Raw genomic sequence first — 1038306 nt, 5'->3', positions numbered from 1 at the left:
CAGTGTTTATCTGAGAGCTCAAAGTACGGAGGGTGGGGAGCCACAAGGAAAAGCAACTTTGAGAGGGAGCACAGCTGCTGCTGCTCCTCCCGTTTCCCAAGTGGGAACAACCCTCTCACCTCTTCCACCAGACCCAGCATAATGCTGGGGGAGCCCTCACTGGCACCCTCGAGAAGTGCCCTGGAGGGATGCTGGACACCAGCCAGTGAGCAAAACCCCTTTTCTCTGCTCAGCATCACCACTCTCTGCCAGATGACTGCAAACCCTAATGCCTTCCTTTAATGACTGAAAAAAAACTCTGATAAACCTGAAGTGAGAGGACTTGGTTGCAGCTGTGGTCAATGGGAAATATGTGCTTGACGTTAAAGAAGAAAGTAGTTCTAAGTGTTGTGCTGCGAGTGGGTAAAGGCCAACAAATACGAGCAGGCTCCACACAAAGCTGATAGGGCTGCTGCAATCTGCTCCACCGCTCAGCACAAAGCACACACCACACAAGTGACAGGCACTAACCAGAAATCAGCCAGCCAGCAATTTATTCTGAACTAAAATGTTCATTTAAGCAAAATAATTTAATCAAAATTAATACCCGAGACAGGAAATCTCTCAGCCTATCACTTTAACCATCCCTCAAGCCCCACCATTCCCTCAAAAGCAACAGACAGTGACCTTAAGTATTATATAACAATTGAGTTTGAGAAAATATTGGATTAAAACTTAAAGAGCAGAGAAACTTTGGAAACAATGGCCACCCTCAGCACTCTACTCTTCCCCTTGAACCCATGCAGCATCTCAGGCCACAGCCCACATCTGTCTCTCCTCATCCCTGAGGGGAAAACAGGCACATGGTCACACACAGAGCTGAGGTTTCATCCTGCCTTTCCAATTTAACGCCTTTAAACAGGCAGATTTAATTTCACTGTCCTCCGTGCATTTGTGCTCTGTCTTCAATCTCATCCTTTCTTGTAGGATGTTCTGAGGAAAGAGGAAAACTGGGAAAAACACAGATCATTGTGCCCTGGACTAGTTTATTTCATTTTAAACACCAACTATGAGTATAGGCTTCTAATTACAGCTCACCTCAGTTACTTTTAGAAGAGGTTTGGGTTGGAAGGGACCTTAAAGACCATCTTGTTCCAGTGCCCCTGCCATGGGGATGGATACCTTCCATTAGACCAGGCTGCACAGAGCTCCATCCAACCTGGCCTTGGACATGTCCAGGGATGGGGAAGCCACAGCTTCTCTGGCCAACCAGGGCCTTACCACCTTCACAGGGAAGAATTTCTTCCTAACATCCAATCTAAATCGCTCCTCTTTTAGTTTAGAGCTGTTCCCCCTTGCCACTCCACTATCTGCCCGTTTAAAAAGTTACTCTCCCTCCTTCACCTGAGTCTCCTTTAAATACTGGAAGAGGGTCTAAGGTCTCCCCGGAGCGTTCTCCAAGGCTGAACAACCCCAGCTCTATCAGCCTGTCCCAGAAGTGCTCCAACCACAATATTAACAAGCTCAACCCCAAATCCGAGCTCACTCAGCGCAGGGCAAGAACAAGCAAATGCCTCCTTTTTCATCGTCATTTCCAGTCCCCTTCCGGCCAAGGCCCGTGCTGTGGGCTCGCCTCAGCGCGCAGCTCCTCGCCCATGCCCGCGCTCCGTGCCGGGCCCGGCCGCCTCCCTCCGCCCCGGCCGCCCGTAGGGCCGCGCCCGCCGCAGCCGCCTCCTCCCGCCGCCCGCTCCCTACGCGAGGCCGCGGCTGCGGCTCGGCCCGGGGCCGCCTCCGCTCTCACCGCCCGGCCCGGCCCCTCGCCCGCCGCCCGGAACGCCCTCTGCTCGGCCGGCCCCGCCCTGGCCCGGCCCGCGGCGTTCTGCTGCTGCGGGTTTTCCATCGGCGCCGGGGAAAGCCGGCCGCTTTGTGGGTGAGGAGCGGCTGAGTGCCGCAGCGCGGCTGATCGGCTCCATTTCCTCCACAGGAGCCTAAGAGCGGCTGCTTCTCACGAGGAAAAGTGAGCAGAGGAGCTGCCCGCGAGCAGCGGGGCCGCGCAGCAGGACGGCATCGCTAGAAGTTACCCACACAGCACTTACCACGCGTTAACGCTGAGAGGTTGCCCAGGGGGAGAAGGGCTTTGTTGGGATGTGTGGCCACCCGCTGGAGAGGCAGGGCCGGGGCTCGGTGCCCTGTGTGTGTGTTTCCCGAAGCCCTGGGCCCAGCGCCATGGTGTCGCAGCCCCGCAGAGGCCGCGGCTCAGTACGCGCTGTCCCCGGAGTCAGCAGTGATGCTCCTCCAGAGCTCGCTTGGCCCTCCGTAACCCACAAGGCGGTCACTTAAGAAGACTCTTCACATAATAACCCACCGTGCTGCCCTTTCTAAATCCCTGAGAGACTTGCTACACCCAGCTCGGCTTAGCAGGAGGCAAGAGCTTTGAAATATTAACAGAGTCATAATGAGCATCATTGAGCATCCGTTGCAGCATCCCTGGAAACACACACTTTAGACAGCAAAACAGCATTTAATTTGCACACAGAAGCAGAAAGGTCAGAGCATATTCATTATTACAGTAGACAGCAGGTGCAAGTTGCTTTCGAGACTTTCAGTATTGTGGGGATTTTCCTGTATGCAGGTTCAGGAATGTGGCACTCCCCCGCCCTTCTGGGAACAAATAGCCAACAATGCTATTGAGCGTGAGTAAGCAGAAATCCTTTTGCTTTAATACCAGGCTTCCTGCTATTGATTTTTGCACTCTCACATATTTTTCATGAAGCTCAATCCAGTCCTAAGCTAGAAGTAGTTTTGGTACAGAAATGCAGTGCTATCAGTACTAGGCACTCCAGAACTAGGAACTTGGGAAAATTTTGCTTCAAGCCCAGTAACTGAAAAAAACCCCTTTACATCTCCATCTTAAGGATATAATAATTTATACATAGGGACCTTTCTCCTGCTCTAGGTACATGAGAGAATGTGGTGTTAAAGTCATAACTGAGCACAGGGATCTATAACCAGACAATTTTCTCCCCTCTTTTAAACTGCTTGCTTTCTTCCTAAAATTAAGCAATGTTATTACAAAATAGAAAGAATCTTAAGTATAGAAAAATTCCATTGTTACCTATAAACAGGAATACAGTACTAAAAGTCTTTAAATTCTTTGAGGGGAAAAAAGAGAGATTGTATTTTTCCAGCCAAGACTGTCACATTGACCCCTAATAGTGGTGTAATGAAATGGTACTTACTGGGTGTCTCATCAGAAAGAAGTTTTACCTAATGAGGAAGAGCTGAGGTGCCGATGGAAGACTTCTCTGTCTCAGTGCTTCTTCCCCTTTTGACTGGCCTGTTTGAAAATGACCTTTACTCAACCAACATCTTTGGCTATGTAAAACTGTAAAAAAAGGTGGGGCAAATGAGTGAAGGCAAATGGGCAGCTGGTGAGGTGGGGAACTGAGTGAGGGTGTGGTTGGTTCTTCACTGCCTGGTCTGGTCTCTCTTTGATTCTACAGGGCATGCAGTAATGGCATTCCTAAAATCTTACCTTTAGTTCATGAGAATTTTAAGTTGGTGGGAAGGTCAAACATATGTTACAGTCTGAAATGTTTGTGTTTGTAGTAAAAGCCTGAACAGAGCTTTACTTTAGTTTTGGTTTTCTCTCTGATATCTCCAGTGGTGCTGTGATGTTTTGGTTGCCTTCCTTTTGTTTTTTCTTTGTATTCACACACCAGCCACAAGGTTTGCACTGGCTCACTTCTGTGGGCCATAGATAATGAAAGCATTGAGTTTAAGGGTTAATTCTTTTTAATTTCTTCTTAAACACGTCACTTTCCACATGTTCTTGAGTTCTTGAGTGCTTGGATAGCACTACCAAGAGAACAGCTACAATTCAGCTCGTAGGGGAAAGTGGCATGTAAGCAAGGCTTGACCTTTGCATTTCTACCCTGCCAGGGCTTTTACTGTAGCTTGCAGCATCTCGGTGTCACACTCCCCTGGACTCCTGGAGATAAGGCTCTTCCAAATCACTCGAGAGAACAATTCATCACTGAGCACATGACAGCACAAGAGTCCTAGCTAAAATAAATGTGATTGAATAGCATGGTTAAGAAAAATGTGATGCCTTTTCTGAAATTAAACTTTTAACTCAGCTTATGAGCTTCAGGATCCTCCTATGTTTTCTGAAATCTCTTCAAGTTAAAGCAGAAATTTCAGTAGACATTTCTATCTTATGCAAAATAATATCTCTGGTTTTGTTTGTTGGTTGGTTGGTCTTGGGGTTTTTTTGGTCCATGTAAGGTACTTAAAATGAGAACATAGCACTTTCTTCCTGCATTAACCCTGCTTCTATGGAGCTAAACTTTCATCAGCTGATCTACAGCTGATACTGATATTTTCCCTGTCAGACCATAACCTGTGTGCACAGCTGTGGCACCAACAGCCCCAGATGGAAGCACCTGTCTTTAAGGGAATATTGGGCAGTTAAACATAGGAAGTTAAACATCTCATTAAGAACAAAGCTGTCTTGTTTAAGCCCCTGATTTTTTTTTTCTTTTGTAGATATATGGCATAACTCTTCTATGTGATGGGGCTGGGGAATATTGCTGGAGTGTTTGGGAGCTCTTTCAGTCATAGTGGTTGTGTGTACGAGTTGTCTGGCATGACTGTGCTGAGCCATGGAAGAAACTTCAATAGATTCTATGGGATACCTAGTACTTCTCTGCTTCTAAAGATCAGTCCCAAAGCTACATCATTTTGGACCAGATCTCACTATAGTTTTATCTATCACTGTGCCAGATGGAAGGTATTTGTAAATTCGGGTGATAGCAATGGTATGGCTGAGCAGTTGAGAGAAGCTCTCAGTCAGACATGAGCAGAATCATCCACAGTGATTATGTGGATGATTATGATTAGATTTATTGCTAATAGAGCATCTAAACTTTGCCAGTGTGGTATCTAAGTCACATCTGTCTATTGCAATGTGATGCATGGTGCTGGGACAGCTGGTTACCCGTAATGAAATGGGTTTCCATGACCTTGGGGACTGATCTATAGGGGTCATTCTTGTTCTGCTTCTGGCTTGCAGTACAAAGTCAAGCAGACTTTTGTTTCACTTTCAACACCAGAGGAATTGCAGCCACTATCTGCTACAAGGAAAGTGAGTTGAGAAACTCCAGTAAACAGTGTCTGACGTAGCCACTTAGTAAAATGACGTACAATTGTCTAACCTTTGCTTCTTTAAACAAAAATCACTGAAATGAAAGGGAAAACCTATTGACTCTTCAATAATGTGTTATTATTGCTTCACAAACAAGATAATGAGGAAGCATTGATCCTGTTGGAAAAGCACAAATACATCCTGACAGACTACAACTACAAGTGGTAGTATTTTCACTTACTGACCTCCAGAAATCAGTGTTTTTCAAAGGGGACTTTGGGGAAATGAGGGCAAGGTCTTCAGACCTAGTGAAAGGTCTGGCATTTCACTGTGTGAAAGTTTTATCAATTATTGAAGAGGAAACAAAACTACAGAGCAGGATAGACTTTGGTCCTGTGTTGTTCTGATACGCTTAAGTGGCCTTCCTAGGGAGAAGTCACTCTTCATATGGAGAAGCATATTGGAGCCCCAGGCCAGCAGCTGGCTGTGATGCCAGGATATGAACTGCATTTACCTGAGTTGAATAGGGAAATAAATCTATTGTCAAAGATTCTTAGTGATACATGGAGCTGTGTAGTATTATTTAATTATCTGAGAATTGTTTTCTTCTGTGAAGGGCTGAAAGCATTTCTTCCTTATTCCTTATAATTTTTCATTCAAGTTGTTAGTGTTTATTGTAGACCAGAGGGGTACCTGGCCTATTTTAGTCTCTAGTCCACCAGGATCTGTGGTTTCTTTTCCACTTATCCTCACTGAAGGATTGTTTCAGCCCTCCACCACAATTTCCCCTGAACTCTCTGATTTTTTGCCTGCCTCAAAACACTTTCCCGTTGAAAAGCCCATCCATTCATCCCAAGCCTGACATTCTGCTGATTCCTGGTTGTGCTGTTTGTATACCTTCAGAAGGTACAACTCTTTTCCTTAAAATCTCCAAATAATCCCTTTTACTCTCTTTCTCTCTAAGTTCCTTGCCACAGGTGCTTTTGCTTCCACAAACTCCCATAGCCACAGCCCCAGTCTTACCCTTTGCTGTTTGATATGTCTCCTAGAGCTGGAAGATGAAAGTGTTGGGTGGTATTAGGACATCTCTGCTTTTTTCCTGATTTCTGTGGTATCATTTATTCGCAGGTTTCGTCAAGTTGCTTTCTTCTTCTGCCTGAGTCTTATAAAGATGGTGAGGTTTTACAGAGCAGGCATACAATTTGTGAGTGCTGTGGCTGCTTCCCTGCCTGTAAACATCATAAACCCTTTACATTAACTGATCTCTGTCCTAAAAGCCTTTTCCCACCGCCCTCACAGGAGGGCTATTTAGAACTGCACATTTTGGGCAGCTGGAAGCTTTTTTTCTGACGTCTGGCCTAACTGAACACGCATCTCCTTGGTTTCCTGCTGCCTGTCTTAAGTTTCTGTATCTCTCCTGCCTCCATGGCAACATTTTTGGCTGTCATGGAAGCATTGCTTTGCTCTCATTTTGCTCAGCTAACCATGACAGGCTCTTTGAACGTCTGGTTTTCTGTTCCCCATGCCAACTCTTTGCTGCATTCACTGTGGTCAGAGGTCTCTTTCCTTTTGAAATATGATGAGCAGCATGCACACCACTCCAGGCAAATATTGCTAGAGATTGTTATTAAAATGATCTGTTGGGGAATAACTTGTCTGATATATAATTTGATTTTATTTACCTTTCTTGTGGCTAGTCACACTCCAGTGGCTGTCTGGCTAGCCAGTGTATGGACAATAATGATTTTCCTGAACAAAGCCTTTCCAAGTTGCTGCAAAATTCCTAAATAATTCTTGGCAGTAATTTTTTAATCAAATCTGGAATGTGTACTTTTGGTAATCGGCAGAAAAGCAAAATCTTTCCAAGCTTTAGCCATTTCACCTTCCTCCAAAACACTGAGGCCGAGTCCTGGCTTTTTTAGGTAGGAGAGAATTGAGAGAAATGCCCCCAGCTAGGTGAGCACTGCATCTATAAGGGCATGGTTATACCTGTAGTGCTTTGGGGGATACTTTCTTCTGGGCTAGGTGTCCCCACTGTGTGGACACTCTGTGAATATTTCTGCAGCTCTGTTCCCCTTCCCAAAAGAGTGATGTGCAGTACATGTGAGAAGACTGCAAGATAATTTGATACTGTGATAATGTCAGCACACAGGGAAGTGGAGACTTACCCTAAAGCATTAATTAAATGTTTTGATGAAATGCTTGCAAAATACTTCACGACGCTTCTTTAGATGGAAATTGCTGTAGGGATGTACAGCATTGTTAGAAAATGATTTCAGGTGATTGTATCTGCATCCTGTAGCAGTTGAAGTTCTCACTACAGAAGCAGGGCTTGAATGACAGCCAAGGCAGTAAAATCAGGATTATAGATACAAATTGCTGCAGACACATACAGACAGAGACAACTGAGATTCCTTCAGGACAGAAGACTCTCTATACTTTTTTTTCAGCATTATGCAATCTATTCAATACCTTCTTTTTCTAGATAAATCTGATTTGGAGTATTCCCTGCAGTCTAATTGGCATGAATGCCCTCAACGCTCAAATTAATTTTGTCCTAGTAGGGTGAACATTTATTTCGTACTTGTCCAGCCAATGCGGCATTACAGGTTAAAACTCAAGTAATTTCTGTTGCTGTTAAATAACAGACACTGCAGAAAGATAGATAAAATGGCCCCTTTTTGATAATCCTGTTTTCCATGTAAATCTAAACTAGGAAGGAGATTGTCTTAGATGAGAGCAAATTGGGAAGAGCTCTCAGGCTGTCTGATCTCTCTTGTCTGCTTTGCAAAAAAAGAATCAGATTAATGAATGTAATCAGATTAGGGCTGAAGAAGGGAACATATCTGGGGGGCATCAGAACTCTGCTGATACCAACAAACTATATGGAAAATCAACATTAAGGGCCTAACATTGCTCTGTAATTTGATTTAATGGCAGCAAGTAATGGGTTTCAAAGAAGTCCTGAGTAGTGGCAAGAGGAGCCTGGACTTCCAGAGGGCAGAAAGACTTGAGTGAGCTGGGAAGTGGCTCTATGACCCTGGGCTTGGGTGAATTGCTTGGAGTGATGGTGACTTGCAGAGTCCTTTGGCACACTGGCTCACAGGCAAGCAGTGTGGGCCCTCTTTGGGCACAGGGTTTGGTGCAGTTAAATCTACCTAAAACCATCTCTGCTCTCAGTCTGCTGTGCTTTGTACAGAAAAACAATGCTAGAAAAAGGAGGATATACCTAGAACAGGCAGAGGCAGAGATGACCAAGATTCAGAAGTACAAGAATGAGAATGACAAAAGAAGACATAGTTGATAAATGAGGGGAAACGTGGTAAAAACAGAGTTATAAAGAGGGCATAGAAGGGAAAATGATTTATAGATCCTTAATGCTGATTTTCCCACTGCCTCCAGCAAACCAACCAGAGTAAGATGCACCATGGCCGTGCAGCAATTAAGTGGCAGCACCCCACCTGCTTGTCTCTGTAGAACAGGCAATTTAAGCTTTCTAAGAGAAAGTAAGAAGGAAATGGAAGTGTGAACTTAAAGGAGAAAGGGAGAAGGTCAAACACTTGAGGGAAAGGCTCTCATTATGGTTCCTCTTCAGATCCATTTTCTATTTCTTCAGTGCCAACTGTATTTTTCAACAAATGAAACGGAATTGTATTTTTAAATTCTGCTGCTCATAGCAGACTCCCAGCCTGTGCTGGCTTTGCTGGGTTTCTGCTTTCCAGCATGAAGTATATCTCTCTCTAAAAATGCCCTGGTTTTTCTTGCTGCATTTATTACCTTGTTTGACTTTAAAGTTCTCAGAGACAGTTTTCTGGGGCAACAATGGTCTGTTTGATGTAAGGTCCTCAAGATCATAAAGGAAAGAGGAATGTAAGAAATATGAAATCCAAGATCTGAAATGAGTACTGCCCAGTTTTCTAAATTTTCCTTAATGTCTGGCTGATTTGTCTAAGAATTGAGAAGTTCTAGTTGAGGTTTTGTCCCTGCTTGGGATATTTATAAATTCTACCCCCATGTGTGCATTTTGGATCTATTAAGCTGTGAGTGCATATTGTAGATGTGGCTTTTCAGCTGGGGCGTGTAAGGTCTCTACTCATCACTGCTTTTCTTGAATTTTTTTGGCATTCAATTGTCTTGGAAACATCTCTGGCTCCGTAAAATGTGGTTCACATCAGTTGTTGGGATCAAACACTGATGCACAAACAGATCCATATGACAAGGTTGTTTTTATATTTGTTTTCATACACAGAAAAGCTAAAATTAAAGGGACAGATGGTGGGGTGTCTGTTTTCTTTCCTGTGTCTCCCATAATCTGCTGAACAGAGGTTCAGCATCTCTCAAAGAAGTATTTCCTTTTGGGAAGGGTGAGGCAATTAAATATGAACAAAAAACCCTGAGGGGCGCTAATGGGTCATCACCTCTGCTTGCTGTGAAAGAATGGGGAGGTGATGATGTGAGATATGGAAAGGTCTGGTGTCAGTGGTAGGTGGTACAGGTCATCTCGCAGAGTCTGCACAGTCCCAGGGGTTTGAATTGCACAGGAGCAGGTGACTCCAGCTGGTTCCCAGGTGACACAAGAGGTGCAGATCCAGGCAGATCCCTTGTCAGCCACTGAAAAGTTGTGTGCATGCGTGTGAAATTTCTAGGCTTAATCTGCATTACGGTGTGTGTGCATGCGTGTAAGCTTTCTGCAGAGCTCTAGAGCATGTGTGTCATGTGGGGTGAGGCCAGAAAAGCAGATGTCCTGACCATGCCACTCCTACTCGGGGATTAGAGATGCTCAGGGGACAGCAGAGGGAAGCTGGGACACACCTCCCTGACTCACTGCCGGAGACAGCAGCAGCTTCTGCAGGTTCAATAGGCCTCTGCTCTTTAGTCAAATAAAACCCTGCAGCTGCACTTCCAGCAACCATCCCCTTCTTTTGGTTAACCAGAGAGGAGGAGGATGGCCTATGCTGAGGAAGACAGGTAAGGTGCTGTGAAATAGGGGATGCACAGACATCCAAGCTGGATGGGGCTAACAAAATTACATCGTTTTTCCTCACCTTGTTTTCTTTCTACTGGGCACTCAATAAATGTCAGACAAAGGCTGCTCAGAAGTAAACATCTTATTATTGGAGAGGAATCTGGCCATCTGCCTGTGCAGGTGCTGGTATTATGAAATATGGCAGCAAGTAGGTGACCTTGGGAGAGGTTATGGGCCAGAAGAGGCAAATATCTCCTGTGGAGAGGCACAGACTGTGAATACGTATGGCTGTGTGCCCCCAAACATAATGCTTTAGCTGTTTGTTGGGATATGTCTGCTTTTTCACATGGATTTGCTTTCAGCCAGTTTAGAAGCACAGTAAGGGTGGGGTTTTTTCATGCCATAGAAGATCTGTCACCAGTGACAGTCCTGTGTTTTGCAACAGATGCGTTTCTCCAGTGGATGACAGCAATCACAATAAAGGGGATTGTGTTTTCAGCTGATCCTGTGATTTAATCCAAAGCGATGCTACCGAGCACTATTATTAGGTGTGCATTGTTAGAGCAGCTAGAGGGGCCTTTGTGCTACATGTATTAATTCAAGCTGTCAAAAAGCTTGCACAGGCCTTGTGCTCCTGCAGTTCTAGGCCGAACACTCTGTTTGGTGACCCATAGGTCAAACTCCCCCTTTGCTCCTGCTGAGCAGGTATCTCCCTTGCATTCAGAATTTATCAGTACTTGCCAGTCCCTTTGATGTCATCCGGAAGGTTTCTGAAAGCTAAATACTGCAAGCAGATTAATTTTGGCATCGCTGTGCTCTCAGCACTGGGGACAGCTCTGATGTGCCCAAAGCCTTTGGGATGGACAGGGCTCTGCCAGGCCCCTGTGCACTTGCTGGAGCTCCTTTCAGGCAAGGAAACATATGCAGAACTAGTGATTTACTTCTTTAGTTAAGAAGTATTTTAATATCTTCTGTTTAATGGAAAAAACTTTCACTGTAACTTGGCATAGCTCAGTCAGTTCTGATGTCTTCAGCAGACATTGAATGGGTTCCATCCCACATTCCTAGAATTTCTGAGGATATAGGAATAATATCCATTCTTTAATGTTATTTTGCAATGGTTTATGCACTTTTTGAAAAAAAAAAATGAAGCAAGCAGTATTATGATCACGAGGAAGAGCAGACCCTGGCGACCTTGTTCTTTCCTCATGCTTGCTACAGGTATGTCAAAAGCTTGGGTATTACATATAAATTCTCTTGATTCCCTTGAATTTCCAAACAAGGATTACAGTTATTCAACAGAGGAATTGGGGGAAATTGTTCGTTAATGTATGTAAAGCACTTTTAAAGCTTTTGTCTGGGAGCAAGTGATAACGTAGTCAAGTGTAGTCTTTATTAATGTCACTTTCACAGCTCCTGCTTATTTCAGGAGCTCACGATACACTTAGAAAATTCAGAATGTGATGGTAAATAAACTCTCATTTTCAAACTTTTCCTTTGAAAAGTACTTAGCTAAATATGACTCTTCATTTTTACCTATGTGTATGGAAGTTATTTCTTCCCATTGGATTGCAGGTTTATGACATTTTTTGATATTTTTGATGTCACAGTTTGTAACTAGGACTGTATTTGATGCATCATATGCTGGATAAGACTTACAGTAGTAACTAGACAGCTCAGAGATTAAATGCTTACAGGAAACCTGTGCAATAACTACTGACCCTGTCAGTATAAAGAAAGAAAAAGCATAGAATTGAGAACTTTGTTTCAATATCTGGTACTTTAGCTGGAGGAACCAGTTGGACACAGACATTCAAATCCTTTTAGTGGCCTGAGACCTCCTCGGGTGAGGAGCACCACTGTGAAAGTTTTTCTGTCTGTCCTCTAAGACTGCTGAGAGCAGCATCACAGCATTACTAAGGTTTACAGCTCTTGAAACAAAAGACTTGATAAAAAAGAACCAAAAGAAACATTCTTGGACAGACAGTGACTGCTTATCACCACCTGCAGTCAATTTGACTTCACCTGCAGCCTCACAGTATCTGATTTTCTCACCTCTCAATGATCAGATCAACTTTTCATAGAGAGAACCGCTGCCCCTGCCTGTGTTGGTTCTCTCCACGACCCAGTCCTCTTCCATGTACAATCATTAGTTTTACTCATCAATGGTAATAATTGAGTTGCCTCCAAGAAGGGCTATTAGTACCCCTGCTTTTGAGGATAGCTTGCCATCAACCTTGATATTAACTTTCAGAAAGTATCTGCATTGTCCTATTGGAAACAGGATTATAGGATTATTTTGCTATTGATTGTGTTTCAAAACTGTGATTAAGGCATCTGAATACTGGCCCAGGAGGTTAAAAGTTGAATGCTTCTCCCTTCCCATGAGACAGATACAAAACAGGCACTGTAATGCCAACTTCTGTCCCACCTTCAGGCAATGGGGCTCCCTGCTGGATAAGACTTTTAACCAAGGTATTTGCTGAGTCCCTCTCTTGAATCAGTCTATGATCTGGAGCCCGGATTCCTGGTTTTCACTTGTTTTGATGGAGACTGATGTCATTGGGCCTCTTGGCTATGTCTGGACTGCAGGTGTGATCCCATGCCCACTCTGTGGGAGAGAAGAGGCTGAGTAAGATCTCCATGTTTATTCTTCTGTACTGAAGGCACGAGGTATGAAGAAGGTAGGTGGGTGTCTGACATGTGGTACCAGCCTGGATGGAAGTAGTGGGAGCTGATGGCAGTCAACACTTACAGAGATCGGCTTCTTCATCTCCGTAGATGATGCTTGACTCATGTCTCAGAAGTTTACCTGAATCTTTACCTACTGCAGATGACAGTGTCTGCTCCTTCAATCAGCACAGCATTCCAGCTGTGTTGTTTGGGTGTCTTCAGAGCTCCACACTTGGATTTCCCCATCACAGGCTGGACATTCCCATGCACACTCATATAGGTTGGAATTTCTCAGTCTAACTGTGCTTTTGCCTTTCTTCAGTAACTCAGGAGACACCAGAGCCCATCAGAAGCAGGAGTGGTTATGCCTTGTGACATTTCTGTGATCTAGGTATCATTAGCCATTCTTCATCTACAGAATGAAACCAGCCAAGGGAATTCAAATGATTTCCCTGTAGTCAGGGGTAAAATACATGAGATTAAAAGTGATACATCTTCAATAATAGCAGTGAAGCTCCTATTATTATAGTCTTAATGAAATTTCTTCTTCTCTGCTCCTTTCCAGGACTTTTATCCTTTGAAGCTTGTTCTTTGAACGAGCTGACAGTCTCACTGACCTGTTCTCCTCCTGCAGAAACAGCTACGAGGTGTATAAGGAAACAGCAGACTGGTTGCGTGCCCGTGCTGCCCAGCGGCCCAGGATCGCCATCATCTGCGGCTCTGGGCTGGGAGGTCTGGCTGATGTGCTGGATAACAAGACAGTCTTCCAGTACGAGGACATCCCTCACTTCCCACAGAGCACGGGTGAGCACAGCCCGGGCCATCAGTGCCCCACCCACCAGCAGCCTCACACAGGGATCACTCAAGTCTGCAAAACAGTCCCACACTGGTGACATGTGTGTTCACAGTAAAAAAACCACATAAATGTCATAGCACAGAAATATGTATTTATTTATTTGATTTCCAGCTCCTGCTTTTGCAGTGCTTGGCCCTGCAGAAAAGCAGAAATCATCAGCTAACAGATGACCCTAAAGTCGAAGTCCTTGAGACCTGTAACTGATGTGACACTTGATTTTCAGTGGCAGGGCACGTTGGCAGACTGGTGTTTGGGGAGCTGAATGGACAGCCCTGCGTGTGCATGCAGGGACGTTTCCACTCTTATGAAGGCTACTCTTTCAGCACGGTGAGTTCTCCTAAAGGAAGATATTCACAGAGAGGAGATGTGTTGTAAAAGCTGCAGAAGTGACTGCTTGCCTTGCTATCTAGCTGCAGGATGTTAGCTCTTGTAATGAACTTACATTGCTCTTGAAATGAGTCTTAGATTTCAGATCTTCCCTTCCCACCAAAAAAAAAAAAAAAAAAAAATTGGGAGTTCAAAGCAAAGGGTGGATGGCTTCTGCTGGGTGAAGGTGATGCTGCACAGCTACACAAATTGACTGACCCTGCTACTCTCACAGTGAGAAATAGTTTATCATAGAAGGCAGATTAATTTACATGCTTTAACTTAGTCCATTTAATCATGATTTAAATCAGCAACTAGAAAACTTTGATAAGAATAATCTATTTTAATCTTCTTTTGCATTTGTATAGTTTACAGCTTTTTTCCCCCTAGAAAAAGTTCCCAGAGTACTGCAAGATGCTATGACCTCTCAGCTAACATACTGGAATGTGTGGAGATTTATGTTACCTACCGTGCACATATGTACTTTTCTGCTAGAAAACAACAATTATATTTATTTATTGGCTCTTTTTTTTATTTGGATAGCTCTGAGATTTTTCTTTTTACATTGAAGTTGTTTGTTTGCATTTGGATATAAACTGTAATTTTTGGCACCACTCAGCTTCTTATAGAGAAATAACTATTTTAAAATCACTCAGTACAAAACTAGCTTTATCAAAATATGTCTGTCTATTAAAATTAACTAATTTCTTGAAGAAGTGGTGTCCATTATTAGGAATTTTTTTGCTCGCAGTAGCATTTGATAGCAGGTATCATCCAAATTCCTTTGTGACTCCTCAAAATCAAACTTCTTAAATTTTTTTTCTCCAGCTCCCAATTGTTCCTTAACTTTGGATTACTCTCCAAGTCCCTGTGCATAAGTAGTTACTTCAATCAGCACAGTGGTTTGATCTCTGCAAGACCTTGGCAGGGAGCAAAAACTATCTGCATGTTCTTTCTGTATCACCTTTATTTGACCTTAGTGCAACTGTAGGAAGTGTGGTCTTGGATTTTAATGCAAGATTTTGTTTCATTGCAAGATAACATTTAATTTGTTTAAAAAGCATTAACCTTCTATTTAAATTTGAGGAATGTGTAAAATTGAAGAAGGTTGTTTTGTCTCCATATGTAGACTTTTTGCATCCACAGTTGTGATATTACAAATGTAGCAGGGGTGGATCTCTGCTGACTGTGATACTCATTGCAAAAATGCTTTTGGTTCTTGCAGGTCACCTTTCCCATCAGGGTGTTTTTCCTCCTGGGGGTGGAGATCTTGATTGTCACAAATGCTGCTGGAGGACTGAATCCCCACTTCCAAGTGGGGGACATCATGTTCATAAGGGATCACATCAGCTTGTTTGGCTTGGGAGGGCAGAATCCCCTGCGTGGACCAAACGATGAGAGGTAAGTAAGAATGCATCAGGTCCATGCTACCAATTAATCCTTTCTTCCTTCAGCCATGGGCTGGGACTGCCAGTTGTGCCTACTGACAAATATTTACTAAGAGGTAGAGTTTGGCTCCAGGTAACCACAAGGGAAGAGTTACAGCAGTAGCTGTGTGTGCTGTGCCACCTGCCCTGCCTCCCCTTTGCTGTTGCTTACTTTTACAAACCTACAAGGAGTTTACACACAAACCCCCAGAAGGTTTTGTTTTGTACAAATAGGTTTCTGATCCTTCTCCTGACATGACCAGCTGTACCATCTGCTAAAGACACCCACTGCTTCTCCTCTTATCAGCCTCTCTCTCTGTTGGTTCCTCTTAACTGAGCAATCAGTGAACTGTGCTGTCTCCAGCCTGGGTTTAGTAACAGCCATTTCTGGTGTGATGGAATGGCTACAGCAGAGGCCAGGCAGTAAGTGGAGGGCAGAGAAAAGATGAAACCTCCAAATTTCCTGATCACCACTGCTCTATCCAGGTCTTTAAACTGGGGTGCCTTTGTATTCATGAAGGCATTGCTCTGATGAGAGGTGGTTGTCTTGGCAGCTTCTTCAGGGACCTGAGATCTACAAGAGCAACCTGCTGCTGGCTGAACTAGGAAATCAGGTTTCCTGTACTGGCTGTGTAGCAGGATCTTTACCTTATGGAGAGTGCAGAGAGGAGCCTCTAACATATCCTCGTCCCTGAGCTGCAGTTGCCACCAGATTTGGATTTGCTTTGAGTAGGATGCTGGACTAGATGGCCTCAAGGTCCCTTCCAAAATGAATTTATGATCCCCAAATCCTTCCAAGACACCATCAGACTGGTAAGGTGGAAGGCCCATCTTGAAAAATGGATGGGTCTGCAGGGCAGGCATCTGGATTGTCCTCAGATCTTTCCAGAGAGAAAGTTCTGCTGAGAGTAAGGTGGCCTGCCTGGTTTTCAGTTAGTTCCTTCCTGATGTGAGAGCAGACCTGGCTTTTGCTTCTGAAAGAATCTGGAAGGTGCTGGCAGCTCCCTCAGGAGAAACAATTACTGTGCTGTGATTCCATGGCAAGAGGATAGTACCCATCTGAAGTGGAACATCTTTAGATTTTTGTATATATTGCCGTGGGTTGGAGGAAAGTGATCAAAAGCAGGGAAGCCACATGGAGTGTTTAAAGCTCTCTGGACTTGCATAATTGCTCTGCAACAGGAGGAGAAACTCCAATCAAACAACTGCATCTGGATAATTTTCAAAGGCAGCATAGCTGCCTCATTGCCTCCAAAAAGCAGCTTCTTGGTGAAGACTGCAGTGCTCTGGGAGGTGACTTTTGTACTGCTGACCAAGGCATCAAAATGGGCAAAAGGTCTTTATGAATCAGGTTTCAAAGTATTGCAGAGATTTAGCTGAGCAAACTCCTAAAATTCAGTTCAGCTGAGCTACCAGGAAGGATTTATCTAAGCACAACAGAGCAAAACTAGAGGCAATGAAGTGATGTGGAAATAATATTTTTTTAATAAATTAGAGATTGGGCTTCTGCATTGCTGGCCATCCTTCAGAAAAGGGAAGCAATTTTCATGGTGATGAATACTTATTGCTTTAGACCAGAAGGGAAAGTTTGTTTTTATTTATATAATATTTAGTGTTCATAAAAACAAAATAAGCCACCTACTGCCCTAAGCATTGAGCTGGAAGAACATGTAAACAAGCAGAAGCTTTAATAGCATAAATGTGGGACCTGGTCCACTCCTACTGAACTGCATTGGTGAACATGGCTGGGAGTTTATTTTCCAGGTTTCCTCCATGGCAGCATAACAATCTTTGCCATCTACTTCTGCTCTCCTTGAGTCAAGAGCAGAATTCACTCCATCAGGAGCAGGACTGGGCTGCTGTTTTGAGACCTAAAGCAAGAGACCCAGTCTTGAAGCAGAAGATGAAAGCAACCTAAAATATGGCCCTGGAGCTCCAAGATGTAAAGTAGCTGCCTGCTGTGATGGGCCTTAGTGTAGAGACTTATGCTCCATCAGATCCGGCTAAAACACCACTCAGGGACAGCCTGAGGGGCTCTGTGCCTCAGGGAGCCCAAAGAGCAGCAACTGTCTGGTGGGGAATGTTTAAAAGTCTTTATGAGCAGTTACTGGGGAGAGACACAAGAGGCCATCATTTCTTGCTAGAGACAGAAGGCCTTGAAATACCATTCCAGAAGGGTTCCTGCAGTAGGGAAGTAGTGCCAGACCTTTCAAGAGCCATAACCTCTGTGTGCTGACAGTCTTAGGTGATTAGATCTAGCAGGAATTTCATGCCCAGGAAGGTGCTCCATTCCTGGAAACTTTCAAGGTCAGGTAGGACAGGACTCTGAGCAACCTGATCTAGCTGAAGGTGACCCTGCTCACTGCATGGGTTTTGATGAGATGGCTTTGAAGGTCCCTTCCAACCCAATCCATGACTGATGGCAGAATTACCTGATGATAAGATAGGAATGAGAGAAACTACATCCATGGCAGGTCAGCCCTTAACACCTTCCTTTTCTCCAAAGAATGACCATCCCTGGACTCTGACGGAGGGAGCAGTAGCCCTATGGCTGTGTCCTTTACTGCCTTTCAGGTTTGGAGTGAGGTTTCCCTGCATGTCAGATGCTTATGAACAAGACCTTCGTGGCCTGGCAATGGAGAGTGCACAGGAGCTGGGGTTCCTGAGCTTCACCAGGGAAGGAGTGTACTGCCTGTTGTCTGGGCCCTGCTATGAGACCGTGGCGGAGTGCCGCCTGCTGCAGGCGCTGGGAGCTGATGCTGTGGGTGAGCTGCCAGGATGGGCTGCCAGGGCTCACTGGGCACGTGCATTGAACAGTTAATTCTGCTCAAGGCTGACTTGCTTCAGTCTTTGACTCTTTAAGTCTCCTGGGGCTGGAGAAATGAGCTCTGTGTATTTCTGCTTCATCCTGCAGTGGCTTAGTGCAGCTCTGGGAGGATCTGCAGAAAGTCCCTGTGCTTACTGCTGCGCAGGACAGGGATCTCAGCACAACTTTGTGTTTATTTCCCAAACACAAAATCTCTCATGCTCAGATGGCTCCACTTCAGGAGGGCTGAGAGAGGCACAATAAAAGTGATGTCTTTTTCTAGTATTTTTCTTCTAATTCTGACACTGTAAAGATTTTCACTGTGCTTTTTCTTTACAACCTTCCCAACTATGTACAAGAAAACTAAGTGCCATGATCCATATGATTCCTCCAGCTATGATTCCTTCCATGACCCCTGCTTCATGGAAGTCTGTTCATTAATACCTGCAGATTCCTCCTTGTTGAGAGGAAAGGAGCTCAGCTCCCCTCAAAGCCATTTTTATTTGCAATAGCTTTTTCAGCCAAGGAAGAGCCAAGTGACACAGCACATCAGTACCTCCTTAGCAAGTCTGCAAGCAGACTGACACATCTTGAGGAGGGAGCTTGGTGGCACAAGGATCAAATGCAGGAGGTTTATTGTGCTGAGCAGAGTTGTACCTGTAATGCTGCAGCTATTTGAGCCTTGCACATATCACAGCCCTTAACTATTACAGAGTTCAGACACAAACCTGGGGGGAATGAGACAAGGGTGTGTGCTTGGAGGTAGGATCGTGGTTTGCAGCCTTGGAGAGATCTTGTTTTGGTGTAAATCCTGATTCATTCTGGTTCTTTCCTCTCCTACTGCAGGCATGAGCACTGTCCCAGAGGTAATTGTAGCCAGGCATTGCGGCCTCCGAGTCCTGGGGATCTCCCTCATCACCAACAAAGTGGTGATGAGCTACAACAGCCAAGAGAAGGCCAACCACGAGGAAGTGCTGCGCATCTCGGTGGTCCGGGCTGAAGCCCTGCAGAAACTGGTCACACACCTCCTGGGGAAGCTGGGGGAAAGCACAAATTCTCCATGACCTCCAGCCATTAATCCTTCATATCATAATGTGTGTGAACACTACCAAGTGTTGGGGGAGAGCTTTTGGTGGGACTGTCCCCTTCTCTCCTGATTTTAAATAGACATTTTGATCTTTGTGCTTTATCTGATGGGGTGCAGAGGTTTGCTTTGAATTTTGCAAAATGATCCCCTTGTTAGTAGCCAGTGACCAAAACAGCTTACTGGCACTTCAACACTCTGGCACATTCCCAAGCCCCAGCGTCAGCAGAGCCCCCAGTACTGTGACCTCCAGCTGTGTCTCTTGGGGCACCCTCCTGCCCCAAGTTTCTGCTGCTCATTGCACGTGAGCCAGGTCAAGAGTTGGTCATGGGGCTTGGTGCTTGTTGGGCCTGCTTTGATAGGACCTGTTCTGAAGCCAGTGGAAGCTCACAAATAGAGTTTTGGATACATGAAACAGGCCAGGCTAAAGATGAGATCTGCCTGGAACAAGCAATGGTGCAGAGCAGGTGAATTGCAATTGATTTTGCAGCTTGAAAAACCACTGCATTGCCATGGGTTGTGTGACCTTCCCCTCCCAGAAAGTCTTCCAGAAAGCCCTCTCTTTCCTCATCCTTGGCTCCTCATGACCAGCTGCAGAGCTCTGTAGCTGCTACAATGCAGCACATCCCCAGCACCCCTCGCACCTCTCTATTCTGTTTCATAGCCCAATTTAGCAGGACATGAAAATTCAGCTCAGTACAAGGCATGGCTTACCTGTGCACCATGTAAACATTGCCAATCTGGAAATAGAATCCAGGTCTATCTCTCCCTGGTTTTGATCAGTTTCTGGATGTCTTGGAGATGAGTAGCTTCAGCACTGCAGACTGGTTTCCTGTTGGTGCCCAAAGACAGAGAGATCAGTTTGATCCCATCTTTCACATGAGCTTTGCTGTTGTCCCTGCAGCAGATTTTGGAGCACAAAAGGTTTGTGGATTTTAGCAATGTGAAATTACAGGGAAAATATTTTGAAACAGGTATGATATTTTTCTGGGACTTTCTTGGTCCTCTTACATAAAGAAATTGAACCAAGCAGTGAGTAAAGGACAAACAGGAGAGGTTCTCCCTTACCAGTGTGCTGACGGTCTGTCAAGAAAGGGGGAACATTCACCAGAATGGTGCATTATTCATTGTTCCTCAAAGGTCAAGCTGAGCTGTGAATGCAGCTGGATGTGAAACAGTGACGGTAATTATTAGATAACCTTTTTTCCTTCATTTATCTTGTAGTTCTCTATAAAGCCCATCACTGTCATAGCTAAATGTTTTTAGTTGACTCAGTGGTCTGAACTGAAGACACCCAGCCGGTCATGGAGAGCTCCCAACCTGCCTTCCTAAATTTAGCTGACCAGTTGTTTACCCCTGATGCTCACCCTCCGTCACAGCCTTCAGCCTTCCATGACATTTCTTCCATTTTTTTCCAGATGGGTATTTGCTTGAAGCCTTCATGCTGCAATTACTGGTGTCAGCTCCAGTATCCATGGTGCAGATGTTGCCACCAGGAGGAACAGTTGTGCTGTGAATGTTTTCCACTAAATGGTAGAACTTCAGGTGTAGGGGAGATCTTGGGGTGGCCCCCTTCTCTCCTTCTGGGCAGTGTTACCTGTGGTCAGCCCTGAGAAGTCTCTGCCCAGCCTGGTCTGGAGGACTTGTGGAAGGGAAGGATTTGTTGCTTGTGCTTTCCTGGCAGAGTCACTTGTTCAGCAGCTCCTGGCACTTGGATGAGCCTTGAGACAGGAGCTCTTCCCATTTGGTGGGTCTGACTGTCAGGACAGACTCTGGGACCAGCTCTGGTGGTAATCTGCAAAGGGAAAGAGGCTCCAGCTCCATCTTTCACAATGCTCTTCCCTTTCCAGATGAAGCAGGAGTGAAGTGCTTGTCAAGGGGGGCAGCACAAGCAGGGAAATATGAAAAGTGGCAGATGTGCAGAGCTAGAAGGAGCCACTTCTACCTGCTCCCTTTTCAGACTTGTCCCAGTATGAGCTTGTTACAGGGCAGGGAGAGAGCAGATAATTTCCCCTGCCTAGAAAATGGTGCTTCACGTTCATCTAATTAATACTTGGTAAATACAAAGTCCCTCAAGTGGGAGTGGAAGGCAGCTGTGCAGCTCGCTGTAGCTAGCAGCAGCCAGAGTAGCTAAGGCTGGGATTTCAGCAGACTCCATTAATTAATCAGAGTCAGGCTGGGCTGGGATGTAAAGAGAAGCATCCAAAAAAACCTGCTGTTGTGCTGGTACTTCTCAGGCAGGGTTTGAGATGATGAGGAGCTTGGCAGCAGCACCTGCTTTCAGCAGGCCAGGTCTGCTTCTCTCTCCAGCTGCACCGGAGGCAGATACCATAATCCTGTGTCTGAATACAGCTAAAATGCAACTTAAAATTAAACCTGAAAATCAGGTTCAAAAGTCTTCAGCAAATTATGTCTGTTAAAAAAAGAAATCTAAATTGCATCTGAGCCCTTAAATAGTTTGGGGCTCTTCTTTTAGCTGCCCAGAGTTGACTTGGATAGCCCAAACTTTGCTTGAACATCCAGATTTTTGTACCTGTCAGTAGAAAGAGGAAGATGCCCTGGGCACTTTGGAAAGGCACATTCGTTTGCCGGCAAGAGGGGAAATACAAAAATTAGCACAGTGATCTCTTCTGGCTTTAGAGATACTTTTAATACAATTTTGATTTTTTTTAAACTGCTGATGTATTTCAAAAATCTGAAATACAGTGATGCAAAATGGGTAAGACATATGGGAAAGGAACTGTGAGGGAATAAAACCTGCTGTGATCCTGAAAACTGTGTTTTTGTTTGCTGTGTCAATGCCACTGGTTAGAAAGAAAGGAGGTCCTTAACTGCTGCCCCTACATCCAATCCCCAGGCTGGAGGATAACCCAGGGAAACCCCCATAGCACCACATCCCTGGAGGACCAGAACACAAAGGATAAGCAGGGCCAACATTTGACCAGCACCAGGCACAGGTATTTCTCATGGATCCCACTAGGCTGACAAACTTACAGAAAATATACCAAGAACCAAAGTACCTCGACTTAACTTCTGAGCAGCTGGAAAGTGCAGTGAGCTGTGGTAATGCCAGAGCAGCAGGTCATCTATACTGGAAGCAGGACACAGTTTCCTTGATGCTCTGCCTTTGGTTTAGTGCTTTTGGTGTTTTCTGGCAACATCCATGGCTGAAATGACAACCTCAGCTTTCTTCATTCCTGTACTCTGTGCCACTTACCTGCTTCTGAAGTCTAGGGCATTGTGGTCATAAGGATAAGCTGAAAGATGCATGAAAAGCTAAGACACCTAGCAAGTGGTAAAAGAGCCCCAAATGATGTGATGATCCTGGTTTTCTCAGTGCTGTGGTTGGCAGTGAGCATGGATGATGCCTGATTAGGGAATGCCACCAGCATGGGCTGTCCTATGTGGCTCTACCTGTGGCAAAGGGACACAGGGCACACACCTGTGTCACCACAGGGCAGAGCTGGCACAGCTCCTCCTTTACTCACTCACAGCCATAGATTTGTGAGCCTGTCTGCCTCGTCCTCTGTGCCAGCCTTTTCTTTTTCCTTGCTCACCAGGCCAGAGAAAACTTTCCAGATCACAGGGTCCTGCTGTTTCCAGTCCCCTGGAGAAGACAGAGGTGTTATATTAATGCCTTCATGTGAGATTCACATAGAAGTGTGAGGCCAAGAGGAGAAACCTCTGCCACAGCCTATGGCTGGACCATATCATGACTGTTTAAGTAGAGATCTCTGCTGTTATCTCAAAAACAACCCTGTGACCCAAAAAATCTGATGACGTGATTCATCCTGTTTCCTTTCAAGCCTTCGTTTCCTAAATAATTTTTTTTTTATTACGTGAGGTTTACCTTTTGCATTCTTTCCTATTTAAAAGTGAATCAGAAAGCTTTTAAAAACCTGTGCTGTCTCGGCTCAGCAGTGAGCATGTGCATTGCCTTCCAGTTATCAAAATTCCCTTAGACATTTCTCTTTATTGAAAACTTGCAGTTGAATTAAGGGGATTCTGCTATAGTGGTATGTTGTTTGGGTTTTTTTCCAAAAGCTTTAGGTCTTCACTGCAAGGATTTCATTTGCAGGAAAGAACTAAACTCTCCCCTGCTGTGCTGAATGTGCAGAGCAGGGGGGAGCCATGTGGGTCATGGCAGTGGGTTGATCTCAGTGTGTTGCTGAATTAAGTAAACAGCATGACAGTCTGTTCTTTCCAAAATCTGGTGGCATGTTCAAATTAAATCATAAACTGTCCTGAGTTGGACCCACAAGGATCATCAAGTCCAATGCCTGGTGCTGCACAGGATATCCCAAGAATCCCATCATGTGCCTGAGAGTGTTGTCCAAATATTTCCTAAACTCTGTCAGGCTTGGTGCTGTGACTGCTTCTTTGGGGAGCCTGTCCCAGCGCCCAACCACCCTCTGGATGAAGAACCTTTTCCTGATATCCAGGTGCTGGGACAGTGGTGAAGGCTGAAGGGAACCATCCAGCCATTTCTCCTGCAGAAGGGACATCCCCAGTGCCTGGACACCCGCGTGGGAGGTGGCTTCAAACTGCAGCACAACCACCACTGTTTCCTTTCCTGAAGCTTCACAGCCCTCTCTAACAGACTTTCTCAATCTTAGCAAATCCTTTCCTACAGCAATGAGCCCCTCTTGCCACGCCAGCTGCTTCAGAGGAGCTTGGGGAAGCATTTCCCCAGAGAAGGGTGGGGAGTGCACCTGGAGCCCAAATATTGCTCCCAGGCTCCAGCTTGGAGCAACCTTGGCTCTTTGTTAGCAGAGAGGTGGGTGTCATGGAGTAGCACGAATGTGATGGGCTGGTGACCCAGAGCCATCCTTGCACTGGGCTGGAGCTCTGCTGTGCCCAATTCTCTCTGTGCCCAATTCTCTCCCCTGCCTGGGCACAACTGGGAACACATCCCTAAACCCAGCCCTGCAGAAGCAGTGCGTGTCCCTCCTCAGCTCCCAGGAAAAATCTGCTCTGGAGGGAGTGGGACAGTAAAACAATGGGCTCTGCTGGGGAAAATTGTGCTGCAATAATGGGAAAAAAAAGAATTTTTTTGGACTAATTTCTGTGCCAAACCACAGGAAATGTGAATGGAATACACAGGACACCCTTCAGTGTCCCATGTGTACCTGAAGGCTGTGTTGTGCGGCAGGGAGGAGGAGAAGGCCATTGCACTGCTCTGTGTCCCAGTGTGGCTCTTCTCATGGGATGCTGGCACAGCATCTCTTCCCATGCCTGAGGTCCTGTGTCCTACCCTGCCTCAGCTTCCCACAGCCAGGTGTAGCTCCATCTCCACTGCACTGAGCTCCTCCAGGCCCCTGCCATTTGGAGGGAGCACCTCATCTCCCCGTGCTTCCAACCAAAAGACAAAAATGAGAGGCACCAGCACCCGGCAGGATGGGCAGTGCCCCGGATAACTCCCAGCAGCTGCCTGCTGCCAACTGCGTCCCTGCTCTGCGCACATCTGAACTTCCCTGATGCCTTCTCATCTTTAATTAAGCACTTCCATCGGCTCAGCCTTCTTGCTGGATCTGAATTTTTTTTTTTCACTGTAGCCATGGCAACGCTTCCCCTGGGCAGGCTGCGCTGGAGCCAGTGACAAACCCCATGTGTGGCTGTTTTGTTTGGGCCTGGAAACTTCCCTGCTATTTGGGAAAACTTGGGAAAAGAAAATCCTGCAATGAGCTGGTGAGCAGCAAGGGAAGCCAGGATGAGAAATGTGTTTTGGACTGAGCATCCTTCTATCCCCCAAGGAGCCCTGCTCCAGCACTGATGGCAGAGCCTTGATCGGAGGATTCCTTGGTTTTTCCTCCAAAAGATGGCTGCAGTGTCCAAGTTTTGTGTCCTCGCTCCAGCCATGGGTGCAAGTGACAGTCCTGCTGTGCCATTGCATGTTCCTTTGGTGGTGGTGACCTAGGGACTGCCATTGCCCCACTCCTCCTGCCAGGACCAGCAAATCATGAGCCATGAAGCTGGTATGAGGCAGGGGGACAGTGACACAGATGTGGTGACACAGGGCATGGACATAGTGACTGGGGTAGGGCACAGAAAGGGATACAGGGACTTGGGGAAGGAAAGGAGTGACAGGCAGGAGGAGGCAGCAAGGCAGAGTGACAGGGCAGGGCTAGGTGTCAGGAAAGGAGTAAGTGACATTAAGCAGGGTGGGTGATGTGGGTCAAGGGTAAATGGCACAGGGCAGGGATAGGTGACACGGGGCAGTAGATGTCATGGGGCAGCATAGGTGAGAGAGTAGGGTTAGGTGACAAGGCAGGGGCAAGTGTCAGGGCACGGGCTGCCCAGTCCAGTGCCCAGTACTGGTCCCAGTGTCCCAGTATCCTTGTGTCCAGGTATCCCAATGTCCTGGTATTCCGGTGTCCTAATGTTCTGGTATGTCCCGGTGTCCCGGTGTCCCAGTACCTCGGTATCCTGGTGTCCCAATGTCCTTGTATCCCGATGTTCTGGTGTCCTGATATCTCAATATCTCTCTGTCCTGATGTCTGGGTATCCCGCTGTCCCGGTGTCCCGCTGTCCCAGTGTCCAGGTGTCCCCGCGTCCCTCTGTCCGGGTGTCCAGGCGACCCGGTGTCCCGGTGTCCCTCTGTCCAGGTGTCCCCCTGTCCCGGTATCCCGGTGTCCCCTCAGTCCGGGTGTCCCCCTGTCCCGGTGTCCGGGTGTCCCCCTATCCCAGTATCCCGGTGTCCCCCTGTCCGGGTGTCCCCCTGTCCGGGTGTCCGGGTGTCCCGGTACCCCCCGTGCGGGGCCGGTGTCCCGGGGCGGCGGCGCCCTCTGGCGGCGGCGGGCGGCGCGGCGGCGGCGGATATAAAAGGCGGCTGCGGGCGGCGGCGGGATCGGGAGCGGCGGGATCGGGATCGGGATCGGGATCGGGAGCGGGATGGCCGGCCCGCAGCAGGCCCCGCACCTCCACCTGGCCGAGCTCACCGCCTCCCAGTTCCTCGACATCTGGCGGCACTTCGATGCGGACGGTCAGTCCCGGGGCGCGCGGGACACTTCGCTCCTCAAAAAACTGGCGGGGAGGGCAGCGGGCTGAGCATCCCTGGGGACACGGGGCTGAAGCGGGGGGTGGTGAAGAGTCCCTGGACATCCCGGAGGAGAGGATAGAACCTCCACCGCCGCAGGCCGGGGGTAACGGTGAGCCCCCGGGGTGATGGAGAGCCCCCGGGATGCAGAGACTCCAGGATGGAGAGTCTCCGGGGTGATGGAGAGTCTCCGGGGCGCAGTCCCGTAGGTTGAAGCTCTGGGGTCGGGGAAGCGATCCGTCCCTCAGGATTTCCCCGTCAGGAAAGGACGGGGAGCCCTAGAACTGGAACCCACTGGGAGCCCTCAGCCCATGGGACGCTAAGCCCGGGATATCCTGGGTCTCCTTGGAATGTCCCCCGGGTGCCTTGAGAGCTGGGATTCGCTCGGGGCTGGTGTCACCTCTGGGTGCTGCTCTGGGCGGTCTTGCGCTTCCCGGGGTGCACAGTGTCCACCCTCGGTCCCGTCCGTCTCCCCGCCGCGGGAGTGCCCCACACTTGGTACCTAGAGGGATGGGGGCAGCGCGGCCACCAGATTTGCCCCAGGGCCACCCCCTTGCCAGGGGTGACAGGGAGGGTGTCCCACGCCTGGGGCAGGCTTAGGAGCGGTCCCTCCACGTCTGGAGTGCTTGTTCTCTGCCTGCCTGCTCCCCAGCCTCACAAAACCTCTCCCTGGAGATGCTGTGGCAAAAACCGTGTCCACTATGGAGATGTCACCTTCCCACGGAGTCACATCTGGGCAGGACATCCCTGTTCCTACCACTGTCAGCCCCAAAAAGTGGCGAGGGGGTGGGAGGGGGAGAAGGGGGAAATGCAAAAACCAGCATTGTTTTGTGGGAAAACAGTTTCTTCCAGCGCTGCGGTGCCGTGAAGGAGGCTCAGCCCGCTGGGAACAGCAGCCCAGGGGAAAGCTCCTGTCCTTCACTGAGTCTCCTGTTCCTGCAGGGAGGTTTGGGGACCAAAAACCTCCTGGGAACTGCGTCATGCAGTGTCCCCAACTGCGCTGCTGGAACTGGAGCTCAGCTTGCTCCTGGCTGCATTTTGGGGTTCCCCCCACTGCAGCCTCACAGCATCGGGGACACAGACACAGGTCCCTGTCACTGCTGGAGCTGGCACTGGAGCAGCCACCAAGGGGCTGGGAAGGTGGCATTCCAGAGGGAGTGAGCAGCTCCTGATGCGGGTGTCCAGCTGCCTCCCTGCAGCGCGTCCCACTGCGCCCTTGGATGTGCTCTGTCATCTCCAAAACAGAGCGGCAGGCACGGATCCAGCTTGGCCCACGGCCCCCAGGCAGGGCAAGGCTCTCAAGCTGCGGCACGGCAGGTGCCCAGGAGAGGAGGGACTCAGGCGTCGGGAAAGAAGGTGGCCTTGACAAGGACAACGCTCAGCTGCACCAGGCAGGAGCTCCAACAGCCCTGGCTGCTTCCCCGTGCCAATGGAGGGGTCTGGGGTTCATTCCCCTCTGCATGGGACTACTTCGCCCAAGCTCATCCCTGCATTTAAACCCCTTCAATGTGGTTTCCGTGCCTTGAGCTGCTTCCCCTCAAGGCTTGTCATGCCCACAGATGTCCCCTTGGATGTCTTTGATGTCCTCACTTTACCAGCCACAGTTGCCCCGAGGCTCCGAGGTGGAGCTGCATGGACTGGCTGTGGCTCTCCGGAGGGGATTTTCCATGACACTCCACATCCTGCTGCTCTGCGGACACGGATCAGACCTATCCAAGCTGCTGCTTGGAGGAAGCCAAGCTACTGGCCACAGCTTTTCTCCACCTTATTCTTTATTCCCAGCTCAAACTCCTGTTGATTTTTCTTTTTTTTTTCCCCAACTGAATTCAAAGCCGCTTGAGGTTCTCCTGCACCCAAGAAAAGCAAAGCCCCTGGGAAGAGCAGTTCAAAGCCAAGTACCTCAGTGGCTCATGCCAGCACCCCAATATCACCCAAGCCCCTCATCCCCTCCTGGGAAGGATGCTGCTCATCCATTGGAATGTGGTCACCAAAGAGGAAGGTACTCTGGGACTTCCCCAGTGCTTGGAGCTGGGATGTGGATGGGTTATTCCCAGCTGCTGTGTTGCAGTGGGGAGCAGATGCTGCCGGGAGCCTGCAGGTGATAATGCTGAAGGTGGTGCAGAGCAGGGAGCTGTGGTCCAAGGCTCAGGAGGAGCAGTCCTGGGTGAAATGTTCACAAGAAAGAGCTTTGGCTATCCCTCAGCCAGGCATTTCAGAGGAAAGGGCAACATCCCTCTGTTGTGTCCAGATGTTCTTGGAAGGGAGGATTTCTGGCAGGGAGGTGACACCTTGCCTGACAGCACCATGGAGCCAGTGTCTTCACTGCTCATTCAGCCGTGATGTGACCCTGCTGCTTCCAGGCACAGCAGCCACCCCCCAAAGCCACCAAAGGCCAGCACTATGGGAGCCATGTTTGGCTGAGCCATCGAGCATCTCATAGGCAGGGCAGGGCTGTGGATACCCCGGGCTCCAGAGGAACCACATCTCAGCACAGATACCAGCAGTGAGAGGTTTGAGGTACACTGGACAGGGATCTTTTGGAGCTCCTGGCCAGGCAGGAGATTGGCAGTGGGGTCACCCCTTCCTGGGGCTGATCCTGCGCCCAGGATGTGTGGGTGCCTTGCCTCTGCTGCCCATTTGTCCTTGTGGCCCCCCCCAGGGGGTTGAGAGGAGACAGTCCTGACTGGGAGATGCTTTCATGGGATGGGGTGTCTTTGTTTAAGGAATCTGATTTAAGCATCAGATACAGAAAATGCAGCAAAGACCAAGATGAACAAAGTCCCCTGTGCAGTACAAATGAGTGCAAGGGACAAGTTCAGGGCTGTGTGTCATCTGGGCAAATTTGGGCATCACCAGTGTGTGTGACACTCACCACCAACATTGGCTGGTGTTTTCCTTGCTGCCACAGTTGCCTTGGAGCCACGTCCTGGTGCAGAGGGAACAAGCACCATGTCCCCTGGGAGCATCCCTCTCCTCCCGTGCTCTGACACTGTGAAAGTCTTATTGCATTTTTTTCCTTCCCCAGGAAATGGCTACATTGAAGGCAAAGAGCTGGAAAATTTCTTCCAGGAGCTGGAAAGGGCAAGAAAGGGAGCGGGTGTGGTAAGAGCATCTCCTGGGTTTGCTCCCTCCTTCCCCTGTTCCTTCATGCCCAAAGATTCCCGTTCATGTCAGCCCCATCTCCTTTGGGCACTGAGGGGTGGGACTGGGGCTCCTCTGGGAGAAAACAGGAGAACACCAGCACAGGCAATGGAGAAAATACTCCCATCCCCTCTCTCCTTGCTGGCAGGACTCAAAGAAGGACAATTTGGGTGACAAGATGAAGGAGTTCATGCACAAATATGACAAAAATGCAGATGGCAAAATCGAGATGGCAGAGGTGAGCAGTGCTGGACGTGACAAACCCTGGGTTGCTTGTGCTCCACCCCCATGCTCATGTTTCCCCTCCACCACTCCACCATGCCTATGTTCCCCACAGCTGGCCCAGATCCTGCCCACGGAGGAGAATTTTCTGCTGTGTTTCCGCCAGCATGTGGGCTCCAGTTCAGAGTTCATGGAGGTGAGTGGGAAAGGCTGTGCTGAGGGATCCCTAAGGAATTCAATCCAGCTCCATAGGAAAACAACTGGGAGCTTGAACTGCCCAGACCTTCCCTGGTCTCCCCCAAACTCTTGACATTAACTCTGGGAGGCAGTGGTGGTTTAGGGAAGAGCAGGAGTGTGGTGAGTTTTCCCAGTTGTCAGCACCCCTTGGATGCTTCTCAGCGCAGCTGGGTGCCCCATTCCAGCCTCCAGGCAAGATGTGCTGCAATGATTTGGGGGTTTTTTGTAAATTTTCCCTCATGGTTGCTCCTAAGTGCCCAAGGGATGTGCCAAAGCCAACACTGCTCTGTGCCACCCCACAACCTTTCTGGGCCCTTGCATGGGGGGAACCCACACAGGTTGGAGAGAAATTGCAGATGGGGAATAAAACATAGCTGGGGATGGAAGAGAATGTGCAGCATCCCATAGAGGAAGGAGCTTTCACATGGAAACTGAACCCTGTGTGGAGGAGAAGGCTGAAAGAAGAGCAGCCTGTAACAAGGGAAGGGGGGTTAAGCAGGCACTATTGTTAAATTTGAGAAAGCAATTAAATGTTATTAAATATTAAAGCCTGGTCTTGCATACTCACATGAGGATAAAGGCGTTTGAACTCTTCGTGTGGGGCTGAACAAAAGCCCCATGGGAGAGCAGGTGACACCAGTGGGAGCTCCTTTAGGGTGGTGGGGGACACTCAGTGGGGGTTTATGGGGACACACACACATCAGGGGGGAGTGGGGGACACGAGCCCCTGCAAAGGCTGATGGCAGTCCCTCCACAGGCTTGGCGCAGGTACGACACGGATCGCAGTGGCTACATCGAAGCCAACGAGCTCAAGGTGGGCTGTGGGCATAGGGTGAGCTGGGCTGGGTCCCTGCCAGTGGGACATCCCTGCTGGGACAGCTGGGGATGGGGATAATGAGCAAAACCCTCTCCTCCTAGGGCTTCTTGTCGGACCTGCTGAAGAAGGCGAACCGGCCCTACGATGAGCCCAAATTGCAGGAATACACACAGACCATTGTAAGTGGCACCTGGGGCACTGTGCCCTCACCAGGGGTCTCAGCACCCCAGGGGGGTGGCATGCAGGGGAGGAGGAGGTGATGGGTGACAGGGCCCTGTTTGTATCCCAACAGCTGCGGATGTTCGACATGAACGGTGATGGGAAGCTGGGCCTCTCCGAGATGTCCCGGTAAGGTCATGGGCAGCGAGAAGGAAGAGCTGGGGAAGGAAAGACACCTGAAATGCTCGTATTTCGGAAGAGTCTGCTCCAGCTTCCAGGGAAAACTGTTTTCCTCTTTAATTTACTCATGTTTCTGAGCAAAACATCACTGTGATTTAAGAAAGTGTCTTTTTCTGGCTGCTTCCCGCTCTTCCCTGCCCTTCTTGTTTTTCAGACTTTTGCCTGTGCAAGAAAACTTTCTTCTGAAGTTTCAGGTAACATAATATACTCCCTACTGCTAATAATAACAGCAAAAGCAACCCATTCCCATTGCTTGTACCTCTAACCTCTCTCTCTCATACCTTGGTGTCCCTTGTCACTTTCCAGGGAATGAAGCTGTCCTCGGACGAGTTCAATGCCATCTTTGCCTTCTACGACAAGGTAGGGAGCTGGCTCATGGGAAACCACCCCAAATAAATATAACTTGCCAAAAAACAACCCCAAATCATATGGGTTTGGTGGGGGCAATTCCGTGCTCTGGGGTGGGAGAACTGGGTTTACCTTTGGCTGTGCTGGGTGAGGGTCTGGGGGTGCCCATGTCCAAGAGGGAATTGAGGAGCTTGTGTCCTTCTGCTGTTGATGTCCCTCCCACACTATCCAGGATGGAAATGGCTTCATTGATGAGAACGAGCTGGATGCACTTTTGAAAGATCTGTATGAGAAGAACAAGAAAGTAAGTGGGGGCAGAGCTTGAGTGCCAACCCCCAAGCCCCTCCAGTTCCTTCTCCCCTCTCCCAGCAGCATCTTTCCATGTCCATGTTCCATGGGGACCAGGAGCTGCTGGTCTGAGTGCTGACCCTGCATCCTCATGGGAAGCTGCACTGGAGATGAGGGGAGTGTAATCTCAGCTGGGGGGTATTCCCCAGGGAAAAAGGGGATATTCACCTTCTCTGCTCCCCATGCCTTGCAGGAGATGAACATCCAGCAGCTCACCAACTACAGGAAGAGCATCATGAACCTCTCCGACGGGGGCAAACTCTACCGCAAGGAACTGGAGATGGTGCTCTGCAATGAGCCTCCCATGTAGGACCCCCATACACACAGCCCACGCTCCTCCTCCCCTAAAACAAGCACAAGGGGGAGCCCCCATCACTGCAGAGCTCCCCCAACAGCTCTTGGGTTTGCTGTAGGTTGCTAAAATCCCATTTGGGGGGGAATTTATTTTTCCCATCTGCCTGGTTTGTTTAACTATATGATTTTTTTTTCTTTGCGGGGGTGTTGTTTTCATTCCTTCAGTCTCTTGAGTTTTTATCATTTACCAAAGAACAGTTTACTAATAAATTCAAGTACTGCTAGACTGGAGCCCCTATTTCTCCATCCCATGGTGGGCTGTGGGGTGACAGGGAGGAGGGGGACATCCCTACAGTCTGATCCCACAGAGGATGTGGCTGCTGGGTGGGGAAGAGAGATGGAGCATTTGGGATGGAATGAGGGTCATTGAAAATCCCTGGGGAGGACAGTGCAGGTAGGCTGGATGGGGACACTGTACCTCCCAGTCGCCCCTCCCAGACCCTGCCAAAGTCTCTGGAACATCCCAAGGGTTGTTTCTCCCGCTCCCAGTTTTGGAAACCAGTCCCAGGGTGACGATGCTGGCGGAGTCCCAGTGCAACATTTCCCAGTCCTGTACTACCCAGTGTGGCCCAGTTGAGGCCTGCATGGCCCAGTATGGTGCAGTGCAGCCCCTTCTGAGCATGTAGAGCCCAGTACAACCCTGTACAGCCCATTATGACCCAGTTCAGTCCCACACAGCCCAGTATGGCCCAATATAGCCCTGTACATCCCTCTGTGGCTCAGTACATTTCAGTATGATCCAGTACCACACTGTACAGACCTGTGTGGTGTTATACACTCCTACATGGCTAAGCACAGCCACTACAGACCTTTACAGTTCCACATGGCCCTGTACACCTCAGAATGGCACAGGACAACCAAGTACAGCCCCATACACCCCAGCATGGCCCAGTGCAGCCCTGCACAGTCCTGTACAGCTCCGTATCGCCAAGTAGAGCTCTGTATATCCCTGGAGAGTCCCATGTGGTGTGCTACAATCCTGTATAGCTCACTGTGGCCCAAGACTGCCCTGTGAAGACTTGTATGGCCCCATATGGTGCAGTGCAATCCTATACAGCTCAAGTACAATGCTGTACAGCCTAGTATGGTGCAGTACCGTCCTGTATGTCCCAGTATGACCAAGTACAGCCTGGTAAAAGATGGTCCAGCACATCCTAATTGAGTCCTCCATATCCCAGTACAGCCTACTATAGCCCAGTATGGTGTAGGACAGCCCAGTACAGCCAGTATGGCTGGTACAAGATGACCCTGTACACTCTAGCATGGTCCACTACATCCCAGTCGAGTCCTGAATATCCCAGCACCGCCTAGTACAGCTCAGCACAGCCCAGCACCGCCCAGAGCAGCCCAGCACCGCCCAGTAGAGCCCAGCAGAGCCCAGCAGAGCCCGGTACAGCCCGGTACAGCCCGGTACAGCCCGGCACCGTCGCGGACCGAGCGGGCGGGCGGCGCGGCTGCACTGACCCGTAGCGGCCACCAGGGGGCAGCGCCGGCAGTGCCCGGCGCGGTGCGGCGCATGCGCGGGGCGGAGCGCTCAGCCGGCGCCCGTGGTGAGAAGTGTCCGCCCGCCGCCGCCGCCGCCGCCACTGCCGCTGACGCCATGGCGCTCCTGCACAGCCGCCGGCTCCTCGCCGCCCCGCGCCTCGCCGCCGCCGCCTCCCGCGCCAGGTGAGGGCTGAGAGGTGGCTCGGCCCCTGGGGCCGCCCGCCGGTGTCGGCGGAGGGGTTTTCCCGCGGCTGAGCCCCGCTCCGAGGTGGCGGTGGGGGGAGGCTGCGGGAAGCGGATCTCCCCGTGCTGCGGCGGGTGACGCCGCGCTGGGGAAGGGGGTTGCCGGGGGGACGGACCGCGCTCCGATTGGCTGGGGAGGGGGATCCTCGCCCTCTGATTGGCTGCGGCCCAGCCCGGCGCCCCCCGCCTGCCCTTGAGGCGCCGCCGTGGAGGGCGCGTAGGCACCGGGGAGCCCCGAGAGACGGGGCCGGGGGGAGCCTGTGCCTTAACCACGGGCTGGGGACACCCGGTGCCTTCACCCATGGGTTGGGGACACCTTGTGCCTTCAGGGATTGGGCCGGGGGGTTGCTAGTGGCGTACACTGTGCTACAGGGCACGAATGATGTGGCCAGTGAGAGGCTGGACGTGCTCCGGCCATGTGCGCTCGCAGCGCAGGAACCAGCCATGTCCTGGGCTGCATCACCGGCAGCGTAGGCATCAGGTAAAGCGAGGGGAGTCTGCCCCTCTGGTCTGCTCTGCTGAGACCCCACCTGCAGCCCTGCGTCCACCTTTGGGACCCCAGCACAGGAAGGATGTCGACCTATTCGAGCAAGTCCAAAGGAGGCCACAAAGATGATAAGAGGGATGGAGCACCTTTTCTACAGGGAAGGGCTGAGGGAAAGAGCTGAGGCTGTTCAGCCTGGAAGAGAAAAGGCTTGGGGGTGGCCTAATTGTGGTGTTCCAGTATCTAAAGGGAATACAAGAGAGCTGGAGAGGGACTTTTGACAAGGAGTGTGGAGCAGCACACCCATGGAGTGCCAAGACAAGGGGGAATGGATTTAAATTGGCAGAGGGCAGGGTTAGATTAGGTATTAGGAACAAATTCTTCCCTGTGAGGGTGGTGAGGCCCTGGCACAGGTTGTCCAGAAAAAGTGCCTGTCCTATTCCTGGAAGTGTTCAAGGCCAGGTTGGACAGGGCTTGGAGCATCCTGGTCTGCTGGAAGGTGTCCCTGTCTATGGCAAGGGTTTGGACAAGGTAATTTTTCAGGTCTTTTCCAACCCAGACTGTTCCAGGATTCTACATGCTGTGAAATGGGGCTGAGGTGGTGCCGTCTGGCTGCCCTGTGTAGTGGGAAAAGGGACCTCTGCACTGTACAGTGGGCCTGAGGATCATGCACGGTGCAGCAGTTACCCCACGATCCATGGAGGCTGGCTGTGCCCTCATGGATCCCAGGATCCATGGGAGTAGTGCTGGCTGTGCCCTCAGGGGTACAAACCCTGGCAGGAGCAGGGTGGGAGTGACTATGTTTCTGTGAGGACCAGTCCTGCACTGGCAGCTCTGGATTCTGCTGTCTCTGGTCAGCAGAGGTTTGGATAGAAGGATGCTACACAGCTGCTGGAGCTGTGTGAAAAGCCCAGAACAGTTTCCTCGAAGTACAGCTGACCTGAGAGCCATGGGGCTGGGAACATCACTGAGAACAGATGGCCAAGAAGCAGTGTGCAGAGGGATCTAGACGAGGCCTTGCTCTCTCCAGAACCCTTTGATTCCTGGCCCTCACTAGTGGGGAGGTCTCTGAGAAACAGTTTCCAGTCTCCATCAGAGCAGGAAAGCAGTGAAGTTTTTTTTAATCCCCCTTCTAGCAGTCACTACTGCTTCTAAGCCAGGCCTCTGGCTCTTCTCAGCAGGGACAGAAGAGCAGCTGTCTAGAACTTGTGTTTTGTCCTCGTGGACTACAGCAGGCTGTGAAAAATATAGAACCTGCTGGCATAAGCTTTGCTTTTCTCAAGCTTGTTATACAGCAGACTATAAATTACTAGATTGCATTGAGGTCACCCAAGAGAGGTTTTTAAGGATTCTAAGTAAGGAGCCTTTGTGCACACCCCCATTTTCCTGTTCAGGAATTGTGGCTTATTATGCAACAAGGAAAGCCAAGCACTGATTAGCAGTTTCTGTTTCCTTATCTTCAGCAATATAATGTGATGCCCCAGCTGCTACCATTACTATGTGCTGAGAATGCTCTTTCTGAAAGCAGAATAAAGATAAAAGAGATAGGAAATGGTTAAAACTGCTCCGTTGACACACAAATGCTAATTAGGGTGATAACTCAGTCTGCTGCTCTGATGTATCACAAGACAGCTATTTAAATACTTTTCTTGGTGGAAAGCTTACCCGAAGCTCACTGGGGCAAGGAATTTGTAGGCTTGAAAGGCTCTGTAGTAGCCAGCAGCCTGTTGGCATTGTTCTTGTTTAAATATTTGCTATAGATGTGGTTTACGTACAGCCCGACAGCCTTTGGCCCCTCTCTCTGCTCTGGCTTGCAGAACTGCTGTAGGGGCTTTGGCAAAGCTTCTGAAATCCAGTATCTTATGTGGCTCTACCTCAGGGAACGTGGGCTGGCCTCTCCACAATGGAAACCTTCACTGGGCTTGTAAATGCTTGCTCCCTGGGCTTGGCTTGAGTCCCTAAAGCACTTCTTAGGTCTGTGCACTTGAGGCATAAGTTTCACATATATTTTTGAAAGGTGTTGCAAATTTATGCAGTTCCTGGTGCATTTTTCCACTCTTTCTGTCCCACTGCACTTGCAGCTGTGCATTAAACCAGCTCAGAAGACCAGCGTGGCTGAAGAGTACTGAGACTATTTGGATACCAGTCTGATGAGCATCTTAACTCTGACTGGGCCTTCTGTGTTGAAGTCCTGTAGCTAGAGAATGTGCTTACATGGAGTATCCCTCGGGTAGGTCAACCCTAGCTTAAGTTTACCTCTGGTTACTTTTCTGCACTGAATACCTCTGGCCTGGCAGAGATGTGCAGTTTATAGCTTTGACCTTTATTCAAGCCCAATGTTCTTTTAATTGCTCAAAATAAAATACAAGGCAAGAGGAGGGACAAAAACAGTAATGTGGTAGCAGTATCTTAGGGTTTGTGGCCTTGGACCCCTACTAGATCTCTTTTCCCCAAACCCCTTTTGGAAAGCTTTGCCTCTGTGATCTTTGGTATCCTGATGTGTTTGGACAACTCAGCCTAGACTTTTTTCTCCTGTCTCTCTGCAAGCTCACCTCCCTGGAAACACCAGAGGAGGTGTCTTGTTTTGCCTGGAAACAGTCATGCTGAGAACAGGAAAATAAGTCCTAAACTTACCCTTCGGTGCCTTAAGCCAACACAAAAACCGGATCAGAACAAAGGTACTTAACTCTCTAGAGTGCTGCAGCTTAGGTAAATGCCTGCAGGATCAGCATTAATTGCAGTATGTTAAAACTCAGTGACCTGCCTAAGCCTTAGCAGGATCGGGACCTAAATACCCCATACTGTAAGCTGCTTGGGGGAAAGCCCAGCAGAAAGAAGGTGCTGTCACCATCTCCAGAGTAGCAGCTCTTTAAAATAGATGGCCAGGCTCCTGCAGCCCTTGATACCAAAGTAATCCTAGACCAGGTAAACTGCAGAGAGACACATTACTGCACACTGCTCCTCTCCTTCCCTGCCTCTCCGTTGCCAGGAACACATTGGGAGGGGTTTGTCCAAAGCCTGCAGCAGGAGTTTGCTCTGACAGTCCCCTTGACGTGTTCTGCTTAGGTTGGTTCCCCAGGTCACTCCCTCCACGGCAGCTGTAGCCCTTGTCCCTCTCTGGAGGGGGTGTGTTGGTGGCATGACTGACTCATCCTCCTTTCCAAGCTAATCCTATACTTGAAAGGTAATTAAGACTGGTTAGTGGTCTAAAAAACATTAAGCACTTCTTCGATCTTTAAACTACCTCAGGTGACTCTACCTCTTCCTCAAAGCCTGTCAAAAGGAGAAACAGACTTTTTTAAAATTTGGAAATAGTGTACAGATGGGAAGAGCAGTTAGTCTGAAGAGGGCAAATGATGTTTGGGACTCCATGAGATGGAGTCTACATACATGGGACAGTGCAAAGTTTTTCTGTAGTGAGTAAACTTGGCCAAAATGGACCTAAAACAGGGACAGAGTGGAGAGGAAAGACGATTTTGTGAGTTCTGCTGATCAGTAGCTGACCGCCAGGTGCCACAGATGTGTATCTGCACTACAGAATGCTGAGTACACCCAGCAGGAGTTCTGGCTGGCCCTGGGCTGGCTCCGGGCTGCCTGCATTGCCTGGGGCAGGGACCGGCCCCAGGACAGCATTCCCAAGTTGGGAAAGGATCTTATCAGATGAGGTAGCCTTTCCTGGGCTGCAGAGCTTAGTAAAGCTGATATGTCTCTCTGTGTGCTTCTCCTTCAGCAATCAAGGTTTGAGTTCTGTCCTCCAGGAGATAAACCCAATCTGCTTTGTATTGCACCCTTTGTTCTCCACTAAGCTGGGGGACCTGGGTAGGTGCCTGTGGTGAGTCAGGACACTCAGAGCTCGGTGCAGTGCCTTCAGAAGGGGGCTGTGACAGCCACAGCCCTCTGCCAGGCAGGTTAAAAAACACCACTCTGCTGCTCCTGCACTGTCTGCAGGCCTGCAAAGGCTGGACGTGGGACAGGGCAGAGACTGTGGCCAAAGGAAATAACAGGTTTCTTTTTATAGCATGGTCTGCTCTGCCCTTGACATTAAGAGAGCCTCTCCATCTTCAGGGTGTGCTGCCAGCAGGGCAGAGGCAGGTGGCTGCTCATGTTGGAGAAACACAAAGCTGCTCCTAATGCAGGGAGGTTTTGTGCTTGGCAGCAGGGGAAGGGTCTTCACATCAGAGCTTGTCACTTGTCACACAAGGAAGAAACTCCTCTGTGATTTCCTGGAAAACAGCATCTGTCTACAACAAATGGGGAGGCCGAGTTTGTAAGGCAAGGAGTGGAAATATCTTTGTTTTGTCAGCCAGTGTTGAGAGAAAAACAAATTAGTTTTCACGTACTAGAGCCTTTCCAGTAGTTTGGAAGGGACTCCATATTTGTGTTCTGTGCAATTGCCCGAGTCTGGCCAAGGTTCCCTGGAGGGGAATAACCTGTGCAATCCCACATGCAGGTTCTGGGCACTTGTCCAGAGCACACGAGTTCAAGGCTTCAGTTTCCTGGGCTCTTTGCGGTGTTAGCACATAGGGCAAACAGGAGCATTTCAACATGCTAATTCACTGACACAAAGTCAGTTATCTTCAGCTCAATGAACTGAGGCTCTTCACCCACTCTGTAATATATGATGTCACTTAAATGATTTGGTTTTTTGGGTAATTCTCTGAACACTATTTGTACCTTTTTCAGTGGTTTTAAAGATAACATTTCCCCTGAGAGTTTCTGTTGGTGCACATCTCTGCCCAGTTCTCCAGCCTCATGCTTAGCTTCTTCTTTCTCCCTTTAGCTCATGGTGGTCCCATGTGGAGATGGGTCCCCCCGACCCCATCCTGGGGGTGACAGAAGCTTACAAGCGTGACACCAACTCCAAGAAGATGAACCTGGGTGTGGGGGCATATCGGGATGACAACGGGAAGCCGTACGTCCTGAACTGTGTTCGCAAGGTGAGCTGGGCCAGATCACTCTGCTGCTGAGCACAGCCAGATCCAGGTGCCAGGTACCCGAGGGAGTCAGGGAGAGGGAAGGTCACTAAGCACTTGTCTGTTGGTCCTTTAAATAAGCTTTGTCTGTAACAGAGCAGGACAATGTTCCTGGATATCTCCCTTAGCAAGACTAATGCTTTTGAGGACATGACAGAGCCGTTAAGTAGTACAGGACAAAACAGGAAATACGTGTCCTGTTCCCATTCAGGTAACTAACTTGTCACGGAACTTACATGAGCCCTGCAATGCACCTGTTCTCTGAACTTCAAGGTGTTTCTTGAATAGGCCAATGTTCTTTAGGGCACCCCACAAGGGAGAAAGGAGCTGACATTGGCCCCTTAGTGGATTAGTCTTAGAAATTCTGCTGAGCCGATGTTACCGGTTTCCCCATAAGCCAGTTGAAAACTCCAGCCCAGGGAGCTGGGTGTGGACATTGCCCTTGAGGGGATTATGGGGTCTTTTAGGGCTGTCGTAGAAATAGGCTGTTAAATAGCTGGCAGCTGACACATGGATTGATTGGCTGCATTGACAGGGAGAGTGCCTTTGCCATGTGTCTCAGTGTGGGGTTTAAAGCTATCCCTTGCCCTTCCTCTCTCTGTGCAGCTGGTTCACAACCAGGGAGCCTGGATGGTGTCACAGGGACAGTTTCCTGGTGGTATGTGAATGCTGCCAGGGTCTGTGCCACTCCCAGCATGACAAGGCCTTGCAAAAGGTTTGCTATCCTACGTGGTTTGGAGATGTCTCCTATGTAGAGATAATATCTACCTCTCAGTAGCACTCAAGTCTTGCTTTCCTGCAGGGCAATTCCTGCTTGGGCAAAGTGTGTGTTCTTGTGAAGCAGTATTGGCTTGTAATGGGCTGGAAGTGGTGCTCTCTTCTGGTGCCAGGTTTCCTTGGTTCCAGAGTACCAATGCTGTTGCCCACTGAGGGGTCTGGCTGCACAGTTTTATCTGAAATGTTTACTGCTGCCCCTTGCTTGGAATGAGCCCTGCAGAAAAACTCCTGTAAACCAACCTTTGCCCCTTTTGAGCAAGCAGATGTGCAGAGAAGTCACCTTCAGCTGTCCACCATTCTCTCCACGGTGATGTCTTCCTTGCTGAGCTTGTGTCCTCCCTTCCAGGCAGAGGCCATGATAGCATCCAAGAAGATGGATAAGGAGTACTTGCCCATCGGGGGACTAGCGGATTTCACCCGGGCATCTGCAGAGCTGGCTCTGGGGGAAAACAGTGAGGCTTTCAAGAGTGGCCGGGTAAGGAGAGGCCCAGACACAGGGGGCAGGGAGGACACACGGTTGGTATGTGGGTGCTCAGCAAATGTGGAAGAACGGGTGGGGTATTGATGCTTTTGAGTTGTGGGCTGGCTGGGCCCAAGGATCACTACTTCCTCTGAAGGCTGGGGTGAAACAGCCCTGTCCAAGGAGGGGATTTAACCTTGCCAGGGGGCCCAACTCCCTGCCCTGGAGCTGGAGCTGCTGACCCCTGTGGTCCCTCCAGCCCCTTGTCCCTGTTTTGGTGTGCTGCTGCCAGTGCTGACATAGTGACTGTGCTCTCCCTGTAACACAACATGGCTACTCAGATATTTTTTTTCTTTCCTTGCAGTATGTTACTGTGCAGGGTATTTCTGGGACTGGATCTCTGCGAATTGGAGCCAACTTTTTGGTGAGTGCCTGGTCAGCAGTGGAAGGAAAGGATATATTTTGACCAGAGCTGAATTTTTAGGGTTTTCTAACAGCTTGAATGTATTCAGCCTGTTTGAACACTCTGTCTTTCTGTTGACCAGCAACGATTCTTCAAAGCCAGCCGTGATGTGTATCTACCCAAACCATCCTGGGGCAATCACACTCCCATTTTCCGTGATGCTGGCATGCAGCTTCAGGCTTATCGCTACTATGACCCCAAGACGTGCAGCCTTGACTTCTCTGGAGCCATGGATGACATTTCTGTGAGTTGCCTTCCATGCCTGGAAGTAGGGACATCATGTGGGGAAAAGGGTGGTGATCTTACTTTACCCTATATGTGATGATGCAGCATGAAGCTGTGTCAGGGGAAGTTTAGGCTGGATATTAGGAAAAGGTTTTTCACCCAGAGGGTGGTTGGGCACTGAAACAGGGTCCTGAGAGAAGTGGTCATGGCACCAAGTCTGCCAGGGTTCAAGGAGTTTTTTAATAATTCAGGGACATAGTGTGGATCTCAGGGTTGTCCTGTGCAGGGCTAAGGAGTTGAACTCCTTATGGGTCCATTCCAGCTTAGAATATTCTATCATTCTATGATGCCTGAAGGCATTAATCAAGGCTAGAAGCCTCACAGAGCTTATCTAAACTGTGTCATCTGTTGAGGAGAGTGCTCCGGTGTCACTGGTGATTCATTCTCTATAACATCTTCCTTAGAAAATTCCAGAGAAGAGCATCATCCTCCTACATGCTTGTGCTCACAACCCCACTGGAGTGGATCCCCGGCAGGAGCAATGGAAGGAGTTGGCAGCTCTGGTGAAGGTAAGCAATGTCCCAGGGGTACTCTGCCATTCCTGGGAAAACTACATCTCTGTCCTTAATGGGTGGCACCTGGTTTTCACTTGACTAAAGGTTATTCCCTTCCCTGAAGGCAGGATGGGTGTCATGTTTCTGACAGGAGCCAGCCAAATGCACCCAGAAAGCTTCTAGCTGACCATTGGGCTTTCTGCTGGCACCTTCCCAGGAAGCTGGAGTAGGGAGACCTGAAAGTAGAGCAGCAGGGTTGAAAGTGTGAGCTGTGATTGCTGTAGCAGAGCACCCAGTGCTGGTGTATTAAAAATGCTGGAACATCTCTCACATGTCTGGTGTCTCCTTGCAAGCTTCAGCTGGAAATAGACAGAGACAGGTTCTACTTCTCCTCCTTCCTGCTGCTCCATCAAGCCTATAGCCAGTGAAATTTGGCTTGGAGGTACTTGGCCTTGGTAGGGTTCTGAGAATTGGTAGATATCAAAGTGATCTCTGTGGCCTACAGAAGGGTAGCTCTTCTGACTAAGGGGCAGAGCATCTAGGTATCTGCCTAGCTAACTAGAGAGTTCCCAGGTGATTTTCCTGGAAACTGATAATACAGAAGACATTGAAGTAGACTATTTTATTACTCTTGAATCTACTGCTTCCTGGGCCAGACTTGCACATCCCATAAATGCACTGGAGGGTCTTCAGCTGCTGTTTTGATGTGTGGTGGGTAGCTGCAGGTTTTGGGCTGCTTTCCCTGTGGTGAATGAAGGGGAATGGCTCTCTTTCTGGAGGAGAATGGCTGCAGGTGGACAGACTGCTGTCTGCATGGCTTTTCTCAGCCTGCTGCCCTGCTCCTCGGAGGGGTGCTCAGCTTCTGTGACACTCTCTTCCATCTTTGCTGGCAGAAACGAAACCTCCTGGTGTACTTTGACATGGCCTACCAGGGCTTTGCCAGTGGGGACATCAACCGGGATGCCTGGGCCGTGCGGCATTTCATTGAGCAAGGCATCAACATCGTCCTGTCGCAGTCCTTCGCTAAGAACATGGGGCTCTACGGTGAGTAGGGACATGGCGAGGAAATAGTTTCATCCAGGCTGCTGGTGGGATCCCAAATACCTCCAGGGTTTAGCAGCCAGTGTCTTCCTGTTGCCTGTGTTTATCCTGCAGTACTGAGCAGGGATAACCCATTAGGAGCTGGTGGAGACCCTTCTAGAGAACAGGGATCCACTAAAGCTGTGTTGGGTGCCACAGTATAAGGATATAAAGCTTTCAGAGGGTGTCCAAAGAAGACTACAAAGATGGTGAATGGTCTAAAAGAGAAGCCATACAAGGAGCAGCTGAGGACACTTGGCTTGGTCAACCTGGGGATGAGAAGACTGAGGGCAGAGCTCATCAGCTCTGAGGGCAGCACCTTCCTCCCTCGGGGCAGCATCTGCTCTCTGTGACCAGTGACTGGACCCAAGGGAATGACATAGAACTGTGTCAGGGAGGACTTAGGCTGGATATTAGGAAAAGGACTTAGGCTGGATATTATTCTTAACCTAAGTGGTGATTGGGTATTGGAACAGGCTTCCCAGGGAAGTGGTCATAGCACTAAGCCTGACAGAGCTTAAGGAGTGTTTGGACAATGCTGTCAGACACAGGAATCATGGGTTTCTTGGAGTTGTTCTGTGCAAGGCCAAAAACTGGACTCGATCCTTCCAACTCATGATATTCTGTGATTCTCTTAGGAGAGCGTGCGGGTGCCTTCACAGTGATCTGCAGTGATGCAGATGAAGCCAAGAGGGTCGAGTCACAGCTGAAGATCCTCATCCGCCCCATGTATTCCAACCCACCCGTGAACGGAGCACGCATTGCCTCTATGATTCTGAACACCCCTGACCTACGGAAGGAGTGGTAAGAAGAAATATGTAATGTTCATGACATTGAGGTCTCTTTGTGCAGCGCTGTGCTGTGCTTACTGTGTGCTGCTGCCACAGGCAGGTCTTAGCTTCAGGAACAGTCAGAACCATGTGTTTACTCTGGAGAAATTTCTGCTTATGTCCTGGCATCAGCTGGTGTCAGTTAAAGCTGACACAAACATGTTTTCCTTGTGCTACCTAGGAAGAAAAGACTGAAAAGAAAGGAATAAAGCTCCCAAAGGATTGAGGGCTGCAGGAGCTGCTTATCTAAGAAGCATAAAAGTCTGAGGTGGTGTAGCTATGTAGTGTGTCTCATATGGAGGAAGTGGAAGCATAAGCCCCCTAGGAATAAGACCTCATGCCCTAAGCCTGATTCCTGGTGTCAGCCTGTGCTGTTTTCCCAGCCTCTTCGTGCTGGGTCTCTCCCAGCAGCTGGTCTGGCAGAACAAAGGCTGGCAGTGTGCTGTGGCCTCGCTGGGGGCTGTTCTTTTGGCAGCCTGACTCTTGTGCCTGATCCAGGGTCCAGCAGAGACATTTCCTAGCTATGCTGCTTTAGAGCAGGGCATGTCTGCCAATGCTACCCCTGCACTCTTGGTTTATCTGTAGATACTATTTTATCTGGGTTTGATAGTGCTGCCATGTGGCATCCTATTGACCCATGGCTTTCAGATGTGAGAAATGTCTATATTCTGGTAGTAGTGTCCAGTAGCAATGGAATAAATAAAAAGAGGTCACCTTTGGGTATCAGGAGAAAGCAGCAGCTCCCCCAGCTGGAGCTGCATCTTTAAGCTCATCTGCATCCCTCTATGGGGCTCCTCAAGGTGGAGAGGTTGATTTTCAATAGCTGGGGTGGGGAGAACAGCAGTGGTGTGTTCCAGCCCTGCTCTGAATGGTTCCTGGGTTGGCTCCTCAGGCTCACAGAGGTGAAGGGCATGGCTGACCGGATCATCAGCATGCGGACTCAGCTGGTGTCCAACCTGAAGAAAGAGGGATCCTCCCACAACTGGCAGCACATCACTGACCAGATCGGCATGTTCTGCTTCACAGGGCTGAAGCCTGAGCAGGTAAATGCAATTCCAGTGGTCTCAAAGTGTCATTTGCCTTGTCAGTATGTTTTTGACTGCAGATGCCAAAATGAGCCTTGTCAGCATGTCTTCCTCAAGAGGAATATCCTCCAAGCCCTACACACTGGCACATCATGGGGACCCCGCTTTTGCTTTGTTCCCTGCTGTACTTGGGGAGGTTGAAAATAAGTGTAGCTGTCACTTCTACTAAAGCAAGTCACTTGGTGCTGCTCTGAAGTGACCTTAAAGGTCAGCTCAAGTGAAGTGACTCTTCCAGCTGAACATCTGCAGTGTTGCTGCTTGAGCTGAGCAGCATCTCTCTTGGTGCACAGGGTGTTCTGCAGTTAGTGGGATGCCCTGTTTGCTGGCAGCCAGTTTGCTTAGATTTTTAGCAAGCTGGGTAAATTTGCACTTTGCTGACACAACAGAGGTTGGCCTGCAGTTTGAACTTTGCTCTTTCACCCCAGGTGGAACGGCTGATCAAGGAGTTCTCAGTCTACATGACAAAGGATGGACGCATCTCTGTGGCTGGAGTTACGTCAGGCAATGTGGGTTACCTGGCTCATGCCATCCATCAAGTCACAAAGTAAAGACAAACGGGTGCCCTGGAGCTGGTGGCTTTCCCTTCCCCACTAGTCGAAGATGAGGAGGGAGAAGAAACAAGCAGAATACTTCCAACCACAGCACTTGAAGCCGCTGCTGAATGTATCTTGTAGATGAGTTGTTGTAGAAGCCTAGTCAAATCCACCCTGTGTTGAGGAGCAGGGACATTGCTGGCTCCTGCTCATCACAGCTGTTCTTCCCTGCTGTCCATCCTTTCTCCATCAGCCCCAGCACCTATCTATGCTGGAGGAAGCAAATGCTTAGCAATGCCATCCTACCAGTGTAGGCACCAAAGGCTTCTGCGCACACATTTCTCCATGAGAAGGCTTTGTGAGACTGTTGGCTGCTGGCCCAAGCAGCAGCAGGCAGGGAGCTGGGTGAGCTGAGTTGGAGGGCTGCTCTGGTGTGCTCCTCCAAATTCCTCAGCCAGTCCCTTGCTTCCAGCAGGCTTCATCTTCCTCCATCATCCCAGCCTGGGGCTGGGCAGCACCAAAGCTGTCCTCTGACAACCAGCTCTGAGGACTTCTCACTACCAAACTCTGCTCCGTTGCTGGCTTCACTCTTTCCATCTGGGACTCTCCTTTCAGATGTAATTCACAGTGGCATGAGTGCGTGGGGCTGACCAGTGTCCCTCTTTTAAACCTGTCTCAAACCTGGCGGTGAAACAATTTCTCACCCTCCCCTCCCCAATAAGAATCTCCTCTGAAAACTGCTCTCTGGTGGTCTTTGCCTCACCCCATCCCTGTCCTAAGCCCAGCAGTCCAGTCCTATACCTCCAGCAGCCCTCCCTGCAGTCTTTGTGCATGTCCCAAAGCTGTGGCTGGCCCTGCAGTATCCCTCTCACGTGCAGGTGTGGGGCGTCTCTCTCTGTTTTGTTCAACCACATTTCTGGTGACACCAGAAAACAGAAATCTTGAGAGAAATCTGAGAGCTGATGACTCAAACACCATTCACAAAAACCGAGTGTCCCTGAGGTCCTGTGACTTACTGGACTTTGATTTTTAATCTAAATAAAACTGGTGCATGGCTATGTTGAGCTGGGGACTTCATCCTGTCATTGTGCAGCTGGATCCTATCTCTTCCATGCACCAGACATTCCTTCTCAGGGCCGTGCTAGCACAGGGGATCTTACATGACCAGTGAAAGTCTCATTTCCTGAGAATCCCACACAGAAAGAGGCAGTTCCCACCGATGGCCCCAGGAGCACAGTGTATGTGAACTGAGGTTGCCCAGTTAGTGCGAGCTAGTGCCACGGCCTATGGCTTTCAGTGTAGGTGTTGCTGGGGAGAGGACAAATTCCCAAAACCTGTCTGCCTTGGGACATGGGGCCATCCTTGGCCACTGGCCTACGATGGAGTGGAGCCTCCCTAACCAGAGCTGGAGGCATTACCTCTTGTCTGTGAGCTGTCTCCATCCACTGGCACCTTTTCCCTCTGCAGCCATAGCAGGGTATGTAGCAGGGCAGTCCTCATTTTCCATTGCTGCCCAGGGCAGCTGTGTGCCCGTTGCAGCTGGGACAGGTCCGGTCTGGTGCACCTGTCCCGGTCTAGTGCACGTTGTTGCCATACTTGCTGGAAGGCTGGATCCTCCCGCCGCTCCCTGCCAGAGGGTTTCCGCTCCCACGCCGCTTGTTTACTGGCCCCGTGCCCACAGCCGCTGCTTGCTGTCCTTTGTGCAATAAACCGCTTTCCACGCCGTAGGTGCTGCCCCACGGTGCTGTGGGTTCCTGTGCTGTGGTCCCCGGTTCTGCGTAGCTCTGGAGCTGCCGCCTCCTGCCCTGTTCCCCGCGTGGGGCCGTTCTGCCCCTTCTCTGTACAATAAAAGCACCCTGGAGCACAGCCCCGTCTCTCGCACTCTCCTTGCCGCTGGTCCCCGCGGGTTCAGCCTCTGGGAAGGGCTGCCCGGAGGGGAGTGTTCCCCACCTCCGGGGCTGGACTACAACCCCCGGCGTGCAGCGGGCAGGGCGGGGCCGCCGCCGCGCCGCCGCCGCCGCCGAGCTCGGCCGGGGCCGGGGCCGAGGAGAACGGAGCAGAGAGCGTTCCCCGCCTGGTGAGTGGGGACGGGATACGGACGGACCGGGGGGACACACGCGGGGAGCCCAGCGACCGGCTGGGGCAGGAGTCTGTGCATCCCCTGCGGCCGCGGGCTGACCGTCACCGGCTCCGGGCCTCGCTCCTCCGGGCGGGGGGCGCCGCCGGGGCCCGAGCGGGGCCGCGGGGCTGTCGAGTCACCCTCGGTGAGGCGCCTGCTCCAGGGATTTCTGGTTGCCAGAGTATGGCGGCTTTGCCTGGAGGACAAGGACACCCTTCAGCATCCTCCCCCAGGCCGTGGGAGAAGCATCGACCCCCTGCAGCATCCTCGGCCGGGTGGGAACTTCAGCCCACGCGGACCCACCGGCATGTCCCTCCACGCTCCTACCCACGGGGCACAGGGCGGCCCTTTCCTCCCCTTCCTCAGGAATCTTTACAGAGCATTCATAGCACAAGCACAGAGTTTAAATAGCCCAGCAGCAAGGGGTGAGCTGGGCAGAAAGAGTCTTTAGATGTTCTCTAGAAATAAAAACCAGATTTCCTTGAAAAGAGATTTCTCGTGGTCATGTAGATTTCTGCAAAATCCTGCCAGGTTGTGAGGGTCGATCTCCTCCAGCTTGGAGGAACTGGGATGAGATTTGGACTTTCCAACCCCCAAGGGCTGTGATGTTGGAAACACCAGATCTTCAAGTCCAAAAGCTTCTGAGGTGTCATCTGCTGGTTGTCACCCTAGGGGTGCACTGGAAGGGGCCAGTCCTGCTTTTCCTGTTGACACGGTATTTCTGCTGCACACAGGTCATTCCTGTTGAGCTCAGCCTTGCCCTTTACTCAGGAGCACGTGCACAGCTGCTCTTGCAGAGCTTGCAGAAATCAGGTTTGGAAATCAGGAAGTGAGCCTGACACTGGGTCTCATGCCCACACAAAGACGAGTCCTGCTGTGAGGCTGCAGCTCATCAGCCCCAGAGCCAGGGTACAGTTCCCCATCCGACAGCAGTTGTGTCCTCTCCCTTGACTTGAGGGACAAGAGGTGAGTTCTGCTATATCTCTGCTGGTGTCTTGTGTGCTCTGACTGTGACCTCCCCAAGCTAAGACCCGGGGAACTCACTTCCCCTGTGCCCCCACCTGATGCCCGGGTTGTCCCTTGTTAATGTAATTTAACTAACACTTAACAGTGTCATTCTTCATCCCCTTGTAGGAGTAGGGAAGTGCCTGACTCATGTGTTGCTGCGTTTCAGCCTGTCTGTTTGCTGCCCTTCCTGCCTGATGGAGCCAGCGCTGGCTGAGGACCCTCCTCGAGGTGCCTGGCTGAGCCTGGGGCAGGACCACTAGTGGGACGTGGATGGTGGCGTGTGCCACCTGAGGAGGGACAATGGCTCAGGGCACTGGGAGCATCAACAGTGACTACAAGGATTGGGAGTGGAGTGACGATGCTGGTGAACGGGCCAGGCTCCTGCAGAGTCCTAGTGTGGAGACGGTGCCCAAAAATTCAGAGAGCCAAGGAAACAGTCTGGGGACCACGTCGGCTCTGGGAGCTGTCTTCATTGTGGTCAACGCTGCCCTCGGGGCTGGGCTGCTCAACTTTCCTGCTGCCTTCAGCATGGCTGGCGGCGTGGCTGCAGGCATCACCCTGCAGATGGTGAGAGACTGGGGAAGGGACAGTCCCCTGTCCCACTCTAGGAGGGTGCATGGGAGGGACATGTGGTGCTCCAGAAAGGGCTTGGGGAGGACCAGACTCCTAGGAAGAAGCTCTTTTGAGTGAGGTGCCGCAGAGATGCTCAGTGTATTCAGGGGTGGCTGTCTGGGGGGGCTCAGGGGACTTTGCCATGTTGTTGGCTCAGTGTTCCCTCCCTGTCTCTCTCCCATCCCAGTGCATGCTGATCTTCATCATCGGAGGCTTGGTCATCCTGGCATACTGCTCACAGGCCAGCAATGAGCGCACCTACCAGGAGGTTGTGTGGGCTGTCTGTGGGAAGGTGCCTGGCGTGCTGTGCGAGGTGGCCATCGCTGTCTACACCTTTGGCACCTGCATCGCCTTCCTCATCATCATTGGAGACCAGCAGGACAAGAGTAAGTGCATCCCACGGAGCAAATAATAATAACCAGTTGTTATCCCTTCAGCTGGAATGGCCACCTGACCATCTCAGTTGTCCCCACAGTCATTGCTGCTCTGGTGAAGGAGCCTGAGGAAGTTGGGGGCAGCCGCTGGTACACAGACCGCAAGTTCACCATCAGCATCACCGCCTTCCTCCTCATCCTGCCCCTCTCCATCCCCAAAGAGATTGGCTTCCAGAAATATGCCAGGTGGGTGGGAAGAGCCCTCTGGGGCTGGGAGTTGGGGTGGGCCAGTCAGCACCCACCTAAGCACAGTTGGAGAGGACAGGGACTGGTAGTTCTCGTGCCATATCTGCCTACTCACCATCTGCCTTCCCATGCCTCAGTTTCTCCATCTGGGAAGCAGAGGAGCAGCTGAGCACCGTGCAGCCACAGTGTTGTACTTCAGGGCTTGTGTCCCTCCCTTCTGCATGCTGGAGGAAGCAGGGAATGCTGCTTTCGACTATATTGTCTCCTATCTTTGGAGTTGGGAATCCAGCAGAAAGGAGAGCCAGTAAGTGTTCCTAGGCCAGTTGGTCTGCAGGCCAGCCCTGCTCCACCAAGAATCTTGGTGTGACCTGGCTGCTGGAGCTGGACCAGGGGCACCAAGGAGTATCACTGCTTCAACACTCCCATCCTTCTCCAGCCCAAAACCCAAGTCAGGCATGCCACTTACAGAAGCATGGAAAAACCCCCAAATGCAACGGAATTGTGTTGGAATCTGTTTGGGGGACAGTGGGTGACATTTCCTGCCATATTCCCATGGGAAAGGAGAGCAAAAATGGATCTGATAGGCAGGAGGGGGGTAGCCTGGGCTGTGCAGGGCAGAAGATGGGGGTGGAGAGATCCTCTATGAAGTAGGGAGGCAGAGCACTCACAGCCTCCTATCCCCTCTCACAGCTCCCTCAGTGTGATTGGCACATGGTATGTCACAGCAGTCATTATCATCAAGTACATCTGGCCTGACAAGGAGCTGGTACCTGTGGAGATCCCCACCAGGTGAGAGCAAGAGACACGATGCTGTTGGTGCCATCACAGCACTGCAGAGCCAGGCAGGGCTGTGAGAGCAAGGGCTGCAAAGGCTGGGGATGAATCTTTCATCAGTCCCATCCCTGGTCCCGGGGGCTCTGCATGTTGCTGCCAGAAGCTCCCAAGTGGCTGCACCTCTGCATGTTTCAGAGAAGCAGGTGGTGAAGAGGAGGAAAAGGACTTCTTAAAGGTCCTTTTTCTTAAATGGTCCTTCCCCATGGCTCCATCACAGGTTTTGATCAGCACTGACTGGCTTTTATCTCTGACATATGCAGGCCCTGGATTGCTTGTGCTCACCCAGCAACAAGGGCTGTGTCTATATTTGGATGCTTTTGGTTATTTCTTTGGCCAGCACAACCACTGTGGCTTATTCCCTTCCTCACAGTGTATATTTCTGGATCCAGTGCAGGAAACTTATTTTATGGCAGAGCAAAGGTTAGACCAGTTTTTTGCACCGCCCAATTAGATCTGTATTCTTTACTGATGGTTTCACTTTTGTATGCTCAGGTTTGGCTGTTTCTGTCTCAGTGAAAGGCACTGGTCTTCAGGGAGTACCAGGTCCCAGGAAAAGCTCATTCCATGCAATAGCGTCATCCTGGGTGGGGGGATGCAGTAACGGCAAATTCCCAAAACCTGTCTGCCTTGGGACACAGGGCCATCCTTGGCCACTGGCCCAGGATGGAGTGGAGCATCTCTAACCAGAGCTGGAGGCATTACCTCTTGAGTCTGTGAGCTGTCTCCATCCACTGGCACCTCTTCCCTCTGCAGCCATACCAGGCACTCCCAGCTCATCCTCCCCTGGGGCACTGAATGGGGGTCACAGGGGATTCTGGTCTGACTGACAGGTGTTTCTCTCTTGCCAGCCCCTCCACCTGGACAGCTGTCTTCAATGCCATGCCCACCATCTGCTTTGGGTTCCAGGTAAGGCTCCAAGGGGAGCTTGGCACTCCTTTTCCATCCTGTGGTTGCTTGGGTGGCAGACTAAAATCCTGCCTGTGTGATCGTCTTGGTGACTGGCTAAAGCCCTGTCTCTGTGTCCTGGCAGTGCCATGTGAGCAGCGTGCCCGTCTTTAACAGCATGAAGCAGCCAGAGGTGAAGACCTGGGGGGCAGTGGTGACAGCAGCCATGGTCATTGCTCTCTTTGTCTACACAGGCACTGGTGAGTGAGGGGACACTGTGTGAGTGTGGCACAGTCCTTGGAGTGGCTGTGACTTCAGGAGGGCAGGGACCCCCTGGTCAGCAAGGGTCAGAGGGAAAAGGGAGGAGAGTCCATCGAACTGTGCCCTGTGCCATATCCATCCAAGTCTGGTCCTTCAAACAGATGTTCAGGAGACTTGTCCCTGTCCCCTGCTGACTGGTCCCTTCCTGGCAGGAATCTGTGGCTTCCTAACCTTTGGAGCTGGCGTGGAGCAGGATGTCTTGATGTCCTACCCCTCCAATGACATCCCTGTAGCCCTCGCCCGGGCTTTCATCATCCTCTGTGTGCTGACGTCCTACCCCATCCTGCACTTCTGTGGCCGGTGAGCACCGGGAGAGATGGGGCTGGTGTGGGAAGGAGGAGCAGCACGAGGAAACCCCTCTATCCTGGCTCTGTGCCCACAGGGCTGTCCTGGAGGGCCTCTGGCTCCGCTATACTGGGATAACAGTGGAGGAGGACGTGGTTCGGGAGCGGAGGAGACGCCTGCTTCAGACCATCAGCTGGTTCCTCCTGACACTCCTTTTGGCTCTTTTCATCCCTGATATTGGCAAAGTTATCTCTGTCATTGGGGGCTTGGCTGCCTGCTTCATCTTTGTCTTCCCAGGTAGGGCATCCTGGGGTGCTCAGGGACTGACAAAGGTCTCATGGTCTTGTGTCTTGAAGAGGGAGGAGCAGGATGGAAACACAGAGATCAGGAGATTTTTAGAGGAGGGCAAAAATATGGTGTGAGGGCAGTCAACAGCCCAACTGTTTTTGCTGGACTTGCTGCTCTATAAGAGGGAGTGGAGCTCCCTGTTTTATGGAATGTCCCAGTGGACAGTCCTCATCTGGTTCTAATGCCATCTGGTTCTTTGCCTCCCCTGCCTTTCAGGGCTTTGCCTGATTCATGCCAAGCTCTCCGAGATCCAGGAAACCCGGGCAATCAGGTAACTGAAATGTGCCTCCCCTCTCCCCCATTTCCCTGTGGATACTGGGGTGAAGGACTCCTCTAAATATGCCCTGTCCTCCTGCATCCACAGCTGGTGGGCCCAGGTCAGCTATGGGGTGTTCATGGTCACCCTTGGAGCCTTCATCTTTGGACAGACCACTGCCAATGCCATCTTTGTGGATCTTACAGCCTGACTCCTCCAGGCTGGACTGCACTGCTGCTGCTGAGGGGATCGAGATTTCCCCTAGGACCAAAGGGAAGTGGAAAGAAAACATGTTGGTGTGTTGGGAAGATCCAAGAGAGACGTTGTGACCTGGGGCTTGGCTGAACAAGCCCTGTGGTGGTTTGTATCTCATTGTCTTAAGGCACCAGGCAGTCAGGCTTCTCTCAGCCCTGGCTCCCTGGTGAAGCCAGAGCAACACTAAGAGGGGACCTGCCATCCAGGGCAAGCTCCTTCTGCCCCTTGGAGTAGACATCACTCCCTTAGGCATCACTAAGGGGTCATGGTTGGGGTTTGCAAAGCCATGCTGCTCTCATCTGTGTACCCTTGTGCTGGTGGAGCTCCTCTCCACAGCTAAAACGCCTTCTCCCAACTTTGGAGAGAGAAGCAGTGTTCTACATAAAAGGAAATAGTAATCATGTTTATCAGACAGGGAGACACCCCCATAGTCCTGTGTCAATGTTTGGTTTGACCTCTGGTTTCCTGCCAGTCTCCTGCCCCTACTCTCGCATCTCCCTCCGCCTGGGGGATTGCACTTTATGTTACAAAGGGTTGCCTTCAGCCTGTTTGGGTTTTTTCTTTTGAGCATCAGAATGACCCTGGGGTAGGGACATGCCAGTGCCATGTTTTCCTTGTCAGGGGTTGTTCACTCAGTAAAGAAGCTGCTGTGACTGGATTGACCTACTGAAGACACTACAACAGAGCAAAGCTCTTCTCCAGATTTACAATCTCGTTCTTCCAGGTGTCCAGGAAATGGGACTAGGCCAGGTTTTAAGGGATGCTTTTGGGATAAAGCAGTCAGTATTAATTTGTTTTATATTGTTTTCTTGGTCATTTACACTCCCTATGGCTGCTGTTGCTCTGGGCTGTCCCTCTGTTGCCTGTCTGGACGATAGTTTAATTCCTGCTTTTTCTGTTCCCCTGAGCAGTTCCCCCAGCTGCAGATTTGGCTGAGGGCGTTAAAACTTTTCTTGTTCTGTCTTTGAGTTTCCTTTTATCTTGTTTGGCTTCTAAAACCCTTGGGGAAGGAGGAATTCAGGTATAGCAGTTGATGCATCTGTGACGAGGGTTCAGCCCACATTTGTGTAAAACCTGGCCCTGCACCTCCTGCATCTTCTGGAAGCAGCACAGGCTGTTGTGGTGGGAAGGAGAACCATGGCTTGTGCTCCTTTACTTCTCAGTGTGGCTCTGTCCCACTGCAACTAGTGGCTGCAGGAGGGGAGACAGCACATGGACGCTTCCCCACGCAAAAACGTTTGGTCTGTCCTTACGAACACTGTGTGTAAATGCAGACCTCACCATTGCTGCTTGGGACAGGGAGACCCAGATGGAGGAGGAAGAAAAGCCCCAAGCACAGCAGGAATGTTTGAGGGATGCTGTGAATGCACAGATCCCTCCTGCCTCTCCCAAGGGATTTCTAGCATCTGTGCCCTCATCTTTTGACAAAACCAGGCTCCACCAGTGATGCCCCACTTGTATGGCATCAGCTATGTCCCAGGCCCCTTTGCCAGGCTCTTGCCTGGGAGCAGGAGCTGGGGCTTGGGGACCCTTTGGCATAAAGATGTCCAGCTGTCCTGGATGTGGGGAGCACAGAGCCACCTCCCATGGAACCCAGCAGAGATGCTCAGCAGTTCCCTATGCTGAAATGCCTTCCAGTGCCCCCCCTGCATGACGATGAAAAGGTTTGGTACCTGGTGGGTCTTGTGGCCCTGGCTTTCCTGAAGGTGGGCTAAGCATGAGGAAATCCCTTGGCCGAAGTGAAGGAGGATACAGTGTCTCATGTCACCTGGGAAACACTAGGCTCCCATGGTGCTCTCTGTGGCAAAGGGCAAGGCAGGTCTGGAGGTGCTGTGGCTGTTCTGTTTGCCTTACTGCTCCCGTTTACAAACACTGGCCTTTTAACATGTATTTTGTACATGCAGAAAGTGGAGGGTACTCAATAAAAGTGACATTGTGATGCGTGTGTCAGGCCACCACGAGGTGGTTTCTGTGGGAGATGCTCCCAGGTTGGATACAGGAATGAAGCAATATCCTGAAATGCCATCGCAGCTCTCCGAGCTTTGGGACGGATGGTGTGGAGCTGGGAAGTCCCACCGCCTTCCTCAGGCCCTCATCCTCCGGGATATCTTCGCGCCCGGGGCCGGGGGATTCCAGGGGAGGCTCTGTGGGCCCCGGTCCTGGTGTGGCACCTCAATGTCGACCCCCGGTCGACACACAAGTCTGGTGTGGCTGAGACGGGCGGGAAGGAATTGAAAGGGAGTTTTCTCTTCGGGACTGAGTGCAGCCATCCGGGTGGGTGCAAATGGAGAGAGGATTTCCTTAGAAAGGAAAACCCGAGCGTGCGGGGCCCAGGCCGAGCACTCTGACGGACCGACCATCACCATGTTGTGGGGGAACATCGCCTGGGCCGTACCAAGGCAGCACGGGGGAGAGAACGCCAATTCATGGGTCTGTACCACGGCGCTGCGCGGGGGGGAAAACCGTTCTTGGGGTTGTACCACCGTCGGGGGGGGAGGAAACAGCGAGGCGAGGGGGAACGGGGCGGGCCGCACCACTCGGAGAGGGGTACCCCCCCGCCATGACTCCGCGCGCCCTTTGGCACCGCCCGCCACTTCCCCTTCCCGCCCCGCCCTCTCGCGAGACCCCTCGCTCATTGGCCGGCCTCGGCAGCGCGGGTTGGCTGTCGACGCGCACGCGCAGACCGAGAGTGCTAAGGAGCTCTGATTGGCTGAGAGAGTAGGAAGGATTTCGGCTCCTCCCGGCCAATGGCGTGCGGCTCAGGTTCCGCGCGGAGAGCAGCATGATGCCCTCCCCCGAGGTCGCACGGCGCTGATTGGCCAGCCGCACGCGGCTCCGCGCTCTGATTGGGCGAAGTCTCCTCCGTGGGGGCGCGGCACCTCCGCGCGCATTCCGCCCCTCCGCTCCCCCCGCGTCCCCCCCCCGCGAGAGGACGGGGGAGGGGAAAGGCCGCGGCGCGAGCGCGCGACCCCATCCGCCATTTTGTTTCGGAACGGCGGCGGCGCGAGAGAAGCGCGCGAGCGGCCCCGGCCCGGCCCTCACGACACCGCTGAGGTGGGAGCGGCGCCCGCCCGGCCCCGGGGGGAGGCTCTGGGTGGCTGTGGGGGCACTGCGGGCTTCGGGGCGGGGGGAGTGGCGGTGGGGACGGGGCCGGAGGCAGCGGGGCCGGGCCAGCTTTAGCTGAGGGCAGCGGGGCCGGCTGAGGCACTCTCCCAGCCGGGCCGCCCTCCGGGGTGTGCGAGAGGCGGCGGCGGAACCCTCGGCCCTCTCCCCCCGCGCTCCTCGGTCCTGCGGCCGCCCCTGAGCGACAGAGGAATCTCCGCAAGGTCCGGGGCAGGAGCCGCGGGTGTTCCCCGTTCGGTGGCGGGGGCAGGTGGCGGCGGCAGCGTCACGAGGTGGCGGGGAAACCGCCAGCTCTGGGGCTGTGCTCATTTCTCCCTCTTCGCTTGTGTAACGCCAGTGGTGACAGGTGGAGCTTTGAGAACTCCGGGCCGGGCCTGCTGCGGTCGGGCTCGGCGGCCTCCGTAGGAGATCGGTGTTGTTGTGACTTGCCCGTAGAAAATACGGAAAAAGTGAGATGTAGTAAATAATACGATGACATAACTTTCTTGCAGACCACAGGAGAGAAATCCTTCTTAGTGCTGTCCTCCAGTTAAGAAAAGGTTGCCCAGACAAATGGACTTGTATAATTCTGAACTAGGAATAGCAACAGTTGGGTGTTTCGACAGATGCTGTATCGGTACAACAGCTTCTTCACAATGGTTTTCTAACTTGGATTAGTACCATTTACTTCTTATACAGGAAAGCCAGGGAGTGCTCAGAGTTTAATTTCAACAAGCCACAAGCAATTTGGACTGTTTTTTCGACAGAAGTAAGGTAATACTGAAAATACAACACTAGTCTGTTGGTACATCATATACTCAGATTGTTTCTGAATCCCACTTGTTGCACGGAAGCATGCCAACTGCTCTCAGAAACTTTTTAAGCAGGTTAACAAAACAGGTGTGACTCTCACAAGTCATTCTTAGTGTATCCAACTGATTCCTGTTTCTAAGGTAACTACTTTAGCATTGGCTAAAATTATGGGCAGTATGAGTCTAGGTGGGGTGACTCTCTTACAAACAGGAAACAAGCTTAGTTGGTAGTAGACTGGTCTGTCGTTTCCATGTTTGTTATTTTGATTCTTTCAGCCCTTTTGAGTTCACTCTTAACTGTTGCTGCTTTTGGCCTGGTGTCTCCAAACCAAACTCACAGCCAGTTTGTTGCCTACCTGTGTCTCTTCTTTGGAGAAACACCTTGTCCTGTTTATCCTATATAGTGTTCCTGGGTTTTTGGGTTATGCTGAAATGGCCCCTCTTGGTATTCAGCTGACTAAGTGGGAACATAACTTAGCAAAAGAGGACAGTAATGTCCCCATGATGGGACATAACTAAATCATGTTGGGAATTGTTACCACTGCGAATCATGGTTGAGGCCATCACTATTTTAGCCAGATTTCTCTTTTGTTCCATAAACATCCTTGATGTATGAATTCTGCACTTTTCCTTTGACTTTTGAAGTAGCATTTAGCTGTTTTAAAACACGTTTGGGATGGTAAAACACCATGAAGCATTTGATAACAAGTCACTCCTTTTCTTCCTTCTAGCAGAAACTTTATTCTGCAGCATTTGTCTGAAGGAGAACTGGGAAGTAAGAGTTCCTTGGTTTGTTTTTTTTAACAGTCTAGATTGAGATGTGGAAATGCCTGAAGCAGCCATGTCATGTTTGTTGCATATCTCATGTATTTGAGGTAGATTCCAAACTGCAACTTCACTGGCCTGAGTGCATAGAACAACATAGGTGCTTAGTTCAGCCACACTCTGTAAACTAAAGTTACTGTGTCTAATCATCTTTGTGACTTCTGGTTTACGGGAATTGGGTGCAGCTTTCCAGTGTATGGAATATTCAGGTGTGTTTCTGTTTGTAAGCGCCTGAATTTGAGCTGGCCAAAGAGAGATTATTTTACTGCTAATGTGACTTCAAGTGTGAGGTTTTTTTCTCAGTAGGTTTCAAAGTGGTAGACCTCCTGAAGTACAAAGTATAGTATGATTCAAAACCACATTTGTGCCTCGGATTGCTCCCAGTGTTGGCCCTCTGAGAGGTGTGGTGCTCTTCCATGTTTTGTATTTATTCATGGGTTTAAAAAGAAGGTAAAGGACTGTTCTGGAGGGCAGGCTTAGCAGTGGTCCCTTTAACATGTTTTATATCATGTTTTGTGACAGGAGTTTAGATCCTAATCTGCAAACACATTGCTGATTGACTATGTTTTATCCTCCACATGCAGCACATGTGCCCTGATATCATCCAACTCTTGAAATCCAGTTGAATAGTTACTTACTTCTGCAACATTCTGAAAAACGATACAAAGTTATCTTGAAGTAATTTTGAAATTACTTTCTTTGTAAGAGTGTTTCCGAATTTGTGGGAGACTTCAGGTTTGTAAACTTCAGCATCAAGGCTTAGTTACTCTCTAGTGATTTCTGGTTAGTAGGGAGTGTCTTTTTGGTCACACCTGATGGGTGGTTTCATACTGGCCCTCTCCATTTTGTGATTTTTGGATTCTTGCCTGAAATTTTATTGCATTCATGTTTTGATCCAACAGAACTCTGCTCTTGAAAAAAGATCTACTGAAAGAGATGGCAAATGTTTTTTGCTGATGGGCTGTTGTTTTCCTTAGGAAGTGTTCAGGGTGTGTAATGCTGTAGAATTTGGTAAATACATTTTATCTTTAAAATGGTTGTGTTGCACAATATAAAATTGTAATATTGTAAGAGCTCCTGAGTCCTGTGCAGGGTATCTTAATCCATTACTGTATCATAGGATCTGTGAATGAAAGTAGCTCATTTTGCCAGGAAATCCAAATTTTTTAAATAAACTCCCTGTAGCTGAGGCTTTACTTGTCTGAACATGGCAGATTTGTCCCATGGACTGAAAGCTTCCTGAATTGTTGAGGCCAGTGTAGGGATATTCATTCCCACTAAGGATGTATGGATCTAAAAATAAAGTCTGCTTCACATAGCATTCATAGCTTCCTTAATCAGTGCTGTAGTAATTGAATTTTAACCTTGCACTGAATGACCAAAGAGGTACCTGTGCAGTTCCGCTTTGCAGGCAAGGCTCCCTTGGTTATTCTGTACTCTCCTGAGTTAGGTTGCATCGTTTGAACCTCTGGAGTTAATGTTGTGTCCATGGGAGCTGTCAGGGTTTGCTCTGTGTTGGGATACACATGGTGCAAACCATATGTTTAGAACATAAGTAGGAAGCTGTTTCCTCAGCTATTGTGTTCTTTCCTTGAGTCTCCGTGTTTGCTCAGGCTCTTCCTTGAGAGGCTTCCTTGAAAGGAAGAATCCCATTTTGCCTCCAGCCTGGATTGTCCAGTGGCAGTGCCAGATTTTGCAGTTGGAAGGTGGCAAAGCTTGTTTTACTTCCCTGCAATCAGAGCATTCCCTGCTTTTTTGGGAGACAACAGAGATGCTAATAGGAGGTGGGATGGTCAGTGTTTGTGCTCTGCAGGGTGTTGTGTGGCAGCAGGGAGGCTTGAGCCCAGCTTGAGAATTTCAGAATAAACCCCCTGGGTTTTAGGTGGAGTAGGTGTGATTGCTGTGCTGTTTGTATTGGTAAGAGGAAGAATGCCCAGAGAAATGTGTTTTTTTTCCCTAGGGGCCTGAAATTCTGAAATTCTGTTATTGCCTTAAATATTGGTCAAGTTGAAGTTTTATGTCCTATAGGCAGTTCAAAGAGGCTGTGAGTTTTCCAGGCTGGTTGCTGTAATTGGTGCTCTGATGGGACTGAGTTCCCCTTGTTGACTGCTGGTTTTAGTAAGTGCAAGTACTGTACCAAGGTCTGTGTGCTTGATTTTTAACAAATGCTTTTCAGAAGCTTTATGTTGGTCATGCATTTTAAACCCTGCCAGTAAGATTGTTTTGGAAGGCTTGTATTTGCCAAACTCAATATTTTCTGGGTTACTCCAAAAGAGGAATTTAAAGGTTATTAAAAATAAAAATAAATCAGGTACTGTGCTACTGAGAAATCTTTTTAAACTTTGTGCCAGTCCTGCCTTCTAGATGTTCCACAGTCAGTGGCCTTTTAAATCTTCATATATAAAGGTAATGAATTCTAGCTTGTCAGATGTACTAAAAAGAAGTGGAAGTTTTGTGTAATTCTTCTCACTGCAGTTTTAGACGTGCCCTGAAATTCTTTGAGACCAACTGCTTTGTCGTTGAGGAATGCTTTGAGTATTACTGCTTGAAAATTTGTTCTTTGTGAGATGTAAGTTTTATTGCGTAAGAAGGATCTTGCATACCTTCATTGAGTAGTCAGGGTTTTCTGTGGCACAAGGAAAGTCTGGAAGTCAGTTTATTTGACTTTTCTTACGAATAATTTACCCTTATATTTGTGTAATATAATAAACTTTTTCAAAGAGCAGAATGGTCTTCATTGCCTTTGATAGGATTTGTTGCTCCTGATGATTTGAAGTGTAGGCAGATGTTAAATAAGGTATGGCTCCAAGTGTAAGCAAGTGAAAACCTTTGTATAAAGGGAGATGGGAAGAAGAGTTCTGTTTGTACTCAGCACAGTCTGTTCAGTTTCCCGTGTGCTGCTGCTGTGGGGTGCTGGCAGGAGCAGGCCTGATGTGCTGAGCAGGACTTCTCCCTGCACTGGTTTGCCCTCAGCTCCACATCACCCCAGCCATCCATTGCCATGATGAGGCAGAAATCGTGTGCTCGTGGTTTTCACCATGGAGCCAAGACAGCAAAGCAATAGTTTTTGTTCTGAGAAAGGGATCTTCAGACTCTTGGCATGCAGCCCAGTGACCTTTGTGTTTTGATCAGGTAGAGCTTCCAAGCAGTGACTCTCCAGCTTGATTCTACCTCTGTTAATGCACAGTGCTGCTTCTCAGAGCAGCTTGGGGTTTCATTGGAGGCTCCCCACGCTGTTGGATATGCAGGACTTGCTTTGGGATGCAGTTTTGTCACACTGGCAATCTGTAATTTAACAGATGAGATGTCAAGTGCCAAGTTTTGTGTTGTCATAGAAATTTATTAAGCTGGCAAGCTCTGCTGTTGTAGCTCACTGGAAAGCTGTTTCAGTATAAGCCAAATGTTAGGGTTAGTTTATTGCAGTTCTTTGTGTGTTGCTCATTCACAATTGCTTGTTTTGGTGTGCGGGGTTGAGGCAATACTGCCTGGATGTACTGAGGCAAAATAGAGCAGAGATGGTAAAAGTGCATTTTCGATATTAATCTATGATCACTGCTTTGAATGATTCTGACCTCTCATTGCTGCTGTGTGGTATCCTATTCATTATTCATCTCGTTTCCTTTCTGATGGTGCTGAAAATCATTCTTCTGACTGAGCTGTTTGCTGGCTCTTTCAGACTGCAGAATGCAGAAACAAAAGTGGTCAGGTAATGTAAAAACAACTGAAGTTATCTTTTACAAACTTAATAGCACTTCATTTTCCTTGTGAATATAGTTATGTGATATTGCTGTAGAACTTAAATCTAATTAAATACTGTTTTCCAGGTGCCATGTTTCAGAACAGACAAAGACAACTGAGAAAGAAGAGCTGAAGCAAGTAACACAGAAACAGATACAGGCTCATTGGGGGAAAAAAACTTGACCTGTCTCTGAGGTGACTAAAGGGGAATAATGGTGATTTTGCGCCGGGCTCGGCCGCCTGCTTCCGCCCCAACCAGCAATGAATCTTGACTCGCTCTCGCTGGCCTTGTCTCAAATCAGCTACCTGGTGGACAATTTAACCAAGAAAAACTACCGAGCCAGCCAGCAGGAAATACAGCATGTAAGTAAAGTGATACGGTGCTACAAAATAAGTTTTGGAAAGGGAACTGGAGTTTCTCTTCTTGTTTGTATTTGTACTCTGTCCTGCTCTTGTGTATGTTACTGCTTGCTGTTTTCTGTAGTGTTGCAAATGGCAGGGTGTGTCTGATACTCCTGCTGGTTCATTTGCCAAGTCATGAGATACAGCTCAGAGCTGAGTCCAGTATTAACTTTGTAGTTGAATATCAGGATTAACTGCTACTCCTGAAGGGTGGTATGAAAAGCTTTCTTCTCCAGGATAAATCTTTCCACTTTTGGGCATTCAGTAGAACACTGATTGGGAAGGGGAGGAAGATGTATACATTCAGTGTTTAGAGTTGTTGCACTGATAGCCTGAGTATGTTGTAATTTACCTCTAAATGCTCTCTCCTCCCTTGATGGAAGTTTTTTTTCCTCTTTCATTCAGTGACTCATGGCTTGGTTGTGAAGCCAAGCTGACTGGCTTGGCCCTGGGTTTTCAGTCAGCAGGCAGAGTAACTGCAAGTTGAGACTGAAATATTTGTGATTTGGCCAATAATTCTGTTTTAATTGACCTTTTTAAAAATAGCTCTAACTTGCAGGGTGGACTGAAAAGCATTGTCTGCAGAGGAGTGCTTAGGAGGAAGTGAGTGCTACTGAGCTAGTTTTAGAAACTGGTTTAGTTCAGTTCCCAGCAGACAGCTGGGCCACTTAATTCTGAGTTTTTTTCCTGCAGCAGTGCAATCCCGCAGTGATTTGAATCAGATTAGAAGGCCAGAAGGCTTAAGCAGTGAGTTTCTGTAACATTTGATGTCTTCAAAAGTGCATTCATTGCTTATCTTGAGGTGAGAGGAGAGTGATTTCAACAGTATTGACTTCTTTAAATGTAAGGTGGAATAGGTGTGTTGTAACTTTTTTAACTTTCTCCTGTTTTTTGCAAGTTCAGTGCTCCAGGGGCTCATTTGGGATCATGCTGTCCTTTTGATCACTGTTAGTTTCAACAGATAGTTTTTGCAGCAAGGTGTGATTGAAGCATGACTTGATTTGGGAGAAGATATGGTTGATCGGCCATTCACTTGGAGCATAGCTCTCTAAAACAGGGACAGATTGTTCCTTACCCTTCAGCCAGCCTCTTAGCCTCACTGTGGTGAGAGGGGTAAGAGACTGGGACCTGGTCTCTGGAAATGGCTGGATTTTTTATGGTTATAAAGCAGATCTAGAATTTCAAGGCTAAGTTCCTAAAATCTTAATCCTTTATTGTTGTTGGGGTTTTTGGGGGAGGTTTTTTTTGTTTTGTTTTTGTGTTTTTTTAATTTCCTGGTTTGCTTTACTTTTGTGGTAGCTGGTACAGTATTTCTTTAGTTGAAGAGAATATGTGTGCTGTAACTGTCTTATGGTACACTGCTTGGGGTAAATTTTTGGCATGATTCATTCAGTTTTACAAAGTTTCCATCTAAGCATATAGAGTTGTGGAAATTCATACTGGTAGTTGTTCTTGTCTCTACTGACCAAAATGACTCATATATTTAGATACATCACTCGAGTGTAAGAGTGGCAAAGCTTAAGGAACTAATTTCTGTTTAAATGCACTATCAGTAGTCATTTAATATAGCTAATGCTTTAAAAAATAGAATATATGTTTAAAAAACTAAAAAATATTTTATGCATTTGTCAGACACAAATTCTAAACCATGGCTTCCTCTGAAGTGAGTTTTTGTGGTCTCCTTCTCCTGAAGTGCTCAGGAGAGCCTGGTTGGAGAGGGAGAAAGGGCTTTGTGGGTGAGTTATCTAGGAAAGCAAAACTTTGTGAATCTATAAAAAAATTTGTCTGATCCTGTATTTGCCCAAACACATTATGTGATAAATCCAAATACATGTGACTCAAGCTTTATCCTAAATCACAGACTGGTTGAGGTTGGAAGGGACCTGTAGAGGTAATCTGGTCCAAACTCCTGCTCCAACAGTCCCTTAGAGCGGGTTGCCCAGGAATATATCTGGGCAGCTTTTGGGTACCAACATGGATGGAGACTCCACAGCCTTTCTGGGCAGCCCCTATCAGTGCTTGGTCACCTCTGCAGTAAAAAAAAAACTATTTTTGATCTGATTTTATGACTGGATACACTGTCATGTAAATGTATCAAGGCTGCCAATACAAGGGGTTTTTTCAGCTCTTTGTTCAGGAAAACTGGCAATTCTCATTCCCCATTTCCTGGAAGACCTTTTTTGTGAATGTAGTTAGAGTTGAAATACAATATACTGCACTTTTAGCCTTCTCTTCCCTTCTTTCCTGTATGTTAAATTTTCAAATTATTGTCCTTTGGAAGATACCTCAGTGCAAGGAAGCAATCTACTTCTGATGCAGGCAGGTTGTGTGGATGGCTTTAGTATGAACAGTTTTCTTTGGCATCTGTTTACTTTGATGAATTCACCTTGGTCACAGCACCAGGCAGCTCCTTAGGAAATTGATCCAGCTTTATGTCAGTCTTGTTAGCACATCCAAATCTTTGTATCTGATTGGGATTGCCTAAACAGACTGCCTGTTTTCTGAAACCTGAGCTAGGGAGTAGAATTTGCTGCTAATTCAGGTTTGCTGAGTTTTGCTCCAATCTGGGCATCTTCCTGATCCTGGGGTATGGCTGCCTTCAAAGGCCCAGCTGTCACCACAGCTGGGCTGTTTACTCTGGACTGACATACCACAGGCATGTATGTTACAGCCTCTGGTCAAGAAGCAGAGCTAGATTTGACTAGGAAGTTTCTTTCCAGCAGAACAAAACTTGGCAGCCACTGGAATCAGCAGGCTCTGAGGGAAAGGGAAGCACAGTGTCAGATAACAGTAGAAAAACTGAGCTGAAAACAGTGAAACATCAGAGCTTGGGCAGAGGAAGCCTAAAGCAACCCTGTTTGTCTCTTTGCACAAAGAAACTATTGGCAAACAAGGACATTGGTGACGGGTGAAGCAGTGGAATTGGTGGAGGCAGTCAGACCAGAGGCAGAGCTGCGGGTTTGTGCTGGCACAATTTGTGTCTCTCCTGCAGCTAGAGAAGGGGAAACAGTGAGAAAAACGTTGCCAGTAAATGAAGGTTGGATTTGTTATTATCTGCTACTGTTTGGCCAAAGAGGCAAGATGCTGTTGGTTGGCTTCAGATTTCTGACAGTATGGATTCTATTGAAAAGGAGTAATGCTGTTCACTTGGTTGGGGTGTAAAGAAAGGAGCAAGTTCTGAAACAGTCTGGAGCTATTTCAGACAAAAAGCTGATGGGCTGGTCTAGCCAGGAGTTCAGGTAAATGGTAGGGGATGTAAACAAAGATTGTAATATTTTAAGATTTAATAATGAGTGATAGGTGTTTTAAGTCAGCAAATACAGATCACCCATTGCACAGGTGTATCCCAAGGCTGTGTTCTTGCAGAGTTAGGCACTGCACCTGTGGGAAAAAAAATATGGAAAATGAGGCCATGGACCATGTGGATTCTGGGCTGCTTTGGCGGCAGAATCCTGAGGGTGACTTAAAAACCCCTTTTTACTTAGTTTTATAAGAATACCACCCCTGAAATGTATGGCTTCTGTGTCAGTGACTTGTGTCTAGATTCTCTTTGTTTATACTTATTATTTGCAAGTAGGATTAATGATGTGGTTTCTAGGTTACTGATTAAAGGGAACATTTATAGCAGTTTTGTTGAAACTGTAGATGATTTAACTACTAGCAGTACTGCTGTATCCATAGTTCTAGACCCAGATCTTGCTCTGTAATGACTGTTTGCTACCAAGCTGTTTTTTTTGATGCTTCTTTGCAGATTGTGAATAGGCACGGTCCCGAGGCAGACAGGCATTTACTACGCTGTCTATTCTCGCACGTGGATTTCAGTGGCGATGGTAAAAGTAGTGGCAAAGATTTTCATCAGGTACAGTTTGCACCAACACATCTGTTTATTGGTTTTGATTGTTAAAAATCATTTGGTGGGATTTCATCCAGGTCAAGCACAAAGGCAGGTTAGAAGCAGTAGCTTCAAACAAACTTATTTTCTGGTTATATGGCCTTTCAACTGCAGGAACTTTTTGCCAGTCCTCACATCAGAAGATAATTGTTGATATCTGGCTTACAATCTCTTCATGTGGAAAAAAACAGGTTGCATCAGTACAAATGCCCCTTTTACCACATGCACTGCTCTAGTTTGAAAGCATTTCTATGTATCTTCAGTTTGTCTGAATCCGTTAACTGACGTTTCTGGTGCTGACTATGTATTGAATGTTTTCACCCCTAAGCAGTTTTTCTGCAGGCTTTTTAGCTCCTAACCATGAATCAAGTACTCTGGGTTGTCTAGTGCAATGTGTGAGGATGTTTACAGAAATCAAAACATTGCACATACGATAGAGAATGTTTCATCACTTTGTCAATCTTAAAAGCAAAGCAAACCTGAAGAAAGCTTGAATGAAAAGAAGCTAATTGATGTTAGAGAGAATTTGGGCACTTAAATTAGTACTTTATCTTTTTGTTTTTCTGTACACAGTGCACAGTAGTTTATTTTTGCTGTCCTGTTCCAAAACTGAGAGCCATCTTGTTCTTTTCAGACTCAATTTCTGATCCAGGAGTGTGCGTCACTGATTACAAAACCAAACTTTATCTCGACGCTGTCCTACGCCATTGACAATCCCTTGCACTATCAGAAGGTTTGTATGCTTGAAGTGGATCCCAGTGTCAGAAACTGCACTGAGTTGGTCTCTAGGAAACCAGCTGGTTTTTCCTTGTGTTCCCTTGTAGTAAAATTTTCAAAAACTTAGCTTGCCTGGTTGTTGTGGGGTTTTTTTTTTTTAAACTAAGCAGGTTTGTAAATCACTCAGAATGACTGCAAACTGAATTTTAATACTTTATCTAATGTTGGTACTTCATGACTTGTTTATGGCATCAGAACAAAAACAAATCATCAGTGCTGCTTCTCTTTCTTTGAATATGAAGGCCATGATAGTGGTTTAATAGCAGGGTATATGGGAGAAGCTTTTAGAGGAGATGTATCCAAAAGTAGTTGGAAAGTTGTTTAGACATAGAAGCTTTGTGTTAACCCAGAGCAGAATAGTTACTAATTTTCCAAGCTTTCAAATAGACTCTAGATAGTCTGACACATTGCAAATGAGATTAATCTCCAAACATGTTATTCATGTTTGTTTCATGTTATTCTTCTTACTTGTTTCAGAGTCTAAAGCCTTCACCTCATTTATTTGCCCAATTGAGTAAAGTCATCAAATTAAGTAAAGTTCAAGAGGTAGGTGAATGGTTATTTCAAAAAAATTTTTTTTTTCACTTAGCTAGTTAGAAAGGATGAGGTCCCCTTACTATGATGTTTGTTTTTGTTTGTAGGTGATTTTTGGTCTGGCTTTACTGAACTCTTTCAGCTCAGATCTACGAGGTTTTGGTAAGTTTCCTAAAGTACTACATCAGGGGCACATTTTTCAGTAGTGTGCTTTCTAGATGGGTGCCTGCCTGACCTGACCTTGCAATTAGTGGTGCCATTGGGAGGGGCAATAAATCTGAAGTTAAAGGACCCATTCATATCTGACTGGCTTGATAATGAATCAAATCAGGGTATTGTGATATCTTAACTTATAGTTGTCCATTAATATTTGAGCTCTCAGGTACAAGGTTTCTGTTTAAATCTGAACTGTTGTGGGTTGTGGCAACTCAAATTAACAGAATGGTACCTAGCTAAATGAATCTCATATTAAAGCAGAATCCCAGGTTTTGACTCTTAACCTCTTCTGTTTCCAAAAGCTGCCCAGTTTATCAAACAGAAACTCCCGGATCTTTTGCGCTCTTACATTGACGCAGACGTCAGTGGAAATCAAGAAGGTGGCTTCCAAGATATTGCAATAGAGGTCCTGCACCTTCTCCTCTCCCATCTCCTCTTTGGGCAGAAGGGAGCCTTTGGTGTAGGACAGGAGCAGATCGACGCTTTCCTCAAAACATTACGTAGAGGTAAGTGTTGCTGTTCAGGAAGCCTGACCAAATGCAGACTTCGAGATTGATTTTCGTGACTTGCTGTCAGTGCAGAGTGTTGAAGTGGTGGGGAGCTTGCTGACTTAGAACTTGGTAGATTTTTATAGTAAACTGACAGAAAAGATACCACTGTTCTGGTATTGGGTCCTAATGTACAGTTTTGCTTTCAATGAGCAGTAATGTGGTCTCATGTTCTCAAAAAGTTTTGATAAACGAATATTGAGTAAAGGATATTCAAGTATGTGTCTGCTTGTAAGGCATGGTATTTGTGGATTTAACTAAAGCAGCTTAGTGCACTGTAGTCGAAAACCCCCCTTACAGAGTAAGGAACATACATTGCCATTTCAAACAGGATAATTTTAAGCATTGTTTTATTATATTAGATGCAGATCCATGAGGAAACGGTAGCACAGTGAGGGAGGTGCTTCTGACTTAAACTCTGTTTCATTTCCTGAAAGCTACCATTGTAGTCCGTTCCTTTCCAAAACCAGCGTTTGCTGTAAACTTATCTCACTAAGGAGGATTTGGACTGAAGATGATAATTGAACTTAACCCACTCCTTGGTTCTGCACAGGCTTTTAGGTAGAGGAAGCTACCATTTATACAAGAGCAAAATATTTGTTCTAATTCTTTAAATGTAACTTCATAGTTCTTATGTATTGTGATAAAGATTAGTGCATTAGCTTCTGTTATTCCTGACACTTCACTCTGGGATATTGGGAACTCTTCTGTGAATGGCCCTGGTGGTGCTATATGTCAACGGTGCTGTCTCAGGAAGGCCCACCCACAAGATGTCTTTGCTGCTATCCACTGTGAGCAGAACTCTGATCTGCAGATCTGATCCTCTCATTACTCATCTCTCTTAAAACTTTGCCTCCCAGGAAGGAAAAAATGAGTATTTACTCTTTCTATGCTCAAGGGGCTGGCTTAGTTTTGCTGTGTTTCTTAGACTCAGTTGCAGATCCTTTGTTTCCTAATATTACCTGAGTTGGAGGAATAAGTTTTGCTGGACTGCTGTATTGTTTCCTGCTCTGTGCTTTTTTTGGATGACTGCTGTGACAGTCTAGTTCTAAACTTACACCAGCACAGCTGCTGGCCTTTTGGGCAGCTGCAGAGCTGCAGTGAACCTACATGAGCCTTGTTTAGTCAACGTTCTTCTTCTCTAAGAATATCCTAGTGCCTGTAGAGAACTGAAAATGGGATGGAGGGATGCTGCATCAGTACTCTCTTGATCTCTGCAGCAGTAGGCCAACTCCAGCACAGTGGAATAATTCTGAATAATCTTTCATATGCAACTGGTATTCTGGGTGTTTTGACACTGTTACTCTTGTCTTTAGATTTTCCCCAGGAGCGTTGCCCTGTGGTGCTTGCACCACTTCTATACCCTGAAAAACGGGACATTCTAATGGACAGGATCCTGCCTGATTCTGGAGGGATAGCCAAAACCATGATGGAGAGTTCTCTGGCAGATTTCATGCAAGAAGTTGGCTATGGCTTTTGTGCAAGGTTTGTAGGAAAATACAATTTTCAAGCATGTAATTTTGGGTGATGGTGGTGGTTTTCTTTCTTGTTTCTTGAGGTAAAAGATAAAAAGCACTTTAAATACATAAATAAGTAGAATCTTATCAAGTATTATGAGGTTGTTTATTTAAATTCTGGTTGTATTTTGCTTTCTTCTAATGTGTATTACATGCCTGTGTAAGAATTTTATCATGGTAAGAAATGCCACATAAAAGGATTCACATTGCTTTTGAAGGTTTCATAAAAATTTGACTATCACCCTTTTGTACGTGAAAATGAAAGTGTCTGAGTAGACATAAACTCCAGCTAAATCTCACTGGAGTGTTGGAAGAACTTTGCTCTTGCAAAACTTAGGCCTCAAAGTGAAGCTAACCTATTTTTTTGTAAGAGGCGTATGGTAGAATTAAATGATTCTGTATTTCAAGAGAAAAACTATTCATTACTTTGGGGAGGTGATGAAATCGCAAAGGTATTAATATAGGCGGTTTTATTAAACTAAGAAATAAAACCACCATGTGTTGGAAGGTACTGAATTATTTCCTTTGTTAGCACATGCATGTTAATAAAACAGTTTATATATTCTTGCTATATAAATCTTCCTGGCCTAGTTATGAAGTGTTCACAAAATGGAAAAAAAACTTGCAAAAAAAGCCTTCAGTTCTGAAGTTGAAACTCAGGCATCTGCTCTTTGTTTTCTCTCTTGTCTCCCAGGAGGTTTTTGCTGGTGCCCTCTGCTCAGGGATGCCATGGTTTGTATCAGGCTGAAGGGGAAACATTCACAGCTTACCTTTGAACAGTGCACGTCAGCATTTTGAATGTGCATTCTCAAAGCCTTTGTTTCGCTTTTAGGTAGCAGAAAACTTGAGTCTTTGAAGCTCTGTATCACAGGTCAATAGTGGAAATGCTTTTAACCAAGAAGAGTGCTAAACCTACCCTGTGCTTTTTTGATAGAGCATAGTCTGTGAAACATCTCTGTGACATCCCTGTCACTTCAGTATACCTGGCTTTGAACTGGAAACGTGTCACCAGTGTATTTCATGGAAATAATTGCACACATTTTTCTGCTGAATTTTTCTTCTTGATTGTCTTAGAATTTTGTTATGTTGGATCATTTGACTAACTTGATGAAAGCCTTACAATGTGCTACAGTGCAACCTGCTTTTCTTTGATTTTGTTGCACCTTAGTGTCGAAGAATGTCGGAACATAATCGTGCAGTTTGGAGTTCGGGAAGTCACGGCTGCCCAGGTTGCCAGGGTTTTGGGGATGATGGCTCGAACTCATTCAGGACTGACAGACGGCATTCCATTACAAGTGAGTGGCCTGTTGTGCAGGGGATTACATTTCAGCAGAAAAAGGAGTTGAAATGCTGGCCTCTAGGAATTTAACAACTGCTTATGTTATTCAATGCTTGTACTTCTGATTGTTCTGCAGTAGATACCTGTAATACTTTGATGAATGAAAGATTCTCAAAGTGTTAAACTGATATAAATACTACTCTGAACTTCTGTTTTCACCTCTCTGGTGCAGGGAGTTCTGTAGCCAGTGGGTGTTGAGACTGTGCTGTGTTTTTTACTAGTGTTTGACTTGGTGTATTTGACTTGCAGTCTATTTCGGCTCCTGGCAGTGGGATTTGGAGTGATGGCAAAGATAAGAGCGATGGAAGCCAAGCCCATACCTGGAATGTGGAGGTCTTGATTGATGTTCTTAAAGAGCTGGTAAGTCTTGTGAGCACCTTGGTCTTTTATGTGGATAAAGCAGGATATATCTCAGTATGATTATAAACCTTTTTAGGATCCTCAACAGCCTAAATAGCTTTGAGTCTCTCTAATGTAACTGTACTTAAATGCTGGTTGTTTTTTTTTCCCTCATGAACAAGAAAATTCTGACGAATTCTGGAAAATGGAAGCCACTTAAATGAGTGACTTGAGTGCAGTTTGAGGTTTATTCTGCACTGCTCTCATATATTCCAGCATGTGTTCTCTGAGGGCTTTTGTGTTTCAGTGTATTTCTGACAGTGGAAAGTTCTATGTGTCAGATACCTTGTTTTGGAAAACTTCTTACTATAGGCATTAGTGATGAAAATGGAAGTATTTTTGTAGCTACTCATTCCAAAAGTCTTCTCTATTGCTTCTTAGGTATGCTGACACTATAGAAATAAAGTTTTTCCACCACTTTATAAGCAGCAGTTTTTGTAATGAACTCAGTTAAACATGAATACCATTTCCTTTGCTTGCCTTACGTAGGATTTTTTCTATATGTTCTGTCTAATGTATGCACAAGTCATCACTCTTGTTTTTCTAAACAAAAAACATTGATTTGTTGGGCCATAAAATAGCTTTGTCCCTGGTGCTCATCCCTCTCTGAAATGAGTGGTTTGTGTTCTGTAATGGCCACAGTTCCCTCCAAGCCCCTTCATCAGTATTGTTTCACACTGTTCCTGAAAATACAGTGGATGCTTTACAAGATCTTGGAGTTTACGTTTTGCAAAAGGAGAAGCAAGTTCTGCTTGCCAGCAGATCAGACCCTTCTGCCTTTTATCAGAAGGTGTGGAAGCTTAGGAAAGGAATAAATTAGTCTGCTAAGAGAGGAGCTATATGTTTGGGAGTTTTTAAAGAATTATTAGTTAAATGTTTGGAAGGAGAGACAGCTACTGTAGTGCTGGGGAAGTGCAGTCTCACAGGGTAGTTTAAAACATTAACTTGCATCTAATTCTCATAACTGTATAAATACATCACATTTTAAAACAAAACCCTTGCTTTCAACTTAAAGTTCAGTGGATGTTAACATGGGTACAATACTGATGAGGAGGGGTTCTTTCAAGGCAGTACTGAACATTGCAATGTGCAAGGCTAACAACTCTTGTTTGTCTGGTTGCAGAACCCTAACCTGGACTTCAAAGTAGTAACATACGAATTGGACCACCCAGGATTTCAGATTCGTGATAGCAAGGGCCTGCATATTGTAGTTTTTGGTATCCAGAGGGGCTTGGGCATGGAGGTTTTTCCAGTTAATGCCATATACAGGCCTTGGAAGCATGCAGAGGGCCAGGTATGTTTACCAACATTTTTGCTCTATCTGTAGAATATTTGCAAGGTTCCTGAATTTCTTGAATGATAAATGGAGATTAGTAGTGTGAATGTTAAGATAATCCTCATTTGAGACGCTGGCCTGTAAGGCACAAGCCTCATGTGTGTTACAGAAGTAGTGTGATTGACTGCACTGTGTGGGACATGGTCATTTGCTGTGCATTGTGGCCCTACCTTTGGCTCCAGCAGAGTTCTGGTGTGTAGTGCAGCTGAGCGTAGAACTGCTGTTGCATGGCAGTGCTCTGGGGTGCTTATCTGGTTACACAAAAAGGCCACAGCTTCATGCAAACAAGTACCCTCAGTCTATACCCATCATTCTCAAATTCCAGAAGTATGAGGTTCAGTCTTGCACAAAACACACAGTGGAGCTTGGGTCATCTCAGCTGCTAAGTTGATTTGTATCATTCTGAAAATGTGGCACTTGATAAATTGGAAGGAACCTGAAACTAATATCTAAGCTACTTCTGACATCTATTTTTTATTCCAGCTCTCCTTCATCCAACATTCCCTCATAAACCCTGACATCTTCTGTTTTGCTGACTACCCTTGCCATACTGTTGCCACAGACATCCTGAAAGCACCACCAGAGGATGACAATCGAGAAATTGCTACATGGTAATAAACCTGCTCTCAGCTGCTTTTCATACCTGGATTACTTGTCTGCTCAAAGATGGCTTTTAGCTTCATGCAGCCAGATCTATTGTAGCTATGTACATACCAGTAGATCGGCCATTAGTATTTGTGGCATGTTTCATTGGTGAAACTATTCACAGTATCAGAACTTCCGCGTGCTTCTGTAAAACCTTGCTTTTGTTGGAGTCTTCAGCTTGTTTGGAGAGTTTGTGCTGGTGTGTTTTGGCATATCGTGCAAGCTGAAAGGAGGGGATAGAGGAAGTGATTTAAAACTTAAATCTGTCTTTCCCAGGATGATATTAGAAATTTGCTCTACATGTATGAAGATAGTCCTAAAGTTTAATTTTTAAATGTATGTGGCTGTTGGTGAGTTATTGCACAAAGGTGACTGGTGTGACTTTCTGAGCTGACCTTTACACCCCTTTTTTGGTATAGCTGTGTAGCTTATTTCAGTACAGATACTTGCTTCTTTTTCAGTTATATGGCACAGAATAGAGAATTGGAGAATGAAGAACACAAGTAAATTGGCAATGATCACTTGTCTGTAAAGCAGGCAAAACAAGTAGAGTATCTTCATTAACTTTCACAAGTGGGGACTCAGGTGTTTTAAAAAGTGTATTCCATTTCTGGAAGTATATTTCAAGTTAAATTATCCAAGTGACCCACCTCAAGCTGAACTTCTTCAATGTCAGCTTTCAGTTCCCTCTCCTCCCTAACATAATTAGGAGCTCTCAAAATCTTGGGGGTTTTTTATGGTTTCTTGCAGTCTTAATTGTACATTACAAGAGCTTAATTGTACATGTAAGAGCATATATAATGTATATAATTGTACATTATAAGTGTCAGGTTTTTTGCAGTGGGTGTTGCTGTATATGTCCTTAGAGTTGCTGCCATAAAATACTTGAATCCAGGATCCTATAAACTTGCTGCTTGGTATCTTTGTGAGGGTTGTCTATTTGTTTTTTCTTCTCTTTTGTTAGGAAGAGCCTGGATTTGATTGAGTCTCTGTTACGCTTGGCAGAAGTGGGGCAGTATGAACAGGTGAAGCAGCTCTTCAGTTTTCCTATCAAGCATTGCCCAGATATGCTGGTATTGGCCTTACTGCAGATCAACACGTCCTGGCATACCCTGCGCCATGAACTCATCTCCACGCTCATGCCGATTTTCCTTGGCAACCATCCCAACTCAGCCATCATTTTGCACTATGCATGGCACGGACAGGTAAGTATTTTCACTGTAGTTTATTCCTGTGACTTGAAAGTGTGTTAAATGGGTTGAAGAGTTACAATGATGTTTGTGTTGGTTTACGAACTGGTCAGTTTAAAACCCGAGAGGTTAATGATCCATGGTTTATGCAGAGTAATGGGATGTCTCTGCCCTGACTTGAAGGGGAAACCAGACTGTTATGGTTTGGTTTTCAATAATATTCACTGAGAAGATATTCCTGGAAGAGTATGGAGACCCAAGTTGAGTTAGGCTTTTAAACCTTTAGCGTTAAACAAAGTTGACCACTGTTTTACTTTTAAGAAAAGGAAAAAAACAACCTAAAAGAAAACTCAAAACCTTCACAACAGCATCGCCTATCCTGCCCCCTCAACTCTCAACCTCACACATTTAAAGTGTAAAAACTTGAAGTAGTAAGATGTGAGAAGGTTTAAATGAAAATAGTCTCCTTTATATTTGACTAAAAGATTAAGGCTGTTCTAGACATGAAAAAACTACCTGCATGGGAAGTTTTCAGAGTCTGGATGTTCTCTGTAAACTTGGGATTGGCTGCTGAACTTTTTCAAGGAGAGCTTCCATGTAGAAATACAGTAGCTGTGTATGCAAGTCCTGTACTTCTAATGGATGTTTTGTTTAGTGTCGCCTTCATCATGGTGTACACCGGTAGTTAAACAAAGAGAAATCAAAGGAAATTTAAAGCAGAGGAAGTCTCTGGGGTTGGAGGGAAATCTGCATTAGCAAACGTGTTTCCCTGTTCATCTAGAGTAGAGTTAATGGCAAGAAGCTTGACCTCTGAGGTTGTTCTGTGAATGTTTTGTATTTTCATGATGGAAGTCTTTAAATTGAAGGATGAGGGATAGAATAGACATGAAGTGCTTTTTGCATGAAATCTTGAAATGGCAGAAGAGGCAATTTTTCCACAGGGTACGTCTCAGATCAGGGAGATGGTGCCATTCCATGATACTTTGCCTTTAAACAAAACGCTTGCTGCCATAAAAATCTTACTTGTGTTATATTTTGAAATTGCCCCTGTATGAGCAAAGAGCTAGATACTGTGTTTTCCTTTTTAAGGTGTACTGAATTTTCACTTCAGGACATCATATCTGGCATAACATTTAGTAAATATTTATGTGGTCTAGCAGTGACTTAGTTATGATAGAGAGGAATTGGTCCTGGACAGTGGTAGGAAAGAGGTGGCATGTAGCTATCGTTTGCAGTTAGCTACATCCTTTACTTGTATCTCCTGGATAGTTTGTTTTTGCATAGAAAGAGCTCAAATCAGAAGCAAATTCTGAAGCTAAAGAGTAAATATGTTTATATGTTAAGCTTTTTAGTTGTGAAATACCCTGTTGAATGTTCACATAATTGATCCTGTTCCTAGAATCATGAAGTACAACCCTAATTTAATTCTCCTCAGGGTCAGTCTCCTTCAATTCGTCAGCTTATCATGCATGCCATGGCAGAATGGTACATGAGAGGGGAGCAGTATGACCAGGCAAAATTGTCACGTATTCTTGATGTGGCGCAAGACTTGAAGGTGAGTTTTGCTAAAATATTGCCTTTTGTTTTTTGGTCTGGTGTCTCACGCAGACTTGCTTATCTTTTAAGGAAAGCTAAGCTTAATTTGGACTGATTTAGTAAGGATTACATTGTTTAGGCACATCTGAATTCATTTCAGAATTGGCTGCTATCCCTCATCTTTAAAAAAAAGCCTATATTCATGTGACTTAAAGTAGTCTTCAGCTGAGTTGTTGTATCTGACTACAGTTGCTTCCAGCCTGTCCTATTGTGAGCCCAAGACATTTTATTGGTATTTACAATGGGGCTGGTTATTGTGGCTTAGCTGACAAGTACCTTGAGAAGCAGCACAACAGAACTGCTTTCTATGTGAATGTAGTGTGAATCCAGGAAGAGCTTTGTCTGTTTTAAGATTGAATATTACTGAAATGAGAACGTAGAAGATATCAGATGTTTGTGTGAAGGTGGCAATGCTAAACTTAATGGAATGAGGATTTTTTGAGAATGCTACTATTTTTTAGATTTTATATATTGACAAAAGAGTGGAAGTTGTGACTAACTTCTTTGAGACCTTTTTTGCTTCCTGAAGTTAGATGCAAAATAGTTGCATGTCTCAACATGCAAGGGTGCAAGCTGCTGCTTGAAGTCTGTTTTGTTGTAGCAATTCAGTGTTCAGAGATAACCTCTTGGAGTAGATATATACCAGGTATCTCTGAAGTGGTTGAGGTCTGTTTGCAGGAAAATGCTAGGTTCTTTTCCTTAACTTTGTAGCAATATCAATTTGGTAGCTCTTGACCACTTGCTGGTGGTTTTTGATAGCACAGAGGAATTTAAAACTGTCAGCACAAGGTCACTTTAAAGAAGGTGAAGTTATGATTCAAATCAGAGCTCTTGCTTATTTGTCTCACAAGCAAGCTGTAAGTGAAGTTAATAGTACCAATCTTTGTTGACAAAGATAGCATAGCAGCATGTCATAATAAGACTTATTTACTAAAATGTGTATGGGAGCTAGAAAGAAAGGAAAGGAGAAACAGTATCTGTGTGTCTTCACTAGTAGTCTTCTGATTTTCTTTCTTTAGGCCTTGTCAATGCTGCTAAATGGTACTCCATTTGCCTTTGTTATTGACCTTGCTGCACTTGCCTCTCGACGGGAATACCTCAAACTTGACAAATGGCTCACAGATAAAATTCGGGAGCATGGGGTAAAGCAGGATTTTTCTCTTTATTTTTGCACTCTCTACAGTGACTAACTTAAGTCACTTTAACAATTTTCTAAGTAGCTTTAAAGTTATTAAAAGTGTCCATAGTCTGATAGTTCAATGTTTTCACTGAACTATAGTAGCTTAGTGGAATTCTCTCCATGGTGCAATTGCCAAGTTTGAAATAGTGTCTTGGATGTAGTTTGGGAGATTAAAGCAACATTTTTTCCTCAGGAACCTTTCATCCAGGCCTGTATGACTTTCTTAAAGAGAAGATGTCCATCTATCCTTGGTGGCCTTGCTCCAGAGAAAGATCAGCCCAAAAGTGCTCAGCTTCCTCCAGAAACCTTGGCAACTATGTTGGCCTGTCTGCAAGCTTGTGCTGGGTAAGAATTATATTGCTTATGCTGAAAGTGTAGTCTGTTTGCAGCTCACCTTCTGGCACATGGTCACAGCTGGTTTGGAATTTCACGTGGAGAATGGGGTTAATGAGAGTGTATAAACTTGCAGGGATAGATGTTGTAGTACATTTTGTTTTGCATTGAAACTTCTGTTGTAGGCTAGATCACAAGAGCTTGAGTATGTCTTTATCATCAAACCAGGTGAGCTGATCTTGGTGACTGGTGGCTGTCTGGTTAATCAGATAATCTGTTGTTAATGACTAGATAGATTGAGAGCTGCAATTCAGACAAAGGAAACCAGGCCATGGCTACAGAATGGGACAGCATCTTGGAAAACAGTGGCCTTTACAATGAATTTTGTGATTGTGTTAACCAACTGTGTGGTAACTGCTTTAGCACAAAGGACTCATGCTGTCCTTATGTATGGGAGAAAAGTGGGGAGTGGTGATTGTAATGTAACTGAGACTGAAACTAGACATGTGTAACTTCTGTTGTCTTTGAGAGACACTCAAGGTAGTCAAAGATGGAAAATACTGAACATCTTCTGCAGATCAGATTGTTTCACCAAAGTCAGAAGAAAAGGGTTTGGATTTGAGAGCTGCTGGAGGCAGGGGTAGAATACAGAAGGGCTGATGGAAACTGAACTTGGAAAAATCAGTCTTTAAATGCTATGTACAAACATAGTAAATGTGACTGAAAACATTTGTGGTGTTGTTTCTTAATGCTGTCAGATCAAGGTGGTGTTGAACTGCAGCAATATTTCAGGGTTAACAAGAGGCAGTGTACTGCAGTGTGTGAGCCTGGGTGACTGGAAGCTGGGATGGGGCTTGTTTTGCTGCTACATTTTGGCACCACATGAGGCTGGCACGTCCAAGTGTGTGTAACCTAATCTGAGGTTTATGCTTTCTCCTTTGGCTTAGTCAGTGTGGTCTTGAAAGAGATAAAAAACATTTTTAAAGGTACCCAGGATGATTCATGGCTCTCATGTAGATAGTAGGAAATTATACCAACATAGATTTGGTCACGAGTATTGGAACTGAAAGGGAATCTGAGGTACCTGTAAGAGTTTAGAAGAAGGGATTCTCCTGTTTTCTGCTGGAACCTGTGCAATTGAAGTTCAAATGCTGTTTCTGAAATAAAATAGTCTGGCACATGTTTTGGTCTGAAGAGATAGCTCTTAATTTTCAAGTCAAAGTGCATCTTTTGAGGCTGTAGTTCACAAATGAACTTATATTCCTTATTTTGCATGCTGCAGTGTCTGTTTTAGAGATTTAATAGTTAACTGTAGATTTGAATTACATCTAATGTCATTGTGTTCTGAATTTTAATGTGTTACTGAGTTTTATTTATTCCATTAATTCCAAACGCCACTAGTTCTCTACTGGCACAATTCTCACAGCCCTTGGTTTCTTTTTATAGTTACTTTTATTCCCTTTTATACAAGAATGTGACCTACTTGCAGTCATTTTCCATTAGTTATTCTCTTTGAGCTTTAGAATGAAAAAGCTTGGATTTCTTTCATGAAGCAATTGCTTTGATTAGCTTAGGTTTCAGTCATGAATGGAAGCAGGCATTGCAGAGACTAGAAGGTTAAAATCACATTAATATGAAATACATTTGGGAGGGTAGTTGCACTTCATCAGCTGAAGCCTGCCATCTCCTAAATCTGTTGATTTTGGAGCCTGCTCTTTAATTAGGCTTTAGTTAGTTCTTGTCTTGTTTTGTGACCTGGGAGATGCTTTTTTTTTAGCCACCAGGTCCCTGCATGTTCTAAAACTTATTTTTGGTGCAGCTTGTTTATCACTGGTGAGCACTGCAGTTGTGGCATCATGTAACAGTGAGTCTTCAGTAAGAAATAAGCGTTCCTTCTGTTACTGAGTGTTTTTACAATGAAGTCAGACTTGGTTGCAGGCACCACAGGCTGACCAACCATGTAATTTATTAACAAGCTGCTTGTGAGAAGTCCTTTCCTCGTGGAGCTGCAGTGAGTTGAGAGGGGCAGCAGTGCCTTCTCCACACAGTCATGTCCTGCATGGTCCAAGTATGTCAGTGTGGGGAATGGTCATTTCTTCTCAGTCCTTTCTCAAGTAGGGAAGAGGCTTCTGTATACCTGTGCCTCAGGAATGGAAAGCCTTGTTCCTGCTTTGTAAGAACGTGTTTGAGGGGGGAAGAAAAGAGTAAGGGAAATGAACATGCGATTCCAGCAAGCTGGAACTTCTCTAACAGTGACAGTTTTGTTGCTCTAGACTCTGGTCCCTGGCTCTCAGCCCACCAACTTCATTTGCCAGAAATGAAGACTGGGGTTTCTTGTGGGTTTTGGTTTTGTTGGGTTTTTTGGTTGTTTTTTTTTCTAGAAAACCTGCAGTTCTGTGCTATCTAAAAATACTGTGTTTGCAACTTGATCCAGCAGTGTCTCTCTTGACATGATAAAAAAGTTAACCTTCAGTCTGCCTGGATGGTGAGACAAAACATTTGTGGTTTGCTCCAAAGCGCAAATGGCTTAACCAGTGACCATAAATACCCAGCTCAGGGACTGTAAATCTGGTTTTGTGCTCATTCTGGGCTGCCATGTTATCTATCTACGGCTGGTTGGAGTTTGTTTTGCAAAAGCATGTTGTAGTATTTAAGCATAAAGACTGCAAACTTAACCCCCAAGAAAGGAGGAGGGAAAAGACTGAGGCTGGTAACCACATGTGAACTGTAGGCTCCCCTGACCCATTCCATGGCTAACTGAAGTGCTGTATGGTCTTGAAATGGCTCTTGCATCAGAAAAAATCCTGTGGTGCATTTCAGTTGGTCATGCATACATTTAAATGTTGAGATTTCTCCATTGTGGCGTTGGGGTGAGGGCAAATACATACGGTAGGTACTGAGTCTGTTGTATGCCAACTTCAGAGGTCTGTCTTCAGGTCTGGTTGCACCTTCTGAAAAAGAAATATCTTTGGGGTTTTTGAAGGTAGATTTCTGATTGCATTTTTGTACATTCCCCTCAAGCCCATTCGTTTTGAAATCTTTGAAACAAGGCTCTGGTGAGAGGATGTTAAAAGAGTGTGAAGGAGCCAGCTTGTGGAACAGATACTAACATGTCCATTGCCCTTTATATAAACCTGGTCACCCATGCTACCTCCCCAGATGACCATCTCTCATGGGTGGGATTTTCCCCACACTGCATAGTGTATCACTGGCTTTGGAGAGTAGCTGGAAGTCCTTAACTAGTTCTGTGTGTCCCATAACAGGACACTTGCCAAAGCTAAAGGCTAATCTTCGATTCCTCTGCCTTAATCACCAGGATGGTTCCTTTGTTCTTTTTCCCCTCATCCCAAGAGTTGAGCAGTAAAAGCTTATGAAAATTGAGTTGAAATGAGGAATCTTCAGGCAAGGTTAAGAGAACAACAAAGCTGTATTAGGATAGTTGCACATTACAGGAAAAAAATCTGCAGCTTTAGCTATCTTCACCGAAGAGGTATAACTGAAGTTCAGGAAAGTCTAAATAATTGGCTGTTTTTTTCCAAAAGGAAAATGTCAGTGTTCTGTTATTATGTCTGTGTTAGGTAAGTCAGCAACAGAGCTGGCTTTCCTTCCAGTTTGGGAACCTGGCAGTCAGACATGGAAAGAGGAACTGACTGCTCTGGGTTGTGCAATAACTCTGAGTTTTCTGATGGATTTTGATTATATTTTCCTTAAATAGTTAAATTTCCTGTCACTGTTTGGGTTTAGTGCCAGTGTGTGAAGCACGTCTTTCAGTCTGTAGACAGATGAGTTTTAGTGAAGCAGGTGGTGGTATTTACCTCTTTTTTTGTCTGTGAGTACATGGCCTGTATATATCATCTTTTAGAGGGACCTTGTGTGTAATGAGATTCAGAATGAGAAAAACCATAAATGGTGAAGTTTGGGTACAGGAAGAAGCCTTGATGGGCAGATTGGAACAAGGGATTGATCGCAGCACCAGTATCCATGTTTTAATTCATGAGGCTAAGGTGTTATATAACCCATAACTTGGACAACTGCAGATGAAGGCTGTTCCAAGAACCTGTTAGAGCCATGTAGGTACATATCCCAGCCTTCTGTAAGACCTTACTTGCTGGGGTAACTGTAAAGGAGTTATTGAATCATCAAAAACAAGGGAATAGGCTATTGGAGATTGTTGTAGAACTACAGTGTAAACTTTTCTATTTTAAATATAGCTGTTTCTCTTGGGAGATGATCTAAGGCAAGTTTTTCTAGTCACAAAATGTAGCTTTTGCTGGGGTTGTTTTGCAGCTTCATTTGTGAAATCTGGCTTCAATTTCTCTAGGAAAATCAAATAAGTTAAGGGCCTTATTTTTGTGAATGTTACATGGCTTACTGTCGTGCTTCTGCATCCCAGGAGTGTTTCTCAGGAGCTGTCAGAGACGATCCTCACCATGGTAGCCAACTGCAGTAATGTCATGAACAAGGCTCGACAGCCCCCGCCTGGAGTGATGCCCAAAGGACGCCCTCCCAGTGCCAGCAGCTTGGATGCCATCTCTCCTGTGCAGGTAGAACAATCACATGCTGCATTTTTCAGAAGGTGGTGTTAATTTAGTGCTAGTTCTGCTGTACTAGTTGAGCTCTTTCTGCAGGACTAAGTCAAACATCATCTGGCTCACGTAGTTTTGTGCTTGCATGTCTTGGTAGCTTGCTTGTAACTAGAGAATATGTCTGAAGGATGTAGTTCAGAACTGTCTTTCACTTCAGTGATGTCTGTAAGAAGTAGCTGTGGAGTATTATAGGATGGGAGCACTGAGGAGGGACAGATATTTGGTTTATTTAAAGTAACTGAGGCTTTCGTTTAAAGTGCTAAAATTTACTAGGACTTCTGAGAATTAAGCACTGCCTTTGAACCTGATGTGTCTTGTTTGTAGCTTCACGGGCCAAGCCACAGTGCTAGAGCATAAGGACTTGTTATAACTGGGGCTCTTCAGCTCTCAACTGAACTGCTCTTTTAAAAACAAGGTACATTTCAGTTAATCCCTGCCACTCATCATCCCTTCCTCCTCTGGGAGCAACACATTACAGACAGGTTTTGCTTCTAGCAGTTACATTCAATGGCAGATTTTTAGGTGGTGAAAAGTATTTCACATGAAATAGTGGCAATTCAGCATTTAAGAATGACTGAATTGTCAGTAAATTATGTAAACTAAACCCAGAGAGTGGTTTTCTTGTGAATTGTTGCTTTATTGAAGTTGCTTATCAGATGTACCAAATATCTTGGCAACCTGCTACATATAACTCATATGAACAAACAGCAGCAATTTTTAGTCTGTAGTCATGTTGTCTTGTGGGTAGATAGTACCATTTTCTGCTGTTCCTAGTCAGTTCCTTAACTTACTGCTTTGGCATACTATTGTCTTCCCTCCTATTCGTGAACCAGGTCTTAATGCTTTTTATTGAAGACTTCGTTAAGGTATTTAGGTGTGAAAATTTGGCATAGTAGGATCCTTCAGACAGTCAAAAATACTTTTGTTTGAAATGAAATAGCTTTGCACGACTTGAGGTGGGGTGTGAGGTTGCAGACTGCAGGGCATAAACTACTTGAGTATGAAAATCTGCAAGTAGAAGTAAATGCTACTTATTGTAAGCATTTATTCTTGCGTTACACTTAACTACAGACTATGGAACAATCAAACTTTCTATAAAACCTATGAGAGAATAGGATTTCATGGGATTGCAGAAGAAAAATAAAAGTGTATTCTGTAGACCAACTGATCTTTTGGGGTGATCTGGATGACTTCAGAATTTACAGTAACCATGCAGAAGAGCTTTTCTCAGAAATGTTTTGATACATAGCCGTCTTTGTACAAAACATGCCAAAAATCATCTGGATTGTGGTTTATGGATGTCTCTATAATCTTCCTTTCTTCATTCAGATCGACTCGCTCGCAGGAATGGCCTCTCTTAGTTTAGGTGGCTCAGCTGCTCCTCACACCCAGAGCATGCAAGGCTTCCCTCCAAACTTGGGCTCTGCTTTCAGTACTCCTCAGTCACCAGCAAAAGCGTTCCCGCCTCTTTCCACCCAAAACCAGACAACGGGTTTCAGTGGCATTGGAGGACTCTCTTCACAGCTTCCAGGTACTGCTGTTGGGGTGGAGTGGTTTGTTTTTGACATGGCACAGCTAAGGCACTGTTACTACTGTGGTTGGAAATACTGAATGTGACAGCCCACCCCTTAAGGGTGGATTGGGTGCTCCCTTCCCTTTAAGGGTGGGAAGTCACACTGGACAAACAGCTGTGTCATATGGGATGCTCTGATATGGAGTGAGGAGTCCTCACTCCTGGGTCATTGCTGAAACAGCACTTCATAGTGTTGCAGCTGCAATAGGTAAAAAGTTTGAGTCAAGAGGATGAGTGTTATGACAAATATAGCAGCATTATTTTAGGTTGGGACAGAGATGAAGAACTGCTTATGTTAAAACTGCATGAGGCTATAAAGCTCTGAGTTTTTGGAAACGACACGGGCTGGGAGGAGTGGTAATTGGATACTCTGAGGGTATAACTGAGATGACCAATTGCTTGCTTGGAGTAAGTGGTCTTACTACAGGTTTGCTTTTCAGTAGGTGGTCTTACTACGGGTAGCCTGACTGGCATAGGAACTGGAGCCCTTGGCCTTCCTGCGGTGAACAATGACCCATTCGTGCAAAGGAAGCTGAGCACGTCTGGACTGAACCAGCCTACATTCCAGCAGAGTAAGATGAAACCTTGTAAGTGGTAGTGTTGTCTGTGGCTGTGAAGTGTGACTGTGGTCTGCAGTTTTCTGTGTTTCCTTCAGGGGAAGATCTGTAGGTGGTAAATGTTGGAAGTGTGGCTCTTGTAATATATTAGTCTGAAAAAGGTGCTTCTAAACTTGTATCCTAAGAGCTTGCCAAGTGGCTGGGGGGGGTGTTTTAAAAAAAAAACAACAAACTGTTAGCATAAAGATATATTTTGTTATGGATTTGCATGAATAGTGTGTTTCTGTCCTTTTTCTGCTGTGCTGTGTTTTGAACAAAAGTGTTGTCATGCTCTTGACAGAGAATTGTATGTGCCTGGTACCAGGGTGTTTTTTGTTTTGTCCGTAACAAGGTGAAACATGGGTGAGGTCCTATTGCAGCAGAGAACTTGACAGGTGAGGCAGTGAAATAGACTGCAACATTGGATACAAATAAGACAGACAAAAGTTATTGGAAAGGTAGTTTTTGGAAGGAATAATTTGATTCTTGACATTAAGCCATTATCCTTAACTCATTTATGCCTCTGCAGCATGCTCACAGTGAGGTGCTGAAGCAGTCAAATGGTCAGGAACCACAGCCATATGCTAAACCTTCCACATTGCCGTTATGGAGGAGCTATCAAAGAAGCCATATGCAATAACAGCAAAGTTACCTATCTGTACAGATGTACAGTGGAGGGGGCTGTAATCACCATTGGTTTATATTCTGGGTCTTGAACATTCAATATAAACTTGTTGGAAGCTCACTGGCTGGCCTGAAAGTTTGTGTGCAAGTTTGTGTGCATGTTAGTGTTGTGTAGCATGCTTTATTCTAGTCTGTTCTGCATTCACTTATTTAGTTGTCAGCTGAGGTCAGCTTGGGATGCTCTGGGTTCTAGGAGTAGGGCATTGTGAGGTTAATGCTATCTTAGGATGCAGTTTTTTTTAATAAATATAGCATATTGAAAACAGATTTTTAAATAGCAATTCCTGTCTACTGGGAAGGTTCAATATCTTGCTTTTCAGAAGAACTAGCAGTTCTGTTTAGATTGGTGGAAGAGTTGAAAAGGACTAGATGAAATCCTGAGTGTCTGAAGTTGTCCTGAGCATGATACCTGTTCTCTTTTTTTAACAGCTGACTTATCTCAGGTGTGGCCAGAGGCTAATCAGCACTTTAGCAAGGAAATAGATGATGAGGCAAACAGTTACTTCCAGCGTATTTACAACCATCCACCACACCCAACCATGTCTGTGGATGAGGTGAGTTCCCTTCTGCAGCCCTTACAGCACCTGTCCAGAGACTTGCAGTAAAGTGAATCATAATTATTCCTTCATGTATTAGTTTTAGTTGAAAATAATACAGGGCTCGTGGCATTGCTTTCAGCATTGCTTTTTTGTTTGGTTGAAGTTGTTTTCACAGTAAAATTCAGCTTTTACTTCTTCGGACTGAAGACTTCAGATGTCTCATTAACACTCCTAAAATGCTGCTAAGTGTGAAGGATTCAGTGTAGGGGGAAGCTTTTCTGTTGAAAATAAGTGCTAAAGAGTGTCTTTAAATAGTCTGTATAAATTATCTTAAATGTATTTGGTTTTAAACTAAAAATGACTACAAGATCCAGATATGTAAAAGTGTCCCAAGTTCTACCTTCTGAGCTTTTGATAATTATTTTTGTTAGTCTCTATGAGAGTAATTATTGGTCTGATGTACTTACTCTTTGAAGTACTTCAAATTTACTTTCATATATTTGCACAGTTATAAATTATGGAAGACACAACATTAATTTTTGTTTTTCTAATTAAAAAGCAATGGAGTAAGCGGCCACAAAAAAAGTTCTGTGTGAAGACAGTTGCTTAAAAGAGAACTAAAGTCTGAAGAGGAAGCTGGTTGTAGTAATGTAGTGTCTGTCTGCTGGCTAAAATGAAGCAGTTACTTTGTGGTTGTGGTAGCACAATGCACCTTAGTAGTTGCAAACACTCATGAAACATGATGGGAAAGGGCTGAAATAAAGCAAATCCGTTGGTAACAATTTCCAATTTCTTTGCAGGTCTTGGAAATGCTGCAGAGGTTTAAGGACTCCAACATTAAACGGGAACGAGAAGTGTTTAACTGTATGCTGAGGAACTTGTTTGAGGAATATCGTTTCTTTCCCCAGTACCCAGATAAAGAGCTGCACATAACAGCGTGTCTCTTCGGGGGCATCATAGAGAAAGGACTGGTTACTTATATGGCATTGGGCCTGGCCCTGCGCTATGTTCTTGAAGCCTTACGAAAGCCTTTTGCATCCAAAATGTACTATTTTGGTATTGCTGCACTAGATAGATTTAAAAATAGGTGAGTGTGGGTTTTGCTACACTTCTAATAGTGTATTGTCTTGTGAACCTTGAACCTGCTCTAATCATAGAGTGCAAGGTTGCATCTCAACTTTGGGAGTTCTTCAAAGATACACTGACTTGAAACAAAATTTGTGAATGTGCTAGTTAAAGGGTAACCTTTTAAAATTAAAATGTTCACTGTGTTACGTGTATACTTAGACGCTATAAAAATCAGTGAAGAGTTAGATGAAGTAACTAACAGTTTTTTAGAAATGGGGTGACTAATTACTCTTCTCATTGCTTTTCAGTGGGGTGCCATTTGCACTGTTCATTACTGAAGGACTGACTGGGAGCTAAGCTCTAGAACTTTGCTTTTATGCAGAAAAGTACGGCTAAATAATCTCAGAAAAAGTTCTTTCTCAGAACTTCTAATGAATTGCAGATAGAGAAGATTCTGGGTGTGAGGTGTGCTCTGGTTTGCTGCTCAAAATATGCCAGACTACAAATTACTTAATCAGTAATCTTGTTGCAAACACTGAATATAAATGCAATTATGTCAGAAGTATAGAGATACAGGAAAAGGTGACTTGCTGTGAATAAATCTTTTGCTGTAAGGTTAAATTAATTCATTTTAAATAGGTTTTGCAACAAAAAATACTCTGTAGGAAGTGCTTTGTTTAGAGCACGTCTGCTGTGAGGAGTCCAGAAGTAATTCTGTGGTGCAGTGTGAGAATGACATACCTGATACTTGTTTCTTTCCAATACTGTTTCTGATGTGTGCTTATGCTTCTGACCAATGCATGTTTTGTCTGACAGATTGAAGGACTATCCCCAGTATTGTCAGCACTTGGCTTCTATTAGTCACTTTATACAGTTCCCACATCATTTACAGGAGGTGAGTGTGTTTGTAAGCAGCACTAACTTTCTATGATGTTAAATTCTTTAGAGCAAATTTCTGGTTCCTTTGGAAAAGCAGTCTCATCTGGGGTGATTTTAGACCATGTACATCCACAGAATCAAATGCCTTTTCTTAAAGGTTTTGCTCTGGGATAGAATAGGCAGGTGAAGTTGCTTCCATAAATCTGTAATAAATAAATCTGTTTGGGTTGTTTATGTTGCAATAGCTACCTGCATATAACTGCATGGTCAACCAATGCACATGTCCATGCATGAGGGTTTTAAAGTGCATTGGTGGATTTATATTCCAGTCCCTTAAAGATCTGGAGTTTTAATCTAAAATAGAGGTCATTCAGCTGGGTTTATACAGTTTCATACTTAGACCTGATAAAATAATCCAGGAAAAAATTCTTTTCTGAATGTCTGATAAGAGCTATGGGAATACCTTGTTGTCCAAAACAGTGTTCATCACATGGTGTCTGCCTTGGATATGCTTTTTTTGGTAAAAATACAGAAAAACTAATGCCAGTGGCAGAGCTTAAGAGCATGAGCTAAATAAGGAAAAGTGTTCAGCTCCACCATTAAGGTAGAGGCTCACACCTGAAGCTGCAAAGTCCAATAGCAGACTTGGTTTCACTAACAGCTTTCAGACTCTACCCCTTAAATGACAGCCTGATGTTTGCAGTTTCTGAGGAAATATATAGCAGTGGGGAAGAAACTAATTTTCTACTATGGAACTATTTCAGAAGAAGTAATGTCTAAAAGTTGGCTATTTCTGAACCATGGTTTTGGTTATTAATGATGGGCTTCAGACTATTCTATCTGGCTGTCGGAATCCTCGCAGAAGACTTCTTACCTGCGTTGTAGCCTGCTTCCTGGTACTCTCACATTGCTCTTAGGCTCTTTCTCCTCTTTTGTTCTGCTGTTCTAGGCCTGGGGGGATAGGAATGGAGATTTTTTAGGTAGTGCTCTGTAAAATATTAAGCATGTTAAGTCTTGTGATGCTTGACATCAGCTTGTTGAGGCTGGAGGCAGAGCTTGAGGCTCCTCTGCAGCAAGAAAGTCCATAGTGACAAGCTGTGCTTTATCAGGGTATATAGTTGTATTTACAGATTCCTTTATGTCAAGACTGACAAATATTTTAATGATTGTTGGCAAACCTTTATAGTGCTCGTGCTAAAAATCAGCCTGTAGTTCTGTTGCTGCATGTGAAATTTTGTTTGTGCTTGTTCACCCTGTTTTAGTACATAGAATATGGACAGCAATCCAGAGATCCTCCTGTGAAGATGCAGGGTTCAATCACCACCCCTGGAAGTATTGCACTTGCCCAGGCTCAGGCCCAGGCCCAGGTTCCAGCAAAAGCTCCTCTTGCTGGCCAAGTCAGCACTATAGTGACCACCTCAACCACCACCACTGTTGCAAAAACCATTACAATCACCCGACCAACTGGAGTCAGCTTCAAGAAAGATGTGCCGGTGAGTACTCAACTGAGTACATACAGACGGAATCTGTTTTAATTTATGTACTACAGATTTTCAGACTGTGACCTTTACTTTAGATTTAAAGCATATAGCCTTTTAAAATATGGCCAGCATTTTTGTAGAGAGAAGGCGTTTTTCATCATCAAACTACCTGATTACTTTGGAGTCAAGTTGAAATATGTTCTTGAGGCTGTAATTATCAAAACAATTACAGAACCATCATTTCTGTTAATGACTTGAAACAGGACTCTCAAAATAGTTGGCAGCTGCTGTTCTGCTTGGGAGTTGGGAACACTTACTGCGCACATCTGGCATCACAGTTTTAACTACATTTGTTTTTTCACGTCTTTGGTCACTTGTATAAACATCTCTGAAGTGCTTGTCAGGGTTATTACAGGGTTGGCAGATAGATAGAATTGGCTATTGCACAGAAAGTTTTGGGGGCATACTGATATTCCAGTCCCAGTGGATGCCGGGGCTGGGCAGTGCTGTTCTGTGTGGTGGCTGAGGCACTGGAAAGTCGAGCCTGTCTTTCTGCTTGGGACTGTCTTTGAATAGCTCTCTGTAAAGGAGGCAAAAGCCAAAAGCAGCTGAAAGTGTGGGGGGACAGTCACTAGTGTAGCTATTAATGTCTTTCCCACCTGATGACATCATGTAGAAACTTGTTACTTTGAGGCATCTGTTTTCCCATTTTAAACTCCAGTCAGGATTGATACTTAAAACTGCATTGCATTTTTCCTTAATTGCAATGTAGCAGGTGCTGAAGCCCTGGGATCCAGACTTGCAGCTGTAAGAGACCAGGTCACATGCTGTTGACTTCAGCTGGCATCTCAGAATGAGAAGCTGGTCTCAGAATGAATTCCTGGGATTTCTCCTTCCCAAATCAGCACTTAAGTGCTCCTGGAGGCTCCCTGCTGTGTTAAGTGCTGCTCACTATTGTCTTGTGATTTTTCTCCAAGCTATAACTGTACACAGGTTTAAAGGCCCAAAGGGTGTCATTGCAGTGGCACCTATTATATGTGCATGTAGAGGCTTTTTCTGCAGCAGCATTCTTCTGCTGTGTATTGATCATCATTTTTAGGATAAAAAAAATCACTTGGCTCCTTCAGAGTGCTGTTGAAAATGAATTTGAGACAGTAGATGTCCCCTGATAAAGCTCAATTCTATTTTTGCCTGACAGAACAGAGCAAAAGTTTCTTTTGATGTCACCTCTAGGTATTATTTATGCTTAACTTTTTGTTCTCCCTCCAGCCTTCCATTAATACTACCAACATTGATACACTGTTAGTAGCAACAGATCAAACAGAGAGAATTGTGGAACCTCCAGAGAATGTCCAGGAAAAAATTGCTTTCATCTTCAATAATCTGTCTCAGTCAAATATGACACAGAAGGCAAGTATGAAAGAATGCTAGTAAAAATAATTTTTATACTCTTCATCCTTTTTTATATATTTAAGTGTGGGTTGGTGATACTTCTGCAAAATTCTAACTTGAAAAACTTCAGGAGGGAGCACACTGTAAAGAAATTATAGGTTCCACCACTTTCTGCTTAAACACCTTTAGAGATAAAATTTTCTGGGGAGAGGAGAGATGGGTAAAAGATACCTATTCTTAATCTTAAATAAACATTCACATCATAAATGGACCAGACACCATTACATGTTGCAAGGTTAAGCTCTGGTATTTCAAGCAGAAATTAAGGGAATTTTTGTGAACTAGTTGAGGTGTACTGTCCTGCTGCCACCTGTGCTGTTTTGTGAATGGATGACTTGAACTTGTAAGGTGACAACATTTACTTCCAGTTGTCTGGTAAAAAGTTGGGAAGTGAAGAAGTGGTGAATTGTCATGCCTTGTTGATTTCATGATTAAGTCTTTACTGGTTGACCAGATCTTTGGATAATGAGACACTGATTTCAAATATTTATTTCTTTTAGAAAAACAGCCTTAGTTTTAGAAGCAATTGATTGACCATAAACTGTGTTGCTCAGAGCTGACCCCAGGAGGTTTTGATAATCTTCTCATCTGTTCTGTGGTGTGCTTTGTCTTTGGTTTGAGCACAGGTGGAAGAATTGAAGGAAACAGTGAAAGAAGAGTTCATGCCTTGGGTATCACAGTATCTTGTGATGAAAAGAGTCAGTATTGAGCCTAATTTTCACAGCTTATATTCAAACTTCCTTGACACACTTAAGAATCCAGAATTTAATAAAATGGTTCTAAATGAAACCTACAGAAATATCAAGGTAAGTAGTACAAGTTTTCTAAAGACAGCACAGGAGTGTCCTGTTCTCCTCATGCTGTTTGTTTATATGGTGCTGATCCTCAAATACAGAATATCATTCAAAAATCTAATTTCTAGTTTACCATTAAACTTACAGGTTATCGTTAGGAATACCAGGATTCTTTACAGTTAGGAATGTACGAAAGACTTAAACGGTGTAGCAGGAGGGCAAATTTGCCTTTCAATTCATTTACGTAGGTGGACTTCAAATTTGTGTGAGGTTTGCAAATTATCACCCAGGGGAAAATTGCTCACAGTCTAGTTGTTTTCTGTGGGGGAAAGTACGAAGATAGAAAACCACAGTCTGCTCTTTTGGCCCAAGAGGAGTAGGGGGGAAAGGGCGTGTTTAGAAAATGGGGGTGTTAAAGCCAAAATTTATTGGAGGGCCAAGGTAATGTGGGTGGGAGGAGGAAGCAGTAGCCCAGTAATGATGACCAGATGAAACAAGTTTGTAAAAGAAGCACTATTTTTAAACCTGTTGGTGGAATTTCCTGACCACCATGGGTTACGCTGTAGTGCAAAAGCATCTCCTGACTCTTGAGAATACAGCTGACCTTGCTCTGTTCAGCTGATGCTCCTCTGAAGTTCAGGAACAGAACTAACAGCAGAATACTTGTTTTATGATTTATGACATGATGACAGGATTTATGTTTTCACGTGACAATGAGATGGTTTCTCGGGAAGGTTAAACTGCAGCCTTCAGGTCTGTGATGAGGCAGTAGTTACCCTTGGCTATGGGAGTAGTTGTAAGTGTCTCAACAGAGTAATTGGTAAGGTCTGGAAAAGTGTAATCCTCTTCTTTTGATCCTTTTAAAGAAAGGAGTTTTGTAGTCATTACAGTGCAGATTTACAGGGTGCTGCCTTGAAGTGAAAGCTGTTCAAGTATCTCTGTAATGTGACTGAAGCTCAGAACTTAATGTTCTAAAACTTTGCCTTCATTCAGATCAACTGTTGGCTTTAGTTTGGAGTCTGGTTATCTTACACTTGTTGCTCAAGATGCCTTTTTTTTATCCTTTGCTAGGTGCTATTGACATCAGATAAAGCTGCAGCCAACTTCTCAGACCGTTCCTTGTTAAAGAACCTTGGTCACTGGCTGGGAATGATAACAATGGCTAAAAATAAGCCCATCTTGCACACGGTGAGCTTCTGTCTTTACAGATTGCCTTGGCATGAATTGGTATGCTGTTATGCATTAACATAGGCTATTTGGGTAATCTTACCACCTTTCTGGTGCCTCTTTTATGTGCCAAGTACAAAGCATGACTCCAGACTTGGTTATTTAACACTTCTAAATATTTTTTTTTTATATCAGAAAAGTTAGTAGCTAAATTTATTTTGGCAAAAGCTTGTTCATCCATGTAAAAATGTAGATGTGTAAATCTTTGTTCAAAAAGCAAGTCCTGCTTAGCAGTCTGTAAAATTCAAGGGCTGTCTTGACTCAGCCTTGCCTGTATCTGAAAAAGAAGCAGTGTATTAGTTGAACTTTGCAATGTGTTTGCTGTTTCCTCCACCCTCATTCCCACATCCATTGTTTTTCAGGATTTGGATGTGAAGTCGCTACTACTGGAAGCATATGTTAAGGGTCAGCAGGAATTGCTTTATGTAGTGCCATTTGTTGCCAAAGTCTTAGAATCCAGTGTCAGGAGTGTGGTAAGTGTCTTTGTACAGAGTTATTGCCCAAATGGCATAATATTGCAGGAAATAATCAGCTTTTGTCACAAAATGAAAACTGAATTAATTCCATGGAGGGAAAGAAAAGAGATGTAAAAGCATGAAGTTAAAGGAGTTTTGTTTGGAGAGAAAGTACATGCCCATGCATTTTGGCAGCACAAATAGGTGGGGTTAGCTGAAATGCACTGTGATATCCCTGAACAGAACTCTATTGAGAAATGGAAGGATGTCATTGGAGAGGTTCTAGGATATATTAATTCCTAGATTTTTTTTTTTTTCATTTCTCCCACCCAGTTTCATCCTGATCAGTTTGTCAGTTCCGCTTGATGTAGAACTGATCTTTCAAGAAGGACCGGGTCATTGTGTTTCCAGTTTTTCACTTAGGTTCCTAATGTATTTCCAGTTATACTGAATTACTGGAATAATTACTACTAAAATACTAAATTCAATTCTAATCACAGCTGTATAAAGGTTTCCATGGCTATATGCACACATAGCTGCTTGTGTTTCAAACCTTTCCAGTCCTAAATTATCTCCATGATTCTGTAATACTGCTCTCTTCTTTCTCTTGTAGGTCTTCAGACCTCCAAACCCATGGACAATGGCCATTATGAATGTTTTAGCTGAGCTACATCAGGAACATGATCTAAAGGTAAACTTCTGGATTTTTTTCTGTAACTTCAGAGTGTAACGTTTTATTGACATACTAGTCAAGAAGGATGTTGTGAAGGACTAGAGCAGTCCTCCTGACTGCTTTAGCATGGGGAGATTGCTTGGGTATTGCTTCATTTGGTAATTCTGGAATGAAACTCTTCTCCATGAGGTCAGCATCAAGATAGTTGTCTAATCCTAAGTCATTACTAGTCTCTGAAAGGGGTGGGATTAGAATGGGGAGCTTGGGAGTCAAGTGGCTCAGTAGATGCTTTGTATTTTCCTTGTGACATGACCTAAACTGGAGTTGTTTTGCAGTTGAATCTGAAGTTTGAGATCGAGGTGCTCTGCAAGAATCTTGCACTAGACATCAATGAGCTGAAACCTGGAAGTCTCCTGAAAGATAAGGATCGTCTGAAGAATCTGGATGAGCAGCTGTCTGCTCCAAAGAAGGATGTGAAGCAGCCAGAGGAGCTACCACCCATCACAACAACTAGTAAGTACATCTCATATAATCCAGAACTGCGCTGTTTAAAGTAAGATAGAATTTGCTATCATGAAATAAAATATGAAGCTACACGTGCTATTGTAATATTCTTGAGTGCTTGGGAGCACTTAGTTTTGTAAGAAATAGGTGTATAGTTTGGAGATGAGAAGGGAATGGAAGCTATATGAGGACTAATTCTTTATTATGTGTGTGTAGCTACTCCTTAGACTCCTTCCTATTAATGCTACACTGGGTGCTAAAACTATCATAATAAACAGCTCTCTTAAAATGTACTGAAGCTACTTTGGATCTAATCATTAGGTAAATAGAGAATTGAAAGTTGCTTGGTAGGTTTACGAGGTTTCGTGGTCAAACTGCAAAGCTTTTGTTTCTGAGTCATTTCCTGGTTTAAATAAGAATTATATACCTGTTTTATAAGCAGTTGCTTTTCTCAAAGTGTCTCAATTCAAACCTGCTTGTGTTCTTCAGCTGCTTCTACAACTCCAGCTACCAGCACCACTTGTACAGCCACGGTTCCTCCACAGCCCCAGTACAGTTACCATGACATCAATGTGTATTCTTTAGGAGGGTTGGCTCCGCACATTACCTTAAATCCTACGGTAAGTTTTAGAGCTAAAAGAATTCTTTCAGCCAGGGTTGATGCAGATCTCAGCTGGTGTGGGAGCTATCAGGATTTAAGTATAAAAGGAGCTTCTGAGCTCCTTTTGTCCAGTCAGCAGCTCAGCTCTAAAGTCAATCTTTGCATTGTTACTCAGCTGCAACTTGGTTAGAAAAATAATAATTTGTCCTGGTTTCAGATTTATCAAATACTGTAATAGCTGCATGGGAAACATGCTAGTACTGCACAAGCTATGACAGTAAGTCATTCAGAAAATGCAGGTGTCTAGAGTAGGTGGGATTCCAGTGTACTTTTTTCTCTCACCTTTCCTAATCCCCTGCAGATTCCGCTGTTCCAAGCCCACCCTCAGCTGAAGCAGTGTGTGCGGCAGGCAATCGAGCGCGCAGTGCAGGACCTGGTCCATCCGGTGGTTGACAGATCCATCAAGATTGCCATGACAACCTGTGAGCAGATAGTCAGGAAGGACTTTGCCCTGGATTCGGAGGAGTCACGGATGCGTGTGGCCGCTCACCACATGATGAGGAACCTGACTGCTGGGATGGCCATGATTACCTGCAGGGAACCTTTGCTGATGAGCATAGCTACCAACTTGAAAAACAGCTTTGCTACTGCACTGAGGGTAAGAGCTCCATCATTTGAAGTTTTTATCCAACTTATGGGACTGCAAGCATCCACCGTTGGTAAATCAGTTCTCCACAGTGTAGACTTGTTAATTAATTGTGTAGCTTAACTAGCATGGGAGTGAATTCACTGGGTGAGTTTTGTGACTCTTGTGGAATTACAGTGGAAAAAAGCGTTGCAGTTCCAGGTCAAACACTCTTAAACTGAGATGGTAAAAAATCTGATGCCTTATCAGAAAAGGAACCCACTGAAAAAGGCTTAGAACTGCTATTTTGCACTGTTAGTGCTGCACCTTTGTATCTTCCAATTACAACCTAGAAAGTAGGAAAACTTCTACTGTGATGCAAACCCTTCCCTGCATTAGCATCACTCTGTGTGTGTCTGTCTAAAGCAGGCCTTTATTTCTGTGCCCTGGAGATAGGTAGGTGGAGAAGATGGAGAACACCTGTGGTTTTGTTCCTTGTTGAAAGTCTTTACTGTCATCTTGCCTACTTTTTTATTCAAAGCTATGCAAAATTAAATTTAATATTGTGTATTCTATGGGAAGGGAGTGTGGTCCTAAGAGCATTCATTTTTATTGCTTGTGTTCTGTATAAGCAGTGGTGCAGATTTTAAGGCTAGTTATATGCAGGGAAATTTTACATCCTTCACTGATTATTGTGATTTTCAATAGGCAGCCTCCCCACAGCAGAGGGACATGATGGAGCAGGCAGCTGCCCAGTTAGCACAGGATAACTGTGAGCTTGCCTGCTGCTTTATCCAGAAGACAGCTGTGGAAAAGGCAGGCCCTGAGATGGACAAGAGGCTTGCAACTGTAAGTATGGAACTATTGTCTTCTCGAAGTATTCTCTGTGTTCATACACATGCAGATGGGTGTCTAAAATGCAGTGTGGTGTTTGTGTTTTTCCCAGGAATTTGAGCTCAGAAAGCATGCCAGGCAAGAGGGGCGTCGCTACTGTGATCCTGTTGTGTTAACATACCAGGCTGAGCGGATGCCAGAACAGATCAGGTTAAAGGTGAGTTCTGTTTGGATGCTTCTCTTCTCTCCCTCCTGATAAAGAGAAGTGGGTGACAGAGAGTCAGATGAGAAAATCATATATTGTTACTCTTGCCTAGCAGTGCAGCTGCTGTTATCTTGATTAGTGTTGAAACACATAAATACATTATTCCAAAATGAGTGTTTATATAATTTTCTCAATTCCTTGACTCAGTTTCTGTGCATTTCTTCCCACTGAAAGATGGCTCATCATCTGTTTTGTCTTTATATTTTATTTTCTTTTGTCTCCTTTATACTTTCTTTCTTTAAAGGACATGTAATGTGCTTTCAGCAGAGCATTTTTCAATATTCAATTATTTCTGTTTCTGGGAATATGAGTTTCATTTCTAGAGCGAAATCCCCATGTTAGGAGCTGTGGCAGGAGAGATAGAACCTCAGTGCAGAGCAGCTGAATCCTACTCGATGTCTAGGCCTGTTTAAGAGTAGCTACCTGCAACACAAGCTGCCCTCATTTTTTACTGCCTCAGTGCTTATCAATGAGTTTAATGCCTGTTGCTTTTGTTGCAAAGGTTGGAGGTGTGGACCCAAAGCAGCTGGCTGTTTATGAAGAGTTTGCACGCAATGTCCCTGGCTTCTTACCTACCAATGACTTAACTCAACCTACAGGATTCTTGGCTCAGCCTATGAAGGTAGAAGTTCCTGAATTAATCAGCTTGAGAGTACTATAGCTATTTTGGAAACTTTTGCAGAACTTGTGTTTTTGTTAGAAGGACTCAAAAGAGTCAAGTGTTTGTATTGCTTGGGGACAGTGGTTGAAAAAATGCATTTGCTCTAAAAAAGTAATGGCAAAAAGCTTCCATCCAGTTTTAGAGATTTGTAACCCGAACTGGGACAAATTCTGCAATTTAGGATTACTACATGTAGTTTTAGTTGCAGTGAAACATTTTATTCAAATCTCAGATTATTTTTGCAGGAAAGTCATGGACGGCAAGTCTGAATTTTAAGTTAATTAACAAGGGGTTTTTTTAAGATAATTAACAATGTATATATAAGGCCTTACTGACAGAACAAGTCTTCAAGCTGAAAGAGGACAGGTTTAGATTAGATGTTAGAAGGAACTTCTCTGTGAGGCTGGAAGAGGTTATCTGAAGAAGATGTAGATGGCCCATCCCTGAAGTGTTCAAAGCCAGATTCTGTGTGGCTTTGAGCAACCTGCTGTAGTGGAAGATGTCCCTGCCCATGGCAGGACAGTTGAAACAAGATAGTCTTTAAATCCTTTCCAATCCAAACCATTCTGTGAATCTGACTGATAGAATTATGTGCTGGTTATTTTCATAGCTTGATTTGCTTATATGTGTGTATTTAAAATACCAGCATAATAAACCACAGTACTGTAGAAGTCTAAATTCTGGATGCTGTAATTTCTGAGGAAGAGCCAGTCAGTGAGTATTTGAGTGTCCCAAATGCAATCCGTGCAAAAATCACTGATTATCACTTTCTTTTGAGCAGCAAGCTTGGGCTACAGATGATGTAGCACAGATTTATGACAAATGTATGACAGAACTGGAGCAGCACCTGCAGTCCATTCCACACACCCTGGCCATGAATCCTCAAGTTCAAGCATTGCGTAGCCTCTTGGAGGCGGTGGTAGTGGCTCGGAACTCCCGGGATGCTATTGCTGCACTTGGACTACTGCAGAAGGTGAGTGTTGATAACTCATATCTGTAACAACTTGCTTAGAGTTTATTACTCACCTGGCTCATGGATTGTCTGGCTGGTGACCTTGTTTCTTCATGTATTCTGTGGAACTTGCTTGGTGAACAGTACTGAAGTGCTGTCTTTGGAAATCTGATAAATAAGGTGGGATGGAGCCATTGTGTTCACTTAAAGTATTGTACACATGGTCTCTACTTCCCATCAGCAGGGAGAACTCCAGCTGCTCCTCGCAAAGCAGGGCTTCAGAACATGTGACATTTGCCTGGAAAGGCAAACATCAGAACCATGAATGCCCTTTGTCATCCTCCTTTCCCTGTGCTTTCATTGCTGAATGTGATGTCATATGGTATAGAACATCCTTTTTTCAATTTGGGTTAGCTGTCCTGGCTGTGTTGCTTCCCAGCCTCTTGTCCACTCTGAACCTACCCACTGGTGGGGTAGGCAGAGTGGGAGAGAAAAAGCCTTGATCCTGTGCTAGTGCTGCTCAGTAGCTGGCAAAACTGTGGTGTGTTGTCAACATTAATTCAGCACAAATCCAAAGCACAGCACCATGTAGGGTGCTGTAAAGCAAATTTACTCCATCCCAGCCAGAATTTGTAGGCTGTACCAGTGGGAAGTGTTACAGTGAGCTCTGTGAGCTGAGCTGGCGTTAGTGCATGTGTAGCAGTGTAGAACAAGTGACAGACAGAGAAAAATCCACTTGAGGACAGTGTAAGGATACTGAGCTGTCTGCATGAGGATCCAAGAACAGTGCCAAAACAAAAGCAATCAAAAGCAGGAGGGAGACTCTTCATTCTTGACTGTAAGATCTTTTACCTATTGAAGGATCCAGTCTTGACTAGGACTTGACCAAAAAAATTATGTTGCCCATGTAAAACTCATCCTCCATTTGCTGTAGACTAGCAAATACATCTCTGAGTTCTGCAGCTTTTTCTCCAAGGGTGTTGCTCATTTATCTCTGGAAGGTTCTATAAATATTTTCTCAGGTAGTTTTCCATGAGTCATGTGCAGAATTGCATGGGAAGGCATTGACTTAGGGAAGCTGGAGCACAGACTAACATGGTCTGTCATGGTATTTGGTGCACATACAGAGCTAGTGGGGCATAGAGAGACCTGTAGGTTGGTTTGTGGTAGCATAGCTGTGTAAAGTGCATGTATAGATGCCATAGTAGCTGGTAAAATCTCACACAATCTTAAGAGGTCAGCATAATTACTAAATTGAGTTTTTTCATGTCTTTTGGTGATAACAGCTGGTGTAATGTGCAGAAGACTTGGAAGAGGACTTGTTTTTTCCTCTGCTAACAGGTTGCATCTGTTCTAGGCTGTAGAGGGCTTGCTGGATGCCACCAGTGGGGCTGACGCTGACCTCCTGCTCCGCTATCGTGAGTGTCACCTGCTGGTGCTGAAGGCTCTGCAGGATGGCCGTGCCTATGGATCTCCATGGTGTAACAAACAAATAACGAGGTCAGTTACAAGACAGCAAGAACATTGATGTAGCTTTGACCATCTTTTGAGAGTTTCTATGTTACTCTGAATTCCCTGCCTGCTAGTATTTTGCTTTGCTGCAATTTGGACAGACAAAAAATAACTTAAGTTTTTTTGTCAAAATTAACTAGATTTTCTGAAAATGCTGGTTCATCCTGGAAGATGATGGGAACTTTAATGTAATTAAGCATTAGAGCATGATCTGGGCTTTTTTTCCCCTTCATTTTGCAGAGAATATCTCTATATGCTGTCACAAGCAATGTGACGTGGCATATGCCTGTAACAGAAGCTTCAGCTGGGCAGATCTGCCAATTCATCTTTGAAGAGATGCTTCTTATGCCAAATAGACTGAAGCTCCTGAAGGGCTTTTGTGACCAGTTGTGCAGGGCAATAGATGCTTGAGTGTGACTGTTCTGAACCTAAACAATACTTTAGAGAATGCTCTAGAAGATGCTTCTTTTGAAGCTGGATAGTGAGTCACACTGAATCTCGCAGTTTCTGAAGTACTAGATTTGAGTTGTTTCACTTAAACTGTGTTGTTGAAGTACACTCTTTATAAGAAGTCCAATTCTTCAGGTGCCTGATCGAATGCAGAGATGAGTACAAGTACAACGTGGAAGCTGTGGAGCTGCTAATCCGCAATCACCTTGTTAACATGCAGCAGTATGACCTCCACTTGGCTCAGGTAAAGAGAACCTGCTCCTATAAAGGAGGAAGGGTGCACTCAGTCCACTGTAAGATATGTAGTTGAACTTTGTCTTTTTCATGTTGACAGTCCATGGAGAATGGCTTGAACTACATGGCTGTGGCATTTGCCATGCAGTTGGTCAAGATCTTGTTGGTGGATGAGAGAAGTGTTGCCCATGTAACAGAAGCAGATCTGTTTCACACCATTGAGACACTCATGAGAATTAATGCTCATTCCAGAGGAAACGCCCCAGAAGGGTGAGGCTATAGTATTGTGCAATGCATTACTTTTTTTGTGCTCATTTATGATTTGCATATTATATAGGCAATGTCTCATATCATTCAATCATACAGCTTTAAACTTTTCTTGAGGCTGCAGTCGTTTCTTAGTTTCAACTGTCACGCTAATGTAAATGTGCTCATCTTAGTCAAAATAGAGGCAGCTGCAGCAGCATGTGAAACTGAATGCTTAAGTGAGAAAATCTCTCCATGCACTATGCTTCAAAATTCTGTGGAGCTGTGAGAAACTTGTTTGAATTCCTGCTTTATCTCAAATTTATGCATTATTGCCTGTTTAAATTTTACATATCTAGGTGTGAGTATGTTAAATAATTAATTGCAAACAATCCAATTGGACAATCCTTTCTGTTTAGAGCTTACAGAGCAATCCTCCACCAGTCTCACATGGCTTATGTATCCACCAGCAACCTTCCCAAACCATTTGGGTAGCAAATGTTGCCACACCTGGAAATATCTGTGGGACTTGCAGGCCTCCTATTCATAAGGTGGAAGTAGTTGTTGCTGGGTTTGAGAAAGAGGTGGATTAGAGCTTGGAGAATTTTGAATAGATGTGAGAGCAGCCAGCAGCTGGCTGATGGCATTGGCGGCCATTACCAACACAGCTGCTAACAGGATGTCCCAAAACCAAAGTCTTTCATCTGCGCTTGGCATGGATATGCTGTCCTCGCTTATGGCTTGACTTTGACTGCAGCCAGATCCAGTGCCCCAGTCAGTACTGACATCTCCCTATCTGGGAGAATTTTAGGGCTCCTGAAGTCTGCAGAGGGAAGGCTGCTTCTAGTCCCTGTGGTGTTTTGTTGCAGCATTTCCCTGTACAAACTGGAGTGGAACTTCAAAGCTTATGTGATTTCAGTGTTCCTTCTTTCATCATAAGTGTATCTGCTTTCATGACTTATTTCTGCTATTCCAGTGAGGACTGAAAGATAGAAGGTTTTAGTATAAGAAATAATTTGCTTTCTTTCAACTCTTTGACTGAGCTTCCAGTTCCTGCACCTTCTGGGGGAGGAGGAATTCTAACCCAGCTCTTGCTCTGGTCTGTTGCATTAGATTACCCCAGCTGATGGAAGTGGTCCGATCAAACTATGAAGCAATGATTGACCGTGCTCATGGAGGTCCTAATTTCATGATGCATTCAGGAATTTCCCAAGCTTCTGAGTATGATGACCCACCAGGCCTGAGGGAGAAGGCAGAATACCTGCTGAGAGAGTGGGTGAACCTCTACCATTCAGCTGCAGCAGGCCGTGACAGTACCAAAGCATTCTCTGCGTTTGTTGGACAGGTAGAGCTTTTGGAAAGAAAGGTGCTTTTTATTCAACATAAGTAGGGTGTGATGCCCTCCATTTTAAAGCAGTGTTATAACCTGTGTTAGGCATCCTTGTGAAACTTGCAGGTGTATGGCAGTTTTCTGTCAAAATTCTATCTGTTTTTGATGAAGTCCCTGTCCTCCACCAAATTATGTTCTTCAGATACTGCAGCAACAGGCTGTCACTTCAGACCATGAGTTCTGAGATAAGTTTGGTGGAAAAAGAACTTGAGCTGAAATAGCTCGTGGAAATAGTTCTGTCATGCTCTGTAATGAGCCTTGACTGGTGTTGCTCCTTATGGGTAACAGTAAAAGCTCTGACAGCCTACAGGAGGATGTCACCAGTAGAGATTCAGGTAAACTGTTTCCGGTCATGTGGGCAAGGGAATCTTTTTTTTGAAATTAAATCATTAATAAGGAAAATCTTGAGACTTCATTGGCTGAAGTGGTGCCTAAATTTAAACAATGTCCGACGTGCCACTCTGAAGCACCTTAACAGGTGTGATGAGCATCACCTACCATCTGCTTTCTAGGTGATTGAGGAGGGAGATCCCCTCAGCCCAGCATGTGTGGTAACTAGCTCCTGTATTTGCAGGCATCTCCCTAAAACTGTGTTCCTTGCATGCAGTTCCTTGACTGCAGCTGGGAGAAAGCCCCTGACATGGCCTTCTTGAATTGTGTTCTTTTTAAGTTTGTGATGCTACCACAGATATGCTGCAGACTTTTCAGCTACTAATGAAGCTGCTAAAGAAGCTCAAGCTTCAAAGTATGCATGAAGATTGTGACTGATACAGTGGGGTCTTTTTAATTTGATTTTAGTGTCCTTGTGTACTGGTTATAGACAGCTTTCTGTTGGGCTAACTTCTACTGCATACAACTTTTTTAATGTTTTTGATAGATATTGTGCTAAATGTGCATCTTAAATTTTTGACGTATTTCTGTGACCTCACTTTTTTTACTTTAAATCATGCTTCTAAAGCACACTTCAGTATAGAGCACTCACAATACTTAGTACACTTTTGTCCCACTTTTTATCACACTTGTTTGGTTACCTTTTGTACATACTCGATCAGTTTTGAAATAGCAATTTAAATATATGGAAATGCAGTGTTTATTTACAATTGTTTCCTTACAGGCTTTAGTAATGAGTTCTAAAGGAATATTTTGTAATAACTACATTAAATAAGGTTCTATTACTGAGCTCAAATGACTGCCAAAGCATTGCTTCCTTCCCACAAGTCTGTAGGACAAGAAGCAGCACAGAACTTTGAAAGCAGAAGCCTAAATTCTTTGGGCTTTTTAGAAAAAAAGTTACTCCAGAAATTCTAGAAGTTCTCCACATTGTCTCCAAATTACCAGTTGTGCTTTTTTTTATAGTTTTATGTCCAGTAGTTTAGAAATAAGATGCTTTTTTCAAAACCCCCAAGTTTTCTGCAGTGTAATTTGTTTCATTTTCATGGTTCTAATACTGTGGCTAACAAATAAAATGAGGTCTCTGGGGTTTTTTAATGCATATATTATTAAAACAACTCCCTGTGCAAAACAAAAAAGCCCACCCAATCTTTCTCTGTCTAATACTGGTGTAAGGAAAATTTGCTTTCCAAATGCAGTTTGCTTCTACAGGATGGGGCTGCAAAGTACTGGTGATCCTGAGCTAGAAGATGGAGTCTGCCCTTCCCAGAGCTTGCACTTCTCATGTTCTTCATGCAAGGCTGAATTCTGGTGGCAGCACTGATGCTGAAACAGGCTTCTCTGCTATGCTGCTGGTTGGAAAGATTTGGGATTCAAAAGATTGTATTTGAGAATAAATGTGTTTGCTAAAATTGTGTTGCCACCCTCAAATTGCCTTGCAAACATTAATCTCTCAGGAGGGTATGGCAAAAATTTACTGGCAGGCAAGGTGGGTGCTTTGTAAAGGGTGTGTTGTTTGAAATAAATTGTAAAATGAACTGTCTGTGGTTATGGTGCTGACGTCTTTTCATTTCCTGGTTAGATGCACCAGCAGGGGATCCTGAAAACAGATGACCTGATCACCCGTTTTTTCCGTCTTTGCACCGAAATGTGTGTTGAGATCAGCTATCGAGCCCTGGCCGAGCAGCAGCACAATCCTGCAGCCAACCCCACTATGATTCGAGCCAAGTGCTACCACAACCTGGATGCCTTTGTGCGACTCATTGCACTGCTGGTGAAGCACTCTGGGGAGGCAACCAACACAGTCACAAAGATCAACCTCCTGAATAAGGTTGGGCATCCTTTTCCTCATTGCATTTAAAGCGTGCTGTACCTTTCCTGATAAACCTGAGGTGCAGACTTTAATGTGGGCTGCTGCTGAAGTGTCAGATGAGAACTTAGATGAGTTCATCACTAATTTGAGTGAACCACCAAGATGCCTAGTGGCTTTCTTGTTCACACAGATTTCATCTCAGACCAATCTGAAATTCGTCTTTGTGCCTTGAAATGAAAAAGTTAGCAGCTGTTGTTTTAAGGTTATTGATTCCCGAGTGTTTACCTTCATGTTGTGAGAGTCTTGCCTTTGCTCTTACACTACTTTGTTCATGGCTGGATGGACTTAGGTAGTTAAGCCCTTCAGATACTGCCCAGTTAGTCATTATGACTGTGGTCCAAGGGACAGAGAAAGCAAAGCATAGTGATCGGGAATTGCTGAAACAAATTTTAATATTAATTTATGCAATACTTCTAATAACTAAGATTTTTGGTTCTTGTTAGAATCTAGTGATTTATTTTTTTTTTACTGATGGTTAATGTATTATCTGTACTGTGACCTGAAGAGTAATTCTTGCTGTCTCCACATGTCTTAATCTCTTTAGGTTCTTGGTATTGTGGTGGGAGTTCTTCTGCAAGACCACGATGTTCGGCAGAGTGAGTTTCAGCAACTTCCTTACCATCGCATTTTCATCATGTTGCTGTTGGAATTAAATGCTCCTGAGCATGTGCTGGAGACCATCAATTTCCAGACACTCACAGCTTTCTGGTATGTATTTGGGATTGGCCACAGTGCTCACCTTTTTATGGTAGGATCAAGGATTTTCGCTCAGAAGCTATCCAACTGTTCTTTGTGGTGGCTTAATCATTTTTGTAGTAACTGGTTCTACTGTGGACTGACCACTTGCTTGTTTTAGGGAAGATGACTGGTAAAACCCAAGATGCTCAAATGCCTTTGCTTTTAGGGCTGTGTTTTTCCCTCAATGTTATGAAAAGCAATCTTATTGCTGTGCACTTCTAACCTGCTCTAACTTTTCTTTCAGTAACACATTTCACATCCTGAGGCCTACAAAAGCTCCAGGTTTTGTTTATGCCTGGCTGGAACTGATCTCCCATCGGATATTTATTGCAAGAATGCTGGCACATACACCACAGCAGAAGGTGTGGCTGCAGTTTATCTTTTCTGAATTAAAAAGCTCACCCAGGTGTTTATCTGGTGTGGTGCTGTTTCACATCTCTTGAAGTGCACTAGTAGCATGGCTGTTCTGTTTTTGTTGTCTTCCATATTCACAGTAACCTAACTGCATGGAGGAGAGTCTGTGTGTCAATAACTGTGGAACACAGGGTGAATTGAATTGTATAAACATGCCTTTGTAAATGTCTAGAAGAGCTGTAGCTTGGCTTCTAGGCTAAATATTGTCAGCTCATATTGGCATGTTGAGGGTTCTGGAAACACCCATGGCACAATGGTGCGCAGCTGAAACCCTTGAAATGAGTTGTGCTGCTCTCAGTGGTTAAGCTGGCAGTTGCTAGCTCTTCCATCCAGATTTATATTAAGATCAATCTAATTATAGTTTTGAAATTAAGGTAATTCGTCTTCATTGCATGTTTTCCACCTGCTGTTTTTTTCTTGACAGGGTTGGCCTATGTATGCCCAGTTATTGATTGATCTATTCAAGTACTTGGCTCCTTTCCTTAGAAATGTGGAACTCACCAAACCTATGCAAATTCTTTACAAGGTAAAAAAATGTCAACTAATAGATGCTTCCAGTCAAAGCTGTCTGAAAGTAGAGGTAATCTGGCAGCAAAATAGAATTAACTGTTTTCTTCTTATACCTGAGGGTTGAACTTAAATTGTGGGGGAAGCAGGCTGCCCTCCCAGATTAGTTTCCTTCTGGTAATGGACATCATTCTATGTCCATTCATGACATAGAATGATGGCTCTGCAAGTTTTTAGACAGGTTCAGCAGTTACACACTTCTTATATTTAATATTTTATTTCACAGGGCACTCTGCGTGTGTTGCTGGTTTTGTTGCATGATTTCCCAGAATTTCTTTGTGACTACCACTATGGGTTCTGTGATGTGATCCCACCTAACTGTATTCAACTAAGGAATCTGATCCTGAGTGCCTTCCCACGGAACATGAGGCTTCCAGACCCTTTCACCCCAAACCTAAAGGTAGAACTTAATTTTAAAGGAGTTTGATAATAGGAAACTTTAATGCTCAAAATACTCTCTATCCAGGTTAGTATTATCTAATTGAGTCTTCGAATATCTGCTAGGCAACTAATGCTGGAATGATTAGAAGGAAATTTTCTCATACTGCCAAAGCACTGTCCTGTTGCTCTTCTCTGCCTGAGCTGTGCAGGCTGATGAGAGTGAAGCTGCAGTGCTCATTGTCACTGAAGAAGGCTGTTCTTGACTTGTATGGATGTTTGTGCCCTTCGAAACTACCAGACTCTCTGGAGTGTAGATGAAGAGACCCCAAAGGCAGTGGCTGAATTTCCCTATGGCCTTCGCCCCTGAATTTTTTTATCTTCAGTTCTTTAAGATATAATATAATAAGTTTGCATGTTAGATATTAAGTTTCTTCTAAAACCTGCAAAAGTCAGGTGTTGTCATTCATTGATGGAAGGAAAAGTGATCAGCAGCAGTAGTTGATGTAATACTGCTTATAGATCTGCTTTTCAATTTGTTCCATTGCTGATGGTTTAATTGACTGGATTTTCTGTCAACAGGTGGACATGTTAAGTGAGATTAACATTGCTCCACGAATACTCACAAATTTCACTGGAGTGATGCCACCTCAGTTCAAAAAAGATTTGGATTCCTATCTCAAAACCCGTTCTCCAGTCACCTTTTTGTCTGACTTGCGAAGCAACCTACAGGTAAGTTTGAGGTTTTTGAGGTTCCTGGGGGTGCTCAATTTAAATAATGTGGCACAGATGATCTCACTGGTTCAGCCACCATCCTTTCCTGCCAGAATTTTGTTGGTGTATTGACCAGATCAGGCAGTAGAAAAGCCTATGAAAATTCACACTCTGAATAAGTCTTTGGCCACTCCCTGATAGGATGTGTTGAAACCTTTTAGAATCTGATTAAATTTTGACTCCAAATAGATCAATTATTACAGAAATACATGGATCCTTATGCCAATTTTTCAAGGGTAAAAAAGGTCAAATTAGCTAAAGCACAGTTCAGAATTGTGGCTAAAACCTCATTTCAGACATCTCATGGCTTGGCTTGCAGCAGGCCTGAAGTTGAACTTCGTCAGAGAATTGCTTAGACACATTCACACAAGGGGGATGTTTCAGCCAGCATCTGGCACTGCTGGTGAATTCACATTGCCTTATGTGATTTTTTCCTTTAGGCAGAGAGTAAAAAAAAATCTGTTGTGTCAACACTTTGCTGATGTTTTTGAATATATATGTACACACATGTATATATGCGCTATAATATATGCTTTTTAATATATGCGTATTAAAAAAGGCTAAATGCCATATTGAATTTGTGGATGTCCCAGTGTATTGTCTTCTGGATAATCAGTAAGATCCTTGGATGCTGTTGTTGTACATGCTGTACCTTTGAGTGCTGAAGGAATATTGACTGTTAATGCTTTTCATATCTTTGCTATTAGGTATCAAATGAACCTGGCAACCGCTACAACATCCAGCTGATTAATGCACTGGTGCTCTACGTAGGTACTCAAGCTATTGCACACATTCACAACAAAGGCAGCACACCCTCCATGAGCACCATTACCCACTCAGCTCACATGGACATCTTCCAGAATTTGGCAGTAGACCTGGATACTGAAGGTGAGCTGGAAACACTGCTAGTTCGTGCAATGTCACATTTACAGCAAGTGGGCCCTCACTTTAAAGAGGATATTGAGGTGCTGGAATGTGTCCACTGAAGGGCAGCAAGGCTTGTGAAAGGTCTAGAAAACATGTCCCTTGAGAAATGGCTGAGGGAGCTGGGTTGGTTTAGTGTTGAAGAGGCTCAGGTGAACCCGAGCTCTGAAGGGTTGCTGTAGTCAAGTGGGAGTCTTCTACCATGGCTGCAGTGAAAGGACAAGAGGAAATGGCCTTAAGGTGTTACAGGGAAGATTCAGATTAGATACCAGGAAAGGTTTTTTTTCCCTGTTAGAGGAGTCTGATATTGGAATAGGCTGCCCAGGGAGGTGTTGCAGTTGCCATCCCTGGAGGTGTTTGAGAGGTGTCTGGATCTAGTGCTGAGTGATGTGATTAAGAGGTTATGGGGTTACAGGGGTAGTGCTGGCTTGATGGTTGGACTTGATGGTCCTAAAGGTCTCTTCCAACCTTGATGATTCTGTGATTTCACATAGCTGATAGTGAATTCACAGAAATGAATGCTACGTTACAATATTAAACTCTGAATATAGGAGCAATGTTCTAACCAAAAGTTCAAAGTATTGAAGGGAATTAAAAATGCCTTCAGTGAAGAAGAATTGAATTCTTAGTTCTCCATCAGCTTGGATTGATACAGCTTTTACATATCTTCAGTTGGTTTTGTTTCATATACCTCCATCAGGCTTCCAAACATTAGTCTCGAGCACTACTGGTTGCTTCTTTATTCCCCTTTGTGTGCAAGAGAGGCTGTGTGTGCTCAGTGTTCTCTCCTGCAGGCCGGTACCTCTTCCTGAACGCCATCGCCAACCAGCTGCGGTACCCCAACAGTCACACCCACTACTTCAGCTGCACCATGCTCTACCTGTTTGCAGAGGCCAACACAGAGGCCATCCAGGAGCAGATCACCAGGTGAGAGGGATGACGTTGAACTGGCCAGCATTCAGCTTTTTGCTTTCCTTCCTTCTATATTTTTGATCTTTGAGCACTAAGTGTTCTAACTTTCGGATTTCAGGGTTCTCTTGGAACGACTGATTGTAAATAGGCCTCATCCCTGGGGTCTCCTTATTACGTTTATTGAGCTGATAAAAAATCCAGCCTTCAAGTTCTGGAACCATGAGTTTGTTCACTGTGCTCCAGAAATTGAGAAGTGAGTATAACTTAACCACAGAATCATTAAAATGCTATCTCTGAAGCAACTGAACCTTGAGTTTTTGGTGCTGTCAGAGCATCCATTTGCTGCCATAAATGCACCTACCATTGCTTTGCTTCTTTGTGCAGGTTGTTCCAGTCAGTTGCACAGTGCTGCATGGGGCAGAAGCAGGCCCAGCAAGTCATGGAAGGGACTGGTGCCAGTTAGATGAGCTGCATCCTGCATTTTAAGAGTGCCAGCCTGGAGGTCCTGTCCCATCAACTGACTGAAGACTCCGTAAGGCTCCTCCTGACCTTCCCAGCCCCCTTGATTGGGTAGACACAACAGACCCTGGGTGAAAGTCTTATGCGGGCATGTTCCAAAGTTTGAAACAAGTTTTTTGACTTTTGGCCAAACTTCAGAAGATGCTGTGAATATCATTTAAACTAGTGTAAATACAAGGAACAGAAACATTTGTCTGGACTTTTGGGTTTGTGCAAATTGTGTAAAAGGCAGGTGGGTAACTGGTGCCTGTCCATCTAGTAATAAAGGGGCAGCTGCTGATGCCAAGCACTTGTCTGGGGCAAACCTCCTTGTCCTGACATTCCCAGACTCCCAAAGAATATTGAAAAGCCAGTAACTTATTTTTCTTTATGTGAAATGGGGGACCTTTAAATCACTAAGTTGTTTAAAAAAAAAAAAAAAGGTGGATGTGTTTGGAATATGGGAATTCTGTGGAGTACAGGAGGGGTGAGGGAAGGGTTAAGGTTCAGGGTTGCTTTCCCCTCACCCTCATCAAATGCTGATAGACAGCAAGTGGAGTGGCAGTCAGAGAATGCCTCCTTTATGTTGGAGAAGAAACAAGCCCTTGGAGTGAGGGTCAGCTGTTTTCAGTAAATAAACCAGAGACCAGGCCTATAGCTTTTTTTTTTTTTTCTGACAGTTGTAAATTTTGGAAGATGAGGGGTTAAATCTAGACCCTTTTCCCACCCTCCCCTGTGACCACACAGTATAAGTTTGTAAAAAAAAAAACTAAAAAAGGAAAAAAAAGAAAAAAGGAAAAAATTAAAACAGAAAACCCGAAGGACCAATACAGCCCATTTTGTAAGGATTTTCAATGTTTTGTAAAGTATTGGTCCACGTGTTGTATTTTGTAGCCTTTCTAGTTCTTGGGCTTTAGTTCTCCCACTCTTGTATGTATGCATACTGTAGTTACACATTAAAGTCATGACATGCAGCACGTGCCACTGTGCTTATTCTCTCCACTTCTATTCTGGCCAGTTGGTGTCTTCCAAAGCCTGTTCCACCCATCCAAAAACCTGCAGTTTTCCAGTGTGTTTTGGGCACTGCCTGTTGAAAGCAGCTGGGTTTGTCCTCTAGCATGAGGTCAGTGGGCAGATGTATTGACTAGAGAGGGTCTTGCTTTGAAGTGGCATCAGAAAGGACAGTTGGGTGGAAACAGAAGTGGCTGAGTTTCAAGTTCATGAGCCGTTTCTCTCAGACAGGAGACTACAGTGGAGGTACACAGAGTGTAGACAGCCCATCAGTTTCATTTCTAGTGCCCTCCATCTGCTGTGATCTCCCTGCAGCAGGAATCTGCCCAAGGTTGTGGTTAGCTGTTGTAAGGGTAGGCAGCTTCAGTGTTGTTAATATTACAAGGTCCTTTAACCTGGCAGATGCAACGAAATAGAGCTTCACTTCTTTCTTTTTACATAACATCAGCTTGTTTAAGCTGACTGCTTTAGTTGATTGCTGTGGTGGGCAGACAGGTCAAGATTTCCTGGTTTAAGGGGTTTCATGCCCAGTTTTGCATTTGCTGCATAGAGGGAAAAACAGCTCTGAGGGATCACTGTGCCAGTGGTAGGATCAAGGATTTTCGCAGTTCAGAGGGAATTCTCTTTCTGTTCCAGGCATTAGTCACATCTGTGTTAAGTAGATTGTGGCTAGGTCCTACAATTACATGGCATTTCTTTGCTAGGTCAGCAGCTGTGCTGAAAGTGATCTGTTGAAGTTGGAATTGTGAGCACAGTTCTCATTTCTTCTTCACTATACATTTTACTATACCTCCCATTCCAATCCCAAGGACACGCAGTTTTACGTTCTTTTCCAGAAATTGTATGGCTGTTCTTAAATCCCTACTGTGAAACAGTACAGCAAAATTGTCAGCCCCCTGATTGAGGATTCTCCCCTTCAAATGCTAACAGCTCCTGAATTCCAGCATCCAGTGGGATACAAAAAGACATCTTTTAAGGGAGTATCTTTACAGTCTAATGCCCTAAACGATTTATCTCTGTCTTTTTATGTAGTTGATGCACATCTTGTATGCAAGCTTTATGGCTCTTAAATCTTGGACTAGCTGATACTTATCTGATTGTGGTTTCTTAACTGTTAGAATTGGGGTATTAAACTGACTGGCATTCCTGAAGCAAGCCAAAGCTAATAAATCTTTCAATGTTTGGCTCTAGTCTTTTTCTAGCATCCAATTTAGCAGGGTATTGTTTTCATCTTACCAGTCTGGTGCCTGGTTTTAACTGGATTGTTACCTGTTTTGCTTATTGTGATCTTGCAGGTGTGCCAGTCACCTACATGACAGGAGTCACCCCATTTTCTATTTTTTTGGTATCTCTTCCTCTCTGGGTCTTTTTGATCCTCGTAACATAAACGCTTGTGCCCCCAGGGCTTTTTCTTCTGGTTTATGTACTTGGATCTGTACTTTTTCAAAGGTTCTTTTTGGATTTAATTTACTTAATCCTCTTCTAATAATGGCATTGGGCATTTGGATATGTACAGAAATTTTACAGCTCTTTACAATTCCAAATTTGAGTGGCTGGAAAAATGGCCTTATTTCCTTTTTCCCTATAGCTCCAGCTACAGATGTGCTTTGTTTACTGAAGACTCCTTTACATCTAAGTTGCTCCTCTATTAGATATTTTACCTTTTCATTCTCCAAATTTACTGTGATCAGTTCTGTTGGGGATTCTTCTGCGCTCTCAGCTGCCTCTCAGTCTAAATCCCAAATAAGTGTAAGCAGTTTTCCTGCTTGAGGATTACCTATGCCCTAGGTTCTGGGGCATTTGTTTATAGTGCCTGTTCTGCTCACAGTAAGTATGTTGAATTTTTCCTACTAGATGAGAATTTACCAGTTCAAATCTGATTCCCTTACATTCTCTTGCCCCTTCCAATTATCACAGCAATCAACCAAATTTACATCCCTTTTCTGATCTCTTCCCCTTTTCTTTCTTTTCTTTTCTCCACTTCTTTACACTTCCTTTTTATTTCTCTAGTGCTAAAACATGAGTGCCTGCTGTCATCTATCCACATTACTTGCAAGCCGTATTATTCTGCAATGCAAAGAACAGATTTTCCTTCCTGGCAACAAAGTAACATTAATTGCAGGATCCATTCTGAGGCTGTTTTCACTAATTCTCTGATACAAAGGCCACCCATAATCAATTTCTTGTTAGTAAGTGAATCCCCTCCAAGCTTTCCCCGTGGTCCAAAAATACAGTCTAAAAGTGAAGTTCTCAAAATGCCCTTCTCCAGTGAGACTGAACTTCCAGTGCCCATGCAGACAGTTACAAACAGTAGCTATAACAAAGTCTTGTTACACAGTGTTCAAACCTTTTGTGTGCTTTGGTCATCACCAAGTTTGTGCATACCTAAAAAGACAAGTTTTAACCCAAACCCCAAGGTTTAACCAAGATACCAAATGTAATACTCCTCTGACATGTACATTTTCCAATATGATTTCTTTGGAGAGACACAATATACCAAAATACCAATTTTAACAATGTCTCTATGAAGGATAGCAGCAGCTGTGTGAGACCCTGGTGAAATTCACTATTGTCCCATCTGGGAAACCAGAACAATCTCCCCTCAGTACTGTTAAACCACCCTGTCCCCAAGCACTATAGGCAAGGCTGTAACTGAGCTTTGTCATGATTGCAGTTTGGGTTTGCTTGTCTGCAATACTTCTAACTGCAGCAGCACCAACCAACACTCTGCTCTCAGATGGTACTTCACACCCTGCTGAAGTAAAGCATGGGCTGGGTAAGAAAACTAATTTTTATTAAATAGAGCTTGGCCTGTCAACTGTCAAGTGTTTTGAGCTGCAAAACCAAAGTGAGTTCAGGGTAGAACTGCATTAAGCAGAGGGTATGTATCAAATTCTCAACCTGCAGCAGCTGTAGAAATGTGACAGTGCTCCTCCAGAGTAGTCTCAAGCTGATACAGAAATACCTTTTGTGGAAATAAAAGGAAATAATTTTTATACTGAGCCTACATGAAGACCAGCTAGACGGACCTGTACTTTTGAAAATGTTCAACATAAAATATGTACAGATGAAGAGTTTAGTGTTGTCAGCAGGTCCAGCTGACATATATTTACTCTGAACCTCTCCAAGGTAAGAGCTACCAGCTGGATCTCTGCCTTCTTAATCTGGACAAGGAGCAGCTTTTGCCTTAAATTTCTCATGCTGAATGAGGGAATCCTCTGCAGTTCTGGCAGCATGTCTGCCTTCCTAAAAGAGCTATTAGGATGGCTGGGGTTTCTTATGGCCTCTGGAAAGAGGTGGTATTTGTGCTCCAGAGCTCTCATAGTACAATAAGGCCACTCAAAACCAACTTTGTGCTGTGAAGATGCTTCTTTATGTAGAGGTAGCTAAAAATCCATATGCTGTATGAGAGCCAAATGGACCTGTAGTCAGTCTTGCCATCTGTTCTCTCTGCCACAGAAGAGATGGCCAGAGGCTGACCTTTCCCTCAGGATCAGCCCCAGCTAGGTCCTGTCCAGAGGCACTGAGGTTTCTATTGTACCAGCTCTAGCAGCTGATGCAAGATCCTTTTCTGTCCGTAGCGCACGTGCAGCGCTTGCTGCTCCCTTCGACTCAGTTTCTCATAAGCCTCCTTGTTATTTAGCAAGTCCTGCTCTGCTTTCAGGTCTGTCCCATAGGACTCCAGGGTCAGCAGCACACTGTCATAAAGGAGCTTCTTGCAAGGGGTTTTAAGTCTGGAGAGTGCCTCATTTGAAAGAGTAGAGTTTTCCTCTTCCTCACTGTCATCTTCCCAGCCATCTTGCTCCTTATACTCCTTGAATTCTTCTTCTGACATGCAGAGCACCTGTAGTGACCCAGGCAAAGGGATAAGTCAGTGGCAGTGTGAGTACATCAGGCTTTCTCCTCTGTGGCACAGAAGAGCCACACGGAGCAGCCGAGTAATTCTTCGGCTGCACTAAAGGTTAAGAGACTAAAACTGGCTTAGATACCTACATGCAAGTAATTGTGGGTTAGAAGAATATTAAAACAGCAGATCTGTTTTAATGTTCTTATGTGAGTATTGGGAAGTCTCATAAAGTATCTCAGCTGTTACCTACAAAGTTGTGACAGCTTTCTAGAACAGCAGTGGCCAAGGAGCCATTTAAGACAAATATGTGAGTACACATGAATGGCTACTTCAGAAGAGGAAGACGACTTAACAGCACCTGCGAACTGGGCAGCCACACCCCCTACCACTGTTCACACAGGACTGTTAATGCCAAACTGCCTTCAGGTACTTGTCCACTGAACCATTCTGCTCTGCTGATTTGCCCAGCTGCACTCTGTGCTCCCATTTGCAGCTCTTTTCCCACCTGGCCATTTTTACCTTGAGGGTCATGGACAGCTCTTCCTCTGTCAGCACCTCATCCCAGCCAAGCACAAAGGCACCTTCCTCCCCCACCATCTCCAACTGACACAAGAAGTCCCACTGCTCTGAGACCAGCTGCTGCTGAGCTTCACTTTTGGCACCTGTTTTGAAGACAGTAGAGCTGTGAACGCAGCCGAGGATGGCACTGGAGGGGGAAGGGGAACAGAGAAGGGGAAACAGGAGGCAGAAAACCAAGGCACAGCCCCACCCCCTGAAATACTGTGGAACAAGCTTATTTTTCATGTCATCCCTATTTAACAGAGATCCCTGCCCTCTCAGAGGGGAGTTGTAACCATCCTCTCCCAGAGGGGCTGGGGTGCCACTCACGCTGCAGCGCCGCCCTGCGCAGTGTCACCATCTGGATGTCAGCCGTGTCGTGGGTGTTGCCGGGGTAGGGCTCTGCGAAGCCATACATGTGCAGCAGCTGCCAGTTGGCCATCTGCCCATATGTGTTGAAGATCTCCTGTCCTTTCCCCACGGGCTGCGTTGTAACCATCCGCAAACATTGCTACAAGCAGGGAGAGGAAAGCATGTGAGCTGTGCTGATCTGACTGCTCAGCTAAGGCTTTCAGAGTTCAGATGATCCTGAGTTCCTCCTAACAAACACACCAAACATGCAGCAGGGCTTTGTATTAATGAGATCTAGGCCAGACTTGCTGCCATGGGCTGAGACCTCACCCTGCTGTTCCCCCATTCCCAAAGGTCTTACTAAAATAGAAGTAAGCTGTGACAATGCCTGGCACAGCAGCTTTGTACTCACAGGAGAGTATTCCAGGTTGGCATTGTGGTTGGCCACATGGTTCAAAATATCTGCTACAGGCACCATCATGGGAGGATTTGGCCCCTTCTCATCTTCCTCCTCCTCCTCCAAAGGTTCCTGAAAGCTAAGACAAGCCAGTGGTATACACATGGCTGCACAGGGCAAGCTTCACCTTACACTTGGTTTCTTGTGCAGTTGCAACCTCTAACATCACCTGTACCCCTACTTCCTTGTCCATAATCCTTGCCTGGAACAAAGCCCTCGCTTCTCACCTGTAAGCCATAACAAATGCCACCAGCTCCTTATACAGCTCCAGAGTGTGCAGTTTGGGGTCAAAGATGTCGGGGTGGGTCTCCATGAATGGCAGGATAATGGAGTTGTACTCCAGGTTGATGTTAGCTAGATCCTTGTCCACAGCTTCTGGGATGCCTGTGCCCTGCAGGAGCCTTGTTCGCTCTTCTTGAGGCCTGTTGCAAGAAAAACAGGTTCTTCTCTCTCTGTGCTAGGGCCAAGGGTCTATAAACTCTTTCCTCCTTAAAATTCTCAGCTTTCCCGTGCTCTCCTGTAATATAGCTCCAGGAGAGCCCCTCAGGCTCCTCCCGTGCTAGCACAGGGCTAGAACAGAGGGTTGGGGTCACCCAGCAGGACCACATCCCTTCCCAGGACAACACTCAGTGGCCCCTGGCCTGTGCCTGCCTTCAGCTGTAAGACTGAGCCTCCCCAAGCCCCCCTGCGTTCACCTTACCAGAACATGGGGTGGTCCAGGCTCCGGAAGTCCTGCCAGAGGGAGAAGTATGGCTGCCAGTGGGAGTTGCTGGTTGTGTACTCATGTAGCAAGGCCAGCAGGAGAGGGACCCAACCAGACTGGCTCTGCAGGGACTCCTGGGCTACAGAACCAGACAGGATGGAGAAAACCTAAGTTGTTCTGTGTTTCAGAACCAAAACTTGTTATGACAAGCCTCTGTGCCTGTCTTCAGCCTGGAGACAGGGGCTGCCCTTTTATTCTGGTTTGTCTTGGGTTTGTCCTGAGCTGAACCACGACCAGAAACTGCTTCTCTGGAGTTACGGATGAGCTCTCTCACGGCCTTGCCCTCCCCAGCCTGAGGCTCTGCGTGCCATCAGGAACCAAGGAACTTCTTACCAGTGCTTCAAGGACAGCAGCATGGTATGGGTGCCTGTCACTTAGAAGCTGGAGATGTTGCATTGATGGACTTTCCTCCCTGTCCAGTACAGCTCCTTAGGGAAGCGAGGGGATGCCCAGCCCTCCCCTTTTCTACCTGGTATCAAACAGCCCTACAGCATCCTGTGCAAATCAGGAACGTTCCCGAGGGTTTACCACAGACCCATTTATTCCTTTAAAAGGCACAGCAGACTCGAGTGACACAAGAGGCTTGCACTCACCTTCCTGCAAGAGTGCGTGGATGGAGGTGGTGTGCTGGGACAGTAGCGCCGTGCGAGGGATAGTGAACAGCACCTCTCCCGCCTCCAGCTCCTCGGCGGCCAACATCCCGTACCCCGCCACCGCGCCCTCCCTGCTCAGGCGGACCTGGGGCCGGAGGGAGCGGTGAGGCGCAGAGCGAAGAGACCAGGGCGGACCTAAGGCATGCCCGGGCCGACCTGCTGTGCCTCACCTTGGGGTTCAGCTCCACCCCGGCCTGCCCGCACCACGCCAGGAACCCGGAGAGGGGGTCGGCACTACTCTTCCCCTGGGCGTCGCTCTCGACCGCCGCCTGTGGATGGAAACATGGGGTGAAGGGGAAGGAGGCATGAGGCCGATCGCAGATCCCATCAGCGCCGCCGTCCCAAGAGCCGGTGCGTCTCCAGTTCCCCGGGAGCCCCCGGATTTCCCCGCACCTTAAACCTCTTGGGCGCCGACGCCATGACGCTGCCAACACGTGGTCCCGGTCGGACCCTTCCGGGTCGGCGGGTCTCCGCCCCCACGGGCCGGGCTAACGGCGGCCAGAAAGGGACAGAAAGGAGCGGGGGGAGAGCTGCGGAAACGCGCCCAGGAGCCTCCTGCCCGCGGGGCTCCGCGGAGACTCGGCCCCTCTCTGCAGCGTCCAGCCTCCAGGCACCTCCCTGAAGGTGTCTCTCTGTGGGATCCGGGGACCGCCGCGTGTCTTTCTGCGGCTGTGTCCACCCCGGAGCCGGTGCACCTCGGGGCTACGGTGCCGCCGTGGGGCCGTGCAGCGGTGCGGTCACGGCTCCAGACATGGGTTAAAAGGAGTGGGCTCTAATTAATCAGGGTAATTAAGCTTGTGCTCTTGTTCAGTCGACACTACACACACTCCCACCGAACGTACGGGCTCTGATCTCCCCGCCAGGGCCGTCCCGAGGCCGCCGTTCCCCCGGTTCATTAGTACTGTCCCCAGCCCCAGCAGAGGGGGGCTGATGCCATCACTGGCTGCTCTAATGAAGCCAATTAGTGCGCACGAGGTGTTTGAAGAGGCCCCACGGGGTTCTCTGCGGGCTGTCCCTGGGGCTCTCCCGCCCCGTCTGCAATTGGGGTCGGCTTTAATCTTCTCCAGTCCCTTCCGAGCTGGGCAAGGCTGGAGTGGCAGAATGGGTTCCCTATGGGGCAAAAAGGTCCCTTCCTGAAGAATGGGGAGGAAGGGCAATAGAATGTGTGGGGTGGCACCTGTAGGTTCCTATCCAAGCTCGGTATATGCAATTCAACTCCCCGCAGCCGCCTCCCTCCTGCTTTAACGCGGCTCCCGAAAAGCGCCGCTGGGACTCGGATTCCAGCGGAGGCTGCTGCAGCCACAGAGCAGAGCTCGGAGCCCTGTGCGGCCACAGCCACCGCTGCTGCTCCTGTGCCCCGGCGGGACCCTCCTGCCTCCCTCGGGGAGCACAGGAGGTTTTACAGCCGCTCCCGCAGCATCCTGCTCCCCTCCCCGCCTGCGCATCCCTGCGGCACCGGCATCTTCCCAGGGCGCATCCCTGTGCCTGATCAGTGCCCAGGGAGATTCCCAGAAGTCGCGTGTTCAGTCTGGCCTGCGCTGGCAGCCTCGTTGGGGTGGTGTGGGAGTGGCAAATATCAAAACGGGTCCCCACATTGTCCCTGCAATGCTGCAGGAAAGGGGGGTACCCCCGTGCCTGTGACAGACATGCCCCCAGAGCCCCAATGTGAGCCTGGATAGCTCAGTTGGAAGAGCATCAGACTTTTAATCTGAGGGTCCAGGGTTCAAGCCCCTGTTCAGGTGGATGCTTTATTCTTTAAGATAAAGAAAGGGCACCTGCCTTTTCTCCTGTGGGCAGGAGCAGCATCCCCTCCTCCTGCTGAGGCCATGTAGGGGCTGCAGGGTCCTCAGGACACCCGCCTCCTTCTTTTCCTATAACCAGCTCCCCAAGCTGTTCAGAGCTAGCTCTATCCCACCTGAGACCCACACAGCATTGCTCCGTTCTTCCAACCACACAGTACTCAGAGACATCTCAGTTTGGATGGGTGAGGACAGAAAAGGGAGCTATCGGGGCCACACCTGAAAGGAGGGAGAAGGAGGATGCATAGAACAGGAGGAGGAACAGCAGAGCTGGAGGGAAGGAAGTCTGGGCTGGGTTTGAAACTGGGGGCTCAGGGGTGGCTCCAGGCTGAGAGTTGGGAAAGCTATTGGGGGCACCCAGAGGCTGAGTGTAGCTAACTCTCATGGGGATGTGCAGCACCCTCCACCAGCTTTCCGGCATGCCCAGGCCTTCTCTCACCTTTGAGTGTTCACCATCCCTGTCCTTACTCCCATCTGTGGCTGTCCTGAGCTCCATTCTGGGCCCTTGCCCACCTCAGCTCAGACGGATCCCCCTTAAAGCCACCCCTGGTGACTGGGAAGCCATCCCTGGCCCCCTGACTGAGAGGACAGTGATGTTTTTGCAATGACACTGCACCTGCATCAACCCACGAGTTTATTTTATTGTCCTGACAAACTTTGCTTCCCAGTGGCTCCGATCCTTCCATGCACATGTGCCACGGCTCAGGCCGAGCTCTGGCACACGCCTCCGTCGTCATTCATTTCTTGCCAGCAAGAAAACAAAGAGATAATAAATAGGAAGCTTATTTGCAGAGAGGGCCAGGGGACGGCCTGGGGTCACGGGCCAGGCTGTGCCTGGCCCCAGCCAGGGCTGGCGGGGGGGCTGCAGGCAGGACAGCCCAGCCCCGGGCCATGCACACTGTGGGGCTGGGGCACTGGGGGGTCTGGGGGGAATATAGCAATCTCTATTTAATTACATTAAAATAGACTATTTAAAAAAATTATTTCTAGTAGTTAAAAAAGTATCATGGTCCATCCCATTCCAGCAGGGTCAGGGAGCTGTCCCAGAGGTTTTGGGACACTCTGGCCAGTGTGGGGATGGACCCCAGTCTGCTTCACCCTGGGCAGGCCTGTCTGGGGGATGGTCTGTCACGGCGGGTTCCAGGGGTGGGTGCTGGCAGGGTGGCCACCACGGGTGACAAACCAGGGCACTGTGCCACCCACTAGCCCCACAGCCATCACAGACCAAGGTCAGGGGAGTGGGCGCCCTCCCAGACCCCAGAGCGGGGCCAATCCCGGGGCCTTAAATGACATGGCAGCAGTTGAACTGCCCCAGCGATAGGAGGCTCTCCTTGGAGCCCGGCCGGAGTTTGAAGGCCAGGGCTTTCTCGCAGAGCGGGAACTGCAGGAGCCTGTCCCGCAGGCTGCCTCCTTTGCTCTTGCCCGGGTCCAGCTTGATCACACTCTCTGCGCCCCCTTCAGGGCCCGAACTCTCCACCGACTGCTGGGCCGGGTTCATCTCTTCCCCCTGCCCTGGGGACGTGTCTGCAGGACTTGTGAGGGTGGCAGGAGTTGTCTCCGTCCCCGATACCTGGGGAACTCCAGCCGAGCCGCTCTGGGGTGACAGGACGGCTCCTCTTTCCTTGGGGAACTCTGCTGAGGAGCCCCCAGGCTCCGTGTCCTCCTCCCTCCTTGGCGGCTCAGCTCCATTTCCCCGCAGCACCGGGACACCCCGGCCCCCGCTGACTCCCTTCGCAGCCCAGGCCGCCCCCGAGCGCCCGCCCCGGCCCCCCAGCTCCAGCCCCGGCCCCCAGACCTCCCCGCGGCCGGCCGGGCGGTGGGCGCGCAGGAAGGCTCGCATCTGCTCCTGGTTCAGAGAGCTGCTCTTCCTCTCCATTGCGCTGGGCCTCTCCTCCTCCTCCTCGTCCTCCTCTTCCTCCTCACAGATCTGCTGCAGGGCCGGGGTGCTCTTGGTGATGGTGGTGTCAACGGCAGGGACCTTCAGCAGGGTCCCGGTGGGCTGCCGGCCGCCAATGTCCCCTCCTGGGGGCAGCCGGGAGCCCCCGGTGAGGCCGCCTGTCTCCGTGAAGGGCAGGAGGCTGCCGGCGCTGCCCACAGAGCCAAATGTGTCTGACAAGTTGGGCCTGAGGAAGGGGAGAGAGGTGTCAGTACCCAGCTGGGCATCGCAAGGAAAAGGACAGGGAACCGGCCAGATCCTGCACTGCGGACCCAGGATGGTGAGGAGGGGTCCACAGGACACGGGGCAGCAGGAGGGCTCACCTGCTCTGTACCTCCTTGGCCAGGTTGTAAACCAGACTGAGGCGGTGGCCCTGCTTCTCCTGCTTCTCCCGCAGCATCCTCTCGGCCAGCAGGAAATACGTGGCCGTGATGTGGTTGTAGCGGTCGGCTTCCAGCGCCCTGTGTGGGAGCGGGGGAGTTGCATCAGCACACAAGGGACATGCTTGGAGAGCTGGAGCTCCCAGCTCCGCACCCTGTCACTCACTCCTGGATGGTGTCCCGATCCGCGATGTTCCCGCACATCATGGCCTGCAGGATGATCTCGTGCTCCTCCTCAGACACGCGCTTGTGGGAGGTGAGGGGCAGCAGGGAGCGGCTGGCAGGGGACGGGTCCACCCCCTGCAGCCACGCGTGGCCCTCGATCTGCTCCAGGGACGCTCGTTGCTTCGGGTCCCGCTGCAGCATCCTGGAGATCAGACTGGGGGAAAGGAGAGACGTTGCAAACCCTGCAGCACCGTGTGAACCCCAAAGCAAGCAGCTTTGCCCACTCTTCCCACCTCAGCTCCCAGGCATCTGCCAGGGCTGGGGCACCCACCCCGGGGACAGCAAGTTGGGGTCTGGGGGTACAGTGAGGGGTGGTGCTCACTCAGCGCACTGTGCCGAGACGTGCGGGGGAACGGTGTAGCGGCAGTCCATGATCATGGTGAGGGTTTCGCTGTCGTTGGCCTCCTGGAAGGGGGGGTGGCCGCACACCAGCATGTAGAGGATTACTCCCAGGCTCCAGATGTCTGCAAGAAGCAGCAGCAGCAGCAGTTCAGGTTGCACTCACCATGGCTCAGGAAATTCCCCACCCCAAGGACCCTGGGATGGGCTGCTCCACCAGCCCCCAATGCTGCTCCAGCAGAGATCCGTGCTCACTGGGATGTTCCTTGGAGGTAACAGCTCCCAGGTCTTGCCCGTGGACAAGGGGACCACACTCCCACCAAGGCAGAAAAGGACCTTCCTATCCCCACATCCAACCAGGTCTCAAGGAACTTCACCAAAGCAGTTGAGGTGTTACCACCTTGTCCAGGCAGGGACAGGAAGGCCAGCCCTGAGCTCTGCCTCCCTCCCTGCTTCCCCCAATCACACACCCACCCACGGTGCTGTTTCATGTCATTCCTCAGCTTCCTGATTCCCAAGCCCCACCACAACCACCCTGGCACTGGGCTGTGCTTTAGGAGACACTACAGCAATCAGAGAGGGGCACAGCACCGATCTGGGCTCTCCAGCTGCATGAGGATCAACTGGAGAAGGATCACTGCCCTATCCTGGGGAAAGGGATGGAGTCAGAAGCATCTTCACTGGCGCCTCTTGCCCAGAACACAAATTCCTGCAGATGTGTGGGTTTAGGATGCTGAGCACGCCCTGGGGCGCTCTGTTAATACCTTCAGCTGCTTAAGTCAAGTGTTTGAAAATTTCTCATCTGCCTCGGTTTTCTGCCTTCATTTCCCTTTGCAGCGCCACCAGCTTATTTTTCTACCGCCTCCATAAGCTATCTCTGTTCTCAACTCAGGATCCGCCTCTCCCTGAGTCAACGCTGAGCTTTTGCCTTTAAGGGCTCATGTTTTGCTTTGCTAAATCCTCCTGCCCTAATTCCAGCCAGCCAGCCAGCTCGGATCCTGCTTTCCTCCCACATCCCCTCTGTCGCAGCAGAGCCTCTTGGAGCCCCCAGCCCAGCTCCCTGTGTCCTGGGACAGTCTTCCCAGACCCCTGCACCCTGGCCAAGGGAGGAGGAGCACCGGGAGCCATGGGGAGGAAGTGGTTTTCAGGGCGGGGGGGATGGAGCAAAGGAAACTTTCAGAGCTCCTCCACCCAAACAGCAGCATCCCGAGCAGATTTCCTTCCGGCCTCACCCTGCCAAATAACCACCAGCGTCAGATTGCTGGCAGCTGTATCCTCACACTGCTTCTCCTGGCGGCTGCCACACCAGGCTCACAGCCTGCTTGGGTTTTTTCCCCCTCTCCAGCAACTGTCACTCTGTGGGATCTCTGTGGATGCCGGGACGGTCTCTGCAGGGAGGACCCTGCTGTGCCAAAGCAGAGCTGGGCAGCCAGGCACCCAAGGGACAGGCTTGCTCCTTGCAGGGACAGCAGTGCCACCGTGGGCTCCTAGTGTAAGGGGCCAAGTGGGAGGTGGTACTCAGCTGGCAGGACCACACTCCAGGCAAAGCACAGGAGGGAGGCAAGTCCCCAGGGCACCCCACAGCCCTTACCAACAGCCGGGGCATCGTACTCATCCCCAAGCAGGATCTCTGGTGCCGAGTAGGCCAGGGAGCCACAGCTCGTGGTGAGCATCTTGCCGGGCTGGAAGCGGTTGCTGAAGCCAAAGTCAGTGAGTTTGACCACCCCCTGCTCCCGGAAGAAGACGACGTTCTCGGGTTTGAGGTCACGGTGCACCACATGGAGCTTGTGGCAATAGGAGATGGCATGGACAATCTGGGCAAAGTAGTGCTTGGCCCGTGGCTCGGCCAGGCCGCCCTCGTGCCGCATGATGTGGTCAAACATGTCCCCACCGTCGCCCAGCTCCAGGATGAGGTAGAGCTTGGCGTGGGTGTCGATGACCTCGTAGAGGCGCACCACGTTGGGATGTTGCACCAGCTTCATGCAGCGCACCTCCTGCAGGAGCTGCCCCGCCGCCTCCCCTGCCAGCTTGCTCTTGTCGATCACCTTCACGGCCACGCGCTGCCCGGTGAAGACGTGCCGGGCCAGCTTCACCACTGCAAAGTGGCCCTTGCCCAGCGTGCGCTCCAGGTCATACAGCCCCGCGATCTTGCCCTCGCCGCAGCCCTGTGCCCCGGCCATGGCGTCAGGTGGGGACAGGCATCAGGCGCTGTGTGACGGAGGAGATGCTGAGAAATGTGGGGTGAGGGACAGGGGCTCCCAAATACCAGGTGCCCCAGCACCACTGACACCAGCACTGCCAGGACATCAGGTCCCCAGCAGCCTGGGCAGCCCTGACACTCCACCTCACAGTCCCCATCCCAGGACCTAGATCCCTAACTGTATCCCTGTCTCCAGTTCCTAGTACTTTGGAGATCTCAGTGCTTCCATCTTCCATCTCCTGAGTATCCTAGGGCACCCCACAATTGCCAAGTCCAGATCCTCAGCATCTTAAGCACTCCAACACCCTCCTTTCAGTTCCCAGCATCCTGGACATCCCAATACATCCCTCTACTTCCCAGAACCCCAGGACATACTGATACCCTCTCCTCCAGGTGTCCAGAACTGCAGCACTCCAGGCACCCCAATACTCCTGCCTCCAGTCCCTCATCCCCCTGAGCAGCTCCATACCCCTTCTCTCCTGGTTCCCAGCAGCCTGAGTACTCCACACTCCTACCTCCAAATCGCCAGCACCCCTGTCACCCCATACTCGCCGATCCTGGGCACCCCAATAACACTAACCTCCAGGCATTCAGCATCCTGGCTACCCCAGTATGCTCACCTCCACTACCTAGTACCCCTGGGCACCCCCATATCTCCATCTCCAGTCCCCAGCACTCCGGGCCACCCCCATAACGTCAACCTTCAGGTCTCCAGCACCCCGTCACTCCCTTACCCCCATCTCCAATCCCCAACATCCGTGCAACCACCAAGCCCTCACCTCCAGCCCTCAGCACCTGGGCACCCCCATGCTCCCCCTCCAGCGCCCCGGGCACCCCGATACCCACCCCAGCCCCTGTCACCCGGTGCGCCCCAGCGGAGCCGCACTCACCGGGGCGCGGAGCTGCGACCGCCGGGGCTGCGGTGCCCGAGCGCGCCCGCCCCGCTGACGTCAGGGCGGCTCCGGGATCGCGCCTTAAAGGGCCCGGCCCGGCGGCGCTGAGGCCGGGGCCATGCTCATCGCACCTCCTGAGAGGCGGCTCCCGCGGCCCGCCTCGTTACTGCCTGTTTGGGGTAGCGGGGACTCGGATGGCATTAGCAGTAACGAGGGCTGGTGATGAGCTAAATGAGCCGTCCACCTGCCTGGATGCTTCCAGGAGGAGAGGCAGAGCCCCCAGCCCGGGCTTGTCTCCGCAGGGTCCCGCGGTTGGGGGCTCCTGCTCGGGGTGCCCGCTCACGGGCGTCTCTGCTGTGCCACTGACCCACTCCATCACTCGCTCCCACCTCACTGGAGCCTGAACCATTGAGCCGGGAGCGCAGCTCTGGCCCCCCTTTCCCCCTCGCTTTAAGCCGTCTTTTCCTGGAAGCGGCCCGGCGAGCGGCCGGCCGCCTCATTTAGCTCGTTACTGGCCATCGGGATGCGCACAAAGCAGATGTTGCTCCTGCAGATTAAAAAGCTCTCAGCGCGGCCGCCCTCGTTCCCGCTAATGCCTTCCCAGAAGTCCTGGCCCGCGGCTGCAAACAGGCCCTAATGAGCTGTGCCGAGGGCTCCGTGCGGGGGCTGGTGTCAGCGGGGACTGGGGCAGCGTGGACTGCGGACCCGGAGTCCCCAGGGCTGATGAATGGAGGAGCTGGGGCTGGATGGGACACTCGGCACCCACCTGGGCCTTGGGAATAGAAAGGGCTGCCAAAACCTGCCTCTCAGCCAAGATGAGTCTGTCCAGGCATGTGGGGTGGAGGAGGCACCCAGGAGCTGTGGCAGGGAGTCCTGACTGGGTGTTGTGCTCTAGGGGACCCAGATGCGTGTTGAGTGTTTCCAGCAGCCACTTGCTGAAGAAAATGACATATGGCAGATAAGCAAACCACTGGTCCTGTGGTCACTGGTCCTGGCCAGCTTGTCCCTCAAACGTAGCAGGAGTCAGATCATGCCGGGACAGGGGATGTAGGAGCAGAGGAAGGCTGCAAAGAGCCCCAGAGGTGGTGTAGCAGCTGGGAGCAGAGGCTCAGACTCTGCTGGGGATGTGCTGGGAGGCCTGGAGAGTCCTCCTAGTCCAGGAACAGCCTGGTGAGGGCAGAGCCTGGGCTGTCAGCCTTCCCTGCTGGGTATGTCAGAGACCGCCGAACCCTTCCTATTATGTTTTATTCCCCCAATTCCTTGCAGGGCTGAAGCTACTCAAGGCCATAAGTGTTCCCCAAAGGAGCCTGGCTCTGGGGAGATGCAGGTTTTCCAAATGAGACATGAGTAAGAGATGCAGTTAGCACAGGTGGAAGCCTGAACAATCTGCAGATGGAGATTGTGGTGGTCAGGAGCTGGAGGACTTCTGGAGGCTCTGCACTGAGTGGATGCTTGCCAGGAGATACAGATATGCAACATTCCCTTTGAAAACCAGTCAAGCTTGGCATGGTTTTGTTGAGGAGACTGTAGCCGTGTTATTTCTGTATTTGAGAACTAGGAGATGTCCTCAGGCTGCAGCCTTGGTGCTGGAGAGGGAAGCGGGCTGGAAAGGGAAATGGGCTGCAAAGACAGTGGGAATCGCTTCCAAAAAACCTGGGAGTTTGGAGCTAACAGGGATCTGTTCCTTCCTGCAGCTGTGCAAGGCACAAAGCATGAGTCCCCCCTCCCATGCATCACCCCACTGGCTGCCTCTCTACCCAGACAAAGCCCTTTTTCCAGAGATTCCCACCTACCTGGTAGTTAGTGAAGTCATGTGGCTGCAGCACTTAATTAATAAAAAGCCAATATAAATCCCAGTAAACATGTAGGGAGGAGGACACTGAGACAGAGAGCGGTAGTGGCACTTCCAGCAAGCTCAGTGGAGCAGCGGACAGCAATCCCCCTCTCTGCTCGGAGAGGTCAGTGCTTACCACGGGAAGGGTCTTGGGAGCGTGCGGGATGTGACACCCATGGTTGAGGGGCTCCCCACAGTGCAGAGGGGTCTCTCCCAGCAAAGAGCTGGGTGGTTTTGTGGGATGGGGAGATGAGGAGTGGCCAGCACTGGGCTGCTGAAGCCAGGTTTGGAACCCCAAGATTGCCCAAGCAGCAGGCACAGGGTTTCCCAGGATTTGGCTGACAGCAGCAACTGGGATACCACCTCCCAGTCCCTTTCCTTTTGTTCCCTAAGAGGTCACCTACTTTTTAAAGCCTTCAGGCCCCCAAAGCCCACAGCCTGACCCTGCAGCTTCTCCTGTTCCCCAGCCGTGTGTGCTGTGGTCCATCTCCCTGCCCAGCACGCAGAATCTAGTGGCACTTCCAGGCTCAGAGTTTGGCAGGAGCCGTGTCAGATATTTTGGCCACACACTACACCTCAGTGGTCTGGTGGCTGCTGTGTCTGGGGCAGAACCTGAATTGCTGCAAAAAAGATCAAATCTCAGTCTGATCTCTGCTGGTCACCCTCTTCTGTAGGGAGATCATGAATGTGCTCATATGTGGAGAGAGCAGATGTGCTCTCTCACATGGGAGTGTTTTGGGGCCTCTGCTCCCAGGTGCCTGTGGGTCCAAAAAAAGGCTCTCAAGTCCAAGGGAACAAACAGCTGGGAGTGGTGGCTGTGCTGGGAGAGGCTGCCCCTTGCTAACACGGCACTTCCCAGGGTGGCAGGGGGTGATGGCAATGGAGGGGACAGGCCAGGCTGCCAGCAGGTGGGCTGATGCTGGCCAGGCCCCTCTGCACAGGTTATCCCCCAGGACCATGCTGAACGTGCTGCTGCTGTGCTGTGGGCTGCTGCAGGGGATCCAGGCTGTCCTGGATCTCAGGAGTGCTGACCTGAGCTGTGGCCACCTGCAGAAGGCGAGCGGGGGGCTGGAGGGGATGGACAGAGCCCGCCCCGCCAGCCTGCAGCGGAAAGCGAAGGAGGCGTCTGCGGAGGCGGCAGGTGAGTCCTGTCTTCACTGACCCCCACCAGCCGCTCACTGGAAAACCCACGGCCCCAAAACTGAACTGGGGATCCCACACCCAGAGTTAGGGGATCCTCTTAAAGCAGCACAGCTTCTCCTGGCCCTGGCTAGTGAGAACAGCCTGGCAGCCCACAGGGAGTGGAGGCTTTTTTTTTTTTTTTTTGTGGGGACACACGAGCAAAGGGAGAAGATTCAGAGCTGACCCTCCAGCAGCCTCCTTGTCCAGCCTTTCTGTATCTCGCAGGAGCTCTCCCAAGGCTGGGGTTTGAGCAGATGGCCCTGGGGGTCCAAGAAGCTGATGGTGACCTTGTGCAGAGGGGCAGCCTGCTGGAACCACAGGTATGGCTCCCTGAAATTTTCTACAGACACCCCTAAGAGCAGAGCAGCCTCGGGCCACAGCAGCTTTCTCTGTGTCCCTGGGGCTGGGGGGGTTTGGAGCCCAGCATGGTACTGCCTGGGATGGGACTATCTGTCCATCACCTGTGGAGCTGGGACGAGCTGAGACTGCCCAGAACGGCAAGGGGCTCCAGCATTCAAAGCAGAGTGGTCCAAGCCTGTGCTCCTGTAATCCATTTAATTAACCTCAAGTGCAGCCCAGGAAGCTTCTGCAGAGCAGGAACTTGCAGGGCAGTGCCCTGTGTTGCCTGGCTCAGCCCCTGGTACCTCTGTTTAGGCAGAAGGCACAGCACCGTTTGGTAAAGTCCAGGCTGAACTTCAAAGTAAGTGTGTGCAGAAAGACCTTGAGACACTGCGGATGAGGCAGCAATGCCTGCAGAGTGTCCACAGGGCTCAGCAGTGATTTCCAACAGAAAACAGAGCCTGGAATTGAACACGACAGAAGCCTCTGCTGCTGGCAATGCCAGGTTTCAGCAGCCACTTTGGCTCTTTCCCATGCAGTTTTTAATTGCTAGCACAGTGGTCCAGGACCAGCTCTTCCCCTCCTCTTCCTCCTCTCTCCCCTGCAGGCATCATCCACAGAACTGCAAGCTGAGGGCCGTGAGGAGCGCTCCCCCCGCCGCTGTGTCCGTCTCCTGGAGTCCTGCCTGGGCCACCAGATCCCCTGCTGTGACCCCTGTGCCACCTGCTACTGCCGCTTCTTCAACGCCTTTTGCTACTGCAGGAAAATCAGCACCAACTTCCCCTGCGGCAAGAACTAGTGCCTGTGGGGCTGCCAGCTCCTCGCCCCTGTGTGTGCCTCCTTCTCCGCAGCTCCAATAAACCAGCTCTTTGCAAAAGCCACTGCAGAGTGGGGACGGTGTGGTGTGTCTGCTCGGGCTCTCAGGGGACAGGGGGTGGCAGCAAGGTGAGGGTGGCCTGTGCACAGCTGGGCACAGAGTCCACACAGCCAACACTCCAACTTACATCTATGTCAAACCAAATATGCCTTTCCTGGCTACAAAAGTGGTGTTTCAACAGCAGGGGTACCCCAGGTGATGTTCTGGCTATGCTGCTGTTCCCCACAAAATCGGGTTCGTTCCCGGGTCTGCACCGAGCTGATAGTGACACTCTCCAGAGAAACATCGATTGTTTATTTCAGAGCTGCTCCAGCCTGGGTGCTCGGTGTCATTCCACAAATCCAGCACACCTCACCAGGCTTTCCCTGCCATTATTTACCCTGAGAAGTTCAGGGTTAGTAATTTCCCGAGCACAACCCCACTATTAAGATTGGTTAATAATCTCCATAGAAATCACGTAACTCCAGGTAACTTCTACTCATGCTCAGGGGAAGGGTCTGCACCTGGGCAGGGTCTTTTTGTCCCGTAGCATGATTTTTAGTGTTACACTGAAGACAGTTCAGCTCTAGGATACCTGGAGTGCAAGTACTTCACCAGCTTAACAATGTACATATAGACAGATATGAACATTTTTACTTACTACACCCTAAAAGCTTGTTCCAGGATATTGAGTGACGAGTGCTGGCTGCTGCCTGTTCCACTGATTAGGTGTCTTTTCTTCCTGATAAGGCTTGAAAGTATACAAAGGTCTTACATCAAAGAACAACCTGCCTTAAGATAACCTTGACATATCCCACATTTTGCAACACCTCTACATCAAACAAAATTATTTAATTTTTTTACACAGCAGCTGCCGGCAAACCCTTTCCACTGGCTAGGTATTTCCTGGCTAGTAGAAGCGGTGTCTCGGCAGTAGGCGACGCTGCGAACTTTACTTGTGGATCCTTCTGTCTGCCTGTACCGCTCATGGTGGCTTAGGCGGAGCGAAGCAGAGCCTCTGGCGTGGCGCTGGGCAGCCGGAGCAGGAGCACGGCGTCATGGCGGCCGCCATCGCCTCAGGCCGCTCCCGCTCGCAATGGCTGCCGGGAAGGGGCCGCGCCCACGTGACCCGCCGAGAGTCACGTGAGGCGGCGGGCGGTAGCGCTGCCGTCTCGTCGCTGCCGCCATGTCGTGTTTCCCGGAGCTCTATTTTAACGTGGATAACGGGTACCTGGAAGGGCTGGTGCGCGGCTTTAAAGCGGGGGTACTCCGGCAAGGCGACTACGTGAACCTGGTGCAGTGCGAGAGCCTGGAGGGTGAGTAGCGGTCGAGGCCTGAGGCAAGCGGGAAGAGCCCTCCCCCACCCCGCTATCCTGAGGGGAATGTCCGGGCTGTGGGCTGAGGGGAGATGGTGGAGGGCTGTGGGGAGGCGAGGGGCTGCCTGGCAGTGGGGAAAAGAGCCGATAGCGGCGTTTATGAGACGCTGTTCCCTGTTCACCCCACGGCTGAGGACGCAGTCGATGTCGCTGTCCCCCCACCCCGCCTCAGCTGACTCAGTTTCCCGGTCAGCCCGGCCGTGCGATTGCAGCAGCCCGTACAGTGGTGTAAGGGAACTTGGGCTCCCGTTGCTTTCTTGAGGTGGCCGTGTAGCTGTGCCCTGCAGATTTTGGGAGCCTCTGGAGTTTTGACAGGCGTTGCTGGTGAGAGGTGTTTGTGCCTTCACTCCCTAAAGAGCAGAAAGCCTTTTAAGGCGTGGAATAAGGTTACGGTATAATCAAGGATCCCTGATATCCATTATTAGTTTTTAAGGAGATCAAGTCACCTGGGAGAGTACTTGCTGTTATTGAAGGATCACTAGTGGAAAAAAGTCTAGTGCACATCTGAGTAAATTCACCAGTGAATTACCTGTTGCATGTGATCTTGAGATCTTTCGAGGCTAATTCTGATTTGCAGCCATCATCTTTTTTTCTAGATCAGTGTGTACAAACTTGAAGAACTGTGAGGATATTCTTTTTCTTTTTTACAATGAAGGTGGTGAAACACTGGCACAGGTTGCAAGAGAAGTGATGGATGCCCCACTCTTGAAAGCATTCAAGGCCAGGTTGAATGGAGCCCTAAACAGCCTGGTCTAGTTGAAGAAATCCGTGCTCATTGCAGGCAGTTGGACTACATGGACTTTGAAGGTCCCTTCCAACCCAATCTGTTCTGCAGATCACCTGGTCATCATCTTAATTACTTTGTGCTAAACTCTTCCTCTGATCAGTGACCTGCTTAGCAGTTTTCACTGTTTGGTGTACAGAACCTGGATCACAAACCACAGAGATTAAAACCAGGCCTGTCTTGAAATAAACTGGAAACGCACGTATCCAGAGATGTTGGTATATATTGTATAGTTCCAGTGGAACTATAATTATTTGATTATTCTTTCTTCTGAAAAAATAGTTAAGCATCAGTTTTATCTAGACAATTGTTGCTGAGTGGTTAATTGACATTGGCAGTTTAGATGAATCCCTGGCCAGCTGAACCTGGATGCAAGTTACCTGGAGCTGCTCACTCCAGTAACAATAGAATGGGAACCAAGTGCTCTGTTGTGCCCCAGTCTCTACCTTAAAAACTCCCAGTATATTTGTACTTAGGACAGAAGCTCCTTTTCTGCTTTTCTTTTTTTGCAGCTCTTTGCTTGCAGCAGTCTCTGTCATTCCTGCCATGGAGCCCAAGGCCTAAAGAATGCAGTGGGAGTGACTTCTGCTCTCTTGGTAGTCACAAGTCTCAGCATGCCTGAGAAAACTGTGACTTTTCCACCTTTCCTGCAGATAACTTCCTCTTTGGAGTCTTTCTGTGCTTGGAGCTTCTCTTTTCTCTCCGTTTCTCGGTTTCCGAACGAACCTCGTTCTCCCTTGGCGTGGCCTTGGCTGCGTTTGGAGTGAGTCACATTGGCGTTCCCACTGTTTGCCATGGTGCAGTTTCTGTTCTGTCCCCAGCAGCTCTCTGGTGGCAGTCACTGCTGTGCTCTTGGTCACGCTGCATTCAGAACCTGAAGGCTTTTCCAAGTTCACTGCCAGTCTTGTTCCTCCTTCACTTGGCTCGCCGTGCCCCTGCTTAGCGTGCTTTTGGAGAGGGATTTTTCTTCAAAGGAGCATTGTTCTTTATTACTTACATAGGTCTCTGAACAAACAGTTTCCTTCCTCTGCCCTTTTAGTCTTGATTTTCCCATTTCAGTACTTGTTTTATGTGCTCCACAGACTTTTAACATGTTTCTTTCTCTCCCAGATGCTCGTCCGCACTAAATTCAGGCAGTGGCTGATGTACTGGAAGCCAAAATAAGTACTGGGGCATAAATTACTGATACATTCTTCCCTGTTCTCTGTTTTGTCTTTGCTCCTGCCTCTCACGTGTCTGGCTCTGCAGTTAGTCCCAGTCCTGGAGCAAGTGATTGCCTTGGCCATAGACAAAGCCTGAAGGACCGAGGCTGTTCTGGGTCTGGGCCCGGGAATTGAGTATCTGGCTGCTTGGAGGACACTGTGCTTCCAGGTCTGAAATGCTGCTCCCTCTGGTGTGCCCAGATCAGTCTGGAAGCATAAAGGAATTGACTTGTCTGCTTCTGGACTTAGGCTGGCAGTTTAGTACTGCTAGAAGCAAAGAAATCATGGTTTTCTGCGTGATCCTCTGTTGCCTCTGCTTGTCTGATCACAAGATAACCTGATCCAAGCTCTCCCTTGTTGATTCAGAAGCAGAGAGCCAAGTGGGCTGTCTGTGGTCGGGCAGGCTCCTGAGGTGCAGAAAAGGCCTTAGGAGGTGCAGAAAAACATGTCCGGGATTGAGGGTCTGTATGTGAGAATTGTTCTGGTTTGAACTTTCTCTGAAACCCTTTGGAAATAACACATTTAATCCCTTCTTTCAGCTCCAGAAGTCCTGGTGCTCTGGTTGTTTCTCAGCCCAGGCCCTGTGCAGTACACACAAGCTGGGAGTGTTTGGAACTTGCCTGGCAGTCGCTGTTGTATCCAGTTCCTGCTTCTGACACAAGGTGTCAGTGAAGGACCTGGAGCTGCTTTCCTCTGCTCCAGCGCTGTGAACATGGATTTGATTGAGTGGAATCTGTTCGGGGCAGCCAAGCTTAGGAGTCACCCAGATTTCTACTGTCAAAAGGTTGGTGTGTCATCTACAGCTGTTCAAGCTGTGGTGGCCTGTCATAGGTCGGATATTCTGTCAGGAGAATGAAAAGCTGTTGGTGCAGTTAAACAGTGGTGACGATTTTAAGCAGCGGAGTTCAGTCTGGGACTGGAATGTAGGTTATCAACTGGTTTTACTGTTGGTCTGCAAAACTCCCTTCTGCAAAAAGCATGCAGAGCCCAAGAAGTGCACAAAAGCATCTTGAACCAGGAATATCTTTAGCCTTACATCAGTGTTCATGAGCCTCCTATTGTCACTACTTCTTGCTTCCACAACAACAGTGCAGAAAGCTGCTTTCTTTCTGACCTGCCGGTGTTGTAGAGGTGACTGGTGGGTGAAATCCAGCAGCAGGATGTGTCACCTTCTAGCTGGGTGATGAGGCTGAGGAGTGGCAGGGAGTTGGCTCAGGCTTGTGGGCCTCTTTTGGGAGAGGCCTTCCAGAGAGGTATCTCAGCACCACCACTCTGTGGGTGCTTGTGCCTCCATCCGTGCAGTTGGCACAGCTGGGAACTGGGATGCCACAGAAACAGGGGTGTGCACTTGGAGGAATGGGATCTGTCCATGGAGTTTGTCTTCTGTACACCAGGCTGCATGCAGTGTATGCTTTTGTTTTCATTGTCCCAAGGATCTTTTTTCTCACCCTGCAAGCTGCCATTGCTTTGAGGTGTTCAGCACATCTCCTTTCACTGAGAGAAGAGCAGGGAAGGCTATGCTATGCATCTCTTTGCCATTTTATCACTGTGGTCCTGGAATTTAGGCCCCAGGAAGGCTGGAGCTGGGCTTCTCTTTCAGCATAACCATATGGGCAGTGTGTCCTCTCTTGTATAGGGGTGTTGCAGAGCTCCATACTGACTTCAAGAGTGCTGCTGGTGGAGCTCATGGTATTCTGTGTGAAGGGGGAACAGCGTAGATCCTTTCCTGTGCAGCTCCTTTACTGTACTACCAATCAAGGAGAGGCCACTTGATGGTCCCGAGGTGTGGCCGTGCTTAGATCCATCCTGAGCTCTGGGAATGGCTCAGTCTGAGCTCAGGGTGTAGAGGCCAGGCCCTCATGTGATGAGCGCCTTTCATTGTCATTCACACCATGATCATTTGTCACTCTCCTGACATCTTGGAGCCCTGTGTGAAAACGCACCCCTGTGTGCTCGGACTGTGCAGCAGGTCTGGCCCCAAGAGCTTTCTCCTGCCTGAGGGGGCAGTGTCTGCAGGGAAGGTGAGACCAGAGGAAAGTATGGACCATATGTGTCCTCTGAATGCTGACTTCTTGTGCAGCAACAGAACAGGGTTCAAAATTCTGTCCTGCTAATCTCGATGCTTTGTCCTGCATCCTGTGTGGGGTAACCACTGGGCTGTGGCTGTTCCATCAACTGTCCTGTTAAAACAAGCTCCAGGAAAACATTTATTGGAAGAATGATGACACCTCCATAGCCTACTAGATCATGGTGGCAAAAAAACACTGTGGTCACTGGCTTCCTGCAGGGTTCAGCAGAGGCTCTTTGCTGTTTTTTCTGGCCACCTTTACCAGGCAGAGACCTGCTTTCTCCTGGTTAAACTTCAAGCAGCAGCTGAGGTCAGCTTCTCAGTACTGGTGCAGCTTCAGCCCTTGTTTGGGTCCTAGCCCTTGTTAGATGATGATGGTGTCTGGGTTTCCTGGCAGGTACTGCTGATCGTCAGTGCTTTCATCTTGTTTTTCCTCAGCTGTTGGCTCCTGCAGCATGAGACTGTTCGCTGCCCTGTTTGTTTTAGTTTCTGAGTGATTTGTTGCTTCTCCCTTAACCCCTGCACTAGGTGCTGTGCTGATGTCCTGCACTGGACTTCTGAGATTACAGAGTGTCTTAGAGCAATCTGCTTTTGGAGGGGGAAAAAAGCTTATTGGGGATGAAGGCAGATGAGGAGGGATTACCTTGCCTTTTGGACAGATTAGGAAGGGGCTGCCTAGTTGAGGAGCTTCTCATGGAACATGACCTGGCTGTGCTGGGCTTGAAGCTCTGAGTGGAGTGAGCTCAGTCCCAGGAAGGGATGGGCTAGAAACTCAGGCTGCCCTTTGGTGCTGAGGCCAACTCAAACTGGTGAAAAGTCAAGGGTGAGATACTGATGGAGGAAAGAGCCAAAGATGATGCTTCTCTCTGCCTAACTGTGGCTCAGATGAATTTGCTGCCTGACAACAGAAGAGGTAGCACATCACTGCTGGTGGTGTGCAACCACAGGAAAGGTCTTAAATTCTGCAGGGAGCGAAAGGTCTCTGAGTTCTTCTTGAGCAAGATTTCAGAGAATCAGCTTCAGGAGTGTCTGAAGTGGCTATAAACAGACCAAACAAACAGCAACAAGGCAAATGGTAATGGCTGCAGTTTCCTGAAGGGAGACGTGGGCGATGTAGCTCATCTGCAGACTGCTATGTAATCCCTCGGCTGCTTTATTGCCTCCAGCCTAGGAGATGGCAAATGATATTTTAATTTTTTACATAGGCGCTGATGGCCCCAGGTGCTTTGGAGGACGATGTTTGGGTTACAGCAGATAATTTTTGTGAAAACATCAGTTCAGCTCAGAAGTTGCAGAAGCTGATTCTGCGCCTGTGCGTGAGAAGACAGATCAGTCCTCGCCTGGAAGTGCTTGAGCCCTTAACTTGATTCAGAGCTCTGCAATGCAGTTACAGCAGGAAAGAAGGGAGGGTAGGAAGTGTGAGCTGATGGGGCCGTGGATCATTCTGTCTGAGCAGGGCTTATAGGAAAGGCATTGACTGACAGATGTCTGACAGATTAATGGCTTGGTTCCTTGTTATGTCAAAGCAAATTTGCAGGAGAGGATAGTTGCATTAGTGTGGATATAAAGTCTCTTGTGAAGATGTCATCTGAAATGTCAAGGTGTTGGCACAACAGTATGTTGAATTAAGCTCTGGCTGCGTTTGTGGCTCATGTACAGGCAGCTGCATGAAAAGCAGAGGGCCTGATCTGAGAGTTGATGGGAGGTGGCTGTAAGTACATGTCATGGTAATCCCAGGCCCTACCCTACCCATCTTAAAAAGGCTGTCATTCTGACAAATGGTTGTGTTCCTGCACGAGACAGCTTTGTGGGAGCAGTGACCTGGCCATAATTTCCTAGGTTTTGCGGGGGAGGAGAGAGAACAAAAGTGTTGTGGTCATTCAAGTGCTCCTTTGCCAAATGCTGGCTCAGTCTGTTACATAAAGTGTGTGAACCTTTCGGAAAAATGCCAAAACAGGCAAATATATCTCTTAAAATCAGTCATTGGGTTGAGGCCCTGTGCTGTTGCTGGTCTGTATCTGGAGGACCTCATCAGGAGAGGCTGGGCTCTAGGTGCAGGTCTCTGTCCTCCTCAGCAGCAGCTGGGGAAGAGGCACTGCACAAGCCTTGCAGCCAGTGTCTTATCGACATTCAGCGTGTGGGATCTCTGGCAGCTGCCCCTGGCACAGCGCTGCTCTTGCTGCCAGAGGCCAGCTCTAGCTCAGTCTAAGCTTGTGTCAGGAACCTGAGCTTTTGGAGAGCCTGGGGCTTGCTCAGCAGTGGGTCCATTTATTAGCCACCATGCTACTGGGACAGCTCTTCTGGCAGCAGATTTGTGAAACCACGGGATTAGTTTGCGCTCATCTGAGAAGCTTGACATGTGAATAGTCCTATTAAAAGTTCCCAAACCCTCTTGGCTGAGGCTTGGTGACTAGCCCAGCAGCTGGAGGAGGACAGGCTGGTGTAAAGCACTGATACACCGTGGGATGCACTGAGTCAGGGTTCATAAATCCGGTCCAATTTTTGGAAAATATGTTCCGTTTTGTCTGCTTGGATGCTGAAAGATTCAGAAAAGTTTAGTCCTGCAGTTTGTGGCTGGCCTTCCTTGCAAAAATGAATTCCAAGTGTTATATAAACATGGCCCTTATTCCAGTTGCAACATAATGCGCTGGCTCTCGTGCTGTGGAGTTGGGGGCACAACCCCTTCATGGAGCAGGGCAAAATGTTCTTGCCAAGCAGCTCATGGGAGCTTGCTCAGAGCTGTTGGAGAGCCTGCAAGGCACAATGTGCAGCTTGTGTGCCTCTGGTCTAGATGCAGTGCAGCTCTGACTTCCTGGAAATACAGCAAACTTCTTTTTGTGTCACTGAGTCCGTAGCATCAAGTGACATGATAGCAAAGCAGCTGCTTGCAACCTCAAAAGCAGAGTTTCAGGTTGTGGTGGCAGCAAAACAAACTGATGGTGTTGGACTTGAGGAAACAAGCTTTGGCAGCTTCCCTACTAAAGGCAGATCTGTGAGGATATGCAATAGCTGCTTCTTCTCCAAGGTTCTCTATGCTGCAAAACAACATCACATGCTTTTTTGGGCAGCCTTAGCTTCCATTAGAGTTCTGCACAGCTACAGGAAACTGCAAGTAGGAGGTATATGGATGCAACCAATGAAGTTCCCTGTGCCTTCCCTTGCAATCTGAACTTATGGGTATAATACTCTTACCAGGACCTTTTCTCTCATATTCATTGAACAAATTAATTGATCAATTTTATTCCATGTTTTCTCCAGTTTCTGATAGGATGTCCTGATGTCCTGATCTGTTAGGAACTTAATTTCCACTCAGACTCCAAGGTTCATAATTCAAGAGCTTTAAAAAGTGGGACAAAAATCATTAAGGTGTAGTTAAGGTAGATTTCCCATCTATCTTTGCCTTCAGAAATCAAGCAATTGCAGAACAGATGGGTCAGAAGCCTTTGCATACAGGGTGCTGCCCATGAGCTGGGCATTTTGAAGACTTTGGGGAGTGATTACTATGAATAATACTCCTGTGCAGGCTGCATGGAGGTGAGGGACACTCCAGGTTGTGGCATGATCTGGTGTTTGACTCTGTGGCAAGGTTCTTGTTGCAGACTCGACTGAGTTACCCAGGCAGTGTCTTCTCCCTTGCAGGTGTGAGCATAAGTTGACCATGATTTGGTAAAACAAACCACAGCTGTTCAGCTGCAGACTAACCTGAAGAACAGAGATCTAGGTTAGATCTCTGCTTTGCTTCAGCCTTAATGTGTGTAGCTGGATGGGGAGCTCTATTTGCTGCATCCAGGATTCATGGAATTATTGAATGGTTTGGGTTGGAAGGGTCCTTAAAGACCATCATGTTTCAAACCCCCTTCTATAGGCAGAGAGACCTTCCACTAGACCAGATTGCTCTAAACCCCATCCCATCTGGCCTTGAAAAATTCCAGGGATGGGGTATCCACAACTTCTCTGGGCAACCTGTGCCAGTGCCTCGCCACTGTCCCAGGGAAGAATGTTTTCCTGATATCCAATCTAAACTTAATCTCTTTCAGTTTGAAGCCGTTACCCTTTGTTCTGTCATTCCACACCCTTTTTAAAAGTACCTCTCCAGCAACAGCCCCTCCAGGTACTGAAAGGCTGCAGTAAAGTCTCCCTAGAGCCTTTTCTTCTCTAGGCTGGACAATTCCAGTCCTCTCGGCCTTTCCTCATAGGAGAGATGCTCTGTCCCTCTAATTATCTTTTAGCCTCTTGTGGACCTTTTCCCAACAGTCTGATGTCCTTCCTGTGCTGAGCACCCCAGAGGTGGATGCAGTGCTGCAGGTGGGGTGTTACCAGAGCTGACTAGAGGAGCAGAATCCCCTCCTTTCTACAAGCACCCCTAAAACTGTCAAGTAAAACACTGAGAAAAATGATAAACTGAGTGATATTAAAGTCTCTGGCCTTTATTTTCCTTCCTTATAAACTCCATCTGTTTTCTGCAACACTGAGCAGTGGGAATATCTTTGTAACTACTGAGTGCTGGGTCAAAATCATCTTTGCTAGACCTCCTTGCAAACACCCAGAAGAGTCAATTGGCTTGGAAGCCGTTTGACCCCTGATCCCTCGGGCTGAGAACAGTATCATGCTGCACAAGCTCAGGTTGGAGCCAGAGGAGGAGCTCCATGGCTGGGTGTAATGTCAAAAGATCAAACTCCTCAAACCAGGCTGAGTGCTTGCTCTGACCTCAGTGCTGTGGATGCTTGTGCCATAATGCTGAGGACTCGTATGGCTCAGTGGAAGGGAAAGGCAGCCACAGTAATGCTGCTTCAGAAAAAACAGAGAGAAATGTCTTTTTTTGTTTTCTCTGGATGGTGTGTTCACATCTGGTTTGACTCAACTCTTCCAGCTCCTCTCCTTACCCCATAAAGGCCTTGAATTCCTGGGAGGATGGCCCTCTGAGGTGAAGCTGAAGGGAGATGAACATTGTGTACCAATGCAACTAGTAGAGCTTTGAGGAGTAGGATTGTATGACGTTCCTTAGTTCTGGATTCAGTTTTTCCACAGAGACACTTAAATGCTTTTGGCTTAAACAGAGCTTTTATCTTGACAGAACTCAGCATGTTGTGGTTGCTTGTTGGCCAGGACTGCAGCTTGGTTGGGCACCTGACCTGCAAGCAGGGGTAACAGAGGAAATAAAAGTTTCCTCTGCTTGAAACTGGAGAAAGGGGAGACTTCTGAGCATGTTCTTCCATCCTGGGCAGGGATTGCCTACCCTGTGAGATGGATTTAAATGCCCTTCATCTTCACTAGCCCCTGTCTTCCTATTAATGCTTGAATTCTATTTACCAGCAGTTAGCTGAGCTGCTTTGATAATGTGAGACCAAGATGGTTTATAATTTCTAAGTTGCTGTTTCTGTCTTTTTGGCTTTGAAAGCTTTACAAATGCCTGCATATCACTAGTATCTGGAGTGACTTGCTGTGCGTGCAGTCAGGTTCTTGGTTGTGATTTTTTCAGAGGAGCCTGCAACCAGAGCCCTTTGGAGTGTTTAACTTATTTTGGTTTTTTCTTCCCCTAGATTTCTCTTAAGTACCTCCTAGAAAATCAGTAAGCTTCCACCTTGACCTAGCAGAGTGAACAGCTGGTACCAGTGTGTGTGCTCAGTTACACAGATGGTGTCACAGCTTTTTCTTTAAGATGAGGCAAGGCTGATATGGTGGAACACTGATCTTTTCTTGCATTTGGATTGCCTGTAAAACCAAGCAGAAATATAAGTATATGACCTAACATGTGGGATTTGTCTAGGTGATGTTTCAGAGAAGAGAGTGCTTAGAGAAGTGCTGAGCAACAGCTTTCTTGGCAATGCTGAAAAAAATTCCCCAAACCCAGCCCAAAACCCTCTAGAGTGGAATTATTCTTTCTTTTTCAGACTTGAAACTGCACCTCCAGAGCACAGACTATGGGAACTTCCTGGCCAATGAAGCCTCCCCGCTCACGGTGTCCGTCATTGATGACAAGCTGAAGGAGAAGATGGTGGTGGAGTTCCGTCACATGAGGAACCATGCCTATGAGCCCCTGGCAAGTTTTCTGGACTTTATCACGTGAGTACCAGCTGGTCATGAACAGCATTTGAAATGCTGGTCTTCTTCCAGACTTGAGAGCTCTCAGACCAGCTTTCTACTCTCAGCCCTGTGCTTATTGTGTTTTATGCATGAATGAAATGGGTGTGGTTGTATCTGGAGGTCTCAAAGCATGGTATCTCACTGTGTTGTTAAAGGCTTCTGTTCCCAGGGAGCATGTGCCCCATTGGTACAGCTGCTTGGCTGCCTTCCATCACAATATTGATTCAGTCTCTTGGAGTTACCATTTATCTTCGTTCCTTGTGTTAAATGTTCTTGTTTTCTTTAAAACTGTGATCCTGCTGCAAGACATAGGCATGCCATGCATGTGCACTACAGCAGTTGCCTGCGAGTTCTGAGCCACTGAGGGTGATCAGCCTTCATCAGGGCTGATGTGATTCTCCTGTCCTACCCCAGGGGCTGTAGGACTTCCTCTGGCCCCATCACAAACTGGTTCATGGAGTTGAGAACTGGCCAGAAATTGAACAACTTCTCCTTTTTGGGGTTAACCTTTGACTGGTTTGTTTTTCTTGGACAGCTCAGTGGGATCCAGTGAATGCCAGCCCTAGGGAAAGGCAGGGCCTGGAATGTGCAGCAGGGAAAGTAGGGCTCCAGTAGCCTCAGCACGTCTGTCTCAGTTGATGGAAACACATGGGGCTTCCACAGCAGGTTCAGCTGATGTGAAAAGCTTGAAATAGCCCAGCAGTCTTGAGGTACCTTCTCCCAAAGGTTTTGCACAATCCTCTGCTTCCCAGTGTGCTGCTCATGTTTTGTTTGGTAACAAAGTGGAATTGTTAGTGGCAGATGGATACTGCTTGTCCCAGCTTGCATCTGAAACATGGAAGTAAAATTGACTTTTTTCTTTCTTTCTATTTAGTCTATATTCCTGTGTGCTCTAGTTTGGCTTGCAAACTGTGCAGCCAGTGGTCTCTAAACACCAAGGAGATGCCTCAGGGACAAAAGTGAGTTTCTGGTTCAGCAGAATGTGGCTTTGACTTGCATTTCTGAGAAGGAGATCATGGTCTATCCTCGAGTGGGATAGTTAATGTATCACCTCTGGTACATTGGGCCTGGGCTCATCACAAGCACTCTGGCAAGTGATATTTAATCTTGCATTTTTGGCAGCTGTGTGTTCTGCTGCTTACCAGCTACATGTTTTTAAATGATGCAGGCTGATGTAGAAAGACCTTTGTGGTTGATGAAAAAAATTTAAATTTTCATCTATCTCTGGCTTCTCCTGCATTTGCCAATATTAGGTATACACCCATCTGTCTGCCACGTGCCTTTGTGTTCACTTCTTTCTGTGTCTGGGTGCTACTGCTATCTCACTTTCTAACCCAGTGGCTCATATCTGTTACTTTCTGTGTCAGTGTGTTAAAGGTGTCTCCTAAGCCTTTTCTGTTTTCTAAGAAATAGTTTTTACTTATAAGCTTGCCAGTAAAATTTCTGGAGTTTTCATTTTTGGACCCAATATGGAGCAAAACATTACTAAGCTCCCATTTTGCAGCAGTGTTTGCAATGAATGAAGCAATTTCTAGTTCATCATGTTAGTTGTATGGAGCAATCTCTTCTCTCAAACTTAAATTAACTCTTAAAACACCTCTTTGCCCATCTTGAATTTTCTGTCAAGACATCAGTGCTGTTTAAGCTTGGCAATATTAGGTGGGTGGACCTCCACTGTTGCTTTTCCTTTGCTGTGTTACAGGTTTTATGAAAATGTCTCCATGGAATTATCATAGTAATCACTAATGCTTCTGTCATATCTGTTTAAAGGCAATAGTTTGGGCAGCACAGCAGTATCTTGCAGACTTTAAAACTTTCCTGTTGCCTAACAGTCTCACTTCAAAAACCAGTGTGTGAAAAACATGAACTGAATGGTCTCAGACTATGCCTGCCTTGGTTACACACTGCCTGACTTGGTAGGAAGGCTATGGATGGCAATGGAAATCCAGTTCCCTCTTATTTCAGTTCTCTTGATCTTTATCCAGTTTCTACATCCGCCTCAAGTTTTGTGCAAGACCTTAAGCATCTTGTGTAATCAGAAAGGCTGGTTGGTTTCTACCAGGTGTTGGAATCACTTTTTAAATCTGGTGTTCTGCCCTCAACTTGATTTAACTTTGATCTTGTTCTGCCTCTGTTATTCTGATGTTTGATGAGTTGTCTACAGAAAAACACAATTCTGTGCAGATAGCTCTATCTCTTGCTACTGCATAATCTCTTTTTGTATGTGTTGTTCAGCACAGAATGTTCCTTCCTCAAGTTGTCTTCATTCTTATCTCTTCTTTTCCTTTTTACCCACAAGATTTGCTTTAATGCCACTGTCTGCAGTGCTGCCTAGAGGAAGGCAAAAAATGAAGCAGTAAAAAGCTGTTTTCCATTTGTTTTCCCAAATGGAATGTCTGCACTGTCTTGTAGAGTCTTTTGTGCAAGGAGGTCAAGTGTTCAGTTGGGTTTTCAGTCATGGTTGTGCTGCACTACTGAAGGAGGGGTCTCCTCTGGGTCTGCATTCATCACACCAGTGGGGTATTGTTGAAGTAGAGGTGTTACCAGCTTTGACTGGTCCAAGGTGGGAGTCACTATGTGGGTATTAGAATCTCTAATAACTTGTAATAGCTCTACAGACAGGTTAAAACAGAAGATACAGTGAACCACAAGGAGTTTGGAGAGGGGGCTGCTTTTGCCCCATGGGTTTTAATACCTTCCCTTGATAAACCTAGTATTTTGGTGACAGGCCTGGTAGAAAAGAGGGTAGACTAGATGTGACTTCTTGGGCTGCCTTTCAGACTGTCTTCCCTGAAACTGTCCGTTGAGTAGGTCTTGGCTTGGGGCAGGGGACAGAAATTTCAGAGATTTTGTCTGCTGACAGTAAAAACTTCCCATGTGTGTCTCAAAAAGTTGGAGTGGAGAGCAGCTCTCTTCGGAGCTGGTGGCACATACTTGTGCCAGTGGTTTTCATCTTGCTCAGGCTTGTATGGAGGCTGCACCATAAAAATGTTCATCCAAAGGATGTTGACAGTGCTGGGGATTTTGTGCTTGTGCACCCAGAGGTACTGTGTCTGCCTGCTTGCCTGCCTGCCTGGAGGACATTGGGATAAGCCTTTACCTCTTGATTTTTTTCATTCTGGGTGCACACGCAAATAGGTGGTGATTTATCTTTGCTTTTTGAACCTAACTGTTTCCCACTCCTTTCTTTCATGGTAGTTAATGAAACTTGAGCAGGAAATGATAAAGACTGCTCCTGGTAGACAGCTCAAGGCAATTGAGGCACCAGGTGGTCAGAAGAAGAAATTGTATTCAACTGGATGTATCTGTGTGCTAATAGTATACAGGCTGAAGTGAAATAAAAAATAGTAGAAACATGTGGAAAGTTTGAGCAGGGCTGGCTTGTGCAGGAGGAAAGCTTGAGTTCACGGAGACCTCTTTTGAGTTGTAAACAGAGATTTTTAACATTGAGTGGGATTGTAGGAGGTGTGTCTGGCTCAAATTGGAAGGAAATGCTTTGTAGCATGTCCAGTTCAGCTTAGAAACTCACTGCTGCTCGGATGTCTTTGTATGTACTTACCTTTTTGGCCTTCTTAGGAGTCCTGGATAATAACGTGTAAGAACGGGGCCTGTTAACACTCAGTGATAGTGCCCAGTCTGTGTGTGGCTGATGCCAGGAGGTGGATCAAGCATTTAAAAAACAGTTAAGCTTTCTGTTCATGAATGTCCTGCTGAACCTTTGAGGTGATTTTGAGCGGATCATCGGGTGGCTGTTGTGCTTGTTTTTTGAGGCTGCTGCAATCTGACCCAGGACACATTGCTGAGATCTGGGGAGATGTCTAACTGTGGGAGCAGCACCAACTTGCCAGGGGCCATGCCGTTTGTCCCAGTTGGAATGATACCATGTCATTTCACTTGCCTCTTAGAAGCAGCCCCTGCAATGTGCGAGGCCAGGGAAAGGAGAAGCAGCAGCAGGGGCAGTGCAGGGTCTCTGGAGCAGAGGGTGTGTGTTCCATGCCCGGCTCCGGGGAGGGGAGGCCGCGCTGTCGGTCGCTTGCCAGAAGGTGGCACTCCAGCCCCGTGCTGCCTGTCCCCAGGTGCACAGAGAGCGTGAAGATGGTCACCTGGGGAGGTGGGCAGGAGTTAGCTTCTATCCTGACTGTAGGAGAAAGGACAGTGTTTAAAAGCTTGTGAGCAAAACTCACCCCAGAACGCGGCTAGGCAGCAACCCCACAAAGTAAGGTCTTTGTTCCCCAATCACTTGCTGACACTGATTTTTTTTCTTTTTTTTTTTTTATGTTCTTGGTTTTTGGGGGTATTTTTTTTGTTGTTGTTTTTTCTTTTTTTTTTTTTTTTGGTCCTGTTGTGCTCCTCTCCTGGCACCGCGCTGACTCTTTCCTGGCTCTGGTTCTCTCCAGGAACTCTTCTGTGGCAAGTGTTGTGTTCTTAGTACCAAAATAAGGGAAATCAGCCAACTTCCTCAATTTGTTTTTTCAAGTAGTGGCTGTAGCTGGCAGCCTCTGCCACTGCAAGCAGAAAGCTCGACTTGCTGAGCCTGCTGCAGTCTCCATAACACACCTGCTAGCTCTGCATCTTGCCACACAGCTCCCTGCTGGAAGTCTGCTGGTCTTTCAGCCAGCCTGGTAGGTTCTGAGTGATAGGCACAAATTGTCTGTTAACATCTCTGCTCCAACACAAACAATGGACTGTTTGGCTGAGGGAATGCAGTGATGTTCTGTAGGGCAGCAACAAACAGGTATTAAGTGTTCTTGAAACAGCAAAAGCCACTTCCTGAATTCAACAAGCGCATATTGACTTGTGGGATGGAAGTGGGTTTTAGGTTCTTCTTAGTGATGTGCTGCCTTGCCTTTCTGTACAAGCTTTGTTCTTTGTGTTAGCCTGACACGGTGCCATGGCCTGTCTCTCCTTCCTTCCAGTGTTCATGTATATGGTTTAGATAGGAGCAACATTATGATAAAGAATCCTGACTCCAGCCTGATGAGATTGTCAGCTTTAGCATTTTTCCAGTGGAAGGGAAAAGGGTTTAGTGGGTTTTGGGGGTTGGTTTGTTTGTTTTTTGTTGTGTAGTGTTTTTTTGTTTGGGGTTTGGTTTGTTTTTTGTTTTCCCTCCCCCTTTCTATGGCACAGTCTCTTTCCTGCTCTGGGAAGTCTGGCTTTGCAGCAACCAGTGTCAGGGCCCTGGCAGCTTTTGGGCCCTTTGAACTCTCGGAGCAAACTGATGGACAGAGAAGGGTTTGGTCATGTCTTCTGTGGGGGAGCTGCTGGTAACTGTGGGTGCTGAATGTGCTGTGGGAGTGAGGGCTAGCTGGGTCTAAATACATCTCCCAAATCTGTGATCAAGCCTGTCGTTAGAGGACAGACTAGGTCATCTTTTTTCTTTATCTAACCAGCCTGCAGGGGCTGGGAACCAGGTTCTTTTTCTGCCTAGAGGATGCAGCTGGGAACTTGGCTTTCAGTATGTTTTTGTGGTCACAAGATGTGTTTTTGATGAGGCTGCATGTATGTACCTTTTCCCCTTGTGTGTGCCTTTTCTTAACTGAGACTTCCCTCTGTTACCTTCTCCCTGACCCAGTCCTGCTCTGCCTCTCCCTTGTGCTGGATAAATCTAGTTTCTGCTGCACAACTTTGAGTTCAGTTCTAATTTTGCAGCAGTGGTTTTTCTGGAGCCAAATTGTTTCAATTGCTACTTAAGCTGAAGAGCGCTAATCCTCTTCTCTGGAGTAGGAAGTTGCCTGTCTTCATTCTAAAAGTACTGGAGTGTGCATCCTGGTATAACTGTGGAGGTCACAAAATATGACTGCATCCTTTTGAAATCTTTTCCTGCAAAAGGAAAAATATCCTCCAAAATGCTTTACGTTAGGTAGTTCATTGGGACAAGTCCAGCAATCTGGAGGATCTTTCCTACTGCTGCTGCATTTAAAATCACACTATACTATTTCAGTCAGGTTCCTTGGTGGCACTGGGGTTAGGAAGCAAAAATTACCGTAGTGGCTGGAGATTCTGCAGTAAAAGGTTTAAGAGCCTTTTCTGGCAGAGATTGTTTTGGCAGAGCAGCACAGATTTCTGACAAACAGCTTCCCTGTTTGCAGAGAGTGCAAAGTTGAACTGATAAGCCAAGTTCTTGGCGGGATTATGCAATATTCAAAATAAGAGGGCATGTAGCTAATGGTCTGGAAATGATCAGAGACTTGTGTCCTCTGGATGGTGGCACTAGAGCTGCGTCTGTTCACCTGCATTCCCGAAGGATGCTGATCTCATACTGGTTTCCCAGAGCCTATGTCTGTGATGATGGACTGGGTTTCATGGTGGTGGCTGTGGGAGTCATGGTGTGACTGCAGGTGCCCTCATTGGAAAGGGAATCTTAAAAAGGTGTGTCTCACTGTATGTTACATTAAAAGGATGTTTTCTTTCCCAATGCCTGAAAAATATTTCATTTGGCCAGTGGATTTGAATGAGAACAACCTAATTGTTCTCATATGAAGCAGCAGTTCTTCACAGTGTGTTAACACGGTGCCTGGCAAACAGTGAGCTGTGGTAGTGATCAGAAAAGCTAACAAAATGTTACTGGTGGCAGTAAAGATGCAGCAAATAGCGAGTGATGAGCTCCAGATGCCAGCCTGTGTGTCACTAAGGTAAGTCTTCTCTGAAACTCTTCAGGATCTGAGAAGGGGCTCTGGCATGCAGGCTCTGGGGGATTAGGTGAGTGTGCACTCACTAAGCAGATCCTGTTCACATGTAACATGCTTCACTCCTGGACTGAAACCATTCCCAAGGTCTTTCATGCTTGACCTTAGCAGCTTTTATTTTCCTTTTATGTTTTTGTTGATTTGCTTCACTCAACACTCTAGACTGGCAAGTTCAGTCCAGGAAAGGTCTGGAGGCCAAGGGCACTGCTTCTGAAGGCTTCCTGGGGGCATCTTGGGTCCTAGTCCCCTCTCCCAGGTCCATTCTGTAAGCTAATTTGAAGTCTAGCAAATCCTTGTGTAGAGCTTTGCACAATATTCAGAGGCTGAGCTACATCTTGTGTCTACCTCATACTATTTACTGCATGTCAAATGGGATGATGATTTTTTTTGTCTTCTGCTGGCAGTGGGTCTACATGCACAGGGACATTCTGCACATTAACTGGGTCCAGACCACACATTCACTGAGAAGTAGGTAAACTCATTCAGGTTTCTCAGCTACTAGAGGCAGTTTGGGGATAATGTGAACAATGCAGCAATTCCTCTTATTTTATGTCCATGAGATGTTTTGGGGTTTGTGCTCTACAGGTAAGATAGGAAAAATTTTATGCAAGTTTGGCTTCTGCAGCTGGTCCCTGTGAAAGCAGCATGATTACATGTTTTTGGTCAATATTTAAAATTTCATTAGGGCTCAAGTCTGCTCAACGTGGTGCAGAGTGCCAGGGCTCAGCTTTGCATATTAGCCTCGTGTTTCTCAAGCTTTGAGGCATCAAGTTTAGGTAACCAGAGATTCTTGCACCAGGCAGTAAGGTGTTCAAAACATTCCCTGGTGTTTCAAGGGGTTTTTACACATCAGGAACACTGAGTCAAAATCATAAAGCCTTAAAATAAAAAGCTACTTCTTGTAGCTTTTTTCTCGTTAGTCTTTAGTGCAGCTAACACTGTATCACTGCATGTAAGTTAACAGAAGATACCAGTGGAAAACTGAGGTCAGTATCCCAAGAGACCTAGACTAGAGGATGGTAAAAATCATGTGGAGATTCAGCTAAATATAGATTAATGCTGAGAACATTCCTGGATACTTGGTTTTGAAAGGCTGCCACAGCCTCTGTAGTACTGTGAAGTTTTAACTCTGCTCTCAAATGGTCTTGTTGATCTAAGTTTAGCAGAGCACCCACTTAATGGCTGAGTGCCCTTGGTTTGTGGTGGCAACCATGAAATTCTCAGCTTTCCCTTTGGCAGGTCCACGAATGTGGCACTTAGGTGTGGCTTGTATTGGTGTGCCTCTGGGAAGGACAGTGTGCAAAGATAGGAAGAGACCAGCAAGGACACTTTGAGCAGAGACCCTCATACCCTGTGTCTGCTCTTGCTGTTCCCTGGGCTGTCTGAGCTTCAGCTGCAGATGAGAGGTGGACCTGCTGCTGGTCTGACATGATCTAATATGAGCTGAAAAACTGATTAAAGGATTTGACTCTGCTAATATCCATTGTCTATTACTCAAACAAGTCTCAGTGAGGCACTGAGATCTTCCTGATGTGCAACATTCCTCTCCTTTCCAGATCAGGACATCTGTGCAGTTATTTACTAATGATCTTAAGCCAACCCCGCAGATACAAACATCTCAGCTGTTGGCACTATTCTTAGTGTCAGCCACTGCTCTTTTGGGCTTTGAAGTCTGTGTGTTGCTTTCCCCTGTGGCTGCTTAACATTTGGAGCTTGAGAGAGGTGTGACAAGTGTCTCTGTGCACCAGCACAGTATCCAGTGGGATATAGATGAATCTGTGTATTTATGCACAAACCCAAGGAAGTAGTGGTACAACCAGCCTGAAACTTTTTTCCCTAAGTTACTTCTCCCAACATCCCCCTGAGTATATGAATTGAATGAGCTACAAGAAGGAAGCACTAGATGCTAAAGTGACTATAGTCAAAACAACTTCATTATCTTTTAAAGCTGTCTCTAGAATTCTTGCCAAGTTCAGAGCACTGCTCTGATCCCACTGGAAATTTCCCTTTATCATCCCAAAATAAATACATGCCTCTATAGTAATCTGAGTAACTGCCCAATGCAGTCACATAGGAACTTTGGCCTTGCTCACAGTAGTCTGAGTTAACGTCTAATGCTGGTTTTGGAAAGCATTAAAGCTGCCTGAGCAAGGCAATTTCTTAACCCATCCCGACAAAACCCCAGCTATGCACCTCTGCATTGGCCCACTGCTATCTGTTGGCTGTGACATGGAGGGCTGTCCTCATGATCCCTTGCAGAGCAGCGGTTAAGCTGCAGTTTTGGCTCTGCTTTTGGAGGATCCCTGAGAATCTCAGGTCATGCAATGTTCCATCATTATTCATGCTTTGTGACCACTAGCAGTACTGTTAACGGTTTTTTTAGTATCCTGGAACAGAAAGCAATAAAAGACCAACCTATCTGCTGTAGGACAATAACTCTTTATGATTAGATTAGATTAGTAAGTGGGGGAGGGAGAAGCTGTAACTGTTCTGGGGTCATTGCCTTGCAGGGCTGTGCCTGAGTGCCTCGAGGCCAAGTTGTGAATACCCTGTGTGATGAGTGTTCATGCATTTCCATGTGCTCCCCTGCTAAAACAGCCTTTCTAAATATTCAGAGGGCCACTGCAGTCTTTCTTGCATATCTCATTTATCGGTGTCTGTACTTAAGTAATGCCAGAAGGAGGAAACATGCATTGTCCAAGTATTTGTGTATGGCTTTTGAGCTTCTGCTCCACTCCTGCTTGATTCTGCTCCATAGCTACCCATGGGTGACTATGTCAGGATTTAGCGTCTGGGGGCTGGCTCTCTCCTCTTCTCTGAGGCATCTCTGCTGTGTCTGCCTGAGACCATACCTCCCAAAACTAGCAGTGAGAATGAACTCTGGCCTGCTGCTGCTGGAAGGAAGGTTTCCCCCACCAGCCCCCCTCTTTTGGCCTCTCTAGGCATATCCTAGCCTGACTTTGTTCTTGTTATCTGAGTGTCACCCAATGCATATTCTGCCGTGGGAGTTGCTGGAGGAGCAAAGATAGTGGCTCCAGTTGTCTCGGACTTTAGGAAGCTGTAAATCATCATCTCTTCCCTGTTCTGGATGATGCTGAGGATATTTGTATGTTTGCTGACTCTTTTCTGTTCTTTAATAAAAAATTATACTCTCCTGTGAGATGTTATGGACACTTCTCAGTATTGACTAAAGTTGTGTTTCTGTGAATGTGAATTGCTGGAATATACCACACCTTTGTTCAGTGGGTGACAGGAAGAGTTACACCTGCTGTAACTGTGCATGTCAAACTCTGGCTGATTTTGTGCCCATGTCCCTGGGTGAGCAGAAAGCAGCTCAAAGCAGAAGTGTAAAAGAGAGTTTTGCTATGAGGAGACCATCCAAGTGGGCTGAAGTAAGACTTCATGGTGTTGCAAGTGACAAACTACTTCTATTTTCTCATGTGTCCCAGAACCCGGTCCTCTTACTAGCTGCACTGAGAGCTAGTGAAGTTAAAATGCTCTTGGAGGAGTCTGAGCAGGCATTAGCCGTGAGAGATGAAACATTTGAAGCTGGTCAGAACCTTTTAGGAGATGAGGAAGATGACAACAGAGGTTGCTCTATTACACAAGTGGTTAGAGGTCCTTGGAAACACTGCTGCCACTGTACTTAATCTATTTCTTTGGGCCTGGGAGAAAACGCCAGCATCGCCAGGACCTCTGCTGTGGTCTTGGGACAGCTTTGCTGATGGAGGCAGATGAAGCCTTGTTGAAACCTGATACAACAACGTGACTGTTGCCCCTTCCACAGATGAGGCTTTTCCGGCTGCCCTGGCACTGGAAGACTTGCCTTATAGCCATGAGTGGCTAAGCTGTGACTGGTTTTATTGGGATGAAGTAGGGACTGAATGTGAATAAGGATGGTCTGGTCTTGCTTAGAGCAAGTGGAACTGTCGTGAAGGATTAGGTAGTGCTGCTGGTATCTGCCTGGCCTTGACAGGTACAAGAAGACCTTTGTCCTGCTGTTTCTCCCTTGTTGTGAAGGCTTGAAGTGCTGTCAGAAGGGAAATTTGAATGAGAAGTCCCTTTGTGTCTCACGAATATTAACTCTTCCTGCAGGGCTGAATCGTTTGATAGCAAGATTAAAGGAGGTTGAAGTAATCTTTAAAACAGTTGATGCCTCCTTGGCATTTGGGCTGTAGACCATGCATGTCCCAGACCTCCCTGAAGGATGAGGAAACAGTCAAGTTAAGGGGTATAAATTAAACAAGGAGGGCCATGCTTTGCTCTCTGGCACTGGAAGCCAGCTGGGTTGTCTTTCCTGAGACCATCAGTCTGAAAGCAGGAGCTTCTATGTGTGAAGAGAGACAGAGTTTGGCAGCTCTCCTGAAACCTGGCTTTAGCTTTTGTGCTGAGCTGGACTGGGAAGGCATGAATGAGCTTGGTGGGACTCCAGTAAGCTGCTCTGAAGACCTGAGAGCAGTAGGGCTCCAGACATTTCTCCTCAGTTCCTTTTTTGTACAGTTGACCTTGGCCAGGCTCCTTGCAAGTATCTTGTGGAGAGTGGTATCTGTAGTAAAGTGGGGATAGGAGGGAGGTGTGCTGACATACATGACTGTATTTCCTTACCTATTCCTTCACTGTAGGCTGAGTTAAAGTAACAAATTTGGTCTCATTGTATATTGTCCCCTTGCTTTGTTGAGAGCACTGCTGCCTATGGTCTTTCCTTAGAGCTACTGTGTTGCGCTAAGGAAACTTGCATGTTGAGGGCAGATGGTGGAGCTGGGAAAAGATCTTCTGTATCCTTGTTCTGGCGCACCTCATGGAGAAGCATCTGTGTTAGGGTGCAGATGCTTTTATTTACCAGGAATCAGCTGCTTACTGCAGGGGACTTACCTCAGTTCTCATAAACAGGCCCTTCTTGCTGTCCTGGAGATTGCAGTCATCTCCATGGTGAGAGCTGCACAAACAGGAGGGAAGATAATGACCTTGTGGATTAAAGGGCAAAAGGAGGTTTCCTAGTCCGTAAAGCTTGTGCTGATTGCCCTGGTTCTAGATTGAACCAGGAAAGGTAGGCTGCAAAAACAGAACGGTGCTCTGCACAAATCACAGGGCCAAGGGGTGCATTACTCAGCCTTGCAGTGTGGAGGAAAAAAAGCAGCACCTGTTTGAGGAACTAAGGTGTGGATTTGATTTGTTCATGAACATGCCCTTTGAGCATATTTGAGAGGCAGTAAGCCCATCTAATAAAAACTAGCAAAATCTGCCTTTAACTGGTTCTGCTTACCTGCCTTTGATGTGGTTAAAGGGAAGCAGGGCTGCACTGTGCTCTTTGTTAGCTTGGAAATACAAAGACCAGCAGCATCCCAATGTGTCTGGCAAATATCACCACGCCTGTCTTCACCTCTGTCCCAGAGTGCTGGCCTTAAGTTCCCTTTCTTCAGTACTCAAGTACCTGTGGGAAGCCTGACTCTCAGCAGAGCTTCAACTCCAGATGTGCATAGCTCCTTCTGCCATTCTAGTTCAGGCCTGATCTCATTTGTTTTGAACAAATGAGGTCTTTTCCATCATCTGACATCTTAGAGTTCTAGCAGTGAGATCAAGGGAGTGTAAAATGCCACATTACCTGCTCTTCAGCATCTGTGCCTCCCTGTGCTGCTGAGGGATATGTGCAAAGGCAACTTTTGCTGACTAAAAAAATGCCTCATCTCATATGATGTTTTTCAGGTTCTCAGCTTGGTTGGCTTGTGGCTTAGCTGGTGGTAAATTGCCTAGAGTATCACTGCTGTTCTTGCTGGGGACACGTGGTATTTATGTTATGCCTTGATCCCCTGCTTGGACCTTCTACTTGGAGAAGGCTACCAGTGTTTCATGTGTCCCCAGTCTTTAGGCCAGCTGTGTCTCTCTTCTCTGGCTGGACTGGGAGTACTGGAAAGAGCACTGGGAGGTGTTCTTTCTCTTCTGCTCAGTGGAGGCCTCACCTGCCATGCTATGCCCAGTTCTGGACTCCTGAGTGCAGGATAAAAATGCACATACTAGAGAGAAGGGGCCCAAAGGGCTTGTGTTGGTGGAACTTATGCCAGGTGCTGTGATTCCAGATTGAATGTCCCATTGCTGCAGTGCCAAAGACTGAATATACTAATCCTGAACAACATAAGTGGAGAACTTAGTTTGGAGCATCATAACTTGGGCTAATGCGAACAAGTTGGTAGCTTTTGGTGTAGAGGTGTGATAAACCTTGTATGTAGTTTCGTGAGGGTGTGAGTGAAGGTTGTGCCAAAGCTTCCAGTCCTGTTGTTTTTGGAATGGAGTGAGGCAGCAGAAATGTGACCCTTCCTCCTTTCACTTGGCAAGATGGAGCAGTGTTGCTGGCACTGAAACTGGAGCCAGGCTCCTCTTGGAGGTGTTTGGGGTTAGAATGAGAGACAGTAGACAAATGACCACAGGGGAACGTTAGGAAAAGCCTTTTCATTGGGAGTGTGGTTGGATGCTGAAGCAGAGCCCCGGGGAGGTTGTGAGATGTCCTTGCAAGTAATTCAAAGTTCATATGAACATTCAGAAGTCTTTTTGGGTGAGCAGCTAGAGCTGGCCGTGCTTGGAGCAGGGTATGCAGCCAGAGACCTCCAGAAGTCAGTTCCAGTCTAATGCTCTTCAGTGGTAGGTGGTGCCCAGATGGTGTGGTTCAGCTGTGGCGTAAATCCCACCCTGGGATTATGCCTGACTGCCTTTTCCTAGGCTGGCATGATAAACATATGCTAAGGAGGTGCCTTAGTACTTCTTTGTGGGAAGCATACATCTTTCTGTAGATGTTCAGAAGGAGATGATCTGTGCCTGTTGCTGGGTTTCATATTATGTATATTGTTTCAGTCTTCCTCTTTCACTCCTCCAGGTACAGCTACATGATTGACAATGTCATTCTGCTGATCACTGGGACTCTGCACCAGCGTTCCATCTCCGAACTGGTGCCCAAGTGCCATCCTCTGGGAAGTTTCGAGCAGATGGAAGCAGTGAACATTGCTCAGACACCTGCAGAGCTCTACAATGCAATCTTGGTGGACACTCCCCTGGGTGAGTGGAGCTGTTCAAAATACCTCTCAGCTGTGTGTGGTGGAACAGATGTCCCTTTCTCCCCCAGTCTAACTATCTCCAGCTAAGCCTGAGTTGTGCTCCAGGAGGACAAAGTGGTGGGTAATGCACAGCTGTGGCTGTACTGCCCGTGGTGGCTGGGCTTGAGTTCAGCTTTATGCCCATCCTATGCCATCTTTTTCTCAGGAGGACCAGCTAGCTCTCTGTACTCTTCAATCAGTGTCCAGGCCAGCACAGTGGTAGTACAGACTGCTGGACAGTTTGGTTTTTATGAGCCAGGCCTTGAGTCTCCTTAGTGAAGGGCTGTTGAGTCTTCTGCTGGAATGAATCACTTGATTTCCAGCACTTTTAGTTTGACTATTGGGTAATTTCTTGTATGCAGTTTTTATAGATAATTATGGAGATCTGCACATGCCCAGTCTTGTTCTGAGACTACTAAAATTAGCGCTAGTTAAATAGAAGCCCTTTATGTAAACAAAAAACAAACCCAAACAACCACAGCAAAACAAATCTCCAAAAGCCTTTTAAAACTCATTGTATAGCAGCATCCTGGACTGAGGTATGTTGCCTCAGGGCTACAGGCTTGTTCAGGAGGCACAAAATGCTAAACCCAAGTGTCTTACGAAGAGCTAGTCAGACAGATCTGTTCTTTAAAGAAAAAAGGTGTAGGAAGTGGTTCTGGAGAAAATATGGAAGTCTTTGCAGTAGTAGGGGAGGTAGTCACAGGTGACTTGCTAGTTTAGCATCTGTGGGCAAAAACGTAATGAGATATGCCTGAGTCAGTGATTAGTCATTCTTTTGGGGTTGCTAGAAAGAACAAAACACTCTAAGTCATCATACTGTCTTTGATAGAAATAGTTGGGTTTGGAATTGAAAGTGCTTTTGTAAATGCTCTATGTAATAATGGGGCAAATGAAGTAGTTGTCATGGAAAAGTGACTTGTGCCCAGTAAAGAAGGGGAGAATGTGCCTCAAGAGATCTGGGTTGCAAAGGCAGGGCAACAACACAGCAGGAGAACTGAGGCTCTGCATGACTTGAGCCCACTGTAAGGATGATGTGTGGGAAGAAAATCCTCCTCACAAGTAAGTGGGAACCTTCCCATTTTGGCAAGGAGGTAGAACAGAATATTTCAGAGATGTTATCTCTCAGAAACCTTAAAGATTCCAGCAGAATATGGATTGAAAATGCCCCGTGTCAGTGTTGAGGTGCTTCTGGACAGCATGGCTGGCAATTGAGGGTCTTGCCTCTTGCGTTCATGTACTTGTACATGAGTTGTTTTTGCCTGCTTCAGCCCTGCCTGGGCTGGCTGCTCCAGACCTTTGCCCTGGCCATGCCCTTGGGGCTGTGTACCAAGCAGTGTGGCATTTCTTCAGCAGGGAACATGGGGAGTAGCTGTGTTGCCTAAACAAGCAGGCATGCAGGCTTCAGTTGTTTAACTTGCACTCTTTCCAGTGACCACACGCAAAGGAACAGCAGCTCTATCTTCTAAAAGGACTTGAGGAGCTACGTGGCTTGGTGGGAATGCCTAACCCCAAATGGCTTTCATAGGTTAACAGGGCAAAGTGAGACTTGCTGTAAGCCTAATTTGGGATATCGGAGGGCCAAGAATTGAAATAGCAGTGTACTCATTCCTCAGCTGCTCTGAAGTAGCCACTGCTTAGCTATCCAGGCTGGCCAGCGCATCCTGCAGTAAAAACCAGTCCTGGCACACTCTGTTTGCATTTTTGTTAACCATCAGGAGCAGCTTTCCCTTGGCCACGTGGCATTGTGCTCTGGTGCTGCAAAGAAACTTCTGGGGAGGTTAACCTCTGTTCAGGACCCTCCAGACCCACACTGTGGCTGCTGTCCTTCCAGGCAGCTCATGCTATAAAAAGTGGTGCAGGCCAGAGGTGTGAGCCTGCATTGCAGCTGGTTTGTTGCCCAGAGCAGAGCACTGGTCAGTTCTCAGCATGACTGTGGTGTCTGTTATGCACAGCTGCACCGTGTAAGTTGAGACAGATCAGATTTCTCTTTGTAGCAAATTCAGCGAAGTTGGTTACTGAGTGAGAGTTGGAGTCAGGAAGTCCTGTCAGTGGGTTTTATTGTACCACTTGTTTGCTGGCAAGAACACAGCAGCAGCATTACACTACACTGTAGATGTACAAGACTCATCTGTATCTGCAGCTTGCAGCACTTGTTTGGTCTGAAATCTGTGTTCTTTAAGTGGCAATAACTTCTCCAACTCCTTCCCAGAGGTACTCTGGCAAAGTATGTAGGGCTGAGCATCCTACCGAGTCCTACTAATTTATTCTGTCTCCTGTTACTAACTTTCAGCTAGAGATATAAAAACCCTTGGAAGAAGTGCAAAATGAGACTGGTAGACTTGACCGGGAGAAACAATTCCTGGCTCCAGTCATGACCAGTGTCATGGGCTATATGAGCTGTGGCATCACCATGCCTTCTTGATCCCTAAGATATTGTAGAAGGAGGGAGAAGCATCAGCTCATTGTATCTCACTAGCTGCTGTCTCACAGGTGCTTAAGCATGCTTGCTATGCTGTAGTAGGCAGTTCAAAGCTACCTTGTCACCTCCAAGTGCCTGCATCTGGGAACAGTTTGGGGATTGCTTATTTTTAAATACAGGCTTCTCTATCACTAATACTGGGGGCTAGAGCTGAGAATTTCTGGTGGGAATAGGCTTTTAACAAAACCATAGGACTAAGGGGTGAAGAAAGATTTTCATATGAGAAACCCAAAAATTATTATGGCCTAAGGAGCCATGGTGGAGTCTGAGGTTTTGAGTCATGACAATTTGGCTGCTGAAGATAAGGGCCAGGCCTAGGAGGGACAAGCTCAACGCAGGGTGTGCTTCTGCCTGGTATTGTTGAGGAGTCTGGAAAGTGCTGAGCATGGGTCTGGTTAGGGCAATGCTAACTCTGTCTCTGGCTCTGTTTCAGCTGCTTTCTTCCAAGACTGCATATCTGAACAGGACCTGGATGAAATGAATATCGAAATAATTCGAAACACCCTTTATAAGGTAAATGAGTCACAGAATCACAGAATGGGTTAGGTTGGAAAGGTCCACAGTGGCTCATCTGATTCAACCTCCCTGCTCAAGCACAGGATTGTGTCCAGATGGTTCTGGAGTATCTCCAGTGAGGGAGGCTCCACACCCTCTCCGGGCAAACAATTCCGGTGGATGGTCACTCACACAGTAAAAAAGTTCTTCCTCATATTTAGGTGGAACTTCCTGTGCATCAATTTCTGCCTGTTGCCTCTTGTCCTGGTGCTTGAGTCTCTGAGAAAGGAAGGAGATGTAAACTTCCCTATTTATTCCTGCGATGGTGATTAAACACGGCCAAAACCAAGTTCTATCCATTGGAAAGTAAAGACAGCACTCCTGGAGGGGCCTGACATCCGATCACCCTGCTCTGCTGAGTCAGGGCACCAGAGCTAGGCAGAGAGGAGGACTTTCTTGGAGCTGTTAAGAGTCTGTGCAACAGATTTTGCAGAGGTTGTGTTTTTGAATTTACTCATGCCCCAGGCAGGCAGGAGAAATCTGCTCTGTCACCACACAGGTTCAGAGGCGTAGTTAACTGAATTCACAGTGACTAATCTTAAACTTGTTTGAAGGACTCCCTCCCATTGACTTTGTTCCCTGTCATGAGCCCTTCCCAAAGACCTTCCAACTGTCAGCTCAAGACTGCTGTGGTTGGGGTTAGATGTTCTTGGTAGAGCAGTGTGTACAAGGTGCAAGCTGGAGAGAGTGTTGGCAGAGGGATGTGGAGGGGCTAAGGATCTCCTTGTCCTGAGCTGTCATCTCCTCTGCAGGCCCTGTCTGGTTTTAGCTGGCAGTGTTAAAGCGTGTGTTTATGTGCAGGCTGTGGCTATCGCTCCATCTCAACTCTCTGGATCAGGGGTGGGATGTAGATTTTATCTGTCAATCTTGTTTTGGCTGGTCACAGCCAGCCTGCAGTCGGTGTGACCTCTTCTTCCCAAGGAAGCTGTAGCCTGTTTGGAGAGGCAGAGAGCAGGTCAGGCGTGAAGGGAAGAAGGCAAAGGGAGGGAAAAGGAGCGGTGTGTCAGCAGTCATGCCCAGCTGCCTGTGGCCTCTGGCATGTACTGATCTTTGGTGTGACAGGGAGGGACACGTGTGTGCATAAACACAACAGCCTTGCAGGGCACAGGCCTCGGTCTTTACAAGAAGCAGGAGGGGGAAGGCAGGCACCAGAGTGGGCACAGGGAGAACTGGTTGGGAGGGAGGTGGGTTGTATCCCCTTGGATCCCAGATGCTATATCCTTTCCCATATCCTTTTTAAGGCTCAATACTGCTGTGTAGTCTGCTCTTCTACCCACAAATGGAAATGTAGGTGCCTGTAATGCCTCAGTGTATGCTGGCACTGGTTCTTGCTAAAGAGCAGTCCCTAGGGAATACAGGGGCTCTGTCCGTAACAAATCACAGGGATGAAGGAGTGGAAAAGGTGATTGCTGCTTACACACTCTACTTGAAGCTACCTCTCTCCCTAGGGACTGGAAAATGTATAATACAATGCAAATGAGGGAAATAAAATCAGGTCTGAAATCTGCAGAGAGCTGCTCTGAAAAACACAACAGGTCTGGGACAGATGCCTGCATCCGTGTGGAGTTGGCATGGGAAAGGGAAGTGCTATCTCCCAGACATACTGAAGGTTTTTTTAAGGAATCTGTGAGCATGTTGACAGAAGCTTTGAGCTGGATTTGTAGGAGGAAGGCTATTACAAAGGCTTCTTGTTAGTAGTGAAGGTTCTCAAATGGAAATATTATTAAAATGGGGAAAGAGGTTAAAAATGGTCAGTGCTTAGTGTAGAGTGCAGTCAGCAGCCAAGTCTTGCCATGGAGGTGTGCTGACATTGTTATCTTTAGTGCTGGCTTTCTTATCTTCAGGGCTTACTCCCTTTGTTCCATCTCTTGTTGAAGTGAAGCCAGCTGACTGTTGGCCTTTGCTTGTGACTTTCTTGTAGGAGCCAGTTGAAGGAGCTTTATGACTGGACAATAAAACAAAGCCAGCAAATCAGTGTGGATAAATGTGGAGTGGTGTATGGGAGAGGCCAGGGGGGAACCCTAAGTCTGCTTGTACAGTGAGGGTCTCCTTGTTGCTTCCTACTTCTAAATGGAATCTGGGGTAGTAGTTGACCTAAGCCTTTGTCTCTCTACAAGGTAACATGTTCCTAACAGTAGGAAATAACTATGAGTATCACTCTGCATCCATCTGTAAAGTGTGTTTGACCTGGATACGATCCCATTTCACTCATCTCAGAGTGTGAACAGCAAAACAGGAGATGGGGCTAATGCAGACACATTTAGAGGCTTGGTATGATGACTTCTGTATGGAAAACTACAGAAAAAACTGAGCTAGGATTTCTCAGCTGGCAGAGGAAGGTAGTATCTGCAGCTCACGTTGGAAAAGTCAATGTTGATGGACAGGCCACAGGCCTGTCTTCAGTCTGGCTTTGAGGGCAGATGCAAGCAGGAGGCAGAGGGAGGTGGGAAAGGGAAAGTGAAGGCTCACTGAGGATCACTAAAGGCAAAGACACCCCCGTTCCTGGGGTAAGGGCTTCAGGACACTGGAGTGTTTCTGTCAGCTGCTGTCACTGGAAGGGCACCCAATGCAACTGTTAGTAGACTGTTTCCACATTGTCTGTGGTACTGGATCCCGATTCACTGCTGGATATTTGAGTTCACCTCTATTTGCTTCTAAAGCCTTAGGTTTGTGCATGAGCTCTGATAAGGGCAGAGATAGTGACTGAATCTCTTCTCCATGTTCCCTTTCCTGTCAGCTTCAAATGGCATCCATTATCCATGACCTTATTCCTGTGGTAACTCTGCAGACTGATGCTCTGTGCTCTCCTCCACCTAAGCAATGACAAGTGCTGGAGAGGCTTTCTTTGATGAGTGTTGCTCACCCGGTGCTATTCTCTTGCACTCTGTGGTAACAAATACTTACAGAACACAGTAATCCAGGTGCTTTCCTTGTGCAGGGGCTGAGGGTGTCCAGCCTGTACATTCTTGGTCCATCTTCAGTCCTGGAGTTGTTGTGATAAAGCAGAGATTTGTGGTGTCTCAGCATCCTTTTATTCCGTCCCTTTGAAGTGATTCTGGTTGCAGCTCTCTGCCCGGAAGGTGTTTTATTACTTGATCACTTCTTCTGAGAACATTTTTACTGAATGATACTTTTAGCCATCCACAGCCTTCTTAGGCTCCCCCTGGGAGACACTGTCATCTTCCAGATGGATTACGGAACATCTCCACAAAGGATTACGTTTCCTGGAGGCAGCGTAGCTGTGCCTGGCCGTATGTTTTCTGCAGTGCTCCAGTTGGAATAGAGACAAGTGGCCACAGTGTGAAAAGAGAATTAGAGAGAATGGCTGGTTTCTTTCACAGATGTCCTGTCTCATCTCTTGACTCTGCTTACGCAGCGCTGCTTTCTGAGTGTAGGTCCTGCAGCTATGGTTGTGTGGCTTGGCATGTTTGTGGAGGCCAGAGCAGGGTCAGGAAACCACGTGAGACTTCAGTAAATGAGTTAGGCGACTCAAAGAAGAAAAATAGGCTTTAACCTTGCTGCCTGGGGATCTTGCCCACAGTAAGCTCATGCAGTCACTTGAACAAACCCAACCACAAGCCTTCATGTCTCTGGCTTCTGAGGAAAGCACTGTCCTTGTGTGGGCAAGTTCACATGGGGCCAGAGTGCCTGTGCTGTGTTACAGAGCGTCTGGGAGCCTCCCTGCTTGCCGTCTGTCCTCTGCTGAAGGGCCCTGTGGGGGAGTAGATGACGCTGTGTGGAAGAATGCTCATCTGCTCTCTCTCTCCCAGGCTTATCTGGAGTCCTTCTACAAGTTCTGCAAGACGCTGGGAGGTACCACAGCAGATGCCATGTGCCCAATCCTGGAGGTAGGTCTGGGAACTCCATAGCTGGATCATATTACAGTGAGTCATCACTCCCTACTCAGGCCCAGCTTGTGTGCCAGTTGTTAGGCATTCTCCAGTTAGTGTTGAGCATCCCCATGCCCCCTTGTCCTGCTCATTGGGGGACCAGGGCAACACTACCTGCCTAGGACTTTGGTTCCCCAAGTACTGATACATTTGTTGCCTCTTTGGCAACATCTTCATCCTCTCCCTTGGATAACAAGTAGGAGAGCTACCAGAGCTGTAAGGGTCATAGCCTGTCTCCATGCCAAGGCTTGCTGTGAAACATGCAGGACTCAGGAGCAGTAGGTGAGAGACTCCTTGACTTGGGCAGGATTTGGCTTGTGCCAGGGATGGGGATTTCCTCACCTGAGTGCTCCCTGAGTAGCCTGCCCTGGCTGAGCACTGGAGACCTGTACACATCCCAGCAGCCTCCTTACGCTCCCTCCTCCCCACCCTCCTCCTCTGATGTGGCTGTGTGCAGAGCAGCACTGATATCTCCCAGCCTCTGGTAAAGATACTGCGTCCCAGCATGAGCCACTCTTTTTCTGCAGTTTGAAGCTGACCGGAGGGCCTTCATTATCACCATCAACTCATTTGGTACTGAGCTGTCCAAGGAGGACCGAGCCAAGCTGTTCCCACACTGTGGCAAGCTCTACCCTGAGGGCCTGGCTCAGCTCGCCAGGGCAGATGACTACGAGCAAGTCAAAAACGTTGCTGACTACTACCCTGTGAGTGCTTTGGGGTGAGGGCCATGGGGATTGGTACAAAAACCTGCTCTGGATCAGAGCTTCTTGGAGATCTGGAGGAACTTGTGGCTCGGCAGCCTGGAGAGGGAGGTGCCAGTCTTCTCTGATGCTGTTAGTCCTGTGCTCTGCTTGGCCAAGACTTGGCTTGCCTGAGATGTCGTTGGCTTGTTAGTCATGGCTGTCATTTCAGTGGTGATTGGGAGACAACGTTCCCTGTCCAAGGGTGTGGGATCTGCCCTTACCACCAAACCCTTGAGGTGCTGATGTGGCAGTAGGGACAGGCTGTCCTTGTCTGATTTTGGAATGGAAATGTGTCTTCAGTGAGGAGTGATGTTGCCCCACTCCCTGAGCTCTGGTTCAGTTGAATGTGAGATGCTGATGTGGGAGGACATGTTTGGATTTGTCTGTGTTCAAGCCACTTTGTGTGTGGCTGGGGACCTGTTTGTAGTCAGAGAGCTCAGTGTCCCCTTAGTAAGAAGCCCATGTGTGTGGGCCAGACACTCCAGTCTGTACATGGAGGGGTCTGTACCTGATGCCCCTTTTCCTGTGGCTCAAAGCAATGATACGCCTTTGAGAATTGCTCATTTTGGAAAAGGGGCAGGTTTCTCTGTCCTCTGACTTGACAGAGTGGCTGGAGTATCTGTGACACAGGGGGACCTAAAGTGCTGCTGAGCTTGGGTACAGGATATATGCTCATGTAATGCCTTCCTGCAGGAGTACAAGCTGCTATTTGAAGGGGCTGGCAGCAACCCTGGAGACAAAACCCTTGAAGACCGGTTCTTTGAGCACGAGGTGAGTGAGCCCTGAGATGCTTCTTGATTTGTGTCATTTGCAAAGCTCCAGTTGTCAGGAAGCTGGTCTGCTGCCCTGTCAGCAGTGCTGTGGCTGAACAGGGCTTGGGGGAAGGAGAAGCATGCTTTCCCTCTGCTCCTGCATGAGAATGGGGGCCTGGCATAGTGCTTGGCATGTTTTCTCACCCAGACAGTTTAGAGCATGTGGGGAGGCATGTTTGGGGCTGCTAATGGATGTTTGATCCATCAGTAGCAAAACCAGAGTGTAGTTACATGGAAAATAAGGACTTTCATGGTACCTGAGTTGTATTTCCCCGTTCAAATGCCAGAGCGTATCCTGAGGCATGTGCTGTAGGTTAGAGCTGTCCTGAACACCTAGAGAGATGCAGAACAGGATAACCTGTGCTGAGCCTTCCAGCCTGCTGGGAAGTCAGGAGCCCTTCCAAGCAGCTCCACGCTTGCCTTGACCAACTCCTTTTACCTGAGGTGAACAAATGACATGTCCTCCTCTGGGCTTTCCCCAGGTAAAGCTGAACAAGCTGGCCTTCCTCAACCAATTCCACTTTGGAGTCTTCTACGCCTTCGTGAAGCTGAAGGAGCAGGAGTGCCGCAACATTGTGTGGATTGCAGAGTGCATCGCCCAGCGACACAGGACCAAGATCGACAACTACATTCCCATCTTTTAACTCTGTTCTGCTCCTGTCCAACCCGCCCACCCCTGGAGTCTAGAGGGACCCCTAACTCCCTGAGTTGTCCCTTGCCCATACTCCAGGGATGTACCATCTGTGGAACTGGATCAAATGAGGAAACTGTACAGTTGCTAGTTAAATTATTCACAAGCTGAAGTTTGAGTTGTGTGTACTGTGAGATGGCCAGAGGGACCAGTGGTCCAGGCTTAGCCCTGTGCAGCAGGAGGGCCTCCTGTTGTGTATGCAGTAGTCCCAGTGTTCCTGTACTAATCACTGTGTGTGCTTACACTCATAGAGCAAGCTTGAGCTGTGGAGGGCTGCCTCTGAGGGGGTCCCACTGCTGCAGAGGAACAGGTCAGGTCTGCTCTGGCTGGGGGGCCCTCTGTCAGTGCTCTGCACGTCTCCTACTCAGTGTTGTTCCTGTGAGATGTAGTTAGAATGTGGTTTGTAGTGTAGCTCATGCTGCTGTGCAATCCCTGCATCCCCTTGTAGTGAACCCTGACCTGGGAGAGACCAAGCAACCCTGGCCAGGACTGGAATGGAGCCTGTGGGAATGTGAGGGCAGAGCCAGAGTGCTTGTGGAGCACATTCCTCCCACTCTGGCAGTGTTTGCACTTGTGCAGCCTCCCTGTGTCTGCAGAAGCAGCTCTCATCAGTCTCCCTGCTACCCTGGACTGGGCTCCATAAGCTGGCTGAGCTCCTTCCTCAGAGCTGTGGAGACCCACAGCTTGCAATTTACTGTCACAACCATGCAAGAGCTGGGGCTTCTCTGGGCTCTGCAGATGGTGGTGGACCCCTGCACCCCTGCAGGGTAGACATCCAGACTTCTCCCCTGCAGAGGGTGGGTTGGCACTGCCACGGAGTTGTATGGCACAGCTGGCCAGGGGACAGAGAAGCCTTAGTCACCCTGGTGGGGGCAGGGATGTCCCAGGCCTTGCCCATCTGGGTGGGAGCCAAATCCTGGGCATGGTGTGGCAGGCCTACTGCTCTGTCCTGGCTAGCTCCTATTTGCACTTGAGTTCTGGGAGATGTGCAATGGCAGCAGACAAGCCTTGCCGGAGGGAAATACACTGGATGCTGCTGGGACAAAGGATCAATGGAAAGTGGCTCTGTCCCAGCTTGTGCTGTGGTCACCTCTGCAGTTTGTTTTCCTGTGATCCCCTCCTCTCTACACCAATAAATATCTGCCTACTGCACTGTGTGCTCTCCTGCTTACTTGGGCACCTGCTCCCACAGCCCCAGGTGGAGCCTCCATCAGTCACAGGGCATCTGGTACTTGTAGTGGAACCTGCTGTGGTGTGAGTTGGAACACTTGTTTGTACCACAGGTGTGATGGTACCACCCCATGAGGCTCAGGGTGTGAGCCCAAGCCATGACAACAGTGCCTGGTCTGTGGGTGTAGCTGGCTGCTGAGCCAAGGGGTGCAGCCTTATGGGAATGATCCATAAGGTTAGGGAGCTGCATGGCTTGCCCCAGGTGTGTGGGGCACTGTCACCACTTCCATCCTTGCCCCAGCAGGGCTACAGAGTCAGAGCAAAGCAAAAGAAAGCGTTTGGCATAGAGCTGGGGAGGAGCAGGGAGTGCGCACAAATCCTTTCTGGCAGGCTGACGCCTTTTCTGGGAGTACCTGTGTCACCTTCTGCTGCATGTGAAGTTCCTGCCATAGTGCTTGGTGTGGTGCCAGCCATGACCCTGCTCAGCTCTGACCATAGGCTGAGCATCCCTGAACAGCATTGCAGCACTGCACTGCAGAAGGAGACAGCCAGAACCTGCTGGAATGTCAAGAATGGATTTATTTAAAAAGTGACAATCACATAGGTCATCTCATAAAGAGCTCTGCAGCACTGGCAGCCTGGTCTCGGCCCCTGCACTCGTCGGGAGCGTGTGGAGTGTGTAATGAGCGGCAGGGAGGCAGTGGCTGCAGGGTCCCAGCCCTGACCCAGCCAAGAGGGGATGGAGACAAACAGCTCTGTGAGCACTAAGGAAGGTGGTGGGTAGTTGAGGAGGCACATCCCAGCCTGTGGTGCAGAGCTGCTGAGTCAGGCAGGGATGGGCCTCTTGGAGGGTGCACGGTTAGAAAAAATACAAAACCAAGGTCTCTAGAAAATGTTGATTCTTGCACAATAGAAAATAGATCTACCTGATTTTGGAAAGAAATTTGGTTTTTAACGTCTAGCGCTGATTGTTCCCCCACAGTGCAGGAGGGCCGTGCCTTTGGCTTTGCACGCGCTCAGGGGCTGGTGTGCCTGGAGAGCCTGGGAGGGGGCCACGTGCAGGCCAAGGTCAGGCCTTCTTCACGTCGTTGTGGTGCTCTCGCCGCAGCGCTCGGGGCAGCTTGGGGTTGATAAAGAATCCTTTCAAGAACAAGTCTCGGACAAAATAGGGCAGGTAGCGGTGTATGAAATACATGATCCCAAGGCCCTGCCCTGGGTAGTAGCGCACGGCTGGGTTGGCAGCCAGAAGCCCGTCCGTGATGCTGTTCACCACTGCGCTGAGGTCCTCCACCGCCACCTTCATGAACTGGACGAACTGCTGGTTGATCTCCTCCACATAGTCCTCGCCATAGGCCTGCAGCAGCTCTGAGGGTAGACTGGCCAACAGCTGCTGCTTCTGCACGTTCCAGAAGGCAGGGTCACACGTTGTCCCTGCAAGGAAACAGCCACTGTGAGCTGTGTGGGCCCCCACTCCAACCCCCCTGCCATGGGTGCCAGCAGCCTGAGTCACCTTCCAGCCTCACAGGAGCGTCCAGCTGAGACCCTGGCAAAGATTGCCATGAGGGAAGCACAGTTGTAGCACCATGGTGACTCTGGGTAGTCTGAGACTGGACCCGCAGTCTTTTGGACCCTGCCTGCAGTGGGGATGCTACTACCATGAATGTGACTGAGCTGTTTTGACCCGCCCTAATGGTATAGGATCTGCTGCCAGGACTTGATCCAGATGCTGTTTCCAGTCCACCAGAGCCCAACAGCCACAGGATAGCCACTGTTACCATATGGCTGGAGATGCTCAGAGGCTACATGCTTGCACCACCAACTGCTCATCCCATTGCTTCACCTTCTGCCTCCCTGGGCTACCTGTCCTTTGCCCACAGGCACAGACAGGGAGCAGGTACTGACCCTCTTACCTGTTTTGTAGTAGCCAGGCAGGATGAGGCTGACTTTGATGCCCCAGGGCTGAAGCTCACTGCGGAAGGTGTCCATGAGCAGGCTGAGGGCTGCCTTTGAGGCCCCATAGGCTGCCAGGCAGGGGAAGGGCATGTCACCTGGCACAAGTGAAAGAGTGAGTGAGCCAGTGCTCCAGCAGGGACAGAGGGGAGTGGGTGGGAAGAGAAGGGCTTGTGTAGGGCTGTGTTCCTGGCCCCTGCTCAAGGAAATGGCTTAGGGTTTGTTTTGCTGAGAAAACAACTGAAATTAGCTTCAAATTAATGTTTTAAGGGGGGGGGTGGGAAGAAAAAGTGGTAAGGGAAGAGGAAATTGATTTTGTCCAGCTAAAGCTTGGGATTGTCATCCACAATGGAGGATTAATGGGTTTTAATGGGCAAAATAAAGGGCAGGGGACAGGAAGTTGGTTTTCCCACCCCGGCCAGGGCTGTCATCCCCAATGGAGGCCCATGCTGCCTGTGACCAGGCTGACTGTCACCAGCCCCTATGTCTCCCCATGTCTTGGTGGCTGCTGTGGGATTCAGCAGCGCTGCCAGCTCATCCTACAGTTCCTGGTGCCAGTTGGCTGAGAAAGTTGGAGTGCCTGGGAGGTGGGAACTGCACCACACCGTGGGGGTGCTCAGGCCGTGCCTGGGCTGCTGAGGGTGCCAGGGGCGCCACACTAGAGGGAGGCTGCTCACCTGCAGGGCTGCTCACGGTGACAATGCGGCCGCTGGCAGAGCGGAGCAGGGGCAGCAGCCCCTTGGTGAGCTCCAGGGAGCCAAAGAAGTTCACCTCCATGCAGCTGCGGAACTTGCCCAGCGGCGAGAGCTCAGCGTCAGCGATGGTGTCATTGAACCCGGCGTTGTTCACTAGGCCCCAGAGTCCTGTGGGAATGGGGTGCCTGAAGAGGTGACCTGAGTGGGAAAGCCCCACCCTGGGATTCCCAGCTGCTCCCCAGGCTGATGGGGGTCCTGCAAGGGAATTGTGGGGTGCCCCAGGACAAGAAGAGAGCTTGGCAAAGGCTGGTGGCACAGGTGCCTGCAGAGACACAGCCCACTGTGAGGACACATGGAGGTTTGGCACTGGCTGACGTCCCAAGGGGTCCTGTGGGGTTGCCAAAGGCTCCTCCTACCTGTGCTGTTGGTGTGGGTCTGGATGTGCTGCAGGACACGCTGGATGTCCTCCGTCTTGGTCAGGTCCATCTGCAGCAGCGTCAGCCTCGGTGAGCAGCTCTGGCGCAGCTCCTGGGCACCAGGACTGTGCAGATCCAGCACGCTGGCAAACACCCGAAAGCCCATGGCGTCCAAGTGCCGGGCTGTTGCCTGCCCAAAGCCCGAGTCACATCCTGAAAGAGATGGGAAAAGCCTTGCAGTGGCCAGTGACAGCCACTGTCCGTCCCCAGCCCCCAAAGACCCCCTAGCTCTGCCTCTCCGACACCAGGAACCTCAGTTTCCCTTGCCCGAGGACCACCTCGGCTCCGCACCCCGCTGTAGCTCCTGGCTCACCAGGACCTTGCCCAGAGGCATTCGCAGGGCACGGAGCTGCTGTTTTCTCTCTCTTGCGGGAGGAAGAAAACACTCGCTTTATCTGCAACCCCCATCGCCCCGAGCACCTCCCTGATTTCAGGTGCAGGTAAACCCGCAGGCACCAGCAACACACCGGAACAGCCCAGAGCCCTGCAGCGATACGGGGCCATCAACCCTCAAAATAGCCTCTAAAAGCTTCATCAAGCACCATTCAGAGCTAGCATAAGGCTCCGTGGGAGACTTTTGCCGAATGCTTTTTGCCTCCCAGAAAGTGGTCAAGAGGCAGTGGTTGCCTGGCTGGGGCATGAGGAGATTAAAAAGGGTGAGGGAGAAAAAAGGATTCTGGTCTGCTCCTGCCCAATCCCAGCCTAATCTCCTCCATCTCGGCTCAAACAGGGGCACCACAGGTGACCCTGTCACCCGCAAAACCACCATCGGGTTGCTGGGGGACAGCCCGGGCAGGAGCTGGCTGTTGCAGAGTGATGACAAGGCCAGTGGCCATGGTGGAGTGGCCAGGATGCAAGCAAACAACGGCAGCAAGGTACAGGCTGTTCCCGGGGCCGATGGCAGCACTGATAGCTCAGGGAGTCTGCCACAACCACTGCCCAGTCACATTAACCATTAACAGGGGAGCATTGCAGGGGCAGCCCCATGGCCCTGCACCCTCCTGCCCAGCACCTTTGGGTGCTCCTGCGGACATCCCTGAAAACAGACCCTGTGTGGCACCTGGGGCCACCCTAGGATGGACACAGTGGCCTTGGGGACTATCACCCCATGAGATTCAGCACCCTTCCACCACTCTTTGCTGGGGGGAGGCAGGGGTGGAGCTGGGTGCAGGGACTGGCTGCCTCAGTCTTCCATACCTCTAGGCTGGGATCGGGCACTTACAGCTCTTGGAGTGTCAGCTAAGAGTCAGTTCAGTGTCTCTGTCCTAGTCCCCAGCTCAGTTTTACTCAACTGCTCTGTCAGCAGAGGCCAGAGTGATAACACGGCCCGGAGGTGCTGAACTGGCAGGAAGGGGCTGCAGGGACCTTCCTTTCCCACACAACACCCATCATGGGTATGGGCCAGGTTGGCTCAGCATCACCCCAGCATTATCCCTGGCATTGCCCCAGCATCACCCCCAGTACCCTGCTCCACAGTATGCTGAAGGTGCTGCCTCTCCCCTCCCCTGGAACGGTGCATGCTGCCAGCAGACAGATAAGGTGCATTTCACCTTTCCGAGCAGTGTGGGAGAAAACTGCAATAAAGATAAGGTTTAAAAATAAAAGTGCTTGTGGCCACAGCTTCACCATGACGCAGCTGACAGGAGGGTTACCTGCACTGCTCCCATGCAGCCAGCAAGAAAACCTTCCCAGCCAAACATGAAGCTTCCTATCACCAACTCTCAAAACCCTGGGAAACATCCCAAAAAACTGAGAGCCAGGTTTGCCAGCTTCTTACAAGCAAATCTGGCAAGAAGGGAGCAAACATGGCCACATGCTGTCCAAGTCAGGCAGAGTTTGTTTTGCCTTAGAGGAGCAGGGCAGTCAGAGGGTTTGTTTCGGAAGTTCTAATTTATTCACACACATACCAAAAAAAAAAAAGCTCCTGGGAGGCTGGCGGGAGGCCCAGGGCCAGGAGGTTGAGGATGCTCTGGTGTTATTTAAGGTCTCCGCCGCTGCTCAGCTTCCCATCCGCTGTGCTCAGGCATGGCCAAGAGTGCAGGGAGGGACAATGAACCCCCTGGGCCCATAACACGTGGCCCCAAAGCATGGCAGCTTGCCCAGGGCCATGCTCACTCCCCATGGCCACCAGCACATGAGCTTCTGGCCACGCTGGAGCTGGCGCAGGAGCCACTGCCGCTGGCCCGGCCCCGCCGGGAGTGCTGAAGCCGTCCAGTCTGTGCAGCCCCAGCAAGGCTGGCGCTGGGCTCGCTGCCCTCCCAGGATGCTGCATCACGAGGAGATGCCGGCGCCAGTTCCCCCCGCCCCAGCTCACAGCTTGCCAACTGGTTTCACAGTTCTGCTGGAGGGAGGGACGTGATCAGATCAAGCACAGGAGCCCAGCATTGGGAGCGCAGCAGAGGAGAGCAGGTACCTTGAAGCCCCTCCATCACATCCTCATGGACCCTGGGCCAGCAGACAGGGGCTTTTGCTGCAGCAGGAGCAGAGCAAAGCCTGACTCCAGGTTGCAAAATCCAGCAGCCCTCCACAGGCTCAGCAAGCCAGGACAAACTCCTGCACCAGGGGCTGGACAGCCATTTTCCAGAGCAGCGGGTCAGCAGCAATTCCTGAGGACTTTCCAGAAGCTCCAGACATTTCAGCGGCTCCCCAAAGAGCAAGACGCAAGCCTCCACTAGAATTTTGGCATGACAAGCCCCAAATTTACTTATCTTGAGCAAGCAAAAACGTTTGGCCTCCAGCATCATCATTAGGGGTGCCCTCCTGCTGACTCGGAGAGGGCAAAGAGGACTGACCCCACGGCATCGTGCATCCATTGTCCAGAGTTGCTCCTCACCGGTGACAGCAGAGCCACCGCCGGGGCTGAGCTGTGCCAGCTGGGCAGCTCCCAGCCAGCCTGCGCCGCTCGTGCTTCCTCGCTGCCTGGAGCCAGCTGAAGCTGCAGTCCCGGTTTGATGTGGACGCATTTTTTCAGGTGAGTCAGGCATGGCACACTGACATTTTACTGTCTCAGGTATTCACCCTGCTTTCCTGCACCAGCACCAAGGCCACCACACACAGACATGCTCAAAATTAGTGTTACAGGTTTCTGATCAGAGCAGAGAGGAGCTGCTGAACCACAGCCCTGCCCCCACTGCTGGCACAGTACATGATGGAGGGCTGGTGGCACAGGTCTGCGGTGCTCACCCCAACACAACCTAGGACTGACTTCCCTTCCCAAGCTACGAGCTGAGAGTCCTCATCCATGAGCTGTGCAGCCTCATTCTGGAGCTATGGAACTGCAAGCTGGGCATCTTAAGCTCTGAGCTACAAGCCAAGCATCTTCATCCTCAGGCCATGAGCTGTGAATCCTTATTCCTGAGCCATAAACTGAACACCCTCATCCCTGAACCACAAGTTGTGCGTCCTCATCCCTGAACCATGCACTCCAGGTGAGGACCAACAAAAACCTAAGCAGTGAGAAGCACAGCTTGGCTGAAGAATTCCCATGTGGCTGCAAAACTGCCCAGGGCATGGTAGGTACAGCAGCAGACCCTGGTGTGGAAGGTGAAGAGGGGTTGCCCAAGGGCTGAGCACCCCTGTGATCCACCAGCTCTGCCACAATCATTCTAGCAGTGTGGTCAGTCAGCAGCCCTAGGGGCTGTGCCCCAGGCAGCTGGAGGCACCCCTTGAGGATGCTCCATCTTCCACTGACTGGGAGCTTGCCGGCTGCGTTGGGCACTCAGAAGGGCATCACCCCCTCCACCCCTATTAGCTCTGCAGGCCCTTGCCTGGGTACCCCCTGCTGCCCTCCAAATCCCAGGACATCAATCCCACCTCCCCAAAGAGCTTTAGGGAGTGTGTCCCACCACCCTGTCTGAGGGCCCTTGCCAAGATGGAGCTGTCACTAGGCTCAAGGACACCATCAACGGGGGGGAGCTGGGGCACCAAGGCCGAAGGGATTAACATGCTGAGCCACTCATTTCCATAGGCTCAACCTCAAGCTCTGCCTGGGATGCCAAACTAAACACAGCCTTCTGGCTCTGACAGGATTCACTGCCACCATGGATCCAGCTTCTCTGGGCATGGTACAGGATTCAGCTGGGCAGCATTGAGGGAGGCTCAGCTGGGTGCCTGAGCAGGCACTGATCCCAACTCTGCTGTTCATCTCAGCTCCATCCTGGGATGTGGGCACCTCATGGATGCAGATGCATAGGACAAAGTGGCACCAGCTGTGGATGGTGCGTTCAGAGGGGATGGCACTCCTCCAGAGGAACTCAAGGAGGAGGTCCTTGCACAGTGCAGGTCCAGGTGGGATAAAATGCCCAGCAAAATCCTGCGTGGGCAGGGCAAGGCCCTGTGGCCAACACCCTCCGGATGCTGCACACTTTGGAGCAAGAGTGATAAAGGGATGGTGTCAGCCCTGGGCAAGAGGGAACAAATTTTTGGCAGGGCACAGGAGAGGGAGGGGAAGGCAGGAGCACCTGTCCCCACAGCAGCTGGGCCTCCATAGCCACATGCCAACCCTGGCCTCCCCAGCCAGGCATCAGCCACCATCTGCCCACACCCAAGGGACTGCTGGGGGAATGGGTCTGGGAAGGGGCACCCACAGCTCCCAACCTATCCAGTGTCATCACTGTCCACAGGAAGCACCACCCCAGTCAGTGGCTTGCATGGCATGCCATGTCCCCACTCCCCATGAGAGCAGCCCTCATGCCCAGGCACAGGCAGACAGGGCTGAGGTGGCAGCAGCTCTGGTGATGCTGCTGCTGGTCCTCAGCACTGGGGTTCAGGAAGCCACAAGCCTAATTAAATTAAATTAAAGCCAGAACATACCTTTAGGGATGACCCAAATCCCATCCCCAAATCCCTATGAGTGGATAATACAGAAGCCTCCCACCCAAGCAATCTGGATGGGCATCCCTGCAAAGCCTCAGCCTCCTTCCTGAACAGGACCTGAGCCAAGGGGGGCACACACTGCCCCTGCTCCCCTAGGACCACCCCTCTGCATGACACACTCAGCACTGGCAGCTGGAGGGAGATTGCTGATGCCTCACACAGCCCAGGATACACACATCCCTCCAACAGGTCCTATGGGTAAGAGCAGGGTCAGACAAACCCTCAGCTCCAAAAGGAGACCCATGACAGAAAGCAAAGCTCGGAGTGCCCATGGCAGGGGGTACATGGGTGACCTACCCCTCCCTGTGCCGGGGACAATAGCCAGATGGTATGAATTACAATGGATTAGCCAAGTGTTCCTGGGGCCTCTCAGTCATCACCTCCACCCGGGAAGTTATCTTCCCCTTAACAAAGACAAAGGGGGAAATCTGATTTTCTGCCTAGACAACCAGGCAGAGATGACGAGGAGCCCCCAGGCCACTGCGAATGCACCCACAGCTTCTGGATTAAAGACCATTTCTCAGGAGCTTTACTGGTGCATCCGTATTGGGGACTAAAGCAGCTGGGCAATAAAAATGTCAGACGCCACAGCCCTCCCCATCACTGTCACTAAAAGCCATCCAGACGCCTTATCCCCCACCAAAGCTGCCGAGCAGCATCTGCTGCTTGCCACCGGCGGGGCTCATAAACACAGGATCCTGTTAGTGCCCTGGGACAGCAGGACAGGAATGAGCCCAGCCACCACCAGCAATGCACGGCCAGTGCCTGGGATGCTCAAAGATGTTGGGACCCGGGAATTAACCCAGCCCTGGCATGGCAGTGGTGCTGCTGCCGGTGAGCACTGACCCTGGGCTCACAAGCTGATGGGCGGGGGGAGGAAGTGCCACCTTCAGCATTGCTGTGACACTTCGCAGAAAGAGAGCACAGGAATTTCCTAGAAGCAGCTGCTCACCGCAGCCCGGGGCTGGATGGCATCTTCCGGCAGCTGCTGTCTCCACCGAGGGGAGATCCTCTCCCCAAAATGAGTGGTGAGGCTCTCACAGTCAATTTGATCTTCCAGCAGGCACGGATAAGCAGAAGACAGCAGCACAGACATCACCTGGCACGGCTGTATATCAGAGTTAACCTGGGATGGATGGATGTCCTTCTGAGAAGAGGAGGTTGTGAAGAGCTGTGGCAATATCTGGGTTAATAATAATAATGATCTTCAAAGGGAACATGGTGAACTGGGAACATGGAGCCAACAAGCCTCGAAAGCCATCCATCAGGAAGAGCTGTCACTGGGAAGGACACCCATGGCCCAGAGACAATTCAACCAGATCACTCAAAATCAGTGCCACTGGCAAGCTGGCACTGGTAGCATATCCACCTGGGCTCTTGGAGAGGGAAGGGCTGGGTAGGAACCAGGCTGAGAAGCCAGAAAGCTCCACCAGCTCTGTCTGGAATGTGACAGTGAAGATGCTCCTGGGGAATAAGGTAGTGGCAATAAAGCCATGGCTGGAGCACCTGCTGGTGGGCACCTCTAGTCTGCAAAAGGGCTCTCCAGGAACGCCCAGCAGACTGGAGAACCACCAGCCAAGCCCCATATCCATCTATCCTGTGTGCTAACAGGCAAGGAGAGACATCAGGTCATGGCTAAGGTCTGCTAAAGGCAGGGCTAATCCATCCACAGGCAGCTGAAGGGAAGAGCAGCTCTTCTACATAGACCACCATGAGCCATTACCACCCAGGGACATCTCAGGGAAGGTGTTTCTAGCCAGGACAGCAAAGCACCACAGGCATGACATGACCAGGAGAACCTCTAATCATGTGGTGGGACAGGTCAGCCATGGGAGAGCTTTGAAGTGCCATCCAGACAGCACTGTGGACAAGTCACAAGTGATGCCAGCAGGGACAAAGCTATGCTGGGACAGTTCTGACCAAGGCAGAGGGTCAGAGCTAGCCCAGGGAATCACCATGTTAAGCATCTCAGTTTTATTTATTTATTAGGGTGCATCTCAGCACCCTAACAAGGCTATGGCAGTTTCAATGGAGCACTACCAGTTCAGGGGTATTTTGCTGATGAGATTTTTTTTGCTTGTAAGGTGCCATCTCATCACTCTCCTGTCACAAGAGTAAACTCCCACCACATGCCACAAGCCCAAGCAAGCAGAAGTGGTGCAAGCCCTGCCCATTCTCACATCATGATGGTCTCTACAGCTGCACCAACTATTTTCTTTTGCAGCTTCCAAATCCATGTGAAGCGGGAGACTTTTTTTTTTAGAAACAGAGCAAAACACTTGAGCAAACACCAACTGAGTTTCTGCCAAGACAGCTTTTGAAATACACTGAGCTGTTTAAGCCCCCGTGCTCAGAGCTGTGTCTCATGATGACCTCAAGCCACCTGCCCTTTCCATATACAGCTCAAGTCATCCCCTCCTTACTCTTCACCTGCAGCTCTCATCAGCTCTTCAGAGTAAGAGTTTGAGTATCATAAGACTACTTTGGTGCATTTTCCCCAAAATACATGAAGGTGGCCCTCCAGTCCGATGTGCTTGGGCAAAGTTGTGCTGACCCAGGCAATGCCAGGCAGCACCCACACATGCCCTTCAGCTTAGGCACAACAGCTGAAAGGGGAACAGAATTCATCCTGGGATGGCTGCATATCCCACGTTGGAGCTTATTCCCACCTGGTAACCAGGACCCTAGCAAGGAACAAACATTGGTCACAGTGGGTTACTCATGGAGGAATGAGGCCCTGGTAACCCAAAGAAGCTGCAGCTGCCCCATCCCTGGAAGTGTTCAGGGCCAGGTGGGATGTGGCTTGGAGAAACCTGGTCTAGTAGGAAATGTCCCTGCCCATGGCAGGGGAACAAGATGGTCTTTAAAGTTCTTCCCAACCCAAACCATTCAGAGGTACTTTGATTCTGAGAGGCCAGACTTTCGAAGCTGCCACAGAAAACATCAGGGCAGGTACCTGAGCTTTTCAGTCCATCCCTTCCCTCTGTTCCCAGCCTGCCTGGGAGTCACTCGCCATCTGGCTCCATGGGGTCAACCACCCAGCAAGAGGAAGTGCTGCTGAAAAGCTTGTAAAGCCAAAAACTGCTTTTCAAGATTACAGCCGTAGAGCCAGCAAATCCCAGGACAGCGCTATGTGTGACAGGGAAGCCAGCTCCCCAGGGGGAAGCTGATAAAGCTCAGGGGCTGGCAGCTATCCAGGGGAGAAGGAAGCAGAAGTGATACGTTGCACATGCAAGCACACACAAGCTGAGACAGAAGAATGGGAGATGGTGGATGTATCACAGCCACTGTGGGGAGCAGAGAAGGAGGTAACAGACACATGCTGGGGAGGTTAAAAATACGAGGCCCTAAACTATACCTGTAGCAATGCACTGACAGCATGAGGGCAATTTTTCCCTCATGCTAATTTTACCTTATCACAGGAAATTCGAGCATTTTCCACCTTATTATATAACAGTTAGGTTGGAAGGGACTTTATGGGGTGATCCAGTTCTATTCCAGTTCCCTGCTGTGGGCAGGGACACCTTCCACTAGCCCAGATTGCTCCAAGACCCATCCAGTTTGGCCTCGGAGGCTCCACAGCAGTACCTCAGATCTGAGATAACAGGAGGGACATCAGGAGGTGAAAAAATATAAAAGCCCTGCAGCCTTTCCTCCCAGGAAAAAAACCCCAAAACTTCCAGTTGGAGTTTTAGACCAGCACTGAAAGACTATGGGGTGAAGACAAAGATTTGGTGGAAACACCTTGAAAAGCCCCCCTCAAACAAAACCCTGGCTGGGCAAGTCCACCATCCCTGTGCTGTGCTCCCAGTAGTAAAAGCAGCAACTGGCTCTTCTGTAACCAGATCCTGGCTTGAGGGGAGCTAGACTCAACAGTGGGTAACCCAATCCCAGACCTCATTAAAAATGTGCTGCTCATTGGACTAGAGGGCAGCAACTGCCTACACTTCTCTCCTTCCGAAAGCATCCGTTCCCATCTGACAATCTCATTTCAGCAGGGAAGTCTTTGCTTTGTTGCTCTCATGTCCCCACATAACCCTGAGGCTAATCAAGCCAGCTTGGGTTTCTCTACCAACTCCAGTCTCCCACAGAATGAAACCTCAATGCGTTTTTCCTCCTGATTAGCTGTGCTCATCATTTTTGGTTAACGGTGCTAAAAACTCCCACCTTAACAGGTCTGTGTCATTAGTAGGCTTCAAAAGTGCTTATTTTATAGATAAGTGAGAAAAAGCCAAGCGTATCTATCCACATGCCTGCGGTGAGCAGGGGTAGGTATCTATTTCTGAAAAAAACTCACGTGGGAAAGAAGAATCTTAAATCCATGGAGGGCTGCTGACAAAGCTGGGGGAGAGCTTCAGCCCTACAGATAGAGGCAGAAAAAGCAGCTTTCCTGCTCTGTTCCTAAAAGCCAGCAGCAAACCCTATAACTAGAGTTAAATGTTGCAATTTTTTTACTTCAAGTATACCAGGAATTGCTTGTACATCAGGGCTGGAGTTTGGGTGTTTGATTTTGGTCCTGTCCCACCCCTCAGCTTGGAGGCAGCAGCTGCCTCTGCTGTTAATTTTTAATAGATTCTGGAAAAATCAGAGCAATTTCAGGGAATAAGCTGATTTTCAGCCTTCACTTACAGAATCACAGAATGGTTTGGTTTGGCAGGGACCTGAAAGATTACCAAGCCCCTGCACTTCAGCTTAGGAAAAGATCCCAGGTACCTCTGAGCTGGACCACTGGCTCCAGAAGCAGAGTGAAAGTCACCTAAGGAGAGCTGCAGCACTTTTGCACAAAGCATTTCTCACAGCAAAGCTGCTGGCAGGTCAGCACCAAACACGGGCTGTGAGCATGCTGTGTGCATGCTGTGCAGGTGCTCCAGCCATGCCGTGGAGCAGAGGTACCCATCCCAGAGCCAGCCCTGAATCCTTGACCCCAACATTTCTCAGTCACCTTGTTTAGCTGGGAAATAGATCTAAGATAACATCAAAGTCCAGACGAGAGCAGTGCTGCTTTTTTACCACACAAAGTGATTTACCTTTGTGGCAGAAAGCAAGAGTCCCAACATCTGGATTGAATCACTTAGTCCTGCTGCAGCCAGCAGATGCTTCAACATCTGCAGAGTCCATGGGAAACAATGAAGCACTGCAAGTTGCAAAGCCTCTGTTAACCTTGAACATGATCTGAAGCTCTGACCCATTTCAGATTGTTAATGGGGCATGCAATTGTAACAAGAATGCTCCACCAGGAAAACCACACTTTGCCTGCAGCCAGGAAGGAGAAGAGAGGAGGACAGAGCAGGTTTGGATCTGGGCAGCCTGACTCACCAACCAATTTTGCTCACAGAGATTATTTGTTGGAAGACAGACCAATCTGCAGGTGCTCCTAGCTTCCTTCATAGGCTGCACCAAGTAAGAGCAAGGATACGAGACCCAAACTGCTTCTCTCAGGCAGCCATCCTGATGTTTGGAGTTATTGTAGAGCTAATTCAGGTACCACCATTATAGACAGAACAACAATTCACTATTTTCAACTTCCCATCCAAGCTGAAGCATGTGAACCAATACCTTGTAACACAAGTCCTGTCCTCCCTCTGCTCTGGCAAAGCCCTGCAGGCAGGCAGACTTTATGGGCTGGTTTGCATTTGGTGCTTTACAAGGATCTGCAGTAAATCGGGCAATTGGCTACTGTCCAAAGAACCACCCCACACAGTCACACATGGCAGAGTTACAAAACAACAAGAAGCTTCTCCACCTGCTCAGTGGAGCTCTGGGAGACTCCCGGCCATCCCTCCACCACCTCCAGGCACCCAGTTGTGTTGGATGGTTTGAGAAGACTCACTGAATTCCACAGACATCTGCTAAAACCCCCAGGAACCAAAGAATGGTCTAGGTTCATGTCCAAATGGACCCAGTCAAAGCCCAACCTTGCACAAAGCACTGCCAGCTGGAATCTGGAGAGGCCAAGAAATGGCAGCTCATCACCTCCCTCCAAGACTGCTCTCAGAAACCATCACCCCTGCCCAGGCTCCAGAGACTGGACTGCTTTTTGTATCAATTCCCAGTGGGAGGAAGTATGGGATATAACACCCCTACTCTTTGCTCACACAGCTCTGAGGAGTCCAGTTGCCCTAAGAACAGCCAGCAGTGCTGTTTCACATTTGGGAAGGGGGATGCACACACAAACCAGCTGTTTGATGTTCAAACCAAGCAGCTCTCAGTGAGCCACTGGCACTACTGGCCCACAGGTGCCAGCCAGCAGCACCAGCACCCTGGAGTGCCCTGTCACACACTGTGCTGAGGGATGCCAATGTTGGCTGCCTTGCAGCTTCCCAGGCTCTGGTCAGGCAGCTGCCCATACCAACCCTGCCCACACTGCAGGTATGTTGGTCCCTGTGGTTTTCCAAGTTTGGCCAAAGCCTGTGCCAGGTGTGGGCTCATCTTCAAAGCAAGGGCAGGCTCAGGACAGCAAACCAAGGGAGGAATAGAGATGGCTGCTCTCTCCCTCCCAGCTCAGGCAAAGCAGCTGATCACTCTCCTCCTCATCCCCACCATTCTCCTGGGGCTGACCTCTCCCAGCCCCTGGCTGCACAGGAGGGCATTCTCCTCCTCCCTGAAAACAGCTGTTACATCCCCTAGGACGACAGGATTAACACTTTCCTCACCCTCTGCCCCCAACCAGGCTGCATCCACTGGAGCAATACTCCCAGAGAAGCTGGACAATTGGGATGCAGAACAAAATCCCCAAGGTCACAGCCCCAGACAAACATAGCACTGCAGGGACCAGTGACCACTTACTCTGCTAGCCCAGGGAATGCATCATGGGAAAGCACAGCATCCCTTGCTCCCCTCTAGCAGCAGGCAGCTGCCTATCCCTGTTCCAGCCAAATCCCAGTCCCACGTGCAACAGTCAAAATGCAAACCTGCAACAGATGGGAAACGCCACAACTTCCCAGTCCCTGCTGCTACCACAGGGTCAGCAGCTTTGCTCTGCAGCAGCTCTGCTATTTTCCCACTGAGTTGCACAGTTAGTTTTCCTTCAATCCCTCCCGTAAGTAAGTCTTGTTTAGCCAGCAACGTCTGGACCAGCACAGGGGGCCGGACCATCACATGCAGAGCTCAACTTAAGGTTGTTCCTGGGGAGAGTGGGTAGCTGGAAGAGCTGAAACTCATCACCTGGGAGATAACAGCACTGCAGCCTCCTTACCTTGCATCACTGAACCTGCTGCAGGACTAAGACAGCGGCCAAGATGCGTATACAAGGAAATGATGCCCAAAGATTTTCAGGCTGAGACCTGTACTGCTCCATAGAGAGTGGACTTTGTGCCATTTCTCAGTTGATCTGCAAGGTCCAGCACAACACAGAGCACAGCAGAAGTTCTGTCCCTGACCTCACACACCTTCAATGAGGCCCAGCATTGCCAGTCATCTATGCCCATGATGCTTGCTCTGCCAGGCTTTGCTTCCCACTGGCAAGAGGAGGAAGGTCAGGCTGCCTTTCTCCCAGAGCTGATCCTTCCCAGGCTGCTCCCGCAGGAGACATGAGCAGCTACTCAACACCTAGTTGCCTGGAATTAATCCCTAAAAGAATCAGGCTAATTACTATGCAAATACTCCAGTGAGGGATGCCATCCCCAGCAGAACAGCCCTCGCATCTGCCCCTTGGCAGGCACTTGCTAGAGCAGCAGTACGGAAACGCCGATCCCGCACTGCGGGCTGCACCTCGAACCTGTAAAACCACAAAGTATTTACAGCCAAGAGCAAACACATCCGAGCTGCAGAGGTGCCACCTCAACGCACTGGGGCAAGAACACCTTGTTCCAGTCACTGACTCACTAATTATACAGGCAATGCCAGAGAGCCAGGGCTGCCAGAGCCAGTGTGCCACAGGGCACCTGTGAGTGCATGGCTGTCAGATGTCCTCCCCAGGCAGCCCTACCCTGCTGCAGCTTTGACCTTCACTCAGTTGAATCACTCATTCTTCCACTGCCTTGCTCCTCTGATCTTCCTCCTCCAGAGAGGATTCCCTGCACTTCCCACTGGTGCCACAGAACCCTTCAAGCTGAAAAGGGGACCCGGGTCTTGCCTTAATCTTCTAGGAAACAAGCAAACTGCCTTCTCCAGCTTCAGCACCTCCAAGCCCAGCCCAGACATCCCCACCTGGATGCAAGCTCCTGTCCTTGGGAGCATTGCCAAGGTCATGCCCACAAGTTTCCCTCCTCACTGCATCCATGCAGAGCCAGCAGCACCTTCCAGGCACACCTGGAGCAAAAACCACCCCAGCTCCAGCACTTCCTCCTCACCTCTCCACTACCATTGCCTCACAGCAAAGCACTGCTGAGCCTGGCTCTCATCCTCCAGTTCCACTGCCAGGAGGAAGGAGTGAAAAAACCATATATATACCAAGATATCCTAAAAAGCTTCAGCCTGCAAGCCAGAGCTGTGCAAAACTTGGGAGCACAGCACATTCTCTAAGGAGCTCTGGACCAGGCAGTCCAAAGAGGAGGCAGGCAGCAGCTGGGCAGCATTTCCCAAGGATACCCGCACAGTGGAGGACCTTGTCGCCAGCAGCGCCCTGGAAGGAGCTCTGGATGAAGCAGTGATGCTCAGTGCTGGGTAACCAGCTCTGTCGAAGGCTCTAGAGATACTACGAGAACCTTTCCAAGAACAAGTAACTCCAGAGGGGAGGAAGGGAGGGGAGGAGAGGGAAGCCCTTGGGCCAGCTGACGGGGTCCCAAGCCAGCACTCCAGCTCTGTCCCATCTAATCTCGGGGCTTCCAGAGGAAGCAGCTCTCGGCATCGTGCTGCAACTAGTGGTCAACACTCGAGGGGCCATTGCGACTCCCTGCTTCGCGGGGCAGATACAGCCTGGCCGGTTCTGCTTGGACGTGGAAGAGGATGAAGGATGCGCTGGCAGCGGTGGTTGGTCCCTAGCGGGACCCCGCTGACAGCAGCGTCCTGGTGCCTGCGGGACGCCCCACTCCGCTCCCCGCCGAGCCCAGGCGGTGCCGTCGGGGCGTAGAGGCCGTGTCCCCGCACTCACCTGTGACAAGGACGGCTCTGCCCGCCACCGGCAGCAGCCCGCGGGGCGCCGCCCGCCACAGCAGCAGCCCGGCGGCGGCGGCGGCCAGGGCCAGCCCCAGGGGCAGCGGCAGCCAGGCGCGGCACAGGCTCTGCAGCGCGGCCAGCAACGCCAGCGGCAGCACCAGCCCCCGGCCCAGCGGCGGCCCCAGCCCCCGGCCCGGCCCCGGCGCCCGCCGCGCCGCCCGCAGCGCCAGGCTGCCGGCCAGCGCCGCCCACAGCGCGCCGTGCGCCCAGCGCTCCAGCCCCGGCTCCATCCCGATCCCGGGCCCGGCACGGCCCCGCCGCTGCCGCTCGCCCGCCCCGCCGCGCCCGTTTATACCCGCCCGGCGGGGGAGCGGGGCGGGGCGGGACCGGCCGCCGCCAATGGGAGACGGGCGGGACGGGAGCGCCGGGCACCGGGAGCCGCCGGGGCACCGGGAGCCGCGGGCACCGGCACCGGCAGCCGGGGAGGGGAGAAGGCGGAGCACCTTGGTACCCGCGGCTCGGCACGGCTCGGCTCGGCGCGGCTTGGCGCGGTACTGCGCGGCAAGGCTCGGGACATCGTGCTGCCTGGGTAGGCACGGCTCGGCTCGGCACGGTTTGGCTTGGCTCAGTCCTGCTCAGGATGTTGTGCTGCCTAGGTAGGTGCCTTCAGTGTCGCTTAGACTGGCATGGCTCGGCTCGGCTCGGCTCGGCTCGGCTCGGCTCGGCTCGGCTCGGCTCGGCTCAGACAGGGACATGATGCCACCCAAGTAGATTCAGCTCAGCGCAGCTTGGGGCATTTTGCGAGCCCAGTAGACATGGCTCATCTCAGGTGAGCACAGCTTAGCTCAGCTTAGCCCTGCTCAGGACATTTTGCCACCTAAGTAAGTAGGCACAATTCAGCTTGGTCCAGCTTGGCACAGCTCAGCTCGGAACAGCTCAGGACACCACGCCCCCTCAATATGCACAGATCAGCTCAGCACGGCTCAGGATGGCTCAGGACATCACACCACTCAGACAGGCACAGCTCAGCTCAGCACAGACCCGGTCATGATGATGTGCCAGGTAGTCACAGTTCAGCTTAGCTTGGCTTGGCTTGGCCCAGCTGAGCTCAAGACACTGTGCCACCTCAGTAGGCACAATTCAGCTCAGCTTGGCATGGCTCGGCATGGCTCAGTCTTGCTTGGGACAGGATGCCACCCAGTTAAGGCACAACTCAGTTTGGGACAGTATGGCTTGGCCCAGCTCAGCTCAGCTGAGCCCTGGTCAGTACATTGTGGCATCTCAGTAGGCATGATTCATCTTGGCACAGCTTGGTTCGGCTCAGCTTGGAACATTATTCCACCTAGACAGGTGCAATTCATCTCAGCTCAGCTCGGTTCAGCACAGCTCAGGACAGCTGGGGACACCCAGGTAGATACAGCTCAGTTTGGCTTGGCTCAGCACAGCTTGGGATGTCATGCCATGTACAGGACAGCTCAGCTCATCTCGGCACAACTCAGGACAAGATACCACCTAGGCAGGCACAGCTCATCTTGACACAGCCTGGCTTGGCTTGGCCCAGCATGGCTTGAGACATCATGCTACCTAAATAGGCACAGCTCAACTCGACAGAGCTTGGCATGGCCCAGCATGACTCAGCTCAGCACAGCTTAGGACATCATGCCACCTAGGTAGGCACAGCACAGCTTGACTCAGCTCAGCTTGACACAGCTCATCTCATCCCAGTCCAGAATGGCTCACCTTGGTTCAGTATGGCTTGGTTATGTGGCACCTACAGCACAGCTTGGCTCAGCTTGGTTCGGCACAGCTCAACTCAGCTTTGTTTGGCACAACTCAGCACCCAGGTAAGCACAGTTCAGCTCAGCTTGGTTCAACTCAGCTCAGCTCGCCTTGGTTTGGCCTGGCACAGCCTGGCTCAGTGCCTGTCCAGGCAGAGCTTCCAGGCAGGGAGTGGCATTGCATCCAGGAGCACTTAGCAGGAGGGAGGCTGCCCAGGCCAGAACCAGTGCCACCAGCAGCCACACTCCACTGGGACAGGGGGAGCACAGGGCATGGCCACTGCCAGGGCCACCCCTCGATCCTGCACAGGGCCATGCCCTCAGACCCTGCTGGGGAGCACTAAGAGAGCACTGGGCTGCCCAGGTCCTGGTCCTTGGCCAGCCAGGCTCTGTCCCTCAGTGCCCAGAGCAGGCGGGTGAGGTGTGAATCTCTCCCAGCTGCTCCCTTTGACTTGGGGCCAGTGACTCCGGGTGGATCCCCAGCAGTTCTCCGCACCCAGAGGGGGCAGCACTCTGCCACTCACTGACCTGGTGCTATTCTGGGGCTGCAGCAGGGCAAGCCATGCTGGGAGGTCAGGTCCTGGCTTGCCCCAGTGAAGCTTGGGGAAGCCCTGCCATGCAGTGCTGGATGCCAGGCCCGTGCCACCTCCAGCAGCTGCTGGCAGGAGCTCCCTGCACCACCTGGCTGGGGGGCAAAGTCCTCTCCTTCCCAGGTTAATTACACAGGGTAATTGCTGCCGCTGGGCTCGCTTTATTAAGTACATGCTTTAATATTTCACCAAGTCTCCGTACTCGGTGATCCTTCGTGCGTCCCTGCCGTGGGCCTGACTCTTGGCGCTCTCTGCCTGGGCTCTCACGTGCCATCATCAACACCACTCTCCCTTCCTGGTGGAGCCAGGCCCTGCCAGCTGTGCTGCCATCAGCACTGGCTGCCCCACCAGAGCCCCGAGCCCTGTTGTGGTGGCAGCTCGTGCCAGGGATGCCTGTGCCACCCTTATTGGAAACAGCCTCCCTGGTACTGCCAGAAAAACACATTTCATCAGTGGGGATGGCAACAGCTGCAGAAGTACAGTGTGGAACAGGCTGGGGTGGTTTGACTGGGGTGTGGTGGTGTCACCCAGCTGAGTTCGAAGTGCTCAAGGGAATGTTGGGAATCCGGCAAGGTAGAGGAGGAGGAGGGATGCTCCCAACAGCATGGCCGCAGGCTCTCCCACAGGAATCTGCTTGCTTGCAGCCCTGGGCTACTGAACCTGGTGAAAACAATAGAGGTGGCCACAATGCAGAGCCTCAGGGAACTTGGGCTCTGAGGAGAGCCCAAGTGAGTTAAATCTCACCACACATCACTTCCCTGGGGCTTGGAAAATCCTGTTGGAGAAAGGTTGTTTTCCATGAAAGGCCATCCCTCACTGTGCTGGCCCAGCTGGAGGTGCTGGGGCACACAAGGGAGTGGGGTCAGGGATATGGTGCTCTGCACGGACAGGCAGAATGTACAGTCTGTACCCATGTCAGTGTTTCACAGAGGGTAGATGTGTCCATTCCCAAATTGTAACATGAATTTCCACAACCCCTTGAGAGCTGGGTTGGATGTTCATCCATCCATCCATCCATCTGTCCATCCGTCCGTCCGTCCATCCATCCATCCACCCCTTCCCGATCTCCTCGCACATGGTCTCACGATGCTTTTCTGGTGGGACACCTCAAGATGGGTTTGCAGATGGCCGTGGTGTTCTTTGTCACATCAGTAAGGGCTTTCTGTGGGTTTTCTCACCACAGGTCCTGTGTGCTGGGGCTGGACCAGCAGCACCATTTGCTGTCTCTGGCCGCTCTACAGCTTTTCCCCAAAAGACTGATGTGCAGTCAGGGTGACTGGTGGCTCTTCCCTTGAAGACAGTGCCTGGCCTTGTTCATCTGCCCATTGCCCAACCCCGAGGGTGCCTCCCAGCTGTGCTGTGCTGTTGGGAAACACTGGTGATAGCCCCATTACCTTTTGACCTACTTGAGCTCTTCCGTGCTCTTCTGCTAATTACAGCTCATCTTTCACGGGGGAAGCGGGGCTGGTTCAACCACAGCCACCTCCCACACCTTTCCTGGGGCTGCTCAAGCAGGTCCCTGGGAGGGGGGACACACACACCACATCTTCCTATGTTCCCCTTGCCCTAGGCTGTTCCTCCAGCTCCTGGAGCCTCCCATGACTAACAGGTTTTGAGATAATTGTTCCACTCCCTAATCTGATCTGCAGAAGATTCATGACATTGTTTTCAAAGTGCCATAAGCCATTTCCAGGGGCTCTAAGCCCATGAGGGTTGTGATTCATCCACATGCTGCTGCCATAGGTATTTAATCTTCTTCAAAACAGCAAGTCCTTCTTCCAGGGTTATTATCTCCTCAGGAAACACCACCCAAGCAAGCATCTAACAGGGCACTTTTGCCTGTTCAGTGCTGATGGATATTTGTGCCAGGTCTTGCTTCCTCACACATGCCATGAGGTATTGTCCTTCCCTGGGAGCAGTTGTCTCAGGAGAGAGGACCATAGGGATGAAGCCTCCTTCAATATCACTTGGGGGCTGGATACCCACCAGACTGTCAAACCCACAGGAAAGAGGATGCTGCACTAAAGCACAGCAGCCTCCTTGTCTCCCACACAATGTCCTCAAAGAGCCTTGAATGGACAGGAGTTCACCCTTCACAGTGAAGGTGTGAGACACTGGAGCCCATTGGCATCTGGGGCTGGAGACAGTTCAGAGGTGACAAAGGCTGTTGCACCACCTGGAATTAACTCTCGTTCTGCCCCAATGCATCTTGCAGGAGACAGTGATTGATTACTCCTGGCACCAAATATTTGCGTCCTCCTAATGAACTTGTGAAGCTCTCTTGGTTCTGGTTGAACTTTGCTACTGTAGCAGGAACTCTGTTATTGTGGCCGGTTTAGCTCCCGGAAGCATTTACTGCATCCAACAAGATCCCTGTGATCCTTGCCCAAACCTAAGGCATGGGAAACTGAGTCTAAAGACGCCCAGCCTGGAGGCATTTCCCATGGCACCGCCAACCTCCGCTCCACGTGGAGCCACCTTAGCTCTCTGCTCTGAGATCTTCTTCCCCAGCACTTTCCATTCCTTGTTTCCAGCTTAATTGACAAAGTCCTTTCTTTGGTCTTTCCTTATATTTTGAAGCTGTGAATTACAGGTGCCCATTGGTGCCCATTGTCTGCTGCATCTGATGTCATGGTGGTGGAATCAGCCTGAGATGCCGGCTTTGACCCTCCATCTGTAGGGGCTTTCCACACACCTCAGCTGGATGGTGGGCACAGCCCAAACCTTTCCCCAGTGGCTGGGCAGGGCCTCCTTGCTCCTGGGGTGCTGTGTCTGGAGCAGCTCCTTTGCAGAGTACCAGGGCTGCTCCCCAGGGTAGCCTTGCTGGCAGCATGGAGCATCCAGCCAAGCACTTGACCCTGGGTCTGGCTCTTTCCAAACCCCCTTGTCTTCGGAACATTTCTGCCTCTGACTTGTTTTTTCAGGTTGTGCACAGTCCTGAGGTATTTACAAAACACAGCTCCGTTTCTAGATGCATTCATGGCTTTGGGAGGTTTCACCTTCTGCCCTGGTGAGGACCTTGTGTCACTGTGCCTGCACAGCCTCTGCCAGCCAGGCTTTCTGCACTGTGGTTCCCAAAACCAGAGCTGATTTTGGGCTGCAGCCTTCCTTACTCCTTCAGTGTGGCAATGGAACAATGATACTCTCATTTGATTCCATCTCCACTAATACTTAGTGTTCTCCTGGGTCATGTGTGGTGCCCATGGCAGGCTTGGGTACCTCCCATCTCCCATCTCTTCCATGCTCATCACAGAGTCTGTGTCTCAACATTGGGGTAATAGGGACAGGAAATGTGTCCCCTCTTGGCCACAAGGCAGATGCCAGGGGAAGCTGACAGAGCCATGCTCCAGGTGACATCTGCTCCCTCTGCTCCTAGGAAAGGGGGCAGTAGGTCACAACAGCTGTGACCTGGTTCTCATCCCACGCCTCCATCCTGCTGGGGAAGGTGGTTGCAGAATGGAGCATGTTGTCAGTCTGAAGTTGCTTAAGAGGGATGAGGCCAGGAAGTAGAGTAGGTGTCCTCCAGCTGAGGCAGGAGGAGGAATTTTGGGGGGGTAGATGATCACAATGCTTCTGGAAGGTGGCCAGGGTGCACCAATATTTGCAAGAAATGTTCAAGATGGCTCTGATCTGGAAGGGAAGAGAGGTTGCACTGTCACTGATGGGAATTGTCCTTCCCACACAAGGTGTTGGGGTTTTATGGCAACCACGAGGCCAGGACCACGAGCAATCCCCCACCCTGAGCTTGGAGGTGGCACTGGGGACATGCCCATGTAGCATGAAGCTGGAGCTGACCTCAGAGTGTGGCAGCAAACAGGACCCTGTGCTGGGACAATCCAGTGGAAAGGATGGAGTGGGGAAAGCAGGGAACATCTATCACAGCAAGGGTGGAAGATACAGAAGAGGGTAAATGCAACATAAAGTGCAACCAGGCTCATTCCTGCTGTGTCCTGCTTCTCCCCACTGCCTGGAACGGGGCCAGGGTAGGATGGGGGCCAGGGACAGGCCCTGGAGACACAGCCGATCACAGGGGACAGGAGCCTGTCCCTGCCGCCCAGACAAACAGCCAGGACCAAGGACGCGGCTGTCATTCAGCAGGAGACTTAAAAGACGCAGGCTGTGTCGCTGGGCAGGGGGAGCAGGGTGCGGCCCCGCCGGGTGCCAGGCAGGCGACAACAACAAACTGAAGGCCAGCGGCGAGTCCCTGAAGAATGGCGGGACACGGGGCGTCCTTTCGGGACATGAAGCATCCTCTGGGGTGGCCTCGCAGTGCATGTGGCCACCGTGCCCCCTCGTGGCAGCAAGACACAGCTCGTGGCCTGGGCTGGGGTGGGCAGGAGCCGCGCAGGGATGGAGGCAGGGATGGAGGTGGAGGAAGGAATGGAGGTGCTGGGTGCCATGGGGTGCCCTGGCAGGGTCACTTCATCCCACCTCAAGAAGTCCAGTGGGGGTGCAGCACCCCAACCCCATCTCTGCTGACGCTGCCTGAGGCCACACGTGCCCCAGGTCCCCACCAAGCCTCATGTGACTGCCCCAAAACCCCCTCAGCTTGCAAAGGTGCCTCCAGCATCCTGCCACCCCCTCTCCTTCTCAAGGGTCACCCCTGCCGGTCATATTTTTGGCATAAACCACTTGTGCTGTGGCCAAGCCAAGCACTTCAGGCGCCGCTCAAGGGCAGCATGTGCCCAGGGCCAGGCTGGGAATCCTGGAAATAACACCAAGGCTGAACAAATAAAAAGGTGGAAAAACCCAAACACATTCCCCTGCACCCTGCCTCAGTTTCCCCCAGCAAGCCTTCAGCAGTAACAATCCTGGGGCTGTCACGTGTAATGTCATTTTAGGTACATGGAGCAGGTGCAGGGGGTCAAGAAGGTGTTTTCTCACCCCTTTTTTCTTCCTCCTGTGGCTCAGTGTTGCCTACCATAACCTCTTTGTCCTGTCTTTGCAGCCCCAAGTCAAGCACCCAGAGGACAGGAAAGCCAGACCGTATCTTGAGGCACTCAGGGGCACTTGCAGCTCTCAGTGTGGCATCTTGCTGCTTTCAGAGCCACTCACGAAGATCTCAGACACAGTGCAAGCTGAGGCAGCCTGGCATGTCCAGCCTCGTGGGAGAGGAACAACCCTGGGCAGAGATAGCCAGGAGGAAAAAGCTGCTCTGCCCGGTGGAGTTTTTCTTCATTCCTTGAAAGCCACAGAGACCTGCTGTGCGGGATTCAGGGCTGGAGGCAGCGCCAGGGCAGCGCCGAGGTGGAGCTGTCGTGACAGATGACATGACACCATTCCTGAATGCCTCTGCCACAGGTGACAGTGCCCAAAGCACCACAACTGGCAGAGGGGAATGCTCAGAAATGGTACCTGCTGTGAGGAGCATTGCAGTCAGCACCCAGTGTGGGGTTTAATCTGTGTTTGGCATGGCATGAGCCACACTGGGACAGGAGGTGGCAGGAACATCTCCCAGGCTCCCATGGGGACAGGCAGATGCTGTCCTTGATGCATTTACAGGAACAGGCAGCCTGTCTTTGCCAAGCACAGGTATTTCTGAGACTTGCAGCTGGGGGACACATGGCTGCTGTGCCCTGCTCCTAGAGGGGAACAACCACCTTGCCTCTGGGTCTGGGTCTGGCTAAACCCCCCAGGGGAGGTTTGTAAAGGAGGGGTGAGGTGTGAGACAATTTTACTGTGCTGTGGCCTTGCGCTCGAGCCGCTGCTCCTGTCCTTGAGTGTGCAGCCTTGAGCCTGGCAGCAGTCCTTGCTCCTTCTGGAAAAGTCCCCAAGCTGTCCCGGTACAGAGGGGATCATGCTGTCCCTAGAGCAGCCACGGTGCCTACAGACCACAGGGCTGGCTGAGTGCTTGCCCCAGGGCACAAGGCTGGAAATGTGGGAGAAGGGATACTGGCTTGGCCAGGGAAGGAGTTTCACATCATTCTGGCCTCTCAGGCACAAGAACAAGAGACGCTGGCAGCATATAAGATAATTTTATTGTCACAGCAGCCATGGGCCAGACCCAGTTCCCAGAAGGGCTCTGGGTCCAGCCTCTCGACCCCTCTAATACTGTTGAGAAGATGAACCTTGAGCCTCCAAGCATGAGTGCTGAGCACCTTCCATCCCTGTCACCATGGAGTAGTTCTGGGGCACTCCCATCCTGCTGCCTGCACCTCCGGGAGCTGGAGGCCAGCTGGGACGAGTGAGGTGAGGCAAAATCTGTGGAGCGTGCCTATCCTGGAACTGCAGGGGCTGCCACCACGTCCTGCCCTGGGGCTGCTGGCAGTGGGGAGCAAGAGCCCCCTCAAACCTCCATGCCAGGTGCCTGCCCCAGGCCCAGCGCCTGCATCAGCTCATCGCTGAGCCCGCTCTTCAGCGTCCGCCGCACTGCCAACAGGAGAGGGTGGCACTGCAGCACAAGCAGCACTGGGTGCCACAGTCCCCACGCACTGGGGGCCTGCCCAGGCAGGGCTGGGGTAATGGGGTGCAGTGGCAGGGACCGGTCTCAGGGTACATCCTGTCTGGTGGGCTCAGCACGGCAGGTGGCTCGTGGGGAAAGAGCCAGATAGAACATGGGAAAAAGGACACAAAGGACAAGGCATGGGGGCAGAGCACAGAGACATGGAGATGGAACAGAAGACAGCAACAGGGACAGAATGTGAGGGAGTAGGGGATTGGGCAGAGCCTGGGAAGAGAGATGGGACAGGACATGGCAACAGAGACAAAGAGATGGGAACGGGTAAGGTGACAGGGACACAGAGCTGGGAAAAAGCAACTGAGCAGGGACACAGACGTGTTAGGGACATAGGGATGGGACAGAGTAGAGGAACAGAGCGTGGGAACAGAGATAGAACAGGGCACAAGGACACGGGGACTTACAGGATTTCCTATTGCCACGGGACCTCCTGCGCTCCTTGTTGGGGCAGGGTCGGGGGTTGGCATTGTGAGTCACTGATTTCACGAGCTGGTCCATGATTTCATCTGAAGGATCATCCGGTGAGCTGGGAACGTCCTCCTGGGCTGGAGAGCCCTGGGTGGGGGTGCCATGCCCTGTTCCTGCATGGGGACAATGTGGATGCTGGCACCAGCTGTTTCCAGCCAGCTGGGCATGCCTGGAGCTCCTTTGCCATCCTGCTCCTACCCTGGCTGGCTCGGCTGCGGCGGGAAGGGGCATCTGTGGGGGAGGTCAGCACAAGCTTCATGCTCTCGTGACCCGCTTCCATCTGCTCCTTGGGGCTGCTGGACACCACGGCAGGTGGCAGAACTGCCTCAGCAATGCCAGAGAACTTCTCAGTCTGCAGCGGGAGGAGAGGATGGTGTTGGGGACACGAGGAGCATCGCCTCCTGGTGGCACCCAGCCAAGCGTCCCCCTGAGTGTCCCCATACCTCGGTGATGAGCCGTCCCCGGGTCTTGCTGCGCTCGCGGTGGGCGGCGCGTTTCTTCTGCTGCTGCAGGACGCGCTCCCGGCAGGTGCGGTACTCCAGGGCGAACTCCCGCAGCAGTTTGCAGATGGACATCACCTTCACGTCCCGTGCCGCACTCGCTGGGTACCCCAGGTACAGCAGGAAGGAGTGAAACCTACGGGAACATCAGTCACAGAGGGCCACCAGCAGGACTGCAAGTTTCCTGCTGTGTCCCTGAGCCACCAACCTGTTGAGGACACGCCTGTGCACCACCTTCAGGACGACGATGCGCTGGGTGCTGTCCTTGAGGAATTCTGTCAGCTTGGTCTTCAGCACTGGCTTGGTCTCATGCTTGGCAATAACCTTCAGGTTGTGCCAGGAGGCCCTGCACCTCCGCTCCAGCTGCACCAGGCTGTTGGCCAGCTCTTCAAAGTCAACCTGGGAAGAATGAGATGTCAGTCCTTGGCCATGCTGGTGAAGCCAAGCAGCCACAGGACCCACACCCTCCCCTTGCCCGGATGTCACCTGCCTTGCCTCACCTTGGCGGAGCGCGTGATAGAGGCAATTTCTGAGTAGAGATCAGTGGTTTCTGGAAACTTCTCTACCACCATCTGGCAGAGATGGTAGAGCAGGGACTGCCGGTGCACTGTGTCCTTCACTTCTGAGACCTTCTCCAGGTAGCCAAGCTCAAAGCCTCTGCTCTGAAACCAAATGGACTCAGCAGGGGCTCTCCTCCCTACTCCAGCAGACCTCCAGTGTGCAGATCCACTGGGTCCCCATCAGCACCTCCCAACTCCCCACAGACCCTTCTAGGTGCCCACACACCATGGCTGGTCCTCACCCTGCTCCTCACCTGGGAACCATTCAAGAAGTTGCCCATGGCCAGCAGTGTGGCCAAGATGCACTTGAACGTGTGATTTCTGGCCAGCTGCTCCATGCCTACCTTCAGATCAAAGAGCGGCTCTGCGATCTCCTGGGTGAGAGGAGAAGCAGGTGAGATCCCTTGGCCACTCTCTCCCTTGGGAGCTTCAGCATTCACCCATGAGGACCACCACCTCTTGATCAATCCAAGCCCATGCTTGCCTTGGGGACCTGCAGCCCATCCCCAACCAGGATGGCACCTCCCATGTTTGGATATGACTGGTCCTCACCAGAAACATGCTTGGCTCAGTGCTGGGGAGTCAGTGGTGGGAAGGCAGAGGAGACATGGGGTACATGGCTCTGTTACCTGCTCCAGGCTCTCATAGTCCAGCTTGAATGCCCAGAGCTGGAGCCTGGCAGTGAGGTCACTGATGGAAGACAGGGAGAGCAGGAACTGCTCTGCAGAGCCCAAAGGCACATCAGGATTGGCCAACTGGGCCTCCTGGATCTTCTGTTTTTCCTCCTCAGTTGGGACCATGGTTAGGATTTTCTGGAGCAGGGAAAGGGTAAGGTGACATAGAGGGATATGTCAGACCTCATATACAGGATGTGTCACCCCAGGCATGAACATCTCCCAGCCTGGGGGAATGGACCTCAAGAGCTTGCATCTCTTGTGCTCACCTCAATCCCTTCCTTACTGACTGCAAACTCATCAAAGTTGAGCACGGCTGTCTTGATTATATGGATGGGCGGCAGGACAGTGAGACCAATGTTGATGGCATTGCTCCTCTTGGGGTCCAACACCACCACCACCTTCTTCCCATCAATGGCTTTCTGCAAAGAGGACAGGATGGATGGGGACAGTCAGACAAAGTCCTCACCTTTATGAATTTATGAACATGGGGAACCAGGCAGTGAGCCAAACCAAATATGTGCACTGCCCATAATCATGCCCACTGAGCCTCCAGGCTTCGAGTGCCCATCCTTGACATAGGGTAGAAGTGACAGTGCATGCTGAAGATCCCCACAGGAACCCACAGGCTTCCTCCCACCCCACAAGTCCCCTTGGCCCATGGATGCTCACTGGTACCTTTGAGGTTGGCGCTTCTTTTGACCGTGATTCAAAGAGATGCTCCAGTTTGGCAGCATTGACCTCGACATTCTGCAAGGATGCCCAGAGTGTCCCTTGGCCAAACCTGCCAGGCCCCACAGTGCCATCCAGCTGCTTCAGCTCCTTCCAGAAGAGCTTCACTGTCCTCTTCTTCTTGGCCTGGGAGGGGCCATCTGTTGTTGAGGGACCTGGCAGGCCTGGTGGGGGTGGGCAGCCAGGGATTGCAGGAGGTGGAGGTGGAGGTGGTGGGCAACCAGGGAGGGTGGGAGGTGGTGGTGGACAACCAGGGAGGGCAGGAGGGGGAGGTGGTGGGCAACCAGGGAGGGAAGGAGGTGGAGGTGGTGGGGGTGGACAACCAGGGAGGGCAGGAGGTGGAGGGGGAGCCATGAAAGTTCCAGCACTCATTGCTTCAATGCCAGGATGGAGGAAAGACCCATTGGTCATTGTCCCCGTGTCCAGAATGTCAAAATCTTCTTCTTCCCCCAAATCAGTGAAGTCCAGGTCCTTGATCTTCAGCTGCACGGGGATGGTCTCCAGGCGCTCCCATGTCAGCTCTGTGTCCTTTTTGATGGGCATCATCCCAGTGTTCTCCAGCTTCTGCGTGTGGGTCTCGTCATCTATGCTGGACATGGCACGCACCAGCTTGGCATGGGCACTGGCTACTGGCCCATCTGGAGCCCTGCCACGGAGCCGGGCACTCTCCTGCTCCTGGCTGCTACTTCCCTTGGTGTCCATCTCCACCTCACCCTGGATCCGGGGGGATAAAGGCATTTCATGGAACACTTTCTCCCTCCCCGACTCTGAGGAGCCCTTGGCATAGAGCATGTCCAGCATAAACTTGGTGTCAGAGGAGATGGTGCTGCAGGAGTCAGTGGCATCAGATCGAGCCAAACGAGATCCTGCAAGAGAGAGGGAGAAGCTGGGACAGTCTGCTTGGAGGGGGCAGGTGGTGCTGGGCTCAGTGTGGAGTTGGAGCCTGCTGCACAGTGCGGTGTGCTCAGATGCTGGAATTTTGAGCAAGGAGGTACCACCAGCTCCTCCAAGGCTCTGTGTGTCACAGATACAGGCGTGGGATGGGGACTGAGGGGCCACTAATCTGCACTCCAGGTGAGCTGGGAACACATGACCTGGCAGCACCTACTTATGTTGGGTGGCTCCATCCTGGAATCAGAGCTGCCGTGGTCTCTTTCCCATGCAAGAGCAGTAGGATGCTCCAGTGTAGTATCGCTGAGGACATCAAGCCGTCCCTTGGCCATGGAAGAGATCTTCTCCTTCTGGGCTGCAGCCAGGTTCTCCAAAAAGCGAGCTCTGCAAGATGGGGTAGATGTTGGCTGGGAGCAAGGCAGGGATGGGGACAACAGGGACAACTGACAAACCACACCATGCCACACTGCACAATCAGTCCCACAGCACAGAAACCCCCTGCACTGGCCACACTGAATCAGGGACACCAAGGATTCAACCTCCTCTCAGCCCTGCAGAGAGGTGATGGCCCCATGGCTGTGCCAACAGGGTGCTGCTGTCACCAGATGGTCCCAACAGACCTGGTCCTCACTGCAACCCTCATCCAAAAGCTGCAAAACCCAGGAGAGTACCAAAGCAGAGACTTGAGGGCACACTCCTGCTCCTCATGCCCTGTGTGGCTGGAGCCCAGATACCTCCAGCCAGGTACCAGTCCAAGGAAGCGCATGCCTAGAGACACACGCATGCCTCTACTTACTCAAACTTCTTCAAAATAGGCTTGTCCCCATGCAAGGAGGGGGCATCCTCCCGCCTGAGGGAAAACAGGGGTTAGCCCCCACTGCTGGCAAACCCCCAGGGCTCATGTGTCCTGCACACACCCACCTGGTAGCCCTCCAGTGTGGAACCCTTGCCCCACGGCCCCAGGGTTCACAGGGAGCCAGGAGAGCCCTGGCGAGTCCCTTCCTACCCAGGCACCATGTGGCATCATGTGCTGGAGAGATGGGACATTGTCTCCTGCACCAGGCCGAGACACCTGGAGTGGGTTGTTCCACCTCCAGCAAGGACACCTCAGCCCAAAGCAGGGATCAGAGGGGGCCATATCCTGTGGGGTGATGGGGGAGCAGGTTGGGGTCCCACAGGTAGGACTTGAAGGGGAGAGGCAAGGGATGGGGGCAGCAAGGTGGGTGCAAGTGCCTGCTCCCCCCACAGCATCATAGGATAGGGCAAGGGAAAATTAATAGGACATTAAGCTGAAAGAGAGTAGGTTTAGGATATTGGATATTAGGAAGAAATTCTTCCCTGTGAGGGCGGTGAGACACTGGCATGGGTTGCCCAGAGAAGTTGTGGATGCCCTATCCCTGTAAGACCAGGCTCAATACTTCAAGCAGCCTGGTCTAGTGGAAGCATTGGAACTAGAGGATTTTTAAGGTCCCTTTCAACCAAAACTGTTCCAGGATTCTATGACTCTATGATCATGCTGGGAGGGAGCACTCACATGCAGAGCCCAGGCACTTACCAGACAGGGGCAGTTTGGTGCAGCCTGCAAAGGAAAGACAGAAAGAGTGGGCAGAGGAGAGGGCAAGCGTGGGCAGAGAGAATAAGAGGAGCTGGAGCAGAGCTGTGCATGCCCGAAGGATGCCTTGGAGTCCCTGGCTGGACCCTTTAATACCTGCTGCCCCCTGCCCCCTCATACATCTCTCCAGCTCCAGTGTCCTCCCAGACTGTTTCCCCCAGGGGAAAGGCAGAGTGTGCCCTGGGATGGACACACCTCATGCTCCTGGGAGCTCATCCTGCTGCCCTGAGGGACCTCCATGCACCCAGCCCCTCCTGGCTCCTTACTTGTAGACGCTGCGCTCTCCTGGGCACAGGGTCTGCTCCTTCTCAGCCCGGGGGGAGGCCAGGGCCAGCCGCACGCTGGAAGTGCTGTTGTAGATGCTGGTGGGACAGGGTCTGGAAGAAGTTGACAGGGACTGAGAGCAGGTCTCACAGGACTGCTCTCCACCCAGGCACCAGCAATGCATCCAAGTGCTGCTTATGCAGCATCTCGGTGTCTTCACCATCACAGGAGCATCCCCACCACAGGACACCTCCAGCTGCACTTACTCTGCTGGGCTGCTTGGTGCAGGGACAGGCAGGATGTCCTCAGCTGGGGGCTCCTTTGGAGTGCCAGGAGACCCCAGGAGTGGCTGGGCATCAGCACTGGAATCCTGGGAGCCACCATGGGATCGCCACCCACGCCGGCCCTCGTCTGTCCTTCTCCGCTCTTTGCGTCCCCCTGGAGGCGGCTCTTCCACATCATCCTCCAGCTTGAGAGCACTCTGTGGAGGGACCAGGGGCTTGGTACCAGGCACAGCAGCATCCCTGCCACCCCATGCACTCACCCTCCCTGCTGGAGGCAGGTGGCACGTGGCCAGATCCTGCTGGAGCCCCGCTCACCTCGTAGAGTGTGAACTGCTGCTTCAAGTCGAGGTCAGTGCCCTTGCTGCCCAGGTACTGCTGCACCACCTGCTCCATGCCCTGCTGCTCCAGGCAGTCGGTCACATCGTAGAAGGTGTCCTGGTCTGGGAGAGCTGCCAGTGTCTGGGCAGAATCAGAGGGATGCTGCTGGCACCGGGGTGACCCACACTGAGCCCCAGCAGTGTGGCACCACGGGGACACCCCCACAGACCTTGTTGATCAGTGTCATGGTGAACACCAAGAGCTCCGTGTCAACCCCGTTGCGCTGCTCCAGGATGGCCATTAGGTTGGACCATGGACAGGCACCTGGGAGAAGAGGCATGAACAGGTGACATGCAGGCCACAGGGGACACTGTCCCCCAACAGAGACCTCGCAGGAGGCTGGAGCTGCACTCACCTCTTGCCTGGTCCACGGCATTGACGGCGCGGATGAGCAGCAAGGCGTTGGGCTCTGTGTACTCCACAAACACCAGGAGCAGCTTCAGTGCTGTCTTCACCACCAGGCGAAACTGGGACAAGGGATGGCAGCTGGGACAGCAGCAGTGACAGAAACCTGCCAGTGTGCTGCTGGGGCACTGTGGGGTGGCTGTGCCCATGCCCCAGGACTGGGAGCTCTGCCATGGGGCCAGGAATCTGCAGCTGGGAGGCTGATGGTCAAGAGGCACTGGGAAGGGACCTGGAGCAGGAGTGTCTTACTCAAGCCCTGTGCCTGGGAATTGGTCACATCTGGATGGGGTGATCTGCAGATCCTGAGCGACTTTCAGATGGCTGGGAGCAGGACCCAACACAAGCAAAGGAACCAGAGTACCAAGCCCAAAGGCAGTGAAGTACATCCTCTGAGGGATGGTGCAAGGGGACAGCCAGAAGCAGGGAAGGGGGTGCAGTGGAGAGCACAGGCAACCCCCCAAGAGCAACAGGCACTCACTGGGCTTCCTGACAGCGTGTACAGCCACTGGACGGTCTCGTTGTGGTTGATGACCCCCTGCATCCCATCCACAAAGAGCATGATCTGGCTCAAGGCTGCAAGGCAGAGAGTGGGCAGGCTGATGGTGCAGCAGGCAGGGGCTGGGAATTCCCATCCCTGCACAGCATCACTGCAGCAAAGGCAATGTCTGCCTGCTGGGAAGGCAGAGTAGCCCTGGCAGACTTTCTGGCTCGCCCACCCTGAGTGCCAGCCTTCCTCCCTGGGGATAAACATAGAATCCTGGAATGCTTTGGGTTGGAAAGGACCTTAAAGACCCATTCCAACTCCCCTGCCACAGGCAGGGACACCTTCCATTAGACCAGGTTGCATCAAAGACCCATCCAACTTGGCCTTGAACACTTCCAGAGATGGGGCATCCACAGCTTCTTTAGGCAACCTGCTCCAGAGGTTTGCCCTGTGCCCAAGTACCAACCCCGGAGGATGTAATTCTGGTAGTTCTGGTCGGCCTCTGCCCCCACTTTGATCAGGCACGTCAACCCCTCCAGGTTCACAAACTCTGGCACCAGGTCCTTGTCCTCCTGTGGGGATAAGACCAAGTGTTGACCGCAGTGTGGGGTGGGCAGCCAGCCCTGGGGGAACTCCTGCCCCACCCTGCACCAGCTCACCTGGAAGAGCTGCTTCAGGGAGAAGAGGGACCTCCGCAGCTCCGGCCCCTGTGAGTTGTACAGCTTCTCTAAGAGGAAGGGAGAGATGTGCTGTGAGTGGCTCACTGCTGAACAAGGGCTTCCAAATGCTCCCAGCTTCCTGGGAAAGCCCCGCATCCTGACTTATCTTGATCCCTGTGCCATCACCCCAGCATTGCCCCAGCTGTGGGACACACTGGCTGGAAGCAGCTGCTGCTCTAAAACTACGTATTTCAGCCCTCCCACTTTCCTTCTTCCCCTCTTTTTCTGACCAGCAATGACACAAATATCCCCTCTGGCTTCCTGTGCAGAAACCTAAACAGGAACACAGGCAGGAGGTTGAGCTACTTTTAGCCCTCCCTCCCTGGGCACAGCCATGCCATGGTTCCAGAATTCCCAGCAGCGCCAAGGCTTGGGAAAAACCACAGGATGGGGATAGGAAGGCCAGTAGTGTGACACAGGTTGCTCAGGGACAGGACTGTCACTGGGCTGGAGACTGTGTGCATATGGGAGTGGTGCCTGCAGGCAGGAGCCAGTGTGGAGCAGCTGGGGCATTGGGAAGCTGGAAAACCCCACGAAGACACCAAAGCCATTAGGAGCCAGCACTTCCCACATGCAAAAATTGAGTTAACCACGCATCTCAACTTTAGAGCTGTAACAAGCTAAAAACAAGATGTCCAAGTAGTCCTCCAGACGTGCCCTGTAAAACAGTGTCCTGGCAGCCTCCTCCACTCGCTTATCAGCTTGTCAGAGAGCTGAGAGGAAAGGCAGAGCTGCTGGGAGGAAAAGCAGAAGAGCTCAGGGCTCAGACAGAGCCTGGGAACTGCTGGCAAAGAGCACGACCATGACCCTGACCCTGAGCTTCCTGCACCTTCCTGCATGGTTAAACTGCAGCCTTGCACAGACAGCTGATGCCCATCTGGCATCACTCTGCTTAGTACTTGTTTTCCCGCTGCCAAAGAGAAAAAAAAAAAAAGGCTTGAGACTCCTGAATATTTTGCAGGACCTCAGAGCAAGTTGCCTGAACCATGGCAGCACTTTCTGCTGTGCAAGAGCCCCTTGTTTATGTCTTCACAGCTATATTTAGAGCTTGCCTGAATGACCCAGAATAACTGCAGTGGGTGGTGGGCTCCCAGCCCGAGAGGTAAAAGTCCTGATCTCTGAGGATGGAGGGGATTAACCCAGCGGGTACGCCATGAGGACCACGTCCCCTGGTCTCTGGGAGGGGTTATGGGGTGGAAGCAGCCCTCTCCATCACAAAAATCCCTGGCCAAAACTCACTGCAGAGGCCAAACCTCCACCATCCAGGGCGGAGGAGCTGCTGGACCAGCCTGGAGGAGGGAGCAGCCCCGACTCACCGATGATGGCGTGGACTCGGACGGAGAGCTGCGTGCGCAGGATCAGGGTTGGCCGTCTCCCCTTCCTAAAGCAGAGGAGAATTCCGTGTGAGTGCCTGCAGTGGGATCACCACAGCCCCTGGCTCCTTGCCCACAGTGTTCACAAACACACCTGTGGGGTGCCTGTGTCCCCACAGGACTCAGGTAGCCCATGTGCCTCACCTGACCTCCTCATAGAAACCCTCCAGATCATCCTTCTGTTCCAGCAGGGACAAGTCGAGGTCCAGGTAGTGTCCAGAGGGTGAGACCTGCAGCGTGCAGTCCTCCAGCTGCGGATGCAGACAGCCAGGCTGAGCACCCATGCCCACCACAGCCCTACTGGCTCCCAGAGTATTCCCAGGTCACCCTCCTGCCCACAATGAACTCAGCTGGCAGACACATCCTGGAGTGGGGTGGCATGTCCCACCTGTCCCCAGTCACTGGCTCTGCAGAGAGATACCCCAGAACCTCCTGTCTCAGCCTGGTGCTGATTGTGGAGAAACATGGAGCCCCAGGCTGGAAAAGGCTGAGTGAGGGCAGTCCTGCCACCATCGAGCTCTCTGGCAATCCCTGCTTGGGAACTATGGCAGAGGTTGACTGGCTCCCTGGGGCTCCCCTTAGTCAGCAGGGCGGAGACTGGGGCAGGATCCATCTCCTCCCAGGGCTGGCAAATTGCCCCTGCCTGCAGGGACTGGGTCTGAGGGAACTGTCAGGCACCCAGTCCAGCCAGGGGCACCCCAAAGCAGGGCAAACCCCTGGGATTTGACTCACACCCTTTGACTCAGCCCAGAGCCACATGGCATCTTCCGTCAGGATTTGGATAAGCACAGCCCTGAGACAAGGCTGGGGCAAGGGCATCCTCCCAGAAAGTCCGTGCACAGCGACCATGATGTACAGCCAGTGAGCACGGCACCCACAAAGTCCATGAGGCACCCTGGAGCCAGCAGCACCCCACAGTAGCCAGGCATGTCTTCTGGGATGTGGCAATTCACCCTCGAGGCATGAGTAGAAGCAGAGGGAGGGCAGTGCCAGCGCCTTGCCTCCCCTGCACATCTGGATCTGTTCCTAAAGCATTTGCAATTCTCCTGCCCCACCCTCTCCCTGCTCACCCCACTCCGAGGAACAGATCTGCACGGCAGGAGCTGAGGACTGGGGATAAAACCCCATTACTAAAGCTGCTCGTGGTGCAAACAAGAGCAAGCAGAACAAGCAGCAATAGGAGAGAGAAGTAGGGATCCATCAGCCATCCAAACCCCACCTCAATTTCAGCCCCAAACTGCAAAAGCTCCGAGCACAGTCCTGTGGCTGAGGAGCTCAGATGGGAACAGTCACAGCCTCTCTGCCTTTCCCATCAATGTCCTTCCCCACTGTGGCCCTGGAGACCCCACAGCAATATTGGGTATGGCTCCTGAATCTCACTGGGATTCCTTTCCATGACATTCCCATGTCCTTCCATCCCCACATTGTGCAGAGCTCACTCATACGAATTCACTGTGAGTGTGACATCAATACCAGACGATAAAGTAAAATGCCACATGCATTGAAGTAAGGAACACAGACCACGCCTCGGGATAATGGGCAATTTGGTGGGGCAAATTGTTGTTGGGTTGGATGTTGATGTGTCCCACTCCACTTCCCGTGGTCACTGGCCACGCCAGCCAGCCATGGCAACGTGCAGCAAACACAGGCTGCTGGCACTGGACAGGCACTCCTGGCTGCCAGCTCTGCCTTCACAGCCTGAGTCTCTAACACTGACCCCACACAGGATTTGCCCACTAGGGAATGCTTCAATTCCTCCACAGGCTGTCTTGTATCCCTGCATCTACCTGGACATCCCTGCATCCAGCCAGACAATCCTGAATACTTCTGGGCCTCCTCCCAGACATCTCTGTATCTTCCTGGCAACCCCTGCATCTACAGACACATTTCTGCCAGCCTCTTGGGTATCCCCTCAACATATCCCTGCATCCACCCAGGCATTCAAAGACAGCAAGGAGCAAAGCACCCCCAGTACAAGAGCCTTGCCTTCTCTGGGCTGCCACAGCCCCAGCAAGGCAGAGTTAACATCCCCAGCTCCTTGGGGGTGGTGACATGTCCCAGCTGGCAGGGGGAGGCCAAGCCCCTGGGACCTGACCCCGCGTACTTCCTGTGTGAGCTTGGCAACGTTTCCCACTAGGGATGCTCCTGGGGATGGAGAGAGGCTGTCTCAGGCCCCTGTTGCCCTGCCAAAAATCCTGGGCAGCACTTCCATGCCAGGGAGCAGCAACTCTCCCAGGGCCAAGGGTTATTCAGACAAGGGGTTTATACCCTGTAGGACCAAGCAGGGATCTCAGTGTCACACTGCTGGGGGCAGCAAGTTGGGATCACAGGTTACTGACAGCTCCTAGTGCAGGGGGATTCATCTGTCTCCTGTCTGGTAAACCACTATAAAATGAGCCAGACTTTGAGGGCAATGGGGACTTGAGGAGAAAGCAAAGCTGGGAGAGGAGAGTATCCCATGCTCACACATCCAGCCTGCAGCTCCTGGGAGTCCCAGCCACCTTGCAGAAGGATGGATATCCTTCACCCATGCACAGGGAGGTTTTGGTGTCTTGCTGAGGACACGATGCTGGTGCCAGCCCTGACGTATAACAAGGACCCATGATCTGGGGAAGGTTTTGGTCTGTGTTGAATGCCCCATCCCTGGAAGTTTTCAAGGCCAGGATGGATGGGACTTGGAACAAGAGGTCTAATGGAAGATGTTCCTGCTCATGGCAGCAGGGTGGAACAGGATAATCCCTTTAAGGTCCCTTCAAATCCAAACCATTCAAGCATCCAATGGGGGTGTGATGGAAACCTCCCCACCTCCAATATGGAGACAACATCCATGCACATCACCCACCACAGCATCACATTTTCCTGCTCACCCCTATCACAGCATCCCCACATGGAAGGATGCTCTAAGACCAGGCAGTGAATATCCTCTTTATCTGCCAGCAAAGGAAACACTTTTACCCCCTTTCTAACACTTTCTTTTTGCAGTAACCACAACTTCCCAACATTGCTGCAGCTCTTCTAGAAAGGCTATGGGGAAATTACAGAGAAAATATATTATTTAAATATAGTAGGCAGCCGTGAAACACAAGGCACTGACAAGTCAGAAAGCCCTGATATCAGCAGCTGCTGCTCATCCTCCCAAAACAGGGGCTGTTAGTTTATAGAGCTACACCAGCCACAGGACCAGCCACAGGACCAGCCACAGGACCAGCCACAGGACCAACCCTAACCCCAGCCAAGCACATTCACCACAATTTAGTTGCAGGGCTAAGAGGGTGTCAAGGTGCTTATCTACTCCTGCATGATGGATGGCAGCAAATGGATGAGAACACTGCCACTGCCTTATGGGGGCAGAGAATAATGCCCAAGCCAGGAGAGATCTCTGGAGGTCACACAGAATCGGCCCAGAAGTGCAAACTTGCTTCCCTCTCAAAGCTCCTCCAGCTGGACTCCTTGCTCATTAACAGAGCTCTTGTTGCTTGTCAACAGACCTGTGGCAGTGGGAGGACCCCAGTCCTAGGCAGCAGTTGGTGTCCTGGAAAAGCCGTGGCATGAATGCCTGGCTGCAGCTTCCTTCCCAGGATCCATGCAAGGATGGTGTTGGGGGCTGGGGGAGCACTGGGGGCTGCTGAGCACCAACACCCAGCACCGCTGATGACCCCTCCTCACTGCTTTCATGCCTTCCAGAGGTTAGGTGGGGCAAAGACCCTCACCAAAACTCTCCTCAAGCCTGTTAGGAAACAGAGGGCAACAGGGCTGTGGGATAGGGATTGCACACTTCACACACAGAGATTGCCCCACCAGGACGCCTATTGAGCACAAGAGCTCTCAGCAAGCTTATGGCACTGAGGCCAGCGACCTGTTTGCTCTTCCCAGATTTCCGGGGGAGGAAGAAGAATGCAAAACATCAGTTTTACAATTGTTTGGAAAAATCCCCAGATCCAGAGGTGAGATAGTGTAGTGCTCAAGGGAGGCAAGGGAGTGCAGGGGCCTTTGGGGTCTTAAAGGACAGCCAAAAAAATCTGCCCTGTCAAAACCTGCCTGCAGAGGTTCAGAAAACGCCCACGCCCTGCCCAAGCATCACCCAAGGGTACTAGAAAAATGCTGGAAATCGGGAGAAGATAGTATCAGCCTGGAGGCAAACAATGCAGCAGCAGCAAACAAAACAGGAAGGTATTTCCAAGTACAAACACACTTCCCAGAGAGCATGAAAAAGCCATTAGTGACAAGTCATGTTCAGGGAGAGGAAGGAGCAAGGGTGTCATGGGACAGGACAGGCTATTGAAGGCAGTGATGCTTCCAACAGAAACCTCTTGCTCTTCATCTCTAAGCTATTCCCAGCACAGGGAACTGCTCAGATGGACCCAGCAAGGGTAGGACTCAGCTGCTCTCCCATGGCAGCTCATCCCCTGGGTGCCCACGGTTCAATCTTCCTCCAATGATGAGGGTACCCCAGCCCAGCTCCCTCCTGGCTGCTGCATCCTCTTCAAGTGCTCAGCAGGTCCAGGCATGCTGCCCAGCAGGACTAACCTGGCACCAGGCACCCACGGCGGAACTTTTTTACAGCCAGCTCCTTGGGAAAAATCCGACTGTTCGTTTACTAATTCTAGGGCGGTGACTAATGGAGCTGAGTGTTACCTGGCACAAAAGTCACCAGGGGAGGCCTTGGCTGGTCATGCCAGGGGAATGGCATCTGCATGGCTCCACAGGTGCCAGCTCTGAATTTCGACTGAACTGGGTGGTTTGGGAGACTGACCTCACTCCACAGCCTGTAAATCCCTGTGCAGGAGGCTCCCAATGAACACATTTACTCAAGCAAACCACTCAGCATCCCAGCTTGTCAGGTGGGACATTGTGCAGCCCTTGCTGCCTCAGAGAGTGCTATGTGGTAAAGGCAGCATGGTTCATAACCTATAAAATCCGGAAATCTGGTTTATGAACCCAGAACAAGATCCAGGCTGTTCACCTATGATCTCATTGGGAGTCATGGGATGATACAGGGAAACTACAGGAAAAAAAAAATATCCAGAGCTTGGCTGAGGCAGAGAACAGAGCCTGAAATCCCAGGATCAACACGCTTCTGCTGGGCACAGGACCTCCTAGCAACGCTCCTGCCCTTGGGAACGCAGTGTCCAGTCTCCCCTCCCCCTCCCACTGCCCCGTGCCACCATGGCAGCACTCCGGGCTGGCGATCCCGTTACAGCCAGCTCCTGCCCAGGGAGCACAGCACACGCCTGAAATTTGAGTTTGCTCCATTCGTCATGTCTCCAGGCTGTTTGTTCCCAAACAAACTCCCTTTAGTCACTGCCTAAAAATCCCATGACGGCGATGACATGAGACGCTGCTTCTTTGCTCCAAGAAATATAAAAAGGGGAATAAAAGGGAGGGGGTTTTTTTGTGCAGGCAAAGGTCTCAAAGTGATCCCCTCTCCCCCGGAAGGCCAGCAGGCTCAGTGTCAGGCACATGGAGCTGATTTTCCCCCTCCTGCTGCCCCATCTCTCTGCTCCAGCTCTGACTCCAAAATCCCCCAGCCAGCTGGGGTTCCTGCCTCCCTTCCCTGCGCTCCTGTAGTGCTGCAAGATGGAGATGCTCAGCTATTGCCAAGCTCTGCTGGGTCCCACATTCCTAAGGAAGAAAAGAAGCCTGTCCCCATCGTGAGAAGGATGCTCCGAGAGCAGCACGCCCACAGGAGATACACAGGGAGGGTACCCTGTCTCCCCTGTCTCCTCCACTTCCCAGCACGACACAGACTTGAAGACACACAAACAAGACACGGTGCCTCGCTTCACATTCGGCCTCCTGCCTTCCTTCCAGCCGAAGGAAATTGCTCAGCATGAATTTCCGTACTGTTCTCTGGTGACAAAGCTGCTGCCGGACCGGTGAGATGAGGGGCTGGTGAGGGGCTGCAGGGGCTGGTGGCCCTCCGCCCCCATCATCACCTCTCCAAGTTCCAGGTGCCGCAGAAAGCAGGAACACTGGAAGGGATCCCAGGTGGAGACGGTGTGCTCTGCCCACGGTTGCCGGCGTGGAAGCGCGAGGCCGGAGGGGAACACGCTGCCTGACTCAGCCCCGACGACACGGGATGGACGCCTGCCCTCATCCTGCTTCCCCCTGCTAGAGTTCCTGCTTGCTCTGCGCAGCACATCCTCTTCTTCCCGCCGGTCCATTCGGGGCTGGCATCTCCGGCAGTGGCTCACAAATCCCGCCGTGACTCACACCGGGAGCGCTGCCCGGCACACACCGCCCGATCCCTCGTTCCCCGGTCCCCTCTATGCAGCGATCCCCAGCCCGTCTCCCGCCCGCTGCTTTCCCCGCCGCCCCCGTCCCCGCTCACCGGCAGCGGGGCCCCGACCAGGCGGTGCAGCGCGGGCAGCTGCGCCCCGAGGGCCAGCGCCTCCTCCACGGCGTAAACCGGGGCTCGTCGGGGCTCGGGGAAGCTGCCGAAGGCGAAGGGATCCGCGTCCTCCAGGTACTGCACCCGGCACGGCACCGTCGCCTCCGCCGCCTCCGCCACCGCCATGTCCCCGCCGCCGCCGCGGCCCCGCGCCACTCCGCAGCGGGGACTGACACGGCCGCAAGCCCAGCCCACATCGTCACTTTTTTTCCCTCCTTTCGTCCCGGAGAGGCAAGCTCGGGGCTCGGCACGCCCCCCCGCGGCATCAAGAAAGGATGATCCAGGCTTCGGGATGCTCCAGCCTCTGGGGGGCTCCACTGGAACGCTCCGGCATCAGGGACGCTCCAGGCCTCGGAGGGATGCTCCGGGTTCTGCCGGGCTCTATCAGGGTACCCCAGTATCGAGAATCGCCAGCCCCCAGGTTGCTCTGGCGTCGGGGGTGCTCCAGGCTCTGTGGGGCACCACTGGGATGCTTTGGGATGCTCCAGGCCCCGTGAAGCTCCAGGCTGCTCCGGGGGGCCGGGTGGGTCTGCTTGGCCCAGGTGAGCTGGAGCACGGATGGGCAGCTGGGCTCAATCTCCCCATCCTGGGGCAGGGGGGAAGCAGCACAGGATGAACTTCCTGGATCCAGGAGTGTGGTGGTGCTACCCTGGAAACGGGGCATACTGAGATCAAACTGCAAAGAAAAGCTTGTATAAAACCCATTTTACTTTCTTTTTGACAGATTACCCGGACAATGACAATTATCAGATGTGATGGAGTGGTGTGCAGGGAGCTTTCCCCTTGCTGCTGTCTCCAGCCTGCATTTCCCAGCCATCAGCTTCTGCTGGTAGCACATTTGTACCCAGGCAGAGAGATGGGATAAAGGAAGTGTCCTGTGGCCATTCCTACCCGGCCAATGGGCTCAGCCTGGCACTCAGCATCTGAGAGTGCCCGTGCCATAGGCACTGCCAGCCAGAAGTCTTGCTCTGGCTCAGGCATCCTCTCCTGTCCTCCAGGGACATGTGGACACAGGTCAGAGCTCCATGGAGCACTCTGCCAGAATCCCTTCTTGCCCCCTGCCCAGCATCCCATCTCCCTGGCTTGTTTGGGCATAGCTTGCTACCCACCCAGGACATGGGACGCTGGATTTCCTGGACTGGGGGCCTCAGGGATGGGGTGTGGGAGTTGAGGCACCTCCCAAGGCATGGGGGATGGCCTAAGCAGTAAACAGGAGATTTTAGGATTATCTGAGAAGGGCTGAGGAGGTAAAGGGGAGACAGAAATTTTGGGCGCCCCCCATGGGTGTTCCCAGGCTGGCGCTCAGGCAGCGCCTGGGGCAGGGGTGTAGAGTTTCAGCTGGGAAGGGGCTGGCTGGGAGGGGGATTGAATGTGGGGAAAGACTGGGAATTTGGTGGGTGCGTGAGGACTAAGCCAGGGTAGGGAGGCTCAGACAAAGCAGAGGCACGTGGGGAGGGAATGGGGGACTAGGGTGATGCGGGTGGCACCGGGACAGTTGCAGAGAGGACTGAGACGGGGGAAGGGGGCTCCGGGAGGGTGCAGATGAACTGGGATGGAGACGGGCACGCAAGGGGTGAGCAGGGCGGAGGTGCTGGGGTCCGGGGCAGGTGCTAGGGCCAGGGGCAGTACTGGGGATGCCGAGGTCTGGGGCGGGCCGGTGCCGGTCGGGGCGGGGAGCGGCGGGCGGGGCCGGCGGCGTGGGGCGCGGGGGCCGTCCCGGCGCATCCCCACGTGCGTGTGACGCGGGCGGGGGCCGGGACCGGGACCGCGGCGGAGCGGAGCGGCGGGAGCGGCGGGGCCATGCACCCCCCGGCGGCCTCCCCCGGCCCCGCCGCCCCGGCGGGAGCCGAGCTGCTGCGCTGGCAGTGGCGGGAGGTGCAGGCGCCCTGCCTGGTGGCCGCCTGGATCCTGGTAGCCAGCCTGGCCAAGATCGGTGAGTGTCCCCATGTCCCCACCCGCTCCGGTCCCCCGGGAGCAGCCGTGCCCACCCGCGGGCAGGCAGCGGGGATGCGGCATTCCCGGCGGGCGCGGGGGCACCCGGGACGAGTAGTGTCACCGTACGCCGGAACACGGGTCATGGGGACAAATCCGGCTGGTCACCAGTCTCAGCTGGGTTGCAGAGGTCGGGGACCACCCCACATCCTCCATGCCCTGCCGTGGGATGATGTGCGGTGACGGGGTGAAGGTACCACCCGAAGGAAAAGGTGGGGGCCCAGGCTGTTTTTTCCTGTGAGCGACGGATGGATAGATGGGTGGGCACAGAGGATGGATGGTTCATGAGAGGAGAAGCCCCAAAGGATATCCCGTGTTCCCAAAGGCTAGAACAGCACCTGCCTTTGGCAGGTCTGGAAACCATTGTTCCCCCAGAGCCCTGGGAAAAGGCTCGGTGGTGCCAGTGCCAGGCAGGATGTGCCTCCAGCAGCCTGGGAATGGCAGGTGCCTGCAGTCTCCTCCGGTGGGTCACTCCAAATTGGGTTGGCATTGGACTCTTGTGCTCCCCAGCGCAGGACCAGGCAGCCGGGGGAGGCTCTGCTGTGAGAGGCTGCGTGGGAAGGCACAATGAGGATATGTGTGAGCTGTGCAGGGCTGGGCTCCCCACCAGCATGGGGGTGCTGGGGAGGGGATACCCATGTGTGGGTGCCAAGCAGGGGTACCCAGAGGGCTGGTCCCTCACAGTGCCCCTGCCTGCTGTGCTGGGTCCAGGGGATGAGATCGTGACCTTGAGCCAGGTTTTCTCCTCAGGAACCCCGCTGTGGACACAGCCCCTGTGGTGGGGGCACAGACACCCTCTTAGTTTAAAGTTGGATCAAGAAATGTGGGTTCAGAGTTCGGCAGGGGGATCTCAGATCAGCCAGGGACATGCAGCAGCACTCATTACACAGGGGACAGCTACAGCTGTGACCACCAGCTGGCCTCTTCCTGTCCCAAGCATCATTGTAGATCTTCCCGTTCCTCTCCTTCCTTAGCTTCTCACAGGAGAGACCTAAAGCCTCGCGAGGAATGAATTAAAAGGTATCATGAGTTTAAAAATACGACACTGCTGTAGCTGTGCCACCTCCAGCTGCCGAGTGCGTCCCTCCTACCTGCAGAAGATCAGAGAGAAAATTCCCTTCCCTGGCTGTTATTTTCTTCTCTCCAACCTCTCCCCGGAGCTGCTCCCTGTGCAGGTTTCCATTGAAACCTCATTGCTCCCCTCACCCACCTGGATTTTGTGTGGATGGGTGCAGGGGGGCCTGAACTTGGATCATTCCCAAACCCCTAGATCATTCTTCCAGGCCTGAGACTGATTGTCACTCTCCTTCTCTGTCTGTGAGACATGACCCTGATGACTGATAGCTTCAGGCTGCCACTAGTTTATCCACTGGGTCCAGTGGATACTCAGGTCCAATGGAGCCAATAGTGACACCCAGACCTGGAGGCTTGACTGCAGGCTGCACCCTGCCCTGGGTGTCCCCAGAGATGGCACGTGCAGTCCCCAGGGTGCACAGGAGTCCACAGAGGAGATGAACCAGGGGTGGAGGATTTTGGGGAGCAGAGAGGGCAGTGCCAACTGTGGCAGCTGTGGACACTGGGCGTAGGCTGGCGCAGAGGATCCGTTGTGGTTGTGGCACTCACAGCCCTGTGACTGCAGGGGAGGAAGCGGCCCCACGCCCGGGTGATGGGGAAATGACTGTGGGCTCTGTTCTCAGAGGCAGTCACGATGCTGGGGTAACCCAAGCCAGCAAACACCCGGGGCAGGGAAAAACTGGCTTGGGTGTTGCCTTCCTGCACAGCGAGGCATCATCCGGGCTTTGCTGCCTTTTCCATCCACAGTCAGAGCACAGGATGTGAGGAATACAGAGGTGATGACCATTGCCCCAAACATTCTCCTTACACATAGCTGCCCCACGGGCAGGAGTTTGCCAGCAGACAGATGTTTTTCTATGCAGCAGCATTGCCATGGGCTGCAACCATCTCTCTTCACACCATCACCTCTGTCCCCAGTTGCTCATGTCTTGGTTTAGGTGTTCTGCCATTTCCCAAGCTCTGGGGGAGCAGAGCAGGTTTTGGCCCTGAGTTATCATGGATGCCTGAGTATGGATTATGTCTCTGAAGTTAATTCACATGTGGCTAAGTTACTGTTGCTGTGGGAACCTTTAGTGCTGAAATCCTTGACTAGTGTGTATAAAATTAGAGCTCGTTCCGTCTGTCCCCACTGGCTGCTCCTTGTGACACAGGGGAGCTCATGTGCTGCTGTTTCCTGGGGAGGGTGGCAGCTTTCCCCATCAGCCAGGAGATTTTTGGACAAGCATGATCTTTCCCATTGATGCTTCTCCTTTATTTTACCAAGTTTCTGGCTTGGTGAAAACAATCATAGAACCATCGAATGGTTTTAGTTGGAAGGGACTTTTAGAGATTATCTTTTTCCAACTATCCTTCCATGGGCAGAGATACCTTTCACTAGATCAGGTTGCTCAATGCCCCATCCAACCTGGTCTTGAACGCCATCCATCCATGATAGATGACAGCCAGGACTCATGTCCCCACAAGACCCCTGCACACTTTCCTGGGTCCCTCCAGCCAGCCAGGACATAGCTCCACAGCATGGGGAATGCAGATGAGTTGCCGAAGCAGGGAGCAGGGATCTTGGCAATATTCCTGAGAATGCAGAAAGGGGCTGGACGCCTCGTTCCCTTCTTGAAAACTTCAGAGCTTTGTTCCCGTGGGTGGGAAGCGGCTTCACAGCCTGCTGCAGGCGCTGAGTGAGCACCATTCGTCCACCGGTGAAGGCAGCTTGTGTGGGGTGAACAGGGCTCTGCAGTGACTTGTGCGGTCATTTAGCAGGAATTTGGCCTGGATGAAGCCCAGCTGGCTTTTCCTCAGGCTGTGGGTCTGCTTGGAGGGCTGTAGTGTCCATATCACCACAGTTCCCAGGGCTGTATTGCAGCGCGTAGCAGTGAGCAGAGGTGACTGGGGCTGGGGGGAGTGCCCCAGGCTCTGTGGCTGGGGGGTTCAGTGGCAGAGCTATGGCAGGGGCTTGGCCTAGCTGCACGTTGCTATTGAGCTGCTTGGTGGTGGAGCTGCAGATCACACTGCCCCTGTGCTCACTGCTCTGCCCCTGATGGCTGCAGCAGTGCTCCTGCTGTATTATGGCAAGGAGCCAGTGCTGGGGCATGGATGGGGCTTACTGTGCCAGGCAGCAACCTCTTGAGGTCCTCAGCTAAAGGAAAAGTGGCCCTTAGCCAGCACTTTGGGTGGTGGGCTCAAAGATATTGTCTCTGATTGTGAACCAGATCTTAGTCATTGAATTATCTCCTCTAATTTAGAGCTCAGCTGTGGTAAAGGCAAGAAAATTACCTAAGAGGTGCTGGGAAAGGAGAAAGGAAGAACATCAGGAGGCCACAGCCTCAATTCTCTGGCTGTCCACATCTCAGGGACACTGGGACCTGTCCCAGAAGGATAAAGCAGGACCAGGACAGGTTCAAAGGAAAATGACAAGGGCATAGAGACATGGAAACCTACTGATGAAGCACTGCCTGTTCCTGGGCTCCTCTCCAGGTCTATGCCACTGGAGACAGCACCCTGGGCTAGGCAGGTGTTATTGTCTGTCCACTGGGGTTCCAAAGAAGGGAAGCAGCTGGGTGACCCAGGGTTGGTGCATGACCATAGCACAACTTTCATTCTGGAGGGGTAGCTTGGAACAAGCAATAGGCACGTTTAGTCCTGCTAAAGGGCTTTAGAGTCTGGGTTTTGGGGTTGGCCGCAGGGCTGGGCTTGCAGCCAAGTGATGGCTCAGAGCTTACCCTGATGTCCCTTGTAGCAGTTGGGTGCACAAGGACAGGGGTGGCTCTCGAAGTGCCTGGAGGAACCCGCTCCCCAGGAATTTCCTTCATCTGATGGTCAAGTCATGCGACAGAGCTGGGCTGGATGTCACAAGTGATGGCAGAACTCAGTGATGGGGAGACAAAATCACTGTGACCCACAATAGCCTTTTCCCAAGCAATGCCCTTTTGGAGGGGCAGCAAAATTACAGCACCTTATGCTAGTCAGGAGAAACCTCCAGGGATGGGGGTTGCCAGCCTGGAAGCTGGACTGATTTAGGATTACACAGGACACCCTGATGTGGGGGACAAGGGTGCCTGGAGGGATGACTTCCCTGTACTGGCCGGTGTGGCATTCTGCTGTCTTGTGCCTGAGCACAGGCTCACTGCCACATTATTGATGGATGAATAGCAGGGCATCCTCTGCTTGCTTTAGAAAATACATCCTGTTCCACGGCAGCTTAAGATTTGGCTCAAACCTTGCATGGAATAAAATGATTGTTCCAAGGATCTCTAAATCTGCAGCTCCCGAGTGCCTGTGTTTTCGCGTGCAGGTAGGTTAGCTGGTGCTGAGGGAGGCTGTGCTCAGCCATGGCTTGTGCTGCAGTGGTTTGCATGCTGCTCTGGCTGCTTGCTCAGACGGATGCAAACAAGGTCACCCTCTCACCAGGGCTGAGCATCCTCGTCTCCTAGTGGGTAACATGTCCCGGTGTACCAGGATTTCTTCACTTGAACAGCAGCCAGCAGTGCTCGTGACACTGTGAACGTGCTCACTGCCTGCTTTAAACCTTTAAGTGCAGATACCAGAAGCCAAGAAAATAAAATGCCTGGCTGATTAGCTGATTAGACAGTGGCGGAGAGGGAGATCCTAAAGAGTCAGAGACCTGAAGGGAGGTAGCTGGAAGGTCTTTTGTGCACAAATGTGGCCAAAAAGCAGCCTTTCCATAGGTGCTCCCTTCTTCTCCCATCCATCATGCATCACCCAACCCTTCTGTGACCCCTGTGGATTTGGGATGTCCATGTGCCTGTTTGGCTGATGCTCTCATTCTTCTTTTTCTTCTAGTTTTCCACCTCTCAAGGAAGGTGACATCTGTCGTCCCGGAGAGCTGCCTTCTCATCCTGCTGGGGCTGGGCCTGGGTGGCATCGTGTTGGCCGTGGCAAAGAAAGCCGAGTACCAGCTGGAGCCCAACATGTTCTTCCTCTTCCTTCTGCCCCCCATCGTCCTAGACTCAGGGTACTTCATGCCCAGCCGGCTGTTCTTCGACAACATTGGTGCCATCCTCACCTACGCAGTGGTGGGCACGCTCTGGAACTCCTTTGCCACCGGCACCGCGCTCTGGGGACTGCACCGGGCCGGGCTCATGGGTGGGTGTGCAGGGCTGCCCAGCTTGGACCACATCCCCGAAAAATAGGGTTTTTTGCACCTCCAGTTCATAGCACACTGCCTCTGCCTGCTGTGGATTCCTAGGAATTACAGCACGAGCGGGGTCCTGACATTCTGGGAATGGCGCTCTGGCAGGACAGTCAAGCGTGTGGGACAGACGGGCCCTGCTTGGCACTGGGCTGACTCATGTCTTTGCTATTTTTGTCTGCCGACCTTGGCTAGCCTTACTGGCTCGCTGCCGTGTTCCCTGTCCTTGGCTGGAGCCACTGGCCCTGGCTGGCCTGGGCTGTGTTTTGAGCTCTCCTGAGCCCTGAGGAGCCACTTGATGCCTGGACCTGAGGTGGGGCTACTGAGCCACCTTTGGTGGTATCTGCTGGAGGAGCAGTGAAGCACCTGGGTGCCAACAGGGACATCCCTCATGCTCCTCTCATGTTGCAGCAAGAATGCACTGTCCCACTTTTCCAGGGGCATCCTGGAGGTCTGGGAACACTTTTGAGCTCATCCCACTGCACTCCCAGTTGAGATGCTGCAGCCAAGTCACTGGGATCAGATGAGGGACAGGCTTGTTTCCACCTGGTGAGAGGGGCTCTGGGGTGGCTGGTTTGCCTGACCTTGGTCCTTCTTCCTAACAGATCCAGGTGTTGAAGCTGGGCTGATGGATTTCCTGCTCTTTGGCAGCCTGATTTCAGCTGTGGACCCTGTGGCAGTCCTGGCTGTCTTCGAAGAGGTCCATGTTAATGAGACCCTCTTCATCATTGTGTTTGGCGAGTCTCTCCTGAATGATGCTGTCACCGTGGTGAGTTGCAGCTTGGGGGACTCTAATGTTGAGCCCAACGTGGTCCAAGGTGCTAGAATTCCTTAGGATGGGCAGAGGATGCCTGTGACATCCCGGAGCTAGGGGCAGACCCATGCCATGCTCTCTTGGCCTTTCATCTCTCCTGGTCCTGGGAGACTTTGCCTGCTGAGTGAGCTGTTACCTGACAGGTTTGGGGTGGAAAATGCCTCTTCCACAGGACCCTTCCTGCCCCTCTCAAGGCAGGGAAATGCCCTGCATTTCTCAAGGGATTTGCCTTGCCTGCAGGTGCTGTACAAGGTCTTCAACTCTTTTGTGGAGCTGGGCCCTGCACACATCCATGCCACAGACTACGTGAAGGGGGTAGGTGAGTAATTGCCACACCAACCCTTCCACCTCTTCCTCTGTTGTCAAAGTGGAGGGGGGCAAGCACAGGAGCCACTGTCCTGCGGGTGGGCACTGAGCACCACAACTCTGTCATCTCCATGCGTCACATGCCGGCCATCAGCATAGAACTGCAGAACTGTTTGGGCTGGAAGGGACCTTAAAGACCATCTTGTTCCAACCCCCCCCTTCCATGAACAGGGACACCTTCCACTAGACCAGGATGCTCAGAGCCCCACCCAGCCTGGCCTTGAGCATCTCCAGGGCTGGCACAGCCAATCTGTGCCAGGGCTTCACCACCCTCACAGGGAAGATTTTCTTCCTAATACACAATATAATCCTACCCTCTGTCAGTTTGAAGTCATTCCCCTTTGTCCTGTCACTCCATGTCCATGTCAAAAGTCTTCTCCAGCTTTTTTGGAGTACCCTTTACGTACTGGAAGAGCTTCTGAGGTCTCCCCAGAGTCTTCTGAACAACCCCAACTGAACCCCAGGCTGAACAACCCCAAATCTATCAGCCTGTCCCCATAGCAGAGGTGCTCCAGGATATGCTTTGGCATCATCCAAAGCTTTATGTTCCATGGGATGCTTTGGAGGGGACCTGGGTGGGAACATGAGGCTCGGCCAGCCCAGCATGGCATGGCTGTGGGGCACAGGAACTGGGCCCATTTGCTTATGGTTTAAATGAGTCTTCTCCTCCCACCAGCCTCCTTCTTCCTGGTGAGCCTGGGGGGCACAGCCGTGGGGCTGCTCTTCGCCTTCCTGCTGGCCCTGATCACGCGGTTCACCAAGCGCGTGCGCATCATCGAGCCGCTCTTCGTCTTCCTCCTGGCCTACGTCGCGTACCTCGCTGCCGAGATGGTCTCCCTCTCCGCCATCCTGGCGTGAGTACTGCGCTGCCCCCAGGGGAAACCAGGAAATTGGGGTTGCAGTGCTGAGCAGCAAGAGGCAGTGAGTAGACCCACTGCTCATCCTGCTGTAGGGCCATGCCAGCTCCTTCTGCCCCTCTGCAGAGTCACCTTCTGTGGGATCTGCTGCAAGAAGTATGTGGAAGCCAACATCTCCCAGAAATCCCGTACCACAGTCAAGTACACCATGAAGACACTGGCCAGCAGCTCAGAGACCATCATCTTCATGTTTCTGGGCATCTCGGCTGTGGACACCTCCAAGTGGACATGGGACACAGCACTGGTGCTGGGCACCCTGTTCTTTATCCTGCTCTTCAGAGCTGTGGGTCAGTCTGTCCTGCTGTGTATGTGGCTGGTATCACACAGCCCTTTTCGTGCCAAAAAGGGATATCACCCAGGAAAGGTTGGGGCGTAAGGCTAGCCATGGATCCTGGCTAGGATTTTGTGCTGTCTCCTGGAGCAGGCAGGGCTCTCCCAGCATTCCAGGCTCTCCTTCTCCTTCTTCCCCAGGTGTTGTTCTCCAGACATACGTACTCAACCGCTTCCGCCTCATCCCCCTGGACAGGATTGACCAGGTGGTCATGTCATATGGTGGCCTCCGTGGGGCCGTGGCCTTCGCCCTGGTCATCCTGCTGGACAGCGAAAAGGTGAAAGCCAAGGACTACTTTGTGGCAACGACCATCGTGGTGGTGTTCTTCACTGTCATTGTGCAGGTGAGGATGGGCGCTGTGCCCTCCTCTAGTGCTGCTTTCTTGCCCCAGAACTGGCCTGGGGACATGTGCTTTGGTAAAGTATCTTTTTTCAAGTGACCTCTGGTCCTCAGTGCTTTCTGGCACCCTATCCATCAGCAGGATTACTATGGGGGCTGTTGCAATGGTGGGGCCATGGCCCACATTCTTTTCTCACTGGCATTGTATTCTGGGATTGGCTCCAGGAGCTCCAAGAGCTGCCTGTCCCGGCTGTTCTCTCTACAAAGCTGCTGATGGGCCCTGGCTCTGGCATTCAGTGCCTTGGGAAGGGAAGCCATGGGGAGGATGACTGAGGGTGTAACACAGTGCAGGGGTTGGGTTGGTAGGGGCATGTGTGGCTGACAGCCACTGTCCCCAGTCACTTCGTGCTGCTTCTGCTCCCTGTGCCCCAGCCATGCACCCTCTCGCCCTCCCAGTCTTTCCCTTGCCTTCTCCTGCCATTCTAGGGCCTCACCATCAAACCCCTGGTGACGTGGCTGAAGGTGAAGCGCAGTGACCACCACAAACCCACACTGAACGAGGAGCTGCATGAGCATGTAGGTGATAGTGCCAGAGGCTGCCTGGCTCCTCTCACATGTGCGGCTGGGCCAGGGCCATGTGTGACCTTGGCATCCTCGAGCCCACAGCCTTGCCACCACTCACCCTCTTCCCCCTCACCCAAGGCCTTTGACCACATCCTGGCAGCAGTGGAGGACATCGTGGGGCACCATGGCTACCACTACTGGCGGGACAAGTGAGTGTCTTAGACAGGATCCCCTGCTGACTGTTGATGAATGGGAGGCACATGCCAGCCACAGGGACATCTTGGGGTTCTCACAGGAGGACACCCCTACTGTGGGCAGGGTGGCAGGACCAGGAAGCCTGTATGTCTGTCCATCAGTCTGGATAGTCTGGACAGTCCATCATCTGGCTGTTGTTGTGCAGCAGACCAAGATCACAAGAGTCCCAGAGAGAGGTCAGGCAGGTGTGGTTGGGGATGCTGTGGAGCTGGCATTGCTCGCCAAGGTCAGAACTTGGGGTGTCCATGTTGGTGGCAGTGGCCCTCTGCCTCTTCATGGATGGAACTGTGCTGGGCACTGAGGAGGGAACAGCCCTGTTCCTGCCTGGGCAGTGTTTATCTGCAGCACAGGGACAGGAAAAGGATGCAAAAAGCCTGTTTCCTGCAGGGGAAGTGCTCCAGCGGGGTGGCCCCAGTCCTACTCCCACTGCCTCTCACAGACCTGATAGTGTCTGGCTTCTCCTTGGACTTCCATGTCCCCTCCCCTCCTGCTCTCCCTGGCAGTGTGTCCCTGTGCACAGCCAGGTCCTGTGTGCCCAGCCTCCCTTCACCATACTTGAGACACTCAGCCTTGTGTGGGTAGATATCCCTGGCCATAGTACCCCATGGGAGCTAAACTGCCTCTGTCTTCATCTCATGGCAGGTGGGAGCAGTTTGACAAGAAATACCTGAGCCAGCTCCTGATGCGGAAATCTGCCTACAGGCTAAAGGATGAGATCTGGGATGTTTACTACAAGCTGAACATCCGTGATGCTATCAGCTTTGTCGATCAGGTACAGGCAGCAGTGGTGTCCAGGCGGCAGGGTGGCCCTGGCAGGAGAGGTTCCCCTCATGTATGGCAACATGTGCACCCTCTGGCCAGGCAGTGGGGACCTGTTCATCCCGGCTGGGTCCTTGCTGTCCTGACACCAGCCTTGTCCTCCCTGCTCCCAGGGTGGCCACGTGCTCTCGGCCGCCAAGTTGGCACTGCCCTCCATGCCCAGCCGCACGTCCATGTCAGAGTCATCAGTCACAAACCTCCTGTGAGTACAACCATCCCTCTGAGCTCCTGCACAGACCTCGCTGGACCTCACAGCTGCCCTCTTCCCTGGGGGCGGGTTGCACCAGGGCTAGCATGGGCTGGCACAACGTGGGCATGGAGCCCAGCCCATCCATCCCCATCTCCCCGCAGGAGGGAGAGCGGGAGTGGCGCCTGCCTGGACCTGCAGGTGATCGACACGGTGCGGAGCCGGCGGGACAAGGAGGACGCTGCCATGCACCACGTGCTGCGAGGGAGCCTCTACAAACCCCGCCGGCGGGTGAGCACTGCCGGGCCACGGCTGACCCCGAGGGGAGCAGCGCCCGCAGGAAGAGCAGGGATGGACGATGCTGTGGGGCCAGCTGCTCACCCTGTGTCTCTTTGCCTCTCCTTCGGCCAGTACAAGGCCAGCTACAGCCGTCACTTCATCTCTCCAGATAAACAAGAGCGCCAAGATAAAGAAATCTTCCGGCAGAACATGAAGAGGCGTCTGGAGACCTTCAAGTCCACAAAGCACAATGTCTGCTCCTCCAAGAGCAAGGCCAGGCTGAAGGAAAAAGGCAGAAAAAAGGCAAGTCCTTCCCAAGCTCCTATTCTTTTCCTACCTCTGAGATTTGGCCACCCCAGGATAAAGTAAGAGAGGTCCTTTTGGGATGTAGGTGAGGTGCTGCAGCTCCAGACCCAGAGGGGAAAGTGGCTCATCTTCTCAATTTTGTTCATGCTGCATGTGAGCATGCAGGTGTTGTGTGTCCATGTGTCCCCAGCATGGCATCAGTGCTGTGCAGTGGCTCTTCACTGAACAAAGCCCTGGAGGAGCCCCAGGTTCGTTTTGCAAGAGCACTCAGCATAAAGCAGCCTCAATATTGGTGCCTTAGATCCAGGCTTAGAAATGTGGCACTGCGCCTCAAATTGAGCCTTAGGTATCTTCTTTGGTCTGGAGGCTTTTGAAGCCATTGCAGCTGAGCAGTTTATTGTGGGGCCATGAAGATGCAAAGCCTAAGGACTAGAAGCCATCTGCCATGTAGCCAGGGTGGGAATCTGGATGCCTGATGTTGGCTGGCTCACAGCCTATTGAATTTAGGGTTTTGCACAGGGCAGGTCCCAGCCAGTTCTTCTTCTTTCACAGAAGAACATCTCTCTGACCAAAGAGGCACCCAATGGGAAGACACACAGAAATGTCCCCTGGCAGGATGCAGGTAAGGCCAGTGGCAGGTGAGGATGGCAGGTCCTGGCAAGGGGACCCGGTGACATGGACTGGAAGCACCTGCTGTGCCTGAGCACTGCCAGCTCAGTGGATGACAGCACCCAGGATTGCACTAGCACCAAACCAACCCCCTCCATCTGCCTGCAGCTCCTGTCCTGGTGATGGTCAGCTCAGAGGAGGAGGAGAGTGATAGCTCAGAGACGGAGAAAGAGGATGATGAGGGGATTGTATTCGTTGCTCGAGCCACTGATGAGGTCCTGCAGGGAAAGACAACTACTGGTAGGCACCAATGCTCCATGCTGGGGCAGCTGCCGTTGGGTAGCTTGTTCTTCTGCCTATGGAGCAAAGCTGCCTTGGCATAGGCAAAACCAAAGTCAACAGAGCATGAATGGGTGAATCACTGTCCTCTGGAGGCATGGCAGAGCCTCCTTATACCCTGCACCCCCTGGGCCAGCACATGGTGTGATTCTTGGGGTTGTCCTGCATAGGGCAAGGAGTTGGACTCCATAATCCTTGTAGATCCCTTCCAACTCAGGATATTCTAGGATTCTATGGCCATTTGGTAGTGTTGGTTCTGCAACATTTGCAGGGTCCAAGGACAGACTGAGAGCTGTGCAAGCTCCCTCTCACTGTCCCTCCATCTGCATCTCCAGGCAGCCTGGATGTCTGCCCCAGCCCCTGCATCATCCCTCCATCACCAACCTTGGCAGAGAAGGAGCTGCCATGGAAAGGAGACCAGGCTGATCTGGCTGTTTATGTCTCCTCGGAGACCACCAAAATTGTGCCAGTGGATATGCAGAAGGCGTGGAACCAAAGCATCTCCTCCCTGGAGAGCATCGCTTCCCCTCCAGGCATCGAGAGCGGACCTCAGCACAGGAGATTTGCCTGCCCTGTGCTGGAGGAGCAACCCCAGTCTGCAAGCCAGGCAATGCCAGAGCAGAGCTCCTGCTTCCAGTTCCCCAGCCATGTCTCCAAGAGCGGCCGGTCACAGAGTGACAGCAGCCCGGATGGCCCTGAGCAGCAGGAGCTGCAGCCTTTGATGGCCACAGAGGAGCAGGGCAGGATGCCACCCACTGCAGAGGCCAGGTGGCTGATGTTCAACAGAGCAAGCCACCTCTGAGGCACCCTGTGGATTGGGAAGGGGCTGAGAGCTGCAGACAGGCTATGAGCTGCTGATCGCTGTCTTGCATTGCAAAGCTTGTGTGTGTCTCCATAAACTCCAGGAGTGGCAGGAGAACCCAGTAGTCTGCCTGGAGCTGTACTCCAGGGCGTGCTTTGCCCATGCACCTACTGATGCAAATCTGGTCAATAATTGGTCTTTGTGCTATGACAGCCGGTACCAGCCCCTGTCCACCCAGGGAGGCACAGATCCCAAGCCTCATTCTTCCTCTCTGGTCCCTACACATCTCTGCTGCTGGGAGGTTAGAGATATTTCTCCCAGGGCTGGGATCCCAAACGGACTTGATCCTGTCATGGCTGTGCTGCCCTGAGGTGGTGGCTGCTGGCAAATGGGCTGTGGCTGCTCACAGGTGTAAGACTGATCTCCAGCCTGGCTGTGAGTAGGAGACCTCTGGGGAGCGGGCTGAGAGCAGTGCTGGTGCACAAGAGCCCACCCACACCCAGTGACTGAGCCATTGACTTCAAGGTGGCCACAGTGCTGGTTCCTCCAGGAGCCCAGAGATAGGCTTCTTGCCACAACAGCCCTGTGTTCCCTGGGTTATGGAGGCACCACAGAGGCAAGGCCATGACTTTCTCAGGACTAGGAGCAGTGCTCCTGGAGTTTGGCTCCACCAGGAGCTGGACTAGTGAATCTGTACGCACAGGGACTCCTCTAACAGCCAACCTGCTGTGCCAGCCTCACGCCTGTCACCTGGATGTGTTCCCAACAGCTGCAGTGTTCAGCTTTCTGGCTTTACTGGGAGGCAGCTGCCCTGCACAGCATCCTTGGTGTTCATTCTGTCCATATCCCAGTGCCTCCAGTTGCCTGGGGTGCATCAGCTGGGAGGACTGGTCAAGATGCAAGGAGTGGAGTGAACAGCAGGTATGAATGTACATCAGGAAGAGGGGTGAGGGGTGTAAGCAGCATGCATCTTCAAAGGTCTGTTCCCAACACCTGCATCCCAGCCACCCCTGTTCCCTCCTCAGAGGGTGGTGGGAGCTGGTGCCCCACACGATGAATTACTTCTGACCCCAAGGGCCAAGAATTGCTCCCCAACAACTGCTCAGCACACAAAAGAGCACAATGGCTGGGCACTGGCAGAGCAGGAGGGTTGAGGGTTGCTCCCCTTTGGGAAAAATGGGGAATTGGACTGTAATGCTCCAAAGCAGATAAAAGCCTGCCTTTTCCAGCTCTATGGGTGTGCTGAGACAGGAAGTGCCATGGGAACACTTGGATGCACTGGGTGTGTGAGCCCAATGTGGAGCAGGTGAGCTGGTGGGATGCCCAGCCCTGTCAACAGGGCTCAGCAGAGGTCCTTCAGCTCTGTACCTGTTCCACCAGATCAGCATGAGATTTTTAAAAGGTTTTTATATAGTTTTGCATTTCTGGTATGACTTATTCTAGTTTTGATTTCTGATATAGGGCCATACTAAATCTCTAGTTGGGTCAGTGTTTTCTGTAGCCATGGGCACCACAAATGACTCAAGACTTAATATATTATTTGCAAGGATATTGTTATAATGTGAAATTATATGCAGAGTATTTTGTAATGTTCAATAAACTGGAGTTGGAGCAGATGTTGTGGTCTGGTGTGTCTATTGTCTGGGAACCTCTGCCCATCCTGGTTCAGTTCTCCTTTGCAAGCACCACGTCCCTGTGCCTCTCTGTTCTTCTCTACCCGAGGCCCCAACCCCCCTCTCTTGATGTGCCTAACTGGATTTCCTGGTTTCCATAAAGTTTGTGGAAAATGTGAAATTCTTTCCAAAGAGATGCTTGCCTGCAGCCATCATTAGGCTATGCAGAGGGAGCAGCCAGTGAGAGACCAGGCCCTTCTGCCCAGAGCTGTGGCTGCACAGCCACCAGCATGCTGGGAGCCCACACCTTCCCATGTGCTCCCTCCTTGCAAAAAAAAAAAAAAAAAGTTTTAAAGGGATCTGTTTCAGGGTATTCTGGGTCACAGAAGCCTCCTTGCATCAGTGTGTGCTGGTTTTGCTCTTCCCTTGATCCTGATCTCCTGGTCTCTGCTTTTCCTGAAGGAAAGTTGATGTGGTTTACTTGATTCACAAGGTAGATGTTTGGCTTGTATTGAATCTGGCATCCATGCCTGTTCCTTTTTGGCAGAGTTAAATGTAGCTTCTAGCCCTGTTAGCATTGCACTGGTGGAAGTTCTTGCTCCTTGTGACATTCCCCATCTGCCTTGCATCCCACTGACAGTGCTGCTGGCTGAGCTGTGCTCTGCATGCTGGACCTCAGTGCCAGCATTGCCTGCAGCCACAACTGCCTTGGCAGTGCACCAGGCTGTGTGAGAGGTGGGTCTGTGGCCTTCAGGTCCTCAGAAGAGGGAAAGCAGACATCTCAGCTTCAGGAAATGCTGAGGCTGGTTGCTGGTCTCTCGTCCAGACATCCGAGCCTAGCAGCTAATGTGTGTGCAGGCTCTCCATGCCACCAGCCAGCAGCTCAGAGCCCCTCCTTCCCACCCTCAACCCCAGCCTTGCTGTGAGCAGGGATAGTGGCTCCTTGCCAGTTTTTATTCTTATACTTCATTCTCTGTATTTCACCTTAGAGTGTTCTGCCTGCACAGGACTGCTCTGATCCTTCCAGCATAGCTGAGAGTTGTTTCTTTCAGCCTAAAAATACTAAAGTGCTTCAGTGGAAAAACACAAGGAGTGGGCCAAACCACGAATGCATGTGCCCAAACTTCTGCTTCTCCAGGACAAAGTAAGGCACAACCACAGGAGCTGCTCGTCAGACTCTAACCAGAACATATAACCCTCTGACTGTGATTGTAAGCAACCCCATCCCACAGCAGACTATTACAGACCTTTCATTTTGCACCCAGGCTTCTGTTTAGAGCCTGCCATTAAACCTGCACATTTTTTCCACAGGCATTTACTTTCTCCGATACTCAGCTTCTCCAGTTCCTCTGTGGTACCAAAACTTTGTGAAGTCAGCAGGGGTTGTAAAGCAGCTTTGGCATCAGCTGTATGGAAGAGCTGTGGGAAGTGGATTGGTGTTGGCCATCTTACAAGTGAGTCTTAAAATCACCACACCACTTTTGCACAATGCACATTGGAGCATCAGATAAATTTCAGACTGGAAGGGGCTTGGGAAGCCCATGGTCCAACCCCAACTCCATGCAGGGCTGGTAGCAAAGCTAGACCAGGTAGCTCAGAATCCTGTCTCACTGGATTTGGAAGGTCCCTGAGGATGGAGATGTCAACTGTCCCTGTACCAGAACCACATCACGCCTACATCAGTCTTGCACAGAATGAATTTCTCCTTATGCTCAGTAAATATTTCCCCTGGGGTGGGTTGTCCGTGTTACCTCTTGCTCTTCCAAGTGCTTCCCTGGGAAGAGTTGGGCTGTGGTTTCTGTGTGCCACCTTGTTGGTAGCCCCCCTTTGCCTTACCTTCTTAAAGCTGGTTCTCTCTGACATATATATGTGAGTATATATATATACATATGTATATGTGTGCATAAATATATATATTCTTTTGGAACTAGCACCCAGTTGCATCTAACAGGTACAAAGTTCAAGAAATAATAATTTTCTCGAACCTGCCAGCTTTGTATTCTCCACTGCTGCAAGGGTGCTGTTGGGTCACGAGTGTAGCTGCTGATCCTGCTCTGTTTCTGGAGCACTTCTCACACCCTCTTGGGAGTTTTTCACAGTGCTCTATATAGGCAGAAGCAGTGGGAAACAAATGAATAGGAGCCAGGTCCTCACCTCTCACTCCCACAAAGCATGGCAGAGGCTTTGGCCATGCTCATGTTTTCACGGAGAGCAGCAGGAAGGCAAATGCAGAAGAATTCAGGAGAGGCGTTCAGTCTGATTGTATCTGGTACAAATAGTTTGGAGACACATCAAGGAAGCTCCTGCCTCCTCATGTCCATCTGTCCGGTCATCCATCTTACCTATGATCAGACTGAACACCTCCCCTGAATTCTCCATTTGCCTTCCTGCTCTTTGCACCTGAAGCAGCCATCCCTGCTCCCTGCATTCACTGGAATCCTCCTCTGGCTGCTGGGAAGGGAACAATTGGTTTTCCCTCTGGCATTACCTCGGCAGGGGGATGCCAGCCCTGACCCCGGCCGGCCCGCTGCGCTGGTGAAGCTGTGCAGAAGTAGCTCTGCTGACGGGATGCGGGCCGGGGCTGCACCGCCAGTGGTGACGGAGCCGGGATCAGCCGGGGCGGATAATGAGGAACAGATTCGCGCTGGGCAGAGGTTCCCATGCTGCGTTCCAGGGCAGAGCGGCCAGGATGGGAGAGCCTTTGTGCTTCGCGCTGCACCTCTCCGGCTCGTGTGGAGCCAGCGCCTCGGCTGCCCCGGCTGTCCCCGCCGGCTGCCGGCAGTGAGCGGCCCCGGGCTCCCCGCAGGGCTGGGGACTGTCCCCAGAGGCTGTGCCACCCGGCGGGCTGCGGAGTGCCTTTCCCCAGAAGGCTTTCCCCACAGCCTGGCTGTGCAAGGGAACAGGCTGCAGCGTGGACTGGCCGAGGACAGGCAAGATCAGAGGGATCTTTAGGTCAGCAGGAGCTGGGTGGGGTGATCTACACCTTCCTTCGTGGCTCAGACTTCCTTGCTTTTCCTGGAAGAGCAAACAAAACTGTAGGAATCCCCGAGGACTCATGATGAGGCTGCTACTCTTGGGGATTTCTGAAGAACAGCCAGAGCGGAAGCCAGCATGATGGGGGCTTTGATTTTATGAGTGCCCCAGATCCAAGAGTTGTGATCTTCCCTGCAGCCAGACATAGCTGTTCCTCACAGCCTCTTGGAAGGCAAGGATCTCTGAAGAAGCCACCTGGACTCCTCTCACCTCTTCTTCTCCTGGCATCTGTGGCCACACATCCAGGCTGTCCTGCAGGTAAATGAAACGTGTTGGTGGATTAGCTGGAGAGGGAGGGAGGGTACTGAGGCACTTTTGGAAGATGACCACCAGCCCAGCCGGTCTGGTCTACATCAGACCACAGGTCAGCCCAAGCTGACCAGTGGCAGCCCGGGAAGAAGGGCTTGGAAGGGCCACAGGGTACTGGTAGTGACCCAGCTCTCCAGCAGCTGTGCTGTATCTGTGCTTTCCTCTGCCGCTGCAATGCAGGGCAATCCCTGCCCGCACACAAGCTTTGCCTCCTGAAGCCCAGCTAAGCCCATGCTGTTGAAGTTGGAGAGCCACTTAAAGTGTTGCTTTGGCTCCTTGGCTGGCTGGGGGGAAGTCGGCTTCTGGTTGTGCAGAACCTGGGGCGTCGTTGTATGTGGCTCCCTGGAAGTTTTGAGTCTCTGAGGCTTTCACAGGCAGTGGGATGAGCTGTGGGCTCAGAGCTGTCCTGAGAGCCCTCCTATAGGCATGGCTACTGCTGGGACCATGTGAGTATCACTGGTGCACGAGTCACTTGCTCCAGATTTCTCCTAGACATTTGGGTCCTGCCTGCTCTCTCAGAAATCCCAGTCTCCCAAGGGCCTGGATATTCTCTTCTCTACCACATATGTGCATGTAGATACACCATTTTCAGTAGACTTCCTTACCCTCTTCAATTTATGGAGAAAGCTGGCAAAAGGTTCCGAAAGGTACCCCAGAAAGACAGAGAAAGAATTAAAAAAGAGACAACTATGAAGGCTAATCAGTTTTCCCATGTTGTGGTTGGGGCTGGCTGATGGGAGCAGGTTGGTGAAGGAACATCAGCCTCTCGTGCTGGGATGGAAGGGCTGTGGAGCAAGCAGGTGGGACAGCGCTGCTGCTGGGGCGTTAATCCACAATCAATCCCTGCTAGGTTCACTCCGATCTTCGCCTTATTCTGCTAGTGAACAGATAGAACTGTTAAAAATGTTTAGGTGTTTTTTTTTTTTTTTTTACCTTAGTAAAAATAGCTTTAGAAGCAAAGAGGAAATTACAGACTGAGGAGTGCAATGAAGAGGGGCAAAAGGCAGCTACCTCGCTGCGCTTGGATTTATCTATAAATACAACTCCACGTGGGGCGTCGCTTTCCCAAAGGCAGCCGAACCGCCCCCAAACCGGTGGCGATCGGGGGACGGGGGTGTAGGGGAGCATCTCCCCTCCAGCGAGGGTGACGCACCGAGGGTCAGAGGGGGACCGGCGCTGGCTGAGTACCGAGTTTAGCTGGAACGGAGCGCGGAACGACGGAACGGCGGCAGGAGCGGCGGGAGGAGCGGCGGGAGGAGGAGGAGCGGCGGGAGGAGCGGCGGGAGGAGGAGCGGCGGGGGGAGGAGGAGCGGCGGGAGGAGCGGCGGGAGGAGGAGCGGCGGGGGGAGGAGGAGCGGCGGGAGGAGGAGCGGCGGGGGGAGCGGCGGCGGGAGGAGGAGCGGCGGCGGGAGGAGGAGCGGCGGGGGGAGCGGCGGAGGGAGGAGGAGGAGCGGCGGGGGGAGCGGCGGAGGGAGGAGGAGGAGCGGCGGGGGGAGCGGCGGGAGGAGGAGCGGGAGGAGGAGGAGCGGCGGGAGGAGGAGCGGCGGGAGGAGGAGCGGCGGGAGGAGCGGCGGGAGGAGGAGGAGCGGCGGGAGGAGGAGCGGCGGCGGGAGGAGGAGCGGCGGGAGGAGGAGCGGCGGCGGGAGGAGGAGGAGCGGCGGGAGGAGCGGCGGGAGGAGCGGCGGGAGGAGGAGCGGCGGGAGGAGGAGCGGCGGCGGGAGGAGGAGCGGCGGCGGGAGGAGGAGGAGCGGCGGGAGGAGGAGGAGCGGCGGGGGGAGCGGCGGGAGGAGCGGCGGGAGGAGAGGCGGCGGCGGCGGGAGGAGCAGCAGCAGCAGGAGCAGCAGCGGCCGCGCTGCCCCGAGCCGCCGGCAGGTGTCGCCCCGCGCCGAGGCCGCGCCCCGGCCCCACCGCCAAGATGGCGGCCGCGCCCCCTCAGGGAGCCCCCGGCGGGGAGGGCGCGGCGGAGCGCGGCTCGAAGGCCCCGGGGATTCCGTGGCGGCGTAGTCTTAAGGGAAAAGACAATATACGTGTGGTAGTTTCAGGCCTCTTTTGGTGTGGGAGCCCAAGCTGCTGCTCAGCTCCCTCCCGCTCTCCTGATGGTGGGTGTGATGTCCAGGTTCAGTCACCAGCTCACTCTTTATCAGACGATTTCATCTCATCTGGCAGCAAACGCAGGCAGGGGCTGCAAAATATGGCCCAAAACCAGAGCGTTTTTTTACTGTGAGGGTGGTGAGACGCTGGAACATGTTGCCTAGGGAGGCTGTAGTTGTCCCAAACCTGGAAGTGTTTCAAGCCAGGTTGGATAAAGCCTTGAGCAGTCTGGTCTAGTGGGAGTTGTCCCTGACCATGGGAAGAGGGTTGGGACAGAATGATCTTTAAGGTCCATTCCAGCTTCTTAACATCGTATGATTCTATAAAGAAAAAAAAAAAGCAGCAAAGAACACACACTACGACCTGTGTGTTTCTGTGTTGGTGAGGAAGTTCTTGACCCACTTGTTCCTCCTCCCACCGAGCTCCTCCGAAGGCTCATGGCCCCAGCCTGACAGCCCTGTTTGGCTATCAAACCTTCCCATGGCTGCCCTGTAGCTGGCCTTGCCCTGTCACAGGCTGGGAGTAGAGATCCCTCTGCAAGGAGGAAGAGAGCAGCAGCATTATGGAAGAAGGGCAAGTGAGAGGGACAGAGGAGAGATTGCTGACAGGAGACAGGAGCCCTCCGCCCCGCCTGTCTGAACAGGAAACTTCTCATCTCCTTCAGGAGACACATTGTTATTGCTGCTGATGGCATCGAATCACAGCGTTTCCTGCCGTGCTCTCCAGCTCTGGTGCCAGGGAGGGGAGGTGCCCACCGCAGCTGGAACCAGGCACACACTATGTCAGTCATATGCTGCTTCCTGGTGCTTCCTCTGCCTCCAGCCCACACTGGGAACAAAGGGTCCCTGCTACAGCAGCTGTCATCCACATCACACCACCTCCTCACTGGGCCCTATGTCCCACCTGCTCTGTGTTCCTACCTGGCATCCTTGCTGTAGGCATTCCCTGAGGTTCACTCCTCTAATTGCCAGCTGCGGATGTTCCATGACAGACTGCTCCTATCCCTGTCAAACCAGCCCTTGCCAGTGGCATATAAGGAGCCTTCTCAATGCTCTGGGTCTGCAGTCAACAGAGTTGGCTCTGGACTTTCCAGGGGAGAAGACCCTGACCCCAAACTGCACTTCGTCCACTGCAGAGTGACTTGAACATCAGCCTGAAGCCTTGCAGAGCTGCTGGAGGACTGGGATCTTTCCCCTTTGCCACCAGCTGGACAAGGCTAGGGGGGCAACAAAGCAGGTCTCTTCTGTGTCTGGGGGAACTATCAGACCTGAGCAGGTTGTCATTCTCCTGTTGGAAATACCAGTCGGATTAAGGGTACTTTGAGAAGCACCTGGAGGACTCACAGTGGGACTGCTTGAGTTCAGTGGGCAACACAGCCCAGCTGTGACAGTCACCATGACAGCTGGTCTCAGGGAACGCCCATGCAGCTCTATAACACACTGACTGGTCCTGGAGATGCATCTTGGGGCTATTGCTGTGCCTCAGGGAGTGCTGAGCTAACTCAGCTGCTTGCCTGCTCTGGAGAAGCAAACTGCAGGCAGGTGAGAGCTTTCCTTCTCTCTGGAGACATTCTGCCATGGGAGAATGGTTTGCAAGATCTGTCGGGATCTGCTGGGTAGAGGCTCTGCAAATGCTGGCTGTAAGTGTGGGGTTTGGGAGGGTAGGAGGGGCTGGATGGGAGCGTGGTAGTGTGGGAATAGCACGGGAATAGCAGTTCAGGGGATTAAAGCTGGATCAGAGTCCCTTACTGTCACCCCAGGTAGGACCTTGGAAGTGGCTCTGGCTTTGCAAACTGTGGAGCAGAGACTGCAGCTGGTGGTTGGAGAGGGAGGTGGTTGCTCCCCTAGTTAGAGCTGTTAGCCCTGCCTCCTATCAGGGCATAGTTGGATTTAGGTTGGTTTTGGGAAGAGAAGGGATAGGTCTACGGATCAGAAGTGTATCCTAGTCCTTGTCTGGCAATGCCACTCAGTGGCATCCTCCAAGAGATGTACCCACTTCTCTTGGTGCAGGCTGGGCAGGTGTCTCATGGGTGCTGGTTGCTCAGGCATGAGCTGGGTACAGAGCAGGGACACAAATGGGGGGCTCCTTGTGGTGTGAAGCCATGGTGGGGGATGTCTGTCTGTCATTACAACACTTGCTCTGCCAAGCAGACCTGGAAAGAGCAGCAGGCCCTGGCAGCTGTAACCGAGGATGGAATTTACAGTGTGTGACCCTGTGTTCCATGACTCCCTTGTCTGTGGGAGAGGGGCCGGGGCAGGAAGGGTGTGGGTGCCCGCTGGCACGTCTGGCTCAGAGGTGAGCAGGCTGTCTCAGAGAGTACAGTAAACATGTGCTGTGGGGCTAAATGGCATGCAACATCACTGCCAGGAGGGAAGGTAAACAGATGACTCTTCTGTGCCATTAAATATGTGGGATCTGGAGAGCGATGGGTCACTTTTAGGCTGCTCTTCAGAAAAAGCTGACCTGTTCTTCTGTTCAGAGTCTATGGTGAGTTTTGAAGCAGCAGTCTTGAAACCACAACTGGATTTCTAAGCCAAGAGTACTTTGTTCTCAGAGAAGGCAGGTAATGCCTAAAGTCTCGGGAGACAGACAAGTAGCTCCTCTTAAACCATTTAAGCTCTCTTGACTCCACATTCATTGTGTCCCTGCCTAGCTCTGTGTCCTACAGACTCTTGTGGGGGGTTGGGATATTTTCTCCAGTATTGTCACATCTTGCCAACCAGTGCACCTGCCTTGTACTCAAAGCACCAGAATGCTGAGACCCAGTACCCAAGAGGGGAGTCCACTGCAGTGGGGAAACACCCTCAGGGTGTGAGTGCACTGGGATGGTGTCTGATTGGGCAGGAGGCTGTGTTTCCATCCAATCCCTGCTCCTACCTGTGCTGGCTGTGTTCACGACTTCAAGGAGAAGTCTCTGGAGACTGTTGTAGAGGCATTAACTTCTACAAGAGGTTAACTCTACAAGAGTGGTGTGCAGCACGGCCACTTCATAAGGCCTGGGGGCACCTCTGTGAGTGCCCTCCCTGGCCCAAAGTTAAAGGAGCCCAAAGCTGCTCAGACTGAGATGGGTGTCTTGGATGAGTGCAGAAGCAGGACTTTGTCCTGTGGACTCTGGCAGTGATTGATGCCAGCTGAGCCAAAACCCTGGGCACTTGGGGATGCCTGGAGCTAGTCTAACCAGCAAGTACTCTGCATGTATTGAGTACAGCTGGTTTGTCTGGGAAGACGCTGTGTGTCATCAAGGTCTGCCTGCATATCTGGGCAGAGGCTGTAAGGCTGATATTCCCCTGCTTGCATTGCTTTGCTGTGGGACTGCACCCTATGAGCTTCGACTTAGAATCATAGGATGGTTTAGTTTGTAAGGGACCTCAAAGTTCCAACCCCCCTGCCACAGGCAGGAATGCTACCCACTAGACCAGGTTGCTCAAAGCCCTGTGCAATCTGGCCTTGGACACTTCCAGGGATGGGGCATCCACAGCTCTTCTGGGCAATCTGAGCCACTGCCTCACCGTCCTTTGAGTAAAGAATTTCTTCCTAACACCTAATCTAAATCTTTAGCTTAAAACCACTCCCCCTTGGCCTATCACTCTCTGCCTGCACAAAAACTTCTCTCTTATTTTTTTTTTTTTAAATAAGCTTCCTTTAGGTACTGGAAGGGGCCCTAAGATCTCTCCAAAGCCTTCTATGCTGCAGGCTGAACAGTTCTAGCTCTCTCAGCCTGTCCTCATAGAAGAGGTGCTCCAGCCCTAGGATCGTCTTTGTGGCCTCCTCTGGACCTGCTTTAACAAGTCCATGTCATTCCTGTGCTGAGGACCCCAGACCTGGATGCAGTACTCCAGGGCAGGTCTCATGGGGGCAGAGGGAGAGAATCACCTCTCTCAATATGTGCTGCAGCCAGCCTAATGTATGAATTAAAAAAAAAAGTTCATTCCTCTCCCTTTTTTCCCTTGTATTGGCACACTGGGTATTTGAGTCCCCCAAATGGGACCTTCAGGATTTCTGTCCCTACAAAATATCTCCTGTAAGACTTCCTGATGGTTAACTGCAGGCCATGGTTGCACATGGCACTGAACAACATCTTGAATTGTAGCTGGAGACCTAGTAATTGAGTTGCTTCTGTTCCTTCAGATGGTGAGCGTGACCAGCTGTTGTTATGTAGTCTCTCCTTCAGTCCTTCTGGGAAATCACACCGTGATTATATTTCTGGCTTAAGAAATTTTTTTCTCTAATCAGACTGGGCCTCACAAGGAGGTTGCCACTTAGTGGTAATTACTTGCTTTAGAAGCTGAATGTCTCCTGAGGATTGCAAATAGCGGATTATCAAATTAATTAGTTAAACCAAGATGTGCTTTTGTGAAGCCAAGACCTGCTTTACTTGTGATCTGAAATAAAGGTTTAAAATGTTATTAAACTGCATACAACCTGTTTTTGTCTCCCTAATGGGGGAGAGAGCTAGTTCTTTCCTGAAGCGTAGTTGGTACAAAGGGCTGCTTGCTGCATTACTTGTTGCCTTTCTTACATAAACCTTGTTTCGAACAAAATCTATCACTGGTTTTAAGGCTTGTTCTGGGTGAGGTCTAATGCTGCTTCTTGGTGGCTTCCCCTGTTTTTATAGGCTGCCAAGTTGAAGGGGTATAGGGTTGGAGGTGGACTACAATGATCCTGATGGATCCCTTCCAAGTGAAGATATTCTATGAGGGATAGAATATCATTGTGGATAGCTTTGATGGGATGGTAACATACCTTTCCTTTCAGGGTACAGCTTAATCCATGGGATATCTGCATTGCCATGTCTGTGGACATGGGAGCTGCTGGAGAACCCCAGTCTGGTGATGAGATGCCTGGAAGTAGATTCAGACATTCACTTATCAACGGGTTAGCAGGAGCCATATATCCTGGAGAAGTGCTTTACCACAGCCCATTCTCAGGATCTTCATGCCCTCAGAAGTTTCTCAGGCCACAGGAGGTTCCCTGTGCTGTGCTGAGGACTGCACCAGTGATCATTCTAAGCTAACACAGAGCTCATGGAGGTATTTCCCTAAGAGCTGTTGGCCACAGTAATGTAATCATCCTGCTAACATCCATATTGCACAACTTCCCCTAGGTCAGGAGATGTCCTTATCTGGCATCTAAAACATCTGTCTTGTGTTGCTTCCAGCGCAGCTGAATTCTATTCATAAAAGAATTGAGCATTTCCTGATTTGCACAACCGAAAATAAGCAGAACTCTGCTAAGTATTGACCCAAAGGCAGAGGTCCATTCCCTGCCTCCTACCTCTGTCTGTGCTCTCTCCCAGCTCTAGGTTGTGGTACTGCTTTAGGCACTTGAGAAATACTGCAAATCCAGAAACCAGATCCAGGAAAATAGAAAGGAAGAGAGAGGAAAGAGATGAAGGTCTGAAATTACAACCTCTGAAATTTTCAGAACAGTTGTACTGATCCCTCTTCTACCTCTTTTTCTTTCAATTCTGGGAGGCCCCACACCCTTCAAAGGTTGGCTCCCATCCTTCCTAATGTCAGCATTTGCTGCCTTTTGCTGTAATTCACCTCTAGGACAGGCTGTACTTAGCAATAGTCAGCTGCTGCTGAAGGTGGGTACCAAAGCACTCCCCTTGCTGTAAAATTTCCCCTCTGTCCATACAAAGGACCTGAGTCTGCTGGATGGGAAGCTGGGACACCCAGATCTCTGCCAGCATGGATGACAGCAGCCTTTTGCAGTGACTTCAGCAATTAAACCAACCCTGAGGAACGTGTCTCCTGCAAGGAGACAGAGTGGGACTGTGCTGGGAACAAGCATGGCATTGTTGTCAGCCTCAGTCAAGAGGGGCTTTTTAACACCCACTGAAGTGCTGGCTGCAGCTGTCTCCCATGCGCTTGTGCGGGAAATGGATCTACAATGCAGAAGAGGGAAAGGCCACTTTGCAATTAAAAAAAAAAGGAAACTATATTAGGATCCAGCCATGAGTAAACAGCAGAGCGATGTTCCCCCTAGCACCGTGCCATGGCAGAGGAAGTCACGTCACTGCCTCTGACTGGGATGGGGGTGAGCTGAACTCAGGCTCTTCAGCCTGGAAATCCTTATGGGGGAAGGTGCTCCTGAGCTTTAAGTGCAGTGTAGGAAAGGGAGGAGGTGTGAGATTGGGCTCTAAGCTGCTCTTGTGTTTGGCAGCCTCTATAAATGGTGCTGCCAACTTCCCTGCATCCCTCTGAGTGGTGCTGGCTTGAGAGCTTTTGGACTGCTTTCTTTTTGTCCTGAGAAATGGGATGGCAACAAGGCTCTGAGTACCTGTATGGTGCCTTCCTCATCTGTTTATGGGGATGCAGCAAGCTCCTATATCACTTTTCTCTTTCTGGACATCAGACAGCTGGAATTAGGTGGCTTGACAGTATTTTAAGAGGTAATTCAGAATTAAAGAAGGTGACAATCTTGTGCTCCCAGGCCTGTGCAAACCACCTGAAGGAGATAGGAAAGCCAAAAGCTGCTCACCCTGGATCTGCTGTCAAAGGTCTGTGTGTAGGAGACCTGATCAGTTCAGTAACAGCATGGGAGCAGGTTCTCTGCTCCATCCCCTTCATCTCCATGGGCTCTAGGGATGTCCTAGCCCTACGTGGTTCTGTATTGCCCTTTGTACTGCCTGGGAGAACATGTCTCTGTTTCAAAGCTGAGGTAGCTCCTGGCTTGTGCAGTAGCCCCTCTGAAGGAGCAGGAGCTTTGACCTGCAACTGGAATAGCTCCAAAGTGCCCAGGCTTGTTACCCAAGCTGCTGATTGCCAGACTTCTTTGAGAATCCAGATCTCTATTTGGAGACTGGTCTCTCTGCAGACCCCAGAGTAATTGCAGTGACCTATTTGCTGCATAAAAATAGTTGTGTGCAAAGCTGGTGCAATCACTGGGGGTATAATTTTTGGGGTTGTCCTGTGCAGAACAATGAATTGGATCTGATCCTTGTAGGTCCCTCCCAGCTTAGGATTTCTCTATGATTCTGCAATTTGGGTTATCCCTGGGCAGCCATGGCCTCTTGAAAGGAAACATACATGTAATGCTGCAGTTGTAGAAACAGTACATAAAACTGTTTCTACAGTTTTCCATAAAACACCTAGGTATGAGACACATGTTGGATCTCTTCTACCTCCTTTTATTCTGTGATGAGGACATGCCTCCAACAGAAATAGCCCAGTACTTGTGATAGCACAAGTCTTGTCACAGCCAGTCATGTGCATGCTGCAGAGACATCACTCTTGGTGCTCCCTCCTCTCTGGGAGTGGGCTAATCCCTAGGGAGACTCCCAGCAAGCACCTGCAGGAAGATATTGCAAAGGTTAGCCAAATGTAGCCATGCTCATTTCCTGGGAGATGTGCTGGGGGAATTGATGAAGGGCAAAGCTCTTCTGCAAATGTAGCCTTGTACAGGCCCTGAAAGCTGTGGTCAGAGGCTGTGCTGGGAACATATGCCAGGCTCCTCATCCTCCTGATATGAATATGAAGGGAGAAAGAAAGGCTCTCTTGCATGCATAGTCAAGATCTAAGATCTCAAATTAGTTGTTGCAGATGACAACAGCTAGGCTGTGCTCGTGCTGAGTTGTTAATACTCGAGGTGGCCGGGATGCTCTCCTTCACCCAGTCTGGCATTAGCAACTGCTGTCACCTGACGTGGACACTGCCTACAGAGGCAGTGCTGCTGTGGGGAGGTGACAGGCTGCTAGAGACCATGGGGAAGCCTCTGAAAGCATGGGCTTTTTGAGAGCCAAGTGCTGAACAGTGAGGCAGCTGCTCAGCTCTGGTCACTGTCAGTGTCACAGCCCCTTTCAGCAGGACATCTCTTTGGCTTGAGGAAACACAGCAGCACAACAAGCAGCTGGTAGATTTAATGATTGGCTTTGGGGCTGCTCAGACTCCTGGTTGCTGGTTGGGTCTGGAAACGTGATGAGGCCCCCATATGCAAAGGGGTTTTAGGGCAAGCTGTTGTCAGTCCTCTCTGGGAGAGGGGTATCTGAAGGTGGTCTTGAGCTGGACTAGCTGGCGGTCTCTGCTGCTGGTCCTGTGGAGCAGGATTTAGGAAGGCTGTGGGACTTTGCCCCTGGAGCCAAGGTAGAAGAGGTGTTGGTAGCAGTTGCTCAATTTTCAGCAGGCAAGTACCTTGTACTGTTCTAGTTGTCCATGCAGGAGATGTCTTCCCTTCTGCTGTAGGTCCCCACATCCTGCCTGAGTCACCCTGCCTCTTGAGGCTGGATTGGTTTGTGTGACCTCTCCCATAAGTGGGGACAACCAAGTTCCAGCCCTGTGAACTTCTTTATGGAGGGTCAGTCCCAATCGAGGCTGCTGAGACCATGCACTGCTCAGGCTGGGGAGGCAGTTTCTGGTCCCAGGCTCTGCATCTCGTGCCCAGGTTTTGCCTATGTGTCACTTCCCGCCCTGTTTCCCGTTACACAAAGCCTTTGTGTGTCAGCAGATCCTGGGATGCCCCGCGGCACCTGCCTCTCTCCTCTCCGCCTCTGTGGCTCTGCCCTTTCCCGTTGTCACTTCTGGAGGCTGCTGCCTGCCTGTTTGGTGACCTTCCCCACTGCACTATTTTGGCCCCTGGCCATCTTAAACAATTAATGGAGGGGTGGAGAAACTAGCCGTGTTAAATTACTTCCACCTCTGGGAGGGGGTGAGGTCTCTACGTCTCTTGCCTGATCCCAAAGCACTTTGTTGCTGTTGCCTGAAGCGGCCACTGCTCTGTTTTCCTTCTAGAAGTTAGAAAAACAGTATTTCAGAGCACTCTCCCTGTATTTCTCGGCATCTCACTTACGGCGGTGCCTCAGGATCTCGTGGGGTGGAGAAACTTCCCTGGACTTAGACAAAAACAAGCCGAGAGGAGGCAAGGGAGAGGGGGGGTGAGGAAGGATTTTGCTGAAACTTTTCGGGGAAGCTGGAGACCTTCTCGGGATGCCTGCCTTACTCTCCTCTAGCAGCCATTCAGATGTTCCCGGGCGAAGGCAGCTCTCTGCCACGACGCGTGTGCATTAAGCAGGTCTGTGCGGCGGGCCAGGCGCTCCGAGGGACGCGGAGAGCAGCGATGCCGTCAGGAGCAGCCCGGGAGCGCTTCTGGCTCTGCCCGTGTCTGTAAGGTCTCCGCAGGGCTGGGTGATGCGGAGCCCTGCTCTCGCTATGCCCCTCTGCCGTCTAGCGCTGGAGTTGGCTGTCAGAGAAACCTTCGAGGTCCCCTGCTCAGCCCCGGTAGTGTCATGAGTTAGATTAGTTGGAGCTGTGCTGGGGGCGGTGAGGGCTTGGATTACAGTCCAGAACTCAAAGTGCTTCGGTGGTTCACGTCGGAGGGGAGAGGAGACGCCCCGTCGCACACATGGAGGAAAAAGAGAAAAAACGCTGTCTTTGGAAGTGAGGGGGAATAAAGGAGGCCGGGAACATGGTAAGGAAATCTCTGCGAAGGGCTCTTGCCCTGGGCACGAGCAGGGCTGTGCGGGACGAAGCTGCTATCGGGGCAGCCTGCCTGGAGCCAGCGCACGGCGCTAATGCCGGGAGTGGCAAACAGCTCTTTTGGCACTTTCCCGTTACTCGAGTGGCACACTGTGCTCTTGGTGCCAGTCCTGGGCGGTGGCTGCAGGGACACAAACTTCTTGTTGGCACTGACCCCTGCGAGGTGCCTATCGGGCTGCGGCGCTGCAGCGGGAAGCTGGGTTGGGTCAGTTCGGGCACAGCCTTGTCTTTTGTGCTGCCTGGGTGCTGGGCTCTCCTCCTGGCCTCACTCTTTGCCAATCCTGCTCTGGGCATTGCCCTCTTGCAGAGCCTTTTCTCCTGCCTAGGGTGGGCATCCAGAGAACCCCTGGAGCTGGGCAAGGATGTACCTTTTCAGTGTCAAGTTCTGCACGTGGGGATCTTTGTTTGGAGAGGGGAAAGGATGGTGAGCCCAGTGGGTAGCAGAGCACCTAGACTCCTTGGGAGTGGCTGCAGGGCTGTACCCAGCCACACTGGCACTGCCCTGCAAACAGAGGTGCCCAGCCCGTGGCTGTCAGTGGCTGGACTGATTGCTGGCCCTGTGCTGACATCCTACTGAGCACCAGTCTAGCTTCTGATGGTTTGCTCCTAAGCTCAGGCTAAGATCCGTGTGCCCAGCAGCCCCAAATGTCCTGGAGGTGTCCTGCTATGTTATGGGCTGCTTCCCCACAGCAGAGGGAACAAAATCCATGAGGAGGACAACAGCTTGCATTGCTGCTGTGCCTGGCAGTGACTTCTCTTTAAAAGTTCAGCTTCTGAACCTGCAGAAACTTGGCCTTCATTGAGGGGTGAGTTGAATTCTGACTTCTGCAAGTTGAGCTTGCAGAAGTTTATAGACTCATGTGTTTTTCCTTTACCACCCTCCAGCTCCTCTGCAGAGAATCCTGTGGTGCTCTTTGCCCTCATATGCCTGTCAGAGCCATGGTGTGCTCTCCTCTGCTAGCCTTCTGTGGAGGCACCTCACTTCTACTTCTCCATCCTAGTCAGAAGACCTCTTTCTCTCACTCCATGCCTAGCGTGTTCCTGGCAATTTTTGGTCTATGTAGGTTATATTCTAAAGTTGAAATCAAAGGAGAGCATTGCTTGGGGTTGTGCAGGGTTGGGGCCATCCCTGGTAGTCTCATGGGCTGCATTTTGCCATATGGGCTGGAGCAGTGCTTGTGGAATTCTGCCTTGGGAGGCTGGAGGCAGAGACTGGCTGCTGCTACCCTGCTCCTTCAAGTTGGAGGTGTCTTTCTGATTCCCAAGTGCTTCAGCCCCTCTCCTTGATGCTGTTTTAATGTGTGATGCAAAAGCTGTTTGAAGCAGGGACCTTTGTGTGGAGCAGTGCCATGACCAGTCCAGGTGGTTGGGCATTCAAGGACCCTGTATCACTGCTGAGGAGGGACTGTGGGCCTCTCAGGGGCTGAGTGCAGCTGGAAGGAATAGGAACCAGAGGCCAAGCTGCACCACACCCAGCTATGGGTGCTGGCCACACTGCAGACACCTCTGGTCCATGGCAGGTATCGTTCTCAATGCTGTGGTAGACCAATCTACATTTTGGGAGGTTCTGTGAGCAACCAAGTTGTGACTGTAGCTGCAAGCTGTTCTGGTTAACCTGAGTTTTTTGTTTCCTTGTAAATCAAACAAACCCTGCAGGCAAAAGATCTGGATCTCAGTGAATGTGTGTCAGTCTGCTGGCCTGTAGGAGACCTTCCATGGCCTCCAGCAGCCTGCAGGACTCTTGGGGACTTGGCTCCTGGTGGAGGTCTGGCAAGGCACTGCTGGCTCCCCTGCTCTGTGAGGCAGGTGATTTCTCTTCATGGGGTTTGTGTTAGAGCTGATGTGTATGGGTACATAAGGTTGTGGCAGCTGGGAGATGCCCAAAGCACCAAATGGGTGAGACAGCTTGTGTCAAAGTAGTTCAATTCCACTAGAAGTGACTTCTGGAGCTGTGGAAACCCCAAGGTGAGAGCAGGGCAGGACCCTGGCTGGGCTCTGCCTGCCTTGCTCACCCATCATGGCTTTTGTGACTTGGGATCTATCTTCATTCCCTGGTATTCCCAGGATTCACTTTTCCTGGTGCTGCCTGCTGAGTAGTTCTGGTGGCACCTCTATGCTGATAGGAGAGAAGATGGGTTTCAGAAGAAAACAGGGCCTTTCTTTTATCCTCCAGTTATGTCTTCTCCCAGGGTGGGAAGGAAATGAGTCTGGGAATCACAAAGAGCTTTTAGCACTGGGGATCTTCTTTCTTTATTTCTGTGCCAAAATCATGAGCAAGATGTTGGAACACAGACAAAGTCCAGAGACATAATCCTAAGCACATGGAAGCAGTTTGAAAGCACCTCCTCTGGGGTAACAAGGTTGACAATTTGCATTTTGCACAGCTTCTTTTCAAAGGCACTGGGTAGGTAAACATGCCGTTTATAGTAACAATAAAAATAATGGCTAAATGCAAGTGTCAGGCCAGCTGCATCCAGGTATGTCCTTGTAGAAATTGCCAAATGTATTCTAGTACCACATGGGAATGGAAGACAGCAGATGCTTACAGTGACGCAACGCAGGTGTCCAAGGAGGACTCTATGCTGTGTGTCAGCACTTATTTTCTGAAAACTAGCATCATGTAGCATTGCCCCCTCTGGCAGTGCTGCTGGCCACCTAGCCCCATGGGCAGTTGGCTCTGAAGGCATACCTTGCTAGCAGAAATGGTCATAAGATGAGACCCTCGTCAGCATCTCGTGGTTGGTCACTTCAGACGAGATAGCCAGCATGTCTGCCTCAAAATCCTAGAGCACAGGCACAGTGCTCAGCTCATAGAACCTCATTTTCTTGTTACATCTCAAATGCTACCCTGTCTGCAACTAATCATGTGTAAAATTTGAACCATTCTACAGGCTGTGCACAGCCTTAACCTGAGCATTGGTGCTGAGTGGGGGTGGAAGTTACATCACAGGGGCTACAGGCTCTTTTAGCATAGAAGTGCTGAAAAAAGTCTCTGTTGAAACAATCAAGGTGTCCTGCAGAAACTATGAACTGAACCCACCTGTAGGCACTTGTACCAGAATACTTTTTGTTCCTATTTTTGGCTGTTTACACACAATGGAACCCCCTCTTCCAGTCCTGCAGAGCTCAGTGTCACCAAAGTCTGAAAAAGTGAGTATTAGCACTGGGAGCAGACATGTTGCTGACTAAAGAGCAGTAAAAAGCAAGGAGAGCTTGCCAGGGTAAAGCTGCCCACTTCTGGCCATGGGGTACTTTGTGTTTTTTGCACCACTCACAGTACCTGGTTTGCAGCTCAGAGAAGTGAGTGGACATGCCCTTGCTGATTATGAAGGTTTGACCGTGCTTATACCTCTCTGCCACACCACGTGCCTCATCTCTGTTGACTCACTTAGCCTTTCATTAAAATATTAACAAAAAATGGGGCCTTTCTTGTGGTAAGTGCTGGTTTCATATGTATCCTATTTTTTGCATCACTGAACACTTCCAAGATCAAAGCAGTGCAGAATGAATCTGAAAGTCGTTCTGTCGGCTCAGATTTGCCATCCTGCCATCAGCCCGGGAAGCCCAGGATGAACCCTTGCTCCAGCTGGTGCAACTAGCCATTGATTTGAATGGAATCAAATGGTTCAGCTGAAGAAAAGACCTGCCTGTGCTTCTCCTGGACACTGGTGGATGTGGTAAAGGGGAGTCTTCATGGGGCCTTATGGTCACCTGCAATGGGGCACACTGCTGTGGCTGGATGGTGGTTTGCATGCTGCAGAGAAGGAAAGCTGCTGGAGTTCTGATGACCTTAGCTAGGTGTCCACCTTGAGCTTTGCAGCCTGTGTTAGGTGTGGCAGAGGCTTCCTGAGCAGGTTCCTTCAGGAGGATACCTTCCCTGAGGCTGCTTGTCAAATCTCAGTGCTTCCCAACAAAACCCCAGCATTGCTGAGCCTCCAACATGGTTAAAGGATGAGGGTTATTTGCTGTCTGTTGTCATCTTGCTGAATACATTTACCTTTTGAACAAGGTCCCTCTCATATGCTCAGGAGGCTGGTATGCAGACCCGTTAATGGATCAAGGGGAAAAATGCCTGTGGATGTATTCTCCTTTGTGTTTGGGCTTATAACCACCCACGTTTTGGCATACATCCCTTCTGTGCACAAAGATCTTTTAGAAATTGCTAGTAAAATCTCCACCCTCCTTTGATATGTATGGAAATAATGGGACACGTGAGACTGTTTTCTGTTTGGAAAAAAAAATCTATAAAGAGAGTAGCTTTAAAAGCCTGTGTTCACCCTTTTCTAACTCAGGAGTTTAATAAAAGAAATGCCCTGAATTTATGACTGATTTACTTAACTTTCTGGGAGGCATGCATTTAGTGCTGTATCCAAATATAGGGGAAATGTTTTCATCTGAATCTGTCCCAGGTTTGCTGCTTAGGGGCAGGAGGAGAACTTGAGCACACGTGTGTCTGTTCCTCATTGAGCTCAGAGAGTCTTGGAACAAATCTTGGTCCCTCTGACCAGGAGCACTTCTCCCTTCTTCAGCACAGACTGATGCTTCTTGGAGTGGCCCATGGCTGAGCTGGCATAACCATGGACATCCCTGAGCTGCCTGCTCTGTCCTTCTAGCTCATCCTTCCTCACAGCCTCTTCCTAAGAGGCATCTGATCACTGCTGCTGAGTGCTTTCTCCTACCAATGGTGTACAGAGATGTGGTCCTCCAAGGAAGGTCCTTCTATGCTTTCTGTTTTCTCATGCACTCAGTCATCCCCTCCTGGAATTGCAGCTCTGCTTCAGACCAGTTTCTGTCTCCCTCTGACATAGCAGGACTTGTATTTCATGAGCACATGGTAATACAGTGTGTTTAAGGCCAATAGGAACTATGGCTCATCTGTTATGGGATATTGGGACCATAGAGTGTTGCCTAGTTCCCATATGGAGTCTGGGAGCCCTTTAACTAAAAGAGGATCCTTTTTCTGTGGCATCCACCCTTTATTATGGAGGTTGCAAGACATGAAAAATCCACCAGTCCTCATGGGAGTCTGTCCAGCAGCTCATGCACCTTGCAAAGGGAAGGGGTGAGATCTGAACGTAAGTCCAGAATGTGTGCAACATTGGCACAGAACTAACGATTGAAATACTGACCCCATGAAGATAGTTTTTGGCACTCATCAGCTGGTCTGATGAAGGATTATCATTTTCTTTTTGAGCACAGGCGGCTGCCCATCTGTTGTAAGATGCCCCCAGATGGGTGTCTGAACACAAGGGGTTGGATATGGCCTAATGCCTCTGACTAAAAGGTGTTAAAATGAGCTGACTTGTTTGGTGAAGAATTTACTTAGGGTATTTTATAGCTGGCTGGTATAAAGAAATCTTTCATCTGCCTGGAGTGCCTTATTAGTTGGTACCCATTAGGTAGAAATGAGAAGGGGCACAACATGCTGCTGCTTGGGCTGGTTTGCTAGATGGATGCCAATGCCTGAAGTTGAGAGCAGAGCAAATGCTGTCACTAATAATAGGGTGAATGAGCTTAAGCAATTTCTTTTGTTCGATAGCAGAGAGAAAGGTTTTTAATGGATTTGTGGAAAGAGCCCTAATAAAGAAAGGGAGTCAGCTGCAATGTCTCAGGACTTGTATAGAAGTGGCGTGTGAAATTCTTGGCTCTGTCTCTGATATCTAACAGGATTTAGCAAGCCTTGTCTGAGCCTGTTGTAGGAACATGACACTTGGAATGTGGAGGTCCCTGGCTGACTGTGGCATACAGTGCCACGGCCAGAGTGTCGGTGCCCAAGGCAGGGCAGCCTGTGCAGTGTGGCAGCAGGCATGAAGAGGAGAGCTCCAGGCAGTCTTGAGGAGGTGGAAAGGTGCACAACGGGCAGTGAAACAATGGCTGCCAGTGCTCATGCTCATCCAGTGTGAGTCTGTTGCTGGGAAGGTTGTTCTAAAAGTACCAAAAGCTTTGCAACACACAGAGTACAACCTGTTTAATTAATTGCATTGTTAGAGCTATGCCAGTGATATTTAAAGAAAAAAAAAATCAGTGCTTAGACAGTTATTTCAGATTAAGGACTTAATCCCTTGATTAAACTAAACCAAAATAAGCTGGTGTCCAGCTGTAGGATGGTGTTTTATACACAGCTCTTCTCATCCACTTGCAGGCCCTTGTTTCAGATGGAAGATGTCTGTTTAAGGACAGGGCTTTGATCTGTTCTCTCAGCTGCCCTTTAAACACCTATATCATCTCCTTGATCTATTTCTGATAGAAAGTAACTGGTCTTTGAGACCAGGGCTCATTTGTTGCTATGGCTAAAAGACCTATCTCCTGCTCAGTACATTTAGAACTGGTTAGGGAGCAAGACATGCTCCTGTGAGGAAATGCTTATCTTCATTTCCCAGTTCTTCCTCATTCTGATTAAAAGACAACTTTCTTGGATTGTGGGTCACCCCCACTTTGGCCTCTTTAATCTTTAGCAGTTGTCAGCAGCTCTTCTGATGCGTTGGATGTTCCACAGAGAAAGGAGAAGGTTACAATCTCTTCTTCAGAGAAGCTGGAGTACAAAAACCTGAAGGGTAGATAGGAGTAAGGTGAGTTTGTGGGAAGGTGCTGTATTAGACCCAAGTAACAGGGGTCTTGGGCTGAGAAGCAGGCTCAGGTCATGTTGCCATATGATAATGCCTGTGTTAGGCCACCTGCAGTGTGGTGCAGAGCCAGGGATGTACCTGAACCAGGCTTCCTCTGCTGCCTGCTATTCCCTGCCTTTTGCTCCAGCACAAGGACAGCATTGGTGTAGTTGTGATCTCCAAAGTTTGAAGCTCACAGGAGGTCATGCTTCACTTTCAAAGGAATCTGCGATGTCCCCCCTTGAGTGGAAACAAACCAAGCCTGAGCTTGGAGAGATCACCCAGCTTTGGGCCTGCCTTTCCCCAGCTGCGCACGCCCAGACCTACAGCATGCGCAGAACAGGGACCTCGGAGCTGAAAAGCAAATGCATCATTTTTCCCTTTGTTTAATTAAATGAGAGATCATGAGTTAATCGCTTCCAAGCGCTTGTTTTCCTGCAGTGCCTGGAATGATAATCCTGTGTGCTGCCCAGTAGGAGCTGCTTTGGCTGCCGCAGCCGCGTCAACACGGAGTAGGGCTGGGAGAACAGAGGGAGGCATCTGGAAATGATTCTCTGGGCTCCGTCTGCAGAGCACCACTCCCTGCAAAGCTGTAGGAGCTGGTTTATCCACAGGCTATGGAGCAGTCCTGCCTGCCTCAGTGCAGGGGAGCTGAGCCAGGCTACAGTCATGCCCTCTGCAGGGGATGCCATGGTGGCATGCAAAAAGCAGCTTGCTTTTGGAGATACAGCACTTCACCAAAGCTGGCCTGGGTGAGAGTGCAAACGCTTGCTTCCCAAATGGAACTGGGTGCTGTTTTTCTCTCCCTGAAAAGCCTAAAACAATAGCCCAAAGAGCAGGTAGAACTGTTCCTGGTTATCTCACAGGAAGGTGGTGTAATCACAGGAGTGGGAATGCCTACCTCTATAGCTGCACCACTTAATAATACATTATTTTATCCAGAGGAAGGCAGGGTGCCGAAGGCAGGCGCCCTCTTCTCAGCCTCCCCCTGAGCCTCAAAGCAAGCAGCAGACAGGGGAGCTGGCACTTGCTCTGGGAAGATTTTTCTCTCTTGAACTCATTGCCGCTGTGATTAGAACAGCTCAGGAAATGGGGCTGGGAGGGTTCTCCTCTCTGCAGCAATGGAGTGGGAAATCTCAAATTTTGTCAGAAAAACAAGCTTTGTTTTTAGCCAAAGACCTTTTTGAACACACAAATGTCTCGTTTTTTTAAAGGGAAAGCAGCCTGTCTTTCGGCTTTGTGTCAGAAAGTGGAAAGGCTTTATGGAAAGCCCAGAGGTCTGTTTTTACTGGAAATGAGGTTTCTCACGTCAGCTGAGAGCTGAGCAGCCCCAGCCAAGCGGTGCAGCACAGCAGCCTTTACTGGCGGAGGGACCAGCTAACCCTGCCCCGCTCAGCGCCTGCTGTGAGCTCCTTTCCCCCCAGTGTCAAAGCTGGCTGGGAGCCATGGGCAGCCGCTGTGTTGTGCTGCTCGGAGCTCTGCCTCTCCCCAGTTTTGATATTATTTCTACTTTCCAGTCTGGGGCGTGGGAGGGTTGGATCAATTCTTCCCCTCACCTTTGCACGCATTGGTCTCTCCTGTCCTGCCTTTGCACTGTGTTTGGGCACTTGGGCAAGAGGGGAGAAAGTGGGTGCGTGCAGGACGTGGCCAGGCTCCGGGCAGCCGGCAGAAGAAGGGCAAAGTTGCGGGAGCTCCTGGCAAGGTCTCCGTGCTGAGCGGGAGCCGAGACGCGCGGTGACTCAGAGCTGGGTGTACCACGGGCACCACTCGCTGCGCCTGCAGCCGCGCCGGGCTCTGCTCCTCTGCCCAGCTGTGCTCCTTGCTCTGCCAAGCCACGGCAAGCTCTGGATTTAACTGGGGCACTTTGGGATATGTAGTTTCATTCTTTGGCAGCTCAAATGAGGGTGTAGGTTTGTGAAAGCAGAGCTGTAAGTTCTTTAACTAAATTCCTGTTGAAAGGGTGAATTCTCAGCGTGTTACATGGGCCAGCCTGCTGGAAGAGGAGCATTGTCTGCCATAAGTCATGGGTTAGTCAAACTGTTAGACTGGTCTCACCAAAACAAGCTTTTTTAGTAGTCTGCAGACAGCATCTGGGCTGTCAGCAGGGAAGATGTGTGCCTCTTCATGTTCGCCCTGACCAAGACTCAGTACTTTGTAGGCAAAATGAGCAAAGTGCTTGGGTGAGTTGTAGGGAAAATGCTGCCAAGGCTCTGTGGTCCCAGGTGGGTCCAGAAGCATTGCAGCCCTCCCCTGCACTGACTTACATTGTCCTGAGCCACTTGGACTGCCGTCTCTTGCTTGAAGAGCACAGGTATTCTGATGCTGTGTGAAGTGTGTGTGTAGCCCTGGGGATGATCTCTCTACTCCCCAGGCAGACTGATTTTTGTTCTCCAAACCAGTAGGAGGTTCTCCAGGGTTCAGACTTAATTGGTGAGCAGTAGGTCCCAAAGAGGAAGAAGTTCAGTCCTGAGTCAGAAAGAAATGTAGAATGACAGGAGTTCCCAGTGGCTGGAGCTATATTGCTATATTGCTCTCTTCATGCCCACAAAGGTAGGCAGAAAATTCATTCAGAGCACCTAGAAAAGCCCAAGAAGCTCCTGGTTACTCCAGATGCCTCATGACAGGCTCCTATTCTAACCTGCAGTGTCTGCTTGCACCTGGAGAAGTAGATGTCCCCTAAGCAGGGTTGCAACAACTGCTGGGCTCCTCTTCTGCACAGGCACTTGAAGCCTCATTTCTGATTGACTCCTGGTTCTTGCTGCAGTTTGTGATGGAGTGGGGCTCTAAGGGCTGAGCAGCAGAGCTTTTCCACAACAGTCTTTATTGTTCTATTTGTCACAGCACCCATGGCTCCTGTGATATGCAGGGGAGAAAGGGCAGCCCACCCATTCACTGTTCAGATCGAAGCCCTCTGCCACTTGTGAAGCCCTCCTGGGTTCTCACTGTTCCCCTGGCATCCTGGGTGGGACCATGGTAGGTTGTTCCTGTCCCCCAGAGCCAAGCCCATCCCATCCCCATGTAATGCTTTCCTCTTCCCTGCCAGTGCTCCAGCCCCTGCACCGGCAGCCGGCTCTCAGCGGAGCAGCAGTGAAAGCCACTTTGGCCGGACATGACCTTAACCTGGGCTTTATTTAGCGCCTTGATTTATAGAGCAGTTATTTTAAAAGCATGTTTCTCTTTTGGGAGGTGTGGTGGAGGGGTGGCAGTGAGCTGGAGTTTAGAGGTCCTCCTGTGCTATTGACAAAGAACCATTTGAATCCCAAGACTCCTTTTGCTTGCGGAGATGCTCTCTGGCTTGCTTGGAAAGTGCTTCTGTTGGTGTTTGTGCCCAGTGGCTGAAAAGGAGCACATGTCCAGGACATTTCTTGTGAGAGGAATGTGGCAACAGTGCTGGAAGCAGGCAAACTTGAAGTGTGCAGTGCCTGAAGGAGGCTGTTTTTTCCAGTGGGTTCCTGTGCTAGGCTCTGCCAGCTCTTGGTGACCACTGTGGGCTGGTTGTAGTGGAAATGGGCTGGAGAAGGAGTACCCCCTCCATGGATCCTTGTTAGGTTTAACTTGTTCTTCTCTCCAGGTGCTGTTCTCTTATCCTGGGTCACAAAAATTGACTCATACCTGCTGGGGGTTACATTGTTTGTTTGAGGTAAGGGATAGAACCTCTGGAACAAGTTGCCCAGGGATTGTGGAGTCATCTTCTCTGGAGATATTCAAAAACTCTCTGGACTAACATGCTCTAGGGATCTAGGGGCCTCCTAGCATGGTTGAGGGCACTCTGGACCAGGGAAGTTGGATTAGATGACCTCCAGTGGTCCCTTCCAACCTTAGTCATTCTATGATTCCATGATGTAGGTGATTGGCTCTAGTCTTCAGGATTATCAGACTCAGGAACACAGGGCACTATTGCTTTCTCTAGTTTGTATGAGCTCCCTGTGCCTGCAAACCCTGTCCCTTCCATGTGCATGGCAGCCAGCCCTGCTGGCAGGCTGGATGTGTGAGGCTGCCCATTTCTGCTCTGGCATTCCACAGCAGGACCACGAGGCCTCTTGCAGTCCTGGCTGAGGTGCTTTCCTGCAGACCCTCTACAGTCTGAGAAGATAATTAGTGCAAATAAGCAGCCCCATCCCTAGGATTGTGAGCTGGGTTAGTGAATCCCTTATTGAAGGAGAACCTGCTTTTGCTGGAAACTCCAAGCTCTGCCATGTTCTACCCCCTGTATTTTTCGGCTGGCTTTTGAGGCACTGCCATGTTTCACCCTGCATGCAGGCAGAAGCTATTCCTGGGTGACCATCCTGGGTGGGAGCACTGAAGAGCAGTGTCACCTACACGTTCATCTGTGGCACATGGAGGCTGCTGAGTTCTGTAGCCTCATTCTGTACCTTGTTCTGTAGCCTCCCAAGGATGCTGGTGCTATAATTCCATGCAGCACGGTGGGATGTGGGAATCTACTTCCTGTTTGGGGCTTTTCCTGCAGAATTAGCAGATTGGTGCAAACATCTCTTTTAACCAAAAGGTAGTGGTTGAAACCTTCTCTCTTTCCCTTAGAAACCTACACAGTTATCATGGCTTTGTGGTATAATCTAGTCAGAGGGAGATAAAGCCTCTGTGCTTGGGAGTGCAGTTAGCACTGCACTCTTCAATGGCTACAGGCTATGGTTATTCTGTTTTTCAGTAAAGGAAGGATAATGTACGACCTGGTTTATTTTAACCATATAAAAGAGTTTTGATTTGGTGCCAATGTTAATAATTGTTTTGTGAAGGCTAAGGCAGCAGGAATGGTGTGAGAACCTTAGAGCGATGCACTGACTCATGTGCAAATATTTTTACTTCTTTGTTTTGTTTGCAACAGTGAACTTAACAAATTTATTTTGGGGAGGGATTGATATCTGAAAGAATTTTGCTCAAGCAGAGCATTAGGACAGAAGATGGTGCAGAACCAACCCCAGCTGGTTTTGATTGATATTTTGAACTTGTGGGCTGTGGAGGGTCAGAGGGAGATTGTTGTCAAACGCTGCCAGCAGCAATGCTACTTGTGATAGTGTCCAAGCAGGTGACTGGTAGGGTGGAGAGCACCTGTGTGAAGGCCAGTTTTATCTGACAAGGTCACAAGCACTTGCTGGGACAGGTTGGTACCAACAGAGGTTATTATTTTTTTGAGTGAAAAGTAAATTGTTTTAAACAGCCTTCTCCTCCTATTTAGAATTGGAGTTAAATGCTCATCCCTAGAATTCAGCTTGGGAGTGTGCACATAGGGCTCTTGCTTTTGGAATTCTTGGATTAAGAATATTGGATTAAGAATTCCAACTCAGGATAATCTATGATTCTATGCATATGAGAAATAGCTCCTTAACCTTTTTTTATCTGGTTGCATTGGCCTTGAGTATTGCAGAAGGCAGCTGGTCTCTCAGAAAAGGTATGGACACTTTAGGAGCCTGCTACCATCTAGCCTTGACATCAGGAAAAACAGCAGAAAAGGTAAGGAAGCAGTACTGTCCCACAGGCAGTGTGTGGTTTGCCTGTCACTGTAGTTCTGCCAGCTCATTGCAGGCAGGGATTTTGGAGGCATCACCTGGGCGTCCTCATCTCTCCTGTGCAATCCCACAGGCTGTCCTACAAGGTGGGTTTGCATCAGAGCAGGGAGTTTATACTGTGCTTAAACACCCAACCCTCTAAAAGAGGAATCTGGAGATTGTTAAGCTGTGAGAGTTGGGAAGGCTTGTGTGAGGAGCATCATCTCTGCTGGGCTGCAGGTCAGTTCAGGCTTGCTCTGAGACTGCTGAACTTTCTCAGGCTGGTGGAGGCATCTGCAGTGATGCACTACCATGGAGTGGAAGCAGTGAAACTGTTTGTTTCCTCCTGATCCCCTTGTTCTACTGTTCCCCGGTTGTGGCACTGTTTTTTAACAACACTGTAAGCTGTTGTGGCACTGCTTTGTTTAACTTTCTTTCCCAATCTTGCTGTACTGAAGTATATTTTCAGGCATGTCCATGCAGTTGTTCCTGTTCTACAGGAGGCTGCAGGGCTTCTGGGCCAGCAGCTGAAGTGCTTTGCTTGTCTTTATTGAAAGAAGGTGGAATTGGAGCAGATGAGGATCTGGCGAGACACCTGAGTAAACTTTCATTTGGTTTTGTAGCAAAACTTACTCCCACTGGCTGTAAGTTAGCCAAAGGGATCCCCTCTGAAATAGAAAAGAAAGGAGCAATCCTGATCCTCTCTTCAGATATGTACAGCTTTATATTTTTTTACTTTGTTACTTTTTGGCAAGCTCTCTTGATTTACACCCATGCAATAACTCAGAATCTGGCCTCCAGCACTGGAATTGGTCCTGACACTATGGGCAGGCTCTGGCTGGCACCTTCTCCCAGATGAAGGTGGATGCAGGGAAGCCATTGCCTCTGATCCCCCTGAACAGGCATCTTAGGTATCAATGGGTGTGCTCAGGGACCACAGGCAGCCCTGTTCACACGCATTGTCTGAATCCTGATGTGATGCACCTCGCACTGCAGAAAATTCCTGGCTCCTGGAGTAGAGCATTTCATGAGAGGCAAACAGCTTTGAAAAATGAGGAGTCGCACTGGTGAACGGCTCTCCACAGAACCAAACAGCTCTGGTACCTTACCCTGTGGTGGCACTCCAGAGCGGAGGAGGCTGAGGAGCTTCAGCCCACTGCAACTCCCCTTAGCCCACCAAGGAGCGTACCCAGAACACGGGGCTGGGGATGCGCCCACCCCACGACTGTCTGGCTCGCACGCGTTCACGTGTTGCGGTGTGGTCTAACAGCCGCCCCACCCCGCGCAGGCAGGAGAAGGACTTGCTGCGTAAGCAAAAGCTGGGAATTCTCACCGCTGTGCGCAGCACTCTGCGAGCACTCCACTCCCGCTTTGGGAGAGCTTTTCTTGTGTTTACCTGGAATCGCTGGTGCCAAAAGAAGCTAGAAAGGATAGCACTTGGCTCCTTTGGTCTTCGTTCCTCCTGCATTTGGAGATGGCTGCGCTCCTGGGCGTTGGGCAAATCGTGCCCTGGTACCACTAACACTTTCTCTCTCGGCAGGACTCGGAATCACTGGACGGCTGCATCCAGAGTACGTTATCAGCACTCTACCCTCCATTTGAGGCTACCGCAGCCACTGTTCTGTGCCAAGTTTTTGATGTGGTGGAGAAGACGTACCGTGGGGATGGACTACACTACCTCATAGACTTCCTGATTCCAGCCAAGCACATCCTGCAGTGCATTCAGCAGGATGCCTGTGTGAGTACATCATGCTCTCTAAGGCCTGTGAAGGCTTTCTTGGAGAGTTTTCTTTCTGCTCTCGTATGCAAAACTGCTGGCAAAAAGCACTTGAGTATGTATGGCAGGCTAGGTGGGAGGGCAGGCAGACAATTAGGAAACAGTTGAGAAATTGTTGTTGAAGTTTAACCCTTCAGAGATCAGGTATGGAGCAGTGCTCTCCCTTGCCATAATCAGGAACACCAAGGGCTTAAGGGATTCACAGGAAGAGGTTTAGCAAAATGTTTGCTAGATGTGGCTGACTGGGGTGGCTTCTGACCCCAGCTGTTCCCTGGCCCTGTGGATGAAGCTGTCGGGCTCCTGCCACTGGCAGGATGACGTGTAGGGCAAAATGCTGCCAGTCAGTGTTTTTCCCAGAACTCCAGCTCCCCTTTGATGGTTGCTGGAACGGTCACAAGGCTCAGTAGCCCCGAGGAGTCACATTACATTTACTGCCAGAACGAGTCCAAGATTAATGTGCTTTACTGTTGGGAGTCTAAAATGTTAGAAACGATGAGTCAAACACCTCCATCACAAAAGTTGGCTCAAAGTCTGCAAGATGAAAAAAACCCCAACCAGCCCAAACAACCTAAAATGTGGGTTTATTCTAACCTTTTTTATCTCTGATTGCGAAGGGGGCCAGGCTTTCAATTCAAGTCCCTACGGTAGAGGGCAAGGAATTTCTAGGGGGGGGAAACATATGGAATAGAGGCTGAAATAATCAGTTACCCTTTTGTTCCAAGGAGATACTGGGGAGACAGATCCATCACGTAGGATGGATCCACATGAGCTAGGTATCTTGAAAGCGTGTTTTGGTGCAGTGTTTGTCACCCCATATTGTCACCAGCTTGGTGCCAGCCATCTCTTTGAGTCGAGGAGGACCCAAGCTGGTGCATGACCTTGCTACTCTCCCACCCTGAACACTGGAATAGATGTTATTCCACCAGTATCTAATTGGAGCTTCTAATTCCATGGTGCGTTGTGTGGTTTTCCCCTTTAAAGAAACAAAAGGCTTTTCGTTTGTACAAACTGGTAATTATTTCAAGACGTTTCACAGCTTTCCCCAAAACACCGCCCTCGCTGAAGGAGCCAAGGTAGCAATTTCCCCACTCCTCGAGATCCCGGCAGCTTCCGAGCAGCCAGCGGTGCTTTGGGCAGGTGAGGCAGTGAAAGGAGGGAGGGAAAGCAGCAGTGAGCTGGGCCCACAGCGCCGCTGTTCCCGAGGGGAGGCGTTGGGGGCAGCGGCTGAGGGACAGACCGCGCACACCGCGCACACACCGCGGCCCGCGCTGCCCTCGGGGCGCGACGGCTTGGGCACGGGCGTGGCGGTAGGGCGGGCCTCGGCCGCCCGGCAGCCAATGGGAGGACAGCGGGGGCTGCAGCAGCCAATAGCAGCGCGGGGCCGCCTTGACGGGCAGGGTGGCTTCGGTTGAGCTGTTGAAGCGCCGTTGGAACACGAGGCGCGGAAGTGCTCGGCCGTGAGGTGGGAGAGGTGTGAGGGCAATGGGCACTGGGCGTCCTCAGGGTGGAGAAAGGTGAGGGCAATGGGCACTGGGCGTCCTGAGGCGGGAGAAAGGTGAGGGCAATGGGCACTGGGCGTCCTGAGGGTGGAGAAAGGTGAGGGCAATGGGCGCTGTGTGTCCTGAGGTGAGGACAGTGGGCGCTGAGGGTCTTAAGGCGGGAGAAATGAGGGCGGTGGGCATTGGGTGTTCTGAGGAGGGAGAGGTGAGGGCAGTGGGAGCTCGAGATCCTTATGAGGGAAGTATGAGGGCAGCGGGCACTGGCAGAACTCAGGGTGCTGGTGGCCCACCCGGCTGTCCTGGAGCATGGGCTCAGGTGATGTGGGGGCTTGGGGGTGGCCTGTTGAGGGGGAAACTTGTGCGGTGGGGCTGTCCTACCTGTGTGGCACAGTTTGGGGAGGTGATGCAGAGACAGGAGTTGTGCTTGGAGGCCTGCCTGGCACTCCCTGGCCTGCCTGGTAGCCCCAAGATGCCTTGGTTGGGCAGCTGCCTTTAGTGGGGGCTGCACAGGGCTTAGCATTAGGTACTGAGGGCTTGTGGTGAAGTGTAAAATGTCTGGGAGAGTGGTCAGCAAGATCCTTTCTTACTTGGCTGTGACCCTTTCTGTGACTCAGGATCATTTACTTCCACAGTGGCAGTATGGGGAGATGGAGGGAAGCTCTAGGTACCTTGTACCTTTAGAGTTAGCCTCAGGCTAGTCCATATTTTATTTAAAACTCACTTGTTTGATATTTTAAATTTATTTTTTCCGATTTATGAAATTTATTTAATTTGCTGTGATCTCCTCCAAAGCTCCACTGTATGCTCCTTTGTCTTTACAGTCTGAAATCACAGAGGATTATTTCTTACTAATTGCTTTTTGAAAGTCTTGCATGCCTTTTAGAGAGTCTAAACAAAAGCAGTATTTCCTCCTTAGTTTGTAGTTCAGCTGCTCCGTGTGAGAGTTTCCTAAACACATTAGAGGGGAAAGAATTAGTTCCTGTCTGAATGACTACTGTATAAAGTCTTGAGAGAACTAGATCTTTTGTCAGCCTCTGCAGTGAGAAAAGTGTAAAAGGCTTCATGAAGTATTAGACAAGTTCATGGGCTTCAGTGTATTAAAATCATCAGCCTTGTGTGATTCCTCAGGGACTGGAAGGGGTTCCAAAGGTGTCTTGTCTCTCCTTAGCAAAAAGTTAAAAAACAGATTTTGCCCTTGGCCTTGAGGTGATATCGTGGGCTAAATGGTCTGTTCCAGCTTAACCATCCCTGTAGCTCTAGAAGATTCTGTTTGTGCCATTTTTGTCATTGGTGCCCAGCTCTTTCCTCAGAGGCAATTTTATTCCTGGCTGCAGCCACTGGGTGTAGGGGATATTCCTGGCACTCCTCTGATGAGCCTGGTTTGGCTCAGTAGTGTTTGGACACGGGAAAAGCAAATCCTTGAGCCTCAGAATGAGATGTTAAAGAGACTGTAATAAACCTCTTCACATAATCTTCCCTTTGAAGGTGCATTTTGGAGCAGGAGCGGCATGAAGATGCTCCACTTCTGAAGTTCTAAAGCTCTGTAATGTTTAGGCTATTGTGGGACTTGTGTTCTTGCTTTGGATGTTACTCTGACTCTTCACGGTTTAGACTGTGGCTTTGTAGGGCTTTTGAGAAACTTCAATGCATTCTGCATTTTGGTTTTGGTGATTTTATTGCCAAGTTTTCTCCTTATGAGTCAGTAGGCAGACAAGTAAGCATCTAAGAAGTGAGGCTGAGTTTTTGGATTTCTTAATGTATGAATGGCCCTCCAGTGGGTTCCTCTGCATCCAAATTTTAACAGAATCTCTGTGTCAAGGATGTGCTGATGGAATTCAGCTTTATGTTTATGCTGCTGCTGGTTGAATCTTTCACTTTTCAGTCCTATAAACTGTAATAGTTTGGGAACTGATCTTCATATGTGTTTTCTTCCCCTGAAAGCCGTCATACAGACGGCTTTAATACACCTACTAGGAGATACTCTAATGGGAGAAGAAGTGCAATGATACAGTCTCTTTTGGAAAACTGCAAATTGCTCTAGTTTAAAATTCATATGCAGAATACTTGGTTTAGGCACTTATTTAGGAGCCACAGGTTTTGTTGACTGAGGCGCTGTGTGAGTCTTGATATATAAGTCCATGAAGTTTAGCCCAAGACCTGCTGGAACCAGGAGCAGCTTGTGCAAGCTGCTGCAAGAGATGGTCTTGGTTTGACTGAATTTAACTGTGTTGTGGAAGAAAGGAACTTACAGATAGAGGCATCTGTGCCTTGCAGATCAGAAAGCCTGAGAACATCAGAGTGCACTGCTTAGCTGTGCCTTTGAGGGAAGTACAAGCAACTGTGTGTGTTAGGTTATAGGGCTTTTTGGTTCTGACTTGGTAAGAGGAAAGAAGGGGAGGTGGGTCTGCCCTGAGTCAAGGTTAGAACAGAAAGGTAATATTGAGATGACCCTTCAAGTGAATGAAAACTAAGGTTTCATCAGTAGGGCAGTTGCAATAAGTGAACAGAAGTAAAACTACTGTGACTAAAATAAACTATTTCAAAGAAATAGGACTGGCAGGTCTCCATCCTGGAATGTGGAAGAAGTTACCATATAATGCCGAATGTCTGGTAACAGGGATTTTATTGAATCTGTTAAGTCAGGGCTCGTAACAAAATACAGAGAATAAGCTGAGCCTACAACATCATGCACCGAGCAGGGTCTGAATTAACTGACCCATGAAAAACTGAATAACATTTTCATGTGGTTTGCTCCATGGCAGGTAGTGTCACACCAGCCTTTTTAATAAAACAGCTCTCTCTAGAGAGATAAGTTTCATTGTTTAATCTCTGCCATAAAGGATTTATTATGGAGTCATACGGAAGATTAATTACTGTGTCAAAGGGACTGAGGCTTGTGCAAGAATTGCAAGATGGCTACAAACTGGTGAAAGGGAGGGAGGATGTTTGTACTGCAGGGAAAACGGAGTTGGAGGCAGGAGTCGTGAAACATGCAGTGCTTCTCATCCATGACCTTGACATAAAAACTAAGAGTATGTATGGCATGTTTGTGGTGAAAACAGCCTGGGACACACAAACAATAACCTGGAAGAGGAGGGTGATAAATGCATTACATAACATGAGCTCTAAAGCTTGGTGCTTAAAATTTTGTAATGGTCAACTCAGAGGGCAAGTGCATTCCTCCACAAAGTGGCAGGCAGAACTTCTGTTGTGAACTGAGGTTCATCAGTTTGAAAAGAAAAACCAGTAGGTGACTGGGTTACTGTTAGGGGCATGATTGGAAGACAAGTGGGATCTTAGCTTTAAGAGATGCTTCTAGCACATTTGGGAAGTGCTGGTGCCATTATAGACAGTGTATTGCAGTGCTTCGCACAACGAAAAAAAGGTTTTTAAGAAAAAGAAATGGGCATTACAAAGGAGAGATACTTCAGGCACATGGAGGAGATGATGAAGGTAGACATGCTAAGGTCATGTGACATGGGTTAATAAGTCTAAGCAATGGGAACACATCCAGAAAATGCAGGATTGAGGAACAGGAATTACTGAGTCTGAAGGATGATTTAGGTTTCCAAACCTGTGAGCAACTATGCTTCAGGTGCAAGGAGAGTTAGAAATCTGATAGGGCTGAAGGTAAAGCTTGCTGAACATAAGAAAAGAAATTGCTTTATGCCAGTACCTGTTGTTTCAAGGTGTGTGAGGATCCAGGAAGTTCCTTTCAGTCCTCTGATTTCTTTACTGTATGGCAAAATACTTGAATTAAGTGGATTTAAAGCCTTGTTCTGCAGAAAAAGATGAAATTAATTGTGGACTTGATGGTTTATATTGTGGCTTAATTTAAATCTTTCCCAAACAGAATCAAGTTCAGAGCACTGAAATTATTTTTTGAAGTTGTGATAAAGTTGTAAATGATTTAGGCAAGTCAGTTCAGCCATGAAACCTCAGTTCTTGGGCAGGAGATTTGTCTGAGGCATGGCCTCAGTGCTGCTATGTTATGAGAATGAGGAAATTGCTGGTATGTTAAGTGTGGTTCGTCACAGCTTGCTGATGGCACTTGCTGCCTGCTTTCTCTGTGCTTTCCTCATTTGCTGCTTCCTATCTCCTGTCTTGTCTTTGCAGTGTCTGTTTCCCTTCACTGGGAGGTTGCAGCCTCCCGGTGTAACTTGTGCCCACCTGTCCTGCACAGGTGCTTTGTGTTGGTAGCTTTTCTTACTTCTGCTTTTTAAAGAGAAGACCTTAGCGTGGAAAACCTGCCTACATCAATAACCAAAGACCCTAAATTCATCTGTTTTCTTGATCTCTCTTATTGAAAAGCTCGAGCTGAGGTCTTTTACTGGTGCTGAAAACACTTTCTCTTGTCTCCGTAGGCTCCGTACTGCGGATTGCTGTTTCGCCATGCGGGCTGGCCCCTGTGCATTCAAGAGAAGATTATAATCCAGCTGGCTTCCATTGACTGGCAAATCTTGAAGCCTGGTGACTTCTACCTACAGGTGGTCCCCTCTCTGAAGAAGCCTCCACGAATTGTATTGAAATGTTTGGCAAATGATAAGCATAAAGTAGAAGAAGTGGTGATTCCAGAAGTTTCATATACCTCTATTTTTACTCTGGAATGGTTGAGTACGTTCAATGGAGAGCGGATGGGCATAGCACTGGAAAATTGTTTACTAACCACTGATGACAAAATATTTCGTGTTCCCTGGGATAAAGTGGTTAATCCTGAATTTATAAATAAACCAAAAATTATTGAAAACAATATCATCTCTCCAGAAATAACAGAGGAACGTTCAATTTTATGCCTCCCCACAAACCGTACTGAGTGCGGTTCACCAGACCTGAGGTCTCAGTATCTACAGGAAGTAAGCCCAAATCGAGACAGCCCTGTCATTAGCAGCACAGCTCCACAGTTAAGTGAAGCTCTGGTCAATGGTGTCTGTGTGAGTCCTGTGACTGAGGAGAACTTGGAAAGTGACCTTGAAGGGGAGTACGTTGAGCTGGCAAAAGTTTCACTGCCCAGGTTTGGGCCACAAACAGGATCTTTGACCCCGTCGCTGGCATTAAGTTATCTAACTCAGCCCAGGGCACAAGTGAATGAGTCTAAAGACAAGCACAGGTTTATTGTCATACAAGACAGCACCTACTCCAAGAATTTAATTCAGTCAACACTTAGACAGAAGGAGCACTGTCAGATGGACACTCTGAACACTTCTACAGAAGCTCTCAAAAATGTTACTCCATTGAAAGGCAACAAAATGATGGCATATGGAGAACTGTCTCCAGAAGGTCAGCCAGTGCTGGTTGATCCTGGAAGTATGGGTGATAACTTTCCTGTGGCTGAGTCTCATGCTTGCTGTGCAGGAGACTTATCTGCAGAGCAGGAGACTCACAGTGAACACTCACTGGATTGGCGATATGCACTGTGCAGCTACAGTGATGTGTGTGCTGGAGATGCTGTCAGCTGCAAAGCACAAGTGCCTGCTGCCCCTGGAAACGTGGAAGGAGAATGTAATGAACCTAGTGAAAATGCTGGTGTTGAAACATTGGAGCAGAGCCCAGAAGTGATTGTAGATGCTTCTGCTGCTGAAGAGGAAGTGTTGCTGAGAGTACACACAGAACCACTGACTGAGGATCAAAAGGAGGTGACACTGATGGATGCTTCTCCTATATCTGTCCTAGAGCCTTTGGGGCCATGTTGCACACTGAAGGAGAGTTCTGATGTCTCTTGCCAGAGTGTCAGTGGAAGTGTTGAGCCAGTGCAGGTCACTGCATTGCCTGAGAATTCAGATGTGGGGGCGGTGAGAGGCTCTCCTTCAGGGGACATGGGAGATGTAAGTGCTTGCTGCAGCAATAACGAAGCAAATATAACTTCTCCGTTAAATCCTCCTGAAGAGAACCAAGGAGATGTAGATGAATTTGAGGTGGGAAGAAGAGACAGCCAAGAGGAAGTGAAAGAGTCTAAAGAAATGTTGCCTGTAAATGAAAATCAGACTAGTCATAGTCACTGTTCTGTGAAAGCTCCAGCCGATGGAACCTTGTCAGATGGTGAAGTGCAAGAGCATAAAATGGCTGAAGAGGCCATATTACTCCAAACTACCCTGTCAGCAGAGGGGAATCAGATGGCAGAACAATTAAATGACAGTGACTTGTTGGCTCCCGATGCACAAGAAGAAGACTCAAGTCTGTTCAAAGTCCAGAGATCTGGAGGGAGGTTTGAGGAACCACAAAGACTGGTGGAAAACCATGGCTGTGAAAGTGAAGAGAACTCTGTGCTGAACCTGGAGCATGTTGCAGTACAGGACTTGCAGGGACAGGTGGAGAACCAGGAAGGCTCTTCCTACAGAGAAAGGTTGAAGACTACAACCTCAAAAACACTGGAATCCATTGAAGAGGAATTGGAGGGTGGACCACTGTCCTCAGGACCTGCTGAGGGGCATACAGAGCCTACCACTCTGCACTCCCAGCCAGAGGCAGCTTCTGGAGCATCATCTCCTAAAGGTACAGTTGTTGGATGTTTGTGTGGTTGTGTTTGGTAACAGACTGAAAGCAAAGTCCTCAAGGAGTACTGCTTGAATACTACTTACCAGGCAGGATTTGATAAATACATCTTGGAGGTTTTGGGGTAATAGCACAAAATACTGGGAAGTGATTAAATTGTCATTTTTTGTGGCATGAAATTAGCTTTCTCTTCAGAGGTGGGTTTATTGTGGTATTTTGTTTCATAATTCTTTGCAAATTTACGTTGGTATGGGACAAAGTTCCATTGGAAGAAGTTTTTAATTTCAGTTAATCTGATTGCTGGTGGCCTCTTCCCGTTATGTTCATGATGTGCAAAATGTGTGAGGAAAGACTTGTCTAACTGTACAAGGCTTTCACAGTTGAAAACTGGTTTTAGGAAGATGGCTGTGGCAAGAGGAAGCAGCAGTGGATGTTACAGTAAAATACCAGCTGTGTAACGTGACCTGAAGATCAGCAAATGTATGTGCTGGTAACTGATTTAGGCAGCAAACTGCCGAGCTGAGGGATTCCCCCCTTTCCCTGCCTTCCCCTCCGGCATGCTTTCTTCAGCTCGATTATGTTTCAAGCAGGAGCTGTTTAACTTGAGTGGGAGACCACAGAAATTAAACATCTAACTTCAACTCAGATGGAATGTTCAAGCAGGTATTACCCAGATTTCTTGATGCTTGGGTTCCTGAGCTGGAGCTGTGCTACTTCAGGAGGAGCTGAGAGGGCAATCCGGGTGTCTGCCTTTTGCAGCAGACCGTGCGGGCGGTGTGTAACCGCATGGGCCCGGGGAGGGCTGTGCCGAGTCTGGAAAGCCGCGGCTCCATCTGCAGATCACACGGAGGAGCGGGTGTGCGGCGGGGGCGGGTGGAACGTGCCATTCCAGTTCAACTGCTCTCATTCCCTGAGACCCCTGGCTAGGAAAATTACCCAGCTTGAAATGTTGGAGTGAGGGTTCTTGAAAGGGTTGGCGTACAGACCCGTGTTCCTAGAGCATGTTTGACCCTCTGGGGCAACAGATCCAAAGCTGGTTGTCTCGGGATGTGCTGCCACTGTAACGCTTGCCGTGGTCCCAAATTATGTGGCCAAGAGCTCCAGCATGATTACATTTGACTGCACACACAGCTGCTTCTTGAGTGTCCAAAAGTGTCTCAAGTGTCACATTTTACCTGATGAGTTAGTGACCCCCTAATGGAGCTGAATTAGTGTCCATTGACTGAAATAAAATTTCATTAACATTTGCATCAAACTTATTTAATTCCATAGTTAGGCAAGCCCAGGGTTGGCAGGCGTTTCTGATACTTTTGAAGTGACAAGCATTTCTCTTTTGTGAAATGGAGGGGTCAGCTCAAAAGTTTCTATTTCTGCAGTGCATGTCTCTCCCACCATCACCATGAGCAGAAAAAAAAAAAAATCACCTTCTGCATATCTGTGGGTCTTGGGGGATATATGCCAGGAAATAACCATGCTGTGGGTATCCAGTCCCCTGCCAAGCTGAACCTGGCTTGACTTCAGGCTTGCTCAGGACTGGGCCTTGAAACACCTAGTCTGTGTTTGGTGATGGGTGGACACTTTGCTCATGAGTCCAGTGGCTGCTTGTTCAGTGTTTCCATCTCTTCTCTCTAAAATTAGCCAGCTCCAGCTCATTTGAGCTCGTTCTCACTGGTCCAAAGAAGAAATCTTGGCCACTGCTGGAGGTTTCAGCGGTGATGGACCCCTCTGGGGTACACGTGGAGTTTGTTTTTATGAAAGACAATAGAAATGTTTTCGGGGTTTGGCTGAAATAAGTGACATTCATGGCTCAACTCTGCTGATGTCAAACTTGGGCATTGCAGTTTAAGAAAAAAGCAAACCTTGTTATCTCAGTGATTGTAAAGCAAAAGAAGCAACCTAAATTGTGAGGAAAACCACACAAACTAACAAAATAAACTCTTTATGGCAAAGGGCAGCTCAAGTATCTGTTAATGCTGGCAGTATTTCTTAAACACTATACCTGGCACTATAAAAAGCTTAATCCATTCAATTACATTTGATTGCTCTGAGATCCAAACAAGCCATCCCCTAATCTAGCCCCATTAAATCCTCAGAGATGTACTTATAAGATAATTCAGGAGATAAAATTACAAAGCAAAGCAAATGTCTTACAAATGGACTCTACCTTTCCAGCAAGGCAGTTCTGTAGGTTAAATTCTCTGTCTCTTGTTGAGGTCATTTTGCTGCTATGATTGGAAACTCTGGGTATCTTGCCTAAAATATAAATAACAACAAAGCTTGAGCTTTACTGGGTCAATTGAGATATAAAGTTCACACCTCAGCAGCAGTGGGCAGAGGCACAATTTGCTCTGTGTGAGGTGGAGGAGCTTGCTTGTTACAGCAGATATTGTAGATTATGTTAAAATACATGTTCAGAACTGGGACATCTGAGTTTGCTGTGTCTGCAGGTTTTTCCTTGTCTCTTAACTCTCTCCCTTTACTTCGATTCTCAGTGAGCTTATTTTGTGCACAAATAGAGTCTAACTTAGAAAGACTTAGATATAAACAGAAAAAAATCTGAAGTCAAATGTTAACTGGTTTGGGTTGGTGGCATAAAATTTACACTGATTCCATTCACAGATAATGTGACTGCTGTTTTTTTCCTCATAACTAACACCTAAATGAAAGTGGATTTTGAAACTTCGCAGCTCTGGGAAGAATTCCTCTATTTTGTGGGTGGAAAATATCTTGATAATCAAGAAATAGGCTGAAAAGCCACACTGGGGCATATTCAGCAGCACCTGTTAGGGCGTTCCATTCCTGGTCCCGGTTACAACCTGATGTTAGCATAGGTGATACTGGTGCTGGGGCAGTTTGCATGGAAAATGCTAATGTCTCTTTGAAATGCACACAAGCAAATCCTCCTCTACCACTTCCTTAACCTCAGGGAAAGGTGGAACCTGCAAACACGGCAAATTCAGATGTCCCTGTTCTCAATTTGCTTTTAGATGCAATCCTCCGCATTCTACAATTTCCGCTTTAGTGAGTGCCTCCGCCCCAGACTGCAAATAACAAACAGTGTGCTTGGGCCTGTTTGGGAGAGCTGGCATCTGCAGATCTGAGCTGGGCTTCAGAAGCTCAGGGAAGTTTTGTTTGGGCAAGATGTGCATAGTCTGGAGGCTGCAGAGCTTTGGTGAAGTTTCCCCTGGGCTGAAAAGCCCTGGTACCATGACTGTGTGTGGTGGGTTCAGCAAAATGCTTCTCTCCTACCTTTTGGGAGCTGCTACCTCATTCTTAAGAGGTATCCAAGGCAGGACTGTCACATGCATTTATGTGTTTCTCTTGTTCTGGCATATAACGTATGTGGAACACAGCTACGTTCAGTTTCTTGTCCTCTTTAAATCTCACATTTTGATCCTCTTTGCAGGTTTTTGTCATTTAATGCAGACCCCTTTACTACAGACTATGTAGTTCTTATTGCCAGGCCTTACAGCTTGTTGATAAGGTGATTGATTCCATGTTCTCCTAGAACGTCTACCAGCTCTTAATGTGAAATTTTGGGCGCAACTTCTATGACTCTGTGATGTTCAGGATACCCTTTCTGCAGGAGATCAGTGCCCCTCTAAAATGCTGCTTCTGGAAGATGTAGCAGTATTGTCTGAAGTGGATGAACTCCTGCACCACTGGGAAGTGGAGGCTGGGGTAACCCTAGGCACAGAGTGAGGCTCTGATACAGCTCAGAACTGGGCAGAGCCCTGAAGCCATCACAGCAGCTTCTGTGGCCAAATGCAGCAGATGCCAGGCTGGATCCCAGGGGTGCTCCTCAAACAGGGGTGTTACCAAGGAGGAATGAGCAGCTATTCTATCATGCCCTCCATGGTGCAGAGCCCAGGAGCTCCTCCTCGTTTCTCCCACTGTTGGATGATTTGGTGCAGTGAGCCATGCTGCTCAGGGCACTTCTCTCACCCATTTTAACAATTTTGAAAGCAGTTTGGGCTAAGCCTCAACCTGTAAATCTCCTTCACTGCTAAAACTTGTATTGAAAGCCACTTCAAGGACTGCTTTGTTCCTGGTCCTGCTCTTTAATGAAGTATTGGAATCTGTTAGTAAATAAACTGAGTCAAGTGTCAACATTGTTGATGCTGCAGGAAGGTAGGGTGATTGAAGTAAATTTTAAATAGCAATTAAAATGTCTGACTTCATAGCAAGCAAATAAATATTCCACTCTTATTTTCCTGAAGAAAGGTTGATATTTTTGTTGGTAGATACTGAAGTATCAGGATTTGTAGTGAAATATAGCCTTTTATTTAGTATAGCTTTCTGCAAACACAGGGATAGCCTAGTTGTGTACTTAGGCTGCTAAAGATCTATTATTGAAGATGTACTGTTGGCTTCTAATTCTTGTGATGTTGGGACATGGGGAATAATACTTCTTGCACAGGGGGTTGATACTTTTTTTTGTCTTTCCAGATAGTTTTACGTGAAAATTGAAACTTGATAGAACTAGCCTTAGTTTCCATGTAGTAGCCAATTTTAGAATTAACTGATTCTAATAACTTGTACATTAGAGCTGAGCTGTCAGACAATGGAAGCATTTTCTGCAGTTCTTGACCAGGAGCTGGTTGGTGTAATCATCCTGTTCTTCAGTGTTTTTAAATGGGTTTCTGACTTTCACGTTAAATGTTAATTAAAAAAAGGCTGGATGAGGAGAACAAGGTGTCTGGCTAATTTCCAGCTGATTTGTCAGCCTCCAGTTGACTTCATATTTTCAGGAACTAATCTGAAAGTAGTATTGGGGGAGTAACTCTGTCCTGATGGAGTAGCCCTCCCTGTCAGAAGCTGGTTTATCACTTCAGCATGCTCAGGCTGCTGGAGCTCGGCCAGGAACTTGCACTGTGCCAGACTTCCAGGCTGTGAGCAGACATGTACTGCTTGATATGTTACCTTTAAAAAGGACTTTGACTGCAGTAATCCCGATCTGAATCGAGCTTTTATACTTTGCAAACTTCACAATAAATTGGTTTCTTTTTATAGAATTACAGTAGTATTAATGTTATAACCAGTTTTGGAACATGCATGCTACTGGCTAAAGGGCTGGAGGAGCTGCAGAGTGCTGGGGCTGGGGGTACACCCTTCTCCATTCTGGTGCTTACATGGGATCTTCTGGGTGCAACTCTGCTCAAGCTTCTGTTTGTTACTTGTCTTACAGGGATGATGTCAGAAGAGACAGAAATGAGAAAAGAGGCAACTGGCACAGGTGTGTTGAAACCAGTGAGTAAAAGCAGTGCCCTGGAGGAAGCTTCACCACCTGTTTCTCCCCCGACATCCCCAACTTCTGGCACTGCCTGGAGTGGTCAGTTTGCACCTACCATAGTCAAGGATGTGAACCCAGAAGTGCTCAGGAGTGGAGTTGCCTACCTGCCTGGTGAGTAGCTGAGCCAGAATGTGTCTTGGAAATGCAGTTTGTAGGAGGGCAAGGGAGATGAGCCTCCTTTTGCAGTGCTGGAGACTGGTGCCAATTCTATTTCTTCGACCCCAAACCTCTTCAGAAGTTCCACTTCTCGAATCCTCTGAAGTTTCCAAATGGGCAGGACAGGAAGTAGAACTTCCCTCCCATTAATGTTAATTTGCTCTCAGGAGTCTCAAAATGTTAACCAAGCGTGTATGAGTCAGAAATGCCAAATCTATGGGCTCATACCAGGAGTTCAAAAAGAGCAGAGTGAGGGTGCCGCTAATGATGGGCTGGTGGGCCTGACATCAGACCTGGTCAGAAGAATTTGATTCACTTGGTTGGTAATTAAAGGATAGGAATGTAGAAGATGCTCTTTGTCACGACTCCTGACTACCAGTTTTATTCATGGTAATTAGAAGTTCGGTTGATTAGATGTAGCCACCTAGATATAATAGATTTTTAGAAAACGTTTGATTTCATGACACACAGTGTTGAAAGGAATATCCCAGTGAAGTGGATGAGCACCATGTAGGGTGAATGATAGTGGAGCTAAATGGCAGATGACAAAACTAGCTGTCAAGGGAGAACTGCTCAGAATTATTCTGCCAGAATTGGTTTGCAGGTCAAATGTTATTCAGTGTTTGCATCTAATAGAGCAGTGAATATCAGATAGCTGCAGATAACATTTCTGCTTGGGACAAATACTGGCAGAGGGGTGAACAAAGCTGAGGCTGTTGGACAGAGCAGCCAGGATTGCTTGGTGTACATGGCCCTCACAAGACGTCTTTGTGTTTAACCAAACATGAAGTAAAGCAGAGGAAGTAAGATCTACCTCTCCAGTGAGAAGCAGCATTTGGCAGCTCTGTGTAAGGAGCCCCTGTGGGCTTGTCCTTCCAGAGCCAGAGAGGGGGTTGTTCAGTGTGGGGCAGGAGGAGCTGCATTTGATCAGCTCAGGGGCCACATGTGAATTGAAAATTGGGTAGAGAGCCCTACCTCAGGGGAGAGGTCAGGCAGACCTGTGCAATGTGGAGGAGTTGGGAAGGAGAGCAGAAAGGCAGCACAGGCATCTGCCAGGTGGTGCTGGGTCTGCAAGACCCATTTTGACCTCAGGTGTGTAAAGGGGAGAAGATGACTAGACAGATTAAGAGGCTGATTTTTTTTTTTACCTCTGTATACGTGTTGGTGATGCCTCTGAAATAGTTTGGGCTGTATTGTAAAAGGAAATGGTAAATATTAGAGCTGGTGCAGAGAAGGGTGACGGCCCTTTCTTGTAACCAAACTGGGTGTCTTACGACAAGAGACTGGAAGGTTGTTTATCTCACGGGATAATTGAGAAAGAGGTGAAATCACCTTTGTGCCAGGAAGGAAGAAGGGAGTTAAAACTTCCCAGTTTCTGGAAGAAGGTGAAATGGAAGACCAGGGCAGGGCAGAGTAATGGTACATTCATACATGTGACTTTGCATTGGGAGATTAATTGTTACAACAAATTCCAAAGGAGGATTTTAAATCTTCTGGTCTGCTGATCACTTTCGACATTTTTATGCTGTATATAACAGCCCAAGGAGTTACAGGATTAAAGAGGATCTCTCAGAGAAGCTCTCAGTCCATGGTGTTGCAGGAGCCTGACCATGCTACCAAGTGCTCCATTTGTCAGAGATTCCTATCATAATGTACCACTGTTAAATGAGACAAAAGCATCTGAATATGTGATGAAGGGGTATCAAATGCCCTTCAAATGCTCACAAGATGCAAGGATTGGGTTTGATACTGCTTCCAAGGAAGCAGTTTTTCTCTCAGGAAGGAATTGCGCTTCCTGTAAAACCACTATCAGATTTGATTGACCTCTCTGCCTCTTTGGGGTTTCAGTGGGCAGTCCTCACACCTGAGGGAATGTACTCACAACTCTGTTAAATGCTTTATGTTAGTCAGTGGTAATGATACAGTAATTACATTAGAAAGAATAACTTTTATAATGAATGGTAAATAACAGCTAGTTAATAAACTAGTAGCTGATGGAGTTAGCCGAAACTTGCAGGATAGTTTCGATTCTGGATTATGCCACTGTTGAAGACCTAGCCCTGGTGGCTCTGGTTGCCTTTTTTGACCTGGTCAGGCAATTACCAGACTATTAGATGGAAGTTCAAGGTTCAGTCAAATTCTTGTGATGCCCAACCATCCTGCTTGATGGGCAGATGTTGCTTCAGAGTTAAAAAGCTTTTATTGAGTCAATTTTTCCAGTAATTGAGGGCTTTGATTTTTTATTTTATTTTGTGATAGTCCCCATAGCTTATGAAACAAATTATATTAATGAGCTTTTTCTAATTTCTTTCCATCTCTTTGATTATGCAGCATCCAGGCTACAGTATTTCAGGAGTAACAAAGGTCCTCCCAAATTACACTAATGATGAAAGATTTTTGTTTGCAGGAGAAAGCCTGTGTCACAATTTTGGTCCATGGAAGGGAGAAAGCCCTGCTTCAAAATGGTGTCCATCTGTGTCTGTGGTGCTTACTCCAGTCATGTTCTCATGACAGATTGAGATCACATTGGAGCAGCTTTCCATGCTTGAGGCTGTCCATCTGTGTCTGTTTTACCTGTCAACTCACATGCTTGTCCCTGGGATGGGGAAGAGAGATGGTCCAGGACAGTATCTCCTGTGGTAGCAACAGAATTAAGGAGAGAAAGAAACAGATTTCTCTAAGTCTCTGGTTATCTTGTGCTTGGGATTTCTGCCCTCCCATCTTTCTTATACACTTTGTATGGCAGGAAATGGCTCCTGATCTTGTGAAGTACTTTTCATGCAAAAGAGATGTTGTCCCTCCTGTTCCTCAAATCACTTACAGTCCCAGTTACTTGAGCAGGCTCACTGCAGTTACTGCTTGATTTTGAGTCTCAGAGGCAGTTCCAGCTTTCCAAAGTGGTGTGTCCACCTGCTCTTTACCCTGTTTTTGCAGCTGGAGAGGAGGCTGGACATAATTCCAAAACTGGCACTGTTAAGTCCTTCTCCTCCTGTGATAAGCTGTGACTTTGGGCTTTTGGGAAACGGGTGGCAGAGAAGCATTGTCCTTCCTGGGTAACTGAAGCAGGGGGATTTCTCCTTCTTCAGTGTATCACAGCTCAGCTGGGTTGCCCATACTGTGCTGTATCTATTCCCTGGGCACTGAGTAAGCTCTGTGCCTATCTAAAGCCTACCACTGCCTCTGCCCTTGTCAGAGCTGTAGGCAGGCAGGAGTGTGCTTCTGGGCTGTCCTCTCTGCAGCCTCTGAGGAGGAGCTCTGGGCTCCTGCTCCAGGGCTTTCCTTCTAGGAGCTGACTGGTTATGTTCTGGGCTCAGCCTGCATGTGCCCAGTCTCATTACGTAGTGCATATTCTGCAGAACCTGTCTGCATTCTCTCACGTGACAGCAATGTGAAGGTGAGATTCTGTATCTTGAATTTATGAGATTTCTGCTTTTCTCAAGATTACTGTTACACAACTTCAGCCATGTTTATGAAGAACATCTGTTTGGGTGGAAGACAGCAATAAAAATGTAACACTACCATGAGAGAAAGACAAGCTGAACTCATCTGTCTCTGGGGCAGCATTTGGGTACTTTGGAATTGTGTTTATAGCCTCCTACCATCTACAACATACACTATATTGAGTTCTGTGGAGGACTTCCAGGAAGGTGGTGGGGTCTTAGTGGTAGAATATGAGGCATACAGACCTGGAACCACACTCTGTTGAATTACTTGTGTGATTTCCACCCCCCTCTCTTTTTACAGGTACAAGAGACAAATCAGGACGTGCAGTGGCCATAATAACAACAAGGAGCACAGCCTGGTTAAACCCCCACTGCAATACCACTGAGCTTGTACGCCTTCTTCTGTACTTGCACAGCATCCCAAGGTTTGTGATGCTCTTGGGCTGACAGGGCAGACAACTGCTGCCCTCTCCACTGTGCCCTTCAGGGAGGTGGGAATTGAGGCAGGAATGGAAGGAGGTTGACTTTATTGGCCTAGGAACTTGGCCCAGACAGTCCTGAAATTGCACAGGTGGGAATCTTCTGCTAGGGTGAACAGGCTTGTGTTCAGCAAGCATTTGACCTATTCTGTATATGCCATGTGCACATGATGTGATATGATTTGGTATGTACTGAATGTTTTCATGTGTTGCCATGAATCCAAGCCATACTTCCTATCCTTCATCAGTTCAGGAAATGGGTTTTGGGAGCTATCATGGGGCAGTCATGCAGCAGTCTGTGATACTGTTGTGACATGGTATTTTAGGGCTAGGCCTCCAAGCTAGAGGAGGGAGGATCTGCAAGGGTTGAGAGTCTGACTTGATGTCTGGCTGAAAATTGTTTTTGGAGGCTGGAGTTTGCTGCAGCTTCTCTTCCTTTCACTATGACATACTCTTCTTCACCAGCTCAGCACTATGTTTCACCTTTGGATGATTAAATAAGAAGTAAAGCAGACTCTGATAGTGATTTTTGTTTGAGGCCTTTAAACAATTAATAAGGGGAGCAGGTTTAACCTGTGAGACACTCATGCTTTGTTTCTTATGCTTTTCCCTTCAAATCTGTTTCTGGGTGAGATAGGCATTGGGTCTGCTCCAGACTGGCTGCTTTTCTAAAGTAGTGAAGCTGAAACCAAACTTGTCCCTGAACACAGGAAGGATTGGTTTTCCTGTGTGTATTATCCAGTTGGCATCAGCACCTTTGCCATCAATGACACGTATTCTAGAAATAGGAGAAGTGGGAAATCGGGTGGAAGTCATAAAATCAAATAGCAAAGGTAAAAGTGGGCAATCAGTTGGTGGTTTCTGTGTATATGTTTTGTTTAGGAAAAGGTGGCCAGTTAGTTCCTGTTGTTACAAAGCCGTAATGTATTGGTTTTTTCGCTCTGCCATGACTAAAGCTTTGGTTTCCATAGTCTTATTAATTTTCAGTGGTGACAAAGGTGACCTTTTTGTCTTTGTCCTTGCAGACCAGAATGTCAGGCTTTGGGTCTCACTGTTCTTGTGGATGCCCGTCGCTGTTCGCCCGTTCCTGCTCTCTTCAAGGCATTCAGCACATTGCAGGTGAGCCTCGAGCTTGGGCAGAGGAACACTGGCTGGCTTGCTGTTGTGGTTGGATGTTACATCTCCATCTGCTGCTTATGTCCTCCATCTGGCACCTGGCTTTCAGTTGGCTTTGGGAGGTGGAGGCACGAACCCAGCCCTGCTTTAGGAGGATGACCTGGACTTGCCAGACTGCAGACAAAGCAAAAAACCTAAGCAAGTCTGAGTTAGGGGAGAACACCCTCCCCACCCCTCCAAATTTTCTTTCATCTCAGTGCTGAGAACAGCCCATACCCAAGTCTCAGTGCTGTCATGAATTATCCTGCTTGGAGGTGTTGTCTCCTGCACTGAGGGGCTGTATGAAATGTGCAGGGATTTTTGCCTGCTACAGAGAAGGGAATAAGAGAGGCATCTGCTTGCTGTCATGAGAAGGGAAGGACACTGCTTGCCATGCCAGGTGGAAAAGCACGTGCAGCTGTTGATGTGGCTGTTGGTGAATGATTAGAATCGGATGTGCTGTAACTCGATATTGCTTCAGGTCAAAGGCTTTCATATCAGTCCCTTGAGAAGCCAGTGGGTTGTGTTGCCCCCTTCCCAGATAGAAATTATCTGCTGCTGTTAAAAAGCCAGAGAGATGCTGGGTTGTAATGATGACTAATCCTGTTTAAGCAGGTGTTCCTTTTAAATCAGAGCTTAGGTCTCTTAGGTCTCAAACTCTGCAAACTGGAACAGGGCAATGTTTTAATGAAGCTGATGTCTGTGGTTTATGTGCTTCAGTGCCACATCTGAGAGTTGAGTCTGACTCAGAGGTCTGTCCTCCTGCTTCCTGGGCTGGGTGGAGCTGTGAGCTCTATCAGCGGGCTCATTTTCTGTGGTGAAGGAGTAATCTGGTGCCCTGCTCAGTTCTGTAGAGGTAACAAGTAAATATGTTCTCTTTTATGCTAAGCCCACATGGCAGTGGGCTTGCTAAAGCTTTTGAGCATTTCACTGTCCATGTAAGTTGCATGGCAGTTTTAGCGGCCTCATCTGGGAATCAGTAACATGTTCTGGCTGTCTCAGTTCTCATACAAGCATGGTAATAATGCCATTTTAACCTTAAGTTTCCTCTCTGAAATGAGGGAGGGGGGAAGCTTTTTGCTGTGCTCTGATGGCTGTTTGGCTCTGAGCATCTCCTTATCAGGGTGGTGCTGCAGTTACTTAACACAATTTAATGTGCTGCAAGACAGATTGCTGGACCTAAGTGTGCTCCAGGCAACAGTGACTGGCAGAGGCTGATTACCCTGCTTATAGTTTTTTGATCCTTACACTGACTCTTCAGAAGACTCTGTAAACGAGACCCGTTCAGGAAACTCATCACTAAGTTATGACACAGGAGTAATCCCTGTCTCCTCTGAGCCTTTGGAGATCCTCAGCATTTACTCTGTGATCCCATGTTCTCCTCTGCTCTGGAACAGAGTAGGGTAGTGTAATACAGAAAACTGAGTGTAACTACAGTGAGGCAATCTAAGTGTTCCAGAGTGCAGCAGGAAGTTTGGCCTGGAAGTGACTGCACTGAACAGCATCCTGCTGTTCCCAGCTCTGTTTGTCTCCTGAGATGCTCCTGGTAAACTGGTTCAGTCTTTGGATTGCTCCATCAGTGCAGGATGAGACTGGCTTCTCTTAGCTGTTTAAATTAAAAAATACAGTGAAAAGTACTTGATTTCTTAGGAAATACAATTTCTTCTTGAGTTGGGAAACCTTGACTGTATGTTATGCCTCTAAGTTTACAGAGCAGATCACCTCCTTGGGGTCCTTTCTGAAATTCCTTGCACATCTCAGTGTCTTTTATCTCTGGCAGACTGTCTCTAGAGCTCATTTCTGTGCTGTCCTGCACTCTCCTTATACATGATTTTACTTACATCGTTTCTATGAAGCTTACTATAATGTGCTGGAATCTGTTAAATGTCGAGGTCCAGCACTGCTTGCTCAAATCTGAAGGGCTGTTTTCCTCTTAACCCATCAGTGGGAAGCACTGCTTCACAGTGGGGAAACACAGATCAGATATCCTAATGCAGAGTCCCTCCCTGCTGGGATCTGTTAAGCCTAGAGAGACTCCTGGGGAGCAAAGGTTCCTGGGTCAAGATATGTCAGCCTGAAGAAATCTTTCTTCCACTTCTCCATCCTTCCAGAATGAATGAATTATTGGAATTAAGTGCTAGTAGGCAACTTTGGGTGCTTCCAGGTTAGTGTTCCCTACAGCACTGGGAGTCTGTTGGTTGCTCTGTCCAGAACCACCAGGTAAACTGGTGGGAGCTTGTCCTCTCTGCCTTCAGGGCAGTGTCAGTTGTATTCTGCAAGAAATTTTTTTCGTCTTGTTTTTAGAATATTGGGTGGGTGGGAAATCTTTCTGTCCCAGACAGCAGCTGGGGCAGAGGCAGAATAAAAAGCTGCTTCAGCTCTATCTCAGGAGGAAGCAGGAGGAACTCTGGCAGCTCTGTGCAGAGGTGAAGGGAAGTGCACAGTGTGTGCATGTTGCAGGAATAGATCAGGCTTGTTCCTGTGGGAAACTGTGATGCTTTGGAGCAGGGATTTTTGCAGGGATAAATGCTGTAATGTTTGCTTACAGGTTGTCACCAGTAAGCTCTGTGCTTGGCAGGGGGGCAGCTCTTAAGAGGAACTTTGCTACTCAGAATTGCTAGGCTGATCTCTTGCTCAGTGAGCAGGCAGGGCATGGACAGTGGAATGTGTGTCCTGCCTTCAGTGGGCAGGTGTCTCTGGGATTTCCCTCTGCCTGAGTCTCAATAGAGTGGGATTCTTTTGAATTTCCGATATCAGTGTGAAGGCTGAATCAGCTGTGTTTGTGTGTTGGATTGGGAAGAGTCAGTTTAGCATTTGAAAGCAGAGAAGTTCTGTGCAGACCTTTCTGTCCAAGAGGTGCATTTGTGTTCTCACTTAGTGCAGAAGTACAGAGGGCTTTGGTCTCATGTTAAAGACCAGCGACCTTTTGCTACTCCATTAGAGTGATCACTTCGAGACTGACTGAGGTGCCTGGGGACTCTCCCATCTGCACAAACATTCCTGGCAGCCTGTGCTTCAGACTGTGCCTGCGTTTTTAAGTCTGGTCATGGGTTTCCATTTGGAGCAGGAAGCCAGAAAACTGGAACTTAAGTCTGAGAAACACTGAAGAAAGTATCTCTCATTTAAAAGATTTATAATGAAAGTATCTGTATTTACCCTGGTGCTTTCTGATCTTCTCTTGATGCCCCTCTATTCTATGCTGTCCACACTGTACCTGTTTTTGGAATTTTACACTTACATGTGTGGAATTCTTGTTTCTTTGTTTCTATGTAGTTGGTTTTGTCAGCAAAAGTGGTACGAGATTGTGCTCAAAGCTGCAGGAAAGCTTCCTCAAGTGGCATCCTGCTGTTTCCAGCTCTGCTTGTCGCCTGAGATGCTCCTGGTAAACTGTTTCACTCTTTGGATTACTCCATCAGTGCTGGATGAGACTGACTTCTCTTAGCTGTTCAAACTGAAAAATACGGTGAAAAGTACTTGATTTCTTAGGAAATACAATTTCTTCTTGAGTTGAAAGACCTTCAACTTTTCCCTTGACAGCTTTATTTGTAAATGGTTTTTCAGTTTCTATTTTCAGGAGTAACAAACAAATGAGTGTTTTGGCTATTGTGGTAACCACTTGTTACACCATCACTACCTTTATCCCTCAGTCAGATTGCACATCTCGTGACTGTTGGCATAGAAGAGGGATTGTGTAAGAAAAACTTGTTCAGCACCATCATCAGTCTTGAAGCTGTGTCCAGTCTTCACCCTTCAGTACTTTCTAGGAGATAAATTCAGAGCTGGTGATGCAGCTGTAGTATCTCCTCATCCTCTCTTCAGTATTTACCTAATGCAGCCTAATTATGCAATAAATCCTTTTTGGCCTTTTGATTGGTGTTCAAATAACAGTGAAAGTGTGAATAATTCACTTTGGAGAAATTTGAGATAATTTAGAAACCTCTCGTGGTTTTGGAAGGTGTTTCAGTTGGATTTTTTTTTTTTTTTTTTGCTGCCTGTTTTAAAGAATCGTGGTTTAGGACTGGATGAGAGAAAGGTCTTTTCCCTCTGTTCTGGAATCTCTGCTGCTGCTTTCACTTGCAGAATTGGGGCTCTTTGTGTTTGCATTGTTTCTTAATTGCTGAACTGGGTCCAGTGTTAGGTTAGGTCATTCAGTCTCTGTTGGTCCACTTCTCTCTGTACTCTGGCTCTGCTGCTCCTGGCGGGTATTTAACCCTACTCACTGCTGGAGCTGTTTATTTAAACAACTTTCCTTTGCTGTTGTGGCCTGCTATGTGGCAGGTTCCTTGCAGCTTGAGCAGCACCGGAAAAGATTTATTGCTTGACAATTCCTGAGATCTTTGCAGAGGCAAAGAACATGTAAGAGACATTGAAATGGGATGGCTCTTGTTGAATCATGTGTCTCAACAGCTTAAATTGCACTTCTCCTTGCTTTCCTGGTCCAGGCATCACATATGTAGGGAGCCCTGTCTCTCTGGTCTGGATCTTTCTGCTGTGTTTCCCTCTTCCTGCTGTTGCTCTCTCTGCCTGTTTCTTACCTCCCTGTAGAATGCTTCTATAATTGGAGAGCTGCTCCTGGATCACTGAGATTGAACTACAGCTGCCAGACATCCCTTGTATTTGGAATTTCTGTCAGTTTGACAGTAGAAACAGGATGCAAGTACTTGACTGTAAATTGGCAATAAGTAGAGACAAGACGAGGTTTTTGGCACTGGCTTCGGGGTGGAGAGGGAAAAGCCACTTCCTTTCGGTTAGGTGAAGTGACCAGGAAAGTTATCAGGAAAAAACTTGGACACAGAACATGAGTTTTTGTTTTGGTTTTTTCTTTTTTTTTTTTTGTTTTTTTTTTTTTTTTTTTCTTTTTTTTTTTTTAGTTCTGGTTTTGGTTTTTTTTTTCCCTGACTCATTTCCCTGTGCAAAATACAGAACTTCTTTAATACAGCCAACACCTGACCTTTTCCATTGTTTCCTTAAATATTGCAGGACTATTTGATCTCAAGTGAACTACCTTAAAGACATCACCTTGGCACTCTGTAGACTGGCCTTCTTTAATTTCTGGTGACTGCCTTCCAGGCTTTGTACATGCCTTTGAAGGATAAATTGCAAATTTGTGTATGAACCTGATGTGGAACATTCTCCCTAGTATCCAAGGCAGGTCAGTAATGGATTTGTGCTCTGTTCTGTTTTAGGATATGGATCCTCACTGTATTCATGGAGTACTGCTTCTGGTTGAAAAAGATTTGACTTTTCGGATGGAGAAGCCACCAGCAGGACAGGTACCATTTATCTAGGGTTTGCTGGGCCACTCTTGATATCCTTTATTTGACTCTCCAGACAGTAAATTCCCTGTCATTGATGGATGTTTATTCTCACACGAGATTTCTGTAGGTGTCCTCTGTGTTTTGCAGTTGTGGTCTCTGTGGGTGTGGTATTTATTGGGTTGTAGTGTTTATGTGAGCTGAACAGATCCCTGTCATGCTCTCTTTATTGCCACGTCCATCAGTGACATTTGTGCCACAATTACGTCAGTCTGCTGGGGACTCAAAACACAGAGGGTTTGTTGGGAACATGGGTAACTGTATGGAGGAGCCCTGCACAATTAGCTAGAGATGCTTTTCATGTTCTCCCATTAACAAGGGGGGAAATGCATGGTCAGGAATAGATCACATTTTGCTAAATCCTGAACTCCACCTTTGAAGGTGCTTGTTGCTTTCCTGTATTTTGCATCTCTTCTGTTTCCTGTCCTCATACCTGCTGCTGCCAGTTGCTGAGAGACTTCTGCCAGAAGGAGAAGATGAGATGGGCATTTATGTGAGGTTCCCTTTGTAGCTGAAATGTCTGGAAAGACCAGAGGGAAAGTTACCACGACATCATAGCCCCACTAGAAGTAAAATGGTATTCTATAGCTGCGTAAGAAATGTAGGGTCCCAGCCACTCTATGGTGAGTGAACAGAGGATCAGACTTCATCTTCGTCCTCTCCCTGTGCTTCAGGACTGTTGCAAGCTACAGCAATGGACTGATACTCTGTGCCTGCTGAAAGTCTGTAGGCTTCAGAGTAGGCTAGGAGCTCCCTTTTGGCTCCTGTGGATGAAGATGTTGTGACAGGCATCAGGTTTTCTCTGTGTGTGGTGTGGTGTCCCAGAAGGCTAAAGAATAAAAAATGCTATTAGTCCATTTCCTTATTGCCCCCATGTGGAAGAATTTGGGGTCAGAATGGGGGCTGCAGACATGTGCATTCAGGGAGAGCTACAGAAGACATTAAACACATTGAACAAGCACAGAGAGTGTAGGAGGAAACAGAAGAAAGGCTAATAAACACATGGGCATGCAGGAGGAATTGGAAGCATCATCACAATTTTGTAAGGAGGTAGAAACTTCACACTGTGTGTGTGGGGGAGTTCAGTGTCTGCACCTGAATTTGTGTCTGGGCTGGCTTCCACGTACCTGCCGGAGCACTTGATGCTCTGGTGAGTGTGGAATTGCTCTGAGGTCCTACAGGCTTGCAGAAGGCAAGTTACCTGTGTCAAGATCCAAGAAACTCTTGGAGCAAATAGCTGCTGTGATGAGTGGAGAGTTGAGGGCAGGGCAGAGGCTGCTCTGTTAGACTCTTTTCCAGGAAGTGAGATTTGGAAGCTGGGGGCTGGATTTAACCTCCCAGATTCTCCAAACAGATGCAAATCACAGCACAACTGTGGGAACATATGAGGGAGTTGCTCTGCTTTACACCAGGAGGTACTGGCTCTGGAGAAGGCTGGCTGCTGCCAAACTTCCATCACAGATGTTCTGCCTGGCGAAACAGCATGTTGTGGCCTGCATTCCTTCAGGGTTCGCCCACTGAGCTGTTCAGCAAGCTGCTCTAAGACTGAATTGTGTTTTTTTTCCCTTCCATGTTGTAGTGATATTGCAGCTACACACTGCATACTGTGCTTCTGTGCAAGATAGATTAAGAAATGATAGATTCTGCCTTTTGTTAACTTTCTCCTCCTCCTCCAGTACTCACACCCTAATACAAGTGTGCTTTTTTCTTTTCCTTTCTATTCCTGTGCAGTTTGAACTTCTCACCTCCATGAAATCCCTTCATAAGCACATAGACAACTCACAGCTGCCTGCAGAACTGGATGGGAACTTCCCATACTGCCACAAGGCCTGGCTAAACTTCCGCAGGGTGAGTAGGATGTCTTGTGTGCTTTGGTGTCTGAGAGAAGCAATGGCATGGTAACAGATGGGAACAAGAGGAACAGCTGAACCTACAAGCATTAAAAGACAGTGTTCCTGTAAAGCCATGAATGCAAATGAATCTCTGGTATCAAAAAAATGCTAATACTGTGGTCTCTTAGTATGACTTCAGGAACTAATTTTTTAGTAATATTTAAGTTTTTACTCATCTGCTTGAACTGCATTAATCCTTTCTATTCTTTCTTGCCTTCAAAATATGGTAAAATCTAAAATGGAATCCTGTTTTATTGTGATATGCAGTGCCTCTTGAGTTAGACAGGAAGACAGATGTCTGAAACTAATTTCAGGAGAAGGTGTTAATATCATGTTGCCATGGCACTAACATTGTAGAGCTTGAGCATAATAACGAGTTAAATCTTTTTGGTTTTGGAGCAGGTTCCTCAGATCAAGCTGTTATCTCCTTGGTAATATCTGCAGTTCTTGCATGAATGAGACTTGGAAATTCCAGATAATCAGTTCAGAGTTCTTCTTCTAGGAATATCTTTTACTTCCAAGCAGCAGGGTATGTGCAGACTGCCAGAATCCTGCAGAGGTAGCATCCATGGTACCAATACCCAGCTCTGTGTGCACTTGAGCTGTGGAGGGAGCCTGAGTGGTGTGGACCATGTACTTGTTAAATCTTTAAAGGCCCCGTTGAGTTGTTTGGCATACCAGGACTAGACAGGATTGAATATCTGTAAATCTGTGCACAAGCTGTATTCACATTGAGTTTGCCCACCCTGGTGGTTGACAGAATTGTCACCTCAGCTTCCAGAGGATCCAGTGCTGTTTGGCTCTGACCTCGCTACCCAGAGTGCTGTGTGGCAAAGTGCAATGCTTGAAGCAAATTAAGATGTCACTGATAACATCACTGTGGTGCAGGTGACAGGCTTCGGAAGATAGGCTTGGCATGTGCCAAATGTTAACTTATTTTTTCTGACTTACTTGGAACCCCTTTTTTTTAAATTAACTTTCATCTAAAAGAACCTGTATGAACCTGTGCTGATGCAGTAGAGGTACAGAGGCCTAATCTTGGTGCCCAGCATTGACTTTGAGAAGTTGGAGTTTATTTGTCAGTGACAAAGCAGAGAAGAACTTTGCAAGAAGTTATGGATTAGTTTAATGGACAGAGTTGAAAATACCTTGAGAACTGAGATGCTCTGTGTGTACAGAAGGGTAATTCTTGAAGGAAGGACCATAATATCAGGCTATTTCTTGTCTTAGCATGTTAAACATTACCAAAGGGAGTTAGTATGGGAACCATTCTGTATGGAATGCCTGTTTATACTGTGTGTGATAATGACCCATGTCTTCAGCTGCTTCAGTTCTGCAGCTATGTGGCAAACAACATTTATTTCCTGTCTCAGTGATCTCACCTGCATCCTGCCTGCTAATCTGTCACTGCTGGCAGTGTTCCAGCACTCCAGGGGAGAGGGAGTTCAATTCAGTAAAGATTCAAACAACTGCTTTTTTGTTTTGCTTTAAATATGGTTATTTTGGAATAATTGTTTCTCCCTTCTCTTGATTTAAGTGACTAGACTGTGGCATCTGACAGCATTCAGGCTTTATATCACTAACTTCTCTAAAAAACAGTGCCTCATGAACCATTATGAAACATTTGAACTTTTTTTTGGTTTGTTTTTCTCCCTGCTTCCCCCCCACACTGAAGGAGCGGAAGGATTTCAAATTTGTCCATAGGTTAAGGTGCTTAATTTTGGAAGCTTTCCAATTTCCTGATCTTTAATTTACACTACTTTTAACACGAAGAGAAATGATTTAAAATAGAAAAATTCCAAGTACTTGTTTTGTGTTTTGTTTCTCTCAAATTCATACAGTGTGATTCATCCTCATGGAAAGTTACAAGAAATAATAATAGAGGAATGTGAGACATAAGTGGACTGGATTTTTTTTTTCTTTAAAGAATGACCAATCCGAGTCATGAGTATGCAGGTTTCTAAGGTCTGCATAGAGGCCTTGTTCTAGTGTGATGCATCTGAACCTCCTTATGGGCCTCTCTGCTGATACAGTCTCACTGAATGATATAATTGAACCCTTGGATTGATGTGTTTGATCCGCTCTTGATTTTTGTACTCTTAAGCTTCTGCAAGCTCAGAAGACCTTTCCTGTCAGCCGTAAGACAATAATCTCTGCCTTGGTCTTTTCTTCTTGTAGAGGCTGGAATACTTGCTCCAACAATGCCAGAGTGTTTGTGCCTTCCTTCAGGAAGCTATTAATAAAGTGGAATCTGCAAAATTACCAGAAATGGCTGAGGTAAGCATGTCACACACCTTGGATCAGAGGTGGACCTGAGACAAGAAGCGAGCTCAAGACTGGATAACTGCAGAAAAGCTGTAGCTTTAAATTTGCAAGCCGTAGTAGCAGGGTTTCCCAGTATTAGTAGAAGCTAATCCAAATGAAGTGATAGAAGCTTCAGTGAGTTTGGAAGCTGATTGTCTGATTCCTCAGTGTCACCAAGGAGATCTCTCCAGCTGGGCTTGTTGCTGATGGGTGCTTGCTCCAACACTGGGGTGCATTCTCAGCAGCTCCAGAGCTCTGTAGCTGGTACAAATTTTGGTTTGCCAGGTACACAGCAACTGCCTTGGGCTGTGCCACATCAGGTCAGCATGCACATCCTGGCTCTCAGAACAGTGGGAGCTAAGTGTAAGTGGGGAGTGAGCCTGGAAAGCTTATTTCTTCTATGCCCAACAAATGAATGGAACAGCAATGATGGGAAGTGGGTCACGATTTTAGCTTGGTGGGTAAGGTATCAGGAGCATAAGGAGCACAGCTTATCAGTTTAGACTTGTCAGGCTGGAGAGAAACAGCTGTGGGAACCAACTTCTTTTCCTAGGGCAGGCCCAGGTGAGATGTAGATTGGGTGTGTTTTGGTTTAGGTGCTGGGTTTTGCCTGTTCCCTCATTGCCTGTAGGTTGCAGTAACTGCTCACCTCGCTCTTGTGATCCCTCTAGGATGCAGCTGTGCTGCTGAGGAATTCAAGGCAATTGATGAAGAATGTTCTTGAAGATGCAAATTTGGTCAAGGTGCAGCAGGAGGGTGGAGCACTCCTGGCCAGACTGGGGAAGGAGGAGTCTTGTGTCAACCTTACTCAAGACTACAGGTGAGCCCCCAGAATGGGAGGAGATGGAGATGAGCAAAAAGCAGGCGCTGGGAGTCTCCCTGAGGTGCCTCATCATTGGTGCAGGCTGGAGAACAGCTCTGTGTAGCAAGGAATTATGTTGAAAACAACAGAGGTGAAAAATGTAATGAATCTTACTTTTGATTGCTTCTTTGCCAGTCAAAAAACTAGTCCAGGTAGATTCACTTAGGTGGTTCAACTTCCTTTTTCAAGCCAAATCAGACTTATCTTCTGTAGTGGAGAGAGATCTGGATATGTTGGGTACCTGTAAAACACAAGCCTTAATTGATGATACCAGTGATGAATGTTTAGGTGCAGACCATTATCGCTGTGTGATTTCCTGAGGCACTCCTTATGCAAGGGGATTTCCAAGGACCTTAGCTGGGAGGAATGCTTGCTGGCTGCAGCAGGCTCTGATCTCCTCGCACATTGGTACAGTTTGCACAAACAAATACTCACTGCCCATTTGCAGGGTGGTATGAGAAGCAAGGACTGAGAGAGCCCAGCTGTTTGACATCCCCAGGGGCATTGCACAACTTGTGTTTGTACTGTTAAAACACCTGAAGTCTATCAGCATGAGAAGGCCTCTGTGCTATGTGCTGTGCAAACAACAAGGTAGAGAGGCAGCCTTTGCACCCAGGAGCTTCCAGCCCAGTGTGAGATAAGTGCTGGCATGTAGGTGCAGATGAGGGTGCAGGGGGTGGCAGGGTGGTGTGGAATAGCTCCACGCATCCACAGCCTTGCTCTGGTTCAACTCCCTGTTGCCATCACAAGCTGGGAGGTTTGAAGGGAGGGAATGAAGGGAAGATAACAAAGTAGTTATGGAGTATCTCAACCAAACACTGTGAAAAGAACATTTATTTCTCTTTTAAAATTCAGTAAGTGGATTACAGTACAAGTTGCTACCTGTCACTGGAAGAAGAGGATCGACATTTTGCTTCAGAGAGAGGAGTGTGGGAGCAGGCTGTGTAACTGTTTCTGTTTCCAGTTTGCCGTGACTCCTTTCAGGAGCTCTGACAGACTATGCAGACGCAGTTCTCTTGCTGAACTGGCAAAGTAATCTTGATGCAATTTTGCATTGAATTCCTGCAGTATAATCTTTTCATTCTCACATGACAGGAGAAGCACAATAATACGGGATTTTGTGCTTTGTTTTGTTTAGGGTTTTTTATTATTATTATTTGTTTTATTTTAAGCAATACAACAACTTTAGAGTCCTAGGAGAATGTGCATGAGTTTTATGTTTTGTTTTGGTTTTAAGCTGAGCCTGTGTTTTTGTGCAGGGAAATTATCAACTTTGAGACCTGATCTGACAGATCCCCTAAGGATAATTTACTGCTTTGATTACTTTAGCAAGGGCAGGGGTGGGGGATACACACAGAATTCTTTGATTGTACAGTGTTTGAGTGCATGCTGAAGCTGTGTAGCATCTTCTCTGCCTAATTCAGGTTATGTTCATTGCCTGCCAGCGTGAAAGAAGTCTGTATGCCACGGCTCAAATATATGTCTGTCCAGCTTAAGGACCGTAAAGGAGTATAGCAGGAGAAAGGCTTTTTTTCTTGGCTGTGGAGTAGTTGAAGAAACTAAAATCTCTGCAATATTTTAATTTTCTTCTAACTTAGGGCAGAGGACTAAAGAAGTCCACTCTTCTTTGTTCCAGGATCCCCTTCAAATGGGGAAGAAAGCTCTAATCACTTGGCTCGAGAACTCTGTATAAGGCACTGTTGGTTTTGGGTCCTCCATGGCTTTGCACTTACTCCTTCTTTCCTATCTGATGTGCAGCTATTAAAAATTCTAAGCTCTGCTAATACTGTAAAGGTTATGGTTTTCAAAGGCTTCTTTAATAGATACGATCAAAGCAGGGTACAGACAAAATATTGCAATTGGCCAACTAAGCTAGCATGGAGTGGCTCTTGATATATGTAGGTCCAATATTCGATTTCTAACTGGTGATGTGTTAAAAAGGGAACAGGACTGCCTTTGTGTGTGCACTCAGCAGGGCTCGTGGTACTGCTGCTCTGAACTTTGAATTGTAAGATCTTGCTCAATGCTTAACAGCCTAATTCCACGCCCATTCTCCCAATACTTGAAATAAATTGTTTACAAAAGCAAGCCAAATGGTTTTACTCTTCTAAGTCACCTTTTGGCTCTTTTGTCTAGTCCCATTATCGTTTTTTATTGTCTTGTCTGGTGCAAAACTCTGATAAAACAGAGTCATGACTGCCAGGACTTCTTAGTTGTAAATTGTGGCCAGTGTGAACAAGTGACTGTCTGGCTGTGCAGGAATTACATATAAATAGAGAAGACAATTTTAAGAGCAGTTTTCTGGACTTTTGGCTCCACTTAATTAAAATCTGCCAACTACAAGTGGAAAACTAAAGGTAAAATTGTGATTTCTTTTTTTTAAGAATAAAGATGACAAGCCCATCTGCACCTTCACCTTGGGATTAACCAAGAGAGGAGTTGACTTGCTTTTTTCCTCAGGTGATATATTTTTCTAGCTGTAACAGGTGTCTGTCTTGCTATTTTGTGGTTTCATGTGGAAAAAGAGCACCAGGAGCTGGTAAGAATAGAGATGGATGAACCCTTCTGAAAATGTCTGACCACAGGTTGGAGATAATAAGTGAAAGCAGGCAAGGAAGCAGGCATGTGCTCAGTGCAGTCAGATGTTATCTGCCAAATACCTTTCAAGAGCACACGGCAAACAAGAATTGTTTTAGTCTTTCTTTAGTAATGAAACTCTTCTTGTGGGATTGGTTGTGGAACCTTCTCTGCTCACTCTGCCCTCCTGGAGAGCAGAGGTGCCCTTTGGAGTGTTTTGTGGCACAGAGCAGTGGGACCTCATTGCTGCACAGGTCTGACCTGGAATTTGTGAGGCTTTGCTAAGCCAAATGCCACGCGCTCTTTCCTGCAGAAGCTGAACTCATTCCATCAAAGCTGTGGGCCTGCAGGAGGGATGCGTTGTGCTCCATCCGTTCGTTTCACTAACATGATTTAAGAGCTTCTGGGAGTCTTTCCTGGATGGTCTCCTCCTGAGATGCTGTAGCACCACAGCAGTGCCTTTGACCAGTAACTGCTCACATTGTGAGCTGGCCAGGAGTCTTCATGCTCCTTTCTCCACCAAGTACCACTGTAAAAGATAGCCTTACCCATCCAGCTGCTTATCCACAAAAGGAGACAGACTTCTCCAAGCAGTCTATCTGGAACTCTGCCTTTTCCCAGCTTAGGAAGGAGGAACTCGGTTACCGGAATACACATCCTGCAGGCAGCTCATTGCAGGGAGTTGGCTTAGGGGCTCAGCTGGTCCCTCTGAGATCTCCCACCTCCAGCAAGACCAGGCTGAATTTGGCCTAGAGTTGCTGTAGATCTGGCGCTGATGAGCCAGTATCTTTGTGGAGCCTCTTTAAGTGCTGTAATGATAGAGCTGGCCACCCAGAGGTGCAAGGGGACTGTTGGAGGTGGCACTGACACTTGCTCACTGTTGCTGTTTTTAAAGCCAGCACATTTGCCTCCACACCATCCGCTGCGCTGAAGGCTCAGCGCTTCTCCAGGTCTGTTAGCTGAGCCCTTCAAGGTTTTGTTATCCCAGTATTTCTGGGGATTGAAATGCAGAGCTGTTAGCCTACATGAAGTTCCTCTTGGGAAGTGGAACTTCCCAAGTTAAAATGCTGTTAATACTTCTTTTTGCACTTTCAAACAGGAATTTTTTAATAACCACAGTCTTTTTTATAAGGTACATAGGGTTGGTTAGCAGGTGTAGCTTTGGCTTTTGGCCATCTAGTGTAGTGATCAACTAACCTATAGCTTGCAGGCAACTCACTGAGCCAACTGTGAAAGGTGGACTAATGTATTGCTGCTTCTGTAGTGGATGTCAAAAACTTACAGTTTATGATGGAAATGTCAGAGAAGTTGCCAGAAACCAGGTAGGAGCAGTGAGAGCTCTTTCTGGAGTGAGGATGTAATGTGGGGCTGGGAAGCAAGGCCAGGATCCTTTTAACCCAGTCTTTAGCCAGAGGTTTTTCAATGTTGTTCTCATTATTGATATTCTTCAGGCATAGCCAAGAGCTGGAAACGTGTGCCTAGACAAGTGCCCAGTGAATGGCTTTTGTCTTGCAGATGTGTTATGAGTCACAAATAGATTAAAGAAGATGTAACTAATTTATATGAATATATAGATGGTTTATACTAGTTTAACCAGAATGCACCTTCCTGGCTCTACCACGAACCCATGTTGTCACTGTGGCACAGGAGTGGGATTGTGTCGTGCTCTGCATGGTGATGGGCAAGATAGTCCCAAGGCTAGAGGTGAGAATTGAGAGGAGAAAAACCTCAGATGGTGAAGGAATGGTCATGTTGAGGTCTTGGCTCTGTGCAACATGGAACCAGAAAAAGCTTAATCTCTTCCCCCAAGCTCCTCATCTGAAAAGAATCTGTGCTTGGAAGCTGTGAATAAGCAGCTTATAAATAGATGGAGGAGTGAATTCTCCTTTGTTTGCAGAAAGCAGTATAGTTAGTCTCTGTATTTTGAGGGTGGAGTGGCTAGAGCCGAGAGCTGGTTTTGTGAGCTGGCTATTTTTAGTGTGGCTTGGTGATCTGGGTGGGGACCTGAGCTGAGCAGAGGTAATGGACAGTACAGAGCAGACTTCCTGAGCAGCAGCTGCCAGATTCCTGATGCTGGACCTCATTTAATTACAGTGACAGAGAGGGTGAACTTGCAGCTAAAAGCCTCCATAGTTCATGTTCTGGCTTCCACACACTACTGAGATTCTGGGTCTACTTGAAGCTGTGGCCAGTTGATAATGCAGTGGGATGTAGCTGTGTGGGACTTGTAGACCTCATGTTTGTGGTTCTTCAGCAAGGCTCTTGCTAGTAGCAACTCCTGGGATGTTACAAAGCCTGCATGTGCCATTCTGCAAAGTGGTGTACACTTCCTGTGGTGGAAGTAAACCTGGATAATGTACAGGCTCCCTGCCAAGGGACTGCACAGCACTGTCTGAAGCTTGGGTAGAGTCAGAGAGACTAAGCTGATCATCCAAAATGTGGAAGCAAGTTGGAAGCAAGGTTAGTGTGGGGATAGGTGTCTGGTGTATAAGTCCAGTTTGGGCAGATTGAGATGGCTGGACTTCTTGGTTTGTAAGGTACAGTGTGTGCACTGTCAAACTGACAGCTGCTGCCATAGGCTGGTGGTTATAGCCATCCAACTTACACAAATCCTTCCTGGAGGCATTATTGTCTTCTGCCATCCCCTTTCTGCTTTAGAGGTGTGTGTCTGCTGTGGCTCTGTGTATTTGTACATGCTTCAGAAGATGCTAATGCTTCCCTCTCACTGATGGCAGTTGAATTAGGGCCTACTCATCTTCATGCTTCTCTGGGAGCTTTGGGAGCCTCTCACACTACCACTTGCCCACTGCCACACCACAGTGTGCCCTCCTAAGGTGATCTGTGAGAGGCAGCTTTCATGGTAGGGTCCTTTCCATGCTCCTCCTGTGGACCTAATCCTAAAACCTCTATCTTGAGGCAAGACGTATACTCAGTATACCTTTAAAGGCATGAGAAAACGTGCTTAAATTCTGGCCTCAGAGGCTGCCACAAGACGCCTGTGCGCTGTTGCTGGTGACACAAGGTGCTGACGAGCACTAAGCCTGTGGCCGAACATGGGTGGCGGTGCTCTTCCCTGGCGGTTTTTGTTTGTGTCAGGTGGAGGGAGGAGCGCAGGACTACATTTCTACCCAAACACATACTGTGCTACTTGGTATTCATTTTGGTTACAGTCTAACCTGTTCCCTCTGTTTGCCTGGTGGTTTTTAGCCTGGTAAAAAGCACTTACACTCACATTAAACAAATCTCGCTGCTCCGCTCATAAAGGAGACTGGAGCTGGGGCTGTTGTCATTCTGAGTGCATGAAGTGCTGTGCGACGTCAGTTGTGGCATTTGCAGAGAGCGAAAAGATTGCAGAGTTCTGTCTAGGTAAGTTTTTATTGTCCTCTTGGGCTTTTAATGAGATGATTCCCTTCAGCTTCCTTTCTGTTTATCATTTTCTGCTGTCTTATGTCCTAAATCTTCTTGGAATCAGTGAGAATTTACCCAAGAGTCTCCAGTTTTGCTTGTTTTTGTTTGCAATGCTTGTCATGCCAACAGGGCATTAGGTAATTAATGACACACTGTGTTTTATCTGTTTAAAAATATTATGGAAAAAATTTCAAAAAGTTTCCAGTATAGGATGTTAGCTGAACTGCCTGACATTCCTGCCTCAGCCCAGGCTATCCCACAAGCACCATTTTTTATATAACTATCTTGGAATAGATGCTTCTCTTACTAGGCTGGTTAATAGCACAGTCCCTGCTATTATATGGATCATAACCCTGGAAGTGGGCAAAAGGACATAGCAGTGAAATAGGGATGTGGCTTTAGATGACAGTATGTATTTGAGCAGGGCATCTTAAAAGCCTGATGGTCCCAGCTTCAGGAACACAGCTTTTAGACTGGTACATTTGACCAGGATATAAAGTATAAATATAAGCAGGTTAATGTACATTAGACAAGGTTTGGAGGTAGAAATTGTTCACAGCTGGTAGAAAACCACATCTTGAGGCTCAGTGTTCCCAGAATGGTGTTTCCAAATCCTATCTAAGGCTCCACTGTGCAGGGAACTTTCCCCATAAGCAGGGTACTTGTTGGTTTGGGATTTCTTATAATGTTTCTTTTTTCCAGTCAGTTTTATGGATCTTACTGGGATTTAAAATCAACCAGAGTCTCAACACAGTTTTATTGTAACTAAATGCAAGCCTGGCAGGAGAAAGAAACAAAGGTCACATCTTGGGACTGTGCTTGGACACTAGTTTAACTGTGTGCTTTGATCCCTTGGCTTTTCAAGGGATTTCTAAGTGTATTTCTGCTAAAAACACACTTAAACTAACTGTGCTCCAGAAGAGAATTCTCTTGTTGTGGAGTTGTGATCTCCAGCGTGTTGTATTACTGGATGGTTTGCTTCCTAGTGAGGAGGTAACCTAGTGAGGAGGGTTTCAGCCAGGTCTGTGGTCTCATCCTCATCCTCATCCTCAAGGCGAACAGGCATCCTGCAGGCAGCCACAGATTTGGTGTTTGACCTCTGTGCCTTTTTAAGGACACTTCAGGGTTCTGAAAAATGTATCCAGTTCCTCAGATACTTTTATCAGGAAATTTAAACCACCATAGCTATTTGTGTACTGCAGAGAATAATTAGTTTATTTAACCATATCTGCTTTAGCTTCCCCATGGCTAGTTTGAATTTTAACCTCAGCTGCATGTGGAACTTTCAGCTTAAAGAGCCGGATGCATTTGAGGTTGACCTCCTTTTCTGGGATCATTATAAATATGGCACTTATGTAGGTTGCTACCAAAATGCAGTAATGACCAAGAATGACATTTCTCATCCTGCAAAAGGTCCCTCAGGCACATAGGACTGTCCCTGCTCACCTGGAGGGATTTCTTCCAGAGGCATTGCTCAGGATGATTTAAGTGCTTTGTAGCCAAGGTATCAGCAGACATGATCTGGATGATGTCCTTGGACTAATCCATTCATTAAACCTCCTAGTGTCCAGATCCTATTCATTTTCTGCTAAAACATGTAGGGAAATCCACAAGGGAAGTTCAGCACCAAGACTGGAAGACTAGATGAGATTAATGTGACATCTGACTGTGTTTTTTCTAAATTACAGGACAAATCAGATTAAGGATATCTGATTTTCCCAGGACAAGTTAGCTGCCCTGTACTTGCCCAAATCCCATTAAATACATTACCAAAATGTATTATTTGCTTCCATCCATGATTTTTTTTTTCCATTTTAAAATTGACCAAGTCTGGTCAGAAGATGAACTCTTGGTTTCAGCCATTTTGTTAGATCTGCTCTTCTTGCTGTTTGTCAAAGCAGCTCTTGAAGGGGCAGACAGGAAGGACAGACAAGAATAGTGATGGTTCTGCTGTTCCCTTCCCTATTTGCATCTCGCTGACATTGGCAGGCATGGCTCAGGCAGCACCTGCTTTTGTGACTCTGCTGGATGCTTCTTCTGTGGCCATCTATTCTTTGAAAACAAAACAGGTATTTCGCTTTGAAAACTAAAGTGTAACTCTCCAAGGCTGGCTTTTTTTGAAGAATGGATTCAGACAGAAATGGTCTTTCTAAATTATAGGTTTAAAATTACCCTACCATTATACAACAGCTTGGCACTTCTCCAGAAAACTGAAGACATTTGGAACCTTTTCCACTGAAATGATAATTGCCCAATGAAAACAAGATTTGGGGAAACATAAACTTGACATCAAGCTACTCCTTTTTGCTATAAATTATATTGACTCCACTATTGCAAAATTGCTTTTGATGATTTGACCATGGAAGAATGTAGTGAAAGACTCTCATTACCACACTCCCATGTGCAGGGAAATTGCAATGCATCCACACAAATCTGAGCTGAGACGAGACTTTCCACTGACTTCAAACAAGTCTGCCTTTCGTGCTCAGAGTTGCACAGGCCACTATTAAAATATCTTTAAAGTCCCTAACAACCAGGTGTTTCCTTTGTGTGCCAGGATGGAGGTCACTTTTTTCTTCAACAAAATTTTCAGTATTTGGTTTGTTTACTCCGAGCTGCCTTGAAGGTACTGAAGGACAGGAGTTAAAAACTTCTGAGTCTGAAGCTGAAAAAGAAATAGATATTTGTATGAAGTATCATTTTCCCCATAAAACTCCTTGTTTCAGGATATTGTAGAGTTTACTAGTGTACTGGAAATCGTTTAGGAAGTTTTTAAGATCTAGATCAGCAAAAGTGGGGGATGGTGTAAATAGATAAACAGGGAGAACAGGCTTAATGCCCAGTGGATCCTCTCTGAGCACTGAAGTGCCCAAGTGAATCAAAAAAACAAACTTTCCCATGGACTGTGAGTGATTTCTTTGTTTGGCTCAGTTTCCCTACCTACTTTATACTACAGCATGGAAAGGCTTATATTTGCCTCTGTGTAAGAGAGTAAAAAATGGATGTTAGTCAGAGAGCCTGTCCGGCTGGTAAAAGTGAACTGTCAGGGGCTGACAGCATATGAATGGAGTTACCTTGGAGATGCAACAGAAGACCAACAACTACATGTTGAGGTTTTAATGAATGCCTGCCAAGCGAGGCAGAACGTGTGAAAACAGCGTGGCTGGTCCTTGAAACAAAGAGCTGAGGTGCTGGGATGCTGAAGGAACTCACGGAGGAGCAGGATTGGTGTAAGGCCACACCTGAAGTTGTCTGGGGACTCTGAGCCCAGAGGAGCTGTTTGGAAACATTTTTTTCTGTGCGCGTTGTTTGCAGTTGCTCAGGAAATGGTTGGCAGGACCATGAGAAGGGGCAGCCTTAGAGTGTGGCTGATAAGGGCATCAACAGCCTGCTGCAAGCATTGGCAGAGGAAAAAAAAAATCACTTAAATGACAAGAGTAAGAGATTTTGGCTTATATAACCCCAAACAGCCCAACTTACTGATAAAACTTAATATCCAGCCTTCTTCTGAACTAAATTCTCTGTCTAGTCCCTGCTTGTAGCATAAACTCCCAAACACATCCTAGACTGACTTAGGTAAGTTTGAGATGCTTGTGGATCAGTAAAGTGAAGGTTTTCTGTGTGTGCCTTTAGTAACAGGATGTCACTTTTAATACCATTGAATCAGCTGAGACAGAGGGAAAGTGACTGATGTGCATAGATGTGTTGATTCTGTACATCTGTAGCTGCCACATTATTTACCAAGATAAGTATTTTACAATTACATCCAATGGGGCAAAGGGCTCACTTCTAAACTGAAGCTCCCTTCCACCTTCTGCAAATGCACATGAAGGCTTGGTCGAATTGAGATCTTCAGAGGCAGGATAACTCCTTCTGTGGAAGGAATGTGTGGGGCCAGATGTGTTTGGGGTGGATTTTTCTCAGTCCTTTAGTTGCGCACCAAGAAGTTCACTCAAGCCCCTCCTCCTGAAATGGGTTCCTCAGACTATGGTTGCTGGGCCAGCAGGAGTACTTTATTGCTGCAGTTTTGAGCCTGACTTTCCCTGGAGGGGTTTGCTGGTCATAAGGCCAGCACTGGACTCAAGTGGTCTCCAAGAGATTGATCTTTTCCGCAGTGGCACAGTGAATGGGCCTCTTTACACAGTGACCTTGTGGTATGCCTATTTCTGGTTAAAAAAAACCTTGAAATGTGGGTTTTGTTAGCTTTTGTTTTTTTATAATCACTTCCTATCCCTCTACCTTGAGGGTGATTTTTTTCACCCACATAATTGCAGTATCGTCTTCAGGAATGCCTGTGTTTTGTGACTTTGGGAAATGTGCTGTCTGCTCAGCTGGAATCTGTAGTATTTGTTGGGCCTTGCAGCCCAGGTTGCTACTAACTCCTGTTAAGGAAAACTACTCAGACTTACAACAACTGGGGGGTTGTTTCCTCTGTCAGGTATGGAAAGGGGCAGAGTGGGACTCCCTGGCTCCCATCCCCTAATCAGATCATACTCTGTGCTAGGTCAGGCAATGCTAGAGCTGGAACCCTTGTCCCAGGTCCCTGTGCCGTCAGGTTGGCATCTGACAATGCCATGTTAAATGCTGAAGCCATGGATGCATGCTTTGTCACTGGCTTGGGTGGACATAAGGACTCCTATTACAAGGTCTAGCAGGTCAGTCTGGCTTGCTGATGAGTGCCATCAAAGAAGTAGCATCAACACCAAAGTGATTTTCATGGAAGCTCAGGGAAGGGTTCGAAAAATATTTTGCCTCATGAGGGGGTAATTGAAAATGTTTGCATATAGCAGCATGGAATGCCTAAAGTTATAGGTGCTTGATTGTCTGTGCCAGTGGGAAGAAGAGTTGTTTGCTGTGTCCATGTGTTTTCCTGAGTGGATGAGAGCATTCATGCCAGCAGGGAATTCAGCCCTGTGGGAGTAAGGCCAAAGGGTGTCTGCCTGTCTGGCCATCAGTGTGCTGGAGACTTACTCAGAAAATGGGACTTGACAGATAAGCTCTGCTGCACAAAACCGAGCAGCGTTAATGGTGTTGCCAAATTTAACTGGCAGCCATCGTCCAAACTTCTTCTCATTAGCTGTCCCAGCTGTGTCACTGCTGCTGACAGGAACTGGCCTCCACAACCTGCTCTGTAAATACTTTCCAGAGCTCAGCTTGGACAATGATTATGACTCTGCTGCTGTGAGTTTCCTGGGTTGGACCTGGGTCTGTCCGTAGGAAAGGATTACAAAACAGAAGGCTCATATCATCACGGTTTGTTTATGGTGGTTTTGGGAAATGCCAGAGCAGCGCTACAGCTCGGATCTTTCCATTGAAGCCTTCAGATTCTCTGTACAGAACCTGTCTGCTCTGCACTGCGGTAGCACTGATCTTAGTCCAGAAACTATTCGGATATTTTTGGCTGCACTTTGGAGAAATTCATTCAGTCTAATGGCATTTCAAAGAGGAAAAACTGAAGTATCTAAGAGCCTGAGGTTTAAGAAGCTGGCTGCTGCGCACTGGATGGAATTCTGAATGGAAAAATAGTGTGGATTTCTGCTATGCAGAGCTAGTTCTCCAGACTTATGGCACTAGCTCATGTCAATTAAAACTATAGGATGGCTGCTACTAAACACTCATATTCGGTTGCATTTCATAGGTTCAAGATTGCCTGTAAACCCAGAAAGAAATAAACATGTATACTGAATTGTTTTGAATTATATTCCATTAGCAATATTAGCTACCTGTTTTGCAAGTGCTTTAGATAATTATATGATAAAAAAGCCACGCTCTAATAAGTCAGAAGGTTGTAAGACAATGAAATGAAAATTGGTTTAGGGTGAGTACAGGAGATGACCAGGCAGCTAAATACACTAGCGTAGAGCACAGCTGAAGGAGGCTGTAGTGTTTTCTTTTAGCTGTCTCTTGAGCCCATAATTGTAGGAGGGGAAATCTTGAAGCGAAAGATATACAAGGAGAATAAGCTTGAATTCTCTTCTGTCTCCTGTATCCCATCTGTAATTCACCCAAGCCTGTGCTGGAGAGGTGTTGTACACATCTGAAAGGAGTTTGCTAATACTCATCATCTTGCCAAGACCATCTGCAGCATCTGAAGGCACTGGACTCCATCCTGAGCCCTTCCATGCTTGCCTGTGTGCTGTGGCAGGCTGGCAGGGAGAGTGCCTCCTGGTGTTCTGCTGGGCTTTGGTTAGCATGGCTTCCTGTGGAAAGTAGGGAGCTCAAACTGTGAATCTCAGCACAGCACTCTAAAAACTGATTTCTCCTGGCACTGAGTTGTTGTACACTTTGCATTTTTGTTTGGCTGGTGGAAATCCTGAGAGTAAGTGTGGCATCAGGTACTTAATATTGTAGCTGTCACTCAGGAAAGATTTGCTTACTAGTGGTGGCTTATTTACTTAATTAAATTCAAATGGTGGTTCTAGATGCTGAAACTGCTTGACCCTGTGTTTCATGAAAATCCATTGATGCAACAATCTATGTTTATGAAAAGCTGAAAGTGTGAGAAATATGGTAAATCTTCCAAGTAGCCTGGCTGGGAGGAGATGCTCTTGTCCTTCCAGCCAGGTTATCTGCATTGGGGTCAGAGTGGGGAATCATGGTAATGTGCAAGGAGCAGCAATACTCTCTTCTGTTCTTCATATGGAGATGGTCCCACAGGGAGGATGACTGGAATGCTGTTGTTAGCCAGGTTGTGTTTGCATGAAGCGCTGGGGGAAGGACCTAATGCAAAACCCCTGACCAGACCTGTGTCCCCTTGCAGAGATGCACTCGATGCTGCCACCGTGCTTTATAATCAAGTTGATGAGGGCGTTCACCGGCTGGTGATGATGTCAAACAAGCGCATCCAGGAACTGGAGCTGGTGATGGAGTTTGAGAAAGTGGAAGAGTGTTTAAAGGAGGTAAGGCCTACCTGTCAGTTCCAGTGACTGCTGCCCTCTGACTGTGTGTTCCACAGCAGGTACTGGGCCTGTTGATCTGTTGTCTGAAGATGTACAGTGATGCTTGATGCTTAAAAAGAACAAGTGAACACAAAAATTTGAGGTAGAATTTCAGCAGTGCTGAGAATCAAGCCACTTATTTCCCTGGTATCTGTTGATGCCAGGTGAAAGTCCCCTGGCTTCTCTCTAGGTGTGGCTCAGTCAAACCCCATAAACATCTGTGAAGTGGCTCATAGGTAAGCAATACACTTGGGGGTTGGGTGTCTTTTTTGCCCCTCTCAGTGAGACTGAGATGTTGGTGAGGCATTCTTCATACTTCACCTTGAGAAGCAGCAGAGTGATGACAACAAGCTTATTATAAGTCTGTGTGTCTCGTTTGGGCTGTAGCCCCTGCAGGGTTTGCTGACATCCTGTTGCTGAGTATCCCTGCCCCACACTGGCTGCCCATCCCTGTCATGTACTCTTCTTGTTTAGATTCCTGTGCTGTTCTCAGGTCCCTGATATCTGATAAGTCCAGGCACACTCCTTCCCCTCTGGGTGCAGCACCAGGCACACTCAGTTTGCCTCTGGGTGCAGCCCTCTATACAGGCTCCAGGAAGGGAACAGCCTCTTGTCCAAGAGCCATGCTCAACCTCCCAGCCCCTGCACTTCTGTGAGACTTTCAACTTCGCTTCATTTAGTGCTTGTTGAAACTCTTGACAGCCATCCTACAAGAGCTGATCAGTCCTTTGAATGTTGCAGGTCCCAGATGTTCTATGTTGCAGATCCCTAAGCCTAAACTCAACTCTGAGATTATGGAGTGGCATGGTCTTTTGTGCTGTAACTCATCAACAATGAGAAGTTTATGTGTCCTTAAAAATCACTATGAGGATCAATTTCACTGTTATTCTTCTGAGATTCTGGGTTCCTCTCCTCTAGTGGGAACTGGATTTGAAAAGGAGGCTGTAGCCTCCCTAGTGTTTTCACAGGCCAAGGTGGATCTGGGAGTCTTAATGACTTCCCATTTGGAGGTAGACACTTGGGTGCCATGCAGGATGTGTTCAGGACAAAAAAGTGTGTTGCAAAAACCTGGTAGAGACTCTTGTTAAACACATAGGTTCCTAATGCCAAACAGAAATGAAAAAAGGCACAAAAGCAAGCACTGCAACCTGTTTCTGCTTTAAGCTGAACTTGGTTTTTTGGTTGTTGAATTGAGTAGCACTCAACTGCTCCCAGCTGACTTTGCTTGTAGGTCACCAGTGATGGCAGCAGCTGCTTCTGCTGTTAAGCCTGCCTGGGAGCTCTAGGAGGCAGCAGTGTGCCCCTCTGCAGAACTGAGAGCCCACCACCATCTCTTCCTCTTGCCAGTGGGCTTGCTGCTTGTAACCTTCTCACAGTCCACAAAACTAGGAGTTTGTCCTTGACTTTGGGGTTGAGTTGGGATATGGATTCAGGTGACATATGAAAACAGGATGTGTGGGCGTTAGGAAGCACTTAGTCTGTCCCTTGCCCCAGGTGCACCTATGCCTGGAGCATTGCAGACAAGTTTACCAGCCTGTTTTTAAAACCTAGTGATGATGGAGATGCTGTGTTACCCTGCCTGGCCTCACAGGACTGCTTTGCTCTTAGGATGCTCTTGTTAATCAGTCCTCTACCCCTTTTTGAGGATATGGGCTGATAACTGCAGCAGTGGCTGGGCTCCACTGAGGAACACGCAGTTGCTGCTCAGCTTTGTGGAGAGCTGCTTTCAGAAAACCAGTAGCTGACAGTCCCAGAGAGCCATGAAACATTGCAGATGGGAAGAGTCCATCCATATGTTCACACTGACATAGTTCATGTCCTGGCAGTCAGAAAAGGGAAGTGATGTAGGAAGTCTGGCAGCAAGGAGATTTGATCCCGGTTAGGGGTAACAATAATAGGAATTTCAGGCCAGTCTGCTGGTTGCAGAGCTTGCTTTAGACCATGGCTCACCTGAAACAGAGCCCAGGCAGCCACTTACCCTGTTTATGCCTAAGGCTAGTGAGCAACAGCAGAGCTTTTCAATTACTCTGTAACCTGAAGTGGAAAAACTCTTAGCAGGAGGCTCAGAATGAAATGTTGGAGTGGGGGGGGGGGCAGAAGTCTACATGCATTTTTTCCAGTAATGAGATGACCAGCATTTTGAGAGCGGTTCCTTGCTCTTTCCACATAAAGGCCTACATTAGTGAGTAGCACAAGGTGACTAACAAGCAGGACTTATCCCTTTTCTTCTAGGTCAGCAGTTGGATTGAGAATGTTGGCAGAAAAAGGCTAAAGGAAACTATCAACCTGGATGATTCTTTGGAGATGCTGCTTCAAACACAAAAGCAGTTCAAGGAGTTTGATCTTGTTGCCAGTGTAAGTGTTGTTGGATTGGAAAATTATATTCTCCAGCGTCTGAGTTGGTAGCATGTGTGTCTTCTATGTGCTCAGCCAAACACATGATGCTAAGAGGGTTCATCACCAGAGTGTGTGTCATTCCATCTCACTACATAGTATCCCTGCTCTCCTTTTGCAGACAGAGCCAGCAGCTCAACACTTAGTAGATGGCATTTACCCATCTTGGGGAAAATAACTACTGGGATAAAAGATAGATTTTTTTTTTTCCCTCCTTTAATGCACTTGTAACACTGCCTTTTTTTTGATCCTAATTAAGCCATGGTCTTGCTGTGTAGGCCTTTACAAGCTGCTGTGTGACAAGAGTAAATCATAAGAGATCAGGCTCCAGAATTCAACTGTAAACAAAGACACCCCTGCTCATGTGATTTGAACCTTAAAAACTGGTCTAATTAGCCTTCGCTATTAATGGCCTTGAAGACTACTTACTGTTGATTCCAGGTCTCTATCCTCATGAGCAATTCCTTTTTGTTTTCAGGAATATTGCAAAAGGGGACAGGAAGCATTAAAGAAGATGGATCAATGGGAAGACTTTTCCTTTGTGGACGTGCATTCTTACAGGGTAAAGCTGCAGGCCTACAGAGATCAGCTGGAGGAGTTCTGCACCCAGCTGGATGAAACGAGGCACCGAGTCTGTGAAACAGTCAGACTGTATGAATTCTTTGACAAGGTAAGACAAGGCATCTGCTATGTAGAGGAAGGTGTAAAAAGTCTGTTTGGACTCAGTCCAGTGCTAGATTGTTTATGAAAGGTGTGAAATGTAGTGTTTGCTCTGTCAGGGAGCTGGATCTATAACCTGCAGCAGTCCCCTCGTGCTCATATATCTGCGGTGATTTTTTTCAAGTCAGTATGTGAGAGAAGGGCTGGGTGTGTCTTCCAGAACATGTCGACATCTGTTAAGCATAGAGGTTTTCTGCTCTCTGAGCTGGAGCTTTTTAACCTCTTTCATGGCCACAATGAACAGAAGGATTATGGCAGTGCTGGCTCTAATGACAAAGGGCCAGGAGATGGGCTGATTGTGTCCAGTCTTGGCCACCATGCCGGGGTAGGCTGCCTGCATTTTCCTGCTGTATCCTTACACACTGTAAAATTCAGCCTGTTGACCCATCAGGAGTAGCCCCCTGCTCTTCAGTCCTAAATACAGTCCAACTCCTCCCATGTGGAGGCCTGCCTGAGGAAAGGGAGCTCCAGAATGGAGAGCTGGGAAGTGTGGCTGAACAAGGGATGCCTGGATCATCACAGGGATCTGGGAAGCAGGAGGAGAGGATGTGTGTGGTGACTGTGCTGAGTGCCTGACCTTCCCACCTGTTTGGTTTAGTGTAAATGCACCCATTTAGCAGATTGGCAGTTGGATTTGATGTTCTTTTATTTCTAAAGTTGCAGATGAATAAGCAGTAGGATTTTCAAAGTGCATTTTAAAATACAGCTTTGGCAAGAACAGAAGGCCAGGAAGCCTGTGCTCCATTTATTCCACACTTGTACAAACATTGGGTATTGAAGTTCTCAAATTCCAGAAAGAATAGACACTAAAAGTTAAGCTGTACCAGATGTAGGTGCCACTTAGTTGCTGTCTCTGAGCTGCCTTGGCAGTCAGAAACGCTCAGGGGAGGAGGGAGGAAATTTGGCTAAACATGAAAACATGGAAGAGCATCCTGTGTGAGACAGGAAAGTGGAGAAGGCAGCTCAGAGCACTGCTGTCAGGGCAGTGAGGATTGAGTTTGTTTGGTGATGCTCTGCAGGTCAGCTCTCGCTCATCTCTGCAGTTTGCTCTGCAGGTGGGGAACCCTCCTGCTGTGAAAATATATGGGGTTTTTTCACCCCAGTGGAAAGAGAAGTGCCTCCTGTGCCATAGGAGAATGGCAAGGATCTGTGCTTTACCTCACTGAAGAGAGATGTTCAGGAGCTCCTCTGGTACTTGAACACCTCTTGCCATCATGGAGGATCCTGGAAAGGGTTTTCTCATATTTGTTGTGATAAATTGAGGCACATAAAAGCACCAAGCCTTGCTTGGCATATTGACAATTCTGCAGCCAAGCCAAACATTGGTTGTATGTGAACCCTTACAGCCAGAGCTGAAAGTCTCTGGAGCACAAATTTGGACTGTAGCACATGATCCAAACAATGGTTTGAGCTTGAAGGGATTTTAAAGGAATTGTTCAGTTCCAGTTTGCCTGCTATAGGGATGCCACCCACTAGACCAGGTTTCTACAAGCCCTCATCCTGGCCTTGAGCACTTACAGGGATGGGGCAACCACAGCTTCTCTGGACAACCTGTGCCAGGGTCTGACCACCCTCACAGGGAGGAATTTCTTCCTAATATCTGATCTAATCCTGCCCTCAGTCAATTTGAAGCTATTCCCTCTTGTCCTGTCACTCCATGCCCTTGTCCAGAGTCCCTCTCCAGCTCTCTTGGAGCCCCCTTCAGGTTCTGCAATGTGTTCTTAGGTCTCCCCAAAGCTTCCAGGCTGCTCAGTGCTTTGTTCAGGCATGGAAATTGCATTGTGCTGATAGTTCTTGGGGTGCCAGGATAGCTGGACATGATTCTATAGCAGTGTGTTCCTCCACAGCTTCCAAGCCTTTTCAAAACCTGGGTCATTTCTAGGGACACAAATGCTATATAGACCCTAACAGTGGCCCATTAATTTTCTGACGGCATTACAGCTTCTTCTTGGTGGATAAAAATTCCAGGATGCAGTCCTTGGCAGCAGCAGCAACCCTCTTGGTTGTGCCTTTCATGCTGCATGGCCTGAGTGAAAACAAAATGATAGTGGCAAAGTGTGTTTGCACACTGCTTTGTGTGGAGGAGAGGCAGCTGGCTCAGGGAGAGAGGAGGATTTTGATCTCACTGGTTTCAGTAGAGCTATAAACAATTCTGGTGGTGTAATTATGCTGTGTGTGTATTGTGAACCAGTGGCCAACCGAAACCAGGAGTGGAGGGGGATACATCCTGCAGCTGTAGGATCAGTGCAGAAATTGCTGCACAGCATGGGAGTTCTTTCAGTGCCTGTGAGTTTAATCTTGATCTCCAGAATGCTTTCTGCCTTCCTAAAGCGGAGTTGGTGGCATGGTCTGGGAGGTGGGGGATAAGCAGAAGATTGTATCTAAACTGATTTCGCTGTCTTCTGATACTGAGCTGCTTTTGACCTTCCTGCAGTGATCTTGTCAGTGCCTGCCTAACTCCCTTCTCTTTTCCCTAATATCTGAGTGGATGTCTACAGCAGGAATCTACCATAAGCAATGTCCTTGATTTTCCTTCTCGTAAAGAGCCTGCAGAGTGCCAAACCCCAGGATTTGGGGAAGAAGTCCAGGGATGCGTAAGCAATGTACACGATGGTAATGAGCTGGCAAGCTCAGACCTCCAAACATCTCAGCATGCGCCAAGGGAGTGGAATGCCCACCACAGGGATCGTGGTGTTCATCCCTCACGTACCTCGCTGCCTACTGGGAGTGGGAGGCTCTGTTGTGCTGACCCTCCTGCATGTGGTGGGCAAGTGTTTTTGAGGGCACTGCCTGTGGCTGCTGGACAGGCCATGGGACAGGACAGCATAACCCCATATGTCCCATCAAGATGCTGTACTGTGTTTTTTTCACTGCTTGGCAGTTCCTGAAGGCTTGTCAGAGCTCCTTGCAATGAGGCAGGCTGAGCTGGGCCAAACCACATGGAGCTTGCACATGGGCTGGCAGGGTTCCCTCCCCAAAGACATGACTGGTGCCAAGCTGGATGTTTCCATTTGTCCCTGCTTCCTTTGCGGCACTAGCCCTTGGTGCCTGACAGGGGGTGGATGATGGCTGGGCTGAGGCAGGAGGAGCAGTGATGGAATCTGCCTTCCCCAGCTCTAACTGTGGGCTGGAGGATTGTTTTTCAGTACCACAAAGTCAATGTGGGCATATTCGGGGACCTGCCATCTCCCTGTGGCTTCAAGCCTGGTTTGGCCACTGTCCCTTGTTTACTCAGTTCCAAGACTGCACTGGGATCTGGCACCATACAGTGCTTTTGGGGAAAAACTGGGCAGCTGAACAAGGAAGGGTATGTATGGTGTACCAAAAGCTTTGATATCTGTTTTGTTCTGGTGTTCCTGCAAGAACAGTCCTCAGTATCCTTTTCTCCTGCTCTCTATCCTGGGTTCACACTGCCATGGGTATACCATCAAGATCAAGAGCAGCCACAACAAGTCTTCCTCCCCTTATTTATCTCATTAGCCTTCATATTTTTTCTTTCCTCAAGCTCTCTCTGGGTGAATTATTTCCCAGAACACTCTTATATCCCATGCTGTTGACTTTACCACAAGTGAAGTGCAGGTTACCTGGACTGCAGGTTTGAATGGCCCATGTGAGAGCCATGTGGCCTATCAGGATTGAGCACCTAACTTGCAGCAGCATGTCCAGTGAGCCAGAGCACGCTGGACACTCTCTACCAGGTCTGGGATGACAACCAGTCCTCTGAAGGTCAGGAGTAAAGGTGCAAGATCCTTGCTGGCACAAGTGGAAGAAAGCACCAACCCAACCAGATTGGGCAGCTTCCTGTTGCAGGCTCAGCACCTGTATACCCTGTGGCTGTGTGGTGATGTGGTGCCCAGAGCTGAACTGCCTGTATCATTACAGGAGGGCCTGAGGCAGCTCCGGGGGCTTTTTCCTGCTTCTCAGGATGTTGTGCAAGATGGTGCCTCATTGGTGCTCAGGGAAAGTATGGTCATTGCCCTGCCATAGCTTGTGAGTCTCTTGTAGCTTGAGCCCTTGCCTTATGTTTGCTTTCTGAGGGAAGCTGTTCAGCTTCAGTTCTCACTGTTCAGGATTGGCGGGGCAAGGTAAGTTGAGAAACGGTAAGGTTTTCCATAGTGGAATTTCTTGGAGCTCTTTTCAAGTGATTCCTTCAGTGGTGTTCTCTGTCTGCCTCCCTTGGATCTTTTCTCTCAAAGGACCTCTGACCATCAGCCTCTGCTGATTCTTGTTCTGCAGTTGCCTGTCTTTTTTCTGCTGCGCACAAGGAGCTGCTGCTTCTGACCTCTGCTTGTAGTGGGCAGAATATTGCCTGCCCCTCTCCATCTGTGTTTTCATCTCCAGGAATGAGTTACCTGTGCTCATGGGTGGATCTGCCCCCACAGTGGGTTCTCCTGTGCTCTCCTCCTCAGCCACTTTGTTCTTTGTGGCTTAGAAAACAAAGCCTTTGGCAAGTGAAGGAGGTGCCTGCCCTTCCTGGGGGAGGGCCAGCTGGCCTGCATTTGATTATGGCAGTGCCTCCTCATCCCTCCCCATTGTCCTTGCTGCTGTAGGAATGCCAGCCTTTTTGCGCTCCATCCCGTGAGCAAGTGTTGCTGCTCTGGGGCCCAAAGAGGGGCTGGGGCCCTTCTTCCCATCGCTCTCGCCTCTCTGCACATCTCCATGCACCTTTTCCCTCCAAGTCGCAATCGCCCCATCTCGGCTCAGGCAGCAGACGGACACAGCAAACCCTCTCGTAAGTACCAAGTGTGCGGTGCCCCAGCTGACGTGTGAGCTGTATTGATATTGTTTGGAAACAATGTAGAGAAGGCTTTTCACTCGGTTGCTTGTGCGTGTCTGTGTACATCCAGCATGAATCAGAGTGCTTTGTATGTGGCTTTTGTGCACTCAGACAGAACCCTGTGGGCATCTTTGCGTGGTCCCTCTGAATCCCAGGGTTATTCTGTCTGTAGTAGAGCAGGGTCTGTCCCTCATTCTCTTTATTAGAAGTTACTGCATGATCATTTCAGTGGCCATAATGTACCTGCAGCTGGAAGTTGCTGCAGGGGCTGGGTGCTGCAGACTGACTGGATATGTGTGCAGGGCAGGTGGTACCTCTCAGCCTGCAAGACTTCTGTCAGATGTTGTGGGCAGCACAGGAGGGGGCTGCTCACCTGGACTGTTCTAAGGTTTGCTGGGTTCCTGCTCCCCAGGTGACTGAGACCTGCTGGCATAGCACCCCCAGCTTCCAGAGATGGATCTGATCTTAGATTTGTCAGTAGAACTTCAGACTGTGCTGTATAAGTTGTGTTCCATAGACATTACATCTGAGTTCTCCCCAAAAGTTTCAGAAAAGAGACCTGCTGATATCTTGTTTTCTGCTGTGTTTCATTTCTGATTATGTACCAGACACAATTTTGCAGATGATCATTTTGAGGGGAAAAAGGTCCCTTCCAGGTGAAAAATTATTGATGTTTCTTTATTCTTCGCCTCTGATGAAAAAAGAAGGGTTGTGAATGCTGATCTGTGGGAAGCTGGAAAGGATCCTTGTGTCTGCAACCTAAAACGTGTGATTTTTCTTTAGCAGGCTGTTTGGCAGAGTTTGAGAAGTAATCTTACTGAAAGGGTGCTATGATTCCCTGCTCTGGGAATGTGCTAGGAGAAGCGCAGAGTAAAACTTAGCACCAAAGTGGAAAAAAAGACATTTAATGTGTTCTTACTGTAGCATACTCACCGTAAACAGAGACATAGGTCCTTGTGCCATGATGATGCCAGCAGTTCTACACAGGTCAGAACACGGGTTTGCCCCCCAGCACCTTGGAGCAAATGAGCTTTTGCTGCGGTTTGTAATGAGGTCCTTGGGACTTAACATGCACTATTCTCTCTCCACCTCTGTGCAGATTGGATTTGCCTTTCTGGGGATGGTCTGCGCAACATTCCCAAATAGCAGTTTTCATCTTGTTACTGATGCAAGTTCTCAGGATGATGAAAGGTGATCCAAAAGTCACAGGAGAGGAATATTACTGTGCTGTTTTAGGGGAAGTCACTGTTTTCTGGCTTCAGCATTGTCTGACAGCAGCTGTCTCATCTCTCCTTCTCCCTCCTTCCTCAGTTATGCCTGTAAAGTCGTGCCCCTAGACAGACATCTAGTCTGATTTGCTCTCCTGTTTCAGGGGTGTCCTTTTTCATGCACAGCCTGAAGCAGCTGGGGAAATGAGCCTCGAGGAAAATCGATCCTCTGGCAGAGTTCATGCAAGGTTAATGTGCAAAATCTCTCCCCTCTCCTTCCTGCCAGGTTTTTGCTGGAGAAATTTTCTTGCAAGGTTAAAAAGCGTTTAGTGTTTACTTTCCTATCAAAGTGTATTCATGCATCAGAAAGTTTCAGCTTTGCCTTGGAGATAGCCCTCTGTACAAACAAGTACTGAACACTTAAATCTGATCTGCTACGGATAATTTTTTTTTGTCTTGCAAAATTAGTGATTTGGAAACTGTTCTGTCTTAAGAATTCTTCAGTAAATCACTACTGTCTCTACTGGTGCTTGAGTTATTTTCTCCTATGTTTCACCAATAACTGTATGATCAAATGGGCAGCACAGCAGTTCCTGTAGCCCTGGCAAAGCTCTGTGGCAGGAGGTAAAACTAAATAGTAGTTAGCACTAGCACTCAGTGCTCCTTTCTGTTTGCACAACATAGGTGTGAGACTCATTTGTCCCTCAGTGTTACAGGGCAGCAGCAGTGAATTAATTAGGTTTTTGTCATGTGCTAAATCCAAGCACAATTTGCAGTTGAAGGTGAGAGGTTCTTGGTTAAGACGCTTTTGAGCACCTGTCCCAGCACCTCAGGCAATGCTTCAGTGCCGTTTGAGGTCTGTGATGTGTTTGTGACATGTGCAGAGAGGCAAAGCCTTGATCCGTCTGGAGTCCTTCTCCTTCCTATTGTGCTGGCCAAATTCTCCCCCTCGGTGGAGGACACAGTGGGAGGAAGCTGCTGAGGGAGCCAGCCAGTGTGTAGCATATTTGGGATGCAGGGTATTTGCCCCTCATGTGCCTTCCCTGATCCAAGGTGTTGCTGCCACTGCATGTATGCAGGGGGCAATACCTGACATGCTGAAACCACCTTCAGCCTTGATTGTCAGTGCACCTCTGTAAAAATTCCTCAGTGTCCATGAGCATAAATTGACAGTTATTTGAAAGACGTTGGCCTCTGTCAGGTGGGTTCAAGTCTCCTGCAGGATCATGACACTAGGAGCCAGTCAGTTGTGGCAGGGAAACAGCATTTCCACCCTGGAGGTTTAGGGATTTTCCAGCTCTCATTGCAGCTGAGGTGCAAAGGTAGTGCTTGAAATGTGAGATCTGATGGCAGCAGAGATCTCCCTTCACCTGGGCCCAGTCTTGTGCTTGTGTGCCCTGCAAAGTTTGGGTACTTTTTTTCCTCTCTAATCTCGGGATAGAAACTGCACAGGGTGACAGATTTTCTGAAGTTTTGTGTGCTGGCATCCATCTGGATGCTCAGATCCTCATGGAGACTGGAATTCCCTTTAGTCATGGGAGTTAAATAGATCTGTTCAAGCAATCTGGTCGTGAAGCTCCCCTCAGTGTACAGATGGAACTGAAGCTCACAATGGCTCGATCTGCATATCAAAGCCCTGGACATATGGACAGGATTCTCCCAAGCACCCGCTGCCTCTGAGCAGAGCCTTGTGCCCTCCAAGTACATCTTGGTGTGCTCTTAAAACAGGGAGCTGTTTCCAGCATTCTCTGTTCCCTGGAGACTAGAGACCCAGTAAATGTGCTGGGTGTCTAGATCCAGTTTCAGCTCCACATCTCCTGGGGCACAAGTGCCCAAAGTGCAGTGCAGAGATCCCAATGCATCATGTGGTAGTTAAGCAAAGTTTGGCTCAGCTTGTCACAAGGGAAAGGATGTGAAATGAAGACTACAGAGAAAGCACCCAGGTTTCCCCATGCAGGCCCAAGGGCATACTGGAGGTTTTGCAATCCCCAGCGTGGAGCACGGAGCAGAAGGAACCTCATTTAAAGGGAGCCAGTACAGGGCAGAGGGGAGACTCCCACCACAGTCCAGTCTGTCCACACTTGCCTGTGGGGTGCTATTACAGTGGGGTATTTGAGCAGTGTGATGATGTGACTATTGGGACAGATGTAAAAGCATAGCATGCAAAAAACCTCTGGAGGTGACATTAGTCTCTGAATGGGATAATTTGTTGCTGTTGTGCAAGTTGCCAGCTCCAGCTTTGGTGACTCACACATCTCCCTGTTGCTTGATCTTGGGCTTGGCTGGTAACATGAGGCTCTTGGCTCATGGGTGCACAAAGCTGATGAAAAAATGGGCAGTGCCTCAAATGTGAGGAGTCTGGTTTGCAGCAAAGGCAAACATTGAAGTTTCTGGTTTTACTAGGAGCAAACTTGGCCCCTGGTCCTCTGGGCTTGGGAGCTTTCAAATGTTGAGAAAATCCCCATGATGAGACAGAAAAGTAGGGGGAGAATAATCAGTGTAGAATCTACCCAAAACTACAGTAATGAGACACTCTGGAGCTTTGAGGAAAGCAAATCTGCCGCTTGCTGCCCACCTACCTAGGGAGTAATTTTATACATACATACACATGTAAATATACACACGGATGTCATATGTATGTATGTGTGTGTGTCTGTACATAGATACATGGTGAAACCGCCACAGGCTGCTCTTGTGGAATCTCAGAGTTACTCTGAAGCAGGGGTTATTGTAGCTGCTTGTGATTCATCAGGTGAGTCACCCTGTTTCTAATGAACACCCATAGGTGCTGCTTGGCAGTGGCAGCAGTTAGAGAAAAGAAGGGCAAGCACGCGTCCTGCACGACAGCTCCAGCACAACGAGCCACATTTGCCCTTTGGGTCCTCGTGCTGTCGTCAAGAGAGCAGAAATCATGTGCAATCTTATTTTAGCCAATTATATTCTCCTGTAATTAAGCTCTCCTCGACTTGTCATGCCTGGCTGTCTGGAGGGCAAACGAAGGGATTTTTGAGCTCTGTTTAAGAGAGCTGCTGCAAAAGGATGTCCAAGCACATTGCTCTAATGAGCAGCCTTTGATGGCACATGGACTGTGGCATGCCCAGACCAACCCTGACAGGTGCTGCTTCCCTGACCCCTTGTTCTGCTTTCCTGCCCAGCTGTGGGTATCTGCTTGTTCTCCTTTCTTATGTTTAAACCCAAGGAGTTTCTCGTTTGTGCTTGTCTCTCATCCTTTGCCCTCCCACAGTGTTTATACAGCAGCTGGCACTTGGTAACTGGCAGAAATGCAAATACAGGATTTAAAGTTTATTTTCCTTAGCAGCTAGTTTTAGGCAAACTAAAGATTTCAGTAGTCTATTCTCCCTTGGAGGGAGGAGGGGAGGCTCTCTGAGCTACACAGCAACTCAGAAATGGTTTAGCTCTTCATTTCAAGAGCATAACTCCTTTCCTTAAAGCTGAGCTTTTACCAGCTATATCCCATGTAGGACACAGTTTTGATTAGTTTGTTTTATGCTGCTAATGAATTGCAGGCAGGGCTGCAAATGCAGTTTGGAAAAGTTGAGTGCTACAGAGGGGTAGGAGAGTAACAGCGAACCTCTGCATAGAGAAAGGATTACTTCTAACTTCGTGGCTTTGCTGAAATGCTTGTGCTCTGAAATTACATGGTTTCTTGTGTCCAAGTGTAGCTGCCTGCTCATGGACCCACAGATCCTGGTAGGAGTGAGCAGGAGCTTTGGCTCTCAGAGATGTGGAAAAAGTGTCACACTGTCTAGGAGGGGATCAGTGTTTCCTCTATAGCTCTTACATGTTGGGTAGCAGTTTACCTTGCGTTTTGCTTGAATTTGGGGTCAGTTGGAACACTTTCTCGCCCTGTTTTTTGCTTTGTGAAAGGGTATCTGGCTTGTGCCCAGTCAGGGTGTTTTCTGCACACTTCAGTAGCTCTCGTGTGGAGCGCGGCCCCTTCCCCCTCTGCCTTGTCTCTGGTTACCAGGGCCCCTCAATCTGGTATTTAGGCTAGCAGCATTTGCTTGTGAATAACCAGAGCTGAGATGATGCACTGAAGCAGTGGCCCTGCCTCAATCTGGCTACAGGGGATAATGTACAGCACAGAGCTGGGCACAGCCAGGACTCCCTCTGGACAGATGGGAAGGTAGGATGAAGTCTGATTTTAGCCAGCAAATAGACTTTCCTAAGGAACATCTGCAGGTACTGAAGTCTTGCTCTTTCCCTGCTTCTTTCTTCATGGGTGCTGTTAGTATTGGTAGGTGGGAACCTGAGGAAAGCCTAAAGCAGATCCAAGTGAGTGGTGAGCTGACCACTTTCTGCTGAAGCTGCTTGGTATCTGAGTTAGGCTTGTCACCATTTGCCAGCTGACAGTTCTTGTGGTAAGTAAGGGAAGCCTGGGTAATTTTGCTTTCAATATATTTTGATGTAAAATAGTTTTTTAATCATGATCCTTCTGAACTGTCAGCATATAAGGCAGTCTCCAGCCATGGGTCCCTGCTAACACTGTGCATGCAGCAGCTTGTGACAGGGGACATACCAGTGTTGTGAGCAAGAGTCACTTCTCAAATCAACCTAAAGCCATGTTGGAGTTTAGAGGAAGTAAACCCAAATGAGCATCTGTAATAACAGTAGCATTTTCTTGCAAGAGAGCTGGATTTACTTTGGAACGGTGTTCTGGTGAGTCCCTGTCACTCTACTCCTGTGCTGGGAATGCTGCAATCAAGGTCTGAGCTCTGCAGGGTTCAGTACCAAGGCTGTGGGTGGCCAGCAGAGCAGGGCAGCTGCAGGACTCAGTGCCTGTGTGACACCCTGCATAGCTGTTGGGAAGTGCTTTGTTTAGTTCACAGCAGTACCTGTGATGCTTTTTTTTTTCTGGTTGCACCAGTTTTGTCTCCTTTGCTGCGATCTCATTTTGCTCTTAGAGCTCACAGCTGAAGTTAAAGGCACTTAAATTGAGCACAGCAGTGGTGAGAAGAGGTCTGGTTAAATGAGGAGCTGTGCAGTTGTTTCTTGCCATAAAGACCTATAGTCAGTTGTGTCTCACTGAGAAACAGCAGAGTGGAGCACACCCTGGATGCAGGAGCTGCACCAGGGTGCTGGATCCAGGAAGCTGGATCAGGGTTTGTTTGATTATGTTGGTTTCTTTATTGCTGTCCTTGGCAGCGTTCTCAGCTGTTGTGCTGCTTCCCCCTCTCTGATCTGAGTGAGGGAGATGGGGACTTCCAGTCTGGGGACAACCCCACAGAAAAGTGAGAAATTTGGTCTATCTCCTTGCTGTGCTTCAGTCATTGTATCCACAAGCATGATTCCATCCATGTATTGCTGCTCCCACCAGGACCAGTCTTGACTTTTCATCACCCCTGTCTCAGTTGCACTGTGCAGTCACTTGAGATTCTGAAGGAAACCTTCTCACAGCAGAGTTAGTCACCCACCCAGGTGCATTTTTCTTCGCCAGAAAATTGATCTGCCTACCTCTGTCGATTCAGACACTCAGTTTCCTATTTGTCAAGAAATACACAGTTACAGTCATCATCTCCCCACAGGCAGGGGGAGAGAGGTTTGGACAAAGGCAGGCCCTGTGAAATTGCCCCTTCTGGCATATGTCTGAGATGCACAGTGTCTGCTCCCTGTTTTGGCTACCCAGAAGGTGTCTTAGAGGTCATTTAACCTTGAGTATGCAAGGAATCTGATAGGTTTGTGATAGGCTTGGGTTGGGGAGGTGTAATTTCTGAGTGGTGTCTCAGGTGAGGATCCAGGACCCCTGGAAGGCTTTCAGTGCTGGCAGTGTGCCCTGAGCCAGGGCTGAGCAGTGTTTGCAGATGGTACTTGAGTGATGCCAGGCCTGACAGACTCCATGAGCTCCTGTCCTCGATGTGCTGGAAGCCTTTTCCATGATGAAATGATCAGAGACCAGCTGAGGATGATGGCCTTGAAGGTTGCACCATAATCCAGTGAAGTCCCTGGCTTTTCCTTATAGCATGGCAGGTCCCTGAGAGCCCAAGCCTCTCCTGGGCAGCCTGGCAGGACCAACCTGTTGCTGATGCCTGTTGCAGGATAGGTCAGTCTTGTGTATGCAGGAAGCATGTTTGTCTTTAATCCTGTAATTGAGAGTTTCAGTAACAACTTGCCTGTGAAGATCAAAAGCTGAGGTACAGGTTCCTTCCTGCCTGGTTCCAGACATGGTTGGGAAGATTTCAGCTTCCCTGTGCACAGGTGCCTCTTTTTATCTGAGCAGCTCTGCAGGGAAGGTGTAGGGCTGCCTGCTCCCCAAAAGCTCCTAGTCCAGAGGACCATATCCTGGCATGGCTGAGTGTTGTTTACAGACTTACTGGGGGGACAGATGACAGCAATACCCCTGCCTGCATTAGGATAGGGACACACTTGCTTCCTGGAGAAGATTGCCATTTATATGCAAAAAGAAGCAGTTGAAGCATATGATGGAATGGAGAAAGCCTTGGTGGTCACTTAGCATGTTACCAAACAAAGCTGCGGGATGTGGAGGACTGCTCCATTGTGCAGGGAACAAAGCTGAGCTATTTTCTGGCCTGCACAGGCACTGGTGATGGAAGGAAATGCCATAGAGATTAAGAGTAATTTCTGCTCAGCCCTGGCATCCTTGCCAAGAACAGACAGAGACCATATGAAGATGAGAGGTGGTGGGGCAGCTCTCCTGTGTGCTTTGCAGCCCTGATGCCTCCTCACAGTAATCTCACGCAGATCTGCAGAGTTTCCAAGAAATAAAAGTCTCTTTTCTTACTCTCCCATCTGTGCTTAGAAGTGAGTACCCCAGCCTTAGATAAGGCCTTCACAGGGCATCTGCCTTCTTGACTGGTTACTGGCAGGCCTGCTGGATGTCCCTCTTCTGCACATTGCTCTCAGCACTGTGTTTGACAGCCCCGTGTGCCTTTTGATCTCAGCCTTTCCCATCACTGAGCAAAAGGCAGCCAGCATGCAGCCTTCAGTGAGGATCACCCATTGACCTCCACAGAAAGAGAGGTGAGATGTGCCCTTTCTTAGCCCAGACGGATGGCCAGCCCTTGCTCTGGGCAGAGCTGTAAGGGGCTGGTGTTGGTTTGTGCACAGTTGGAGGGGGCAGCTCAAAACCCCACAGCAGAATAGGCCATCTGTCACTGCTGTGCAGATCTGCTGGGCTCTGCTGCACTTGGAGACTCACCTCGCCTTGAAATGCTTCTGTGTCCAGGGAATAGAGGAACCTCTGCATTGAGGATAAATGCAGATTCCCACCAGAGTCTGACATGTCCACTGTCTCTGCACAGCCCTCCTGGCCACCAGCAGTGGGCAAGTCTCAAGCATAAAGCCTGGATCAAGGGAGAGGCAGGTCGAGGGCCTGTTGCTGCTCTAGGCAGGGCGATGGGAGGAAAGGGGACTGCTGCTTTTTGGATTATCCCATGCTGCAGTCGTGTGGTGCTGAGATGCGTTTTCCCTGAGCAGCTGCTGGTGTTTCTGAAGCAGCTCCTTGCTCCGCATGAGTAATGGGGCTGGCTGCACGCACACCATGCAGCTGCAGCTCAAAAGAAAATGTGGATGGCTGTGGGAGCTCTTGTGGAATCTGTCCCTAGAGTGACTCTGCTGAGGCTGCAACCTGTGCTGGCATTCAGCTCTCCTGCAAACAGCAGCATTTGGCTGTCATAGCCATCCCCATCCAGGGACTGAGCATCACGTGAATGAAATACTTTCTACCCTGCCTTTCTGTGTCACCAACAGAGAGTGAGCCTGGCACCCAATCTGTTTGACCACCATGTCCCGGATGGGGGTGCAATGTCCGTTTGCATAAAGCTTGGGTGTATTTTCTTGATGTCTAAAGTTGCATAAAAGTAAGTGATTTAAGCTCTCCGAGTGAAGGTTACTACAGTGAGGCTGCTCAGGAAATGGAAAAGTCAGTCACTTTGTTCCTGGCACTAAGCATGACAGTTGTTTCTCTGCAGATACACAAGGCCTGGCAGGGCAAGTGCTAGAGATGGTCTGGCTCACTTCAGGGCAGCCAGCAGTGTTTCTGCACATATACTGATGTTGGGCAGTTGATGGAAGATGCCAGGCAGCCCTTTCCAGAGTGTTTTCCCCACCCTATGTGTCTGATTTCAACAAGTAACTCTGTGTGTTCACTGATGAGCATTAAAGTTCCCTGGACAGGTCTACAGCAGCTGATCACATTTTATTTACTCTCTCATGAAATCTTACCATCTCTGCTTTATAGAGAAAATGGTGGCTTATGAGTCTAAGTCAGATGTTTGCCTTTCTTCTCCTTTGATCGATGACGGGTCTTGGTGTTGAGCCCCGTTCCCTCCGTGGTGATAAGGCACTCACTCTTCCGTTGTGTTTGTCCCACTGGACCACATTTTGTCCCACTTCTCTTGGTTGACTGATGCAGCAGAACTATTTTAGCAAGGCCAGCATACGCACCACTGCTAGAGTTAAGCCCCATGAAGCTGCTTCCAGCATTCCTGGAGTATTAGAAATAAACTGCTGAGCTCAGTATTTGACTAACCAGCACAAGCATGTAATGCAGTGGCAGGCAGAGCCAGGCAGGCAGGCAGAACATGGCACACCACACAAGCTGCCAGAAGGCACAGAAAATGCACAAGCTGCATCGTTTCTGATTCCTCATTGCTGCAAGGATGGGTCAGAGCATTTGGGGTGATCCACAGAGTGGGTCTGTGGCTTCTGTGCTGTCAGCTCCAGGAAAACCGTGTAGGGAGCAGCAGTCATGTTGTGTGCAGCTTACTGGTGTCCCCTGACCTTGGCCTGCTTGACAGTGGTGAAAGTGGCTGGGAAAGGAGGAGGGGATTTCCAGATTTTATACTGAGCAGGGCCACACTGAGGTGTGAATTCCTCCAGTCTTAGCAGCGGCTTTCCCTGTGCCCCCCTGCCCGGAGAGGACAAACGTGCCCAGCAGTGTGGGTGCCAGCTCACAGGGACCTGGCAGGGAGGTGGGGCTGTGGCAGAGCAGCCAGCACAGCTGAAACCCTTTGCATAAGGAGCTGTTTGTTTTGCTGAATTGTTAAGCCCCATTGACAATAGCAGCCCCCCCTACTCTCCACACTCAAGGAACTGTGGTGGCCAGACACTGATCCTTTCTCTTGTCTTTAGGCACCGAATTAGGGTTATTCTTAGCACCGAGTCCTCTGACTGGCTGTTGCTTTTTGTTCTCGCTCTACAGGCGTATGAGTGGGCCTTGGAAGGGATGCGACACCTTGCCTGTATCAGCATGGAGGACTGCAGCTCCGCCGAGCACTGTGCAGATGTGATCAAGTGCCTGGAGAGTTACAAGGGGCAGCACCCAGACATCAGTGCTGCCCGGTTCCAGGACATGAAGGAGCTGGCCTGTGAGCTGAAGAGTGACAAGGGGCTCAAGCAGTGGAAATTTGCATGGTCTAAATGCCAGGAGACCAAAATGGTTTTTGAAAAGAAACTCGAAGCAGCCTTGAGAACAAGGAAGTCTCTGCTGTCAGACCGCAACCTGGCTCTTGGGGAGCAGCCTCAGGCTGGCAGTGAGACTGGCACTCTGTCCCACCGGAGGCACTCTGAGGGGACCACCTCCAGGTCCCACTGGGACAGGACTCACAGCACATCCCATGGCTACAACAGAGCCAACAGCTCTCTGGAGTGGACTAAGGAGAAAGTTCCCTCACCCTCCCTGAGCTGCCCTGGTGATTTTGATGCTGGGGAAGTATTTACCTGCCAAGCTGCTCTCAGCCCTGGTCCTCACTCAAGCAGAATTTCTTTTGCCAGCAAAGCTTGTAAATCTCCAACGCCTGAAGAAAAGCCAAACCTGGAGAGCATATTAGAAACCACAGAGGTGAAGCAATCTTATACGTCCACTCCAGTCCCTGCGAAGCTGCCTCCCAGGAAGGTCCTCCGGAAGGCCCAAAGCTTTGACTTGCCTTGTGGTGAGAGCCTGTGGTCCAGCTGCCAGAGGAGCGAGCCAGCCAGATACGGCAACACCGGCGTCTTCATTAAGGGGCTGGAGGTGAGCAGCACTGAGCTGGTGGACAGGACGTTTGCGCTGCGGCAGCCAGCTGTGAACAGCTGGGCTGCAGACTGCCTGCTGGAGGGACAGAGGGGCTGCCTCTCTGGGTCAGAAGCCAAGAGCTGGGGCAGGTAAGTGTCTGTGACATTTGGCGTTCCATTTCTCAGGGTGGTGAAAAGGCAACCAGCAGAGATGAGAGGAGTCTGTAGTGCTGGTTACTTTGGCACTGGTTATGGGACAGAGAGATGGAGATGTAGCTCCAGCTTCCCTGCATATGTGTGTGTAGTGCTGAGCAAGTCCACAGGGATGTCTCCACATAATCTGGCACTTTCCTTGGTGGGGAGACAAGGGATTTTTGGGATTTTTGGCTCTTCCCTTCACAGTGTGATTTCTCTAGGAGGGAAAGTTTGATTCCCAGACAGGAGAGGAAGTCTCTGAACATTGCTAGCATTGGAGGATGTGGGATTACAGAAACAGTGATGTCCTAACAAAGCCAGGGGTACAGGTGCAGTAGGACAGCAGAAACACAAGGCATTGTCTCCCATGCTTTTGGGAGTGCTGTACCCAGACTGGTAGGGAGGCAATTCCAGCACCTTGTGACAGCAGCTTCACAGGTAAGAGAGTGTTTGCATTTGTGCTTTGGGACTGAAATCTCTGGGTGTCCAACAGCTGACATTTGTGCTTTTTCCTTCTCTATCCTTGAGAATCTCAACTTTGTTGTCATACTACAGTGTGTGCCTATGCTTTGGAGAGCCCAGGGGTATGAGCTGCTCTTGGCAAAGGGTCTCCAGGCAGATCTTTCAATTGCTCTCACTGGAAAAGATTAAAATAAAAGTAAAAAATTAGTGGCAGTGATAAGAAAAGAGTGCTGGATGTTCAGGGACCACAGTTACTACTCCTGAGTGAAGTGCCTGGGGACAGTGAAATCTTCCAGAAGTGGGCTCTGATATCCCTGGGATACCCAGAAAAGCTCATGGCAGGGAATGTGCACCAGCAGATAGAAGGGTGACTACTTTGCTTCTCAAAGGAGCAATGCAGTAGGCCTCCTGTGTCCATGGGTGCTGAGACAGTCCCACTGCTCTGTTCTCTGAACAGCCAGAGGAGTTGACTTGACACACTGAAGTAGTTATGTTCAGTGCTACACTGCCTCACAGTGGAAACCTCGAGTACCTAAGAGGCATTCTTTGAGATATGTGAGAGCAACCCGTGCTAGGAACTGCTGTTCACTGATGAGGTGTTAGATCATGTAGTTTTACTCTTTTACTTTTACTAGGACGAGCCCAACAGCACCTAGGTCTGGAGCTATTAACCCTCTCCCAGGATTAACATTGCTCCCCACAGTCTCCAGTCACCAGGATGACTTCTCACAGAAGTTACTGTGACTTCTGCTGTCACTGTTGTTTCAGGAGAGCAGCTGTCTGCAGAGCAGCACATTGTGTCCGGAGCAGGGGCTGGGTGGGCCCCAGGGGTGTGTGTCCTGCTGAGTTTGGGTCAGGATCACAGCCAGCCTTGGGCACTCTCTTCCTGAGTCCTTCCAATCACAGAATATCCCAAGCTGAAAGAGAGACCCAAAAGGATAATTGATCCAACTTCTGACTGCATTGGACCCCAAGAGCCACACCCTGTGCTGGAGAGCCTTGTCCAAATGCTTCTTGAGTTCTGACAGCCTTGGTGCCATGACCACTTCCCTGGGGAGCCTGTTCCAGTGTCTGGCCACCCTCTCTCTGAGTGAAGACCTTTTCCTAACAGCCTCAGCCTAAAGCTCCCCTGACGCAGCTTCATGCTGTTCCCTTGAGTCCTGTCAGTGCTCAGGGTCAGAGCTATCATGGACAGTTGCATATCTGAGCTTGGACTGTGCTAGGGATCATCTCATTTCCATGTGGGGTGTTGGAGAGAGCCTCTGTAGCGATAGTTCAGTGCTTTGCAGGCGCTCTGGCTGCAGTTGCCCTGCTGCAGCCCGGGTCCCTTCAAAGGCCAAGTGTTTCCTGTTGCAGCAAACTGCGGCACATCATCGATGAGATGGTCACCACGGAGCGGGAATACGTGCGGTCACTTCGCTACATCATTGACAGCTACTTCCCCGAGATGGAGCGCCTCGACCTCCCCCAGGACCTGCGTGGGAAGCGCAGCGTCATTTTTGGAAACCTGGAGAAACTCTATGACTTCCACAGCCAATACTTCCTGCGAGAGCTTGAGAGCTGCTGCAACCACCCACTGAGGGTCAGCCACTGCTTCTTGCGACATGTAAGGCATCAGCACTTTGCCCCAGGGTTGGGCTCTTCCAGATGTGAGCTTGGTTTCTGTGCCTTTCCTTTTGTGCTTTGCCACCAAGAGATGCTGCCAGGGAAACAAAATGTCTGCACTTTGAAGCCCATCTGTTTCTCTAGGGGCACCCCTTACCTGTTTTCTGTCTGTGGTGTCAGTGGGAATGACTAGAATGAGCAGAGAGGTACAGGCCAACTCTGGGTGAAAAGGGCTGCTGGGCAGAAGCACAGGGACACAGGTCTTAAGGTTAGCTGCCCCATGCATTTTGCTGCTACCTGGTGTGAATGGTACCAGGTGACTGTTGGGGTATGGAAGGGGCTAGGGGTAGCAGAATAATGAATCAAAAAGGCCTAGCTACTCTGGGAGTAGAAAGACAAGAACATTCCTGGCTCTCAATGAGCTTGAAACAAAATTATTCCTGATATCAGAGGAGGCTCTGGTGCAGCCTGGGAGTAGCAACAGTAGTAGAGTAACCTACCAGGGTTGTGGCTGTCACTGTGTCCTGGGTGCATGGGTCTCACACGAGGATGGATCTCTCCTGCAGAAAGACCAGTTTGGAATGTATGCACTGTATAGCAAGAACAAGCCGAAGTCAGACTCGCTGCTGGCCAGCCATGGGAATACCTTCTTCAAGGTAAGTTGCACTGCCTATATCAGAATTGCTCAGTGTGTTTGGTCACTGATCTGTTTAAGCAAAGCCAACTTATGCCTAAGGCAGGCTCAGTGCCACCTCTCCTTCCCTGGCACAACTCTGCACGGCTGTATGGAAGGGACAGGGCAGAGGTGCAGTGAGGGGTTGGGAAAGGAACCTATCACACAGCAGCTTTGGTCCTGTGGCCTTGGATATCCCCAAGAGTACTCATTTTCCCTGAGTACCCCAGTCAAGAGGTGTCAGTGCTTGCCTGGGGACACAGGGTGCTCCTCGGGGAAGCTGCTGTCTTCACTCTGCTGCATTTCTCAGTTCAAGCAGGTGAAGCTGGGAGATAAGATGGACCTGGCCTCCTACCTGCTGAAACCCATCCAGCGGATGAGCAAATACGCCCTGCTCCTGAAGGACCTGATCAAGGAGTGCAGTGAGGCACAGGAGCAGGAGCTGGGCTATCTCCGTGCTGCTGAGGAGATGGTGAAGTTTCAGCTCCGGCATGGAAATGACCTGCTGGCCATGGATGCCATCCGTGACTGTGACGTACGTTTCAGTGTCTTCCCCTGCCCAGGGGAACAGAACCCCATTTATTTCCCTTCTCTAGACTTGGGGTCTTTGGATTGTACAGTGGGCCTTCCCTCAGGTTCCCCCAGTGATCAGAGTGATCTGCCAGTACAGCATAGCAGGACTGCTGAGGCGTGGGGCAAGGGAACAGTGGGGCCTGGAGGTCTCTTTAATTTCCAACGACACACAGCCAGGATGCTGCTGCCTTAGCTGGGTGAGCTGCTTGTCATAAGCATGGTCCCAGGTGCTTACCAGTGATGGGAGGCAGCCTGGCAGCCCTTGCAGATGGCATCCTGCAGGCTGCTTTGGACCTTTCATCTCTTGAGCTGGTGAAAAGAGGGTCAGGCAGATTGCAAGAAGGAATTCAAACTGATGCCGATGCCAGGGGTAGGGCAGAATCAACTAGGTGTGTGACTTGGAGAGGCATACAAAGTGCAACACTAGAGAAGGAGAAACCCTGGGGCTCAGGGCCAGTAGGGTCAGTCTGGGTCAGGAAGAACTGAGGAGCTGGCCTTCTGACCCAGATGGGCTCCTGGCAGTGGATGGAACTCATTTCCTCCCCAGGAGAAAGCTCTGGCTGCTGCCTGCTGTTACCACCCCAGAGGTTTGTCACAGATCTGCACAGGATGACAGAAGAGTGTCATCTGTGGGTTATGCCTAGGAGAAAGGTCCAGCTCTCCCCTGAGCTTGGAGGCAGTTGTTTCAGCTGGATGTGATCCCCAGCAATGCCAATCCCACTTATTTGAGAGCCCTCTTAAGATGTCAGGTAGCTGCCACTTCTTCACCACCTGGGCTACAGCCATATGGGACCCTGTTCTCCAAGTCCAGGTCTTGGGCTGCCTGGATTATACCGGTGGAGTCTCAGGAGGATGTTCTCTGTGTCCAGGTAAATTTGAAGGAGCAGGGGCAGCTGGTGCGGCAGGACGAGTTCACCATCTGGCTGGGCCGCAGGAAGTGCCAGCGACATGTCTTCCTCTTTGAGGACCTCATCCTCTTCAGCAAGCCCAAGAGGATCGAGGGTGGCTTTGATGTGTATATCTACAAGCGCTCCTTCAAGGTAAGGGCAGCCCTACAGCTCCCTCTTGTGTGGGAGGTGTCCCTGGCTGTTTCCCCATGGCACATGCCTCTGAGATGGGAAGCAGGAGCACCTTCAGCAGAAGAGCTGCTCCCACCACTTCTAAGCCTCCTCCAAACCATACAGTGAAGCCAGAAGGCAATACTTCACTCATATAAGCCTGGGTCCTCTCTGTGCTGTGAGATGGGGGGGGCAGGATTTTCTGAAGGTTGTAGAGTATGGGGGAAAGGCACTGTGTACGTGGTAGGGAAGTGGTGCTAATTCTGGATGAAGCACTGGGAATTGCCTGAGGTGTCTGTGCTCAGCTGTGTCCAGGACATACCTGCAGCTTTCCAGACCCTCAGGCTCCTTCCTGTTAGGTCTGCCAAGCTGGTGATAGCTCTAGCACAAGTTTCAAGCAGTTTACTCCTTTTGCTCCTGGTGCACTCTGGTTTATGCTTTGCTTTTCCTCACAGACTGCAGACATTGGTCTGACAGAGAACTCTGGAGACAGCGGCCTGCGCTTTGAGATCTGGTTCCGAAGACGCAAGTCCAGTGACACCTACATCCTCCAGGCCAGCTCAGCTGAGACTAAGCAGGCCTGGACCAGTGACATTGCCAAGATCCTGTGGCAGCAGGCAGCCCGCAATAAAGGTGTGATTCCTTCCTGGAATTCCTTCTGTGCCGCAAAAGGTGCGGGAGCCCTGTTCAGCTCATGCTGTCCTGAGTAGGTTTGGATCCTGTTACCAGGCAGCTCTGTGCAGCAAGCAGCTCTGTGCCAGCATGCAGCCTCAGGAGCATGTGCTGGCCTGGCTGGGCATGTCCCTTCCCTGCCCCTCAACCCCAGGGAACTCAGCTGGTCCAAACTCTGTATGACTGTAGACACCCAGCTGTTCCCCATCCCAGCCGTTCCCCATGAGAGAAACACAAGATCCATGCTTAAGCTCCCTGTCCTGTGAGCACAGGCTGTGCCCCTGAAAGACTTGGTGGTCTAGGCCACTACTGGAGCTCACTACTGAATCATGCTGACCAAGTCCCTCCTGTCCCCCACAGCTTCCCGCTTGGCAGGACTCTAGTAGGTGGCATGGCATTGAGCTACTGGGCCAGAGTAGGGCATGACTGCTTGTTCCTGGAGAGCCCACAGCGCTGGGGAGGGGAGCAGGGGGAGAAGAGATCTAATCTCAGCAGTTCAGATGCAGCCCAGCCCAGGAGTGCTCTAACCTCTGGCTGAATCATGCCTGTGGGGGGAGGTTGGGTTGGGTCAGCCTCACAATGTGGCTGTGGATCTCTTCCTCTCCAGAAATCCGAATGCAGGAGATGGTCTCCATGGGTGTGGGTAACAAGCCATTCCTGGATATCAAACCCAGTGAAGCAGCTATTAATGACCGTGCTATCGATTACATCATGAAAGGCAGAGGTAGGTGCCAGCCATGTCTTCCCCCTTGATCCATGTGAATGAGGCAGGACTGGTTCTTAGGGTTTTTGTTTTGGTTTGTTTGGTTGTTTTTTTTTTTTCTGGCAGGTGCCAGGACCAGAGCCTCAATTGCAGTGTCTCTGTTTGACCATTCCAATCCCTTCAAGAGGACACAGACGCAGCTATCCACTGGCAGCGCCCCCACTGCCTACACCCCTTCCTCCTCCTCCTCCCTGCTGGGGCCCCTCAACCTCCACATGTACCTGGACCAGGCTCTGCTACCAGGAGTCCTGGCCCCCAGACGCCCCTTGGACATGGGCACTTGCATCGAGGAAGATGAGCTGGAGCATGAGACAAGCAGCCAGCCCTCAATGAGTACGTATGGCCCCGCTGCTCTGCAGCACCTGGGATGTGTGGGCTCATCCCTGCACCTTGTTCTGTGCAGTGTGGTCAAACCAGGCTTTCTGGGGTCATGGCAGTCCCTGTCTGCTACCCAGACCAGGACACGAGGGCCCTGCCCTTCCATGCCAGCTCTGTCTCAGGTTCCGTGAGGGGAGTTAGCTCAAATGCAGGAGTTACAAAGTACCTGCTGAGCTGGAGTCATACCCATGGCAGGCTTGGTGCTGTGTACTGGTGCTGCTGTGGTCTTTTCTTGGGTCCCTGCCCCTCTGGTATGAAGTTCTCTGTCCCTTGCCCTCACCAGCGTGGTCCTGTGATCCTTTGCCTTCCCTTGTGTGAACTTCATTGGCCAGCCCATACCAATCACCAGCATCATCATAATTCTACTTCCTTGTGTTGATTTGTTGTCTGGCCTTAAAGAGGCCCAGACAGGAGTGTGGCCGATGTGTGGGGTTGTGTGGCCGATGTGTGGGGTTGTGTGGCCGGTGCCTTTGCAGACAGGTACATTATCAACTGTGTGTGGCAGGAGATATATGCAGCCCAAAGTCATGGTTATCAGAGTGACCTTCCTCTCTTTCCCCAGCAACAGAGAGCTCAGAGTCATCGCACTGCATGTCAGCCACTGGCTCCAGCGGCTCCGACAGCGGCTGTGTCTCCAACATCCCACAAGAAAGCTTCTGTGAAGACATGGGCTCGGCCCCCTACATGCCTGTAGGCCCACAGCATAGCTCTGCCATGGAGGGCAGACCCAGGTTCACAAACAGCCAGTACATTTCTGCAGTAAGTGCAAGCAGCCAAAACGCTTTCTTCACTTTGTCTGCTCCTGCAACCGCCTCCCCAGTTCAAGCCGCTGCCTCTCCCATGGGGACTGAAGATGCTGCTTTTGGGCTTGGGGTGACTGTGGGGAAGTGACATTTTGCTCTTGCAGAGACTCACCCCCTCTGGGGCGGGCAGGAGCCCCTCTGGTGCAGGGGCCACCCCTGTGGTGGCCAGGATCCCATAGGAGATGAGCTAGAAAGGACCTGAAGTGCTGGAGGCTGCATAAGGAGGAGATGCTGCACAAACAAGAGCTATAATGCTGCCATGGGCTGGGGTACATAAATAACCTCCTGGAATGGCTGGAGCTCTGCTGCAGATGCTGCCAAGCTCCTTTTCTGGGAATTTTGGGCCTTTTTTGGGGAATGATGAGATAGAGGAGTTGCCTGTTGCTCTGAGATGTCAGTGTGTTCCTGAGAATTCTCAGCTACTTCCAGTCCCACTAGATCCTATCCTGATGCTGTTGTCCTCTAACCCTGTACTAACACTGGCTTCTCTCTTCTGCAGAAAGCAGGCCAGGTCACCATAAGTCCCTCAAGAATAGTGTGAGCCCCTCGGCCCCGCCTCAGGAAGTGGAGTTGTTGTAAGTAGCCCCTGCAGGGGATTTTCCAGCAGTTCTGAGTGCTGGTCAGGTTTGTCAATAGCTCTGAGTCAGGGGAATCTCACCTGAGGCTCTGATCCATCTGGTTACAGAGAAGCAGCTCCCATGGAGCCCCACTCTGAACAGCTGGTCTGATGCTTTCTGCTGCTTTCTGCCTTGCAGAAGTAAAACAAGCAAAATCATGTTCAGGTAGTAAAGGCTTGACCACCTCCTGAGTGTTCAGATGAGCTGCTTTCCTCTGAATGCTGTCCACCTGTCTAACCACTAATCTATTTCTTGTGGCTGTTTGCCAAAATCCTGCTCTTAGTCCCTCTGAACTGCCTTGGGGAATCAGTCTCCTCCCCTAGGTAGATCTATCCCCCAGTTTCCTTTGAACCTCCAAAGGAAACGGTAATTCACCAGGCAGAGGAACCTGCTAGGTTGTGGTCAGGATATCCTGGGGGAGCTGCCAGATGTTGCTCCTGTGCTTAGTGATTTTGGGAGGATGCCTTGTCTGCGACGGAGTCACTGTTGATCCAAGGAGGGTGAACCCTGACAGGACTTGCAGCCAGGCAGGGCTCCTGCTCATGGCTGGCAGCCCTTGATATGTCATGTCAGGACCCACTCAAACCAGCCTGCTCCTGACTGAGCCTTTTCCTCTCTGTTCTTAGGGCTGAGCTCCCTTTTCACAGGGAGCACAGGAGTACAAGCATGAGAAGCAGGATTAGGGCTTGAGTGGTCAAGGCACAGGGTGAGGAATGGCACTGTGGAGTGTGACAGCACACAGGCCCATGGCTCGTGACTTGCAGGTGCAGGAGTTCAGAACCAGCTGTACAGAACAAGCTAAGGTTCAGATTTAAGATCCTGAGCCCCTTATGGAGGGTCACAGATCAGACACTTCAAGTGGCCCCAGAAGCAATAGGGACAGTAGAATATAGCCTTTGGGTGAGTCCTGAAGCACAGAGGCAGATCTCCACATGGGGGAAGAGCTGTGCTTCTCCTGCAAGGCTCTTCCAGTAAGATATTTTTTCCCCACCAAAATATACCTCTGACAAACAGTGGAGTCAAATGTTTTGTGAAGTCACTGCTGGCCAGGACAGAGGGACCTGTGGGATCCTGCCATGTCACAGGAGTGCAGCTGGTCTAACCCATTGCACGGTGCTGTGTTCCAGGTTTGATTGCCATTTCAAACTCACTGAAGACCCCAGGCCTCTGACCAGCAGAAGGAGACAGTCTTCATCCATGAAGATATTTTTTGCCCATTATCAGGCTCTTTCAAACAGCCCAAAACCTGACCTCTGCCTGAGGCGAAGTGCCAGGAAGGCTTCTGTCAACTAAATGTAATAGCTTTGGTGTTGGATGGGACCTTGGGCATTTAAAACTCATTAGGCCCTATATTTATAAGTAATAAGTAACATAGCAGTTTGGAGGAAAAAAAATGTATTATTTTTAAAGCTATGAGTTGTACAGATTTTTATTACAAGACCCTGTTACTATTTGTTGTGTAAGCTGCACATTTTATAAAGTTTTTGGAAGGGCATGAAGAGAAATTTAGGTATTTAAAAAAAGTAGTATAACTTTCTGTTTCAGGGTTATATTGACCTGAAGCTCAAGATTTAATGTCCTTCCTTATGTTCTAAATATGTCTATCTTAGGCAATAATTTATTTCCTTGGCTTAACAGTATCATTCTAATAAAAGCAATTTCATTGTTATAAGTTGTTTCTTCAGATGGTTCTTCCAGTGCCTTGGTGCTGAGCTAATCTCTCTCAAAACCATCTGTGAGCTCTGCCACTCTGCCTGTGCCACCTCTGCTCTGACCTACTGCCAGCTCCACCTGTAAATCCTCAGTGCATTCACCAGAGGAGGGGGAGATGCCCAGGCAGAGACTCCCCTGATGCCAGTGGAGAGGCTGACAGTGAGAGGGGCTTTGGAGCAGCCAGCAGAGGTATCAGTAGGTGTGAGGAAGAGGGAGCTGTCAGGTGGAGCTCAAGAGGCACCAATGTTCCTGTCTTTATTTTTAGCCACTTGCCGCCTGTAGCTGCTGTCCCAGTGCAAGTCTTCTCTCTCACCCTGCTGGCTCAGGTTCCAGTGGCTTAGTTCAAGCTCCACTGTGCTGTGTCCTGGCTGTCCCCTGGTTTTGGAGTGACAGGGAGTGGCTCCTTGCTTCACCTCTGACTCAGCCTCTCTTCTGGTACTTCAGTCCCACTGTCGTGGCTTGTTTGAGGAGCTTTGGATGGTGCTGGCATTCGAGACCAACAGGTTTTGAGTGTAATGGGTTGATTATAATGTTATTTGAAGTAACTCAGTGTAACTGGAGGACAAACAAGCCCTGTGTTCCAAGGTGGCTTTTTCTTGAGTAACATCCAAGGTCACTGCGTGGCTGTGACACCCTCCCTCTGTTCTTGGACGAAATGAAATTTAGCATTTTTGGAAACAGTAGTTACTTGGCTGCCAAGCTCCTGTTTACTCCTGGTTTATGCAGGGCTGTAAATCAGGCTCCTGCAGGTGTGAGAGAAGTGCCACATATGGCCCGAGGAAGAAGAAGGAGTAGTAATTTATTTAACTGCAGTTTTCTCTCCTTGGCAGACTGGGGTGTAACACCCCACAGCTGCCCTGGAGACAGTGTTCCTTCAAGTTTGGAAATTCCTGTACTGTATACAAAAATCTCATTTATTTTTAATAAGCTGGATGTTTTTAAACCTTGTTCTTTTTTCAGACAGCAAAGAAAATACAGTTAGATACCTTTGTACAAAATTGTGTGAGAAACAGTTATACAGGGAATATTTTACAAGTTACTATTTTGAGATAATTGCTGGGTTAATGCAAGGTTTTTGGGCTGTCAAGACAGCAGTAGCTCATGTCACAAGAGGGAGAGAACTTACTAATGCAACAAGAGGAACATGAAACTTCTGGAATTTCTCAGTTTCAAACGTTTCTAAATTGCTGGAAAATCCTTTAGTATTGTTTACCTGACACTCTTTTTTCAGGGTTTGATTGATTTGTCCAATAAAGGTTATTTTCTTTATATGAATCTTACTTGCACTGTGTCATGATTTCAGCATGGGAACCTGGGCTGCAGAAGGAGACAGAGAGCACCAAGAGGGGCAGTTGTCCCTGGGGTGTCTAAATACCCCCTCAGAGTACTGGGGACAGCTTGAAGTAACATTTCTCTGACCAAACCTCACCCAGTAGGTTGAGGTTGTTGGGGTGAGGCTGATGCTGCCTGTCATTTTAAATACTGAAAAGTGCACAAACAGTTTTTTCCTCCCTATTCCATATCTGGCACTCAAACAATGAGAAAAAAATGTTTGGTTTTATTGGCATAAGTAGAAATCTTTCCATCACCAACTTTGACTTCCACAGAGTTTGAGCTGCTGTCAGGAATCCCCAATTAGATGCTGCATTTTTAGGAGGCTGTAACCAAAATAAATGAACTTCTAAACTAGAGGTGTTTGCCTGAAATCTTTGCCAGAATTGGAATTTTCAATACCTTTTCCAGCTATTACCTTTCTACAAATTAAGTGACATTCTCTGTCCCTGCCCTTTAACTAACCAGGAGTAGATAAAGTCTGATCCTGAAAAGCAGGAGTCCCACTCTGCTCTGTGACATTCATGACATACCTCACATGGGAAATTCATGATGGCATTTTCCACAGGGAATCCCCTAAAGATGGTAGATGGGTTCAGTGGACTGTTAGGAAATCCATCCTTCCCAGAAATACCATTATCTCTGCCAGTAATGGGCATTTGTGCTTGGCCCTTCCTGCTTTGTACTCCCAGCAATTCCCAGACAGAGCTTGGCCATTCGGGTGTTAGAATTATAAAATACTGGAATGGGTTGGAAGAAACTCTAAAGGATCATCTCATTCAACCCCACTGCCATGGGCAGTGACACCTCCACTAGACCAGGTCACTCCAAGCCCTGTCCAGCCTGGCCTTGGACACTTGCAAGAATATGGAATAGTCACAGGACACTGGTGTTTTAAGCCATCTCGCTTTCTGATGATAAATTTTATAGACCTAATAGATTGCTGTGTCTGTGAAAGGAGGGCGCCCTCTCCTCTAAGCTCCCTGAGTTCTCCTGACTGCTGCAGTTTTGGAAAGCATTTTTCAGCCTTGGAGCAGGGACACCAGCAGAGGGGGCAGATGGAGCATTTTTCGGCTGGACTAATCTGACTTTGCTGATCCTGCCCAAAAAAACCCCAGAAAAATCTGAAGAGAGGTGCAATTTTCCTTTTTGTTGAAGATCTGCTGACATTGTACAAATCTGTGACCACAGACTGGTTTGGGTTGGAAAAGGCTTTAAAAATCACCTTGTTCCAACCCCCTGCCATGGACAGCAACACCAACCTAAATAGATCAGATTGCTCCAAGCCTGGTCCAGCCTGGCCTTGAACACTCCCAGGGATGGGGAATGCAGGAATTCTACTTCAGTGGGATGTGTTCTGGCCATAACTCAGCAGGTTCATGGTAAATATGGTTGTGCACTCTTTGTTAATGCAGTAATAGACTACTGAGTTTTGCTGGTCTTCCTCTCCCAGTCTTTGGAGGGGAAACATCTTTAAACACTGCCAAAAAATCCCCAACAAACAAATAAATAAAGATGTTAAATGCAAAATGTTAACACTTGATGTTAGAAATATGAAACAGTGATATTTTTGAGACAATTCCATAAAAAAAAAATTGGAAATCAGAAGAAACTCAAGAGTTTAGATAAAACTTAGAGGAAATGCAGATATTAGTGTTTGAAGACAGATGTTTCATCTAGCCAGGATGTACAGACTCACCCTTCACTGGCACAAGACAAAATTACACTGTAATTTAAATAAAAAATACTTGTAGCTGTATCGCAAATTAAATGTTTGTTAGAGATGCCCATTTAATATTTTCATTTATGCAGATACAGAGTAGGGGAAGAGGAAGAACTGTCACTTTCCTGTTGCACAAGACAGTAAATTCAGTGGTGTCACATTAGAATGAATTTATTTTCAGGCCAGCTAAACCTCCTCATAGAACAGGAGAAAGGGCAACAGCATTTTCTCCAGATTAAAGCATTTGTATTCATTAAGATGGGGCAGGACAATATTGTCCTCAAGCACAACAGCTGCTTTCTTTAACTGTGTTAATTAAAACCAAGACCATTAAATGAGCTCTTATGGAAAGGTCAAGCATGAAATTTGATTTTCTGTTCTCATCAACCAGTTGAATGTGACAATTGCTTGCATCACCTGTCAAGAGTGTTGGTAAGTTTAACACAAACTCTGTGACGTCCTTCTGAAAACAATATTATCTAAGAATGAAAAAAAGTATAGGAAAACAACATAGGAAATTCCAATTTACCTGCAGGAAAGGCTTTAGCTGCAAAATTAGTGGTCATATAATAAATTCAACAGAGCTGAGAAAAGGTAACTTTGAGGTCTGTGTGTAAAAACAAAGGTGCCTAAACACAAAAATGTGTTGGTTAATGAATAATTTGTGATTATCAGACTTACCCTGTGCAGGAGATTCTTTCCACAACGGAGATTCAGGAAACAGAGTGACTTTACTTTCGGGAATTGAGAAATACCAGTCACTGACATTAAAAGGAATTAACTCTTCTGCAGATCCCTCAACACCCTCTGGTTCCTCCACACAGAAAACATTGAGAGGCAAGAACACACTTGCAAATTCTAGAACAACGGGATGTCTGAAATGTTTTTAGGCTATTTTAAATACAAATGGCCACAGAAAAGGGAGTCAAAAGCATGTCTGGAAAAGGATGGGGTGGGGGAGAACTCAGTAAATGGATGCAAGAATTAAAATCAGTAGTTTCCAGAGACAGCTTGTAGCTCCACACTGCACTGATAATCAAAGAGGATGTGGGAAACAAGACCTTTTCATCAATAATTTCATCAAGTTCTTATTGCTGATACTGTTCATGCAAGAAAGATGAAAAAAATAAAGAAAAACAACTGGATAGAAAATCCTGGTATTTCTGAAGCTCAATCCCATTTTAGGGGTCAGTGGAAGAAAGCACCACCAAAACACCCTCATGGCACCGTTGCTCCAAGGAAAATACTCCCAGACATTCCTGAGGGAGTCCAGGCAGCTTTTCAACGGCCTCAATACCCAGCCAGCAGCTCCCCCTACTCCCAGCCATGGCAGGGCTGCAATTTATTTAAAAGCCAATTAACACAGTGCTAATGTGACAGATCTCTTTAATTAGATGCTGTTTGTGTCATTTCTCTTAGAACAGGAAACAGGTGAGAAGCAAGACCCAATAAAAAAAGCCAAGAAAACATGGAATATGATAGCTGATAAATTAACTACTCGATTATGTGGGATTTTTGGTTTAAAACACTTAAAGAGGGCTTTAGATAAAGATATAGGAGTGCTCATCAATACTTCATTAATATTTTATTAATATACATTAATACTTTATTATTTGAATATTTAAACTATTTTTCAAAATAATATTTTTAATCTTCCTTTGGACATAAGATCAGCATTAAAAAAACGACTATCAATATGAACACAGGCTAACTCCACATGTTAATGTCTATATTTGTCAATAATTTATACTTTATATATTAATATCTAAATCTGCACAATAACAACTGCAATTCTGGGGCTGTGTAACGCTTCAGGGATGGGTTTACATGTCTTGAACATTTCACTTAGGTTTACCCATTATCATCTATGCATGTTACTACTGGAAATCTCAGCTGACATAAAGATAATTTATTTAATTTCTTTATTAATAAGCTTTCCAGATAGTGTTTTGCTGGCTGTTTTTTGTGTCAGGTTTATGGTTTTGGAGTTGCTGTTGTCTCTGACATTCTCTGCTGGTCGACTTGACTGCAAAAAACATTAATATAGAAGCTGTGGGATGCTTTTAGATGGCAGATCTGATAGGGATGACGGAAGAAGGGCAGCCAGATGGTGTTTTAGGATAAGGGAGAAATGTTTTCAGAAAAATATTAAAACCCAAAATAAGGATATTTTCATTGTCTCATCGATAAATAAGCGCTGCATGAACAAATGGCTGGTGGCTGTTGTCCCTTCCATCCTGTGCAGAGTGAACCCACTGACAGCTCCAAGCTTTGCTGTCGGACAGATCCCGTGTTTTGACGGTGCCTGTGGCGGTTTTGTGCTTCCATGCAGCTCGGTGTTTGGCCCAGCAGCCGCCGCACAGAGGAGCTCTGTGCCAAGAGGAGCTCCTTGCTCTTCACAAAGCTCAGTCTCAGCGGAGCAAGAAACCCTTGCTGGATTTATGAGGCCTCAATGGACCTCGCTGGGTTTTGTAATTTACCTTGAAATCTACTGGGTAATAATCCCAAGAAAATAATGTTGTGTGACTGTCCCAAAACTGCAGCAATAATGTGAACAGGATGATGCAGAGCTTTTTTCTTTCTCTGCTTCATACCCTCCTGTTCTTGAGGTGCATAAGGCAGGGATAAAGATGCTGCAGGGAAGTGTTTAAATCCAAAGCAAAAATCTGTTTCCAATTAGGTTAAAAAAAAAAAAAATCCATAGAAACTTTTCTGTTTAGAATTGTTTCCTGACATCACCTGAGCTTCCTGCCAAAACTGCAGATTATCTTGGTGTGTTCCAGATTTTACTGCTTGTTTAGGTGTTTTTGGTTTTGTTTTGGTTTTGTTTTTTTGTTTTGTTTCTGGTGGTTTGGTTTTGTTTTGTTTTGTTGGGTTTTTTCCACCTATGTGGGAATGCTTGGAAATTTTTTTTTTCTTCTCCCTTCTTTTTCTTTAGAAGTGTGTTTGAGACAAATACTTCAAAGCAGTGACATAAGGGTTTGTTTAAACTCACACCATGTTACACTCACGGACATTCACTGCTTCCGAGGGCTCAGCAGCACCACTGGAAAGGCTCTGAGGGACTTACCAGACATGGGGAAAATGGTACAAAAATGATTCATTTCTTGTAACATTTATGACCCCTTGGGATTCTGGGGATTTGAGGTTTGTTTTCTTATGTCTTGTCTCATCCCAAAGGGATTATCTGATTCAGTAGCTGGATGAAAGGCTTTAGGGGAACCATGTAGCAGCTTCCACCCTACAAGAGATGGATCAGGCTGCTGCTTCCAGCCACTGCATCTCCAGGAATCAAACACCCACAGAGAGTAAAGAAAAATGGAAAGATCCTTCAGGGCCTCCTGGGCATCGAGTAAATGGGGGCTGATGTGGTTCATAAAGTTAATGAGAACTGATACAGAGCAACCACACATATGAGGTGCCAGGGCCAGCTGTCTCCTAATGGCATTTTCCGGGAGCTTGGAGTCATGGTACAGCAAGAATGGAGTTAGTCCAAGGAAGCCAGAGGATCACAGGATGGATACCTGGGCTACTGAAGGACCAAAACAGAATGTGCAGCCTCTCACAGGCAGCTCTGGAGATTTTCTGCTGTGTGTAATCTCCAGCTGCTGGATGCCACATTCCCCTTTGTCCCTCAGACCAGCCCAGCCTGCTACAAAGATGCTCAGAACAGCGGCACCTGTAAGCTGCTGTTTCCTTCTGATGGAAAAATGTTTTGGGAAAAAGTCCAAGATGCCAGATGTTATTTCCAAGAATGGAAGTGGAACAGTTGATTGAACTGCAGGAGCCCAGGGCTGTTCTGCAGGACAGGCAGAGGTGTGGGCTGGTCACAGGCAGGGGACAGCTCAGCTGTCATGGCAGGACCTGTGTCCCAGCAGAATTCCTCCAGTTGTGTCTGCTTCTTGTAGTGCCCTCCACTGCTGGCAAATGGATGGACTTGGAACACAACAGAGAGCTACTTCAGTGGCCATTAGCACACATTATACCCTTAACGAGGCTGGGACTGGGCACAGACTTCCAAGCCAGGTCATGAAAATGCCAGTTCAGTGAGCGGCATCAGGAATATTCTGTGTCTGAAGAAACCTTTTTTTTTTTTTTTTTAGAAAAATATGTCAAAATGAGAGAGAGGAGACTTGGCTTTTGCAATCACAGAGCTCCACTGATGTGCTTCCAGCTATCTTAGCACATGCTATTGATCTCTTGGAACAGTTTCTATCAGTTATTAACGATTGTCAGCAAGCTCTGCATGAAATCTTAAAATGAATCTTGGCTGTAGCTGGAGATCTTGAAATACAGAGCTCTGGGCTACAAGCTCAGAGCTCCAAGTACAAATGTTTTAAAACATGATTTTGAATAAATGGAAATCAGTCTGGAGAAGAGAGGAGGAGACCTTAGAGGACCTTACAGTCCCTAAAGGGGCTCCTAGAGAACTGGAGGGAGGCTTTGTCCAAAGCATGGAGTGACAGGACAAGGGGGAATGGCTTCACACTGACGAGGGGAAGATTATATTGGCTATTAGGAAGAAATTCGCCCTTGTGAGGGTGGAGAGGCCCTGGCACAGGTTGTCCAGAGCAGCTGTGGCTGCCCCGTCCCTGGAAGTGGTCAAGGCCAGGTTGGACAGGGCTTGGAGCAACCTTGGATAGTGGAATGTGTCCCTGCCCATGGCAGGGGCTTGGAACCAAAGGATCTTTAAGATTCCTTATAGTCTCAAACATTCTATGGTTCCATGATGAAGTCAGTGTGTCAGTTTTGGAAAAATACCCTTGCAGCAGGTGCCCTCTCCTAAATGCCTGCTAATCATTTAATCTTTTTGCTACAACCACCTTGCCAGGGTCTTTACTATCCACAAACCATCCTGCTGCAGCATCTGACTAAAGAGAGCAGCCACACTGTTCCCAAAACACCACTTCCAGCTGGGAAATTCACCAGTCGTTGGAAATGTACCATCATCCCCACTAGGAAGATATGCATCACACAGCAGTGAAGCTGTGCACACAGCTCTGGGTAGTTCTGGACTTCAGTGCAGTTATACAATTGTGCTCTGTACAGGGAACAAAACAGACATTAAATATGGACCATGTTCAGTTTTGCCTTTCATGGTATCTCATGTTGTATTTAAATCTGGTGAATCCAATCCTTGCCTTTTGTTTTCTTTCTCTGCATCTTCCTGCTTCCATCTCCCCCTTTAAGAACACTCCCAGAGTGTTCTTAAAACTCTGCCGCAGTTATTACATTAACAAAATGCAGGGATGAGTTCTGGATAATAACATTTTATCTGGAACCATGCCATGCTGGGAAGATGGTAATTTAGTTAATTGAATTCCATCTAAAAGGGCACTGAATCAATATTCCAGCACAGTGCTGGAGCACGTGGCTGGCAGTGAAATATTGCCTGGAACACACGTGGTCAAACCAATCTCAGGGCACTGACAGGAAGAGTTTGAATTCAAGCCCCAGGTTTAGGTGATAGAAGCTGCACTCTGAATCTTGTCTGAACACGATTTACAATCCTGTTTGTGTATTTTGGAACATTGTCCATCAGGCTAGCTGTGAAATGGAAAAGTACTGAGGAAGCAGGGCAGGTACTACTCCACAGGGAAGGTGTTTTGCCTGGCCCAGGACCAAGGGCCTGCTCTGTACCAGCACAGTGCCCTCTGAGGAGGGATGTTCCCTGGGGAGCAGATGTTTGGACAACAAATGAGCTCTTCTTGGTGATCCTGCACAGGGAAAAAGGGTAAAACCTTCCTGGGCATATTGGTATCCACTATCTCCCCCTTCTAGGAACAAATCTATATCCTTGAGGGCCAGGGTGATCCATCCTCATCAGTATTTCTGGTCAAATGGCTCATCCTAGAGAAAAACGACCTCTCAGAGGAGCCAGTTCCCTCATCCCCAGCACACAACTTGCTGTCAAAGCATGAAGTACATTAGCCACGACCCCAGATTATTTTAGAAACTCTCTTGGGGAGGGACCTTGGGGGTACAAAACACATTTTACACCTAAATTAATTGCAGTCATCCAGCTGATCCTTCCGAGCTGCACGTCTCAGTGGCAAGGTGGGACATCACTTCATAAGGCACTCTGGATTTGTCTAAAACCCAGAGGAGGTGACAGTTCCTGGTAGCAGGGCACCACAGAGAGCAAGGTCTGGTGTGTCTCTCCACTGTGGGAGCGTGGCCAGAAAGTGGCCAAGGGGAAGAGACAAGTGGGAAGGAAAAAATATCTTCATGTCTGGAGCTTGGATCAATGCACTCAACACAAACACTGGCTGAGACACCTTCCTCCTGCTGGCTCCTCTGCTGCCAGGGAATTACAGGCTGGCTGCAAAGTGTCTGTCTTGGGCTGGTGTGGAGCCAAGCTCAGAGCAGATGCTTGGCCAGAGGAAGGTCATTAGCACGAGGAAATGGCTGCAGGCCCTTCGGTTTGGGCAGTGTCACTTTTTACCACACAGCAGACCTGCAACTAATGCCTCGAGGTCTCTGCTGCCTCAGCAGCCTGTGGCACCACTTCAAGCTTCAGTGGGGAAAGAGCTGGAGCTGCTGGTCCTGTGGAAGTTCCTTCAGGTTTTGGTCTTCTAAAGTGCTGAGCACTTGGCATCTCCTTGTCAGTCCTGTGCTCCTCTGCCAACCACTCCAGGAACCTCTGCTTTCCTGCCCACACTGCTCAGGAAGACTGCTCAGGTGTTTAAAGGCCCTATTCCTTGCATTTACCTGTGTTTCCACCTGGATTTGACCACTCTGAGGAGCTGTGTGATGTATCTGTAGTGCAGGTCACAGCCACAGTAGTGCAGATGCTGTTTCTAAAGGGCATTCAGACCCTCCTGCAAAGATGAGCCGGGGAGCCTTGGACATGCACACACAGAGCCAGCAACCCTCAGGAGATCACTACACTGGTATTTAGAAAGATTCTCCTCTTTAATGAAGACCCAGATCGATATCTTGCTCTTCCCATCACCTCAGAGGACATGATTTTTTTCAGGCTGATCTGGAGCACTTTGCAGCCAAAAGATCCAGTCGGTCTTTACCAGCACAGATTCTCCTGGGGCTGCTTTGGCAGGACTGAGATGCCTTTTCTGTGCTGGAACAGCATGCACTGGAGCTGCCTCCTTGAGAACCAGGAGGGCTGGAGGGGAGGAATTCTGTGTAATCTGTGGAGAAAGTGGTGGAGGACTTGAAGAGGTGCTGGAGTGGGTGAAGAGCATCTTTATGCAGGGGTGGCAGCATATGGGAGCTGTGGGAGCTCTGAGCTGTTACCTGATCTCTGCAGTGGCTTCAAAGGCTGTGAAGAAGCTGCTTCTGTTCAGGATTCAGAGCAGGGAGAGGCTGGCTGATGGAGCTGGCTGTCCTGGGAGATCCCACAGTCCCTGCCTTGGATGAGCAGTCACCTGAGCAGCAGCAGCACCTCAGCAGCAGGGTGGGGAGGCCCTGGCACAGACTGGCCAGAGAAGGTGTGGATGCTTCATTCCATGGAAACATTCACAGCCAGGTTGGAACAACCTGGTATCCCTGCTCATCCATCCTGCACGAGGGTTGGAGTGAGGTGGTCTTTAAGGTACCTTCCAACCCAATTAATTCCAGGATTCTGTGATTCCCAGTCTTGATTTTCCCATATCAGACACATATCAACACCTGCAGCTCCCCTTCAGAGCTGTCCCCACATGGGAGCTCCTGTGCTCCACAACCAGGTCCTGACCAGGGCCACACACAGGCAGGGGATGAGTGCTGGGGGGCCTGACCTGCTCATCTCTTCCCAAAATAATCTTCCTTTGCCAAACATCCAAGGGCAAGGCTGAGTCACCTCCACAGACCTCAAGGCATGCAGGGGAGCCTGGCCCTGGGAATTCTGCAGCTCATGTGTGCAGCTGGGCAGTGGAGTCAGCAAAGGGCTAAATTCTCTCTTCTGCTTCCCCCTCCTCACTCACCGGCCAAGCAATAGTTTTTTGGAGGAATGTTGGGTGCTTATAAAGAGCCTTCAGGGATAGACAGCCACAAACTCCCTCCAACCTGCTCAGAGAAAGGAGAGCAAATATCCCCCAGCCCTCACCCCAGCCTAGCACTGGCACTTACTGGTACACCCTCAGTGAGGATGGGCCTGAATCCAGCCCGGAAAAAGACAACCTCTTCCTTCTCCTGTGTTTTGCAAAGCAGGTGTCTGGGATGCACAGGTGCAGTGCTTTGCCTTGGCAGTGAGTGAGCCTGTACCAGCCACACGTGTGCCCCTGGCACAACCCTCATGGCCTGAGCAGTGCCACAGCTGAGGCACCTGGAAATTACCCCTGCGGGTTATTTAGAAGCCTGGCTCTGAATGGATGACCCTGCAGCACCGCAGCAGGCTCAGCCCTTGCCTGGGATCGGGGTCACAGCGCCCACACCCAGTTCCACGGAGTGACCATCCCATCCCGGAGCTGCCGTCCCATCCTGGAGCCCAGCCTGTTCCCAGGGATCGTTACCAGGAGCTCGTGTGTTTGGTTGCAAACAGAGCAGCAGTGAAAGCCAGGCGCTCGTGTTTGTGTGCCTGCGGTTGCTCAGGCAACTCGGGGCCAGCCAGGAGCTGCCAAAATCCTCGGTGACCAGGGCCAAGCCCCCGGCACAGCTGCCCTGGGGCGGCGGGGCCGGCCGAGCCCCCTCTGTCCGGCCGGGCGAGGGGCCAGAGGGGCTCCGGCCGCTCGCTCCATGAACACAACCAGACGGGAGCGTCAGTGCGGAGGGGGTTTATTGCAGAGCCGGGTTACAGCGTGGGTCTGCAGCATCCTTTGGTTTGGGCTTCACGAAGGCAGCGGGAGGCCGCGGGGATTCGGGTCGGAGACCTTTGCCGATGGCCAGGCGACACTAAACTCTCCCGGGGCGCATCCTGGAGCCGGGCCAGGAGCATCCCGGCAGCTCCGGCACAAACGGCACGGCGGGGTCCGAGCCTCCCGCCGCGCTGGCCAAGCGGCAAAGACAGGCAGCCTCGAGTGAGGGCACCGGCGGGGAAGGAAGGGGGCGGCTGCGGTGTAACTGGTGCGGGGTTAAGGCAGGTCCCCGGGAGGGGAGGACAAGCTGCGGTCCCCGGTGGGACAAGGGACGGTGCCCCAAAAGGCGGGGCTGAGGTAGGGAAGGTCTGGGTGCCGGCGGGGCAGGGGAGCCCTGAGGAGCAGTGCTGTTAGTACGGTGTGGGGCTGGCGGTGACAGCACGGGGGACACAGGAGGGGCGGGGGATCGCAGCGCAGGGTGGGAGGACGCAGCGCTGGGGCAGAGCACTCGGCCCGGCGACTTCCCCAATCCCCCCAGCGCTGGGCAGCAGATATCCCGCCAGCCCGGGGCTGGCCCCAGCGCAGCCTCCCGGGCTCCAGCTCACGGGCACGTCCCAGGGCTGTGCACTGACCCCGCGGCCGGCGCGCAGGGACCGGGGCGGTGGCGCCACGGGCACCCGTCCCTACTTTTTGACTTTGGAGTCGTAGGTGCCCGCGTTCTTGTAGGCACTGACGTAGCCGCTGGTGTCCACGATGTTCTCCCGCCCGCTCTTGCCCTTGCCTTTGCCGGTCTCGTCGAAGCGCTCCTTGTGGGAGCCCGTGTACTTGGAGGTGTCTGTCAGCCTCTCCACGGCCCCCACCGTCTTGGCTTTCTGCAGTGGAGAGATGAGACATGGGGATCGAGAAGATGCTCCATCACCTTCCCACACAAGTTCCATCCCTTGCCCCACACAAGCTCCTGGCACCCACCAAAGCCCCTGCTGTGCCCCCTGTGCCCTATACAGCCCTCAGGCCCACCCTCACCCAGGGCCATGGGGTCTTCCAGAAAGCGTCTGCGCCGTGGGCAGAGCTCCATCCTCCCTCCTGATGACCACTCCTGCTCCCAGCAGCCAGGGGCTCCTCACTCACCGTGACTCCCACGTTAATGGGCTCCTTCCCTGCCACCAGCTGGCAGATGGCTTCATAGGCCTCCTCTTTGCTCTTGTCCTTAAACCTCTTGGGGGCCAGCTCCTCCAGCGCCTTCTTGAACTCCTCGTAGTTGATGACACGGGCTGTCTTCCCTCTGCAAGAACAAAACTCAGGCTGCCACCAGCATGTCTTTGGGTCTTGCCTCCAAATGAGCTGTATCAGAGGGACCCTGACTTTGTCCTATGCCACCCTTGGGTCCCTCACCCACTTCTGAAATTCAGCTACAGCTGGATCGGTTGGGCTGGGCACAGCTGGTGCTGAGCTCCAGGAGTTTTTCAGTCACATGTTATTGAAGTCCCTGTTACAAAAAATCAGAGAAGTGTTCTAGGATTTGGTGCTGGTGTCAGGAGCGGAATGCATCCATTCTCACTGCTTCCAGCCTGCCAGGGCTTCCCAGCACCCTCTCTCCTCTGGCAGGCATCAATCCTCCAGTCAAATTTGGAAGGACACACACAGAGCATCCTCATCTCTGACGCAGCACAGCAACCTGCCCTCCTGCACCTCAATAACCTCCCAGTGCTCTGCTCTGTCACACCCAACCCAGGAACATGGGAATGCTTGGACAGAGCACATGAAGGAAGCAGGTTCTCCACCTGTCCTTGTTCCCACACCCTTGGTGTGGAGCACGAAGTGTCGTTGTGTCCCCAGGGACCCTAAAAGCAGTTCTAGGTGCCTTTTAGTCCTTCAAGCTGCCCCTGTGACCTCCATGGACCAGAGTCCTCCCCAAGCTTGGCCATTGGCTGGCCAGGCCCAGGGAAGGGCCACATCACATGGGACAACCCTGAGCACCCTCCTCTGCTCCCTGTGGCACCTTCTTGAGATATGGGAACCTGGCAGCACCAACCAGGCCCATCCCAATGCTTGGAGTAGGAGCAGGGGCACAATCTCTGCACCAAATCTGAGCCTCCCATCCCAAAATTTGGGTTGATTTATTATTAGGTCTTTCAGAAGCAGCCACATGTCCCACCTGAAGGTGTGACACTGCAGGAGAGCACCCACAGCTCTGTGACAAGCGGGGTGGGCAGCCTGGGCACACAGCAGGAGTAGCACAGCTCTGCGGGGATCCCCACACCCAGACACCAACACCCTGCCCCTACTGCAAAAGCATCCAAGTCACTTACTTCACCTTGGAGAAGACAATATCCACGTCGGTGCTGGTGACGCTTTTCCCGTCGGTGACTTTGCAGTCTTTGCAGAGCTTAGCCCAGTTCTTCCCGTTCATCTCCTGCCCCGTTGCCTTGGTGTCGCCGTAGATGGCGAATTTGCGGAAACTCTCCTCCAGGGATGCCATCTCAGCGTTCTCGGCCATGGGGCTGCAGGACACGGGGCAGATGAGCCTGTCACCACCCAGGCTCCTGCTGGCGGCCGGCAGAGCTCAGCTGGCTGCTTGCAGGCCCTCGAGGGCAGCAGGAGGAGGAGGAGGAGGAGGAAGGCTGGTGAGGGTGGAGGCTCTGCAGGAGGATCAGGGTGTTGGCAGCACCTGCGGGCGTGGGGTGAGGGCTGACAGCAGCCTCGGATGAGCCCCGAGGCTGAAAGCCAAGAACGTGTCTTGGGGAATGGAGGCTCCTGGTCGAGAGCTGTCAGCAGGGAGGCTGTTGGCTGCGGGGCTGGAGGGGAGTGAGTGCATCAGCCTGTCCCCTCGGGAGTACTCTCCGGGAATGACGCAATGCACCCGCCTTCCTCCCGCTCGCAGATCAGGAGAACCGGCATCGCCGCCTGCCTTCAGCCCCACCTCTCCCCTGCCTGCATCCCTCTGTGCAGCACTCCGGCCCTGTGACCTGCCCCCAGGGCTGGGCCAAGCCTGATGCTCTGCAGGGTGCCAAGTTGCCAACAAGTATCTGCACCCCGTGGTGGCACTGTTGCTGCTGCCCCATCCCCGCTCCCCGCCTGCCATCGCCTCGCCAGCCTCACCCTGGCGGCTCAGCATCCCTCACCACGCGCAGAGCACCCACAGCCGCTCGGCCAGGACTGGGTGCAGCCGTGTTCGGGGGAGCTCCAGCACCCAGGGGGGTCTCCGGCACTCCGAGGTGCAGAGCGGGTACCTCTCCCGGTGGGTGCCCGGGAGAGAGAGGCCGGGATGGGCCCCCGGAGCGTCTGCGAGGGCCGGGGAGTGGTCCCTAAGACCGTCGCTAGGGAGGATGGGCGTTGCCTGGCGACCGTCGCTAAGGAGGCGCGGCGGGGCGGGGATGCGGCCGGTTGTCTCCCGGCCCCGCGCTCCCGCGGGCTCCCGCCGGCCCGGGCCCGCACGGCCCCGCAGCGCCAGCCGGGGAGCTCACCCCCGGCGGCCGCGGGATGCCGGGGCAGCGACGACCCCCGCCCGCCCTCGCGCCCGCTTTCCTCCCTCCCGTGCAGTGGCCCCGGGACGGGCACCGGAGGGGCCGCGGGTGCAGGGGGTCCCGGTGGCTCGGTCACTCACCTCCCGGTCACTCGCTCACCTCCCGGCGCCGCGCTCTGAGGCGGGCGGGGGCGGCCGCCGCCGCCTGTTTAAGGCGCCGCCATGGCGACGGGAGGGGCCGGGCCGCCCCCGCCCGCCTCCCCCGGGCCCCGGCACGGCGGGAGCGCCCTCGGGGCGGGGAGACGGAGCCCGGGCAGCGGACCCGGACCACTTCTGGGACCCTTCAGCTCCCTATGAAGCATCTCTACTTCCCCAAGAGACCCTACCGGCGCCTGACCAGGTCTTTCCTACACCCCACGAGGTCTCTCCATCACCTTACAAAGCCCCAGCGTTGTCTCGCAAGGTCCCTTTAGCACCCCCCGAGACCCCACCATAAACCCACAAGGTCTCTCCGCCATCCCCTCAGCACAGGCTCCTTAACCTGGTTAACACAGCTAAAGGAGCCTGTGCTGGGGTTAACCTGAACCTGGCACCCCTGTTCTGCTTTACCCTACAGCCCTTTCCCCTGCCCCACACAGTCACCACGCCTCCCATAGAGGAACTGTCCTCTTGGTGGGTGACACCACGGACCAAGGCCACTGCCCAGGCTGAGGAGACAATGAAAACCTTCTGGTGTATCAAGGACTGTGGTGAGCACCTGTGACCCAGTGAGACACCCTTGGAGCAGCCAGATGCCAGCACTGCCCACCCTGGCAGCCTGGAGCATGGCCACACACGGGGCTCCCGGTGGGTGCTGCAAGCTGAGGCAGTACCCAAATATTGTGGTTGTCATGGCACCCCAACACAACCCACATCTCTTACTCACTGCCCCACCTCAGCTGTTTGCCCACAGCCTGCTTTGATCCCTGTGCTCTGCTGGCATTGTGGATGATCAGCTGCAGCAGCAGCGGTTGCTGTGCACAGCCAGGACACACAGTGTGTGATTTGCTGCTGCCTTGGGGGTCCTGCAGACAAACCAGCAGCTTTGGAAACTAGAAAGTGGCTCAAACAAGAGTCTTTGGCACCCTGTGGTCTGCCTGCCCTGGTCCCTGTGCAGAGAAGCCATAGGTTAAGGACAGACACAGGTGCCCCATGGCTGAGCTGTCCCAGGGCATCAGTTCTGCTTGTGCACCCAGAGCATTTTGCTGTGGGGCACAGCCCCAGTGACAACCTCCCCGTCTTGGCTGAGGGTATCTGTTCTCTCCTGGGACACTGTTGCCAGTTCTTGACTGGACAAACCCATGAGCAACCTGTCCACACTGATTATCTCTTGGATTAGGGTCTGGAGACCTCCAGAGGTAAACACAAACCAGCTCTGGAAGTTTGGGATCACTAACTTCACCTCTCACTTCAGAGGTGAGTGCCAGAGCTGGTGCAGAGGCCTCAGGTGTGAGCACCTGGCCACTTTGAGTAGGTCCAGCTGGTCAGACACATGAAGGATCTCATCTGATCATGCTCCCCAACCAACCCTGTGGCCCCTCCATCGGGGGCTCCACAAGAGCTGCTCCTTCCCACCCCAGCCAGAGGAAGGGTGACAAGGATGTCCTGGAGGAGACAGTCCAGAGTGGGAAGGACAAGTGTGGAGGCTCATCTGATGCCACAGTCCAGGCAGATCTCTCCAAGAAGTGTTTTTCCTCTCTCTAGTTTGTGCTGGTAGAGCTCAGACATGGCCAGAGAGCCTGGGAGGACTCTCCTGATCACACTTTCTTCCTGCTCCTCATACAATATGAATGCAGGTTCCAAAGTGCAGAGGGTCAGATGTGACAGTGCCTGGCTGTGAAGTGGGAATTTAAACACGCCTCTGTGCAGGTCAGAAGGACTCAGAGGTGTTGTCCCACCTGCAAGAAGGTGGGGACGTACTATAAACTCTCTGGTTTAAGGACAAGGGAATAACTATTGCCACCCAGAGGAGGGTGGTTAAATCTTGATGAATGTACAGCCTTATCCAAGGTACAGCCTTATCCTTAGCTTGCCCTGCAGCTCCCCACCAAAGCAGGTGTCTGGCTCTGCTTCCTGCTCCAGACAGGAGCCAGGTAATGTCAGCTGGAGCATCCAGGAGGAACTGGCGGCGGTGGGCAGCGTGGGAGCCTGCTCCGAGCCGGCAGCAGGTGGAGGAGGAGTTGTTCAGGTCGGCGGCTCTTCTGTAGGAGCTCCCGCTGCTCCTGGGGCTGCAGAGCCCAAGGAGCCAAGCAATGGCACACGGGGAGAGCCGGGTAAGGGGGGCGCTGAGCCACGGCTGGTGAGTTGTCCACGGGGTCGGTTGAGCAGGTCAGGTTTCGGTTCCTAAGGGCTGGGGTTTGTTGTGCGTTTGTTGTCACCATGACAGCCCTGTTGGGATGGAGCATGGTCCTTGGCCGGCTCCCGCTGCTCCTCATGCAGCCCGGAAAAGGAAGCCCGGGAGGAGGCTGTGACTTGGTCCGCAGCCCATGGGACGGGCAGGAGTTGAGAGGGAGGTTGCACAGGTCCTGTGATGTGGTGGAGGAGCATGCACACGGCTCCGTGCTCAGCTCGCCGGGGGCCTTTCCCTTCTAATCAAGGTCAGGATGTTCCCAGGCTGTCTCCTGCCCCAGGGACAGAATGAGCCGAATACTCCAGCGCTCACCCCAGACACGCCGAGGCTCACACACAGCTGCATCGCCGAGGTGCAGCTTCGGCTGCCGGGCTCGTTCCTGCTGGGACTGTGTCCCTCTCCCACCCTCACAGAGTTCGGAGTGTTGTGACTGCTTAAGGGTGCAGGTCAGAGCTCGCACGAGGGCACAAGCAGAACCTCTGAGCAGCCTCTGTGCTCATCCTCATCCTCTTTGCCCCTCGCTTCCCCCGAGGCTGGGCACCGCAGCCTCCCGGGACTCATCCCCTTTCAGGAATGATTCTCTGGCTCGGCCGTGTCTGGGGTGGGATGAGGTTATGCGGGAACGCCGCTTCTCTAGCGCGAGTTGCTACAAAACAGAGGGAAGTGTTTCGGAGGTTGTGCAATATGTACACGGTCACCCCAGCAACAGCGCGTCCACAAGGCATTAGCGGGGTTTAGCTGCGGCTGCTGAGCGGCGCGATCGGGGACCGGGGCGCGCTGTGTCCGTGCCGGGTGTGCCACCGAGCACGAGCTGCAGTCATGCCACGCACGGCACCGGGCACAGGAACGGGGGGAAAACTCCATCCTCTGGCAGGAACTTCTTTTCCCCCACCCTGCAACTCAAGGCAGCTCATTGAGATGCTCTCAGGACGTGTCGAAAGCAGAGCAGGAACAGACTTCTACAAAACCATTTCCCAAAGGATGGTCCCCTTGACTTCAAAGAGGAAACAAAGAAACTTGAGCCAGGCTCAAAGATGAAAGTAAGCACGACGTGCATCCCATGCCAAGGCAGAGGCTTGGAGCAGGCACTGCGGGGCCTGGCACAGCTGCCAGACAATGGCCAGGGACTGTGGCATGATTCCAGAGGACTGTGGAACGCCGTCATCCTGCAAACCATTGCTTCTTCCTAATAGAAAGCTACAGTGTCTTGTGGTGGAAACAGCTGGTCCAGGGCACAGCCTCCAGCTGATGGGAAAGTTCATACCCTGGCAAAACCCTTTTATTTAGTGCTGAAGAAGGTGCTTGAGGATGTCAGACCTCAGTGTGTCTGCAGTGATGGGGAGCTGAGGGCATCAGGACTCCTGCTGTCAGGACCTCAACCCAGCTCTCCAATGGTCTTGGGCTGCAGCTTGTGGTCATTGCAACCCTCTGGTGCTGAGCCCAGGACTGCTCTGCCCACACGCTAGGCTCTGCAGCAGCACCCCAATGTGACTTGTTCCTTTTGCTTACAGGTCTGCTATGGACATTCCTCATGAAGAGCAGCAGAAATGCCACTGGCACTTGAACCTGCAGCATATCAACATTAAAGGCCCAAGAGGACAAAAGCAAGGTCGGGAAGGAGAGTCCAGGAGATAAAACTATCTCAGCTTCACCATTTTCACTCCTGAGTGTTCCTTGGATGTGGTTGTGGCAAAAACATAAACCCCAGCCAACTTCAATCACCCACACACAATCCTCCTGCTGCCCCTGAGGTTTAGGAGATCTGGGTCCAACACTGGCAGTGCTGGGAACCTGTCCTGCTAGAGCCTGGCTCTTGGCTCAGCACTCAGCTGCTCCAATGCACGGACACAGCCTTGCATGTTTGGCAGCCTTGAGTTATTCAGCAGAGCGGAGCAAATGTTCCAGCTGAAGGCAGCAAAAGGATGTCTCTGGACATCTGATCACCCATGAAACCCAGTTCCCCTCAGCCTAAAGAGCACAGCAGCCTTTCTGCAGCACAGTGCAGAGCTGGCTGGGCCTCCTCCCTCTGGTGCTCACCCTGCACAAAAACCAGGCTGGATTCCACAGGGAGAAGGTGGTCTGATCCCTACCCTCAGGAAAGACACTCCCATCTAACACCCAAAAGGCCCTGTGGAGAGGGGACTGCTGTCACCCCCACACTGGTTACAGTGCTGAGCACTTCTGGGACTCCAGAGGCTCAGGGAGAAGTCAACCAAACGGCCTGGGGGTCATCAATGGGGCAGAGCCAGGAATTGCTGCAAAAGAAAGGAGGAAACTATATAGCAAAGAATATAGAAAACTTTATTGTGGCCAGAGCTACTGAAGAGCTCCATACTTGATTTCAGGCCTGATTCTGGCTGGACAGAGTAAGAAAACACACAAGGTCTGCTCAGGGGCACCTGCTGAAGAGGAATTACCAATGCTCTCTGATGGAGGGACAGCTGGCCATGGAAAACCATGAGCCCAGCATTGCTGCAGGATGTAATTTCTTTGGATGACAACTGACATGAGAAACAACAGCAAGGACTTTATCTAACTGGGGACCCATTGGTGAGCAATGCCCTGGACTCTGTAGACACCCAGTGCCATATCTTCTGGCCCACACTCACCTGCTTTTCCACAGGGTCACACTGCCAGCAAGCACCACTGGCTACAGCAGACAGGAGTGTGACCACAGGCCAGCCCTTCCTGCAAACTGAGACAAAATGACTTCAACAGCAACATAAGACTTCACTTTTACTGATCACCAGGTTGTGTAATTTGATAAAGAGTCAAAGCTCCTCATCCCAGTTATTTCAGGAGAAAAAAAAACAAGAGAAGAGAAGAGTGGTAAGGCAGCCCTTTAAAACACCTCCAGGTCTTTCTCTCAGGCTAGTCTCTCCCATCAAGGCTGGGAGTCCACCCTGCCTGTCCTGTGTTGACTGTGGCCAAAGAGTCTTCATCCCCAGATCCCCTGTCCTGCTCTGACCCAGTTCCAAGGAATGCTTGCAGACTGAGCTAGACAAGAGGAGAACAGCTTAGCTTGACCCTCACAGCACCATGCTTTGTCCTCTCCTTCCCTAACCTGCACCCACCGTGGGCTGGAGAAAGGTCAGTTGTGCCTTCCACACATCAAAATATTTGGAAGGGTGATGAAGACTCCCCTGGCTTCCTTTTCTTTGCTGGTGCACCTGTTTTTTCACAGCACCAGCGGTGTGCTGTGCTGGGGATGTGTCTGGAAATGTGCATCCAGCCATGCCAGTGCTGCTCCTCAAGGCTGTGCCAAATCTTGTCAGACATGGCCACACTGGTGGCAAAGCCCATGGAGATGTGTGTGTAGCTGCTGTCTGGGCTCTGAGGTCAGCTGGCTGCTAAGCGGATCTTGGCTTGCTGGAAGCCCAGCGTCACACTCAGACAGCAATTTGGAACAGGGTATACTGGCTGGGGACATCAGGAGGGCAGGGAGAGCACAGGTGCTGTAGGATGGCAGCCCAGACAGCTCTCTGCAGCTCACCCCCAGCACAGGGTGCTGTGGCTTGAGGTACTGGCCATGTGCCTCACTGTCTGCTGTGGGACCTTTCTGCACTACACACACCCCAGACTTGGCTGTGGACTAATACAAATCTGGCAGCCCAGGAATTGGAAAGGTTTCAGGGCCTTCTGTATCCCAAAACTTCTGATGAGATACTGCAGCGTGGGGCACCCCAGGCTGCTGGGAAGGGGGAGCAGGTCAAACCATGCTGCCTCACAGAGAACACACTGGTGGAGGACTTGGCTTGAGGGTGCACAGTGGAAAGCGGTATAGGGATGGGGCAATCCTGAGGTTACTCCCTGACCACCTGCTGAAGCCCCTGAGCATGATCCAAAGACTGACAGGGTGTAGGCAGATGGAAATACAGCTTTCAGGGCACAGGGAATGGCAGAGCTGCAGCCCCATACACTCTGCTGGGAAGTTACTGCAGTACCAGCGTGTAGAGGGCCAAGAGGGGTTGGCCCTTTCCTGGGGAAAACACTTGAGCTCTCTTGAGCAACAAGACTACCTCAGGTTTGTCACCTTGCTGCCTCTTGCATCCTCTTGGCTGAGGATGACAAATGTCCCACTGGAGCCTGACAGCACATGCACAGTGAGGGGTGAATCTGTAGGCCTCTGCACAGCACTAACGCTGCTCCCAAAGGCCATGGCTTTGGAAGGATGATCCCTAGGCCGCTGTGGTGCTTGTCCTTATGTCCTTTGAGCATGGATCATGTGTGCCCACATGCTGCTTGCTGGTGCATTTTCTGTGGTCAGGCTCGGATGTGCTCTCACCGGGCTGGGGCTGAGGGACAAGAGGTTCTCCACTGCTCTTACTTACAAACACAGCAGGAATCTTAGAAAAAAGTTCCAGGTCTCGTTGCACATGTCTGTCCTGCTGGCAGCTTCTTTTTTTGACCTTGTGCTGAGAATACAGATTCTTCTTCCTGACTCCTCTGGGATTGTCTGTGGACAAGGGATAATGTTGAGAGTTGCCTGAGTTATTTTTAGAAGGCCCTTGAAGGACTGGGCTCCCAAGGCAAGTCTGAGCCACAGGAATCTCATCCATGGACTCAGCAGACTCTGAGTGATAGTCAGCTGGAGGTCCTGCTGCCTGGATGAGGCCCATGCTGCTGGGGGACACAGCAGCTCTCAGAGGAAAAGCTGGCACTAAGAGGTGAAGGCTGCAGGAAGGTGAGGTGACAGGAGCTGTGGCTGGAAACTCTGCAGATGGAAATAAAGGGAGAAGAAACCTTAAGGGAGAGATCTCTCAGCCCCAAAAAGACATTAACAAGCCCAGGAACTCTGCTATGGCTGATCCACTAGTGTTAAAGCAAATCATACATATATTTATGCAAGATTCAGCAGAGAAGCTGACTGGTGCACTCTCACCTGATGGGAGATCTGGGAATGAGGGTGGAGGTGTAGCATGTGCTTTAGATCCACTGTCCATTGCTGAGGAAGAAGCTTTCTGCATTCTCTTTCTTCTTTTCTTCTGTTGCTGTGAAAGCAAGTGGCCCAAGAGAAGTCACTTCACCAGCCCAAAGTAAGGAGACAATTTTTTTACTTGTTACTTCTTTTTAATTCTTCCTACTTTGAATAACGAGCACTAGGTATAAGTCCAAGAATATTTAGAATATTTGAGCTACTATGAAGCACTAATAGAGAACAAGCATTTCATGAAAACACATCCACATTATCTGCATTCAGTGACTCTCTCTGCGGAGGTACCTTTAAGCTGTTATCTCATAGAGCTGGGGGTTGTACAAGACACTTGTCACTTGCATTTGTAAAGCCAAACTAGAAGAGGGGACCAAAACTCACACAGCACAGGCTGTCCCTAGAAAGAAACAGTCCTTGTCCCAAATACAGTACAGATGAAAACAAAATTTTCTTACCATCTATATGGCAAGACTTATTAATAAGCTTGGAGAGAAGAGGAAAAGCACCACCACCTGCCATTTGAGCAAGAGGAGAGAGCACCTGGATGCAGATACATGAATATCAGGACCCCAGTCTAAGACTTTGGAGATTAGTTCCATACACTCAAGCTCCATATCCACAGATACCATCTTTCCCTGGGCAGGTGCTATATTTGAACACTTAAACTGTTGGATTTTGCTCTACAGAAACATGCAGAGCTTCTTATATCAACAAAGCAATATAGTCAAGAGTCACTGCACTGGGGCAGCAAGGCATTGGATTAGAGCTGTGTCACAGCTGTGAGCTTATGAGGGGACTGTAGGATAGCTCTGATCATGCCTGTGAGCAGAGACAGGAGAACATCACCTGGATTTGGTGACTGCAGGGCACACCTGCACACACACACTGAGGGGAGGCAGAGTCTGTGAGCAGGGGGTAAGCACAGCCTGCTCCAGAGTGGGCATGCCTGAGCACCTGGGTGGGTTGCTAGCGGCAGGTTGGGTGTGTGGCAAATCCTCCTTACCTGAGAAGGGGCCACAGAGTGAAGAGATGGGGACTCAGGGGCTGAGCTCTGCTTGGAGTCACCTTCTTGGTTATGGACATCGAGCTTTGGAAAGCTAAAAACACAGCAGACACACAAAGGTGATTCCCTAAGACAGCACTTAAGTCTGATGCCCTCTTTGTCTGCATGTACAGAGCCAAGCTGATCACAGCCTCCTCTGCCTTACGCAGCATTCCCAGCAAAACTGCAGGGGAACTTTTCCTGCACAATTGTGTAAAATAACAAGGAAATCCCCAGGGACGCAAGTTAACAGGAAAGGACTAATTAAGAGGCAAGGATCCTGTTTTCCCAGGAGTGCTTGCCTGTGTTATAAACTTGCAACTGTTGCAAGTCATTTCTCCACATGTAACTATACTAAGCTCAACAGAGGAGTTACAGGACAAATCAGCCAGCCTTAAAGTAATTTTAATATAAAACAATTAATAGAAACCATTTTCATATAAAATAGCCTAAAGAGAGTATTCTAGGAATGATATTTTCCCAGGAGACAGAAGGCAAGTATTCCTGCAGGTATTTACCCTCCTGAAACTCAAATATTTCTTCATGCTTTGCTCAAAACACTGGTGCTCCCTATCTTTCTAAGTACTTTTGTCTTAGGGCCCATCAGTGACCTTGATAGCAAGTTCCCATTCACCAGACATGCTGCTAGGAGAATCTTATCCTCGACTTCTCTCACCTTTTTCCTGAAGTTTCTGTTGAGACTTCCTCTACTTGAATTCCAGGGTCTCTGCAGCCAGGATTACCTGACAATAAGTCTGCTTCCTGGAAAAAAAAACACCAACATTTTCAGACTAATATGAACACAGAGGGGAGAAGAGGGATTTTCATTACAAATGTACTCTTTCTCCTCATGCCAGACATCTTTTGTCCTTACAGGTAGCACAGCAGGAAACTGCTGCTTAAGAAGATGGAAAACCAAGATTGGCACAATTAGGAGTCTTTGATTAATTAGTTTAGTCCAGCCAGTATTTCATGTGACTCAAAACCAAATCACACTTACAGAGATCAGCTTAGTCATTTCTTGGGACCACATTCAAAATACCACTTAAAGCTTCCATTAGTTACACAGTTCAATCTGAGGAGCTCTGCAGTGAATGCAAAACATGTCTTTTAAATGCGAAATGGAGGTGAGAAAGATGGAAGCATGATATATACATAAAAAGCATAAAATGTTTTCTATTTCTTGTGTGACCCTGTATGGCTAAGACCTGCTGATTTTTAAAAATTAGTGTGATATGTTGCTTATTTGCCTCGGGGGTGGAAGAGCTCACAGTAATGACAGCTGAACTTGAAAATTGCGTGTTTTCAGAAACATCATAAGAATAAGCCTCCTAAATCCAAGTGCTGCATTACAGGAAAGGACCCCAGTCCTCCCTCAAAAGCACCCAGTTAAGATGGTCAGAGTAACAAGGGATGAGGGCCTGTTATCAGAAAAGGATAAACCATGCTCAGAAGAACCTTGACACCACATATCAGCTGCTCTTAAACTTGGATAATCATCAAGAGAACTTCTTCCTAAGTATTTCACTATGCAATGACTACAAAGATATTTTAAAGTAACTTTTAGGTTAAGATGGAAGGATTTAAAATGTGACAGGCATTAGCTTCAAAAATAACTAAAACAAGCCCATGAAGACCTATTTTTCTGAACAGCCTGATCAGCAAATTTGAGAAAATGAAGTCAAAGTTGGACAGGCTACAAATGGGTTCCTGAGAGATCCAGGGCCTCTGCAATTCAACAAATTCATAAACAATCAACAAAGGAGCAGAGCAGTGAGAAGCCTGGTGATGACACTCCCTGATGTAAGGCATTAAAAATGAAAGCCAGCCGCAAAGAGCTGCGGAAGATCTTTGCAATATTGAATTACAGGGTGGTAAAGTAGCACAAAAAATCAATATTGCGAGAGGTAAAGATGGAAAGTGAAGCATGTGGGGCAAGCAGTGTAAACTTTATATACAAAGCATCAATCTCTGAACTAGAAAAGAATCCATGGAGCTGCACATTCAGTGGCAGCCAAGAAATCATTTCAGATGTTAGGAATAAAAAGGAAAGACAAATAAAAAGAGTAAAAAATAATCATTTCAGCGGTTTTACAGGTGGCAACGTAACATCTGAAGGGAATTGGTTTAGCAATCAAAAACACGACCTTCTGATTTAAAAGTTTATCCAAGTGCAAGATTAATAATCTGCAGAAAATTACTACATGTATTTCAGTAGGAACTTGCAACTCAAGTCAGATCATCACTCATCACCAGCTGAACACAAAGTGTGCACAAATGTCTCCTCAAAGCTCCTTGGGACATTTACAATCCAGATTTACATTCAGGCCTCATGCACCTGAGTCACGAGGGAAGGAAACCAGACACAGTCTTGTGTCACTGTGAGTGTGCAGGCAGGAGATGCAGATCTTTTCAGAGTGAAGCTGAAATGAGCTGCAGCAGAGACATCCCACTGCACAGAAATCTGAAAACAATCAGGACTCAATGTCCACAGCACATAAACAGGACTGCAGGACTGGCATTTCAAGGGAGCTTAATAAATGATTCATCTTGAGAATAACACGGACAATTTCTTTCCAAGCACGGAATGAAAGAGCCTCTTTAAATCCATTTTGTTAATTTCAGCCTTCTATAAATAATGTAGAACCAAAGCAGTCACATAAATGAAAGTAAAGCATTAGAGCTGACTACAAAAACAAATGAGACTCAATCAGTAGAAAATACAATGTTCTCTCACAGTGTGACACACAAGCTACAGCCACAGCACAGAGTCCAAGCCTCTCTCTGCTCCCAGGCATTCAGCAGGAGAGTCAGAATCCTCCCACTGCAGCAACACAAGCCACCCTTTGCAGCTGGGTTGTCAGGATTCAGCTGCTGCTCCTGCTGAAAGCTGGACTGACAGACTGCCCAAGTTCTGCCCCCATGCAAATCCTGGCCATGTTCACAAAATTCCAGTTGTGACCACCTCAAGGTCCATGGTTTAGCAGCCCAGGATGGATTCAGCTCCCTTGTCCACTGCAGCTGCCCTTATCAACCACTTCAGTGTCAGGAAGTGCCCTGACGTGCTGCCTGCCTGGAGGGCAAGCAGAATTGAACAAGAAAATAAGTTCTTGTCCCAAGGAAAGTGGGTCTGTTACAAGTTGAGGCTGAGTGAAGGCTAAGTTCATCTTACATCAAATAGGAAGAAAAAAATAATACTGAAAATGGAAGGGAAACTGAGTAAAATCTGTGTTTAGTATTTAAAATCAAACCCCACCAACCTGAATCAGTTTCCAAAGCAAGTTTAAAGCTTTAGGAATGTGAGAAGAATCAATCCCCAGCTGGCCTCATATGAAAGCCAGCTCCCTGGCATGAATGCAATTATGCATTAAAGCATAGGGTTTGGTTTAGTTTATATTTCTTTGGACTGCAAATGACTACAGAAAAAATGGTTACTTGCACATCCTGCTTTAGGTATGGTAATAGAAGGAAAGGGTCAATGTCTCCAACCATTTTGCATTTCTTTGTGACACCTGAACCATTTAAATGTGCAAAATTAGGGCTCTTACTTTGTGGATCCTACAAGTACATAAGAATCCTTTATCCTGAACAAGAATCCTTTAACCTGAACACAGCTGAAGACTTAACCACAAACCAATATGGAAAACTGAAGCCAAAACCAACACCCAAGCTTGAATAAGGCTCAAAAACAAGCCTTAAAGGGGAAATGCATGTTTCTTCTTAGTCCCTAAAATGAATGAACAGTTCAGACAAAAGTGGGAAGAGGATGATTTCCATTTTATGCTTACAACATGTTGGATCAATTACAAAGGGTTGCAGTGTTCAAGCTAAAGAAGGCTGTATTCAACACAGCTTACAAAAGGCAAGTCACTTGGTGTCCTCCTACTCCAATCTATTTGTTTGTGTTTATCTCTGGTTGCTATGTAAGAAACAAGGAAAATCTGGTGGGTTAACATTTTTCTTAACAATGTTACTGGGCATCATCCAGTCTTTCTTGTTCCCCAAGGTCCTAATTGCAGTCCTGAAACATCAAACTCCTTTTCACCCTGCTCCTTCCAGGCTTGCAGCTTCAAATTAACCATATTCACAACACATATCTAGGTAAGAACCAGTGAAGACAGGAGAACATCACTGAATGCCAACATCCTAAATGTGCACACACACATGAAGTCCACCCCTGTACAAATACCTTTTCAATATCAATTAAAATTCAGAAACTTAATTAGAGCTAATACTTTATTATTATTTTAACTTTCATAGTAAGCAAAGCTCTGTGAAACAAAGTGCCAAATATTTTTGTTGTTATAGAAACCTCTGTTTAAACTGAAGGTTCAACTTCTCCAAAACAGTAAAAAAACATATATGAAAAGCTAGGGACTTCATATTATACAAAACTGAGTGAGATCACTTTCCCCTTTGCATTGATAGGGAAGAACTATGGATGAATCCAGAGACAACGCAGTATCTCTACAGAGAATACTTGGATGAACCTTGTATTTAATTAATTTCTTATGAAATACAAAACTGTTTGCATAGTAGATAATTTACTTGTATAAAATGAAAAGTAATACATGATCAAGAATCACAGAATAATTTAGACTGGGAAGAATTTCTGGAAGTGCCTAGCTCAAACCCCTGCTAAAGTTAGTACAGAATGTGTCCAGTCAAAATTTGAGTTAATCCAATAATTTGCCTTGTAGCAAAATAAATTACACTGAACCTCTCAATTCAGAGCCTGATACATCATCTACCTCTGCAGAGTCTAGCAGCATTTAAGAGCTTGTAGAACTCTTTTTACAGAGATGTAGATCAACATCATGGTAATAACAAGGACCCTTACCATTATACAGACTCATTTTAAAGAAAAGCAGTTATCTGGGTCATTTCTGAAAAACTAGTGTTCTTTTCACTTTCAAGATGGTTAAACTACTGGTATTATTAGCTGCTCAGTGATGAGCCCCAGTTTCTCCAGCCTTAGAGCCTGTCTCATTTGAAGTCACGACACCAAGTCCCCAAGAGGTGCAGTGCGACCCAAACAGATGGTCCTGTCCTTTTCAGGGAAAGGATTCTTCCCACTCTTCAGTCACCCTCATTCGTGCTGAGCCAGGCATTTATGTGACTGCTTGGTGAACCAAATGGGAGGGAGTTGGGCCAGCTCAACTATTTTTTTAATAACGTTTATTGTTACTCAGATGAGTTCCCCCACCCTGTCCTAATGAACAGCTGTGCTGGCAGAAGAGACAAGATAGTGCAGGGCCCAAAAGAAGTGGAGGAAGAGAGTGGGTGGGATTGATTCCTTTGAAAGCAGTACTTGCTTATACCTAAAGTGTTCATGGAATTACAGGCCCTGCACTTTTTCACATCCTACTCAACTCCATCAAAGTACCTTTGGAGTCTTATCTCTAGCAACTGCCTTTAAAATACAGAGCTCAAGAAAGCGAAGCAAAGTTTACAAAGCAAACAAGTGAGGCTGTTTTTGGGAAATGGACTGAGGATGAGTAGGATGAGTACCTGACTGGGTCTCACTTGGGAGGAACAAGACTCCTGTTTCTTGTCTGCCATGTCTGGCTGCTGGGGACGCTGCTGCAGGATGTACTCATACGTAGTCAGCTTGTGCCACACTGAAAGGGAAGAAAGAGACCTGTCAGCACAGGAAAGGCCCCTCCCTGACTGCACTTACACAAACATGATGGATAACTATACAATCAAATAGTAACTATAAACATGAAGAGACTGATAATCTAAGCCAAAAGTACCTGTGCACTGTACATCCTACTGTATCCATTATTGCCACCATCACAACGCTTTCTTATAGTCCTGCTATTCTAAAGTGTCCTAGAATGGTACAGCTTTCTATACTGTAGTAATTTGTTCAGTTCATTTCAGGGCAAATCCATTACTCATGCCCAACAAGGGTAAGATCTGTACTGTACAAACAGCTTGGTGAGCCATCAGAGAGTTTGTGGTGCTAAATGGAGAGAAGAAATTGAGCAGGTCACTGTGTCCTGTAGTGATTTAGACATTTAATGTGCAAACCAGTGAGCATCAAATGCACAGCTTGCCTTGTGCCAGACAGATGTGCCCAGATGTCCCTGACTTTGTGAGCTCTCCAGGACCCCATGCAAACATATCTGTTTCCCTGAATGACCAAAAACATGTCATATTTATGAGCAACTTGGTTTCTTCATGAGACCCAAAAGAGTCCTAAATGCAGACATTCTTCCCATAATGACCTTAAGAATTTTTAGAAAATAAATCCCAGAAATGGATGCTGAAGGGTTTTAGTGCACAGCCTGGTAGCTATTCCTCTTTTTCAAAGAAGCACAGCAGTTAAGCAGATGACTAGGATAATCTGGACTAAAACCCTCCCTCTGCCTGAAGACTTTTATATCACTGATATCTTACCTCTCAAAACCATGCCCTGAACACAGGACAACTTCACAGAGAAGTGGGGGAGGGCAAAGGAGAGGTGCCCTTCTGCTAAAGCAATCACCTTATGAAAAAATAAAAATTCAGGATCCATTTGGGCAAGAAGAGAGAACATAGAGATGAATGTGAGTCTGCAGCCAAGTGATTACTTAACAGAAATAGTGCAGGGTGCTGGCAAGTGCTCCTAGAATGGCACCCTTTGCTTTCTTTGAAAAACAGAATGTTACTCCATAAGCAAAGGCCTATTAGCCATTCTTAATTTGGATTTTATTGGTTTCTGAATACTTACAGTATAATTTTTAAAATATTTTAATAGAGCTATTTAGTTAAAATACTGCATTTTTTGCCAGATAACACTGCAGCACATAACATGCAAACTACAATCAGTCTGTGAACAACCCTACATGCTTTTATATTCCCTACTATTTTTTTCTTTCTATTCTGCTATAAGTTTCTTGGTATTGAAGAAAAAATATCCTCCCTCCAAGCTTTGAAGTGCCATGCTTCACCAATTGCCTTTAGAACTGAGTCTGAATCAAGACTAGTAATTTTGAATACATGGACCTACTTTTTTGAGAATAACCTACTTTCTTTGAGTGATCATAGTGAGTAATTAAAATCTGGAGAGTAACTGAAATTTTTACTGTGCTCCTAACAAAACTAGATACTAAATTTTAATAGTCATACCTGATTTACGCCATTTTTTAATGGAAGCCTAAGGGCAGTACCACTCACATGGGTGCTCTTTAATTTCTGTAATTTAATTACTAAAAATCAAGAAGGTATAGGAAGAAATACTGACCAACAGTAATTACACAGGGATTGGTAAAGTGTATTTCTAGTCTCAAAAGAGGGAAGACAGTTCATTACAACACTGTCTACCTTAAGACATTCAGAGGAGACTATTGACAATTACAGGTATGAAATAAGAGGAGTTTAAATTCAGACATACTTTGTCTGTCTCCCTGAAACGCAGCAGTAAGTGCAAATGCAGTGGTAAGTGCAATGCATACTCACACAATAAAGGCTTCAGTGTGGTGACACCCTTCCTTTAAAGCAAGGGCTTACACACTACATTCTGTACAGCTGGGAACAATTTCATTAGGGCAGCGGACTATAACGTAATAAAATGTTAAAAACATTAGCAATAATTCTGTTTCCATGTAAGATGAAAAATAAAGATTTAAAATTTGGCCAAAATAGAAGTTAATTTGGCTCGAAATTTATTCTGAAAAAGAAAAAAAATCACCCCAAGAAAAGAGCAGCAAAATTTCCCCCAAGCCTAGAGCACAACTAGTGGCACACAGAGGTTTCTGTCTGACAGATAAAGCAGGTCATTATCTCAGGCAGGGAGCGCCCTCTTGTGGAAGCTGCACACAAGGACAGGATAAATACCACTCCGGACTAAATAGTAATTATTTTTCATTCAGAAAAAACCTTTCTGTAGCTTTGTTATGCTTTTTGTCTTTAAAAAGTGTTAGATCAACCTTTAAAATCTCCAGGCCGTGCCATTAACACAGAAAAGCCAACTGTCAATTCTGCCAAGGAAGTAAAATTGCATCTGCCCAAATTTCAGTCAAGCTCAAAGAGGCTCTAGAAGAAAACGATGGTCAGTGTCCTCACTGAGTGCCCTGTCCCCGCCAGCTGGACAACATTCACCTATCAAACACTACACTTCAGCAGTGCAACTGTTTTGCTTCTGGAGCTGCGCTGGTTTGCGCTGACCTAGTTTGTGTTGGCATCTGCAGGTCTGTTAACTGAGAACCTGAAAATCCATCCAAGGATCCTCTGTAACTGCTGTCCTCACTTCTCTTCCACCACATCCCTTCGGTCCTACTTCTGGCACCACCAACTACTGCAGATGTAAGATCTCTCCCTATCATGACTTTCATCAGCAGCCAAAAAGCATTGGCTTAATTTTAAATGATGGCTGAAAAAAAGTTTTTGATGCCCATCTCTACATAAATAAATATAAATATCCTTTCTTGACAGAGCAACAAGCAGTTCTAAAGAGAAGCCTTTCTGAAAGCCTCTTCCTCTGAATTCCACAAATCTTCTTGTATCAATATGGTACAATTTCCATAAAGGGGCCTTATCCTGGACGGCAGTGCTTCAATCAGAAATGTAGCTCCATACATCCATTTCTCTGGGGTAAGGGAAAAAAACAGGCTCTCTCACACAGCAGAAGTACTGGGGAGCACAGTGAGGAGACTCACAAAGGCCATATGAGGAGTCAATCTGAATTTGCCATTGCTGGCACCAAGCTGGGATTGACCAGTTCATCCCACTTGGCCTCTCCAATACCCTCCCAAGTGCTCTCAGTTTCAAGATAACATAGCTTAAACATGGCTGCAGGGTGCCAGCACAAGCCCCACATTACACATGCACTGATAAGCCTACATGGTGCAGGGGGGAGCTCAGAAATAGAATGTTAAATCCCCATTTTGTACGTCTTCAATGGCAATCTTGCACAATGGATGTATATTAGTGACACAGATGAACAAACAGTGAATGCAGGATGAATAGAAGATAAGCAAAAATGAAATGGGGTGTAGATAACAGGAACAAAATACCTACAGAGATAGATGTGAAAGGTCAAGAGGTGGCCCAGCAGGATCATGGTCACCAGGCTCAGAAGAATAAAAATCCCAGCTGTCACCAAAATGGCAGGTGCCTGGGTCTCAACAGGAGATGCAGGAAGAAACACAAACCAGCGGTCCATGTGGTTCCTCAGAGCTGTAAAACAGAGTTGGAGGTAAGTAGATTGTCCAGGTGTGAATTATCTCTAAATAAACTTTACAGCTGGAAATCCTGTTAACTCAAAAGTAGCTGCAGACCCATTGTGCACTGGAGGCTAAGAAATCTGGTGCCTGCAAGGTTTTTAGGAAGAGCATTAGCTCTGCTCAGCTGGATGGAAAGACATTCCATTCAGCTGAGCAGAGATACTCTAACAGAAATATAAAATTGAAATGGTAAGGAATGGAGTTTTTCCTCAGTGGAAGAGCTCACAGAATCCAAACCCCCATCAAGACAAGCTGGCTGATTCCCAGGATGCTCATGTGGAGCACTGCTGTACCATCAAAGTGCTGGTCAGAGCGAAGCACCGTGGGGTCGACAAAGAACTCCACAAAGACGTAGGAAGCGATGAGCAGCAGAAGCCCCAGGCCCAGGATGGCAGACAGCACACTATTCAAAAAGAGCCTGCCAGGAAAGGGAGAGGTCTCAGTGGCTTCAATAACATCACACATACAATTCAATATCCTAGCCTTTAATAGAGATAGAGACAGCTATCTCAAATTACTGTCATGCTTCCTTGCACTTACGATAGATACTTAACTTTTTATTTGTTACTCTGAGGGACTAAACTGTGACCCTTTAGTGCAACCATGGTTACAAAACAGTCAAGTATATCTCGGACAGACAAAGAGCTCCCTGCACAAAATCTGAACATGGCAGTGTAACATGGCACCCAGCAACAATACCACTTTGCTTTCCACAGGGTTTAAGAGCAGGAAAGTAAACTGAGAAGCATCAGTGACAGTCTCCTTATTCTTATCTCTAACCTGGGATGGATTAGAGGTCCCTATATGCTGCTGTGACTCCTGCCAACTGGCAAGTCTTGTAGGGAAAGCACGTGATCTGGATGCAAGTTGTTTCAGACTGAAACAGCACCATGACGGTTCCATTCCTACTCTAGCTTTCAGATGCACTAAGGACACCCAATTAACATCCTGTAAGCTTTTCTTAATAACAAATAATAACTCTATGTTCTCTGGTTTTACTTACAGATGTTCAGCTACAACATTGTAAGTTTAGGAATTTTATCCCTCATTATTTGAATGTCATGATTATGCTTGTATTTTTCATCTAGTTTTCTCATGACTGATTCTGTTCAGCCAGGGGCTAAAAGAAAAGTGGTTCTGAATGGCTAAATACAGACTGGACTGAGTTACAGGAGAACCTTGGAAAGAGAAAGAGACACATCATTGATGCAGTGCTGTGCTTCTGTCACAATGCCAAGCTCTTACCAGTAATTCCTCTCGCCCACACAGTTGTTGAGCCATTTGCAGTGATGATCAAAGCCACACACACACTTGTTGCAAGTTCCACAGTGCTTTGACTTGGCACTCCTGCCAAAGAAAGGGTGGCATTAGCATGGCACCACCAGCTCATTACTACGACTTTTCAATGACTCAGACACGGGGGGATACAGCAGCAGAGATCCTGGTAGTAGTGAGTAAACCTTCAGCATCAGGAGTAATTTATTTCCCAAACTTATCTGTCCCTGGTGGACCACAGCTCCAAACACTACAAAATCCACCTTTCAATGCACTGCATGATTTTTAATTTGGAGACTGTTGAATTCTTATTTGAATCCCTTCAGCAGTACTATAGAGCTTGATCTTAATGCCTGCCCTTCAAGCATTTCCTGCAACTGGCCAGCATCCAGCCAGAGACAAGCACACATACACACACACAAGTTACACACTGTTAGGTAAAACACCAACACCCAGGGAACACGGCACACTACAGCCTTCTCCACACAACATGAGCAATGAAATAAAACACAGAACCCTGTGCACGTTTGACAGGGAGCCCCTACCCAACCACCTGAACCCTGCCACAAGATGAAGCTTAACTTGCACCATAGCAGCTCAGGGACTCAATTTCAAATCTTATAGTCTGACTTTAAGAACTAATGGTGAAATGCAACGGTGAAGAAGACAGAGCAGTAGAAAGAAAAGATACTTACACATCTACATCACAGACATAGCAGTGATGGTTCTCAATGACATGTGCATGTTGGTTACGGTTGAAGGTGGCCAGAGGCCCCAGATAGTTCTTTTCTCTCACGTTTGCATCTGCAGGATCAATGGAAACTGCAGTAAGATGGACAACTAAATGGTAAATAAAACACACTCCTGGACACTGAAGTACACAGTTAAGGATTTAACACATCTTTTAATCCTTAATACACAAATCCCACATAGAAGAGAAATACTCTGGCTCAGGTGCTTTTCTCCCAAGCCTTCTGTGCTACGTAACAAATGCAGTTAAACCCCCCAGTGATAGCTTGTACCAGCCCATGTTCTCCTCTCCATCCAAGGATACGATGTACCCAGCGGGCAGCCAGTGGCGGGGCAGGAGAGGAACCAGGATTCCAAAGCCAACCAGCGCAAAGAAGAGGAACAGCAGCCAGGCAATGACCTGGAACAGGTGCAGAGGCCAGCTCCAGCCATTTCTTCGAGCCCGCTGGGTCTTCACTTCAGGGACAGCTTCACCCAAATCCTCTGGAACTATCTTATTATGAGGTTTATTGCAGATATTCATCTGCAGAAAACAAAAATGGGAAACAAAAAGATGTGATACAAAAGTGCTGTGACTGAGCCCTGGTGCTGGAGAGATGCTCCAAGGCGGACAAAGTTAAGAGACTAAAATGATGACACATGTGAAGAGAAACAGCTTGGAGCTCAGAAGCAATTTCTCCTTTTCTCAGTTTGTGGTGGACTATTAGAGGCTGTTTTTCACTTGCCACAGGGACAGGAAAGTTTCTAACAAAAGAGAGTTAGGCTGCTCTGCTTCATAGAAAACTTGAGATAGCAGAGAGAGCAAACCAGGCAGTAGATCAGGGCCAGCATCACAAAACCAGCACAAAGGAGCTCTGCTGGACCTGAGCTGCCTCAAGATACTTCTGCACCACTCTCACCCTTCCTTTGTAACTAAAGAGGATGTGAAATTAACATCTAACATGACAAACAACTTCAATTAGTCTGATTAACATGCACAGGAGAGTGATGAAAGAAAAGGAGGAGGGCTCTGTCTCACTTGCAGTAATTTTGATAATGGTTCCAGTGCTAGAACAATTCCACAGGGCTGGAAGAGAGCAAGCACAGCAACATGCTGAAAGAGTGAGCAGGACAATTCCAACCCTGGAATGCCAACAGCCCTTCAGTCCTTGGTGAAGGGCTGGAAATGTCTTTTTGGGTCAACTGTAAAGGAGTGGGTAAGAAGAGCAGAGAATATAATTTATGTTCATCAGCATAGTCTTATCAACAAGTTGCCTAGAATAAAAATTCCTAACTACACCCTTTGAATTAGCAGTATTCAGTCCTTGGTGAAGGGCTGGAAATGTCTTTTTGGGTCAACTGTAAAGGAGTGGGTAAGAAGAGCAGAGAATATAATTTATGTTCATCAGCATAGTCTTATCAACAAGTTGCCTAGAATAAAAATTCCTAACTACACCCTTTGAATTAGCAGTATCTGCCTGAATTCATCATTCAAGTTGCTGCATGGCAACTGGCTCATCACTGATGAGAAATCATTACCAATCATGTAATCCTTTTCTCATTAGGCTGTTGAAAACTTGCTTGTGCGTCACTTTGAGCTACCTCTTACAAACCCGTAGTGGGTATGCCCGGCACGCCTTTACATCCACTTCCAGAAAACACTGAATATAAAAATCAAAGCATGAAGTTACTATCAGTGTAGACAGAGAGTGAAGCACCGGGACGCAAGGGCAAACACCAGAGGCCGGGCAGCCACTCTGGAGACAGCCGCGTAGACCCCTCCCGCACTCCACCACCTGCCACCCCTCACCTTCTCCCCGCAGAAGCGGCTGACAGCGGCCCCGGCCCCGCCTCATGCCCAGGCAGGGCGCGGGGCCCCTGGCTGAGGCCTCCACAGCAGCTCCCGGCGCCTCCGCGGGCCCCGGGCCGCTGGGCCCGTCGCCATGGCAACGGCTACGGCGGCGCGCAGGGGGCAAAAGGCGCCGGGCGCGATCGTTCCGCCGAGGTACGCGAGGAAGGAGCGAGGCTTCGTCCTACACCAGCCGCTGTGTGGGATCCTCTCACACCCGGGGAAATCCTCCCTACGACACTCCCCAGCCTTTCAAGGGGTCACACTCCATACAGATGGGGCTGGAGATGCCCAGTGAGCCAGCGGAGGGGGCTGGTTGTGAGGTAAAGCCATCCCACTCCTGGAAAATTCCATTCCCTATTATATCGACCAGGCTTTATGGCACGAAAATGTAGTACTTTTGTTAATATATGTATATATATAAAGCGATTAAGTTGCAGAATTTTACTGGGGATTTTGGAATTTTTCTGGAGGATTTGCAGTGGTTTGTGCTTAAGTAAAACAAGGTAAAAGACAGGGAACTAAGGATTGCCTTATCAATGAAGGATAAAGGATATCCCTCGGGGACCAGGATGACATGGCCTTTGATGGATCTGAAACCCTCCTAGCATTGTCTGGCATTAGTAATTCCAGAAAGACAGATTTCAGGGATGCCTGGATCGTGGAGTCTTAGATTAACCTGAGCTGGAAGGGATCCACAAGGAACATCAAGTCCAACTCCTGACCCTGCCCAGGACTACCCCAAAAATCATACCATGTGTCTGAGAGCATTGTCCAAATGCTTCCTGAAGTCTGACAGGTTTGGTGCTGCAAGAGTTTCATTCAGGACATCACCAGACAAGCAGCAAGAACACTGGGAAAATAGAATCATAGAAGCAGTAAGGTAGGAAAAGATCATCGAGTCCGACCACTAACCCAGCACTGCCGTGTTCACCACTAAACCACGTCCCCAGGTACCACATACACACACCATATGAACAGTTCCAGGGATGATGATTTCACCACTCCCTGGGCAGCCTGTCTCAGCATCTGGTCCCCTTTTTCATGAAGAATTTTTCCCTCATATCTAATTTAAACTTCTACTGGCACAACTTGAGGCCATTTCCTCTTGTCCTATCATTTGTTACCTGAGAGAAGAACCGAGCTCCCCGGCCTCACCCTCCTGTCAGGGAGTTGTTGAGTGATAAAGTCCCCTCTGAGCCTCCTTTTCTCCAGGCTGAGCCCTCCCAGCTCCCTCACTAGTGCTTCAGACCTTCCCCAGCTCCACTGCCCATCTCTGGACTTCTACAACACCTTTATGTCCTTCTTGTAGTGAACTTTGCAAACTTTTTATAGTCCTTAGCAGTCAATGATGCAGGTGTTAGTGACCAGCCCAGTTGTACCTGGAAGTTTCAAGGGTAGAAAAAAAACTGTGCAAAACCCTGTTTGTGATGTCCATTTTGGCTGGGGGACCTCATGTGCAGGGATAAATATTTACCCCGTAATTCCCTACTTTTCATCCCAGCCCGTCGCCGCAGGCGGCAGGGGCCAGCTGCGGATTTTGGTGACGCTGCCCCTCCGGCCCCGCAGCCCAGCCCGCACCTCTGCCGGCCCTGGGGAGGTTTCTCCGCCCCGTCCAGCGGAGCAGCCCCGGGCAGCCCGGCTCCGGCGGCCGTGCCGACGGCGGGGAATAAGGAGCTCTTTATGGGCCGCCCGCGGTCTGTGCACAGCGGCTGCTTTGTGCGAGGAGCCCTGGCCGGACACTCACCTAAGAAGGGTTCTCTGTGCCGAGTGAAGGGCGTCCCGGAGGCGGCGTGTCCTTTGCTCGCTGTCCCCAAAGGCCCTCGTCACCTTTTCAACCCCCAGCTGCTCTCTCTGCGCAGGGGTCTGGCCATGCTGGCCGTGACAGGGGTGCCCAGGGAGTGTGGGGCGCTGCACCCCCTTGTTAACGTGGGCACAGGGGGACAGCTCAAGTGCTTGGCGAGCTGGGGAGCTACAGATTTGACCAGCCATGTGCTTGGCTCCTGTCAGAGCTGTTGCAGAGAGAAGTCTCCTGGACACAAGGAAGGCACAGCCCCTGTCATCATCCCCTGCTCACCAGTGCCAGGGAGCCCTGCTGTGCTTTCCAGGCACTGCCAAGGCAGGTAAGGACAGTCTTGGCTGTGTAGGATGTTCAGGGCAGCATGTTGGAAGTTGTGCCTGCCCATGACAGCGGAGTTGGCACAACATGATCCCTTCCAGCCCAAACCATTCTGCGATTCTCTGTTAAGCTCATCTCCCATTTTTATGCTGGGGGACTCTTCAGCATGGCCCCAGGAGCAGCGGTGCTGGAAGGTATATGGACACTGCATGACCCTGGATGGGCTTGGTAGCTCTATTGGCACTCCAGCTCTGCAAGGTGACCCTGCCATTAGCACAGCCACCAGCTGTCCCCAGGAGCCTTGTCCCATAAGGAAAAAACATGGAGCAAGGACATCCTTCCTACAGCCACTTTTCTTTTATTAGACATTACAAGATACAAGGAGCTGAATTTGCATGCCGAATGCTGTTGGCTCACTCCGTCTTTCCCTTCCATGTGCCACCTGGGCAGAGAGGAAAGGGGCTGGCAGAGGCAGGCATCCCCAGGCTGGTCCTTCCACTAGCCATGGGGTGTTTCCTATAAGGACACAGTTTTTGCTGTGGTGGCTATGAGAAAGCATTATGGGAGAAGGATATCTCCAATGGGACAAATACTGGGACCATTGAGCTGAACCTGCTCCATTGGACAGGCCCTGGCACAGCCCCACACTTGCCTCCAAAGGGAATCAAAACACATATGAGGACACAAAGACCGTGACCTTGAAGATGTGCTTGCCCAGGAGGACTTTGTGGGAGAACTCGCTCATCTCCAGCTCCACCTCCAGCGTGGCCGGCCCTGCCACGGGGCTGGTGAGCAGCAGCTCTCCCGTCTGCCGGTCGGAGCGGCGCACGGCGAAGACGCCCTGGCCCCGTCCACCCGTGATGGCGAAGCGCAGGCTGTCACCCACGAAGCGGGTGGTGGACATCTTGAAGAGGACACGGGGCACGGTACGGTTGGCTTGGAGGGGCAGGTAGTGGAAGGAGATGGAGCTGGCAGCCAGGTGGCAGGCTCGGCTGTCCATGGGGCAGGGGTTCCTCTCACACTGGCTGCCAGGAGAGAAGGATGCCACTGCTCAGGGCCGTGGTTTGGCTCTCAGGGAGCTGCCCTCATCCTTGCACACAAGCCCAGTGTGCTTCCTGTGCCTCAGGAAGCAGCTCCAGCCTTGCTGTCAATCCTGTAGCAGAGCAATCCAAGACAGCCACATCCAAGTGTGTCCATCATTGGATCTCTGCCTCATCCCTGTTCCTGCCAGGCAAATGCCATGGCTTGCAGGGACACAGCTCTAGGTGACACTCTGAGGCTGGGACTGGGGGGGTGCCACAGTCCCAGCTGAAGGCCAGGGATGGAGGTGCCTTCTGAAGAGGAAGCTGTCAGGATCAGGGATGCTCCTCTATTTGGTGGCACAAAGCAGTTCAATCTCAAAAGTGGGATGGCTGAGACTGCTGGAAGGCAGCTGATAGCACCTCATGGATGTGTAGCAGAAGAAAATCAGCATAATTACCCCCCCAGACTGGGGCTCTGAGAGGGGCCGGTATCCTGGACAAAGCCACCATGTATTGGGGTGCTCCCACCTGTACCCTCAGCATCCCAAGGCCATCAGAGAGCATGCCAAGCACACCTGAGTGCCCCATGTGGCAATTTGCTACCAGAGCTGGCTGGCACTCTACTGCCCCTGGGTGACACAATACAGCCCCAGCACACAGTAGGACCCATCACCCTGGGACAGGGCATGACACAACCCAAGCCACGCACAGTATGGTACTCACAAGGCAGAAGTCTTGACATAGCTGGTGTTGTGGCGTGGCGGGGGACACTTGGGGCGTACACAGCGGTGGCCCCCGAAGGTGTTGATGCAGAGGTCACCCTGGCTGCAGTTGTGCTGCTTCCCAGTGCACTCATTCACATCTGTGGTGGTGACATGGGGTGAGTGGGACTGTCCCCACTGCACCCCTCTTCCTATGGCAGGCTCCCTGCCCTGCACCCTGGGTTCCTACCCTCACAGGCGTTGCGGTCAGCATGGAGCAGATATCCAGGGGGGCAGAGGCAGCGATAGGTGCCAGGGAGGTTGAGGCAGTCATGGAGGCAAATCTGCGTCTGGGGGCTTGACTGGTAGAGCTGGCATTCATCCACATCTAGGGTGGACAAAGTGGGAATGGCCAGAGGTCCCATTGCCACAAGCCTTGGTTCTCTCCCTCCGTCATTTTCACCCTCCTTTTACCTTGGCACACGCCACCAGGCTGCAGCTGGAAGCCGGTGTCACAGCTGCAGCGCCGGGAGCCTGAGCGGCCCTCGGCACAGCGGGGCTGGCGGCTGAAGGAGGTGTTGCTCAGTGTCACCCAGTCTGCAGGGGACAGCAGGTGTCACATGCTGGGGCAAGGGGAGATGGTGGGGGTCAAGGTTCCAGGGGGCTGCCAGGGAAAGGGGAGACAGGAGCAGCATGGCCAGGTACTGTCCCCATGAGAATCCCCATCCTCCGCAGCCCAAACCCAGGCACCTACAGGAGTAGATGGGGCTCTGGCAGCTGGGCCCTGACCAGCCTGGGGGGCAGAGGCACGTGTAGCTCTGGTTGCCATCCACGCAGGTCCCGCTGTTGGCACATGGGTTACTGGAGCAGTCATCAATACCTAGGGAGAAGGAGTTCATGAGCATCAGCTGAGGTGCATCCTTGCCCAACCCTGGTGCCCATGCCGCAGCCTCTGGGCAGAGCAAAGGAACCCCACAGCTCAGGGTGACAGAGGAGCCTGTCAGAAGGGCAGAGCCCATGACACCCTAGCCCTGCTCCACTTCACTTCTGCAGAAGGGCTGGGTGCCACTCCACGTGCGGTTGTGCCGGCAGGCGCGTGTCTCCGAGCCCACCAGCCGGAAGCCAGCGTCGCAGACAAAGTGAACCTCGTGGCCCACCCGCAGGCTCCGGCCCAGCATCCGTCCATTCAGGGGCACTGCCAGCTGTGGACAGATCTCTGTGGACAGACAGACATGGGTGGAGATGGATATCACCAGCTTGGAGACAGCCCCAGCCTGACAAGGAGATGGGAGTCCCTTGTCCAGGCTGTTTTTGTGGGTCTGGGGATCAGATCCCCAGGGCCCCATGGGGATGTCACCCATGGTGGTGACCAGCCAGGATTACCATTGCGTTTGGTGGCTGGTTTCTGGAGGCGGCTCTGGAGGATGGAAAGCTGGTGCCGGAGCCCACGTGTGCCCTGCAGGTGGGCAGCCTCCTGTGCCACCAGCAGCTTCTGCATCTGCCGCACCACGCTGAGCACCTGCTGCCAGTTCAGGCATTCCTGGGGGACCATGGGGACATCCCAATCACCTGCTGGATTCCCCTGCCACCCCGCCAGAGCCTGGGAGGACCCTTCCAAGCAGACAGCCTCTTTGGTGTTGGTTTGGATGTCTTGCCCTGGACAGAGCCCCTTCCCATCCTGGTTGGAGTCGAACCCTGGCTCCGTGTCTGCACCAGCCTCAGTCCCCACCTCCCGGTCCTGCACTGGCACTTGGATGCTGTAGAGAAGCTGCATGCCCTGAGTGCATTTAACATGATTCTACTGCTGCAGGGGAGAAGCCCCATGACCATCCCTCTGGCCCTGGCCACTCCACAGGTGCTATGGCTGTGCCATATCCCCCACTCTGGGCTGGTGTTGGGATGCTGGGTTGTGAGAGGTGGGTGCTGAGCAGCCCATAGAGGGAAGTCTGCTGTGGGGCTGGAGGGGAGGGAATGCGGGTCCTTACCTGGGAGCTGCTAAGGGGCAGCTGCAGGATGCCCAGAGCCAGCCAGGCTGGCAGTGGGATGAGGAGCATCACGCCGGGGCTGACAACAGGGGCAAGACGTTGACGGTCCGTTTCTGCTCACAGCTGCCTTCCTGCGCTCGCTGGGATTTATCTGCAGCCCGTGCCCATGTGTTTGTTGGTTTTTCTCTTGCCTGAGGCTGAGCTGTAGGAAAGTTTCCCCTTGGCACTGGCTCTAGCCTCTCCCTTCCCTTCCGTTCCTTTCCCTCTCTGCACATCAGAGGCTTTGGGGCCTTTCATGTCCTGGGGCCGGCAGATATCGGGGCCAGGCGGTGGCTGTCACGGCACTTACGGTGGTACTGGTGGTGCTGGGCTCAACACTGGCCAGTCCTGGCTCTGGGGCTCCCCGGCATGCAAAGATGCAGGATGAGGCTAATCCCGTGCACTAGCTAAGCCTGGGAAATTCTCCTAGGAGAAAAGATGACTTCAGGGTCTGTGCAGAGGTTCTGCCCACTGATGGGGCTGGGGCTACTGGGAAGGATAGCCCAGGAATGCTGCAGACTCACTGGACTCAGCACAGCTTTGCTGGGGTGAGCTCAGCCCTGGCTGGAGTTCAGAGGGGTATCCCAGGGTGCTGCTGCAGCTTGGAGCTGGGTGCAGTTGGTGTTATGGTCGGAATTAACATAAGGGTTGGGGTTAATGTTAGAGTCAGTATTAGGGCAAGGGATGAGGTTAGGATTAGGGTTAGGATTAGAGTTGGGGTTAGGATTAGAGTTGAGGTTAACATTAGTGTTAGGTTTGGAAGTAGCATTAAGTTTAATGTTTTGATTAGCATTAAAGTAATTGTTAGGGCTAAAGTTAGGGGGTTTTGTTAGGGATAATGTTAGTGTTAAGATCAGTGCCAAGGGTTCAGATCCATATTAGCAGAAGGGTTTGCATGAGAATTTGGGTCGGCATTAGCATTAGTGCCAGGATTCAGGCCAGGGTCAGGTTTAGACTTGGGCTGAGGGAACTGAAGCATTTAGAGCTGGGTTTATGCTGACACCCAGCTCAGCCCTGACAGCTGGTGTGTAGGATGCTCCCAGCTCCTCCTGCCTGTGGCATTTCAGAATTCCTGAGCAGGGATGTCTGATGCCACATCTCTGGCCTGTGCCAGGGGAGTACCTGGCATGGGTTCTGGGAGCCCTGTGCTGGGACAGAGCTCTCATGGTGCTGTTCAGTTCCCTGAGCAGCCTGGGCTGTAGGACCCCTGTTAAACTCCAGGTGCCTGCCGAGACACGGCCCCCCTGGGCCCAGCATCTCTCCCGCAGCCGGCCCCCCGGCTCTCACATCCTCCCACCCGGTAACCACGCTGCCCAGCTCTCCGGAGCGGGTATTTGGCTTCATGCCCACAGCGGTGTGTGTTACCTCCCCGGCATGTTTAATTCATGGGGCAGGAGGAAGGCTGGCAGCAGGGGGCCCCTTGCTGCCCCAGCCCCTTGGCTTCCAGTCTCCCAGTGTCCCGAAGTGGGTGCCGCTGGCGACCCCTGCTCCTGCTGCCCTCACAGCCCTACCCCGGCTCTGCAGCGGGGCTGGGGCAGGGCACGGAGGGCTGACCCCGCTGCGGGACATCCCGGCGGGGCTGCAGCCCGGGGCCCCGGGAGTTGTCTGCCACATTCGCTCCAGCGAGCAACTGTTTTGACAGAGCTATTACTCACCCGTCAAGCTTTTGTTCCCGCTGCCCAGCGGTGCCTGTCTGGAGTCCTGAATAGGATCAAATCCTGCAACCAGACACACACACGCACGCAGGAGCGCGCGGCCGAGCTCGCCCCAAAGCCGGGGCTGCTGCGGGGCGGCTCGGCTCTCCCCAGTCCTCCCTCCGGAGCTTGGGGGTCTGCTCCCCCATCCCAGGACCTACATGAAGCTCTTGGTCTTGCTGGTTTGCAGCCTCCTGGTGTGGAGGGTGGGTGAGACGAGGTCGGATGCTCCAGAAAAGTTGTCCCCGCTGGCTCCGGGAGGTAACTGGTAAAGGGGCTGCCTCTCCGGCAGCAGGGTTGGGAGGCAGCTGCTTTGGGGGGGTGAGTGCACTCTGAGCACCGTCGCCTTGGGCCGAACTAGATGTGTAGGGGACTGGGTGGGTAATGAGCACCCAGGGGTGGCAACGGGGGGCTTGGTGGGTGATGAGGGCTGAGGATGGAATGGGGCTGGGAGAAGGGGCATGTACTTGGTGCTAGTATGGAGCTGGGGGGCTCTGGGGCTGGTGTTGCAATGAAACCAAGGGGCTCTGAGGCTGGTAATGGGATGGAGCTACTGGTGGAATGGGGCTGGGGTGTCCTGCAGTTGGTGATGGGGGCTAATGATAGGTCTTGCCCAGCGGGGTCTGGATCCTGGCAGGAGAGAGGCAGGGGGGCAGAGAGGGCACATTCCTTGCAGTCTCAGCCCACCCGTGCGAGACGGGGGCCCAGCGGGCTGCCCCCCCCCCTTCAGCCCCTTGCCCCTTTTGTGCTCCCAGCCTAAAAGCTCTTTCTTCTCTCCCCTCAAGTCTCCATGGAGACACGGGTGCCTTCCCGGTATCCCCGGCTGCAGTTGGACCCTTCGGGGGGAATTCCCACGGCCCCCTGAAGGGTCCGACCACAGCCATATGGGGATGGGTCTGGCCACAGGGATACGGGGAGGGCACTTGTACCCCTCAGCCCCCTTAGCCCCATCCCTATCCCCTGCTCTTCCCCCCCAGCTCTCAGCACGAAGGAGACCTTCCTGGTGCTCTCACTGCACAACAAGTTGAGGAGCAAAGTGCAGCCTCCTGCTGCCAACATGCAAAAGCTGGTGAGCCCCTTTACAGGTCCTGCATCCCCCACCTTCGATGTCACATCCACCTTCCACCCCATGGCCAGGGAGGTGGACAGCCCATGGGTGATACACAGTAGTTTGCTAACACGCTAATGAAGCAGAAGAGCTGGCTGGTGTGGGGCCCCTGGGAAGAGCATGCCACCCGCACTGCCACATCTGGGGCATGCCAAAAGCAGGGCTGGTCCCTTGAGGTGCCTTTTGGGGTCCCCCGTGTCCCTCTGATGCCTCCTAATCACTCCATGCCAGCACACACCAAGGACACAGCAGGACTGGTTCTTTGAAGTCCTTTGTGGTGTCCCTCATTCCCTGTGATGGCCCTTGGTATTCCCCAATCACCTCACACCTGAACACACCACAGGCAGGGCTGGTCCCTAAGGGTGTCTCCCATGTCCTAGGGGTGTCTCCATGGTGTCCTCCCATGTCTCTCAAGGTCCCTCCATCACCCCTCAGCTGCCCACACCAGGGGCAGGACTGGTCCCTTGCAGCATCATCCATTGTCAACCCTCTGATGTCCCCCAGCCACCTCCTGGACTGACCATCTTGGTGGTCCCCACACACCCTTGGGCTGTTCCCTGGGTGGCTCATGCTCATCCCTGCAGGAGTGGAGCGAGGAGCTGGGGCAGCTGGCAGGGGCACGGGCAGCCAGCTGCCTGGAGGGCCCAGCTCCACCACCAGCCCCACAGCTGGGCTGGAGCGAGGTCCTGCTGCCGGCGGGCGCCGGAGGCTTCGGGGCCGTGCTGGAGCTCTGGTTTGCTGAGGGACAACGCTATGACTACAGGACAGGGCGCTGCGCCGGCAATGCCACCTGCCGCCATTACACCCAGGTGGGCACGAGGGGCAGGGGAAGGCTGCTGGGGTCCAGAACCCCAGTGACAAATGCTCTCCCACAGCTGGTGTGGGCCACAGCGGGGCAGCTGGGCTGCGGCCGGCACCACTGCCCCGGCCCCCACGGCCCCAGCGAGGCCTTCGCCTGCGCCTACTCGCCGGGGTAAGGGGCTGCAGGGCGGGGCCGGGGCGTGGTGGGTGTGGCTGCGAGGGGTGGGGCTTGTTGTGAATGGGTGGGGCTTAGAGATGTGGGTGGGGTCTCAACCAGGGCGGGGCATGGGTTGACCTATGGGATATGCGGCAGGGGAGAGGGCAGAGAGCTTGTCCTGGTGGTGGGTGGGACTGTGCACTGAAGTGGGTGGGGCTGGGTGATGTGGGTGTGGCTTGGAAATGCAAATAGGGCTGTTTTAGAAGCGGGAGGGTTTGGATGTTCTGGGCAGGGTTGTGTGTTGAAGTGGGGGGGCTGAGTGCTGCGGACGGGACCGAGTGCTGGAAGTGGATGAGGCTGGGGAACGAAGGCAGGGCAGTGATTTAGAAATGGGTATGGCTTTCCAATGTGGGTGTGGGCTTGCCCCAGAAAGGGGCGTGTCTTGGCTGGGTGGGTGGGGCATCTTCCTCCAGCTGCTTGTGGGGCCAGGGGCAACTGGGAGGTGGCTGGGACGCCCATCCTGCCCTACAAGCAGGGACCCTGGTGCTCCCTCTGCACCGCTGGCCTCTCCGGCTGCTTCAAGTCCTGGGACCACAGTGGCGGGCTCTGCGGTGAGTCCCCTCTGTCACCATGGCCTCTGCATGACCCTGGTGGTGCTGCTTCCACCCCTGATGCCCTCACTGTCACTCTGGTGTTTCCAGAGGTGCCCAGGAACCCCTGTCGCATGAGCTGCAGGAACAGTGGGCGCCTCGACATGAGCAGCTGCCAGTGCACCTGTCCCCCCGGCTACACGGGCAGGTACTGCCAAGGTGAGAGAGCACCATGCAGCTTCAGAGGCTTGTGCATGGCTGCTGCAGGGCATGCATGGGCACAGCCCGTGCAGTGTGGGCAGCGCAGCTCAGCCAGCACAGAGGGGGACACGGACCGCAAAGCCCCCTGACAGCTAATGCAGTGCTGTGCCCACAGTGAGGTGCAGCGGGCAGTGCCTCCACGGAAGGTTCAGGAAGGAGGAATGCTCTTGCCTCTGTGACGCGGGCTACGGTGGAGCTGAGTGTGGCAGTGAGTCTGCACCCACCTGTGTGCTGTGGGGTGGCATCAGGGATCCAAAGGCAGGGAGGGGACCCCAAAGCGGGGCAAAGGGTCCTCTGTGGGCCCATCTCCGCTGGCATAAGGACCCACCTGCTCCTGCCTGTGTCCCCAGCAAAGATCCATTTCCCCTTCCATGCCTGTGATGTGCGGATAGACAGCGACTGCTTCATGGTGTCCCCTGAAGCCGACACCTACTATGGAGCCAAAATTAAATGCCAGGTGAACTCCTGGAGTGCTTCAAGCATCTCTGTGCAGCTGAAAAGTTCCACCCATGCTTGCAGTCCCCTGTGGACATCTCTCCTCTGCCTGGAGCAGTGCTGGGCCACGCAGGTGGGGCAGACTCATTCCCTTTCCCACAGGAGAAAGGAGCAATGCTGGCCCAGATAAGAAACCAGAAGGTTCAGGACATCCTGGCTTTCTACCTCAGCCGCTTGGAGATGGGTAACAGGGTAACAGACACTGATTTTGAGACTGGAAACTTCTGGATTGGTAAGAGACAGCAGTAGCTAGGGTACAGAGTGCCTGGGGTGCTGGCAGACATGCCAACCCACCTCCTGCTCCCCCAGGTCTCACCTACAAGACATCCAAGGCTTCCTTCCGCTGGGATGTGGGTGAGCCATCCTCATTCACCAGCTTCGCTTTTGGGCAGCCAGACAACCAGGGGTAAGTGGATCTAGAGGACACCAAACTCTGCTTGGTGTCACTTCTGGCTGGCTTCACCACCATCCTGGTGGGACACAGGTTTGGGAACTGTGTGGAGATGCAAGCGTCAGCTGCCTTCAACTGGAATGACCAGCGCTGCAAGACCCGAAACCGGTACATCTGCCAGTTTGGTGAGTGAGCTGCTGGGAGCTCTCCTGTGCCTTCCTGGGTGTGCTGGGCCCTGGAGGTGGCAATCCCTAGCTCTGCTGTGTCTGTCCCTTGTTGCCAGCTCTGCTCATACCTCTGTGTCTCTCCTGGGGTGGGAGACACTGATTGTACATGTCATTGCAGCCCAGGAACACATCGCCCTGTGGCAGCAGGACCCCTGAGCTGGTAGCCCTGGGAACTGGCCAGCGCTGGCTGCTGTGCTGAACCTGTGGCTCAGGAGGATCCTAGTGCTGTGCCAAGCCCGAACCATGGCTCAGGAGGATCTCTGCACAGCTCACTTGAGGAGGGAATGAGGGGCTGAGGGGACCCATGGCACTGGGACCTGGCAAGAAGGGATATGCTGTACATCAGCATTCCTGAAACAGCATCTTCTACCCCTCACCTTCATCTTTCGCTATCACTCTGCAACACCCTGCACAGGAGATGTACCAACAGCCAGGTACAAAAGCATCCTTCTCCAAAACTGGCAGCTGGGCTGTGTCTGGACTGTGATCTCAGTGTGACAAGGGACCAAGGGAGCTCTTTTGGGGTGGAGACCTTGGCACAGCTCAGGGTGAGGACTGGGCTCAGCTCTGAGCCACAGTCCTGTCCTGGGTGAGAACGGCCCAGCCTGGTGGGTCTCTCACCATCACTGGTTGTTCATCATCTGCCTGGTCATTAATAAAGGCCCTCTCTCCCTTGGGAAGAGCAGTTTGTCTCTTTTTCCTCCCCTAAGCCTACCAGAGTCTCCCTAGGTGCAGCCCCCATCCTGCCTGCACTGGGTGGAACCTCCAGTTTCATCTCTGGAGTGGGTTCTGAGGTTGAAGGAGCCAAGGCCAGCCTTGGCTGAACTTGTCTTCAGCACACGGGGTCTTGGAGGGATGGTGTTAGTCAAAAGCTGCTTCTTCCAGCCCCAGGACAGATCCAGTCACCCCGTGTGCTGGGTGCAAACCCGTACCCCCAGCACTGGTGGGTGTCAGTGGGTGCTCCTGGACACAACATGCCACTGCTCTCCTGCTTTCATAACAGCCCACTCCAGTGCTGGGCTGGGGTGGGAATTAAAACGTCTTCAGCCAGGGCATTTCATGGCCTCTTGGTTGTGCACTGTCAGCCGAGGGAAGGCACTATCCACTGTGCCACTATTGCTGGGCTTGGGGCCCCCGGCAAACTCAGGGGAAAATGAGCTGGTGGCCAGGAGGGCAGGGTGCAGCAGGTGGGAGGTGGTGGGAGGATGGAGGTGGAAAGGACCCCAGGGAGGACAAGGTGAGGCTGGAGTTCCCGAGGGCAGAATCCAGCAAGTGAGGCAGGAGGATGGAGCTGGAAGGAGCCCAAGGAAGATGAGGCTGAGGATGGAGATCCCAAGCGCAGGGTCCAGCAAGTGGAGCGGGAGAATGGAGCTGGACGGATGAGGATGAGGCTGGAGATCCCGAGGGCGGGGTCGGGCAGGTGGGAAGGGGCGGGAGGATGGAGCTCGAAGGAGCCCAGGGAAGATGAAGGTGAGGCTGGCGATCCCCGGGGAAGGGTGAACCCGGTTCCCGCGGTGCCGGCAGTGGTGCGGGCAGGGACGGGCAGCGGGGCTGCCACAGACCCCCGTGCGGGGCGTGTTGTCCGCTGCCGAGGCGCGGTGGCGCGGCCCGCGGTCCCCCCGCCCGGTGGCAGCAGCGCGCTGGGTCGGGCGCGGGGCCGGAGCGGGGCCATGACGCTCTTCGGCAGCGGGGACACGGGCCGGAGATGTGAGCACCGGCCGGATCCGGCCCTCCATCCTCCCCGAGTGCCCCTTCCCCCGCGCGATCGGCTCTCGTCTCGCACCCCTTCACTGGGAGACGTTCCGGCACCGGGATGCTCGCTCGGCGCTGGAATGCTCGACCGGCGCCGGCAGCTGTGACCGAGGAGAGGGTGCCCCCCTGCAGCCTTCTAATGCCTCTAAGGCTCCCCACTCCGGGCACAGCACCCTCCGGGTTGCCCACCACAGCGGTACCTATCCCTCCCCGGGGCTGGATGGCGTCCCAGTACCCGGGATGCCTTGTCTTCTCAATGCCATCGCCCCTGGGACAAGGATGTCCTCCCAGTACAGGGATGTCCCCATGCCATTACTCCTCCACACCATTAGCCTCAGGGCTAGAATATCCTCTCAGTACTAGAATGTCTCTTGCCATTCCCTCCTAGGACAGAGATTCCTCACAGCACTGGGATGTCCCCATGCCATTCCCTCCCAGGACAGGGATTTCTTGTAGTTCTGGCTTGTCCCCATGGCATTAATGCCAGGTCAGGGATGTGATCTCAATACTGGAATGCCCCTTGCTAATACACCCCCAGGATAGGAATATCCTCCAAGTTCTGGGATGTCCCCCCATGCATTATTCCCCCAAACCATTACTTCACCAGGACAGGAATATTCTAGCAGTGCCCTTCTGTTATTGGGGAAGGGAGGGAACCCAGACACAGGCAATCAGCCTGGGGTGATGGTCCTCTGCCCCAGCAGGACAGTCTCCATGATCTTGGTGGCCTATGACAGGGTGCCTAGCCATGGCTGGGGTCCCTGGCTGAGGTGCTGAGGTCTCTGTCCTGCTGTCAGGGAGGAGAGTGGGTGTCTGTGCTGGGTGGGTGTGATAGGCTGGAGAGAGGGATGTCACCAGTGGGCTCAGGCCCTGGGCAGTGAGCGTGGCCATCCCTAGGGATGCTACTGCACCCACAGAAGATGTGTGCCAGCATTTCCTGGTGCACACCGAGCACCTTCCCCAGCTCACCCTGAGATCAGAGCCAGCCTGCAGACTTCACTGCACATGGTGACAGCCTGGAAAGCAAAGAAAAAAAAAAAGTGCCAGCTTCTTTCTGCTCAGATATCACTCAGAAACCCTCTTCTCTGTAAGGATAGCAGGACCTTTTTCCAGCAGCTGTGGGGCTTGAGGGGTCTGTGGCCAGTGGCCAGGCTCCTGAGAGGACTAAACAGCTCTCATGAGTTGGTATGCTCCCTGATGACTTGAGAAGCCTCAGCATGGGGTTCCCTGGTGCAATAGCATCCACAATGTCACCCATGGAACAGCTGGTCACATCTAGTGTGGCCAAGGGTGAGTGTGCAAGAGGGAGCCCGCAGCTGTCTCCTCAACCCTGTGGCCACAGAGGTTTTGGAGTGTCCCAAAATTACAAAATTAAATACATGGAGATATTCACAAACCACAGCATCAGTGCCTCTCAAATATACATGCAGAAAATAAATTCAAGCTGGCTTTTATATGGATGTTGACTGTGAAATCCTAAAGAAGGGATGAAGAGCATCGCTGGAGAGGTGTGATGTGGCATCACTGAGCTGTGTGTCCAGAGGCATCTCCACCCCACATACAGGGACCCCAGGAGATGCTCTCTTGGCTGGCAGGGGCAGCTGTTGCACCTCTGAGGTTGTGCTCACACCACTGTGCCCTTGTGCCCTTGCAAGGTACATGAGTACCAGAAGATCCCCCCACTCATTAACCACATCCCAGTCAAGACCAGGCGGACTCACTTGGGAGCAGGAAGCAAGAGCAGCCTGAGTCCCCAGCCTGGGATGAGGAGCAGCACCAGCTCCACAACAGGATGGACAAAGTGTAAGTGCAACAGGGCTGGGAGGAAGAGAAAGCTGAGCTCTTGTGTCTCGGTATATTAGAGCAGCTGGTGTGCTGGCTGTTTCCTGGATCCATTCCCGTTCCCCAAGAATGCCCAGAGGGGAGGATGTTTCACAGAGGAGAAAGTTTTGAGGAGGAGAATGCTCTAGAGAAGGGGAATGCTCCGGAGAGGGGGATGCTCTGGAGGTGGCTGCCCAGGATGGCATGTCTTCCTGGCTTTGGGTGGGATCCTCATGGCTCCTCTTCCAACAGTGCAAGCTGAAGAGCTGCAGTCCATCAAGGGGGAGCTGAGCCAGATCAAGGCACAAGTGGACAATCTGCTGGAGAGCCGGTGAGGAGACCGGCTGCAGAGCCTCCAATACCTGTGTGTCTGGGCTGGGCAGCTCGTGGGCACACACGAGTCTCAGATGAATTTTAAGGGGAACCTCCCTGTGTGCCCAGGACATCCAGAGCTGGCTGGACAGGTTCCCCACATCCTTTCCCTTCTTTGGGCTGCCAGGAAGAGCTCGACCTTTTGGCACAAGGGAAAAACAGGCAGAACTGGTGTTTGCACAAGTCCCCCAAATTTCTTCTGTCTCTGCCTTTTCAGGGTCCAAGGAGAGTGAGAAGAGGACAGAGCCAGGGACAGAGTCACCATCCCCAGTGGGAGATGGGTCACAGGAGTTGCAGGGGAAGGAGGGGAGGGGAGCTGATGAGGACAGTAACCTGCGCAACATTGACAGTGCAGAGAGCACAGACACAGAGGAGATGATAAGAGGAAGGCCAGATCCTATGCCAGACTCTCTGTTTCTCTAAAATCCCCCCTTGCTTGCTAGTGAGGGATGCCTGAAGCAGAAGAGATGCTCCATTGGGATTCCCCAGGCCATTCTAGCTGTGTGCCAGGGCTAAAACCTTTGGCACAACCAGAACATCCCCAAGTACCCTGCTGCAACTCCCTGGGTGTGCATCACTCCAGCACCAAGGCTACAAAAAAACCCTCAGAGCAGAAATACATTTTATCAAAGGTGCTGCTCCCAGACCTGCATCTCCCAGGTGGGTGGGGGATCCCAGGTACCCCTGTGCTGGGCAAGTTGCTGAGTTTAATCCTACTGCTGGAGTGCATTGCAGGATGGCCACACTGTGTTTCTTCTCACAGGTGAAAACCTACATGTCAGACCCCAAGGGAAGCCAGTAGCAGGACTGGGATGCTGTGGCCTTCCTGTGAGGCCAGCCTTTCCCAGCTTGTGTTCTTTATTTCTTTTGAGGCTCCCAGGTAGTGCCACACACAACATGAAGTGCCCACCCTCGGCATGGCCATCCCCTGCCACTGGCAGCCTCGTGTCCCACCCCAGGCACTGCCAGCCAGCTCTGGCAGAAGAAATTTTTGTGTTCCATAAGTTTTTGTGCACTTGTTTTCTTTTTCCTCCTGTTTTCAGACCAATGGATAAGCAGGGGTGGCCTGGGGAGGGAAGAGAGCAATAAAAAATACAAAGGATCATATCCCAAATCAGCATCTCAAATCCCATGCCTTGCTGCCAGTATCACCTCACCCACAGCATGCTGTGGAGAGAGAATGCAGCCCAGGGCTCCCATCCCTACGGCACAAGTAGCATCCCAACCTTCAGACCCCAGGAATTGGTGCAGCAGGCACAGGTACAGCCCAGGATGGCTTTCAGAGCTGCTCAGCATCCCACCACAAGGAACCACACTAGGCCAGCTTTAGAAGGCTTTTGTGGGATTTTGGGATGGTGCCAAGCCCAGCTCTGATGTGACCTGCAGGACCAGCAGTGGGCATTCCAACCCAATCATTACCATTTGCCCCACCTCCCAAATGTGCTTTCCTTACTGGTTTTCCACAGGCTGTTCTCAGCCAGACATTGCATCTGCAGCCAGCTGGACTCGAGTAAGAGCTTTATGAGGGCCCCTGGTCTGTACCCAAAGAGTCCTGGTCCCCGCTGTGCTCCCCAGTGTCATGTTTCAGTTCTGTGTCCCTCATTTCTCGATTGTCCTTTTCTCACTGGTAGGAACTCATCCTGTATTTCTAATTTGCTCTGGTAAAAGAGTGTATTGTGTCAGAAAGAAAAATAATTTATATTCCTTTTCTCTGGTTATTCAACTCCAATGCAGTTTTTAACCGTCTGAAGTGCAGAGTTTTGTATCCCATTTTATGTGCTGCCAGACACAGCCCCCAGCTCAGAGGGCTTTTTTGGATGCTGCCTTTCCTACAGCTCAGCCCAGAGGCATGAGTGCAGCTCTGCCCTGTATCCCAATGGAAAATACCCACAATATTCCTTACCAGCACACCATGGTGCAGCTTGGCAGATGAGACCACTTTTCCACTCCATACCCAGGAATAATCAGATTCCAAGGAAGAACTCAGCTCCCTCTGAACTCCTGAAGGACAATGGAAGCAGAGGAGGTGACCCCGATTGTAGAAGTGCATCCTTCAACCTCTGCCCATGGCTGGCAGAGGCCCCAGGAGGGCCATGCAGGCAGAAGACTCACCAGAAAAAATATGATTTATTATTACAAAAAAATGAACAAAACACAACCCTGCCACCCTGAAGCACTGCCTGGGCAAGAAGTCCAAGGGATGTGCAGTCCATGGCATGACGTGGTTCCTGCTGGTGCTGCCTAGATGCTGCCTGCACAGATGGATATGGTGGAAAGCTTTGACTGAGGGTTTCAGCCTGGTGTTGTGACCACCCCAGAGTGAGATGTGGGGTCCTGGAGTGCCAGCAATTGCTTGGAGGGACATCTCAGACAGGCTCTGGCTGCTGAGGCAGTTTGGAGGTTGTTCTTCGGGGGCTTCAGCAGTGTGTAAGGCTGTTTGGGTCCCACAGTGCCAGTCGAGAATGGTCTCCTGCATCACGAGGGCTTTGTCTGGTGCACTCCGGGGAGCAGATTTCAGTGTCCTTGAGCACAGTTCCTGGGCCTCCAGCTGTGTGGGCAGCATGAGCGGGTCTCCAGCAGTGCAAAGGTTGGCTCATCCAGTCCCCAGCAGCATGAGGCATCGATCAGGCTGGGTCTGGAGGTTCATCAGCAGTTACAACTGAACTTAAGCTTTAACTTAATAAACTCCTTAGATTCTAAAAGTAAATTTATTTTAATCCCCAACAGCGATGAGTGGATCAGGCAGGCTCCAGGGGTCTCCGGCAGCACTGAAAGCAGCTTGGGCGGGCTCCGGGACATGCCCCATCCCCAGACCGGGGCACGCCGGTCTCACGGGCCCTCAGGCACTGGTGGCGGCGGCAGCAGCTGCGGCGGCATCGCGGCGCTGGGCGGCCCGCAGCAGGCTCTGCCGCAGCACCGGGTACTGCCGGTGGCAGCCGTCGAGGCCGAGCCGCAGGGCTTGCGCCCAGTCCTCGGGCGGGCCGCCGCGGCCGCCGCCCAGCACGGCCGACACCTGGTTGAGGGCGGGCAGCAGGGCCAGCGTGAGGCGGGCGGCGGCGCGGCGCTCCTCGGGCTCGGCGGGCTGCAGCATCCACGAGGCGGAGGGCGCGGGCGGCCGGCACAGCGCGCAGCCCACGGCCAGGTCGTACATCTCCACGCCCGCGTCCGCCAGCGCCAGGGCGGCGGCGCTGACGGCGGCGGCCAGCGCCGAGCCCCCGTCCTGCAGCAGCAGCGCGCTGACGGCCAGGCGGGCCCGCGGGTAGCGGCCCAGCCGCACGGCCGGCTCCAGCGCCTCCCGCAGCGCCGCCGCCGCCTCCCGCTCCGCCTCCCGCTCCGCCGCCGCGCCCGGCCGGCCCCGCGCCCCACGGCCCGCGAAAGGCGCCCGGCGGAACTCGCAGAGCAGCCGGCCCGGCCCGGGCTCGGCCGCCTCCCGCGGGCCCCAGGCGGCGCAGAGCACCTTGGTGCCGCTGCCCAGCTCTACGTAGGCCGAGCCCTGCGCCTGGCTCAGCAGCCCGGCCCGCGCGAACAGCGGCCGCAGGGCGCAGGGGTCCCGCGGCGCCGCCCCCGCGCCATCCTCGTCCTCCTCATCCTCGGCCGCGGTCCCTGCCCACAGCGCCGGCGGCTGCGACTCCTCCGGCCCGCACAGGCGGCGGTGATCCAGCGGCATGGTCGGCGGAACACCGTGAGCGGGAGGAGACGGGGCGGGCCCGGGAAGGGGGCGGGCACAAGCTGTGACTGACAGCGGGATCCCACCCCATCCCAATCCCGCCCCGCCTCCAGAGCCGGGGCGCGGAGCGCGGGGCACGGAGCATTTATTGACAGGAAAGCCGCGTAGGGGACAGACAGGGACACACAGGGGCCGGGGTTCCTCCCTCAGTCAGTTCTTCAGCTCCCCCAGGCGAAGCCTGGCAAAGTCCGTGGCCAGTTTCAGAGCTTCCTGCAGACAGCCCACGTTCTTGCCTGTCGCCTGTGCAGAGATGTCCTTTCCACCGCCTTTGCCGTCCATCAAGCCAGACACTTCCTGCACCCACTGGCTGGCCTTCAGGCCCTTATTTGCAGTCTCCTGGGCAGGAAAAGAAACCCAGCGGTCAGCACTGAACAGCAATCACCCCCCCATTAAGTTCTGACTCCTCCCCTTCCCTGTCTTTAGAACATAAGCCCGCTTCCCTCACTTCTGCAGCCTGACAATAAGCCCAAGCACAAAGACTTTGGCTCTTGCCAAACCCCAGTCAGTTCTGGCTGTGTAATGTTAGATAGTTCCTGCCTGCAGGCTGCAGCTCCTCCACGGAGGCTCAAGGACAGCCAGCCACGCAGTCTTGGCATTACCTGGGGTACTTGACACAGGCAGGTGATCCTGCCGGCTTCATTATCCACAGCGAAGAGCATAGCAGCAGTCTGGGGGGAATTAGTCTTGAAGAGCTTCAGAGATTCATTCAGGGCCTGGAAGACAACAAAACCATTGCATGACTGCCTCCCTGCACTTGCACCCAGCCCAGCTCCAGCCCCAACAGCACCCAGAGACCTCAGGGATCAGGAATTGCATTAAACCAGTCAGCAGCACTCTGCAACGCTCCTCTTCCCAAACATGAGCCATCTTCACATTCCTGGCAGTGTAAAAGCCTTGGCAGGGGACATCTGCCTGTGTACCCCAAGTCAGGAAGGAGAAGATGCTTTTATTTCCCTGTCTTGTGATGCACAGGAATCGGCAAAATCAGCCCCAGAATAAACCTCTGCCTGAGTGTACTGGCAGGAGGGGGAAAAGCTCCTCCCAGCAGAAGGGAACAGCTGTTTCAAAGGGAGTCACAGGAGGACTCAAATGCAGCATGAAGAGCCTGCAAGGGTTATCAGACACAGCAGGCAGGGAAGAAGCAGGGAGATTTGCCACACATTCCATTATTCCCAAGGAGACCATCAACCCCTACTTGCATAGACAGGATGATGCAGCAGAGAGCCCCAGGAGTGGGTCCTCTGGTGAGCAAAGCAGTGCTCCTCTGGGTGGACTGGGAACATGCAGCTCCCCAGGCTGCCAGCACTGCCATCCCATGGGATACACCCTTCTGCCAGAGAAAATGCTGCAATAGCACCTTCTGGGAGCAGAAGCGTGGGTATCATGTTGATGCTGATGGCCAGAGAGTGAGCAAGATCAGCTCCAAGACTCTTGGAGAGGAAATTTTAACAGGGTGTTAAGCCCAGAGCAGTCTAAGATCAGGCACAACCAGCCCCCACTGCCTGGCACTTACTGGGCTCAGCACTGTGACACAATGCACACAACAGAGCATTCATTCCAAAAGAAATCACTGGAAAAAAAACTCGTGTGTGGAGGAGGAAAGAAGATTCAGCCCTGGTCAGGACAGAACTTGAGCCCAGCTAAGCAGATGGTGCAGCTCACAGTGCAGAGGGGCAGCTCACAGCCTGGCCCTGTCCACACACTGCCCAGAACACCACTCCCAGAGCTGATCTGCAAGGACCACAAGCATCACAATTTTCATGGTTCAGCACAGCTGCTGTTCTCAGTCCCTTAAGTGCATATCAGTGTCGTGACTGCTGCAGGATGAGTCTTACCTGGGACACAATGGGATTTCTACTGGGCTCCCTATCTACCACCACGTCTGGAAGCTCAGCAAGTGGTCAAAACCCCATCACCCCTGCAAGCCAGGTGAGACACAGGAGAATATCCCAGTGGTCCCTCGCCCTTCTCAGGGACGGCAGGTGGCAAGAGGGAAGCTCTGTAGCACTGAACCACCTCCCCGAGTGATGAGAGACTGCCCAGCTGCTCCTCAGGTAGAAGGAAGGTTGCTGAGGACAGATCAGACTTTCCCATACCTTTGCTGAGGCTCCATTTTCCATTTCCATGATGACCCATGGCTGGTTAGGGTGACTCTCAATAACTTGCTTGGTCTTCTCCAGTACCTGAGGACAACAGTGGTCAGCCACTAGACCATCCACACTGAGTATGGACACAAGAACCACCTGGGCAGAGCAGGGACAGAGGTCCCCAAGCTGCCCAAACACACAAATAGCCCAGCCTGGATCAGCCCCACACTGTGAAGCCAGGGGGAATATATTCAACAGGCAGATACGTGCCTTGAAAGACAGCACGTTGTGCATGACTCCTTCTCCAGAAAACTCCAGTGAGATCCAAGAGGAAGCCTGCACCCAGGGGCAGTGTTATGGCAGGAACAGGCTGCCATGCTTCAACCCAGGAACAGGCATGGAGGTAATTCTGCTTCAGGGGCCAGCAAAAGCTGGAAGGCTGAACAGTGTGAGCGGCACTCCCACACATAAATTCTCTTCCATCCTGGACACTAAAAGAGCTCCCAAAGGAGCACCCTACAGCCCTCCCACACTGTCCTTTATTCCAGCCCACAGCTCACTCTTTTCTGGATGTCAGCTTTGCTTGCTCGGTCCAGGTCATCCATGATTTTCTTCAGTGCTTTAACAGCCTCTCTCAGTTCATCTTTCTGCCACTGTGGGATAACAGCAGTGGCCAGTGTCTGCAAAAGAGGAGCAGGTAGAGAGGGTTAAAGGTGCCAGCAATCATGGCAGGAGACGTAGCACCTCATGAACTCTGCCTCAACTGGCAGAACCCAGTAAGCTCCACTCCTCTCCCAGTGCCAATGACCTGAGGCAAGAGCTGCTGGCTGCGGCACCCATGGGATGCAGGGCTGCTGGACAGGAGCAGGAAGGTGAACCCAGGCCTCATTAATACCACCCATTCACTTTGAAGTGAAGGTCCCATTCACTCTGGGGAGGCAGAGCACATCTACCATCCTCACCTCACTGAGATCCGTGATCTCCTTCTGCACATCCTTGTTGGGAGCTGTCTGGACCTTCACCTTGGCCTCCAAGGCTGACAACAGTTTCCTGAGGCTGTCAACTTTCCTGAGGGCCTAGGTGAATATAATCTGAGTTAAATCAAGCTGGAAGATTGAGCAGGCCAGCCTTTTGGTCACCCCACAGTGCAAAGAGGTGGGGAAGGCTGGAATGCCCCAGGATGGATCTTAGTAACTCCTGAGAAGCCACAAGGCCACAGCAGGCAGCACCTGACCAGAGAACCACAGTGTGATGCTGGCACATGGGCCCCCAGGTCTCTTTTCTTTGCCAGAATTGCCAAGATTCCCTCAAAACAGAAATCATCTCCCCCATGAAACCCCTTTCTCCCACTTTAGGGAACACCAGCCCACATCCAAAGTCATTCCCTCCTGCAGCAGAGAACTGGATCCTCAGACTTCACCACTCTCCTGGCAGCCTGGCCAGCTGCTGAGAGCTCCACACCAGCAGCCACTCTGAAAAGCAGCCTGAGCTAACCTGGAGCCATCCCACACACCAACCCAGGTTTCTCTGCCACAACAGCTACAGCTAAGACTTCCCTCTCTCTTCCCTGCTCTGACTGTAGTACAGCCTGGGTCTCCAGCACAGTCTTTGCCAACAGCAGCACCCTTTTCCATGAGTCCCTCAGAGGATTTGAACAAAAGAACTTTGGCACAGAGTAAATAGGTAAAATTTCACAGAGGATCTCTCCTGCCCACCCTTACCTTCCGAGCTTCAGCCCCAGTGACTGCAACTATCCTCCGAATGCCTTTAGCAATTGCTTCTTCTGAAACAATCACAAAGGGGCCAGCATGGCTGGAGTTCTGCAAGTGCCTTTGGAAAGAACCCAGACAGACCCACAAAAGAGAGTTAGAAATCCACCTCTCATCTCAGCAAGAATCAGCATAAAAATAAGACAACTATCCTGCTAGGGAAATGCAGCAGTGTGGGGACAGGCAGAAAAAACAACCTATGCTAAAAGCAAATGAGTGAGGAAAGGGTGGTAAGACCTGCGCTCCCAGCACTGCCAGAGACTCTGTGTGAGGTTAGGGGCAATACAGGCAGTTTCCTGCCTGCAAAAGGTAATTTTAAAGACTGATTGACTCAGGACTGGGAATGCAAAGGCACATCATCACCACCACCTCCAACTCTGCTCTGGTTCTGCCCACTGTATGCTCATGGCACACCCAGGATCTCACCCTGCCACCTTCCCCAGCCTCTCCAGGTACTCACGTTCCTCCACAGAACTCAATAGAGGTGATGGAGCCCCCAGGGCCAGAGGGGTCAGCCAGCAGTTCCTCCACAGGGATGCCAATGGAGACCACACGGACGGGATCGGGGTAGGTCTCGTCAAATACTGCCCGAAGTCCTTGGATAGCTTTGGCTGCTGCGAGAGGGCAGTCCTTGGCATACACAGTCTGCGGAGGACAACAAAGGGATGGGGGTAAGAGCCAGTCACGTCAGCTGTGACTGAGGGTCACATTCCTGACATTCCTAGGAAATTTCTTCTTCTGAAAGATCCTAGAAGTGAAGTCTTGTGCCTCACCTGAGCTGGGATTTGTTGAGCTGCGAGAATCACAAAGTTATTGGTAGATGTCTCATCTTCAAAACTCCCAATACCACCTGCTCAGACTGCACATGCAAATGGTTCCAAGCAGATTCCAGGGTCCTCCTGGGTTGGCTCTGACACTTGGCACCAGACAGAGCAACTGTCTTGCCACTGGGGACACATCACTGGATAATCTGGGTGTACGCTGTAAATCTATCCAGGCCTGCAGAATTACTCTGCTAACTTGTAGCAAACTTGGCTCTTGTAGCTGATGTGACACTACTGCAGGTATGGGAACTCTCCAACCCTGCATAGGGCTTGAAACCAATGAACAGAACAATCCAAATGGGGTTCTCCTACTCAAAACCCTCTAAGGTGATGGCAATCTGTGCACAGTACTGCACTAGCAGCTCAGAATCCTCCTGTGCATGCCAAACTCCCAGCATCCTAGATGAGCCAAAACCTGGACTCAAGGTATACAAACGTGCCAGCCATACCCACCTTTGACTCCTCAATCATCTGGTTGGCAATCCCTTCAACTTTCTTGATTTCCTGAGTGGACAGGGCTCCCTTGGCCGTGAAGTCGAAGCGCAGCCTGTCCGGTGCCACCAGGGAGCCCCTCTGGTCAGCCTCCCCCAGCACCGAGCGCAGGGCGAAGTTGAGGATGTGGGTGGCCGTGTGGTTGCTCATCACCGGCCTCCGCCTGGCCTGGGGGAGGAAAACACACTGTTAGATGGGCCACAACCACCTCCAGCAGCTGGAGGGGAGGTTAATGCCCTGCTCTAACAGAATCCTAACTAGCTCAGGACACCAGAAACAACTGATCACATTTGGAGCTTCAGCTACAGGAACAGATGTTCCCCACCAAATCCGTGCATGGCTTTTTTCCTGGCAATTCCCTTGTTGGGCCTATGTGGAGAGAGGCCAAGAACAGACCAGGACACAGATAACTAATTTCTGTTCTTCGGCAGGGAAAAGCACTCTAAGATGGAAGCCTTCCCTCTTCCTCTAAAGGTGTTGCCTCTATAGGGAAGGGAAATGCATCAGGCTGACTGTGCTCAACCCAGCACTCACTCAGCAAGCTGAGCCCACAGGACCAGTGTTTGGAGCCCAGGCTCTCTGCTGTTGTCCCCACACAGTGGGGTACCACACATGTTCTCCCTGCAAGTCATGGCCCAAAATGTGTTCAGCTGTGATCGGCAAACCCAGCAAGAGTGGCCCTGAGCTAGCTGGGTATTATCTGCCTCATGGTAGCAGAAAGCCAGGTGTGAAGCAGGAGAGTCCTGAAGTCAGCCAGACACTGCTTGATTGTGTGCTGCAGGGAGAGCAGGACCCAAACATCAGGTCCCCAGAGTGGCACCGATGAAAAGAAACAAGACAAAATCCAGAGAAAAGAGACAAGGCCATGTGTTACACCATGTTTTAACTCACCTCATCAATAGTCAAATGGACCTGATCTCCTACTTTCAAGCTCCCATACAGAGTTCCTATGTGGAGCACGTAGCCTCCTCGGACCTGAACATTCTTCACAGTGAATTCTGTTTTCTGTATGAACAGGGAAATGCCTCAGGTGAGCAGGGTGACAGGCCAAGGGGAGACATATCCAGCCAGAGGTCTGAGCTGCAACTGGAAAGGTCCCAGCTGAGAGCCAGAGTGGTGTGTGTGCTGGAGAAAGCTGAGTATCCTCAGACACAGCACACAGCAAAGTGGAGAAGTGAATTAAGGACGGGCACAGTTAAAGGGCACAGAAAGAGCTTCCCACCTCAGCTCCCCATCTTGGCACCACCACCACAGGCACTCACATTCTGCTAACAGCAGCACAGAACTGAGCTCCTCAAGGAGCAAGGGGAACAAAACTCCAGCCCATCCATGCCATGCTGCACCCCCAGACAGGAACCCCGTGCAATGCGTGACACCTGACATCGATGGGAAATTGCTGGAGCTTGCTGGGCCCCTTCTCCCTTCTGCTCAGGCCCCAAGTCAGACTGTGTCTAGCAAAAGGCTCTCAGGCCAACTCACATCCTCCCTGCTGTCGTCATCCTTGACCATGTAGCCCTGGTCATAGATCTGCCCACCCTGCTCGGCGTAGAAGCAGGTCCGGTCCAGCACTATCCCACATTCCTGGCCAGTGGATACCTCCTCCACAAACTTCTTCTCCCTGCGGATGGCTTTCACTGTGGCCACAAGGCTCCCGAAATCTGCCACCAGGATGACAGGCAGTGTCAGTAAAACAGGAAAATCTTGTAGACACCATACGGGAGCAGAATATCATAGCAACACCTCCCACTTATTGCAGGAGCTCATTTGCAGGGGATAAGGAGAGAAGAGTAAGGCAATAGTTAGTTGGAAATTTCATTTAGTGCCCTCCAAGGCAGGGACTGTCACTGCCTTCCACACCTATGCAGCAAAGTCAGCACCACACATGGCTGCAGCCTTCTGAATCTCCATCAAATCAAAAAACTAGCAGGAAGAGCCAGAGCAAGCAAGCCAAGGACCCTCCAGCAGGCCAAGCAGAAACTGCAGTCTCCTGCAGCACTGGCAAAGGAGCAGCTGAGAAACACTAACATAGGAGTGTGGAGACATAAAGCTGCAGGAACAGGAATTCCCTTAATTTGCCAACAGCAGTACAGTAGCCCCTGAACAGTCTGTCCTCTTTCTCTGCTCAGTTAGTAACAAGCAGGCTAGTCACCTGCACAGCCTTCCACTTCCAACTCCATGTCCCAAGGAAAGCGGAGCCCATAAGTACATGCCAGGGAAGCTTTAGAAGCAGAACATGATTGTGAGAAGGTTTTTCATACCATAGGTACCACTTGGATCTGAAGCATAGTTGTACTTTGGTGAGTCATCTGTCACCTCCAGCCCTTGGGCTCTTAGCTCTTCAATGGCATAGATATCCAGCATGAGGAGATCCTCCCCTCCAGCACCCTTGCCCTGGGATTTGAGCTGCCAGTGAACAAGGTTTGAGAAATGATCAGCCAAATACCAAGGTTTAAGAAACATCCATGCATGCCAGCCTAGTTGCACATCTCACTTACATCCCTCAGTACTCCCTGACTTAGAGCTCTGCCCTGGGAAGCTGTGTGCCAGCACCTGGAGTGTGCCAATTTTTTCTGGCTTCAGAGCAGCCAGTTCCAGCATGCAGACCAAGTGGGCCTGAGTCCAGCAAGAACAAGGCAGGTACCCAGCTGGTCAATGCCACTCCCTGCTACTGCAGCAAACATACTGGGAAATGCACCCAAGGTGCAGGCCTGCCTGGATACTGATCCTTGGACAGGGAATAACTTCCCTAACCAGAACAGGACAGCATAGGTGCTTCCAGCACTCCGCTATCTCTATCTGAAGGCTGAACTCAAAGTTCCAGACTTTGCTAGTGAGCATAACCAACCCCAGCTGCACAGAAAAGACATGCTCCACAGCAACTGCAGTTGTCCTGGTTTTTCCCATGGGACAAAACATGGGGCATATGAGGTGTGAGCAGACTCAGTGGGAAAGGAGCAACTCATGACTGCAAACTGCAAGGTAGGGAATTCTACCTACCCACTCATAAATTAGCTTCTCCTGGAGCTGTTACCCACCTGAGCATTTTTCCGCTCTTCTTCAAAGCCCTCCATGTCTACAACAAGGCCCTTCTCCTCTGCAATGAGCCCAGTGAGATCCGCAGGGAATCCATAGGTGTCATACAGCAGCCAGGCAGTGTCACCTGTGGAGAAGGGGCAAAGCAGTCACCTCTCATGCTCCATGAGACACTGCTCCCTTCCCTGCTCCCCCACGGGCTCTGAGCTATGGCAGGACAGTTAACAGGTCTGGAGAATGTGAACATCCAAAAGGCTTCTCCCTGACAGCACAGAGACGTGTGTCTGGGCAGCTTAGAAACCTGAGCAAGTGAACACAGGCCGGAGGAGAGATGTCTTCTGATTCAAATTTTGTCCCCTACCACTTCTAATTTTCCCACCCTTTCCCTTCCCCCAACTTCCCTAACCACTTATGTAATCCAGGATAATAAATGCCTTTTGCTGCACCCAGACCGAAGTCACATCCTTACCAGGAATGACTTTACTGTCCCCAAGGCTCTGGATCTTCCTGTCCAAGATGCGACGGCCTCTGCTCAGTGTTTTCAGGAACTGATCCTCTTCTTCATTGATAATGTCCTTTACCATATCTGGGTCCTTCTTCAGTTCAGGAAAGGCATCTCCCTGCACACCCAAGAGGAGCAGCCCTTTAACATGGAGATCTGCACACCTCAGCAGAGCAAGCCTTTAGTAGATATAGTGGAATAGAACTTACCAGTGACTGTACCACCACATCAACCAGAGTAGCAAAGAAACCCTTGGGGGCATTGAGCTTCTCGTGGGAGTAGCGCACAGCCCGCCGGAGAATCCGCCTCAGCACATACCTAGGGAATGGCAGAGCCCCCCACGCAAATGTTACACATCTGAGTTGTTCTCAGGGGCTCCACCAGTACCCACCTACCAGCACTCTCTCCCAGGACCAAGAGCACAGGGTTTTCTCCTCTCATTATGCCTCATGCTGCTCATGGCAGCAGCAAGGCACAGGTGAGGTGCTAGGCCCCAGTCCCATGCTTATGGAGTCCACTGGCACCTGCAGCACAGCCTCCTAGCCCAAAATTCCTTGCTTTTTCAACAGCAACACTGCACCACGCAGGGCATTGTGACTGCCTGCCCACAGTCACCTTATCTGGGGGCTGGCACAGCAGCAATGGCACTCACAAGAACCTTCAGAGTTGCACATCGTGGCCCTTTGGGTGATGAACCTTACTACAGCAAATCAAGCATCCTGAGCAAACACTCTGCTACCCACTGATTTAATGATGAATCCAAAGAGATCCCAGAGCCTTGAGGGAAAGCATGTGGAACAGAATGGGAGTGGTGACAATGCAGCAGCTCCTTACCCTCTGCCAGTGTTGTCAGGCCTGCCCCCGTCCGAGAGGGCCAGGGTGATGGTCCGTGCATGGTCAGCCAGCACACGGTAAGCCATGTCTATTCCATCAGCATCCTCGGCCCCGACCTGCCCCAGGTACGGCCTGGCACCTGTGCCCTTGGCAGAGGAGAAGGCAGTGAGTGGGCAGAGGGTACAATTACTGACAGTGGCACTACAGCAGAATTACCTCAGAAGCCAAGCCCACCCCAATGCCCACAGCCACAGAGGAGAATATTTTTCTTGGAAAGAGGTGACTCAGAGAACCTAGGGGAGGAACAGAGCTGTGGGCTCTGCATGGTGTCACAGCCCACATTTCAATGGGCAAAAGCTCTCCAGACCAGAGGGAAGAAAATCCAATTTATCCCATCATTAAGAGCCCAACAGAGAAGAAGAGGGAAAGAGTACAGGGAAACTGAATGTTTTGTACATTTGCTCAAGGACTCCAACCTGGCATAAACTGCCCAGCCAGGAAACCTTTCAAATCCTGTCTCACGGGAAATGGTTCCAGTTTTCCTCTTTTAAGATGGTTTTATCCATATCCTAGGGAAAGATATACTGCTCTAACCATGCACTGCTTGCACATGGTGCAAACCTCCTGCCATGGGCATAATCCCTTCAGCCAGGCTCCCAGCACATGGCAGGAAGGCAGACAAGGACATCGGGGCTGTGGCTAGCCAGTGGACTTAACATTGAAAAAAGGCAGCTTCTCATTCTCAATTCCAACTCTGGAGCTTGGCACCTCATTCCTTAGAGGTAGCAGGAGCCTGGGCTCTTCTCCCTTCATTTTATCCAGCATGACATACAGCCAAGATGCTCTGCCTCCTTCACAGAGGAAAAAAAAGGCTTGGACCTGCACACAGAACTCCCAGGATGGATAACATGGTCCCCACCCAGGACAGTGCAGCAACAGCACACAGGTTTTGCAAGTGACTCTCGTGGTTTATGGCAAAGCACTCCTGGCTAAGGGAATTTTTTACACATCAGCATTTTCCAGGTTTGAGACTGAAGGACAAATTGATTCTGGGTTAGCAGTACCACGTGCTCTCTAGCATGTTGCAAAAAGATGGCAGTTGGCCATGTTGGACTGCAGAGTATCTCGCACAGGGAGAGGACCAAGGAGTGTCCATCAGGACAGTTCACAGAAACTGAGAAATTGCACCACTCACGGTCCTGTTTCCCCCTGGAATTATGTCCCAGGGCAGAAATTACTGTGCCAGCCTGTGTTCCTACCCTCAGCAAAGTGCAAATGTGTGGGGCTCATGGCAGCTGGGAAAGCAGAGACCACCCTGTCCAACCAGACCCACACATCTCCCCAGGAATTCAGGGAATGGATGCAGCTTCAGTTCATACCTTTTGGATGGCTTCAAAGTAAGGAAGGAAAAGGTCAGTGTCATAGTTGGACATTTTGTTCTGCAGCACAGAGACCAGCCTCTCCAAGCCCATCCCAGTATCAATACTTTTCTTAGGAAGGGGTTTCAGTGTCCCATCAGCTTCCCTGCCAAAGAAAGGTGAGATATTATGGATGGAGGCTCTGCAGGGGGAACCCCATTTCTCTCTTCATCTCCGTAAGATGTAGTTCCATCAGATTTGTGACACAGGCCCATACACAAGCCACACAAAGGACAACTTTGATAAAATATAATTAACAAGACCCTCAGTAACAACTTAGACCCAGAGCAGACAACAACTTATTCCCTCCTGAATTCCTGGCAGATAAACGGAGAAAATATTCTCAGTTGGTCTCAACAGCAGCATGACCAACCCCTTCTGTACCAGTGGATAAGGGGGCAGAGCATCACAAAGCGCTCAGCTGCTGGATAACTGGGAATGGCAAGCAAGCCATGGGCAGCTGAAAGAACACACAGCCTAAGCAGCCTCCCAAACTGAGCTAGAGCAACCTGGCTCACCTGGAAGCTGGAAGCAGGTCTGGCTCACCTATTGAACTGTATGAACACCAGGTTCCAGATCTCCAGGACGTTGGGGTCATCCTGATTGACCAGGTGTGAAGCATCTCTGTCCCCAATCCGGTCATAGTGGATCTCACTGCAAGGGCCACAGGGCCCAGTGTCTCCCATCTCCCAGAAATTATCCTTCATACTGCCAGGCAGAATCCTGCTCTCAGCCAGCCTGTAAGAAGAAATTTATTGAACAACAGAGACTAACTAAAAGAATTCCCCAAACTAACTGTTATGCCAGAGAAACCACAGCTCAGTGATTCCCTAGATGTGCTAATTAATTTTTAGTGTCTTGAGATAGATCAACCCAAGAGCCTAATGCTCGGGATCCTTACTGAGGGGATCAAGTGAACACTGGCACCTGGCAGTCATCCCAGATGGAGACAGACTTACACAACACCTCAATAAAGCCATAAGCAAGAAGACACTGATGGGATGAAGAACCTCTCCTATGAGAAAAAGCTGAGAGAATTTGGATTGTTCAGCATAGAGAAGAGAAGGCTCTGGGATTACCTTGTTGTGGCCTTTCAGTACCTAAAGAGGACTACAAGAAATCTGGAGATGAACTGCTTAGAAAGACACGGAGTGATAGGAAAAGGGCTTTAAACTAACAGACGGCAGATGCATAATACATATTATGAATAAATTCTTCCCTATGTAAGCATGGCGAGGCAGTAGAACAGGCTGCCCAGGGAAGCTGTGTCTGCCCCATCCCTGGAAGTATTCAAGGCCAGGTCAGACAGGGCTTGGAACAAGATGAGCTGTAAGGCCCCTTCCAACCCAAACCATTCTACAGTTCTATGATTCCATGATCTTCTCAAATGCTGTCAGTGGCAGCACACTGTGCAGGACATCCCATCCACCTGACCAAGCAGGACTCTTAAGCTTACACAAGAAATTCTGAAACCAGAGCTCTCAGTATCTTCTATCCAATGTCAATAGTTCCCTTGGGTCTGAAAGCTCCATCACCCTGCAAATGTTTTTTGTGACACTTCGACTTTGTTGAAGTCTCCTGTTATATGTGTTCTGCCACATAACACAGGCCATCATTGAATCACAGAAACATTTAGGTTGGAAAAGACCTTTCAGATCATCAAGTCCAACCGTTAATCCAATACTGCCAAACTCGCTATGCCCCGAAGTGCCACAGCTACACAGCTTTAAAATCTCTCCAGGAATGGTGACCCCACCATCGCTCTAGGCAGCCTGTTCTGTGAAGAATTTTTCCTGATGTCCAAGCCAAATAAATTACTATTGCTTATCAAAACATGCACCTTCCTCAGTGAAAGGCCTTACCCCAAATCCAACCAGATCTGCTTGCACTCCAGGTCTGGTTGCAGTCCTGCAGCCTCATTTCCACCAAAGTAAGTGACATAGAGTCTTTCAGCAGGGATGCCAAACTCCTTGGTGAGAAGTTCCAGTGCCAATTTACAAGCAAGTTCCTGCAGAAGGAAACATGAGGTCAGAAAGTGAATGCAAAAATCTTTCCAACATCCAAAGTACTGGCTACTGAAGGTATCAGCAGCTGAAAACTTTCTGACTTCCGACATAAGAAAGAAAAAATACATGCAGTGAAGAGGGCACAAGAAACATCTCATATGACTGCCTTGATGCAGCCAAGTTAACTCCCAGCATGTTCACTGCCTCCAAAAAGCCTTTTAATTCTGTCTTTGAATACTACACTAGCAAGAAGCTTGGGAAAGGAAATGATTATTGTATGATCACTCCTTTTTGAATGCTAGTCATAACTGCATAGCACATCTTAGTCCCCACATCTCCAGGACAGCCATTAAAATCTCTACCTGAAGGCTCCAAACTAGCAGATAATTTAATCAGCTTTGTAAACCTTAAGTAAGTAATCTCAAATCATTCTGCAGGGTTGGGGCAGCTTCCAAGCTCATTTATTCCAAAGAAGCCACATGCACCTCTGTGCCAACATATTCTCTTTCCTCTTGGCAACTGCTTTGCTGAGTTTACAGAGAAAGATAAATCTGTGTAAGAGATTCAGACCTGCATCCCAGACTGTTTTACCTTGAAATAATCCCCAAAGGACCAGGACCCCAACATCTCAAAGAAGGTGTGGTGGTACACATCTTTCCCCACGTCATCCAGGTCGTTGTGCTTGCCCCCTGCTCGGATGCACTTCTGAGTGTTGGTGGCTCTGCTCAGTTTAGCGAGTGGGTGTGAGGGGTCAATGGTATTGAGGAAGATGGGCTTGAACTGTGAGGAGAGAAAAAAGGACAAGTGAACTGCTAGAAAAGCTGAGAAACTGAGAAAAGCACTCAGAACCTGTTTTCAAATGTTGCAAGAAACAGCAGTGCAGTAAGTGTCATTTATGTCATGACATCGCTGGTCTGAACATACCCAAAGCACCTTTCAGAAACAAACCTCAGCACTCACTCACACACAGGTGTTCCTAGAGCCAAACAAACCCCAGGCCTTCCAAAGGGACTGAAAGCTGTCAGACTCCCAGCTGCCAAAAAATAAAAAACTGGGTGCAGATCAGGAGCAGAGCCCTTGCAGTCTCAACTGTTCTTCAAAGACACCGTTAAGTTATTTGTGCCAGGGATGCTGTGGTACCAATGGTCAAGGAAACGAGACTAGCAGAGCTCTCACCATAGGAACCTCTTCCAGTGCTCTTGCCAATTTTTTGAGAGCACAGAGGACTCCAGAGGACACACCAACCATCTCTCTGTGACCAGAAGGAAGGTGGAGAAAACAATAATTTTCCCGACAGCTCTACAGCTTCACAGCTTCCAACAACATATGTTTGGAGGACCACAGTGCCAGCGTGGGAATCCTACCTGATTCATACCAGCATTGGCAAAGAGCAGTGTGGGGTCATCCAGGGGGATTGTAGAAGATGAGTGCACATAGGTGTGCTTGTTTTCCTTGAAGAAGTCAATGAACCGTTGCCGGATCTGGCTGGCAGTCAGTGGGGTCTCCATCTGGAAGTTGCCACTGTCCAAAGTAAGTGGCAAGAAAGTGGCAAAACCTCAGAGCAGTCTGGAAAAAACAACAACAAACAATGCTCTGATGTGTTGTCAGCTCAAGATGAACATCAGGATCATTGTCTCTAACTCCTGAAAGGGTCAATCTGAAATTTCCTCTCCCCCAAACTCCCTGATTTCTGGGGCTCTACCTCAATTTACCTGTTCTTTGAAAATAAATTGTTATAAAATATCAAATTCACATGGATACTAAGCTAAGTAGATTGCGTTTGCCTTGCTGGGGACAGAGGAACTGCCAAGTCACCAAAGCATTCAAGGTGATTAAATACAGAGTGAAGAGACATCATTATAGCCTTCCAGTATTTAAGGGGGCTTATAAAAATTACAAACAGCGACTTTTTACATGGGGGATAATGATACAACAAAGAGGAACAGTTTTAAACTGGAAAAGGAGAGATCTGGGTTAGATATTAAGAAGAAAATTTTCCCTGCATGAGTGGTGAAGACTCGGCACAGGTTGCCAAGAGAAGATGTGGTTTCCCCATCCTTGGAAATGTTCAAGGCCGGGTTTGATGGGGCTTGGAGCAGCACTGTGTAGTGGAAGGTGTCCCTGCCTGTGGCAGGGGTGTTAGAACCAGGTGGGCTTTAAGGTACCTTCCAATCCAAACCATTCTTTGATTGAATGACTATTGTATGACTGTATTCTATGACTGATTATATGACTAAATCATAAAACAGGGAAGTGTGAAAATAACCCCCGAATATAACTTTGTCCACCCTCACTGCTCAAAGCAGAGCCAGCTCCAAGGATGCCTGGAAGCCTTCTTTAAGGGGATCCACATCCCTACACGCACACCACAAGCAAGTGACAGCCTGGAGGGCAGCACCGCCCGTGTCCTACGGGTACACAGGGCTGTCCCTGACAGCTCAGCGCAATGCGGATCCATGGAGGGAGGTGAGATCCCAGCAGCCTGCGGCGGCGCGGAGAGACGGGAATTCCCCACAGGAGCAAGGCCTGGGAGTATTCACAGCACAGAATCAATTAGGTTGGAAAAGCCCTCTGAGATCATCGAGTCCAACCACGATGCTGAAGGGAAGGACCCGAGGTGGGGAGAACCAGGCACAGCAGTGGTCCCAGGGCCTATCAGAGCCTCTGCCCAGACCCGCTCGCCAGTGCCCGAGGAAGGGTGAGGGCACAGCGGTGTCCGGCAGCGCCGCCCGGCATCCCTCCGCGGGCCCGCATGGGGCGCGACCAGCGCACCGCCACCCTCCCGCCCTGCCTTCTCCGTGCCCCTCTCCCCGGTGCCCGCGGGTCCCGGCCGGACCATGGAAGGCAAACGCAGCGGCCGGACCTCCCCAGGCCCCTGGGGCCGTACCTGCGCGACCGCCGCCGCCCCTCGCTCCGCTCCTCCGGCCGCGCCGCAGCGCCCGCTCCGCCCCGCCCCTCCGCCGGACGCCACCTCCCATTGGTTGCGGGGGCTGCCACTCATCTGCCCGCCCCACCCACCCGCGCGGCGCCCCGCCCCCGGCTGATGCAATGAGGGGACCCGGCGGCCACATGACGCGGCGGGCTGAGGCCTCAGCGGGTCCCGCCATTTTAGGGGTGCCCGGCCTGCGGGCGGGATGTTGGCCTGCAAAATCAGGTTCGTTCCCTCGTGTGCAACGAGCCGATAATGGCACACTCGAGTGAGACACTGCTTATTTCAGAGCTGCCCCACTCCGGGGGCTCGGTGGTATTCTACAAATCCTGCACACTCCACCAGACTTTCCATGCTGTTATTTATACGCAGAAATTCAGTGTTAGTAACTTCCCAAGCACAGCCCTTCTGTTAGGATCGACTGGTACCTTCCTCACAAATCATGTAACCCCAGCGAACTTCTGCTCATGCTTAGGGGAAGGATCTTCACGTGGGGAGGGTGTTTTTGCTCTGTAGGTGTGATTTTTAGTGTTACAATGAATATAGTTTAGCTCCAAGATACAGGGACCTGGAGTATTTTGCCAAGTTAGCAATCCCTAAATCTTGTTAGTTCCAGAACGTCCTTGAGTGAGGGATGCTGGCTGCTGCCTCTTCCAGCGATTAGGTCTCCTTTCCTGCTGATTAGACTGGAAAGTATACAAAGGTCTTACATCAAAGAACAGCCTGACTTAAGATAATACTGACTGACACATCCCACATTTTGCAACAATGATGCTGCCTGTTCCCATGGAGGGAGCCGGGAGCTGTGGGCTCAGCCGGGAAGGGGCTGTGGCAGACCAGGAGCTGGCTGGGGGTGCTGAGCAGAGGGTACTGAGCTGAGGGTGCCGGAGTGGTGAACAAAGCCCTGCTGGGGGATGTAATGGCTACAGGGTCTTTGCAGGGGGACAAGGTCAAGGCTATGAGATGCAGGAGGGGTCAGTGCATGGCTCCGATCATGGGGCTCATGGGAAAGGCCTTGTTCACCCCGGCCAGAGGGCACAGCATGTATGCAGGGGGGGTGCCACGCTGACCAAAAAAAAAAAAAAAAAAAAAAAAAAAAACTCTGAGTACAGTCAAGCATTGAAAAAGAATCTTCGAACTCTGCAGGGTCCCTGGAGGCTTCAGAGGTCAGGTTCAAGCTTCTCCAAAGTCATTGCTGATCCTGCTCCTCCCAATGGGCCTTTTAGCATTCTCTCAGTTCCTCTCTAACCTGGATGGTTCCCAGGCGCCTCTATAGCATTGGGATCTTGTAGTCTGGTCTCATCTCTTCCCTGGTGCATAGTTTCTGGCCCTGGGCTGTGATTCTGGCGCCATGACTGTGCCAGTGCTACTGTCCTTGACTACCATCGGTCAGCCCTTTCCAAACATCACTCCCCTTCTCAGCACTGGCCCATAGCCATTCCTGGTCCTGCAGCCCTCTTCACTTGTTCTGTTCTTTCCTTCCTGAGGAGCCTGGAAGGAAAAGAGGAAACTCCAGTCTAATTTTTTCCTAATGGGAGCTCTGCTCTGGATGCTGCTGGCGGAGCAGGCAAGTCTGTGCAGTGCAATTGTTTGTGCAGGTGATTACACCTGCAAGAACATCTGCTACAGCAGGTCTGACTGCAACACTATTCAAATCCACACCCAGCATGCTTACCTCTCATGGGGGCCATAGTCTGTCCACCACCATGGAAGGAAACATCACTGCTTCTTCCCCTTCATGATATGTATCACCTGAAAGTTCATCTTCCAAATGTGGGAGCCCTTCACCATCTCGAGTATTTCTCTGGTGATTTCCAAACGTGGAACAACTGAGCTACTCAGAGAATAGAGACTTCTGTCCCCCTGCCACACTGAGCAACAGATATGTGCCATGAGGCACATCCAGATAGGATGGACCCACCCCCACTACTTTCCTCTTCTTTTTTCCTCCCCCACCTCATATTCATGTTGCCCCAATTCTTCTATTTTAACTGAGGCTTTTTACATGGCTGCTCTTTGCTTCTTTTAAGACTTCTGCATCCTAAAAATCCTTGCCCCCAGGCTGCCCTGGGTTGCAGGAGCCTTGCTTTTACAGGCACTTCTTGGGCTTATAAGCATCCAGCATTGTCCTCCAGCAAGGAGGAAGGTGATGGATGTGAACTTGAAGCTCCAGTAGTGGGTGGTTGAGGCTACAGGGAGTGGGTGGTCCTTCTCTGATGGCTCCTGGATACTCTGGGGGAACTGTTGGCAGGAGTGGAACTTACAGTATACAAACTGCACTCCCTGTGCTTCCCAGGCTGGGCTTTGGATTAGCATCTCAGAATTCAACCATACCAAACTCACCCCCTAAACCAGGAGATTGCTGTCCAGCTAGATTTGAACCTGTTCTCCTTTTCCTGGTAGTGGTCTTCCAAGCCCATAGAAGAGGTTGACCCTTCTGCCATTACAGAAACTCTGGGAGCTGGGGCTTTAGAGGAGCATAGTGGTGGGAATCTAAGCAATGCAGGTGACATGCAGCCCCATGTGCCAAACATCAGGGAGCCCTCGGTCCTCCTGGGACCCTGGCTCCATCTGGGGAAGATGAGGGGCCAGGTGCTGGCACTGCCCCAGTCCCCGTGGGTGCCCAGAGCCACACCCTGGGCTGTGCCGGGCTCCTCTTCAAGCCAAGCAGGCGGCAACCCTGCCATGTGTCACCACCCGGCGCAGAGGCTGGGGACATGGCTGCGCTGGCTCGGAGCGTCCTGGTGACAGGGTCCAACCGGGGCATCGGACTGGAGCTTGTGCGGCAGCTCGCCGCCAGCCCCCGGCCCCCCCAGCACATCTTTGCCACCTGCCGTGACCCCAAAGGCCCAAGAGGGAAGGTCAGTGTGGGCACAGGGAATGGGATGGTGCTGGGCCAGGTGGGCAGCAGGGATCCCCAGTCCCCGCAGCCCTGTTGGCTTGTTGGCCTGGCTGGGTATCCCAGGAGTGGGGCAGAAGTGCTCTGGGGTCTCATAACACCTCCAGATCACTAGATAAGGCAGTGCCCAATGTGGCTGGGTGGGATGTGGCTGCAAAGGCAGACATGTCTTCAGCACTCGCTCCTGGCCGTCCCAATGGCCAGCCAACCCCTTTTCTGTGCTGGAATCACTCAGGATGGGCGGCAGTTCCTAAGACCAGCAGCACCATTCTCCTGCTGACTGTGGGGTTGCTGCCCTACCCCATCCACTTGGAATGAGTCTGTGCTCTTTCCCCAAAGAAAGCAAAGCCACCCTAGTTCAGTGACCTGGGAGCAGGGGTGGGACACCTGACCATGCAGCTGGTGGCTTCTAACCTCCTCCCTTGCTCTCTCACTTTATTTCCAGGCCCTGCAAGAATTAGCTGCCCAGCACTCCAGCATCAAACTGGTCCAGCTAGGTATGGAGCAACCTTTCTCCTTGCACCCAACACAGCTTCCAGCTCTCTGCTGACTTTAGAGGTGGGAGCAGGGGCAGCTTTTGCAGGAAGCTCTAGCCCTGCCAGGTGGGGAGGGATGCATGCACACCTGAGCAAACTTCTCCCCCCAAATTAAGCTGTGCTCTGGCTGGAGCAGTCAAACTGGCTTCAGATGAGGCAGAGGTGGGTCTGGACACCTCAGCTGAGCAAGTTTCATGGGAAAGGCATGACGTCTCTTCCCAAAGATGCTAAATACAGTGCCCAGGTTTTGGGCTGGGACACATTGGTTCACAAAGTGAAGCAAGGCAGGGCACAGTAACTGCCTGGATGGTTCCTAAGTAAGAGGGTTGGTTTGGGATCTGCTTGGAGGTGGCCATGGTCAGCATTGCTTTCAGGTAAAAAAGAGAGGAAAAAATAGCTACAAATAGAAATGACACGTGGGAAATCTGCCCAGCCTGGTATCCCAGGCTCATGCTCTGACCCAGAGTCATGGGATGTCCACAGCCTGGACTGGGGTGATGTCCTCTTGGTTATTCCCTCCTTCTATGGATGTGGGCCAAACTCAGTGACCTTTTTCAGCAGCATTTGGGAGAAGCACAAGCCGCAAATGGAGCTAGACAGCATAGGGAGAACAGCCAGGCTGGCATTTGGAGTTGGCACAGTTGGAGTATTCACAGGAAAGAAGCTTCCAGGCTTCTGGACAGGGGCTCACTGGGGAGCACAGTGTTTGGGTGAAGAGTGGGGAGATAAGGAGCACCAGGCTGAGAATATGTCTCCAGGAACAGAGATTTCCTGTGTTTCCCCATGTCAGAGAGAGTGGAGGATGCTTTTATAATTGAAGAATCAAAAGAACATCCAAATCCAAAATAAATATTTTGGGAAAGTGCCTGCACTAGTATTTCCATTGCTGTAATAAGTGAGGTGGGAAGCAGCCAGAGCTTCTAAATACTTGTATTTCATTGGAGTCAATAATAAGAAAACTGAATCAAGGTTATGCCATATCAGTACCTACCTATCTACCTACCTATTTATTTGTTTAAAAGTACCTGAAAAGTTCAAGTAACTTCACTTCAAGTTCAGTTTCCTTTAATATTTATTAGAAAATAAGACATTCTTGAATTCAGGCTTTACTACAAAGAGGTAGCAAATTTCTCTTTTGCTGTTAAGTAGATTTTTAAAGTAAAACACCTTCTCTGTAATAAAAAATACATGATCTGTGAGCCCCAACTGGCAGTACCTGATGAAAGTACCTGGTAAGAGCATGGCCAACATAAAAGAGACATCTCAAGGGTCTGGTCACTACATGAACAATTTTTACTAAAATCATACATCCCAAGCCCCAGACTGTCAATAAATTTCCAAAGTAAGCTTAAAAGCTCTTAAACATCTTCAGCAACAAGATTTTTTTTTTAAGAGAAGCTGTTTCAAGCTCTCTTGCCCCATAATAAGGAAGAGTTTTCTTCAAACCAGTAACAGGCATGGATTTTCAGGAAAAAAAATTTAAAAATCCTCAAAAATGTGTAAGATCTGTCACTTCATTCTCTCTCTTTCTTTTTCACCCTTACTTCTTCCAGGGAGACAAGAGTTTGTTATTGCAGCAAATTTGGGGGTTAAGGACTAAAAATGTGTTGGTCCAACATGCCTTGGAGCAATAACTCAGCTAATCCAAACAGAGCTGTTAATCATTCACCAGGTGACCAAAAGATCCTTCACATGTGGTGGAATAACAGAACCTTGAACTTCATCCCATTGTTATCCAAAAAAGTAACTCCAAAGCACTCTGTGATTTGTCCTGTAACTGGACATGCAATATCCTTTCAAATCCCAAGGCTCCTTCCTCTCACAGCAGCCCCACAGCAGATTATTCCATGGCATTCCCCTCAAATGTTTTCAGGACACTTCTACAAAGGTCTATCTCAAGGTAGCAAAAAGTCCCACGCCCCTCACATACTTGCTTACCACCATGAGGACATCAGGCTAGTTAAAAATGCCAGGAAAATGCATTATTTTTCTGCCCATCAGTGTACAAAATCTTCTAAGAAAGAAATCTTCAGGCTTGGAAACCTTTGCTAAGTCACTCTTTTCTAAGCATGAAAACAGAAACACAGCTCAGGGGTCAGAGTGTTGCCAAAAATAAGTAATCTAGCCCTGCAATCCCCCACTCCCAGGAGGCTCATCACATTGGCATCTGCAAAAAACAGGCACAGAAATGTGCATGGGAACAAGGGCACACTCCAACCTGCCCATACATGTGAATATTCATGGTTTTAAGGACTCTGTGGTATACCTGAAGTATTAAAAGGCAATATATAAAGTTTAATATTGGCCTAACCAGCCCATTTCACATTCTGAGGGTATTTAGATGACTCTTTCAAACAAACAAACTACGGCCACTTCAGTTGGTGAGTATCCAGGACAGGATGTAAATCTTAACAAGAAACCCTGACAGCTGGACACAAACTTAAAAAATCACCTCTTTTATTGCCTAAATGAGAAAAATCCTTCCATTAAAGCATGGCAGAATTTCAAAAGCTATACCAAAATTTAAGCAAAGAGGAAGCTTAAATAGGATAAAAAGGATAAACTGGGGATGCTTATCCTTGTTAGCCCAATTTCAGTTATGCCTTGTTGCTTGAGAGGGGTTGTCCCCACATCTTGGTCAGTAGGGATAGGGTAGTTCAGATTCAGAGCCTGCAACCAAATACTGCAGGTTACATCCCAAATCTTTTATTACTTATACTCACCTCAGCTCATCTGTCAGCTCCAAAAGCTGTTACTCCAGCTTGTGGGTAACAGCATGAAGCAAAAAACAGCTCCCTGTGGAAATAAACCTGGGAGACTCAGTGTGCAAGGAGACTCACTTGTATGATCATAAATTCTTTGAATATAGAAAGCAAATACAGACAAGTTTTTCCTAGCAGTAGCCCCCACATGACCCAAAATGAGTTGAAATAAGATTTCATTCAGCTGAGGCTGCAAAACCAAGAGGTGAGGACAAACTGCTGCTCATTCCAATGTGCTTAATCTGCTAAACCTGCTGCATCCTTTCTGGACAAGAAGTGCTCATTCCACCTACAGCACAATTTCCAGTGGGTGCTGTGTGACTCATCAGAGCTATCCTTCACTTTGCTTTTTCCCTGGCAGACACAGTGAATCTGCTCAGCATCCAAGGGGCCATGCAGGTTGTGGGGTATCATCTGAAGGACCAGGGCTTGAACCTGCTCATCAACAATGCAGGCATCAGCTCCCACGCCACACTGCACTCTCTGGACTCGCAGGAGATGCTCGATGTGTTTGCCACCAACGTGGCTGGCCCACTCCAGGTTGTCAAGGTATGTCTGGACCTTTCAGTGTTCTCCTGCTTGGGAAGATGTTCCTCGATGGGAATAAGGTCACCTGCATGGATCTCACCTGCCTACTGAGGAGCTCAGCAGCTTAGCCCAGCCCAGCATCCCCTGTGCTTAGTCCTCCCTCACCTGGAATGCCTGCCTGCACCAGGCTCACTGTGCCAGCTCACTCCTTTCCTGGGGAGGGAAAAGGCTGGAGCCTGGCACCTCATTGGGGCATCTTCCCCATCCCCCACACTTCTACCAGGAGTGTTTGTCCAGCTGCTTGTCCACAGTCTGTGACAGAGCCCTCTGGGATGGTCCTCAAATTTGGGTTCTGTTGCATTTTAATGGAGCATTGGTGTCTTTGCATCAGGAATTTCTGCCGCTCCTGGTGCAGGCGGCCAAGGGCACGGGGAAGGAGGGTCTGAGCTGCAGCAGGGCCGCTGTCATCAACATCTCCACCAAACTGGGCTCCATTGGGCTGTGCCTCAGGGTGCCAGAGGCCCCCATGTACCCGTACCGGGCCAGCAAGGTGAGGTGCCAGGGGATGTGCTGGAGATGCTGTCCCAGGCACGGTGCCCATGGAGGGGAGGGAGCCCATGGGTCACCCCCTGCCCCAGCCACTCACCCCCTGCCTGCTTCTCCCAGCTGGAAGCACAGAGACCAGGAAAGCAGCAGCCAGGACTGAGCCTTTCCAGCAGGTCATGCTGATGCTTTATCCCAGGACCAAGTCCCATTTCCCATCTCCACAGACATTTTCTGCCTGGGAAATGTCTCCTCTCCTGCCCACCCACCCTCTGGGTTGTGCTGGCAGGGCTGTGCCTCTTCCAGGCTGCCCAGAACATGGTGACAAGGTGCTTGGCTGCAGAACTCCAGGACAAGGGGATCTTGTGCATGGCCATCCATCCTGGCTGGGTGAAGACTGACATGGGCACAGAGGAGGTACTGGGCTGTGCAGGGGAGGGTCAGCAGGACCCCCACTGAATCCCCATATCTTAGGGAGGGTAGGGGCACTTGGGGGATCTTTTGTGATGCTGTGGGCTGCCAGGACCATCTTCTAGAGCAGGCAGGGAGCAGGCAGCAAGCTGCAATATACTGAGTACATGGGATAGCCAGCCCTGTCTCCTCAACCCAGTCTGGAGAATAGAGGTGTGGCAGTAAGGAAAAATATCCCCATGAGCAGCATGGATGCTGCTCCCGGGCATGCACCCTCCCCAAGAGCTGCTCTCTGTTACAGCCCATTGTCCTTTTCTGCAGGCACCACTGACAGTGGAGCAGAGTGTGAGGGGCATCCTGACAGTGCTGGCCAGCCTCTCGCAGGACACCTCTGGAGCTTTCCTCGACTGGGAAGGGAACAGCCTGCCTTGGTGATGGACAAATGGACGGCACCTCCTGCCCCTGCTGCAGCCTCTGCTTGCTGGCTCACCACTCTGCATGGTCACCCCGGCTTACCCTCAGCTCTCCCCACACTGCCAGGAGAGGGAATCGGCTTGGGAAACAGCCTCTCATTCCTTTCCCACGCCATGTGTTCTCTGTGTTCCCTGTGTACCCCCCACCTCTGTAAACTCTGGCAGCCGATGTCTCTCTGCTCTCTGTCCACACCCAGCCTCAAGGGTCCCTGTGCTCTGCCCGAGCGCTGTGTGTCCCTCTGTCCCACCTGTGACCAGGCATCCCCCAGCTGAGGGAGGGGACAGCTGGTCCCTGTGACCCCCAGCCCCTCAGGCAGCTCAACCTGGGCAGGGGAAAGCCAGTCCTGCAGGGGCTTGGAAGGCCTCTCTCCTTTCAGGAGAGGGGCCTGGCTCCAGCTTCTCCAGTGTCTCCTGGAGGAGAGGTCTCCAGAGGGCAGTCACAGTGCCATGGGACACTCATGGGGATGCCCCTTACAGCTGTAAGTCGAGGGCAGCTGTGAGCACCACTGCATCCTGGGATGAAGAGTGGGATATCTTGGGAAGAGGCCATCTCATGAGCTGGCAATACTCAACAGAGCTGTAAGCACTCGGCAGGAATTTATTGAGGGTATGGGAACCATGGGAGCAGTGGCACAGGGTGTCTTCTGGCTGTCAGGACCCTGAAGTGGTGTCTCACCAGGGTATGACCTTCCCTTCCCAGTCCAGGAAGGCACCGGTCTCCTTCTCAGACAGGGAGGAGAGGACCTTCAGCATCCCTTGCACGCTGTCATCCACTGTCGTGGGGGGCTGTGGGGCACAGGGGGAGATGCAGCCCATGCCCAAGGCCTGGCTGAGGGCCCTGGAGCAGCTGGAGCCAGGGCAAAGAGCCGATCCACGGCAAAGGGGAAGCTGACAAGCCCAAGGGAAGGGACTGAGACTGGAACTGAGGGGTTGGGGACACCCAGCACCCAGGACCAGGACAGGGGAAGCTGCCCCAGCAGCGACTGGGCAGGCAGGGGACCCATTGACAGAGGCTCAGGACAGCAACTCCCACACAGGGGAAATCAGCACAGGAGCTCTGATGGCCCCGCCTCAGGGGAATTCCTACCGTGTGTCCAGCAGAGCTGCCCATGTCAGTTTGCACCCAGCCGGGGTGGAGAGCGACGCAGAGGATGCCGTGCTCCTTGTACGCCAGGGACTGGCACTTGCTCAGCATGTTCAGAGCAGCCTGTGGGGACACAGGGAGGGGATGGCGGTGGGAGGGGAAGGGAGGCTGCAAAGGGATCCAAAGCTGGATAGGGGAAGCAGAAGTGTGACTGTACCTTGCTGCAGCGGTAGGAGGTGACTTGCATCAGCTCCCAACCGAACAAAGAAGCGATGGAGCCGCCAATGCTAGACATATTGACGATGGCAGCCTTGCTGCAGCTCAGCCCTGAGCCTGGGCTCCCCTGGGCAGCCTTCTTCAGCAAGGGCAAAAACGCCTGGGTGGAGAGAGAGGGGCAGGAGTACACACAGACAGGGCACAGGGCAGGGGAGAAGCCCCTTCCACAGGCAGAACATTGACACCAGCACTGGGGCATCCTCCCTCCTCTTCCCTGCCAGGCTCCAGTTCCCGAGCTCCAGTCCATGGCTCCATGAGCTGTTTATCAACTGAGAGCCCACAGGTAACCAGAGTGGAGGCAGGATCCCCTGCCACCAGCCCTTCATGTTCCCCCAGGACAGCCCAGCTCGGGTGAGGGTCTCACCTGGCCCACCAGCAGGGGCCCGATTGTGTTGGTGGTGTAAATCTCTCTCATGTCCTCCAGTGTCTCAGTATCAAGTGTGTTCAGCTTCACAATTCCAGCATTGTTGATGAGGAGGTTGAGCCCAGAGCCCCCCAGGTGCTCCGCAACCTTGGCTGCAGCTGCCTTGATGCTGGTGGGGTCAGAGACCTCTGCAGAGCCGACACAGGGCAGGTCAGAGCCCGTGTCCCCATGGTGGAGTCCCCTCTGTTTCCCCAGAGGGGGCAGTGCCCAATGGCCCTGCAGGCACCAGCCCTCTGGCACAGCTCCCTCCCAGCACAGGGCTCCCAGGGTGTGCCCAGCCTGGGCACTCGCCAGAGGAACTGGGACAAAGGGTCCCCACCTCGGGGCACCTACCGAGCGGGATGATGATGACGTTGGGGTGCTTGGAAGCCAAATTCCGTAACTCCTGAAAGAGAGGGCACTGTGTAGGCATGGAGGGGATGTGCATAGGCTCAGCCTTTCCCAGGCAAAGCCCATGCCACTCCATCTCTGTCCCTGCACCACTTTGTGTCCAACACCTGCTCGAGCTGCCACACCACACTGTGCCTTCTATAAATGCTATTCTTCCCTCCACATATCCCATGCAAAACTGGTCCTGTGGTGCTCCAAGCCAGCTGACCTGTGCTGCAGGTGCCTGACTGTAGCTCCAGCCCCTTATAAACACCATTCCTGATCCAGTCTCCCCCTGCCCAGTCTCACCTGTGCTCTCTGTCCCTTGGGGTCCCGACAGGTTGCAAAGATCCACTGTGGTGGTTTTGGCATCCTCAGGAAATGCTGGACGAGCCCCAGGCCGATGCCTCGGTTGGCCCCAGTCACCAGAAGGGAGCGGACGTGGAGCCCTGCCATGCTGCTCTGCCTGTGGCTGTACTGCTCTCGCCTGGACTCTGCCTGTGCCTTTTGCTACTTGGTTATCTCGCATGTTCCCATGAGGACTTGCATCAGCTCGTGGCTCTCAGCAATTCTCTGCCTGCACCTCAATCTCTTGGCTCTGGTCCATACCCATGATCCACTTTTCCTGGTGGCTGTGGAATGATGCAAAGGGAGCCAAGTGTCCTGCCTAGGCAGGGAATGCCCTGAGCTAGGTGTCTGGAGTGCTGCTTTATGTACTTTCCCTGCTCTACCAAACCTGAGGCTTTTGGTTTTCAGGGCCAGCACTATCCCTGTCCTTGCACCGTGACACTCTCACCACCTCCCTCCCTCTTGGGATCCCAGGACTGTCCCTCCCCTCACCCAAGGTCAGGCAGGCGAGGCTGGACACGCTGACTCTGCATAGTGCAGTTTGTTGGCCTTAGTTTCTGCAATGCCAAAGCCAGGGCAGGGGATGGAGCAGTCAGGACAGGCAAATGTCCCTTGAGGACTTGAGGACAGAGCAGCCAGGACAGACAAGTGTTCCTTGGCCACAAGAACAGACTGAGAAACCTAGAAACCCTCCAGGACCACTGGGAAAAACACTCCAGGGCTGACCAGAGTGACCCCTTTCCTCAGAGTCTGCTCTAACAGCACCTGTAATATTTAAGTGTGATAGAAGGATAATCCCTGCCCCATCCCTGGAAGTGTTCATGGACAGGCTGCATGGGCTTATGAGCAACCGGGTCTAGTGTAAGGTGTCCCTGCTTGTGCAGGGGGGTTGGAACTACAGTCTTTAATGTCCCTTCCAGCCCAAACTATGAGTCTGTGATCCTGCGATAAAATCCAGTTTTGCCCCTGGGTGTGACTTTGGTGTGTCTGGGAGCCAGGCCTGTGCCCAAGCACATGCACTGCAGGTGAACATCCAGCCCCAGGGTGGTCCAGGTACTCCCCAGCTCTTTCCTGCAGTAGAGACTGAACCAGTTGATGGACTGAACTCCCAGGGAAGCATCTGACTGGTGGATTCAGGAGCTTCGGGACGGGCCTGAGGATCACCAAACCATAGAATCATCCCCCAGGAGCTCCTGTTGCACCTAAAGTCAATGAACAACAATGTGCATGTTTCCATGTGTCCCCACACTGCAGGGAGGAGCTGGGTGTCCTATGGATGATGGATGGATTGAACTTGGTGGTCTTAGGGGTCTTTTCCAATCTAAATGATTCTCTGATTCTATGATCCCATGGCCTCCCCAGCTGGTTCCTGCTGCAGCATCACCCAAACTGCACAGACCATTTGCAACAGTGGAATGTACACATTTAGGAGAGTTCAGAGATATTGTGTAGATAGTTTAAAGTAATTAATAACGACTTATACAGGATGTGATTGAGCAGGACTAGGGGGCATAAGCTTGTGGAACCTCTCCTGCTCCAGCTGGAGATGCTGCTCCAAGGATCTTTGCAACTGGACAGTGATGAGCTGTCATGTTCAGGAGATCTGATCCTCCATCCAAATGCAACCTTTCCAAATAAATCAGCTTTAGTCTGTAAGAGCAAACCTTGCTGCCTACTCTTCTATGTGTGGTGACTTGACTCTGGCTGGATGCCCAGCATCCACCAAAGCCACTCTATCACTTCCCTCTACAACTAGACAGGGGAGAGAAAAAGTATAACAAAGGTTCATGGGTTGAGATAAGGTCCAGGAGAGATCACTCACCAAATACCATCACAGGCAAAACAGACTCAAACTGGGGGTATTAACTGAATTTGTTACTAACAAAGTCAGAGCAGGATAATGAGAAGTAAGATAAATCTTAAAAACACCTTCTCTCCACCACTCCCTTCTTCCCAGATCTACCTCCTCCTGCACAGCAGTGCAGGGAGGCAGGGAATGGGGGTTATAGCCAGTTCGTCACGTGTGCCCTGCTGCTACTCAGGAAGAAGAGTTGGAGTCCTTCCCCTGCTCCAGCATGGGGGCCCTCCCATGGGAGACAGATCTCCATGAACTCCTCCAACGTGAATCCATCTCATGGGTAAAAGTCTCCACAAACTGCTGCAACATGGATCACTCTTCCTTGGGGTGCAGTCCTTCAGGCACAGCTTGCTTCAGCTTGGGTCCTCCACAGGATCACAAGTTCTACCAGAAAGCCTGCCTCAGCCTGGGCTCCTCTCTCCATGAGACTGCAGGTTCCTGCCAGGACCCTGCTCCAGCATGGGATTCCCACAGGTTCACTGCCTCTTCTCAGGTATCCAACTGCTCCTGCATGGGCTCCTCCAGGGGCTGCAGGTAGATCTCTGCATTTCCACGCTCTCCATGGGCTTCAGGGGCACAGCTGCCTCACCATGATCTGCACCATGGGCTGCAAGAGAATCTCAGCTCCAGTGCCTGGAGCACCTCTTCCCCCTCCTTCTGCACTGACCTTGGTGTCTGCAGAGCTATTCCCCTCACATATTCTCAATCCACTCTTCCCTGGCTGCAATTACATCTGCACAATAACTTTTTTGTTATCTTCTTGAATACATTGAATATCACAGAAGCGTTACCACTGTGGCTGAAGGGTTTGGCCTCTGCCAGAAAAATGTCCTTTGTCCATCCTGGAGCTGTCTGGCACTGGCTCTGCTGGACATGGAGGAGGCTCCTGGCAGCTTCCCACAGAAGCTACCCCTGAAGACTTCCCCCCTCTCCCCCCAATACCTGGCCATGCAAACAAATATAGTGTGACAGTTATATCCATCTTGCCATGCCATTTCAATGCCCTCAGCGTCAGTCCACTGATGGAACACAGCCTCTGGCACAGGGATGAAAAGGCACTGACTGCCCCAACTCATAACTGAACTGGGTGAGGGGAGGAATTTGCTATCCCTTCAGCCAGAACATTTCTCAGGTTGCTTGACAGGTTTGACCAAGTGGCTTTAATACCTTGAGATGAGACAAAGGATGGGCAAGGCTGTTGTGGCAGGATGCATCTTTCCATGGGCAACCATCTGGGGAGACCCTAGGATTACCTGGAGCTGGAGCCAAAACTAAAAGACAATAAAAACAAGGTAGAGCTCCAGAGATGGTTTGGCATCATGTGCGAACCACTGAATATCAAACTGTACTAGAGAGTTGGCCAAAACATGGGGAATCCTGGAATGACTGGGGTTGGAAAGGACCTGATATTCCAACACCCCGCCGTGGGCAGGGTCACCTTCCCTTAACTCAGAGCCCCGTCCAACCTGCCCTTGAACATTTCCAGGGATGGGGCAGCCTCAGCTTCTGTGGGCAACCTGTGCCAGTGACTCATCCCACTATCAGGGAAGAATTTCCTCCTCGCATCTAATCTAAACCTGCCCTTTCTTCAGTTTGAAGCCATTCCCCCTTATTTTATCACTCCACGGCATTTTCCAAAGGCCCTCTCTAGCTCTCCTGTAACCCCTTTAGGTACTGGAAATGCCTCCAAGATCTCCGCATATCCTTCTCTTCTAGAAAAGGACGCGTATACCCAGGAAAAGCGCCGGAGCTGGGCACAGGGCTAGGGCGGGGATAAGGATGGGGACTGGGGCGAGATGAACCCTGGGGTGGGGATGGGGAGGGCCGGGAGCCGGGCCCGACCCCCGCGCCGGCGGCGCCGGGCCCGGCCGGACCCCTCCGCCCGCCCCGCCCCGGAACTGCCATCCCCGCTTCCTGTTCCGGGCCCCGCGGCCATGGCGGCGGCCGCTGCTCCGCCGAGCGGGGCGAGCCCGGGGCTGGCGGCGGGGGAGCGGTGAGGGGGGCCGGGAGGGGGGTCAGCCCTGCCTGCCCTGCCTGCCCTCAGCGCCTGGCCCAGCCTCCGCCTGTCCTCATCCCCCGCCTGCCCTCGGCCGCCGCCTCTCCCAGTCCCGCCTGGTCCAGCCTCCGCCTGCCCTCATCCCCTGCATGTCCCCATCCCCTGCACGTCCTCATCCCCTGCACGTCCTCAGCCCCTGCCTGTCCTCATCCCCCGCCTGCCCTCATCCCCCGCCTGCCCTCATCCCCCGCCTGCCCTCATCCCCCCGCCTGCCCTCATCCCCCCGCCTGCCCTCATCCCCCCGCCTGCCCTCATCCCCTGCATGTCCTCATCCCCCGCCTGCCCTCGGCCGCCGCCTCTCCCAGTCCCGCCTGGTCCAGCCTCCGCCTGCCCTCATCCCCTGCATGTCCCCATCCCCTGCACGTCCTCATCCCCTGCCTGCCCTCATCCCCCGCCTGCCCTCATCCCCCGCCTGCCCTCATCCCCCCGCCTGCCCTCATCCCCTGCCTGCCCTCATCCCCTGCATGTCCTCAGCCGCCGCCTGGTCCAGCCTCCACCTGCCCTCATTCCCTGCATGTCCTCTGCCTCTTCCTGTCCCCAACTGCGTCTGTCCCAGCTCCGCGTGTCCCCAACCCCTGCCTGTCCCCAGTTCTTCTCCCTTTCACATTTCAGACAGTTACAGTTAAGACTTGGTCCCAGGAAAATAGTTATTGGGTGTTAATAAACAATATGGAAAGAGGTAGAAATAAATGTCCTGTCCTGCAGAAGGCCGGACATACTCCAGAGCTGCAAGTGTGCCCCTCCACTGTCCGAGCAGGATGCAGCACGACCTGTGTGCCCCCAGCAGCGTGGCTTCCACAGCACAATGCCCTTGGGATGGGTCCTTGCAGAGAAGTGGGTGCACTTGGGTGGATTTGAGTAATCTCCTGGGTTTGTGGCTGTGCTTGGGGTGCAAAACCCTTCCCAGGGTGATGGAGCACTGCATATGACTTAGTGTCTTGTCTCTTCTCACGTAGTCTTGTATGTGTGGACAAGAATGTGGCTTCTCCCAAACTCTACGTCTTGGAGCCATGGATTGCTGACCTCTTGGTGAATTATGAGCAACTGGAAGAGCGTGAGAACTTCCTGGCTGGGCAGGTGGTACGGGTAGGTACCCAGAGGGACTGTTCCAAAGTGCTCCAACAGCCTTTGAAATCTAAACTCTGGGAAGTGCACAGTGGTTCCCAGTTTGGTGGCTGTGGATGTGCAACTCTTCCTCAACGTATCTGATTTTAACTTTCTTTTGAGCAGGAAAAGCTTGGTGTTGTGACCACCTCCCTGTGAAACTTGTTCTAGGTCTATGAGTAAGAGTTCTTTTTTTCCCTTCTCCAATCTCTTGACAGGTTTTGAGTGACTCAGCTGCTGCTGGCCAGCCTGGGGTCCTCCAGGATGCTGTGGTGCAGGTCTCTGATGGATCCTGCTACATCCGTGTGGTCATTACATCTGAAGCTCTGCAGGCAGAGGAAAAGTGGGTTGCACCGTGACTTGGCATGGCTGGGACAGCAGTTCTCCACAGCTGCTGTGAGGAGCTGGGGCTCCTGCCTGGTGTTGTTTCAGGTTGTGTTAAGCTATAACAACCTCAGGGTGGGAAGTTGGTGTGAAAGAGCTGCTAAGAGAAGAGAGCTGGAATGCCCTTGCTCCTGTGTCTTCTGGTTGGGATGGGCAGGGATCCATGGCAGAAGCTGTGATGCCATTAGAAAGGGCTGTAGAGCCCTTGGGTTTTGTGGAAGAAGCCAGAGTATTAACTATGGTAGTCTGGGCTGCTCCTTCAGTACTTTTTTCCATTTCCCTATTTGGACACCCTTAAACTGTTGGAGTGCTGGTAGCAGAGCCATGGATAAGCAGCAGGAAGAAGCTGCTCTTAGGCAGGAATTACTGAGGAATAAAGAACCCTTGGCGCCTGCTGCTCATGCTGAGACATGTTCCAGAGTGCCCTGATGTGGTTGGCAGAGCTCTTTTGGGAGCCCCACTGTGTGTCAGGGGGGTTCTGGCTCCGTTCTTCAAGGCATTCCTGCTCTGCTCCTTTTCCAGTGCCCACCTGCAGCTCAGGCTCTCCAGCCTTAATTGCAGAATTATCGTCCTGCAGAAGTACACGGTGTGTTTTCAGGACGAGGCCAGGCTGGTAAGTGCTCTGAGGAGTGGAAGCAGCCTGTTCAGTTTCCTTGCTGTGCTTCCTACACTCTTGCCTGCCTCCAGCTGCTCTCAGGAGCTGAAGGCAGGTGATGGGTGGCCTTTCATTTTCATCTGCAGCTCCTGTGGGGTCTGTGGCAGCTGACCTGAGTAGGGATGAGCCCTCGCTGGGGATGGAGTGCATCTTCCCCAGGGTCACCTGCCTGTCACCGCTGCCTGTTGGGCAGCTGCAGAAGGCCTGCATGGTCTGGTGGCAGAGCAGTGCACTGTCCCCTTGCTGGGGTTCAGAGGTGTCCCCACAGACTCCCCTGGGCTGGCCCACCCTGGCGTGTGGCTCCTGCAGAGGCATAAGCTGACACAGGAGGATACAAACTCCCCTTTGAAGGGGGGTTGTCCTTTTTTGAGGGGACCTTCTGTTGGACTGGAGGGTTGGTGGCAGAGCTGGAGTGTGTGTGGGAGTGCTGGCTGGCCCCAGGGGAGGCAGGGGCAGAGGTGGGACTCAGAGGTGCCTTACAGGCTCTGTTCTCCCCACAGGAGGACTGCGAGTTTTACCTCACGGCCCAGCAGTTCATCGTGCTGCCCATGCAGAGGCAGAGGATGGAATCATCGGATGGGTATGGCCCATGGGATGGGTGGGTGGAGGCTGTGCTCAGGGGGACTTCATCTTCCCCACAGCAGCACTGACCCTGGGAGTCCTGATGTGACCTGCTTGTGGCAATCCCTTTTGAAAAAGGGATTGTCTCCAAGGCAAGGGAGAAGGGAGATGAGGATTTGGAGGGAATCAGTAACTGGCTTCTCTCTTGCTGCAGGAACCAGGACCCCTCTGTGTTGAAGAAGATAAAGGAGCTCTGGCAGTAAGTATGGGGCTGTGGGATGTATCCAGTCACCTTGATGAGAGCGTGCAACCTCAGACTGGGGTTAGAACAGACTGACAAGGGCTGGCACAGGTTGTGGCAGCTCCTGGTTAACCTGTGTGACTCCTTGTTCTGGAATATGACAGAGTTGAGTAGACCATGAAAAATGAAATTTTGGGGCACGTTGCCAGCCTCTTCCTCTGAGCTGGGAGGAAACACCTGTTGGGAGCTTGTTCCTGCCAGTGGTGGGCAGCACAGCTGCGTGGGTGAGCCCTGCACAGCTCATTCTTCATCCTTGGAGATCCAATACTGGAGATCCTCAGGGCCTTCCATCAGTCCATCTCCAGGGGTGAGGCTCCCTGATGGCTATTCCTAGCATACTGAGCAATTGGCCAGTGGCCAGATCAGCACCCAGTGAGGGATCCACTACTTTCACAAGCTGCTGCTTCCAATCCAGGGTGCTTGATCTGTGACCAAGAGCTGTGTGTGTCCCAGCACTAACCTGGCTTTGTATTCTTGGTCATTACAGGAGGAATCTTGCTGTGAGGAATGCTCCCAGCTCAGGTAAAGGGTTGTGGGGGGCGTGCAATGCTCTGACTGCATGGGGGTGCCCTGGTTTTCCTCAGCTTGGTCCATGTTATGCAGAGGTAGCACAAACCTGGTCAGATCTCAAAAGCATATGTTGCTAAGCCCAAAGTAGGAAGAGAGAGTGCTGACAGCTAAAGCAGAGTGGGACATTGCATGCCTGTGCTCATGCTGCTGGTCCAGGATGTGTGAAGAAAGGAAAGATAGTTTCTAGAAGCAAAGGAAATGCTGAATTTTAGGTGTTCCCACAGGTTTCAGTGTCATGACAGTCACCAAGTCATGCAGCAGGGTAAAAATATTAGCAAGTGAGGCTTGCCTGAGTTCAGCTGTCTCCTCCATTGATGTCTCTGTGTTCTTGCTCCAGAGCCCTCTGTCTCTCAGCTGATTGATGCCATTGGACAGAACCAGCTGGAGATTCTGAAGGAAAATGCGGAGGAATGCTTGGATTTATGGAAATCAAAGGAGAAGCCAGCAGCAGTGGAGGACAAGGTTCCCATCACCCAGTGGGAGGCAGAGCGCAAGAAGGAGGTCAGTCTGTCTGCTGGGACCAGCTGAGACAGGGCTGTGACAGTTTGGGGTCCTCTGGTGGGTGGGAGAAGGAAGGGGTAGGACAGTGGGCAGAGCTGGAGGTTTGCTGGGGAGGGAGATGGTGGTGGATTGACAGGTACAGTTGGGGTCTTGCATCTGGAGAGGGATTGCCCAGCAAAAACCCTGTCATGTGTCTCATTTCAGCAGGGTGAGGACATTTTCATGGTCCCAGTCAGTGCCCTGGTGATCCCTCCTGAGGAGGAGGCAGTTGTTTGTGATTCTTCAGAGGCAGCATCTGCAGGGTACACAGGTAGGCAGTGCAGCACACAGGCATGTGAAATGAGGGGCTCTTAGGGTGGGGAGAAGACTTCCTTTGTTCTGGGTGTGCCTCATGCTGGAGATAGGACCAACAGTGCCTGTTTCATTGCAGATACAAGCCAAGCAGCTCCTGGAAAGAGTAGTGATGACAGGACAGTGCCAGGAGACCCGAGTGTTATATCCCAAACCAGCTGTGAGTGGCAGGATCTCCAGATCCTAGAATGATTTGTCTTGAAATGGACCTTAAATACTATCTAGCCCCAGTCCCTGCCATGAGCAGGGACACATTCCACTAGACCAGATTGCTTCAAGCCCTGTCCAACTTTCAAGCATGAGCCAGCCACAGCTTCACTGGGCAACCTGTGCCAGGGCCCCCCCACCCTCACAGGGAAGAATTTCTTACAAATATCTAATCTCACCTGCCCTCTGTAAGTGTGAAGCCATTCCTCTTTGTTCTGGTGCTCCTTGGCCTTGTCTGAAGTCCTTCTCCAGCCTTTTTGGAGCCTCTTTAGATACTGGAAGGTTCTCTAAGGTCTCCCTGGAGCTTTCTATTCTCCAAGCTGAATAACCCCACTCTCTCAGCCTGTCTCCATAGCAGAGGTGCTCCAGCCCTTGGATCGTCCTCATGGCCTTCTATGAACGCTCCAGATCCCATCCAGCCTTTAGTTTCCTCTACAGTTGGCTCAGCCCATCTCCTTGGATTGAGTGGAGGAGGTACTGGTGTGGCCAGGTCTTGGAGAGACCTTGAACAGGAAGGGAATGGTCCCAATCCTCCAGCTTCTTGAAGCTGCAGCTTTGGTTGATTGTACTGGGAGCAGAAGAATTCATTTTGGTGCATTGACTGAGCATGAGTCTCCTGCCCTGGTATGGGCTCCTTACTGGCTCTGGCTCAGCAGCAGAATGGGTTTGTGTCACCTTACTTGGCTTGCTGTCACCAAGCTTTGCTGCAGAATTACCTGCAGAAGCTCCAGGTAGAGGAGCTGAAGGAAGGAACTGGATAGTGCAGGGTGCAGGAGAAGGCCTTCTTCATACCTGCCTGCTCTCTGGGCAGAGTCTGCCTCTCCACTGCCTGCTGTATGAGATCTTGGAAAGGGTCTCCCTGGAAAAGGAGAGACCCTTGGGCTGGAAAAGGCTGCAGAGCTCCCCTCAAGGATCGTGTCCCTCTGAGACCTTGTGCACAGGGGACCCACAGGGAATGGGCAGCCGCTTTCTTTGCCAAAATCAACCCTCCAGCTTCTTCATTGCAGGTGCTGCATCACCAACCTCATCAGATAGCTTGGATGGATCCCTGGACAACCCCTGGAATGCAATGCCCTCATTGTCTTTGACCCCAAGCTCTTCAGATGGTGAGTCCCCATGTCCCAGGGCATCCAGCCTGCCTTCCTGGCAGGAGACAGCTCCTCTCTTCTCAATGGGTGTAACTCACCCTGGATGCTGGCTTGATTTCTCCTGGCCATAAAGCAGTGCTGTGGTGTTCCCACAGCTCTGGACCTGCATCATTCCAGCCCTGACACCACCACCAGCCCCCTGCTCAAATTGACAATGTTTTTCCTCTTACTAGAGAAGAGCTTTCAACATGACCCTCCCCTGACCACCCAGAAAGATGTGGCTGCTGACAGCAACACCACCGACCTGCTGGAAGTGTGTAGCCAGGGCTCTCCTGAGGGCTTCTCCCAGGGAGAGCCAGTACAGACCTCCTCTCCCTCCCTGCTCCACTCCTACGGCAGAGCCGGTCTGGTGGAGATCAACACCAGTGAGGCAGCACCAGCTGCAGAGGCAGCCAGGGATGCCCTGTGTGCTGATCAAGGCCCACAGGGATCCAGGGGCTCTCAGGCCACCCTGCCCACTCTTTCTCCAGTTTTTCCAGTCTTCCCCAGCAGCAGCTTGCAATCCCCGCCCGGCAGGATTCCTCGCAGGGAGCAGGCCTGCTCCAGTGGCACCGCTTCCTCTCCAGACGTGTTGAAGCCTGGACTGGCTCATGCCAGCACAAAGGGAGGAGAGACTGTGGGTGCCAAGAGGAAGCTGATGGAGGAAGATGAGCAGGCAGCAGCATCCCCCAGTGAGCAGCAGCAGCATTCCCCAGGCACCTCGAGGGGCAGGAGAAGAGGCACAGGCAAGAGACCAGTGCTCATGAGCGCACGGGGTGCAAAGCAGAGCAGAAAGGAGACACTGCTGCAGCATAGAAAGGAGCTTGAGGAGGCAGAGGAAGAGAAGGAGGAGGAAGAGCCAGCAGCCCCTGCAAGAGCTGGGCCCAGCTCCAGGCCGGAGCAGTGCAGAGCTCCGGAGCCGGTAAATATAAAGCAGCTGGTGAGGTCCCCTGAGGGCTGGGGGTGCCTGGGGAGACTCTCTGTGCCCACACCACTGGTGTCCATCCCCAGGATCTTGGCTCACCAGGCTCATGGGGGTGAGAAGTTGAGTGCAGGTGTCAGTGTAGATGGTGCAGGATCTGGGAACACTGGAGGAATCATGAGGGAATCATGTAATTACTTAGGCTGGAAAAGAGCCCATGAGATGGAAGTCCAACCGTTCCCCAGCTCTGCCAAGCCCACCACCAAACCATAGCCCCAACTGCCATATCCACAGGCCTTTAAATCCCTCCAGGGATGGTGAAGATGTGGTTTAGCCTGAGCTAAACAAATTGGATAGGAACAAACAATTGCTGGAGCATCTTCCTAGCAATCTGGGTAAAAGAAGATCAAAAGAGCAGAGGGAAAGACCTCAATCCTAGGTGTTTTCCTGGGGTTATTGTTCTCTCAGGCTGCATGGGGCAGCACTCTGGGTGCTGTGGCTGGAGCAGACCCATCTCACCTTCCCCTCTGCTTTTGTAGTTCATGGAGAGACCACCCCAGTACCAATATGAGGCACCAAGCCCTGAGCTCTGCCAGCAGGTACAATCTATCAGGTGAGTTCCATATCAGCCATGGACTTGTGGCTAGCCCTTGTTCCTGCAGTGAGACTCACATCCCTATAGTGAATCCCCAACCTCTGCCTTACCCCTTGTCACCAGCTGCCCCAGTGGTGTGTCCACAGCTGGGTTTCTTCTCACCCTGGCTCCTCCTGTCTGGTTTCTCAGGATCTCAAAGGCAATGCTGAAGTGGGCATGCTGGATACTGGCTGAGGAGGAGGAGGATTCCTGAGCCCAGCCCATCTTTCGTTCTTTTATTTCTTCAATGGGTCTGTTAAAACACGGGGAAGAGTGGTTGGAGGAGGGATGTAGGGACAGCAGAAGCTCTGTGCCCCAGAGGACTGCTGAGTGGACTGGCTCCAGGGGTGCTGGCACATGACCTGTTGAAAGCAAATACCCTCAGTGCTGAGAGGGGTGAGAAGCATTAATTCAGGAATGCTTATATGTGAGCCAGCATCCCTCTCCTACCTCTTCATCCTTTCCAAATGCCTTGTCCCACTTGCAAGTGGGGACAAAAGGTGACCCAGTGCCACCATAGCAGCAATGGCAGAGGCCGCACAATCTGATCCTGCTCCAAAGGTCCCCCAGGAGCTTGGATAGTTTATTGAATAAGTTTAGGTAGGGTCCTGAACTGTTTATTACAAAAAATATCCCGCAGGGTTATGCTGTAGAAATTAAAAATTGTATATTTTTTAAATACACAGCTCTTGTATTAAAAAAAAAATAAAATAAAAAAAAAAAAAAAAAAAACAAAAAAAAAAAAAAAAAAAACAAAAAACAAGCATCTTGCTTTGTCGTAAACATCCGTGTAAGGAATGCGTTTGGTCCGGAGCAGAGGGCAACACAGGAGAAAGCCACTGGGGTGTCGGGATCACGCTGGTGCCGTCAGGGAGCTGCGGGGATGGAGCTGCGTGCTGAAAGGCGGTGGGTCGTGGTCCCGCTGATGGAAGCCTGCGTCTGCCGGGGGCTGGAGAGAGCGGTACCCCATGGGGTCAGGAGCTGGAGTGGTGAAAGTGCCTTGGGAATGCTTCCTAAAAGTAGCTGGCTGCCTAAAATCACCAGCTCCCCCGCTGCAGCCTGCACTGACAGTGGGCACTGGGACTGCAACAGCACTGGATGTGTCCTGCAGGCTCTGACAGTCCCTGGGCATCCTGGGCGATGCTGGTGGCCCGGCTGTCCCCGTGGTGAAAATTGGGCGATGCCATCATTGGCACATCCATGCCAGCCTGGTGCCCCGTCTATCCTCTCTGCACCCCAGCTGCCAAGCACCCCAGCACGGCACACTCGCTTGCAGGGTTTTATTGGGAACAGCGTGGTGACATGCAGGGGCTTCACTGTCCCAGGGCCGGCTCCTCCTGGCCCGGCACTGGGCATCTTTGGTCTACGGCAGCCGAGTCTTGTGCATTCCCAACAGTTTGTGCCAGGGCTTGCGGCTGCTCACCCTCAGCGCCTGTGCCAGCCTGCGGCTCCTCCAGCCCGGCACGGGGCCAGTCCTGCAGCGTGGCACCTACAGAGGTCACAGGAGCTGGTGTAAGCATGGGGGGCCCTTGGTACCCCAACACCTGCTTTAGCAGGGAGGGGAACATCTCACCTTCAGCATCTGAGGTTGGTCCAGGCTCAGCCTCGATCTCTGAGAGGGACTCGTGCTTGGTCCTGTGCCTGAGCACAGGCGAACGCCGCAGGCGCAGGGGAACGGTGCCCACTGGGGGAAACACAACCCAGCTCCATGTTAGGGTTGGGCTCCTGCTGGAACTGATCCCAGGGCTGAATTCCCCTTGGAAACTTCCCAGTGTGGCAGTGCCATTGTCTATCACCCACCAGCTGGGAGAGGCAGCACCAGCACGCACATAGAACACTACCACCCACTTCTGTTGGTGTTAGGTGCAAGGAAGGCTTGGGGTCCCACTCCAGACCCGACTTACTTCCCAGCTCTGCCGGGCACTCGGGCTCCCTGAGCTGCTCCTCATGGACGGACAGTGCTCGGCAGCTGGTCCCCCGTGGCGCTGCCAGCCGTGCCATCAGCCGGTTGTCTGTATAAGCAATGGGGAGGTGCCACTGGAGGACAGCCCACAGCACCCCGCTTGGCAGGCCTCATCAGCACCTAGCACCCACTGTGTGCTTGGCTCCCTGCTGCCCTCCATCCCCAAGGGCTCCTAGAACAGGCCAGCAGCTGAATGAGGCACCCATGGGCACCTCATGCATCCCTACCTTCAGTATTGGGTGGTGTGGGGAGGGTGGGCAGGGTGCCAGCACCCACCTCCCCACCATGGCTGACCCTCCGTGGCAGCGCCGCCGGCACGTTCCTGCCCAGCCGTGGCAGGCTGCTGCTCCAGCCCTCCCGGGCCCCGGGCTCCGGCAGCCCGCTGGGCTCTGCCAGGGTGAAGGAGCGCCGGGGCTGGTCGGAGCTGGCGGCCGGTGGCTCAGCAGGCAGCTGCCTTCCCAGGGCTTTCCAGGCTGGCCGGGGCTCGGCGCTGGGCTCCGTCCTGGCGGCTGGGCTGCGGAAGGGTGCGTCTGTGGGGCAGGCAGGATGGAGCTGTGGGAGCCCAGAAGTGACAGCCCCAGGGATGGTTCTTGGTGCTGGGAACCAGCCTGCAGCCAGCCCAGCGACTGGGCAGCGGGCCGGGTGTCCGTCTGCTGTCACCAGGCATGGACACCCATGGGTGTAGGGCACCCTCCCGAGGGTGGAATTCTGCCCACATGCCTGTGCCCACCAGCCCCTGTTGGTTCCCAATGCTTGGTGCTAGGAGAGGAGATAAAGCCCTCCACCTCAAGGGCTGGTGTGACCCCCCAGCATCCACTGCTGACCCACCTGTAGACACAGAGTGTGTGCGGGCCTTCAGGGATGGGGGGGAGTCTGCAGAACTGTCCACGATGTCCCCTGCAAGCACAAGCATCAGTGAGCTGGGGTCTGCCCATTGCCACCAGCACCCCACAAGGGGAAGACATAGTGGGACCCACAGCGGGGAGTCCCATGGGCCTGCCAGTTGGGAGGGAGTCAGGGTGGGGAGGGTGCAGCTCCTCACCATCTGAGCCAGCTTTCTTGATCTCGCTGTCTTTGCTCTGCAAGGGGTAAAAAACTGGTAAGGGAGATGTCAGGGAGGCAGTGCCCACAGAGACAATGGATGCAGAGGGCAGAGTGCTGCTTCCAGGCTCTGATGTGGCTGCAGGAAATGGGCACATGCCAGTAAAGGAGGGACAGGCTGACAGACACCATGCAGGGTTTAGGAATTCAGCCCTTGCAGAGGGTTAGGTGATAGGGCAGAGGTTATGGGCAGTGGCAGCACTCAGCTGAGTGCTGCCAGTCCCAGCGGGGAGATGTCCCCCACTCTATGGACTACCATCTCCTACCACCCTGGAGGGGCAAGGTCCATCCCAAAAATGGAGCCAGTCCCCACCTGCTGCTTCTTGCTCTCAGCAGCTGGGCCCTTGGTGACGCCGATGCGATGGAGCATGACCTGCATGCGCTGCTCGAAGGAGCTGGACAACTCCCCCTCACTCTTCTCCAGGTGCCTCTTCTGCAGGAGAGACACAACCCTGCCAGAACATGGACCCACCACAGCACCCATGGCACCCACACTCCTGCCTGCAGGGCACCCACATTCCCAACCTCAGCCATGCTGCCAGGAGATGGTGACAAGGACTAGACCCAGAAGAGATATCCCCAGCCATCACTCCAGTGTCCCCACACCCCCTGGTAACCCCACTGGCATCCATGGGTGGGAGAAGCACCCACCAGATGAGCTGAACAGTAGTGGCAGCTTGGTGACTGTGACAGTGCTTACCTTGTCATGCCTGACCCCCAGTGCATCCTCATCCTCCCCAGACAGCAAGATGAGTGACTGGGATTTGCCCTCACGAGAGTACTTGGGCCGGATCCTCCGGGCAGAGTCGGGGGTCTGGCAGTGCTCAGGCTCTGCGTGGGGCTCGGCAGAGAGCCCCCCCTCCTCTGATTTACTCAGGGGCTTCCCTGACTCGCTTGCCTTGCTGGGAGCTCGTAAAATGTCACTGAGCATCGAGCGCCTGCTCCTAGGGGCGGTGGGACCACTCTCGGGCTCCTTGTCACACCTCGAACCCCGACTGGATTTGGGTTTCTTGAAGGCAAAAAAATTCCCAATTTTCTTCTTGAGGGTGCGGGAACCAGATGGAGCCAGAGGGGCTGATCCCAGGCAGGTCTCCGGAGTCGTGGGGCTGGGGAGAAACGAAGCATTGGAAAAGGTGAGCTCCATGCTGCCAAGAGGTAAGGGATCAGTTTTTCCTCCCTGCCCACCCTAAAGGGGTGGATCCAGACCCTGGACACTCCACCTGAGATAGCAGTGTCCTGGCAAGGGCACCCATTCCCAGCATGGCTCCCATGGGTGCTGCCTCATTGCCTCCCCACTGTGGAACAGACTCCACAGCCACATCCTGCACGCCATGGCTGCCATCCCATTCCTCCTCCCCCAGCCTTGCCCTTGGCAATATCCCTGGATGAGCTGCTTTCCCCAGCATCCCTTTTGCACTGGGACCAGCAGTGTTTGCACAGAGGCTGCTGAAACCCTGGGGATGGGTGTGTGCTGGGCAGGTGAGGGGCCCTGAGCACCCTCCAGGCTTACGGCAGTGTTTCTGTGATGAGCCTCTTGGCAAAGAAGTCCTCCAGCCCCTCGTCCACACGGGTGATGCTCCTGTCCTCACTGTTCTCACAGGCCAAGGGCTGCACCTGCAAGTGACAATTGCTGTCAGCCCAGCACAGGGCAAAGGTGCCCCCAGGCAAGAAGGTGTGTCACCCAGCGCTGGGCATGAACAAGTGGGTGTCCCTGCAGGATGGGTGCTGCAAGCTCCATCTCGTACCCAGCATTAAAGCCAGACCATGGTGTTATCATCTGCATCTGAGCTCTAATCCTGCTCCCTCCCTTGAGCGCTGGGAGCTCCAGGTAGCCCCAGGCTCCTTACAACCCCTTGCCCAGCACAGTGGCTGAGGTATGGCACTCAGACTGTGGGAGAAGTCTTTGGCAGGGATGCTTCCTCCATCTGAGCTCCAAGAAAGGGATCCCTACACTGCTGGTGGGTGATGGACAGGTGACCTACAAAGACCCATATCTGCATCCTTCAGATGTTTCAAGTCCAACTTTGGAGTGCCACCACAGCTTGCATGAGAGCAACCTGCTTCATCCCCATAACAAAGTGGTCCATGCCATGGGCCAAGCCTTCCTCCGTGCACCTTCCTCTCCCTGGCATGTGGCACTGCATCAGTGGCTTCCTATCGATGAGAGGGAGGCGCTTCCCCATCGGTGGCATTTCAATCCATAATGACTTTTCATTACGGCTGGATTGATGCTGCTCAGGAGCCGTTCCAGCCATCTGAGATCTGCTTTCCCTGTCACATCATATCCATCAAAGCCTGTCCTTGCTCAAGCCTTGGCCCACCCTGGGTGCCAGGCGTGCCTGTCCCACTGCAGGGTGATGGCCCTTGGCCTGCCAACCTCCAGCACCCACCCTGCCTGTGAGACACAGCTGCTGCCTCCCCTCCGGCCTCGTGCCAGCCCTGATCCCACCATGATCCAAGGGCAAGCATCACCACAGCTGTGTGAGCCAGGGCTTTCCAGCAAGTGAAAGGATCCAGCTGCATCACGGTGGCACAGGGATGAGGTGATGCCAGCAGGATCCAGTCCCAGGGACAGTGACGGAGCTGGACTCGCCACTGACTGCACCCAAAAGTTACTTTTCCTTTGGGAAGGGGGGTGCAAAGGCAGGATCCTCATCCAGTCGCCTGTTGGATGGGGGGAGCACAGCCCACCTCATCACTGCTGGCAGAGCCCCACCAGCATCACCGGGAGCCGTGGTGGCCACCAGTGCTTCAGGGATGATGGATTTTGGAAAAGGGGGAGTAAATGGAGCTCAGGAGGGAGGCAGCTGGAGCCATTGCCGAACACATCGCTGGCCCTCTGCACCCAAACTCTGCAGGTTTTTTCTTTCCTCTCCTGGATCCCACCGCTCAGCATCTCCCAGTGGGGAGCAGGAAAGAGGATGGATGATTCCCCTCGCCCTCCCCAGCCCCCTTGCCCATCCTTTCAGGCTGCCCCCCTCCGAGGAGGAGGCTCCGGCAGCAGCTGAAATGCAGAATAATAAACCCACCGCGTCTTTGCGCATCTCATTTTCCTGCCTTGCAACAAATACTGACCGCAGTAATTCACCCAAGCGGAAAAAAAAATAAGGGAAAACCACACCGAATACATCCCACCTCCCTTGCCAGCCATGCCCCCCCCTTACATTCGGCTTGCTGGGCGGCTGCTTGTGCCGGCGGTTGGGCCGGGGCCTGGCTTTGGTGCAATGCTCCAGCTTCTCGCCGGCGGTCGGCAGGTCCATAAGGAATCCGGTGGCGGTGGCAGGCTGCGTGGCGGGGAGCGAGCCGCTCGCAGGCTCAGCATCCTTTGTGGAGGCAGGGCGTGCCGGCGGCGCGGCGGGGCTGAGTGACGGCGGCGCCCGGTGAGCTCGGAGCCCGCTGGCGTCTCGACCCGCTGCCGGCTCCAGCTCCGAGACACCTACGACAGGCGAGAGGGTCTCTGTTGACACCCGCCCTCGCCAGGCCGCCCCATCATCATCATCACCATCATCATCATCACCGACGCCGTCACCTTCGCCCACGCGTGGAGGGTCAGCGGGGCACCGGCTCCGCCGCGGGGAGGGAGCGTGGCCGTGCCCGCCGGGAGCGTGCGTGGCTTTGCGGCGCAGCCCGGGACGGATCCTGCCACCGCCGCCGGAGGTTTGCGTGCAGGGGATGATGCTGCGGGGGGATTGTGGGGGGATGCTCAGGCAGGGGCCGGGCCGAGCCCCGCAGCCAGCCCTGAGACCTGCAGCAGGCAGCAGTGGGTACGGCAGGAATTCTGCCGGCGCTGGCCCGGCGAGCAGCACTCACAAACACACCCGTCTTGCTCTGCAGGCAGCTTCTCACCACCACCCCCCAAGTACCCTCTGATACTGGTACTCTGTTACTTGGGCAGCAGGGTGCTGTGGGGCTCAGGGATCCCCTGAGGACACAGGGGTGCTGAGTGCTGGAGTCTGCACGAGTTCTGCTTTAGCCAAAGCAGAGTCACCCATCTGCTGATGGCACAATGTCTGTGCCCCCCCACCCGAGATTCACCCCCCTCCCAGGCATGCAGGGCTCTGGGGGCAACACCAGCCACAAGGAAAACCCATGGGCAATGTCTTCCCCCCAAGGCTGTTGGGTGAGTGGGTGATGTCTATCTCCAGGGTGGACACGGCTGTGGGAGATACCATGGCACCCACAATTACAGACAAACCTCCTACCCCTGGCTGGCTGTGCGAGGAGGGAGCTCAGGGCATTTACTCCACTGCCCAAGGGCCAGCTGAGGCCCAAAACCAGCACAAGAGAAAGGTAAAGGTGAGTTCCCCCACAGATCCCAACCACAGCACGGGGAGGGGCTCTCTGAAGAGTCCAGATCCTGCTGACCTGTCTTTTTTGCAACCCAAGACATGCCCTCAGCCCATGACCCTGGGGGGCTCTGACCATCAGGCTCCCAGGTTGACGGCCCCCCACCCCTGCCATGGCCCGTGGAGGCAGTGTGGCACCCACTCAGCTGCAGCAGAGGGACAGTTCCACGGTGACCTTACTTCTCACAGTTGGCGTGGGCCGAATGCTCCTGAAATGCTTGTTTCTCCTCCGCAGGGCCATCTTGTACTGCAGGGAGAGAGGGATGGTGGCAGCTCCGGCATGGACAAGCTGGCTGTGCCAAAAGGCATTCCATGGCAGCTGGAGCCAGCCAGGCTTCGCCCAGTGATGGTTGCAACCCCTCCATCACCCCTAGGCTGCCAGGGCTACACCCCTTCATCTTGTCCCAGCTCCAAAACTACCCACGACGCTGGATTGGATACTTTCCCATCCAGAACCATGCATTACGCTGGATCCCAGGCCCCAAAGCAGCAACAGCAAGACAAGGTACAAGCAGCCAGGCCACCACAAGGACACATTCCGGTGCCAGCAGCATGGCCTGGCAGGTTAATGGTCCCGTTTCTCAGCACTAATTGCCTTAGCACTGCCCTGGGGGGGTGCCGGGGGGTGCGTGCACCCGGAGAGGCTGCAGCTTTAAGCCCGGCATCATCCGGTAAGGCGGATAAAGGGCGGTTATACCGCGGGCATCACGCGGCGGCAGCGGGTCCAGACCCTACCTCCTCTGCAGCGAGGTCCGGAGGATTCTTGCCCCTTGCCAGCGCGGTGGCATCGTCCTCAGCCGACTCCGGCAGCAGCACCAGGAGGTCGAGTCCCTGCTTGGAGAGGCTCTCTGCCTAAAACCATTAGGAAGCGCTTAAATTATCCCAGGGGCTGAAGCGTGCAAGGCTGCCCTGTGTGCTCCGTGCTGCTCTGCTCACTACCCACGGCTGGGATTTGTGAGCGGATTTAGGCCTGATTAGCCGGTGTCCAGCCCAGCACAGCTGCCTTGCTGCAGGAGTGGCCGGTGCCCGGCGTCACCCCAGCACCCCCCACCACACGGCAGCAGCACAGGGACTTTGCTCAGGGTGTTAATGTTGCTGTGACCACATTGGAGAGGATTACCTGGGAGGTAAACCAACCTGGGTGGGAATTGTCCTGCTTCCCAGACTGCAAATCTGTGGTGACAGCATAGGCGTCCAGGTACCTGGACAATGCTGGGGTACCCAGCCCCTCATCCTGCATCCCAGCCCCACATCCCCATCCTGCAGGTGCTGGCAGCCCCTGGCACTCACCAGTTTGCACTGGGCGATGGTCAGGTCTCCCAGCACAGCATCCACGATGCAGTCGGCCGCAGCGGCTGTGATGGACAGCTTGATTTCGCTGCGAGCAGAAAGAGGGCTCTCAGGGCCAGCATCCACCAACCCTGCAAGCCATGGGGCCACCTCCCCAGGAGGGCTTTGCTGAGGAGATGGATGCTTGGCTGTGGCTCACAGAGGGGCTCCCAAGACATGCCCATGTGCTGCAGCTTGCTGGGTCTGTGCTGCCAGAGCAGGAATGGGAATAGGCACTGGCTGGGATGGAGAATGCCAGTTGCATCCCACTGTTGATGGTCAGGGCCAGCAAAGGGGATGTGCCTGCAGGAACATCACTCCATGGGTTTCCCCAGCACCCTAAGGATTCACCCATAGTGGATCCAAGCAGGAAGCAAAGCTACAGCTGGAAAAACACAGCAGCAGGACCCAGCACACCTCTACCACAGTGTGGGCAGAGGAGAAGTTGGTAGAGAGCCCCCAGAATGTTCCTCTGGCCCCATGGGTCAGTGCCAGTGACTGAGCGAGAAGGAAGAACAGCACATCACCCACTTCAGCTTGCTGAAGACATCAGTGACCATCTGGTCCAGGACAGTGCTGAGGCTGAGGTGGTCCTGGAGGCAGATCCGCTCCGACATGGCATTGACCAGCTGATCCCTGACCCCGCTCTTCTGCACCACAGCTGGGCACAGGCTGTGTGCCGTGTCCAGCACTGCCTGCATGATTGCCTGAAGTTTGGGGAGGAAAGGAAAATTTTGATTTATTTTCTATCAAGATTCACTGTTTTCAGTAGACACCGTCCCTCTTATCCTTGGGCCAAGGCTGACAAACCTCCCGGGCTGCCCACGGGTGCCCACCTGGATTTCCCGGCTGCAGGTCTGTGACGCCTCCTCCGTGAGACACTCCAGCTTGTGCTGCAGCTTGTCATTCTCGTAGGGGGTGTTTCCTGCCTCATACAAGAGGGGCAGGATCTGACACGGGAAGGGAGACGGTGTGAATCATCCCATGTCACCCCATATTTCCATGCACAGCCTGCATCCATGGCTGCCCCATGGAAGAGCATCACTCACATCAGGTGAGGAGACCCAGTGATCTTTTGGCTTTGCAGGGCCAGGTTTGGGCATTCTCATCCTTTACAGGATGAGGATACAAATCCCTGTGTCCTCTCAATTTCTCCCCACCACCCACTGAATCTCCTTCCCCTCTTGCACCCCACTCCACTTCTACCTGCATCAGGGAGACCCTTAACCAATGCTTTCACCACCTTTCCAACATCAGTACTGCCTTCTTAAATCCTTCTTAAGCCTCTGCCAGATTAAGTAACCAGAGGAGTGCCAGAGAGTTGGGGAAAGAAGGTGGTTTGAAGAGAAGTAGGGGAGAAAGAGAAAAAGGTACAATAGGGAGAGAGAAACAAGAGCAGGAGGATCAAACCAGGCCTGACAGAGCCAGGAGCTGCCAAGCCAACATGATGGATTTTGTCATGGGCTGATGACCCACAGTTCCCATTGCTGGGGTGGGACGAAGATGCCCCAGGGAAGGATTCAGGGAAGTTTCTCAGCAGTGTGGGCATCTGTGGGTTGCAGGGCGTTCTCAAAGCTAGAGCACCTGTCTCTCCCAAGGAGAGCCATGTGAGCATGGGATACCAGAGGAAGAGGGGTTGTAACCCTGTGGAGGGTGTGCACACAGGTGTGTGTCTCTGGGGCAAGGGGACTAAGAACATTTTGATCTTTATTCTAGAAAGGAATTCAGAAATTCTCAGCTGTGATTTAATGTTTGCAAGAGCTTGGTGGCGTCTGTTGCATCGACATTCTGGAATTCCCTGACTGCTGGTTAATGATGTCATTAACAAATCAATGCCCTGCTTCGATCCCAAAGGATGCCGGGTGAGCTGAGGGGGTTTCCCACACCGTGGACTCACACTGACAGAGAGGTTGGCATTCCTGATGGCCTCCTCGGCACAGAGGATGTCCGTCTCCACCTCCCTGCCCGTGCAGGTGCTGAGGATGTCGACGTGCTTCTGCACACTCAGGCAGATCTCATTCACCATCTGGAGCACAGAGAGGCTGTGTCATGTGGAGCAGCACTGCCAGTTCCCCTCCTTGCTGTGACTTTCCCAGGGAAGAACGTGTTTGGAGAGGGCACGGGCACATTACAGCCTCCGAGAACATCCCTGCCTAATAACCAGGGATGTCACACAGCAGGGATTTGCTGGCAGGAGTGCACAGGGGGCAGGAACACACTGTATAGCTTAGCGTAGCAGCAAGTTATCTCAGCAGTGCATATGCATGAAATGCATGGATGCAATCAGCAGGATTTCCAGATCTGCTTTCCATCCACCCCCACCCTCACCACGGAACAGTGAAATGGTTTGGAATGGAAGGGATCATAAATGTCCCCTCATTCCAACCCCCCTGCCATGGTCAGGAACAGCTTCAAGCCCAACCTGGGCTTGAACGCTTCCAGAGATTTGGCATCCACAATTTCTCTGAGCAACCTGTTCCATCCCTCCAATCTGCTCTACCTTCCACTCAGGAAAGGTTAAAAGGGTGTTTTTCTGCCTGCAAGGGCTCACATGAGCAGGCCAGGGTCGTTTGGGGCAGGGGGGGAGCAGCCCCATGCAGTAATTTGTCCATCAGACCTGTTCAGAGGAGGTGGTGAGGATGCCCTGCTGCAGCCGGAAGGTCTGTGCCGGCAGCGTTTGCCGCAGCTGGTTTCTCGTCAGGCAGGACTGGAGCTGCCAAGGCAAGAGGCCGTGAGCAGTGATGGTGGCACCTGGCCCTGCATTCCCCAGCCCACATCCCCCCACCTTGTGCACGGCCTCCTCCGTCCTCTCGGGGTGGCTGCGATAGGCCTGCGCCACGTCGCTCATCGGCAGCGGCATCGACTTGAGCGTGTAATTCCTGTCAGGCAGAGTGGGCTGAGCAGGTGCTGCTGCACCCAGGGCTCATCCCCCCTGTTCATGTCCCCACTGACATGACACAGGCCCAGAGCCCACCCAGCAGCAGCCTGGACGTTGTCCTGAGGTCCAGCCTTGGAGGCAGGGATGGTCAAACTCTGTCCCTCAGCAGACCCTGGTGGGGTGGCAGTGACCACCTCCCCAGGCTCTCCATGCACCCCTCTTCCTTCAGACCTCCAGAGATCTACACAGCCAAATACCAGACAGGGTGGTGGGTGTGCTCAGCAGGTGAACAAACTCTACCCACCTGACTTGGGCAGGGAGGAGAGGAGCATCACATCACCACCACCAGCAGATCCCCCCGTGCTCACTGGGGGCGCCTTGGGTGACACGAGGCTGTGCTGGTTGGTATGCAGAGCCCAGGGGAGTCCCTGAGGTTGGAAATGGGGGTGTCATCATCAAATGGGTGTCAGGTTGCTTTTCTGGCTGGAAACCCAGAGCTGTGGACCAGCTACCTTGGGGCATGTATGAAACTGTGTGATGGCCTTGCCATTCAAGGGGAAAAAAGGCCCTGGGGACAGTGACATGCTGGTGACAGAGGCTCTTTTGCATGTTGATAACAAGCCAGGAAGACCAAGAGCCTCCCTCCTTACCTCTCCAAAGCTTGAGCCACCTCTAGGAGCCCATGGGCAGTTGTGTTGTTCCTGTCCCAAATCACAGTCCTGCAAAAAGAAGGACCTGGGTGAACCTTGCCCACACCCACACACCCTGAGGTGGGTGCCAGCAAGAGTCAGCCCAAGGCTGACCCCAGGCATCAGAGAGCCTAAAAGTGGGATTAAAAATTACAATTTTCAATATCCAAACCCCAAACTTGGAATTTGCCAGGAGCTATAAATTAGGTGGGTGCCTGGAGGGAGTGAAGGGCTGAGAGGACATATTCAGGCACCATCTCGTGGGCAGGGACAGATGTGTCCCAGAGGAACAGCCCTGGCTGAACACCATTCCCTGTCCTCTGCAGATACCCCTGCTTTGTCTTTGTGTACACAATGTGGTTAAAAATGGTGTTTTAGGAACTGATGGCAGAGCATGAGGCCAGGGCAGAGATCACAAAGGTCTGTCTGCAGCACGCTCAGCTGTGCAGGGGCCTGGAAAAGAGGTGGCAAGTGCCAGGGCAGGGATTGAGCTGCTCTCTTGTCCTTCACGTGCCCCCTGTCAGCACTGCCAGCTGACTGTCATGGGTACAAAATGCAGTCATAGCATCCAACCATGTACCAGGAGTGGTCCAGGACTGCATCCATGGCCATTAGGAGCCATGACAAGCCTCCTCTGATGGCATCAGCATCACAACCATCACATCAGGGCCACCCAGCACAGGGTCACCTACAGGGTGTCACAGAGCTGCTGCTACCTGAGCTTGGTGTTGATCTGCAGGGCCTTGGCGAGCATCTTGGCCCCTGTGTCCCCCATGGCATTGCCACTGATGTCCAGGGAGATGAGGCTGGTGTTGCTGCCCAGGGCACTCAGCAGGACGTTGGTTCCCAGTTTGAGGCGTGATTCAGCCACAGACAGTGACTGAAGAGGCTGGAAAAGGGACAAAGAGGGGGACAGGTGGCCAGGACATGTCAAGGTGAACTCAGCCTCCATCCCTGTCCAGCAGCCTCAGGGCTGGTGCTGGTTTTGGAGAAAACAAGTGATGCTGAACCCCAAGAAACATCCAGATTTAGCTCAGATGCCTGGCAGTCAGTGAGGAGAAAAGAGGTTTTTTGGGAAAGCTGTGCTTAATCCAGTGTCTCATCTATGTCTTTAGCCAGACACAAGCTCCCATTTTCCCAGATGGACGGGAAGAGCTCCCACTTCTCTGTCTGAGCTTCAGCTTCAGATGAGGAAAATTAAAAGCAGAAGCACTTGAATGGCAGTGAGAGAGAGGGAGGATTGCTCCCAACCTGTGTGTGGGGGATCTGGATGGCACCCTGGCATGGAGACTGCACAGTGGTGGCTGGGGGTGACCAGGAGCATGGCTGGGATGGTTGTGGTGGCTGAGGGCAGGCTGGACTTACGCAATCCTCCTCCTGGGTGAGCTGGACAATGCGGTGCAGGACATCCAACAGACCTTCCCTGCAGGAGAGACGGTGTGTGTGAGGGGGTTACTTGTGCATGCCCTGAGGCCACAGAGGCAGCTGGCAGAGCTCTGTCCTCACTCCCACTCTTGCCTGGGCTATGACTCATCTCTGACACTGCACCAGGTGCTGGCAAAGGTGACCCTCCCCGTTGGAGCAGCTGGGATGGACAGGCAATTCCTACCAGCCCATGGGCTTTTGATGGGAGACAGAGTCAAGATGGGTGCACCATTCCAGGATGCCTCCAAGCCTGGGTGCTGCTGCTTTCCACTCACTTGGATTTGATGTTGAAGTTTTTCCCCAGAGAGACGTGCCTAATGGATTTGCTTCTGCCAATGGAGAGCACCAGTGTCACCATATCGGGGTCAAAGCCTGCAGGAGATGGGAGACACTCACCGAGATGCTCCAACAAATCCATGGAGGTGGAACCAAGGTGGTCCCTCACAGGAGCCACCAAGATGCCACACTGGGATGCTGGAGATGCCCAGAGAATTTCCTGAGCATCTTCCTCCCTTCCCGCTTCCCCAAGGAGACTGAAGACCTGTGCAGAGCTGGGGTCCCTGTGAAATGACCTCAGGGAAGGAGCAGCCACTGTGGACACTCCTGATGCTTTTGGAGCATTGATGTCCTGAAGGGCTCCAAACCACATCAGCTTTCCCAGAGCCATTTGGCTATTGAGGAGTTGCACGGTCTGCTGTGAGAGCTTAGCAAGGCTGTTTGAAAGTTTGGGATATTCTAGGTGAAATTAACAGCTGGCAGAGGTAATGTTTGTGATGATTAGGGTCACTTGCCCATGGCTTCAGAGGCCATGGCAGGACAAGGCTGGCAAAAGAGGCTACAAACACCTGCAGAGAGATGGGAAGAGTTTCTGCCTAGGGAAACTCTTTCAGTGCTTGAAACCCTGAACCAGCGACATGAGACCACTTCAGATTCAGTGAACTGAAGAGGGCTGTACCAAGAAAGATGGGAAATGAGAAATTTTGGCAAGTCTTGAGGAAGGAGGGCATAAAGAAATCACCCTGCTCCCTGTGCTGGGTGACTGGACATGGAGGAGATCTTCTCCCAGGCTGGGAAAAAGCAACCTACCATTGTCAGACAAGTCCAAGTGACTGATGGAGCTGGCATCAGGGATGAGATCCTGGATGACTTGGGCCCCCGCTGATCTCAGCTTGGAAGAAACAGCAAGACATCAGTACAAGGGAAGGCAGCAAGCCCTGCAAGGAGATCCTTCTGTTGGGGAGGTCAGACAGGGCATGGACCTTCCCACTCTGCCACAGTGGGACCCTCTGGCAGGAGGGGTGGTGCCCGTGGCTGCTGGGCCCTCACCTCACAGCTGCTAAGGTCCAGGTGCAGGTCACTGATGTGACTGTTGTCTGCCAGCCCTTGCAGCAAAGCCCTGGAAAAGTCACCAAACCGCCCCCATCAGTGCAAGAAATGGGGGCACCAGCACGTGCCATGGGACACCCCCAGCAGTCCAGGCAGTGGGAGTGGGATGTGGGAGAAGGCATCCTTCCCAGAGCTCTGCCTCTCACAGCCCCTTCCATCCATCCTCCCCAGCAGCCCTGACCCAGGTCTCCCCAGGCTATGCTCACCCCAAAGCCATTCCCCACAGCCCAATTGCACCTTACGACATCGGCTGGCAGCTTGGTACCCGCCAGGGAGACGTGTCTGAGGGAGCAGGCCTGGCTGAAAAACTCCTTGATGTCAGGGGAGATGGTTTTCACCCTCCTGAAAAGGATGGGCACAACATGGCAACGACTGCAACCCAGCACCAGCGACCCCCCTGGGTACCCCAGCCACCTCACACCATCCCAGGGCTTACTTGTGGGAGTACACGTTTTTGGAGAGATCCAGGTGGATGAGGCTGGTGTGGGATCCATGGACCAGGGCTCCAAAGAGCTGCAGAATGGGGATGTGAGGCATGTGGGGGAGGACTCAGAGGTGCTGCAGCCCCTCACAGAGCCTGGGGAGGGAGGGGGACTGAGGGCAGGACCCCCTGCACGGTACTCACAGAATCCAAAGGGCAGTCTGTGCCAGCCAGGCTGAGGTGGGAGAGCGAGTGGCAATGGCGGAGGAGGCTCTGCAGGTTCTGTGAGCAGAGGGAGCTCAGCAGCTTTGCCCCTCAATCCCACTCCCCACCCTGCAGCCCTGGAATCCCAGTTCCAGCCTGTCCCCTCCCTCCTGCTGAGCACAGGGGTGCACACGGGAACCCACTCTCTCATGGGATATATCCTTGCTCCAGATGGCATCTCCCACACTCCCACAGGGAGATGCAGGGGGATGTCCCCAGGGTGTCCCCAGCTGTTCCCAGGCTGTCCTGTCCCCACCCCTGGGGTGCTGCAGGGCAGGGGACAAACCAGAGGAGACCAAAGCCATCCAAACCACACTAGGGACAGAGTCTGAGTGATGTCAGCCCACCCCATCACAGCATGCATACTCACACTGATGTCATCCCCAGCCAGCGTGCCAGGGTTTCCAGAGAGGTCCAAGTGCCGGAGGGAGAATGCAATGGCTTTGTTATCTGTGAGGGCCTTGCATAATGTGCTCATCCCTGCTCGAAGAGAGTGGGAGAGATGGATGGCTATAGGCTCCCTGCACTGGGGACAGCCTGGAGCAGAGCAAGGGAACCTCCCTCCAGCTGGGCAGCAGGACATCACATCCATGAAGGTGCCCTTTCCAGGGTGTCCCTGCAGCCCCCTCAGTCAGTCCTTTTGTGGAGTGGGGCAAGGGCATCTGGGCTCTACCTTTGGCTGTGAGCACTGTCCTGGCCAAGCTGAGGCTCTGCAGACCCTTGGAATTCTTCTCCATGTACCGGCTGAAGGCAGTGACCCCTGATGAGAGCAGAGAGTTTGGAATGGCTGTGCCAGCACAGCTGGGTGTCAATCCCACCCTGATCTGCAGCCTCCAGCACAGGAGGCAGCTGCTGGTGGGACCTGGAGTTGAACATCAGATTTTGTGGGTGTAAACTCATCCCAGCCTAGAATTTGAGTACCTCTGTCTTCCAGCTGGTTGCCAGCGAGGTTGATGGTGTGCAGGACAGAGTTGGGATGGCTGCTGAGTGCCTGGGCCATCTTCTGCACAAAGTCACTATGGAGAGAAGGGTCACCCATCTGAGCAATGCTTGGACACCTCCAGGAAACACAGCCACCAGCCCTGTAGTCTTACAGGGACATGCCACCAGCTCCTGCCTTTGTGGCAGAGCCGGCTCCATCTGAGCAGCCAGAAGGAAGCAGAGCATCTCCAGGGGTGGGTGGTATTCCCTTCCAGGCTATGGGAGTCTCTGCTCCCAGTGAGCTTCCCAGTGTGGAGGGGATGGAGCCACCGACCCCTGGCACAAGGGTCCATGCATGGACCTCCCTGCTCGATGCACTGAGGGAAGAACCACCAGGCTGCCATGATTCTGCTCATCATTTCCTTGCAACACTTTCACTTACGCTTTCAACCCACTGTTCTCCAGCACCAGCTCCTCCAATGTCACTGATTTGCTGAGCATGTAGAGAAGCTGCTCCGAAATCTCCTGATTCTGGCAGGGAAGAAGAAAGCCTTTCTGGGAACCTGGCCACCTCTGATGCACCCAGAGCCACAGCACCTGCACTCACCAGCCTGAAGTCCTTGCAGGAGAGCTTGGTGAACCACAGGTTGAAGGACAAAGCAGCAACACTCAGTGCCACATCCCTGCAGGGTGACAGGGATGAGGGAGTCAAGGGCCAGGATGAACCAAGGCTAGTTCTGAATGGGTGACCCAGAACACCCAACTGGTGTGTTTCCCAAGACACCCAGGATGCCAGAACACCCATCCCATGGTGCCCAAACACATCCAAACCCAAGGTGCTCCAACTGACCTAACCCTGGGGTGCTCCAAGATACCCAACCTCAATGTGCCCCAACACAACATTCAACAGAACAGGACTGGGGACTGTGGGTTTAAAGCAACCCACAGGTACAGGTCATCTTCCCCAGATTATTCCCTTGGGGAAAATAAAAATCAATCAAAATATTTGCATGCTTCTATCTAAACCTCGGGGTTTAAAATTATTTTTAACTCTGAGCTCTCATGTGAGCAACACCACAGGTTTTGCTTGAGTGGAAACAAGTTTCTTTTTTACTTCCTCATCCAAAGAAATCTCTAAAATGGTCTCCTTTTTGGCCAGCTGAACACAGCTCCTCTGTTCCCCAAAACACTCAACCCAGAACTTGACTCGCTGCAGCCCAGCCTGGCAGTTGCCTCCCCTGAGAGCTGAGCCTTTGCTCCATCTTTCTCAGGATAGAGATGAGGCTGAGCAGGGGGAACTCCGGGCACAGCTGGAGCTCACAGCCCCGCTATGAGGTTATAACCAGGTGATAACAAGGCTGTAACAGATATCTGGGGGGGCTGGAAGGGAGCAAGAGCAAGTTTCAGGGTGGCAAGCTGCACTGGCTGCTTTGCATAGGGAAACACCTGACAGCCACAAGCTGCAAGAAGCTGCCATGACGTTGGGTTTTCAGCCCCATAAACAGCTCCCAGGCTGATCAGAGAGTGAAAAATGAACAGAGAGGCTGCCTAGACTCTCAGCTGCTGCCCCATGGGACAGGGCTCAGGACATTTGGTGAGGGGAAGTGTCAGGCTGCAGATGTGGCATCCCTGGGGCATGTAAGCTATAAAAGCTTCTAACGTGGGCAGAAGGGCATGTTGGGCCCCCAGCAGGGACAGGGAGATGAGGATGAGTGCTGGTACATGGAACACTGCAGGCAGCATGGCTGGGGTCTCACCTGCTCTCCAGGTGGCTGAAGTCCAGCAGGTTGAATTCCCGGCAGTCCTGGCTGTGGTAAATGTTGTCCACGTCCTTCCCAGAAGGATGAACACATGGATCAGGCTCAGCACAGGGTCCTGGGGAAGGCTCAGGTGCCTGGTGCTGCTGGAGGGAGCTGAGCCCTTGGGGAGCCTCTTCTGGGGAGTCCCTTGCCTAACCCCAAAGCCTAAAACCTTTCCTAGTGTTCTGGCTGGCAGACATGTCCTGGCTTGGTAGGACAGATTTTTGGGGAGTCTTGGACAACTTCTGCAGGGAATGGTCAGAAGGCAACACACCCCAGGCTGGTGGGAGTGAGGGAGTGGGGAGAGGCGAGCTGGGATCAGCATCCAGAGGAAGGACAGTGAGTCCTGCTATGGCTGGGTCCCAGCAGGATTCTCCTCTAGTACTACACCCAGCAAGGTCCTAGATTTCCAGAGGCTCCCCTTCAGTCACAGTCTGGGAAAAAACCTGGTTCAAGGCACTCCACTCTCACTTGCATTTTGATTCCAGCCCACCAAGGAGCAGGGGGCACTCAAGCCAGGCAAAGCTGCAGTTCCCAGATTTTGGCTGTCTGAGCCCCAGCAGCTCCACAAGGCACCCACAAGCCTCCTGCTTCCCTACCCACCAAGTGACACATCCATGGGATGGAGCAGCTTACCCACTGGATCTCCTCACGGAAGGCAAAGCCATTGTAATCACACAGAGCAGCGTAGGTCTCTGAAAAGCCCCCTGCAAAGAGAAGGCAGTTTTGGTCCCAAACCTTCCCACAGGAGCACAGAGAACTTTGGGGAGAATGGGAAATAGGAGAGGGATGACAAGGACTCAGAAGTGGTGCTGAGGGCTCCCCCTTTCCCCCTCAAAGGGGAAAGAGATCTACTGTCAGCCCCCAAACAGGGGCTGTGGCTTGCTTTTCTTGATCTATGTGGATGCCAGGCACAGCACATTGCTGTGGTCATGATGGAGGCATCCTGCTCCAGACCAGGTTGCAGGAAAAGCTCCTGGCTCTGCAGTGGTGCCATATGAGGTGGGTAGAATCATGCAGAGCTACAGGTCCTTGCAGGTAGATTCTGAGCAGTATTGCCTGTTGTCCTGCTTCTTCCTGGGCATCTACATCCCCTCAAACCTGCTGCTGCCCCATGGGATGGGATGGGCTCGTGGACAGCAGACCCCAATAGCAGGGCTCCATCTGACCAAAGCCATCACAGGTGCCCTGCTGGCAGAGGTGGGGGCTGTCAGCAGAACTGCTGTTGATGGATGCTGGGCTGGAATGATCCACAGGGTGCTCCAACCCTCCTGGTCCTGCCTGAGGGAGGTTATGGCAGGACTTACCACAAGGCCCAGGGTTGCTCTGCAGCATTTCCTCCAGTGAGTCTGTGATCTGCTGGATCCTCTCGTACAGGCTGGGAGGGGAGTTCTTGAGCAGTGTCCTGGTGATGAGCAGAGGGATGTGTCAGCGTGGGCCAGGAGAAGAGCATCCCCACCACTTCATGCTTAGATACAACCCTTGTGTCTAGGGTGGCCAGAAATATTCAGTGAGGGAAGAGGGTCTTGCCTCCATCCATGTGTTTTTCTCCTGCTAAAAGCACTGTTGTAGACCCATCCTATAGTTGGGATTTTCTAGCTGCAACTGTCCCAGGTCATGGCAGGTGGGTTGGAACTAGATGATCTTTAAGGTTTCTTCCAACCCAAACAATTCCAGGACTCTACAATCCGGGGCTTTTCTGGGCAAAGCGGTTGCTCTGGTTCCTACACAACCACCCCTCAGGAGCAGAAGACCCTTACCCAAGGGATGAGTCTGGAAAGACCTTCTTAAGTGACATGGTGACATGGATAACAACTTGCTCCAAATCATCCAAGGACATGAACCGGAAGGCGTAAGACGCTGCATCTGTTTCTATGACAACCTGCAGGGTCCAGAGGATGAGAGATGCCTGAGTGAGCTGGCAGCACACATTGTCCCCAAGCCCCCAGACACAACGGTGACAGCCATCAGCTCCTCACTGCCAAAGCACCATAAGTGCAGGGAATAAGGCGAGCACCAGGAATTTAGGATAAAATACATTAGTGGGCAGGAATAAGGCATAAACCTCCTGAAAATTCAACTTAAGCTGATGCAGAGGCATCCTGATGCAGTGAGGTGAGAACAGCCTTGTCTCTGCCTGCAGCAGCTGCAGCTGGAGGATGGAGGTTTCCTCCTTGAATTTATTTAATCGAGGTTTAAGGGGGTTTTAGCTTATGGTTCCTACCAAAAAAAAAAAAAAGAAAAATCCCATGGCAACATGCTCCCTGATTTAATTACACGCTGATTGAGGCGTGGGAGCAGGATGACAATTATCTGCTGGCATCGCGCGAGGACGGCGCTTCCGCCAGTGCCCGGGGCTGTGGAGGCAGGAGAGCGTGGGACTGCCTGCACATTAACAATCCCTGGGCTTTCCATAGCCCAGTCAGATGTCTCGCCCCCCTCCACCCTGAGGTTTCAACTCCCTGCACCCCTCTGTCTCTGCCCAGCTCCTTCAGTTCTCCCCAGAGCTCAGCCACGCAGCCTGCTGAGCAGCCCCCTGTGGAGGCTGAGGCCATGGTTGCTGATGATGCTTTAACAAGAAAAACCAGACAAGATGTTAGCAAGGACCAGACAGGAGGTTAAAAAACCAGACAGGACCATGGCCCTATTTCGGCCAATACATCCAAGCCTTGATATCCAATTCCTCTCTTCCATGGTTCCTCCCACTGCCACATCTGCCCTATGTGCCCGCCCCTCCCTAAGAGGATTAACAGGGTTTAAAACACCCTCCTGCTAAATTTGTCTTCACCTTGGTAAGCTGTAGCCATTTGTCACCTTGTCCCTGCTGAGCAGGAGGTGGCATGGCCAGGCAGTGGTCTGTGGATGCCAGGAGGGGAAGAAGTGCAGGGAGTCACACAGCACCCCTGGGTGCCTCCCTGTACCTCCTGCTCCAGGGTAATACCCCTGATGAGGATCCACACCAGTGACCCTCAGTGTGCAATGGGGGCTCAGAACACCCCCAGATCCTATGGTGGGCTCCAGACCAGGGTTTGCCATGGGGGAGTTGGCAGAAGGGGGGGTAATGCCCAGGTTGGGTTTGTCCCTAGTTGCTGGTGCCACTCACCACACTGGGCTCTTGGACCGTCATCTCCCTCACCTCCAGGAAGCTGAAGCTGCTGTGAACCTGTGGGTGAAAGGAGCAGGATCAACCCCAGTGCTGATGGAGAAAGGAAAACCAAGAGTTCCCCCCCAACTCCCACACATTCCCATGCCTCAAGTAGTGCTTGACCTTGGCCTCACCCTTCACCAGCCCTAAAACAAGACCCCCTCCCCTTCCCCCCATCTCTCTCCTCATCCTGCTCTTGAGGGCTTCCCTGACCCAGTGGCCCAGGTGACTCACGGGTCACTCCCCACATGTCCCAAGACCCCCAGGGCAGTACCATGGCACAGGGTCCCCACACTTACTCTCACAGGCAGCATCACAGGCAGCACATAGGCTCGCCAGGGTGTCAGGACCTAGGCAAGGTGTGACAAGGGAACATGGTGACATGGCAGCCACCCCTCACTGCAGCCATAAAACACCTTCCTGGGGAAACCAGGAAAGCAGGAACCAGGCCGGACTCTGCACATACCAAGATAAAGTCATCGTACTTGGATTTCACCTGCAGCTGGATGCTCAGCACCAGGAGCACCTTCTTTGTCCCCAGGAAGGTGGCGATGCCCTCTGAAAAGACCAACGTCCAGATGAAATTAGGTGGCTGAAGTCACCTTGGTCCTCTCCCATGCGCCCCGCTGCTCCTGGGGATACTGTCCCCACCTGAATCATCTTCTCTCCCTCCACATCTGACAGTCAGACCCTGGCTGCTCTCAGACAAGCCTCATACTTCACCACCTGTGGGTCTCCTTCACTGCTCAGGTGATGCACTTGCCTCCCCATCTTCTGCCACAGCCTCAACCAGGCACAGGGCTTTGGGGCTGCTGGTTCACACTGCCCGTGCTGCCTCACCCACTGGGAGCTGTCACTGAGTGATAAGAAGGTCCTGATTTCTCTTCCTTCCTTTCCAAATTCACCACTAGGGAGCAGCTGGTCACCAAGTCCTTCTCCATAGCACAGCCAGGGTGGTCACATGTGCCAACCTCCCCGAGTTCACAGACTGGTCATTCCCACAGTCAGTGGACCAGTGTGAGCATCGCTCCTGCCTTGAGCATCACCTCCGTGCCTTCCTGATTCATGCCTCTCACTGGGAGAAACAGGACCAAAACCACAGCTGTCCATCACTGTGCAGAGCAAACCAGGCTTTCACAATGACAACAAGCCCCACGGGTTCAGTGGCTTGAGCCACACATCCCCAGGGACCCACCCTGGTAGAGCCAGGAAGGACCTGAGGCTGTGGGGACACGGTGACCCAGCTCCTTCCCACCTCCCTGCAAGCCTCGGTGGAGCTGATGAGGCTGAAGGGCCCCGAGATCTCTGTGGCCTTTTGCTTTTTCCATCAGCCAAGAGAAGGCTGTGAGCAGTGGGACTCTACACACCCTCATGCTGAGCTGCAGGCTGTGCCTTCCTGGGAACTGCTGGGGATCTCCAGCTGGCCAGAGGAACCCAAGCCCATGGGACTGAGCAGCACCAAGCTGCTCCCACAAATCTGACAGCTTGAGCTGCGCAGAATCCTATCCTTGAGGAGCCAGGTTATCTGGGGATGCTCTTGGTCCAAGGTCCATCTTCAGGCAAATGAGTTTTGCAGACAAGAGGAACCCCCAGACACCGCATAGGCCCCCCTGAACCCAAAAGCGACTCTGCCAACCCCAGCCAGGCAAACTGGGGCCAAGCAGGCCCCGTATGAGCAGCTTCCATGTGGCAGCGATGCCCCGGCAGCGCGGCGGCGGGCGATGCTTACCTTGCAGCTCGCTGGGGATCCCTCCGGGGGACGCAGCCATGGCTGGGACCGCGGGGTCACCTGCCCGGGGATGCGGGTGTCAGGGCAGCATCCTCGGGCGCCGCGGGAAAGGCACCCTGTCGGGAGGAAGCGCTGAGGTTACCAACCGGCAGCGCCGCAGCCTCGGTGCCTCCTCCCCCTCCCGGTGCCTCTTCCTGCCCCGTCAGGCGAGATTTACCGCCTGAGCAAGAGAAGCGAAATGAAAGCGACGGTGCCCACGGCCCACCGGCCCCGCCGGGAGGAGAGGGCGTCGCTGCCCAGCACCGTTCTTCTCCCGTGTGGCTTCCCCTGTGTGAGCAGGACACCCCTCCCAGCATCTCTCAATAGCTCCAGCCTTCCAGGGTTGAGGATCCATGACCTCTCCCTATCTCTTGAGGTGCTTCATGGGGACATATTTCAGCCTGAAGATGGCCGGTGAGTGGGGTATGGGTAAGTCTACCCTTCCCAGCACTGGGCAGTCAGCACAGATCCATCACCTTGCACTGGGAATCTGCAGAGGGAGCTAATGGAGATGGGTGCTAGTGCCCACTGCAGGCTGCTCTCAGGAGGATGGATGCTGGTGCCCACGGCAGGATGCTGAAGGAAGGACTTTTCCAGAGCAGAAATGCCCCAAGAGTTCTGCCGAAGTGACAAAACTGCTGTCCCAAAGCAAGAGGCAGAAGCCAGGTGACCTCCTTGGAGAAACAGGACTGAGCACATCAACCACTCCACCCAACCAGGAAGGTGTTGGACCAGGAAGAGCTCCTGTGTCCTATGACATGCTGCACAGCTTCCCAGGACTGAGGATTTCCCACTGTTGGCTCAGCTTGGCCCCATTAGAGTCTCAGGAAAGGTGCTGAGGGAGAGGCAGAGCTGCTCTCAGCCAGCAGCCTGGGTCCCTGTTGCTAGCATCCACTGGGATGGAGGGTGACAACTGTCTTCTTCTCCTAAATTGCCCCTTTCTGACAAACTTCCAAGCTCCAGGCTCTAATCTGCCAACCAGGAGCTCACCAAGCTTTCCCAGAGGTTGAATGACTCAGGAGAAGGTGGTCACTGGAAGGGATAGGTGACTTTGCCCTCCTGCCATATGCACTCAGGATCACTTCTGAAACCACCTTCTGCGTGAAGGCGAAGGCAGGAAGTATCTCCCTGCAGGGGCGGTGCCTTCACAGAGCCCAACCACAGCACAAAGCTCTTCTCAAGGAGGTGACTGGGAACAACATGGCTCAGGGCAAGGACCAACATCTGTCGAGGCACTTCCCCGAGCCTCCTGAGCTACGTCAGCAGATGGATGAGCAACAGGAGGATGAAGGGCACAGGGTGTTCACCACCCAGCGGAGTCAGCAGCCAGCAGCAGCAGTCCGTGTTTTTTCCAGGATGAAAGGAGGCCAGGCTATTGGTATCTGAACTTCTCAGAAGGGCACCATCTCCCAGATTTGTCATGCAAAGGTATCCAGGACACAGAAGGAGCACCTGTCTGCTTTCACACATCAGAATGGCTTCTCTGGAAGACTAGAAGCACAGAGGAGCTCCAGAGCTCCTGCATCATTCCCCAAAATACTGGTTCCTATATGCTGGAACATTCTGAGCACCAGTGTAGTAAGACATGTACTCCAGGAGTGGGCCAGATGTCCATGTGCACAAGCATTTCCTGCCTCTGTGCCAGCCCAGGCACATCAGGAGCAATACTCCCCCTCTGTGTCCAGCAGAGAACAGCAGCCCAAGCACCAGGGATGGCAGCCAGGCCAAGCCACTGGCAGTGATGCTCCTTGGATCCATCCCAGTCCTGGCTTTCCACTCAGAGCTCAAGGCCCAGCTTTTCCAGCACTGATAACAGCTCGTGGGTTGAGCAGAATTGCTCTGTCCATATTCAGGCTTTGGATCCTGCCTTTGGATGCGTGTACTGCTCTGCATCTCTCCAGAACAGCTCCTCCAAGGGCAAACCAGAAGCCTGCAAGAGGCACAAGCAGAGATCCCTGCCCAAAGCAGGAGCCCAAGCTCAAATCAAATAAAACCCAGTCTGTGTAACAGGACCACTGACTGAGCAAGCACAGAGAAACCAGGTCAACTGAGCAGATCGCAAGGTGCCAGGCTGGGGAACAAAGGAGGATGGCCACAGGGTGACAGCTTCCATCCTCACTAAACCTCTACCAGGGTCTGTGAAGAAAGTTCTAGAATCAGACCAAAATAAAAAAGTTGCTCAGAAATTGCTCCTCAGATCTGGGCTTAGGGTTGAGAGAGCCAAAGAGCCTAGAGCCCCAGGAACACTGATGCTGGAAAAGGCCTGCCAAGGCGATTGTGGCAAGGCCCCAACATTGCTGCTCCTCCAACTTTCTGATCTGGAAACCCCTCCAATAGGAACGGGCACCTCAGCCCCAGCAACAAGCTGCCCTGTGCCTTAGGCTAAGGCTTCAGAGAGCTGTTGAACCTACAGCTCCAGGGACACTGGCACTGGAAGAGGCAATTGCAAGGGCAGCGCAGCAGGGTGATGGTACCTGTGGCAGGTACCTGTCAGAAACTGGATATTGCATGTCTCACAACCTCTTGGATTGCCAGTGCCTGTGTCTGGTGGGAGAGGCCAGCCAGGCTTGGCTAAAGGCCAGTCTGTGCCCTGCTCCCCCCCAGAGCCACCCATACCCTGGCTGAGCTCTCAGTCACAGGCTCTTGTGGGGGCAGTGCTCACCTGGGCCCTGACTGGCCAACCACTGTTAGTGCCACCTCAGGGACAGGCACATGAAGGTTGTAGGGCTTAAAGGACAGAGCATGAGGTCAGCACATGGTGACAGCTCATAACCCTTCATGGAATGGTGTTTCCTCACATGAACACTAGGGACGCCACTCAGGACCAACCACACCTGGGGTCTTTGGACAAATACAGCTCTCAGGCTCTCTTCCTTTCAATCTCCCAATTAAGCTGTTCACACACAGCCACTGCCCCCAGCTCTTCTGCATTCCAGGAGAGCTGCAGCACCTGGCTTGGTGCCATCCAGGCCTGGGTACAACAGCAAGAGATGCTGCACATGGAACAATCACATTGACCAAGGGAGGTCTCTGCTGGAGCACGTGTGGCACCTCCTTGGGCCACCACCTAGAACAAAGACACTGCACCATGCTTCACACCCCTTGTCAGCACTGGTTTGAGCCACAGGGTTTAAGAAATGATGGTGGCTCTCCTTAGAATCCTAAGGACACCTTTGGTTTTCCCACTCACCACAAAGCCTCCCTAGCTCCAGGCTTATGTAAAACCACCTCAGCACTGCCTCAGACTGAAACATCTTTGGCTTCTGAGTACACAAGCTCCTTGCCCAGCTGGGAAAACACTTGAGAATTTACCCATTTCTCAGCCAGACCTGACTTCTCATAGAAGCAGCCCTTACACGACCTCTCCCACCTGCTGCAACAAACCTCCAGCCTGCTCAGGACTCCAAGTTTCCACCTCTAGATAGGCTTTCCTTGGAAAGTCACAGAAGGACCATGTCTCAGAAAGACCAGGGATAATGAGTCATCAAACATATATTGAAATCCAGAACTAGCAACTCTTGTGCTTGGTTTGTCTCCTGATTAGTGTCATTTGCAGTGACTCCTGTACCAGCAGTACGAGGTTCTATCCTGAAGCTGCAGTGACTGCACACAGCTGGCACCCTAAGCTGCTGTCATAGCTAACTAAAAAAGCACACCACAGAAAATCCACCCGAGTACCAGTCCCATTTTTCAGAATGAAATGGAAACAATATGCCTGTTAACAAAACCATTGGCTATAAGCATTTAAAATCACAGCCAAAACAAACAGAAGTAACAACTACTCCCATGTTACTCCAAGCTCAAGCTGTTAATGCCAGCATTTGCATTTTACATCCTCCCTCCTCTACACACAGGGCAACATATCCTGATTTAAGGTCATAGACAGGTACCTTGCATTTGGCATGGGGCAGAGGGAACACGAGAAAGGAGCTGGTCCCTGTTGACAGCATCCTTCTGGGAAGAGCAGCTTTTCCATCTGGAGGTGGCTGCCAGGTCGCACCGTTGATGTACACAAAGAAAGCAGCCAGTGAGCACACGTGTTAATCCGTTATTATTTATTAGCTGTACAGCAGTATATTCTCCTTCCCAGCTTTCAAACCCCATTACATATTTTATAACAGTATTTTTTTCCCATGTTGGCTTCCTAAAATAATGAAAAATATCACACAGTACAGCTAAGTACAAAAATGCATCAACCTAGAGTCTGATAGCTAAACTGATAGCTCTCTTAAAAGCGATACATAGAAGAAAAATTTTTTTGAAATCAGCAAGACTGAGGCTCTATAAAAAGCTTACATATTTTAACATGTGACATTTTCATATACAGGCATCATTTGTATTTCACATTATTCCTTTGTCTTTATCAGAGATTCAAAAATTGTAGAATTACTGACCTATTAATAAAATTTCCTGGCCCAGGTTGAGGGCTGCAGTGACCCACTTATAAATCACCACTTTTGTCTTAACATAGGATTCATAAACACAAAATACAACTACAAGATAGAGCAAAGAAAATGTATTTGTGAAATTATAACTCAAAAAGGTTAATTATGTTTCAAATTGGTTGGATGGTGACATCCAGAGGGCAGTGGCCAATGGTTCAGACTCCAGATGGACAGCAGCGACTGGTGCCCCTCAGGGGCCCATACTGGGACCAGTGTTATTTAATATCACCATTAATAGCATAGACAAAGGGATCAAGTGCACCCTCAGCAGGTTTGGTAACACCAAGCTTAGGGTGCAGTGACACACCTGAAGGACAGGGCAATTCAGGGCCACACCTAGACAAGCTCAAGAAGTGGCCCATGGGAATCTCAGGAGGCTTAATAAAAACCCAGTGAAAGGTGGTGCACATGGTTTGGGATCAATCCAGGCTGGCAAAGAACAGATCCAGTGCAGCCCCGGGGGAGAAGGACCTGGGGGAGCTGGTGAGGGAGACTGGATATGCCTCAGCCATGTGTGCTGGGCTGCATACAAAGCTCTGTGGGCAGCAGGAAGGGGGAATTCTGCCCCTCCGTTCCACTCAGGTGAGATCCCACCTGCAGTGCTGCATCCAGCTCTGGGATCCCTGGGACAACAAGGACATCGAGCTGTCGGAGTGAATCCAGAGGAGACCACAAACATGATTTGAGGGATGGAGCACCATTCCTATGAGGAAAGACAGAGATCTGGAAGTATTTAGCCTGGAGAAGTGAAGGTTTTGGGACGACCTAATTGTGGCCTTACAGAACCTGCGGGTAGCCTACAAGAGTGCTGGAGAGGGACTTTTGGCAAGGGAATGGAGAGACAGGACAACAGGGAATGGCTTTAAACTGACAGATGGCAGGGTTAAGTGGGCTATTTGGAAGAAATTCTTCCTTGTGAGGAAGGAAATTCTTCCTGGTGAGGCCCTGGCACAGGTCGCCCAGAGAAACTGTTGCTGCCCCATCCCTGGAAGTGTTCAAGGCCAGGCTGGACAGAGCTCAGAGAAAGCTGGTTTACTGAAAGGTGTCCCTGCCCATGGCAGGGGGTAGAACTAGATGGTCTGTCAGTGCCTTCTAACCCAAGCCAGTCTAAGATTCTATAAAATACAATTTCTTTGTGCTTCAAAACCAGATTTCACATGTGAGTTTCTCTTGTTCTGCAAGCAATAATCTGGGTACATCTTTTCTCTACCTTATCAACAGTTTTTTCAACATTTACACTCCATCAATTCTCGTGTCACTTAGTTTGAAAGGAATTAGAATACTGGGGTCTCTTTTAAACTGCATTTTTGCATACCTCTTAATTAATGGAAAAAGATTAAAATGTAAAAAAAAAAGTTATTTACAAGCTTGACCATTACAGAAATGCTTTGCAGAAAGCAAAGCATATTAAGGACAGAAACCAGTTGGAGCATGCCAAAACTACCATGTGCAGCTGACTTGGAGAACTGGAGCTACTCAGTGGGAGAAAGCAAAAACAAAAAACAAAAAAATAAAAACAAAAAATCAAGCAAAAAAACCATTTCAAAAGTCTAGAACCCTCCAAAGTCTGCATTTACAGTTAAAAACACTACCGAGAGAAGAGGTTCAAGGACTCTGGGAACTGGAAGGGCAAGTCCGGAGTGGTTTTCCACATACTCTAGTCAAGGCTTCCACTTCTGTATATTAAAACTTGATGCATGTAAACACGGCCCTTGGACCAGCTTTACAATGCAGTTCAGAGCAAAACTAAATCAAACATCTCAGAGGAAACCCTCAAGGACTCCAAAATATTTCCTAATGTTCCATGATCCTGTAATGCTAACATAAAACAGCAAGTTCTAGTTAAATCACATTCTAACATCGTGTTATTTCCCAGTATGTTTGGTAAAATGGTCTAAAATGATGCATTTCCCAAAGCCAAGAAAAAAGATTCAAGGAAAAAAAAATAGATTTGAGCCGCTTAAACACAGCCCAGGCCAGTTCAGTCAGCCAACGTGGTCTTCCTCCATCACCGGTCCATCATGCTGAGAATCATCTCAGGGGTGAGGTCTCCATTGGGAGCTTCCACTACAGCAGGCTGAGCTTCCTCCTCTTCCTCTGCTGTTTCTGCATCAGGTTCTTTCTTCACTTCAACTATAATATTTTCAATTTCACCAGTGTTCTGGTCTTCAACCTGAATGATTGCTGCAGCTGGAAGGGCAAAAACAAAGGAGCGGGGGAAGAAACAGATTATTTTGCTGTTTCCAGAGCCAGCCTGCATGCCTCAAGCAGCTCTTTGGTAGATCCTTAAGATTCTTCCATGGCAAGGGAAGGTGAGAGCCACAGCAAGCACTGTCACATCAGCGGGGAGCAATTCACCCCACCTCACTCATCCAAGGATCAAGCATCTATTTTCTTGCCCCTTTATGAAGATGGGCTCTCAGGAGAACAGTTCCAGTGTGCATTTTCATACTAAAACATTTTTCTAACAATGGATTTTGTAGAATAGTGAATGAAACCAAACCCGATATCAATATATGGGCCTAAGGCAAAACTTAAACTTCAGGGGAATTCAGTGATAACAAATTAGCATTAAATGTTTCCACAGAGTAATTCCAGAAAGAAAACAGGCCGCATTTTGGGGCACTGAGCAGACAGCCAAGCCACTGAGGAAGCCACCACCTCCTTAAAGCATCTAATTTCCTGCCCTACTTCTGAAATTTATTTACTTTGACTTTGCATAGTTACAATGCCTACTCTTAAGGACATCCTTGCAGAGCTGAAACAACACCTGCACTTGTCCTTGCTCAAAACTAACGGCGCTGAAGCCAAGCTCATTTGTGGCAACACCTGCAAAACCTAGCCAGGTAAGAACACCACGATGTTTTTACTGACAGCTGTTTTCCCAAGGACTGTATGTCAGCAGAGACACCACAACTGGTACAAAAAGCAAGCAGTTTGCACAACAACGAAATGAAACAACACTAAACAAAAAATAACATCCTATCTTTTTTAGCATGGCCTGAAGGGGCCATGTTCCCTCATGACCAGGAAACCCTTGCAACATATTTCAAGGTGAGTTCTTAGCAAGGTAGAGAAAGTACAGTTACCTACTTTTAAAATAATCCCATTCGGGAGAACACAATTATTTAAAATAATCTCATAAAGGATCACATCTACAGGAATGCCCAAATCCAAAGAAAAAGACGCTCAAGCAAGCAGGGTAAGGTAAGCTTCAATTAGTGACTTACGCTGGGATTGTTTTGGTTGCGCAGCAGTTTTGCCTGGTGGTCTTCCTCTTCTCTTCTTACTGGGAGGTGGCGCAGGAGCCTCTTGCTCTACTTCTGGTTCAGCTTCAATTTCTACTGCTGTCTCCTCTTCATCTTCATTATCATCCAAATCTGGTTCAGCATTTCCCTCTGTAGGAAAAGATGTCAGATAAATCTTCAGTTTAAACAAAGATAAAACACATTCCTCTACAGAGAAGCACCATCAAATCCCATTTAAAAGGGATAGAGTTAAAGGAGTCAACTCTGTTGAGAAAGAAGGCAAGTAAGGCCTTTGTTCAGAAACTGCTGCCACAGATTGTTAATCTGTTACCCTCACTTAGAGGGAACAAGCTGTCCTTTAGAAAGCAAAAGGCAATTTAATCACATTAGATTATGTGCTAAAAGGAGCTCAGAGACAACAGCACAAGAGAGACCAAATAACACATGGCTGGGCTACTCCCAAGCCCATCAGAGGGTTCAACAGCCCACCCAAGTGCCACCTGCACCATACAGAGGAGCACAGCGTTGCACAATGGAAGGTGGGAATTCACGACTTCTGAGGAACAAACTTCTTGTCTATGGCACTCAAGGAGAGCCACCAGGTGTGAAACCCATCCCAGTAAGTCACGGGAAGCAGCTCTTGAGATCACCTTTGATACCATGGGCTGTTGGGGAATTCTGGATGGGACACAATGGCAGGAGGAAGGCTACTTTGGATCACACAATTTACAGCGTTTGGGGTAGGGGATGAGGTGATTTCAAGAAGAAGTCTGGGGAAAACAGAAGGGCAAGAGGATAAAAGAGGTGCTGTAGCAGCCATTCCAGAATCTCTGTGAAATACAAGAACCCCAACAGGTACCCACAAGCTCCCTTTATTCTTCACAACACTCCTTAAAGTTAATAGGTGAGGACCATTGACACGTTCAGAACGCTCCGGGCAAAACCAGAGCAGACAAAAAAGCAATGAGAGATGTCAAAGAGGATAATATTGTTTGGACTGCAAAATGATTGCCCTTAAATGTGTAAGGCTGCTGTCTAGAGTAGCTGTACTCAAGAATACATGGGCCACAAGGATACTTCCTTTTATCTGACTAAAGGGAAAGCATTTGATGCTGCACGATTTTACAGTCACCCAAGGGATATCCCCCATGAGGAATTTATTTACTGGATTTCTCAGGTCCCACCTTTTTAGAGGCTTTTTACAATCTCCCCTCAACCATCAATTACCATTCTGTCTAACGCTGGACAGTCAGGACACAAAACTATCATTCACTATTTAGTCTTTCCCCCTTTCCTCCCCAGATTTACACCAATAGCTTTCATCCCAGCTTTGCTCTTAAGTTTTAGGTATTTTGTAGTTGCCAAACCTCATGAAACTGCAGATCACCAAATAAACACAACAGTGAATAATGCAATTCCTCAAGCAGCTGATTAGCACATCTTTCTTACAGTTACTCAGCTCTCATTGGTCAATTCTTCGTATCTATCAAATGACTCCTGAGCTCAACCCACACTTGCCGCTTGCACTGAGGCCAAAGGGATCCCTCAGCACAGAACCTGGGCATCATTCACTGCATATCATCAGCTCATTAACAAGCCTGACTTTTGACCAGCTTCCTCCACAAAAAAACTGTTTTAAATCAAGACCAAACCAACTAAATAAAATGTGAGTTTTTAGAATAGGCTGAACTGGCAGGAAGATCTCAGTTCAGATACTAGGAGTGCATTGCTCCAGAACGCACTTGAATTACCTTCCATCAGTTATTTGACCCTGCTTCCATTACTTTTTCATGTTTCAAATGCACAATTAGTTAATTCACTGAATAAATTTTTCCAAATATCTTACAAATATGAGTTTAAGCATCAATTTCTATAGTTTTTGAATCAAGATTTGCAAATAATTTGATCATACTCATCCTAAAACTTGTTTGCCATTGTGAGATTTTCAGATATGCATTGTCTAGCCAGAAATATCCCTGTTCTCCCAACCTACACCCTTAATTAATTACATAAAGCACTCGAGATAAAAGACTAATCAGCTATACTCCTTTTGTAAAATCATCTTTGAACTGGTTGGTCTTGAGATTCTACTTGGCTCTTCCTGTTGAAGACATGATAAAGTTTTTCCTGTATCAGGAGATTAGGACTGAGTTTTAGCTTCATCTATAATATTAATCTCCACCATTTCCTTGGATGTTGCTGGCCTTCCTCCACAGAAGTAGCCAAACAATTCAGTGGTGGAGCTGTCTGGACATGCCACCCAGTAATGGTGAAGAAAGATCAAGTAATATTTCATAGCAATGTGCTGCAAAACCACACAGCCTCTTTCGGGACTCTGAAAAATATTACCAGAGACTTTCCCACACAGGCAGGAGAGGAATGGCACAGCTGACACAAGAAGTGTCAGACAGTGTTATTTAAACTACTGTCTTGGAACAGGCCTGGGACACCAAAATCTATACTATCCTTCACAGGCAGTTCATCCCTCTGTACTTGGCCGTGTATCACCATATTCTGTGTTTGCCAACCAGACAAGACTCTTTCAAGTGCCAGAAGAAACCTGCAGAACTGGCAAACCAGCAGCTAACACACACAGTGAATCACAGACCTGTAATTCTCAGAAGGTAGTGAGCTGTTCTTACCACTATCAGAAGAATCTTCTTTCTTAGAACGCATCTTTCTCTTTCGGCCACGTTTGCCTTTCTTTGTCTCTCCTCCATTCTCTCCTTCCCCACCATCTAGGCCAGAGCAGTTATCAGCATGTCTGGCCATTGTGTTCTACTCAGTGAAAGATTAAAAACATAAGAAAAGTTAAAACATGAATTCAAGATTAGATATTCTGACTGTATTTTCAACCACATTTCTGGTAACTGTCTTTTGCTTTTTGTTTTAAAAAGAGATTATTTAGGGGGAATGGGTACATTCATTAACTTTATGCATGAAGTTGCATTTGCGCATTGCTCATGATGTCAACACTAATGTGTGTTGATACCAACTCTGAATTCTCTCTCCTTTCTTTTCCTCTCCCAGAGAAGGGCTCTATTAAAAGATTTGTATTTTACCCTGTACCTCACCCATCTGTCCTTCTGGGTAAATATTTTCCTCCTCTTCACTAAAAAAGCCTCATGCCAACCCTCCCCATTTCAAAGATATTCCCTTACCCTGCGAGTGAATGTTTTGCCACACTTGGAGCAGACAAAGGCAGCAGGGACAAAGGTGGGATCATGGTATCTCTTGAAGTGCATGTCGAGGAGCTGCTTCTGGCGGAAGGTTTTATCACAATGGCTACAGGCATAAGGCTTTTCTCCAGTATGGGTCCGTTTGTGCATGACCATGTGCCGCTCCTGGCATGGACAGGAAAAACGGAAATTCGCATAAATGGATACAGAAAAGTGAATTTTCAGCTAAAACAAGGCTAAAATTTTATGGTTAATATCAGGAAATGCATGATTCCACAGCAATGCAAGAACATCTTGATTGATGTTCCTATCATATTCAGTTCTAGCTGCTTCCATCCTATATGGACTCTTATCCCTTGGTCAATGGGTACAGCAAGATTGTGAATCAGAAGGTTCTTCTCTACAGGACAGAATCACACCAAGAAAAGATCACTTGTACTCTCCTATACACCCTCCAAAAAATTTAGACAGCTAATTTGATCTTGACAGTTGATCAAACCTAACAGCTAAGATTTCCATTCCATACTTACAGCTGCTGTCCTACCACTCCTAAGGGGTGCCAGTGCCCCCAGCTCACCTGTCTGCAGGCATAATCACACTGGTCACACTTGAAGCGCTTCTCGTTCTTGTGGGACTTTTGATGCTGGATGAGGGCATACCTCTCATGGAACACAGCGTCACAGTAGCGACACTTCTTGCCCTGCTCAATGTAGGAATGCTGCTTCCGCAAGTGGACACCTATAGGAAAAAAATCAAAAGGTTTCACCACAACCAGGGCTTTCCAAGCATCAAAGATGTCCCACAGTTCTTCAGTGATCCTCCCTCCCAAGCTCAGCTGAAACAGTGGAGTAGTTAATTTAGGATTCAACTAAAAACCTGAAGGACTTGCAAGTAAAAATCAACTAGAACAATTTCTAGACAGAGAAAGAGCTTGCAGAAGACTCTCTTCCCTTCCCTTATAAGAATTTCCACAGGATTCCAAATTTGGTTATTAGTTGCAATCTGAGCTGATTAAGGATTTGAATTTGATGACATATGATTGTCAAACTAAAGTGTCTTGTGGACTGTTATGTTTAAGACTAACTTGAATTGCCTGGATACAGTCAGAAGCCAGGTAATTCAGTGGAAGAAACAGGATTTTCTGCAGGATTAGAAATCAGAGTGACAGGACTAGAAAGCAATAGGGATACCAGCAGATAATCCCCAACAGAGGTTTTAGTCACTTCTTTAAAATCCTCCAACTAAGAGCATACCACAGCTGTATGAGGTAGCTTAGGGTAGATTAAAGCATTATTAGAAGAAAAATTCTTCATAGCTAACATCAGTCTTCCTCTGTTGTAAATCAGCTTGTTTGCTCCTGACATCAGCTGACTGCCTTCCTCTCAAACTCTCACTGTAGCACTTGTCTTTACTGGAAGGGAGCCTGCCTTCCCATTACTTGGGTGATAATTCTGTTTAAAGACAGAAAGTTCTGCCAAACCGTGGCTCCTTCCTTCCCCTCAGCTGCTCTGGCCACGATATTGTTTGTCACCTTGTAGAAACATAAGAGCTTGCCTGCTGGAATCACACTGGGTACTGCTCTCTAGAACAGGAATGTCCTACTGCAAGGACTCAGGGCTTTTTTCAGCACACAGCTCCAAATCCTGGAAAGTTAAATGCTTGGTCTAATTCAAACCTTTTAACTTGATGAAAATATCTCTGCATGAAACTTAATGGCCTCCAACGTACAGGAAATTCAGCCAAGTGATCAGGCTTTTCAGTTCCCAATCCTTATGCTGTCAAAATCTCAGTCCAAGTTCAATAAATGTCTTGTATCTATGGGCAAACAGTAACTTACCTTGTATGCTTGGAAAAAAAATAAAATAATTTGAATTATTGAAAACTGAAGAAACTGAAAATTTTTCTAACTTGGAGCAGCTATGGTAAGCTAAAGGTGTGTGTTACCAGCCCCAAATGTGAAGCTATGCTTAACTGGTGCAGTTACCAGACTGGGTATTGGGTTAAGAGACAGCAGTTGGTTATGGGAACTCTAATTCTGGGCAGTTTTGTACCATCTTCAGCAAATGGCCACGGCTGGGAGACACCTACCCAGGTCACTCTTTCTCGCTATAACAGTATCACAGTGAGGACAGTGGAATTTGGCCACATTCTCCGTGTGCTTCTGCAAAATGTGCATCTTCATGGTACCGCTCTGAGTGAAGCGAGCATGGCAGATGTAACATTCATATGGCTTCTCTCCTTCAGGAACAAAAGGAAAAAATAGAACAAGTACTTTTATTAAAAATAAATTTCTCCAAGTCCCAAACAACCTCCCAGAAACTTGAAATAGGCAGCTAGACCACAGAAATTGTAATTCTACAAAGGGTTCAATAACATCTTGCTCTGCAAGTTGCAGCTCCAGTAAGCATCTTTGTAGAAAGAAACTAAAGTTCAATCCTTAAGGAAGTTAAAATTATTCTTACTCTGAGAAACACATGCAAGGCCTATATGCAGGCTGCCAGAGGAGAGCAAGTGACATCAGATTTTTTTTGGGGTGGAAGTTCTGAATGTTCATGTATACATAAAAGGGCATCTTTCACTCCTTCAATTTTAGCAATATGATTAATTTGGCACTGCAGTAACATTCTGTGCTAAAATCATCTCTATTTATATTGATGAAAAAATTAGCATTTTTATGAACTAACATGCATGGGATGCTTTTAAAAATGCACTGAAGCATGAAACTGCAAATGGCTCTACTCTTCAACTAGAACACTGCAAACAGAAGTTTATTCTGTTCATACTAGAGGTGCCTGCATTTTAGCACCTCATAGTAAAACTAGTAAAACACAGTAAATTACATATCCTTCAAGCTCTTTTCCCAGTAATTTCATCTGGTTATAAATTTGTAAGTGCTTACAAAACACGGTTCATTCTCCACAGCTACGCACTTTATAAAGGTTTTATATTAAGCTGCACAATAGTATTTGCTTGCTGTGTGTCAGCAGACACCATAGCCTCAGCACTCAGACACTAAGAGAATATGGCATCAGTACCGGAGTGGGTCCTCATGTGCCTCTTCAGTTTGTAGGTGTCTCTGCTGGCATAGCTGCACAGGCTGCACTGGAACGGGCGCTCCCCGGTGTGAGAACGGATGTGGCGTTTCAATTTGCTAACCTAGAAGCCAAGAGCAAGACTTAAGTTAGCACAGATGAGCAGCCCAGATTGCCAAAACTACAAGAAACCAGTCAAGTTTAAGGCAGTTTATATTTACTTAGGCACTAAACCAAACAAGCACATTTCAGTGACATTTCCCTGCTGCCACTTGCTCCTGCCCACTCTACCTCACCTCCCAGCTTCACTCTCAGTCTTGCCTGATGCTTGTTCCCACACTCACCAAGGCCTAATTTAGACTCTGTGCTCACCTTACTGTTATTGACCATCTCAGCATCTGAAGACACCCTAAATTTTAAAATATCCTGGAGAGACAGAGGGAAGTGGTGTGGGGAAGCTTAATTCTTTTCTTCTCCTGCTTTTATTTAGAAGGTACAAACCCAGCTCAAAGCAAGAACACCAACAGTATGGCATTTTCTACTCCAGTCTGATCACGCTGCTTAATCACCAACTTATGCCTACAAAAAGCAGCATGACCTCATAAGGACCAACTTGGTTATTCTCTCTTAATTTATACCACGAAAACCTCTGCAACATAACTTACTCAGCACTCAAACCACAGGACCTGAAGTGACAGCACTGCAGGCACAGCGTGGGCAGGAAAAAAAACCCTGAAGCCCCTATTCAAGCTCTCCCACTGTTGCCTTCTTCCACTGCAGGAATCCCATTTTTTTAAATTATGTTGCTCATCATCTGGCTCAAACTTCCTTTCACAATATAAAAGCTGCCCTATAAAATATCTAACAATACTGCATGGAGGGAAGGCATTCAACAATGTCAAATAAGCTCAGGCAAATTAAGCTATCATCTAACATTAGCAAAGCTGCTTTTAGCAATACTGAGACAAAGGCCCATTAGTTTTAGCTACAGACACCTTCACGGCATAAACAGATGATGTGCAGAATGCATGTCTCTAAAATGGGAGGGCACTGTGGACTGAAAGGACATCCCACTGCAGCAGGAAATATCTGTCTCCTTTAACATGAAACACACTAGAATTCCTGCTATCAGTTTAAAGGACAAATCATTTAAGAAACTGTGACAACTATTGTCTGCAAAGAGGAAATGGTATCACCTAGAACTTCTGTAAGTGATGCCAAGCTGCTTTCTGATTCAGTGAGGAAACCCCACCATTTGCTTCCCAGAGCAGCTCTGATTTACAGCTTCTTTTGCCCAGAGCCCTTCAACCAAATGGCCAAAGAGGAAATGCCTAAGAACAGAGTTCGAAACAGATGGTGAACAAGCTTTGAAGCACACAAGGAAGCACTCAGCACTGTAACAAGTCCCATACCTCCACACTGGCATAGTCACACATGGAACATTTGAATGGTTTCTCGTGGGTGTGTTTGTAGCGGCGATGCCGAACCAACTCTCCACTGGTCACAAAGGCCATGTCGCAGTCTGGGCATTTGTGAGGGCGAGTACCTAACGGTGTGCAGCAAGACAGGGACACACAGATTTAGTAACAAAAGAAAATGAGAGACAGTTCCGGTTGTAGATTTTTAATTTTTTTAAAGTGAATTAGCAAGACTGCTTTCATGTTTGGAAATATTAAATTAGAGCAACAGAACGCACAGAAGTCAGAGGTTTTGTATAAATAACTAATAGATTTAAGATCTTAGAGAATTAATATCCTTTCAGTGAGGAAATTCTCTTTTATTTTTGTACCACTTGCTTGTTTACACATCAGAAACCAGCTAGTTAGAGATAGCTTCAATAAGCAAAGAAAATGAGGGATTATAAATTACGCTCTTTTTTTCGGCAGTAGGACACAAGCTGAAAACACAAGTGCTAATGCCCAAGGCAAAGAGAACATTTCTGTAACTTCAGGTAACTTGAGATCAAGCCCAGGATCACTTTTGTACCTGTGAACAGGATAAGCTCTGCACCTGACCTAGCCAGGCAGAAAACAACTACACCATTTCCACTTTTTTAAAGGAAGGAACTTCCTTTAAACAAACTTGTTCCATAAGAGGAATTAGGAAAACAAGAAGGGTCTATCTCTAATCCATTTGTTCTGATGGCAGAGCAGATTCTACAAAAACAATGTATGCAAAAACCAAGAGTACCTGTGTGAGTGTTGAGGTGGTTCCTCAGCAATGTGACTGTCCGGAAAGCCCTGCCACAAAGATGGCACTTGTGTGGTCTTTCATCGGTGTGGCTTTTCATGTGGCGGTCCAAGTTGGAACGACGTGGACAAGTGTAACTGCACAGTTCGCACTGGAATGTCTTCTTTACACCTGTCATGAAGAAAATCATCTTAAGTCTTTGACAATACTGTAGTCTACTGTGTAACGTAAGAGGAAAGATTCTTGGGGGTGTAACTACTGCAAGGAATCACCATGCACCACTAAATCCAACTGCATTGCCTGTGGCTGGTTTGAATCCAATTTTCAATGGTATGCCAGCACTTAATGTTCTTTCTACACTCTAAAAAGGGCTCCTCAACTTACAGTTTTAACAAAAATCAAACACACTTATTACTGTATTTTGCACCATCTACCTTACCCAGCAATTGGTTAGGAAAAAGCCCACATAATTAATTATACCATTGGCTCCTGATGTAAAACATGGACATGAACTGTTACATGTGTAGTACAGCAAAGAGAACAATCTTTTCAATCATAGTTGTATAAGAATATTAATGCCACAGTATCACACTTGTGGAAAATGATCTCCCAGTCAGCCTATAGAGAGGAGAAGGGAGGTGTGCCCAAGAAACACTGCAGTCAAGCACTATTACATTGTGAGCAAGCAGCATTGGGCATGCCTGCTCTCCTCCCACTAGCACATATTCATTCGCCTCAATCACACTGCAATCATCACAACAAAGGCATTTTCAAAATCCATTTGTAGATGGGGAACTTACCTTTCTTTTTAATTTTTGTTGGTTTTGGTGGCTTCATATTGCCCACCACCTTTTCTGCATTAACCTCGGACAACAAACCCTCTTGCTGCTCCTCTTCAAAGTCATATACAGAGACATCCACATCTTTGCCTTCCTCAGTGTAGCGAAGCTTACTCTTTTTGTTTTTCTTTGTTTTTTTGGCTGGTGGCTGATAGTCTGGATCTTTTTGCCAGTTGGGATCTTCCTGTGGCTGAAGTTCACCTTGTTCCAGTGTCTCCACCTCACCATTTGCACCCACTTTCACAACTTGGAAGCCTTCTGGTAAAGGAAGGGTGTGACAGATCATGGGCTCCCCTTCCTGCAGGCCTCCTTTGGAAACCTCATTTTCATAAGCTCCCTGCAGTTCTTCCACAGATGTGGTGGCAACAGGTACAGTCACTGGTACAGGTACTTGGACCAGCTGAAGCTCACCAAGATTTATAGGCTGCTCTTCCATATTAACAACCTGAAGTGTTATGATCTGCGTGTCATCTACAGTAGCCTCAGTTTCTTGAGGCACTGCCCCTTCCATTACTTCGGTCTTCATTTGAAGAAGAGTTGGATCTAGCTGATCCATCATCACCATCTGCACCCCACTGCTGACATCCTGCACCACTTCACTTCCATCTGCTTGGTTGGGTGGTATATGACAAGCATCATCCTCCTGTCCACCTTCACGGCGTCTTTGATAGGTTTTCCTCTCTTTTCCCTTAATGAAAGTTTCTGATTCCTCCACAATAGCGTCGACTGCTTCACCTTCCATTTCACCTTCCTGCTGTAAAAACAAGAAAATGAATGCTGCACACCATCCAATGTATTTAACAACTGCACAAACCCCACAGAAGAACAAGTCACCCAACCAGAAACACTCAACCCATCTCAATCATATTCAAGAAACAGGAGCTGAGAGCTGTAGGTCTCCACAAGCCCATCATCACTGCAAACCAAGGCAATCACAGAACGCTGCCTGCAGTGAGACAACTGTGTCAGCTTCTTGGAAAGGATGGAAAGCAAGGAAGAGATTAACTGATACGCGTGTTCCCGTTTCTCAAAGACCACAAATCCCACCAACAAGATGCACAGCAGTATTATTCCTTACTGAGCTTGTTTAATCATTCCACATAGCTTAGCAGTACCAGAGGCAGTCTGTGGCTATAAATTTTAAAGATACAAAATTACCACACAGTTAAAATCAAAAAGTCAACCTTAAAGAAAGCATTACATTTGAGAACTGCCAAACTTCTCCAGGAAGGCACTAAGAATTAAGCAGAAGAACGTAAGTTGCACTTATTTCATATCAAACTACTATTACTTCAAGTCTAAACTCCTCTGAATAACATCAGGACATAAAGGAGTTAGGCAAGTATGTCTCTTGCAAGCAGCCTGGAGTTCAATTCCTGCTCCTACCTCTGGCACTGCTGGGCCCTGAGTGGATCTAAAAATGCACTGTGCACTCCCTCCTCAGCTGAATAAGCCACAGCAGAAGACACAGCTCAGGTAAAATCTTGATTTAAATTAAAATTAGTTTTACAATCTTAATGTAAATGATGTGGACTGAAGTGGTTGGTCTCTAAGGATCTCCTGATACCTGTGTTAAATCCATCCACACAGTCACAAACAAACAATACAGAAGCTCAGCATTTTGGTGGGCCTTGAACTGTAACTCTGACAATCACTGCACGCAAACATAACACTGAGATTTGTGCCACTTCAGATCACCCAGTGTTCTTCACTGCAGATGGGGAAAAATATTAAACTCCTGTATTCTGATTATGCAGGAAGGTTGTTTCAAGAGTAATACGAGCTAAAAAAACACTATCATTTTGCAGCTGTCTTTTTCCCAAATGAAAGGAATAAGATTGCAGTAAAGGTCGATTTTGTAAGTCTGTCTCTGTTCCTGGTGGTTTACTACATAAAAACAAAAGGAGTCCCTAACCACATTGAACACTTTCCCTGAATCAGGATATAATTTCTTATACCCCTCATTAAGCATTAAAAAGGTTCCAAGGTCAATTTTGGGTAAGAAGAAAGTAACAAAAAAGCCAGCTCCCTTACTAAGCCTGTGAAAAATTCCTGATTCCAGTTCCAGATTTGCTAAGAGACTTCTGTATTTTCCCATTAGACTGACTGGCCTCTCAGACCAGCTAAGTGAATTAATATAAATATTTAATCTCCCTTACTAACTGAACACTTCAAAATCCCCCTACTATTTTCAAATATCTATGCTTAATCTTGTGTACTCAATTTTGATTTTACATAAGGCATAGACATCTCCATTAGCTCTAAAAATTGTAAGACGTGTAATTTCTATTATTTTTAGAGAGTTCTTGCTTTTACTCTACTTTTCTAGCATCCTCCACTTCTGCTGTGAAAACAATAAAGCTTGAAATGTTGTTCTTCAGCCTGCCCAGGCTAGGGACATAAATTAACGTCCTGTCTTGACACTTGTGATGTCGTGGGCAGCCACAGTCTCCAGAGGGCACCACATACCCAGGAATGCCGACATATGGCTTCATGCGCACTCCCTGCAGGGATCCCGCCTCTCCTTCCCTTTACCACCCGTCAGCTTTTCAAGTCGGAGCAAATCCATATGGACAAACAGCTGAAGTACACGAGATGATGTAAGTACTTAACACCAGACAGCTGGCAATCAGAACAGAGCAGGTCTTTGGCTTACAGCAACTGCGAAAGTGTTTTACAGTTATCTTAAGTATTTGTAGGAAGAAGACTTCCCAGGTGACCAAAAGTGTCTGAACAAATAAAGGAAGGACACAGTTAAACAACACATAAAAATAGTATGTGATAAATGGGCAAGGAGGTAAAAATAAAATATGCAAGATGGAGGGAAAAATGGCAAAAAACCATCTGTAAAGCTCATGCAATTCTGGTGCTGAGCAGAGGTCTGCAACCTTGATACAAGCACAGGCAGCTCTGAGCAGAGGTGGAGCCCTCACAAACACCTTCACATTCACTGTCACAGCATCAGTTGGTAACAACACTGCTAAGTCACCTGAAAGCAAGCCAACAGGCAAAAATCTGCCAGTGTCCTGTACGTTTTTTTAGTGGAGTAGTACGAAGGCACCACTTCTGACTTGTAAAGCAGAAAATACTGTGTCCACCAAGGAACAAGCCACTGACATACATGAAAACTTTGGCATATGGCTCACATTGTCAGGAAGTTTGCCAGCCTAGGAATGCAGATGTACACTGAGACCAAGGAAATGCCTGCAGCAAGACTCAGGTTAAAGACACTCACAGTGAGGGGTGTACCTGTGTGAAAGGAATGGATGGATTCTTACAGCCGTCCGGTAAATGAACTCAGACCCCGCTATTGCTCCCTGTCCCTCTGTCACCTCTCACCCGGTTTCCTGTCGCGCGGCTATCGGGGGTTACACGGCGGGGCACGGCTGCCCCCGAGCGGCGAGACGCCGAACTGCACCGGGGCTGGGGCCGCCGCCGTCCCTGCCCGCCACTGCACCGCGACCCTGTCACCTCCAACCCTGCCCGCCACTGCACCGCGACCCTGCCACCTCCAACCCTGCCTGCCACTGCACCGCGACCCTGCCACCTCCAACCCTGCCTGCCACTGCACCGCGACCCTGCCACCTCCAACCCTGCCTGCCACTGCACCGCGACCCTGCCACCTCCAACCCTGCCACTGCACCGCGACCCTGCCACCTCCAACCCTGCCTGCCACTGCACCCCAACCCACCACCTCCAAGTCACCTCTCTATCCCTGCCTGCCCCTTCCACTGTCCCAGTACACGCTGCATCCTGACACTGCCACTTCCATTGTCTCTGCCCGCTGCTGCATCCTGATCCAGACCTCCTGGCCTCCAACACTCAGCACACGATCAGCATTTACTCCTATTTACGCCTATTCCAAAGTATCCGCTATTGGCTGCTCCTTTCCACCAAAGTCAGTGCATCTGAAAATGTCTGGTTTTAAACCAAACTCTTGCCACAGGGAAATGTCACAATATACTAAATGTCATATTAACAACATATAAAATTACAAAAATATATAGGAGTCATCTCACTTGATGCTTTGGACAGCTCAAAAATCCCGTGAAACTGCTGAGATTTCCTCTGAAGAAGTGTGGATTTACAAATTTCAAACTTCTTCAACTGCAGGGTGGAGGCACAGAATGTATCCTAAATTTCAGAGGAAAATGTATGGGTGCTTTCCTATTAAATAAGCTCTCTGTAATGACTCCATCTCTGCTGCAGTGAGCTTTGCACTGGCTGCTCATGCCATTTTTCATTTACTCAGTCTTGAACAATTTGCTACCTTTTTCACTTAATTTTTTTCTTTACCCTAATTCTCCTTTTTCATAAAGTGAGTATCACAGGCAAGTTTTGTATTTATTGGAGGACACGTGTCATTTGCTACAACTAAGATCATTGTACCAGGAATATAACACCAGGAATATAAACTGCAGAGTTTCTCTCAACTTTTCTGGCTTTTTCTGGCTTTTGTCTCCAGCTCTCTTCCTACCAGGTACTGCTATCTTACACCAACAGCTCAGTTCCACAATGACTGAATCTAAAAAGGAAAACAAAGCAGCAGGTTAAAAGATGCAGTAAATCAAGACTGAACAAAAAGCAAAGAGAAAATATTACACAATAAGGAGAATGACCAAAAAAAGACCAAAGAAGACCTGAAAACACAATTCCCACTAACAGCTCAAGCCAGCCTTTGCACAGGGGCTCACTCAGCAGGCTCTCCCAAGAGACACCATGACACCAGTGCTCTGTGCACTGTCACAATCCAATTACCAGGTAAGGAGCTGTAACATCCAAACAATAGGCCTAAGCTTGCTCAGACAACTGACAGACAGCCCATCTAAAAAGCTGGAATAAGCAGAAATGAGAAGTGCTGTGCATTTCATACAACTGACATTTCATTCAAATGAAAGGAATCAAAAGGTTGCTTAAGAGAATGAAATTTAGTGCCAACTGTCCTACTGATTACAGCACAGGGAGTCTCAGCCCAGATACACTCACTTTCTTCGTAATATCCAATCTAACCATGTCCTGTGTCAGTGGGAAGCCATTCCCCTTGTCCTGTCCCTCCACGCCCTTGTCCTTCTACAGCTCTCTTGAAGCCCCTTTAGGTACTTGAAGGGAATTGTAGAATAATTAAAAAAAAATATATATATATATATACACACACACACACATATATATATATCTCCAACAGGGTTTACAGAGAGACTTTTTTCTCCTGTTTGCAGTCCACACATGTCTGTGTAAGTATTTAATGGCATGAGCAGATGCAGATTAACTGCAGGAGTGCTTGGCTATTCTCCTTCCCATTATGAAACAGCTGTATCTCTCCCCTGAAAAGTCTCTCAGATAAGCACAGCCAAAGATAAGGCAGTTTAACAGGTAGGCAGCCTTTCCATTTCCTCCAGCAAAGCAACCCTGGTAAGAGATGAACATGGCACAAGCATAACTTACTCTAATCAAGCAGACAAGCATACATCCAAACAGGCCAGCTCGAGCCTTTCACATGCAAAATACCAAAGAGTTACAACCAACATGAGAAACCGTAACATTGGGTAAGTTTCTTTCACTAAGTAATGTTCTCACAGTGAAAACTTAAAGCCTTCATTTGGTTACTGCAATCAGTGCCATACCCACTGGTTATGACCTGCTACACCCATCTCAGCTGCTTTCTCATTTCCTCCTTGTCACTTACAACACTGGTACAGAAAGCAAACAAGAAGAGTAAAATGGACAAACACTTACTGCAGCTTTAAATTAAAAAAAAAAGGCAATCTCATTAACCCACTATTAAGCAATTATTCTGAGAAATATTTCAGCATCATGGAGGGCATAAAGAAAAGCAAGATACCTAAAAGAGAAAAGCAAACTTCACCACAGGTTACTAAATAATTTTGCTTTTTCTCTGCATGAAAAGGGCCCTGTTAAGATTAAGCCCCAAGAAATACATAAAACAGCTACGGGAATGAGACCTGCAATTGGAAAATGCTGAGTTGTAGGAGGATGGTTTCCTTAAGTGCTGACCCTTTGAAAGGGCCAGAGAAGAGAGTCAGTGTTGGTGGTGATTGCCTAACCAAGGTGTCTGTGCTGGGAGGTTGGTCTAAATAGGGCAAGAAGAGCACATTGTTCCAGGGACTGATTCAAAGCTTTCAGGTGGATTCCTACACTAAACTGACATCTAGAGGAACCCACTTTTTCCTCACTAACAAGACAGGAGACCAGATGTTTAACTTGTGTAATAGTTTCATGGTCCCTGTAAGACAGGTAGACACTCATTCACTGTCCAAGGAGTTGCTCTCAGCTTCTTTCTTCACAGTGACAGAATAATTCACCATAATAAATTTGATCATGAACTAATTCCAGCTGAAAACTAATGCAGAGAAAAACAATTCTGTTAGAGCATGTTCAGTTCCTGACCCAATTCCTCATACAAATGCTTGGGGTAGAGGAAAAGGGATCACCAGGAAGACCTTAAGCTGCAGCACCAGCATAAAGCTATCAGCAAACCACAGCACCAGAAACCTTGTATTTGGTGAGCTAGGTGGCTACACTGAGCTGTGTCCCTCTCACTCTGTGCCATCCACCCAGGACACACTACAATCTAAGTGCTTCCTCTCAAGCATACTGCAGCCCTCTGGGTTGATGAGTCTGAATTCCATAGTATTTATCCATGATCAGATTCCCTTCCATATTTTATTCACTGAGTTGTTAACTGCAAACCAAAGTCACCTTTTATTTAAACGCTCCCATGAAGGCAGCACACTTTGGCCCAGATATTATCAAAGGTGATCTTTACCTTCAATCCCTATAAACTGCCAAGGGCACAGCCAAGCCTGTCCCTGACTACAGGACACTCCCTACAGCCAGCTTGGTGCAGTCAGAATAAAAATGCATCTTGTGACATTTCTCTACTTCACCACTTTTTTTTTTTTCCCTGCTTCTCCTGTAACCTACAGAAGAAATCTTCCTTGCTACTCCTGCTCAGGGATCCCAGCAGAGCTCTTTCCAATTTCATTGTGTCTCAGGAAATGATGGAAAGCAGTGAGAAGCTTCATTCAGCACTGACCCCTATTTTTCATTCAGCATGTAGCACACACCTGTGATCTCCTGCAATTATTCAGAATAAAGCTGACCTTTCACTTCGGATCAGAAACTCAGGGAGTTCATGCAAGACATGGAAACAAATATATCCAGGGCCTCCAGCCAGGCAGAAGGAAACTCAATTCCACATCTTTCCTCAGCTGTTTGCTGAACAAGCTCCCTCTTAATCCTTGCACCTGACAGTGGCAGAAAGCCCCAGATCATGGCTCTTCCAGAACTAATACTGCTAATTCTGCTGTAATAAGCTGCAGCCTACAATGGAGAGAAAAGCAGATACAATAATATCAACTGCTTGAAATTTGCACTGTGGAACAAAAGATAAAAAAAAAAATCACAGCAGTTACTGACAACAAACCCCACACATATTCAAGTCCCTTGGGATATCCTGTAACCTGACAAGGAAAGCCTTGATGAAGAAAGCCGACTGATGAAAGCATTTCAGCCTTATTGCTGGGAGAGTAACTTTTCCCTTGCTTTTCTTTTAGATTTGGAGAATTAAAAGTCTATTGAGAAGGTAATAGGGACAAAATTAGTTAATGTTCTTAAAATTTGTTCCATTCTTCCTTAATTTCTCTATCTGTTCCTATCTAATATTCTTTCAAATCTTAGTTTTAAATTTTTCACTATTTCTTTCAGTAACTGCCAGTGCATCTCACTAGACGACACTAGGTCTTTATTCATTCAGAGAATTCTCTACTGAAAGCTGGGAAATAGAAGTGAAATATACTTTTACCAATATTTTTTAAAAGTTTTCCTTCTTAATTTACTAAGGAAGTCATTATGTTCTGCTAACCTGATAGTCCATTTCAGAAGGACAAACACACAATCTAATCAGGTGCAGAATACAGGAAGACTTATGCTTTAAAAGAAGCAGTCACAAAGGAATTTCTTTTTAGCTGATGATAGATCATAAAACTAATCAGTCCCTCCCTTTTACTGGTCTTCATAATGTAAAAGTGATGAAGGAACTCATGAAGACCATCAGAATACTTATAGGTATTAAACTGAGAATCAAAAATTATATCAGGTTAAACAGCCTGTAAAATCCATTGCCACAAAAAGTGAAGTCTTATACCATAGGTAGATACTGGAAAAGATTCTTAGTTTTATCAACAAGTATTTGTGGTCATTTCTCCTATCACACATTAATTGAGGCTTTCATTTAGGCTGTTGGGAAACTGCTAACAGCAAAAGAAGATAATTCTTCAAAATAAGTCTGAGCAGAACAGGGTTCTTTGGCCATCTGATGTATTGTTGCATCATACCAAAATGGCAATACCAGCCACTCCCACACCTGAAAAAAGACCTGTGCAACAAGTTTCATGGCATTCTAGAGACTTCATAATAAGTATCTGGATTTTGTTTTCCTCTAAGGCTTCATCTAGATGAACGAGTATCCAATAATAAACTTTTGGGGAACAGCTACTTCTTTAATCTTTGCACAAATACTCATTAAGTAGCGATATTCTACCAGGACAAGGGAATTCAGGCTTCAAATTGGAGGAGCAGAAGTGCTTATCCCTGGATGGTAACTTGGGTCCTACCCCATGAACAATTGCTGCCCATGCACTATTAGTCACCTCACAAATCACACCCTGATGCACATAAGGAAAACTAAAGTCAGTGCTAGTTAACTTAATGTCAGGCTGTCAAACACAGAGCTGCAGTTTACTGTTGTTGCAGCAGGGACAGGAAATTCCAGGAGAGTTTTGAAAGCACCTATGGCAGAAGGGTGGTGGACAAGACAAACTCCCAGAGCCTAAATTAAGACATTCTTGCTTTTGAATCACAGAAAAGTTATTCTGAATTAGTAAGTGTTGAAGCTGACATAAACAGAATCAAACCCAGCTGAGTCCTTTAAAGTTACCCTCATGCTGAAATTTTAAGAAGCTTCATTGTTCTACACACACCCCTAATTCATTGAACTTGTATTGCAAATATTCTCATACACCAAGACCTAAAAGTACTACAATCAACCTTCAAAGCAGGTTAAGCAAAGAACCCCCAAAATACCACAAAGGCATTTTCTTGGAAGAAAAAACCCCTTTCTCCCAAGAAGCAGTAAGGTATTATTTCTAAACATACCCACTCTGCAAAGAAACCATTCCTGCCTTTAAACTGCCCACTCATCCCCTCCATCAGCCCAACTATTGCTGATGTTAGCACAAGCACTTTCAAGACTGCAGCTACTGGTCAGGAAACCAATCCAGGCCAGAATTCACCAAGCCAATGAGCCAAGGATACTTATTTCCATCCCTAGGTCTCTGGTGTGCCCCAACACTAAAGGCAGCCAAAAGAGAAGCAGGGCAAAAGGGTTTCTACTAGCACAATGTTAAGCTTTATGTTCAGGAAACTACTGCCTCAGCATGGAACACATACCACACTTTAAACCCCCTCAATTTACATTTATGTTCTTGACACTTCTGCCTGGACTGATTTATTCTCTTCATGCTGGCTATTCTTCATGCAGCTCCTGAGGTCAGAACTCTGGAACAGAACAGATGAACTAGTGAAACTACAAAAAAGAGAAAGGTAAGGGGTGGGGGAAAAGGGAGTATAAAAGCAGTGTTCAATATTTAATGCTTGTTTAACAAAAGGTGTAGTCCCACACCCCAGAGCAGCACTGGTAACTGCTTGAGGACCCCTTCACATTCCGAAAGAGCCATAGGCAAAACCAAAGGAGTATTTTAATCAGCTTTAATACTTTCACTAGGATGACTGAACTCATTTTAGGAGCTTCTCTACCTACCTGTTCTCAAACTCTTTAGCATTTACAGTTCTGACAACCTAAAGCTCCAGATGCCTCACGTCAGATTACAAGTGCAATAAGACATTTTAGAGCCAGCTCTGCCTACTTCAGATGGCCTTTTTCTCCTGTGCTGTGGAATAGCACACAGCACACTGAAGGAGTTTTTATCACTGAAGAGGTGTAAATGAGAGCAAGTATCACTCCTTACACACAGTCAATACAGCAGTGGATATACTGCATGTATCAAATAACAAAATCAGCTCTATCACAGTTCTAACCTTGCCACCCTGAGGAACAGCAGCCTCTGCTCACTGAAGCCAGCCTCATTATCCTTATCAATTAAGGGCTTAAAATAATCACGTTTACAGAAATACAGTATTTGCAAGACAACACATTACTTCTTCCTGTAATCCTTGTCAGTCTGCAGTGTGCACAAATGCTCAAAAATCTGGGAATGGTAAGGAAGTCCAGAGGAGTAATTCCCAAGAGAGGTATGTATTCTTGCTGCATTCAGTGATGAGGGCCAAGCAGTGTTGGATTTCACACCCTTTGAATTTAAGTGCTTCATCTCCAGGTTCTTCTGTCATTTATTTAGCACAAGGCACTCAAGTATGAGTCCTGGCTGCATTTTTTACTTGGCAAGTCTATTTTTAATTGCTTATCAGCTTCAAAGAGCATTACTGATAAGAGGTTTGTTGGAGCTGTGGATGCTCAGTGATAATGAGCTTTTAAAAAAATCTGGAAGTTATCTCTTTTTATTTAACACTCTCCACAAAAATCACAAATGCTACATAGAAGCACTGATCAGGAAAGAGGATGCTCAGAGGATACACGGGGCATGCTCCACTGCTAAGGGCATATTAAGACTGCTGATGCAAGCTGCATCCTTCTGAGGTTCTGTGCTGCGCAACCCTGGGAAAAGACTTCCTGAACTTTACTTGAAACTTGTCAATTAACACAGAAAAGCCTGAAGAGTGAAGGACTTCTCCCTTCAGACAACACCTGAAACAAAATGAACACCTCTCACGTGGAATATTATCACCTCAGAGGTTTTGTCACACACACAAAAGGACAACAGAACACACTGAATTCAATGGAAGCATCTTTTTATCCACTTTGGGTTTCATGAAATTTTGAATCAAGGAATAGTTTTCTTCATTTTTCAAACCTAATCTTCTGCTTGGGAAAGTACTGAATAGTAAAGAAAGCAGTTTTAAATAAAGATTGTACCCAAACTCTTATGAGTGGGATGAGAAAACAAACCAGTAATTGCAGCTCTTTTCTACACTGGAGGCAACACGAATAGAGAATATTTCCCAGGGATCTCTGTGGATTAGCACTGATGGGAGTTAATGCAAGGCACAGCCATTGCCCCTCTCAGTTTACAGGATATCGGCTCTAACCAAAAAAATAAATTACTTGTTAAGTTTTTTAAGAGATGTTTTGAACCCGCTTGGACACAGCTATCAACCTACTAATGTATAACCCAGGGAGCTCCAAAAATGCAAGACATTTCTTGTTCTAACCCACTCCAAAGGAACAACCCAAAGGGAGAGTAAATCACTTCTACTCTCCTTCACTGCAAAGATGATACCAAACTTCTGTTAAATACCTGGTGTATTTCTCTGGCATAAAATACCTCGCATGAATTTACATTCCATCAGATCTTTGACATATGGACAATGTTGGATAAGCTTGAAGGAAAACAGGTGTAAACTGAAAATTTAAAGTGCTTCATTCACGTGTCCATTGCTGAGCTTAGAACACATGGGAAAAAAATACATCAGAAGGCTGCCAGAGGTGGCTGGAATAGAAGACCTACACAGCAGAATGACAGAGTTAACTGTGAAAAGACCCAGGGGAGATCATGTGGAAAGACCATGGGAAGATCCTACTGCTAACTTTAAAGGGAAACAAAGAGAAGATGGAACCACACTCTTGGAAGCAGAGAGTCAAAGGACAAGTGCAACAGACCAGCTGCCGCAATGAGTGGTCAAACTGGAGTAGGTTGCTCAGAGATGCTGTGGAAACAATATTTCCTAAATACAACCCTAATTGACCTCATCTAGCATCAGTGCTGGATGCACTGAGTCAGGGTTTGAACCAGGGTACCACAAGAAGTCCCTTCCAACCAAAATTATTTTACCATTCTCTGGCAGTACATCAAATGAAGGATAAACTTCAAACACAAAACATTGAGACCTTTTCCCACCTATGCAGTTATAACTATGATGGTCCTATGACTGAGATTTACCAGTCCCAGCACTCACTTCCACACAAGATCTAGAGGCCCTGGAACACTTTTGCAAGCTCTCATATACTCATCATTTCTTCAGCAAATGAACAGATGTACAGTAACTCTTGGCAATCTACTGGGGACCTGCACTTTCAGAGTGGTGGATATCCAAATCCACCCAGTATTGAAGAGACCAGCATTAGAAAAGCACAAATATTGTGTTTCACTGTTTAGGAGACAGAGAATCAATGTGCTATGAAGTACAAAGATCCACATCAGACAAGGCTCCTACAGGAACTTCAGTAAGCAGTAGGAAGTTCAGGAACTTCAGGAGGAAGCAGTACTGACAAGAGACCTCACTATCTTGAATTTGCAGGAGAAAAAAATCACAGTGAGTAAATCTAAACAAATAAAAAAGGAAAAAATCTGTCTCTGAAGTATTAAGGGCTACTGTATGCTCTTCTCTGCAGTGTTAACAAGAAATTGTATCTTGTCCCATAGGCAATAGGAAAGGTGCCAAAAGGCAGATGAAAACTCTCCCCTGGCTGCCAGCACAGGACAGCCTGCTACAAGAGGCAGCACATCATACTGACCAACGACTGCACTGGATCAAACACTTCTAACCAGGAAGAGCCAGACTGATAACACAGCAGGACAAACATTCAATGCTATCTCCCTCCTTTGAGTCTGCTGGAGAGGGAGAAATCATCCCTAAGGATTTGTCTACACAAGCCACTCATAGCAGATGTCTCCAAAAACATTACAGATGTCATGTCAGGCAAGTGAGACATCTAAATATTTGATAGTCGGCTACATCATACTGTCATGAAGTTCACAAATTCTTCTTCATGTAGGTCAAAATGCTGGTAGAACAAGGAGAGGACATGGCTGCTTTAACAGGACAAAATTATTTCCACACACACTACAGGAGCAAAGCATAAAGTAGTCCAGGATATAATGCTCCAGGTAGCTCAGAGTAGGCAGGAGTCAACAGCAGCCACTCTTCAGCAGGAAGGAGAGAAGAGTATTAATAAATATGGAAGGTAGGCAAGGATCAAGTAATCAATGAGTACCTTTTGAGTATTCAGTATTGCCACAGGAAGCGATAAATCTCTCTTCAAAGATCAGAAGTGGCAGTAAGTTATATACTCAGCAGGAATGCTGGATAACACTAACTTCTTCCATCCTCCAAAAAGAAAAGAAAAGAAGAAAGGTTTTAATAATCTGATAAGGTTTGACTGAAACCACTAGCCTTCAGAATGTAATTTTTTTCCAACATGTAATCTGGAAACTCTTTAAGTGCCTCTATAAGAGGTTTTCTTGCAGTACACACTGGGAAAGCAAAACTGAACTTTAGATTGCACTTCCACTGTAAACAGTTTATCACACAGGAGAAAGCTACTGGTTAAAATGTTAACTTATGTCATTGAATTTTACAACCAAAACGAGGGGATATTTTTAATTCAGTAGCATTTCCCACTTTCATTTTGAATCTCTGGATGTTAGAAGTGGTTTCAAGAGAAGAGCTTTGCAAATAAAATACAAGGAGACAGAAAAACCATACAAGAAGCTGAAGTAATTAGCCAAAAATCACTACTGGTTCTACTGCAGTGAAAGGCTCTTCCAGGAGCCAGTCCAGAGAAACCATGTCTCTTTGAACATTAAACAATGGGAGAATTCAATTGCCCGGACAACAATTTTAAACATACAGGAAAGTTTACAGCTCCATTTCAAAAGAGTAAAAAGTGTTTACAAATAGCCAAATGCTGCTATTACCACTTGTGCTCTTGGCTTCCTTTGCAGAAAGCCTCTACTTAGCACAAAATATTTTGGGTCACAGTTCCATGAAGGCTCAAATCTAACTTGAGGCTGCATTTTTCCATATCCACTTACAGGCTATTGCCCTCATGAATCAAATTCTGCTCACCAGTTCATAACCTGGGGATGCAGCACACATGTGGAAGGAGATGGGGGTCACAACAATCCTGATACAAGCCAACCTAATTTTCCAGGGAAGCCTTGACTTTTACCTCCCTAAATGCTATGGCGTTTATTCCCAAAATAGCAAGAATTTAAAACATCCTTGAATAGCTTTTATCGATAGGTTGAGAAAAAAAGGAAAAAAAAATTCCTTTATCCAACATAAGAATAAAGCAAACTCCTACAAGGACAGATCACTGTCTATTTAGTCCAGCAGTCTGCCTCCAAAAACTTCTAGCAGGAAACACTGTGTAGGGAGAGCAATCTGTCATGTCTGTGGTTTACCACCCTTATCCCAACACCCAGTCAAGGGATTAGGGATCTTTGCCTCTGGACCTGCGGATCCCCTTCTAAACCCAGAGTATCTCCACAGTCTCTAACCAAAACAGGTTTTCCATCAATTGTGGTATATTTACCTCATTTTTCACTCCTACAAGCTATAGGCTCACCACAAAACTCACTGCATTTACCCAAGAAGTTGGCCTTGTGTGAGCATGGGGAAGCACAGCAGCCAGACTGGGCACAGACTGAGTTCTGTGAAAAACTCAAGGGTCAAGAGTGACACCATTCACCTTCTTACAAACACCCAGCAGAAACCAGAACTGCCAAATTCATGCATCATGTGCTTCTGTTGAAATTACCACACTGAGGAGCACATGGATTATATGCAAGTCTGCTCTGTAGCTTTGAGTTCCCCAGATTACATATCCCCTTCCCACCTTTTTTAATGTAAGTAAGACATGGGAAAAACCCCTCCGCTTCCAGCAATCTCCACCTAGAGATGCTTAGATCACTATCAAGCTGTTCACTGTAACATCCTGGAGAGCTCAGAAAGTGTCAAATACTTGTGTCAAGTCTCCACACAAGGCATTAACACAGCTTAAAATTATTGTGTTGTTTACTCCTTCCACAGCTTTATGCTTCACAGTTTAATTCCTGATTAAGTCAGTATTCTACTCAGCATCCAGTTTAAAACTAGGACCACTGCAGATAATATAATTCCACACAACACAGACAAATGCAATATATAAAATGAGTCAATAAATAATTTTATGTAACACAAAATTTCATGGAGCTATGCTTTCTTTAGTGGATTCAATAAAAATCACCTTGCTTCACCCTCTTGAGCATTTTCCATGCTTAGAGCCAGGAAGGAAGAACTCCTTTGCTGATACAAGGACTGTCTGGGCAGCAGTGCTCGTGCCAAGGTGCTTGGGCTGCTTGGTAGGCAGCGAGCTGGACATGAGCCAGCATCTTGTCCTGGCAGCAGAGAAGTAACATTTATCTTTCCAACAGCTCCCCAGTGCCACAGCCTCAGATCACGATGTATTAGTCACAAGTCTGGACCAAGCATACAGGGCACAATTTGACACATCTCCAATATATATATCAATATCTGCATATTTTCCCCATTGAGAAGATTTTACTGGTTTGATCATATTCTTGATTGAAAAGGAAAAGTCCTAAACATCCCTCTGTTCAAAAAGAGGGAAGGTGGTTCAAGAGAAAAGGAGGTGCTATCCATCTTTTTTCTTTAGCACCCCTGGTTTATCACCGAGCCTGACCCCTCAAGAATGACAGTTCTCTAAATATATATGAAACAAGAAAAGCTCAGCACCTTGCAAAGCAATTGTCAGATTTTTTTTCCACAATCTTGATTCAAACAAGTTAAGAAATGAAGAAATACATGACTGCTCTTCATATCAATCCAATAGCTAATCATCCTCCCTGAAAAACTTAAGCATTTTAATTTGAACTTACTGGGATACACATTCATATTGTGTTTGTCAGCAAGATTAGAGCAAGCTCACTAATACCCAGTATTATTCTGTCACAGACATATCTGAGGACTTTCATCCAGTCACCTCAGTTTTGATGAGAAGCTGCACAGCACATGCTTAACATTTTACTTCATGGCAATGCAACTTGGTTTTCCATCAAATTGGAGATGAATTCTTTTTCACACAGTAATTTTTTGGAGGGTTTTGAGTGCTGAGGCCAAAACCGTATGCTGGATTTTGGGAATGACTTCATTCCATCCCACAAGATGGGCAAGAACATACCCCTGTTTATTCCACTAATGCATTTAACAACTACATTAGGTTGTTTGTCATTGCATCACCTTGGAAACTCCTGTTTATGCTGTTTATTCACTATGACTCCAAAACACACTTCAGTCACTGCTTTCTAGTATACCATGTGCCTTGATTTAAATTCAGCTGGAATACTTTGTTCCCAAGTGCACAGCTTTACATGCAGCAGCCTTAGCAGACACACTGGTCTGGATCTACTCCTGACAACCACAATGGCTGCCTCAGTGCCCAGTGATTTTCCATGAACCAGAAGTTTTCACCAACAAAATTATTAATGAAAACAAATTGTGACAAGCAATTACTAGTTTTTGCGGAATATCCATGGAAACTATTCACTCTCATACACCCCCAGACTAATCCTGAACTAAATGGCATTTACTGATACTTAGTATTAATATACAGTAAGGTCATAACAAAATCAAGTAATAAATTTAACAAGCTCTTGTTTTCTTAAAACTTTATAGTTACTGGGATTAACACTTTTCTCTGTGTTAACTAAATTCTGTATTAAGAATAAATGTGAGAGCTGGTAATAATGTGAATTACATGTGTGTAAACACTATGCAGGGCTAATCAAACCCCAAGGTGTTTTAGGTGTTTGCCACCCTCCCTGCACAGCCATGCTCATCCACTCTACCTCCTTTTAGTACTGATAAATCAGCACTTCTCTGATTTCCTGGAATTTCACTACTGTTCCAAAATGCATTGACTATAAAATATCCCTTCCAATACTGCAGTTAAAATATTCCAGTGGTGAAAAATATGCCAAGGTAAATGTCTCTCTCACCTCCCAATGTACTCTGGCAGGGGTTAGTTTTAAATAGTTGTCTTGTTACATTTTGGCTTGTTTGTTTTTTCATATACTTTATCTGCAGATGTTTAAGACATATACAAACTTCTAATGATGATGCATTATTAATACAGACAGTGGTGCAATTCACATGCCAAACAATCTGCAATTTGTTTTCTGTTTTGCCAGAATTTGACAAATTCAATTATGTCAACAGAATTTTTTTTACAGTATGGGAAAAAAATGCAAACCAAGATTTTCACTATAAGATGAACTCACTTAACACTGTCTTTGTATTTGAGCAAAGCTTTCCAGTGAAACCCATGAAGCTTTAGAAATTTCATGAGCTTGCAGCTATAGCAGAAAAATAAGATGCTGCTGCTAATTGACTAATATAACAATAAGTCTTTGGGCAGACGACTTGCACTACAGGCAGAAAAAAAATACCCGTAGTTCAGCTTGCTGCACTGCTACCATTACAGAAGTCCTTGCTGGTGTCACTGGTCAGCATAACCCAACTGATCACTGCCCTTGTCCTTTTAAATAGTTTCAAACATTCCTGGCATCACCTCTTAACATGAGTGCCATACAGCACACTGAAATCCTCAGGTAGCTGACAGTAAACTGTGGGAAGGGTCTCTTGAACTGAGGGAGGGTCTCTAAAAACAAACCTTTACATAACAAATGCAACTATCTACAACTCAAAACTTCACCTGGAGGGATAGTTAGAGAATAATGCTTCGGGAGTCCATTCTATGAGAGATGTCCCCTAAGCCAACGCACGTTAACTGCGCCATTCTTGAGAGCTGTCTCTGCACTACTTCTCTCTTCACCTGTTAAGAACCACATTGGAAGGAAATTAAGATTTTTTAGCTTCCATGTTTTTATAATACTGAGGAAAACTTCACTTTAGCTTTAATTTACATTAGATACCCAAACCGAGTTGTTCTGTGTACAGTTACCTGAATGTTAACGTGACCTGAAACATAAAACTCCCTACTCACCTTCTCTTTATTCTGCTCTTCTTTTTGAGGTTATTTTTGTTAATCAGAGAAAAACAGATCACTCAGCTGAGCAGCAACTCTTTAGCTTTCATATTAAATATGTCTGCGATAAGCATACCTCACTTAAATCCTAAAGACTGATGAATTATTGGAGAGAAGTGGGAGGAGCAGCAGAACAGGGAGTTGTAAATGAAATTCAAATACCCTTCAGCACAAAAAAAAAGCAGTATCTTTGGCTACAGTCAGGACAGACAGATTCTAAGTTTCAGTAAAAACCTGAAAGAACAAGGGCCATGTATGATCTGAATCATTGTTATCAGCACTAAACATAACCAGTAAAAGGGAATTTCCTGGATTTGTGTGTGTCTCTAAGACCATGTAGGTTACAGAGTAGCAGAGCTTGATACTGTATTGACATTTCAAGGTTTAGTACAACAAAGAGTGAACTGGGCATCTGAACTAAAGCCAAATGGACGAACAGGGGTTTACAGTTAAGCAAATAAATCAGTACAGTTCAGTAAGTTAACACAAACAAAACAAGCAGTCAAAGCTCTGGTTTCTTTCAGCTCTTGTCAGTGTGTGTCCTTGTGTTCAGGTAAAGCAGTGGCTGCTCCTTATTACACGGATTTCTAGAGCATGTACAAGCACATTTGGGATCCTAATGCTTATTACTCCCTCGAGCACTCCCTCTCTGGTAAAGAGCTAAGAGAAGATAAAGTTGCCAGGATGGGGAATTAGGGACTTTTTATGCAAATACAATCAACAATATAGCTGAAAGAGCTAATGTACAAAAAAACGTTCGGACAGAGCAGGGAGTTATCCACAGCTCAGTGGAACCTGTTTAAGTATGAAAGATAAGTAAAAGGAATATGCTGGCTTTGCTCCAAGAACAGACAGGCCTAATAACTCAACATCCAACTTCCAAAAATCTAGAAAAGCAGGAGTTCTTGGACCTGAAGTCCTAAGGGGAGGAGAAGAAATTAAATTCTGGAGTAGGCTGCGCATAGAAATTCCTTAACAAGTTAGTAATCCCATATAATTAGATTTTTCAGGTAAATATTGAAAAAAGTCAAGAATAACATGGGTCAGCTTCTGGCATTTCAAGACGCAGCACTGGGAGCGCAGCAGGCGGGTATCAACCTGCAGCCCCAAGAGCTGGTGAAGATGCACACAAATTAGCTACGGATCGCAGTCAAGATCCAGCCTGCTCACAAGAACACAGCTCTTGAAATAGCTCCTTCCCTCAGTAACTGCAGGCACGAGTCACCAGCAAACTTAACGCTGTAGTGACAGTTCTCCAAGCTCTGTCTGAAATGGACGAGCCTTGCTGTATTATTTCAGTTGCAGAGCCACAGGAGGCTACAGGAACTCGAGTTTGAGATCTTTGCTCAGATATTACTCATCAAAAATACCCCAAAAAGTTTATTAAGCCTTTCTGTGCATCCTAATAACCATTCATGTACAGCAGATGACATTAAAACTGAGCTAGCCCTACACATCCAGAGGAAAAACAAAATGGAAGTAAAAATCCATCAACCTAGAAAAAAAAGGCAGCAAGTTTTGCCCTTATACTAAAATTGTGCCTTTCTTCAGTTCTGCTGATGCCTTCTACACTAAAGGAAAGTGTTAGGGGGGTCGTTTAAGTAAGACCAGCTTGAATACAGCACAGGATTATTTCTTATACCCAACGGGCCCCGGCAAATTCAACAGGCTCTGCACAAGATGAATAAACTGGAGAATTTGAGACGATATTTACACACTTCCTGCACTGAAACAAAAACAGGTACAGTGGAAGTGGTAAACAGTGTTTTAGATGCTTCTAATGGAGTTAGAAAAACCTCTGGAGTTTATCACCAGAATTCAGTAACTGGCTAGAGATGAGGAAACAGCCATGCATGTATTTAAGGGAAGAAAGGCTCGGCAAAAAAATAGGAAGTCACAAACAGGAAAGAGAGCTCATTCTCCCAACAGGCAAGACCTAAGGATTACGCTGAACAGAGAAGCAACCATACAACACGACAAAACCCTTCTATCGAAGTCATTTCACAAGGTTAATACAAGGCCAAATCCGATACCGTGTGAACATATATTCTAAAGAAATCTAAAGCTGATGTACAGAACAAACAGCAAAGCGTTTGGACACAGAGCATGTGCGGTTTCCTCCTCTGCATCACAAAAAGAATCGGGTTTTGTGTTTCAACCCCCAAGCAGCACAGACCCATGGAAGGGAGGGAATAACACCGTCCTTTGCCATGAGATTTCGGGCCCCATCCCTGGGCAAGCGCCCGGCTGCGGAGGCCCGGGAGGTTCCCGGGGAGTTGTCCCTCGAGTCGGGCAGCCGGGCCAGGTCCCAGCAAGTGACACAGCTGGTCGGCAGCTCGGTGGCAGCCCAGGTGCTCCCGATCGGAGCCTGAAGCCCCGTGGGGAACCCCGGGCCCGAAGCGGGGTGGAGGAGACGGGACGGGGGAGGGGGGGTGGACACAGAACGGCGGGGCCGCCGCTCTCCGGGAGTGGTGCGGGGGGGCTGCCGGCCGGTCACCGCGGCGAGAGCGGGCGCCCCCCAGCCGTGCCCGCCCCGGTGCTGCTGCATGGCGCTGCTCAGCCTGCCTTGCAGAGGGAGCTCGAGTCCCGCTCTGCGCCTCGCAGCGCCTCTCACTCCGCCGCACACGCCAGCGCAGCGAGGCGGCGGCCGGCGGGAGCGGGACACGCAGCCGTCCCCGCGGGCAGCGCCCGGCCAGACACCGCGGCAGGACACGGGCGGCGGGCGGAGGGCACCGGGTGAACCCCGCGGAGGTGCGAGAAAAGGGGGGGAAGCGGTGACGGGGCGGGAGGGGAGCGGGCCCGGCGGGGCGGGGGAGGGGGGGAAGGAAGGGACGTGCGGGACGGGAAGGGAAGGGGGGAGCGGCAGGCGCGGCGGGGAGGGGGCGGTAATGGGGCGGTTAATCAGCGCCGGTGGCGCGGTGAAGGAGACAAAGGAAAGAAAATGGAGTCGGGGCCGGCGGGTGGCGGCGGCCAGGGAAGGGAAGGAGGGCGGGCGGCCCGGGCGGTGCCGCAGCCCAGCGCCGCGCTGTGGGGAATGGCGGCGGTGGCGGTGGCGGCGGCGGCGCGGGGACGGTAGAGGGAGACAAAGCCCCCCTTGCTGCCCCGGCGGCGGCCGCTGCGGGGCCCCAGCCGCGCCGGAGCCCCATCGTGACACCTAGAGGCTGGAGAACGCGACTGCAAACCCCCCGTCGCCGCCGCTTACCTGCGCCCCGCCGAGCTCCCTCCGGCCGCCGGGCCCCGCCGCCGCCCAGCGCCGCCCGCGGGCCCCGCAGAGGAGCCGCCGCGCCCCGCACGCCCCGCCGCGGCCGCCGCCGCTTTAAGCGCCCCGGCACCAGCCCCGCGGTTTAATCGCTCCACAGTCGCTTTCGGACACAAAATGGCGGCGGGCGGGGCACAGTGCGCACGCGCCACCCAGCGCGGCTCTGCCGCGGCCGCCGGCCCGAGCGGGGGGGAAAGGGGGGGCGGGGGGGGCCGGCGCGCGCGAGGAAGCGGCCGCGCGGGGCAGGCTGGGAGCGGCGGGCGGGGCGAGGGTGGGGAGAGCGAGGGCGCGAGTCGCGCGCCAACTTCAAACACGCGGGGCCCGCGGCGTCACCCGGCGTGCGCCTGTGCGTGCGTGCGTCAGCGCGTCACGTGCTGCCGAGGGGCGGGCGGCGGGGGGGGGCCGGAGGCAGTGCCCCTCCCTCCCCTCAGGGCAGCGCGAGCCCGGCGGGGCGGCGTGAGGGCAGCTCTGGGCCGCTGCCGTGTTAGTGCTGTCCCGAGATCCGCAGAACGGCAGGCAGTTCTAACTGCACGCCGCTGCTCAGCTGGAATTACCCCCTTCATCTCAGCCGAAACTGCCCACTTCACCTCATCTAAACCTACTCCCCGTACCTTACCTAAAACCGACCTCTTCACCTCAGCCAAAACTGCCCCTTCACCTTTGCAAAACTTTCAAAGCAGGAGGCTGTGCCTCAGCTCCGTGGGAAGGAGCTCCTCAGGAGAAAAAGGCCACAGCGAAAGTCCACCCTCTGTGCCGGGAAGGGATTTGGCCTGGTTGAAAGACCCAAACTTTCCTTAAGGTGGAATAGAAGTCAGTACAATCACGAATTAATCAGCTGGAAAGTCATAGGGCAGTTTTGTAAATACCAACAAGTTACTGGAATTAGGGTCTAGAGGGGAAACCATGTGAGAAGTATCTGAGGGCACTTGGCTTGTTCAGCCTAGAAAAGAGGATACTGAGGGCAGAGCTCATTGTGAGCTGCAGCTTCCCCAGGAGGCATGGCACTGATGGCTGCTCTCTGTGTCCAGTGACAGAACATGAGGGAACAGCACGGAACTGTGTCAGGAGGAGTTATGCTGGGTATTAGGGAGAGGTTCTTCACCCAGAGGTACTGGAACAGGTTCCCCAGGGATGTGATCACAGCACCAGGCCTGACAGAGTTCAAGAAGCATTTGGACAACATCAGGCGTGTGGTGTGATTCTTGGGGATGTCCTGTGCAGGACCAAAATTTGGACTTGATCATCCTTGTGATTCCCTTCCAACTCAAGAGATCCTAAGATTCTACAGTCTGTGATTTAAGATAGTGCTTGCCTGGTGTTTTTAAGGACCTTGGGTTTTCCAAGCTCATAATCGAGTAGGACAAAACAGCTCAAGTCAGCTTCAGCACAGCAGGAATGGTAGATGTGCTGCCAGGTGTTTAGTAGGGAGCTCCTGGGAAAGTCAGCGAGGTTGATTTCCATCAGATGTTAGACACCATGGTGTTTTCTGTCCACAACTTATCCCCAAAAGGTGAAAAGAGCCATGGCACCCTTGATGAGATGCATTAATTTATGTGAAAATACACAGAGGCTTGCCTTTCATTTTCTGCAGTTTCCTGAATTGCTGAATCTTCTGGGTTTTTACATGTTTTCTCATCTCCAGCAGTGTTTTAGCAGACCCAGAGCTGATTGACAGGCAGGCTGAGGAGAGGAGAATTCTGTGAGCTCATGCTGCATCCTCTTGGTATTTTCTTACCATAAATCCATGTGAAATGGAGCAAGAGTAATGGGTTAAAATATTAATAGCTCAAAAATCAGATGCATTGGAAGGAAGCTGCACGTTTTGGTTCATTTTATTCCCCTCCCCTATTAGTCTCTGGAGGACAATAAAGGCCAGGAATTCAGAGAGACATCTAAATGTAAAGAAACCTTAACGCAAACCTGTGGTGGTAGAACTAAAGAGTTTTAAGGCTGTTATAGTTGAAATACGTGTTAAAAACCTTGCTTCAAATTTGTGCATCTTGAGATATCACTGCAGGTTGGGGTAAAAGCTGTTCAACAGCCTAGGCTTTACCACAGCCTGCTTAACAAGTGACAAACCCATCAGAAAAATAAATTAGCATACATTAGCATGTGTAAACTGTGCCCTTAAATCCTGTTATGAATAATGGTGATGAGTTGCTGTGCTGTGCTGTGGGGAGAAGGGTCCCTCTGCCAGAGGAGTTGGGCTGAGAGTGAGATCAGGCCCTGACCCAGCTTTTCGGGTTTCTCCTGCCTAAGCCTAAGCTCTCTCAAGTCCTTGCAAAGCAGCAGAGCACCGTGAGCTGCATTCTGAGTACCGATACTCCTTTGGGGGTTGTTGACAATCCAGAACAAGTTTCCTTCTCAGGATCATGACAGCGAGATAAGTCCATTAGCCCGTTTCAGTGGGGCATTGGCAGCTTAGCGAGGGGGAAGAGGGGATGAGCTGTGTGGATGGAGCCTTGGCTGAAGGAGAAATAAATTACCTACAAAGCAGTGGTAAAAAGTGGCCCATTAATTGTGAGAGGTGACGGCTTTGCCCGCAACCGTGAGCTCCAGGGTCTTCGTTGCATGAGAAATTTGAATAATTGAAACAGAATATCCTGAATTTGAAGGAAGTTCACAAGGACCTTTGAGTCCAGTATTGGACAAACAAAAGCTTTGCTAGAATAAAAACGCCCCCCACACATCCATGGCTTTCCGTTTTGCCACTAGATGAGTTGGTGTAGAAGGAAATTAAGTCAGCACAGCATGAAGAATCTGCTCAGAACACTTCTGTAGTGTGAGTTTTTAAAAAATCACGTACATTCTAAGCTGTCAAGCCATCAATTCTCATGCTGTAATTTTGGGGAGAATGGCATATCTTTCGTCTGTAGCCATGAATCCTGCTTTTAGCTCAAAATTTAGCTCAGGCACGAATCAAAATGGAGAGGAGCAGTGGCTGTGTGTAAAACTGCGGCTGCTTCAAATACTCGCCCAGGGCAGGGTGTAAATGGGTGGTAATGATCCTTCTCCCTTTTGTTTGAGCCATTCCATGGCAAATGGTCGCATCTTTCTAGTAGGAATGTTGCTGCTTAGGAAGTTTTTTTTCCTGGCAAGCACCTATTCGTGGACTTCTCCTGCCAGAAGTGTCCCCGACCATCCACCACCGAGCGCTGGGGGTCTGCCCTACTGATCCTAGGTTTCCTCACTTGGAGGCGCTTTTGAGCTGATTTGCAGGGAGTTCAAATCCCCAGCTTCGGTCCTGACTCTGAGTGCCTCTAAATATCAGTCTCCGAGCCTGTCCAAATTAGACACCCAGAGGCAGATGCTCCTTCTAGAAAAGTTGCCTGAGCGAGGCCTTTCCCAGAGACGCCTTGCTCATGAGCAGAATGGAAAGAACTGAAGCCAAGGAGCTCTCGACCACCTTTGCTGGGGCCCCTGCTGGGCTCATCCTCCTCATTCCAGCTCTGTGCTTGCATCACCTTCACAATCCCTCAGGAGTCACCATTCTAAATCAGCTCTAAGGAGGACAGTAGTCGAGCTTGAGAGCATTAAATTAAAATTTGAAGGCTGCCTGAAGCACTATTTGGTCTCTCTATGAAACAAGGCCCCGACTGTTGCCCCGGGAGGGGTCCTTGGAGAACAAGCCCATACAGATGTGCCTGACAGCCCTGCAAGGAACACGTCAGTGCTCACGAGGAGGCTGTTGCTTTGCTGTCGTTCAGCTCAGGCAGCTTAGCTGTTCCAATCATCTCTAAGTGCCCCAGTGAGTGCCTTGGAAACATGAATTCCCGCAAGCCTGGGAAAAGGTGGGAGGTCCAACTTTAAGATTGCTCAGACTGGAGAGTCATAAACTACAACCCCCAAAAATGACTTTGCATCAAGATGTAAGTGGTTTCTAACACAAGGGCTGATTGGAGGTTGTGGTGCCACAAAGTGGCGGTGTCTCCTTGGGGTCATTCTGGCTGGGCTGCTCTTGGTGTCAAACCTAGACAGCTGCACCAGCCTGCATGCTGTGCAATAGGAGGGAACATTGTGCTGATGGTCTTCAGGGGTTCCTCAGGACACTTTTCTGAGACTAGCAGGTAAAAAGCGATACCACAGAGTGCTGCAGAATCCATATGCACCCTTCCAATTAAAAGAAAAAAAAAAAGCAAAACCAGCAGTAAGCGAGGAAAAGGAACATCTTCCCCAAGCCAGAGCACATGGATAATGTAACTGTGACACAGACACCCTCCTACGAGCTGCAGCTCCTACAAGAAAAGCAAGTAGCTGCTGAGCACAAGCATGTCCGTACAGGAGGGGGATGTTTTAAGTGCTGACACAGATTTGGCTGACAAACGTGGTGCTGGCACACTGTCTCCTTTGAAATAACAAATGCTGCCGCAAAACGTGCTCTGCACTGCTGTGTCTGTCCCTGTGTGCTGTGAAAGTGGCTCCCAGGGAGTTCACCCATGAAGCTGAGAGGTCCAACAATCAAGACCTTTTGTTTGAAGTTTGGTCCTTGAAAATGGCAGTCCTACAATTCCAGGTGACCTGGTGGTGTCCATAGGGCAGAGGTCTTTGGCAGTGCCAGCACAGACCCATTCACAGCAAGGGGCTGGGCAATAAATTCCTAAGTTAATATGTTTGAGGCTTTTTTTCCCCACATGTTCTTACAGCCACATAAATAACGGGATTATTCCTTACAATTCCAGGAGCAGAGTCATTTTGTCCTGGCCTGGAGCTCCCTGCCTACCCTGACAGAAGTCTGCTTTCTTGCTCTGATCTCTGCAGTCAAGGTGTAGCTTATCTTGGAAAGTGGAATTGTGCTGCAGGGAGGGGACAAGGCTTTTGCAGAGCAAGGAGAATATCCAGGTAGGTGAGTGAATTAAATTCATGGCTTTGACCACTGGAGCACTGGGCTGGTTGTTTGTTTTTTTTTCCAGCACTTGTTGAAAGGGGAAAAGAGATCAAACGTGTAAGAGGGCTGGGCCACCCTCCACCTCTCAGATGCTCTTGTCTGCAGTTGCATGTGCCCGCTGGGACCTACATCCCTCATCTCTTGCTGCCTAAAGCTGACAGTAGGATGCAGTGCTTTGGGAAAAGCACTGTGCTTCCCTCCTGGAACTTGTCCAGCCCACAAAGCAGGTGGATGAAGGCTAAGGGACAAGTGATGCAGCAGTATCCCCTGGTTACCCCTCCCTGCAATCCCACCTGCAGATAAAACTGCATCCAGAAGTGGTTATGCTGAGGGGGTGGCCCAGATGGGACCATATGCACCATGACATGCTACATTCTGCCTAAGCCAACCCCCAAAAGCTCTGCTACTGTGAGGAAGAAGGAAGTGAAGGCTGTAAACTCTTGGGATGTGCTTAGAAACCCTGGGAAGCACCAATAGATGGGCCTTGCTGGGCCTGAAGACTATAAATCCCCAGCTCCACTGGTGATGGCAGTGCCCTTGCTCTGGCACAGTTGGCTGACAGGAATAGGAAGATGTCCCTGCCTCTGCTGCCTTTGGGGGCATCTTTGCTGGTCTAAACTACTCCCCTTCAGGACCATACGGGCCACTAAGATGATTAAGGGATTGGAGCAGCTGTCATGAGAGCTGGAAAAATGAAGGCTTGGGAGGGGGGTTCTTGTCCATGTCTATTAATACCTGATGGGGGGTAAAGAATCAGACTAGTAAGGTTGGAAGGAACCACTATGGGTCATCTGGTCCAACCTCTCTGCTCAAGTAGGGTCATCCTAGAGGGCATTGAACAGGATTGTGTCCAGATGGTTTTTAATACCTCCAGTAAGGGAGACTCCACACCCTCTCTGGGCAGCCTGTTCCTTTGTGTGGTCACCTGCACAGTGAAGTTCTTCCTCATTTTCATGCAGAATTCCTGTGCATTAGTTTCTGCCCATTGCCTCTTGTCACTTTGCTGGGCACCACTGAGCAGAGCCTGATCCATCCTCTGGCACTCCCCCTGCAGATACTCACAGACATTGATGAGGTCCCCGCTCAGTCAAAACTTCATGAGGCTGAACAGCTTCAGTTTTCTCAGTCTTTCCTTGTGAGAGAGATGCTCCAATTCCTTAATCATCTTTGTATCCCTCTCTTGGATCTGCTCCAAGAACTCCATGTTTCTCTTGTACTGAGGAGCCCAGAACTGGACACAGCACATGAGATGTCACCTCACTAGGGCTGCAGGGGCAGGGTGAGCACCCTTGATCTGTTGCCAATGCTCTTCCTAATGCATCCCAGGATGCTAGTGGTCTTCTTAGTCCTCAGGGCACACTGCTGGCTAAGGGACAGCTTCTTGTCCACCAAGACTCCCTGGTCCTTCTCTGCAGAGCTGCTTCCCAGCAGGTTAGACCCCATCAGGTACTGGTGCATGGAGTTATTCTTCCCCAGGTGCACCATCATGGTGGATGTTGAGGGATTTAAACCAGCAGAAGGTGATGGGTGGGGTTTGAGGAGAGGAAGGCAAACGATACAAGCTTAAAAAAAATCACCAATGGAACCACAGAGGCACATCACAGAGAGAAGAGGGAGCAGTTCTTGAGGCCCCCAGCTCCATGGTGACACCATGGGCAAGGGCCTCAACAGCCCTACTTCATGATGCAGGCAGAAATATCCAGAATCCTCCCCTTTCTGCCCAGCCCAATTGGGAGGTCACACAAGATCAACACTCTGCCATGCACTTTGTAGCCTGATGCCATCTCCTCTTTGGTGGGGTGGAAGGCTCCGTGTCACCAGCCACGTACTGTCAAGGCCACTGAACTCAGGAAATTTAATCAAAGCAGTGAGAACCAGTTGTGTTGTGTCAGGGAGGTGGCCCCCACCATGCTGTTGCATCATGCTGTCACAGCCAACAAGAGGGCAAAGTTCCTGGGAGAGCCAGAGGAAACAGTGCTTCCTTCCCAGCAAGCTTCCAACAGTCCAGCAGTTTGTTGGTGCTGAGGAGCTGCACAGGAGGGCACAAAAACCTCCAAAACCCCTCCAGCTCAGGGAAGGTGGTCCTCACTTCCACACAAGCAGCAAGAGGGGTCACAGAGAGCAGCCTCCCTTCCAGCTCAGTGGTGTGTCCCTCACACAGTGAGGTGGGGACAGCGGATATCCTGGGACAAGGCACAGCCAGTGAGACAGAGCAGCTTACAGGGTGTTTTAGCATTCCCTGTCACACCCATCCGGTGTGGGGACATTTGGGAACATGGCCTGGCCACCACAGCTGCTGCAATCTGCTTCCAGTGCTGGACATGGGTCTTTACCAGTCCAAACTGGAAGTCAGGGCCTAGATAACCAACAGCAGCTGGAGATGGAGAATGTGTGGATTTACACACACACACATGCACACACAGAGAGGGCTGTTTCCATTCCTGGGGCAGCCCTGGTTTTGGTGGCCCTCATCCTGTGTGGCTACCTCGTACCACCTTGGGTGATGCATCCCATGCCCAGCAGCCAAATTTTGGCAACATCTGTCTGAGTTTCAGGTTTCAAAAATCACAATTATTTCCCATGACATCCTCTGTCAGCCTCCAGGCAACTATGCTGACACCCAACTTGCCCTGTCTCAGGGCACTGGGGACAAAGAAACACCCTTACAGCGACACCGACACTCTTTAAAGGTTTTTATTTCTGCTTTAAAATCAAAATTAGTCATTCTCTGTAATTACATTATATATAGATTTATAGAGACATTATAGAAAAAAATTTTTTGCTTTTGTTTTTCTGCAAAATCTGTAAATAAAAAATAAAACAAAACAAACAAAAAAGGTGGCAGCTTCTGTCCATCCGTCTGTCCATCCCTCTATCGCTCCTCCTGCCCCTGCCCTCCACAGCACTTCCCAGGAGGCCAGGAAAGGCTCTGGGCTGAGGCCACATCTCACTATACTCCCTACAGCCACAAGCAGGGGAGGGACAGGAGCACATGGAGCTGGAAAGAAGAAACGCCAGCAGAATATATTAATATCTCATATTTCATTTTATTTAAGTCCTGGGGACTCCAGGTGGCAGAGGGCAGCAGTCCCCATGGCCCTGGCAGCTCCTGGAAAGAAATAGCAAGGTTTCCAAAGTGCAGGTCCTTCCAGGACAGGGTGCGTGCCCTCGAGCAAGAGGAAGGCAAGAGGAGGCAGAGAAATCCGGTACCTCTCCTGCCACCCCAGTCCTGGCAGCTGTAGCGGACAAGGGGGGCAGGAAGGGTGGGCTCCCCGGGTACTTTAAATAGCGAACAGAGGGTGGGATGTGCAGCGAGGCCCCTGCCCAGTGGTGCGGAGGTGGCACCCGTGGGGCCGGTGGCCGGGGACAGGGAAGCGGTGCTCCGTAAGGCAGTGTGCGGCCGTGGCGAGCTGCCGGCGGGCGGGGTAATACTGTGGTGTGCTGCCGGGTCCCCAGTCCGTGCAAGCCCGGGTGGCCCAGCAGTGCCTTTGCCCTCAGGGATGGCAGGTGGGTGTGCGTGGGTCTCAGAAAGCTGTACTGGCCATGCTGGCTGGTGCAAAGATCCGCGGGAGGCTATCCAGGGTTTCCTCCAGTCGCCGGTGAGCTGATTTACCATCTTCCCCTGCAAGTACATACCACAGTCAGTGACACAAACTGCAGAAGGTTCTGTCCCCTGCCCACCTACCCCGGCCTTTCCAGGGAAACTTGCCTAACACCTGGTAAAGCTGAGCCTGCGTGCTATGGCCACAGCATGGAAGCCTCTCTTGTTCTCTATAGCACACCCTGGGCAGGTCCCAGCCGAGATCTGGATCAAAAAGTCCCCAAAGCTCCTGATCCAGAGGTTGCAAATGCTGTTCTCAGCTGCCCACATGAGGCAGAGATAACCTGTGTTTGGACTGCAGGAGTGTTGGCTTGTGGAGAGCCTTACTTGGGGCCAAAGTACCAAAGCTCAGGGCTGTGCCAGCTCTGGTGGCTCCAACAACTGTGCACATCTGCATGCACTGGCATGGGGGTCACAAGGGCTCCCCCAGGACCCACAGGCACACACAGGGATGCACACATCCATGCTACAGGCTCACTCTGAGCTCTCTGCCAGCAAATCTGCCTGCAGCAGCCATCCCCAGCAAGAGATGGTGACATGGACAATGTGCTGGGACATAAGACACAAGGCATCTACATGTGTCAGGGTGCCAGTGGGATGTGCACTATCAACAGTCAAGACACACAGACTCCAAAACGTGACACAGCTGACAGGCTCTAAGACAGAGACATTCGTGAGCAAAGCGGCCGGAGCAGGGACAAAGGGTACAAGGACAGCTCATGTGTCCCAACCTGTGCAGCAGCTGCCGCGATCTGGAGGCCTAGAAACACACTCAGATGGTTCTCTCAGGGCCATCTAGCAAATAATAAATAACAACCAGGCTTAGTGCTGTGGCTACAGGATGCCTGGCCCTCGTTGCCAGCTCCCTTTTGTCTGGCAGAGCTTGGAGCATGATGAACCGGAGTGCGTGGAGTAGCCGTGGAGCCCCATCTCCCATAGGCACTGCTGGCACCAGGAGATGCCACTTGGGATGTTGTGAATGAGGAGTAAGCAAAGCAGCAGAACACTCACCACACAGCATCAGGCTCTGCTTGGCTGCCTCCCGCACAGGCTCTTTGTCGGTTTGGCACAGGTAAACCAGCTGCTCGATGCTCTCCTTGGCCTGCAGGAGGGGGGACAAGGAGATGAGTTTTGGCTGTCAGGGCTGGAGCAGGAATAGTCAGATGGGGAAAGCAGCACAGGGTGCTGCAGCCCCACGGTGCAGAAAAGCCCCCTCATCCTCTTTCTTTTCCTCATTTTCCTTCTTTCTCTGCCCCTGCCTGCTACTACAGCACATTTGGGGCATCTCCAGCTCTTCTCTCCCGGGAGCAGGAGGCCGTGCAGGTGTGTTTAGAGTCATCAGTCACATGGGTTTCCTCTTCCTCTGGAACATGCAGCCCTGCTGCCTCCTCCCCACATCCCTCACCTTCAAGCAGCCCAGCGCCGCACACCCTGCCACACGTGTCTGCACCTCCTCATCCTCCAGCTGCTCCAGGAAGCACACGAGGGCCTGGGGAAGATGGGGAAGTCAGTGCCACCATCTGTAGCAGAGTAGGGGCAGCACCCCAGGGGCTGTGGCTCCCGCCTACGTCATCCCTGGATTGCCCAGCACGTACCCGTTGGCGGAAGCGGGGGTTTTCTGCCAGGCTGCGAAGCTGGGCTGACACGGCGCTCACCACTTTGCTGTTGCCCTCCACGAGGAGCAGGCTCAGTGCCTTCAGTCCCTCTTTCTTCAGGCGGCCCTCGGGCATGCGCTTCAGGGCACGCAGCACCACATCCTGGTCATCTGAGTTGAGGTTCTGTGCCAGCAGCGCTGCAGGAAGCCATCCAAGGTGTGGGGAGTCACATGGCACTGCCCCCACACCCCTGCCACCCATACCTGGGCACCCTGGACGTATGCTGGGCAGAGGGGGCCCCACGCAAGGTGCCAATACATGGAATTGCTCCCCAAGGCACTGGGGACCTACAGCAAGGATATGGGAAGGCAGCATGGGACTGGGCTGCACTCTGGATCAGACTGACTTGCATACCCCAAGGATGGCTGAACCTCTGGGTGATGCCCCAGAGTGGTGATGGCACTGCTGCAGGGTGATCAATCACTATGGTGATACTCTGGTACTCCATCCCAGCACTTAAGGAGTGTGGGAAGACACCCACCTTCCTCTGCCAGCTCCATCATGTAGGTGTCAAGAACCAGGGCACCGAGTGACTCAAAGTGGCTCCAGTACTGGAAGATGGTGACCTGCTCACTCTGGGCGCTGCCAGGCCGCCGGGGCAGCCGCCGATTCAGCACGTCCTCCACCAGTTTCACACACACTGTGGGAAAGAATAAGGATCACAGTCTGCAGCAGCCATGGTCACCCCTCTGTGAAGATGCTGGCACCCATATCCTCCCACTCATGGTCACTGAGTGAAGCTGGCAACTCCCTGAACATCCCTGGGCACCCACTCACCAGCATCAGCCAAACCAGAGTGCTGCTCGCTGATGGGAGCTGCATACTGGGCACTGAGCACCTGCAGGAACCGCTCCACAGGGCAGGTGTAGATGTTGGGCACTTCCACACAGAGGTCCCAAAGGGCCAGCACACCCTCCTTCCGTGTCGAGAACTGCACCACTGTGGGGACAGGCACTGTCAGACCTCCCCAAGGCCATGACAGTAGGCGGACTCTGGCATGGTCCCTCACTGCCCAGCAGCGGGGACACAGGCTTCACACAGCCTCCAGGATGGCACAGAGGGTCCCCTCAGCGGTGTTTCTTTACCATCAGCGGCCGAGCTGGCTGCTCCTGCGCGCTCCTCCGTCAGCTGGCACACGATCTCCAGCACCTGTGACTCTCGAAGCAGCCTGTCCAAGGCATACATCTCCTGGCACCGCAGGGGACCAAAGGTGCCCAATTTCTGCAAGGTACAGCCAAACCAGGGACTTCAGGGATGGAGCTCATTGCCCACATCACAGCCTCCCGCCTGCAGCAAGACCCCCTTCAAGGAGATACATACAGCCCACCCCAGGGTATCCCCTGCTGCCATATCCCACCCTGGTCCTCACCAGCAGCAGGCGGTTGCAGTTGTTGAGGTGAAGCACCAGAGCCTTATCCAGGAACTCATTGCCGGTGCTCATGGGGTCAGTGCTAGCCTCAGAACCACTGCACATTCCAGTGTCATCTGCCCCCATCTCGACAGCGCTGGGGGCCCTGGTGCTGCGCAGAGGTCTGCCAGCCCTCCTGCAAGCCAGGGAGAGATCAAGGCAGTGGATCAGCACAGGACACCTGGACCTGGCCCTTCCCCACCCACAGGGCAGAGGACAAGTCCCAGGAGCACAGGGGCTGCCTCCAGCCCACCCCTCATGGAGAGCTGCAGGGTGACATTGTGCCACCAGGATGACCAGGTACTGCTGGTTCTTGACCTGGACCATCCCTGAGCTACGATGAACAGGTCTAAATACGCTTAGGCACCCTTTAACATCTTCCATTCCAACTGCCCCAAGGCTGTCTCTTGCCCTGTGTCCCATGCCATGAGCCCCACTGTGTACCTCTCATCTTGGAGAGGCTCCTCCTCAGAGCCCTCTGAGTCATCCATGTCAGAGGTGTTGAGGAAGCTGAAGCTCTCCAGCGCATGCTCCACTGTCAGGCTGATGCTGGAGGCTCGGCTGAGGAAGACACCTTGCTTCTGCTGTGGAGGAAGGCACAGTGGAGTTGAATCCTGGCTCATCAGCCAAGACAGCCCTGCCACCTGCATTATGAGGCAATGCCATTATGGATGGCCCCATCCCCATCATCCCTGGGCACTGCCAGTAGGAATGGCCCCATCCCCATCACCCCTGGGCACTGCCAGCAGGGATGGTCTTGTCTCCATTGTCTCTGAGCACTGCCACCATGGCTTGCCCTGTCTTCGTCATCCCCAGGCACTGCCAGTCAAGATGACCCTGTCACCCTCACCCCATGACAGAGCTGGGAGCTCCTCACCAGCAGCATCTCCTCCAGACGTTTGAGCTCCCGCTCGAGGGGCTGCAGCTCCGGGAACTGTCCCCGATAGTCATCCAGAGCTGAGCCCAGGAGGCCAATTGCCTCCTCTAGACCTGAATCCACCATCTTCCCCTGTGGCACCTCAGGGATGCTGGTGGGCAGTGGTGGGGTTGAGATAGGCCTCTCTTCTGCAGAGGCTTGTGCCAGTGCTGTGGAGATGCCAGTGCCATAGTCACTCTGTGCTGGCACCTGGCTCTGCACTGGCTCTGCACTGGCTGCCTCCTCCTCACAGGAGGTGGCCCATGCCACAGAGGCGCGGGGCTTGGCCTCAGTGGGCCTGTCCTGCCCTGCCACAGCAGCTGCCACCACAGCACCAGGGAGAGGGTGTGCATGTTGCTCGTCCTTCCCTAAGTTCTCTGTGCTGGGCGCAGGCTCCCAAGGGCTCTCTGCAGTCTTGACCTCCATTGTGGCATCCACGCTGGCCTCGCTGATGTGGCTCAGAGTCCGGGAGTAGGGCACATGCCCATTGGCCACTGTCTCCTTCTTACGGCTACTTGGCTCCTCCGGCTGGCTCCCAGCAGAGGGGACACTACTGCCACTGGCCCCAAGCATGGCGTCAGCCTCCTCTGGTTGCTGGGAGAAGGAGATCTCGATGGCGGGGGCAGAGGCCTGCACCTCAGGCTGCACGATGGGCTTGTGTGTGGTATGGCGGGTGCTGCTGGACAGCTGGGGGCTGGAGGAGTCATCCGAGGATTCAGAAGAGATGGACCAGGCAGTGCCGTTCTCCAGCTCCTCTTGGCGCCGCAGCATGTTCTGGAGAGGGGGAGAATGGTGTCAGCTGAGACCCTGCTCCTGCGGCCCCATCTCCTCCAGCTGTCTGCATGTCAAGTAGGGGCAGGATCGATCTGAACTGGAGGACACTGAGGCTGCCATGGCTCTGCTGACACAGCAGGATGGTCAGCAAACACCTGGCAGATTCCAGCTATGGATCCCACCCAATGCCAGCAGGCAATCCAGCTCCCCATGAACAGCCCCATATGTCCTGGAGCCTTGGGATGCCAGCAGTCCCCTAGCACAATGGAATGCAACACATGGAGCCAAGGACACCAACCACCATGTCTGCAAGGACAGCAACAGCTCCAGCACCAGCTGGTGCAGACAGCACCGGCCACCACACCTATTTTGTTGTTCACCAGAACTGAACCAATGCCAAAAAATTCCAGGTTAGTCACACCAGCACCATGACAGCATCACACCAGTGCCACACCAGCACTGTCACACCAGCACCATCTCACCAGCACCATCACCAGTACCACACCAATGCCACCAGCACAGGGATTTGGAGAAGCTCTCTACTCACTAGTGCCCAGCTCTGAACCCAGGCTCCCCTAGCTCTGCAGGACCAGGCAGACCCAGCCTGGCAGCATCAGGCCTTTGGGCATCAGCGAGGGATAGTGAGCTGGAGACAAGGAGTGGCTACAGCTACTGCGGGATGGCCACAGCGCTGGGCTAAGCTACTGGCCTGCTCCAGCCCCGCACTTACGCGGCCCTGCTGCGGCCATCTCCCAAGCTCGGCCGAGGAGACATCGCCGCAGGAGCAGCTCTGAGACAGCTTCTCGAAGAGTGTCTCCCGAAAGATGTCCAGCAAGGACCAACCACGCTTGTCAGCCGCCCGCTCTGGGCTCTTGGGCAGAGAGAAGAGGAGCTGTGAACGTGGGAGGGAGGAGCAGGTGCCGGTACTGGGGAGTCCTGGTGGGATGGCTGGAGAAGGAGCTGCCTACCCATCCCTGAGCTGTGCCACCCTCCGAGACGTTGCCTAGGCACATCCCTGTGTGGACCCCTCCACTGGCCATGTCTCCTGAGCAGCCCTGCCTGGTGCACACTTACATAGAATGCCTGTTCCCGCAGGGATGGTGTGTCAGGCGGACTCTGGTTGTAGGTGGAGAACCTCTTGTTCACTGTGGAAGCTTTGTTGACGGTGCTGGCTGCCGAGGGCTGGTCGTCCTTGTCGAAGGGGCTGGGGAGGACACAGCAGGGAGGTGAGAGGCATGCACCAGCCCAGGGGGTCCCAAGACACCTGCATCCCCTCCAGACCAGCTCTGATTTTCTCTAGTTACAACCCCGTTTGGCAATGGGAGACAGCCTGTGGTGGGTCATGGCATGCTGGGCATTCCCTTCACTGCCATTTGCTACCAGCAATGCCTGCTGAGGTACTCACTTCCAGGTCACCTCCAGGCTGAGTTTGAGAGTGCCCAAGTCATTGATATCCACGGCCACTACCTGGGGCAGAGCTGCAAAGAGGTCCTTGGTCTCACAGGACACATTGCCCACTACAACATGGTTGGCCAGGCTCTTTAGCTCTGTCACCTGAAGAAGGAGGAGAGGAAGGAGAGAAGGAAATGAAACTATGGGCCAGCCAGTGAGGGTGATGTTTAGGTGAGGTGCTGGAAGGAAGCCCTGGGAAATGGTGGAATCGCCATCCCTGAAAATGTTAAAAAAACATGTGGATGATGTCACCCACAGTTTAATGGTGGGATTGGCATTTTTAGGTTAACAGTTGGACTTGATGATCAGAGAGGTCTTTTCTGACCTAAATGAGTCTATGATACAGAAGGATAGCTGGCCCACACCATCCCTGTCCTTTTATGCACTGTACCTTGATGGAGAGGAACTCAGTGACGAGAGGCAAGAAAACCATTTCTTCGCTGTCCCACACCTGCTTGCTGTTCACCTCGATGCGCCCTCGCAGCTTCCATCGCTGACGTCCATACTTCATGAAGATCTGGGGATGCAGAGGTATGAGTATTGGGGAGACAGAACCCCAGGGTGATGGGTGCTCTCTGTATGTCCCTAGGCATGGCCATGGACCCATGTCACCCACCACCACCCTGCAAGATGCCCTCCACACCAGCACCCACCTAACACCCCTGAGAGACCCCAAGGACAACAGGGAAGAGGAAGAGCAGAACCCAACCCATATGGTCCCACCAACCTCATACTGGTCACCAGCACAAAGCCGGGCAAAGCCTGCCAGTCCTGCAAGAGAAGGCAGAGGGGCGTCAGCAGGCAGCAGGCAGGCAGGCAGGCAGCAGGACAGGGATGGAGCAGGACATGATACCTTTCATCCGGACATGGAACTCGCCCAGCTGGCTCTCCAGCTCATTCTCCAAGAGACACATGTTCTGGGAACAGACAGATGGATGTACTTATGAGCAGCCACCCATGGACTCAGCACCCTGCCAGCCCACCCTAGCCTGTTGCCTCACCTCCGTGTACTCCTTGTAGCCCTTGTTGGCCTCGGCCAGGCTCTCGCGTGCCTCGCGGCTGCCTGGGGAGCCCGTGCTGTAAGCCTTGACCATGTTGTGGGCTCCATCACGGAGCCGCCGCTGGATGCAGTAAGCCTCATACAGCTCATCTATCTGCAATGACAGGCCCAAGCTGTGGTGAGGGACAGAGCTGGGGACAGCACGGCCACCCCAGCACTGCCCCAGCTCTCACCTTGCTGGCATGAAACTCCAGGCGACGCAGGAACCGCTCGATTGACTTCACTTGCTGGAAAAGCAGAGATGGTGTGAGTGGCAATGCAGCCCCTCCATGGAGGAGCCTCAGGTCAGGATGTGGCCTCTGTGTCCCATGCACTGAGGCTGGGGCAGGTCCTGCCTGGGAGCTGCAGGGTGGCAGCCAGTGGGAACCACCCATGTGCTGCAGCCTCCTCCAGACTCCCATGCACCAGAAGGTCCTCCAGGAGCCAAGCCAGGCTCCAGGATGTCTTTCTTCCCAGACTGTGAGATACCCCATGCCCTGCACTCACTAACAACAGCTTCTATTTGCCTGAACAGGGTTACAAGATCATCTCTGCTTCATCCCCTGCCCACCTGGGCCACCCGGTCTGCAGAGCCCCAGACCCTCTTTTTCCAAAGCAGACAAGGCAGCAGGGCAGTGCTAGCAGAGAGGGACTGGCAGTAGCACATCCCAGATACAAGGAGGGGGAATACAAGGGGGATGAGACAGTGATCCCGCTTACCTTATCCAGATCGTAGAGAAAACCCTGGAGGAAAGATGAGAGAGATAAGACATAGCACAAAGCCACTCTGCCCACCCAGAGAAGACCCAGCACATGGCACCCACCACCCATAGCACAGCAGTGGGACACGCAGCACCCAGCCAGGGCTGGAGAGTGCATGACAGAGGGATGGGAGTCCCAACACCAGAGCCTGGACTGGCCCCTACAGCACCACAGAAACAGGCTCTGCCCCAGGCACAGATGGACCATGAGTTGTTCCAGCTGTGCCCACAATCCCAGCTGTCTACCCAAAGCACCATTCCCCGTAAGGCTCTTCCCAAGCGGCACTCACCAGGCGTGAATTCCTCTTGGACTCACGGATCTGTGTGCTGAGCTTCTCCAGTTCCAGCTGGTGCACTTCCAGGTAAGCTCTGGAGGCAACCACATCATGGAGGGTCAGGTTGGGATCCTGTGTCCAAGGCTCCTGTTCCCCACAGCCCACACCAACACAGTGCATCTGGCAACACACCCTCAACTCCCTGTTCCACCACATTAGTATGGGAATCTATACATGCCTCTACATGGGACTTGGTGGGATGTGGGACCCCACACAATCTGGGATCCCAAGGCAAAGTGCCCAAGAGACCTGGCAGGTGCCTGTCTGGTGACAGCAGAAAGCTGCCAACCCTAAGCCATGTCACAAGCTGTCCCCATGCCCCTCAGGAGCTCCCTGCCTCCACCCACCCAGCACTTACGTCAGGCCCTTCTTGAGAGCTTCGTACACCTCGTCCAGGCGGTTGGGCTGAGGCACCTTGGGTGGTGGGGACTTGTGGGACATTGAGAACATCCTACTGACCCTGGAGCCAGTCTTGCGGGACACAGTGGGGGTGAAAGGGGAGAGATTCCTGAGGAAAGAGGCTTGGATCAGCACACAGCACCAGTGTCCTTCCGGGTGCCCCAGCCAGCCAGGCACCCTGTCTCAAGACAAAGGCGATCTCTGGCATGGAGGTCAGGTCCACTAGGACCTGCCTGCCCCTCCCTGGCAGCCATTCTAAGCATCCAACAGGGCTGGAAGATACAAAGCCATGAGACTGGGCAGTGCTGCCTGCACCACATGCCTGCAGCCCCCAGGCAATGCATTTTGCTGCCCCAAAGCCATGGGAAAGACAAGGAGAAACCACAAAAGAAGATGGAGAAGACCAGTAAGGCAACACCATCCCAGTGGGGTCCAAGAGCTTGGCCTTGGTGTAGCCTCTGCAGAGGTGGGGGATCCCTGGTGCCATCTGGGGAGAGACAAGGCAAAGGAAGATGGCACCAGTTCGAGTCAAACTGAATTCCTGGAGGGTACATGGGGACATCTCCAGCAGTGGCTGCCCTCTAAAGGAGCCATGCTTGGCTCCATCCCAGCACCCAGGTTGTCAGGGGCATAGAGATGCTCTCTCTGAGAAAGGAAATATGCCACCCTGTGCTTCCAGGGTCAGGCAAGGATCCCAATCCAGCTCAGAAGCATCATGCGGACCAGCAGCCCTGTCACCTCATCACCCAGCACAGTGACATGGGGCAGCGACATGCTCACTGATGCTTTGCCTCTCTAGATGTCACCAAACCTGCTGGATGGAGCTGCCTCCCCCAGCCGACCCACGAGATGCCGACCCAGCGCTGGGACCCGAACACCACCCTTCCTGCCTTGTGCAAGGGAGTCACTCCCTAGCCCAGCAAGCAACGCCTCACTCAGACTGGCTCTTCCCTTTCCTCCTTCCAAAGCATCATCACGCCACCAGTGCCCAGGAGACACCACGGGCTCCTCATTTCCCAGCCTCAGGCTGCACCTCCCATCCTGTGCTGCTCTTCACAGAAGTGACCAAAAAACTTCCCCGAATCATCAGCGGGGAAATGAACATCTTGGCCTCATCCCAAGTGACAGGTAAACACCTCATTTCCACCATTCCTTCTCCTTCCCATCCTCCACGGCCCCTGGAGGCATCTCCCACGAGCATCTCCCCAGCAACCACTTGGCTGCAGGCACTTAAAAGTCCTCCCTCTTCTGTCTCTAAGGGGCCTCCTCTGGTACTCACAAATCCAGAATTGTGCTAGTAACCTGTAAAGTGTCACTTGGCCCAGAGGCTGGACAGCACTTGGGGACAAAGTTGAGCAGGGCGGGAGGTCAGAGCACAGGGAGGCTCTGCCTGCTACTCAACAACTACCTGCAAAGCGGTAGTCAGGAGCTAGGGATGGTGCAGAGAGGGTTGGTGGGGAAGTGCAGCATGTGGGGATGCTCAGCAGAGAGGAGGAGGAAGGGTATGAAGGGACCATAACATCACCAGTGAATGGACAAGATGGAGCAGGGAACAGCTGCTGCTCACACTGCAGCTGGCGGGCAGCTGGTAAAACCTTTCAAACGATAGGTTTGAGGTGACCCTGAGGAAACCCTGATTCACACCAGCACTCAGCCCCAAAACTGGCTGCCGCAGGATGTCAAGGCCATCAAGACACTTCAAAGCCACCCCAGCTCTACCACACCCATTAAACATTATGAGATGGTCTCAGGGAAGGTCTTAAGAGCTGGTTGAAGAATGAGGTGAGCTACACTTGCCCCCTCGCATGGCAGCAACCACAGGGCTGAAGGGTCCTCACCCCACCTGGGGCATGACATGGCAAAAGGTTGGGAGGATGGGCTCCAACATGGCCTCAGTATTCCCTGCAGCCCCCTGTGCAACAGCCCCTGGCTACCAAAAAGATCCCTGAGGGAGATGCTGGGACAGCTGGATAGGAAGGAGGTTCAGGATGTGCCACAAAGCCCAGGCCTGTCCCCATTCCTCGTGGCAGGCAGCATGAGCACCCATCTCTTACCTGAAGGGCCGGTCGGCCGATGAGTTCACTCCGGCGAAGGACTGGCTCCTATTGATCTTGGTGACGAGGACTCGGCGCTGCGGGCGCACAGACAGTGACATCGTTGAGTGTGACCTGGAGGGCCGCCCTGGGGACAATGAGACATCAGGGTCACCACCAGCAGGGTGAGGACACGCAGGCAGGATTGAGAATGGCACCCACGGAGCATGGGTTGGGAGACTTCCCACTCTCTCAGTCCAAGAACACTCCTGGTGTTCCTGGCACTGGGACACAGATCCCATATTGCCCCCAGAGATATTGCCCTTGGCAAAGTGGGGCTCTGGACACTGAGATCTCAGTGGGCACACCCAAACAGACATGTCCCAGGCCCTATGGCAGTCACAGAAAGGGGCTGATGCCTGGTGCCTACCATGGCCTTTCCCAGACATGTCCATGGCAAATTTGACATGGTCCACAAGCCCAGACACCTCCTCCTGAACCCCACCTTGTCCCATATCCGTTGTCACCCATGCCACCCTGCTGCAGGGGCAGGAAAGGCACAGGGCAGGAACCGGCTGCCCAGCCCTTCACTGTCTCCTCACTTGCTTCCGCTCACTCCAGCAACCAGGAGGGAAACCCAAGGACAAAAAAGCACTTTGGAAAGTTCCCAGCTTTTCCAGGAGCTCTGCATGGGGGAAGAAAAGGCTGAGCCATTCCCTGCCAGACCCTGGAAAATCTGTGCAGGCCACAGGTGTCCAGCCCCATGGCTGCTGCACCACGTCCTCTGCCCCACAGGGCAGCCACAGAAAAGCAGGATGCTCCACATCATTCTGGTCACCACTGGCAGGTCAGTCCCTCTGTCCCAGCCAGCCCTCAGCAGAGCTGCAGCAGCTGCTGGGGATGAACCCACACAGTGCCTGGCAGTCATGCACCCCACCAGGGACAGCCAGGCAGGACCCTAGGGATGCACAGCTTCTCTGGCTGACAGACGGAGCCAGAACCACCTCGCTCCATCCTAAGGAGCTCACTTTGCCTTCCTTCTGTCTCCAGCATGGCTGACAGCGAACAGCACAGGGACACAGACACTGCTGGGGCTTCCACCACCATCCCCACTCCTTCCCCATGCCCGGACCCAGCTCGGCCTGGTCCCACATGGCTGACACCCGCTCAGCCACTGGTGGGCATCCCCCCGGCACTGTGCCACTCACCACCCCACACGCTAGGCTGGGGTCAGGGATTTGCAGCACCCAGGATGTACCAGAGCCGTTTGCAGTCAAAGCTAACCACCACCACCACTCACCTCTATCCCAGTGGAGCCAGGAGGCAGCAGGTCCATCTGGTTCCCCCTTGGGACTCGTGTCCCAGCCCACACCACAGAGCCACTCAGTGGGTCCCACGGACACAGCGTTATCTGTATGCCAGTCCCTCCATTTTCCAGGACAACACTGTCCCAATTAAGCTCATTAGGAAGAGCTGTAATCCCTGGCAGCCCGGCTGACCTGCAGGCCTGGGCAGATTACCCTCTGCAGGGCTCTTTAATCTGCTCCCCCACTGAGCGAGGAGGGCCTGTGGCACCCGTGCTTGCTCCCCAGCTGGGGGCTACAGTGGCTCAGCCACAGGGAGAGCACCCACCACCCACAGGACAAGGCTCTCATGTGTGGGGCAGGTCACAGTTCAGGGTGAGGATGGTCCTGCCAACCCATCCTTCTCCAGACCACATTGCCATTTTGGAACACAGAGGAACTTCTAAGGAGGGTTTCCCAGGCAGAAGCCCACACTGGGAAAGGATGCTGAGGCTGTCAGAGAAGGATGCTGAGTGCATCAAGGGGTGGAGGATGCTGGATGGGGGAGAAGGATGCTGGGTGTGCTGGAGGGGACTGATGCCCCAGCACAACTCCCCAGCAGTCAGAGCAACCCGCAGTCACTTGCCCAGGCACATCAGAGCCTCCAGCAGACATTTGTGCTGCACTAGGTCCTGCTCCAAAGCACTGGAGGCTCCCTCACTGGACAGGGAGCAGTGGCTGCTGACAGGACCACATCCTTGCGCTCCAGCCCTGGACCTGGCTCCCCCAAAACATCTACAACCCCGCACCGTGGCACCCTGCATCCCGAGGCCTGGCACCCTGCAACCAAGATCCTGTGCCAGGACCCCAAGCCACCTTGGAGGAGGGGGACACCATACTCCTGCTTTGCAGGAGTGATGCTCCAGGAGCCCCAAGGATGCTCCAGCCCAGCACCAGCGTGCAGCCAGCCGGGTGCCGAAGGGCAGCACTGCCTGCATGAGGCAGGGCAGGCAGGATGTGGGGTCTCTGTTCCTGGCACTCTTGGGCTTGGCTCACAGAGGAGGAAAAATCCCCAGCATAGTGCATTCCTGACATTACCGAGATAAGAAGTACCTGGTACCAGCAGCACAGCCAACCCCCACGGGGAGCAGAGCCTGGGGCACGCTTGGAAGGGACCACTGAGCATCACATCTCGCCCAGGCTGGTGAGCCCCGTGCCAGGCTTACCATAAGGCTGGCACCAGCAGAGCACCGGCACACTCATATCCCTGCTATCGGCTAAAGCCCCAAGCACATCCTTTCTCTCTCCTGAGCAGAAGAGGTCCTGCCCCAAAGGTTCAGTCCCAGCAAGCCCCACCGCCCCCTGCCCTTAGTTAGGGCTCAGTGCTAACAAACCCGCCTCCCGACCAAGCTTTTCACCTTTTCCGTGCCACAGACTGCCTCCAGATCTTCCAGTGTAGGAAATGCAATCCTGGGAGTGTGTCCCTCTGCCCGTTCTTGGCCAGCACTGCCCGTGGGCAGTGGCCAAAAGGGCAGTGAGCAGCTGAACAGGCAGCACAGCGCGGGGTGCTGGAGCCCACCCCGGGGCTCTCCAGCCCGGCCGCTGGCTCCTCTCTCGACGCCCGGTGCTCTGGAGATGATTGGGATCCCAAGAATGCTGGTCTGAACAGCGGAGGGGGCAGTCCGACCGGCTGGGTTGGTCCCAGCTGGTTTCTGTTTCCGACACTCAGACACCAGCCTCAGGTCGCTCCGGCGGGTTTATCAACACTGCCCTGGTCGGAGACGCCCCAAACTGGCTCCCCCTGAGTCCCCAGCCCTGCAGCCCTGGGAGCTGGGGGTGCTCTGACCAGCACTTCCAGGGATGCCACTCACTGAAGGCCACCAATGCCCAGGGTGGCCAACGCACCAGACTCCAGCACCCTTCACCTCGGGGAAGACACCCAGGACCAACCAGCAGCACCTAGAGCACCCCAGGGGGGTAAGCTGTGGTCCCTGCACTGATGGCACTGCGGCCATCCTCGCGGCACAGCAGGGAGGATGTGTCCCTCAGTGGGGGAGGCCACGATGGCCACAGGATCATCCATCCTGCCCGTGGTGTCCGGGGCAAGTGGGGGGGTCCTGTCATGCCCTGCCCCAGCACCTTTGGGTGAAACTTGGGCGCACGGCGGGGATGACCTCGGGAGCCTGTGAACTCAGCCCGCTGGCTCGGCTCCCCCCGGAGCAGCCGCTGCATCCGTGTTTGCACAGCTGTGGCCCCGCTGCCCCAACCCAGGCACGTACCCCGGCCCCCGCCGGCCCCTTCCGGCCTGGGGACGGCCCTTGGCCGGCTCCCAGCGTGGGCTGGAGCAGTTTTTTCCCTCCCATCACTCCTCATTCCCCCTCAGCACAGAGGACGGGAGCATCCGGGGGCCGAAGCCATGCCGCCTTGATCACAAGGAGCCTGAGAGCCGCCTCTTCCCTGACCTCTCCACGCTCTGCCTCTCCTCCAGGAAGGCAGGACACCCCCGGCGCCTCCTCTGCTGGGCAAGGAGAGGGATTGGGGGCTTTTGGGAGTCAGAGATGAGTCAGTGAATGGTATCCCGGCTCCCGTGACTCACTCGGAGAGAAAGTCCCAGCCAAAAGGTCACAGCCCCAGAGCCCCGACTGGAACAGGGAATGGCGGTTTGGTTGTTTGGGAGCTGGCTGCTCTCGGCAGTTTGGGTTGGATGGGTGCTGGGTGCTGTCAGCCCCATGGCACTAGGGACATGGCGCTGATATCAGCGGCCATGGGAGGCTGCTGGCTCCTTGGGCCAAGTGGGAGGGCGGCAGGAAAGGGAAGGAGCTGCGAATGGGAAGAATTGGAGGAAGTGCTTATTTACCCCGCGGAGTATCCCTGCGGAAGGGCAGGGCACGGCACAGGCAGACACTCACAGCCAGAGTTCCTTAGGGGGGCTCACAGCTCCCGACCCGGCCACTCACCCCATGGGCTCCCTGTCTCCGGCCAAAAGGAGATGCAAACCCAAACTGTAACGCAGAGAAGTGACCACCACTGGGACAGGGGGTTTCCCAGAGGCTGGAAAAGCTCAAGCCGAACGTGTTCTCTAGGATGGCTCCTGGGAACCAGCCCAGATCCTGGCGAAGTGAGTTCCCCACCACCAAAAGCACAAACTGAGCACCCAGTCAGGATCCCCACGGACACCACTCATCTCCATACCCTGTGAGACAGGGTTGCGTCCTGACCATGGCAGCACTCCACTCCTGAGTGGGCTGTGATCTCTCTCAGAAGTGCTGGCATCCTCTAGAAGGATCCTCCTGGGATTGGCATAACCTTGTGGAGGTCCCACATGCCACCTTCCCCAACCTCCTCATCTCCAGGGTGCTCTGTTGGGTACCAGTATCTGCCCACGCAAATCCTGCCCAGACAACTTGCTCCAAGTGCACAAAAGCAACCCCAATGCCTCTGTCTGCCCAGGTCCCCTGGGATCACCATGCCAGGGATGCTCAACATGAAGATGGGTTCTGTTTGTCCTCATCAGACAAGGGGGAACGAGTGGGGGAAAAAACCAGTTTGCTGAGGAAAACTGTGCTACCATGGCATTGAGGGCTGCCATGGCAGCAGGGGTGCATCACTCCAGAGCAGCTGGTAGCTATGGCCCCTCCTCTCCTGCCTTCAGACAGAGCCTGGATCTCAGTGTAGGCAACAGCAAGATCAGGCAGCCAGGGAGTCCTATCCTGCACAGACACTCTGTCCTGACACCCTGTCACTGCAACCCGCAGTGACAACCGTGCCCCTTGCAGGTGGCGGGTGCATATGTCCTTGGTGTCCCTGTCAGGGAGAGCTTTCCTCTGAAGAAAACTCCTCACCCCAAAAAACCTCGCCTGAGCCCAGCCACATCACCCCGGGAGCCTCAAACAGCTGGGGGTCCCCAGATTACCGCCCTTAGCTGGGGAGCCCTGGTGCTGCCGGTGCTCGGTACCTTTCGGTTTGCCATTCATGGCGTGCTGCGGCAGCACATCCCCCTCGGGCTGGGCTCGGCGTCCCGGGTGCTGGTTGCTCTCTCATGCCGTCCGTCTGTCCTCCCGAGTGCGGGGCCCGTGGCCGGAGGGCTCCCCCTGGGCAGCAGTCTCCTCCCCCGCTTCCCCTGCCCGCGGGCTGACATCACTGCCCAGCGCCGCAGCCCCGGCGTGACTCAAGGGGACGGAGGATGGGAGGACACGGGAGGATGCCTGACCCCTTTGGAGGGAAAGGGCCCCACCAGCGCCGGCTACTCCCGAAGCACAGCACAGTTCTGTCACTATTCTTCCCTCCCCACCGCCGCCCTAGGGAAACTGAGGCACGGGTGGAAGCAACCCCCCCCCCCCCTCCAGCCCCTCTCCGGATCGCTTCCCTTGGAGACCCCCGCTCCCGCCGGCACCCAGGGCCGAGCACACGCCAGGGAGCACACACAGCCCTGCCGATGGCACCGCTGGCCCTGAGCCGCAGCCGAGGCTGGGTGCGGGTGCACAGCCCCTCGCCCCCATCCCCGCTGGCTCCACCGCGGGCAGGCACAAAGCCGTGGGCAGCTGATGCTCACACCACTGCTGCTTGCTTCTGCACTGCTTGGGTTTAAACATAAGTATATACACAAATATAATAAATATATATAGTTATATTTATGTATATATAAAAACACCGTGGCTTTGCTGTAGGCTTCCCACAGCGTGCAATTCCGTGGCATGCCTGTGGGCACCCTCCAAGACTGAGGAGCCACTGGGAAAAGGGTTTCCTTGCTCAAGTCTCTACTTTGTATCCTGAGTATCCAAAGCCTTGGAGGATCTCACTTCAGCCAGGGCTTCCTCACAGGGCTCTCCAAAGATGCTGGGGTGCAACTCCCCTGTCAGAATGTCTGCCCTGCTTTCCCTGGGGGTTCAGTTCCCACAGCACAGTGCGGCAGACCCTCCTGCCCTCCACACCAATCCCAGCAGCCAGCAGCACCTCTCAGGCCCACAACTCCCTGTTTAGTGCCCTAAACAACCAGGAGACTCTGTGGCACAGATGTCACCATGCTTCAGCGCTGGTCCTGGCAGTACCCAAGACTGGCACCCCCCTCCAGGTCGGACAAAGGCTGGAGGAGCCAGCTCTGTCCAGGCTGGGATCAGCTGCTCTCACCACATCACTGGAGCAGGAAGAAACACCTCCCTCCCAGGCTCCTTTCCTGTTTGCGGCTGATTTTAGAGCAAGGTCAGGAGAGGTTCAGGAGGAAAAGCAGTGGGACAGTCTTGGGCCTTGCAATATGAGGTCCTCTTGTAAACCCCTGCCCCAGAGAGTGAGCCTGTTGAGGGATTGTTTCCCCAGCCCAGGGCAGGTCCCCTCCCTGCAGGTCCCGTAGGGGACAAGAAGCGTCAGGGGCTCCCACGTATGGTGGCATTGGTGCCCCCACTATGGGCACCCACATATGGCTCTGGAGCCAGCCACAGTCAGGCCTGCAGAGCTGGGGTTGCAGTGGTGTCACCAGGGAGTGCTGTGACCCAGGGCACTCTCAGGTCCCAGTGCCCAGGTAGGTGCCCGGGTTGGCGCACAGCATCAGCCACACTGGGAGAGCAGCTGGAGCTGGTGAGGCTGGGCTGGTTCTGAGAAGCATCCAAAGAAAAACCATCCCAGGTGCCCACCAGCCTGCAGCCTCCCTGTGAGTGCCACGAGCCTTGAGGAGCTAGCAGCCTACAGCACGCTGCAAAGTCCATCTTCCCCCCAGCCTTCCAGAACCTACATGAAGATCATGCCTCCTACCTCGCCTGGACACGATGCATCCCCCCGGCTCTCCCCACTGATGGGCAGAGTCCCATCCTGGCGGCTGCCCTGAGCAGCGGCCACCACCCGGCTTTTCACCCCGTGCTGCTTCTCCCCAGGGAATGGCATCACAGCCGGCACCGCCCAGGGTCTGACCATCCTTGTGCAAAGCCTGCGCCGTGCTGGCAGCCGTGCGGAGCCAGCGCCCGGCACACGGCCAGGCAGCGCGCCCGCAGCGCCGGCCCATGCCAGCTTGTTTGTTCTCATTAAAGGTTAATGAGAAAGCCACGCTAAAGCTGCCCCAGCCGCGGGAGGGGCGTTCCCCGGTGCCACGCAGAGTGAGGGGACTTCCAGGCTTCCCTCGCAGAGGGGTGACAGCCGGGCTGTGCTGCTTATGGAGACTCTGCCTCTCCGTAGCCTGCAGAGCCAGGGGGATCTGTGTGGCAGCTGACACATGGGTGAGGTGCCTGGCATGGCACCATCTCGGGCATCACCCCTGGGGAGACCACCAGAAACAGGCAGGATGCAGGGTCAGGCATTCCAAAAGTGGCAGAGGGTGGCAGAGAAGGACATACCACATCAGCCATGCCCTCTGAGCACCTCACAGCACCCTGCACGGCACTTGACGGGGTTTAACAGCCCAGGACACCTTGCCAAGGGAGGTCAGAAGAAGGGCACAAGTCACGCCAGCAGCACCAGAGTGGTAATTGAGTTAAATGAGTCCCTGTTCCTGGCTTGGCCAGGGATAAGGAGTGGGTGCAAGGAAGGGGACATCTCCATGTGACTCTTTAGCCCAGGGGGCTTCCCTGCATATTCACCACTCTGGATCAGCTCAACCTGCCAGGGTGGATGCCTCAATCCCTCCTCTGCAGCAGGGATGTGGGTGTAATGCCCCAGGTGCTCCCTTTGGGGATGTCCCTTTACATCTTCCTCTTACCAGGCCTGGGGAGCCACCCAGTGCATCCCCACCCCAACCACAACAGCTGAACATGCAAAAAAACACTTCATGGGCAGCCATTCCTGGACAAACATGTACAACCTTGGCCAGTTTGTGAACAGGCAGAAAAACCCAGCAGGTTATTCCCACTTCCCTGCCCTCCATGGGATAGACCAGCTTCCCACAGATCCGTCATCCTGCCAGCAGTGTCCTAGGGAAATTCTCCAGTTTCTCCCTGCTCGCCCAGGGACCACCAGCACTGAGGCTAAGCCCACCCAGCCCCTGGCGAAGCCACCAGCTTCACATGACACTGCCTTGGTGGCACCAGAACCAAAGGCAAAGGTGATCAAGAAGCTATTTCAGGCTGTTTTGGACAAGTGTTCCTTAGCCACAGACATCCCTGAGTGGCTGGGAATGTCACCACAGCTGGAAACTTGACAGGAATGACCATAGACCAGCCTCAGTCGGTATCAGAAGTCATGGCTAGAAAAAACGGTTTGTGGAGATGGAATCAACAGCAGCCTGGTGAGGGGCCATAAAGCTCCTGGCCATGGGGCAGTCGTGGGAGAAAGCAGATGATAGTTTTGGCAAGAAGACACAAAGTCATGGCTTGAAGGAGAAGCACAGTAAGTGACCAAGTGACTTGTCCTGGGCTGGGACAGCTGGTCCTAGAGCTGCAGGTGGTCACCTCCACCACAGTGCTACAGCTGACTTCTCAGACTACTTTCTGCTAAAACTGGCAAAGCCAACTCCAAAAAATCCTGTGAGCCCACTAGAGATTTTTTCCACAACTGGATGCCCTGAGGGCTGGAGAAGGACCAGCCCTTGTGCCAAGCCAGGCTCTACCCCCAGCCAGGCTGGCCCTAATGCTGTCAGCAGCATCCCTTCCTGGAGGGGCTGGGCACGGGGCGGTGGCAGACTCGAGCCCTCCCCCCTCTCTTCCTCACATCGTCCCCACACGGCAGCAGAAATAGAAGCGATATAAATGGCAGCCCTATAAATAACCCCAAAGCACGCGGCGGGGAGCTCGTCCCAGCCCAGCACTGGCCTCAGCCCACGCAAAGCCAAGGCTTGGGCTGCCTTCACTGTGCCCTGGGGATCTCACATGCCAGCTGCTCCCTGCCCGCCATGGGTTTCCCAGGGTCCTGTCCTTTAGGTCAGTGTCATGGCAGGAGCTCCAATGCATCTGCCGAGCCTCAGCCACAGGCATGATCTGGAGCCCAGCCTGGTGGCATTCCTGGGGGACACCCTACACCCATCCAGCTCCTGCCGTCCAGCCAGCACGGGACAATGCCCACCGCAGGCACCCTGCTGCAACGCAGCCAGCAGACTCTTGAGCAAAGCAGCAGCTCTGACCAGGAGCCTCAGCAAGGCTTGGGGAGATATACGCCTGTCCTCACTGCAGATCAACAGTTATCCCCTGGTTGCACCCCAACACCTCTCAGCTGCACCCCCAAAACAGTGCTATGTCCATCATTGCCCCCATTTCCATGCTCAACCCCATGGTGCCATGTCCTCCATGGGGACTCAGCCACCACAGTGCCAGGGATACCACCACACCACCACAGCGCCTCTCCACCCAGGGGACTGTGGCAATGCACTGGGGACCCCCACAAGCCGAAAGCAGGCAACGCCGCTGGTGACAAGCCGGTGACAAGCCCTACATTGCCGGATTTTGCGCGGCGTCACAGCCTCACGTCCCAGCCCTGCCCGGGGGACGGAGTGAGGCCACCAGCGAGGAGACGCGAGATATGGGGTTTATAGGACGGCCAGGACTTCCCAGTGCCCTCGGGAGTCTCCTCTGAGAATGTGGCAAGGGTAAAAACCGCTGAGGCTGTTTGCACGCCCTGGGATGGCCGGAGGTGCGGCAGGGGAAGGGTTAATGGTGCGAGGCCTTCCCGAGCACTTCTTGGCAGGCTGGGAAGGGCTGGGAAGACAGGAGGATCGGGCCAGCAACAAAGCGAGATCTGTCTCATTAATTCCTCCGAGCATTCCTCCCTCCGTCACCCTGGAGGGGAGGAGGAGGCAGCACCCAGCTGACATGGTGCACCCAGGTCCCTCAGGAGCCCACCGGGTCCCGCCTGCGCGCAGGGCTGGGATGGGGGCCGTGGCTGCAGCCTCTCCCGCGGGATCCAGGGCTCTGGCGTCCCGCAGGCGCTCGGGCACGGCCCTATATGGGCACGGGCAGCTTCTCCTTCGCCCGTCGTACCCCTGCCCGTACCCCTGCCTGGAGTCCCAAGGGATTCGGGGCAGGACACGGTTCATGCCATCAGCGTCCTTCCAAACCCGGGAGCGAAAGAGTGGCCGGAGAAGCCGATATATCCCAGACAGGGTCTGGGGAGCACCGGGTGACATTGCGGGTGCTCGCCCTGATATCCCACTGTCAGGCGGCTCCTTCTCCGGGCGTCTCCGGCGACGGTCCCGGCCGGGCCGCGGGGTGCGGAGGATCCCTCCGAACCGCAGTGGGGCGGAGGAGCGGAGCCCCGTGTCCGTGTCCCCGTCCCCGCCCTCCCGCCGTGCCCGGACACCCCAGCGCGGCGTGGGGCGCCCACCGGGGGTGGCGGCAGAGGGGACGCGGGCGGGCGGTGGCTTGCGGCGACGCGGCCCCCCCCAAGGGTGTAGCCCTGCTAAGGCCACCAAGCCCGCTCCCCACGACCCCCCCGTGACCGCGGGGTGCGGAGGTGCGGGTGGCACTCACATGTCCCAGGAGAGGCGGGGGACGAGGCGCGGGGCGAAAGCGGGCCTGGCTCGGTGCATCCCCTTTGTTCCACTCCCATGGACGGGAGCAAGCGGGGAGTTCGTGCAGGCTCTTGGCAGCGCCCACCCCGGCTCTCTCCATGGAAACGCGGGAGCCATGTGATTTCGGCAGGAAACCACGGCCCAGCCAGCGCCAATGGCAGCTGCATGGACGGGAGCACCTCCCTCCCCGAGGCGACCGACACCGCTGCCGACACCGCCATCGCCGCCACCGCCAACACCGCCACCGCCAACACCGCCGCTGCCACCGCTGCCACGGCCCTGCGGGGGTTCCAGACCCGCCGCCCCATCAACATTCCGCGGAGGTCCACAAGCCCCACCATGAGCCGGAGCAGGATCCCACCTCCCTCGAGGCGAGGAGAGTGGAGGCAGCCCGATTTGCTTGGCCCCGGGCTGTTTGCCTTCCTGCCGCACACAGCTCCACAGCCTCCCCGTGCCAGGGGAGCAACGGCTGGAGCAACAGCTACTCCCTCACCACCCCCGCGTCCCCTCACAAGGGTCACTATAGCCTCCCGGGCTTCAGTGCTCTCTGACAGACCCTGGGCATGTTTTACATTCCAGCAGTGAAGTGACATGGCCAAGGCTGTGCAGTCAGTCAGTCGGTGGCAGAGGGAACATCCAAAGATCTTTGCTCCTAGCTCTGTGACATCCAGCACCCCATCCTGCCTTTCCCCCACAGCTTCTGCATCCAGCTGAGCCATGCTCTAACCTCTGCCAATCAGAAAATCCACTCTGGGGGAGCAGAGCATTGGCACTGATCCACATTCCCAATCCCACCAGCTTCCAGCATCCTAGGGAAGCAGCAGAAGAGTGCTCCCAGCTTCCCCAGCTAAGGGACAGGCAGCCCCAGTGTAAATGCAGGCTGTCACCCGAGGGATGCCACAGTTGCATGGTGCTGCTTCCACAAGTGCCTGTCCACTTCCTAAACCCTGACACCTCTAAGCATCCCTGAAGATGGAGGGCTGAGGAAGCCACGTGCCTATTGGGGGGATGCACCTTGCTCCTCTCTCCTAAGACCATCTTTCTCCTACCTGTCCTAGATCCTACTGAGTCGACCCAGTTTTAAATGAAACTGAAGCCTTTGCAGCCCTGGTGAGACATCCTCCATGCAAGGACAAGGCTGTGCAGTGCTCCCGCCAGCCCTGTGAGGCAGAAACACTAATTAGACCATCATCAGGTCTTGGAGCCCAGTGGAGCAGGGCAATATCAGTGACAAGGAAATCACTGCACCACTCTCACTCTCCTGGGGCCACACCAAGGAGCAGAGCATTTGCTGTCAAGGTTGCTCGGTGAGAACCAGGGCATCCCAGCTCCCAGCCCAGTTCTCCAGGCTGGCCTGGTTACACAGAAGGACAAGTGATGCAAAGATGGGAGAGGAGACAGCAGGTCCTGAGGCCACCAGGGGAAAGCCAAGCCAAAAGGCCAACAAGGAGAGGCTGCCAGGGTGGATCCACCAAGCCATGTGGTTGATGAATCCCAGAATGGTTTGGGTTGGAAGGGACCTTAAAGACCACCTGGTTTCAACCCCCTGCCATGAGCAGGGACTCCTTTCACTAGACAAGGTTTGTCCAAGCCTCATCCAACCTGGCCTTGTACACTTCCAGAGATGAGCCAGCCACAGCTTGTTCTGGACAACCTGTGCCAGGGCCTCCCCACCTCACAGGGAAGAATTTTTTTTTAATATCCCATCTAATCCTGCCCTCTGCCACTTGGAAGCAATTCTCCCTTGTCCTGTCACTCTGTGACCTTGTCTAAAGTCCCTCTCCAGGTCTTTTGGAGCCCTTTCAGGTACTGGAAAGGACTCAAGGTCTTCCTGGAGCCTTCTCATCTCCAGGCTGAACAGCCCCTACTCCCACAGCTTGTCTCCACAGCAGAGATGCTCCAGACTTCTCAGCATCTTCTGATGCTCTCTGGATTTGCCCAAACAGGTCCACATCCTTCTTATTTTGTGGTCCCCAGACTAGATGCAGTGCTGCATATAGGATCTCAGCAGAGCAGGGCAGAGGGGCAGAATCCCCTCTCAGCCAGTTACTCTGGCTGACAATGGACCCCAGAATATATTTGGCTTTCTAAGCTGCCAGCTCAATGGCCAGGTCATGTTGAGCTTCTTGTACAACCAACACCTCCAGGTCCTTCCATTCTCAACCCAGGTCCCAGTGCCACACTGTCCCTGTCCCACTAGGATGCTTGGCATGGTCAGTACCACTGTGTCACTCTGTCATCACTTGATCCAGCATCCCATCCGGATCAAGGAGGAGGGCTGGATCCCACCCACACCCTGTACATGGTGCCACCATTGAACATTTTCAGTTGAAAGTGACATCCAGGGATTATTGGGGCCAACTGCCTGAGTGCTTTAGGTGTGACACAAAGTTAAAGCATGTCGTTAAGGGCATTGTCCAAATGCTTCTTCAGCACTGACATGCTTGGGACCTCGACCACCTCTCCAGGAAGTCTGTGCCAGGGTTTGACCACCTTTTCAGTAAAAACTTGGGGTGCCTGGAGGTAAACTGACCCACACCACCACATTCCACTTACCTATGCACCACCATCCCAAGGTAAAACCACATTCCTGGTTGCTGCTGGGGAGCAGCTGTATCCCTGCAGACAGCAGGAGAGGGGACTGCACCCTCCCCTCAGCCACACGCCTGCCTGCCCTGCCAGGCTGGGTTGTGGAGCCAAGCACTCCCTGTGCCAAGGCCAGGGCTGGCACACTGCACTGGCTGCTCTGGGAGCTTGCTCAGCACGGACCAGCTTGGCAAACAAAAACAAGGACAGGCTCCTGCCCGAGTTCCGGCAGCTCCCCTGGCCTGTCTGCCCTCCAAAACTCCCTCCTGGATTTAAAGAGGTATGGTGCCTGCTGGCAGGAAGGAGTTAAACCTCCCAGCATGGATTTGGATACTCCTGGGTTAACCTTCCCAGCATGGATGCAGATAATCTTGGTTTAACTCTTTCATTATGGATATGGATACTCCTGGGCTAATCTTGCCAGCATGGATATGGATGGATACTCCTGGATTAATCCTTTCATTATGGATACAGATACTCCTGGGCTAACCCTTCCAGCCGGGATATGGATACTCCTGGACTCCTGTCACTGAAGGAGCTTTCCCAGCAGTCTGCTTGGGAAGCTGGGCACTGATGCAGGGAAAGTCCCTGAGCCCAAGGGCACTTTGAGAACTTGCTGGCATTAGTGAGCTCCTCCCAGCACAGGATCGAACCTTTCCAGAGCCTGGTGACCCGAGACCACTCCAAGCACATTCCTCTCCTCCTGGAGCTTCAGCAACAGCCATGGCAGCTGCCTGCAGCCGCCTGCCGTGGTGCAGAGAAAGGTCTGAGCTGTTGGCGGAGCCCTGCACCGCGGGTCTCTGCCCAAATTGCTCTTCTCACTGCAGGATGGGCCTGGAGCCACGTCTTCTTCTCCCCTCTCTCTGGAGGGCTGGAGGCCAGCCCTTGGCTCCAGGCTGGAGCTGCTGCATGCTCAGCATTCCTGCTCAGTGCTGGAGCAAGGCAACACACAGGCCAGGGCTCCAAGCCTTGCACTGGGACAGCCATGCAAGCTGAGCACACTCAGAGCCCTGACACCACCCCTGTGAGCAGCTGAGGTGCCTCCACAGAGCCTGCCACCATCCCTGCTACCTCCTCAGAGATGAGTATCCAGTATCCCAGGACTGAGCTACACATCCCTCCAGCTGCACATTTTTGGGGAACACAACCTGGTAAAAAGCTAAGGGAGCCAGGGTGGCGCTGATGCAGCATGAGCAATGTGAGCTGCTGCTCCAGCTGACTCATTGGAGCCCTGGCCATGCTCGGGAACTGGCCAGCAGCACAGAAAGGCTGTGCCAGCAGGTCCTCTGAGCTCTGCTGGAAAACCTTCCCTGACACTCAGGGCCAGCCCACAGTGGCAGCAGGCTGGGGCACAGCCCTGACCCAACCTGTCCTTCTCCATGGGGCCTCCCAGCGCTTTGCCTGCCCATGGGGCTGGGAAAAGGGAAGACAGGATACCCCCAAAGTGGCCACAGCCCAGTGTTGGCCAGCACTGGGTGCTGGTCAGCTCTCTCAGACTCCAGCCAGCAATCCAGAATCTGGATTAGGGCTTTGCAGCAAAGCCAGGACATCCAGACTATGACTTCATCAAGTCCAGCCCCAGCACAGGCCAGGAGGGTAAGGAGCTGAAGAACAGCACTGGTCCAGAGTCTCCAGCCACCAGCCACCTGTCCCCCCTCCTAACTCCCTCCTCCACCCTGGGAAGGTGGCTGGCAGCATCTCCAACCGCTATCCCAGCTCAGGCTGGGGGGCTGAACATCCCCTGGGACCACTCCACCTCCTGCAACCAGGCAGCCATCCTCACCTCAGCACAACAGGAACCAGCTCATGCACACACCCGCAGGATCACTCCAAAAGTATCCATGATTCAGAAGATTCCTACAATCCCTTGCTGTTATCCAACACTGAGCAGGAAGGCTGAGGTTGTGGGCAAGCCCAGAAACCAGCCCAGCCCAGCAGACGTAGCCAGTGGCAGGGCAACTGGCACAGCTGCACAATGGCACAGCTGGACCACAGCTGAGGTGTCAGCAGCCTTGAGGATTCAACACTGCACCAGGTAAAGTGAAGTTTGGCCAATCAAGTTATTGGTGGGAATACATTGACCCAAAGCTGATGCTGTAAGGATGTGAGAGCAAAAGGCCATTCAGAGCATGAGGTACTTTGGCAGGGCTGAGTCTGCAAATTTGGCAGAGCTGTATGCAAATGCATGTAAATATAGTCCACCCAAGCAGGGCAGGGGATCCCACACACACACTGATCCGCTCCACTGCTGAGGTGGGGTCCTCGCCCCTGTGAGCAGTACCTGCTACACCCAAGGGCAGAGTGAGTCCACCTGGGAACAGCCAATGGGCACCCACCCAGAGCATCAAAGTGCTTCGTTCACTGCAGTGAGCACCAGCCTCCAGCAAAGCTCCCTCCCGTCCAAAGAAAACAACAAAGAAAATGCTGGGATGGGGATTAAGGAAATGAAACTGGCTGTGCAGGGTAAGCAAGGATAGGAAGTGGCGGTGATATCTCCTCTCCCCACTGGCCTATAGCTGTCCCAGCCTGGAGCCCACAGCAAGGCACATCTAAACCCAAGGGAAATCACGTGCTGGAGAGCACAGTTGAATAACTGTGAGGTTTCTGAGTGATCCCTGCTCCTGAGATGGAACAGGCACTTGTGGAGTCTCTGTGCTCCCAGACTGGCATTTCCATGCTCTCTCCATCCCAGGACAACATGCAGGGAAACCTCCTGACGCCACAAGCTGCACTCCGCTTCTGAAGCTGGCACTGTGGGGGTGGCAATTCAGGAGTTTTGCTCTCATAGAATAATTAAGGTTGGAAAAAACCTCTAAGATCATCAAGTCCATTAACCCCACAGTGCCAAGCCCACCATTAAACCACATCCACCAGATGCCACATCCGTGTGTTTTTTTAGCGGTGGTGAGGCCACTATTGCCCTGGTCATCCTGCAGCTATTCTACCTCTCCTGAGCTGTTGGCCCAAATGGGTTTGTGCTGGGAAGGGTGTCCCTAGAGAAAAGCAGTGGCAGTCAAACAGAAAGACCAGGACTAAAACCAGCTGCTAAAAGCTGCCAGTGGGGTAGGGGTAGCAGAGGGGAGACATGCTGATAGCAGTGATCCTGCCACATCCTCCCCAGCCAAGTGATGCTCCTGAGCAGGGCTCATTCCAGCTCTTGTTCATGCCCCTAGCACTTGTGTGAATGCCACCAGCCCCAGGCTGTGGCTCCAGCCGGTCTCTCCTGTATCTGTCACATGTCCTGGCGTGCGAGGGCCAGCTCTGTTTACATGTGCAAGTCTCAGATTCTCCTGCTGGGGATGAGTCAGGCTTCCCTCGACACCCCGCTGAGGTGGCGGTGTCAGGGCCCCAGCTGGCGTTTGTCTCCTGAACGGCACAGAGCCGGTGGATGCCAGGCTGGGGAATGGCTGGAAATGGCTGGAAGGCACTGGAGACTAGAGCTCACTGCCAGGAAGCTCTCCTGGCTCAGCTCCACCGGGTCAGCTTCCTTCCCCTCCACCCCACAGACACGTCATGGCTCAGCGTGGGGCAGTCAAACCCCGAGCAAGCCACCTCCAGAGGGTCTAGCGTGGGTGGGATGGCCAGGCTGCTTCTAAGAAAACCCCATGTCTTGCAAAGCCTTGGGGTGTTGGGGTGTCTCCTGGGGTGCCAGCTCACTGGAGAGAGGGGTCCTCTGGATTTGGGACCCCCAGGGACAGATGCTGGAGCTTGAAGGAGAAGCCAGCCCTCTTCCCATCTGCATGTTGTCTGGAGAGGCTGAGCTGCTGCAGGACTTGTGGGGTGGTGGGATGGGTGCCAGGCTGCACACCACTGCTCAGCCTGTGCACTGTGGTAACTAGCAGGCTGCCCTATCCAGAGGGCTCCCAGCTGAGCCAGAGTGAGCATCCCAGGAGATAAGAGAAACCTCAAAACACTCCAACCACATCCAGCTCCCCCTTCCCTTTCACTGCTCCCAGCCCTTGCTTTCTTTTCCACATACTCTGCTCCTCTCTTCCACATACTCCAGAGCCAGAAAAGAGAAAGGCCCTCCAGTGAAAGGCCTTTTCCCTATGCTCCCAAATTTCCCAGGGTGGGAAAAGAGCCTGGAGGCTCCTTTTTGGATCCCCCCACCTGCATCCCCCTTGCTGTGACCGGGGCTAGGCTGGCTCCGTGCAAGCACAATAACCAGAAGTGTGTGGATCTGCTGGAAGGAGCGATGTTCCCAGATGGTATGCAGCCCTGACAGCACTGGCTCTGCTTTAAAGGGTAACTTTATCCTGTAATAACAAACAAGAGGAGCCAAGTTCCTCCCCAGCGTCACTTCCCTGGCTCCAAGGAGAGGGACACGGGGGAGAAAACTCATTAGAATAAGCTTGGATCCTTGCTCTTGTCATCACAGGGTCTTAACTCCACTCCCTTGAGAGAACAAGTGGGGGAAGATGCTCCAGGGCAGCAGGTCTGGGTCAAGAGTTGGAACAGATACATTTGTCTGCTGACATTCTGGGGACTGAGGAGATGACCCCTCTAGCAACCCCTGTCCTGAAGACAGCAGGAGGAAGCCTGCCACAGCCCATCACCATCCCCACAGCCCGCCCTGCATGCTCACAGAGCTGGACAGGCACACTGGCATCTCGGCACAGTGCCAGCTCCAAGTGCAGCCACCCAGGGCCTTGTTCTGCAAAAGCTGGAAATTCAGGCCCTGCTGGTGCCATGGGATGGGCAGGGAGAGGCTGACCTGCTCCAAACCCCTGGCAGGACCCTGCAGAGCAGGACTGGGTGCTATGGCCAAGAGATCACCCCTTTTGTGGGCATCCCTGGGGGCAAAGGCATGGGCAGAGCCCAGCTGTGGGAGGAAGGGCGAGCACCTCTTTGTGACCCATGGATGCACCCTCTTGCACTCCCAAACAAGTTTTTTTTAAGATCCATGGGTGTGGCAGTGTCAGGGCCCCAGGCCACAGAGCAGGCAAACCTCTGGTTTATTCTTGGGGTGCACAGGGAACACGGGGTCCTGTGATGGGCTCATCAATATCTGTGATGTATTCACAGGGGACATGGAGCACGTCTGCATCACCCCATCAGGCTCAGCAGTGTGGCTGACCTACCTCTGCTCCTGCAGGGACACTGACACTCAGGAAAGGCGTCCCTCGGTGGTCATTACCAGGGAGAGCAGAGCCCAGACTGTGCTGATGGGACACTGATGTCCGCTCCCTGCCAGCTGAGAAGTGGGGACAATTTGGCAATGCTCAGTTTTTTGAGAAGATGACAATCTGGAGAAGGCTGCTGAATTTCCACTTCCCCAGGGAGCGCTTCTGGAGATCCCAGGGTTTGATTAAATCCCAGCTTGACAAACGAAGCTGGTGAAGTGCTGCAGTTTTCTTCCCCAAGATGGATTTCCTCCAAACCCCTTATTAGGGGTTTGGGTTAAGTCTGTGTAAATCTGGTAAAGCTGCCGCCTCCATGGTGCCCCGCCATCAGACCAGGGGGCTTCCAGAGGAAGTACGAGACAGGATCCGACCAGCTAAAAAGGGGAAGAGAGAGGAAGGAGAGAATCATTGTTATCTAAAGCTTTCAGGACCTTAGAGGTGACAATGCCAATGTCTGCCCTCTGCAAAAGGGGTCATGGGAGACCAGTGGGAGACAACATGGCTTGGAGGAGATGAGTCAAGGGGTGCTGCTGTTTGCCAGGGAGGTAAAGCCTGGAGCAAGCTCCCAGTACCAAACCATCCTCCCAGGGCAGATGTGGAACCTGCCCGGCTCCACGTGGGTGTGGAGATGGGAGTGGAGAGCATCAGGGCAGGCACCAGTGGGTTAAAAGCTTGACGTGGGACTTGTTGAGCTGCTTCCTCCCAGCAAACAATACAGGAGGGAGAAGGGATGCACGGGGCTCTGCAGGGGCTGATAGCAATGGAGCAACTCCAGCCCCGTAGCTGCAGCTGTGCCGGAGGAAGCCTCAGCACATTATCTGCTAGTCCCACTCAGCTTCCTCAGCAGCCCTGGTGCTGCAGAAACCGAGTCCTTCCTCCTCCAGAGCCCCATTTTTCACGGACCCAAGTTGGATCCCTGTGCTTTAATGGCAGCCCTGGACCCCAGCACCCTCCAAACCCTGCACTCCCAGACAGTCCAGCCTTCCCAGCATCAGTGTTTCCCACTGCTGGGAGCTCTGGGAATGGTCACATTCCCAGGCCTCAGAGCCCCAGGACAATGGTACCACCCAGCACGTGGTTCCCACAGCAACCATCCTGCTGCCCCGTCCCCCCACAGCACAGACAGTGCCCACACCTTGGCAGAAGGAAGTTTTGGCTGAAAGATGACTCCTGCAAAGGGGATCTCCAGGTCCTGGTTGGGATCCTTGTGGTTCTGGTCGCCTCTGCTCCTGGTCCTTCTCAGCAAAGATCTGCTGCACCTGGAGCTGCTGCAGCCTGGCCACGCTGGCTGGTGTCCCAGCACTTCCTCGTGCACGGCTGTTTGTGACCTGCCTGCTGCTCCACCTCCGCAGCTGCATCGCTGTCACAGGAGCAGCCCTTTTCCGTTCTGTTTCCTTTTTTTGACCCTCTCCTCCTGTAGCAGTCTTTGCCTTTCACGGAGGCTCTGCCTGCTGCCGTTTGCCCCACTCAGTTGTGGGAGGTTGTCTCTCAAAATGGGTTTTGCCCTGATCCTGGCAAGTCAGGTCAGGACTCCCGATGTCCTCACTGCTCCTACCCCAACCCACAGACCTGCCTGACTCTAGCTCTTGATGCAAGAAGTCTTTGCCACTGGCTATTGGTCTGGAATAAGGCAGCTGCTGGAAGACCCTGGGAAATGTGAGCCTTTGCCACCACTCAGGTCAGTCCTGGAGAGCTGCTGGGCTCCCTGGAGCAGAGACATATTTGCCCCAGATGTTACTATGGCTCCAAAGAGCTGGGGGAGGCTGTCTAAGCTGCTCTGGATGACAGCTTCCCCTACCCATGGTCTCTGGAACTCCCCACATTTTTCCACGATCCTGTGCAGCCTCAGGAAGTGTAGAGTCCTCAAGGGGTCTTCTGGCCTTCCCCACCTCTGGAACCAACGCTGGCACCTGTGCCCCAGCTTCAGAATAGAGATGGATCAGCTGCTAAAAGCAGATGGATCACACTTACTAAATCACACTTACACAGTCCAAACCTGCCTGTGCTCCCAGGGAGCAGCTAGCTGGTCAGCTGGAGCTGGGATTTCAAGTGTCTCCTGGGGCACTGTAGTGCACACAGTGAAAGGACACAGGGCTATGTGCTGCCATCCCAGTGGGCAGGAGGGACACTGAGGTCTGACACTTCCCAGAGCCAGGAAATAAGCCTGACACAAAGGGCAAAACCAGCAAAAGGGAGGAGGGAGGCAGGAAACATCAGGCAGGAGAGGAAACCGGGAGATAATCAGTTCCATGAGCACAAACACCCGGAACTTGTGCAAAGGAAAAGCCGACACCACTTGGCAAGCATTTGAGCAGGGAGACCTGCCCATCTGGCCTTTTACTGAGGCTTCCTGAAGAGCACGTGCCCTGGGGCACCTTAAGGTTCTCAGAGGTCCCTGGCCTCCAAGTTACCATGGGTGGCACAGTCCCTGGTGGCTTAGCTCCAGCATGGGCTCCCTGGGATGAGCCTTGTCTCAGGGTGGAAAGGTGGGCTCCGGGAGAGCACTTGGATGCACTTGTAAAGGCAAAGCACTCACCAGGGCTGAATCCCAGTTGCAGAGAGGTCCAGGCTGGGTCATCCTGCCCCAGTCTTGTGTTGGCCTAAAAAATAGGATGAACTTACCTGTTTTCACTTGGCTCTGCACAGCAATAAGCCTGCTATCACAGCACCCAAAGGGAAGACCACTGCACTGGGATTCCTACAGGCTGATGATCCAGTTGCTTCAATGCCCAGCAGTGCCCTGGGGTTAGTCCTTCTCCCCAGGAACTGTGTCCAGTACTGCCAGACTGGACTCCAGAGCAGAGCTGCAGAGTTTCCCACTCCTCCTCCTACCACCTTTGGAACATAGGGCTACCCACACCCTGGGTGACCTGACCACATCCTGGGTGATGTCCCAGGCTGAAGGAGCTTGTCCCAGCTGTCAGCAGTCCTGTCTCCCGCCATGTTCCCAAGGGAGCAGTGACACATGTCTCATGGGGTTGGCAATGACCATGAGGGGGACGATGACTGTAATCTGTCAGCAAGCCATGGTGGGATTTCTGGCATTGCTCATCTCCCAGGATCCCAGCACGTGGTGTGGGACAGAAGGGAGAAACATGGAGAGAGATGGGCATGGAGCCAGCCTGTGGGGACTGGCCGGGCTCCAGCTGGCTTGTATGGAGTAACTGGGGCAGAACCTCTGCCAAGGGACAGGGAGGGCACTCGGGGGAGGCTTGGCTGTGTCTCTGAGCCAGCACTGGGCTGAGAACAGCAATGCACTGGCAGATCAGGCCCCTCACCCACGCTCCTGTCCTTCAGCCATTCCTTGCCTTCTGCTGTTATCGCAGCACTGATAGGGAGGTGCCCAAGTGGGCACTGACCACTCTGGCCAGAGATATGAGCTGGGAAAAAAAAGATCAAGTATTTACATGGGAAATCAGGTGGCTGGATCAGGTAGAAGAGCTCAGATGGTTCACAGCTCCCCGAGAATGAGGCGGGGTCACCTGTGCAGCAGCGGATGCCTCATGTGGGTACAGCTCCCTGCAGCTCTGGTTGCAGTGCTGGCTCCTGAGGGCCTTGTAAAGCTCAGCATAGGCTTGGAAAAGAGCACGTCAGCCTGGGCATGGGGAACACAGCTCCTCTGGCACAGCCAGGTGGGGCATGGCCTCAAGATCCCCAGGAAAGCTTGTGGTGGCAGGCAAGCTCCCACTCCAGGAAGAGGTACAACCCCAGCAAAGGTCAGACCCAGAGGGACCTGGCTGCTTCAGCTGGTCCTCCAGATGAGAAAGAAAAGGTGATGGCAGGGGGAAGGGACAGGGGGTTGCTTGTCCTGCAGGCAAGGCTTTGCCCACCTGAGACCAAGCTTGGTTTTGCAGGAGTACTGGCTCCTTTTGGCCATGCTCCTTTAAGATAAGCTCTTTCTAGAAGGGACAAAACCCTCCTGAGAAACCCCAATACCACCCCCAAACCCACTTCTTTGGGGCTGTTACCACTTCATGGTCAAATTCATGCAGTCCAGAGCTGCCCAGCCCACTTTATTAAGGTTCTCAGCTTCCCCGTCCCACAGAAGTGCCATTCCCATGCTGTGATTCCCCTTGGGACCAGATTTCCCCCAGCCAGGGGTACCATGCCCAGTTGGGGCACCACTGTGGGAAGAGCTGTCTGACTGGAATAGCAGAACTGGACTGTAGTGCCCAGTCTTCGCATTCCAACAATGAGGCTGCTCCCAAAAACACCATGTCCAGCACAAAGTCATCCCAAGAAAACTATGGCAAATACACCATGCTTTGGGGGAAGCATGGCAGAGACCAGGCAGACCTGGGCACACCCTGCAGCCAGGGAGGACAACAGGACAGCAGAGCTTTGAGTGAGTTACATGTGCCCTGGGACATCACTCCAGCTCAGAGCAGCTGAAGCCAAGGCAGGCAGGCTGCTCAGATCACAGGATCATTTAGGATGGAAAAACACCTCCAAGATCATCAAGTTCAGCCATTAATGCCAGGCTATTTTTCGCAGGGGCAAGACAGTCTGAGTGGAGACACTGGAGCTGGGAGAAGGCACAGGTACTAATTAACTTTATTTATTAGCAAGGTGAAGACAGGAATCACATCCTGCCCACCCACTGGAATCCCAAGTAGATCCCTTGCAGACCACAGAAGGCTGAGCACCCTGGTGCACCTGTGCACTCAGGGAGTCCCATAGCACCGTGGAGCCCCTTGCAGGGACAGAGAGCAGTCACCAAGGGATAGCTTTACCTTCCCAGTTGAGCAGAGTCCCACTGTGTTTCTCAGAAAGGATTGGCAGCACAGACAACAACCCGCGCACACTTGTGTCCACTGCCAGGTCAGCCTGCAAAGGGCAAAAGGAGACACCACCATCATTCCAGGCCATCCAGCAGCTCCCACATGGCTCATGTGCAGTGACAGCAAGGTTCCTTCCACCCAGAGTGAGCAGAGAGCCACAGGAGCTGGGACAAGTCCACTATGTGGGAGGATGGTTGGGTATCTGTGCTGCTGGCTTGGATGGAGGTGGGTTGGGCTGGGAAGCCAGCCACAGGTTTAATCAAACAGAAAGAGATCCCTGCTGCAAATGAGATACTTTGTGCAGCCTTCTCAAAACTCCAGTGCTGCAGGGACCATCCACACTGTAAAACATGGATCCTGTAGGATGAGTGGAAACCTCATGGACCTGCAGTTCTTCAGGGAATGGGGCACAGGATGGGATGATGTTGCTCCTCTCGTCACTGCTCTGCTAGATTCAGGTCCTCTGCATATCTTCCAGGCCCAAAGCTCCTTCTTTCCCCCCTTGGGTTCCCTGTTGACCTGCTTGGCCAGAACTCACCTCCTGTGTGCCCATGTCTGTTTTCACCCAGCCAGGATGCAGTGCCACACACAGGATCCCAGCTTCCTTGTAGGTCAGAGCCTGGCACATGGTCAGCATGTTGAGGGCAGCCTGGATGAGGAAGGAAGCATCATCCATCGGTAGCAACAAGCTCCATGAACCAGGTTCCCTTCCCATCACTGCCTCTTTGTGAAGGAGAAAAAGCAATGCCAGGTCTTCGAGAGACAGTGTGTGTCTCCCCTGGGTGTGCAAGAGATAACCCTAGGAGCTTGGGAACTCCCATCTCTTCATCCCAGGTGCTTCCAGCCTGGCAAGGGCAGCTCTGACCCCCATGGAGCTCAAGAGCCAGGGCAGGTCACCACTCTCCATACCTTGCTGCAGCGGTAGGAGATGACAGGGTGGAAGAAGGAATCAGGTGTTTTCTTGATGGACCCCAAGATGGTGGAGATGTTGATGATGGCTGCCTTGCTGCAACTCAGTCCCTTTTCTTTGCTGTCCTGGGCAGCCTTCTTCAGCAGAGGCAGGAAGGCCTGGGGAGAAACAACCTAGTGGGACACCTGTGCCTCAAGCCAGTCTCACTTATGGCAACTGCTACCGAGGGAGGGTAAGGAAGAACAGAAGGATGTCAGGAGATGACAGGAGAGCCCAGGTGTTGCCACAGTGGCCCTGCCTGCTAGCAATTGGACTTGAACAATTCAGAGAGGCTGCCGAAGGCTAAGGCTTGAAGAGCAGCCTGTGCTCTCCCTTGCACGGCCCTGAAAATTTGGCAAAGCCCTCCACAATTTCTGTTGCGACAGAAATGGACAGCCCGAGATACCCTCAAGCTGGGCCAAATTCATCCCCAGAGCTTCACCCATACCTGGGCCATCAGCATTGGCCCCACTGCATTGGTCTTGTATGCCCTGACCATGTCCTCTGCGTCGACTGTCTCCAGTGAGGCCGTGGGGGTGTAGATGCCGGCGTTGTTTATCAGCAGGTTCAGCCCCATTCCGTTCAGCTTCCCCTCCACCACCTTCGCCGCATCGGTGATAGCCGAGGGGTTTTCGACATCTGCAGTGGGAGAGAACAGTCTGAGAGCCACCGGGGTGAAGAGGGAGGGGAGGATGCCGAGAAAAGCTGTGCGTTCTGACCCGCGCAGCTCTTCCATCCATGAGCACCAGATGGTGCTGTGAAACCAGCTCCAACTCATCCCAGCTCATCCCAACACCGCCTCCTCCGCCCGCAGCTGAGGGCTCCCACCAGGAAAAGCCCACCGTGGGGGAAAACCGCTGCTGTGACTCCCATGCTGCGTCAGTTCCCAGCAGACAAAGTCTGCATCTGAGAAATTTCTGGACAACCCAGGGCAGTCTCTGGGTGGACAAGTTTCCAAGGGAAATGTGCTGGGACCTGCTGTGAGATGGCTCTGCAAGGTCCTTCTGCTCCTGCTCGAGCTCTGGGCTGATCTTACAGCATTTCCACAGAAGCTGCCTCCCCTCCCAGAGCAAGGATGTGGTCATTCAGCTGTGGGAGCCAGGGGCTGCCCAGGATGGGTCTCAAGACCATTCTGGTCCTGTGGCCATGGTGCAAGGAAGCTCCGGGGAATGGAGTACTGAGGCTGAAATAGGTCTGGAGAAGCTGGGGTTTTGGCAGCAGGACTTGAAGCAGCTCTGAAGAACTGGATCCCCATGTACAGCCTGAAGGGAAGGAGGGAGGGAGGGAAGGAGAAATGGGGCACACATGGCTGGCAGTCACAAAGCTCAGATGCAGAGTGCACGTACCCAGCTTTACAAGAACCAGGTTTGGGTGTTTGGATGCCAGATCTCTCAGCTCCTACAAAAAGAGACACGGAAACAATCAACGCAAGGCAAAGTTGATGCCAAGCATGCTGGGGTGCCATCAATGGCCCACCCTGAGGGAAACATCTTCCAGGTGTTACTCAGTGCTTGTGAACAGATGGGCTGGGGACCTGCCTTGGTTCTCAGACTTCTCACAGGCTTCACAAAGCAACATGCATGTTAGGGCATGACATGGCCATGACTGCAAGATGCTGTGGTCACTTTCCCAAAGGGTCATCCACAGCCCAGCCAGACCCACAGCAAAGGATGGGAGCAAACTGTGAAGGACAGGTTACCAGGGAAATTATGTGAACTGGCTGGGGATACATCCAGAAGTGCCTCCCAGAGGCTGCTGGAAATGAGGTGGAAGAGGAACACCTGTGAGTGCCAATGTCAGATTGGACCTTTGACAGATTTGGACATCTGGATAGGCCAGTCCCAGATCCACTGACTCTGGACTTTGTTAATGATTAGTGAATTTAATTACTTTGCACACTTTACTGGTTGTTTTCACCTTATGTGGATACTGGGTTAAAAGCTGAAGACTCTGGAGGACGACTGTAAACCATTCAAATGATCTTACAGCTGGCAGTAATGCCTGATAAACCTTGTAAACAGTAGCCAATGATCTACTAGCATGGATCTTAACAGTATCCATGTCTCCTGTATCTCTACCTCCCTGTACCTCCACCTGGCGCGCCTTCAGGGATCCCCTGGTTATCTAGATAACAGAAATAAATTTACTCTGTGTTTTAGGCCTGCCTGCCTGTGCCAGCTCACACAGTGGAGGATGATTCAGAAGTTCTCTTCAAAAAGGAAACTTTCTACTTTACACTTCCTAGCAGCTCTTTGCTGAGTCTCATACTATGGCAGGATTCAGATACCAGACACCAAACCACCTTGTTCAATGTGCCCAAAAGGATTGTTTTTAGAACTAAAAACCTCTTCCAAACATGCCCACAGGTGAAACACAAATTGGTGGTTTCTTTTGAGAAAGACACGGAGCAGGAGAGCTGCTGGCACTGGCTGTGGTTCACTGTCAGTTATCTCTGGGCTCCCCCACCAGACCCCATCTTCCCACATCAGCCCTGGGCACAGGAAATTATGTAAAATCCATTAATTGGTTTGTGGTGGCCAACAGGTATTTCTCCTCTCCTGTTTTTCCCAACCGCCTGCCTCAACAGCCTCTTACAATCCTAGCAAGAACTTCCCCTACCCCAACACTGGGTCCAGGCATAAAAGGGCAGGAGAAGTGATGTGGCACAAGCCTGGAAGAACAATACTCTGCTCTCTGTGTCCTGTGGTCATGGACCTCAGCAGCACCCTGATGACACTGCTCTCACCCTAAGCTGGACAAGGCTTAGGGAAGGAGCCCCTGGCTAGGAGAGTTGCATGAGGACCACCTTGTAGGAAAACTGGTTCCAATTCAGCCCTGAAAATAGTCCCTGATCTCATTGCTGCCCTGCAAGAATCCTGCAATTTGTGGGGAGGAAGAATGGGGCAGAAATAAAAAGACCTGGCCTATCTTTGACCCAGCCAACTTGGACACCAGCCACAACAGGAGCTGGGCACCCCTGGGTTGGCAGCAGGGTGGGCTATCACTGTACCAGGACCACTCCTGACATGGGATAATACACACTTGCAAGAAGATGCAACTAACAAATCAGCTGGAGCCAAGATCTAACAGAGACCAAGTTTCTCCTTGTTAGTATTTCAGTGGGACACAGCAAGCAGAGGAAGACAAGCTGCATGTAAAGAAAGCTGGAAGAACAGGGAAGCTTTGTGTCTCCCTGCAGAAGCAATGTGTGTGAGTCTCTCCCATTTTAGCAAAGTGGAAAGCAGGGATAGGATGATCCCACAGCTCCACTGGCCACCACTTTTGGAAACTCCATCTTCTGAACCCCCAGATTTTGCAGAGAGCAGCATGACACAGCAGAATCAGCCCGAGCAGCATCGCTGCCGCTCCTATCGCCTCAGCCCGAGGCCAGCCCAGCTCGGCCCGTGCCAGCAGCGCACGGGCAAAGCCTTGGCACGAAAAGGCAGGTGCGGGCACACCCAGCGCAAGCCAGAACAGCCCAGCGGCGCGGCCTGAAGGGTGACACGGCCGCTTGTTCGCCGGCTGCGCCCCAGAGGTGACTCTGACAAGGGGCCAAGGGCGCGGCGGGGACACCAGAGCCCCGCGCCTGCAGCGAGGTGACAGGGGCCGAGCGTGTGACCGCCGCCCCCCCGGCCCGCACTGACCTGTGCCCGCGGCCCCTCGGGGTCCCGGCAGGTGGCAAAGATCCAGGCGGGGGGTCGCGGCGAGCCCAGCAGCTGCTTCACCAGCTCCAGGCCGATGCCGCGGTTGGAGCCGGTCAGCAGCACCGTGCGCGCCGCCGCCATCGCCGCCCGCGGCCCGGCCCGCCTGGCGCCGCCTCCCGAGCCCTCCGGCCGCGCCGCCTGTCCCGGGCCCGCGGGGCGATCAATGAATGAATGAATGCCTGCGGGAGGGACCGTGTGTGCTTGTGTGCTTGTGTGTGTGTGTGTTTGCTTGCCCACCTAACGTCCAGTGCAAACACAACAACCGCGTCCCAGCCCTGGCGTCCCTGAGGGGAGGAGCGCGGGGGGTCTCGGGGCGAAGCGGGCAGGCTGAGGGGACTCTTGCCAAGGGTGGTGAGGGAGGGAGAAAGCTTGCAACAGGTCTAGGGTGGTGTCTTCAGCACCTTTAGCACGGTAATCTTCACCACAGATAAGAATAAAATAATAATAATAATAATAAAAACCCAGCCCAAACTAAAGCCGTTTATCATGATGAAGTACCAATCCCTTCACAATCTGCTTTTATTGCCGGCCTGGAAATGCGCATGATTTGGGCTCTTTCCAGGGCTGTCACATGCAATAAATCTGCTAAACAAATTTATGAAGATACTCTGAGGCTGTAGCACTCCTCCATAGGGATGGTCTTAGAAGGTTGGGGTTGTTCAGCCTGGAGATGAGAAGGTTCTGTGGAGCCTTTAGAGCCCCTTCCAGTGCCTTAAGGTACTCAAAGAGAGCTGGAGAGGGACTTTGGACAGGGGCCTGCAGTGACAGGATAAGGAGGAATGGCTTCAAACTGACAGAGGGCAGGGTTAGATTGGGTATTTGGAAGAAATTGTTGCCTGGGAGAGTGGTGAGGCCCTTCCACAGGTTGCCCAGAGCAGCTGTGGCTCCCCTATCCCTGGAAGTGTCCAAGGCCAGGTTGGACAGGGCTTGGAGCAACCTGAAGGTGTCCCTGCTCCTGGCAGAGGCGTTGAATGAGACAGTCTTTATGGTTCCTTACAACCCAGATGCTTCTGTGATTTAGGCAGCGATTTGGGCTTGCAGGTATTCTGAGGGATGTTTTCCCCTTATTTTTGTTGCTGAGTAACAGGTACCTGGTCAAACAGCTGCACCAAAGAGGTACTATAGCGGGTATCTAGGGATAAGAGAACAGGGCTGAATGGAAAAGAGATAATCAGCATCAGCTGGAGAACGGTGTCTGAAGGGGGTCTGCATTTACCAGCCCTGCTGCCAGCCTGGAGGTGGGTGTTATTGTTTTATTTTTAGCTGTTATATGGACAGCCAGATACTCACTAAAATCCCATTATGGTGAGCACACAACTGGGATCTCAACAGTGAAGTAATGACTGAGCAACTCTGATGTATATAAGGGTTGTTATTTATGTTGCTTATTTTCATCCTTGTTTGACAAACACTACACAAAACATCTCTGATACTGATAAGTACATCAGAAACTAAATATTTATATCAGTCCGGTGATAGCATCAGGTGATTTGTGCTACCTCTATCCTGCTCCATGGTGGTTCAAGTACATGGGATCCTCTGCTCCCCAGTTTATTTCAGGATCTTAAAATGCTTTTAGACCTACCTTTCTTTTCTTTTACAGAATTTGGAATTTAATAAAAACAAATGTTCGATTATACTATTAAATACTAAGGAAAAAACCCTTCCTTTTAGCAGATATTTGGAATAAAGGTCCCATTCTCCTTTTCCAGCCTCCTTTTGTGTTCAGGCCATTAATTCAGTGACTTCTCACCAGAAATGCTGCTCTGTCTATGGCAGTTTAGTAAATGACTGAGGGGTACAAACACTCAGGGTGGACCACAGTCAGAGTTTGGCCACCTGTGCCACACAGATCCTGCATGCTACAGGCAAATTACATTGATGAACTCTTCCTGAAAAGTGCTTGTTTGAAAAAGGATCCCTGGCGATCTGCTGTGCAGAAACAGTTAAAGTGCAGCCACAGTTGAAGGCTGGAGGCGCCTTTTCTGAATGCAAATGTGAACCCTGAAAGAAAGGCAGCTCCAAGTATCAGTAACTGAGTATCTCCTGGCAGGCCTGGGCATTGCTTGACCTGCTTTTTTGCCTCTGTTCCCCATGAATGAAATAGAGGATTATCCACTCTTTGAAAACCTTGTTAGTTAAGTGTTGTGAGGCTTCCAGCAGGTAATAATGAGAAATGCAATCAAAAAGAAAAAGAACATCAATGAATAATAATAAAACAAAAAAGCCCTAAGGCTTATCCAAGTGCTCTAGTTTCAGTACAAAAGGCATTGAGAAACTCGGGCTGCCTGATAAAGCATGAATCTGATATTGGTGAATTTTGGAGTGTTAGGGGGTATAAATCATGGAATCCTAGAATGTTTTGGGTTGAATGGAACCTTAAAGATCATCTAGTTCCAACCCCTCTGCCGTGGGCAGGGGCATTTTCCACTAGACCTCCCTAAGAATACAAAGAAGTATTTGAGTTCACTTAGCTAAAAATCAAAACTAGTAATTCCTAGTTATCAGCTAATTCCTTGTTATCCTAAAACCAGTTATCAGCTCATTGATGCCGTAATTTGGTTAAAGTTTCTGCACTGTAAAGAACAAAATATATGTGGGCACATGTAGGGTTGGGCGGAGCCCCAGGTGCTTTGCCCTGGAGAGAGCCAAGCTGAGGAGTTAAGAAAGAATTTTGCAACTTCACCCAGAGCCCCTAAGACAAAAGACAAACTTTGTAGTCACGGCGACCTGTCCAGAGACCCACAACCCCCCTCGGGATTTTATGTAGATCTGTTACAATTGATTGGTTTTGTACTCTTTTCCTCCCACCCTGGTGTCCCATAAAATCCCCTGAGTTTCCTCTGGTTGGCAGAAGTACCTCGTCCCTGGACCCCTTTCGCTGGTACCTTTGCAATAAAGATACCGCCTGCGGAAATTCCACACGAGACCTCTCTCTCTCTCACCACGGCCGGCTAAAAGAGGGGCAACTCACAAGGGCAGGAGCTGAAATCACTGAGCTGAAATCACTGAGCTGAAATCACTGCTCTGCCCTCCTGCTGAGAAGCCCGTCTGCCAGCTGAGGAGCGCCCTGACCCCCCAAGAAGCTGTTTCTAGCGAGACATCTTTTGGGGATGGTTGTGGCTCTCTGGGTCCCAAGAGGCGGACCCCATCCACCAGCTGGAATAGACACATGTCCTTTGCACTGAGCTGATGGATCCATCGTAAGTGCTGCTTTAGGTCACTGTATTTAGAAAAAAAATGCAGTTAGAGGAAGAGGGGGAACATCTTAATTAAAAACAAAAAGAAAGGTAAGTGGGGTTTTTTCCCACTTCCTTTTTACAAATACGATTTGAAACCAGAATAAACAACTATGGTAAGTTTTAATTTCTGCTTATAAAATACCAATGCAGCCCATTTTACTAAAGCAGTGTCCACAGCTACTTACAGAACAATATGAGGTTTTGCTGTTCACAGACTGCATTTTTTCTGCTCAGCTGTGTGGGCAATGGGTCACATCATCTAGGCTGGCATGGCATTTTTGTAGTAGCATGGTGCTCAGCTTTTACCTTCTTTACAGGAACTAAATTTTTAATAGTCCCTTATGCTTTTTAATTTAAAGATTATACTCACTCTTTCCTGCCTAAATGTCTTTCCTTAATAAGACTTAATGATTCTTTTCAACTGGATTCCTAAATTAACATCTGCATTATCATGTATTTATTCCTAAACCTACATTTAAGTGTTAAATGTAGGTTAAGCCTCCTTTTCTCACTCCAACATATGGATGTCAAAGCACAGCAGTCACAAGCTGATCATTTAGCCTGTGCCTTAGTGTTTCTGAGATGGAGCATATTTGCCACGTGTGACAGCCTGTTCTCAGCCACCCCTTTAGCAAATCTAATAGTGGGAAAGCAAATTTGCCTTGCTTAGTGGTTTTGTGGTCCTTCTTCATGGCACTATGCTGAAGCATGAAGGATAACCCAGCCACCTATCCTTAGAGGATGGGAGAAAAGAAGGTCACTGAGGATCTGTCCTGTCTTTCTCCACCTCTGATACATTTTAGGTGTAACCTGGATGAGTCTGCTTGGAAAACAGCAAAGCTATGACAAAGGTGCCATGGGAACTTCACTTGGGAGCTGCAGGTAAGCTCAGGCTCTTGCCTCTAGGCCCTGCATCCTTTCAACAATGGGGTGCACTATTCAGAATCATATAATGGAATCACAGAATGGTTTCTGTTGGATGAGACCTTACACATTATGTAGTTCCAACCCTCCTGCCATGGGTTTCCAACCCCCACTAGATCACTAATTCACTCTTAAGCCCAAAAGAAAATGAATCAGGGAGGATAGGTACTGCCCTGGTTCAGTTACAGTGCTGGATTGGTCTCACCCCACCTCTCGATGAGTGACTCACTTATCACTTTCAATTGATTCTTTAGCAAATTATTAATAGATGATGACAGACCTGAATACATTGTGGAGCAAATCAGCCTGATAAATAGCAGTGAGTTTATTCTTATTTACAGTAGATTAAATGTATTAAAACTAATTGTGCCACACCCCTGTTCCCCTGGCAGGCAAAGAAAAGCATGTTCCTCCATGTTTCTGTCAGCAGCATTGTCATTGTGCAATCACTTCAGTGGCTAAGAGCACGCTTGAGCCTCCAGCAACTGAGAGTGGAAAAGGTGTGACTGCCTCTTTGAAAACTGGCTCCAAGTCTTCCCAGTGTGGTGATGTGAAAACAATCACATTATGTGCAGCATGATGTAAAATGTGCAGGCAGCCTGGGGGGTCGTGGGATAGGAGCTACAGTGCCCCTGAACTTGGTGCTTGTGAGGCTGCACCTTGAATCCTGTGTTCAGTTTTGGGCCACTCACAGCAAGAAAGACATTGAGGTCCTAGAGGCTGGAGAAGGTCTGAAACACCAGTCTGATGAGCTGATGAGGGAGTTGGGAGGGTTCAGCCTGGAGAAATGGAGACTTGAGACCATTATGACTCTCTACAACTCCCTGACAAGGAGGATGTAGCCAGGTGAGGTTGGGCTCTGCTCCCAAGTAACAAGTTATAGGATGGGAGGAAACAGCCTCAGGTTGTGCCAAGGGATGTTTCAGTTGGATATTAAGAAAAAATTCTTCACAGAAAGCACTATCAAGCACTGGTACACAAGCTGCCCATGAAAGTGGTGTTGTCACCATCCCAGAAGTGTTTTAAAAATGCATGGTTGTGGCATTTGGGGATCTGGTTTAGTTGTGGAATTGGCATTCTTAGCTGAATTGTTGAAATTGATGATCTCAGAGGCCTTTTCCACTTTAAATGATTCTGAAAACATTAAGGATTTTGAAAACATTAATGCTCAGCTTGAGATTTAGACCATGCAAGAACATTTCAGAGCAAAGGAAGCATCTGAATCCCCTCTTAGGAGCTGGATCAAGATCCTTTCCAGAGGCTTGGGGACAGCAGCAGCGCTTGTGACAAGGCTGTGCTGCAAGGCAGTGAGGCTGGTTTCTTTCTCCTCTGCCTCTTCATGCCAGGCTGGACTTAGATGCCTGGTGAAGCAGTGCTTGTTTAAACTCTGATAATCAATAATGCAGTGTGGGGCCCCAGAGTAAAGTCAACATTATAAAGTTACAGCTCCAAAACAGTAGAAGGCTACACAAATGTGGTAAGATAGCAAAAATAGAAGACTTAAAGTGTTCATTATTTGTTTTCTGATGCTATATGCTTCTGAGGCACTGTGGAGATTTCAAACAGGCTGTGGGTGATGGCTTCATCCTCCACCTAGAGGAAGAAAACCATGGAAGTTTATTTTGGAGGATTTGAGCTCTGACGCATCTGTTGGCAAGTATAGTTGAGGTCTGTGGTCACTGAAAAGGAAATACTGAAATGATCTATGGAGCCTGAATGCCAGTCCAGCCCTCTCAGTCACAGATGAGTCTGAGACAGAAGCTGAAAGGCTCAAAGCTTTGTATTGCTGGTAAGTGGTAGGAATTCACAAGGAAAAGAAGTGTCTCAACCCAGTGTGGAAAATTCAAAAAACAGAGAGAGGTTCAACTAACCTCAGGAAACAAACTGGAGAAAAAAAATATTTGTGTAGAACTTAAGGAGATGCTCAGACTTGGCAGAGAGGAGATACAGGATCGGCTCACCATAGAAGCTGCCAATGCATCTTCCCAAATGGATTTGGAGAGGGTACCCTGTGCAGGTGGTCCCAGATCAGAGCAGGGAAGGACCTGCTTATCTCACAGTGTCTGCCAGCTGAGCCCCAGCAAACAGGCTGGAGCGGGCAGGAGGAAATCAGCAGCTGCCAGAGCATGGGGACACACTTGGCATTACCACTGGGAGGAAGCTGTTCTGGTTAATGCTGCTGCCAAGATATCCTGGGGCAGAAGGTGACAAGTGAGCAGTGTTGTCTCCATTGCTGCCCAGCAGCCTATGCAATGGCTCTGAGACTCAATGTAGGGAAACAAGGGGTTGGCAAGAGGTGTCTGGGAATGGGTCTTCACTTACAGTGGGGAAGGAAGGAACACATGATGTACACATGCACCTGATCCAGCCTTGCAAACCTGTAATGCATCGCTTGAGGTACTGAACAGCACTGGGCTCCACTGGCAGTAGCACAGAACAGTTAGTGCCTCATGGCAACAGGCAAGATGGAGAACAGGCTTTGAGCAGGGCATTTCCTTTGCAGGTAAATGTCCCAGGTGCCTGAGTCCTCAGTGGCTCTGCGCAAAGGGACAGCTCAACTTAGGACTGCGTCCAAAGGGATGGGGCACGTGAGCTGCAGCATGGTGCTGTGCCAGCCATGCAGGTCCCCACTATTCTGCCAGGAGACCACACTGGGTTTCCTCTCCCACTCCATGGGTTTTTTGCTCCACAATGAGGGAGAGCTTGTTGTCTTGGAAGAGGCAAGAGCAAGGCAGAAAATATTTGCTCAGGGCCACCTGAGGCACAGCCCGTTACAATGTGCAAAGACCATCAAGTCCACAGGATGCTTGTGAAGGTGTCAAGCCCACCCAAGCCATGGAGCTTCTCCCATCAACCCACATGCTGCTCCCTCCCTCTTCACACACAACAGCCCCACCTGGCTTATGGCATCAGGTTACTCAAGGAATGCATATTTTGCCTGGAAAAGCAAAGTGATTTGTGCCTTTAGGGAACTAGGATTGGTCCCCAGCCAGGACCTATATCCTGGAGCTCAGAGAGCTGGATCAGTTGCTCCTCCCAGAGAGAAGCCAGCATTGCTGCAAACCATGAGTGTGTGGGCTGGGACACGCTATACAGAAATATTAGAGAGCTGAGTAAACAGTGAGAGCTGGAGTTGAAAGAGAAGCAACATGGGAGAGCTCTGTGTCCGCTCCGTTCTGGTGACTGGGGCCAACCGAGGTCTCGGCCTGGGGCTCGTCCAGCATTTCCTGAGGATGCCAAAACCACCACAGTGGATCTTTGCAGGCTGTCGGGACCCCAAGGGACAGAGAGCACAGGTGAGGCCAGGCTGGGAGGCAGTGGCTGCGCTGGCGGATGGAAGCTCTCAGTGCCAGGGGGAGATTGGAACTAGAATGGTGTTTGCAAGGAGCTGGAGCTTCAGCTGGGCACCCATGGCCCAGGGCAGCTGGGCTGGTACACTGTGGGGGCAGCTGTGTATGGGATGTGTGGAGGGGACAGGGATATGTGGTGTGTGCAGGAGCTGTGGAGAGTTCCCCATGCATCAGGATCAGGGCAGCTGCAGCAGGGTGCTGCGCACAGGGTGGCGCAAAGACAGAGCTGGAGGGACATGGGCTTTGGCTGGCTTTGCTGGGTGAGCCTTGGCACAGCTCTTCAAGCTTGTTGGTGCCAACATCGTGACCCCTCTTGCAGGAGCTACAGAATTTGGCCGCCAAACATCCCAACCTGGTCATCATCACTCTCGGTAGGGTCGCTCTTGCCCCAGTTCCTCTGGTGAAACATGGGCACTCATCGCAGCCCTAGGAGCTCCACACTGGAGGCAGCTCTGGGGGGCATCTCCTTGGGGAGACACAGAAGACTCCAAACCACCCAAAGGTGCCTGACCTCCAGTGTGTTGATCCTGCAGAAGTTGCCAACCCCACCAGCATCAAGGCGGCTGCAGCCAAGGTTGGGGAGTACCTGGGGGGCTCTGGGCTAAACCTCCTCATCAACAATGCTGGAATGATCAAGTCTAAGATGCTTGATGCTGAAACATTGGAGGACATGACCGAGACGTACACCACCAACGCAGCTGGACCCCTGCTGATGGGCCAGGTGAGCCCCTGCAGTGAAGCACAGGTCCAGAAGGATCCCTTCCCATGTCCACAAGAAGGACATCATACAGGGTGGGAAAGGCCAGTGGGACGGGCCTTGATGGGCTCTTAGTTCATGAGTATCTCAGGGTGCCAAGAGCTGCAGTTAAGGAGCTGGAGTCTAGCAAGAAAAGGCTAGTGGAAAGAGGAGGGAAAATTCCCCAGTGAAGGTGTCAATGATGTTAACTGTAGAAGGGGCTTCTCCTCTGCCCTGTGCCCTGTCCGTGTGTACTCCTGCCCCTCTGTCTCCACCCAGGCGTTTCTGCCCTTGCTGAAGAAGGCTGCCCAGGGGAGCCCAGGCTCAGGGCTGAGCTGCAGCAAGGCTGCCATCGTCAATATATCCAGCATTGCCGGCTCCATCGAGTGTTGCTTTGGTTGGGAGCTAATCCAAAATGCATCCTACCGCATCAGCAAGGTACTGTCACACTTCTGCTTCCCCTGTCCAGCTTTGGAACCCTGTGCAGCCACCTTTCCCCTCCCACCAACATCCCCTCCCTGTGTCCCCACAGGCTGCTCTGAACATGCTGAGCAAGTGCCAGTCCCTGGCGTACAAGGAGCACGGCATCCTCTGCGTCGCTCTCCACCCCGGCTGGGTGCAAACCGAGTTGGGCGGTGCTGCCGGACACACGGTAGGAATTCCACTGAGGCGGGACCATCAGAGCTCCTGTGCTGATTTCCCCTGTGTGGGAGTTGCTGTCCTGAGCCTCTGTCAATGGGTCCCCTGCCTGCCCAGTCGCTGCTGGGGCAGCTTCCCCTGTCTGAGTGTCCCCAGCATCTCGGTCCCCTGCTTGGCTTCTCTGTCCTGGTTGTTATAGGTTTCCACATTTCCCTTTACCATGGAGTGCCTCCTTCACCCAACCTTGCCCGGGCCAGGGCTTCAGGCATGGGCTGCATCTCCCCCTGTGCCCCACAGCCCCCCACGACAGTGGATGACAGCGTGCAAGGGATGCTGAAGGTCCTCTCCTCCCTGTCTGAGAAGGAGACCGGTGCCTTCCTGGACTGGGAAGGGAAGGTCGTACCCTGGTGAGACACCACTTCAGGATCCTGACAGCCAGAAGACACCCTGTGCCACTGCTCCCATGTTTCCCATACCCTCAATAAATTCCGGCCGAGTGCTTACAGCTCTGTTGAGGATTGCCATCTCATGAGATGACCTCTTCCCAAGATATCCCACTCTTCATCCCAGTGTGCAGTGGTGCTCACAGTTGCCCTCTACTCACAGCTGTATGGGGCATCCCTATGAGTGTCCCATGGCACTGTGACTGCCCTCTGGTGATCTCTCCTCCAGGAGACACTGGAGAAGCTGGAGCCAGGCCCCTCTCCTGAGAGGAGAGAGGTCTTCCAAGCTCCTGCAGGACTGGCTTTCCCCTGCCCAGGTTGAGCTGCCTGAGGGGCTGGGGGTCACAGGGACCAGCTGTCCCCTCCCTCAGCTGGGGGATGCCTGGTCACAGGTGGGACAAAGGGACACACAGCGCTCGGGCAGAGCACAGGGACCCTTGAGGCTGGGTGTGGACAGAGAGCAGAGAGACATCAGCTGCCAGAGTTTACAGAGGTGGGGGGCACAGGGGGACCACAGGGCACATGTGGGTCAGGGAAGGGGAGAGAAGTTGCTTCCCGAGTCCTTCTCTTCTTGAAGCTCCACAGCCAAGCACCTCAACCCCATGTCCTGGGCAGCCTGGAAGAGGCACAGCCCTGCCAGCACAACCCAGGGAATGGGTGAGCAGGAGTGGAGTCATTTCCCAGGCATGAAATGTCTGTGGAGGTGGGAAATGGGACTTGGTCCTGGGACAAAGCATCAGCATGACCTGCTGGAAAGGCTCAGTCCTGGCTGCTGCTTTCCTGGTCTCTGTGCTTCCAGCTGGGAGAAGCAGGCAGGGGGTGGGTGGCTGGGGCAGGGGGTGACCCATGGGCTCCCTCCCCTCCATGGGCACCGTGCCTGGGACAGCATCTCCAGCACGTCCCCTGGCACCTCACCTTGCTCGCCCGGTACGGGTACATGGGGGCCTCTGGCACCCTGAGGCACAGCCCGATGGAGCCCAGTTTGGTGGAGATGTTGAGGACAGTGGCCCTGCTGCAGCTCAGACCCTCCTTCCCTTGGCTGCCTGCACCAGGAGCAGCAGGAACTCCCGCTGCAAGGACACAGATGCTGCATTAAGATGTGGCAAGCCTGCAGTTGGTGTCTTGCTGGAGTGCAAGGCCAGCAGCTGGCCATGCAGGTGCCATTCCTTCTGCCAGGAGACTGGATCCACTGGGTTTCCTTCCCTCCATGGGTGCTTTGTTTCACTTGACAATCAGGGCATGGGCATTGGCTTGGATGAGGCAAGATCGAGGCAGCAACTGTCTGCTCATGGCCATGTGAGGAATGCCCAGGCTCAGGGGAGCAGGGAGGGGACATGAGATCACTTCCCAGTGTTGTGTGGGTCTGAGGTGGAAAGCTCTTCTTGTGAGGGTGTAAAGCCAATGTGAACCATGGAGCTTATTGCATCACTTCCACATTCTGCTCCTTCCCTCTTCACCTACAGCTTCTCCTGGCTGATGGCACTGGGTTTCCCAAGGACAGCGGAACTTACCTGAAGTCCCCAAAGTTTTTTGCCCTTTGGAAACAAGGACAAAGTTTCCTGGCTCCCAGCCAGGATCTATGTCCTGGAGTTTGAAGGGTTGGAGCAGTTCCTCCTCCTGGATCCGAGGGTGGGCGTAAACCCTGAGTGGGTGGGGTCTCTGTGGAAAAGGCTATAAGGAAACATTAGAGACCAGAGCAAACAGTGAGAGCTGGAGCAGAGGAGAACAAGCAACATGGGAGAGCTCTGTGTCCGCTCCGTTCTGGTGACTGGGGCCAACCGAGGCATCGGCCTGGGGCTCGTCCAGCATTTCCTGAGGATGCCAAAACCACCACAGTGGATCTTTGCAACCTCTCGTGACCCCAAGGGACAGAGAGCACAGGTAAGGCCAGGCTGGGAGGCTGTGGTTGTGCTGGGGGACGGAAGCTCTTGGTGCCAGGGGGATTTTGGAACAGGGCGGGCACTTGCAAGCATCTGGAGATGCAGTCAGGCATGGGGGGCACAGGGCAGCTGGGCTGAGATAACGTGTGAGCATCTGTGCATGGGATGTGTGGAGGGAACAATAGTACTTTGTCATGGAGTCCTCCCTGTCCATTGGGTTCAGGGCATCTGGAGCACAGTGTGGGGTGTACAGAAGCGCAGGGATGGAGCCAGAGCAATGTGGGCTTTGCCTGGGAAAGGCTGAGCCTGTGCCCAGCCCCTCCATGCCTACACAGTGCCCTCTCTTTCAGGAGTTACGGAATTTGGCTTCCAAGCACCCCAACGTCATCATCATCCCGCTCGGTAGGTGCCCCGTGGTGGGGACCCTTTGTCCCAGTTCCTCTGGCGAGTGCCCAGGCTGGGCACACCCTGGGAGCCCTGTGCTGGGAGGGAGCTGTGCCAGAGGGCTGGTGCCTGCAGGGCCATTGGGCACTGCCCCCTCTGGGGAAACAGAGGGGACTCCACCATGGGGACACGGGCTCTGACCTGCCCTGTGTCGGCTCTGCAGAGGTCTCTGACCCCACCAGCATCAAGGCAGCTGCAGCCAAGGTTGCGGAGCACCTGGGGGGCTCTGGGCTCAACCTCCTCATCAACAATGCTGCCCTTCTGACACTGGGCACACTTGATGCTGAGACACTGGAGGACATGAGAGATGTTTACACCACCAACACAATCGGGCCCCTGCTGGTGGGCCAGGTGAGACCCTCACCCGAGCTGGGCTGTCCTGGGGGAACATGAAGGGCCGGTGGCAGGGGATCCTGCCTCCACTCTGGTTACCTCTGGGCTCTCAGTTGATAAGCAGCTCATGGAGCCATGGGCTGGAGCTCAGGAACTGGAGCCTGGCAGGGAAGAGGATGGAGGATGCCCCAGTGCTGGTGTCAATGTTCTGCCTGTGGAAGGGGCTTCTCCCCTGCCCTGTGCCCTGTCCGTGTGTACTCCTGCCCCTCTCTCTCCACCCAGGCGTTTCTGCCCTTGCTGAAGAAGGCTGCCCAGGGGAGCCCAGGCTCAGGGCTGAGCTGCAGCAAGGCTGCCATCGTCAATATATCCAGCATTGGCGGCTCCATTGAATGTTGCTTGGGTTATGAGTTGATCCCAAGCCCCTCCTACCGCATCAGCAAGGTACTGTCACACTTCTGCTTCCCCTATCCAGCTTTGGATCCCTTTGCAGCCTCCTTTCCCCTCCCACTGCCATCACCTCCCTGTGTCCCCACAGGCTGCTCTGAACATGCTGAACAAGTGCCAGTCCCTGGCGTACAAGGAGCACGGCATCCTCTGCGTCGCTCTCCACCCCGGCTGGGTGCAAACCGAGTTGGGCGGCGCTGCGGGACACACGGTAGGAATTCCACTGAGGCGGGGCCATTAGAGCTCCTGTGCTGATTTTCCCTGTGTGGGAGTTGCTGTCCTGAGCCTCTGCCCATGGCTTCCATGGCTGCCCAGTTGCTGCTGGGGCAGCTTCCTCTGTCCTGCTCCTCGGTGCTGGGGGTCCCCATCCCCTTTGCCGTGGATCGGCTCTTTGCCCTGGCTCCAGCTGCTCCAGGGCCCTCAGCCAGGCCTTGGGCATGGGCTGCATCTCCCCCTGTTCCCCACAGCCCCCCACGACAGTGGATGACAGCGTGCAAGGGATGCTGAAGGTCCTCTCTTCCCTGTCTGAGAAGGAGACTGGCGCCTTCTTCGACTGGGAAGGGAAAGTTGTACCCTGGTGAGACACCACTTCAGGATCCTGACAGCCAGAAGACACCTTGTGCCACTGCTCCCATGTTTTCCATACCCTCAATAAATTCTGGCCAGATGCTTCCGGATCTATTGAGTATTGCTATCTCACGGGATGACATCTTCCCAAGATATCCCACTCTTCATCCCAGGACGCAGTGGTGCTCACAGCTGCCCTCGACTTACAGCTGTAGGGGGCATCCCCATGAGTGTCCCATGGCACTGTGACTGCCCTCTGGAGACCTCTCCTCCAGGAGACACTGGAGAAGCTAGAACAAGTCTTCTCTCTTGAGAGGAGAGAGGTCTTCCAAGCCCCTGCAGGACTGGCTTTCCCCTGCCCAGGTTGAGCTGCCTGAGGGGCTGGGGGTCACAGGGACCAGCTGTCCCCTCCCTCAGCAGGGGGATGCCTGGTCACAGGTGGGACAGAGGGACACACAGCGCTCCGGCAGAGCACAGGGATCCTTGAGGCTGGGTGTGGACAGAGAGCAGAGAGACATCAGCTGCCAGAGTTTACAGAGGTGGGGGGCACAGGGGGACCACAGGGCACATGTGGGTCAGGGAAGGGGAGAGAAGTTGCTTCCCGAGTCCTTCTCTTCTTGAAGCTCCACAGCCAAGCACCTCAACCCCATGTCCTGGGCAGCCTGGAAGAGGCACAGCCCTGCCAGCACAACCCAGGGAATGGGTGAGCAGGAGTGGAGTCATTTCCCAGGCATGAAATGTCTGTGGAGGTGGGAAATGGGACTTGGTCCTGGGACAAAGCATCAGCATGACCTGCTGGAAAGGCTCAGTCCTGGCTGCTGCTTTCCTGGTCTCTGTGCTTCCAGCTGGGAGAAGCAGGCAGGGGGTGGGTGGCTGGGGCAGGGGGTGACCCATGGGCTCCCTCCCCTCCATGGGCACCGTGCCTGGGACAGCATCTCCAGCACGTCCCCTGGCACCTCACCTTGCTCGCCCGGTACGGGTACATGGGGGCCTCTGGCACCCTGAGGCACAGCCCGATGGAGCCCAGTTTGGTGGAGATGTTGAGGACAGTGGCCCTGCTGCAGCTCAGACCCTCCTTCCCTTGGCTGCCTGCACCAGGAGCAGCAGGAACTCCCGCTGCAAGGACACAGATGCTGCATTAAGATGTGGCAAGCCTGCAGTTGGTGTCTTGCTGGAGTGCAAGGCCAGCAGCTGGCCATGCAGGTGCCATTCCTTCTGCCAGGAGACTGGATCCACTGGGTTTCCTTCCCTCCATGGGTGCTTTGTTTCACTTGACAATCAGGGCATGGGCATTGGCTTGGATGAGGCAAGATCGAGGCAGCAACTGTCTGCTCATGGCCATGTGAGGAATGCCCAGGCTCAGGGGAGCAGGGAGGGGACATGAGATCACTTCCCAGTGTTGTGTGGGTCTGAGGTGGAAAGCTCTTCTTGTGAGGGTGTAAAGCCAATGTGAACCATGGAGCTTATTGCATCACTTCCACATTCTGCTCCTTCCCTCTTCACCTACAGCTTCTCCTGGCTGATGGCACTGGGTTTCCCAAGGACAGCGGAACTTACCTGAAGTCCCCAAAGTTTTTTGCCCTTTGGAAACAAGGACAAAGTTTCCTGGCTCCCAGCCAGGATCTATGTCCTGGAGTTTGAAGGGTTGGAGCAGTTCCTCCTCCTGGATCCGAGGGTGGGCGTAAACCCTGAGTGGGTGGGGTCTCTGTGGAAAAGGCTATAAGGAAACATTAGAGACCAGAGCAAACAGTGAGAGCTGGAGCAGAGGAGAACAAGCAACATGGGAGAGCTCTGTGTCCGCTCCGTTCTGGTGACTGGGGCCAACCGAGGCATCGGCCTGGGGCTCGTCCAGCATTTCCTGAGGATGCCAAAACCACCACAGTGGATCTTTGCAACCTCTCGTGACCCCAAGGGACAGAGAGCACAGGTAAGGCCAGGCTGGGAGGCTGTGGTTGTGCTGGGGGACGGAAGCTCTTGGTGCCAGGGGGATTTTGGAACAGGGCGGGCACTTGCAAGCATCTGGAGATGCAGTCAGGCATGGGGGGCACAGGGCAGCTGGGCTGAGATAACGTGTGAGCATCTGTGCATGGGATGTGTGGAGGGAACAATAGTACTTTGTCATGGAGTCCTCCCTGTCCATTGGGTTCAGGGCATCTGGAGCACAGTGTGGGGTGTACAGAAGCGCAGGGATGGAGCCAGAGCAATGTGGGCTTTGCCTGGGAAAGGCTGAGCCTGTGCCCAGCCCCTCCATGCCTACACAGTGCCCTCTCTTTCAGGAGTTACGGAATTTGGCTTCCAAGCACCCCAACGTCATCATCATCCCGCTCGGTAGGTGCCCCGTGGTGGGGACCCTTTGTCCCAGTTCCTCTGGCGAGTGCCCAGGCTGGGCACACCCTGGGAGCCCTGTGCTGGGAGGGAGCTGTGCCAGAGGGCTGGTGCCTGCAGGGCCATTGGGCACTGCCCCCTCTGGGGAAACAGAGGGGACTCCACCATGGGGACACGGGCTCTGACCTGCCCTGTGTCGGCTCTGCAGATGTCTCCGACCCCACCAGCATCAAGGCAGCTGCAGCCAAGGTTGCGGAGCACCTGGGGGGCTCTGGGCTCAACCTCCTCATCAACAATGCTGCCCTTCTGACACTGGGCACACTTGATGCTGAGACACTGGAGGACATGAGAGATGTTTACACCACCAACACAATCGGGCCCCTGCTGGTGGGCCAGGTGAGACCCTCACCCGAGCTGGGCTGTCCTGGGGGAACATGAAGGGCCGGTGGCAGGGGATCCTGCCTCCACTCTGGTTACCTCTGGGCTCTCAGTTGATAAGCAGCTCATGGAGCCATGGGCTGGAGCTCAGGAACTGGAGCCTGGCAGGGAAGAGGATGGAGGATGCCCCAGTGCTGGTGTCAATGTTCTGCCTGTGGAAGGGGCTTCTCCCCTGCCCTGTGCCCTGTCCGTGTGTACTCCTGCCCCTCTCTCTCCACCCAGGCGTTTCTGCCCTTGCTGAAGAAGGCTGCCCAGGGGAGCCCAGGCTCAGGGCTGAGCTGCAGCAAGGCTGCCATCGTCAATATATCCAGCATTGGCGGCTCCATTGAATGTTGCTTGGGTTATGAGTTGATCCCAAGCCCCTCCTACCGCATCAGCAAGGTACTGTCACACTTCTGCTTCCCCTATCCAGCTTTGGATCCCTTTGCAGCCTCCTTTCCCCTCCCACTGCCATCACCTCCCTGTGTCCCCACAGGCTGCTCTGAACATGCTGAACAAGTGCCAGTCCCTGGCGTACAAGGAGCACGGCATCCTCTGCGTCGCTCTCCACCCCGGCTGGGTGCAAACCGAGTTGGGCGGCGCTGCGGGACACACGGTAGGAATTCCACTGAGGCGGGGCCATTAGAGCTCCTGTGCTGATTTTCCCTGTGTGGGAGTTGCTGTCCTGAGCCTCTGCCCATGGCTTCCATGGCTGCCCAGTTGCTGCTGGGGCAGCTTCCTCTGTCCTGCTCCTCGGTGCTGGGGGTCCCCATCCCCTTTGCCGTGGATCGGCTCTTTGCCCTGGCTCCAGCTGCTCCAGGGCCCTCAGCCAGGCCTTGGGCATGGGCTGCATCTCCCCCTGTTCCCCACAGCCCCCCACGACAGTGGATGACAGCGTGCAAGGGATGCTGAAGGTCCTCTCTTCCCTGTCTGAGAAGGAGACTGGCGCCTTCTTCGACTGGGAAGGGAAAGTTGTACCCTGGTGAGACACCACTTCAGGATCCTGACAGCCAGAAGACACCTTGTGCCACTGCTCCCATGTTTCCCATACCCTCAATAAATTCTGGCCAGATGCTTCCGGATCTATTGAGTATTGCTATCTCACGGGATGACATCTTCCCAAGATATCCCACTCTTCATCCCAGGACGCAGTGGTGCTCACAGCTGCCCTCGACTTACAGCTGTAGGGGGCATCCCCATGAGTGTCCCATGGCACTGTGACTGCCCTCTGGAGACCTCTCCTCCAGGAGACACTGGAGAAGCTAGAACAAGTCTTCTCTCTTGAGAGGAGAGAGGTCTTCCAAGCCCCTGCAGGACTGGCTTTCCCCTGCCCAGGTTGAGCTGCCTGAGGGGCTGGGGGTCACAGGGACCAGCTGTCCCCTCCCTCAGCAGGGGGATGCCTGGTCACAGGTGGGACAGAGGGACACACAGCGCTCCGGCAGAGCACAGGGATCCTTGAGGCTGGGTGTGGACAGAGAGCAGAGAGACATCAGCTGCCAGAGTTTACAGAGGTGGGGGGCACAGGGGGACCACAGGGCACATGTGGGTCAGGGAAGGGGAGAGAAGTTGCTTCCCGAGTCCTTCTCTTCTTGAAGCTCCACAGCCAAGCACCTCAACCCCATGTCCTGGGCAGCCTGGAAGAGGCACAGCCCTGCCAGCACAACCCAGGGAATGGGTGAGCAGGAGTGGAGTCATTTCCCAGGCATGAAATGTCTGTGGAGGTGGGAAATGGGACTTGGTCCTGGGACAAAGCATCAGCATGACCTGCTGGAAAGGCTCAGTCCTGGCTGCTGCTTTCCTGGTCTCTGTGCTTCCAGCTGGGAGAAGCAGGCAGGGGGTGGGTGGCTGGGGCAGGGGGTGACCCATGGGCTCCCTCCCCTCCATGGGCACCGTGCCTGGGACAGCATCTCCAGCACGTCCCCTGGCACCTCACCTTGCTCGCCCGGTACGGGTACATGGGGGCCTCTGGCACCCTGAGGCACAGCCCGATGGAGCCCAGTTTGGTGGAGATGTTGAGGACAGTGGCCCTGCTGCAGCTCAGACCCTCCTTCCCTTGGCTGCCTGCACCAGGAGCAGCAGGAACTCCCGCTGCAAGGACACAGATGCTGCATTAAGATGTGGCAAGCCTGCAGTTGGTGTCTTGCTGGAGTGCAAGGCCAGCAGCTGGCCATGCAGGTGCCATTCCTTCTGCCAGGAGACTGGATCCACTGGGTTTCCTTCCCTCCATGGGTGCTTTGTTTCACTTGACAATCAGGGCATGGGCATTGGCTTGGATGAGGCAAGATCGAGGCAGCAACTGTCTGCTCATGGCCATGTGAGGAATGCCCAGGCTCAGGGGAGCAGGGAGGGGACATGAGATCACTTCCCAGTGTTGTGTGGGTCTGAGGTGGAAAGCTCTTCTTGTGAGGGTGTAAAGCCAATGTGAACCATGGAGCTTATTGCATCACTTCCACATTCTGCTCCTTCCCTCTTCACCTACAGCTTCTCCTGGCTGATGGCACTGGGTTTCCCAAGGACAGCGGAACTTACCTGAAGTCCCCAAAGTTTTTTGCCCTTTGGAAACAAGGACAAAGTTTCCTGGCTCCCAGCCAGGATCTATGTCCTGGAGTTTGAAGGGTTGGAGCAGTTCCTCCTCCTGGATCCGAGGGTGGGCGTAAACCCTGAGTGGGTGGGGTCTCTGTGGAAAAGGCTATAAGGAAACATTAGAGACCAGAGCAAACAGTGAGAGCTGGAGCAGAGGAGAACAAGCAACATGGGAGAGCTCTGTGTCCGCTCCGTTCTGGTGACTGGGGCCAACCGAGGCATCGGCCTGGGGCTCGTCCAGCATTTCCTGAGGATGCCAAAACCACCACAGTGGATCTTTGCAACCTCTCGTGACCCCAAGGGACAGAGAGCACAGGTAAGGCCAGGCTGGGAGGCTGTGGTTGTGCTGGGGGACGGAAGCTCTTGGTGCCAGGGGGATTTTGGAACAGGGCGGGCACTTGCAAGCATCTGGAGATGCAGTCAGGCATGGGGGGCACAGGGCAGCTGGGCTGAGATAACGTGTGAGCATCTGTGCATGGGATGTGTGGAGGGAACAATAGTACTTTGTCATGGAGTCCTCCCTGTCCATTGGGTTCAGGGCATCTGGAGCACAGTGTGGGGTGTACAGAAGCGCAGGGATGGAGCCAGAGCAATGTGGGCTTTGCCTGGGAAAGGCTGAGCCTGTGCCCAGCCCCTCCATGCCTACACAGTGCCCTCTCTTTCAGGAGTTACGGAATTTGGCTTCCAAGCACCCCAACGTCATCATCATCCCGCTCGGTAGGTGCCCCGTGGTGGGGACCCTTTGTCCCAGTTCCTCTGGCGAGTGCCCAGGCTGGGCACACCCTGGGAGCCCTGTGCTGGGAGGGAGCTGTGCCAGAGGGCTGGTGCCTGCAGGGCCATTGGGCACTGCCCCCTCTGGGGAAACAGAGGGGACTCCACCATGGGGACACGGGCTCTGACCTGCCCTGTGTCGGCTCTGCAGATGTCTCCGACCCCACCAGCATCAAGGCAGCTGCAGCCAAGGTTGCGGAGCACCTGGGGGGCTCTGGGCTCAACCTCCTCATCAACAATGCTGCCCTTCTGACACTGGGCACACTTGATGCTGAGACACTGGAGGACATGAGAGATGTTTACACCACCAACACAATCGGGCCCCTGCTGGTGGGCCAGGTGAGACCCTCACCCGAGCTGGGCTGTCCTGGGGGAACATGAAGGGCCGGTGGCAGGGGATCCTGCCTCCACTCTGGTTACCTCTGGGCTCTCAGTTGATAAGCAGCTCATGGAGCCATGGGCTGGAGCTCAGGAACTGGAGCCTGGCAGGGAAGAGGATGGAGGATGCCCCAGTGCTGGTGTCAATGTTCTGCCTGTGGAAGGGGCTTCTCCCCTGCCCTGTGCCCTGTCCGTGTGTACTCCTGCCCCTCTCTCTCCACCCAGGCGTTTCTGCCCTTGCTGAAGAAGGCTGCCCAGGGGAGCCCAGGCTCAGGGCTGAGCTGCAGCAAGGCTGCCATCGTCAATATATCCAGCATTGGCGGCTCCATTGAATGTTGCTTGGGTTATGAGTTGATCCCAAGCCCCTCCTACCGCATCAGCAAGGTACTGTCACACTTCTGCTTCCCCTATCCAGCTTTGGATCCCTTTGCAGCCTCCTTTCCCCTCCCACTGCCATCACCTCCCTGTGTCCCCACAGGCTGCTCTGAACATGCTGAACAAGTGCCAGTCCCTGGCGTACAAGGAGCACGGCATCCTCTGCGTCGCTCTCCACCCCGGCTGGGTGCAAACCGAGTTGGGCGGCGCTGCGGGACACACGGTAGGAATTCCACTGAGGCGGGGCCATTAGAGCTCCTGTGCTGATTTTCCCTGTGTGGGAGTTGCTGTCCTGAGCCTCTGCCCATGGCTTCCATGGCTGCCCAGTTGCTGCTGGGGCAGCTTCCTCTGTCCTGCTCCTCGGTGCTGGGGGTCCCCATCCCCTTTGCCGTGGATCGGCTCTTTGCCCTGGCTCCAGCTGCTCCAGGGCCCTCAGCCAGGCCTTGGGCATGGGCTGCATCTCCCCCTGTTCCCCACAGCCCCCCACGACAGTGGATGACAGCGTGCAAGGGATGCTGAAGGTCCTCTCTTCCCTGTCTGAGAAGGAGACTGGCGCCTTCTTCGACTGGGAAGGGAAAGTTGTACCCTGGTGAGACACCACTTCAGGATCCTGACAGCCAGAAGACACCTTGTGCCACTGCTCCCATGTTTCCCATACCCTCAATAAATTCTGGCCAGATGCTTCCGGATCTATTGAGTATTGCTATCTCACGGGATGACATCTTCCCAAGATATCCCACTCTTCATCCCAGGACGCAGTGGTGCTCACAGCTGCCCTCGACTTACAGCTGTAGGGGGCATCCCCATGAGTGTCCCATGGCACTGTGACTGCCCTCTGGAGACCTCTCCTCCAGGAGACACTGGAGAAGCTAGAACAAGTCTTCTCTCTTGAGAGGAGAGAGGTCTTCCAAGCCCCTGCAGGACTGGCTTTCCCCTGCCCAGGTTGAGCTGCCTGAGGGGCTGGGGGTCACAGGGACCAGCTGTCCCCTCCCTCAGCAGGGGGATGCCTGGTCACAGGTGGGACAGAGGGACACACAGCGCTCCGGCAGAGCACAGGGATCCTTGAGGCTGGGTGTGGACAGAGAGCAGAGAGACATCAGCTGCCAGAGTTTACAGAGGTGGGGGGCACAGGGGGACCACAGGGCACATGTGGGTCAGGGAAGGGGAGAGAAGTTGCTTCCCGAGTCCTTCTCTTCTTGAAGCTCCACAGCCAAGCACCTCAACCCCATGTCCTGGGCAGCCTGGAAGAGGCACAGCCCTGCCAGCACAACCCAGGGAATGGGTGGGCAGGAGTGGAGTCATTTCCCAGGCATGAAATGTCTGTGGAGGTGGGAAATGGGACTTGGTCCCAGGACAAAGCATCAGCATGACCTGCTGGAAAGGCTCAGTCCTGGCTGCTGCTTTCCTGGTCTCTGTGCTTCCAGCTGGGAGAAGCAGGCAGGGGGTGGGTGGCTGGGGCAGGGGGTGACCCATGGGCTCCCTCCCCTCCATGGGCACCGTGCCTGGGACAGCATCTCCAGCACGTCCCCTGGCACCTCACCTTGCTGGCCCGGTACGGGTACATGGGGGCCTCTGGCACCCTGAGGCACAGCCCGATGGAGCCCAGTTTGGTGGAGATGTTGAGGACAGTGGCCCTGCTGCAGCTCAGACCCTCCTTCCCTTGGCCGCCTGCACCAGGAGCGGCAGGAACTCCCGCTGCAAGGACACAGATGCTGCATTAAGATGTGGCAAGCCTGCAGTTGGTGTCTTGCTGGAGTGCAAGGCCAGCAGCTGGCCATGCAGGTGCCATTCCTTCTGCCAGGAGACTGGATCCACTGGGTTTCCTTCCCTCCATGGGTGCTTTGTTTCACTTGACAATCAGGGCATGGGCATTGGCTTGGATGAGGCAAGATCGAGGCAGCAACTGTCTGCTCATGGCCATGTGAGGAATGCCCAGGCTCAGGGGAGCGGGGAGGGGACATGAGATCACTGTCCCCAGTGTTGTGTGGGTCTGAGGTGGAAAGCTCTTCTTGTGAGGGTGTAAAGCCAATGTGAACCATGGAGCTTATTGCATCACTTCCACATGCTGCTCCTTCCCTCTTCACCTACAGCTTCTCCTGGCTGATGGCACTGGGTTTCCCAAGGACAGCAGAATTTACCTGAACTCATGAAATATTTTTGCCCCTTGGAATCAAGGACAAATTTTCCTGGCTCCCAGCCAGAATCTATGTCCTGAAGTTTGAAGGGTTGGAGCAGTTCCTCCTCCTGGTTGAAGGGTTGGCGTAAACCTTGACTGGGTAGGGTCTCTGTGGGAAAGGATATAAGGAAACATTAGAGAGCAGAGCAAACAGTGAGAGCTGGAGCAGAGGAGGACAAGCAACATGGGAGAGCTCTGTGTCCGCTCCGTTCTGGTGACTGGGGCCAACCGAGGCATCGGCCTGGGGCTCGTCCAGCATTTCCTGAGGATGCCAAAACCACCACAGTGGATCTTTGCAGGCTGTCGAGACCCAAAAGGACAGAGAGCACAGGTGAGGCCAGGCTGGGAGGCTGTGGTTGTGCTGGGGGACGGAAGCTCTTGGTGCCAGGGGGATTTTGGAACAGGGCGGGCACTTGCAAGCATCTGGAGATGCAGTCAGGCATGGGGGGCACAGGGCAGCTGGGCTGAGATAACGTGTGAGCATCTGTGCATGGGATGTGTGGAGGGAACAATAGTACTTTGTCATGGAGTCCTCCCTGTCCATTGGGTTCAGGGCATCTGGAGCACAGTGTGGGGTGTACAGAAGCGCAGGGATGGAGCCAGAGCAATGTGGGCTTTGCCTGGGAAAGGCTGAGCCTGTGCCCAGCCCCTCCATGCCTACACAGTGCCCTCTCTTTCAGGAGTTACGGAATTTGGCTTCCAAGCACCCCAACGTCATCATCATCCCGCTCGGTAGGTGCCCCGAGGTGGGGACCCTTTGTCCCAGTTCCTCTGGCGAGTGCCCAGGCTGGGCACACCCTGGGAGCCCTGTGCTGGGAGGGAGCTGTGCCAGAGGGCTGGTGCCTGCAGGGCCATTGGGCACTGCCCCCTCTGGGGAAACAGAGGGGACTCCACCATGGGGACACGGGCTCTGACCTGCCCTGTGTCGGCTCTGCAGATGTCTCCGACCCCACCAGCATCAAGGCAGCTGCAGCCAAGGTTGCGGAGCACCTGGGGGGCTCTGGGCTCAACCTCCTCATCAACAATGCTGGAATTGTGAAGCAGAACACTCTTGATAATGAGACACTGGAGGACATGAGAGAGATTTACACCACCAACACAATCGGGCCCCTGCTGGTGGGCCAGGTGAGACCCTCACCCGAGCTGGGCTGTCCTGGGGGAACATGAAGGGCTGGTGGCAGGGGATCCTGCCTCCACGCTGGTTGCCTCTGGGCTCTCAGTTGATAAACAGCTCATGGAGCCATGGGCTGGAGCTCAGGAACTGGAGCCTGGCAGGGAAGAGGAGGGAGGATGCCCCAGTGCTGGTGTCAATGTTCTGCCTGTGGAAGGGGCTTCTCCCCTGCCCTGTGCCCTGTCCGTGTGTACTCCTGCCCCTCTCTCTCCACCCAGGCGTTTCTGCCCTTGCTGAAGAAGGCTGCCCAGGGGAGCCCAGGCTCAGGGCTGAGCTGCAGCAAGGCTGCCATCGTCAATATATCCAGCATTGCCGGCTCCATCGAGTGTTTCTTTGGCTGGGAGCTGATCCAAGGTGCATCCTACCGCATCAGCAAGGTACAGTCACACTTCTGCTTCCCCTATCCAGCTTTGGAACCCTGTGCAGCCACCTTTCCCCTCCCACTGCCATCCCCTCCCTGTGTCCCCACAGGCTGCTCTGAACATGCTGAACAAGTGCCAGTCCCTGGCGTACAAGGAGCACGGCATCCTCTGCGTCGCTCTCCACCCCGGCTGGGTGCAAACCGAGTTGGGCGGCGCTGCGGGACACACGGTAGGAATTCCACTGAGGCGGGGCCATTAGAGCTCCTGTGCTGATTTCCCCTGTGTGGGAGTTGCTGTCCTGAGCCTCTGTCAATGGGTCCCCTGCCTGCCCAGTGGCTGCTGGGGCAGCTTCCCCTGTCTGAGTGTCCCCAGCACCTCGGTCCCCTGCTTGGCTTCTCTGTCCTGGTTGTTAAGGGTTTCCACATTTCCCTTTGCCCTGGAGTGCCTCCTTCACCCAACCTTGCCCGGGCCAGGGCTTCAGGCATGGGCTGCATCTCCCCCTGTGCCCCACAGCCCCCCACGACAGTGGATGACAGCGTGCAAGGGATGCTGAAGGTCCTCTCCTCCCTGTCTGAGAAGGAGACCGGCGCCTTCCTGGACTGGGAAGGGAAGGTCGTACCCTGGTGAGACACCACTTCAGGATCCTGACAGCCAGAAGACACCCTGTGCCACTGCTCCCATGTTTCCCATACCCTCAATAAATTCTGGCTGATTGCTTCCGGATCTGTTGAGGATTGCCAGCTCATGAGATGGCCTCTTCCCAAGATATCCCACTCTTCATCCCAGGATGCAGTGGTGCTCACAGCTGTCCTCGACTTACAGCTGTAGGGAGCATCCCCATGAGTGTCCCATGGCACTGTGACTGCCCTCTGGAGACCTCCCCTCCAGGAGACACTGGCGAAGCTAGAACAAGTCTTCTCTCTTGATAGGAGAGAGGTTTTACAAGCCCCTGCAGGACTGGCTTTCCCCTGCCCAGGTTGAGCTGCCTGAGGGGCTGGGGGTCACAGGGACCAGCTGTCCCCTCCCTCAGCTGGGGGATGCCTGGTCACAGGTGGGACAGGGGGACACACAGCGCTCGGGCAGAGCACAGGGACCCTTGAGGCTGGGTGTGGACAGAGAGCAGAGAGACATCAGCTGCCAGAGTTTACAGAGGTGGGGGGCACAGGGGGACCACAGGGCACATGTGGGTCAGGGAAGGGGAGAGAAGTTGCTTCCCGAGTCCTTCTCTTCTTGAAGCTCCACAGCCAAGCACCTCAACCCCATGTCCTGGGCAGCCTGGAAGAGGCACAGCCCTGCCAGCACAACCCAGAGGGTGGGTGGGCAGGAGAGGAGTCATTTCCCAGGCATGAAATGTCTGTGGAGGTGGGAAATGGGACTTGGTCCCGGGACAAAGCATCAGCATGACCTGCTGGAAAGGCTCAGTCCTGGCTGCTGCTTTCCTGGTCTCTGTGCTTCCAGCTGGGAGAAGCAGGCAGGGGGTGGGTGGCTGGGGCAGGGGGTGACCCATGGGCTCCCTCCCCTCCATGGGCACCGTGCCTGGGACAGCATCTCCAGCACGTCCCCTGGCACCTCACCTTGCTCGCCCGGTACGGGTACATGGGGGCCTCTGGCACCCTGAGGCACAGCCCGATGGAGCCCAGTTTGGTGGAGATGTTGAGGACAGTGGCCCTGCTGCAGCTCAGACCCTCCTTCCCTTGGCCGCCTGCACCAGGAGCGGCAGGAACTCCTGCTGCAAGGACACAGATGCTGCATTAAGATGTGGCAAGTCTGCCCTTGGTGTCTTGCTGGAGTGCAAGGCCAGCAGCTGGCCATGCAGGTGCCCATCCTTCTGCCAGGAGACTGGATCCACTGGGTTTCCTTCCCTCCATGGGTGCTTTGTTTCACTTGACAGTCAGGGCATGGGCATTGGCTTGGATGAGGCAAGATCGAGGCAGTGACTGTCTGCTCATGGCCATGTGAGGAATGCCCAGGCTCAGGGGAGCGGGGAGGGGACATGAGATCACTGTTCCCAGTGTTGTGTGGGTCTGAGGTGGAAAGCTCTTCTTGTGAGGGTGTAAAGCCAATGTGAACCATGGAGCTTATTGCATCACTTCCACATGCTGCTCCTTCCCTCTTCAGCTACAGCTTCTCCTGGCTGATGGCACTGGGTTTCTCAAGTACAGCAGAATTTACCTGAAGTCCCCAAAGTTTTTTGCCCTTTGGAAACAAGGACAAAGTTTCCTGGCTCCCAGCCAGGATCTATGTCCTGGAGTTTGAAGGATTGGAGCAGTTCCTCCTCCAGGATCCGAGGGTGGGTGTAAACCCTGAGTGGGTGGGGTCTCTGTGGGAAAGGATATAAGGAAACATTAGAGAGCAGAGCAAACAGTGAGAGCTGGAGCAGAGGACAAGCAACATGGGAGAGCTCTGTGTCCGCTCCGTTCTGGTGACTGGGGCCAACCGAGGCATCGGCCTGGGGCTCGTCCAGCATTTCCTGAGGATGCCAAAACCACCACAGTGGATCTTTGCAGGCTGTCGAGACCCAAAGGGACAGAGAGCACAGGTGAGGCCAGGCTGGGAGGCTGTGGTTGTGCTGGGGGACGGAAGCTCTTGGTGCCAGGGGGATTTTGGAACAGGGCGGGCACTTGCAAGCATCTGGAGATGCAGTCAGGCATGGAGGGCACAGGGCAGCTGGGCTGAGATAACGTGTGAGCATCTGTGCATGGGATGTGTGGAGGGAACAATAGTACTTTGTCATGGAGTCCTCCCTGTCCATTGGGTTCAGGGCATCTGGAGCACAGTGTGGGGTGTACAGAAGCGCAGGGATGGAGCCAGAGCAATGTGGGCTTTGCCTGGGAAAGGCTGAGCCTGTGCCCAGCCCCTCCATGCCTACACAGTGCCCTCTCTTTCAGGAGTTACGGAATTTGGCTTCCAAGCACCCCAACGTCATCATCATCCCGCTCGGTAGGTGCCCCGAGGGTGGGGACCCTTTGTCCCAGTTCCTCTGGCGAGTGCCCAGGCTGGGCACACCCTGGGAGCCCTGTGCTGGGAGGGAGCTGTGCCAGAGGGCTGGTGCCTGCAGGGCCATTGGGCACTGCCCCCTCTGGGGAAACAGAGGGGACTCCACCATGGGGACACGGGCTCTGACCTGCCCTGTGTCGGCTCTGCAGATGTCTCCGACCCCACCAGCATCAAGGCAGCTGCAGCCAAGGTTGCGGAGCACCTGGGGGGCTCTGGGCTCAACCTCCTCATCAACAATGCTGGAATTGTGAAGCAGAACACTCTTGATAATGAGACACTGGAGGACATGAGAGAGATTTACACCACCAACACAATCGGGCCCCTGCTGGTGGGCCAGGTGAGACCCTCACCCGAGCTGGGCTGTCCTGGGGGAACATGAAGGGCTGGTGGCAGGGGATCCTGCCTCCACTCTGGTTGCCTCTGGGCTCTCAGTTGATAAACAGCTCATGGAGCCATGGGCTGGAGCTCAGGAACTGGAGCCTGGCAGGGAAGAGGAGGGAGGATGCCCCAGTGCTGGTGTCAATGTTCTGCCTGTGGAAGGGGCTTCTCCCCTGCCCTGTGCCCTGTCCGTGTGTACTCCTGCCCCTCTCTCTCCACCCAGGCGTTTCTGCCCTTGCTGAAGAAGGCTGCCCAGGGGAGCCCAGGCTCAGGGCTGAGCTGCAGCAAGGCTGCCATCGTCAATATATCCAGCATTGCCGGCTCCATCGAGTGTTTCTTTGGCTGGGAGCTGATCCAAGGTGCATCCTACCGCATCAGCAAGGTACAGTCACACTTCTGCTTCCCCTATCCAGCTTTGGAACCCTGTGCAGCCACCTTTCCCCTCCCACTGCCATCCCCTCCCTGTGTCCCCACAGGCTGCTCTGAACATGCTGAACAAGTGCCAGTCCCTGGCGTACAAGGAGCACGGCATCCTCTGCGTCGCTCTCCACCCCGGCTGGGTGCAAACCGAGTTGGGCGGCGCTGCGGGACACACGGTAGGAATTCCACTGAGGCGGGGCCATTAGAGCTCCTGTGCTGATTTCCCCTGTGTGGGAGTTGCTGTCCTGAGCCTCTGTCAATGGGTCCCCTGCCTGCCCAGTGGCTGCTGGGGCAGCTTCCCCTGTCTGAGTGTCCCCAGCACCTCGGTCCCCTGCTTGGCTTCTCTGTCCTGGTTGTTAAGGGTTTCCACATTTCCCTTTGCCCTGGAGTGCCTCCTTCACCCAACCTTGCCCGGGCCAGGGCTTCAGGCATGGGCTGCATCTCCCCCTGTGCCCCACAGCCCCCCACGACAGTGGATGACAGCGTGCAAGGGCTGCTGAAGGTCCTCTCCTCCCTGTCTGAGAAGGAGGACCGGCGCCTTCCTGGACTGGGAAGGGAAGGTCGTACCCTGGTGAGACACCACTTCAGGATCCTGACAGCCAGAAGACACCCTGTGCCACTGCTCCCATGTTTCCCATACCCTCAATAAATTCTGGCTGATTGCTTCCGGATCTGTTGAGGATTGCCAGCTCATGAGATGGCCTCTTCCCAAGATATCCCACTCTTCATCCCAGGATGCAGTGGTGCTCACAGCTGTCCTCGACTTACAGCTGTAGGGAGCATCCCCATGAGTGTCCCATGGCACTGTGACTGCCCTCTGGAGACCTCCCCTCCAGGAGACACTGGCGAAGCTAGAACAAGTCTTCTCTCTTGATAGGAGAGAGGTTTTACAAGCCCCTGCAGGACTGGCTTTCCCCTGCCCAGGTTGAGCTGCCTGAGGGGCTGGGGGTCACAGGGACCAGCTGTCCCCTCCCTCAGCAGGGGGATGCCTGGTCACAGGTGGGACAGGGGGACACACAGCGCTCGGGCAGAGCACAGGGACCCTTGAGGCTGGGTGTGGACAGAGAGCAGAGAGACATCAGCTGCCAGAGTTTACAGAGGTGGGGGGCACAGGGGGACCACAGGGCACATGTGGGTCAGGGAAGGGGAGAGAAGTTGCTTCCCGAGTCTTCTCTTCTTGAAGCTCCACAGCCAAGCACCTCAACCCCATGTCCTGGGCAGCCTGGAAGAGGCACAGCCCTGCCAGCACAACCCAGAGGGTGGGTGGGCAGGAGAGGGAGTCATTTCCCAGGCATGAAATGTCTGTGGAGGTGGGAAATGGGACTTGGTCCCGGGACAAAGCATCAGCATGACCTGCTGGAAAGGCTCAGTCCTGGCTGCTGCTTTCCTGGTCTCTGTGCTTCCAGCTGGGAGAAGCAGGCAGGGGGTGGGTGGCTGGGGCAGGGGGTGACCCATGGGCTCCCTCCCCTCCATGGGCACCGTGCCTGGGACAGCATCTCCAGCACGTCCCCTGGCACCTCACCTTGCTCGCCCGGTACGGGTACATGGGGCCTCTGGCACCCTGAGGCACAGCCCGATGGAGCCCAGTTTGGTGGAGATGTTGAGGACAGTGGCCCTGCTGCAGCTCAGACCCTCCTTCCCTTGGCCGCCTGCACCAGGAGCGGCAGGAACTCCTGCTGCAAGGACACAGATGCTGCATTAAGATGTGGCAAGTCTGCCCTTGGTGTCTTGCTGGAGTGCAAGGCCAGCAGCTGGCCATGCAGGTGCCCATCCTTCTGCCAGGAGACTGGATCCACTGGGTTTCCTTCCCTCCATGGGTGCTTTGTTTCACTTGACAGTCAGGGCATGGGCATTGGCTTGGATGAGGCAAGATCGAGGCAGTGACTGTCTGCTCATGGCCATGTGAGGAATGCCCAGGCTCAGGGGAGCGGGGAGGGGACATGAGATCACTGTTCCCAGTGTTGTGTGGGTCTGAGGTGGAAAGCTCTTCTTGTGAGGGTGTAAAGCCAATGTGAACCATGGAGCTTATTGCATCACTTCCACATGCTGCTCCTTCCCTCTTCAGCTACAGCTTCTCCTGGCTGATGGCACTGGGTTTCTCAAGTACAGCAGAATTTACCTGAAGTCCCCAAAGTTTTTTTGCCCTTTGGAAACAAGGACAAAGTTTCCTGGCTCCCAGCCAGGATCTATGTCCTGGAGTTTGAAGGATTGGAGCAGTTCCTCCTCCAGGATCCGAGGGTGGGTGTAAACCCTGAGTGGGTGGGGTCTCTGTGGAAAGGATATAAGGAAACATTAGAGAGCAGAGCAAACAGTGAGAGCTGGAGCAGAGGACAAGCAACATGGGAGAGCTCTGTGTCCGCTCCGTTCTGGTGACTGGGCCAACCGAGGCATCGGCCTGGGGCTCGTCCAGCATTTCCTGAGGATGCCAAAACCACCACAGTGGATCTTTGCAACCTCTCGTGATGCCAAGGGACAGAGAGCACAGGTAAGGCCAGGCTGGGAGGCTGTGGTTGTGCTGGGGGACGGAAGCTCTTGGTGCCAGGGGATTTTGGAACAGGGCGGGCACTTGCAAGCATCTGGAGATGCAGTCAGGCATGGAGGGCACAGGGCAGCTGGGCTGAGATAACGTGTGAGCATCTGTGCATGGGATGTGTGGAGGGAACAATAGTACTTTGTCATGGAGTCCTCCCTGTCCATTGGTTCAGGGCATCTGGAGCACAGTGTGGGGTGTACAGAAGCGCAGGGATGGAGCCAGAGCAATGTGGGCTTTGCCTGGGAAAAGGCTGAGCTGTGCCCAGCCCCTCCATGCCTACACAGTGCCTCTCTTTCAGGAGTTACGGAATTTGGCTTCCAAGCACCCCAACGTCATCATCATCCCGCTCGGTAGGTGCCCCGTGGTGGGGACCTTTGTCCCAGTTCCTCTGGCGAGTGCCCAGGCTGGGCACACCCTGGGAGCCTGTGCTGGGAGGGAGCGTGTGCCAGAGGGCGGTGCCTGCAGGGCCAGTGGGCACTGCCCCCTCGGGGAAACAGAGGGGACTCCACCATGGGGACAGGGCCTCTGACCTGCCTGTGTCGGCTCTGCAGATGTCTCCGACCCCACCAGCATCAAGGCAGCTGCAGCCAAGGTTGCGGAGCACCTTGGGGTCTGGGCTCAACCTCCTCATCAACATGCGCCTTCTGAACCTGGTGCCAACTTGATGCTGAGACACTGGAGGACATGAGAGATGTTTACACCACCCAACACATCGGGCCCCTGCTGGTGGGCCAGGTGAGACCCTCACCCGAGCTGGGCTGTCCTGGGGGAACATGAAGGCTGGTGGCAGGGGATCCTGCCTCCACTCTGGTTACCTCTGGGCTCTCAGTTGATAGCAGCTCATGGAGCCATGGCTGGAGCTCAGGAACTGGAGCCTGGAAGGGAAGAGGAGGGAGGACTGGCGCCCGTGCTGGGTCAATGTTCTGCCTGTGAAGGTGCTTCTCCCCCTGCCCTGTGCCCTGTCCGTGTGTACTCCTGCCCCTCTCCTCCACCCAGGCGTTTCTGCCCTTGATGAAGAAGGCTGCCCAGGGGAAGCCCAGGCTCAGGGCTGAGCTGCAGCAAGGCTGCCATCGTCAATATATCAGCATTGGCGGCTCCATTGAATGTTGCTTTGGTATGAGGTTGTATCCAATGCCCCTCCTACCGCATCAGCAAGGTACTGTCACACTTCTGCTTCCCCTATCCAGCTTTGGATCCCTTTGCAGCCTCCCTTCCTCCCACTGCCATCACCTCCCGTGTCCCCACAGGGCTGCTCTGAACAGCTGAGACAAGTGCCAGTCCCTGGCGTACAAGGAGCACGGCATCCTCTGCGTCGCTCTCCACCCCGGCTGGGTGCAACCGAGTGGGCGCTGCTGCGGGACACACGGTAGGAATTCCACTGAGGCGGGGCCATTCATAGCTCCTGTGCTGATTTTCCCTGTGTGGGAGTTGCTGTCCTGAGCCTCTGCCCATGGCTTCCATGGCTGCCCAGTTGCTGCTGGGGCAGCTTCCCTCTGTCCCTGCTCCTCCGGTGCTGGGGGTCCCATCCCCTTTGCCGTGGATCGGCTCTTTGCCCTGCTCCAGCTGCTCCAGGGCCCTCAGCCAGGCCTTGGGCATGGGCTGCATCTCCCCTGTTCCCCACAGCCCCCCACGACAGTGGATGACAGCGTGCAAGGGATGCTGAAGGTCCTCTCTTCCCTGTCTGAGAAGGAGACTGGCGCCTTCTTCGACTGGGAAGGGAAAGTTGTACCCTGGTGAGACACCACTTCAGGATCCTGACAGCCAGAAGACACCTTGTGCCACTGCTCCCATGTTTCCCATACCCTCAATAAATTCTGGCCAGATGCTTCCGGATCTATTGAGTATTGCTATCTCACGGGATGACATCTTCCCAAGATATCCCACTCTTCATCCCAGGACGCAGTGGTGCTCACAGCTGCCCTCGACTTACAGCTGTAGGGGGCATCCCCATGAGTGTCCCATGGCACTGTGACTGCCCTCTGGAGACCTCTCCTCCAGGAGACACTGGAGAAGCTAGAACAAGTCTTCTCTCTTGAGAGGAGAGAGGTCTTCCAAGCCCCTGCAGGACTGGCTTTCCCCTGCCCAGGTTGAGCTGCCTGAGGGGCTGGGGGTCACAGGGACCAGCTGTCCCCTCCCTCAGCAGGGGGATGCCTGGTCACAGGTGGGACAGAGGGACACACAGCGCTCCGGCAGAGCACAGGGATCCTTGAGGCTGGGTGTGGACAGAGAGCAGAGAGACATCAGCTGCCAGAGTTACAGAGGTGGGGGGCACAGGGGGACCACAGGGCACATGTGGGTCAGGGAAGGGGAGAGAAGTTGCTTCCCGAGTCCTTCTCTTCTTGAAGCTCCACAGCCAAGCACCTCAACCCCATGTCCTGGGCAGCCTGGAAGAGGCACAGCCCTGCCAGCACAACCCAGGGAATGGGTGAGCAGGAGTGGAGTCATTTCCCAGGCATGAAATGTCTGTGGAGGTGGGAAATGGGACTTGGTCCTGGGACAAAGCATCAGCATGACCTGCTGGAAAGGCTCAGTCCTGGCTGCTGCTTTCCTGGTCTCTGTGCTTCCAGCTGGGAGAAGCAGGCAGGGGGTGGGTGGCTGGGGCAGGGGGTGACCCATGGGCTCCCTCCCCTCCATGGGCACCGTGCCTGGGACAGCATCTCCAGCACGTCCCCTGGCACCTCACCTTGCTCGCCCGGTACGGGTACATGGGGGCCTCTGGCACCCTGAGGCACAGCCCGATGGAGCCCAGTTTGGTGGAGATGTTGAGGACAGTGGCCCTGCTGCAGCTCAGACCCTCCTTCCCTTGGCTGCCCTGCACCAGGAGCAGCAGGAACTCCCGCTGCAAGGACACAGATGCTGCATTAAGATGTGGCAAGCCTGCAGTTGGTGTCTTGCTGGAGTGCAAGGCCAGCAGCTGGCCATGCAGGTGCCATTCCTTCTGCCAGGAGACTGGATCCACTGGGTTTCCTTCCCTCCATGGGTGCTTTGTTTCACTTGACAATCAGGGCATGGGCATTGGCTTGGATGAGGCAAGATCGAGGCAGCAACTGTCTGCTCATGGCCATGTGAGGAATGCCCAGGCTCAGGGGAGCAGGGAGGGGACATGAGATCACTTCCCAGTGTTGTGTGGGTCTGAGGTGGAAAGCTCTTCTTGTGAGGGTGTAAAGCCAATGTGAACCATGGAGCTTATTGCATCACTTCCACATTCTGCTCCTTCCCTCTTCACCTACAGCTTCTCCTGGCTGATGGCACTGGGTTTTCCCAAGGACAGCGGAACTTACCTGAAGTCCCCAAAGTTTTTTGCCCTTTGGAAACAAGGACAAAGTTTCCTGGCTCCCAGCCAGGATCTATGTCCTGGAGTTTGAAGGGTTGGAGCAGTTCCTCCTCCTGGATCCGAGGGTGGGCGTAAACCCTGAGTGGGTGGGGTCTCTGTGGAAAAGGCTATAAGGAAACATTAGAGACCAGAGCAAACAGTGAGAGCTGGAGCAGAGGAGAACAAGCAACATGGGAGAGCTCTGTGTCCGCTCCGTTCTGGTGACTGGGGCCAACCGAGGCATCGGCCTGGGGCTCGTCCAGCATTTCCTGAGGATGCCAAAACCACCACAGTGGATCTTTGCAACCTCTCGTGACCCCAAGGGACAGAGAGCACAGGTAAGGCCAGGCTGGGAGGCTGTGGTTGTGCTGGGGGACGGAAGCTCTTGGTGCCAGGGGGATTTTGGAACAGGGCGGGCACTTGCAAGCATCTGGAGATGCAGTCAGGCATGGGGGGCACAGGGCAGCTGGGCTGAGATAACGTGTGAGCATCTGTGCATGGGATGTGTGGAGGGAACAATAGTACTTTGTCATGGAGTCCTCCCTGTCCATTGGGTTCAGGGCATCTGGAGCACAGTGTGGGGTGTACAGAAGCGCAGGGATGGAGCCAGAGCAATGTGGGCTTTGCCTGGGAAAGGCTGAGCCTGTGCCCAGCCCCTCCATGCCTACACAGTGCCCTCTCTTTCAGGAGTTACGGAATTTGGCTTCCAAGCACCCCAACGTCATCATCATCCCGCTCGGTAGGTGCCCCGTGGTGGGGACCCTTTGTCCCAGTTCCTCTGGCGAGTGCCCAGGCTGGGCACACCCTGGGAGCCCTGTGCTGGGAGGGAGCTGTGCCAGAGGGCTGGTGCCTGCAGGGCCATTGGGCACTGCCCCCTCTGGGGAAACAGAGGGGACTCCACCATGGGGACACGGGCTCTGACCTGCCCTGTGTCGGCTCTGCAGATGTCTCCGACCCCACCAGCATCAAGGCAGCTGCAGCCAAGGTTGCGGAGCACCTGGGGGGCTCTGGGCTCAACCTCCTCATCAACAATGCTGCCCTTCTGACACTGGGCACACTTGATGCTGAGACACTGGAGGACATGAGAGATGTTTACACCACCAACACAATCGGGCCCCTGCTGGTGGGCCAGGTGAGACCCTCACCCGAGCTGGGCTGTCCTGGGGGAACATGAAGGGCCGGTGGCAGGGGATCCTGCCTCCACTCTGGTTACCTCTGGGCTCTCAGTTGATAAGCAGCTCATGGAGCCATGGGCTGGAGCTCAGGAACTGGAGCCTGGCAGGGAAGAGGATGGAGGATGCCCCAGTGCTGGTGTCAATGTTCTGCCTGTGGAAGGGGCTTCTCCCCTGCCCTGTGCCCTGTCCGTGTGTACTCCTGCCCCTCTCTCTCCACCCAGGCGTTTCTGCCCTTGCTGAAGAAGGCTGCCCAGGGGAGCCCAGGCTCAGGGCTGAGCTGCAGCAAGGCTGCCATCGTCAATATATCCAGCATTGGCGGCTCCATTGAATGTTGCTTGGGTTATGAGTTGATCCCAAGCCCCTCCTACCGCATCAGCAAGGTACTGTCACACTTCTGCTTCCCCTATCCAGCTTTGGATCCCTTTGCAGCCTCCTTTCCCCTCCCACTGCCATCACCTCCCTGTGTCCCCACAGGCTGCTCTGAACATGCTGAACAAGTGCCAGTCCCTGGCGTACAAGGAGCACGGCATCCTCTGCGTCGCTCTCCACCCCGGCTGGGTGCAAACCGAGTTGGGCGGCGCTGCGGGACACACGGTAGGAATTCCACTGAGGCGGGGCCATTAGAGCTCCTGTGCTGATTTTCCCTGTGTGGGAGTTGCTGTCCTGAGCCTCTGCCCATGGCTTCCATGGCTGCCCAGTTGCTGCTGGGGCAGCTTCCTCTGTCCTGCTCCTCGGTGCTGGGGGTCCCCATCCCCTTTGCCGTGGATCGGCTCTTTGCCCTGGCTCCAGCTGCTCCAGGGCCCTCAGCCAGGCCTTGGGCATGGGCTGCATCTCCCCCTGTTCCCCACAGCCCCCCACGACAGTGGATGACAGCGTGCAAGGGATGCTGAAGGTCCTCTCTTCCCTGTCTGAGAAGGAGACTGGCGCCTTCTTCGACTGGGAAGGGAAAGTTGTACCCTGGTGAGACACCACTTCAGGATCCTGACAGCCAGAAGACACCTTGTGCCACTGCTCCCATGTTTCCCATACCCTCAATAAATTCTGGCCAGATGCTTCCGGATCTATTGAGTATTGCTATCTCACGGGATGACATCTTCCCAAGATATCCCACTCTTCATCCCAGGACGCAGTGGTGCTCACAGCTGCCCTCGACTTACAGCTGTAGGGGGCATCCCCATGAGTGTCCCATGGCACTGTGACTGCCCTCTGGAGACCTCTCCTCCAGGAGACACTGGAGAAGCTAGAACAAGTCTTCTCTCTTGAGAGGAGAGAGGTCTTCCAAGCCCCTGCAGGACTGGCTTTCCCCTGCCCAGGTTGAGCTGCCTGAGGGGCTGGGGGTCACAGGGACCAGCTGTCCCCTCCCTCAGCAGGGGGATGCCTGGTCACAGGTGGGACAGAGGGACACACAGCGCTCCGGCAGAGCACAGGGATCCTTGAGGCTGGGTGTGGACAGAGAGCAGAGAGACATCAGCTGCCAGAGTTTACAGAGGTGGGGGGCACAGGGGGACCACAGGGCACATGTGGGTCAGGGAAGGGAGAGAAGTTGCTTCCCGAGTCCTTCTCTTCTTGAAGCTCCACAGCCAAGCACCTCAACCCCATGTCCTGGGCAGCCTGGAAGAGGCACAGCCCTGCCAGCACAACCCAGGGAATGGGTGGGCAGGAGTGGAGTCATTTCCCAGGCATGAAATGTCTGTGGAGGTGGGAAATGGGACTTGGTCCCAGGACAAAGCATCAGCATGACCTGCTGGAAAGGCTCAGTCCTGGCTGCTGCTTTCCTGGTCTCTGTGCTTCCAGCTGGGAGAAGCAGGCAGGGGGTGGGTGGCTGGGGCAGGGGGTGACCCATGGGCTCCCTCCCCTCCATGGGCACCGTGCCTGGGACAGCATCTCCAGCACGTCCCCTGGCACCTCACCTTGCTGGCCCGGTACGGGTACATGGGGGCCTCTGGCACCCTGAGGCACAGCCCGATGGAGCCCAGTTTGGTGGAGATGTTGAGGACAGTGGCCCTGCTGCAGCTCAGACCCTCCTTCCCTTGGCCGCCTGCACCAGGAGCGGCAGGAACTCCCGCTGCAAGGACACAGATGCTGCATTAAGATGTGGCAAGCCTGCAGTTGGTGTCTTGCTGGAGTGCAAGGCCAGCAGCTGGCCATGCAGGTGCCATTCCTTCTGCCAGGAGACTGGATCCACTGGGTTTCCTTCCCTCCATGGGTGCTTTGTTTCACTTGACAATCAGGGCATGGGCATTGGCTTGGATGAGGCAAGATCGAGGCAGCAACTGTCTGCTCATGGCCATGTGAGGAATGCCCAGGCTCAGGGGAGCGGGGAGGGGACATGAGATCACTGTCCCCAGTGTTGTGTGGGTCTGAGGTGGAAAGCTCTTCTTGTGAGGGTGTAAAGCCAATGTGAACCATGGAGCTTATTGCATCACTTCCACATGCTGCTCCTTCCCTCTTCACCTACAGCTTCTCCTGGCTGATGGCACTGGGTTTCCCAAGGACAGCAGAATTTACCTGAACTCATGAAATATTTTTGCCCCTTGGAATCAAGGACAAATTTTCCTGGCTCCCAGCCAGAATCTATGTCCTGAAGTTTGAAGGGTTGGAGCAGTTCCTCCTCCTGGTTGAAGGGTTGGCGTAAACCTTGACTGGGTAGGGTCTCTGTGGGAAAGGATATAAGGAAACATTAGAGAGCAGAGCAAACAGTGAGAGCTGGAGCAGAGGAGGACAAGCAACATGGGAGAGCTCTGTGTCCGCTCCGTTCTGGTGACTGGGGCCAACCGAGGCATCGGCCTGGGGCTCGTCCAGCATTTCCTGAGGATGCCAAAACCACCACAGTGGATCTTTGCAGGCTGTCGAGACCCAAAAGGACAGAGAGCACAGGTGAGGCCAGGCTGGGAGGCTGTGGTTGTGCTGGGGGACGGAAGCTCTTGGTGCCAGGGGGATTTTGGAACAGGGCGGGCACTTGCAAGCATCTGGAGATGCAGTCAGGCATGGGGGGCACAGGGCAGCTGGGCTGAGATAACGTGTGAGCATCTGTGCATGGGATGTGTGGAGGGAACAATAGTACTTTGTCATGGAGTCCTCCCTGTCCATTGGGTTCAGGGCATCTGGAGCACAGTGTGGGGTGTACAGAAGCGCAGGGATGGAGCCAGAGCAATGTGGGCTTTGCCTGGGAAAGGCTGAGCCTGTGCCCAGCCCCTCCATGCCTACACAGTGCCCTCTCTTTCAGGAGTTACGGAATTTGGCTTCCAAGCACCCCAACGTCATCATCATCCCGCTCGGTAGGTGCCCCGAGGTGGGGACCCTTTGTCCCAGTTCCTCTGGCGAGTGCCCAGGCTGGGCACACCCTGGGAGCCCTGTGCTGGGAGGGAGCTGTGCCAGAGGGCTGGTGCCTGCAGGGCCATTGGGCACTGCCCCCTCTGGGGAAACAGAGGGGACTCCACCATGGGGACACGGGCTCTGACCTGCCCTGTGTCGGCTCTGCAGATGTCTCCGACCCCACCAGCATCAAGGCAGCTGCAGCCAAGGTTGCGGAGCACCTGGGGGGCTCTGGGCTCAACCTCCTCATCAACAATGCTGGAATTGTGAAGCAGAACACTCTTGATAATGAGACACTGGAGGACATGAGAGAGATTTACACCACCAACACAATCGGGCCCCTGCTGGTGGGCCAGGTGAGACCCTCACCCGAGCTGGGCTGTCCTGGGGGAACATGAAGGGCTGGTGGCAGGGGATCCTGCCTCCACGCTGGTTGCCTCTGGGCTCTCAGTTGATAAACAGCTCATGGAGCCATGGGCTGGAGCTCAGGAACTGGAGCCTGGCAGGGAAGAGGAGGGAGGATGCCCCAGTGCTGGTGTCAATGTTCTGCCTGTGGAAGGGGCTTCTCCCCTGCCCTGTGCCCTGTCCGTGTGTACTCCTGCCCCTCTCTCTCCACCCAGGCGTTTCTGCCCTTGCTGAAGAAGGCTGCCCAGGGGAGCCCAGGCTCAGGGCTGAGCTGCAGCAAGGCTGCCATCGTCAATATATCCAGCATTGCCGGCTCCATCGAGTGTTTCTTTGGCTGGGAGCTGATCCAAGGTGCATCCTACCGCATCAGCAAGGTACAGTCACACTTCTGCTTCCCCTATCCAGCTTTGGAACCCTGTGCAGCCACCTTTCCCCTCCCACTGCCATCCCCTCCCTGTGTCCCCACAGGCTGCTCTGAACATGCTGAACAAGTGCCAGTCCCTGGCGTACAAGGAGCACGGCATCCTCTGCGTCGCTCTCCACCCCGGCTGGGTGCAAACCGAGTTGGGCGGCGCTGCGGGACACACGGTAGGAATTCCACTGAGGCGGGGCCATTAGAGCTCCTGTGCTGATTTCCCCTGTGTGGGAGTTGCTGTCCTGAGCCTCTGTCAATGGGTCCCCTGCCTGCCCAGTGGCTGCTGGGGCAGCTTCCCCTGTCTGAGTGTCCCCAGCACCTCGGTCCCCTGCTTGGCTTCTCTGTCCTGGTTGTTAAGGGTTTCCACATTTCCCTTTGCCCTGGAGTGCCTCCTTCACCCAACCTTGCCCGGGCCAGGGCTTCAGGCATGGGCTGCATCTCCCCCTGTGCCCCACAGCCCCCCACGACAGTGGATGACAGCGTGCAAGGGATGCTGAAGGTCCTCTCCTCCCTGTCTGAGAAGGAGACCGGCGCCTTCCTGGACTGGGAAGGGAAGGTCGTACCCTGGTGAGACACCACTTCAGGATCCTGACAGCCAGAAGACACCCTGTGCCACTGCTCCCATGTTTCCCATACCCTCAATAAATTCTGGCTGATTGCTTCCGGATCTGTTGAGGATTGCCAGCTCATGAGATGGCCTCTTCCCAAGATATCCCACTCTTCATCCCAGGATGCAGTGGTGCTCACAGCTGTCCTCGACTTACAGCTGTAGGGAGCATCCCCATGAGTGTCCCATGGCACTGTGACTGCCCTCTGGAGACCTCCCCTCCAGGAGACACTGGCGAAGCTAGAACAAGTCTTCTCTCTTGATAGGAGAGAGGTTTTACAAGCCCCTGCAGGACTGGCTTTCCCCTGCCCAGGTTGAGCTGCCTGAGGGGCTGGGGGTCACAGGGACCAGCTGTCCCCTCCCTCAGCTGGGGGATGCCTGGTCACAGGTGGGACAGGGGGACACACAGCGCTCGGGCAGAGCACAGGGACCCTTGAGGCTGGGTGTGGACAGAGAGCAGAGAGACATCAGCTGCCAGAGTTTACAGAGGTGGGGGGCACAGGGGGACCACAGGGCACATGTGGGTCAGGGAAGGGGAGAGAAGTTGCTTCCCGAGTCCTTCTCTTCTTGAAGCTCCACAGCCAAGCACCTCAACCCCATGTCCTGGGCAGCCTGGAAGAGGCACAGCCCTGCCAGCACAACCCAGAGGGTGGGTGGGCAGGAGAGGAGTCATTTCCCAGGCATGAAATGTCTGTGGAGGTGGGAAATGGGACTTGGTCCCGGGACAAAGCATCAGCATGACCTGCTGGAAAGGCTCAGTCCTGGCTGCTGCTTTCCTGGTCTCTGTGCTTCCAGCTGGGAGAAGCAGGCAGGGGGTGGGTGGCTGGGGCAGGGGGTGACCCATGGGCTCCCTCCCCTCCATGGGCACCGTGCCTGGGACAGCATCTCCAGCACGTCCCCTGGCACCTCACCTTGCTCGCCCGGTACGGGTACATGGGGGCCTCTGGCACCCTGAGGCACAGCCCGATGGAGCCCAGTTTGGTGGAGATGTTGAGGACAGTGGCCCTGCTGCAGCTCAGACCCTCCTTCCCTTGGCCGCCTGCACCAGGAGCGGCAGGAACTCCTGCTGCAAGGACACAGATGCTGCATTAAGATGTGGCAAGTCTGCCCTTGGTGTCTTGCTGGAGTGCAAGGCCAGCAGCTGGCCATGCAGGTGCCCATCCTTCTGCCAGGAGACTGGATCCACTGGGTTTCCTTCCCTCCATGGGTGCTTTGTTTCACTTGACAGTCAGGGCATGGGCATTGGCTTGGATGAGGCAAGATCGAGGCAGTGACTGTCTGCTCATGGCCATGTGAGGAATGCCCAGGCTCAGGGGAGCGGGGAGGGGACATGAGATCACTGTTCCCAGTGTTGTGTGGGTCTGAGGTGGAAAGCTCTTCTTGTGAGGGTGTAAAGCCAATGTGAACCATGGAGCTTATTGCATCACTTCCACATGCTGCTCCTTCCCTCTTCAGCTACAGCTTCTCCTGGCTGATGGCACTGGGTTTCTCAAGTACAGCAGAATTTACCTGAAGTCCCCAAAGTTTTTTGCCCTTTGGAAACAAGGACAAAGTTTCCTGGCTCCCAGCCAGGATCTATGTCCTGGAGTTTGAAGGATTGGAGCAGTTCCTCCTCCAGGATCCGAGGGTGGGTGTAAACCCTGAGTGGGTGGGGTCTCTGTGGGAAAGGATATAAGGAAACATTAGAGAGCAGAGCAAACAGTGAGAGCTGGAGCAGAGGACAAGCAACATGGGAGAGCTCTGTGTCCGCTCCGTTCTGGTGACTGGGGCCAACCGAGGCATCGGCCTGGGGCTCGTCCAGCATTTCCTGAGGATGCCAAAACCACCACAGTGGATCTTTGCAGGCTGTCGAGACCCAAAGGGACAGAGAGCACAGGTGAGGCCAGGCTGGGAGGCTGTGGTTGTGCTGGGGGACGGAAGCTCTTGGTGCCAGGGGGATTTTGGAACAGGGCGGGCACTTGCAAGCATCTGGAGATGCAGTCAGGCATGGAGGGCACAGGGCAGCTGGGCTGAGATAACGTGTGAGCATCTGTGCATGGGATGTGTGGAGGGAACAATAGTACTTTGTCATGGAGTCCTCCCTGTCCATTGGGTTCAGGGCATCTGGAGCACAGTGTGGGGTGTACAGAAGCGCAGGGATGGAGCCAGAGCAATGTGGGCTTTGCCTGGGAAAGGCTGAGCCTGTGCCCAGCCCCTCCATGCCTACACAGTGCCCTCTCTTTCAGGAGTTACGGAATTTGGCTTCCAAGCACCCCAACGTCATCATCATCCCGCTCGGTAGGTGCCCCGAGGTGGGGACCCTTTGTCCCAGTTCCTCTGGCGAGTGCCCAGGCTGGGCACACCCTGGGAGCCCTGTGCTGGGAGGGAGCTGTGCCAGAGGGCTGGTGCCTGCAGGGCCATTGGGCACTGCCCCCTCTGGGGAAACAGAGGGGACTCCACCATGGGGACACGGGCTCTGACCTGCCCTGTGTCGGCTCTGCAGATGTCTCCGACCCCACCAGCATCAAGGCAGCTGCAGCCAAGGTTGCGGAGCACCTGGGGGGCTCTGGGCTCAACCTCCTCATCAACAATGCTGGAATTGTGAAGCAGAACACTCTTGATAATGAGACACTGGAGGACATGAGAGAGATTTACACCACCAACACAATCGGGCCCCTGCTGGTGGGCCAGGTGAGACCCTCACCCGAGCTGGGCTGTCCTGGGGGAACATGAAGGGCTGGTGGCAGGGGATCCTGCCTCCACTCTGGTTGCCTCTGGGCTCTCAGTTGATAAACAGCTCATGGAGCCATGGGCTGGAGCTCAGGAACTGGAGCCTGGCAGGGAAGAGGAGGGAGGATGCCCCAGTGCTGGTGTCAATGTTCTGCCTGTGGAAGGGGCTTCTCCCCTGCCCTGTGCCCTGTCCGTGTGTACTCCTGCCCCTCTCTCTCCACCCAGGCGTTTCTGCCCTTGCTGAAGAAGGCTGCCCAGGGGAGCCCAGGCTCAGGGCTGAGCTGCAGCAAGGCTGCCATCGTCAATATATCCAGCATTGCCGGCTCCATCGAGTGTTTCTTTGGCTGGGAGCTGATCCAAGGTGCATCCTACCGCATCAGCAAGGTACAGTCACACTTCTGCTTCCCCTATCCAGCTTTGGAACCCTGTGCAGCCACCTTTCCCCTCCCACTGCCATCCCCTCCCTGTGTCCCCACAGGCTGCTCTGAACATGCTGAACAAGTGCCAGTCCCTGGCGTACAAGGAGCACGGCATCCTCTGCGTCGCTCTCCACCCCGGCTGGGTGCAAACCGAGTTGGGCGGCGCTGCGGGACACACGGTAGGAATTCCACTGAGGCGGGGCCATTAGAGCTCCTGTGCTGATTTCCCCTGTGTGGGAGTTGCTGTCCTGAGCCTCTGTCAATGGGTCCCCTGCCTGCCCAGTGGCTGCTGGGGCAGCTTCCCCTGTCTGAGTGTCCCCAGCACCTCGGTCCCCTGCTTGGCTTCTCTGTCCTGGTTGTTAAGGGTTTCCACATTTCCCTTTGCCCTGGAGTGCCTCCTTCACCCAACCTTGCCCGGGCCAGGGCTTCAGGCATGGGCTGCATCTCCCCCTGTGCCCCACAGCCCCCCACGACAGTGGATGACAGCGTGCAAGGGCTGCTGAAGGTCCTCTCCTCCCTGTCTGAGAAGGAGACCGGCGCCTTCCTGGACTGGGAAGGGAAGGTCGTACCCTGGTGAGACACCACTTCAGGATCCTGACAGCCAGAAGACACCCTGTGCCACTGCTCCCATGTTTCCCATACCCTCAATAAATTCTGGCTGATTGCTTCCGGATCTGTTGAGGATTGCCAGCTCATGAGATGGCCTCTTCCCAAGATATCCCACTCTTCATCCCAGGATGCAGTGGTGCTCACAGCTGTCCTCGACTTACAGCTGTAGGGAGCATCCCCATGAGTGTCCCATGGCACTGTGACTGCCCTCTGGAGACCTCCCCTCCAGGAGACACTGGCGAAGCTAGAACAAGTCTTCTCTCTTGATAGGAGAGAGGTTTTACAAGCCCCTGCAGGACTGGCTTTCCCCTGCCCAGGTTGAGCTGCCTGAGGGGCTGGGGGTCACAGGGACCAGCTGTCCCCTCCCTCAGCAGGGGGATGCCTGGTCACAGGTGGGACAGGGGGACACACAGCGCTCGGGCAGAGCACAGGGACCCTTGAGGCTGGGTGTGGACAGAGAGCAGAGAGACATCAGCTGCCAGAGTTTACAGAGGTGGGGGGCACAGGGGGACCACAGGGCACATGTGGGTCAGGGAAGGGGAGAGAAGTTGCTTCCCGAGTCCTTCTCTTCTTGAAGCTCCACAGCCAAGCACCTCAACCCCATGTCCTGGGCAGCCTGGAAGAGGCACAGCCCTGCCAGCACAACCCAGAGGGTGGGTGGGCAGGAGAGGAGTCATTTCCCAGGCATGAAATGTCTGTGGAGGTGGGAAATGGGACTTGGTCCCGGGACAAAGCATCAGCATGACCTGCTGGAAAGGCTCAGTCCTGGCTGCTGCTTTCCTGGTCTCTGTGCTTCCAGCTGGGAGAAGCAGGCAGGGGGTGGGTGGCTGGGGCAGGGGGTGACCCATGGGCTCCCTCCCCTCCATGGGCACCGTGCCTGGGACAGCATCTCCAGCACGTCCCCTGGCACCTCACCTTGCTCGCCCGGTACGGGTACATGGGGGCCTCTGGCACCCTGAGGCACAGCCCGATGGAGCCCAGTTTGGTGGAGATGTTGAGGACAGTGGCCCTGCTGCAGCTCAGACCCTCCTTCCCTTGGCCGCCTGCACCAGGAGCGGCAGGAACTCCTGCTGCAAGGACACAGATGCTGCATTAAGATGTGGCAAGTCTGCCCTTGGTGTCTTGCTGGAGTGCAAGGCCAGCAGCTGGCCATGCAGGTGCCCATCCTTCTGCCAGGAGACTGGATCCACTGGGTTTCCTTCCCTCCATGGGTGCTTTGTTTCACTTGACAGTCAGGGCATGGGCATTGGCTTGGATGAGGCAAGATCGAGGCAGTGACTGTCTGCTCATGGCCATGTGAGGAATGCCCAGGCTCAGGGGAGCGGGGAGGGGACATGAGATCACTGTTCCCAGTGTTGTGTGGGTCTGAGGTGGAAAGCTCTTCTTGTGAGGGTGTAAAGCCAATGTGAACCATGGAGCTTATTGCATCACTTCCACATGCTGCTCCTTCCCTCTTCAGCTACAGCTTCTCCTGGCTGATGGCACTGGGTTTCTCAAGTACAGCAGAATTTACCTGAAGTCCCCAAAGTTTTTTGCCCTTTGGAAACAAGGACAAAGTTTCCTGGCTCCCAGCCAGGATCTATGTCCTGGAGTTTGAAGGATTGGAGCAGTTCCTCCTCCAGGATCCGAGGGTGGGTGTAAACCCTGAGTGGGTGGGGTCTCTGTGGGAAAGGATATAAGGAAACATTAGAGAGCAGAGCAAACAGTGAGAGCTGGAGCAGAGGACAAGCAACATGGGAGAGCTCTGTGTCCGCTCCGTTCTGGTGACTGGGGCCAACCGAGGCATCGGCCTGGGGCTCGTCCAGCATTTCCTGAGGATGCCAAAACCACCACAGTGGATCTTTGCAACCTCTCGTGATGCCAAGGGACAGAGAGCACAGGTAAGGCCAGGCTGGGAGGCTGTGGTTGTGCTGGGGGACGGAAGCTCTTGGTGCCAGGGGGATTTTGGAACAGGGCGGGCACTTGCAAGCATCTGGAGATGCAGTCAGGCATGGAGGGCACAGGGCAGCTGGGCTGAGATAACGTGTGAGCATCTGTGCATGGGATGTGTGGAGGGAACAATAGTACTTTGTCATGGAGTCCTCCCTGTCCATTGGGTTCAGGGCATCTGGAGCACAGTGTGGGGTGTACAGAAGCGCAGGGATGGAGCCAGAGGAATGTGGGCTTTGCCTGGGAAAGGCTGAGCCTGTGCACAGCCCCTCCATGCCTACACAGTGCCCTCTCTTTCAGGAGTTACGGAATTTGGCTTCCAAGCACCCCAACGTCATCATCATCCCGCTCGGTAGGTGCCCCGAGGTGGGGACCCTTTGTCCCAGTTCCTCTGGCGAGTGCCCAGGCTGGGCACACCCTGGGAGCCCTGTGCTGGGAGGGAGCTGTGCCAGAGGGCTGGTGCCTGCAGGGCCATTGGGCACTGCCCCCTCTGGGGAAACAGAGGGGACTCCACCATGGGGACACGGGCTCTGACCTGCCCTGTGTCGGCTCTGCAGAGGTCTCTGACCCCACCAGCATCAAGGCAGCTGCAGCCAAGGTTGCGGAGCACCTGGGGGGCTCTGGGCTCAACCTCCTCATCAACAATGCTGCCCTTCTGAAGATGACCACACTTGATAATGAGACACTGGAGGACATGAGAGAGATTTACACCACCAACACAATCGGGCCCCTGCTGGTGGGCCAGGTGAGACCCTCACCCGAGCTGGGCTGTCCTGAGGGAACATGAAGGGCTGGTGGCAGGGGATCCTGCCTCCACTCTGGTTGCCTCTGGGCTCTCAGTTGATAAGCAGCTCATGGAGCCATGGGCTGGAGCTCAGGAACTGGAGCCCGGCAGGGAAGAGGAGGGAGGATGCCCCAGTGCTGGTGTCAATGTTCTGCCTGTGGAAGGGGCTTCTCCCCCGCCCTGTGCCCTGTCTGTGTGTACTCCTGCCCCTCTCTCTCCACCCAGGCGTTTCTGCCCTTGCTGAAGAAGGCTGCCCAGGGGAGCCCAGGCTCAGGGCTGAGCTGCAGCAAGGCTGCCATCGTCAATATATCCAGCATTGGCGGCTCCATCGAGTGTTGCTTTGGTTGGGACCTCTTCCCATGCCCCTCGTACCGCTGCAGCAAGGTACTGTCACACTTCTGCTTCCCCTATCCAGCTTTGGATCCCTTTGCAGCCTCCCTTCCTCTCCTACCGCCATCCCCTCCCTGTGTCCCCACAGGCTGCTCTGAACATGCTGAGCAAGTGCCAGTCCCTGGCGTACAAGGAGCACGGCATCCTCTGCGTCGCTCTCCACCCCGGCTGGGTGCAAACTGACATGGGCAGCTCTGCTGGACACACGGTAGGAATTCCCCTGAGGCGGGACCATCAGAGCTCATGTGCTGATTTCCCCTGTGTGGGAGTTGCTGTCCTGAGCCTCTGCCCATGGCTTCCATGGCTGCCCAGTCGCTGCTGGGGCAGCTTCCCCTGTCTGAGTGTCCCCAGCACCTCAGTCCCCTGCTTGGCTTCTCTGTCCTGGTTGTTAAGGGTTTCCACATTTCCCTTTGCCCTGGAGTGCCTCCTTCACCCAACCTTGCCCGGGCCAGGGCTTCAGGCATGGGCTGCATCTCCCCCTGTGCCCCACAGCCCCCCACGACAGTGGATGACAGCGTGCAAGGGATGCTGAAGGTCCTCTCCTCCCTGTCTGAGAAGGAGACCGGCGCCTTCCTGGACTGGGAAGGGAAGGTCGTACCCTGGTGAGACACCACTTCAGGATCCTGACAGCCAGAAGACACCCTGTGCCACTGCTCCCATGGTTCCCATACCCTCAATAAATTCCTGCCGAGTGCTTACAGCTCTGTTGAGGATTGCCAGCTCATGAGATGGCCTCTTCCCAAGATATCCCACTCTTCATCCCAGGATGCAGTGGTGCTCACAGCTGCCCTCGACTCACAGCTGTAAGGGGCATCCCTATGAGTGTCCCATGGCACTGTGACTGCCCTCTGGAGACCTCTCCTCCAGGAGACACTGGAGAAGCTGGAGCAGATCTTCTCTCTTGAGAGGAGAGAGGTCTTCCAAGCCCCTGCAGGACTGGCTTTCCCCTGCCCAGGTTGAGATGCCTGAGGGGCTGGGGGTCACAGGGACCAGCTGTCCCCTCCCTCAGCTGGGGGATGCCTCGTCACAGGTGGGACAGGGGGACACACAGCGCTCGGGCAGAGCACAGGGATCCTTGAGGCTGGGTGTGGACAGAGAGCAGAGAGACATCAGCTGCCAGAGTTTACAGAGGTGGGGGGCACAGGGGGACCACAGGGCACATGTGGGTCAGGGAAGGGGAGAGAAGTTGCTTCCCGAGTCCTTCTCTTCTTGAAGCTCCACAGCCAAGCACCTCAACCCCATGTCCTGGGCAGCTTGGAAGAGGCACAGCCCTGCCAGCACAACCCAGGGAATGGGTGAGCAGGAGTGGAGTCATTTCCCAGGCATGAAATGTCTGTGGAGGTGGGAAATGGGACTTGGTCCCAGGACAAAGCATCAGCATGACCTGCTGGAAAGGCTCAGTCCTGGCTGCTGCTTTCCTGGTCTCTGTGCTTCCAGCTGGGAGAAGCAGGCAGGGGGTGGGTGGCTGGGGCAGGGGGTGACCCATGGGCTCCCTCCCCTCCATGGGCACCGTGCCTGGGACAGCATCTCCAGCACGTCCCCTGGCACCTCACCTTGCTGGCCCGGTACGGGTACATGGGGGCCTCTGGCACCCTGAGGCACAGCCCGATGGAGCCCAGTTTGGTGGAGATGTTGAGGACAGTGGCCCTGCTGCAGCTCAGACCCTCCTTCCCTTGGCCACCTGCACCAGGAGCGGCAGGAACTCCTGCTGCAAGGACACAGATGCTGCATTAAGATGTGGCAAGTCTGCCCTTGGTGTCTTGCTGGAGTGCAAGGCCAGCAGCTGGCCATGCAGGTGCCCATCCTTCTGCCAGGAGACTGGATCCACTGGGTTTCCTTCCCTCCATGGGTGCTTTGTTTCACTTGACAATCAGGGCATGGGCATTGGCTTGGATGAGGCAAGATCGAGGCAGCAACTGTCTGCTCATGGCCATGTGAGGAATGCCCAGGCTCAGGGGAGCGGGGAGGGGACATGAGATCACTGTCCCCAGTGTTGTGTGGGTCTGAGGTGGAAAGCTCTTCTTGTGAGGGTGTAAAGCCAATGTGAACCATGGAGCTTATTGCATCACTTCCACATTCTGCTCCTTCCCTCTTCACCTACAGCTTCTCCTGGCTGATGGCACTGGGTTTCCCAATGACAGCAGGATTTACCTGAACTCATGGAATTTTTTTGCCCTTTGGAAACAAGGACAAAGTTTCCTGGCTCCCAGCCAGAATCTATGTCCTGAAGTTTGAAGGGCTGGAGCAGTTGCTCCTCTTGGATCCAAGGGTTGGCGTAAACCCTGAGTGGGTGGGGTCTCTGTGGGAAAGGATATAAGGAAACATTAGAGAGCAGAGCAAACAGTGAGAGCTGGAGCAGAGGACAAGCAACATGGGAGAGCTCTGTGTCCGCTCCGTTCTGGTGACTGGGGCCAACCGAGGCATCGGCCTGGGGCTCGTCCAGCATTTCCTGAGGATGCCAAAACCACCACAGTGGATCTTTGCAGGCTGTCGAGACCCAAAGGGACAGAGAGCACAGGTGAGGCCAGGCTGGGAGGCTGTGGCTGTACTGGGGGACAGAAGCTCTTGGTGCCAGGGGGATTTTGGAACAGGGAGGGCACTTGCAAGCATCTGGAGATGCAGTCAGGCATCTGGGGTACAGGGCAGCTGGGCTGAGATAACGTGTGAGCATCTGTGCATGGGATGTGTAGAGGGAATAGTGGTATTTTGTCATGGAGTCTTCCCTATCCATTGGGTTCAGGGCATCTGGAGCACAGTGTGGGGTGTACAGAAGCGCAGGGATGGAGCCAGAGCAATGTGGGCTTTGCCTGGGAAAGGCTGAGCCTGTGCACAGCCCCTCCATGCCTACACAGTGCCCTCTCTTTCAGGAGTTACGGAATTTGGCTTCCAAGCACCCCAACGTCATCATCATCCCGCTCGGTAGGTGCCCCGTGGTGGGGACCCTTTGTCCCAGTTCCTCTGGCGAGTGCCCAGGCTGGGCACACCCTGGGAGCCCTGTGCTGGGAGGGAGCTGTGCCAGAGGGCTGGTGCCTGCAGGGCCATTGGGCACTGCCCCCTCTGGGGAAACAGAGGGGACTCCACCATGGGGACACGGGCTCTGACCTGCCCTGTGTCGGCTCTGCAGAGGTCTCCGACCCCACCAGCATCAAGGCAGCTGCAGCCAAGGTTGCGGAGCACCTGGGGGGCTCTGGGCTCAACCTCCTCATCAACAATGCTGGAATGGCAAAGCCAAAGTCCATGGATAATGAGACGCTGGAGGATATGATCCAGGTTTACACCACCAACACAATTGGGCCCCTGCTTGTGGGCCAGGTGAGTGTCCTGCACTACCGCACAAGTCCAGAAGGATCCTTTCCCATGTCCTCCAGGTGGACATTTTAGAGGGTGTGAAGGGCCAGTGGCAGAGGCTCCTGTCACTGCTCTGGTGCCCTGATCGGCTCTCAGCTCATGAGAATCCCACTGTGCCATGGGCTGGAGCACAGGACCTGGAGTCTGGCAGGCTGGGGCGCTGGGAAGAAGAGAGAGGATGTCTCAGTTTTGCTGCCAATGTTCGCCATTGTGGAAGGAGCTTCTCTCCTGCCCTGTGCCATGTCCTTGTGTGCTCCAGTCCCCTCTGTCTCCTCACAGGCATTCCTGCCCTTCCTGAAGAAGGCTGCCCAGGGGAGCCCAGGCTCAGGGCTGAGCTGCAACAAGGCTGCCATCGTCAATATGTCCAGCTATGCAGGCTCTATTCAGGATGTGTATGTATGGGAATTTGGACAAGTTGTCTCATACCGCTGCAGCAAGGTACTGCCAGATTTTGCTGGGGGTCAGCCCAGACATTTTCCCCTCCAAATGATCACACTGCCTTCCAACCTCCCCCTCAGTCTGTGCCCCTCTCTGTGCTGTGACTGAGCTTCTGTCAGTTCCTGGGTTCCCATCTCAGCACAGTTATGTACCTGGGCCTGGGTGCTACCTCAGGGAGACATGATCCGATGGGACTTCAGCTAGGCTGGGCATCTACACAGGGCTAGTGAGGGAGCATCATGTACCCCAGGAAGTGGCCCCCTCTGCCCTATCCTTGCCTCAGCTGTGGGGTCTGCACATGTCCCCTGGCAGCTGCTTTTCCCCTCCCACTGCCATCCCCTTCCTGTGTCCCCACAGGCTGCTCTGAACATGCTGAGCAAGTGCCAATCCCTGGCGTACAAGGAGCACGGCATCCTCTGCGTCACTCTCCACCCCGGCTGGGTGCAAACCGACATGGGGGGTGGGGGATCATTTAAGGTAAGAGATCTCCTGTCTACGAGAACCTCATCATTCAGGAATTCAGAATCTGCTGGAGTTTCATGCTGGGCTCAGTGAGAGCTCCTGGGCAGATACCCTGGAGGCACAGGAAGGAGGGAGATGAGAATCTGGGAATGCTTCTTGCCCAGAACAATCATCTGTTTCAGGCCAGACTCTTGAGCACAGAACTGTTTCTCTCTCTGCCCCACAGCCTCCCCTGACAGTGGATGACAGCGTGCAAGGGATGCTGAAGGTGCTGTCTTCCATCTCTGAGAAGGAGACTGGGACCTTCCTGGATTGGGAAGGGAAGGTCGTACCCTGGTGAGATGCTGATTCAGGATTCTGTCTGTGAGGACTTTTACTGCTGCTCCACGTTGTGCCTGCCCCTTAGTAAACGAATGTCCACAAACAATAAATAGCACTGTGTGAGCCTCCTTCCCTTGATGTTCTATTAACTAACACTGAGAGAGCCCTCGCTGGTGCTTTGAGAGTTCTTGTCAGTTATTTCCGCATATCATTGAGCTGGGTTGGTCTGAACGTTTGATCTTGTCTAACTGGGGACCTGGACAACATCCTGATAGGAATTTTACCCTAAGCTCATCCCAAAGCTCTCCCTTAGAATGGCAGCACCCCCTCACAATAACTCAGGCACTCCTCCCAGTGATTCCTTCCTAATTTGTCAGTTGCAAGTCCAAGCAGAACACTGCTCATCGTTAGCTCCTCCATCACAGAGGTCAGGAAGACAAAACCTGACGTGATCTTCCTGGCTTGCTGTGTTCCTCCAGCAGAGATCAAAGTAAATACACCCACGAAGACCAGGGCCTCAAATGGGAAATCTGTAAGTGCAGTGCTGAGCCCTCTCAGGGATGGAAACCTATTCTGTGTTCCTGTTAAATCCTGTCTGCATCTCTCTTCTTGGGGGCTATGCTTCCTGTTCCGAGTTGGTGTGTGGAGGCAGGATAAGCTCTTGGTGTTGTGCACATTTCCAAGGGGCACACGGAGGCTCCATGATGAGCAAAGATGCCCATGGGTGCTCTGGGACTCACCATGGGGCTTATGGAGTGTGATGTGGGACCAAATGGGCACAAGGGGCCTTGGGGTCCATGGGGATCCCCCACTGTATATCCTGTGGTGCATGGAGGGATAGGGAGGAGGCAGCAGTGGGATGGTACCCAGGGGGCTGTAGGCTGCCTTGGATGTGGAGCAGGGAGCTCCCATCCCCACTGAGTCCTTTCTTCACCACCAGCACTGAGCCTAACCTGCACCAGGGCCAAGAACAGAAAATGCAGCTCTGGAGTCACCAAAGTACAGTTCTGAAGGCATGAAATTGGGGAGGAAATATGGCAAAGGATCATGACCAGGCAGGGATGTGGCAGTGGGACCCTGGGCATGATGGATGATAGGAGCCAGGGACATTCTGGATTGCCCAGACTTCTCTGACTGTATCCTTCCCACAGCACCACTCAGCTCCCCAAGGAGATCATTGTGTCACTTGTTGTATTTTTAATTGAATTCTCTCAAATCTGTGGTATTGCACATGATGCTAAAAAGTTAATTAATTCCTCACCTCTTGTACCACTTAGATTTAGCTGAAATTATTATAACCCTGACTTTGCTGTATTATAGGATGATGGCCCCACTGCATAAGGCCCCTCAACAGCTCCGTCCTTGGCAGCAGTCTCATTTCCTGGGTGCCATCCCAGCACTGCCAGTGTTCTGCACCATTTGGGGCCCCATTCCAGATTGCCAAGCCTGTGAGCAGCAGCATCCAAGTCCATTTGTAGCCTCCTCAATGAAAGAGGATTTGTTGGCCAGGCTGTGCTGGGTGTCCATGCCAGGGGAGGGGACAGTGCAGGGACTTTGCTCCCCGTGGTCCCAGCCTGCAGCAGGACCCAGCAGGTGGCAGGATCTCTTCTGCTGTGATCGTATAGTGGTCAGTACTCTGCGTTGTGGCCGCAGCAACCTCGGTTCGAATCCGAGTCACAGCAACTTTTGTCAAGAGACGAGATCCAAGAGTGACCAGGCTCATACCAACAATGATTTCCCGACCTGTAGTCGCTGCGCAGGGTCTCTTCAGTGAGGCTGCAGTGACTCTTCTGGGAAAGCATTCCAGCTTCTACATTTTGAAGGCAAACCTGAGAATTTAGAGGAATTTGCCCAGCCTTCCACATTCCACTTCCTCACAGTTTTTCAGAATGAGGACCAGAAGGTGCTGCGGCTACCCTGCAGAATGAGAGGAGGTGGGAGGCAGCAGCTTGCTCAGCTCCTGGCTCCCAGGGCATGAAGGATCTGCCACAGCAGAAGAAGGAAGATAACCAGATGAAACTCCTGCTGCTGGCACCCCCTGCTCCAGGGGAGCAGGATTTTGACTGCAGGACCTTCAGAGATGCTTTCACATCAGAGGAAAAACCCACTGAGAGCTGAGGGGTGACCCTGACAAACTGTAGGTTTGGGAGCTCGAGGCCTCATGGGCACCAAGAAGCAGGTGGAGATCTCTGGGTGCACCAGGAGATGCTTCAGCTTGGGGAAGCCTCTTAAACTGTTGCTTTTACCCTTCTGGAGCCTTAATGGAGTCACTCTCTTTGCTTGGACTTGGTGCCCTCTCCTGACAGCTGCGCAGAACTCCCTGTGGTCGGCAGCTTTCAAAAGAGAAGTTACATAAGGTGTGGCACAGGCTGGTGGTGGAGAAGGCACCACCCAAACAATGGGTCTCAACTCACCACTGTGGGGGCATCTGAAAGCAGCAGAAGGCTGCAGCACTCAGGCAGATGGGTTCAGGTGTCTGCAAGGCTGATGCTTGGGAAAAGGAGAGGGTGGATTTATTTTTTTCTTCCACAAAATAAATTTTTCTTTTGTATCTTATCCAGAGCAAGAAATGAAGGGGGGAAAAAATCATTGCACATTTACTTTTAGGATTTGCAGTTTATAGGGCACTTACTTGCATGACTTCATACTCCTCCAAGATTCATTTACTGAAAATACATATCTCTTTACTTAGGGAAAGCATCTTTCCCTTCTAAAGATAATACAGGAGGAAGAGAAGGCAAACATCTGGAGAAGCTGCCCATTAGCAGCAGCAGTGACTGCTCCACTTTTACCCAGCTGAGCAGCAGAATCACAAGGAAATACATAACTTCTCATTCCTCTTTTCTTTTTTTTTTTTTTTTCCCCACAGAAAGTCAGTGTGATATGTAAAGCCACTAAACTTACCTGAAAAATAATTTACTGCGCTTGAGCAACAGATATATTCAGGTTGAAAAACATTTTAAAAAATTATGTAGGACAGGGATATTTTTCGTCCAAAATTCCTTGATTGTCTGTTAAAAGAGTTTCTATTTTGCAAAAATATCCTGAAGTGTCCATACACCTACAGGACAGTCCAGGGCTTGACTGAGGCAGTGTGGTGGCCCCACAAGTCACTGCAGCCTCTGCTCTCACACGAACTGTATTCCCTTACAGTGATGCAGGGCTCTGCTGGGAAACTTCCAGTGGTCACCCTCCCAGTGAGAAAGGGTCTCCTGATGTTCAGCTGGAGCCTCTTCTGTTCCAGTGTGTGCCCATGGCCTCTGGCACTGGGCACCACCGAACAGAGCCTGGCTTCCCTCCCAGGAGAGATGGCTCCAGTGGCTCCAGGCCCTTCAGGAGCTTCACAGAGGTCGTCACAAAAAAAAAAAAAAAAAAAAAAAAAAAAAAAAAAAAGTTGCCAGCACAAAACCAAACTTTAAGAACACTGCCTGAAGTCAAGTTGGCACCTGAGCACCCTTCACTGAGGGACTTATTCCCTGCATCACTTGCCCCGGGCAGCACAGCACCATCCCGGCAGGAGAAGGCGCCGCTCCTGCCCACGGGCTCCTAAAGGATAAAGCCACCGCCTGAACAGGGGCTTGAACCCTGGACCCTCAGATTAAAAGTCTGATGCTCTCCCAACTGAGCTATCCAGGCTCACATTGGGGCTCTGGGGGCATGTCTGTGACAGGCACGGGGGTACCCCCCTTTCCTGCAGCATTGCAGGGACAATGTGGGGACCCGCTGTGATATTTCCCACTCCCACACCACCCCAACGAGGCTGCCAGCGCAGGCCAGACTGAACACCCGACTTCTGGGAATCTCCCTGGGCACTGATCAGGCACAGGGATGCGCCCTGGGAAGATGCCGGTGCCGCAGGGATGCGCAGGCGGGGAGGGGAGCAGGATGCTGCGGGAGCGGCTGTAAAACCTCCTGTGCTCCCCGAGGGAGGCAGGAGGGTCCCGCCGGGGCACAGGAGCAGCAGCGGTGGCTGTGGCCGCACAGGGCTCCGAGCTCTGCTCTGTGGCTGCAGCAGCCTCCGCTCGAATCCGAGTCCCAGCGGCGCTTTTCGGGAGCCGCGTTAAAGCAGGAGGGAGGCGGCTGCGGGCAGTTGAATTGCATATACCGAGCTTGGATGGGAATCTGCAGGTGCCACCCCACACATTCTATTGCCCTTCCTCCCCATTCTTCAGGAAGGGGCCCCTCTGCCCAGGAAGAACCCACCCTGTCCACCAGCCCACCCACCAGTGCCCTACAGCATCCCTGTCCCACCTCACACTTCCTTGGGAGGAAGAAGACATCTTCCCTTCAGCAGGAGAATATGATTTTGCCCCATCCCTTGAAGTGTTCTAGGCCACTTTGGAGGCGGCTTGGAGCATCCTGGTCTAGTGGGAGGTGTCCCTACCCTGGCAGGGGTTTGAAATGAGATGAACTTTAAGGTCCCTTCCAGCCTGAGCATCCCTTGTCTCTGAGGGTCCCCAGTACCCAGTGCAGGCTGAAGCTGCAGGGGCTTCCTCCAGCTGTCACAGAGAGGGCTTTCCAGTGGACACTGGGGGGATGCTGCACAGGGCAGGGGCAGTGTCCAGGATGTCACTGGGGAATGTGGCACTGCCATGTGGCACAAGGAGTTGCCCAGATATAACTTTTCCTATCCCAACCCCTCCATCTTCTCCCAGATACCTGGGGTCCACCTGGCCACTCTGGCAGCACCAGCATCCCCTGCCAGGGGCAGGAGAAGTGGAGAGGGGCTGTGTTTACCGAGGCAGGGAGTGAGCAGCCCTGGGATGTTACATCTAGAGAACCATGCAGGGGCAAGAACGTGGCAGCCACCTCCCCAGAACATGGCAAAGGGACACCGAGGCTGGGAAGCTGCTCAACCTGCAGCAGCCCTGAGCAGGGCTCTCAGGGCACTAAGAACCCCATGGCACCACTGGACTGGTTTTGACAGCCCATGGCTTGTCCATAAGGCCAGTCTTTCGTCCCTCCCTGTCCCTCCTCCTCCTCCTCATGGCCAGCCCCTTGCAGCTCTCCCCTCCCCTGCAGCCCGGGTGCCTCTTGGCTGGACCTGCGTTAAAATTATAAAAGGCTGTTTGGCTTGGAGCCGTCCGGAGGATCCCGGCCGAGCCTGCCATGGGGAGCAGCGGCGCCGGGGTTGCGTTGCTGACGTTGTCGCTGCTCCTGCAGCCCACGTCCCAGTTCTGGCTCTTCAATGTCCTCTTTCCACCCACCACCACCCCCGAAGCTCCCCCGACGAACAGCACCCCGCCCGTGGTACTCGGTAAGGTGACACCGGCACGGGCACCATGCGGGGTATGGGTGGGCACTCTGGCTGCCATGCAGCCCCCCAGAGCAGGCACTGAGGATGGGGTCCTGTTGGTGACTCGGTGGGTTTTGGCTGCAGTGGTTCTTGGCTGTCTGGGTTGGAGCCACCAAGTGAGGGTGTCACAGAGCTCCTCAGTCCCCTCCCATTCACTGGGGTAGGGACACAGGGCTGGCCGTGCCCAGGTAGAGCTTTTTGGAGCTGAGGGGATAGACTGGGCACCCCAGAAAGCGAATGGGTCTCTGATATCTCACATCTGGCCCACAGAGTGGTTTAGGGCTTTTTTGGGTCTGGGGAACTCTGCTGGCAGAGGGACAGGGGCTGCAGCACGACCTCTTCTGCCACTTCCCAAACAGGCTGCCATTGGTGCAGTGGTGGATCCACCACCTCTCACTTTCCTGAAGCCCACTCCATCCTGTGTCTTCTCCCACTCCCTGGAGATGGCTAAGTCATCGTCTGCTGCTGCAAATGAGGATCTATCTCACATCTTACCCAGTGCCAACTCTGACTGGGGGCAAGCCAGCAGGAAAAGGGGCACAGGGAGATTAAAGGAGATGTGGGGGCATCATCTCAGGGAGGTGGAAGCAGCCACCACCAGCTGGTGCCTCTGTGCTGCATGGCTCTGCCTTCCTTTGCCCCTGTGCCATCACCAGGCACTTGAGCTCAGGTTTTGCCATGAAAACTCTGCTGAGCAGAGATGGGGTTTTCCTCCTTTTTCTTGAATCATGATGAGTTTCCCCTTAGAAAAAGAGAAGAGAAAAGCAGAAGATCCCTCCCTGCTGCATTGCCAAGGGCTGACCCTGTAAATTCCCTTCCTAAGGGCATCAGAGGGCACAGGCCTCCATGTCCTGAGGTGTTCAGAAGACCCAGGTCACTGTCACCAAAGTGCCTCTTTTCAGCATTACCTGTGACAGTGGAGCATCTCCTTTTGTCGCCGGTAGCAGCCCCAGGCCATGTCCCACGCCCAGGCAGACCCGGATGCCCCTTGTGCCGCTTGGCTGCTCCTCCTGCTGCTCGGCATCCACAAGTAACCCATCCCCCTGGGCCGGGCGTCCCAGAAACCCCCAGTGCCCTTGGGACCACTGATAACCCCTCTGCCCTCACAGAACTCCCTTAATAATTACCTAATGTCCTCTGGAAGGGGAGGCAGAGCTCAGGGCTGTGTGCCAGGAGCAGGGGGGCTCCCTGAAGGCTGAGCACCTTCAGGGGCTGTCAAAGCAGCTCATGATCCTGCTCCTCTTGCTGACCAGGGAAGTCCCTTCTGCCCACTCCTGTCTGATCCTCATCCAGGTGCTTTGAAGACAGGATTAGACCCTCCCTGTACCCCTAGGGACATGCCACAGGCATGAAGAAGCTCTTAGGCAGGTTGAGGAAGGTAACTGCAACATCTCCTTCCCCTCTTTCATGGCGTGAGGCATTGATGGCCCACACTAGCCCCAGCCATGTACTGCAGGCAAGTCCTTGGACCTGCTAGGGCCTTGGGATTCGTCACCTGGTGCTCCCATTCCACCAGGGTTCACTGTCCCCTGCAGTCATTCACCTCTTGTCCTCACCCTCACAGTCAGTGCTGGCACCAGGATCAGGCTTTTTGCTCCTGCACACAGCTGGGAAAGCTCTCCATGGTGTCTGATCCCAGCACAGGCACATCTCTCAGGATAGCAGCAGGACAGGCTGGGAACCACACTGACGCTCCCAGAGGCACACCAAACACCCTGGTGACTGTCACCCTCCACTGAGAAAGGCCAGGGCACAAAAATGATCTCTCTTAAAGCTGTGCTGTGTTTCCCAGACACACCATTCCCACTGAATTTCTGCACAGTACAGCTCTGCTCAGCACTGAACCACCTCAGACACCTCGGTCAGCCTGTATGGAGGATTTAAAGTTCAGGAAACTGTCTCTGGGAGCTCTGCATCCCTGAGCTGCCCACTACCCCAGGATGAGTTGGCAGCACTGCATTAGGAATGGGCAGCCCCAAGCAGCAGCAATTTCTTCCCCTAGGCTGCAGCAAGGAGAGGAGGGTGGAAACCCATCCAGGGAGGAGGAGTAATCTAGGATACTTTGTGCTGATGAGGACTCGTGTTTGAGCCAAGGGCAACAGTTCTGGGGGCCACCCCATGGAAATGCAGCTCTAGATGTTCCCAAGGATGCATTTTAGCACTGTTTTTGTGCTCACCCAGCATCTCAGCTCCAAGCATCCTCTCTCCTGTGTGGGATAAGGTTGTTCTCCAGGGGTGCTGCTCCAGCAGGTGCCCAGCCATCCCCAGGCAACCCCGGGGGAGCACTGCCTGCAGGGTGGGGTAAGTGCCAGGTAGGGCAGCCCCACGGGGTCAGTGGGATGAGGTTTGTAACTGGCTCTGCTCTCCCTCTGTGGTGCCTCCAGTGCCTGGGTGTCTTGGGAACCAGCTGGAAGCAAAGCTGGACAAGCCAGATGTGGTGAACTGGATGTGCTATCGCAAAACTGAGGATTATTTCACCATCTGGCTCAACCTCAATACCTTCCTGCCAGTGGGAGTTGACTGCTGGATCGATAACACCAGGTACCACCCTGCCCTGAGAGCTCCCTGAGGAAATGACCTACCAAGGATCCCTTCCTTCTCCACCCTCTGGCCATGATCTAGCTCACATGGAAGAAAATGGGACAATGCGATTGTTTGGGAATACAAGTTGACTGGCTATTGCTCTGAGCATCTGTCCCTTTCCCATGTCCCTGCCATGTGCTCAAGCCCAGCCAGACCACCCTGAGCACCCACTGGAGATGCTGCCATCCTGCCTGGAGCTGCAGGATGAGGGGGCTGTGGCACCTGGTACCATCAGAGCCTCCTTTACTAGGATGCCAGGAGAGCAGAATGGACACTGGCTGGGCTCCAGTGCACCTCACATATACACGAGGCTTGGAAACAGCCAGGTCCAAGCTGCTACCCAGTGATCTCAACCCCAGCCCCATGTTCCCCATGGAGACATGGCTCTTCTGCCACCTCTTGTCCTGTCCCCACAGGGTGGTGTACAACCGAACCTCTCGGAAAATGTCCAATGCCCCAGGGGTGCACATCCGTGTTCCTGGCTTTGGCAGGACCTATTCTGTGGAATACTTGGATCAGAGCAAGCTGGCAGGTGAGAGAAGGGAGGCCAGTGTGTCTGGAGATCCCTTGTGTTCCCTTCAAATGGAGAGGTGTCCCCATGTCTCCAGCAGGGACTGTTCTGCAGAGAGCCCAGGGACCTGGGCTGGAGTGAGGCACATGAGGCTGGGGGACACACTCCAGTTGAGTGTTGGCAGGGACCGTGCCATCCCTGACCCCATTACTCACTGAGATGCACAGTCGATATGTCTGGCTGGAGCCACTGAGCTACAGGGCTTACCAGGGGACAATCTGACCATGACCAGGGCTAGAATGGAAAAAGATTGACAAGACTACAGACCACAGACCTAATTCCCACTTGTTCCCTCTGCCCACAGGCTACCTGCACACCATGGTGCAGAACCTGGTGAACAACGGCTACGTGAGGGACCAGACGGTTCGGGCAGCCCCCTATGACTGGAGGGTTGGACCTCGTAAGTCTGGGGCTTGTGACCAGGCCCCCCATGCACAGAGGGAAGCAGGATGACCCTCATGCCATCATGCTCCTCTCTTGTCCACAGAGGAGCAGCCTGAATACTTCCAGAACCTGAAGGCGCTGATCGAGGAGATGCACAACGAGTACCAGAGACCTGTCTTCCTCATTGCACACAGCATGGGCAACCTGCACGTCCTCTACTTCCTGCTGCAGCAGACTCAAGCCTGGAAAGATCAGTACATTGGGGGGTTCATTTCCCTGGGTGCCCCCTGGGGAGGCTCCGTCAAGCCCCTGCGTATCCTGGCATCCGGTAGGTGACTCTTTGTGTGCAGCTTCCTCTTCATTTGCTTTCCCTCCTGCAGAAATGGAAGGGTGGTGCTGGGCAGGGAAAGGGCACAGTGGTGAAAGACGTGGTGGACCCAGTTCCTGTTTAGCCTCTTTGCAGCCCAGAAAGCCACAATCACTTGCCTAATGCTGACAGCCCAGAATATCTACAAGTCACAAGTCCAAAAATGCGTGAGATTAAAAATTGTGTGCTTGAAGGTTTTAACATCTGGCCCCTTGCAGCACCCTTAAGTCACCTGCTGGTATTTTTCTCTGTTGCCACAAGAGCCAGAGGTATTTTTAAGGCCATCCGAGGTCATTCCATGGTCTTAGGACTCCAGACATACCAAAAATGCCAAGGCTTGAAGGAAACATGCAAGTTGGCCACTGCTCGCTCCTGTCCCTGTAGGCAGGTGTGGAGGTGCCAGGGTTGCAGGGAATGTTCAGGGCTGGATTGACCTGTGCCATCACACATCCAGGTTTGTCTCTGTTCAGGCCCTTTTAGCAGGTAGAGATGTGGAGAGAAGAGTTTGGAAGGCTGCCCTTGATATCAGCAGACATGGGGGTAAGGAGGGGATGTAAGGTTATGGTCAGGGTAGGGCTAAGGAGGGGAAGAGCTGAGCTGGAGAAGGCCAGGGGACAGTAGTGAATCACTGCAGGGAGGGCTGATCCCAGCTGCCCAAAAGCTCCATCTGTGAGGGGACGCTGTGGTGCCATTTGTGATGAGCCCTTGCGTGTCCCACAGGTGATGAACAGGGCATCCCACTCATGTCCAACATCAAGCTCCGTGAAGAGCAGCGCATGACCACCACCAGCCCCTGGATGTTCCCCACGACCCTGGCCTGGCCTGAGAGCCACGTGTTCATCTCCACACCCTCCTACAACTACACCTACCGTGACTACCAGCGCTTCTTCACCGATGTCAACCTGGAGGACGGCTGGTACATGTGGGAGGACATGAAGGACTTGTTGAAGGATTTACCCCCTCCTGGGGTGGACACGTATTGCCTCTATGGCACAGGCTTCCCCACCGCAGAGACTTACATTTATGATGAGCGTTTCCCTTATGAGGACCCCGTGGATATAATTTATGGCGACGGGGACGACAGTGTCAACACACGCAGCTTAGAGCTGTGCAAGCGATGGCGTGACCAGCAAAAGCAGAAGGTGTATGTCCAGGAGCTGCGAGGTGCCCACCACTTCAACATGGTCTTCAGCAACCTGACACTCAGTTATATCAATGAAATCCTTCTGGGGAGCAAAGAGGAGCAGGGGGAGCCAGGGCAGGCGATATCCAGCCCAGAGGCTGGGAAGTTGGGGAAGATCCTACGTGAACACAAGGTCCTTAAGGAGCCTAAAAAGAACTGAAAGGACAGAGGGCCAGCTTCCCTCCATGATGGTAGGCACCACAAACTGCCATGTAGGGGAGCAAAGGACTTGGAGCTGAGTTTAGAAGGAAAGTGAGCAAGACTAACAGCTCGGGTGGATGGGCTGGCACCCACTTCCACTCTGATTGGTTCTTCTTTTGGGAATGGTGATTCATTTTACTTCAGAGGCTTGTCACTTCCCATTAGCAGGTGGATAATTAACCATGCTGCCAGCTCATTAACATCACACTCGCGAATTCCAGCATACGCACAAGCCCTCATCGCTAGCAGGCCATTTTTAGGTACTTTAGAGGCTGTGGACCTGTGGTGCTGTAGCTTCTGCTCACTTGGGACGGAGCAACAAGACAATAACAAGAGCAGGATCTGATTTACCAGGTGGTCACGGAGTACCATGGGGGTGGCGCAGTAGGTATGGCTTACAGAGCAGTGAGCTAGGCTCCTTGGGCGAGACCAACTGGAAATCAGCATATTTACAATATAATAAACACACTTTGCTTCTGCATGCTGAGCCTGCCTTGTCTTTCAGAGTCGGATGGTGAAGCCAGCCATAACCAAAAAGTGAGGTACTTGCTGCCTGCAGGCACTCCAGGAGATGGGGCTTTAGGAAAGTCAAGGTCAATGATGCAGCTGGGGTTGGTGATGTGACCAGGGCTAGCAACATGATGCAGGTGACAATGTGGTTGGGGTTGGTGACAGAAGCCAGGGTTGGTGGTGCTACTGGAGCATGATGCAACTGGTGCTGGCAGAGCAACTGGGATGGAAATACAAGCGGCCTTGGAAATCAACTGGGATTGGTGACGCAGCTGGGGGATGGCGATGCAGTTGGGGTTGGTGACACAGTTAGGGGTGGGATGCAGCCGAGGCAGGAGATGCAAACAGGAGACGCTGACGATGCAGCTTGCGACTGGCAATGCAGCCAGGAGTGGCAAAACAAATGTGGTGACACAGTTGGGGTTGGCCACGCAACCGAGGCAGCAATGCAGCCGGGACAAGCTGTGCAACCGGGACCGGCTGTGCCTCCGGGCCTGGCGATACTGCCGGGGCTGGAGCTGCCGCCGGGGCTGGGGCGGTTCCGGCGCTCGCCCCGCGTTTTGGGGCCGCTCGGGGCCGGGCCCGGCTCTGCCGCCGCGGGGCGGGGCTCTCCCTCAGCGCTCCCCTCCCATTGGCCGCGGCGCGCCGGGCGCGGCGCCGATTGGCGGGCGGCGGCGCGTGCTCGGGGCGGCGGGGCCGCGCGGGGCGCGGAGCCGGCGCAGCGCCGGTGCTGCCGCGCTGGAGGCCGCGGGCTCGGGGGCCATGGGCTCGGGGGCCATGGGCTCGGGGGCGGCCGGCGGGCCGGGCCATGGCGCGCCGCTCTGCCCCTGCCCCTCCCCGCCGCCGCCCCCCGCGCCGCGCTGCTCGCGGGGAACCCGCCGCCTCTCCGAAACCGGGGCCGGGACGCGGCGGAGCGAGGGCGCGGCGGGGCGCGGGGGGCTGCGGGCCGCCGCCTCGCTGCCGCACATCGCGCGGGGCCGCGGGGAGGAGGGCGGCGGGCGGCGCAGCCCCTGCCTGCTCGTGGCGCTGCGGCCGCGGAACGTGGAGGCGGAGCGGGAGCGGTTCTTCCGCGCCAGCTTCGCCTACGACCCGCAGTTTGAGTACGCGGAGCCGGTGCCCGCCGCCGTCCTGGACAAGTACGGGGCCGCCTCCGACCGCTTCGTGGCTCAGGTGAGGCGGGGCCGCGGAGGGATGCTCGGCCTGGAAGGAGGAGGAGGAGGAGGAAGGAGGGGCCCCAGCTCGCCCCTGGGCTGTTGCGAGCGTGTGGGATGTATCCTGGTAGGACTGCCCCGTGGTGGGGCTGGCCAGGAGATGGTCCGTGGTCATAGAATTCTGGAATGGTTTGGGTTAGAGGGGATTTTAAAGCTCGCCTAATTACCCCACACAGCCTGCCATGGACAGTGACATCTTACACTGGATCGGTTGCTCCAAGTCCCATCCAACCTGGCCTCAAACATTTCCAGGCATGGGGCAGCCACAACTTCTTTGGGCAATCTGTGCCATTGCCTCGTCACCTTCACAGGGAAGAATTTATTCCTAAAGTCCAGCTTAAAATCATCTTCAGTCGACTTAAGACCATTCCCCTTTGTCCATGTGAAACCTTGCCTTCTTTCCTTCCCAGCTGCTGCCTGATCCCTCTCCCCTTAACATCTTTTGTATCCTGCCTTCAGTACACTCACGCTGTGATTTTTTTAGACCTCAGGTTTTAGTAACATCACCTACCTGCAGGAATGGGACATGCTCCATGGTGACATTGGTCATGCTGATGCTGGGTGATGCCAGGTTGGATGGGGCTTTGAGCAGCCTGGTCTAGTGGAAGCCCATGGAAAAGGATTGGAACTAAATTATCTTAAATGTCCCTTTCCACCCAAACCAATCTGTGTTTCTATGATCAGACTGGCTCCTGCTTATAATGGGAGCTGTGCTCCATCAGGGACACCTTGCTGGTATGGTTTTGCACTTGTTGCTGTAGAAATAACAACAAAGGAGCTGGAGCACATTGGTGACAGCATGAGAAGTGGTCCTTAGCCTAAATTACCTTGTGGTTAAGTCGGGTTTGTTTTCTGGAAGGCCTAAAGGTTGTCCAGTGTGGCAGCATCCTTAAGGCATCAGCAAATACGGTCAGTAATGATATTAATTGGTGTGCACTCCACTAAAGGAGTCTGTATTATTTTGCTTGACTGTTTCCATGGCTTATGCACTACTGAAGCATTTTTGAGTAGCTCTCTGCCATGGGATGGCACTGAGAAAACAGCTCCTTCATTCAACAGGAGAAAAGAGGCAGGAGTGTGCTTTCAGGGTGCTCTGCCCACCAACAAGCCTTTTGTGGATGCAGGAGTAGAGCTGCTCTGTCCCTTCGCCCTGTACTTGGAGCTGGGAGCCTGGCTGTGTTCCAAAACCAGTTTGCACCTGGAAGTGAGCATCCTTCCTCTAGGAAGAGCATCCTTTCTGCCACACAAACAAGTGAGCAGATAAAAACTCCTCTTATCCCAAATTCAGGCACACCAGAGGTGTTTCTTTTCACCTCTCAGTCAGGAGTTACTTGTTCAAATAACAACTTCTTCACTGATTTTTTTTTTTAATGTTTACATATTCCCACATCAGTGCCTTTTTTTCTGCCTGGATTATTATCCAGATGATTCAGGCCCTTCCTGTAAACAGCTTTTTGGGTAGTTTGTCATTCCCAGTGTGTTCAGTACCTCTGCCCCAGATAAACTGGTGCCAGCAAGGCTCTTGCAGGGGAGACACTCTGACGCCTGCAAAGACCTCACCAGCTTTTGGTATTTCCCTGCTGTATTTTATTCCCTGAGTTGTGCAGTGAAATGAGTTGCTCAGAGCTCTTTCATCCCGTGCTTTTTCCTTCGGTGCAGTTGGCTTGCAGCAGGGTAAAAGATGAATAATTGAGATTATTTTTTTCTGGGCAGTGCTTTGAATGAATGGAATTAAGGTTTGTAACCACTGTGGATCCTGGATGCTTTTGTAAGAGATATTAAGTGTTGAGTGTTTCTGCCAATGTTTCTCCAGGTTTTCCGGTGACACTCCGTTGGGACAGCATTCATGGCACTGTTCCTCTGCTCTTACCCTGTAGTAACCTCCTTCCAGTCTTTTTTATTTTGGGAAGCATTTGTCGTCAGCTAACTCTTAATAAACTGCTTTTATTTTCAAAGACCTTCATTAATCATGGAGATTAAATAAATAAGACATTTTGCTAAATCAGCATCCTTGGACATGAGCAGACAAACCAGCACCAGCTCCCTGCTTCCAGCTTGTGCTTGGGGGGTTATTTTATTTTCTTAATAGAAAACTTAAATAAGCCAGGAGGATTCTTCCAGCCCTGTGGAGGCTCATCACCCTGGAGATCACATCCCTGGTTTGCCACGTGAATTTGAGTGGCACCAGCACAGAGCCGGAGGATTTGTTTTCCCACTGCATATGGTGGGTGCAGGATCTGGGGATGTTCAGAACATTAAACTTGGAATCTGAGGAATTTTACTCACCAGGATGTGCTCTGATGGTCTGGGAGGAGCTGTCTGGTTGTCTTACTCCTGGGCACCAGCTGTGCTGGGTTTCTCTTGGCTCAGTGATTTGGGTCCCCTGGGAGGAGAGAGAGCAAGTGGCTGAGCAGAGGTGGGAGGACGAAAGGTCCTTTTTCTGCTGTGGTCAGCTGAAGGTACCTTGCAGTGCTGTAAAAATGAGACTGATTGTTCAGCAAACAAAGCAAAAAAAACCCCTACCCCAACCCCCCAGAAAACAAAACTGACAGCAGAAAAACTGTGCACAGCTTCTCCTGGAAAGACACATTAAGTGACTTACGAATAAAAACCAGCTGTGAAAACTTCCCAGGAAAGGAAAATCAGGATCTTCTGCAGGGATAGAGGAGGTGCTCACCAGATGCAGACCTAAAGCCCCTCTTTTGGTCATAGATTGTTTAGATGGGATATGACCTTTAAGATCAAGTCCAGCTGTTACTTAAGCACTGCCAATGCCACCACGTCCCCATGTGCCACATCTACATCTTTTAAATACCTCCAGGGATGGTGACTCTACTCTGCCCTGGGCAGGCTGTTTCAATGCTTGACAACCCTTTTCATGAAGAATTTTTTTCTGACATCTGATCTAAACCTCCCCTGGCACAACTTGAATCATTTCCTCTTGTCTTATGGGGTCTTGAATGATTTGAGCACCAGTACTGGTGGTGAGCACCCATCTGCTGATCCTGGGTAACCTTAGGGACCAGGGAGGGGCAGCAATTGGTCCTGGGCTGAGAAGCCCAGCCAGGTTTGCAGATGCAATAAAACTGCTGGAAAAACTCCAGAAGTGGTTGAAAGTCATCTGCTTTGGAATATGTACTAATATAATATTAATATACTATATAATATTAATATATATTCCAATGACTGGAGAAAGTAATTGCTTGAAAATGTCTGCAATGGAAGCACACTTTTTGGGGAGGAAATGTGCTAATAAATGTTCATATTTTATAGATGCTCCATAAATGTTAATGTGAATAATGGAGCACGTGATGCTTTTATTAGAAGGCTGCTGGGTGTACAGCAGCCTGGTGGTTCTGAGACCCTGTTTGAAGCAGCATCACTGCAGAGGCTGGTGCACAGCCTCATCGCTGAGCTTGGAATTCAGCCCTGGAGTAAGAAACTCTGGGAATAAAAAGCAAGCTTAGAAGCTGGAGATCTTTGTGCAGGCACCAGAGTTTGCAAGGAGAACTGAAAGCAGAAAAGACTGAAAATAATCATGGGTTTAACCACCCTGCGATGATGCAGTTTCACTTCTGCTTTGCCCCATTTCTGCAAGACATGCCTGCAAGGGTGACAAAAAGCAGAAAGAATATGCTGTGGGTCATGCTAATTGTGTGAACTGTCTATCCTGCTGGCCACCTCCAGCCAGCTCAGTCTCTTTGGTTTTTTGGATCATGCAAAAACACATCGTATTTTAGAGGCGTTAATCGGGGTTACCTTCACTGGGTGTGTTGCATGTGGGATTTTAGGCTGTATTTGCAAGCCTGAGGGGAGGTGTTTGTGCTCATGTTTGTACTTTCTGCATGCCACAGGCCATCAGGATCATCCGTACTGTCCTGGAGAAGTACGGCACCTACGAGAGCTTCGAGGTGGCCACGGGTGGGAGGCTGCTGAGCAAGTGCCAGATCTGGTCCGTGATCCGAAAGTACATGCAGAAGGAAGGCTGTGTGGGAGAGGTAATCCATGTCCCTGCTCTATCGCTTGTAAAACACAGCAAAATGTTTATTTGCTGATTAAAAAGGACTCAAATTAAGAGGTGTTTTGGTTATAAAGAGGAAACTTTTCTGCTCTGAGCAGTGGTGTCCTTTCACCCCCGGCTTCACCCTTCCCTGGCTTTAGGACATGAGTGCTGGTTGCCCACAAACTTCCTGTGGTGTTTTCCATGTATATCTCCCTTCTGTGCTTGAGAGAGAGGGAGCTGCTGCTGCTTGTCTGCATGACCATTCCAGGAGCCTTTTGCTGCGTGCATGAGGCATCAATTACTGTTGGGAAGTCGTCTCTTGCTGTTGGCAGTGGGAGGGCAGGCTTCTCCAAAAGCTGCCTTAACCCACATGTCTAAAAGCAAAGCCAGGGGAAGATATTTCGTGCCATCCTGCAGGATGTGCAGGTTATGGTGCTTTGAAACCCCAGGCTTGGGGGGTTTTAAGGCTGGGAAATATGTGGTTAAGATACAACAGGAGCCATGTGGGATGGAGTCAGGGGAGAAGTTCAACATCTCCTAACCTGGTTTCTCTACGCCCCCTGCAGCATCCAGGAAGGGACATCCCACAGCTGCCATTAAAGAGCTTTTTTTTTTCCCTTCTGCCAGCAAGGTGTGGGCAAAAAAATTCCACCGTCCTGGGTTCAGGGTCTGAGAAGGATTTCTGGGCCCGGCTTTACGTGGCTTGCAGGGCTCCCTTTGTTGGCTGCAGGGCAGGGACTGTGCAGTGCTGGCTGGTGTGGGGGCTTCCTCACCATTGCTTCTTGGCCAGACTCTGTTTCCTACTTCTGATTTTTCACTTCTGTCTCCAAAGAGAGTTATTGATGAGCATTTCTCCATAGCATCACTTTGCTCAGTGGTACCCAGTGCATTCCATGCAGGCAAAAGCAGGAATAAGTGGTCCTCTGAGGTCCCTCCTGCCCAAGGATATTCCTCTCCTCCTCAAACACCTTTGGTTTGCTCTGATGCCTCTTGAGGGTGTTCCTGGGATGTGGATTTGGCACCTTGGTCCTCCTAAGCCTTTGCTTGGGACAAAACAGATTTCTACTGATGTTTCCCTATAATTCATCTGCCTCTGAGTGCTCAGAACAAGTCCCAGTACCCAGCCAAGCAGCTGCCAGTCTTACAGACCTGCACTTAGTTATAACTTGCTAGTTGAGCTCTATCTCTTGTGTTTATTAATTTATTAAATTCAGCTACTCTCTTCTCCATTAATTGAGCCCTGGCTAGGCAGAAAGCCATTGATTTTCTTACATATTGGTGTACAGGCTGGCTTCCTTCCAACTCTGTGTGATTGCCCCTGTGCTCAGAGCTATTACGTGTTGGACACAATGAACCTTGTGGGTCCTGTCCAGCTCAGGACATTCTGTGATTCAAGGCAATGCAGGGTTCAGTCACTGTTTGCACTTCAGTGTGGCTGTTTTATCTTGGGCTTTTGATAAGTGCTTTTAAAACAATGAAAGCATTGGTTTGTTCCTTTCTATCCAATGAAAATTTTGCTGGATGTGTCTGGGGTAGGGAAGAGAGAAGAGTTTCACCTGCTCTCAATACAGCAACGTTGGCAGAGCTTACTCCTGTACAAGACCAAACCTTGTTGAAACTTCTGCATCACTGATAATCTCACACCCTGTTGGGGAACTGTGCAGTTTCAGGCGTGTATCTCCCTCCCTGCACCTGTATCTTTGATTCCTGACTTTCACCATCTGTGCTCTGTCTCTTCTGCCGTGCCCTTCGCTTCCCTGATACATACTAATCATGATAGCTTGCTTAAAAGAGAAGAAACTCGTGTGGGGTAGCGTTAGCCCAGAGCACGAGCAGCTGGTGTGTCCCTGCCCACTGCAGTGCTGGCAGGCAGCGTGGCCACGCTGGTGGCAGCCTCTGCAGCTGCCCTTTGTCCCCAGCAGTGATCGGCAAAGGCGGGATCCCGCTTTCCAGCACCGCAGGCAGCGCGCTCCTGGGTAAGTGTTCATGCTGCACTTAAATTTGTGCCCTCAAAAGCTGCTTTGTTTGGGGTCCAAGCTGCAGATCCTGAAACTTTTCTGCTTCTCTTCTGACTTAGGACAGACATGTTGCTGCCAGAGGTTTCCATGTGGGTTTCAGTGGGCTCACAGCTTGCAACAGAGAAACAAACACCTGCCCCACTGGTAAGTGCTGCATGGCAATCCTTGGGGTTGTGGAGTGTTGTCAGCCTAAACAGTGCTAGCTGCTGTCTCTTGGGATCCCATCAATGGCATCCCTCTACCTCTGAGCTGCTTGCTCAGTGTCGGAAGTCTGAGCAGTGCCAGGTTGCTGGGGAGAGACAGGAACCCATAGCCTGGTGTCATGAGGACCACCAGAAGCCTTCCCTTCTTTCCTTGGGATGAGCTCTTTCTCCATCAGTGCATTCACAAAAGCTGAGCAAAACCATGGACCACAAGGATGCCCTGGAGGTGCTGCTTGGAATGAGAGAGGTCACAGCCTGGAGAGCTGGTGCTGCTGCTCTTTGGCTGGAGTTGCAGCCCTGTATCTGCAAAGCTGGAGGGTCCCAAAAGAAGGCAAGTGGTGCTGCTCAGCAGGATGGGTTTTTGTAGCAGGAGAAGGGCTGCAATGGGCAGCATAAGAAGCTGTGGTCTCTGGGTCTGGCCAGAGTCCCTTTCCATTGCTCCTGGATGGCTGGTTCTGCACAAGGAGTTAGAGATGAACTGAGAAGTCTCAGCATTGGAGGGATTCCTTTTCACACTGATACATTTTGACTCAGGTAAGCAGTTGCACTGTAAGTATTTTATGCTGTTTGTTTTCCCAGCAGTGGACTCTGTTAGGCTGCACTTTTGGCTTTCATAATAAATAATAATAATAAATCTGACTTAAAGCAAACCAATCCAGTCTCCTCTCTTTTTTTTTTTTTCTTTTTTTTTTAATAAGAGAAGAATTGTCATGTAGTAGCACAGGACATGTTTTCATCCTTAAAACTCTCAGTTATGAAATAACAGATGGTTTATAGGGTTAATAGATATGTAGGAAAATTTGATTGCCACTGCCAAACCTCGGATGCAAGAGCTCCCAGGGACCATCCACCTCTGGTGATGCTGCAGCTTTGAGTTGCTGCAAATCTGGTCAGTTGGTCAGAAAGTGCTGCTGGCTGGCACATTAACTTCTGGTGAGCAGCTCTCTTGGCTCCAGCACCTGTGATAGCCAGGTTTCTCAAAATACGAGTTTTTTTCTGTATAAGGATGCTGAATAGCTCTACACATGCAATGCCCATCCCTGCTGTGAATTGTGGCCAGCACACACAGTTCCTCCTGTGAGGGTGGACTGGTGTGGAGCCGTCCTCACTGCTCATGTCTTGAAGCCTCAAATGGAAGAATCCGTGGAGGAGTCCATGAAAAGGGAACCAGAGCTTTGGATCCCTCAGCAGATGTTTCTTGGCGGTGCAGAGCCATTACAAAACTGGTGCTGTTGGGTGTTCAGAGTAGGGTTGTTTTGATGGCCAGAGTTATGCCCCATCCCACTGCCAGTGGGGACACAGAAGGGGGACCAGACAGGTCTCCAGAGGATGTCCATCCTGTGTGGCCACCAGAGTGTGGGGAGCCCATGGGAACAAGCTGGGGAGGGTGATGCTGGAGCCAGAGGGGTGTTGGAAGAGGCTGCCCAGGAGCTGCCTGCTCGCCCTACCGTGCCTGCTCAGCTTTGTTTGCTGTAAAGAGATTAAAGGAGCTACTTCATCCCTGCATGAGATCATCTCTCTCCTCTCATTATCCCCCCTACCCCCAGTGGCTCATGCTGTCTGTCATTCCTTCGAGGAGCTGCAGCACAACCCAGTGATGGTGCAGCAGTGCCAAGTGATGCCCTCCGTGGTGTCAGTGGATTTTTCTGACCATCTGCCACCAGCTCAGCCTCTGCTGAGAGCCAAGAGCCCGCTCATGGCCATTACCTCCTCCTTCTTCTGCAGGTGGTGGTGCAGCTCACCGATGACCTGCTGTCCCAAGCAGTGATGATGGTGGAGGACAGCCGGCCCACGCTGGCCATCAACCTGGCCGGAGCCCGGCAGCACTGGCTGGAGGGGATGCTGCGCCACGAGATAGGTCAGCTGGGGGGCTGTGGGTGGGGGCAGAGTGGGGGGTTGCTGTGGGCATTCACTCCTGTCCCCTCTCCCCAGGCACCCACTACATCCGGGGCGTCAACAACACCCGCCAGCCCTGGCACAGCTCCGAGGGCCGCAAGCAGTACAGCCTGAAGCCCGCCAACCCCACGGAGGAAGGCTTGGCCAGCCTGCACAGCGTGCTGTTCCGCAAGCAGCCCTTCCTGTGGCGAGCAGCCCTGCTCTACTACACCATCGAGCGGGCCAGCCGCCTCTCCTTCTCTGCCCTCTTCCAGGACCTGGAGCAGTATGTCCAGGACGCTGGTGTCCGGTGGGAGTACTGTGTGCGGGCAAAGCGGGGCCAGACAGACACCTCACAGCCAGGTACAACTGGGGGAGTGTGAATTGAGTTTTGGGAAGAATTTTATTCACTTATTTTATATAGGGGTTTTTTTTGTTTGGTTGGTTTTGGTTTTTGTTTTTGTTTTAAGAAAAAACAAAGTGTGGTATGTTCTGCTGCTGTGTAGGTTGAGCATCACGAGTCCTGTAGAGTGTCAGTTGGCACAGGCAGCCGGAACAGGCACAAGTTCATGGCCAGAACACAAAAAGTAAATTTATTTGTGTTACCTTGCTAACTAGGGTATCCCCAGAACAACACCCAACACCTGGGCAGAGGAACACAAGATTAGAGGGTCACCAGCCTGCTGTTCACAAGCTTATCAAGAGTTACACCCAGGTGCAAGGTCACTTGAGCAATTTACAATCTTCCAAATCAGTGTTTTATTTTTAACCCTTTTCTTCCAGCACAGCCAGAGCACCCAGTCCCCACATCCCTCCCCATCTCCAGCACCACTCTCCCTGTCCCATGGGAGCAACTTGCACAAGCTGTTGGGGAAGCAGCAGGCAAAGGAGAGGAAAAATAAGCATTACTGTGGATACATTTGGATGCTTGCAGTGGTTTACCCTTTAGAAAATTGCTTAGGAAGTGTGAAAGGATCCCAGTGGGGTTTGTGGCTCTTGCTGCACCCAGCTGCCTCCCCAGTGCTCATCCCTTGGGACTCAGCAGTCCTGAGCTCTGGCACACTTGTGGGCACTGCCCTCATTCTGGTTATTGCGGTCAGCATTCAGGCAAGTGGAGGGTGGTGGGACGCCAGGAGCCCTCTCCCAGGCCTTTCCTGCTGTTCCAGGCTGTTTCAGTAAGGACCAGGTGTACCTGGATGGGATTCTCCGCATCCTGCGCCATCGCCAGACCATCGACTTCCCGCTGCTGGCTGCACTTGGAAAGGTAATAGCCAGGGTGACGGTGGGGCAGGAACTGGCTGATCCCACAGTCCCATTTCAGAGCTCACATGGGCTCCCTCGATCTCACATGGGCTCCCTCGATCTCATGGCTTCCCAAAAACCAGCCCTTGCCTGGCAGCCCTTCAGCTCTCTCTTTTTCCCTGCTCTTATGGGTCTCTGTGTACCAGGGAAAGGCTGGGTAGGATGCAAGGAAGGACAGGACAATCCATAATCCTCTGTGGGAGACCTTCTGGAAGAGGCTTAACCCAGCAGGTTAAGCCTTTCTGGCCCCTGGCCACAGCAGTCCTGCTGTCACCTGTCCTTGCAGTGACCGAGAATTACCAAACCCATAAATCCTTGCAAATCCCACACCCCAAGCAGCTCTCGTACAGCCTCCCCACGAGCAGCAGGGATGTTTTGACTGACCCAAGGGGGCTGCAAGGGGACCAGATGCTCCCTATGGCACCTGGCAGGGTTTGGGATCCATCTCTGTGCTTCCTGCCAGGTCTCCTATGAAGATGTGAATCGGCTGAAGAAATTTGGGGTCCTGGAGAAGGCCCGTATCCCCCATTTCATGCAGGATCTGGAGCGGTACATGAAGCAGCTGGATCACATTGTCACCACCAATGGCCTGAACGAGGAGGAGCTGGAGCAGCTGCTGCCTGACTGAGAGGCACCCCCTGAACCAGCACCCCAAGGGTGTAACTGGTGCTGTTTATTGGATATTTATTGGGGCTGGAGCAGAGGGCAGAGCCCGAGGCGGGCGCTGTGCATGTACCGCTGTGTAGGGTAGCGCGGCCAAGGGCCCGTGTGGTTGTGTTGATGTGTCCCCTGCATCGTCCCTGTGTATTTTGGGGATGGCTGTGCTGCTCCACGTGGCTTTGGGGAGTCAGAGAAGAGGGTTCAGGGAGAGCAAGGGCAGAGTTGGGGCAATGTGCTGGTCCCCAAATGCAGAAGGCTGGGGGAGTTGCACTGGGGGGATTTCTATAGGGGTACCAGGAGTGCTCCCAGCACTCTGGGGGGCACCCACCTGGGGCCAGCAGACAGGGCTGGGGGCTCTGGGCTGTGCCTGGCAGGGAGTAAGGGATGGACTGCACACACAGATCACCCTATGGATGCCTTTTCCACTCCCTACCCCTTCCCTCATGTCCCCCACCAGCAGCAGGAAGGACTTTATTCCCCCATTACCAATCTCTGCCCAGCTCTGCACCCCAAATACAGCCCCCCTGCCTGGCTTTGAGGACTCAGGGTGGGGATTGGGCTTGATGTTAGGAAAAAGCGTGTAATAAAGGTGATGTAATGGAAAAGACGTGTGGGCAAAAGGTTGTGGATAGCATAAAAAAACAGGCTGGCACCACTGTGAACACCCACCGTGCCTCTTGCTGGCACAGGCAAAGCTGCATGGTCTAAGCTTGTATGTCAGGGCCTGGAAGGGGTCATGGACTGTGACAAACATACTGGACAGGGACATCAGTAAATCAAAGCAGGCAGAAGTAAAAACTGCCCCGAGCTATTCCTGGTCTCTAACACATGAGCTCTGGAGCAGTCATGGCACCCTGGGAGTACCCTCTTAAGAAAAAAACAAAATGAAACAAAAAAACCAAACCAACCCCACAGCTTCTTGTCTTACATCCCACTGAGCTCCTGCAAAGGTAGCACAGGCCAATCTGTGGCTACAGAGAGCTCAGGCTCAGTCCCAAAAGCTCCCAAGTTTGGCTGCAAGCCCTGTTCACAGCATCCCCAGCTGACCCTCACTCCTGATCTGCAGGGCAGCTGCAGTTTCTCCACAGGGTGCAGAGGCTGTAGCAGGCAGGGCAGCACAAACCAAGCTTGGGAAAGGAGGAGAGCACTTATCTCTAGGGATTCTGCTCCCTTCTAGTCCAGCTCTCCAAGAACATGCTGGCACTTTTCACAGCCCCCCTGCACAAACTCACTGCCAGCATGGTCAATTAAGACTCTGCTCTTTAATGTACTGTTTCCTCCAACATTGCACTCCCCAACGCTGAACGCGATACAGCGCTGTTTAAAAAGATATTTACACACATCCCAGCATCACCCCCTTGTCAGCCCAAGGAGCCAGGCCTCAGCCCGTGCTAAGACCCAACCAGGGGAAGTCTCTTGCGGCCTTTCTGGCGGAATGGCAGCAGTGACAGAGGGCAACAGAGCTACTGCGGTGGTTTTGGATTGGTTTTGGTCGCATCCCTGATGAAATAACAGCATGGAGATGGGAGAGGGTGTTGATCTATCCCCAGGCAGGGCTAGAAGCGCTTCATCTGTCGGCGTTCCTGTCGGCGCTGCTTCTTCTCGTTCGGCTCCTGCGCAGCGGGCGAGGACTCGGCTGTGAACCAGGGCCCCAGGATGTTCACCCACAGGAGGTAGAGAGCGCGCCCTGGAGCCTGCAAAACACACGTGGCACAAACTCGGTCACTCTGGGCACAGCGCTGGCTGGGAGGTGCTACAGGCAGGAGGGCTGGTCCTTCTGAGAGAGACAAAGCAGCTGGGTCAGAGGCACCTCAGGGTGCAAGGAAATCAGAGGCAGTGGCAGGCGTCCAAAATAACTGGCCTGATTTCATTTCATGGTTGAGGAACGTATACAGTGCTCGGGCTTCGTACACACGGAAATCCCAGCATCAGGTCTGAATTACCCAGAGGGATCCAAGTGTCCAGACATTCCACTTCTCCTTCCTTTCGAAAACACCCACATTTCTTTGAATTTATGAAAAAAGCAATCCAGATGGTCTCCAGGGGACAGCCAAGTCTAGGCTGCCCTCTGCCAGGCCAGCTAGAGAGGAATTTGTGGGTGAGGATTGAATGACATCAAGGATTGAACTGGGATAACTTTCCATGCTCCCACAACTGCCTTCTGTACCTTTGTGGGATATCCTCAAAGCAAATGTGGGATTTTTTTAACTAAATGGAGATTTTTTTTTTCTCCTTCTGCACAAGTAATTTTAGCTGGAGACACATGGCAAATATTTCAGGAGCAGAGTTTGGTGTGGTAAGGGGAATGAAAGCATGTAGCATTTTATCTACCCAGAGGCACAGCGTCCAGCACATCCCAGCCTTGATCCACACTAAATGGCTGAAAAAGCCAAACAAGAAGAAACACTGTTTGTTACAGACACAGAGAGACTCTGTGCACCAAGACAGCTTTGACCTGCCTCATTTTGCTTGTTGCTCTTTCATGGGACCAGACAGAAAGACAAAGGCCAGCCTAGTTTTTCCATGGTTGACCCAGAGGGATCAGGACTTCTTTGCCTGCTGCAGCCTCATTTTTAAACAAGATTTGACAAGAAAATTAAAAAAATATCATAAAATAGTTCAGGCTTGAAACAGGACACTGAAATGAAATGGGTAAATAATGCCTTCCATCCTGAAGATGGGGAAAGACAGCAACAGTGCAGAACAAGATGGAAAACAGCAGGGGTTGGGGCTTACCAAGAGCCAGAAGTACCAGACGTAGAGTGAGAAGCAGCTCAGCACTTGGACTATAGCTGTCAGCAGGATCACGTCCTTGAGGTGCCTGAGGGAAGAAAAGCAAAGCATTAAGCTTTCATTCCAACCCCTGCCAAACATGGCAGCTCCTCTGCCAGCACAGTCTGCACTGCCTCAGGGGAGCGACCCTGCCCAACCCAGGGACTGTCCCTGCAGCCCTGCTTTGCCACACACAGTTATCTAGAAGAATCAAAGCAGTAAACAAACGACAGCAGCAAAATATTCTGATGAATTAAAGAGATGATCTCCCTCTGAAAAAACGACATCGAGAAAGCTGAGGAATTGCTGGGGGTTGGAAATCAGCAACAAAACCACCCCCCACCCCCACAGCTGAAACAGCAGCCAGCACCTGCTGATTTGACACCTCTAATGACATGAAGAGTAACTCCTCACGACTGGCTGCGCTGAAGGGAGCCATGAATCTTCCCCATGCCATTTCACAGGCTGACAGACACACTTGGGGTCACTGAAGGACAAGCACACCACAAGCTGAGCTACAGTAACAGACGGCTCCTCCTCCCCTCCTGCTTATCTGACTGCAGCTCTTCCATGCCAGCCTGAGGCAGAGCTGAGCAGCTACAGAGAGGAATAAGCTGCCCACGCCTCAAACACCACCCTCAGGGGATCTGACACCCAGGAGAGATAAACAGGTATTAGTTTTTCAACATAAGCCTCAGGGAGTGTCATGAAGGTTTAGAAAAAAGGCCAACTCTCACTCTGGTTAAGTCATCATCTGCTGGAGTAAAAAACCCTTGAGTCACATCCAAGAACCAAGACAAGAAAACAAAGGCTATGGCATAAACAACATCGACTCAAGACACTGCAGAATCCAACATCAACAGCTCTAGCACAAGACACTGAGGGTTCAATGACCTCTGGCATTACCAGAGGCCACAGAGGGGTGAAAGCAGAGCTCCCACCAAGCCCAACTCTCCCAGATACCATGAAGATGGGCATTCCTCAACCCCACAGCAAGACAAAGCATCCATTGACAGAAATGCCATGAAATTCAGGGTGTTCCAGAAGCAGCTCCAAAGGAGCAGTATTAATCAGCTGTGGCATGCTCAGCTAAGATGCTCGAAACATCCCCTGCTTTTTGAAGTACCTGCTAGCCTAGGGTGGTTCCCTGATCCCCAGAGAGGTAATTCAGAGGTACAGGTTAAGGATGGGAACTTCAGCTCTGAACGTTTTGTTTTTAGAGCTCTGCCTCCCCTGTGTTTTGTATAGCCCACTACTCAGATAAGCATTAATTCATTTTAATGTGTCATAAACTCCACCCCAATTGCTCAGACAGAAAAACCTCTGTGCCTCAGTAGCAAAGGAAATACATCTACATCCAGGACTACAGCTGTGCCTGTCACCTCTTCACAGCAGGTGCTGGGATCCCTGTGCTACCTCCTGTCAGTAATTTCCCCTGACAGCACCATTATACACACAGAGGGCAGTTGTCAGGCACTCTGTCTCAGTGCCTTGCACAACTCCAAGGCATCTCCCACAATCGGGAGTACACCCCAAACATCAAAGTTCTGTATTTTCCCTCTTTAACTGTCCCACATGGTTTCACTAAAAAGGTATTCAAAATATTTTGCAATTCCATTCTAGAGAGCCAAACCAGTGTAAAATGGGAGCAAAACACTTGGCTGACCAGCAGAGGAATGAAGTCATTACAGGATGAAGAGGAGATAAAGCACCCAGTTCATAGGTCACACCCCATCTCCTCCTGGCCACCTTGTCCTTTTTCTGAGTTTCTTAAACCAGACATCTGAGTCACTCCTGCTGCAGGCAGAAAAGGTAACCCAACCCAAACACAAGATGAGAGCTCATCCCATGCAGATAGCAGGTTCTGTTCCCCACTGCTGGCTGATAACATCCCCAGACAAAAATCAAAACTTACATTCATAAAACTATACATATGTATCAGTATATGACCCTGACAGCCTGAGAACACCTGATGCAACACAAGGCTCAGCTGGAAACAAGGCCCCACTGTGCTTCTTCAAAAGCCTAGCAGCAAGGGAAGGACAGAGGTAAACCTGGAACTGTAGGCCAAAGATATGGGAGGAAGGAGCCAAGGACCCCAGGACCTCGCTGAGCACACGCTGCAGATTCCCAGCTGAGGCTGGGCCAGTGGGCAGAGGCTGAGGGCAGGGAAGACAAAGAACAAAGCCTGATGTGCCCACAACTACCTGGCAGTTACCTGAAACTAGTCTGAAGCTCACTGTTGGAAAACATGTAAATCTAGAAGGTACTTCTGCTCTACCAGCACTGCTGTCTCATGTTATTTAGTGCTTTGCAGGAATACTGCTGTGTTTCCTGTAATACTGTGGCATTCCTTCACCAGGGAAAAGACAGTTACAGTGGCACCAAGAACACTAGACAGACAGGACTCATAACTGTCTGCACAGGGACATGAAGAATGCACAAGCATAGGAGACAGAAATGGCTGAGGAGATGACAGGAACTAGCTGAGACAGAGGCAAGAATTTTTAGTGTGTAGAGCATTTCAAGACATGGCCAGTTTTATAGCCAGGATGGTGTAACTGGCAGCACGTGCCCTTCTGCTCTGTCAAGCATTACCTGCTGTGCTGGTTTAAAAAGAAAATACCTATCACTGTGTGCTGCAGCAGTGTTTGTTAACTGAAAAATGATTTTAAACTACTCCTGCTGAACTAGTGACTTCTTACCTCTACAGCCCAGCCTTATGGACAGTGACCGTGCCAGGCTGACACGCCCATGTGGTGGCGCCTGAATGGGGCACACCAAGCCAAGCATTCAGGTAATAAGGACAGTTAAGGTACAGTCTGAGAAAAAATGGCCACAAACTTCCAGCTCCCCTCATGCCCATGCCAGTGGGCGAGCTGAGGAGAGAGCTGAGGCCCAGCCTCCTCCTCGGGAGCCTCTCCTGGCTCTGCGTGCACGCTCAGGCAGCAGGTCCTGCTCACCTGGACTCGTGCGGGTGTGGACACTCACTCTGCCATCCCCTGCTCCATATTCAGGTCGATTCCCCCGTCGGCAAGGCTGCCATCGTCTGTGAAAGACGGCTTTGCCATGGAGTTCATGGACCGGTAGCTGGTGCCGTAGACCACCAAGCTGAAGAAGAACGCGACCTGCAACAGGGATCCGCTGTCAGCTGCGATGGCCGCGACCCCGGGGCCCGGGGGTCGCGAACGAACCCCAGCCCAGGGGCCCCCGCCGAGGCAGGAGACGGTGCCCGGCGCTCACCCACGTCCAGGCGGAGGCGGCGGAGTAGAAGACGACCAGGTTCACTACGGCGTATATGGCCTGCGGAGAGAGCACGGCACGGCTTTCCTTGTCTGCCCGCTCCCGCCCCGGCCCGGCCCCGCGCCCCGCCGGGCCCTCGCGGCCGCACTCACGGACGCTCCCAGGATGATGCGGAGGTAGAAGCGCAGCGTCTCTCGGTTCTCCTCGAAGATCTGCTTCTTGCCCTTGGTGCCCGCCTTCCCCTTGGGCTGCAGAGCCAAGAGAGACGGTCAGCGCCTCCCCGGAGTCCCGGGCCCCTCAACCCCAGCCCCGCACTCACCGCCATGGCCGCGCCGGCTCCCCGCTCCGCTTCCCGCGGACGTGACGCGACGGAAGCGGCGGGACCGAGCCCGGGGCGGGACCGAGCCCGGGGCGGGACCGAGCCCGGGGCGGGACCGAGCCCGGGGCGGGACCGAGCCCGGGGCGGGACCGGGCCCGGGGCGAGACCGAGCCCGGGGAGAGACAGAGCCCGGGGCGGGACAGAGCCCGGGGAGAGACAGAGCCCGGGGCGGGACCGGGCCCGGGGAGAGACAGAGCCCGGGGCGGGACCGAGCCCGGGGCGGGACCGAGCCCGGGGAGAGACCGAGCCCGGGGCGGGACCGAGCCCGGGGAGAGACCGAGCCCGGGGCGGGACCGAGCCCGGGGAGAGACAGGGCCCGGGGAGAGACCGGGCCCGGGGAGGGACAGAGCCCGGGGCGGGACCGAGCCCGGGGCGGGACCGGGCCCGGGGAGAGACAGAGCCCGGGGCGGGACCGGGCCCGGGGAGAGACAGAGCCCGGGGCGGGACCGAGCCCGGGGAGAGACAGAGCCCGGGGAGAGACCGGGCCCGGGGAGGGACAGAGCCCGGGGCGGGACCGAGCCCGGGGAGAGACAGGGCCCGGGGCGGGACAGAGCCCGGGGAGGGACAGGGCCCGGGGAGAGACAGAGCCCGGGGAGAGACAGAGCCCGGGGCGGGACAGAGCCCGGGGAGAGACAGAGCCCGGGGAGGGACAGAGCCCGGGGAGAGACAGAGCCCGGGGAGAGACAGAGCCCGGGGAGAGACAGAGCCCGGGGAGGGACAGAGCCCGGGGAGAGACAGGGCCCGGGGCGGGACAGAGCCCGGGGAGAGACAGGGCCCGGGGAGAGACAGAGCCCGGGGAGAGACAGAGCCCGGGGAGAGACAGAGCCCGGGGAGGGACAGAGCCCGGGGAGAGACAGAGCCCGGGGCGGGACAGAGCCCGGGGAGAGACAGAGCCCGGGGCGGGACAGAGCCCGGGGCGGGCCGGGACAGGACGCCCCTGCCCGGGAGTCGTCCTACAGAATCGCAGAATACAGAGGTTGGAAAGGGTCAGTTGGTCCAACCTCCCTGCTCAAGCGGGATCCTACCAGAAATGTTTTTTGAATATCTAAAGAGAGAGAGGCTCCACACCCTTTCTGGGCAAGCAGACTGCGAAGAACTAGTTCACTGTGCAGGTAACAACGCAAAGGAACAGAAAGGTTGCCCAGCATGTGACGGGGACCATCCACAGTGCTCCCAGCTTTCCCAGGCTGGAAATGGCCTCAGCTGTAATGTTAGCTATAGGGAACTTGACTTTGAGCCGGGACCTCAACACCAGGAACAAGATCTTGCCATCCATCCTCCCAGCTTCTTCATGCACAGCTCCCACAGTGCTACCATCCCAGCCTTACCCACTCTGGCCCCTTTTGACCCTCAGTCAGTCTGAGCCCTTCCCCAAACTTTTGGAAAGGACACGGCTCCAAGTTCTCCACAAATATTTATTGTCCCAATACGCAGGAGACAGAGGCACAGCTGGATCCCTGCCGGTCTGTGGCTGTTAGCACTAACACCCTTGGGAGAAGCTGCAGGCACTGGGGTGGGGGCCGTGGGGCCGGGGAGGAGGTAGCTTGTCGTGGTGCAGTAGTGCAGCATGTGGCTGAAGTGTGCAAGAATCTGCCCCAGGTGGGGAAGGCACCAGAATTGGCACGAAGGGCACACCAGGGTCTCCTCCTCACACCAGGCCCAGCTGAATGGTGCTTGGAAAAGGGGGCTTGTACCCTAAACACCCCCATTCCAGGACAGTGCAGAGTGCTCAGCAAAAACACCTTTCAGTGCAGAAGGGACCTGGCAGGGCAGGAACATTGTGCCCTGGAGATGGCATCTGCTTGACAAACTTAATGGAGAAGTGTGTTCCATCCTTCTAACCACTTTGTTGTCCAGAAAGGATCCCCTACACTGATGGCAAAAGTGAGGCAGTGCAGATTTGTACCTTTGTAGTGTTACTCCCCCTCCAGCTATCCCAGGGCTGCCTGTACCTTTATTCCAGTCCACATCTTTGCCCTCTCTGCAGTGTGGGGGAATCAGTGCCATCACAGAGGGGTTTGACTGTATTTCATCTCATCTCTCCATGGTAGGAGGGCAGAGCAGCCAGGTCACACCCCTTGAACAGGAGGCTAACGTTTGGTGGCTCATTCCCATGCTCTTGCAGGAGGGCAGGACACAGGCAGGGAAGGGTGGGACACCCAAGCCCCCAGCCACCACCTGGCCTGTCCCTTTGGGCCAGAGATGAGGGTCAGAGCCTGGAGGGAAGGGCTTGGTTTTGAGGGGCATAGAGGGTGGGGACAGGCCACAGGGAGGAACTCACTGCTCTGCTTGGCTAAAGTCATAGCAGAAGTTTAAGTTGCTGGGGGGCTTTGGGATGGGAGGAGGGTCATCGGGAATGCTGATGTTCTCCAGGTCCAGCAGCCGCAGCTTGAGCTCCATGGACAGCAGGACATCGAGGTCTGTTTGTGTTCGCTCACTTGTCATCTCCTTGCCCAGAAGCACATTCAGCCCATCTGTCCAGAGGCAGAACTGGGGAAGCAGAGCATGGGCATCTCTGGCACCAGCCATGGGCAGCCAGAGAGCTCATCTCACCCCTGCTGTGGCTTCCAACCCCCAGGGACACACACAGCTCACTCCCTTGGCTACTGTCCCCTGGCAGATACATCTTGGGCGCCGTGTGCCACCCCTGCAGGCCCCTGGAACTCACCTCGTACCGGGTGGGAGCAACGAAATTGAGGCAGTATTCCTCCATATCGTGCACAATGGAGAAAGCCAGCTCCAGGACATCCTGCAGGGACAGCACCAGGGATAGTTGGCTTCTCAGCTGGACTCCTCCCAGCCCTGGTGGGGTTCACAGCAGGAGCTGCACCCAGCATCCTCCTCTGCACTCCAGGAGACCCAAGAGGTCTCTGTCCCTGAAAACATGCAACCTCCCACCATCCACCCACTCCCAAAACCCATCTCCAGCTGGATAGGATAGGGTGTGAGGTGCTGACCTTGTTCTGCTTCCCAGAACTCTTCTCCTTTGTGTGTGGACACTCCTTCCCTACCAGCAGCATCTTCATGTCTGCTACAGGAACTGGGGCAAGTGGAGGAGCTATGAGTTCCCTCTCCCTCTTCCCATCCCTCTCCCCCTCCTTCAGGTCCCCCATGCACAGAGCCCAGTACAAGCCAAATGTGGGGATTCACAGCTTTCCACACCTTGGGGTAGGGGGCTCAAGGCACTCGGCAGCACCCTTTGGGAAGCCAGTCTGCCCCAGTCTGAACTCCCACAGCTCCCAGTCCCACAATACCAGCATTGGGACACCCATGCAGCAGCCAAGCAGAGGGGCAATTCCCACCTTAAGGCAGTTTTAACCTGGGGGTTATCAGAGGGCTCCCCTCCCTCCTCCCCACCCTCTCTTTCTCTCCATCACCTACTTTTCTCTGTCAGGCTCTCGATGGGAGGAGACTGCACCCCCTCCTCCACGTCCCCATAGTGCAGCACTTTGTGGTTGGGGGACAGGCGGCAGTACCACAGCTTGTCTGCAGCAGAAGAGCCATGAGAAATTCTGAGCCTCCCCCTGCAGAGATGCCCTTCCCAAGGGGATGGAGCTGCCCCCTTACCAGCACTCCCCATTTCTCCCAGCCCATGGGTTTAGCCCATATCAGCTGTCCAGGGAGTTGAGCATTCTAGTCCCACAGGTTAACTGGGGCTTCCCTGGTGGCAGGGCACATGGGAATAAGCCTCTGCCTCCCTGCCAGGCCCCCCACCCTGGAGCAGGGTTCTGGCACCCACCTTGCCTGCGGCGGCTGCTGATCTTGCGGAAGAGGGTTCCCTCACAGAGGTGCAGCAGGCGCTGCTGTCGGATCAGCTCCAGGAGCTCTGGCTTCAGCTTCTCCCGCAGCTCCCTGGGGTGAAAGCCAGCAGAAGAGGAGCACGGCCATTTCAACAGGTGCTTGCTGACCTCCCAGCCCGATAGCATTGTCCCTGCCTCAGGCCCCCATCACACCCCACTCCCTGCCCACAGCCCACTCACAGCACAGGCACAGCCAGCGTCTCCTCCTGGTGCAGTCGCTCCGTCTGCCGCAGCTTCAAGATCTCACTGTAGTTCAGTGCGTTCACTCTGGTCTTGAATAGCTCCAGAGATGTGGGCTTGAGGTTCAGGGTCCTGGTGATCTGCTCCCGCACCACCTGCATCACCTGCCAGGCCCAGGATGTCAACTCCAGTTTGGTGGCACTCCCCAAATCCCTGAATTTGTACTCCCATCCAGGGAAGAAGCATTCCCCCTCACCTTGTCGAAGTCCTCCTGGGTTGCTCTCATCTCCTTCCAGGTCTTGTTCACCAGCTGGATGCAGATGCAGAATAGCTCTTCAAAGAAATGATCCTGCCCGAAGAACATAGGGTAAAAGGCCTGAGCCGTCTCCGAGCCTGTGGTGAGAAGGAGAGATGAAGCCAGACTCCTCAGTTTCTCCAGGGGATTTCACTGTCCAGGGAAACCTGGATACTTCCCAGCCCTACATCTCTTTCCCATGCTGTCAGCCATGCCAGAGCCTGGTGGCCACATGGATGCAGTCCCCTGCTTTGGCAGCTTGTCCCCCAAGCAGCAGGGCAGGGAGAAGGACAAGCTTGGGCATACGTACACGGCTCTCCAATGTGCAGGATCTCGCAGAGTATCAGGGTGAGCTGGATGCTGCTTCGAGCAAAGGGACATTCGTGTTTGTCTTCCCGGCTGCTGTTCTCGAGGACAAACTGGAGAAGAGAGCCATGACCTCATGTTACACGGACTTGGAGGGCTGCTCCAACAGTGGATGTCAAACATGCCACGCTCCTCCTGCATTCCTAGTCAAGCTGTACCCATAACAGGTGAAGTCATCCCTAATGCAAGTGACCCACTCTTCCCAAAGTCCAGCCCCAGCCTCCTCCTTTCCTTGTAGCAGTGGGTCACAGGCACTGCAGGCTGGAGCACAGCCTTGCTGGTTTTGCCCAAACTGCCCCAGTTTGCTCAAGGCCTGGAAAATAAGCTGTGAGCGAACCCCTAAAACTTATGGGGACCCTTCGGAGGCACTGGCCTCAAATGGCATCTCCTACCCACAGAAAGAACTTGTCTCCATCTGAAACAAAGCAACAGTAGGACACTTGCCTGGGTGTGGCCAAGGACAGATCACAAGGAAAGGAAAAGAAGCACTTTTCCACCAGGCAGTTCCCTGGGAGAGCACAGCACCTACCCTGCTATAGGCATTAGGGGTGTTCCTGGAGAAATACACCATGTTGTCCAGGGCAAGGAGTCCTGGTGGGGCACGGCGGAGATCCTCTGCTGGGTTGCTGTTGTTCTAAGAGGACACAAAGGATGCAATTTAGCAGCTGCTGCTTTGTTCTTCAAGCAGCAGTGGCCTAATACAGCCAAGGGGTTTGCCTTTGAGTCCCAGCAGCTCCACAGCACTCGCTGTTCAGGAGTGCTGAGGGAGCAGAAGGGAGGTACTGCATGGTGGTCCCCAACATCAACAGGGACACCAGGCTTAGGAGGGCCATCAGAAGGTGCCACCAAGGCCATGTGGTGGAGCCAGCATGGGGCTCAGGAGGGGATGCAGGGGGGAACACACCATGAAGCCCAGCTTGCGGAATTCCTTGGCACACAGGGATCGCCGGCGCTCGGTGCTGAAGCTGGCAGAAGGCACCTCACTCTCTGACTCAAAAGCAGTTTGGCGCAGGGACTGGAGGAGATCCCGCTCTTCCTGGAGGGAGAGCAGAGAGGAGGGGATGCCAGTGAGCCCCACAGAAGCAGGTTCTCCCAAGGCAAACCCAAATGTGTTGGGTTCACCCAAATGTGTACTACTTCCACAGGTGGAAGAGATCAGGTCCAGACTTGCAAGGGGAGTACTCCCAGACCTGTGAGTAGGGATCCATGGACATTTTCATGCGATGCTCGCACAGGTTGAGGCTCACAGACTGCAGCACGTAAAGATAATGGGCCATCTCGTCCCCCAGTGGCTCAGAGCTGTGGATAATGTTCTACAGGAGATCATGAGACAGAAGGTTGCCCCATGCTGCTGCTTCCAGTCCAAGCACAGGACCCAACAGCCAAATCCCAGCAGGTCTTGCTGCTCAAAGGGATGTTGGGAATTGGGAAATTCCCCCTGGGGTTGGGCAAGATCTCTGTGCACTGAATTGCAGGCAGATGGGGGTGCAATCCTGGGCAGATGGATGCCAGCAGAGCAGCACCCACTAGTGTTCTCAAAGAAGGGGTATAGGGCACACAGGCAACCCAGCCAAGCATAGGTGACCATGGGTGACAGATTGGGGTTCAGGGGACAGGACCTGGGGAGAAAGGACAGAGAATGAAGCACAAAGCAGACCTTTGCACAATCCCAGCTCCTCACCTTGTGGATAAACTGCCTGATGTTCTTCTCCCTCAGGTAGTCCATCATGTCCTAGGAAAAAAAAAAAAAGGTTGTGAGATATTCCCCAGTTCAGCACATCACTATTTTCCATTAAAAAAGGGGGAGGGAGAGTGAGGACATAAACTTGAAACATCTCTGGGCACCTCTTGCAGCCCTGCCATCCTAAAGAGCACAAACCCCACAGCGGAGCACCCAGCTGCCCAAGGTCCCATCACAGTGGGAGGCCCACCCTGAGAGCTCAGATGTGCCAGGGGCTGGGGTCATCACAACCACTGTGCCACCACCAACTGTGATACTTCTGTCATTTGAGAGAAAAAGTCTTGGAAGCTGAGGGCTCTGAGCAGAGCATCCCAGTGACAGAGGCACTGTGCTGCCTGGCTCTGCAATGCCACCACTCTGCCCTGGTGGCCCTCACCCGTCGCTCGGCGTCGGCTGCGCTCAGCAACAGCGCAATGAGCAGAGCCATCGCCTTCAGCTGCAGCTGGGCATTTGTCCTGTGGGAGGAAGAGCAGGAGGATGTGAGAGCCACCAGCTCTGAGGATGGGGGAGAATGGTGCTCTGGCCTCTTCACTTACGCCTGCAGGTGGGTGAGAAGACGGTCTAACGTCACTTCTTTTTTGACCATCTCAAAGAGAAGGTGACTGGTAGGCACCATATTCTCCAAGATGGACAAGGAGAGCTGCTGGATAGATGCATCCACTGCGCTCATGTTGACATAACTCACTATCTATGAGACACAAAATCATCTGTCAGTGGCAGGCTGAGCCTGAAGCATAAGGGTAACAAGGAATCCCACAGGAATGAACTGTGGACACTGTAGAAAGCTCTTACCTTCTTGATGAAGACTTTACTAAGATTTTCCCAGGAAACAAAATCATGCTCCATCAGCTCTGTGAAGGCTTTGAGGGTGTGAGCCAGCATCTCCCCTGTACTGGAGGGACAGATGAACAGTGAGGATGGCTCCAGATACCCCACTCCCATCCTATGGTGGTGTCTCTGCAGTTGAACTTTGGTGAGCATGTTAGAAACAGCTAGAGAAGAGAGCAGTGAGCAGAAGAAAGGAATGAGACTGCTGGGTAAGAAAACAGACTCTCACTTAGTCATCCCAGGAACTTCCCCAGGAAGTCAAGGCTGGGGAAGTTCAGTAACTGGAAAGCTGTATCACCAAGGTACAAAGATCACTGCAGGCAAGCCCTCAGGAAAGCTGAACCACCCCATATCCCTCCCTCTACTTCCAAGAAACGTGCTGCGTTGCCTGCTTCCACATTCTCTGTGTGACAGGCGCTCAGAGGAGCTGCACCATCACATCCTGAAAAAGTCACACAGGCAGTGGTATTTGGAAACCAAAGTTTTCTCAAGCTCCCTGCAGGTCTCTTGCAGCTAAAACCTCAGGGAAGAGGGATCATTCAGGGTGGCAGGAATGAGGAGCAGCACTGGGCGCCAAGACGATCACAGGAGGTTTCCTGTTAACAAACCCCATGAGGCTACAGATAACCCAGCCAGAGAAGGGATGGAAGATTCAAGTCTGGGCACATTCAGAAGGAGTCAGGACTGCATATCTGTGGGGACCTTCCCCTGGCTGCCAGCATGCAGGGACACAGCCATAGTACAAGCATCAACAAGTCAGGAATACAAAGAGTCCACTCCAACGCCCCACTTGGAGCTCATGAAGCATTAGCAAGGGAGAAGAAAAGTCAAGAACTGCAAGGAAAGTCCTGTCCTTATACTCACTCATTTCCTTCTTCCACAATAGAGTAGATTTGCTTCAAGCCATTCCTGCTGATGAACTCTTGAGCAAAGGTAATATCCTGGGAGAGACTTGCAAGCTTCTTCAGTGAGTCAGTCTTCACATCCACATTCTTGCTCTGGATCCCGATATATAACTGCTCTGCTTCTTGGTCCTACCAGGAAGGAAAGAATCAAGCCAAAGGGGCTCATTGAAAGACAGAGAGAAGCTCAAAGGTGGCAGCAAAAGCTGAAGTGCAAGTTTCGGAAGGAATCTTTGGAAGGAGTCAGGCTAGAGCAGCCCCAGTAAGGAGCTGGACCAAGGAACAGAGCCACCAGAGCAGACCAGGTGGTGCCGAGGATGGAAGTCAAACTGGCATGACACCAAGAACACTTGATGAGCTGTCCCCCGCGTCCAAAGCATTTCAAGATGATTTAGTTTATCTTCACACTCCCCCAGCCTCTGCCGAGGGAAAATGAAGGCTGAGATATGTCTCCTGCCTCTGTTATTTCTGCTGGGTCTGAGGCACAGAGAAAAGCCATCATGAGCTCAGGTCGGAGGCAGTCAGAGGCAGAGGGCTCAGAGCACCCCACTGCAGGGGCATGGAGCACCAGAGCACACAGCGGAGGAGGAGACAGGGGGGCAGAGGGATGTACCGGCGAGGTGGTCAGCCGTAAAATGCTCCCGTTCTTAATGTCCCTGCGGTTCTGTAAGGAGAAAAGGAGCCGGTGAGCCGGTGGGCGCCGCAGCGGCGGGGCCGGGGCACGGGGGGTGTCTCACCGACTCGGTGATGTAGGTCTGCCGCCCGTCCGCGTACTGCAGGGCGTAGCGCTCGGCGTTGGGCAGGCTCCACCTGCGACCACGGGCGGCCGGTCACAGCCCCATTCGGCTGGTGCCGGCAGCCACAGGGTCACCGCAGCCCGGTCGTGGGCTGTCACGACCTGTCACGGCGCGGTGGCAGGCAGCGAGTGCGGTACTCACGCATCACAGACGTCCTTGAGAACTGAGGCGAGCGGCTTGGTCTGCGAGAGGGAGGCCGGCCGTGAGCTGGGGCGGGGGGCCCGGGGAGGGGTGCGGGGGTACCGGGCAGTACCTGCTGGAGCTCGATGAGCTGCGGGATGGCTCCCACCATCTGGATGGCGATCTTCACCACGTCCTTGGGCGGCGGCATGGCTCCCGCGGCGGCTCCGCACCGCCGGCAGTTCCGGGTTGTTGCCGCCGCCGCCGCCTCCCCTCACGAAGGGCCCGGCCGCCGCACCAAGGCCTTGTGCCAGCACCTCAGCCCCGGGCAGGCCCGGCCCCCTCACCTGAGCTGACGCGGGTGTGGCAGGACCCACCTCCGGCGGCAGGACACGGCCTCCTGCGGGAAAGGGCCGGCACCCCGCTCTGCAGGGAACCCCATCCCCTGGGCTAGGGCAGAGAGGAGGCACAGGCTGGGGCAAGGTGAGAAACTCTGGAAAGTTTTTTGTTTATTCACGTCAGAGAACACTCTGTTACAAATATGACAGGCAATTTTCTTTCCTTGAAAAGAAAAAAAAAAAAGTATAAAAATAATCTTTATATATGAATCAAAAGTTCATTTGCAACTGTAAATTTTTCTCTAGGTATCCTTTTCGGGAGGTCGTCTAACTGGTTGCGGACATGAACACCGGGAAGGAGGGCAAGGGCCAGGCAGTACATGAAGAGCTCGAGCTACACCAAAGCCACGGAGGCTTGTTAACAGGCAGGACCGAGGGATTCCCGTCAGCTTCCATGAGGAGGAGGGAAGGTTCAGGGACTGGCTGCATGCAGGCTGGAAGTTCATGCCCCAGAGGGGTCTCACACCTCAGCTGTCAACAGCTGCCTGCTGCCAAACTAGTGTCCCATCGCTCCTCCCGAGTTCTTCACGCTTTTCCCAAAGAGGCTGCCAGTGCTTTGCTACTGCAGAAATGAAGAGTCTTTGCAGAGAAGTCCCATGCAGAATGAGAGGGCCTGAGCAGCCACTCCAGGGACGCAGGTCCCAAGCACATACTCTTCTCGCCTCTGCAGGCTCTTCGTACTTTACATCCCTTAGTGCTGGTGCTGTAGCAGGTTGTGTGGGTCACAGGCAGTGAGCAGCTACGCAGAGAAATTAAACATCAGCTGTTTAAGTGGATGGCTGGAAGCTCCCTCTCTGCAGCAGCCAGCCATGGCCTGGCCTGGCTCTCTGTTCAGCAAGGAAAGGCAGGACAGCTGCTTCCACTGCGGTGGCAGGAAGATGTGCAAAACTAAAGACACTCACAGGATCTGACCAAAACCCGAAGTTGGGGCTTGCAAAATACAATACAAATCCATCAACACATTTTTACTCCAACTAAACTGCACAAGGTCCCAGCCTAGTACCAGCTGATAATCCTAAAGAACTCAATGGCAGACCTTCCATTACAAAGCAATGAAGAAAATCTCGCAGAAAAATGATGCAGAGAAAGCACTGCAGTAGGTAAAGACATGCCACAGAATCAGGAACTGGGAGTGTGGGTAAGGGCACTAAGGGAGCAAATTCAAATATACAGAAAACCTGATCCTGAGAGAAAAAAGGGTAAAAAAAGCTCACTATTTTGACAACACCTACATAACCTGTCAAAGCAAAATATTACTGAATTGTAACTGCTTGGTCACCTTTCAGATAGTTGCAGGTTCAAGTGCAATAGTTGGAAAAAACTGGAAAAAGCTATTTGCAAATATGCACAGGCTCTGATGTCCCTGGAGTACCTTACAGGCACCAGCTGGAGCAGTCTTATCCTTGCAAACATCTCTTCAGTCAGGCAAAACCAAAAATTAAAAACAAAACCATACTGGCACCTCTGCTTTAGCCCTGTAGAAACAGCACAGCTGCTGGACAAGGAGCTGGAGCCCCTGGGGTTGTGCATTAGCAGACTGGTGAAAGCAGATCCAACACTCCTGCTGATGCACCAACAGAGAAAGGCTCAATGCTCCTGGGTCCTACAAAGAGCGCTCAGCTCCTGAATCCCACTAGGAGGCACAGATGGCTAAAAAAAAAGTGCTTTTTGTAAAACATACTAGCTTGGTCTGAAGTCACTGAAAGAAATAGACACTTTGGTGCCATTTTTTTTTTCCTCTTGATGCCTTTCAGAAATAAAACTACCCCAAACCGAACCACTAACACAAAGAAATCTAACTAACAACCTCTGGGCTTGTGAACTGACCATGGTATTGGGGCTCCTTGTAGCAGCTGGTACCTAGGAGGTGCAAAGTGCCTCTGGGAGTGCAGGAAAAACCAAGGCATGCAGATTGGAGGAAGCTCAGAGAGGCACGTGGGCAAACTCTGCAGGTGAACTGGGAACACTCAAAACACAGACCCTTTGAAATGAGGCCCAGGATCCAGTGGAGAGATGCGGGGGGAAAGCTGCATGTGTGTCTTGCACGTGCACCAGAGGAAGAAGCAAACTACGGGGAGGCTCCCAGCCTGCAAGTCCACATCTCTTGGCTCTGAGTCCATTTGAGAGCATCTCAGAATTACTCGGTCATCGAGCTCTAGCACAAAAGGAATCCAAAAATAGACACTTTCCAAAGAGTTACAAAACAGTCCGTGTTTGCGGGGCTCACAGCCACACTGAGAAGTCAGAGGTTGAGGACAGGCACGTCAAAGAGGTCACAGACACCTTCACTCTCATCCAGGTTATAGATGTAGTCGTGATCTCCAGGTGGAGGGGAGAGGCGGAGCAAGGGAGCAAACACTGGGGAAAGAGAAAGTTTTGTTGGTTACAAAACTCAGCACTCCCACCCCAGCTGAGGGCTGCCAATGGCAATGAGCAGCACAGCCACCTCACAGGAATAGTCTTTGACGTTGCTTCAGTCAGCCTCACAGAACTAAAGAGACCCCTGGCTCTCACACCTCTCTTGGACTGGCAGGACAGCAAGAACTGAGTCTGTCCAGAGCCCAGAAAAGATGAGGGCAAGTCTGCAGACACAAGGCTGCCAGCTGGGTAAAGTTACACAGCGTGGTCTCCCCCCAGTAAAGGCACACCATGACAGGAGACTGAGACTCACCTTCAGATGACATCAGCTCTTCCAGCAGCTCAGAGTTCACACATTCTGGGGAAGAGACAAGCATGGTAGCAAAACAGTCTGCTCTCCTGGTCTGCTCCTGAGTAGCTCCCCACTTTCCCCACCCTTGTTATCCCTTCTGTGGCAAACACACAGCATGTGCAGCAGGCAGTGAAATAAGCTTGTGTTTAAAAGAGATAAAACCACATAGTAAAAGTAATTCCAGCACAAAACACTATGGGAGAACTCGAGCTCCTGTGGCTTAGACTGCACAGCCTTAAAGCAGCTGCCAGTGGCAGGGCAACATTACTGGGATCACACAGGGATGAGAGAGGCTGCACAGAGTGTGCTGCAATGACCATTCCTCTGAGCTCTGCAGTGCTGCTCTCTTCCAGTCCTGAGTTTTGCCTCTATAGCTGTTGACTCGTTTTATCCTTTGCTCCTGGAGTTTTTACCTTCCCCCTCCCAACTGGGAAGAATGCTCCATAAACCCACATACTTTACCGTAGACAGCAAACATCTCCTTTACAATAGCATCCACATAGTGACACAGCAGAGTTACTTTGGGTAAGTTAGATTTTCTACACAGCTGGGGCTTTGCAGCAGTTTATATCTCACATTGTGAACTCAAACTTACTCTTCAGGTACTTAGACATCATCAAGACTTCATTCACTATCTGCAGCAGAGGTGCTGGGCAAGGAGGAAGGACGTTCTCCAAGCTGACTGTGGAGCACAGGGCTAAGAGCACACAGATTGTAGACTCACACGTGTCTGTGTTTGGGTCTGTGGGGACTTTTACCCAAAGCATCATCCTTCACAAAGCATCTGCTAGAGCACAGAACTAGGGACAGCTGTTGTACATCTCTTGTGACCACCACTGAAGTGCTTAGGTGTACTTGGCCCTGCCTGGCTGTGGGGCTACAAAGTATTCTGCCAGCAGTGAAGACAAATAAATGTACTGATAAAAAGCTTCCCAGCTGAGGTTTATGTCAGACCAAATTCCTTCACCTCTTCTGCCCTTAACCCAGGGTCTGTCCCACCATTAGGTAGCAACCCACAGAACTCCAAACACAGGTAATAGCATCTCCTTCCCCTACCGCTCCAAAATTACCAGCTCCTCCACCACCACCACTGAGAGAGCACTACCTCCCCAGATTATTTCCTTGGATTAGCTTTGGGCAGCTAAAGCTGAAACAAGACTTAGCAGAGATTTTTCTTTTCTGTACTGCTGACAAGCTGAAGGAGGAGCATGGGAAGGCTGAACACAGTCGGCACTGGGACAGGAAAGCCCTTGCTTGTGCACTGCAGGCAAGATCTAACAGAGGTTGCTGGAAACACGGAGACAGAAAAATACATACAGAAACCAGCGATTTTAAGATTGCCTAACTACTCTTTAGTAGAGGGCCAGCAGCCACCAATGACCACAAGCACCTTACAAAACCACATCCACAAAATAATCCAAAAGGGGAGTGAATCAAATTGTCCCTTTTCTGTGGATAGATGGCACAGAAAAAAGCTGTGGTCAGGGAATGAACGTACCTCTCATTGGATCAAACATCTCTGACAGCTCTTTGGGAAGTTCCAGTACTGCAAATACAACAAACCAGATGGTTTGGATCATTACATGAAGAGTCTGAAATGCTTTACAGCAGAATCACCCACAAACCTACTGTGCTCCTTACACACCCAAATCATCCAGGAATTCTGTTCCCACACTCCATGTCAGATATTTCTGCTGCAATGACAAGCAACAAAACACTTGAGTTCCACTACCTTAAAATAAATTTGTAGGAGCCCTGGGACATGAACATGTTATCACAGTCAGCAGCTGTGTCTGCAAACCTCACCCAGTACACTGCCTTGATTACCTTGTGTAAGATGAGGACATGCCTTTGGAGAGACACAGTGATAAGATATGTGGACATGCAAGGCCTAATTCCACAACCAAGATGACTGCAGACAGACAGCTCATGCTTCTCTGAGACACGCCAGCAGCAGAAGTGAAAAAAGCACTTTGAGAGCTGCACTTGAGTAAGATTTCTTCTTCTAGCCATAACCTAACCTCGAGTGTTTCTGCAGGAAGTTGGGCTTCAAAACATTCCAGCACTGTGGCTTACCTAGAAGATGCTTTTCTCTCCTTGGGCCAGCCTGCCATTTCCTGGCATAAAGCTCCAGGGTTCCTTTTTTTAAAGCACATCAAGGAGCTTCCCAAATATACAGCAAGGTCACTAAGAACACAAAACCACTAAAGACGGATGAAGTATTCCTGAGCAAAGGAGGAAAAGGGAGACAAGAGTTCTCCTAATACAGAAAACTCTCCAAGCTACAAAGGTGCTCTCAGTGGTGGCTGAAAATTCTATAGCTTCATGCAGTCTCAAAAATAGGGCCTTACTCTACGAAAAGGATTGAAAGGGAATAATCCTACACGTAACAGCAGAGACGTGTGTCGTGCAGGTGTCCCTTGCAGATTTCCTAGTACTGATCTCACAGAAAGCAGCAGGACACCAGACAAGACACAGTCACCTTGTCACCATATTTCCTGGCAGCCTCACAGGGAAATGCCTACTCATCCTTTGCAGACCCTGGCTGACAGCAAAGGCAGAATGGAGTTCAGCTCCTTCCTCCAGGCCCAGCAGCCTTTCCTTCACTCCCAGCAGCAGGATTTTGGAGCAACACAATAAACAAGCCGCATACTCACCTCCTGTGGGGTCGGGCTTGATGGGCTCAAAGGAGGTAGAGGTGCTGGGCAGGACAGAGCTGCTGTCCAGCGAGGCTGAGGACTGCAGCAGCTGCGTGTCCAACGCCCCTGGCTGGCCCTCGAAGTCACCACTGCCCTTGGACTCTGCCGCCGGGACATCGCACTCTGGGAACAGCCACAGACACACCCAGGAATGTCATCTCCCACCAGCCCCAAGGCAGCTGCAGCACAGACTCAGCCCTCACTGGCAGTGCTGGCCAGGCAGCTGCACAGGGAGAAGCTTTCCTGCTTTCCTCCAAGTCCACAGTTGGACATACTTCCTGCTGATGAATGAACCTGCATGACCAGCTTCTCCCCTACGGCTGCTCCTACAGGCTGGCACTACCCACTGAAGCCAAGTGCCTGATCTCCCTGAGCACAACCAGTTGCACTAGCCAAGGCCAAAGGAAGGGCAGCAGCAGCAAAGGCAGTGATGCCCCTTTGCCAGGAGCTCTCAATGCTGTGCATCTGGCAGTGCCAGCCCAAACTGGGCCAAGGAATGTACCCTCCTCTACCAGCCACCAGCCCATTTCTGAGTCCTGTAGCTCCCTCTCACCTGTGCCTGCATTTTTCTGTGTGGGAGGGCCATGGTCCTGAGTGCTGGTAGGTGTTGGTGTAGAGGGCTGGGTGCTGCTGGGAACAGAAGCCTCCTGGAAGTGGGCAAGTGGTGGGATTTGTGGTTTTGAGGGTGCAGCTGCCTGGCACTGAATGAGGTCTTCAGGGGGAGGGACAGGGAGTACGACAGGAGGAGAGCTCCAAGTATCTTTGTTTACTAGGAGAACATCAATGGGACCACTTGTGCTCTTCAGGTGGATCTGAAATTTCTTCTGCCCATTTAGGCCCTGAAAAATATCAAAAGCAAAACAAAGATATACATTAAAACCGTTTTCAAATAGCACATCAGTTTTCCACAGGCAAAACATACATGTACATGCACACACACACACAGAGCCCCTGTACTCTGCCCATGAATTTATCACTCACCTCAGGGACAGGAACCTCCAAACGTGTGCCGGATGGGGCTCGAATCACGAGGAGGGTGTCTCCTGTGAAAACAGAACTAGTCAGGGCTCCTGGGCACAAGCTGTTGTGATGTTAATTAAGCACTGATGAAGAGCCCCTCCTCAAGGCCCCCCTCTTCTGGCAGTCCTCCTTAGAGGGAAGACATCTACACCCCAAGCACATCATATAGTTCCTAATGTGCCAACGGCCCAGGGCACAAAGAACCTGCAAGGCTTCTCCCAGTGCAACCCAGAAGTTTTTCAGCAGTGTCTTATAAAGACTAATCTCTCTTTTCCTCGGAAGAACTGGCTTAAATTCACTCCTAAGAACATCTGAATCCTAAGGGAAGTATCCTTCATTCTGCAGTCACAAGCTTTTAGATGTGAATTAGAAACAAAAGAGCTGCACTGCCAGCAGACAGATGGGGTTGAACCAGGCTCAGAGCCAGGCTGCCAACCTCAGGATGGTGTCCCAACCTGAAACCAACACTCCCCTGTCTCTACCAGCCACAGCTACCTTAGTTGTACTGGACCACAGAGCCTAGCACATGTGGGGCTGGAAGCCAGGCTGACAGCATCCTTCCTTTCCAAGTTCTGCAGCTCCTTAAGACCTGCACCCTAATAACTCAACAATCACAGGCAAGCAGCTCCCAGCCCGTATCTGGGTTTAGAGAAACATGAACAGAGAAATAACAGAGCTGTGAATATCTGACATATTTAGATCAAGCAGCTTTCACTTTGAATGTTTAAGCTTTAGTGTGGTTAATATCCACGATTCCCCAGTATTATGATTAAGCTTTACTTGGTAATTAACACAGAAGATCCCCAGAGTGATGAGAGATAGTGGACAGCAGAAAAGCACTTCCCTTAATTTCAGGCAGGCGATCAAAAGTCACATCAGCAAAAGGTAAAGGGATTAAAAATGGCATGGGATTTGTCAATTGGATGTGACTTGTTTAACTAATCTACGGTTAAGAAAAATGTAAAAGACATTGAAAATGCATAACAAAGCTCAAAGCCACCAGCTGAAGCTGTAAGACCCGTTAGTTTCAAAGACAGGTGCTGGGTTTGTATCTCCTTTGATAAATATGTCCCAAATACTTGTACAAAACAGCACCCAGTAGGTTTCCACTTCCTTTTTGAATCTGCAAGTGCAAAACGCATCACAGCAACAGATGGGGAAACTATGTTTCCCAGTCACTAAAAACTGATATATTCTTACTTCTCTTTTTTATTTTTTTAATTAATCCCTATTTGATAAGAGCCCAAGAGTGGAAATCTTGGAGCAAGAAAGTTCAATAGCAGAAAAAAACAGGAGCTGAAATTCAGCCTGCACCACAGTTTGACAACACAAGAGGTCCACCAAAGAACCTCTGTAAGGCTCAGGTGTTCAGGAGAGGAAAGAGTCATGTAAGGCATACTCATACAGGAAAACTGGACAGGCAATGGAAAACCACGGATGAAGCCTCCATTCTAGAGGGATCTGACACCTACCCTCAGTAAGATCTAATCTCTGCATGTTTTGGTGAGGTCTGACCTCAGACACAAACCGGTTTACAAAAACCAGGTGCAATGAAATGCAAAACACTCAACCAGCCAAGCAATGAGCTGTCTGCTGGTCTCCAGTAAACTCTTCCAGACTCTTACAAGTGATCTGGCCCCCAGCACTGTCAAACTGAAAACACAATCCCTGCCCCCAAAAAGTGCAGCTTCAACCAGAAGAAACAGCAAAGCCAAGGGGGTGGTGATGCAGCTGTTACAGCAGCAGGAACTTGGTGAACAAGGAAAGCACAAAGGCAGCGACAGTAAACAGAGGAGCTGATGAAGTGCAGTGTGAGAAATATGCTTGGAGGAGATGAGGAGACCAGACACAGGTGAGATTATGCTTGGCTGGAGACAGCCAGGATAAACAGCTTAAATCTCTGCAGCAACCAAGCAGATGCAGGCTGCCAGGTCAGGAGAGGCCAGGCACCCACTGAAGCAGAAAAGAGCCATGACTCCACAGCACCACAGCTGGGTGAGAAGAGCAGTTCATGTACTGAGGCTGGCCCACTGCATGCTGGCCACCAGGCATTAATCTGGTCTTACATCTACCATTAGAATTGGCAACAGAAGAAACAAAGACTCCTGTGGGCTTTCTTCACTTTTGCCCAGAGACAGGACATAAAACTTGATACAGGCCCCCTCCAACTTTAGGAATGAAGGGCAGAGAAAGTGGTGAATTCCCTTCTGTCCTTCACTGTCTTTTTGTTGGCAGGGGAAATGATGTAGCTGAGGGACCACCTTTAATACTATTTCCCTGTTTACCACCATGGTTTCTATTGTGCAATAAAATTTGTTTCCTGTCATTAGAACGTTGCCCACCCAAGCCCTTAAAATTAAGGGCTTCTCCTTAGAAGCAGCATCTCTATTCCTTTAAGCACAAGTAAAAGATATGGCCTGTCTCTTCTAATGGAGACAAGAAAGCTACAACTCTGTACACAAACCCAGGACCGCATCAGAGCTAACATTACATTTCACTTGATGTTGTTGGGCTGCCCATTGTGTGCTGCCCACTCTTTCTTGGAGAAAGGAGAGCAGCTGGGACAGACTGACAAGCCTGCAGCATCACATCTTTACAATGGAGCACCATTTCCTCACCTGTGAAGCACTTGCAGATATCTTCATGTGTTACATATGCTAATGTTCCCAAGGTTAAGGACAAAGGCTGCAGCTTCCTGCACAGACACAGAGCTCAAAGGGCACCTGTTGTTTCCTTTCTGAGCACAAAGAACACCATTCCCAGAAGGCTCTCCATGCCACACTCTAAAGTGGTCTGCAGGTGAGGTCTGCAAGCTCCATGCCCATCAGAGCTGAGATCCTGAGATAGTCAAGCCACAAGAGCTGCTCTGCACTCAAGAAAGTGGCACCTGTGACTCAGAAAGAAGCACTTTTCTCACTGTGGTAAATATTACTGTTTTTTACTTCCAAAGCCAGAGGAGGAGATGGATGCAGACAAAAGCAGGTCTCCAGGCTGGGCAGTTACCCTAATTTCAAACCGAAGTGCTGCCTTTTGACCCTTTCAGTGCAGCTTCTCTCGCAGCAGTGGGTCAAGCACCCCCCAAGCCCTCAGGTCTCTGCTCCCCAGCCCAGCAAGTGAACACAGAGACAGAGCCATCACTTCACACAAAGGATATCGACTGTTCTGCATGTCTTCTGTAACATTTTTGATGCTCTGCTGAACCCACATCTTCTGCTGCTCCAGCTCCTGTTCCCGCTGCTCCAGGTCCTCAATGTCTGCCTTCAGCTCGATCAGTTTGTGGGCTATTTCACGTGTGTTGCAGCCAGGACCCACACCCCTGGATAAAGCAAAAATGGGTGAGATGTATCAGCCTCTGGAAGCACACAGACCAACCTCTTTACCAGCCTCTTATCCCACCTGTGTCAAACATCAGTGTCAGACTGCCTGGAAATCTATGTCTGTACCTGCTCTAGACTCCCACCTCCCAGCACAGCAATGTTTGGTACATCTTTTGACTTCCCACAGCCTAGCAGGACTCTTCCCTACCTCCAGTGCCATGACAGGCACCTTTTCTAGCCCAAGGCAGTGCAAATATTTACTTTGTACCAAAATAACACCTTTGCTGTAAGAGAGACACCATACATACTTCAGCCTTCCTCATGGTGCCATCAGCACAGCCCTGGGGGAGGCAAGGCTATGGACCACTAAGGAACCTCCCTCTGCACAGGGCATTTTAATTCCACTGTCACTTAAACCTGCACTAGAAGGGACCTGTGAACGATTTAGACCATCTCTGCCACTCACTTCCACTGGATACTGTTCTTGGACTTCTTCTCAATCAACCCGATGCCTTCCAGGACATTTGTGATATCGTAGATCCGTCGCTTCTGTCGCACAGCCAAGGTATCTGCAGCCTGAAAAAGGTTAAGAAACTTAATTCCAAACTCTCAGTCATGTTTAGCTCCTTCCTACCCATCAGATTAGCTCCTGGCCAAGTACTTTGCTCCTTATTTCAAACCTCTCCTGTTCCAGCGCTTCAAGTTACACAGCCATGATCTTGATCTCATATGACCATCAGAAGAAGTCACACATTCTTCTTTTTTTCTTACCCCACAGCCTCCCCAACTGAACACAAACCAAATTCCACCAATCCTGCTCGCAATGGATCCAAAAATCACCATTCTCTAGTAGCAAAGCAGTGCTAAAAAACAGTAGTTCAGCAGCCTAAAAATTCAGTGGTCCCTCAGGGTAGAGATCGAGATGGGAAGGGGAATGCTGAGAGCTGTCTGGGTAACAAACACTTCAGTGAAATCAAAATTCTCAATGTCTTTTCTAAAGCTGATCTGATGCCATCTGACAAAAAATCAGTATCTTTTCAAGAGATTCCTCTGTTTGAAAGACATGATTTTGGGTGGAGAGTAAATATGAGCAACTTTGGGACTTCCCTGCCTTGCTCACACGACCCTTTCCCCCTCAGGTTTCAGGACTGAAGGAATGGCACAGTTTCCACTACCACACGGCAACCTAGCACCAGCCAGAGTTAATGTGTGCACAGCCAGGACCAACAGTGGCACTGTGGCACCGCAGACAGAGCAGGTCAGCACAGGAATCGTGTCACTCACCAGTGACAAGCCAGGACTCTGGAGACCTTACACCACACAACTACACAAATCACACTGAACAACATGAATCTACTTAATGGACATTTGAAGCAGAAAGATATTGTCAAATCCGAAGAGAAAACTATTTGGCACAGGCATGGAGCCAGGAAACTTCCCCAACCCTGCATTACTGGGGCACTTGTCTGTCTCACACACGTGCCCACATAAGAGATGCTTATATAAACCACAGCAAAGGAACTTCCCCCACAGGAAAAGCCAGAGATTAAATACTGTACATGGCACAGTGTTACTTCCTCTAGGTGAAGATCTTAAAAATACAGAAGCAAGATGCATTCACAGAGCACTTCACAGCCTAAAGGCGTCGGGGACAACCTGTGGCAGGTGACTCTGACCACACTCCCCCTCCTGGTGTGTGCCGGGAGCGTTACATGCTGTATGGACAGTTCCTATAGGTATGTGTTTCTGTATTTGTCTGAGCCTTTGCAGGGCCGGATCGTTATGGTGCCAGTGATCAAGCGCAGGGGAAGAACACGAAAGAGAGCGAAGTGGTCAAATGGGTCTGCAACTGAAGCACACAAACACCTGGCGAGGTCCTGGGGAAAGAAGAGTGCCTGGGACAACCCGATGGGACGGGGAGAAGGGCTGGGAAGGAGGAGGAGGAGGGGGTGTGAGGGCGGCCAGTGCAGAGCCCTCTGTGCACGGCCGGCAGCTCTGCGGCACCCCCAGGGACCCCGCTTTCCGAGCACCTAGAAACAGGATCCGTACGGTCGGAAAAGTCCTCCAGGATCATGGATCCCAACCACTAAACCGTATCTCTATGCACCACATCCACTTTTGACCGGGGACAGTGACTCCACCGCTGCCTCGGCAGCCCATTCCACCAGTGCCTGACCACTCCTGCCGTGAAGAAATTTATCCTGGAATCCAATCTAAACCACCTGCTGCACCGGGCGCTGCCATGTCCCCGTTGTCCCCGTTCGAACCCGCTCCAGCCGCCGGAGGACCGGTCCCGCCGGAGCCCCGCTCTCCCGGCGGCCGCTCCTTCCGAGCCCACCCCCGGGGCGGCGGAGCCCTCGCCCCCCGCCGGCTGCCCCCGCACCAGCTTGAGGTCGAGCACGCCGTCCTTGGCCTCCTGCAGCAGCGACACGAACTTGGTGGTCAGCAGCCCCAGGCTCTTCTCGTGCCGGCTGGGCGCGCCCGCAGCCCCGCTGCCACCCCCGGGGGGCTGCGCCCCGCACTCCGCCATCTGCCCGCCGCCGGCTCCGGGGCCGCGCATCCGCTTCCGGGCCGCGGGGCTCCCCGGGAACCTCCGGGGCGGGGACGGCGACGGGGCGGGGACGGGGGACTCCCCGCACCGCCTCCCGGGGGTAGGGAGCTCTTCCGCTTTGCTCCCGGTGTTCCGTCAGCCCCGTCGGTTGCGGGGTCCCCCGGGTGAAGCCGGGGGTGCGTCCATCCCCTCGCCGTTCTGCCAAAGTCAAACTCCCGCCCTGTGGTAGCGAAGCCAAACCTCAGCCATGTACCCAGCTCCCACCGCCCGGGTGACAGGGGCAGTTTGCTGCTCCAGCACACCTAGTACCGGGGGAATCCTCCAGCCTGTGCCCGGGGAAGGCAGTTTCTTGCAGGGACACGTCTCAAGGTCCATCCGCAGCCATGGAGGGTCCATCCCTACGTTGTCGCCTTCGGGTCAACCTGGCACAGCGCACCTCTGGATCTTTATGGTGGATCCAGCCTCGAGCCCCAGTGGGCTCGCACTGAGGACGGGCTGGGGTGTGACACCCCGCTGTCCTCCCCGAGCCAGGGTGGGTGCCGAGGGGACAGCGCTGCGGGCGCGCAAAGGGCTGAGTGTCCGGGGAACAGCGGGGGACGATGAGGGTAGACAGGGTGTGATCTCCAGGATGAGAGGAAATGGCCTCAAGTTGAGTCAGGAGATGGTTAGATTGAATATTAGGGGAAATTTCTTCATTAAGAGGATGGTCAGCCACTGGAATATGTTGCCCGGGGCAGTGGTGAAGTCGCCATCCCTGGATATGTTAAAAAGGCGTGTGGATGTGTCACTTAAGAACATGGTTTAGTGACGGGCTTGGCAGCTAACGGTTGGTGCTCGATGATCTTAGAGGTCTTTTCCAACCTAAATGATCCTTTGATTCCGTGATTTCTACTCCCCAGACCTCCGGCTGTCGCGGTGCCTTCCCGTGTCCCCCCTCCCCTCCGCCCCCCGTTCCTGACGTCCTGAGCGCGGCTGCGGGAACACAATGAGGCCCTGAGGAGCGCGGCTGCTCCGGCTGAGGAAACAAACGGCAGCCGGCTTCCTCCGCAGCCCTGCCCCGGCCCCGCAGCTCCGCACCGCCTGGACACCATGGGCATGTCTGCGGAGGACGAGCGCGCCGCCAGCCCCAGAGGTAACGGGGATGATGCGCTCCAGGGAGCCGGCGAAATGGGCAGGGAAGGGAGGCTGCTGCTTGCAGCGCATTTTGGGGATTCCCCTCCCCTTTGCCTTACCACCCCCTCCACCCTCCTGGACCTTTTCCCTGTGCCGCGGCTGGTGCCTTGTGTCCTTGCGGGGTGGCAGCCTGGCTGTGCTTCCTGATGGTGATACCTGCGCCGGGGCAGTACTGCTCACCGCACATCTTATCTTCAAAGCTGCTGTCCTCCTCCCTAATACCCCGGCCCCCAAGGCTGCCAGTGACTCCCCAGCAGAGCAGGAGCCTGGCTTGGCACTGGGTGACAGCCCCCCGCGGGGCTGCAGGGAGTGGCTGGGGTTGGAATGCAGGGAGTGGCTGGGGTTGGGATGGGGTGTGGGAATGATGAAACCAGGCACTGGGGACTCGGAATGGTGTGTGATAACTGTGCTGGTTCTCAGCGCTCCACTGTGGCCAGGAGCTCTTTGGCATGGCTTCGGACCCTGTGTCAAGGGGGACACAGCTGCGTGGGTGCTTTGTGGGAGACAAGGAGTCTCCAATCGTGACCTTAGCCTGGCTCTCCTTCCTGTGAGAGCTGCCATCTCCCCATCCCGCTCGCTGACTCACTGCTGGAGTCTCAACCCTGCTGACAGCTTCCCACATGGCATCAGACCCCCTCAGACAGCCCAGCACTGTGTTTGGGGGAGCAGCCAGGATGTGTACTCTGCCTGGGGACAATCTGAGCTGGTAGTCACAGCTCCCCAGGGCAGCCTTCTTGCTGCCACAGCCACTCTGACAACCCCGAGCCATGGTGGTGACATCCTGGGGGACCCTCTTGGTGCCATGCTCCCCAGCTTCCTACGCCGATGTGTGCTTGGAAGTCCAGTGGCAGCGAGCTTCCTGCCTCTGGCCTCTGGGGCACTTCCTGCCCCACTTGGTTGTGCTCACTGACCCCTGGCTTCATCCCCAGACGAGGAGTGGCCGGAAGCAGAGAAGGCTGAGAAGCTGGCGAGAGGAGCCGCTCTGAAATGGGCTTCAGGGGTGTTTTACCGCCCCGAGAAACTGGAGGGGCTCGGGCATTACCGGCGACGAGAGACGCAGAGGAACAGCTCCATCCAGTCCCGGCTGAAGGTGTGTGTTTGCCCATCCCAGGGACACTTGCAGCCACACCCCCTCCTCAGGCAGGGATCGCAGCCAGGGTCCCCTCCTCCGAGGTGAATCCTCTGTATGTCCTCTTTTGACTAAATCTTTTCCTTTGGCTGGCACTTGGTGGGTGAAATGCAATTATAGGGGGGAGAAGACCCCCTTCACCCTCTGCCTTACCCCCAGGCAGTTTCTGAAATGTTAAAAGGACTCTTCTGACTATCCTTCAAAATAAAACACCAAGGGGATCCAGCACATTCCATGTGCAGGACTCAGTACACCCCATCACTGCTCCGTCCCAGCCCTAAAGACTGCCCTGCCCCACTGCTGGGAGGAGGCAGAGAGCTCCAACCTGCCCCTGCCTGTGGTTTTCCACAGGGAAAATTAATCTCTACACATTTGTAAGGGCTGTCCCAATCCCCCTGCACATCTCCCTCCTCACCCACTTCCCCCTTTGCATGACCCAAGGAATTATTAACCTCAGGACTGAATCAGTCTGAGCACCATAACTTTCTCCTGATAATTTTAGAGATGTTTTCTCCTCTCCTGACTCTGGATGAATTGTCTGGGAGGCTTCAGTGAAAGTAGCTTGCTTCTGGTGATTCTTGGCACCAGGAGCAGAGAGTTAAATGAGTGGATAGGGCATGGAGATGTGCCAATGCCACTGCAGGGCTGGAAACGATGGTACTTCACTTGTGAAGAGTGTTTAAATGGCTACTGGGGTCCTTCATGCCTTAGGGGCACATGGGTGGCCCTGTGACCCGCTGCTCTTTTGCAGAAACAAAGTAATCTTTTAAAACTGAAAGAGACATCTGATTTCTGTTTACCCTGGACCTTGTGGGGCTGGGAGAATGCATGCAACACAGCTCATGCAGGTCTTGGGCAAACGGTATGGAGTCCTCCCTGCTTCTGGAAGTGCTCCACTGCCCCTCCATCCTTTTCTGCTCCCCAGTCAACTGTCCAGTCCTACCTGGAGGGGGTAAGTGCGGGGCTGGAGCAGCTGCAGTCGGCAGCCCAGGAAGTGCAGAGTGTGTGCCAGGACCTGGGGGCTGCACGCTGGGCCCTGCTCGACAGCGCAGACCACTTCCAAGGCCTCCAGCAGATGAGGAAGCTGATGGAGGAGCATGTGCAGCTGGCTTCAGTGGTTCAGGTGCTGCCCCAGATCTTCTCGGGTAAGGCACTGGCCCAATCCTGGTCAATTTGGGCTGGAAAGCCCTGAGGGAGACCTCAGTCCAACCACAGGCTCTGTGCAGGGCTGGTGGCAAAGCCTGAGCAGGTCACTCAGGCTTTGCCAGTCGGGTGAATGGAAAGATCCCTGCTTCCCCAGGGCCTGATCCAGTGGCCTTCCCAGAGCCCCAGATCCTTCCCCTCAGCATCTCCTTGATAACCTGCATCTATGTTCCTGGTGCAAACCTGTTCATCTCCACACTCAGTGCTGGCATCTCTCCTCCCTCTCCCACAGTCCACGAGGTTTTTTCCCATATCCTGCAGCTGCTCCATGGGCAGCATCTCTTGGAGGCCCACGTGGAGCTCATGATGGTGGAGCAACTGCGGGATGACATCCTCTCCCAGCTGCACCTCCGTGGGCTCTCCAGTGCCCAGGAAACTGTGCTGTCCTACTTCAGTGGCCTGCAGGACCTCAACGAGAGCCTGGCCAAGCAGCTGTGGGACATTGTGGGCAGCAGCCTGCGGCTGGTGCGTGAGGACCCCGTTCTCTTTGTCACTGCTGTGAGGATCATTGAGCGGGAGGAGAAAATAGATGATACTCTGCTCTTGGAGGCCAGCTTCCTGCCCCCTGGCCGCCCAAAGGGCTGGAGGCAGAAGTTCCACCAGGTCCTCCAGGACACCATCACAGGAGCCCGTTTCCATGCTCCCCGCATGGATGCTGAGGGGCCAGGGCTGGCCAAGCACCTGGCAGCGCTGCAGAAGGACATCGTGTCTGAGCTGTGTGTGGTGAAGGACCTGATGGTCCAGTGCGTCCCAGCTCACTACAACATCCTCAGCGTCTGCACAGCCACCTACCACCAGGCTCTCACCAGCCACCTCCAGGAGATCCTGCGGGAGGACCTGGACAAACAGGGACTCTTCCTCCTGCTTGAGTGGGCGCTCCATGTGTACCACAGGTCAGCACCAACCCTGGCACCAACCAAGCGAGGGACATTGTGGAGAGCTGGGTTCTTCACCAGCTCGATGGGTTGGGAGACAGTCTCTGATTGCCAGGGGATGATGACCAGGAGGGCAGAGGGACAGGTAGGGACTTCTGGAAAACAGGCCTTCCCAGCCCTGCCCCACCTCTGTCCCTCTGTCCTTCAGCCCTGAGATGATGGGTCACCCTGACCTCCTCCCAGAAGTGGATGTTTCTGCTCTGGATCCCTTGATGTCCTCTGAGCTTGTGGATCAAACAGAGAAGAGATATGTGATGAAAGTCAAGGTGAGTGAGTGGGACAGGGACCCAATGACTCCCGCTGAGCCAAGCATCTGCTCTGACAGCTGCTGCAGACCATGAGTCTGGGATGAGGCCCAGGACTTGCTGCTGTGCTATGCTGGGTCTCAAGGGAGTCTGTACTTGGCCTCTTGGGCTGCCTGTGGTGGGTGTCCATCCTGCAGGCTAGTGTGGTCGAGTGGATGCAGAAGACTTTGGAGGTGGAGTTCAAGGAATGGTTCAGGGAAGAGGAACCTGAGACAGACCATCAGGGCTTCTTCCAGTCAGCCTTGCCTGCCATTGTCATGCAGGTGGGACCCCAAGAACATGGGTACAGATGGGGCCTGTCCATTCTGAGACCTTCCAAAAAGGAGTCTGTGGCCTGCAAGCTCTCCCTGAATCACCTCCACTTTCCTCTTCTGCTGCAGATGCTGAATGAGAATATCCAGGTGGCTTCCTTGATCACCGACTCTCTGCAGCAGAAGATCTACAACATGGCCTTGGAGGAGCTTGAGGCATTCCTGGGCCGGTCAGTGGAGCCACTCACACCCCTGTCCACCCTCACAGACCCTGGGGCCATGGCCAAGCATCACAGGCTGGTGGTGTAGATCTTCTGTGGGGCACCCAATGCTCATCCTGGTCACAGAAGGCTCAGCAGCCTGGCTACCCATGGGGCTGCTGTCTCAGCCTTCGGGGACATCAGCTCTCAGGGTCTGCTGCCTCAAATGCTTGTCTGCTGAGCCCTCCCAAGGGGATCCAGAATGGGTCCCACACTGCCCAACTACCGGCCACTCCAACCTGGTGGCAGGATCTGAAAGGAGCCAAGTGAGCTGGGAGAGTTGTGGGAGGTCCGTGTGTCCCCGGGAGCATCCCAGGGCCAGGTCCCTGTGGTGGGACACCTGGGGCTCTGCCTGCCTGTCACAGCTGCCTCGCTGTGTTGCAGCCTGCGGGAAGCCCTGGTGCAGTGTGGGAAGGAGCACCAGCAGGACCGGGCCGTTCCCAAGTACTACATCTCCCACCTGCTGGCCGTGCTCAACAACAACCTGGCTCTCAGGTAACCTGCACCAGCACCTGGTAGCTCTTGTAGCAACACTCAACCCATCCTCCCTGGGGCCAGTGTTCCCACTATGCTTCCCAGGCTACCTGTACCCTCTCTTCTCTCTCCTAGCAATTCTGTCTCCTCCCTGCACCCTGACGCTGCCTGCAAAGAAGTCCCTGCATCCCTCCAGGCTGCTCTAGACAGGATGCAGAAGAAAGCCACCCATCTGCTGCTGGAAGAACTGCTCCTGGACCTGCAGGTATGTTGGTCCAGCACCTGAGCTGAACCCAGCAAGAACATCCCTACCACAACACCCCAGGCCTGAGTTTATTCCTGCCCAGAGTCCTTGCCATGTACTCTGTACCCTGCTATCACCCTGCAGACATCTCTGCCAGCCTGTCCCCCAGACCTTGATAAACCATCCAATGTCTGTTGCCAACAGCACCACCCTATATCGCTGGGGCAGATGGCTCATGGCCCCCAAATCACTAACTGACAGAGACCAGGAGCTATAGCCCTCCTGAGCTCCTTCTTCTGGCTGTTCCATGGCAGAAAACCAGCTGGAGAGCTGCAGTCTGTGTGGAGGATACGAATCCATGTGCAACTGCCCCAGTTGTTTCCTGCTACTGTAGTCAAATTTAGCTTTCCTGGAGTCCAGACCAAAAACCTGGGATAATTAACAACGTTACTATTTAGGGCTTGAATGCCGTGAAAACAAAGGAAGAGCCAAAGGGTGAAGAGCTTGCAGGCAGCAGTGGCCCCAGCAGAGACAGGAGGAGTGTGTGCCTGCAAGCAGGAAGACAGGCAAGGACAGCAGGGTGGGAGTAGGAAATCAAAAAACGTGTTGTGTCTATACAAGAGAAATGAGGAGGAGTGGAAATTAAAAATAAAATCACAGCAGGACAGGCCAAAAGCAAGTGTGTGAGGAACAGCTCGATGCCCACACCTCAGGTGCGCATCATGACCCAGATAAAGCCCCCAAATGAGGCTCTCAGGGTGTCAGGGAGGGACAGCCCCAGTGTTTCCATAATTTCCTGACCTTAACCACTCTGCTGTTTTCACACTGAGCTTTGACTGGCAGCAGGGGCTTGGGAACTTTGCAAGGCAAAGTGGCCGTGGTGCCAGGCAGCAGCTGTGGGTGTTGTGCTGCCCTGAGCTGGCAGCTCTGCGATGATGCAGGGCACAGACATCGCTCCTCTGCTCCCTTCAGCCCCTCTGCCTGCAGCTGCCTTCCCGCAAGTGGCTGTCCGGGTCCCAGCTGGTCGGCAGCATGTGTGAAGTGATTGACAAGTATGCAAAGGATTTCTCCCGCGTCAGGAAACCCTTGTTCACGGTACCTCCTTCGAACGGCTGCTTGTGTGTGGCGCAGGGAGGCTGGGCAGCGGGGGCCGTGCTGGCGTGCAGGAGTGCTGGGGAGTCCGTGTCCTCCAGTCCAGAGAGCACCGCCACACGGAGATGTTCAGGGCTTCCCCCAAATCCAGCTGTTTGTCCTGTCCCTTCGGTCAGGGGGCTTTCCCGGAGATTGCTCCCATGGCTTGGCGTTGTATCAGCCCTTTTTGCCTCTGCCTTTCCCTGAGAAGCTGGGGTCTGGACACCCAGGCAATACCAGCGCTAACAAGTGTCCCCTGCCCAGCTCCTGCTGGCGGAGAGCGAGCTCCTGGTGGCCAACCAGTACCTGCGGGCGCTCCTGCAGAGGAAGATGGTGTGCAAGAGCCGGGAGGAGCGGGGCCAGCTGTGCCACCGCCTGCTGCAGGACGCCACGCAGCTCCGGGAGCTCTTCTGTGGCCTGGTGAGAGGGGCCTGGGCGCGGCGGGGAGCCAGGGCTGCACCACGGAAAGGGAGCATCACCTCACCCTCCTGCTCCCCTCCAGCCCACAGCCCACGAGCAAATGGGGTTACACTTGGGTGGTTGTGAGGCCAGTATGGGAGGAACTGGCTGGATTAGGGCACTCCGGGGACAATCACCCTGCCCCAGCAGTGCCTGATGGGTGGGACATGCTGAATAGGAAGACACCAGCTGCAGGGGCTCAGGTCCCCACGAGGGCGCTGAGGACACAGCTGTCTCCCCAGCCACTGCAGTGACCTCCTCTGGGTCTCACACCTGGCTGCTTTCCCCCGCAGGGCCTGGAAAGGAGCCGGCAGAGCCTGGAGGCTGTTTTTGCCCTGCGGGAGCTGATCTGCCTCAAAGACCCAGCACTACTCAGCCTGGAGGTGCTGGGCTTTGTCACCAAGTACCCCGATGTCAGGTAAGGTACTCCCTGCAGGAGGGGATATGTGTGAGCTTGTCCAGAAGAGCCAGTCTTGGGCTGCACCCTGTGAGGTGACACTGCAGAGTAGGCAGAAACCTGAGCCTTTACGCCCTTCTCCCTGAGGTTTCCTTTTCCAATGCTCCAGATTTGAGGGGTTCTTGAAAAGTCCCAAGGGCAAAGGTGTAAAGAAAACAGCAGTTCTGTGGTGGCATTTGCACATCAGTATTTGGTGGCAAAACAAACTGTGAAAAGTGACAAAACAACAAATTGGAAATGTCAAAACTAAATTCAGAAGGTTTGGGGGAGTTGTTCTCAAGAAAATGCTACTTTGTCTGGTGCAAAGTACCACTTTTCTCTTGGCCTTGGCTTGGCTTCTGTGGATTAGGGGTGGTCTGCAGGACACGAGCAGTGCCCGGGCTCACCCCTGCCTCTCTGCCCAGCGATGAGCACATCTCCACCCTGCTGGATATCCGCGGTGATGTCTCCAAGGAAGTGCGGCACGTGGTGCTGGAAATGATGGCTCAGCACCCCCAGGTCCTGCCCGAGGGCTATCGGCCCATCTTCAGCACCATCCTCATCCCTGTGCCGGAGCTGCCCTTCTGCCTGCGCAAGGGCAAGTGTGCCTGACCCTGCCTGGCACTGCTGCCCCGCTGGTCCCAGCTAGGGGCCATGTGGGGCAGTTCTTCTGCAGCTGTGCGTGGTGAGAATGGAGGTGACATGTGGCGTCCCCTACACACAGCACCTTGTCCTGTGTTGGGGACAGTCTGGATAAAGGCCATCCTCCTCTGGTCTTACCACATGAGAAGACTGTCCCTTGCAAGCACCAGTCCTGCGATACCTGGGCTGGGGGAGATCCAACGTGTAGCTATTTTCCTGGCCTGCTGGGACAGTGACTGAGGGCTGCTCAGGCCCATTGCCTGCAGGAGAAAGAAGAGTTGCAGAATGCACAGGAATCTGTAGCTGGGGCAAATTCACATCTCCATGAGGCTGCAGGGATGTTTGGGTTTCCCTCCAGACAGCCCCCTGAGCCAGTGTGTCCCCACCATGGAGGCGGTTACCATTCCAACTGAGGCAGACTGCAGCCTTGCTGGGACCAGGATGGCAGGAGGGTTTCAGCCATGGGAGGTCCCCTGGGCTCAGCCCTGGGGTTGGGTGCTGCTGCTCCAGCAGGCTGCATGGCCAGTGGGGAGCAGCTGAGCCAGCTCATTGTGGCTCACAGATGTGGTGGAGAAGAGCACAAGATGGTCTCCCCACCCTGGAGAGTGCCATCAGCCCTGTCCCTGCTGGCACAAAGAGACAGCTTTGAGTTCCTGCTGACCTGCCAGACTCCTGGCTCTGGCTCACATCCAAGGCAGGGCTGGAGTTGGAAGCTCTAAGGTTTCATGGAGCTGTCCTGCTCCAAGGTTCCTCTGTGATGGGCAACACTACCACTGACTCTCCCTCCCATCCTCTGCTGCTGCCCAGCCCTTGGCATCTCCTCCCACGTGCCACATGAAGAACAGGAGCAGTCTGTGTCTCTGCCTACACCCTTGTGCCCAGGCCCTGCAGCACCCTGGGAGACCTCCATACTCTGCCATGCTTCCCACCCTGGGATGGGCCATATCCCACTATCCTTGCATGGTACCACTGCTGGAAATAAAGGCCTAAGCTCTGCACTCACTCCCCAGTGTCCAGACTCTGCTCCCTGGAGGGTTGGGGCAGGGATCTATCCCCATGTTCAGCATCACTCCAAACCTGGCTCCCTGCACCCTGTGCCAGCCCGAGATCACCCAGGACACAGGGAGGGGATGATGCAGACACTACATACCCATTGTCCAGGACAGAGGGGGCCGAGTGCTCCCCAGCCCTGGGTCAGGTGGCTGCAGTGCTAGGGGCACGCTCAGTGAAGGGCTCAACCTCAGCTTGGAGAGGTACCCACTCTCCACCCTGGGGTTCATGGTGTGCTTGGCCACCTGGCCATAGCTCCCACCTGCCTGGGAAAGTGTCTGCCCTCTCCACCTGCTCTCACTGGCTCTGGGACTTGTTGACCTGCACCACGGACATGATTCAAAGGGTGGCCATGAGCCCTGGGAACATCCAGCTGGGAGCACCTCTGGCCCAGGCCAGGTTTCATGGCCATGTGGAAAAACAGCTCTAGTCCCAACAGATCTGAAACAAGCCTGAGCATGGGATGACCTCCAACCCCAGGCACTGGTGCCTATCCCAGCATGTCCAGCCCCACTGCTCTCCCAGCTGTGTGCCCAGAACCAGCCCCCCGTGCCCTCCATCACAGCCCGGTGGTGCTTTTCTGCTCCAGCTCCACAGGCTGCAGTCAGAACTAACACAATCCATGACAGCAAAAGCCCAAGCCCACCAGGTGTCTCTTGACAGTACCCTCCCACGTCCCTGTTTGTGTGTAGCATGGTATATGCCAGGCCTGTCACAGCTGCCCACAGCTGATACAAGGTCACAGGGGGACTTTACCTGGCCAGCTGTGAGACACGTGGCTCCCTGGCTGCTATAAAACTCGTGGTCCCGAGGGGTTCAGCCTATCTCCTTTCAGGATGGCGTTCCTGTGGGTAGTTGCCTGCCTGGCCCTTGCCAGTGCCGTCTCAGGTAAGTGCTGCCCATGGGTGTGGGTTGGTCCTTGGGGTGCAGCAGAATGCCAGGGAGGGTGACACAGAGCCACCCACACAAGCACAGACAGCCCCCAGGTAGGAATCCTGAGCTTTTGGGTCACCCTCGTGCCCCTGTGCCTTTCCTGCAGGCTGCGGGGTGCCCGCCATCAGTCCCTCGGTGGCCTACAACGAGAGGATTGTCAACGGGCAGAACGCTGTGCCTGGCTCATGGCCCTGGCAGGTGTCCCTGCAGGTACAGCACTGTCCCTGGGCACTGCCCTAAGCACTGGCACGGCCAGCCGGGTGCCTTGGTTGGGCACCAAGGGGACCTCTGCCTGTCCCCAGCTTGAGGGTGTTCAGCCCACCCAGCCCCAGCTCCTCTTCCCTCTTCCCTCCCCAGACCCGCACAGGATCCCACTTCTGCGGCGGCTCCTTGATCAGCCAGTACTGGGTCGTCACAGCTGCCCACTGCAACTTTGAGTAAGGAGCAATACCTGGCCAGCCCACACCAGTGCCACTGGCAGGGCCAGGGGCTCGGAGCGTGCTGGGCATCTCTGATTGGCACTCGGGTCAGCCCCAAAGGCCTGAGCAGCCCAGGGCTTCCTCCCCAGCTCTCCCCATGGCTGGGTGCCTCATGCCCATGGCTGCCCCCAGTGCTGCTGCCACCTGGGGTGCTGGCTGGACACACACCCCTGACTCCCTCTTACCTCTTGCAGCCCACGCAACCATGTTGTCGTCCTTGGGGAATACAGCCTTGCTTCCAATGCTGAGGCCATTCAAGTGAAGACCGTGTCTCAGGTGAGCCAGGCGGATGCGGTCCTGGGACGGGGCTGCAGCTCCGCGCTGCAGCTGCTCCCACAGGGCAGGCATGAAGTGCTGTGGTGTTCCTGCAGGCCATCACCAACCCTGGCTGGAACCCCAACACCATGAACAACGACATCACCCTGCTGAGGCTGTCCACACCCGCCCAGCTGGGATCCCGTGTGTCCACCATCTGCCTGGCCCCTGCCAACCTGGTTCTGCCCTACAACGCCTGGGCTGTCACCACAGGCTGGGGACGCACCAACCCCAACTGTACGTAAGCTGCAGCTTCAGGGAGGGCTCTGTGTAGCTGCTGTTCTTCCTCAGGGCTCTGAGGGTCCAGGGATGCCCGTGGGGGTGACATCTCCTGTACATGTGGGAAGGAGGGAGCTGGGCAGTGAAGTAACCCTGTCAGACCTGTGTGTGCACATGGGTGTAGGTGTGTGCTCAGGGGCTGTGTGTGTGTGTGTGTAACCCAGGGACAACTATGCACAGACACAAGCCTGCCCTTTCTCAGGGCTTCCTGCACGGGGTGATCCTGGGGAAGAAGGGGTTTGTTGGTAAGGGGAAGGAAGGCACTTTGTATGGCAGCATCCATGCACCAGTGGAAGCTTGCCCAGGGCACGTTGTGCTCTCCAGGAGACTCACAGACACTGAAGTGATCTTATGGTGCTTCTTTCCCCTAGCCCAAGCCTTGGCAGCAGTCCTGCAGCAGGTGACTGTGCCCCTCATCTCCCAGAACCAGTGCATGCAGTACTGGGGCAGTCGCATCACCAGTGCCATGATCTGTGCTGGTGGGGCTGGTGCCACCTCCTGCCAGGTAAGGAGACAAGCCCCTGCTGCACAGGGTGGGTGGAGGATATGTGGGGTCTTGCTGAGCTCCCATTGCATCACAGGGAGGGTGGAGGAGCAGGGTACATGGGGTCTTGCACTTATGGAGCCACATATTTAAGCTACAGCACCTGGCTGTGCCCAGGGGAGCAGGTGGCTGGGGTGGCAGGAGCCAGTTTGGAGCATGTGCCAGTAGCACTAAGCAGGAATCTTCTCTGCAGGGTGACTCTGGTGGACCTCTGGTGTACCAGACTGGGAATGGCTGGACCTTGATTGGCATTGTCTCCTGGGGAACCTCCAACTGCAACATCAACACACCGGCCATGTACACTCGTGTCAGCCAGTTCCGTAACTGGATCGACGCCATTGTTGCTCAGGGATAAAGGTGCTGTCAGTGTGATCCCTTCACTGGGATTAATAAAATATGAGTATTTGCTTGTGCAAAGCACTGCCTCTGCCTGCTTTCTTCTCATGATACAGAGTGGGGTGGAAGACACATGGAGGAGCCTGGGGCACCCCATGCTTCTCTCCTGAACCCCAACACTTCCCAGAGCTGGAGCTTAGTGCCCGGCTGGAATGCAGGGGAAAACTGGGACAAACTAGGACAGGATGCTCATGCTGGGGGGAGCAGGGCTGGCTGTGGCTCAAGGGATGCTCAGGGGGTTTTCAAACACACCCTGGCACCAAGCCAGGCAGTGCTAAAGCTTGGGAGAATGGTCCTCCTATTGACCCAGGTGCCACCAGAGAAGGGACTGTGGAGCTGCAGCTCAGCACTAGAAAGCACTGCTCAGCTTGCTGTGGAAGGTGGGTGTTGGTGAGTGCACAGGATCCTAAAGGATCCCTGCCTGCAGTTTAAAGCCATGACTTGTGTAGCAGCTGGGAACACAGCTGAAAGGAAAAGGAGCCACGAGCAGCTCCAGCTCTTGGGGAAGGGAACAGCTGGAGAACAGCACAATGCTTCACACCTGCAGATCTGCCAGGTAACAGCACAAAACTGAAGGCCACTGCAAAGGAAAATTTGAAGCTGAAGACAAATTTCAAGGCCAGGTGACAGGCTTTCACTAAAATGGGTTCTTGAGACAATGGCTGGTGGGGGAAAAAAAAAAGTCTTGTATGACATGGGAGTAGCAAGACACATGATCAATGAATTACAATCCAGTTCCCAGCAGCTCAAAATAGAGCTGGTGATAAGGCACTGTGGAAAGAAGCAGGATCAGACTGTCCCAGCATGAGGTGTGGGGTTTAGTTTTCCTGACCAGTGATGTCAAGGTGATACATCACCTTTACTGTGTGAATCTCAGTCCCAAAAATATAATCACTATTAAGCAGAGTGTGTGACACTACACAGGGGCACACTGATGGGAAGGGGTTTGGAACATCAATGGAGGGCAAACACGAATAGTCTGGTCCATATGATTGAGTCAAAATAAATAAAAATCTGCTCAAGTGAAGCCTAGGACTAACAAATTTTAGTTTGGTTGGGTAAGAGTTAGTTTTATCTAGTGGTCTGCTCTGTAGGGAGCATCTAACTGACCTTAAAGGCAAGTGAACAACAGAGAATTGGGGATGGACCATGCAGGCAGAGAAAACTGATGGCTACAGGGAACTTCAAATAGGAATGACCAACTGCAGCACTATGGGTCATATGGTCTGTGTGCTGAGCTCCTGGTCAGCTCTGCCACCAGGATTCCCTGACCCTGGAAAATCCTGGAGAGGAGGTGGCTCAAGAGGAGTGTGAACTGTTCACTTGATAACACGAGTTTTCCTGTTGGTCCCTAAAAGCTGCTCAGAGTGAAACTGGAAAGGTGAAGAGTGGCTGTGGACAAACTAGAGCATTCCTCTGGCCCAGCGTACCACTTTGCAGCCAGAGAAAAATAAATAGAATGTCCCAAAGTGCCTGTTCAGCCTCTCAACCGCACCTTCCAGCAGCAGGCTGAGTGCCTGCCTCATCCAGGGCACCCCATGGACATCCCAGCCCTGCACAAGGTCTCCCTTGGGCAGCTGCTGGCCTGGCAGCTGTGTTAGAGAAACCAGCAAATGCTTTGGTGGGCACTTTGGTACCTCCTGCTGTGATACAAGAACCTAACAGAGGGGTGAGCACCTCCTGGTTATCCATGTACTTACTGACCATCATTCCCAGCCGAGAAATTGTTGCCTTCCAGCAGCCAGCCCGTGGGTGATCCACCAGGCAGAAGTAAGAACAGCAGAGCCATGGGGTACACAGAATACATGGACATGTTTTAGCAGACCGAGTACACCAAATAAATAATTCTGTACACTCTAACTTGAACATTACAGACTAATTACAATGGGTCTGACCTCATCTGACAGGACAGTCCTTAGAGTAAAGCCAGGAAAGGCAAGGCACAGAATGGGACACTTCTCAAGACAGTCCCATGAGGAGACCGACTGGATGAGACCAAAGTCGTTTCCAAACTGTTCCAACCCAGCACCGGAAACTGGGCAACCAAAAATAACATCAAGTGCTGGAAGATCTGCGATCCCAAGAGCCTCCCGGGAGGTGTCTTCCCGTAGTGAAACGCAACAGGAAAACTCACAGCATCTGGCCGTCCACGCAGGAGCTGCTGGTCTGTGACACACCTCGCTGGATCTGCTCCACCCATCGATTCCACATTCAGCAAACAGTGCAACGACCTCTGCAACAGCAGCCAGAGCTTGCCTGTCACACGCAGGGATCTGCAGTATCACCAGGCAGGGGGGACAGTGGGAGAAGGGACAATTGTCACCAGGCAGGTGGGACAGTGGGAGAAGGGACAATTGTCACCAGGCAGAGCTCCCGCTGTCCTCGGCAGACACTGAGCTCCATGATGCTGCTTGCCACTGCACATCCCTGGTGTTCACATTTATTTCTTTGGGAAGTTTCCTGCACATTAAGGCACAGCTGACATGCAGGCACCTGCCTTGGAGTGCTGCACTCTTAATCCAGGGTGAAAGAGGAGATTGAGTGGTCAAAAAAAGCACCAAAACCCTCCCAAGAGTGGTGAAGGCAACTTGGGGCTGGGTACATGCACTGAGTGGTACAGGCACTTTGTGACACTTACTTTCCAGGAGAAAGCTGAGTGGGTGAGAGGCTTGGACACAACCACTCTCCCTGCAAATTCTAGGGCTCACACTGGTATCAAAGAAGCCAATCTCTGTGTTGCTTTGCATCATTTAGAAAACTAAATAAGGTCAAACAATTGAGATTTTAATTTATCCCACCTCAAACCCCCCAAATCTTTAGTACAATTACTTAAAATAATATGGTCCCACACAACCTGATAAAAAGCCTGTAACAGCCACACAGAAGTTGCCCTATGTGGTACAAGACTGAGCTGAGCCTGCACTGCAGGTCCTTAAAGGCACCATACAGAAGCTTTTACCTTGCCCCAGGACTCGCCAGAGCTCCTGCAGAGCCAAACTCAGAGCTGCTGCCCAGCAGCCAAGTGAACCATCATTCCTATTCCAGTTTGTGCATCAGATAAAAGGTGATTCTCTCAGTACTGCAGCCAAACACCCCGGTAGGAAACAGGACTGAGAAATGGAGCAAGGCCTCACAAATAATGCAAATTACCAGAACAGAAAGTATCTGGCCTAAAAGAGGAAAGCATCCAGATTCCAAAGAAGAGTGTGAGGGTTTATCACATCCAGAACAAACACATGAAGCAGGCCCTGCATTGCAGCTGGTTTCCACGTCATCACCAAAGCCAGCAGGTCTGAGCCCTCTTGTCTGGGCTTAAGCTCCTCACAAGGCTCTCAAGCCTTCCTTCACGTACAGCTGTGTGCTTCCAAGAACAACACAGAGCAGGAGCATCTGGATGCTATCACAACTGCAGTGTTAAACAGCACAGACTTCTGCAGAATTGAAGGAAAGGCCATTTTTACCCCCATTGGGTTGATGTGTTAAGATTTTAAGAAGCCTGAGTGAGAAGTAAATCAAACATGGACTGGTAACTGCTGTTTTAGCAAAATACACTTCACACTCAAAAACCTGGATGCTAACCTTTAGACCCCCTAACGCAATTTCTGGAAGACTTTTTCACATTCTTTTCCAATAACCCTCAACAAAAATAATAAAAATCAAGGAACCAACAGGCCACATTCTTTGAAGTTGTAATTCTCTCCCCTAGGAGAGCAGCCAACCTCCTAGGGCAAAAAAAAGGATGGGATTTTTTTACACAGTACTGCTAAGTTCCAAAAGACAAGCTACCCTAATTCCCTTTACTCTTCAAAGAGCATCTCACCCAGAAACAGACGGGACACAGCGAGGAGAGGGCTGTGCTTGGACAAGGACACACCACAATTTGCCACTAGGTGTCATTCCCACTCCACTTCTGCATGAACCAAAGCAGGCAAAACAGAAGCACTCAGATTTTCACCCCAGACCATACAAGACTGCATTTGGTGGTGGTCTGGAACAGGCAGGTGTTACCTCTGTCCTCCCTGCCCATTCAGGTCCAGAGGAAGGTTTCCAAAACACACTCTGCAAGCCAAATTAAGAACCACCATTAAGAGTCAAAGAAGGACATTTAAAAAATTAAATGGAAGAGCAGAAAAAACCATTTCAGAGAGATTTTAGTTTCTAAAATCCCCAAAAAAGGCACTCCTGAAAAGTGTAAACTCCTGAGACTCAAGACCAACCGAGCACTGAGCTGCTCCTGTGGAATGAAGACAGATGATCAAGGTAATTCACAGTGAAGAACTTCTTAGAGGAGAGATTAAAGGCACCTGGACTACGGCTCAGAATTACAGCACTTTGCCTGTCTCCTCCACATCACACTCAACTGAAAACGTGTCTCCCATTTGCAAGAATAAAAGCGCGTGAAGAATTGTTCTTAAGCTGGACCTTTTAACGTGGCATTTGGACCATCAGTTTTCCAGACTGAGTGAAAGATCACTGAGGACTCCAGGGTCACTTGGATAGAGCTCTGCTCATCTCCCCTCTGCTCACGTTATTATCTGGCTGCAAAGTTCCTATGAACACTGGATTTAGAAAAAGAAGGGGAATGAGCCAAGAGTGTTAAAACTGAACGATGGAAGGAAAGCCTGTAAAGATTTTCCCAAGTTTACAGTGACTTTTCTGTGCAAACAAGAAAACGTTGTATTTGAGAAAGGAATTTAGAGTTCTTTTTCTGGAAAAGCCAAAGCTCTTTATGGGATGGCCTTGGTCCTCTTCCTGCAATTCCCAAGCAGTGGAGTGCCCAAGAACCACAGACACCTCGATACCACGGAGAGGCAGTTGCAGCTATCCAGTATTCTCATGTCCATGATGGATCCTCCCTTCTGCCAATTCACCCCTAGTCACTTCACAGAGCATCACCACCAAAACCTGACACTGTCAGGAACCTACACAGCAACCTCCCACTTCCCAAGACATATTCCAGCCCAAAGTAACTGCAGACCATCGCTCTGAACTTTTCCTGGTGAAAAAACAGTCGTGGAAAAGATCAATGAAGCAAAAATAGTCACAGATGAGAAGATTCTTGTTCTGCTTTGTGAAGGTGAAGAAACAAGCCTGGTTAGCCCAGAGTTCGTGTATTCTTCATCCCATAAGAGAAGGATAAAGGAACAGCATGGGCAAACAACTGCATGATGCCTGTGCGTTTTGATGGTCTAGTGGTTAAGGGGAAGGGTCTTAGTTCTAGAGGTCGTGGCTCAGTTCATCAGTTTGACCCCCTCACACAGGCAAAATCCCTGTTTTATGGATAAACATGCAGGATAATCTGGGGAGGGCCATGAGAGCAGCCAGGAGGTAAAAGCAATCACAGTGCCTGGAGTGATGCTCCAAACACACCAAAGCCTCTTCAAGTAATGGCTCAGAACCAGAAGTGCTCCAAGGGAGCCTCCTGCCACCACCTGACCTGCAGGGACCCCACAGTCCAGTTGATACTGGCCTTAGAGGGGCTCCTGCTTTTGGAGAGATATTTGCAGTACCATGAGGGACACTGAACTGTTTATGAAGCAAAATGTGGCAAGCTGCCTGTTTTCTCAAAAATCACACCTAGTTTATGGTAACAAACTACAGAAAAACAAAGTGAAGAGGTAAAAGATGCTGAAAACATTTTTGTTTGCAGTCCATGGAGTTAAAAAAAAATCCATTTTGGGGAATTCTGCAGTATCTGGTAATGCTGATGGAAGAAAGACTGTGTGTGACATGGTAGGACAGGTTGCTCAGAGAAAGGGCAGTCTGCAAAGGATTTGAAGTTTTCAAAATAACATGCAAAACCATGCAAAGGATTTCAAATTCCCTCCTGCTACACACAGTGGCTGTCCTCAAGTTTCTTCTGCTGTATTCCCCACCACATGCTTGGGCACACCAGTCTGGTTACACTTATTTACATCCCATCCCACCTTTGGGGTGGGAAGCACACCCCCAGAAATCCCCCCTTTTTTTTTGCCTTAGCACAGAAAACTCTAATTTTGTCCCACTAAAGCTGCTCTGCTGTTTGCTGACTAGGAGTGACTGTGAGAGCTCCCTGGGGATGTGACTGACCACTTCAGCCCTGCTGACACTGAAACACAGTGGCAGAGGCATCAATCCTAGAAAAAGGCCAAGCTCACCAGATCCTTGAGCTTGCACTGCCTGCACCTCCAACCCAGAGCCAAGCAAGCCCTTCCCAAGTGAACAGCACAAATTGTGTGGCTTTGTAAGAAGTTTCAAACCTCAGCATTTTCCTTCACTGCTGATCTTATCTCAGCTACCCTGTGAAGCCAAATCCAACCTGTGCCTGTGCCATCAGCCCCACTTTGCTGCTCTAACTAGCTGGGAAGATATCTCAGCAGGCTTGCACAAAAGCTCAGCTCTGCAGCCCCTGAGGGTCCTTTGTAAGATGCCATCTCATCACCTACACAGCACAAGGACACTTGAAAGGCAGCTTTTTCCTGGTGAACTTAAGTCACCCCCCACAGCTCTAGCGCATTTGTACAATGTCTCCAGGGTATTGTCACTGCTGACACTCCCAGACTGGGCTTCCACTGCTCAAGCCCCTACCCTGATGCTATGGAGCCATTTGTGGCCACCCCAGCAGCTCCCACCACCACTGTCCCAAAGCAGTGATGGCAATGCTGGGGCAGCACAGGCACACAAAGCAGGGGAGCCCTGTCAAATCTGCAGGCAGGGAGCAGCCTGGAACCACCACAGTTCTGGTGCAGTGACATGGTCGGTAACACTGTGCTTACAGTGGTTATAACCCATCCCAGTTCTGAGGTGGGAAGCATATCCCTAAAACTTCTTCCCTCTTTCTTCCCCTTAGCACAAAAAACCCTCAACCTCCTCAGTCTTCTTCTGAAAGGTGCAAGGTGTGTAACACATCAGAGACACAACCAAGCCACAAGAACGACAAACCCTGTGTGACAGGCACTGGTGTTGCTGCAAACAGGGAAAGGACAATTCCAGGGGTAAATCCTTGATGTCATCAAGCAAGTGAGCCATTGACATCATCAGGAGGATGGCAGCCCTTGGGGGAAACCTCACAGCTTCCCAGCCCTCGTGGAAAACTGCTGTCTGGCATCTCTTTGGCGAGGAGCTGGTGGGCAGCACACCAGTGAGTCAGAGCTATCCCACTTCTAACTGCACATGACTCATTCCAGCTTTGCTGCAAAGGCACCACGGAGTCTGACTAAACCAGCTCAAAATCTGTGTATACATAATTTTTAAATACATATACACCCCCACACGTGTATGTGCACACATGGACGTGCATGCACAGACACACCAAGTGATTCCTTCTTTTTCCCATACACAAGTGAGAGAAACTAAACGCTCTGGGATTAATAAATAACTATGAACAACTAAGCTCTTGGGCTACAGAAAGAGCTCTTCTCCCCATGTGGCTCCTTAATTCGTGCATTCCTTGAGGCTCCAAGCTGTGCCCCGAGCCCACAAGGACTCCCCCGTTTCTGGCGCGAGACCCCGCGGCACAGCAGAGTGTGACAGCCACCACAAGGTCCCCTCTCCTCCGCACGGGGCGAGGGGGACACCTCCTCATGGGTGGGGAGAACGCCTGGAGGGAGTGAGAGAGGAAGCTGGCTGCTCCTCAGTGAATGTGTGCACACCTGCAGAGCAGAGGACACCTCTGGCAGGGCGGCAGGTGGGTGCTCAGCCCGTGTACTGCTGCTGGTAGCGCAGGTTGAGCTCCCGCAGCTCCCGCTCCCGCACGCGCCGCGACTTGTTGGATTTGGTGGAGCGGCTGGAGCGGGTGGACTGCGCTGACTTGGTGCTCTGGCAGCGGGAGGAAGCCCTCTTGAGAAGGTTTTGTGAGATAGAACGGTGCAGGTTCTTCATGGAGGAGGAGGCTGCCATGCTGACCACCCACGGGTGCTTCAGGGCCTGGAGGGCCGTCATCCTGTCGCTGGGGTCCACCGTGAGCAGACGGTCGATGAAATCCTTGGCCAGGTTGGACACGCTGGGCCAGGGCTGAAACACAAAAGAGGCGGTTGGAATGAAACATCCCGGCACAGCTTTGCTGATTAATTAATTCCTCCCATGTCTGCAAGGTGCTTTGGGGCATTCTGCTGCTTCCCTTCTCTCTTTTATCCTCAAATCTTCCAAGCTGTAACTGGCAGTATCTGCCTAAGGAGAATGAGACACAACTACTTCACTTTAGGGGAAGAAGCTGAAGTAGTGGAAAATATCTGCAGGTACAAAGGTGCAGAGTAGATCCCTCCAGCAGCTGGGCTCAGGCACTCAGTAGCTGACTCTCCAGCCTGCAGACACTTACACACCCATGTGCACACACACTCAAGGATCTCAGCCAAACCTCAGATCCAACCATCCCTCCACCAGGGGCTGGGACTTCCCCGGTCCATCTGGTCCCCAGATCCTCCTGGAGTTTTGTCTTTGTCCTTAGAGACACACATACAGACACTCCCAGTTTCCAGGTCCTTTTCCCCTTTTCCAGCTCCACGTTCACCAGCAGTGACACACTCAGTCATACACCCATCCACACACCTGTGCTTGCTCCAGCTGCTGCACCATGACACACACAGGCTCCCAGATCTGTCCTGCTCCAGCTGCTGGTCTTTCCTACCTCATCTTCTCTCATCACCTTCCAAAATCCTACAACTATTACCAGAAGCACAGTAACTGTATCTCATTGAAGACCCTCCCTTGTCCAAGTGCTCTCTACCCAACAAAGCCATTCCTGCAGGAACAGAAGCCCTATTGCTCACAGAGGATGGATTCTGACACCAGACCCACAGGGTTCTTCTGACACTTCACCTTAAGGCACACATCTAGGGAGGAAGCACTGACCTCTGCACTGATCCTGGCACCAAAACTAGGCAGAATTTTCTTCTGTGAAACTTGGTCTCACTCCCACACGGAAATTTAGATGTTGCTACTGGTTAACCCTGGAACAGCAGCTCAGCCCAGCTGGAAATAACCCCATAAAGTGTTCTAAATATATAGAAATGTTAGATGTAAGAAATTTTTAATAATGTTTACCATGGAAAGAGGAAGGAATTTGTTTTTCAAGATGCCAGTTTTAAAGAAACAAGCCCAAAATAATTAATTAGTCCTGTAATAAATATCCTCCCAGCACACCCAAGAATGACCGTAACAACTTATGAGTCAAACACCTACAGCCACAAATGTTGAATTGTTTCATTTCTGACGAAATACTGCATTTTGCACTAAGGTGGGAAGTGAGAGCATTTCCTTCAGCATGAGGTGAAAGCTGGGCTATGGATGTGGACAAAACTGTGAAGAAAAATGAGATAAAATCCATTGTAAGGGGGCAGAGAGAGGGCAGCATGGCCACCAGAAAACCCCAAGTGGTGAATGGAGCCAGGCAAGAGCAGGTTTCTGCAATCACTGGGTATTTTGTGGCTCCTGAAACAACCAATAGTGAATTTGTAAAGTCTGTGGAGATCACATCCCAAGCTGCATTAAGAAAAAGCCTGAACCATTTCCTGCAATGAAGATTTCCATATAATAATGGTGACATACATGTAACTGAGTGGACCCACCCATGTCTAGTTAAAAAAGCAAAAGCTTGCTATTCTGTGTCTCTCATTCTTCTCTTCATTGGGTGAGGAAGAAAAGCACCCAGCTATTTTAAAATTCAAAGTTCACTGACTGTACAACCAGAAATAATGCCCTTTTCTTGTGCAAAAGGTCTAAAAAAGGTATGTCCTGATTTTTTTGAGGTTTGTAATTCACTGCTACAGAAAGCAATTTTCTTTTCAAAAGACTCAAGCCACCAGCAAGAGAACAGACCCCCGGGAGGATTTTTTAATGAAAAGGAGGATGGTGTGAGAGTTACAGCACTGCTCCCAGCCCACGGCCTGTCAGTGCTTGGCCAGGGAAGGTGAACTTGAGCTTCAGCTGAGGAACTGGCTGTGAGGGGGATCAGCATGCCACAGTCTCATTTTACAAGGACTAAAACAGTCTGGCTTACTCAGCTGAAGTGGGATACATGATCACTGCCAGTAACTATGCAAGAGAAGAGACTGAAAATGATAATAACTTCTTGATATAAAGAAAATACTGCTACATGAATAAAAACCTATAAATGGTCCTGAATATATTCAGAATAGAAATGGTGCTCAAGGAGGGAGCACCTGATCTGCTGCAGATCAGATACCACTTCAGTGCTTGAAACAAAGTCAAAATCTGCTCCACTCTACATTTCAAGAATTAAATCCATTAACACCAACAACAACAAAAATTCTGAACATTCAAGCCTTCCTGTCATAGAATCATTAAGGCTGGAAAACACCTTGAAGATCATCAAGTCCAACCACCAACCCAGCACTGCCATGTTCACCACTAAACGATTTCCCCAAGTGTCACAGGAACATTTTTGAAACACTTCTAGGAATGGTAATTCCACCACTGCCCTGGACAGCCCGTTCCAGCACCTTCAGTGGACAATATCTTCAGTGAAGAACTTTTTCCTAATATCCAATTTAAACCTCCCCTGGCACAACTTGATGCCATTTCCTCTTCCCCTGTTCACTGCATTATAAAGAATATAATTTTAATATAATATAGAAATAAAATCAAGGCAAGTTGTGACAAATTAGTCACAACCTGCCTTAAATGATTTTTACTTAGCTGATGAAATGTATCTTGGCAATGAATGGTAAGAAAAAACCCCAAGTGGTTGTTAGAATAGAACAGGGACAAATTTTGATCACAGACTCATGAACGTGTTTGTTTATAAAGAAGGTAAATAAAATAGCAAAAATCCTTTCAAATTTATCAGGCAAACCACAATAAAGGTTCAATTGTAACTGAACAAACTGGCCTGTTTTGCAGAATGATGGACCATTGAGATGCTCAGCCTTCATGGTATTCACAACAACAGAACCAAAAAGTTGAATCTGCCCTGCCACGGGGGGAATGTAAATCACATTGCAAGCCTATAGATTCCCAACAGACTTTGGATATGGTACTTCATTTGTTAAATAACAGCAAGGGGAATCAACTTGCAGGATTTAATCTTCAGTGGCATAATCTCGGCTAATCCCAGGTGGTGCCATATGTCAAAAGGCAATGCATCACCTTCCCTTCACACTCAGATCTCCAGCTACAGACCTCGGGGTTCTCCCTTACACTGATGGACAGATTCAAATGAAACCCAGGCAAAAATAGGTTTTGCCTCCACTCTTCTAAGCTTGCCTTGAAAAGCTTTTTAAAACCCATTTTCTGTAGTTTTTTTTTTTTTTTTTTTATGACTCCTTTTCAGCTAAAATCATTCATTCAGCTAAAATCACAAACTCATCATTATCTGGCTACACTCCATCAACCCCTAATTCCTTCTTTTCTTCTCCTCCCAGAAGCCACAGCCCTCCCCATTCTGTTTCCTTCACGGAGGACTCATTTTCCACTTCCAAACAATCTTAATAGGACATCCAGCTAATGACACACCTATTAAATACACCGACTTTAACTCAGAGTGAAGGGAAATGCAGGTGACAATTTGCTCTCTGTGCAGTAACTTTTTAAGAACTCTTCACTACCATCTTCAATTCTGTTACTGACAATTGAAATGACTTAAGATACCCATCCTGAAAGTGCTTTTGTCCCCCTCAGATGGAGAAAACACATCCAAACAACTCCAATCTCATGGTTTTTCCTGGATATTTCTCCCCCTCTTACCCTAAAACCTTTTACCTTTCTGAATATGGTACCTCAAAGAAATACAATCATGCCAGCACCTCCATCCTCTCTTCTTTACCCAAGTCCAAAGAAATGCAAGAGCTGCTCAAATGAGAAGTATTTGAGAACTGGCACCACAGTACTTGGAAATACATCTTCAGGACATGCAAGAGAGCATTATTTTCTCTTCCAGATGTAAGTAATTGCAGAAACCTGGAATTTGAGGCAACCTAGGAGCTAGTTTGCTGTCCACATGTATTCAAACTTCAGTCAAATGAGATTCTGGTGAATGAAATGAGCCTCTAAACACCAGGAACAATATTACTTCAATATTTTCAAGTCTCATTAAAAGATGGTAAATGTGATGATTTAGAATTTGAAGAAATTTATGAAGTCTGAGGGCCTAGAAACTGTGATACACAACCAGTCTAAACCTTGAGAGGCCCATCAAGTTTAATGAATCTTAAAGAAGAATAAACTCCAAACAAAAGCACATTGGATTTTTCATTATTCCAATTACTCTAGTTTCGCCACAAATGTTGGATATGGAGTACTTGCAATTAGGTTTTTCTTCTGGTCAGCAAACACAAATCAGCTTATTGATCTGTTTACACAGCTGGAGGTTTGATTTGCTGTACCACATGTATCTTCCCCATTTCACTGAAGCTTTTTCTTTAGTGATACGTAAGGCTACCTTCTACCAACGCAATTTGCAACCCCAGTCCCTGGAGAAATGCATCCACTCTCCAGAAAACTTGCATCAGTTGACAAAACAGCAGTTTTAACTTTGCAAAATCCCATTAACCCTCCAAATTAGTACTGCAAGGCAGCAGCAGAGGGTTGTGTAGAAACTGAGGAAGGTTGACACTGGTGTGTTTGGACATGAGTGCAGGACATGAAGTGTGCTCACATGACAGGACTGAAGCAATCCAGAGGAGATTCTGCCCATCTGCTTCCCTGAGCAGAGACAGAGAAATGCTTGGATGGAAAATGCTCCCATCCAGTGGCCATGAAACATTGGATCAGCTAAACTCTATCAGACAGCCTTGCCTTTAAATCTCAGTGCTGTAATGATAAATCCTGCTCTTTTGTTGCACAAAAATACCACAACAATGCCACAAAAATGAAGAAAAGTCACCAATACTTGCATTTCTGTTTCTCTAGAGAGTAATTGCAAATATGATGCAGTCTGAGTACAACTTCTGCTCCCTTTGTTAGACTGTGTTCGTTCAGAAAGATAAAGTTCTGGTGCAGAGAACCACAGAATGGTTTAGGTTGACTGGGACCTTAAAGCTCATCTAGTCCAAATCCCCTGCCATGCACAGGGACACCTTTCACTAGCCCAGGTTGCTGCGAGCCACACCCAAACTGGCCTAAACAGTTCCAGGAATGGGGCAGCCTCAGTTTCTCTGGGCAATCTCTGCCAAGGCTCCAGCACCCACATATTCCTTAAGAAAAGGTGGAACAGCCATATTTTGAGCTGGACCTCAGCAGCAATAGCTAAAAGACAACAGAGACTTCCTACATGTGACCAATTTTTCTAACAGCTGCAATCATGTCCTCTGTCTGGGATACCTGGTGCAGCATCTGCTTTAAAAACCTCGTTTCTCGTGAGACAATCCCTGGATACAGACTCATTTAACAGTGGAGACTACTGGCCTCATGCTGGAGGGAGGACTAAACATCCTCTGAAATGTAATGTCTGTAAGTCTAGAATTTAGCACAGCGACTAAAAACATGATCCAGCACAATTTAGAAGGGAAAAAAAAAGTGTCGGGAGAAGAGCTGCACAAAGCTGCAGAGGGATGTTCTTGTTAGTTGTGTGCAAATAAAAGAAGGAACAATCATCTGACTTCAAGCTCTGCTTTTAGTCTCAATGGTACCCACTGAAGGAAGGATACACACTAATTTCCTGATTCCTACTCAAGTTACATGTTGTTTTCAGGAGAAGAAAGACAATGTTTATGAGGAAGGTGAGGGAAAGGCTGGATCTGCCTTGCCAGTCAGTCTTTACAAAAACATGAAGCACAAAGTGTGTTATCACAGCTGCAAAAGATTGCTCTTAGGCCAAAAATACTGTATTCCAGTCCCACTGATTCCTAGGATGAATCTGACTGAGTGCTGCAGAAGCATCAAAGCACCAAAGAGACTGCGGAGCCCTACAGCAGCACACAGGTTCCTGCATGGTTCTCCTACAGAAAACATTCAGATGTCTACTTTGAAGTTTTACAAGATAAAATAGATTTCTTGGGAAAAAGCCTGCCCCAACAAACAGACTGGTTTTTAATGCATCCACTTGGTCAGAGGGAACTGATTTCACATCGTGCCCTTATCACCATTAGCAGCAACGCTCCACATCACAGGACATGAACACATTTCTCATCATTCCTATTTGATGCTGCACTCCCCATGATGCCAGCACAGACAGTTTGCTTTGTGCAAACAAAGTGAAACAAACTGGGGAGTTTCTGTAAATTTTTCAGCTGGGCTTTTCAACCCAGCCATTCCTTGGCATGACTCACCAGATGGCTGCAGAAGTCGCTACATCAACCCAAGAGAGCGACTGGAAAGGAGTCCAGAATTAGCAGCACTTCAACCAAGTATGAAACCATCCCACAGCCTGTCTTACAGCCTCAGTGACAATGGGAGAGACTCCCATGGTGGAGACACTTTGCTCTGGTCCCTCAGGAATGCCAGCTGCTGCTTCTGAGGATGTACTAGCATTCCCTACAAAGCATCTCCTGGATGTCTAAGCTGCATAAAACACACAGTGCTTCACCCATCTGCAACTCCAGGCCTGCTAGAAAACAAACTCAAGGGAAAGCAGCCTCCTTTACAATGCCTTAAAGAGCTCTCAAGTGTGTTATGTTTTATTCAGACTTAGGCTCCGAGGCTGGAGGAGGAGGAGGAGAAGAAAGAGATCCTCCTCTGAGTGTCACTTAGGCTGGGCGATTGCGTGCATCACTCTGCTCTGTGTGATTAAATCCCTCCACCACCCCTGCTTGTTATTCACATCAGCATAAAAGCTATTGAGGCGCCGGCCACACCGGCGTGTGGGGAACAAACAACGTGTTGTTCTCTGGTTTGAACAACCAACCCACCTCTCTCCCCTGCAGCTGATGTGAGCACGGACCCGCTGAGTGCTGCAGAGAGCTCCCAACACGTGTTGGAAACAAACCCCTGACCTGTGTGACTGCTGTGAACCTCCTCACTCAACTGGATGGACCTAGGCAGGGGTGGGAGCCAATGCTCCAGAGATAGAGCAGCTTTCTTTTGATCTGCTGATCAAAATGAGCAGATTTCAGATACCAGAGCAGAGTCCCTGAATTTTATTCTGCCTGCCATGGGAGCTGCTGTAAAGTGGTCACCAGAGCCTGCACTGCAAACAAGTTAATGACTTAAATTTATCTCCTTTACACAAAAATGTCTCAATGTAATATATATATATCTGCGTGGTGCTGAAGGCAGGACACATCTCCCCAGCTTCTGCCATTTTTCAGAATAGTTGCACCTTAAAATTCTGATGTTTCTGGTGGCAGACAAGTGACATGCTGTTAGTTTTGGGAAGGAAATTAACTGGACTTGATGCTCCAAGAGGTCTTTTCCAAACTTAATGATTCTAAGAAGGTCCCCAAGAACTCTCTTAATTGCATTACCCATTTATGTATGATGCAGCACTTTCGTCTAATTTCGGAGATTCCCACATGACATCAGAAAGCAAAAAGTGTCAACTCCAGAGGAGCAGGTTGGGGACAGCAGTTGTGACATATGACATGGCAAACCAGCCTAGGGCTGTGCTGGGGCTCCAGTAACATCAGTTTTGCACCGTCCCAGGCATCGTTCAGCCCCTAAACAATTGCAACGAGGTGATCAAAACCAACTAGTTCTAACGAGCTGGAACAAAAAGTGTCCAGTGAAAAGATGAAATGTGCTAAAGTCTGCACAGGGCAGATTCCCAAGCATTCAGCATTAATTTGTTGATGTGGGGAGGAGGAATAAAGGAAGGATGAAAGAGGAAAATACAACAGCCCTTTAATAATCCAGAGCATTATAAGTATGCACAGCCATCTGGTGCGGTGAACTTCTATAACCCAGCTTTTCGAATGGAAATAGCCAGCCCATTTTCCCTGGACAGGCACTGAGTATTCAGCTGGAATCATGCACTAAAATTACAGCAGCTACAAAAACAATAAACACGAAGCTTTTCTCTCCAGCCAGGAGTGGCTCTTCTAAGTGCAATGCTTAGGGAATAGCTGTTAAAATGGGGTAATACCATTTTTCAGCTTGGATCGCTTTACATCGCTTAAAAATGTGTCAGCAAGTTACAGCTGAACACAGGGGACTTTAACCACTACCTTGACTGAAAAATTGTCTATTAAGGAAGCTCAGGGTTAAGAGACCTGGACTTGGAAGAATGCAGGTGAAAAGACAAGATCACCAAGTATACTGAGCTGGAGATTGCCATGAAAAAAGAATGAGTTGGAAATTTCCAAAGGTATTCATATAGCACCAGCTCACAGCAGTATTTGCAGTAAGTAAACTGGAAAATACCTTCCTAACATCTGGGTATCCTGACATCTTCAGTGCTTTTATTCTCAAAAAATTCAAATTTGAGCTGAATGATGTTCTCTCATTCTGAACTATTACCTCAAGAGAGTATTGGCTGCGAACTGGAGTTAAAGTCAATACATGTTTCTACGTACAAATTCAGAGTAAGAGCTTAATTAAGAAATGGTGGTTCCTGACGCGGAGGAAAGATCTTCCCCAGGGAGGAAGAATATCTTTCATCACGCTGATTAGTGCAGTGGTGAGGAGATGAAGAGATAAGCTTATAACCTCCCACGTACACACAACCCCCTCCTGCAAGCTCCAAGCTGTCGGTGCACAAGCCCTGGGCGCTTACGAGGGAATGAACAAGGGGGAGTAAATCCTAAGACAGTCTTAGCTGCCAGTCCAACCCTGCCCTGCTCCCCGGCTGGAACAAGCTCTCCTCTGCTGCTCTGGACAGCTGCTTTAACCTCCTCGAGTGCATAGATGAATCACAGAATCGTAAGATATCCTGAGCTGGAAGGGACACACAAGGATCAAGATGAGGAGCTGTGCTGCAAACACCAGCAATGTCCAAGCCTCAGCTGCCCCACTGTCTGGCTTGTCTCTCCTTTCTTCCTTATAGTCACTCTTTCAGTTTTAACCAGAATCCAACCCTGTCATAGTTTCAGAGGAGGTGAAATGATGCCTCTTTCATCTGAGCATTTCCTGAAGGACAAGGTTTAGTGCTTCCCAAGTTAGGCCAGCATGGCCCAATGCCATTCCTTGTTTTCTCTCAGAAAGCACTGTTTTGGGTAGGCATGGTGAATATAACCCACTTTAAAGTAAACAAAACATCAGGAGACACTCTAAGTAGGCTTACTAGGTTTACCACAATTACAATGGTCTTTTCTGGCACTATTTGGGACATTTCTGTTGGAATTCAGAGCAGGATAACTGTTCTACATCCCATTCCAACACATTTCTCTGTATTTTCTTCTTGAATTTCTTTCAGCATCCCAGCTATTCAGTGATGGAGACAGAGATCCTGCTGAAAAACAAAGTATGTCATTGACACTGCACTAAACTGCACATACACAACAAGGAAAAAGGACAAACCAAAAATCCCTAATGTAATGCATTCCTACTTCTGCAGCTATAATCTTATACCAACGTGATCTTTTTCCCTGTTAAAATCCTACCCTGTTCTCCTTCCAAAAGATTAAAACATTTCAGTTTGCTATGTGGAATCATACTACCTACTGTTGAACCTAGCCATTCCCAGGTTCAAAAAGACTGTGGAGAAGATCCAGGTGAGAGCTTCCAAGACAGCCAGGGGTGCCTGACACATGGCCATCAAGAAGGGGTGAAAGGAACTGGACTTGTTCAGCCTGACAAAGAGAAGTCTAAGGGCAATCTAATAGCATATTACATTTATTTAAAAGTAGTTACAAGGATTTCAAAGCCACACAACAGGTCCAAATAAGGGGCAAGAGGGAGAAGCTGTGCCTTGGAAGGTCTGTATCAGGAAATACCAGGGGAAGGGTGGTGCAGCCCTTGAAAAGGTCAGTGGGGAGGTGGAGGATCTTTATCCCTGAAGCCCTTCAAGACTCAGGAAGACAAAGTCACAGCCAACATGACCTAGTGCTGGCAACACTCCTGTCTCAAGCTGAATGAGATTGGAGCTCTCCAAAGGTCTCTTGTAACCAAGGTTTCTATTACTCAAGTGTTTCTCCACCCTGCCCCCAGCCAGCACTGTCAGATCCCTTCAAGAGCAGCAGCACATCCCTCCTTCCAACACATATCCCTGCCCAGGCTCCATCCCACATGCTTAACAGGGTCAAGTGTACCATGAATGATTCAGAAATAAATGTGCTGATCAGCTTCGAGTAAATTTGGACTTATATTCAATTACCTCTCCTGCAGGAAGAATGTGCTTTAGTTCCCTCGCCTACTGAGCCACTGACTGACATAAAATTCATAGCAACTTTGAGTCCTTCACATTGCTCAGACTGGGTTGACATCAACCTTAGAATTTAAATAGTTAATTCCAGAAGACTGAATGACAGACAGCACAGTTCCACAAAGTTTGCTTCCTTGGGAAATCAGGGCAAAGGCAGGGCTGCAACAGACACCCAAGTATCATCCAATCCATCCCATGGTCCCCCAAGGATCTAGCACAGATGCATCACTCCTGACTGATGACTGCCTCATTCGTTCTGCAAGACAGCTTCAGAAATCCTCTGGGTAAACATTTTTTTTGGAGCAGGAGACACCAGTGCTGTAAAAAGTTCAGTGTGAATCTTTCTAAGTGCCATTTAAGGCTCTCGTTTGACATAATCTGGAAAAGAGATTATTCCTCTTCCTCTTTGAAGCAGCCTTTTACATATTTGCAAACTACTATGACAACACGCTCCCGAGGCCAAAGAGCCAAAAATGTTTTAGTCTTCCGGAGACTGTGGTTTTTTGACTCACAATTGTTTTTGTTGATCTTATGTCAAGTCTCTCCACTTGGCCTGTGGTGTTTTTGAAGTCTGCTGCCCACAAATGTCAGAGCTTCAGCCTGGCATCTGCAGCAGCCACTAAACACAGTAGATCACACCACACGCTGCCTTTCTGTTCATACACCTCAACACATTCACCTTTTCCCACAAGTATGACACTGCTCTCACACAGTAGTTTGTGATTCACAGACAGATCCTTTTCTGAGAAGCCAACACCTCCTAATTTTCTGTTCTTCACCTATTTTTGTGCACTAACTGACTCTTACTTAAAAACCCCCAAAACTACACCTGCTACTGAATTGCTCAAATTTGACAGGACTATCTGGAACTCAATGCCCTTTGCAGCCCTTCCAATAAAATGTCACCTGCAAATATAATGAACATACCTGCACTTCCTCCACCTGGGTTGGTCAATAACCCACTAAATACCTCTGGACTTTCAGCCATTTCTAGAGAACCACCATCACTACCATGTTCCACTTTGTTGATGAGCCACCAGTAAGTAAATGCCACTTTTAAAACAACAGGCCTGGGGAAATACAAGATTTGGTCCCCAAGCTTTCCCTGCTTCACAGTTCATTTCCAGAAAGAGTTTTCAGAGACCATGGAACACTTTCATAAAATAGCTGAAGACCTCTCCAATGTCAGATCCATCCTTGCCAAGCTCCAGTGCCAGACACTGGAGGTATGGGAACTCCTATAACTTAAGAAGAGGACTTCGCCACAAAATTATTTTACATTCTCTGCCACGTGTCAAGTTTTCCTTAGTTTTGCAGGATCAGCCTCTCGAGCAAAACAGTAGCTGAAGAATGCCACCTGAAGAATTCCTGAAGCTTATAAAGCTAAAAGAAAATAAAAAAAAATATGAAGGACTAAGTGTTGAGAGGTAAGAAACTGCAACCCAGGCAATCCTATATATATACTGATAAAACAGTATATAAAGTCCTCTGAGTCATCCCAACTGTAATAAGAAACTTTTCTCACATGTGAGCCACAACCATTCTCAAAGTCATCAGACTGTTAAAAAGTTTCTTAGAAATTACTCTTCAGTCACAGACAAAGGTAGGAAACACAGAAATACTTTTATCAGAAAGCTCAGTTCTACCTTTAGTGAGATATAAAACCAGACTCTTTGGTTAATCACTTGAAGTGCCTGAAGCACTGGAGCACTTGATGTGTAGGGAGCACCATGATTATGGAAGTCCACGAGTTGCAGACACACAGCCAGGCACAGGTCACACCAGCACTTTGGGGAACCCTGCAGGAACAGCAAGTAACTCTTAACAGCCACCTCCAGAATGTTCTGCCTCTCCCTGACTTGTGTGAACGGCTCTCATGTCACCAATCAACACTAATCTGGTGCATTAGTAAAAGCTCAGTTTTCAGGAAAATCTATAAAAGCTTCCATTTGAAATAACAAAGATATTGGAAAACATGTCTGGTTTTTCTATCTTGTCACTCACTCGGGGCAACAGGGGGACAAAGCAGAAGGGTGGTGAGATCAGAGAGAGGAGGAGCAGCTCATGCTCCAAACCAGGGAACTTGGGTGCACATACAGTGCACATACACCCCTTCCAGCTCCAAACAACTCGTCCAGTTCCCTCTGTCTATAGCCTCAACTTTGCAATTGCAATCTTGTCAGATTTAGGGATTTCAGGGATTAGGTAAAGAGACTGCCAAGAAAACCTCTGGGCTTAGGAAGCACCTTTTCAGCTCTCCAGCTCAACATGAACAGAAATCCCCCAAAACAGTTTTTGCAGTTGAAAAGAGATTTCAACTATGTAATATTAAAACCTTGTTTTCCTACCTATGCCAAGCACACTGCTTAACTCCTCCTTCATCACATCCCAGGGCAGGAGCACACTGCAAATGCTAGGGAAGTCCCAAATTCCGGTCAGAGGAAATCTGAAACACCTTTCAACATCAGATTGTTCCAAATATATCAGGTTCAATTGCCTCTCTCTAAGGCAGGGTCAATTACAGGCCACAAAGTGATTTGCAGCAAGGTACATATTCACAGCCCTTCCCCACAGAGCTCTGTTTTGATTAAACAAAAGTGGCTTTTAATCTGCAGTAGGGGCAGTAGCTGGAACTACAGCCAGGTGCCAGATCTGCAAAACCTCAAAGCCTCAGCCTAGGGCTCAGAACAGTGTTAGAAAGATCCTGCAATTTTCTCCAGGGTGCAACACTTCTACAGCTCCACCCTGAAAGCTCACTTCAAGAATGTTTTAAAGGTGCCAGCCAGTCCTACCTGTGCCCCTAGAGTTGCAATGCTGTCCTGGTGTTGCACGTCCATACAATCATCTGGGGCCTCAAGCCCTCAGCAGTGCAGGTCCAGGAAATCCAGCTGAAGCAGTGCAAGATGTTACTCCAATCCACTTACCCCACAGCCTGTGATAAACTCCCATGTGTGCCACAGCAATGAGAGAAGCAGACAAGTGCTCACACCCTGCTCAAGGGCTGCACCTGGTTCAAGCCCACCACCAGGAGCAGCCAGACTTCCAATACACACTGAACCCCAGGGAACCATTTCCAAGGGAGGGAAGGAGGAGACAGCTGTTGTATTTAGGGACATGTTTCCTGCAGGTCACAGCTCTTCCCAGTGCAGAATTAACACATATTCCCACTCTCTGAACCTTGGTCCTAAGTCAATGAGTGTGCAATAGCATGTCTTGCCTCAAAATACACCTCCACTAAGGTATAAGAAGAAACAACACATCTGAGCCAAAGCTGCAAAACCAAGGACTCAATCAGCCAAAGGTAAAAGAGGAAACAGCCTAGGCTATTTTTAGGCAAATGTAAAGGAGTCAAAGACCAATGGTAGCTGATAGTCCAAAACCTTTCTGTTAATAATTTGTATTCTATACAGAGGCAGCTTAATGTTCTTTTTCTACCCTACCAATGTCCCTTTATCCCTACATCCCTAATTCTGCAGAAATAGTATTCCACCATTAACAGGATTTTACAGGGCTCCCAGATGAAGGAATGAAAATATATGTCAAATCACAGCACCATTGTAAATCCCTGTCCCCCAGATGTAGCTCTTGCCTTCCTTCATCTGTATATTACGTGCCATACATTGTGCACCCCTTCCCCAAACCCAGTCTTTCACCCCAAAAATCTTGAGCAAAATGCTCAGCAGCTGTCCCTCACTCTGCCTTGAACATGCAGGTATGGACAGCAGCCCTAAGGAAAAAGGGCTGTGAATGAAATCACTGAGAAAAAACCCACATTCCTCCTCCCCATGGAGATTCCTTCCCTGCTTGCTTTGTTTCTAGAGGCTTTGAGGCTTAGACAGAGTTTCCACCCTGTCCTGATGACATGCACGATTCTGTGAAGTATAAACTGTTAACACTGACTGTTGCAGACTGCAGCAGTATGGAAATAGCAGATAGAGGCAGGGAAAGATCACCCCTCTCCTTGCTTACCCTGCCCTGGGACTGGGGGTTCTCTTCACTGCTGTGTTGCACCATAGGCTGAAGTACATAAGGCAAAAAAGGCAAAAGGAGTGATTTTGGAAAAGGTTCTTGTGACACCAATTCCATTGGAGGAAACAACCTTAAAAAAGAATCCCAAGATGCAGCCAGAGCAAGGGGAACTGGATTTTCAAATGCATGCATTGGTTTCAAAGCCCTTTCACTGGAAAAAGTGTTTCCTTACCAGGTTTCCTGGTTTCCTTACCAGGAAAAAAATTAAGTGTTTACCAATGCAGAATGCTGTGTTTTTGCAGGAGCATGGTCACTGACACACGCAGGAGGATGGGGGATTTTCCAGGTTTTAATTGAGGTTATCACATTTCCAAAGATGTCCCTTCCTGCAGAGAGAGAGAGAGATCTGGACAAACACTTCAGCTCTTGGAGATGGAGCAACACAAACACACCTATCCTCACGCCCACTGAGCTGGTGCATTAAAAGAAAAGAAAGAGCAGAAGCCAAGAGAAGTCCATTTATTGGGCTGGCCTCAGTGTTCTGTGCCTGGCTTGGAGAGGAGCTTTCATCCTGTTCAAGTGCTCCAGCTCTTCAAAGGAGAGCAGAGTGCCCTTTTCAGCAGAGCCTGCGACTGCAGCTCGCCAACACTCTCGTTGTTCTACTTCAAAATCACTGCTTTCACACAGCCATGTGAAATGCAAAAGCACATTCCTCTGTAAATTGATGGGTTTTTACTTTTTCCAGGCAAAGGCCTCAACAATTTATATAAAAAAACAATTCTTCCCTACACAGGAAAGAAAGCCAGCTCTAGTTTTAAGGAAAAAAAAAATGCCAGCATTACTCTAAGAACAAGACCATTGTAAAACACTTCTACCATCTAATGTGGCTCACAGGAAAAAACAGCAGCTGCTCTAAGTAAAAAGCTCTTTCTTCCCCCAACAAGGCTGAAACGTGGTCCCAGAGACTTGTATGCTCATGCCAATAAGTACTGCAAATGTGTTTTAAAATCTTGCCTTCAGCTGCCCCGTCCCTGTTTTCTTTGTTACACTGTATTCAACAGCTTGGGCCACTCAAACTCCAGCGAAAAGAATGGAAAATTGGCCACCCTGCCGCTTTGAAATCTCTCTCCTGGCACAGACATCAGAGGCCAAGGTGATGACTGCCCTGCAAAAGCATCTAATGGGTCTAAAGACCATCTTGGCACAGCCACGGAGGGCAACACCACGTGTCAGTGTGGCCTTCTGGGGACCCCACAAGGGAAGGGTCCTGCTGCATCCAGACCCTCCCAGGCACTGCGCCAATGGAGAACTTCCAGAACAATCAGGTGGCTTTGCACTGAGCTGCTCTTAGAGCAAAGAACAGCTCTACACTTTGCAAAGGTAAATCTTCAGTAAAGGGGGGCACCTACCAGCTTTTCTGGCCTCGTGTACATAATGGGACTTAATCTCCTGTATTAAAAAATATGTAGGATCAAAGGAGCATTAAAGGGCAGTGGTGCTTCTTTGTTCTTGGCTGTATTTTAAACTAGCTTTGAATGTTTTCTCAAAGACATACTCCAGTCCAAATTCAGGGAAGCCAGTCTGTCTTACTGCCCATCTTAAACAGGAGATGTACTACAAGAAGATCACCAGAGTTTTCCCTCTTTCATGGCAGTTGCTACCCTTCAGTCAATTTAATTTAGCATATAACACATTACACAAAGCTTAATGATATGTAACACTAAAGGTATGAACTGCAGAAAAAAACTTGGACAGATTTCTGGGGCAAACTAAGTATGAAATAGAAAATAAAGCTAATATAGTATGAAATAATTGTGTTTTTTCCTAAACAGGTATATTTTGATAAAGTGGTTGTACTTTTATCATCAAAACAACAAAAGATTGATTTTCTTTTTTTTAAATTACATAGGCATATGTAATTCATTTTAAGTGACCAAAAGTACAAACATGCAGGAATCACTCCAGGACTGGCAGCCAGCCAGACCTGCCACAGCATCAGTGCAAAACTTACTGCATTGCAAAACTTATGTACAAAATCTCATCCAAAGTTTCAGATTGCCTGTCCTATACTGACTGAATTCTCCTGAAAGTGATAAGGATTATGCAGAGATTTTCTCTGATATGCAAGTATCTTTTTTTTTCCCTCTTACAGGAGACCAATTTCTACAGTAAAATACAAGTAAGCAGAATAGAAAGTTGAGCTGCCACTGTACATTTCCATCTGCAACTTTTAGGGGAAGAAGGTTATGGAGAATAATTAGAGTTTCTTTTTGTGTGCCTTTTTTAGATTAAGTTTGTCATTTGATAGGAAATCCAACCACAGTCATCATAATTCATAATACAATGACTGATCAGTCCCTCTGGGGCAGGATGGGCGATTCAGCAACCAGCTCCCAACTGAGTCAGAAGCAGTCTGGGTTCAAGCTCTACCACATTCTCTCTCAAAACGTTGAATAAATGCAGGAAATTAATACTAAAATTTGACAAGCCTGTCACCTGTCTCCTCCACTGTGTGTCACAAGGGATTTGAGGGATTACAAATCCTCCACAGTCTTTTAACCAGCCCCCACAATGAGGACAATTACAAGGATACTTGGGAAAGGCTCTGCAGACGTGCTTGGTTAAGAACTCATCCTGTAAGCACACATCAGCTGCCTTGGAATGGCTTTATTTTTATCTTGCTTTCTGCCAGGTAGCCCAGGTAGTTTGTTTGCTAAGGCATTGCCTGCACTCTCCGTGCTTCCTGCTTCTGCTATCAGCTGCAGGCAGGAAAAACTGCTTGGGGAGAAAGTGGTTTATCTTTTTACTCACACAGACTGAGTTTGTTGTTATGGGAACACCATTCATGCTACTCATCCAGAGTAACTTGGTTTTCCTGTAACTAAGGGCATTCTTCCACCCTGAATCTATCCATACAGGATCTGCAGAGTTTACTCAACACCTGCATTTAACTTGGTGCTTTAAACTTCAAGTTAGGGCAGAAGATCATTAAGACTGAATGTTCAAGGAGAGAAAAGTAGGAATGCAATGCTCATACAGTTGCAAGTCAGGCTTTTCCTCTGACCTTTGGTCATTCTCTCCATCAATGTGTCTTCCATGAATTCGTCCAGTTGCTCTTCTAACTGAAGTAAACTTCCAAAGTCCACAGCCCTCGTTTTCACTCTCTGAATAATCTGTACTGTGACTGTGCAGATTTGTTAGGGAACTTTCTCCTGCTGGCTTTTAGGCAGAAGGGAACAGATCCTTCAATGTTCACTGTTTTTGTCCTTCCCTATAAAACTGACCACATATTTCACATCTGTGCAAATCAGCAAACTGCTGATCCATGTAAAGGCCACTATCACAACACAGCTGCAAAGCTCCTTCAAGAGATTTTGGTGAGGATATTTATCAAAAACCACTGCAAAATCCAAGTCACTCAAAACCAGATCATCTCTCTACAGGCTGCCAAGTCCCTTGCAGAGCTCCTTGTATGATGCACAATGTAAAAGCATTACAGACTTGCAATGCTCAACTTCCTTCAAGCATGTCTCTCCTATCAATGCATCCACTAGCATCATTATTTAGAACAAGCTTTTTTGGTTATTTGATTAAGACATGTTCCCACAGCAGCACACACCAGCCTCACCCACTGTGAGCATACCACACAAAGCTGATTCTGTTCTATGAATAGGAGAACAGCTCATGAGAGAAACGATTTGCCCAGATCAGATATCAAATTCAGAACAATCCATACACCTTAGCTAAGTTTCCCAATTTAACCATAGCATACATTCTCTTCCACTTATTCCATCCATTTCCCAGGTGTGTAAAGCAACATAAAAGTACTGGTATTCAACAGAAGGAGAAGCTTTGAAACAGAACCAGAGCAAGCCTGTCCTAGCAGGATAATGATGGTTCGATCTTCAATTCTGCACTTTCAAATTCAAAGGAAACTAAGAATGGAATTCCAGCTTTATTCCTCAGTCAACTTTTTAAGCTACAAAGAGATCCCAGAAATCAGCTTTAACTCCAAGATTTCAATTAAAAATTAAATTTAAAATATGTCCAAACATTCTTTTCAGTAAGTTCTAACAAAACAAGCTAAAAAGAATGATTTTGCAGCAGGCTACATTCAATGCAATGTCAACAGCTCACCTAACCCTTGCTCAGGATGCTCAGGAAAAAAAGCACACCAAGTTACAAAGCCAACTGTCCTTCCTTCCTCATCCTAGCCATTACTCGAAGCAGTTCAAAAAGTATAGAAGGAGATACAAGAGATAATCAGAGCAGTGATGTCAGCAGTACCTGAATAACCTATTGTGGGAGACCTCTCCTATTGATCTGCTAATGGCCTCTTCAAACAGACCTCACACTCCAGGAACAGGCGCCAGGGTACGAGGGTCTCAGTCAGAAAGCAATTACATTAGCTGGACTTGAGACCACTTGTTTTTCCAAGAAAATGGAGCTGCTTCTCAGGTCAGCGTGCATCTTGGCTTTTGTTCCTCTTTCAATACGGCTTTGTCCTCTCTGACCAGGTTTTGGGGTCAGACATTTCAAACAGCAGGACTCTGCACCGAGACTGAGGGCACTGCTGCTGCCTGCCATGGTTCAGCTTGAAGACAGCTCCCTCCTTTCCCCATGGAACTTGTCTGAGCCACACAGCTCAAGCTGTCAGCTCTGGGCACTTGTAGTTCACAGGCTTTCAACATTTCCTCTTCTATTTCAGAGCCTCAACTTTCAAATTACAGAGAAGAAAAGCAGTTGTTCCCATGAAACCTCTGCCCCTGCATCCATCCAAGACAGATGCTTTTGGCAATGCACTCGAGTATTCTGCCCACTCCTACTCCAAAGAAACCAGGACTTAGAGCTCCTACCATTCCCATTAATCTGATAAACTTATCAATAACCTCATTTCTGACATTTTCCCACTTCTTCCAGTGTAACACAAAAAAAGAACCATTGTCTGTGAACATCAAAAACTCAGAAGCATTTAAAAACCCAGAAGATGGCTTTAAGAGTGCTGGCAAGACTGTGGGAAACACAGCAGACACCTTTAAACCTCCGGCTCACTTTGTTTCCTCCTAGAATTTACTCACAAAATGAGCAGCCTCTTTACTGCATCTCCTGCCAATACCTGCCTACAGTCAAGCACTGTGCAATTTAGGGCCATAGGCTTAATTACACTAGTAAATTACAGCATCCATTTTCCCTGGCTTTAGAGGAACAGAAGGCATCCAGGCCGGTGGCTGACATATATTTGCTTTCCAAGCAGTAAAGCATCGACAGCTTCCCAAAAAAAAACCACTCATGTCACACTCAGTATCCGTAACAGCCTCCTAAAATGTGCAATTTGTGGTGGCATAACAAGTAAAATGCCTCAGGCTTGTGTACTGACACTTTGAAAACAGAGAGTTTAATGCTTTCTCTGTGGCACATGTGCTACCTCTGCATGTACAACCAACAAGTCTCCACGGCCTATCTGCAATTTACAATATTTCTCAAAACCAGTCCATTCTGGCACAAGGACCAGTGGACATCAAAGTAAATTACCCCAGGGAATCTTCAAAACACTCAATTCACTCTCTGCAGATTGTTCCCTCATTCTTCAAACAGAAGCCAGGCCATGCCTTTGGTTATTCACACTGCCTTTCTACACATGCTTTTCAGCTCTGTGTTTTCATCCAGAGAACACAGACCTGCACTCAATAGTCAAGGGGATAGCATAGCATGGCAAGGACATGACAATAGCAACACTCATTCCTAATATCAACTGGGTTTTGATCAGAAGTGTGAGGATGTTATTTGGAAGTGTTTAACTTCAAACTTTTTCTTCTGAAGAGCAAGAAGCACCTTCAGGCCTCATTATCATTTACAGAACGTCTAAAAATTATCCCCGAAGACTCTTCTTTCCATACTTAACTACGACAGCTATCCTTCAATCCTCCATTTTCTCACATTCCAAGCTCAGGAAGCAATGCAGAACAATTTCTGAAATAATCCCATTTTCAGATGGAAGAAGCAAGTGCCCCTTGCCTGCCATAACCCTGTCTTTCAGGAAAGCTATTTTCCATACTAGACTTGGATTTGTGTCAGAAATCAGACTATTGATACACGTGCCACATTTCAAACACCCTGGCACAAGTTTCAACTGCAAAGCCTCTAACAGCAGCTTACCACAGCCAAGGTCCCCCCAGCTAGAAATCCACAGGCATCCCAGTTCTGTTCTACAGCAAGTCTCCTCTTTCTGTGCACACGTTCTTTTAAAGGAGCTGCACTGGGAGCAGACAGAAAATGTGAAAGGATTTTAAAAGCCAGAGTCACAGATGTTCTTTTTTACCCCTGGTGATGTTACTACCCACACAACAGCCAGCTTTTGGTGATCACAAAGACACACCCAGGTAGAGCTTCCTTGACTTGCCCTCACCACACTCACCTCGCCTGAGTAGCTGTACTTTCCCTTCAGGATCTGCCGGTACAGGCGGGTGCGGTTGTCGTCCTCAAAGGGCATGGTGCCGCTGAGGAGGATGTACGAGATCACCCCCAGCGCCCACATGTCCACGGAGTTCGTGTAGGGCTTCCTGACCAGGATCTCGGGAGCGATGTACTCCGGGGTCCCGCACGTGGTCTTCATCAGGCAGTCATCTCCCTTCTTCCGCGCGCTCGCCAGCCCAAAGTCCGTGATCATGATCTTGGAATCCGTTCCCGGGTGGTAGTACAGCAGGTTCTCCGGCTTCAAGTCCCGGTGGGTGATGCCCAGAGTGTGCAGGTACCTCACCCCATCCAGCACCATCTGCAGCACGCGCGTGGCGTCCCTCTCGGTGAAGGAGCCCTTGGCGATGATGCGGTCGAAGAGCTCCCCGCCGGTGGCCAGCTCCATCACCATGTACACGCGGTCCTGCGTCTCGAACACCTCGATGAGCTGGATGATGTTGGTGTGGCGCACGCGCCGCAGGACGCTCAGCTCCGACTCGCACACCTCCCGCCCCTCCCGGTACTTGGTCTCGATCATCTTGATGGCGTAGGGCTGCTTGGTGGCCTTGTGCTCCACCCGCACCACGCGGCTGAAGCTGCCCCTCCCGATCAGCGCCTTGATGTCGTACTTGGCTGTCACCCGGGGGTCGAACTTGGCGCGGTATTTGGCCACTTTGTTCTTGCGGGGCTCGGGCTGGTGGGCGGGCAGGGCGTTCCCGGGGTAGGCACTGGTGTGATGGGGAGGGGAGGGAGAGCCAGCTTTGATGACGGCCCCGCAGTCATCTTTGATGAAGTGTTTGTATATGTCACTGTGGCCTGTGTAAGGTTCGACTTTTTTAACCAGGTCTAGCTGCACATCTTTGGGGGGCTCGGGAAGCACTTTGCTTGTCCCACAGCCCATCACTGACTGGTGTTAATTCCCTGTCAAGGCATGTTCCCAAGGAAGGATCAGCAGCAACCACATTCGGGGCAATTCCCACATTTGGATCTTAGAAAAAGAATGAGAAGAAACAAAGAGGACTCAAGGTAGTAAAGATCCAAACGAAGGGAAAAATCAAAACAAGAGGGCCATGCTAGCACAAACTGAGAATATGGGATTTTCACTTCTCTCTACTACAGAACAGGCACAGTGCTTTACTGTTTTCATCACAAGTGAGCGAAGGTAGTGCCTAAAAACACCCAGTCATGGTCAGAACAGATGTGTCCAGGGAAATCACACAGTATCTCTCTTTATAGAGGATACTTTGTTTTCTGCTCCCTGCTGAGCACTGAATCAATCACAGAGCAGTAGGGGCTGCATAAGACTTCTGGAGGTCTTTTTGTTTAGACACTATTGCTTAACGAAAATCAAATAAAGGAAAAAGTCAAGTATTTTCTTTAGTTTTGTTTGATCTGCTCAACTTCCTCAGCCAGCAGCCAATCCAAACCTTATAGTTCTGAGTTTTCTCACCAGAAGGTCCATAAAGCTCCTCAGCAACTTGCTCACTTAACACATCTTCCCAAGATTTTCTTTATATTGTACTTGTACACTGTCTTAAACCTCTCACCACTTTGCTGCTGGGGATCAGTGGAATAGAAGAAGAGGCAGTGAATATGGAGCAAGAAGCACATTGGTTTTAAGGTGCATTTCACCACTGCATTTTAGCCTTTGCTAAAAGGGAGATGTTCACTTACCCAGAGCAGCTCTCAGTCAGCAAGTCCCTCATCCTACAAACCCTGAGAAATCAAGGTGGCCTTTCACATCTTCCAACAATCTCAGTTTTGCTTTATTTTACATCTTTAAGCACCACATGAAACTTCTGGCTTTCCATACAGAGCTGCCTATAAGAAGTGGAATTCCAACCAGGAATGTTCCAGACTAGGAGCTCTTGCTCATCACACTGTATTCCAACAAAACCAAACTAGCTGCACTTGAGCAAGTCTTTATGTGCTGATTAAAACAATATGACTGGTCAGGAGATGGGGAAGGCACCTGTGGCTCTGGCAGTCATTGGGCAGTTTCACATTCGCCCTTTTTGACTTGAAGTCCGTCAACATGTGCCTGAGCCTTCACAGGAGGCTACAGAAAACCATTAGCCTTGAAAATGTGATTTTAGGTCTTACCATCACCAGGTGTATCTCCACTCATGCACCACCTCTCCAAGCAACTGCTCAGCATGAACAGCAGAAAAGGAACCCCAGCCGGTCTTCCATCGGGAAAAGCAAGTGGAGAAATAAGAAATCTTTTAAAGGAACACCTGAAAGAAGTTCAGACTCTTCATCCAACCTGGAAAGAAAACCAGGCTTCAGTAAAGATCCAGTTTTATAATCAAACATTATCAAAGTAACTTCTCAAGGGAGAATTTCCCTCCTGGCAGAACACTGAAGTGAAACAGCCATGCACAGACATGCCTGCAGCAGGGTGCAGGCAGTAGAAATAAAAAACAACTTCACAGAAAGGTTAGCTGACTTTCACCAAGCACTGCTTCATTCAGATGTAAGCACTGTGATAAAAAATTAAGAGCTCTGGCTAGTCCTGAATAATGCCTCCCATGGACAGTTTTCCCAGCATTCCTGAACCTTAAAGCATATTAAGTTAACAGACAAAAGGAATGAGAGCATCCATACACGAGATTATTACAGAGTAATTCAACATGTAGGGAAGGACTTGTGTAAAACATTGCACCCATAAATAAAACCAAACAGAACGATGAAACACTTATATCATCTATAAATCCACTAATGGCATTAATTGAGATCAGGCAGTAACTGCAGCATGTCAATGGCTCCTCCTTGTACACTTAAGTCTTCCAGTGAAGGCTACAGAACCCCAGAGCTGCACACCAGAGTCAGCAACAAAATGCTTAACTCCACGATAGTGCAGGACATGGCCCTGTGTAGTAATCACCAAGAACGTGGGGAAAGGAATTAAGATAAATTACAAGCATTACAAGGTCTCCGAGTGGGAAATCACACACTTGGCAGGGGGCAAACTATCTGCATGGCAAGCTATCTGAGCTAAAGCTGGAAGTGGTGGGAAGGAACCTGGGATTTATGCTTCCCTCCCTGTAGATTTAGCTCCTCGCCTGCCGTCTCACTAACACATCTCAAATGTGCCTCTCACTGCCTGGCATAAACCTGGCATAACCTGGCATTCGCACTGCGAGCTTCTGGTGGATTTCGGAGGGGAAACTGGGTCTGGGGCTGCTGCAGCACCGCAGGCAGCTGTGGCGGAACTAGGGGCTGGCCAGAATCAGCCAAACCAACCGGGATTCCCAAAACTGTTTGTTTTCAGAACTCATCCCAACCCAGGCCGTTTGTCGCTATACTAGAAAGGGGACCCAGGGCCAGGCCGGTGCCGGGAGCTCGTCCCGCAGTAGGTTCGGCTCCTGACCTAGGAAGCACCGGGCCCGCCCCACTGAAGGGACACACCGGGAGCGGGCAGGGCTCCCTCCCCGGCCCGCCCGTCCCCGCGGCCCAGCGCCCCGGGCAGCGACGGGGCTGAGGCGTCGAGGCCCGCCGCACCCGCGCCTCCCGGGCCGCACCACCGCCGACCCTGGAGGGAAGGAGGGAGGGAAACGGAGGGGAGCGGGAGCGGGAGCCGGGGCCGGGGCCGGGGCCGGGCCGGGCGGTCCCGGAGGCGCCGATCCCGGACTCACCTCGGCCCGCTCCGGCCGCGGCACGGCACCGCCTCCTGACGTCATCACCGCGCGACGAGGACGACCGAGGGGCGGGGACACCGCGCTCGGCGATTGGCGGAGGGGGCGGAGGGCGGGGCCGAGGCGCGGGGAGGGCGGGGGCGCCTTACCGCCCCCTGCCGGGCTCGCCTGGAGCGCCCGCCCGGGACCCGCCCAGAGCCCGGGACCCGCCCAGAGCCCGGGACCCGCCCGCGGCTCTGGGGGCGTGAGGGGCTCCGGGGCCTCACGGCATCCCCTGGGGCCCCTGAGACCCGCCTGGGGCTCTGCCACCCCTCAGGGCTCTGGGACCCCTCAGCCCCATCCGCTACTCCTCAGCCTCAGGACCCCTCAGCCCCACGGGCCCCTGGAGCTCCGCACCGCCGTGGACCCAGCGCCCCCTCACCGCTCGGGCCCTGCTGTTCCCCACAAAATCGGGTTCGTTCCCTGGTGTGCACCGAGCTGATAGTGACACTCTCCAGAGAAACATCGATTGTTTATTTCAGAGCTGCCCCAGCCTGGGTGCTCGGTGTCATTCCACAAATCCAGCACACCTCACCACGCTTTCCCTGCCGTTATTTACACAGAGAAGTTCAGGGTTAGTAATTTCCCGAGCACAGCCCCACTATTAAGATTGGTTAGTAATTTCCGTAGAAATCACATAACTCCGTGTAACTTCTACTCGTGCTCAGGGGAAGGGTCTTCACCTCGGCAGGGTCTTTTTGACCCGTAGCATGATTTTAAGTGTTACAATGAAGACAGTTCAGCTCTAGGATACACGGACCTGGAGTATTTTACCATGTTTACAACGTTTACATAGACAAACATCAACGTCTTAATTTATTACATTCCCAAATCTTGTTAGTTCCAGGATATCCTTGAATGAGAGAGCTGGCTGCTGTCTGTTCCAATTATTAGGTCTCCTTTTTTTGCCCACTAGGCTTGAAAGTATACAAGGTCTTACATCAAAGAACAACCTGCCTTAAGATAATGTTGACGTATTCCGCATTTTGCAGCACTGGTACCCCCTTCAGCCCCGTGGGCTGAGCTGGTGGCCCTGGCAGGGGCGATGCTCCCGATGCTCCTGCCTTGGAAGAGCGGCCACAGTGCCTCCTCTTTGGAGCCAAATCCAGCTCTGACAGCTCCCCAGCAGCGCCTTGGAGCCCGCAGCTCATGGAGCAGCTCCGAGGGCTCCCCGCTGGGCTGCGGGACTCTGGAAAAACATTCCCTTTGCAAGAGAATTGCCCGGAAGCATTGGTCCTTTTCCTTGGCAGGGAAAACGCGGTCCCTGTGGGATGGCTCTTGTGCACAGCAGAATAACGAGGCACATTCCTTTCTCCTTTCTTTGCCCCAGCTAAGTGCCACAAAACCCTCAAAGTTTGCTTGGTAACTGCATGTGGAGTTTCTTCCTCATATCCTTTCCTCATCCTCCAGCAAAACACTCCACATCCCGGCCTTGGATGACCTGAAAGCAGGGGGATAAGGGATGACACCTGCAGGGATGCTGACGGCCCTCCTTTCCCTTGGGGACATACAAACGCGACAAACGCTGTCGGGCTTGTTTTCCAGCCTGGCTGTCACGTCATTCCCGAGGCGGTTCAGGTGAAGCGGGGTTATTTTCACACTCCTACCAAGCTTTTAAAAATAGCCAGGTTTATTTTAATGCTCCTGGGACCTTCGGCTGTTTTAAAATGATTAGTAAGTCATAATGTAGTAAAAGTTGTACCTGCTGATGCACATTATTGTCATCAGCTTCTTTGTGTAATTCTTGACAAGGTGCGGAAACATGTGAGGAAACATGGAAGGGGCTGTCTGTGCTGGAATTGACTGATCTAATGAGTTGTGCAGTTCTCTGCAAGGAAAAGTCCCCAGTTCTTGTTGTTCCACACAGTAATGGTGCTGCTGGTAGGTTCTCAGCCCTCTAATCCCCTCATTTTCTTTCTTTCTGGAGATGTTTCCACAGCCACACATCCCCCGCACTGTCCCTGAGAAGTGGCTTAACCTGTGTCTGACATTTGCAACCTTGCACGTGTCCCTGTTTAAGTTGATCCTGTTATTTTAGGCTGTTTCTCAAGGTCATCCCAGCTTGGTTCCACCAGTTCATTCCTCTCTGTCATCCTGACTGATGGATGTGGAGCAGTGGGCTGCCTCACCTTGGTCACAGATGCTCACACAGGGATAAGTGCTCTGCAAGGATGCGTTTCCCTCAGGGGATGCATCTTCCATTAGTCACTTCCTCACAGCTTTGTTTCCTGACCCGCCTCATGGGAACACTAAATGATTTGAGGCAGTTCCATGTCCATCACCGCTGAAAAATGTCAAAGAGCCAACAGGCATTGAACCCTTGGGCCAGAACTGTGGGCTTCTGAGAACCTCAATCAGAGCAGCTCTTGTATTATTCATGCTGTGGTGGTGCTCTGAGACCCACTGGAGCCAAGAGAACTTCACACCAGACATCCGCACAAAGCCAACATCCTCCTGGCAAAACACCCAGGGATGAGACAGGGAACTGTCTGCTCATCCGTGTGATCCACTGCCTGCCAGGTCAGGCACCCGGTTTGACTTAGGGTTCATTGCCTGTTGATTCCTGATGCCTGTTATTCCATATAGAGCCTTTCCTGCAGCTGCAGCAGGAAGTTTTCTGACAAGGATAAGCACCTTGCTGCAGGGGCCACCAGCCGTGAAGCTCTGAGCACTGAGATGCTCTGCAGCCACTGATCCTGCCAGGCTCTGGGTGTCTGGGCTCCCACCAGCACTGCTACAACCAAAAACCATTGAGTGTTTCCTCCCTCCTCCAAGAGGGGACTGGTTACAGGTTTCTAACACATTCACAAAGCAGCACTGTTCTTGGGCAGAGTCTAACAGCAGGTTTTACTACCAAATGGGCTCTTGTCTCCTTATCGTTTCTTTTTTTGCCTCCTCCCTTCCAAGATGCTGCTTTCCCTGGAGAGGAGCCTCCCCCTGCTCTTCTGTGTTGACCCCTTCAGAAATCCCCTGCCAGCTCTGATGCCCAAGACCTACAGCCTGCCTCCAGCCTCAAGGGACGGATTCAGCCCTTGAGGCAGGAATGTCTGTGAAGAATCACAGAATCCTGGGATGGTTTGTGTTGGAAGGGACCTTTAAAGGTCATCCAGTTCCAAACCTCCTACCATGGGCAGGGACATCTTCCACCAGATTGGGTTGCTCAGACCCCCATCCTTGAACACTTCCAGGGATGGGGCAGCCACCACTCCCCTGGCCCTGTGTAGCCCTGGTTCATGCCCGAGATGTTTTGGTTTTCTGAAATTCCTTTCCCAGGGAATTTTCTGTAAACAAGAGACATGTTTTTGCAACTGTACTATGTTTACATTCTTTTCCCTAGGAGAGACTTCTTCTTGATGTCCCTCTAGTCTGACCGATGTGATTGAAGAAGTTTGTCTTTGGTCAAATCGAATTGTTCTGTGTAGAATACTATATAAATGAGACAGATCCCAAAAATAAAAAAGTCATTTTCAGCCTTCTGAAGTCAGAGACTTGTGTCGTTGTAGTGTACAACAGCACCAGTCCTGCAGCCTGGCTGCTCCCTCCTGAGAGCCCTCATGCCTCTTCAAGGATGGGTTCCCTTAGAGTTTTGTGTCTCCAGTAAATGGCTTCTTCAAGGCTTCTCCTGTGGAAGCTGCCAAAGGCAGGCTGGGACCAGTGGGGCAGTGCTAAGGTAGTACAGGTGGAGGATCCTCTCTTCTTGGAGATGCAGAGATGCTCCAGAGCTGGCTCCAGCACCAGCATAAACCCTGCTTGGAGTGGGAACTTCAGAGTTCCCTTTGCATCCCACCTGCCTGTGGTGCTGCCAGCTGACTGCAGAGTCTCACTAAGGTGCAACAAGCTGTAATTTCCTGTGGAGTGATGGGAATGGCTCCAACATCCTCCAGCACCACGAAGCTGCCTGGGACATTGCTGCACATCCTAAGCATGGGGCAATTTGGGGATGCTAGAGCTTCTGCTGTGCCAGGCCAGAGGAAGCCAGGAGAATGGGCCCCCCATCTGACATCATGGGGTGAAGTGGAAAACCCAGATTTCCTCTGAGATGCATCCCTGCCCTGCGTGGCAGTGAGCCCAAGCCTCAGCAGCCAGGCCAGGCCAGAGCTCAAGGTTGTCCCAGCAAGGCTGGGCAGAGGTCGTAACGGGAGGATGTTCAATTAAAGCTGCTTAAAAAAGAAATCCAACTTTCCATATGCCTCTCTGGAGAATAAAACAGCCCCAAAGCTGAGCGCAGATGGGGTGCTGAACACACGGCAGAGGTGACTCCAGCTCAGCTGTTCCCACTGCCTCCAATCCGTGGGGATTGAGGTTGTCTTTTGGTGTTTCCTTATGGAAAGTTGGACATTTGGTTCAGCAGAAATCCCCACGCAACCTCGGACAGTGGCCAGCCCTGTGACATAGTGTCCTCCAGGCTGTGCTTATCTTCCAATGGTCCCGCTCCCCACAGGGTACCAGTGAAGCTGGAGGTGGCAAAACTGGTGCCTGGCTGGGGATGTCAGACTGGGACAGTGGCACTGGGGCCATGGAAGGGCAAGGAGCTATCCCCCCTCTGCTGGTGGCCTCCACAGCATTCTATCCAGTTAGAGAAACCCAAGTGTGTCCCCACAGATGAGGAGTCATTGCCCAGCTGGAACCTTCATCAGGGGGAATTTCTCTGGATGAAGGGATGGAGGATTCAGCCATCGTGTGGCAGAGGTGTTGGGCACCATGGTGGGAGGTCGGCCCTCATGTCACTGTGCCACGTGTGCTGTCTCACTCACACAACCACCTAGAATAGTGTCACCATCTGGTTCCAGCTGCCTGGACACACGAGGGCCTCCCCGACCCCTTCTGCGATTACAAAAAGTGAATTCAAGTATCAACTTAGCTGGGCTCAGCTGGCCTTTATCCCTTTCTTTTTTTTTCTTTTTTTTTTTTTTTTCTTTTTTTAATAATTCAGGTTTGTCTCTTACAGAAGAGAGAGGGAGATAATGTCTGCAGAGCATTTAATCTTCTGCCCAAAGAATAGCAGAGAGCAAATTAGGATCTACTCCAATTAATTTGCCTTGATGGGCAAAATCTGGAGAGCTGCCATATCTGGGAATTAGGAACAAAAGCAGAGAGTGTAAAGTAGGTCACCGGAGTTTTGTAACCAGAACGAGGGGTTTTCACAGCACGACGGGTGTTCCAGAGGCTCCTAGTGCCGGGTCTACCAGTCTTGTTCCTCACCATCCACTCCTTTCAGCCTGGACAGTTGTTTTAAGATGCTGTCATTGTGCAGGGAGCCAGCTAGCCAGCTGTTTGTTCTGGGGACAGGAACAAGGATGTTGTCCCTTCCCACAGCAGCACACAGCTGCAGGACTGTCCCAAGCAGACCCAATGGAAAGACAGGCACCGGCTCAATGTCCCAGTTTTGGAGCACCAGAGAGCTTTCCTGGGGTCAGCATGACAACCCTTGCTGTCACACTGCTGCCCTCGGCCCTGTAGGCACCTTCCTGAAGGAGGATTGGGGTGACAGGTGACACTTGGGTTTGGGCAGAGCTTTGCTCTTGCATGTGTGGTGTCACCAAGCACCGGTGACCCACAGTTCCACCCTTTTCTGGCACCCCCAAATCCCAGTTCTGGCTTTCCAGTCATCAGTGCCCGCAGGGTGTGTGGTGACACAATGACACCTTTCAGCTGCAAGACACAGGTGGAAGCACAGCCAAAGGTGTGAGCCATGTGTAGTGACAAGTGCTGGTGCTCAGGACACGTGGTAACACAGTCGAGGGTCTGTGACATGTACAGTGACATTTTCCAGGACATGGGACCTTCTGTGGTGTGCCTTTCTGCACATAGGGTGAAAACACCTGGAGTGTTTTGTGGATCTTCCCAGGCTTTGATTCCGGCTGGGTTGAAGAGCACAGTTTGTTGTCTGCAAGTGTCACCATCGTGGTGGCAGAGCCTGTCACAGCACCGCGCTGGTAACGCTCCATCTCCCTGGCCACCTCCCAGTGCCCCGCTGCGATCCCACCGCTCCCACCCCCACAGAGGTGCCGGCGGGCGCTGCGCGGTGCGTGGCCGGCGCCCGGCTGGCGTTTATCCTCTTAGCCACCCTGCCGGGATCCGGCACTAATTCACCCTTAAACACAGGATTGTCAGGAACTGGGAAGGGAAGAATCGGCGGATTATCCTCCCGGCGCTGGCCTTACACATGAGGAGGGGCAGCTGCTGCATGAGTAGAGCTGGGGTGGTGTCTTGTCCCGTGTCCCATGGGGCTCTGGCCCCGGCATCAGCATCTTCCCCCAACAAGGGCTGCCGGGAGCCCAGATGTTTTGTGTCCCCCCAGCCAGCTCCAGGCTGGTTAGTGAGATAAATATCGGGAAATAAACACAGTGCCTCCCACACAGATGAGGAACCAGCAGCAACCACTCAGCTCCATGGGATGAACCAGCAATCCGGTTAGTGTTTCCTGGACCCAGAACCTAGCAGAGTACTGGGACAGCCAGGCTGACATCCCAGAGTTTACCAATCACACCTTTAAGTTACCAGACCTCGCAGGAAAAGATTTTATGATGAAATAAGCAATATTTTTCCCTGGCTCAATAAGGACAGTGATTACTGAGCTCCTCACTCACACGCTGAAGATTTTCAGCCATAGTACAGTGTGCAAAGTCTTCCCCGGGCCAAAACCCTGTGCCCAGCTGCTGGAATGTTTTTGGGACTGTACTGAAGTCAGGAAATCACAGAAACAGCAGCAACTCGCTACCCATGGCACATAGGAGCTCATGACTCCTGCTCTCTGTTGAGCCTGGAACAATCCTCAGAGCAGTGGCACTTGTGCTGTTGGCCAGAGGATTTTGTTGCCTTTCCCAGGTGGGATGATTTCCCACATGCCAACCAGATTTACCCACCACTGCAGCTGGGGCCCAGGGGCCACACCAGCAAGGAGCCCATGATCTGTGCCACAGTTGGGGTGGCCCATTGGCAATTCCAGTTGAGGCGATGGGTGGGGAGTGATGGCTGTGCCCAGAAGAGTGGGGAGGATGTCTCACCAGCCCAGGCCTAGGGGAGCTGGTTTGTGCACTGGGCTTTAGTAGCTGGGAAAAATGTCCTAAGTTTTCAGCATAACAGTGACAGGGATGGGAAGTAGAGCATCTTCCTCCGATAGATACAGGTTTAGCCTGTTAAATGCCCACAAATCATCTTGGTTTAACTTCAGCAAGTTCCATGTGAACCTGGATGAGATTTCCAGTTTCCTAGCTTTTTTACCTCCATCATCTTGGTTAAAAAAAAACAAAAACAACCAAAAAAACTCTCTTCCCTGCAAACCATAATTTTCTTCATGACCATGAATACAGCAAGGCCAGAAAATATCACTGGAGTTGCCCATCAGAGGACAAGCTATTGGCTGCCTAAAAGACAAATCTGCACCCTGTGTTTTCCTAAGGTGCCCTTCAAAACGAATAAAACATTTGACCCACCTCTAAAGGGAATATCTGCTCTGCCCAGCCGTGAAAAGCAGTGGTCAGGAAGCACCAGGGCAGTGTGAATCGCCCCGTCCTGGGGCTGTCCGTGGCCCCATGGACTGCCTGGCATGGCCATGGGCAATACACTGGGGGAATGGAGTCACGGACCCTCCCACTGACCCTTGGGGACTAGTGCAGGAGCATCTCCTCTCCAGTCCCCAGAGCAAACACGAGGCTTGGGAGAGGCCCAAGAGGCACCTCATGGCAGAGAGACAGGAGAAATGTAAAAGTGTCTTTTAATATAAATATAAATCCATCTGAAGTGCTGCAGGAGAGGACCGTGCCCCGCGAGGGATGCCCGGGAGGGAGGTGGGCGTGGCGGGGACTGGCCAGCAGCCGGGGGAACAGACCCGGCATCACCTGGGCAGCCCGCGGGCGAGCAGGGCTAGAGCCAGGGCAGCAGCAGCGGCAGGGCCAGCAGGGCCAGCACACGGGGGTGCAGGGAGGTGGCCGAGCCCCGCAGCGTGGCCTGGTTGGTCTCAGCGGCCGGAGAGCCCTGGGCGCTGGCCAAGCGGCCCCGGGAGCTGCACAGCTCCTGCAGGTTCCCCTGGAACTGGATCTTGCGAGACTCCTGGCGCAGCGACTCCCAGATGGTGGCCGCCTCCACGGGGCATCTCGACAGCACCTCGCTGGCGCAGGTGTGGAAGTCATCCCAGGACCTGGGGAGGAGGACGGGAGTCGGGGGCGATGCTGGTGGCAGGTGACCCCACCGCCCCAGCGGCTCGCACAGGGACACTCACTTGCAGATGGTGTCCAGCTCCTGCTCCTCCTCGCCGCCCTCCTCCTGCTGCTGCTGCCGGATGCTCTGGGCCATGCTGTCCCCTAGGCTGATGAGGCAGTCGGCGAAGCCCTTGTAGATGGTGTCGCACTGTCCCGCCATGCTGACGGGCTCCTGGCTCGCGGCTGCGGGGCACAGAGAGGAGAGACCGAGCTGAGGCCCCGACAGCCCCCACCTACCCGGGCAGGGGAGCGTGGCGTGAGGCTGTCACCGGGTGACACTGGGCTATGAAATGGGGAGAGGGGCTCCCACATCTCCCCGGACCGCCACCATCCCCTCCCTGGGCACTCCTAGTGACCCCTCGCTTCTGGCCCGGGAGCGCGACACGATGCGACGACCCCGCAGCGATTCACCGCAGGGCTCCTGCCGGCCGCGTCACCTCGGGCCTCCCGGGCTCTCCCCAGAGCCATCTGTCCCGGCCTTTATCCCCTGACAGCAAAGATTAATTTGTGACTACAACGGAAAAAAACAAAGCAAAGGCTCAGCAAGCTGGAGTCCCTACTCTGACTGCAGTGGGCAAGAGGGGGAAAGGGGAAAGGAAAGGGGAAGGAAGAAAGAGAAGGGGAAAGTGGGAAAGAGAAAGGGGAAGGAGGAAGGGGAAAAAGAAAGTGGAAAAGAAGGGGAAGAGGAAAGGTGGGAAGAGGAAGGAGGAAGAGAAAAAGAGAAGGGGAAAGGTGAACAGAAAAGGGGAAAAGATAAAGAGAAAAGGATAAATAGAAAAGGGGAAGGGAGTTTTCCTGTTTGGGAAGGGGAACCGGGGAGGGACAGGGGAAGAAAAAAGTACAAAAGGAAAAGGTACAAGTGCAAGTCTGCCTGTTTCATTCTTAGAAGCCCCAATTGCCTGCTCTTCTCCATCCCTGGCGCTGGCCAAATCCTGGTGCCAGACAATGGGTGACAGGGTGTGTTCTTGAAGTCTGCGAGTGCATCCACAACCAGTGAGGAACCCTAAAGGAGCTGGTGTGTGGCTGGGTCACAAAGAAAACCTGCATGGTCCTCATCTCTGCCCCAGAGGTCCTGCAGGTCAGAAGATGTGGAATCCCTTTGCCAATTCACAGGAGTTACAAGAGTTTTGGAAGTGACATGGCGCACCAGGGAGGTTTCCAATTGAGGAGAGCCCTGCAAGGGACCCCTATGGAAAGGTGACCTCAGAAACAGCTGAAAGTTTCCTGGTGACTGCTGAGGCAGCCACATGTCTCTGGGGAGTTGTATGCCTGGCTGCTGGCACCCCATGCCTGCACCCCTGGAACAGGGTCCTGAGCATAATGCCTGTGGTCAGGACTAAACCAAGGCGAGTCTGACACGATCACAGGGCACTTTAGGTGTTTTTGATGAGAACCCCCTGAGCACAGCACCGAGCAAACTGTCGGACTGATACCAGACACGTGGGTCACAAACATCTCGGGTATCAGTGGGGAAAGTGAGATCCATCGCTCATCTTTTGACCCAGCCAGACAACAGGCGTGCCTCCCGCCATCCCAAGGATCCGGCAGCTGGCAGGGCCAGATGATGCCTCCCCTCCGACGGCTGGTCCCTGTTGCAGGCTGAGGTTTCACTTCCTGGGCTCCTCTAATGTCCGGCACAAGCCCCCCCACTCTGCTTGGCAGAGCGAGCAAAAGGAGAAAGCAAGAGGGCAAATCACCTCCGCTGCTCCGCTGCAAAACCATGGGGAAAAACCTGCCCCCGGCTCCGTCAGGAAGAAAGCCCAAGTGAAAAGCACGGAGGAAGTTTCCCAGGGCTCTGCAGAGCATCCCTAGCTCCTCAGCGAGTGCCGACGCAGCCATCCTGCTCCTGGGGAAGGGTCGGAGTGACCCACCCTCTGAGCCTAAAATCCCCCAGAGGTTTGGTGCTCCCTGTCCTCCACCGTCCGTGCAGCCGGACCAGGTTAATCTCAGGCTCCTCATCTCTCCAGAGCAGAGATGTCGCTGAGCACCGCTGTGCTCCGCATCCTCCCTCGGCTCTCGAAGGAGCGGGAGTGTGGAGGGGACACGCTGGTGCCAGTGAGGCGCAGGACTGACGGATAACAGTCCCCCAGCGCTCAGGATGCCTTCCGGCCCCGGTGAACGAGGGCAGCAGGGAAAGCCAGCGGGTGCTTGGGTGGGCACACAGGGCTGGAGAGCCAGAGCTTGGGAACTGTCCCCGCCTGAGCAGGGAGACTCCAGACAGCGCTGCCAAGCCGCGTTCCTCCTTGCCCGGCATCTCAGGACATGGGACACGGGTGGATGGATCGCTGGGCCGTGGGGCAACCGGGCACCCCGCAGCTACAGGGGGTGCGGGACGCGGCCGGGGGTCCCGCTCCCACCCGCCAGCCTCCCAGCCCCGGCGGGGAGAGTCCGGGCTGTCGGCCCCCAGCCCGCCCCGGAGCGGCCCCGCGGCACTCACCGAGGTGCAGGAGCAGCGGGCACACGACGCCCAGCAGCCGCCAGCAGCCGCCGCCCATGGTGCGGACCCCGCTCCGCCGCCGCCGCCGTGTGCTCCGCGCCCGCCGCCGCCGGCAGCCCCTGCCCCGCCGCCCGCCCCCGGCCCGCCCGGCACCGCCCCGGGACCAGCCCCCGGCACGCCCTGCCGGCCCCACCGAGGGGCGGATGAGTCCCCGGGGCTGAACCTCGGTCCTTGCAGTTCACGGAATCACAGAGTGCTTTGGGTTGGATGGGAACGTAAAAACCATCTCGTTCCAAACTGTCAGGGACACGTTCCAGCCTTGTGCAACCTGGTCCTGTGAAACACTTCCAGGGATGGGGCAACCACAGCTGCTCTGGGGAACCTGTGACCCACTGTCCTCACAAAGAAAAGAATTTTTCCTAGTATCCAAACTAATCCTGCCCTCTGTCAGTGTGAAGCCATTCCCCCTTGTCCTGTCTCTCTACGCTCTTGCCCTAAGTCCCTCTCCAGCTCTATTGGAACTCCTTTACATATTGGGAAGTTGCTGTAAGATCTTCCCAGAGCTTTCTGCAGGAAGGAGGAGCAGCCGGAGATGTTTTTGCCGTAAAAAGGGGAATTAGTGTCTCCTTCCCACAGCCAGCAGCCCACCACCACCTCCTGCCTCTCCCAGGAAGCAGAGATCACTATGCCCTGCCAGACTCACAGGAAAGCTTGAGGAGACACTCAGGAAAAAATCTGGGAAGAGAAGAGGGCATCCTGGCCCTTCACCAGACTGGAGATGGTTTGATATCCTCAAAGGCCCGTCAGTCTTCCCTCCATCACACAACAGGAGAAAGCATCCACTTTTTTTTTTCTCAAAAAGTTTTTTATTGAATTGTTCTTAATGTTATTTCCAAAAAAACCCAAAAAAACAAAAAACGAACAACAAAACCCCCCAAAACTTCAAAATTTAGATAAGAAGAAAAACCTCGCTGGAAAATCAAAACTAATGTCTGAAACATGGACATGCTTCGATGCACAACAGAACCGGTGGCCCCGTGGGGCTCTTGCAGTTTGCTGCTGCCTCAGCACCCTGACCCAGAGCCCCTCCCTGGGGCACTCCAGAGGAATCACGCCCTGCCCAAACCTGCCTCACTGGGTCAGGTGGGCTGGGCACTCCACTGTGGATCTGCAATTAAGGAACCTCAGAGTAACTAACTAATTAATGAATTTTAACTAACCCCTCTCGCTCAGCTGACCTCCTCCCTGTGCCTACAGCCTGCCAGGGAGGAGCAGTCTGAGCCCTTCACTAAGGTGTGGGTACAGGTTTCTGGTCAGCAAGGAGCACCGGCAGCTCCCGTGCTGGGGCTCAGCACACACCTCGCTGCTCCTCTGCTGACGGCCAACAGATCCAAAATTGTAAAGGGGTAAGAAATCCATCGGCTTCTGCTGCATGAGACATGGACTGCCAGCCAGCCTTGGGGACGGATGGGCAGGTGAAGAAGAGATTTAACTCTCAAAAAAAGTGGCTGTTTAGGAAAAATAAGCCAAGTGAATGTTCAGTGACTATTTGGAACTATACACAGATGGCGTTCGCCTTAGAGACATCACACACGTGTTGATAGATTTTCTGGCAAGAGCTCTTAACACCAGCCAGACGTCGTTAGTAACTAGGGATCTGCGGGGTGGGCTTTGGTGGAGCAGCCCACCTGGCAGCCAGGTCCTCCTAGGTCATGCCAGGGGTGACCAGGCCCTGCAGCATGATCATCAGGCGACGTGCAGGTTTGCTCAGAGGGTTGTGGGGTTCCACCTGGAGGAACTGGAAGAGCTTTTGCCGCACCTGGTTCATGACTGACCCCATGTGGTCTCGGGTGATGGGGTCACTTTGGTCCAGGTGCATCACTGCATCCTCCAAGTAGCTGAAGGAGAGAGAGCAAGGTTAGGACCAAACCCAGGATAGGATCCCAATCCGATTCAGCTCATGTTAGCTGAAGATGCACAGTTTTGTTCCCCACTCCACCCAAACTCCGCAGTATGTTCAGTTGTCATGAAATAAATGTTCCTGACTCACAGCAGAGTCCACCTATCCCTTCCTAAACCTGTGACGTCAGCCTACAGCTCCCAGCCTGCCCACCTGCCCCACAACCTGGCTGTTGGCACCAAGGCAGAGGCAACAGCCAGTGAGAACTCTCCACAGTGCTGGAGTTGACTCTCAGTAGATAGTTTCTTAAATACCTTTAAGCAGAATTAGTCACTCATTAGACAGTAAAACCCCTGAGCAGTTAGGCTTAGTTTGTGTAGGGTTATAAAATCCATCCAGGAATGGGGTGGGAGAAGACCAAGACTTTTACCAACAAGACACTCTTGAAGTCCAGATGAGCCATCCATTTTTAAACCACAGCCTGAGTAAGGCAATGTGGTCACTGCAGGTTTTCACTAACAATCCAGTTTAAACTTTAGAGCAGCAGCTTTAACCCCAATCTACCAGCCTGTAACTTGAAGTTCTTTTCAGTTTTTCTAGCTTGCTTTATCCTTATTGAGTTAAAACTCAATTTGTAATTTTTCCATACACGCCATAGTCAAAACCTGTAGGTACCTTAACAATTTAGCATTTAAGGGCAGATAGCAGGGTTTTGACTCAGACACTAAAAATGTTCATGGCAAGTATCAGTACAGTCACTATTTTGTCACACAAGCTTTGCTTGGAACATCCACCAGAAATTATACCAGTAGCTCCTGCTGCAGCCTCCCACTGAGCCTTTCTGACAGTCACGACAAGAAACTGCCGACACGAAGTCCAGTGATGGGTTAAGAGTTGAGGACAGAGCAAACCTGCCCTGGATATTATACCATCCAGGGAACATGGCACTATCCTTCCTTTTGCCTCCACAAGGAAATCATCCCTTGGGGAATGAAGATTGCTGCACAGGCTGCAAATATTTACAGGCTACAATTCCAGAGGTACCAGCATCTACTGCTGGGTATTCTTTCCACTACTGCCTCAGGACAGCAATGCCTTCTGTGGCAATGTTGACATATTTTTCTGAGTTACCACTGGCTGTAAACATGCCAGTAACAGGCTACAGAAACTCCAACTTTTGTTGAAGTCCCATCTTCCACTTCCAGGCAGTGAATTTAAATCCAGGGCTGAGAACAGGACCCAGTTCTCTGGTCATACTCACTTCAACTTCAGCTCCGTACGCGTGCCCAGATCTGAGGAGAGCTGCTGAATGAGGGAGAGCAGCACAGGCTGGGACAGTGGGCATGGATGCTGTCCAAACACTTGCTGAGTATCCACAGTCTCACAGACATATAGAACCAGGTTGAGATCAGCTGCTGTTAGAGCCTGCAAGGAAGACACAGCTCGAAATGCACAGGAACCAAGAGGCACGTGAGGGACACAGGAACAGAGTCACAGCTCTGGGATGCTCAGCGGCTTGACAGCCTCCCCTGGGAGCAAAAATTTCTGCACCTCTGCTGTATAGGCCAGCAGGGCCATCTTTAGGCTCTTGCTCTATACTCTGAGGACACCTGTGTCTGTTCCAAGCTGAACAGAGCACAACCAGACAGAGGGGAGCAGGTTACTGTCAGCAGCATGGAGCAGGGCCAGCAGTGCTATCATTCCCAGAAGAGTTTGTTTGCAGCAGCTCAAACAGATCTGCCTGCATGTTCAAAGTCAAAGGCAAGGTCAGGCCCCAGCTGGCAGATCTGCCCGGAGAGGCTTATGAAGCTGCTGCTCTTCAGAGGTGTGCCATGTGTCAGCACTGATGGCGGTTTACTGGAGCACTGACACTGTCCTGACAGGACATGGGCAGGCATGAAAATACTTAACTGCTACCAAACCATGGAACCTGCATGGCTCTGGCCCCACCTGCATGAGAGCAACTGTACCCCTCAAGCATTCCACTGCCACAGGTCTTTTCAGTCAACTCCTGTGTAAAGGACACAACACTACTCTCCTGTTGTGAGATTATGTGCCCACCCCAAGGAGCCCTTCTTTCCTTCCCAGTCCCCAACAAGCAGTAGATGACTACCAGGAAAACTAGGTACCTGCTGGAAAGCTTGGTTGAGGTGTCCCTGCTGGAGCAGCTGAAGGATGTGAGTCTGCTGGGACTGGAAATCCATGTGAGTGGAGGGGATGGGTGTCCCGGCCGCCGAGCGCATTGCCTGGACGATGCTCGAGGTGACAGCTGCTTGCTGCTCCTTCATAGCCAGGCTCACTTCTCCTTTAATGACTCGCTGCACCTGGGCCAAAATAGACTCCTGCATGCTGAAAAAACCAAAACAGAACCTATGGGCACCTCTGAGAATGAAGAGCTGAGGGATAACACTGCACAAAGCTTATACCAGTGAGAAAGCACAGGCTGGTTTGCTTATTGGAGTGTGGCTCCCTAAGGGCTCATAGAAATAGATCTGAGGCACAGGCAACTCTGTGGCCAGCACCACCATGTCCCAGGGTGCACTCGGAAGATGCTAGGATTCTGTTCAGGAAAGTGACATTTCAGGGAACTAAGTCTCTCATCAAACAATGTTTTAAATCTTTAATGTCTCTGACTTACAAGCCAAGGCAAATAAGCTGTGGGGTTATCCCAAATGAGGCCAGCTTCCTACAGGAGATCTGTCAGATGCAGCTCCTAATGCGCAGATGACACCTTTAGAATGAGAACATACTTATACTGTGCCTGTGACTTCTCCACAGAAGAGGTTTTCACAGTGCAGACTCTGCTGTTCTGTGTGACACCTTTTCCCTCAAGGGCTGGATTCTCCTCTCTCACAAAGGGTACAAAGCATCAAACCTGCTCTACCATAGGTAGAAGAGCAGGACTTCCCTGGGAACAAGCACAGCCCATGCAACAAGACCAGGATTTAGTCTGGTGGCCTTCCTGGCAACTCTGGCCTGCACTGAAGACCCCAGTGTGTTCTGACATATGTTCTAGTGGCTCAAAATAGACAGGGTTGTTCTGCCCTGCAGGTGACCACCAGCCAATCCCAGTGCCTGGAAATCTGCAATCTGCCATTGCCTCCCAGTGTGAATTTGCTGGAGACACTGCTGGGATCCATCCTGAAACCAGCAGAGCAAAGCACAAACTACTGGAGAGCAGTTATGGGGAGAGAGAGTAGCCTGAGGACATTAACTAAAGAAAAGCCTTCAAAAGACTCCTTTGAAATCATCTTCAGGAAGTATTTAGATCTGAGTGTGCTTAGGGATGCCTTAGATCCTTCTGTTCTCCATTGTGCACATAGGACTTGGGGAAAAGCAGTGCCTGAGCTTCCCAAAACAGCTGGGAAACCTTCTGTGGGCAACAAGTCACCTGCCCACTTGCTTTGCCATATGTGCAGGGCCAACAAGCAGCCCTACAGCACTTCCTTCCACAACTAAGCAGGGAGAGGTGCTTGTGATACACCCATGTCCTCTCAGTGACATCTCTTTCCACAAGCCCAGCTGCCAACTTACTTGCCCACGATGATGTGCAGCTGGTGCTGCACCTCAGCGTGGACACTGGCGGCGATGGTGGACGCCAGCTGCTCCGTGGTGCTCTGGAAGCTGCTGATGAGCTGCCGAAGCTGGTTCACCAGCGGGTCCCGCACCTCCTGCTCTCGTACCTTCTTGTTCTTCAGGTGAGCCTCCAGCTGCTGGATATCTGCAACAAGCAGAGAGGGAGACGTGTTTGTGCCATCTGTACCTGTGGAGATGATCAGGGCAGAAATCCAGCTGCCAGGCTCTACCTGTTCTCCAGCAGAAGCAATTGCTGAGCCCACGTATGAGCACAGGACAGAGAAGCACAAGCCTTGTTTTAGGCTGTTTTATATTAAACTAGAAACTCATCTTCCAGTCTCCCCATCACACAGGATCACACAACACAGCAATAAACCCACCAGTTCTCCTACAACAGACTTCTACAGGCACTCCTTTGCAGGGGAGATAAAGGCAGGTGTGAGGGTGTTTTATTTCACATGCAGTGTGAATTGTGATCTGTGTTAGTTCAATGCTCATGAAGAAACAGGGAATTTTCTCACAGAAAAGAAATCATGTCTCCTGAGACTTAAAACCTTTATTTTAAAATATCTTATGAACAGGCCTGATCAAAAAGGAGAAGAATGTAAGCTCTCCTATTTGTGGGAGACTTGTGTGGACGAGGAAGGGTGCAAAATAAACAGCACTGGAGACACCCTGCAGATCTATGGCCAACAGAAGTCACTGTGCTAGCACTGGCCATGTTCAGGCCAGCTCAGAAACCAGCACTGGAGAGTAATATTTGTCCAGCCTCCCCAAAGGCCAAGGATCTCCATCCCAAGCCTGAGAACAGGAATGATCTTCCGCAGTGCATCTGTGTATAGTTTTCCTTACTTAAGGGTATACTCTATTTCAGCCTGTGTCCACACTGTTCAGCCACTATTTAACCTCTGGTCATCCTGGTACCCTTCTCTAAATCTTCTTCAATCCATTACCCCTCTGAAAGGAGAGCCTAGATGCAGGACTGCACCCTCTCCATTCATCATGTTCATCACCACACCAGGATGGAATAATCCTGCAGCTGGGCTTTCCTACTCAGTAGATGAAGTCACAGATTCCCAGAACATAGCTATATGGGCTACAAAGACCAGAAGTGAATCCATACTCTTACAGCACCACCCACCGAAACCTCCCCACTTCTGTTTCCCAAGTATGAAACAGGGCACATGGATGGGCAAAGAGGTTAAACACTCATCAGTGAAACTCTGCAAGGCAAAAACGTAAGGCTAACGTGTTGCCAGCCACTAATGCAAATAGTGCAGAGAGGACTTGAAGAAAACCTACTCACATTCCTGTGTGCCCTGCTTGAAGGTGTCATTGATTTGCTGGAACATGGACTGGCAGCTCTTCTCAAAGGCTGGCAGCACGACGCTCTGGAAGGCCTCCCTGTAGGCTGACTGGATGGGTCCCTGCAGACTGTCAGCTGTGGCCCTCACAACACTGTCTGTAAGGTTCTTACAAGCACACACAGAAGATTCCAGACAATTAACTACAGCCTGCTCCAAGACTAAGGGTGTGAGCAAACACCAGATCCCTGAAACACACCCACACCAGGTAAGGACAGGCCAGTGTCCAAGGATGCTCCCTTGGCTCTTCCCACTGGCCAGGCTGCACTGTGACTCCAGCAGGCAGAATCTCTGCTTGCTCAAGGGCTGCCCAAAACCAGCACCGTTTCTCTGTACTTCTGCTGTAGAGCAAGGGAAGGTGGCACAGTCAGGCATAGCTCTTTTCCCCTTCTCCTCCTTCCACCCCAAAAAATCATCATTTCCTGCCAAGGTAAGTACACAGTTTGTGCCCCCTAAATAATGCAGATACGTAGAACAGAATGGAGCCAGTCAAATGTTCACCACTTGACTGATTGAGTTGGCCCTTAAAGTCACTGCTGTGGTGAGAATTTCTACTCTAGCAGAAAATGAACAACTTGGTAAATGAAAAAAGTGTAAATGAGGGAAAGAGGCCATGGGAGCATACAAAGAGCCTGTCCTCCTAATGAGACCATGAAAAACTTTGACTACCAGCAGCTAAACTGGCATTACCTAGAGACAGAGGGGAGGCGAAAAGGCGTAAGAATTTGCTACCCAGGCAGTGACAATTCAGTGTGTCCTGGAAAAGCTACTCTGGTATTCCTTACCTTTGATTTCACTAGCTTGGTAATGTTCTCTTTCAGTGTCCCCTCAACAGCAGTGAGCTTGGCAGCAATAGTATTACTGAGCTGGCTGACAGTAGGGTCCATGCTCTTGGAAATGCCTGGGCATAACAAAAACATGACAAAATTGCAGCTTTAAGCCTAAAGTCACATTTCAAAGCCCAGAAAAAAAAATGGAATCAAATGATTCTTAGAAATGACACAGCAAGGGACAGTGATCACAAACTTTGCTTGGGGAACTAAGGTTGGACATTTGAAGAAAGGTTTTGCTAGGAAGGTACAGCTCTGGAAGTCACCAGAACTCGTGGAACCTCCAACCTTGAAGGTTTTTAAGAGTTGATGTGACAAAGTCACAGCTGACCTGATCCAGAATAGCAGGCAGCCCTGCCTTAGGCAGCTACTGGTTGCAGGCTTTCTCACCAGCAGTTTTTGGAACATTTCCTTACATGCATGGTGCCAGTGCATCGAGAAAGGGCAAAGACAACTTCAGGCTTGCTCCAGCCAAGTCTCAGCATTTCCAAACTCATCAGCCTCTTTTACCTTCCTCCACTGATCAGACTCCAAAGGCTTTAGAGATTAAAATGGAAGGTCAGACCACACTCTCTGGCAAGGCATTCCCTCTGGGAACCTCTAAACCACAGTCCCTCATCTCAGATTACAGCAGGGCCCACAGCAGTCTGTTGTGCAGAGCCTGGTGCTCACACAACCAAACTCCTGCTTCATACAGTGCCAGCACTTTCCCACCGTGCTTCTGATCCTGACAGAGCTACCAGCAGGGATCCACCTCCCAGATTCAGGCAGCCACACTCACACTGGGGCACTGTCTTCTTCATCTCGTCCCGAATGGTCCTCTCCAGACGGCTGCACACAGCTGTGGACAGGGACTGGGAGAGCTGCTGGGACAGGTGCTCCTGGAGCTGCCCATTGCGCTGCTGCCCTTCCATCAGCACCCGGTCCAGTCTTCTCTCTAATGACAATTTGTGTTAAGGACCACAACAACAGATTTCCTGTCTACCCACAATATTCCTGCCCACAAAGACGGACAGTAGCCAGAGGCTCAGGGAGAGCGAATGTGCAGCTCTAGGGAAAGAGTGGTTTCATAACATTACTGCTGTGTTCCTGAAATAGGGCGCTCTTAAACTACTGAAAGGTATCTAAATTATCTGTGAATATCAGACTGATGGTCAAAAAAGGAAAATCCAAGACTAATTAATAGAGAAAGCTATTGTCATAGAAGTTAAGAGTGGTTTCAGATATGAGACAGGCTGGAACTGCTCAGTTTGGGGAACATAACCAAATTCAGTGCAGCAAATGTACACAGGAAACAATGACTCATAATACAATGCAAATAACTGGATACCAGGTTTGAAAGGACCAAAAGAAAACACTTCTCAGACAACACATTAGGGACCTGTAGATCACCACATGAATAAATGTGGACAAATAAGATAATTCCATCTCCAGCTATGCAATATTGCAGCCAGATGCTATTTCTGGTGCAAGTACTGACTTGTCTTAAGGAGGAAAGGATCAGTCCATCATTACTTTTGTGCAACTCGCCACTGCCTAAGGTGGGATGAAGTACCAAACGCACCTCTGGTCACTGCACTGCACAGTACACCAGTACTGCAGCACTTATTGCTTAATGGGCAACTAAGATTTAGTGGCACAGAGAAAGTGTCAGTTCTCTGTTCTATTTCTGAGTTTCTTGCCCTTAGAAAGGGCCTGAGAGGAACTGAAATAATTATATGGCAGCCAGGCAATTGTACTGCACCTCCTGCCCCACGCTCTTTGGAAGAGATCAAGATCTTGGAAGAGATCAAGATCAAAATCAAGATCTTGGTCGAGATACTTGACCTTCCTGAGCCTTTCTCACACCTCTAGTCTGCCTTGCAGCCTTCCACTCGACACTTGCAAGCAAGGATACGCTCCTGCTCCTGCTGGGAGTCGATCACCCTCTCCATGTGGCCCATGAGGGAGCTCTGGATGGCATCGAGGTGATCCGTGAGCCTCTGCAGCAGCTCCATCTGGTTCTGCCGCAGCTCCGAGAGCTCCCGCTGTTGGCTCCTCAGGATGCACATCAGCTCATCCTGGAACTCTGGTGTCACCTGTATGTGCAGAGCACAAGCATTCATTTCTAACAGCACTGGAGGTCAGCTGAGCCTTCTGCTCAGTACTGAGTCAACCCCTGTGCCTGGAAGTGAAGTGTAACAGACAATGCAGCAAACAGGACCAGTTTAATTCCTGTTCGCAAGAACTTTCTTGCCAAGGAATAAATGGATAAAGCAAGGTTCCTGCATAGATTTAATAAATGGTTGCTTAGAATAGCAACTGCTTAGATTCAAGACACCCTTCAAATCAGATTTTATTCACTTTTGGCCAGTTACTGAGGGTGTTCATGCCTACAAATGCAAACAATGACGTCAAACACTCACAAAAGAGCTGTGCAGTCAGTACAGTAAAGAGGCTTCTTTAGAGCACTTTTTCAGATCTTTCATTTATTTATGAAAACCAAACAACTGGACAAGTATAAATTTATATATGTTGTCTCTTCACCTGCTCAAAATAGTTCAAGGAGTGTGAGGACCCAGCCTTAAGGGCAAGGAACAAGGAGACACACATCAAGGCCAGTCTCCCTGTGACCCTTTCTCTGCTGGGAACATCTTATCTTGCTGCAGGCAAGTATGAGAAGGAAATTATCAATCTGGAGAGCACAGAGCTCCTTCTCTGCTGCATGTCAGCACAGAGCAATTCCAAGCTCAAGAGCAGCCCCATCACAACTTGGCAGGGCATGACCCATGACATTTCAAGGAACTGGGATGAACTTTCTCTTAGGTGTTTCCTAATAAGATATGAAGAGCAGCTCTGACTCACCTGATTGTTAGATGATCTTGGTGACTGGTTCATATCCCTGGAAATAAACAGAGAAAGAGTAGTAACCCAATTACGTCAATTAACTCCTCTTATAATCCTAGTCTTCTGCCAAAACAGATCACACATTTTATGGTTGCTTTAGATTTTACACTCCAGCTCGTAACTGTTTTGCCTTGTGTGACATGGAGAATGATGGGAAGGTGATGAAATCCCAGTCCTTACAGCACTGTGACACTATCATTTGCACTGTTCACAGAACCTGAAATTCCTTACAGACTGGTCCCTTTTTGCAGGGAACAGACCTGAACCAAGTGTTAATGAGGACTGTTACAAAGTGCACTGCACACTGATTTTTCAGTTTCATCCAAATTTGAAGCCACGGAAGACTTCACCTTCTGAAGGTCTCCCAATATTTTACCAAAGAAAAAACAAATATTAATTTGTTAAAATTTAGAATGAATGAGCACAAATCATTTAGTGCGATTCCAGTTCTCAAGGTGAAGAAACTAGTGATGCACTCCAGTTCATACAGCAGAATAAACAGAAACACTGAACCAATCCACTAATATTGCATGCCTCCATCAAAATGACAGATCTATGAAGAAAAGTAAACATTTTTAGTTCCCAGACAGTACCCATTCAGCAACTTTAAAAGGACTGAGGCAGGAAAAGTGGAGGTTATTTCAGAGGCCAAGAACTTCTGGGTGTCACTGTGCAGAACCACAGCCAGAATTAAATGCCATAGCCAATCTTTGTTGTGATCTGCACAGCCAGATCATGGAGCTATGGGAACACAAGAGGAGGAGAGAGTCCTGTGCAGAAGCCGTGCTGCTCTCCTCACACTGGATGCAGACAGACTGGTCTAATGTGCCATGGGCAGGCCTTTCCAGTCACCAATTTTCACTTACAGGATATGATATAGGCATGTTTAGCCTATATCATACACAGAAGCAGTAAGCAGGTAACAAATGACAGATATTGCTGAACAATATCTGAACAAGGGCACTGTGCCTCTGTTCAGAAGGCAATTAAAAATGGAGGCCATTGTGACACTCACAGCATTGCAGTTCCAATGAAGCCTTCACTGAAACCAGTGAGAGGGCCCAGTGTCCCCCTCACAACGTGTAATTTACCTCCCACACATTCTTCTCAAGCCCAGGCTCTGTTTTGGATTTTGAGTCCCAGCTGGAGATAGTGCAGAACTATTCCCACGTCCAAGTGCCAATCAGTGTTTGAGTAACCAGCAGTGCTTTCTGTTCCTGCTCTGTGCAAACAGGGCAAGGGTTGGGAGCACTTGGCTGCTGCCTCAGACCCCAATGACTGCAAGAAGTTGTGGCCCTGCCCAGCTGGTCCCAGAGCCTCCTGTGCCCTGGCATGCCCAGCATACCCGTCATCCTTCTTGCCCTTCCTCTTTAGCTTTGGGGAAGCCCGTGGGGATGCCTTGACTTTCCAGTCCTTCACAGGCAGCCTCTGCGCAGATGCCTTGGCACCATATCCACCTGATGTAGAAGCCAAGCTTGCAACTTCATCATCGTGGTCACTGTGGAGGAACAGCAGGGGAGAGGACATCACTCACAACACTGGACTGTGTCAGCTTCACTGCGGGGATGCATTCACACAGCTCTTCATCCACACATGGCCAGAGTCAGCTACAGACATCCTCACCTTCACTTTTCACAGTCGCCCCTGCAGAGCTCAGGACAGGCTTTGATCCAGGTCTGCTCAGGCTGAGCTCCAGGGCTGTGCAGCATGGCTTGGAGAGTCCCTGGATTAGGGACTACAAGGGCCCAGGCAGCATGGCTGAACCATGCCTGTTTAGCTGCAAATTCTGGCATACAAGCCCCAGGGAGCCCAAGCATAGCACATCCTTACAGCTTTACAGACAGCAAGCACTGGACATAGAATGCATTGCAAGGACAGAGGAAAATCAAGTAAGCCTAAAACATCTGTGATCCTCAGTACCTTGGAGACTTTCCCCTGCTCACCAGCTTCCAATACAGGCTGTGCATTTCAGTCTGAAATTATGTGTGGACTGTGGACAAGCCTCAGCTGTCAAACAGAGCTGAGCTTGTCAGCCACACAGAATGTGCCCCCAGAACTTCAGAGGGACTCGTAAGGGAGGAATGATGTCACAAGCAAGAAACTTACTCCAGAGGTACCCTTGATACCTTATATAAGGTATATACAATATATATACAATATATACAATATGTGGAAACTGATCCCTTAATAGGTTTTCACTGATAATTAAACCAAACTTGGTCCATGCTTTTAGAAGAAGCAATCAAACCTTTCCCTACAGAGAATAAACTGGAGAGTGCCCAGGAGCCAATCTTGAAATAAGCTGAAATAATCAGAACATTAGGGAAGCTGTGCTGCAAACACACATTAAGTCCGAACAAAGCAGAGACATTCACCCCACACATGAAGGCTGGCTGGAGACAGAAGCATGAATGCAGCCTGAGCTGAGTCCATGCAGGGTGAGAAAGGGGGCTGAGCACTCTGGTACCTTTGTTCTGCACTGGCATCCTGGCTGTCATGCTGCAGAAGGTGGTAGCTGTGTCGATGGTAAGAAGAGCTCTTGTGCTTTTCTTCAACCTCATCCCTTGGGCTAGAGAGGGGAAAATGAAAATACCATCATTAAAGTCTCTTTCAGCTTGGATATTCACTCTCTCCATGTCTCATGGGAGATCCTGATGGAAAGTCTGTAACAAAAATCAACCCCACACCAATCCCACAGATCCAGGAAGAGGCAGGTGTGTAGAGGCACTGAACACTTGAACTTGTCCATGTGCTTTTCTGACGCCTCAAAAACGGAGAAGCAGCTCAGCTATGCTTGAAGTACTAACCAAGAACTATCTCCCAACAGACATTCATGTAAGAGAGGTAAGCCACTACTCAAACCTGGCAGCCCACCATACTTCCATGAATAGCATCATCTTGGGTTTGTTTTCCTCATTTAATACTGATCACTGAAGCAAAAATCATCAGTGCTTCTTAGTTCCTTAAAGGGTCTGAGGAAGTGTGTGAATGTGATGGGTCAGCTCTAATAGACAGAACTGTAACAGTGGATCTTGTCTGAGTATCATAATGATTTTGAAAGCAAACTGCACGTGCTTCTAGGCTGTCAATCAGATCTGCCTGAATGCAGCTTGCAGGAAGGACTTTAAACAGAAGTAAGCACTTGTGAAATCTCTCACAGTCAGAGATAGTTGATCTGGTATTCTGATCTATAAGATCCTGAAGTATTCAAAGACAGAGTGGGATTGAGGGGAGTTGCAAACTCCTACAAAAGTATTTTCTTAAGTTCGTATTATGAGTAAAAGAAAAAATATTGTGTAGAAACACAAGTCTTAACGCCCTCCCCAGAGTCATCAGATGGGACTGTTTCCTGGAACAACATCCTCAGCTGTGGAGGCACAAGGTGAGGCCTTTCTTTGCATTTTGATGAGGGAGCAGTCCAGGATTACCTGAGGGACAACACTGACCCTCTCAGCCTTCTGGTCCTGCTGAAAAGGAATGTGTTTGCAGGTTCACGCGGTGCATGTAACCTTAGCATAAGTGGTGTCTGGAGATGCCAGATGCATCTTGCTGCTCTCATCCCACTACAAGACAGGGACACTAATTCTCTGATGAAACCCAGTACTGGTCCAGCATAAGAGATCGCTTCTTCTAAGCAGCCTAAGTGATGTTGCAGCATCCTTCATTCCTGCTCCACTGCCATTTATTTTCCTGACTGCTAAAGTGCTTTATTTATAACACTAGCTGCACAGAGCCAATCCTAGAAGAGAGACATACAATTAACCTATAAGCAAACCTGTCAGTTATGTTGTCAATTGATTCAACAAAAGCCTGCAGGAATGCATCACCTGGGGCAGAGCATAGCTTATACTCGTTTGATTTCCAGAGCACACAGAATAAAAATCTCAAGTATCCATGTGAACATAAAGACCAACAAAGTAGACTTTCCACTTTCTTAACAGAGATCATTTATGCTGCAAAGGGTATCAGAGAGAAAATGGTTAGAAGTGGCCTAGGAAGCTCAGGACAGAGCATACAGACCAAGCACACAGGAAGGCTTACTCAGCAGATCCTTTAAGGGTAAGAGGGATGGAGAACTGCTTTGGATTAATCACAATGTAAGAGCCCTTCACCAAGCTGCCAAATTGGCAAACGAACTGCCCCATGGCAGATAAACCCAAGTGATTACCTGTCTGCCATGCTGTTCCTGGTTTCCCGGGTTATGTCAGGAGCCGCTGGCCACGGCTGACTCACAACACTGTCAGAAGAGGCATTTTCCTGAGTTAAAGCAGTCTCCAGTAAGGACGGAGCGTTCAGTCTGTCCACCTCCACTGGAGGCATGTCCAAAGAGTGGTGGCTGTGCTCAGAGTTGTGGCGGTTCCTGGGAGACAGCAAGTGCAGGGCTGAGGCAGCTGAGGCCATGCTGTCTGCGTGGTGCCCGGGCTCCAGCACCTCTCCGGGGAGCCCGGACGGCGCCGCCGCAAAGCTGCGCTGCAGGGTCTCGGAGGCAATCTCTGGGATATCCTGGGACATGGCTGTGGAAGCAGAGGAAATGACATCCGGGGAGCGCTCGCGGGTGGGAGAAGCCTGGGGCACCACCAAGGGCTCCACTTCCTGCAGTTCCAGTGCTAGAGAGGAGTTTCCTGGTGCAACCTGGAAGCAAAAATCAAACAGGAGCCTTTAGGGTAATGTGGAGATACTCCAAGAACTCCTGGTGCCTTACACTACTGCCTCTTGAAACAGCCTACTGTATCCTTTCCTCATGTGATCCCTGTCTCCCACTTCTTCATCAGATGGAAAATGGCCCCAGGACTTGCAAAGGACTCTCAGCTAGGCTAACAACACACTTAAGCCAATGTTAGTTTGAACTCACTCTCAAAAGAAAATGTTACACTAATTCTACTTCCTTGCTCTGCTCCAGACTCCTTCCTCTTTGAGGGAAAACATTAGTTTAATATTGAACATCTCCTGGACTGAAAATTTGTTTCAATTTCAAGTTATGGTCATGATCTGTTTTACACAACACCTGGAAATTAAAATTTAGTGATAGGAAATCACAATTTCAGACTCATCAGACCAACAAGCAGGAATAAACCTTTCAGGGTAGCACTGTCTCTTAACACAAAAGCCCACCATGTCCAGCCACTGGGATAGTGACAGCACAAGCCAGAGCTGTCTCTGGTTTTCAGAGACACACAGTTCTACACAAGGACAAGTTCCCTCAACATGGCTGAGTAAACTGGGCTGTACATCTGTGCCAGGATCTGTGTTTTCCAAAGGGCACACACTATCCCTGCTAACATCCAAATAAGTGTAATTTTATAGAATCCTAGAAAGGTCTAGGTTGGAAAGGACCTTAAAGCTCATCTCATTCCAACCCCACTGCCATGGGCAGACACCTTCCACTAGACCAGGCTGCTCAAAACCTCATCCAACCTGGCCTTGAACACTTCCAGGGATAAGGTATCCACAACTTTCCTGGGAAGTCTATGCCAGTGGCTCAATACCCCCTGAAAAGAGAATTTCCTCCTAACATCTAACCTAAACCTCCCTCCTTCTAGTTTAAAATCATTCTCCCATGCCCTACCCCTGGTCTACCCATATAAAAAGTCACTTTTATGTCTTTTTAAAAACTGAAAGGCCACTCCATTCCTCAGAGTCTTTTGTTCTCCAGGCTGAACAATTTCAGCTTGTACAGGCCCATAGAGAGGTTCCTTGGCCCATAAGAAGGAAGGGAGCAGTATTTGGAGCCTTACTGGAACAGGTGCCTTTGGTGTCAGTTTGTCAGGGAGGCCTGGGATAAGAACAGAGTGACTCCTAGGACTGGTCTGGAGACTGCTGCTGCTGCTGCTCAGTGTGAGGCTGGTGTCCAGCTGCATCTTGGGGCTCACAGTCAAGTCTTCTGATGCTCTGCAGAAACAGACACCAGCAAATCAAGCAGCCCAAAGAAATGATTGATCTGCAGCAAACACTCGAGGTCAGGAGATGGGGGTACAGTGGTTCAGTGGAGGAGCCCTTGCTCTTTCCACCATGGCCAGCTACTACTTGTCAATGAGCACTTGCATCTCCTAGTCCCCATACAACCCAGGGAGATATCAGGTGGAAACAACAAAAAAGAAGAAAAATAGGCATTGCAATCTTTTAGAATTCAACGGGTCATGAGAGAAGAGACCAATTGTATCTCCAGTGCACACCCTACAGAGTACAGGGAGAAACAGGACACTGTGAGATACGTCTCCCTCCTTTTTCCAACCTCCAGAAGTGAAGTTCTTGCCTGTTATGCAGCCCAACCCACTGTCACACTCTAAGATTTTCCTACCAGTCCTAATTCTCTCCTTGTCCCTTGGTGGCTGCAGTGTTCTCTTACCTGTAAACAACAATGACCCTTTGGGAAAAGCATGTAGAGCAACAAAACTAAGCTGCAATAACAGAATCCCTAAGAGGCACACAAAAGACACTCTTGCTGGCCCCTAGATGACAACAGGCATGTTCCAAGCTGCATTAGGGATGCAAACAGCTGGCTATACAGGGACGTTGGGACTCAGACCAGTTTCTAACTCTGGTTACAATCTCCTGTCCTACAAGACACACTACAGCTCTGTGCTATCCCAAAGGCCTGTGTCAGTTCAGTTGCAGGTGTATTATTTAACTCATGTGCTATTTACCTGGGCAGAGAGGCATCTGTGACAGAAGTGCTGCTCATGGCTGTCACTGCAGTCAGGGAACTGACACTGCTGCCTGGAGAGACGGCGATCTGTAAGGAACCACACAGCAGTCAGGATGGGACAAGAGGGCAACAACACTACTCAACTGGAGAAAGAAGGACTCCTAGAAAGTCTTCGGTGAAAAGAGAATGGAAAACAGCTCCATAGCTTGGGTTGCTCTGCTAAGGTGCTGGTCAAAGGCAAGTCCCAAAACACTCTCATCGTATGGCTGCTTTTACTGAGGAACTGCTGTCCCCAAAGTGACCTCACCAGTGCAGAGGCAGAGGGCTTATGGCAGAGAGTGGGGTCTCACAAGTCTGAACAGCCCAATCTACCTACCTGATCATTTCAGATCTGCACTCCCACAGGACCCCATCAGACAGGATGTGCAGAGGTGGCATGTTTTCTTCCACTACAGTTATATCATAACCCCAAACAACATGTGTAAGCCAGTAAGAGCAGTCTCCCAGCTTAGATACAGTTACTTAGCAAACCCGTATTTCTACAAAGCACACCTACATCAGTGGTTTTGTAGTTAAACACAGCAGTTACAATACAAGCTTAGGCCAGTTTAGCATTTTAGATGTCCCAACAGGTCTCTGCTTAGTCTAGTTACGTGCAGAGTTTCCCATGTGCTCTGCATTCAAGCTGGCAGAGCTTATCACAATCATTCCAGCTGAAAAATGTGTCCAAAAGTACCAAAATCCACCCCACCCCTTGCATCACCATAACAGTGCTGATCTCTGATTACCTGCTGAAGAGAAGTACTTGGTGTCATGAATGCATCTGGAGTCATCAGCTTGGGTTTGGCATCATTGGAGAGAGAAAGGAAATCTGCTGGCACAGGCAGATCAGCGATACGCCGCAGGTCTGGCTGGGAGCCGTGCACAGACTCCTTCTCTGATCCCAGCCCTTCTGTGCCCAGATCAGCCATGTGGTCTGGAAAGGCTTCAAGGGAGAGATATAAATCAGTTCGGAACTTCCCTCCAGAACTAAACCTCCAATTCCACAAAGTATGAACTTATGCCATTGCATGCCATGCTGGATTCCAAAAGGAACATGCACAAACCTTGCAACATTCCAGTCAAAGCTTAGAGGAAAGCAAATCCTATGTTATGTTTTCTCTTTGTATGCCAGACTGGATTTTATCAGGCTTTGATAATAAAACGTCCAAGTTTCCTTTCTTCCCTAAAAGCAAGGCCAGTTGAACTGCCACATCCCAGAATGGTGAATGAGCTGAAAGAGCTCATCACAGACAGCCCAGCCCCCTCTACTCCCACAGCTCTGCTGTCACTCCCATCTCTTCCACCTGACAAGAGAAACTTCAAGCTTCTTTCACAAGTGCCAAATCACGCAGGAAGGTGAACTCAAGCATGCACAAAGCATTAGCACTCCTGGTCTAACACATCCCAAACTCCATATGCACAACCAGGGTCTAACCAGCTTCCTGCTTCACTGCTACTCCATATTCAGAACCCTTTATGCAATTACACCACTGCAGTACTAAGAGATATCCAAAACCACCCTCCTGCTCTCCCCAAAAATAACCTTTTAAAGGCTCAACAACACTGAAGACCCATTTAACACACAAGCTCACCAAATTCTTCATGAGAGCCATGGGAAGGCATGGAAGCACTTGTGTCAGGGCTATGAAGAGGCTGGAACCTAATCTGCACATCCTGTAGGGCCCTAGAAAGAAATAAGCATCTCTGATCAGCTTAAGAACCACCAAGAGAAGACTTAAGGCATCATTAAGGCTCAGGAGACTTCTCTTCACTGAGCAATTCCCTTGGAAAATGCTTCAGTGTTTTCTGCCTGTCACAGAAGCAACAGAAGCTGATCCTCACTCAGCCATGTCACCCAGTTCTGACACCCAGGGTATTTGAGATGTTTCCCAGCACTTGTGTGTGAGCACAGCTCTTAAATCACTCACAGCCATGGATATACAAGCTTGTCACACCTTCTGGTAAGGCCATACACACCACAGCCAGAAATTTCTATGGGGCAAAATAGCTTTGTTATGGGAAAAATAATTTAAACTTAGATTTCTATAGGTCAGTGCAGGGTTAGGACAACCATAGACAGCTGCACACACATACTCACTTGGTGTGAACACAGAAGAGTTTTATCAGCACACCTGCTGCTGATTCAACAGCTCCAGAGCCCTGAGCACCTTCTGTAAGGGAGAGAGAGGTAAAACATGAAGTTGCATGGAAACTACACACAAAGTACTGCAAAAACATCACAGCAGGATAAACTGACAGCAAATAACCAGCACGATACAGATTCTCTTTATCAATGATCTGGATGAAGAGATCAAGAGCACTTTCTGTACGTTTGCAGACAACTCCACAGAATCACAGAATATCCTGAGCTGGAAGAGACCCATGAGGATCATTGAGTCCAACCCCTGGTCCTGCACAGAACACCCTAAGAATCACTGCATGTGTCTACAATAACTGTCCAAATGCTTCTTGAAATCAGACAGGCTCAGTGCTATGACCACTGCCTCAGGGCACCTGCTTCTGTGCCCAACCACCCTCTGGATGAAAAACATCTTCCTGATATCCAACACAACCCCCAACTGACTCAGCTTCATGCCATTTCCTTGACTCCTGTCACCAGTCATGAGATTGAAAAGATCAGTGCCTGCCCCTTGTAAGGATGCAAGACAATGAAGTCTTTCCTCAGTCTCCTCCAGGCTGAACAGGCCAAGTGACCTCAGCCACTTTCCATACAGCTTCCCCTCCACCATTCTCATGGCCCTCCTCTGGAAACTCTTTAACACCTTAATGCCTTTTTTATGTTACGGTGCCCAGAACTGCACATGGGACTCAAGTTAAGGCTGCACCATTCCAGAGCAGAGCAAGACAATTCTCTCCCTTGACTGGTTGAGGATGCTATGCACCACATTAGGCAGGAGTGTTGGTCTGCTGGAAGGGAGGAAGGGTCTACAGAGAGGTCTGGATAGGCTGGATTGACGGGCTGAGACCAATTGTGTGAGGTTCAACAAGGCCAAGTACCAGGTCCTGTACTTGGCTCACAACCACCCCCTGCAGCACCACGGGCTGAGCAGAGTGGTTGCTCAGAGTGGGAAAAGGCCTGTGGGTGCTGGTTGAGCTTAAAATGAGCCAGCATGTGGCCAGGTGGCCAAGAAGGCCCCTGGCATCCTGGTCTGTTTCAGCAACAGTATGACCAGCACCAGGGCAGTGACCAGGCCACACTTCAAATCCTGTGTTCCAATGCTTGACAACCAGCTTAAGCCTGGTGAAGAAATTTTTCCTAACACCCAATCTAAACCTCATTAGGTGCAACCTGAGGCTATTTCCTCTTGTCTTGTTACTTAGGAAAAGTGACCAGCCTTTCATGAAATAGTCAGAACCAGCCAGGAAAGAAACCCTGATCACAAAACAGCCAAATTTTGTCACCTACCTACACTCAAGTTGTCAGTTTCCTCCTCTGCTGGGAGCACCTCGGTGTGCCTTAGCCGGCAGCGGCTCACAGCCTGGATGCCAAAGCTCAGCACTGGGTGGGTAAGGAGGAACTCTGAGATGGAGCTGAAGTAAGCCTTCCCCTCCTCTTGGTTCTGCATCAACTCCATCACATACAAGACCTGGAAGAACCAGAAATAGTAAATCAGAGCTTTCTGAGCAGACCATGCACATGTGGTGGGACTACAGAGCTGAATATCCAAAACAGATTTGGAATAAGGGAAATAACGTGAGGAATAAAGCCTGGATCTTGAAATTTCAAACAGAACATTGAAAGGAACCACAAGCACCACACTCTTGGGTGAGTCAATACTGATCAAGAACTCAATCCTACCATGCCAGACACAAGTATCTCCAAATGAGAGCTTTACAAAGGGTGAGAAATAATCCTTAAGGCTCCTCAGGATTACTCAGCTGAATTGTTACCCTTTTTCATCTAACAGTGAAATTGCTGAATCAACTTCTGCATTTTTATCTACTAACATGCAAATCCCAGACCTAGGCAGCAGAACCAGTCACACACAAGGCCAATTCTGCTTCAGCCACCAGTTGCCACAGGCAGCAATAAAATGAACTACTTACTTTTCTCTGCACATCACTCAGTATCAGATATTCAGCAGAGAGGTCCAGGCAGACTTTCAGGCTGGGAGGAATATTCATGGAGCTGAAGATGTCAGGAGAAAAGCTACATATACAAATAAGAGGGAGGGGATGCAGACAGCAAGGTAGATTAGCATAACCAGCATGATTGCTGTGAAACTCCACTAATTACCAAAACTCCCACAGAACCTTAAGGAGTTTACAGCCCTATTACAGTGCAACCACCCACTAGAACACAAATACCATCAGTGCTGACATCAGCTAAGAAAGCAGCTGGGAGACGGCACAATAGCATCAAGTTATGGATTCTGAACACTGAAATGAAAGGTGACACTTTGTCATTACTCAACACGTTCCACTTTCATAGGAGTACAAGAATCAATTGATCTGAGCTACAGATTTAAAACAAAAAATCCACCAAATCAAAATAACCCTTCCACAAGTTTTGGACCTTCTGTAGCATGAGGTGGAAAAAGCAGCACTTGGCTCTACGTCACATTCTTCTCACTTCAAGAGGGAACATCTCAAGTGGCCTTAAGCATGTTTGTGGTGAGAGAGGCCATAATCTACCAGCAGAAAAATAAAATCAGGGAACCTAAGCTGAGTCAAAGGATGGACTAAAGCCCAATTTGAACTTCTGGACCAACACGGCTCAACATTTAAACCTTGGATAATTTCTTAAGCTCTATCAACACAGCAGCTTCTCATAATTTAAACAGAAAAAGTACTAACAGGAAAAGATCTTAGATTGGTTATTGAATAACTAAAATTTCTAGAGAAGAAAACACTCAAGGTTGTGCAGCCTCTATCATGCTACAAGTATGTCTATGCTTTACAGAACAAAGCAAAGACAGCAGATCTTGGTAACAAAAATAACAGAAGTATAAACTTCCCTGGCCTTGACCAGGCAGTCTGCCACAGCTGAGGTGGGAATGGCAAAGGAGTAGGCTCGAATTTGGCCTGGAGTAGAATCCACTGGGCATCAGGGATCACCTTTGCAAATTCAGTACCCCTAAATCCCACCCTTCAGGGGCATCCACCAACACGTACCGAACAGTCTGCAAACAGGTCCAAGACACCGTGCACCACATCTTCAGTTCTCTGTTCTGATCTGCTCCTGTGATGAGAAACCTCCAGAAGGGAACTCTGTAGGCAGAACAGATCCAAATTCTCTTAAAGAAGGTCTGGTCCTTCCCAGGAAACTCCTCACAAGCTGCCCATGGCTGATTTTGCCCAACCATGGCTTGAAGTTCCCAGAAAATTTCTGCTCTGAGGCAGACTAGAAACCACTACACCTCTCAGAAACCTTAAGACCACAAGTGACTGAAGAAACAATAACAATAAAAGCTGTATTTTCAGCAATGGCAGTTGAAATTTGGAGGACTAACAGGCCATTTAAGACTGACCATACCACACACCCGAGAGGACTCCTCCATTTAGAATTCTCATTACTTTCATGGAATTGGCACTATGAATAAGGTCACTTTAGGTTGTGTTTCAGAGTCGTATTTATTTCTCCATCACTAGAAAACTGACTACAAAGATGACAGGACTTGTTCCTGCTACAAAGCTAAAATTTTAAAGTATGATTCAGTTACAAGGAACTTTCAAGGCAAGGTAGAGTTAGAAAACAATACTGAACTTTAATACTTCAAGCACAGGATTGGGGACTTACTCTGGGTCTTGTTTTTTATGGTTGTCACAAAAGAGCAGGCAGGAAAGAGGTCTACCTTCATGGGGTTTCCACTCATGAAGACATCTGGGAATAAATCAGAGAAAACATCCAAGTGTAAAGGGAGTGGTAAATGAGTATAGTGACACTGAACACACAACACCTTCTCCAGAAGCCACAAAGCATTACTGACTTGTAGCTCTTTACAAGTCTTATATAAAATAAGGAGATCACACAGACAAATATTGTTACCAATAAATAAATAAAATCCCATGTTGCCATTTGATCTGATGTCATAACAAAAATACAATGCAAAAAGAAGTCAATATTGAGAAGAACAGCTCAGAGCCACTTCCTGCATTTACATGGACAGCCCAGAAGAGTTTGACTATAGCTTATGCAAAGCACAGAACTCCTGTTTCCAGACAAGGCTCTCAGAATTTTCCATGAGCCTATGATATCCAGTGATGCAAATTTTCAGCAACGAATTACAAACACTCATGCTGTATCTTTATAGTGTCTGGAGAATGACTGTAACAGATGATTCTGTATCAAGGAAATTCTCCCAGAGAAAATGCCGCTCTCTGTTGTTCCAAGATCCTTCATTTTCCATTTCTCCAGTTACCTTGGCTCATCCTGTCCCTCAATATAGATCTGCCAGAATTTTACAAAACCATCATGGCTTGCTGTGGCCAACACAGTTCCATCTGGAGAAAGTGCTCCCTCGCTCAGGCACTACACAGAGGGGGAAAAGAGAGAAAAGTAATTTTATAGCTGTTCTTATTTTACAAGAAGAAAAAGCTCTATCTTCAAGCAAGAATTTGACTAACAATCTGATAGTAGAGAAGGCCAAAGTGATTACTCACAGAAACTGGTAGTTTCTAATGTTAAGCCTTATAACCCTTCACAGAACAATTGACAGGCACTCTCTTTCTTAAGAATAATAAACCATCATCTTTTCCAGACAGCAAATTCAAGTATAACGGATTCTGTTGCCACTTACTTCTGTTGCTCTTACTGTTATTCATGTTATGAACAGAATTCATTTTGGTTTGGGACCTTCTGGCTTTTCACAATCGTAATTGCCTCACAACTGTTTTTTCTACAGCACTCTGTCCTAAGAACTGCAGCTCCTGAGGCACTATAACCCAAAGAAAACAAAAAAAACCCCAGGTTTGTACCGTGCTGTGGCCTTTCACCACAATAAAACCTTCTTTAATATCAGGCACTTCCACCGGCCAGGAGCTGTTGTTGGTTCGGATGATGTCCAAATCCCACACCTCTGCCTGGAAAACAAACATGTAGGCACACAGGTTTATTTTTATACCCACTGGTTTGATCCAGAGAACTTCCTAGATCCTTATCTTATGGCCTGATACACCAGCCCAATGGCAAATGTGTGACATAAACCTTCCCATTTCCATCCAATTTGGCCATTAGATGCTTTCCTGGCACTGTACATAACACGGGAATTGCTCTTGGCATTTGTAGCTGCTCCCCACCAATCCCCTCCCTCGGATACTGGCTCAGCCTGAACAGACAAGTGATGTCTCTGATTCAAGTGGTCCTTGGTATTTGATGGTGAGCAGAAATTCCCCTTCCATCCTCCTGAGGCCCAGAGAACGATCTCTCCTGGGAAGAGAGGAATCCAACATCTTCCAGGAGGATCCCCAACATGGACTAGACAGGAGCCTTTACAATTCTATTGTAAACTCAGCTCTTTCCTCCATTAAATTCTCTCCTTCTAATGATAAATTAGGGCAACGTTTCCAAAGCAGAGTTTCCTTACCCTGTCCTCATGTAACAACGCCAAGGTCTGACTTCCCTCTTCCCCGTTCTCCTCGTTATCATCCGGGATGAAAGGGCACCAGATGATTCTTCGGAAGGTGTTCAGTGGGGTATTGTCAGGTCGCTTGATGTTAACCAAGATCTCCTCTCTGATCACCAGGGTTAAGAAATGTAACATTCTGGCTCTGTTCCTAATGCCCAGCAATGATCTGTTCAGGCTTGGTCTGCTGTTTTAATACTGTTAAATCTCAAGGATTTTTGGGGCATTAACTCAAAAAGAAAGCAGGTAAAGGGATTCTGCTGAGAAAGCAGCCAAGCTGGAGTTTCTTCACTGACAGAAGAGCTTCAGCTTACAAAAGTTTATAGGTTCTCACAATTTTCTCTTGCAGGATGCACTGACAGGATAAGCACAACAGGGGCACACAGCCACATCTGAATGTGCAGTCCATGTGACAGCTAATGATTAAATGATTTGTTAGCATTGCAACACCACCAGAGAAAGACAGAAGAGCTACCACATTGCCCCCAGCTGAGTACTCGAGTGCACCACTACAAATCAGGGCTTCAACAGCTACCACCACCTTTGCTCCAGTTGCTTTTGAAATGATGGTACACAATTAAAATGAAAAAGCTACACTCTGAGGTGACATACCTCGCATGTTTCCCAGAAGCACTGAGCAATCACTCCTAGCAATTAAAAGGAAAATATTTAGGGTAATGAACACTGAAAATAAATTTCAGGGCCACTAAAAGGGTGACAGGTTTGGAAGGAAGATAGTGAGTGGACGGGAAGTATTAAATCCTCTTCCCCAGAGAAGTAACTGAGGAAAAGAACTAGACAAGACAAACCTCTGTCACACACTTGAGGTGACACTGTCCATGCCCAAGGCCAGCTGGTACAGACTGACACTTCTCACTGTCTACTTTGCCTGGACCAGGAGCACTGAGGTGCTCCTAGAATTTCAAGCACCGCAATATCAAGTAATGACTGTGCTGAATGCAGGTAAAAGTTGACTGATTTGATACTCTGAAAGGGGCATAACTATTGATCTTCCCCCTGCTAGCTGCTATTCAGCCAAGACTACAAATTAAATGGTGATGTGGAGGTTGCATTCACATCTAATCATTACACAGAGACTGACAGGAGGTGTATTTGGACAAGATACTGGATTTTTTCTTTATCCATAGCCAGGCGCCAGACGAAAAGGTTGCCAGCCTCGTCCAGGCAGGCCAGCTGGTTGGAGTTGAGGTGAGCAAAGGCCAGGTCTGCCACACCTCCGGTGAATCCCTTCAGCAAGGTCCGCTCAGCAGTGCTGACACTCAACACCCGCACCATAGCAGAGCCATTGCTGGCAGCTGTGAGGCAGACAGAGGGAGAAGTCACCATTTATGTCTGTGGTTTCTCTGCACAAGTCTCATAAACTTCCCATAACTCTCATAAACTTCTTATAACTCCCAGGATTATCCTCATTAAAGATGCTGCAACTAAATGCCATGACTAAACCCTCATCCTGAGCTCGCTGCAGTTCCAAGGCTGACCTCCAGTGACAGTGAATTAGTTTTATTTGCAAATTAATTTTCAGTTACTGGAGAAAAGGAGTCACTGAGAGGCTGATAGCATGGATACATATTCTGTAAGGGGAAGCAAAAGGCATGAACATTCATCCTGCAAAAACCACTGCTTTTTGGCTTGCATGACTGAGAAGAAGATGCTTCAGAACATGTGCACACTAAAGTAAAGTTTCCAGCTTCCCCTTTTCAGACAGACACCAATCACTACAAAGCAAGCAGTCTTACAGAGCTCATGGTACTTTCACTTCCTGATGCCCCATGCCAGCCCTAGCAAACCACTCAGCTTGCCAGTGTTACTCCACCCAAGCTTTTAAAATATTTTTAAAAGGGTGAGACATCCTTAAGCTACTCTAAAATAACCTCAGCTAGGAAAAAATACAAGAGAAGAGCAGTAGATTTCATAAAAGACCAGATAAACTGGTGCAAGAACTAAGAACAAAGAGACACAGACACTATGCTTCTGTGAGAGCAGAAAGAGACACTGTGGATAATCAAGTGTTCACTTCATAGAACTCTTAAGGCTGGAAAACACCTTTAAGACCATCAAGTCCAACCAGCACAACCCTCATGTTCACCACTAAACCATGTCCTCAAGTGCCATATTTACATGTTTTTGAACATTTCCAGGAATGGTGACTTCACCACTTTCCTGGGCAGGGCAGTTCCAATGTTTCAGGATCCATTCCATGAAAAAAAAAATTCCTAATATCTAATTCAAACCTTCCCTGGCACAACTTGAGACTGTTTCCTCTCATCCTGTCACTTTCTTTCCTATATGCAGTGAAACAATCTTTCCCTGTGTTGTTCTGCTTTCCTCTCTCTATTACACGACACTGCATCTGCGTTGCTCTTCGGATCCTCAGAATTTAGCCTTAAACTCAACCCTAAATTTATGCAAGCAAATCCATCACAAACACTTATCTGCTCAAATTACCATGGGCTGTTTCTGTGCTTAGCTACAGAGCAGCTTGTTTGCTGTAGAAATATTTAATTAGAAGAGGAATCTGAACATCAGCTCTCCAGTAAAACCAACGTAGTCCTTCAACTTTTCCTACATCCCCACTGAGTCCTTCTCTTTTATTTCTAACTCTCCCACATAACAAACTTTTCTCTCCACCGTTGCTTATATTCCCTCTACAACAGCACTGTGATCTGGGTATTGCAAGGTATGTTTCAGTTAGTGTCAGTTATATTGTTCTGATGTAAACTCTGACTTTCTCAATGATACGCAGAGCAAAAGAATACAAATCACATCCAAGACAAGAAGGTATCTCACCTCTAATGGCATAAGCCAGGTAAGAGTTTGAAACAGCTATCAAATTGCCATAATAGTATTTCTGCTCCCAGTCATATCTAGCAACAGGCTGTATTTTCACCTGTTCAGGAGAAAGAAAATAAAACATCAGAAATGTCTGGAATTATCTTTCCCATCTTTGTGGTCCCTTAGTTCACTGCACACTAAGGAACAAACTGGAATGGAAGATAAAAAAACACAGAATGGAAAATTAAGGAATAAAATGGAAAACGACTGAGCTGATCAAGACCAGAGGTCTCTCTCCTAATCATCTGCATTTGCTCTGAGCATGGCTTAGTTCTCTGCTCAGCAGCAGCTCTAATTTCAGCATATTAGTTCTTGCAGCTCTGACCTGCTGGCCAGAGCCCTCAGCAGAACTGATCCAGCTAAACAGCCACGGAAACTGTCCCTTCAATGACCAGGGAGGAAACAATGAGCAGAAAAATCCTGTTTGTAGAGAAAGGACACTTTCCCAGAAACCTACAGCTTAGATCATGGACTTCTGAAAATTAGAGGATAACTTGGCCAGACTCTGGAATAACAGAAACAATCAGTTACAAGCTTCTGCTCCAGTTTTTCTCTCCTTGTTAAACTCTTTCACAAACTTCTACCTAATTACAAACTCCAATGACACAAGAAAGAAGGTATTTATTTCTGTTTAAAAATATTCAAGCATGAGCTGATGTAACTGAAAAAGAGACAGACCATGCCTTCTCTTGCTCCTTACCTTGTTACTCCCTCTGGCCTTACTGGTGATGCTGGAATCACTGCTGGCCACTATCTCCACATCTTTTGCTGATATCACTAAGCATGTGGAGCTGTCATCACCAGAAAGGCAGCTTAAAAAAAAACAAAACAAAGAGGGAGAAAAAATCAGACAGGAACAGAATACTTAATACTTTATGTTAAATTCATAAATTTTAAAAGCAATACAGCAGGATTTGTGCATCTAAGAGCTTGAACTGAACAACTGAAGATAGAAACCCCTTTTAGCTGAGTCTCCCTTCCCTATTTGTCACTGGTTTGAGAGAGTCAAATACCTGTTTTATTCAGCCTAAAAACCTTCAGTTCATTTGACTTGAGAACTGACCCACACTTGATTTAAGTCCTCAGCATTGGAAGGTGTGAAGAATCCAAAACCAACCAGCTGAACCTCATCAATAAAACACTGCACACTGCTCGTGGTTCTCATGGCATCCTCTTTCAAAACCATGACCAGAGAACCCAAGCAAAAGATATTTTCATGAGCTTTGCTACACCTCAGGTGACTTGGGTCCCTGAAGGAGTCCTGCTGGCATCTACAGGGGAACCACAAGTTTCAGCCAGAGCCCTCATGATTTACATTCACCCTGACCTGCAATTTTCACAATTACAGTCTTGTTCCCCTTCTCTGAACAACTCTGCAGATATTCTTCAGTTCCTGAGCTGCAAGGATGGCAGACTCCATGCCTCAGCCTCACAAAAGCTCCAAAAGCTCAAACCAAGAGCAGTGGCTCACAACTCCCACCTGAACTGAACATAAAACCCATTGTCAGACTCCCAGCATTCATGTCCACGCTGAAGAGAACCGAATCCGAGCTGTTTTCTGTCCACTCTGAGCATTTCTTTGACAAAACTTACATGACTTGTTTCTCCTGCAGGGCTCCTAGGGAGATGCTGCGATGCACGGGCTTGGCCAAAGCGGGTCCATCTCCGCTCCCAAGGGGATCAGGCACCAGCAGCCCATTCAGGTCCCCGTTATACGAATTCGACGGTCTCTGGTTCTCATTCACTGAACCTGAGGAAAAACACGACCAGCTGTGCCCAACATGCATTTAAAAGAAACAGCACTGTGTGAAATACACCACTTCCAGATGCTTTTTGTCAGCCTCTACTGGTTTGGCAGGCAGAATACGCTCAACTGGTTGGGAAAAGTGTTCTACCAAAAGGATGTGTGAGAGGCCTCCCATGCAATGAGAAAGTCACCTCCATACATCTGAGTCAAACAGCTCTTTTTCTTACACAAGCCATTCCAGCAGATCAGAGAAACACCAAAGAACATGTTTCAAGGAACTTACCAGGCTCAATGAGCAAATAGCCTTAGATCAGAAAGACTAAGCTGGTAATTCAGGTTTACTGAATCAAGTGCCAGACCAAAAGGTTCTTGACAGGTCACTTCTAACCCTCAGGCCTGCAGAGAGACCTCTGATGTCCAGCAGTGCAGGGATCAGCTGCAACATTTGGGGCTGGCTGGAAACATTTGTTACTTTCCAAAATCGGTTTCTGACTGTAACACCTGACCTCAAAGTCCAGGTGTTTAAATAACTTTGCTAGGAAATTCTGCAGCTGTGCCTATGGGATTCCCTTGGTTTTTTTCCTTTGGCTGAACAACCCCATAGAAGTTTATAGCACTCAAATTCTGTGTAAAGCAGCCGTTTGTTCAGAGCCCCAGCTGTGCTTTGAAGAGTGTGTGTGCCCTGACTTTGTGCATCTGGCCTAGCACAAGCTGCTTGGTGGCTTCCATGCCTTCTGAAGGCTTTAATAGGGGACAGACATAACAGGGTGTGAAGGAGACTTCTTCTTCACTAGCAAGGCAAATATTCGACAACCCCCACTGGAGAGCAAGGCCCTCCATCTGCACACCCAAGGAAGAGCTGCCTGTCCCAACGAATCCTCGCTTGAAATTTTCACTGGTTTTGAAACCCAAAGTTTCGTATACTGTTGCCAGGTAACAACTGCTGCTGAGCTCCTGCAAAATGGCTGCTCCCAGGACCAGGAGCTCCCCCATCACTGGCACATGTAACATACCTATTCACAGCTGTGGGCAAGAGGCAGATCCTTTCAAAGTAAGACAACCTTTCCGCTACCAAGTAGGCTTCAACAGATCAGGGTGAGTGCTGCTAAAACACAACTGCAACTATTCATTTGCCAGAAGAATATTCTAAACTCACCTGTTTATGAAGAGTATTATGGACACAAAAATGTGCAGTGACAGGGTACCCTGATGCATGGGCAATTTGGGCACTCACCTCAGTGTACCTGCCCTGCATGAAGAAAAAGCAGCAGCACTCACAGCACGAGGCGAGGGAATGTGATCCTGTAACCACCTCACACATTGGTGCTGTGCTTGCTGTCACATTAAGATGAGCCCCTTATTCCTACAGCATTGGTGGGTGCTTGTCCAGTTGCAGCTACTCCCATTGACAGCACTTTATCCTTTGTGACCAAAGGCAGGAAAATATTCCCTACAGAAAAAGCATCCAGTCTCCCAGAGAAAGATGATATGTGTTTTGCCCTTTCTGCAGCCACAGCAGAGTCTTGTGTAAGTACTGCTGCTCTTTGACAGACAGCAGGATAGCGCTCCATGTGAAAAAGAAAGGAGGAAACACACCCCAGAGGCTGTTTGGCCCAACAACAGTACACAAGCTCAGGAATGTGGGTAGCTCATTCTGTGTTAGTGGAAGCCAGACAAGCACAGGTGCTGCCTGTGCACAATCCTGGAGGCATGAAAGAAGGGAAGAGGCTCTATTTTGTAAGAACATGAACTAAACCAAAAGGTTAAGCCAGACTGGTAGATCCAGGCCTCAAAGGGAAAGAAGAGTGTTTGTATTCATTACCGTTTCAAAGAGCAGGAGGCACTGAACTCCTCCTGCTCCCACCATCAGCTGCAGCAGGAGATGCCAGCCTGTACTGCACAGAACACTGCCCTGATACACCATGAGCAGGGTGAGCCCACGTGACACCCGGTTACCAGCACAGATCTCGGCATGGATTGAAGGATCCTGCCCACCACCAGCAGGGATGCTCCTCCACAGCACAGGGGCACTGACAGCCTGTCTCCAAGTCCCAGCAGGCAGGTCCATGCTTTGGCAACAGCCACCGAAGCATTGGATGAAGTTTGCCAAAACTGGGAGAAACTGTGTCAAGAGAGACAGACTGGGTAGTGGATTACATTTTCACAACCAACAAGCCCAGGAGAATTTAAAAAGTACTGTGACAGTTGTAAACTCTTTAGAGTAGCGAGTGTTTCTTGTCACCTGCCTGGACAGGATCTAGAGCAACACAATACTGCTCACAGCCACCTGCACCTGGCACTGCAAAACTTGAAAGCTCCCTTATTCCTTTCCCTTGGCATCCTGATAGGAGTTTCAGGGACTTTAGGCTAACATGTGCACTATTATTATTATTATTATTATTATTATTATTATTATTATTATATTATGTCAGTCTTTTCAAGTGTATTTGCTGTTACCCAGGCAGTGATTTCTGCTGAGAACCATCACAGGTTCCTCCCATGAACTTCCTGCCCACTCGCTCCTTTGCCTCTCAACTGCCTTCTTGTGCACTGAAGACAAGAGAGGAGGTAAAAAGAGATTGAACAGAAAAGAACAATGAAAAGCAATAAACCATAATCTGCCAGTAACTCCTTGACTTCAGCCTCCTTCAGGAGAAAGTCAAGTCACCTTGAGCAACAACTCCAATCATTTCTCAACCACAACATATCCTTTCAGTTCAGAAACTCCTTGTGAAATGAGTGTACCCCATCCCTGCACTGAGATATCCTTTCAATCTTTCAAGTACAGTCCTGCACTACAAACAAAAAATGTGTTTTTCTTATAGGAATTAGAAGTCAGGAATGTGCTAGCACTCCAGAAACCAGAGAAACTATTCCAATTAATGAGAAGTTTCTCTAAGGGTAGTAAAGCTAATGAAGCTGCCTTCCTGCAGGTTTGGTCCATCAACTCATGTGCTTCCACAGCCCTCCACAACAATCCCACACCTAACCTCTCTTCCTTTTGGCCAAGCAAAAGGCAGCACACATGGCACTTGCTTTGGAGGTAGCACATTCCTGCTGAGTCTCAAAACATTTAGAATTTATATTATTCCTGTTCTGCCTTTCCCTTGAAGGGAGCACAAGAGGGGGATAATTCTGTCCTTTACCCAGAGGCTAAGATTTTTTTGCAAAGCACTCATATCTCAGCCTCCTTCAGAGTGTTACCTCACCACGTTTGACTGAAACACCATGGCAGGTTCAAAAAGGGGGATGAGAAAGAGCCTAAGCTCCAGGAGAGTGGGAACACTACCCAACTAACTCCTGAGCCCGTGGCTGATACTTTTACAAGCAGAAGAGAGCCCGTTGAACTCTGCACAGAGAAATATAATAGTTCAAAGCACAGGGAGAAGACTTGCAACCGCTTTAGGAGAGATTATTTGTGATCCCATTCCACACACAAATAAGGAGAGTGAAAAGTTTGTGTAAAGGGTGAACCCGGCACTGATCTCAGAGCAGCCTGACAGCCTCTTCCACTCAGCCCAGTGAAATTCCTGGGAAACACTCCAAGTACTCCTGCTAAGGGGGGACACTCGTGTCACAGAGGTCGATGCTGTTCAGCTCCCAGCAGAACCACCTCTCAGCTGAACGGAGCCCCGAGACCGCCGCAGCAGCGAGCTCGGGGGCCGACCTGCTCTCGCTCTGGCCAGCGCCAACAACCCTCTCTCTAAGGCGAGGGTCCCCAGGCGGGGGGCTCCTCTCCTCACCGGCCGGGCCCCGAGCGCGACCGCTGACAACCGGCGGCGCAACAGCCGAGGGGCTCCCGCGGCCCGGCCCGAGACAAGGCCCCGCCCGGCCCGGCCCGGCGGCCTCTCCGTCCCCCCGCTCCCCGCTCCTCACCTCCCGGCCGGTCCAGCTTGAGGATGTCCCGCAGGTGCTGGGTGGCGTCCTCGATGTCGATGCTGGAGCAGGAGGCCATGGGGCCCGGCGCGCCGCCCGCCCGCGCCGCCGCCACCGCGCTGCCCGGCCCGGCCCCGCCACCCGCGCTTCCGCCTCCGGCCCGGCCCCGAGAGCGCCGGGCGGAAACCGCCGCCCGAACCGAGCGTTCCCGGCGCGGCGGGGGCGCGGCCGGGCCCGGGCGGAGCCGGCAGCGGGAGCGGCGGGGCCGGGGCGGGGAGCGCGGCCCGGGGCTCCCCCGCCGCCCCCATCCGCCCCGGGGACAGCCCTGCACACGCCGGCTCCCGCCAAACGAGAGGCGGCTGCACACACAGCGCAGCGCGGAACCTGAGCAGAGCTCCAGGCACCAACTCCGCAGGGGCACGGGACCCACCCTCTGTGTTTGCCTGTGAAGAAAACACAGATGTCGTGTTTGGCTTTGAGAGGGCACGGAGACTGACTACAGGCTACTAAAATCACTGTTCTCCTCCTGTATTACGTGGGGAATTTGCATTGGTAAAATACAACAGGTGAGAACTAAGCCCTCAATGTTAAAAACTGAGCCAGAAGGCTCTGTTACCAAAGCTGCTGAGAAGGAGAGGAGAAGGTGTATGGAGGAGGGCAGACCTGCCCTGCACTCACTGGTAAAACTGTCAGGAATCGTTCCGTTCGAGGTCCAGCTCTGCAAGAATTTCCCCACCAGACACACAGTCTACCCCCAGCAAGCACTATCACACACTCCACAGCCAACTCATAAAAAGAATTTAAACTTTTAAGAAAATCTCTGTTTTATTGTGTAATGTAGCATTGAAACATTTCACAAATCAATAACTGGGCTGTACAGGCTGCTGTTCTTTCATTTCTTTGGGTTATAGAGCATCTTGTCAGTACATAAACAACAACCTTTTGCATTATAAATTCTTTCCGAGGCATGCTGGTACAACACAAATTTCTCTTATCAAATGCAGCTAAGTCTAACTTCCAAACATCATGCACAAGAAACTCATCTAGTGATAATGTAAACTCAGCAGAAGGGCAGGTCACAAGTCTTGCTTGCTCACGCTCTGCAGTGCTGCAGGTTTGTGTATGATATTTGGAATGTTCTGTGAGTGTGAGTAATACCAGTCAAAAGGAGAGGAGGAAAATGGGAGGGAAAAAAGAAAAAAAAAAAAAAAAAAAAAAAAAAAAGGAAAGAGAAAGAAAAAAAAAAAAAAAAAAGCCCGGGTGCCTCGGGATGGGCAGCTCAGCCGAAGTTGTGCAGTGCTAGCCTGAACATGTCATTGGTGCAAACCCAAGCATCATTGATGTTCTTTAATAGAAATATCTGGTGGAATCCCATGATAGGATCTTCATCAGCCTGTAGAAAGAGAGAGGGGGGGAAAGGTTCAAAACACTCATTTTTTGAGAAACTTATTCCAAAACTCATGATGAGACAACTTCAAGCTAACGTTAACAGTGACATTACATGCTGTAAGGTGTGTAGTACTCTGGGAGACACCAATACCACCACAGGGTGTTCTGAGGGGCTTTGCAGACAAACACCCAGAGACACGGAAATCCTGCAATGGCATCTGAAGTTGTGGTGTGTGGAAGGCTTGCTGACATGTCACTCACCACACTGATGGAACATGCCTGCCTCAGTGCTGAATCACAAATCCTTTACACAGCAACCAAGCTTAAGAGAAAGTGGTTCAAGTTTTAGCTTCTGAACTTTGGGTTGATGGTAGAATGGAGTTTCTGTAGAGGTTGGTATCAACACGTTGCCTGGACAGTCCAGGTGACCTGGGCTTTAAAAGCTTTGCCAGAGCAGGTGCAGCTGGCCAGAAACACAGCACTTCCCACTTCCACTGTCCAGAAATGGCTGGAAGGGAGCAGAGCATTCACTAGAGCTGTGACAATGTGTTCTAAGCACAGGGAATGGCTGCAGCAGTGCCTCCACTCCTGCCTCTGACAATATGTCTGGGTATTTACAATATTACTACAAAAGCAGAAAATAGTATTAGAGGTAGACTAGTACTCCCACCTAATGTTTATTTACCCATCTTCTCAGAGATACCGTGCAGGAATTAAATCCTCAAAATAACATAAATTATTCCCAAACCAATCAGCTGGAAATCACACAACAGGATTTAATCTGAAAAACACACAGGAGCAAATACAAAACAATCTTCTGATGCTGGCTGAAGTGTGTTCAATTCAGCATTTTTGGAGGATTTTAAGCTTTATTTTTTTCAATACATGACTATTCAGCTTCATAAAAAGAGGGAAATTTATAAAAAAGAACCTTCAAAAGCAGCAGCCAGAGCAGCTCATGAAAGACACTGCCAAAGCACTGAGTGTTCATAGGCAATTCCCTGCTGCTGCTCACCGAGAACAAGTGAAGTCTGAATAGCAAAGCAGACAAAAAAGAAACTTTACTTTAAAAAAGTAATATTCATGGAATGTGACACAAGTCAGCTTTGAGGACCAACTTGCAAAGGACATCAGTTGTATTACAGAATAGCAAGTCTGCCAGAACGCTGGTGGCATCAGGTGCATGGAAAGGAAGCATTTAAATCCAAAAAGCACTGCAAGGATTTCACAGTAAAAACTGCCTAGAAGTTAAATTGTGTACAAGAAGTGCAGTTTCAGTAAATGTATGCTAATTCACAGAGGTAAACCAAACTGGACCCTAGACTGGCCCCTCACGAAAGTGATACTGAAATAATAATAGATATTTATTTATTGAACCAGCTGAAAGCTCTAAAGCTATCAAGGCAAGCACAGGGTTAGCAGTTGTTAAGGGAAAACAAAGAACCAAAACCCAGAAGTAAGCAAATGCATAAACAGGTAAAGAACACCCACATGTCAAATCCTGCATGCATTTCTTCTAAGTTAAAAAACATAAAATGCTACTATAAGGTCATAAAAGGACAAGAAAAATGATCCAGCTACAGGACAGTTTCCTACTGAAGAAACTAAATTGAGTACAACTCTCCAGCTTGCAAAAACATAGTAACAATAGGGAGAACAGGCAAGACAAATTACTATAAAATCATGAAGAACAAAGTGAATGAGAAAACTACTACAGCCAGAAATTAAGACAATAAATAAGGCCAGGAATATGAGCAAGTCTGTTCAATACGTGACTGAATGAGAGAATAATTCTCAAAGCAAAACAAGTGCCAGCAGTGACTGTCCAGCAGACAAACAGGGCAGCTTGTCCCTCAATTCACACCTGCTTTCCAAGAGGCAGAGGCTCCCTAGGAACAAGCCCAGTGTGAACACAAGCAATTCTGCCCAGCTGTCCATTTCGTGCATTAGCACATATGACCACAGTCATGGCAATAGTTTCAAAGGAAGTATTATCCCTACTACACATGCCCAGAAGAGAGGCCCACATATCTGTGCTGTAGAGGTGGCCTGTACACTGAAGCCCGTTGGTTTGTGCCTTTTCCAGCTTCTCCTGGGTATCCAATGTAACCCATCCCAGGAGAGCCTCACCACTGCTTAGGAGCTGGCAGGCTCTCAGCTCTCAGCTGCCCTCCTTGTTGCAGATCACTGAGGTATCTACTACAAGCTGCATAAGTACTTTTCACACCAAATTTGACCTTGTCATTACTGACATGAGTATGCTTTAAAATACACCCCTGGAAAAAAAATATACCATCGCCAGACAAGCTTTAGTATAGGTCTCCTTGATTTCTGATAAGCCTAGGTAGGCCCTGATAAGAGTACTGCAGCTCTTGATGCTTTGGCTAAAGGACAATTTCCTCCTTTCTCAAGAAATTCAGGGCCGGACACATGAAGAAAGACTAAAAGGGAATTCTCCCCAAAAACACTTGGTGTGGTACAGACAGCAAATTCCCACAATGAAGTAATACAAAATTTTCTTTATTCCTTTCATGTTATCCCTTCATAGCATAGAGGAGCAGTATACTTTAAAAACAAGGAAAATCCGAGACTATATTCAAGGTGAAGTACATCCTTTATAGTCCATTCCCAATTTTTGACTATTTAATATTAGCACATAGCAAAGGCTTACAGTTCAGTGACTCAAGATGCCCCAGAAAACACAGACTAATCCTAACCTATTTTAGTTTAGATCTTCATCACAGCTCAGATAACACCACTGAAACTCTCTAGCCTTATTTTTCACACCAAATTCAGGCATGTCCAACTCAGGATTTGCATTCCTTACAGGAGCCCTGGCTCGAAACTCAAGGAGCTTTAGTCTTCCTATAAAACTTTCCTTTGTGCAGTTCAAATTCTTCCATGACATCATTGAACTAGAACAAAAATTAAAGAAGTCCCAGAATCAGACTGGGTATCCTCTGATTTCAAAAGGCCAGCCCTTTGCTCAGCACAAGCATAGACTACAGCAGCTCTGCATCACAGAACCACAGAACAGGCTGGGTTGGTCCACAGATGGTAAAGGTCCACAGAAAGGACCTTTAGAGATCTAATCCAATCCTCCTGTCCTGGGCAGGGAGATATTTCACTGCATCAGCCACAGTTTTGTCTAGCAGAGTCTTCAAATTCTCACAGAACAGATGTTTCACAAGGTGTCCAGGCACCACCTCCCAGGATTTCAGTCTTCCAAGGAAAATCTTCCCTTGTGTCCCATCAGTACCTTCCAAGTTATGGTTTATAACCCCTATCCCTTTTTACACTGTCTGGTACCACTGAGAAGAGTTTGCTTCCAGGTAGTTGGAAGTACACAATCACTTTTCACTGACATTTCAAGCAGATTGCCTGTAGCCACCTCCTCTCCCCTTCCACCAGCTCTTCATCGCCCACAATCTTGACAGCTTTTTGACCTTTCAGTTTTTCTACATCCTTTCTGACCTGGGGGCTCAAAAGGAAGTCCTCAGCTTACAGAGCAGTGAGTCATGTCAGAGTCCGAGATGCAACACTGCTTTGCATTTCAGGTTTAGCTACACAACTTTCCTCCTCTTGCCTGGTCAGGTTTCTTCACCAGCACCCCCAGCAATTATTGATTGAACTGCAGGGTTGCAACAACCCTTACCTCAAAGGAAAGGCTAATTACTTGAGACTGCAGGTTCTTTCAGCTGTTAAGCCTTATTTAACAGGCTTTAAGCAATGCTTTAAGTGTTCAGCATGCATTACAAAAATATCCAGTGATTTTAATTGCAAATTTCCTTTTCCTTTCTAGACTAGAAAACACCGCATAACAATTAGTTATTCACAATTAATTCTGCATCGATCACTTCAAAAAATCACACTCTGGGGAGAGCCACAGATCTGCCACATGGCTCTGAGAACACACAAGCCACAGCCATGCTTCTCAGCCGAGCTCAAGGGACAGAAGGGCGAGAAGAGAGCATTCCTTACTCAACCAGAACAGCGAGGACTGGAAGACAGGTAAGGCAGAGGGTTAAACGTTGTGGAGGGCTAGCCTGAAGACTTCGTTGGTGCACACCCAGGCACCTTGAAAATTTTTCAACAAAAAGGTTTGGTGGAAGCCTAGAACTTGGTCATCATCTGCCTAAGCATGACAGGAGAAATACATTACTAGGTGAAGCACACTGAAGATACTGGGTGACATTCTGGATGAACATTGGCAAAGCAGGGTCACACCAAAAGGAATTCACTCCTAAAGGCTTAAACTGATGCTTACTCTGCCTAGCTGAAGCAAGCAAGCAGCACTCTGACAATGAACAGCAATAAAAACCAACAGGATTAAAATAAATGAATGTATATTTATTATACCTCCACAAAAGGACAACCCCACCCAAACATTAATACCTATCAGCATCCATTAAAGAGGAACTTTGAAAGCAATTACTGCACTGCTTTAGCCATTAAGTTAGATCCCTGCTAGTGACATTCACCTACTAAACATGCTCTTATTCTGCAGCATCATGTGAAATAAGTTGTTGTGCCCAGAGCCCTCAGTGCAGGTGATTATTCTGCTGCAAAAGGTGAGGGGTTTTTTTGAGTTTGTTGTTTTTCTTTTTTAAATTTATTTATAGTTCATACTGGTAAATTAGCATGCGACTGGTGGTCTTGGAAGTGCCTTTCCGTGTGCAAAATTTTCTTACAGTTCTCCTTGAGAGCAACATATGCAGGCTGAGCAGCCACACCACTGAGAAGGCAGCTTCAAATCACAGTGAGTATGCAGCCCCAGTCTGCCTGTTACAGTGTTCCCTGCTCAAACCAGCTGCATGTGAGCCACTTATTAAAATGCACCACCTGCACCCAGTTGTTCTCAGTTACTGTATTGTACACAGAGCAGCACTGAGATGCAGTAAAATAGCTGTCAACATGTGTGAACTGGCATGAAAAAAAAGCATTCACTACATATGACAGCCAGGTTCATTTACACCACAGACTGTTCCTGATATCTCATTTGTCCACCTCTATAAATATCACACAGGGCAGAAGCATGAAGTTGAAAATTTTAAGTTGACTTTGACCTTCTGGACACTTGTTCTGTGAGAAGCAGTGTTCCCAGGGATTAAGATGTGATTTTTAAATCTAAGGCTTGAGACACATAAATGTGAAGAGTGGGAAAACATTTCCTCACCTACTAAATTTCACAATCAAGTTGGATTTGATCATGATATTAGGCATACTCTAAACCAGTATGTTCTTTCCAAATACCTGGATGCTCTAACATATGATCCCTAAATTATACTGAGAGGTTAAAAAAATACATCAGAAAATACTGCTCTAAGTAGTCATGGTATTTATGGAAAGCTCTCAGACTGCATTTACAATCCCTCCATGTTAATGGATTATGATTTGAGAAAACCCAATAGCTTTACAGAACCTTTTACAACTTGGTATCTTGCCACAGGATCCAACACAATCACTGTTGCAAGCTGTGACAGTTATATAATAACCTTAAAAACACAACTGTGTAAAACTAGGTGCAGATGTGACTGGCCCAAGACACTGAGTCAAAGGTCTTGATCACATCAGAGAATTTTGTGCACACCCAAGAGCAAGGTTGAGGAGATCACCACATCTGTCCTGTGCTTTCCATGTGGCTGCTTTTCCATGGAGTGTGTGCAGGTGGGACTGAGCAACAAAAAAGCTGGAATCCAACTTGCAGCTAGGAAGCAGGAGCAACTTTAATGAGAGCCAAAGCTGTCTATGTTAGGTTTAGCAGTGAATGCATTACACTGGGCACTGCCCCTCTCAGCTGCCCAGCCCAAAACAGAGAACAGCTTAGCAAGCAGATTCAAACATTCAGTCCTATGTCTGCTTAGCAAACAGTACAGTGTCAGTGGAAGCTTGAATGCTTTGATACTAGAGGTGCCATTGAGTTAGCAGGAAAAGGAAATCTAAACAGCTATTTTAAAACAAACTGGGTGCAGGTAACTCTAAAGACTGGATGGCATTAGAGGCCTGACTTCACATCATGGCTGGACCAAATGAACTTTGATAACTTTAATTACTGCTATGCAATTACACATTTTGTAAACTAATATCACCCACTGTGAGCAAGTTCTGCCTCCAGCTGACTTTACATACAGAGTATTTTTTGCAAATTCCAGGACAATGCCCTTCATTCATAAGCAGCTTCATTAATTTACAAGTATGTGGCCCTGGTATATTGGGTAAGTTTACACAGTTCAGTAGTATCACTCACACAGCAATCTGGTCATACTAAGCCTGAAAAATAATCTGATTCTTCACAAGGAGCAGCTGTTTCAACAATAAGTGTTTGATCTCAGAGGCAACATTCCCACTGTTGAATCAGTTTTGATTACAGAGGTACTGGACTGTACTAACACCAGGATTGTATTCTTGTGTCCTGTGACAGTAAAGTATGGACACACTGAAGGGTGGTCAGTTAACACAATCAAATCTGCTAAATCAGACCTCAATGCAAACATTACATCAAGGAGGATGTTAAACTAGATGTGCTTAAATTGTCCAAGAACACTGTGACAACGCTTTGAAATGCAACAGAGGACACCAAAACCTTACTGCATGAGGGTAAGGGAAATACTGATGCCTCTAAAACCCACGTGATATTTGTCAGCACAGTAAAATCCACAACAATTTGCTTGGCAGGACATGACTGTCAAATTACAGGTGGTTTACCTAGAAGTAGGTATCTGAAGGAAGGATCATTTCTTGACAGGTTTGAACAGCAGAGGAACAATATTCCAATGCAAGCTTAACCCTGCTCCTTCCCCACCCATGCGAGCATTTAAATGTATTCAGAAATTTAGAATGATTTAGAACAATTCAGAAATTTTAAATTATTTAGAATCCTGCAAAAACCTGAGACATAAGCCCTCATTAACCTGTAATAGAAAGAGTTTACCTTAAGCTGTCCCACTACCATACTGAGTATACAGCTATCAGGTGTAGGTTGGTGGTCTTGTGCTGTGATGCTGTGTTGTATTTTTTGAAAAGGGAGGCTCTGCAATGAAAAGAAATAAAAATAAGGAAATGCACAGTAATTGGATTATTTAACTTACAAAACAAAGATTGAGCAAATCCAACATTATATGAAGTGTTAGACTATTGTGGCAGTACTGCACAGAGAACTGTTGCAAATGAAGGCACTACTCATGTGGGACAAATTTTAACAGGTTTGTCACCATACACAGTAAATGGTACCTTTTCCTACACCAATTGCACTGCCTGAAGGGCTTCAGATCATCTGTAAGCTCAAAGTTCCTATGATGAAGGAACAAACCTCTGCTCCGAACTGTGTTAAAAGATTTTATCATCCAGTACTTGAGGTTTACCAGACAACTCCAAATTGCTTCTCTGTTAAGGTGGCTATGAATGGAAAGGAAAAGTGGATGAAATCTTCAAGACTTGAAATCCACATATCCACCCTGCCCCTTTTTAATTTCCTTGACACTCAGGTAGCGAATGGAGGTATGTTTGCAAAGAACACACCTGGAGAAACACCAGGCATTGGAGAGTAATTCCTGTCTTTCAACTTAAACCACATGCACATTCCAACACGGACAATGCCAAGCAGTGAACATGAAATATCTGGGAGATCTCAGAGTTCTGTCACACAAATGCAATTCTGGGACTGTTCTCCCAAAAGCTGCATTACTGCCAGGTGCTTTAGTGGCAGTTCAGCATGGATGGAGCTCTGGGTGACCATGTGGCACAACAATTGCAGTCCAGGAACTGCACAGGACAGCATCATGTGGACATTCCTCAGGTGGCACTTGGATGCCTTTGCTGCATTTCCCTGATTTGGAAACAGGTTGCAACAGATTCAAATGCAGACTTCAACAAGTTCTGCATTTCCCTCTAGTCAAAGGAGCCTCAAAGACTTCCAAGGCGGCCTAGGTAGAGACATGAGCCCTACTGTAACAAATATGAAGTACAGTCTTGCCTTTACAAGCCTAAGGCTCTAGGAAGAATTCCAGGAAGCTAAATCCTTGGATAACAGAGAACACAGAAACTGTAGAAGGATCAGGACCCGAGGAAGCAAATGAAGTGCAGGGAGCAGCCCTCTAATTAGAGAACACCTTTCAATAAGGCCTGCGGTGTTTCCTCTTGGCTAGGAGTGCAGTCCCAACCAATTCGGAAGTGCAAAGCGATCTGACTGCTTTGTAGTATGGAATAGACATTTAGTAACAACACAAATCTAGAGCCTTCTTTTCTGAATCACCAGCAGACTGTTTTCCAGGGTCACCATCCTGAACCTGAGTGTGCAAAATGCCCACACAGCCTGCAGAAGCATAGACTGGGAGTTCCTTTGACAAAACGGGATTCCAAAGCCTAGTCCCACCTCAGCACAAGAGCTCCTTGTTAAACAAGCCCTGCAAAAAGATTCTCTTGGAAAGGCAGAGGGATGAAGGGGAATGAATGCAATTGTGTCCAGGAAGGAAGGAAAGGCTTTGGAATCAAGAGCTCTGCAAAATAGATAAGATAAGGCTGGGTAAAACAGTGGCTGTTTCAAGTACCTGATTCCACAGGACAAGAGGAAAGCTGCACCAGAGGACGTTCAGGTTGGACATGAAGAAGAATTTTTTGACTGCAAAGGTTAAGCATTGGAATGGCCTGCCCAGGGAAGCAGTGGAATCAGCATTCCTGGAAGTGTTCAAGAAACAACTGGACATGGCACTTATTTCTCAGGTTTAGTTAACAAGGTGGTGTTCAGTCAAAGGTTGGACTCAATCTTGGACATCTTTTCCAACCTTAAAGATTCTGTGATTGTCCTCTTCAGAGGAACGGACCTCACATAGCTGGTGAGCCTAGTGAGTTAGTCATGTGATGAAAATCCCACTGGAAAGAGTAGGAGTGTAGGTGACAGGAAAGATCACTGATTTTTAGGACAGGCAGAGGCTACCTCGAAAGGATACCTGCCAATAGACACCTGTACTGGAGCAAAGGATTTTGTGGTGTGAAAAGTACAATGAAAGTGCCTAAGAAGCATGGAGCCACACAACAGCAAGGCTTTTACCATCCTCTCATGTTAGAAATTGAATGGTTTTTTCCCTATGAAAACTATGCAATCTCCTTGAAGTCAGGTAAGAGAAATAAGGCAAGAATAAAGTTGAGCAGCAAAAATTCACTGCTGGCAGCAAGAAATGCCTGTGTCAGCTTCCTCCTTGGTCCAGTATGTTCACAGAACTACGTAATTATTATCCCAAATGCTCAATGTAAATCAGGCTGCCCCTAATTAGCACAGGCACTCTATGTGAAACAAGTCCAGCACCAATTAGGACAGAAGGAACAAGTGTCAACTCCCAGGCTGTAATAAGGTACAGATGTGCCAGGCCTGCAGAGCAATGCCCATACAACCTTGCCCTACTATATTAGCAGATTGAAAAGGTACCATACCATTGCTGTCACACAGCAAAGAATTTGATCTAAAAGAAACTGCCACCTCTTTGTGCTTACATCAGTTCACCAGCCAGGCACTGAAGGGCACAAGACCACAGAAGTGTGAAAGAACTTCAGTGTCAAGCTTTCAGGGATGTGCTAAACTGACTAAGCAGGTCCAGAAGCAGAGTAGGTGAGCACATGAAGCTGACACAGCAAAGGGAGCCCAGGCAGCTCAGTGCTGACAGAGGAATGCTGAACGACAGAGTCACTGTAAGCTGATACAGCCCATAACGAGCCACAGAGGTGAAAGGGCACAGAGTAACTTCAGAGCATTTCCTCCTCACTTTAAGCAGATGGATGCAAGACAGAAAAAATTTCCTTAAAGCTGAGCAGCATGTCTTCACTCACAAATTATGACTGCAGCAGGCACATAAATCTAGAAAGTCCACTTTGCACCAGAGATAGGAAGGTAAAGATGAGCTGTGTCACAGTGGGAAAGGGGCTGGATCTGCACTGGGCTGAATCCAAGGCAGCAATCAGACACTGTGGCCAAGCAAATGCTTGGCTGGTTGGGTATCTAAGTGGCTGCAAGCCCAAAAGTCTAAAGAACACTGAGTGCACAAACAAGCAACCCTGGAGCTTGGGTATCTCCTCACCTACAAGTAAGCAGCTGCTTGCTGTTTCTGAGATGTGCAGCCTTCCCAAAGGCAACACAGGCACCTAAAGCACAGACCTGAGGGCAAACCTCAGTCTTTACAGTTAAAGATGCCTTAGGTGAAAGAAGCAACTCCAACACACAGGAGCAGTAGCTGTGCAATAAGCCAAGTGTCAAGTTACAATTACTTTTCTTCTCAATGTGTAATAAAAATGTCTGAAATACCATACTCAGAGCAGACGGTCTGGTGACCTAAAAAGCATGTCCCCTGCATATCTTGCAAGAGAAACAAACTTTCTGGTCTCCTGACAGCTTGCAAGTACCCCCAGTTTTATAACAGAAGCATGGATTTACCTAAAAAGATAAAAATTCTTTTAGTTTAACTAAATGAACATGGAATTTCAGTGTCCTCTCACTTCCTGAAGAGGAAACCCATGTTTAGAAGTCCTGAAGCATACCTGCTCATATCTGAACTGCTGACAAATCTGCATTGAGGATAAGTCAGCTTCTCCACTATAGAACTTATTTGCAGTGTATGTATCAGAAAACAAGCTGTTCCTTGCTGTAATGTGTCTAGCCTTTATCACAGACAGATCCAAGTAACAGGTTTGCTACTGCTTCTTCCTTGGCATGCCTTAAAAGAGCAAAGGCACCTTTCACTCCTCTAGATCAGAGGCAGCTTATGCATTAGACCTTTTAAAAAAAATAAATCAATAATGTCAAATACAATTGCAGTCACAAAATAACCTTGCAAACTATGGAGTCAATTAACGTTCCACCATTAGAGCCATCAGGGGAATAACCCACTACACAGCAGTAATTCATAACATTTCTTGAAGACCTAAGCTGGAAGCACAAGTTCAAAACTTTTTGAACTGCTTAAGTCTAACTCAAATTTTCAAAAGCAATTATCTTCTAGTCTTCATAACTGTTTCCCAAAACATTCAGTAAGGATTACAGACTTACAGTGAGTTTTTCAACAATGGCTGCTTTGCCCTGGAACTGCTGTCCTTCCCACGTAAGGCATGATGCATCAATCTGGGGGAAAAAGAAAAATGTCACCAACTTAGGTAACCCTTAAGCAATCCTAGTAATAGACTTTGTTTATTTAACATAAATCCTCAGAATCCAGCTATTTGAAAACTACCTAAAAGGGACATAGAAAGAAACCAGCAAAATCAATTGAAGAAGTTTGGAACAATCAACTGAAAATTAGGCAGACTGCATTTCATTATCATAAGGCTACCAGCAGAAGGATTTCCTGCCTTTGGATAAAAGTCAGCTTTCAGAAGAAAATCTACAGAATAAAAAGAAAATAAAAATTATATGGGCACAAAATCAAGCATGTGGAAAGAGAAAAATACATGAAGAAAATTGACAACATGGGTTGCACCATCAGGGTAGTGCTCCAACCCACCTAACTCAAGAAATTCAAAAGTGACTGGCCAGATCCCTACCTGGAACAGGTGACAAAAGTCTTAATTGACTTGGATTACAGCACTAAAGATAAACTGAATCTTGTGGTGGAAGTAGTGATACAGAAATACGAACCAAATCTAAGAGCTCCCTGCTGCATTCCTGCATGCTATAAAATTTGTTTGCTCCCCCAGGGTCTCTGAGGGGAAAAAGCTCATAATTAGAAGTCCATTTCTACAAAATCCCCCCAAATTTAGACAAACTGTGACCTTGGTGTATTTCAGCCACACAAAACAGGGTGGTCTCATTCTGCACAGTTCAGGAACTCCACAAAACAATACACATCAGTGACCTGCAAAATAGTTCTCCCAATTACATGTGCACAAGACTCTTCATTGAATGATGGAAGGCAGAAAGAGCCTAAGGGTAAAAAAAAGCCAGGAGCTCACTGTGTGGAAGGTCCTATTTCCAGGAATTTAAATTAGCTTGTACTTACCACCATTTTGAGGACTGAATGTATTTTGGTAATAAAATACTACTAAGAGCCTCCATATTTAGAGCTGTGGTTAGAATACAAACTGGTTGGTTTTCTTCCTCTCTAGGCTCTGCACACAGCTTCCTGGGCAAACTAAACCAACAATCTGGCAGGTAGCAAGTACACAACAATCCCAAGAGCAAATGGTGTCAGTGCTGCTGGATATTGCTGAGGTATAAGAAGGGGTGTCAGAAGGTGTTGAACCACTTTAATCCTCAAGAGCTTGCTGAAACTTCACACAGCTCATCCAGCGGACAAAAAAACGGCCAGAAAAACAGGATATGCTGCTGGAAGACCTGTCAGCCTTGAAGGTCTTGCTGCAACTCCTCAGCCACCCAGCAGCATTCCTCACCATCAGCAATCAACTCCACACACAGAGCACTTTGCAAGCTCTGGAGGAATCCACCCCCAAAACTAAAAGCTGATGTTCCTTGGGTTTGTTAGTTACACTTTTTAATTCTGGCATCCAAGTCTATTTCACCCCAAGTAAGAAGCAATAAAAACCTCATGTTTGAGGAAATTTAAACTAAATTTACATTCATTTAACATGTTATTCTACATGTTTAAACTGGATTTAAAACTGTAAATCTATTTTAATGCTCAGAAGATTAATATAGCATGAGGTCCAAGAAATACCTGCAAGAACTGCTAAACACAAGGCAGGACTTAAATTACATCCCACTTCAAGAAGGATCCAAGCAAATCCATGCCTGTAAATAAATGGCAAACTGAGACTGGAATGTTTGCTTTTACAGAGCACTTCATCACAGGATTATCATCAAACCCCTCCAAAACAAATCACTGCCTACAGCTAAACAGGGCTTTTGTGAATCTGACTGCCTATAAGGCAAACAAAGCTCAAAACAGAAGTGAAACATAAAAGAGAAGCAAGAAAATAAAAGTGAGTGTGATTGCACTGACTGGCATTCTGGAGTCAGGATAAAGCCCACTACCTCACTCTGGGTATTCTCACACATCAAAACAAGGGATCCCAGGCAGATAATGGGACAGAGCCTCAGCTCGCTTTCTGTGCATACTTACATATATTGCTCCTAACTGAGTCCTGTCTGCATCAAAAAGCTGGTAGTAATGTTGTACAAAGCTGGATCCAATCTGCTCCCAGATAGGCTTGTCTCCCATTCTGAATCCTCAACCAGAGCCAGTGACTATAAAACAAATGAACAAAATCATCAGAAAGATCACAGGAGTAAGTGTAACACTTGGCTTGAGTATTAGCATCGAGAAACACAGATCCTCTCAACTGGCCTGAATTTTCCTTTGGGATAACTAGGACAAACTCACCTCTGTATCCTAGACTTGTAAATAAAAGTCTTGGATACTAAATGGTTTAATTTCTAATTATAGATTCGGTTTGTAGTGCTATTTCAGTGTGAGGTCACATCTCAATGTACAAAAGTGAAGAATGAGAACAAAACTGAGTGTTACCACCTTGTCTTCACATGTTTTGGAAGTTACACCATCTGAACAAGCTGGCAAGTGCTCGCTGTTTCAGCTTGATCTCATTTACTGTAAACAACTGACCTGTTAACATGGATTGTCTGCAAGTGGCTTACACCAACTGATTCATGTATTTAGCTCCTCAGGTATTTCACCATCCACAGACCATTCTAAGAGTGTCCTGTCAATGGCACATAACAAGAATTAATTCACTAGCTTGTTGTTTAACAGAGCTTACTGCCTATCCTCTTCTATCCTGTCAATGAGGTTGAAGTAGACTCGATGTTTATCTTTGAACCAGTAATAACTTCAAGATATAAATCATAATTTTTCATAGTGGTGAGAATCTGCAGCTCCTAGTGAAGGTGCTGAAGGCATCCCACACTTCTGAACACAAGTCCCTCTATTCCAGAGGGATTAAGCATAAAGCATGCACAGCAGTCTAGACAGGCCCAAGATGATGGCCTTATCACAACACTACATTTTTCAAGAAAGTAAATTCATTCTTATTTATGCTGATCTCTCTCTGAAAGTCAGAAGAATTGTGCTAAAATTCAAAACACAACTTGCTGCACACAAACCCCACTTATATTTTAAGACCTGAGATCACCTCAAACTATACATTCCCAAGAGCTCCATAGAGGGTACTCCCAGGCCCAGCTTTCTGTGCACAGCTGGACAAGAAAGCTCCTTTCATATTTTAGGCCTTTGGCTGTCTGAGCTTTACTCATATGAATGGGAACTGAAATAGGTTCAGACTCTAGGTTGGAAGTTTTAAGGTCATACAAATCTGGCCAGAGTTAGAGAAGAACAAATCTCTTTCATCAGATCAATGGCCTAACAGCAGGGAGCATCTGTGTTTTCAGGGTGGTAAATTCGACTACCAAGAACAACTGCTATCGCAGCTTTAAACATCCTTATTTGACAATCAGACACCTAGCCAGCATAGTCAACGTCAAACTCAGTAAGCCTGCACATTAACATAAAAACGTAAAAGTGCAAAGTCATGTTGCCACACCACTATTGTTTCAACTGCCCCAGAGAGATCTACAATCTGGTGTTAGTCACCATCATGAGCAGTCCACTGATACTTGTATTACATACCTCAGTCTGGAGGAGTTTACCCAGTGTGGTCACTCCTCTGGGAAAACACATTACACATTAAAAAAAAAAAAAACCAACACCCAAGTACAACAGATTTTAAAAAAACCAAAACCAACCCCACATTCACCTCCCAAACAACTTAAACCTAGTCCTTTATACATGAAAAAGTTGTATTGATTGCACATCCATAATTGCTGCATACCAGCCTAACCTGGAGTTGATCCAGAAATCAAATAACTTCTGTTTAGGGGATTTTATCTTGAAGAAAAACTACCCTAAAACCATGGCACCAGCTCCCTGGAAACTGTACTGAATGATGCCCATGCTGCTGAGAGGTAGGACCCATGTCATACGTCAAAACTAGAAGTAGCAGGATTTAAGTTTGATGCCTGCAGTTTCCATTGCAGACCTGTGGGTACCTAGAAGTGTGTAGTTTGGGATGGCTGCAGTGGAGCCAACAATCAGCACAGGTAAAAATCCCATTGATTCACTTCTTATGGATCATCACAGCTTCAACTTCCAACACACGAAGTTACATCACTATCAGATATTCCTAAACATTTAAGGGCAAATCTACCTGACAGTATTGATGTTCAGCAGTCACACATCTAACACTGAACTTAAGTCAAGGATAACAAAATAACCACCAGCTTACTCCTCTGAAGCTAAAGTAAGTTAGCTATTGCCATATTAAACTTCCCCACACACAAGATGTGCATTCACCCTTAACAGCTCCCTGTACCATCATAAAAACCCAAGATCAAGCTGTATGCCAGCACTGCACCTCATTTAGTCCCTCAAGGCACAACAGCCTCACCCAAGCACCAGATGCCTTCTGTTCAATCCTGAAACTGTGAGAAAGCCTTAGAGACTGCAAGGAATGAAGGAATTCTTATTTTAAATATGGAAAGTAGAATTGCGGTTTCTAGACCTAAAAATTAGTACATTAGCCTGCTATCTCCTCCTAAAACAAGTATTTGTATTTTGATCAGTAAAGCATAAAAACTATTAAATACATAAAACAAAAAACAGCATAAATTTTACCAGTTATAATGTTGAGAACAAGCTAAAAAAAAAAAAAAGTGGTTGAAATTAATGATCCTTGACTCATTTTTTTTTGTTTGCTACAACCTTACTTTCTTTCCTGTGCCATTCATATATGGTTTTGCTGAACACTCATTCTTCCTGGAAAGGTTTATTTTCCTTTTCTGATTTGTCAACTTTTCCTCCATGCTGTCTTGTGTTTTCTGCCTGTCATTACAGATGTAAGAAGCTTAGAGATGTACCTAAAGAAAGAACAAGATGGGAATGATCTGTGTCATCAAGCCCAGTCCTTTTCAGCGAGACACAACTCATGTAAGACTGTATTGATACACTTATCAGTAGAGTATTTTAATGAGATAAATATAAAAGGCTTTAAGAGCTATTGGAAACCTATGAGGAAAGCACAGGTTCTGATGTGTCAAACACTAGGGCAACACAGAGGTGCTTCAGAGCCATCCCCAAATCCATCAGTGCTTCAAAACTGTCCATGGTTACAGAAACAAGAATATTCACTTATTACAATGCCAGATAAAAGAAGTTTCAATAAACTAGAAAGCTCCCAAGATGTGGCACACCTGTCCCTTTAAAGGCACCTGCTGCAAGTTACTATTGTGTAAGTGCATTACTGGATATTCCACCTTAATTCCCCATGGAAAAGGAGATAAATTCCTTAAACTAATTAATTTCCTTGCCTTTGTCACTTCAAACCAAACCTACCTCCTCAGATCCACCTAAGAACATCACAGTCCATTTGATTAACAGCTTCTTCACAAAAGCACAGTGGTAAAGCTTAGCTACCAGCACATAGTGTAATACTTAATTCACACTATTCACTCTATTTCTTGGAATGTGCTCGTACTAGAGAATTTATCCTCGCCTCAAATATGACCCAGCACTCAGTGCTGAAGCAGAAACCCAACACAGTGCACAAAAGCTGCAGCTCCCAGCAGCTGCCTTCAACAGGTATATGCTTACACTGTTGAACTGAAGCGCTTCTCCGCAGGGGCCTTTTGCAGTGACATCAAAATCAAATTCTCCAATACCTTTGCCAGGCTGCATACTGACACATCAAGAGTAAATTCCATCCCTCTACACATCTCTCACCACAATCCCTATACATCTCATCCTACAAGGTACGAGGGCATCCCCAGTGATTGCTTTGCAGGCATCTGCTTTGGCATGTAGCAGACTGCACCAAGAGCAGGACAAGCTGCAGCACCCAGTGAGCAGCAGCACCAAAGAGAAGGCTGAACCCATAAGACAGAGAAAACGTAGATGAGAACAGAGCCCACATGGGCCATGAGCGACCTTGAGTAAAACTAAGGTTACACACCCTCAGAAAGACTTTTATCCACAAAATCCAAAAGCTTTTTTATTGCTTGTCCCATCTTTGGTGTCTCTGTCTACACTCACCCTTCTTCCATCCCTCCTGCCCTAGGTCTGGGTGTGAGATCAGCATGAGCACACCAACATTGCCCATAACTCCTAAGGGGAACTCATACCTTAAGAGACTCATTTCTGCCACCAGTCTCGATGAAACCTCCTCCTACTGCTTCCTTCACAAGCTACAAAACACATGATTCTCTGTCAGTTTGCTGCAGCACAAAGTCCATCTTTCTGCTCAGGCAGCACCACCAGAGCTACTCAGAGAGTTGGCTTGAGGAAAAGTCACTTTTTACTTGGAAAAACAAGACTAATAAAGAGATTGTCTTCTCTGAAACACACAAGCACCAGTGGCATTTGGAGCAGCTGAGCTACTGTCACAGGTCTGCAGTATGGGGAAAGAACAAAAAGCTGCTTCAGCCAGCAGTTATGTTTTACCATATTATCAGACCTGGGCACATGTAAGCTTGCTGCTATCAATTTAAAAAATTAAGTCATCCTGAATTGGACCAAGGTAGGCCTGAGATTCTAAAAGAATACTACATTTTCTGAAAAAGTCAACAAAAGCTAGCACGAGAAACAATAAAGCATAAATTGTTAAAGAAAAACAGGTGGTCTGCCAGGGATTGCCACATTTAAAAAGGAAACTGTATTCAAAGAATCAATGAACAACCATCACAGGCAAAGAAGGTCTGTCAAGTCTTTCTGGTCTGCAAAACACTAAGAAAAAACTCACTGAATTTAAAGAGGAAAAAACTCAAACCAATACATTCTAATGCTAGTCGAGAAAATTGCCTTCTGTTATCCAGTTATGACTATTCCACAAGTAATCTCAGCATAAATAAATCATGCTCCCAGGATAGTAAAGCCAGCCCAACACACCAAAGTTAAACTCTCTTGAGATTGAATTCAAGCTTGTTTTCTCAAGATTTCTGAATCAGTGCAACAAAATAGCACCAACACCACCCTTAAATCTGTGCTGCTGGTCCAGTGACACATGTGAATCCACAGCAAACACGGCTGTGACCATCAGTTGCTGCACCCTTCACTACTGATTAACAGGAGAAAATACAATGAAAGCACTCTCAGCTTTTTCAGTTCCTGATACTTTGCAATTTCTAGTATGCAGGTATTTTAGATCACTCAGATTAGAGTCAGCAGTCTTTAGGCTGGTGAGTAAAGTAAAGCAGCAGTTCTAGACTATTTTTCCTTCAATTCCTTTTCTTTTGCCACTAAAACTTGCAAAGACAGGAGTGCCTTCAGTGTGCTCTTTCTAGGAACACAATGAAACCAGCATCACAGGACCAGTTTGTCTTCTTTCAAACAGGTCATCTATTCACCTCCACCAACAATCACTTGATAACAGATCATCCTCCTTTAGCAAAGGATACACTCCCAACAGAGAAAGTGTGCAAATTGTCACAGAATAATGCAGGTTTGCAAGGGGCCTCCTCCAGCTCAAAGGAGGACAAACCTGTTCCACCACCTGACTGCCCCCAGACAGAGGGCAGCCGTGTCCTACCCGAACCCCATCTGTTCCAGTCGTGCCTCTGGTGTCCTGCCCTGCATGAGGCACTCTGAGAAAAGCCTGGCTCCATTCTCCTGATCATGGCCTGGCAGACTGCACACTGTGATTAAACCCTGCTCGAGCCTCTTCTAGAGTGAATAAGCCCAGGCCAGGCAGAATGCACAGTAACACAGGGATGCAGAAATACTGGAACTTACTGAGGGGCTTCATGCCTCATCAGCCATTTATCTGCAACACACTGCATCTCCGTCTGGTAAATGCCAGTTCAGTGGTCAATCTTTCTCCATTTGAAAGCATATGAAGTTTCTAGTTGAGGAACAAATTTATGCATTCAGAGACTGAAGTAAAGAAGTGTTGCTCTGATGTATTTTCACAATTATCTCCACAGCAGCTGATTGATCCATAGAGGAAAACCCTCTGTGAACAACAGCTCCAGGCCAATCAGAAACAATTGACTTCAGAGACTGCACCAAGTAATTGCCATGGACTGCTCTGTGCAAAAAATTACATTATTCAAAGTATGCTTCTAGAGCTAAAATTGATTAAATCTAGATATGTGAACAGTGAAAGGATGGAAAGGGAGAAAGGGGAAGGTGACAAGGTCCAGACTACTTCTTTCTGGGACATACATTTACTTTCCCCTTCTTCATCTTTTTATTCCTCTACTCCAACTTCGTTAAAACAAATTAATGAGGGAATTATGCCAACCTGAAGTACATCTTTTTTTGTTAGTAATGTCAGCAAGTGTAAGGCCACTAGTACACAAAGCACCTGAGGAAGACTCTGGGAAGGCTTTCACTGTGCCTGCAGCTTGGTGCTCATTCCAGCTGCAACCTGACAACCCAAGAGAGCCACACAGAGCCAGCCAGGATGATTTTCAAATATACAGACATACATTACACATAACTGCAAAGGAGGATTAACGCTTTGTTGTTAAGCAAAAGCCACAATATTAACACAACTGCCATTTTATCCAGAGTATTCTTCATGCAAGCCAAAAACTGAATTTAGGTTTTCAAGGCTGAAGCCACATTTCCTTTCCCCAAGCTGAATGCAGGACAGCTCAGTTTTAAAAAAGGGGGGAGGCACTGCGGAACTGGAGGGGAGAACTGCTACACCTTGTTTTTCTTTACCTTATAGACACAGTAACAAAACACTTAATGGCCAAACTTGCCACAATATCTATGAGCTTCAAAACAAACTAAAAGAATTATACTTGCAATGTTACCAGCTATCAGCACATATTGCAGTCCTAAACTTACCACACTCTACACTTTCACTAACCAAATGATCCTCTTATGAACAGGGACAAAAGAAATCCCAGCAGAGACAACTGTGGAAAGTTGTTACCATTTGCATTTTTTCTAAATACCTGAACAAACACAGATGTTAAGCAAATACATTTCAAATCATCTAACAAATAACTTGCAACCTTTTAAACAAATAATAATTAGGGGCCAAGTGGGAAAATAGTTAAATGGTCCAAAAGTGAGCCAAAATATCACCTCACTTTAAATGAGATCAGGCATTTACAATATACAGTAATTTTGCTACTTCTAGGTGAAAGTCTGTGAAATGCCTTTTTTTTTTTTTTTTTGGCTGCTAAAAGAAAACTTGAAGAAGTCACTACACACAAATACAGAAATCACTGCTTGAACACAATTTCTCAAGAAGGCAAAAGAGTATTAACTTGAGATGGCAGCTGATTAAGGAATCAGAATTCTTTTTCAAGTAACATTTTTGCAACCAATTCCTACTCAAGTATTTACCTGGGCTTTTTTTTTTTTTTCTTTAGTTCAACTGCAATACAGTACCTCCAGTTCTAAAATATATTTACACTGGAAATTATGGACTTCGAATGAGCTGAATTATTATTTCAGCCTGCTCCAGACAGGAAGTTCAATTTGAATTGCAAGAACAGACTTTAGGGGATTTAAATGTCTTCAGAAAGCTATCTCACATTAACTGAATGTAACACACACTCCCTGCTATTGCACACCTTTGCAGGTTTTGATTGCTTTCAAAGCTGAAAAGTGACAACAGCCAGAGAAGGGAAGAAAAAAATCTCTCTTGCAAATCATACTGGAAAATGCCAACTCAAAATAAAAAAACTGCATGGCTGCAGCAGATCACTGAGCACATGCACTTGGCTAGTTTCACTCCAAGGAAGCATGAACCTTCCACGTTCAATGTGACAAAGTGATTCAACCACGTCAGGTAACTTCAGTCCTCTCTCAATCTTCTGGTAAGACAGAAAACAGCAAGAACATTAAAAGCGTGTACACCGCCTGCCCTGCACAAACCATCTCCTTGCAGCTCCCGGCTCACCCTTTTTACTCCCTTCCCTGCCATACCGAGCCGTGGCAAAGCACGACAGAGGCACGGACGGGCACCAGGCCGAGGAGAAGCCTCGGTGCCTCGGAGGGTCGCGGCGGCGGCGCCGGGGACAGCACGGCCAGGGAGTGCCGGAGGCTGCCGGCGGGGCGAGGCGAGGCACGGCCCGCACCTCCCCGTTATCCCCCGGCCCCGCCGGAGCGATCTGCCCCCCCGAGCCTGCCGAGGCCCCTCGCTCCCCCCGGGGGAGCTGGGTCGGGGCCGCCCACCCCCCTCAGCCCACCCGTCCGCCCACCCACACGCGGGGCCCGCCAGTCCCAGGCACAGCGGGCGATGGCTCGGCTCCCGCCGCCGCCGCCCCTCCGGGACCGCGCTGCCGGCGCCTCAAAGACGGAGAAGGTCAGGGCGGCTCTGGTCGGCGGCTCCCGCCCAGCCTGGCCCGCGGCAGCCGGCAGCGCCCCGCGGCGGGGATGGGGCTGGGCCACGGGACCGCGGGAGGCGAGCGCGGGGTGTGGCGGCACCGTGTGCCGGCCCGCGGGCGGTGCCGGTCCCAGTCCCGCTGCCACTCCCGGTCGCGCCCCCCGCACTCACCCGCGGCTCCCACTATGGCGGCGGCAGCGGCCCCGTGCGCGGCGCGAGCCCCCTCAGCCTCCCTCGCCCGCGCTCCTGCCCCGCCCCGCTCCGCCCGGCCCCGCGGCTTGCCGGGACAGCGAGTCACAGCGGCCGCCGGACGCGCACTGGGAGGGGCGAGTAGAACTACAACTCCCGACAAGCCGCGCGCCGCACCCCGCGGTGGCTCATTTGAATGAAGGAAGGGGCCCGCGCGCCGCTAGCCCCGCGGCGGCGCCCCGGAGCATTGTGGGATCGTGGGGGAGCGGAGTTGGGGGGGCGGTGCGCCTCGGGAGTAACGGGGTTAGGGTTGTACCCCTTTGGGATGGAGTTATCCCCCTCTGGCACAGGTTTGTACCCTCTGGGACGGGGTTGGCCCCGTCTGGGATAAGGTTGTCCCCCTCTGAGACGAGGTTGTCCCCCTTTGGGATAGCGTTGTCCCACTTTGGGACAGGGTTGCACCCCTCTGGAACAGGGCTGTACCCTCTGATTGTACCCTGTTCCTGAGTATCAAAAGCCTTCCACTGGAAGCGGACTGTGATATCACTCGGATTGTGGATGCGCACAGTTGTGTGGTTTGGCAGTGTGATGTAGGTCTTCCCAAATAGCACACTATTCCTGTTCAGCCTGATGTGGACGTCCACAGCTGTTCCATGAAGGCTTGTGTGGGTGTCTTTACCTGGAACAAAGGAAGGGGAGTCCTTGCTCAGCTCACTGGCTGATGGAAGCACAATGAACAGAGCAAACCACAGGTAACAGAAGAAAGCATCTCAGCTTTTAGCTGAATGAGCAGTTCCATGGATCAGTACATTTATCACACCATGAGAGCTGCATGTGCACAGCATGAGGATGTCCTGGACAACCTGCCAGCATTTCACCCTCTAGAACAGACCCCTACTAAAGGCTCCCTCATTTCCAGAGCTTTCAAACCTTCATTATTCCAAACCAAGTAACTTGTGGGATTCATCTGTGCTCAAGCTTCAGTGCCAACTCACCATTCTTGTTGCCAGTGTTTCCCTGGAAAGATGGAACAACAAATATCATACATGCTCTCTAGAAATGACATTTATATGGAGCTCTACAGTGATCAAGATGACAAACCACTACAAAATGAGCACCATGAAACCAATCATCATCTCCCTCTTTAAACCCATGGCCACATAAATCTTTCTGCTTAGAAAGGGCTCTGCTCTGGGGATGCAACCAGTGCCCTGTGCAGTGCCCAGCACTCACCTGTGTCACAGCGCACTATAAGGGATGCAGAATGGTCACCAGAGTTCAGTGGCTGAAATCCCACTGTCACCTGCATGGTGTCACCAATGCCCAGAGTTCCCTGGAATGACAGAGAAAGGGCTGCAATACAGAGATATCAGGACTCTTGGGGGAGATTTGGGGATGTTACTCCTTTTGCTGTGCAGTTCACTTCTACTGACTTGTGCAAGCAAGGAATAAACCAACCACAGTCAGCAGAAGACAAACAGAACAGACAGGATCAGAAACAGCTACTGACTCCAGTGTGAGCAGATCCAGCCCTCACAAGATCCCATGGAATGAAATGACCTCATCTTCCCCGAACTCTGCATCCAGTTCTCTGCAATGAGGCTCAAGAGTCATTTGCATCTTGCTTACTTTCATCAGGCATCAGCTCCCCATATTGACAGAGCTGGGCAAAAGTTATGAACATGAGGATACCAAGGACCAAGACCCCCCGACATAATTTAGAAACAGAGCTGACAAGTGAACAAAGCTGGTGATTCTGTGACCAAGGCTGTCAAAGCACCATGCACCTGCACTTCTGGTAAATTCCAAATGTGCAAGGAGGCTGCAGTCAACTTCAAATCCTGTGGTATAGTTAGTTATCTTCTACAGTCAAAGTTTATTTTGTCCACTGGTGCCTTAACTGCCATTTTTTAATCCTTAGGTTTTGGGAGAATTGATCTCATTAAAAGCTACCTCTCACCCCAAGGAAGACAGAAAAAGTATTCCTAAATTTAATTGCCTCATGTGTTCACTAAAGCCTAAGAACCCCAAATATAATTTAATCTTAATTCTCTTTCTATAATTATATATATCTTTTTATATTATTTTTATCTTTATATATTAGTTTTTAGTGATGGTGTAATAGCTGATGTCAAACAGCATCAACTATTCCAATAAACCCAGTGTGTTAGGTTAAAGCATCCATAACTCCATCTCAGTGCTGAAAAATTCTGTACAGAATCAGCAGCTCACAAGCTCCATCTTTCCCCTGTCACTGCACTCAGGCTCTACTTCATCTCTTTCAATATTTAATTCCTGAAGTTCAGAAAGTCTTTAAATCCCTCTCAAGCAGGATCCAGCATGCTCTGTAGCACTCAGTAGAACAGCTGGCAAGTACATTGCAAAAAGATGCCAGAGTTTATTAGAGTATTTATTTTGGCAGTGACAAAACAAGATCTGGAAACCTCAGAAAAGATCCTTTGGGTTAGGTACCACAAACATGAGGCCAAAATCAGGGGTGAATCTCCTGGGAAGATTTCCACCATCTTGCAGAACAAAGGTGCTGAGACATTTTATTGCTGCAGCAGGTAACTCGCTGTGCTGTACCCCACCAGAATTACATCCCTCTCCTCCTCCAGCAATGTTAAACCTCCACATCCCAGCACTCACCTTGTCCCTGTTCCTCAGAACCAGTGGCATTTCACAGACCTCACCAAGGGTGTAGTTCTGAACACCACCTCTGGTGGGCAAGGCTGAACTGAGCTGTGATCCAGGCCAACTGCTGAGAACTGCAGAGGCAAGAGAGAGCAGGGAGAGGTTCAGGTGCTGGGAAAAGATTCTGCACTGATCCCCAGTGAAGATTCTGGGTGAATACATCTGCCCAGCCCACACTGGGTAAACAGTGGCACTTCCATCTCTGTCCTGGGCTGATCAAAAGCTGCTAGACCACACTGAGCAGGCTCAGCCAAGCAGCTCTTTTGGCACCCTCCTCAAATATCACATCAAACAGCAAGGAGAAGGGCAGGGAAAGGCTACCTTGTGATGGGACATCTCATGCTTGTGTTGAGGCTGGACAATCTGGGGCAGATTCAGTTTCTTAGTGCTGGCCAGCCTCTGCTTGATGGTGAGAGATATCTTCTGGAAAGCAGAAGGAGTCAGCTGAAAGGTAAAAAAAACCACCAACAGCCTCAGAAATGCACTTTTTCATAGAAGCTTTTCTTGTTCACTTGCTACTGATTAATAATTTGTGATCAGAGCCACTAGGACAGTTCTGGAAGCCCTGGAAGTTACCTGCTGAAATATTTAACATCAGTAAATTAATGATATAGAGCAGAATAAACATGTTGCAACCACATGGCTCTGTCCCATTAGCTTCTCTGTGATTTGGTGTGACAGGTTTGGGGATTCATTTTCTCTGTAGTTTCACTGGATTGAGCTGGTGACCTTTGCAGAGAGTGGGGAGGAGTTATCAGAAGTCCCCTAACTCCATCCTTGCACAACACTCACAACCCACAGCATGGAGGTGTCATTGGTGGGTGAGTCCAAGAGAGGCAAGAAAGCAGTGAGTGCTGTGCCAAGGCTGAAGTGCCCAGGAATGGGTCCAAGTTTCATTGCTCTCTTTTTAATTAGCAATTGTTTCCTCTGTCTGGCCTCACAGATCCCTCCACAGAAGAACACAGAGATGTCCTTGACAGAGCCCCAGCACCAGGGCGTGCCCAGCCAAGTGAGCTCCTGCCAGCAAAGGGACGTTTGTGGGTGGGAAGGAGGAATTGCCCTGACCCCACTGCTGGGCTGGATCTGTGCTCCACGCAGGAGATGAGACAGAACAGCTGTTTTGGAACCTGTTCTAGCTGGGACCAGCCCTGCTCCTCAAGGCTCCAGGCAGAGTCTGAGCTGCTCTCCACACGGCAGGTGCCCAGGGGCAGTTTGGTGAGAGCAGCACAGGTGAATGTCCAGTCTGACAGAAGGAATTACACAAAGGGGATGGAAAGCAGCATACACTCATGGCTTCAGCTTTACATTGGTTTAACTTGGCTCTGGTGCCACAGCCAGGCAAGACTCTGGATTGTCCCTGAAGCAATCAGTGTTCTCTACTGCACCAGGACAGCCCTCATCAACAGGATCACTCATACCAGCTCCTAGTTAGCAGCATCCTGCTAAGGGCTCTCCTTACGCTATGGAAGAACTTCAGCAGGACAGAGGGGTCTGCTTATTAACTCCAGGATGGAAGCAGGAATTTTTAGCCCGGATGCGTCAGTCAGCCGAGAAAGCAGTAGCTGCCGCACGGTGGCATTGTCTGCTGCAGAGAGAGGCAGAGGCTCCTGCAGCTCGGGAAACTCCGCAGGAGCCTTCCCCAGGGCAGAGCGTGGTGTGCGTGAACAACTTGGAGCCCGCGGGACCCTTTCAAGAGCAGAAAAGGACAAAGGACGTGTGTCTCTTCCTCACAGTCTGTCACATTAGGGCTGGGGGGCCAGTGCGGGGGCCTGACCGAGGTGGGTTTGTTCCTTATCAGCCATCCGGTGAGCGCCCAGGGGAAGCGGCGCATCCTTTGCTGATGGGGTTTTTCCTCCCGGCGGATGCCAGGGGGCTCACGGGGGCAGCTGCACCACTGCCTTGCACCTCTCCAGAGAGAGCCTTTGCTCCAGCACTTGTGAGCGCTGCCCCATCCCTTTCGTCACAGCTCGGAGGAGCCCTCAGGGGGTCCTGCTCCTTGCAGTTGGCTTGCTCCCGAAATTTCACCCCAGTGGCCTGGAGTGGGTGAACCTGCAGTTCGCTGGAGTCATGGGCCGGGGTTGGACAGAGAGGATGCCCACACGCAGGAAGGACTCTGGGCTGTGGTCCAGGTCAGTGAGAAGGAACACAGACACGTCTGCTCTTTGTGCAGACAGTTCATTTTGGTTTGGTGCACAGTTATGAACAGGACTGCTTTTGCTCATAGCCCGGGTTGGGGTGGGGAGAAATTGTTCCCCAAATAACACTTTGAATCCCAGACATACTTCATCTCTGCTTTCTTCAGTTCTTCCCTGCTGCCTCCTTGGGTTGATATGAAGAATCATAGCCTGGGGAGGAATTTATTTTATTTTTATCCACAGCACCGTCTTTTTTAACTATCCCCAGCTAACAACAAAGTGCTAATGTCTGGCATCTGTTGCTCTTTTCGGCGACAGGACAGCTGCATTGACCCTAAAAACACACCCACAGCCAGGACAGCAGGTCAGGAGCCCAGGAATCTCATGCATCAGGCAGTGAGACAGGCATGACGCTGTCACAGTTCCAAAAAAAAAAAAGCTTGGCTAAGGCAAAAACATGCTGCCCTGGAAACAGGCTGACTCTGTACATCTAAATACACTTTTGAAGGAGCAGCTCCCCAGTGGAGTTACAGCTGAAACCCACAGGAGTGTGGAGGCTCTGGGCAGAGGTGGAGGGGGAGGATACACCCTGTTCTTAGACTGTGGGGTACAGAAAAGCTGGGGTTGGGGAAGAAGGGGTCCGGTCATTCCCTGGTCTCTCAGCTTAGCTAGCAAGGCTTGAAAAGGGTTAAGCACCTGGGCAGGGAAATGCTTGCCTGGGCTTGTTTTTCTGCCCAGCCCGTGTGGGCGTTTATTGTGCTGGGCCATGGAAAGGCTTGTTGGCTGGTGGAAGCCGTGCAGGCTCCTGGGGCTGTCTGTGCTGCCCGTGTGTAACCCTGGGCACCAGCGGCAGCTCGGTGCATGCCTGTGGCTGAGGCTTGGCACAGAGAGCCACCGGAGTGAGTGGGGTGACAGCTCCGGGCTGGAAGGCTGTGATATCCCATCCTATAGGAAACATGCTGGGATGGAAAGGCTCAGCTCAGCCTGGGGGCTGCCAGTGCCCCAGCACAGCCACATCTATCAGGTCATAGCACTGCACATGGCAGCCCCCCTTGTTTTTGGGGCTGGCCTACACGTGCCATGAGCCCTCATGGAGACACTGCTGGGGATCAGCCCCATGGCTCCACTGGAGAGAGGTTTGGGGATCTCTCCTTCACCCACCATCATGGCTCAATGATAACTTCATGTCAAACAGTTCCCACAGCCTTTGTTGGAAGGCTCACAGACACCTCCTGTCCAAAGGAGATGGAAAGAGCTGAGCCTTTCCGAGAACAGAGCTGCTTCTGGTAAGCTGCTTTCTTCCAGACTGTCAGCATGTGCAGACACGCTGAATGGAGAAGTAGGAGCAGGGCATGTGGAGAGGCACTGATTGTTCTGGCCCGTACATGCCCTGGGATGGGGCCCGAGGGCTGGCTCTGTGGCAGATGGAGACTCTCAACACCCCAGGCAAAGGGATGGGGCCAGGACCTGGCTGTTCCTGCCAGGACATGAGGATGCCTTGCACAGGCACTGACTGCTCCTGTTGATGTGGGAGGGAGGAATAGGGGGAGTAAGTCGGGCTGCTGCAAATAGGCGTGTGCCTTATCCTCTCCCACAGCCAAGGCAGCAGGCACTGCCTCAGGCTCTGGCAGATGTGAAATAGAAGAGCCATGGCACTTTGCTGCTCCCCATCTTCTGTCCAATCCACAGAGGCTCTGGAAGAATCCTTTTCCAGGAAGCAAAGGAGGGGAGAGCCCCCTTTATCATCCTGAGACGAAGCACAGCATACCCCTGTGCCAAGGGAGAGCCTGGCAGCAGCTCCAACAGCAGCCATGGTCTCCTGTGGCACATAGGGATTTCTGTCCTGCCCTCCTGACCACTGTTGCTGCCACTCTCACCTCTCCTCCCTGCAGGGCAGTGGCAAGAGACCACCTTTCCATGGGTCATGGAATCACAGTTTGGGTTGTAAGGGATCTTTAAATGCCACCTAGTCCAACACCCCCTGCCATAGACAGGGACACCTTCCACTAGACCAAGTTGCTCAGAGCCCCATCCAACCTGGCCTTGAACAATTCCAGGGATGGGCCAGCCACAGCTTCTCTGGATAATCTGTGCCAGGGCTTCACCACCCTTACAGGGAAGAATTTTTTCCAGATATCAAATCTAACCCTGCTTTCTGTCAGTTTGAAGCCATCTTCCCTTGTCCTGTCATTCCATGCCCTTGTCCAAAGTCCCTCTCCAAATCTCTTGTAGTCTTGTTAGTACTGGAAAGGCTCTAAAGTCTCCCTGGAACCTTCTCTTCTCCAAGTTGGACAACCCCAGCTCTCTCAGCCTGTGTCCATGGCAGAGGTACTCCAGCCTTTGGAACATCTTGGTGGTGTCTGGACATGCTTCAGCAGCTCCACATTCCCCAGAGCTGGGGGGACAGATCCTCTGTCTCTCCTCCATCGTGCCAGCTTTGTGGAACTGTTCCCTTCAGGGCTTGCAGCTACACAGAAGGATTGCGACATCAGTATGTCTCCCCCGCTCTGCAGGGACTTGGGCAGGAGCCAAGGGCTTGTTGTTTTCAGGGAACCCTGCTCCAGTAGGGTTCCTTCATGCTCCTTCCCCTCAGCTGAAAAGCTGCCCAGGTTTCACCTCTGCCATCCTGACACCTTTCCCAAGAGCTCCCCGTCCCTTTTCCTAGGAAAGAGCTTGCTCCCCGTGGCTGCATTGCTCATGGGAGGCAAGTGACTCTTCCATGTTTAGAAAGACCATAACTGTGTTGTATACTGAAGAGCTCTGTGTTTGTTTCTTTAGACACAATATTTTCAAACAACTTCAGTCTTGTTTGTGGCAGCAGACAGGACAGACCGTGACAGCCTCCATGGGACAGGCACAGGATGAGTTTTCCTCAATCTGGGCTGCTCCAGCTGCCAAGGAGAGACACCGATTCCTGCTGCAGGTGTGCACCTTTCCCTTCCCACTGCCATCAGCCAACAGTTTGCAGCTCAGGTGTGATGCTGCCAGAGCTGCATTCCACAGCCCAGCTGCCTTGGGATGCTGACTGGTAGCTGTGGAAAATACAGAGTATCAGCACTTTGCACTGTGTGCTAGACTTCAAATTTGTTCTCATTTACAGAGAAGGAGGAAGCCATTGTGTTCAGAGAAGTGAAAGCCAGTGTGATGTTCTCTATTACTTTTGAAAACATTTTCTACATAAAGCAGTTTCCTTAAAACACAAACCCCAGAATGGTCGGTACTTCCAAAATTGGAGTTTTTCCGTCCCCTGTGGAGACACTGGCTGCAGACTGGTCCAGACATCTGCTTCTCATTTCCTGCTTTATTCTTAAATGTGAGAAAATACAAAATCATGCGGTGCCAAGCAGTCTCTCTTGAGCTCCTGCCATTCAATTCTCTCTCTTATTACAGTAATGGCTCTATGTGAAGGACAGAGGTGTCTCCAAAGAGTATCTCCAATGTAAGAGGTCACATTTGGCTCTAAGGAGCGTTCTCCTGAGTTTGGCACTGGTGTCCTTGGCCAGGAGAGAGGGGCTTGGTGGGTTGGTTTGTGCCAGAGCAGTGGCTGAGCTGCCAATGCCACTGAGGAGAAGTGGGTTAGTGTGAGCTGCCATGAGACAGCTGGGAGCTTTGTCAGGGGAAAGAGAATCCCATTGTATGTCCAAAGCTGGAGTCATGTGTCAGTGTGTCTCCCTTGCAGCACCAACACTGGCTGAGTCATCCCAAAAGCTAAATGTTCCTGCTGCCTCTTTCCAGCAAGCCTCTGGGATGGAGGACAACATTGTGGGCAGACAAGGATGCTGTCAGGGCCTGTTACCAGGTCCTGCTCTAATGTCACCAACTCCTGAGGCCTTGGGAGCTCCTGAACCTGCTTCCTATGAAGTGGAAATCATCAACATTCTCATCTGATCCACTCTAGCATCTTTCTGTCGGGTCAGATACAGGCTCCTAGCTCTCACTGACTTTCCCTTTTAATTCTCAGTCTTGACTTTATTTCAAGGAATGCAAGTCTACTGTAACAAACAGTTCTTCTTTCACAAAGAACCAAACAGCAAAAATTCCCAGCACGGACACTCCCTGAAGGAGATGGGAGGTATTCTGGTGCCATCGCCTGTTTGTTCAGGCCACATTCTCTTTCTATATTGTTTTACATATAAAGCTTTGCAGGCTGAAGGTGCTTTTTGCCTTCAAGAACAATTCCTCAGGCATTTGTCATATATTTCCTCCACCTGTGAGGACCTTGACCCTTTGCACAGCTCAAGCTGTGCATACCTGGCGAAGCTGTGGTGGGTGGGAAATGCTGGAGCTGCTTTCATGTCTCTCTTGGGTAAGATGGGATCTGGAACTTTGACCTGTGGTATCTGTAGTTTGGAGCAATAAATGAGTTCCTGGCTAAAGGATGCCAGGCAGCAACCAAAGGTTAGGAGATGACATTAGATCCGGTATCTCAGTGTTCCTGGTGCTTGCCACCAATGTCCCCAGCAGACCTTGTTCTCCTTTTGTGTGTATCAAAACTGATGTTTAGGTAGCAGAACATCTGTCCTGATACAAAAATGTCTTCAGAGCCAGAGCTGGAGGCAGAGAGCCCAGACTCCAGCATGGACACTGAACTGTCTGGTGTGACATCCTTTTATGGGTGCTGAGGGTCACACCTGGGGCAGTGCTGGAAGGCCCAGAGCTTGCAGAACCCCCTGTTGCTGCCCAGTGTCCAGTCCATGGCAGGAGCACAGGTGAATATTTGTGAATGTTTTTCCCTTGTCCATGTTTCCAAGCCTTCCTCAGCCATACTGTAGTTACATACAGGGGGGAAATCCAACCCTCTTCCTTTTATCTACTGCTTTTCTTTGGTGCTGTAACACCCTTCAGAGAGCCTTTGGACAGAAAGGGTAACCTCAAGAAATCTCCCAAGGAGGAATGGGAACAGGCTGGGATAAGCTAGTCCTGGTTCCCAGTTACTGAGTTTTTCTGCTCTTTGTTTCCCTGAAGGCTTGGATGTCCCTGACTCACAGGGTTGCATACTCCATCGCTTGGATACTGCTGATTCTGGGATTTCTCATGTAGGAGGTCACCTGACTGTTCATCCATACCACAATTTAATCTACAGGTCCAGATCTACACTGAAAAGTTTATCTGCCATTCTGGAAACTAAAGTGAAACTAAGTCAAATTGAGAAAACAAGCGCCCAGACAATTTCAACTGTAACTAAAGAAGCTAAAATTTGTTGAAGGTAAGATGAGCTCAGAGGGGTCCTGAGATCCTCCACTGTCAGACTGACACAATGCCTGTGGGTTACCACTAGTTATATCAGGAATATCTCCTGCAATACATCAGATCCTCTGACTTCAGGTTCTTCAGTGCTGCAAGACCTCAAAGAAGTAAGGCTCCTGCCACTATGTGGAAGAGCAGATGTGGGATAGGATGGGAGGGTGGTATAGGAAATGGGTCGGGAGTGATGGTGTCAGTTTTCTGCCAGCTGCAGCCTAGGTTTGTCACTACTCATTGGAGCTGCCTGCTCCCATTGGAGGGAGTTGCTGTGCCTCTGTGTCCTGCTTTTAGTGGGAAATATAAGGCTTGGTGGTGTCCCACAAAGCCAAGCTGAGGCTGCAGCTGCCACAGCTTCCTGCCACATTCCATGTGTGGAATTTCCTTGTGTAGATGTCACCTCAAAATCCAGCTGCTGAGCTGACAGGGAGCCAATGGAGACATACAAGAGTGACCTAGAGGAGTCCTCTGCCAGGTAAAACACATCCAGCTCAATCTGCAGAGGAACAGCAGCTGCATTATCTGCCAGAGAGCATTTTGTGCCTTAAAACAACAATGCCTATGGCAAGTCATGCCTTTGGCAAACAAAGCACTCCCTCTCCCACTTGCCTGAATATCAGAGCCCTTCCTCAGTTTTACCTGCCTCTGGTATCAAACCCTTTGCAGAAGAAGCAGAACCTGTTTCTTCAGGGGAGATGTGAGCAGGTGTGGGCTGTGTCATCACGTCCAGCAGCTGGTGTCTGATGGCTTCAGAGGTGCCATTTCCTGGGACAAAAGTTTCCTGTAAGGCTCTGTGGAGCCTGAGAAAACACCTTGTGGCGAAGGGCCAGAAATCACAACATACTCAGCATGTTCTGTTCTTGCTGGATCAAACAGACTATTTCAAGCCTTATTTTTAATTTTATTTCCTTGAAATGGGCTTTTTCTTCTAAAACAATAAAAGCAAAAGCTGAAGTTGCAGGCTGGGATTTCCCCCAAATGCTTTATATGGAAACCTGGGGATTTTATCTTTTAAAAACTAAAATCCCGACTGGAACAGTTGGAATTTCCCACAGCAAGAGATTCCAGATTTCCACCAGCCCTAAGAAAACATTGGCTAAACAGATTTCTGAGACAGTCATAGACTCAGTCTTGGGCTTATCTTCATCTTTCAGTTGAGGGAGTTGGCAGTGGACAATTGTTCTTTTTCCTGGGACCGGACATGAGAGAGAAAGTAAAGATGCAGGATGTGACACACAGTGTTGGTGTGTCCGCTTCTAACCTGGCTTGGGGCTGGTGCCAGAAAGCCCTGAGACAGCCTTGTTCTTGCAGAGCTGGGGGTCTCCTGCTCTCAGCATCAGCAAGAGCCTGATGTCTGAGCCCCTGTGTGTGTGTGTAAAATCAGGCTGTCATAGCGAGCACACTCTGCAGACAGCAGAGCCAGGGCACAGGAGCTGCCTGCAGAGTCACTGGGTCCTTGCTCATCCCTCTCTTTGGTGATGCTCCTTACAGGCAGCCTGGCCTGAGGTCAAAGTGTAGCTGATGAATTTATAATCCCGATTAGCAAATTCCATCTCTTTTGGCCTAATGACTGCTGTTATAAGATGGCTGCCAAAAAAAGAAAGGAATAACTGCTTTGGCATTTTGGGTAATTAATGAGCTTACTGAGCAGCAGGGAGCTGTAGCCGGAGGTGGGGAGAGCTTTACAAGGCTGAGGAGAGTGCTGCCAAGAGACACATTGGTGGGAGAGGAGGAGGGAGCAGCTGACCACTGAAAGTCCCTGCCTGAATAATTTGACAAGTAGTCTGGAGCTGCTCTGCGTGTGTTAGGAAAAACTGATGTAAGTACATCTGGGGAATTCCAGCTGCCATCCCGCTCCACGGAGGTCGCTATTCCCTCCTCTCTCCCCTTCTGTTCCCTCCGCCTCCTGTGACGCTGGACACGTGTGAGGGAGCCGAATAACAAGCAAAGCTCTGTCTCTCAGCTTCACAATACTGGAATGAGCGGCAGCATCTGTGTTGCTCCGGAGGATGCAATAAGCAGCCGGGAGTGGGAAATACCGCCGGTGATCCCTCCCTGCCTGCCTTTCCTTCTGCCCACCACGGGAACATGAAGGCTGCCTGTCTGCAGACCGTGCTGCTGCCGCTGTGGGCCCTGTGCCTGGTCACCCTGGCTGTAGGTGAGCCTCAGCTCCGCTTGTCCCCCGCCCTCCCCAGGGAATGGGCCGGGGAAGGGGAAGGCGGCCCTGGGTCAGGTGTCGGGACCTCTGTGGGAGATCTCACCGCGGGATCAGGCCGGGCTCGGGAAGCGGCGGGGCGAAGCCAAGGGCCGCAGTGCTGGCAGCGGGGACATCCGAGCAGCCCCGGGAGGGCTTTTGTCACGCCCGAGGGCAGATCGGGAGAGGCTTCCTGATAACCTGCGTTAGGAAAAAAGCATAATGTACTTCTTCTCCGCCTTTTTTCACGTCCCTGGGGACGTGACATGAAGACTGCAGCGTGGCCAAGGGTGCGTGTCTGAGGAGACTACACCCTGTCCTGAGGGTGCTGGTGCTGCCATCACTGTGGGGAGGGGGTTTGTCACCTTCAGTGTGTGTGTGTGCAACTGGGAAACGCTGTTCTCCCTTTCCTGTGCTCTGGATAAAGATCCCTGCGAGCTCTGGGTGGCGCTGAGCGGGGTCAGAGCCGTGGTGGGCTCACCCTGGCGCTGGGCTGGCGGCCTGTGGCGCAGGTCGGTGGTCGCTGCCCAAAGCCGCCCCTCGGCAGGGTGGAGCTGGGCTGCCACAGGCTCTCAGCACCGCAGGCAAGGCTGCGCTTTGCCCAGAACCGAGGGGTGATCTATTCCCACGGCGGGAAGGGAGAGGAGCAAAGAGCCCCTGAGGTCTGTGTGCTGCTGCCATCAGACGGGAGGAGCGAGGACAGCACGGGCAGCTGGGGATGGAGCTGCTCCCTCCTCACGCCTCTGGGCAGGTTCTCCAGGGCTGGCCCGAGAAAAGCGGACAGCAGGGACACCAGGCAGCTCCCCCTGCCCTGGGAACCCGCTGCCTGCTTGGCGCTGCCTGACTCTGCTCGCCCATGGCCGAGCATCCATTTCCTCCGCAACGAGGAAATAGGGCTGGCTCTGCTAAAAGGCCGGTGAAGCTCCCTGGGTCTTTTGAGGAACGGTGCTGAAAAGCAGGTGCCAGTGGCTCCTGGATGGAGAAACTCCCAGATCCCTTTGGCAAAGACTCAGCCGCAGCTCAGAGAAGCGGGGTTGTGTAGCCCAGGAGGAGGGCTCCATGCTCCCTGTGGCACTCCTCTGTCCTTGGAAGGTGCTTCCCAAGCTCCTCCACTCTGGCAAAAACCTACCAAGAGTTCAGCCAAATGGAAACCATTTGCACTGGTGCCTATAACTGTAAAATCAGTTCAGGGTTCTCAAAGGAACAGGGCCTTTGGGAGCAGTCAGGGACGGCTCCCCACCAAGTATGTCCCTGGCTACCCACAGGGATGGTGTAGCCCTCTTGTCACTGCCTGTTTTGTTGAACTGTGCTCTTGAAAGTGGAGGACACCAGCAGAATATCCTCTGGCTAATGGGAATTAATTGGCAAGTCAGCTGGCCCTGAGAAAGGAATTCTTGACCCTAAAGTGCCACAGAAGACATTATTGGCTGAAAAAAGAATTTTGCTTTAACTTAACTTGACCTAGAGGTGGAAATGGGCTTCTGTAGAGGGGCCAGTGCTTTTCTTCAGGATTTCTTTGCAACCAGGGTTTTTCCCAGTAAATTATTCAAATTATTCAGAGTGTTCCTGTATTGATGCTCATTCTTGTACCTGGTACCGGGATCATTCCTAACTGAGCTGCATAAAATTTGCCACATTCACTTGGAAGTCAGAGGCAACATTTTGTAAGAGACAGCCTGATTGAAACCAGATGCCGGTTCCTTTCTTCACAGAGGCCCCCGATAAATCAGGGCTTGTTTTTATAAATCTTGTCCCCAGGGATGTCAGGAACAAGTTGGCAGGATGTGTTGTGCAAGTGCCTGCTGTGGGAGGCAGGAGGTAGATGCAGTCATGAACGGTCCCCAGTGGCGTGACTGGCCGTGACCCTTGAAGGGATCAAGGGGGAAGGTTATTTTTACACTTTACAAACTGAAAAGCGTATTTTCTGGTGGAGGTCAAAAAGCTGTGTTTGGGAAGCTGGGCTGCTGAGATACCTGTGGGAGTAAAGCCTCAGTCACCAAAAGGTTTTTTCTCTGCACCCTTTCTCTGAGCCCAGGTGGCGTTCAGAGACCGTGGACCAGCAAGCAGAGAGGCAGGATGCTCACCTGGAGGGGAAGTCTCAGAGGAGGAAGAGATAGGATTGATAAGGAGAGAGCAGAGCTACCTCCCCACTGGTCTGCATCTCCTGCACCAAGAGTGCTTTGGGGAGGGTTGCAGCAGGTCTTTGGGGGATGAAGAAATGTATTTTCTAGGCATTATGCTGAGATCAGTCCTCCTGGTACCCAAAGGAGGAAAGACCTGCAGGTCCAGGGGCTTGCATTTTCTACAGGACAAGCTGAAACGCTGTCCCAAAAGCCCACAATTTTCACAGTGCTTTTTTTCCCTTCTCGGTTTTCCGGGTATCTTATTACACGTGTGGGTGCTACAAGCAAATTTGGCTTTGTCTTCATCAGGATCTGTCTTCATCTCAGTACAGCAGGGACTGGAAACTTTTGTGGCAAGCTTGAGAAGCTCAGATAAAAAGCCAACACTTAATGAGGTGAAATTTTTATTTCAGGGCAACCCAAAGCACCTCGGAATTGCTCAAGAGAGTGCGGAAAATTTTCAGGGCAGTTATCGGAGAAGAAGATCAGGAGCTACCGCTTGACTGAACCTGGCTGCAAAAAACAAGGCACCATGTAAGTGCTGCCCCACTTCCAAGTGGGATCCGGGTTAAATGGATGAGGAAAAGGACTGAGGGACACACTTGGCAGGACAGGGCAGAGGAACAAGGTGGGGAGAGAGCTCATGTGTTTGTCTGAAAGCAGATATTTTGTCTGAAGACAGATTCAGACTTGTGAACTTCTCTGGAAATGAGAAAAGCTCCATTTCTTTTCTTTGGGATAATTGTTGTTTTCTGCTTGTGCTGAAGTTAATGCACCACTGAGACCATTTTATTGCAGCCCAGGGGGTGGCTCCAAAGTGAAACTGCTGGGTTGACCTTGGAAAGTCTTACATCAACCAGTAAATCAGAGGGTTTTGCCTTCACGAATGTGTGCCCCGCGGCAGCTGGTGCCTGTGGAGCTTTCTGCTCTGAGTGGAAGAGGGAATTGCTGTGTCCAAGCAGGACAATGCCTTTGAAAGTGAAAAACTTCCTAGGGGAAAACCCTTCACTCATGAGTCATGTTCAGCTGCAATTCATTCATTCAGTATCAGAGGCACTTGTCCTTCCTGAAATGACTCATGCAAACAACACTTGCTATCAACACACCTTTCCCATAGCTCTGATCATCCGAGCCAGTGTTTTCTTTGTCCAGTGAGTGATCCCTTTTTTATTTTCAGATTCATTACACTGAAGGCCTTGGAGATTTGTGCAGATTCAAGGGAAGTGTGGGTGCAGAAGATCAAAGACAAACTGGACAGGAAAAAGGCCACAGTGGTTCCACCACGTGGTGTCACCGCAGCAGAAGAGCCCGGTAGTCCTGAGAGACATGTTGGTCATCCAGAGGTGGCTCTGTCTCAAACCACTGCTCCAAATACTTTCTTCCAAGGGACTGGAACAGCAATTTGGGAGAGAGTACATGCTCCTGCTGCCAGGACAGATGTGTCCAGCAAGTCCCCACTGGGCAGGCAGAACCCCATCCAGCTCTCTGCAGGATCCACCCCCGTGATACAGGAAGAGGCTGTGCACTCTGAGGTCACTCCAGAAGCAAACAGAGAGTCTTCAAATTCTATTGTGTCTTCAACAACTGTTGCAGCAGGGGTGGGCTCCAGCCAGCCCACTCCACACCCTACTGTTCAAGGTACAGCTTCTCCTAACTCAAATTCAGACTTGATGGCTGCTGCTAAAGGGTCAAACCAATCTGTACTTTCTACAAATGGATCCCTGGACACTACAAGTGCCAGAGCCAACGCACCAGACACTGCTTCCAGCAGCTCTAGGTCAGATCTCTCCTCCATCTGGGACAATATGAAGACCACAACAGTCACAGAGACAGCACCACAGACTATTTCCTTTTCTACTCTAAGCTCCACCACTGCCATGGACGAAGATGCTTTTGTCCATACCAACAGGGTTGTTGGTCCTTCTGCAGATGTGTTTGGCACTACAACATTTGATTATTCATCACCTGTAGGGAAGCAAGAGCCTTCAGACACAGTAGTCTTTACCCACCAGGCATTCTCAGGCCAAGCCAGAGTGCAGATGATCACAGTCAGGCCAAAAAATCTGCCCAGCTTCTTGTCAAAATCTCAAATGCACTTTGTCATCCCAGTTTCTGTGGTATGTGGACTGACGGTTAGCAGTGTTGCTCTTGTATGGTTGTATCTGAAATTTGGAGTCAAACCAGAAGAAACATCAAGAGAAATGGTACAGGGCTTGCTCTACCAGCAGGCAGGACATCAAGAAAATGCCTATCCAATGGAAGTAATATGAATGCTTCATGACATTTCTGGCCCAACTGTATGTATGTTGCTGCAGAAAAGCTGTTCGTGCTGAACTGGTGACCAGTAGGAAGCAAGCCTGGGAATAAAAATCACAGAGAAAACTGATTTTTTTTGTAGAGCAGAATGCTCAACAATATATCTACTTCATCACTGACCAATCACAGTGTTATGGAAGTAAGGGAGACACTTCTTTTCTGCTGGCCCTGTTGTGGCTCTTCTATTGCTGTTGGTGGCTCTTTGCCAGGTGATGTGATTTTCCAAGTCACTGTTGGGAATTTTTCTGTGGTTCACCATGGTCCAGGCAAGAAGCCACTCACCCACTCACACTGCTGGACTTGGGCTCAGCCACCTTGAGCAATCTTAACACCAAACCCACACAATTTGCACTTAAACTCTCTGCTGCTTCTTTCTTTGCACTTCAGGTCTCTGCTCTGTCAGACCAAGACTGAAGCTGGTGGCCAGCTGGGTGCTGGCTCTCCTTGGGCTGATTGAACTTATTCTCATCCTTTTCTCTTGCTAGAGACACAAAGGATAGCCCAGCTTTTCAGAAATAGTTGACCAACACTGCATCTGATCAGGGGACTGAAGGTCACTGATACAGATCTTGTATTCAGAGAAGCTGGCAATTCACAGTCTTATCTCCTCCTTGAAATCAGGCCCTTCCTTTTAGCAGCTATGGGTATTTCTTCTTGCAGATGACTTCTGAGAGCTGGTTCTTGGCAAATCAATGCAATAAACTCCTTCTGCCAGCTAATGCACCTTGTGTCCAGCTGCATCTAACACCAGGGCAGGATAACACTGGTGAATCTTCACAAATGGGAGAAAACAAGAAGTTACACAGTAATTCTGCTATTCCTGTGTTATCATTGGAACATTTTTGCTGTTCTCTGCAAGCACAAAACCCAGGAAATGTGGAGCTAAAGGCAATTCTGGATGTAGTCATGCAGGAATTACTCTACCACAGCAGGCATAACTTCTTTTGATCCCATTTTTTCTCTAGAAATAAGCACATTTGCTGATCCACACACAAAAAAGCACAGAATTCCTGTTCATGGTCCTATACTTCAGCCACATTTTAGTTTTTCCATTTTGGATAGCACTGATCACCAGGCTGTGAAAGCACTGTAACAGAACCAGGCTTTTTTAACCCCAGATTTATTTTGATTTTTACACATCCTTGACATTGCTGTACATAAGTCTTATGTTTTATCTGTGGTCAAGTCCTGAAAGCCCTTATTAAACTTTGACTCCAGGATGGATTCTGCTGAAATGTGCAAAGGTCTTCATGATATGATGCTTTGTAAGTAGCTACATATCAAGGGTCAGATCTTAAACAATCTCAGTGGATCAGATCCCTAAGTACAAATATGCATGCAGAAGATGAAAGGAAAAACATAATAAGCAAGATCATCAGAAATGATGGGCCAGCCCTAGAGCAGAGCTGGAGGAATGTGGCCTGTTAGGTCTGTCAGATTGTACCTCCAGGGCATCCATCCAGCCCTGCAGAGGGAGAAGACAGGCTACAACTGTGTTTGCTTTCTGCCATCACACATCCCTTACTTCTGCATTTTGTTGACTCCAGAGATTCATCTTGGCCTTTGCAAGTATAGGATGCAATCAGATTAATTACAATGATTAATCTGGAATGGAATCCCTTCCTTGAGCAGCAGCTCAGCTGTGGGACTCTGGTTGGGGTTGATTTTCCTAGAGGGTAAATCTGGCTCTGCCAGTGCCACCTCCCCATGCACTCCGCTTGTGCACAGCTGGAACTGTGATGTACTGTGCATTATTTTTATATGAAACACTAGAAACATTATTTTTGTAAAAGAAATTTTATAGGTTTTTGAATGTATGTAATGTCTTGTCTGAGCTGCCTGGAGTCGAGACCTTTTTGGCAGCACTGGAAAACACTGTGCCTTGTCTATTTTGTTGCTGGTCTTAGGTTGTGCATGTCCATGGGAGCTGAGTCACTCTCCAGGCCCTTCAGCAAATGGAGTGGACACTTGTCTGCTGCAGGTGAAGTGTTTGTCTTGGAGCAGTGCTGGGGAGATGGATGTGCACCAGTCAGATCACTTGGAGTCCCACCAGTCTTTGAGAGGACACTGCTTTCAGCTCCACCACCAGCCCCCACCATCTCCCAGCTGCCATGATCCCACTGGAACTCATCAGGAGGAGCTGCTTCTCCAGGCTGGCCCTGTGCTCCTGCTTTCTCTGCTCCCCACTCCTGTCCCTCAGCTGTTTGCAGGCAGGGTGCTGGCACCCTCCCAGGGGACAGGTGAAACCCAGGACAGGGGGACACTGCTGTTCCTCTCTCTGCAATGGGCAGTCTGGGAGGGGGGGAGGATGGAGCCTGCGGGTGTCACCCGTTTCTGGGGGTTAAAACACCACTTGCTGTAGAGCACAGTGACTGTTACAAGCTCCAGTTTGTTTGTATATTGAGTGTGTGCATGAGATATGAGCTGTACATTTTTATAGAAGTAAAAGTAATAAAGTCCTTACGTAAAAAACTTTCATCCTTAGGGTATTGAGCTTTAAGCTGAGTTACCAAGAGATGAGTCCCTGCAGAGATGAACACCTATGAGTGAGCACTCATGTGGAAAGCATCCCAGCATCACCAAGAGATGGCAAAGCTGGCACAGTGGATGTGGCCAGGCTATTGCTTCATCTCCTTTAAGGGTTCTGATCTTGCAGATGTTTGCAGGAAATGGATTTCCTCACAGAGATTTGTGTTTCCCATCTTACTAAGGGAATAGAGAAAACAAACAGCTGGGGTTTTGCATTCAGCAAAGCTAAGGCCAAACAGCAGCTCTAAGACAAGAAATGTTACGCTCCGAGTCTGTTCTGCAGGGAGGCAAGAGGGCAAAGGCTGAGATAAGATCTCTCCCACCCCAGCCAGGCCTTGGGCTGCCCTTGTGTGCTGCTCTCTGGTGCTGGAGAGGTGGGAAGAGCAACTCAGTGAAACAGTCAGTTCTCAGGAGTTTGCCTGGAGTAGGGAGATGGCAGGAGCAAGAGGCTCAGGGATGAGCATCTTCCGTACACTTCAGGAACTCTCATCCCAACCATCTCTCAGCCCCGTGCCTTTCTAGACAGATGCAGAAGTCAATAAAAGTTTCCTGCAGCTGGGTCACCAGGCCACAAAGGTCGTTTGGGGATAACGAAACTCTAAGGAAATGAAAGCACTTTTTTTTTTTTTAATTTCGTTTCTTTTCTCTTTTGTGGAGAGAGCAGGCGAGGAAGGAGGCGGCAGCCAAACAAGCCAGGCATGACAGGATGAATCATTTCCGATCGTTTGTGACAGGCAGAGCTGGCGCCAGCAGGGCTGCTCAGGGGCTGCTCCTCTGGAGGTTCTGGGTGCTCAGTCCCTGGGCTGTGGGTGCCACACACTCCCTGGCTTTGCTGGTGTTGGTCTCTGGCAGTGCAGGGAAGGACTTTGTGTTGAGGATGTCTCTCCACGCACCTTCCCCTGCTTCTCATGGAGCTCCATGGGCTGCCTCAGGGGTAGAGTTTGGTCTATGCAAGAAAAGATTCCAAGTGGCTGAGTAGAACAGAAGAAAACAGGAAAAACTTACCCCAAACCCTCCCACCACCTTCTTGGGGACAAGTTTTAGGCACTGGGTGATGGCCCTTTTCTCCTGCTTTGGCAGCCCAGCTGCTCTTGCAGTGCCTTCCCAAGGGATGATGTCTGTGGTTGTGTTTTCCACCACAGCTGGGAGTGCTCAGTCACCCACTGAGACCCCAAACCCAGCATGGGGCTCTTCTGCCCAACTCCTTTGCCCCTCACTGGCACCATTGCTGGCTGATGTGTCTCTTCATGCATCTGATGTGTCCCCTCAGCTTCCCTCCTCCTCCTCTTGCAGAATAACAAGGTTGCTGTTGCTTTTTTATGTAAACAAGCACATTGTTCAGAGTCCACTCAAATGAAAGGAAAACTTAGGCCTAGACAGGGGCTTTCCAGCCCTTAATAATGAATGTCTGCACATCAGCCTTTCATTTTCCAAAGTGTAAAAGAAGAAACATCAAAAGTCTCCAGGGAGTTATCTGGCTTCCACAGACATGGCTTCAAATCCTGAAAAAAGGGAAGCAGAGCATCCTAGGCCAGATCTTTTTGCCAGGAAAAGAAACAGAGCTCTGCAGAAGCTTCTTGAGGTCCATCCAGAGCAGTGGACCTTGAGCCTCCATCAGCAGGAAATTTGTCTGCTGAAGGTAGGCTTGGAGAGAACTGACCATGACCAGAGTTCTCAGCACCGGCTGGTTTTCTCCCAAATATTTTCAAAGACATCCAGGGATGACAGTCCAAGACATAATATCCTGCTCCAGAGAGTGGCTGGGGGGTGCCCATGTGAAGGAAGACTTGAGGTGGCCCCTTGGGTAACTCACAGGGAGTGAGGGGGAACCGTGGTGCCAGGGGATCTGCATGGGACCCCACTGCTCCATGCATCCACTTAGAGTCTGGTTAAAAAGAGGGAAAGGTGAAAAAAGTGTCTGAGCTGAGCATGGCTGACAAGGATGTACACAGGGGCTCCTTGGACCTTCAGAAGGTCTGAGGAAGGGGGAGCCCAGCACAATGGGAGAGCTGTCCTTTTAACACAGAGAGGCTGGCCCCTTTCAGCAGGTCCCTGCAGGATCTGGGATGCCTCAAGGCTGTGGAGGGAGGAAGATGATGGAAAGATACCCCAAAACTTTGAACAGTAAGTTTTCCATCCATTCCCCTCGGTCTGATGCTGACTCCTGCCCTGTCTTGAAGCCAGGGCTCTGCCAGCCTTGTCCAGAAGGAAAGGCTCAACTACACTCCCTTCTCTTTTCCCCCCTCACTGCCCAGTTATAAACAGGGATTTTTGGTGGAAAGCTCGTGTTCCTCTCCCCAGTACCAACATGGAATGTGATACAATTTCTGACAGTATTTGCAGAACTTGCTGCTTTCAAGCCACAGCGGGCTGGTGGCAGCAGCAGTCACTGTGCTTCTGTTTAATGCTTTCCAGGATTCACAAGCCATCCAGACAACTCCAGCACATTTGTGTTGGCTCTGGGCTGAGCGACCTTCTATGGAACACCAAGATTTGCCTTTCCTATGGCTATGAATCTCCTCTCTGAAGGCCCAGGAGCTCTTGAGTTTACATCTGCGGAGAGGAGGATTTCACTTCCTCATAATTTTTTGTGTGTGGGTGAGCACAGACACTGACTTAATTGGTCCTTCCAGGTATCGCCTGTAATCCTGATGATCCTGTGTGACATGGAAATCCCCATAGACAACGAAGCAGTAGCTTTTACTTGAATTGGTTCTAGTTCTTTGAAAGAGGAGTGACTTGGGGAGGAGTGGAGAGGATAAATTGCAGCACCTCTATGCCTAAGCTCAGAGCTGAAAGAGGCAGAACAGCCACGAAGAGCCCTCCCAGAGCCACCATGCTCCCTGCAAGGACAGTCCTGCTGCTCGTGGTGCTCCTCACCCTCTCCCCATGCTTTGATGCAGGTAAAGCACCTCATGGGCCACTGCTGCTGGCTGGGGCTCGGAGCTGTCCCGTTGGGGTGGTCAGGAAGGAAACCCCAGCGTGGAGCAGGGGTGGTGCTGCTGGCAGCAGGAGCAACCCCTGGCCAGGGAAGAGCAGCACATCCTGGGGTGCAGGGAAGGATGGAGACTGCTCCTGGGGCTGGGTGGCTTTTGGCAGAGCTGCTGCAGGGCTGGGTAATAACCTGGAGCATCCTTCTGCCCCGGGAAGGAAGGAGGAGGGCACCTGGGGCTCCTCATGGCAGCATTTGCAGAGCTTTGGGGATGCTGTGTTCATCAGCCTTGTCATGGGGGAAGGTCCTAAGAGAGGCTGCCTTTCAGAGCCAGCATTCACCATCCCTCTTTGTTTTCTCCAGCCCCTTACACTCCATATGAGTGCTGCTTTGGCCACATAAAGGGCGCTCTTCGGCTGCACAACCTCGTGGATTTCTACTCAACTCCCAGAGAATGTTTTTCCCCAGCAACTGTGTAAGTCCTGGCAACTTTCCTACTGCTGTGCTGTCTCCTGGGCTGCCACGGGTTTGGTTCATCTGTCCCATCTGGGGACAGGACAGGGACAGGTCTGTGCAACCTCCATGATCTTCCAGCATGAAGAGGGGAGGACGTGACTGTCTGGGCACTTCTGCAGGGCCATCACAGCTCCTGAAGGCTCTGCACAGGCTCTAGAGGTGCTGGGCTGCAGGGTGAGGTCTTGTAGGATACCAGGAACCCAGGGAGAGCACACAGGGACAGAGGGAAAGGAGAAGGGGTGCAGGAGAGGGAGGATGGTGTGGGCACAAGTGGAATCACAGCTGTCATTCCTCACAAAGCTTCACCTTTAACCTTGGCAGGTTTGAGACCAAGAAAGGAGACAAGATCTGTGCAAACCCAGAGGACAAGTGGGTGAAGAGAGCAGTTAGAGAGCTTCAAAAAAGGAAAAGACTTCGTGCCCCCTGATGTAGAGTGGGTGCCCTGGTTAGGCTACCCACCATCCTGGTGGGAAGGAAGGTTTACAGTCACCCTCTCAGAAGGGGTTATGGATATTCCAGCTGCTGGGAGAGGGCATGGACTCCCCAGAGCCCAGTGCTGCATCCATAGCTGGTCACCAGCTCCTGGAGTGCTGCTGGCCCTGCCAGCACCTGCCTGATGTACAAAATAGAGTTTACTTATTGGATAAGTAAATATTTATTTACTTATTAAATAAACAAAATAAAGTTTACTTCATGTGATATTGGAGAGTGGTGTCCTTTCTTCTCCCAGCCCCACAACTCTGCTGCTGCCAGCAACAGGGGCTGGGATGGTGGCTCTTCCCACTGGGTCTCACTAGGGTGGGAAGGGAGGGGCATAGGTGGAACTTCAAGGGGGACCCAAAAGGGGCTGAAGACTCCTCTGGGGGTTTTTAGGTGCACAACTGCCATCAGTTTCAGGCTTAGAGGTTTCAACCTGTCCCATTTGCTGTCCTGTGAAGGAGCACAGCCTGTCTACCATGTGTGTCCAGGCCTCGGGGTCTCTGAGCTGGGCTGAGAGGAAGAGTTTCTCTTTAGAGCTCCCTGGGCAGGTAGGACAGACAGGGGATGCTGAATCAGATGAGGGATTCCTGCACATACCCTGAAAATTTTGGCCCTTGGGGGCCCTGGAGAGCTCAGCAGTGATCCCTGCCAGGGCTTTGGGAGTGGGCACAGAACTGGAAGGGCAAGGGTGGGAGGAAAGTCATGAGTTAAAGACAGTTTAATAAATAAAGCAGAACTGGCATACAAGCAAAGCAAAATAAGGGGTTCATTCTCTCCTTCCCATCAGTGGGCAGTTGTTCAGCCATGGGAAGCAGAGAAGGGCTCCCTCACGTGTAACAGTGACCTGGGAAGACAAATGATGCAACTCTGAATGTCCCCCTACTTCCTTCTTCTTTCTCTGTGGCAGTTCAATAAAGGGAAAGAAAAGAAGAACCGATCAGAAACAGAAACCTACCAAAAATTCCCCACAATTGATAAAAAACTCATCACTTGCTACCAGCCCAGATGATGCTTAGCCAGTCCCTGAGCAACAGCGACCCAGAGCCTTGCTGCCTGCACTCACAGCTCCAGGGGAGGGGGATTTTGGCTGCAGCAGCTCCAGGGATGCCTTCACAGCAGAGGCAAAACCCATCCAGAGCTGAGGGATGACCCTGAGACACTGCAGGTCTGGAACCTGAGGTGCCACAGGCACCACGAAAGTGGAGATCTCTAGGTGCACCACGAGAGGCTTCAGCCTGCAGGAGCCCCTTAAACTGTTGCCTTTCTGTCCTTGGAGTCCTCAGGCCATGGAGTTATCCCGTTTGCTTGGACTTAGTGCCCTCTCCTGACAGCTGTGGCTCGGGGCTCTGGGCAGGGCAGGTCCAGCCCGACACCGACATTTGCCATGTTCATGTTCTCTGTTAAAGAGAACAAACAGTTCATGTTCTCTGTTAAAGTATTAACTTTTGTGATTATCCACTCAAAACCCAAAGCATTTTATGAGTCAGAGAATATTTCCCACCTCTATGTTCCCCCCCCCTTGCCACCTTTTTTTTTTTTTCCTTGTCCATGCCTATCCATTTTATTTTCTAAATTAAGGGGGTTTCCTCAGTCAGGAAATTTTGTATTCAATCATTAATTATAGTGAGGTTGCAGGTGGTTTGGACATCCATAAAATCCTCTGCAGAGTCTGTACCCACTCTTCTCTCCACTTGCCTTTGCTTTTGCCTGACCAGGGGCTCCACAGCTGGGGAAGAGGCTGTGCCACTGGTGGGGATGGCTCAGGAGGGTGCTGGGAACACCCCAGGCACTGCAGAGGAGGCTGGAGAAGACTAAAGCCAAACCCAAAGGTCCTCTGCTGGGGCAGGGACACAGAAGGAAGCCAAATCCTCCAGAGAGAGCCTTGTGGGGCCTTTCCAGGCCCTCAGACATCCAACATGGACTGATTTGCTCTATGAGGAAAAGATAGTGGAGGCATCTACTAATGCTTCTGGTGAGAGGAATAAATAGCTAAGGGAAAGGAGGAGCAACTGTGTGCTTCAGACAAGCCTGAAAAGGGCTGGCACACAAGGTTTTCTGTGCCAGGAGATGCTGGTTGGAAAAAGTCATTAGCTCAGTTCTCCATTAATTACAGTTGTGTGCTTTTAAGCAGTGCCTAGGAGCTGGTGTGACCATGGTGGCTGCTGGCCCCAAGGGTCTGTGCACTGGGGACATGGACAGGGAGGGCAGGAGACCCTGGGGGTGATGCAAAGTCCACAGAAGAGGGCTTGGGCTGCTGTGTCAGGCATTTTCTCCCTGCAGAGCCCTGCCTGGGGACAGTGGCACTAGACCCCAGTGTGGCCACCCTGCCCCATGCAAGGCCACCAGACCCCATGTCTGAGACACCATTTCTTGTAAAACAGTGTTTTCAGCACATTTGATCTGTTTGCTTCTGCTTTCTCCTTTCAGAGAAGTCGTGCAGACATGAGATAATCTTCAAAGAAGCCCATTTCCACCTTTCTTCCCTTCTGAGAAGCCTTTGATTGCGTCACCCCCCAAGCCACAGCCAGGTCCTCTCCTGTGATCCCACTCAGCATTATCCTACATGGATTCCTGTGACGACCCCACATGTTCCTCACACACAGCTGCATCTGCATTCCCAGGGAGCAGATCCCTGCATGGAAGCCGGGCTGATGTCCAACAGTGCCCTGTGGTGCTGCCACTGGGATCCCTGCCACCTGCTCCTGCTCCCTGGCATCTGGGATGACTCTCCTGGGGCTGTGGTAGGATCTGTCCCATCCCCCTGCAGGACTGCCCTGTCTGTGCACTGATGGCTACAAGGCTCCATCCCCCTGACTCTCATTTCAATCCCAGTGCTGGTGTGGGAGGCAGAGGCAACACAGGCGCTCAGCCTTGTGTTCAGACCCAGGCTCTCCTCAGACACCCCACTGCCCCTGCCCCATTTCTTCCCCTTCTATGAAGTCTGCTGAATGTCTCCACCAAAAGCACCTCTGAGAACCCCTGCTCTGGGGTTTGGCCCAGGGCTTCTTCTGACATCCCATCCCATCCCAATCCATCCCAACGCGCTTTCCTGCCTAACCCAGTGCTCTCTGTGTGGCCAAGGTCTCTGGGGAGGTCGGTGTGGATGGGACTCCATCACGGGGCTTTGACACTGGGCAAACCAATTCGACCCACCCAAGATCTGTCCCTGCTCAGGGTCTGTGGGTTGTCTCTCCTGTTAGAAACACACAGCTGAGCCCTAGACTTGATGTTGTGCCTGAATGGGAAGATGTTTTTAATCTACTTTCAGTTCCTCGAAGCTCCCTTACCACGTCACAGATCTTCCATAGAATGCAGAACTGCTCCTCGAACTTTTCCATCCGTCACTGGATGTATCCCAAAAATAGATGACAGAAACCCCCTTGATCTTGGCTTCTTAGTACAGGTCTGAAATTTGTGGAAATGCAGCCTGAGTGGGCGGCAGGCAGAGGATAAATGACGGTGCGGAGAGAGCCACAGCCACAGGCACTGGGCAGGGCGGCACAGAGGACGGAGGAAGAGCCACCACACAGCCACCATGCTCCCTGCGAGGACTGTCCTGCTGCTCACCCTGCTCCTCACCTTCTCCCTGCACCACGCCACAGGTAAGGAACCCCAGGGGCCACTGCTGCAGGTCAGGGCTCTGAGCCCCCACTGGGGACATCCCATTGGGGATGTCAGGCAGCAAACGCCAGCGGGGAGTGGGAATGGTGCAACTCTCTGGTCAGGGCAGGGCAGCACATCCTGAGATCAAGGGTTGGATGGAAAAGGTGCTGAGTGGTCTCAGCAAAGCCAGACTTGGGGAGAGGCTGCAGGAGCTTGGAGGAGGCTCTGGCAGCTGTTCCCCAGGTCTCAGCTGGGTGAGCGAAGGGTCAAAGACAGGGAGAACATGCAACTCTTTGGAGCCTTCCAAAACACCCTGCAAGTTGTGCCCCTGCCTTGGAAAGCCCCCAAACCTCATCCCCAGACTGAGCACCCCGACCTTACCGTGTGCTTCAGGGGCTGCAGCAGTTTGGGCTGTGAGGGGCCAGGTCCCAGGCTGTCCCCTGCCCCACCTCTGCCCACATCCCAGTCCTGTGCTTGCTGTGTGAAGGGGGACAACCCCCTGTCATAGGGTGCCATGGGAGCTGCTGAGAAGCTCGAGCCTCCATGGTGTGCTCCAAATCCAGTGGTGCTATTGTCTGGTGATGCAATCCTCAACATCCCCCTTCCCTCCACAGCCCACTTTGCACCCGTGGAATGCTGCTTTCAGTACGCACAGAAACGCATCCGACAGCCTCAAAGCTTCTACGTGACATCCAAAGACTGCCCCAAGCCTGCAGTTGTGTGAGTATCCCACGGTTTGCTTCCCATCCCAGATCTGGGATCCCAGATATTTTTCTCCCCCGTTCCATCTTACCCCAGTCCCAGCCAGGGGAGGTGTGGTAGGAAAACCTCTGGGAGGTGGGCAAAGAGGGGAAAAAATGGGTTTCTGCTAATGCCAGTGGTCTGGGAAGACTCAGACACTCACCATCAGCCCAAGGAGGGGACAGGCTGCTGGAGATGGCTCCATGCCTCAATCCAGGATGGGGCTGCAAAAAGGGAGGGGAGAAATAGTGCACAGGAGGGGCATGGCTCATGGTTCATGTTTTCACTCCTTTTCCTCATTTTCTCATTGCAGGATTGTGGCTGCAAATGGTGATGAGATTTGTGCTGACCCCAAGAAGGACTGGGTGAATAAAATCACAAAACGGCTTCAAAAGAAAAACAATCCATCCATCTGACTTGCCCATCTTCCTCTCCCTTGAGGGAGCCAACGGTGCTGGCAGCTCTTCTCCAACGGATGCTGTGGCTGTGGGCACTGTCACTGTCACTGTCGCTGCAGGAGCCATCCTGTACCCCGGCAGCATCAGGTGTCACAGTGCCATGGACCAGACAGCTACCGAGCTCCTCCTGCTGTCACTGCCCTGCCAAGGTGTGCCTGTGGAGCAAATATTTATAATAAAGACTCATTGCCACAACTTGTTGTTTGAATTTCTCCTGATTCTCCAGACTAAGGAGCAGATCTTAACAAACCCAGGGCATGCTGCAAGCAAAAAAACCCTGTGCCACAAGCCTGTATTTCTCCAGGAGGAAACTGTGCCTGGTCACAGTGTGCTTCACTAGGAATGTGATAGTGGAGCCAGGCCCTGACCCACAGCTCCAGGACCCCATGGTGAGGTTACCCTCACCCCTAGGTAAAGCTTTACATCCTCAGGGCAGGCTCGCAGCCCCATGGGCTTTGCAGGTGCTCCAGAACTAAGGGGAGGGTTCTGTGAGAAGACACTGATCTACCATACCCTTAATACCTTGACAGCTTCCAAATGTGCTGGTGACCACTGTGAAGTATCTGAGGAAGATAAGGAACAATGTTAACAGTGCCAGGAGGATGAGGACACAACCCCTTCAGCTGGATAGAGGTGTCCTGGCTGCCTGTCCCTCCGCAGGGCCAGGGAAGGGTGGGAGCAGCATGGCATCCCAGATACTAAAACCAGGCTGCTGGCCCATCTTCTCATGGGAGAGGTGCAAACATACAAGGGGAAAACCTCAGAAAGGCCAAAGCAAGGAATGTGGTAAATGATCCTCAGCCTAAAGCTTCATCAGTGTTTTATGCTCATGGCTAGAAAACACTTCAGGGCTGTATTTTCTAGGACACCAAATGGCACAGGAAAAACATCCCTAATGGCATTTTTGCCTGTGAACTGTAAGCACCATGGGAGGAAGCAATGGTGGAAAGGGAAGCTGAAGCAGAATCAGATACTGGGGGACAGACACCTCGAAGACTGTGCATCCTCTGTCAGAGGGGACACGAACGGCCTTCCACAGAGAGCAGAGACCAACAAAGCACACGGCTCCACACTGGCTCTTGCACATGGATGTGTATTTTAATAAAAATAATTCTGTCAATATACAGCAGAATGTCGATTTCTTTACCATATTTCCAGTATATTTTCATAGGCTTTTTCTCAGTTAAAATCCACCCCCCCGAGCCCCTTTTTTGAAGTTTCCATGCGAAGCGTCAGATAACTTAATTCACAAATACTAAGCGTAGGCTGAACCAATGTGCAGAGTTTGTGTAATGTCCACGTAGCCAATGCTGTACCAAAGAGGTGAAACTCCCTTCTGAAGGCGATGAGAAGCCTGGAGTGGCACAGGCAGCTGTGCCCAGCAGTGGCTGCTCCTCCAGGGCTGCCAGGAACCTGCGGAGACCTCGCACCCCATGCTCCAGCTGAGCATTTCATACCTGAGTTTTGAGCAACCAGCAGGAGAGAAGAGTTCACTGTGTGCTGGGCAGGTCCTGGGGCTTGCACTGCTGTGTGTGAGAGCTTCAGGGGCCACAGCCTCCTCCTGCCTCCCCAGCTGCACAGGTGGGACCAAGACACGATCACGATCCCAATCCAACGCCGGTGCAGTCCTTGGGCTGAAGTCGCCATACTTGTGGTTTTCAAATTTTCTTTAAAATCTGGATTATCCCCAGAGCTGCTGCTGCTTCTCCTTTCTCCAAGTCTAAGCCTGTGAGAAGCCCAGCGTACAAAAATCCCTCTGTGCTCCCTTCTGGAGGAAGAATGCAGCTAAAGTCCTCCTGAGCAAAATGGTCCAAGCACATGCCTGGACCCAAGTGGAGTGACCAGAGAAAAGGTGTCTGCCTGGCCATGGGACTTTCAGCAAGGAGCAGAGGTTTGCATGGCCTCTAGGAATGTTTTTGTGGTGACATGAGTGTAAATTCCACACAAGACTTGTGTGTTTCTTGCAAGCAGGAGAGAGTTAAGCTTCTCTCCTGGAAATAAAGAGCTGTCTGGATGTGTGCTCCTCAAGCCTGGATGATGCCCTGGCCTGCTGGGCACTGCTCCAGCTCAAGCTGCAGGCTCTGAGCTCTGGTTTGGGATGTGGGGAGAGGGACAGACATGCCAGGTTCACTTAGCCATCACCTGTCACCTTTTGTTGGAGGGAAGGATAGTGGAGAGCAGCTAGTGCTGTCAACAGAAGAGGCCTCGAGGTTCTCAACTCCTGCCTTTTCCTCCCAAATCTGCTGTAGCCCCCCTCACACAGCCCCAGAAACACTTCCTCCAGCTCTCTGTCCCTACTCAGCAGGTGGGACAAGGCTCACAGCCAGCTCTGACCAAGAACTGCTGGATTGCAGTTCCCTCCATCACTCAACTCTCTGGGGCAGAGGGGTCCCAGCAGCACTCAGCATGTCCCTGGCATGTCTCCACCAAATCCTTCTGCAGGTACACCTTGGTACAGCTGGAGACCCAACATTTGCTCTCTGCAAGAGACCTGCTCTCTCCCTGCCCCACCACTGAGGCTGCTCTCACACTGGTAGGAAGATGTTCCTTCTGCAAAGGCGACTCCTGGGTGGAGTCCAGGACTCCAGGGCCCCTTGTTCCTTCTCCCAGGCAGTGATCAGCTCCACGGGGCCTCATTGCACCCAGGACTGGAGCATGAGGGACCTCACCTCTTTCTCCACCTGCTGCCACAGGACAGTTCAAGTCTGTACTACTGCTTCTTTATGGGAAGAACTTCCTGATCCCATACACAGCTTCATGGCACTTACACACTGCTCTACAGCCTGGCTGCCATGGGTCACCTTCTCCATCAACCCTACCACAGCAGAACTCTGAAACATGTGTCTAAGCAACATGTGCTACATATTAACACAGACAGGTACCAAAGCACAGCTGCAATCCAGCCTGGTTTGCTTTGCTGAAGGAGGAGATGGTTCACAATCCCTGATACCCAAGGTGGAAAATGATACATTCAATCAATCCCCAGAACTAGTTCCAGCAGCTCTGGTTGCTCCAATTTTTCAAGGCAGCCTCAAGAACAAAGCTATTTAAAGAATGGTAAAGATGCCTTAATAAAATGTGAAAAACAAGGACACAGCTTAAGGACAGATTGAGATGTCACTGTGAAAAAAAGAGAAGGAAGGGTATGGGAAGATCCTAGGTATAGTAACCATGAGGACTGATACTCCCAGAGGGGCCCAGTCTCCATGCCAGCCACAGCTGCACCTCCCAGTGTCCAAATCCAGTGGGCAGCAGCACAGCGAAGACCACCAGGATGTTGGAAACAGAAACAGGCTGTAGCACCCATCTTCCACCACACACCTTTCACACATCCCAAGGCAAGAAACTCCAGTTTTGGTTCCCATGAGGCTGAGGGAGAGAAACCACTGGACAATCCCCTGAAGGGCTGGATGCTGCCTACTGTCCAGGGCTTCACTGGAGTCCCTCTCTGTTCTGCTGGCCACACACAAGGGCTCAACTCCTACCAGACTCCAAAAGAATGGCAGAAGTGCTGCAGCCAGCCCAGCTGCAGGCTGACAGGATACTGTTTGGTGGCAAAAAGGGACTCATATGTGGATCTGCCCCTTTACACCAGCAGGGAAGAACAAGCCAGGAAGGGCAGTTGGAGTTGCCACACCTGTGGTTGGCACAGACATGAGCCACAGAGCTGGCTCTGGTCTTGAAGCAGCTCTCACAGCACTGCAGACACCACTGTGGTCATGCAGTTGGAGAATACTGGGATTGTGGGAGGCAGAGAAGCAAGAAAGGATCACTGGTAGCGGCAAGAAGTTTTCCCAGAACCAGCTGGCTCTGGGAGCACATTGGAGGTTGCACAGGAAATAGACTGCTGCCCTCCTTGCTCACAGGAGAGCCTGACTGAGAGCTCTCTCAACCCTCTAAGTCTTGAAATAGCTTTGGTTAAATACTTGCTAGGGTAGGCTCATGGAGCAGCAAGAGGAATCATCTGGAATAAGATGGTTCCAAGAGGAACAAGAGGAAAAAGATTTGGCTCCCCTGGTATAGGAGATATCCACAAACTGGAATGCAGCCAGCAGAGTCACTAAGATGGTCACAGGCTGGAGTACCAGGTGTATGAGGTGGATACTCCTCCAGCAAACACTTACCCCAGCTACTCCAGTGCATCTCACTCCAAAGTTCTCTCAATACATTCTTGATGCTCTCACTCTCAGCCTGTGGGGGCAACATGAACCCTTGTCTATGGGGAGAGAAGCCTGGTGATGTAATTCATTCCACAGAACTCCTGAAGGACACTTTAACCAAGGCTCCAGGTCTGGAGTTCCCAAAATGCTCCTCTCAAAAGGCCACTTAACAGGCAGGGCATTGGACTCAAACCTAAAGTCCAGGATGTGCAGGCCTGAAATCAGGTTCCACCTGTCCCTTGCTTTCCTTCTGCAAGGCCTTTGCTGCAGTGCCAAGTGTCAGGAAGGTGGGTGGGGTGTCAAGGGCAAAGAGCTGGAGTGTGTTTGCTGCTGTCTAGATCACAGCTCTTTGGTGGTGCCTCTGGACTGATCAGGGGACAGCTGAGATCCTCTGAGCGTGCAGCCACAGGAGAGCTGGAAAAGGTTCAGTTGTCCCAGCAGTGGCATCTCCCAGGTCCTGGGAAGGACACACGGCTGGAGAGCCTCTCCTGGGGCTGAGGAATGCTGCTTGGGCTGCTCAGGGTCCAGCTGAGCTCTGGAAAACCTTCTCCCAGCATCTAAAGCCAGCCCAGCTGAGGGCAACCTGTGAGTCAATGACACATGATGGAAGTCCTACAGCCAGTGCCATCAGCACTACAACACAGGGCTGTAGCTGAGTCCTTGTCCCCTCATCCAGAAATGGGAAACCAGCAGTTTCTCCTAAAGGCTCCAGTCATGTACATGGTTTTACTGAAGAACTCTTGGGAGCAATGACCAGGTTGCTTGAGGCACTTGGAATAGCAAAACCAAAATAATTTTTATAAATTTAACTTTTTTTGAATGGCCATGTAGCCTCTGGTTAGGTGTACAGCCACATTCAGTGTTATAGACCCCATTTCACTTTAGCTCTGTTTTAAAAACTACTTCAATAATCCAAATTTCAGCTAACATGGACCATCAAAGAGCAGCTAGGGAGATTCAAAGGCAAGAGGCGCTGAAATACAACCTGCGAAAACCACATCAGAAATCCCATCTAGGAATCAGGGGGAGGTTGGGACCTACATCCCACCACACACCACAAACATGCTTATCTTCCCCATACTGAGTCATGGTCCACATTAGTCAGAATCTGAGTACAAGAAGCAGAAACCACTCGTGAAACCACCAGAACACTTGAAGTAAATTAAAAAACCCCAAATAACATCCATCACACATTTCTTGGCACCAAAATAACCAGCTATCTAGGAACATCTCTTGGTTGTTGTGGGTTTTTTTTTTTTTTTTGTAGTGAAACCAAAATAAAAAAGGTGCTCTAGGACAGTCAGCAAAGCTCTGCTGAGAGACCAAACGGGGCATTTATATGACACATGATGAAGAGACTTGCCCTAAAGAAACCACAAAGAGAAGGAACTAAAAAAGGCTCAGAAAGAGATAAAGATGGTGTTGCTACAAAGATGATGGAGGTCTGACTGCAGCCAGACTGCTGCAGAGTGGTGACCAACAGCAGAGGAAGCTGCCAAATGGGGAAGGCAAAGGAAGGTCCTGGAGTATTTCAGCCTCAGTACCCAGAATGAGCCCAGCAGTGTGCTGTCAGCCTGAGTCTAAGGAATGGAAAGCCTGCAGGAGAATCCACCAGGCAGAATTCACATGCTGCCTTGGCACTTCTGGGAGCAGAGGCTTTGGGAAGGAAACCTGCCCACTGAGTGACCTCTGCACTTCAGCAAGACAAGGAGGGCAGGCTGGGCTAAGATCCATCAGCAGCTGAAAATCAACAGATGAGCTTTCAGACACATGAGCTGTTCCCCAGAGCTGGAAGAGAAGCTCCAGACTGGCAAGTTAAATCCCTGGAATAAAGGCTGTGGTAGAGCTCCCTCTGCTTTTTGCAGCTGTATCTGTGATCTGATAAAACTATCTCCTCCAGCTCTAAACCAGCTCTTAGACCACCATGGCTCTAGCACTGCCCCTACACACTGCACACCTTCACCAAAAGGCAGGGATAATGTTCCCAACCACCTCCAACACCATCTGCACATTCACTGACACATTCAATGCCACAGTCTGCCCTGGCACCTGCCTGCCTGCTCTGCCTTGATTTCAGACTTCATGTGCCAGCTGTAAATCCATCCTGAAAAACCAGAAAATCCTTAAAGCTTCAAGCTGCTGCTACTTTCCTTTACAGTGGCACACAAACTCTCTCGATGCTTGAAGCTCAGGCACAGGCTAACCTCCATTTTAAGGACAAACCTCAACAAAATCTGTTCATCCTCTATTGACCTTCCAATAAAAAAAAAAAAAAAAAAAAAAAAATAAAAAAAAAAAACCAAACACCAAAAACCATTCATGAACAGCAGTAAAATTCATGTTTGGTTTGAGCTCCCTTGGGTCCTCCCCAGAGCTACTGACCTAAAATTAATTTGGTGCAGAATTCCAACTCCTCCCGTGCAGCCAGGCTGAACCTGCCATCTCCTAATGGTACAGCAGAGGATGCAAAGCACATGGTGCTGCCAGGCAGCCTGGCCAGGTAACAGAACATGCTCAGAAACACTCACAGGTGGTCTGAATGCTTGGCAGCACTCAAGTCCCTGGGCCTGGCACACAGCATGGACACATTAGTCGATTTTATTCAGAGGTCACTCACCCACAGATCCTTGCTGGTTTCTTTTGGGCCTGAAACTTCCATATTTATCTTAATAATCCCTAAAGAAACACTGCTGCTCCTTTCTGAATGTCTCAGACCTGACACAGCTGGTACTGACCCCAACCTGCAACCTGACCTCAGCTTGTCCCACCTGCAAGGACAAGCACAGCTCAGCCCAGGTTTCTCCAGACACTTCCAAAATTTAGAAGTGCTCATTTAGATCAGTGCTGCAGGGATGGGAAAGGAAATACTGTTATTACTGAGTTCGTGGCAGAGCCCTCCCCCATGGAGAAAAAGGGGGATTAGCTATTTAATTAAAAATAGTCAGCCTACCAGGGCATCAACCACAGATGTTTCTGGCCAACTCACATGACCTCGTTCTACCCATACAATGACAGATGACTCCATTTTCATCAGTCCTGTCCCTCCAGCTGTTCAGAAAGCTGGATTTAACTCCTTCTTATTGCTGTGAGATGCTTCTACAGCATAATCACCAATGCAGGCAATGTCAATCTTCTACTCTTCTCACTCACAAAGCCAAGACTGAGAGCCTCGGGCTCTGAAGAGAGGCACCATGAAGGACCAGGCTCCTCCAATTCTCATCATTAGTGTGTGACAGGACCTACCTCACCCGGCCTCCTGATGGGGTTGTATGGTGTATGTGGCTGGGACGAGTCTGTGGGCAATAAATACATCAAATGACTTTGTGGAGGTGGAAGAGACCTTTTTAATAAACATGATTCAAATAAAATAAAAAAAAAATCCCTCTGAACTGCCACTGTGAGAAGAGTTCGGATTACTAGCACGGATGATGCTGTATGTGCACGATGGAGGGAGAAGGGAAGAAAAGAACAAGCTGTCACCAACTTGATGAGCTTCCTCAGTAAATCAGCATAAACCAGCTCAGCAAAACTCTCCAGATAAAATATTGGTGGAACCATGAGAAACAACTCAAATCAAAACAAAAGAGGAAAAAAAAAAATCCCTACGTCAGAAGGCGCTACATCAGAATAACCAGCGAAATACCGAGTGCCGCTGGAGCCGCAGCAATGGCAGGGAGACAGGTCAGGTCTGCCAGTCTTCCTGGGGTCAGGAACAGCCACACAGTGAGGGACTCACTCAATCCTTGCACAGGCAGTGTGTGTGTGCTACAGGGGTGTCGGTGGCAGGGAGGTCAGGCTATCCAACGAGGTGGTGGTGCAGAGTGGCAGCAACAGAGGGTGAAGGGCAGCACTCCACGACGGCAGCTCCGTCCCGCTCGGTGTCAGTGCAAATAATCGTCTACTCTGGCGAAGGAGCAGGAGCCCAGCCCCACGCGGGCCATGAGCCGCAGACACTCCGAGGCCTGGCCCAGGGCGAGCATCAGCGGGGGCTGCTTTGGCAGGTTCTGAGATTCTGGGGGAGGGCAAAGAAAGAGCTGTTTAGAAGGGCTGTTCTGGCTGCTGCTGGCTCACCTGCACTCAGGCCTCTCTCTGTCCCAGCTGGGCAGCAAGCCCAGATGCCTGGCAGAAGGTGCTGGCTCTGGAAGGAAGATAATCCCAAATACTGCCAGCTTTGTGCTGCTGCTCCACACACCCCACCACCCATGACACATCCCACAGCTCAGCAGGGCCTTTGAGAGAGTGCTGCTGTGCAGGCCAGAGCAACAGAAAGGCAACGAAGCTCCTGCTGATGCTGTTTGCCAGAAAACCCTTAAAACATGAGATATCAAAGCATGGAGGAATAAGGAAAGGCAGGAGAATCTGGTCCCAGCTGCAAGGCAACCTCTCCATTTCTGCACAGCAGCCCAAGCCCTGGATGAACTCACTCACATCTTTGCAGTGGCATGTTTTCTGAGGGAACCCTCAGCTGAGGGTTGATGTCTGGTAAGCTGTGTGAAGCAGACACCACATCTCCCTGGTGACAGCCCTCAGCAACTTGTCCATGCTCCTCAAGCACTGGACAAACAGCTGCAGACTCTCAGGGGAAGGGACTGTCCTTCCCAAAACATGTAATTTCTGTTTCTCTGCTCAGTCAGAACAGGAGCCCTCATGGGTCTGTATATCAAGTTGTTCCTTTCCCCAGAAGGTAAGCTCTAAATCTCCTTCTGGAACATTCAGTGTGAGATGCACAGACCCCATAGGAAATCTGCCTGGGCACAGTGAGCCAGATCATGCAGAGGATGCAACTGCGTTCCCTCCTAGAAAACAGGATGATACCAGGGCTGAAATGTGCTAAACCATACAGCTGGAAAAGAGCCCTGGTAAAGTCCACAAAATGATTCAGGTGGGTTCAGGGCATGAAGGGAGAGGGGCAGGAAATGCATCAAAGAGATTCTCATTTCTCCAGTAAGCAACGGAGGAATATCTTGAGGAGACTCCTTAGAAGCAGCATTAAAAAAGATGCAAGGAAGGGAATTAAAATGGGTGTGTATCAGGGATCTGTTCTCTGCAGGTGCCCCTCCTACTCCCCTTCCTGCATTACTGCCCTGACAGTCCCCAGCAACAGAAAGAAAGCTAAATATAAGTATTTCGGAACTTTCCCTAAGTTCTTGCCTGCCACAAGGACAGCCCTTGAGAGCAGGTATGTCTGGGGAACCACTCCCACAGGAAGCAGATCTTACCCAAAATAGCACTATTGAGAGCAGCACACACAGGTTCCCTCTGGATCGGGTCCAGCTGTTGGCCGACGGGGCAGTTCCAGGGGTCTGAGTAAGCTAACAAGCTAAAGGCGTCCTGTGAGAGAACAGAAAGGCACAGTGAGGTCAGGGAGGGCTGCAAACACCCAGGGAAACCACCAAGTCCAGCTGGGGCACCTCCTGCAATCACCACAGTGACAGGTGCCTACCTCCTGAAAAGAAATGGCCCTTTTCTTCTTGGCAGCAAGGGGCCACAGTGGGCCATCAAGATAGCAGGTTAAAGAGGGTGCCTCCTCCACCTGGCAGGGGAGCCAGCACAGGAATGCAGGTAGAGTGTCACCTGCAGAGAAGAGGAGCATGCAATTGCTCCAGGAAGCCAGGCAGGATCTGTATTTCTTCTCTCTTGTGCTGAGAATTTGGTGTAGATGCTCTACATTCATGTTTTGATCTCTGATCCCCACATAAGTCCCTTCTTGCTCAGCAGCTACAGAAGTGGGGGCTACTCAGGTGTCTTCAAGGGAACCCACAACCCCAGACCTGGCCCAGAGAATGCAGCACAAGGCCCAGGCTTACCTGAAGCATCTTTTTGTGCATGGTGTTCTTCCCATACTCTCTGCAAAGCTGCTCGCTCAGGATCTGCAGCTCCCGTCCAAACTGGATCATTCTCTCTGTGGCAGCGTGGTTCCCTCCACAGAGCTGCCTCTGGGGGCAGCTGTCTTCTAAGGAAAAGCAGTGGTGAACAATCGTCTTGCATTCCCCACAAATGCCCACTGTGTGTCAGGATACCCACAAACTCCTTCTCCTCCTGGAGCAGGTAGCTGCTTCCTGCCCTAAGTTTATCCCAGTGGAAGCTTTCTGTAATCCTTGCCCTACAACTGCCAGTAGTGGGTTTGTCACAGTGCCTGGTAGATACAGGGAAGATTTAAACTCTGTTTAATGCCTAAGGACTACCTAGAAATCCTGATAAAATCCTGGGAGCCTGCAACTCCAATCTTACCCTTTCATGTTTCATGCATGTAACGTAGTGTATACAACCCCAAAAACTCTGGGCTAACAAATCCTGGACTCAGAAAACTTTCAGTCAGAGATGCCAACACCACCAGCTTCCTAGTACTAGGAGCCTCAAGAGCCATTATAACTGGATGAATCCATTTCAGAGGTAGTGCAGCTGATTCATCTGCTCCCTCCTGGCTACAGCACCCACAAACAAGACATTCATGGCTGACAGCTGTGCTGAGGCCACTGGGCAGCTGGACATCACCAGCCTGGCACAGTCCAGCTCAGGTTTAGGTCCAGGACAGACTAATTTTCCCCATGAAGCAGGCACTTCATTCACTGGGTGGAAAAAGCAGCTTAAAGTACATGCTTTTCCCCTGCAATCCAATCACAGCTTTAACTCTTGACACCAGCTCCTATTTTCCTTTATCCCTCCTGCTTCTGAGGACCTACCCATGCTGGACTCATCTGTCTGCAGGATCTCCTCGTGTTTGTAGGTGCCATTCATTATCCTGGTGGATGAATTTTCCAGGACTCCATTGGGGTAATGCTCAGCCTCCATTTCCATCTCACTGTCACTGAGGTGAAGGGAGGGAAGAAAGGTCAGATGGCTAAATTAAAAAGGGAAGAAATGAAGAGCTGATGTGCCAAACAATGCCCAGCAATGGCCAGCACACCAGAAAAGGTGCCAGTTGGACTACAGGGAGCCAGATGGCTCAAGTCAGTGTAGCGAAAACTGTTGCAGGCTTCTGAAGACAATTTATGAAACAGGTTTCTGTTCCCCAAGTGCCTGTCATAATTCCAGGTGCAGAACATTTTGCATTTTCCCTTCAGGAAGCTGTGATCCTTGTGATAGTAAACAGCAGTCAGGTAACAGACAATACACTCAGAGACACACAGGAGGGAAATCTTGGCTATGATACATCCCCAGTCCTTGCAAAGACTGCACTACTGAACACTTCAACGTCCAAGACAGCAGGCTGACTGAGACTGCTGATTAACTACTGATTAACTGAAATTACAAGAAGATCTTACTGGAACTTGGGCTCTACATTAAAAAGAAAAAGAAAAGACAAATCCAGCATCATTAAATGATTCTGGTAAATTGAGTCTGAACAAGTGTTTCTCACTCAGTTACATGCTAGGTGGCTCTCCAGAGGTCACAACTGAGCCTACAAATTGCCCTGCAAGCCATGCTCAGCACAGCACTTGAAGAATGAGTGCCAGCTGCAATTAGCAAGAGATTCTTTTAATCACAATGACACCCTCTGCTCCACTGAGGCCTCAGACAGCCCTGCAACAGCAGTGTGGAGGGTGAGCCCAAAGGAAGCTCAGTTTTCACCACAGTTCACTCTGCTCCACACTCCAGAAAAGGCAGCAGTGACTGCACTGAACTGCTGTGGCTTCTTGGGGAAGGGAGGCTCAGTGTGACCTGCTGCCATGGCACGAAACAAATTACTGCTGGCTCAGAGGTTCACTTGGAAGGAACAGGGCAACAGGTAGCCCAAGGAAATTACACAAGAGGGCAATGCACCAAGCCAGTAATGGCCTGAGCTGGTGCCTCACCCAGAACAGGGCAGGAAAGCTGCTCAGCAGGAACAAGTGCCTGGCTGAGGCAGCAGAAACATCACCAGGCTGACTGGGAAAGCTTCTGGGCCAACTATCACACTGGGATCCAAAGGCATCAGTGTAATAGGACAGCTTGGTGCCCGAAACAAGATCATCATAATATTCCTTACGAGATGAACCTCCAAGCCTGAGTCACAGCAGGGGAGCCAGAAGAGGTTTGTGTCTGCTGGGCATAGTAGTGACCTTGTAGACAACCAATATTGTTCAAAAGGGCAGGATAGATGCCCTTCCGGCTCCTCAGGAAGCAAACAGACTTTTCCCACCATCCCACTCTCCTCAAGTGTCTCCAGAGGAAAAACAATACCTGGTTTCTTGATTACTCGTACTACTGTGCTGCTGAGATTTGGTAGAATCTGTAGAATTGGACTCAGAGTAGTTCACAGATGAAGGGGAAGAGGAGGAGGAAGATGAAGATGATGAACTCAGTGTTGGGTATTTACTGTGACTCTGTTTGCTTTTTGTGGACATGACTCCATTGCTACAGGTTGGACTATCTGCTCCTGAAAGCCAAGAAGAAAGAAAAATTAGACCAGATTGACAATGTCACTCTGTTGTGAAGTCAACAATTTAGCAAGACAGCAGACCCCAAAGGAAGAAAGCAAAATAAGACCTTAAATTATGGTTCATCATTTTCAAATTCAATGGGGTTTATAGAAGACACAAATGAATATGAAAGGAACGCCACTGCTCACCAGCAACATCCGAGCTTCATCAAATTCTAAAACTAGGCTGTAAATTAGAGATTGGCAGAAACAGTTCACAAGTACAGAAATTATTGTTGAAAGCAGAACTGCCCAGGCTTTCCACAACCTATTTAAAGTTAGGGATGTACATGATTCACACAACACTCAGCACATAACAGCAACCCTCTTAATGAGCACAAGCTAACCTTCCTTGCTCAGAACAGAAACCACTGAGAGTCAGGCTTGAAATTTCACTTGCTCCTCCACAAAAGGTGCTTATCAAGCTGCAGAACACACTGACACAAAACTCTATTCATTACCACAAGTCTTAAATGGATTCAGCATCAACAGGGGCTAGAACATTTTGGAAAAACCTCACTATGGGCTTGTCTTCTTCATATATTCTCCCCTAGGCAACCAATACTGATCACAGGGCCTTGGCTAAATGATGTGACCTGACATGACTGTTCTCTGGAAGTGATGGTGTTATATCCAAATTGATCAGCTGATCCCACAATTATGTTTAGAGCAGAGAATGTATTTCTATTTTTTATCACAGCAACACAAAGATTCAAATGGGCTGTTCTGTGCATTTTTAAGACAAAGAGAGAGTAGCCTGTTCACAACAGTTCTGCTTCATCTCTGAAATATGCTCTGATGAAATTACCACTCTTTTGAAAGAACAAGGTCTGACTGAGAACTGTGGAAGGTGATGTCCATGTGTAGAGACTAATATATATAAATGCTGCCTTGCACTGCAGTTGCAGATGTACACATGGGTATTACCAAGAGCTTTTATGGACCACGGGATCATTCTGACTACCTAGTCAAAGAAATACACCCAGGGCTTCTCACGACATAGCAGGAGAAAACAAAGATACTGGCTTGGAAAGGTGAGTGACAGCTTGGAAGTATTCAGGTAATTGTCTTCCTTTTCCTTAAATATTTGTGTCACAGTTTGTCTCATGCAGCAATGGGAACATCAACCCAAAACGCACTTGGATGGCTGTGAGCAGCTCACAGCTCAGTGAAGCAGCTCAGGGCTGTTTCCAAGGGTTCTGCAGGTCATTTTTCCTGGCTCACTCCATCTCCAGAGCTGCAGACAATAATTACCTAGGGAAGATATCTCAGGCGTCCTCATTTATCTTGTTCTTTCCACCTCAAAACCTAAAGTTTAATTTCCCAGACTCTGAAGAGTTGATGCTCCACAGCTGGTTTTTACTGGAACAGAACTGTTCCCTTCTCACATGTTTAGAACTGTCAAGGTAAAGTCCATGCTGCAGGGAGAAGCTTTTTTGCAATGCCTCCCCCTGACCTTTTGCTCCACTGGCAAAGCAGCTTCTGCTCAGTTCTTTCTGGAAAGCAATTATTTTGCAGACTCCAAGGTACAGAACACAGGCTTTGCTTTCCAGACCTCCTCTCAGCACTCCATCAGTGAAACACTGAGTCACGAGTGGCTGCAGTAGAAAACTGCCTTCAAAAGCTTCTTTATTCTGAAATAAACCTGCTCTGCAACAATTGTGGAAAATAACTAATGTAAAACAGCTTCTGAGACACCCATGGTAAAAGAACATCCCCTCAGCTGGGGAAGGAAAGGAATGTTTCAGAGAGTAACACATGGAAAGCAGCAGGTAATGTCAGACACCACCACATCCACCTTTGTCATCTGCTCTCCTCATCTGGAGACACAGGACACACTTACCAGTACTGTGAACGTGTGAGTTGCTTGATCCATGTCTAGGACTTAAGCTGGGGGAGCCGGGGTAGCTGTCCTGGGACCTGGGGCTGCGGGCGCTGAAACACCGCACTTCGCTGTCGGTGCCATTCACCATCTCCACAAACTGCCGGCACCTGATTTCATGGGAGGCAAGAGGGACAAAGGGTGCGTGACAGCCAGGATGCTCTGCACTGAGCCCGCCTTAGGGGACTGGGGAAGCCCCAGAAACTTTCAAAAAGACACTTCAGGCTCCTGATGCCTTTGTATTGTCAGTGCTCTGATGATGCTACTGAGGAAGGAGTTTGGAAACTTCACCTTTCATGCTAATGGATGTTGAGACATTCCCAAAAAAGCAAATTTAATTCCACTGTGATAAGAAAAAACTGTTCCTTTGCAGCTTTCACCGCCAGCTCTTTTGTAGGTACTCCAAAATTCAACTGTGGAGGGTTTTTTTCAGGGAGAAGGTATTAAATCTGTCAAATACCATCATTCCTTCACTACTCCATCAACCTAAAAATACTGGTGGCCAATGGAAAATAGAGAAGGAAGAGTAAAAAATGCAACATCCACAGTGACAGTGAGGACAGCCCCTCATTTATCTTTACTGGGAGTTGTCCTCAGATGTCTCAGGAGTCTGGGGAGAGCCACTCTGTACAGTTGGGAGAATTGGGACACTTTTTCCTTTAATCTCTACCCCAGACAGCCTTTTCCATACATCTGACTTTCTAGGAACCTTCACAATGACTCCAGCACTGCAAGATCTCCACAAGACCAGTAAAGAAACTCCTCTGAAGGAATTTCTGGCAATCATTAGAACTAAAATTCACCCACCTATACCTGACCTCGTGAGGCAAGGCTATACTGGGTCTGAGCACAACAAAAGGGCTACATCCACAGTGCTGCAAGCACTGTGCAAAGGACTCCCAAAGGGAGCTCAAACAGTTTGAATTCAGAGCAAGGTGTGCAGGCAGATTGGATGTTTGGACAGGTTCTTCCTCCCTTCTTCATTTACACATTTCAGCATTAGGCAGCATAAAGCTTTTCATACTTACTTTAACATGAAGAGCAGGTTGGGGTTATGTTCTAGGAGGCCAGGATAGAGCTGCTGGGTGGCTTCTATAGCCTCTCCCACTCTGCCTGCTAATACTAGCTTCTGTATTCCTGAAAGCAAAAGGAGACCTAGTGACACACAGGACCAGCCCACAGCAACAGCCAAAAGAGCTGTCTCATCCATTCCACCCAGCTCCCTACTACCGCCTTGCACAAAGGCTTGGGAGAACTGGAGACCATATTTGGTTTATTATGGATTAGGGTGAGGAAAACCCTGTGACAATGTGAAAGGATCTTTTAGTAGGAAAAAAAACCATCAAGAGTAGAAGGATCTGAAGGATGAAGCAGGTGGGTTGGGGTGAGATTTTAGCCCTTTAGTCACAGAGTTCTGCAGCAATGGAAACAAAAGCAGGACGTGCCAGCTGGATGGAAACAAGGAGGCTGCTGGGGAAGTGACAATTTCAGGGGGCAAGTCCCTAGGTCCCTCTCATATTACATTCTCTGGTTCAAGCTTGGAAGCAAATCTATGGCTCAGTATGAGATAAATGGAGTATTCTTAGAGGGTCTGTGGTCTTAAATCACAGCACAGTACTGCTTCCACAATATTCCTACCACTAAGCAGAAGTAATTATATCAACAAAACTGTGTTCCTGCAAGTCCATCTCAATGCATTCCCAGAGAAGTTCCAGCTATTGACCACACTAGAAACAGCTCAATGACTTGTACACTTCTAGGAGGTGCAATGACACAAGGCAGAAGACACTTATCATGCTGGGTGTTCATGTCCCATGTATGTTCCTTCACTGGGTCAGAAGACACAAGAGCAAGACTCATCTCAAAATCCCTGAAAGCTCAGACCAGTTGCTGATCTACAGTGACTCACATGTCTTTTTCTTAAGTGTACTTAGAGATAAAAATTAAATGTACTTAAACTGAATTGTTTTTCCAGCACTCCTTATAAACAGCAGAGAGAAGGTTTGGAATGGCCCATGAGGTACTTTGAAAGCAAGGCCTCTGATAACAACAGGCTGTGGCTTTTGCAGTGTTGGAGCAGTTGGAAGCCCAGCCTGGTAAATCCTCATTAACAATCCCAGTAACAAATTGCAATGACTTGTCTTGTCTCCCACTTCTCAGTGTCTATCTGGTTGTTATTTTAGTTGAAACCTGGAAGCAAAGCCATGGCTCTAACACCAACACAAGAGCTCTCATTTCACTCTCTTGCACGTCCATTTTCTCGTCTCGCCGTTTCTGACAATTCTGCTTTGCCTTGTTTGGCAACTCTCACAGATGTCATTCCCTTTTATATCTCCCCCTCTTTTTGTTTTCCCATCTGTGTTTTCCTCACACCTTTTATCTGAGCCCCAACTTCAGGGCTCTGTATTCCTTCCCTCCATCTGCCTTGTCACCTGTCCTCAGCCAAAGGAGCCCGCACCACCTCGCGTGCCTCCCGTCGGGCTCAGCCAGTTAAACCCACACCACTGGGAACTCTGGCTGGGGTCAGGGTTGCATAATGCATGACCTGGAAAGCACAAAGCCCATCAGCACTAACAGGCAGCAACTGCAAGTTATTTAAAAGCAGAGTCCCCAGATGAACCCGAATGCTGGCTAAGCACATGCAATGTATGGAGAGCACGCCACAAAGGGGCACAATGCTCTGATACGTGACAGTCACACGAGAAACAGCTCACAAAGGGAGGGGAAATGTACAGGGATGTGGCCTGTATTCAGCAGCCAGGAGAATGCAGAAAACACACCAATGTTCTGCCACTCTGCAGGCTGAGCCTGTGAATAGAAAAGCTTAAAAAATAGGTACAGCAGGAGAAAGCTGTAAGCTTTATTCTGCAGGACCAAAAGCGCTGACAACCCTACTATCTGAGAGATGACCCACTTGGGAGCAAACAGCAGCAATCAAAACAGACATATTATACAAATTCTTCACCCAGTGTGGGCTTCACACTTGGGCTGTGAATTTGAAAATCCCTCAGCATGTAAGCTACCTGAAATCACAATGTGCAGAGGGACTGGAGGAGTCCTTAACTTGGAGCTGCAGCAAAACTAAATGGATGTGTCTGAGTCCCTATGCCCAGGCTAACGGAACTGCCCCTGCAGTGAAGAGCTCAAATCCAAAGGGATCTCTGGTGCACAGTGAGCTCAGGTAAAGGCCAAGCAGAGCAGACAGGGACAGGAAGGAACAAGGCAGTTCTCCAGGCAAAGATGGCAGAGGCTGGAGAGAGTGCAGTGGTGATGGGAAATGTGCTCCATGGTCAGCAGTGTGCTGTGGACAGCTCTGTACTCCCATGGAGTAACTTCCACAGCACTCACTCCTCTGCAGAGTCCCAAAGGAACACACTTGAAGAGTGACACCCGAGAGACTTACTTTGTCTATTCTTTATTGAGGTCTGTTCTTCCTGGATTGTGGTGTCTGTGACTCTGGCAAAGGCAGTTGCTGTTGAACAGTATCCATGGTGAACCAAGTACGATGAAACCATACTAGAAGAAAAGAAAATACAAAGAGATGATGAGGCATCAGTGAAACAGAGTCATCATACTGGAGAAAAAAGAAATCAGCACAACAAAAGTTGTAATTTCAGGGAGAAATCCAGCTTGCTTAGGACATAACCAAAGTTCTACTTCCAAGTCTAAACTGTGTATTTACAAGATAGGCACCTGGTCCTCTGCAAACAGGAGGGAGGCTCTAAATTCACTTTGCAGAGTGGAAAAAAATTAAAATATTAAGAATCTCAATGCATGTATAGTATTTATTTATGACTGTTGTCCAAGGGTCACTTGTAAGGGCTCAATACTGTGTTACTGCCAGTGACATCATATACAGACATAAATCTGAAACTCAGAGGGGTTCTAGGCTTTCAAGAAGATCTAAAAAAAAGAAAAGATTCTGGTCCTGAATTTCTTCCATCACTTATTTGTCAGCAATTTTATCTTTATGAATTCTGCACATTCACAGATACTTTAATCTGGTGACTGTCAGCACTGGTTTTACAAACATTAGCATGCTTCGAAGTGTATTTTCAAAAAATCTTGGGGGAGGAAGGAGTATCACTGTCAGAAAACAAACACAACAAAACCATCTTCCTGAACAGACCATTTCTAACACATTTGTGCCTTCCCAGGACACAGTGACTCAATATTAATGCTCACTGGATTTTAGCAAAATCTAAAAAGCCAGCAACAGGATTTCAAAGCTTCTGATGATGAATCTCAAAATAGGCTTCTCATGGTGAAGTTGGCATTTGTCTGATCAAGTCAGAGCTCAAAGCACACATTCAACTGGGCTACTTTCAGTACAAGAAAGATGTCTTTTATGAGTCAGCAATCATTTTTAGGTATAACATTGTATGCAGGTGTGTAAATTTTAGAAGTTGTTTTAAATACAAGTGCTTCTGCACAAGAGCTCATAGGAGGAACTCCAGAGTGGTGACCCTGACAACCCCACCATGCATATCAGAAGAAAAAATTCTGGAGGGCACAAGGAACAAATACAGGGATAAATTAGTCCCACTGCAGCAGAATCAACAGCTCTTGTTAAGGGAGGTCCTGACTTTCTAATTTGGTCCCATTTTGGAAGGCAAACAACAGCATCAATAACACTCCTGACCTCTGACAACTCCTGCCAACTGTTCTCATCAAGTTCCACTCAATCCTTTTTGCAATGAGAAGTGCTTTCAATATTAATAAATTTATAAAATGCCATAATTGTGCCTTCAGTTAGGTTTGGAAGCCTTTGGCTTAGGCTATTTCTTGCTCTTCCATTTCTGAATTCAGCAGACTTACATACTGGCTTTTCTCCTATATTAAGAGTTTCTATGGTGTCTTCTCCCCTCTCGCAGTGCATCACCCCAAAATGTATGTTCTTCTATCCCTACAAGCTTTCATGTAATCTTTGGCTGAAAACTTCTCCCATCTCTTTTACATTTGAAACAGCAGCAATCTACACAGGAAAGACTTAAACAACAGAATGGAGGGCAAAACAATTTGAGCAAAAATGCCCAGAGTGGCAATTTTTGCCATAATAGAGCACAAATTAGCACTGAAGAAGTATTAAAGCCTAACAAAAGGGAAGAAGCTGAACACAACACCAAGGCAGTGACTTACTTCTGCAGCATGGCTTGCCACTCTCCCAGCCTGTCTCCTATGGGAAACCGCTTAATGGTGCTCTGGATCTTCGCCCTCCACTCCCTCATGTAGTCCTCAATGTCAAACACAAAGGGCTGCTGCCCAAAGTTGGCATCCACGATCTCTCCTGGAGTCTGGAGACCCACTGTAGGGTAGAGGTTTGACTGGGAAGGAAGAAAAACAAACCTGTATTAAACACAGCTTTCTCCTTCTGGTTCCAGTTACATGGTTTGGTGAAACCAAAGAGCTGCTCTTTAAAATGAAATAAATATAATGGAATTGGAAGAGGCAACAGCCTTTTTGATACTTGTCAAGGAATCCTGTGACTTATTGTGCATTTATGAAAAGTTACTGCATAGATGAGTTTAGTCCCTCAGAACAATGGGTTCAATCCCTCAGCAGCCTGTGATGGAGGCCATGGCTGCTGTCTGTGGATGGCCACTTCTGGCTTAGTTTTCTGCAATTTCTACCAAGCTTCAAGAGCCAGCAGATAATATAACAACAACAGCAATAATAATGGCAATATATAATAGTAATGAAATAGAATAATAATAAACGAAGGTGCATCATCTCAGTCAATGGATCTGTGTACTCCCTCCTGTTTCAACTCTTTTATTCCTTGGAAATTGTTATCTCAATATTGCACATCTCTGATGAAAACAGTGGTCTGAGGATAGGTCTTTGATGATCCCAAGATCCCAAGGCATCCACACAAGAAATTACACTACTGATAGATGAATTTCATGTCAAGAATAAGTCTATGGATCCAAAGAGAAGCTTTGACTCATCACTAGAACATGGGGAAAATAAAAAGCTTACCACCACGAAAGTGCCTCTAAAATTCAGCCAATAATTTAAGGATGATCTATTTGAGAATAGGTGTTTAAAGTATATCAGAAGTTCTCTGAATTCATGCTGTTTTAATAAGCTTATGGATACAAATGGAATCCTTGAGCCCGCTTAAATGTTGCAAAAAGAGAAACAGCATCAGAAAAGGTACAGGGATGCCTGGATCTCATCACTGATCACATTTTTCAGAAGCATGTTCCATTCTCTGTCAAGTTACTTCTGTGAAGCACAAATTACTCTTCTGTTTGCAGAACAGACACAAATTTCACTAATTCTCTGCTTCGCAGAATGTGCTGAGTCTGAAGGATGGGGGAAGAAAACTCTACCATGCCACTGAGGAACTGTTTTTTGTTGGGTTTTTCCCCTTTGCTCTAAAGCACTGGAGCCAGAAACTGGACACTGGGCAGGGCACAAGGACACATGTATGGAACTGAAGTCTGGAAGGTGCCTGGCTGCTGTGTCTTGCTCAGGGCTGAACCCGTATCAGATACTAGAACAGTAGAGGGGCAGACCTCTCTCCTTAAGTCAAATCAGAGACCTAGGATGACCCTCTCCTCTTCTCTAGCAAGAGACATGGGTTTTCCTACAATTATCTGGAAAATTTCTTCAATTTACTCTTCACCAGTGCAGAAATGAGGATGATTTAGGCCTGGAACAGGTTCCAAGAGGGACTGCAGCATCTCTGTTCTCATTTTCAAACCTGAACTGATTAAGAACCTCGTTTGAAATTATTAAACCTCATAAAACAAAGGAAAGAAATGAATCTAAAAATACAGGCTGGAAATTGAAAGCAGAGATCAGGGTGACTGCATTACTGGTGATTCACTACACCTCCTCCTTTCCTGTTCCCACACCAAGGAAGTCTCTAGGTCAGAGATGTGCAGAGTAAATACAGCATGATAAAGAAGAATTACCAGAAGAAAATGCTGTAATTACTATTAGTCTCTCCATTCTTTCAGATATTTTCCAAAGTCAGACTTTTTGTTATCTTCTCAGTATCTTAAACCCAAGGGCTTCCAAAGCCAGGAATCAAACACTCAAAATACTTGGAAGCTGGAAGCAACCTCCCCCACCACCAATTTTACAAGATGTCATGTATTTTTCAATCACTTTTGGCCATGTTCATCTTTGAGCAGAAACTGCCTACCCTCAGTGTCTCTCAAATCACCTCTGAGGTAAAATTCTATTTTTTACACGTGGGATGTGTTGTTCTCTGTGTTTAGCAGCTGTTGGGAACTACATGTATCTCCAGCACCCTGCCAGATGCAGGCAGACATGATCCCAGAGCCCAGTGACCCAGGAGATGCTTTTACTGCCAAGTTCTTCAGAAACACCTTCCCCATGACATCTGGCCCACCTCTTGCCCTGATGTTGGTCACCATTTGCTCACAACCCCTTCGTTGATCTTGACCTGGTTTTTAACCCTCTTGCCCCTTTGCACTCCTATAATCCCATCCTGGGCTCTTCTGGGTTTTATCATCTCCTATTATTCCTCCAGGCAGGACAGACCTGATCCAGGCCTGTGTAAATAAGAGTTGGGCCTGAGCACTGACTTAAACTGGGGAAAAAAAAAAGAAAGAAAAACAAAGAAAAAACAAAGGAAAAAAAAAAACAAAGGAAAAAAAAAACCAACAAAAAAGAAACTCCCTCTTTCCCTCTGTGGGAACTCACTATTTCAAGCAGTTATTTTAATTTTAACTTCAGCCTGTGCTAAGCCAAAATGTGTTTTTTACTATCCCTGTATTTTTGTACAAATGAAAACACCCTTTAAAGGAAACTGAAACAAGCCAAAGCAAGTATGTTTCAACATGTGTGTCTCTGGTTTTCAAATTAAAGTATCCATTTCAACTTCCTAATATTGTGAATTTTGCAAAATACTGCCTTCACCACTTGCCTCTGAAAGGGGAATTTTGGAACAACCATTTCAAGTAAATTATTTCTGATCTGGCAATGTTTTGAAGGGTCAATTTAATTCCTTGTGCAATCCCACTGATAGGCCAACCCTAAAATTTAACCTTAAAAAGTGTTAAAGTAGTGGGACTTAGTGGTCAAGCTTTTCACTGCTGTAATGCAAGGAAAAGCTCTCCCTTAAAGCCCCCCTGGAGGGGTGAGGAATGGATCAGAGCCAAAAAATCCATGTGGAGCTGCTCAAACCAGAGCACTTCAAGGGTCACTCAGGTAAGTTTGCTGTTCCCACTCCTGTTTGCAGTTAAATTTTCAGAACTGCAGCTTTAGGAGGTCAAGAACACAGACTACATTCCATCTCTTTCCCATAATGGACACTTTCTCTTCTTTACCTTATAATCATTGGATATTGTGCCTGAGACTGGATCAGAGAACTATAAAAAATGAAAAACATCACCTGCAAGTGATCAACTTTATATTCTCTACTGCCTCAAGAATTCGACAATCTCTGACAATATTCACTATATTTAAACCAAAGTCTATCCTGGGTTTGGCATCCCCTTTCTTTAGGAAAGGGGTAACCTGAACTGTTTGGAATAACCAATAATCCATGGACTAAGGGAGCAAAAAGAGCACATGGAATCCATTGGTACCTGCAAGGGTGAAGGAAGAAGGCAGTAATCCAAGGAAAGGATATTGGACAAGAGAATGCTGAACTCAGGTCCAGGCATCCTTAGGATGAAGCTGCCAGCAGAGCAGCAGAGTGATTTAGCATATACAAAGGGATGTCCTAGATCCACATGGAGGCAGAAGTCTCCCACCCTTGCTCGCATCCACAGTTAAGGGGTGAAATGACCCCAAAACAAGCTTCTCTCCTCTTTTCAAAGAGGAATTATCTCAAGAGGGATAATTCTCAATAGTAGGAGGCCTACAGGGCATCAGCTGTTCTTCCTGGCCCAGAAAAACAGTCTTAAGAATTAGCTGCTGCTGTAAAGGCCAGAAGGGGATTTCCCCAGGAAAAAGCTCAGCAAACTGGCTGGTAAAGGCACAGACACCATTTACACATCATTTAACCACTGGAGATTCCACCAGGAGGCACCTGGAAAACCTATCCTGGCCAGATCTTCTCCCAGTTTCATACTAAAACATCTACTCTGCACAAGACACACCGATAAACAAACCTGAGGTCCTGTGAGGATGATCTGACCAGATCAAGGAACAGCAGGACAGGGAGATGCCAAGGGCTCAGGAGATTTTAAGCTGAATTTCACTGGCACTGCAGCAAACACCCTTCTGTCTGCTTTGCTTCCCCAGCTGCTCATCCCCTGTGCCTAACAGAGACTCAGCACAGAGCTGAACAGCTTACACATGAACATTAAGTGTCTGTGTCAGCTCACAGTGCATTCCAAGACCAACAGGGTGTAAGTTCAGCTAAGCAGGACAGGGAATTTCAACCTGTCAAATCAGTGCTGTGAAGCTCCATGGCAACACTTGAGCTGTAAATGACAGAGCTGTGCTGTACATGTGCTGGACAGCTATTTGTGATTGACAGGAGCCTAAATACCCACTGTCTATCTCAACACGGAGACTGCTCCTGTTGCAGAAGGAGAAGTCGTCCAGCCAAATGAGAAGACAAAGTGGTGAAAAAATTAATAGAAGGATTATGGTAAATCTGTGACTACTAATGCAATCTGTATCCAGAGGGAAAATAAACAGCACTAAAAACTAAGGGGCACATCAGAGAAGCATCTTCTAGCTGTGGATGCAAGGTTATCACAACATCTCGCTCCAAAAGGTTAATCTTCATGGAAAGGCAAACTATTCTTGTACTTTAATAAATTGTACTTGGACCAAGTGAATGCACTGCTGTGAAACAACCCAAATAAAGAGTTTCTGGTTTAGAACACACTCCAGTGTTACCAAGTTCAAAGACCCTAGGACATAAAAAAACCCCAAAAAATATCCTGTATTTACAGCTGATGTGAAAAGGCCAATCAAATAACTGCAATTTAAGTGCAGGCTGTAGTTGGGATATGGGAGAAATCTCTAAAGCCCTAAATCCCATTGGGAAGGTGAACAGGGAGAGCTAGCCATTATTTCTCAGAATACAAAAATTAAAGGAACAAGATAAATTTTTTGAAAAAAAGTACAGAACAAAGCAAAGCAAACTTTCATCCACACAACAGGGAAGTCAGCCAACACAGTGGATCACTTTGGAGGCCTAAAAAAGTTATCGAAACGAAGAAATTTGTCAGAGGAAATTAATTTGTGGTTATTAAGTACAAAGACAGGAGTGCAACCTTAGGGACAAGAAGTCCTGTGTGTAAGAGATGGATACAGTGGATGTGTTGGTGTATGCCTGACCTGGTTTTACCTTTTTTCACTGAACACATCCTCCTTGTCCAGGAACACTTGGGTCTAGAAAAGAGGGAACATTTTCTTGTGCGTGACCCCCTGTGCTTCTGTGAGACCTGACTAGACATCAGTGTAACTATGAACATGTACTCCTCCTCAGAATTGAAGCTGCATTTGGAAGACAGTGACCTGTAATGAAGTTTGCATCCTTGTTTTAATTCCAGGAGAAGGAGCAACATGTTCTTAGAGGTGGTGAGGGATGAGAGAAGGCATGTGAGTAGCCCACAAACCCAGTCACAGGATTACAAAATTTCAGAAAAAGGAGCATCTGCATCATTCAGTAATGTGTGTTATCATTTTTTTTCAACAGGGCATCAAATAGAAAAAAAATCACACCCCCACACTCTTCCCCCTCCCTTCTGTTTGCATCCTTAGTTAAAATACTGAAAATAGGTGTACTTACAGGGAGGTCTGTAAAGGCTATACCTGTGGGGGGAAAAATATTAGAATTAAAAAGACAAAGGATTTTTTTCCCTGCTTGCCTACATCCTTAACATGCTACAAAAAATTACTGCATTTCAATAAATCCCAGCTCTGACCCTGCATTTCACTACCTCATATATTTAGAAGTAATTTCCCTCCCCAACCCCCTCCTCTGCAAGGTTTTGCATCTGGAGAAAGGTTCAGGAAAAAAACCTAAATGTTTTCAACATCTCTCCCAAAAATTTGATTTTCTAAAAGCAGCTCCTCTTTCCTTTGCTTCTCCCTCTGTTACTAGGAAGAAGTTAGTTTTCAAGACTCACTTTGGTGTTAGAAACAGAGTTTTAGTATAAAATGGTTTTGGTTTAGGCTGTAACTGGTTCTTCTTATCAGCCAGAGAAACAGGAATGAATATTCAAGCACTTGGCATTACAGCTGGGGAGCAACCCTGCAAAAGCACCAAGCTGCAGCCAGAAGCACCTGAGCAACACTGTGCAAAGAACAACCTCATCCTCAACTCAGCTGATGCAGTTGCAAATAGAAAAGATGGAAAAAAAGTGTATGGTTTCCCTTTTTATTTACATCTGGCATATCAGAAAAGAGGTATTTAAGCCAAGGCAGCCATTGCCTGAGATGGCTAACAGAGTTTTGGCCAGAGACAACACTCACCACAGCCAGGCTACCCCATGCACAGCTCTGCATCTGATTTAGATGCAAGTTACTGCTCCAAAGGATGGTGCCTCTCCTGCCACGGGTGGGATCCAGCAGCAGAGGCAGGAGGACCAGCCAGAGACAGCAGCTCTACCCCACAGGCTTTGGGTCACCCTCACCAGTAGCACAGGGGACACTGCTGCCATCACCTCATCAGGCTGAGCTAAATCCAGACTTCCAGCTGACATTCCAGGAGTCAGTCTGGAAGCTGCAGTATTTCCCCATATGTGCTCCCAAGAATGTTTTCTTGGCCCCAGCCAGAGGAAGGCTGGTACCCACACACCAGTACACCCAGTTCTCACACATGTCCCACTTCTCCTCCTTCCCTTCTGCCTGGCACTGGAAGGCACTGCAGAAGCAGAACACCACCCTCTGCTTTTAATTTTAGGACTATTTTAACACAAAGCTGCAATGTAATGTTACCAGATCAGTCTGAAATGGTAATTTAAACTAGTTTTAGGAGTCAAGATAGGAAACAAGTAACTTCTATTCAAAACAGCACAGATCCAAATCAAATGCTCGCAAAGAAATCACGAATATTTTACCAAATAACAGCCAATAAAGTTGAATTAACATCATAGCAGACAGTCAATAGGGGTTAATGAACATCCTGGCAGTTTGGACCTTGTTTATTGAGCACCACACCTCTACAACCCAACCAAAGACTGTGCACACAGGTGATGTTGAACATGTGGCTGAGGAAAACATTCAGTAAGCATTTGTCTCACCTTGTCACTTTGCCCAGACATTGTTCCTCACTCAACCCTTTTTTTCACTTTGTAATTATTTTGCTCAGCTGGATGAAAAGGTGGATGAAAGCTTGTTCCTACCCTTATGCCAGAATGAGGCCAATCTCCTTGAGCCTGCTGTCCACTGGAGTCTTCCTCTGCCCCAAGCACCTCTCAGAGCCAAAGGTGGCCAGGCTTGTGTAGCTGTGTGGCTGGAAGCTGCTTCCAGCCCCTGCACAAGCATATGGTTTTTGAGTGGACTACAAGTGGGTGGAAAATTGGCTGAACTGTGAGATGGAAGAGTTGTGATCAGCAGCTCAAAGTCCAAGAGTTGTGCCTCAGGGATCAATGACAGGGCTAACATAATTTCATGTCTTCACTAATGACCTGGACAATGGGATGAACTGTGCTGCCAGCAGGCTCCCAGGTGTCACCAAACAGGAGAGTGGAAAATAGGCTGGAGGGCACAGTGCTACAGCTGGAGAAATGATCCAGCACAAGCCTCCCAAAGCTCAACAAAAGCAACCTGAGAGCTCTGCCACCAGGTTGTGGTACTCCCATGAAACAGGACAGGATGAGGCTGACTGGAGAGAAAGCAAACCTGCAGAAAAGATTCAGGGTCCTGCTGCGCAACAAGTAGGGCAGGAGGCAGTGCTGGGTCCTTGCAGCAAAGGAGATCAACCAGTCGAGCCAGCCCTGAGTTGTATTAGTGAGAGTGCAGGTTAAAGGATGGGATTTCTCTCTTCTTTTCCAACACTTGTTAGTCTACACTTCAGTTATGATGTTCACTTTAGGGGTCCCCAATACAGTGAGACTGGAGCCAGTCCAACAGAGGCCAGCAAGACAAAGACAGGCTAGGGGAGAAGTCTCTGTTCAGTCCTAAAAACATTAGGGCAGGCACTTACTGCTTCCTGTCATATAGGAGGGTATAAAAAAGGCTTTTCTTAGAGATGCATGGTGGCAGGTGACAGAAGGAAACAGAGACAAGCTGCAACATGGGAACTCCTAATTAGAAAAATTCAGTATGAATTTTGGTCAAACACTGAATCAGGACCAGGAAAGCCCCCAGGTGATCCCCATCCTTGGAGACAGTAAAAACTTGATGAGTTTCTGAGTAACATGATCTAGTTTGGGCCTGCTTTCAGCAGGGTATTGGATGCTTGACCTCCAGAGATCCCTCCTAGAGAAAATAATTCTATGATTGTATAAATAAACTTATTACATTGCCTTTACAATGAGACAAATGTATGTTTTCCACATCCTGTTACATAACTCATACTAATAAAATGCTTTATGCAGACAGTACTCGGTTTGTTGCACAGACATGTCTGCTTAGAGTTTCTGCATCTGCACTGCTACACACCTGCATCCAGGAAGGCCAACAGCAGAAAGTGAAATAATCACAGCTTGATTGTGAAACTGTTTTCTTTCTTTACAGCCCCTCCAAAGCCTGGATCCAGCTGAAAACCACAACCTTCTTAAAAACTTAAGGACTGGATAAATGAAGAGGTCAGGAAGCAAGAGCAAGTGTGTGAAGGGCCTCCCCTCCAAGTCCACAAAGTTAATGTGATCATCAAGGCAATGATATAAAGACATTAAATGAAGGTTCAGTGCTAGGGCACAATGTGACTGACATCTTCGCCTGCCAACCAAAAAAAGGACTTCCACCTTCCATGACTGAAGTGCACTTACACAAGACCCCATACACAGAACATGTTTGTGAACCTTCCAGCTCATCTCTACTCTCCACCCAGCAACAATCACCCTGCCTGCCTCACAACTGGCCACTTACAGAATTCAACCTGCACGAGACAACATACATTTGGGTAATCAGCCACAGCACTCCACTGCCTGCACAGCAGGGTACTCCTCCAGCACAGTTAAAGTAACTGATGCAGAGAATCCTTAAGCAGTGCTGGTGGACTGCAATAAACGCAACACGTTCAGCAGTGTGGGCATCCTAAAGTGCAGACTTGGAAATGCCAGCCCAGGAAAATACTTGAATACTTCTCCAACATGCTGCTGAGGAGAAGCACTGTCAAACTCACACAGCTCTACATGCCCTTGGAAACAGACATCCTCCAACCAGGCCACTTGGGTAAAATTGCTCATAAAGGGAACAAGGCTGTAGCCAAGTTTGGTATTTTCTGTTCATTTTGGTAGTGAATGAGGGTGGTGAGGCCTTGGCACAGGTTGTCCAGAGAAGCTGTGGCTGCCTCATCCCTGGAAGTGTTCAAGGCCAAGGTGGATGGGGCCCTGTGCTACCTGCTCTGGTGGAAGTTGTCCCTGCCCACAGCAGAGGGGCTGGAACAATATGATCTTTAAGGTCCCTTCCACCCAAATCATTCGAGGATTCTATGATTTTAAATTTGATTAATCTGAAGTCTTGTTTTGAACATCCCATGCTCTTGCTCTCTGCAAACTTCATTAGAAGCTTTGAGGTCAAACCTATTAAACCTGGGACTGACACCTGCATCTCTCTATGACAACAGATTTCTGCATTACCCCTCATGTTCCTCCTAGTCTCTGAACTGGCTGCAGAATGGGTATTTTACTTTTTAGGTTAACTTGGTCTTTTCCAGGAGCCTGCACTCGAATTCAAACTACGGGGAGTTTTCTATGCCAAGACTTCAGAGGGTTGCATGCTCTTTTTATAGTCCTGCTGCTCCATTTACCTTGGTCTGCTGTCAAAGTCTGAGATCTGAGACACTCCTATATTAATCCCTGAGCAAACTCATCCACTTAAACCCAGAGACCTGCAGCAGTCACATTTCCTCCTCGTGTCCTGGTCCAAGACTTTCTGCTTAATGGCTGGCGCCCCAACATTTCTCCCTCTTTCTCTTCCAAATCATTCTCATCACACTTCTAGTCACATCTCATTATGTTTTTTACTGCCAGGACTCTGCTCAGAACTTGTCAAAAGTGTTTCATCAGCAGCCAGAAGACATTCAAGACATTTTCCAGAACAGAGAATTAAGACTACATACGATGTCAAACAGTTTTCATGTGACGTCTCCAAATAAAGTTCAAGACTTAGCTCCAACCAGAACATCCAGAATTTGTGATGGCCAAGAAAACAGTTCTTATACAGTGCTCCTGATGGATCTGATTAAATGAAAAAGTATGGAGACAATGGAAGATAATAGTTAAGCAACAGAAGAAATTGCAAGGAAAACAAAAGGGGGGTGTCTAATTAATAGATGAAAAGGAAAGGACTTAAATGGTGAAGAGTGAATTGGAAAGACAAAGCTACATTAATTCCATTAAAAGAAAGACAAATTCAAACCCTGAAAGCCTGCTCTCAAGCTAACTGGCCTCACAAAGGGGCTGATTAGTCTCATGAATATTCTTGGCATCTGCAGTAGGATTACACAATTACCTCATCTCCTAGGAGGAGACATACATGGCTTTCACAGCTTCATGTCAGGGAACACCTAGAAAAAACACATTCATCCCCTTCCTGGTAAACCTTGGGTTTACACAACGCAGAAACAAGATTCTCAGGTTAACACTAAATATCAGAGAAGTTCAAGACCTTCAAGGAGTTGCTTCTTTCAGGGAAGAAAGTATTCTGGCTTCCAAATAAATCATTGCTCCTGCCTCCAATTTGCCGTGGTTCCTCTGCTGACACCTGTCTCATCCCCTCCTCATTTCTCTGTGCCCACGAGGAGCTGAGTAACCCCTGGTCAAGGGGCTCCTCTCCTCAGCATTCCACAGGAAGCACTTCTGGATGCTGTGTTTCTTCATCAGTAACACAAACAGACACTGCTGGCCCTTACCAACAGCCTCCTCAGATGAGGTTTTCATTCTGCTTTTGTAAAAAGGCAGTAAAATGTTCCTGCAGCTTTTGTGGGTTCATTCAGCAAGGCCTGAGGTTTGCTGCTCCCTTCTGCACTTCCATCCCTGTCTCCTCTAACTATACCATCTTTCCCCTCTCAGTGTAACTATTCTGCCACTACAGCTCAAAGAAAAGCTGGTCCACACAGGACCAGCTGTGAATGCTAAGGAGAGGCTTCTACCTGTCCTTTTCTCAGACATATCTTGTACTGCACATCTGAAGAGCTCAAGAGGACACCCAGGGGACAGCAAAGCTTATAACTAATGCTGTTCTCTAAGCATGGTAACTTTCTTGTTACCTTTCCAGTTTCTTCCCACTGGCATTGTTCACCACTGGAGTAGGCTGTTCCTCCAGGGGTCATTCAATGTCAGACTGGAAAATAACAAGCTTTCCATCCAAAAAAGCCCCATCTTTGAAGGAAAAGGAATGCTTAAATTCAAGAAAGCAAGACTAAATAACTTCACTGCTGTAAAGAACTTTGAATGTCCCAAACAAAACAAATCTCCAAGCAAGGACACCAGGTAAAGAATCAGAGGGTGGTAATGATGAAAGGTAACACAGAAGTAACTGAGCAGGGCTCTTTATTTGGCTTCATCTGCCCAGACACCCAGTCACAACACAGTCCACTGGGTACAAAACAGAGGAGAAAGCAGCAATTTTTCAATTGATGCAGCTTATATTGTAAAGATTCTGGTCATCAGAAAGAAATTAAATTTCAAATGAACAAACTTGTATTCATTAAATAGAAGATCTGGCCTCCTCCTGACTCTCACACCTTTGTTATGATGAAAAGTAACAGCACCATTAGGGCAAAAACCAGTGAAGCTGGAAAACCACCCACTTCAACAGAAAACATCCAGAGGAGTACACCACAAACCACTTTTGTGGAAATACATGCTAAAATTCAAGGACTGCAACTAAAAAGAAAGATTTTATGAAATCTTTCACTATTTCATTGCCTCAGTTGCTGTTGTTCTATCTTGTCTCATTCCTAAGCAAAAGCTCCTGCTCTACACCATCAGCTGTTGCTTTCAAGCCTGTTCTTGTCTTACCAGTAGTGGACTGACATGGGCACCCTGAACAACCCCAGCTCTGCCAGTTTTTCTTCCTAGGACAGATGCTCCAAACCCTTCATCACCTTGGCAGCCCCTTGCTGGACTCTCTCCAGTAAGTCTATCTCTCTCTAATATTGGGGAGCCCAGTACTTCTCTCAAGAGCTCACCAGAAATTCTGCACTCTCCAGGCACACAGTGCACTCCAATCCCACTCCTTCCTTCAGCCCAGCCAGTAACTCAAAACATCTTTGCTCTGTTAAGTGTTTTGAGCAGGGTATTTTTAGCATTTTTTTTACCAATTTAATCTTGAATTCAACAAAGTAGAATTGACACAGCAAGGAGAAGCAAAGGAGTGCTTGTCCCTCCCTGCCAAATCAAACAAATCCCAGCACAAGAAGTGAGATGAACTTGAAAAGGTTACTGCACATCTTATGTGATTAAAAAAAAAAAAAAAGACAAGAATTTATCTGGGGTGGAGAACATGTCATCCAAGGAAAAGGTATTTTAGGGGAAAATTTTCAAAAATTTCTATTTTAGACAAATACAATATAACAGATGCCTGGAAAACATCTGAGGTATTAATTTGGGCAAAATCTTTAAGTTCTTAACTTTAAGGCAGTTACTAAAACAAGTGTGGAATGAACTAAATTTTAGCTCAGTGCTTAAGTAAAACCTCTTGTGCTGAATTAATGTCTGGCTTTGGGAATGCTTGAACCAACATGTTGAGGCTTTCAGATGGACAAGTCCTTTCAAAAATGAAGACACTGGTACCATGGCTTCATAGATAGTTGACTATGAACACTATTAACACTATTAGTAGTGTTACTATATATACTATATATAATGTATAATTACAATGTTTTACTATAGTATTAAAACACTAATTAAACTTCCCATTTCTTTCTTTCTTTCTTTCCCTGTTGTCCAGCCATTAGACATCTTATCCAACCTCCCACCTAGTGTGCAGCAGCAGAGGAAAGCAGTAGAAGCTGTGGATGAAATTCTAACATATCTAAACAAACTGAGCAGCACAGAAACCATTTTACCTGCTGGAAGTATTTCTGTCTTGGAGCCAAGTTACAACTGCTGACAGCTGCCGAATGCTCCTTTCCTCTGCCTTTTAAACCTTACTCACAGGTGTGGGACAAGAGTTACAATACAAGCAAAGTATTAAAGAGCAGCAAGAGCAGGGCTAGAGCATCTCTCCTCTGAGAACATCTTCCTTCCCTTACCTAAACTGTGGCCATTTTTCGTGTAGAAGCAGGTATTGTTGATAAGGTTGACACAGCAGCCGATCACATCTCCAGTGGTGAACGTGGGGCCGTAGGGCTGCCCTGTCCCCGAGGAACAGAAGGAGTGCCCATCGTCACCATGGTACCCATAAGAATGTTTATCCCATCCTGCAAAAGGCAAAAGAATAGGACAGCAGTGAAGTCAGTTGAGCAAAACCACATGGAATGACTACAACGCTCAGGACACCATTTTCTGTAGGAGTTTTAAAATTTGATTCCCACTCCTGATTCATCCCAATATTAATTTTGACATACTGGTAACTGAAAAGAAATTAATGGTCTTTAATCAGAACACATCATTTGCATTTCAACCCATTTCTCTTTTATCTTGCCTGAGGTGAAACAAACTACTTTTGTGAATGTAAAACGTTTGTGTTTCCCAAAACCAAAATCTTTCTGCAAAAGCATTTAACAAACAATTCTCAGACAGCTGCAGTTGCAGCTTTGTCTGTAAGTGCTGTCACAGCTGTACCAAATTGAGAGAGGCAATTTTTGCATCCTCAAATCTGTATTTCCCTTCTAACAGTTGATAAGGATTTCTATGTTTCCCTTGGGATACAATATTTCCCATTCTGCAGACAGCTTAAAACACAACTCTAAAATGTCAAAGGGAAGCTCAATGCAAAGTGGTCAGTTCTAATATTAATATCTTTTATTTCTTCTCCCAGTAACATTGTGCTAAGGGTAACAGCTGGCTCAAGGATTGCTCTTGCCCACTTGTTCTTTTCTGTACATCCCAGTAATTTCATTTGGAGCGTTCCTCTGAATTGCACAATCAAAGCCACATCTCACAGAGAGACAGACTTCTACCAGAAAGTGATATAGACACCTGTGTTTATATGGATACGGCTGGACCCTTAAGGAAGCAAAAGAAGGTGTTTTGGCCATCTACTGACCTTATACACCCAAGGGTAGTGCAGATCCTGTTAAATGTGGAACAATGGCTCAGGCAAAGGGACCACATAAGAAAGACAAAGACTGTGCAGGAAGTGCAATCCTGCAATGAGACACAAAAAGACTGAGCACAAGGAGAACTGCAGAGCAGAGCCCTGCAAAGGTGGGCTGCAGCACTTCTGTGAACCAGGATTTTCCTCCAAAACCAACAACAACATGAGGGCACTAGAAATTTAATCTTGTAAAATAGTGCTACAACACTGAGGCATCAGCACCCCATGCCCAGGGTTTCTCAGAAAAGCACAAAACAACCAGTGCATGTCTAAGGCTCCATATACCAAATGAATGCCAGTGGGAAAGTCAGGGAATGAAGCAGGGCTGAAACATACCACAGTCCAAAATTTCGGACCTCAGAGCAAAGTTTGGGAGTGAAAGGCATGAAGGACTCCTAGCAAATTCTAGTCTAGAAATGGTGAGTAATTTCTTCTATTTAGCCCCGCACATTCAGTAGGAACAGACTGAGATGTCCCAAGAGTCAGCTCCATCTTCCCTTGGATCAGCTCCAAACAAGCTGCTGACAGTAGCACCAGTCCTGTTTCAGATCTTCATGAAAGACAGGGACAACAGCACAGGCAGCACCCTCAGCAAGCACAAAAACGATGCCAAATCAACTTGCCAAAACAAAGGAGGACGCGATAGGGGCTCTAGAGTCTGTTGTCAAACTTCCACTGCTAAGACTCCATCCAGTAAAAATATCATTGAAATATTTTTGAATTTTTAAAACTATGGCTCCTTTCCACTACCCTTTTTATTTGCTCTGTTGTCATCACTGATCTATTATTTTAGTCTCCCCAAAACCAGATCTGTTATATGAGTGCCAATTCAGAACTTCACTAATGCAGCTGTTGGTAATAATTCAGATGATAACTTAAATCAATTTATCTCTTAATGTACTCATAATACAATTCAAATACTAAGTTCTAGATCTTTTGTATACAAAACATTCCTGGCATTACAAAGCATCTACCAAGAACTTGTCATCAGTAACATCTAAGCAGTGAAGTGCTTACACATCATGTACTGAGCAAGGCTCCTGTAAGAAATACAACAGCAGGTCCAACTGTGAGGATGAGCTCGCTAAATGCTTGTGCCAATGCAGAAACTACTGGTTCTGCAGTGGAAGAAATAAAGGTGTCATTACCTACAGATCACAGCTGATCCTAGTGAAAAAAACCCTCCTCCTTTATGCTCCTTAATGACTTGAGCTTCACAGTGTCATTTCTTGCTGCAGCAGCAATGGTGGCGGTGAACTCCAGTGAGAAGTGACTGAATAAAGGCCTTGAAGATAACTACAAACATGGTACATACAGCAACAATGCCTGGAAAAAGCTTGTTTTGAATCTTATTCTTCCCAGAAAACCACTAACATAGCCAGTTAAGGAAATTTGCTCACCCAGCACTTTGCTAATGTTATGTAGAGTTTACTTTTTCAACTCAAATGTTGTATAGTGCTGAACCTGGATCTGGCACCACACTAGGGACTTTAAATCTAGACTGTCAGCCTTATCAGATCACCATGGTCATCTTAAAAAAACAAGCCAGAGTTGTTTGAGTGAACTTACTGTACTCACTGTAAACATAAATTGAGTGGCATGAATTATATCCCTAACCCTAAGTTATTTATTAATAAAAAACAGATCTCTATTTCTAAAATTCTGCCCAAAATAAACATGAGGGCAGTGGCATATGGGTCATTCCAGCACTGGCCAGCTTCAGCCAATCTTCTGAAATTTCCTAATAATCTCAATTAAAAGCAACAATCAGCACTTCTAGTACTTCTAGGTCAAAGTTATCTGGGCCTGTTGACTTAAATAGTGTATCCCTACTGAAAGCATTTGACATTATCCTGGATTACCAGCAGAGTGGGGAGTAGCTCATCATACGTACTTTGAAAACAGACTCCCAGCTTTTCTTAAAACACTTCATGAAAACTTGGGCTTTTCCTGCACCATTAACAATTTGCTATCGCCACCTAGGAATGGGTTCAGCACATTACAACCTCTTCTGCGACTCTCACGACAACCTTTGAGCCTCCAGTTACTCAACAGCTTCTTCCTCTACAAAATCCAGCAGCGCTTTAATAAGGAATTTAATAAGGAATCAGTACTTCCTGAAAGCCCTCCCCCATAGCTGCATCTGCAAATTCTCCAGACAGTTTAACCTCTGTGCCACTTGTACTCAAGTACTCGCAGAAGCCACTGTTGTGACCTGGAAGGCAGAGATGAGGTGATACTCATATGCTCTTTAAAAGGCTGTCCCTGTGGGATAGGGGGCCAGCCCAAACAAGGATGCTCTTTGAGAAGTAAGACAGCACAAGTACAGGATGTGCACGTATCACACTCTGCCTGAACAGTGTTACCACTTTCCAACCACCTGTACACCAGACAGACCGAGCCAGACGGAGATTCTATTCACTCAGTACTCCTGAAAGGATTTTGTTTCCATTAAATTGTTCAATCCTCCATTAAGAACATATAAACACTCATATAATTCACTGTGTCCTGCAAAAAGGAGTTTGACAGCATAACTGCAAGCAATGAAAACGTGCCTCCTACTACTTGGATATATCCTGTAGTTATTGCACTGGAGAAGATGACAAACTATGGATTTGGTGCCTCCAGAACATATGTCAGTATGCAGACCGCTGCAAAATCCCCCATAATTATCCCCGTTCCAGCCTGATGACTCCTAACTTATTTGGCTATTTCCTGCTTTTCTGATCATCATCATCTCAACCTTCTCTGCATTTACAGTGTTGCTTGTGAGAATAAGGTGCCCCATGGAGAAGGAAAGCAGGCTGCAGTTGTTCTCTGCACTGTTCCCTAGCCCTCTGGAAGTTAATCCTAGCATTTTCCCTTTATTGTCCCTTTTATCATTGACCTGATGTTTCCATGAAGTCATTGTCACCACTCCAAAATGCATCACTGCTCTTGTGACAATGCTCCCTTTGCACAGATTCTCATGTGCATCTCCCTGCCAGGGCACGTCGCCTCAGCCCGCTCCCAGAGCTCCCCCCAGCACCTCCCACCACCCTCAATCTCAGAGTCCTCAGCAGCTCCAGCAATCCACCCCAGGACAGAGAGGTGCAGGCAGCTCTCCTAAGAAAACCCTGGGAGAGCCCATGCACTGACAGTTTGTGACTGGTAGCTCATCCCCACAAGGCTTGGGGTGTTCAAAGAACATCCCATTTTGGTCTCTTGGTCATAGTCATGTTCTAGAGAACAATGGACACCTACGTGCAGTTGTGGCCAAGTCTAAAAATTCTCAAGTCCAAGTGAAGATTCCTCTCAAAATTTCAGAAATCTGGACAAATTGGAGAATGTACTTTTTCTTATAAAACACAGGTCATGGTCTCCTGATGGACTATACTTTATACATTGAAATCAAGTGAGCTAGAGTGCCTGCAGATCCAGTTTACAGTTCCTTCCTTCTTTCCTTTCCCATCCTCTCTTCAAAAGCACAAAATCATTTTAAATAGGGGAGACAGGGAGAGAACAGAAAGGATTTGGCCACCTGGCCCATGGCAGTGGTCAAGGCAAAACCTCAGAGTCCTGACTCTAAGACTGTTCTCACTACAGCTCATTTTGAAAACAGCACTTTGAACATGCAAATATAGGATCACAACCACTACAGGTAGGACTTCTGCAGCTCTTGAGCAAGAAGAGGTTAAATTTACATCCCTTTGAATTGAACTCTTCAACACCCAAACCCAAAATATACCTATATATTTACTAACAAGATGCAGAACAGCTCAGATTGGGCAATCAAAGAACAGGAAGAAAAAAAAACAAAAGCCACAAGTGGGGCTTGGGAAGACATTTTTGTATGTTCAACACCAAACTGAAGGTCTGTTTGGCCTGCTAACAAGGAAAAGCTGATATGCTGACCTTCTTGGCAGACTACCTTGATCCCAATACATAGGGGAAAAAAATGAACAGCAAGTTCCATTGCTGCTGCTTGATAAACAGGTCAGAATTATGCAATGCCAGACACGTGGCAGAAAGGACTTGAGTTACTTCAGGACACAGTTACAGGATAAATTGATAAACACTCACTCTTAAGCAAGCACTGGAGTTAGATGTAGCGTGCTACTACTACCCCTGACCTACATCTGTCCTTGTTCAACCCCAACTTTCCCATTCCCATCCCCTTGCTTTACTCTTGACTTGGTGGTCAGATCCTGACTTCTGTACCTGAGATCAGACTCTGCCTCAGAAGGCAGCAAGTGGGAAGTGGCTCTGTTGAGTAATAACACAGCGATTTAACTCTGCTTCAGGAGCCCCAGCAATGAACAGAGAACTTCTGGTAGGCTCTGGGCAAAACTGGCATCATGGTATCATCACACAACAGCATCTGGATAAGCTGCTCAGCCTTGAAAACGAGGAGCATCATATAGAGGATGGATGGATAGATGGATGGACTGAAGCAAGTTACCAAGGGCAATATTTCGCTTTTCTGGCCTGATGCTTCATTCACACAGGGTGGAAAAAGCCAAATAATGACATCCCCCAGTGCACCAAGGTTCAAACACATCAAAACTTGCCATTAGGCACAAGGGAACAGGGAAGGCAACACCCACAGGGATCTGTACTGAGATCCCCTTTGATGACATGCCAGACTATTCCTGCTCTGCACTTGCTGGGCTAAAGATGTTGGCAGACAGATGAACTTTATCACTGACAAATGGACCATTCCCTGCCCATCAACATTCCAAAGGAGAAACACATTCTACTGCAACTCAGCCCAAGCATTCAATGTAATGGGTGTAGAAGCTGCTGCAAAGGGTAGGGCCTTGCTGACCACACAGTCACTGGTAACCTCCCTGCAGTCAGAGATACCTGGGACATCTGAAGCTGTAAGGAATGGTGGAGTATGTCTGGGCATATGAAGGGCAGATGGAAGTTCCTCAGAAAGAAGCTGAAGATTTGTAAATAGGGTTTGTGTCTGTTGTATCATTACTAATGGGAGAGTTTGAGACTTATTCTTCAGGACAGACCCAAATAACCACTCAACAGTCTTTCCAAATTTTCTCTCTGCTTTCTCTCTTTCATATTTTGGAACACTTATCATTTTTATCCCCTCTCTATACTTGTCCAGTATTTTGCCTGTGGCACTCCCCGTCCTGCTCCCCTGGCCAGCAATCCTAGCTTCCCACAGCTGCCCATGCCAGGGCAAGTGGTGTGCAAACACTAGCTGCAAAGGGACAAGAACCTGTGTCAACACACTGAAATAAACCAAACAAAGTAATTTTAAAGGATTTATTGAATCCAAAGTCCAGCAGAAACAGATGTAAAAACTTTGCTTGTACAGTGCTTGGGGAATGGGATGTGGAGGGTGGAGGCAACAGCAGAGCCCAGAGTTGCTGCTGGACCATGTTCCAGTTGGAGGCAGGGCCTTTCTCCCTGCACTGTGCTGAGCAGGCTGCTATTGGTCTTTGGCAGCAGCAGAGCATGAGGTCAGGGGAGGGGAAGGTATGTTCAACAGAGGCTGAACAGATGCAATTTGGTGCACAGAGAAGTTGGATGCTGCTTCTACACCATCCTGGGCTGAGCAGTCCCAGGCAGGGACAGCACAACCATGAACATGGGAGCAGGAGTCAGTACCACACGAGAAGTGGAATCACCCTCTGTTCATTACTCCATCTTCCAATGGATTTGGGCCTGCAAGGGGATGTGCAGAGCCAAATCTGGTGTACATCAGTCCAGAACGGTGAACACAGGCCTTTGCCCCCAGCAAAGGGAAGGCTCAGCAAGCTCCTACAGCCTCAGAAGCCAAATGCCTGGTCATGAGAAGTCTGTAAATACTTGGCCATGAGAAATTTGCTGCCCCAAGAAGAATCTGAGATGCTGGGGCACCTCAGCTGTCATTCAGTTTTACAGCATTTACACCAAACCTTACGAAGCTGCATACACATCACGTGTTTCAGTGAGAGCAGGGTGGCTGCTTTGCTTCCCTTTATTCAATCATGCTTTAGAATCAAATCAACTCTTAGTGCTGCAACACATCTTTCTGTTTCCATAATGAGCCTACAAAAACAGCTGCTCAGTGGCCACAGCAACCTCTGTTATAGAACTGGGGATGTGGGCACAGGGGAGGCATGGCCTTGGCATGGAACAACTGTCTAGGTACAGTCACAACACCAACTGCAGGACAGGAATAGGACCAGGGAACAGCATGCTTAACACATTACAGCATCTCCCTGGCAGAACTTCAAGGGCCTGGACATCTGCCCAGAACATGTCAAGGGCAAAAAATAATAAAAAAAAAAGACCCTAAAACCCACTTACCCAGGGACATGAAGAAGCCCTAGCTAGAAACACTCCCAACTTTTCTTGCCTGCAACAGCTTCTACTTCTATAAGGTGACAAAATGACTGAATGAAGTCAAAGGTCAAACTTTGCACTACAGGATCAATGGGTGTATAGAGGATAAAACCACTTTATCCCACAGAGCACAGACTTCCCTAAGCAGGGACTGGACGGATTCAGGTCCCATAACCTTTGCAGTATCCCACTGAGTCCTGTAGAAGGCCATGGAGCAGTGCAGCACAGCACCAATCCACCCCAGTGAGGCACTGCTGCTCACGGCCTCCCCCTCACCCCAGGTCCCAGCAGATGAAGCAGAGTCAGTCTGGCCCCTGCACAGGCACAGCAGATGATGCTAATCAGAGAGTGCAGGACTCTTGGCAGGCCTGGCTGCAGCTTTGGCTCAAAAGCTATTCCATCTTTTTCAATAAAGTACTTGCAACTGTAAAAGAGACAAAACTCAGACCAAATCCTCACAGCAAGACTTGTGTGTGGCAAGAATCCAAAGGAGAGGAAGAAAAAAAAAAAAAAAGAAAAAAAAAAGAAAAAGAGGAATCACATCACAACATCTCTCTCATATTAACAGAGAGCAGGAAGAAAAGGACACAGTGACCCAAAAATCAGTATGACTCAAGAGTCTGGGAGACTGAGGAGAATGTGGGTGCTAACAGGCACTGCCTGATCCACCACAGAGACAACAAGCAGAGTAACACTGTTCAGTTCAAATTTTCACAAGATTAATATGGCACAGTGATTTTTAGACCAGATCAGCAAGTCCTATCATTAAACAAGCACTGCAAGTTAACTAGCCTTCAAAACAACATCAAACCACACCATTATATAAAGCACTACCCACTGACTCATAAAGAAAAAACAAAACCAGAAGGCTCTGGACAGCTGCAACACATGCAACACCTTTTCAACAGGAAAAGTCTGTTCCACCAGCCCAGGAAATTTGTAAGGAGTCAATTTCACTATTACTTAGCATGCATTTCACCACAGAATACAGTAATCAAGACAAAAATCATATTTCCTTGAATGAATAAAGACAGTGAGTCCTCCTAACTTACAAGCTTGATGGGTCTGTTTTCTGCCAGAGTCAGAACATGATCTGGGTTTCCCTACACCAGAGGTCAAGATGTGCTACAAGCCATTTACAGTGAAGAGCACACCATGGTTAAAGCAGCTACAGAACAGGTTGTTCTGTCTACAAAGGAAAAGCTCTTCAGCATGATCAGGTCACCACTGCACTGTTGTATCCATTATATTCCCTGACACACCATAGTGGAGGAAGTGGGAAGCAGAGCAGAGGTACAGAATATTGCAAGACAGGGATGGGGAAAAGGACTCAGATGAGGGGCTTTTCCATTTATTTAGTGGAAGGGGTAAGGAACAAGTTACAATCACAAGCTTATCACATACACAGGCTTCAAATCTCATCATACTAAATAATTCACATGTTCATTTATGGGCCAACTTTTCAACCTTCAGCTGATTGACAAGAACACCTTTATAAAATATTAAGAAACTTCCAGCAAAATCTTGCAAGGTAATGGGCAAGAGTCATTTTACAGAGACATCAAGGCAAGACAGTTCAGTGACTCAGCCAAAAGCAATGTTAGAGTTCACTGCAGAATGCAGGGGATTCATGTCCAGTTACTATTAAAAACAATCCCTAAAATGGTATTTAATGAGCTAAGAAAATTAAGAACAAACCCCCACTTATCTAAACACAAGAGCTTATGTAGAGAGAAGTCTTCTAGAAGAAGCACCTCATGATGTTAAGAGGTTGCAACAAGGACTTTTAGATTCTAAACTGAGGTTTCATAAATACTTTCCATATTAATCAAGGTGAAACAACAAGGTTTTCTGAAGAGGATCATATTTATTAATCACTGGAAATAGCTGCTACCCAGCAATTTGAATTGTAGTGAAACTGAGCTTTGTGTTGATGCTACCTTTTATCCAAAAGGCTGTGATAATAGGTACAGCCACACTGAAGAATTTGTTTTAATCAGAAAAACAAGCAGTGCTATGATTACAACTCATGTTGACAGCTAAACATTGTCTCTAAAGTGCCAGTCAACACTTAGCTGTGACTAAGATACCTGGATTTTCCATAATCTGTGCTACAGCTGGAGATGCAGCCTGTGGCACGGGGGAAGGCCAAACCCCAAACCCCACGGTGCAATGCCATCTCTGCTCTGCTTTGGAAACTCTGCTTTCACATGGCACACAACCAACACAACCTGCTGGATGCCAGATCCATGCAAAGGCAGCAGCTCCAGCATACCCATCTCACACACCTCTGGGAATGTTACGCGAGGACAGAGCACAGAACCTCTAAAAGAGGCCAGCCCAGCTCTGACAGAGACACAGCACGGAAATCAGGGCATGGAGAAGTGCAGGACAGCACTAAGAATCACTTACTCACACTGACGCCTGAGCACTTAATGGCCAGTGAAAATACTTTTTTGGTTATTTTCCAAGGCCTTGAAATACTGATTGATGGTTTTGTTCAACTTTAATGGCAAAGCACTTTCCCAGCTACTCCAGGGTGAGGCACAGCTGCTAAGGGCTCAGCTGGAGCCTCAGTCTGCTTCTCCAGTCAAACCTGAAGTCTGAGTGCCCAAAGCCAGTCTAACTGAACAGAATAAAAGGGGAAAAAAATTAGGAAGGAAACCCAACACTTGCCTAAAAACCTAACCAAAGGCCTGGCAGGAGTTTTTCTGGCTGCAGGCAGGACAATCATCACAATCAATATGAGCAAACACATGACCTGAAGTCAGTTAGAAAGGGAAAAAGGCAGGAACTTTTACTTTATACAGTCCTAGTTTTCATATACATAGCCATAAATAAAACATATTAAATTTAACCTTAATTCAGAAGGTAATTCATCCCGATCCTGTGGTTTAGGAGCTGGTTTTGTTACTCTGCAGCTCAGAACACACCTGATAGCATCAGGTCTGACCTCATCTGGGGACTGGATCACTCTGGTGTCACCCCTCAGCACGTATCACGAAGGAAATAACACATCTGTCCAACCCCCCCGTGCCCCACCAGCTCAGCCAGTATCAGCCCTGAGCACACAGCTCATTCTCCAGAACTCATCCACCCAACCAAGCTGTGCTCAGCTCTGTGCACGATAAGCCCCACAGGGGCAACACCCCAAATGTGCAGAGCATGGCAGCGTGTGAGGACAGAGCTTCTGGCAGAAAGCCCACTAAGGATTTCTGAAAAACTGAAGAATGGGAAAGAAAGAACTTCCAGTTCTTCTAAGGGACAAAGAAGATGGGACGTAAATGAATGCACAGCACATGCAACAAATCTGTTTCAATATTCAAGCTGGAATTTTCACACAAGTTCAGGTCCACTCAGCACATAAACTGAAAAACTGATTAAAAACCAGGAAGCTGACATGGGATGAGAAGACAATTGAGCAGTTCAGTGGAACTCAGCTGAAGTTGACAGGGAGCAGACAAGTCAACCACAAACAACAAAGATTCCCAAAGACACAAAAGATTAATATTTTACAATAAAGACCATATAATTTTGAGAATTCTAAAATTTAAAATTTTAAAAATTTTGTGGTTTTACATTTTAAAAAGTGTTCAGCTGATCTGCAGAGAGTAGAAGCAGGAAGAGGAAAGACAAAAATGAGTTAAGTAATGCCAGAGGAACTTAGATTCTCCAACAAATGATGCAGCAGGGCAGTCATTAAAATACACACAGAATACATGTACACATTACATAGATTTAGAGTGAAGATGAAAAAGAAACAATATAATGAGTTGTGTATGCCCAGGATAAACAAAAATTATGTGCTCCTCAGATTACTTTCCTACGATGGCATTTTACATACACTGAACACAAGATTGATTCCGTATGAGAAAAAACCCCAACTTAACACTAAAAATATGTGAAAGCTTAAGTTCAAAGGAAGACCTTTTGTTTTATTACAAGAAGCCCAAATCTCTCATTAATTTCTTTAGTATGACCTTAATTTTGACTTAAACTAAAAAGAAAAAAATTTTTTTTTGAAAATAGCAGACGGTGCAGTACAGTGAGACCAGATTCAAGAAAGAAACAACCAGTTTCAACCAGTCTCAGGACACTTCCCCCAACATGAGATTTTTTTTTTTTTTTTTTTTCACAGATGGGCCTGGGTAGCCTGTATTGTTTAGCCTTGTGTTGTGGACTGAACCCTTCTTAGTGGCTGGAGTGCATTAACTGTGATTCTGGAGTGCATCTTGCAGTTTAGTTTAGAAGAAACAGGGGTAGCACTACCAAAGACTGAAATAAAAGTACAGGCAGTGGTGACAACCAGGAGATTCACTTACGTTAATAAACCCCTTCTCCAAAAATAAGAGACTCATGTAGATAAATCCAAAGGGTTCTGACTTAGAAAGGCCAGAAATCTCAAGTCTGCTGTAACATGTATCTTTTTTTTGCCGGGTGTGTTTATTATCCACCACTGTTTTATGCATCACAATAATCTTCACTCATCCATGTGAGCTCTCATACAGTAAAGAATTTTTTTCTAAAAATCCATTCTGCACAAATGGATTCAATAACTCCAGAGCTGACCCATCACACTGACCCACTTTGCTCTCTTTTCCTCCACTGTGCAATGCTAAAACCTGCCATTTCTGAACATACTGATGACCTCTTAGGAGGTACAAATTATGCTTTCAGGTAAAAACATATTTAAGTGAGCAAAAAGGCAACCCAAGTCAAGTTTCAGGAGAAGTTCTTAGCCCAAATAAAAATTCAGGGAGACACAGCCAGCTAAGTTAGCTTCAGCACAGTATGCCTGGAAAGATGCCCCTTTGTAAAAATGTCTCCATCATCAGGATAACTGTTAACTAAGAGGAAAATTAATTGAGGTTTTCAACACATACCTCTTCCTATTGAACATAACCTCTGACCACTTTTAACTGTGTGATTTGGGAGAAGAAAGTTTCCCAAAGGAGCTGTTTCAACCTGCATCACCTGTGTGATGAACCAGGCAAGTGGACAGATCCAAGTTAATAACAGCCCCAGAATCAAGCAGTGCCCCCCACCCATTATTATTAACCCAATTACGTGACCCATTTCACATTCAGCCCCACAAACTGGTTTGATAGGATAAATTAGAGGGTACCAGAGGCATAAGCAATTTTGTGGACAGGAACTGGCACAGCCAGCTGAAGGACTCACTGCATGTGCAACTAACACCTGTCTAACTAACACACTAACACCGTGTGGAAATCCCACATGCCTTTTTGGACAACTGCTTTTAAGGCTAGTTCTGAAAGAGCTTTGCAGCAGGACAAACACCATAAGGTATTATAAGCCAGAGCTTCATCAGCAGCATAAATAAATAAACTTAATAGAAATTACTTCTAAAGACAGAAAATCAAGCAGTGTGTCCAAGTTGCTGATGAAGCCAAGAGGCTCTGAAAGCAGACTGATTCACTGTTTGTTTGCCACATACTGATCATGTATTTAATCCCATTCTTCAGGGCTTTTGCTGAGTGCTTTAGAAGCCAAAGACCTTCTTTTCCCAGGTAACCATGAACCTTCTTCCCCTCCTGTTTCTGCTGAAGCCTTAAGAATTGTGAAAGCTTGGCAAGGATTTTCCTTTGCCCTTGTTTCCAGGATGGGATAAGAGCCACTTCCTGGACTTGCACTGAATTTTAATGCTTGCTTTTACTACAAAAAGTAAGATACTGGTGCTTGTGATACATCCAGTGATTAAATGTTCAGAAAACGTCTAAAAAATCAAGAAAACCATCAAACAGGGAAGGGTGAACAGCCAGGGATGTATGATTTGGAGAGAAGACCACAAAGCAGTGATAGAGGTTTTCATTATAGAGGTACAAAGAGGAAAGAAATTAAGTATTTTCCATCTCCATGTGATGCAAGAATAGACTCAGACTACGTGGGATATTCAGCTCTGTCATCAGGAAACGTTTCCAACACAAGGACAATGTTGAAAGAAGTTGCCAGAAAAATAATGAAAGACTGGTTTAGACACACACCTGCCAGGCAGGACTAGTGCATAATTGAATTAGCTTCAAATCAGATGATTTGGTGAGGTCTCAGCTTCTATAATTACTACATTTAGCAATGGGACTGAGTCCTTTTAGCACAGGTTCTTTCTTTGTCAGTGGAGTCACAGAAGGTGACAAACCAAAGCATAAGCTGAAAACTTGCTCAAACACATTCAAAGTAGAAAGATTCCATAGCAATCACAGAAAACAAAAGAAAAGAAAAAAAATAGAAAAAAAAATAAACCAAACCAAAACTGGCTAGAAGGAAAATCTGGAAGACTTTAGTGGAACTTCCCACTTGTAACAGGATTAACTTAAGAGTTACATGAGGCTGCCAGAGCCTTGTAGAATTGATGTTTGAAAATCTACATACAGAGCCTCTGCAGAAACCCATCCCCAACTCTGATGAGGAATAATATCTTCCCATGAGAATTTAACTTGTGCAGCATCAGGAGTTGGAATCAATGATCCTTGTGAATTCCTTCCAACTTGGGACATTCTATGATTTTATCATACAACACCTACCCAAGCCCCCCTGTTCTAGCTGCTCCCAGAGAGGAGCACACCAGCATGAAAAACCCTTGGGAACATCTCTAAGGAACAAGTAACTTTTTCCTCTGGAAGAAAGGAACAGGAGGACAGAGTCCTCAACAGTCTTGCTCCCTCTGCTTGCATCTCCTCTGACAGCATGTAAGATGAGAAGAAATAAAGTCCTACCTACAAATGTCAACAAAAACCTATCCACAAGAAAATTCAAAAGAAAGGATCTCCAAACAAAGCTAAAATGGAAATCCCAGTCCATGTGTTCATTTATGGAAGATGAAGGATGGCTTTCACAGAGCAGGAGAGCATGGGGAATTCTTAATTCCCAGGGTTCATTTCTATTTTACCTTTATGTCTAGATAAATGGGTTGCTCACAAGGACCTTTTGCTGAACAAAAGACTCAGGACACCTGTACAAAATGTTTCTGGTTTTGCTGACCTGGCTCACAGCACTACAAACCCAGAAGCCAAACCTCAATAGGGCGCAGGTCTCTGTAGACCCAATTTTCCTGATTCATCTGGCTGCACACTAATTCAAGTCTATAAAACAATCTTGAGTTTGAAAGCTTGTCCTTTTAACAGAGAGTTTGGAGCAGGCAATAGTGAAGAAGCCAAGCAGTATCTTTTTGTTTGAAAAGCAAGCTGAAAAAATTACCAAGGTTTCTGAAAACCAAAGAACGGTGAGTGAAAACTGGCACTCCCTTCAGCATGTACAATGCTGCATAGCAGGGCAAGTAATTTATTAACCAGAGGGTGTTTAAAGTCTCTAAAAGTGATTGGTCAGCTCCTGTCTATGCTGTTTAAGAAACTGAAGCAAGGTATCCTTAAGGGTGTGGTTTCACAGCATTTTAGGCTCAGTTAAGAACTTGCTGCTACCTTAGAGATTCATCCTTCCCTCTCTCTGCCTGGCTCTATATTCCTGCTGGGTTACCCTCAAAGAGCTCAAACAAATGAAATGTTATTTCTCAACAGCATGAAGACTTGAACTAATGCAGAACATCACAGGCAGGGGAGAGTGATTTCCAGTGTGCAATCTCATCCATGCTAAGGACAGGACACCTACCATCTTCCTGTTTTGTGAAGGTTTGGTGAAACCTGTAGCAAACCACCAATGCATTTTCAGCAGGGCTCAGAACAACTTACTGGACTGAGGGCTAAATCATCATCATAATAATAATAAATTTTAAAAAGGATGCAGATATGTTACATGCAGGGTGCTCAAGTAAGAGCATTTGCTCCATGAGTCCTTTAGGAAGCAGCCCACCACAACCCCAACACAGCAGAGGCAGGCAGGTTCCTGCCTGGCCTGGCCAAGGTGACAACTGCCCGAGCCAAAGGCTTGCACCAGGGAAGAAGAGTGACTGCAGATCGGGTGGGGAGGAGGGAAGGGTCAGATTTCTCTCCTTTGGTGACATGGAGTTAGATCAGTTCAGCTGCAACATGTAATTTCATCCTCAAATACCAAAATGCTGAGCACAAGTGAAAAAAAATTTAATGTGGGGAAAGAAGTGAGCAGACATTTCACTAAAAGCCACTGGTTTAAAGCAGAATGCTTATTAGTAAATGTTCTAAATGTCTTTAAAAATTTTTAAAAAGATCGAGATTATGTCAGTGTCATAAAGTTGACAGTTAATAATAATCCCACAATTATTTCAGACCTGCTGACTGAATTTCAAAGCACAGCACAAAGAAACCTTGAGTCGAACACGGACAGGGAACTTTCCAATTAAAAGCAGTCTCCATTCCCAATGCAGACAGGGATACTTCAGGGAACTCAAGCTCATGTGGCTCCAATCACACTTGTAACCTTCAGAGAAAGCTCAGCACTACCCCCACCAGCACTGAGCTGGGCTGAAGCCAAAATAAATCGGCAATAAAGCACAAATGCCCTGACTTGGAACGAGATACGGCCAAAGTGTTTGTCCTTGTGGAGGGAAGAGGAGTTTGAGACAGAACCATCAGCAAGATTGTTCTTTGAATCAGGGCTCCCAGGGTGCCACCAAGGATCCCCAGTGAAACTGGGAACAAGAAAGGGACCAACTTTGGCTCCTGTACCAGGCTCTGGGCTCCCCAACCACCACTTGTGGTTACACACTTCCCTGGCAGCACACTGAGTGAAAATCGATCTGTTAAAGAACAAGTGACTTAGAAAGGGTCTAAGGAGACAAACCTGGCAGTGTTTCAGGTCACAAAAAGTTAAAATTACACTTTGACATGAAGCCAAGTTAAGACTCCAAAGTCTGTCACTTCTTTGTGAGCTCTCACTTACTCTGTGCTGTGAGGGACCTGATAACAGTTAAGCCTGGAAATATGTTTCTCACTTCAGTTACTTCAACAATATACTAAAAAAAAAAAAATATCAGACTCATTCTCAAAAAGCCAGGAAAATAATTATTGAGCTGTAATACAGAGCCATGCAGTTAATCTTACACAGAGGATGGGAGAGTGACCCAACTATGACCACAGAATGATTCTTGGCAGTATAATTGCATGTGATCAAACAAACAACAAGGTCATAGGATCAAATTTGTACATTTCATTGCTAAATAAGTATCATCTGAAGTCTCAAGTTCACTTTATTTCCCAAAGAGAAAAGAACTTCATGTTCATCACATGTGCTCTAGGAATGACAATGGTATACAGGCACTTGGACTCAAACTGGGCACAAATGGTGCCTATGGAACTCCTGGGCTTTAAAGCAATTTATCAGAAGTGGTTTGGGTAATTTTTAGTCACCAAAGGAAAAAAAAAATTACACTTGCTATTCAATTTCAGGACAGCACACCTGAGACATTCAGTACACACCATCTCAGGTTAGTACTGAACCGTGTATGTACCTGTGTTATAACCCCAGGAGAACCCTAAATTAAGCATAATCCAACCAACCATCTGCAAGGCCAAATCTACAAGACATTCCCCCCACCTCTCCATCACACATGCCATAGAGCCATTTCTTGAACAGAACAGGCTCCATTAATAACCAAACAAGCCCTTTTCCATGCATTTCAACCCTGGACAGAGATGATGGGACTAGGTTCATGCTTTGCCTTGTACATGGCACCCAACCCACCTGGATCAGGAGGACTGGGGGGAGAGAAAGTGCAGAGAGAACAGGACTGACTGGTGCAGTTGTCGTAACAATTACTAACAAATACAGTTTGCAGTAAGATGCAAATTCTTGTAAGCACAGGTGTCACTGAAACCATTCTCCACAAGACAGTTATCAGATCTTTCTTTTGTTAAGACATTCCCAAAACATTCTCCTTTCAGATACCAAGATCCAGAACAAGGGCTGAACACAGATTTAATCTTTAAAACAACTTCACCAGAAGTAACACCCAAGGCCAAAGAAGCCCCCACCTGTCATTCATTCTGGCATCTGAAGAACGTTTACTTTCTACCAAATACAAACCCCAGCTGAAAGAATTTCTGGCCTAGAAGTCACTGCATCAATATATATCTAGAAATTGTTAATTTACTCAATAGACAGGATATCATCAAAGAAGGATTACAAATTATTTATTTTTAAAAAGAAGCCACTTCACCAACTTAAAGGCAAACCAAAACCCACACATTTCAAACAAAAGAAGCAACAATATTAACTGCAAATACCACTCTGTCACATTTTTGCAGTCTTTCAGTGGGAAGAAGGAAAGAAGAGAGACAATACAACAGGCCAATTAGCCTGTCATTTTCACATTCTTTCATGTAAATTTGTCAAGTGGAGTATACAGATCAAATGCAAAATGATTTTCCTACTTACTTTTCAGACACAAAGAAAAGTTTGCCTGTCTGAAAGCTCATAATCTTGCCCAGTACTCCTTAGTTTAGTTTTAATTTCTGTTACCTGCTAAAATCCTCATGGCTGCATTGACAACATGAGTAACTCAATTGAAGATAATACTCAATAGGTTGAAGCTTCCAGATATAAAACAATTATAGTACTGCAATTTTATTAATAGAAACACACATTCAGTAACTCATATATATAAAGAAAAACCTTTATTTCAAATTAACATTTAACACAGATTGTAAATCAAAACAAACCTTAGCAATGACTTACCAGGAAGCCTGTTCATGTTGACTCCTTGAGCAGAAAGTCCAATTCCCATGTACCTTAAAAAAAAACAAAACACCAAACAAAATATCAGTCAAGCAAAAGAATGGTCGCAGCACAAGATTCCCTGCAACAGAAATACAGCACCAAAATAAACCAAATCCACAAACAAATTATTTAAGAATGACAAAATTACTAAAGATTTTCCATTACTAATGTCTTTTATTGAATCCAAGATAAAACGTCAGTCTCCTTTAGTAACTGACAGCTTTCCAATATACAGCTATAGCTACTCTTTAGCTCTTAATTGGTAGAAAAAAGTTTGGACAGTAATCAAAAAATAATTTCCAATTTGGCATTTGTGAAGTATTTTTACTCCTATATCAGAAAACAACCTATTTATATAGGTGATTAACAAGACAGTAAAAATACACCTAAGTACAGATATAGTACCTGAGGACAGATGACTGTCTAGCCTGATGTACTGTCTTCAAAAATAGCTGATAGTGGATGCAGAGGACAGAACACACAGTTGTACTTTCCAAGAACACTTTTTCATTGTTCAGCATATATTTTACACAATCTCACTTTTTGAACCTTTGTAAGTCCTTTGAAAAGGTAACATCCTACAGCTCCCCATTCAATTCCTGCCCAGACCATTTTTATTTTGTACTTGCATTTTTAAAATTGGAAGAGAGAGGAGAAGCATTTCCCTGACAACTTTCTTAAGGATTGTGAAGTCCTGATTCACACCCTACCCCCTAAAGATCTCTTCTCAAGGCTGGTTAATCAGGCACTCAGCTGTTCTTATGGAAGCTCATCTCTCCCTCAGTGCTCCTGCTACACTTCCAGTTCTGTAACTTCTTTGAGAAGCAGGGAATAACCAGACCCACCAGCATCACACAACACCAGGTGATTATTCCAGATAACAGCATAACAATGCTCTCTGTTTCAGTTTCTATTTCTCCTCCTCCCGATCTCTATTATTCCATTTATGTTTTGACTGCAAATGAGAAGTGAAATCACTTTTCCATGGAAGTGGACACAGTTTGACCCTGCACCCTAAGTGGCAGCTCAGAGACCATTTTTGTATCAGTTTAAATTGTTTATTCTGGCCTCATAAGAATCATTTTGCACCTATCCAGCAGGGACAGTAAAGCAAAACCAGCCTTCACAAAGTCTTCTCTTCCTTACTGCAATGCTTATGCACATTCCATTTTGTCTCTTCTGTTTCTGTTAATTTGCATGGTCTGTAATTTTCTTAATATCCTCTGGTAGCACAGCTCAGGGATTTTTTTCAATACACTCCCATATTTTTAGGTTATTGAACTTGTGAAATTCACTCTTGTTCTTGTAAAGGTATGAATCCAAGCAGGTCACAGGCTTCCACTCCTTCAGTTTTCTTCCTGTGGCTTCCTTGGCCACCAGCTCCACAGAACATTACAAAGGTATGAAAATATAATTTCAGAATTTTACCCCAAAGTTACATTTCTTCAAGTTATGTGCATTATGTCCTCTGGAGAAACTGTTCCCTTGTCCTTGACTTCCCCATCTCAGTTACTGTCACATGAAAATGGCAATAAGTGATTGTTTTTTGTTTACGCTGAAACTTTAATCCTTAGAGATCTACAAGTTTATCAAATCCTAGTCTACAATTTCCTTAACAGCACAAAACAGAATTGTTTAGGTGGAAAAATACCTTTAAGATTGCTGAGTCCAACTATTAACCAAAACTGCCAGGCCCATCACTAAACCACATCCCAAAGTGCCACGGCTATATGTTTTAAATCCCTCCAGGGACAGTGCTATCTCCACCACTTCCCTGGGCAGCCTCCTCCAGTGCTTGACAAACCTCTTCATGAAGAAATTTTTCCTGATACCCAACCTAAACCACCCTGGTGCAACCTCTGGCCACGTCCTCTTGTCCCATCACTTGTTATCTGGGAGAAGACACCACCTTTGAAAACATGGCCAACTCTCTTGTACACTCCACATTTTGATAGCACAACCGTCTGGCTTTCAAATTCTTGAAACCCACTTTTATAGTGTTTTAAAATAAGTCAATCACTTATTTTAAAAATATGCTCTGTTTCTGAAGTGCACCAGCTCCCAGAGGATCCAGACCCTCCCTTTTCTCAGGAAGAGAAAGAGGCAGCAAACTCTCAGCTGGCAGTGCACAGAGCAGGATATTGACCCTGCTGAGAAAACAGAACTCCCTGAGCCACACACAAACACAAGTCCTGATGTGATCACACCAGCTAAACCCAGCTCTGTTCCTAGTGGTCAAGGAGATGAGATCATCCAGGAAAGACTGGTTGCTGATGTACAGCACAGCCCTGAACTCACACACTGCACAGCCTGTGGTGACTGCCCAGCACATCAGCCCTGAGCCCATCACGTTCACTTCAAGAAAAGCAACAAGGGAAGGTTCTGCTCAGATGTAGAAATCTCCACGATGGAAGAGACTTTAGAGGAAGCACTATGTGATCTCATTCCTCTGGATCCCTCGGGGGGAAAAACACCATAGACACACATCTCTTCTCTGTAATCAAGACTTTTTAAATGTCACACTCCACAGTCCCTGGAGCAGCCATTTCATTCTTTAGAACTCTTGAATGCATAACCCCAACGATCTGTTCCTGTGTTCTATGGGTTGTTGTATTAATCCTTCAACAGGAACCAGATTATCATTTAAAAACAAAGATTGGCCTGTGTTTTGTTGACAAATGACATTGTTGCTGTATTAACTCTTTTACTTCCCAATGATAATCCTTTAAAAGCAAAATACTGGCATTTGTGAGCCTCTAAACATTCCTGTGTTTTCAGAGTTCTTCATAAAAAGTTCTCCTGCATAATCTCTTGGTTTTAGACACTCCAGCTTGCTTCTCATCCTTGATGTGTTGGGAAGGAAAAATATTCCTTTAAAATTTCAGAGCTTTAGCCAGATGTACCTCAACTCATTTTGGTCAACCTTATTGGTTTTTTTTAAGCTTAAAAGTTTGTTCTTTTAATTTTTCTCATTGAATAAAATTTAAACTTTTGGGGTGTGTTATCCCAATTGCCTCTCATCCCCATGTCTAATTTTGTCAACTGTCTGATCCTCCAAGAAAAATGTCTCCTTAATAGTCTCTGTACCATCTCAAAGTATTCACCCTTCTGATTTTATTAGCTATTCTTAAACAAACTTCTTCAATTTATAAGGTTTGTTTTCTTGTTTTTTTGTTGCTGGGTTGTGAGGTTTTTGGATAAATACTGAAGTGGCAGGGTCTGGGGGCCTTTTATAGCACTTCTCAAAGGATTCTGAACGTGAGTGATTATGGTCAGTGCTGCAGAGCAACTTGTAAACACACCTTTGCTGTAAACATTTTCTGCACTGCTCAGAGCACGAGTCAGAAGTTACATCCTCATGAGCTCCCTGACTCATGAAAGCCTCTCCAAAGCAGGCATTTATGGCATCTAAAAATTCAGCCTCACAGTGTCATCTGACATGTGCATCTGTAATAAGCTGAATTTGGGGATATTTTTATAGCCTTCCAGGCACAATATGGAAGACATTCTCCTATACCTGCAGGGATTACTCCAGCTCTTCCCTGCCATCTAATCTTAGTGCACTGGCAGGTAAGAGAGTTCTTGTTAAATTTCTGTATTTCTACCGAGTCTGAAGTCTTCTGTGCACAGAGATTTCTTTACCACATGGTGGGTTTTACCATGTGTTTTTTTCCAACTGTGTGTGCAAGCAGCCAGGATCCCACAGCCAGTCCACAGCTACAACTGCACTCAGCTCTATAGAGCAGTGACAAGTGCCACCTCTGCCAACTGTTCAAGCCTGAGGGGAGCTGTGATTCAAAGTACCCAATTGCTTCAACTCAATGTAAAAGCACCATCTAAGCCTGAAGCAGTAACACCAGAGAGCTCATTCTGACACTGGCAGGTCTGGAACACTTAGCAAAGACCTGTCCAGGAGCAGATTTTTCTGCTTTTATGGCAGAACCATCCTCACCAACTTCACCAGGTCACATCGCCAAGCTCCAGACCACACGAACTTGTTGGCTGTGAGAAATTTTGTTCCCAGAGCAGGACGTGCCTCTTGGCATAGGGAATGTTTCTTATGTCCTGATCTATTTGGCTCAGCTGAAGGTAAAACACTGTAGAACTGTGGCCACTTTGTCATGTGGTGGTGTCAGATTCCTTCCTTTCAATATCACACAGCACAACTCTGCTGCCACAGGGCCATGGGCCAACTCCATCCCTCCTTATTGCCTGAGGGTGCTTGTCTGCTCCTCTGCCTCGACATCTGCTGCTGTTGACATGAACAGACCTAGAACTGAACAGAGAGGACACCTCTGCACACAGCCTTGGCACAGCTTCTCTGCAGTCCCAGCTGCAGCACTTCCAGTGGTGCCCTTTGTCCCCATCCTTTGCTGGATCTCTGCACTGTATTGCACCATAAGGGTGGCAACACCAAGGAAAACATTGGAAATTAGAGGAAATAACCTAATTGTCAAACTCAGATAAAATAGGTCATCACTCACTTTGGCTTATCCTGCTTAACTTCATTATTTTTTATGCAGGTTCACCCCCCCTTTTTTGTTTACAACAGCAAATCTGATGCACATAACCAAAGAAAAACTTATACAATACTATCTTTCCATTTTCAAACAACATAGCTTTAAATTAAAAATGGAAGCTTGTATTTTTATAAAAAGCAAGGACTACAACTCCACAAATTCTAAATTTAAGATTCCACTTTAATCTAGATACACAACACCATGGAAATATGTTGCTAAAAAAAAAGGAACATGACCACAAAACTTCCTGGTTCACAGTTTTTTGCTCTTCAACTTCTGCTCCCATTTAAAGCTTAAGACAAACTTTAAAAATAAGACCATAATGGCTGTAGAACTGTAGACAGAATTTGCAGACAACCTAAAATAAAAACAGACTCCCTCACCATGCTGAGTTTCAACTCCACAGCCCACAGCTTATATCCAGAACTTCAAATTGTCACACACTTGACTGCTAGGTTTTGTTTTAGAAAGTGCTACTTTGCTTTTCCCATCTACAATCAATTTGTGTAATTACATCCAGAAGTAATGGATAAAATGAGCTTTAAGATCAATAAAGCCCCAGAGAAAAAAATCACCCTATTCTCTTGAAAATGGGAGGGGGGAAAAAATTAAATCTTCAACTCCACCGCCCCCAAAAGCACCAGATGCTTTCTGAACTTCTTGGTGCAGAACAGCTTCTCACTTCCTTGATTCCAAATGCTCCAAATCAGTTTTGTGTATGCAACAAATGCAATACTAGTTAAACAGTATTTGTGGGCATCATCAAGAGCAAACTACTGCCTTTTTTTTTTTTTTTAATAATGAATCAATTATGATATTCAATGTCATTCAATATAAATCTCTACAGCCTGCCTGTATCACCCCTGGTTTTAGACCATAATGGTGTGGACAGACTCTCTGTGGGGTATTCCTTAACTGGAGTTTCCTTTTTGAGAGGTTCAAAGAGCCTCCTCCTCAAAATAAAAAAAAAAAAAAAAAAATAAAAAAAAAAAAAAAAAAAAAAAAAAAAAAAAAAAAGATGCATAGGAATGTCAGCACCCAGTCTCAAACTGAGAAAAACATAATTTGGGGGGTAATAACACATTTATATCCATTATCCATCATAGGTAAGATGCAAAGCTAAGCAGAAGTGAGCTCCTAAAACCACCTTCTCAGCAGTGAACACTGAATACTTGGAACTGCCCCCCACACCTAATCTGAAGCCTCAAAAATGCTGCATCAGTAGACCAATTCCAAATAGACCAGACTGACAAAAATAAACACAGACACATGCTGGTGATTCAGTCAGAACACTCTTGTTTCCACTCACCAGCAGCCTCGGCAGTTACCATAGCACCAAATTTTTCCAGACTCCTACTTCACCTCAGCCCTGCCCAGTACTGGTTGCTTCAGAAAATGTGACTGCATCAGCCACAGTTACCATCAGCCACATCAGCTCTGCCTGGTTTATCCACACCCTGGCTCTCCTTGGCCACAGCAGAAGGATGAAAGACCTTGGTAAAAAGGTCTCATGTCAAAAGATGCTGGCTCCACACACAACCAGCAGTATTCCCAGGATTCTTCCCTCCAGCTCTTACAGCATTGTAACTATGCTAAGATTAAGCTCAAAGACACAAAGCTTCTTGGGTCCCTTCCCAGTTCCCAAGTACTTCAGCAGTAAACACTGACATGTAGCTCTGCTCCAGCACAGTGACATCTAAACAAGACAGCATTCACTCCTGGCTCCTAAGACAACTTGGGTGGTGGACTCTGCAGTGCAGATGTTTTCAAAGCTGCATTTTAGATCTGTATATTTTTTAAAAATATGTATTTTTTTGTTTCTGTCAGTAAAAGACTTTCCCTTGGAAAAGAGATGGAAAACCAAAATCCTGACTGCACTTCTGAATTAAAATTTAACATTTAAAGATATAAAAGATCTCAAATGCACTGTCAGTCAGGAAGAATTATGTATCATCACTGGGCAGAAATTATCTGAAAAACAAAGAGAAAAGTTATGTCACAGGAGTGACAACATCTTACTGACCTAAACTGACACAAAGAGATCTCTCAATCAGGCTGTTCTAAGCATTACAGTGTCATGGAAGAGGAGACACTGATGGCTGTGTTTAGTTTGTCCCAGAAGTGGAATCCACCCATATGAGAAGCAATTCTTTGAGTCAAAAGATGTTTCTCCAGAACAAACATGATACCCAGAGAACCTGCCAAAAAGTCAACGTAAGAAAAGTTTTTTGTGTAGTCTAAAGCTACTTTGTATGAGCAAACCCACAAAAATCTTTGTGAACCCAGCAGAAAAACTTCAGAACAGACCTGCCCTTTGACAGCAAGTGGCTAATGCTGAAATTTCAGCATTTGCATCTGTTTGGCTTTTCCAGTGCAGGACTGAAGAACCCACTGAGAAGAACAGAGGAGAACACAGCAACAGAACTCATATAGATCTGCACTACAGTCTTCAATTTCAAGATCCCCAGGAGCAAAGAAAACCTCCATGGAAAGCACTCAGCACTTGGAAGCACTGCCATGTGCAAAATAATAGCAGGGCAGAAAGAGAAAAAGCCCTGTCCTTACTGGGACAAGCAGTATACTTTAAACAAAAGGAGGTATTTTTTCTTTACCTAAAAAGCTGCAAGACTTTCTCCAACAAACTTGGACTGAGTACTCATCTCTAACACTAGCTGACAATTAGCAAGGCAGATTTATTAAGGCTCTGTCAGGAGAAGATAGACAGCATACATAATAAATAATAAATAGAGGTTTCCCCTGTGTTTATTGTTTAACCTGGTGAAAGGTACCAAGTCAGGATGGTGAAACAATCCCTGACACTCTTCTTTCAAATGGCTGTGAGGTTCACCCAGGTGGCAGACAAAATTCAACCCATCTGAAAGCTGGGGAAACAAAGGGGGGAAAAAATACATTGTTTTAGCACTGGCTGGGTAATGGTCATGAGCCCAGAACTCTTCCCTCCAGAGCCAGTCCCACCCTGGCACAGTACAGGAGGCTGGAACGAGATGCCAACAGGCACCAAGGTCCAAATATGAAAGAGTTAAGACCAGAGAGGTTAAATCATTTGTTTGGAAGGCCATGACTTCCAGTAAAGCAGTCATTCCCCGCTCAGTTGTGAACCAACATGAACATGACACACAGTAGAAATTCCTGGGATTGGCATTTTATTACGTGGCTCAGCCAAAGCCAAGCAATCCCACTGAGCCAGGGGTTAAACAAGGGATGTTCCACTCTTCCAGAGGTTTGTGAGTCAAAGGCTTCCTGTATCCTGCAGTTTTTTCTAATAACCACACTAATGTGGTAGGAATCCTGTCCTCCCAGCTATCGTGCACCCCACTCTTTCAACATGCACAGTCAAATCTAAAATAAACAAACTAAATTATTCAGTCAGAGGTGAAAATACACCACACTGGTGGCATTTCAGACACTTTCACAGTCTCCTGTGCAAAGCTCTGAACTATCATTCTTGTCTGAGGTGGGTCCTGACTTCATGCCAGGTTTAAAGAGTGGCTAGAAATGATAACCCTTATCAACTCACTACTTGAAACCACATTGTCGCAGTTGTGGTGGGGGAAGGGGAACATTGTTTTAAGGCAGTGAAAAAACAAGTTACATCTGTTTAAAAAAAATTACCTAAGGCATGTAAAATACTGGATTCCAACAGTCTCTGATTCCTCAGTCTAACAACAAATATTTTGGAACTACTTCATAATGGAATATAAGCTCTAGAGTGGAAGTGGTTCTGGTTTTATTTGTGCATATTGTGCTGTTCTGTGATGGTGCTTCAGAAATAGCACTGATGGGCTCCAGGAAGAATCCCAATTCCCCAGGAAGAGGTCAGTAAAGACAAATAGTGCAAGGCTGAAAAGAAGGGGATAAAGGGAAAAAAATAAAATTTTTAATAGCTCATTAAAAACAACTACAAGTATCCTGAGGCAAGGAGGAGTCCACTGCACATCAACCTTTAGAAAGGCAGAGAATCCTTAAAAGCTGAAGACCGTGGAAGGGAAGGTGAGTGAGCAGGACAAAACTGAGAGGCAGCAATCTGGTAACATAACATATCTTCTCAGGGTGGTTATGAGTAATTAGTGACAAAATGACAGAGGAAGAACGAAAAGCTATTTTTGACAGACCAAGGTATCATATTCCCAGCTCCCTTCCAATTTTAGGATCACGTTCAACTGGTATCTGCCAGCTGTAAGAAGAGCCAAACCCATCCCTTGTCTGTGCTACCTTCAGGAAAGGAAGACTGAATATGTAGATTAACAATGTTTGTAGGAACACTGAAAGATGGAAAATACAGAGATGAAGACTTGACCTGAGCATCATTTAAGAAAGAAAAGGCACAATACAAGCACCACCAGGGTAAAATCACCACTAAAATCTGTCAAGAATAACCAGTTTCTCCATCTGCTACCCCAAGCATCACCACATCCAGTAGAACCCCAAACCCTGTGGTCAAATGCAAATGTAACTGAAGCAAAGTTGTCCCACCAATTTGTTGTTTTTTTTCACCCTTGGCAGCTGACTCATTCTCCAAGTCAGCTGATATCCAACAAAGTTCACACACCAACTATCTCAGTGGCAAATGGTGCCTAAAGTCTGGGAACAGCACAAAGCATTACTGATACTCATTCTCTGATTATTTATTCTGGTTACACCCAACTGAATAAGTAGGATTTTTGTTCAGGTTGTCCTGCTGATTAACAAACTTCACTTCCAAATGCACTGCTCATAGTCAGTGAAAACAGATTAGGGAAGTTAAACAGGTTTCCATGACTGAATGGACTTAAGAGTGTTTGATTACCAGTCTAAGTAACAGAACATTTTTTCTGCCATGAACAAAGCCTAGAAAACTGTAAAAAAAGAGATGCTAAGAGTTATCACAAATGTCTAACAGAAAGGCATCCAAAAGAGGGCAAGTCATTTAAAGACTGTTTCATTCTGGTGACTAATCTTGCATTTCAGTCCATCATAACAGCCACTCAGATTCAAACTGCACCTTGAGCCCCTGTTTTTTTCCTCTGAAAAACAGGGGGAACAATATAAATGCAATACCCAAATCTAAAGAAAACACTCCACCACCAGCTACCTGTCTCCTAAGGGATATTCTCACATCCTCATAGGCTAATTTCCTCTGGTTTAGGCCTGGATGGTAACAACTCTTATCAAAGAAGGACTGACCTGCTAATAATTAATGAAATTACAGAAAGAAGTAGCTGTAATATTTACATAAGATCTGGAGGGGGGAGATAAATTATGTGGAAAATATCTTAAGAGAAAAAGTAATACCTGAAGTTTTGTGAGACATCCTGGTGAAATAAGAACACTTTCTCTTTAACCAGCAGCAGAGAGTCAGAGCTGGGGTGAGCGCTGGGGAAGCACCACACACTGAACTCACAGATCTTTACACACTGACATCTCCACAACAAGGGACAAAGGCTTCACGTGGACCAGAGCATCAGTACAAAGAACTTGTAAACAAGCAGGCAGATTGTAGTGTGGAAACAGAGATCCAATCTTACATCACATATACAATGTAAATCCCATTGCTAGAAAAGCAGTTTAAAAAATTAATCTGGACAGAGTTGATATAGCACAATTAACACAATTCAGCTTCAGTGGAGAGCTGAAGAAAAGAGTCAAAGCTTCACACTGCATGATAAATTCTTCAGCAGTTCATCATTTCAAGGCTTCTTGAGTGAAAGAAAAAGGTTTTCCCTATATAAAAGTTATCCAGCTTACAAAATTGAATGCTTAAACAGAATTTCTTAAATCTGCAAGCTTAAAATATATAAATAATTAGTTCCCATTATTCTGTGATTTGATTTAACTGCAAACATATTCTGAAGAACTGAGCATAGTAATGTTTTACATATATTGTAAAGATGTTGATTTTGCTAGAGTGCTTTTGTCACATTCTTACCTTTTCTGTAACAGAGTCTCAGAAATAGCAGAGGGAGGGGAAAAAATAACCAAACAAAAATAACCCCTTCCTGAAATTTTTCTTCCTTACTGTACAAAATTTCGTAAGAAGCTGAACAAAAAAAAACCCAACAACAACAAAAATGATTATCACAGTCTGAAATCTAGGAAATCTCAGACCTCAGACATACCTAAATCCACACATCACAAATGGAAAAGTCCCATATCACTATCACTGTTTCCATTTCATTGCCTTATTTCACAAATTATTTTAATGATAAATTGATACTTGACTATTACAATGGATGGCCCATGATACTGCTATAAAACACTCAGTTTAAATTTCCACTTCACTGATAAAAAAGAAAGGAATTAAAAAAGCTATCAAATCAGATATTCCAATCTCATAACTCCTTTACACTGAAAATTACACTGCTCTCAATATTACTCCCTTTTAGAAGAGTGTAGCAGTACAATGACAAAGAAATAACAACTTGTATGAGGTGTCATCAATTGACATGAAACCTCTGCAGAAAATGAGTCTCTGCATCTGAGAGCACCAAGGCATAGTTGGTAGCTGACAAGAAGGACTGGCTTGGGCAATCTGCAAATGTGAATAAGGCAGGAACTGTTTATGCAATCTACTTGGGGGCTTGATTAATGTGTTGGGTGGTTTAAGTGAGTGTCTGCAGAACAGCATAAATTCAAAGAAGCAGACCTACCTGCAGTCAGAACCACCCCCTCTCTGTGCTGGTTTCGGATTCTTGGAAACCAGGATGTAAAAAATAAAAAGGGAGGAAATCAATTATTTACAGGTTTATCAGTGACAAATCAGGGATCACACAAGAAATCCTCAGTTCCTGTAGAATACTCCTACCCTTCCCTACAGCCACATCCAGACAGGCAGGGCACTCCAAGGTGTCTGAGCATAAGCAGCCAATGCTGCCAGAGCTCTCCATGGACAGGCCTCTGTCAGCATCTGGAACTCATTAGAGAACACGAGCAAAAGGCTTTTCACAGAGTCATCACACTCACCATATGCTGAGGAGAAATGGAAAGTTGGCAAGGAGAAACATAAGCAAGGAAAAGGGGCAGATGATTTGTTACTAATGTACAGACTGCAACCAACCAACACATCTGACCTTTATTTTTCTTTTTCAGTCAGAGAGAAACTAAGCTATTTTTAAGTCTGGCTTATGGTGCACTTGTGTATGAAAGCTAAAGGAGGATTTTAAATAAGCTATGGTATGGACTAAGCTCGATTAGCTCTTCAGCCACTCTCCTCAAAGAACTCTTTTCTCCCTCTCCCAGAAAACTGTCCTCAACATAAGCTAGTGCTGACCAACACCTCTGGACAACAGACTGCACAGCTCAAAGCAACTGTGGAATGGTGCTGGAAGATAGATACCACCATTCCCTGTGGCTTATGTCTTTCCAGCTTCTCTCTCTCCTCTCTTTCTGGATCTCCACCTGATGCAGAAGCCACTGTTACAAGAACTGATCCAGAAAAAAAAAAAAAATAAGACTGTGAGCGCAATCAAGCTCATGACACAGTCATTAGTGCTGGCACACAAAAACACATCATGGCAAAAACAAAAACCATACTGAGATGCTTCCTGAGATGGCTCAAACTCCTTATGAAACCACTGGGCTGCCCTGGTATAGAGGGCTGGGCCCCCTGGCACCTCCTCTGCCCACAGGACACAGTTGCTGTATCTGCAGAGAGTCACTATGGGCAGGTAGTGGCTCTGTCCCCACTGCAGAGGTCAGGATGCCAGCACACCAAAGCATCTGTGAGTAAGCAGCAGGCCAGGACCAAAGCATTCCCAGAAAAAACAGCATAGGCCATCCACAGGCTGCTGGGCTGTCTGCTCCAGGAGCAGCTCAGAAATGGAGGAGGCAGCAGGACAGGTGACTTTTGGCAGAATGCAGATCCCATGCATCATCAGGGTTGGCCTCTGGAATGTCCTCCCCAGTCACACTCCATCACAACCCAGCACGTGGCTGGGGGAGGTACAACCAGTCAAGAAACCAAACTGCTGGTCAGGAGCACACATTGTCACCTACAGACAGCTCACCTTGCCCCAGCATAAAGAGGACAACAAGGATGACTTGTCCTTGTGAGTCACAACAGCCTCTAAGTTGTGGGTTGGCTGCCTTGCCCTGATGAGTCTCTCCCTGTTCCTGTTTACCAAGCAGAGATCATGTAGTGGGGAAAGAGAGGCTGTGAGATGTGCTGACAAATCACCACCAAACAGAACCACGTACTGGAGGGAGAGAGGACGAGAGTTCAATGCTTCAAATACAGCTAAGGTTGAACTGCTACAAACAGCACCGAGAAAAAAGCCTGAGTTATTTGTGGCAGCTCAGGAACAGAGGAGTCACAGGCATTTCTGCCAATCTGCTCATCTGAGGAATGCTGGAAGCAAGCCATCCACAGATTCATGGAGAGGTTTGGACAGGAAGGGACCTTGGGACATTCTTTCTTCATCCTTCTGCCCAAAGCATAAGTAACTCTGAAACTTCTATGAGTCAGCAGACTGAGGGCTCCCCCAGGCAAATTTGATGAGGGAGATGCCAGTGCCTCTCCAGGCATCCTGTTTGGGTGCACAACCATTTTCACAAAGGAAAATTCTTTCTTATGTCCAGCTGGCATTTCCCTTGCCACAACTTGTGACCCATTGCCTCCTGTCCTTTTGTTCCAGTTGACAACACTCAAGAGACAAGCATACAATGGCTCAGGAATTAACTACCAGTAAGTCTTAAAACAAAGCTGTTCAACAACTCTTTGAATGGAATTGAGGGTTGCTGCAATCCTACTCTTTCCTCTCCCTGCTCAGGCCATCCCTTTACCGACTGGCCTTCAATTAATAAAGGGAACCCTGAAATGTAGTGCTCAATTTAAAGAGAGGAAAAAAAGGAGCAATTTCTAACAGTGACGTCAATAGATGAAATCATCATCCATTATTTTCTGGCCAGTTTTCAGCTCACCATAGCACAGGGTAGCAGTTTGGCTGCATGAGGGAAGGAGTTGAAACACACAGCAAATGTAAGGGCAGAATCCCACAGCCCTGACATGTATCATCTTAAAATGCTGTGGAACCACTCCCTGTGTGCTCAGCACAGACAAGGAGGTGACAAGAGGGCTGTGACTACAGACTGCAAACTAAGTTCTCCTCTGCTCTCCGAGGATAAGAACTATCTCCCCCTCTCAAGAAGTAGTAACAGATCAACCTACTGACAGATCTGATTTGTTCCATGTTACCTAGAAACCTTGTAAAGGCAATTTTTCAGTGATATCCTCACAGCCTCCCCTCTCCCAAAACTGCACAAAAAACAAACCAAGTAAATAAACATGACCTCTTATCAATTAAGACTAAATGTACCATAATAAAAAATAGCCACCATTCAACTAAAAATAAGTTTGAATCGTGTTTGTCCCTCTCAAAGGACTGTGGTTTTATCTCATGAGCAGTGAAGATACAAAGCTAAGAAAAGCTGATCAATCTTAAAAGTTTCTTACATACACCAAATGAACTTTTTGGATGTTGTACTTGCTTTGAAATATCCACCAATAAATGATTTTACCAATGCTGAGGCAGTAAAGTCCAGTGATGGCAAAGGCAGGGTTTTCATAAATCATTTTGTTTGCATCTTTAACAAAAGCACCTTTCTGGGGCAGGTGCATTAAGGCACAGGGCAGACGAGGCAGTGCAAAAGAGGAAGTTTTTCTACCAGCTGTTGCAGGGCAAAGCAGCTTGTGTCTGTGCTGCTGCAGGCCCTCTCTCCCTCTTCCCCTGTGCTGGCTTTGGGGTGAGCACAGGAGTGCTCAGCCTGGAAAACAGGGAGCCAAGGATGTGTGTTTTGACTCCTAGGATATGATATGGTGGGAGAAAATAGGAGAGAACCAGAACATACTGGTTTTAAATCCCCTTAGTCCAATGAAAAACACGGAAGAAGTTAAAAAGGTGGTTCTGACACCTGAGTCATCTCCATAGCTCAAGTTTCTCTCCTACAGTGACATCACCAATCCAAAATGGCACTGCCTGATGCCAATTCAAGAAGCCTCTTATCAGAGCATGTCACACATAGGTAGAATCCCTTGGCAGGCTGCAAAAACACATCCTGTGAGCTCTGGGATTCTTACTTCTCCATTATGAGACACTGGGAGCTTCTATCCCATTTCTTATCTAAAACCTTAGATTCTGTTTATTAGTAAGTGCCAGTATCCAACCAGAGTGCAGAGCCCTAAACTAACAATGCTCAGCACAGAAAGACAACAGCTTTGAGCAAAATCAGACTCCTCAACATTTCCTGAAATTCACTTCACCAAAGCCTTTCTTGAGTAAGTCTTGTTTCAAAACCAAATCACTCACATTTTAAACCTAAAAGTGAAAAGCCGTCACAAACTCCAGAAGGAGATACAGAAGGGAATAACTTCACATCCTTACCTCACTACCTCATACAGAAGTCAGACAACCAGCTCTAGGGCAGAGGCTGAAATACTCATTCTGAAAATGAGCTCAGAAGGATTCTTCTTCCTCTCCCCTTACTAAAGCGCTGCTCCTGGGGACAGGCTTTGCCACTTACACTGCTTGAAAACTTCATTCCCTCAAATCCCTTCTTTAGATGTCTGGACCTTCAATCCTTTAAACTGAAGTCACCATGACGGAATAAACACTGAGCTTCCTCAGAAGAGATCTCTGCCACAGACCACTAGTACAACACACTGAACCTCCAGCAGGAACAATTCAAACTATTAAAGGTGAGATACACAAAAGCATCTTCTCAAGTGACAGCCAGGCAGCAGCTACAGTGGAAATTCACAACCACAAATCCCCAGCACCACCCTGTGCGAGACAGAAGTTGGATCTGTCTCTACCAGCAAAAGAAAAACAAGGCACAGGAATGGCTGAGACATCAGAGAGGCCCTCAAAGCCTCCCCACTGCCCTGACCTCAGCTCAGAGCTATCAGCAGCTCCTGTTCAGGTTGTTGTGTTAACACACATGGTTCTGTCTCTTAGGTATTATTCCTGGAAAGTCACTGTAATTCCAGAATACAATAAAAACAATGCATCATTAATACAGAAAGCTCTGATCTTGGGAGACAAGCAGAAAATTTCATTATCTCCCTTTAAGATTGATCTAGACTGCAGTAAGGATTAAGTGCTGTTCAGTGACCTTTTGTAATGTGATTTCTTTGGAAAATTGTCTTGAAGCTCACTGCAAAGTATTTCAGTTTTAGCAGTTACATAAACTAATCAAGTGAAGTGTTTCAAAACAGACGAGCAGTTAATAGCCAGGTCAGTGAAATGAAGGAATAAGGATGGTCTTTTTCCTACATTTATAAGGAATTCAGCCCAGCATCCACCTTTGCAGATAACCTAGTAATTATCAAGGGCCTAAATGCAGCACAACCCGAAATCCTTCACAAGTCCCTTTACAAGTAGGCCACTTCTTAACAATGTTCAGCTAAACAATGTCAGTTCAACAATGACAGCAAAAAAAATTCAACTGTAACAAAGCTGTCACTTTCATTTGGTTTTTAGTAGGAACATCTGCTGCCCTTCCCCACAACCCTTAAACTGGTCAGAGTTCAAATGTCACACTTGAAGGACTGGATTAATTAATTACACCTAACCCCTCCTCCTGAGTGGCTTTCCCTTCCAGATCATATTCCTGCCACATTCATCCTTTAACAATGAACAATGCCAGGGCCACCCACACAGAGCAGACTGACACCTTCATAATGAGTAAAAATTAAATCCATGCTAACAAGAGAACTCCAGACCTTGTTAGAAATACCCCTTTATTGCCTTCCCCAGTGCTCCAGTACTCTTCACTACATCAACATCACTGCAGCAGTCCAAAATTAAGCTCAAGGTTCCTCCCTTCTGCTTCACTTCATTTCTGAGGCATCATAATTCCAGAAATCAGAGTCACCAGACCTTGCCAGCAAGAAGAAAACCGATTTCAACTCATATTGCACCAGAGACTCCCTGTTTACTGTATTTTTTAGAAGTGTCCATCTCCAAGAGCTCAGGACACAGCTGTGCCAGTGCCTCTGCTTCCAGGGCATTCCACCTCATTTACATCCATTCATCAGGAGGACAAAACCTGCTCATGCTGTACCTGTCTGCTGCACCCAGCAGCCACAGGACCTCGAACCCTTCCGGAAAGGAGGCCAGAGTCCAGCAGAGCTGCCAGACACATTTCCCCAGCCACTGAGCTGCAGTGAGGCACTTACCCATCTCTACCTTTACTGACGATCTTCACTTCAAAGTAATAAATGCCACAGGCTGCAGGGATGGGGTGAGTGGCCCTGACCGAGGCAGCATCTTTGTGATTTTTACCGTGACCTAAGAAAGAACAGAAACGTAAGTACGGAGGGGATCTGGCCTCTCACACATCCTGATCTAAAACTTCACTATCTGAAGCCAGCAGGGATCTGTTTCTACACGAAGCCAGCCATTTAAAGCACACTTTCCAGAGGACCAACATATACAACCCTGCACTGCCACCAAGAACAATTCCTACAGCACAAGCATTTCAGTTCTCTTTGTTTTCACTATGAAGTTTTTGAGACTCTCAGTACCACCTCTCCCCCTCCCCACAGATACAATTTGAAGACCAATGTACACAAACAGAAGACAAAAACGATTACACAAGAGGGGAATGACATCAGTGTTTACTAGCCAGGCAGGAAAAGAAATAATCAGTTCTCCGCTGGGTGGGTAGAGAGAACAGCTCCAATAGCGAGCAAGGAAAACATCACACTACAAGTCTGTGAGCAGCTATTCGGGGTAAACCCGAGAAGCCAAAGCCCCAGTTACGCAGCGTGTCGGGGCCATCCAACCCCTCGGCTGCATTTTAAGCAGGATGACAGAGTAAACAGCCGGTCTGGCTGCACGGGGCCCGGGCGAGCGACACTGCACAGCGTTATATAAGGCCACACACTGTGCCGGGGAGAGCCCCCGGCTCCCCAGCGCCTCCGCTCCCGAGCCGAGGCAGCCCGGCCCGAGCAGCCCAGCCGGGGCCCCGGGCCAAGCAGGCGCTCCGCGACCAGAGCTCGGCGCCGCCCGTCCCCGCACTGCTCACGGCGCCCCTGCCCCGGGGCTGCCGGACCCGCTGCCGGCTCAGCCCGCGCCCGGCGGGCCCCGCGGAGCGGCCGAGCCGAGGGCCACGCCGGGGCCGTCCCGCTCCGGGCCGAGGCCGAACCCGGCGCCGCCGCCCCAGCCCGGCACCTTTGTAGTGGACGCGCAGGTTGCCCTGCGAGAGGCCGATGTAGTTGTACTTGTCCTTGGGGCTCCAGGAGCGCGGCAGCGGCGTCTCGTCCTGGTTGACGGCGGGGTAGAGGCGACGGAGGCGCCGGCTCAGCTCCTGCTCCTCGGGTGGCCCCGGCGGCGCCGCGTCCCCGCCGTGCGGGCTCCCCGCGCCCGCCTCCGCCATCTTGGACCCGCTTTGTGTCAGCGGGCGGGGAGCGAGGCCCGGCCGCGGCCGGCAGCCAATGGGCTGCGAGCGTGCCCACAATGGGTCCGCGCCGCCCGACGGGAAGCGCAGTCCTCGTCACTCCCGCCCGCTCGCCTCCGGCTCTCGCAGAGACTACAGCTCCCGAGAGGCGGAGCATGCAAAGCCCCGTCCCCCCCCCAGACGCGCTGTGCGCTGGGAACCGTGTCCCCGTTCCGCTCCGCTCCCATCAGTGCCGTCGGGCGCGGGACTCCCATCCCCAGCGTGCTCAGCGGCAGCGCGGAACGCGAGGGCCGCCCAGCGCTTGCAGGCGGCCGCCGGCCGCCTCCGCTCCTGGGCCGGTTTCGGCCGCCGCGCGGCGCCAGCGCGTCAGGCGCTGCGTGGGCAGCTACGGCGGCAGAAAGGGGGTCCTGCGGGCGTGGCCGTTGCCGTGGCGACGGGTAAACGCAGCGCGCGCGCCACGGCGGGAGCGGCGCTGAGGAACGAACCGAGCGCGGCCACGGCGGCTCCGGCAAAGCCCAGCTCCGGCGGGAACAGCCGGCTATGGGCTGCGAGGGCACCGCTGAGGGAACCCGCTGCTGCTCACAGAGGCGCCTCTGGTTCTCTGCTGCGTCCATATGGCTATACAGGCTTTGGATGTATTTATATATATATATCTACATTAAAAAAAAAATACTATTATGCCCTTAGAGTACACTACAAAAACTGAACTCCTGCTGTGAAGCCACAGCCAGCAAGAAGAAAAACAAAATCCTTGAGCAGACTTACAGTATGAGTTCATTCTTCTGCATGACACACATAATTCCATGTTTCCATTCCTTTTCCAAGTCTCCATAGCAATAAACAGGCCCTTGTCATCATTCCAAAGCCATGATTGTCAGAGCAACTGGAGACCTACTTAAAGCAAGAGCTGTATTCTCTTGATCTGCAACTGAAGTTACGGGTCTGACACAAGGTTCTCTCGACAGAATCATCTTCCCTTCCTTGGGAGAATATTTATATAGTTATATATTTAGACTTGTTATATTTAGACTACATATATAGTTATAATATATATATTTAAATATTCATACAAGCCAGTTTAATACAAGAAGTTACAACCTCTGAGACTCCAGACTGCCAAACAAGTATCAACTCTTTGGAATACACCCAGTCTAAGGAAAAGGCTCCACTGAGCTGAAGAATTCCTGTGGAACATCCAAACCTAGTGTCAGCCCACCATGTGACAGGCAGCAGATGCAAAGCACTGTCCCCTCCCATTCCTCCCCTTGGAAGTTGCACCTTCTCATGAGAAGGAAGTTCTCTGACAAACACTGGAGAAGGGAATCCCATCCATGCAGGACATGCAGACACTTACTGCGCCCAGCAGAACTTCTCAAAGGACCCTTTTCTTCCCAACACTTCAGTCACACTGTGTCAGCAAAAAATGCTCTTTGTTGTGTTACTGGAATTATGTTTTTAAAAAATCCTTGAAAAATGCCTGCCCTTTGGATTGACACAGCCTGCTGAAGAGATTTAAACTCTACTGGCCATTATGTCCTCTAGTGTTGTGCAAAACCTGTTTAACTTCCAGTTCCTGCTGTTCAGAGCTGGGTTGGATTTCCAGGAGTCCCTAAGAATTGTGCCATATGGCTGTAGTTTGAGGAAGCTGTACTGGACACACAGGAGAATCCAGAGAGGAGAAGCCATACTTGCAGCAGGATTTAGGACAGCCTCAGGATGGGGAGAAACAGCTCATGTCACACTGACTCCCCTGAAGAGAAAGTTCAATATCCCTCTCCATCCCTCTGAAACTGATTCATGTGACAGGCATTATTCTTTTCCAGCTTCTGAACTGTTCTACAAAGTCACACTCTTTGGCACCCTTTGCTGTGTCAGATCTCATTCCTAGTGTGGTTTAGGCTCCCTGGAAGCAGTAGAATCATAGACAGAAGGTTTGCTCTGTTTCCCAGTGTGAGGGGCACAGCAGGGACCAGCTCCTTTATGCAACAACTGCCTGCACAAGAACACCAGTGGAAAACAAAGGGGCACCATGGCTCCCACTGGAAACAGAGCTACAGAAACCACACGTGTGTCAAACACGACATCTGGCTGGCATGAAGAGCATCAACACAACCAAATGCCTGCTAGGAGCATTCTGAACACCACAATGCAGGAGCCTCTCAGCTCACTGGCATAAGCAGCATCGGCATCAAACAAAATGCATACAACATTTTATTTTTCAGAGCTGTACAAGTATTCAAAGCTAACATATAAAAAGTATGGATAGTCAAATTACTTGTGAGACCCAGCAGGGTGGTGTGGTGGCCACAGCACAAGCTGCCTTCACTCAGGAGAACATCCAGTAGTCATTGCCTGACTGGTTACATGTGGAAAAGCATCACCTGGAGCAGTGACATGGAACAACCCACAGCCAGCCCTTGGAAGCAGGCCACCTTCCCACCCACAGGGGCCATCCCTGCACCTTCACTTGCAGGGGATCACTTTATTTCCACTCACTGCAACTGGAATCAGCAGCTTCCGGTACTCCAGAGGGAGGTAACGCTCTATCAGCACATTCAGCGGCATCTTGTCTGTCACCAGCCCTTGCCTTTGTCCAAAAAGAGAGCAGAGAAGAGACCAGATTGTTAGTGAAATGTGTTTCCATTTGATATCAGAGTCAAGTTTTCTTGCACTGATGTTTTTGCATTTAAGAGCTGAAATGCTCTGGCTGCTTGTGACAAACAGCTCCAGACTCGTGTCTGCAGGCAGCATCTCAGCTCCTGTGCATGGTGCAATGCCAGGAGTGCCCACACAGCAGAGCAGACCTAGAGGGTTCCTGCAGAGCAGCTTCCTACAGAGCTTCCCACTGTTTACCATGGGGATATTCATCTATATTGATCAGGACCAAAGTAGAAGCTCATTGCTTTTTAAATTCACAATCCACCTACGATGGGATAAATTCTACCCTTTGAAGACGTGCACAGAATGATGTGACAGAAGGAAATAGCTCAGCACCCAGATTTTTTTAGTCTCAACTCAGAGGTGGTTGGCATTTGCCAACTGTGTAGGCCATGGAGTTTTCCAGTACACCATTTAGCTTACTGGCCTGAAAAAATCAGCATCTCTCAGTTTTGTAGAAAGGAAGAAAGTGCAACATTTATTCACACTTTCCATATGGAAGGAACAGAAATGCTGTTCTTATGCATGAGCCAGCAACAATTCCTGATCATGAGGTGGTAAAAAGCCATAAAGACATCTAGAACAAGGTGAAACAACAATACATGGAATCTGAAACCAGTACAACTAACCCATGATGCCTCCTGGACTGTTCATACCAACCTCAGCACACACCTGTCAGGAGGGAAAATGAAATCTCTGGATAAGGACAGCAACAGATTATTCTTTTTAAGCAGCAGCACCAGCTCACCTACAGAAGCCTATGCAAAGCCACTGTCATCAGCTGTGGCCTGTACAATCCCCTAGGTGCCTTTAATATCACATTTGAAACTCTTCCAGTGGAGACTAAGACCAACAACCTAGAGTAATGACTTTAAATGAAAAGTGATGGATTGCTTCAGGCCTCACAGAGTTTTTACAGAGGGCTTCCAAGCCCAGAATAAATCCCTTGTGTTTTGGACACAGAACAAAGTAAATTCAGGCAGGAGATGGGGCAGCTGTGAGTGTCCAGAGGACAGTACATCAGTGAGGCAGCTCTGAGAACAGCTCTACCAGGCTGCTGTCCAGGAACGTTGCTGTTAGGAGAGGCCAGCCCTGCCCACCTGGGCTGGGGGCTCTTTCTCCTGCTCTGGAGAGGAACTGTCAGTTCGGATCCCAACTATCAGCTTGTGCAGCAGAAGGTAGAGGTGTATTTTGTTTGGAAGAGCAAGGCACCAAAACAGGCAGCAGGACATGTGAAAATGCTCACAGAGTCAGTGCAGATGATTTTAGCACAGAGATCACTCGAGGATGGCAAACAGTGCAGCCCAGCCTCCCTCTTAGCATTTCACTACTTCTAGTATTTCCCAGACATTACAGCATCACCCTTACACAAATCCCTCTCCTCTTGAATACTCAGATGACTCCTTGCACTCACAACCCCTCACTATGTCCTCTTGCCCCTCCACCATCACTAAGCACTACAACCCAAGCCCAGAGATTCCTCCTGGGACGAAGGTGGCCTCACAGAGAGTAAATCCCAGGTCCCACACTTAGTATGCAAACACTGCTGGTGCACATTCTGGCAACAACCAGGTGTTACTGGGCTATCAAAACACCATCAAACACTACTGCAGATTAGTAACAACCCTTCCATTACCTTCTCATGAGGACTTCCAGGTCAGCTGCCTCCACTGTCTTCCTCCCTGCGTGGCGGGTGTAAGCTTCCAGATCATCGCTCAGCTGCTTGAAGTATCTCTCAGAGCTGAGGGGGAAATCCAATCAGACAGCTACCCACCCACTTCTGCAGGGAAAGCTGCACTGGAGCTGCTCGTTGTGCTCAGGTCACAGCCTGCCAGGGAAAGCTGGGGGAGAAGTAACTCTCCAGCCCACGAACAAAGCTTGGTTTCTCAGCCCAGGCTTCCTAGAACTCCACTGCCAATACAGCTGTGGATTGACCACCAGAACCCTTCCCAAACTTCCCACACATGCAGGAACAGTGGTTGACACTAGTGACAGAGAAATCAGCACTGAGGGTCAGATATTGGCTGCTGCAGTGACACTGTTCAAACAATACACAGATTTAACTGATGAAGGTAACAAGGTCTAAGGATTCAAACAACTGAAAAACCTGGATTCTAATGGAACACTCCACATCCTCACTGTGCCCAGCATGATGACCAGAGCCATCCTGCCCATGGAAATTAATAATGACAAGACTCTGAATGCTACAATTTGTCAGGACAAAACCCAGATGTGCTCCTGCAAAGCTGCGCTAATCAGATACCCACAAGGCAGCCCATAGCCCTTTGCAAATTTCTGACCCTTTTTATCAGGCCTCCAAAGACTCTTTCCAGCTGAAGAGAGCGGGCAGCTTGTCAGCAGCACTCCCAACATGTTTATTAATTCAGGACAGAAAAGACAGAAAAAACCCTCAACACTAAAAATAATGGAAACAGCAGTTTGTTGCTACGTACCATTTTTCAACAATTTTGAATGCATCCCTGGACACTGGCATTTTAACAAAATGCCTGAATATCTCCTTTATCAAATTCCTTGGTACTTGAGGCTCATGTGGTTTCTTCTGGGATGTTCTTAATCTCTTTGGAACTGTCTTAGGCTGCAGCAGCTGCAGGGAAGACCTTTGAGGGAAACGGAAAATTCATACATTGAAAGAACAAGGGAGAGGCAGAGAACATCAAGAGGCATTCCAAGAAAACCAAGGCTGAACTGGAAGGGATAAGAACTACCTTGAGCTCTTCATTCTTTCTCCCTCCCAATTTTTCAAAACTCTCATGCCCACAAAGGACAGTTTGCAAACAGTTCATGTGGCATTGTGGCCTAAAGGAAATCAGAATTGTCTTCCATTCTAAAATAGGAAAAATTGTAATATGGAAGAATTAAGTGAAATCTATGGATTCACTCAGTACATAATTGGAACACAACAGAAAAACCCTAGAACCTCAGGCTAACACATGCAAAACCCCCAGAGGTGTGTGGATCACTTTACTCTCTCCAGTCCACCCATACGTGGACACAGAATTTTGTCTTCTTGTTTATTGCTTTAACTGACAAAGCTCTAAAGTCATGGGCTAGAAAATTCCTCCTGTTCCCTAGGACCCACTGCTAGTGGTTCTGATGAAGCATATGGATCCACCAAATTTCTAGTCCAAAGAGTGCAAGTGTTAACTAATTTGGAGCAATGCAGAGGACAGGTTCACTTTCTGCCTCTAGGATAGCTTCATTTTAGTCAGCACATGGCAACTGCACACAGCTTTAGGCTTCTGCAGTCAATACAAGTATGCCATTCCATGTGATCAGTGTCTTGCCATCCACAATTCCTCTCTTCTGCACAGGTCTCTGCATCCCATACTGGAGTCTATGGCTCCAGAGTGGCTTACCAATTGAAAAACTCCTAGGAAAAGTTTCTACCTTCAGCACAAGAAAATATTACAAGAACATTCATTGGAAAGCTTTAAGGCATGAGAGCTGCTCTGGAAGAGCAGTGACATTCACTCAATTCACCCTTCACTCAGCTGCTACAGAAGTGAAAGAACCAAAGACTTCAGCACTGCTCACTCCCTGTGGCAGCTGCCAGAGCAGCTGGTAAAGCTGGGCTCTGCTCTGCCTCCAGCCCCACTTCTGCCAGGCCACTGCTGGACATGGCTTAGGCTTACCTGGGAGCAGCAGGTTTGGCAACACGTGGCATTGACAGCAGGAGGTTGTTGGCTGGAGCACGGACAAATGTAGGAGTCTTCATGGAAACCTCTGGGAAAAAAGTACTTGAGAAACTGAAGTCTCTTTCCAGAACTCCTGGAGCAGGCAGTGCTGCCACAGCAGACAGAACCCAGCCAGCTCCCCACATGCCTGGTCCTGGTCACACTGCCTGTGCTCTGGCTGTGTCCCCACAGCACCCTGAGCCAGCACAGCTGCTGGCTGCTGCAATGTCACGCCCCCACAGCTCCTGCCACACAGACTGGTGGCTCCCCTTGGGCCCCTGTGCTGGCCCAGCTGGCTGCCAGGCTGCAGGGACACACACTCAGGACCAGGCTGCAGTGGCTGATGGCTGGCATAACTTAGGTTGCCACAAAGCTGCAGCCTTTTTAACCAGAGAGAGCTTCAGTCTACAGGCTATCACTGTCATCTTACTATGCCACTGGCAAATTCTCCTGAACAAAGGGACAAGCTGAGCTACAGAATCACATTACAAGAGCCAGACTATAAACTTCTCCCTGTTTGCAGATTTTCGTAACTCCCTTCAGGCAAGGCTCCTGTTACACCATCTCATCTTTTCTCTGCTATGAACCCAGAGCAGTTTCCTCCAAGTCTAATCTGCATTGACTTTAACTTCCTTCTTGAACTGCTTCACTTCTTAACAAGTGAGAGCAGGAAAGAAAACAGTGTTAACAGAAATGCTGAGCAGCTTTCTTACCTTGACTTGCAGAGTGTTCAGCTTCATCCTCAGCAGACTCTTCCATTGAACTATCCAAACCTAGCACGATAGCCTGGTCCTGTAGTTCATCTCCTTGTTCATCAGTTTCATCTAATGGGGCCACCTCAGGTTTATCAAGTGAGGGAAAGGCATAAGAGTGCCTGCCCAGACTTTCAGCTCCAATGCCTCTGGTAATCTCACGCTCTAGATTTCCAAAACAGGAAAAAAAATTAAAAACAAACCAGTAAAACAAATACCTTTGCCTGATTCTGGAGCTTCCACTAGGAAATTTTAATCGAAGATACCTGCTGTAACTAGACACTTCTAAACACTACTGCCAGTACAATCTTGGTTTCCCTTTATAATAAATAAAATGCAGTCCTCCAGCTTAAAATGACAAAATTGGTTTGATATTTGCCAGGTAATTAGCCCAGATTCCAGAAAACAAAGGAAGTCTGTCTCAGCACTGATGCCAGTCATGCAGCATGAGAGCAGTGTGGCAGTACAGAGAGCTGTCAGCATTAGAGGTGTCCTCACCAGCTCCGGGAGAGTCGTGGGCTCCAACGCTGCCTTCTGCCAGTTCCCCTCCTGCTGAAGGAGCCACTTCTGCTTCACCTCTGCTGTCCTGTGCTGTAGTTATCTGCAATTCTGCTTCTTCAACCAGCTTCTTCTCTGAATGTTCAGAATATCCAGCATTTGCACCATGTTCTGCAGCTAAAATAAGAAATTCTATCATAGATCTTACGTACAAAAAAAACTCCCAACCACCCAACAGCATACAGTTTAACCACCACTGGAATTTATTTGTGATAAATAAACTCAGCTATCAGCTGTAAATAAGAAAAGCAGTTCCCTTTACAGCTGAGAAATTACCAACTTTTCTTGTGTTTTCTCCACAGCCACCTTATTAGGGGCACATCAGATCCCAATGAAGGAATTTTACTTACAGTAAGCAGAGCTCCTCCAGATCTGCATCTCTACGGCAATTTTCAATTTTGGTTATTGTATAATACACTGATTTCTTTTCCTTTAAATCTAACAATACCTGGAGTTTTGCTCAGATTCTCCTCCTCATTTCCTCTGTTTTTCTGAATAAACGATTTTATAAGAAAGATATTCCATTATAGACAGAAGAGAGCCTAGAGTGGTTTTAACCACCTGGGACAAGCCTCTGGCAGGCAGGATGCAAAATATACAGACACATGACTTGCTTGTGTTTAAAAACTTGACCCTGACTACTTAAGCATTCCTTTTTCCTTCATGCTACATATATAATCCACATATCTGTTGCTATGTAGCTCAGTTAAGCAGAAACTCACACAGGTAATTACTTTGAGAAAATTTGGCACTCTCATAATGCTGCCACTTGCTGAAGGGTTTGGAAATTTTGTCTGTTTCCAGACCCAAAAGCTGCCAAACTGCACTTTTACCATCCTCTCCAGGGACTGGAGTTTTCACACTGAAGTAAAAGTATGGCAAGGCCTTGGGACCCCCAAGCCCAAGTGAAGGGCACAAAGAAACCTGGCCAAAGGTGGTGCAAAAATCAGTTATAGCGATTTCACTAACCAGAGTATTGGGGTACCTACATAAACACAGTGCCTAAAGTGAAGTGAAATAATAACTAGCTCAGATTAGCCAGATTTATTCCTTGCCAAGAGAGCTCTTCATCTTTCCTATGAGAAGCTGAGCAGTACTACAAACCTGTCAAAACATATGAACCTTTATTCCACTTTCAGTCACAGCCCACTTTTAGAGAGCTTGTCTGGCAATGTCCAAGTGTCTCTGGTATGACTTGAATTATTTCCAGCATCTACCATACAATTAAGTCTTATTTTACTCTGCAAGTCACCTGAAAGACTCTTTAAAAATCAGATTATAATCTATTCCCTTTCTACAATGAAAGTACTTCTTACCCTCTTGGAAAATCTTTTCCTGTTCCACTCCATTTACTGTATTAATCATCTCTTCTTCTGTATCACTTATTTCTAGGTCTTCGATTATATGGGACACAAATTCTCTCAAAGACATGCTGGAAACATTTAAAGTGACTGGGGATCCCAAATATTTACTTGAACTTGTGGAGGGCAGAGAGGAGCTCCATCTATAAACAGCTAGAACAGGTGATTTATGTGTCTCCCGGTAGCTTTTTGAATTTTCTTTTAGCTTTCCTGGTAAATAAAAAACCAATCAAGGAGGGAGAAGATACACAAGAAACACTTGTGTGTACTTCAGGCAGCTTAGGGAGTTTGCATTGAATCTTAGGAACCAGTTGGAAAAATCCTTGTAACTGTTTTTCAGCTGATACTGAGGAGCAACACCAACAGCAGCCTCCTGTGGTAGAGCAGAACTATGTCATCATTAACTTCTGACATTAATGCCTTACTAACTCCAGCATCTTAAAGATCTGCTCAGTCCCCGTTCCTCTTCCTCTCATTTGATCCAGCCCACTGTTCCACATCCTCTACATTTTGCATTATCTATCCCTTTGTCCTAAAAATGCCTACATTGGAGCTCCTCTGAGCAACTAACCTTTTTCTGTTGATTCCTTTCCTTGTCCACTCAAAACAACTTTTCCCTGGTCCTAACAGAATGAGGAAAATGTGCTCTCATTTACACAACCAGGAAAAGGCCAGGGAAATTAATGCCAAGGAGAGGTACCAGGAAAAAACTAGCAAGCAATAGGAATTGCAAAGCATTGGTACAGAGTGAGCACAGAGGTGACTGCTTCTGTCCTAAGATTTTTAGGGCCCTAGAGACAATGGAGAGGTTGTGACAAGTAAGTGACCATACCACAGTGAAGGTCTGGACTAGGAACTTGCAGAGATTCCTTCCAATTTTGTCCACATGTCCTACATATTATCTCCTCACTTTTTGTGCCCAGTTTAGAGTGCCCACTTCTGGCTCCCACTACAAATGAGAGATGGACACAGTGGAGAGTCCAGCAAAGGCCCACCAGGACACTTAAGGGACTGAAGCATCTCTCCTACAAGGAAAGGCTGAGAGAGCTGGGACTGTTCAGCCTAGAGAAGGCTTGGGGGGGAATCTTACCAAAATATACAAGTGACTGAAGGTAGCGTGTGAGGCAGACAGACCCAGACTCTTTCCAGTGATGCCCAGTGCCAGGAGAAAAGGCAACTGGCACACACTGGAACATGGGAAGCTCCATCTGAACATAAGGAAGAGAGTGTGGAGCCATTACCCTTGGAGACTCATAAGAGTCACTTTAAACATAGTCCTGGGCAACTTGTTCCATGTGGCCCTGCCAAAGCAGAGGGGTCGGAGAAAATAACCTTGAGGTCTCTTTCTACCTTAACCACTCTGTGAGTTCAGGTAATACCTGCTAAGCCTAAGCCTTGACCCATAGTACTCACTGTAAACCACCTCTTCTTCAGAAAAAGGGATCTGTGCCATTGGGTTACTCTGCTGGGAATGATCTTGCTTTTCTTCTTGCTGCTTTGCAGGGGTTTCTGGAGATACATGAGTCATTCTGTCAACATGCTCATGATCAAGGCTTGAGCTCTTGGAGTATCTTTGGGTCTGTCCCTCGTTTGTGCTCACACCAGATACCAGGCCCTCCAGCCTTGCCTCCTTTTGATCTGCATCAGAAATGAGGCTCCTCTGTGCTGAAGTTTTCGTATCTGACAACTGGGCCTCAAGAGCAGAAATTTTATTTTGGCTCTGTTCATCCAGCTGGGGCTGAACAAAGAGCTCTGTGCTATTCATCATCATTTCTGCATCACTTGTCAGGATGCTTGTTCGAATCTCAGATGCAGACTGTGAGTCCACAAGATAGTTCTGTCCTGTTGAGAAAATTTTAAAACAAATTTTATGTGAAAAACTGTTCAAGGTCAAAAGAACATACTTTACTAACAGAATTTGTGTAGGTCACGATTCAAGTCATTCAAACAAACTTTACTCCTCCTCAATAGATCTGGACAGATCCTGATTCAACACCGAAACTGTATGACCCCACTTCTGTGCCCCCAACTCTCCCTACCAAACCAACAGACCTTAGTACTCACAGATGGAGATGATCCCAAGCAATTCCTGTGGTTTAAATGACCAAACTGGGCAAAGCACATGTTTAAGTGCACAGAATCAAAGGAACTGCCGAGGCAGAACCTCATTCTAATCTTGCTTCCCAAATCCCACTCTATTCCTGTGAATGTGTCAGTAAATTTTAAAATCCTGAAATACAGACCACGCTTCAGTAAATGCTTTTAAAAGCCCCTTTAACATAAAGTCCAGCCTCTCAAAAGAGAAATAACACCACGAAAGAAACCTTTGCTCTTCAGCATGTTCTGCTCCACCCTGCCTTCAAACGCCTGCATGTCAACAGCCCTGCGGGTTTTTGGCCTCCGGAGCAATCCCCTCTTTTCAACAGTGTCTGGGGCCAGCAAGGAACCCACAGACATGCGAATGGATCTGTAAAAAGAGGGAAGAAATTGTCAAAATCACACACTCCACTTTCACCCTCAGAATACAGACATGATGGCACTAACAGCAACACATTGTGCACAACTAGGAGAAATTCCCCCAAGGTTATAGTCAGTCTTTAAGCGAACTGGTTATTTTCATACTATCACCCAACATCAGGATATGTATCACAGAGATCAGGAAGCAGACTGCTTTACAGCCTCCCTGAGACACTGCAACACCACAGCTGACAAAAGGGTCAGAAATACCTGAAGTAATGAAAAAAAGGGAAAACAAATGTTTGAGAGTAAATACATACTCTAGATGACAATGAGGTTGCAAGAGGACCTCTCAACAAGTTTAAGAATCTACTTAGTATCAATACTCTCAGAAAAGTACAGCTACCAACACACCCTGAGTGTTTTAAGATGACAGCTGAGAGCAACACCTAAAGCACAGGAATGTTTCTCACTGTAGGTGCTTTGCACCCTGAAGACTGACCATGCTCAATGATCTCCTGTCCCTCTTTCCAGGCAACCCAATTAAAAAGGGGGTTCAGAGGGTTCAAAGACAGAAGTACAGAATGCAGCTCCATAAAGCATCTAGTGTGGCACCCCAGGCAAAGGCTGCAGTGGGAAAGGTGAAATAATGTGCTGACCTGGGCCAGGGTCGTTTGCTAAGTACACAGGCAACAAAAGAAACTAAGTTCTTTGACTCACTAAAAAGCTTTTAAAGCCCAGAAAATACTGCACAAATGCAACTGATGTGATAAAAATATTAACAGGCAGGGATAATATTCTAGGGTATATTGTGTACTTATTTACTGCTGGAAGCATGAGAACACAAGGAAAATAGAATGATCCTAGCAAGTAAAAAGAGGAACAATTGTAGCAATACAAGCTAGATCAACCCAGGCATACAGTGCAGAGCCATAATTTCTGAAAATCAGAAGGTATGTGGTGCAACACCTTCAAATTCCATCAGCAGAGGGGCAGATATCTGTGTTATTGCTAACCCTAACACAGGTTTTAACATGAACTCAGGTATCTGCACTGTTCTTCACCCCTTCAGATGTGATCATACCAAGGACAGCCAGAAGTTAAGACATTTTTTAGGTTAAACTCACCGAGTCATAATTGTGCTGTCCAACGATGACTGAGCTAGAAAAAGTTGATGGCACATTAGTTGAGAAATTACCCTTTACACAACAGGCTACAGGAACATCCCAATGGATCTTCTTCTTTTCACAGCCCAGTCATGCTACAATCTTCAAACATCCTACTTTAGTGCAAACAGAATTAGGGGTCACTTTACTATTTTTTGTCTGCATTTAAGAATTGCATATCAGAAATCTAATAAGCAATTTCTGAAAAGGTAAGGAAATCGTTATTTCAGTGAAAATTTATCATGGCATATACCCTCAGATTTAATAATTTTACCACACTGATGATGTTAGGCCTTGGTCCCAATCACCCTTCAGCAACCCAACCCAAACACATTTGGAGCTTTAGAAACAGAGATTCCACACTTTCTTAATAAAACTGGAACTCAAAGTTGTTCTGCTCACAAAGAACTTTAGAAGTATTTTATATAATTGCAATGGGAAGTATGCAGCTTGTATTTTAAAGTTTCTAGAACTGAGAAGACGACAGGGATTGTTTCCTCTGGAGACACTTCAAAACTCAAAAAGCACCTGACTGCAAAAGTAGTCAAGAAACTATATATAGTCATGGCAGAGCCCAGAACTTGGCTTAAAAACGTTTATTTTAAATTTGATAGAATGGAGGTTTTTACTTTCCCCCCTTATAATCCCCTTCGAACAAGATATTGCAATCTGGATTCCAAACCTACAACTGCCCAGCTGGACAGCTCCTGAAAACTGAGCTGAGCAGGTGAGAACCAGCTGACAGCAAACACAGCACTGAGGAAAGTAATTCCTGACTGCCTTACCTTGGTACTGGGGAAGTCGTCTTTCTGCTGCTCTCTCAAATTCAGAAATGCTGAGTTTCTTTCTCTTCTTTGTCATGTTGAACACACTGATAGATGTGTCTTCAGGAGCAACATCTGGCAGCTGCAATTCCCCCCTACCAAAACAAACAAAGCTGGAGAGGCATTTCTGATAATCCCACCTGACAAGATGCAATTCTGATCACTGAAACACAAGTACAGAAGTGCAGCTCCCCAGTCCCACTACAGGAACTGCCGCTATACCTGGCAGTGTAATAAAGGTGTAGATTATTAAAAAACCCTACTTACATGCTGGAAACCCTCTTAGGTGTGACTTCTGAATGAGCTTGCTGTCTGTCTTCTTGGTTAGGTACCTGAGCTGCCAGCGGTGAAACTTGGGGTTCTGTCAACAAACCAAAACATTTCCTTTCCTCAACTCAATACAGCAAGAGCACCAAAATGCAGCAGGGTGTCACATCTACACTATAGGCTGGAAATAACATTTACTAACAGGTTAAAATAAAGACCTAGTGAAAACTGTTTGAGTTCTACTCCTGGGAAGGCTGGGAGTGACAAAGCCAGTGGTGACAGATGGCAGCACAGGGGCTCCCTGCACTGCAGCAGAAGGTGCCTCTATAACTCACACCTGATCCTACAGCCAAAGGCAGCACCAGGCAGCACTATGTGCTCAGTCACCAGGATAAGAAGATCAAGTGAAGAGGTTTTTGAAGAGGATCTTCAAAGCTATGATTTCACTAGTGCAAGGCCTGGTCTCTTACACAGTTGTATCCTGCATTCAGGTGCCCTGCAGTGACTCCTCTGTTACGTAAATCAGTCATACAACAATCTGACTTCTGTTCTGTGTAACAGGGAAAGGATAATGGGCTTCCAAGGGGCACCCCTGCTTTCTCAACTACACAAAAACATTGTATTTCTGTTCTCAAGTCTCCTGAAAAAAAGACACTTACGGTTCTGCATGATTCTCCTGAGCATAAGCCGTGGTGTGCCATGTCTGAGATCAGGGAACACTGCCAGGCTCCGTTTCGCCAAAGTGCTTCTGACAGACTTACTCTTACTTTCTACACTCAGTCCAGTCTAGACGGAAATCAAGAGACAAGAAATTCAAAGCTGGTATTTTCATTATTAAAGACCCCAACACCAAAAGCATCCACCATACACGTCCTAATAACAAGCTAAGCAAGCTGGTAAGAAACTTTTTCCAGATTCCCAAGAGAAACTGCGCATGTTGCCTTTTTGACAATGGTGGAACGGGAGACAATTCAGCTCGGGTATCATTCGAGTGGGTTCCAGCATAAAACCCTCTTGTGGACGAAATCCTGAGTGGCTTCAGAGCACAGCTGCGACCTAAACCCGCCGAGCTGCGGGCTACTCGGCGAGTGCCAAAGTCAGACGTTTCGGTCCATGTTCCACGATTAAAGGCGAACAGGGGTGAAGGAACGGCCTCCGCTCCTGCCTCAGAGGCCTCGTCTCTGTCTCAAACCGAGAGCGACCGGGCGGGCGGCGCCGGGCGAGTACCACGGGACGGTCGACCCCAACAGCGACTCTCCTGTCCTCCCCTCCCTTCCCTCCCGCCCGCCCTCCCAGATCTCTTGGGGCACCTGAGCCGCCCGCGCGTTGTGGCGCCCGCTGCGCCTGAGGCCGGGCCTGGCCCGGGATCGCCCGTCCGCCATGGCGGGCCCGGTAACGGCCGGACGCGTCCCGCCTCCCGCCGCCTCTCGCGAGACGTGCGCGCGCGCGCACCGGGAGGGGACGCGGCGCAGTGTGGGGCGGGTAGTTCCGCCGGCGGCGCGGTGCATTGTGGTCCGCGTAGTTCCGGGGCGGCGGCGGCGGCGGCGGCGAGAGGCCGCGCGGGCCTTGTGGGAGCTGTAGTTCGGCGGGGCCGCTCGCCCCGCTCGCCGCGGGTGTCCCCCCGCCCCGCGAGGCCATGCCGGGCTTCACCTGCTGCGTACCGGGCTGCTACAACAACTCGCACCGCGACAAGGCGCTGCACTTCTACACCTTCCCCAAGGACGAGGAGCTGCGGCGCCTCTGGCTCAAGAACGTCTCCCGGGCGGGCGTCAGCGGCTGCTTCAGCACCTTCCAGCCCACCACGGGCCACCGCGTCTGCAGCGAGCACTTCCAGGGCGGCCGCAAGTCCTACCTGGTGCGGGTCCCCACCATCTTCCCGCTGCGCGGCGTCAACGAGCGCAAGGCTCAGCGGGCCCGGCGCCCCCGCCCCGCCGCCGCCGCCGCCGCCGCCCCGCAGGGCCCCGCGGCCGCCGCCGAGGCCCCTGCAGGGGGCGCGGCCGAGGACGTGAAGCCCATCGACCTGACGGTGCAGGTGGAGCTCGGGGCCGCCGCCACCATCGGGCCCAGCCCCGTGCGGCTGCCGGTGCCGGTACCGGCGGCGGCGGCGGCGGGGGAGGAGAGCCCGGTGGAGGGCGGCCCCCCCGATCACTCGTACTCGCTGTCGTCGGGCACCACGTCGGAGGAGCTGCTGAGGAAGCTGAACGAGCAACGCGACATCATCGCGCTGCTGGAGGTGAAGATGAAGGAGATGAAGGGCAGCATCCGTCGCCTGCGCCTGGCTGAGGCCCAGCTCCGCGAGGAGATCCGCGAGAAGGACCGGCTGCTCCACGCTGCCAGCGCCGGCACCCGCAAGCGCCATGGCCTCTGAGGGCTGCCGGGGCCCGGCGCGGGGCTCTCCATCCCGGAGCCTCCGCCGCCCTGGGCGCGGTGCCGGGCGCAGCAGAGATGGGATGCACCGCGGCCCCGCAGTGCCCGGCTCACCCCACGCCGCAGCAGCCGCCAGCCGGGCGAGGCCTCGCCGTCGGATTCCCCTGCCTGGACTGGATCAGCTCCGTGCTCAGCCCCGTTATCGCCCCGACGTTATCTCCGGTGTCACCTCACACCGGGCCCGTCAAACCCGCTGTGAGCGGTGTCAGAACGCGCTGCTCGTAGCGTGGATGGGACCCGAGTCGTTACTAAGTGGACGTAGGGTATCAGTTTTCAGCAAATAAACTCGCTGTGTGTCAAGTGAGGTAACAGCAACACTACCCTGGAGAAGGCGTGTCCGACTGCCGTGGGCACTGTACCCATCATAGGAATGAATGGTCGGTGATGTCGCGTTCAGCCTCGCTCAGTGGAGGAAAGCTTTAGAAACCCTCTCAGGGTGATGTGTTTCTTCAGTAAATTACTGATGCCGTAAAAGACTGCTGTTCTTAGCGTGACAGAACCCCCAGATTAAAGAGTGCTCTTGTACCGTGTAGTTTCTGCTTTCTCTGCAGGGTGTGTGTATTGGTTACAGATGTCTCGGTGCTCTTGACACCAGTAAGGATTACAGTCTGGTACAAAGAACACGGTGGCATTTAACAGCTGTAGTTTATCTCATTGGCTTAAGACTCCATCTAATGAAGTGGAGGCTTTGTAACACATCGGAATTTTAATCCTTGGCTTTTGTTCAGAGAACCAGGATGAAACAGAAGCGACTTTACCTGCAGTGGTTGCAAACCTTTTCTGTCTAATCCTAAACTAGTTGGCATGACTAATAATCTGTACATTAGACAAGACCATACTAAAACCTGCTTGTGTGTTCTAAACCAAGATTTAAAGTATTGTAACAAATCTATGTGGAATGGTTGTGTAGTTTCTGTTTCTAGCCAGCATCAGTCCCCCTTTCTGCAACAGGAAACCAAATCAGCGTTGGCTAGAAAGAGGGTGGAGTAAGGGTAGCAAAACCACGGGTTTGGCCTGGTTATGCACTTCGGGCCTGGTTGGTGGAACAGATTCCTCTGCAGTTTGGAGGAGGAGGAAAAGGGGAGTGTCTGGTGCCCCAGCACGGCCCTGTGGCAATGGGCAATGATGATGGATGTTGAGAACAAAAGGCAGTTCACCACAGTGTGCCCATATTCACCTTCGAGGGAAGAATTCCCAGGTGTTCCCTGGGTCTGTGACATCCTTCTGGAACCAGAGTGCATTGCACTCAGTAGATTGGGATGTCACTTATACTAAATTTTGTAGAGGGATTTTCTAAGTGTAAAAAGTATCTTTAGTTTGAAATTATGTAATCTTTGTAACACTGGCTAATGTAGCTTTACAACCATCAGCTTCAACACTGTATACAACCGAACAAATGGGCACCCTGGGGTTTTGTAGCCGGAGGTTTCTCTATAGATCCTGAAGCCAGTTCAGCTCCAGGTTGTCACAGCCTGCTATGTGATGCATGGGTCATTTTTTATTAACGTGTGTGCCAAGTTGGATGGTCATCTGTAAGGATACTACATGTCTATCCATGTACTAAGTACTTCCCGTTACTTCAGTTTAATTTATTCTCCAATCTGATGTGTAGCTCTCCAGCTCTGTGCTATCCTGATTTTCCTGCAAGTCGAGTTAGCGGCGATATTTTTGTTTGGTTGGTTTGGCTTGTTGTTTTGGGTTTGTTTTTGGGTTTCTTTGTAGGACAAGCAGATACCTGCTCCGCCACGGGATCTGACCTATGTGATTGGTCCAGCAGCTCTAGATGCTCCCATCAGGACAGTAGGCAGCACAACATCCCTCCTTGCAAACGAGGCTGGTTGTGCATCTGAGCTTGTTGAGAACGTGCATGTCATGACAGTCATGGTACTTTTTCTACCATTGGGATGCACTTCAGGATGTTCAGCCATTTGGCCTTGCTGGGCTGGTTACCTGCTGGACTGTTTGACTTCTCCAGGTTACACTGAGGTGCTAACATGCTTAATTTTAATAAAGTATATTTTGTTTTCTTATGTTTTCTGTCTCCTTGTGGTTTATATATCTATTTCTGAAAGGTTTGTGGCTGTAGCTTTGTCTTCTTTTTTGTAGTATCTTTTTATTTGTTGCGAGCTCCACAGCTGGAACAGCAGGAGTATCTTTACATTCATGTAGGGTGAGGAAGAGGAGTTTGAGGTCAGTTCAGTGTACCACACACCTACCTGCACAGAGGTTGGAACCATTTGGATGAGCAATCAGTCGCAGGGTGTTCTCTGTGTAAACAGGAGGGGTTTGAGGAGGGCGCCAGGCTTCCCCACAGGCCTTCCCCCAGCATGGCTCTCGTGTCTAATGCCTGGTGGAGGAAGGAGAAGGCAGGGCCTCCCATGAACCAGCCTTGTGCAGGGAAGAGCTTGCATGTACTCTTAGAACTTGTAATTCCACTTGCCAAAGTTCCTGGTTTCAGACTGGTTGAGAGCTATTAGTCTCAAGCAAACGTATGCAGCAAAAAATTGCAGCTGTGCCTCAACCATTACACTTTTGGGTTGAACTGGGAATGTTAAATGCAGCTGCAGGATGGGGAGGTGATTGTCCCACTCTGCTCTGTGCTGGTGCAGCCTCACCTCGAGTTCTGGGAGAGGATTTGGGCGCCATAGTATAAGAAGTATCTAAAGCTGTAACAGAGCATCAAAAGGAGGCCATGAGGACGGGTCTAGGGAAGCCCTGTGAAGCGTCTGAGGGCACTGTTCAGCCTAGAAAAGAGGATACTGAGGGCAGAGCTCATGGTGGGTTGTGGCTTCCCCAGGAGGGGCAGCCCAGGGCAACGCTGATCGCTGCTGCCTGGGACCAGTGACAGGACCCGAGGGAACGGCTGAAGCTGTGCCGGGGAAGGTTTAGGCTGCATGTTAGGAAAAGGTTCTTCACGCGGAGGGTGGGCTGACTTTGGGAAAAGCCCCCGGGCAAACGCTCAGAGCCCCGGGTTTGGCTGAGCTCACGGAACGCTCCCACAACGCCCTCAAGTGTAGCACGGGCCGCGAGGGCCGCCCGGCGGTGTCAGGATGGCCGAGCGGTCTAAGGCGCTGCGTTCAGGTCGCAGTCTCCCCTGGAGGCGTGGGTTCGAATCCCACTTCTGACAGCAAATTTTTGTTTTGCGTTTACGGTCGCCTGCAGTTAATTAGTTAACCGCTTTTAATCGCGCGCTTTAGGTCTGTTATGGGTTGTTTTTTGTTTTGTTTTGTTTTTTCTTTCGTTCACGCCCCCACCCGCCTTCCCCAGATAAAAGCGGCCGCTGGGCGGCGCAAAAGTAGCTGTCAGAAGTGGGATTCGAACCCACGCCTCCAGGGGAGACTGCGACCTGAACGCAGCGCCTTAGACCGCTCGGCCATCCTGACCTGCCGCGCTGCCGTCCTTTGCAGCCGTATGTCATGGCAAATCCCAGCCGCGCTGCCGTGCCCGGTCACTGCCGAGACACCTCGGGGACAGCCGCGAGCCCAGCCCCGTGTCACCGTCTGCATTAACGACCTGCGAGACGGGGACGGGCCGCCCTGGGCACATGGCACCAAACTGGGAGCAGTGGCTGACGGTCCAGAGGGTCCTCCTGCCACCAAGAAGGACTTGGACCAGCCCGAGATCCGCAATCTCCTGGAGCTGAGAGTGATGACGCACTACGCAGGTTGCCCAGAGAAGCTGTGGCTGTCCCGTCCCTGAAAATGTTCAAGGCCACGTTGGAGCAAGGCCAGGGGCTTGGAGCAACCTGGTCTAGTGGAATGGATCCCTGCATGGCAGAAGGCCGGAACGAAGTGCTTTAAGATCACTTCCAACCCAAATTATACAGGATTTAACAAGGAGACCCGTGTCGCCTGGCCCCCGCAGAGGAGCAACACCAGGCACCAGGATGCGCCGGGCGCCACCAAATATCCCCGGTGAGCACCGAGCAGGACACGGCGGCACAGAAGGTTCGCGGTGAGCATCGCCAGGACACGGGGAGCGGGGGCTGTCACGGCGGGGGCCGCCCTTTGTCGGCGGTACCCCGGTACGGGGACACGGGCACACACCGGAGCGCAGCGCGGCGCCGGGCGGAGGCGGGGGCAGCCGCGGGGCTCGGCCCGGCCGCCCCGGAGCCACCCGCGCCCCGCCCGCGGAGGGGCCGTACGGGGCCGTCCCGGGGCCGGTGCGCGGCATGGCGGGGCTGCCCGGCGCCTCGAGAGCCCGGAGCGCCTCCCCGGGCTCCCCCCCGGCCCTGGACGGCTCCTTCTTGGTCTCGCCGCTCGGGTGGCTGATGTGCGCCCAGGCCGTGAGTACCGGGGAGGGGGCGCGGCGGAGGGGGGAGGGCATCACCCGCTTCGGTGCTTTTCTTCAGCTGCAAACAGCCCGGGGTCTCCTTGGCTGCCATTCCGACCCCATCTCCGCTGTCTAACCCTAGTTAATTCCCAACCCTTAGACAGTGCAACCCCCTCTCTCCCCCTTCCCTCTGTAGAGCCGGAGCAAAAGTCGGATTCTTGTCCTCACACCCCTTGCCGCCTGTAGCTCCGCTCAGAGCCGGGCGGTTCCCCGTGCCAGGCACGGGCTGATCCGCGGGGCAGCTCCGCAGGGCACAGCCAGCAGGTCGAGGGGTGTATGAAGCCCAGTGACTCCGGGTGAGGTGTGCTGGGGTTGCTCGTGAGGCTCTCACACTGCCTGGAACACTCTCAGCTCTCCAGGTTGTCCTCCCGGGCTTTGGCGGCTGCTCTCAGAGGAGCCCAAGGGTCCTTGCTCTATCAAATGGAGCAGCAGCATCACCTTCCCATTGCTTCGGCATCGGAGGCAACCACAATAATCTCCCGCTGGTGCCCTCCCCGGGACCGCGGGCGCCACACGAATGCACGGGGGTGGGTGCTCAGCTGGGTGCTGGGCCACTTGTGACCTGCCCACGGTGCTGCCCCGCTGCGTGGGAGCCTGTTCGCTCGTCCCCTCTCCTCGGGGCAGCGTTGTGGGATGTGCCGTGAGCAGCCACTGTGAAACAGCTGGCGGAGCCCCGGCTCCTGGCTCCAGATTCCAGCCCCTGGGCATGGCTGCGCTGGCGGTGACATAGGGACAAACGCTCAAGGAAGGGGCTGGGAAGGATGCTGCTGGGGGTGCCACCTAGGAGCTTCAGGAAAGAGAGATGGAAGCAAGAGCAGCAGCACAGACCTTTCAACTCTGCAGCTGGTCCCACCTCTGCAGCCCCTCGCTCAGGCCAGATTGTTAAACAGGCTCCTGCTTTCTCCTGCCGGCAGCCAAAACGGGGCAGCTTACACACGCCATCTCCCACCCCTGCAGGAGCCCCCTCGATATGTTTCTCCCCAGCACATATTTTGCGATCACGAGTGTTAGAAGTGGATGTGACGGACAAGGAAGCATTGTCGGGGCAGGCGAGCACCAGGGCGTTGGGCGCGGGCAGGACAAAGGCTGTTGTGTTTCTTCCATGACAATAAGTGGTGCGGGCTCACACAGGGGCACAGCGGCTTTCCAAGGAGCCCTTCTCCTGCCGAGTGTGCTTTCCTGGAGGGAGGGGAAACCCAGGTGGTGTGCCTGGGCTTGTGGGCGATGTCCTGTGTTCCTCCTGCAGGAACCAGCCCCTGAACACGTTCCCTGTTTCACCCCACAGGTGCTGGGTTTACTGGTGTGGTCTCTCATCGCTGCCACAACTTACCACCTCCACGCAGCATACGGCTGGGTGATGTTTGTGTCCCTCTTCTTCTGGATACTAACACTCCTTTTCTTCGTGACTTACCTCCTGCAGCTTCATCAGAAGTTCTACATGGTCCCCTGGTCCCTCGTGGTGGGTAGCTGAGAGGGAGTGAGGGGGGAACCCAAGAGGGAAACGTCTTGGTAGTCTGGGAAGGTTTCAGTCTCTTCTGGGCTGATGGAACCGAGTCCCCTGCACTTAGCACGGTGACATTGTTTCATTTTGCCCTTAAATTGCTTAGAAAATGCTCAAACCAGAAAGTCCTGTGTCAATCCAGAAACTTACAGCCACCCACGGCTGCAGTTCATCCAAAACCCTCCCAGCACAACCTGGGGAGCATTTAATTCTGGGGAGTGGGGAGGAACGTGAACCTGAGCCTTTTGCTCCTGCCTCATCGCAGCACGGGCAAGGCCTGAGCCCAGACCTCAGCACCTCCTCTTTGCCTCCCCCAGCTGATGATCTACAACGCTGCGGCCACCGTGCTGTACATCACTGCCTTTGTGACGTGCGCGGCCGCCGTGCAGCCGACGTCCTGGCGGCAGTGGGACTACAACCGCAGAGCTGCCGCCTCCGTGAGTACCGGCGGGCAGGGGAGGGCCCAGGGCTGGGGCAGACACCGTGCTCACACGTGGGATGTGCTCCTCTTCTTCCAGTTCTTCGCCTGTGTCACCATGATCACCTACGGGGTGAGCACCTTCTTCAGCTTCCGTGCCTGGAAAGGGCTGGGCAGCAACGCGGCCACCAGCCAAGTGACTGACCACGCGTAAGGAGTGGACAGCAAAGCCCAGCCACGGGCCACCCTGCACCATCTTGTGCCAGGCTTGGTGGCTTGGAGCCTCGTGTGCCATCAGGGCTCGTTTTGGGACCAGCCCGTGGTGGCAGCAGTGGTCAGCACTGGGTCACCAGTGGATACTGCCCTGTGGTTTCTGATGATGCTTCCAGCTGACGTGCCCACAGCACAACCCCGCTGGCATCGCCACTGGGGACACGGACTCGCTGAGGCTGCAGCTCCTGCTCATCCTCAGGGCTCATCTGGATCCTCACTGGAGCTCCACTGAGGGCGCTCAGCCAGTCTGGCACAGTTCCATACTAAAATTCACTAACCCAAGCCCAGGCTCCCCTCTCTGCTCATTCACAGCTACAGTGTAAGTAATGCAATTAACGGGATGCAGAAACAGTGGCAGAGCTGAAAGATGGGAAGTGAAGCAAAGGAAGCAGTCATAGCTGCTCTTGTATTGATTTCTAACACTTTGAATATAAATTTTATGCTTTAAATAAAAACATTCCTAAATCCAGCACTGAAGTCTGTCATGAGAAAACTTGTCTTGAGAGGAGGCAGCACACACAGCATGGTGGGGACAGCAGAGATGTCACTGCAGAGGTGGCTGTTCCTTCCCACTCCATGTGGGGTTACCCATGTGGGCTATGGAAGGAACAAGTGCACAGGGTTCACCTCTCATTGCTTTATGCACACACACGCTCAGAGTGTGCATCCAAGACCACAAGAATACAAACAAGGTGCCAAGGCTTTAATCACTCCCTCTTCCTGGCTCAGCACCACACACTCCTGAGTTCACCTAATTAATCAGCAAGTCAACTTTGCCCATTAGCTGCAGGTCATTTTCAGAAATTACAGTGAAGTCTGCAAAAGCTCTGGGAACATAGGCAGGATCAGTGCCTCAGGAGAGGGAAGAACCACACTGCTCCCCCTGCACAGTGCTACAGACCACAAATTCACCTTTTGGCTGTTTTTCAGAACGAGAAGGGATGCCCAACCAGGCAGAGCAGCTTTTCCTTTCACACCCTCCTTGTACAAGGTAGTAAAAGTAGATTGAGTTCAAAAGCTGGTGCATGGTGAGCTATACTGCAAATCTTACTGCATGCTCTGCATGGGAAGTTTTACCAGGTTGTCTGCAGAGGCAGGATCAAGAAACAGAACTGAATTGATGGAAGGTGAGAATTGAAAAGGAACTGGACACATGGCATTGGCCCATGACAGATCTGCCTTTATTTGGTTGTCAGTGGGTAAATCAAGGGTCAAATTTCCAAATTATGAATATATAGACACATATATATATATATAAAACAGGAACAGTAGGGAAAAATTAATAAAAATTAACATGGGAGATCATGTTACTGAATTTCACAGAACAGGTCTAAATAAAATTTACTTATAAACACTGATAAAACACAATAGTCTCAGCCTTCCAAACTTGACACAGTCCAAATTAATTTACCATTTCTCCAGATTCAGCTGCATTACCAGGCAACTAAGGCTCCAGAATCTCCATCTCTCTGGGAAGGATGTGACCTAAGAAATGATGTGCTATTCTTACAAAGCAGATGATGGCTGATCAGCATGAATTCTGCCTTGGCACCTTGTAAAAAACTTCCCTGCACACACTGACTTCTCAGTTAAAACCACATCCCTGAGAACTGAGCATCTTTTACTGCCAGATGGCCACGCTGGATGGGATTGTGAGCAACCTGCTCTAGTGGAAGGTGTCTCTGCCCATGGCAGGGGGGTTGGAACTGGATCATTTCCAGTTAAGCAAGGGTGCTGCAGGAACAGAAGGAATAAACCGCTCTCTGTGTTCAGCAGAGACAGGACAAAAAACAAGGAGCTCAAACTGCAGCTCAGGCACTTTATATCAGAGTGCAAAAGGCTCCCTGCAGCTGGGCACTGCAGAAAACTGCCCAGACAAACCACGGCAACTTCTAAGAAGATCCTGGCAGACACATAAAAAGCATTTGGGGAAAGGAAGACTACCTCCCACAGTCTCTTCCATCTATTTCTTAAAAGGGTATAAAAATTCCAGAAAGCTTTGATTTCACCACCTGGAGAGGGACCCACAGTCCTGGCCCTGCCCCACTGCACACCCAAAAAAAACCACCCCAAAAACCTCCCTCACAGCTGCTGTGGAGCCCCGCCCCTCCAGCCCGGACATCTCTCGGGAATCGCTGCCTTTCACCTCTGAAACTGAAACAGACCTAGCTTAAAATACAACAGAACTCCCTTCAGAATGACTTATTTAATGGTTTAATGAAGTCACCACTAACGCACTGCTTAAATCCAAAGTTCGACCTTCTTTTTCCTAGAAACAAGGGGAAAAAAAATAAAAAGAAAGAAATCCGTGATTCCACGATGGTTTGGAATAAGCATTTCAAAAAATGCAATTGGCAATACATTCTCTGCTGCATCAAACCAATATAATGTGTTACTTGAGCATCTGTGAGTGAAAGTGAACCCAAGAGGACTGTGCAGGAATCCCTGGGGTGAGGAGGCTGTCACCCTGCCAGTGTCTGCTCATGTCAGAGCAGAGTCTTGCCCCCACCCTGCCAGGAATGCTGCGCCGGCGGCTCAGGGATCCCCTAAAATCTGGCTCCTGTCATTTGCCTCTTGGAGACCCCCAACCTGCAAATCCCAACTGAAACTCCTCCTGCTGCTGACACATGGACTGACTTTCTCTTCAGCCTGTCCCCATTTCCACAAAATTCACAAGGATGGGGAAAGGGCAGAGGCATAACCACAACTGTGACTCTTCTGCTCTTTGTCACACAGGACTGGACCGACACTAAAGAGCACTGATTTTCATTTTGCTAGGAAAAACCTAATCCAAAAATCTTAGCATTTTTGTTTATTTCTCCAGCTGAAACAGAGAGGAGGAGAAAACAAATGAAAGAGGCTTAAAAAGCTAATTTTGGATAGACTAGGAATAAAATGTAAAAGAAGATACTATAGGGTCAGAATAGCCAAGGTGGAAAGGGATCTCTGGAGGTCATCTGGGCCAAACCCCATGCTCAAGCATGGTCACTCAGGACTGTGTCCACACAACTTTAGAGTATCTCCAAGGATGGAGACTCCACAATCTCTCTGGGCAAAGAAGCTGTGATAGTGCTCAGAGACTGTCACAGTGAAAAAGTATTTCCTTCTGTTCATCTGGAAAACAACGTCCCCAAATGTAGGAAGTTCACAAAAGCAGGAAGAGCTGCTCCACATTTCAGCTTCATTCATGTTTTCTAGAAATTATTAAATGTGCAGTTTGAGTTTTAAAAGTCACTCAGTAATTTTTCTTTTGATTCCATTACAGCCTTTGATTAAACACTGGGACCTACTGTAATAACTTTTCCTTTGGCACTCTCAGGTGGAGCTACACAAAACCAAGAGCCACTGTGCCAATGAAAATAAACAACCTGATATACTCACAGCTCTGTATTCCAAGAACATTTCTTTGAAAGCCAGGAAGTCTGTAAATGTGAGAAGCAGATCAAATATATCACCTGGCATTTCATCTTTGTGTTGCCTACAGAGAAAAAGAGGTTCGAGAGATGAGAAAATTATGTGAGAAAAATTCCTTATTTTAAAATGGTACAAGGTGAAAAAGGACAAGCAGAACAATATCAGTATTTAAACAAGAATGTTATTGCAGTTTATCATACAGCAAAACTGCAGCCAAATATTACCCTGCAGTATTTCCAATCCAACTACATTATGACATTTATCTAAATCCAAGACCTATGAGTATCATATCAGTCCTTGAAAACCAGACCTGTTTATTTAGGAAACATTAAAAATTAAACCCATTCAAATACTTTAAGATACTCAGTTCTCAATTACACTTGATTTTCTTATTCAAGGGGAAAACCAGTGATCCTTCAAAAACCAGCTCTTCAGGAAGCTGGCTAAGCTAAAAGGACCCAATGCAAAAGCTGAACACAAACCCAACTCTTCTCTGAATGCTCCACATGAAAATTTCAATAAGGGAATTTGACGACATGACTGAAACCACCAGGCTACTAAGGTGCCTGGAAGAGATGAACAAGACCCAACCTTTTAAGGGTCTGGCTTCAAAGTGACAAGAAATATGAAAATTCTCCAGTGATCTCATTCTGGTTTCTCTTCCTACCCCTTCAAACCCAATGTATTTCAGCATGACAGTTCAGAAATTTAGAGTAGCAGGACAAGCTGAATGCAAGAAAAGTGGTCAGCCACTACCTGCATGAGCACTTCTTTTTTCAAGTTAAAGTAGAACCATTATCTAAAGGGAGAACAGCCAAACCTAGGCTTTAATCTAGATAAAAAGTACTGAGAGGCACATAAGCCACTCCTCAAGCAAAAGCAAAGCAGAGACTTACTGCAATGACACTGTGAAAGCAACCATATCAAACCCACGAATCCGATCAAGCAACTTCTCTTCAATGTATTTCTCTACTAAAGAGATCTGAAAAAAAACCCCAGACAAACCACCCCAGTAAGATCACAACAGATTTCAGAAGCAGATTTCAGACAGCACCCATACACTGACACCTTCTTGACACTCTGCATGATCCCCACTGGGCTCAGCTGCAGACTCCTCAGTGGGTGTTGCAGGTTCTGTTCTCACACCAGCCCTAAGGCACAGAGCTACACATTTTTTGCTGGGGATTGTGGGGAGAACAAACACTGACTATTTGTATTTAGTAACAAATATTTTTCCAACTCATTTAATGGTACTGAAAAGTAGACTGGTCTAGTTTCTTGATTATGCTTTGCATAGGGAATGTGATTGAGTTATCTGATACAAGAAATAATATAACTGGAGAAGAAATTTTGTTTGCACACATGCTAAACACATTATTTACTACAGCAATTGCCTAAATTCCTATTCGAAAGAGCTACACAACTTCCAAAACATCTCCAGAAAATGAGAAAGGAACCTAAAGCTTCACAAAAAGCTTTTCTTGCTCACAGGTCATGGCTGTGCTTCTGAAGGAGACAGGAATATGTTGGGATCTGTTCCATGTAAGCTCAGTATTTTATAAAGGGAGAACTAGATTAAAAAAAAGTAATACATATGAAAAATAGGAAAAGGTATCTTACATATTCATTAAAAATGTCTGTATAGATGAGCTTGTTTTCTTCTGAGTCATCAAACTCCTGGTAGTGTTTCTCCAAAAAATTCCTCTGTATTAACTGGAAATCATCATCTGGGCCATAACAGAAATGCAGCACAGAATTACGAGTTTAGTCATTCTTTCTGTTACACAAACCCCACATTCACTGATCCTCTGCTTCCCTCTGTAACCACAGAGCCCTGCACACGTGCAGAGTTCATCACATCAGCACCACAGCTGCTGCCAAAGCACCACTTCTGACCCATCTGTGAGAGGACAGAGGCTGCTGGTGAAACATTACCAAAACAATCCTCCTGCTCTACATTTATTAATAGTTATTTATTCTGAACTTCTTTCTGTCCTGGCTTTAAACTCAGCAGAACATCTGTATTTTTATTAGAGTGAATAGTTCTTCCCTACAAGAACTCAGAGTAAGTTTTTTTCTTTGCATTTGAAACCATGGTGTCGTCTAAGAAGATCCTGACAGACATGTCAGCAGAAGTTTGGGCAGAGCTGGGGAAGGGCAGGCTGCCTCTCAGTCTCTTCATAAAAATCCCAGAAAGCTTTGATTTCTCTGTGAGATGCACAAGCATCTTTACTGTTTCTCTCTGAAGCAGTGTACTGCAGTGATGTGGAAAACAATATTCAAGAGTCATAAGCACACAGAAGAATTTTATGTGTATTTTTACTATTCTACCAGGTTAGGGGTTCATGGTAAGAAAGGAAGGAAAGCTTCCATGAAGCAGGCAGGAGCTCTGTATGTTGGCTAATTAACAGAAGAGCAGCTGGCAACAGGTTTAGCAGCCCTGTTGTTGTCTGTACCTACTTGCAGACCTTACCCATTATGATATCCTCCAGATAGCCAACAACTGCATCAAACTCATCAGAAGCGGTGGAGCTGAAAGCAAAAGAAGACAGGACTGCATAAATATATCTTTTGATCACAGCAGAAATTAAAAGGTAAAATTAAAAAGTGTTAACAAAAGCCTAAGTACAAAAAAACGCAGTAATTACAAGAAAACTGAAAAACTTCCTAGTTTCAACCTACAAAATAATCCATGGCAATGATGAGAAGACTGCTCCATGGAGATTCTCATCAGGCCTCTACTCTATTTCCTCCCAGTAAGGTGCCTAATTGCAAGAAAGAATAAATGTTGTTTTACTGGCATTACTGTCAAGGTAATTCTAGTTCTGGTGCAAAAGAATGTAAAGTGTGTAATTAGAACAGCAAATTAAGCCTTTTCCAACCCACAAATCCCAGCTGCTACCAGTTTACCTCCTCTTTCCTGCACATGGTGATCACAGAACTGTAGAAACTCTAGAGAATATTTTGAAACACTTGGTTTTGTGGAACAACTTAAACTGAATGTACAGACAACTATTACATACCTGAAGAAACTTAAATATTTTTCTTATGCAAGAAACGTCCTTATACAATCCAAATAAATGGGATAATCTCCTAAGGTTATTATATCATGAGCAAATATTAAACACCATTATGTGTCTGAATTCATCCAGCAAAGAAATCTTTGGTGCCAGAATCAGGAGTCTGGATCTATTATTGTGCTACTTGTTCAGACACAGTAAATAATCCACAGGATGTTTTTGTCATTCAGAGCTCATCTTTAGTAGGAGATGTGAACTCTTCCTATTTTCTCCAAGGGATGAAAGACAAACTTCTCTCACACATGAGGTGGAGAAGGTTCAAAGAAACAGGGACATTTGTCTTTAAGAAAAAAAAAAATTGCCTCGATCAATGAAAACACCATTTAAATTCAACTGAATATCTCTTTCTCATCAGTAAACAGAGTAGGACAGCCCTTCTAACTAAGTTTTGAAAAGCTCATTAAAATTACTTTGCTCTTAGAGAGCACTCCAGCGAAACTAACCCAACAGCAGTTTAGCCGACAGTTTAACTTTAATCAGCCTCGCTCTGATCAGGAAAAATTAAAGAGATCTTTGATTTCAAAAAGGCGTCTGCTCAGCGATAGATCTCCTAGCAACAGCGCGGAGCCGAGCGGGGCCGGGCCCAGCCCGCGAGAGGGCGGCACAGCGCCGGGAGCGCTCACCGGGGCTCCGGGCGGGAGGGACTCGGCCAGGGAAAATTCCCACTCTTTCCCCTCCTCCAAAGAAATGCTACTGCAAGTTTTACAGCTTATCCTAACAGCGGGAGAAAAAGGTTTAATTTAAACCCTGGCTTAGATCTGCGCAAATAATTTAAACTGTTGAAATGAACCCAATTCCATCTGTTTGTACAGCACGCGTGCATCCACACAGCTACTGAGCTCACCAGCCCTTTGGTTTAATTCCCTGTCATCTCCCGTTATTCCTTCCATAATTCCCTGCCCATTCTGGCCAGTTTGGGCCAGCACACGGTGCTCCTGAGGCAGCCCCGGCACGGGCCGCTGTTCAGAGTCTGAGGCTGAAAGAGTTAAACCCGTGCACGACAGAGGAACAGTCACATCCCCTTCTGCCACAGCTCTTGGGAGAACAGTACGGCAGACACCCGCGGGGTGAAGAGGCATCTTAGCATCTGCCAGTGTGAAATTTGGTTGAGGTCACCTGTGAATGGGCTGAGTTTTAGAAGGAGAACATTCAAAGACAGAGGAAGAGTCTCCTTTCAGGATCAGCGACAGAAGACAACAAACACTCTTGAAAAGAAAAAGTTCTGAATTTAAAACGAGCATCAGAAGAAGCAATTTCTAGCCTTACAAGGCTTGCCCTGATCCTTCAGCAGAGCTACCCAGTGCTACACTGACCACAGTGATATCTAGTTTGACTTCACCTAAACTCTGCACTGATGTTATTCTCTCTTGCAGCTTTGCATTTTGCACCTTTGTTCTCCTAAGAGGCAGCATCTGCTGAACAGGGTGGTATTAATTCATTCGTGTAATTATATTCCTATCAAGGTATTTTAATTAGCAATTCGCTTTTTGAAAATCCGACACAAGAATGTAGCATACTCACGTGGCTACACCCAAACTTTCTCCATCAGAAGTGTCCATTGTTCCTGCCTAGCCAGAGTGGAAGAGACAATCTGTGTGTTTCTTCTTTTTGACCAAAGTGCTAAGGAATAACATGACCTAGCATTAATACAAATTCAATTGCTAAACTGCCATACATTTCCCGAAATGCAAATCAGGCAATAAATTTTAATTCTTAAACACAGGAATTCCAACATCACATTCTTCCAAAATTATTACTACTACTTTTCTGTAAAAACCCAAATAATCTAGAAACTTTGTCTTCCTATTCAGAGAACAGGCTCAAAATACAACCACTGCCTATAAAGGGTTCTGCGTCACCTCTACATCTTTTCTCCTGAAACATCTGCGACTGATTATTACAGAAATAACGCCAGACAAGGTAAAGGTGTCACCCTGCTCCAGTGTGTCCCAGCCCGGGCTGGCAGGCCAGCCTTTGGACAGCGATCCCAGGGGCTGCGAGCCGGGGACAGGGCACAGCGCCCCGGGCCGCTGGCGATGGGAACCCGCTGCTTCCCGCCGGCCTCGGAGCAGTCCCGGGGCACCACCGCGAGCACGGCCGGAGCGGAGCGCGTCCCTCGCCTCCCCACCCTCAGTCCCGGCCAGAGCGGGCAAAGCCCTCCAGCCCCGTCCCTCCCCAGGCACCCAGCCCGCCTCACTCCCTCCCTCTCCGCAAAGGGACGCAGGGCGGCGGGCCGTCACCCTCCCTCTCTCCACAAAGCGCCCCGGGGGCGGCCCCCGCCCGTTCCCCGGGCCCGTCCCGCTCCCGTTGCGGTGCCCGCGGCCCCGCCCGCACCCACCACCCTCAGACCGGCGCGCAGCCCCCGCCCCTCGGGCCGTCTCCTGGGGAACGCGCTCTTCCGCCCCGCCCGCAGCCAATCACAGCTCGGCTCCGGTCCGCTGGGCCCGCCCGCAGCCAATCACAGCTAGGCTCCGGCTCTCTGGGCCCGCCCGCAGCCAATCACAGCGCGGCTCCGGCTCTCTGGGCCCGCCCGCAGCCAATCAGAGCGCGGCGCCGCCGCCATGGCGGGCTGGGGGCGCGGTGTGCGCCGGGCTCGCTGCGGGCCTGAGGGAAGGACGGGGCAGCATTAGTGGTTGTTAATGGCGTTGGTAAAGCGGGTTTCCCAGCAGAGAACAGAGCTCCGAGAGCTGGGGACAGCCCGCGAGCTGCTGCAGCCCAGCGACCAGCGCGATGACCTGTGCCCTCCCCCCACAAATGTCCCATAGGAGCGCATAGCCGCAGCTCGGTCTCAGCCGAAAAGGAATTGAAGAACAACAAACAGCCTTCAAGATGTTTTTATTGTTGAATGGACAACGTTGCTACAATTCATTTCCCCCTGTGAGGGCCTGTAGAGTCACCGGCTCCCATCCCTGTCCCCAAAGCCATGGGGGTGCAGGGAGCGAGGGTGGCACCGCACTGGTCATGGAGTTTCCAGCTTGACAGAAACGCCCCCGGCCTGGATGGCGGCAGAAAGCCAGTCAAAGTGTACAGTCTTTCCCTTTGTGAAATGAACAGGACAGTTCTCTGCAACACAGCTCCCTTCTCTGCCACCGTTGGCTTCCTCTGCCCAGCACCAGCTGCATGGAAGACGGTCTGGGGCAAAATTTTCCAAAGCATTCACATGTTTTCCGTAAAGAACGCAGACACGTGGTCCCGTGTCCACAAAGGCAGCGAGGCTCTAAGGGCACCTGCATTCCAAGGGGACAGCAGGTGCCTAGAAGCCATTGTGGACTTGGGCCTGAAGACCTTAATCTCATACAGCAGTTGATACAAATAAGAGTCCTAGGCACTTCTGAAAATTTTACCTCAGTTAATCCTGGCCAGGGAAACCAAAGCCCTGAAATTACTAGACTCTATTAAGGCAGAGTTCAAAAGGGTTCTGTCCCACCTCTTCCCTAAAGTATGATTTGTGACTTTGTACCTTAGGGAGAAAAGCTCATCATTGCATTTGGAAGCACTTAAAACTTCAGGTGATTCTGAATTCCTAACACCCTTGTGGCAGTGATGACGGTCACATTTGCTCATTGAACACTGAGCTGGAAAGGACTCAGCCCTGACTGAAAACACAGGTACAGCAAAACATTGTAAAGGACAGTGAGCGAGGAAATGGGATCCCTGTGGCACAGATTTGCCAGTCTGACTGTAATCAAACCAGGCATCCAAGGTGGAAGAGAATCCACATTTTAGCAAGAACACTAACCAGCACTCTGCTGCTGGATTCAGTCTATATTTGGACAAAAGTACACATGAAAACAATGGACAGAACTTCCCTAATTCACACATCTCTGCATGAAGTTCAGCACCCTTGAGTTAGCAACAGCAGAAGGTGGAGTCAGTAGAGAGCTGGGTTCTGAGACCTTTCTGCAGAGCTCTCAGTTCCTGCTGAGGTCTGTAGGAAGCCAGAGTGCTCAGCAGGAAGAAGCAGCCTCAGCTCTGCTTTGTCAGTACTACATAGTACAATAAAGATAATGAATTTTAAAAGAAGCTACATCACACCATGAGAATTCACTAAAACAGCCTCTGCTGCTGAATCACTGCCAAGAAGTGGGATGGTTTTAGTGTAAGTTGTGTGTGAATTAGTAAAGTTCTACTATACAGACATTTTTAAAAAAATCAACTGGTGCAAGACTTAGAAGAGACCGAGTCATATCCTCAGTTGGTGCAAACTAAGCAGAACCCCACTGATTTTTGTGCTACTTCACTGACACCAGCTGTGAACCCTGATTCCTTGTAGAAACCTAGTAAAACTCAAGAGCTGCCTACTGAAGTGCATCCTTAACAAACATCACAAATGTGTAATTAAAGTGGAGCAGAGATTCCCACTGTATGATCCCTACCAAAAATAGGAAGTGTGGCCCCAAACCTGCTCAGAGCAGGACTGACATGTGGCAAGCAAGGTGCATTTTTTAAAGAGTTAAGAATAAGACTGAAATTGCTATCCAAATAACCTTGTTTAAATAAACTGGTCCAGAATTCTCCTCTAATATTTTAAGATATATTCACTTTGGAAAAATTGAGCTAACTTTCAAAAACAACACTGATTAAAAAAGATGTTCAATGATACCTTAAAAAATACCCAGAATATCAAATTAATTCCAGTCCAGCATTATAATTAGTTAAGAATACCTCCTGAAAATTATAACCTCACAAAAAAATGTGGGTACTGAAGTTAAAAGCATCAGAAACATTACGTACTTGAAAATACCACTGATCTTTTAACGTTTAAAAACAAATCAGAACATTCTTTGGAATCACCAAGTTATTAAAACCTGTGAGTTTCTCTACAGTCTCCCCACTGTCTTTCCAAATCAGTCTGTGTACAGATTCAGTCTTTGAGCCATTTAATATCGGAAAATACAGAGTCTCTGACCAGCAGGAGGCTACATTAAACAGGAAAACATTGGCATTCTGTTTTTAGTACTGACTTCTGCCAAAAATAGAGACTTTCGAGCACAAGCCAGCACGGCCCTGTTTTAGGAAATACTTATGTTCTCTTCTTTTCTAAAATGCATTGTATGTGTACTTCCAGTGCAAATTTTTTCAGCACTTGCAACAGGCGAGAAGGAAAAGGGGAAGAAGAGAGAACTCCCTCTGCTCTTGCTCGGAGGAACCAATAGCCATAGCTCCTGACTGCTGAAACCAGCTCCCATGGCTGGCAGCTGGGAAGAGCTTATTAAAGATTTCGGTTTTAAGATGAACAGATTACAGGTTAGCATGAAATCTGGCCGTGGCTATGGTTCTATGTGCATAAAGATTGGCTAGAGATGCTTTCCCCTTTCAGTATTGGTTGGAGTTCATTAAAAACAAGTCTGTGGTATTTCTCCACGTGTGTCATGAAATGTGAGAGATCTGTCTGACTCGGGTTTGTATTTCCTGTCGACACAAAGGGCAGGTCTCCAATTGCAAGGCACACTCCATGCACAGGTCACTGAAGGAGAAGAAAAAACAGTTAAAGCCTGCTTTTAACAGTATGAAAAGCTAATCAACAACAACAAAATAATACAAGCACTAAGCAGTTTAGTCAGCCTGCCAGAGGCACAGTCAAGTCCCTCAGTGGAGATTGGGCATTGCAAGTCAGGGGTTGTGGATCCATTTACAGGCTTTGAGAGGAGCTCCTGCTGCTCAGCATCTCCCAGACCTGCAGCTGCTCCTGCAGTTAGCTGGGATCCCACTTCCCTGTGCTCATTAATCCTAGCATTCATTCTGGTCTGGAGAGCAGCAGCCCCAGTGCCCTGCAGCAACTTCTCCACTTCTTGTTGGCACATAGCAGGCACATCTCTTTTCAACTTTCCAGCATCTAGACACACAGCAAGATTCCTTCCATGAGTGCTCTAACCCCCTAAGGAACTGGACTTAACTGGATTCATTTCCTAGTAGGCTGCTTAAAGGCAGGGAAGTGCTATTATGATATAACTCATACTGCTGTCTCACTTTTAGCTTTTATGGGAATTTATGACTTGAGACAATCCATCTGTTGAACATTTAATGAGTCTGTGAGTATATTATGAATTTTCTGCTCTCCTCATGTGATCTGGATTTCACAGCACCAGTATCAGGTACTAATCAGTAAAGCCTTTGACATCAGGGATATGAGACTCAGTAGCCCAGGGCAGCACACAGATGCAGCCTCTGTACTTCTCCAAATAAACACACAATTAGGGCTCCATCTGCTCAGGTCTAGGATGAGCAGAACAGTGGGAATACTGTGCTTAAACTCTACACATCACATCCTTAAAAGGAAGGAAGGTTATTTCCTTTATCCCAGGGAGTCAATCAAGATGAGCAAGGACTGCATATGGCCTCATCTAAGCTGAACATCACACACACATTTTCTTATTTCTTTGGATCTGGGGTTTTTTTTAAGGTTTTACCTGTGTCCACACGGCCTGAGTTCTGTGTCTGCTACCTCGTCACAGCAAAGTGTGCAGCAGTTCTCTCTGATACTCACTTGCTTCAGCAAAGCCAGGCGCCTGTGTCTGAGGGGAGAGAGACACAGACCCCCCCAAAATGAGTTTGACTCAAAGCAATAGATTCAAAACTATTCTGAGAATTGCATCAAGGCCAAGATAACACTCGTAGCAGTGCTACACCACACTGCTGATAAACATCGATCACAACTGCCTACAAAGAGGCTTAACACACCCAAAACCTGCAGAACAGTCTGATTCCCTATTCTGGTCTGTCAGAAAGGGACAAAGAGGGGATTAAGTAACAATTCTCCTAGTTCTCAGAGCTGAACACTTAAAGAAATTGTTCTTTTGTACCAGGGTACTTTTAGGAGTTAAGAAAAAAAAAACAAAACCAAACAAATAAACCTCACAAACCCATGTATCAACAATATACAGAAACCCTATAATGCTCTAACATAGTTTAAAAGAATAAAACCTGCAAATTAAATTAACAGTATGGCAGCAGCCACAAAGGAGAGAAAATAGGAAAAAAATCTCTCATTTGATGAAATCAGACATTTCCTACCTGGAACACACACACAACACCCATCACAACTATTCAGTGGCAGGGTGATGTGTCTTGCTAACACCAGATGTACCAAATTCAGCACAGCTCTGCATGATTTTAGGTTTAATCCTGTGATGGCTGATTAGGATACACTCATACAGGCCTTTGCCTTATCTCCTATCACTTTTAAGATGATCAAAGCTATCTTTTAATTTTGGATTGGCTTATCATTTCCAAGCAGTTCAGGCTGTAGGGCAGGGATGATCTTTGTTTACACAAAGAACAAGTGTCCAGCCTTGAATGGAGCCTTTCAGTGATACTGCATAATGAAGAGTCTGTAACACAGGAGGCCAAGTTTCACCAGTCAGGCATCAACAGGAAACCAGTTTCCCCCAGTTTGTCTCTCATCTTTTGGCATAATCATGTCACAGCTCTCACAGCTATTGCCTGAACTTTGCAAGAACAGTGCCAGAACGACATCAACCCCATCTGAGCATCAGCCAGAAACTACAAACCTCTCATCCAATGTGGCACACTAACAAGACAGAAGAACACTTAATTTGAGAAGGGTTGGTGACAAATTTGTACCTAACAGATCATGTTAAAGACTACATCAGACTCTCACTTAAAGCACCTGCAGTCACAAGCAGAAATAATTTACTCTGGCTATAGGTAGGCACAAAATGATTTTGCAAGTTGTATTTGATTTTCTCTGCATAAATACAATATCCCGTGCCTCAAACTTTGCCAATGTGTGACTCCAACCCTGAAGATTTTTTTTTCCTCCTTTAAAATACTAAGATACTTAAGTACCTCAAATACACTTGATCAAAGCTAGATAATTCAAAATTAGTCCCTGAATTTTATTACAGCCAGGGGTACCCTCTCCAACAACCTCACCACCACTTTATTAGTTGCAATTTAAGATTATTTCAGTTATATACATCAGCACCGATCTGAGGGCCATCTTCAGACAAAGCTGGAAATCCAGGGTACACCACATAGATTACACAGCACACTGTAACTGCTTGTGTTCCAGTAAGTTATTTTATTACTAATAACTTGAATCAGATGAGTTATTGGTTTTCATTCCAGAAGTTTGGTAAAAGCTAATGAACATTGTATCCAGATCTGTTTCTATCTGGGTTGAATTATATTTAAGTGGGAAAACACTTCTTAATTGGAATAACCTTTCTCAGTACTATCATTCAAAAATGGGGAAATTTTCCTCAGGATCAATTCCAAGACTTACAATCAGTCAGCACCTCCATGCTGCCAACATCACAAATTAGGTCAATTTTAAATAGGACATCTTTTTTTAAATAACGCTGTACTTCCTCAATCAACCTAATAAACCTTGGATGGCAGAAGGTACTTCTACTAAAATAGCTTACTGTGTGATACTAGTTCATTTTGATTTAGCTTAATATTACAAAATATATTTTAATTTAATGAATTTTGGTTGTATATCTCCTGCTCTACTCATGAAATTGCACTGGAGCCTATTGTCTCATCCTTTTAGAAAAAGAAACATGGAAGTATGACCCCATAAGAAATTAATTTTGCTGAGTACAAGGCTTGGCATTTTATTTCTCTGTATGCAAACATACAAGGTAGGAGGATTACCTGGGCAAAATTATTTTCTCTTCTGCTGTCAGAAAGGCATGATCATTGAAGGTACTAAACTTCATTGGTGGTGGGTACTTGAAGGGTTTTGCCCCAAAGTTGAACTCACATTGTTGATAGGACATGAAACTTGCTGCAGCAAAAAACCCCGAGCTGCAACATGATGAACAGGCATTTTAGAATGACTTAAACAATCGTAGAGCTTTCAGACATCTTACTATTACCATTTGAAAATACACCCTAAGATAGAGACAAGTTTAATACCAGTGTTTTGCAGCCAACTGGGCAAGCATCAAGTTACAGCTGCACATACTTACCTTGTTTAGTTCTCAGCTCTTGAATTTACTATTGGGATTTATCTGAATTTCTTACTGAGTCAGCCAATAGAGGCTGCCTACTGTACAACTAGGATTAGTCACACTTTTAAAACCCCAACTATCACCTCTCAAATTTATTGGAAGGGACAAAATTTAGTAATATCCTAAGTTCTAACAAGTACTCAAGTTTATCAATTCCATACTCAAAGAACAGAGCACTAAAAGCTGAATAAAGATACTCAGCAAGTCTTTAAACTGAACTAGTCTTTGCCTGCATCTTGAACTTTGAGGAGAAAATATGGATGAAATTATTAGCCTGGTAGGAATAATTGACACAGTACTGTAACGTTTAATTAAGCTGCTTTCTCAAGTACTACACCAGCTTATTTTTTCTGAAGTAAAAGGCTGAACTTCCCTATGAGAGTTAGAGGAGTTCACCATGTGTTAATTTTAACAACAGTTGGCAAAATAAGCCCAACACCTGCCTGCAATGCTACCAAGAGACATCCTCTGATGAATATTCAATGTGCTGCTCCAGGAGCTGGCCCCAGTGAATGGGAGTCAGTTAACAAGCCCTCTCCAACATTTACAAGATAGGCTTTATTTTTCAGAAGATAAATTCCTCAGGCATCAGAAAACTGTTCATCTTTGCTGCAGCCTCATTCTATTTTAATGCTATGCTAATTTGTATAAAACACTGAGCTGAACATACCTTTAGAAAGTCCAAAGTTTTTTTTTTTGGACCCTGAAATACACCTGTAAAATTATATCCTTCTTACTGATTTCTAAGCAACTTTCAACAGGGAAACTTGCTTAATGATAGCTTCAGGTAAGTAAATATGAATTTACATCTCATATTGAAAACTCTTCATATAATTAAAACACTTATCCACAGAGGTCATGTCCTTTCAAATGAGCAGATACTTACACAGCAGATGAAAATACTTGCTTCTCGGCAGGAAGCTGGTTTCCATTTAAATAGAAGATCATTTGCTTTTCTTGCAAGTCTAGTAGAAATCCTATTGTGTCTCCTTACATGCAAAACAAAAATAATTTAAAGATTTCATTTCTGTTAAATGCCAACAGCTGAAACAGTTATTGTTTCAAGTATCACATATGTCACTGTGAGTTGTCTTACTTAAAAGGAACCATTTGCAAAAGCACAAAAGAAGAAACATTGATACAGACAGTAACTAAAAAACCCCAAAACAAAGCAACCCAAACCAAAAAACCCAAGAGAAAATAGTAAAAAAAAAAAAGTATTTTAGTCTGCCAGAGCATTAATACTACATAGTTGTACAAGTATTGCAGAATATTTGCCAAAGCCAGAAGAAAGCTGCACTCTGTCACTCCTTGGCTATTTTACACCTGTTGAAAATAGACTTTAGCAAGTGGGTGTTCTGAGGAGAAATTTCCAATATGCTTGTGCTATTTTTTTAAGAGGTGTTTTAATTTAGCCATCCTTGGGGGTAAATTTTAATAGAAGAGAAGGCGGCACAGTTCACACAAGCATGGCATGCACAGAATCCTACCAAGATTTCAAAGCTGAGATCAAGAACAGAACTTTGCTGTCCAAGTAGTTATCCAAGAATTTAAAGTAAGCAAGACAGTGCAACTCCTCCTTAAAAAAGAAAAAAAAAAAAAAAAAGTCTAATTCAGAGATCAAGGTTTTTTCCCCTTCTCTAAAACAACTCAAGTCAGAAAGGAAGATTTCAACCCTGTAGTGTGCAACTACAAACAAGTGGAAAAAAGTTTAATGATTAAATGTCCAATGTTAATTGGTGCTATGCTTTTCACCATGCATTTGAAAAGAAAAAAAATGTTTAACCAACAGAAGTCTCTTTACAGGGACTGGGGAACAAGACTGCAGTACCCACTGTGCTCATTTAAGTAACTCTTAAAGACACAGTAATTATTAAACCTTTATGATCATCAGAATGAGGCAGTAACTGCTCTGCCTACAAACAGACACCTGCAAGGGGAAAAAATCCTGTGCAGAAATCCAGTCAGGATAAAACAGCAGAAGACAGACTGGGATACCTTCTTTCCAACAGGGGTGGGAATGTGGTTTACTTCTGGCATTGTACCAGATCAGCTGCCGGCAGCCGTCGTACGCACAGGAGTATTCATCGTCGCCGATGCCGTAACCCTCCTGTGGGGACACAGAGCAGCTCAGCCTGCAGCCACTCCTCACACACGGGGGCTCAGGTCTGTTCTCATCCACCAAACCACTCTTCCAGGAGCGGGAAGGGCTTCTTTCTCTCTCCCCCTCAAGGTAATCTTTTTTCTTCAAACTAGTTTTAGTTTAATTTTCACATCAAAAGGGGATTTGTTGGGGTGAGGAGGAAGGGAGAAAGGGAGATTGTTTCCAAAGTGTCTTCCATTCTCTCTGACCTCAAATCACTCCTGTCTGTTAAAGTATTTAAAAATTGGAAGGGCTAGTACCCAAATGGGTTAAATTCTGGTTAATTTAACCAAATAGGTTAAATTTTGACTTAAAAAGTCACCACGGAATAACAACCAGCCTCTTATCTTGAAGTCCCAGTACCAAACTTGCAATGCCCCACAAGATATCCATGTGCCACCAGACCCCACAGTACACCAAGTGAACAAACACACAGCCCCTTCACCTAATTTGTTGCATATTGTATCCCTTTCACTGCCAGCCTCCCTCAAATTGTGAAAGCATTATCAAGTGATAGTCCTAAGGTCCAAGGCAAACACAAAACTGAAGAGTTTCAGAGAGGGAGAAAAATCTGTCACATAGCAGAGCCCAACCACGAAGCCCAAAAGCATTATGGAAAGTAAGTAACTTCCTCGTGCTCAGCATGGTTTGTCTGGAGTGCAAACACCAGACAGCACCTGATTACACAAGCCTCCCATGTCCCAAATTAAAGCTAAACCCAGCTAATGGGTGTTTAATGTCATATTTAGGACTAGTCTTTTTGTTACAGATGCTGTAAATAAAGAGCATATGGCTTCTGAGGCCTGTGTTTGTGACATACCCAGAGGATAATATCCTTGTATTTCAGGCACACACCTCATGAACTTAAATAACAGCAGCATTTGGCCACCAGCAAAACAGCTGCAGCAACAGAAAAAACATCCTACTCAGAGATGTGACATCTCCCGTTTTCATACCTTGTACAGGACACACAAAAAATACACCATACACCAAGCTCCTTAACAGTAAGTGGGAAAAAAAATCTTTTAAGCCTCTTAGCAGTCTAAAGGCAGACACATGGCCTTTTATTTCAAACAGTTTCTGTTACACTCAGTGTCTACAAGGATGGTGCTCAGCATAGGTCTGCATGGTATTTTTGTTTGGTTGGTGTTTTTTGTGTATGGTTTATAATTTTTTTTTTTTTACCTAAATAACACTTCAATTCCATGCTAAAAATGTGGGACTGGACTTTGGATGTGACAGAGATTATGTGCATGTTATATATCAGCAGAAGACAATGGTATTTCCATGAATAATTAGAAGAAATGGAGCAAGACCTCTGAACTCACAGGAATAACTAAGTTAAATGGTGAGAGAAGCTACTCTTGCATTCCCACTGGGTTTCTTGCCACTGGTGTTTGTTTAATCTCCTTAATGTATTTATATCATATCTCCACAATCAATATTTACTCACATGTATATTTAGCCTATCTCGATATTAGCTTCTATATTTCACTCAGCTGTAGAATGACTTTTTCTATAATAATCAGAAATGAGCAGTTTTAGCTGCTTACCTCCACCTTAAATATGTAATTCTTCTCCTAAAATAAATTCCAAGTAGGAACAGAAAACCATGCAATTACAACAATAAGAAGGGCTTCAGGTGAATTTCTCACTCAAGCTTAGCCACAAACATCCACTTAGAATCCCAGCACTGTTTCCATTCTCAGCACTAGGCTAGGGCTAATGTACCTTTTGTCCTAAAATTCAAGCTTGCACTTCAATGAACTTCAATGGTCATTTGGAAGGCTGATAACATGGAAAATTAACTCTAAGGTGAGGTAGAAAAATTTTTTGGGTAGTAATCATTATTATTTTTTTTTTATTATGGAAATACTGAAACAAGTTATACCATAGCATAAAAAGCAGAATAACCAGAGCTATTTTCACAGATGTTGTAAGAAGGAAAATACTGATGCTACATTACAGGTACTCACATGGTTGAGAAATTTGCTGTCTTTGGTTGCCCATCCTATCTGCATCACTCCTGAAGTAATGACTGTAACTTCATAGTACCAGACTCCAGAATCGACACAGAATGTGCATCTTACACTTTCAAAGGATGAGGCATCACATCTTGCCTACCAAAACCAAACAGAAATTCAATGTCTACAAAATTAGCATACAAACAAACACCTTTCTTTCCCTGGATCAAGTTTCTTGTATATAAGAATATACCAAGGCAATTTTAGAGGCATTTTGGACAAAGTGACCTCTCTTTATAGCAGTAGTCATCACAAAAACTAGTGAGTAGGCAAAACTGGAAATTGTTCAGTGGTTAAGCCACAGGCAAAACAAAAATGTAGTTGACAAACAATTTAAAGATTTAAAGGCTAAGACAACCAAGACAGGAAAACCTACATCATTGGTTGTTAACTGGTTCCTGGTAGGAAGGACAAGGAGGCATTCAATGTTAATTCATGAAAATTCATTTCTAGGTAGTCAAACAAGTTTTTAGAAGGAGTTTGAGAGAAACAGAATTGTATTTTGACTAAAACTGTTCACAAAGTAAGTGAAAAGCCATCTGACTCTTAAGAACCCTCCTCAGTTCCCTGAAGTTTTGGGGCACAGGCACTACTTTAGTGTGAACATTTCTACAGTTGAGATCAGGGTAGTGATGTTACTCTGATGACAGAGCAAGTTTTCTGGACAAAGCTGGCAGACAACATGGGTTCATTCTACAAAACCACAGGAGCAACTGCAAAGCAAAAGCTGCTTTTTTCTTCAGCCTCTTTTCCAGGTTGAAAACATGAAACAATTTCCTACCTCTAATCCATGTGGTGAGATCTTCAGGTATTCACTGACATCGTTACTGTTCAGCATTGCCCTAATGTTGGTCAAGTCAACCTTCTCATATGTAAACTGCCTGCCTTCTTTTAAAACTGAAAAAGAAAAAAAAATCCCAACCAGTGTTAGTTACTGTTGCTGCAAAACTTGATTTTAAACATTTCCTACAATGATAATCTCTCTAGGATCCAGGTAGTTTTTGACATAAGTGAATGACACACTGAGATTTTGCCTGCATGAAAACAGCTTCCAATACAGTGTGTGTTAAATCCCCTCCAAACACGAAAGCATGACCTGTGCCTTTGACTAGAGCTCCCACAATCTAATTAGTACTTGCAGGAAACCCACAGGCAAATGGAAGGCATCCAAGTTCACACTAAGATGCCACTGCTTCAGGATTTACCATTGTATCTGTCTATTCAGTGGGGAGAGTTTTTCTCATTCATTACATTGGAAACAGATTTAGGGATAGGAAGAAGGGGAAAACAAGGATTGAAAGGTTCCTACCATCTCATTTTTAGGTGATGAACTTGAACTGAGCCAAAGCAGCACTCTCTCTCTCTGCTTGCCCTTTCTACATGGAAGGATCAGAAGCATTTCTCTTGCCAGGTGTCAAATTGTTGACACATGCATGTTAAATTACAAGTCAAAGATCTTATCTTAGGACCCTCCATATAACTCAAACTTGCTACAACACTTACACAGACATTTACTAAACACAGCTGACACTGGCTTTCCATAAGCTGACTAAAGCCCCTAAAGCCCAACAGACCTTTTACCCAAATTTTTCTACAAGGCATTAGAAAATACAAGGTCATTAGAGTTGCTGCACCCTTGAAATCACAACTAACCAAGCAAATTCAGTGATTTTTAGTAATCCGAAAGATCGACCTAGAGGAGTGCTTTGCCAAACACTTTTTACTTTTGATCACAAAAATCTAAAAATATATCAAATTTAAAAAGTCTTCAATAATACTTTGAGCCAGTGTGCCAGTGGGGAATGACCACAGGAGTGGCCATCACCAGGACATGTCAGCAATCCAGATGTTCCACAGAGACACAGCTGCACTGGCTGAGCCACTCAGCAAATTTGCTGAAGTGTGGGCTACAGGAAACTGGTGCAAAGAAGAATTTTCATTGCAGCTCCAACTTGCAGAGTACAAACCACTTCCTTTCAAAAACATTTTCCTTGCCAAAATTTTCCTTCCATACAATTACACTGGATATATTTGTTGGTGTGGGGTTTTTTTTTGGTTTTCTTTTTCAAGGAGATATTACAAATGCAGCCAGGTACACTAAGCACTCATACAAAATGAACACAAAGCAGTCCTCCATCTCTTTGGAGGATTGATTACTATTCAATTAATCCATCCCTTTGTTATACCTACACAGATTGTCTAAACTCCACTGGGCACAGAATCCAACCTGGCGTTTTAAGTAGTCTGGATGATCTGTCCATTTCTCCAGCAAGATCAGTTGGTCGCTAATGCACGATTCAGAAACTGTCATTTTATTTTCACCTGCAATTTCAGAGGAAAAAGAGTAATTGCTATCAGCTAGGGATAAGTTTAGTTAAAAATAATAACATCCTACAAATGCAGTAGAACTCTCTACACATATCTAAACCTCAATATTACAAGCAGCATGAAATTGTTTCCCCAAGCAGATGTGGAATTGCCTTCATTCAGATTTACCACTTCTCAGAATAGAGCTGGATCATCAAGAGATGAACCACAGCTGTTCTCCATCTCTCCAGTACTGATTGATTTCTTTTCAAGTAACAAAGGTCTCATGTCATAAGTCATTATGTAGTAATTTCTAAGATCAGAAGGACTGAATTTCAGCAAAGCTCTTAAGGCTTTGTTGGGTAAGGGTGTCATTAAAGCAAAAAATATTTTTTCCTGCCTACAAGCTCCCAGTCCTAACTGTTGTCCAGATCTAATAAAGATTTATGTCAGTGACACAGGCCCCATGCCACAAATCCTTCTACAGCAATTTCTAACAAGGAAAATAAGCTTCAGCAAGTATCTCAGGGGTTTTGAGGGGTAGAGGGATGTCACTACAGCAGTAAATACCAATGCAGACTCTCGTGTTCACAAGTGATTGGACAAAGCAAGTGACAATAATGCAGCAGAAGCCATGGTGTTAAGAGCAGTACCAGGCCAATACTCACTTGTTTGTGCAAACTTCTCCAGTGCTATTAGTGCAAAAAGCATCACTGTTGGGTGGGACTGGAAGTTCTAAACGTGGGCAGTAAGAAAAAGTTAATTAATAAATACCCAGTACAGACAGACAAGAAGAGTTGCAAGTCTGTCACAGAAGGTTTCAGGTTCAAAGGACTCTCCAAAGTTCCTGTATTCCACCCTCCTGTGGAGAGCTGGTTCAAATAGATCAGGCTACCCAGAGCCTTGTTCCATTGACTTCTAATTATCTCCAAAGATGGAGATCCCACAGGCTCTGGAATCTCAAGTTTTGTGTAACATACACTGCCAATATTTAGCAGACATGACTCCAACTTTTCACAACAATAATAATAATAAAAAAATTGCATTCTAATTGCTAGGTATGAATACACACAAAAAGATCAAAGACACTTACCAAGCTGTGAAGCAAATATTCCAATATGCCTGGGCTGAGCAAGCCTATGCTTGCAGGACCTGCAAGAACATCAGGAATGAAATCCCTCCACAGGAAGTACCACATACCCATCACCACAGATCTTATGAACACAAAGTAACAAATTAAAGAACACCAAACAACTTCACAGTAAAGCAAAACTATAATATAAAACAATTATCATTGCTCCCAGTAAAATACTTGGTGCACATTTAATAATTACAGTTACTGGCATATTACAGTCCTGTTCAGTTCACTGCTCTAAGTGGGTACAGAGTTCTAGCCACACTTCTGAGATTTTGCAGTAAGACTCCAGACCCCCAGCATTTTCAAACTTTTTACTTCTGAAAAGATAACTGTCTTCCCTTTACTTCCAGAGTCCATTTGAAAAGACCAGCTCCATCTATCAGCAGCCCAAAATAAGCAAAACTGAGCACCTGATATGGCCAACTTGATAGTTAATTATACAGCTTGCAGCAGTACCAGAGCAAGCAGCCAACTTAAAATGGAAAAGCCCTGAAATAGTGTCTACCTAATCAAGAGAGAGACATGAGGGAATCAAACTCTGGCATCTACAAGCTCTTAAGAAATTGCAGTAGGTTCCAAGACTTCATTAAAAAATTTGTTGCCTGAGATGACAGGATGAGATTTGTGTCCACTGAGATGAAAGTAGATACAGTATCTCATTTTGACTTAGTATAATACAATAGAAGTATTACAGTACAAAAACACTTCTCGACCTTGGTCTTTATTTCATTTTTTCTTTCACAGAAATACAGTAATTGGGTTTTAATAACCATTAGGTGACACTGGACAATCACTTTTTTCCTCTATTTCCTGTCCACTTTCAGAAAAGGAGCAAAAAACTAGATACAAAAGAGATCATCAGCAGGAAGGAAACTTAATCATCGATTTCCAACAGTGTACTAGGTAGGAATGGCAGGGAATAAAAATTCTATATGAAAAATCACCTTAAAAAAGAATCTCAGCAATTTTCTTTTAAGCAACACAGAAGAAAACCTTTTCACCTATCTACAATAGAGTAAGACATGTCTACTGGAAAAAGCATATTTCTTTTTTATTTCTATATAGCCTCCAAGACCACTAACTTGATATTCCTGCTTACACTCTAGAGAATGTGTCCTCAGTAAATCACAGCCAGAGTGGGTCTGCAGAAGAGATTGATTACCAGTGCCAAGGCAATATAACAAACAGTGACCCCCAATCACTAACCACACATCAGAAGGATTTGTGAATGGCTCATTCAGACATTCAGATTCTGTCACACCTGGTACCCCCCCCATACACAACATTATTCAGTTCTAAGAAAACACCTCTGACCTAGTGGGCATGTTGGGTGCTAAAGCAGAAGGTGTTGCAGAGAGCTAAATGCCAGCTGTGAGGAGAACCCTGGGGCTTTACCTGCTAATTTCTCTGCCAAGCAGCCGAGCACTGCAGTTGTGTTCCGGTGCTTGGCAGGGTGACAGGCGTCCTGGCAAGCAGCAGCTCCACTCAAGTTTAGTATTTCAGTTAACTTCTGTAATGCATCCTGCAAAAAAAGAAAAATCAGGAATCTCTTCAATGTTACCGACAGATAAAGTGCCCCCCTAATTCAGTATTGTAAAAACAGATTGTTTTTACACGTTACTGAAGTCAGCATCATATTACAGACAGCATGGGGTGGTTATCTTCTAAGACAAGATAATGAAGGAGAAGAAAAGTTCAATAGACCCAAGATTTGTAACTTTAAAATTACCCCCAGATTGTTGGACAGGAACACTTCGTTGATCAGGACACTTTGGACATGCCTAAGTGAGCTCCCCATGGCAATATGGGCAAATTAGCACATATGGCACCACTGCCATCTGATCTACTTCCAGTGTCCTAAAACTCACACCATTTTCAAAAGAAAAGGACTGTTTCAGATTCTAGAATTCAGGACTAAAGAGACACACCCTCCCCAAAAAGCCCACATTCCCATCATAAATTTAGGATGTTGTCAGCTTCACAGAATGTCAAACTGTATTCTTGAGTGCCAAGTGGTTTTCTGCAGTCACACAAATTTAGGAAATAACCAATGAGGGTAATCAATCTAAAATGCCACGCTTTGACTTGCTTTGTTCAGGCAGTATGGTATGAATAAAATTCCAGATAGGTCTAGAGCATACCATCCATTTTCATGGTCATTAGGGGTTAATCTAGAGCCAGAACAAGTCATCCTACAGGGAGAACCCCACCCTGAAAAGTTCCAACTCCTCCTCAACTTTCCAGACTTCATGAAAGTTTCAGCTGACACAGATTGAAACTGCATAATCTCAGGCAAGGATCTAATTAAAATAGAAGAACTCCTCATACTGAAGTCATCAGCAGCCATTTGGAGAAAAAATGAGCAGTGCTCAAGTTGAATAGATGTGTTTTTTTGAACTCTGTTCTCAGCCACACTCGATCAGTTGACTGTGCTAGAGTCTGAGGTCTGTACAGAGATCACACTCAAAAGTAGTTATGTTCTTAAAAGGAAAGCCACAAAAACAGAACTGATGAACATGACTGAGCTAAGCGGAAAGAACAGAGAAAGAAGAAAGAATGACTGAACTACAGACTTGGGATGGAATGGACTCACTAAAATTAGACTCTTGACATACTGATACTGCTTTTAGCCATTATTAGAACTGTCAGAGAGATCAAGTATTTTGAGTTAAATAAAGACTTTATAGAATAAACAGTTTACTGCACTGCCCTTTTAACTTTATGGACTTTATAGCCTGCAAAACCAGAAAATAAAATGCAGCCTGCTGCTGTTCTCCAGCTGTCATGGAAGCGAGGCACTGACTTAAAATCCCTAAGCCAATAAACTTAAAACTTATCCTCTATAGAAAGAAAATGAACAGCAGCACACACTTTACAAGGCTGCATGTGGCCAGCAGACCCCACAGCTGCAGCTCCTTGTGCTGCAAAGAAACTACACAGGAAAAACCACTGTGCCCCCCAGAAAAACAGGCACCTCATTCCTTGTCTTGATAAGATCAATTATTTTATAGCAAACTCCTTAGAAGTACCCAAATAAAAATCACGTGGCTTTTGAAAAACAAATAATTTGATTGCCAAGGACATTGTAGAGCCAAACAAAAAATCCAAAATCACTCTCCCTATGGTGCATTCACACTGGTCTCCATGTCCTGATTTCTTTTTAAAAGCAGACAATATTTCTAGTCATAGCTTCGTTTTCAAAATAATTCAGCAGTCTCTGTGACAGTCATAATACATTTCTCTCATTTAAGTGTCTCAGATAACTTTAATTAATAACCTAGAGGAAACAGACCCACTTCAGGTAGTTTGAGAGCTTAACCAATTCTCCAGCCACTGATGCAACCAGCCCTTTATATAACACCACCAATGGAAGACTAAAACTGGCAGCAGCAGGAGCTTAAGAAATGAAAGCAGCAATGTGTGATCATCAGTTTCTGAAGAAAAAAGTAAATGACAAACATTTGAAGACAGACAAGTTCTCTGTACAAACATGTTTAGCATCCTGAAGTACCTGAGGCTCTCAGTTACACACCTGCACCAACACAGCACGAACACCTCAGGTCATCTTTCTGCCCAAAACCAGTGACCAGTAAAACAGAAGTATTCTCATTTGCCAAAACCATATATAGGTATTTCATAGTTGAAAAGTGTCATTTGTTTAGCTTAACACACCCATTTTCATTGCATTCCTCACGTGCAGGGCAGGAACAAATTCAGGAGTGACTTGTAAACGTGTAACTTTGCAAATGAGAGAACAAAAGGGCAGAACTTGGGCAGCTTTTGCAGCACCTGCACAGTCTAAGTGCCACATGGCAGGAGAGAATGGCAAGAAAAGCAGCCCAAACCCTAGGGTCTCTTGTTCCTTCCCCGTGGACCAAATTTAGACTTTTTTTGGGAACGCTCCTAGCATTAATTAGCGTTCAGACACCAAGTCCTCCCAAATTACTTGAAGTTGAATGCTACACACATTTCCTGAACCACTATCAGTCTTGCATCACAGGTGAAAGCCACTCAAAGAGAACATGGGTGTGGCAACCACAAATAACTGACAGATAAATGCATCTGCTTTCGACTCACTTTTGTTGGCAGCGGACATTCATCAAGTAGTAGCGTTATAACAGCTGGTCCCAGGGGATCTTCTAATGGAATAACTCTAATTAAAGACTGGACAACTTCCAACCAGCCTTCATCTGTCAACCACAAAACAGAAGTCACATTCAGAATTAACAGTGCAATTGAGAAGTGTTCAGAATACCTCCCTAAATGTAAAATGAAAAATCCTCAAAATTACCCAGGGAGCTTAGAGACATCAGGAAAAACAGTTTGCTTTTTACACCACTGTCTTAGTTTGCAATAGTTTAGAAGTTTAAATTCAAGAAAGAAGTTTACAGCAGCTTGGATAATAGTGAACACCTCTATGGTTTGGAGAAGGGTCTTGCCCAGGCCAGAGCATCCTTTAGTTGCTGCTATTATTAGGAGGGAATACTCACGGTGGTATGGACAACTACTTTGTTCTAGTGTGACACTCAGAGTTCAGCATCCAGTGTCAACTCTGAAGTGTTAAATGCCACATACACAATGACACTGAGGAAATATTTCTTTTAATCAGAATCAGATCCCTCTTTCTGAGTCCCCTGAAGTAACATGAGGTTCAGAGAAACTCTGAGTTTTTCCCATGCCTGATGGCCTAAAGAATGTTTGTTTTCCTCAGGAGCAGCTCTCACTGTTGAATGAGTAGACAAGGGCTTTTACTTGCAAGCAAACATCCACTAAGAACATGTTAAACTAACGATAAAGTAAATGGAGTTTGATTTACAAGAAAATAGCTCTCGTGGAAGTGAAAACAAAGACAGTCCATATCTGTATGTAGGTGAGTGAGGTTGAAGAAGCAGCATTCCCTACAACAAAAACATAGCAGTAATACCTTTGGGGTTGAGTTATGTTAGCACATTCCCCTGAAAAATACTTCATTGAATTGCTGCAATATCCAACCAGATTGATTAATTTGCTTTAATACAGAAGACTTCCTAAGACCACTACCAACACTACTAAGTAGAGAGACAAAAATTCATCCAAACCAGAAGTTTTGTTGAAGACTTAAGCTGGGACAATTTCTCCTACTGTAACAATGATAAAACAGCCCTTGCATAAATGTGGCTTGTCTTGCAGGAGCAATTAGGGACAGGGGTGGGACAAGTACATCAGTGAAGCAGAGGTCTAAGGTCAGCAAGACCCAAGCCAAAACGAACATGTTATCTGCCCACACCAGAGCACATGGGCTCAGCCCATGTCTGTGGACATGTATAGGATGTTCCTGCTCAGCTGCCAACAGCCATTCCTTGTGGCTTAAGGCTTAATGCCACTACAGTGTGTTTGTGGCCATCCATTGCTGCTTCTGGAGATTTCACATGAGAAGTTTAACTGAATCCAAAAAAACTTCAGGCCAATGCATGAGCTCAGTGAAGCTCTGAAGGGCAGAACTGTGTTCTGGTTCCCACATCCCAACACACTTGGCAGAGGTGTATTTTTCTTTGCTAAGAAAAGAGGGGCTTGGGGTTTGTTTTGTGTCTTTTGCTTGTGAGTCACAACTGAAATGCCCAACAAAATGCCTTGATACCTGTTTCTGCCATTTCATGCAACGTGATCATTGAATAAGGAGGCTCCTGGTCACTGAAAGAGATATTACACAGGTCAAAATTTACACACAATCATCAACATAATACACTGAATAAAATGATTATACACAGACAGAACACAAATCCAGTAACCATTTAACAAAAGGAAGTTACACAGGCTGCAGATTGCTAATGTCATTTTCAGATCTGAAACACAGATGGGATTTGAGCCTCTCTCTGGTTCAACATCAACATCTGCACGTCTGCAACAGCTGGCAAGCAAAACTGTGATCCACATCTGCATGTCTAAAAGCTGAACATAATGCCTAAGCTTGATGCTGTTCATTAGCAGGTTCCTTGTAGTACATAACAAGGCACTGCATGTCAGAGGTCACAAAGTGAATTCAGAGCAGTGCACAGGGGGCATCACTTCAATAGGATTTTTTTCCTCAGAAATTCTCTGCTAAATATATAAATATTAAAAAACCACCACAAAACTTAAATGGGAACCCACCTAGCAGCATCACAGTCTTCAACAAGAACTGTTAAAAGAAATAGTTAAGGCAGTTTAACAGAAAATATTTAATCCAACCCATTTTCCAATGTGAAACTCAGAAGAAGTTCAATACTTTGGATCCTCAGTGCAGTTTGCTGGAGTAAGGACACAAAACAATGGACACATCTGAGCAAGCACTGCCAGTGAAAGTACCTAAAGCAAGACCCTAAAATCCTGCTCAGTAAGCACCTCTAGGTCCAGAATAAGCTTATCCAGCAGCGTGTCCCAAAATGGTTTATTCAGTGCTCCTTAGGCACTGTGAACTAACCCCAAGCTTAGACTTTATGTTCCACACTCAATCTCTATCACACAGCTCTGCAAAGAAATTGGAAATGTGAAATACAGAGGAATTTTAGAAAATTTCAACAGACATTATGTATGGAGATAATAAAACTACCTAGTTTGAGATGAGTCATAAAGAAGAGAAATCTCAGCTTTGATGAAATATATATGACATAAATACATTTTTTTCTTGCAAAAAGGTGAACACATGCTTAAATATTTCCACAAGATAATGCTAAAGTGAAGTTGAACACATTTTTATATTGCCACAATATTTGACACAAATAGTTGGGTTGTTTTTTTAACTCGAGGCATCTTCATTTTTCTTCTGGAAAGTAATCTGCCCAGAAAGAAAAAGAAGTGCAGTTTTGCAACCAGAATTACATCAGGAGAAAGGACAGAAAGAATCAAAGAAGAAAAAAAACCCAACAAAAATCCCAACCATAAGTACAAGTAAAGGCTATGATAAAAAAAGTATGACATTTCTATCTGCAAGTTTTCTGATTTTGTCATGAGTAGCAGGTTCTTACAGTACTGGCATGGATCAAAAGACAATCCTGCCCCCCGATTTGCCATTTTAACCACTTATTTTCCAACATCTCCTCCAGGACACATCTTCCTAATTTTGAAACGAAACAGGCATTTTGGTAATTTCTTAATTTGCAAGGCAACTTCTCATATAAGCCCCAATATATAGAACTTATCCTTCTGAGTTTATGAAATTAAACTTCTAGAAAGCACCTAACTCTAGATAGGAGAGAAAAAAAAAAAAAAAACACAGTTGTCAGATATGTTTTAGGTCAGAACTTTGAGATTTGATAAACAAAAAACAACAAAAAGAAATTAATCCCAAGAAAAAACAAAGAACTAGCAAACAGGAAAAGCAACTATTCATTGCTTATCAAAGTGCATTTTACTACAGTCTGTGTAAAAGCCCCTGTAAAAATACAGTAGCTTCAGGAATTTGTCAGAAGCAGGACTCCACAGGCAGTGAAATAACCATGCTTATTGTCTCTCAGTAGCATAGGAAAGTGCTTACAAGATTACAAAACTGACTGCAAGACCCACAGGAACAGGAGCAACTGTGCACAGAAGTGTTGTGAAACAGCTTAAAGAGCTGAACTTGTGGGAAAGAGGACAGCATGTGAGACAGGGCAGTGACTTTAAAAAACGTTTGCCGTGATTTGAAGACAGCACAAAATAAAACCTGTTAAAAAACCAACCAAACACACACCTTAGGCTTAAATGTCCATGAAAAACATCAGTCCTGGTATTTTCACTTAAATCCTTTGACAGCAGAAAGGCAAACTCCTTCTCTGCAGGCACATTCCAGAGTTGATGCAGGTACATGAATCAAGGCTCACTTATTCTGAGCCTCACCTACCATAAACTCACACCCCAGTTGTCAGGTTGGAAGAGTGTTTTTCCTTCAGTTTTGGTCTTTCCAATTCCTAGCCTGCACCTAACCCAAAAGGTGTGGAGCTAACTTAACCCATCACTTTTAAGGTCCTTTTAAAACTTTGTAGAGAGCAACACAAAACCAAAATAAGACCAAAAAAAAAAAAAAGATGAGCCCATAAATATCCCCCACACCCTTAATGGATGCTTTGAGCATGCCAGGAAAGCAATACTGGAATTCTGAGTTAGGCAGTCACAACATGTGATCTTTAAAAAGTAGTCAGACTTACAACTGGAAAGAAAACCTCAGTCTGTTTATCCAGGCTAACAAAGATCAAAGCTCCCTATTTTTCTTCACCATTTCCAAAGAGGAAAACATCCAGCCTGCAAACAGAAAACTACACAACAATCAACTTTTAGGACAGAAATTCTCAGCCTCTGGAACATTTTTTACTCCCTAAACTGTGTATCTGTGCCAGGTAAGAAATCCTGAGAACACTCCTCATCCCACATGGGTGTAGGCCCATAGAGGAACTGTGAGAAAGCTCCTCAGCTTGTGGAAGAGTCTGTACCTGGGCACTCAAGAGCTACTTCGATTACCTAGGAAAGATGCTCCTCTCCTAAGCCTCCAGATGGAAACACGTGGCTGCTTCAGGGAGGGTCAGCTGTAGATCGGTGAGAGGCTGGAGCCACAGTTTGAGAGAAGACAAGAACATTTTCACTCATGTTGAATAATCCCTTGAGGAGGTACTTACTTATCTACCAACGTCCGAATTACAGCCAGTGTGTCAAGTACCAGCCCATCCACATTCTGTTTTTTCCTTCTTGGTTCGTGAGGCCCTCGACCCCTCCTGGGTGGACGGACAGGGTCCCTTGGGTGGCTTCTTGCTTCGGGGATGTGTGTCCTGCTGTTCTCCGTTTGCCGGCCCTGAGAGTCCCCGTTGTCCTCGGCCCCGCTGTCGTCGCGGCAAACGCACGAGTTCCCCATGCTGCCAGCCCCCGAGACTCCCAGGAAACGGGGAATGTGCTGCTCTAGAGTCAACAGCAGACCTTGGAAAAGGCTTCTGCTAGCGTAGAACACAACCAAAGCAACTACAATCATCTAGGAAGTTTTAAGAGAAATGTTCGTGGGATCCCGGGTTGCGATCTCTTTGCATTTTAGAGGTTGCTACCAGCTGGAACGAGTGGGAAGTTGGAGACTTAGTTGCCAACAGAAGCGCTCAAAACACGCGTTGGTCATCAGGAAGGAGGTCTGAAAAAGCAAACCCAGAACAGGAGTCAGTGTTACTACTGCTAGAAAACAACAGAAGAATTCCTATTTTAGTAAACACCAGCAGTTTTGGTGGATAAAGCAACTGAGAAACACAAGGCTTTACCTGAAGTCTATTGTGGGGAAAGGGAAAGGAAGGAAGAGGAGGAGGAGGAAGTTCCCTCTCGCCCACGCACCATTCCTTTCTACACCACCTATTACTTCCCAGCTCCTTCATGGTTTTTGGATGCAGAGGAACAAGTTTGCCTCTAAATCTTGCATGTTGGTAGCCTTTAAATACTAAGTATCAATAAAACAATTTCATTTACCCTTTACAGAGACATAAGGCTTATGCCACTCCAATAAGGGCACTACACTTAAGGTTCTCATGTCACATCAGGAACACTTCCAAACCATAAAATAGACAAAATTTGTAAAGAACTAATCTTACAGTTATGGTTTATCTCAACAAACAATAGATTTAACAGAGAACCATTTGGTCCACCTGTGCACAAACGGTTTTGGAACAAGCCTACATCTCCTGCATTCTCACCCAAAGAAGCACCAACATTGAATTAAAGAGGAATTATAGACGCTATTTTAATGCCTTACAAATCTAACTGGGATTTTGAAATGGGTGTTGTGTGCCTGTTTGGATCTAGTGTCAGACTAGTCTTCCCTTTTTGGCAAAGACTGCTTCTATCCTTCTTCTGTTCCTCATTCAAATGGTTTGGATCACATACAGGCCCAATTGCAATTGAGACCACAGGGCAGTCTCTCCCAATCATTAAATTGAAAATGCAAGAGAAAAATAATTCAAAGCCCCATTTCATAACAAGTTATGTTTCAAGCCATACAGTATATTTCTATAGAACATTGCTTAAAGTCTCAGGTAAAATAAAACCATGCAAAAATATAATTTTACTACTTATACACTTCAGGCATGTCAAAATAAGTAAGTAATTTTTATCCTTTCAACAATCAAGTTTAAGATTTACACTAGAACTTATGGTGAATATCATGTAATAGGTTATTGCTATTCTTCAATTATTAAATAATCCCATTAACAGCAGAAATGTATGTAGCACCCTAAATTCAAAAGTAAGTCACAGAGAGCTGACACTTTTTAAATATGGAAGGCTCCCACCATCAGAGCCAACTGGCAACTCTGCAATTTCTGGCTGCCCTTTGGGACAAGATCACAACAACGTTCAGGAAGCCAGACACTGGTCATATGAGCAAGTCTTGGATGTCAGCTGTCTCTGGAAAAGCACTACAACCAAGCTCTCACAGGCTCTTCTTGTAGTTTGAACACATTATCTTTTAGCACAGCGAAATGTTCAGTGTTAAGGAATTAACTGGTGGCTAACTAAGAAAAAAAAATAATAAATTCCTCAAGGGATATTAATTGGAAAAAATACAAGATCTTGACATCTTGGTCAAGAAATTCCTAAACCACAGACCATCAAAAGGGTTTCAGCATCACATCATGCTTGCTTTATGCCCTAAGCAGTTTGGCCATCAGGCTCAGAGTCCTTCCATCCAAGCCAATACAGCTGTCACCTTCTCAGTCAGTGAGTCACAAGCAGAGGAGAGGTGCCAGTGCAGATTGCAAAGACCTCAAACAGAATTGTCTGAGTTTGCAACTGCTTCAAATTACTTTCTTGATTTAAAAAAACTAGTTATGTTAAATGCAAAACATGTCTTTCTAGGGAATATATATATTTATGAATCTGGGTCATTTAAGGGCATTTCAGCAAGATGATAATAAAATGTAAAACTGTTACAGATTTAGAATCTGAATAAAGTTGTTCCGTAACTTATGGAAACAACACAGTGAATCTATCTTGTCACCAGTACAAGAATGGAAAAGCTGTATTTTAGAGATTAACAATGAGTAAGCACCTGCTTAAAGAAACAAAAACAAACATATGTCAAGATAAAAGCTGATTATTGAAACCCAAGTTTTTCTGGCTGACAACTTAAAGCGTGATTAAAACCAAGTAATTATGATTAACTCACCTGTAAGTTTGCTTGGTTCAGGAATGGCTGGGGGAGCTCACAAAGTGCCGTGGATTGTTCTCCTCCAGGGCACAAAGTCGTATCTGGAAAAGGCAGCGCTCAGTGAGCCTTTATGGTGGGCAGTGAGTCATTGCTGACTCTGTTTTCACTCCCAGGAACTACGCTGAGGAGTCCCTGAGGAGAGGTGGAAAAAAAAAGAGAATTCTCATGGAAACTGCATCTAAGGTAGACTTACTCCGCCTCCTCCCTACACCTGCCATGACATCAAGCCATGCTGTTATTTTTAGCTATATCCAGCCTTTACAGAGGGAATTCTCTCAAGGCTTCAAAACCCAGTTTGTCATCTAAGCCTTAGGACTAGACGTGGATACAGAACACCCAACCTGTTTCTACAGCCTCGGTATCCAGACAACACAGCACCAAGCGCAGACCAACTCCTCACCTCAAATTACTCCCTACAGAAGGAAGAGGAGGAGCAATGTCTGCTCCAGATCCCCCTCAAGTAGACACTGCAGAAAATAAAAGTACACTATAAAAGTTGATTAGATAATAGGAAGAGAGAAATGACAGGATAAACTCCCCTTATTTAGTAAAGAGCTGGGTTTGACAGCATTCACTTGGCTCTTGCTCACCATCACATACAAGGAGCTCATTGTCAAGCCTCAAACAAACTGAAAGGCTAAATAATTAGGAACACAAGGTAGGAGAGATTGCTACAGATCTAAACACAAACCAGCTTGTCTGGATAGAACATGAACACAGGAAGAAAGGTTCTGAAGTGCAAAGGAAACTAATAAAAATACAAGTTTTTATTCTATAAGAAGTAGCTGGTACTCCAACTCTCACCAAACAGCACAAAATGCCAATGCCTGACACCTCCTCTACACCAGAGGAGGCCCTGTGGGACAGTCACTGAACAGCTGCCCCAGCACATCTTGCCCTCAGCAAAGATCAGATGCTGCTGGAGCAGGACACTTTCCCTGCATGGGACAAAAGCAGCTGCCAGCTGCAGCCTCCTGTGCCCCCACACACCTCCAGTGGCCACTGGGACCATCCCCAGCACAGAAAGGATGCACAAAGGTCCACAGGCTGACCAACCTGCCATGGCTGCAAGCCCAAGTGGGAAAATGAAATTATTCATTGAAAGGGATCCCATGGGAGTGGATTTGCACCTGCCTGGCAGTGCAGATGCCCAGCCTGCCCCAGAGAGGCCTCCTCTGGATCATCCAACCGAGCGCACCAGTGGAGGAGTTGGCTCCAAGTGGCACTGGGATCATTTCTCTGCAATGTGCAGCCCAAGAGTCAGTGATTCATCCCCTCAAATATTCGCTTACAGCCAACCATAATACTGCCTCATGATGGAAAATGTCTCTTCTTTCCATGAAATGGAGTGCACTGCCAAGCAAACAAGAAACCCCTCGTGCACATAAATGGGGAAGGTTTCAGCTACCAAAACCACTTTCCCAGTTCCTGCCACCACTACAAGAGTGATTTCCCCTCTTGAGCAGAGTAACACAGGACCTCAGTCAACAAACCACACAGTAAAGCTCATGGGTTTTCAAAAGCAAAACTGGAAGAGTTTTGGCCAGCAGTTTCCTATTAAGGAGATAAAATAATTAGAAATATTTCCTCAGCATTTCTTTCTCAAAAAAATGATGCTCCTAATAAGGAAGAGATGGAAATACTTGTAATGCCTGTCAGATGAAAGTTCAAACTAGAAGGAAACACAGCTATCAATTGCTGCAGGATAATCAACTTTGATACAGGAATAATAATAAGAAGATGCCTGTTTGAAAAGCAAGCTTTTATAACAAGGACAATTCTCAGCTTTGAAATGACAGGATGAAAACCAAGAATTTCCAGTAAATTACATATAACTAGAATGTGAAATGGAGATTTTCTCAGGAGATCCCATTCACATGCAAGGTCAACCTGTTACCTGTGAGACTTGTGCAACTAAAGTGAGGCAGCTGCTGGGTGTCCAGCGTGGTACCACGCAGTGCACGCAGTCAGGGGACTGCAGGCTTCAGGAGGAGCCAGTAAATACCCTGCTGGATCTTTTGCATGTGGTAACCAACCACCATATTGTGTAATCTGAAGCAAACCCCTAATTCAGTTCTATTTTCTTTAAAAATACCTTGGAGGGTTAAGACTAGTGTCAAAACACGATGGCAAGCAGCCTTTACTGGCATGCAGCATTTCACAAAGCCATTGCCACAGCTGGTTGCTTTCCTGCTGAGGCAAGAGCACCCTAAACCAAAAGCAGACTAACCTTGAGAGTGCCAGTTTCACAGAAAGGGAGGCTCAACCACGTCTCAAAGCGTTCCAGCTCCTGCACAAGTGCTCATCAGTGAAAACCCCCAGGGCTGTACAAGGTTTATGCAAACAATCAGGCTTTAACCCTGATGCCTTCTCTAGGTAATTCATCTTTGTCATAAACACAGAGCTGGAGGATCTGATCACTTGTTTGACTTGATGTAAAGCAGAAAGAAGCAGACAGTAACTACCACCACTGCAGTTTCTTTTTCTGTAGACTCACTGTGAGAGTCAGATTTTATAGTCACTTGCACATCGCGCTACTTTGTCTTTTCACTTCCTTTAAACCCCTTTTTTAGGCTGGTACAGGAACATTAAAATTACAACATGGATTTAAAGTGAACTTCACTTTCTCACTTAAACGAGTGTCACCAGAGCAGGTTGGTAGGGATTCCTCCCTGCACCATTTTTCCCTCACCTCTGGATACAGAGACCCTAGTGCTCAGGACATGCCAGGCATCAGACTGTTCAGCTTTCTTTCTGAAAGGAAAACTGAAGCATTTACCACCCTCTGGGTTTCCCCATCTCAGAGGTCATCACTTGTCAGCTCACAGTCATTTAGGTGCAACTGTCTCTTGTACCACAGAAAACCTCAACTTTGTGTCACGTCTACACCAGGGCTGGTATCGATCACGCCTCCTGCTTCTCAGCTCCCTGAGCCACAGATGGATCATTAAATTTCTTATCAGAGTCTGAGCTTAAGTTATGCTTTGAGGCAGATGAAAGCACTTCTGAGATAATGATCTTTTAAAAAGATACCACTATCTGACAGCGCAGTGAAGTTGAACAAGAAGTGCCTCCAGCAGAGTGATGTGGCCTGGCAGAGCTGAACAAGCTCAGCAGTTGCCCAAGGAGCAGAGTATAATGCACTGCTTCAGAAGTGGCAGGGAGATAAAGATAATGCCCTGTAGATGGCAAGGAACACTAATTCTATAAACTGCAGGGATACAAGCACATGAAATCAAATCGATTAGCTATACCCTATTAAGTTTTGGCACAGACATTCATTTGGAAGCTTATAAATAACTCTTTCAATTAATTCAAGTTAATCTTCCTTGCTGCTCAGAAAGTTAAAGGCGTTATCAACAATACCATTCTGACAAAAGCATTCATGATATCAGGATTCAATATTAAATAAAAAAATCCACAAAAAAGATAAAACTCTCCCAAAAAATCCACAAGAAATTCCAGAATAGACAATGCTGGGAGGAAAGTGACTCTTTGGATACCAAGCAGAGGTGCAGAATGCCAAAGAAATCACCAAAAAAAGAAAAAGGCATTTTTTTAAAGCTTTAGCTAGCAAAATTTACAATAGTCCATTTCAGAAAGGATAAAGCTTTATCTATATCAGTATCCAGAAACCAGTGAAAGAGTTCTCTTCAGTCACAGGGAGATCAACCACTCCTCGCAACACTTACCCTTGTGCATGGGCAAAATCTAAACCACAAAAGCATTTTGAGGGGCAAGTTAAGAGACTGAGCAGGTCAGTCACAGTGCAGCCCTGCCCTGGGAACTAGAATTAGAGCTTGCACAGGGGCATCCAAGTCATCACATTGTGGGCACCAGGAAGATGCTTCAAGGCGAGACTGCTGGAAGCAGGGGCAGACTCTTGTCAGCAAACCACTAGCTTCAGGTAACAGCCAAAAGAGTGGCAACTCAGAGTTTGGCTGTTTCTTGTGTAAACTAATCTTAGTGCTTTTCTTTCTTCTAACTCAGAGCTGGGCTTGTTTTCAGACAAACACTGGGTGCAGAATTACTCTGTAGAAGGCAGAACAGTCTCCTGCTGCAGACCACAGAACTAAGCCCAGCTACGTGGCATGACTAAGCTATTACGAACGCGTAAAATTCATACATCCAAAAACTGTTTTCAGTGTAAAATGTTGATAACATTGCTGAAAAATTCAGCAATGTCTCAGTTGGAAGCCTGCTTTATCAGCTGTCTGACAACTGCCTTGGTGAGCAGGGCACAGAGCAGACAATGTCTAGAAACAGCTGAAGAAAAGTTTCATGCCTTTGATAACTGAAGCAGCATCAGAGGATGGTCAGATCTTCCAGTGGTCAGAGTTGAGAGCCACCTCTGTGGCCTTCCCTGGAAAGCTGTCTGCTCTCTGCTAGACAAAGTTCAGGACTGTACTGACAGAGCAGGAAATGCCCTTCTAATTCCCTTTTCTCCTGTGAGTGGATACAGTGACAGCTGCTCAAGAGACTGTCATCTGAGACCAATACAACATGTAGGTCACTAGGTTAGTAAACCTGCCTTGGAAGCACTCATGGAAAGCACGATTCCTGAACTACCTGGGGCTTCCAGGGCTGAAGAATACAGAATCTGAAACACAGCTCTGGGCAGGTCACTGGAACCCCCTTATCTCACCTACTTCACAGAATCACTAGGTTAGAAGAGAGAGACCTTCAAGATCATCGAGTCCAACCCATGCCCCAATACCTCAACTAGGCACTGAGTGTCACATCCAGTCTTTTTTTAAACACATCCAGAGATGATGACTGTACCACCTTCCCAGGCAAACCATTCCAGTACTTTATCACAGAACTTACTTAAAACAACAAAAAAACCCGACCCACAGAAGAACTCAGCTTCCTTTCTCCCCATCTGTCTCCTCAGGACTTTTCCCTTCTGCCCTGCTACAAGTCTGCCAGCAAAGCTGCAGGAGAGAGCCCGGTGTGGATCTGCCAGCCACCTGTAACAAGTGCTCCTGCCAGGTCTCACAGGTGTCCTGCTCCAACCACTGAGCTGTGGTATTCTCTTGCAGTGTTTTAGGGCCTCTGCCAGTACGAAGAAAGCCAGAGGAAGTTGCTCAATGTGCCATGGCCAAGGAGGGGAAGGGCCTGACTGCCCAAGAGATGGCTTTGACAAGCAGAGGTGGGTTAGCAAAGGGGGAGGACAAAGAGGATGTGCATGTCTCACAGGGCAGTCTGAAAATGGCTTAAAGACAACTGGGCACTCAGTTTAGTCAAAAAAGGTAGAAACCTCCAAAACTATTTAAGAGGCTTTCAAAATCCTGTAACAGTACCAGGAACACAAAGTCTCAGCCACCTGGGGCTTCTGCTAAATAACTTTCCGAGGAATTTCAGGAGAATTAAAATGAAATTGTTTTGATAATTATATTTAAACACTGCGTCGCTAAACGTTACAAGGGGGTAATGTTCTAAAGAGAGAATAACTCACCTATTGTTAATTTTGTTTTTAAATCTTTTATTTCAGGACTGATACATTAACCAGAGTTTGAGTGCAAACACATACACCATTCTTTGACACACCATTAGCTGAACATTTTTAAAAGCACGGAGAACAATTCTAAGCCTGCTAATGCCAGACAGCTTTGCCTTTAGGAAAAAAAAAAAAGCATCAGCAGGTTGCTGGATTTTCTTTTTTCCCTGTATGACTTTCTAGCATGTCCCACTGTCTGCAAGAAGGTATAAGAGACACATGAATGGTGCAGCCTCCTGGCTCGTAGTTCACCAGCTGCCCTCTAACCTACGATTCAAGCTGTAATTGTACCAGTTTGTGCACATGCACCAAAGCCAGCAATCCAAAAAACCATGCCAACACCTCAGATCAAAAGGTACTCAACACTTGTCCTTCTCACACCTAACAAAACACCAGCATATTCAGATACTTAGAGCAAAAGGGAAGCCTTTTCTATGAGAAAAAAAAAAAGCCTTAGAAAGGGAGAAAAATAATTACAATTGTTTCATATGCTCAGAAACCACTATTTCCCTGAGGGGAGAGATTTATTAGGAAAAAGACAGATTTCTTGTTACTGATCATGGTAACTCAGTGAACTCCATCTAATAAACGTGCATTAAAAACCAAGGAGCAGCACTTCATCCCAGCCTTTGGACTGCCAGGTATCCCTGCTGCCCACCAAGCACACAAAGTTCCCATGGCAGAGTTGTGTTTCCAAAGCACAAGTCTGGTCACAGGAATGGCAGATCAAGGGCAGGTAATTACAAGCACTTCTGAAGAGAGATTGTGATGCATTGGTCAGTCATGCAACCTCGTGAGTCATATGTGAACATTCGACTTTTATTAGACCTCAGCAACATAATGAATAGAAAAGGAAATAAAGATCATGCTGGCAGAGCCACTGCCCTGCAATATGAACTTTACAGTTACCACACACAGACCAGGAAAATAAAATATATTGTCGGGACACAAGGAAATACAAAGCACACGAGATACTTGAAAGATGAGGAATCTCAATGTAAGACCACTGCCTACAATGGCTCTAAAGCAATGAATAAATTCAAAGTCTGCTAAGCAATCATAAGTTCAATAGAGGAAAAATAAAGCCCTCAAAAACCAGCTTGAAATTCTGAACACAACAGACTGATAACAGAGTAGAACAGGACAAATACGACATTTGCTGGCCTTCAATTTACTACAAGCACTTTAAGTTGCTGCCTCTGTGTTGAGAGGGAAACCACACAGTGCACAAGATGAGCCTTGCTCCACTTTGTGAGGATATCACCACATAGCTACATGACCAACAGAGGACATTTCCAAACACAGCACATTGCCAGGTAGGGGAGATAATAACAGGAAAGGAAATTTGAATGAAGACACCTAAGAAGTCACAGGCCAGTAAGTGTTCTATGACAAATCACTGCCTTTATCACTAGATTACTGCTTAGACTAATAAATATCTTCCTGCTATTCCTTAACTTTAGCAAACAAGCAAAAAGCTTGAGGAGAATTGACTCTGATTCCACCTGATTAGCAGAACATGAGGGATGCCTTACCTTACAGGAGGGAATCAAAACATTAAGTGATCTATTTCAGTCCTATCCATTAGACTCACAGCAAATGAAATGCACTTCAAGCCAAGACCTCCTATGTGAAAACACTGATAATGTAGCAAGGGAGAGCACTAGACTTAGAAAACCATCATGTCCCTCTAAGAGAAAACAACAACACAAAAAAACATTAAGAACATTAAGAAAAGCACAGAATAATGCATCAGTGAGAGAAGAAGGGAGCCACTGAGTGATCACCAAATTATGAGGCCACAGAGTAGGATACCACAGTGGCTACCACAAAGCATTGCAGTGAAACTCCATGTGCAGGAGGCTGAAGGTAAATAAAAAGGAAAGTTAAAGACCTCAGGGAAACCAACAAGCCCACCTTCCTGCAAACACACACTGGTATCAGAGCTGATGATAAGGGGGTTGTGTGGACAGGCTGGATTAGGTCTATCAGCAATCTAAGAGTGGGTAAACAACCAAGGCTGAGCTAACAAACAATCAGCATCAGCAAGAGTTATGACAAGAGTTGTGCAGAATGCAAAACACAGCACTAAAATACCCTGGAGGAGCTTCCTACTCAAGTGATGGACAGGAGAAGCTGAAAACTTTCAGCTAGCAGGAACCTCAGGAGAATGTCTGGATGAAAAGGGAAGAGACAAGAAGCGATCACGCAGCTACAATTGTGCTTCACTCATCTGAAAAAGAACACACCACGGGAAATTCACAATCTGTTCAAGCAGACCTATAAATAGGAACCAACAACAGAGATTGGGGCACAAAGCAATAATAGCAATGTCCTAAAGGGAGGGACAGAGGAATGGGTGCCAGGAGGAGAAAGGGCCTCTTTTGCTGAGTGGACTTTAGCAGAGAACAAAGACACAGGCCAAAGCGCTTACAGAAGAATGGGCCAGATTTAGATCAAAGAACAGATCAATTCTGTGCATTTGGATAAATGCAAAACAAAACCACACTTAACAGCATCACGGACTCTTAAAATAATATGACAAGTTTTGAGAATGCACAGTCCTCCAGAAATTCACAGTCAAATACAGAAGTCCAGGAGGGAACAAGATGCAAGGGATTATTTCAGATGGCTCAGAGGTGATGAGAACATTCACTGTTTAAAAATCTGTAGTTTAACAATAGAAAAAAATTTAATACTAGGAAGAAAACAAGGGAAAGTCACAGAATACAAGTGGATGTAGGTTTCCACACAACAATAATCCCATAGCAGTGATGGATGTACAGATAATTAGTAGAAAAGCAGGACTAGACTGTAGACCAGCATGAGAAAAGAAAACAACACCAGAACAAATACATGCATTCAATGCAAGACAAAGGACAGAAAAATCAAAATCCTGAGGCAAAGCTAGTGCTAAGTAGAAAAAAAATCTCTTATATTGAAGAAAACAAACACTGACACAGACATAAAATGAAAAAAAAAAACAAAACCAAAAACCAAAACACATCAGCATTCAGAAAACAGAGCAGGCTGAATAAATTTAGGAGAGAAAAGGCAGCTCTGATGTCTGTGTTTCTCTATGGACCAAAGTTTCACTCTGTGAGAAAACCTAATAACAGCAGCTGAGCACCAAAATGAACTCTGGGCTCAGGAATGAGAGTTTGCAATAACGAAACAGAAAATGAAAACTAAGGTGACTACATTCTTGAGACCTACGTTAGGATTGTACCTAGAAGGGACAGTGCACCTACTGCTACACAGCAGAACGTATAAAAAGCCAGCGGATTTTAAAAAGAGGGAGTCATTGAAGGCCTGCGAGACAGGAAACAACGACCAGCAGGACAGAATCAAAGGCTTGATGGAGAAACTCATGCACGATATGGGCGTAATACAAGCAGTGAAAAAATCCTGCTTTATAAGCACTGAAGTGGGAGAGCAGAGCCGAGGTGTTACCGTGGGACAGGTGCCGCTGCCTAACCCATCGCCCAAGAATGAAAAACAAAAGATGCACGTAATCTGGTGGGCATCTGGTGGCCCGCTCCACACCTCCACATCTCCTCTGTACAGACAGAAAACTTGCCGTGGAGAAACATTTCCACATTGAGAGCAAGCCATAGTTTTCAGGATTCTGACTCCTCACATTCTTGTCACGATATTCAAGGGCTCAACGCCACTGTCGTGTTTCCGAGCAGCCAGAGCAGCACGTCGGGTCTGCGATTCGATGCCGATTTTGCCCCTCGCACACCAACCCCACCGTAGCCAAAGCCTTGTTTTGCAAGTCATACGAGCGCCGGGAGCTCTCCCCGCAGCCGGGAGGCGCCGTTAGGAAGTTCCGACCCCTCCCGGCCCCGAGCAGCGCAGGACTCGGCGCCTCAGCTCGCCAAACCCCCGTTCATTCACCTTTCGCCGCTTTCTTTAGCGAGCTCCAGCTCCACACGCCAGCCCAGCTCTGCCCAGCTCCGGGGCCTCCGGGAGAGCTCATTGAGCTGCACCTTGGCCAGCCGCCTCTTCCCCCTGCTCGCCCTCCCCAGGACGGGAGGTACCGGCGGCCCCGGGGAGGCAGCCGAGGGGCAGCTACAACCCCGAGGGGCACCTACAACCCCGAGGGGCACCTGCATCAACCACCAGAGCCGACGGGACCCCGGGCCGCTGCCTGGGGCCGGGGGCTGCGCTGGCCCGGCCCCCGCCCCAACCGGGACCTCCGCCGGCGGCCCCTGGGGGAGCGTAGGGCGGGGTGGAATAAACACGCCGCCTTCACTCATTAACGCGCGACCGGCAACGGGGCCACCAGCGCCCAGACCGGCGCTGTCCCTTCCCCTCAGCCGCGATGCGCGCCCAGCTCCACTCCAGCCCCGCGGTACCCGCCAGCCGGGCCACGCCCGCCGTGCCTCACCTCAGCTCCGCGCAGCCCCGCCAGGAGCGCAGCGGGGCCGCCGCGGACCCCGCGCCCTCCGCCCCTGCCCGGCCCCGGCCCGCCGCTGCCGCCGCTCCTTTGTGCCGAAAGATGGAGGCGACTCACGGCGCGGCCCCGCCCCGGCCTCAGGCCCCGCCCCGACCGCGGCCGCGCCCCCCGCCGTCTCCCGGGCGACCCGCCCCGCCCTCGGCCCCGCCCCCTTCCCGGACCTTTGCCCAATCGCGGCGCAGGGCCGCCGTTACGTGTTCTCTGCAGCCAACCCCCGTCCGCTCCGCGCGCCGCTCTGCCCGCCGTAAGAGCGGCGGGGATTGGCTGCCGAGGGGGCGGGGCCGCCGAAGGAAGGGCTCGCTCGGTTGGCCGCGGCGGGCGGAAGGGGCGGGGCGGCCGGCGGAGGGGAGCGGGGTCAATGGCGACGCTGCGGGCCCGGCGGTGCCGCTCGCTGTGAGGGGCCGCGGTAGGTGCCGGGGGGCGGGCCCGGGGCCGTGGGGCCGGAGGAAGCGCCCGGGGGCGGGGAGAGCGGCCGTGGCCGGGCCGCCGGGCCCTTGGAGTGCCAGGGTGAAGAGGGCCGGGCCTGGGCCCCGCGAGCGCCGCGGGCCGGGGGCCGCTCGGGGGACGAGGGGCTGGAAGGAAGATGGGGAGAGGAGGTCGCGGTGAGGGCTCGGAGCACGCCCGGGAGGATTCCCCGCACGGAGCTCCGGGGGCACCGCAGGAAGCGGGGCCCGGGGGCGGGTTCAGGCTGCTGGGGAGCGATTCATCCTCTCCGTCTCCGGGGCGGCTCCAGCCTCGGCACGCAGCGGCTGATTTGATGTGGTGCGGGGAGCGCTGCCCGACTTGGTTCAGTGGTGGGTTGATGCAGTGGGTAGGTAAGTAGTCTTTGTTATTTAATGAGGGCTGAGTGTACTGGAAGCTGCAGTCGCGTACCCAGGATACCGCCGCTGCTCTACATCTGTTCCAGCCTAAGTAGTGGCAAGTGTTATGAAGTTTGGGAGGTTTTTTGATCCTGGAGGTGTTACCATCTGGTATTATAAACCCCTGCGGTTTACAGCTGTGACAAACTTTTGTCATTTGCAGTGGCAGCACAGCCCTGAAATAGAGTCACCAGACGAAAACATAGATAAGTAGGGAAAAGTTGCCAAATGCATGTTTTTTGTCGGGTCTGGTTTGTGTGTGTTTGCTTCAGATGGGAGAGAGCAAAGAATACAGCAAGATTAGCAAACTTCATGAGTGCAAGCGAACTTTAATCTGATGATGCTTGATGCGTTTTTTCCCCAAGATAGGATTGTCAGTGTCAGACACCAGTTTTCAGGATGGTGTTGAAAACACCATTGCTGCATCTCAGACTATAATTAAACCTTAATCCACTTCATGTATCTTAAAATATATTGTCTGAGTGAACTGACTGATCCAGATGGTTTGCTGCTGAAGGCTTTAGTCCCCAGAGGATACTGTGGTGTTGCAGAATCCCTCTCTCTCAGTTTGCTTTTATTACTTTCTGTCACCATTGTATTGGAACCTTATGTTTCCTCTCTAAATATAGAGATTGAGATGACACAAGTGGAGAAACAAATTACGTTGTTCATGCAGCACTTGGATAGGAAACTGGCCGTGTGATCAGGACCTGTATTCAGCAGTGAGATTCAATTTTTATTTTCTCTGTAGGTTTCCAGCTTGAACTACCTTCAGAAATTACACTCAAAGAGCAAGTGTTCCATGCTTTCTGGAAAGTGGACTTGTCTTACTTTGGATTTTTTGTTACATATTAAAATGAAAGAAAGTCTAAAAAAGGGAAAATCACCAGTCCTGGGTCTGTCCTTCCTGTCCCCAGCTCTTAAGAGAATTATTTTGTCTTAACTTCTTTTAATAATACTAACCTTTAGAATGCATCCTGCTCTAACAAATATCTGTCCAGTGCTCTAAGCTGAATTTCTCCTGAGACCTCATTTTTTTTGGTTTTGTTACAAGCAACACCCCACAAACTAAACCTTACAGTTTTTATAAGGATTTCAGAACTTCCTGCAGGACCAATTCCTTGTGGTGTGAAGGAAGGATGATAAACAGGTTTCTTCCCTTATCTGGGTTACTGCATCCTTTCCTCCTTGGAAGAGTAACTGTTCTGGGATCTCTTCCGTGCTGAAATGCAGACAGGCTGAGATCCCAAATGAATAGTACTTGGCAGAAACTGCGGGCAGTTCTTTATTATTTATCTTTTCTTTATTATCTCCCGGGTATAATTGCAGCAAATCCTTAACTTGCTGCAGTTATTCCAGGGAGGTAACAAAGTAGAAAAAAGTTACGTTTGCCTATCTTTAAATGAACAGCTCTGTGTGTTGTGTTTATGTTGTACTGTGTAGAGTTTTGATGTACAGGCTTGAAACAAAAACAGGCATTACGGCTTCTTTGTGTGGCATGGAGCTGGCAGAATAATTCTGAAAGGAGACACCTAGGACTTTCAGAAGCAGTTTGTTTCATCCTGAGCTTACAGGTTTACAAGACCACGGGTTTCCTTGTTAGGTTGACTACGTGGAGCATCTCCAGCCTGCACCTGGGACTGAAATCTTGAAGCAGAGGGTGGCTGCACTGTGTGGGAAGGGGGTTTGCTGTCTCCAGGGGAAGTGCTGCTCATTTTCTAATCCCAGCTCTGTTTTAGCCATGGGGAATTCCCTCTCTCACTCATCTGCTGATCTCCTAGCCAGGTCCCCTCAGTTTATATACTGGGCACAGTGTTCTGTGGTTGTCAGTGTGTGGAATATCCCTTTGGCCAGTTCAGGACATCTGTCCTGGCCATGCTCCTTTACAGCTTCTTGTGTAGCTCCTCGCTGGCAGAGTGTGAGACACTGAGGATTCCTTGACTTAGGCTTAAACTGCAAGAGTGTTATCAGTGTTATTGTCACACCAAACCCAAACCACAGAGCTGTACCAGCTACTAAGAAGTTTAGCTCTGTCCCAGCCAGAACCAGAGCTGTTGCTAATTTCTGAAATCTCACAGTTAATCACTTCTAAACACATGCATCAACAACTGAAAACAGGCAGCTTTCTCAAATTTTCATAGCTTGGGCAAAAAGAACTTGGGATTTGATGTTTTGCCATCACTTTATCTCTCTTCAGAAGAAATGTGGAGGAACAGAAATAAAAGGATGAGAGTGTAGGTGAGGGTGTTTATTTTTTTTTTTTTTTTATATTTATTTAAGCAAAGTAGATCCATTAAAACATGACTTTCAGAAAAACAGCCTGAGGCAGACAACTAGCAGGAAAGACATCATTATGAGAAAAAAAGTAAAGAAGTAGTAATAGATGATGCTTATTAGTCTTAGCAGTTATGCAGCGAGTTTGTGTCTCAGTGTTCTCTATGCAGTGTTCTATAGGGAACTGAAGTTACTGTAAGGACAGCAGGTCTGTTTTTCAGACAGTAGTTTTTTTAATACTATTTCACTCACTGAAAAGGATAATCAGACTCCTGATGTCTTGCATTTTGTGTTTTTTTTAAGGAGACACTACCCCACAATGGATGGGGGAGATGGAACTGCTGACCTGGTGATTAACAAGAGATTCGTGTCTGAGGCAGAGCTAGAGGAGCGACGGAAGAGGAGGCAAGAGGAATGGGAAAAGGTCCGAAAACCTGAGGACCCAAAAGGTAGGGGCTAAATTTTAGTAACTACAGGAAAAAGATTTGAGAATTTTTCACTTCTGGGGAAAATAGGAGTAAAAAGTAATGGCTTTTTATATTCTATAATTTAAAAGGTTTTTACATGAAGGAACTGAGAACTGTTGGTGGTTTAGTCTTTCTAACATATGGTCTCCCTTCCTGATTTGTTCCTTTCAGAATGCCCAGAGGAGGCGTATGACCCACGGTCGTTGTATGAAAGGCTCCAGGAACAGAGAGAAAAGAAGCAGCAGGAGTTTGAGGAGCAATTTAAATTCAGTAAGCAGCAGCAGCAAACTGCATGTGTTGTATGTAACAGCTGTGCACAGCTTCTAGGCAAAGGACATCTCTGTGTGTCTTGTCCCTCTCTCAGAGGGAAACAAAGGCTTCAGGAGAGTGTTATTGAAATCCTGGATTTTTAATGGCACACTGTCTGGGCACTGAGGCAACACTGCACACTTGCAAAACTCAAAAGATGTTTGCAGTTATCAAGCTGCATGCCTGTATAGTATTGAATACTGAGCTTATATTGTATATAAGATAAAAACAAAACCAAAAAAACCCAAACAAACTGATAGCAACCCATGAAAAAGTGGAAATCTGTTGTGGTTTTGTGACTCTTGAACTCATGCTTTAACACATGTTTGAATCAATGAAAGAAATCCTGTTAGCGCAGCTATTATATTTCCAAGCTATAATTATTTGACTGAAAGTTATTTGAGAGTAAAGATTATGATTTGGAAGAAGTAAATTTACGTGTTTTGATTCTTCAAAAGTAGATGCTTGACTCTTCTGATGAATTGGGAACCTCATTTCTATTGATGTTTGAATTTCTGGTTTTAGAGAAAAGCCTTTCAAAAAGGGCCAAGTACAGATAGCAGCATTAATGCATTATGGTCTCCAGCTGGACCTACAGGATTCTTTCCACCTAGAGAGTTCCCAGTAAAGTTCAGTAAACTTTTGATCCTGGTCATTTTTGGTAACGTGACTAAGAAATTCTTGCCCAAAGAGCCACCCAAAAATTGACTGCTGTCAGCCTGAATGGAAAGGGCTTCTAATAACTGTCTAAATTAATAGTTTTTCTTGCTCATTTATATTAGATCTGCAGCACCTTTGCTGTGGTAATCCAAGTACTGGAATGGGAAGTAGCCCTGAGAAGTAAATCCACTTCTGCTTTTAAGGCAACCACAGCAGAATATCAGATACCAGCTAACCTGGAGAACAAAACTTGCCTGGGAGAGAACCTCAATAAAACCTCAGTGGCTGCTCCTCGTAGTTTGCTGATGAGGCAGGCAGAAAATGAAATTAATTCATATCACTTACATTAAATAATGTCCTGAGTTTCACTGCTTTTGCTCTCTGAAGGGGCCCTCAGCAGTAGCAGTGAGTGTTACAAGTCACTGTTTATAAAGAGTTCTGAATGAGCTCTGCATGAGTTGGAAGGGGTAGGGATTGGCTTTTCTAAAGTAACCTCAAATAGTAATTGATTTCCAGAGCTTTTCTGTCAGACCCAAGCTTGCCAATTATCAGTACAAATGGATTTCATAGTTTGGCCTCAAAATGACTAGGGCTTGTCTGTGTGGGTGAAGATTAAAAGCATGGTGACTTCATGTAAAAGCTTAAGAATCTTGCTATGGAATTAAACTTTAATGAAGACTAAAGATGATGTTTCAGCTAAGATTTCTGATGATGACTAAAACCAGCAAGATTTGGTCTTTCTAAAACATACTGTTTCTTGTCATTCTGATTAAATCAATTGCTCAAGAGGCGCTGAACATTGGCAGAACAGGAAATAAAATACCTTCCACTACACTAGCATGTACTTTTCTTAAAGTAGAGTAGCATGTTTAGAAAGAATTCGTTTTTATTTGAAAATTAGGAGTTGTCTTGTTTCTACCTTTTAAAAATTTTTCAAACAGGTGTTCAATTAGATAGGAATTGCTTACTCTAAGAAAATGTACTTCCTCTTTTGAGGGAGTGTTTTATTTAGTTATTGGTTGGTTTAAGAACATTCAGAGAAGACAGACTTAGACTTGGTGCCTGAAACCAATGAATTTCTTCTGTCTTTACTCAGAAAATATGGTAAGAGGCTTAGATGAAGATGAGACGCATTTCCTTGATGAGGTTTCTCGGCAGCAGGAGCTACTAGAAAAGCAACGAAGGGAAGAAGAGCTGAAAGAACTAAATGAATACAGAATATCCTTTGCACTAAAATGGCTGGTGGTTACCTAGAGGAGGGTAAGAGTGGGCTGTAGTTTGTTCTGTCAGTTGACATTCTTTTTATAAAATTTTACAGAACCTGATACACTTTCAATATTTAATGGTTTCATTGTAGCTTTGATAGACCACTGCAATGTTTGATAGTCCCCCCCCAACTCCCACTTGTTTGATACTTTTCTTTCCTTCTCTCCATTGTTTTGGCGTTTGGTTGTGGTTTGGGTTTTTTTTTTTTTGTTACTGAGGTCATGAAATACCATCACTAGAAAGATAACATAAAGAAAAACCAGTCTATTATTTCTAATCTTTTGCTTCTGTCTTCTTATGGAAAATTACATGCTCTTGTTTTTAACTGTATATTGCCTGATTTTAGCATACCTGTTTGAAATAATGTGTGGATTGCTCTCTCTGTTACTCTTCTTGGAGTATTAGATACTTTTTCCCTTGCTGATGCCTGCAGGATGAGAAATTAAATAAGTCTGTGCAGATGTGCTGACTTTCTTCTGGGAAGTCAGTGCCTATGGAGTCTCTGCTCCTTTAGGTAATGCACACTTGTAGGCAGGACTAAGAGCAGGAGAATTTGGCTTTGCTGTGAAATGCCTAATTGTCTTGTAGATATGCTGGAAAATCATATAGGATGCTTTTTCTCTCTAATTAGTGCCAATCAAGGGAGGTTGGAATGATTTGAGAATTTCTATGCTAAACAAAATGTTGGTTTCTTGAGGTTTACTGAACCTGTGTAGAATCTGATGGTTTCCTTGTCCCCATTGCTTTTGAATTGTGGGTGAACAAAACACAAGTTCTCAGGGAAGCTTTAGTGTTAATGAAAGAGCTTGTGGACACAAGGAGGTGACCAAAACCAGTCAGCAAATAAAATTGAACAGCGCTGATACTACAAAGGTTAGTCTTACCTTGTGTTAGTCAATGATTTACAACATGGAGTGTGTGTCCTGTGAAGAGCATCTCAATTAGCTCAGAAATGCATTTATGGAAAAAGCAATCCTGATGCATTTTTTTAACTTCAGAAATAGACTGCAGTTAGTTGATGGGTTTGGAGTATTTTCTTGATTTGCTGGATGTAATCACGGGATATTTGTGGGATATATTTAGTTTTGGTGGTGATTGCTCGCGGGGCTGGCTGATCCAGGGTTGTGCTGTGGGAGCAGCTGACAGCTCTTGTTATGTCACATACATCTGGGGTGAGCCATACCAGCCCTGAGAGAATTTAAGTTGCCTTGAATTAGCCACATAATACACAGATCCCTGAACAGCCTGATCAAGATGTACAGGCCATCTTAGCTCAGTCTTTTACTTGCACTCTCAGTAATATTGGTGATTCTGAATTTGTAGTCTTGCTGTAAAAAATTAAACTGTAGAACTTACTGCTGATGGGGTGGAGGAAGGGAGAATGTTTTATGGTCACCTCATCTTATGAGAAAATCAAAAGTGTTGCCCACTTAATTTCTTTTTAAAATTTCTTTTTATTTAACCATAATATTGCAATCAACCTCAGAGCAAAATGACTTGTGTTTGAAATTTTTGGTGATGTTCTGAAATGCAAAAGTGCTTTTTGCTTCTGCAAGTTGTTACTAATGGTTTATCACTGCAGTGACAAAAACCACTGTGCTGCATCTATAAGGTACTGTTTAAGTGCTCTTCCAAATAAATAAGAATGTCAACCCAATGGATTTCATTATTTACTCCTTTTCCTGGTATAGCATCTAATTTAAGCTACCCAGAGGCATTAATTTCATGGTAAAAACTACATCAATATTCAAGTACAGAGATTTTTTCCCCTTAATTTTTCAGGTTGAACAATCACAAATTTATACATCTTCAGGATAAATATGCCTTGGAATATTTTAATGTACTCTTGAGCATAAGAAATTCATATGCATGGATGAATAGGATTTTTTCTTTCTCCTGCATGAACAACTAGGTTTGTTTGTTCCTTACCCTATCCAGACACCCCTGTTCGGATAAAGATTTACAAACATTTTTTCAGCCATTTCCAAGAAGTATTTGAGAAAAATATCATCTTGTCTTCAGTGCTATCTAAATGGAGGAACAATCCCCCTCCAAGAAGCTGGCTTTACTGAAGGACAGCTTGTTTAGTGCAGTTGATATTTAAGATTGAGAGGTTTGTTTCTAATGTTGTCTTCCTGAGAGGGAACACTTCTTGGCTGGGTATAGCATTACATATGCTAATGACAGCAGGATGTATAAAATACCTACTAAAAATGTGCTTTGCCTTTCTAGTTGAGGAGTTTTAGGAGAATGCCATCCTGGATGGAAGCTAAAGGCCTGTAATTTGGTATTTTTAATAAGAAAAGCCTTTGAGCTCCTCAGCCAGGCTTAGAATATAACAAGGTAATGGACCTGAATGTGGCAGTTGAACACTGCAGTGTGTGGAAGAATTGTGTGGCAACATCAAATATCGTTTGTCACAAAGGAGCTTTCAGATGACTTCAGACAGCCACAGGATGGCACTCCTGTGCCATCTCTGAAACAGATAAAACTGAACAGTGGTTTGGGCTGAGAAGACTTTTGGTTGAAGTAAGGAACAGTCTGGGTTACTGCTGTATCCTTAGGAAAATCAAATAATAAATGGCATCTGAACATTCCTGTCTGTAAAGTAATTGGAGACTGAGTGTCACTTTAAAGCAAAGTCTAAGAGTTTTTGATTTTCAGATGTTCAGTGAGGGGAAAAAAGCTATTGCTTCAAATATATGGACCATCAATGTGAAATTCACTATCCAAGATACGTCTGCAGTGAGTGGGGCACCTGTGAAACTCCAGCTCTTGGAATTGTAGTGAGAGGAGAAACTGTTAGAACACTAGACTTGGGTTTATAAACATGCATTTGAACTGGGTTAATTTGCCTTTGCCTGTGCAGTTAAAATTTTTGCAGAATTTTGTGCACATCTACAAACAGGGTCTTTGACATATTTCTCTTCATCCCACAAAGAGATGTGTTCAGTGTGTGCAGAGTGTGCCCTAATAAACAGACCCAGCTCCTTCTTACCCCATCTGAGAACCAGCTTAAGCTTCTCCACTTCATTATATGTTTCTGCTGTATTCTACCTTGCTAACACTGTTTTAATCTACTTAGCTTTTCTGAGCAGTTGCAATCTTTTTTGGGTGAACCTTGGGCCAAAGTTCCCCTTAATCAATGTCTGCTTTGTCTTGGTGCTCAGACCAGCAGTAGAAGCCTTGTGGTCCTTTCAGAGAGATGAGCTGTAAAGGTAGAGTGCTAAAGACCAAACCCAAAAAATGGAACTGTTCTGTCTTGCTAGGCTGAAATCTGCTGGGCTCAGCAAAAAAAGGGTTCAAGGAGTGGAAGTGAGTGCATGTATTGTTACTTAGCTTTCCTGGTAAGGATAAGAGTGTGGAGCAGCAAATCTGAATTACAAATGTATTGATACCCATAGAAGGGGAAGTACTGCATTGTCTGTTTGGTTGGTTTGTTTTGGTCCTGCCTGACCTTTTTTGCTCTCCTAAGGCCTTTAGGAAAAGGTAGGATGGTGGATATGTTCATGGGTGCTGGTGTTTTGTGTTACACCTTTCTGGCTTCAGAACAGCAGCTCCCAGGCTGCTGCCTGGACATCTTCACAGGGAGAGCTGGTCCTGATACCTGAGAGAGCTCTGACCCCAGGGGGTGAAGTGTCTTCTCTTTTGGCTGAGGCTACCAGCTCAATGTCATTACAAATAAGTTTATTTTGATAGAATATGTGAATGAACTTCGGTTGCTGCTGTCAGCAGAGCTGGCTAAATATATCAGGGAGGAAATGTCTGCTCTCCCCGTTCCTTCCCACTTGATCCTTAACCCTTAATTCACAGCACTCTCGCTAAAGTGGGAGTCAGTATGGACCCAAAGAAGGAAACTGAGAAGAAATTGCCCATGAAGTCAGTGGAAAACAAGAACAAATTTTCTCAGGCAAAGCTGTTGGCAGGAGCTGTGAAACACAGAAGGTTAGTTTCACACCTCTATAAATTCATGAGGAACGGAACCCAGTTAGCAGTGTAAAGGGAGACAGGCCAAAACTGCCTCCAGAGAGTGAAGTGTAAACCTTAGCCCTAAAGAAGAAAGGGGGAAGGTATAAGAAAAGACCAGTCTTGTTTCTATAGGCTCTCACAAACTGTGGGGAAAAACATGAAGCAAATCAAATAGATAAGTGTAAAGCAAGTGGGTAGGATCTTCATTTTAGAGTGCCAGGCTTGGGCAATCCTGCTTGGGGTTTGAGGGAATCTATTTTACGTCTCTGTTTGTAGATATCAGTGTCACCTCACGAATGCAATTCCATTCAGGTTGCCCAATTTATCAGCCAATTCTACTTATTTTTAAAATGGGTTGTTTTAATTGCTGCTGGGGACAGCATGGGGGAGACAAGGCTGCAAGAGAGGAGCTTTGTACCAGTTTGGTCCTGAGGATATCAGAGAAACTTCCCGTGTTCCTCAGTGATTTGCACTGATACATCAACACCCTTCCCATCCCAGGGAGGTGACTGCTGGGTTTGTGATGTTCTTGCTGCTTTGATCTTGGCCTGCAAACCCAGCTGCTGGTGTGCTACAGGTTCTGGAGAAACCAGGCATGTGAGACCAGACTTATTTCCCACAGATGAATCATCTAATACTTAAGATGATTACTGACATCTCAAAATTCAGTGTGTTCGAGTCGTCTCAGGGAATGTAAGATTATTTTAGAAGCTTATCTTGTAGGGTGATGTTTAGCTCACAGTACAGCAGTTAATTGCATGTCTGAACACTGAAGTAAGCACTTCCACCACCTAATGTCTGTGGGGTTGGGTGATAGTCTGGGTTTTAGGAAGGCAGAAAAAAAAAAAACCCTGAGCTGATAACAAGCAGCCAATAATGTTGTTTTTGTCTTGTAACTAATAGTATTTAACCCAGTGGGATGTAGAAAAGGAGCTGGCGTGTGCTTAATGGTACTTCTAAAGTCTGCAGATGGCATCTGTTTAAAGAGAGCAACTTAACTGACATGTCAGTGCCATTGCAGACTTGCTTTGCAGTCTTCTATTTTTGCCATCTTATCTTTTATTGCAAAGTGGCCCAAAGCAAGTGTAGTGTGAGCTCAACATCTGCTCCCTGAGCTTTGTAATTTCCTGTAAAGGATGTATTACTATTAAAAGCTCTCTGCACAGAATAACCTTTCATCTGTACTGCATGTTCTGATAGGGACCGAAAAGAGTTAACGCATAATAATGCTCATGCTTCATCAGTTCATCACTGCTGAATCTGGGAAGCATTTGTTTATGTGGATGCCTTAGAATTGGGAACATGCTGGAGCAGGGGGGAGGGAAATCTGAGCAGTGACAGGGAAGAGCTATAGAAGCTCTGAAGAGTCAGAAGTCCAAGTCCTGCTCCTTTCTCCCAGTGCCACTTTGGACCCAGAAAGGACCTTTCTGGACACTGCAGCTCTGTGAGTTGCTGTAAGATTGTTTGGGCTTACTGGGTGCAGGATTTCTAGATGTTTTAGAACAGGCTCTCTGTGTGCTTGAAGGAGGGGAAGGAAGCCCTGCAAGGGAAAAGTCATCAATTTTGGCACCAGCAAGCATGGTAATCATCCACATGTGCAAGGCTGTGGTCATGTGGGTGTCTGAAGATCAAGTAGTCATTCCCAGTCTCCTGTGGGGCACATCCTGCTGAATAGGCAGCTCTAGGTTGCTGTGCAAGGGGTTGACTTGAACTCTAAGAGGTGTGTCCCTTTCCCAGGTTAACAAGTGATACTTGTAGTGTAGGTGTTGAGGCTTCCTTGGATCCTGCATGTTCCCCAAGGAGCCTCAGTTAATGGCAGTTGGAAGTGGTGATGATCAGGGGACACTCCTGGCATTTGCTGTAGCATTTGAGGCAAAGATGTAACAATGACTTCACAGTAATTAAGTGGTTGCCTCTGAAGAACAAGACACTTTCTTATTTTTTCTACAGTTCAGATGGTGGTAACAGTGTGAAGAGGTTGAAACTAGACACTGATCACGAGGAAAAGAATCAAGGTATGTCCCAACTTCTGCATGTGGGAAGCTGTGTGTCTGTCACTGAATAGCAACTGAGTTGGGGTTAAATCTCATAGAGGCTTTGATTTTCTGTTCCTTCACTGGGCAAGACAGGACAGACTTTGGCTGGACATTCTTATTTAAAGCAGTAGAAATGGTAAGTGTGGGTGCTGACAGACTTCATGGAAAATAGGGCTGCAGGAAACCTCTGCAGGTTATCAGGATGTTCCCTGCCCAAACCAGTCCTGACAGATGTTTGTCTGAGGAGCTCTTAAGTCTCCACAGATAGAGAGACTGTGCATCTTCCTTTGAGAGTTTATTAATCTGAAAGAGTTTAATGTGACAACTAATGGAATTGTCCTTAGGTGCTTGTTCTAGGGCAGGAGACATGGAGAACAGATCATCCCCTTCCTGTTCACAGCAGCATTGCATGTATTTGTATACATCTACTTAAGCTTTATGCTCTGAAGTGATTCAGTCCATCCTGAAATCAATTTGTTTCAGAAAATTGTGGGGAACTAGAAGAAAAATTAAGTTGTGTTTCAGATTTAGCTGTCAGGGCTGCAATTGACTTGCTGTCAATATACTCTGACACAAATTGGGTGAGCTCAGTTGTGTAACGACAACCCAAGGCGCTTCCTGAATCTCCTTCTGTTCACTAAACTTTCAGAACAGCAGAAATAATTAATTAGCCATGGAAGATGGGAGATGTTGACTAGCAGAATGATGGAATAAAACTTTTTCTCAACTATGCTGTTACATTGCAAAAAAAAAAATAATACTCAATTACTCAAAGCAGAGCCATTTATTCTTATTTAGTAGATTTGGTACTTGACAAGCATCAAACTGACAACTGAAGAATAAAAAATCTGTAATGCCAGCATAGAGCTGGGCTTAAACTAGTGATGAGAAGAAAAAAAATCCCCTGAGGTAGTAAGTCCTTCCCGTCAGAATGGCTTTATTACAGCATAAAGCTGCCTTATGCTTTAATTAAATCCTGAAATCATCCGCTGCTTGTGTGCGAAAAGCAGGTGAGTGACACGTGGCAGTTCCTGGGCTGATGGAAAGCCTTTTCCTGCACTCCACTTTTTTTGACTGAGGTTTCTCTCTTCCAGAAAAACCCTCCTGTGTTCCCTTGGGGAGCAGCTCAGTGGGAGGCTCCACAGTGCATTGTCCCTCAGCAGCCGTGTGCATTGGGATCCTGCCCGGCCTGGGCGCCTACTCGGGGAGCAGCGATTCCGAGTCCAGCTCGGACAGCGAAGGCACTATCAATTCCACTGGGAAGATTGTCTCTTCTGTCTTTCGTGGCAACAGTTTCTTTGATGGTCCATAACAAAAATCCCTCCATGTGTAATGTAGTGCAGAATATCTTCCAAAGCCCTGATGGATGCTTGTTGCATCCTTCTGCCCCAAATATAATCTTTCTAGCTAACCTCTCAACTTTAATACACTCAGATACTCCTAAAGCAACTCATTATTTACCCCCCCATCCCCAACTTTCCATTTCTGGGGTGCATACTGAGCCTGGAAGAAAAGCTGCCATCCTAAAGCAGAAGGCACACCTAACCATGTCACAAAGGTCTGAGAGTATGGAGGAGAGAGCTTTATCTTTTACAATTCTTATGGGAAGAATTATGTTGATTTAAGCAGTTTATACAAGACTAACAGGCAAAAAATAATTGTGGTTAGATAAGGGACAGGCGGCCGGAAGATCTCGGACTGTAACGGTGAGGAGGAGAGCAAGCCCCATCCCCCTCTCGAGATAAGATACCCCTGGAAAGGAATGTAGACCCTCTACTAACATGTGCCAGTACTTTTCCACTCCAACTACTAACCCAGGAGGTGTGGCAATATCCTGTTTGACGTAGTAATAGATAAGAAGTATAAAACCTGAACCTTTTACTTAATAAACGTCTTTTGTAACCGTCTGCCATATTGGTACCATGCGTCTGTTACAAGACCCGACCCACACATGAAAGTAAAGTGGAAGTCGTGCTGTAGGCCTAGATACCAGAGCCTCCACTGTGGCACAAACAGCGAACTGCTACAAGTGGTGCCGTAAACCCGGGAACGATTACCTCGGAGGACGGGAGCTACGCTTTGGAAAGGCACAGCGGGTAGGAGTCGGCCGGTCCGAACTCCTGAGGAGGAGAAGGAAAAGGGGGGACGCCCCCAGGACCCCGCGGGAAAAACATGGACCCCGTGAAAGTGGTCGTGAGTAAATTAGCAATCCACTCAGGAATTGCATGGGACAAAAAAGATTTATTTCTTGCTATTGCAAGGTTAACGGATCTAGGCGCGATTTCACGCCCTATAGACATATTAAATTCAGAGGGGTGGGAGAAATATACAGTTGCCCTGGCGGAAGATACAAAAGCCACCGGCAGCGGAAAAGTTTTAAAAGCATGGGGAAAAGTTGAAAAAGTGTTGCGAAAAGCAATGGAAGAACAGGAGGCTTGGAACGCTGCAAAAACGTGTTTATTCACGGCTAAGCAGCCGGGGAGAGGGGACCGAGGGGGCGCAGGACCCTCCGGAGAAGCCCCGGAAGAGAAGGGGGGGGGGCGCAGTGCAGCAGAGACCCCAGGGGAAAAGCGGGAGCCAGACGCGTCATCCCCCTCCAAAAATACATGCATAAAAGCCGCGGAGCACGCGGAAAAACCCCGGGTCCCCCCGCGAGAGACCCCAGATCCGAACACCCCCGAAAAAACCGCGGCTTCCCCGAAAATCCCTCCTTGCCGCGACCAGGGTCCGAGCGGAGGCATGGCGCTAGGACCGGCGGCGGCGCCGCCCGCGCGGAGCGGCGGCTCCCCGGCACGGTCCGAAACGGCAGCCTCTCCGGGCGCGGAGACGCAGCGCGGCCGCGCGGAGGAATGTGCACGGTCTGTCTGGGAAGAACTAGCGCGGCAGGCGAGAGACGCAGAGAGATTGGCTATCGCCGCGGAGGGCATACACCCCCCGCCATATGGCCAATATGGCGCCGACGGTCCAGCGCGGGGGCGGGGCGACCAATCGCCGCTGCCCCCCCCGCCATGTGGCCAAGATGGCGCCGGCCACGTGGAGCGCGAGCGGGGAAGGGCACCACGTGGCGATGCGAACCCGGAAGTGCAAAACCCCGCGACCGAGCATGCGTGGGGGGTCGGAGGAATTCCGGAGCCACCGACCTACATGGCGCATGCGCGGGAGAGCGGGGGGGGGCGAACACGCGGACAAGGTCCCTTACCGGTGTCATCTACCAAGGGCAGGGGCGAGCAAAAAGGGGAAACGTGGGATTACCCCCGCGGAAGGCGCCGGCGTCACCCCCGGTCGGAGGGGGGGGGCCGGGCGCGGGAGGCGGAATGGAGTCAAAGCAGAGGGAACATCCGAGCCCACCCGCCGAAGGCGGGACGGGGGCGGAGTCCGGGGAAAAAGCATAGCAAACCGGAAGCTTACCACCAGTTCACTTCCGATACGGAAGGAAGTTACAGTTCCACGGCGAGCTCTACAGAGGGCTCCGAGTCCGATTCGGAAACGGAGATAACAGATTTTATAAAGTTTCCAGCGAAAACGAGCAAAGCTTTTAACAATGTAAGGGAACAAATTCAGGGCAAATTAACCGATTGGGGGAAGATAAAATTAGCCTGTGCAGAGTGGGAACCTGCGGCTGCAATACATGCGTTCCCGGTACGGGTTTCAGGCAACCGGCAGAACCAGAGACGGACTTATACCCCACTCAGTATGAAAGAAGTGCAGATTGTGGTGAAAGCGGTGCAGGAAAAAGGAATTAATTCACCCCTGGTGTCCACACTGATCGATGGTCTTTTTAGCAATGATGATATGCTGCCTTTTGATATCTCACAAATAACCCGTATGTTTTTTGATGGAGCAAGGTTGATTGTATTTCAGCAGGAGTGGTCCAATTCATGCACAACTGCCCTAGCTCAAGCCTCAGGGCAGGGACAGCCTCTCCATGGCTCTACGCTGTCCAGACTGCTTGGCAAACATGACGATGTGGCCACGCCCCAAAACCAAGCTGCACACCTCACAGCAGAGGAGGTGAAAGCAACAACCAGGGCAGCTAGGGAGGCAATAAGGACAGCTTCCCGGGTTGTGGACAAGTCCACGCCATGGTCAACGATCAAACAGGGGGAAAGTGAGAGTTTTACACATTTTGTGGACCGATTACAGGCTGCAATTGATTCATCCACCCTGCCTGCAGCTGCAAGGGGACCGGTGGTGACAGACTGTTTAAAACAGCAGTGTAATACTGTAACCAAGGAAATTTTACGGTCTCTGCCTGCAGGAGCCAGCTTAGCTGACATGATCAAACATGTGGTAAAGGAAGAACACCTAATACCCATGCAGGCAGCGGTTCATACCCTAACAAATGCAATGGCTTGCCTGAAATGTGGCCAAACAGGTCATGTAGCAGCAAGCTGTCCCCAGCCAGCACAGCAGTCAGTGGCAGCACCCCCGACCCAGCAGCGCCAGAGACCCACCTGCTGGAATTGTGGCAAAAGGGGACACCTGGCCAAGGAGTGCAGATCCAGGCCTCAGGGAAACGGAAGGGGGAGGGGGCGTGCGGGCCATACTCAGCCTCCTCCCACTGCGAGATGGCCCAGCCTTCCCAATACCCAGTGGGGCAGGGGACCTTCATACCCCATATATATACAGGAACCAGTCACTGTCTCATCCCCACCAGCCATTCAGTGGCAGAACAATGCACCATCATCAGCAGCCAACATGCACCTCTCACCACCACAAACTGCTCCAGTGTCACAGGGTCAACAGGGGACAAACCAGAGCGGAACCCCTGGGTGGCCTTGGTCATGAAAGTGGGGAGGGAACCCTTGAGGGTGTGGGGGACGTGTCAGCTCTATGGCAGCCAAGACCCTCACGTTTTAGGGCTTCAGTTTTTGGCAGACACTGGATCAGACTGCACCATTTTTCCTCAATCACACTGGCCCAGACATTGGCAAATTAAAGAAGTCCCTCCTGTGAACGGGGTGGGGGGACAATCCAGGGCATGGAAAAGCACCCAATTGGTGGCGATAACACTCCACACAAAAAAGGGGCCAGAACAAACAGTTGCCATTTACCCATACATTTTACAGGATTCTCCACCCTTAATAGGAAGGGATGTCCTGGCTATGCTCGGAGTCAGGATTACAAATTTATAATGAGGGCCACTGCCTTACACCCTTTGCTGCCGATCAAATTGACTTGGAAATCATCAGACCCTGTATGGGTTGAGCAGTGGCCCCTATGTGAGCCTCGCTTGGCAGCTTTAATAGAACTGGTTGAGAGGGAACTGCAAAAGGATCATATAGAAACCACTGTGAGTCCTTGGAACACGCCCGTTTTTCCTGTACCCAAAAGGTCAGGAGAGGGCTATCGCTTAGTCCATGACCTGAGAGAAGTGAATAAAACAATCCGACCCATAGGCCCAGTTCAGACACTGTTGCCCACGAACTCAGCTGTTCCTGAAGGACAGCCATGTGCAGTATTGGACATTAAAGACTGTTTCTTTTCAATACCTTTGCATCCTGAGGACAGGGAACGATTTGCCTTCTCTGTGGTTTTCCCGAATGGCAACCGGCCCAGCCTGCGTTTCCAGTGGAAAGTGCTACCTCAAGGTATGGTCGACAGCCCAACCATCTGCCAGATCACCGTGGACAAAGCACTGATGCCAGTCCGACACTCCTATCCTGCTGCCACCATCATCCAGTACATGGACGACATTCTGGTCTCAGCACCATCAGCGAGCCAAGTGGATCATCTGGTATCCAGGATCACAGAGACCCTCCAGGCCAACGGCTTCGAGATCGCGAGCGCGAAGATCAAGAAAGGACCCTGTGTCACCTTCCTAGGAGTGGGAATCACAAGCTCCTACGTGACACCTCCTAAGGTGAAAGTCCACCGAGATGTTAAGACGCTCCACGACGTGCAACGCCTGGTAGGATCACTGCAGTGGCTTCGCAACATCGTCCTGGTTCCTCCTGAGATCATGGACCCTCTGTACGACCTCCTGAAAGGAAAGCACCCCTGGGAACCCAAGGAGCTGACACCACAAGCAGCGAGCTCCCTCGACTTCATCGAACAGCAGATGTCCACTGGCACACTTGCCAGATGGAACCCAGCGATGCCCCTGGACTTATATGTGCATTTTACACAAAAGGGGGGAGTGGGAGCATTGGCCCAAGGACCTTCTGAAAAGGCCCGACCAATTCAATGGGTGGTCCTTGGAAGGCCTGCTCGTGCATTTTCCCCAGCAGTAGAATGCATCGCTAACCTCATCATGAAAGGCAGGAAACTCGCCTTGAAACACCTAGGGACTGAGCCAGCGAGAATCCACCTTCCTTTTCGCAAGCAACCGACCATAGAATCAACCACAATCTCGGAGCATCTAGCCCTTGCTCTCGTCGGATTTGGAGGAGAAATCTCCTACTCCACCAGACCACCCTGGACTCAGCTGCTGACCATAGTCGACATAGACCTGCCACCAAAGGTTATGGACAGACCACAGCCAGGACCAACAGCTTTCACAGACGCTTCCTCCACTACTTCTACGGCGACAGCAGTGTGGCAGGTAGGAGAGCAGTGGCATTGCATCAAAGCATGTGACCCCACACTGTCAGTGCAGCAGCTGGAAGCTACAGCAGTAACCCTGGCCTGTGGACTTTTCCAAGAGGAACACCTTAACATTGTAACAGACTCTATATTCGTGGCAAGGCTCTGCCTAGCCATGGCAGGACCAGGTGTGTCAACATCAGCAGCTGCCCTAATGCTAGAAGAGGCACTCTCTTCACGAAAGGGCACTGTATCGATCATTCACGTCAATAGCCACAACCCAATCAAAGGGTACTTTCAGATTGGCAACGACAAAGCAGATGCTGCAGCGAAAGGGGTCTGGACACTGCAGGAAGCCCGTCAACTGCACGAATCCCTCCACATTGGACCCAAAGCACTAGCGAAGAGATGTGGAATCACAACAGCGGATGCCAAACATGTAGTGGCTACCTGCCCTCACTGCCAGAAGTCACCCCTGTGGACTAGTGGGGTCAACCCAAGAGGTCTTAAGCCCTCAGAAATCTGGCAGTCGGACTTCACCTTGTGTCAGCTGCTGAAGCCTCGAGCATGGCTTGCAGTAACAGTGGACACATTCAGTGGAACGATTGTAGCCACCCAGCATCCCAAGACTAACTCCAAAGCCACAATCCAGCACTGGTTGACAGCTATGGCATGGCTTGGTATCCCCAAGCAGATTAAAACAGATAATGGTTCCAATTTTATTTCTAAACCAGTGCAGGAATTCGCCTCCAAATGGAGGATCACATTAGTGCAAGGTATCCCATATAACAGTACTGGTCAAGCTATAGTCGAGCGAGCAAATCAAACCCTGAAAACTAAGATAGAGGTGTTGGCAAAAGCAGAAGGCTTTAACAATTCCATTCCCTCAGGAGAACAGGCACGCATACTGGCAACCGCACTGATAGCATTAAATCAATTCCCCAGAGGAAGTGAAGCAAATAATCCCATTCAAAAGCACTGGGCCTCCAGAACACTAGAGGAGGGCCCGCAGGTTGTAATTAAAAATGAGCTGGGTGAATGGGAACGGGGCTGGAGATTAATGCTTACAGGGCGAGGGTATGCAGCTGTCAAAAGGGATGGGAAAATCAGGTGGTGTCCTATTAAATCAATTAAACCTGATCTCCACAGTGAGCAGGATGAGACTAATGAAAACTGTGAGTTTCTGTTTACAGGACATGCTGGTGGGGCGACCACGTAACGCGTACACGCCTCTCCCAGAGGAACGAGACGCACCACCAAGCCGTCAGAAAGCACCAGAGAAACCCACGCGGGCAAGATCCAAGCACCAACGATATGCCTGTGTGATTTTGTTGCTGGGGTTTGTCGCCAGAGGACAAGCCAGCTCAGATTTCTACCCACACCAGCCATTCAGGTGGGTCATGAGACATCTTACCAGTGGTAAGGTGCTCAGAGACATCACCACACCAAACAGTCCATCCTTCGTGCTTCGTATTATCGATTTGTTTCCAGGACAACCAAAGGTAGACCCTCATTCTCCATTTTCATCACACACATACCTATCCTATTGGTGCCCAGCTTCAAACGCAGGAAAAAGCTATTGTAATAACCCCGGCTGGGGATATTGCGGACATTGGGGATGTGAGACCATTGTAACAGACGCCAGGCCGTCAGGGCCTGGGTGGGACCCACAAAAACCTGACAAATTCCTGCAATTCACCTGGGCACCCGCAGGTTGTAAAACACCTCTCTCTGTACACGGGAATTCCTATCGATATAGCTACAAGATTCCAAAAATCCGAAAATGCATATACTATAACATGACAGTTTTGCAACCCACTCATCCTAGCTGGACGGTGGGCAAGACCTGGACAGTGGTCCTTCAAGGGTCAAAAAAGTGGGTGAACGTGCAAATTACCAAGTCTCAACCCTCAGAACCCAGAGCTGTGGGGCCCAACAAGATAATTAAAAGCACACAGACAAAGAGAAATATGACCTACCCTAAGGCTGCACCTACGGGTGTCAGCAGAACCCCAACTAGTGATGCAGAAGCCTTTCAGATGGACAAATTAGCTAGGTCAGATCCCGATCCAATCTTTCGTATGTTAGAAGCTACCTTTCTATCCCTGAACGAATCTAACCCTAACCTAACCAATTCCTGTTGGCTTTGTTATGAAGTCCAACCACCTTTTTATGAAGGAGTTGCTTTAAACACCCCATTCAGTTACTCAGCCGCTGATGCACCCCAGCAGTGCCGATGGGATACACCTCGCAGAGGGATCACCCTAAGCCAGGTCTCAGGCCGAGGCAAATGCTTTGGTAATGCAACCCTGGCTGAGCGAAAAGGGAATGTCTGTACCAGAGTTGTAAAGCCTAACAGAAAGAATAACAAGTGGGTAATACCTGCTACATCGGCAATGTGGGTTTGTCAGAGGTCTGGAGTAAGTCCGTGTGTATCTCTTCCCAAGTTTGATGATTCTAACGATTTCTGTGTCCAAGTTCTGATTGTTCCTAGAGTCCTGTACCATTCAGAGGAAGAAATGTACAGCCTTCTCGAAGAATCCAACAGGCTCCACAAAAGAGAGATATTGACAGGTGTTACCATCGCAATGCTACTCGGCTTAGGAGCAGCCGGCACAGCAACAGGTGTCTCAGCCCTGGCAACACAACACCAGGGTCTGTCTCAGCTGCAAATAACTATAGATGAAAACCTGCAGAGGATCGAGAAGTCCATTTCCTACTTGAAGAAGTCAGTCTCTTCGCTTTCAGGCTTCTATGCAGACCACACCGGAGTCGTCAGAGACTCCATGGCCGAACTCCGAAACAGACTGGCTCAGAGACAGAAAGATAGGGAAGCTCAGCAAGGCTGGTTCGAATCCTGGTTTAACCAATCCCCATGGTTAACCACTTTAATTTCCACCTTGGTAGGCCCATTAGCAATGCTACTTCTATCTGTTACCTTCGGACCATGCCTGCTGAACAAGATAGTTTCATTTGTCAAAGCTCGCCTAGATCAGACTAACATTCTGTTCATAGGCCAACATGAGATGCTGTGAATTTAAAATTGCCAGTCACAAGATTTCCAAACTTGCCTGGCAAAAATTTACTCAAGTTTCTAAACTCCTTTTTTCCTTATTAAGTCCTAACCTTCTACCTCATTTAGTGCCTATATCTATATATATATATATGCGTATAACTACCTCGTTCTTTTGTGAGAGAGGGGGGGGAGATGTGGTTAGATAAGGGACAGGCGGCCGGAAGATCTCGGACTGTAACGGTGAGGAGGAGAGCAAGCCCCATCCCCCTCTCGAGATAAGATACCCCTGGAAAGGAATGTAGACCCTCTACTAACATGTGCCAGTACTTTTCCACTCCAACTACTAACCCAGGAGGTGTGGCAATATCCTGTTTGACGTAGTAATAGATAAGAAGTATAAAACCTGAACCTTTTACTTAATAAACGTCTTTTGTAACCGTCTGCCATATTGGTACCATGCGTCTGTTACAAGACCCGACCCACACATGAAAGTAAAGTGGAAGTCGTGCTGTAGGCCTAGATACCAGAGCCTCCACTGTGGCACAAACAGCGAACTGCTACAAATAATCACTTGAAGCAGCGAAGTCTTGTAGAAGCAGCCATGTGTTCTGTTTTAAAATGTCATTTTTATTCTGTATTTGAAAAATGGGGGCAGAACCAAATTTGAGCAGATGGTGAAGTGTAGATTGCCATGACACTGTAAAGAAGTTTTAGTGTTACATGATTAAAGACGTTCTGAATGCATTTTTTATCTGTGCCTGTGCCATTCATAATTGTTCTCATTCCATTAATCAATTTCTGCTCAACTCAACCAGCCCTTCCCTCAAACCACCATCCACAAGAGGTATAGGTCTGTTTCCCACAAAAGCGAGGTGTTAATGGAAAATTTGATCTAAATGTGTTCACAGGAACTGCAGCTAGCTTCTCTTCTCAAAGGCTGTTGCTCCAGCGCCAGGGCTTGACAAGTCATGCAGCTTTTCAGCAGCAGTGTCCTGAAGGGCATCAATCCAGGGTAGGTGAGACTCCCCCTGTTCAGCCAAACTCCTTTGTAGGGAAGTTGGAGAATTCCAGAAGTAGGCCTGAGGGCCCATCCTTTTAATCTCAGTGTGCTGATGGGATTTTGGAGGGTTGGAACAGCTCAGCTCAGCTGCCCAGGGGTGGAAGTGTCTTTTTTTCCAAACTGCCACAGCAGTCCTGCTCTGTGTGCTGCCCTTGTGAGACAGCAGCTGATCAGTGTGTACCAAAGGGCATTTACTTGGAGGTGACACTGAGGGACTTGTCTGGGAAAGCAGAGAAAACAAGACCTGTAGTGGATTCATGCCTTGAATGTTGAATTTTCCAAAGGAAATTGAGAGAGTTGTGCTCACAATGAAGCTATCCTTAGCCAAATACCCTTTCTGTTTGCACAGCCCTGTTCCACAGTCGGATCCTTACAAACACACTGAAATTCCTCCCCTGTTCTGGGTTGCCTGGCACCTCCTGTGTTTGCTCCAGAGTTGCTCCTGCCTCTTCTCTAACTACTGTAATTATGGCACTTTCAGGTTGAAAACAAGTAGCTCTCATGCAGTCTCTCTAATGTTTTGCTTTTGGTGACTTTCATCTTACTGAGCTATGGAATGAAATGGAAGTGGTGGCCCAAAAAAAAAAAAAAGTGCATTTTTTTATTAAAGTTCATGGGCACGAGCCTCAAGGATTTGGTATGAGAGCTGCTGGTCATATTCCCTGGCATTAAACTAGATCAATAATCTGACTGTAGAGTGAGAGCTGCCTGGCCCAGCTGGCAGCATGCTGGGGCCATTTTCCTGATCTTGCACAGCTGCAGTCAAAATGCCATGATTTATACAGAAATCTATAGTGGGAGTTTAGAGCCCATTGTGGCAAATGCCGTGGTGAACTGTAGGTGAGATGGTGTGTGTATATGGGGGTGTGCAAGGCCAGGAGACATAATCCAGGAAAAGCAGATGTGAGGGCCCTCTGCCTTTCTCCTGTTCCTAGAAGAATGGAATAGGACTCTTGGGGAATGCTTTGAGTCTGAGTCAGCTCTGCTGTTCTCAGGGCCTGGCCCGTGTAAACAAACTGCAGAGCTGTCCCAGCTCCTCAGTCCATCCGTTGGTCCCATTTACCTTTGTACATCAGAAGCCATCTGACATTAAAATACTCCAGTGCCCTGGGAGGTGTGCTGGGAAGTGCAGAGTGCATGGGGTGCAGGATAAATCAGATCTGAAAAGGGCAGCTGTGGCAGTAACCTTGCCCCAGGCTGCCAGAGCTAGAGACGAAGAGCTTTGGCTGGTTCCAGCAACTCTCATTCACTGGTGGATTCAGACATTTTTTAATTATTATTTTTAAGACAAAACCATGACTGCATAGTGTGTGCTCCATCTCCTCCCCAGGGACAGCTCAATAAAACGCTTGTTGTCTGTGCTAGTTGTTAAAGCTTCAGCGAGGTGTTAAAAAACCCGACAAACCCCCACAAACACTCTACTAGCAGAAGAGCTTACAAGCTCCTGCAGCTGCGTGTGAGGTTCTCTTATGGAAATAAAAAAAAAATAAATTCCAAAGCCGCAGACTTCAATCTGGAAGCTGAGCTGGATGCAGCATTATTTTTAAACAAGCCACCCTTCAAAAGCTGCTTCTCCCTTTGGAAAAGGGTGGTGTTGGTTGTTTATTTTCCCTTCCAGGAGGTTTTGCAAGACAAATGTTTCTCAGACCAGTCCCACCTCTCCCAAGGGATGGGGTCTCACCCAGTGCTGTGCTTGGGGCAATCTGTGTGCTGGTGACTTGGTGGCAGCAGTGACAGCCACCAAGTTGCTGGCAGAGAGCACAACCAATAGCATACACCTGAGCAGAAAGGGCTGCAGGCTTTATATAGGGACAGCAACCTCCCACCTTAAAAGCTTCCATTAATGGGGAGGAGACTCAAGTCAAGTCTACTTGAATTTAGAGTAGGGCTGGTGATCCCTGCCGGATATTCAACAGCATACTCAGCTTCAAAAGACCTTAATCTAGTTAGGAACAGCATAAAGCAGCAATTAGCACACTGCCGATGAGCAGCTCAAAGGAGCTGCTGGAGAGCAGGATTTCATTACCCAGCCCTTCTTCTCCCAGGCAGCAGGGAGCTTTTGTTACTCAGACTTGGAAAATTTTCTGGAGTTGAAGCAGCAGTGAACCATGAAACTCCCTTTGATGGTTTGTTGTGGGGTCACCGGGGTTTTCCCAAGCACAGCAGACTCAGCTCAAACAGGCATTAAGGGCATACTGCCTTCCCCAGGATATCCACCTTTACTAAATCTCCCTCTGGTATGCTACTGTGGGGCTGATCCTGGGGCAGAGCCAGAAGAACAACTGATAGGACAGGTCCTGTCAGGGTGAATCCAAACAGCCAGCACTGCTGACAGCATAAGCTGCTCCCAGACCTTCCCATCTAGGAGACTCTTTAAATGTCCAAGTTTCTTTATTAACCTGAGTATAACAAATATAACATGTACACAGTATAAAAATGAACACAGAACCTGACAGGTGTACAGGTACAACACAAATACATGAACTATACAACGACCAGTTCATTGAATGATAATAATATATTAAGCATTTCATTGCTTGGAAAAAGCAAGTTTTGATCATAAAAATTGTATCCTGTACCACTGAAATTATACAAAGTACATTCAATACTGAAAAGTGACTCAACAGAGCAGGACCAAGGCATGGCCTGGCTGCTTAGTGTTACCTTGGGCCAAGACTGTACAAAATGAATCCAGACGCTTTGCTGGGATGAGTCTTAGGAACTTAGCAATTAAATTAAGAAGTACAAAGTGTTTCAGGGAGGGTATTCTTCTCTTAAAAGCATGTAGAACGTGCTTTCGGCAGGACCAACAGGCTTCGGCAACATGCAGAGGGTGCAGCCTGGCACAGCTCTACGCGGGTTCCGAGTTGATGGGGGGCAGATTTTGGTGCTTGAAGTACTGCACGACTTGCTGGGGCAGCTCTGCCAGCACAGCTTTGGCCAGGGTCTCCTTGGGGACCTGTGAGCCAAAGGGAACCAACACCAGTGTTAGGACAGCCACAGGGGACTGACTGAGCAATCATGGCTGGGCTGTCCCCAGCTCCAGATCTTGGCATTTCATTTAGTACCCCCCTAGAGTCTATTGATAGCCAGCTTTTTATACACCTGGGATTATTATATTCTATACTACCCTTCCCTCCAGCAGAGAATTCACTGGTACAGAGGAATAAAACATCCTGCGTAGGTCAGAAAAAACAGGTATGAATGGCAGAAGGTGAAATAGAAAGACACTGATTAATTGCAAAAAATGGGAAGATAAGCACAAGCTCCATCCACGGCAATCAATCCTGTGCCAGCAACAGCCTCTGTGCCAGAGTTGCCTCCTGGATGATTGCAATGGACCCATCCCACAGAGGGGATGTGTAGGGCCAGTGCCACCATTGCTCCTTCCTACAGGGGATCAGGGGGCATAGGGCTCCTTCTCAGGACAACTCAGCATGAAGCCCTTGGTGTGCAGCACATCAGGAGTGCTGGATGAGGCCTGAGTGGGAGTCAGCAAAACCAGCACAGGACTGTGGCGAGGGACATGAGCCCAGCGCTGCTCCACCCTGCTGCAGGAATAGAGATCCTGCTCTGAGTCACTGGTTTTGCTCCCACCTGTCTGACAATGACAGGGGCTGGAGAAACATGGCATGCTCAGGTGGAGCTCACTACAGAGCTGCAGCATGCAGTTACCCCTGCCTGCAGTGCTGATTTATGTGATCTACACCAGAGCATCCCTGAGGGTAAGACAGGGCAAGACAGATAGGCCCCTCTTGCCTCTGCCTCTACCTGTTGGAGCATTCCTTTGGATGCCCTGGAAGGTCACAGACCTGGGCAGAGAGGACTGAGACCCGATTAAGAGGGTTTGAGATCTGTGCAAGAGGGTTTGAATCCTGGCCAGGGGTGTCTGGGGTCTTTCTAGGGGGGTTGCCTGGCACAGAGCCCAGGGAGACACAGCCTTTGATCTCAGTCTGTGGAAAAACCTTCCAACATTGAAAGAAGAATTACAAACCACAGAGGTGTGAAGGCAGTAGTGTAGTGTATCACCACGGGGAAAACTTTGCAGTTTTGGCTGTTCCAATCCAGGGCGATTTCCAGCTTTGACAGCCCATTTCCCCGTGATCCCCTCCCACTGCCCTGACTCACGTTGCGGAAATTGCGGAAGGGCACGAACTGGACGATGTCGCGCACGGCCTCCTCGCCGGTGTAGGAGTGCAGCACACGGCTGTCCCCGTCCAGGAACTCCATGGCAGCAAAGTCAGCGTTGCCCACGCCCACGATGATGATGGACATGGGCAGCTTGGAGGCCTGCACCACGGCGTGTCTCGTCTCGTCCATGTCGCTGATCACCCCGTCTGTGATGATGAGGAGGATGAAGTATTGCTGCAGAGGGAGGGCACAAGGTCAGACCCAGTGGGATGCCTGTGCTGCCTCACACTGCAGCCAAAGCTCACACTGAGGGCCAGCGTGCTTCACGTGTTGAGGGGTGGCAGATCCCCTGGGGATTTGGGGGTGAGGTTCACCATTTCCCCGAACAGCTGGCATCATGCCCTTTAGCAGAATCCAGAAATTCTGGTGTTCCTATTCCCCTTGGCTTTTGTAAGATCTTAAAAAAACAACCCAGCTCTTGCTCCAAACTATTTTTCTGAACTACTGATTTGCTGTACTCAATGATGCAAACCCCATAAACTTCTAAACTGTACAGCATCTCTGTCAGGGTCAGGAGGAAGTCAGGATTGGGACATGAGCCTGGCTGGGAGATGAAATCTCCCTCTGCCCACACACAGTGGGGTGTGTTTTGGGGTGCTCCCCATGAACACTTCCCTGCTCTGATGGGGACAATCTCCTGTATCGCACTGCCAGGCTGTGGGGCCATCCCGTGCTCAGGGCTTCTCCATGTCCTGTACAAATCCAGGGGTACAGGATGCACTGAGGGGGATGCAGAGGGTATCAGCAAGCTGGGGGATGACAGAGCAGCAGCACTGGAAGCTGCTCACCTTCCCTTGGGAAAAGGAGGGCACCGGGGCCAGTCCTGCAGAGCCAGGGAAGGATGGACAAAGAGATGGACAGATGGTCCTACTGGACTCAGCTCAGCAAATCTGGAGCATGTGGACCCCTCAAAATTCTATCTCCTCCATCTCCAGAGAAAGTAATGTCTCAATTTTGGCACATTACAGAGCTTGTGTGTGCTGGAGAAATGACGAAAACAAGCACTTAAGAGCAATAAAGCCCTTTGTTCCTCTCCTCATTCTTTCCATTTCCTCTGAAAACCGCTAGTGCAGCATCCTGGAAAAGCAAAGGAAGGAGTGCTGCCCCAAGCCTGTTTTTCTGGTCTTCCTCCAGCCCACATCTCCTGAAACCTTCCCAAGCTTCATCCACTCTTGATGATCCACAGTGCTAAACTCCAAGTACTAACAAGGCTGAGTAGAGCTTAAACACAACCTGAGAGCATGGGTGAGGGGATTTTCTCAAGCCAGACCCTTCCCCACAGCCCCTTTTGATTCATTAACCCTGCCTGTACAGCAATGTCCAGGGTTTAGTTTTTATCTAAATATGAACTTCTGTGAGTAAATCATGATGAAATGTAAGTCTGCAGAGGAGGACCACAACATCTGAGTCTGGAGGACAAGACTAAACTTCAGGAGAGGACCTGCACTGGTCATAACTGGAAACAGGACTTGGACCTCACCCCATCTGTGAACCAGTATGGGAGGAAGTGTATAAAACCTTGAGGGGAGCAGCTGATAATGACTTCAGGCTGATTCTCCCTTTCCCTGCCCGGCCTCTCTACTGGAAACATGGAAAGGGTTATTTCCCTTCCCTTTTTTTTCTGTGAAATCCGTAACAGGATCTGAGAAAAATGCTGGAAAGTATGCAGGAAAAGGGGTGGGGAGGCAGAGCTTGTCAAATGTTTATCACAACGTTATTTCAGAAATCAAAAGAAGTAAGAGCTGTTGCTGGGGATCAGCCTCAAAGCCCAGGGGCTGTGTAGGGGTGATGAACATCACTATAGGCAAGGGACCAGGGGGCACTGCTGGAGAGCATCAGTGGGAGATTCCCCAAGGAGCAGTGACACTTTTGGAGGTATCAGTAAATGACAGCAGGACAGGAGTGCTGGTGGCACCTCCAGCTGCAATACCCAGCCAGGGTGGCACTTCTGCCAAGCCACAATCAGAGCTTCTGTGCACAGGGACCAGGCTGCGGGGGTCCCTTACACACCATCCCAGCAGCACTTGCCTCCTTTCTCCTCTTTTTCTTGTTAAAATGGCTGATCTCTGCACCCACGTGGGCTCCTGGGATGATTCCTGATCCATTTGTTAGTGATATCAGCAGTCAGGCTCAGGAGGCTGAGCAGGACTTGGAGAGATTAGGCAGCACTGAACAGCATGGGGTAAGAAAAGGGGTGGTTTGGATGCAGGGACCGTGCTGGAAAGGTGGGTTTGAATTCCCCGAAGCTTATTAATCCTTCCCCAAGAATCAAATGGTGTAACATCCCTCTGTCCCTCCCCCAGCCCCAGGATGTTTTAGTCTCCCATCCCTTAAGAGCTGAGGGCTCTGTTTGTGATCTATGTTGCTATGGAAAAACTACGAGTTTTTTTGGTTTTATTTGAAATGCTGGGAGCAAGCGAGAGCGGGAGGAAGAGGAGGGCAGGTCAGGCAGCCACTGAAGCCATCAGCACCAGGGGTGGCTTTGATCCATGAGCTGAAGATGGGATGGAAGAGGAGAAGACCCCGGGGGAGTGAGATCCCTCATCAATAACGCTTTGTGCTGCCAAAAAAAACGCCCGAGCCAAGCCAGGCTTGCCTCTGACGGCACTATTAGTGCCCATTATTTAAAATCTCCCTTGATTAAACTATTAGTGCCAGCAGAGGGGTGCAATTTGCATACGATTAGCGCCTCTGCTCAGTGCGGAGCCCGTGGGCTCTCCCTCCCCCACTGACAGCGGCACAGAAAACGAAAGAATGAGCAGAGACCTGGATCTGTGCTGAATTAAACCAAATTCAGTATTTCCTTATGCCTGGAGCTGGGAAGAGCAACAGCACTCACAGCAAGGCTGGAAAAGGTCCCTGGTGGGGAATAGGGTTGAGGTGTGATGCTGCTTTGCTTCAGGCAGGAATCAGGGAAGCTTTTACCCCAACATCTCCTGCCATGAAACTGCTGATGCCCAAGCTGAGCTGTTTCAGCCAGCAAAAGCCAGGGGCCAGATCTGCCATCCTCCATGGGCAGCCCGCTGCCACAGGGACCCAAGGGGGCTCCACCTTGCAGATGCTCTTCAAACCCCTAAGAGGATACCTTGGTCACCACTGGCAAGGCTGGACTCACAGAGAAGGGAAAGACACAAAACCCAGCTCAGGCTTTGTGTTCCCCTGCCCAAAGCCATCAGGATTTGCCATCACATCACGGAATCTTATGGACTTACCGATGCAGTTTCCTGTTGGGTGGCTTGAGCTGCAAAACGGGCCACGTGGTTAATGATGGGGGAGAAGTTGGTGGGTCCATAGAAGCGGATGTGGGGCAGGCAGGCAGAATATGCTTGGACAATGCCTTCCACACCTTCAGGGAAAGCAGAGAAACCAGGCATTACAGAGTGTCACAACTCAGGAACACAGCAAGCCCAGTTAGGAATCATTAGCTCTTGCTGTCATGGAGCTGAAGTCTGGTCTATTCCCCCCGCTTCCTGCCTGACGCATCCAGATCCACAAGTTTCTTCCGCCCTAAATTTCTGAATACCCAAACTTTGCTCTTCAGTCACTTTGCAGTGGGTCCTCAGACCTTCTGTGGCAGGGAAGCTCTCGTAGTGCCCAGTCAGTGAAGGCATTCCTTGGGATTGTGAAAAAAAATCTCAGAATCAGCCAAGGAGGAGAAGCAAAAAGAAAGGCAACTCCTGGTCTCTGAACATAACCAAAAAATAGATGGTCCATGGTAGCCCTTACCACTTAGGATTTGAGCAGTCCTTCAGCCATCACTGTGAGCAGCTATCAGCTGCTAAATGGAGCATTAAGTCTGAATTCCCCATCTGCTAAACAGGCCTTGTGTTTCTTGCAGCCTTCCTGGGAGAGCAGACGGCTGGTAGGACACACCAGACAGCAGAGCGAAGGCGGATTTTACACAGTCTGAATCCAGTTGCATCTTACCCTGGGCCTTCCTACACACCCCCAAATTTTCTGTGCTTTCCTCTGAGTGTGCCTTTAGCATGTGCTCTGCTCCATTGTTCATGTCTGTCTCTGAACATGCCTTGAAAAATCCCCGTGATCACAGAATCACGGAATGATTCAGGTTGGAAGGGAACTTAGAGATTATCTAGTGCCAACTATGTTGACATGGGTGGTGATGCCACCCACTAGATCAGGTTGCTCAGGGTCCCATCCAACCTGACCTTGAACATATCCAGGAAGAAGGTGTTGCTGAAGAAATGCACAGGAAGGACAGAAGGCACTGAAGGAGTCCTAAAGGCCCTGTAGATGCTTACCTGAACAGAATGGATTCCTGGGATTGAAGTTAATGGCAAATTCATGGGATACCTGTGGATCAGAAAAGACCCAAATTAATTTGGAGGGCCAGTGCAGGGCAGGCAGCTCACTGACAGTTTAGCTGATGCTGCAGGGCTGGTTTAGGTGTGATGCTCCCCTGGAGCAGAACCAGCTGGTCACAGAGTTATGGTCCAACCTGCTGGGTCAGTGACACTTCCCAGCCCTCTGCTACCCAAACAGCAAACACAAATGTGGGCAGGGCTGAGCAGCACTTGAGGATGAACCAGTTCCCCAGTGCCCCCAACATGGAGCCTCCTGAAGTTATCACACCATACATTCTTCCACAGTCATCAAGGCAGATCTGTCCACATGGCTTCCCACTGGCTGCCCAGAGGGGAAGCAAGCAGAAGGGACACTCTCAGCCAGTTGTGTCATCTCACCAGTCACTAGGAGAAATTACTTCATCCTGTCACAGGTTTTTAAGGGAGAAAATTCAAACTTATCAGAGGGAGTCCCAGTCCTGGCAGCATCTCCATTCTCCATCTCTCTTCACAGTGCACAAGGATGATGCAGCAGGAGGGAAGAAGGCATAGAGTGAGCTGTGCTGAAGACCAGGTCTGGCAGGTCAGGTACAATGGCAAACCAGCAGTTGATTAACTTCATCATCTGGGTCAGCAGGAGGGTGAAAGGCAGTGTGGGAGAGGTGACATGAAAGCTTGGATGTGATGGACAGTGAGTCCCAGCACAATCTGGGCTGGTTTTCATTGCCCAGGAATGGCAATGCTGAGAACTCATCCTTCCACTACAGCACATCCAAGATCCTTCAGCTTTTCCACCACCTCCTTTCAAGCTGGTCTTGCAAAAAGGTCTTGTGGCAAGAGCAGACAGCCCTCACACCTTGATCCCTGGCCTGATGCACTGGATAGCAGTTGCTTTGAACTTGCTAGCAAAGAAAGCTCAGCAGCCCAGCTGCAAGAGAGGCCTCCTGGCTTCCAGTATGAACCTTTCCAGTGCTGGTGTGAGTCAACAGCCTCTTGTGGAACAACCACCAGCTGTGTGGGGTTAGGCATTCCTCACTCTGCTCCCAGCAATTTAGGCACTCCAAGAAGCAGACTCTCAGGAGCATCAAGGATGTGCAACTCTTCCAGCACCTCTAAAAGTTGAAGGGGTGATTTGGGCTTCCAGGCCACCAGCTCAAGGACCTTGAAACAAAAAGCTCCCACACCCTGTTCATGCCAGCGTTACAAAACAAGGATATTGTCTCCCTCTCGGAAGGGTGGAGGTTTGCTGAGCTTTTCAGCAAGGGAATTGCTTCGGGACATGCATATTCCCAATGCTGGCAAAACCCAGTGTCCTCCAAAGCGTCGTCTGAAGCCAGAGTCCTCCTGAGGCAAATGCAACACGCGTCTGATTCAGACTTTCCAGTTATGCTGGGCATTGTGTCGAAAGCAGCAAAAACCGCTTTTACAAGTGGCTGTGGGGTGGGAAATAACAACCAAAGTAAAGTCAACCAAAAGTCTTCCCCATGCAGCAAAGCTGATGGGCTGCCTAAGTGGCAACCAGCCACAGCCTGCTCAGGTCCCTCCAGGCCTGCAGAGCACAACCAGGAACACTCACAGCCACCAGGTTAGAGACAGGCTCAATATATGACAGTGTTTTGCATACACCCATTCTGACAGAAGCCTGGAATTTGGGCAATAAACCCAAATTCAGTTGACTTGTGGTTGTAATGGGCTTGCTGCCTTTTTTTTTTTTTTTTTTTTTTTTTTTAAGAAGATGTTCAAAATTCTGCCACCAGTATTTATAGACAAGGCAGGCAGAAATATTTCCATGTTTTGCTCTGCAAAAGAGGTGTTTCTCTTTCTTTTAAGAAGCAATGAAACAGTTTCAAGCCATGTTCCTCACTGTATACAGAGCAGAACCCCTACGTGGCAGAAGTGTTGCAAAACCTCCTCTGGAGTTTTTATGAATTTTACATATATATAAAAATATATATCTACATATACATATCTGTTTTTAAAAATCAACAGGAGGGCTTCAAAATAACAAAAAAATTAAAAGAAAGTGTGTCATTCCCTACTCAGCTTGTACTTTGAAAACAGTTTCTGTGGGGTATGGAGCACCTACAGGTATCCCATTCCCCCGTAACTCACAAGGAGAAACTTCTGAACCATTCCAAAGGGTAACACCAAGCTCACAGAGGGTTCTCTGCAGCCCCCAGAAGGAATGCCACCTCTGCCATGACTCAGTTTCCCCACATATATATATATAGAAGGCAAAAGGATGGAAAGCCTTGGAGGTTGCACACAGCCAAGCCACCAGCTTCCTTTGGCTGATCCCATCTCCCAGATCCAGGTGACCGGTGAGGCTCCAACATTAAGAATCCCCCTCTCTGCTGCTGCTTTGCCTTTGCTCATCCCCCAGACACCACAACCCATCTGCTCCCCTCTCCTGTTCCCTACTAGGAAACCACTCGAGGCTCTCCACAGAGCTGTTACACGGCAAGATGTTCTTTGACATTTCCAACGCGACTTTTGTGTGCAAAACATCTTGCTCCGGCGGGTGCCTGAGAAGCGTTGGGGGAGCCATGGCAACAGGAGCACAAAGCACCATTTATCTCTTGGCAATCTTTGCAAGGGTCTGTGGGTCCCTGCTTTCTGTCCACCCTCACACAGGGCACAGGATTTTGTGAATAGCTGCTGCTTTGGCTTTGGAATTACCCAATGAGCCTTGACAGCCAAAAAATCTTTAATGAGTGAGTGGAAGAAGTGATGCTTAGAGAGATCTGGGGAGAGATGAAGCCCCCAGCCTGGAGTGGTGGAGGGAGATGCACCAGGGATGTCCCCACTGATAACAGGAGACAACTGATGGGTCATGGGGGATCTGTAGGTATGGGCCTGAGAAGGAAGAAGCTGCTCCCTTGTGGGGTTTATTTGGGCTTAAAAATAATTCTGGAGAAAACAAGGTGTTTTTTCTGGTAGCTTTTACAGAGCATCTCCAGGCCCACAGGAGGCTGCAGGAGGCATGTGCAAAGTCCCCACCCCTCATCCTCAACCCAGTACCCACCTCCAGTCTTTTCAGAAGGGTGTTTACAGCCCAGCAGTGCCCTTCTCGTGGGCACTGACTCAACACATGGGCAGCAGAACATGATGCTCCCCATGACAATCCTGAACTGCTGTGCCCTTTCCATCCCTACTCAATTACCATTCCCATTCTTCTCCCCAAGTAATAAATCCCTGGCAGCAGCTGGCTCTTAGACCTTGGAAGCTGCCTACCTAGATATTCCCAAGAAAAGTGATAAAGCGACAGACCAGAGACATTTGCAGGCCAAGGAGGATGAATCAGCTCCAAAGTGCACATGGAGGGATCTCCTTCTGTGGCTGGCAAACAGCAAGAGCTCCCACTTGAGTCATATGAATTCTGGCTGCCAGGAGAGCAGAGAAAAGCACAAAGCCGGAGCGGGCAGGACATCCCCAGCCACGAGGGCTGGCAGTGATGAGCTTCCCAGCCCAGTTCCCAGCTGCTCATGACTTATGTGCCCCGCTGTGCTCAGCCCAGAGCACAGCTCCCCTCCCACAGAACACAAAGGGCTTGCTGAGATTCAACCCCAGCCTGAAGCTGGGAACGCCTCAAAACCAGTCAGCAGAAAGAAAATGCACACGAAGGGCGTGAGCAAAGAGGGGCCAAAAGACCCAGCCAGTAATTAATGATGGTGGTGTCCCAGCACATTGTCTCAGCTGTGAGAAGATGCTCCCCATCTGCCAGCCAGGCTGCAGGAACAGCCCCATCCCCTGCCCTCCAGATGAGCAGGATGTGCAGCTCAGCTCTTGGAGGACCAGTGTCTAATCCTAACCAAAGACCAAGGTTAGAAAGCAAGCAGAAAGCTCTGCTTCCCTCCGAGCAGAGGAAAGCTCCTCTGCTTCAGTCCTTGCAGGTTCTGCCTGTGCAACAGCACATCAAGGCTCCCTAGCTCCCAGCCCCCTGCCAGACTTAGCTGCCGTCTGACACATTCATCCAGAGGCCTCTTCCCTTCCCCAGAACTGTTCCTACCTTCTGCCAGAAAAATGAATCAATGCCTGGCTCTGCCCATTAATGCCAGGGAGCTGCTGCTGCTTTCATGTTAGTGCAGAATGAAGGAATGGGCTACTTAGGCCCCATCCCTGCCTTGCTGCCCACCCACACTGACACATCTCACTGGCTGAGATTCCACATCTGCCCATTCCGCCTCTCCCCAGCAAGGAGCTTTTCCCTGACCAAGGCCTGGCAGTTCGACTCCTGCCCAGGCAGTACCAGGACAAACCCCTCCCAAACACTCAGCACCTCTCAGCACCTTACCTTCCAGTCTGGAGGAAGCTGGGCACCAAATCCCAAAGCAGGAAACATCTTGTCCCTAAAGAGAAGGAGGAAAACACATGGTTGTACTGACACACACAAAACAGGCTTGCACAGCTTCTCCCAAAACATACAGTGCTTTAAAATGGGAGATGAGCAGAGAGAACAGATATTGCCCCTTGAATTTGATCTTTAGAGAAAAAAAGCTTCACTCTGTTTCCCATAGAGACCAGAAGCATCCTCTTGCCCAAACACACACATCTCTTGCAGGCATGTAACCCTGGAGATTTTAAAAAATGAACAATCCATTCTGGTCACAAAAGCCATCATAGTGAGAGCAACAGACTTCTGTTTTGTTTTCTCTATCAATGTCTGAGATGATATTTTTCTGATGTTGTCTCCACTCCTCAGGATGTCTGAGGAATGAGGCAAACTGGGGTCACAGCTCTGACAGTAAACAACAGCAAGCTGAGGGCACCTGCCCCCAGAGAGGATGCTTCACCTCTGCTAATGCTCCTTCCTCTCCACAGCAGCAATGGGGGGAGAGGAGAAAGCCTGTCCCAACCCTCTCCTCCTGCATCCTGATGTTTGTGGTAAATAACATCCTTAAAGTGTTAGCCCCATCCTTAGCCCCGGATCAAGGCAGATGCATCCCAGAAGCCTCATGGGAAGCCAGGGAAACATCTGCAAAATAGGGGTGGTGGCAGAAGGGCACAGTGCTTACGAGTCATAGTCCTGGATGATCTGGCCGACAGCCCAGATGGCTGACAAGTACTCGTTTGTCCCCAGGGGGTTGATGTAGTGCAAAGAGGAGGGTTCTTGGGGGTTCCCATTGGAAGCTGTGAAGTCAATTCCAACCTGGAGGATGAGAGAGATAAACCAATCATCTGTCAGCAAATGCCACCACAGACCTGGCCACCAAGCCTCCCTTGCTGTGAGGCCCACACACAGTTCCCTTAAACCCCAAACCTCAAACTTTTGAAAAACTTCAACATAATCAACTTCTTCACCTTCTCTGAAAAAAGCTGATTAAATACCACATTAGGCAAAGTCATTCAAGTCTTAGCTCTCCACTTTTCATCAAAGAGCATCACATAAGATGTCCCCACCACAACTACTCCTGGAGCAAGCCACCACCACCTCCAGCTGAGGACTCTTGCTCCCAGGTTCACAGGAACTGCGTAGCCCCAGGGACACTAAGGCAGCCAGGGCCATCTGGGTATTTGAATCTCAAGGTCTTAGACCAAAGAATCACAACCCTGTGCAGATCTTTCCCTGCAGGCAGGAAGACCTGCTCTTCACCAGGCTTCCCCAGGGACCCAGATACGCTGAGCTCTCAGGGGACTCTGTCAGGAAGGCACTCATTTTTCTCCCTCCTAAATTAGGCTTTCTATTTAAAGGCATTTGTAGAAATGCCTGTCTCAGACCCAGATAAATCTGGCCAGAAGAGGCGAGATGCTGAGCCACCCAATTTGATACGACTGGGAAGGAAGAGTTGGGACGAGGCAAACCAGCAGCGTGACTGCACTCGACTTGTTTGCTTAGCAAAGAGGCAAAACCCAAAATAACTCCACTGGCTAAATTGAGCTCAGGGATTTTGTGAGAGATTTTGCTCTGTATCCATAATAAGAGAGGACAAATGACAGTTTGCCTGAGAAGGAACCTTGGCCTGGCTGGGGCAAGAAGACATCACAGCCCAGGACGTGCCACCACCTTGTGCCAGGGTGGCTGGTAAAACAGGCATGGCAGGACAAGGGAACATGTTTTTAAACTGGAGGACTGTGGGTTTGGATTGGAGATAAGGGAGAAATGTTGCATGACAAAGGGAGTGAGGCACAACTTGTGCAGAGAAGCTGTGGCTGCCCCAGCCCTGGAAGTGTTTAATGCCAGGTTGGACAAAGCCCTGGGCAAGCTGGTCCAATGGAAATTGTCCCTGCCCAGGGAATGAGATGATCTCTGAAGGTCCCTTCCAACCCAAACCATCCTATGGTTCCATGAAGACCTTACTTCTTCATCAAACAACTGTACAGCCTCACCAATCCTGTGATCCACCTCTGTAACATCCCTGTGCCCAGCTCTGGCCAAGCCACCATAGCCAGAGAGCAACAGGGAAACTGAGGCATGGGGTGGGAGCTCAGTGGAGTCAGACAGGCAGGGGCCCTGCAAGCAATGTCATCAAGAGCAGCATTTGGGCAATGGGTGTTAGAGGGACACAGCTGGTCTGCTTCCAACACAAGGCACACAACTGGACTCAAACCCCTTCAGCCCTTCTCTCCCAAAGCCCCCCCTTCAGTGGGGAGGACACAAAATTTTTCAAATTTCCAAACTGCAGGGGGTGTGTGCAGCATCCTCCCGCCAGCTCAGGTGTTTCTGCAGTGTTGCACCCTTTGGAAACACACCCTTTTGTACCAAAGATGCCTTGGGAGGAGGAGGAGCCCTCCAATAACCAGCAGATCTTTAGACAGGGGGGAAAATTTTGTGCATTCAAACCTAATTCACGCAAGAGCTCTGTACTACCAATAAATTCACTGATTTTCTCTTCTATTCACTCTCCAGCACCAAGACCAAAGCACACAGAGGCAGAACGGCACACAAAAAGCTCTTCCAATGATTGCTGTTCCTATGGCAACTCTTCCTCCTCCTCCTACTCTTTCCTCATCATGTTTTCAGATAAAACAACAAAATACAAACTGATCTAACTGTGAGTTCCTGCAGCTCTCTGGATACTGCACCAGGAAAGTTTGCAGAAACTGAGAAACCCACTTCTGCATTGTGGTGGTTTCATTCAGGATTGTCATGTTCTTGCTTATTTACTCCTGACAAGCTGTGGTCCAGCTGTGGTCCTTGAAAGAAGGTGGAAATGTCAGTAAAAACGTTGAAAACCATCTCTATAGCATCCCAAAGCCTCCCATCTGTGTTCAGAATAAGGAGAGCTTCCATTAAAAAATGAGGCTGGTTGAAGCCTGAAATGGGGAGAGAAGTTGGTGACATTTTTGGAAGGGTCAGAAGGTCTTTTTGAAAGTCTGGCCTTCAGCCAAAGCTCAGCCAGCTCCCTCCATTCTACTGGATGTACCTCAGCATCCCCAAAATCCCCAAACCCACAGGGTTTAACAGCAAAACAGGCAGCTCCTCACTGCCATGAAAAGTCACTCCAAGCTGGTGCCAGATCTCACACACAACCTGACTCCACAGTTCTGCCCATTACACAGGTGTTACTACTACTGGACTAAGAGAAGGAAAAGTCCTTACAGTAAACATCAGCTGGCAGCCTCCCAGGATGTAGTCCAGGAAGGAGAAATCTCTGGTTATCTGAAAGAAAAAAAAACCAAAAACCCCAGTGTTTCAGCAATTGTCATCACTGTCATTATTCAGGCTATGCAGGTCCTTGGGAATAACAAGAGAGGCAGAGGCAGAAGGGATGGGGAGAGCTTGAGAAGACCCCAGCTCAGGCAGGGGCTGAAGGAAACATTCAGTAACATACTCACTTTGCAGGACTTGACAATGATGATCCCAGAGTTCTTGTAATTCTTTTTCTTCTTTTGCTTTTTGGGGTTAATGCACTCTAGCTCGAGCTGTAAGACAGGAGAGAGACCCTGGTGTGAGAGCAGGGCTGGGCTGTGCCACCTGGCTGCAGATCAGCAGCATGTCCTGGGGGCAGGCTCCCTCCAGTGCTGAACAGGAACATTTTATTGCCAGGCTACAGGTTGCAAATCCAGAGGAAAAATGGGTTCAATGCCTGCATCTGGCACCACCACCTCGTGCAGTCTTAGGGCACTTTCATGCCTTTGTGCCTCAGTTTCCCCATGCAGGAAACTCAAGGCATCACACATGGTGTTTTACACTCTTCCATGCCTCAGCCAAGATCTGACCTGCAATCCTGGTGCAGACAGCACTGCAAGGCCCTGCTGTCCAGGGGTCTTCACAACATACCTTCCACCAGGAGGCATCTGCCAAGGATCCTGCCCAGCACTTCAGGGCAAAATGGGGACACCTTTGGCACAAAACTAGTTGCAAGGGAGCTGGCACTCCTGGGGACCAGGCTGCCCCTGCTGCAGATGCAGCCCCACCAGAATGTCACACCTCTCCTTCTGGCCCCCCAAACAACAGGGCACCCCCAAATCATGGGTGCTGCTTCAGACATCCCAGCAGAGCCTGACTTTCAGCAACATCTGCCTTAGCTCTCTGTAGCTCAGATGTTTTAGCTACAAGCACAGCCTGGGTCACTCACAGTGTGAGTAGGAGGAGAAAGGAATTTAGATTTGGCTTCTTCTGAGTACAGGCTGAGGGTGCAAGTACCAAAGTCTATCATCAACTCTGAGGAGCCCCTTCCTCATTCCTCCTGAAAAGCATCAGCACTTACTGGAGAGGCATCTTGGGCTTCACACAACCTGGCCACTGAGGTCTGAAACTCCCCGATGAAGTCGTGTCCCCCATCACTGTCGTAGTCGTAACACACCACCTGGGGTGGAAGGAGCACAAGCCAGCCTTAGAAACAGGAACTGTCTCCTGCAAGACCTGCTGAAGTCCCCAGCCTCTACTGCTGGAGACCCCAAACAAGAAGTTTTTTCTTGTTTTGGCTGTTAGCTGCTTTAGGGCTTGTTAATAAGCCAGCCATGGGGGTTCAGATGTTTAACAGGCAATCCCAGAGGCTGAACCCCACAACACATGCCAGAGGGCTCCCTGTTACCTTTATCAGCTTCTCCATATCTCCATCACACAGTGACACCAAAGGCACAGTGAATGGCTTCCAGACAGGGTCCAGTGTGTATTTGATCACCTGGAGGTGGGAGCAGAGGGATGCTGTTACAATGGGCACATCCACAGGTGGAGATCAGGAGAAGGCAGAGACACATCTCCAAGAGTGACCCTGAAGCAGGCTACCAGTGGGTCAGGCCAGGCAAGCTGTCTCAGCCCTCTCCTGCCTCCATAATTGAGGCACAGCAGCTTCTTCTTCTCAGGCTGCAGCATGTGTGAGTTAAAACAGGTTTGTTTTCATTGCACTGGGTGATTTATCCACCGCTGGGACCAATTAAGAAAAACTGCCTGAGAGAACAGCTGTGGCACACTGGGCAGCACGGGCACAGCAATGCCTGAGCACGGGCACAGCCACTCACTCCACAACTCCCAGGCCAGCAGCTACTATTTGTGCCCTATGCATCCCACTGCTTGCCCTCCAATCATTCCTTACAGCCCCCCAGCTCCCAAACACAGCCTGAATCCATCTGGGGTCTGACCACGGAGAAGATGGAGCAGCAAGATGCAGCAACCAGCCCTGGAAAGCCAAAACAGCCCTGGGCACATTAAGCTCTCTTGTCTCATCTGTGTAACATCTGTTGCCTGAGCTGGAGAAATATTAATTGATGCTTTTTGACATTTCCTGAGAGAATGCAATTGCTTAGCAGAAACCTAAGCAAACTTGAGCAGGCTCCAGGCACATGCTGTGTACATCAGAGGTGCCTGCAGGGCAGGCAAAGATCCCTTTTCACAAAGGTGTGGTGCTCACAAAGAGAGATTCACATGGATATTAAGAAAATCAAGCAGAGGCAACAAATTAACCCTTCTCTGCAAGGCAAACACAGGGGATATCTGGTGTGGAGGACCTTGGATCTTTGCAGCTGGAACAGTCACTGCCCAGAGCAGTAAGGAAGAGATCCATGTCTGCTGCTGTGGGCAAACAGCTGCACGGGACCTGGAGCTGGCATCTTGTTTGACAGCCAGGCTCTTTCTGAGAGTGGGGGAAACCCTGACACTGCAGGAACAATTTAGCTGAATTTATAAACACCTCCTCCAGGAGCCTGGGAGAGCCCACACATCCCGGGATGCTGCCCACAGGTTGCCAGGTCACCAGGGTGGGTGGGGAAGGATCCAGTGTTCCAGCTGAGCACTCACATTTGTGAGCTGCTATAGTGCACTAATCCTGCCCTGTCAGACCTGCCCCGTCCATTGTGGCAGGAGAAATGCCAGCACCAGACTGAAAGCTGGTTATACTCCTGCACTGAAAGCTACAAGAATGGAGAACTTTACTTCTTCATGTCCAGCCTCAAAACACAAAGATGGTCACAGTATCACAGAATGGTTTGGGTTGGAAGGGGCCTTAGAGATCATCCAGTTCCAATCCCCTGCCATGGGCTGAGACACCTTCCACTAGACCAGGCTGCTTCAAGCCGCATCCAACCTGGCCTTGAACACTTCCAGGGATGGGGCACCTAATGTGGGATCCCTCTCAGGGCAGCTGGATGCATTCAGGGCTGGTAAGGTGGAACCTGTTGGAGCATCCATTGCTTGAAAGAAAACTCTAGACCTTGATCCAGTGAGACAGGACAATGGGCAGCAACTCAGAGGAAACACCTGCTATAGACATCTGCTCCCCACAGACCTGACATGCTGTCAGAGATCCCAGCAGTGGCTGGTGCACAGTCACCTTCCCATGCCTCTTCCAGGAGGAAGGGCTGGAGGCCACTCCAGACCTCCACATCTGAGAAACACGGTCTTGTTGAGTCAAAGCCCAGCTAAGCACATTGAATCATGAGGAAAAAGCCAAGTAAGGTCCCAGTCTGCTCCCACAGAAATACAGGAGAGATACCAAGGTTGATATGAACTAAACATGCACAGAAAGGTGTGTGGGAAAGCACCAAAAAGTAAACAGCAGAGCTGAGATTGTAAAGATGGCCTGTATTGGTACCACAGGACACAAGATGCTACCCACATCCTGGTGCCCATGTGCACGTGGGTGTGTGAGGGAAGGAAATCCTCATGGACTGCGCACAGAAGTGGCAAAACCGAACATACGGAAAGACTTGTAAATGAACACCACTTTCTCCTTCCACCTGAACCCCCCCTGTGTTTTGTTACAGCAGTTTCCTGTGATGGTACAATAGGCTCCTTAACCAGGCTTTGAGGGGCCAAGAAAAGGGATGGAAAAAGAAGGGTGTGAGATGGGGTGAAATGGAGCTCTCTTCCTCTGCCACGGAAGCTGCTCTGAGTATCCCCCTTCCAGTGATTCCCCCTCCTCTCTCTGCCAGCTGCCAGGAACTATGTGCAAACTAAAAAGAGCCCTGAAATAAGCTTTGAAGAGAAGAAAAAAAAGCAGTTGAAAAGTACTTATTAGTCCATTGTTAAAACACAAGCCAGCCTTTTTCTCCCTGCCCATGCTGTGCCTGGTATTCCTAACATCACTGGCTTTAGCAGCGTGAGAACGTGACCAGAGGGAGCTCAGATCAAAATCCCACAGCAGGTATAAATGAGGGAGAGGAGGGGTCAGCTGGCCCTGATCAGACCCACCAAGACCCTGGTACAGGTCTCTGCCTCCTTGGCTGTGCCTCTGGCTCATGAGAGACATGAGGCCAAGTGCTCATGAACTGAGACTGGTAGGTGAAGGCGGCAAAAGCTCATTTTAACCTTTCCCCACCCCACCCCACCTCTATCCACCGTCTCCCCAGGTCACAGCTCATCCTGATGTTCCTGCAAGTGGAGGGAGAGCAGTCCAGGGCTCAGTCTAAGCCCAGGATGAGACTAGAGATTATCAAGGGCTTCAAGACCATCTCCCTCTCTGCATGCTCAATACACCAGTAGATAGTACAGAAAAGATTTCAAGACTTTGCTAGCATCAGTGGATCTTCATCTGCTGGATTCCAGCAGCCTCAACTGGACACCAGGAAGTGAGCTGTAAGGTTTTAAAATCCCTGGATCCCACCCTGCTCTACAAGCAACAAATGAGATAACACCATGAAGGGCAAGAGGAGCTGATGTGAGGTTAGAGGATGGGGCTGTCTCAGCAGCTCAGGTCGGAGTTTTGCTCACCTCTGTTCTGTGAACCAGCATCCACTTCCCATCATCACCTGGTTTATGAAACTCCAAGAAGGGGTCTGACTTCCCAAAAAGGTCCTGGAGGAGGAAGAACAGGATGGGTTACATGGTGCTCTGCAAGCAGCAGAGGTCCAAGGGATGTTCCTACGTCACTGCCAGCCCTGCAGACACTCTCCTGTCCTCATGGGGCCAGGTCAGGCACACTGGCAGACAGGCAGCACCCACAGGCAGTGTCCTGCCCATCTCCCTATCCTGGTTGTGTGAATCCCCTTGATTTACTCACCACATTTTGGCGAGGCAAAATGGGTGTGTTGGCATCCCAGAGTGTGCCTATACCCAACAGGCTCTCTGGACACAGATGCCACGGAAAACAACCCCAGCTGGGAGGCAGCTGCCTCTGGGCTTGGAAAAACATCCAAAGCCTCAAAGGCAAAACAGAATTATGAAGTGCCTGAGTGTCTTGGGGGAGAAGGGAAAAAAAAAATCCACCCTCCTACACACAGCAGTAGAGCATAAGCAGAGGAAATCTTTAAGGAGCAAGCTGCCCTGGTGTTGACAGAGATCATGTAACACCCTCTGAGATACGCAGCCCTGAGTCAGTGTGTGCTGCCTCTCCTGCCAGCGTCTCCTCAGATAATCCCCCGACAAAGGGCTGCTGCTTTCTGAGGAATGTGTACACATACACACACACCCCTGCTGGGAATCAGCACGGGGGCTGCTTCGGTACCCGCAGCCCGGGGAGGCGGCAGGCGCTGGTGGCACCGACAGGGAAACTCCAGCTTTTCTAGGCAGAACTTCATTCCCATTCAGAAAAAAACCAAGGAGTTCCTAACTAGAAAGCAAGTCCCAAATATTCCAGGCGATCTATCGAGAATTTAAGTTATTTCGGCTGGGTTTTCCTGCTAGAGGGAGGTGGGTGTCTGAATCCTTCAAAGAGCTGGAGGAACTTTTTATGGGTTTGAACAGGAACTTTTTGTGTTTCTGCATGATGTAGTGGGGATGCCAGGGGCTGTGCATGGAGAAGGAGGACACTCCAGGATCTCCAGTCCACAACCAGCCCAGGAGATGGCAGCTGGGAGGCACATGGGTTCTAGCAATGTCCCAGCAGAAAATCCATCAACATTTCTAGCTAAATCTTGTTCTTGAAGGCAGCCAGAAAAGTAAATCATTACAAAGTGTTTTGGCTGAGGAAACTACAACTTGCTTCAGTCGAAATTCTCCTGCAGAGAAGCAGACCATAAAGGCTCACAGGGATGCTCTCAGGTGAGATGAGCTATTTTCTTCCTACCATTTTTCACACATTTGTAGGACAGGAACACAAGCCATTCCTTCTGCAGCATTACGGCTACAGCACAGCTCTGATCCTGCTCACCCATCACCTGGACTTGGCACTTCCAGGCTTCACAGATGGATTAAAGAACCGATGGTGGGTACCCAACCCTGCCTGTGCTGGCTTAACCTCCAACTCAAGGCAGCTTCATCAGCACCAGCCCAGTGCAACGGGGAGCTTTGAAGGATGTCTGCTGCTATCCCACATGGATCAGCCTGGCCTGCAAGTCCAGTCAGCCTTGTTCTGTTCAAAGCAGGGTGGGAGATGCCTCCAAACCACAAGATTGTGGGCTGCTATTTTAAAACATCAAACCCACCACACATCTCACCCCTGCAAACCTGGCGGAAGATGGAAACTGAGCAACCAAAGCTGCTGAGCAGACCAGATCGATCTGCAAATTGGTCCAAGCATGGAAATGATCCAAGCTGGTTCTAACCCACCATGGAGAAGGAGGGTAGAGCTGGCACCTCCAGCAGATACAGCTCCCAAAATCAGCCTCCAGCAGCAGTCCTGGCTTGCAGAGCTTGCTGTCCCCCCAGCCATGCTGAAGCATCATTGCCCTCCTGCTCTCCCCACCACAGTGGTGGCAAGGACAGCTCTGGGCTTCACGTGGCTGGTCCCAGATGGAAATACCTCCTTTTCTGCAATGTATTTTATCTTTCAACAACTCTCCCAAGAACTGATCTGGTATAAGAGCCCCAGGCTGAATCTGCTGCTGACATGCTCCTGCTTTGCAGCTTCAACATTTAAATCAAGGTAGTGAGCTGCAGGGGGAGAGAAAGGGGAGGAGGCCCTGCCTGCAGCCTCAAAGACATGCCAGCCTCAGGGCAGCCATGGCAGAAGGAGCTGCCTGGGGCCGAGCACAGCTCCAGGCAGGGTTTGTGGCACAGCTGCCAGTAAGGGATGACAAGAGCTTCAGCTCGCTGTGTGCACTAAGATGATCCTATGACCCCACGAATAATATCCTGTGAGATCCAGTCCCTTCCTATAATGTCTGAGCCTGCAGCTGTGCTCCCCAGCTGCATGCTGTGTGGTACAGGATGCTGTAACGCCCCAGGCTGCCACCTTAGCCTTGGTTTTCTTTTGTTTATTCAAATTTTCACTGTCTTTCCTAAGCTTAAACAAGTTTTACTCAGCTCCCACAGCTGCATTTCAACCATAACCAAAAATAACTCAAAAACACTGTTTTCCACCCAATTTCCTTGTTCAAGGGCCATTTAAATTTGTGTGAAGTGACCTGGGCATCCTTTGTTCATGAGCAGGACTTGGAGCATTGCAACTCTGTCCTGCAGTATGGGAATTGGCAAAGAAACTTTGTCAGTTCTTGGTGACAGCAGGTGGTGACTGAGCACAATCTTCCTCCTGACACCTATATTTGAAATTGAGTTGTTTGTTATTTGTTACTTCTTAACTGGGGCATTTGGTTTCTTGTGCTAGGAAAGATAAGTAGAAGGGTGAGAAAACAGCCTTTTCCAACAGGTGGGAAAAAACACTTGGATAAACCAGTTACCCACCCAGTTTTAATAATGGGACTGGATGAACCCCATCTTCTGCCCTGACAAATCCCCTTCTGCCTGGCTGCCTGCTTTACCCCATTTTCAAAGAAACTGAGGGCCATCCTGCCAATAAAACAAGCTCTGGAAAGACTAGGAAGAAGGAAAAAATAATATTCCCATTGCTTAGCAACAGGACTGGTTCAAGAGGAATAGCTCTGGTTGCCTGGTAAATAAGGTCAGAAGATGCTGTTCAGAGAGGCTCACTGTTTCCTGTGCATCACATCCAAAGCACAGCTCATGTGTTACCTGCCACTGTGAGATCCACTCTTCCTTGGAGAAGACAGGCCCTACACTTGGATACAGAAGCAGATTTTTGCCCCATTTCCAGAGGGGATGCTCAGGAGCTCTCAGCACATCTGAGATATGGAGTCAAGGGTCAGCAAAACTTCCAGTTCTGTCAGGAGGCAATTTCAAACAGCTGCCACTGAAGCAGTAAATCTGCTGTCTCTGAGACATGCAGATACACAGATCCTGTGCCACACAGAACTCTTCCATCTCAAGACATGTGATGAAGAAAGAAACACTGTGACAACAGGGAAACTGAGGCACAGCTGTACCCAGCAGCCAGAGGATCTCACCCAGTGTCACTCTGAGGTTTTCTCCAGTGGGACAGCTTTCTCTCACTGCTACACCCAAAGCAGAGATTTCTTTCAACCCCAAGGGCAGGAGTTTAACATTGCATCCCCCAGACACAGCTCCACTCACCTTTTTATCCAGTTTTCTGCCAGCCATGCTCAGAGTAATCACCCTGTTATCTGAGAGCTCCTGGGCAGCTATCTGAAAGACAAGGGAAGGCTGAAGTCATTTTCAGCATAAAAAATTGAGCTTCTGGTAAAAAATTCAACCCTTTCTCAGGTGTTATGCTGGACTTGGTCTCACATGGCTTTTCTGCACCAGGGCTCATTCAGGACCTCCAAGGAGAAGTCTCCAAGGACTGATCTAAGAGGAAGGAGAAGCCACATAAATCCTTGCCAAGAAGATGTGCCACCTCATCTTTCATGTCCTGGGCTGGGTATGGCAAAAAAAGTCACCCCATCCCTTAAAGGGAAATGTAGGTGGAACCCAGGACTTGAGCCATGTCTCTACATCACCAACTCATAAGGCAGCCCCAAGGATGAAGAGTCCATGATTGCTCCTGAGGAGCTGCAGCAGGCAGGAGCACAGCCCAGACCACTTCAGTTTGAGAGACTTTATTCACATGTGCTCCAGAAGGGCTTTGGCTGCCAACCCCCAGTGGGCCAGTTTTGTCTGGAATATGGTTTTATCAGTCCCTTGGTATTTTAAAGGAATGTTTATAACAAAACCTCACATTTATTCACTTTTATTACAAACCATTTTCTGAATCACTCGTCTTTTTTTTTTCCTGCCCAAGCATCTGCTCCCCACCTCTCCTTCCTCAGATCTCTTGAGGTGGGCTGAGCTGCTCCCCAGCATACCCAGCTGCATCCTCCTTCTCCCAGGGCAGGAGCCAGCACCAGAACAGTCAGGAGCACAGCATGGACACCGTCCTTGTGCACAGTGCCCCAAGCTGGCTGTTTGCTGCCTCTCACAAGAGGCTGTCCTGCACTGAAGTTATGCAGTGTCATTACACCAAGGCTTTTAGAAAAGCTTGCAGAACTCCAGGGGACAATTTTCTACAGAACGAGCAATCAGAGAGTTATTGGCACTTAGGAGAGCTGGGGAGTTGGCAGAGATGAGGAAGCAGAGATGCAGCTTTTGCATCTGCCTGGGCAGCTGGGTGAGGGGATGAGCCACAGCTCCTGGACAACCTCCTGGCCTTCCCATGATGGACTCAACTCTTTGGTCCACAGAGGACCCCATTCACTGCATAGGAACCCCTTTTTTCCCCCCTGCTCCATACAGAAGATCCCTACTGCCATGCCATGGAATTACTTTTCCTCTCCCACCTAGTCCCTGGTGGGTGTAAGCAGTCACCAAAACCAGCAAGAGGAAGAGGAGCTGTGGGGAAGAGGATGAAATTTGCCCTTTCCTGAGTCCCACAAAAGCATGACCAGTTGGAATCCAGCACTTTAGGGCTCACTGTAGGCTAGGTAAAAGCCAGGCTGTGCAGACAAACCAGGAATGTCCTTGTGCCATCCTGCCACAGGTTGCTGGTGGCATCTTCTCTTGGCCAGCATGGACAATAACATCTCTACCACTGTGTCCAGCAGAGGTGTGCAGCAAGGTTTTAAAATTGACTTCTAAAAACACAGAGATTTGCTTTGGGATCTTCTCTCTTCCATACCTAGGGACCCCCACACAGTCCCATCTATTCAGCCAAAGTTCTTCTGCTGCATTCACCTGTGTGGCGTCTCAGTTAGGAAATGGATAGTTGGGCAAAATGGGAGGGAATGAGGAAAACGAAGCCAGGCTTTGACTCCAAACTCCCTGGAGCCTGCTCCTCCAGTGGTGTCCATAGCCTGTGCTCCAGCAGGGAAAGGTGCCCACCACACTCGACCCCGTTGTCATCACCTAGTCCAGGCCAGGACAAAAAAACCCAGATCAAGAAATTGTATCAGTTGCACAAAATGAAGATGTCTCTGCCCCTGGGATGTTTAATGACACATTAGTGACAGAACAGGACCTTCCTTTTTCTAAAGCACATAATCTTTGAACTTGACTGGAAACTTTTCCAGCTCTTCCCACTCAAGCATCAGATGGGATGTCAAGAGCCTTGGGAATGGCCCCACTTCTGAGCCTCACTGCGGCTTTTCCTCTCGCATTTAAAGACTAACTGCAGCAATTAGGAGAGACAAATATCTTCCCCTAAAGCAAACAGCAACGGAGATGCACCAGGTCCCAGGCTTTTAAACCTTTCCAGTGCTTTTAAACCTGACAGAAGTTTAACTCCTTGCTGGCCTTTCCTTCCACAACTTTGCAGCCCAGCTGCACATCTCACAAAACCCATAACACAGCAGAGACCCAGAAATGATGGGAGCTGTGGTAGAACAGAAACACACCTAAATTTAGTCTCTTCTTTTTGAAAAAGAACATTGCTAGAGATCCGCAGCAGGAAGGCCACTGCCCGAAGGGGTCTGCATCAGAATCAGTGGCTGTTGCTATGAGAGTTGTTGCCATGGCACATCCTCATCCTACAAACAAAATCACCCATCCCTGGAAAAGGAATGAGCCCTCTTACCTGTCACTGCACCAGAGAGGCCTGAGCAGGACCTTGTGCCAGACACCAAACAGCAGCAGCACAGATTTACTTTGTACTTCTCCAGACTCAGATCTTTTTTATTTCAGAGACTGAAGCAGAAGTTGAAGACTCACAGTGCTAAGCACCAAACACTGAGCAAGACTGTCCCTGTCCCAAATAAACTGTCCTCCAAACAGACCAAAGTGGCCAGGAAAACACCAGGTAAAGGGAAAAATATTCAAGAGATACACCCCAATCTCCTGGACCCCATGTGAGTGTCCTGCACTGCCCCCATCCACCTTTACACACCCAGCAGTCACACAAAGGAGCACACATACCGTTATCATCCCCTTCCCAGCTGGCTTGCCATTCCCCAGGAGGAGAGTCCGTGTTATTTTCTTGCTGGAGACAATCTAGAGAAGCCAAAGACAATAAAGCCATGATTGTACAAGTGATCAAAAGCAGACTCATAAGCAACTGATCATTGCTCATGTTGGTTAATTCAGATTAAGCGTTTGCAAGAATAGAAGAAAGGCACCAATATCCAGGGATGACTGTGAGAATGGGAATATCACCACTGACACCCCAGCCCTCAGGGTACAAATGCAGAGAAGTGATGGCACAGGAGGCTGAAGCATCACTGCCCACTGCACCCAGGGACCAGTGGAGGAGATCACTGGGTCCTCACACAGACAGAACTACTTCAATTTGTTCCCAGAAAATCACCACTCAATCTCTCAGACCCCATTTTACTTACTTCTACCATAACCTCTGCCAGCAACTTGCTTGCAGGACATGTTTCCATGGGTGGATCCTGATTGCAAACTGGATGCTCTGCCCCAACATCATTCTGTACCCGCTGCACAGGGTCAGCACCCCAAAGGCATGTTCTCCCCTTCACTTCTGGTTTGTAACATGATAGATAGAATAAACTGGGGGATGAATTAAGCTCTTGAAATTTGACCCAGCTCAGTGAGTTTCAGTCTCCTTCAGATCTGGAGAACCTGTAATTTTTCCTTATGAGGTGCAGATGCCCACACAGAGATCCAGCAACCTGCTGGAACTACCTGCGTCCTGATCCCAAATCTAGTGGGTCCTCTTTGAGACTAGATGAGCTTTAAAGGTCCTTTCAACCCAAACCATTCTGTGATCCTATGGCTCTTGCAATTTCAAAGCAAAACCCATTTTCATTAGTGGGGAGCCAGCCAAGTCCCAGTGTTTTTGATGCACGTTTTGGAATCATCAGCCAGTGTAACCAGATCCCTGTGCCACACTGGGTACAGGCAGGACAAACCTCCTCTCAACCCTGGGCAGTGAAATCATGGACACCCTCCAGCCTGGAGTCTGATCCCTGCTACATTTCCTTTGGCCACAGAGGTCATTACAGGCCTGAGAATGATCCAGCTGTCCTTCTAAATCCTGCTACAGACCTCATTAACTGCACTAAGCAATCTGGCTAATCTGACAGAGCTCTGATACAAACTCAGATTTGAAAAGTCAGATTCTCACTGCCCAGTTGTTGCTGCCCACAGCTGCTCTCTGCTTCTGAGGGCTTATGGAAACTTATCTCACCAGGCAAATTCCAGCCACTAGGAGACCCACAGCAGGGTGGCTGAACCCACAAGCCCACATCCGCTTTGCTTTGCCCCTCTCCTCATCCTTGCACAAGTGTCACCCCTCCAGTCCACCTCTGCTCCATGACTGGGCAGTGCTGCCAGCCCGTGCTGGCCACAGGGAGAGGAGACAAACAGGATTTCAGAGCGAAAAGGGAAATTAAAAGATTCCTCCATTCCAAGCTGGTGTCTCATTCTAGACTAAATGTCACCAAGAAGTTGAACATGGGAACTGCTGCAAAAACTGGGCACAGGTCAAGTTCTCTTTTGCAGAGTGAAAATACTGGTGTAAGTTTACAGAGTTCCAAGCTCTCTTCTTCCTGACAGACCAAGTCCACCAGCTGTGCCCAAAGACATAGCAGACAGTGCTGCCACTGTGGAAAACCATCAGCTGTTCTGAGAGCACCCTGGATGTGAGACCTGCCAACAGCTGCCCAGCCCCAGCACTGCCACAGCCCAGGAGGGTCTGTCCAGGCTCATCTCTGACATAATCACCTTCCCAAGCACCAGAAGGGCTGAGATCATCTGGGAGACCCAACAAGCAGGAGGAGATGGTTCAGACCTTTCCACCCTCCTCCCCACTGCATATGGATAACGTTTTTCTCCACCATGAGCCTGCAGAGCCCTGAACTGCTGCAGAATCACATTCAGGAACAGCAAGGTTTCAGCTGTGTCCTTATGTCCATGAAATCTCTGCTTCCTCCAAGACCATGACCTTCACAAGGAGCCCTCGCTGAGCTGCCCCACACTGGAGCTGGATGTGTTTCAGCAACAGCAGAACAGCAAAGGATGGGTTTGGGCTGAACCACTGAACACAGGCCAGAGCTGTTGCCTGCACTGTCTCTTAACTTCTGCGGGAGCAGAATTAGGTCATCACAGAGCACTTCCACAATTCCAGCCATTAAGCCTCAAGCTCTGTAAATGTCAGTGCTCTTCTAACACATCAAGCTCTCGAGCTGGCACTGGTAAAGTCCCTGATGCTGCCTGTCACATGCAGTGCCATGCTGCAGTCTGTGTAACAAAGCAATTGTGTTCTCGAGCCTCCTTGAGCACCCTGGGCTGGCTCCCCATGCTGACCCACCTAGTGCAGTACCTCCTCCTTCCTCCCCATGCCCAGCACTGAGCACAACAGAAGCAGTTTCTCTGCATTTGTGCCAGGTACCACAGCAGCCTTCAGCTGCCGGATGCTGCAAACGATGGAAAAATTCCCCTCATTCCCTGCTTCTGAGCCAGAGGACAAAGACATTTGGAGAACGTAGCTGCCAGCTTCTAACAGGGTCTGGGCTCATGAATGAAAAGACCTTCCAAAAACTTATAAATTGCATTGTGTCCCAAAAGCTTTTTCACAGAAGAGCAGAAGATACATTCCAGCACCAACATGCTCAAGCAGGAGGCATGTTTCGCTACACAGCAGCAATGGACAAAACTTTTAGAAAGAGAAAATCCAAACTGAGAAAGAAAGGCAGACTGCATGCATCCTAACTTTAATCTGGAAGTTTCCCAAGCCCAAACTGGCCATCAGGGCCCTTACTAAAACACATGGTGAAGATAGAGCCAGAAGCTTCCAGCTGATGTCTCTTTGCCAGCACCAGCAGAAACCCACACCACGACCAGCTTAGACTTGAGCGAGTGGACAACAGCCCTAAAGTGGAACTGTTCAGCCTCAACAGCTGAAGTGTGACAAGCAAATTAAATTTGTCTTTCCAGGAAGGAGCCAGAAAACTGCACGAGGAAAGAAGAGCAGCTGTAATCTCCCCACATCCCTGTGTCTGAGGTGTTCTGGGGTCCCTTTGCTGCAGGGCCCTCAGACTCACCGTGCCCAGAGTGCAGGAGAACTCCCCCAGGAAGTCGTGCTCATACAGCTGAGTGCTCGACTTATCCTGGTCAAACAGGGCAAACTTGAGCTTCTGCACTTCCTCAAAGTGGTAGTCAACAATGAACTTCTTGGCAAAAGCTGGGTTGAGGTTGTTCACTGCTGTCTCTGTCCTGTCCAGCTGCAAAGAAAAAGAGGCATTTAGGCAAGTGCATCTTACAGCTTTGTCACTGAAACTGAATTCAGCCAAGAGCCCCCCAGAAACGCCATGGTGACCATCACAACGAGCACATCAGGCCCTCAGCAGAGCTGTCCCTAAACACAGGCTGTGACACCCAGGTGCACAAGCTGGGATCCATCTGAACACACAATGGTATATCACACAGAGCTGCCATCCATGGATGGGGTACCTGAGGCTGGACAACCCACCCCATCCAACAGCCAGGATGGAAGTGCCCACCCAGCCAAGGCTCAGCATGGACCTGAGGATCACTAAAGCCAGAACTGCTTTGTTTGCTTCTAAGCCCTGTTCTCCCAGGAGCTGAGGCTCTCACACACCTCTGATCCTCAACCAGTAGTGGTGCCAAACTCGTTTCTTCCAGGCTGTGAAGCCAGGAACAAGGACAAGCAAAACAAGAAGTGTCATGAGCCAGAACACAAGTTTCTAGCATTTCCCTCTAGAACTCAAACCAAAACATCCACATGGTTTCTTCTTTATTTGCCTTCCATAGATAAAAATATAACAAAACATCACACAGTCTCTTTTTCATAGATTTCATCAAGCATTAGTAGCAATAAGAGGCTGGAAAGGCCCAGAGACAAAATTTCAATAGACTGTCACCCTGAGCTACTGCAAGCAGGCTGGGAGCAATGATGTCCCTGATGATTTGGAAGGGCAGGCACACAGAGGATGATGGAAACTGGAAGGCACGTGAGGAATCCACTGTCAGAGGGGAAGCACCACAGCTCTCTGCAGCATCCTACAGCCAAGAGCAGGGGTAGGAGCGGAGGAAACTTGGCAGGCAGCTGGTGGAAGTGTGGGTTTACAACACTGCATGGCACAGGTGGTCAGAAAGCTTTATGTGAGCCAAAAAAAAATAAATCCTGAGGGCAGTCACGATGGAGATCCCAAAATGCTGCCCTCCAGTAATGGAACTCTGGTCCTAGACCCCATAACACACTGCAGGAAGGGTGGTAGCACCAGCAGGGATCCTGTCATGAGCTTGCACAAAGACAAACCCCCACGATTTTGGCCAAAGTGTTAGAAACTGGGAAAGCTGGGAAACTGAGGCTGAGAAAAGCTGGTGTATTTGCTTCTGGAAGTTAATGGGCAAGGACAGTCTGAACTCTAATGTCAGGACCCATATTCCCCCCCAGATACACTGAAAGGCAGGAGACAAGGGCAAGTTTAAAGCCCAACATGCAAAATACCCTTATGAAGCTGAAAGGGGCAGGAAGGGCACGGGCAGCAGAACCTGAGACCTGAACAAGAAACACCCACAGAGCCTTATCTTCTCCCCACAGCTGGACAGGGGAGAAATCCTCCAGCCTGCAAAGCAAGCAGGAGCTTTGTCAGAAGAGCAGCAGTTGGTATCTTGTTGATATCACTGTTTAGCTAGGAGAAGATAAGGCTCTGGGGAGACCTCAGAGCACTTTCCAGCATGTAAAGGGGTCCAAGAGAGCTGGAGAGGGACTTTGGACAAAGGTCTGGAGTGACAGGACAAGGGGGAATGGCTTCAAACTGACAAAGGGCAGGGTTAGATTAGATGTTCCAAAGAAATTCTTGCCTGTAAGGCTGGTGAGTCACTGGCACAGGTTGTCCAGAGAAACGGTGGTTGCCTCATCCCTGGAAGTGTTCAAGGCCAGGTTAGATGTGGTTCTGAGCAAACTGGGATAGTGAAAGGTGCTATGACAGCACTGGCATTTTGCCACATCACCCCGTTATCCCAGGACATGGTAACATGGATATTAAAAGAGAAGAAAACACAGGCACTGTCCAGTGTGATTTTATCAAAAGCTGCTGCCCTTGGTGCCTGGAAAAAACATCCTATCTCCCTGTGGGACAGCACAAAGCCTCTGGCCATGCTGTGGCCCTGGCTGCCATTCCACCTTGTCTTGCAGCCAGGACACCCAGTTCTGGGCAAGGCTGAGCTGCCTGTGCATCCCAGATCCAGGGCAAGACCTCTCTGGAAAGCAGCTGGCATTCCTGGGCAGCACCAGGCTGTGGGACGGTGGGATATCGGCCAGAGCTGCTGAGCCAGGAATAAGCAGAGCAGAAAAAAGCCTCCGGAAAAAAAAAAAAAAAAAAAAAAAAAAAGCAAACACATACCTTAGTCCCAAAGAAACTCATTCAGCACAGAAGGCAGATTTTGGAGGGGCTCAGTGGAAATGTGGTGAGTTTGCTATATATACACCCAACGATCGCAGGGTTTTTTTGAAATTGCTCGCTTAGTCTGTCTTAATTGCCAAGAAACGACTAAAGTAAATGCTGTGTTCCCAGAATAGCCACCTGCTGCACCCCGGGGAACCAAACCCATCAACACCAGTGGGCTGTGAGCTGGCCAGGGCCACACAGCTTCCCACAGATCCTCCCCTCTGTGCTGCCCTCCCCTACCAAAGGAGCCAAGCATCTGCTCAGGGGTGTGTTGGACCAGCAGCAGAGGGCATCCACACCTCTGCTTTATTTCAGCAGCACAGCTCACACAGATCTCCCTTCAGGCCTAGGAAATGAGATTGCATAGGCAGCAGAGATGGATTTTAGGTTCTTCCACATTCTTTGAACAACTGGGAAGCCAGGGACCAAAGGAAACCAGTCCGTTCACACTCAGATCCCAGTCTGAAGGAGATAACTTGAGGTCCCATCTCCAGCTCTGCTCTGGAAGAGGTGGCTGAAGGGAGGGTATGAAAACCCCAGCCAGCTTGAGGTAACCTCGGGAGCGATGGGGCTTTCTTCAACACCCAGATTCCAACAGTTTAATCTCCTGCCTAGTGCCAGTGTGAAGCACAGCAATACCCCAGGTCCCAGCTGGCTGCTGCACAAGGTTAGATCTTTGGTTTGGTGAGCACAAATCACCTTGCTGGTGACCACCACTTACGATGGTTCACACACCATCCCTCACCTGCTCCTGCCATCCCCTTCACCCCTTACAGATCTGCAGTGCCTGGAAAGAACAGAGGTGCCTTTGCCACCAAAAAGCAGAAAAGCACAAGGGTTTTGAAGAGCAGCCAGACTAATTAAAGAAGTCTGTCTGTATAAGAGCCTCAAAGGGACACAAAGACAATTAGAGGGATGGAGTGTGTCTCCTGTGAGAAAAGGCTGAGAGGCTTGGGATTGTTCAGAACACTCAGGGGAGACCTTAGAACTCCTGAAAGGGCCAAAAGAGAGCTGGAGAGGGACTTCAGACAATGGCATGGAGTGATAGGGCAAGGGGGAATGGCTTCAAACTGACAGAAGGCAGGATTAGATTGGCTATTTGGAAGAAATTGTTCCCTGTGAGAGTGATGAGTCCCTGGAACAGGTTGCCCAGAGAAACTGTGTCTGCCTCTGGAAGTGCTCAAGGCCAGGCTGGATGCGACTTCAAGCAAGGGCCATGGCAGGGAGGTGGGAATGAGGTGATCCTTAAGGTCCCTTCCAACAGGAACCATTCCATGATTCTACAGTTCTGCAAATCAAGAACAAAACCAGGAAATCATCTCCAGCAACAGTCCTTGTGTCCAGTGAATGCAGAAGAGTCTTCCAGAATTCAGTGGGAGGTTGGCTGGAGACCTTCAAGGACCCCCAGCATGTGGAGGTGCTTCATGCTCCAACACAGGGAGATGCTGTCTCAAGTGTCAAGGGAAGTTCATGCTGAAGGTGCAGGACTGCCTGGATGACTCAGTGACACACAGGCAGCTGCAGGGCTGAGTCATGTGTCCCTTGTCCCTGTTCCTGGTGCCACAGTTCAGCTCTTTCATGGCTTCTGTGAGATGACATCACCGGGCAGAACATTTAAACATCACCCATCTTCACTTCCCAGCCTGTGGTTTATTGTCCCTCCCTCCCCCACCCCTCCAAGGCTGATTCACAAAGATTTTTAATTCCTATTAAGCTCAGTGAGACAAAATAATTGTATTTGGGAACAAATGTTACAGCTAGAAAGAACAGTGAGCAGAAATCTTCCTGCTGGCATCAGCTGGTGCCACAGCCCCCCTGCCCAGCTCAGAACTGGCACCAGGGCTGGTGCCAAAGGAGGAGACCCAGCACCACAACCAGGTCCAAGGCCTGGGACATGTCCCTAATCCAGTGTGGAGGACAAAGGGGCAGTGAGGTGGGATGGGTTCACACCAATGAGCTCATTCTGTCCCCATCCATCCCCTACACTTCAGGTGTGTTATTAAGGCCACCACTTCCAGACAGGACAGGTTGCACTTAGGGCAAGGGGCACATCTGTGTGGCCAAAATCCACTCAGAACAAGGGGGCAGCCCTGAACCACGTGGCATCAGTTGCCAAGAGTCCACCAAACATCCCATCCGGTGAGGTTCTCAGGGGCAATTCCACCTCTCCTGACCCAGCACACCCAGCCACGAGCCAAACCCACAGAGCAGCCCTGAGAGGTGTGAGTGCTGGGGGATCTCCATGCCAGCAGTGTCCCCGAGGTGCCACTGAGCACAGCCAGCTCAGAGGCACAGGCACACCACACCCTGTGCCACCCCATTCCACCTCTGCTGACACCACGGAGCAAGCAGCCACTGAAGGCTCACGTCCAGTGCCTACTGTGCCAATTAAAAAGGAGCTAAAAATAGCAGAAGACAAAAAAAAAAAAAACTTAAAACCAACCAACCTAAAAGCACCACACACTTGTATTGCAAAGAAAGCTTCAGGATCAAAACTGCTGGACTGAGACATTACTGACAGGAAGGAAAATTCCTGAAAAGCACAATTAGGTCAGAGATGACACCTGTCAAGGCTGGAAAGCTCATTAGTCTCATCCAGGCTGTTGAAAAAAGTTAATTGCAGACTGTGGCAAAGTGAGGGCTTCCCCTACACTCTCCCTGCTGAACATGAGACCAGCTGCTGGACACCTGAGGTGGTGCTGGTGATTCACCAGCTCCTTGGCCAAGTACCTGAATGACATTGCCTAATTTCCCAGGAACTGGGAAAAATTTTGTTTGGTTTACATTATTTAAATCCCTTAATGCTAATTTTCTGCTGCACTCAATGCAGGTGCCTGTATCCATCACATATCCATACTCTGCCTACCCTGCTCCTCCCAGACCAGCCAGGGATAAAATGGGATCTGCAGTTAAAGCCAATGCCCAGCACAAAGCAGAGAGCACTGATGGGGGAAGGACCACTTGTGACATAAAATTCACACACTGGTGCCACACACAGCCTCAGGAGCACCAGAAAAGCTTCCACCTCTGCTCAGGGAGTAACAAGCACAGAGAGAGGGACACCAGCACGAACAAACCACCGCAGGAGTAAACCCACACGACATCAGGACTTACCTCCACCCACTTCCCGTTGACTTCCATGAAGAGGACGCAGAAAGGGTCAGATTTGGAGGTGACATCCCTGTCCAGGAGGTTCTGGCCACAGATGGACAGCTCCACTTTGCAGACACAGTACTGGGAGCCGACGGGCGCCGGCGGCGACGGAGTCACGGTGTACGCCATGGGCTCCGCTGGCAGCAGCTCCAGGCAGTCTGGGGGACAGCACAGGGACACACCTCAGGGCTGGGGGGCAGCAAACATTCCCTGTGCCCTGCTGAGCTGGGCACAGACCGTGTGGCCACAGGCTCTCTGAGTTACACACATGATCTAAGCCATGAGGCTTTCCTGCCTCCATCTCCCGGATGTCCTGAGTGGAAGTCCAGCAGAGCACCCATGACCTGCTGTGAGTTTGCTCCATAAATAACTGATTTGCAAGGAAAGGCAACATCTTACTCCCTCAAGGGACAGGGAATTCCCCAACCTCCTCCAGCCTGCTGGGCTTTTGTTTGTAATGAGAAGCCAAATTTCCACACCATCTTTCCGTACAGACCTAGCTGCTGTCTGGCTGCCCCCAGACCACTGACCTAAGTTATGAGGGGCAAACCTGAGCTCTGCCCTGCAAATCATCACAGGGAAAGGGGTGAGACTGTGAGGATGAGTGTGATGCAGGGCAGCTCCAGCCCTCGATCAGCCCCATCTCCACTCAGCTCCCAAGGCCAGCAGAGAACAGTGGCTCTGGCAGCAGTTAAAAAGTAGAAATAGTTGTTTCAGAGAAGTGAAGGTAAATGTGACAAGCACTGCATGACCTGCAGCACGATTTACAGGGCCCTGACTAAAAATCCATTTAAAATCTTATCAGAAGTCTGCTACTAAAGCCATTTTGCAGAGATAAATGTGGTTTATACCATTATTACTGCAAAACTCCATTGCACAGGACAGTCTTGACTTCTGATATACATTTTACTTGTCATGAACCACCAATGGCTTCAATGGAGAAGAAAGGGGGGAAAAAAGAGAAAAAAAAAAACATTTTCAGATTAATTTATACTAACAAACCTTTGTGGCTATGGTTGCTAGTCGATAGTGAGCTCTCCTCAGCAGCTGCTTCAATATTTTCTGTCTTCTTTTTTAAGAGTGGCTACTGGCTCATCTACTTTATCTGAAACCCCCAAACACTGCCTTCCTCCACCTTGATAAACCATCTGCTTCTGTTTGGCAATGAAACCCCAATTAATATTATCTATTTGTTTTGCCTGGGTATGAGTATTTACAAGGCCTTGTGCTGCCAGGAGCTGGGCTGCTGCCCTTTTCCCTTGCAGTTCAGCTTCCAAGCTGGAATGGGGATGGAGGGCAGGGATACAGGATCCCAGCTGTAGGGCTGTAGAAGGAGGACCTCTGGGCTCACCATCAGCTGTCCTGAGTGCTCAGCCATGCTGCAATGAATTCTGAGCAGAAAACAGCTCCAGCTCCTAAGGCTTAGAGCCCTCCTCTCCTGCCTACCAAGATCTCTGCTTGGCACTAAGTCACCAGAAACAAGCTGGTTTTAACCCTCACCAGTAAACACAAGCTCTTCAGCCCAGACTGCTGCTCAGGGAAAGAGTGGTACAACCATCCCAGCTCCATAAGAATTCTTCTCCAGAAGAAGGACAGCCCCATCCCTGGCCACAGACACTTGGGTACATCACCAAAACAGCACCCATGTCCCTTCCCCAAGGGTGGCTGCCCTTGCCTAGACCAAGCCTGCCTCGTGCCATCACTCCCTGTGCACAGCAGCACAATGCCAGAACAGTGGCACACATGGGCAATCTTCCACAGTCTACTGCAGCTTCAAGGAGAAACACACGGAGAAGTAAAAGTCCTCATGGTTCCTCCACCGTGGCTGGGGGACCAGCTCCAAGGTGCTTACCCCTGCCCCTGCTCCACCCAAGCCCATGTTGCCAGCTGCAGCTAAAGTGAAGAGTTGAATCTTCACAAATTTACTTAATTATTTTTCTTTAATGCACAGATCATGTAATCAATGTCTTAAAATAGCCAAGCCTGTTCTATTTATGCTGCTGTCTGTCTGCTACACCCTCTGAAAAGCAAACATGGGGCAGCTGTGCTGCCATGGCCCTGGTCCTGCCAGAGCAGGGAGATCTGGGCTGGGTTTTTCCATCTCCCCTTCCCCCAGATCTCAGTGCCGTTTCATAAAAAGCAGAGGCAGCAAGTGACTCAGTGGAAAAACCTTTTTTCCCAGGGCTGACAGACACCAAAACATCCTCTTGGTGCACAGCACACTGCCCATGCTCCAGCCCCTGATCTCAGCCTGTCCAGCTCCCCAGAGTGTGCACGGTCAGGACAGGCCCTGGGATGGGGAGATGGCAGCACCAGCAAACACTGGAATGCCACCTCTCCTGCCACTGCACTGGCATGAATCCAGCACCGTCCTCCTGCTACACCAGCGTGGATACAGCACCTTCCATAGGGCCAGGTGTGGGTTCAGCCCCTGCTGCCTCAGCCCCAGCCATAGGTCCCCCCAGCTCAGAGGCTTCACATCTGGGGCACCAGCAGTGAGCCAGCACCATTCCAACACCCCCAAAAAGCTTTAAATTCAGGGGGTATTTGAGCTGGCACTGAAAGAGCCGGTGTGCCATCACCTGTATTCCAGTCTCTCCTCCCATTTTTGTTCTCCTCTCCCCACATTTGCTGCCCTGAACAAAGTCCTGTGACTTGCCCAGCATCTGCAGCCAAATATTCTCCTGATGTTCAATCCCAGCTGCCGGCTCCGTGCCGAGCAGACACGTGGTCTCCCAAGGAAACACGGCCAGGTTACCAATGAGGGGTCTCAGGGACAAGCCTGAAGGTTTCACTGCCCCACGGTCCTGTCTGCTATCAAGAGGCGTCACAAGAGCAGGACCAGAATGCAGAGACATGGTTACCAATCCTTTTTGGGCTTCAGCTTCCAGGACCTTCTGAACTGAACATCTTTGTACTTACAACTTTCAAGAACTTTTTCCTCCATGGCTTGGTCACTTCCAAGCTGCTCCATGCCCATATCATCCCACAGAGAAAGGTTTTTCTGGCTGGGGGCACACACAAGCCCTGGGGCTGCCCTGAACATCTAAGAACATCTAGCAGTTCCAGAGCAGACTCTCAACCCATGGCACCCCAATCTCCACAGCAGATCCCCAAATCACTTTTACAAAGTGTAAAAGGGTTAGCAGACAAACCTGGGAGCTTCACTTCCTCTCTTATCTGAAATGGAAAGAGGGGAAGGAGATACCTGTTTTGCAAACTAACTCGTAACTTCCCTCTGCAGAAGAACAGCCCCATGTTCAGGCTATGCTAAAGCTCTGTTTTAAGCATTAACCAGAAAAAACAGAGGGGAAAAAATAAAGCTGTGCTTTAGGTGAAATATTTTGGGGGGGGAGGGGGGTGGGAGGGTGTTTCAATCTTAACAGTGCCCTAAATTCAGTGATCTCCTCTCATTAAAGAAATTATTTCTTTTCATAGCCAATACCAGGCATATTTGAAGCAGACACAGAAGTATCCACACCCAGCAGTGATCCCATGCAAAATCCTGCTGTGTCCATCTCAGGGAACAGGAAATCCCTCTTTGGGATGACCCACGATTTCTGTAACAGCCCACAAAAGTCACCTGCGACTGTTTCCCCCCTAAGGCAGTCCCACTACAGCCTACTGTAATTATGGGAGCAAAATTCCTTTCAGGAGGGTGAAAATGAGAGAGGAGTTTCCAACAGGTGAATTTGGGTTGTTATAAATCACATCTCTGAGCTCACAGGCAGCGGAGACAGAGGGAGAACAGCAGCACCCGAGGGAGGATTAAGGGCAGGTGAGAACAAGTTGTCAGAAGACTGAAGCAGGAGAGGAGTGTGAGGATACAGAAATTAGTTGCCCAGAGCAGCAGAAAAGCTGAAACACAGGACACATGGAGCTGGAGACACCAGGAAAAGCCGGGATGCACTGCAATGGACACCTGAGGCAGCTCTTCACACCACCACAACTCACAGTGGTCACTTTCCTCTCTCCTGCTGACAGAGTCATCTCCAGAATTCTTTCCCAAAGCAAACACGTTTGGCTCCCAGTCCCACCTAGGCAGCTCAGAGCATTCACAGCTTGCACCTGCTCCTTTTAGCAGCCTCGGTACCTTCTGCACACAGGTGCAATTAGTCATGTACACAGCACCTTGCTGCTGGTCCCCCAGCAAATGTCTCTGCCACAGCTGAGCCGGCTGGGAGACACAAAAGGGACTCTTGGTACATCCCTGTAGAGGTTCCTTGGGTACCTGCTACTGTCAGAGGTCAGGTTCTCTCCCACTGGGCAGGGAAAGGCTGAAAACTGCCTCCGAGCATCTCAGCATGGGCAGCACGGCTGGGACTGAGCTCAAATGCTTCCACATTCACAGAGACCTGGGGCAGATCCAGCAGAGAGAGATGCCCAGGCAGGGTCTTGTTTCCAGCCTGGTGCACAGGTCCCTCAGTCCTGCCTGCTGGAAACCAAGGGGACTGTACTGAGATGCTTTGGCACCTGATACAAAAGGACCAAGCGTTTCAGGACAGCCTAAAAAAGTGGTATCTCTAATGAACCCTTCCTGATGGAAACTGTCCCTAATGGGCTACAATAGACAATGCTGCTCCTGCTGACAGCTGCACTTCTCACACCTGCACTGCAAAATTCCCTCTCAAGGGCTGGTGGCCACTGATGTGACAGTGCCTGCTTCTCCATTCCACACTTGAGCCATCCCCACCCACAGTGCCAGCTCTTCTCAGACTGCTGCTGTCCCTAGAAATGCTCTCACCCACCAGGTCTCTGCAGGTTTGGTGCCAGTGAGGGCAGTGCCCACCTTGCTGAAACCCCAGGTGACTGCACTAACCAGCACATGGGCAGCACCCAGCAAAGCTTCTTCAGGGGGTCACGATCAGAGGAGCCCTGAGAAGTCACCTGAGGTAACCTGGAAGTCACAAATTGCAAGAAAACTCCAAGGCAAACCCTGTGGCACCAGAGCTGGACACCCCCAAAGTGGCTCATCTCCTTTTGAAAACATCATCAGCTGAAAAGCAACTCCAAAGCCCTTTCCCATGCCCAGTACAGAGCTGAGACAGCCACTGCTGATGTCAAGCACAGATCCAGCTCCAGCAGCCTCTCTGCCATCCCCACACGTGGCACAGCAGCTGCTGGACTCCGGGAGGCAGTGGCACTAGTGAAGAGCCTGGCTCACACTGAAGGATCGCAGGGTGGCAGTGACTCCACACAGCCACCTCCCGCCCTGCATCCCTGCTCCCTGCACCACCTCACAGCCCTGACCATGACCCCAAGGGGCCTCCTGTGACCACCAAACCTGCCACCCTGGCTGCTTCCTCCATCTGCACAGGAACTGGAAGGCGCCGGGGCAGCTCTGTGCCGAGCAGACACCCTGCAGCTGAGGGGAGCTGCCAGAGGGACCGGGAAAGGTAAAAGCGCCTGTGCCAGCATCCCTCTGCTACAGCCACTGCCTGGCCACTGCTCCAGCACCACAGAACGGACCCAGCTCCTCACAGAGGGGCTCTCACCCAACAGAGACACCAAAACTGTACATCTCAGCAAGCCAGGGATGTGAGAGGACAACCAAACACCTTTATGTGCTTCTGGCACGGAGGCAGCTTCGGGCAGCGCCTGCCCTGGCACTGCGGACCAAAGAGCAAATTTGTTCTCCAACCCTCTACAGATGAAGTCTGACAATGTTCCCCCAAGTCTCCAAGCATCTAAACCCACTTACCGACGAGAAATCACGGGCCCCAAGAGCAGGAGAAAAAACTGCGAAAGAGAGGAGGGCCCCGAGCGCTGAAGGTGTTTCCGCAATCCTCAGCCGCCGTCGCGGAGCCCGGGGCTCCCGGCCGGCAAACGAAAGCAAAACCCGCTCCTCCACACCCCGCGGTGACGTGGGGACAGCTGCTGGTGACACGGGCCGGGAGGAGCTGCAGGGGCCGGGTGGCTTCTTGGGAGTGTGCTCGGAAAAGTCACAAAGTGGGAAACAACAAGAACAACAACCACCAAAAAAAAAAAAAAAAAAAAAAAAAAAAAAAAAAAAAAAAAAAGAAGCAAAACACCAGAGAAAAAAGTCCCTCCTGAAAACCGCCGAGGGAACAGAAGGGCTCTGACGGCTGCACCAGGGGTGCGTGTGCCCACCTCGGTGCCCTCTCTGCTCCCAGACCCACGTGTGCCGTCCAGACGCTGCCCGGACAGGACAAAGGTAAATGAGGGTGAATAAGGGTAAATGAGGGTAAATACGGAGCGGGGCGAGGCGGGGCGCAGCCCGTGCTCAGGACACGCAGCGATGGCCCAGCTCACGGCCAGACCCATTCCCGGCTCCAGTGGCACGCACGTCTTTGGCTCAGATACGCCGAGAAGGGTTGCACATTTTCGCTTGACTACGAGTTTCCTCTGGGGCTCAATTTAGGGAAATCTGTGATTCAGGGCAGAAAACATCGTGATGTCACTGTGAATCGTGGCGCTCACATCAAACCCTGCACACGGCCGCCCTACCAGGCGGACACGAGGGGAAGGTTCGTGTGCCGGCTCTGCACCCACTGCGTTGTCGGGCAGAAATCCACGCTGCTCGTTCCACGGGTGAGTGGGAGGCTCAGTCCTGCCGGAGCAGCCACAGGCAGCACCCGTGGGAGCCTCTGTGCGAAAAGAGGGAAACGCCAAACACGAATCTCCTGCCTCTCCAGGGCAGCGATGCTCTTGTCAGACACCTGCTCCGGGTGGGACAAACACGCAAACCAGGAGATGCAGGAAGGGAGGATAAGGCACTCTCAGGATTTGGGGCATATTTTAACTTCCACTATTAAAAATTCCCTGCCCCATCCTACAGCAGACATATGAAAGCTGGGCAGAGTGTCACAAGGAAGGGGGATAGATCTGTTTCAAAACTGGATTTGGAGGAAAAAGTGGACTTAATTAAAGCCAGGCCCTATGGAATGTAAAGGATCAGGGCTGTGGAGGGGGTGGCTGGGCTGCAAAGGACACACAGCCAGAAGGGCTCCCTTGCAGGTGCAGAGGGAACCTCCCACATCCTAACTATACACCATGTATATAACAGGCTGTTTAACTTATTAACCACTTTTCTGTGCTATTGAAAACAGAAATGCTGGCTTTCTGAATCTTAATTGGATTCCTATTCCCAGCCAACACCATCTATCACATGTGAGAGGGGAAGAAAAAAAAAATCGTCATTTATGTGATGAGAAATATCTTTAACTGCTTTTGGACCTCACTGCATGTCAGCCTAACCTCATGTCAGCCAGAACAGCTCCAGCAGCAGGCAGCTGTGCAGGTCCCTCCATCCCATGCATCATTTCATCCCTAAAGCAACCAGTGCTTCAGAGCTGCTAAGATAAATAAATATTAATTCATGGGTATTTATGTGCAATGCTCATTTGCACTGGGACACCAGGTCATGCAGAGCACTGATGTCCCCATGGCTGGAGCCACCTTTCCCTGTCCCTTCCATCCCACCACTCGGAGCCCCTCATCCTTTCCCCTTCACAGACAGGATTTTCATCACTAAGATCCAACATTTTCCCACAGAATTTTAATTTTTTTGGCCTGCTTTGCAGCAGAGAGATGCTGCCACTTGATGTGTGAAGCTTCACCCTGAGACAGAATTGTGTGCCAGCGACACAAAAATGCTGTGGTTTGTGAGAATGACGTCTGACTAATTCTCGACCCCTTCTCAACAGCTTTAGACACCGCTCGAGGGAATATCAGCCTGGGTTTAAATGGTTGCACAGCACTGGACTTGTTTAATAGCAAAACTTGTATTTCCAGCTTGTATCATTTTTAAAATCAGCCTCATGACAGCTGATGTTTCTTCCTAAATCCTCAGCTTCTGGAATCACGTGATGATGGAAAATCCAGGGCTGGGGGGAAGGCGACTATTTTAGACACAAGATTTTTCCTGCTGGCTACAGGCAGAAAATATGACAGCTCCCAAACACAAGGCCTTAGCAAAAGCAGCAGACAAGTAAAATTGGAGCTCTTCTTGCTGAATTCCACACTCTTTTGTTTTTCTGGCATTTTAACAACAATGTTATGATCTCCAAACTCACCTGACTTCCTCAGAATTAGTTTTTCCCCTGCTCCCATGATCCAAACAAGTAACCTTACAGAGCCAGCAGCCAGGAAACTGAGCCAAAGCAGCAAAAAGTGATGACTCAGGTCCTTCAACAAATATTTTACAACAAACTGTAAGATTTCAGGGGCAGAAAGTGTGGGAAGTGTTGAATACTTTTTTTTTTTTTTTCCCCACACTGTTTTGTGGGGTTTGCATCCTGCCAGGAGCACTATTTCAAATACCAGGTGACTCCACTGCACCAAAAAATTTACCTTTCTTTCTATCCCCCCCCCACCCTGCCTCTGAACACCAGCCAAAGTTCTCACATAAAGAGTTCCTTATGAGAGCTGGCGGTCCTGAACCCAGACAGGAGGCTGCAAATGTCGCTTTTTCATCAATTAAGCTGGAATTATGTTCCCAGCACACCGAGGGCTCCTGGAGAACAAGCCCTGATTTACAGTGGCGTGAGCAGCTCTGGCCAGCTCCCCCCGGGCTGAGGTTTCCACTGAAGTCAGTGGGAAACTCTTTCCACCAAGTGTAACAGGAGCAGGAGGAGTTATTCCTCCCAGGCTCTCCATGCACCACACTGAGACTGCTGAAAGCAAACAAAGCTGATGCAATTCCAGCACACAACTGGGCAGACTGGTAAATGGTGGGGAGCCCGTGGCTGCTCCAGCACCCGTGTTTTGGGGTGAGGGAGGGGGATCATTGAAGGAGAGGAGAGAATAGAGGACTGCCAAGGGCTGTGCATCTGATATATCCCCCTAGGGCAAAGAGCACCTTCATTCACAGCTCAGCCCCAGCAGCTGAATCCAAAAAGGACTTTTCCACACTGGAATCCCCAGTTCCTGGGGCCCAGGACCCTCCTACAGCACAGACTGACCATGGAGTTGTCTAACCCTGACAAGCAATGGCTTCACAAACAGCATGTCAGCAACCAGCGTGGAGTCCCTTGCTGTCCCCTAGCACAGACCCCAGGAGCAAGGATGTCCCCCAGGATCTCCGTTCCCTTCAGCTGGAGCTCAAAGGGCAACAGGGAGGGAGAAGTGTTGGCAGCAGTCAGCTGACCCTGCCCACCCTCACACTACCCCAGGGCAAAGTCTGCAGCCCCTTCAAGGGATACAAAGTGCGTTCCTGACCAAGCAGGTCCTAGGAACAGCAGGGCACATGCCAACAGTGCCAGCAGAGGCAGGCAGCTGGCTAACTCCATCCCCAGGGGTTTGGGGACAGCATTGGTTCTCAGAGAGAGCTCCAGGACTGTGTGTCTACCTAAGGCAGGTGCTAGGGGCTGCCCACACCACAGAAAGATGAAATCTGGGGACACTTGGAAGCCTCACTAGATGCCCTCACTCCTTCCCCCCATCCCAGTCAGGATGCTCCAGCAGCAACAGCAGGGAAAGAAAAACACACATCACCAGAAAATATATGTCCCAGGCTATCACACAGCTGTAACCAAAGCAAATGCAGCATTTCCCCAAGGCAACTACAGGAAAACATCCTCCACTGACTGTTCTTCAAAACAACTCCTTTCCACATGCCCCGAGCTTTTGTTCCCAGCCTTCCTCCTCCCATCCCTCCATTCCCTGCCCCCAACGGGCTTCAGTGGAAGGCTATTTCTGGCTGATATAAAATAATTTTCTGACTCCAGAAAAGCACAGTGGTATCACAGGCCCCAGTACCTGGGCTGGCTCGAGGAGGCTGATGCAGGTGACAGGGGAGCAGGATCAGAACTGAGCACACCTGGGCTCTGCTCGCAACTCCAGCTTTTCCAGCGAGGTTCAGGTGTGTTGCCAGGAGGTTCAAACCTGGTCCTTGAGGTTCACGAGGATCCTCCCAGTCCTTTCCACAAAGCAGCTCGCACTCTGGGAAGTCAGCAGCAAGGACCCAGCCCTTCGGAGATGTTTCTGCCACCGAAGCTCAGCTCTCTACTCACCTCTATTTCCTGTTCCAGCTCCAGAGGGTGTGTTTGCCCACCAAGTCCTCCAGCCCCGCTGGCTTATCCAGCCACTTACTTAAATTAGGGTTACTCACACAAAGACTTATTACATCAGGTCTTCAGGCTGGCAGAGCTGACAGGAAAACACCTCCCTGCCTGCCATCCTCCAAGCACCCTCACCCTGCTGAGCGGAACGCTCCGCTCGCCTCTTCCTCAGAGAACAAAGCGCCTTGCTGGGCACGGAGGAGAGAGGCAGCTCATCCGTGAGCATAAACCCTCCCAGTGCCCCCAAAATGCATGGCATGAAGGGTATCATCGCCAGCTGGAGCAGCATCGGGCTGCAAGCAGCTCCTCAAGAAGCGACTCTGCGATTCCTCAGCCTGCAACTCGCCAGATCCCCCGTGTGACTCAACGCCAGAGGACAGGGAAAGGGGCTTGCAGCAGCTGCCCGGAAAAATCCCTACAAATCGCCCCAGGCTTGGGGAGTGAAGCCACCAGGCCCTGGCGTTTGCCTGCGGGTCTCATGCCCAGCTGACATCTTTAGAAGTGGATACATACACAGAGAGTGAGGACAGAACAACTTCCACACCGTGCGTACACGAAGGGACCTGGGCTGGGGAAGGGAAGCACGAAGTGACAGGGGCACTGTCCTGAGGGATGGTCAGGGAGCCAAAAGTCCGTCTCAGAGGATGGAGGGTCTGTCCAAGAGGACACAGGGTCCGTCCCAGGGGATGGAGGGTCTGTCTGGGAGGACGGAGGATCTGTCCATACAGACAGGGGGCAGAAGCGCCACCGCGCACCTCGGGACGGGCCGGTGACGGACACTGCCCTGCAGGTCCCCGTGCGGTGGCTGACACCGCTGTCACGCTGTCCCGGCCAGCCCAGCCTCCCGCCGGACTATCGGCTATCTCACCCCCCGCCCGAGCCCCCGGCGGACGATCCCGTTATCCCCAGGGCATCCTCGGGGGTGCCGGTACTCACCGCCGGGCCGGGCCGGGCCGAGCAGCTCCCGCGGGGCTGCGGGCTCAGAACCTCCCGCGGCCGCGCCCGCCGCTCGCCATCGCCGCCCACCCGCCCCGAACGCTGATGGCGAGGGGCGGCGCGGCCGTGCTCGGGCTCCCCCCTCCCGGAACGAGCATCATCCGTTTCGGATTAAGCAAAAAAGAAAAAAAAAAAAAAAAAAAAAAAAAAAAAAAAAAAAAAAAAAAAAGAGAGAGAGAAAAAAGGATCCACCCCAAAACTTCTTCGCTTGGCTGCTTTTGCTTCGCTGTTTGGAAAAAAAAAAAACCACCACTGAAAAAACCCACCACGCTTAAAAACAGCCCTAAAAATATGTATCTAGAGAATTATTTTTCACGTTATGCTCTCAGATCCAAGGAAAAATATAACTTTGTTGGATCGACACCCAGCACGTTGAAGCAGAACCGCTGGGGTTTGTGCTGTTTGGGTGCAAGCAGGGTTTTCCCTGCCCAGCTGAGGTGGGTGCTCCTGGTGCCGAAATCATTCAGGCCTGGACTGTGTCCTGCTGATTCCCCTTTCCGTGGGAAAAAAGATGGTTTAAGAAGGAAAACAAGCAGGCCCCAAACGCACGGCCCAGCCTTGAAGGGCTGGTGTCACAGTGTCACACTGACCCATCACCCTGCTCACCCCAAGGAGATGGTGTGTGTTCCCTTCGAGGCTGGTACCACCAGGGTTTCACCCCAATGTGCCATCAGCAACCTCACCCAACCCTTGGTAGACACATCATCAGGTGTCCAGGATATTTATAGAGATATTTTTTGATGTGGAGATAGGGTAATAAGGCTGAAAGCCTCGTTCTGAGGCTGCCAATTGAATAAACCATCCGTATTTGTTCAGAGCTCTTTACTATGGGCTCTGCTCATGCTTTGGAAGATCACAGGCAAATAAGCAAGTCCCAAATTCCCCTGGCCAGCTAGAATACTTTCCTCTCCTTCAGTCTGAGCTGTGGAAGGCGTAGGAGGTTTAAGGCACCAAGTTTTTAGCCAGCACAAGGTGTTCCCTCTGCCAGCCCCAGGAGTGGAGCAGGGGGGCACAGGACAGGCTCAGGGGTCACCAGTGCTCCTGCTCAGCACAGGCACCACGACAGCCAACATCCAACTAAAAGCTGAGCCTGGTGTTCAGGAGCAACCCCGTTCTTCCTGTGCAAAGAACTGCGTGGCCAGAAACCATCACAGAAAGGGATGAGGTTGTGCCTGAAAGAGGAATTCAGTGGGAGAAGTGGGGTCTGTGCCAGACCTGCCCTCCTACCTCCTTGCCTGAGGCTTAAAATGTCACTTCGAGGGGAAAAAGGAGAGGCAGGCGATATTTCACAAATACCAGTGTGCCTGTTTTCTCCCAGATCAGTTTTTCCTTTGTTTTCTCTCCTTGCCAGCACGATGCCTCCAAGTCACAGCAGGTCCAGGGCTACCTGGAACTGGTTTTAGCGGAGAGAGGAAACAGTGGCTGCGTTTCCAGCTCCTTGGAGCTGCCGCCATCGTGTGCAGGAGCCCGGCCCAGCCTGGCTCCAGCTGCTCCCCAGCACAAAACCCAGGCCCCCTCCAGCAGCGTGTTTATTTACAGCACAGTGTTTCTTTCTAAAGATCCGGTCTCAGGGGGCAAAATGCCTTCTGTGTATGAAACCAGTACTGACTAGCTCAGACATTGTCTTCCAGAGACTGCAGGCAGCCTGAAACAATAGGGGTGTGCAGAGAGTCCTGATGCATTTCCATTTTTGGACCATGATAAATCCGAAACCTAATAGTAACAGCTCTAAAAATGGCCCGCAGTAATTAGGTGGTTGGGAATTGGTTTGTTATTCGGCCATCACACACAATCCCTAATGGCCTCACGTCTTCCTGCATTCCAGAAGGTTCATTTAACCCCTCAAAATTGGACAAAGCCCCCAAGTTCCCCTCAGAAACTTTCAGAAATGAGCACAAGCTGGAACGCGGACATGGCAAGCACAATGGAAATGGGAAGCACGCCCCAGAAGTCCTTGGCATTACATGGAAGAAATGAACCACAGGCCAATCGTGTTCTTGTGTTCCATGCACGACTCGGTCCAAATCTCTGATTTTTTAAAAAATGCAACCCATGCACATAAAACACAGCACAGAGCCCGTTTTTATACGAAACCGCTGGATTACAGACAACCGCTCCCCATTTTTGGGGTTTTGCTGACACCTGGTGTTCTGGAAAAGATGCGGTGTGTTCCTGCAGGTTCCCTTCCCGGGCTCCCGTTGGGATGGGCACGCTCTCAGGTCAGACTGGAGTCCTGAATTTGGGGGAGACCCTGAGAAATGCAGGTGTGCAGCTAGATTTCAGAGTCCCTCTTTTAGCATCTCAAGACAAGGGCAGTGCTGCAGGAGTATTCGCACGATGTGTTCTGTCACTGCAAACCTCACGGCACAGATGGACATCTCCTGACCTCAGGAACCAGGGGAACTGCAGAGGGGGAACCTCAGATCTCATTTATCACAGAACAGTTCAGGTGGAGAAGAGCTTAGAAATCTTCTCTGAGCAACCTCACCGAGAAGAATTCCTTCCTCATATCAGTTCACCACATTTAGTGAAGCTTTTTGTAAGTGGCAGTGTTTAGACCTGAGGTACTGCCTTACTCCATTGAATTATAGCCTGGTGAGAAATTTCACTGCCTCTTTTTTCCTTTGTTTTTGTTTTTAAACCCTTTTCAGAGTAGTCTCTGCAAATGTGTCCCACTTTTCCACCACCACGTCATTATGTCACAAAGCATGACGCTGATCTTTAAACAGGGACAGTGGTTCCCCCAGGAATAACCAGCACCACCTGTTCACAACCAGTTGCTCAAAGATTTGCTGGACCAGCATTTCTATCTCATTCCAGATGCCTGCCCTGCCCAAATCAGATCAGCTACGTGTCCCCAGGCAAACACTGCTGCAAAAGCCATAACACAAACAATTCCATAAATAAATCCACCACAAGACTTAAATATTTACAGCACAAACATGTGAGGAAAAGATGATAACATCGGGTAACAGATGAGAACAGCGTGACTGCATTTCTATGACACAAGCCAAACTTCACAAGTCCAAAGGCAGTTGTCTGTCTCCTCTAAGGGGCAGCAAACTTGGTGTTTGGGATCTTCTCCCTGCAGTCCCCACAGATCCACCATCCACACAGGTTTGGGGGTTCAGGGCTCAGTAGAGACTTGAAGGATCTTTCATGTGGACAACAGTTCAAGCTAATTGATCCGTCACTTCTCCTGGAAGAGGTTAGTGCAAGCAGTCCAAAACCCAACAAAGCTTTACAAAACCCCACATGAAAATAGTTAGTAGCAGCACATTCATGTCACACAGAGCAGTTGGTTTTCTTACAGCCTCAGTTCTTATAATGTTTCTCATTGGAATTTATGATCATATCAGCATTTCCTTTTTATCACAGTATAAACATTGATAATTTTGGGGCAATGACTTGAAATTTCAAATGTTCTGAAGTAGTTGGGGTTTTCTTCCCCCACAAAAAGGAATCAATTCTGTGTGAAAAGAAGGTTGATATGAAGAAAACAAAACCAAATATTACCTTTTTTTTTCTTACCTATTTTCTTTCTTCTCCCAAGGAAAGCTGTGACTGCCCCATCCCTTGAAGTGTTCAAGGCCACCTGGCTTTGAGAAACCTAGTGTAAGGTGTCCCTGCCCATGGCAGGGGTGTTGGATCTAGATCTTTAAGATCCCTTCCAACTCAATCTGTCATTCTATGATTTTTTTCCTAAAAATCATAGAGGAATTTCACACAGTTAGAGATTATTTTCAAGGAGCCTGTTGGAGTTCAACTGTAACAATGTCAACAATTTACGATTTTGTAAATAATTTTACATTCTCTCCTGGTGGATGGGAATTCTTTTACTGCAACACCCTGTAGGTGTTGCCATCTTGATTAAGGATAATGAAGTACTCTGCTGGCTTTCTGAATGCCTGAGAAGGTGAATCTCATTCTAGAATAATACGATCATGGAATGGTTAAGATTGGAAAAGACCTCTAAGATCATTAAACCAAACCCTTAACCCAGCATCAACATGTTCATCTCTCCACCATGTCTCCAAGTGCCAATTCCCAATATTTTCTGAACACTTCCAGGGATGGTGACTCAAAAATCTCACAGCTCCGAGAAAAAACTTACATCTGCTTTTTTTTGTGTGTGTGAGAACTTAATTATATGGTCTATTCTTTCTGTCACTCACTGCTCTCCCTCAAAATAAAGGCTAAGTATTTACCTTTTAACACAGTTGAAGCTTAGATGGAGGTGATGGTGTGCCTTTTTCAGTAGTGTAATACATTAATAAATAATGTCTAGTACATAAGCATTCTTATTACTATTTGCTAATAACTTTCTGGAAAGTTATTCTCTTGAAGAGAGTTTCGGTGTTTTTACACAAAGAACATCTGAGTACTTCATACTCAGCAATAGTCCTTTACAGTATTTTGCTCTTCTGTACAACAAAAGATCACAAGAAACAAAACAAATAAAAAACCTAACAAAAACAAACAAAACAAAAAGACACCAAGCCAAACAAAAAACCCCCAGTGCTCACATTTGGTTCAGTGCAGCGAAGAAAGACCTAATATTTACAGTATTTAGTTACAGGAACTTTGAGTTCCTGGGTTCTTTAGTGCAATTTTGAGGGCAGTGGGAGATGGAGAGCAACTCCTAGTTAGGCAAAGGGTCTTCTTTTCTAGTTGAAGGAGAAACACAGTCTTGGGTCTTGGCTTGTCAAACTCTCAGCAAGGCCCCTGGGCACTGGATTGTCCCACAGCCTGCAAGGACAGCAAACATGTTATAGACCAAGTGTGGTGCCAAGTACCTGGAAGATACAGACCCCAGGAGAGAGTGGACAGGGCAGAAATGTACATCAGAAGTGAAACTAGAAGGGAACAAATGCAACAACTTCCTGATGGGGATATTACAAAACTCGGTCTTCATTTTTTGCCTCATTTAAAGCCAGCAAGCTTTTCACTTCCTTTTTTCCCCTGGACTTTCTGAGGAGGTGAAGCTGTCCTAGAAAACCCTCAGCTTACTTATGTCATGTCTGCATTCCCTGCAATATCCTATTCCCTGCCAGCTGACCCAGGGCAGCAGAGGCATGGGTCACATCTGTCCCCAGACTCGTCACCCTGACTTCTCCTTGCTGAATCAAGACCCAGTCATAGAGTTCTGTGATACCTGCTCACCTTATGAACTGAATTTCTGGGCACTTGGCAAGTTCCTCTGCCAGCTTTGTGGCCCCACAGGCTCCAATGTGGTTTTTCTCCAGGCTGTTTTAAAAATCAAAAGAGAATTCTGAAATCCAGAACAAATCTAGAGTGGAAAACAGCTGAATAGTCCCATGCTGTGATCACCTTAAATAAAATAAATGCTACTTCATGTGTATCAGCCAGACAAGGCTGGCCCTTGGTGCATGGAGCAGGCTAAGCAAGAAGTTAAACTGCAGAAGCTTGCCTGTTGTTCCTAATGTACATCTCCTTTTTGGAAGTCCCCTGAGTGAAGGCTCAATGACAGAAAAATGAGCCTTCCCAGGGTTTTTTCTCAGGGCTGTACTCACTCTAACACCTTCAGCTTTTCCATCTTTGGGAGCGCAATGGCCAGCTCTTGGGCTCCTCCATCTCCAAGGGCATTCCAAGACATTCTAAGGCAGACAAGAAATCCCAGTTGTGAGTCTGGATAAACACTAGTGCCACTACTGTGATATTACCCCTTGTGGATTAGCGTTTTTGCAAGAGCTAATCAATCACCCTCTTATCATGACAAGTAAACATCTCCCTGGATTACAAGCTTAATTTTGAGGATTTTCCTCCATTTCATCACATATTTCCATGTATGATAAGACACCAGGGAGTGTCTGCAGACTGTGGTTACCTCAGAGTCCTGCAGGCCCAGGGAATGAGATGTAAAAGATGGAAATGAGTGCTGAGTACAAAGCTTTACCCCATGGAATTTTTAGCAGTGAATTTTCTCAGTTACTAAGTTACTGGTGCATTCACCACTGAAAAGTACTTGGTGGAAAGTATTAACAAGTATTCAGCAGGGTCAGAAGTGCCCTGCATTTCCAAATAGGAGCAGACATTAAAATGAGAGTGACCTGTGTGTGCTGAAGTGTCTCCCCCTCCATCCCCACACTCACATTATCTCCTCCAGGGAAGGGCACTGTCGGAAGCCCAGAGAGAGCCATTTTGAAGCATCATCAGTGATTCCACAGAATTTCAAGCTGAAGCAGCAGGGAGAGAGCAGACAGAGGGCATGGTGTGCTGGGGTCAGGACTGTGGGGAGCACAGCACCGTGTCCTGCTCTGCTCTGCCCCAGCACCTCTCAATGCCCTGGTACTCACTCGATCTTCCGGAGGTGTTTGAGGTATGGCAGCCCCTTGGACAGGGCATGGACACTCTGTTCCCCAAGGTCATTTTCTGATAAACTGTAAGAGTGATGGAAAAGCTTTGAGTGGTGCAGAAAAATCAGGTACAGTCAGAGAAAAGCCACCATCAAAACATAATCATATGAACTAGCAAGTTAATAACCACTACCCAGACTCAGTGAGGACTCTGTGGACAGCAGGGATGAGCCAGATTGCTGCATAGCAATTTTAAATCAATTCACTGCTTGGTACAATGGGAGTGACAGCCCTGCTGTAACTCACAACCTCAGCCCTGTCAGCAGGGAACTGCTTGCAGACAGAAACATGGGGTTTATACCTGTGTCAAAGGAGAGATCTGCAGCACATCATGTGTTGCATGTGAAACTGGAAATGACAAGTTATACTGGAGTTAATGACTGGTGTGACTTGAGAGGAAATGACAGTAAGGGAGAATGGGAAGAAGACCTTCCAACACCTAAAGGGGCTCAAGGGAGCTGGAGAGAGACTTTGGACAAGGGTATGGAGAAACGGAATAAGGATTAATAGCTTCAAGCTGATGGAAGGCAAGATTAAATTGGACATTAGGAAGCAGAAATTCTTCTCTGTGAGGGTGGTGAGGCCCTGACACAGGTTTCCCAGAGAAACTGTAGATATCCCATCCCAGGAATTGTCCAAGGCTAAGCTGAATGGGGCGTGGAAAAACCTGGTCCAGATGTGAATGTCTCTGCCCATGGCAGGGGGATTGGCATGAGGAGATCATCAAAGGTCCCTTCCAACCCAAACCAGTCTGAGATACATTTGGCACCATCCCACGTGCACCTGCCATGACCTACCTTATCTCTTCCAGCAGCTCACACACCACCAGGGCTCTGGCCAGCTCCAGCCCTCCTGCCTGCCCAACCTCATTGTTCTGGAAGCTGACAAAGGAAACATTAGCATTGGAGGATTATTTTGCAATAAAGCTGTAACAAAGGCTCATATTTAACTTGGCAAGAATCTAACCAGAGATGATCTCCTCCCACTGGGATTCCTTTTCTAAGTTATCTTTTGATGACATCTTAGACACAGGCTGGAAGAGATTCCTCTAGGCTAACTGAACTGAGTGAGCACTTTTAGCTCACTAATTTCTTGCTTTGTTACTATAAAACAGTACTAGAAAGCCCTACATGTTAGAGTCCTGGAAAGACTCCCACAAAAGTTTTAAAAATACAGTAACACTGAGCTCAGGAAAAATAAATGACTCAGAGGCGCCTGCACAAAAAAGTGAGGGTCCAGAAAAGATGCTCATCTTTATGCTTACATTCCACCAGAGGCATCAGAAACCAACATACTCAAAACCAATTTTAAGGCTTATTTTACTGTATACTCTCTTCCTGGTTCATCTCTGTAGCTAATGCTGCAAGAGATTAAGCAAGAAGAGTTTATGTGATTCTTACAGCAGAGTAGTTGTGGAAGGTTTCTCAATCCTGGGACACTGAAATGACTCTCTAAACAACAGTGCCCATGCCTTTTCCCATTCCTTCTTTCAACAATCCCCATATTCCCCAGGATATCCAGTCTTGCTGGGGAGGAGGCTGACACTTACTCCAGGATCCTCAGGTTGGTCATGTGAGGCAGACAGAGGGCAAGTGTCGCTGCTGTCCTGTCTCCAAAACCATTCCTTGATAATCTGGGAGAAGCAGAAATGAAATGTTACTGGCAGTGAAGTCCAGAGCTTCATTCCTCACCTGTGTCACACACATGGGTGTGTGACCCCCATTCCTCACCCACATGTGCCTGGGACTGTGCTGAAAGGACCTAATGTGCCTGATTCAAGGGACTCTGAGGGTGGGAGGAAGAAACAATGAGGTTTTGAAATCCTGCAGCAGAAGTTAAACAGGGAAGTAAAACTGAGCTGCACTTCCCAGAAACACACTTGTCTCCCTGACTGAGTTACCTGAGCTGGAATTGAACTGAAATTTCACTTTTTCATATGTGTGTCCCCTTAGTACACATTCCATAATCTGAAGGTTACAAGGGCAGTTTAACTGTAACTTCTCCTTATTTGTAATTTTTAAATTTTATTTATTTAATATGGCAAGGCACGCACATTCTTTAAACTGGTCTGGAATAGAACATCACTAGATCTGACTGTGTAAAGCCTTAATCTGTCCACTTCCCTCAGTTTTTGCAACCACATAGATTAATTGTGATTTCTTGGGCAACACAGGCACTGAACCTGCTCCTGTGCTTGAGACACTGCCTATAATCCTGCAGATTCAGCTCTTTAATCCATTAGTCCTCTAATGCAGACTGGAAATCTTCAATGCAGTTCTTGGAGATCTTCAAGACAATCCAGCAACCAATCCCCAAGCCTTCCACACCCAGCACCACACATTTCTGTGGTGTGTAGCAGAGTTTTTGCCCTGCTCTCACGAGAATCAGTGGTAAAACTGACCTTGGCTTTATTGGAGCCATATTTCTATGCCTTGGTTTTTGCCCAGCTTCTCAAAAGGACATTTGAAATGACACACTTACAGTAACTCCTTGATGTGCTTGCAATGGGCAAGAGCTTCCATCAGCTTTTCCCCTCCAGTGGGACTAGGACAGTTCCCTGAAAGGCTAAAATGAACATGAGACTCTCAGTGACTAAATGAGAACCAGAATGTACCAGCTGAAGGTATTTCACTGTTTACCAGTTGTGATGGGAGACTCTGGGAAATGGTCTGGGGATTTTTACGTTCTTTTGTCAAGTGCTGAGTGACTGCTGGCCCTGCAGGTAGTACTGTGGGGAAGGAGAACTTTTCCCTCTTGCAAAGACAGAACTGAGAAACTTCCTTTTCTTGCTTCAAGTCATTTCCAGGTTTTTCATTTCAAAAAAGTTAAAAGGCTTACCCCAAGAGCTGAGCCTAACAAAGAGCCTGGATGCTCTAATTTCTGTTCCCTGGGAGAAGGAACAGTTTGAATCCATGTCTCAGAGAGCCTTGCACAGGGATTCCCACAAAGGCTTCCCCACCAACCATGGCCATGACTGAAACAGCTGAACCAAAACAAAGGGACTCACTTGATTTTCTGCAGCTTTTGGATTTCCAGCAGGGCATCAGCAAGATTTATCAGGCCTGGATCTGTAATCTCGTTGTGGCTTAAACTTTAAAGAAGAGATGGAAGGCTGTGTTGTAAAGGAAAATGGCAGGCAAAGTACAAGATCTTACTTAATGTGTCCCATTTGCTGGATGACACCTCTGGCCTTGCCAGCAGAATCAAAGAGCTGTTTATCTCAGCTATCTCACAAAAAATTAATAGGTGTTAATGAGGAATTTAAAAAATTGCAAAGAACAATTAAAATCACTGGATCCTATTGACAGGTGGGAAATTACTTCAGCCAGAATACCAAGCTAGGATGAAGACAGGTTGTTATTATTTTCTGGATTGCTACAGCAGAGAACGGACAGCATCTGGCAAGAGAGAGAGGGAGAGAGCAGAGCAAACCTGGGCTTGGCTCCAGATACAGATCTTTTCAGACCAGGCAAATCCTGGGTCTGGGGCTCTCCCAGGACAGAAGGGAGTCTCTAGTCCTGTTCTGGATCCCAGAGAAAATTTAAATTCTGTTTAACCCATTTTCTACATGACTGCAGCAGAGTGGGGTAAGACCCAAGTTTTCTCTTCTGAACATCAAGTTCTGATTTCCTGCACTCCAAGGTACCTCACACATGAGCATTCTGCAACCTCCCTGCTTTTGTTATAATACTGTGCATAAGCACATCTGGTTCTCTCCAAATGCTGGCACAAATGGTCACCTCTCTGCAAGAAAGGAGAAACTTACTTGATTTCCTCCATGTTGTGCATTTTCCTCAAGGCTTCTGCCAGTCTGGAGCAGCCATCATCACCAATACTGTTGTGGTTCAAGCTGCAAACAACATCCCCAGGAAAATGGACATTAAGCTCCTGCTACTCAGCATCCCAGGCTGGGCCAGAGGTGAGCTGCAGGCACATACTTACATCAGCCTTTTCAGGGATGGCATCTCACAGAGCCCCAGCACAAGCTCAGGGATGGCAGCACTGCTGAGTTTCATGTAGGCCAGGCTGGAAGATGAAATAACAAAGGGGCAATCAACTACCCAGGGGCAGTAGTGAGAGCATTTGGCACAGAGGGGAGCAGAACAAGAGTGGGAGAGATCAGGGAGTGTATTCAGTCCCTGTGAATAATTTCACTTTTGTTCTCTAATGCAATTCTAATGGACCTGTGTGGATTCTGATAAAACACCAACAGAATACCAAACCTCTGGAGCAAGAGCCCAGCTCCACTGTGACCACAAGACAACAAGATCCATGCAAAAAATCCCACCCAAACATTTGTTTCTCCACTGCAATTCTCTGCCACAGACTACTGATCTCTGTCTCTCACTCATAGTTCAAATAAAAAAAATTGTTGCATCTTCCCTATCAGAAGCCATCAGGAAAAGTACATGCAGAAGAGAGGCTGCAGTTTAACTCAAGCTTCTAGAAAGACTTGGCAGCCTCTGGACAGCCTGGGAACAACATACTCACTTTAGTTCTTCAATGGCCTGGCAATTCTGCAAGCCTGAGATCAAATAATCGATTCCAGTTGGTGCAACACTGCTAGAGGTCAGCCTGCAAAACAGCAAGGATCAAATGAGAAGATGAAAAAGAGGAGAGGATTTTACTCCACTGACAAGCAAACTGCCCCATCCCAAATCCCAGACAGCACAGACATCAGGGACCAGTAAATTTGGAGAGATTTCCACACCCCTTGTGTGCTAAGAGGACTGGCCTGAGGCACAGGATTGAACAAATAATAAATATGTGGAAAAGGTCACAGCTGGAGACATACCCAAACGTTTTCAGCTCTGGGAGGGGTAGCAAAATCCTGACTAGCATTTCTGCTTCATCCTCGTGGAGTTCCACGTGAGACCATCTGCCAGGAGGGAACAACAGGGCTGGGCTTTGTCCAGGGGTGGCAAAAGGTCTGTGCCAAGCCCACAGCAGAGACACAGCAGTGCTGGGACACTGAAGGAGTGACACAACACTGACACTTGGCAAGGTCCCCTGGCAGCTGCCAGCCATGGTGAGTGAGTACAGCTTAGGTGGGCACTGGGAAATTTAGATGATTTCAAAGGATACCCCAGGACGACACCACATCTGTGGGCCTTTCCTATTTTCCAATCAAACATTCCATAGGAGACCCAAAGGGCAGGAGCTGGGACCTTGCACTGGCCTCTCTCATGCCCTACTGTGTGTTCAGAGTGCTGCACTCACCAGGACAAGCTGCTCCCCTCCCTAAAAATCCTTTACAATGCCTGGCAACTCACCTCAGCTCCTGAAGCTGAGCACATTTTTCACAAAGCCTTTGGCAGAAGGAGTGCTTGATTTCTGGCTTGTACAGATTCAGTCTGCAGGACACAAACACACAACTGGCAGTGAGGATCAGCAGAGCCCAGTGCAGCATCTGGTGTCCCCAGGGACACAATCAGGGACAGATCAGGGCTTTCAAGAGCCCACCTGAGGCTTTCCTGCCATGTCCCATTTATGTAACCATCCCCACTGCCCAGGACGAGAGCTGCCTCTTCCTTCAGCTGCACAAAAGGAAAAGGACACTGCTGCTGCTCTCTCTGCATGCTCATGCAGAAGCCAGCATGTCTTAAGAGGTTTCAAAGTGCTCATGTTTCCTGTTTGCTCTCAGGAAGGTAGATAGATTCTTTTGCCTTGTTTGGGCCTGAAGGAGAGCAGCCCAAAGGACACATGCACATGCATAAGGTTTCTTCCACATGTGTGGCACAGAGGCACTCTGGGACTGAACCCATGGAGCCTTAGACACTCTGAAGATATTTTTCATCCCACAGTGAAATTCAGAGCAAGCAGAAAATGATGATAAATAGTCGCTTTCTCACCTGCTAATGACTGATTCTGTCTTCTCCAGGCAGTGTGGGAATCTTGTGACTAATTGGAAGAGGGTTTTATCTTTACATATCCTGAAAAGGTAGAGGTTGGAGAACACCATAAACCTGTGAACTCCTGAGGGAAGAAAATACTATTTTCTGTAGGGAAGATCAGGAGGGCTGAATGGGACAGGGCAATGCTGGCACATGAAGTCTCATCACCCATCCCTGAAGAGGGTTTTGTTGTTTAAACTAGTTCCATCACCAGCCTAAACTTCGCAGCCTTTCTCCCAAGGGCAACCAGGAACATTGTCTCCTTCCCATTAAACCTTCTGAGTTGTGTGGCCACAAACCTTCAAAGCACTTCTACCCACCAGCCATTTGAGTTAAAATTGGTTCAAGTGGGCAAATGGATCACAAACGCACTAGAGACAGTGAATAAACAACAGAAGAACCAGTGCTGGCTTCAATCTCATTTCCTTGAACAGTATCAGGCTAAAAAAAAAAAAGATTTCTGAAAGACACCAGAACCTGAGATGCCACTTACGTGATCTCAGTAATGTTTCCAGAGGCCTGGACAGCCAGCTCCAGAAGGTTCATGACTCTCTCCCTGCACACCCATGGCTCTTCTATGCTGCAAAGCAGAACAGGCAGCTCTGCTTTAGTCACACTCATGGATCCATCTCTGCCTCTGTCAGCTCAGTTTTCACTCTCTAAATCTGAAAATCTGCTTGGCTTAACAGAGGAATGTCTGCATGGGAAATGGGGAAACCTGGGAACAGGCAGAGGTAGCCCAGCTTCCCTGCAGAGGAGGGGAGAATTCACTGCCCAGGCAAAGTGCAGGATGCTCTGGCAGTAGGAATGTCAGAATTATCACCACCAGAATTATCACCCTTCTTTGTAAGGCTGGAAGTGGTCTGTAGAGCCAGCACAGTTTATGGCCAGAGCTCTACACGAGGCTTAGTGGGAATCAAGGAGATAAAGCCAAATACCAGTAACAGAGTCAGCCATGGGAATTTCTCAGGCCAGTGCTACCTGCCTTTGCAAGAAGCACAGTTCACTTTTGTGAAAAAAAGTCTTTGATGAAAGGAGATCTTAGAAGATCAGACCAGTCTCACATCAGTATCTTTAAAATCACAGTGACACAGTACCTGATTTTCAGCAGCCCCAGATCTTTCCTCAGGGAATGCAAAAGTCTTTCTGCAGCTTGGACTGTCATGTTGTTATTTGAGGACCTAGAACCAAAGCTCACTGTGCTGAACAGCTCACAAATGAGCCCAGCCAAAGGGGTCCAAGAGCCAATAACTCACGTGTACTCCGTCAGACCAGTGCACTTTTCCAGGAGCAAGAACAACTTCTCCAAGTGCTCTGGCTGAAAGTTGCACTCTGCCAGTCTGAAAGGATGAGGAAGAGAACAGCCTTAACTCATCACAAACAGTTCAGGCTTTCTGAGCCAGAAATATCAGACAGCACAGCCTAACCCCACAGAGAAAAAGGATGGCACAAAAACCTTAAACCCCTTTAAGAGTTTCCAAAAAATAAAAAGATTGTGGCAACATTTCAAGAGCATTTGTTGGATGGTAGAACATAGCTGTATGCTATAATGGCACTGGTTTTTGTAGGACCCTGTCCTGTGACAAGGGCTGTAGGAACACCTACAGGTGCCCAGGTGAGGAACAAAAACAGAAAGGGATGTGGGATTCTCTGAGATGTGAGAAAGCTCTTCTCAGAAGGTGAGTCAAAGGAAATGTATCAGCTGTTAGTGTAAAATACCATTGTGCCAGGAGCCAGGGGCAAAGAGATGTTTTGTCTGCCTTGTCCCTTGAAAAAGGACACTACCTTTGCCAAAGAAATCACTGCAAAAAGTCTGTAACATTACCTCAAAATCTTTCTTGGGTCATCTTCTCTTGTCAGCTTGATGATTAAAGTTGCTTTGGAGCACAGACTGCACAGAGAAGATATAAATGTAAGATTTAGATGGACAATTACTACTTTTCCCAGTGGAAATGATACCAAACTCCAAAAAATAATCCAGCACAGCAGTGACAGAAGGACCTGGCCCAGCTCACCCCTCCCTATATAAACCAGCCCAGGGAAATGCTTCAATAAGGTCTCACTGATGCTACATTGGCATAAAGGCAGCACTGGTGTTTGGAGAAGCAATCCTGACCTGTCCTGCTTTATCTGCCTCCTCTGCACTCTGTTGAGAGGTACAACAGGAGACTTGAAAGCAGCCCAAAGATTCAGCACCCAAAGATTCACATCTAACTGCAGGAATGAATGGAAGTGCCCCTGGTTAAAACTAGTTCAGGACAGACCAACTGGTCCCATGAACATAAACTGATAAGGTCCCACAGATTTGCAGCACAGCCCAGTCTCATGACTGGAATCTGTGAGAAAAGCACTTTGTGCCAGAGCAACAGGCCCAGAGCTCATGGGATATTTTTGCCTGAGAGCAAAAGGAGATAAAGATGCAAATCCAAGTAAAAGAACATGGGAAATTGCTTTCTATTGCCTCTGAAATCTCAGCATACTGAAGAGAACCTTAGAGAGCAAATGCTGGCTCCTGCCCTGAAGAGGTTCCTTAGCAGATACATACATGACCTTAATTGGTACAGCTGAATATCTGTGTCTATATACAAAAATAACCTGGCCCTGTGCAATGGTAATTCTGCTTGGCAGTTATGTTTGGGCATTTTAAAGGGACACAAACCAAAGCTTTAGATAGTTGGACATAAAGGTAGTTGAAAATGTGGTCCTCATGATTATTACCTGAAGATCACAAACTTTCAATAATTAAGAGGAAAACAAGCTGGAAAGACTCAGAAATTAATGAAAAACAGTCACCTGACTTGAACTTCAGTGGTGTTTCCGGATGTGACAAAGGCATTTATGAGATGTAGGACACCATCCTGAGAAATCCCATTATGGCTGAGGCTGCACAGAAGAGAAAGAAGGATTTTCACATGTCAGGAGTCAGGGTTGTCCCCAGGCTCCTCAGGCACAGAAGCAAAATTCAAGTTGGCACCAAAGACAGAGCAGTTTGTGGGGTCCTGGGCCCCTTCAGCTTTGCTCAGTCACTGAACCCCCTCAAGACAGCACTGATGACCTGGGGGACACAGCAAATGCAATTTTCTTCTTGCACTACAGAGGCAGCAGCAACTGGAATATTTACTGCCCCACTAGAAAGGGAAGGGAGAGGCTGGTGTGGGGCATAGCTCAGCTCACACAGCTCAGCTCACAGCTCCTGTGGGTCTTGAGTTATTCACACACAAAAGAGTGATGAACTGAAAACTCTGGGGACTGGGTCAGCTTCTGTCCCACCACTCCAATCTGGTCAGTGCTATTTCCTGCTGACACTAATAAAAAGACTTTTGCTTATTTTCAGCAGGTTTTGGGTCAAACCCTGAGCCACCACAGCCTGGTGGCCTTGAGTTGTGCTCATGGCTCAGTCAGAACTTTCCTCCTAAGGCAGGGGAGGGCAAGAACCACAAGCAACAGCTTCATGAAGGATCCTACCAACACCTTTCTGCTGGGGCACCTCAGATTCACTCTGTGTTCTCTTACTTGAGGGAACAGGTACCAGGCACTCGATGCAAGTGGTCCAAGAGGCACCTCAGGCCTTCATCTCCCAGCTGATTCCTGGAGAGGCTGAAAGGCAGAAGAACAACGTGGCCAACCAAAACTCAGCCTTTGGAACAGGTTGCCCAGAGAGGTGATGGTTTCCCCATCCCCAGAAATATTCAAGGCCTGGTTGGACAGGGTTCTAAGAAACCTGATCTAGTTGAAGGTGTCCCTGCTCATGAGGGAGTTAGACTAGATGACCTTTAAAGCTCCTTAAAAAAAAAAAAAAGTATTCTATAATTCTATATTTCTTTTAAACAGCAATGCTCCTCTGAGAAACTTTGAAGAAAAAACTCAAATTTCCTGGATTTAAATCCTAGCTTAGCCAAGAAAGGTCTGTTTGAAACAAATCACTGCCTTATGAAATTACCTCATACATAAGCTCCAGATCAAGCTCAAATGAAGAGCTCAGGTGAAGCAACAAATGCCTCAAAACAGTAACGGAGTGCAAGTCCCAAAGAAGTTGTCCCATCAGCTCAAAAGGACCTGTATTATTTCCAGCTGACTGTGTTTCTCAGCAGTCTGAATGAGCCCACACACCCTTGCAGACAGGCTGGGAAACAGGCAAGGCTGAACCACACAAACACAGCTCTCCCTCAGTGACTCTGCTCAAGATAACACCCCAAGCCCCACTTACTCTACTTCTGCTGGCCACCCGTGCTGCTCCAGGATGTTGCAGAGCTCCTCTACCTGCCCTTCCCCGAGGGCACAGCCTGTCAGCCTGTGTGAGACAGCAAGACAGGTAAAGCATGGCCAGCAACCAGCTCAGCCTGAGCTCTGAGAGCTTCCCACCAGCAGCTGCATCTTCACACCAGTCCCTGTGCAGCATTTACACTTTTTGCCACCTCCTCGGTGCAGGAACAGAGACAGGTTACAGTCTCCTGCCCAGGGGCACTCAGGAGCCATCGCTCCCAGAGAGGCACATCTCATTTCACACAGATGTTCATCTGGAGATTACCACCCACAGTCTGAGGCACACGTTTGGAAAACGCAGTGGTGGGGGCTCAATTCAGCTGCTCATGCAGCAAAATTTGGTGCAACTCAAGATGATCATAAGCAGCACAGAAAATAAGATTTAAAAAAAAGCACGGGCTTCTGCCACCCCAGTGCATCCAAATGCTTCTGAATGCCACTTAAGCAAATGAATTGAGCCCTAAAGCTTAAGCTACTAGCCCAAGCTGCTTGGCCACCAGTCCATGAATTCTCAACACAAGAGGAAATCTGGCTCCCTGCACCAGTGCTTCAAATCCACCCACAAGTGAATTACAGTAACTGTTCTATGCCAGTACCTGCAGGATGTCCTTTGGCTTTGCAGGCTTGCTCCTAAATGCAAGAAGGCATTTTCACTTGACCTGAGGCAAAAACAAAAGACAGTCCTTCAGTACTGATCTCCAAAGATGAGGCTTTGTAGTCCCTTTAAGGCTGAGCTGGGCTCCAAAGGGTCTGAGTGTCTTACCAGACTTCCACCACTCTGATCCGCTGGCAGAGGTTGATGGAGTTGAGGAGAAAAACAGCACAATGTGGGGACAAGGAGTTTTTCCTAATGCTGTAAAGGAGGGGAAAGAAAAAACACCGAAATCAGCTCCTAAGAAGAGAGGATCCCATACACACAGCCAAATTTCCCCATTGCTCATTTTGAGATACAAAGGATTGGATACGTCCCTCTTAACTCAGGATGAGGGAGCAAGGATCTAAAGATTTGAACATTGGTGTTCCTTTACCTAAAGGAGAATCTCCTTTAGTCCCCTTTGACTAAAAAGGGAGTACAGACCAAGGGCTTACACTAAACAACTCCTCTTTGGGGGTACTGGACCAGAGATACCCCAGACTGGATGCAACCTCCTTACTGGGCAAATTCAGTCTCATGAGACCCTGCAGCTCCTCCATGCTACAACATCTTGTAAAAGATGGCCAAGGTCCTTCTGGGCTTTTTGTCCACACAGTGGAGTGCCTTAGCCCCTGACAGCATTTCTCTGGCCTGAATTCCAGCCTAAATGGTCGATATGCTCCCAAAAAACCCTTGTGGTGTCCAGTATGGCAGGATGCCAGATCCATGCAGGGGCAGAGCTGTGAGACACTGACCACACAAACAGGTGTGCACTGTCACCATGTGTCAACCCACATTTCCTACACTGGTCAGGGATGCTCAAGTCATGTTCCATGGGACCTGCTAAGTGAGGATTATATGGTACACTTTGCCCAGGACAGACAGCTTTCCTCCTGTCCTTTTTTGCCCTCTGCTAAATATCATTAAAGTGCTGTTTTGCTTCTGGAAACAAGAAAGGAATGGGTGTGAAAGCATTTCTGCATTTTCTTTGCCTTGCTTGTTAGTCTGCAATTACTCATTAATGTTCCTAAGATCTGCTGTGGTGTTGACACTTTCCAAACCAATGCTTCATGACAGCAGTCAAAGCAGGGACCCCAAATATTACCTCAGTAGTGTCAGATGACAGAAGGATGGCAGAAAGTTCAGTAATGTCTCAATGCTCTGGTCACTCAATGAATTTCCAGACAGACTGTAAAATGTGGAGGGAAACAAAACCCAGGAGAAACTGTTTCAATCCTTAATTGCTTCTGTAACATTTACATGGACATGTACAGACACATGGTGTTATGGCAAATTCTGTAAAAGGACATGTCTAGAAATGCTGTGAAAGTCAGGCAAGATTTAGTCCTTGCAGCCTGATCTCTGTTTTTCTTTACATCCTACAGCCAATTAACATTCCAGTTTCAAGAGTCTTACTTTTCCACTACTGTACATTTACAAAATGATTCTACTGATGTCTTTCATGCAGGCAATACTGGTATTATGTTATTTTTATTTGCTATTACTCAGTTTTTCTTTTGACCAGTATTCTTCCAATTTTTTTGGTGCCAAGCTCCTGCCTGGAGTGACCAGCCCTTCAGGAGCAGAGTTCATGGCTTAGTGGTCCAGGAGCTCTTGCTCTTGAACTACAAGTCAAGATCTCAAGGAATAGATGACAACAATTGTTTCTAGACACAGGACTGAGGAAGATTATGAGAACACACATTATCTTCTGGGGCCTTTCCACAGTGATGTGGCAGACTTAGGAGAGGCCAAGTTCTCTTTGAAACAGGACAGTAGAAAGTCTGGGTTTAGCTAAGCATCTGGGTGAAGGTCTGTGGGGAGTCCTGGGAGGATGCGGTGAGAGGAGAGCTGAGGTACACCAGCTGCCACCCTGAACATCAAATCTGTGTCTGGGGTTGGGGAAACAGACAGACAGACAGACAGACTGACTTACTCCAATTCTGTCAGCTGGGGACATCGAGCCAGTATCTGGCACAGCCTGGTCACATCCTCCAGACTCACTCTGCAGTCCCTGAGACTGAAGCAAACAAAGCACTCAGAAGCTTGACCACAGGATGCCAGCATTCCCTGCATATTCCAGAGCCTCACATCCCAGGACAAGGCCCATGGTGACCCTCTCACTTCCACTACATTTATTCTGTTACCCTTGGTCTAGGACTAAAAATCAAAACCTGTGACAAGCAGGTGACTTCACCATCTCTGAGCCAATTCAAGAGAGGCAGTCCACCAAAATACCAAAATACTTTGGGGTGTTTCCTCCCTAGAGCCACATCACTGGTGATTGAGTTGTCTCAGGGGACTGGACAGCACCTTTCCCTGCTCAGCACTGCCTTGGCTCTCCCAGAGGAAGGCTGGAAATGGTGCCTCTATGTCCTTCTCCAAGAGGGAAATCATAGAAGCCTTTTTGGGTGACAGACTGGCAGGTCTCCATGGGATGAATGCAGTAGCCAGACAGATCTGTCCCTCATTATTCATGGGTAGAAGCTTCCTCTGCTGGAAAGCAAAACCATCCCCTCAAACCAAGCAAAAGATGCTCTATTTATTTTCCTCTCTGAGGAGACACAGGTGGAAGGATGTACCTGCCCCACACAGACCCCACAGTCATCTCTCCCTCCAGTCCTGCTGGCAAAGGGAAGCAGAGCTGCCATACCTAAAGCACCGCCCTTTTTCTTCCTGCTGGGGATGTGCCAAGGAACCACTTCTCCATCTGCTGGTACTTCTGGGGAAAGAACACTTGGCCCATGAGTTGTGCTGGTGTTCCTGCCCCCGTGTAGCCAGCTCCCCACGAAGGAGGTGAGGTGGTGGCAGTGGCCTCACGTTCCAATCTGCCTTCCCTCACCACCTGCCAGAAGGAGGCTCATTCCATCCCCAGAAGAAAAAGAGCCTCAACAGCCCTGTTCCAGCCTCCAGGGAGTTCTGCACCCACTCAGCACTTGGGCATCTGCTGTGTCCTGGCCCAGCAGGGAGATGGCTGCAGCCTGTCTCACAGCTGGATGCTGCTGGCTGCTCCGTGCCCTCAAGCTGCTGTCAATCCATCAGCCAAGAAACAGCTCACTGTGTTTCCCCCACCCTGGAGCTTGGCTCTTTAATCGGCACACCTCAGGGACCCACACATCACCTTCTGTTTAGAAATTCACAAGAAGTTTAAAAGGCTTATCTGGGTGGATATGATTTTACCTGACTCTTTCCCAAAAGGTCAGATGAACCACCTGTGTGTGCCCTAAGCTGTAACCAGAAAAGAACATCATCAGCATGGAGTTTGACAACACAATCTCCTGTATCAATACCTCAAAATCCACTTGAGGTTTTAAACAGCAAAAGAATACAAAAATACTCCTGGTCGTACCTGAGGCTCACTGTTTTAATGTGTTCCAGTGTAGCTAATGACTGAGCTAAGAAAAACACAGAGTTCAGGGAGATCTGGTTGTCGTTAAACCTACAGGAAGAAAAGATGAAATCAGGGCTGCAAGCAAAACTGATAAAAATTAACACCACTCCACAGAGCAGTGATCCTTGTGCAGCACTCCCAGGCTGCTTCTTTGCTACCTTCTGCCTGTGTTTCCCACTACAGCTCTGCAAACACAGAACTCCCTCCCATATCTTTTAAATCCATCCCTCACTTTTAGTGTTTAGACAATCACAGAATAACCAAGGCTGGAATGGACTTCTAGAGGTGATCTAGTCGAACTCTCCTGCTCAGAGGAGAGTTAGCATGGAGGAGGCTGCTCAGGACATTGTACAGCTCGGTTTTTAACACCTCCAAACACAGAGAATTCACAGCCTCTCAGGGCAACCTGTTCTAGTGAGATTGTCTGTAACTGGAACAGTCTTGCCTTGAGAACAGTTTAATTAATCAAACAAGAGTAATAAATATTTCTTTCAATAGTGTAGAATGGTGCCATACTCCTTAAGGCACAGTTCTGTACAGAACACTGGCAATGGGGATGCCAGGTGAAATTCCCAGACAAACACAAGTCTCCACTGCAGATGAATTCAGACTCCTGAAGGTGGATCTCCCCAGCACTTCCCTTCCTTCAAAGCAGTTCCCCTCAGGAGAGGAAGGACTGCTCCCCCTCCCAATGAGGAATTTGAAGAGGAAAAATTCAGTGAGTTGCTAAAGACCTCAGGCTGTCTCAGAAACCAGTTGTCACACCTGCCATGAGACCACCTGTCCCCTTCATGGAGAAGTGAGCACAGAGGCTCTGGGGCACTGAACTCAGTCAAGCTTCACGTGGAGACAATCTGCTCTGGACTGGAGGTGGGACTGACCAGACAGCACAGAACATTACAGAACAACACAGAATATTACTGCCCTTGGTTGTGAAGAGCCCTTCCCAAATGTGCACTGTGCTTCCACAAACAACACTTCATAAAGCCCAGTCCACGCATAAGGAAAAAACAGGAGCTACTCACTTGAGAGAACGTAACATTTTCAGTTTGGGGAGGCACTGAAACAGCTGCAAAAGTCCCTCATCTCCCAGATAATTACATGATAGGCTAGGATTTAAAGAAAGGCATTTAATTTTCACAGTGAGAAAACCCAACAGGCACCATCAGCTCTGTCTGTATGTACAGCCACACCTTCCACCAGGCTGTGTCCCTACCACACTCTCTCTACAGCACTGCACAACAAACAAGTGGCACTTTCTCAGCATCCCAAATAAGTGCAGGTGAACACTATGGGACTCACTCCAGCTCGGAGATGTGGCCACATTCCTTCAGCACTGCACACAGATTCTTCAGCTCATTGGCTTGAAAATTACATTCTGTCAGTCTGTGGGGAAAAAAAAGAAATCAGTCACCCAGGTCTGCAGGATTTCAAACAAGGTTGTAAACTTCACTCCTCTGAAAACTAGAGAATCAGTGGAGAGACAATAATGAAATTAAACAATCCCCGTGGAATACCTCACTGCTTACCAGCTCCCACAGAGTCTCCAGGGGATGGGTCACCCCCTGCCTGGCACTGCAGGTCCCTGTGTCCTTTGTAAGGCACAGGGTGAGCACCAGGTCTCAGCCCCTTGCCAGGGGCTCCAACCATTCCCCCCAGCTCCCCTGGCAGCTGCTGGCACTAGGGACATTCCCAGTTCTCTTGTGAGTCACCACTTGGAGATGCAGGTTACATTGGAAATAGGACCCAGAGGTAGGACAATGAAAATCAGCCAGAGTACCTTATTTTTTGGGAGGTAGTAGGTGTCTGGTTTTCCTCCTCATGTTGGTGATCAGTAGAGAACAGAGGCTCTTCCCTAAAGGAGCACAAAATCAGACAAAAGTGAAACTCTTCTGCTTCAGCAATTTGGCAGATCCCTGGGGCTACCCTGGCGCCAGCCCAATCTTGTCAACTGCAAGCTTTCCTTTTCTAACCAAATATTGGAGTATGCAGGCAGCTGGGGAGAAGGGGAAAGAGATATTTCTATCTAAGTTTGATGGAGAATTCAGCTTTTGCTGAATTTAGCTTTTGCCTAAATAAGTTTTATGAAGAGCCTGCACAAAAATGTGACTATTCCTAATTAAATGGAACTGTCTATGACTAAATAACTGTAACACTAACTAAAAGCTACAACTAAAAACAGTAAAACTATAACTAAATCTTTCTATTCATAACTAAATGGAACACGCAAAACCTAAAATATCAGAGTTTGAAATGTCACCTCGTGCCTTAAAGGCGTCCCCAGATCATGTGTCTCAGGCTGTCACTCTCTTCCAAGCACAACCACTGGGTTGTACCCTGTGGCAGCTCTGCTATTTCTCTCTGGCTAAGAGGTGGAATGCAGGTGTATCATGGAAAATGCTGGTTTACAGTGGGCTCAGTCCACAGAGAACAAAGTGAACATAGTGAACCTAAAATTCCAGGATCAACAGGAAACCATTTATTGGTCAAAAACCTTCGGGCTGAGCTGTTTCAGCCATAATTTTCCGAGGGGAAAAATTAAACTCCAAACATCTCATGATTTAGGAGTACCATGATCCAGAATGCATAGTGCTCTGAACTGCAGGGATCTGTGAATCTCTTCAGAATTTGGTGTGGCATTCTTGGGTTTTTTTTTTACCCTCACTCTTATCAGATAGCACAGGTGTCATTAAACAGCCTGCTCTGCTTAGGGTGCTGTGGGATGAAATGTGCTCTAGAGACATAAAGCACTACAGAAGGCAGTGACAACTTTTCAAGTGGCTGAGAAAGCCAGGAGACAGTTCCACATTTAGATTTGGGGGTTGGGGTGGGAGGCAGGAACTGCTGTGAAGTCGAGTGTTACCCTCGGCACCTACACAGGATGCAAGAACTAAACAGGATGCTGAGATAACACCATTTGTGCACATACAGCCTACCTAGGAGGAAGGGAAGCAAACTCTGTGTCTTCTCTAAACCTCAGGACTGCAGTATCATGACAAAGGCTGTGAAGAAGAGAAGCAATCAATCAGTGTCATGGTTTGGTTATTTACAGGACTTCTTGTTTGGTTTTGTTCTGCAAAACTGTGGTGACACAAATCACTTGTGCTCAAAACTCTCACAAAGCAAGAAAAAATAATCTCCATCAGTTTTAAATTCTGGTTGGATCAAATGATGCAGCATCTGATGATCCAGTTTCTCTGAATCACCAGATAAAGCACAGACAAAATTGCTATACTTGAACTCCAGTGTGCTTTCAAGTGAAAGTAACAGAGGAGAACTTCCAGTTCTGCTCCAGGAGGTGTCACCAGCTCTCATACTCGGCAGAGATCTTTCTCCAAAACTTCCCAAGGCAGAGAGCAGGGAAGCATTTTAAAACTCCCCCATGCATGAAAGGACAGGCAGTTTTGTAAGTGCTCAAATTCTGGTCGATGGCCCTGATAAAATCAGCTTACAGCCATGTGTCACCAAGTGCCAGTGTTGGTATCCACCTTGGGACATGTTCTTCACTCACCACACTCCTGAGGTGACTAAAAACCTCAGAGCAGAACTCCCAGATTTGTATACTGGGATTAGCCCCAGGAATGATTCAAGACCTACATACCTGACCTGCACCTCCATCACCTTCTGGCAGCTATTTACTGACTTCAGCAGGCTGCAAACGCCAGTGACAGAGAGGCAGTTTTGACTGAGACTAAGAAAGAAAAAGGCAATTAGCTGGTCCCTGAAACCCCACAGGACTGTCCTAGTGAAGCAACTACCAATGCTCTGCGTGTTTGAAACCATTTCCCTTCAGAAGAGGGCAGGTTGGTTTTGTACAGGCAACACTTACTTCAGCTGCCTTGAAATTGGTATACAGGGGAGGCTTTCCAGCAGACAACTGCAGCCTTCATCTCCAAGCCTGTTTCCTGATAAACTGAAGCACTTTCCAGTTAGTGGGGACTGATTTTAACAGTAAAAACAAAGCCCTCAAAAACTGCTTGCTTTCCCTTTCCTAAAATTGCTTTTTTTGCCTGGACTGTTCTTCTGCCTCAGATCAATCTTCCCTGCTTATTTCTGCATGAATCAGACAAAAAGTTTTAGCTCTTGAGCAACATGATCCATGTTTTAGACCCAAACCATCTTGCTTTAGAAAACCTATGATCTTTAAGGTCATCTTTAAGGTCTTTTCCAACCCAAACCAGTCTGTGACCACCCGCCTACAGCCACTCAACAGAGAGGGAAAGAGGCACTCACTCCACTTCAGAGAGACAGGGACAGCTCTGGAGAATGGCCACAATCGTCTTGGCATGTTGGAAAGACAGCCTGTGATCCTGCAAGCTGTGAACAGGAAGCCTTGGTGAGCAGTGAGGTGATGGGGGTGCCCCTGGCTGGGCGGGATGGAAATTCTATTGTCATTTTTATCTACTGATTCAGGTTTATTTCAAACTTTTTCACATGTGGAAATATCCTCTGTCCTTAAGGATGAAAACACCTGCTTTTCTTGCCCTTCTGCAGTACCTGCCATCCTGCAAATCACATGCACCAGCAGGACTTTCAATGCCTACTCTTACCATAAATTCACGTGTCTGGTTGGAGTTGCATGTTCTTTATCCTCGTCCAACTTCAAATCCAAAGATCTGCAAACAAGCAAAATATTTGGCTTTTAATATGTCTTTATGAAACATCTGACAACCTGGATCCCAGTTAATACTTTCCAGCAGAAACCACAAGGTTTGTGTTCTGTGTCTTTGAGCAGTTCTGCAATAGAAACACGGCACCTCAAGCTCACCCAGGCACTAAAGAGCTGCTCCTGGGGAACTGGCTGCAGGTCTGTGCAAACCCAGCTGTTTTGGTGACATTTCTCCTGGCACAGGCAGACCCAGCTCTGCCAGGCAGATGCAAGGACAGTGACAACCACCAGTGGTGCTGTCATTGTGGTTTATGGTGACACCAAGCTGGTGGCTTCAATCAGTGCAGCTGAGCACAGCATAACCACAAGTGCAGTGTCTCACCTTTGAGCTTTCCCAGATGAGCCAGAAAAATAAATAATAATGGTGTCCACCCTGAAAAAGAGACCCAGGTCAGTGTCAGGGAAGAGGTGGAAGGATGCCATGTGTCTAGCAGAGGTGTTTGGTAAGGACCAAAGCTGTGGCCTGGATGGTAAAGAGACATCTTTACCATCTGCCTCCCCAGCTCATTCCCAGAGCCAGGCAGCAGCCACATGCTCAGGGGGCAAAGGACACTCCACATATTGATCTGGGGATGCAGTGCAGATGAGACAGTCACACTGTGAAAAAGATTGGGCCAAGATTCCTTTTTTTTTTTTTTTTTTTTTTTTTTTTTTTTTTTTTTTTTTTTTTTTTGGCAAGACCACAAGTTTGTTGGAAAGAGATTCAGTAGAAACTCCCTTCCAGCAAGAAAAATAAGAAAAAGCCATATGCAATTTGAGTTACACCAGGGATGACTCTGGCCTGTTAAACTTAGAACATGAGACAACCACAAGAACCAGGACGATTTAAAAAAATCTACCCTTTGTCATCCTGGACGCATGAAGACCCACAAACCTGTAATTTAAAGGAATGCAGAGCTAGGGCTAAGTTCACAAATTTTCACTGAACTTAGCTGAATTATAGCAAATTTATGCTAGTTGGTAAAGAATTTCCTTTCTGGTATATTGCAGAGCTTAAAAGTAAGTTTAAATTTTGTTATACAAGAAGAAATATCACACCCTGAAAACGGTTTTATAGACCAAGGATAAAATGACCTATAAAAATACAAAGAGGAAGTACACAGTATGATGAATTTACATTTTGTTTCCAACAGAAAAGAAAAAATGAGTCAAACTGATTTTTGTTCACTTCAATTGGCCAACACTTAGGCTGAAAAACAGTGTCCATTTAAAGTCAACTTCTAAAGAGATAACCTACTTGCTTTTGGAAGAGCTCTCAGACCTGGCACACAGTTCAGTAACATTTTGACACACGAGGCCTTCCTTTGCCAAACTGAGAACAGCATTCAAGGAAAGATGGTTGTTGCTCAGGCTGTGAACATGAGGAAAAATAGAACCTCAGCTGCTGGACCCCACAGCATGTTCTTTCGTTTCACAAATGCCCTCTGCTCTGTTCCCCAAACATCCTGAAGCACATGATCTTTTGATTAGGGTATTTCTCAAAAAACTTCTGAAATTTCCATCTAGAACTCAAGAAAAGCATTATCAGATCATAGTTCTTTCTCTGCAAGCTATTGCTCCCATGAATTCAGAATGAGAGATAACTCTTCTATGTGCAGCAGAATGATCGTTAATCAGTTTGGGGTTAGTTAGTAGAGGTAGTTCATACCTTCATGATCACACCACTGATCCACAGTGCAGTTAAACTCCCTCTTCAACAAATCCAATTTAAGTATGGCTTATTAAAGCAGGGAGGCCTGAACACAGCCCTCCAGCCTCTGAGGATTTATTCTTTAATTGCATGTTCATTCTGGACCCTCATTAGATATGGAACACAAGATCTTGCTCCTACAAATCCTCTGCCTGTTCTCAGGGCCTTGTGGTCCTGAGAGTCTTGAAGGAATCACCCCTGAGAGCAGCAACCTCTGTGTGTAATAGAGATGGGAGAGGGAGTGTGGATTACAAATGGAACTGTTTTCCTGCCTTTTCTGTAGGATAAGCTCCTTCCCTGGGGGCAGGCTGGCATTCCCCATAAACTGTTACATAATGTGCCCAGGAAAACAAGAGCAGCAGGTACATTCCTCCTTTCCTCCCTCCTTCTGCCGTGTCTTTAAACACTTCTAACCACCCTACAAAGCCAGTAATTAATTCCTGAACGGACTCTATCAGTCACTGCAGGTATTTTGGATTCACCTGCTTGCACCTGAGGGTATGTGGGAGACCTTTAAAGGCTGAGTCTCTTCCCTTCAGCTGGGGTGGGCAGGTCTCTGACTCCACAGCTTTGTGTCTATCCCTGTCCTACCACACAAACTACATTCAGACCCCAGCACTTAGAGCAGCTCTACTGCTGCTTCAGCTGCCCCTGGCAGCTCTTCAAAGGCCTTAAACCCCTTCAGCCAGGCTGGTTCTCTCCACCCAAAAAGCTGCAGACCCATGCTGGGAGTTTTGCTAGCAGTCTGTCCCCCTCAGTCAGCACTGGACAGCCACAGGAGTGTTAGAAGGAGCAGAACAGGAGAAAAGGGCTGTGGAAAGGCTGGGAAGACTGATGGAGCCATCCTCCCTTAATCAGAGGTGAGACATCTCAACTTGAACCTCATCCAGGGGAAGAGGAAAGGAAAAGTCAAGCTAGGCACTGAGCTGAGCACATGCACTGTAATTCCTGGAGAGGTGTCACCGGTGCCAGGACTCCCTTGGGATGATTTAAAAAGACCTAGATAAGAACTGTGAGGCTGTGTCTATCTCAAACTGAGTCCCACACAGTCCTGCTTGCACTTAAAGGTCTGTGCTTCAGCTTGGTGCCCCACATCTCTGTGCTATGCTTGGCTTCACAGTAGCCAAGGTTTAAGGCATTTTTACTCACTCTACTTTCTTCAGCGTTTCAATTTTGGAAAACAGATCCATCACCGTCTTCCCCTCTGGATCCCGGATCCGGTTGCCCTGCAAACTGCACATGGATTCATTCCCATTAATATCCCAAGGAAGGAATGGTTGGTTTGATGGTCATTGCCACAACACACTCACTTTATTTCTTCCAGCTGGAGGCACTGTGATGCAGCCTGGACCAAGTTAGTCATCCCCTCAGCTGTGATGCTCCCTCCTGTCAACCTGGAAAGAGAAAGGATCACTCAACTCAAGCACAGGGAGGACTGGAATCCCCTGCAGCACATGGCACACCTGTCTCAGACCTGAGCCTGCACCATGTGCCAGCACACAGACACAGAGGCAGCAGCCTGCCACTGCCACCTGCAACCAGCTTCACACTCCTTTTCCAGCAGGGCAACACAGCTCTGCTCTTGATGCCAGCATAAAACAAGAGCCACACGTCTCTGTGCTGCTCTGTGTAGCACTGTTACCCTGAACACTGCACACAGCAGATCAGCCTGGGGTGAGGCAATGTCATGGAACTATAGAGAACAGACAGGAAGGGAGAAGACACTGGTGTGACAAAGACTTACTCTAGTTTCTTCAGGCTCCCCATTCCTTGTAAGCCCTTTGAAAGAGCAGCCGCAAAGTCATCACCACATCTCCTGCTACGAAAGCTAAAATGTAAAGAAAAGGGGGAAAAGACAAACACACCAAAAGCTGATATTCTCATTTGCTTGCAGGATTCATCCTTTCTTCATATGGAAAAGAAATGCCTATCATCTTCCCTCTTATCTACTGCATTAACTACCCTGTTGTTCATCTTAATCAAAATGGAAAAACAAACAAAAAGACAGCCAGAATGGATTTATCACCTTATTATCATTCAATCACCCATAAATTCATTATTTCATACATTTCTGCGGTACTGAAGTTATGTTGCTCAGATCAAATTTTCTCACTTCATCTCTCCCTCTCTTTTAGAACGAACTTGAGGTTTTACCTCCCAATTCCTTAGCCCTTCTCCCCGCCCACCAGCTCACAGCACTCACTGTGTTTACCTCAAGTGTTCCATATTTTTACAGCCAGCCAGAACTTCCAAACAGTCAGTGTCCACAAGACATCCTGCAAAATCCAAATAAATCAAATCCTGCCCCAAGTTTATGACAAAAACCAAAGCTGACATGTCCAGCGTTGTCAGTCTGATGTTTTTAAACTCATACTTGAAATTCAGCAGGTTCCCAATGTGCTGGGCTACTTCAAGGTTTTGTGTTTCAAAGGTGCAGTGGCAGAGCTCAAGGACCTTAGGCCCTGACAGATGAGTGGCTGCCAGTTTCTTGAGAGACTGCAGGATCACCTCCTGCTTTTCCTGCACCCAAGCTTCATCTTGTTCTGCCAGCAGCATGAGAAATGTCCTACACTCTCTTGACGACAAGCCTGAGAGAAATATGTGAAAACTCTCCATAAACTCAGTCTTTGTCTCATTCTTTAAAGTCCACTTTGACTTCAAGAAGAACTTTTTCTTCAAGTAGTTCTTCTCCACCCTCTGACTCACCATGAGACACAGTGCTGCAAAAAACTCCTGCAAGCTCAGGTGCACAAAGGCATAGCCAACCTCTGGGGAAGAGCTACTTGTCTTCACCTCAAAGACAGTCAGCAATCCATGCAAGGAAGCAAATTCCTTCACGTCCTCGGGAATATCACCCTCATAAAATACGAGTTTCTTCTCTTCCAGGCCTCTCAGTGCAAGATCAAGCAGACCAAAAATGGCCTTTTTGTTATAGTTCAGCTGAGTCTCCTCCTCACCTGCAGAGTCTCCTTGCTGCTTGTTTAGGAAGATGAGAAACATTTTGATATAAAACTGTGTCATAGTCTGAGGAAGCTCCACACTCATCTGGTGTTTCAGGAGCAAATACTCCAAGCAGATGCAGACAATGTTACACAGAGCAGGGATGAGGCACATGCTGAGCAGTTTGGTGTTGTTCTTCACGTGAGCAATAGCTCGTTCTCTGAAGGAATGCTGACGAAAATAGTGGCCAACATATTCCTCAACCTTCTGATGGTCAAATCCCCAAATTTCTGCCAACACACCTACTGTGTATAATAAGAAGTCAGGCAGCCTCTTAGGTCGGCTGGTGACCAACACTGTGCAACCAGGCAGGAGCTTCCCGTGGCAGAGCTCTGCAAAGAGCTGGGATATGGACATAGGGGAGGTAAGAGCTGGGTCTCTCTTAGAGGACAGTGACACATCCATGTTAGCTGCAAACTCATCCAGCCCATCAAAGATGATCAGTGTCTGCTGGGCATTCTCCAGGAGGCCCTCAAACACTGCATCAGGGCTGTCCTCTGGCTCAAGGAACACGTCAAACAAAAGCTCCTTCAGGGTCAGTTTTCTTTTTAATAAATTCAGCTGCCGAAACTCGAAGAGGAAAGTGAAGAGAAACTGAGAAAGGACACCTTCTGCCCATTTCTGACAAATCCTGTGCATTAGCCTGGTCTTGCCTGTACCTGGTTTACCAAACAAAAAGATCACCTTCGTCGTGTTTGCTGGGGCCTCCCTACAGAGCAGATCTGACACCTTCACAGCTGTATCTGCACATTCTTCTGGCTCAGGAGCTCCTGCCACGTCCTCTCGGGGTTTCTCTGCTCTCTCTTTTAAGCGGGGGGCTTTGCTCTGATGAATGACAACGTTGACAAAGGCTTGGTTGAAAGGCAGTGGCTGTGTCTGTGCCTGTGCTTCTGCTTCTCTCCTGCTTCCATATCTCTGGCGGATGGAATTGATGAGGAGGTGCCGGTACTTCAGAGATGAATCTAAGAGAGAAGACAACAGAGGGGGTATGAGGGTGAAAGAGTTAGTATTTCAGATCATGACAGATCCAAAATACTACCACTTATAGACAGAGAAACAACGGCCTTGATCAGAGGTTGCTGGGTAGAAATGACAAATTTTGAACTCCTGAAAATAACCTCTAACTTTTCCTAATTTTTCACAGGGGCCAAAGAAGAACAACATCCAGGGAAAAGATGAAACAGCTTCATATGAAAACTACATTTTACGACCTCTAAGATGAGATTTAGGTATCTGTGTATTTTGTATATTATTCCCTATTCACTAGCTCCCTCTTAATGCTGGAAGTTGATTTCTTAGGCGTTTCTGCAAAGATGTTAAATAGATCCTTTCCTCAGAGGGAAGCCCAGCACAGCTTCTGGACTATCCACACACCCAGTCGTCGCTGTTTGGCCTCCTTGTCACTCCCAGAGCTGCTGTGACGGCGACGGCGAGCAGACCCTGAAAATGGAAAGGTCAGAACCACGTCAGAAGAGCACTTTGAATGGCAGCACATTAAAACTGGGCAAGACCCTCCAGCAAAGCATTTGGGGGGCTGAAGAGGAAAAATTGGAGAGACAAAACTATTTGTAAATGCAGACTGAGATTATGAAATTGCTTTTCCTGAGATGGGCCACGAGCACCTCCCTGGTGAGCCTTTTTTCTAGGCTGGATGATGTACCTGCCTCACTTTGAACAGAGGAACTGCTTTGATATCCCGGGGAATGTGGCAGGGAATATGTTTCTGGGGAATGCAGGGCCCACTAACTCCCAGCGTTGCTCATGGTGGGTAATTTCCTGATTTTTTATGCTGCACTGTCAGATGGAAAGAATGGCCAGAGCTGAGAGAGCCACATGTCTTTCTTAACTGGACTTAGTAACTTCCAGCACTATTTTCAAATTTCCACTCCACCAGCAAGTGGCAAGATGGACTCACTAGGGCACCACAGCAGCTGGCAGCAGTCTGGATGCAGGGCAAAGGTCACATTTTTCTTATTATTTTTAAGATGTAAAATCTGCACATGACACACAAGACAGTGTCGTGTGACATTTGCAGTGCTGTGACTCAAAAGTCTATCTAAGGAGAAAGCAGAGGCAAAAGCTTCATGATCTGTACCAGCTAGGAAGGTCTCAGTTCCAAACCCAGCCCTGAAGAAAGCCCCACTGTCTGTTCTCTTAAGCTCCTATTCTGACAACTCTGGAGTGGTTTCTGCTTGATCAACACCTGAATAGTTTTTCTGCTCTTCCTTTAAAATCCAAACCAACTTTCTCCACCTACCAATGAGATGACCACAGCAAAAGTGCAAAAAGCATGGGTTTTTTTAGAGTGGGTGGGAGATTTCCACAGAGAAACTAAAATTAGTTCCTTAGCAGGGGGCCAGCAAGGCTTTTCTGAAATTCAGGGAGAGAAAACAAAACCAGAGAAGATTCATGTCCAAAGCACCAAGAACAGATCAATGAAATGTGAAGTAGCAGTGGTTTCTCCACACCTTGGCACTGCTGAGGGTGAATACCTGGGACATTTGGAGCCCTCCCCAGGCTCCAAGAGCACAGTGCCCAGGATCTATTCCAGCCTTACCTTTCAGCACAGGTGACTGGAGTCTTGTATCTCTGCCTGCTTCTTCTGTCTGGCTGAAATTACCTAAAGGAGTTGAATGGGAAATTAATTAGGGCTAATGTGAGCATTCTGCTCTTGCAATTTGAGGTGTGGCTAGCCAGAGACAAAAGGCAAGCATCTTGCAACACAGACAGTGGTGCAAACCAAGACTCAGTATAAGGGATGCAAACATCCAGGTTTCAGGCTCCCCATGTGAAGTTTTCCTTCCAGGTTGCTCTACAGTGCAGTTAACTTTGCTTTCAAGGCAGGTGAAAACAACTTTACTCTCTGATACAAACAAACTCGGAGTATGGGCAGCTTTGGCTGATCTAAAACTACACTGTGGGCCAAAAGGGACACCCTACTTTTCCTGCAAAGAAGGGTTTTCTGTGAATAAACCACTGGCAGCCCAGTCAAGGGCCTTTTCTGACTCAATGTACATCTCGAAGCTGCCATGAAACCTGCTCAGCATCACCAGAAGCAATTCACCTTCACAAGGATTAGTGATGCTCAGCTGTTACTATGAAAGTGAAACCAGTATAAGCAAGCTTCAAAACCTTAAGAGATATCATCTTTTATGACATGTCACAGTATTGAAAAGGCTGAAAACTGTTTCAGCTTCAGTCACCAGTCCACATTCCCTGTTGGTTGTCTGGTCTTTGCCCTGTTTCATCTCAGCCAAAACAGAGTTTAACCTGCTGCACTCCGTTACAAAGGTTGCATCCACCCAACTGATGCAACTAATAAAAGTTACTGCAAGCAGGATGTGAAAGACAGTACAGTTGAGAAGGACTTGCCCTGTAAGACTTCATGCACAAGAGAAGAATTAATCACCAGATAAAGCAACACATTAAAGGAGAAACACAGCTTAACTGGTGCCACAGGCCCTCACAAAGCAGAGTGTGCACACCCTGTGTGGTTTGCAAAACACTCTAACTGATCGTGGTCCTTATGAATTGCCTCATTTTATCTAAAGCCACTGCCTCTGCTAACAGGAAATATGAAGAAGTGGTTTTCTGTGGTCATTTTAAGAGTTCTGTAGTCCTTGCCTTTCCGGACCAGGAAAATTTTAAAATATATATATATATATAAAACTAAAAGTAAACAGAACAAAGAGATTGGAGTCTTTTCTCCTTCAAATAAATCCATCCAAAAAATTGCATCTCAACTTTATTGGAAGTGGGGCTGCACAATTTTTATTGGTTTCATGTGTTAATGTCAGGGTATTTTTTTTACCTCAAATTACATTTCTAAGCCAGGAGCTGTGCTTCCAAGAAAAACAAGGCCATGCACATGAGGGCACTGGTGGTCCCACTGCCTAGACTGGGTGATGGTAATGGGTGGCCAAGGCACTGGCTGTGTTTGGTCAGGGGAAACTGGCCTGAGCTCTCTTACCTTCTCCTGCAGAGCTCATGAGCAGGACCTCCAGGTCCAGGGGCAGGTCATACTCCATGCAGACAGACTGTGCAAAGTGTTTCCAGGCAGCAGGACCAGCCTGCTCCAGCAGGTCAAGGAGCACTGAGGTTTTTTCTCTGGGGTCAGTGATGCCAGCCAGGCTGCCCAGGGTCCCCTGGGGGATGAATTGCTGGGAAATGGAGAACAGCCAGTCGGGACAGCGGCTGAGGAATTCCACGAGCTGGGGGCGGGCTCTGGCTACAGATGCTTGCAGGTCTGGATCGTCAAGCTGGAATGGGGGCTGGAGGGATGAAGACAAAGGGTAGCAGTGGGCACAGGACAAGAGATGCTCAGCCACACAGCCCTGCATGGCTTGATCTGCTTTTCTACCCCTTGGCTTAACCCAGAGTTTCTTACTCTTACTCCCAGTTTAGAGGTCTGAGCCCAGTCATGAGGGTTTCAAGGATGCCAGTCCCTGTCTGCACAGAGCCTGCCACAGCTCTGGGAAGGGCAGGGGCAGCCCCTGGGAGCCTCTGGCGCCAGCCAGGGACAAGCTCTTGATATCTGTATTGCTGCCATGACCATCTGCCAAATATAACATCCCAGGCACCTCTCACATATACCAGGACCTCTGGGGAGGTCAGGGATGCTTTTGTTATTGTTCAAGAGTGCTTACACAGAGTCAAGGCCTTTTCTGCTTCTCCACCCTACCAACAAATAGGTTGGGGATGCACAAGGGGTTGGGTGGGATCACAGCCAGGACAGCTGACTTCAACTGGCCATAGGACATCATGCTCAGAGCATAAAGCTGGGCTAAGAAGGAGGAAGGCAGGGAGTTAGAGTGATGATGTTTCTCTTCTCAGATCACCATTACATATGGTGGAGCCCTGTTTTTTTGGAGATGGCAGAACACCTGCTTGCACACGAGAAGCTGTAAATTAATTCCTTGTTTTGCTTTCCTTGTGTGTGCAGCTTTTACTTTATTTGTTCAGCTCTATATCAGTTCACAAGTTTGTGCAGGACCCCCTCTGAAAAGGGCTCAGGCAACTGTTCTTGCTGCTCATTTTGTGGGGATGAACAACTAATTTCTGCTCCGGTGACAATGTCACCTCCATTCCCACTTCTTTCCCACAAATCCAAGCACGTGGTCTCCTACCTGCATTGTTGTGTAATCAGTCTCCTTCCAACTATCAAGTGCAAAGGTGGCTTCTGCTCCATATCCTGACAGAGAATCGATCTGCTGGAGGCAGACAGATGGCACACAGACAGACATACCCCAATACGTGGGACATGCCTCACTTGGTGCATGTGCCTGGGGATAACAACAACAGAGCTTGATGTAGATGTGTCAGGCCATGGCAGTTACAAATCTAGAAGCTCTGCCTTTGATCCAAGGGTCACCTGTGGTGCTTTTCATCTGTTCTCACTCAAACCAGCAGAGAGCACCAAGTCTCGACATTTGAGGATTCACTCCTGGTCTCATGAAAATAAGCCTTGTGCCCTAGGATGCAAGTGAAGACAGCTTTAGAGAAACACTCTATGGAAATCACAACTTTCTTGGTTTGAGCTGGGCTATGCCACTCTGCTGCTGTCAGCTCCTCTGTGGAAGCTGATGTAAAGCAGCAGCATCTTGCTCGAGTCAGGCAGCCAGTCACACCCCGAAAAACTGTGAAAAGCTGATGCTGTGAGACCACGCAGCTCTCACGAAAGAGTTTTGTGTGGAGGGGGCTGAAAATGCCCTCCACTGCCAGCTCCCCACCTCTCAATAGAAAGGGCAAAGGGAAATTTCACTCTGCTCTGCACCTGGCAGGTGGGAAAACAATCACCATCCAATCAAGAACAACAGACTTAATAAAGCCATATTAAATACATACATAAACGAATAAAATCAGACCTTGATGCCAATGAAGACTGAAAGCCATTCAGGCAAAGAGTAGACTCACACAAATTAATGAAAGATTCATATTCAAGAAAAAACCAACACTGAAAAGTTGGATGCAATCTCAGCCACACTGCACAGCTCGTATACTACTGCTCTGCTCAACAAGGCCATCAGGAATGATTGGCAATTACCTTCATAAAGTACCTCTGATCCCAAAATGAAGCACAGAAACCTCCCAAGAAAAGGCAGAAAACTTCTGAGCCCCAATCCTTGCCCTTCAAATGCAAAACCTTCTTTAACATACTTTGCAAAACTTAACCTCCCCTCCCCAACATGGCATTCGCACAGTTCTCGGCCATGAAAAATTAAACTGAAATGTGAAACTCCCTGTTGCAAATCTACCAACTTCTTGTCTGCTCTGAGGGCACAGAGTACTTACCAGAAACAGAGTACCAGCCCCAAAACCAGTGTGGGCATCACCAAACAACAAATCTGGAGGATAATATCCACTGCCTTGTTTTCCCCACGTGCTAAGGCACAAAGCCCTTCCCTATCTGTCGGGACCTAATGAACAATAGACTGAGTAAAATGAAAGTGAAATCAGCAGGGAGGGAATTCCCCAGCTAAAATTTAGTAAAAATGGAGAAACGAGCAAAAATATCCGGTCAGAACAAAGGAAGGGTAACATCCTAGCCTAAAAACTATAGCTAAGTGATAATTTAAGTAAAACGTTTGAGGAGTGGTTCAGAGAAATGGTACCCAGGGGTTAATACCTCGTGGAGGTTTGACTTTGACTTGGTTTTGATTAAGGCATTTAAAATGGGAATATTTCTATTTACATGCATAAATCTGATTATTTTGGAGACATATTTAATCACGTCTTCCATTATATCTAAGAGGAAAAAACAAGTTGCTTTTCCTTCAGAATATGGACAAAGTTTAAGTGAGAATGTAGCACACGTGAATCATTAGATGAAAGATCCCTTATCGAGAGAGAGCTGTGTGTGCACAGATCTCCAGATCTAATCGGATGGGCTACAACAAACAATGTGTTATTAATATTTCTCTGGAGACCAGGGAAGCTGCATTGGAAAACCAGGTGGAGCTGGCAGCCAAGTCCCAATAGGGCAAGATGGCACATCGTCCTGTGCCATAATTCACCTAGCAGAGAGAAAAAAACCCCATGTCCAGCAAGACCCGTGTCTCCGGACAGAAGCACCGACTCTGGTTGTCCTGCCTTGAGCATGGGGCAGCGAGTGGGGAGAGCTCAGGAGAACCGGGAGCGGATGGAGGAGGCGACAGTGTCACCTGCCAGGCTGTGCCCCACTTTGCCACCTCTGCCCCACCTCGTGCCTGGGCGCACAAACCACCTGCTCGCCTAAAGTTTGGACTCCACTTCGGAGGAGTTTTCCAGCGTCCGTGATTCCGTTCTCTATGCCGGCTTTTCGCATAAGGCACGAGCATCCCCCTAAGAGCAGGGGAGCGAAGAGCCAGACCTCCAGCCCCCAAACCCCCGCGGGGTTCCCAGCACGACGCCTGGCCCTGTCCCTCCCCGGGCTGCCCGGCGCGATGTCCCCGTCGCTCACCTGGCCCCGCTCCGTGCCCGGGACAGCGGCAGTGCCCGGGACAGCGGCAGCGCTCGGCACAGCGGCAGCGGCCGGAATCGAAAGCGGCGGCGGCAGAGCGGCTTTGCCGGGAAAACACGTGGGACTGCGGAGCCGGGCTGGGGAGGGGCAGCGGCCCCGCGTGGGGGAGAGGCCGCTCGGGATTCCCGGGGAGGCAGCGGAGGTTTTACTGCTCCCCGCTGGAATCGTTTAGTTTGGGGAAGAGCTCTAATATCATCGAGTCCAACCATCGAGCACTGGTGTGCGCATCGCTGAACGATGTGCCCAGGTGCCACATCCACACACCTTTTGAACGGCGCTCGGGATGGTGATTTCGCCTCTGCCCTTCCCAGCCTGACCCACCCTTCTGATGAATGAATTTTCACTAATAGCCAGCCTAAATCTCGCAAGTTTGCTCGTGTTCTGTCACTTGCTACCTGCGAGAAAAGACAGACAGAGCCCCACCTGGCTCCGTCCTCCTGTCAGAGACTCGTACAGTGGCAAGGTCCCCCCGAGCCTCTTTTTCTCCAGGCTGAATCCTCCCAGTTCCATCAGCCTCTCCTCATCAAACTTCTGCTCCAAATCCTTCCTCAGTTTCACTGCTCTCCTCTGTCCCCAGGGAAGGGCAGCCCATTCCAGTCCCCAGGGAACAGCCCCCAGCGGGGCAAGGCACCTCCAGGGCAGAAAAAAGCTGCTTTTTGCCCCTGCCATTTCCTTTTTATTAAATGCTCACCACTCCAGTGGAATGTCTTAAATGACATAACAGGGCAATGATGGGAGCTGCCCACTACACCGGGGCTTCTTCCAGGCCACAGTCAGTCACACCACAGCATCACACCTTTTGTACCCTTCAGCTCCTGCTGTCTCATGGACACTGTTGGGTCAGGCCTGCCTTGGCTGCTGTGGAGCCATTAGGGGCTCTCCAGCCTAGGCACCACTGAAGGGATGTTCAGCCCAGCAGTGACAGGGAAAAAGGAAGGGCTTCTGGTGTTGTGGGTGAGAGAGAAGCAGGTCAGAGGGACCTGGCCTATATCCATGGTGATGCAGAGGGAACAACCACCATGCCCAAGGAGCTCAGGAAATTGAGCCCATCCTGCCGGCAGCCTCTTTCTGGGACCAAGTTTAATGCTGTTATACTGCTCTGTGGTGGAGGAGAACATCATCTCTACCTTGGTTAATGTGATCATCATTACAGGTGTTGATTTGTCACCCAAGATCTCCTCCAAGTGAAAAGACAAAACCAACCAAACAAACACACAAAAACAAAAACACAAAACACCCACAAACAAATGAACAACCAAACAGAAAACCATGAACTGGTACAGGAAAACAGCTGAGCCACATGAGATAAGTTATTGCACTGAAGGAGGAAGGAAAAGGATCTTGCTGCTTGACCAGACATCTAAACTTTCTCTTATAATCGCTTTGGTTTCCTTACAATTTTCATTGCTTTTCTCATCTTTGCTGTCACTATCTCAATAACTTGGCCATTATCAGTTTGGAGCCCTACACTGTGCAAAGGAATTACTCCGGGCACAAGATCTCTCTGTTGTTGTACTGCACTACAATTTCACATTCCATTTACTCTTTTCAGCCATATCCAGGTCTTTTAGCATTACTGGTTCTGAGCTTACTTGGAGTTTGGTAATAGCATTTGACTTGCTGGATTCTGTCTAAAGCAGGAGGCTCTTGGCAGAAGTGAAACCCAGGATGAGCACAGAAGGCGCTGTATTTCCAAAATGTAACAAGAGATGCCAAAAGGTGGCAAACCCCATTTCTGCTGCCTCCTGACACTGCTAACCCAAAGCCTGTGCACTTCAAGAGCCCAGCCCTGACTCCTAAGAACACAAGCCCTTTAAAGGTCCTGAAAATGTAGCATGGATTGGGGTGCAGACTTCAAAATCTTTGCAGAAGAAAGGCTCCATGGAAGCACAGTTGCACAGAGCCTAGAACATTTCTCAGGAAAAAGAAACAAAATTCGATCAAAACTGTTTTAAAACAGCTCATATTTTAATAGGTTCAGATGAAAAATTTCTGGTTTCACACAAGTTCTTGTGCTCCTCTGTGGAGGGATGAGCTCTACAAACTTTTATCAAAAAAATTAAGCAGCAAATGACTCGGGAAGCCAAAGTCAAGCTGTACAATTACATATCCCTAAAAAGTGGGGAGAGAACAGAAAATATTGTATTAGTTCATGCCACAGTCCCAAAAGGGCTTTGAGAGGTGGGTAGTTCTGAGCTCTGCTTACCCTTCTGGTGATGATCTCAGGATTTATGATTTCAAAGAGATCAAGCCTTTTGCTGTTCATCAGTGAAGTCAGAGCTGATCCAATACCTGTGGAATCAGCAAACCCATCCAGTTACAGGGATGTCCATCCTGGCTTGCTGCTCATTGTGTGCTGCCTGTTGCCAAAAGCTAATTGTGTCTCAATGTCCCACGACCTTCAGCCTGATGGATAACTCACTTTTCCTTTCTCCCAGCCATTTACAAAGGGTTCCTCATTCCCAAGTGTATCCAGCAGAATTTCAAACATTAATGTGGTTCCCCCCCACTTCCCAGCTCTCAGTGTTATTGATGTGTTTTTTCAGTGCTCAGGTTTAGGAGATCTGATGTTAGACAATTTATAGAGCAGGTGGGCACTTCCCCAAATGAAAACTCACTTGAAGTTACTTCTGGAATGCCAGCAACCAAGATCATATTCTGCAGGAAGCTTTGTATGGATGGGTCCTTCTGAAAACCAGAAAATTCATACAAAAGTGCTTTAAAAGACATTGTTTAGCCTCAAATGGCTTAGAGAATACTTTCTGTAGGACTTACCCCACTTGGATCAGCTGTGCATTTAAACACTTTCATCTCTATGCTGAAGGGAAGGAAGGGAAAAGGGGAAGAAAAGTCACTAAGTGCTGCAGAGATCCTCTTTTTGTGCTGCTCTTAAACATGGGACAAAAGAGAAAACTCTCAAGAGAGCACAATACCAACCTGGAGTCCACAGGCTGCAAAATGAGTTTCTTTTCTGCATAGGTAGCTTGGATAGTGACCGTGATTTCCTGCAGAGAGAAGAACAGGAAGGTTCAGGCATAGCCTTATAGCAAGGAGCTGCATTTGGATATTTTGGGTTATTTTCTACGAGCCAGAGTTGAACATCATTTTCAACTGGCTTTATCTTCCAGGTATTGCTAGAGAAGGCCAGCATTTTCCTTCTCCACCTGCATGTAATAAATGTCCCCTCATGCCCTCAGTCTCTGGGGCTCCAGGCTGGCTCACCCACTGGACTTCTGCTATTTTGTAAATCCTGCATAAGGATGGAAATGTCTGGGAAGGGTGTAGTTTCCAAATGACATCCATCTCGACATCTGACTGGATGTAGAGAGAACAGCCTCAGGGTAGCCAGGGCTGCCACAGGTAATCAATCCAATATAAACCAAATTTAAAAAGAAAGCAATCTCTGAATTCTGGCCATTTAGGCTCATTGTCTTGCTGTTGTCTGCATATAAACATCCATTTAAGAGAAACATTTTGTGATGCAGTTGCAGGTCACCAGGAGCAGATCTCATCCTAGGAGCCACAGTTTTAGGGACCACCTCTAGTCTAGTGCTTCTGCAATCCTTGAAATGCATTACAACTTACTACTTGGGGCACAAGAAACAGCCAAACATATTTCCGTTAACACCCTGCTACCATGAGATACTTGCTGAGGGTACTATTTTCAGCTGTGGTTTAACCATTGAAATTGTGTGCCCTACTCTCAGGCAGGGATTTGGGTTGGTTTTGTGTGTCTCAACCTACAAGACAACAAACACACTGCTTCCTGTGATGTTCATCATGGCAGGAGAGACGTTATGATGTTAATAGTAACTTTTTTTTTCTGCTTTCTTAGATTCACTTTAAAACAGTTTGGGGTGAAACACAGTGTAATCAGGACCCTTCATACAGGCACACAGAGGAAGAGGTTATATTTTGAGCTTCACATTCTTGAGAGCTCTATCTCCATTTCTGACACAGCTATACTCTTAGTGGGGACCTGAGCTAGAATTTGGGAACAAGGAGATTTCAAAAGAAATACATTCCCATGGTGCCTTCATTCTCTCCTAAAATATCTCACTGACACTGCCCTGTGTCAGATAAATGTTAATGGGGGCTCATCAGAGCTTTCTGCTGCTTGCACGCTGATAGAGGGGGCATTGAGCCAATATGGTCACTATCATCATTTCCAGCCTCTAATGTCTAAGGAACAGATGGGAATGTTAAAAGAAACTGATTTGCTTTCTCCCGTTGTTTAGCCACCCACCCTTCCCAAAGGGCTCCCTGTCCCTGCTGTCCCTGCACACCAGGAATGGTCCTGACCTGGGCCAGAGCCTGTCCCAAGGTGTTCAGAGGGTGCAAGAACTGACCTTCTCCATGTACAGAACCACCAGGGGTTCTTCTCCTGTGGGAAGGATGCTGACCTCCACTGCTACCAGGGACCTCATGACTGTCCCTTCAGGCTGAAGGGAAATCTGGGGCTGGCTGAGACTCCACACCTTGGCCACAGAGTCATTGTAGGAGGCGCCTTGAAAAATCTGGTCAAGAAAGGAGCAACAGAGAAGTCAGGCTTTTTCTATACCAGTTTCATGCCAACTTGTCACACAGCTGCATTCCTTTTGCAGCCCCCAGTTCCTCCTCCTGTTCACATAAGCCAAATAACTCTGCCAGGTTTCAGAGAAGCTATGCCAACATGGAAGATGGAGAAATCCTCCTTGCAAAGCACAACTGCTTCTCCATCAGCCCCTCTCTTTCTCCACCTGGCCCACCCAAGACTCAGATTGCCAAAGGAAGGACCCAAGTTGTTACAATGGAACAAAACCCATTTGAAATTTCTTCATGCACCATGCAATGCTCTGAATAGGACAAAAAGTTACCATCTGCACTGCCTTCCTCTGCTCTTCTGTGTCTTCAGTCTCAAACAGCTCCTTCAGAAACAAACCAGAAACAGATTGTGGAAAAGCAAAAGACAAGGTTTTGGTTGCCCCTGGTGCAGGCTGGACAGGCCAGAGCACTGAGGTGGGGCCTGTGCCCAGTGCAGGTCATGGCTGAGCTCCCCCACTTCCATCCTTTTTTCCATCTCAGTGAGCCCCCAGAAAATCACATCCCTTTACAATTCAGCAGCCAAGTTTTCTATCAGTTGCTGTTATCACTCCAAGGAATAACACTGCCAGGGAGCACACTCTGGATAAGAGGGTACCAAGTCCAGAATCACATGTGGTGACTGTAGATTTCTGTTTTCTGCAGAAACCAGCTCTCACCAAAACACAAATATTTAGCGGATTTTTCACTTTCTCCCCAAAATATGATGTGAGGAGGGTACCCCTGTGGGAATCACCTGCAATTTCTCCCCGCTGAGGTTCAGCACCAGTCTCCCATCTAAGAAAGCTGCTGCAGTCAGAGAGCTGAGGCTGTGCTCAGACAGCCAGAAGTAAAGCATTCGGGACTCGGTCAGCAGCGACGGGGAGAAAACAGAGTCACTGAGCATGCTGGAGCTGTTCTTGTACAGGACAAGGCCCTGTAAAGGAAAACAAGTGTGTTTGGCCACAGCCAACAGCAGGGAGACAGCACAAAAAGTCAACACCTGCATTTCCATGGCAAGGCAAAGGCCTGGCTGGACACAGCAGGGAGCAGGTTGGCATCAGCCCAGGCTGCAGTGCCACAGCACAGCCCCACAGAACCAGCCCCTCCAAGCCCCCCAGAGCACACCATGGCCAGAAAACATCTGGTGTCTGAGCAGCCTGGGTTACCTCACCTTGTGATGGGATTCTATGTAGCTTGCTTTTATCACAGGATCTGATGCAAGGGAGATGTCCACAATGATGTCCTTATCCCGGACAAAATTGGCTGCAGGAAGAAAACACAAAAACCTGGGACCAGAAACAGAACCTTAAGTGGAGCTTGTGACAGTCACTTTTAGGACTTGGGGCAGGTGCTGACAAGGGATGTTATGAAAGAATACAGGGCTGGAACAAGGGTTCCCATTCCTTTGTATGCTGATCCTGCTACAGCTCACTGATCCTGTTTCTTCACTGGGAAATTGGGATAATTACACTCAGTTCTAAATTCTACTCCCTTTCCCTGATATTTGGGACCGGGAAATCTCCAGAGGCTGTACAATCTCATCTCTAATATTGCAGTGCATGCTCCTGTTCTACCTAACATTGGTCCTGCAGTATCCTGCACATCTGATCAGTACACACTGAAGGAGAAATTCCTTATGAATTGAAATGTCTTTGAATCTGTCACCTCAGAGGTGACCAGCCTGATGCAGAAAAATCTGAACATAACATTACTAAGGTTTATTTTGCTGCTCTCTGAGGGCTTGGGATTCCGTACGCATTTTTGAAGAATATTTTTGATGGATGTGGCTACTGCTCTGCTGGGGCTCAAACATTAAAAGCTGCACATAAAAAAAAAGAGAACAGAAAAACCAAGAATTTACCTGCTAAATCCAATATAAAATTTGTCAGTGTCTGAGCAACAGCATTTATTTCCTTGCACACCTATATGAGGAAAAAAGGGGGAAAATCAGGGCAATGGGTATGATTATGGATTGTAGAGCAGAGCTGGGTCTCATTGAGATCTAGGGACTGTAGGTCAGAATCCAGCAGCCTCAGGGTCAGCAACACCTCTTAGCCCAGCCCGCTTTTTGTGTGTGTGTATATTCAATTTATTTGTCTTATTTTTCATGAGCACTGACATTACACTGCTACTGTCTTGTGGGCAAGAAAAGTGTGTGGCATACAAATCTTCAGAGAGCTTTCCTCTGTTCACAGGCTGATCTCACCTCCCTCTTGAGGACAAGCTTCAGAGTGAAGGAGATGAAATCCGTGAAGAGCTGCTTCAGCCAGCCAGGTCTGTGTGAGACAGGGGGCACAGTCAAGGACCACTCGTGCTCTGCACATCTGGGTGGGTGGCATTTGGGGACCAGCAGGGGGGGACAATAAATCTCTGTTTTGAAAAGGGTGAGACTCACTCCTTGTCTCCTTGGAGGTGAAGTGTGAGTTTGTGGAAAGTCAAGTAGCAGTCTGAGGCATCAGGAGTCACTTGCTCCTTTTGGCACACTGCATGGGACGAAAGGGAAAAGAAACAAAAAGTTATTTGTTACTGAGATGAGAAGATTGCAGTTTGCAGACACTGCAGGCCTGGAGCAGGGCATTACTGCAGATCCAGGGCTCCTCACATCCCCCAGGAGATGTTTTCAAAAGATTCCAGACCCTGCCAAGTCAGGGCAGATGGGGCTGCCCTGAACCTGGATAGTTTCTGCTCACAGCTCCAGCTGAGCTGGTCCACCAGACACCCTTCTTCATCTGGATACCTGCCAGCTGCCCTAGCTCCTGCCAGCAGAGACTCAGCTGTCCCCTAACATGACCCAGGAGAACCTGAACAATAAATGCAGCCCACAAAGCACAGTGGGGAGGGAATTTGGTCATATTGCAAAAAGTTAAGGTATTGCAGTATACTTACTGAGATCGATGTTTAGCTGGAGGTCAATAGAAGACTCAATTTCAAAATCAACTGAATGAAAAAGCTGCAAGCTGTAATGGCAGAAGAAGGGACATTTAGCAACCTGTGCAAGGAGCAACTTTTCCCTGACACATGTGGATTTTGTAACACCTCTCACACCTGTCCTTGTACTGCAATGGGCCAACCCCCAGCACACCAGAGCCCATCTCAGATATTCTGGCTTTAAATCATTGCAAACTGTTGCCTTAGTGGCACTTAGGACCATTAATTCCCTTTTTTATCCACTCAGAGTTTACAGAGAAATAAAGGGGACAGAAGAAGTCAACACCTATGTTTTGGCCATCTGATCTTGTCCTGCAAGGTGAGGACAGAAAGGCAAAAAGCAAGACAGGGCTTAGAAGCACTGCTAGAGGATAAAACCCTGTCTCAAGCAGCTATCAATGCAGCCATTGCCAGAGAGACTGAGGAGTGCAGCCCCCTCACTTGTACTTTGTCACAGGCCAGCCCCACAGGCAGCAGGAGAAGCTGGGCTGTGGTGCTCAGCAGCTCCCAGCCCTGGTACTCACAACCAGGCCCCGGCATAGCCATAGGTCAGGGTCCCTTTGAACAAGGCTGTCACGTTTTTAATGGAGATGTAAATGGCATCGTCCTCCTTGAGCTCCACCTCGCTCCTCTCGATGGACAAATCATTGACCTGGATGCTAGAAACAACAGAAACACAGTTTGTCCCCAGCCCAGAGCTGTGTGCTGTGACTGGGCAGGACAGGTTTATTCCTGAGGAATGGGATCTCTGAGGGACTCTGGAGCTTTTGCAGATCCCAGGGCCAGGTACAAGGACAGTGGCAGTGATGTTTTTGCTCAGCCTTGGTGCCCTGTGCAGCATCGGGTGCGAGGCTGGGGAATGCTTTAAACAGGAAACATGGAACAATGCAATTGCCAGGATTGTTTGCAAAACTAACGCCCTACTGTGTTGCAGTGCTCTGTGCAGCCGTGGCCATGGCAGGAAGTCTGTTCTGTCAATGCACCACTGAATTTGTGGTCCCAAAATAAAAGCGAGTGACACAGGAACAGCCTGCCTGCTTTGTCACAAAGCACACCAAGTGACATCCTGTTATCAGGGGTGGCTCTGGCAGCTCCGGATGGGTCCCCTCTGCCTTCAGCGTGCCTTGGGCACCATCTGTCAGCAGTGGCCACAGGTTCCCCAGCCCACAGGGACATTACTCCCCATCCCCATGGTCAGAAATGAGCTCCACACACTGCCTTGCTGGCTGCCCACTCAGTTGGGAAAATAAATAACTCTTAGATAACACATTAGCAGCCTAAACCTTGCAAATAGTCAGCGAGGCTTAGATCCAAAGCTGTGTCTACCCCAGTCCAGACCTTAGTTATCCCCAGGAATCGCTGGACCACAGCTCCCTCCGAGGGCAGTTTGTGGTCCCCTCCCGTGGCACAGAGACACAGATACTCACTTGCTCAGCCCGTAAGCCACCCGGCCGAGGAGCCGCATGGACCTTTCCCCGGTGATGTTGGGGAACTTGGCATTTCTGAAGGCTGCTTGAATGACATGGGCCGTCTCCTGGTTCACTGGCGGTGGAAGAAAAAGGTGAAGATGTCAAACTCCATCTCTCCTGGCTGCGAAGCCAGATCCTGTGCTCGGGATTAAAACACTGCAGAAGGCTTTTATCTGAGGCATTTGTGTTACATTCAGGAAGCACTAGAAGTAGTTTCAGAGTAAATTTTAAAAAATTAGAAGTCCCTAACTGTAACAGCTGATGGCAGCAAGGGACAACAGCGTGTGTGGCTCGACAGCCACCAGTGGGAGCTGTCTCCAGAGTCGTGGCCAGTTTTCACACACCTCAGGAGCAGATTTTGGAACGATCAAGGCTGTACTCATCTTTACACCACACAAGCTGTTGATATTACCCCAGCGCTTTGCTTTGCTGCTGCTTACTTATATTGCAGTCAGATCTTGGGGTCTACAAAGAAAAAATTCTGAAAAAAGTTTCTGTGCCCATTTTCCTAAGGTTAGACAGCCCATTACAGCCTCAGGCACATGCTTCTACAGGACTTTTTCCTTCCAGAAATATCCTGTGAGTTCAGCCCAGCATGAATACATCTTTCTTTGCATGTACCATTGTCAGATGGGACAGAGCTGTTCCCATCCTCCAGAGAGGAATTCAGCCCACCCTCCTCCCAGTGCAAAGTCAGGCTAGGACAAGACAGGTGAGGTTTAAAAGCCTAAGGAAAGGTTAATTTTGGCTAGCAGGAGGCAGGGCAGGCTTTGAACCCCAAAGAAAGTTAAACACCCAAGCTGCAAATGGGATGCTGGAAGATACTTCAATTAAAATTCTTTCCCCACCTGCAAATCTCCAAAACCTTGCAAATAAGCCCACAGCAGGAGAGAATCTGTTTCCCCCTTTCTGCACACCGACCCCAAGAGATGAGATTTGCAACGAGGAGAGAAGTCAAACACACATTTGTTCAAGCTCTTTCATCATGCCAAACCCCAACAGGAACACTGCTAAATCCTTGGGCTGAAGAGAGGGGCTGGGGACAATTTTCCAGCTCCTTTGCCTTTTCATGTTTTAACCTGTGCTCTCAGACAGGTGTTTGCTTACACAGGAGATAGAGAAGCAAGAACCTCCCTCCTTTGGCTGATCTGTCGCTGATTTCTGGCAGAGATGGGGTGAGCACAGCCCCAGAGAGCAGCACTTACACAGCAATGCCGCGGGCTTGGTCATCCTGCAGACGATCCCCGTGGCTCTGTAGGAGAAGGGCCCAGACTCACAGGCTGCTGCTGCGTGGACAAGCACTAGCAAGATGCTGAGGGTCCCCAGAATCATCCTGCCAGCCCAGCACATCCTCAGCCAGAGCAGAGAGCGCTGATGAGACCAAGTGATCCTTGACGGAGGCAGAGGCTGCTTTCATATACCCCCAGCAGAGCCCACTCGAGGCAGGACATGACCTGCTTCCTCCACTTATCAAAACTCATCACACATTTCCTAATCTTCCTATAGTTTCCTTAGCACCATTCATGTTGCACACAGCCTTCCTCCCTCAGCAGGAGTTTGGGCTGCAGGGCTTGGTGCTCCTGCCAAGACTGCTTTAACTCAGGACATGCACACACCAGGGCGGGTGGGAAAAGCTGGAGGGGGATAGAGAATAGAAGAGGATAAAGTCAAGGGAGCAGCCTCACATGCTGCCTCAAGCCTCTTCATCGTTTTTTCTTCATTCAGAAATATTCCTTATTTTGCATTCCTGCGGTAATTCCCCTGAAAAGCCCTGTTTGGACAGTACCTACATCATTCACTGCTCCCCCTTCCACTGATTTTATACCCACTCTGGGGAAACTGAGGCACAGTCCTGGGAAGGGGATGTTTCCTGCTACCACTGGGTGAACCCCCCATCTCCTCCATCCCTGGAAAGCTCCATGGCCACAGGACTGGGATGCTTTCTGCCTCTTGGTTGGGTCGGTGAACAGTCTTTGGTTTGCTACCATACCACTAAGGCAGAGCTTTTCATGCACCCAAACTCTCAGCTGCTGCTTGGGGAACATCAGAGACCCAAGCTCACACCCACTCCTTGTGCACACCTGCCCTGTAGGTCACTGTTCTCCTGCACCTCTGCTGTGCTCCTGGGGCCCATCCCAACCCCAAAACAACCTCCAGCACGAAACAGAGCGGGGTTATTTCAGAAAGGAGGCTGCTCACAGCAACTCCCCTGAGCCTTTTTGCCAGAACAGGCTAAAGGAGAAGGACAGGTGAGAGGTTGGCAGCATTGCAGGAGCAGCCTCGATGCCCTGAGCGAGATGAGGTGCCAGCCTCCCTCCTGTCCCCTGGCAGATGCCTCATCCTCCCTGTGCAGGGTGAGCACATTTCCTGCGGGGTCCCCGCCGTCCTGCAGCCCCCGCCCTGCCGGCCTGTTTTCTTCCTGAGTTGAGAAAGTGAATGGCCTCGGGTACCCTGCGGGAGGCACTCACGGTCACTGACCCCGAGGGAAGCCGAGCATCTGCAGCTTCCTCCAGGCTTCTCCAGGAGAGCAGCGTGGTGGCCATGGACAGACCGCCCGCTGCCAGCCCAAAGGGCTTTATAAATGAACAGCTAACTGTTGGAAACACACTGTACAAAGACAGCAGGTGCTCGAGGAGCAGAGCTCCCACATGGCACCACCTCAGCTGCCACAGCGCTCCCTCTGCCCTGGCCAGGAGAGCTCTTCCCAGGGCAGCTGCACAGAGCATGGGCATGTTACAAAAGGATTTGAATTCAAGAGACTTTAACAATCTGACAGCTCTCTTTTCTGTCCTACAGCTCCCAGTTCAAGGGATGTGGGCAGAATGGCCAACACTTGGCATAAAGGGAATTCTGCAGACCCCAGGAGGCCACAACCACGTCTTTGCCCAGGGCAGCAATTCACATCAGCATGGGGGAAAGGGAAAATGGGCAGTTTGATACAGGGGTATTTGTCACCAGGGTAGACAAAGGCAGACAGTCCAAGACCCCAGACCCATCCTGCTGATCCTGATGGCTCAGTGCATTCACAGCCCCCTTAGGGGCCAGCTCCCCTGCCCCAGCACGGCTGCAGAGTCTGCTGTCAGCAGAGAACCAGAGCTCAGGGAAAAGGAGAGCAGGGAACTGCCGAGCATTGACCTCCAGTGGGAACAGGAAGGCTGGAGACTTTCTGCCTACAATAGCAAAAGCATGTGGAACACAGAGATGCTGTGAGCATCCTTGTCCTGGAGTAACCAGGCAGAGGCCAGGGCGGCAGTGACACCACAGCCCACCCTCCTCCCAGAGCAAGGTCAGGGTAGGACAGGCCAGGTCAGGTTTAAAAGCCTAAGGAAAGGTTAATTTTGGCTAGCAGGAGGCAGGGCAGGCTTTGAACCCCAAACAAATATTCAACACTCCAGCTGCAAAGGGGATGCTGGAAGATGTTTTGATAAAGATTTGCTGTGTAAGGCTTTATCTGAAGGCCGTGCACGCACACATGTACTCACCACCTAGCTGAGGACTGTCCTGTAACTGGGGTTGTTTTTCCCCACGTTGTCCAGGGCAGAGGTACATCACAGCACCATTAATCTTTGTGCTGCATTGGCCAAAACAGTTGGTGTTACCCTGCAGATGCTTCCTGAGAGAGCCTTCCAGGTACACTGGCTGCACCCGTCAGCAGGATGGGCTCCAGCGCCACTGCCAGGATACACACAGCCCAGGATGGCAGCAGGGGCAGCCCAAAGACCACTGCTCCCTTCTGTCCTAGAGGTTTATAAAGTGGACAGAAATAGCATTCAAATAAGATCTATTTTACAAACTAGTTAAAGCAATTAAAGCTATGCAATATTTGAATACAGATTTGTGTTGCCAAATGAAATTGGTGTTACCTGAGTTACTCTCAAATTTTTAGAAAGCAGGAGTAACCTGGAATCACCACCACAATTCAGTGAGGGCTCTCAGCCCCAAGGAGTCTCCTTGGGTGATACCCTGACCCTAGGGGGGGGTTGCCCCACTGCAACTCCAAATTCTCCTGAAGCCAACTCAACTTCTTCTCTTCTGTACCAGTATCATCCATAAAAACCTCTAAAAAGAAAAAATAAGCTGGGACACACAGGTGGCCCTAAGTCAGCCCAGGTTTTTCACAGCTGAGGGTGCCCAGGGCAGCTGGGCTGGAGCTGGAACTGCAGCCAGCTGTATTTCTGTGGCACTGACCCTGCACAGGCAAATCTGGACTAAAAGAGCAGCAAATACAACTTTCAGTGCTACTGTAAGAAACTGAGGCGGTTCCTCTGCAGCACAGGCCACTGAGCAGACGCAAGACACGGGTCCAGATGCAACATTTCCCAGGATTTGTCCAACCCTCCCAGGCAGGCAGCTGAGCATGAACTGACCTCAGTCGCCTCACTGCAGGTTTGCGTCGGGCTGTCACACCAGGACTGGTTCACCCCCATGGTATCACTCCATCTGAAATTCCCACCACATTAAACACCAGCAGGCATCTCAGGAGCTATTCTTATGGAGCAGAAGGGCTGGAGGGAGGCGATGAAGATGCATTTGGCACATTTAGTAACACTAGGGGTGTAGCTGGGATGGCCTCTGAGGACACAGAGTACGTATGAACTGCTTTGCAAATCCCACCAGACTCACAGCTACAAATGGATCACAAGGACAAAGACCAAATGAAGGTTTTAACACTCAGCTGGGCACTTGCACAGCTGTTGGGATGTCCCTGGCTGCTGAGAACAGGGACAACAGGCAAATCAGTGAATAAATGAAACAGCTCTTCAGAGAAAAGGGGAAACCACATGCAAACACACCCACCCTCACCAGCTTATCTGCTCAGCAGCAACCTCATTCTCATGAGATTTATATTCCAGGAGCTGAGGACAGGGCCATATCCGTAGTGACAAACAGGACTTGAGTGGTTCCCCAAGTAAACAGCCTGTTTGGAGCTTCCACAACAAGGACAAAGATGCCTGAGAAAAGCAGATTGTACATTTTTCCCCGACTTGTTTCTCAGTGGGGACAGAGAACTGCTCTCAACTGGGAGCAGCTGCCAGAGAATATCAGGGGACACAGCAGCAGAGGAACTGGCTTTATCCTGCTGCTCACTTTGCCACCCTGTGGACCTTCAGAGGACTTTCACTGCCAGAACCTGTCTGTCCTCAGGAGCCCTGCACAACACCTACTGAACAGGTCGGGTTCCTCTCAAGCATGCAGGGGAGCTAAACCAGCAGCAGAATCAGAGTTTGAAGTGTGAGCCAAGGCAAACACAGCCTCCTAAAGCCTCAAGGCCCCTTCTGGTCTCTCGACTTCTGTCCCAGCAGTGGGGACAGTCTTGCTCTGAAAGATTCAAGGCTCATGTTTGCTTTGTCTAACCTGGATTCCCTCATTTTCAGGGCCATGCTCACTGGCACTCACAGCTGGCAGATGCCAGCTCTCTCCCCTTCCTTGCCATGCCCCTGTTTGCACTGACATCCCTGCAAGCTGAGCTGCCTCAGCAGTCTCTCATTGCTCCCTGGGTCTCAGGCACCCAGAGGCATCCATGGCTCAGTGACAAGGTTACAGCCACCCCAAATTCCCAACTCCACATAAGAGCAGGCTGGCTCAGTCACAGGCGCTTGGAGCCCTCAGCCAGGCACTGTTCCCTCACATCCCAGTGCTCCTGTCTGGGCACACCACTGGCAGCTGTCTCTGCAGGATTACACAGGATTTACTTCCACATTACGTGTCCTCTGCTGCACTCACCCCAAAGGCAGAGGTTATGTGTCTCACAGAACCATTAAGGAAATTCTCTAAGGTCCAGGACTCTCACTGCATCTCTGCAGTGGCATTAGCCACACTTCATTAGCTTTTCAACTAGTTTTAAATCCATCTGCCTGTTCCTGGGAGCAGCAAAAGCTGCAAGACAACAGATGTTTCACCATCTCTGATAAATTTTCAGACTAGAGATTTCACAAGTAATCCAGCACTATGTGCTTGTTGTCTTAACCATACCAAACCAGTTTATTTCTGGCTGCCAGGAAGTGCTCTCTCCTGTGCTAAAATCGAGCACAGCCACAGCTCAGTTAATTCAGGAACTTTGCCAAGACACCTGAGTGATGGTTTGCTACACCCTGAGGAAGAAAAATCCACAATCCACAATCCACAAAGCAGCTTTGATGTGGAACATGCCCAGTGCAGCAGCTCGGGGTGCAGCTGCAATGTGAGCTGCACTTGTGTCCAGGTGGGGGAATGGACGTCACCTGGCACCCACCCTGTGCTACCACAGGGACAGGGACACAGACTGGGAAGGTGCAAAAGCCCAGGGATGCCTTTCTTCAGGGAGTGCAATTCCCAGAGCAGCACCAGACCACTAGCAAGGCAAGAGAGAGTGGGCACCTCCTCCAGGAGTATCCTCAAAGGCTTCTGCAGGATATATCTGGGGTAACAAAACTGACCTTCTCTCAAATGACTTCATTTTAAATAACTAAAAATTAATTTACCACTGTCCTACCCATCCTCCAAGTCTCCAGCAAACTGAAGATAACAGCAAAAAAACAAACCTGGAAAAGAATTTGTTCAAGTCAAGAACAGCACCAGGATGAAGTGGCTTCCACAGGTAACACCACACCTGATCTGCCATGGCAAGATCAAGCATTACCTGCTACAACTGCCTGTCCCAACTGATGTGTGTTGGCCCTACCAACACTCCTCAAATTGTCCTGCCAAGTGCAGGCAGCAGAAGAAGAGTAACAAGTTCCAGGAGTGGCAGCTGTTCCTAGACAGCACATTTCAAGCCAAACTGAACCCTGAGCCAAGACAGGGTGTTGCAATTCCACCATGAGTTTCAGACAGGGTTCAAGGAGCCCAGTTTTCCAAACAGCCACAGAATTGCCCATTTCAAGATGTCCACGGCCCTTTTTGTTACCAACTTTCTATAAGCAAACACACTCCAACCTATTCAAAGCACTTTCTCTGCTGAAGGCTGCACCTTTTCCCCTCATATCCCAACTCCCTCATCATGAATTTTCAATAAAAAACAGGCAAGAACACACCCTGTGCTTTTCACAGGAAGTCTTCTGATTGCTGTAAAGGATATATACAAATGTGGATATAAATGCCTGCAAATTTTATTGCAACAACAGCCCTTAATCATATCAGAAATTAAAGAGAACACAATGAAGTAATGCAAGAGGAGTTGCACTGGAGTGAGAATGCAAAGTTGAACACAGGAATTAAACTGTTTTAACTTTGCATCCAGAAACAGTGAAGAAGTTTACATTTTGCATAAGTTTTTGCTAAATATATTTAGACCTGAACACACTTAGTCTTCCCCCACAATCTGGCAGCAGGGCAGAGGGGAAGGAGAAATGGCAGGGGGAATTAAATCTTGAATTTAAACTACCTGAATTCAGCAACATGAAATTTAGTCTGCAACACCACTGAGGTAACTGCTTATCCACATCATCTCACAGTCCTCCACTTTGTCCAACAAGGAGATTGCACAAGACATTCTTCATAAGGAAATATTTACAAAGAAAACTTAAAATATTGTTGAAGCAATTTAACAATAGATCTTTCCTTAAAATCTGCTAATGCATATCTAGCAATTTTTGAGATCCTACACTCAGTGTAATTAAAATAGCATTTGAAACATTCCAACAGGAATCACATTGCACAGAAGAAGCAATTTGCTTCCCTAAACATTTTTGCACACCCGCTCAGAGCCTGTGCCTTTAGTGCACAAGTCCACAATGCCAAGCCTCTACACAGGTACCTACTAAATGCTATGGAACAAAGTTCTTTGAAATGAGGACAAGCATCTCAGTCTCTGGGCTGTCATGATGTAAGGCTTCTTGCAGTTTTATTTGCTTGGTCAGTGAAAGCCAGAGGAATTGCCATCCCTTTCCATGCCTGGTCTAGAGGTGGTCTCTGGTTCTCTCAGGCATCCACTGCAGTTTCAGACAAGCAGATTGGTGACAGATCAGTTGCGGGTCAATCCAGGCCCTTCTGGAAGGAGGGATGCAAAGAAAGTCTTGAAAAAAACCCAGACTGTGCTCACGAGTGAAGGGTTGGCCTGCTGCAGTTCTTGGAAAGCCTGTCCCTCATCAGGAGCTGTCTCAGACTCATTTGTTCTGCCTCCATTTTCCCCCTGCTGAAAGAAAGGATATTTGGTAAAGGATAAATGCAGAAATGCCTTAGAAAAATCAGGTGTCAAAGTGTTTTTGTTGCTGAAATATCACTGTTTGAGTATAAACTTTTTCAAGCCCCAGATATAAAGTCAAAAACCCAAGCTGCACACTGGCAGTACTGGTTAAGTTACACTGGTATACAGAAATATTGTCCAGGACAACCATCAAGGACCAGATCCGGTGAATTATGCATTTACAGCTAGTTAACTTCCATTGACATCAGAACTTGCAGCTTGAAATGAAAAACTCAAACTGCTTATAGACCCAAATCCTACAGGGGTGCAGCCTGAACCCTGCCCTCAGTTACATTTTGTGACAGACCACTTCCCATTACAACTTCCTCAAGGACAGAAGCAGCTAGAAGATCACCAAAATATTTCAGGATGAAGGTTAACTAAGGAATTTACACCAATGGAGGACTCAGGTGGCAATTATTCTCCCATGGAAGATACTGTCTTACAGCAGTTTCAAGAAAAGGTGTTTTTTTCCTACTACAGAATTATTAAACAGCAAAATTATTAAACAGCAAAACTTGACAGGGTTTCATAGTTGAAAAAATACAGCAAGGCAATACCTGAAAGTTGTTGTTCTGGTCCTGGTTTAGAGCAGCTTGAGGAGGAACATTGCCTGGCAAGGGTTGAACTGGTCTTCGTCTAAATGGGAACCATCCAGCATGGTGTCTGAGGAATGCAACAGATTCATTAATTAATTAATGCTGCTTCAACATTACTCATCCTGGTACACAACAGCTGCACATCTGACTGCTCAGGGCTGCTGGAACTAGCAACAGTAAAATCTAAGGACTTTCAATGGAACAATTAACCTTCAACTCTCCAAGTCTACACAGATGCTGGAAAAACTGTTCTACTTTTAACTCCCAGACCTATAATTCAGACAGTTACATCACTTGTCCCACAGGTGATCAAAGAATTTTGGAGGACAGATTATCTTTCTCAGATAAGACATCCCAGGCATAGCAGCTGAGGGTCCATTATCATCTGTGTTTTTATCCTGAATATATTCCCCCACCCAGAGAGGTTCAAAGGCAGTTCAGGATATTCCATTCAGTTCAGCCTGGTCTGCTCTCCAGAAGCCAACACAGCAAAAAAACTGCATGGCAGCAAGTGTGAGACCCTCTTCCCAGACTTCAACCACTTGTTTCCCAACAAGAAACTGTCATTTTCTACACTGAACCTATAGGTCAGTCTGCTCTATGCTGCTGAGTTGCTGGCCCTTTACAACAGGGGCTACACTTCGGTTTCAAGCAGTTTTCTAAAACAGAAATACAGCCACAACAAACTGCAAAACCCCATCAGACACATTCTTCATTTAATCCGGACATAGGCTTAATCCTCTTTTTTCTGAATTATACCAGGATATAGAGGAGTGGTTTGCCCTTTGCAGGTCCAAGAGCCCTATGACGCTCAACCACCAGGAAGCTGAGCACAGCACAACTCAGTGCTCCAGCGAAACCCCTCTGGACAGCAAATGTTAACACCATACACTTACAGATACATCAGAAAGGTGCCACCCATGACGAGGAGGAGCCTGCTGATACTGGAGTAGAAATAGACCATGTTGAGAAAAACATATAACAGTGTTGCTGAGTAGAGCCAGTCCAACCAGTCTCGATGGCCACCCTCCTCGTCTTCCTCCACGAGGGGCCCCCCTTGAGCATTCATCCTCAAGTTCTGGTCAGCCACTGCATTAACCTGAGCAGCAACATTCTGGTTTCTGGGCTGGTTTTGGGCAGGAAATGGGCCTGGGAGAGCAGCTGGAGGTGTCACTGGTGCCACTGGTATCTCCTGAGAACGCCGTGGATGGGATGGGTCAGCAGATGCAGCAGTAGAAGCCAAGCTGGAACCAGAGAACAAAGTCCACAATGAGGCTTAGTCAAATCCTTTCACACTTCCCACAGGTCCTGTGTGTAAAAATCTGTCCTTCTTTAACAATAGAGTCAGATCACATCCAAGTAGAAAGCATCAAGTTTAGAGGCTACAGAAGCATTAAAAACAAGTTTTAGTGCTACCCATAACAGCTGTACAGTGATTTCAACAACAGGCACCCTCCTCTTTATCAACAGTGAAGTCAATCCTCCACAAAAACAATTCAGAGCAACCTGCAGGTCATCTGGAAGTCTCCTGCAAGCCTCAGCTTGACCTGTCACTGATGTCCAGTCAATGCTGTTTGTGTTTTTGGCAGTAAAAAAAAGGCACAGGCTCCTCAGCAGGATCAGATTTACTCTAGAGACACCTGCCCTCTCAATGAAGAGTCAGACAGGCAATGGGCAAGACTCAGAACCACTGGCCTGAACAGCAACAGAGCAGCACAGTTAGGGGAACATCCCCCCAACATTCAGCACAAATTAAAAAGAAAACGTCTCCAAGCTCTGCCGAAAGAGGAAGAATTGCCAGGAGTTCTCAAATTTCTTGCATTACAGTTTCTACTTCCTACTGGCAGCTTGGAATAGAACACTTACTATTGCATGTAATACTGTCTTGCATAAATCTGCTGGAACCAGGACATCTGAAGCATGCTGTAGGTTGTGTAAGCAGAGAAGCCAGGAGCCATGGTCTGGAAGGGACTCCAAGATGTTTCCAGCCTGGGTCAAAATTTGAACACATTCATTAGCAAACATTGAACTAACAACAAAAGCAATTTATTACAGAACAACATAAATAGCTTCTGCCATTTTGTGCATCCCAAATACCAAATTGATTCTTCCTTGTAGACACCTCTTTACCCACATGAACAAAGAAAACACTTTTCTTCCTAATTAGCAGAGCAGTGCATTTTCCTTCAAATGCCATATCCTTGAAGTGTTCAAGGCCAGGCTGGACAGAGCAACCTGATCTAGTGGAAGGTGTCCCTCATGGCAGAGGGTTAGACTAGATGGCCTTTAAAGGTCCCTTCCAATCAAAATTATTGTATGTCCACTAAAGCCTTTATATAAAGCCACATCATATTTGGCCCACGTTCTGTGGACTTACGACAGTTGATGTGGCATAAGGAGCTTAACATAAAGGCATAAGCATATCGTCTTAAAAATCTTAAGGATGTACATAAAATTGTATTTACCCATTACTGGCTTCTGCTGACGAGTGGACACCTGAAGAGCTCCTCAACCTTCCACCATCTGAGGAAGAGATATTTGATTCCTGCCTGGCTTCAGATGGTAACTTGGGCTGATCAGCTTTAACCTACAAACAACAGTGCAGCCAGTGAGGTTTACTCAGCACACCACACACACGTTATGCAAAAAGGCTGCACCCCACAAAATATGCCCTTGTTTTAACACCTCTCAGTGCTGTCCCTGCTCTTGGGCACTACACCACAAGCACATCTATCAGTATTTTAAAGCTCCTGGAACCAAATGACTGATGCAAAACTGGTTTGATCCTACCCTTCCCTTTCACAAGATTTATACTTTATTTGTTACTTATGCACACATTCAGTGTCCATCTGGTTATAAAAATATAAAATACAAAAGACTCTTTGGCTTTTTCCTATGGCAAATTTGTACTGTTTGCACAAACTGATATACACAGAGTTCAAGGGTTGTCCTGTGGTGATACCATCTGTCTAACACCCAGCCAAAGCTGGCTCACATCTAGCAACCACCAGGCATGGGCAGGGTTAGCTCAGAGTGCCTTTAATGGGCAACAGGACCACACCTCTAGAAAGCTTTACAGAAAGAACAGGTTTTGGCCATTTGTACTTGACACCAATCCATACTGAGCTCAAGTACTAAGGCTGAGCCTGTAGAGAGGAAGCCAAAGATGAGTCATTAATGGGAGTAGTTAAAGTGTCTGCAGTTCTCAGCCTTCTTCTCTCCCCACAGATCAGAACCACTTCCCCCCACTTCTCTTCTGACCACAAGCTCAATCTGTCCAAGTGTGCCTGGGACACAGCAAGTCACAGTCTACTCAAGAAAACTGAATCTACCAGAAAGCACTTCTCCCCTGAGCAGCACATCACAACTCCATCTTTCTTAACAGATGCCATGAGGATCTTTACTGATGAACTGTAGAGGCAAGTTTTTTTACTCAGCTTAAACCAAATACAGTCTCACATTCTCAAACAAATTATCACAAAGTAATATAGCTGTTGCAGTAAAATCTGCAGTAACAGGGAACTTTAAAATGGTCATCCAACACTTCTTGTTTTCAGTTACAAGTTCAAGATTCAGAGTTAAGTCTAATTACCTCTTTAGTTTCTTGCATATTTGCAGGAGTCTTGAAGTTGTATACTAAATGAAGAGCATGCAGCTCCCCATGCTGAAATATAATGGAAGATAGGTTAAAAAAAAATCCCTTCTCTGGATATATTTCAGCACATCATAAAAGATACTTTTTTATACCTTTGGCAATAATTCTCCCAGACAGTGGTGATCAAGCAGCAGCTTGCCAGAATAAATCAGCTTTTGGTCCTCTTCAGGCTTTGAAGAAAGAAGACAAAGAACAGAATTACATGCTCTGCCAAGCATTAACTAACACAGCTTACAGCTGGTGCAGAGAGGCACGGAGCCTGGAGCATCCCACATACCAAGGTGCAGAGGGAACTGTGCACATCTAAATTCAGCTGAAGTTATGAGAACAACTGAATGCCCAAGTGGGATATTATCAAGGAGCAAACCTGTGTAAGAATCCAAAGTCCCTTGGGCAAAGAATCTGGCTACATGCTGTATCTTTTACAGCCCCAACAAAAACATTTATGTTTCTTGAAAACAGAAGTCTGGAGTTCCAGCTGATCTGATCAGCAGCAGAGGTGGTGTCGAGTAAATCTGTCACAGCCCATCCAGAGGGCCCCAGCAGCTCTTCATCGGGAGCTGTCCCACAGCAGCTGCTGGAAGCACAAGGAGCCTGTTTCTGGATAATCACCACACTCCCAGGGAAAGCACGGCAAAAGCACGGGATCCAGGCCTTCTCCCAAACAACCAGAGGCAGGAAAACGGGAAATAGCCTTAAGTTTGCAAGGCAGTCTCCAGTTGGATATTATGAAGAAATTCTTCACCGAAGGCACGGCTAAGCATTGAAATGGGCTGCCCTGGGAAATGGAGTCAACTATCTCTGGAGCTCTTAAAAAAATGAGTATAGGCATGGCACTCCACAGTGTGGTTTAGTAGGGATAATGGCATTTGGTCGAAGGCTGAACTTGATGATCTTGGAGGTGTTTTCCAAGTCCATCGGTTCTATGAAGGCCGCACACCCTCCTGCGGGAGCACTGGGGCAGGGAGCACAGCTGCTCCAGCAGCACTCGTGTCCTGAGGCTCAGGGGAAGTCACACTTCTGCATTTCAACCCCAAAGGCCCATCACCCCGCCGTCCCCAGCGCTGTGCCTCCCGTTCAACGGGAACGCGCCCCCGGAGGGGCCTCGGCCGCCGCCTGGGTGCGGTGCCCGGCCGCTGCTCCCCGGCGCCAGCGGGCTCCGCCGGCCCCACACACCTGCAGGACGCGCCGTCCCGGGAGGCCGGGTAATGATTAACCGGGCCACAAACCAATCCCAAAATAGCCCGAGCGCGGCTGACGCAACCGGGAGCGGGACACCCCGGGGGACAGGTACCGGTCCCGGAGCCCCGCGAGAGCGCCACGGCAGCTGCCGCCGCTGCTCCGCGGGGTGACAGCCCCCACTACCCACCCAGCCACCCATCCATCCGGCGAGGCTAAACGCAGGGACCCGCCCGGCGGGGCTGCAGGAACAGGGCACCGCGCACTCACCGGCGCGTCGGGCAGGAGCCGGCGCAGCTCGGTCTTGAGCCGGCGTACGGTCCAGGCAGGCTCGGCACTGAGCCGGAGGTCGCGGTGCCGCTGCGCGGGGCTCCGGACCAGCAGCGACAGACGCTCCTCCATGACGGGCGTGAGACGGGCGGCGATTGCAAAACCTCCCCCCGGCACACTTTTATAGGGCTCGGCCCCGCCGCAGGGCCGCGGTGGCTGCGGTTCATTGGCCGCAATGAGGATAGGGGCGGGGGCTGCCACGTGGGCCAATGAGACGGAGCCTCGCGTGCGGCCCCGTGAGGAAATGAAGGAGCTGATTGGGCGATGTCGGATGAGGGGCGGGGCTATGCGGTCACCACGGCGACCGTGACCCGCCCCGCCCGGGCCCTGAGGGGCGGAGGCCATCGCCGGGCCGGTGCTGCTGTTTTCCTCCTTCTATCCTTACTTCCGCCACGTACCTGGCTCCAACGCGGCTCTTAGGGATCCTTTGCTTCACTTTCCCGCTCCCCTCCGCCCGCTGGAGCAGCACAGCTCTTGTGGAGCCCTGCACGTGCCTGATCTAGGTGAAACATCCCCTTTCCCCCTATGGTTATTTTACCCGAGCTGTGTAGCTACCTCAGCAGGTTTGCTGCGGGTTCGTAGGTACAGGACAAACCATACTTCTGGGTGGAGCCAAAAGAAGTGTGCGCAGATGCTGGGGAAAGTTAATAATTCATGACATTTTTACTAAAAAAAAAAAAAAAAAAAAAAAAAAAAAAAAAAAGACCACTAGCTTCTGAGTGAAGTGTTCGTCCTCATGCCCATCTTCCTGTGAGATGCGATCCAGCATATAAAAAGGCCGTGGTAATGATCCTGATGCACCAGGAGGGGGTTTTCGCGTCCTTCAAAACAAAGCTGTAGGAACGTGAGACGTCGGGTTTATCTCTCGGCACCAGGTATTTACTCTGCGTGTTTCAGGAGCTGCTCAGTATTCCTTGGCAGCCAGACCTGTTGCCCAAAGGCGCGGATGAGTCTGCAGCCAAGACTGGATTACTGGATTTTGCAACTGGGAAAGACACTCTGCCACGGGGATGCATCACCCCGCGGCTTCCCGGGAAGAGCCGAGCCAAAGGGCAGCGCTGCCGTGGGAGCCGACAGCGAAATCACGGAGAGATGAGCTGAGCCTGGGTCTGGCCGGGTGAACCCTCCGCGGCTGGCAGGGTACGTCCTTGTGAGAGCGGAGAATTCCAGCAGAGCCCATTCCTCTCTCACATCCACATCCCACAGCGAGTGCTGCGGCTGCGCTCCTGCCTGCTCTGTCCTTGCTGGCCCCTGGGAAGGCTCAGTGCCCAGGTGGGCTTTGCCTCCCCAACCTCTGCTCTGTGTCCCACCAACGCAAGGAAACAGTGCCAGAGGTATTTGCTGCTCTTGCTCCATCAGCACAGATCATGATCCCTGTCCTTCAGCTCCTACTGGCAGTGGGGAAAGACAAACACAGTGTCCAGGGCCACCCTTGCCATTGTCCAAGTCAAGGTGACTGCTGCTTGCTCGGTTGCAGCCTTTGCTCAGAGTGCCAAGAGGGTGGCAGGGACAGGGTAAGGCTGTGCAGGTGCTGGAGTGAAAGCAGGCTCTTTGACTCTCTGTGTGTTTTATCTGGGACTTTCTGTGCTGTTGCTGACCTGTTGACCAGCTGTGCAGCTGTGGGCACAGTGCTGATCCTGCCTCGAGCTCAGGCTTCTCCTTCATCGCAGACAAGAAGGGCAGAACTCAGCAGAGCTGCTGTCTGCCCATTCCTTGTCTGAGCCATTGCTGGGAAAAATGCCTGCTCACTGGACAAATTTACCTGAATCCAGCACTGACCTGGCTTGGAGCAGAGGCTGCAGCAATGACCTCCTGAGGCACCTGAGTGCTAAGCCTCAGCAGCCCCCCTTCATATCTGGGGGTGCTGGACCCCCCAGAGAGCCAGGCCCTCACTGCCCTCACCCACAGCAGCCAAGAACTGGCGGATCTGGAGTCAGTGGACACATGTGAACATTGAGTAGCACATGCTCAAGTTCCAGAGGCTGATTCAGAACTCCTAGGACTGAGGCAAAGCAAACACTTACCCTGATACTGTCTGCTTAGCTTAGCTTGCTCTGTGGCAGCAGATAATGACCCACAGCACAAACCAGAAAGTGTGACCAGCACATCACCCCACTGTCCTGCTGAACAATTAACTCTGATTTACCAAAATTGGAGATGAAGGGCTGCAAGCTGCTTTTGTCGCCTGCGTAAATATTAACCACGGTGTAAATCAGGATTATCTCTCTGACCTCAACACAATTACTCTGTTAAAAAACAACAACAACAAGAAAACTGAGGGGACTGAGTGGGGTATTGCTGATGAATTTACAGCTCTGTTTGTGGTCAGGCTGGTTTTCACGGTGTGGCAATCACTTGGCACAGCAGGATCAGCCGGAGGAGAATTTGCCAGCACACGAGGAGATGTCCCACAGTCTAGCAGCCTGGCGTGCTCCTTTGCTCATCCAGGCACAGTGACACAGGGGACGAGCCTGCCAGGAGCCACAGCCCAGCCAACGCAAGACCTGGTGCTGTGGGGATGCAATTTTGTCCTGACCAAAGGTTGTTCCCTGGGCCAGGATAGGGCAACAGAATCCAAGAGCAAAGGGCAAGAGAAACCAGACAAGCTCAGGGCTCGGTTCGATATGTTTATTTTGTCGGAGGCACTGTGCTTGTTAGGTGTCTGGCTGAAAAACTGTTTCATGGTGCTGCTGTCATGGCCCCTTTGGCTCAAAACTCCTCAGAGTCCGTGAACAAGAGTTTGGAATTTGGTTTTGTTGAGGCGCTGGGGCTGGTGACCCTGGTGCCGGCAGGAGGAAGCTCTGGTATCACTGGCAGAGCTGCACTGCAGCGGGGTCTGCAGGTAAGGGGTTCTCTGGCTGCCCCTGAGTGTTTCTGTGCCCGAGCAGAGCCAGTTCTGCCAGAGACACATCCCACGGACATCACCTGCGGACACAGCCCGGCAGCACATCCTGGCAGCCTGGTGCCAGGACAGGCGAGGAGAGGCTTTGCTTGGTCAGTTTCTCTCCACTCACTCAGCTGTTCCACTGGGCGGTAAAGCAAATCATCCCCGAAACAATGAACCTTCCCTGGCCCACACTGCTCTGGGGCAGCACAAAACTCCCTTGCCAGACAAGGGAGAAAAGACAGAATGAACGTGTTACCAGGATGTGGGGAAGAGTGGCACAGCTGGAAAACAGCCCCTGCTTCCAGCCTTTGCCAAAGGCTACCAAACCGATGGCATGGGAAGTCCCCCCCAACCTGGGGAAACGCCGGGATATTCCCGGGCGGGGCCGAGGCTTCCACCGGTGACAGTCGCGGGGATTCCGTGCGGATGCTGGCCGCGTGCCGGAGCTCCATGTCCCCAGAGAGGGGCCGCTGTTGGGTTTAATGTATCGCTAATGAGGTTCCTGACAGCGATGGGATGCCCGAGGTTACCGGCGCGGTGCCCGGTGCCACCCCGGCGCGGCGGCGGCCCGACGGGGAGCGGAGCCGTGCTCGGGTAGACGGGGCCGAGGTGGAGGGGATTGGGATGGGGACGGGGACGGGGTCGAGGACGAGGATGGGGGTCCTGCCGCCCGCCCGTCCCCACCCCCGTTACCACGGCGACGTTGTCAGCAGCCGCCCGGCCACGCCCCGTGCCCCGCCTGGGCCAATGGCGCGGCGGCGCCCGGCCTGCCCGCCGGTGACGTCATGGCCGGTGAAAATCCCCCGTGGCCGCGGGAGCGGCGGTGGCGGCGCGGCCCCGCGGCCCGGCCCGGCCCGCACCATGGCCAAGCACCACCGCACGCCGGCGCGCTCCGCCGAGCCCGTTATCGAGGTCAAGAGCAAGGTAAGCGCCCGCCGGGGACGGGGCCGGTGATGCCGATGCCGATGCCCGTGCCGGTTCCGCCGGGTCACGACCGAGCGCGTCGCCCCCGCGTCGGGCAGCACACGTGGGGCGGCACGGCGCAGCAGGGAGCGGCGCGGGAGGCAGGCCGTGCGGGCTCTCCGCTCCCTGCGCTGCGGCGGCGCTGCCCGGTGCGTCCCCGAGCCCAGCCCGGCCCGGCGGCCGCAGCGTCCCGCCACCGTGGGCTCTGCCGGGCCGCGGGCTGGGTCGGCGCGGCCGTGGGAACGCCGCGGCGGAGCGCTCGTCAGATGCGCAGGGCGCCGGTGCGCCTTTCCGGCAGCCCCGGTGTGCGGGCTGGCCCCGCCGGTGCGGGTGTGCGGGGTGAGCGGTCACCCCGGGGACACACCTCGTTCGCCCAGATGTGCACTCACCCAGATGTGCGTGCTCGCCCAAATGGTCATCCCCGGCTATGCCATCACCCAGATGTGCACCCCCAGCAAGGGACGAGCCGTGCATCCAGATGTGCACACCTGCATGACTGTGCGCTCGCCCAGTTGCGGTCTCCCCCAGACGTGTCTGCTTACCCAGATATGTGCTCACCTGGCACACCCTTGCCCAGATGTGTGCCGTCACCCAGATATACACCATTATCCACCTGTGCCCACCCACCCATCCCTGTGCTCACCCAGATGTGTGCACTCCTTTTCTGCACCCTTATCCAGCTGTGCACTCGCCCAGCTGTGCCACTGCCTGCTCGGGACCCCCGGCACGGTGCAGGGTGTCTTTCTTCCCAGGACGTGGTGGCCACCGCCTGCCCCAACAGCTGGGGTGTGATCCCCGCGGGCAGCGCGATCCTCGCGGTGTTCCTCAGCCTGTTCTTAATTGGCTTCCCTTTCGTCGTGACGGAAGGAGGCATTAATTAGCGCTGTTGCTCGCCAGGTGCTACGGCAGCGCCTGTGTCGCAGGGAAGGGCCTCCCGGCAGCACGGAGTCTGCCACGGCTGGTGGTACGGCCGGAGGGTCCTTCCTCTGCCGCGGGGCCATCTTTCTGCCCCATCACTTCAGTGTTCGGGCAGAAAAACGGCTTCGCTCCTTTTACTTTGTTTTTGGGACGGGCTCTTCCTGACTGGCGCTGCTGCCTTGGTGCTGCCGGGCTCTGGAGGCGGCAGCACCAAGGCTCTGCCTGCCCCGGGGCAGCTCTGCGTGGTGCCCTGCCTGCATCGGTCGTGCCGGCCGGAGCCAGTCCTGCCCGGAGTCACCCTCTTCCTCATCTTCCTCGTCCTCCTCTGCAGTTCGACGCTGAATTTCGCCGCTTTGCCATGAAGCGCTCCGGCGCCGGCAGCTTCCAGGACTTCTACCAGCTGCTGCAGACAGTGCACCAGATCCCGCGGGTGGATGTGCTCCTGGGCTACACAGACATCCACGGTGACCTCCTGCCCATCAACAACGACGACAACTACCACAAAGCCCTGTCCTCTGCCAACCCCCTCCTCAGGGTCATCATCCAGAAGAAGGGTAAGCGGGGCACTGGATGCATCCTCCTATCCAGAGAGATGAGCCACATCCTACGGTTCTGCTGGTTCCACCTTTGGGCTGTGCCAGCGGGGTCATGGCTGGTCACATACCCTCCAGCCACTGCTTTGGTGGATGGATGTGGAGATGGTGGCACTGGGAGGCTGCCAGAACCCTGCCAGGGCTGTGGCAGCCACATGGCCTCTCTCTGGCAGCCGAGGGCACCTGCCTCAGCCTAGCCCCATGCAATCTGGTGAGCAAAGGCAGATCTTTGCAATTCACCCCTTTGTAGTTGTGTTTTCCAGCCAAGCTTGTGTGGGCTCCCAGAAAACACCCGTGTCACTCCTGTGAGCACTGTGCCAGCTGCCCCATCCAGCTCCCTGCCCTGAGGAGGCCATAGCCATTTTGGCAGAGCTCTCGGAGTGCCAGGTGCTGCTGGATTTTTGGTGTTGGGAAGAGGCTTGTTGCCTCCCTGGCAGATCAGGGGCTTTCCCTTACCTCAGTGGCATGTTCCCAGAAAACCATTTCCTTGCACAGGTACACCTGATAACATCCTGATAGCAGCATCCTGGTGAGGATGGAAGCCTTCAAGTGACTGACACTCCAAGTGTTTCTCCTGTTTGCAGGGAAAATAAGCCCATCCTCTTTCACTCAGTTTAGTAGCACCAAGGTTTTCTCTTTCATAGCATCATCAGTCAGCAGTTCACAGAGCCAAAGCCTGACCCAGAGCCACAGTTTTCCCTGCACAGCATCCAGAGTGAGTCTGTTTCCAGCTCATGTCAGTGGTATGAAGAAGTCCCTGGGTGCGGGGTGATGCTGGCAGCCAGCCCTGGCTGCTGTGTCAGTTTTCCTGGGCTTTTGCATCAGGGTGGTGTGGGATGCCCTGGACATGTTTCATCTGTGGCTACATGGTGTGGGGGCTGGCAGCAGTGATCCAGGCTGCTGGAGCCCGTGGTGCACTCAGGGGCTGTTGCTGCCAACGTTGAACCATCCCCTGTTCCTGGCCCAATGCTTGGGCCCAGGCTGGGACATGGAGAGCCAGTGCAGAGCTGGGTGTGCCAGAGATGCTGTGGGAGCATCACTCCTGCTCCCAAGAGCTACCCTGTGGGCTGCTGGAAAAGCCTGTGAGGGCCCACAGCTGACTGTGCCAAGACAGCACAGTGTGGAGAGGGAGCAGGCAGAGCCTGGCTTCATGGGCAGCAAGATAAGGAAGGTGAACAGGCAGCACCAGGGAGCCCCAGCATGCAGCTGTGCCCACAGGAGAAGGGCTGCAGGGCCGGCAGTACCACAGGGAGGTGAGCAGAGAGGCCAGGAACAAGTCCTGGGTGAATCACAGCTGATTTAAAATGGATCCAGGTCATCCCAAGGCTGGGCTGTGGTTGAACCGGTCTGGGTCGCTGAGGAATGTGGCTGCAGAGCCTCTCACACTGCCTGGTGCAGGGAGCTGTGCACAGACACACAGGTGGGCTCCTGTCAATAGGCTCTGCAGCAGCCAGTCCTGCCACAGCAGGGCTAAAAGCAAAGGCTGCAGCTGGGCTCCCCTCTGTCCCATCACCCCGTTGGGTGAAGCCATCCCTGCAGGGCAACCTGGAGCAACGGCGCTGACCCTCCCTGGCTGGGCTAAGGCTCATGGGAAAGGCAGGGGGAAGTGTGGGACATTGCCAGGGCCATCACTGAGCTCATCCTTGGTGTGCTGGACCTGCCTGGCCCAGCCACTCTGCGCCCCTTGGAGAGGAGCTGTGTGCTGAAATAGCTGTGGGAAAGCCTCCGCCGCCCTTCCCCGAGCTAAAAATATGCCAAGGCTGTGTGTGCAGGGAGATATTTATAAGCCAGGAGCCCTGGCAGGCTGGCTTGGCTAGGGAGAAATCCCATGTCCCCTGGGCTTGGGGACATCCCTAGCAGCCCTGCAGCTGGAGCAGGGTCCAGATGATGGTGGGGGACACTGTGGGGAATGTGCTGACCATGGAGCATCCAGATTTGGGCTCCTCCGTGGAAAGAGATGGGGAGAAACCAGAGGGGAAACAGGGGATACTCCCCAGCACCTGGTGGATGGGGCCAATGATGATGGGCTGGAGCTAGGCCCTGCAGAGCAGCCTCAGGCCAGTCCAGAAAGAGAGAGTCAAATCCTATATGAAGTTGCCTGATTGTGGAATCAGAGACATGGGCACAAATCACAGTCTGGGATATTTGGGGGCCCTGAGGATGCTGCAGCCCTGGGATGAATTTTCAGGATGTGGGGGGTCTCTGTCCTCAGGAATGGCAGAGTTCTAGTTGGCTATCACCAACCCATGCTAGCCATAGCCCTGCTCTGGTGGGGCAGAGGACTCTGGCTGTCTCCTGGGGTTGGACTGGCCCTAAGGGCATTGGCTGCCACCACAGCACACTTGTGTGGGGGGTCCTCTCTCCCCAAACCTAAACTGGGGCAGAGCTGCAGCTCTCAGGCCATCAGGGCTGGCAGCTCTAGTGTTAAAACTGCAGAGTTTGGCTTAAAGTGTGATTAAGGCTGAATCACTGCCTCGATCCCACTAATCCTGGCCTGTGTGCCTGTGTACGCTGGGTAATCCCAGGAGATGGGCCCCAGCGGAGACAGGCTGCAGGGAAAGCCAGGGTGATGATCTGGGGAGGAAAAGCCGGTGAGACCTGTGAGCAGGGCCCTTCTGCTGACTGCTGCCCCAGCACCTGGGGCCAAGGACACGCGTTCACATCCCCAGCAGCTGCAGTGCCTGACCTGTGTCCTCCCTTGCCCCCTACAGCAGAGTCCGACGCCAGCGTCTTCGCCTCCAACTCCTTGCAGCGGAAGAAGAAAGGGCTGCTGCGCCCAGCACACTACCGGGCCAAGCCTCACCTCCTCATCGGGATGCCCCAGGACTTCCGCCAGATCTCCTCCATCATCGACGTGGACATCCTGCCCGAGACGCACCGGCGCGTGCGGCTGCACAAGCACGGCTCCGACAAACCGCTGGGCTTCTACATCCGCGACGGCGTCAGCGTGCGCGTGGCCCCGCAGGGCGTCGAGAAGGTGCCCGGCATCTTCATCTCCCGCCTGGTGAAGGGCGGCTTGGCCGAGAGCACGGGGCTGCTGGCCGTGAGCGACGAGATCCTGGAGGTGAACGGCATCGATGTGGCCGGCAAGTCCCTGGACCAAGTGACGGACATGATGGTGGCCAACAGCCACAACCTCATCATCACCGTCAAGCCGGCCAACCAGCGCAACAACGTCATCCGCAGCAGCAAGGCGTCGGGCAGCTCCGGCATGTCCACGGACAGCACCCCCAGCCAGCAGACCCCCAGCCCGGCCTCGCAGTACCTGAGCAACTACAGCACGGCCGAGAGCGACGAGGAGGGCGACCTGGTCATCGAGAGCGACAGCGCGTCCCACTACATCCCCGGGGGCTGCCCCAACGGCGGCCCCGCCGACGGACCCCTCCAGCGGAGCCTGTCCCCGCACAGCTCGCGGGGCTCCCTGCAGTCCCTCGGCAGCCACGACGGCAGCCCTGGCAGGGGCAGCGGACGGGAGGATGGCACCCTCCTCACCCTATAGCTGCAGGGGCTGTGCCACTCGGTGGCCGGCCGGGTTTCCGCTCATCCGGGCTGGATGTGGACGCCGGGGTGATGACGGTGGACAGCAGGCAGGGGTGGAGAGGGGCTGCCCGCTGCCCTCTCCCAGTCCCCGTGACCCCGGGAGCCCCACCGTGGCACCCACTCAAGCCAGGCACTGCCTCTCTGAGCCCCCTTGCCTCCCCTTCCAAGCAAGAGGGGGTTTTTAATTGTTTTATTGAAATATGCATCATTAATATATTGCAATGGACAGTAAAACTTTTTTCTAGAAAGCACCATGCTTGTCCCTGGTTCATGTCACTGCAGGGAGGAGGGGGACAGTGGGTGGGTACCCCAGTGCTGTGCATGGAAGGCAGTGCTCTTGACTTTAGCACACCTCGTGACTTTGCTTTTGTGGTGGATGACCCCACCAAGACCCATCGTGCCTGTCCCAGGACACATGTCCAGGCTGTTTTGGGCAGCCACCTGGCCTGATGGCCTGATGCAGTCAGCCTTGCTTGGCCCCCTCATTCCCACCTTGTCCCTGCCACAGGGCCCTCACTA

The 1038306-nt window shown here is 49.7% G+C and overlaps 62 protein-coding genes, 1 long non-coding RNA gene, 7 other non-coding genes and 2 pseudogenes across 151 annotated transcripts; 41 read left to right on the top strand and 31 right to left on the bottom strand.

Moving 5' to 3' along the window:
* Positions 1-10070: 10070 nt before the first annotated feature.
* On the top strand, positions 10071-19324 carry PNP (purine nucleoside phosphorylase). The gene is made up of 6 exons (XM_066327739.1): positions 10071-10093; positions 13399-13568; positions 13844-13947; positions 15212-15387; positions 17988-18178; positions 19066-19324. Exons 1-6 carry the CDS (start codon positions 10071-10073, stop codon positions 19281-19283), a joined length of 882 nt encoding a protein of 293 aa, XP_066183836.1. The 3' UTR covers positions 19284-19324.
* Positions 19325-26172: 6848 nt separating this feature from the next.
* Positions 26173-32431, top strand: CALB2 (calbindin 2). The gene is made up of 11 exons (XM_066327732.1): positions 26173-26285; positions 29365-29441; positions 29629-29718; positions 29818-29898; positions 30697-30753; positions 30858-30935; positions 31049-31104; positions 31310-31349; positions 31462-31515; positions 31736-31807; positions 32045-32431. The coding sequence occupies exons 1-11, from the start codon at positions 26195-26197 to the stop codon at positions 32159-32161; spliced, it is 813 nt and encodes a 270-aa protein (XP_066183829.1). The 5' UTR covers positions 26173-26194; the 3' UTR covers positions 32162-32431.
* A 1301-nt stretch (positions 32432-33732) lies between these two features.
* GOT2 (glutamic-oxaloacetic transaminase 2) lies at positions 33733-47263 on the top strand. Its single transcript, XM_066327731.1, has 10 exons — positions 33733-33873; positions 39198-39354; positions 40514-40642; positions 40992-41051; positions 41173-41334; positions 41780-41884; positions 42763-42913; positions 43588-43753; positions 44672-44822; positions 45290-47263. The coding sequence occupies exons 1-10, from the start codon at positions 33806-33808 to the stop codon at positions 45410-45412; spliced, it is 1272 nt and encodes a 423-aa protein (XP_066183828.1). The 5' UTR covers positions 33733-33805; the 3' UTR covers positions 45413-47263.
* Positions 47264-47363: 100 nt separating this feature from the next.
* SLC38A7 (solute carrier family 38 member 7) lies at positions 47364-53013 on the top strand. Of its 4 annotated transcripts, XM_066327728.1 has the most exons (12): positions 47364-47474; positions 48251-48482; positions 48691-49091; positions 49324-49522; positions 49612-49756; positions 50447-50545; positions 51439-51496; positions 51621-51735; positions 51949-52096; positions 52179-52378; positions 52646-52700; positions 52794-53013. In XM_066327728.1, exons 3-12 carry the CDS (start codon positions 48825-48827, stop codon positions 52894-52896), a joined length of 1389 nt encoding a protein of 462 aa, XP_066183825.1. In that variant the 5' UTR covers positions 47364-47474; positions 48251-48482; positions 48691-48824; the 3' UTR covers positions 52897-53013. The 4 variants fall into 4 exon arrangements, with proteins under 4 accessions (XP_066183825.1, XP_066183827.1, XP_066183824.1 ...); XM_066327730.1 differs by lacking the exon at positions 48251-48482; XM_066327727.1 differs by lacking the exon at positions 48251-48482 and having other exon boundaries at positions 48651-49091.
* Positions 53014-55280: 2267 nt separating this feature from the next.
* Positions 55281-110044, top strand: CNOT1 (CCR4-NOT transcription complex subunit 1). Of its 10 annotated transcripts, none has more exons than XM_066327714.1 (49): positions 55281-55370; positions 61504-61780; positions 65571-65678; positions 66346-66444; positions 66966-67034; positions 67130-67184; positions 67541-67744; positions 69103-69271; positions 70472-70598; positions 70892-71002; positions 72165-72335; positions 72861-72988; positions 73987-74227; positions 75648-75767; positions 76828-76950; positions 77182-77333; positions 81715-81865; positions 83237-83438; positions 83921-84067; positions 85190-85314; positions 86100-86386; positions 87184-87262; positions 88509-88739; positions 89997-90137; positions 90806-90985; positions 92045-92161; positions 92563-92673; positions 93269-93346; positions 93664-93841; positions 94322-94452; positions 94795-95091; positions 95767-95907; positions 96005-96109; positions 96660-96779; positions 97600-97791; positions 99128-99270; positions 99868-99976; positions 100067-100236; positions 101326-101578; positions 103575-103823; positions 104410-104573; positions 104848-104965; positions 105442-105543; positions 105811-105984; positions 106545-106694; positions 107444-107624; positions 108455-108587; positions 108691-108825; positions 108957-110044. In XM_066327714.1, exons 2-49 carry the CDS (start codon positions 61679-61681, stop codon positions 109033-109035), a joined length of 7152 nt encoding a protein of 2383 aa, XP_066183811.1. In that variant the 5' UTR covers positions 55281-55370; positions 61504-61678; the 3' UTR covers positions 109036-110044. The 10 variants fall into 10 exon arrangements, with proteins under 10 accessions (XP_066183811.1, XP_066183820.1, XP_066183814.1 ...); XM_066327723.1 differs by lacking the exon at positions 55281-55370 and adding an exon at positions 55845-55994 and having other exon boundaries at positions 83924-84052; positions 101326-101557; XM_066327717.1 differs by lacking the exon at positions 55281-55370 and adding an exon at positions 55845-55994 and having other exon boundaries at positions 83924-84052.
* Positions 82195-82330, top strand: LOC136366744 (small nucleolar RNA SNORA50). The gene has a single exon (XR_010744565.1). It is a non-coding gene; the product is annotated as a small nucleolar RNA SNORA50 (small nucleolar RNA).
* LOC136366741 (small nucleolar RNA SNORA46) lies at positions 91483-91621 on the top strand. The gene has a single exon (XR_010744563.1). It is a non-coding gene; the product is annotated as a small nucleolar RNA SNORA46 (small nucleolar RNA).
* A 2814-nt stretch (positions 110045-112858) lies between the features above and the next one.
* On the bottom strand, positions 112859-117408 carry SETD6 (SET domain containing 6, protein lysine methyltransferase). Of its 2 annotated transcripts, XM_066327724.1 has the most exons (9): positions 117104-117404; positions 116881-116979; positions 116651-116795; positions 115995-116136; positions 115522-115716; positions 115250-115373; positions 114817-114997; positions 114448-114590; positions 112859-113925 (listed from the first exon to the last, which is right to left on the bottom strand). In XM_066327724.1, exons 1-9 carry the CDS (start codon positions 117128-117130, stop codon positions 113614-113616), a joined length of 1368 nt encoding a protein of 455 aa, XP_066183821.1. In that variant the 5' UTR covers positions 117131-117404; the 3' UTR covers positions 112859-113613. The 2 variants fall into 2 exon arrangements, with proteins under 2 accessions (XP_066183821.1, XP_066183823.1); XM_066327726.1 differs by lacking the exon at positions 115995-116136 and having other exon boundaries at positions 116651-116979; positions 117104-117408.
* Positions 117409-118379: 971 nt separating this feature from the next.
* TRNAK-UUU (transfer RNA lysine (anticodon UUU)) lies at positions 118380-118452 on the top strand. The gene has a single exon. It is a non-coding gene; the product is annotated as a tRNA-Lys (tRNA).
* A 674-nt stretch (positions 118453-119126) lies between these two features.
* On the bottom strand, positions 119127-129775 carry LOC136366573 (SNF-related serine/threonine-protein kinase-like). Of its 3 annotated transcripts, none has more exons than XM_066327737.1 (6): positions 129650-129775; positions 122981-123597; positions 121373-121514; positions 120992-121204; positions 120769-120906; positions 119127-120632 (listed from the first exon to the last, which is right to left on the bottom strand). In XM_066327737.1, exons 2-6 carry the CDS (start codon positions 123567-123569, stop codon positions 119792-119794), a joined length of 1923 nt encoding a protein of 640 aa, XP_066183834.1. In that variant the 5' UTR covers positions 123570-123597; positions 129650-129775; the 3' UTR covers positions 119127-119791. The 3 variants fall into 3 exon arrangements, with proteins under 3 accessions (XP_066183834.1, XP_066183832.1, XP_066183833.1); XM_066327735.1 differs by lacking the exon at positions 129650-129775 and adding an exon at positions 124480-124570; XM_066327736.1 differs by lacking the exon at positions 129650-129775 and having other exon boundaries at positions 122981-124017.
* Positions 125727-129658, top strand: AGRP (agouti related neuropeptide). Of its 3 annotated transcripts, none has more exons than XM_066327742.1 (4): positions 125727-126440; positions 127270-127457; positions 127724-127818; positions 128445-129658. In XM_066327742.1, the coding sequence occupies exons 2-4, from the start codon at positions 127274-127276 to the stop codon at positions 128634-128636; spliced, it is 471 nt and encodes a 156-aa protein (XP_066183839.1). In that variant the 5' UTR covers positions 125727-126440; positions 127270-127273; the 3' UTR covers positions 128637-129658. The 3 variants fall into 3 exon arrangements, with proteins under 3 accessions (XP_066183839.1, XP_066183838.1, XP_066183837.1); XM_066327741.1 differs by having other exon boundaries at positions 127258-127457; XM_066327740.1 differs by lacking the exon at positions 125727-126440 and having other exon boundaries at positions 126624-127457.
* A 62-nt stretch (positions 129776-129837) lies between the features above and the next one.
* ATP6V0D1 (ATPase H+ transporting V0 subunit d1) lies at positions 129838-164300 on the top strand. Of its 2 annotated transcripts, XM_066327711.1 has the most exons (8): positions 129838-130009; positions 140015-140186; positions 153759-153937; positions 156891-156970; positions 160783-160860; positions 161430-161606; positions 162339-162416; positions 162940-164300. In XM_066327711.1, exons 1-8 carry the CDS (start codon positions 129880-129882, stop codon positions 163099-163101), a joined length of 1056 nt encoding a protein of 351 aa, XP_066183808.1. In that variant the 5' UTR covers positions 129838-129879; the 3' UTR covers positions 163102-164300. The 2 variants fall into 2 exon arrangements, with proteins under 2 accessions (XP_066183808.1, XP_066183809.1); XM_066327712.1 differs by lacking the exon at positions 161430-161606.
* A 577-nt stretch (positions 164301-164877) lies between these two features.
* Positions 164878-181927, bottom strand: HSD11B2 (hydroxysteroid 11-beta dehydrogenase 2). The gene is given in 6 exon segments (XM_066327710.1): positions 164878-165749; positions 166229-166366; positions 166946-167131; positions 167380-167592; positions 181346-181787; positions 181790-181927. Coding segments are annotated over 6 exon segments (1479 nt in total). The 3' UTR covers positions 164878-165387.
* Positions 181928-189679: 7752 nt separating this feature from the next.
* On the bottom strand, positions 189680-206072 carry FHOD1 (formin homology 2 domain containing 1). Of its 2 annotated transcripts, XM_066327733.1 has the most exons (24): positions 205851-206072; positions 199664-199770; positions 199463-199527; positions 198087-198154; positions 197894-197999; positions 197422-197516; positions 196894-197005; positions 196708-196802; positions 196476-196619; positions 196143-196357; positions 195879-195989; positions 195556-195579; positions 194797-194850; positions 194218-194384; positions 193056-193975; positions 192647-192799; positions 192333-192515; positions 191958-192077; positions 191644-191805; positions 191352-191542; positions 191087-191279; positions 190842-190995; positions 190580-190756; positions 189680-190087 (listed from the first exon to the last, which is right to left on the bottom strand). In XM_066327733.1, the coding sequence occupies exons 1-24, from the start codon at positions 206034-206036 to the stop codon at positions 190005-190007; spliced, it is 3885 nt and encodes a 1294-aa protein (XP_066183830.1). In that variant the 5' UTR covers positions 206037-206072; the 3' UTR covers positions 189680-190004. The 2 variants fall into 2 exon arrangements, with proteins under 2 accessions (XP_066183830.1, XP_066183831.1); XM_066327734.1 differs by lacking the exons at positions 194797-194850; positions 195556-195579 and having other exon boundaries at positions 205851-206069.
* A 1595-nt stretch (positions 206073-207667) lies between these two features.
* SLC9A5 (solute carrier family 9 member A5) lies at positions 207668-221666 on the top strand. 3 transcript variants are annotated; one of them, XM_066327706.1, is made up of 16 exons: positions 207668-207843; positions 212775-213077; positions 213729-213892; positions 214178-214256; positions 214980-215157; positions 215287-215507; positions 215692-215894; positions 216377-216466; positions 216593-216663; positions 217352-217481; positions 217642-217730; positions 217880-218006; positions 218127-218297; positions 218853-218922; positions 219078-219209; positions 219584-221666. In XM_066327706.1, exons 1-16 carry the CDS (start codon positions 207711-207713, stop codon positions 220048-220050), a joined length of 2628 nt encoding a protein of 875 aa, XP_066183803.1. In that variant the 5' UTR covers positions 207668-207710; the 3' UTR covers positions 220051-221666. The 3 variants fall into 3 exon arrangements, with proteins under 3 accessions (XP_066183803.1, XP_066183804.1, XP_066183805.1); XM_066327707.1 differs by having other exon boundaries at positions 219520-219812; XM_066327708.1 differs by lacking the exons at positions 207668-207843; positions 212775-213077; positions 213729-213892 and having other exon boundaries at positions 214181-214252.
* Positions 221667-235995: 14329 nt separating this feature from the next.
* On the top strand, positions 235996-322126 carry PLEKHG4 (pleckstrin homology and RhoGEF domain containing G4). Of its 4 annotated transcripts, none has more exons than XM_066327705.1 (24): positions 235996-236504; positions 250222-250419; positions 256322-258446; positions 263635-263850; positions 267640-267763; positions 268843-268936; positions 274159-274245; positions 276019-276135; positions 278358-278456; positions 279155-279303; positions 292091-292229; positions 294501-294623; positions 295141-295332; positions 310549-311489; positions 313353-313602; positions 314168-314257; positions 314585-314809; positions 315717-315887; positions 316361-316538; positions 317185-317301; positions 317407-317673; positions 318281-318477; positions 319021-319096; positions 320266-322126. In XM_066327705.1, the coding sequence occupies exons 1-23, from the start codon at positions 236502-236504 to the stop codon at positions 319060-319062; spliced, it is 6144 nt and encodes a 2047-aa protein (XP_066183802.1). In that variant the 5' UTR covers positions 235996-236501; the 3' UTR covers positions 319063-319096; positions 320266-322126. The 4 variants fall into 4 exon arrangements, with proteins under 4 accessions (XP_066183802.1, XP_066183800.1, XP_066183801.1 ...); XM_066327703.1 differs by having other exon boundaries at positions 316361-316577; XM_066327704.1 differs by lacking the exon at positions 319021-319096 and having other exon boundaries at positions 316361-316577.
* Positions 322127-332601: 10475 nt separating this feature from the next.
* On the bottom strand, positions 332602-336336 carry TPPP3 (tubulin polymerization promoting protein family member 3). The gene is made up of 4 exons (XM_066327701.1): positions 336243-336336; positions 334948-335139; positions 333767-333920; positions 332602-333510 (listed from the first exon to the last, which is right to left on the bottom strand). The coding sequence occupies exons 2-4, from the start codon at positions 335133-335135 to the stop codon at positions 333322-333324; spliced, it is 531 nt and encodes a 176-aa protein (XP_066183798.1). The 5' UTR covers positions 335136-335139; positions 336243-336336; the 3' UTR covers positions 332602-333321.
* Positions 336337-340770: 4434 nt separating this feature from the next.
* Positions 340771-357610, bottom strand: ZDHHC1 (zinc finger DHHC-type containing 1). Its single transcript, XM_066327700.1, has 11 exons — positions 357492-357610; positions 356007-356225; positions 355648-355823; positions 354923-355024; positions 353971-354095; positions 353472-353630; positions 349977-350086; positions 345142-345227; positions 344427-344520; positions 343373-343481; positions 340771-342946 (listed from the first exon to the last, which is right to left on the bottom strand). Exons 2-11 carry the CDS (start codon positions 356223-356225, stop codon positions 342669-342671), a joined length of 1458 nt encoding a protein of 485 aa, XP_066183797.1. The 5' UTR covers positions 357492-357610; the 3' UTR covers positions 340771-342668.
* A 2703-nt stretch (positions 357611-360313) lies between these two features.
* On the bottom strand, positions 360314-363426 carry LOC136366313 (fibulin-7-like). Its single transcript, XM_066327299.1, has 8 exons — positions 363358-363426; positions 362756-362912; positions 362418-362588; positions 362127-362252; positions 361847-361969; positions 361623-361760; positions 361395-361533; positions 360314-360674 (listed from the first exon to the last, which is right to left on the bottom strand). The coding sequence occupies exons 1-8, from the start codon at positions 363424-363426 to the stop codon at positions 360314-360316; spliced, it is 1284 nt and encodes a 427-aa protein (XP_066183396.1).
* A 1825-nt stretch (positions 363427-365251) lies between these two features.
* LOC136366312 (C-type lectin domain family 18 member A-like) lies at positions 365252-369334 on the top strand. Its single transcript, XM_066327297.1, has 12 exons — positions 365252-365351; positions 366068-366159; positions 366783-367007; positions 367074-367171; positions 367646-367767; positions 367858-367965; positions 368123-368215; positions 368358-368464; positions 368605-368734; positions 368812-368908; positions 368987-369078; positions 369239-369334. Exons 1-12 carry the CDS (start codon positions 365252-365254, stop codon positions 369274-369276), a joined length of 1302 nt encoding a protein of 433 aa, XP_066183394.1. The 3' UTR covers positions 369277-369334.
* Positions 369335-370790: 1456 nt separating this feature from the next.
* Positions 370791-374021, top strand: LOC136366342 (RNA-binding Raly-like protein). Its single transcript, XM_066327325.1, has 5 exons — positions 370791-370827; positions 372490-372675; positions 372946-373020; positions 373283-373444; positions 373830-374021. Exons 1-5 carry the CDS (start codon positions 370791-370793, stop codon positions 373865-373867), a joined length of 498 nt encoding a protein of 165 aa, XP_066183422.1. The 3' UTR covers positions 373868-374021.
* A 1152-nt stretch (positions 374022-375173) lies between these two features.
* Positions 375174-376821, bottom strand: EXOSC6 (exosome component 6). Its single transcript, XM_066327699.1, has one exon. The coding sequence runs from the start codon at positions 376730-376732 to the stop codon at positions 375905-375907; it is 828 nt and encodes a 275-aa protein (XP_066183796.1). The 5' UTR covers positions 376733-376821; the 3' UTR covers positions 375174-375904.
* A 39-nt stretch (positions 376822-376860) lies between these two features.
* Positions 376861-392711, bottom strand: AARS1 (alanyl-tRNA synthetase 1). Its single transcript, XM_066327698.1, has 21 exons — positions 392645-392711; positions 391122-391323; positions 390349-390537; positions 389614-389759; positions 388298-388489; positions 387713-387857; positions 386334-386479; positions 385709-385817; positions 385467-385617; positions 385000-385124; positions 384223-384367; positions 383444-383622; positions 382856-382969; positions 381926-382132; positions 381109-381293; positions 380601-380709; positions 379842-379955; positions 379440-379559; positions 378889-378975; positions 377392-377505; positions 376861-377128 (listed from the first exon to the last, which is right to left on the bottom strand). Exons 2-21 carry the CDS (start codon positions 391263-391265, stop codon positions 376943-376945), a joined length of 2907 nt encoding a protein of 968 aa, XP_066183795.1. The 5' UTR covers positions 391266-391323; positions 392645-392711; the 3' UTR covers positions 376861-376942.
* A 2677-nt stretch (positions 392712-395388) lies between these two features.
* On the top strand, positions 395389-401035 carry LOC136366311 (C-signal-like). Its single transcript, XM_066327296.1, has 6 exons — positions 395389-395547; positions 396031-396082; positions 399245-399432; positions 399803-399961; positions 400261-400371; positions 400687-401035. Exons 1-6 carry the CDS (start codon positions 395404-395406, stop codon positions 400798-400800), a joined length of 768 nt encoding a protein of 255 aa, XP_066183393.1. The 5' UTR covers positions 395389-395403; the 3' UTR covers positions 400801-401035.
* Positions 401036-401416: 381 nt separating this feature from the next.
* LOC136366555 (C-signal-like) lies at positions 401417-403760 on the bottom strand. Its single transcript, XM_066327696.1, has 6 exons — positions 403301-403760; positions 402956-403007; positions 402563-402750; positions 402140-402298; positions 401926-402045; positions 401417-401624 (listed from the first exon to the last, which is right to left on the bottom strand). The coding sequence occupies exons 1-6, from the start codon at positions 403445-403447 to the stop codon at positions 401511-401513; spliced, it is 780 nt and encodes a 259-aa protein (XP_066183793.1). The 5' UTR covers positions 403448-403760; the 3' UTR covers positions 401417-401510.
* Positions 403761-407117: 3357 nt separating this feature from the next.
* ACD (ACD shelterin complex subunit and telomerase recruitment factor) lies at positions 407118-415038 on the top strand. Of its 7 annotated transcripts, none has more exons than XM_066327689.1 (15): positions 407118-407190; positions 408210-408339; positions 408576-408700; positions 409264-409354; positions 409897-409976; positions 410172-410216; positions 410746-410780; positions 411166-411329; positions 411537-411639; positions 411760-411840; positions 412230-412361; positions 412895-412993; positions 413209-413936; positions 414476-414549; positions 414721-415038. In XM_066327689.1, exons 1-15 carry the CDS (start codon positions 407132-407134, stop codon positions 414782-414784), a joined length of 2010 nt encoding a protein of 669 aa, XP_066183786.1. In that variant the 5' UTR covers positions 407118-407131; the 3' UTR covers positions 414785-415038. The 7 variants fall into 7 exon arrangements, with proteins under 7 accessions (XP_066183786.1, XP_066183785.1, XP_066183788.1 ...); XM_066327688.1 differs by having other exon boundaries at positions 411534-411639; XM_066327690.1 differs by lacking the exon at positions 407118-407190 and adding an exon at positions 407796-408087 and having other exon boundaries at positions 411534-411639.
* Positions 415039-415134: 96 nt separating this feature from the next.
* On the bottom strand, positions 415135-438079 carry CARMIL2 (capping protein regulator and myosin 1 linker 2). The gene is made up of 40 exons (XM_066327695.1): positions 437967-438079; positions 436704-436795; positions 436537-436587; positions 436196-436255; positions 434853-434974; positions 434400-434497; positions 433729-433799; positions 433051-433124; positions 431901-431976; positions 431736-431824; positions 431294-431388; positions 431046-431132; positions 430743-430852; positions 430313-430390; positions 430124-430200; positions 429925-430029; positions 429628-429697; positions 429388-429469; positions 428577-428673; positions 428242-428299; positions 427593-427765; positions 426838-426906; positions 426095-426188; positions 425927-426022; positions 425207-425335; positions 424146-424259; positions 423841-424016; positions 423271-423358; positions 422716-422832; positions 422161-422227; positions 420799-421070; positions 419145-419248; positions 418335-418740; positions 417948-418067; positions 417576-417612; positions 417362-417430; positions 416761-417063; positions 416475-416582; positions 416144-416254; positions 415135-416059 (listed from the first exon to the last, which is right to left on the bottom strand). Exons 1-40 carry the CDS (start codon positions 438004-438006, stop codon positions 415884-415886), a joined length of 4461 nt encoding a protein of 1486 aa, XP_066183792.1. The 5' UTR covers positions 438007-438079; the 3' UTR covers positions 415135-415883.
* A 3966-nt stretch (positions 438080-442045) lies between these two features.
* CTCF (CCCTC-binding factor) lies at positions 442046-476302 on the bottom strand. 8 transcript variants are annotated; one of them, XM_066327680.1, is made up of 13 exons: positions 476124-476141; positions 468086-468198; positions 464432-464514; positions 454900-455692; positions 454100-454270; positions 453322-453455; positions 451913-452033; positions 450966-451115; positions 449455-449615; positions 448860-449042; positions 448341-448476; positions 445681-445848; positions 442046-444640 (listed from the first exon to the last, which is right to left on the bottom strand). In XM_066327680.1, the coding sequence occupies exons 4-13, from the start codon at positions 455678-455680 to the stop codon at positions 444459-444461; spliced, it is 2187 nt and encodes a 728-aa protein (XP_066183777.1). In that variant the 5' UTR covers positions 455681-455692; positions 464432-464514; positions 468086-468198; positions 476124-476141; the 3' UTR covers positions 442046-444458. The 8 variants fall into 8 exon arrangements, with proteins under 8 accessions (XP_066183777.1, XP_066183776.1, XP_066183778.1 ...); XM_066327679.1 differs by lacking the exon at positions 476124-476141 and adding an exon at positions 472589-472697; XM_066327681.1 differs by lacking the exon at positions 464432-464514.
* LOC136366551 (uncharacterized) lies at positions 475644-491588 on the top strand. Of its 2 annotated transcripts, XR_010744538.1 has the most exons (3): positions 475644-475672; positions 480860-481023; positions 491461-491588. It is a non-coding gene; the product is annotated as an uncharacterized lncRNA (long non-coding RNA). The 2 variants fall into 2 exon arrangements; XR_010744537.1 differs by lacking the exon at positions 491461-491588 and having other exon boundaries at positions 480860-483900.
* Positions 483744-515952, bottom strand: RIPOR1 (RHO family interacting cell polarization regulator 1). 6 transcript variants are annotated; one of them, XM_066327676.1, is made up of 23 exons: positions 514987-515952; positions 513810-514225; positions 495460-495586; positions 493365-493514; positions 492962-493040; positions 492631-492654; positions 492105-492158; positions 491873-492025; positions 491725-491788; positions 491599-491642; positions 491263-491388; positions 490825-490973; positions 490494-490623; positions 488607-489419; positions 488174-488313; positions 487691-487865; positions 487407-487542; positions 487099-487260; positions 486803-486961; positions 486262-486458; positions 486072-486155; positions 485678-485768; positions 483744-484687 (listed from the first exon to the last, which is right to left on the bottom strand). In XM_066327676.1, exons 3-23 carry the CDS (start codon positions 495558-495560, stop codon positions 484590-484592), a joined length of 3129 nt encoding a protein of 1042 aa, XP_066183773.1. In that variant the 5' UTR covers positions 495561-495586; positions 513810-514225; positions 514987-515952; the 3' UTR covers positions 483744-484589. The 6 variants fall into 6 exon arrangements, with proteins under 6 accessions (XP_066183773.1, XP_066183772.1, XP_066183770.1 ...); XM_066327675.1 differs by lacking the exons at positions 513810-514225; positions 514987-515952 and adding exons at positions 485398-485461; positions 506102-506234; XM_066327673.1 differs by lacking the exons at positions 513810-514225; positions 514987-515952 and adding an exon at positions 506102-506234.
* A 2425-nt stretch (positions 515953-518377) lies between these two features.
* On the bottom strand, positions 518378-523424 carry LOC136366544 (C-signal-like). The gene is made up of 6 exons (XM_066327669.1): positions 523226-523424; positions 520928-520979; positions 520030-520220; positions 519542-519700; positions 519171-519281; positions 518378-518678 (listed from the first exon to the last, which is right to left on the bottom strand). Exons 1-6 carry the CDS (start codon positions 523364-523366, stop codon positions 518565-518567), a joined length of 768 nt encoding a protein of 255 aa, XP_066183766.1. The 5' UTR covers positions 523367-523424; the 3' UTR covers positions 518378-518564.
* Positions 521899-532681, top strand: LOC136366537 (C-signal-like). Of its 16 annotated transcripts, none has more exons than XM_066327651.1 (8): positions 524310-524326; positions 527331-527409; positions 527844-527951; positions 531121-531172; positions 531335-531522; positions 531817-531975; positions 532070-532189; positions 532474-532681. In XM_066327651.1, the coding sequence occupies exons 3-8, from the start codon at positions 527856-527858 to the stop codon at positions 532585-532587; spliced, it is 729 nt and encodes a 242-aa protein (XP_066183748.1). In that variant the 5' UTR covers positions 524310-524326; positions 527331-527409; positions 527844-527855; the 3' UTR covers positions 532588-532681. The 16 variants fall into 16 exon arrangements, with proteins under 16 accessions (XP_066183751.1, XP_066183754.1, XP_066183753.1 ...); XM_066327650.1 differs by lacking the exon at positions 524310-524326 and adding an exon at positions 524413-524523; XM_066327649.1 differs by lacking the exons at positions 524310-524326; positions 527331-527409; positions 527844-527951 and adding exons at positions 527959-528297; positions 528996-529240; positions 529955-530747.
* Positions 532682-534033: 1352 nt separating this feature from the next.
* Positions 534034-536325, top strand: LOC136366539 (C-signal-like). Its single transcript, XM_066327666.1, has 6 exons — positions 534034-534500; positions 534850-534901; positions 535107-535294; positions 535559-535717; positions 535812-535931; positions 536188-536325. Exons 1-6 carry the CDS (start codon positions 534354-534356, stop codon positions 536299-536301), a joined length of 780 nt encoding a protein of 259 aa, XP_066183763.1. The 5' UTR covers positions 534034-534353; the 3' UTR covers positions 536302-536325.
* A 1422-nt stretch (positions 536326-537747) lies between these two features.
* Positions 537748-540107, top strand: LOC136366540 (C-signal-like). Its single transcript, XM_066327667.1, has 6 exons — positions 537748-538214; positions 538564-538615; positions 538821-539008; positions 539273-539431; positions 539526-539645; positions 539902-540107. The coding sequence occupies exons 1-6, from the start codon at positions 538068-538070 to the stop codon at positions 540013-540015; spliced, it is 780 nt and encodes a 259-aa protein (XP_066183764.1). The 5' UTR covers positions 537748-538067; the 3' UTR covers positions 540016-540107.
* Positions 540108-541461: 1354 nt separating this feature from the next.
* On the top strand, positions 541462-543821 carry LOC136366310 (C-signal-like). Its single transcript, XM_066327295.1, has 6 exons — positions 541462-541928; positions 542278-542329; positions 542535-542722; positions 542987-543145; positions 543240-543359; positions 543616-543821. The coding sequence occupies exons 1-6, from the start codon at positions 541782-541784 to the stop codon at positions 543727-543729; spliced, it is 780 nt and encodes a 259-aa protein (XP_066183392.1). The 5' UTR covers positions 541462-541781; the 3' UTR covers positions 543730-543821.
* Positions 543822-545421: 1600 nt separating this feature from the next.
* On the top strand, positions 545422-547565 carry LOC136366529 (C-signal-like). Its single transcript, XM_066327634.1, has 6 exons — positions 545422-545643; positions 545993-546044; positions 546250-546437; positions 546702-546860; positions 546955-547074; positions 547359-547565. The coding sequence occupies exons 1-6, from the start codon at positions 545497-545499 to the stop codon at positions 547470-547472; spliced, it is 780 nt and encodes a 259-aa protein (XP_066183731.1). The 5' UTR covers positions 545422-545496; the 3' UTR covers positions 547473-547565.
* Positions 547566-548949: 1384 nt separating this feature from the next.
* On the top strand, positions 548950-551308 carry LOC136366543 (C-signal-like; annotated as a pseudogene).
* A 1666-nt stretch (positions 551309-552974) lies between these two features.
* Positions 552975-555002, top strand: LOC136366545 (C-signal-like; annotated as a pseudogene).
* Positions 555003-556433: 1431 nt separating this feature from the next.
* Positions 556434-558717, top strand: LOC136366309 (C-signal-like). Its single transcript, XM_066327294.1, has 6 exons — positions 556434-556824; positions 557174-557225; positions 557431-557618; positions 557883-558041; positions 558136-558255; positions 558512-558717. Exons 1-6 carry the CDS (start codon positions 556678-556680, stop codon positions 558623-558625), a joined length of 780 nt encoding a protein of 259 aa, XP_066183391.1. The 5' UTR covers positions 556434-556677; the 3' UTR covers positions 558626-558717.
* A 1599-nt stretch (positions 558718-560316) lies between these two features.
* On the top strand, positions 560317-562460 carry LOC136366528 (C-signal-like). The gene is made up of 6 exons (XM_066327633.1): positions 560317-560538; positions 560888-560939; positions 561145-561332; positions 561597-561755; positions 561850-561969; positions 562254-562460. Exons 1-6 carry the CDS (start codon positions 560392-560394, stop codon positions 562365-562367), a joined length of 780 nt encoding a protein of 259 aa, XP_066183730.1. The 5' UTR covers positions 560317-560391; the 3' UTR covers positions 562368-562460.
* Positions 562461-564117: 1657 nt separating this feature from the next.
* LOC136366542 (C-signal-like) lies at positions 564118-566201 on the top strand. Its single transcript, XM_066327668.1, has 6 exons — positions 564118-564279; positions 564629-564680; positions 564886-565073; positions 565338-565496; positions 565591-565710; positions 565995-566201. The coding sequence occupies exons 1-6, from the start codon at positions 564133-564135 to the stop codon at positions 566106-566108; spliced, it is 780 nt and encodes a 259-aa protein (XP_066183765.1). The 5' UTR covers positions 564118-564132; the 3' UTR covers positions 566109-566201.
* Positions 566202-567590: 1389 nt separating this feature from the next.
* On the top strand, positions 567591-569943 carry LOC136366536 (C-signal-like). The gene is made up of 6 exons (XM_066327648.1): positions 567591-568020; positions 568370-568421; positions 568627-568814; positions 569079-569237; positions 569332-569451; positions 569736-569943. The coding sequence occupies exons 1-6, from the start codon at positions 567874-567876 to the stop codon at positions 569847-569849; spliced, it is 780 nt and encodes a 259-aa protein (XP_066183745.1). The 5' UTR covers positions 567591-567873; the 3' UTR covers positions 569850-569943.
* A 1428-nt stretch (positions 569944-571371) lies between these two features.
* Positions 571372-573940, top strand: LOC136366535 (C-signal-like). Of its 2 annotated transcripts, XM_066327647.1 has the most exons (6): positions 571372-571761; positions 572111-572162; positions 572368-572555; positions 572871-573029; positions 573387-573506; positions 573718-573940. In XM_066327647.1, exons 1-6 carry the CDS (start codon positions 571615-571617, stop codon positions 573829-573831), a joined length of 780 nt encoding a protein of 259 aa, XP_066183744.1. In that variant the 5' UTR covers positions 571372-571614; the 3' UTR covers positions 573832-573940. The 2 variants fall into 2 exon arrangements, with proteins under 2 accessions (XP_066183744.1, XP_066183743.1); XM_066327646.1 differs by lacking the exon at positions 571372-571761 and having other exon boundaries at positions 571774-572162.
* Positions 573941-575422: 1482 nt separating this feature from the next.
* On the top strand, positions 575423-575494 carry TRNAH-GUG (transfer RNA histidin (anticodon GUG)). Its single transcript has one exon. It is a non-coding gene; the product is annotated as a tRNA-His (tRNA).
* Positions 575495-577375: 1881 nt separating this feature from the next.
* Positions 577376-577448, bottom strand: TRNAK-UUU (transfer RNA lysine (anticodon UUU)). Its single transcript has one exon. It is a non-coding gene; the product is annotated as a tRNA-Lys (tRNA).
* Positions 577449-578870: 1422 nt separating this feature from the next.
* LCAT (lecithin-cholesterol acyltransferase) lies at positions 578871-584878 on the top strand. The gene is made up of 6 exons (XM_066327640.1): positions 578871-579069; positions 581493-581649; positions 582108-582223; positions 582567-582662; positions 582750-582974; positions 583734-584878. Exons 1-6 carry the CDS (start codon positions 578922-578924, stop codon positions 584354-584356), a joined length of 1365 nt encoding a protein of 454 aa, XP_066183737.1. The 5' UTR covers positions 578871-578921; the 3' UTR covers positions 584357-584878.
* Positions 584879-585668: 790 nt separating this feature from the next.
* MATCAP1 (microtubule associated tyrosine carboxypeptidase 1) lies at positions 585669-596784 on the top strand. 2 transcript variants are annotated; one of them, XM_066327641.1, is made up of 6 exons: positions 585669-586077; positions 589973-590116; positions 594068-594200; positions 594275-594580; positions 595384-595481; positions 595983-596784. In XM_066327641.1, the coding sequence occupies exons 1-6, from the start codon at positions 585670-585672 to the stop codon at positions 596145-596147; spliced, it is 1254 nt and encodes a 417-aa protein (XP_066183738.1). In that variant the 5' UTR covers position 585669; the 3' UTR covers positions 596148-596784. The 2 variants fall into 2 exon arrangements, with proteins under 2 accessions (XP_066183738.1, XP_066183739.1); XM_066327642.1 differs by lacking the exon at positions 595983-596784 and adding an exon at positions 594688-594749 and having other exon boundaries at positions 595384-595447.
* Positions 596785-597421: 637 nt separating this feature from the next.
* On the bottom strand, positions 597422-602662 carry TMEM208 (transmembrane protein 208). 2 transcript variants are annotated; one of them, XM_066327671.1, is made up of 6 exons: positions 602514-602662; positions 602347-602442; positions 602195-602254; positions 601943-602079; positions 598916-599000; positions 597422-597873 (listed from the first exon to the last, which is right to left on the bottom strand). In XM_066327671.1, exons 1-6 carry the CDS (start codon positions 602517-602519, stop codon positions 597736-597738), a joined length of 522 nt encoding a protein of 173 aa, XP_066183768.1. In that variant the 5' UTR covers positions 602520-602662; the 3' UTR covers positions 597422-597735. The 2 variants fall into 2 exon arrangements, with proteins under 2 accessions (XP_066183768.1, XP_066183769.1); XM_066327672.1 differs by lacking the exon at positions 602195-602254 and having other exon boundaries at positions 602514-602661.
* A 1312-nt stretch (positions 602663-603974) lies between these two features.
* Positions 603975-611976, bottom strand: ELMO3 (engulfment and cell motility 3). Of its 5 annotated transcripts, XM_066327635.1 has the most exons (20): positions 611736-611976; positions 611624-611664; positions 611423-611495; positions 611299-611349; positions 610648-610817; positions 609748-609847; positions 609492-609643; positions 609332-609410; positions 608896-608946; positions 608405-608527; positions 608119-608250; positions 607744-607848; positions 607159-607267; positions 606810-606946; positions 606554-606717; positions 606313-606425; positions 605955-606059; positions 605531-605613; positions 605242-605322; positions 603975-605063 (listed from the first exon to the last, which is right to left on the bottom strand). In XM_066327635.1, exons 1-20 carry the CDS (start codon positions 611811-611813, stop codon positions 604851-604853), a joined length of 2160 nt encoding a protein of 719 aa, XP_066183732.1. In that variant the 5' UTR covers positions 611814-611976; the 3' UTR covers positions 603975-604850. The 5 variants fall into 5 exon arrangements, with proteins under 5 accessions (XP_066183732.1, XP_066183733.1, XP_066183734.1 ...); XM_066327636.1 differs by lacking the exon at positions 607159-607267 and having other exon boundaries at positions 606810-606902; XM_066327637.1 differs by lacking the exons at positions 609332-609410; positions 609748-609847; positions 610648-610817; ... (2 more) ...; positions 611624-611664; positions 611736-611976 and having other exon boundaries at positions 609492-609631.
* Positions 611977-614185: 2209 nt separating this feature from the next.
* On the bottom strand, positions 614186-624320 carry E2F4 (E2F transcription factor 4). 2 transcript variants are annotated; one of them, XM_066327643.1, is made up of 10 exons: positions 624130-624320; positions 622213-622322; positions 621584-621745; positions 621048-621091; positions 618391-618452; positions 617963-618248; positions 617368-617532; positions 616209-616256; positions 614672-614716; positions 614186-614358 (listed from the first exon to the last, which is right to left on the bottom strand). In XM_066327643.1, the coding sequence occupies exons 1-10, from the start codon at positions 624304-624306 to the stop codon at positions 614243-614245; spliced, it is 1215 nt and encodes a 404-aa protein (XP_066183740.1). In that variant the 5' UTR covers positions 624307-624320; the 3' UTR covers positions 614186-614242. The 2 variants fall into 2 exon arrangements, with proteins under 2 accessions (XP_066183740.1, XP_066183742.1); XM_066327645.1 differs by lacking the exon at positions 616209-616256.
* A 578-nt stretch (positions 624321-624898) lies between these two features.
* On the top strand, positions 624899-633941 carry EXOC3L1 (exocyst complex component 3 like 1). The gene is made up of 13 exons (XM_066327629.1): positions 624899-625429; positions 626400-626560; positions 627525-627744; positions 628035-628695; positions 628886-629003; positions 629180-629305; positions 629423-629523; positions 629938-630048; positions 630163-630292; positions 631244-631366; positions 631667-631822; positions 632155-632279; positions 632723-633941. Exons 1-13 carry the CDS (start codon positions 625387-625389, stop codon positions 632907-632909), a joined length of 2262 nt encoding a protein of 753 aa, XP_066183726.1. The 5' UTR covers positions 624899-625386; the 3' UTR covers positions 632910-633941.
* A 706-nt stretch (positions 633942-634647) lies between these two features.
* CTRL (chymotrypsin like) lies at positions 634648-636959 on the top strand. Its single transcript, XM_066327632.1, has 7 exons — positions 634648-634877; positions 635029-635132; positions 635280-635359; positions 635596-635677; positions 635773-635953; positions 636367-636500; positions 636733-636959. The coding sequence occupies exons 1-7, from the start codon at positions 634826-634828 to the stop codon at positions 636892-636894; spliced, it is 795 nt and encodes a 264-aa protein (XP_066183729.1). The 5' UTR covers positions 634648-634825; the 3' UTR covers positions 636895-636959.
* A 1769-nt stretch (positions 636960-638728) lies between these two features.
* PSKH1 (protein serine kinase H1) lies at positions 638729-669215 on the bottom strand. The gene is made up of 4 exons (XM_066327630.1): positions 669168-669215; positions 667633-667795; positions 665492-666517; positions 638729-644927 (listed from the first exon to the last, which is right to left on the bottom strand). The coding sequence occupies exons 3-4, from the start codon at positions 666428-666430 to the stop codon at positions 644610-644612; spliced, it is 1257 nt and encodes a 418-aa protein (XP_066183727.1). The 5' UTR covers positions 666431-666517; positions 667633-667795; positions 669168-669215; the 3' UTR covers positions 638729-644609.
* A 7700-nt stretch (positions 669216-676915) lies between these two features.
* Positions 676916-679930, bottom strand: NRN1L (neuritin 1 like). 2 transcript variants are annotated; one of them, XM_066327293.1, is made up of 3 exons: positions 679845-679930; positions 677428-677590; positions 676916-677346 (listed from the first exon to the last, which is right to left on the bottom strand). In XM_066327293.1, the coding sequence occupies exons 1-3, from the start codon at positions 679900-679902 to the stop codon at positions 677073-677075; spliced, it is 495 nt and encodes a 164-aa protein (XP_066183390.1). In that variant the 5' UTR covers positions 679903-679930; the 3' UTR covers positions 676916-677072. The 2 variants fall into 2 exon arrangements, with proteins under 2 accessions (XP_066183390.1, XP_066183389.1); XM_066327292.1 differs by lacking the exon at positions 679845-679930 and adding an exon at positions 679279-679384.
* A 757-nt stretch (positions 679931-680687) lies between these two features.
* On the bottom strand, positions 680688-713289 carry EDC4 (enhancer of mRNA decapping 4). The gene is made up of 29 exons (XM_066327628.1): positions 713151-713289; positions 709121-709277; positions 708228-708339; positions 707483-707582; positions 705801-705990; positions 704636-704783; positions 704028-704132; positions 703472-703581; positions 702850-702933; positions 702225-702320; positions 701157-701259; positions 700516-700696; positions 699187-699259; positions 698681-698772; positions 697835-698031; positions 697045-697133; positions 696136-696289; positions 694569-695032; positions 692868-692969; positions 691746-691898; positions 690359-690395; positions 689412-689592; positions 688296-688451; positions 687470-687585; positions 686627-686792; positions 685279-685465; positions 683874-684093; positions 683006-683169; positions 680688-681742 (listed from the first exon to the last, which is right to left on the bottom strand). Exons 1-29 carry the CDS (start codon positions 713227-713229, stop codon positions 681550-681552), a joined length of 4209 nt encoding a protein of 1402 aa, XP_066183725.1. The 5' UTR covers positions 713230-713289; the 3' UTR covers positions 680688-681549.
* Positions 713290-713956: 667 nt separating this feature from the next.
* On the bottom strand, positions 713957-736107 carry NUTF2 (nuclear transport factor 2). 2 transcript variants are annotated; one of them, XM_066327626.1, is made up of 5 exons: positions 735999-736107; positions 727598-727722; positions 725572-725643; positions 721471-721569; positions 713957-714543 (listed from the first exon to the last, which is right to left on the bottom strand). In XM_066327626.1, the coding sequence occupies exons 2-5, from the start codon at positions 727694-727696 to the stop codon at positions 714430-714432; spliced, it is 384 nt and encodes a 127-aa protein (XP_066183723.1). In that variant the 5' UTR covers positions 727697-727722; positions 735999-736107; the 3' UTR covers positions 713957-714429. The 2 variants fall into 2 exon arrangements, with proteins under 2 accessions (XP_066183723.1, XP_066183724.1); XM_066327627.1 differs by lacking the exon at positions 735999-736107 and adding an exon at positions 728099-728199.
* Positions 736108-747684: 11577 nt separating this feature from the next.
* On the top strand, positions 747685-755519 carry LOC136366519 (uncharacterized). The gene is made up of 3 exons (XM_066327620.1): positions 747685-748244; positions 750817-750937; positions 751581-755519. Exons 1-3 carry the CDS (start codon positions 748175-748177, stop codon positions 752671-752673), a joined length of 1284 nt encoding a protein of 427 aa, XP_066183717.1. The 5' UTR covers positions 747685-748174; the 3' UTR covers positions 752674-755519.
* A 7027-nt stretch (positions 755520-762546) lies between these two features.
* LOC136366521 (monocyte chemotactic protein 1B-like) lies at positions 762547-764173 on the top strand. The gene is made up of 3 exons (XM_066327625.1): positions 762547-762778; positions 763394-763499; positions 763834-764173. The coding sequence occupies exons 1-3, from the start codon at positions 762712-762714 to the stop codon at positions 763934-763936; spliced, it is 276 nt and encodes a 91-aa protein (XP_066183722.1). The 5' UTR covers positions 762547-762711; the 3' UTR covers positions 763937-764173.
* Positions 763197-912813, top strand: PSME3IP1 (proteasome activator subunit 3 interacting protein 1). 4 transcript variants are annotated; one of them, XM_066327623.1, is made up of 7 exons: positions 763197-763204; positions 902991-903136; positions 903326-903424; positions 905220-905342; positions 909202-909334; positions 911309-911373; positions 912489-912813. In XM_066327623.1, the coding sequence occupies exons 2-7, from the start codon at positions 903007-903009 to the stop codon at positions 912704-912706; spliced, it is 768 nt and encodes a 255-aa protein (XP_066183720.1). In that variant the 5' UTR covers positions 763197-763204; positions 902991-903006; the 3' UTR covers positions 912707-912813. The 4 variants fall into 4 exon arrangements, with proteins under 4 accessions (XP_066183720.1, XP_066183718.1, XP_066183721.1 ...); XM_066327621.1 differs by lacking the exon at positions 763197-763204 and adding an exon at positions 899861-899959; XM_066327624.1 differs by lacking the exon at positions 763197-763204 and adding an exon at positions 899861-899959 and having other exon boundaries at positions 905220-905346; positions 909206-909334.
* Positions 771459-832813, bottom strand: RANBP10 (RAN binding protein 10). 6 transcript variants are annotated; one of them, XM_066327614.1, is made up of 14 exons: positions 832426-832813; positions 831429-831540; positions 814695-814747; positions 796735-796902; positions 789154-789176; positions 783561-783745; positions 781825-781937; positions 779450-779558; positions 778383-778531; positions 776302-776497; positions 774822-774946; positions 773946-774088; positions 773358-773469; positions 771459-772150 (listed from the first exon to the last, which is right to left on the bottom strand). In XM_066327614.1, the coding sequence occupies exons 1-14, from the start codon at positions 832628-832630 to the stop codon at positions 772020-772022; spliced, it is 1824 nt and encodes a 607-aa protein (XP_066183711.1). In that variant the 5' UTR covers positions 832631-832813; the 3' UTR covers positions 771459-772019. The 6 variants fall into 6 exon arrangements, with proteins under 6 accessions (XP_066183711.1, XP_066183710.1, XP_066183712.1 ...); XM_066327613.1 differs by having other exon boundaries at positions 773946-774091; positions 832426-832811; XM_066327615.1 differs by lacking the exons at positions 831429-831540; positions 832426-832813 and adding an exon at positions 815142-816083 and having other exon boundaries at positions 773946-774091.
* CENPT (centromere protein T) lies at positions 834850-848187 on the bottom strand. 3 transcript variants are annotated; one of them, XM_066327610.1, is made up of 14 exons: positions 848051-848187; positions 847049-847175; positions 846390-846483; positions 846084-846217; positions 845260-845293; positions 844000-844142; positions 843089-843517; positions 841631-841885; positions 840255-840425; positions 839718-839921; positions 838963-839053; positions 837763-837927; positions 836946-837050; positions 834850-835238 (listed from the first exon to the last, which is right to left on the bottom strand). In XM_066327610.1, exons 2-14 carry the CDS (start codon positions 847071-847073, stop codon positions 835115-835117), a joined length of 1974 nt encoding a protein of 657 aa, XP_066183707.1. In that variant the 5' UTR covers positions 847074-847175; positions 848051-848187; the 3' UTR covers positions 834850-835114. The 3 variants fall into 3 exon arrangements, with proteins under 3 accessions (XP_066183707.1, XP_066183708.1, XP_066183706.1); XM_066327611.1 differs by having other exon boundaries at positions 848040-848158; XM_066327609.1 differs by lacking the exon at positions 848051-848187 and adding an exon at positions 847842-848027.
* THAP11 (THAP domain containing 11) lies at positions 848026-850846 on the top strand. The gene has a single exon (XM_066327612.1). It carries the CDS (start codon positions 848026-848028, stop codon positions 848755-848757), a length of 732 nt encoding a protein of 243 aa, XP_066183709.1. The 3' UTR covers positions 848758-850846.
* Positions 851861-851943, top strand: TRNAL-CAG (transfer RNA leucine (anticodon CAG)). Its single transcript has one exon. It is a non-coding gene; the product is annotated as a tRNA-Leu (tRNA).
* Positions 852117-852199, bottom strand: TRNAL-CAG (transfer RNA leucine (anticodon CAG)). Its single transcript has one exon. It is a non-coding gene; the product is annotated as a tRNA-Leu (tRNA).
* On the top strand, positions 852933-855807 carry PLLP (plasmolipin). The gene is made up of 4 exons (XM_066327291.1): positions 852933-853101; positions 854434-854607; positions 854967-855086; positions 855168-855807. The coding sequence occupies exons 1-4, from the start codon at positions 852988-852990 to the stop codon at positions 855279-855281; spliced, it is 522 nt and encodes a 173-aa protein (XP_066183388.1). The 5' UTR covers positions 852933-852987; the 3' UTR covers positions 855282-855807.
* Positions 856652-864253, bottom strand: ARL2BP (ADP ribosylation factor like GTPase 2 binding protein). Its single transcript, XM_066327608.1, has 7 exons — positions 864173-864253; positions 863356-863454; positions 861228-861286; positions 860375-860481; positions 859651-859736; positions 858722-858818; positions 856652-857609 (listed from the first exon to the last, which is right to left on the bottom strand). Exons 2-7 carry the CDS (start codon positions 863391-863393, stop codon positions 857547-857549), a joined length of 450 nt encoding a protein of 149 aa, XP_066183705.1. The 5' UTR covers positions 863394-863454; positions 864173-864253; the 3' UTR covers positions 856652-857546.
* On the bottom strand, positions 864654-899589 carry RSPRY1 (ring finger and SPRY domain containing 1). Of its 2 annotated transcripts, none has more exons than XM_066327606.1 (16): positions 899485-899589; positions 889550-889723; positions 887034-887530; positions 884045-884097; positions 882505-882617; positions 879823-879949; positions 878383-878441; positions 877958-878024; positions 877173-877304; positions 875764-875879; positions 874935-875078; positions 872814-872925; positions 871702-871804; positions 870457-870609; positions 868245-868349; positions 864654-867301 (listed from the first exon to the last, which is right to left on the bottom strand). In XM_066327606.1, the coding sequence occupies exons 3-16, from the start codon at positions 887378-887380 to the stop codon at positions 867205-867207; spliced, it is 1728 nt and encodes a 575-aa protein (XP_066183703.1). In that variant the 5' UTR covers positions 887381-887530; positions 889550-889723; positions 899485-899589; the 3' UTR covers positions 864654-867204. The 2 variants fall into 2 exon arrangements, with proteins under 2 accessions (XP_066183703.1, XP_066183704.1); XM_066327607.1 differs by having other exon boundaries at positions 889550-889632.
* Positions 912814-924367: 11554 nt separating the features above from the next.
* Positions 924368-963422, bottom strand: CPNE2 (copine 2). 2 transcript variants are annotated; one of them, XM_066327604.1, is made up of 16 exons: positions 963267-963422; positions 957527-957723; positions 952040-952219; positions 948951-949025; positions 946179-946250; positions 942582-942665; positions 939469-939558; positions 939142-939240; positions 938267-938353; positions 938031-938090; positions 935506-935639; positions 934785-934839; positions 930449-930500; positions 929399-929532; positions 926124-926360; positions 924368-924954 (listed from the first exon to the last, which is right to left on the bottom strand). In XM_066327604.1, exons 2-16 carry the CDS (start codon positions 957692-957694, stop codon positions 924847-924849), a joined length of 1635 nt encoding a protein of 544 aa, XP_066183701.1. In that variant the 5' UTR covers positions 957695-957723; positions 963267-963422; the 3' UTR covers positions 924368-924846. The 2 variants fall into 2 exon arrangements, with proteins under 2 accessions (XP_066183701.1, XP_066183702.1); XM_066327605.1 differs by lacking the exons at positions 934785-934839; positions 935506-935639.
* Positions 963423-971511: 8089 nt separating this feature from the next.
* NLRC5 (NLR family CARD domain containing 5) lies at positions 971512-1003957 on the bottom strand. Its single transcript, XM_066327603.1, has 47 exons — positions 1003628-1003957; positions 1002472-1002772; positions 1001059-1001121; positions 999876-999941; positions 997714-999463; positions 997246-997329; positions 996812-996895; positions 996651-996734; positions 995049-995162; positions 994134-994184; positions 993693-993758; positions 993376-993459; positions 992972-993055; positions 992744-992833; positions 992079-992144; positions 990923-990997; positions 990445-990528; positions 990168-990251; positions 989101-989190; positions 988932-988979; positions 988405-988473; positions 987688-987771; positions 986857-986940; positions 985881-985970; positions 985714-985776; positions 985062-985145; positions 984368-984451; positions 983648-983737; positions 982680-982745; positions 982111-982194; positions 981952-982035; positions 981348-981434; positions 980813-980893; positions 980234-980314; positions 979756-979839; positions 979452-979535; positions 978903-978986; positions 978727-978810; positions 977968-978051; positions 977442-977525; positions 976510-976593; positions 975758-975841; positions 974901-974984; positions 974697-974780; positions 974118-974201; positions 973747-973830; positions 971512-973332 (listed from the first exon to the last, which is right to left on the bottom strand). Exons 1-47 carry the CDS (start codon positions 1003742-1003744, stop codon positions 973251-973253), a joined length of 5706 nt encoding a protein of 1901 aa, XP_066183700.1. The 5' UTR covers positions 1003745-1003957; the 3' UTR covers positions 971512-973250.
* Positions 1003958-1007943: 3986 nt separating this feature from the next.
* Positions 1007944-1016341, bottom strand: CETP (cholesteryl ester transfer protein). The gene is made up of 16 exons (XM_066327602.1): positions 1016165-1016341; positions 1014918-1015032; positions 1014015-1014149; positions 1013449-1013519; positions 1012958-1013045; positions 1012769-1012838; positions 1012424-1012484; positions 1011734-1011825; positions 1011317-1011496; positions 1010856-1010906; positions 1010349-1010516; positions 1008937-1009004; positions 1008775-1008817; positions 1008618-1008687; positions 1008206-1008291; positions 1007944-1008111 (listed from the first exon to the last, which is right to left on the bottom strand). The coding sequence occupies exons 1-16, from the start codon at positions 1016307-1016309 to the stop codon at positions 1008037-1008039; spliced, it is 1518 nt and encodes a 505-aa protein (XP_066183699.1). The 5' UTR covers positions 1016310-1016341; the 3' UTR covers positions 1007944-1008036.
* A 5684-nt stretch (positions 1016342-1022025) lies between these two features.
* HERPUD1 (homocysteine inducible ER protein with ubiquitin like domain 1) lies at positions 1022026-1028991 on the bottom strand. 2 transcript variants are annotated; one of them, XM_066327599.1, is made up of 8 exons: positions 1028827-1028991; positions 1027470-1027547; positions 1027315-1027386; positions 1026188-1026309; positions 1025589-1025711; positions 1024619-1024966; positions 1023684-1023789; positions 1022026-1023072 (listed from the first exon to the last, which is right to left on the bottom strand). In XM_066327599.1, exons 1-8 carry the CDS (start codon positions 1028956-1028958, stop codon positions 1022902-1022904), a joined length of 1152 nt encoding a protein of 383 aa, XP_066183696.1. In that variant the 5' UTR covers positions 1028959-1028991; the 3' UTR covers positions 1022026-1022901. The 2 variants fall into 2 exon arrangements, with proteins under 2 accessions (XP_066183696.1, XP_066183697.1); XM_066327600.1 differs by having other exon boundaries at positions 1022026-1023069; positions 1028827-1028990.
* Positions 1028992-1032191: 3200 nt separating this feature from the next.
* PARD6A (par-6 family cell polarity regulator alpha) lies at positions 1032192-1038038 on the top strand. Its single transcript, XM_066327593.1, has 3 exons — positions 1032192-1032697; positions 1033986-1034208; positions 1036959-1038038. Exons 1-3 carry the CDS (start codon positions 1032290-1032292, stop codon positions 1037744-1037746), a joined length of 1419 nt encoding a protein of 472 aa, XP_066183690.1. The 5' UTR covers positions 1032192-1032289; the 3' UTR covers positions 1037747-1038038.
* The last annotated feature ends 268 nt before the right edge of the window (positions 1038039-1038306 follow it).

The sequence above is a fragment of the Sylvia atricapilla genome, chromosome 12, assembly GCF_009819655.1.
Source record: "Sylvia atricapilla isolate bSylAtr1 chromosome 12, bSylAtr1.pri, whole genome shotgun sequence".
Taxonomy (NCBI): domain Eukaryota; kingdom Metazoa; phylum Chordata; class Aves; order Passeriformes; family Sylviidae; genus Sylvia; species Sylvia atricapilla.
Note: the sequence above shows the minus strand (reverse complement) of the source record. Positions and strands in the feature narration are given on the sequence as shown.

Bases quoted from the DNA above. Each gene is read 5' to 3' on its own strand.
- CENPT (XM_066327609.1), bottom strand. From the start codon at position 848,027: ATGGCCTCGCGGGGCGGGGGGACACCCGCGGCGAGCGGGGCGAGCGGC. The intron at 846,218-846,389 runs GTAAGTAGGGTT...TTGTTTTGGTAG, and splicing joins CCTAAGAGGGTTTCCAGCAT to GGGGGAATTGCAGCTGCCAG. The intron at 839,922-840,254 runs GTGAGGACACCT...TTGGAAATCTAG, and splicing joins CCACGACTCTCCCGGAGCTG to AGCGTGAGATTACCAGAGGC.
- CALB2 (XM_066327732.1), top strand. From the start codon at position 26,195: ATGGCCGGCCCGCAGCAGGCCCCGCACCTCCACCTGGCCGAGCTCACC. The intron at 26,286-29,364 runs GTCAGTCCCGGG...TTCCTTCCCCAG, and splicing joins GCGGCACTTCGATGCGGACG to GAAATGGCTACATTGAAGGC. The intron at 29,442-29,628 runs GTAAGAGCATCT...CCTTGCTGGCAG, and splicing joins CAAGAAAGGGAGCGGGTGTG to GACTCAAAGAAGGACAATTT.
- RANBP10 (XM_066327613.1), bottom strand. From the start codon at position 832,630: ATGGCGGAGGCGGGCGCGGGGAGCCCGCACGGCGGGGACGCGGCGCCG. The intron at 831,541-832,425 runs GTGCCGGGCTGG...GTTCTTTCTTAG, and splicing joins CCTGCGCGTCCACTACAAAG to GTCACGGTAAAAATCACAAA. The intron at 779,559-781,824 runs GTAAGTCTCTCG...TTTTGCTTTCAG, and splicing joins CTCAATAAAGAATAGACAAA to GAATACAGAAGCTAGTATTA.
- LOC136366536 (XM_066327648.1), top strand. From the start codon at position 567,874: ATGGGAGAGCTCTGTGTCCGCTCCGTTCTGGTGACTGGGGCCAACCGA. The intron at 569,238-569,331 runs GTACTGTCACAC...GTGTCCCCACAG, and splicing joins CCTCGTACCGCTGCAGCAAG to GCTGCTCTGAACATGCTGAG. The intron at 569,452-569,735 runs GTAGGAATTCCC...TGTGCCCCACAG, and splicing joins GCAGCTCTGCTGGACACACG to CCCCCCACGACAGTGGATGA.
- CARMIL2 (XM_066327695.1), bottom strand. From the start codon at position 438,006: ATGGCTGCGTCCCCCGGAGGGATCCCCAGCGAGCTGCAAG. The intron at 417,431-417,575 runs GTGAGGAGCTGC...TTGTGCTTGCAG, and splicing joins CAAGAAAGCTGGCTCAGATG to GGGACATCGTGGACAGTTCT. The intron at 416,583-416,760 runs GTAGGGATGCAT...TTGCTTATACAG, and splicing joins CACACCACCCAATACTGAAG to ACAACCGGCTGATGGCACGG.
- PNP (XM_066327739.1), top strand. From the start codon at position 10,071: ATGGCCTATGCTGAGGAAGACAG. The intron at 10,094-13,398 runs GTAAGGTGCTGT...CTCCTCCTGCAG, and splicing joins GCCTATGCTGAGGAAGACAG to AAACAGCTACGAGGTGTATA. The intron at 13,948-15,211 runs GTGAGTTCTCCT...TGGTTCTTGCAG, and splicing joins AAGGCTACTCTTTCAGCACG to GTCACCTTTCCCATCAGGGT.
- TPPP3 (XM_066327701.1), bottom strand. From the start codon at position 335,135: ATGGCCGAGAACGCTGAGATGGCATCCCTGGAGGAGAGTTTCCGCAAA. The intron at 333,921-334,947 runs GTAAGTGACTTG...TTGTTCTTGCAG, and splicing joins ATTGTCTTCTCCAAGGTGAA to AGGGAAGACAGCCCGTGTCA. The intron at 333,511-333,766 runs GTGAGTGAGGAG...TCTCCACTGCAG, and splicing joins CCATTAACGTGGGAGTCACG to AAAGCCAAGACGGTGGGGGC.
- CNOT1 (XM_066327714.1), top strand. From the start codon at position 61,679: ATGAATCTTGACTCGCTCTCGCTGGCCTTGTCTCAAATCAGCTACCTG. The intron at 99,271-99,867 runs GTCAGTTACAAG...CCAATTCTTCAG, and splicing joins TGTAACAAACAAATAACGAG to GTGCCTGATCGAATGCAGAG. The intron at 107,625-108,454 runs GTGAGCTGGAAA...TCTCTCCTGCAG, and splicing joins AGTAGACCTGGATACTGAAG to GCCGGTACCTCTTCCTGAAC.
- PARD6A (XM_066327593.1), top strand. From the start codon at position 1,032,290: ATGCCCGAGGTTACCGGCGCGGTGCCCGGTGCCACCCCGGCGCGGCGG. The intron at 1,032,698-1,033,985 runs GTAAGCGCCCGC...CCTCCTCTGCAG, and splicing joins TTATCGAGGTCAAGAGCAAG to TTCGACGCTGAATTTCGCCG. The intron at 1,034,209-1,036,958 runs GTAAGCGGGGCA...TGCCCCCTACAG, and splicing joins GGTCATCATCCAGAAGAAGG to CAGAGTCCGACGCCAGCGTC.
- LOC136366544 (XM_066327669.1), bottom strand. From the start codon at position 523,366: ATGGCGGCGGCGCGCACGGTGCTGCTGACCGGCTCCAACCGCGGCATC. The intron at 519,282-519,541 runs GTATGGAGAGTG...TTCCTCATCCAG, and splicing joins TCTCCTACCGCTGCAGCAAG to GCTGCCCTCAACATGCTGAC. The intron at 518,679-519,170 runs GTGAGTTCTGGC...TGCCCTTTGCAG, and splicing joins CAGACATGGGCACACAGGAG to GCTGACCTGGCAGTGGACAC.
- LOC136366313 (XM_066327299.1), bottom strand. From the start codon at position 363,426: ATGCTCCTCATCCCACTGCCAGCCTGGCTGGCTCTGGGCATCCTGCAG. The intron at 362,913-363,357 runs GTAAGGACCCGC...ATGGTCCCCCAG, and splicing joins TGCCCCTTAGCAGCTCCCAG to GAATGCCTGAACTGGCAGCA. The intron at 361,970-362,126 runs GTAGGTGCCTGG...TGTCCCCTGCAG, and splicing joins CCAGAGCCCCATCTACTCCT to ACTGGGTGACACTGAGCAAC.
- CPNE2 (XM_066327604.1), bottom strand. From the start codon at position 957,694: ATGGCGTACACCGTGACTCCGTCGCCGCCGGCGCCCGTCGGCTCCCAG. The intron at 942,666-946,178 runs GTGAGTGGAGCT...TTCCTCCTCCAG, and splicing joins GCAGAAAACTGGATAAAAAG to GACCTTTTTGGGAAGTCAGA. The intron at 938,354-939,141 runs GTAAGTGCTGAT...CCTGTCTTACAG, and splicing joins AAGCCCAAGATGCCTCTCCA to CTCGAGCTAGAGTGCATTAA.
- E2F4 (XM_066327643.1), bottom strand. From the start codon at position 624,306: ATGCGCGGCCCCGGAGCCGGCGGCGGGCAGATGGCGGAGTGCGGGGCG. The intron at 621,746-622,212 runs GTGAGTGGCAGA...TGCTTTATCCAG, and splicing joins AAGAACAGTATCCAGTGGAA to GGGTGTGGGTCCTGGCTGCA. The intron at 618,249-618,390 runs GTGAGTGATAAA...GATATTTTTCAG, and splicing joins TGGAGGTTCCTGTCCCTGAG to GGCCTAAATGGGCAGAAGAA.
- MATCAP1 (XM_066327641.1), top strand. From the start codon at position 585,670: ATGGGCTCGGGGGCCATGGGCTCGGGGGCGGCCGGCGGGCCGGGCCAT. The intron at 594,201-594,274 runs GTCAGCTGGGGG...CCCTCTCCCCAG, and splicing joins GATGCTGCGCCACGAGATAG to GCACCCACTACATCCGGGGC. The intron at 595,482-595,982 runs GTAATAGCCAGG...GCTTCCTGCCAG, and splicing joins TGCTGGCTGCACTTGGAAAG to GTCTCCTATGAAGATGTGAA.
- LOC136366342 (XM_066327325.1), top strand. From the start codon at position 370,791: ATGACGCTCTTCGGCAGCGGGGACACGGGCCGGAGAT. The intron at 370,828-372,489 runs GTGAGCACCGGC...TGCACCTCTGAG, and splicing joins CGGGGACACGGGCCGGAGAT to GTTGTGCTCACACCACTGTG. The intron at 373,021-373,282 runs GCCGGTGAGGAG...CTGCCTTTTCAG, and splicing joins AGTGGACAATCTGCTGGAGA to GGTCCAAGGAGAGTGAGAAG.
- HERPUD1 (XM_066327599.1), bottom strand. From the start codon at position 1,028,958: ATGGAGGAGCGTCTGTCGCTGCTGGTCCGGAGCCCCGCGCAGCGGCAC. The intron at 1,027,548-1,028,826 runs GTGAGTGCGCGG...CTTTCTTCAAAG, and splicing joins GGCTCCTGCCCGACGCGCCG to CCTGAAGAGGACCAAAAGCT. The intron at 1,025,712-1,026,187 runs GTAAATACAATT...ATTTTGACCCAG, and splicing joins TCAGCAGAAGCCAGTAATGG to GCTGGAAACATCTTGGAGTC.
- LOC136366309 (XM_066327294.1), top strand. From the start codon at position 556,678: ATGGGAGAGCTCTGTGTCCGCTCCGTTCTGGTGACTGGGGCCAACCGA. The intron at 557,226-557,430 runs GTAGGTGCCCCG...TCGGCTCTGCAG, and splicing joins CGTCATCATCATCCCGCTCG to ATGTCTCCGACCCCACCAGC. The intron at 558,042-558,135 runs GTACTGTCACAC...GTGTCCCCACAG, and splicing joins CCTCCTACCGCATCAGCAAG to GCTGCTCTGAACATGCTGAA.
- LOC136366311 (XM_066327296.1), top strand. From the start codon at position 395,404: ATGGCTGCGCTGGCTCGGAGCGTCCTGGTGACAGGGTCCAACCGGGGC. The intron at 399,962-400,260 runs GTGAGGTGCCAG...TGCCTCTTCCAG, and splicing joins ACCCGTACCGGGCCAGCAAG to GCTGCCCAGAACATGGTGAC. The intron at 400,372-400,686 runs GTACTGGGCTGT...CCTTTTCTGCAG, and splicing joins CTGACATGGGCACAGAGGAG to GCACCACTGACAGTGGAGCA.
- RIPOR1 (XM_066327673.1), bottom strand. From the start codon at position 506,180: ATGGGAGTGGAACAAAGGGGATGCACCGAGCCAGGCCCGCTTTCGCCC. The intron at 493,515-495,459 runs GTAAGAGATGGG...CTCTTTCCTCAG, and splicing joins TCGGCCGACCGGCCCTTCAG to GAATCTCTCCCCTTTCACCC. The intron at 492,026-492,104 runs GTGAGAGCTGGG...CTGTCATTGCAG, and splicing joins TGGAGTTTCATGCCAGCAAG to ATAGATGAGCTGTATGAGGC.
- EDC4 (XM_066327628.1), bottom strand. From the start codon at position 713,229: ATGGCCTCCTGCTCCAGCATCGACATCGAGGACGCCACCCAGCACCTG. The intron at 709,278-713,150 runs GTGAGGAGCGGG...GTTTTTCCTCAG, and splicing joins CAAGCTGGACCGGCCGGGAG to GTTCAGTGAATGAGAACCAG. The intron at 699,260-700,515 runs GTAGGTGACAAA...TCTCCCTTACAG, and splicing joins AACTGACAACTTGAGTGTAG to AAGGTGCTCAGGGCTCTGGA.
- LOC136366521 (XM_066327625.1), top strand. From the start codon at position 762,712: ATGCTCCCTGCGAGGACTGTCCTGCTGCTCACCCTGCTCCTCACCTTC. The intron at 762,779-763,393 runs GTAAGGAACCCC...TTCCCTCCACAG, and splicing joins CTCCCTGCACCACGCCACAG to CCCACTTTGCACCCGTGGAA. The intron at 763,500-763,833 runs GTGAGTATCCCA...TTCTCATTGCAG, and splicing joins TGCCCCAAGCCTGCAGTTGT to GATTGTGGCTGCAAATGGTG.
- LOC136366529 (XM_066327634.1), top strand. From the start codon at position 545,497: ATGGGAGAGCTCTGTGTCCGCTCCGTTCTGGTGACTGGGGCCAACCGA. The intron at 546,045-546,249 runs GTAGGTGCCCCG...TCGGCTCTGCAG, and splicing joins CGTCATCATCATCCCGCTCG to ATGTCTCCGACCCCACCAGC. The intron at 546,438-546,701 runs GTGAGACCCTCA...CTCTCCACCCAG, and splicing joins GGCCCCTGCTGGTGGGCCAG to GCGTTTCTGCCCTTGCTGAA.
- SLC9A5 (XM_066327706.1), top strand. From the start codon at position 207,711: ATGCACCCCCCGGCGGCCTCCCCCGGCCCCGCCGCCCCGGCGGGAGCC. The intron at 213,078-213,728 runs GTGGGTGTGCAG...TCTTCCTAACAG, and splicing joins GCACCGGGCCGGGCTCATGG to ATCCAGGTGTTGAAGCTGGG. The intron at 215,895-216,376 runs GTGAGGATGGGC...CTGCCATTCTAG, and splicing joins TCTTCACTGTCATTGTGCAG to GGCCTCACCATCAAACCCCT.
- NRN1L (XM_066327292.1), bottom strand. From the start codon at position 679,366: ATGAGGAGCCTGAGATTAACCTGGTCCGGCTGCACGGACGGTGGAGGA. The intron at 677,591-679,278 runs GTGGGTCACTCC...TGTGCCCCGCAG, and splicing joins GGGGATTTTAGGCTCAGAGG to CCGCGAGCCAGGAGCCCGTC. The intron at 677,347-677,427 runs GTGAGTGTCCCT...CCTCCTCCCCAG, and splicing joins GAGCTGGACACCATCTGCAA to GTCCTGGGATGACTTCCACA.
- LOC136366537 (XM_066327649.1), top strand. From the start codon at position 530,601: ATGGGAGAGCTCTGTGTCCGCTCCGTTCTGGTGACTGGGGCCAACCGA. The intron at 530,748-531,120 runs GTGAGGCCAGGC...CCCCTCTTGCAG, and splicing joins CCAAGGGACAGAGAGCACAG to GAGCTACAGAATTTGGCCGC. The intron at 531,523-531,816 runs GTGAGCCCCTGC...GTCTCCACCCAG, and splicing joins GACCCCTGCTGATGGGCCAG to GCGTTTCTGCCCTTGCTGAA.
- CTRL (XM_066327632.1), top strand. From the start codon at position 634,826: ATGGCGTTCCTGTGGGTAGTTGCCTGCCTGGCCCTTGCCAGTGCCGTC. The intron at 635,678-635,772 runs GTGAGCCAGGCG...GTGTTCCTGCAG, and splicing joins AAGTGAAGACCGTGTCTCAG to GCCATCACCAACCCTGGCTG. The intron at 636,501-636,732 runs GTAAGGAGACAA...TCTTCTCTGCAG, and splicing joins CTGGTGCCACCTCCTGCCAG to GGTGACTCTGGTGGACCTCT.
- PLEKHG4 (XM_066327702.1), top strand. The intron at 263,851-267,639 runs GTGAGTAGCTGA...CTCTTTTTACAG, and splicing joins TGGAGTTGCCTACCTGCCTG to GTACAAGAGACAAATCAGGA. The intron at 313,603-314,167 runs GTAAGGCATCAG...TCTCTCCTGCAG, and splicing joins GCCACTGCTTCTTGCGACAT to AAAGACCAGTTTGGAATGTA.
- PLLP (XM_066327291.1), top strand. From the start codon at position 852,988: ATGGCGGGGCTGCCCGGCGCCTCGAGAGCCCGGAGCGCCTCCCCGGGC. The intron at 853,102-854,433 runs GTGAGTACCGGG...TTCACCCCACAG, and splicing joins GGCTGATGTGCGCCCAGGCC to GTGCTGGGTTTACTGGTGTG. The intron at 855,087-855,167 runs GTGAGTACCGGC...CTCTTCTTCCAG, and splicing joins ACCGCAGAGCTGCCGCCTCC to TTCTTCGCCTGTGTCACCAT.
- LOC136366310 (XM_066327295.1), top strand. From the start codon at position 541,782: ATGGGAGAGCTCTGTGTCCGCTCCGTTCTGGTGACTGGGGCCAACCGA. The intron at 541,929-542,277 runs GTAAGGCCAGGC...CCTCTCTTTCAG, and splicing joins CCAAGGGACAGAGAGCACAG to GAGTTACGGAATTTGGCTTC. The intron at 543,360-543,615 runs GTAGGAATTCCA...TGTTCCCCACAG, and splicing joins GCGGCGCTGCGGGACACACG to CCCCCCACGACAGTGGATGA.
- LOC136366540 (XM_066327667.1), top strand. From the start codon at position 538,068: ATGGGAGAGCTCTGTGTCCGCTCCGTTCTGGTGACTGGGGCCAACCGA. The intron at 539,009-539,272 runs GTGAGACCCTCA...CTCTCCACCCAG, and splicing joins GGCCCCTGCTGGTGGGCCAG to GCGTTTCTGCCCTTGCTGAA. The intron at 539,646-539,901 runs GTAGGAATTCCA...TGTTCCCCACAG, and splicing joins GCGGCGCTGCGGGACACACG to CCCCCCACGACAGTGGATGA.
- AARS1 (XM_066327698.1), bottom strand. From the start codon at position 391,265: ATGGAGACCCCACTGACTGCCAGCCAGATCCGGCAACGGTTCATTGAC. The intron at 384,368-384,999 runs GTGGGTAACAGC...GTTCACTGGCAG, and splicing joins AAGAGCGGAAAAATGCTCAG to CTCAAATCCCAGGGCAAGGG. The intron at 383,623-384,222 runs GTATGAAAAACC...TCCTGGTGGCAG, and splicing joins AGATCCAAGTGGTACCTATG to ATTTCGGGAGCCTTGTGGCC.
- LCAT (XM_066327640.1), top strand. From the start codon at position 578,922: ATGGGGAGCAGCGGCGCCGGGGTTGCGTTGCTGACGTTGTCGCTGCTC. The intron at 579,070-581,492 runs GTAAGGTGACAC...TGGTGCCTCCAG, and splicing joins CACCCCGCCCGTGGTACTCG to TGCCTGGGTGTCTTGGGAAC. The intron at 582,975-583,733 runs GTAGGTGACTCT...CGTGTCCCACAG, and splicing joins CCTGCGTATCCTGGCATCCG to GTGATGAACAGGGCATCCCA.
- CETP (XM_066327602.1), bottom strand. From the start codon at position 1,016,309: ATGTGCTGGGCTGGCAGGATGATTCTGGGGACCCTCAGCATCTTGCTA. The intron at 1,012,485-1,012,768 runs GTGAGATCAGCC...TTCCTCATATAG, and splicing joins AGCTTGTCCTCAAGAGGGAG to GTGTGCAAGGAAATAAATGC. The intron at 1,008,112-1,008,205 runs GTAAGCAGAGCT...CCCACTTTTTAG, and splicing joins CTGAGATCATCACCAGAAGG to GGATATGTAATTGTACAGCT.
- PSKH1 (XM_066327630.1), bottom strand. From the start codon at position 666,430: ATGGGCTGTGGGACAAGCAAAGTGCTTCCCGAGCCCCCCAAAGATGTG. The intron at 644,928-665,491 runs GTGAGTGTGGTG...TTTGTGTTTCAG, and splicing joins AGTACAGCTACTCAGGCGAG to CCCTGGCCCAGCGTGTCCAA.
- ACD (XM_066327688.1), top strand. From the start codon at position 407,132: ATGGCGGCGGCCGCTGCTCCGCCGAGCGGGGCGAGCCCGGGGCTGGCG. The intron at 409,977-410,171 runs GTATGGCCCATG...CTCTTGCTGCAG, and splicing joins AGGATGGAATCATCGGATGG to GAACCAGGACCCCTCTGTGT. The intron at 411,841-412,229 runs GTGAGTGGCAGG...CCACTCTCTCAG, and splicing joins TGTTATATCCCAAACCAGCT to CCTGTCTCCATAGCAGAGGT.
- THAP11 (XM_066327612.1), top strand. From the start codon at position 848,026: ATGCCGGGCTTCACCTGCTGCGTACCGGGCTGCTACAACAACTCGCAC.
- PSME3IP1 (XM_066327623.1), top strand. From the start codon at position 903,007: ATGGATGGGGGAGATGGAACTGCTGACCTGGTGATTAACAAGAGATTC. The intron at 903,137-903,325 runs GTAGGGGCTAAA...TGTTCCTTTCAG, and splicing joins AAAACCTGAGGACCCAAAAG to AATGCCCAGAGGAGGCGTAT. The intron at 909,335-911,308 runs GTTAGTTTCACA...TTTTTTCTACAG, and splicing joins GGAGCTGTGAAACACAGAAG to TTCAGATGGTGGTAACAGTG.
- EXOSC6 (XM_066327699.1), bottom strand. From the start codon at position 376,732: ATGCCGCTGGATCACCGCCGCCTGTGCGGGCCGGAGGAGTCGCAGCCG.
- RSPRY1 (XM_066327606.1), bottom strand. From the start codon at position 887,380: ATGATTGTAGTTGCTTTGGTTGTGTTCTACGCTAGCAGAAGCCTTTTC. The intron at 882,618-884,044 runs GTATCAAGGCAT...TGTGGTTGACAG, and splicing joins GCATGAAATGGCAGAAACAG to ATGAAGGCTGGTTGGAAGTT. The intron at 878,442-879,822 runs GTAAAGCCCCAG...ATGTTCTTGCAG, and splicing joins CTTGGCAGAGAAATTAGCAG to GTCCTGCAAGCATAGGCTTG.
- SLC38A7 (XM_066327730.1), top strand. From the start codon at position 48,825: ATGGCTCAGGGCACTGGGAGCATCAACAGTGACTACAAGGATTGGGAG. The intron at 49,092-49,323 runs GTGAGAGACTGG...CTCCCATCCCAG, and splicing joins CAGGCATCACCCTGCAGATG to TGCATGCTGATCTTCATCAT. The intron at 52,379-52,645 runs GTAGGGCATCCT...CCTGCCTTTCAG, and splicing joins CTTCATCTTTGTCTTCCCAG to GGCTTTGCCTGATTCATGCC.
- LOC136366519 (XM_066327620.1), top strand. From the start codon at position 748,175: ATGAAGGCTGCCTGTCTGCAGACCGTGCTGCTGCCGCTGTGGGCCCTG. The intron at 748,245-750,816 runs GTGAGCCTCAGC...TTTTTATTTCAG, and splicing joins CCTGGTCACCCTGGCTGTAG to GGCAACCCAAAGCACCTCGG. The intron at 750,938-751,580 runs GTAAGTGCTGCC...TTTTATTTTCAG, and splicing joins TGCAAAAAACAAGGCACCAT to ATTCATTACACTGAAGGCCT.
- GOT2 (XM_066327731.1), top strand. From the start codon at position 33,806: ATGGCGCTCCTGCACAGCCGCCGGCTCCTCGCCGCCCCGCGCCTCGCC. The intron at 40,643-40,991 runs GTAAGGAGAGGC...CTTTCCTTGCAG, and splicing joins AGGCTTTCAAGAGTGGCCGG to TATGTTACTGTGCAGGGTAT. The intron at 44,823-45,289 runs GTAAATGCAATT...CTTTCACCCCAG, and splicing joins CAGGGCTGAAGCCTGAGCAG to GTGGAACGGCTGATCAAGGA.
- LOC136366555 (XM_066327696.1), bottom strand. From the start codon at position 403,447: ATGGCAGGGCTCCACGTCCGCTCCCTTCTGGTGACTGGGGCCAACCGA. The intron at 403,008-403,300 runs GTGAGACTGGGC...CCTCTCTTTCAG, and splicing joins CCAAGGGACAGAGAGCACAG to GAGTTACGGAATTTGGCTTC. The intron at 402,299-402,562 runs GTGAGACCCTCA...CTCTCCACCCAG, and splicing joins GGCCCCTGCTGGTGGGCCAG to GCGTTTTTGCCCTTGCTGAA.
- ATP6V0D1 (XM_066327711.1), top strand. From the start codon at position 129,880: ATGTCGTGTTTCCCGGAGCTCTATTTTAACGTGGATAACGGGTACCTG. The intron at 160,861-161,429 runs GTAGGTCTGGGA...CTTTTTCTGCAG, and splicing joins CCATGTGCCCAATCCTGGAG to TTTGAAGCTGACCGGAGGGC. The intron at 161,607-162,338 runs GTGAGTGCTTTG...GCCTTCCTGCAG, and splicing joins ACGTTGCTGACTACTACCCT to GAGTACAAGCTGCTATTTGA.
- ELMO3 (XM_066327635.1), bottom strand. From the start codon at position 611,813: ATGCCGCCGCCCAAGGACGTGGTGAAGATCGCCATCCAGATGGTGGGA. The intron at 609,644-609,747 runs GTAAGAGCTTTC...TGTGTCTCATAG, and splicing joins GTAAAGTCTTCATCAAGAAG to ATAGTGAGTTATGTCAACAT. The intron at 605,614-605,954 runs GTAGGTGATGGA...CACTTGCCCCAG, and splicing joins CGAGAGCCTGACAGAGAAAA to TTCCTGTAGCAGACATGAAG.
- LOC136366528 (XM_066327633.1), top strand. From the start codon at position 560,392: ATGGGAGAGCTCTGTGTCCGCTCCGTTCTGGTGACTGGGGCCAACCGA. The intron at 561,333-561,596 runs GTGAGACCCTCA...CTCTCCACCCAG, and splicing joins GGCCCCTGCTGGTGGGCCAG to GCGTTTCTGCCCTTGCTGAA. The intron at 561,756-561,849 runs GTACAGTCACAC...GTGTCCCCACAG, and splicing joins CATCCTACCGCATCAGCAAG to GCTGCTCTGAACATGCTGAA.
- AGRP (XM_066327740.1), top strand. From the start codon at position 126,998: ATGAATGTGCTCATATGTGGAGAGAGCAGATGTGCTCTCTCACATGGG. The intron at 127,458-127,723 runs GTGAGTCCTGTC...TGTATCTCGCAG, and splicing joins GGCGTCTGCGGAGGCGGCAG to GAGCTCTCCCAAGGCTGGGG. The intron at 127,819-128,444 runs GTATGGCTCCCT...TCTCCCCTGCAG, and splicing joins GCAGCCTGCTGGAACCACAG to GCATCATCCACAGAACTGCA.
- LOC136366535 (XM_066327646.1), top strand. From the start codon at position 571,955: ATGGAGTCTTCCCTATCCATTGGGTTCAGGGCATCTGGAGCACAGTGT. The intron at 573,030-573,386 runs GTACTGCCAGAT...GTGTCCCCACAG, and splicing joins TCTCATACCGCTGCAGCAAG to GCTGCTCTGAACATGCTGAG. The intron at 573,507-573,717 runs GTAAGAGATCTC...TCTGCCCCACAG, and splicing joins GGGGTGGGGGATCATTTAAG to CCTCCCCTGACAGTGGATGA.
- ZDHHC1 (XM_066327700.1), bottom strand. From the start codon at position 356,225: ATGAATATCTGCAATAAACCTCATAATAAGATAGTTCCAGAGGATTTG. The intron at 353,631-353,970 runs GTACAGCAGTGC...TCTGTTTTACAG, and splicing joins CTCTGACCAGCACTTTGATG to CTCTGAGGAACCACATGGAC. The intron at 343,482-344,426 runs GTAAGGAGGATT...TTGCTTTCACAG, and splicing joins ACTCTGTGGCCCCTTCTCAG to CAACAGAAGAAAAGAAGAAA.
- FHOD1 (XM_066327733.1), bottom strand. From the start codon at position 206,036: ATGGCGGTGGCGGAGGCGGCGGAGGCGACGGTGCCGTGCCGGGTGCAG. The intron at 199,528-199,663 runs GTGAGGCACATG...CCTCTGCTTTAG, and splicing joins GGTTTCTATGAGGAGGTCAG to GAAGGGGAGACGGCCAACCC. The intron at 195,580-195,878 runs GTAAGGAGCCAG...TTTCCTTTGCAG, and splicing joins GGAGAGCGCAGCGTCTACAA to GCTGCACCAAACTGCCCCTG.
- NLRC5 (XM_066327603.1), bottom strand. From the start codon at position 1,003,744: ATGTCTGTCTGTGTGCCATCTGTCTGCCTCCAGCAGATCGATTCTCTG. The intron at 990,998-992,078 runs GTAGGCTGTATG...GTGCTCCTTTAG, and splicing joins TTTGCTTCCCTTCCTCCTAG to GGAAGAGCCTCTGTTCTCTA. The intron at 988,474-988,931 runs GTAAAATCATAT...TTCTTTCCCCAG, and splicing joins ACCTTTTGGGAAAGAGTCAG to AAGTACCAGCAGATGGAGAA.
- LOC136366312 (XM_066327297.1), top strand. From the start codon at position 365,252: ATGAAGCTCTTGGTCTTGCTGGTTTGCAGCCTCCTGGTGTGGAGGGTG. The intron at 367,172-367,645 runs GTAAGGGGCTGC...TTGTGGGGCCAG, and splicing joins GCCTGCGCCTACTCGCCGGG to GGGCAACTGGGAGGTGGCTG. The intron at 368,735-368,811 runs GTAAGAGACAGC...CTGCTCCCCCAG, and splicing joins GACTGGAAACTTCTGGATTG to GTCTCACCTACAAGACATCC.
- EXOC3L1 (XM_066327629.1), top strand. From the start codon at position 625,387: ATGGGCATGTCTGCGGAGGACGAGCGCGCCGCCAGCCCCAGAG. The intron at 627,745-628,034 runs GTAAGGCACTGG...CCTCTCCCACAG, and splicing joins GCTGCCCCAGATCTTCTCGG to TCCACGAGGTTTTTTCCCAT. The intron at 631,367-631,666 runs GTACCTCCTTCG...TCCCCTGCCCAG, and splicing joins TCAGGAAACCCTTGTTCACG to CTCCTGCTGGCGGAGAGCGA.
- SETD6 (XM_066327724.1), bottom strand. From the start codon at position 117,130: ATGGCGTCGGCGCCCAAGAGGTTTAAG. The intron at 116,137-116,650 runs GTGAGTGCAAGC...CTGGTTCTGTAG, and splicing joins CCACGCACTCTTGCAGGAAG to CCCAGGAGTCCCTGCAGAGC. The intron at 114,591-114,816 runs GTGAGTGGCACC...TCTTCAAAACAG, and splicing joins GCGCAGGGCGGCGCTGCAGC to GTGCCAAAAGTGAAGCTCAG.
- LOC136366573 (XM_066327737.1), bottom strand. From the start codon at position 123,569: ATGGCCGGGGCACAGGGCTGCGGCGAGGGCAAGATCGCGGGGCTGTAT. The intron at 121,515-122,980 runs GTAAGGGCTGTG...TGCTTCTTGCAG, and splicing joins GTACGATGCCCCGGCTGTTG to ACATCTGGAGCCTGGGAGTA. The intron at 120,633-120,768 runs GTGAGCCCTCCT...CCCCTTCCTCAG, and splicing joins GCCAAGGAGGTACAGAGCAG to GCCCAACTTGTCAGACACAT.
- ARL2BP (XM_066327608.1), bottom strand. From the start codon at position 863,393: ATGGACACTTCTGATGGAGAAAGTTTGGGTGTAGCCAC. The intron at 861,287-863,355 runs GTGAGTATGCTA...TTTTGCTTTCAG, and splicing joins GAAAGTTTGGGTGTAGCCAC to CTCCACCGCTTCTGATGAGT. The intron at 857,610-858,721 runs GTGAGTATATCA...CCTTGTTTCTAG, and splicing joins TGTTCTTGGAATACAGAGCT to GAAAAAGAAGGTCGAACTTT.
- CTCF (XM_066327686.1), bottom strand. From the start codon at position 455,680: ATGGAAGGTGAAGCAGTCGACGCTATTGTGGAGGAATCAGAAACTTTC. The intron at 453,456-454,099 runs GTACTCTTGGTT...GCACACCGTTAG, and splicing joins CCACCTCAACACTCACACAG to GTACTCGCCCTCACAAATGC. The intron at 449,043-449,454 runs GTGAGCTGGGGG...TGTCCATGCCAG, and splicing joins GTGATTATGCCTGCAGACAG to GAGCGGCACATGGTCATGCA.
- LOC136366539 (XM_066327666.1), top strand. From the start codon at position 534,354: ATGGGAGAGCTCTGTGTCCGCTCCGTTCTGGTGACTGGGGCCAACCGA. The intron at 534,501-534,849 runs GTAAGGCCAGGC...CCTCTCTTTCAG, and splicing joins CCAAGGGACAGAGAGCACAG to GAGTTACGGAATTTGGCTTC. The intron at 535,718-535,811 runs GTACTGTCACAC...GTGTCCCCACAG, and splicing joins CCTCCTACCGCATCAGCAAG to GCTGCTCTGAACATGCTGAA.
- LOC136366542 (XM_066327668.1), top strand. From the start codon at position 564,133: ATGGGAGAGCTCTGTGTCCGCTCCGTTCTGGTGACTGGGGCCAACCGA. The intron at 565,074-565,337 runs GTGAGACCCTCA...CTCTCCACCCAG, and splicing joins GGCCCCTGCTGGTGGGCCAG to GCGTTTCTGCCCTTGCTGAA. The intron at 565,711-565,994 runs GTAGGAATTCCA...TGTGCCCCACAG, and splicing joins GCGGCGCTGCGGGACACACG to CCCCCCACGACAGTGGATGA.
- NUTF2 (XM_066327626.1), bottom strand. From the start codon at position 727,696: ATGGGAGACAAGCCTATCTGGGAGCAGATTGGATCCAGCTTTGTACAA. The intron at 725,644-727,597 runs GTAAGTATGCAC...TTTTTCCCCCAG, and splicing joins CTCAGTTAGGAGCAATATAT to ATTGATGCATCATGCCTTAC. The intron at 714,544-721,470 runs GTAAACTCTTTC...CTCTTTCTACAG, and splicing joins TGGTAGTGGGACAGCTTAAG to GCTGATGAAGATCCTATCAT.
- TMEM208 (XM_066327671.1), bottom strand. The intron at 602,255-602,346 runs GTGAGTGCGGCC...CTCTCTCCGCAG, and splicing joins GCATCATCCTGGGAGCGTCC to GCCATATACGCCGTAGTGAA. The intron at 602,080-602,194 runs GTGAGCGCCGGG...TCCCTGTTGCAG, and splicing joins CCGCCTCCGCCTGGACGTGG to GTCGCGTTCTTCTTCAGCTT.